Source organism: Polypterus senegalus, chromosome 14 (assembly GCF_016835505.1).
Source record: "Polypterus senegalus isolate Bchr_013 chromosome 14, ASM1683550v1, whole genome shotgun sequence".
Lineage (NCBI taxonomy): Eukaryota > Metazoa > Chordata > Cladistia > Polypteriformes > Polypteridae > Polypterus > Polypterus senegalus.
Window position 1 is genome coordinate 74,887,936 of NC_053167.1, and position 1,043,178 is coordinate 75,931,113.

Consider the following 1,043,178-nt stretch of genomic DNA (forward strand, 5'->3'; position numbering starts at 1 on the left):
CTGGTGATGACCAGGTGACTCCTACTATTGGTTTGTTTCAGAAAATCACTTCTATTGTAATCGGAGAGCTGTTTTCTGAATTGTAGATCCTAATTTTAATTTATTCCTGTTAAGAATGCTTCCACTTATGATTCCAGTGTGCTATAAAGTACAAATATAATATAAAAAATTAAATGCCATCCAGATGTTAAATGTAATTTTACATCTTAAAAACAGAAACGTCTTATTCATTTTCATATATACAGAAATTTTTTAAGTCTAAATTCTAACTCCTGTTGATCAGCTGCATTCTGTAATGCATTCCATAAGCAAATAATGATAGTTTCATTCAGAAGATGATCAGAAAGAAGTACGTCATATGTGATACATCACTCATTTGAAAAATGAGAAAGAAAATGGAAAAGACTTAGAAATAGCAAATCGAAAACAATGACTACAATCAATTAAAAAGTGATATAACAGAGTAATACGAAACAACCTTAGCAGCAGCACTGAGTACACTAAACTAAAATAATAAGTGTTTAGCCTTGGTTTAAATCTTTCCTCAGACACTTGGCAGAGTTTCCAAACAGGTGATTCATATTTCTGAATTTCAGTATTTCTTTTCATGTATATTTAATTTGTTTATTTCTTCCTAATCTAGTTGTATTCAGTACGTATTTCTTCTTTTAGATGTTTTTATTTTCTTATTGGATTTAAATGTGTTCATCCATTTACAGGATCCTCTTAATTTAATTATTGCAGTATGTTGTACCATGGGGGGAAAAAGGTGGGGACCAAACACTGGACAAGCCACAAACCAGATAGACTCATTCTTATACCGGTATACTCCCTCAAACTGAGCCCTCTTACACGCGCCCATTAGTGCCCTGGTGGAACAGGAACTGAAGCACCCAAGTAAAACTCACAGTGACACCTTGGACAACATGAAAACACCATACAGGCACTGACCAGACTGGGATCTGAACCTGGTCTCGTGGACCCCGGTTCTTCCTTATTATACTCACAATTTCTATTAATAATCAAAATATTCAGCACAAATACTGTAAACTCTTAGGATCTCAAGCCTTGAAACGGTCACCTGGACGTTTATTGGCATTTTTGAGTGGAACTTCGTTATTTTACAGTTATCACTAAGCTTTTCATTTCTCTTATTAAGCTCCAATTTAAAATGGCAAAAAGAGTTAAAAAAAAAAAGCAAACAGATGACATTTTTGCATTTTTATTGATTCATTATCCAGAACACTATAACAACCCTTTTGTACTCTACCACCTCCCCTTCTCCCCCTTTTTGCTGTAGTCAAGCCAAATGACAAAAAAATTGTAAATAAAAGGCATTGCCGGTGTACTTCAACTCAAGCAAAAGAAAAGTTAGTTTAATAAGACATAATTTCTAACCAAAAACATGGCTCCAGATGCAAAACCTGAGACATGACTACAGGTTGGCACCTCCTCATAAATAAAAGCAGCACTGTAGAAACTCTTTAGATTCAAAAAAAGCAGCAGCATGGATTTACTTTATCTACAAAACCAATATAACGTAAAGGAATAAGTCAGTAAAAACTACATGTAGGATAAATCTGGAAAACTACTTTCAGCCAAGGTCCACTTGGCATTGGAGCAAGAGAGATTGGCTCTTTTTAACCTCCTCTTCTTCCTTCATCTTAATTTTCTCCACTTTAGTTGTGGAAAAAATATGTTGCAGCAATCGTTTTGGTAGAAATCTACAAAATACTGTTGCAAAATCAAAGAAATTGCTAGCATGAGGTCATCTTATTTTGTGATCCTCTGGTGTATCATTATCCATTCTCTTAATTTCACAACAAGCAAACCAAGGTTTGAAATATGCCCACTGACGTGCAGAAAACCATTGAAAAAAGTCTTCTAATGTGTAAAAATCATCACCAGTCAAAAATGGCAAATACAATGCACATTGCTTCCTGAAATATGGCAAGAGCATACTTAACATGGACATGTTTAGGCCATTGGAATGTTCTGGTTGGCTACTTTCATGAAGAGACTGAAGTATCTTCATATCTCCAACTAATCCAAAACTAATCAGATTTGGAAACTGGTATTACAAATGCATGACCTGTGGCTCACTGGTGTATCATCAGTGACAAGTTTAGGCCCCCTTTGATTAATACAGTTAAATTCTGATCCTACACTTTATACAGTTGTCAACATCTTTACAGGTGATCATTCCTCTTAAATCATCCACTACTACTACCACTGCTGACTCCTTCTGCTGTCCTCTTTATGTCAGGCACAGTACCTCCCTCACAATGCATCTCCTCTTACTTTCTACTTTTTGATTGAGTGTACCCATTATACCTCAGCTTGTGTCTCTTCCTCTTTTCTTTCCTTTCTTTCAGAGAAGTGCTTCATATCCACCTGATTACTTTCACCTCACTTCTAACTTCATTTTTTGACTTCTTTGGCTACTTCTTAATTTCACACACTATACACATTCACCTCATGTGATACACTTTTCACTAGAATGGCAAAGATGTTCACCAGGAAATTAAAATGAAAGAGTCTTTTTCCACTCTTGTCATTCGGTTAGTCCAGAGAATTTGCCACTCCATCCACATTCATCATGTTTTCTTATTTCTGCTTTCCAGAATAGGCTTTTTGCCTTAAGGGCAATCGCTAAAAAAATGTTGCCCCAACTCAGCTGGAAATCTCCCAATTCTCTTTCTCTCTTTCATGTACTCTCTCTCTCTTGAAGAAATTCTTTTCAACAAGAAAATCAAAAGAAAATGCTCTTTAGGCATTGTTGCCCTTGTCACTTCATAATAAGAAATTAAAGCTCAGCTTCTAGCCACAGATTAGATTTGTTTTCCTCAGGAGCTCTGTCCAGCAGGTTGATCTTGCCAAAATGATGCCTCCTTCCAGGAAGCTGGTGTTCTTATGAAAACGGTACAGGAAGAAGCTAGGTCAGGTGCCCTCACGGGGCAGTTTCACAGTGCTGTAGAGAGAGAAGGAGAAGACGGTGAGTGTTAGTGATAGTGCCCCCTCTCGTCCAAGCGGGTTATGACATACCTCGACAGAGCCCGTAAGGAGATCCTCTGACATGCATGCATGACGCTTACATATGGTTAATAGAGAAGTAGAGTCCTTGTATACAGAATCAGTTTTTAAGACTCTAAAGATGATTTAGATGATAAGGTCAGTTGGCCGGAGAGGACTAAAAAAAATAGGCATTCCCCATAGCATAAATATTCTTAAATCATTCCTTATTTTTTTATTCTTTGTCTTAGAGGATTTACTAATAACTGTAACTATTATATACAGTTCCTCTCTTGCACTGTTATAATTAGGGTTGCATTTAGCTATGGATATTTCTCACACCTCCAAATCTTTCATAAATTTGTTTCCAGTAGCTTTCTTCTCACTGAAGAAAGTTGTTCCAAATAACTTTACTCCACACGCACACACACACACCAAACTACCTTTTCAGTGTGCTCTGCTTCCATGATACATCACTTTTCAACATCAATGTAAAATCTTTGGCATACACCTGATGAATCTTTAAAGAGGAACAAAGTAACTGAATTGATCAGTGTGTGACATATCACTACCCAGGGTAAAGTTTATCTACAGGGAATGGTGTCCTCTGCTTCAAGAATCATTAAATGACCAGTCCCTTATGGAGAATCATGATATTCTCTTTCAGACTAATCCGTAAACTCATAAAGATTTTGCTGGATCCATCACATCTTGTCTGTTCTCCATTCACTCTTCTTCTATCAACTAAATGGCTTAGATTAGATCTATCAAGATAAGAACTACCCGATTTTGTAACTTTATCTGCAATCTGTAAGAGGCCTGAGTCACAATCTTGACCTTCGAGTCCTGTTTGTTTTAGTTGATGACGATGATGCAGCTTTATAACTGTAAAACTTGGTGTCTGTTTGATCAATTTGTCTGTGTTTTGTTGTGCTAGATTGCTTGAGGTTACTGGGAATGATTATTACCAAAGTCTCTATGTTATAATTAATACAAGAGCTGCATTGGCAATCTTTCATGTACATCTCCCATAACCATGTTCATCACAGAGACAAATTGCAGTGGACTCCATATAGGCAGTGATTCCCCAACCTCATCATTCCCAAATGCCATGATGACCTTTCAGTTTTCTTTTTAATTACTTCTTCTTAAATGAAGAATAGAACAAAAATAATAAAGTTGACACATCCTACAATTTTAAAACATGCAGTTGAATGTAATATGTTTGCCATAACAGAAGGTTTATGTATTACTTGAAGATATCCTGGAAAAGGATTTTCGATTTTCAGTACTGTACTATGTGTACAAGAAATATTTTCAAGTCATTTTTCTGTGCGCTGAACAAAATAACTACTTCTAGGACTTTTTAAAATTGTGTTTCCCCTCAGTCTGACACAAGATAACTTATTTAAAACAATTAATTATAAGGTGTGTATATTTTGTAACACCTTGACAGTTTTAAATCATCCACATTTTTCTCCAAGATTAAAGTGAAAATGTACCTGTGACTTTGTCCTTATATTTCATTTTTTTAAATAGGTTTGTGTTATGCATTTGACAGTCATATTAAATCAGCATTTTTGTATAATGAATGGCATTGATTATTTGTACAAACATTTTTTCATTACTTTTCAATTCTCCTAATTCAGTTAGTACGTGAGTAATAACATATAAATTCTCCTGAAATACGTATTTTTAAATTTTATTTTATGCCAGTGATTAACACCATCTGTTACACAGGAATATAGAATATACACAGGATATTAGGTCCACATGAATTACTGACACAACACTTGCAAGTAATTATTTAGGAATCCAGGGAAAGTGCAAAAGATATGTTGGTATAATTCCTTTGATATAGCAGTTGCATTTCTGATTAATCTAAAGATCATATTTTGATGTTTTTGTAAATGAATGCGTGCAAATGTGTTGATGCTATAGAGGACATGATTACCTTCTACATTTTCATTAACACTGTTTTTCAGACACATTAAATCATTAAGAAGTGGGTCAGACATGAAGGTCCTTTATTATTATTAATGAAATGAATAACAAAATAGTTAAATTAATTGGTTGCTGGAATACTTTTCAATATGGAAGCATCAGTCTTTACTATCTGCACTTTGTTTGCCTAAAAAATGTATACTATTACCATAGCAGACCATTCATTTCATATTTGAACTGGATTATTTATAACAAGTCCAATGCAACAGTGTAGTATGTCATATTTTTCAAAATTGAGTTTTTTTTAGCCTGTCAAGAAATAATTATATCCTGAAGCAGTGGTCCAATATAAACAGCATAGGAGGATAGGATGGCCAAGTATATAAATGGATAGTTTTGGAAGTTTATTATGCACACAGTCATCACTAACTGATCACATAGAACACATTAAGACCGTCTCAGTCATATGTTTGAAAATGAGTAGATTCGGTGGACTTAATTAGGCTGGGGGTTCTGCTTGATATATTGGGGGACATGCTTGCTAGAGGCTTAGACAATTTAATTGAATTTGAAGCAAAACTTGTGATCTTTACCAGTAAAATTCACACCATTGACCTAGGAAGAAGGATTTAAAACAGTATATCCAAAAACCCTTTACCTCCTATATTTTCACATCATCTGCTTCCTTAAGGCCATGCCAGTACAGGGTCTACAGTTTCCAGCAGGTAGCAGGAGTGTGCTCTGGCTGATGGGAGGATGACTTTATTATCATGAACAAAGTTTAAACAGCACTTGCAAAATGCAAAATTGCAAAATTATCTAAGACTACCGCTGTGGAGTTTCTTTCCATTAAAATTTGGATTACATCTTTTGTCTAGGAGTAAGTCTCATAATGACTAGTGTTTAGCCGAGTTGAATTTTTCAAAGGATACTCGTCCCCGGTTTATTTTCTTTTGGATCCTTTTTTGGGAAATTTTGAGTACAAAAGTAGTGTACAGTGTTGACATATCTTTAAGTAGTAGCAAGTTCCTTTCTTTCCAGCACAAAAAAACATTTTTGTTAGTTTCATGGTCATGAATTTTAGCATACACTTTGCAAAACTTTATGTGAAAGGAAACTCTGCAGTTATGCACATCACTACCTATTACATTTTATAACATTATATTTTACACAAGCTACGTAGTGAGAATGGAAATGCTGGGCAAGGACGGTGCCAGCTGGCTCTGTGTTGGTTAAAGATGCAGATATGAATGTCATCGTACTGTGTACATGTGACAGTAACTCTGAAATGAACTGATGACATTTATTATCATGCACTTATAATTTCTATCCGAGCAAAGCCTTAAATTATAAAAAAAAGCTAACTGTTGTACACTTGCATGTAATTATATAAGTGCAACATACCTACGACCCAATGAAACAGAATGCTTTTGTAATTCAGAATATAGTAGAAAGAGAACGATGGAGGATGGTGTTACTAGTCTATTACTATTTTATTACTATTTTATGATATGGCAGTTACAATTTTAGGCTTTGATATACTGTATTGTGATTTGTAGAAACTTAAATCAACTTTAAATCATTTTAAAAATATTTTTGAATACTGCTGCTGTCTAATAATATGGAGTCCCCAACTACTCCATGACTCCTCCAACTTCCACAGTCCATGCTGCTTGTAGGAGGGCTTTTACATCTCTCATAAGATAGGGGATGCTCAGAGCAGAAACACCATACAGAAGCAGTGGATCATTCAACAAACTATCACAGAACTTATGTCCATGCTTTCTGTGGTATAATCCATTGCCTTGGATCGTGAGCTAATGACTCGATGAGTATAGAGTCGAGTCAAACGTTGCTATCACCCATCATAAGACCTTTCCTGGCAGACTGGTATGGTGCAGTTTTTGAACTGGTGAAAGCCATTTCACTCAAAGCTGCAGCCTCAATGGAATGTCTTCTATATGTGATACAAAGCCAAATGTACTGTCATAAATGGGGACGTTACCTCCTGCTAATGAGACTTGCCTGATCACCTTTCCTGTATGCCATTTTTTATGTAAACGTGATCGCTAGATCTAACAACACTTTTTTCATCACTAAATATATAAACGTATAATGTGAATTATCAAGACAACCACACATTCAAAGCCTGCATTAGCTATACCAGTGTTTCCCAAACTCAGTCCTGGGGACCCCCTGTGGCTGCAGGTTTTTGTTCCAACCAGCTTCTTTTTTTAATTGAACTCCTGGGCAAATTAAGTGAACTGATATTTCCCAAGTTCTGTGTTTAGAGAATAATATAGAAATTAGAAAACGAAGTTTGCGAAAAAAAATATTAAAATGTACCAAGCAGTTATTTAGAAATAATGCTTTTTGTTTTCTTTTTAACAGTGTTTTCATCTTGATTTTCATTCTACTTTTCTAGGTGTTCTAATTGTTTAATTAATCCATTATTTACTAATTAGTGGGTCTGACTCTAAAGCACTTGCAGCCTTTGATTATTCCATGTTGTTTTCCTGGGTGTCTGATCTGCTTGTTTTAAATTGTCATTATTAAGATACAACGAATGGGGAAAAACTGCACAGAGAAAGGGCAAAATATAATGAAATCAACAAAAGAGAGTTAAGCATTTAAATCTATAGCAAAAGCACAAATATTTATAAATGTCTTATAAATGTAAAAATCATGCTGCTGTGCTTTTCTCAATGTCGAATAAAAGAAAAAAAAAAATACCAGCTAATTAAATGAAATCAGTGTTATCAGGTGGTGTCACTGATTAAGAATCCGGTTGGAACAAAAACCTGCAGCCACAGGGGGTCCCCAGGACCGAGTTTGGGAAACACTGAGCTATACTGTACATAAGCTACAGGAAAAGTTTTAAAATTGCACCCACATATGTGTTTTAACTAGGGTTGTTCTGAACTGGATTATTATGACGGATTCTCTATTTTTACTGTCTCAGTCTCAATCTGCTTACTCAGACAAAAGCATTTCCTATCTTCAATCCCACATGGATGATTACAATCAAATTTGGACAATTTGCAAATTTGTTTTTAGTGAGTTCTGCATGTATTTTAAGCAATGGTTTATTGTAATACATTTGACTATCCACATTTGAAGTGAGCATATTGAGCACCATGTGTTTAGCTACATTATGGAATCCTGGAGATGCTAAGACTAAACAAAGCTGGCTATCTTTGCAGTATATTCTATTCCCTTGTTTGTTATACCCTTTAGTTTTTGACTGTAGTGGTTCTAAATTACTTTGAAAAATTGCATATACTTATTATTATTATTATTATTATTCTAAATGATATTTTTCCTCATTTACTTTTTTATCAGTTTTCATTTTTTTTTTTTTTTTTGAAATGGCTTGTCATCAGTTTGGTTGCTTTTGATTGTTTCCACGAAGAACATTCAATGAATCTGAGCGATTTATGTCATCAGCCTCAAAAAGATTAATCAACCTTTAATATTATCTGAATTTTGTGAATCCATATTGAAAAGGTTTATGATATTGGTTTTCTTATTATTCTCTAATATCGCTTGGCTCCTGACTCTAGCATTAGTATTTCAACAAGGATTCTTTGGGTTACAACTTTGGAATTTACACACTATTAATTATTTTCTGGTAATTACTCCTGGCTTGTTTTTGTGAATCTTCTCCTGCCATTCCCATTACTTTTGGTTGCATTCTGGTGCTAACTGTAACAATACTGGTGGCATGGACAAAGCAACAATATTCTAGTTTATTTATGCAACAGGAATAAACAAAATTAACGGGGGATATAAGGAATAATATTACCCTACCGGCATATGAAAAATTAAGAAATGAAGAAATCTAATTTAATACATTCAACAGTATGCATTAATTTTTCAGATATTCTTCATAATAAATAAAATGATAAGATGTAATAAATAGCAAAAGAATAAAGTCTCATATTGAAAGGATGCAAAAGAGCTGTAAAAAGAAAAGGCTGTTGTCTTTTTAAAATTGAATGGGTTGCTCCTGAGAATCATTTTTTTTCCCCATACATTCCCCATACATTTTTTCCCCATTACATAAAGTAGCATGCTCCTCAGCAGAGCCATATTGTGCCCTAAGCGTGCTAAGTGAATGCTTAGGGCTCCATAACAAGTAGGGTCCGTAACCCTTACAGAGAAGATAATGTTTCTGCATGTCATCCAAAAAATAAGGACCCCACTTATGAGGCCAAAATGGCTGAAAACATTTGTACTACTAAGCCTTTGCAAATAGGAGAGTGAGCCAGAATTTTGCCAGCAAAACATTAGGTAGCAAAAGCATAAACAATACAACTGATCATTTAGGGAGGGGGTTACATTTATGGTAAGTCTAGAGTAAGATATAAGTGGATAAGTGGAAGTGTCCCATCTTTGGACAGATGGCATGCTGGTGACATTTATGGTAAGCATTCCTAGAATTTAATTTGTTAAAGTTCCCAACAATAATAAATAATATCTCAGGACACAAATGTTTGTTTTCTGTGATAACGTTATACAGTTTGTTCAGCACATTGTTTCTGTTGGCTTGCAGAGGAATATAAACAGCAATGGGAAGAACAGCAGAAAACTCCCTCAGAAGATAAACCAGACAATAATTGGTCCATGAATTATCAAGTGACTAAGTTGTGGAGGCTATTATAACATTTCTGCAGCATGTGGGGTTTAGTATAAAACACATAGGTACTTCCTTTACTTTTACCTGACAGTTCAGTCCAATCCTCACAAAAGACAGTGTGATGGAAATTGGGGTGTCAAACACACAAGCACAGTCCCGGGTTTAAATAAAGGTTGGTTTATTAACCAAACTACATAATACCTCCACAAAGTAATAAAAAAACACAAAAATACAGGTTTCTCCGGAATTCAATTCTTTCCCACAATTCCTCTCACCACCACACTGCCCTCCTCCAGTCGAGTGTTGCCCTTCTTCCTCCCAGTTCTGACTTGCCTGGAATACAGTTCCTTTTATTAAGGACCCAGGAGTACTTCTGGTGCCAAAGCCCCTGCCCGATGGAAGTACGTCAACATCATACAAAAGTCCATTACAGCAAGGAGCTTGTCTCCCTGCAGCACCCTGTTTTGGCACCCAGTGACTCCAGAAGGGCTGCTCTTCCAGAATACATTTCCCTGCATGCACTGCTGGCTTTCCATTTGGAACTGATATCTGGTGCTGCTGCCATCTAGCGTGCTGGGGGAATAACAAACTCCCAGCGATATCTTTTCTTTTCAACTGGCTGTCCGTCTATTATTTCTGATCCTTTCTTCCGGGTCTGCTCCTTCTATTCTCCCCGAGCTGGATGCTTATCTGCCTATTAGGAGTCCCCCATCCAGGTAAGAAATCCTCCCCCATCCTGGCCGGGATGCCCATCCAGCCCATGTGGCATCTACAACAGTAAACCAGTCTGGATGTATTACAACATTTAGTGTCTCAGCAGTTAGCTGCATTGCTGAGAAACAAAAAATCACAGCAGTTTCTGATGTCTCTCTGTGTCACCAGTCTGGTCTGAATGTTGTCTAGTGTGTTATGCAGTGATCACTTGGATGCCTCCCCATTGTCCATTTTCTAGCTCTCTTAGTTGATTTGTGTTATTTGTGTTTCTGTAGGAAGCAGCTCCGGAATTTGACCTGGCACAAGTCAAATTCTGAATACTTACTCTTATGTATGTTTAAAAGGGTTTGTCATTCAAAATTAATAATCATTACAATTGACATCACAATCAACAAAAATAACAATTATATAAAACAAGTCAAATGTCTACAAGGAGAATCGTGCAACACTTCACAACTCTCTGGTGTCAAGAGTCAAGTCACATGGCATTCTTACAAAAACACTAAGATAACCAAACATACAGTACGGTAAATTTGCTAATTCATATTGATTTAATGTAAGCACTGTTATATATTGATTTTTTATATATATTTTTTCTTTTTGCCTCACTAGCAAAGAGTTCAGCTCTGCATCAACTATGTCAGCACCTCATTCAGACCAATCAACCATCAAGGTCTTGAAGATTTGTGGACTTAAAAAGGAAACCAAGGAATTGCTTTATAAAGTCACTTGTATCTTTGCTCTTCTGTATGAGAGTGAGACCTCACCTACCATTGTGACCTGAAACTCTCATTTAACTCTTGAAACATTCCTCAGGTTGATTCTGTATATTAACTGAAAGGATTGCCACACCAGTTTTATTGTCCCCACCAAGAAAAAGATGCCCAGCATTATAGCACTGGTCATGACATCTGCATCTCTCCAGACAACTGTTCTATTTCAAAATGAGTTGAGGTATGCTGTGGAATCAATACAAAGACCCTCTCAAGACATACCCTACAAAAGGCCAGATTATCAACTTTAGTGAGAAGACCCATAAGAAAAGAGCATTACATAAAGCAATATGAGGATTCATGAAGAAGCACCGCTCTTTGAGATTGAATTTCTTGCTGATGAGACAAACAATAGATAGCAATGGAAGGAAAATCGAAATGGAAACTCCTGTTCCCAGTGTGCTGGAGTCCATTCTGGACTCTCCATTAATCTAAGGTCACACATACTACATAATGTCGATGTACTCTAATTTGTTAGATGAAACTGCTTGAAGATGACAAGCAAGATGGTAACCAAAGCAGGCCAGGACACCAAGCCATTGGAGAGCATGTAGATACTCTCAATTACTAGACCATCATAAACTTTTTGTGGGAAGACATTTAAGTACTTGATGGAAACCCATGCAGGAGAACATGCAACTTCAACACAAACAGTGACTCAGCTGTGAACTGGAGCCTGATCCTGGTGGCTATGAGACCACCACTATTCCATGCATTGATAATGAACGTTTCCATCCATTTAATGAATCCTCTTTCTGTCTGCTTCAAAACCGATTTAATTACAAAGTACATGATAACTGCACTGAGGAAGTTTGTAGTTGGCAGTAACCCTAAAAAATATTTTTTAGATTGTGAGCTCACAAAATATTAGAGGAATCCCTTGTAAATATGGGGAGAAGATGCAAGGTCCACACAGAAGACAGCTGAGTGGTAATCAGACTGGAATCTAAGTGTTGTGAGACAGCAATGCCATCTACTGTAGCACTGAATCTACGTGACAGAGACTACCTGAAGACGATTCTGTAAGTTGTATATCTATTAAACAATTAATAGTGACTTAATGTGTTAGATATGTGCATTTGAAGGTTTCACTAAAAATCTGAATGTTCTTTGGCAAATAAGTCTTAGGTTTGTCTGGCATTATCCAGCCAATTCCATAAGTGTATGTCAGGCTACTTGATTGAGTTGCTATGAATTACTGTGTCTTATCATAGACTGAGGACCTGTAGAGGGCTGGTTTTTGACTTATGAGGATGTCTTGCATTGCTTGGGTTTCAAAATCGATAGATGCAATTTAATCCTAATACAGCTAATCATGAGTATCTCCGAGATCAATGACAAGGTGACAATATTAGCAGGTGCAAAAGCTCTTATCAGTCTGAACGGTTTAAATGGACAGCATGGCTTTGACACCATAGTGTTGGCACTGACTTGGTGAGCTGTCCTCGAAGTACAGTTGTCTGACTTTGGGGGTCAGCTGGTGTTGAATGTGAATAAAATCACGGTTATTTGCCTTAATTTTTAAAATCTCATTTGTTCCTATGTATAACATACAGTTTGTCTGAATATCTCTTTTTTGGAGCACACTGTATTCCAGCACTTTCCATTACCCTAAACTGGTTTAAGTGAATTGAATATAGAAAGGAAGGATGGCTGGATGCTCCGGTAATTAAAGAAAAATGATCCTTAATTTTAAATGCCCGTACAGGATCTTTTAACAGATACATTTCTTAGTATTGTCATCCTTGTTTAAACAGTACTTGCTTTATTTGTGAGACTAATAACATGACATTTATTTGAGTGTGTTTCTTAAGTGTCTGCCACTTGCTTACGCCAAGGGGCCACTCAGATGTAATTAAAACACTCTCTCAATCATGCTTTTCAACAGACATATTTGCAACTGCTATTGCAAGCAACGGCATTATAATAATTCTCTCATCTTACTTTTGGCTGGGATCATTTCACAAGACAATCTGCGTTCAGCACATTCAGGGCTAATGGCTGAAGCATCAAAGAGCAGGGCCTAGCCTCAATTTTCTATTCCCCTCCTGAGGTCACTGTGATGGAACTCAATCTAATCTTGTTTAAGAACGCTGCTCTTCAAAGGTAAAGCACCTGGCACAAGTTTTCCATCAAGACCTAATTATTGTAGGCCTTTGATGCGATGAGAGTGAAATTCAGTGTACAATAAAGGGAAACAGGTCTTACGTCGAGGGGACATGATTCCTTCTTTTAAAGGATAAACATAAGCAGATTTTGCAGTGGTGGTGTATTGGGGGTGGTGGGTGGCATGAATTAAAATCTTTATGCTAATCAGCTAAGCCTCTGAAAAGCCAACTAAAACCACTAAACACACCAGTGGCAAGTGTACTGGGCGAGATAAAGCGCATTGGAGTTTTATCGGTTAGTCTAATTTATTCGGTGTCAGTGCCATATCACAACCCTGTGTTTGATTTTCTTATAAACTAATAATTTCCTGAGCAAACTAATACCTCTGCAGCCGCTGGTAGCTCTGCCTTATAGAAGTCTTTTATTGTTGTGTATGCAACTAAATTGAAATATCTTTCACTTGAAATATTGACTTTAATATCTCATTTGAAAAATTCATGAAGCCTTTGATGTTAAATCCATACTCAATTTAGCCAAATGCCATTAAAATATGCAGTAGAGAAAGCATTATTGTCTGTGTTTCTGTAGAAGAATTACATTTTATGACTCTAATGCGGGGATCTTTTCTGTGTTTTTGTGCAAGAGAAAAGAAAAGAAATAGCAGCCCATTAGAAGCAAAATGAAAAGTGGTATTGATTAGTCTCTTATTTCCCCACTCTTTGCCTCATTTCCTAAATGCATGGCAATAAGAGCGATGCCTGTGCAAGTAACAATAAGCTTTAATGAATGAAACAATCTTTAGAAAATTAGTATAGGTTTTAAGACGGTACACAGATGTTGCTCATTGTAACTGTCATACTTTTGTGTTTTTGTTTCAATCTCCATTTACAAAGGTCTCTTCATCTCCTAATAGTATTATAATGCAAACATGACAATACATAATGATTTCAATAAAATCTATACAGCGTGCTTGTCAGGAGAGAAGAGGGATATAAATTGAATCTTTAAAGCAGCAACACATTAGAATTAAATTCCTTATAGTTAATCATGATCAGAATGGTATTTTTTTAAAAATTGTTTGAGGGTAAGGCAGGTAAAAAAGACAAGCTTTTAGCAAATGGGTTTTCAAGCTTTGAGGGGAAAAAAAGCTAGTGAGATAGTGAAATGCTGTGAAATCTTCTATGGCTAATAGTATTTGCCTTTTGGTAATTTATAAGCACTTTACCCCTGCTTATTGATCATGTTTGAAAAAGTAAACTGCATTAACATTTAAGGCTAAAACAATCTTCCAAGGTGTTCTATTACTGCTGCTACAATGTTATTCTGTTTCCAGAATATTTAAGTGTCAGGAGTTTTGTAAATAACCGCTGCCCTCATTACTTCAGCGTTAGAAAGGCAGCCTTCTCTGCGTAGTCTCTTATTGAGTCAGATCAAAGTTACGGTTCCTTTCTCTGTGCTAAAGACTCATTTAAAGGATGAGACCCTCGTTCTTTATTGACGGGATTTATTGATATGGTGACACTGTCTATAAACTGTTTTTAATATGTGATTGCTGTCAGTCGATGTGTTAATGAGGTATAGGGCATACATTAAACTAACAGCATTTTTTGCAAGATAAGAACACATGATAATTGAGGGTAGAATTTCTGATTGGTAAAGGGATGCACAAGGCAAAAGGAGCAATTAGAGGGCAGGGTACAATATGAAAACTACAGAAGAGCCATTTAAATGATAGGCTATAATGGTGAGCAGTGATGGCATCCCACAATTAGCATGATCTCTAGGGTACAGCTTATAGGTACAGTAACTAGTCTTCGGCAGGAGCTGTGGTTGAACTGAGGAAGATTACAGGCGACCTGGGACACCCGCGGGGCATTGATGATGTAGTGTGGTGGACAGAAGTTGCATACCTTGGGGGTTGGCCTGTTTATGTGCTAAGTGCAGTGACTATTGGAGGAATCAAGAGGTAAAGGAAGTCTGTAAAATAGTTGTTCCCAAACTTAGTCCTCGGGGACCCAATATGGCTGCAGCTTTTTGTTTCAGCCAGATTCACAATCAGTGATGATAACTGTTCTCATTTAATTAGCTCGTCTTCTTTTCTCCTCTGTTATTCTGCATTCAGCAAAGCAGAGCCTATGATTTCTACATTTATAAGACATTTAATAATAAGCAATGGCAAAAAGATATATATTTTTTCTTATTATTTTTCCCTTTTTTTGTGCAGTTTGCTCCCTTCATTGTCTCCTAATAATGACAATTAAATACAAGCAGAGCAGACACCCAGGCAAAGAACACTGAATGATAAAAGATTGCAACGACTTCAGTGTCACACACACTAATTAGTAAATAATGGATTAAATAACCAGAACACCTGGAAATGCAGAATAAATACCAGATGAAAACATTGCTAAAAAGGAAAATACTGTAAAACTAAATCATCCTCATATAACTGCTTAGTACATTTTATTAAAAATTTACCAAACTTTGTTATGTAATTTCTACATTGACTCCAAAACACAGAAACTGGGAAATAACTGCTCACTTAATTAGGCTCGGAGTCGAATAGAAACAGATGAGAGTTGGAACTAAAACCTGCAGACCCCCAGTACTGAGTTTGGGAGCCACCGCTATAGAGTGACGATGGATCAGTGACATGTCTTAAGAAGAGAAGAGAACTTTTCTTAAAGTGCTGGCTTTGTGGGGATCACATATATAAGTTAACCTTTCAGTTGCATTTGTAAGTGGAACACTGACAGTTGTTTTGTTAGTTTGTGTGTCTATGTATGTAAGTATGTACATTTATTTATTTACTCTCGTGGTGGTACTGTGGTTAGTTCTGGTGCCTCACAGATCCACAAGGCTGTGTTCAAATCCCAGGTTAGTCAATGTCCGTGTAGAATTCAATCATTTTCTACTCATCTCTTTAGGTTTTCTCCTTACTCTCCACTTTTTTTAAAACATCCCAAACACATGCATGTTAGACTGAGTGGTCCTAAGATTGTGAGTATGCCCTGAAAAAGAATTTCAGTTTGTCAGCAAGTTTCTTCTGCTTCTACTAATGGAACGATGAATATTTCTAATGGAAACTAATGGATGAAAAAATTTTTAGTATGCACTCCCCAAACTAATCTTTCGATAATCACCTTGTGAATTAGAGGGTTGTGTGATATTACTTCTGTAGTGGGACTGTTTCATTGTGCTTTGGGTTGTGAGGAAGGTGGCTCACTTAATATGAGAAAACGATGAATATTTAGATAACGTCAACATTTAAAGATCTATTTCAAGCTTATGACAAAAAGCCACAATTAATTATTAAAATATTTCACCCTGTTCTAGAATTTGTACTTAACAATCTAGTGAATGATATCCACGGACACACTTTTGCTGCCCCAATATAATGTATATCCTTACTAGGCATGAGTTGATACACTTAATCCACATACCTTAAGTATTGCTGTACAGAGTACAAAATAAAACATCCCACAACACAGTACATCCTCTGAAAAAATAACAACATAATAAAAAAACTAATATTATTTGAAAAAAGTGTGGGAAAAAAATAAAAGGATTAGCCTAAAATTAGTAAAATACACAAAATTTTACATTAAATAAATGTGTACATATACTCTTCATTGCTTCTGTTTGACCCAGATATACAGTATATTTTTAATAGGTTTTGTAATGGAAAAATTGAATGTGAAATGATACACTGCTGTTCTGCTTATCCCACACACTTCTCTAAATATCTCGGCAGTTCCAAACTCTCCTGCAGACTAAAAAAACATCTACTCTTTGTAATTAAATACACATGTTACAAACTTGAGACATCTGAAAAACATTGTACCTGTGATTGACACCTTCATAACATTCCAGAAATTAACAGATTTTTTAAAATAATATTCAATATTTACACAATACAATAGGTAAAAAAAAAATCTGGAAAATTAATGCTAATAAGTTACTGCCATGAAGCTTTCAAATGGGCACACACCATATTAAAGCTCAAATCACAGTGCAGAGAAGCAGTGCGAAGTTAGATAAGATAGTTGAAACTTTTAAAATGAAAAAAAATCTTACCATTAATAAAGGCAGTATATAAATTAAGCATTAATATGTATATGACTCTTACGGTTTATACTCTTTTTGTAATTTTATTTTGTAATGTTTATAGAAAAAAAAGGCTATCCTGACCAAAGTTCTACCCAAGACAATCCTCTCATTACCTTACACCAATAGCCAGCTTTGATAACAACCACCGTTTAAAGTGGGGAAAGGAGAAATTTCTCCTACTAAGTTAATGAAGATTCCATCATTTTGACCTATTATTGTCACTCTTTTTAGTGGAGCCTGGCTTAAGTTCTCTTCTTAATTTGATATTATTTTTATACAGTATACAGATAGCCAGCAAGGTAGCAAAGCAGTAGTGCAGGTTGTCCCTGCATGAAGTTTGAAGTATGTACGGATTTGTTCTGAGTGGTCCTGCTTCCTCCCTCTGTCCAATGACATGCAGATTAGGTGGATTTGTGATGCTAAATTGGCTGTCGTATGTGTTTGGTGAGTGTGTGTCTGTTCACCCTGCAATGGACTGGTGCCCAGTCTGGGGTATGTTTTTTGCCTTGTGCCCAATACTATCTGGGATAGGTTCCAGTACCCCTGCGATTCTGGTCTCGTTAGAAAATGACATGACTGTATGCAGTAAATTCCTGCAGATTTGTTCATGCATTTGTTCTCTGGGGTTTATAGTTTTAGCCAATACAAAATAATGTTTTATAATTATGAATGTATTTGAATGATTGATAAAATATTATTGGTTATTGGCCTGTGCCATCTGCTGTCAGATTATTTTCTAAGTACTTGCAAACCTTGTCTGGAAAAAATTAATATCGAAAAAAATGTGAATGTTTCTATTGTAATATAGCTGCAGTGATGAATTTCAAAATTTGCCAGAGCATTTTTGCTGAGATCACTGGTGGCCTTGTTTGCCTTTTTATCCCCTCTAAAAATTCAGTGTGTGGCTGGCTTAGATAAACTATTTTTTCCCAGCTCCCCATGATGCTTTGCAAGGCTAACATGACATCACAGAGGTGTAACAGCCATGCACACACATTTCACACATGCATACTGTAAGCATTCTCTACCTCACACTTTACGGCAATGAACGATCTAATTTGCACATGAGTGTGAAAAATATGTCACGTGCATGCATGATATCACTACTTAAATGGCACTCCAGCTAGATTTGCACTCCACATGTATTTTTAAAAAGAAAACAAAGTAGTATTTTTATTTAAGGGGTACATTAGCTGACTTAAATGAGAATGTTATAAAAATGCTTTCTTGTCCTTTTGATTTCTTCTCATTTGCGTCTTCATGGCTAAATTAAGCATGTTATGCTCCTTGCTGTACAGCACAAATCGGGGAGTCTCCAGAAGAGCTCCCTGAGTATATAACGCTGATCCCTTGCATCACAGCCTCTCAGTGTGTGTTAGTCTTTGTGGTAGGAGCTTGGAGATGCAGAAAGTAAAAAAGAAGAACATTAAGCCACAGGAATATTCCTTTAGCTTTTTGGGCTATGCCCCTCGAGGACTGAGCAAGGTGTCAGGTTTGAGTAGATTAGAGTGCCAATCTGCAGCATGAAGTTTTTGGTATGGTACTGCATATGGTGACGTTAACTGGAGACGAACGTAACATAATTAAGGAATGAACTTGTTCTTTCGAGTGGCAGTGTTGTAGGAACTTGTAGGTTTTGATGAGATAGCTATTGAGAAAAAATAGAATTCCTAACAAAATCAGTTTTTCACTTTGTAAAAATTTTAATGATGCAAGTGATGTTTTGTTACTAGTGAAATTCATGTCATTGTCAATGAAAGACAAAGATTTAGTCACTGCTTTGAAGCATTTCCTGGGCTAATTATATACAATTCAGTAGAGGAGGAAGAAGTCACCATGATGAGTTCCTTTTAAGGTAAATTTTCTTGACCTATGATACATTTCGTTGTTCTTCTCATAATTAGACCACCTGCTTTCACACCAACAACAAACCATCAACAACTCCTAACAATTCAGCTGGAATGGTCTGTGACAAGTCCGCCTGTGACCATAGGTATGTGCTGTCCATAACTAAAGACCAATTAGGGAGACAACTGAGGAGGCTACACACCAGAAAAACTACAGGTCCAGATGGTGTCAGTCCTCGGGTTCTTAAGGCCAGTGCGGATGTGTCTTCTATCACCTGTTCCTTCTGTCTTTAAGGCTCTGGAAAGTGGCACTGCTGGGGAAAATATTCTACAATGTTCCTCTTACAAAGAAGGCGGGTATCTCTTCACCTAATGACTACAGACCAGTGGCTCTGACATCTCACATCATGAAGACCTGTGAGAGGCTGGTCTTGGACTATATGGTAGACCACTTGGACCCAGTGTAGTTTTCCTATTGGACAAATTATCTTTCTGGTCCACAAGGTTGATTTGCATCGTGACAAGCTGTCAGGACTGTTATGTTTTTTGATTTCTCCAGCACCTTCAGTACAATCCAGCCATTCCTGCTAAGGAGTAAACTCAGAGATATGCAGGTGGATGAGTTTGTGGTGTCCTGTATAATGGACTGTCTGTCAGATACACCACTGTTTTTGAGACTCCGGGACTGTAGTTCTGATATGGATGTGAGCAACACTCTAGCACCACAAGGACCAGTCCTCCTTTGCTTCTTTCTCTTGGGTCTGTACACCTCAAACTATAAATATAACAGGTCCTGTCACTTTCTTAGGTGATTCTGCACTAATGGGTTGTATTGATAAGGGGAGTGAGATAAAGTATAGGAATCAAATGGAGAAAGAATTGTGTTGCTTTTAACATCAGAAAAACCAAAGGAACTGGTAATTGACTTTCACCACACCAAAAAGCCTTGAAGTCCATTCACTATTCAAAGAGTGGATGTAGAGGTGGTCCAGTCCTATAAGTACTGTGGGGGTCGACATCAATTACAGGTTAGACTGCTCAGAACACAGAGAGAACTATAAAAAAAGACCCCTTTTCTTAGGAGGCCATGTTCATTTAATTTGGGTAATAACATCCTTCACATCTTTTATAACTCTGTGATGGCCAGTGCAATTTTCAATGCTGTGGTGTGCTGGGCTGGTAATATCATCTCAAGAGAGGCCCACTGAATCAACAAACTATTTAGAAGAGCAAGTTCAGTTATAGAACACACTCTGGACACTAAGCCAATGAAACACTACTGGTGCTCCTTTATACCAACAGCAATACGCCTACATAATGCCTCACTATGAGTGTGACTGTCAAGTTAGAAGATTTTCTTTCTTTTTAATTTTCTTCATTTTTAGTCATTCTGGGGTGTGTGTGTGTATGTGTGTATATCTGTCTATCTAACTGTAGTGTAGACACCCATTTTTGGATGAACCAGAGTACATTTTTCTGGTCTGCACCCAAATGCAGAAAATAGCTTTTACAATAATCAAGTGAACTGAACTTTAAGAGCAAATGGATTTTGGTCAGGACCTTAACCTTTAGTGTGAACACATCCTAAAATGAAGACTGATTATCTGATAGTATGATACTGCGTACTACAGCGCAAAATTGTGTATATCCCTAATGATTTTTTAAATAATGATACTCCTGATCTTCAGCTTATTATCCAGTGCTTTTCAACTTGTCAAATTCATTTATATATTGCAGTGCACAGTGATGCACTTCTAAAGCCTAGTTATGACATTTTACACTTTTTCCATGACTGATTTTTTTTTTTTCTCTCATTGTTCTGATATCTGGCTGTTTTTTTCTCATAGAAAAAGAAAATATACATTTACATATATTATTGCTTTTAGTTCATTCTGAGTAAATAAGATCACAGCCGTAGAATAGCATCGTTACACCACTTTTCTTTTGTGTGAACTCAGCTGGTCTAATGCCTCTGGATGACACTGTGAGCTGTGTATCTAAAATGTCTGTTTTATTAAGAAGGATTCACTTTAATTTTTATACTTATGGGCAAACAAAAAGGCAAATCAGCCAGTGGGCTGAAAAACAATTGCAATTAGCTAATGAATTCAAACTGGATTGAAAAAAGCAGTGCTAATGGAGTTGTATAAGTGTAAAGCCTTAAATGAACATACAAAAGGTAAAGAGCAGACAATGTCAGGGTCTAGAAAATGATTTAAAAAGACATGCTGTCAATATGATAGAAGAACAGAAGCATAAAAGATTCATTAATGGTAGCATAAAAGCAGTCCCTAAAACAGGTTCAAAAAGAGATTTCTTTGACTTGGAAGCAGAACTTGGAGCCACTTTATTTTTCAATTTACATCAGAATTTATTATTCCTTTGCTGCTGCTGATTTCTGAAAAAGGGGGTGATGGGTTCACTGTATGTAAATGGTACATTGGTGCCGTTGTTGTGTCTCAAGTCAGCAAAAGGAGTGACTTAATGCTATCTGGTCTGGAGCCAGTCTTCCCATTAGTAGTTGATGTCCAGCCAGTAAAGGGTTTATCTTCCTTGTATCCTACATGGGAAACATTACGAGGAACCTTCAGAGGAGAAAACTATATTTAACTGTACATAAATGTCTTTTACTTGAATCACAAACTTGGTGTGTGTGAGGGGGAATGTAACCTTGAGCAAAGATCATCCATGGCTGATAGCTCTACTGCTTATCGCTATAATGACAATAAACATGTGCTATACATTTGGAAATTACAGGTTTGAGATTCTTTTTCATGTCGGACAAAGCCCGCCTGAGATCTTTAATATGGAAATAAGGACAATTTCTTCAGTGAATGCAGAGGGTGTCATCAAGGAGAAATGTTGTTTACTCTGAGGATCCCATTGAAGCAAAAAAAAACTTATTTATTGTGTCTTCTAAACAAACTTGGATGGCTTTTCTTTAATTGGACAGTAACCAAAAGATAACACTCCTAAAATAATTAAAGAAGCAAAGATGTCCAAGATCTCAATTTATTTTTCATAGCAGGAAAACTAAAGGACCACAAGAGGGCAGAAGTATCTACAGTGCATATGCAGAACAGACAGACAGAATTGTCTATTTTTACTCGCTTACTCCCTGCGTTGTTCCCTTTATCTGTTATAGTTCAGACATCAGAGAACACCTTGAACAGAACTTAATTAAGCTCACTGTTCCTGTTTTTTTTTTTTTTTTGTAGTTGATGGGTATGAGTGCACTGATCATTGCTGCCTTCTGGAAATAGGCGCATACAGTCTCTCTTCTTACAACTAATCCTTTATACCAGGAAGGAGGAACATCTGATTACTGCCTGACAGTATTTGGAGAAAGGGACCAAGGAAAAAAATAATCAAAGGAAGAATCCTTTCAGAGATAATAATAGCTATATGGAGTCTAGAACATGATGCCAGAGAGTGGATAATGTACTGGGATTCCCTCAGGTCACCCAATTTTGTCTCAATATAAAGTAGTCTTGCCCATTGCTCTTACAGTTATGTGAATTTTTTTTTTTTTTTGGTAATTCTCCTTCTTCCAAAGAAGTTTGAAAGATGAACACCAACTTCAAGTTGAGGTGTGTCTTATATAGGAAGTCTACTAGAAAGGTTGGGGTTTGTGGATGCAGGGCAGATGTGACATCATTGGTTTTTGGGGGAGTCCTCCTTCACTGTAAAGACTGAATTGAGATAAACTGTTGGTTATATACTCTGCATTACCCAAATTCCTTCTTGTTGGTCTTACTCAAACAGAGTCAGTTAAACATGCCCTACCCTCATGTGCTTGACAGGAGCTAATTCTAAGAATTAAAGTGTAAAAGTGGGATTCATTTTTTTTTTGGCTGGTAGGTAATGATAGAATATTGAACACTTCATGTAAAAGCAATAACTTGCTTCACAAGACTGATGCTTTATGGTTGCTTTTTCCATAACCTTAATAAATGCATTAATTTAAATACAATAAAGGTAAGAAAACTCTTCTGTATAGATTAAGTAATCTGGGCCTGTTTCACTGCAGGATCCAAAGCTGAAAGTCAAGACTTTAGCCATGACATTTAAGCAATAGCCATAGAGTATAACATTAAATTGCCTAACAATTCTGTACTAAAAGACAATGTGTTTTACATTAGCCTGACCTGTATGTTTGCATGCTGAGAAAGAGATTTATTACAGGGCTGTCATAAATGTTCATAATGTGAAAATGCCTCCTAGCTACTGTACATTTCAGCCAAACCAGCCAATAAAGGTGTAGCAGAAAACTGAGTTTAGCAAAGGTTTATAAAATATGGTGCCAAATGTAATAAATTAGTAGTAAATATGTGTTGGAAAATTAATATAAATTAAACAGTGTGAGCATAAATAACAAAGTAACTGGGGTAGCTCCCTAGCCAGGACATCAGAAAAAGCACAAATCTTACTTTGTGAGTCACATGAGACTGTTACTTGTACATTAACTGCTAGATGGCCAGCACCATGGGTACTGAACTCCTATTAGTTTTATTTATTTATTCATTTTGTAACAATATGTTAGTCTAAACTGACCATTAGCAGTATGGCAAATGAAATTAGGTCATTCAGTCCTTCAAGCTCATTTTATCAGCTAAGACTTAAAGGAATACTCAATCCAAAAATTAGATGTTACTTACCCCTTGTTATGTGTAGTGGTTGCCTAGAAATTTTTTTTAATCTCATGCTTTCATGGAGAAGGGACCAAACAAAAATTCTGATACCATAGGACCCATACCTGAACCACAGCAATAAAAAAAAATCTGACTACTTGTGTCGCATAATCAAATCAAGTCATAGAGTCATATGCTCACGACATGTAAAATGCACATACGATCTGGTAAACTTTTGTAAAAGAAATAATTCCAGAAAATGAAAGTAGTCAACAACCAGAAAGCCTCTTCACATAGCGTTGTGCTTTTGAATTACATGTGTTTTACACATTGTGAGCATACAACTGGGTGAGCTGACATGTGGTTTATGCGACACGAGTAACATGAGAATTTTACATGGATGTTTCTGACGTTGATGTCTAGCATTGGTCACCATTGGGTCTCATTCGATCAAACTTTGCCTATTTTCCTCAAAAATATGGGAATAATTTTTTTTTTCCCCAATCACCACTACAAACTACCAGGGGTTACTAACATACAGAAAAAAAAACATTTTTTGGGTGGCCATTCCTTTAACTTGTCTCAGTGTTACATTCTGATACCTCCTAGAAAGTAACTCAGTAGTATGTTGCAGGATTGAAAAACACTTTGTGAAAAAGAGTTCCTGGATTCTATCTTGAATGCAGTTGAATTTCTTTCAGTGCCCACAAGTCCACGATTGGCTGTTTTACTGAAAAAGTCCTACTGGGCCATCTTTACTGATTACTCTCAGAAATTTTGAGGACCTTATCTGCACAAGACTAAAAAGGATTACATCCCTTACCTCTATATCACTAAGACATACATTTTAGTTGAATGATCGACTTGGTTGCTGTTCTGTGCACAATTTATACATTTATGTATTCAGTTTTGTAGAGTAGTAACTAGAACTGTACATGCTACAACTGATGCAGTGTACTGCACCTTGCCCACAAAACTTGACCATATGGTAAAGTCTTTTGATTTTATATTTAACAGTTTTTACAGGATAACTGTATCCCCATAAGGGGCACATGCTTCCTATGAATGTGTTCTTCTAGAATTTTAATCACACTATAACTGGTACACTGTTTATTCCTCCCCAGTAACCACGACAGAGATGTTAATACAAGAGAAATCTGGCACAAAACGTTTGTTCTGCTTTTTAATGCATCTTCTAACTCCTACTGTCTATATATAGTAGGAGTCAAAAATAAAGTTAAACAATACCATTGTTTTCCAATTCTTCTGTTAGGTCTTTTTGGGAAGTCGGGGGGATTTTTCTAGGCAAAGATAATCTTGGAAAAGCCTGACGTATAATGTAAACATCTGGAGACAACCATGAGTGAATTTTGCTCAAGTCTGCGTGGGAACAATAACACATGTCACTGAGTGTCACATTTTTAAACCAATCCAATGGCTTCTGAAGGTGGGGTTCAAAGTAGGGGTGGTGATTTTGAACTATAAAGATCAGAGGTGCTTTTGTTAACCTGGCCCAGCAGACAGCAAGCTCTTTTTGTGATGAACCGTCTCTACAGGGGAAAAAGTCTCCTAAAAAAACCTTATTAGATATATAAACGTATGTCACATGTGCAGAAAGGAAATTGCACATTTTAAACATAAACATCCTGTTGCAAGGGAAAAATCTTTCTGTGGAATCAGATTATATATTGCCATTCAATGGACAAGTAGTAAACGGGAACAATGTGTTTTCGCAGGTGCTGTGCTCTCTCTGTTGGTCAGCATTATAACAACAGTGTAGGAGTCGATGTAAGGTAGAAAGAATTGGCAGCTGCCATATGTTCATTAAAATATGAACAGAGAAAAGTTTTTGAAGTAAACAGTGTGTCACACCCTGTCAAAAGGACTGTCATTAAGAGAGCGGACAACGAAGAGCCACAGGAGATCCAGATTTCAGTTCTCAAAACACCGGAACCAACAAGTCTGCGTAACAACACCAGTAAAGCACAACCAAGGCTACACAGCACCTATCTTCTGACCGCATCTTTAAACGAGTAGCTACAGAAAGTTAACTTTACTTTCTAATTGGAAATGCAAACATGCCAGGCCAGAATAGAACTGTGGCATTTCCACATGATTAGTATATCCATAGACTACAATGCTTATCTACACTCTATGTGCTGTTGTTATGCCATATATTTATGTAATAGTCAAAATGTCAGAAAGATATCATAGTAGACATAAGTACTTCTCAAATATGGAGCCATGTAGCTATGTTTTTCTATGTGTATCTCCTTTATCGTAGCACTCATTAAACTGTACAAATTAAGCTTCAGTTCCCTTGTGCTAATGAGCTCCTGAACTGACAACAGCAATTCTAACTTTTTTCTCACTGTTTTTCGTGTTCACTTATTTTGCTCTCTCCCTGATACCCCGACAGTTTAAACTTCATGATCTTCGACAAATTGGGTATTTTATTTCATGAATAAGTCCTGTGGCTGTAGTCTTTGCAGCACAGGATTTCACCGCTTTTCACTACACACTGTTTAACGGGTTGTCCCCAGACATGTATTCTCGTTTGAGAATCATATCTGAGATAAAGACCAGAGGGGATGCCTTCAGTCTGTTCATTTTCAGCTGACGTAGCTGCAATAATGCTGTGACAATATTTTATGTTTATTATGACATTCCTTGGTTCAAAGGGTAGCCATTCTCACTTTTTTTCTGAACAATACATATGTGACCATCTACTGTATATATGGTTACCAATATTGCATCTATTACATTCTTTAACCTTATTTAGGCTTTTCTAGGTCCCTTCTAAGGTGCACAAGAATTATTGTGAGCAGGAAGAAAATACTGGGAGAAGACCAATAAGTTGAAAGAATAAATCAGGAATAAGTCGGACGTCAATACATCAAAGCAAGCAAAACCAAAGGGGCAAAAGGTAGAACGTAGTACAAAGAAACTGAACAGAAGTCCAAACCAAAGAAACCTAATAGTAGGTAGGCTTGATAAAAAAGTCAACATTGACAGATCTGACGAAAGGAATATCCACCAAGGGTTATCGGACATACCACATATCACCATGCTTGTACTGTAAGTCCCAGTGACGTCTCAGATCTGAATCTCACGATAACAAGAACGGGACTGTGACAAAGTATGGCCAAAATGGCATTACATATATCATAAAATGAAAGATGATAACCAAAATGACAACTTTTGAAATGTAATCTAAAATGAAAACTATAATCAGAAATGAAACCTCAATGTTAAATAATTGCAAAATATTGCACTCTTTGGTTTTGCAATTTTCAGTTTGTTACAGCTACCTTTTTACTCTTGTGGCCTTAGTTAGCAAGATTTATGTACTAGAATATCTATTTCTAAAACACAGGTATGTAAGTTGAGCATAAATACATTTAAAAAGCAACAACAACAACAGATCAGTGTTGCATTGATCTCTAGTTGTTTTCAGTTCTGATTATAATAACCTAATTGTCATTAGTGTTTTAAATTATTTCTGAAGAGTTCCTGGATATTGAGAATGTTCCATCATTAATTTAAACTTGTAAATCTTTTTTTAGACGTTTCTTCTTGTCTATCCGCATTGCCTGTCTTGTATTTTCAGTCAGTCAGTCAGTCAGTCATTACCCAACCCGCTATATCCTAACACAGGGTCACGGGAGTCCGCTGGAGCCAATCCCAGCCAGCACAGAGCGCAAGGCAGGAACAAACCCCGGGCAGGGTGCCAGCCCACCACAGGGACTTGTATTTTCAATTAATGTGTTTTTCACCCATATGTAGCAGTTTGTACTTGCCTAGATTAAACCTGAAACTGAGTTCATATTATGAAAGTTATGATACTATGTGAAATTTTTCTATTGTGATATTTTTAAATTTTTTGTCCCAGGCTTGGGCGCTGATATAATTCTTGACAAATGCCTTCTTTGATAAGTTTAAATGTTCACCAAGCGTTCATGAGATTATCCTTCTAGAACTCCTGTAGTTTCCCCCATGTAGTGCCATGCTGGATTTATGACTCTATAGTCGACTTGTCCAAGTACCACACGTTGGATCTGCAGTAATCAGATATCCTTACCATGTTTTAATTTGCTGCTGGGAATAATTCTGGTTTCATCAAACACACAACAGGAAAAGGCATAGTTCATATCTACAGGGAAATACATGCTTCTAAAAAAACTTTGAAACTTTATTAATGACTGACCTGACACCTGATTTTTTTTTAACTAAAAAGTAATTATGAAAATTACCAGAAATAGGCTATTAACAGTTATCACTGATCAGCATTATCATTCCCTCATGTTTTTTCAATATGAATGGATTTGAAGAACACTAATATCATTCTGATTCACATTTACAGAAGACTAGACAACGCACTATGTTCCTCTGTTACTCCTAAGAATAGAAAATAAAAAGTAGATATCTAAAATTTAACCTAACAGGTTTGTTCCATTCAGATAACATGTTGTGCAATGATGTTTTGCTAGAAGACAGAAAACATTACGCAATTTTCAGCATTTGAAAGAATGTAGAAAATTACATTAACACATGAGATATTGGGAAACAATCGGGTGTGTTCATCAGGAGTATAAGATGAGGTTTGATGTTGAATCACTTTCTTTTGTTTGGGGAGTGTGTTGTTCATGCTTATTAAATTGTCTATTGTATATGAACAACAAACATTAAAAAAAGGTTTGGCCTATTAGAGCTAATAAGGGTAATTGTTGTGCCAAGCCTCTATGTCAGGACAAATCCTTCCTTGTGGGCCCTTATCTTTGATTCCCTGGGTGCCAGTCATAATGGAGTATCACCTGCTAAGGCTATTTTAATCTTTCTGAAGGGTATTTGAACAAAATCTACTCACTCACTAATAACCAAGTTGTGTTTTTTTCTGCTTAGGTCATCCTAATCCATAGACAGATATTTTACATGTTAAAGACATCACATGCCCTCCAGTCATATATCTTAGGCTATTGCTTCTACAAATAATCAATGCAGCTCTCCAAGTTTATCTCCCTTTGCTCCCTTGCAGTGATCTTGATGTCCAGCCCATAAGAACATGAACACGACAAGAACACCAGGTGTCTTGGCGTCACTTTGGAATGATGGTCATTAGTTTACAAACTTCTCTCTGCATCTCTTGTTCTGACATTCTTGTTGTTGTAGACTGCCTAAGATCCCGTCCTTCACAACTAAAATGTAACCGATTAAGTTTAACATTAACAGTTAAATAGTAGAGGTAGTACTCCCTTGTACACCCTAAGTGACTCATTACTGGACTGAGCAATCGTTTAAAAATGTTTTCCCATATCATACAGGTGAACCATGCCACACACTGACACAAACAATACCTTGTTTGCAAGTGATGGGTGAGGACTCCACACTCCTAGTAATCAAATAGTTATAATATAATAGGGTTGACTTTTATTTTGGTATGAAATCATACTGTACATGTGGTGTTTCATAAAGTGTTGCAAAAAATATTTGAAAAAAATCATAATAATTATTGTGTGTAAGGAATACTGACGTGCTATGCATCAATCAAAAATTCCTGACCAAAAGATTTCAACCAGTGTGATGAACCTTCCCACTGACTGAGCAAATGTGAGTTATAGGCAGCGTTATGCCACACTTCTGATTTTTTGTTTCCTCTTGCATATTGCTTCACAAAACAACAGCAGATATCTGCAAGTGACATACTGGTATTTACAGTAGAGTCTCCGGATTAAAATAGCACCAAGCACATTATTGTACAATGCATCAATTATGAAATATCCTCCAAATAAGCGGAGTCATGAGGCGACCTGTGGCAAGTGCCACCTCACATTTCTGGGTCATTAGCTCGGACTTAACACTAGAATTACCAGAGCCTACGAAAAAACTCGTAATTCCGTTACACCTTAAACTGCTTCTTAAATCCCTTCACACCTCTTCGCCAGCGTCCTTTGTCTTCTAAATGTGCTGATAAAGAGAAGCTTGGAGCAGCCGGCTATTCCATCCCCCCACTAATTTAGAACGTGCACGAACTTCAGCTTGATTGAGTATCTGGGAGTGAAGTGGAGTTTTAGAGTGGAAATAATAGATCGTTATTTGGAACACACGCATTTCATGTCTGTTCCGTTTCTACAGTAATCTTTGTCAACACATTGTTAAAACAGAAACGTTTTTTATATTATAGTAGTAGATGACAAAATGTAGGCATAAACTATATAGTGTATGAAGCCTGAAGTTCAAATAGCAAAGAAACATTTGCACAAGAATAACACAATTGCGCTTTTATTCAAAAATATAACTGCAGAAACAAAAAGCCGCCTTAACAAGCGACATTGACAGCAGTTTATTGTAACTGCCTCTGTGGTTCAATAGAATCAGCCCTCGCTTGGGAATCAAGAGGTCACGAGTTTGATCCTGCGCCCCTCCGTTTTGAGAAGTAAACTGCTCTTAGTCTTACTGTTTTAGAATAAAAGCATACATTTGATTTCAGTCTGTAACAGCCGGTGCAATTTATGATCCTTGTAAAGGTTAGCTTTTTTTTTTTTTAATTCACTTTTCATTCTCTCAGTCGCATTCAGAATCAATCCATACAACCCCATCTGACACGGCTGTTTTCACGAAAGACGCGCTATAGCTCTGCAGTGTACCACGATGCATACTAACTCCCCGGTTCTGACACACAAACGCTGGCGAAGCTGCCTTCTTCGTATCTCACCGTCACTTGCTTTTCACAGGAACATAAGTTGGTGTAAAAGTACAACAAAACAACGGGCAGATGGGGAGTGTCTGATGATTGCATATAGCGCCGAACCTACTGCTCTTTACCATTCTCTCCTCTGCATGCCCTGGAGTACAAAAGAAACAGAATACAGACGCGCTATAGCTCTGCGTTGTACCACGATGCATACTAACACACCAAAAAAGGGTTCTGACACACAGACGCTCTCGAAGCTGCCTTCTTCGTATCTCACCGTCACTTGATTTTCTTTTTATTCAGTTTTATTGAGTGTTCCTGCCAGTCCCCGCATGTTGCTGTATGCTGGATATTTTCACATGTATTGTCTCTTTCTTTCAGGTGTGTAATAGAGACCACAGCATAGAGAGAAGTGTGTACATTGCTTCTTACAGGAAAAGGCGATGGAAAAAGTGCACTTGAATAAAAGTGCACTTTTGTTATACTTTTACACCAATATATGTTCCTGTGTTTGAACGACACAGGCAGATGGGGAGTGTCTGATGATTGCATATAGCGCCGAAGTTACTGCTCTTTACCATTCTTTCCTCTGCATGTCCTGAAGTACAAAAGAAACAGCATAGAGCAACATGCAGGGACTGGCAGGAACACTAAATAAAACTGAATAAAAAGAAAAGCAAGTGACGGTGAAATATGAAGAAGGCAGCTTCGCCAGCATTTGTGTGTCAGAACCGGGGGTAGGGTTGGGGTGTGGGCCGGGTTGGTTGGGGGTAAAAGTTAATATGCATCTTGGTACACTGCAGAGTTATAGCGCGTCTTTAGTGAAAATAGCCGTGTCAGATGGGGTTGTATGGATTGATTCTGAACGCGACTGGGAGAATGAAAAGTGAATTAAAAAAAAGCTAACCTTTACAAGGATCATAAATTGCACCGGCTGTTACAGACTGAAATCAAATGTATGCTTTTATTCTAAAACAGTAAGACTAAGAGCAGTTTACTTCTCAAAACGGAGGGGCGCAGGATCAAACTTGTGACCTCTTGATTCACAAGCGGGGGCTGATTCTATTGAACCACGGAGGTAGTTACAATAATCTGCTGTCAATGTCGCATGTTAAGGTGGCTTTTTGTTTCTGCAGTTATATTTTTGAATAAAAGCGCAATTGTGTTATTCTTGTGAAAATGTTTCTTTGCTGTTTGGACTTCAAGCTTCATACACTATATAGTTTATGCCTACATTTTGTCATCTACTACTAGAATATAAAAAACGTTTCTGTTTTAACAATGTGTTGACACAAATTACTGTAGAAACGGAACAGACATGAAATGCGTGTGTTCCAAACAACGATCTATTATTTCCACTCTAAAACTCCACTTCACTCCCAGATACTCAGTCAAGGCATGAGCTGGGAGAAGTTTGCGCACGTTCTAAATTGGTGGGGGGATGGAATAGCCGGCTGCTCCTAGCTTCTCTTTATCAGCACATTTAGAAGACAAAGGCGGAGAGGTGTGAAGGGATTTAAGAAGCGATTTAAGGTGGGACGGAATTACGAGTTTTTTCGTAGGCTCTAGTAATTCTAGTGTTAATGAGTCGCAAATTCTCCAACTGTACACCATTGGATGGCAGTGTCTTGGATGTCTCCAGCGATATATAGATATAAGTATTATTATATGAGATACATAGATATATTATGTCAATATATGGACATAATAAGACACAGCTGATGATGTGCATAATGAAAAAATACACTATTTGAAGCAGGAGCCAACAATGTAAATAGTTTCATGTAAATGTGTAGGTGCGGTAGGGGGTACTTGGGTGTAAGAGTGTGTTAGGGGATGGGATTCTGAGTTTATATATGATTCACTGTTTTATGTGCAATAAATTTGTTCTGAACCTGGATCCCTGTTTGGAGAGGTTTTGGATGCGGGAGGACTACCCATGATGCCAGATGCTGTGACTATTTATATCTTTGTGTTATCAATATGAAACTTTAGATGGGTATGTTTGATATGTCTGGGGATGCCTCAGAGGTGGAAAAACTGGCCTGGCATTACTTGTACATGAGATAAACTGTATCAAAAAACAAAAACTTGAAACTATTGCAGTGCGCCTGTTTTTTTTCCTTGTTTAGCAGCAGTTTCTAAGTAAAGGAATGTTTACATTTGGCACAAACACAGATTCTATCACATTTGAGGAGCTCTCTATCAGGTTTGAGTGTACAATTGGCTGTCCTGTGTGGACTATGGCCGGACATTCATCCCGGCCAATACACCCAGGCCACCAGGTGGAGCCCTCCCTGCAGCATGGAGGTGCCCCGAATGCTAGCAGGGAATTATGGACAATGGAGTTTTTATCCACAGCCCTGCTTGATAACACGGGGGCCGCTAGAAGGCGCCGCAGGGAGGAACAACGATGGTTTTCCCTACAACCCGGAAGTGTGTCCTAGTCACATGGACAGAGGAAATGGCCTGCTTCCAGGTTGAAGAAGAGGAGTTTTTATCTGACCCGGAAGTGTTACCAGTCACATGGACAGAGACACTTCCGGGTCACGGACTATATCAAGGACTGAGGAAGATCCCAGAGTTGAGCTGAGCTGGATGGCAGGGTGGCAACGTGTCTGGGAGAGTGGAGGATTGTAATTATTGAGTATTGTATATTGGTTATTGAGTATAGTGGAGTGGAGGGTGCTTTGTGCACTGTATAATTATAATAAAGTCAATATTTGGACTTTTATCTGGTGTCTGGCATCTGATCTGAGGGTTCAGGGGGATGACAGCGCCCCCTATCTGTCACACCTGCCTTTATTTTTTGAATAATAAGACTTTATTATGAGGTACCCCCTGAGGTGGAGATAGCTAAAAAAAAATCCCTCAGGGTGTAAGGGGACTTGAAAAACACAACATTTTAGAAAACAAAATTCTCTTGTACTCACAATCTCTTATTTTTCCAGTCAAAAGGTAAATCTGAGAATGGGGTCGCAAATTGCACGGTACATTAATGTCGAGTACAGTGCCCACAGTACTGTTAATCATACTCATCATCATTCTATCTGTCCTTGTCTGTGAAAAAAACACTCGATAGTTAAATTCCTCCACTTGAGGAAAACTGCTTTCCTAAAGCTAGTTGAGAAAATTCTTACTCTTGGAGAGATTCATAACATTATTTATAGAAGTGTGGATTCCAGTTTGGACTGAAGTACGCTGGCACTTGTACAAAAGAGTGGTGTCCGTCAGATAAGTCCTGCTACCATCCAGTCCCTAAACTTGATACCTCATAAACCTTAAGTTCACCCTCATATCGTGGCACACAGATTACAAATATGAGACAAGAACCCTTGGAAGGTTTTCACTTTATTTCAGCATATGAAATGCTACTACTATTACTACTACTAAAGTCAGTCAGAAATGCCATTAGGTGGTCAGGGTGTAATCAAGTGATTGCATAACTATGTAACATGGTTCCTCTGATTTTATTTTCATAAAAAATAACTGCAAAAATGTAGTTGGATTGTGCAGCAAATCTACAGAAACTTTAAGATTGCCACATAATGTTGCATGTGAACCAAACAAAGTCAGAAGGCATGATGTAAATAATGACAACTCCTAAATTCTCCGCATGTGTTGTTGATTTCTCCAATGATAATACTGAATGAATCTCTAAATAACTATATTCTGACACAAAAAGTCACCAGAACATGCATCTATTATATTAGCTGAAGCTTTTTGAATGAATGCACTTTAAGCAGGCTACTGTTTTCCTCTTCACAGCCTCCTTTAAATCTTTACTTATCTGACTTCATAGGGCACTGGAAACCACCTTTCCTTCTATTTGGAAGCAGATACATTTAACAAGAATTCATAATCAGTGATATGTTTTTCAAATGCTAAATGCCATAATATATTTGCGCAATAGTTTGAAAAGACAATAAGGAGAAAAGCGTCTAAGCCAAAAACCATTGAACTGGTGCCAGTGTTCAACCTTTGCTCTTTGTAAACCTAATTGGAAATGCATGCAAATGTCAAACTTTCCCAAACCATCTCTCATTTATGAAATGTGTGCCAAACCAGTTCAGATGAATACATAGTAATGACATGAAATTAGGGTACTTTTGATTTGTATAGGTCATAATTATACTTTTAATTACCAGTCACTGATTGCAAATGCAGCCCAGCAGCATTGCAGGCTGCATTCATAATGCTTTTTTTTCCTGAGTGGTAAGCTAAAGTTGGTGAGCAGTTTATTTACCCACAAGTTTGTGTCAACTTTGCACTTTTTTCAACCTATAAAAAGTCCCTTTGAAAGAGGCGTTTTCAACGGCTCAGCATTCTGGATGGCATGTGTTGCTTTAAAAAGAAATAAAAAGGAGAGTTTTTACTTCTTTCCTTCAAAGTTTCTACATACTGTACTCAATATCAGGCAGCATCAGCTGTAGTGTTGCATTCCTGTTCTTTGGGACTTAAGTGCTAAATTCAACACTTTCCCCGTAATATTATTCTTTTATAGTCAGGGCAATTTTACTGATATAAAAAGAATAGTGCAAATTAGTATGTACAGTATGTAGATTCTAAAATAATAACCATTAATCACACTCCCCAGAATACCTGTCAACGCTGCGTACCCTGTAGCAGCATTTGTGACAACTGAGAGCTTGTGAAGCCGACATTCTCAATATCCCAAAGCAAGGAAGCTCTGCTCTGAGCAAATACTATTAAGTCCTGGTCAATTTCTCTTGGAAAGCTCCAATATTCAAGTCATAGATGAAGGTCCACCATTTCCCAGCTGCATTATGTTGTATTTTATTTATTTATTTATTTTTTCATTTTCCCTGTCCTTGAAGTTTGGAATATTGCCCAGGTACCTGGGGCGTGCTTATTTATACTGCATATGTACAATTGTTCTGTCCTGTTTTGTAAAGAGTATTCTGTGATTGCTCTCAAAGATAAGTTTATAAATGGTTACATTCCAAATATTAAGAAGTGGTAGAGAGGTCAACTTGACATTAAAAATAAATCTATACAGCTGGACATGCGGGAGTAAGCATGTTATGTAGAGGCCCATTTTCTTCTGTCCTGCCTATTTTGGATATTGAGACCTGACTATTGACCTTGGGTTTCAGGTGCTGTCTCAAAAAAAAATGCCCTTCACCGGAGACGACACTAATAATAAACCCCTATAATTGATTTTAAAGGGACAAACACCAAAAGGGAGTTTCAAAGAGCACAGGAGGACAAAATGTGGCTATATGTAAGGGTGTGCTACACTTTTCTAAAAGGCTTACTAACACGTAGTTATTCTGTGTTTTCCATATTAGTATCTCTATAAGGATAGAAGATCAAGGTTCCCTCTTTTCCAGCTAAAAGAACAGCAAGCAGCCAAAGTGATCTTATTTCAGAAGACATGGTGGCAAAAAAAAAGCTGCCCTCTGGTTCTCAGGCTACCAATTCAATTCCCCTCTCTGACCCAGTGTGTGACAATGAGCAGGTCACTTAACCTGCCTGTGCTCCAGCTATAAAAAAAAATGTATGTAAACTCTTGTACAGTGTATCTGTACTTGCAAAGAATTGCAGGGCTTTGTTTGCTATCAAAAGACATCTTATAAATAAAGGCTATTTGTATGTCATAAGACCTGTGGTTTCTGAAGTGAATATTTGGTAGCTCTATCAATATGGTGTGCCTGCCTTCATCCACTAATTGTGGGCCTGCCTTTGAGGTTAAAGTCGTCTTCTGGTGTATTAACAATTTTTACTCCCTTTCTTCACTTCACACAATACATATTGTGGTTTTTTTTCCCAAAATGGTGAGGGTGATTTGCTTTTGCTTTCGTTTTCCTTTCCTCTGTTACAGTCTAGCCAAGATAACGCTTGTAATTTGCCCTGCAGGATACAAGCTGTGTTTTACTGGCAGAGATGGAACAATTTGGACTTGATTGCAGTCCTCTAACCTGCAACCCCATGCTTTGAGCTTTCCGCTCAATTCCCCCTCCTAGAGCTTTGACACCCTTATTAGATACAGAGCTGTTTTATGACTCCCTAAGGGCCGACTGTAAATTGGGGACTTAGCAGCTGGTTTACAAAGCTAAAATATATATTGATTTATGGCTCCATAGTTAGTAATTTTTTTTTTTCTTTTTTTACGATACTCAAACTCCAGACCACCGTGTCTACACTTTAATGTTGCCAATCTCCTCACTGCTTCTTTTATTTATTCCAACAGCTTTATTCTGATCTTTGCTGAATGTGCTTTGGGAAAACGCTTACTCTAAAAAGACCTGTAAAATCAAAAATAGCCGAAAAAAACTGAAAAAAGAATGCACCTGTTTGCTTCCATTATCCACAGCATACAATTTAGGCTTACTCATATTCACGTACATTCCTTCATGCTGAATACCTATGTAGGTTTCTGCTTCAGTCTTCTCAGAACCATGAACAGCTGGATGAAGAGTCTTTCAAAAGCTGACAAAAAACTTACCTGCATTTCAGATTAGAATTCCTTATGCAAGAAAAAACAATGCATTAACTATGAGCAAGGAAAAATGATCTAGAAAATTCATACTGCTTCAGAGAGACCATCAATTCAAGTCAAGTGGCTTTATTGTCATACCAACTATACACAATATTGCAGCTTATAGTGGGACAAAATAACACTCCATAAGACTGCAGTGCACCATATACATAAACACATTACAAGTGCAAGACAGGTAAAGAAGTATACTATAAATAGTGAAATAAATAAATAGGTAAGTGAATAGATAGTAATCATTTGAAATAAAGTAATAATAAATAACAGTAATCGGAGGGGTGGGAGCGGTCCTTCATAATGCTGTAAGCATTACGGATGCAGTACTTTACAAAGGTGTCTTCAATGGAGGGCAGAGAGGACCAAATGATCTTTTCTGCAGTGCACACCATCAGTTGTAGGACCTTATGTTCAGAATACTTTCACAGAACCTTGAGAACACTGCTGTTACTAAATCAATGACACAACTAGTTACAATGGTGCCCCAGTAAAATGTGGTGAGAATGGGGGTGGTAGTCTTGCTTTCTTGAGCCTCGAAAGGAAATGGAGACGCTGCTACACCTTCTCGGTTATACAGGTGGTGTTACTTGACCAAGTAAGGTCAGGTGCATACCAAAAAAGTCTTATCTCTTGACCATTTCCACCACAGAGTCCTCAATGTGCAGTAGGATGTGGACAGCATGGCCCTTCCTGAAGTCTGCAATCATCTCTTTCATCTTGTCCAAATTAAGAGATAGATTTTTGCACTTCTACTGGCCCATCAATCATCGTATCTCCATTCTGTAAGTTAACTTCTCTCTGTTGCTGATAAGACCCACCTATGTTGCATCATCCACAAAATTAATGATGGTGTTAGAGTTATACGTAGCCGTATAATCATGAGTTGGAAGAATGAACAGAAGTGGGCTGATATGCAGCCCTATGGGGCACCAGTTCTCCACATGATGGTACTGGAGATGGTGTTTCTGATGTAGACTATCTATTCTCTCTGTCAGGAAGTCCAGGGTCTTGTTTTGTATGAAAGTGTTGTAGCCTAGCGCAAACAAATTCCCAATGAGCTTCACAGGTATGATGGTGTTGAAAGTTGAACTTTAGTCAATGAAAAGCATTCTAACATAAGTGTCTCTTTTGTCCAAACCATAACTGCTTGATTAGAATTATCTTAGATTTCTACCGTAACTGCTTATAAGAGGATGTTTAAATGCTGACAGCTATTTAGATGCAATTTCAAAATGGATATTTTCTTGGCTTTTAGTATCATGCACTGCATGAAAATGTATTAATGTAATGCAGTGTGACAAGACATTAACAAAATGGAAAAAGTGACTGACAGCATTAAACAAATAAAAGCTGATGTTGTCACCATTTTAGGCCTTATTATCCAAATTCAAATGAGCTAACACAATTAAAATTGGTGCTCAAAGGTCCAAAACACATAATGACTGGAAAAAGAAATTAAGAATCAGAAATTGGACAGGACTGAAACTACAGTGAAATTACATGATAAAGTCAAAACCATCAATAACCTAAATTGTAGTTGAAAAATGAAATTGCTCAATTTTGAAACCAGTAACACACAAATCACATTAGAACACCATTGTTTTTTTGTCAGTTTATCCACAACCTCGGATGCTGACTGCACACATAAAAAGTGTTGTATCCATGAAGTAACAACAGCAGCTTCCAGGACACGACTCTCAATACCCATCAGACATGTTATGGCAAAAGAATGGTGACCACGGTGCGGGGAAACTCTTGAGTCAGGGTAAACACTAAACAATGTTAGTCAAAATGGACTTTGTTCCAGTTATAATACAGATAAATAGTTCCTGGTAGTTCAACCCCAGAAAAAATGCAAGAGAATAATTGTTAAATTCTGTGTCTGCTTTCAGTCTTAACCATAGTACTTTTTTCTGCTTAACAGTGGAAGCCTGATAGGACTCCATCATTAGCTGATATTACATCAGCTAAAACAAAGGGAATAAGCAAAAAACAAAAAAAACTCACTCAATTGGGAAAAAAGATCTCCTTTATTATGCCAAGTACTGTATAAGCAAGTTCACCACTAGACAAAACCACATGGGATACGTTTTTTTCAGATGTATCAATAACGATAGGCCATATAGAAAAATCTAAACGAAAAAATGAAAATAATGATATCTCACTTTTTTTTTGATCTGCATGGCGTCTCTTAGTATTCAATTTCATGACTTCGGATAGTCCTTCAGGCTCCAGTGTTATTTAATTCAATATTAATGAAACTGACAGCCACAACTGCCTAGTGTATGATTTCCATATTTTGTCGTATGACAAGCTAGAGTCAGAGTGGTTGTGAATAAAACCACAATGTATTACATAGTTTGCTTTGCAGCTGTGTTATGACTTTTTAGAAGGAAAAATAGAAAGCTGAAGAAAACTAATAAAATCTAAATTGAATCATAACCAGTGTTTAAACAGCAAAGACTTTCAATGGCTCAGATGCCAAAGCAGTTCATATTTAGCTTGGCTCAGAGTTCTACTTTTTTATCATAATAACAACACACACTGTGCTTTTAATTAAGTTCACGATTACAGATTATAAGTTTTGTTTTGTTTGTTTTTTTAGGTTTTTTTTTTTAGGACAGCCGATTTCCATATGAAGTTTGCTAATCGTGGCAATAACAAAATGTGATTTTATAATCTGTTTAAAAATGAAAGGCAAAACTGACATTTACAGTGAATGTAAAAACTTCTCACTATTCATGTTTTTACAAACAGGAGGACATTTTTGAATGTATACTTTTACTGTAATGTGGCATGCCTTGTTGAATATAAAAACTTTAAAAAAAGAATTCTAAATATTCTCAAATATTTTACGAGATAAATATGAACTACAGAATTTCAGTGGATTTAATGCATGTCTACATCAAAGCACAGTGGTTTGCTGCATGATGTACCTTTTCTGTGGCTGCATGCAGCGCCAACACTGAGCAGCTGGGTGTAGCGCACAAAATAAATAGCCTAACTTGGTGTTATCATTGAGCGCTGACAGGTTGTTGCTAGCTCTAGCAAATACTTTGTGAAGTGACAGAGCATGTGTTACATGGCCAGCTCCCAGGATCCCTTTGCAGACCTCAAGGGAATGTTCTGAATGCTTTTCCCTAGTGTGTATTGTGCATTTTCCTCAAAACATTTTTTTCTGTTTTCATATGCATATATGCCACCTTAATGTAATTGTAATTTTGAAATGTTTGCCTTCTGCATTTTTTGGTTTTTACTGTAACAGATTGTGCATCCAAGAGCAGGAAGAGCATTTGAAATCCAATTAGTAATTAGAGAGCTCAATATGGGGCAAAGAAATTGATTGGCCTGTTGGCCAACTCTACTACATTGCACCGTCTTGTCTTTCTGCACTTTTCTTGTAAAATGTGTTGCGGTCTCGTGTTTTTGCATGTTACACTGTGGGCCTGAAGGCATGCAATTTTGCCTCACCATGTACTTTGTATACGGCTGTGAGGACAGTACTTGACTATATAGATCTGCCCCGTGATTGCTGGTGTGTATGGAGAAAAGACGTTGGGCAATGATCGACCATTTGGTTAAAAAGTCTCTTTGAATGTAGCTCCTTCAAGAATGCCAGAAGGATAATGGCATGGGTGACTACAATGAAGATGACTGCTTTCCTCTGTAGAACAATGTGGTCCTTGAAATAGTTATGTTGGTCAGGCTTGTTAAATTCATTGTTATGAAGTCAGTCCAATACCAGTCATTGGTGTTATGATTTGGGTTCATTTTAAATTTTTATCTTATTTATCTGGAGTTTTTTCAAGACTTTTTATTTTCCTTTACATGTTTTTGAGGCTGATTCCTTTTTTTGATATTAAACTCTTTGTTTTGAAGTTGTGTTAATTTAGTTACAAAGCATTCACAGCTATTTTCATTTTTTCATGGGTGCCGCCATTTTACACAATCTTTGTATTCTGTTGCAAGGATGCTTACCACCAAAGGATGACAGGTGGGGAGATCACAGCCTCTGATGTAATCAGATCAGCAGTATAAAGATAAAAAACCACACACTTCCTGGAAATCTCAGATTACAGATTCACGCAAGGCTTTCTGTGTGGGTTTCTTTGTTTAAGTGTCTGTAGTTTACATCATCTTGCTTTGTTTTTGTAGTATATTTTGAGCTTAGCATCTGGCTTGATTATTTTGTTTAATTTGACTTTGGTTTGTTTTTTGACTATGTTTCTTCTTCAGATCCAAACTATCTCCTGGTAGACCTAAGCAGGACACTGGGTTTCAGATTTCTTAACCAGGTTTAGGAAACGTGGGGTACTTAAATGACCTCTTTTAAAGAGGCTTAAGAACTTCCTTCAGAGCATCCATGAAAGATGGTTGTCTGGGAGTCCTGCTAGGAAGTCATCAATTCTCCTCAAAGGCACTAAAGTATATGCCACCAAGAACAATTGGAGCCCTGCTTTTTGGAGCACAGGTCAATCAAAGTACAAGCATACACAACTTCCTAGCTCTTTACATGCAGATCAAGGCCTGGGTGCTGCAGCAGCTTTAAGTGGCTAATCCTGAAAAGGAAGGCGATGGCCAGTAAGTAAACCCTTGAAAAGGCTAAAAGACTGTTCACTGTATGTGACTAATGAGTGTGAAGAGCTGGGAGGAGAGCCTGGGACATAAGTTCACTGGCAGTAAAGAAGAGAGGCCAAAGGAACACAGTGAAATGGAAAATTGAAAAAGATTTTACTAAAAACATTCCATTTTTATTTTATTTTGCACTCCTTGTTTCATTTCATGTATTACTGTTCCATGTAAGGATTTTCTTTAATGAAGACATAGTTTATATTACTTTTACCTCATTTTTTTGGCGGTTTTTATTGGAAATCCCATTTTTTTCTGGGGGCAGCATCCTCTTGTGGACTTTGCATGTTGTTGCCATCTTGGTTGCTACCACATGACAACACAAAGTGTGCAACACATAATGACATCATTACCGCAATATAAATGTAAAATGTAAGCACTTCCAGCTTGTCTACCATTACGGATTCCAACCATTTTCTTTGCAAATTAGTGTTCTTCTTTCTAGTATCAAAATTCTAGCTATGAATTAAGACGGATTTAGGTGAGTATTTTGAACTTTAACAAAAGATTTCTGGTCATCTTGGGCCTCATATAAATGGTACGTACACTAGTTTCCACACACACTTCGAAATTTATAAAAACTAAACTTGGAGTAAAGCCACGCACATTTTCACAGCAACCTCACTCTATGTGTACGCACATTTCTGTTCAGTTTTGCAAATGGGTGGCACCCAGTGTCCGTCAGCACAAGGGCAAAGCTGTGTGCACAGACAGTGTCTGAAGATGTGCTGGGTACAGTAGCACCATAACTGCATGGATTTGTGCACTCAGCACGGGGGACAGCTTTTGTAACATTGTCTGAAACAACATAAACAGATAGTGGACTTTTCATTTTTCACTTCGACTTTGATATCTGACCACTTCTTTTTTTATATTGGGCACTGTACTAATTTCTGAACTTGAACTTTCAAGTGTCTCCGTCATGCTGTATTACTCCTTCAGTTTCCTTTTGTTGCTTATACCACAGCTTAACCCAACAAATAGTACATTTTTTCCTTGCCTCCACTTTGTAATCACTGAAATTCTTTTTCCCATGTGCTTTTGCTATTGTCTTTTAACAAAAAACTGAATGAAAGGGTCTATTTATATTAATTTGCATATTCAAACAAGCAAAATTATGGGTACGTGCATATGTGTTAAATTTCATGTTCATTTATAAAGGGAGAATGTGTGGAACTTGGAATGTGCAGGTTTATGCATCTGGATGTGTGTGCACACATTTCCAGTTTTGCCCATGCACCATGTTTTGGTGTGAATTCTAGAAAACAGTGTTATACATGAGACCCCTGGTCTTGACCTTAGCCTGTCTTGCATTTATGTTCCTTTCTCCTGATCCACTAATCTCCTCTGCCTATGTTTCATTGAGTCTGTCTCTGTATCAGAAGAAAGAGGGAGGCCAAAGCCTCTAAAAGCTCTCTACTAGAAACAGCCACTGATTATATCTATCCATTATCCAACCCGCTATATCCTAACTACAGGGTCACGGGGGTCTGCTGGAGCCAATCCCAGCCAACACAGGGCGCAAGGCAAGAAACAAACCCTGGGCAGGGCGTCAGCCCACTGTAGGGCACACACACAGACCAACACACCAAGTACACATTAGGAATAATTTAGAATCGCCAGTGCACCTAACCTGCATGTCTTTGGACTGTGGGAGGAAACCAGAGTACCTGGAGGAAACCCATACATACACAGGGAGAACATTCAAACTCTACGCAGGGAGGACCCGGGAAGCGAACCCGGGTCTCCTAACTGCAAGGCAGCAGCGCTGCCACTGATTATATTTTGAATTAATTTATTGAGAAAACAAAATGAATGCAGTGCAATTGTATAAGGGCTACAGAAAGAAAACAAAATGTTAAAGAAACTCCTAATCATATAAAATTAAGAGTGAGGACGAATAATAATTAATCAAACTAACAAAAAGAATAAATATGAACTGATAGAAAAAAACAAAATTAACCATAAAGTTAAAGATGCTCAGAATATGTTAAATCTGCAAATAGATCCAAACATTCAAAATCCAAACAATAGTCTAATTAATAGTTAAAACCAGAAGTATTAAATAGGATTAATTACTCAATTCTAGACATTCCAAAGCCAAAAACACAAATCCAAACAGCAACATAAATTCAGAAGCTAGCACAATTCATCCAAAACCCAAAAGATTAATAAACTGAATGAATACATTTGTATAGGTTATTTAAAGACCTACTCTGAGACAGAAAGATGCAGACAGATCTTCTTTTTATTCTTTTCAAGTGATTGCAGCCTTAATCCTTATAGCAGCTGAGAGCACTGACTGCATATTTGGCCAGACCCTCTTAGCTCAGAGCTACGTTGACAATGCTTAAATAATAAGAAAAGGGACACAGAAACACATATACACAAAAACAAGAGGAGCCGGAGTGGGGCACACACAATTCTGAAATTAGGATGCATCCAAGAGTCATAATTAGGATGGGTTTACAAATATAATGATGAGCCAATAAAATCCATCCTTTTAACTTGTCAATGTTTACATAATGTATATTTGCAAATGACTGGTCAGACTGACCGATATGAAATTTGCCCCCAAAGACGTTTATTTTTGCCTTATTGTATGCATTTTTAAGATATTTAAAGTATACAGTGATCCCTCGCTATATCGCTCTTCAACTTTCGCGGCTTCACTCCATCGCAGATTTTAAATGTAAGCATGTCTAAATATATATCACAGATTTTTCACTGGTTTGCGGATTTCTTCGGACAACGGGTCTTTTAATCTATGGTACACGCTTCCTCAGTTTGTTTGCCCAGTTGATTTCATACAAAGGAAAACCAATCAGAGTGCGTATTACATATTAATTAAAACTCCTCAATGATATACAATATGCTTTCTGCACGGTGCTTCGCACATTTCAAAGCTCTAACAGCCCGTATTGATTTTTGATTGTTTGCTTTTCTCTGCCTCTGTCTCTGACGTTCTCTGCTCCTGACGAGGGAGTGTGAGCAGAGGGGCTGTTTGCACAGAGGTTGTTTGCTTAGAAGATATGGACGCTCCTGTAAAAAATGCTGAAAAGACAACCTTCACATTGATCCCTTCATTGCGGCGGCTTTATCACGGTGCTTCGTTTACTTAAAAGCCCAACAGCCCTATTGATTTTTGTTTACTTTTCTCTCTCTCTCTGACATTCTCTGCTCCTGACGGCACTCCTTTGAAGAGGAAGATATGTTTGAATTCTTTTAATTGTGAGAAAGAACTGTCATCTCTGTCTTGTCATGGAGCACAGTTTAAACTTTTGACTAAAGGGTGTTATTTCATGTCTAGAGGGCTCTAATAATGTTAAAAAACATATTTAGAAAGTCGTAAACAGGTTTTCTATGCTCTAACTGCGAAAATATTTATAAATAAAGATTTATAAATAAAGAATCCTACTTTGTGGAAATTCATTTATCTGTCTGGAGTGGATTAACCACGATAAACAAGGGTTTACTATATAACTGTGCGGAGAATATTTATAAACAGTGTGGGAGAGTTTCTAAGGGCTTAAAATATATAAAAATAACCATACAAACATATGGTTTCTACTTCGTGGATTTTCACCTCTTCTGGAATGCAACCCCCGCGATCGAGGAGGGATTACTGTACTGTATTTTAAATGTTTTTATTGCTCGGTTACTCTACTACAACTAGGTGTTGTGATTTCCCACACAAAAAAGCAAAATGGGTGCAGGCTTTTAGAATAACTTAAAACCAGACCAGTACTCCAATAGGTGTGGCTCCCCAAGCAGACTCACCCTAGGCAGCCTAACCCTACATTCAAATAGTAGGCTTTAGACTGCACAGGCCTAACAAACCCAAATATCAAAACAATCATAAGGAGAGAGGAAAAGATGTAATAAAATCTCTCTTGTTCACATTCTATATATTTAAATAATTTATTTAAGGAAAAAGAAATAACAAAAGGTAAAGCAGAAAAAATTGGTGAAAATGGTTTCCCATAAAAAGTCATACAAAAGCAACCAGTCACTCAGTAATCCAATTCTTAAATCACACAAAAAACACAGCCAAATAGTAATAAATAAGTAAATTCCCAACAATATTCACAGTGATTACAGGTATATGAAATCCACAATCACAATGCTACATTGAAAGGCCTTGGCCCTCAGGGAGAATATACAGGCCGAGCATGGTACTTCACAAGCAATACAACGGTGGACCCGCCTCCTTAGGTTCCATCCACAGAGCATAAGACATAAAAAAAAACTTTGCATAATACATAAATACTAAATAAACACTATCATATATTAAATAAAATGATGCATTTTAAAAAGACAAATCAAAAACAAAAACATAATTAACATAGAAATTCAAATAATATTTGAAAAACGACAAAACCATAAAACAAAGAATAAGCCTGAACCAGGGTAACAACCCAGGTTGTACCATAACACTAGGGGTGAGGTTAAGCCCAATTCCTGTTTTACTTCTATCACTTTGTTCCCAAATTTTCTGAAGTCACCTTTGAAATTTTGTAAATCAGGTGTCTTGCCACAGTTATGTTCCTACATAATTTTTCTACACTTACAAGAATTTATTGATTGCAATTTGCATACTTCTGCTAGTAACAACAAAGTAACATGTAGGAAATATCAAGGGCACTGTAAGGTGGTATGAAATACAATACAAAAAAGAGCAAAATGAACAAATACCACCAGAATAATTTCTTCCAATTCAATTTGGTAACTATCTAATTCTTACCTTTAATAAAAGCAATGTGAAGGTATTATTTTCTTATAATGTTTGCTTATATTCAGGAAAAAACTGAAATCTTGTCTCCTAGTGTTACTGGAAAAGCTGTATTAGTGTGGTAAATGTTTGTTAGAAAAAAGACAACTCTGCTTCTGTCAGCTCATTAATTCTGCTAAAGTTAGTAGAGCTTGAAGACTGTCAGTAGTGACTGATTTTGATAGAAGAGATGCATATACAGTACTTTACTTTTAAGAAGCCATAGCTGTCTTCTTGGAAGCTACATTTAAGTTTCTGTTGTTAGCAGTCCATCTGGTACCTCAGAACAAACAGGCGATTATCGTACTTTGCTATTGTCAAGTTTACCAGTGGTGCTGACACACCTAATGATATATAACGACTTCTCATTTGAGGGACAAAGTTTTCTACCTACTTTGAACAGTTTACAAAAGGTAAAGAAAAAACTTTTTATTATTTACAATCATAGTGCATTTGTTTCTGAACCCTGGTAATCATGAATCATAATTCACGTTATTACAGAGGCCTTAAGTGCAAAGCAACAAAAAAAGTGAAAAGAGTTTAAGCAAAAAGTCTGGGAGGACAGTATTAAGAAGCCAACACTTCTGTTTCCTGCTTTGTTTAACTAATAGATAATAAACTTGACTCATCTTAGCATTTTGGTAACCTTGTTATTGCTGTTTACAAATGTGTCATTTGTTATTTATTTTCCCATAGTCCTTGATTCTTCCTGCATGATGCAGTTTTGACACCTTTGACATAAATGGAAGCAGGCCCAAACATAGCTGCATCTCAAGAGGGTCAAAAAGACATTTGATATTTTCTGTTCCTCATTTCATTAGTGGAATGTTCCCAAAGCATATCATCAAATGAGGATGATGCGTTTAGGTAGTTCTAACAGTTAGGATTCTGTACTTGATAGATTTTAGACAACAATTTTAAGTTGAATTGCACTGTGCTTTGCACAGATTGAAGAAGAGTATGTGTTATGAATAAATGAATGCCAGTCATCATCTGACATATTAATCGAGAGGTCCCTTTCTCATTGTTGCCTGAGAACATCAAGAGCATACTCCATAAATTTATTAATAAAGTCTAGAAATACAATTCATATTTTCACCAAGATTACACAAAAATATTTAAGTCTAAAGAGGGTGGACAAAACTCCCTTTTACAAAGTCTGTAGCTAATACAAAAGTAATGTGTTGCTGAAAGTCTACTTTTGAAGATCAAAAGATGCATACAAATTATCAGTTAGGAAGTGCCTAAAGGTCTGAGGTCGGATTTATAAACTTGCCTATGTACAAAAAGACGCTCAAAATCTCTGTACACAACTTTACGCACAAGTTGGGATTTATGAAAGAAAACTTGATGTGGGAACTTGTATATATTTCTGGCAACTCTGAGCCATTTGTATGCAATAAGTTGGAGAAAGTGGGAAATGATGAAAAACCTTCATACAGTAGGGAAAGACAGCAAAATCAGCTAAATGATGACTCACGTGCAAAATAATTCTTATCACTGAGCCATTGTTATTATGTGTGGTGTTGTGACAAACATTAAACCTCAAATGTGATTAACATGATGTGTAAACTCTATTTTAATTATATTTTAAGAGGGTCAATGCTGCGTATTTGCACTGAAGCACTTACTTGGGTTTTTTCACTGTGTCAGTGGATGCTATATCAGCACTTAACCCGACACAGACAGACACAATGATAAAACACAAATCTTTTATTTTTCTTCACCTTGTAGGAAACTCCTTCCTCACTTCCCACAGGCACAACAGTCTCAAGCACAAAGCACAATACTCAATACTTTTTACTTCTCTCTTTCTCCTCCACTCCTCTGCGGCAAGCTTTGTCTCCCTCCTTCTAACTCCTCAAGTAGAAGCTGCTGGCTCCTTTTATAAGGCACCCAGAAGTGCTCCAGGTGCTCGTTGACCTAATTCTGGCAGCACTTCTGGGTGTGGCGGAAGAGCTGCTCTGTAGGGCTCAGCAGCAGCTGCAGCACCTTCTGGCGGCACATCTGGATCTCAACAGGGCTGTATCCAACTCCATCTCCCATGAAGCCCTGCGGGAGTCTGAGGCACCACTGCAACCCATGGAGGTGGGGAGAGGGAGCTGCCATCTAGTGTCCCAGGGGAGGAACCATTCTGGCCATGCTTGCTCCTCCGGTCCTCTCAGTGAAGAGGCGTCCTAGTTGGACACTCTGTTTGTGGTTCATTAAAACAATTTATAGTGATATAGTCATCCTGGATTGGAAAGTACTTTTGGAGCGTTTTCCTGACACTACATTAGTTACACACAGACCAGTTAAACTTTGCATTACCAACTAGCTTATTATGTCTGTTTAATTACAATTTGTCTTTCTGAAGCTAACTTGGTTAAATCTGGTAGTTGTATCATGTGTAGTAATAATATTGTTTAATAAGTAAAGTATCCAGACTTCATAGATATTTCAAAGAAAGATGCCAGTAGTCCTCCATTACATATTTGCAGACTACTAATTTCATGCAATGTTTCATTCTTTGAGCAATATATTAACACAAGATATTTATCTAATATCACTATTGAACAATGTTGTTCAAAGTTAGGGTATGTTATTGCCAGATTTCTATCTGCTTTTGTGATCCAATGAGAAGTTGTTACATGCTTCCCATAGTTCACTGCCAGTAGCTGATTTCTCAGTCCTAGAGCAGTTTAGAGTTCTTCTATACTTGCCCATCTTCTCATTTCCACTGGCTAGACTCATTTTTCGGCTTCATGAATCTGTGAAACCCAGCAAGTTTTGGATTCTTCCATCACATCAGGAATAAAGTTTGAATATGTCACTTGCCAAGTGAAGACTACATGTTTTTGAGGGAGAAAAACATTCCATCCTAGCATTTATAGTAAATCCAATGCATTTTTTAAACTTAAAAACACATCTCAAAATAAGTTCATAGGTAGCAGTATTAGTTGTAATTTGGCCGGTTTTAGGAAAGAATCAGAATTATTTTGCAGATAGATACAAATTATAATATATGGGTTGAATTGCTGTATATTAAAACATTATGATTTGAAGAAAGATGCATTGAATTTTCAATACAAATGTAACAGTTGTTGAGTGTAATACTGTCTGCCCAATAAGCAATTGTTTTCGCCTATAATTGTCTGGAACATTTTTAAAACATATGATCTAATGAGGATGATGCATGCAGGCAGTTTTCACAATTAGGATTTTGTCCTTGATACATTTTAGACAATTTTTAAGTTGAATAGTATCATGTTTGAAGAGTATGTTATGAATAAATTAATGGCAGACATCATCTGACATATTAATCAAGAAGGTCCCTTTCTTCTTATTGTCTAAAATCCACAAGGGTATACACCATAAAATTAGTTCATTTAGTCTAGAAATACAATTAATTTCTCTATCATTACTACACAAAAATATTTAAGTGCAAAGGTTAATAGCAAATATGGGAGGGTGGGCAAACTGCCTTTTACAACGTTTCTAGTTAATACTTAATACTTACAAAAGTAATGTTTTGCTGTAAGTATAAATTTGAAAGATCAAAGGATGCATACTAAATATCTGTTTAAGAGTCTGGGGTCAAGGTTTTAAAATATGCGTACCCATGAAAAGAGGGTACATTCAACTTTCCATGCAAAAGAAAGAAAGATGAAAGAAATGAAAAGAAAACTTGATGGGAGAACTTGTGTATATTTCTGGCAACTCTGACTCATCTATACGCAATATTCTGGCAAAAGTGAGAAACGTCACCCTTAATACAGTAAGAAAATGCAGTAAAACCATCTAAATGACAAATCACATTTACAATAATTCATATCACAGAGACATTGTTAAAATGTGTATTTAAACGACAAACAGTAAGCATGAAATGTGATGAATTTGATATAGAAACTCTGTTTTAGTCACCTTTTAATAGGATCAATGCTTTATGTTTGCACTGAGACACTTTTTCCTCAGTTTCTATTGGTTTCATGTTGTCATTTCTTGGGATTAGAAACCAATACATTCACTTGTTGTCAATGATTGCATTAAGTGAGACGCTCATGTGATTCACTCCGTGCATACAGAAAGCTTTATATATCATGCCCTACAGTCTCTTAATAACCTAATGGTTTGCATACATTTAAACTTGTACTATAACTTGGTCGTATATGAAGGGATTAAGCTTTTAGGGACCAGCAGGATTTTTCTGCCCATGATGTTAACTGGCTTATGAGCCAATTTTGGCTTTCATTCTCTAGAGATGAAGTGCTGAATTAGGCTGAGAATTAGAAAGACAGACGCCCAAAATGAGGTTACACCTGTTCATACGCATGCCTAGTTGTAGAGCACATCATAGGACAACTCAAATGTAGGTGGCAGTGTCTGGATGCTTCAGGTGAGAGACTGCTCATCCAGCCAACAAAGATTTGCAGCATCGTGAATGAATGCACTGTGCTACATAACGTGGCACAGCATAATAATCTTTCACCCCTGACCTTGATGATATGGAGCCAGATGATGCCATTCCCTACTCGGAAACTGACAATTGTATATGTTGCACTTAATAGCTATTACTCAATGAGATACTGTATGTTGTGTTTTTCCCGATTCCTCTACAGCTACCTACTCTGCCACATATGTATCTCTGAACTGCTCATGCATTATAAGGCATCCCCGATTACAGCTGCCATTCGCAGATTGAAATCAGAGATGTACTTTTTCCCCATAATGTTACACTCTTACTCTGCCGGTGATGATGATCTGCTCCTTTGTCTGTGGTCAGACCATTTTTTTTTTTATTTTAAATTTCAGGTATGGTATGGCTAGTCGAGCTGACCTCATTCACAGCAGCAGTAACATGTTGCCATTAAACATATTTGCCCTTGTTGGTGACACCTGTACTTAGGCCTCCAAATAAAGGTTCTTTGCATGCCTTTTCAAAGTTTTTGCTTTTTCCCTTCTCTTCTCTGTTGTCACCATTGTCTCATCATACAGGTAAATCTGTTCATTATATACAGTACATCAGTCATTTCTTAGCCCATTTAGTTCTGAACAGAGCCACAAGGGGTGTTGGAGCCTATCCTAGCTAGCACAGGGCGTAAGGCATGAACAAACCCTGGATATGGCGGCAGTCCACCAGAGGGCATACACACACGCGCGCACGCACACTAGGGCCAATTTAGTATCACCAATCTACCGAACCTGCATGTTTTTGGGAGGAAACCAGAGCACCTGGAGGAAAGTCGCACAGACACAGAGAGAACATGTAAACTCCGTGCATGGATGATCTGGGACACGAACCCTGGTCTCCTCACTGCAAGACAGCAGCACTACCACTGTGAGGTTGATTAGCATGGTCCATATATGGTTGCTTCAGGGTGACAACTGGGCATGGTTGGAGGTCGTTTACATAGGCACATTTATAAGATGTTAGTAATTTATAAAGGGTAAATCACATACAAATGTGCATACACCAGGTTTGTCCTGTTTTTTGCTGTTTGCATATTTTCACACTTAGTTTTATAAATGAGAGCCAGGATACTTAACAACTTCTATAATTTACATGGTTAAAGAAGACTGTATAATTGTGGTGCATTACAAAAGCAGAGAAGAGCATCTCTGTCTAGAGGTGTTTTCTACTGTACATTTTAGGAGTGACGTTCAATCTGGTTGCTAGTAAAATAGTGATAACTAACAGGTACACAAAATAAAGCATATAAATGTTACAACAAGGCCAGACCTAGAATCCAAAGAACAAACCAAAATCGTGGTTCAAAGTCAAAAGTGAAGGTTGTAACAAAGTTCAAAGAAACTTCCACTACAGGTACAAGGTCTACTTCAAAAATGAAACTATCACTAAGGCATTCAAAGAGACTGGAGTATCCACCAAGGCACACTGACAGGTGTCCTGTTTATACATCACCTCCTATGCTGTCATTGCTGTGACAAACGTGGTTATGTGACCAAATTCAAACTGATGTCGCAGTAAACAAAAATTAAACATTATCAAAAGTCAGATTTTTACTTTTAAAACTGAAGGTCAAACTGATATAAATTTCCGAATTTACACATTTAAAAAAAAAAACTTAAGGAAAATGTACATTTAAAACAAACATATTACAATAAACAAAAAATTGAATAAGATTTCTTTTGCACATCTAACTAAATAGATGCAGTTCTGTTACCTTCTGATTCCTTTCATAAAGTATATATATTTTCAACTTAGCCATAAAACGGTCATGCTGTAGATGTTTGTAAAGTTTTATTTTTTAATATATGACTTTATGTTCTAAATGACAGACATTACAATTGAATCTAACTTTAAAAACATTACTTATTAGACTTACCAGAATCAGGATTATTCTTAAGGAGTAATATGCCTTTAAAGAATATTCATTTTAACAATATAATTTCTCCCTGCTAAGAAAAGTTCGAGAGATGACCACTTCTTAGAATCTTGTTTGATACTTTCCATCGTATTGCAGGAATTAAATTTGAAAAGGTCTTTAAATTTTCTTGTGACTTTACCTCCACAATATCACAATTCTACAGAGATAATCAATGAAGATTGATCTAATTTAGTATTATGTGCAAGATGCTTAACTGGGAAAGCACATTCGTATTTAAATAAATTTTTAAACCGAGAAATTCTGTAAAAAAATTCCAGTCACTTTAACATGATTGCCAATAATGAATTTAAATGATTTAGACATTATATATATGCAGTGCTGCTTTTGTTCAGTTTCTTACTTTATAATTTTCTTTACCTCAAAACACAGATAGCCAGGAGTTGTATAGCAAATTCAAAATAGTGTTGGCAATAGTGGACAGTCTTTAAAATTTAACCCCCTAAACTAAAGGTCCACTCTATTTTAAACACAAAATCACCTTGATTTAAAAAAAAAAAACAAAAACATTTACAGCCTCGTTCTTGTACCTTGTATTTAATAATGGGCCTTCCTGTGGTATTCAGCGAAGGGAACATTTCCATTCATGCCAACATGAACGATAAACACATTCTTTCCTATACATCTCTAGGCTTAAATGGTATGGAGAACCGATAGCACAGATAATGTCAATGCCAGTCACTAGGGACACTGTTTGCATTTGTTTCAATGGTATGAAATCACCAGCACCAGGGGAAGGATGTCATGTTCAAGCAAAGATCAGTACATGAATCAGTCAAACATCCAAGGCAGTTAAGCTTAGACTTGAGCAGCTGTCAGCTCAGTAACTGCTGTCTTCATGCACCGACCAGATCAAGGCATCACAAAAGGCAGGGTCTAGTCGTAGGCACAATAGTTCATTGCCCCTAAGGCACAGCTGTTAAGAACAGACTGACAGCACAGCCTGAACTGTGATTATCTCACAAGGTTTGCAAGAGGAACACCACAGCATGACAACCAGGAGACTTGACAAATAACTCAATGACTGAGCCTCTTTAAGTAATTCAACCTAAACAGCTTCAGATAGTGGCCAAGTAAACGCCATGGTAAAGCTAACGGAGTGGTTAAACTCAACAAGCTTTAATGATGAAAAGGTTTTCTGCTAGCCCAGGTTATTTTCCTATATAAGCAATGCTGAAGGCAGTATTTTGTGTTAGACTATTAAATAAAAAAAATGGTTTTGTTCCAATTCTACATCTGACCCTGAACTTGTTTTGGTTTGTATTTCTTATATTTGCCATGAAGAAAGGGGCAAATGCTTGAATAACGGAGGTACTTCCTGGTGAAGCAATGTCAAAAATACCAGCAAAAGATTATAATCGAGAGCCCGTCTTATGTTTCATCAAAACCTAACTGCTGATCAAAAATTAAAGTAGAACACTAATAATGATCTGAAACTACAAACATGCAGAGAGTTCTTTTTATTTATCCACAAACTTGGATGACAAGGGAATTGCAAGGTGCCAACCTTTCAATCCTGATACATTGATGGTGTCAGTGTCACAAAAAATGGCATTAAAAAAAGATAAGAAAAAAAATCATACTTGAATTCTGCAAAGCAAAAAACACTATCTGCATTAAAAAAGAGCAAAATAGGTTTAGAAAAAGTGTAAAAAAATTAGCAGTGATTTCCAAACGTAGCAAGAAATCTAATCCTACAACACCTTGTAGCAGGGTGTGTCGATCCTCGTCCTGCACTTCATGGTTGCAGCTTTTTGATCCAAGTATTTTTTTTTTTTTATTCAGAAACCAAATTTTGCTTTTTTTTAAATCAGATTATTTACTTCAATTAGCTTGGCTTGTTCAAACTTTCCTCACTCACTTTAAAAATTCCTTGCAGCCTTTGTATGCCTGAAAAAATAATAAAAAAAGATTCTGACAATTAGATTAAATTAATATGACTGAGTTTCTTGTTTCTTTATAAAAACAGTAGGCTTATGATAAGATCTCAGAAATGCAGATTGTATGGAGTTAACTGTACTCTATGGTTCTCCTTGCCCCTCATTGTTAATTGCCCACTGGTTATAGAAAAACATGCAACATTGGCCAACTTGCAAAATGAAGTAAAAATAAGTGTACAATCTTCAGATTCTTGAGAAGCAGCAATGAAACAATAATAAGGATTTACATTTCATAGAGAAACCCAACCTAATTTATTATTGTTTATAAAATTGTATATAAATAATAAGAGTGAGGCATCTAATGAAATGAGAAGTTCAGTTAAGAGCAGGGATTCATTTTACATCAAGAAAATACAACTGCTGAAACACTCCAAAATCAGAACCTCAGCCTAAAGAGACTCTGTATGTTTGTTTCGATTTTAGTAATGTGTTAATGCATTTCAAATATGGCTAACTTTTAAGCTAACATTTTTACTTCACATAGTTTAAGCATTAAAGTTGGGTAGGGTGTTTGGGGTGCCAGTGTTGGATCGTGTATATCCTTCAGGTACATTAGTTTTCTTTTGAATTTCCACCCCATGCCATTAGCTTAATTAACAGATTCAAACTGACCCTTTGTGTGTGTGTGTGTTTGTGTGTGTGTGTATGTTGAGCGGTTTTCAAACGTCAATCCTAAGGTGAACAAAGTATATTTCTGCTACCTCCAGAACTGACTCCCTTTTACCCCATCTGGACACAGCAGACACAATGGGTTAACTGTCTCTCAGTTCAGAGTAAATGTCTTCTATTCAAGTGCTTTGCAAAGATTAAACATTTTAGACTTGCCATCCGTATGCCTTTATTCTTGTAAAATCCCTGGGTGTGTGTGAAAGAATTCACATTCAGCATAACTTGAAATTCTTCTTTTGGAACAGTATAATGCCGAGAATGTGAACAAGAGTGCTTGAGGACATCATCTTGCTGAGGCATGAAACCTGCACCAATTAGTTCACGCCAGGAGCGGTTTTACGACATGACATAATGGAGATGCATCTCCACATTCTCCCTCTCTTGTCAGTTGTTTCTCCTTTGTGAACCCCCTTAATGCGCTGAAACATCACCAAAGTGTCAAGAACCTCTGCCCTAATTTAGTGATGGGGACTGAAGTGTTCAGCTTGTGTTAAGTTGGATTTTTTTTTTTTTGCTTTGGTTAAAGCTTTTGAATATGCTCACATCAACAGTGCTGGGCAGCACAGGACTCTTACTGAGATGAATCTTTTTTTCTCCCAGACACTATTTTACTTGTGGTCAATTAGAAAAAAATAAAAAGCACAATTTAAAATGTATTTTTTTTCATGATAATCACACCCTTTTAACCTCTATGAAGATAATGGCAACTCTTGAGTATCACTGTAGACCATTTGTCATGGTGTGCTGATGGGACCATTACATTTCAGCCTCTTTGTTTGATTTATCCATCCTTGAAAGTTTTGATCTATGGTGACACCTCTCCTGCTCTGTGATAAAGCTGAATATAATGGCTCGAACAGGAAGCTCATCACAACAAATAGTCAGTGGAACAGAGCTCACCTTTTCTGAGCAAAATATCTTTTTTATTTCAGTCGTACAAATAATAAAAACAAAAGCCAAGGTGTTGGTGCTCCCTTTCTCGATGCTTTCTAATACGTATCAGATTACTACAAGGGGCACAATACACTTTTGTGGTGTATGAGCCACCTCTGAAATGAGGGATTTACCAGTCCAGTCACTAACTAGCCATTGTGAACCCTTGTAATCCTGGTCACTTGTGCCTAGACTCTCCTGTTTCTTTTTTTTTTTTTTAGCTATATCTCATATTTTCTCATATTTACCAAGAGAAAATAACTCTATAATTTGTATTATTTTCCCAGCATTATTGTTAAATTACATTTTGTCTAGCAAATACTTTATAAATAGCATTATATTAGTGGAAAAATGTATGAACACTTTAGAAAGATCTCATTATTTTCATGTCAAATATAATCTGGATTTAATCATAATACTGTAGATAAATGGCGTCTGATTAAACAAAAATCACATATTTTTCATGTGTTTGTAGAGATGACTGTAATTTTTCATTTTTTTTATTCAACCCATCATTTAACAGTCAATATAATATCTGGATTGGAAAAAAGTATGTGAACCTTTGCACGAACTTCTCTCTTCTGGTCATGATTTAATATTTCAGTTGAATTAGCCATTTTAAATCATAACTTTTTTTTTGTTTCAGCTTTCTCATGCAGTTTTTTTACGTGCGAATGTATGGCCATTGTCATGATGCATTGCTAACATTCTGTTAAGTTTTACTCGACACAGATACTCTTGAGTAGGATTTGCTGCTACATGCTGGTTTTGGGGGCTCCACAGTAACCTTAAATCATCACGCCCACATGCTTTTGTGAGACGTTCACCTTGAGAATTTATTTCTCTAAGAAATAATTCTTCATACGCAAGTGTATATATGGGAATGTTGATTTCTTTATGCTGGATACATTTCTGTGCAGTTAAGTTTGCAGTTTAACATTCCTGATCATTGTAACTATGTATTTCATAGTGCTGCAAGGTTATTTTGTTTTGTATTCGGGTCTTGCCATATTATAATTCTCATTACTGATGCGGTGCTACCAGTTGCCAAGTAACGTGATTCCTGACGTCATAAGGGCAATAATTAATTTGTGTCTATGATTTGATTAAAAAATTCCAATGAACGTAGTGTGAATTTCCTTCTCAAATTTCTGAACTTCTGATTTCCCCCCCCAACTTTGATTTTTGATTAGCTTCGATGCAAAAGGTTTTATTGTCTTGGTTTGGACTATGTTTAATCTCCTGGTCCTGTTCCAGCCTTCGGGCAAAATGCAAGCCATGCTTCATGGATAGAATGAAGTCTCTTTATTGGACAGATGCGTTTTCTATTTTTCAAACACGACGTCATTTACATCAAAGTTTAATTGTATTCTTCTAATAAACCTTCCAGTTGATATAGATTAAAAAACAACAAATTATTCGTATTTGAGAAAATTTGAAAATTATAATATAAGCAGATATGATTTATTTTCTAATTTCCTTTTTTTTTGTTCTGTCTCTCAAGGCTTTTTAAAAATTGATTTGTTTTCTCATTGTGAGCAAAAGTACACCATGAACTACGAAGTGAAAACCAAAGTATGAACCAAACTGAACTGTTACACAACTAGGCTAAAATTAAGCCAAGAGAGAATGTTGAACAGGGTGACATTTGTGATTTCACAGGTTTGTAAGTGTTGCAGTATTAAAATGAAGGTAGCTTATTTTAGTTGGAACAAAATATTCAAAATGTCACATTTTGTAGGAGTGTAACTTCTCGTATTGGTTTTTGCATTTCCTTCCATTGCTTCTAAAAGCTTGTCTTTTTTCTTCTCTTTTTGAACTATTGGTGGACAGTTGGGACATTAATTAAAATTATGTGTGTGTACTCCCTCAACCACAAGTTATTACCATAATTGAGTAAATATATACAGAGGGTACCCAATACTCATTATAGACAATGACTTAAAGCGTACAATTTGCTAGTTTCTTCAGATTGCTGATTTCACTTGAATATTGAAGGTATGCCTCCTAATTATGCCTACATCTTGGACGAGATGAGGCTCATGTCGAACAGACTACTGAACAAAAGGTAGGGAGACAGTGAGAAAAAGTACACTTTGTGGAAAATGATTTTGTTGAGTTGTTCAACAACTTCAATTCCAGTAAGCAGATTCCTGGCTGGTTCCCCAGCCCTTTGGCAGACTGTGATGAATTGATTTTTTGTTTACTGTGATCTGACAGGATAACCAAAGAGGAAACTGGAGCATTATAAAAACGGAAATATTTGCAAAGATGTGCAAAAGGCAAAAAGAGATGTTAATTAGTTGGGAAGTGTTTGGCTATCTAAAATTCAAATTTATTTTGTACTAGTAGTGAGAAAAACTTTGTAAATCTCTTGGAACAGAATTTGGCAACTTACATCAAATCAAATGGTACCAAATGGAAGTTTGCCTAGTGTAGTGAATGAATAGGAAGAAAAATGCCCTCAGCATCACAGCCACCATTTTTACCAGCACTAAGCCAATGACCTTTTATCTCTGAGAGGTGCTATACCTTGATCTTAGCCAGGCAACACTTTAATTATAACTCAAGATCAATTTATCTCACCAAACATACTGCTACTAAGACAACAAAACTTTATTATTGTTCCATTTAGCTTTAGGAATAGTAACTAATGCTGCTTTAAAATGAAAGCCAAACAGCCAATTTAAATGTTTGAAGTTGGACAGATGAATTTAGATTAATGCTAAAGAACACTCTACCTGCACATGCCAAATGCTACAAAGGTGTCTCTCAAACATCAAATATACTACAACATTAAGAGACAAAGCAAGAAAGAATCTTCATGGATGACCACCGATACAAGAAGCAGTTATTAAATAGTGTAATTGACTGTAGTTCTTCAGATCTCAACAACTGGTTGAATACTATTGGGATGAATGTAATTATGACAGCAGATAATATTAAGGATGACATTTGGTTGGAAGAAAATTGATTGATTGGTTTAATGAGCAAAAACAATCATTACAAAGATTAAAGAGTTACCCATGTTGTCAGAATTAGTGCACAGCTAAACAGAACAGTAGCAATAAATGTCAGGGAACAACAAACTGCTTCTTCTAAAAACATTCCCACTGAAAATCCCAAGAAGTGGTATAATTTTGTATGGAACATTTTGAGGAATGTTTGGTGGGCATTTCAAAACAGTTCATCAGTACTCATAATGCCTGGATGAATCAAAAAAATATTTTTCTTCTTTCAGTTTCTTCCATTTAGGGGTAGCCACAGCAGATCATCAGTCTCCATCTATCTCTGTCTTTTACATCATTTCTGCCACAATGACTGCCTTCATGTCCTCCCTCACCGCATCCTTAAACCTCCTCTTTGGCCTTTCTCTTTTCCTTTTGCTTTGTGGTTCTATCCTCAATATTCTTTTCCCAATGCACCCCTCATCTGTAACCTTCACATGCCCAAACCATCTCAATCTAGCCTCTCTCTTTGTCACCAAACTGTTGTACCTGTGTTGCAAGGTTATTATAGTTTTGCCTTTTTATATTAGTTTTTATTTCTATATTTTTTCTGACATTATTTGGAAATTCAGTTTAGTTTTCCTTTATCGTTTATTTTTAGTTTTAGTTTAGTTTTTATTTTGCAAAGTCATTTCTATTTTATTTTTATATATTTTAGTTTTAGTAATTATAGTATGTTTAAAGATCTACTATGGAATTTAGTTTTTGTGTCACAATGAAACAGAACTATACACTTAACGGGTTTGGATATAATATGAATTTAATGTTAGTGGAAGCTTGCTACACTACACAACACACTTTACTATTTGGTTTTGTTTTTGTCTGATAAAAACAAGGATAATCCAAACCAGATACTGAATATGAACAATTTTAAACAATTTTATAATTTTTAAAATATTTTCTATTTGATTTGTGCTGAACAAATCTGCACTGACTGTCTGCACTTTTTTTCTTTTCCTTTTATTGCCCAGAATAGGCAACTTTAGGTAAATTTTAAGGTGTGAGGGTTTTTTACTCTAAATGTCTACAGCACACCACATATCCTGCTCCAACGACAATGTGCTTATAATGAATGCCTTCAATATTTCATTCAAAAATCTCAAACACTGGGCTTTATTTTCTACCATCCATATTGATCTCTGATTCCATCTCCGGCACAAACAATTTATAGACACAATTTTACACCTGCAGGCCTGGAAAGATATATAAAAAAAAAGATTATATGTGTTCTGACAGGTGTGACTATGAAAATCACAGGGGCTAAGGAAGAACAAGGCTCTTAGACTTGAATCAGTGTGCAGACCTCACCTAGTTGTATTGAGAGAAACAAAGAAAAACAAGCATGTAGTGTCAAGGTTAGGGACAATGAGACTTGAATAGCCCATGTATAAGAATGGCAAACCCTTAATGACCAGAGCATGAGCAGGTAATAAGTATGGACAGGCACAAAATGACAGAGACAGCATCTGAGATTAAGAATAATATATACATTATCTAAATCTGTTTATCCAGAGCAGGATCACAGGAACCTGGAGGCTACCCCAGCAGGTTTAGATGCAAGGCACAAAAAATCCCTGGTATGCAATATGTATGATATAGCTGATGTTAAGAACAATAAGAATATGATATTTCAACTATCTGATTTGAGAGAGAAAGAAACAAATGGGGACCGATATTTTAAAGCATAATTCTGCTACTGGATTATTTTCACAATATCAGGTATTTTGAGCTGTGAATATGAACTAAAAAAGATAAATTAATAAATATAGGATAAATATAAAAACAAATTAGTATGTTTAGCTTTTCACCACTTGGCAGACTCTCTTTGTCTACTTACCTGTAGTTCAGTAGAGACATTGCCGACTCAGGAATTTTACAAGTGTTTTAAAGCTTTGCTGTTAAACAATGTTTTTAAAGCAAAAGTGATTGGTCAGCAACACTATGCTGATCCTGTATGACATCCTTCTCAGTCTCTTGATCAGCGCTGTTTTATTTTTAAAAATCAGGAGTGGTCTCTCCTAAACTTTCTCGTGTACTCAAATATGGGGATGGATATTTGAGGAGTATACCGTAAGACAATTATTATATTATGTACATTAAAGAACCATCAAAATCAAATCAAATTAATAATATAATGAACAATTATTATAAAATTAAAGTTGAATAAATCGGACTCTGCAGCTGCATGAATAAAAAAAATTTAGTATGTGTTCAGGTAAAGTACCACTTCCGTTTAATGGATTTGGCCCAAAAGTTAATACAGATCTACAGTTTTGGTGTAACAACCACATGCCAAATTTCATCCATCTATCTAGTTGCATTTTTGAGATATTGTGTTTATACACACACATGCACACACAGACATAATTCCAAAAAATGGTATTTTAGGACTCAGGGAGTTCTAAAACGTCAAGATTCATCAAAATATCGAGGTCGAATTTTTTTAATGATTGCTATACTTTCTATACACTTTGTATGCTTCGAGTGTGAATTAGCAGGCATCTGAGAAATAAACTGAAACGTTACTCACTTGTGATTTTTCTGTCCATACGGTAAAATTTTTGTTGAGCAGCACATTCCGATTTCAGGCGTTTGAATTGCATCTTGATTTTCAACAAAGAAAGGCGACACATAAATCACTTTCTATTCCACATGCTTTAGCCGCATATTCAGCTTGCTCTGTCACTGCAAATGCTGTGTGAAGAGCCGCCCTCCTTCACCAGCCGCCGTTCACTGGATGAATATGTGCAGGTGGCTCGAAGTGGATGGCTTTCAGTTTTAGAGTTAAATATTATAAGGGTTAAAAACTAACAGCAAGAAAATTAATTCAAAAATGAAGACTAAAATTATATTTAGTAAATTATTCTTTTATTTCAGTTAGTCTTTCCAGCTACTTTAATAGTTTTGTTTAGTTTTAGTTTTTCATTTCAGTTTTGTTAATTATTTTATTTCAGTTTACAAAAATGTTTTTTTAACAATAGTTTCAATTTTGATTTTAGTTTTCATTAACTATAATAACCTTGCTGTGTTGTCCCTCTAACATACCCGTTCCTAATCCCGTCTACCCTTGTTATTCAGAGGAAAAATCGTAGCATCTTCAATTCTGTCACTTCCAGCTGTGCCTCCTTTCTTTTTGTTAGTGCCATTGTCTCCAAACCATCCAACATACCGTTTTATAGACCTTCCCCTTCCACTCTTTCAGGTACTCTTCTATCACAAATCATTTCTGCCACTCTTCTCCACCCAGTCCACCCTGCCTGCACTCACTTCTTCACCTCTCTGACACACACTCTATTGCTTTGGACTGTTGAACTTAAATATTTAAATTTTTCTACCTTCGTCACCTCTGCTCCTTGTAGTCACACCCTTCTACCACCTTCTCTCTCATTCACACACATACACTCCATTTTACTCCTATTGACTTTCATTCCCTTTCTCTCCAGTGTGTACCTCCACCTTTCCAGGTTTGTCGCAACCTACTGTCTACTCCCATTACAGATCACAATGTCATCCACGAACATCATAGTCCATGGGACTCCTGTCTGACCTCATTGTGAGCAGAAATTGGCTCAGAGCCGATCCTTGAGGCAATCCCACTCACCTTGAACCAGGCTGTCATTCCCACTGAACACCTCACTGCAGTCACACTATCTTCAAACATATCCTGCACCACCCTCACACACTTTTTTGCTAGTTCCAACTTCCACATACAGTACTGGAACTCCTCTCTTGGTGTATTTCAGATAGTTTTGAAGTTTGGAATATTTGTATCTATATATAATATCTTGGGGATATCCTAGATCAAGTAGAAAAATGTCGCCAAACCAACTAAAAGATGAATCACAGATGTGATCTATACTAATAAAAGGCAAAGCCCTCACTGACTCACTGACTCATCACTAATTCTCCAACTTGCCGTGTAGGTAGAAGGCTGAAATTTGGCAGGCTCATTCCTTATAGCTTTCTTACAAAAGTTGGGCAGGTTTCATTTCGAAATTCTACGCATAATTGTCAAAACTAGAAGCTATTTTTCTCCATTTACTGTAATGGAGTTGAGCTCGAAAGCCATGGGGGGCGGAGTTTCGTGTGACATCATCACGCCTCCCACGTAATTACGCAGTACGTAGAAAACCAGGAAGAGCTCCAAAAAGCGCTTAAGAAAACATGCATTATTTAATTAAGAAGGCATCGAAACAATTAGAAGCAAGCGAGTGACATATAAAACCATATTCGGCGGCTCACGTGAACTGACGCAGTGCGCAGACAAAAAGCAACAGTTCCAAAGAGTGCTGAACAAAAACTGAAATACACTGCTACGCTCAAATAGATAAACCACACACTGTGGCGCAATAGTAGAGGCTTCGCCTCCATCGCCAACGTTCGAGGTTCGATTCCCGAGAGGGGATGCACTGAGTATATACGCATGCATTTTTATTCATTTTACCTTCGCATCCCCTTGGTTTGAGACGTATGAAAAAATATGCGGTTAACGCAGAAAGACAGATCACCAATTGAAGCTTTATGAATAATGGATACTTTATTCGCGATCAATGATTGTTTTGGTAAAGCCATACTAAGTGTATTCATTAGATGAATGGTAAAAAAGTAAGAGCAAGGGGAGGGTAACTTATTGAGGCACGCAGGCAAAACCACAATAGCACGCGGGCTCGATGTACTGTAGTGCGCGTCAACTCAATCTGAATTGCGATCACATTCGAAAAAATATATCTTTTCAAGTTCTATTTAGTCCATATGTGTCAAACTCAAGGCCCACAGGCCACATCCGGCCCGGCGTAATTAAATCCGGCCCGAGATCATTTTATATACTGTATTATTGTTATTAATGGCCCGGGATATGAAGCGCTGGTAACACAATAAACTACAGATCCCATAATGCAGCGCTTCAGCTGCCTTGCCGAACACTTACCGCGTTAATCAAGTCTAGCTTATGATGCTGCAAGTTATTGCGAAGCTAGCCCACACGATGCCGAAGAGAAAAGGTGATTCTGAACATAGAGCCTTTAAAAACCGATGGGAGGCTGAGTATATGTTTACTGACATTGCCGGTAAACCCGTGTGTCTCATTTGTGGAGCTAATGTGGCTGTAATTACAGAATTTAATCTAAGACGGCACTATGAGACAAAACATCAAGATAACCTGAAAGACCTGAATGCAATGCACAAGATACAGAAAGCAGAAGAGTTAAAGAAGAATCTGACACTTCAGCAGACGTTTTTACCCGTGCAAAATCACAAAGTGATTTCAAGTGAAGCTACTTTTATGGGAGACACAAATGCACCAGTGCAACTTGCCCCACTTTCCCTGTTGCCAAGTAATGTTGAACCAAGTCGGCACAACGGTGTTCCCAAATACGCATTTTGCTGATAAACTGAGCGCACTGAGTTCGCAGGCGCTTTGGTGACTTTGAAGAACAAAAAAAGAATTTTGAGTTGTTTGCAACCCATTTGCCGTCGATGTGGAAACTGCACCTGTGCAGATTCAGATGGAGGTGATTGAGCTGCAGTGTAATGGCACACTGAAGGCAAAGTACGATACTGCAGGGCCCGCACAGTTTATTCACTCCATTCCCGCACAAATGCTCCAGCTCCATCTACATGCGGCTCGAACCTTGTGCATGTTTGGTAGCACATATCTGTGTGAGAAGCTCTTCTCAGTCATGAAGACTAACAAAACAGCACACAGGAGTCGCCTCACTGATGAGCACCTGCAGTCCATCCTGAGAATCTCCACAACACAGAACCTCACACCAAACAGAAACGAACTTGTTGCCAAAAAAAGATGCCAGGTGTCCAGCTCTGATAAAATGACATAAGAGCAAAGACAACTGAATGATTTGATTTGTTATTGCTGAAAAGAACAAATTTTATTTATATTTCCAGGTTTTGTTATGCACCATGTTCATATTTGAATTTGTATAATTTTGACAGGATATATTTTTATGGAGAGCAAAATCTTTTGGGATATTTAAAATTTAAGTTTATTTTTTATATAAAATTACATAAGAGTAAAGAAATTTGAATGTTTGTTCTTTTAACATTTACTTTATTTCTAACTTGTATAATTTAGACAGGATATATTTTTATGGAGAGCAAAACATTATAAGTTATTTAAGGTTTGAGTTGATTTATTCCGGAATAATATTCTGTCGACTAAATAAAAATTCCTTCTATTTAAAATTTAAATAGAACTTGAACAGAAACGTAATAATCATAATATCCACGCAGACTTGCACGTAAGAGCGGGAGTCATCCGTTTTAACAAACAGCGTATTGCACTGATACGAAATAGCCTGTCCATTTAATTATTTAGGAATGGATAAATAAATTAAGATTTTGTACAAATAATGTTTTTCATTTTTCTTCCTTCATGGATTCTGGCACCCCCAGCAACAGTTGCTCGCACCCCAAAGACTTTATATATGTTTATATGTGTGTGTATATGTATATATGTAGATATGTATATATATATATGTATATATGTGTGTATGTATGTGTATATATGTATGTATATATGTGTGTGTATATATATGTGTATATGTATACAGTATATGTATGGATATGTATATATATATATATGTTTATATGTGTGTGTGTGTGTGTATATAAATATATATATATATATATATATATATATATATATATATATATATATATATGACAGCAACACTCATCACTCACAACCGTGACAAAACAATTACATTGACATGTTACGTTAATTTCAAAATGTTTCCTTTTCTTTTTCATTACTTCTTTAACACACTACTTCTCCGCTGCAAAGCGCGGGTATTTTGCTAGTCTATACTAATAAAAGGCAAAGCCTTCACTGACTCACTCACTCACGGACAATGTCCGCCATGTTGAACTTTCATATTTATGGCCCCATCTTCACGAAATTTGGTAGGCGGCTTCCCTGCGCTAACCAAAACCGATGTACGTACTTATTTCAGTGGTATAACACCACTGTCGGCCGCCATATTGAACTTTCCAACGTCACTAATTCTCCAGCTGCCCATGTAGGTAGAAGGCTGAAATTTGGCAGGCTCATTCCTTACAGCTTACTTACAAAAGTTAAGCAGGTTTCATTTCGAAATTTTACGCATAACGGTCATAACGGTTAACAACATCCGCCATGTTGAACTTTCTTATTCATGGCCCCATCTTCACGAAATTTGGTAGGTGGCTTCCCTGCGCTAACCGAAACCAATGTATGTACTTATTTCGGTGGTATGACGCTACTGTCAGCCACCATATTGAACTTTCCAACGTCACTAATTCTCCAACTTCCCGTGTAGGTAGAAGGCTAAAATTTGGCAGGCTCATTCCTTACAGCTTACTTACAAAAGTTAAGCAGGTTTCATTTCGAAATTTTACGCATAACGGTCATAACGGTTAACAACATCCGCCATGTTGAACTTTCTTATTCATGGCCCCATCTTCACGAAATTTGGTAGGCAGCTTCCCTGCGCTAACCGAAACCAATGTACGTAGTTATTTCGGTGGTATGATGCCACTGTCGGCCGCCATATTGAACTTTCCAACGTCACTAATTCTCCAACTTCCCGTGTAGGTTGAAGGTTGAAATTTGGTACTTATTTCGGTGGTATGATGCCACTGTCGGCCGCCATATTGAACTTTTCAACGGTCTTTGTTACTTATGGGCCCATCTTCAAGAAATTTGGTACACGGGTTCCCAACGTTAACTGAATCCTACTTACGTACATACTGTATATACGTCCATAGCCTGCAGCTCGGTCACTGTGTGAGACGGCGTTGGGTCCCCCATCTCAACGCCTCCCACGTTGTTGGCTGCCTGCCTATATAAGGCCCTCCGTTACTCCAGTCTCTACATTCCCTTCCTTGCTTCGCCATGGGATTCACGTCTCCCTGCTGATAACTACAGCCTTTTTATTTAATCCAATTTTATTCTCCACTGTTTTATTGTTCATTTATTACGATTATAGTTATTGTGTAGGTATTTTAGACTTACTTTACATTGTTCAGGTACCCATTTCCTTTATCATTCCAACCGTACCCCCATTAACATGTCTATCGAGGTGATCACCATCGATCAAAGAACTGTCACTTACCGAGTGGTTTCCATGCCCGGAGATGGCACCTATCTTTTCCATTCTCTTTCTTACATATTGCACGACCATACCAGGCTCACTCTTGATATCTGGAGGAACATCGTGTCTTATGTATTGAATGACTGGGACAGGTTCAAGGTGTGGACTGATGACGGTACAGGAGATAATTATTCTACACAGGAGCACTAGAAGAGTGAAATGATTAAGCCCTTCACCTATGCATCTGCATGTGAATTGATGGCTGCTGCTGAATTGTTCAGTTGTTGCTTTCAAGTGTACCGAAATGGCCAAATATTTTACACCTTTCGACAACCGCCAATGCCTCTTAAACATCTTAGATTGACAGGTGACGATTTCAGTAGTGGACACTTTGATGTTTATGAATTTTAAACTCTCAAAAGCTGGATGTAAAGTTATCGATGAAACCGGTTGTATGCTTACAACGCTTGACAGATGCCGATTGTCACTTCAACACAAGTCCTACAAATACTGTCGTAATTGAAACAAACCATGAAACTCAAACCGAGCGCAGCAATCCAAGCTGTGAGATTTGAAACAAGATTACTGTTCACATGGCCAACTGTACGTTGCATGCTCAAGAGGAAGCTCAGCGCACAGCTTGGTCATATTACAACCGGAGGGCCGAACTCACAATGTGGTATACAAAGAGATCCTTAACAAATAATTATTGGTATATTTTCCCCTCAATTTAAAAAGGTTTAATTTTCTTCTTAATAAAAATTTTAAGACAGTTCTTCGCATTTTGCTAATATATATATATATATATATATATATATATATATATGTATATATATATATATATATGTATATATATATGTGTTTGTGTTTGTGTGTATATATATGTGTGTATATATATGTTTATGTGTGTGTGTGTGTGTATATATATATATATATATACTGTATATATATGTGTATGTATATATGTATTTATATATATATATATGACAGCAACACTCATAACAGTAACAAAACAATTACATTGATAATCATGTTACGTTATTTTCAAAATGTTTCCTTTTCTTTTTCATTACTTCTTTAACACACTACTTCTCCGCTGCGAAGCGCAGGTATTTTGCTAGTAATTCATATAACTGGCCTGCGATTATAATGTGCATTGATGTGATAACATATTAAACGTCAAAAGTGATAAATATGATGTATAGACTGTATTTTAGATTCTTTTTAAGAAGAAAAGTGATGCATATTAGCATTAAAGAGCTTTTTTGTTTTTTTTTTGTTTTTTTTGCTCAGTTTATATTGTCTGCCTCTTGTCACTTCTCAGGGAACTGGCCAACAGGTCAGGAGTATCTCAGCCAACCTTCACTCCAACATGATCACAGTACTGGAAGCCATTAATCAACTGACAAGGTGCTACTTTAAGATTTAGTGTAGTGTGGGTGTACATACATATCAATAACATTTTCGCAAACATAAACAGGCAACTTGCAGAAGTGTCCGGTTCTCCTGAAGTAATTGGAGGATTTTAAAGAACTTAAATTGCAATAAGACCACCAAGTGAGAATGAATCTGCTTTTGTTAACCATAGGTAGTGACATTTTATTACTGCACAAGTCATCTGCAATTTTAATTGTGTCATACAGCACTTTTGAACTGCCAAGCAGGTGTTATTGTATGACATCACTGGAGACAAAGCTTGTCAACTGTGTTTCGTTCCTTAGCAGTGGGCGGTGCTTCATTGGAACAACTCCCCCCAGGTCATCAGTTATGTATGGGTGCTTTGTGGCACCACCCCCACCTCCATTTCATACTGAAAAAGTTACATCTATTTTGAATCTGCATGTATGTTTTGTATGGCGCTTTGGTAGCATTGCTTTCTCATAGTAAGGACATGGATGTTCTCCCTGTGTCTACATAAATTTCTTCTGGGTGCTCCAGTTTCCTTCCATAGTCCAAAGACAAGCAGGTCAGGTGAATTGGTGATCCTAAATTCGTTGGGGAGTGTGTGTGTTTGCCCTGTGATGGACTGGTACTCTGTCCAGTGTTTGTTCCTGTCTTGTGCCCTGTGTTCACTGCGATAGTTTCCAGCAGATCCTGCAACCCTGTTCAGCACTAAGTGGGTTAGAAAATGACTGAATGACATATTATGTTATTCATGTGGACTTTTTAACATTCACATATTTTTACACTTGAGTCCAAGCAATGTTGTATAAAAAAGAACCCTGGTGTGGACGTTTCAACTTGTGGCCTCATGTCGGTACTCAGAAAGTTTTGGATTCTGGAGCATTTCAGATTAAAGATACTTAACCAGTGAAAATTTCCAATTTTAAAAAACATTTCCTCTTCCTTGACACATAGACAATTTCAAACCGAGGTTAACAAATTAAAGCAAATTTAATTTTGAACTGGTTGAAAATCAACATTAATTAATGCTACTCCTACTTATGTTTCTTTCTCCACTAATTATTATTACTATTATAATTATTCATTTAAACTATCCATCCATCCATTATCCAACTCGCTATGTTCTAACTACAGGGTCATGGGGGTCTGCTGGAGCCAATTCCAGCCAACACAGGGCATAAGGCAGGAAACAAACCCTGGGCAGGGCGCCAACCCACCGTAGGGCACACACACACACACACTAGGGACAATTTAGAATCGCCAATCCACCTAACCTGCATGTCTTTGGACTGTGGGAGGAAACCAGAGCACCCGGAGGAAACCCACGCAGACATGGGGAGAACATGCAAACTCCATGCAGGGAGGACCTGGGAAGCAAACCTGGGTCTCCTAACTGCGAGGCAGCAGCGCTACCCACTGTGCCACCATGCCGCCCCATTTAAACTATTTTAATAATTTGCTTCTTTTGCTCACACTAATTTTGTATGCCAGAGGAGGTATGCTTTTTGTGGTTCAGAGGCCATTTTGTGTATATCTATGCATCTCCTTTGCTATGACATCACTCCATATCGTTGCACATTGTGACATCATCTCCCTAACCATACATAAGAGGGCGACTTGCTCCTTCTGTATTTACAGCAAAATTCCTAGCAGTGTTAGTCAGTTTTTTTTAAAAAGGGGTTTATGGTAGCAATGTTCTTACAAAAACTTTCAACTTCAATTCTTGGTATATGTTTAAGGTTTTTAGTAATTCATTTAATTTCTTGTCTCAGCTTTTGACCGGGCTCATTTATAAGTTTTTGAGCTTGCTTTTTCCCCCAATCCTGCCAAATTTTGCTACCTAATGCCTCACATGGGTACATTGTCCTTCCAACTCTGTGCTCCTTCAGGCTATTTTGGCCAAACCACAGAGTCACTTCTAGGTTCAGGGTTCAAGCTTCATTTGCTTATGGGGCAACTTGTCATGCCCATACAACCCAAAGACTTCAGTTGCCATTAAAAGGAGATGTTCCTAAGACCAACTAACTTTTCTATTAGAGAGACTTCTGTTGGTCTGATACTTTTTTCATTCTGGTACTATGTGAATTCCTGTGCCCAGGAGCTGTTTTTTGCATTGGGCAGTCCTATCTGGCCTCAGTTTTTTTTTTAATCAGAGTACCAGGGATTCCTCTTTTGTCCTAGATACCTTGTTGGAAGAATTGCATGCTTTCACGTATGCTATTTCAGTTTTATATTTGGGCAGCTGCCTCTGCGTAATGCTCTTTAAGGGCACACAGCTTGTTCACAGGGCATCTTCAACATCTTCTATGGCCATTGTGACATTCCCTTGTGCCTTCAGGCCTCCTCTTGATCTTAACTGTCGTCTTTGCTCCTCTACCACAAACTTCATCTAGTGTGTTTGCACCTGTCTTTTCATTGGTAAGGTTGAGAAAAGCCAAGCAAAATTACACCTTTTATTGGCTAACTAAAAAGATTACAATATGCAAGCTTTCGAGGCAACTCAGGACCCTTCTTCAGGCAAGATGTAATCTAGGTGTCATTTTGCTTGGCTTTTCTCTACATTCATAATGGCTAACATGGTACAACACCCTAGTACTACATTAGTAAGGTTTAAAGTGAACAATTCAGAAAACGTCTTTAAACTGCTTAGCTCCCATCAACTTGACAGAAAATTGATGTCATGTGACACTGCCTGTCATATTCTTCAAAGCTCTGTTGCTCTTTTGGGGTTAAACATTCATTCAGCTTTGTACCCAAACTCTCTGAAACTCTACTTATGACTCCACTTCTAACTGTGAAACTCATAAACCTCTGATGTTCAAACTCAAGCTGAAGACTTTGTGCTTTCACTGTTGCATTTTAAAAATGGTATGCTTTTATAATGTAATATTCTGTTTGTTTTACTCTTACCTTTATAACTATATTAGTTACTTTATAATGTACAGTACATCTTCCATTGATATTCTATATTTTATACATATAATGCATTCTCTATCTGCTCAGTAAGGTTACATCCACTTAATAAGAGAGCAAGTGTCTGCGTTTCTGTATATCCATCTGGCTGATTTGTCCCTGTTATATGCAATTTAGTGTGGGGTTTGTAAAAGCTGTGATGATGTCTGTGGTGCACCATCTGTTGGAATGAAAAATGTAATGCGTTTTAGTACTACAAATATTTGTGGGATCAGAAATAGATAAATTCAAATACAATATATTTTGTGCGCTGCAAACATTTAATACTGAGGTCCATGTTGAAAACTTAGATTTTAACCCATCTTTGACAAATAGCACAGCTTGTGCTGTATGAAGACACTATATATAAGAGTTTCTCTGAAGCACTATATGCAAAACAAAATGGTCTGAAACCTATTGACTCTTCATAAGTATGAATAAAACTCTGGCTGAAAGTGGTTTATCCTTCCTGTTTAACAGCCTGTGTCTGCACAGCTTGACTAATCTTTTCATCCATGCTTTATAGTCTTGCTGTAGGCTGCCACTTGGAATAAGCGGAAGGAAATACTGCTGTTAAAGTAAACGGCAGTATGATATGTTAATGTAGTTAATTTAACTGGACAGTGTAAAATGTAAATGACAATAGCTGTAATACTGCATTTTACTTAAATGTGAATTGTTGCTGTTTATTGTACATTGTTAATGAAATATGTCAATACTTCTCAGTTTTTCAACTCAAGTGACCATCTACAAATGAACATTATTAGCTGTTTCCTTACCAAGGCCTTCGAAAGAATATAACAAAGATTTGTGCTTTTGTAGAAAAGGCTTCTTTTATTGCTGTTTTATAAATGTACCTGAACAAATCATATGTCATCTTTTGAGTGGGATGCTCAAGGTTTTTTTTCCTTGAATTTTTATTGTCTAATTTGCACAAAGCCATATTACCTCAAGCCATCAATTTGCATAATTAATATTTTACAAAAAAGCTGTGTCTATGATGAAGGACGAGGAGCAAGATAATCTCTGTGTAACATTATACATATATAAATCAGTAGATAGGAACTTCACTAACATATAGGGAGAAAATCTCTGGAAAGGTGGAACAAAGCTTTATAATTACTTTATGACACACGATTCATGAAATGTATGGATAATTCTTTGCAATATTGGCTGAATTTAATATTCAGAAATCTCTGCATTATTAGGGTTGGCTTCATTGATAACAAAAGTGTCCCATCTATGAATAGATCCCTGCCAACAACAACATTCTGTTGCCAGCCTGGGGAAGACCATACTTGCTGTACATACTGTACCTTCATGTTCAAGTTAAATCTGCATTGGTTTTACTGCACTTTCCTTCAATGATTTGATTACAGAACTGTAGATAGTGTGGATTGCATATTTATTCCCAGAAGTTTCATTTTGGTTCTCCTAACCACAATTACAAGCATTCTGATTAGCTTAAAGGGGTTCTCCTTGTTTAAGCCTTAAGGCTTGGCTTATTTATACTGTAGCCAAGCACATTTCAATTATATTTACCATGATTTAAGAAACATTAACAGTTGTTTTCATCTATCCATCTTTAGGAAATTTGTTCTAGCTTATGAACCTTTGCCTTTCTGACACAGGTCTTCGACACACAAGAAACATTAAACAAGGCAAAAATGTTTCAACTGGACAGTTATTATTCATTTGTAAATGGCTGGCTGACTTGTCTTCTTGATATCTCAATACACTGCAGCAGAATCCCCTAATAATTCCTCATTTCTCATTTTGTTGAACAATGAACTCTCCCCCTTACTTTTGTCTGGAGTAAAGCTTTCTAGTCCTTGGACCATTGTATTCTTTTTCTGACCATTTTCTGAAATCACAGGGTATACCTAAGAGGTGAGTAAAAGCACAGCTCAGCTATGCTCTCTAGATCAGAGCACATATTTAAAGCTCCAGATTAAAAGAGAATATAGCACGCACAAGGTACGGATGAATGTAATACATGTTTTAAAAGAAAAACTGCTTTTTTTTAACCTACAATGTGGTATTAACCTATTTTCTGGACACTTAACCTGTTTCGGACTTATGTTTAATATTTTGTGACATGAATGAAGGACTGAAAATGTGGTCAGTCTTGAACTCCACCTCAGTACAAGATCTGATTAACAAATTATTTTTAAAATTTTTTTATGAATCAATTGATGTAAATATGTGATATATAATATTATGAATTAAACTATATAAAAGTTCAGCACTTAAACCGTATATAGTTATAAGTGGTGTTTGTGGAATTTAGTTAACACATACCAATTCAGGAGCTAGCAACAAATTTGAAAGCTTTTACTCCTAGATGTAGGAAGGCATGGAAAAAAAAATCCCTCATTTTCTTTCCCGGAAACTACATATGATAGGGCCATGAAGCATGCTGTATGATATGCATATATTATATCATCTTTATTATATTTATACTTGGTTTCATTTTCAGATTTTAATTTCAGCTTTACTGTAGCATATAACAAGTACAATTAAATTCTTATTCACATCTGCCCTCTCAGGAAAAAAGTAGTATATTGCCAACCTTATTATAATGCAGAACATCATTTTGGAGTTATGAAAACTGTAAAATGAAAATTATGAAATTGATCAGACCGGAAAAGACACTTTATGGTAAGAAGTGGACTGAGACTCTGTGGAGCTAAATGTGCAATCATCTACTTTCTGTTTCACACTTCATTCGAACATCTGCAGCCTACTCTTTCCAAGTGGCACTCAGATAAGTAAATGTTAATGCAGTATAGTCTTCAGAGGTCACAAAACCATTACAACTGCAAAGGGACAGCCAGGGTCCAAAGCAGCATTGAGTTAAACTGCAGAATTTAGTTTTATTGACGAGTGTGTGTTTGTGTTTAAGTGTGCTGTAGATATATTGGTGTCCTGATCAGGTATAGCCCATATACCCCCAGTTCAAGTTCGAGTTCAAGTTGGGGAGCATGCACTGGTATGGTGTGTTTCCGCACCCACCACATGATGAAACAGCTCAGGATCCCGGTTGGCAACACCCCAGGCAGACATGCAGTCCAGTCCCACCTTCCGGAAATGACCTTCTGTCTTTTGCAGCCAGGTGTTATGTGGGCAACCCCTTGGCCTGGTCCAGCCAGTCGGGTCCCCAAAAATGAGGATCTTACGTGCCGGATGACTCTCGGGAAAACACACCACATGGCCGTAGTGTTGTAACTTATGCTCCCTCACAATGCAGGTAATGTGTCTCATTCAGGACTCCATGAGCAACCTCTCATTCGACACATAGTCATACCAGTGGTACCCTAGGATTCTCCGGAGAGACATAGTACCAAAGGAGTCCAGTCTTCATCAGAGGTCACTGGATAGCGTTCATGTCTCACAGCCATATAGCAAGTCAGGAAGCACCAGGACTCTAAAGACTTGTTCCTTTGTCCTTTTGCATAGATATCAGGAGTGCCACACACCCCTTTCCCAGGACCTCATGATCCCCCCATGCTCTCCCAATCTGTCTACTGACATCATAGGAAGAGTCACCAGAGACATAAATGTCACTACTGAGGTAAGTAAACCTCTCGACAAGGTCGACATTCTCTCCACAGAGAGATACACAACAACAACAACAACAACAACATTTATTTATATAGCACATTTTCATACAAACAGTAGCTCAAAGTGCTTTACATATTAAAGAATAGAAAAATGAACGACATAATTATAAAACAAAATAAATCAACATTAACATCGAATAAGAGTAAGGTTCAATGGCCAGGGGGGACAGAAAAAACAAAAAAACTCCAGACGGCTGGAGAAAAAATAAAATCTGTAGGGATTCCAGACCATGATACCGCCCAGTCCCCTCTGGGCATTCTACCTAACATAAATGAAACAGTCCTCTTTGGATTTAGGATTCTCACGGAAGGGCTTGATGATGATGATGGTCACGTAGACTTCTACCTTTTAATCCGTCCATCATTGTTGGAGCATCATGAAGCTTTGAGTAGGTGGAGGTGGCGCAGGCCACCACCACAAAGAAACCGGAAAAAGAAACAGAAAAGAGAGTAGGGGTCAGTACCGATTTTAGAGCCACCATGAATAGTTGTTATGATGAATTGAACATACAGAGTATCAGGATTAAGTTAAATTACGATTAAAATGAAGTTATAAAAAGGCCATGTTAAAGTAATGTGTTTTCAGCAGTGCTTTAAAGTGCTCTACTGTATCAGCCTGGCGAATTCCTATTGGCAGGCTATTCCAGATGGCCTACTGACGGCTGTACCTAAGAGGTCATTAAAAGCCTCGATATTAGTGTTTATCCAGGACATTCACAAGTCCAGACAGACTCCTTGATCAGAGCTTCCATTGACTCCACAAAGATCACAGCATCATCAGCAAAGTCAAGATCAGTGAATCTTTTTTCACCAACAGATGCCTCACAGCTGCTGGACCCCATGACCCTGCCCAACACCCAGTCCATACAAGCATTGGACAGAGTAGAACCAAGTACACACCCCTGACAAACCCCAGAATCAACTGGGAAAAATGCAGAGGTCCTGCCTCCACTCTGCACAGCACTAACAGTACCAATGTACAAGCTGGCCATGATATCCAGCAACCTCGAGGGGATCCCACAAACCCTCAGGATGTCCCACAGGGCAGCTCGATCAACTGAGTCGAAACCTTTATGAAAATCGATAAAGAAACTCTGCTGATATTAGTGTTTGCGCTCTATGAGAACCCTCAGTGCCATTTTTTTGCTGTCAGGGGCAAGTACAATCCAATGAAATTCATCTCAGGCCCAGCAAATGGGAATCTGTCTATGCGAAGTGTGAGTTTGTGTCATCTGAGAGCTAACAATGTCTCTAGCAGGTGTTTACTGTGGATGATGTTAGTCTGATCCAGGAACAACAATGCAGACAGAAATCTCAATGACCTCAGTGTGACTAGCTCACATTAATTTCCAGAAAAAACTGTGGGAGGAGATAAAAAAGGTTTTCTTATTTTAAAGAAATGTGTAAGGGAACTTGAATGTAACCATGGTGAACATCAAACTTTGAGAAAGGGCTGAGTTAGCAAGGTAGGTCATCATTTCTTGTGTAGTGGAGCTGGATAGCAGAACATTTGAATGCTGCAAATGTAAGGCTGAATTACTGGAGTTGTTGCTGGATTGATAAAATCTCTTTTATATTGTCAGGCCACTGAACAGGTTGAACCAGCTGCAATGACACAATAACAAGCATGTTAAGTTGGTTATCCAGTATTCTGAACCCCATGTGAGGGTCTTACATATTACTCTTAAGTGTTTTGATATGAAAATGAAACTAAGAGAGATCTGTTGCATCTCAAGTCCTATAAGTTCTAGTTTCATGGTCTGATGCTAGTGCTATCCACATCATTTAGCAAAATGCTCCCCCATCCTTGTCCACCTAAAGGTTCACAGCCCCTGATATGTGCAATATGTCAAGTAGAACTACATTTGAAACACCTTAAGTATGACTGCATTGCATCTAGCCTCATTAGCTATTCTGAATTGTAAGAGTCATTGTCCGATTGGCAATTAGAGTCTAAGATCTGTGGCTCCTGCACTGAATAGCACTTGGTGTGCATGGCATTTGTGTTTCATCTATTTTATGTGGATATTGTAAGGCTGATTCCACTTGAGAGGCAATTGTCACAGATTTTGTAAGCCTCATAACATCATTTTCTTGAAGAAACTTTACACATACCAATGAGGTGGTAGTTTCCGGAGTTAATTAGTTTTGTATTATTATTTGACAAAGAGATCTAAATTTACATGACCGACACTCATTTTAAATCTACAATATAATGCATCACAGCCTCAACCTTATACTATATGCATGGACAAAATTGCCGCTTTTTCAGTTACCATCTGTTTTAAAGTAAATGTTTGAAAGTGGATTTACACACAGAATGTAGGGTCCTTCAGCACATGGGATGGTGTAGATCAATGGTGGTGTTTTTTTTTTAAATAGCTAACATTAGGAAAGTTTGAAAGTGTTCACCTGGCTTACTGAATGGTTGGTTAATTGTCATATAACCAAAAAGGCGTCTGGAGAGCCAGGGAGATTTTCTAAAAAAATGTCAGTATGAAAGAGAAGAAGCACATTTAAAGAACCTACTTCATTTTTGTGTTCATAAGAATTACTTCTGGATGGTTTGAAATCACTTCAGTTTTTTTTTTTTTTGTCAGGCACCTGCTAACTCACCGGTACAAGAATACCCTCTCATATGATATACCAATCGACTTGTCTTGATGTCCAGTTATGCAAGGCATTTTTAGGCCATTCTGGACCATATTTTTGCATGAAATTACACTCTTTTAATAAAGTGTAAACCAATAGGTTTCTTCACCACAAGGACCTGAAGCTGTGCATGCCACATCAACTGATCCTTGGAGCTCACTACTTAATGTAATACCAAAGGGTCAAAGTTGTTTTATGCTACTTTGAGGTTGCTGATCACTACTATGATATTTTTGACTTTTCATTTTTTTAACGGTAGTCCTAGCCCTCTAATAGCCACATCAAGAATGTTAAAAGTTTCAAATTGTAAATATAAGCATCATTTTATACTATTTTAAACTTAGTGATTATGAATATGATATTGACTTTTGATCCTTTACTAGGGATCTAGCTCTCTATGGACCTCTATCAGGGAGAAAAAGAGCAAATTTCTATTATAATGAGGAATATTAAGACTAGTTAAATTGAAGGATGCATTTTAACATTTTAAATATCTGATGCTACATTACTTGTTTGTTATGTACTTGTACAACATGAAGTAAATTATTACTTTTTTTATGAAAAACCCCAAATTACAAATTTTTATTTTGTACTTCCAAAGTGCAAATACACCATATTGGCTCACAATATAAAATAGAACTACCTACTCATTATATCACTCAAGATGTTATAGCTAGAGTCAACTGTTATAATCAATTTAATAAATCCAGATAAATCGTTATCTGGCATTATCAAACACAGCATTACGACATACTGCTGAACATCACCTAGCATTTTTGCCCACACAGTTTGATAGCTGGCCAATTGAATTATTTAAAGCAATACTCCACCCAAAAAGTTTTTTTTTGTTTGTTTTTATCAGTTACTTAGTTTGTGTTGTCTGTAGTGCTGAACAAAAAATATTTCTAACCTAATGGTTTTATGGTGAATGGAGATATCAAACATTCTTATAGAATGGTCTTCAGTGGGTACCAATGTGTGCCAACAATTAACAGCACTAAACAATATTAAAATTTCCATGAAAAAAAACTCTTCGGTAACGTGTTGCATAATCCATATGTCAGTTACACAATATCCAAAGCGAATGTCTTTTATGCTACAAAACTTGTTAAATAAATATTTCTGGAAACTGAGAACACTACATGAAAGTGAAGCACATTCAAGTATTCAAAACACTCTTGACATACTGTTCCTTCAGGATAATTCTTATCCCATTTCTCCTCCCATCCACACCATTGTCGAACTGCCGCAGGTTTACTTGGCCTTGTTCCTCTTCCATCTGGTCACTTGTACACACGGTATATCAACCTTCTTTCTCTCCATGTCGGCTAACTGTCTCACATTACCAGTCACGTTGACAACATTCAAAGTTCCAACCCTCAGTTGAACTCTCTTTACCTTCCTCCTCTCCTCTTTCCTCCGGACACGTCCCCCCTTCTTCTTCTCCTTCTTCAGCCAACAGTAGCCCAATTTCCGCCAGCACTCTGTTGGCGACTGTTGTTAACCCAGCCCTCGACCAATCCAGTATAGAAATCTGTATTGTCCGCATATTGATCTGGCAAAATCCTGACATAACCCTCCCTATTTATCCGGGCTTGGAACCGGCATGAAGAAACACATACTGGTTTGTGCATCCCTCATGGCTGGGTTACTCAAGGCCATTAATAACAGCTTGTTAATAGTTTTATTTTAATCAAGACAGCAGTGAAAACTAATTAACCCCACAAAGAGCAGCTTGTGAGAATGGTGGTTTATATCACATCTATAGACCTCAAAAACAGGGTGCCACCTAGGTCAAGGCTACATTTGGCTGAATATTAATGAGGAGCTTAGAATTCAAGTGAAATTGAACTTGCTACACTTTGTAAAATTGTACGTAGAAAGATAGATAGATACTTTATTAATCCCAAGGGGAAATTTACATACTCCAGCAGCATTCTGATAAACAATATTAAATTAAAGAGTGATAAAAATGCAGGTATAACAGACAATAACTTTGTATAATTTTATTGTTTACCCCCCTGGGTGGAATTAAAGAGTTGCATAGTGTGGAGAAGGAACGATCTCCTCAGTCTGTCAGTGGAGCAGGACAGTGACAGCAGTCTGTTCCTGAAGGTGCTCCTCTGTATAGAGATGATACTGTTTAGTGGATGCAGTGGATTCTCCATGATTGACAGGAGCCTGCTCAGTGCCCGTCGCTCTGCCACAGATGTCAAACTGTCCAGCTCCATGCCTATAATATTACCTGCCTTCCTTACCAGTTTATCCAGGCGTGAGGCGTCCTTCTTCTTTATGCTGCCTCCCCAGCACACCACCGCGTAGACGAGGGCACTCGCCACAAGCGTCTGATAGAACATCTGCAGCATCTTATTGCAGATGTTGAAGGACGCCAGTCTTCTAAGGAAGTATAGTTGGCTCTGTCTTCTCTTGTACAGAGCATCAGTATTGGCAGTCCAGTCCAATTAATCATCCAGCTGCACTCCCAGGTATTTATAGGTCTGTACCCTCTGCACACAGTTGCCTCTGATAATCACAGGGTCCAGGAGGGGCCTGGGTCTCCTAAAATCCACCACCAGCTCCTTGGTTTTGCTGTTGTTCACATGTAAGTGGTTTGAGTTGCACCATTTAACAAAGTCCTTGATTACGATCCTATACTCCTCCTCCTGCCCACTCCTGATGCAGCCCACAATAGCAGTGTCGTCAGCAAACTTTTGCACGTGGCAGGACTTCGAGTTGTATTGGAAGTCTGATATATATAAGCTGAACAGGACTGGAGAAAGTACAGTCCCCTGTGGCACTCCTGTGTTGCTGACCACAATGTCAGACCTGCAGTTCCCGAGACGCACATACTGAGGTCTGTCTGTCTGTAAGAGTCCATGATCCATGCCACGAGGTATGAATCTACTCCCATCTCTGTCAGCTTGTGCCTAAGGAGCAGAGGTTGGATGGTGTTGAAGGTGCTAGAGAAGTCCAGAGACATCATTCTTACAGCACCACTGCCTCTGCTATGCGATCTGCAGAGGGTTGAGGGCGTGGCAGACCTGTGGCCTCAGGTGGTGAAGCAGCAGCCGCTCCATGGTCTTCATCACATGTGACGTCAGAGTGACAGGCTGGAAGTCATTCAGCTCACTAGGACGTGATACCTTTGGGACTGGCATGATGCAAGATGTTTTTCAAAGCCTCAGGACTCTCCCGTTCCAGGCTCAGTTTGAAGATGCGCTGTAGAGGACTCCCCAGCTCCAACGCACAGGCCTTCAGGAGTCATGGCGATACACCATCTAGACCCACTGCTTTGCTGGCACAAAGTCTCCTGAGCTCTCTGCTCACCAGTGCTGCTGTAACTGTGGGTGGGGATGCTTCTCCTATGCTGGTATCAGCAGACGGATGGGTGGAGAGTGCAGTACTCCAAGGTGAGAGTGGGTTAGGGTGGTCAAACCTGTTAAAGAAGTTGTTCATTTGGTTTGCTCTCTCCATGTCTCTCTTGATGGTGGCACCCCGCTTCGAGCTGCAGCCAATGATGATCTTCATCCCAACCCACACTTCCTTCATTCTGTTATTCTGCAACTTCTGCTCCAGCTTTCTCCTGTACTGCTCTTTCACTGCACTGAGCTGGACTCGGAGTTCCTTCTGCATGCGCTTGAGCTCATGCTGATCACCGACTTTAAAAGCCCTTTTCTTCTGGTTCAAAAGGCCCTTGATTTTACTTGTAATCCATGGCTTGTTGTTAGCATAGTGAAAGACACCAGTGCAATTCACAGCATTAGGTGGTTTTTAACATGTACAGTATGTATTCCTTTATATACATATACAGATATAGCTATAGATGTATCTAGATATATAAATAAACTCACCCCAATATTTGTGTCTAATCTGCAGTCCTGTAGAAGTGCCAATGAGGGGACTACACCTGATCAGAGCTCCACACACAAAGTCTGAATGGGAAGACCTCCCATAGATTTAGTCCTCAACTACTTCGTACAACAATTTCATTGCCTCACTGAAAAATAGCTTTGGTCTAGCAGGACATTATTTTGTTTTATTATGGGTTGTCTTTGGTCATATTGCATTTCTAAAAAACAGTGTTTCCCTGTTTATTTTAAACTGGATCCTTTTCTCAGAAATTGATAAGTTAAAAAAGGGTGAGAGAAATTGCTAACTAACCAAAAAAAACCTTTATAAACTTAAAAAAAATGTGCGCACAAAATTGTAGCAAAGTTTTGCCTCAGTTTAGCATAAAATGTGGGAACTTTGATCTTTTTCTTATTTCTCTCTATTATATTGTAGCATTGTGTCATTATGGTGCTTGCTGACTCAGATTGCCCACGCTTTCTCACACTTTACACCCCTCTTTTAGGTTAGTGTCCTTAGACGAATGACTTGCTGTTGCTACACAAGTTGGTGTTCATATGCAACTTTGGCAGGTTTGCCATTTTTCTAGGCTGCCCTGCAGCTGGCTCTTAAGCTGTTAATTTGCATGATGGAATGACAGCTCATTCTGTTTGTGACTCACAACATTTACAACATTTGTGTAATGAAAACACTGTATTTCTAGTATGAATCTTCAGTTAAATCACTATCCATATGTGGAGGAGGAATCCCCATTTGACCTTTCAGTTATGTAGGATGTCCTACTTAATAATGTGAACTTTCAGTAAATGCAAACACCTGGGTAGGTTGCTTTGATGCCATTTTCACTCTTTTGGGCTCAGTCAGTCAGAATCAAAAAATGATAGGAATGAGCAAAACACAATCAAAAACTCCGGTAAATTTGAAGTCAAGGCATCAGAATAAATTTATGAAAAAATGATAAAAATAACACATTTAAAAAAAAATGTTGACCAAAGAGAGAAAGTTAAAGGGTTAAGAGGCTACTAAATATGAGAGCAAATAAGCAAAAATGGACTCAGGTGATTCAGAACAACTGCAATTGCTTAGCAACAATAATCAAGAAGCTTGGGCAATAGCTGTGATCATGAATGAGGTGTGATCATTTACATCTACAATTATTCTTCCTAATTACTCATTTATAACCGTTTGTGACCAATAAAAAGATTAAGATATTTTATTTTGTTTTCTGGAGTACATCATTACATTATATCTTTTCACTTCAGTAATAAAGGTTGCCGGCTGCAATACTGATGTATTTATCCTTGCTGTGTTCTGTCTTTATGTTGTTTGAGTCCCTTTTGTATGGCACAATACATTTTTTCCACTGTGAGTGGTGTAAAAATAAAATTTATATTATGATTGCAGCATTCTTAATTATATAAACATATAAACATATCCTGCTGGGTGAGCCATAAAGAAATACCACATTTCAAAAGTGAATTCTACAAAAACTGTACAATATAAAATAAATTCCATTATCACACAAGAAAGGGTATACAAAATAGATTTTTTTCATTGTGTTTTAAAAATGTGTTAAAGATGGTGGCCATCATTAGAGATACTAGCATTCCGAAGTCGTCTCGAAGAGTGTATAACTCATTCGGCCATTTCAAGGCCCTTGAGGGCTTCAAGGTTTTGAGGTCGGTGTGTGTATACTTTCAACTTGAGAAGAAATCGCACGGAGTGAGATCAGGCAAACGTGAAGGCCACCTGACATTGCCACATAGGGAGATCAGCTTCCCTGGAAATATCTCAGGCAAAACTTGCATGGATCTACACGCCGTATGAGTTGCTGCTCCATCCTGTTGAAACCAGGCATCCACCATATTCATATCTTCCAGTTGGGAAAAAAAGTTCTCTAGTATTTCAATGCAATGTTCTGAAGTGACAGAAAACATTGCTAACTCCTTTTCAACAAGTATGGGCCTACAATGCCAAATTCTGCAAAGACGCACCGAACTGTAACATACTCACTGTGCAGGGGTCTCTGATGCAGTTCACGAGCATTGGTTTCAGCCCAATAGCAAAAGTTTTACTTATTTACGCAGCCATTCAAATGGAAATGTGTCTCATCAGTGCCCTTGATGATGGCATCTCAATGAACGATTTGCAGCATGTTCACGCACAACTCTCTATGGCTCTCTCAGTCTCTCTCAGTGAGTTCCTGCACTACCATCATTTTGTATGGATGGAAATTTAAGGTCCTCATGCAAAATCCTCCTCAGACGTGTTGGAAATGCCTAAGGCAGAAACATGCATGTGCACTGAATGTCTAGGAGACTGCAAAGACATCCTTAAAGCTTGAATGTTTTCAGGCATTCGTACAGTCCAAAGATGGCCTGGAGATTTTCTTTTCAATATTGTACCTGTGTGTCTAAATTTTGCCACCCACTGAAAAATTATTTTCTGATTTGGGAAGTCACCATTAGGAGGAATGCTGAAATGTGTTCAGAAGGCATTGCGTAGTGATGATAGATTTGTTGTTTTTGAAGAATGCTTCAACAGCAAAAGCATGGTGTGCACCGGACCAAGGCATGTTGCAGACTGAAAACTTCAAAAGATTTCCTTTCAAAGGCCCCCCCCACCACCCAACCCACTTGACTGCCCCTACCTTGTGCAATGACCATGAGAAATGTTGTACTTCATTTTGGCTCATCCTGTACTTTCTTCTTTAATATATTAGATAATTTCTTTTACAGTATTATGTGAGTTTAAGTATTTTATATGTATAATCACTTTTTAAAGTAAGCTTTTGCAACTCTAAATGTGAGTGAAAGTACAGGAGGTTATGAGTGTGAGTGGTCCCTGTGATGAACTAAAGTCCTGTCTCAGGCTGTTTCGGGTTTTTTACCCATGATGCTGAAACAGGATCTGCAACCCTGAATTAAATCTTTAACAAACACATAATAGTGAAATCCACACTGCAAGATATTCTAATAGAATTTGAATGTGGCTCAGAGGATGCTTCCCTTGCCTAATGGCTTTAGGAGACTGGGTTTACTTTCTAGGCTGGTCAGAGTCCACATAGACTTTGAACATTTCCCCATGTCTCTGAAGGTATTTTATTATATCCATATTTCAGAGACATGTGTGGCATTTATGGATAAATTTAAACTGGTCCTGTCTGAGTGAGTTTAAATGTGCCTTTTAATGGACTTGCACCCCGTCCTGGGCAGAATTCCGCCTTATGCCTGGCAGTGTCCCACCATTTATCTGAGCGTATTTTTAGCAGAATTCTTACTAGCAAGCTGGTGAATTCACTTTCAGCCACACATGATCATGAGCTCAGCTCTTCGCAAAGCATCCTCATCATATTTTTGATCACACATATAGTATGGTAGGGCACTTTTGAGTGGAGCTCAGCTTGACAAGATTCAAGAGGAAGTGTCATTGCGCTGAAGTGACAGGAATTAAAAACTCTTTTTTTTTTTCTTTTTTAATGACAGCCTTTCTTCTTACCATTAAAAAAGAGCAATAAATCAAATTGTGCTCATGCAGATGCACTGGAATACTACTCCACAGAAAGCAGAACTAAATACTTTTATTTTCTTTTTTTCCCTTTTCTTTATTAAAAGAAAAGCTACTTGATTCAAGTGTGCTTCTGGGTGACATTTGAATTTATTAGCACTCCTATTTCATTACACTAATTATTCTCCTGATTTTTTTGGCTCTCGCTTGGCGCCTGAATCAGCTGTCACTTTCACAGCTAGATGACTCAATTATATTCAGGAGCAACTTATCCCGTTCATAAGCATGACTCCAGTTGTGATATGGCTAAAGGAACATTAGGTCAGAGCAAATGCACTAGAAAATGGTCATAACACATAAAGAGCTTTTCATTAGTTGAGGAACATTAAAGATCTCTTTCTGTAAGAATAATTTCCACTGTGGTAACGTGCAAACAGTTTCCATATTGTATCTTTGTCACTTTTTAGAGGTGAAATAATTAATTAGGTGAGAAAAAGGAATGAATATTCATTGCTTGATTAACATAGAAAGTCTGTCATCCAATGAAATTTCATGATCAGGTTACATTACATCTTTGTTAACCAAAGGGATGCATCAGGAGATACAAAGCCTTGTGTGCATCTAGCATGTTTATTTTCTGGAACACATCTCAAACATGCATAAAACATAATACAGCATAACTTACTTAAATATTTAGAAAAATATGTGGTTGAGTGTCCATATGTTTTATTGTCCATCTGTGCAGCTGTACATTTGTCAGTTAATAAAAATAAGATAATGAGCTCCAAACTGATGTCATGAATATCTAGCACTTACAGCTTTAAATTTAACTTGCTGCTTACCAAACAGTCCTATGATTGCCCTGTTAATTTATAAATTAGGCAATATTAATTTAGACCTTTAAGTAAAATAACCTGTGAGCCAAAGAATTAATCTTGGTAAATTATAACATGAAGTGTTGATCACCAATAGTAAATTACTGTAACACTTACAGTGCAAAAATGGCAATATGGCACAGTTATTAATGCTGGAAACTCACACTTCTTATGATTCAAGTTAAAATCCTGGTTTGGTCAAAACCTGTGGAGAGATTAAACATTCTTCCCATCTTTAGACTGTAGACTGTTTTAGAGTGTACCTCTCTTTTCTTCCATGTCCTAGATATAAGAAGAAAGATGTGTGATAAGTGGTCCGTGGCACGGTGCTGATTTTAAATAGATAATCACGCCCTGCAAGAGTACAGGATCTATTCGGACATGAGCACGCTTCGCTTAGAGGGCAGCTGGGGGTGCCTGCCTGATCTTGAATACATGTGTGAGTGAGTGTGTCAGGCAGGTGCTTCACTAATTCATCCAAGGGCACAGCATGTTCACACCTGTGCCCGTTTAGGAGCATTAGTATAAAAGGAGCCTGTACAGGACAGAAGGGGGGACAGAAGAAAGACCAGAGTTGTGAGAACAATATCAGTAGGAGATGCATAATGAGGCAGCCATTTTGTGTGAAAGGCAGCGAGGTCCCCACGATGGAGGAAAGGATCATCCCTAAGGATTTATTGTTGTGGAGTATGTGCGATCGTGGTGGAGTCCTCTCTAGGCATCTGAGGTACTCCAGAGTAAGTGAGAAGGAAGATGAGAGGACAACCGACCCCGAGTGGTCTGGACGACGTTGGTCATAGCAGCCAAGATGGGGATCGGGTTAGTGAGGACTGCTGCTGCTAGGGTCTCCGCCAGATGAGCAAGCAGTTGGGGAGCTGGGGAGACGAAGCGGGTGTAGATCTGAGCTCATCAGATGGAACAAAGAGCCGATGACTGTTGGTTTTATTCTTGTTTTAAGTTCTGGATTTTAATCACGTGGATGTTCACTGTTTATTTATTGGAGTATGGCGTTATTTCAGTGCCACTATTCTGAGCACACGTAAAAAATATTGAGCGCACGTAAAAAAAGATTGCAAGTGCAAGTGTTGCATTTTGAGGAGAAATTTATTTTGAGCGTACAAAAGCTGAATTTGAGTGAACAAAATTCATTGCTGCGTGCAAAAAATGTATTTCAGTGTTTGCGCTTATCCATATACACACACACAATAGCACCCCCTCTCGCTCAGTTTTTTCATTTGCGCTTGCTCGCAATGTGTTGCTTGCGCTCACAACATTCTCTGCTGCGAGCGCTCAACTCTCTGTACACCGTTATAAGTGTGCCACAAAACCAACCAATCACAGACTTGGTTTCAAAAATTCTGATTGGCTCTTACGGTCTCCAATCAGCTCGCTAGCTGCTGCATTCCGGAAACAGTCCGAAATGTAGCTAAATCCAGCTAAACTCAATTAAACCCCAATTTGCGGATAATATCTTTAATTATTTTATTTTAAAATGAACTGATAAAAACACTGATAAATGCAGAAGTATGAACGAGGCTTGAGAGAACAATATTCCTTGTTTTCTAGTAACACACTACATTTACTATGTCCAAGCTAGAAACTTCTGTAAAACTAACCAGGCCAACTATATTATATGGATAAGATGAAACTATAGGCAGTGTTTTTAGACTAAACCAACTTATTTTAAAAAACTACATTCTTATATAATCTTAGTCTAATGCTGCAGAATCCTAAGCTGCTGTATATAACTCAATGTGAAAAGTATGTCTTATTTTACTTTAAAAAATCTCTACAAGGAGTATTCCAAAACATTTTCTGAAACTGGAAAGAATTTATTAATACTAGGCCTCTGTAAATCTTTGAGGAACTACTTCATACTGGGTTGTTTATTCACATACTGTACCCATCCGAATTGGTAAGGTGAGAGGTCATGCACTTGATTTAATATGAAACATGAATATGTGTATACTTTTTTGGAACATTCTGTCACTCATTGTGTTGTGATTTATGCTATTAATTAAAAAGAGAAAATTGATATATGAATTAGAACAATTAGAACAATCTAGACGAGAACAGGCCATTCAGCCCAACAAAGCTCGCCAGTCCTATCCACTTGCTTCCTCCAAGAAAACATCAAGTCGAGTTTTGAAAGTCCCTAACGTCTTACTGTCTACCACACTACTTGGTAACTTATTCCAAGTGTCTATCGTTCTTTGTGTAAAGAAAAACTTCCTAATGTTTGTGCGAAATTTACCCTTAACAAGTTTCCAACTGTGTCCCGTGTTCTTGATGAGCTCATTTTAAAATACAAGTCTCGATCCACTGTACTAATTCCCTTCATAATTTTAAACACTTCAATCATGTCACCTCTTAATCTTCTTTTGCTTAAACTGTAAAGGCTCAGCTCTTTTAATCTTTCCTCATAATTCAACCCCTGTAGACCTGGAATCAGCCTAGTCGCTCTTCTCTGGACCTTTTCTAGTGCTGCTATGTCCTTTTGTAGCCTGGAGACCAAAACTGCACACAGTACTCAAGATGAGGCCTCACCAGTGCATTATAAAGGTTGAGCATAACCTCCTTGGACTTGTACTCCACAGATCGTGCTATATAACCTAACATTCTGTTAGCCTTCTTAATGGCTTCTGAACACTGTTTGAAGTTGATAGCTTGGAGTCCACTATGACTCCTAAATCCTTCTCATAAGGTGTACTCTCGATTTTTCGACCGCCCATTGTGTATTCAAACCTAATATTTTTACTTCCTATGTGTAATACTTTACATTTACTGACATTAAATTTCATCTGCCACAAATCTGCCCAAGCCTGTATGCTATCCAAGTCCTTCTGTAATGATATAACGGATTCCAAATTATCTGCTAATCCACCTATCTTGGTATCATCTGCAAACTTAACCAGCTTGTTACTTATATTCCTATCTAAATCATTTATATATATTAAAAATAGCAGCGGCCCTAGCACTGACCCCTGTGGAACACCACTCTTAACATCGCCAGTTCTGATGAGGTTCCTCGCACCATCACCCTCTGCTTCCTGTGTCTGAGCCAATTCTGCACCCATCTAAAAACATCACCCTGAATTCCCACTTCTTTTAACTTGATGCCCAACCTCTCATGTGGCACCTTATCAAATGCTTTCTGAAAGTCCAGATAAATAATATCATAAGCTCCACTTTGATCGTATCCTTTTGTTGCCTCCTCATAGAATTCCAACATGTTAGTAAAACACGACCTCCCCTTCTGAACCCATGCTGACTGTTCAGAATAACTCCTGTCCTTGTCATGTGTTGCTCAATCTTATCCTTAATAATTCCTTCCATTAATTTTCCTGTGATGCTTGTTGCTTACTGGCCTATAGTTGCTTGGATCTGCCCTGTCACCCTTTTTATATAATGGGATGATATTTGCCATTTTCCAGTCCTTTGGAATCTCTCCAGTGCACAGTGACTTCCTAAAAATATGTGTCAAGGGTTTATATATGTACTCACTAGCCTCCTTAAGAACACGAGGATAAATATTATCTGGGCCTGGTGATTTGTTTGATTTCATCTTATTTAATCTGAGCAGCACTTCTCCCTCTACAATTTCCAAATCCCTCAGTACCTCCTTAGTAGTTGTGTTTACCTCTGGCAGGTTATCCACTTGCTCACTTGTAAACACCTCAGAAAAATGTAAGTTTAGGGCATCTGCTATTTCATTGTCTGTATCTTTTAATTCCCCTTTACTATTCCTGATGAACTTGACCTCCTCCTTAACTGTTCTTTTACTACTAAAATACTGAAAGAATCTCTTGGGGTCTTCTTTCGCCTTATCTGCTATATTCCTCTCCAACTGTCTTTTAGCCTCTCTGATATCCTTCTTAATGGTTGCCCTCATGTTCTCATACGCACGGTTCTCTTTGCAGTCATTAGTCTTATATGCCTTATACAGCAGTTTTTCCTTTGCAACTTCTTTTTAAATCTTTATTAATCCATCGTGGAGATTTTTTAGTTTCCTATTACTTCCAAATTTAGGTATGTATCTGTCCTGCATTACATGTAAAACATTTTAAACCTGTTCCACTGCTCCTCGACTGTCTCCACATTTAAAAGCTTATCCCAGTCTATCCTACTTAGACTTTGTCGCATCTGCTCAAAATTAGCCCTACTAAAGTTCAACTTAACAATTTTAGTCTTTGCATCTGTACTCTTACAAAATACTGAGAATTGTATTACATTATGGTCACTTGACCCTAGTGGTTCAATCACCTCTACACCCTCAATTCTATCCTGATTATTACAGAATACTAAATCCAGATAGGCTTCACCCCTTGTTGGTGCTTTAACATGCTGTGTTAAAAACAGTCACTGATTACTTCTAAAACTCCTGCTCTTGTGCTCCTCCATCTGTAAGGTTATCCCAGTTAATATTTGGATAATTAAAGTCCCCATGACTATAATATCCCCTGTAAACTTGCCTTTTGATATTACTAAAAGATGTGTGTTGAAATTACTGTCTGAATTGGGTGGTCTATAACACACTCCTAAAATGAGACCTTTTCCCTAATATTTTCCAGGCGAAGCCACATGTCCTCACTAAGATGGGGCTCATCATCCAACTGAAGATGACTTACATTTAATTCCTGTTTGGCATAAACAGCAACCCCACCTCCTTTTCTGTTCTGTCTATCCTTCCTAAAAATGTGTATCCCTCTATGTTACACTCATCCCCATCTTTGTTATTTAGCCAGGTTTCCGTTATTGCTATAATATCATAATTGTGCTCTGCTACATACAACTCCAACTCACTTACCTTATTTTTGATACTTCTAGCATTAAGGCAAGCTATTTTTAATGTGTTAATCCTTCTATCTTTACGTGTTTGCTTAAAATTTACATTACTATGCATTTTTATTTCTACACCATTGTTTGTTCTTCCATGTATAGATCTAAATCTGGCCTGTCCTAAACTCCCTGCCCCCATTCCCTAGTTTAAACAATCCTCGACTAGCCTACACATACGCCTCCCCAATACATTGGTGCCCCTCCGGTTCAGATGTAACCCGTCACGCGGAACAGGTCCCATCTGTTCCAAAAGGAGTCCCAATGCCCCATAAACCTATACCCTTCTACCCTGCACCAAGATTTGAGCCACGCGTTAAGCCTTCTAATCTCCTCAATCTTACCTGGACTGGCGCGTGGCACAGGCAGAACTGGAGAAGACTACCTTGTCAGTTCTGCTCCTCAGCTTGGTACCTAACTCTTTGAATTTGGATCGCAGAACTGACAGACTACCCTTATGTATGTCATTTGTTCCAACGTGGACAATGACAACTGGATCCACCCCCGCTCTGGCCAAGAGCCTATCCACCCTTCCAGGGAGGTCTCCCACCTGTGCTCCCGGAAGGCAACACACCGCATGAGACTCTCTCTCTCTGGAGCACACCTGCGCTTCAATCCCCTAATGATTGAGTCCCCAACTATCACTACCTCTCTTTTTTGGGAACTGGTTTTGAGGTGGCCCGTTGGGGCTCCTCAACCCTGCCTACCACCTCAGAATTATCAGAGTCACCGTCCAGCTCCGCCAGGACATGATAACGGTTAGACACTTCTAATTCTGGGGTTGATGCCCCAGGACAGTGTGCACCCTTTACCTTACGCCTTGCGACCGTGACCCACCTATTCCTACCTGTCTGGTCTGGAATCTCCTCCGCCACCTTAGGGGTGCACACTATCTCTCTAAAGGACACCTGGGCCAAGTCCGCCAATTCTCTATTACAACGCAGGTCAGCCAACTCCTCCTCCAGTTCAGCGACCCTGAGCTCGAGGTGCTGGATCAGCTGGCATCTCTTGCAGATGTAGCCCTCATAGACAACTGGCTCTTCCAAACCATCATCTAAAAAGTCCAACATCCAACAGGACTTGCATTGCACTGGCCTCATTATTAAAATTTGATTTGGGATTACTAAGCTGCCTTAACTATATATATTTTTTTTCTTAAAATTAAATTTCTTCTTCTTTCAGCTGCTCCTTAACTTAAATGGTAACACTGAATGATACAGTATATAGCACATACTAAGTCAGAGAAAGTACTGAAATTCCAGCATTTCAATACAGCCAACAAAATGGCAATGTCTAATTAACACCCCAAAAAGAGTGACACATTTTGAGGCCAATCATTTTCTTTTGTAAGAAATCCCACTGTAACATGTCTGTTTAGTTACTTTTACTATCATCAAAACTCTAAAATAAAATGATGCCTTGATTTACTGTATAGTGTACAGTATATTATGGTCAAGTCTTGGTTATTAGTTTTGATTTGTAAAATATGATTTCTATGCACATGTGTATACAGTATGTGCAGAGAGCGTGTGCAATGATCCGGGAAGATAGTAAATTGTTTAATTATTCAAGGCAAGTTTGGCACAGTTAGATGCTTGATAGGACAAATTACTAGTGGCATATTCAATGAGGAGATATAACTATAACACCATTAATGCAATAAATTATTACCGCGTAAACTTTCCATCTCACTGTAGACTGACTTTGCACTTTGGGTTTTGCAGTGCCACTGATGAATATGTAGTGAAAGCATGGAGAACATGAGTGTATCTAGAAAACTGCATTCTTTATTTATAAACTTGAAAGCTGACATTAACATTAAAGTAAAGTACAGTATAAAGGATTATGGGAAGACACAGAACAGGGCCTCATGTATAACGCCGTGCGTAGAACTCGCACTATAACATGGCGTAAGCACAAAAGTCAAATGTGCTTACGCACAGAAAAATCCAGATGCAGGAATCTGTGCATACTCCAACTTCCACGCTCTTCCGCTACATAAATCCCGATCAGCGTGAAAAGTAACGCAGCACGCGCATTATGTAACGCCTAACTCCTCCCAGAATTACGCCTCTTTGAATATGCAAATGAATATAAATCACCCTTAAAGCGCAGCCTTCTGTGAAAAGACAATGGGAAAAGCACGGGGGAAAATATAAAAATTTCAGCAAATACCAAGTGGAGGCAAAGGAAAAATATACTATTTGTTCAGATAAACCGTGGTATAATCAGCAAAATGAAGTTGATCGAGTGACATAGCGTGTTGGATAAACTTGAAAGCTCACGTTCACAAAATCGTACAGTGCCGGAAATAAAAAGAAGTCACATATCAAAGTCGCCGTGAAAAGCGAAGTTGTAAGCCCACTGTCTGAGTGTCATATGAAAGCTTATTAGGGTACAGAGAAAAAAGGCACACAGTGGGGAAAAGCAAAATGTCAACTTCAATCTCGACACTTTAATCACGTAGTTTATTTTGTCATTAAAGTAGAACATCATAAACTTCATCTTAAAATTGTTTAATTAACCAGTTTCTCAAATCACATCGTAATTAAATTAGCGCGTTAAATGCTTTGTTTTGTATTTGATCTTCTATGTGCTCTATGTGTGTGAATCACTACTTGCTTCTTAAACTGGCTCTCTTCCTCCAACTGGACACAGAATCCATTACATTCGTGATATTACACAAATCAGTTCTCTGATTAACTAAAATACTGAGATGTATACGTGATATCATTTTCATGATGATAGGAGTTAAAACACGCTTATTAAACATGAGTTTCACGGCGCAGTGATTGTGTGCAACCTTCGATGAAATAATTTATTGCAGCAGTACTCAGGCGGCTCTAGGCTTGTGGTGGCACTGGGCAGAGGAAGAATCGGTGGCTCCTTCACCCGCCAATGTCAATATGGTATCTTATGCACGGTGGATGGCCACGCCCATTGCGGACACTGCATAGCCGCCTCGCTCATGACACAAGCATTTAACTTTTGCCGAAATTTGTCGCTGCGTTTTTAGGTGTGTTGTTATTTTCTCTTCTGTTTTATATTCAATATATATTGGCAAAGCCGCCACTGCAGTCCTTGCTTTTCTTTCCCCAAATACCCAATCACCACACAATCAGCTCTGTAATAGAAGTTAAGCCATCTGTAAGCTTAGAGCTGATTCTTCAAAACGCTTAAGGAACATTGAAATATCTTCGTAGTACATGTTTAATTATTCTATCCTTCACGACACTCCCAGTGAAGAATATCGATTATTTAAATGAAGTTAAAGTTTTATCTGTATAATATAATAAAATATTTTGCTGCATTTCACCTTAAAAATGATATCACATCATATGTAAATACACGCTTTATAAAGTGGCTCAGGTTGCGCGATATAATAACTGTAGTGCAAGTTTACAGTGGGGTGATTGTACTTATAAGTAAAAAAAGTTCTACAAGGAGCAATTGATTGAGTGCGTTTATAATTCTTGGGATGAAACTGTTTCTGAACCGCGAGGTTCGTACAAGAAAGGCTTTGAAACATTTTGCCGTGGCTGAGACAGCATGTACTTGAAGCTGTATACGATAATTCTCTTTCCAATCAGCTGCTGCTGTGATTCACACTCAGATACAGTGATATAAATACTCTGAGTGGTGCAGTGAGAGTAATGTTGAAAAAGATGATCCGCTGTGGCAACTCCTAACGAGAGCAGCTGAAAGAAGAAGGTGCAGTTACAATCAGATGCGTTACACTAATAAACAATATGCGGTTAGTTTCAGTGTATTTATAAAGCCGCGTCAGGAAAATAAAGAGTAACCACACAGGAACAGTAGCACTGCTTTGACGCTGGGTGCCGCCAGTCTGCAAACTGAGCAGAGAACTTGCGTACGACAAGGTGTGAGGTATCGTGGAAAAGTGCGTGGCTTTATGCCAAGTGTAGGTTTTATACATCGCGATTTGAACGTGGAAAAGTTCTTACGCACCGTTTATACATGAGGCCCCAGGTCAATTACTTCTGACATCTTGGAAGGCTGATCACAGGATATTCTTTATTATATCAAGGAATCAAAAAGGTGAATACATACAAAAAAGTTAATATTTAACAAATGAAGCTAGCTGAGAAGTGGCCTCAGTAGGAATTTATAGGGTGGTCCAGATCTAATAATGCAATTTTCATTATGCTATAACTTAAGTTAAGTTTATTACAGGAAAATCGCCCAAAAAATCCCCGACCATCGAGAAGTGTGTGAACTGGACGACATGAAGAATCATCTTTGCGCCAACTGGAATCATCCCTGCATAAATCAAAGTCATCCAGATGATCTGGATCTGCATACTAGATCTGGACCACCTGTAAAGAAAGAGAGTTATGGAGCTTTACAAACAAAAATGTACCAAAGTGATCTGGAGCAAGCAGGGAGACTTAGCAGTACAACCAGAATTGGCACGTTACTGTGGAGATGTCTTTTAAGAAATATCATGGCAGCCCTCCAGCAAAGAATAAAACAAAAGGAGGGGAATGTACAGGAAAGATGATATGATATCTTGAAGAAATGCCATCCATTCTTTTTTATATATTTACATACACCAATCAATCACAACTTTAAAACCACTGATAGGTGAACTGAATAACATTGGTTATCTTATTACAATGGTACCTGTCAAGGGGTGGTATATATTAAGCAGCAAGTGAGCAGACAGTTCTTGAAGGTGATGTGTTAGTAGTAGGAAAAATGGGCAAGAATAAGGATCTTTGTGACTTTGATAAAGGCCAAATTGTGATGAAGAAATGATTGGGCCAGAGCTTCACCAAAATGACAGGTCTTTCAGAAGGATAATGTGTCCTGCCACACTGCAAAAATTGTTTAGTAATGGTTTGTTGAACATGACAGAAACTTCAAAAATTAAATGGGCTTCCAAATTCCCCAGATCACAATCCAATTGATAATCTTTGGGATGTGCTGGAAAAACAAGTCCAACGCATGGAGGCCCCACCTCTAAGCTTGCAGGACTCCAAGAATCTGCTGCCAAGGTCTTAGTGCCATATACCACAGGACACCTTCAGAGGTCTTTCAGAGTCCATGCCTAGTTGGGTCTGTGGTGTTTTGAAGGCATAAGGGGGACCTACACAATATTAGGCAGGTGGTTTTAATGTTCTGACTAGTTGGTGTATTTCTAGTGTATGCCTGTTTGTAAGGCTGAAAAGCAAATTCTGTGTGGAGCATTGCATTCATTTTAATTTCAAACTTGGTAAGTAAGGACCAAAAATTTGACATCACTAAGAAACAATGAGAAACTTCTATTTAGTAATTTTTTTCCAGTTACTGCCTATTCCTGTGTCTTTTTACTTTTTGATTTGTTTACAAAATACTTTAAATCTGACACTGCTCAAAATTTTAACTCATGACCTCAGTAGAGTAAAGTTTAATCAGTCTACTTCAATTCTTAAAAAATGTCAGTTCATAACATTTCATGGTCCTTACTGACTACACAAATAATTTAAACATTGGCTTTGATCTTAGTGTTTTTTGAGATCAATTAACACTGCCACCATTGTACTGACTATTAGTTATAAGGAATTGTCCACATACTCTTGTCTGAAGAACTAGTGTAGTTGTAATATTTAGGCAAACAAATGAAAAGAGTGTAATACTGAAAATAAGAATGTGTCTAGAGTTTTAATATGATCTGAACCTAAAAATGAGACCTATTCACAATTCAGCCTTGAACATCAAGTTTCAGTTGAACTAAAATTGTAACTGGCTTTTCCATGCAGTCTGTTAAAGGATTTTGCTATTTACATTTATTTTTATGGTTGTCTATATTTATAATTTGGCCAATGCCATTATGTTTTCTGTTTTTGAGTAGTTACCTTAATGATACAGTATATAGCACATACTAAGTCAGAGAAAGTACTGAAATTCCAGCATTTCAATACAGCCAACAAAATGGCAATGTCTAATTAACACCCCAAAAAGAGTGACACATTTTGAGGCCAATCATTTTTCTTTTGTAAGAAATCCCACTGTAACATGTCTGTTTAGTTACTTTTACTATCATCAAAACTCTAAAATAAAAATGATGCCTTGATTTACTGTATAGTGTACAGTATATTATGGTCAAGTCTTGGTTATTAGTTTTGATTTGTAAAATATGATTTCTGTGCACATGTGTATACAGTATGTGCAGAGAGCGTGTGCAATGATCCGGGAAGATAGTAAATTGTTTAATTATTCAAGGCAAGTTTGGCACAGTTAGATGCTTGATAGGACAAATTACTAGTGGCATATTCAATGAGGAGATATAACTATAACACCATTAATGCAATAAATTATTACCGCGTAAACTTTCCATCTCACTGTAGACTGACTTTGCACTTTGGGTTTTGCAGTGCCACTGATGAATATGTAGTGAAAGCATGGAGAACATGAGTGTATCTAGAAAACTGCATTCTTTATTTATAAACTTGAAAGCTGACATTAACATTAAAGTAAAGTACAGTATAAAGGATTATGGGGAAGACACAGAACAGGGGCCTCATGTATAACGCCGTGCGTAGAACTCGCACTATAACATGGCGTAAGCACAAAAGCCGAAATGTGCTTACGCACAGAAAAATCCAGATGCAGGAATCTGTGCATACTCCAACTTCCACGTTCTTCCGCTACATAAATCCCGATCAGCGTGAAAAGTAATGCTCGTGCACGCGCTTTATGTAACGCCCGAACTCCTCCCAGAATTACGCCTCTTTGAATATGCAAATGAATATAAATCAACCTTAAAGCGCAGCCTTCTGTGAAAAGACAATGGGAAAAGCACGGGGGAAAATATAAAAATTTCAGCAAATACCAAGTGGAGGCAAAGGAAAAATATACTATTTGTTCAGATAAACCGTGGTATAATCAGCAAAATGAAGTTGATCGAGTGACATAGCGTGTTGGATAAACTTGAAAGCTCACGTTCACAAAATCGTACAGTGCCGGAAATAAAAAAGAAGTCACATATCAAAGTCGCCGTGAAAAGGCGAGTTGTAAGCCCACTGTCTGAGTGTCATATGAAAGCTTATTAGGGTACAGAGAAAAAAAAGGCACACAGTGGGGAAAAAGCACGAAATGTCAACTTCAATCTCGACACTTTAATCACGTAGTTTATTTTGTCATTAAAGTAGAACATCATAAACTTCATCTTAAAATTGTTTAATTAACCAGTTTCTCAAATCACATCGTAATTAAATTAGCGCGTTAAATGCTTTGTTTTGTATTTGATCTTCTATGTGCTCTATGTGTGTGAATCACTACTTGCTTCTTAAACTGGCTCTCTTCCTCCAACTGGACACAGAATCCATTACATTCGTGATATTACACAAATCAGTTCTCTGATTAACTAAAATACTGAGATGTATACGTGATATCATTTTCATGATGATAGGAGTTAAAGCACGTTATTAAACATGAGTTTCACGGCGCAGTGATTGTGTGCAACCTTCGATGAAATAATTTATTGCAGCAGTACTCAGGGGCGGCTCTAGGCTTGTGGTGGCACTGGGCAGAGGAAGAATCGGTGGCTCCTTCACCCGCCAATGTCAATATGGTATCTTATGCACGGTGGATGGCCACGCCATTGCGGACACTGCATAGCCGCCTCGTGCTCATGACACAAGCATTTAACTTTTGCCGAAATTTGTCGCTGCGTTTTTAGGTGTGTTGTTATTTTCTCTTCTGTTTTATATTCAATATATATTGGCAAAGCCGCCACTGCAGTCCTTGCTTTTCTTTTCCCAAATACCCAATCACCACACAATCAGCTCTGTAATAGAAGTTAAGCCATCTGTAAGCTTAGAGCGCTGATTCTTCAAAACGTTTAAGGAACATTGAAATATCTTCGTAGTACATGTTTAATTATTCTATCCTTCACGACACTCCCAGTGAAGAATATCGATTATTTAAATGAAGTTAAAGTTTTATCTGTATAATATAATAAAAATATTTTGCTGCATTTCACCTTAAAAATGATATCGTCATCATATGTAAATACACGCTTTATAAAGTGGCTCAGGTTGCGCGATATAATAACTGTAGTGCAAGTTTACAGTGGGGTGATTGTACTTATAAGTAAAAAAAGTTCTACAAGGAGCAATTGATTGAGTGCGTTTATAATTCTTGGGATGAAACTGTTTCTGAACCGCGAGGTTCGTACAAGAAAGGCTTTGAAACATTTTGCCGTGGCTGAGACAGCATGTACTTGAAGCTGTATACCGATAATTCTCTTTCCAATCAGCTGCTGCAGTGATTCACACTCAGATACAGTGATATAAATACTCTGAGTGGTGCAGTGAGAGTAATGTTGAAAAAGATGATCCGCTGTGGCAACTCCTAACGAGAGCAGCTGAAAGAAGAAGGTGCAGTTACAATCAGATGCGTTACACTAATAAACAATATGCGGTTAGTTTCAGTGTATTTATAAAGCCGCGTCAGGAAAATAAAGAGTAACCACACAGGAACAGTAGCACTGCTTTGACGCTGGGTGCCGCCAGTCTGCAAAACTGAGCAGAGAACTTGCGTACGACAAGGTGTGAGGTATCGTGGAAAAGTGCGTGGCTTTATGCCAAGTGTAGGTTTTATACATCGCGATTTGAACGTGGAAAAGTTCTTACGCACCGTTTATACATGAGGCCCCAGGTCAATTACTTCTGACATCTTGGAAGGCTGATCACAGGATATTCTTTATTATATCAAGGAATCAAAAAGGTGAATACATACAAAAAAGTTAATATTTAACAAATGAAGCTAGCTGAGAAGTGGCCTCAGTAGGAATTTATAGGGTGGTCCAGATCTAATAATGCAATTTTCATTATGCTATAACTTAAGTTAAGTTTATTACAGGGAAAATCGCCCAAAAAATCCCCGACCATCGAGAAGTGTGTGAACTGACGACATGAAGAATCATCTTTGCGCCGAACTGGAATCATCCCTGCATAAATCAAAGTCATCCAGATGATCTGGATCTGCATAATTAGATCTGGACCACCCTGTAAAGAAAGAGAGTTATGGAGCTTTACAAACAAAAATGTACCAAAGTGATCTGGAGCAAGCAGGGAGACTTAGCAGTACAACCAGAATTGGCACGTTACTGTGGAGATGTCTTTTAAGAAATATCATGGCAGCCCTCCAGCAAAGAATAAAACAAAAGGAGGGGAATGTACAGGAAAGATGATATGATATCTTGAAGAAATGCCATCCATTCTTTTTTATATATTTACATACACCAATCAATCACAACTTTAAAACCACTGATAGGTGAACTGAATAACATTGGTTATCTTATTACAATGGTACCTGTCAAGGGGTGGTATATATTAAGCAGCAAGTGAGCAGACAGTTCTTGAAGGTGATGTGTTAGTAGTAGGAAAAATGGGCAAGAATAAGGATCTTTGTGACTTTGATAAAGGCCAAATTGTGATGAAGAAATGATTGGGCCAGAGCTTCACCAAAATGACAGGTCTTTCAGAAGGATAATGTGTCCTGCCACACTGCAAAAATTGTTTAGTAATGGTTTGTTGAACATGACAGAAACTTCAAAAATTAAATGGGCTTCCAAATTCCCCAGATCACAATCCAATTGATAATCTTTGGGATGTGCTGGAAAAACAAGTCCAACGCATGGAGGCCCCACCTCTAAGCTTGCAGGACTCCAAGAATCTGCTGCCAAGGTCTTAGTGCCATATACCACAGGACACCTTCAGAGGTCTTTCAGAGTCCATGCCTAGTTGGGTCTGTGGTGTTTTGAAGGCATAAGGGGGACCTACACAATATTAGGCAGGTGGTTTTAATGTTCTGACTAGTTGGTGTATTTCTAGTGTATGCCTGTTTGTAAGGCTGAAAAGCAAATTCTGTGTGGAGCATTGCATTCATTTTAATTTCAAACTTGGTAAGTAAGGACCAAAAATTTGACATCACTAAGAAACAATGAGAAACTTCTATTTAGTAATTTTTTTCCAGTTACTGCCTATTCCTGTGTCTTTTTACTTTTTGATTTGTTTACAAAATACTTTAAATCTGACACTGCTCAAAATTTTAACTCATGACCTCAGTAGAGTAAAGTTTAATCAGTCTACTTCAATTCTTAAAAAATGTCAGTTCATAACATTTCATGGTCCTTACTGACTACACAAATAATTTAAACATTGGCTTTGATCTTAGTGTTTTTTGAGATCAATTAACACTGCCACCATTGTACTGACTATTAGTTATAAGGAATTGTCCACATACTCTTGTCTGAAGAACTAGTGTAGTTGTAATATTTAGGCAAACAAATGAAAAGAGTGTAATACTGAAAATAAGAATGTGTCTAGAGTTTTAATATGATCTGAACCTAAAAATGAGACCTATTCACAATTCAGCCTTGAACATCAAGTTTCAGTTGAACTAAAATTGTAACTGGCTTTTCCATGCAGTCTGTTAAAGGATTTTGCTATTTACATTTATTTTTATGGTTGTCTATATTTATAATTTGGCCAATGCCATTATGTTTTCTGTTTTTGAGTAGTTACCTTCATTTTGTGAAAGTCTTTTCATGGCTTTGGCCATATTGTTTATGGTCACTGTTGTACTGCTAGAAGACGGAATATAGCAGGCTTCTTAGGCAGATGTGAAGGACTAGAAGGTGAGTGATGTTTAATGAGTGAAGATCAATATACTGGAAGACTTAACACATCATTCAACAACAACAACAACATTTATTTATATAGCACATTTTCATACAAAAAATGTAGATCGAAGTGCTTTACATAATGAAAAATAGAAAAATACAAAGTAAAAAAATAAAATAAGTCAGCATTAATTAACATAGAATAAGAGTAAGGTCCGATGGCCAGGGAGGACAGAAAACACAAAAAAAAACTCCAGACGGCTGGAGAAAAAAAATAAAATCTGCTGGGGTTCCAGACCATGAGACCGCCAAGTCCCCTCTGGGCATTCTACCTAACAAAAATGAAACAGTCCTCTTTGTATTTAAGGTTCTCACGGAAGGACTTGATGACGATGGCCATGTAGACTTCTGGCTTTTAGTCCATCAATGTTGGAGCATCATGATGCATTGAGTAGATGGTGGTGGCGCAGGCCGCCACCACAAAGAATCAGGAAATGAAACAGAAGACAGAGTAGGGGTTAATACAGAATGTAGAGCCACCATGAATAGTTATTATAATGAATTGAACATACAGAGTATCAGGATTAAATTAAAGTGAAGTCATGAGAAGGCCATGTTAAAGTAATGTGTTTTCAGCAGTGTTTTAAAGTGCTCTACTGTATTAGCCTGGCGAATTCCTATTGGCAGGCTATTCCAGATTTAAGGTGCATAACAACAGAAGGCCGCCTCACCACTTCTTTTAAGTTTTGCTTTTGGAATTCTAAGGAGACATTCATTTGAGGATCTAAGGTTACGATTTGGAATATAAGGTGTCAAGACATTCCGATATATAAGATGGAGCGAGATTATTTAAGGCTTTGTAAACCATAAGCAGAATTTTAAAGTCAATTCTAAAAGACAGAGGTAACCAGTGTAGTGACATCAAAACTGGAGAGATGTGTTCGGATTTTCTTTTCCTTGTTAGGATTCTAGCAGCTGCATTTTGTACTCGTTGCAAATGATTTATGTCTTTTTTGGGTAGTCCTGAGAGGAGTGCGTTACAGTAATCTAGTCGACTGAAAACAAAAGTGTGAATTAATTTCTCAGCATCTTTCAATGATATAAGAGGTCTAACTTTCGCTATGTTTCTTAAGTGAAAAAATGCTGTCCTAGTGATCTGATGAATATGCAATTTAAAATTCAGGTTACAGTCAACAGTTTTTTACTTCCGTCTTGACATTTAATCCTAATGTATCAGGTTTATTTCTGACTGGCGAAATACCCGCGCTTCGCAGCGGAGAAGTAGTGTGTTAAAGAAATAATGAAAAAGAAAAGGAAACATCTTGAAAATAACGTAACATGATCGTCAATGTAATTGTTTTGTCACTGTTATGAGTGTTGCTGTCATATATACAGTATATGTATATATATATACACATACATACATACACACACACATTATATATACAGTATATATATCTATATATATCTAATATCTACTTTGTATATATATATATATCTATATCTCTCTATATATATATACACATACATACTGTACATACATGCACACACACACACACTATATATATATATCTATATCTATCTGTATATCTATATATCTATATATATATATACTAGCAAAATACACGCGCTTCTCAGCAGCGAAGTACTGCCTTAAAATTTTTATTAAGAAGAAAATTAAACCTTTTTAAACTGAGGGAAAATATACCAATAATTATTTGTTAAGGATCTCTTTGTATACCACATTGTGAGTTCGCCCTCGGTTGCAATATGACCAAGCTGTGCGCTGAGCTTCCTCTTGAGCATGCAACGCAGTTGGCCATGTGAACAGTAATCTTGTTTCAAATCTCACAGCTTGGATTGCGGCTGTCATAATCGGTTTGAGTTTCATCGTTTGTTTCAATTACAACAGTATTTGTAGGACTTGTATTGAAGAGACTCGGCATCTGTCAAGCGTTGTAAGTATACAACCGGTTTCATCAATAACTTCACATCCAGCTTTAAAGAGTTTAAACATTCATAAACATCAAAGTGTCCACTACTGAAATCGTCACCTGTAAATCTAAGATTTTTAGGAGGCATTGGCGGTTGACCAAAGGTGTAAAATATTTGGCCATTTCGGTACACTTGAAAGCGATAACCGAACAATTCAGCGGCAGCCATTAACTCACATGCAGATCTATAGGTGAAGGGCTTAAGCATTTCACTTTTCTAGTGCTCCTGTTGTATAATTATCTCCTGTACCGTTATCAGTCCACACCTTGAACCTGTCCCAGTCATTCAATACATAAGACACAATGTTCCTCCGGATATCAAGAGTGAGCCTGATATGGCCGTGCAATATGTAAGAAAGAGAATGGAAAAGGCAGGTGCCATCTCCGGGCATGGAAACCACTCGGTAAGTGACAGTTCTTTGATCGATGGTGATCACCTCGATAGACATGTTAATGGGGGTACGGTTGGAATGATAAAGGAAATGGGTACCTGAACAATGTAAAGTAAGTCTAAAATACCTACACAATAACTATAATTGTAATAAATGAACAATAAAACAGCGGAGAAGCTGTGGATTAAATAAAAAGGCTGTAGTTATCAGCAGGGAGACGTGAAACCCGTGGCGAAGCAAGGAAGGGAATGTAGAGACTGGAGCGATGGACGGCCTTATATAGGCAGGCAACCAACAACGTGGGAGGCGTTGGGATGGGGGACCCAATGCCGCCTCACACGGTGACTGAGCTGCAGGCTATGGACGTATATATGTACGTAAGTAGGATTCAGTTAGCGTTGGGAACCTGCGTACCAAATTTCTTGAAGATGGGCCCATAAGTAACAAAGACTGTTGAAAAGTTCAATATGGCGACCGACAGTGGCATCATACCACCGAAATAAGTACCAAATTTCAGCCTTCTACCTAGACGGGAAGTTGGAAAATTAGTGACTTTGGAAAGTTCAATATGGCGGCCGACAGTGGCGTCATACCATCGAAATAAGTACGTACATCAGTTTCGGTTAGCGCAGGGAAGCCGCCTACCAAATTTTGTGAAGATGGGGCCATAAATAAGAAAGTTCAACATGGCGGACGTGGTCGACCGTTATGACCATTACGTGTAGAATTTCTAAATGAAACCTGCTTAACTTTTCTAAGTAAGCTGTAAGGAATAAGCCTGCCAAATTTCAGCCTTCTACCTACACAGGAAGTTGGAGAATTAGTAATGAGTGAGTCAGTGAGTGAGTGAGTCAGTGAGTGAGTCAGTGAGGGCTTTACCTTTTATTAGTATAGATCACATCTGTGATTCATCTTTTAGTTGGTTTGGCTACATTTCTCTACTTGATCTAGGATGTCCCCAAGATATTATATATAGATACAAATATTCCAAAATTCAAAACTATCTGAAATACACCAAGAGAGGAGTTCCAGTACTGTATGTGGAATTTGGAACCAGCAAAAAAAGTGTGTGAGGGTGGTGCAGGATATGTTTGAAGATAGTTGAAGATAGCACAGAAACTGCACTCGTTAAAGTAGTAAATGACTTGCGGGTAAATGCAGACAGAGGCCATTTATCTGTTCTCATCCTCTTAGATCTGAGTGCTGCATTTGACACCATTGATCACAACATTCTTAGAAATCGCCTTAGTAAATGGGTGGGCCTCTCTGGCAGTGTCTTAAATTGGTTTGAATCCTACCTGACAGGGAGAAAATATTTTGTTAGTTGTGGGAATTACAACTCGAAGACACATGATATCCAATATGGTGTTCCACAAGGCTCTATCCTGGGTCCGCTGTTATTCTCAATCTACATGCTTCCGTTAGGTCAGATTATCTCAGGGCACAACGTGAGCTACCACAGCTATGCTGATGACACACAGCTGTACTTATCAATAGCACCTGATGACCCTGATTCTATTGATTCACTAACACAATGTCTGACTAGTATCTCAGAATGGATGAATAGTAATTTTCTCAAGTTAAATAAAGAGAAAACTGAAATTTTAGTGATCAGCAATAATGGATACAATGAGGCTATTAGAAATAAACTGGATACATTAGGATTAAAAGTCAAGACGGAGGTAAAAAGCTTAGGGGTGATTGTTGACTGTAATCTGAATTTTAAATCACATATTAATCAGATCATTAGGACAGCATTTTTTCACTTAAGAAACATAAGTAAAGTTAGACCTCTTATATCACTGAAAGATGCTGAAAAATTAGTTCACGCGTTTGTTTTCAGTCGACTAGATTACTGTAATGCACTCCTCTCTGGACTACCCAAAAAAGATATAAATCGTTTGCAACTAGTGCAGAATGCAGCTGCTAGAATCCTAACTAGGAAAAGAAAATCAGAACACATCACACCAGTCTTAGCGTCACTACACTGGTTACCTGTGTCATTCAGAATTGACTTTAAAATTCTGCTTAGGGTTTATAAAGCCTTAAATAATCTCGCCCCATCTTATATATCGGAATGTCTGACACCTTATATTCCAAATCGTAACCTCAGATCCTCAAATGAGTGTCTCCTTAGAATTCCAAGAACAAAACTTAAAAGAAGTGGTGAGGCGGCCTTCTGCTGTTATGCACCTAAAATCTGGAATAGCCTGCAATAGGAATTCGCCAGGCTGATACAGTAGAGCACTTTAAAACACTGCTGAAAACACATTACTTTAACATGGCCTTTTTATAACTTCATTTTAATCGTAATTTAACTTAATCCTGATACTCTGTATGTTCAATTCATCATAACAACTATTCATGGTGGCTCTAAAATCGGTACTGACCCCTACTCTCTTTTCTGTTTCTTTTTCCGGTTTCTTTGTGGTGGTGGCCTGCGCCACCTCCACCTACTCAAAGCTTCATGATGCTCCAACAATGATGGACGGATTAAAAGGAAGAAGTCTACGTGACCATCATCATCATCAAGCCCTTCCGTGAGAATCCTAAATCCAAAGAGGACTGTTTCATTTATGTTAGGTAGAATGCCCAGAGGGGACTGGGCGGTCTCATGGTCTGGAATCCCTACAGATTTTATTTTTTCTCCAGCCGCCTGGAGTTTTTGTTTTTCTGTCCCCCTGGCCATTGAACCTTACTCTTATTCGATGTTAATGTTGATTTATTTTTATAATTATGTCTTTCATTTTTCTATTCTTTAATATGTAAAGCACTTTGAGCTACTGTTTGTATGAAAATGTGCTATATAAATAAATGTTGTTGTTGTTGTTGTTGTGCGACTGCAGTGAGGTGTGTAGTGGGAATGACAGCCTGGTTCAAGGTGAGTGGGATTGCCTCAAGGATCGGCTCTGAGCCAATTTCTGCTCACAATGAGGTCAGACAGGAGTCCCATGGACTATGATGTTCGTGGATGACATTGTTATCTGTAGTGGGAGTAGACAGTAGGTTGCAACAAACCTGGAAAGGTGGAGGTACACACTGGAGTGGCGTCATACCACCGAAATAAGTATGTACACTGGTTGCGGTTAGCGCAGGGAAGCCGCCTACCAAATTTCGTGAAGATGGGGCCATGAATAAGAAAGTTCAACATGGCGGACGTTGTTGACCGTTATGCGTAGAATTTTGAAATGAAACCTGCTTAACTTTGGTAAGTAAGCTGTAAGGAATGAGCCTGCCAAATTTCAGCCTTCTACCTACATGGGAAGTTGGAGAATTAGTGAAGTTTGGAAAATTCAATATGGCGGCAGATAGTGGTGTGATACCACTGAAATAAGTACGTACATCGGTTTTGGTTAGTGCAGGGAAGCCACCTACCAAATTTCGTGAAGATGGAGTCAGCCTTCTACCTACACGGGAAGTTGGAAAATTAGTGACGTTGGAAAGTTCAATATGGCGGCCGACAGTGGCGTCATACCATCGAAATAAGCATGTACATCGGTTTCGGTTAGCGCAGGGAAGCCACCTACCAAATTTCGTGAAGATGGGGCCATAAATAAGAAAGTTCAACATGGCGGATATTGTCGACCGTTATCGACCGTTATGACCGTTACGTGAAGAATTTCGAAATGAAACCTGCTTAACTTTTGTAAGTACGCTGTAAGGAATAAGCCTGCCAAATTTCAGCCTTCTACCAACACAGGAAGTTGGAGAATTAGTGATGAGTCAGTAAGTGAGTGAGTGAGTCAGTGAGGGCTTTGCCTTTTATTAGTATAGATAACCTCATTGAATCCATTATTGCCAACCACTAAAATTTCAGTTTTCTCTTTATTTAGCTTGAGAAAATTACTATTCATCCATTCAGAAATACAAGTAACACATTGTGTTAGTGAATCGAGAGAGTTGGTGTCATCAGGTGCTATTGATAAGTACAGCTGTGTGTCATCAGCATAGCTGTGGTAACTCATGTTGTGCCCTGAGATAATCTGACCTAATGGAAGCATATAGATTGAATATAACAGCCGACCCAGGATAGAGCCTTGTGGAACACCATATCGGATATCATGTGTCTTTGAGTTGTAATTACCACAACTAACAAAGAATTTTCTCCCTGCCAGGTAGGATTCAAACCAATTTAAGACACTGCCAGAGAGGCCCACCCATTGACTAAGGCGATTTCTAAGAATATTGTGATCAATGGTGTCAAATGCAGGCACTCAGATCTAAGAGGATGAGAACAGATAAATGGCCTCTGTCTGCATTTACCCATAAGTCATTTACTACTTTAACAAGTGCAGTTTCTGTGCTGTGATTTGTTCTAAAACCTGACTGAAATTTATCAAGAATAGCATGTTTATTGAGGTGGTCATTTAACTGCATAATGACTGCCTTCTCTAGAATTTTACTTAAGAAGGCAGGTTAGAGATGGGTCTAAAATTTTCAAAAGCAGAGGGGTCAAGATTATTTTCTTGAGTAGGGGTTTAACTACAGCAGTCTTAAGACAGTCTGGGAAGACCCCCGTATCTAATGACGAATTTACTATGTCAAGAATATTATCAATTAGCACGCCTGATACTTCTTTGAAAAACCTTGTTGGTATTGGGTCAAGGACGAGGTGGAAGGTTTCAGTTGAGAGATTATTCTATGTAATTCAGGTAAATCTATCCTGGTGAAAGAATTGAATTTGTTTATAACAGAGTACTGGGGCTTAGGAGGATCCGCAGTGTTGGGGAGATATACTATGTTATTTCTAATATCATTAATTTTTTGATTGAAAAATACAGCAATAGCCTCACAGGTTTCACTGGAAGTATTTGGAGGCATTCCTTTGTGTTACCTGGTTTTAGAAGACGATCAATTGTAGAAAATAAGACTCTGGGATTACTAGCATTGTTATTTATAATCTTAGAGAAATAGCAGCGCCTCTCAAGACGGACTGTGTTATTGTATTCTGTTATTTTAACCTTCAATATTTCATAGTGGATAGTTAGTTTAGTTTTTCTCCATTTACACTCAGCTCTACGACACGTTCTCTTTAAATCAGACACTCTTTGGGTCTTCCATGGTATAACAATGCTAGAAGATTTTTAACTGTCTTTTCAGGTGCAACTATGTCAACAGCAGCTCTCACTTTAGAATTAAATTTTCCACCTTACTATTTACATTATCCTCGCTATTATAGTTGGCACTATAAACGGACTGATTGCTTAGAATGTTTGTAAGTTTTAAAGCTGCTGATGAGTCAAAGAAGTGTTTTTTAACAATATGCTTCTCATGAGTGTTTTCTATCATTATTTCTATTTTAAATAGTAGAAGAGAATGGTCTGATAGACCAATATTAATGACCTGCTTTATATCAACTTTTAGTCCTTTAGTAATCACTAAGTCTGACCTGCTTTATGTGTACGCTGATTAACGAGCTGTCTTAAATCAAAAGAGTCCAGGAGGTTCATGAATTCCTTTACTTTTAGGTCACACTGATTATCGATATGAAAGTTAAAGTCGCCGGCTATTAAGAGTGTGTCATAGTTAGTAATTAAAATTGACATTAAGTCTGAGAATTCCTCAAAAAAAGACACGTTAAATTTAGGAGATCTATACACGGATAATACTAGAACTTGAGAATCTCCATGAATAACAACGGCGAGATACTCAAAGGACTTGAATTTACCAAAACTAACATCTTTACATTTTAACCGGCAGGAATAGATGTTTGCCAAACTGCCCACCTTTTTTCCCTAGCGATCTGCACGGGTATAACTGTAATCCGGAGGCGTAGATTCGATAAAAACATCCGCCCATCTGAGCTAAGCCACATTTCACTTAGTGCAATAAAATCAATTTTTCTATCACTAATAAGATCGTTGATAAAACACATCTTGTTAGTTAAAGCTCTAACATTTAATAGTGCCATATTTAATGTTTCGAAGGGGCAGAGCTGAATTCTATGCACGTTATTGATATTTGGAACAGAAACTAGGTTATTTTTGTTAGCACCGCTCTGTGTGTATTTGTTATGTAATCTATAATCTGTTTTTATAGTTTTAATGCATTGTTCATCTAAAGTAGTAATTGCAATTAAATTATTGGTGTTTATGCTGCACTGCTTAGATTTTTTACGTGCACTAAGATTGATTATTATATTATTAATGTTGTGCACTTTTATGGAAGACTTTTTTAAGCCATTATCATGTCCTAGCAAAAGAGTAGCATTTCAGAAGGGGTTTAAGTAGAAATAGACAGTCAAGATAGGCGATGTTTTCGGAGAGGACCCAGGCGCTGAATCTATTTGGATGCAGGCCATCCAGCTTGAAGAAACGCGGCCTTTCCCAAAAGAGGTTCCAGTTGTTGATGAGCCTGATGTCTTGATACTCGCAGAAGCCTTTCAGCCAGTTGTTTAATCCCAGCAGACGACTGTAGTATTCATTTGATCGTTTTACGAGAGGTAGTGGACCCGAAATGAAGATCTTTGCCGATGGGGTCCTCTCCTTCTTGTCTTTAATTAGTGCTGCGAAGTCAGCCTTGAGAATCTCCGACTGTCTGTGCCTTATGTCGTTTACGCCAGCGTGTAATACAATGAATCCAACTGTCCTCTTGTGTTTATCGTAGACGGTCGGTGCACGTCTCATCACATCTCGGACTCGAGCACCGGGTAAACAAGAAACAAAAGATTTTCGATTAGGACATGTGATATTGAGGTTTCGTACAATCGAAACACCTACCATGATTACATCACCCAGGGTTGATGGCAAACTGGGGACGCGGAGAGGATCAAACCGGTTCTGGGTCGAGATGCTCGCCTGTGCCAATGGAGGTGTTCTAGCTTTGACCCCCTGCCTGCATAGCTGAAACACGCTGAGGTCTTCATCGCCGTCATCGTCGCTCCTACGAGGCGTGGGGGTGAAGCTTACTTGTCCATGGAAGTGAGCGGCACGACACAGGGTTGATGTTACATCGACTTCAGATGTTAAGGATGGTTTATCCAGCAGCTGAGCCTTCAAATACCTAAGGTACCTTCGTCTGGACAGGAGTTTCTGGATCTGTTTGTCGAGTGCCTCTAGTTCTTCTACGATGACGGCAATGTGATTCATCTCACTGTCGGCCATTGTCTGCTTCTACTTCCACTTCCGCTTCATGCCCTAGGAAAGAATGAGAGAGAGATTGGTTAGTGGTATATTTATATTCACCAGAATAAAAAAACAAAAATCACAACTGAAGCATAATATAAGCAACATCAATGTGCTAAAGGATATAGTGATAGGTTTTATTGGAAAACTCATGGATGATATCGTCCCCAAAGTTTTTATCAGGACTTTACTGAATCAGAACCAATGGGTAGATAAAACCATTTGGGATGCACTAAACACATTTGTCGCTGCATACAACTCAGGCAAGTGTGGCAAGGTCTATGGACATTAACAGTCTATAAAACAAAGCCTCCCACCATGGTGAACAACAAATCTGTGCCAGATGAGCTTAATAATTTCTACTTGTGTTTGATGTGAATGCCATTATTGCTAGCCAGAGGTACGAAAACACATGTGCGACAAGAGCTCTTCCCAGAAAGGAAACAGCACTTTGTCGGAACACAACAGAAGAAAATGTTTCAGTAATGTAAACACCAGAAAAGTAGCAGGTCCAGGGGTATTTTCCGTACGTCGCTTAAATCATCAGAGATCAGATGCCTCATCTTAGATGAGTTAATGCTGGTGAAACTCACCTGGGATAATTTGGTTTTTCAAACGCATCCATGTAGTAGATTAGTCTAGCTGGATCTAATCATCCAAGATGAATGCGCGCGTCTGTGCTGATTGAAAAGCCCATATATATTGCATCTAGAAAACATGATCAGCACGTCTTTGATATGCTGTAAAAAATGACGAAAGAACGGGCGCATTTGTTTTTTCAGGAGCAGTACCTTTTACTAGAAGGATATGAAGAATTTCAAGATTTAATATGCACAAGGAGTAACACTGCAAAAGCAGCCCAAACCAGAAAAGACGGCTGGCAGAAAGTGGCCGACAAATTACTGTAAATGCTAAGTAGTGTGCATTGTACTTACTGAATGCAACGATTCATTTCCTATGTGTCAGATTAATTATTATTTAATATGTCATAATTCCAGATCAGATGTGAGCACAAGGAGAACATGGGAACAGGTTAAAATGAAGTACAAGAATATACTTCAAACTGGTAAATATTGGTATATAACTATTTAAAGAATTGTTGACATAAAGAATCATATATAATTTAAAAAGCATTAATTTTAAAGCTAATAAGAAGGCAGATAAGCAAAAAACAGGTGGAGGTCCACGCGGTCCAGACCTAACCCCTGCAGAAGAGTTGGCTCTCCAGCAAAATGCCCATCGCCCTGTTTCTAAGGGCTTTCCAGGTGGAAGCTCCTTCTCAGAACCAGTGGCAGGATGCAGTGGTCACTTCATTTCAGGTAAAGAATGGTCATTGCATATATTTGTCCTCGATGTGTGCCATAGGTATGTTCCATATAGCCCTCTTTTTTTTTGTTGGGTCATTTGCAGGGAATGTCATATCCCTAGAACTTGTGTCTGACCAACGAGATATTGACGAAGTACAAATATTTGATGAAGACACTGTGTCTGATTATTCATCAGGAGGAGAGGTACATTTTCCAAATAATGTTAGATCAAACTCCACTCTGATCCGTCCCATGTACCCCAATCACAATTGGAAATCCTGGGTAATGAGAATGTTAGGCTGATTGCGAGATTCCTTATGGAACTGTGGGTGTTTTTGCCTGTGTATTACCTACTTGCAATGGCATAAAATGCCTCTTTTTTATTGTCTGCACACGCAGGTGTCCAGGAAACACTATGAAAACCGGGAAGAAATATTTCAAAGCCAAACAGACTTTACGATTTGTCTGGCAAACTGCACTTTTAGATAGATTTTCCGCATCGCCTACAATATATAAAAAAGTGCTGCTTGAAAAAAACCTCAAAGCAATGCATACCGTCTGTGTGGTTGTAAGAGCCCGACTTCACCGAGTTTGACTTCAAATATAAGGTGCTAATAAGGTACAATATTCCCACTTGGCTAAACCGGTATCTTTCGAAAAGAATTTCCTCAGGAAGCAATCACGCAAAACCCTCTCCATATGAAATTCTCTTCTTATAATTTGTGCACCGAAATCAATTGGTCACTCATTCATGAACGGCAAAGCCATGACTGAATGAATTCCATGCACGGAAACTGATTAAGTGAGTGAGCTAATCCTTGTTTACATAGAACAAACCTGCTCCGAGCAGGTTTGAGGATTTGGATCTGCTGCTATGACAACACATCCAGCAAGAGTTTCGAAAAACCGACAGATCCAGGATCATGCCAAATCGTCAACAATTACATCCGGCTAAACGAGTAATCCACGTACGAAAAATACCCCCCAGATGGCATCCCAGGATGTGTTTTTAAAATCCATGCTGATCAGCTTGTACCAGTGTTCACGGCAATATCTAATCTCTGTTTTACCCAGTGTGTCATTCCATCATGCTTTTAAAGATTCACTATATTATGCCTGTACCTAAGAAATTGCATCCAGACTTCCTAAATGACTACTAACATTCTAGTAATGAAGTGTTTCCAGTGGTTCATTAAGAATTAAATATGCTCTTCACTGCCCAAAGAACTAGATCAATTAAATTTTGCATATCAATTCACAGATGAGGCCAATACCTTCATCCTATATACAGTACTGGCCCACCTGGACAACCAGAGAGGGAATTATATGCAAATGCTATTTATAGACTTACAAGCTATGCTATCTGTCAAAAATGGATAATAAAATAATTTTAAAAATATATGCTATCTCTTATTTTACGTTTATCTTCAGCACCTTTCCTATGTATCCACATGTGTCTGAACCACTCTTGGCCAATGTTCCGTCTCTCAAGCACATTCATGTAAAGCCTGCTTCTCCTTTCTCACCTCCTGTCTTATTTTATACATCTCGTCTTTGAAAGAAAAATCCTCAGCATGCCTTCAATCCTTTTCCTCACCTCATGTGTCTCACACATGCACTTCCTGTTTCGATTATGTCACAAAAGCCAAACTGACCAATCACACCAAAGACAAACTGAACGACCAGACTGCTCTGAGGTACTGGGCACAAAAACAGACCTTAAAGTTGTATTTTATAGTAGATAGTTTGGCATTTAATACAATAGATCTCTATAAGGTCATCACCAAGCTCTGAACACATCACTGTGCAGTTGGGTTTTTAACTTCTTGGCAGTCATATCCAAGGTGGTTTGAGTGAGTGGCCCCGCTTTATGATCCCACTTCCTCAACACATGGGCTCCACAGGGCTGTGTTTCAGAATTACTTCTAAATTCCATCTGCATATGTGACTGCTTTAGCTGCACATGACTATAACATCATTGTCATATTTGCTGACGACACAGTTGTGGTAGGCCTGCACATAACAACAGTGAGCAGGCTTTCCTGGATGAACTGGAGAGTCTGTGACACTGGTGTTAAGGAAACAGTCTTCTCTTGGAATGTCAGGAAAACAAAGGAGATAAATGTGAATTTTGGAAGAAAAGAGCAGAAACCCAGTTCTTAGGTGGGCAACGTGGACAGTTTAAAATTCCCCAGTGTCCACCTGACCTGGTCTGGTCTAAGCACATTGACACATTGGTGAAATAGGCAGGACAACATCATTACCACCTGAGACGACTCTGGGATTTTAGATTGCTCTTTCAGATTCTAAACAGAGGTGCAATCAACTCAACACATCATTGGGTGTATACTCTCTAACTTGCAAGCCTAAGTGATTCCAGACCAGGGCAAAGAAAATGATTAGAGATATCAGCAATCACAACAATGGCCTCATCTTAGACACTGGCCCTAAAACACGGGCTGTCTCACAAGAGAAGGCTGTTATGTTTACTAAGAACTGACATTTGAATACAATTTAAAGAAATCATAATAGTTCTATAATATGTAACAAAGAGTGCAATGTGCTAATGTGCAAATACACCGCAGAAGAAAAAGAAAGTGAACATTAATAGAAGACATACTTTTGAAGAAAGTACTACTCATAACTGAGTTATTTTTGCATTTTCTGGTTTTGTAATCATTTGGTGAGATTTACGCTTATCTACTACAAGTAGGGGGATGAAAACTGAGGCCAACTACCCACCACTCCAATATGTTCACCAGCCTGTCACAATTCTCACAGCAAAGAGCTAATGCGGCAGAGAACAAAAGGTGCCAACTTGTTCATCCTAAGACTCGCACCAATGGTTAAAGCCAAATAAATGATATTGCCTAGAAAAAAATTGCATTCTCAACAAACAGTTTTCTGTACATACATTTTTATGCAATATGACAAAACTGAACAACTTCTCACTTGTAACACTGGTCAGATGAGCTGACAGATCTGAGGAGTCCTCAGTAATTTATTTGTTTAAAATTGAGTATGTCATGAGAAGTATCTTGTAGATGGATGTCAAAAAGTTTATTCTGACTTATCTTTATCTATGGTCAATCAAAGTATTTTGATGAAGAGAGTGTGTCTGTAAAAGCAGATAGAGATGATCAAAAATAGTTGAGGTCCTAAAAAGTATGACTCCACTTATTGACGAAAAGGAATAAGCTTGAGGTTTGCAAAGGAGTGCGAGGAGACCACCAGTGATGACTGTCTCACCTTCTAAAAGATTTTGTGGAGCCGTCTGTAAAATCTGGCCATACTATGGTCCATGGGTGGAGACTGGTCAAAGTCCTTGACTTACACTTATGACGAGGAGAACAAACACACATTGTAAGGAATTCTATTGGCCTTTAAGACAGCCCTCCTTATGTCTCACTGTAAGCTCAGCTAAATGATCAAATTACAGAACACGATCTAATCTATTCTGTTGCATTGTAAAATAACCCAAGTTTATTCGGGTTTGCTGAATTACTGCTTGTATTATGACAGTGGCATGGCATGCTTGTGGTGCTTTCAAATGTTAAATTTCAAGTTAGTCATTCTGTTACTTTGATTTCCCTACTAGCCATTAGTTATATCCATCCATTCATCCATTATTGAAATAGAGTATAGGGGTACTAATTATTAGCTCCATCCATTGTTGAAATGAGGTATTGGAATGCAATGTAAAATATAGGAAACATTCATAGGTGTTCATACTAGGCAACTTTAGAATTGCCAATAAATTCAAGAGCATGTCACTAAAATGAGAGGCCAAAATTTTACATAAAGTAAAAAATATATACAGAAGAAAAGTCATAACTGTGTTATGACTTTTTGTTTTGTGGAAATTTTTGTCTAGCGCTTAGTTTGTAGACGTGGCACATGGAAAAAGGCATCACCAGGAGAGAGAGAGACTGGCAGCAGCAAAAGTTCCTGTGCATACCACTGTGTAATTGTGTGTTGTGCTAGGGGGCAATACATCCTGTATGTGTGCTGCACACCCAAGAAAGGCATTAACAGGATTATCTTGATTTTCAGAAATCAAGAAACTATTTTTGTCTTGACTTGCAAAAAGCTTTTAATAAAGGTCCACATGAAAGGGTAAACTAAAAGAAGTGGAATTCAGAGCACAGTGTGTAGGTGGGCTCAAAATTGGCTTGAATGCTGGGAGCAAAGTGTTATGGTGACCTTTTCAGAATTGGGTGATGTTAAAAGTGGTATCCCCTTAGGGATCAGTGCTGGAGCTTCTGCTCTTTCTAGTATTGTATATATCAATGATCTGAATATGAATATAAAAAAAGCTGGCCAAGTTTGCAGATGATTATGAAATTAGATGGAAGCTACATCATTACATAGAGACATAGACAGCATATGGCTTGGAGAGATTTCAGGCGGATGAAACTTGATGTAAGTAAAGGTAAGTTTTAAAAATATTAGATCTGAATACACAATGGGTGGCTTGAAACTTGAAAGTCAAAGAGGCTATGCTTAAGTTATGTAATACACTTGGGTGGCTTCACCTGTGTGCAGTTTTGCTTTTTGTATTCCAAAAAAGACATTACAGCCGTGAAGAGCGACTAAGCTGATTCCAGGACTGGGAGATATGAGCTGTGATGAAACATTTGAAGGAATTCAACCTTTTATGTTTAAACAAACAGAGATTAAGAGGTGACGTGATTGGAATGTTTAAAATTATGTATGGAATTAGTACAGTGGATCCTAGCTGTTACTTTAAAATGAATTCTTCACAAAAACATGGGTTCAAAATTGAAAAACTCAGGTAATGAAGCACAAACACATAGAATAAACTGGGACTATACTTTTGGACCTTCAAATCTCAACTCAATGTTATTTTGATGAAATTGGTTATTTGCAAGTTTGTTTGGGCTGAATGACCTGTTCTCATCATAATTGTTCTAATGCTCAAATGTTTAATTTGGGGCAGCATAATGAGAGAAGAAGCATTTGAAATGATAATGCAGGCCTGCAATACTAAAGAGGGTGTAAATATTTCTTTGTACAGCGAGGCAACTATACTATGAATATGTTGTGGGCATGTGATTCCAAAAGTGACTCTTGGTTAAAGCATTCTGCTAAGGGACTGCCTTGGGGACCTTATCTTTTAAAAGGCAAACTGAAGATTTGGGATCCAAGGACACCAGGGGCTTCTAGATTCTAGCCTGGTGTGTGTAGAGCAACTGCAAAGCTTCCTTGACCCAAAAGGTGATTCTGGTGCTTAACTGGTAGTGACACTGAAATGGAATTTTAAAGCACCTCCATGCCAGATTGTCTCTGATAAGGAATTTATTCAAGGACTTACCTCACATCCCTCACTCACAAGTTCTCCCTAAGATGATGGCAGTGCTGATTGAACGTGGGTCACTGGAATTAGAAGCAGTGAGTTGTAATACAGGGTTGAATCCCTGCTTCTGTCACCTCAAGTTGGCTGTGTAGCTGAGAAAGTATTGGCAAGTGGCAACTCATTGAGCGAATTTCACAGCAGAGGTAACTGGTGCTGTAACCTGGATTCACTCAGGAGAGGTGTGAGTGTAACTGTGAAAGAAGCCCCATTGCAGCTAGCAGCCTGATGAGCTGCTGGTTGATGGAGGTCTCTTTTGGTGAAACAATAGAATTTGCTGCTTACAGTTGTGGTCCCCGGCCGGGACGCCCAGGAGGACCAGAGGAGGGCTTGTGCCTCCTCCGGACCGTGAGGGGGCGTCCGTCCTGGTTATGTTGGGGGCCTTGGGTAAAGGGCTTGGAAGCCCAGCCCTGTAGGGACCCGTGGCCACCGCCAGGCGGCGCTCCGATGCCGGTATATCCCGGGAGCCCGGAACTTCTGCCACACCAGGAAGTGCCGGGGGGGAGACTTTGGAGGACACCCGGAGAGCTGCCGGGAGGACAGCCGGCACTTCCACCATGCTGGGGCGTGGCCAAGGGAAGAACGCCGGGAACACCTGGTGTTCGTCCGGGAATCAGATATAAGGGGCCGCCTCCCTTCAGTGAGCAGTGGATGTCGGGTGGAAGTGGACAGAGCTGGAGAGAGGACTGGAGGCGGCCAGGAAAGAAAGGCACAGGAACTGTGAGCCCTGGACTTTGGGGAATCAGTGCAGAAGGCACTGGGGTTTGTGGTGCACGTGATCTTTGTAAATAGACTTTGTAAATAAACGTGTGTTGGGTGAAACAAAGATGTCCGTCTGTCTGTGTCCGGGTCAAAGTTCACACAGTATATTCAACTGGCCTGAATTTGATTCCCACCACTGCCACCGTCTGTGGGCCGACATTGTGGTTTAGAGAGAGCAGAGGCACAGAACCTAATGGTTTGAGGGAAGTGAAGAGAAAAGTTTAGAAATGGTGGGAATGTCTGTGTTTAGAGAGAGAGAGTGATAGAAAAACCTTCAAAAATAATGCAGTAATCCAACATTTAGTAACATAAAAATTTGGGTCCAAAATATGACTTTCTCTAAATAAAACTGTGATGTTACCAGTAAAATATTGCACTCCAGTAATTCATTTTTTATAAGGAAATGGAAGAATCCTGTTGAAAAAATGTATACTGTATTCTCCTTCCCTAATTATAAAGAAACCAGTAATGGCACACTGCACTATAACTTGCAGTGGATACACTTGACTTGAGCATTCATAGTTTTCATTCTCTTTCTCTGTATGTTTAGCATTCATTTGCTCAGAGGTTGATGCGCTTGCTGCTTCCTGAGCAGTTCTTCTTTTCTCAACTCTAGTGGCCTGCTTCTTCTCTTCTTTCATCGGCATGTTTTTGTGTTAAAACTGTTTAAATCAGTGTTTGTATTGCAATTACTTAGTACATTTTCCTTAATTTTTCACTTAAGCTGGCACTTACAGTAAGTCTTCAATCTGCCTCAAGAATGATTTATTATATGAAAAGGTAGGGGAAGTGACGGTGAAGCTGGTAGGAATGAGAACGGCGCCCATATGCATGCACTGCATGGCCGCCCTGCTGGCCACTGCCAAGAGTTGATTCTACAATAAAATAAAATAAAAAAAAAGAGGAATAACCTTGGAGGTCAATCATCACCCCGAAAGCGGATAGTAGTCGTGACATAGTATATGTGTAACAAATTTCAGGTCAATAGGTGAAATGGTTTGCAAGCTACAGGTGATTTAAAATCTTGGACAGACAAACGAACAGCCACAGTCGTGTATTATATAAGAAGATTGAGATATTTTTGTGCACATTGGTGCCCCAAATTATTTTTGTTGAGGAATAAAATCTATTTGAGTGTTTTAGTATAATATTAATAAGCTTCTAGCATTTTACTATGCTAAGTAACTGTACCAAATTTCATTATAAATACAGCTAATTGTTCTTGACTATTTGCATAAAATGTGTTAAAACCATTAAAAAGGTTAAGTTGGAATTTTGATATCATCTCAATATTTTCCTTCTACACTATATATACTCTCCTTACTATATTATTAGGAAAAGCAACAGGGAAGTTAGTCCTCCAAGACAAATTGTTACATGAAAATTGTTGCCTTATAATGTGAATGTTTTTTAAAAAAATCTAACAAATAAATCCCTACAGCCTTCAGTTTTCTAATAAGCATTCTTTTCTTAAATATGCAATTAATATTAATGTTGCACCACGAGAGCTATAATATTGCATTGTATAGCACACACAATAAATTTTGCAAGGCTAAAATAAAATACTGCTCCACAATTCATACTTCTATAATTTTTATTATTAAACTTAAATATCTTACTTCTTAGCAAAATGCTTTGACATCTTTTGTTTCACTGCAGTTATTTCACTATTCACTAGTCTTTTTTAATGAAACATTATCTAATTTCCCTGGGTACTAGCATATATTTTGTAAATGTGGTAACTGTAATTCTTCTATTTAAAGTTGTGTTTAAACCAGTGTCAGCTTGAAGGTGGTGAAGATGGCACACAATCTTGACAATCCAATCTAGATTCTAGTCAGGAACCAAGGAAGATATGAGTCACTGGCTATCAAATGAAGATGAGTGAACTCTCCAGGACACTGACTATGAACACTGTGAATAATATGAGGCCAGAAATAACCTAAAAGATGGTTTCTATTAGATGAATAAAGCACACAAGGCAAGGGATGAATGAGAGGAGTAACAAAACCAAACAATAAACAAAAGAAAATGGAACCTCTACTGTTTCTATGAGCCTTTTGTGGTCATGAAGTGTGGTGGCTGGTTCACTGTCTCACCATTGTACTGTACAAAATGTACTTTTCTCTATCTTACATGTCATACCTTCCCCTCTTACCCTGGTCTGGCTTTCTCTTACTAGACGCGTGCTTTCATCTAACTCACATCTACACTGAAAAAGATTCTGGAAATAGAGGAACTTAAACACATTCCAGGAGCCACCTTTGGGGTTTGAAATTACTTTTAGGTCAGAGGGAAATGACTAGAGCTTTTCCTAGTCATCCTTGATGTTCACACACTTCCAAACTGTTCAAAACTTGTAAGACACCAGGTTGCCTGCCCTGTGCAAAGAACAATATGATCCCATGTGTCTCTTCCACAGATTAATATGCCTTCTGGCAATCGGGAGGTGTTGTCATCTGTAATGCTTACCTCATGTCCATGCATTTTCAAGAGAGTAAGGGTAGCACTGACAACCCCAAAGATGAGCTGCCTACTATCTGCCAGTTGTCCTTAAATTGTAGGTGACTGTACCTGACTGCTTCTTAGGAATAGGAAAAATGCTGCCCCCTGTTGGTGTCTGCTCAAGTCTCCATTTCTACCTGCATCCTGTGTGTCCATTTGAAAAACAATTCAAAACCAGATATGTAGCTCATGTTTCCTAAATGCATTGGCTCCATTACACTAATTTCCATTCTATTTAGTAAATCCAGTTTTAGATACTGCAGTCAGAGGAACATGCTTGTTGTTCGAACCTGAACTCGCCCTGTGAGTCCTGCTTTTAGTGACGACAATGTACTGTTTATTATATTTTCTACAATAATGCTGTTATTCTCCTTTCTGAAGATGTAGGATGAACAGATTTGCTTCTTACGTTGTACCACACTTCAGATTTGCCTCTGGGATTTTCAGAAACACTATTTTTGAATCAATTATCAGGGAAATCATTCTGTTCCTTCATTTCCTTGTTATTTTTGGAGCTGTCAGTGTTTAACTACAGATTTTGGAAATGCTTTGCTTATAGTAAAAGTTTTAGCATTTTTTTCTATTCTTTCCTGGTGTAGCTTAAATATTAGCTTTGAAATTTTAAATAAATTACAGGAGAACAATATGCCTATTATATGATAGAAGTATAATTGTTGCTTTTATTTCTTAAGAATAAGTGACAATTAAATACTTGTTTATTAAAAAGTCTTTTAAAAAACCTCAAGGCACTTCTTTTTAAAATTAAAGTGGAATATTTGTGAAAAAAAGCACATTTTGATAAATATGCATTACCTGCACCTGGTGATTCTCCACAATAAGCAAGAGTATGATTCAGGACTAGAGTGTCGATCAGCAGCTAATTCTGGATAGGGAGGATTACCGAAACATTATAGGCATGCAGTTTGATAGCACCGACTATACTATACATCCAGTCACCTCACCAGTTTGATAATATACTTAATCGAGTTCTGAGTTTCAGGGGTTAGAAACTATCCTGGCAGTTTTGAGCACAAGGCAAAGATCATTTATGTATGATCCATTGGAGTCCATCACAGTGTCCACTGATGTCCACCCTTACTCACACAGGCCCACATATCTTTGGGTTATTTGTGGCATCCCGTTGATTTACATATTTACCTTTATGAATTTGAAATCAAATCAAAATTAATTTGTCACATACAGAAAATACAATAAAACAGGTAGTGAAATACTTATTTTCTCAACTCCTATGACTGTGCCTTTAGGAAGAATATTAAAGGGCAATAACAATAAAATAGTACATGACTTTAATAAATATCCAAATTTATTAATAGAATTTTATATATGTGATAAACAATAAATATCCAAGTAAATAACTTAATAAGAAATAGCTTAATGTAAGAGAGTTAAAAATAGGGCATGATGTAGTTCTAGACACTTTTCTTATTCAAGATGCATATGGATTGTGGAACAAAGCAAGTCCTCAGTTTCTCTAAATGTGACTCTAGGCAGCGGTAGAGTTTACTTGAGGATACATTGTTGGGATGGCTGGAATCATTCATAATTTTTTTTGCCCTGGTTCGACATCAAATTGTGTAAATGTTCTCGAGGTCAGGGAGTGAACACCCAGTGATGCGTTCAGCTGACCACACCACTGTAGGCAGAGTCCTCCTGTGTGTTGTTCCAAAACCAGACAGTGATACTCCCAGTCAGAATGTTTTCAATGGTTAATGTGTAGTTTTTTATTAATTAGGAGCAGCCTGAACTCCTTGAGACTTCTGAGGTAGTAAAGATATTGTCCTGCCTTCTTTACCCAGGTGTCATGTGTTTGGATAAAGTTATGTCCTCTTTGATATGTACACTGAGGTATCTGAAACTATCCACCAACCCCACCTGAGTGCGGTTAACCGTTAGCTGGTGGTTGTGCCGTTTTCTCCCTGGTTCCACTCCTTTGCCTTACTCACATTCAGGAGTAGACTGTTGTCCTGACACTAGTGTGTCAGACCATCCACTTCATTCATTAATCCTGCAGATTGTTGTTAAATATCGGGATTACCACAGCTGTGTCATCATCAAACTTGACAACGATATTAGAATCATGTGCAGCCAAATGTGGATAGGGAATACAACAATGGACTCAGAACACAGCCCTGTGGAGTGCCTTTGTTGAGAGTTGAGGGATGATGAGATGTGGCCACCCTCTCGAACCACCTGGGACCTGCCTGTCAGAAAGTTAAACATCCAGTCGCACAGCTAAATGTTCTGATGTAGGTTACGGAGCTTGGTGATAAGTTTAGGGGGATTATTGTGTTAAATTTAAAACTATAGACTAAAAATAACATCCACACAATAATTCCCTCTCTTGTTGTCCAGTTGGGGCCAGTACTATATGATGGCATTTGTGGCTTTTGTAATGTAGGTGGCATGCTGATTAATGCTGCTGCCTCATAACTCCAGCAGATGAGATAATATAGTCTCACCCTTGCCTGTATGGAGTTTTGGAAATTCTCACTCCATCAGCACAGGTTTTCTCTGACATACATACAGTGGTAAGTGGCTACTCTAAAACTGCCATAATATGAATGACTGTTCATGGTGATGGATAGGCATTCTATCCAAAGTTACTTTCCAACCAGAGATGAATTAAGTGGGTTCACGTAATCAATGGCTAGATGTCTTTCTTTAAAAAGAGAATGGGTACAACATGGTAGACTTGGAGTGACATCCTTAACTCCTCGTATGAGTAGCTTGACTGCTCTATTATGTTTTCTGACCGAGAGCTTTACAGCGGAATCATTCTGAAACGTTCATGCCTAATGGAGGCTGCCTAGAGACCATTCTTAGTGCAAGCTCAATAGGAAATATTAGCTGATCTGCAGTAACCAGTGATAAAACCAGTCCTCATCGCTTTGGCTTTATCTTCAAATGCTTATTTAACAAACAGCTAGTACTTTGGCACTCTGAGATGTGTGGGATGTTGTTCACTTTCCAGTCCTTGCCGCCGCACACCTTGAGTATTTTGACAGGCAGCAGACTTCGCCTTCTAATGTTGCTTTTATAACAACTGGAACAGATTCTTGAAATGTGTTAATATAACAAGTGCAAAGGGCTGCCTTCAAGTGCCTTGAGAAGTGTTCAAATTGTTAAATACATTTTCTTCTGTTAAACGACGTGCAAATAAATGCTTCATTTCTATAATTATAAATGATAACATTACACAATAGTTCCTTAAGTGTATTTTTTTAAACATAAGCAAGGAGTGGTTATTTAAAATAAATATTTATATCTTGGCAAAACAGGAATCTGGACAGTGGGTGGTCCCTGAGGGCAGACGATGGAAGAGGCGGCTGTATAAACCACAAGATTGGGGTTTTATAGAGTATACAGTACAGCATGAGGCAAACTCGCCACTTCACTCCAGGGAGGCAAGCATTCCTGATCATTAAAACAAAAAAAAATGCTTTCAAGCTAGGGTGCCTTATTTTTTTTAAAGTAAAAGTTTTCTCCTACCACAGGAGTATTAACTGCCTTGAAAGCAAGTTCTTTTATTATGTTTTCTTTTTTTGTATGTTAAAGATAAATGATTGACAAGAGCGAGTCTTTATCAGAATAAAAAACTTCATCTTCATGTATAAGTTATTAAAAATGTTAAGATCTACGGCAGCTGATTTGCTTCACATGTCCTGTTGTTCTAAGTCCTCATTAATGTTTCATGACCCTGTCACTATGCAAGTATCCCTCCACAAAGGCCCCCTTCCCCCAGCCTTCCCCACCAAAGTATCTAAGCGCATTGTTGAAAGTCATTGAAAACAGCATGAGACAAGTGAAATGATGCCGGAAGACGGCACTACTGTTCAAAAGACTTCTCGAGGTGATCCATTCGGTGCCATGTAAACAGAAATAAGTACCTGTCTGCAGAACTGAAAGTGCTGCCCATATCAGAAAAATGCATCTTATGTACATTTTTTCGACTTAATAAGCCAGGGTCTAGATGAATAGGTTTCTGACAGTTATGAATGGGAGGCTAGCTACATTAAGGCAATGAGGGAGGAAACTGAAGCTAAAAAAGTCACTTTGAATAAATCATTACTAGGTCTATTACAGTTTCCTAAATTGTGGCCTTATACCCTATAGCCAGTGACCCATGGCTGCTTAGCCAGTGCTTAGGCATATTAACAGGGAGGAACACGCCAACAGGTTGGTGCAAGGCACACCATAACCCTAAAAGCGTTGATGAGCGGAACCTCTTTCATGAGTACAGTTCCCCCTTCAAAAATTGGAAATAAAGGCTCCTGCATATTGTATGTGGGAGCAGAAAATGAGTACCGCCGAAAGGGCACAGGAGAACAGTCAATACTGAGCAGCAGCGGCGAAAATGGTTTCAATTTTCTGGATTATTAATTCAAACTCTCATTCACACACCAGTTAAAATTAAAAGAGCGTATTCCACTCCTGCAGTTTTAAATTAAATATTATACTGTGCTTCGCGACTCTGAATTAAATAGCTTATTCCACAGGCCAGTGTGTTGTTGGGAAGCTAATAAAGGCCAGACCCGCCGTGTACATACAAGCAGAAAGACAAGCCGTGCTTATATGACTCTACTTGTTTCTCATTGGAAGTCAAGTTTGCTGCCATTATAAAAAAAAAAAAAAAACTTGGTGTTTAACACGAGCACCCTTTTGTTTTGACAGAAAAGGCTACGGCAAATGAATGACGTTCGATCTAGGTGTGAAATGTGGAGGTACCAAATTAACTGCTAAGGTAATTACTGTTCTAATTCTGCATAAACATGTGCCCTGAAAAATCATTAATAGTTCGGGGAAAGTAATGTTAGTGATTAAATAAAGTGGCTTGCATCATTGAGCACAACTAAGCTACTTTAATTACATCTGAAAGCTGGGGAAAGGCTGTGGCTAATTGAAGTTAGCACGAGGTTCCTGAATGACCAGCATTAGCCTTGTTGGATGAGTTCAACTCATTTAATTGTGTGCTTGTTATAATGACCATGCTTGTTTATCACAACGCACACACTTAATAGGAGCATTTATTTGAAATGAACTAATATTTGGAAGTGCTACACACAGGCACTTAGCAAGTGTCCGTGGTTGCATGAGCCAAGCTGACTTACCATTCCACCAGGTTTGAAACTTTTTATATTAAAGCAGCAGGGCTCCGAGATCTCATAAAAAAAACCCAAACTACCTCTCTCATTTGATACACGTTGATGAGTTAAACTGCTGTAGCTGCCTGGCTAAACTTTCCTGGGTGCTAAGAAAAAATAAAGAATCCTACATATCAATTAGGGAAAGCCTGCAACTGAACAACTAACAACAAGCTGCCATTACCTTCTAGTGTACTGGAAAAGCCTGCCTGCTTTTGTGTGCTGTGAATATTAAAAAAAACAGTCATCTTAAATCAAATATTGCATAAATTACTTCCTGAACAAACAATTTCCAGAAAATGTTATACTTGCCTTATTTATTTGTCTAGCCCCTAATAACCCATGTGAAAAAGTAACTGCCCTGCTTGGCCTCATAACTGGTTACATGACCTTTAGCAGCAAAAGCTATAAGTAGAGAGGACAGTTTCTATAGTTGTTAAATAGTCTATTAAAGTGTTATAGAGTAATTTTAATTTCCAAAGAACAGTTTCAATTCTAAAACAAAAAAAGCAAGCTTTCCAACATGAACAACTTATTTCACATCCTCTCATAATGGGATTTGTCTTGGCCATTCCAGAGGCTTTCACTTTTTCTTCCTTTTCAATGTATTGTTTGCCTTTTAGATCATTTAGTTCTTGCATGACCCATCTGCATTTCACCGTTCGCTTGCAAATACATGGCCTGGCATTCCCCTGAAGAACTGCTTAATGGACAGCACAATTTGTTTCCTTCAGTAATGGCAAGTGAGACCGATCCTGATGTTGCAAAGCATTGCACCACCATGACTAACCATTCATATGAGGTTGTAAAACATGAACAAGTAATCTTAATTTATACTGAAGCTTTTTTTTATTGAATGCTATCCTATGGTTGTTGACAAGGACATAGACACTGTACAACTGTTTACTTGTGTTTTACAAAGAGTGACTTAAGAGCAATCTGATTGGCCAGTTTGGCTTTGAAGATGCGTTTGACAGAAGAAGTGCGAGACATCCACAAAATTGTTCTGAAGATCAGAGTAATTTTCTTTGACCACAGCATGGTGTGCCTCTAGAAACTGTGTGCTGACATCTTTACTGCTGTGGTAAAAGCAGATGTTCATTAGAATAGTTCTGTCCCCTATACAACTAAATCTAAAACAAGTCTGTTACTCAGTTCCTAACATGGGTGAGATATATATATATATATAAGTGTTTTCAGTGATGCCTTTCTTTGGAGAAATTATTTCTGAGTTCAGGTTTTCACTAATTCAGTATCTGAAGTATCTACACTTTACCAACAATGAAGATTTTGATGAGAATACCCATCCAGCACCCAGACTGAAGAAAATGTGGGAAAGAGATATACCAGACAATTGTAACAAACGTTTGGAGCATTCACATTCTGGACTGTGATGTCAGCATCAATGAAAGTCTTGTGCCTTACAAAGGCAGAATTGTCATGGATACAGTACATCACATCAAAAAGAGCAAGATTTAGCATAAAGTTTTAAAAGCTTTGTGAATCTAACACGGGATACATTTGGAATTCGATTCTGTACACTGTTAAAGGGACAATATCTGATCCAAAATACAGTCGGTACAGTGTTGCTACATCATTGGTGTTGAATGTTATGGATGATCTGCTGGATCAAGGTTACTGTGTAACCATGGACATTTTTATACAAAGTACTTCGCCAGAGGTATTTGACATCTTTCTGCCAGGAAAGACTGACGCATATGGAAGAGTGTGTCCTAACCGTTGCGGCATGCCTGAAGACTTTGGCAGAGCTAAATTACAGTGAGGTAATTTAAAAGGGTAAAGTGTTTATGCTGAAATGGAAAGACAAGAAAAATATTTGTCGTCTTAGCACTGTACATAATGCAGCTACAGTCACTATACAGACAAAAGGCAGCAAGCAGATAATGAAGCCTTGTGCTGTGGTCGACTACAACAGCACGATGGGCGGTGTAGATCGTGCAGATCAAGAATCGACTTTCTATCCCGTTCTGCAGAGGTAACAAAAGAAATAATACAAAAAGATATTTCGCCATCTGGTGGAACAGTGCATTTGGAATGTATACAAAACAAAACAAACAAATTTTAATACAAACAAAAAGCTGGCAAAACTGTATCTCATGCAAAGTTTACATGACAGCTTGTAGAACAAATCATTGCCACACATCCACCATCCATACCATCGCTAAGGAGAGGTGGTCGCACATCGTGGATCAGAGTGTCTTATTGGTAGACATTTTATTGATTACATTCCTCCAACAGGGAAAAAAAACAGAATCCAACTCATACCTGTGATGTGTACTGTTCAAAAACTGATAAATCTGGAAAGAAAATCCAAAAAGAAACACGCTATTATTATCCCGACTGTGACGTTGGATCGTGTCTTTCACTGTTCTTTAAGATTTACCACACAAAGTACTTTTTGAGATTATATACTGTTTTTTATCATTAGTAGTAGCATTTTTACTGTTATTCTAATTTTTTTATTATTGTTTATTTCATATTATTTTTATTCATCATTACTATTATCATTTTTATCATTATTATACTTTTGAGATTTAAAAAAATTTTATTTTTTTCATGCCAAAAAAAAAAGCAACACTTGTTACATATTTTTTTGGGAACAAAATGTAACGATAAGGAGGTTAATGATAAGCAGGTTAAATTACCAGCAACAGATACACATTAATCCTAAATTTAGACAAGAGCCAAATACTTTTTAAGAGTACATCCCCTGAAACCAAATCCTTAGCTATGGTCTCCCCATGAAGAGCCAGGACCACAGAGCACCTTCCAGGAGCTGTCTGTCTTTCAGCAAAGCCCAATGTATGCCCTGCTATGTGGGGTCTTGCCAGCTTCCAGATGACATAATAGAAAATATTATAGACTACTTTGTCCACATAACATACTTTTATTTGAGTAATCCACCAAGACATCTGGGGGGTCATCTTTCCCTGCTGGTCCTAGCTGTCCCTATAATGAAGATTCAGTATTCTCATACAATAAAGGCAAAGTCTGGAGTACACCTGGGCTCTCCTGTTACCTGTACTGCTTATATATGCAAAGGGAATTTACCTGTTTGGGACAAGGGATGGTAAGGCAGCAGTGATAAGATGTTCACATTCACATCTTACCTCCCCCTGGGGTCCCCTAGCTGCCCACAGTGATATATACTGTAAAGGTGCCTTTAGAATAAAGGTTTTGTTTTTCCTACCCTGAAACCGATTGGTCTTTCTTCTTTTGCCATGTACTATCCAAACTAACCCCTAATAATGCCATGCCATTATGGTAACATTACAATAATTTGAAGTAATAGTAAAAAAGAGAAAACACTTTATCTCAAATGTGTTCAAAAATAGACATAGCTTTTATCCTGTAGTTTCTCTGACTACATCATGCACTTAATGCACAAATAATGGGACAATGACCCTCTTCTATTAATACTCTAATAATGACCCATTTGTAAGCTTTTAGCCAAAATATGATGCAATGTGAATACAGACTCTCAATTTTCTACTTCTTCTGGTTATCAGACATGATGTAAGCATTTCTTTTGCACTGTTTACAGCTGCAACATTGCATCTGAAGGGATTCTTTGTTTTGTGCACTAAAAGCATTCAGATTTACAACACTAAAACTGCTGTTAATGATTTCATTGTAAGAACAATTAATTTCACAGTTGAACCCAAATCTAGCCCAAAAAAATTGTGCTAGTCAAATGAGAGACGATTGTCTAGTGTTTACATTAGAAGCCTAGTGTGAGAGTGTTTTACTTTTTGTCTGTATGATTAATAATAGTAGCAATCAGTGATTTCAAGTAAGAGATCACAGAAAGTTATCTCTTTGTCTTTCTAACATATAAGATCTCATTGTTAAGGCTATGACTAACTTGATGCCCTTTTTATGTTCACACTGAAACATTCCCATTGAACACTCTGGTTTTCATTTTCTCTGCATGGTTTTCCTTTGAAAACTGCATTAGTTGAACATAATATATGACAACAGCAGGAATTATTCTCGTAGTTACATAAAAGAATATTGGCATAAAGCTTTCAAACATATTATACAATGGACAGAATGTGACTACACATGTTATGAGGGCTGTTCATTAACACAATACACTGAAAGGCCATTTTAACTAGAACACCCACTTTATAGCAAGTTTGCCCTAGTTGTCCTTAGAGTGGTCTGAATTCATTATTTTTGTGACACAACAGTTCACACTTAGGACACAGGAATGATGTTTCATTTGAAGAGGTATTGCTCCAATCCAACCCATACAACACCAGAATTGGACTGCAGAGTGGGTTTGAGGACATCAAAAAGTACTGTCAACTTGTTGCTAATTAGCTTTTAATATGGAGGCTTCTGTGCTTTTCTTGAAGCATCAGAGCTCTGTCACTGATAATTCCAAAATATAATATCATTCAAATTGGTCATTAAATTTTGCATAGGGCGGCACGGTGGTAGCGCTGCTGCCTCGCAGTTAAGAGATCCGGGTTCGCTTCCCGGGTCCTCCCTGCGTGGAGTTTGCATGTTCTCCCCGTGTCTGCGTGGGTTTCCTCCGGGCGTTCCGGTTTCCTCCCACAATCCAAAGACATGCAGGTTAGGTGGATTGGCGCTTCTAAATTGGCCCTAGTGTGTGCTTGGTGTGTGGGTGTGTTTGTGTGTGTCCTACGGTGGGTTGGCACCTTGCCCAGGATTGGTTCCTGCCTTGTGCCCTGTGTTGGCTGGGATTGGCTCCGGCAGACCCCCGTGACCCTGTATTCGGATTCAGCGGGTTAGAAAATGGATGGATGGATGGATTTAGCATAAATGACCATTGGATCCATTCTTTGTATTAGAGATATTTAGGTCAAACATTACTCTTCTCCAGCAGTCAATTAAAACATGGTGTGTTGTGCCTTCATCCAGCTTAGATTCTGAGATGAGCAAAAGTGTACGGCTAAGAGACAGAAAAATGTTAAGCCATCAGAGCAAAAGCAGCCAGATCAGAATATGGAATGAGAATTTAAACATGCAAGGGCCAAAACCAGAAATCAATGTTATCTTTTGTAAAACCAAACTTTAAACAAAAATCAATGTCAGGAAAACATAGTTGCTGGAAGGTTTGCAATAAAAATCATAAAACCTGAAATATGTAGAAAGATCGGTTAGAATTCAATAGCTTATAAATACTCTGCATCAGATGCGAGCTCTGTTTCCACACCCACGACAACCACACAAAGATCACAGCAACAGGACCACAAAATGTTGTTGTGGTAAAAGCCAATGCAAATAATACTTTATAATCGTTACAGCAATAATTAATGGCTATGAGTTCAACAATATATACATGCACTGATATAGGAACGACTGAGTTGAGGTAAATCATACTTACAGCCAATGACCATAGGAATACAAGGTAAAAAACAAGGTAATGATGTTCTAGAAATTGCGAAAATCAGTCACAATAATACATTTTTCATTATTATTATTATTATTATTATTATTATTATTTCACAGGATCTCATATGTTTTCTGACTTTTGGAGTTCCCTTAAGGTTTGTTTTGATTGGCGCTGCTCCACATGGCTGCTTTTCATGCAATCATCCCGCTCCGTCTTACTTATACAAGTGTGTCTCAACCATTATGGCCCAATGACCTAGTTTTGCCTTTTTAAATTGGCTGACGATAAACTAGCAGTAATGGCAAACCATCCTTTTGATGAAATGTGTGTTATTATGCAGCCCTGCCAAATGGTTAGGTGACCTTCCGGCGAACAAACAACGGCAACCCGTGACCCATCGCCAGCAATCTGGGTCGTCACTTGGTGGGTGAGAAACACTGGCTTATGCAAACCACTGCAATCCACTTGCACTGGCGGCATTACCTAGTGGTTAAATAACACTGCCATACACGGACCTGGGTCCTCATGCATAAATGGTGCGTATGCACAGAAATGGTGCGTAAGAACATTTCCACATTCAAATCGGGATATATAAAACCTACACTTGGCGTAAAGCCACGCACATTTCCATGGTACCTCATACCCTGTCGTTGTCCAATCGGTTTTGCAGACTGGCGGCACCCAGCGTCAAAGCAGTGCTACTGTTCCTGTGTGGTTACTCTTTATTTTCCTGACGGGCTTTATAAATACACTGAAACTAACCGCATATTGTTTATTAGTGTAATGCATCTGATTGTAATTAACTTGTAACAATATAATGGTCCAGGGAATAGCCATAGTATTCCAAATACCATAACTGCTTTAGCGTTGTTACTCTCACTGCACCTTTTTTTTCCTTCTTTCAGCTGCTCCTGTTCAGGGTTGCCACAGCGGATCATCTTTTTCCATATTACTCTCACTGCACCACTCGGAGTATTTATATCACTGTATCTGAGTGGGGAATCACAGCAGCAGCTGATCGGAAAGAGAATTATTGGGATACAGCATCAAGCACACGCTGCCTCAGCCACGGCAAAACGCTTCTGAGACTTTCCTGTACGGACCTTGTGGTTCAGAAACAGTTTCATCCTAAGAACTTTAAACAATCAATCAATCAGTCCATCAAGTGCTCCTTGTAGAACTGTTTGTACTTATAAGTACAATCACCTCACTGTAAACTTGCACTACAGTTATAATATTGCACAACCTGCGCCACTTTATAAAGCGCGTATTTACATATGATGACGATATCATTTTTAAGACGAAATGCAGCAAAATACAGTATGTTGATTATATTATATAGATAAAACTTTAGCTTCATTTAAATAATCTGTATTGTTAATAATTAAACATGTGAGGACACGGTTCCGCAGCGCTAGCTAGTTTACAGATTGATCCTACCTTGTGCTCTATTCTTTCTGGGGTTGACGCGACACTGGAAGGATAGATGGATAGAATAATTAAACATTTACTAGAAAGATATTTCAATGTTCCTTAAAAGTTTTGAAGAATCGGCGTTGTAAGCTTACAGATGGCTTAACGTCTATCACAGAGCTGATTGTGTGGAGATTGGGTATTTGGAGAAAGAAAAGTGAGGACAGGAATTGGAAATTAGTACGTTTGAAAGAGACAGTACTGCTACAATAATTTCATTGAAGGTTGCACACAATCATGCACCGTGTTCCCCTTTTTTAATGACCTGCTTTAACTCCTATCATCATGAAAAAGATATTATGTATACATCTCAGTATTTTAATTATTCAGAGAGCTGTAATATCACGAATGTAATGGATTTTTAGTCCAGTCAGAGAAAGCGTAAGCACGTAGTGATTCACACACATAGAGCAAAAGATCAAATACAAAACGAAGCATTTAACGTGCTACTTTAGTTACGATGGGATTTGAGAAACTAGTTAATTAAGAGATTTTAAGATTAAGTTTATGATGTTCTACTTTAATGACAAAATAAACTATATGATTAAAGTGGAAATTTCGAGATTGAAGTTACATTTCGTGCTTTTTTCCTACTGTGTGCATTTTTTTTTCTCTGTACACTAATAAGCTTTCATATGACACTCAGATGGTGGGCTACATCTCGCCTTTTGTTGATTATACCTCTGTTTAAACCAACAAATAGTATGCTTTTCTTTGCCTCTACTTGGTATTCGCTGAAATTCTATTTATATTGATTTGCATATTCAAAGAGGCGTAATTCTGGGAGGAGATGGGGTTGGACAGAAGGCGCATGCATGTGCGTAACTTTTCACGTTAATCGGGATTTATGGAGCGGAAGAACGTGGAAGTGGGCAAATGCACAGATTTATGCATCTGGATTTTTCTGTGCGTAAGCACATTTTGGCTTTTGTGCTTGCATCATGTTATAGTGCGAATTCTATGCATGGCATTATGCATGAGGCCCCAGGTGTGCGAATGAACAACGAGACCCGAAGATTAGTTTGTGCTACTCCATACAGTTAAAATATTTGTACAGAACCTCGATTACAATGACCTGTACACTTTGTGACTGACGTAAGACCAATTTGACATACGGACAAGTGGCCAGTCCCAAACTGAGCCAGAAGTCAGAGTATGACAGTTCTTTCCATACTAATTGTAGACAAGAAACTCTTCTAAAGTCAAATTAATAAGCAACCATGATACTGTGTCGTTGACAAATTAAATGATATGAAAACTGAATTGAGAACTCTTAAATAATTTAGTGCAAAGATAAGAAAATGAGGGGACAAAATACTTTTTTTGCGGGAGGTGGGGTGTATATAATTCTTCTGAATGGCACTGCAATCACTGTCTACTGTATGTTCTATCAGTTAAAAATCCATTATTTAGAAATGGGGCCAGTAATCCAAATTAAATGACAATTCTGCATCACTCCCACCTCTCCTAGAGCAGTACCAAATAGCAGAGAATCCAAATAGGAACCTGTCACAATCTGGGGTGTGACCCGCATCTGTAAAGGCTTTGACAGCAACAAAAGCTAATTGAAGAAGGGAGGCTCATCTTTTTGAGAGTTGAAGGAGATAGTTATGGTTTTCCATGGCATATGTACCAGTTTCAGGCTCTTCACGTGGTTCAAAACCATCTCTAAGAGTATGGCTAATGATACCACCTGCTCCACTGATGTATTGGGTTGCAAGCAGTTGTTATGCTTCTAAGAATGTAGTAAAAGGAATAAAAGTCTGCTTATACCTTTCAAAATATGCATGGAGCCTGTGTCTTGGCAAACTGACCTTGTCTCCTAACTCCCGTATCTTGTTTCATTCAATCAGTAGTTATACTTTCCTGTCCACTTCAGGCTTCTATTTTGCATGTCAGAAAAATCACATTTATTAAAATGATGGGGAGCAACCAGGCAAATTGCCCTTTTGACAACATTAACAAGGTCTGTCACACCACAGATGCCCTAGTCACAAATTGCTCAAAAAGTAATGTACTTAGAGCTTCAAGTTCATCAGGGTGGCTTATACCTACACAAGCACCCCACCAACCATTTTTTTTTCTGGCTGTAGCTTCTGTGGGTGGCAGTGGGAATTGATACTGCAGTACTACTCTACAGGCAGCTCTCCCCTGCCATCAAGCACACAGCAGTATGTAGCAAGCATATGCTTGGATGACCCTCCAGTTCAGAGTTAAACTGTAAAGATGGAAATGGTTTTGATGACATTTGTTATTGCAGATGAAGAGTGGTCACTGAAAAAGAGACGATAATTCAATGCATATTTATTCCATCTGCTGGAAACACACACTTTTAGAAAAAGGGAGCTTTTCTCCTTCCTAATTAAAATGTTCAAGTGGAAACCTGTAGGAAATATGACAAATACCAATAAATATAATATAGGCTAGAAAAAGAAGGAAAAAAAAGAATATGTTTTGCATAGTCTTCATTTGTTTGGTTTAAAGAACATTTCTCAAGTGTGCTACCCCAGGCAGCACAATGCAGTCTTTTTTATAAGGCTCTGAAGGACTTTGTGCTCAACTGAGTTATTCTGTCACTTCAAGGACACTGGGTTTTTGTTAGTTTGCATACTTTTTGATGACAAGGATGAGAACAACATTGTCTTTCTTTTTTAACATATATTCTTTACCACTTATATTTGTTAACCACTTAATGGATAACGCTCTCTCCTTTTCCCTGGTGTTGTGCCTTCAGGGTGCTGGTGCCCATCTCTAAATATCAGTTGAGAATTGTGAAGAATGTGTGGGAGGGCTTCAGGAGTTGATTTCAAAGATGTGCCTCTCTTTGTGTATTGTTTGTCCTGTTTCACAGATAAACACACACCTTTGTCTTTCAGCACGGTAACGTTTATGTAACCTGTACAGCAGATTGCTCATTAAATAAATTTCAAGACGACTACAAATCAGGCAGTTGCATCTTGGAGCTGAGCTACTGTTTCAATGACATGATACATTACATAAGATTTTAGACTTTTGTTTTAGGGCATTGTGTGCTTAAAAGACCTCCCAAATACTTGTTACTGTTCCTCATTTTCAAGGATGGGAGCAAGATTGTGAGAGAGGGGACCATACAAGGTGACACTCCCACTATGTCTTTCATCATCTTCAAGAGAAAGAGCCTTCCATTCTAAAACCCTGCAGCCCCCCAACCCCCCCATTTCTAGACACATATCCTCCAGAGCTGTAATCTTTAAAACGAGACTGATTGTAACTATTTATCATCTGAGTTACTTCTACATGACCATGATGTGCACTAATGTCTGTTCAGGGAATTTCCTGAAGCAGAAAATACTAGTCATTGCACAGCAGTTGCGTGAACCTGTAAGTGCATTCTCTGTCACTTCTCATGTAGGTTTCTTTGAAGGGCAAAGGGTGTGGACATACAGGCACAACAGCGCTGGCCAGCATGTGGGATCCATCCGTACCTTCCAAGGCACAAACAGAGGCTACAGCTCGAGACTTGCTACAGGGCCTGAAGTGAACAAAATATTTCCTGAAATGTATAATTCAGTGCAGCAGAGCTTCTCCCTCATGGACTCGGGTAAATGTGCTAACTGCAGGAGCTTTACGGTCACTACAGGCCCAGCTGTCATTCCTGTGGTACTTTCTGTCACACTGACTCAACTCTGTCATCCTTCAACCCAGTTTAAATTAACAGGTAATTTGTAAATGTCACTTCAGGTTAGGCAGCTCATTTTGTTTCTATGCCACCAATCCAAGGCCTGCAACTAATTTTTCTTGTCTTCTCTTAATAAGATTTTCATTTATAAATAGAATTATGCTCAGCAAAATAAATTAAAGTAAGTGATGCACAGAACGGCTAGCAACCTGCACATTGGTGGAATTTCAAGCACCTCCACATCAGAGAAGATTAATAAAAACACTTCAAAGGACAAATTTCATTTCAGCAGCAGACAGCTTTTGGTTAATATTTAATTTGGGCAACAAAGATTATGGTCAGAAATATAATTTTTAATATCTGAATTAATTTTTTGCAACAGAATCATTAATGTGACTTGATAGGTTCTATGTTTCAATGGTATGACTAATTACTTGGCTCTGTCTTATAAAGGGGAGTAAAATGAGAAAAAAAGCAGAATTGTGTTAATACCTTTCATTTTCAAGTAATGGCGAATAATTAATTTAATTACATTTTTAATATGATTAGCTTTATTACTGAAAGCATTTTTGGGACATCTACTGCATTACTTATTTTTATACTACTACTACTACTAATGCCATCTCCTCCATCCATTTTCTCATCCTGCTTTGTTCATTACAGGGTCATGAGAACAGGAGTCGTACCTGGGCGGGAAGCCGGGCCATCCTAATAATAATAATAATAATAATAATAATGATAACAACATGAAGATTACAAAGGTAAAATACAGACCATTTGACCTGACCTACTTAACACTAGGTGAACATGCAATTAAGAATGCCATTTTGCTATCTGTACATGACATAAACTTGAGCATGAATATGATAAACTTGTCAATGACAAACAACAACAACAACATTTATTTATATAGCACATTTTCATACAAAACAGTAGCTCAAAGTGCTTTACATATTAAAGAATAGAAAAATGAAAGACATAATTATAAAAATAAATCAACATTAACATCGAATAAGAGTAAGGTTCAATGGCCAGGGGACAGAAAAACAAAAAACTCCAGACGGCTGGAGAAAAATAAAATCTGTAGGGATTCCAGACCATGATACCGCCCAGTCCCCTCTGGGCATTCTACCTAACATAAATGAAACAGTCCTCTTTGGATTTAGGGTTCTCACGGAAGCCAATGGAGAACCAGTCATCCAAGTATTTCATACAAGCAACTTTCAAATGGAGAAGATACCAGCACTTCATAAACAATATTGCTGTACTAACTCTCTCTAGCGGCTTGCTTGGATGCTCCTGAGCGCCATGTATGAAGTGAAATGCTGCTTTCACAACAGAACATTTCAAGGATGTCAATTTTCTCAGGAAGACTGCAGGGAGATGGCACCGGACAGTCACATAAGAGACTGAAAAAGAGATTGGTGTCAGACCTAGTCTGAACACTCACTTAAAAATCTTACTCTTTTATACCTTTGCTCATGTTCTGCATGGGTTATGTCAGATAAAAATGAAAGGTTGCTAATAATCTTAGTCGACATTTATTCTCACATGCAATAGCATGTTTCCTTTTGGAAAGACTAAATGAGGAAATCACAAAATACCATGTGATACATGCATACTGAAACATTCTGTAATGAAAAATACACCCTGACACAGTGCTCCAATTTACTTGAAAATGAACATTTAGTAGAGTGAATATACTGTATGAATAAGAAACCATTCCAACACCAGAGTAAAGTAACGATTTATTGCTCTACAGCTAGATGTCACATGCTGGTCATTAGGTAAAATCTGTGTCTCATGGCACTGCATTCTAAAGATGCAGAATAGGGCTGTTTGGTACATCTAGTCAACCACCATGCTCATCCAGGGAGGCAATGGTCAGAGGGCGGTGTGGAATTGACCATAGCTGACTTCCTACAATTTCACATATATGCTTTATTGCAAAACTTGTCCAGAAAGAATGCTGTCCTGATAGTACTGTACTGTTACACGTCTTTCCAAATTCCCAAATGGGTGAATGTTTATGACCTTCTTAAGACAGTTGAAAGATGGACAAGTGGACAGATCATCTCACTAGCTGAAAGGCTAGTTAGGTATGTTGAGATACACTTCAGGGTTTAATATTTATACACTATATTTTAGCATTGTTTAATAAAAATATTTTATTTTGGGCTGAGATGCCTCTTGGGTACTCCCTTCTAATATCACTGTATATATAGCATTGTGATTTTGAAACATAAACACACAAGCAGATTGTTAGAAAGGGGCATCACAGGGAATCTCTTTTAATGAAGAAAATTGAGTAGTTAAACTTGTGACATTCATAGGGCAGGGTCAATGGACACATTTGTCTCCTCCTCGACTTATAGTAGTGCATTGTCTTTAAGTAGCAGTAAGACTGGAAGAGGTGGGACAGGAGGTCATCACAGCTCATCTGGCCAGCTGAAGTCTTTACTCCTGGCAGAAGAGAAGAGAGGTTATGCTGCTGTATTGTGCTTAATTTTTTTCCCTTATGTATCTTGCACATTGGATCGTGGAAGAAACAGATTACGCACAAATGACAGTTCTTTAATATAATTTACTGGAAATAAAATTTGATGCTAACTTCACCATCCATTTTCAGAATCTGTATAGCCTAATAAATTCGGAGAGAGTTGAAATTGGCCTTAGCAGTATGAGACACAAGAACCAGCCTCAAATGAAGCACCAATACATCACTTGGCAAAGTCACGCACACCACCACAATCACTTATCCTTGAATAATTAGGAATCACCAATCAACCTAACATCTCTGTATGTCTTTAGGCCTGACACAGGCATGACAGAAATGTGCTTGATTACACATAAACAGAGACCTGTCCTCTGGAGCTGCAAAGAGCTTTGCCCCCCAAAATGAATTTCTCTATACATGAAAACTGGTACACGAAATTAGGGATTGCTGTGTTTACTAAGACCCTATTAACTCAGTCATGGAGATAGATGGTTGCTATACAAGCCCTTCCCTTACTGCCATACTTTCTTATATCCAGTGCCAGTGCTCAATTATTTTGCACCATAGGCCAAGCTTATTAGGGCGCCAACCGAAAGTTTGGTAATGAATCTTATGCTCTGCACCCTAGGTGAATGCCTGATTTGCCTAAATGGCGGCACAGGTCCTGCTTATACCTCCTTTGTAATGTGATCTCATCAATGCATTTTTCCAACTGCCTCCTGATGTCCGTCCTTGGTAGGAAGTACAGTATGTCATTTTTCATTGAAGATTTTATGTTTCAGCTGTTTATGTTTTAGCCTCACTTCAGTTTAGGTATCTTGTATATGAAGGACCTGTAGACAGAATAAAAGAAATATACAAATAAACAACGCAGACTCATTAGGCCATTAAAACTGTATTACATGTACATTAATAACCCAAAGAGAGTTTCTAAACCTTTATAATCCATAATATCTTGTATGTCGTATTCTAACAACTGACAGGGCTGCCACTATTAAACTTCAGTCCCCCCTAATTCTGAATTGTAGCCCATGGTATTAAACTGCAGTGTCATTGCTTCCTTGCCTTCTGCCATAATTATTTCTAATCTACTTTACCAATAGCATGGAGCTTAGAGTAACATATAACATGCTTGGTTTACCAGCCAAGAGTGAATGCTATCAGTTCTGCAATCTTGAATAAAAAAATTGAGCTGTCAGTAGAAGCCGTAATCAGAGGCTAACACCTGTAGTTTACTATTTCTCTGTCATTGCAAATAAAAAGATGCCCCTATTCCAAAATGGTTGTAGACTTTGAAAGCTTGCAACAATCCAACAATGTCTTATTACAAATGAAAGCTTTGCCTTGATAAATTAGGATCCCTGCTGTGTGTAAACTTGCACTATTTTTTATAACATTGAAAAAAATAAATGTTTTTGGAAATTTTATCTTAATTGAATTTTTTTTATAAAACTTTCACATGTATTTATTCTCAGTAATTCTTGAATCCTCCTGAAGCAGACAGCCAGACCCTACAAAGGTGGGCACTTGCTTGACCTCGTCAGTTTTTTGAATGCTACCCTATTACATTTTCTGATCTGTTCCAATTATGGTTTGTTTTGTTTGTGGACTTTTAGTGTTTTCATATTACGGTATCACCTTTAATTGAATAGGCAGATTAGCATGGAAGTGTACAGTTAACAAAGAGTGAAAAGTGTTTAGAAATAAGCATTTTTACAAAATGTTCTTTATTGTTATTTCACTTGACAGCCAGCCACCATTCTAATCAATTGAATTCCTGCCAGCATTACTGTGCTATAATAAAACAAAATAAAGATAGCTTATACAATTAGCAGAACATACGGTGTGCACATCTTATTAGCTATAGTACACCTGCCCTTCCCACATTTTTAGTAATGTGAATGTGCAAACAATGCTGTGGAAAGTCACATAGGCATGTACCTGCAGATTATGTGTGTATGTAGTGTGCCAGCAGGATATCAGAATGCACTACTTGTTCTATTTTGTACTTGATGACCCAACAATACTCCAGTACAGTACAGAATGAGAAGGTGTCCTCTCAAGGGAACCTGGACACTACAGGACTAGAAAAACAGGGCTGATAAATTCTGGATGTTGTTGATAGGCATCAAGGAAGCATGTTAACCATACAGGCTAGTAGCACTTGTGCATGTACTATAATTTTCAAAGTCCTCAAAAGAAGAATGACTTAACAAAACAACAAGATATCAGAACATCATTGTGTAACAGTCTAGGTTGGCTGCAGTTGCCAAAACACTCCCAAACCCAGGACCATCAATATTCATGACCAGGATAAGCAGAGCAATGAAGACACATGGCAAGCAAGTGTGGTGCAAAGTGCTCAGTTTCTTTTATTTCCCATTAGGCAGGGGTTCAAAATCCCATGGTGCATCAATACAGTGCTTCAATAAATAGTCAATAAATGATACATATAAGGCAGGTGATAAGTGGACATTAAAAGGTCAATAATAAATAAACAAATCCATAAAAACGAGTTTACTATCCACTGTCAGGTTCCATCCATTAAAACGATCACGAGCCATGGTGCTTCACGTTACAATTGACATGCTATCTGAGCCTCTGCAGCCAGAGGAGATCTCCACCAATAGGTGCAGTCAACTCTTTACCCTGTCTCAAGCCAGCACCTCCAATCATAGGCCTTCGGCTAGGCACCTCACCGAGCTTTGCTCTCCTCTCTCGATGCCGTTCTTTGACCTCAAGCGGGGGGCCCATTTTTAGCACTTGGTCACACCTGCTCCTTGGGTTGCTCAACCTGAGCGACCCATGTCCCACTTCGAGTGCCGGCCACACGCTCCTCATTGGCTGTCACTCTGAATACATAAAAATCAAACTTGTGGGGGGTTTGGCTCAGTGAAAATAAATTCTAAAATACTGTTATAATCTTATAAACCCCTCAGTGTCTATTATTGGATTTTATTTTCAAGAAAATATTGTAGAATTATATTAACAAATACGTATGTGAATATTTGACAGACACTATTGAGGTTTAAGGTTTACACTTTTTTACTTAGTATCAAAAAAGCTTAAAAATTGCCTTCTCGGTTCTTAGAAAAGCATGATATTTCACATTGTTAATATGTAGGTCTTTATTACAGTTGGAGCCCAGGCAGGTTTAATGACTTGCTCAGGGTCTCACAGTGGCTCAGAAGCACAGAATGAACCAGCTTTGTGAAAATTTAAAGTCTAAATGTCTTAGCCACTACTGCATATAATACTCTGTTCTAAGTATAATTAAAAATTTAATATAGTTAAAAATAATTCTTTAGCAAAAAAAATGTATATTCTTAAATAAGCTATTGAAACGAAAATAACTATGGTTATTAAATAAAATTATTTACAGCAACATTTCTGTAGCATTGATTTAAATATTCCTCCACGTCTGTCAAATGGCACAGCCCCCATAGGAGTTGTCTGCAACTTTCTTTTCCTTCCAATGGGAAGCATAAATTATATACTTTAATTCCTATTCTGATGACACAAACCAAACGTTATTATTAAGTCTATGGCAACATCATTTCCATAAAAGCCTTAACACCAATGGCGCACTTTGTAATACCTACTAACATGAACACTTTCTTCTACTTCTATTGCCTTCTAATTCATGTTAGGAAAACAGAGGTGTTAATGCTAGAAAAAAATAGCTTTAATGATAAAATGTTGCTGACAGGTTTAATTTCTGACAGTTTCAAAGCTCACCCCAGAGAATACGTAAAATCCTTAGGTGTTATTTATCATCAAGATCTGTTTTAACAGTCACATTAAAACAGTGTTTTCTCCTGATTAGAAACATTTCACAATTAAGATGGTTCTCAATGCTTTAGCTTGGGCAGGGTCAATTATTATAATGTGTTACTCTTAGGTAACCTAATACTGTACTGCTTCTTTTTCTTACTCATGCCCCAAATACCACTGCAAATGTTGTAAAAAAGGCAGGGAAACATAACCTTTTCACTTCAGTCATAATGCTGTTGCACTTGTTTCTGGTGTACTATATATTTCCGAATAATCCTGTTGTCCTCTTCAATTGCAAATATGGCTAGTTACTCTGTTGTGTTTAAATCCATACTGAATATAATCTTTCCACTTGCTTCTCAGTCTTTTCAACTTCAGTCTGCTCAATGTCTTAAAAAAGGTTATGGAAATTTTGAAGAATCCATGGAGCTGGGAAAAGGTAGGCATCAAAAACAAATCATAAACAAAGATCACCAAGCTCAAATGACAATTTTTCTTTCAGATATAAACACATTTTTACATTCCTCAGCAGCAATAGCTTGGCTAAAACAAGACATATTCTTGCTTGAATTTTCATTTGAAATACATTTTGTGATTAAAAGTGAGGAACGTGGAAAAAGGTTTGGGATAACCACCCTGTATACTTGAAGGGTTGGATGCATAAAGAGCAAAAAATCATCAATAGGTCTTTACAGAGTTGAGTGCAATACAGAACGGATTCATTGCTAACAAAAATGACATTTTTAAGGTCAGGTGGAGGAAGTGACATCATCAGGCCTGGAACAGGAAGTGATTTCATCGGGGCTGGAACTGGAGGCAATGTTGACAGACTCGGGTAGATTATCACTCGGGTAGTCTGCAGGTGAAAAAGAGAAAGGTTTAGTGCACACTACCACCTCCTGGTCTGGCATGGGATTACAGTCTTTCGAGCCCTTTAGCTGTCTCCTATGCGCACATTTTTATTTTAATTTGAATCATTATGGTTACTGTAAACAACCCCATGGATTAAATTAGAAATCTTTAATTTTTCTTACATAATTCTTAGATTAAATATTACTATTACCTGGGATTAAATAGACTTTTTCTATCTTTGTTCCCACACATCCTGCACGGTGGCCTCAAACCTACATTTCCAATTATTTTGGCAATCTCTTTGTTTCATCAGGGAACCTTGTGGTTGGCATTTCCTTTACCTGGACAATTTCATGACTGTCAGGGTAAAATTTAGCTGGAATGAACTGTAACTTTTGGCCAACTAGAGTATATATATCTTCCTTTCTGCCATTTGCATTGACATGCTGCTCAGCCACTTGTTGTGACCAGAGTGAGTTTCTTTCAATGAAAAAATTGCTATTTTCTAGATGCGAAAGATTTGAAAATGCTAGATCGAGATTTTAGTCTGGGATATGCCAGCATTATATGATCACCAAATATCTCTTTTAAAGGGCAACATGAATTGTAGTATAGAATGCACATCATCAAGGCAACAACAAAAGAATGGAAATAACAAAAAAGATTAATTTTTGAAGTAGTAAAATGTTGAAAGTTTCCACAAAAAAAACCACCATAACTATTTTTATGAGTGTCTCGAGACTTCCTTAAATTAATTCAGCATATCATTTTCATGCTTATATTTAACCTATCATAATGCTTTTCATAATCATGATTATTGCATTTCAGTTATAATGCTAGCACTAACTGAATCGATATTCAATGGGCTTGGTACCTGGCTTTCTACACCAACAAAGACTCAAAATTTAGATTTGTTTTTTTATAAACAAGATGCAATCCCTTCATTGTTGTCTACCAGTCCACTGACAGCTAAAGTCACTTCAGTACACATGTACTTTGTCAGCATGCCCGTGTCGATCAAACAGAGGAAACTTTGCAGTCTACTTGTGACTTTGTGTTGTAGGAAAATAAGTAAATGAATAAAGGTGTAAGAGCCAATCTTAGAAAATTAAAGTTTTGAGTTAAACTCATATTGTTTGCTTAATTTGAATAGAATAAAATTTTCTTTCGTAGTCATAGAGAATGGTATAGTCTTTTCCCCCCTATAAGAACTTTCTTGCTATAATTAAGATATAGTGTGATAATTGAGTCAGTTGTTGTACAGAACAGGTCCCAGTACACAGAGACTTGAAAGACCTATTTTCTATGCTTTTTCTTTGAAAAACAGGTGTGGGGCAGACGGACTGGCAGCATGGCACCCGACCTGTTGCTGCATCCAAATGGTGCCATCTTTCGCCTTTATGCATGGTGCAGCTGCATTGTTCTTATATGTGAGTAGGTTTCTGCTGTCTTTCTCCGATGTAGAACCCTCACCCTCATCTGAGTTCACCTTTGTTATAGCACGTCTTTATTTGAAAACAGCAGTGTCAAATCGGGGGGAGCGTGAATGTGACTGAGAGAGTAAAACTAAATAAAAAAAAAAAAAAGCATTAACTTTTACCATAAATTTACACTGGCTGTTACAGACTCAAATCAAATGTATGTTATTTTGTTCTATAATCGTAAGAATAAGAGCAACTCACTACTCAAGATGGAGGCATCCGGGATCAAATCACGAAAGTGTTGATTACGAGTCAGCAGTTCTTACTGCTGCACCACCAAAGCGTTCGTATTAAGGGTGTGTCAATGTCCCATCCTAACGCAAGTTCTTTTTCTGCAGTTAAATTCATGAATAAAAGCGCACTTGTTTTGTTATACTTGTATCTTTTGTGAAAGTGTTTATTTGATATTTGGAATTCAGGCTTCACACATTATACACTTCATTTCTACATTTTGTCAATTATTACTAAAACATGAAAAACATTTCTGTTTTAACGATGTGTTTACATAGATTGTTGTAGACACAGGACACACATGTAATGCATGTATTCCAAATAACGATATATTATTTACCCTATACAACTCCAGGCAACTCACACGCAGGTAAACAAACTTCAGCTGAGAGAACTTTCTACCCTTTCTGCAGTGGTGGAGGGATGGGATAGCAGGCTGCTTGCTGTTTTTGCTGATTGACACATTTACAAGACAAAAGATGCTTACGGAGAGGTGTTAACAGATTTAAGGTGGGCTGGGATTACGAGTTTTTTCGTAGGCTTTGGTAATTCTAGCGTTAATATCACTGATCCACAACTCCTGACTGTTGCTGTCATTTTTCTTTTAATTAAACAAAATCCACATTTTGTCTTTGAGCCATTTGATTCCCATACACTGGTTCACTGTCACAATCAACGTTCTGGGTGATTTCAACAAACTAATAAAAGTAATTAAACCCCTGTGCCTTTAGACATCCCAGTTCTTCTCTTTCTCCATATCTTCATTTTTAGACAAAAAATACTGTAAGAGCTCAGGTAAGTACAACTTTTTAAGCCTAGAAAGGATTAAAAAAGACTGTCATTTAAAACACAACTAATGCTATCAAATAATTAAATTGACCATAAAAATGGATATTTTGTTAATTGTATTGAAAAACAGAAACCAGTTTAACAGCAATGTAATAGTATTTTAATAACTTTCTCCCAGGAAATATCAGAATAAATGCCATATGAGTTGCTCAATAATACTTACAATTGAAATCTTTTATTTAAAAGGTAGTTGTGAAAATGAAACAGCATCAAAAGACAAGGTAAAGTTAAAAATCCAAAAATTGCAAAGCTGACTCGAGTAGAAAAATATCTGAAAAGACCCAGAAGCCAGCTCCCACTGAAAGGAGTATACAAAACACTGAAATGCATTGAAATGTGTTTTTACTTGCTGGGAATTAATGAAGAGGTAAGATGCTTTTGTGTGTCCTGTCCTGAGTGTCAACTACTCCAAATCCCCTGTGACAATAAGCTCCCTTAGACCTCTTGATAATTATATTCTTACCTGTCAAGCAGATCAGCACATTTATAAAGTCAGACTATTCAAAGTCTGAAGAGGTTGCAAATATATCATAGTCTTAGTAGATTATGCTACATAATATCCTGAAGCCATGCCACTGAGTAAGGCTAATTCAAAAACCATCACTCGTGGACTTGTTGGGATGTTTGCCACTTGTCAGCATCCTCAAGCAAGTCCTAACAGATCAGAGGGTGCCATCTGGCAACCACATTTAAGCAGGTTGCCAAACTCCTTCACAAAATAATTTAAAAACATCAAAATGGATGGTCTGGTAGAAAGATTCAACCACACCCTAAAGCAGATGCTAAAGAAAGTAATTAAAGGGTACGACCAGGATTGGGATCAGCTTCTTCACCTACTTTACAGCTCAAGTTAATTGTATGGTGTAATTATAAGCAATAGAAGACATAAATTGTCCTAACCAATCTGAATTTTAGTTTGGCAAGTTAATTTATTAAATTTGTGAGCTTTAATTCGTGTTATTGTCAGAAAGGCAATGTTTTACACAGGAAAGTCAAACATAACAGTGAACATGAGCAAAGTTTAGGAATTAAATGAGCAAATTTAACTCAGGTAAACTGCTATTAATTAAATGAGAAGATGTTGGACATTAGTGAAATACATACATATTTTATACTAGAGTTTCATTGGTGACTTAGAAGTACAAGAAGTACAAACGTCTCAACAGGATATTTGCAATCTTAAACACTGCACATGGATTCCAAGTAAAAGTGGAGCAAATAACACAGTAATGACACTTCACATTAAATGCTATGTCTATTTTTAACATACTGATATGCAGTATATTTGGTCTACAGTTTTCTGTCTTTCTTACAGGATTAAATGGTGAGCCAAGTCCCAGTTTTGAGTACAGCTTCAGGTGAAGGTTTCAGGGCACTTTCAGTCTAGGCACTGAGCACTAATTAAGATTTCAGTGTCAAAGAAAATAAACCGAACAAATCATATTTGGTTAGTCTTAGGTATACTACTAACAATTTATTTTAATGAATCAAGTTTGTTAACACATTTTGTAGTTAAGTTCTTCAACACTGACATCATACGGTTATGTTATTAGAAACCTTTCCACAATTAGGTGATGTGAGAATTAGTGTCTCAGAAGTCACTGTTGAAGCTGCTGATTTTTTTTTTAAATATACACACAATGTTGATAAGAATATAAATAACAACCTGGTTAAGTCTGCAGATGATACTAAACTAGGTGGAATGGCAGATTACTGTATGAAGAATCAGGAAGACCTGAGCAAAATACGAACTTGGCCATGTTTGTGGCAGATAAAATGTATTGTAAATAAACACAAGGTATTACACATGGAAGATAAAATATTCAATTTGAATAGAAGGTTTGAAAAGTGAACCTTACAAGAAGGACTTTGGGTTTGAAATGGATTCATTGGTACATTCAGCCAGTGTACAGAATCGAAAGAAAAGGCTACCAGGAAGTTTGGTTATTTGGCCAGGCTGAGTACAAGTCATGGGAGGTTATATATAAGCTACAGTGGAAGGTCTGTGATACGGTTTGCATATTTGCAGCTAGTACTCCACAATGAGAATGAATCACTTATCTTAAAATATTTTTTTATTCCTTGGCTTTTGACAACCTACAAGGTGTCGTCATCAGAGGTAAATGATTAGACATACAGGAATCAAAGGCAATATATAACAAATGATGGTGTTGGGGTACAATGGGAGAGGGTGGATCAAAAAGGTGGGGTTCGGAGTGTATTGGTCATAAAGTCTTATTTATTATGTGCATGGTTTTCTTTTTATGCCTGCATATGCTGTGTTCATGCCCAAATGTCTGTTAATGGCATATTCATTTGAGAGCCATGATTCAGCTAGTATATAATGCATCTGGAGTACTGTGTCCAGATTTAGTTGCAATATTATAAAAGAATACACAGTGCTAGAGAAAGTCCAGAGAGGTGCACTAGGCTGATTCCAAGACTTTGAGTCATGAGGAAATATTGAAGGAGTTGAATCTTTTCAGTTTAAGCAAATGAAGGTTAAGAGGTGAATGTTTAAAAATATGAAAAGAATTAGTACAACTGTTACTTAAAATAAATTCTTTAAAAAGAACACCGGTCATTTAAAGCTTGGGTTATCATGTATGAGAAATTAGGTGAACAGGAGAAGCATGCTGGTTGGAGTGCATCGCCTGTTCTAATATTCTTAAAAAAAAACACTATTTAAATTATTAGGGGATTAAAAAGGTCAGTTCGTAAAACATTTAGTAACATTTAAAGAATGCTTCTTATTTATCTTTTGCTTGCATCATTGCCATGCCCTCCTGTCATTGTGTTTGTCTCCGAAACTAAACCAATGGTGTACTACTTTGCCCTCAGGCCTGCCAAAGATTACAGGATCATTATTAGCCACCCTCACCTCCCATGTTCTTATTAGCCAAAATTGGAAAGGTTGTTGCAGCTTACTGTAGTAAGATCCATGGCCAAATTTTCTGATTTGTAGTTGCTTTCATTAAACCAGCCATTGATGACCTTTGACTAACATGCATCCCTTCAGATAAACAACATGAATCATAATCCAGCACTGATGTTACTTCCAATGCTTATGTGGTGCTCCCAATGCCACTTGGACATTCCCTGTGCTATCTGGCTGCTCTGTGACATAAAGATTTTTTGATCATTATGTCATAGCTTTAAGTAAAGAAAAGTAATAATACCCACATTTGGAAAAAAGTTACAAGCGTAAAAACCCAGTATGCCTGTTATACAAATGAACTATTCACATCCAACTCATCTCATATGCAAGTCTAAAGTCCCCCTTTCCATAGCACTGCCAATTTAAGATCTTCAAAAAGAAGAAGCCCATGTGATCCTGCTTAATGAAGATGATGATGAAAGGTAAAATAAATGGCATACAAAGGTGGAAAGACAAGTTGGCATTCAGCCACACAAAAGCAAAGGCGAGGAATTGATCTGTCTACCTTCCTTGATGGTCCTCAAATAAACCCTCACTTTTGGAGCCTTTGAGATTTCTAAGGTACGAACCAAGAAGTGGCAGGCCTTTGTTGTTGAAGTTGTCATACTGATTCATACGATGTTTGGCAAGGCAAGCGTCGCACCTGCGGATGGAAAAACAGGTGGAGCTAGTGAGAGTACCCCCTCTCCCCCTGCTCTGGGTGGTATTGCTTATTCTTTTGCAGCCCTGAAGATGCTCATGACACTAATCTGTGCTCAGAAACCGATCATACTTCTAAGATTAGTTATCAGCCCTTCATTTAATTATGAACTAGGTTATTTTTCACACAGATGTAAAGTAATGTAAGGGATTATACAAGTGTTCATCTGCAAAAGGAAAACATAGGTAAAGTTAATTTTCAGGCTGAAAATTAAAAAAAAAAGTACTGCACTTTTCAAGTTACCTGTGAGCCCACCATCTTTAGGTTTTGTCCTCTTTCTTACTTGTGTGTGAACTTCCCAGAAATGGCTAAAGTGAAAACATACGATTAGGATCATCAAATCCTGGATTTTCATACCTCCTTTATTTCTCATTATTCTTGTGAGACTGATGAATATGCTGTTTAAACAGTTAAACTGAAATGCACCAAGAACATGTCATTTCATTTGACCTGGGCAGGGATCATCTGACTCTTTTTTTAATTAGCTTTTTTATTATATTCAATAAATGCAGCCAAATGTTCTGGCCGTATTCGTCACCACAAGCTTTTCACCCATCAAAGCCTCAAGGGACAGATTAAATTAGTTCTCCTGTAATCTTATTTTGTTTTTAAAGCTCCTTGTGATTGCTGTAAATGTTATATAAAGTAAACATTGATTAATTGATTTGTTGCTGAAAATTGCACTGAAGTAAAAATGAAAGTTTTTGGCCCAAGTAACCTCCTATTATCATATTTACACTTCAGTAACAAGTAAATAAATTATTTTGTTTTCTTAATTTCAGGAGTTAATTGCAATACACTTTTCAGGCATTTCTTCCATTCCTGTTAACATTTTCTCAACATATCTTTTGTTAACGTGTCTAGAGCCTCTAGCATTTTTTTTCCTGGATTTGGAAAGCATCAAAAGGCATGGAAGCAAAATGTCTTCCCTTCTGTCTGAGTTTCAATTTTGGGAACCAAACAAAGTCACAGAGAGTAAGATCTGGTGAATACGACAGTTGTGAGGCAACAACCACATTGTTTTTGGTCAAAAACTCTTTGATTGACAACATGGTGTGTACAGATTCACTGTCGGTTTTTGTGTGCGACCCGCAGAGACCCCAGCAGTTCAGTGCAATTCCATCGATTAACAGTCTGATCAGAGGGAGAAACTTTATTAGCAAGTCAGTTAATGTCAAAAAGGAGATTATTATTGTCTTGATATTCAATATAATCTGACATCCTTTTTTTCGGCTTGGAGAAAAACAAAAAATTACAGAAGACAGGAACATGATAGTATAACTGTTAGAAATACACATCTTGATCAACTCAGCACAATTACTATAAAGATTGTAAGTAGGTGATACCTAACTACATCTTATTCCTGTGCTATTGACCAATTCTTGGGAATTTTGGTGTTGTAGACTTAATTTTAAATTGAAGAATTAGCCATTTTTACTCATCCATCTACATCCAATAACCCATAATGGCACAATGAAAATATGTATACAGAAAGGGTTGCAAATTTATTAAAAAATTCTCTCATTTATATAAATATTCAGACCCTAAATTCAGTACATTGTAGAAGTTCCTTTAGCAGGATTTATAGCTTTTTCTTGTGTAAGTCCCTGCAAGCTTGGATTTGGGCACTTTATCCTATTTTTCCTGGCAGATCCTCTTCGGCTGCATTAGGTTGGCTGGAAAGCATCTGTATGTAAACTGCCATCTTCATGGTCTCTCCAAACATATTCTATAAACACACGACTGATGTAGTGCTTCTGAGATTGTCCTCCTTCTAACAGGTTCTCTCATCTCAGAAGAAAACTTTTGGAGCTCTGTTAGAGTGCCCATTAGGTCTGTGGTCATGTCATATAAACTTGGTTACATGGCCACTCTAGGAAGAGTCCTCCTGGTTCCAAACATTTACCATTTAAAAGCTATTGAGGCTATCATGCTCTTTAGGAACACTCAATGTTTTAGAAACAGTTTTATACCCTTCCCCTGGTCTCTACCACACCACAAGTTTATTGCAGAGCTCTACAGTGAGTTCCTTGGTTTTTGTCGTGACCTGCATGTGAATTGTGTGACCTTCTATAGAGCAGGTATGTGCCTTTCTAAATGATATCCAATGATTTCAGTTTGACACAGGTAGACTCCAATCAAGTTTAGACACATTTAAAGGATAATTGAAGCAAACTGGCCGCACCAGACCACAATTTGGAGTGCCACAGCAAAGGGTCTGAATACTTATATAAATTAGAGATTTCAGTTTTGACTTTTCATAAATTTATAGACCTTTCGGAAGACATGTTTTTACTTTATCATTATAGGTCATTAAGTGTAGATTAATAGGCATAAATTCCAAGTATATTTAATTAAAATTAAATCTACAACACAATAACCCATGCAATAGGGGAAGGGTACTGAGTACTTTCTAAATCACTTGTGTATATAAATACACCTTTACACAAAGTAATAGAGTTTCTCAAAAGTAATCAAAATAAAAGCATGCACTTTGAATTTTCATGGTTGATTAAACTGGACATTTTATAAACAATAATTTGCTTACCTCAATGGATGTCAAAGCATATTCTTTATAGAATGCACCTTCCTTCCTTTATTTCACTGTGTTTTCTGTGGCAATTCTAGAAGACTTTAAATCTAAACAGAGAGATAGAGGTCGGGTGCATCAGTGAATCTATAGGTTACTTGCAAATACAGTGTATAAACACAGTATTCCATGTGAGAAAATCTAATAAAAGTACTTACTGTATGACTGTGGTTAGAGCTTCTAGCTTACAGCTCCAGGAGATGGCCTGGCTGCAGCTGTTGTGGAGTTTGCATGTTTACTTTGTGTGCATGGTGTTTCGTCCCATGTGTCTAGGGCAGGCCCAAGGCATGTGAGTGTACCCTGAAGTGGATTACCATTTCATTTATAACTGGTTCTTGTTTTGTGCTTCCTCTCCACCCAGCCTTAAAACCAGATTAATGGTTTAATGGATCTTGGAATTCTTGTCAGAAAGACAACAGACAATACATGTTGGCATTAAGATACTGCACACCAACAAACTGAGCATGGGGGTTCCTCAGGGTTACGTGCTCAGTCCATTTCTCTTTACTCTGCTAACACATGACTGTACTTCCAAATCCAGCACAAATCAGCTTGTTAAGTTTGCTGATGATACAACAGTAGTAGGACTTGCCAGTCATGAAGACGAAACATCTTACAAAGCAGAGATGGAACTGTTTAGTCTGTTTTTGCAGGGACAACAATCTGTCTCTGAATATCAACAAGACAAAAGAGTTGATTGTGGTTCTGAACATCTCCCACTGCATATCAGTGACTGTCCAGTGGAGAAGGTCAGCAGCTCAAAATTCTTGAGTGTCTCTATTGCTAAGGATCTCTTCTGGACTCTTAATACCTCACACCGGGCCAAGAAAACTCAGAAAAGGCTGCACTTCATTAGGAGACTGAAATTACTTAGAATCCCACCTACCATCCTCACCACCTTTTTCCGGGGCACTATTGAGAATGTCCTGACAAGCTGCATTACATATTGGTAGAGAAACTGCAGTGTGTCTGACAGGAAGACTCTGCAACATGTGGCGAGGATGGCTGAGAAGGTTATCTGGGTCTCTCTCCCCTTCAATGAGGACATTTTTAAGGATAGATGGAAGAAGACATCCGTCTGCATTATACAGACTCCTTAGGCCCCTCTCATCAAATGTTTGATCTCTTGCCATCTGGTTGGAGATATCGCTCCATAAAATCAAGAACAGTCCAAATGTGCAATAGCTTCTTTCCACAGGCAACAAGACTGCTAAACTCGCTATAATATGCACATAAGCCAGTTTTTATATACATAATTATTTATTTTTAACATTATTTTTAATTGAGTAATTTATATTTTTAACTCAGGTATTGGTTGGACTTTGTAAATTTAGCACTATCTTTGTATTGTTTTTATTTACCTCTTTTGAGTTTACTTTTATGTGGTATTCCGTTTCCCTTTTGCATATTCGCTGGTCTTGAGAAACACAATGTTGTCCCACTGTATTTTAGATATGGATGTATTAGTAGAATGTTGTACTGTGCTAGCCATAATGGATGCAATGAGAAGTCAAGCAGAATGACATATTTTATTAGCTAACTGAACAGATTACAATATGCAAGCTTTCGAGGCAGCTTATGCCCCTTCTGCACGCAAGTTGGATATGCTGGAATGACAAACTGAACTCATGGGCACAGCAAAAATGCCAATGAAATACATCCTTGAAAAACGGATTAGTTTAATATATAGGGCTGCATTGCATGTATGGAATCAATGATTAGTTTACTACAGTAGGAAAAAGGCATGTTCTTAATGTTCACATACTTCATTAGTCATTGCAGAGACAAACTTAAAACAAAAGGATTAAAGCAGAAGATGCAGCTGTCGACACACAAGGGCACACCTTTCCATGGCAGACTCCAGGGTATGAAAGAACTATTTAATTTCTTTGTAGAAGTGATAAATATAACTCTTTTTCATTGTCTTGAATGATGAGACTTGGCTACAAGAAGCATCACATTTTTTCCCACTGTGTTCATCAAAATTGCTAATCCCCCTTGGAACTAAACAAAGGGGAAAACTGACGGCGAAAGTGACATCTCCTGCACTTTCCTCTGCAATCTACTATATACTGCATGCTTTATTATTTACGTATCCTAGTTCTAAGTGCACTTTTAGAACCTGGATTGGCAACCATTCATAAGCTGAAAGACTTTTGAGTAAAAGTGTCTGAAATCTCTTAAGCAAGATGAAGATAACATATTCAAATTTTCCTCCACTTCTAAAAAGAAGGATGGTGATGCTCTCCACAACACCAAAAAAGACAAATGCAGATAACAGCAGAAAATAATTCTCAGCTCCATAGCCTGCAAAGAGGTTCCCTGGGCTTTTATATATTTTCAATTTAAATCATCAGAACCTTGCATAGTAACTGTTTTTCTAAGAAATTCATGGCACATACAATAGGATATTTGTAGTACATTTGATGTTAACTTCAGACTGCTTGGTATTGTAGTCCTAAATACTTTGTCCACCTCCAGGAATGAACTGCAAACAAGTTGAGCATTTTCAGTAGGCTCTCAGTCACCTTTGGACTACATTTAACAAGGCAAGGTGAGTGTCTTCTACTTCAGCTTTCTCAATCTAATTGACCCAAGAATGAAGGCTGAGTCATCACATGAAAGAAAATGTAAAAACTCCCCACCACTTTTGTTTGAACGCCCACCCCCCAAAAACTATTTTTTAATGAATTTTGTGATTGTGAAACTGAATGAAAAATTTAACTTGTTTGTTTTGCTAATATCACATGCTTCTCTAAATACCTTGGCTTCACCAAAACCTTTATTTTCTATAGAAGCTTTCTAGAGGGAACACCACGCAAAGGCACTTTGCAAGTACTAAAACAGATATGTTAGAGAACAGTTTCCATATTTTTATTTTACAGTTGGAGCACAACCAGGGTGATTTGTTGAAGGTTATATAGATAGAATTTGACCCAGAAAACTTTGCAATTTAGAGTTCAATTCACTTTTCACTAAAGCCAAAAAACCGAGAAACAAATATCCAAAAGCACTGAAGAATAATAGTCAAATTATAGACAAGAGTTTGAAATGCAAACAAACTAGAAGATAAACACCATGATACAAACTGAGAAACACAGCTCAAAAGCAACACAATTAACACCAAAACAGCATAGCTACAATGACCCTAATTTGAAAGATGCCTGGTGTCAAGCTGTTACACTACAGCAGAATAAAGGTTGAATTAGATAAAACATTTTATCCTGGCACCTTAGACAAAACTCAAAGAGACCATAATCCAAAAATGTGCACCTCAATTCACAATTAACATGTGTTCATTCTATCTAAGCTCCATTTAAGTTTGACTTTCTTGTGGAAAAAGTTGCTGAATTCCAGATGATTTAGGAATCTGTCAGGGTGCTTACAGGATCTTGTGCTGGCACATGATGTCCCTCACATACTATATAGCATCTTCATACTGATGGACTACCTTTTCTAGCAAGACCTGTATATCTTTACAGAGATTCACTAATTGGTTGTTAACTTTTTTTATCCAAACCATGTACTTTTGAGGTTTTACTTCTGAAGCTCCTGAGCAGAATATTTTGCAATTTGTTGTTTCCACAATGTGCAAATTACCATTTTTTAATTGTTTCTAGTTTCATTTAAAAATCAAATATGCAATGCTGTATAAGAAAAGAACTATGACTAAATAACTATTACATCTAACACAGTGTTCTCCTATTCCTGTATACTGGGTTCAGTTATTTTTCCTTATTCCTTCCAAAATGAAATAATCAGTGATTAACATATCTATTTTTGAAAGCTTATGCATTCATAATGTATTGGTTCTCTTGAAACAAAATTAAACATACTATATTTTCAAACCTGTTTAATCCTACACAGGGATGCAGAGTGAAACAAAATGAAATATATTAAAATTTGATTAATATTAAATACTGTGTAAGCCTGTGCTGTAAAAAGCCCGGGGTTCTAGAAACTATTGAAACCATCAGAACCTCCTAGGGGGTTTCATTTTGCCAGTGTGCTCGCATCACTTGTGTATTAGTGATGGGAGGAAAACTAAAAGGGATACTGTTTTGTCGATGTGTTTGCCTTGCTTCTGTTATAGCGGCTAAGCGAGTTTGTTTCCCCGGAGGAGGAGCCCTTACACCGACTCCACCACTCACTTCTGGGCCAGACAGACAGACACGCTTCCATGCGTAGATGTTTATATATAAGACTAGTCATAATATCGAATATGGTTTAAAGTCTCATTTTCCAGGATATATATATATATATATATATATATATATATATATATGTGTGTGTGGAATAGTTACAAAATATCAATGAAAGCCATATTATCTATATATATATATATAATTCACTAAGGGCATGCAAGGCAGTGAGCGCAAGCAAGACAGAGAGCCACGCCCGACAACTCTAAGACCATGGGATATGCTCGACTGAGCCCCGCCCGGCAACTCTAACCCTCCTACCGCATCATTGGATACGCATGACAGAGCCACGCACGGCAACTGTAACCATCCTCCCGTGTCCAGCGTTGCTCTCGAGGCATGTGCACTGCCTGCTTATGTGCCCGCACGCAACAACTCACCATACACAGCCTCAGTTGCTTTCGTCTGTGCAAAAGTCCACATGCACCTCTGAGCCACGTTGACTTTTCACCACACGCAAGACAGAGAGCCACGACCGCCAACGCACAGAGCCCCGCCCACCAACTCCAACAGAACCCCGCCCATGGGTTACGCACAAAAGAGCCATGAACGCCCACTCTAACCCTCCTCCAACGTCATGGGGAATGCACGACAAGGTCCTGCCCGCCAAATCTCAAAGTCCGCAAGCTTCCAACATCGCTCTCGAGGCAATTATATTGCGACATCGACTTCTCAACTGTCACTCTGGAACAACTCAGTTTGCAAGCTATATTAAGCATCACCAAAAAAGACTCACTACACCTTAATTAACAGGTGCTGAAACATATCCCTAACAACAAAGTAACTTTCACCAGCGTTGACCCCATCGTCACAGACGAGCCTGCAGATCAACTTGCACTCCCCGAAGAATTTCTTAATAGTCTTCCACTGGCATGCCTCCACATAAACTCAAAATTAAAATTGGTTCAGTCATTATGCTTCTCAGGAACCTCATGCCAGCAAAAGGTCTCTGTAATGGCACTAGACTTTCTGTTACCAGCATTCACCGCAATGTACTGGAGTGTAAGACTATCACATCTGCTACCTCACAAACTGTCCTTATTCCCCGGATTTCCCTGACCCCATCAGATTCTAATTTGCCTTTTACTTTTACACGCAGACTATTTCCTGTTAGATTGCCATTTGCAATGGCTATTAATAAGGCACAAGGACAAACTTTCAAAAAAATATGCTGGTATCTGCCAAAACCTGTTTTCACTCACGGAAAATTGTTTGTTGCTCTCACCAGAGTTCCATCTTTTCATTCACTGACAGTTGTATCCTCAAACCCTCCCCATTTGGACAACTGTGTCTTTCAGGAAGTGTTCACTCATCAATAAATAATTATATGCAGCGTATGCTACGCCGCAGGTTGGCTAGTTAGGTATATTTACCTAACAGCAAGTTGGTCTCCTATTAACACTCACAATAGACTGAATTCCTTTGCACACGGTCTCAAAAGAAGTGTCCAAAGTAGAGAACAGGGATGCTGGCCCATTTGGCAGCAATGTGTTGTTGCAAATGAGGCCTGAGGTAGGATCTCTCCTGTGAACATTTTTTTTTCCAACAGATACTTAATTGAACTACAGCTGGAAACTTGGCTTGGTGCTCACAGACCATATTGGGTGAAGGGCACTATTCAAAAATTAATTACATTAAACATCTGAAACCACTGCATTAACCTGAATTCACTGTCAGGTTCCATTTCAGGATTTTCATAGTGTTATGGCATGGACTGTCATCCTAATTTAAAAAAGTTTCTTGGCTAATGGATACTCTTCTGTCATGATGCATGAAGATATCCATATATCCTGTGCTATTTGAACTTGTTGTATTGTACTTGCATGAAGGGACCCAAAAGGCATCATGAAAAACTCTATAAACCATTTCAGGACCACCACTAAATTTCATTTTTTGACATAAGACAGATGGAGGCATTCAATTAGGTTTCTTTCACTATACAGTATCTCAGTTCAGTCATTAGCAATTTAACAAAAACATAATATTTAATACTGACATTTTTGTAGAGAATTTGTTTCTTAGCCAACTACAACTGTAGTTTCATGCTGTTGCTGATGGAATGGAACCCCACTGGCTTGTTGACTGTGATACTTCACCCATTGCAAAATCTGAAGAGTTCCGCACTTTGATGTCTGTTTCAGCTGACCATGGCCCATCTGTTACTTTGTAAAAGTCCAATAATGCATCGTAGGTATGCATCTAACTAGAGGACTTCTTCCTTTTCTGTGACACCATTGTGTATGAAAAATTCCATTAGGGTTGCTCTTTCTGATCTGGCGCCCACTGCCATAATGCATTCACTGCCACTTTAATATGCAGCTTTTCGTGTTTTCTCTTTGAACTGCAACAGCCTGCACATATGATGCTGCTACAAGTAAACAATGAAAAATATGTAACTACCAAAAATGCCATTCTGTGCATAATATTTTAAATCAAAAATATTCTATGTTCAGCTTTTCTAGTGGAAATATGAAGTATGTTACAGTAACCAGAAGACATTGTAAACATTGCAATTTGCTAAAGAAATATGCAGCATGAAAATCTTCATTTGGATCCAGCTACAGAACAACGTCATCATCAATCATGTGTTAATTGATCTGCAAGATATTTTGCTTCATGTTTCATCCATAGCTCTGCCTGCCCTTATAATCTGTACAATTTTTTTCACACTAGTAAGTTAATTGCCTCAGGCTCCAATCCACCTTTAAATCAAAGCAAAAATTAAAACAGAAGTAAAGCCAAATCTACACGTAACTGCTGAACCTCTGAAAAGTTGTGGTTACCAACAAGCAGTATGTCAGGAATAAAGCCAGTACAGATGGGGATTACCAAAGACTAATTATTTACTAAATCTGTCTGTTCTGGTAATTTTCATGATGGAAAGCTTTGTTATGTTTATATTTTGATGAAGCTATGGAAAATGTCTTTCAAGCATTTTTCTTTCAGTTGTATGGCCTTGCTCATTTATTTTTATGAAATGTATTCATAGTGTAAAGGCAAATATTACTCCAGTGTAATTTTAACTAAACTACAATGCCTGTGCCAATTTAAAGAAAAACACTGCTCTAACCTAATTTTGTGCTTGGTCACTTATTCCTACAACTTTAATTTGTAGTTGCAATAGTGTGACTCATTAAGGTGCATTAACATGCTTGACACATTCATTAAGGAGAGGTGCAAATGAACTCGATATTTAGAACAATGCTACTAAAAGAAAAGGAGCCATGAAACTTTTGCAGTGTATTTTGGCCACATCTGACTTTCTGCCTAATTGCACTTCCTGTTGTGCAATATTTATTTTCAAAAACCTGATAATGATGACACACTAATAATAATAAAAAAAAAAATAAACAGAAAAAGCCTCACCTGTTCCTTCTCTAAAAACACAACACCTTGTCTCTTACTTTACTAATCAGTCTTGGTACGAATATAATATGGTTATTATAATTTTTGAATCTCATTATGCTACATATTCAGAAATATTTTTTAGATCTTTTAGATTATTTTATTGACAGTTCTGAAGGTTATTTTATTCTATTCATGACAATTAAAGTTGAAAGCTTTTATCTATCTATCTATCTATCTATCTATCTATCTATCTATCTATCTATCTATCTATCTATCTATCTATCTATCTATCTATCTATCTATCTGTCTGTCTAACAACTTGCTTTGGAAATCAAACCTAAAGTGATTGATTGTGATGACCATCCTGTGTTTATCCTTAGGTTTGGGAGTTTCTCTCATAAACATTTTAATATTATGTATACAGTGAAGTGCAGTGAGGTTCATGGCTGGTGAGGCACTGAGTCCTTCAGAGTCAGAGTTACAAATATATGAACCCAAAAGAGTAGCTTATTCACTATTCAATTGGCAGCATGCACATTGACTACTGGCTATGCTTCAAATCTCATCAGCATCCTTTACACACACATAGGTAAGGTACATATTTGGCTAAGAAAGAACGTTTCATTTATAGTGGAGAAAGCACATTTGCTCTGCACCCTCCATGTGTTCTACATTTGCCTTTGCAATTCCACAATTCATACTCATTCAATACAAATGAAAGTATAGAGTGGTGAACCAAAAAAAAACGTTTTTCAATTTTGACCTTAATTGAAATATTTAGTTGCTTTAAAAGCTTTTAATTCTAATGCTTTATTCAATTTTAATGCAGACTGTTCAACAAAAGGATAACGAGAAAAACAAAAGAATATTTTATTTAAGGTCAAAATTTATTTTTAAATATTATATTGTTTTTTTCTTAGCCTGATCCCATTTTTTTATAAAATTGAAAACCATTTAATGTCTTACCTTTATTTGTAAAAGAAGTTCATGCGCCTATCCTTCTCCAAGAAAATCTCTGTCACTGTCTTGTAAAAGTTCTCCTTATTTTCTTTTAGTTTTAAATGTCTTAATCTTCCATTTTGGAAGTATTTCGGAACAAAAAATAAAAATAAATGGACCGCTACAGTGCACTCGACTTTCTGATATCGCTAACTTATTGGCACCCAGAGCCTCTGCGTAGAAGAACAGCAGCGACAAGCACCTGTTGGACTCACATCTGCCCCCTTCTGTGCAGCATGTTACTGTCTGCCTGACATTGTGCCTTTTCACTGTGGTTTTATATGCAATCAACAAGACTAAATATGTCACACACATTAATTAAAGATATTAGCCAGACTGTATGGGTGACATACAGAGAGACAGTAATGGACACGCTCCAATTGCATACATCAACCCACTGTGTGAGGGGCAGCACAGTCCGAGGTGAGGTGAGGCTCGTTGCTGCCGCACTTCTTGTTTCTCCCCTGTGCTTGAAGAGGAAATGTGCAAAATTCAGCAATTTTTGACTATAAAAATTATCAAAATTATTGGAATCCTACAGAAAACAAATTTATAGCACAGACCACTGGACAAATTTATTTTATGTTATTGTTATTCATTTTTTTTTTTTACTTTTTTACAACTCACCTGCCTCCCCTGACCTCACGTCCCTGTATGTATAAGAGGGACCTGTATCAAGTGTGTCTTAAATTTACATTTTATAGTCTCCTTAAGGAAGTACTGGGCAGTACTGAACTGAATATCATTGTGAACACAACCCCAGCATGGAGATCGTTTTATAAACTACCCTTAGAAAAGCATCTTGGAGACCTGCAGTGGAGAATTATTCATGCAGCCCTTGCCACCAGTGTTCTTATGGCAGTTATGTCACCAAGATCACCAGACTGCTGTCCTTTCTGTTCCCAGAGAGAGAGTCTATCTTTCACATGTTCCTTAATTGTGGACAGTCAAAGGCACTGTTTAATTTTATTAGAATGTTTTTAATGGAATTGGACTGCTTTTTTCCAAATATTATTTTTATTTTTGGAGTTATTTATAATCCTAAACAAATTAATATTTAGTTATTTTTTTTTAGGAATGGCAAAACCGGCAGTTCTTAAGACTAGACAAAATAAGAAAAAGAGCTTAAAAAATGCTGATGTGCTACTTCTATTTAAACTTCTAGTGAAGTGCAGACGGCAGCTGGAGTTGATGTATCACTACCTCATTAATGACACGGACACCTTCTGTGAGTTATGGGGCTGGTGGGAGTGCTGTGCTCTATCGAGGATGGTGAACTGGTCACTAACTGGTGAGAGGACTTTGTAGCTGGGGAACTGTTTGTAATAGAATAGATAAATTTTATTAACCCCATTGGGAAAATCTCCTGCTGTATGCATTTGAAATGTAAAAAAAAAGAATACAGACTCACAAGACAGATAAAACATAATATCAACTAATCGAAAAATAAATAAGTATATAATTATGTAAATAAAATTAAACTTAAGTACATCAGGGGGAAGAATTGTAATATCAGTGGCAAAAAAATTCACCCTTAGCTCACCATGGTGGAATGAGCCTGTGGCTAAAAGAGCTCCAAGAGAGTGCCTCCTGGAGGGGATTTTTCATGATGGTATCCAATTTTGCCATCATCATCAGCTTCCCCACAACAGATTCCAATGTGTCCAGGTTCACCTGTGATGGAGCAGGCTTTCCTGATATGTTTGTTCAGGCAAAACATCTTCTGTTATTTCTTTTACGCTCAGGTTGCTCCCCAGAAGGCTGTAGCACAGGACACCACACTGGCTACTATGGACTGGTAGAACATTTCCAGCAGCGTGCTGAACACTTCAAAAGACCGGAGTCTCCTAAACAAGCAGAGTCTGCCCTGGCCGTTCTTGTACAGCACCACTGTTTTGTCAGATCAGTCAAGTTTGATGTTTATGTGAACCCCCAGGTACTTGTAGTTCTGCACCACTTCCATGTCCCCCCCTGAGGATTCTTGGCACATCAGAAATCCATCAGTTCTTTTGTGTTGCTGATGTTGAATTGCAGGTTGTTGTCCCTGCACCACAAAACATAGTCCTCTATGACTTTTCTCTACTTTGATTTATCTCCATTATTGATGCAGCCTATGATTAATGAGTCATTTGAAATTTCTGTAGAAGGCAAGTTCTAGTATTGTGCTGGAAGTCTGTTGTGTAGAAGGTGAACAGGAAGGGATACAGGGCAGTTCCATGAGGTGCTCCAGTATTACACACCACCATTTACAACACTCAGTCCTTCAGCCACACAAACTGCTGTCTGTTGGTCATGTAGTCCGTGGTCCAGGAGATTGTGGGAGCATCAAGATTCAAAGACTTGAACTTTTCCCCCATTAGATGAGGCAGAGTAGTGTTAAAAGCAGTGGAAAAGTCAAAGAGCGGGATCCTGACTGTGGTGCCAGCTTTGTCCAAGTGGGAGAAGGCTAAGCGGAGCATGTAGGTGATAGCATCCTCCACACCTATATGTGTCAGATAGGCAAACTGCAGAGGATCCAGATGTTCTGAAACCAGGGGTCATAGCTATTTTAAGACCAGCCTCTCAAAGGTCTTCATGTAGGAAGTAACAGCAATTGGTCTGAAGTCTTTGGATTCACTGGAATGCCCTTTCTTTGGCACTGGGACCACATAGAATGTTTTCCACACATGGGGAACCTTCTGCAAATTTAGAATGCTTCAAGTAATTATTTGAACTTATATGTGAGTAGAACGAGAGTACTAGGGGAGTATTGGTGGGGTAAAATTATTAACTTTTTCTTTCTTGTGAAATTGTTGATTATTAACTGTTGTAAATGATCAGCACAAAACGGAAGGAGGTTTGGAGGCAGCCGCCTGTATACTTGCAATTGGCTGCCAAAATTTTAGCAAAGATGTGATTCAAATTAATATAGATCAGTCCATAACAAGGAACAACAAGAAAAGGAAAACATGGCACTTATATGTAAGGTAGACAGGAAATGATGTCATCAAGCAAGTTGTTTATGGGCCCAGGGCTAGGACCAGAATTGACGTCTTGATACCAGAACCAGAAATTACGTCATCGGACCCAAGCAGAATTTTCTGTAATCGGTCTGCTAATGGAAAAGAGCAACGATTAGTGCACTCTGCCATCCCCTGGTTTGGCAAGGAATTGCCATTTTTTGAGCCTTTTTGTTGCATCCCATGTACACATGTGTGACACTGTATATATTGATGTTTGATGTTTTCTATTATTGAGCATAGTAAAGTTTACTTTAAAATATATATTGTGGCGAGCGGCTGGGGGAGGTACTCAGCCGGGATGCCTGGAAGGACCAGGAGAGGGACTACACCTCCTCCGGACCACAAGAGGGCAGCCGCCCTGGTTGGTATGGGAGCCACAGGAATGGAGCATGGAAGCTCAACCCTATAGGGGCCCGTGGTCACCGCCAGGGGGTGCCCAGACGCCTGAGAAGCCCTGGACGTCAGCACTTCCGCCACACCCAGAGGTGCTGACGGAAGGAATACTAGGGACACCTGATAACACCTGGAGCACGTCCAGGTGGATTTAAAAGGGGTCGGCTCCCTCCATTTGTGAGCTGGAGTCATGTGGAAGAGGACAGAGCTTGGAGGACAGGAGCGGAGGTGGTGAATGAAGGCTGGTAATAGAGAGGCCCGGACTGATGGTGTGTGGTGCAATGGCACTGGGTTGTGCGCGGACATTTGTAAATATTATAAATATGAATAAACGTGTGTTGGTGCTTGAACCATCGGTGTCTGCCTGTCTGTGTCGAGGCTGGTTCCCGCACTATGTATCTATCTATGGATCATATGTTGAATGTCAACTGCAAATTACCAAATGGAAATATCATACATTATATTAACTCAGAATATTATGAAAAGAGCCATCTCAAGATAAACAGTTTGAAGGAGGTCCATATGCATTTTGTAAAATTTAAGACCATGTTACATGTTCTAATTTGAAATACATTATTTTTCCAGTTTAACTATTGTATCTTTATAAATCATGATAATGAGTTGCAACAAATTACAGATTAGTCATTATTACAATAACTGTATAGTACAGTCAAGAGCCAATAATTTACTATACCTTATTTCATCAAGTCTATGTTTTTCCTAAACTCAAGTCATTCATTAGCAATTCAACCAATTTCTAATGAAGCTAGGAAAGAGCAGTTTTTAAAAAGGTTTTCCCATTTTAAACATGTAGATGAGTAATTTCTTTTGCAGCATTAGATAATACTATGCACCACAAATCCAATGTGAGGTATGAACAAACTGACATTTTGCATGGCCAGTGTAATGAAGGCCACTATGTTGGACTGAATGTTGCATAGCAGAGTTTTCTAAGGGAAAGTGGCAAAGAGAGGTATATTTGGATATAACTCTGTTAATTTACCACAAGCTTCTGACAGGACAGTTAAAATAGTGGTGCAGGATTGGAGATACAATGAAAAAATATATACTTGAGATGACTATTTTTAATTTACTATACATTTCCTCTCTTAGATTTTGCTTAAAGGAAAATATATATCACATATGTACTATCTGTTAACTATAAGTACTGGATGTGTGCATTTACACATAAGTTGACATAGATATACCTTTTATAATCAGTTTTAATGTAATTAAACAAAAGAATCAACTTAGCAAATACTTACTGATTGAAATATCAGATACATCTTGCAAATGATGCTAGAAAAATATTGAAGAATTTCTGCAGGATTCGTATGAACATAACATTAACATAAGGCCAATGTCCAGGTAATCTGCTCCAGTGTTTAATCGCACCCTAGAACAGCATCCTGTGAATGGTAAGATCCTGATTAAACAATTGTGGGTGGCACAGCCTGTAGCTCCCATGGACCCCATGATGAGTTAGAAAACAAATAGCTGGGTAAGAGTCTTTAATATAAGCTGCTATTTTTACTTAAAATGCTGTCCTGATATTAACTAGTTTGTGTACTTTTTGTGTAACTGAAACAGCAAAAAAAAAAAAACAATGTTTGAGTATAAAGACTTACAAGTGTTAGTATAATAATAGGGTGATTAAAACTAAAGCCAGCAATAATGTCAGCTTTTAAAATATTTTCCAATAAAGCATCTTTAAAACTGTTTAAAAACTTTATTAAGCCTTTAAAGATAAATATACTGCATAATGAAACAAAAATTCCATAAATTACTATCTGCTGGCTGGCAGCCTTAATCAAATCCTTAAATCAATGGGTAATGTGTTAGACACATTATAAATGTATTTTAAACATAACAAGGAAATTGATGTGACTGTGTTATTAGTTTTCCTCTCTTGCAATAGAAGATCAAAAAAAAAAAAAATCCGATCACACACTTGAAAGCCGTTTTCTGGATTATCAACTCGCTTCGTCTTAAAGTTGACACAATGGCATAAGTCATGAAATATGCTCCATATGTTTGCCTTTCGGCAAAGATTATGACCCAGGTTTAAAATCGGTATATTAAAAAAGCTGATGTAATTCACAGAAATGTGCCACATAGCCAATTAGTTTAGGAAATCATTCTTTTTAACTCAAAGTGGGTTGTGGAGGGGAGAGAAGGGGCAATACCAGTTTAAAGTAGGCTGCACTGAGTCAGCTTTGAGAAGTGTTAAATCTGTTTGAACATGCAAGGTCTTTTTTCACAGGTGGTTTCCCTTCTCTGACACCACAATCGAAAGTGACAAAGCTGTCTGCTGTGTGGATGGTAAAGACATAAAATGAAACAGGCAAAACTGAAAAATAAAACATTAAATTGTAATATGCATCTATAGGATTTAAAAACTTTGAAACATTCACAATCCATCTTCTTAAATCAACTAGTGTTTAAAGGAAAAAAATGATTGCTGTTTAAAAAATTATTATGTAGAAAGAAATTTATTCCAAATCGGCTCCACCAGAGAGGTAAGTGAAATTCCAGCTGTCCATTCATTTTTACATCTATTTAATCTAGTTCAGGTTTGGAGTCTGTCCGCATTGCCTCAGGTTTAATGGGGCGATGGTGTATCACGGGGGCGTCATTCATATACAGACCACTTGCATAGAGCCAATTTAGTTTTCAATTAATTTAATGTGAATGTCACTGCCATGGAAAAAACTTCACTTTGGCAATCACTTTACTGAGATATGAACCTGGATCTCTGGAGCAGCCATGCTAACTGTGTCATGGATCTATCTCTAAGTAAAAGTGTGTTGGATTATTTTGTCTTGATAGTAAATGAAACATTTCTCTTATTAAATTTGATTTTTGTTTATTTAGCATTCAGTGAGTAATTATGAAAAGGCCTATTAATTATAAAAGAGCCATATATATTGTATAGCAATTCACAGGCAGAGCTCTGTTAATAGGCAGTACCAAAATCAAAAAATGAACAGAACACATGGAAACAATACAACAGAAATGAATTAGTCCTCTAATAATGAACAGCTGCAAAGCATTGAAAGAATCATTTGCTAACCACGACTGTAAAATGACCTTAGGCCTATATCAAAAGGTGAAATTTCAGCTTTGAAGATACATGGTATAATCTGATGTCACATGAGTTTCATATGTTTCTTTTAAATTCTATTTTTTGTGAGAAATGATTCCATTGGATCAACATAAGCTTGAACTGTTCTTCAGTTCCTGGTTGGGGGTATTTTTTCTGTGGCATTTTCATGTTCTCCTGTTTTCTTTGTGTTTTCTCACATTGCTTCCATTTCTTCATTCTATCAAACGAAGACTCACTGTTGTTAAGAAACGATATGTGGCTTAGTATGGGAGCGCGTGTGAATTTATGCTGCAATGCTTAGTCACATGGCCAAAGATTGGTTACTGCCTTGTTTTTCCTACTACTGCAATAGACTCTGACTTCCCTCAACACTAGTCTCCTCTGAAAATGGACAATGATTGAATGAAGTAAAAAAAATTAATATTCTAACGATTCTGTTTCTATTCCTATATCTTACTGTCAATTACGTTTATTGTGCTAGATGTACTGTATATTTCAGTAAGCTTCATGTTTCTTTCTGTTTATTAGCTACCATTCTCTATCAGGCTTCTCCAGTTCTCCTTGTGTCTGCAGGTATGCACATTACAACATTCTGCAATATCGTTTAACTAAATTAACATTGAAGAATTAAGTTTGTTTATATAATGTTAGGCATATTTTCATTTTTTGAAATATTTTTCTTGCTTTCCTTATAATTTTGTATATTTTTTTAATATTGTTTTGTTTAAATATTATTTAGTATTTATGTACTATGTAGACTTGTTTCATGTATGGAAACACAAGAAGCCGATCCACCGTGAAAACACTGCAGAGGGACCATCCTCAGCTTTTACCTAAGAGAGAGGTCCATCAGAGTTTCATTGATTGTTATAGCATATATACTCATTGTTTTTATGTACTATGTGGAATTTTCTGGTGTTGTGAATTTTGCTTAGTCTTTGGATGTTGCCTCTGGATTACAGATTGGATGTGTTAGCTTTAGTTTGCATTTTTAGGCAGAACCTGCTTGCCTTATTCTTTTTACCTTTTCCCCTTGCTGTCATTGTTTTTGCTTTTCTGTTTTTTAGTAAATTTTTAAATATTTAAAGAATGTTGCTCATTTCTGTCCTTCAGCCAGGGGTCTGTGCAAAACTTAATGCCTGCCTTTAGAGTGTGGGGCCAGCCTGCCTTTGGTGAGGCCTATTTCTGAAGCAGAACAATGGAGTCCCGATCAGGTTATTGTTTATTTTGAGGCATATTCACCATTTTGTCCCATTTTGTCTTGGATTTTGCATTATATAGTAAGTGAAATTTATTGTGAACTGGGGAGTTCCTCTAAACAAAATCCCAAAACCTGTTGCAAATATCCCCACAAAAGGATGAGTCTGTCAACATTTGGCTTGAGTAACAAAGATCAAGCAAAAATCTTTATAAAATAAAAGATTTCACAAAATGCTCTGCAACAAAAGAAAACCTGAACAACACAAAAAGTACAGAAGGAGTTGCCTTCAAAACTAGTCCATCAAAAAAGCCCAGCAAAAATTGAGAACTCACCAGCAACCAGTGTATACAATGTACAGCCAATCAATGTGTGTTCTCTTTGTCTTTATAGGGTTGAGGGCAGTCCCATGATGTCACTTGGGGAACCACTCACAAAACACATGGAACATAATCAAACATAGAAAAATAGAAGTTAAATGATACATAATAAAAACACATATAAAGTAAATAATTAATATAAATAACTATTAACAAACAAAATCAGATATGAGCAAAAAAGACATAAAAAGGGAACTTGAACACCAGCTAGAGGAGGAACCCTGCTAAAACAAAACATTAATTTGGTAGTAAAATCTCAATGAAAATAACTAGCAGATCTCCCCTTTTTTATTCTATTTACTTTTATTAATTTATTAATGTATCTATTTACTTATTTTTACTAGTTTTACTCTGTTGGCCTAGCTCTCTTTCTCAAGGGTGGGGGTTGATTTTGTTTCAAACCTAGTTTTGTTAAACCTGACTTGCTTGTATGGAATGTTATTTGATTTTAATAAATTCAATTTTTTTTTTTTAAGAAAATAACTAGCAAAAAGCAAATGAATTAAACAAATACGTAACTAAAGTAAAAAGAAAAGGAAATGGTATGCCTCAAGTAGAAGCTAAAAAAAAAGTTTATATGTTTTAAAAATCTCTTGAGAAATATGACTATAAATATTCCCTTGCCAGATGAGACTTTAATAATCATAGAGAAAGAAATGACTTATAAACCTCTACCAAGCATTTTAGAGCTATTACTTACAACACAAAAAATGTCTGATGGCTGAAAAGTTGCCTGCGTCAATCCCATCCATTGAAGGACGTCCAGTAGTTATAACCCAATAAGCCACACTTCTACCCTATGCTAAATAATGGAAACCGTACTCAGAGATAAATAGAAAATTACTTATATGAAAAAGAAAAAAATCTACTGGATAATAGCCAGCATAGGGGGGCATAACAGAAAGATATTGCCATACTAATCTGTTACCCTTAAATGAACAGGTAACTGGAGTAGTAGACAAAAGAAAATTACATGCCATAGTTTAGGCACTTTCATTTGTTTTTGTTCCCAACATTAAATTTAAAATTAGGAACAATTGAGATTAGAGCTAACTTAAACTTGCTTCAGAGTCAAGTAAGAAATGAACTGGTGATAAAATAAAAAAAAGACAAACTATTTGAATTTCAGGTGAAAAGATTTAAAATTAATCAAACTTCTGCTGAGCCAATGCAATGTGACATTTCCCACAGTTGACCTTGACTAAGTACATAAAACCATATGGGTAATGTTTCTCTTTTATGCCCTGCATTCTGTGCCACACAGGACTAAGTAGACTCTCTGATTTCAGATGTATCATACTCCCTCCATGCTCTCTTATGTTATAGTATTTTTTAATTTTAGTATAATAAATAGAGTAGGTATGCCATTTAAAGTAATGACATGTAAGTAGTAAGCTTGAGACCTTTTTGATAATTGTAATCAAAAAAATGATGAAAAGCAAGAAAACGTAATTAGAAAATTAATCAGAAAATGTTTTCTTTAATTATTGTAGTATGTTCTATATGTTATTATATTAATTTAAGGGTAAGAAAAGAGGAAATACAAAAGATGATTGCAAAGTATTTTAATGAGCTACCACCAACAGTTTAATAGCTAAATATTATTATAAAAGAAAAGAAAAAAATTGCCATTCAGAGGTTAAGTATACATGCCAGAAGAATGCTAAAATAAAAACAGACTCCTCCAAGATTGTTTTTCTTCTAATTTCCATGCCTATGTTTCAAATGGGTTGCAGAGAATATATTATAATATAGGGAGAAAAAGACATTATAATTGTATTTCATATTACCATCAGATTATAATTTTTTCTTGTAATTTATTGTATGCTTAAATAAATAAGTGAAAAATCAACTGCTTGAATCGGAGGTTTCATAAAACAGAGTTAGGGACAGAAGATTACAAGATAACAGGGGCTTCACACCTACAACAAGTAACCAAATCTCTTAAAGCCCCATCACCAACTTCTAGGCTCAGAGGTCTGGAAATGCAGTGCAACCCCTAAAAGTCTACAGGTCACCACTGACTCCAGATCACTTTTAGTCCTGGAAATGGAGATGCATAAACTTGATGATACCCCAGACCCAGACAAATGGGTTAGATGGCTGGAAAAAAAGAATACCAATAAGAAGTCACTACACTTCAAAGGGTGTTAGGAATCCATTTAGATTCATGTTTATTTAATTTAGATTTTTTTTCTTTCAGAACTAATTACTTTCGTTGGTCCTTTATTTATAAAGTCAATTTGGTAACTTTGTTATGTTTTTGCTTTTACTATTATCATTCTAGTGACTCTCTAAAGTTCACATATATCAAAGGAGTTTTTTTTTTTGTATAAAGCAGAAAAACATTTATATCAGCAAACAGAATCAAAAAGGATCAGTAAAATGTATAAGACCGGGCTCAATAATACCAGAAGAACTAAAAACAAAACACTAAACTAGAAACCATAGTCAAAATAATTTGAGTGAAAAGTCATAACACTGTCTTTTCTCACTATCCAATAACTAACATTAAAACATCTTTGTTTTGTTTTCCAATGTAGAGATAAAGTATCACTTCATGTAAGGTGATGTGATGATGTCACAATCCTGGGGTTTTGTTTTTATTTTATAAATTTTATTCATTGGTCCTGCCATTTTTCTGATTTGTTCAGAACTTTGTGAATTGCTTGAATTGTTGGTTTAAATAGTGTTATAAACAACAAAAGAAAGTGACATAGAGTGGCGGAGAAACTCGAAAGTTCAAGTTCAGAAAGTCACAGTGCCTGAAATAAACAAAAGTGGTGAGATATCAAAGTCGCCGTGAAAAGGCGAGTCATAGCCCGCCATCTGAATGTCATATGGAAGCTTATTAGACTATAGCGAAAAGAAAAAAACAGGGACACAGTGGAAAAAAGTTAGAAATTTCCACTTTAATCACAAAGTTTATTTTGTTATTAAAGTAGAACATCATAAACTTCATCTTAAAATCATTTATTAGTTTCTCAAATCCCATCGTAACTAAAGTAGCACCTTAAGTGCTTCGTATTCTATGTGTTCCTAAATGGGCTTTCTCTTACACTGACAGGACACAAAACTCATTTCATTTGTGATACTACAGCTCTCTGAATAATTTAAATACTAAGATGTATACTTGATATAATTTTTATGATGATAGGAATTAAAGCATGTATTAAACATGAGGGCAAGAAGGCACAGTGATAGTGACGAGCCATTCCCCATCCAGAGATTGTTCCTGTCTCCCTCAAGATGCTTGCCATGCCATGCGTGACCCTCGATGAGATAATTTATTGCAGCAGTACTGCCTCTTTCAAATGTACTAACCCCCAATTCCTGTCCTTCCTTTTCTTTCTCCAAATAACCAACTGCCACACAATCAGCTCTTTAATAAATGTCAAGCCATCTGTTAGCGTAGAATGCCAATTCTTCAAAACCTTTAAGGAACATTAAAATATCTTTGTAGTACATGTTTAATTATTCCATCCATCTATCCATTCATGTCAGTCCCAGCAAGCATACAGCAAGACAGGACCAATCCCTGAATGGGGCGCAAGTTCATCACTACCGCTGTCCACTGTGTCCACACATTTAATTATTAACAATATACATTATTTAAATTAAGTTAAAAATGATCTGTATAATAAATACTTTAATGCATTTCATCTTAAAAAAAGATATCAAGAGCTCCAAGAAGATAGCGCTTGGAAATCTAAATCGACTTAGAAGCCAGTTATCATCATCTCTAAATACATAAGTGGCTCACATTGTGTAATATTAGAACTGTAATGCAAGTTTACAGTGAGGTAACTATACTTATAAGTACAAACAGTTCTACCAGGAGCACTTGACGGACTGATTGAGTGCGTTTAGAGCTCTTGGGATGAAACTCTTTCTGAACCATGAGGTCCCTACAGGAAAGGCTATCAAGTGTTTGCCGAATGGAAGAACTTCAAATAGACCGTGTGCATGGCTTAGGCAGTGTGTGCTATAAATGTTCTCCAGGGTAGATGTAGTATTCCGATAATTCTGTCCGTTCTTGACACAAACTGCCGTAGAGCTTTCTGATCAGCTGCTGTACAGCTGTGATTCCATACTCAGATACAGTGGGTTAAAATACTCCGAGTGGTGCACTGAGAGTAACAATGCTAAAGCAGCTTTGGCATTTGGAATAGTTTGTCCACTCCGTGCACCATTATATTGTTATAGGTTGATTCCAATCAGAAGCCTTAAACTAAAAAACGATATGCGGTTAATGTCAGTGTATTTGATAGAGCCGTGTCAAGGATGTGAATCTAAAAAAAGAAGGGGAATCCACACAGGAACTAGCACTGCTTTGACACCAGGTGCCGCCAGTTGGCCAAACTGAGCCAAAAACTTGCGTACGCTATGGTTTGAGCTGTTGTTAGAATGTGCATGGCTTTACGCTAAGTTTAGTTTTTACACATCGCCATGTGAGCGTGGAAACAGGCATATGCAACTTTTTTTTTTGGCATACACACCGTTTATACATGAGGCTCCTAGTGACTATTTAATGAAGTTTCAGCCTCCATTTTGTCAGAGTGTCATGTATCATAGGTAGGTGTATGCTCTAATCCAAATCTTTTGTTATTACCTTTTTTCTTAATCTTTGAATTGTGATTAGGCTCTCAGGAATTTTGGAGTTCTGTATTTCGAATATTTGTTAATTATTTTTAATGTTGAAATTCTCTGTTTATTTTTTGGTATTTTTAAAAAATTTGGTAGTAGATGGTAAGATTACCTTTTCAGTTGTCCCTTTCTCCATATCATTGCACCTTTTTTGAATCGATTTTTAAAATGTGAATATAGCAATGTGTATTTTTTTTTGCCCTTTTGGTTATTCTTGATTTGTTTAAATAAGAAATATAGAACTTTTAGCCCCCTTGGTTTGGGTTTTTCTTTTTCATGGTTTCCCATAAATAAGCCATAACCATAATTGCTAGGTATGTGATGCACATGGTATGTGAACCATGATATCTGGAAGAAACTATTTGGCTATGTGCACAATGTAAAATATTCTGTATTGTGAGTATGAGTATAGTTGTGTGTGAGAGAGGGCCGTGGCATGGAATAAGTATGGGCACACCTGGGGACTGCCTAGGGGCTCAAGGTACATGGGGGCCCCATCCTATGATAATATTATATTTCATATGAACTCAAATCGTACATGAGCCCAGGTAATTTTTTTAAAACGGGAGATTTCCTTCTTCGTTTAAAAAAAAAAATCCTGTCCACAGTTGCACTGTTTTTTGTTTTTTTTTTAAATCTCCACATGAAAATGCAAAAATCCTCTGTGAAGAGCATGAAACAGACACTGACAACAAAGGGAATGTCATAGGCATCATGAACACTACCTGGCCATTTCACTACAATGCCAATAAATGAACACTTGTAATCACAGGTGACTTATATGTTAACAGACACCCCCTTCTGTTCAAATAATCCATGAAAGTTGTGGATGGCTACTTTAAATCTACATGAATCCAGGTGATTCCCTGCTACAAGTTCCTGTACTTTAGACTCAGTGACAGGTAATTGTATATACTTAGGGTACAAATGGACTGTAGTTGCTTCACACACATCTTTTAGAGTCTTCAAAATCTATCAATCTACATTTAGTAAATATGCATTAAAAGTCAGAAGTAGGTGTCCAAATGTTTATAATAACTACATAAAGAAAATGGGAACAAAAGCGAAATGTGAGCCTTCCTAGATAACATGGAGCAGAAGAGGAGATACTTTTCAGTGAAAGTGAAAAATGTAAGGTAGAAGCATTTCTTCCTGTTCTGGATTCTTTAATTTCTGAATTAATAAAATGTGCAGAAGCTTATTTATTGATTGGAAATTGATTTTCCTTCTTTGGTAAATTGAAAAAAATTTATTCTGATGAGCTGAACAAAAAGTGTGAACATCTTGCTAATATATATCACCAAAATCTTTTAAAAGAATTCTCCGCTCAGCTAGCTACCCTCCTATTAGCAACATTTACAGAAGCCAGAGATAACCAATCTCTTCCACAAACCTTTCGCCAAGCACTAATCACTGTCTTTCCAAAACAAAATAAGGACTTATTACAATGTGCATCATACAGACCAATTTCACTTCTGAATAACGACGTTAAAATACTCTCTAAAATCATAGCTAGAAGGATGGAGAAAGTGCTCCCTCGGTAATATCACAAGACCAAACTGGATTTATTAGGGGCCGACACTTATCTTCAAATCTTCGACGCCTGTTTAATGTAATATACTCACCAACTAAATCAAACACCCCAGAAATATTATTATCATTGGATGCAGAAAAGCTTTCGACATGATTGAATGGAAATACCTTTTTACTATTTTGGAGAAGTTTGGGTTTGGCCCGAACATTTGTGCATGGATTAAATTACTGTATACTAACCCAGAAGCTTCAGTTTGCATCAATAACATTTGCTCAGACTACTTTAAACTAGAACGTGGCACAAGACAAGGATGCCCTTTGTCACCACTGCTGTTTGCAATTGCCATTGAACCACTGGCAATACATTGTCGAAATACTGATCAGATAAAGGGGATTAGCAGAGAAGGACTGGAACAGAAAATCTCATTATATGCAGATGACATGGTACTGTATATATCGGACCCAGAAAATTCTCTGCCTGCAGTCTTAGCAGCACTCACAGAATTTCAAAAGCTCTCTGGTCTCAGAATTAATCTGAATAAAAGTGTACTCTTTCCGTGAATTCACAAGCATATAATATTAGATTAGACACCCTTCCTTTTATCATTGCAGAACAGTTTAAATACCTCGGGGTAAACATCACAAGTAAACATAAAGTTCTATATCAACAAAATTTCGTGCCTGCATGGAAAAAATTAAACAAGACTTGCATAGATGGTCAACCCTTCATCTCACACTAGCTGGAAGAATTAACACTGTTAAGATGAATATTCTTCCTAAGCTCCTTTTTATTTCAAAACATACCAATATACATTAATAAATCGTTCTTTAAGCAATTAGATTCAACAATAACCTCATTTATTTGGAATTCTAAACATCCACGCATCAAAAGAGCAACCCTACAAAGACAAAAGGCAGAAGGTGGCATGGCTCTACCTAACTTCCAGTTTTATTACTGGGCAAATATACAGGCGATAAGAACCTGGACACAAATAGAAGAACATACACAGGCATGGACCGCAATAGAAGTAAAATCCTGCAGTACTTCTTTGTATTCCTGCTCTGTGCTCCAATAAACACACGCTATCGGCAATACACTAATAACCCAATTGTGCTCCACTCACTTAGAATCTGGAACCAATGTAGAAAGCATTTTAAGACGGAGAAGCTTCTTTCTGTGGCACCCTGCAAAAGAACCACCTCTTTCAACCCTCACAAACATATGCAGTTTTTAATATCTGGAAAAATTTGGAATTAACTTGTTAGAGATCTTTATATAGACAACGCCTTTGCATCCTATGAACAATTACAGTCCAAATTTAACATTCCAGCTACAAATTTCTTTCACTATCTTCAAATCAGGAACTTTGTTAAACAGAACCTTCCAGATTTTCCTCATCTTGCACCCTCATCCACGCTGGAAAAAGTATTGCTCAATTTCAAGGAGTTAGACTCCATCTCTACAATATATAAAATCCTTTTACAATCCCTTCCTTTCAAAGATCCAAGAGGACACTGGGAAAATGACCTCTCAATTAATATATCAGAAAAGGAGTGGAAAGTAGCAATGCAGAGAATTCACTCAAGCTCCATATGCGCAAAGCATACAATTATACAACTCAAAATTATATATCGAGCACATCTGTCTCGACTAAAACTCTCAAAATGTTTCCAGGGCATGATCCAACCTGCGAACGTTGCAACCAAGCCCCAGCCTCACTGGGTCACATGTTCTGGGCCTGCACCAAATTAACATTATTCTGGACAAAAATTTTTAATTACCTCTCAGACAGTCTTGGACTCACAATCCCTCCTAACCCATTAACAGCTGTGTTTGGGGTTCTTCCAGAGGGTCTTAAAGTGGAGAAAGACAAACAAACTGTGATTGCATTCACTACACTGTTGGCACGCAGACTTATTCTGATAAACTGGAAGAACCCAAACTCTCCTCTTTAAGTCAGTGGGAAACTGATGTGTTATATTATTTGAAATTGGAAAAAATCAAATACTCAGTTAGAGGATCTGTGCAGACTTTTTTCAAAACATGGCAGGATCTAATCAGTAATATTTTGAAATGAGTTTATAAAGCACAGAGAATTTGTTGATTTAGGTATTTTTAAAGCCTTAAATTTTACACCTTTTGGCTTGCTCTCTCTCTCAAGGGTGGGGATCGATCTGTTCTTAGCATAATTTTTTTTGTAAAACTTGATTACTATGTATTGATTATAATAAAATTAATAAATAAAAAAAAATAATAAAAAAATAAAAGAATGTGTCCGTTGATTGAAATTGTGAGTCACTTTATCCATTATATACGTAAAAAAAAGAAGTTCAGACAACTTGAAAGATTCCCAATGTTGAAATGGCACTCAGAGTATTCATGTGTTATTATTAACTGTAAGCTTACAATAATAGAAAAATCAGCTTTGCAGCACAATGGGAGAGCAGCATTTAAACTGCCTTTCATTGATGTGTATTAAAGACTATTGGTTTTGAGGCAATAGTAAAACAATTGTTGACAAAGAAAATTTGCAAAGTTTGTGTTAAATGATTGATTAAAATCTATAGTAATTTTCTTTTATGACAATTTCATTTATATAGTATACCAATTAATTTATTGTGTATTTGCTGAAATTTGTATTTTTCAAAACTTATATTGCCTAGACATTTGGATTGATTAACCTTTTATGTATAGTATGTATTTTAAGTACTAATAAAATAACTCTATATATATGTTTTCCTGTAGCCATTCAAGACTGCCTAAAAGTAACATTAGAAATGATAAAGATTGTTTATAGGACATACAACAATAAAAGAAAAAAGAGAAAGTAAACGTTTTTTTTAAATTATTGCAAGTTTTCTTTCTGGGATAGGTTATCATATTCTTATTTTCCCATCAGGAGACATATATGAGAATAATAAGTTCAAAGGAAAAAATTAAAAGAAATTGTGATTTAATATGTGCTATATTTTCTTCAGGACCATGATTATAATTGTAAAACTACAGTTTTCCCATAAAAAGGCAACACAAAATAACTAGATTGTATCTGTTTTTCCCTCACGAGGTCACAGTACATTCAGTGCACGTCTTTTTCAGTATTCTACAAGCAGGCAAACCAAACACCAGCCACCAATGCCTCATGTGTTTCTTTCAGTTGCAATCAGACCCAATTGAAAATAAGACTCTGAACATGTCTATAGTAGTAGTGGAAAAGCCATTGGCTGCCACTACTGTGTCCATGACTTGCACAACGTTTCTTTTCTTGTTGTTTTTTTCCCCTCAACTTCAAAGTGTTTCTGCATCATAAAATAATGGAAAATATGTATGATTTTCCAAAACTTCCCTTAATGATTTTGTCTGTGTACTGTTACTGTGTTCAAGGAGGTTGATTAGATACCGAACGGTATGCATGTTCCTGAAATTCTAAATATTTTAATACAAAGAGCTATGTACCCGCAGGGTCTTGTTTTCCGGAAGGATTTGCACCCTGTTGGAGTCATAATTAAGCTCTTAGTATATTCTTAATACTTATCACTGCATATTTTGAATGAAAGTTTTTTTTTTATTGCTATGAAACTTACAACAGTGTGTGGAGGTTTACATATGTAAAAGGAAAATTAGCAATCTAGAACCATGTGTATGCAGTGCTTTGGTTTCCTTGAACAATAACACATATATGTCTCATGAAAATTATCTTTTTTTGGACATTTATTATTTATAAACTGATTTTTATTTTTACACAGAAGGTTGGAAGATAGAAATCTATCTATTACAGCAAGCTCCAAAATATGAATTTATTCAGAAATCTATAAGTATACAGCACATGGCAGATAGGCGTATGTCATTTCAACATGCACAATTGAAGCTTTCACATTTCTCCAGTTTTGATGTCACTACACTGGTTGCCTGTGTCATTCAGGATTGACTTTAAAATACTGCTTATGGTTTATAAAGCCTTAAATAATCTCGCTCCATCTTATATATCAGAATGCCTGACACGTTATATTCCAAATCGTAACCTCAGATCTTCAAATGAGTGTCTCCTTATAATTCCAAAAGCTAAACTTAAAAGAAGTGGTGAGGCGGCCTTCTGCTGTTATGCACCTAAAATCTGGAATAGCCTGCCAATAGGAATTCGCCAGGCAAATACAGTAGAGCACTTTAAAACACTGCTGAAAACACATTACTTTAACATGGCCTTTTTATAACTTCACTTTAACTTAATACTGATACTCTGTATGTTCAATTCTTCATAATAACTATTCATGGTGGCTCTAAAATCTGTACTGACCCCTACTCTCTCTTCTGTTTCTTTTTCCGGTTTCTTTGTGGTGGCGGCCTGCGCCACCTCCACCTACTCAAAGCATCATGATGCACCAACATTGATGGACTGAAAGCCAGAAGTCTACATGACCATCATCATCAGGTCCTTCCAAGAAAACCCTAAATACAAAGAGGACTGTTTGACTTATGTTAGGTAGATTGCCCAGAGGGGACTGGGCGGTCTCTTGGTCTGGAACCCCTACAGATTTTATTTTTTCTCCAGCCTTTGGAGTTTTTTTTGTTTTTTCTGTCCACCCTGGCCATCGGACCTTACTCTTATTCTATGTTAATTAATGTTGACTTATGTTTATCTTTTATTGTGTCTTCTATTTCTCTATTCATTTTGTAAAGCACTTTGAGCTACATTTTTTTGTATGAATATGTGCTATATAAATAAATGTTGATTGATTGATTGATTGATTTCAACTTCTTCATTCTCTTTGTACAAAAGAGACACCAGATAAGTTCATCAGAATATTGGAAATCATCTGACTTAACAAAACATTACTATGCAGTTGCTTATGTATACAAAATAATCGAGTTATGTGGAAGTATTTAAATGTATGAAATGCAATGCATAAAACAAATTTAGACCATTTTTATCTTTATTTACACATCAAAGCTTCCAAAAATTATAATTCTCAACTCGAATAGTTCCACATAAATTACCGAACACGCTACCTTGTTTATTTTGCTCTGCTGTACATTAAGAAAAGTTTAAATAAAGTTCTCATAAAACATCAAAGCTTCATCAACTTTCAAAAAGATTTAGTAAAAATACACATGGGTTTCATTTGATCCTGTGCTGCTGCAAATTATTCACAAAGAACTTTGTTTTTACAAAAATGTAGACAGTGGTATGATCAGACCCTGTTTTGCGGTTCATTTTTGAAATCAGCATATCTGAATGCTGTTTTTTTTTTATGCACTCGGAACACAGTTGTATTATCTTAGTATATTTTATCTTGCATCAGACCTTCCAAGTGATTTTTACTCCAGATTCATTGTTTTTGTTAATACCAACAAAATAATACAGTGACTAAGGAGAAATAAAAGGAAAATACTGGTAGACATTCAGACCAGAATTTCATGTCAACAGCTTAATTTGAAATTGTATATAATGCATATACTATAACATAAACATTACATACACCATTTTATTTGGTGATGTAGCCCTAATCTGTCACATTTGTTTCAAATTTGTGGGCATACCTTTTGGTGCATTATGATTATTTTATTAATATGTATTTGCAAATACTTGCACAAAAATTAGATGGCCATGCAAGGGCAGCAGGGTTATTCACAATACATTATCTCATTCATGCAAAAACATGGTAAATAATGTAATTACAGAGTGTGGCCTAAACACCAATACAGGAGTCCAAAAATGACAAAAAAACCCCCACAAAAACAGCTTTAATAACCAAACCTAAATTAGTAATACAGGGTAACAATAAAGTACAACAAATAAAACCAAACACCTCTGTCCCCAATGGCCTAACGCAACGATAGTAACCCCTGGCTACCTGTTACATATTTCCCTTGTTCATTTTCCACTACTTCGGCTTTTCATCCACCATCTGTCCAAGTGAGCTCTAGCCTCCCAACTCTAAGCTCCCTGATTATAGAAAGCAAAGTCCTTTCATATTGTGCCCAAGCCACCTTTCAGGTACCCTGCCATAAGCACTTCTGGAGTCCTGGCTGACGTCATCAGTATCTGGTGTTTTATGGGTGGAACTCCCCAGAGCAGCACCAGAGGTTTTTGAACATTAGTGTCACTTCAGTGATGTACTAGAGTGACCAGATTGGTTGTACTGCTCAGGACGCCTGTGAAGCTACAACACATCACTTCTTAGCAGTCTGCACAACCTGAAACCCAGCAGTGGAGTTTATATTACGACCTACAAGGTTTTGAATGATCTGTTGCTGTGATGATAGCATCCTCAAATGGTCAATAAGAGTACCATAACCAAGATAAATTGAGATTGCTGTGATTTTTACCTATTTTTTTTAACATATACAGTGCTAAAATATGAGTTTTTTTCTTTGTAGCAAAATAATGAATGCAGTTTGATTTTGTAGAAACTTATAGGCTGACCGGTTTGTCTATGCAGCTACATGAAAGTAACACAGAAGGCTGAATCCATACTCATTAGTGGGCAACGAACATTTTAAGCAGTAATACATTTACAAGTAAAAATGAACAGTCAGCTGGGTGAATTGTGTACTTGAGTCCAGAAAAGGCTATTATCAGTATCACAGTTTTTCATAATAAACTTTACATTTCTTGCAAAATATGCTAGGATTGAAATTTTGGAGGATTCATCCAAAGAAGAGTTAAGGTGTAAAGCAAGAATCAGTGTTATGAATGGTTTGTATTTACAATTTTCACTCACATTTGGATACTAATTTCTTCAGGCACGGGTTGTCTAAAATGGGTTTTAGGATCACAGAATATGTTTTGTGTTTTTTTGATAGTTAGAAATTTTTATTGTTCTGTGGTTGCCAGGGAAGTTCAATGGAAGTGCAAAGAAGTCAGCATTTCAAAGATATAAATGTGTTGTGCCCATCTGGTTATTCTAATGTGTGCTTGTTTGCAACATTCTATTGGATGAAGATCTTGTGCTGTGCTTAATTGACTATCCATTTTCTGGTTATGAGCTTTAGTTTGTTATTTTTGGCGTTGATTTCATTTTCTGATCACTACTTACATTTGTTTTATCAGTTCTTATGTAGAAAAACAGTCAAAACAAGAAAATTAGAACTCAATGTTCAAAAGTAAATTACGATTTAGGTAATTTTGAAAATTTATTCTGTTATCAATTTAGGTTGTTCGTCAAATATAGTTTTTTGGGGTTTTGGTCCAAAGTCAATCTAATATTCTAATTAGTTTCATTCTTTTCTTCTAAAGCAGCGATTCTCAACCTTTTTCTCCTTGTGAACCCCTTCAAAAAACCGGAATAAATTGGCGAACCCCCTGTGTAGTCATTACGATAGGTTTATCCTTGTATGTTGGATGTTTTGTTTCAATGTGTCTACGAAGAAGTGATGGTTTTAAACTGCTGTTGGCCAGGACTTCATTACAAATTACACAAAGCGGTTTAGGTTCTGACTCATCCCTGGTAAAAAACCCATTCTTTAATAGTCGCTGTCCTATTTTCATTTCTTCTCTTTTGTCTTACTATGTTCGCCTGTTTTTAACTTGCTTTCAGTCTGGAGAGATGGTAGTTTACTACAACTTTCAGTATTGTCATCCTGTGTTGGTACCAAATCAGAGACTGAAGTAGAAAAAGAAGCAATTGATTGCTTGTCCAGCTTTTTGTCAGACTTAATAAAACTACCCATTTTTAAGCATCGATCCATAATAAAATTACGGAGTAATAATTATTCACTTTCACGTTGAACGTGCGCACGTTTAAGTAAAAAGTCTTTATCGTAATTTATTTACACACACTATGCAGTATCAATTTATCTTATTAAAATCAACCGTGGTCCTTAAGAGCCTCGTACGATTCAATTCGACTCTACTCTCCCTTATCTGATCGTGGCGTTTTTATATCGGCAGACATTATTCTTGTTCTTTCGAGCGCATTCGGGGTTCTCGGTTCGTGAATTGGAAGTTTCCGGATCATACGAGAATGTACACGCATCACCAGCAGCGTAGCGTCTCATCGTGTTATAGATTCTTACCTGTTTCAACTCGACAATTTTACAGAATCTTCTGTCACAATGCATAAGTGACTGAGGTAATATTCATGAATTGGACATTTAATTGATTTGTTGACCCATTTTTATTATTGTATTATTAATAGTACTGTGAATATATTTGCCTACATTTAATATTTCGTTATATTTTTTTTTAAGTTCCGCCATTACCGGACTTTTTCGCAAACCCTTTTTATAATGCACATTCGCGAATCACTGGTTGTGAATCACTGTTCTAAAGCAATGCTGATGTTTGTTTACATTTTTTATTGCTGTATCACTGTCTTCTATTTCACTGGTACTACCAATTTCTTCTATCAAGATATGCAATGTCCCATTGCTAGGGGTACAGTTTTCCAAGATGACGTCAAGTGAAACCCGTAATGATTTGTAATCTTGTGTGAATATTTTCTGAAAGATGTGTGTATAGAGGATTGATACTTATACAGGTAAGATTGCTTTGATTTTTCAGTTTTGATCTCCAGATTTTGTAAAACTGGAACATAAATATAAATGTTTATTTCCAGGACATAAATGTTTGTAGCTGCCCTTTTGTGTGTATATGAATGTGAAAGTAAAGGTCATTGCCCATTAACAGGAAATTAATTAGGATGGCAGCATTTTCCCTTTTTGATGACAAAGCTTCCAGTTAGCTTTTATGCCTGATTCACTCATTTGGATTTAAAATGCCAAACAGCAAAGCATGGTTTCCCTGTTCTCTCTGCTAATCGACCCAACACCAGTTTGAACCAGTTTACAGCCCTGAAAACATCCAGACATCCGTCATCCACAGCCTAGGAGGCAGTCAGTAAGGTAGCCATTTGAACCATCGTTTCAGACAGTGCTCCTGTGACTTGCTACATCTTCATAAAATGCACGTTGACATTATTCTGGTTACTTTTCTTGTGGGTTGTGTGTCTGTCTTTTATTTTTAAATAGTTAAAACCACTTTAGTTAATGACAGGTTTATGCTGACTTTACAAACAATTCAATACTGATTCTTTCATTAAGTGTTTACAGAATTGGACTGCCTTTTCTGTACATCAGTTGTGGACTTTGTCTCATTTTTTATATACAGTGGCTTATCTAGTATTTCATCCAAAACTTTCAACACAAATTGCTATGTTTCCACAATTTTAGATAAATGGAGATCAATGATATCAGATGTCAAATGACTGGCACCAGCGTAGCAATGATAATCAAAATGGCTACCACCAAAAAGAAAAGGATGTCACATTCCTCGTGCCAGATCCTCAATTAGACTGAATGGGAAAGGTTTGTAAACTGCCCTTTTTACATCTCTTCTATGGGGTTGAAGTTTGGGCTTTGGCAGAACCACTCAAGGACAGTCAAAAACATGTCCCAAAGTCCCTCAAGCATTGCCTTGACAATATGCTTTGGGTCATTGTTGCCATCACCCCAGTCACTCTGAAACAGGTTTTCTTTAATGACCTCTCTGTATTTGGCTGCATTCATCCTTCCCTCAATTCTGTCCCGTCTTCCTGTCCCTGCTGATGAGAAGTACCCCCATAGCATGATGCTGCCACCACCATGCTACAATGATGATATTACACAGGTGATGAGCAATACCTGGTCTTACTTCAGACAGATTCTCCCATCTCAGCAGAGGACTGCTGACCAAGGCATTTCTTTCCATTTACATAGTTTGGCCAGATGGTGTCTAGGTGGTCCCAGTGTTTTCCCCATTTTACAATCATTGAGGCCATTATGCTCCTGCAAACACTCAAAGCTTTAGAGGTGGTCTTATCCCTTTGCACTGATCTATGATTGTCCACAGTCTTATTGTGGAGGTCTACAGATAGTTCCTTGGATTTCATGGCTTGTTTTTTGTCCTGACACGAAGTGTAAATTTTGAGACTTAATACACACAGATGTGTGCCTTGTTAAACTATGTCCAGTCAATTCAATTTGCCACAGGTTGACTTGTATCAAGTTCTGGACACATCTCAGCAACAATTAAAGCAAAGAGGATGCAGGTTACTACAATTTGAAATAACACATCAAAGGGGCTGAATACTTATATGAATGAGAAGTTTCATCTTTTGCTTTAACCAAATTTACAAAACCTTTCTGTTAACATGTTTCGCTTTTAGTTTATGGGTTATTAAGTGTCAATTGATGGGCAAAAATGGCAGATTTATCTATTTTAAATTAAATCTGCAACGTAATAAAGTGAGTAGAGAGTGAAAGGGTCTGAATACTTTCTGAATTCACTATAAGTAGTGATTCGAGTTAAATTGGCCTTGTTCTGCCTTCAATCTACAGAATAAAAGACTTTTATTTTACACATGCTAATACACACTTAACTCCAGCATGGGGTTGTGTTTTATTATAATGTGTCTAAAGTGGCAACCAAAACAAACTTCAAAAAATAGAAAAGGTTTTTATGTTCTCTCAACTGTGTCTACGTTTACATACATAGTTCAGCCCCCTCTAAGCTACAGTTTATTACATATAAATGCTGCCAAAAATAACACTGTAATATCCATTAGATCCCACATCGTGTCCCTACTAGATAAGTGATGTTAGTTCATAGTGAGATCACAAGAATGTCCCATGAATGAGCGATTCTTAGTATGTTTGATTAATAACAGTATAGTCACTGATTTTGAGAACTTCTAAACAAGGAAAGTGGAGCTATTTTACTTTTTTCATATTGCTTGCTTCTTATATCCTACTTCCTTTTTAATGTAATCGTCTGCTTTCTATTTTTTTTCACTATTTGCGTCTTCCTCTCTCCTCTTTCCTCTCACTTTCCTAGTTGTTCTTTAGCTGAAAGACATTGAATGAAAAGCACTGACTGTTCATGCCACAGGCTAGTATAGTAATCTTAGCTGGGAGAAGAAAGCAAGCATTGAGAATAGGAGAAAATAATACTAAAAATGCATCAGTGTTTAATTAATAACCATATCTGAAGGTTGGAGGGAAAAAATGAAAAGTTAAATACATTACACTTTATACCCAGCTTCCTTACTATGCTGTCAGGGTAAAACGGGTTTGTAAAATGGATGGATGGTTGATTAACATTATTAAAAAAATTACAGCTTTTAAAAAAAAATTGCAGTTGGAAGCTATGATGTACACTTACAGCAATTAAGGACTGTAGTTTACAAGTTAGAAGGAAAGTGAGTGAATTGATTTGACTAACACATAATTTTAAAATTTAATTAAATTGAAGGACGCTTCCAAATTGCTGTTCCGTTACATTCCACTACAATGGATTGTAATATAGATCTATAAGGCAACTGGCATTGTATCCTTGTTACTCACCTTGGCTGAAGACATTGGCTGCTGGAGTTAATAATAAATAATATTTGTGAAAGCAAAAAATGGATTCATTTGGTTCCATGATTTTACGTCTAGCATTTTACTGCACTTTTCACATAACAATTTAATTACAGTCTGATTCCAAAGCCTTTTTGTCATGTTAGTCTCTAGCGGTGAAGAAATACTCCATCTCATGTGATAAGCTGCATTAAAAACATCTTGAGACGGAGGATACAATCAGAAAAGATGGGAAACATAAAGTGCAGATATTGGAATTGTAACTGGGAACAGTATCTTCAATTTTATAGTAATGGCTACAATTTCCATAATGACCCAGCATAGCTTAGCCTGAGACAGTGCAAGCTATGACATACCGCGACCCATTATTAAATGACTATAAAGCATATCACGTATCTAATTATATCCAATGCCATGCGCAGGTAAGTGCTGTTGGATTTACAGCAAATTAAACTGTCGAAAATGGCTGTATGTCAACTTTATATGTTATGCCATTTGTCCAATAATATTAAATGCACTATTTGTTACAGTTCAGAAGTATACACCCTGAGTACTGAGGGGGTCATGCCACTTACCTACATGCCACATGCATGCAACTAATCCATACAGGCTTCTCTGCAAGGTGAATATGACCCTGTATCATTCTGTTCTTTGACTTTAATTATTATTGAAGATGCAAAGCAACATATTTTCAATTATTTCAATTTCAATATGAATTTTGGTAATTTTAGTATTTTAAATGTATTCTGTGAAAGCCTCCTAAATTGCTTGTCTTGTCTTTGCAGTGTTTCACATTTCATATATAGAATTAACAAAAATTATATATAGTTATACATACAGTACACACACACACACACACACTTATACTTAAGCCATAATCCAAGTGGAAAAAGCATCATCTGCCATTTTGTGAACCAACCCTACCCCTCATTTAGAACAAAGAGATCAGTCCAGAAAGCTTGCTAAATGCATGAGCTGATGTTACCTTAAGGATTTTCCATCTAATTGAAATTTCAATAATAAGAATAAACATCTCTAAAAGCCTGCATAAAGTGTTTGTCTCTTTGAAATGAATTTCAAAGATATTCAAGTGAATTTCCATTGTAATTGGTAATCCGTCTTAAAACTACCTACTTTTTTTTGTCTTATTAACCAAATAAATAGGCAAATAGTTTTAACACTAACATTACCATATCCTACGAAAAAACTTGTAGATCTGTCCCACCTTAAATCATTTCGCACTTCTCCATCAGCGACTTTTGTTCTGTAAATGTATGGATAAGCAGCAAGCAGCCTGCTATCACATCCCCCACCACCACATAGTTTTCTCAGCTCAAGTCTGTTTACATGCATGTCAGTTGCTTAGAGTTGTATAGAGTGAGAAGTCAAGCAAAATGACACCTTTTATAAATACTATATATTGTTATTTGGAACACTTGAATTTCATGTGTGCCCCGTGTCTACAACGATCTATGTAAATACATCGTTAAAACAGAAACGTTTTAGACATGAAGTGTATAATGTGTGAAGCCTGAATTCCAAATATCAAAGAAACACTTTCACAAAAGGTACAAATATAACAGAACAAATGCGGTTTTATTCAAAAATATAACTGAAGAAAAAGACCCCACGTTAGGGTGCGACATTGACACGCATTTACTACGATTGTTTTGGTGGTGCAGCGATATCAACTGTTGATGGGTAATCAAAACTTCACGGGTTTGATCCCGGACGAGTCCGTATTGAGAAGTGAGCTGTTCGTATTCTTACTATTTTAGAATATAAACATACATTTGATTCCAGTCTATAACAGCCAGTGTAATTTATGATACTTGTAAAGGTTAGCTTTGTTTTTTTTTTATTCAGTTTTATTCTCTCAGCTGCGTTCATGATCCCAACCAAACCCCCCTGCATTTGACACTGCTGTTTTTACATAGACGCGCTATAACAGAGGTCAACTCAGATCACGACAACGGTTCTACATCGGAGCAAGAATGCATGTTGCACTTTTGCCATTGCTGTAATTTCTATATGTACATGGGAAGCTCTGCACTCTACTTGTAACTTTACACTGTAGGAAGTAAGTAAATAAATAAAGTAAATTGGTAAATAACATTCGATCTGGCTCTTACATACAAAGGACGGTGTATGTAAAGATGGTGCCCAAAACATTAACATTTATATGTTACTTACATAAAAGCCAGATCGAATGTTATTTACGCCCTAACGCAGGTTCTTTTTCTGCAGTTATATTTTTGAATAAAAGCGCATTTGTTCTGTTATATTTGTACCTTTTGTGAAAGTGTTTCTTTGATATTTGGAATTCAGGCTTCACACATTATATACTTAATGTCTACATTTTGTCATTTATTACTAAAATATGAAAAACATTTCTGTTTTAACGATGTGTTTACATAGATCGTTGTAGACACGTAATACACATGAAATACAAGTGTTCCAAATAGTGATATACTGTAGTATTTATAAAAGGTGTCATTTTGCTTGACTTCTCACTCTATACAACTTTAAACAACTGACACACAGGTAAACAGACTTGAGCTGAGAAAACTGTGTGGTGGTGGGTGGATGTGATAGCAGGCTGCTTGCTGTTTGCTGCTTATCTACACATTTACAGAACAAAAGACGCTGACGGAGATGTGCAAAGTGATTTAAGGTGGGACGGATCTACGAGTTTTTTCGTAGGCTCTGGTAATTCTAGTGTTAAGGCAGTGCTATACATTAGAAGGTGGCAGCATGATTCATTCAGCAAGTTATAGTTTCAGAAAGCCTCACAGGGTTAAACATTTTGTAAAATTCAAATAGTTTTATTTATTTTATTAATTTAATATTTGCAAAGGTTCATTTTTTAAAAAAAAAGTAAGATTATGGTTAGATATGCTGTACATTATGGATGCTTTGTTTTTGCTAACAACAAAATTTTAATTGAAAACAGACGTTGCTACATTATTAGCAACTCTCATCTAAATTAATATAATTGGTCAGTTTATTTTCTATTTTGTTCCATACTATTAAATTGTAACATTTCATATGCAGATGATACACAACCCTTAAGGATGGCACAAGTCAAATACAAAATTGGTAAATTTTAATGTTTTAATTGTATAAAATTTGATCTTGGAATAGAAGTGGTAGATAAATAGTGTAACATAAAATAATCTTCACAAACCTGTATAACTGAAATAAATGCATGTAAGGCTTTATAATGAAATAGTTTGACATTTGTGGTCTTTAAATAGACACGAATCTAGTTGGCTGACTGGCAGCAATGTCACTACAGTATGTCGCTTAGAACACATGATAAATCCAGGGCTAGGCTGCCTTCTGTGACGAGATTTCACGAAAGAAGAGAGTTCCACTAATTATTCCACTTGCTACTCAGAGTCTAAACACAGGCTGTTAGATCACTGGACATGTTAAATAACTCAAATGTGGGCGCTTTGCAATAAAAAAACAATGTCAGTCAGGGCAAATATTTCTTAGAAAAGTGGAGCATGCACAGATGGAAATTTTCAATGCAGAAATGAGGCAAATGCAGGATGTAAAATGCAACTTTCGTTTGCAAACAACGATTAGTAAAGAAGTAAAAGTCTGACTTGGTTAAAACCCCCTTGCCATTGCTGCCTGACTTTGTTCAAATGTATTTGCCCACCTTCTGTTTTGGACACTAGACATGATGTTCAGGTAGAATTCACAAAGGACAAAAATGATGAATGGTGTGCATCATGATTTTATTTTTTTACATTTGTTCACTATCTGTGTTTTCAGTTTGTATTGTAGTTTAATGAAGTTCATAGCCTATTTGTTTTAACAGCGTGTCACTCAAAATTTCCTTTTCTATGTCACCATTTATGTTTTGCATTGTTAAGTGTGGTCTAAATTTACACATTGTGTCTATTTTAATATCCGCTTACTGCAGGTTGCTTCTGTGCGGTGTCCATTTTAGAGCATTGTTGTTTTTCACTTCTCCAGTCATCGACCACAAACAGATTTTCACTTGCGTCTATAAATCTGTTTTCTTAATGCAACCTGAAAACACCAGAGTGTTAGGTTCAAATCTCAGCCTGGGCAAATCCTGCATTAAATTAACCCTTATAAAGATCCTTAAAAATGAGTCTACAGAAAGTGTATTCCAATATATACTCTTTAGAGATTATTTTGCCATGTTTGTGGAGTTGGCATTTTTCCCTGGTACTCCTGGTTTTTCACCCAGAATTAAGAGACGTTCATGTTGCAGTGGTCGTGTGCAAGCGTGTGTGCTCTTTAAAAGGCTGGCGCCCCATCCAGGGCTGAGTTTTACCTTGGACCCAATGCGGCTCAGGCATCCATGTCTCAGAATTTTAATAAAAGTGGTTTAAGGATGGATTTTTGGAGATTTGTACTTTTTAGTGTTATGTTTACATCCTTTGTTCCAAATGACCATGCTGATATTCAATAATAGTGTATGTACTGCCCCCCCCCCTCAACAACTTAGAGGAATATGCAAATTAGTTAATATTAAAAACATTTGTAAAACAAGGCCTGAGTGTAGTTTTTTTATATTGAAAGTAATTTTTTACTGTACAATAAATCTTGAAATTGCCTAAAGTATTATAGAGTTTTGAGCTAGTGTGTTTTTATTTTGTCTATAATCTTGTTTGCATTTGGTAATTTTCAGTAGTCACCTTTTCCATTCATAGACATATGCTGTGTATTAAGATGAAACGCATAATTACTTCAGTCATCCAGTCATATACTGTAACTCCAGCTCTGATTAAAGAAGCTCTCATGTTAGGCATGAAGGAAATTTCTCAGGCTCTAAGAGTGCATTAATTACTTTATAAATGAATGTTGATTTTTTAACCAAAGAAAATAAAATATCCTGGAATAGGAATAAAAGAAAAACACACTGAAGAACCATGTTGTTATGGAAAAAAAAACAAAAAAAAACCATTGTTCTTATAAATGAATACAAATCCCAAAAATGCCTCTTTCCATGTTGCTGTGATGAAGTAGATAGGTCAGCTATGGTTGACACATCATGTGAAAATGAAACTTGTAATCAGGGTGGTCATACAGCAATGCAAGCCATCCATTTATTGGACAAACTGGAGGATGAGTTGGAAGTATTTTGGAAGATTAAACCACATGGTACTGTATTTTTACAGCAACATGGAGGCATTGTATGAGAATTAGCAAGAAAGTGGGCAACACTTAATGGTTATTGATGGAGGGGTGGCATTACACAGCTCACTTTCCAAACTATGTACTGCACAGATGTCAATTTTAAGTTTCCTTTCCACCTTTGTTTCTCTTTTTTACTGGATGTTCTTCCAGTGGAGTTATGATGTAAGTAGTTATTATAAAAATACTAATTGTAGCATTTGCCTTATGGAGTAATGCTTATGGAGTAATGTAAGTTTTTCCTTGGAGTTTTATTTATTTTTATTTTTTTGGCCTTGTCTGCTTTTTTTGTGCTGCTTCCTGGTAATGGCCTATTTTAATTTTACTATCCCTAATTGTTTAGAAATTATAAACAATTTTCTTTGCTTGTCTTTTATTTTGTCTTGTGTTAGTTGATTATTATGTTTGAAGGTGGAAAAGGGATAGTCCCTAATTGTTATATGCAAACCTGGGTTTCTCCCTGGCTTGTGTTCAAATTCCGTTTTTAAGTTGTTTTGTTCATGTTTGATTAATTTAAGTAGATGTTATATTTGCATTATTCTGTGTTTTATTAGTTTTGTGTATTATTAATTTCTACATGTTCATGCTTCTGTGTTCCATGTATTTTGCTGGTAGGTTTCCAAGAGGCAGGGCCATCTGTCCATTACTATCAAGCAACTGCCCTCAACCCTATAAAGGGAACACAGAGTTCCTAGTGGTACATTGTATTTGCAGGGTGTTGGTGAGTTCTCTTTGATTAATGCTTTGTTTGTTTTTTGATTTTTTTTTTTTTTTTTTTGGATTTAGGCCTTTTTGGTCTGTTATTCCACCTCTCTTTGGATATGTGTTTATTGAAATTGTTTTCCATTTGTGAAGGCAGCTCCTTCTGGCCTTTTGTGCACCTTGGAACGTTTTGTGCTATAGAGTGTTATTTTGTGAAAATTGTTTTTTGCCCTTTTTGTTACACACACAGAAGTTGACCCTTCTTTTGGGGCTCTTTGCAACAGTTTTAGGTACTAAAAACAATACTACACTGGCCATTTAGCCAATTTTAGGGTCTGCTCCCCAGCTACTTTAGAGGCCTCATGTTGGGATTTTGTTCAGCAGCACTCCCAAGATCATGACACTAATTAGATAGTAGCTATCTGGAGGTATTTTGTAATTAGTCTCAGTTGCAGAACCTGAGGGCTACATTAACCTCTTTCAGATCCCTTTTTGTCTGGAGTGCTATCTTTTCAGCTTGTGGTCTGTGGTCACAAGGTTTCATGCAGATCAGATGACATTTGGGGTTCTTTTAATGATTTCTAACACAAAACCGAGGCACATTTGACCCAAAGATGTTGTAAGGATTAAAGGCTTTGGCTTTGCTTGTTTATCAGTTAATTGTGGTTTTGTTTTCATCTTTAATAACTATATTTGTGACTTTTTTCATTTTGTTTTCTTTCTTCTCCTTAAATTGTATATTCAAAATTTTATATTCTGACTTCGGAACTTTTGAATCTAATTTGTCTTCCTTTTGTTGTTCTTTAATGTAATAAAATTTAAAGAATTAACAGTTTTGTGCATAGCCTAGATTGTTCAGACAAGGATCACACTTATAAAATTATCAGAACTGTTTAATGTGCAGTTGTAATGTATTATTAATTTAATAATGAAACAATTAAAAGATTAACAGACTAATATGATGCAACAGTAGCCTAAACACTGAGGTTGCCAAATAATTCATATTACCTACCAAAATGTAGCTGTTATTTTAATGCAGTAACGGAAATGCTTCCATTTACTAACTAGGCAACACAAGAAAAGCAGGCAGTGCACCTGAATTTGGTCCAAAGACACCTCACCTTCTTTATTTAATGAACTGTGCCTAATTCTGAATGCCACGCCTGGTGGTTGTCTATGTGTAGATTTGATATATTTCTGCAGCTATTCTAGTCTTCTACAATGATGTATGTTACGTTAATTTTGTATTTCTATACTGGCTTAATATTTGCGCATGAGTGAGCCATACGATGAACTGATGGCTGTCTACGTCTGGTTTCTGCTTTGCACCTGATTGCTGCCATGATAGGCTCAGACCCTCTGTGACTATGAATTGCATTATTTTTTTGAGTTACCACTAAAAATTCAAAGCAGATCTCTTTTTTCCACCCATTTAAAGGGATGAATTTCAAGGTTCTTTGCAATACAGCTCTTAAATTGTGAGAGATAAATGCCAGCCTTAACTTGAAGCTTAGATCATCACCATCAGCTATGCCCTGTTTGACTTTATACATTTTTTAATAAACATGTTAAAAATGACAAAGATGACATTTGCATACAGTATTGCATAGAGCAGAGTCAGAAACAATTAAAAGCCAATGTTCAGCATGGACCCATTTAAAATTAAAAGTTTCTTGCCATTAACCTATTGTAAGATGAACCCCAATCTATTGTTTGCACCATTCCAACTGCAGTATATTTTGTTTTGAACAGGCATTTCGATTCTAGCTCCTAGCCAAATGCTCAGAGCCAGACGTTAGGTGAAGAGATTCAATCTTGTGGGCATTGGCACTAAACAAACAACTTTTATATACAGTAGATCGTTTCTGTTATGAATTACCATGCCGATGTGTTTTAACATTACAGACCAATACTACAATTGTTTACATGTATTCTTTACGAGTGGAGCACAGGCAACTTGAATGAATTATTCACAGTCAAGCAGTGACTCCATTGCCGCTACACCACACTGTCTACCTTTTAAAGTGCCCAGTTGTTCCTGTAAACATCCTTCACATTCTGGGATATCGACAATTGTACTATGTTTGATAGTTGGCCTAGGCAAGGGAAGGATAATATAATGGATCCTGAATTCTTTCACTTAACTGCCAATCATGAAATATTACCTTTTAAACTAATCCTTTAATACTTGAATTTTTCGTCCATCATTCCACTGTGATTTAATACACTGTAACGTGCATAATTCTCATTTCAGCATGAAATATGTGCGGTAGGCCATAACATAGTGGTATGCATTTTGTAGTATAGCATACTTTTTAACTTAGCTTGCAAAGCTGTGTGCAAAAGGCTTAGAAATTGTAGGCAGTTTTAGAATATTGTGTGAAGACATTAGGTAAGTGCAATATGGGAATGAGCACTCAAGCTAAGAAAAAGGCAGCAGAGAACAGTCAGTTGCTATTAACAGTCTAAATATTCCACCCATGAAAGGAGGACTATGGAAGACTCTGAACCATGAAATAAATTGAGTAAGGAGGCCATTAGGTTTATTTGAGTATAGCCAAAAAAAAAATTAAATGAGTGAGAAGTGCATTCTTATTCTATTAGATGGTCACATCCAAGGAGGAGATTGGACTCTCTGGAGGAAAGGCAGACAGACTCTTGGAGAACATACAGATTTCACATGGACTCAACACACTGGAGTTTTTACAACTCTAAATTCTGCAAGGTATACATGGCAGTAGTATGAAAATAAACCCAACCCCTGATGTGTTTTGCATCAGTTATGTTTCCTTGTATATGTTTTAGAAGGCAAGTATTCCTAGCTGGAGGATAAGAAGAGTAGAGAAGTTAAGTCAATCAATATAGAAGTCTTTAAAACTGTCTGCTAAATTTCTTCCCTCACATTTTGTTATCTCTATAAATTGCCTTGTACATCCCGAGACACTGCCAAGACTATGTGAATTAGCGCAGTCACCCTTATCATGATCTGATATTGATTTAGGTAGAGAGATGAAACTTCCCCCTTCATAATTCAGGTTTACAAAATGAATGCACTGATTATTGTTATTTGTTATCCTTAGGCTACAAATGTTAACATTTTACACAATTATACATTGAATGTTGAGTAGCAGAACAACAAAAAATTGCTAAATTATATTAGAATATTTATTATTTGATTTGTTTAAGTGATCTTGATGTTCTCAGAGAAACAGAACAGCCACAGTGGTTGTAAAATACAGCAAAAGTAACTTATAAGCAAATCTGACAATATTCAGTAAGCCACTGACTACACACTCACCTACTCTACATCACAAGTAGACTTCTGGTTATAAAATTGGTCTGAAGAACAAAGGACAAATTACCTTTGTAGAGATTCAAAATTGTTATTTTACAGATTAAAAATGACAACATATTATGTTAGTGGTATTTTATACCAACTAATTAGTACCTCGGTATAGTAATTTTGAACTTTAGCATTGCATACGGGTGGCACAGTGGCTAGCACTAGTGGCTCACTCCTCCAGAGACCATAGTGTGAGTCTTGGCTTGGTCATTTCCTGTGTAAGATTTATGTGTGTGCATAGTATGTCCTCCAATATCCAAAAAACATGCAGGCTAAACTTAAACCCTGTGAAAGAACATTTCCTTTCCTATATTTCAATGGGATTTAAGGAATTTATTTCAGTGCCGATATTCACACTTTACATCATAACAGCACAAGAAATGCAAAACATACTAAAAGACAAAAGTCAACATGAAATTAAATTACATAAAATATAACATGATTTAAAAGTTCTAATTAACAAAATAAAAATACCTAAATGAAATTAATTTTCTCAAGTCAAAAAGTCTTGATTTGAACACATATAAAACTGCAGCTGCCTAATGCTAATTAGAAAAAAAAAATCCAAAATTTAGAAGAATAACAGCTGAGGGCTCGAGCCCCAAAGGTTTTATAACCAAATTTTAGAACCACAAGAAGATGAGCATCACCACAGCAAAGAACTCAGTTTGGCCTAAAACAGTTTATCAAAATGGATAAATATAAAGGAGATTTATCATGTAGTGCCTTATGCTTGATCATACTTTAGTCAAAAGACTTGCACCTGAATTCTGTACCATTTTAAAATTATATATAAATCTTTGCAATTGATCACTGTATAAAGCATAACAATAATCCAAGCATGAAAGGATAAGAGCTGTAGTTAGTATTTTGGTAGCAGTTGTGACCCGACACAGACAGACACAGGAGGCACACTTTTAAAAACAAAGATGCTTTTATTTTTCTTCGCTCGTGTGGAATGTCTTCCCCATCCCCACAAGCCCACAACACAGTCCAAAACACAAGTCTCAATTACACTTCTCTTTTTTTCTCCTCCACCCGTCTCTGGCTCCTCTAATATGAGTGAGGCGGCCCCTTTTATAACACCCCGGATGTGCTCCAGGTGCCGCATGAGCACGCAAAAGCACTCCGGGTGTGCTTGGAACTTCTAACAGTCGTGCCGGAAGTGCTGCAGTCCAGGGCTCCATAATCCTCCGAGCGCCCCCTGTCATTGGCCACGGGACCCAACAGGGCAGAGCCTCCAAACTCCAATCCTGTGGCACCGACGCAGATCAGGCTGGCTGCCCTCTCATGGTCCAGAAGAGGTATTGTCCCTCTCCCAATCCTTCCAGGCGTCCCGGCTTGTTAAAGGCAAAACTAAGATATGGATGAATTTCAGCGATGTTCATTAAATGGAATTAAACAGATTCACAAGTGGCCTTTATTTTTGCATTAAAACAAAGTCAAACACCTTGATTCTGCACAGAAGAGTGAAAATTGATTTAATTCCCTAAGATTAAATAATTATCATGTAGGATTTTCATGTTTTTACACATAACACATGAGTTATGTTCACATTTAAATACAAAAAATATAATTTTATCCAGTTTCGTTCATGCAATCGTAAAGTTTTTCAAAATCAGTGAAAGCATCCTTAGTCATCGCCATATAAAACTATATCATGTCATTGGCAGACATATGGAATTGCAAACCTGCCCTACAAATAATATTCCCTAAAGGAAGAATATATATGAGAAATAAAATGGGGCCTAATATTGAACCTTGAAGTACGCTGCAGCAAAGAGATTTATATACAGATTCCAAATTATTCATAGCAATATACTGACCATGATTTGACAAATAAGGGTCAAACTACTTTAGGGCAGTGCCCAAAATTCCTAAAGATGATGCCAAACTAAGTAGCAAAATCTGTCTGTTAACAGTGTAAAATGCAGCTGAAAGCAGAAGGCAACAGAACATGATCCACTATCACATTTCAACAGCAAATTATGTAGTACTTGCAACAAAGAGGTTTGTTAGTCGAGACTGAAGTTTCTCAAAAAGATTGTTGGGTGGCAAATAATGTTGCAATTGGTTTGCAATGCATTTTTCAAAAGCTTTCTCCTATACCCGTGTGTTCATTTCTGAATCTTCTATGCAATGTTTTCTCGTCTCATGCTGTCACTTCACTCCATGTGCTCCCATCAGTTCCACATTGTTCATGTAAATTCATAAAAGTTGCTATCCTTCTAATTTATTATGCATTCATTGCTATTTTGTTTTATTTTATTACTTTAAATATTATTCTTGTTTAATTTTAAAGTGCTCTGTTAAGAGTGCTATGTAAAATAAATGTAAAGGTAATTCCCAACCCTAAGTTGAACTGTTGCAGGTAAGTATGGGTATGCTGCATATGTATGTTCTCCATAACTGACTGGTATCTTGGCCTCTGCTTTTTCCCTAACCACTATCAATTTTCTGTACTCACTGCCTCTTGCCAGGTCGTCAATGGGCTCAGTCAGTTTTTTTTAGAATAGAGTTAGGTATTCTTGGCATCTATGTCCTCTAGAAACATAACATACCCCTCTAACCCGACTAATGAATAGGGCTTACCATTCCGTCCCAAAGTATTATCATGAGACTGTCCCCAATTTTGTGTCATCATGTGCCTTTTGCTATCAGGACACCATTACACATCAGCTATACCATACCCGTAATTGTACAGAAATGTGTTGAAATAGCTTAGCAATTTCATGAATTTGAATTTTGCATGTTGTACAGTGTCAAAGATCCAGCATCTTGTATCTGGTCACTGTCTGTGTGGAGTTTGACAATTTTCCCCTGTGTCTCCATTGTTTTGTTGTTTTTTTTCCAGTATAACTATCATACAGGACGAATGGGCATCCCCGCTAAGAGAGGGGAAGAATCCTTACATGGACGTAAGCCCCAGGCAGACGGACAGGTCTCCTGACCGCATCAGAAGGGAACGACAGGGAGGGACTGTCTGTGGGGGCCGTTGTATCCCCTAGGACACTAGATGGCAGCAGTCCTGGATATTAGTGTCCGTTTAGACACAAGCAGGGAATGGCAGGAATTTTAGCCCAGTAACACAGTCCTGCTGGGGTCTGGGGGTGCCACAAGAGGGCGCTGCAGGGAGATGTATTCCATGTTATGTGGGGCATCCATGTGATCTGGAAGTGCTTCCAATGGGCAACAACCCTGACACAGGAAGCACTCCCATGTACTCCATAAAGGGGGCTGCACTCATTTTGAGTCGGAGCTGGGAGGAAGGAAGGCAACACTCGACTAGAGGAGGGCAGTGGGGTGGTGGAGGTGGAGAGAGGAGAGGAGGAGAATAGAAGAAAACATTTTTGTGCTTGTGTTTCCAAGGTATTTGTAATAAACACTCTCTTTGTTTAAAATGTCTTGCATGTTCATGTTTGGGGCTCAGTGGCACCTCCAAGACTTTACACCGGGTATTTGTTTTCCATCCAGCATTCCGAAACACATGAATATTAGGTCAATTGTTGATTTTAAATTTACCCCATGAATGGGGCCTGGAAACAGAGTGGCATCCCATTTAAGGTTGCTTTCTGCCTTGCTCCCAATGCTACAAAGATTTGCCCTCTTCAAAACTGAATTGGATTAGTAATTTCATATTATTAAATTATTATTTTTTTTACTTTTGTCTTTTTTTGCCTTCTGCTGGCCCCCAGTCTTCATAACCAGACAAGCTTTTCTGTGATGTACCAGACTTATCCAATGGCTAGCCCAGCCTTGGAAGGAATTCATTCTTGAACTAGGTGGATTGCTCATAAACGTTAAGAGAGTACTGTTAAAGAATGAACAGAAGAGTATAAATTATGCACTGAATGATTCTGCTTCAGACAAGCAAAAGTACAGCTTCAGTTAGAAATGCAGAAAATAATTGATAAATTTTCTAAAACTCTGCAAGCTCCATCTGATACAGCATACAGCAGTGCAATGCATTCCTTAACAGGGGTAGTAGCATTTACTTCTTTACACAGAGAAATAAATACAAATACAAATCATTATGCATCGAGGTACTTGCACAACAGGCCATTGTTTCCTTCTGCTTTACTATTATTATTTTTTTTCAAATCCAGCTATGTAGTCTTTCCACAGACTTGTGTGCAGGTAACAGATGAAACAATTACATATCGGCATTGTGAGAAATACATTTTAGTCATCATTTCTTGCCAAAAAATCTGTCCTTATTTACTGTTATAATAAAATGCAAATTTGTTTTGTCAACCTTTGCAATATGTACCTTTAAAATCTGTGAATCAATATTTATAGAAATTATAACAAAAGACACCACACAACGCCTGTTAATGAAGGCACCATGTGCTGTGTGCTAAAACATGTATCTACATAGGTATTGCCCCATTTATCAAGCTGAAGAGCTAATTACCTCATACCAGGCAATATTTCCTTCATCCTCTGCATTTCAATTCCCAATATTAACACATAGGTGGTCAAGCTGACCACCAAATAGCCTACATGAGCATGAATGCATTAAATAATTTCACATTGGAAGAGTTTATTAAACTGCCACAGTCTAATCAGCATACTTACTGGTCCTCATTAATCTTCCACTGATCTGTAGCGTGTCTCTGCAGTCACTACTGTGAGTACTAATGTTTATAGGAGCTCCTTAACAAACAGGGCCAGTTAATCAAAAGAAATTTACTACAAGCCAAATGACCATGCATACCAGGATCTAATTACGCTGTATATTTAACTGATTCTTCACCATATCCCCATCTGAAAAATAAATGCTGATTATTTTACACAATCCAAAAAGGGGGAAAAGATAATTTTTAATAGGATTTTTAATCTCAATAGTTTAATTTAATGCCATTTCAAACAATTTGCCTCTGTATTACTGACAAAGGTGATTTGCATAGTAGACAGCATTGTTAAGGCTCATTATCAAAGGATAAACCAACAAGATATTGCTCAAAGAATATATTAATCTTTGATTCACTCAATGGGAACCTAATTGCTATATAAATTAAATAAACACTAAGCTTTTAAATTTTTAACGACTTATCAGGCATTGTTTTCCTCAGATCTTAGGTATGCATTTGCAATCAGCTTATACAAAGTCACTGAATGTTTGTAAAAGTAATCTTCCTATAAGAGTAAATGCACCAGTGTGTTTTGCATTTTGGTCTTAGTTAAAAAATGAAATGGATTTTTAATAAATATGTATTAATAGTGAGGCATGGTGGTTAACGCTGCTGCCTCTCCGTTTAAGAAGACTAAGCTTAAGTCCCTACCTGGTCACTGTCTGAATGAAAATGACACCATCTCCCTGTGTCTATGTCACCTTCTCTGCCGGATCTCTAGTTTTCTTTTCTAATCCCAAAGACATTAGTGATAAATTGTGATTAATGTAAGTCCCCGTCCAGGTCCATTTTAATAATTTAGTAAAGGAGCACCCAGGTAGACATGTAAGTATTTGGGAGGATGAGGGTGCTGTTTCCCCTTTGCCATTGGCCTCCTGACACTGGCTGACTATTTCCACCTGGTAAAATATGGTTGCTCTTGCTTTTCTGCTCTTTGAACAAGAAGTGTGTGTTTGGGACAGACAAAGTAAATGTAACAGTTTAAACAGAGCTTCTAAAAAAAGTAATTGGAATGTATCTGTAAGTAGCACATTTTTATTAAAAAACATTAAAGTTTTCTGACTATTGGATGTCGCTCTGCAGTGTAAAATATAAAACCATTGGTATCAAAAATTATTCCTTTTGGCCTCTCAGCAGAAAAAAGACCCTGTTATTGATTTTTCAGATAGTATTCTTCAAAACTGCATGAGGCAGAAACTTAAAAAAAGAAAAGGATGTTTAAAGTTCCCTGTAGATCATACGTAACAAAGCCGAGGAAGAGTCATTTCAGAGCAGAAAAATGCAACAATATTTATCCAGCATATTATTAATGTCTAAACTTCTCTGTCAAGGCACTATGCAATAAACTGCCTTTGTGCTTCACTGTGTCCTGCAGAAAGGTGAGATCCTTTCGACTTGGATTGCCTGATGAATCCCTCTGATGTGAAAACAGCTACAGAGGTTTTCATCCTCTTTATGTAATTGCTTTACCCCAATTAACAATACTGGAAAAAATTAGAATGGGCAAATTTTTGGTTCTGAATTTAGATTTTTATATGTTCTCTCCATAAACCGCAGATGACATGCTACAGACCCTATCCTCGTCTTTTGAACTCTGTTACAGTGAAATCCTGCAGTGGATAACAGATAAACATGCTCCTTGAGCTTATAGTGGACGATGGACAGTGAGCTAAAACCAAAGAAAGTGCTTTGAACTTAAGCTGGTCATTACTAAGCAGTGACCTCCTTGATGCTTTCATTGATAACAAATAAGTTAAATATGATGTTTTATAATTTGTATATAGTAACATTTAATGATTTGGTTATTCATGATTTCCCTTCTATAAAATCTATAAATCAGAGCCACTTGATCAATTAATTTGATCTTTGCAGGCACAAAAAAATTATTGCATTATGTTTGCAAATTACCACCAAGAAAAACAAAATACTACTGTATATATTAATTGTAATAGATAGGGATGCAGCAGTTATTCCAAGCCAGCCAGTATTGGTGTAGAGTTTGCACAGACCCCTTAATTCGATCGAGATTTTACCTATGTACCTTGCACACCCTAAAGACATGCACGTTAGTTTAGTTTAAGAACCTAAGGTGTCCCAGTATAAGTATTTAGTAAGGGTAAGAGTGTGTATGTGTGTAATTCTGTCCTGCTATGGACAATACCAGAAAGAAGACTAAAACATAAGCTCACAAGGTCTCTACATGAATACAGAAAACAACAAAGCAAAAGTAAACTTCATGTAGAAGTAAACAAACATCAAGAATAAAATTGTTTTAGCTCACAATAAAAAAGCACTACTTAGCACACCATGGTGAAATGAGCCTATGGCTAAACATGCTGCAAGAGAGCACCTTCAGGAGGAGATAGAGGGGATTTTTAATGATGCCATTCAATTTTGCAACCAGGCTTTCCTGATAGGTTTGTTCAGGTATTGTGCATCTTTGTAGCTCAGGTTGCTTTCCCAGGAGACCATAGGGGCATACAGTAGAACACCACACTGGCTACTGTGGACGGACAGAACATTTCCAGTGGCTTGCTGCTTACATCAAAAGATCTGAGTCGCATAGTAAATACAGTCTGCTCTGACCCTTCTTGTACAGGGTCACCATGTTGAAAGACCAGTTCAGTTAGATCTTTATGTGAACCAGTTCTTGCAGTTCTCCTGCTGATGTTGAGTTGCAGGTTGTTCTCCCTGGACAATGAGACGAAGTCCTGCACAAGGTTTCTTCACTCTGACTCCTCTCCAGTATTAATGCAGTCTATGATGGAGTGGTCATCTGAAAAAATCTGTATGTGGCATGTGCTGGTATCATAATGGATGGGACTGACGGGACAGTTCCTTGTGGTACTCCTGTTTTACACACCACCGTTTCAGACATACCTTTCCTGAGCCTCACAAAATAATTCTTGTGAATCACATAGTTTATGATACAGGACATTGTGGGCTCATCAAGATGCAAAGTCTTGAGCTTTTCAAAGGACATGATCTTGACTGTATCCACGTAGGAGTAGGCTATGTCAGACATGTAGATCAGAGTGTCCTCCACAACTATATGTGTCTTATAGGAAAACTGCACAGGACCTAGATGTTTGAAGACCAGAAGTCGGAGCTGTTTCAGTACCAGGCTCTCAGAGTAAGAGCAACTGTTCCGAATTCCTTGAGATCACTGGAATGAGTGTATTCTGTGTATCTGGTGATGGATTGGCATTCTATCTAGGGTTGTTTCCCACTTAACCTCATATTGTGAAACTCAACAAGATGCTGTCATGGAAATTTTTGGGGCGAGAAAATGGTTTGATGGGGAAAAAAAGCAGCTGACAGTACTACAATTATTTTTTCATTCTCTTTATTATCATTTTGAACTTGTGATTAAAACACACAAAAACAGAATATTAAAAATGCTCACCTCATTGTATATGCATTTTTAAGTATAGAATAGTTACAGTTTACCATTGTCATATCTGTGTTTCTATTTAAATATACTCTGATTGTAAAAATTGTCATATCTGTGTTTCTATTTAAATATACTCTGATTGTAAAAAAAAATAATAATATTTGCATATTTTTATTATTCAGGTTGATTAGAAGTCATGAAGAAAGGAGTTTGAAAATCTGTAGAGTGTAAAGCCTTAGACATATTGTAGTATGTAGCCTGGAATAAAAAAAAATGTTTTTACCTATATCATAAAAAACTGGGTAACTGAACATTTGAACAGTCTGGAAATTGAATATTATCATCTACATTTCACTGACATTATTTGCCCACACTCCTTTAAACTGAGCCAGCTGTACAATCTATTATTACCCAAGATGTGTTATGCGTACCCATGGTGCTTTAAATAAATACATTTATAAACACTGGAAATCTTAAATGGGAACCTCTTTAAACAGAAAGAACATGCACTTAATGAGTTAGTGCACAGTACAATTTCTCCTTTCAGAAATGTCACTTCATATTATGCCTTTGCTCTAGATATCCTACTATTACTTTGTCAACAGAAGGAAGAGTTGTGATGGATGATGCGTTGGTTCCTGAAACCAAACTTTGCACGACTTACTTAGGCTGAAACTAAGTGCTTTTACATTCAGGTCTTATTGATGATAGTGGTTTTATATTTATCACCCTGTCATTTCAGTTGACTGTATCAGCCTCTTCCCTGGCTGAATATGGACACTAATGGAGGTGTGTCCTTACAACAAGAAAGGGGTCACACATTCTTCTAAAGCACACACAGCTTTGCCTGCTGTGATTTCACCGCTCAGACGCCCTGCAGCATCACTATATTAGTTCTTACAAATGCAGTTTCTGATTGGTCTTGTCCAGGTCACAGCACTTCTAACCTCGAGCTCAAAGGTCTCACCTTCATCTAATTCTCAGATGCTATTTCGCAGCCAGGCTAATAGTTAGTAGCTTTCTGAATAGGATGCTGTAACTCCCCAGTTTTGATTGCATAGCGTTGGTTTTTATAAGAAATTCTGTCACGAATCAATAAGAGTTGTGGGCCTCAACTTCCTCCTTTAATAAAAGTTTGATATGATTTGTCACAAGCTGGCCTGAAGTATCCACTGGATTTTATTACTTAGCCCTCAGCATTGTGTCTCATATTTGTGTCGTAAACTCAGCTATTGGGAGACCTTTAAAAGGCAATATTCTCTACTATTTAGTTATTACAAAAAGAGCCTGTTACTTGATACTGTCTCCGGTGCCGTATGCTGTCACATACATATATCCAGAGTTTAACCTCTCTGTAAGTGACCCAAATCAGCTGTGACAGCTTGGCCATTGGGTTCCATGATCACTCAGACACAGAAATTGATTAACAAAGCTGTCATATTCAGTGTCCGCACCTTTTGACATTGCCTGCTTCTTATAGCAGAGTATTTTGGTGAAACGCTGTGTTACAAACAGGGCTGTCCCCTGTCCTACCTGAGATGGATTTTATTAAATTAAAAATTGTACTAGCCCAGCGTCAATCCACAGTATGAGTCTTAGAAGCTTTTTTTATTTAAGCTTTCTTAGCTAAGTTATAATAAATGATTAATGATCACTCATTAGGAAGCAAGTCTAATTTGGGAATGAGTGTCTCTCCACTGGAGTTATTTTAAATGTCCCTGCTTCTTCTAGGACTCTCAATACTGCCAGTCTGTCAGAACAGTTTTCTTCTGCCATGGAGATTATGATACTTAACTCCTTCATTTTATTCAGGAACACAATTTTATTTTTCAAAAATAAAACAATCTGTTATCATCAAATGAGAGAAGGTGTGTTCTATTTTTATTTACATTATTGTATTTTATTCAACCCACCCCACTAATGTTTTTTGAATGTCTGAATGACACATAGTATGCAGTGCAAAATACATTGTTAAAAAAACAGCAGTACCACTTCTTGAAACATTTAATTAAATGAATAGATAGTTATGATTTTTCTTTATTACTTTAAAAAATTTTTCCACTATGTATTAGTTGTACCACATGGTCAGTGCCATTTTGAGATTTTGGATGCTTTGTTTTACTGTGATGTCATGTCATAAGACGTGGTGACATTATGACACCTTTTTGAAAGTCTTTTTGAACATTTTTTATATATGAAGCCCCATTTTATGTTCTCCCTGTTTTACAAAGAATTTATTTTTTCTTTTTTTTAACTTTCAGTCGCCCATACTTTTTTTTTGTGCTGGTAAACATGTTGAAGTTTAGCTGTCACTAAACCGCCAAAATGACCAGCATCAAGAACGAATCACTTAACATTTATCCCATTTTAAGTCATAGTCAGTTTAAAGTGAGATATTTTTCTTCCATCCATCAATTCCCATAAATCTGCTATTTTCAGTGTATACAGTGTCAAGGGGGCGGCACAGTGGTACTGCTGCTGCCACGCAGTTAGGAGACCCAGGTTCTCCTTGCGTGGAGTTTGCATGTTCTCCCTGTGTCTGCGTGGGTTTCCTCTGGGTACTCCGGTTTCCTCCCACAGTCCAAATGCATGCAGGTTAGGTGCATTGGCGATTCTAAATTGTCCCTAGTGTGTGCTTGGTGTGTGGGTGAGGGTGTGTGTGCCCTGTGGTGGGCTGGCACCCTGCCCGGGGTCTGTTTCCTGCCTTGCACCTTGTGTTGGCTGGGATTGGCTCCAGCAGACCCCTGTTACCCTGTAGTTAGGATATAGCGGGTTGGATAATGGATGGATAGATGGACAGTGTCAGGGGCATCTCAATCATATCTCAGTAACATCCACCATCAGTCATGAACAGGGCACCAGTCAATATTATACAATATTCGTTATTAAAGGTTGATCAGTCCTGACATTGAGGGATTGATAGTAAGACATAAGCGGTTTAATTACATCACCAGGATTTATTTTTTTTCTGACTCCGATAATCATGCCCAGTTTTCCCTGGAAATGTCTTCTGATGTAAAATTCAGCACAGATATTGATTTAAGCTGGATGTGAGGATCTTCATCTTCTACTGTACAGCAGAACTTCAGGTGGTAACAATTCTGTCATCCCTTTACTAACTGATTGGAAAACGTCTTAGAACCAGAGCCTTGATGTAGCAAGTGGCCTCTCCACATGGGTCAAATCCACTTTAAAGTGGTCAGCTTAGTTCATTATCTACTTTACTGTAGCTGGTGCAGTGGAGAGTGTTGCTGCTTGATGGGCCATAGACCACAATTACTTTCTCGAGTCCAGTGGCTTCTGTGCAAAGCCTGTGTGTCATCTTCCTGAGGACTACAGTCTCTTTCTGAGCAGCAAAGTGGGAAATCTATAACAACTTCTTACCAGGTCTTCCTTCTTTATCTCTCGTCTTCCTTGCAAGGTCTTCAGTGCACATGTTGGGTCTATGGCTCTCTGGCAGTGCACTTTGTCCTCATCTGACATGATGATCTTCATGCTTCTCGCTCTGTCACTCTGTTCCTTGGTTTTGCTGGGTGCTGCAGCAGCTCAGTGTCACCCGGTTCTGTCATCTGGGCTACCTGTCACATCCTTGTAGTGATGAAGTGTTTGTGTCTTAACCTCAAAAGGAAATAAACCCATTCCATTACTTTAACCTGATTTAACAAATTGGAGACTGATGGAAAAAGTTCAATTTGAAGGCAAATGTTTTTTTTCCATTTTAAGTAACCATAACTTTTAGACGGTTGACAAAGAACGTGTTTCCTATTATCCATATGTTCCAAACCGGGTAAACCAAGTACACTTAAAAACTATGAACAACAGGCTGCACTTGGGCTTTGTTTGTCACTTTGGTGTTTGAAGTTTTAACCAGTAGGTATCATTCAACATGAGGACTTGAAAACTGTCTATGAAAAAAGAAATAAGCCCTTTCTGTGCTGAAAAAAAATAAGAATACAATGGAAACAGTGGCCCATAAGCTGGGCAAATCAATATTACCAGCTTATAAAATCTGGTAAGTGAAATAAATCATTGGTGCACCATAGTTAGTAAATGGCAACCTCCACATCTGCCAGCATCTGGATTTTGGATCTTTTACTATCAACTCCTTTCCTTTGCTTTGTACTGTATAGAAAAAGCTAAAAGTCATTTCCCAGAATTATTTAGTGTTAGAAACTTTGTGCTACATTTCCTAACTCTGTCTTTGCATGGCGATTCTGATTTTGGAGCTTGATTTTAAGACTTGCCATTTGCCAGCTTAATTCAACTTTCTTTTTCCCTAGCTCCTGTAATTTCCTGTATCTTCTCTACTAGTTTTCTTTTTGGTTGCCTGCTGTTCACACCAAATCTCAGCTTAGCTATTACTGACAAGAAGGAGAGCTGCTCCAGCTGGTGGACAACATACAGTTTATACAGTTAGCCTCAAAGAGGCCAAAGGTCTTCTTGTTTCCCTTATTTTGCTTTGGTATTTTATTCTTATGTTCATTTCACACTTTTATTAATTATGTTAAACAATAGTTGCTAGTCTGAGCTATTTTTGACTTCCTTGGTGTTATTCTGGGTATGGAGGACTACTTCAAGGGACCCCTCAAACCACAATCACACGGCTAATAAGAAGTGAGAAATAAACACACTTACTTGTGCAGTACATCTGAGGCTTTAACACCAGCTCGGGTATTAAGTAGAATGTGCACAATCTCTGAGATTTTTCAGTAAAAATAGCATTTCACTTATAGTGTCTTTTATTTTTACCTGATGATATGTTAACAAAAGAACATCAATATACCCCAGAAAACACGGCCTTAAAATAAGGAAAATGCATTAGAATATCAGTTTACAATAAAATTTAAAATGTCAAAAGGAAAGCACATAACTTGTCTTGAATTAGATACAATATATGTCAGAATTAATAGTATCATGAAGCCTTTCACAGAAGCTTTCAGATCACCTCTACTTGTTCCTTTATCCTTTTACTTGTGATCAGATAATACAAACAGCTGGAAGGCAAAGAGTAATTATTTTTATGTTTGCAAATGTCCAGTAATGTACTTTAGATCATGGAATAGTGGTGATTATGTTGAATCTGAAACGGTTACCAGTGGTTTTATGGTAGACTTACTTTTATCTTTCATACACTACATGCATTAGTTAATAATTCATTACAACTTTATTGCCCTGATATTCCAATGAATCATTCACTAAGGCCCTGGGGTCAGCAGTGCTAGTTAGTTTTACTATGTGCTTATGATTACAAGAGCAAAATGACAGCTTATTAGTTCTATGTACAATTAGCAGGAATCAGGTCACTACCAGAAACATTAAAATGATTGCAAGGACCAAAAATAATAATATTTGAGTGCATGTGTGTTTAGAAATACTAATATAATTTGGTTACATTCTGCAAATATTATACATCTTTTTATAGATATACATACATTTCACATTTGGAACTAAACACACACACACACACACACACACACACACACATATATATATATATATATATATATATATATATATATATATATATACAGATATATATATACAGATATACAGATATACACATATATATGTATAATGTTATTTTTTTTTCAAACAAAGCTCATTACATTTCTGCCTTGTTGGTTTAAATTTCATGCACATAACATATTTTACATTATATAATGTCACTATTTACATTTTTAATTAAACATTGTGTAGCCTTTCATTTTTTATCATAACAATTGGCCTCAAATAGCCAATAAAAAGAGAATTTTCTGTTAACAAGGCATAACTAAATACAATTGCTAAAGACACTTGAGGAACAAAGCACAACAGTGATATAATGAATTAACACATTAAAAAGAGCAGGAATAGCTACATATATTCACATTGTTATTTTTCAGATAGAGCTGTTGCACTGAATTAAGATTATTTTTGTTTATTTAATTTTTACTTTATTGATTAAATATAATTATGTAGAAGGTGTCAGTAATTCTGTTTTTGATTTTGTTTTGTCTCTGTGTAAAATTGTCCTTTTCTTTTGATGTTGTAGTGTTTATTGTTTTTTTGTATTGTTGTATAATATTTATATGTGTGGTTTACTTAGTTATTGGCCCTGTCTCCTTTATGTGGAGCCAAAGGAGGCAATGCCACTTATTTCAATTAAGGGAAGGCCTGTGTGGGTTTTTGTTTTGGTTTTTCATTGTGTCAGGAAAACAAAAAACACTTGAAAAATGGTAACTGTCAAAAATTGAATAGTTTATTAGGTACCAATCTTGAAACACTTCAGATATTATACATTATACATTACTAACTATAAGCCCTTAATCCTTTTAAGATGACAAAACAAACACATTCAGAAACATTTACAGACAAAAATACTACCAAAAAGCCAGATGATTGTAGAGCATGTTTTCCTGTGTCAGTGGCAGCAGCAAAATAAATCTAAAAAAACTGTTGGTCATAAAGTCAGTCAGTCAGTTATTTTCCAACCCGCTATATCCTAAAACAGGGTCACGGGAGTCTGCTGGAGCCAATCCCAGCCAACACTGGGCGCAAGGCAGGAACAAACCCCGGGCAGGGAGCCAGCCCACCACAGTGGTCATAAAGTGTATTAGAAAATAAGTATACACTATTTTTGAGTTCAAATATTGAAAAGATAGCTGCCAGTAAAAACAGATTAATCACGGTGGCAAACAAAAAAGAGAGAGGGAGCTGAGTGTGGTAATACAATTAAAAACACATACTGTGTAAAATCATTGTATTCAGGGATGGTTAGCTCCCATATCTGCTCATGTCGAAGTAGAATGGCACTTAATCAATAATATGAGGTGCATTCCATTATCGGTTTAGGGACCAAAGGATACTGAATAGGTAGATTTACTGATCAGGAGTGCCACTTCCAAGCATAATGAGCTGAGGGAGGTCTATTGACCAGTAGTGACAGTCCTGGCTCATGTGGCTTTTGGTAAAACCTTCCAAGTATGCAAAGCAGTGGAAAGTCTTGTGCCCAGCATGAGTCATGTTGCATGTTTGACTTTTGGCCGTTTGTTTGTGGGGGGGCCTTCAGGGCATTGGTGTGGAGTCTTCACTTAAATCACATATAGCTCCCAATGCAGCTCCCTATCTAATGTAGGGAGTTTCTCGCAACGCTTCTGATTAGTTCAGGGTTCTTTTGATATTATTATTATTTGATATTATATTTTCTAACTATGCATATACAGGCACAGCCAAGTGTAGGTCTGCTCAGTTTCAGGTGTAAAGTGTTCTCGTAGCTCACCTGTCCATGACATTATGGAATGGATTATATAGTATCTGCACGCATATTTGGAAGGAAAATTTACAAAGTTTTTAAGGCATTAATATACACCAACACACACAAGGACTTGTTTAATGCTGGTTTTGCTTTGCTTTGCTGATTTTATCACTTATGCTACAGACAGAAAACACAGACATGAGATTATTTAATTTTATTTTAAAGATAAAATAAGACCTAAGCCAAATTACAAATTTCACAACTAAGAATAAAATACCACAGGAAAATATCTTAGTTAAACAATTAATTACATAATGAAAGAAATAATAAATTATAAAGAATGGGCTACAAGAAAATCTAACAGATAAATTACCTAAACTGAGAAAATTGAAACAAAGATAAAGATTTTGACAGAAGAATTAAGCAATTGACACATGAATGGAAAAAAAGAATAACCTGAAAGTTGGTTTTGGGAGAGGTAAACTAGATGGACGAATGGTGAGGCATCCAGACTGCTGATTGAATTACAATGAGCAGTACAGAGGGCTTGAAGAGCTCTGAAAGGTGGATGCACTGAGAGGGAGAGAAAGGCCGCAGGAGCTGAAGAAGGCATTGGGTCCCAAAGTGGCATCATCTGGTAGAAGGTGAAGTGCACTAGGGGTTACGGTGACTGATGGAGGAGGCAGCTCCTTGTCAGCGGGTACTGATGGAGGTAGCGGAACGACTGGGATGTGGCAGGCTGTGTCAGTGGGATGCCTGGTGTTCTGACAAGGACAGAGAACGAGTATGAAACAAGAACATTTGTGATTTTAACCTGTTTATTGGCTTACTGGATTTTAAATACATCAGAACACTTTAATTGGTTTCATGGCATGATTTTATGGATTATTTATTTATTTATACATAGACTTAGTGCACAGTTTGCACTTTTGAGAATGCACTTTTCCTCCATGATTTGAATAAACTGCTATTCTTTTGACTAGTAAGTCTCATGCTTTTTTACTCCCTTGTCCTGGTCCATCCTTGGTCATGATTATCAATACACTGAGAAGCAGGCAGTGCCAAGGCTTCACAGATAATGAAACCGTTATCCAAAAATGATGCCCAACACGTGACATTAAAATATCCGAATGTCACACCCGAAAAAAAGCAATAAAATCCAGTGCCCCAAAATATACAAATTGTAACAAAGAGAGGGGAGCGCACAAAAATCAGTTTGTGTTCAGCTTATTACTTTTTTCTAGTTTGCACCCAGAATTGCTGTTCTGGTTATAACTGACCTTGAACTTTAGAAAGCATGCATAAAAATGAATTCTTTGGATTATTTCAATAGTTGTAAGAACTAAATTTAGTGAGAAAATTGACTTGCTTCAATGTGTATACAGGTGCATCTCAATAAATTAGAATATCATCAAAAACTTAATGTATTTCAGTAATTCAAATCAAAAAGTGAAACTCATATATTTATATAGATTCATTACACACAGAGTGATATGTTTCAAGTGTTTTGTTTCTTTTCATTTTGCTGATTATGGCTTATAGCTAATGAAAACTCAAAATTCAGTATCTCAGAAAATTAGAATATTGTGATAAAGTTCAATATTGTTGACTCCTGGTGTCCGACTCCACTCAGCTAATTAACCCAAAACACCTGCATAGGTGTCCTGAGCCTTTAAATGGTCTCTCAGTCTGGTTCAGTAGGCCACACAATCACGGAGAAGACTGCTGACTTGACAGTTGTCCAGAAGACAGTCATTGACAACCTCCACATGGAGAAGAAGCCACAAAAGGTCATTGCTAAAGAAGCTGGCTGTTCACAGAGTGCAGTATCCAAGCATATTAATGGAAAGTTGAGTGGAAGGAAAGAATGTGGCAGACAAAGGCACACAAGCAACAGGGATAACTGCAGCCTTGAGAGGTTTGTGAAGCACAGCCCATTCAAGATTTTAGGGGAGATTCACAAGGACTGGACTGTGGCTGGAGTCAGTGCTTCAAGAGCCACCACACACAGACGTATATGGGACATGAGCTACAACTGTCTTACCAGGGCTAAGGAGAAAATGTACTGGACTGTTGCTCAGTGGTCCAAAATCCTCTTTTCAGATAAAAGTAAATTTTGCATTTCATTTGGAAACCAATGTCCAGAGTCTGGAGGAAGAGTGGAGTGGCACAAAATCCAAGTTGTTTGAGGTCCAATGTGAAGTTTCCACAGTCAGTGATGATCTGGGGAGCCATGTCATCTGCTGGTGTTGGTACACTGTGTTTTATCAAGTCCAAAGTCAGCACAGCCATCTACCAGGAAATTTTAGAGCACTTCATGCTTCCCTGTGCAGACAAGCTTTATGGAGATGCTGATTTCATTTTTCTGCAGGACTTGGCACCTGCCCACACTGCCAAAAGTACCAATACCTGGTTTAATGACCATGGTATCACTGTGTTTGATTGGCCAGCAAACTTGCCTGACCTAAACCCAATAGAAAATCTATGGGGTATTGTCAAGAGGAAGATGAGAGATACCAGGCTTAACAATGCAGACAAGCTGATGGCTGCTATTAAAGCATCCTGGGCTTCCATTACTCCTCAGCAGTGCCACAGGCTAAATGCCTCCATGCCACGCAGCATTGATTCAGTAATTCGTGCAAAAGTAGCCCCGACCAAGGATTGAGTGTGTACATGGACATACTTTTCAATAGGCCAACATTTCTGTATTAAAAATCTTTTTTTTTATTGGTCTTATGTAATAGTCAAATTTTCTGAGATACTGAATTTTGAGTTTTCATTACCTGTAAGCCATAATCAGCAAAATGAAAAGAAATAAACTCTTGAAATATATCACTCTGTGTGTAATGAATCTATATAATATACTGTATGTTTCACTTTTTGAATTGAATTACTGAAATAAATTAACTTTTCGATGATATTCTCATTTATTGAGATGCACCTGTAAATATTATTGCTTCTAAAATACACCAGTGCTATGACTGATGCGATAACTGACCAACAAACATTAAATTAACAATCTATATGTAAAGACAAAACTGAGTAGTGCCACGTGAAGTGACAGGACTGATGCTTTCTCTCGGATTAATTTTTCAATGATGCTGCTTTGTATTTCTGTATTTAGTGCAGGCCCAAGTCCCACCATGACAGTACATGAAGCCGGATGACAAAAGTTTGACGTGGTGCTCATAAAACAAAAGACAGAAAAAAATGTTTTAAAAGCATGTAGATATGATATTAATGACTATTCTGACAAATATATAAAAAATAAATATACTAACCACTGACAGATTAAATAATGTCTTACAGCTATGTCAAGCAAATCGACAATCCAAAATATAATAATAAAAGTAAATATTTCAACAAGGAATGCTTTTTATAAATAAATAATATAATTGAATGAAAAATGAATGTCAAAACCCGGGAAACTCTCAAAGAAAGCTATTTCACACTTTCAGTGCTGACCAAGACACAATGCTATTTTCATTTATATAGTATTTAATCATACAATTACAATTTCTGGCTTCTTTTGGAAAGCCAGGCCGTCAGTGGCATTTATAGAGGGTCTAGTTCATTTAAAGGTGAACATTAAATAGGGCCATTGAAACAATTTTTGCTGTGATTTTCAAAAGGTGTGCCAATAAAACGGGAGGGTTCCTCTATGTAGATGAAGACTGGATACAATAGAAGTATTATCTTGCCCACACAAAGGTAAATTGGTTTGTGAGATTGCTTCATTGCATCATAAGTGTCTGATGATAACATCTGCTGTTCATACAATGGAAGTGCAAAAAAAAAAAAAAAAAGACAAAGGCCCTGGTATCTTTAAGGCATGCTGCTAATGATTGATGCAGTAAGAGTTTACTGCACAAATGGGTGTTTCACACTTTAGCAGCATATTAATGGAAATGAAAATGCCGCAGTCTGATGAACTGGGGACACCCATGACTTGCATCCATCAGATTAAAGATTGAAGGTCTCAAGCACAAGCTGACAGTTGAGTTTCATTAGAATTCTCTATTACTTGCCTGGTTGACTACTGCTGCTTCTGCACTATGCTGATCAGTGCCTTTTCTTTTTAGAACATTAGGCAGAAAAAAAAAATTAAGAATGTATTATATTTGCAAGGTGCTTAACATAGACGTTATTTTGTCCACACGATACTAAGGTTAGCTTTGCATTTAATAAGGTGAAAGTTTAGCATTCAGAGCTGCAATTTAGTATTGCTCCAAATCATGTACAGTAAATGCACCCTTTTCCCTGTTGATTACTAATCAAATCCCAGTTCAGAATGAATCCTCTCAGTAGGAAAAAAAATCCTCTTAGTACAACTATTGAAAATCACTTCTTCCATGTCTCTGAAGTTAAACAACTTGTCTTAAATTTGTCTTCTATATCGAAGTCCATTGGGAAATTTGGCCCAAAAACAGCAGCACATAATCACTTAGTAGATAACAAGCACAGTGCACAGCGAGATTAAAATGGTAGAACAAGGTCAAACGGAAAGCAACAAGGGGGCCAGAAAGGTTATGAAATTTGGTAATGAGCTCTAACTTTGGGCAATCATTAAGAGGAAGCACAAGCCCCTAGAAAGAGACCTTGTCTTATTGCATCAAATCTGTGTGCTCAAACACACGGCCAGAAACACAGTAAACAAAAGAAAACCGGGCTGCCGTGACTTTGTGTGGTGATTGGACCTCATCCTGTAAAGTTCAGGCCTGTGACAGTCCCTGGCATTGTCATAAGCCATCAAAACTGCATTTCAGTTTAAAATCAGATGGAGGTCTGGTGCAATAAGCATATACTGTACACATAGTTTTTGGTGGCACTGTGATGTCATAGTCACCACTTCTGTCTCAGGTCTGAGTTTTGGCTCAGATCCCTGCTCCATCACTGTCAGATGACAGTTTGGTGTTTGGAAAGTACTTTTTTAATTTATTATTTCGGTATATGTTTTTCCGGCATTCCAAAGATTTGTCGTTTGAAATAATTGTTAACTCTAAATTAAGACTGTGTAGGAGTGCTTGTTTATATATATGGCCTACAGGGGGTTGACAGACCATCCCATGTTTATATCTGCCTTGCACCCATTGTTGTCATTGAAGGCTGTGGTTCTTCATGGTATTAGTGTGTGACTAAGTAGGTTCAGAAAAAGTGTAGATGGATGGGTACGTCTTATTAGCATCAATCCAGAGTTGGCCGCTGCCTTGCACCTAAGATTTTAAGATAAGCTGCAATTCCTCAAACCTAAAACTGAATGAAGGTGGTGTTATCAGTATAGAAGTGGCTATTTGCACTTTCCTGTAAGGAAATTTAAATTACACCAAGTCATTTATCATGTTCAAATAGAAACAAAACAGGAAAGGAAGGGCTTCTTCTGCACTCTGAACAGGTTATGGTAATTGTTTGTGCTGCCCTAGGCAAGGAATTGTGTTAACATGCATTGTATCAACAAACCATTCTGAAGTTTTATATAGTGCCTTTAATATTATATGTTAATTTCACAGTTTGTTGTCATTTTATAGTTGTAATGTTGGATATGTGTTGTGATTTTAGTTTAATTGATTTATTTTTTAATTGTTCTCAATTTTTAGTTTTTTTTTTAATATTCTTGCATCTTTCAGAGTGTATTTTGATGTTAATTTGAGATTTTATACATTGTGGCAGTAGGGGGCGCTAGTGCTCCCTTGAACCCTCAGGTACAACTGCAGACACCAGGTAAAAGTCCAAGACTTTTCATTTTTTTCCACAGTGCACCAAGCACCTTCCACACTACTCATACAAAACAATCAATAAACCAAATATTCTCTCTCCTCCTCGCCCAGACACTTTGCTCCTCTACCTCCCAGCACAGCTCAGTGTCTGGACTGGCCCATAGTCCTTTTATAGCCCCTGACCCAGAGGCGTTCCTGTCCAATCAGACCACAGTTCCTTATTCCTTCCGGGTCAGGGCAAACAGTCCTGTTCTTCACCCCGGGAGCACGTCGTTCCTTCCCGTCACGTGACCGTGACGTACTCTCACGGCACACAAGAGCCTATGAGCCCCCCTACAGTGACTCCCGGTGGTCCCCAAGGTATCCAGCAGGGCTGTGTTAAAACACTACATAGTCCATAAGGCCCTGCTGGAACTCGGGGCACGATCGGGAGAGCTCCTCCTGGCGGCCTGGGGGTGAGGGCCGGAGCACGAAGCCGGCAGTCCTCCTCAACATGTAGGATAAAATGGGCTGCTGGCCTACCACTCTTTCTCATAGCTGGGGATTGAATTGAATTTAGTGTTGTCAAGTTTGACTTGCTTGTAGGGAATCTTACTTACTTTTAATAAATTCAATAAAAGAAAGAAAAAAAAAAAGAAATATACTGTCATGATTGTTTTTATTCATGCAACGCCTTCATTTTGATCAAGTGACCATGACTGCTGCACCTGCATGCAACTGGGTACTGGACTTACTCACCGGCAGACCTCAGCAAGTGCGTATTGGTGGAAAAACCTTCTCCATCATCACCATCAACACTGGCACTCGCAGGGCAGCGTGCTGAGCCCCATGCTTTACTCTCTCTACACCCATGACTGTGTAGCTCAGTACAGCTCTAACACCATCCTCAAGTTTACTGACGATACCACTGTAATAGGTCTGATCAGCGTGGACGATGAGACGGCCTACAGGGAGGAGGTCATACTCCTGGCAGAATGGTGTCAGGACAACAACCTCACCCTCAACGTTAGCAAAACTAAGGAGATGATTGTGGATTTCCACAAACAGGTAACAGAGCACAAGCCCCGTCTATATCGGAGGTGAGGCTGTGGAGCAGGTCAGCAGCTTTAGGTTCCTTGGAGTCACCCTCACTGATGACCTCAAATGATACAGCAACTTCTCAGTTCAGGACTGCAGAGCTCTGCAGCGTGTGGTGAACACAGCACAGCAGATCACACATTGGCACACAGCTCCCTGCGATCCATGACATCCACACTACACGCTGTCTCAGGAAAATGAACCCATATCAGGCAGGACCCCAGCCACCCTGCACTGGCACTTTTCACCCTCCTCCCATATGGGAAGCAACTAAAGTCCATTCAGTAACATTTTGTCACCTCCACTGCTACCTCACATAGGTTCAGGAACAGTTTCTACCCAACTATTAAACTACCCAAGAATTAAATTGAATTGAATTGTTACATATACATATGGCAGCTATTGCACATTCAGGTTATCCCCCTGTGGATGTAAAATTTCAGCTTCTTTAGTGTACGTAGGTAGGCACTAGTGTCAGGTTTTGATTTTTTGGTTTTGAACTATAATCCCTTTTAGACAATGACTCTCGTCTTGCACTCTAGTTTTGGTTGCTTGTTATTGGTCTGCCCTGTTGCTTTTGACCCATACTTTCCCTTTTTGATCATGTCTTCTCAGTGTTCTGATCATGTCTTAGTCATTTCTGCTCACAATTATCCTCTGGTCCACTGTGTCCATAATATATTACATTTTTTTTGCTTCACTGATTCTATTTCTGGTACTCATTTTTTGTTGTTTTAAAACTGGTTTAATGTAGTGGCAAAGAAATAAATTTTTTTGTGCTGGCATTTTGTTTCTTTCATGGGTGCCGCCATTTTGTAGTTTTTTGTTTGTATTGTTAGGTTTGTTGCCACTGAGGAATGAATGAACGTCGTAACCTGTGTTGTAATGAGGTCAACAGTATAAAGGGCAGCACCCCTCACTTCATGTTTATCCAAGATTGTGGATTTCACTAAAGACATTTTCATATGTGTTTCATTGCTTACTTTTCTCAACAATGTTTCAGACTTAGCGTTTTGATTTGAATTGCTTCCTGGGTTTTGACTTTGACTTGTATTTTTTTTTAAGTGTTTCATCTTCTGGTTCCAAATCAAGTCCATACTGCCATCTAATCTAACCTAGGCTGGACACTTTGATGAGCCACAGTGGTGTAGCTAAAATTTGATGGGCCCAATTACAAAAAATAAATGAAATTAAATTAAATCCAATTATAAAATGATTGCCGTCAATACAGTACATCAGGCATATAAGCTACATACTGTAAAAGGTCAATATTCATAATTAAAGCTTTATGGAATTGTGGGAATGATAACACCATTAATTTGTTAATTCTGATGTTAATAATAAAGCCGCCTTGCAAAACAACAGCCCCATGTACCCCAGTGGAAATGGCCCACCCGTACTGCCTTTAGTCACGCCATGGCTGGGTCATATTTACAGTATATAAATTAGAAAGAGAAAGCCTTGCTTCCAGATGACCAAACATATTTGTTGTGGCATTCAATATTTAGAGTAGGCTTGGCTTTCCCTAGCAGACACTTTGAAAGCTTTTCAGCAGCTTGCAATTTCTTTACGTTTTGATCATTGTGACCTCTTACTAACATGGGGCTTCACTGCAATAATAAACTCTAGCCACCTGTTGATCATTTCACTTTCCTATTTATTTCATGCTATGCAGCTGATATAGAAAAAACAAGATTTCTTTTCTTTTAGCTATATTATCTTTTCCATTTCTGATCTCTTAACAGCTGGCAGTACATTGGAGGCTTCCTGCCTCCAGTTATAGGAAACGCTACTTGCAGTGGAAAACTCCATATTGAGATGACATGAGTATGCATGGTTTATGAAAGCAATTATCATGGCAAGTAAAAAAGGCAATTCAATTGCAAGGCAGACAATCAAAAAACACTTCCTTTGTCATTCATGAAAACACATGCAAAATTCAGCACGTTTAAAAGAAAAAACGTTTCTTAAAATACATTTCTAAGGAAAGCAGATTTTTGAGAATTTTTTTAAATGATGTCAAATGGTGTAAACATTGTACTTGATGATGTCTCAGGCTTAGTTTAAACCTGATTTGCTGTACTGTAGCTGAATGAACGCCCTGGGATTAAAACATTAATGTAGTTGCAGGAGAAACAGAAACCTAAGGAAGTCGGAAAAAGTGTATGATATAATTTAGTGAGGGCGGCACGGTGGCGCAGTGGTATCACTGCTACCTCGAGTCGCAGTTAGGAGACCCGGGTTCGCTTCTCGGGTCCTCCCCGTGTGGAGTTTGCATGTTCTCCTTGTGTCTGTGTGGGTTTCCTCTCACAGTCCAAAGACATGCAGGTTAAGTGGATTGGTGGCTCTAAATTGTCCCTAGTGTGTGCTTGGTGTGTGGCTGTGGGTGTATGTGTCCTGTGGTGGGTTGGCGCCCTGCCCAGGATTGGTCCCTGCCTTGCACCCTGATTTATCGGGTTGGAAAATGGATGGATGGATAATTTAGTGGGAAAGGATCAGCCATGACACCACACAATGCCTATTTGTTTGACGGGCCCCAAACCTGATACACTAATCTACAAGTTACTCACTGCTTATTCTTTCCCTTATTAATTACTTTAAATAATCTTCTGGCAGATAAGAGCAGGGATTGGGAGAGACTTCCGTCTGATGTTGCAAACATCGAAGTCCACTATGCAATGAATAGATCCTTCACGTCCTTGTGCCTCAGAGGTTTCTGGTTTGCATCTCAGGAGTAGCGTTTGTCCAGTGGCTATCACAGAGCAAATTATGGGACTGAGATACATTATGCCATGGTTTAAAGAGAAATATTGCATCAAATGTCCTAATAAGTTTTATGTGGCCTAATTACTACATTTCTGTTACTAACGCATACAAAGAAATTGTAGCTGATGAGAAGGTTGAGGAGATGGCAAAATTCCCATGATTCCTTGAATCAGTCCTGCTGGAAGTAAAATATAGGCTGGTAGTATCATTGAAAGGTTTGAGCTGTTTTTGTGGTACATATTGGATCACCTTATATAAGTTAAACAGTGTTTGAGTGTAATAGGATATTGAACAATCAGTTTCATTCAGGCATATCCCTTCATGACATCAGTATGCCTCTGCTACCAGTAATTGTTCTTTTTCAACTGAATAATGCTGTGTATGACAAGAAGCCCTGAAATGTTTGTATTTGCATGACCGTGGTTGAATTTTATGACATTGTCTCAATCAAACTGGGTATCTGTATGATCAAATGGAGCAACCTTCTCAGAAGAGACAATCCACTACCACTTAACAATTATGAAAACTACAAGGGTCAGCTTCCCTGTCACAGTGTCAATCTCTTTTGGAGTTCTCGTTTGGATGAATTTCAATTATTCTGAGAGCGTGTTAACAGAAGGCAAATCTATCAATGTCTCAACTTAGCTTATCAAACTGTATATCATGAGGCACCTAACCTAGTAGAAAAGTGTGTCATACATTCAAAACTTTCTCAAAATCAGTGATTTATCAAGCAACAAAATGCCAGAAATGGAAGATCTAGAAGAGAACAAACAGAGATAAAAACTGCAGCTGTAAACACATTTTAAACACAATCTCATAATATCCATACTATGTTTTCCAGTCCCAGCTCCCAGCGTGAGACAGTCATGTAGCAGCTGCCAACCAAGAGTAATACCACCAAGTATCCAAGAACAGACACCATTGGCTGTTTGCCCATGCAGGTACTTGAAATAACTTTTTTGCTGTCAACATGGGGATTTCTTCTCCAGGATGAGTTTGTTCTGGGCTACAGTCTGGACTGTCTTTTACTTATGGCCTGTTTCTCTCTAGCAGCCCCCGTGCCTGCTTAGTGCCTGATCACTATATATGAAGTATAAATAAATAATAATATACAGTATGTGTGTGTGCGTGTTTGTGTCTAAGGTTACACAGAAGGGTTTCTCGATCTTTTGTTTTGACGTACAACCCCAAAAAATTAACATGTTTGTTTTTGGTCTTAAAGTTCTTAACTCTTATTAGGTAAAACTAATTATTATAATTTATTTTTCTACTCAAAAATATAATTTTTTTAAGCAGAGCAGTACAGTTTTTTATGCATACGTGTTTGTCTTTTAATTCTTGTAGTAACCCCTAACATGTTTTTAAATTAATTGTAATTTATTAACAACAATGTGGATAGACAAGGAATAAAGCTTAGAAAGCGTAACATTTCTACTACTGTTAATTTACAAAATGACGTGCAGTTCAGTTTTTGCATTTCATGTGTGGCAGAGGGGAGGATTTCACACTAGTGTAACAATAAATGACAGGTATTTTATTGGTTTTGGGGATTCCAGCGTGGGTTGAATAAAGAATGCTATGATCATCATGGACTACTTGATTTATTTTACCATGTGCATACTAAATTTAATTCACAAACAGTTTCTGTTTATTAATTGAATAATAAATGAATATATGAAGGAGACATTAGCTAGTTAATAAGAAAATGGAAGAGTAAAATTTAATGAAAAAGACAAACTAACTGCAAAGTCATACTTTAGAATGGTTGGATGTAGCACAGCTATTTTGTTAGTGCAGAAGAGGTCAAATGAAGCAAATTCGTAACAGAGGAAAGATACTTGTGATGTCAGAATTCCCATTAGTCACTTTTCATTTGGCTTTACTGGCTAAGATAGCTGTTTCGCACCATGTGTTAGAAATGAGGACTTGAGTTTGTGTCTTAGGATTCCACTTGGGTCAGCTTCCAATAGCAGCACTGCCTGTGAGAAAATAACATAATTAAACAAAGGTAAAACCAACCAGTCATGTTGATGTTGCATAAAAAGATTATCAAAATGTACTAGAATATCAAAAGATGAGCAAAAATTATGATAGTGAAATTCTGGTGACATAAAAATACATTCTAGATGATACATGGATGAGTATGATGAAAATTATCTTAAAGTAACCATGATATTGAGTTATCAGTCAGGAAGTAGGATAATTTATTTGAGTATAGGTTTTTCAAGGATATTTATCGTTTGCTTGGATATGGATGTTGCAACAATCCTGCCAACATTGAATTGATTTTTTCTTTTCATTCATAGATCTCCCATGCTGTAAAACAAGTTTGGAGGTACATTTCCTTTCATTATATTCTCTTATGACAGCCTATCGTTCAGTACAAAAGCAGTTACAACATGTTTCATATTAATCATGATATTTAGGGAATAAAAATTACCATTCCATAGTTACTGACCTTATGACTTACTGCTTTTTTGGGTGTATTATCCAAACTATACTTCAACCTAAGTGTTGTTACCATTTTCATATCATTTATATTGCACATATGCCCTTCAGTCACAAAAAGTGTTAGATTAATATATGGAGTCACATACTCTATAGAGTATATAGTGTAGAGTAACACATTCTCATACCCACTGAATCCAAGACAGAGTTTTGACTGGTTGGAACCGATCCTGGAAGAGCTGGGATCAAGGCCATTTGACGGGGTAGCAAATGCATATCCCACTCCCATACAATGCCGTTTGGAATTGCCTATTAACCAAACACATCCATCTTTGGAATGTGACAGGAAACTGGAGTACTTGTGGAAATACCCACACAGACATTAGGAAAAGGTGACAACTCTAGCTAGTCCATGCATGGGATTTGAACCCAAGGCACGACCTGTGAGAAAGACGTGCTATCCACTGTGTTACCATGCCATTCATATCACCAGCATGCAACTTTTTAAAAACACATTTACTATATTTCTTGACGATGCACAAAGCAATAGAGATGAAATCGTTATCTTTTCTATGCTGTGGTTAGCAGTTAAATCAATTGTTACTTTTCTCCAGGGGTGGCACCTTTAGCTCATGAGTGACGATATTAATGTAGGGCATCAGCAGTGTACTGCCATGTTCGCATTCAGCATAAACATTGGCAGCCGTCTTTATTTTAGATTTGCTTTTACATTTAAATGTTAAGATACAACACAGCCAAATATTACATTAGCTGTTCAGCAGTTGCCATGCTTTTATATATCTTTATATATTTATTCAAACAGATCTTAATTTCTTTTTTGGAACAGAAAGCATGCACTTAAAGATTCAAATTATCTAGTAATGTCAGTAGAGGCAAATAACTTACATTTTTCATGTGAATTTGCATTAAACAACTAACTTCCCTTTTTGGTTCTTTTAAAATAAAGCAGGCTCATGACAACACAGGATTAAAGGCTTTTAACATTTTAAGCTACTTTAGTAACTTATGGAATGACAGACTGATAAGAGATCTATATAAATGAAAACATATTCCACATCTATCTATCTATCTATCTATCTATCTATCTATCTATCTATCTAATCTATCTCTATCTATCTATCTATCTATCTATCTATCTATCTATCTATCTAAAGCAACATATTACACATATATATAGTATATATCAACAGTATATAATTGTAAAGACACATATCCACACCACATAGATAGTATTTGAAATATAACAACAGCACATTAATGTAAAGCAGCTCAAAGCATTTATAAAATATTTTCCATAAAGTAAATAAACCCTATAGCCTCATTTCACTTTGTATTCTTCCAAGAGAGATGTCAGACTCCATTTCTGAAAAGTATTCATTAAAATTTTATCAATCTTTTATTTTTCAGAGACAGAATAAGGAAATGCCATCAGAAAATTACATTTTCCTATGACATTAGGCGCCCAGTCAACAATCCAATTCCATGTGTTTCTATTGAGACATTAGGATTTGATATAATTTTGGGCAGAAAACATTTTAAAAATGAAGCAATTGAATTTTCTAGACGGTCTCTGGGAGCACTTAGCTTAAAAGAATACACTTCCAAATCAAAAGCCTTTCAATCATCTTAAACAATATTTGGATGTTATCCGTCCTAAGTGTAGCATCATTTTGAAAGTTATTGAGCGTTTGACTGACTCATGCACACATAGGCAATGTTGGAAATTATTATTTTGTGTTTCTTTGCGGTGTTTGCATTACTGGTGACATCTGGCTGATAGGAGCTGAGGAAAAAAATTGGTATATAAAGAATCCTGTACCACACCAAAGCAAACTCATCATGTTTATCAGAAGACTGATCTGTTCTTGAAAGTGATAGGACTTGTAATGTACTGTAATGTGCTTCAGTTTAGTGACGAGACTCCAGATGACGGCTTGAGCAATAATTGAATTCCATTCAGAAGTAGGTCGATGGGATGTGGAGCAGCTAAAGGAGTAGTTTGTATTAAAGTTTTAACCACTCATAAGCAAATGCCTTGAATTTGTTAACAGCCATGCATGAGCTAGAGAAGAATTCTGCATTGTAACTTTAAATATTAAATGCAAGAGCAAATAATAGTAGCCATTTCTTACAAAAGGCAAATTATTTTGAACCTTGGAAAATAAGGATTGCTCTTAAGTCATTGTTATAAAATCCCAAATAAAGAGTTTATAAATACGAAATGGCCATAACAGGCTACAATTATTTCTAAAATGATTCTTATATTAATTTTTATATAGTCTGACTAATATTATACTAATATGGGCTTGTTTGCTTTAATTTATATCACAAAATGCTTTGTTTTGCTGGTAATCTTGCAAATTATTGGAAGCATGGACAATAACACCCATCTGTATTATCTGCCTGTTAAAATGAAGGGGATTTGTGGATGTCTTTGGAATACTGGTAAGGGATGCATAATAAAAAGTTCCTTGAACAAAGTGAAAGTAAAAAAACAAAAACATGATGACCTTCCCTGAAATGGCTACCATGGAAAAAACACTGGCACAGGATAGGAACTAAACCTAGAGGTCCCATATTAGCAATAGGAGTTTAAGCCAACAAGTCGTGTGGAAGAAGGAGACCACCAGGATACTCTAAGCTCCAAAAATGTCTTGGGTGCTTCAGAATAGCAGCATGCAAAGTCAACTGTGCTAAAGAAAGAGAAGTGCAACCTGGGTGAAAACATTTAAAGATCTCCCAAGACCCGAGACAGAGAGAAGCCAGAATCATTTGCTAAATATGGGGCAGCATATGGCCAAAGTTTGGGAGATTTCTGACTGTGTTATCCCTTTAAATGTTATTTCAGAATGGAGGGGCAGGGGATCAATTAGGTGGCAACTTACGAGATATGATCCCTAGGTAGAAGTATTGGAGCTGAGCGACCACTTTAAAATGTGCAGCTGATAAACTGATTTAGAGAAACTGCCACTTTAAGTGTTGCTGAAGGCACATGGGTGTCATGAGCAAGAAATCTTAAAGCACAAAGCACTTCCAAAAATGCCCACTAGAGGGGAAAACCACATCAAAAAACCCTGACTAAATGCAAAAAGGGCTATGTAGAAATCTTTATAACATAAAAAGATGTATTTCTACCAACTGCCCAAAGGCACAAAAGGCAAAACTGAACTGTGTGTAACACAAAGGCAATCCAAAGCAAGCAAGTTCCAAAATAGATTCCAATCACAAAGTCAAAACACAGAGCAGAATGTTGAAAAATTTCAGATTTTTACAAAAACCGTAAAGCATAGTGAAAGACACTCAAACTCCAGTGTGCATCCACAATAAACTGCCAGGAACTGTGGGAGAGCCTCAGCATTTATAGGTGGAGGGCAGTTCCTGTTGGTGGCTGGCAAATGGTCCCGTGTCTTTGAGAACCACTCACTAAACACATGGAGCATCACCAAGATATTGAAACATAAATAGAATCAATGGCTCAAATAAACATAAATAAAATGAAAACATACAAAAGAATCAAAAATGAACCAAGATGACTTAAAACAAGGATTCCAACACCTGGCTGAAATATAACAATGGGTTCCAGGACAACAGACGCCACCAGGGTAAGTTCTAGTCAAAAAAACAGTTTTAACTGTTTTATTGGTGAAAAAGGGTGCAAAACACAAAGCAGGCAAGGACCTTCTCTAGCCTGTCCAGACGAGGCTCAGTCCTTGTCAGCCAGTCCCCAACTGCCAACTGCAGGCTTTGGCCTGCTCAAGCTCAAAATGAGGAACTGGCTTTAAAAGTACCAAAATATATCAAACGTTCCTGAGGAAGAGGGTGACTGTAAATCTGACTTGTGAAACAAAGGGGGAACCAAAAAAGTGCAATGAGGATATGCATAAAAAGCCAATTCAAAGGTGAGCAAATCAAAATACATAATCCAAAAAAACAGCAAAACCAAAAACAGAAGCAAAGCACCTAGAAACCAGAAGGAAATACCGAGAAATGCAATATTCACTTTAACTCCTTCGCAAACTACATAAACAGGCAGAAGAACATTCACATCTCCCTTACTTTGCGGCTTCAGTACTAATGTCAGGGTAACACACCTGCTGGGGCTCCACTCAAAGTACAGGGAGTCATATTTAAGGACAGTGTACAAATATTGAAATACTATTCCAACATGAGCAGAAATTATATGAAAAAAGTAAAAAGTAATATCTTCAACAATAACAAAAAACAGGAAAACAGAAAATTAAGCACTCTGGCTGTAACATAGCATTGACACTGAGAAATTAATCCCTCTATGACCTAATTCACCATTCTGTTTGAGTATTTTGTATTGCTTTTTATACAAATGGTGTATATTTTTATGTCTCAGCACCTACCTACCAGTAATAATCAGGAGCCAACAGCTCTATATACCTGTTGTAGCAGCCTCACCTAAAGCCAATGTCAAATTATGTGACTTCTACATGAAGTCTATGTGACCATCATCATCAAGTCCTTCCATGAGAACCCTAAATACAAATAGGACTGTTTCACTTATGTTAGGTAGATTGCCCAGTGGGGACTTTTTTTTTTTCTGTCCACCCTGGCCATCGGACCTTACTTATTCTATGTTAATTAATGTTGACTTATTTTTATTTTTTACTGTGTCTTCTATTTTTCTATTCTCCATTTTGTAAAGCACTTTGAGCTACATGTTTTTTGTATGAAAATGTGCTATATAAATAAATGTTGTTGTTGTTGACTTCTAATCATGGGTATTTTACACTTGCTGAAGGCAATTTCAGGTTTTTGTCATGGACCATGTCAATGTAAACAACTGAAAATCATCAGCCATGTCAGATTTGCCAACTGAGTGCCCTTTTTTTGCTCTTTTTGTGATAGCCACTAATGTGCTGCCTGACGGCGATGGTCCTGTACAAAAGTTTAAAAGGTAATTGCGAGTGTAGCCTCAGTCTCTTTTGTCTTTTTTTTTCGTTTCCCATTCTGTTGTGGTACAAAAAGCATGAGACACCAGGCAGATGAGCTTTTTGTCTATTTGCTTATTCCTTGATGTCTACATTATATACAGTACATTGTACTTCTATTCCACCTCTATGACTAAATACACAATAAAATATGTTTAATTTTACTGAAGTGAGTTGCAGAGTAGTTGGAGTGAGTCATTGGGCATGTCACATTATGTGACCAGCTTCATGTGAATGTGGTGCCACTTGCCTTCAGCTCGCTAAGAATATATAAAAAAATCACGATGAAAGTGAAGTAATGTGACATGATCTTAACATAACATTCACATCTCCCTTACTTTGCAGCTTCAGTCCATCAGTTAGTTTGTTGTCTTTACTCAAAGACAAAGCAATCATTTCACTAATAGTTTTGTGGACAGTGTGGTGTAGTGAATAGGGTATTGGACTGTTGGTTCCAATTGTGCATATTGTGTTTTGGATTGTGATTTGTATGGATGTTTGCTGCAAACTAATAAACAATATTGTGTAATATCTCATTTTACTTTTTTATCCTGAGTACATCAACATAAATTACAGGGATTGATTTGTGAGGATCCCCACATTATAATATCTTGAATTTTTTTACAATTTTTAAAATATAACATGTTTTAATTCTACAGTATATGGCAATGTTTAATTGTCTTTTTTCTGAGTGAATTAATATCACTCTAGGTAAAAATGTATCAAATCTACGTGTATTAAAACTGAACAGGAAAAAAGTCTTTGAAAAAAATCAGTTTTTCTCGTTTTTATCTTTTTTTTCTGAAAATGGACTTCTGGGATACTCAGTTATAGCACATAATCTAAATTTAGGTTTTAGGTGAGTCCTAGTGAGATTTTGCTGCTTTAAAAAATACAAAAGTGCATTATCTTAAGGGAAAATAAAAGCGCACTGTCATTAGGTACACGTGAAACCGTTAAAGTTTCATTTTTACAATACATTATTTCATCTTTTATAAACAGGCAAACTAATGATAATGGTTTCATGGTACAGTAGAGTCTCGCTTATCCTACCTTCGCTTATCCGATATTCTGTGTTATCCGATGTCCCACCGTGAAAAAAAAAAAAACAAGAAAACATCAATTGGCAACAAGAACTGCAAGTTGCAAGCTTGAGCATAGTCTATTTTTTGTTGCTCCCAACTCTACTGCAGCTAATTACAGTGGAACCTCGTTTTGCAAGCATAATTCGTTCCGGAAACGTGCTTTCACTCCAAAGCACTCGTACAGTATTTCAATGCGAATTTCCCCATAAGAAATAATGGAAACTCAGGTGATTCTTTCCACAACTAAAAACTATTTATATAAAAATTATTAATACAAAATATAAAGTAAAAATACATAAAGCAAATTAACCTGCACTTTAACTTTAAAAAGAATCATGGCTGGTGTGAGTGAGTTTCTAAACTCTTGTGGGATTCCACCCAACGGGACGACACACAGAAGAGCGTCCCAAAGCAATCGCAGTCTCCCATCGCAGTCTCCCAGCGCTGTAGCAGTTCACCATAAAAGCGAATCCAAAAAGATCACGAACATGCTATAAACGCCTGCCATTGATGGGTGATACAAGGAACATTATAAATGCGCAGAGCACAGTATTACTTTCCCCTGACCCTGCCTGACTGCTGTGTCTGTGTATAGAAGAGTGGCAGATCCCGCTATAATAAATAACCGCACTGTTGCTGTTTCAAGCTGAATAAAGCTGGTGTTGCTAAAGTACTGAGACTCAGCTTTGTGTTTTCGGGTGCAAGACGGGGACTCGCACGTCACAGCACAAACACACACACACACGCAGTCACAATGCTGTAGTAAACAGTATACACTCATATGGATGTTGACTATTTAGTGACAGAGTTAAGGCTCTAGAAACTGCAATTAATTACATTGAGCAACAAGAAGAAGCTATAGGAATCGACATAATGATGCTGCAAAGATGGCGAGACTTGACAGTGAAGAAACGACACTTGTCAGGAAAGCAGACTACGATCAGAAATGTCCTTAAATCATCAAAGGACTGAACTTTTTAAGTACAGTACATACTGTAACTTCAGACAATTCTGTAACTGTAAGTTCATTTTTTCAGTTAATTTATTCTGTTGTTTTGTTGTAAAACATGATTGTTAGGTTCGTAATGTGTAAAATTATAACATAGTTTGACGTTTAATAGACTTTTTCTTAACATATCCCATTATTCATTATCCCATCATCTGATATAAACAGGCCGGCAGAACGTCGGATAAGCGAGACTCTACTGTAATTCGCCTGGAGAAAAAAAATACTGGGAGGATGATGCTACATATCCTGTTATTTTTTTTAGGGTATTTGCCAATTTCCATTTTCTTTTGCCGTGAATTTGACCATTCATGACAAGATCAAATAAAAAATCTGAAGGGGTCTGTGACCATGGCAAGTTGAATGTGACAAGTGACTTGAGCTGAGGTCTCTTGCTTCTGTGTACAGTATATACTTTGGTTATATTAGTTTCTGTAATTGAGAATTTTATATTCAGTACAAATTCAGCTGTGTGAACTGAAAGTGGAGAGACAATCTAGTTGGTAGTGTGCCAGAGTATTAATTTTAATATAGCAAAGCTTGCAAATTTTTTGTAATGCTGTTTCTTCCTGTAACATTGCCTAAACCAAGAACAAGCAACTGTTTGCCTAAATCTCTGCAGTTTTCATAATGTTCACTTTATACCATCTTTAGGAATGTGTATGGAATGAATCTTGTTAGGCAAGTACCAATAGAACGCAACTCCATTTAAATTCCCAAAAATGACACACTGTAGTCTTTAGCACTGCTACATACAGTCAGGTCCATCTGTGTCATCTGTAACTAAAGAAGATTATTAAACAGTTTCACTTTTTGGTACTTATTTGCTTTTTATATGTTGTATATATAGATGGGATCCTACAATCAGGTCCATAAGTATTTGGACAGTAACACAGTTTTCATAATTTTGGCTCTGTACACCACCATAATGGACTTGAAACAAAGTAATCAAGATGTGATTGAAGTATAGACTTTCAGCTTTAATTCAAGGGGTTTATCAAAAATATTATGTGAGCTGTTTAAAAAAGACATGCATTTTATTCATGGTCTCCCTATGTTCAGGAGCTCAAATGTATTTGGTCAAAATAACACATTCATAAATATAATGATCATTTACAATATTTGGTTGAAAATCCTTTACAGTCAATGAATGCTTGAAGTCTGGAACCCATGACCATCTCCAAGTGCTGGGTTTCCACTTTAGTGATACTTTTCCAGGCCTTTACTTCAGCTGTGTTCAGTTGCTGCTTGCTTGTTGGATTTTCTGCCTTCAGTTTTGTCTTCAGCAAGTGACATGCATCTCCAATTGGGTTTTGGTCAGTTGAGCGACTTGGCCATTGATTAACATTCCACTTCTTTGCTTTGAAAAGCACTTGGCTTGCCTTTGCACTATGTTTTGTCTCATTGTCCTTCTGTACTGTGAAAGGTCCTATCAGTTTTGCAGCATTTGGCCAAAATTGGAGCAGACAGTATATCCCTATACACTACAGAATTTATACTGCTGTTTCTGCTAGCAGTCATAACATCAATAAACACTAGTGACCGACATTCACAGTCACAACATGATCATGCCATAAAACTTCCTCACCATGTTTCACAGATAGTATTCATCAGATCATGAGCCATCTCTTCTATTCTCCATACTATTCTCTTTCAACCATTCTGGCTTAGTTTCCTTTGTCTAAACAAAAATGTTCCAGAACTGGACATGCTTTTAAAAAATGTTTTCTTGCAAAGCCTAAGCTTTCCTTCCTATGCTTGCGTTTTACCAGTGGTTTACACCTTGTGATAAACCCTCTGTTTTTACTTTCATGAAGTCATCTATGGATTAGAGACTTTGGCAATGATAGGTCTACCTCCCAGAGAGTGTTTTTGGTTTGTCTAAATGTTGTGAAAGGTTCATCTTCACTAAGGACAGAATTCTGCAGTCATCCAGCACAGTTGTATTCTGTGGTTTTCCAGGCCTTCTGGTGTTACTGATCTCACTAGTGTGTTTCTTTTTTTTAAGAATAAACCAGTTGGTTGATTTGACAGCTCCTTGTGTTTCTGCTGTCTCTCTAAAGGGTTTGATTTGTTTTCTCAGCCTAATGATGAACTGTTTTTACTTGCATGGTTCCCTCTTAGATCTTATATTGAGAGTTCACATTGACCGCTTCCAAGTGCAAATTCCACACTTGGAATCAATTCCACACCTATTACCTGCTTAATAGTTAATGAAATAATGAGAGAAATGCTCCCAACTGGCTATGGAACAGCTTGTCACTTAAATGTCCAGATACTTTTGAGGATTTTGGGGGCGGATGTGAGGATTAGGATTTTATGTTATGCAGAAAAATGTCTGTCATTCCTAAACGGCTCTTAGGATATTTTTGGTAAACCCCTTCAGTTGAAGCTGAAAGTCTACACTTTAATCACATCTTGATTGCTTTATTTCAAATCCATTGTAGTGGCATACAGAGCCAAAATTATGAAAATTGTCACTGTCCAAATACTTATGGACCTGATTGTAGGATCCCATCTATATATAAAAAAGCAAATAAGTACCAAAAAATGAAACTGTTTAATAATCTTCTTTAGTTACAGATGATATACTGTACCAAAATGATTAATATTATTACTTGACTGATGATTTTATCCTAGGCGACTTACATTTGAAATACAATGCATTAGATTTCTCATTTTTATGATGGTCACACACCATCAGTAGCAGGACATGAACCCACAGCCTCAGAGTTTGAAGTCATAGGTCCAAAGCCTTTAGTACTACATCATGATATTTCAATGCTATATAGATTTTTTCTCCACCTATAGTAGCTCGGGGGCCAAAGTCTATCCAGGTAAGATCAGAAGCAAGGCAGGAATCAACACTGTACAGGGTACCACTCCCTCACAGAGCACACTCATGCTGTACACACCACCATGGTCATTCACCCAGAATCAAGTTAGAGACTCTTATCTAATAAGCATGTCATGTGGCTGGGGAATGGAATACCTAGAAGAACAACCCTGACAAGAGGAGTAGGAACAAACCTCAGACAGACCATTCTTGTGGAGGAAATCAAAGTCAGGCCTTTGCCATGTTAGGAAGCAGTGTTAAGAACTGAGCCACTATGCTACTCATTATACTGCTTGCACATTACATAAAATGGGACTGCACATACTCCTTGTACTGTATATAGCTTTTGTCTAATTTGCCAATGTGTATAATATTTTATATTCATAAACAGTAGATTAGTTAAAGAGAGAGACTAACAAATTAATAAAGGGAAACAAGGATATTAAAAGCATGGTGTTTCTTGCTAAGTAGAAGTACATCAGAGACTACAGATCTTTTGAATATTCTAAAAATGCACTGTTTCTTTTAATTTTCAAGTGATGACTGACAATGCTTTAGCTTTATTAAAATGTTTATCTTAAAAATGTTTTTAATGCAAGTGTTCTGTTTTTCTTCTACTTCAGCAACATGATAACATTTAATGTAATTACAGTAAATCTAGGAAATAGGATAGTATCATGCAGTTGATGGTCCATAGGCTCATATTTATTCATGCCATGATTGCTAATTGTTGTTTGGTTAATCTTTGTTAAATGGCTGTTGAGAGAAGCGGTAATGCTGCTGAGTGCACTTTCTCAGTATAATTGTTTTTAATCTTCCACAGTTGATTGTATGTCCATTTATGTCATTGTACCTTGTTTCAATTGTCAACAATGTCCTTGTAAACAAGATTTTACATCAGTAAAAAACTATTCTCTTGATATCATCTGCAGAAAAAGTACAGAGCACAGTGTAAAATGAAATGTCTGGTATGAAATGTCTTACTTTAGTTCAGATTTTCTTGTATCGCTGCTTTTAAGATAAATACATGAGAAAGAGTCTGTGTAAAATTCATAATGAAAATTGAGCAATGCAGAATTTCAGCAGATATTTCAATGTCATCAGTCCAAAATACTTTCTATGTAGCGGTCATATACTGTACATAGAGGCAATCTTTATGAACTGTGTTCTATATTTGTTTTATGTATTATCAGTTAGTCACTCACTCACTGTCTGTCTATCTGTCATATATATGTCAGATAGATATGAAGGGCACTATAATAGACTGAGTATACAGACAACAACAACACAAAGACTTATGCTGTTATAGTTTTCCTGAATGTATGGCTTATTGAATCAAACCATGAATACAGCAATTATCAAAAACAAAAAGAAAGGGCAAACTAAAGCAGATCACTTCCTAAACTGGTTTATGGACCCTGACTGTCTGATAGGACGACTTCCACTCTTCCTCCTAAAATAATACCAACACATTGTCTCTTTTTAACCTTCAGTCTCTTTTACAATGAGAACTATAGGAAGAACAATCACTAGATTAACAATTAATAGTATTTAGTAATTTGTTAAATACCTCCATTCACACTTAAAATTTGAGGCATTTTTGTATGTATACACAAGTAGATGAAATGGTAACCTAAATGAAATACATTCAATGTGTGCCTGGAACTGTAGACATAAATAGCATTTACTGTAGTCAAGACTTTAAAGGTGATGATAGCATTTCACAAAAGATAAGTGATTCTAAAACATAAACAGAATGAAAATGTCATGGCATTGCATACAATGTGTAAACCTGGTGCCTTTGATTTTTCTTGATGTGGCTGCAATATTCTGAGTGAAGTGATTGGCATGTACATATCTACTGTATATAGCTTACACTTACAGGAAGAAAACTGACACGAGCAGGATACAGTTTGCTTGTCTTAGTGGCTAAATGCAAAGAATAATGCACACAATGACACTGTACTGGCAAATAATAAACACAATGATAAATAATAAATAATAGTGCAACTCAGGACATGTAAACGTTAAAATCTCCAATTGCTGCAGGGACATCGAACTGTTGGCCGTAAGTCTGCGCCCCTATTACTTGCCCAGAGAGTTTGGACACGTGATTGTTGTTATTGTTTACATCCCCTCAAGCGAACGCGGAGATGGCGAGTGACATCATCCATTCCGCAGTTGCTAAGTTACAAACGCAGCACCCTGAGGCACTTGTGCTAATCGCTGGAGACTTTAACCATGTAACGCTGGACAAAACATTACCTGCCTTCTCCCAGTATGTGGATTGTAACACTCGGGGAAACAGGACTATCGACCTACTGTATGCAAACGTTATAGACGCATGCAGCGCCACCCCGCTGCCTGCTCTTGGGAAAGCAGATCATAACCTGGTTCTGCTTCAGCCTCAATACAAACCAAGAGTGAGGGCGCTACCTACAACTACACGCTCATTCAGGAAGTGGTCCCCTGAGGCAGAGCAGGCTCTGAGAGACTGCTTTGGAACTACAGACTGGGATATATTGCTTGGGTCACATAGTGAGAACATTGAAGAGGCTGTTGAATGCACAACTGATTACATCAACTTCTGTATGGACATTGTAGTTCCAGTAAGAACAGTACGCTGCTATGCTAACAACAAGCCATGGGTTACAAGTGACATCAAGGGCCTTTTGAACCAGAAGAAAAGGGCTTTTAAAGGTGGTGATCAGCATGAGCTCAAGCGCGTGCAGAAGGAACTCCGAGTCCAGCTCAGGGCGAAAGAGCAGTACAGGAGAAAGCTGGAGCAGAAGTTGCAGAACAACAGCATGAAGGAAGTGTGGGATGGGATGAAGATTATCACTGGCTGCAGCTCGAAGCGGGGTGCCGCCATCGAGACAGACGTGGAGAGAGCAAACCAAATGAACAACTTCTTTAATAGGTTTGATCACAGTAACCCACTCTCACCTCAGAGTACTGCATCCTCCAACCATCCTTCTGCTGATACCAGCATAGGTGAGACATCCCCACCCACAATTACAGCAGCCCATGTGAGCAGAGAGCTGAAAAGACTTTGTGCCAGCAAAGCAGCGGGTCCAGATGGTGTATCGCCACGACTGCTGAAGGCCTGTGCGTTGGAACTGGGGAGTCCTCTACAGCGCATCTTCAACCTGAGCCTGGAACAGGGGAGAGTCCCAAGGCTTTGGAAAACATCTTGTATCACTCCTGTCCCAAAGGTATCACGTCCTAGTGAGCTGAATGACTTCCGCCTGTTGCTCTGACGTCACATCTGATGAAGACCATGGAGCGGCTGCTGCTTCACCACCTGAGGCCACAGGTCCGCCACCCCTCGACCCTCTGCAGTTCGCATACCAGGAGAAGGTGGGAGCGGAGGATGCCATCATCTATATGTTACACGATCCCTCTCCCACCTGGACAGAGGCAGTGGTGCTGTAAGAATTATGTTTTGGACTTCTCTAGCGCCTTCAACACCATCCAACCTCTGCTCCTTAGAGACAAGCTGACTGAGATGGGAGTAGACTCACACCTGGTGGCATGGATTGTGGACTATCTTACAGACAGACCTCAATATGTGCGTCTTGGGAACTGCAGGTCTGACATTGTGTCAGCAATACAGGGGCGCCGCAGGGGACTGTACTTTCTCCGGTCCTGTTCAATCTATATACATCAGACTTCCAATATGACTCGGAGTCCTGCCACTGCAAAGTTCGCTGATGACACTGCTATTGTGGGCTGCATCAGGTGTGGGCAGGAGGAGGAGTACAGAAAGTTAATCAAAGACTTTGTTAAATGGTGCGACTCAAACCACTTACACCTTAACACCAGCAAGACCAAGGAGCTGGTGGTGGATTTTAGGAGGCCCAGGCCCCTCATGGACCCTGTGATCATCAGAGGTGACTGTGTGCAGAGGGTGCAGACCTATAAATATCTGGGAGTGCAGCTGGATGACAAATTGGACTGGACTGCCAATACTGATGCTCTATGTAAGAAAGGTCAGAGCAGACTATACTTTCTGAGAAGGTTGGCATCCTTCAACATCTGCAGTAAGATGCTGCAGATGTTCTACCAGACGGTTGTGGCGAGTGCCCTCTTCTATGCAGTGGTGTGCTGGGGTGGCAGCATAAAGATGAAAGACGCCTCACGCCTGGACAAACTTGTTAAGAAGGCAGGCTGTATTGTAGGAGTTAAGTTGGACAGTTTAACATCTGTGGCAGAGCGACGGGCACTAAGCAAACTCCTGTCAATCATGAATAATCCACTGCATCTACTAAACAGTGTCATCTCCAGGCAGAGGAGTAGCTTCAGCGACAGACTTTTGTCACTGTCTTGCTCCACTGACAGACTGAGGAGATCGTTCCTCCCCACACTATGCGACTCTTCAATTCCATCCGGGAGTAAATGCTAAGATTAATTTTATTTTTATTTTTTTTTCATTTTTATTACTATTTAATTTAATATTGTTTCTTTGTATCAGTATACTGCTGCTGGATTATGTGAATTTCCCCTTGGGATTAATAAAGTATCTATCTATCTATCTATCTATCTATCTATCTATCTATCTATCTATCTATCTATCTATCTATCTATCTACAATTTAATCTTCATCATGGTGCATCTAAAGAAATTATTATTTTGTCAATCCATCCACCATTTATTATCCTGCTTATCCAGTTCTAGGATATGGAGTGGTGGTGAATATTCTGACAGCATTGAGCACATGGTGGGAACTTGGCCTGTTGCAAGATGATTGGAGGACTTACTCACATTATATGACCTCTAGTCGTGGAGTGTGTCAGATTTGCAGACCTAGCCGCTGATCTCGTTGCCAGACCATTTCTGTTTGGGCCGGTCTCTGCTCCCTATTGTTGGGCCTGGAAGAAATGCTCATGGTGCCCGGCTTAACCCATTAGGCCACCCACCCCTTGGCCGGAGCCTAAATAGTTAGGTTTCCCTAACCCTAGCCAGACTCTTTGGTTTAGCCCCGACACCTAGATGAAAGATGGTCTGAGTGGATTATCAAATGTCATAACTTCACCCCCTCTACTGAATCCATCCTAGGCTGAAACTCCAGGCCCCCACGGTTCTCCTAAACCTTGAATCACCCCCCCAATTGTTATAGGCCATCCCGTGACCAGATGCTGGGGTGGGGTGGTAGAGGGGTGCTAGCACAGTGTTGGTGGACTCCAGCCCCGAAAGCTCTTCTGATCCCAGCCCGATATTTTTGAGGGGTTTTTCGCTGCATACATCACATATACTGAGTGCTGACCTTAAAGCACACCCCTTTTTATGACAGCCAATACAAGTCCAGCTGCAGTCTTGACCCATTTTTTCTTTTTTTCCATTCTGTTTTAGCATGTAAAACACAAGACAACAGAAAGACAAATCTTTCTTTTGTTTGCAAAACATGTGTGTTCCTTATTCTTCATTGCTACATTTTACGCATTATATTTCCAGATGGGTATTCATTGGTCATCAGGTGTCATGCATACAGAGCCCACCCCTTACGACTAAAGACTAAATCAAACCTGTAGAGACCGTAAAAAGTCGCAGACTAGTTGGAGTGAATCACTGGGAATGTCACATTAGGTGACCAGCTTCACAGGAGCACACTGCTCTGACTAACTAAGACTCTCTGAGGTCATGTAGATGACGACTACGACTGAAAATCACTGAAAACCTTGTATAATGTCACATAGGCTTTGCTCACTCCGGGCCTATTTAGTATTATCAGATATGTAACCTGCGCATCTTTGGAAAGTTGAAAGACATTCTAAATGCAAAAACCAATGCATGGGTTAAAATGTTTCTACTTTTGAATAGAAATGTATTATTTTTATATTAATAAACAATTTTAACATTGATATGCATTGCACAATTAACCCGCTTCACTCTCCATATTGATGCTGTGTAATATGTCAATATAAATGCCTGCAGCATTAAAACAGACTTTTCCCAAAATATGCAAATACTGGGTGGTAATTGGATTTCAGATTGTGTGTTGCAAACGTTACAGAAGAACATGAGAAGTAGTTTGATTAATGTGAGAAGGCCATTCAGTCCATCAACCTATTTAAGTTAGTTATCCTATCCAAATATGTCATCTAAGTATTTTCTTAAAACTTGCCAACATTTATACTTTAAATACATGACTCTGTAATTTGCTCCCATTATTCCTCATAAATCCCCCTTTGAATGCACATTCCCTTACTTTTTTGAGCATTTACATGATTTACTATTTAATTGAGCATATTTTTCCCAGATCATATTTATCCATGGCTTTGACAATTTTGACGTGGATCAGGTACTCGGGCAGCCTTCTCCGTTCAAGGCTACAGAAGTCCAATTCCTTTAGATTGTCGCAGTAGGACATACTCTTTAGTCCAGAGATGACCTCTAGAGCTGCTGTATCTTTTTTTGTTGTTTGACTTAAATTTCATGCACCATTCCAGACAGGGCCTCGAAATGCATTAGAGTTTGTGTTTAGTACTTCTTGATTTATATTGAAAGGTTTTTACAGTATAACCTCTCATTTACAGATCTATAATTTAAATGATTAATATAATTTTTAGGAGCACAGGCAACTGAAGTAACCCAATCAGGGTGTGTCAGAGATGCCTGAGACCCCAATGCCTTAACCACTTAAAAGACTACTCACTGTCTAGTTTGCAGAAATAAATGCCTTAATGGTTTTTTAAAGAAGTTGATTCTGCTTCATGCAATTCAGGGCATTGATCTTTACGTCGATAGTAAAAATACAGTCTTAAGAATAAGTATTTTTTTTTTGGTGAATTGACATGGTGTTTCTGCATTAAGGGCCATTGGGTCACAGCCCCAACAGATGTTTTGCAAAATAAGCAATAAGTGTCCCTCAGTAATTTAAAATATTATTAAACATTTTATAAAAATCCTCAATATTGTCTTCATATCCAGTTTTTTTTCCAATTTTCCATTTTATGCTCAGTTTAATTTCTTATATGGAAAAAAATATTGCTTTTTCTAATATGTGAAATTGTCCTCATGCCAGCTGTTGTAAAGCTATTTCTCCCCGATGGGTAGGGCCAGTGCCACCATTAAGGCGAATTAGGCATTTGCTTAGGGCTCAGATCATGGGGGACCCAGCCACATGAGTTAGCTGCACACTAATAAGCTTGGCCTAAGGTACAAAAATATCCTAGCACTGGCACTGCTGATGGCGGCTAGCTGAATTGCCCCTTAAGTGCTCTACATTAATCTTCTCAAGCACACCAGGACCTTTACTAACGGTCCCAGAAGAGGCTCACCCAGTACAACTTAAATCAACTGCTAACTGCAGGCTTTGGCCAAGCTAGCCCCAAAAACAAAGAAAACTGGCTTAGAGTTCAAAAATAAATGTTCCAAAATGTTCCACAAGAGGCAGAAATATGGAAGAACTCTGTCTTGTGACCAAAAGGCAACACCAAAGTAAAAATATCTATTCCAAAAAAAAAGGTGTTCAAGGGAGTTGCCTAAAAGGCACTACTTCAACAAAAATACAAAAGACAAAAGAAAAATAAAAAAAAATAATAATTCAAAAATAATAATTACAACACAACTCCAAACAGACTTCAGTGAAAACGCTGACTGAACTTCCTCCTAGGTAGCAACCCACAAAGCAACACGCTCTAATAAGTGTTGAAGCTAGTGACGACCCTGAGTATGACATTGCCAGATGGTATCAAAATGATCTGACAGCAACATCTTACTAGTCATTAGTAAAAGAGGGTCGGATATAATTAGTTAGGTCATGAATGTTAGTGTTGATGACGTTTATACACAAAGGAATGCTAAGGTGTAGTCCCACTAGAATTGTCATGCCTAAAACATAGAACTGGATATGACTTGTGTTTGAATACCTTGATTTAAAACAAAGAAGGACATTTTGGAAGCCAATCAATAAGCATAAATGGTCTCTGCCCATCCCGCTCTTTTCACCCTTGAGGTCTTTGGTTACCACAATAAAATAATATTTCAAACATAAGCTGAAATTGGAGTAGGAAAACTTATTCTTAGATCTTTTGATGAATCCTTTTCTAAATAATCAAAATCTCTGTGTTCTTTCTACTTCTGTAGTTCTGTTCTGAATTCTGCAGGGCAATTTGAAACTGCCAACGATCTTTATATTTATAATTTATATATAACTAGTATGAATTAATTTATACACTATTACCTTTGTATCTGGAACAAAAAGGAGAAACGTTTATTACGTATTTAAGAAGGCTGTGTCTTAAACCAAAGCTTGTTTTTCTAAATAAGTAGTTTTTTAAAACGTTGTAGCAAATTTCTAGATTGTCTTAAAACCTTATTGAAATTTTAGGCAATTTCTGTCTCTCTACCGGACTACTGGCAGCAACAATGACCAAAACTAGACAATCCACTACAGAGAGACCTAGATTTCTCTAATCAAAGTAGAGAGTAGATTTGTAGCATGGCATCTGCTATTTAATTATGATTATTTTATTGTACACATTAAAATGATTTTCTATTAAAATATGAAGCTAAACAGCCTCCGATGGATCTATATTTATGGCTGAGTTGTATGTAGAAATTTGGATAGATGTGTCATTCACTGCATTAATCATCTGCCTTTATAAATAATCCACAATTTCAGATGAGCATCCAGTGCTTAAGATTACCCATTGGATTTGGCCATCACCATGTACTGCTTCTCTCTACATCTTGTGATTTGCTGAATTGAAATCTGAGATCCATTATATGAGAAAATTATGGTTAGAAAGAACCAATTAAAAAAAATTGACAAAGAAAAAGAAAGCTGCTTCTGTTTAATTAGGAAATGTCAAAAGTTTATAGAACAAGAAATACATCCAGAATGGGGTTTAGAATAGGCTTAAATTGTTGAAAATGTGCTTCCTTAAATTTTTGTTATTTTTAAGAAACTGAAAGATTTAAAAAGAATTAATTTCCAGTGTTCAGATTTAGGTGGTGCTTTTTTAACCCCTTTGCAATTTCTTATGGTCATCATCTTGTGCTTTGAGGTTTTATTGCCATGCCACGGGCATCTTTGCTATATGTGAGCTTGCATTAATACAAGGCAAAAAAACCCAAAAGCAATTCTGTAACATTTCAAAATTTTTGTTTTTTGTTTTGTTTTGATAATGCAGGAATTACTCCTTCCATTCTGTTATCTTTTTATGTGTTTTTCTGAATGAATGTTATTTTTTATTTTTTGAAGGTGGTTAATCTTATAGAGTATCAAACATGTAATTTCTCTGCTTGCAGGGGTTTGTTAATGGCAGTACTTAATTTCTGTTGATCCTACTAAGCAGCTTTTTATTGACCTTTTTTGAAGTCCACCTAGACATGTGGCTCCCCATCTAAAGTTTACCTTCCATATCATGGTTTTGTTCTTCTTTTGCCTTCTAGACTATTGAATACAAAGAACGCACAGTTGCCAAGTCCATTTGTTTTTTGTTCATCTTGCCAGTCCTTATCCTTGGTGACAATATCCCTTCTCCCCCTTGCAGCTCACTGACACCAAACATTCATAGGGTTGCCCTGTTCTTCCTTGTCTAAGAAGCTGCCTACCTGTGATCTAGTTTTATTTGCTGCTTCTCATGCTACACAATTATTTTTCTGAGTAAGCATACTGTGTAACTTTAGTGGCTGCATGGTGTGATTCTTAGTGGTCCTGGGCTTCTATTTTCCTTCCTTGATCGAGAGAGCATGATTTATCATTTAATCTGAGTATTTCTTATCCAAATATAATAATTGTATGTGATTTTCTGGTAATGTTCACTGATTTCATTTATGACAAATCTGTCCAGTACTTATATATACATGACTAACCTCTTTAAATTTAGCATGAATAATTGAGCAAGCTTAAGGAACAAAAATGTATTCTATCGACCGGATCATCCTAACTAGGCAATAGAAACATAATACATGGAGGGTTTAAGAAGTATGGTAATGCTACTTAATGACAATATACTTTTTGACACAAGTTAATTGGTCCCTGTGATTTGTGGTCTTGTATGTTGGCCTTTGATCTGTTAAAAGCAAATTCTATTGTACACATATATTAAAATCTTTTCCTTGAATATGTTTTGCATGAGTTGCTACTAGGCACCCCTTCACCAAAGGAAATTTATATGCTTTGTCATTCCTTCAGAAAAGGGCAGCTGAAAATTTATTTAAAAAATTGTATAATTTAATTACTGTTGGAGCTTTTCTATGGTAGGAAAATGATGACTTTCTTGGACACTCTGGCAGTGATTTTTTTGACAGTGAGCAGTTTGCTAAAAATAATTAGTTAAACCTGTCTTTAATCTTGGAAATCCAAAAAATCAATTGTTGGATTAATGTGAGTGAAAACAGAACCAATAAAAATCACTTTCGGTACAATTCACTCCAGATATGCTGTCAAATAACTTACACGGGGTAATATAGTGGACAAAATCACTGGATTCGCATGCCTAAGAAAGCAGAGGTTTGAATTTAGGAACAGGAAGTGAAAAACTATTTAAGAAACAAACAACAGCAAAGTTAGAGAACAGACATAGGTCAAAATACCACAAGATATGTGATAATGTTTGTTTTTTTAAAAGAGTTTTTGATGGATATCTAAGGTACTGCATGGCAGCTTAAATAACATTAACATGTAGTGACTTTGGTTTCTTCAGGTGACCAGCAATGATGCTATTGCAGTGACCAATATAGCTGTGGCCACTAAACCAAGTCCAGAAAAATTAGACAAAATCAATCCCGACTCTCTTACTGTGCTTCTCAACTAAAATCCATGTCAGGTAAACCCCCTCTGCACATTTTTGAAGCCCTTCTTACAAGTATGCTTTCTAGAATTCATAAATTCTGAATTTGTCATCATGAACATCTCTCTCTTTGTCCATTGTTGTTTAAAAATCAGATAGCCCTGGCAAAAATAAGAAAAAGTGGCAACTCTTTTTTTTCTAGTTCAGATTATTGCTGCACACAAAGTTCCATTTTGTATGCAAAAAAAGGATCTGCATTTCAAAAGCATGTGTAAACAAACAATGTTAGCATGAAACTGATAAAAGCATACCAAAATGGCAATGGCACTGTGCAGTCACTGCTATTTAAATTCTTTCCTGAACCAGATGCGTGCTGTTGTCTTGTATTGAGTCAAATAATAAAAGTCACTGACAAGTTTTTCCGTCCTTTCCTGATGCTTAGGCAAATCTTTGGCTAACCACCATTATGCCAGAATAGGTGAGATCTGTAATTCTGCCATGGAATTGTTGAAACAGGTTGACTCTAACATTAGCACAATGGTTTCATACAAGTCACGGATTATAGTGGAGAAGCTCCCACTGCAGTCTGTTCTTTGTCATTTCCTGAAAGATGTTTGCAAAACATTTGTACGCTAGTCCAGAAATAGAGTTACAATATAAATAAAGTGCAGTAAGACTGTGGTAAATCAGCCATTCTTGTAGGTGAGGCAAACCCACAAAAGCCCATTGTTGTAAACCTATCACTTTTAGAAGAAAAATGCTAGCACTAGACTTACTATTTTATTTCTATTTTTTGAATAAGGCTTCAAAGTTAAGTACCTCAATTTCATTTTGAAATAACAAACAAAAAAAAAAAAAAAAATCTTGAAGGATTTCACCAAAAGGAACTTTTATGTGCTTAATGAAAAAAGACTAAAAAAACACAACAAAAATGAGAAAAAGAAAACTTGGAAGCTGTTCTATAAAGCTTTGCAATCTCTAAGCCAAAGTGTAATGGCAAAACCTGTAATTTATAGTTATTACTCTTGCAGGGGACAGTCTGTATCACAGTCTAACTTTAATCTTGCTAAATAGCACCCTTCTAGTTAATGGTTTAAGCAATCACAGTTACCAGCAATGAAATGTATGTTCAAAGTAATTCTTTATAACTCTAAACTGGTATTTGCTGGCTACAGTCATTCCTTTTCAATGTCTCATTTTGTCAACTTATAAACACACATGTATGAAAAATAGAAAAGAGATAAAGATATGCAATATTGTGAGCGCAGAGCATTTTCCACTTTTTTTTCCCCTTCAATATGTGTAAGTTAATGGCAACTATGTGGTGCAAATGAGCCCCTGCCTTTCATGTAACAATTCCTAAGTAAAGTTTCGACAAGAGACCAGTTAAACATCTACATCTGTATTGTAGCTTATGACTTGATGCACATTTACAAATATCTGTGTTCTCCCTCACAGGATACTTTTCATATACTGTATGCACACATGTCGGACTAAACACCTTTCAGATCTAAACAAACTTCATATTCCAATCTTACTCAGTGCAGAACAAAAAAAATATATGTCAGAAGGACGAACAAAATAACCCAGAACAATAACTGCAATAAACCAAATATAATCTTAAATAAATAATTCCTTGTTAATTAAAATGTCTATTATGGAAATATGTTTATAAACAATGTTATATCCAGTGTTATCAGAGGAATACCTTCTGGGCTCATCCAAGGTATGCAATACCCCGCCAGTGAGAGGGTACGCTTTCGCTAAGAGTGTTAACTTTTTTCTCCTCTACAGAAGAGAGGAGACAGCACTGGAGAACAGTTAGGTCTGCCCCCTCTAGTCAGAGGGCTATAAAAGTCCGATGCTTACGAATGTTGACATCTCACTTGGACTCGGTCTTGCCAAAGAATGGAGACTCCACTAAAAGACCCACTCTTAAGAGTCAGCATGTTTAAAGAAACCTAGAAGGCGTTATTTCCGTTTTGTTCCCTCATGTGCCTGTTTTCTAGATTGTCTTGCTCTGTGTTCCTTCCACCCATCCACACCTTTTTGTCCATATTTTAATATATGTCACCTTTGGCACTTTTGGACCCAACTGCTATAATTTCAGAACAGTGCAAACTACAGTTTTTAAAAAATGTATTCCAAGTACATCATTAATATCAGTTAATAGAAAGAAAATGAAAAGTAGAAATGATGATCATGGTAAATTAATGTTTCCTCATATGGTTTGTCTCAAGCATTACTAGAGATAACACCAGTGTACTAGAGACTTTGTTTTTATTATTCAGCACAGAGAAAGGATAAAAGAACTGATTATTCCACTGAACAACAAAAATCACAATCTAAAAGCTGAAAGTCCTTTATAATAATTAAGTACACACTATGATAAGTGTATATATCATTTATGACTAACAATCACTTCAACAATAAAGAAATGCTTAGAACAGGGGTTCTCAAACTCAGTCCTGGGGACCCACTGTGGCTGCAGGTTTTTTTTCCAACCAGATTCATAATCAATGACAACACCTATTAACACTGAGCTCATTTAATTATCTGTTTTCTTTTCTCTTATTGTACATTCAGAAAAGCACAGCAGAATGATTTTTACATTTATAAGACATTTAGAAATATTTCAGCTTTTGCTATAGATTTAAATGTTTAACTCTCTTTTGTTGATTTCATTATATTTTCCAACTTCATTATATCTTATTAACACTAGAATCCTTGAAGCCTATGAAAAACTTGCAATCCCAGCCCACCAAAAATTCCTTTGCACCGCTCCGTCAGTGTCTTTAGTTTTGCAAATGTGTTGATCAGCACAAGCATCAAGCAGCCTGCTGTCCCATCCTACCCTCCTCTGCCGGAGCTGAGTCCATTGCAAAATTCTCAGAGCTCAGGTCTCTTTATCTGGGAGTGAGGTGCCTGGAGTTGTACAAGGTAAATAGTATATCGTTATTTGGAATTCATACATTTAATGTGAGTTCCATGTCTGCAATGCTCTGTGTAAATGTAAGATGACAGGAACTGCTGAACACATAGCTAAAACAGAAACTTTTTCAATGTTATACTAATAATGACTTTAAGTGTATAATGTGTGAAGACTTTAGTCCAAATATCAATTAGACGTGTGCTTTTATTCAAGAATATAACCAAAGGAAATAAACCATTTGATTTTCATGTTCATGTCAATGAGTTAAAAACCCAAAGCTCAAACATCAATTGACAGGAAGTGTACTTTTGAATGGTGCAGAGGTAAGAACTACTGTCTTATAACCCAAAGGTTCCGGGTTTGAGGGCCGGGCGCTCTACATTTTGAGTAGTGAGCTGCTATTACTACAATATAATAAAAACATACATTTGATTTGAATCTGTAACACCCAGTGTAAATTTTGGCTACTTGTAAAAGCAGCCTCTAGCTCTTCATATCTTAAATCACTGACTTAATACAATTTTAACGCAAAAAGATGCCGGTGAAAGAAGAGAAGAAGTGGCCCACTGGGGTAGAGAAAAGAAGAGCTGCTCAGGAAGCAGCAAGCGCATCAACCTCTGAGCAAATGAATGCTAAACGTAAAGAGAAAAAGTATGAAAACTATGAATGCTCAAGTCAAGTGTATTCATTGCATGTTATTGTGCAGTGCACCGTTACTGGTACTAATAATAATACATTTTATTTATATAGCGCCTTTCCCATGCTTAAAGTGCTTAGGTGTGTGTTATACTGGCATTTCATCCCAGGTTTCCTTCTGCCTTATACTGATGCTGCTGGGATAGAATTTGGTCCTTTGCAAATGTAACAGTATGTTAATGAATTATCTAGTTGCTTTCTTGTATAAATGTGGTAGGGCAGCATGATGGTATGGTTGTTCTGCCTCACACTTCATTGTACATTCTGACATTGTTGTAGTACTGTCATATAGTGCTGTCATCTTGTCTGCTTAGTTCTGCTGTTGTAATTGTTTTGCTATTCTGGTGCTGCATGCATCTTTAGAGTATTTACTATTTGTAAACTTTAGGGTAATGTGGTGGACATTTGGCATGTGTTTCTGATTGATTGTTTTCAAGTTTTAATACTAAGAGAGGCCCATTAAGAGCTGTATTAAAAAAATGAGAATGCATCTGTTGTGCTATCCAGGACAGCACAAAAGGTTTTATAAGGTAACCAGAAGGTAAGATGTGGACAAAAGATAGAAAAGGGTCTCAAGTACTGGGTGATCAAGAATTACAGCATCCAAAACACGAAAAAAGAAATGGGAATCAGATTCGAAAATATCAAAGCAAAGGTCTGAGTCGGTAGATTGTTAACTAAAGGAAAAACAATTTCTTTTTATTACTGAGAATGCAAAATCACCCATGGATATGACCTTTCAGTGAACTTTTATCCCGTTGCAATGTGACTGACAGTTCACAACCTCATAGGACATAACCACAACAACAGTGCTCAAAAATGGTGGCAGAAACATTTCTACAAAAAAACCTAAGCACTCAAGCAAAAAACTAATGTCATCCATGAATTCCCAGGAGTAGGAAATTCCCAAATGAACTGCAAATTCTTACCCAAAGGGCCAGAGGAAGTTGTAGCAAATTTAATTATGGCTAAATAGCCAACAACTTCCAAATTTAAATCAGTGTCTTTACAGAAACGGTGCATTAATGATATTATGTGGGACCTACTTATAGCCGAACAAAGCTAGCAGATCATCATCTGGGAAGTCAGATATCGGAAGATTTGGCCTCTTCCTACATCAAGTCTTGTGGTGCACTGGAGAAATTGGAGAAGGTATTGAGACACCTCAAGCGATGACAGCATTAATTCTCCCTATCCACCTACTTTGCTGGAGCATAAAACATGTCACCTTTCTCTAATGATACTTTCAAAAGTGGACTCTCTTGTCGTCTTAAATTGATGAGGTTTGTAGAGTGAGGGGGAGGGTGGAATAAGAGTATATTGCATGTACTTTATATGTTTCCACATACCAGTGTCAGTCAAAGCCAATATGCAGCACTTGGACAATGCACATCCCTTTAGTTACCAAAGTGGTGTTTCTTGGTGTATCAATAGTGTGGATAGAGGAGGGAGGCAGAAAGTTCTGGTGCATGTGCCGACTTGAGTTACATAAATAATACTCCTCAGTGCCCATAGCATGCTTTTAGTATTATTACACTTTGATCACCAGGGGGTCCTATTTGGTACCTGGAGCGCAATCCCCTTGAGTTTCCAAAACGTTGCCCCTTGCTGCCCATAGTGCAGACGTAGTGGAACAGCTTAGAATGTGCTGCTCAAGTTAAATAAACATCGCCCCCTTGCTGTCCGAATTGTGCACCCCTTGACTTTCATAAACACCACCCCTCAGGTGACAGCGCACTAGGTGGCCATCTATGTTGCCTAATGGACTGATGAACTCTGCAACATACATGTTGAGTGTATATACATCAGTCAGAGTTTCTTTTATTATTTTCCTTGCTATTGTTAACTTAAGTGGACTTTGGCAAGGGATAAATAAGAGCTTTGGAAGAAATGTGATGAATGTGTTGGCTTTCCATTTGGACTTTACTCTATTCTAGGCAGGTGGCTGAGCTGTAGCAGGTCCAATACAGTGTGGTGTGCCTGGATAATCACTGTTCCATACCATTCCCAAAGATTTGCTTGTTAGATTAACTAGCAACTTGGTATGAGTATGTGCTTTGTAGTGGACAGGCACAGCTTATTTCTACTGCTAAGATAAGCTGCAGCTTCATGCTGCCAGTTTTAGAAAGTGGAAGAGTGAATACTGTACTTCTTAATACTAGAATTACCAGAGTCTACGAAAAAACTTGTAGATCCGTCCCACCTTAAATCGCTTCGCACCTCTCCATCAGCGTCTTTTGTCCTATAAATGTGTTGATAAGGTGGAAGCTGGCATCGCTGAACTTTGTATATAAGAGACAGATTGAATGTTATTTACTTATTTACCTTGGTTTATTTACTTACTTCCTACAGCGTAAAATCACAAGTAGAGTGCAGAGCTATAGCACACCTTTATGTTAAAACAGCAGTGTCAGACGGGGTGGGTTTAGGATCGTGAATGCAACTGAGATAATAAAACTGAATAAAAAAAAAAAAAACAAAGCTAACCTTTACAAGTATCATACAATTACATCCGGCTGTTACAGACTGAAATCAAATGTAGTTCACTTCTCAAAACAGACTCGTCCAGGATCGAACCCGTGAAGTTTTGATTACCAGTCAATAGTTGATAACGTTGCAGCACCGAAGCGGTCATAGTAAATGTGTGTCAATGTTGCACCCTAACACAGGTTCTTTTTCTGCAGTTGTATTCTTGAATAGAAGTGCACTTGTTTTGTTATATTTGTACTTTTTGTGAAAGTGTTTGTTTGATATTTGGAAATCAGGCTTAACACATTATACACTTCATGTCTACATTTTGTCAATTATTACTAAAACATGAAAAACGTTTGTTTTAACAATGTGTTTACTGTATATAGATTGATGTAGACACGGAACACACATGAAATGCATGTGTTCCAAATAACGATATAGTATTTATAAAAGGTGTGATTTTGCTTGACTTCTCACTCTATACAACTCCAAGCAACTGACACACAGGTAAACAGACTTGAGCTGAGAAAACTGTGCAGCAGTGGGGGATGTGATAGCAGGCTGCTTGCTGCTTATCAACACATTTAAAGGACAAAAGACGCCGATGGAGAGGTGCAAATCAATTTAAGATGGGATGGATCTACGAGTTTTTTTCGTAGGCTCTGGTAATTCTAGTGTTAAATACCTGCAAATATCTCTCATGGCAGCCTGCACCTGTGGACGAAGACTTCAGACCAGACAGCAAGTGTGGTTATAAAGCAGCTTTATTTTGCAGAGTCAAAGTGGGAAGAGTTTCAGAAAAGCAGACAATCAAATATACATGACAGCGTCAGGGCTCTTCTGTTGGGTGGGGCAAGTTTTTATACCCCTAGAATGCATGATTTAATATCATTATGAAATGTAGCAGTCAACACTTTATTATACACAATCCTTGAGCCCCTTCAATGCCCCTTATGCAACTTGAATTCTTGGTCCCTTTTGTTATGGCGTTCAGATGTAAGCTAAGGGAAAACGTGATAAGGCAGACTCAAGTGTGGAATGCTTAGACCTTGAGTCCTTTGCACAAATATTTTTCTGTTTGCTAAAACAAAGCATGCTTTTACATGGAAAGCTTACTTCTCAGACATGAATTAGTACAAGGGAACAAAGAGAACATTCATCTTCCACACACCATAGACTGATTCTCTAGAAAACTCTATAAAACATATTTAAATGTTGCAACACAGTATAACAAAATCTAAAGATGTTTGGAAGGCTCTTGCCTGAAGGAAGTTCTTTAAACAGTTATTGTGGGTTTTTTTTGGATATTTTAGGATCTCTTTTTACAAAGACAAGTTAGCAGGAAATTAAAATGGCCCTTCCCTTGAAGTTTTGGTGTAAAAGAATTACATATTAATATATCTGCCATACTGCAGAGCAATTTACAATATGCCTCCATAGTCATACTGGCAGAAGTTGAAGAAGCAAATGCAAAGCAATGGGAAAAAGATGGTGGTTAGTCTATAATTTTAGTGTCTTGCTAATATGAGCTGATCCCTTCTGCAGGCGTAAAACAGCTATTTTTTAATACTGTTGGTGGAAACATATGCTAATGACAACCAATCCCAATCTGCTCATATTTAAGCTATAATTACTTTATACTTTAGCCTTAAAACTGAGAAGCCTGTTTAAATCAAAGGCAGCTGAGTGCTTGCAGCACCGTCTGACAGGAACCAAGACAAACTTTTCGAAGAGGAATTGGCATTTTCTCCTTCCTGACAAAAAAAATGATGACTTCTGCCAAGTGTTTGTGTGTTTTTACCCCTGTCTAAATGAATTGTGTGTGAAATAAAGTAAATAAAAGCTTAAACTAGGGGAGATAGTTTTATAGTGTGACAAAGTACACATTTTAAACCAGTAACAAATTTATGCCTCTGGCAGTGTGCATAACGACAGTATCTATGGTATTTATGTGTAATGATTATAAACTGGAGAAGAAAAAGAGGCTTCTGGACTTTCAGTGTCTTTTGTCTTGAATGTATTTTTAATCTGCTTGAAATTATTTTTGTGCCTTGTTGACCATTTGCTCTACATACATAATTAAAAAGAGTGAAGTCTGTCATGATATTAGCTCTTGTGCCCAGGCAGGTTCAAGAATAAGAAAAAGAAGATATTGCATTTATGTATCACTTTTCGAGACACTCGGAGTACTTTATATAGAGAAGGGGGAGACACTTCAACCGCCACCAATGTGTAACATCTACTTGGATGATGTTATGGCAGCCATTTTGCACCAGTATGCTCACCACACATTAGTTATTAGGTGGTGAAGTGGTGAGAGATAGTAAGCCAGTTAGAGACTGACGATGACTATTCTTCCATGTCAAGTTGTGTTTTTGTTGTGGGTGTTCTGCTCGTCCTCTTCTTTACCAAAAACAGGCAGTTGACCAGTGACTTCTACTCATTCCTTTATGGGCTGGTATAACTTTAAATGCTGCCAGGTTTCATCTCCAAAAATTATAATATTGTATTAAGATGGCTCAATAAATTAACTTATTGAGCAGTGTGTTTTAAATACTGCTTTGCTAGTTACATTTCTTTTAAGTGGAAGACTTTAACAAAAGTACTTTTGCCATATGTAAGGCAAAAGTGAGGTAGGGATGATTATTGAGCGCAAAATATCAATTATGCAATGGTTTACAAAAGTAGCTTTACAGTTGTTTGTATGGAAAAAGACATGCAGGATAAGATTATTACAATAGCTTTATTAACTCAGTAACTTTATTTACTTTTTTAACTTAAAAGAATGTCACAGTAGCCCAGCCATAATCTTGTAAGTGCTCAAATTGCTGGCCTGTATCATAAATAAAGGGTAAGCAAACCTTATTTGCCATATTGGGCCTCACTAGACAGGTCTGAGTCCCTCTTTCGGCATGTACCAGAAGCAAAAAACACTCTCTTGTTCAACTTCCAAACTATCTCCTTCTCTTTTCTCACTCTGGCTGGCATTACACCGCTACCAACTGAGTCTTTGACCCCATAGTTAGTGAGCAGCTATTAGCATGAGGCCTTAAATCTCACCCTGGAATTGTTGTGCTTTACAAGGTTAAAGGGACAAGATGAGGGATCAGAAGATAAAATGTAGTCAAATGAAAAGACTGAAATCAGGAGAAGCGATTTAACAATCGTCAAAACCAATAATCGAAGTCAGAATAAAGTTTACAGTTCTTTAACGAGAGAATCAGAAAATCAAACACAAGCAAAGTTTTAACAATATGTGCAGTCTCAGATACCAGTGGGATGAAAGGGTGACTGTTTTATCCCATTGCATAGATAATGTCACATACAAATCCGGCTCAGTCATTACCAAGATGACACCACAACAAAAGGTGATGCCCTTTAAAAAATAAACATGGGTTAAAGATGGATGAAAATAATTTGAAATAATTAAAATAACTGTCATTTACCTCAACCAAGAAAATAAACAGAATTCTTCACTATTCAGAATCTCCGTTGGTAGCTATAAACAGAAGTAAGACATGACAGTATTTCCATAATAAATGAAAGATGATTACAATTCACAACAGGAGGTGGTTTAGGTGTCAGGAATGCCCCCTGAATGTCATTGGTTGTTCTTTCAGCTACTGCATAGCTTCTTTGCCAAGTCTAAATAATAAAGTAACAAAAATGAATGCTTTAAATGTCTGTTTCTAATAGAACAACTAAGGAGGCTATTCCAAACATTCTGTACACTCCCTTGACCCATCTCTCAATTTACCCCACACTGAGTACTTATTTTCAAGCTATTCTTTAAGTCTACATGACATACCACACCCAGCAGTTACTCAGTCACATTGTCACTTAGAGGGTCCAAAGAATGTACCATTTAATTCATACATCTGAAGGTATGATCATCAATGCCAACGTCTGGTGATGATTTTCATTATATACTGAGGTTGTGCGACTTCATTGTGACCCTTTGATTGTCTAACTGTTCCTGTTCCTCCTAAGGAAACAGACAGAACAAAAGTTAGTGGTTGTGCTATCCTCATTTCATTTCCCATATTAACCTGGTATAGGCCTTTAATTGCCCCCTATATTTGTGTGTCTGACGCTATATATATATATATATATATATATATATATATATATATATATATTGTGAGAGGCACTATATAAGTGCCCAACCCGACACAGACTAACAATGGAGGCACGTGTAACTCTCAAAGAAAAAAGGACTTTTCCCGCACAAGCACACCAAAATGATACAAAAACACAACAAAATACTCTTCCTCCACTCCTCCCAGGCTGCTTTGTCTGCCTTCTCCTCCCGCCTAGAGTAGTGGCTGCAGGCTCCTCTTATAGCACCCCCGGTAGTCCTCCAGGTGCTGGTTGACCCACTTCAGGTTGCACTTCCGGGTGTGGCAGCAGTCCAGCTCATTTAGCCATTCAGCTCCCCCTGGTGGTGGACACGGAGCAGGGATGAGCTCCAGTGTTCCACTATTGTGGCCCCGATGCAACCCAGGGGGGCTGCCACCAAGTGTTCCGGCGAACGTAGGGTGTAGCCCATGGGTGTACCCCCAGATCCAGTGTCAAAGGGGCATTTTAGGGCTAAAAATGATTTTAATGGGAACACTTATGTTAAATCTGATTTTAATATTTTGATTTTATAGGTGCTGGTGCCCTGCCCAGAGTTTGTTTCCTGCCTTGTGCCCTGTGTTGGCTGGGATTGGCTCCAGCAGACCCCCATGACCCTGTAGTTAGGATATAGCGGGTTGGATGGATGGATGGATTTTATAGGTCCTGCCCCTAACCCCCAAAACCTTACCTTAAAATCAGTGAAATAGGGTCCTGAGGGTAAAATAAATCTCACCTCGGGTCCATATATATATATATATATATATATATATATATATATATATATATATATATATGTGGAAGACTGCCGGCTTCCCAGGCGTCCGCACCCCAGGCCGACAGGAGGAGCTCTCCCGACAGCACGATCATGCCCGAGGTCCAGCAGGGCCTTATGGACTCTGTAGTGTTTATACACAGCCCTGCTGGATACCTTGGGGACCACCAGGAGTCGCTGTGGGGACTTGTGGGATCTGTTGTGCCCTATGACCGGGAGTACGTCACAGTCACGTGGCGGGAAGGAATGGCGTGCTCCCGGGGTGATGTGAAAGACTGATTGCCCTGACCCGGAAGGAATAAGGAACTGTGGACTGCTGGGACAGGAACACCTCCGGGTCAGGGGCTATAAAAGGACGGTGCCTCAGTCCAGACACTGAGCTGAGCTGGGAGGTAGAGGAGCAAGTGTCTGGGCGAGGAGGAGTGTTTATTGTTATAGTATTGATAGTGGTTTGAATGAGTAGTGTGGAAGGTGCTTGGTGCACTGAGGAAAAGATAAATAAAAGGTCTTGACTTTTACCTGGTGTCTGGAGTTGTACCTGAGGGTTCAAGGGTGCACTACTGCCCCTACTGCCACAATATATATATATATATATATATATATATATATATATATATATATATAAAATACAAAAAAACAGTAGTACCGTAGAAGAAATATACAATACAAATACTATAGTGTGGTATATGCGTCACTTCAGTCCTGTATGGTCAGTAATTAAGGATCTCTCTTCAATGGCGTGTGGCACACTATCGCACAGTATGCTTCCTTGTGACAGTATAAATTCTTCCCTTCGGATGTGCAAACAAGACTCACACTCCTGTGGCCCTCCCTTGAGTTCTAACAATGCTATTTAGTCTGGTCACACTTTAGTCGGAGTTGCTCACCATTTGACCCACACCAACTCATGAGCAAAAAAAAAAAGTTAAAAATAAGTTTCAAATCTGTTTTGGCTAACTCCAAACTTTTCAAATCCATATGCCTCCCCTTGCAATATAGAAAGCTCATTATCTTGCTTTTGAAATTATTGGCAGCTGCGTCAAACAAATCTCTATGGTTTTTTACTTAATGCTGATGTTAAAAATACTGCAGAGTGTCAATCTTCTGTCTAATGCTTCTTTTGAAGGTTCTTTTTATACATACATTTCCAAAAAAAGTGATTTTTCTGTATGCCAAAATTAAAATTGTAAAGGATTAATTCTAAAGGTTTTCTTGAGTACTGGTACCACACGGTATACAAAAAGTACAAGAACAAACACAACCTGCTGCATGCTATTAATTACACTTCTATGTTTCATCTATGCTAAAGAGCTGGCAGAAAATAACAATCTGCCTGAGAGACTTTTTTATGCTTGTCTCAATAAACCTCTTTGTCACAGAATGCAAGGTTATCCCCGTATAAATGAATGCCTCTTGCTTGCTCCTGAAACTGGTTTTAAATGCCACCTTTAGCCTTCTCTTCACCAGAAAATTATTATCCCCATTCTTTTTGCCACAAAAGGAATCATCATCACCAGGTGTTAGATGTTGTCTATAGAGCAAATGCTTGAGCTTTTGAAAGCCATCTTCTGTAATAGCAGTCCGCACTTGGCAAGCTGTGGACAAGCAGGAGTGCACCAGGAGACTGTCTTTCACACCTCTTCTATTTGATGATTTCATGCAATTTGCTCAGCATTCCAATGTAACATGTTCCATATAAGCTTTAGATTATGTTAAATTGCTGCAAAGCCCCCTGGTCTCAGTTCGCTTGTAGTAAATAATAAAATGGTCTTTCTAAATCTCCCCTCATTTGGAACTGCAGTTTTCTCGACCATAGGATCTATTGCTTATTTTCAGCTCATGACTAGGGTTTTATTTTTTTTTTCCCAAGAAATGATTGAACCTTGGATCTACAGTTCACCTTTGAATGAAATACACAAAAGATGAATGTGTTCAATACTATTCAAAAAATATTTTTGTCAGAGATTCTATTTAAGGTTTGGACTTTGTTGCATCCATTCATCAGTCCATCCTGTGTAATATGATGAAGAGGGTAAAAATCAGAGTCGCAGTAAAACGGTGAGTGTACTGGTAGCCTCAAGAACCAGACCCAGATGGGATGCCAGTCCATTGCTGGGACACAGACACACATGCTTACTCCCTTCAGGCTAATTTAAAGATACCAATTAATCTTACATACAAATCTTTGGAATATGAGAATAAGACATGTACACCAGAGAGAAATAAGTGAGACATGGAGAGAGTATGCAAATTCTACATAGAGGTCTGTGAGAAATGAGTACTAACCACTGCGCCAGCAGGTCACTCTCAGCATTCAATGCGATTCAATTCAATTTATTTTTGTATATTGCTCTTCACTGAGTGAAATCACAAATTCACAGGTAGATGGAAAAGCAAACTTCACAAACTGCTAATTAGGACACATAAATGCACAGATCTGAATTCAACTTCGGATCTCTATTTCACTCAGAGATCAGTCTGTTTGACTTGAATACAATATGTAGTTTTATAATTAAAGTTTACTTTGCATTTTGACATTTTCTTATGATTTTTGCATGAAAAAATGATGAAATCTGAGTAATCCTAAAATAAAACTAATCTTTCTTGCAACAGAAGTCTCAAACAGACAGCTGGATTTGGGCTTTGAAATTGGTTGCTTTCCTGGTTTTATAAGTTTGCTTTAATTAAGTTCAGGAGTTCGTTTCCCATTAAAATATTTGATCAATTTATGTGCTAATTTATTTTTTATTAATTATTATGTTTTGCATTGCTGGGCACTTGGACACTTAAAATTTTTGTCTGTGATCTGTTCTGTAATGTGTAGAATAAGCTTAGACTCCATGTGCTTGGGGGCAAAAACTGATTTTTTAAAAAAGGATGGTGCTTACTGAGAGAAAAAAAGATGTTAAGAATGGTCATGATTTATTTTATTTAGCTCCTGATATGAAAGGGGGTGTTAATTTTCTATAAAGATTTTTTGTCTGGTTTGTAACTAAATTTTGGTAGCAGTAATATTCAGACACTTTTTTCTACACAGCACACAACCACAGTATATTAAAGGAACACATATCACAATGATTTCTCATTCCGCCTCGCAAAAACTGACAGGCTACACCATAAGCAGGCAAATCACTACTCAGGCTCAGCCAATGTGTGAAGTCGTGACCCATTTCAATTGTAAGATATAAAAACAACAGAGAGCCAGTAAAGGGATGAGGACCTACCGGATACCCCTTTTAATGCAACGGAAAAGTCCAATCAATATCATGGACATCTTGTTTCCCATGGTGCCTCCCCTGGTGTCTACTAAGTAGTCAGTTCTTCCAATAGATTTTAAGTGTCACTGTTCCTTAAATAACCCACAGGGCGAAAAGGGTGTGATCTCTGTGACAAAACCAAAAGTGAGGTCACATCTCATCCTGGTCTGTGGGTGTGAGAGAAAAAGGCGTCAGGCACTGGTGTCAGCTGGTTTACCTTCTCAGAGTCCTGTAGCTGCTCCCTATGTGCATGTGTGTGCTTCATTATTTACACCAGAACGTCGTCAGCATCTTGGGCTCAAAAGAGAGATAACATAAATATTAAATAAAATGATTTATTATTAGTGCAGAGCTGGAAATCTCAAAGATTTGCACATCTTAGTTGAATCTTCACTGTTCAAGACAAACACTGCAGTGAAGTAAACACAAAATAATGGAAATTAAGATTCTTTGCCTGTGGTGTACAAGCCTAGTGAGATTCCAGGTAAACTATATGATACACTTGTCAACAGAACGCACAATAGTGTTAGAGGAAGACTATTAAAGAATCAGCACCATTGATACAGAACAGCTTTGAATTTCTCATTCTATGCATAGACCAACTAAAAGGTGAAATAAATGATTGAGACTGGTGAAACTAGCACTTCAAAAACGTCTTTATTGAGGACACAACAATACAACTAGAAGGTGATCAACAAATATAAATAGATTACTATTCAAGAATTGTAAATATGTGTTCTAAGCAACAGAACATTATGGCTGATAGTAGATGAGAGCAGCATGTAAGAGAAGGGTTGAGGATCATTGTCCAGGGCATTCCTTTCAATATTGGAATATTTTACAAACCACTATATTTCAAACAAACATGGAGGGGACTTGGCATCTTATTTTTGTTTTCAAGAGCAAATGAATCATTTCTTTTCCCCATATGGCTACAGACACACTCAGTAGTGGACAGTTTTTAACATTGCATTTACACTGAGACTGTTCTGTTGGCTGTTTTTTGACTTTGCTGTATGGGTTCTAAAAGATTTGTTAAATACTGTTTTAGTTGACCCAGTCGTGTTTAACTAAACTAAGCAGATTAAATGCAATATAATATGAAATATGAGGGCAGGTTTTGAGACAGTCACACAGAGAAAGGCACTAGCCTTTCTGTTTACCTTAAAAAATTTGGCACAATTACTAAAGTATTGAAAAGTATCTTAAATTATAATGACTAAATTATAAAAGAAGGTCTTCGGTTATGGTGGTGTTGACCTGCGGCAATTCTGCAGATGTAAACAAACACAAAGATGTTTCTTTTCAGCTAAATTTGAATTTATTTTCATGTAGCAACTTCTGTTTTTTCCATTTACAAGCAATGAAACAACAACATTTATTTATAGCACATTTTCATACAAATGATGTAGCTCAAAGTGCATTACAAGATGAAGAAAGAAAAAAGAAAAAATATAAAAATAAAATTTGGCAATACTAATTAATATAGAATAAAAGTAAGGTCTGATGGACAGGAGAACAAAAAAAAAAAAAAAAACTCCAGAGGACTGGAGAAAAAAACAAATAAAATCTGCAGGGGTTCCAAGGCCACAAGACCACCCAGCCCTTACTGGGCATTGTACCTAATATAAATGATCTAAATCAGTTCTCATGGTTTTCAGGCTTCACATGGAAGAATTAGATGATGATGGTCATGTGGACTTCTGGCATTCAGTCTGTCAATGTAGGGACTGCTTGGTGCCTTGATCAGGTGGTGTTAGTGGTGCAGAATGCCACAAACTAGAAGTTACTAATAATGCTGAGGGATAGCACCTTACACTATGTACTGTGTCTCCATTTTCAATCATTTTGTGTTTTCATACACACATGTCACCAAATGTAACCTGTGGCACCTGCAGCTCAGTAACAATTAAGCAGCTAGACTGGCAGCTGGATAAGTCCTAAATAGTCAAGCCAAAAGTACTGTGTCATGGAGTGGTGGAAGTTGCACCCTGAGCGATTCCTCAGCAGGCACAGCATCCATCTCACAATTGTCAGTTAGTGGTGGAATTTAATGCCATCAGTATGCCTTTTCCAATTTCATGAGGTAAGGTCAACATGCCAGATCTAGCTATGGTTATTTTTATTTTATAATTCAAAGCATAGTAATATTGCTTCACATTTTATTATTAAGTCTGAAAGCATTTTAGCATGACACAAATAATAAAGAATTTTGCATTTTTTTGCAGATTTCCCACTAATATACGTTTTTCATCGCAAGTTTCAATATACATTGTGACAGATAGAGGCGCTGTTGTTACCTTGAACCCTCAGACCACACGTCAGACACCAGATAAAAGTCCAAGAAATTAATTTATTATAACAGAAGTGTGCACCAAGCACCTCCATCTCCACAGTACAGTGATCCCTTGCTATATCGCGCTTCGACTTTCGCGGCTTCACTCCATCGCGGATTTTAAATGTAAGCATATCTAAATATATATCACGGATTTTTCGCTGGTTCGCGGATTTTTGCGGACAATGGGTCTTTTAATTTATGGTACATGCTTCCTCAGTTTGTTTGCCCAGTTGATTTTATACAAGGGACGCTATTGGCGGATGGCTTAGGAGCTACCCAATCAGAGCATGTATTACATATTAAATAAAACTCCTCAATGATATACAATGTGCTTCCCGAGCGGTGCTTGATTGTTTGCTTTTCTCTGTCTCTCTCACTCTCTCTGCCTGACGGAGGGGGTGTGAGCAGAGGGGCTGCTTGCACAGAGGGTGTTTGCCTAGAGGATACGGATGCTCCTCTAAAAAATGCCGCTCTCTTCGGCATACTTAAAAGCCCAACAGCACGTATTGATTTTTTGATTGTTTGCTTTTCTGTCACGCTCTCTCTCTCTCTCTCTGAAATTCTCTGCTCCTGACAGCGCTCCTTTGAAGAGAAGATATGTTTGCATTCTTTTAATTGTGAGAAAGAACTGTCATCTCTGTCTTGTCATGGAGCACAGTTTAAACGTTTGACTAAAGGATGTTATTTCATGTCTAGAGGGCTCTAATAATGTTAACAGTGTGGGAGAGTTTATAAGGGCTTAAAATATCTAAAAATAACCATACAAACATATGGTTTCTACTTCGCAGATTTTCATCTATTGCGGGGGGTTCTGGAACGCAACCCCCGCGATCGAGGAGGGATTACTGTAATCCAATAATTAATACAATAATCACAATCCTCCACTTCCAGACGCTTCGTCACCCTTCCTCCCAACTCAGCTCAGTTCACTGGGGTTTCCCACAGTCCTTTTATATCTTTTGACCCGGAAGTGCTTCTATCCCTCAGTCCATGTGATTTCCCAGCACATCCGGGTCAGATGAAAACGTCTTTTCTTCTGCCCGGAAGTACGTAATTTCTTCTGTCCCCATGACTGGGAAGTACTTCCAGGCTATACGGGAAATACAAGTCTCTGGGCCTCCCTGCAGCGGCCCCCATTGTATCCAGCAGGGCTGTGAAGCCGAATTCCAATGTCCATGATGCCCTGATGGAATTCGGGGCACCTCCACATTGCAGGGAGGGCTCCATCTGGCAGCTTGGGGGTATTGGCTGGGATGAATTGCCGGCCATATATCACAACATACAAAATTGGGTTATGAACATCTTCAGGAAGACAACTCATTTATAACCCGAGTCCTACTTGTAAACTGAAATTTTCAAAACTAAGTTGCCAAGGAAATCTTGATCCAGATTTGATGGGTATTTCCACACCTACCTTATTTTTTCGTTACAAGACAAGCATAATAACCAGCCTCCAGAACGGTTAGAGATGAGTTCGGCCAAATGACGTGGCATAGTTCATATTTTTTAAATGAAATATTTCACTTACAAGCTTTATAAACTGCAGTATTGCAAGAAAGCCTTGTACTCATTTTCATGAATCTTGCGGGCATCTCTTTAGAAACCAAGTTTGAGATTTCCTGTCCTGTTTTGCGAAGGATGGCCAACATGCCCTGAGAGTTAGTTGATTTCTAGTTGCTAATTGCCAACCTAATAAGATGATTAACCCCTAGCATTCCTGTATAATTAGATTAAGTGGTATAAAGAACTGATTTTAATCTTGCATAATTTACAAGCATTAATTTATTACAGGATTATGGGAGCCTTTGGAATTCTGCTTAGTTCTGTTATAAATACAATACATTGACTACATTTTTATCATTAATTTTTCTGTTATTTATCATTTTTAAATGAAACATTTTTCATGCTCTCTCACATATTGAGTGTTATTTTGTTTCTTTCAGTATTCATTTTGTATTGTATCTGCTCCTGATTTTAGCAGATTTCGAAGAAATACTATTCGTCCACAAAAGGATAAGAGAGTTGCCTTAGAACTGAGAAGATAAACTCCCCATAACTGACCTGAAACAGTAAGTGCTCCCAGGGGCACACTTCCACTATGCATTGTATGTCAGTCAGGAACAGTAATTGGTGATTTATGTGGATGCATAAGGTATATCTCTTTGCTGAGAGCCCATAGGCAGGGTTAACGACCTGTGGAATAAGCAATTTAGATAACTACACACCTTTTAATGGTGAAATACTGACACCAACCTTCCCATTGCCATACTGGGAGGTTAACAAAGGGTGATGTCTGCACTGAAGCCCACAATAATTGCTGTCCCATGAAAGAGGGGTACCTGGAATATGACCTGAGATGCTAGAAAGGAGAATCAGAACTCCATAATGTTTAGTGCAGGCTCTGAAGTGAGGGCTTACAGCAACCCAACGATAAGGAAGGGTTCTGTATCTAAAGTGTATGATAGCCCTTTTACTCACTAAAGAGACAATGTTATCTATAGAATGAAGAAGGATATACCAGCAAAACATTTTAATCGTCCTGTATGACTTAGCATTGATGTCCAGGGAAGAAGTACTGGGGTACAGTTAGGGGATTGCAGAGGCAGAATTGCATTCAATTTTGGAGCAATCAGTGAACTCAGAAATCTCCTCAGTCAGTGATGTAACTGGCTGTCCTCTACAGAGTGAAGTGGAGGATATGGACAAAGGAAAATAGCACTAATGTGTATTGGGTAAAAATGCAGTGTAATTGCATTGTAAACCAGCCATCTAAGACAAGTCTGTGTGGCCTAAATGGGGATATTTCACTTTTAACAAACAGTATGCTATTTTACATTTTGAAGAGAAAAAAACAATAAAAGTTTGTTTCGAGTAATATATGGTTATTTGAGACATACATACTGTAAATGTTGACAAACGAGATCAGTATAACATAATGACCTAGAAGATGATTGATAAAATATTTATATGCTCACATACAGCTTGATTTTATAATTGCCAACTGGTACATCCTCTGGTGATTCTCTTCTTCACTAGATATTTTGGCCTTATTATGACATCTTTGAAATAGGTGCCAGGCAAGTTGCTCAGGCCCAACCTGAACAAAGTGGCAATTCTTTTCTCTTAAACAACATTCATTGTCCTACAGTGCTACAGATCTTTTCACACTGCTGCCTCCTGATGTGCAGGGTCTTCAGTGTTATGCATAGCATTTGCGTTGGAAGTCACCTGACTCCAGCCTCCAGTAGCATGCAGTTCCAACCTAACTTGATACACTGATCAAACAATGGCTCCTATGAAGGGATTTCTTTCTGAAATTACTCCTCTATATGCACTTCTTTCAGGACTATCAACTCCAGCCGTTGTCTAGCCTCTAGAGGTCTGTACGTCCCTCCATGGATATGCCTCCCTAGACCATCACTGACCCACCACCAAACCGGTCATGCTGAACGATGTTACAGACAGTACAAAGTTCTCCACTGCTTCTACAGACACTTTCACGTTTGTCACATCTGCTCCGGGTGAACCTGCTCTCATCTGGGAAAAGCAGAGGGTGCCAGTGGTGGACTTGCCAATTCCGGTATTCTATGGTAAATGCCAATCGAGCTCCATGGTGCCAGGCAGTGAGCACGTGGCCCAATAGAGGACATCGGGCCCTCACACCACCATCATGAAGTTTCTGATTTTTTGGTCAGAGACATTTACGCCAGTGGCCTGCTGGAGGTCGTTTTGTAGGGCACTGGCAGTTCTCATCCTGTTCCTCCTTGCCCAAAGGTGCAGATAACGGTCCTGCTGATGAGTTAAGGACCTTCTACTGCCCTATCTAGCTCTCCTAGAGCAACTGCCTGTCTCCTGGAATCTCCTCCATGCCCTTGAGACTGTGCTGGGAGACACAGCAAACATTCTGGCAATGGCACGTATTGATGTGCCATTCTGGGGAAGTCGGACTACCTATGCAACCTCTGTAGGGTTCAGATATCACCCCATGCTACCAGTAGTGATACTGACCGTAGCCAAATGCAAAACTAGTAAAAAAAACAGTCAGAAAAGATGAGGAGAGAAAAAAGTCAGTGGCCTCCACCTGTGAAACTATTCCTGTTTTGGGGGTCGTTTCATTGTTGCCATTAACACCAAAGCAGCTGAATTTGATTAACAACCCCCTCTGCTACTTAACTGACCAGATCAATATCCCATAAGTTTCATTGACTTGATGCTATACTCTGATTAAAAAGTGTTCCTTTCATTTTTGGAGCACTATAAATATATATATTCCTCATAATTCCCAAAGTATGCTGGAAATATTGATGGTTGCACCACAGTTGATAATTACAGAAGTGTTTAAAGTAATGGCTTCATACTCTGCATTGAAAGCTGACACCTCCCACATTAAATCTTGTTTTTATGAGTCGTGCTTTTGGAGACCTGTGGCGTACTAAGGAATAAAACAGGGAAAGCCGATGATCTGACTAAAATAGACTTTTCGTGTCTTCTTTTCAACTGCTATTAGCAGCCGTTCTGTAGGCTGTTACCAGTGTACTGTAACTCTTTTCAGCATTAAAAATTCTAATTGGGCCAAGAATTTAAAACTCTTGAAAAAATGAAGAGAAGATAGATCAGCCTTGCAGTTCATTTTCCAATTTGTGAGTTTTTTTTTTGTGCTTACTTTAGATATGGTACCTTTTCAGTTAAATTTCCATTGGTTGCTTTTTAGTATAGGTTAACGGGTTTTGTAGCAGTGTAAAAATATTATTTGGCAAAAAAGAGGTTACTGACCATGACCAACAAACAATACATTATCAACAGAAAGAGATGTATTTAAACATTTAGAACTGTCCAATGTAAAGTACCTGCCCAAAACCCAATAGCCCTGCAAATGTTGAAGTGTGATAGGTGCTGGGTCAGGTCCATGTTCTTTATTGGAACTCTAAAAGGTTATTATGACCACAATGCTTTCCTATTTTCCTTACTGCATATGCCTTGGAGAATAGGTGTTAGTTAGAGGTAACAAAGAGTGCTCAAAATAAGGCCTCAGCAGCAGACCCATCATTGCTCTAAGCAGCATGCTGAGTGTCAAATGGGTTTATATTGCTCACACTGTCTGTCTCTTTTCTTGCTATTTGGAAAAGCAGCGAACTTAACTTCCCGTGGGTGAATTATTTTTTAAACAGGCAGGATTCGTTTCTTTTGCTTCAGACAGTTAAGTGCTGCACCGGACCCATTTACAAAAGATGGCCCAGCCTGCTATGTTTAAATTACAACAGATGATTGCCACAGTCCAAAGGTTTATTTACAAAATATTGTTCCCTTTTTACACATGTACTTTTAATAAACATTATATATATGATATAGTATATATTACTACAGTATATTGTGATAGGATTGAGTGGTCATTGCAGTTAATGGCACCCAGACAAATAACAAGGAAGTAAAAGAGAAACATGCAGTAAATGATGACTTTTCTGACAAAATATTCAAGGAATGAAAGAACATAAAGAGACCACATAGTAAAGCAAACTGATGTGAAAATTATAACTATAGCCTCTCTCTCTCTGCCTAAACCACTGTTGAACCCTCAACTATCCAATGGGATGGTTTGCCTTTACCACCATGCAACATTAAGTACTCCCTTCTAACCTTCTGTATCTCTCTTTCCCCTTTTCTTCCTCAGAAAATGAACTGTCTTCTTCTCACCAAATTCAATTCCGAGCTGTGTACTCATTAAGCCTTTAGCTTTTAAGTGTCATTTTGGGCAAGGCCTGGAAATACTACCAAGGACTTGGTGAACCCAAATTCCTTCCAGGAATTACAACTCTGTTTAGTGGACCATCCTGGTGGTAGACCACACTGGCCTACTATAGTGGTGTCACTGCACTGAAACTTCTGTTATCCTTCAAGGACTGCTGTCGATAACACTTGAGGGATGGTCCAATATATTTTACTCTGGGACTATGTGTCCTCTAGCCTTGCCTCCTCCTGTCATTCCTTCTGGACCTCATTCTTTTTGACTTTCTTTTTCAAGGTTGTTGTAATATCATTGTATAGGTACCCTAAAATAATTTATGCACCCTTAATAATGTATATAAGCTATATACTTACATTTATCAATATCAAAAGTCTAAACACAGCTATTGAAATTTAAGCTTGGATGATGTAAATGCTGAAATCAGCAAATATGTCAGTTCTTTTTTGCACATGTAATTAAGATCTTGTACCTTATGGGATCTTATTTTTGAAAGATACATATCAAAAGATGAATAAAGCAGTCGTTAAAAGGCAGCCCGTGCGGCATAGTTTTTAAGGCTTTGGACATCAAATCCTGAGGTTCAAATCCCACTAATGACACTGTCTAACCATAAGCAAGTCACTTCACCTGTCTGTGCTCGAATTAGAAAAGCAAAAGAAATTGTATTTTAATTTGTAAATCATGTTGGATTAAGGCCTCAGCCAAAATAAGTAAATATAAAATCATGGAAATCTGTGAAGACAATCAGGAAGAAGTGAAAAAAATATGGAAACCTGCATTCCAAAGTCCAGGAGGTCCCTCTAAAACTGATTACCCGGAAGGGAGGGAGCTCATCAGGGAGACTACAAAGAAGTCAACTATAACCTAAAACCAGCTTCAGGTACTCATAGCAGAAGCTGTCCACTTCCATCATATTATAACCATTCTGTTCATGCTTCCTAAGTCTTAGGTGTAGGGTAGGGTGGCAAGATGAAAACCATTTCTCCTAAAAAAAAACCCAGGTCTGTATAAATTTTGCATGTAGACACTTTCATCTTCCATAAACCAAATGGAAATATGACTTAAGGAGTTGAAGAGACCCAGGAGAACTTTATAAGATTACTTCATAAAATCCAAGTTTTATCACACAAAGAACACAAATCATACTGTCAATTATACAGTAGTTGGAGGCAGTATCATGCTATATGGACACTTCTGTTCCATGAGTCTAAGTACTCTGGTCAGGTTAGACATGGAAAATGAAGATCTCCAAATCAAAAGAGATTTTGATGCAAACCTTGATGCTAGAAAGCTGAAAATTTTCACTTTTCAACATTACCATAACTAGAAGCATCTGTTTCTTCTTCGATCCAGACTATAGAGCTATTCCGTTTTAATTTGTTGCTGAAATATCAGCTTTCATGAGAGCATCCATGTTGACTTTCCCACTTGGGCAACTTGAAAGCATGATGATTGCAAATGACACAATTGCAACTTCTGACTTCCAAGCTCCTGTGTACGACAAATGTAGCATTAGTTCAAAGGTGTACACATATACTGTATGCCAATAGTGTGCATCTCCAATTAACATTTTGGTTTTATTTTTATTAATCTTTATTATGGGCATGTCCGGTGATATGATGGTATCCTGTTCGTAGGTTCATTCATACCTTTGGGTGCAGCTTCTCATAATCCTTTATTCTATGAAATGGGTTATGAGAATTGAGAAATAGATGCTTTAAATGTCTTATTTAATGTCCCTTAAAAACAGATATCTAATATTTCATTAATTCAGCACAGTACCTTAAAATCACTTTCTCAGGAATCTGCCCCAGATAGGACGCTCCTGCACATGTTCAAATTTATTGACAGTAGGCCAATTTAAAGACACCTAGTATGAGATGAAGACTACAGTGCCAGAAATAAAACTGGAAGTCAGGGGAGAGAACATACAAAGTCCAGTGGCTAGGCTTCCCATTGAATACAGCTCTCCAAAGCTGTCATTCAGGATTTCCAATCACTGTACCACTGTTCTAGGCTAGTTTAAAGATGCTGATATTGTTTTATTATATTCACCACAGTTTGTTTCGCAATGCACAGAATCAAACATTGCCTTAGATTGTGATAAAGGTTACTTCAGAAAAATAGTTTTATTCCTGTGGAATGTTGTTTTATTCTTAACCCCATACAAAGCTTTTTACTGTATTCTGTATATTTGGAGCATATATGTCTACTAAAATGAAGTAATAAGTACGGGCTAAAATGGATTGCATATTTTAAAGGGATGGAAATTCACTTGGAGACTGTGTAATTCCTGAGGTTGAAATTCTCTTAGATCAGAGAGAGGCTGTTTTAGCTGCCTGAAAAGAGTGTAGAAAGAAACAGATAAAGCTCTGTTGTTGCACACAAATGCATTATGGATAAAGCCAGTCTCTGCTGGTGGGATAAGGCAATAAGATTTAAGCTCTATAGTCACTTATTCAGAAGCCGCTGATCTTATGCCTGAAGACTGTGAGGGTTTTGGGGGTTAGTGTATTTTAGTGCTCCGTCCCCACGTGCCACATCATATTAAAATCCCATCACTATGATAAAAAGCGCCCCAAGATGCTCTAAATGTAAACATGCTGCAGTTTTCCTAATTATGCTAATTATTTTATGCTCTGGTCTTAATACAAGCATTTTAAAAGTACTTTCTATAAATGCTACATGTATTGTGGCACAAGAAATATATTCATTTCAAGTGGCTTGGCATGTCTGTTTCTTCGCACATGTACAAGATAAACCAGTTTAATTAAAAGTGTAATCCTAAGCTTTTGCCAAGTTTATGGTTTCATATAGTTGAAGATTTTTCATGCACTAGCTAGTCATTCAAGCAATTCAGCCAAAATACAGAGAACAAATTGCATTCAAATTCTTTGGTATATATGGTACTGTACCTCAAAATGTTATGATTTTTTATTATTTCCAGGATTAGTAGTACAACACTGTTTTATTAATTTATTTGTTGCTGTTCATTGCACTTTATACGATTAGCACCACAGGATAGAAAAACAAATTATGTAAGCCAGAGTCAATGAAGGGTCTTGTCCTTTTGTGCTTAAATGGGGTGAAAATGTCCTAATTGTATGTAATGCATACTGTAAAGTACAGTAATCTATTAATGAGTATTACATTGCTGACACAACAAGAAACAATACAAGCACAGTGATGAAGGAAATAATTATGATCAATCAAAAAGTTTTTGTTTTATGTAGCACAATTATCAGCATGCATGACAAAGCTTACAAGAAGTGAGAGCCCAAAACAACAGATTTAGCACATGTATCTTGTCTTTTTTGAATGTTTGAAGTAAGGGAGTGGTTTTTGTTAGTAATAAGCAAGTCTGTTTAGAAAGGTTTAATGAGACATCAAAGAGAGCCCAAACAGAATGTACACACAGGGATTTTATCAATGTCCTGGTGGCTTATCTGCTAAGGTCAATAAATACCAAACTTATGTATATCACATAACCATTTATTTAAAAAAATGAAGAGTGTGCCTCAATGCTTGAGTGGCACAGGACAGAAAACCAAAAGAGCAACAATAGAATTCCTTAAACAAACCAAAGGTAAACAGGAATGTACAGTTCCTAAGAAACTCTTGAACAAAGAGGACCAAAGGCAATGTCATAATAGAGACATTTAAGTGTTATGATTTTGGGGTTTTTGGACATACAAAAGTAATATTTTGCTTTTTTCTTTGGATTATGAGAACATGTTATTGTTAAATTAATGTTTTTTTGTGCCATTATTTTGTATGTTGTTTGGGATTGTGGTTTTGTGTTCCATGTTTTTTTTAGCTCTTCCCTACCTCCTGATTGCAGACTGATTCAGTGGGTTTGGTACTGTTATGTTGCACATGTTTCTGGGCTATTCTATCACCTTCATAAATGACATGTTTGTAGAGAGTTCAAACATATCTCAAGGACAATTCATGTAACTTCAACCTGTCATAGAGGGTTGAGAAGAAGAATTTGGCTATGACTTTGATACATACCTTTTCCCTGTGAAGATTGCTTAGGGAAATACCATGCAGTGGAGTCATACCATCCAGAAAATTACAATAATTCTGCAATACATGTTATAAGATGTGCTGCATGGCAGGAGGTAGGAGGTTGCATCTAGTATATGCTTTTCAGTTGCTGTATGCTGCCTTTCAGGCTCAGTTTTGTTATAACCAAGGTGTTGTCTGGTTAATATTAAAAGCAGAAGAAAAAATATTAGACTAGGTGATGATGGCCCAAGTAAAGCCTTGAATGAAAAAATAAATGCACAAGCATTGGTTATATCAAGAGATAAATAATAAATCAAAGGGAGAGAACCTAACCATAAATAAATATTCATTTCCCTTAATACATTAATGAAAAATCATCCCCAGAAAAGTTTTTATTTTTATTTAGAGCTTGGATGCACCATCTTAAATAGCATGATTTGATATGAAATGTGTCACATGCTTACCATTGACTATAGTAACTGGGTCCATGAAAATAATCCAAAAAATAGGGAAAAATATTAAAAGAAAACGTAAGCATAATCATTCTATGGATACTAATAATACAGCCATCCCAATTTTATCCAATTTTAATCTGTTTTTTCACTACGATGGCTCTTGCGTTTTTTATACTACACATTTGGTGACTAAAAAAATTAATAGTTGTTTAAGAAAACAAACTTGTGATTGATGTAAATATTTTACTAAATATATAATTACTAAAGAAAGTGTATTACTTATTTTACATAGTATCTGGTTGTGTTGTGCCCATCTGGCACTTTTTGCCATTGCTTATACCCACCCCTCACTCTAAATTTCTGGCACATCGACAGTGACCATATGAATTTAAAGAATGGGAGGGTCGATTATGTGGTATAACAACCTAACAGATGTGCCGCTGAGTGTGTCCAGCACGAAAATCTATTAAAGCCTTGGCATGAACAGAATAAGACCCTCGACTGCCTATCTCAGTCTCCCACTTTATATTTAAGTCTAATAAACTAAATATCGGAGACAGTCAATTACTGCAATTCCTACAAGAAGTAACCTAGGGCTGAACCCCCAATTTCTCACAATATTGACCCTGGGTTTATAGTTGTTTCACAAATTTTCCTGCACTAAATATTTTTTTTTTTTTGGTTTCAGGGTTATTTGACATTTTGGAAGGTTTTGGGCATCATGGTTATTTTCTGTTATTGTCTATGAACAAATGTTTGAAATTTTGTTTATTCATGGGCATTGCCAGTTTGTAATCCCATTAACACAATGAGATGTTAGGTTGTTGTAGCATGATTCAGGAAGCTTTAAAAGTCAGCACCACAGTCTCACTGTCCATCCAAGATTATTGATTATTAAATATAAGTGTACAAATTGCAGTTTAAGAATTATAGCAAGCATTATTTGACTATGAATTTGCCAAACACTGTTTTTTTTGCCTGAATTTTGTGATCTGCTGGTTTTGACTTTTTTTTCCTTTAAGGTTTATGATATACTTGCCAAAGCCCGCTGTAGCATACGGCGGTGTAAGAAAAGGAACGGAAAACGTTGGGAAAGGAATTCAGAATTCAAGAAGAAATAAATACTTCTTGAAAGACGAAATTGTGAATAGGTGTTTTTGTGGTGATGACAGATAATGAGTCGAAAGAGCTATCCCTAGAAAAAGAAACATACAACTGATCATTTCTGAGAACTGGTTGTTAGAATTATTGTGAAGAGTAAACAGCATGTGGGTATGAGGAAGGCCACACTTCTGAAATTCGATTATGTAAATATAATCATTAACAACCTCAAAAAGATGTTGTTGTATAATGTCTCTAAGTAATTCCTGCAGCTTAATCCATAAGACTCGTACTACAATATCAGGTCTGTGCTCCGGTCTTTGGGTATCCGACAGTGCATGTAGAATTTCCAGCCAAGCAGGATTACATGTGAAAGTGATAAATAAATGAGGCTGTCCAAATTTACGTACTATAGCCATGGCATCCTGCTAGTTTTGTTGCATGTATCTTGGACTTCCTGGAAATGTGGACGGTAATATGATCATTTTGCCTACACATACAGTAGAACCTCAGTTCACGACCATAATTTGTTCCAAAACCCTGGTCGTAAACCGATTTGGTCGTGAACCGAAGCAATTTCTCCCATAGGATTGTATGTAAATACAATTAATCCGTTCCAGACCATACGAACTGTATGTAAATATATATGTTTTTTTTAAGTTTTTAAGCACAAATATAGTTAATTAAACCATAGAATGCACAGCATAAGGGTAAACTAAATGTAAAAACACTGAATAACACTGAGAAAACCTTGAACAACAGAGAAAACTAACACTGCAATAGTTTGCGCTATAGCGCTACCAACCGCTGACTTAAAGCACTTTTTTAATGAGTTTTAAGCACAGGGAAAAAAATGAACACTTGAAAAAATCCATAATTTAATAAGCTACCAAGAAAAATAATATTGTAACAATGCACGCTACGAACCGATCGCTGGAAACAGAAGTGAAAACAAAATCAAGCCCAGTGCATTCTTTAACTGCCTTCCTACCTTAATGCATCCAGCTCTCTCTCATGCTGCCTGTGTGTCTGCATCTCGTGCTGCCTCTGTGTGTGTGTGTGTGTGTGTGTCGCACTCTCTCACACTGCCACGCGCTGCCTGTGTGTGTCGCGCCTGTGTGTGTGTGTGTGTGTGTGTCGCGCTCTCTCTCTCTCTCTCTTGCTCGCTGCACAGGAAATGAACAGGGAGAACAACAACAACAACGACATTTATTTATATAGCACATTTTCATACAAACAGTAGCTCAAAGTGCTTTACATAATGAATAATAAAAAAATAAAAGACACAGTAATAAAATAAAATAAGTCAACATTAATTAACATAGAATAAGAGTAAGGTCTAATGGCCAGGGTGGACAGAAAAAAAAAAAACTCCAGACGGCTGGAGAAAAAAATTAAATCTGTAGGGATTCCAGACCATGAGACCGCCCAGTCCCCTCTGGGCATTCTACCTAACATAAATGAAACAGTCCTCTTTGGATTTAGGGTTCTCACGGAAGGACTTGATGATGATGGTCATGTAGACTTCTGCCTTTTAATCCATCCATCATTGTTGGAGCATCATGATGCTTTGAGTAGGTGGTGGTGGCACAGGCCACCACCACAAAGAAACCGGAAAAAGAAACAGAAGAGAGAGTAGGGGTCAGTACGGATTTTAGAGCCACCATGAATAGTTCTTATGATGAATTGAACATGTACATACCGAAAGGGAAACTGGCTTGTTCGTATACCGATTGTGTGGTCGTGAACAGAGGCAAAAGTTTGGCGAACTTTTTGGTCGTAAACCGAGTTGTACGTGTACCGAGACGTTCATGAACCGAGGTTCCACTGTACGTTGTTATTTTCAGCATTTGCTTGCAGTGTGTCTGACAGTCCTTTGTATTGTTCCATGTGCAAATCTTGTTGATCTAATCTGAGATAGTTGAGACGCGCACTCTCTGTTTTAACATACGCATCTATGATGTGCTGTTGGAATAGTTCGCTGCTGGAGTGCAAAATACTAAATGTATTCCTCATTGCTAATCTGTACGCGTAAAATTGGCATTGAGTAAGCCTTATTCACTTGCCGGTTCTTTTATCAAGAACATGTTGTAAATGTTTGTGCCAGCCAATGTCTCCGTAAGGGAATAAAAGTAGATAAACCATAGGATCGCAATTGATATTGAGCGTGGAAATCTGTTTACAGGAGTTGCCTATGCGACAGATGCAAATGTCCCTTTCGGCAGGCGGTTTGCCATCTTCTCCGACGAAAATCGCTGCAACATTGGTGTGACATGTTGGGGCATTGTATCGTCATAAATCCTGCCTTGGGTTTTCCTCGAAAAGCATTCATACAGATGCTGTTGGATTGGACTGAGCAATTTCATGCATGTGTTTTTATGATTTAGCGATGGGTTTGATGGTTCTGAGCATGGAATCTAGCTGGAGAAGTAAATTTTCGCTGCATGCAGAGTTTGCTTTTTTTTGTAAGCGTACTTCAGAAGCTTTGCGAGAAATGCCGTGTCGGCTGTATGTGGGCGGTACCGGTTTTGAAGAGGAGCCGCAGGCAGCATGGGGAGGGGTTTGGAAGAGGACGAATAGGAATCGAGAAATGCCGTGTCGGTTGCGTGTGGGTGGGACTGGTTTTGAGGTGGAAGCAGGACGAACCAGAAAAGAAATATATATAAAAGATTTCCTGATTCATTTTTGCAGCAGGAATGCCTGTGATTAAAAAATCAGAAGAGTTTGACTATTTTACTATATAACTGGACTCCTAACACTCTGGTATGGCATTTAACTTTTTTCTGCCCTTTTTATCCCTCTCAGAACAATAGTGAGAGAATTCCCTTATTGTCTCCCTTGGTAAAATTAGTGGAAATGGGATATTTAATGAGTCTCAAGTTAAGGGTTACTGAGGAAAGATTCAGGCTGTGGTCTCATCCAGTTATATATGTGCCAAAACTTGATGGACTGTGGCGTTTTTTAAATGATTTCTATCAGCTCATCTAAGTCACTCATGTCAATGCCTACCCTCTGTGAAAGGTTGATGATCTTATTGAAATGCCTGGCAAATAACATTTCCTAAGCACTATAGACATGATCAAAGGGTACTGGCAAAGAGATAGATAGACAGACAGATAGATAAATAGAACTCTATTTGTCCCTGGAGGAAAATTTGGCTTTTTACAGGAGATCTTTAAATAGATAAACACTTAAATAGTAGATAATACCATAATATGTATTAAATGTATTAAATATGTAATAAATAAATTAATATACACACACTTTGGTCTGAACAAATACTGGAATGACTACAAAATAAGAAACTTCAAAAGAAAGAAAAGTTCTGCCTTGGCTATCACAGTCCCAGTTAGGCATTATGCAGACATATTGCTATTGGTAAAAAGGAACCCAGTAAAGTTTTTTCACACATTTCTGCTGAATACTTTGTTGGCTGAAGTCCTCAGTGTTAGTGTGGATGAAAAAATCCATTCAGAGGATGTGCAGCATTGTTCACAATGGCACTCAGTTTTGGTTTGATTCTCTCTTTTGCTATGACCTCCACAGGGTCCAGAGTGTTTTTTATAACTGAGCTTGCACTTTTAATTAGCTTGTTGATTTGATGGGCCTTTCTTAAAGTGATGTTATCAGTCCAGAAGACCACAGCACTTTGCCATCACAGAGCTGTAGAAGATGTGAAGGATGTGACTTCTCACATTAAAGTCTCCTAAGGAAAAAGAGCCTGTGCTGCACTCTTATATACTGTTGACTACTACAGCCAAGTAAAAAAAAAACTTTCAGAACCATCAGTGGACTTTCTTTTTGGACCACATGTATCCATAACTTGTGCAACGCTTTAAAAGCCAACATCATGTGTCTTGTAGCATTGAGGATTCCTCTCAAAGTCTTTTGTGCATTGAAATCAATAGTATCTTTGCTATTTCAATTACTTGCTTCCAGTATTTTGAGTAAGATTTACCATTTACAATTTGGTTACTGCATTTGGGCTACCATATATACTCATGAATAAATTGGGTCTTGAAACACAAAAAAGCAATCATAAAATCGGACTCAGACTTATACGTCCGTTCAAAAATGCAACACTTAAATTTTTTTTTACATCTTTTTGCATCCTTCAATCTTGCATCAGTTTCTCAGACGCATTGAATTTTGTTACAGCAGTGCAGTTACCAGTTTCTTTTGCTACTTCAATGACGTTTAATTTAAAACCAGCTTCTTATTTTCTTCTGATCGAATGCTTCATCGTAGATAAGGGATGCTCTTACGATAAAGGTGTATGAGGGTGTGAGATACAAATAACAAAAATCAGTGCAAATGCTGCTTCGGCATAGTTTGGGTATTATTGTGTGATCACGTAGGCACAATAGAGAGAGAGAGAGAGACACAGAGAGAGAGAAGTTAGGAGCACGCACTGATACAGCATTGCATTGCCACACCCACACAGAAAAAAAAGGCTGTGTGCTCCGTGGTTACTCTCTCAAGTGGGTGTTAGCATATCATAATTTCTTGGACCAATAGTGTGAGTCTTCTGCATTCGACTTATACAACCAACATTATAAAACACCAGAAATTATATGGTAAAATCAAGTCCCGACTTATCCCCGGGAGAGCTGATCTGCGAGTATATAAGGTATTTGATTGCCTGGTTACAAATTTTACAAGACTTTAAGTACAATCTCATCTTCTGGTTCTCATATATGCCCTTGTAGTTTGCCATTGTCTTTGTACTTGTGGCAGTAAAGATATTAAATGCAGAGTTGTATAATAATAGAGAGCAGGTATGCCATCTCAAAGATATGCCCAAGTATCTGCTGCTGGATTATGTGAATTTCCCCTTGGGATTAATAAAGTATCTATCTATCTATCTATCTATCTATCTATCTATCTATCTATCTATCTATCTATCTATCTATCTATCTATCTATCTATCTATCTATCTATCTATCTATCTATCTATCTATCTATCTATCTAAGTGTTCTTCAAGTAGACACCACAATGGGAGGGCAAAAGAAACAATGAATCCAAGCACAATGCAAAGTATGTCTATCTTATGGTAGAGAATAGGGTAGATTGGAAAGAGAATAGGGGACAGCACAATTCATTTTTGTTGCAAGTTATGTTGGAGTATAAATGGGTAAGCTGACCCATCTTCACAACATTCAGAGGGTGAATGCTGAATGGAAGAGAGACAATATTAACAATATTTTGTTTATCCTAAAATGTAAACTTTATTGCAGAATAATTATGCTTAGTACTGTATTTTTGAACAGTCACTTTACTTTTTAAATTTGTTATCATAATTTAGATTAACAGATGTTGGCATCTCAGTTATTTTCAACATGTACTCCATTTCATACCTTCTGTCTCTTCTCTGTTTGATACCTCAGCACTGCTTTTTCTAGATGTTGAGGAGGCATTTGATATAATGGAATGTGTGTTCTCTGGTCTGGTTGCCTTGGAAGTAACTGGATGCTTCCCTGTGGAGGTCTTACGGGATTGACCAGCTGGGAAGAGACCACGGGGAAGACCCAGGGCTCACTGGGAGGATTATGTCTCCCAGATGACCTGGGAACGTCTTGGGATCCCACAGTATGAGTTGGCAAGTGTGGCTGGGGAAAAGGACATATGGGCTGCATTGCTAAGACTGTTGTCCCCATGACCCGGCTTCAGATAAGAGGTAGAAAATGAATGAATGAACAGTGACTCCTGTTACAAATCCTAGTGAACAGTGGATGAGAAATCAATGTAAATTAGGTGGTCAACAGAAGGAGATCAAGGAATGGTTAGGAAAAGAGCCTCCTGTAGAAGGATCAGTTTGAAAAAAAATGGGGAAATTTTGGTTAATGACTTGTGGGAGATACAGTATGTTAGGCTGAAATGAGAGGACTATCAGGACGTGAGCTTCATAACTGGGCTGCCTATTAAGTGGTTGCTGTTTGCTCATAACTGGTTACTGTTGCCCATGCACTCTTTCTCTATTCCTTGCTGGTGTGTCACCTGTGTATAGTTTGCCCACTTTTCCAGTGTTCATGTGGATCTTCTTCTAATCTAAAGAGAGCCATTTAGGTTGAAAGACAAATCTAAATAGAATTGTTCTTGGTGGAAGCATGAGTACTAGAAAACAGGATTTACAGAATTAATAGGTAGTGAATAAGTACCAATGAGAGTCTTAAACAATGAGCTATTTTATTTTACCTACCAGTTTCATCACTGCCACAAAATAAAGACACAGATAAGCTTAGTCCGTTAACAATTTGAGGATGTGTATTCCAAATTGTTCACCTGAAATGAATTTTGAACAGTTAGCTCTCAAGTTTAGTAAGTATACAGTAAGAGGATGAAGCAAAGGGATGAATACCTGGATTTGGAACAGCTGCGGTTGTTGATACATTTTGTAAATTTGTGCTACTTTGAGAGGCTAGGCAAAAAAGGCTACTTATAGTCTTGAACAAAGAATATGTACTTATGGACATGCAATAATTTTCTGTGGGCCTTAAACATTCTATAAAATAGTCTATAAAACAGTTAATCACATAGTAGAGGGCATAAATTGAAATTTTCAATGAATCTGAAATAAGGTACTATGTCATTCAGCCAAAGCATATGCCCTGACCCTTATAAATGTTTAGTTGAAATTTTAGAACAGGGCAGCTTATTAAAAGGCTGATTAATTCAATGGGCTGCTGTTTTTTGTTAATTTTCTTATGATCATATTACAGTAGAGAATTTTGAGGCCAAACAGCCCTATTAAAACATGCATGACTATAAATAAAAATGGCGGCCTGCAAAAAAGTACGTAAGTTACAATCTCATGCAAAAATTTAAAATAAAATGAATATACAATGCCTATAAGAAGTGGTCATTTCCTGTAAGCTTTTCTCATTTGATTATTATAAAACATTAAATCACAGTGGATTTAATTTCGCTTTTTTGACATTGATTGAGAGAATGACTCTTTAATGTCAAAGTGAAAATAGATCTGTGGTCTAAATTAATTAAAAATATATAACATGGAATAACTGAAAACTTCCAACCTCCTTGGAAGTTTTCACATTTTATTGTTATACTAAATGGAATCACAGTGGAGTTAAGTTTGTGTTTTTGACAGTGATTAACGGTAAAAAAGACACTTTAATGGTGAAAACAGATATCTGCGTAGTAGTTTAAATTAATTACCAATGTAAAATACAGAATAAATGATTGCATAAGTATTCTTCATCTTTAAAATGACCCATCTGAATCATCACTGGTGCAGCCAATTGGTTTTAAAAGTCACATGACTAGTACAGTGGAGATCACATATCTGTTGTCAAAGGGTTTCAACTGACTGCAATATAAATGCTCCTGTATCTGGAAGGTCCAGCTTGTGGTGAGTCAGTATGATAGCCCAACCTATACAATGAAGACAAAAGAACACTCCAAGCAATTCTGTGAAAAGGTCATTGAAAAGCATGAATTGGGATGGATCCAAGAAATTATCCCAGTCATTGAATATCCCTTGGAGTCCACTTTAATCAATGATTAAGAAATGGAAACAGTATGGCACAGCTGAAGATCTACTAAGAGCAGAATTATTATGCAAGAAGAAGATTAATGACTGAAGCCACCAAAAGATCAATGGTAAAGCTACAGTAGGAAAAGTGGAGCATCTGTGCTGAGAAAAGTTGTAACCTGGGTGCTTCCTTAGTTGTAGCTTTATAAGTGAATGACAAAGAGAATGTTAAACCATGCACGACATCCTGGCTACAGTTTGCCAGAAGGCACATGGGAGACAATGATGTCATGTGGAAGTAGGCTAATGGTCTGATGAGACCAGAATTAAGGTTTATAGCTTCCTGTTATGAGATTTCCCAAATACAAAGTCCCAAAATGCCCAATAATGGGAGAAACTGTCAAGCCAGGCTAGTAACAAGGGCAAAAACAGATGGTATTTGTAAATAAAGAACTTTATTTATATAAAAATGCTCTATAGTATAAAAATAAGGTATGAGGAGCACAAAGCAAAGGGTACAGAAGGCAATGCCTACAAAATAGACAATCCCATAAGCAAATAAAGTCCCAATCCAAAATCCAAGAAGCAAATTCATGAAAACAGAGGACAGGTTAAAGAAATACAGTAAATCAAGAATACAAAATTTTACAGTAAAAAACTCACCAACTCCCAAGCACATTCAAATGAACTGCAGGGGACTGTGGGTTACTCCCCTCTTTACAGGACTGAAGGCATTTCCTTACAGTGATGGGCAGGTGGACTTATCTCTTGTGGACCCATCCACAAAACATAAGGTTGTTACGGCCTACCAAAAGTATAGGGATACATAAATAGGCCATACACAAATGAGAGAGAGAGGGAGACAAACCACCAAAAGAAAACTAAAATACAACAAGCTCCATTTGTACAAATAGGAAATAAATGATCAACAACATTATACAAACACAAAAGACTCAAAAATGAACAAAACAGACATTAAACAGGAGCTTGAACCCCTGCTAGGAGAGGAAAACTTTGGCAGAAGCTTAACATCATGTTTTATATTAGATAAACACTGCACATTATCAAAATCCCACAAATCTTATCTTGAAAATCTGATGCAGTCTGCTAGAAATCCACACCTTGAGAGAAGATTTGTTGTTCAGCGAGACAATAACCCTATTGCATAATGCTAAAGCTACACAAGAATGGCTTAAAAACAATAATGTGAATGTTCTGGAGTAGCCAAGTCCAGGTCTCAATCCAAAATCTGTGCATAGATTTGAAACAGACTGTACACATATGATCCCAATGCCACCTGACCAAGCTTGAGCAATTTTGCAAACATGAAAGGGGAAAAATGTCTGTGTCCAGATGTGCAAAGTTAATAGTGAGAGACCTGTGCACACAAAATCAAGGTGCATCTACTAAATACTGAATACTTATGCAATTAATTATTTTGTATTTTATATTTGTAATTCATTTAGACCAGTTTACAGAGATCTGTTTTCACTTTTATTTTAAGAAGTCTTTTTCTATTGATCAGTGTGAAAAAAGCCCAATTAAATCCAGTGTGATTCAAATTGGTACAGTATAACAATAAAATGTAGAAATGTACTTTTTATAGGCAGTGCAATTAGCGGCAACAAGGTGTTGTACTGTAACTGTACATTTAAGTTACAGCCTGGAAACCTTTCTTTAAGCAAAGGGTTGTGAGAATCTGAAATAAACTACTGAGTCTTGTAGTTGAAATGGAAACTTAGAGGTAGTTTTAAATAATATGTGTAAGAGATATTGAGATAGCTCAAGTATAAATGAATAGCTTGTTGGACTTAATAGTCTTAATGGCAAGAAAGGTAGTTCTATTAACATGTGGACAGACTTTTAAGTAATGGCGTGCATATCTGAGGATCATCCATCTAAGCCTCAACATGACGTGCTGTAATGCAGCACATATCTGTATCTCAGAATTAAGCGGTACAAATACTGCAATGACAAAATCCCATACACATTTCTGAGAAATTCAAATAGTCTGCTGTAAGGCAAAGAAGTGAAAGCAAGGTAAGCTAGATGCTAGGGAAATTTCTGTCATAATTCATGCTGAAAGAATAGCAAGAATAAAATAATATATTATTTAGCCATTCCAAAAACTATCTGCTTACAGTGAAAGAAATTAAAAGTAAGCCCAGCAGATGAAGAAAATGAATATTGTATTATCATATGACATTTCCAGATCCACCCATTCATTTTGTGCCTCACTTGTTACCGCAAAGTGCGGCATAGAAGAGCAAGAGATGTGACTCTGGCCTTCTGGTTGCTTTATTCAACAAGGCAACAAACGAATTTCAGCCAGGCTCCTGGAGAATTAACAAAGCATGGCTACCTGCTGCACAAATATGAACCCTTGTATTTACTGTTATGATTTTATTTTTTTTATTTTTATATTTTTTATTCTATTAGTCTGTTAAGGTTGTACAGAATACATTCACAAAGGTTAAACTAATTTTAGTGTTAACAAAAAAATTACTTGTAAATAATAAAGTTAAGTTTTTCTTTTAACTAACAAAAACCACAACACAGATTTAAATACTGTGAAACAAAGAATACTCGAGGCCAACCCAGCCACACCCTTTTTATAATACTAATTAAAAAATAAAAGTTCAGTATATGGCAAAACATAGGCCAATAAGAGACATGGTTTAAAACAAAATGTAAGCAATGAGTTGCCCATCTCAGTATACCTTCCCAGCCATCCTTTACACTGATTAGCCATGGGTTACAACCTATGAAGCCACACAACTAGAAACATGGGATGTGGGGCTGGGGTCAGCTCTCAAATTGGCGGTGATAGAAGGACCTGAAAATGGTCAAGATGTCAGAATTTGCAAAATTAATATTATACAAACCTACTCATGACAATGAGTAGACTAATATCAGTTTGAAAAAGTTGAATCCGTTTTATGCAAAAATATTAATTAAATATATGGTATTTCAGAAACGGTAATGTTGGTTTCATGTTTTTGAAAGAATTAGGCAAATGAAGCATTTGCATAGAAATCAACTGTGTCTGTAAACAGGCTGCATAAAATTTCTTTCTTTCTTTCTTTCTTTCTTTCTTTCTTTCTTTCTTTCTTTCTTTCTTTCTTTCTTTCTTTCTTTCTTTCTTTTTGAAGACAATAGCTCCTTGGTATATAGTGGGAGACAATTAGGAAAGGTACTGGATAAATCAGCTGTCATCCTGAAAAAATATATTAGGATCTTTATTAATAGGCATGTCTATCCAGATGGATCATGAAGGTGCACATGTTCTTAGAGTTCTATTCAGATTTCTAAGTTAAGGAGAGCTGATAGATGATTGTTCTCATAAATTAAAGGTTTGTAGGAAGAACCGACTGTGTTCTGTATGTTTCTGTAACAGGTGTACCCTGATAGGTATAAGCCAACCACTCCTATGCTACCCCAGTAGTCCTTTGACCTTGGTATGGACATAAAAGAGGATTAAGTTCCACCAACAGTAACACAGAGCATACAGAGTTTACCTAGTACCTGTCCTTGTAACCTTCTTGTCAAGTTAGGTGTGTTACATTTTACTTAAATTTACCTTCATGTCAATCTTATATACACACACTCACACAAAGGCATATGTGTATATTGTAAATTAATCAGACAACAAGTCATAAAGGGTTGCGCCACCTAGGTGAATCCTTTATAATTGAGAGATGCTGGATTTGAAAAATAAAGGCAATATTTGCAGTCACATCCTCTTCAGATGAGAGTCTTAGAAAGACTAACTTCAAGATGGTGGCAGAGCTGGTTTGCAGGAAGTTAATGTGGAGAAGGTGGGTTGAGGAGACTAGAAAATGGAAGTGACAGGTGGATTCTCCATCAATCATTTGTTCTGAAGAGTAAGAATGAGAAAAGGCATTAAGTGACAGTTCCATTCAATGGCTTGGAGTGTAAATACCAGTAGAGCCCTGAAGTTTTCTTCCATGTGTGGGTGTGTGTGTTTGCGGAAACCCTATGAAATAGGGCTCCCGAGTACCTGCATCCCTGCAGCACCCCATGGCAGCACCTACAGAACCTAACAGGGCTGAGATGAAGATCTCCATGTCACATGCTGCCCTTTGGGAATCTGAGGCATCGCTGCAACACAGGGGGGTTGCCATCTAGTGCTTTGGGGGAGATAATGCCCTGTACACGCAATCACCTGTGGTCCTTTCATCTCATGGATGTCCCAGCCTGGTACGGCTACCGGTTGTCCCTTATATATATATATATATATATATATATATATATATATATATATATATATATATATATATATATATATATATATATATATATATATATGAATTATAAATAAGAAAGTTTCAAAGAACTTTTAATGGGGGCAGTTCAGCTTAACAAAGACATCAATAATTTAATAATAAAGTTTAAGATCACATAAATCATTGACCTTTATTAACATTATATAAAATTCTAAGAAGGTTAGCTAGGTATATCATCATAATCATCTTTTTTCACTACACTTATCCTGGTGAGGGTTGCTGGCCAGTAGAGTGATTTAATCTCTCCAGCATGTCCTAGATGTGCCATGGGTCTTCTCCTTTGGAGCCATGCCTTTTATACCCATCTGGGAGACCCAAGGTGGCATGCTATCTACATTTTCAAAGCACCTTAACTGGCTTCCATCAAGCTGGAGAACTGGCAGTTCTTTTTCAATGTTCTTCTGTTTTACTGGGCTATCATAGAGTAAACCAGGTTGCCCTACCAGGAGCCTCATTTTAACTGCTTGTACTTGTGCTAAGTCACTCTTTTAGTCACTACACAACGCTCGTGACAGTAGGTAAGGGTAGGGATGTAGAGTGACTGGTAAATGGAAAAATTCATATGATGATTTCTACTGTACCACCACAAGCCAGTGCAACATTCACAAAACCTATGCTGCTGCACCAATTTATTAGTCAATCCCACAATCACCCTTTTTCCTTTACTCACAAACAAGATCCTAAGGTACTTTAACTTGTCTGTTTGGGGCAGCTGCTCACTGCTTACCTGAAGAAAACATGTCTCCTTTCTGGGGGAGGGCCATGGCCTCAGATTTGGAGGTGCTGATTCTCATCTTAGCTGCATCACACTCTCCAATGAACCATTTCAGTGTTTACTGGAGATTACATGCTGATGAAGCCAAGATACTAGCATCATCTACAAACAGTGCAAATGAAATCCTTAGCTGCACCTTGATGTTCATTAAATACTCTTGAATTGAAGAGAAGGAATTGAATGGGCTCATCGTAACGGCAAGTATGCAAAGACAACTTTAGGTCCAAAAATACAGAATGGCATTCAACAGCAGTCCCGGAAGACCATTCTCATAAAGCAGCTCCCAGAATAGTCATTAGAACATGTGCCACTAGCTGTTTAGAAGCAGTGTACAAAATTTGTTTTTGGGCCCCCATTTTGCATGCATTTTATAAATAAAAATATTCAAGGTACTCAAAAACTGTATATACAAACATGACTGCTGACTCATCATAAACATTGGGAGGAGTGAACAATTTTAAGCTACAACATAGGCAAAACAATAATTCAACATCAACAAAAAATACTAAAAATAAATGTAAAGAACATGGCAACAGGATTACAACTAAGCTTCTGACAGCATAGCTAAAGGTTGATTTAATTCAATGTATAAGCATTTCCCAAACCACTTACAGTAAATTTTTTATTAAAACTACAGAAAATAACCATCCTCTGTTATTCACCACTGTTTATGACTTGATAGGTTTAAACCCTCACTTTCGATACTAGCACGTTAGAAAGGGTCTGCATTGTCCTTTGCTGCAAAAAAAAAAAAAAAGTTCTAAAGTTGTGCACTGATTGGATGGTGATATTGCACTGTTTGCTTATATTGACGAGGAAACAGTAAAACAAAGAAAAATGGCAAAATGTTTAAATATAATTATTACACTTCAATTTTAGTTGAATTTTGTGGTTATAATTGGATAGTCAGTTTATTTCAGAGACCTTAATCCAATTTACATCTTTATGGTTTATGGAGTTCCTTGATAAAATTATGGATATGCTGTCAACCTCACCTTAGGCTATCTTTTATGCTTGTGGGTAAATAGATTCCTATTGCCTCTATTTATTTGCCTGTTTAAAGATATTTTTTCACTTGCATAACACAGATGCAATCTTTATGGAGAAATACAAAATACCAAAAAAAAGAAGATAAAGAAGGTCTGTCAATTTTACCAAATTGCTACTTGTTTCCTGAAATGTGATATCCACAGTTTGTATTTCTCTGAGTTTAGCCGCCAGACGCTGTAATCTAATTTCTTCCTCAACAACCTGATATTGTTAAAATGTTATTTTGTATTAAACCCCTCCATATCTTGTTTCTACCAGTTATGGCTCCACTCATGTGTATTCAGGTTTCTATGCACAAATCTGACAATGATGATTCCACTCAAAGCAAGCTGAGAAATTAGCAGACGTCCAGGACTGTAAATGATTTTAAGTCAGCATGTCAGTAATTGGCATATTGCTGATATTTTTGGTTGTCTATTAGGTCACTACTGTCTAATAAAGTAACTTAAGTTAATTTTGCAGATTCAGGATAAATATTTTTACATAGTCATATTGGATTTGAATCAGTGGCAAAAATATATTGACCTTTCTAACAAAAATTGGATATAAACCAAATAGTAGAACTAAGTGACTTTTTAAAGTAAGGTCTAAATGTAGCCTTAATAGCCTGTAGCAACACATAGGCTCAAATGCAGCCAGTATAGAGTTTCAGCTTATTAATACTATTGCAACCATTGCTCCAGGATTTGGGGGGAAGTTTCTCCTTTGCCCTGCCAAAAACATGCCTATGTGTACTGATGGTCTTGGGGGCTTTTAGTGGTACTCTGCATATTCTGCATGTCACCTGTTTGCACCCCAGTTCTAACCTTTTCAAATTCACAAAACACATGTAGACAGGACTAGTCGATTCCCATGACAGCTCAAACAGATATGTAAGGTCAAAGAGTTGATCTATTGTTCTACACCCTGAATGTTACAGTATCTGCATTGTTTCCCTTAGATCCACAATTCAACTCTCAGATGGAGTCTTTATTCTAGCATCCTGGAATAGGCTTTTCAAGGAAAGCTGATGAATGTGATCCCTTTGAAATTAAAATACAGCCTCTGTATCTTCTGATAAAAATGAAAATCAAAATTTCCAGTTTGCTAGTCCTGAGGTACAGTATGATCTCTTCCTTCCATGCAACATTGGAGAGAGAGTTAGTCACTCCCAATATTTTGTGCATTTGTTACTTCTGGCTGAACCTCATTCCCCTGTTGCCTTGCCAGTCTGGAAATTGTTAGGCATTGTAGCCATAGAAAGACTGACCTGACGCCATCCAATGCCTTTGGCTCTGCTTCCTCCATAGAGGGCATATCCCTTGGGTCTAGGAATTCCTGAAAGTCCTCCTTTCACAATTGTTATCAACATTTGCAATCAACATTTCCCTAACCTTGTTTAGAATAGCCAACTTTGTGTCTACCCTTGCCAAAAGCTGTTCAGGCCATCTAAAAGTCATTCTCCATGGTTTTGTCAAAAATCCCCCTATACACAGACTTTAGCTTCAGCCAGTGCTGTAGCTGTGACCATTTTGCTATGCTATAACTCAGTGAAATTTGCAGACCCTCCTGTTGACATTACATAGAAATGCTTCATCTTAACAAAGACAAACTCTACATTGTATGCTATGTTGCATCCCCACCACTTTTAGCATTCCAACAAGATGTGCATTCAAACTACTGCTGCTCTTATAAGAGAGAGCTACACAAAAACACAATTATACTGGGGTGCTCGTGAAGCTTGATGGTACTGATGAGAGGCCTGAAGGCTGTATGCAGATGGAGTGAGGGAGCAGGCTATTTTCTCCTGAAATGAGGCGTGACCTCATGCAAATTGCCCCGTGGCGGATGTGATGCGGTATTTGTCTGGTTCATTGTCAAACATTGCACATCAACATTTATTCTCTTCTCTTGTAGAAAAATATATCTTTCCTTTGTTAAAGGGAAGCTGGAAAACAGCTAAGAGCAAAGTGATTATCTGTTTCTGAACTCCATTTCATAGCTAATATTAAAGAAAGTTTTCTTTGTAGATGACCGAGGGGGAATGAGTCTTCAGATATAATGTTATTGTTTGATGACATTACATAAAAGTCCTATTTTTCCCTGCTGAGTTGTATTATAATTATTTATGTTGCAGCAGAGATCTCTGGAAAGACTGGAGCAGTGATATGTAATCCAAAATAGAAGTCAAGCCATAAGATGCTTTGGTGGACTATGCACTAGCAGAGGCAAACTCAAATGGCCTTATCTGTGACATTGGTCCAGTACCAAAATGGGACATTATACATGTGTACTATACAGTATGGTTTCCTGCTAAAAACCCAACAACAGGAGATAGTGGTAGATCTGTTGCTTTAAGTGGGTTTTGGTATTTGAAACTACAGGGACACCTGGTGCTCTATGTGGAGTTCTAGTCAGGTAGTTCAAGGGATTCAAAAGGCCAGTCCTTACCCTGGAAATAGTTAGACAAGTTAACCTGAAGTGATCTCAGGCCAGAAGTAATGTGGGATGAACAGGAAGTTTCAGTGAATAAATATTGTTAGTAGGTATCCTCTTTTATAAGTAGGCAGGAGAACTATCAAGTATGTTAAATATTATTTTAAGATTATTAACCGAAAGAAGATGAAGAGGTGAGATGATTGAAGTGTTTAAAATTATGAAGGAAATTAGTACAGTGGATCAAGACTGTTATTTTAAAATGAGTTCATCAAGAACAAGGGGACACAGCTGGAAACTTGTTAAGGGTAAATTTCACACACACTTTAGGAAGTTTTTTTTTTTACACAGAGAACCATAGACACTTAGAATAAGCTACCAAGTTGTGTGGTAGACAGTAAGAAATGTTTTTTAGAAGAATTAAGTGGATAGGACTGCCGAGCTTTGTTGGGCTGAGTGGTCTGTTCTCATCTAGATTGTTCTAATGTTCTAATATGATTAGTACGCTGAAGTCAACACATTACTAGGACAACACCAGAATCAAAAGCACAAGATAAAGCAAGAATCAAAACCAACAATTCGTCCTTATTTGATTTTATCTTTCCTTTTATTTTTTTGATTAAACAAGAAGTACTTCACAGAGGTTTGCCCTTTAATTGAATCAATTTTTTGCATGGTGCAGCCATGCTGATATTACACAAAGCACTGAGACAAGTCACTGAAAGAATGACAAAAAAAAATCAAATAGCCCATGAAAACCAAATTGTGACACCAGCAATTAAATCCTAACATGGTACTGGTCGGTACATAAAAGCCTCATCTAGTCAACGTTCCAGTAGGTGTGGAGTTAGAAGGAAAGGTAACAGAAACACTTGAGAGGAAGACAGTGGGAAAAAGTAAGCTGGCTGGAAAAAGTGTAACAAAGAATTTTCATAGTATGGCAAGCCGAATTAACATTTAGAGATATCTCAAAATAAATTTGAGCTATCTTAAAATGTAATTTACTTGTTAAGATATCTGAAACTCGCTTTGAGATATCTTAAAATAATTTCCTGCACATTTTAAGATATCTTCAATACATTTTGAGATATCTCAAATGCATTTCAAGATATCTCAAATACATTTTCAAATATCTCAAAATAATTGTGTCTGTATTTCAAGATATCTTAAATGAATTTTCAGATATCTTAAATTGACCTTTCATGCATTTCAAGATATCTCAAAATCATTTCCTGTAAAACTGCGTATTATTTCAATGGGACTTCTTGTTTATTATAAGATATCTTAAAATGTATTTGAGATATCTTGAAATGAGCAGGAAGCGATGTTGAGATATCTGAAAATGTATTTGAGATATCTGAAAATGGGCAGGAAGCTGTTTTGAGATATCTGGAAATGTATTTCAGATATCTTAAATTGTATTGTAGATATCTGAAAATGGTATTGAGATATCTTGAAATAATTGAGCGTCATTTTAAAGATATCTTAAAATGCATTTTAGATATCTTGAAATACAATTGGAGATATCTTGAAATACATTGTTAGATATCTGAAATGGAGCAGAGAACCATTTTAATATATCATGAAATTAATTTGAGATATCTAAAATACAAACAACAGTGAATTTTAAGTTATCTTAAATGTTTTTTGAGATATCAATTATTTTTTGAGATATCCTAAAATAACTTCCCAATCATTTTAAGATATCTCAAATTTATTTTGAGATATCTGAAATGCATTTTCAGATATCTCAACATAACTTCCTGCACATTTTAAGATATCACAAATACATTTTCAGATATCTTAAAATTTAACTTCCTGTGTATTTCAAGATATCTCAAATTCATTTTGAGATATCTCCAAATAGACAGGAAGTCCCATTGAAAGAATAGGAAATGTTACAGGAAGTGATTTTGAGATATCTCAAAATGTATTTGTGATATCTTGAAATGCACAGGAAGTTATTTTAAGATATCTCGAAATGTATTTGCGATATTTCAAAATGCACAGGAACCTATTTCAAGATATCTCGAATTGCATTTAAGATATCTTAAAATGCATTTCAGATATTTCAAAATGTACAGCATATCATTTCAAGATATCTTGAAATCTATTTAAAATATCATAAAATACTTTTTAGATATCTTAAAATAGATGCATTTTTAGATATCTGTAACTCAATTTGAGATATCTAAAATGCATTTCCAGATATCTTAAAATCCATTTTGAGATATCTCTAAATGTTAATTCGGCTTGCCATAGATAGGCACCCTTCCCAGCAGACAGGGACAAGATTGTACAGCTAGATCCAAAGAGTGTGTTAGCTGTTTGTTATATTATAGTTTGTTTTGTACATTTCTGTCCCCGTTACCCTGTTTATTACATTTTTAATAAACACCCATTTTAAACTTATTTCTGTCTCTATTTGCATTCTTTGTGTTTTTGGTGACTCAAATCTATAATTATGCCCATGCCAAACACATAAAATTAAGTTTCTTTTGACTTTAGGCACCGTTATTTAAACATAATTTAATTAGAGTCATTGGCCTCAGAGAAATTAAGCATGGTGAACTCTTGGCATGCCTATAGCTCACACCACTCAGCAATTTTCGTTCAGAGATTCTTTCATACCACGCACTAGGCATTGGTTAAGAAAAAGCTTTGTGACAGAAAAATCCTGCTGCTGAGAAAGGCTTTCAGCTTTGGCACATACAAGGTTTCATTTAACAAGGCTATGTGAGGTTTGAATCAGGGTATTTTATTTAAAAGTTTCTGTGTGATACTTTAATGTAGCCATGTTTGTCTTGTAAACAACCTTGTCTACATTGCTACTATTAAAATAAAAAAATCTGTAAATGATTTACTGATCTGCGGTGGGCTGTCGCCCTGCCCGGGGTTTGTTTCCTGCCTTGTGCCCTGTGTTGACTGGGATTGGCTCCAGCAGACTGCCGTGACCCTGTAGTTATGATATAGCGGGTTGGAAAATGGATGGATGGATGGATAATTTACTGATGGCCTAGGAGGAGATTGGCAGGCTGCATACTATCGCATGAATTGTTTGTTTGGTGTTATTTTATAAGTTTATGATTATGCTGCTTGTTTCTAGAATCTTGTTTTCTAGAATAATAATGTCCCTAGACACCTAACAACACATGCCACATTTATTATATCATTTTGAAATATACAATCCAGGGATCAGTTTAATTAAAATTGCATAACAAAGGTTTAGCAGAAGCTGATCTTGGAGTAGGACACGCTTAGTGACTTTGTGAAAGATTAAGACAAGCTGACCTGTAGTGAGCAGATCATTCCTCTCCGTTAGTTTGATTTGGAGATTTTTTTCCAGCACGTGAAGGTTTTGTATTGATAAATTGAATGATCTATGAAGAGACTGATATGATCTGAACTCTTTCATCACTTAACATAACTGTGAAGAATAGTGAATAATGAGTATGTGTCCATCATGTCCTGTATTCAACTTCGCATAGACAGTAGAATATCTAGCAGTAGGATCAGGATATGTCAAAAGCATAAGGTAGTATAAAAAATACACTGCTGAATTTTATAACCAAAGTCTGGGTGTGAACTTACACCTAATGATACAATTGAAATTGAACTTGAGATGGCATTTACATAGTCATAAAGGGAATACAAGGACAATATGGTAGAGCAGAAGAAGCTCATTCACAGTGTATGTTGTAGGCCTGACAGCTATCACCATTTATAGAGTAGAGTCCAGTGAAATTATTAACATGCTCACTTCCAATTGATTTTAACTGGATTGACTGCGCAATTTGTTGCATATATGCAATGATAATAAAGACTAAAGACTGAGATTTAATCATTTACCTACTACATAGAGCAAAATATATAAATCATCTCAAAAATGCCTGCCTTGTCATTTTTGTCATGTTGGAAAGTAACCATAATAATTTGGGTAAAGAAACCAAAGTATAATACCTGAAAGTCTACTGTCCATTGGACACTCACTTCTGTAGCCATGAAACATTTATAAAGGTCAATGATGGGTCACTTTCATAACACAATCCCAGGCATCATAGACCTTCTCCAGCTTGTTTATCAAATTAATAGTTTGGTGGACGAAGACGCCTCAGTGTCAAAGTGTCACTACACAATCAAAAGTAGGGTGCTCAGTTTTAGCAGCAATTATTAAATAATTACAGTCATACCTTTTTTATTTTATATGAAGAAAATAACATTGCATAAAATCAAGCTGCACTGATACAAAAAGTTAATTCATAGTCAAACTAGGAAAAAAAAATAAAAGAAAAAAGCCATCAGTAACAGAATTCAGCCCCCACGTGAGAATACTTTAACAACTCGAAGTTCAACTCTATATCTTCCATCTAAGATTATCTTGTACTGCAGGGGTGCCCACACTTTTTTGGCTTGCAAGCTACTTTTAAAATGACCAAGTCAAAATGATCTACCTACATTAAAAATTATATATATTATATATGTATATATAAATAACAGGCTCAATATTATGGCTCAATAACAATTCAATACATTTTATATATCACTACAGTATTTGGACTTAATAATCTTCATGTGGGAAAAGGCTGACTTAATAATCTTCATGTGGGAAAAGGCTGACTCGCATAAATAAGCAGAGCCAAATAGTACAGTCAAGGAGGTAGCACATTTCCTTATGTTTGGGTACTTTTCCTCTGTGAGTAAGTTCCAAAACTGTCCAAGAGCTCCACACTTCAGCTGAATGTCATCCTGTTGTGTCAAAATCTCAACCTCCACTGTAGAGGAGTTTTAGGTGAAACAGTGTTGCAATTTTTGATGCGGATGAATCACCCTCAACATCTTCCCTACATGGATAGCACTTAAATGTAGCGATTGGCTCAAGTAAAGCTGAGTCTTGAAACCGTCTGTCAAAGTCTGACAGGCAATTTTCAATCTGCCCTGTGTTGCGAATGCTGTCAAGTTGCGCACACGCCTTCCATTGTGTCTCTGGCTCTGACGCGAGGTTTTGGATGTTCCCCAAATCAAGGCGCTGTAGCTTTGAGGTCAGATGTTGTATTTTTCGTTTGAAGGCATTAAATGAGATAATCATATTGACCATACAGTTCTCTTTTCCTTGCAGCTGTAAATTAAGCTCATTCAAATGTTGGTCAGATCGGGAAAAAAATGCCAAGTCTAGCAGCCATTGATCGTTATTAAGCTGCTTGTATTCTGCATGTTTAATGACAAGGAGAACCTCCTTTTTCTCCCTAGCCCTCTGTCTCAATGAAGGCATCTTTTATCATCTCTCCATCTTGGAAGGACTTCTTATGCTTAATGATCGAGTGACTCACCCAGAACGATGCTTTGGTGTGTCTGCCTTTGCTTTTGAATTCAGCCGAGTGCAAAATGATAGCTGTCGGATTAACTGCGATTTTAGTTCCCTCTCCTTTTTCTTTCTCAGGTCACTTTTCGGAAGGAAGTCAGTTTCGTAGTTTTTATGAACAGTTTGAAAGTGCTTTTTCACATTTTCATTCTTTGGAATAGCGATGATAGATTGACAGATCAGACAAACGCACTTCGATTGTGACATTGTGAGAAAAAAAATCCTCTTCCAATTCCACATCCCACCCGTACCCTCCCCAAACATTTTTTTTTTTTAAATCCCTTCTTTAGTCGATATAAATTGGAAGGCTAACTAGATCACAGCCGGAGTTTTGCAGTAGCTCACGCATTTGATCATGTGTGCGGGATGACCAGTGTGTTAGAAGAAAAGAGATCTCAGACTGACCGCCCTGTATGTCAATCAAGTGGCAAATGCCATAGGGAGGATATATAGACTAACATTTAAAAAAAATTTTTTTTGAATGCAACGCGATCTACCTGCACTACCATTCCGATCTACCGGTCGATCGCGATCAACGTATTGGGCACCCCTGTTGTACTGAAATATTATGTGTAAGCGATCAGAAAATGAATATGGAAGTTTCAAATAAGCAGACCATGTGGTATAAGTTATCAAACACTAGGATCTCACAGCCACTGCCTGAGCCCCACCAGACTGTTCTCCATTCTATAATACAACACAATTTATTTTTGTATAGCCCAAATCACACAAAAACCGGCACAATAGGCTTTAACAGGCCCTGCCTTTTAATAGCCCACCAGCCTTGACTCTCTAAGAAGACAAGGAAAAACTCCCAAAATAACAAATAGAGGAGACCTTGGGAAAGGCAGTTCAAACAGAGATGCCTTTCCAGGTAAGTTGGGCATGCAGTGGGTGTCAAAAAAGGGGGTCAATACAATATACAGAACAGAATACAAATAATCCTCAATACAATATAATAGTGCAATAGAAATATTACAAGTGCAGAGCAGAATTCAACAGTAGATGATATCAAATAATAGGATTCGGATTTGTTCATTGTCAACCTTGACTGTTTAGGTAAACTCCAAGCCTAACCCTAAAGAAACAATGACCGCAGCAAGAGACTGACTAAAATGTGGTTCAGATTTGGTAGAGTGATAAAGTGACAACATATTGACCTGGAACATTACCAAGGTTAAAAGAAGTCTTTGTAAAATTTAGAAAATATTTAATAAGTATTCTCTTTTAGAAACTGCCAAATAGCTGTGAGTACTCAATGAGTTCTTATTTGTCTGTCTTTAAATATCCCTTATTCAAGACCCTGCAGTAAGCTCCATGTTGAGACCTAATGGATTGGAAGTCTGCAATTTGCATCCATCCTGAAAAGCATATTCCTCACTCTAGTGTTTTTTGTTTTTTTAATACATTTACATGTGAACAGGTTACTAAGGTCAATTGGCCACTAGCAGGGACCAGCTCTACTTATAGGTTACTACTGAGGCAGTCAAGAATGCCCCCTCATTTGGACAGGTAAAGTCAAGCCTTCTCCTAGCTTCAAATTACCACTTTGTCACGTCAGACCCACACAGCACTTACTCTGAAGACACCCTTTACAGAAACAGAGCAAGCTTCCTATGTCACCATAATGGGACTTCAAAGGGCTTTCCAGTTTCCCCTTTTAATACCTTCATCTGCTGCCTGTACCCAAAAAGGCTCCAGTTGTTGAAAGATGGGAACCAGACCTGGGCATGACACTTCTATGATTCACTGAACATTTCCTGACAAACTAAGATTCAGACTCATGAGAGAAGTTACAAATTTTAAATATGCTTGTTATGGTATTTTTGAGAGAATTCTTGTGAATATGGGAAGTGGTTGCATACTACAGAAAGGGCGCTATATAGTTCCTCTCAATTGGGAAAAGGAAGCAAATAAACTTCTAAATCAGGGATCTTAAACTCCAGTCCCGGATGGCCACAGTGGCTGCAGAGTTTCATTCTAACCCTTATCTAAATTTGTGACCTGTTTTTGCTGCTAATTAACTTCTTTTTGAATTCATTTTAATTGGCTTGTTTTTTAAGATTTGTTTCCCTGAATTTCTTCATCGTTCCTCTGAATTGCTTCATTTCTTTCCTTAAATGGCACCCAAACAGAATGAAATGTGAAGTGAGTGAGCCAACAGAAGACCAGCTAAGTCAGGGCCTCAAACTCCAACCAATTTCACTCCAAGCAGTTGCTAATTAGGCTCTGATTCTTGTTGTTAATTAATCCCATTCTGTAATTCCATGGCTTGTTGCTGCATTGTGCAATAGCAGACAGTTCTGAAATTGTTGATTTTCTCTTTTCTAAGTACACTGTTAAAATGTTTTGGGGAAATGAGCAGATCAACATTCCTGAGACCTCCACCCTTTTTATTTTCAGATATTGTATGATGGTCACAGTTTGCTGGTCACAGTGTGGTTCATTTTGTATCTCATTATTGTTTGGTTGCAAAACAATTATTAGGTCTGAGTCTTCAAGAGCAAGTCAAATAAAATTAATTCAAAAGAAGTTAATTAGCAGCAAAAACAGCTCACTAATTAGGAAAAGGGTTAGAATGAAAACCTGCAGCCACTGCGGCCCTCCAGGACTAGAGTTTGAAATCCCTGTTTTAAATGGTGGTGCACTTGTTAGTGTTGCAGCCAAATAGCTCTACAGTCCTGAGCTCCATGTTCACTGGGTGCCTTCATGGATTTTCCATTCACTTCCCAAAAGATGTGTATGTTGGATGTATTAGTGACTCTAAATCGCCTGGTGTGGGACTGTGACTAAGCCTGTCCTGCGATGGACTAGCACCCATTACAGGGTGTGTTCCATTCTTGTGCCCAATGCTGGTATGATAGGCACCCTTTCAATGCAACTGTGAAGTGAAAGAGATGGTTGAATTAAAGTTGGATGGATAGAAATTTAAATAAAATAATTTATTATAATAGCTGTGCTGAGAGCAGTTAAATAAGATTAAACAAGCAAGCATATGACTAAATAAATATACCAAACCAGTTGGGATTTGATATTTTCCTTGTCTTCCAGAACAAGGCCAACAGAAACTACACCTTTGTTGTCCAGCTGGCATCCTTGTTTATGTACTTACTGTACCATACAGTACAGGTAGGTTCATTCTTTCTTTTTTTCCTGTAGGCACTGAAAATATTACTTGATATTTTTTTTCTTATTGACTTTTTAAAGACATTTCTTGACAATAAAGCAGAGCACAATAACACCATTAAGAAAGGAAAGGCACTTAGGAGCCTAGGAGGTAGATTAACAGTTTGTAAGTGCTATTTATAACCATAAATCCAACTCTTGTAGTCTGCCCTTGTCTTTTTACATGGTATGTATTGAATCTCAGCCTGTGCGCACTGGCAACAGAAAATTGTGGAAAAGCAGCTGTAGCAATGCACAGCTGGATGATTCGGGGCAGAGGTGGTTAGGTTGGTCTGTGGATCATCCATGACATGACGGTCATTGAGCACATAATGCACATAATGCACAGGAGCTGTTGACCACCAACAGAAAAGTGTATTCCGAGAAAGAAGAATGGATTTCTCCTGAATGCCTCCCTTTAGTTACTGCACTCAAGTAATGGTTGAAGATTAGCATATGACATGACAGATTACATTAAGTCATGTCTTTCTAGTACTTTATGATGGCACTATCACATTAGCTTCTTAGCACAGGCATACATAGCCATGCAAATGTTTTCAGCTCCTCTTATTTAAATCTACTGCCTGACATGGCAGCTTTGATATGATTATTAGTCATTTGAGAGACTTTAATTCACATTCATCAGATAAGATATTCAGCTAAAAGGTTAAGAAAATTGGCTGCTTTTAATGAAGACCTCAGGAAGACCCGAAGCCACCTTGCAGAGGCAAAAAACCTTTGATATCTCTCAATTAAGGGGGTTGTCCTTTTGTATAGGCTTTTTAAAGAATAAGGCACATTTTCATGGGTTTATTTCAATTCTAACAAGTTAATTGTTTTTTTTTTTTTTCTGCTCAGTTCGTTTCTCAGGCCAGTATAAATTATGGTGGAAGTTTGACATTGCCTGCAGTTTACCCTTCAAATGTATCGGCCTTGTTTTCATGTTCTTTGTGTCCACAGCCTTAGGACTTTACTCCCCAAATCCCATCTAATGAGAGGTGACTTGCTGAAAGAAGCAGGTGTGTTTCTCTATAACCTGATCCTGGTTCAATAACACAGCAGGCTTGTTTTAGCAGCATGAGGCGTCTTCTGCTTTCAGGTTTTCTTCTCATCAGGGGCAAACGTTTTCCATCCCACCAGTAATTATACAAATCCTCCCTTCACCTTTGTGCACTGCTTTTAGTGCCTGATATAATTATGCTCCAGGAAATGTCTTGGAATGCTAGATGATTGTGGCAAAAGATCATCTGCATTTCACGCTCCTTTGTAATTGGTATAAATTCTGCAGGGAGGTTTGGATTTTCCTTCATTCATTTCATTTTTTTTAATTTCAGCATACTAATAATCTGTTATATTTTTATGCATATTTGTCTTCAAAAAAATCACTTCATATGTCAGCATCCTAAGAATTAGGTCACATTGGCAAGCCAAGATAGAAACACTGTGGCTTTGTTATTTCAATTTTTCTCTTAAAGGTCAGTTTTTTACAGCTGCCAAGCTGTCACCTATAACAAGCAGTACATTTATCATAAAATTAAAACATCTAAAGTCGACTACTGCTGTGCAAGAACCAAGACCGTTAAAAAGTACAAAGTGTTAATGAGATTTTCATCTTGCGTTTCCCAAGAACCTCTTTTTTTCAGACTGTTACATGCAGTGCTAAGTAATGGTGTCCTCAAAATTCTTCAGTTGTTAAACTGCACATGCCTTTTTGGTTGCACAGATTCTTATTTATCTTCGTTTATGGTGTGGTGTTCCTCATGTTTGATTAAATCAAATAGATTGTGATGTTCAAGAGGTGCACTCTTGCCATAATCTAGCTTGGTCTTAGCTGAACAAAATCTAGCTTGGGGCCTGAGCCAAACATGCTATATACAACCCCAATGAGCGGTTTCATGTGTCGGTGGATCACATAGCATAATGTGACCCTCCATTAGACTCATGTCTTGAATAAGCATTCATCCTAAATTGTCTTAATCAGTTGGCAGTATTTGTTCTTCCTTGCTTTAGGCTGTGGCTTTATTTAAGAATCATAAGTGTGGAACATCTTATACAGGTATGCTCTACAGTATATACTGTAGTAAAGAAAAAAAATAGTTGCCAAGAATACCTCACTATGGGCAATGTGTCATATGAGCACATCCCATGACATCGCATGCCAGACATGCGACCATCACATCTTGTAGTCCTATCCGCAGTGACCGCCATCTTGGATCCCTGGAACAACAGGAAATTTCCAGCCTAACAATAGAAAATAAAACACAAAAATACTGCATGATACACATGACAGCATCTGTCAAAGCTTTGATGATTGAATGAGGTATTAGGAGTACACATTTAGTACTAAAACCTTGAGCCAGGAGTGAAAGAAAATAAGGCTAAATAAAAACACGTCAAAATTATCATAGATGCAGTACACAGTAGAAAATCTATTGATTGCTGTTGCAATTCTAAAGCAGAATTCATGAGCTCAGCTGAAGACGTGTGCTCTAATTTTCATCCCCAAACCTCCGTGACATGATTGCCACATACCTGGCAAGAAAGTGAGTTGGGCAGAGTTATAAGCAGGTGGGTCATCCCGTGTCAAATCAACTGATTTTCCAGAAATCCCATGCACTTCAGTTAAAAAAATTCTGAAAAAAATACCAGTTGTACCCATGTTATCCCGGAAACACCCTGTAAAAATATTTTGATGTAACATCAATACGTTCCAAGATACATCCAATTTTGTGAGGGGTGTCAAATTTGTTGTGGTTTTATTTTTTCATCAATTTCAGAACACCATATCTCAAGAACTAAACCACCTAGAAGGCTCAAATTGTGCACACTGGTACCTTTATAGGTATAGTATAGAATGGAATCAAAACGTTTGGTCCAGAAGACACCACTTGGTAAGAGAAGACCTTCAAAAATGAAAAAAAAAATATTTGGTGTCTTTGCCATGTTTAGGTTTTGAGAAAGCATACATCTAACTGGTAAAGCCTGCTGAATATTTTTCCATATTTAGATATCTACACAGGGCTTATCAATAGGTAATAAACCAACAAGAAACAGCAACAGGGTTTGACCAGCAGACCTCTCAAATGTAAAATATCATTTTGGGTCTAATTTTCAGACCATCTTAATGCACTGTGGGAATGTTCAGACATTTTAAAAAATATTTTCCTGTATCACTACATGGTCCCTTCTTTCTCATAAAACAAATCTTACTTTTTTGTGTGAATCTTTCATTTTTAATTTTCCATTCTATACATGGGTTAAATTCACCATTTGTCAGTAATGATAATGTTCAAGCTCTTCATCACTGAATTGGGTATAGGATTAATGAAAAAAAAATAAATCACTAAAGGCACATTAAGCACAACACATGAACAACAGCTGTTTGATTTATCATTAAATACAACACTAGCTATAATGAAATTTTAACATTTAGGTATTGCAGCACAAGAATGTGACCCATTTTATTTCTGCTTCAATTAAAATGCAGAGTGTAGGCATCTTTGTTTTTGAGATCAAGATGGTACTGTCTCCCATTGACTGTTGTTGGTGCACTAAGCAGTGCAATGACACACTGTAATGGCAGCCAACAAATATCGTCTCTAGGTGGCCAATGGTAAGACAGTGCAGGATAGTTTGGATGCATGAAACCTATCAGGATGTCTGATTCTGCTTCACTGTTGTCACAAATCACACTATTGCAACATTTTTCATCATACATGCACCCAACATAGCCTCCAGCCTGGTCTAATGTGAGAGACGCATCTGATCCATCAGAAGTGTGATCGTGAGAGGGCAGGATCTCAGCTGCTGCTTCAGTGGTGAACATTCGGACAGTCAATTGATTGTCTTCACCAGACATCCAACTGACTTTGAGTTTGCCATCATCTCTACGGATGTAACAGTGGAATTCTTAAGTAGCAGGTACTCTTTTGGCCATGGAGAATCACATTCTCTGTTTAGCAACATGGGATAGGACATCATCATTTCATATGAAAAAAATTTTGATGTTTTTGATAAGTTACTGATTGAAATCTCAATGATTAGCATTATTGACACATGGTGCATTCGACCTATGTTTTGGATGGAAAATAAACATGAAAGATTTGTGTTTTGAAAAAGAAGGGACAATGTAGAATACATGAAAAATATTTTTAAAAAATTATCTGAACATTCTCACATGCCATTAGGGTGCTCTGAAAATGAAATCCAAAACAATTTTTTGGATTTGAGAGGTCTGCTGTTCAAACAGCGATACAGTTATTTTTGTGTTTATTGTTTTTTCAGGAAGCCTATGTAGATATCTAAATAAGGAAAAACCAAAAGTCTGTGTTGGTTACACTTATGTGTTTCTGAGGCCTAAACATAGCAAAGCCAAAAAGTCTAATAAAATTTTGGTCAGTTTCAAGGGCTGCTTTGACCATGCAAAGTCATCTGGACCAAATATTTTAATTTTATCCCATACTATACCAGTGTGCAAAGTCTGAGCCTGCTCAGTGGTTTAGTTCTTGAGCTATGGACTTCTGAAATTTGATGAAAAAATGAGGCCAGACAAAATTGATATCCCTAGGTAAACTGTCTGTACCTTGGAAAGTATTGATCTTACATCAAACAAAATGTATGGTGTACCTCCTGACTAACATGGGTACACCCATTAATTTTTCCATAATTTATTGAGTATGAAGTGCATGGGCCATTGGTTGATTTGACGTGGAATGACCACCCCCTTCCGTTGTGTTATGCTGCTCACATCGCTGTGTTCAAGATATACGGTAATTACATCCCCCTGCTCCCACTGAAAGGATAGACAGCACCATGCTATATTTTTCACCCCTCCATCCAGAAACAAGCACAATTAGAAACAGGATAAATATCTTGCAAGGCTTGATCAGTCCCTTCAATGGCAAGGTTGGGCAGAATATACCGTGAACAACCTTTATGTATTTTTGACCCAGCAATGACCACCTGTAATCCAAAAGAGGATGAAAAACAACTGCTTTAAGTGTGTGTGGTGTGTGTGTTATTAGCTCTGGGGAGCTCTGTGTCCAAGGCTGTCAGCAAAGGCTTTATCTCCACAATGTATCCCAGCACTGGAAGAGCTGGTATGAAAATGTATGAATGTATGTAGTTTATTCCAGATGTGAAATGCAAGAAAAAATCAACAATAACAAAAATCAGTAAATAAATATATAAAAATACACTGAACTTATGTTGGGCAACTGCAACAGCGGGCACAAGATGTGTGAGTTGCAGCACAAAAAACCTAGTTTAGTGTACAAAATGCAATGTTTCCCTGTGTCTAGTGTTAAACCAAAATTATTTTGAAGACTGGCATGAAAAATAATTTTGAAAGTAAAGGTTTGGATGAGTTTGTAATTAGATAAACATAGTTACAAATTGTTTACTTGTTATGTGACATATAGTGTGTGTGTATGCCCATGTTTGTGTGTATGTATCTTTTTTTTTTTCTAAAAAACTGCAATACTTGTTTTGAGAGATTGTGATTGTGCAAGAGACTAAATATTTCCAAAAAAGGTGACACGTTGTGCCAAACACCATAACTTTGCAATGCTGTGATATAAAACATTTAAACTTGGTACAATGATTGCTGACAGGTTAGGGCACAAAAGAAAATTGATTCCAGGGTTGTGCATCATAAAATGTCTTGGTTATGTACTGTAAAATCCAGTATTGGGGAAAGAAATCCAAGAGCAACAATTTTTGGGGAGTTTTATGGAGTTGATAGTGGTTATAAAAAAAGATTTTTAATCTTATAAATGCTTTCTTTTAAAAAATCGGAGTGTTGTACTCATTACTTTCAGCCATTTGACACTCCTTTATTGTGTAAGCAGAATAATATTTTTATTTATGTAATTTAAGCTCAACAATGCCAAAAAAATCTGAATGTCTATCTTGGAACTAATCTATAAATTTGTTCACAAGGTCTTTCTAAATTCATTTGCAACAAGTGTCATTCATGGTTGTGTTGCCCTATGACCTGTGCACTGGGCTTCCTGTAAGACACAACATAACCATCATGCACAAAGTACATTCACACATTTTTCATTCCTGCACATACTATATTTTCCCTTAATTTATTTTGTCTTTTTTTAAACACTTAAAACATAGGCATGAATTAGAAATGCTAGATGAAATTTTGAAATTTAGTCGTAAGTACTGTCAAAAACTTTGATTGACTTTTGTTATCAGCAGTTGTCCAGGTTTGGTCGATCTTTGTAACGCATGAATACATATTTACTGCAATTGATGTTTTTCTGCAAATTTACGATTAAAAGATTGTTATTCTGGTAGACCATCTAAGACACGTGTCAGAATTATGTAGCTTTTGGTAGCTCTATCCTCATACTCTTTACTAGTATGAATTTGCAGTAGATATAATCTCCAAGCAACATCTTTATTGATTATTTTATTACTTACAAAACTCATTTTTGTCTTTGTAGTGCTACACTATGCTACCATTCTGAAGTTGTAATAAATACACTTGTCTTTTTGGTTATCCTGCCTTAGATATAAATAAAAATTTTCTGCAACATTTGTGAAAGAATTGGCTCTTTTCAGACAATGGAGAGAAATCAACAGGCAAATTTAGCTTTATCATGTCTATGTGTTTTTTTCTTGTTTTCTTGCAAGGAAATAAAATGGGACATTTTAACTTGAGAAGCTGTACAAATTGTGATTTTTGAAAGAACTGCATTTGCTGGATGTTTTGCCTTTTGCCAGACTCCTTCAAGCTTTTTCTGATGTGAAAACATATGCTTAAAAACAGGGAAATAACAGTGATGATTTCATGGGTATAGTAACTCAGTGCCTTCTTTTAGATGAGTATGTATATACTGTACATATTGTGGACCACCAGGGGCGCACCAGAGACCTCAAAACACAGAAAGACGTGGGACACAAGTTCAGAGGTTGGAATCCTGTGCTGATTACGTTGCTGCACCCACCAAACAGTGAACTACCCAGATTAAGATCCAAGTGCAGCCGTAAAACGGGTGACACCTTAGCACCATACTGAATGAACAGTGTGTTTTCTTACAGGGGCTGAAGTTCACAAGTTCAGCACACACGTTTCTTTTTATTTTTCGTTCTTCCCCCATTTTCCACCTGTACTGCACATCCAACACTAAACCAAACACTTTGTTTCTTTCTCTTTCATTCTCCATCAACCTCCAATCTTTCTGGCAAGCTTCATCCTCTTCCACCTGGCTCTGGCTTCCAGAGCAGTGGCTGCTGACTTCTTTTATAAGGCACCCGGAAGTGTTCCAGGTGCTCACTGACCGGCTTCCGGCAGCACTTCTGGGTGTGGCTGAAGCACTGCAATACAGGGCTCTAACAATGGCCAAGTGTCCTCTGGCGGTGGCCATGAGCCCCAGAAGGGTGGAGCTTCCAAGCTCCAAACCAATGGTCCTACAGCAAGCCAGGGCAACTGCCCTCTAGTGTTCCAGGGGAGATAATGCCCTGAACACAGTATCTCCCCCAGTCCTTCCATTACAGGGCCATCCGTCACAATATATATATATTGAATATACAAAGAGAAAGTGAGAGAGACAAGCAAATAATTTTATTTTAATGATTAATTAATATAAGAAAATATATAAACTGCCTTAGAAAACACAAACCAGCAAAGGTGTATTGCTTTCTGTGCTATTTTCCTAATTAAAAACCTGTTATTCTAGTGTTAAACAATTCCTGCCAATACAGTAACAGCGCAGTACTAACACTGCATTAATCTTGGTCTTCTGTTGAACTGCGAGCAGGTTCAGAACAGCAGCTATCTTAAGTGGGGTTGTTTGGTGTTAGATGTGGTTCATTTATTAACATACACATTTCATGTATAAACTGTTGGTTATCCTTTAAGATTCACATTTATTCAATAACATACTATATATTCTGTTTTCTTTTAATAAACTGTGTCATTGATTTATTTGTTCTCATTTTTAGAGTCCAATAAAAACAGGTATGGGTATCAGGTATGGAACTACAGAATGTTAAAAGATTTTTGTATGTACAGGTAATAAAGAAAAAAATCTGGAAATTCTCTGAAGTCATAAAGTAACGTTTTTGTGAGCACATAAAATATAAATTTGATGTTTCTCTTCTGGAGTCATTCAATTTGTTTTTTGAATAGTAAAACTTCCAAAGGCAGCAAAATATTTCGTAGCTCATTTGTTTTCTGTAAAACATGGCTGATTTACTGGAAATACAGTATTTAATCTAGAAGATTATGAGACAGGTGTAATTAAAAAATCGACAGCCCTAGACCCCAGAGTTTTAAAAAATCTTTTCTATATGAAAGGTTTGTATACTCTCTATGTACTGTAGCCGAACAATAATACTTATGGGCTATGGCAGCAATGATAGATTAGCAGGAAAATTACGACACATGTAGGGAGAAAGATAAAGTTATAATACAAGTTTAAAACATATAGACAAAGACTGAAGAACAAAACATCTCACTTAACACAGGGATTAATTGGAGGAAAGGCAGTACTTATCATTGTATAATGAATGGTCATTATTTCACAATAGATGTTGGGTCGGCAGATTATTAATGTATTAACTTCTGCCTCCGTGTTATACATAAAGTTTTCTTTCTAGTCTCTATGGATTAACAAAGAAAGAGTGAAGCAAGAAATCCGTATCATTGGATGGACTATAAGCTGCAGAAGTGAAATCACAGTAGAATTAAGTGGTAAACCTGTTAGGTTTTTGTAGTTTCCATTAACTTCATAGCCTACTGACTGGACACATCAATATAAGGATGAAGATACAAGCCAAGGAGGAAATCGGCTTGGTGTTGACCACCGTGAATAAAAGGAGAGGAGTAGGCCAGAGCATTCCAAATAACTTATTACCCATTTATCTAATGCACCCACTCATCCATCCATCCATCCATCCATCCATCCATCGAGCCTGCTTAATCCAGTTTAGTGTTGCAGTTGTTAGAGTTTTAGTATACAGTATATTACATAATTTAGGTGTATGTTGTATAGTATAGCTGTATTGTATAGATGCATGCAAATGTTTTGTTCTCCTTTGTTAAATCACCGGATTTACTGATTTATTTTTCTGTGAAACAAAGGTAACACAATTTCTGCAGGATAAAAATTTGAACTTGACATATTTGTGGCCACAACAGAGAGAGTGAGACAGTGGGAGCTTTGGGACATGGCAAGGAAACCACAAGGCCTCAAAGTGGCAGCATATTGTCTATAGCCAGTAACGTTTGGACCTTGTTGCCTGCTTGTAGGCACTTTCTGATACTTTCCCACCAATACGCTTACTGTGCCTGGGAGGACTGAGACTATGTTGTCCTCTAGTACAGTTAGCCTGGAAGCTGCCTTATAATCAAAGGTCCATTGCTGAGAAATTAAATTAAAATCTCTTAATATATAACAACTCCACTGCATACATGAACTCAGTTGCCAAAGAAATTAAGTTTGTATTAAAAGAAACCCTCAACTTATCAGCAACCTTATATCTACTTTTGCTCAGCGACCTTTAAACCATTCAGCAGTTATTATAAAGGTGTAAATGGCACGTCAAATGGTAGTTTTTTTTTTATAATAGATGAATAATACATTGAAATTTAACAAAAGACACACAAATTCACAATCTCAACAATTGACAAACTATCTATAAGTGCATCAATACATAATACCTTATAAACCCCATCAGTTCCAGTACTTATATTGAAAGCAGGTCAGTTTGTGATGATGAATAATTTGAAGCTGACACACAGAACTAATGAAAGAAGTGGATATTCCAAACCCTCTCAGATAATAAGAAATAAAACACACCTCACCAGAGATACCTTATGCATTTATAGACACAGTCAGAGAAAACAAGTTGTCATCTGGCCGCTGCAGTTTCCTTACAGCAATCAGCCTTGGCATTTTCCTGCACATGGTAGATTATTATTAGCAGAGTTTCTTGTTTTTTGGCACTGATGTGACAGAAATCCAAAATGGTATTGATGTCTTGTCCTTTTAGTTCTCTAACCAAACTCTTTGTTGTTATCTGCAGACATCTCAAATAGAAACGTCAGACCTTATTTAGCCTGGCTCTACTATATGGTGGCCACAGAGGACCAAAAATACATGTACAGGTCATACAAGAGCACAGTAGAATAAAACAAGAGCAACTAGAAATATCCTGAAATACAGCAGATAAAAAACAACAATGTAATATTCTTCCAGGTTGACCTGCCTGGGCCGTGTTTAGGGATCGCCTGTCTGGCAGGTGTCTTGACAGATCTTTGTGCAACATTAAAATGAATTAAAAGCAGTTTAGAAGGGCTCTGTGACCCTGGATTGAAGTAGGTTGACTCAAAAGGGCTTCATTGTGCGGCTCCACAATAATGATCAATTTTGTCAGTTGTAAATGAGCATTTGTTTTGAAAAGTAAAATGTGATTATGAAGTTTTGGTTCTCACTTTCGCATTGTAATAATAATACGCCAAAGACATCATAAAGGTTTGGGGCAGCCACCCGTATATTGTTTTTCCCAGCTGCAAAAGTTTGTTTTTGAAGAATGATGTGCATAGAACAGAGTCCACAACAGAACTGGCTATAGTAGCCCAAGATGTAGGCTTTAAAGGTCTGGAGAGGAACTGATGTCAGCAAAGGGGCCGGAACCAGAAGTGACGTCATCACAGGGGCTGGCTTCAGAAGTGACGTCATCAAAGGGGCCGGCTTCGGAAGTGACGTCATCAAAGGGGCCGTCTTCGAAAGTGATGTCTTCTGAGGCGCCAGAACATTGCAGGATTTCCCGGGAAAGGTCTGTAGGGAACTGAGAAAGACAGTCAGCGCACTCCGCCACCCCCTGGTCAGATGTTTCATTACACTTACTTAGCCCCTTTAGCTGCCTCCTACTCGCACGTGTGTGACAGCATGTTTATGCATTACCTTTTTTGCCTTGTTTTTGAATTTGCGGCCTGTATTATTTTGACGTTGCATTATAGAAGGTTTGCCATCCTCAGTTACAAGTATTAATTAAAAATCTAGTAAAAAAAAATCATTTTGAATATCTGCTTATTTATTCTTTACTTTCAGACAAGGAATAATGAGACAAATGGACAAACACACTCTGGAGTGTACTAGGCCATGTTGTTTTGTCCCATTATTTTCTACTTGTTTCTTTAGTTAATGAAATCTGCACCTTTCATGTCAAGCACTGTAAATGTTGCACAATACGGTAATACATTAAAGATGGAAACAAGGAAGCTGCAACAATCTTTTTAAATCTCCATATTTTCAAATATTAAATACTTCTATGCTCAAATCTATAACAAAATGTTCGTGAAAGGTTGTAAATGAAACAAGGATACTATATAGAAGTTTTTAAAATATACATCCATAGTTTAATAATGGATCACAGGAAAGTAAAGCTTTTACAAACCGTGCAGACAGCAGTGTAAAATTTCATATTACATTTTTTTTCATTTTAATAAAAATAAAAGCTGCATTCTTAAAATTACATTTTAATTTGGACTAAATAGAATTGAAACCAATAAGCTCTGTCTTGCTTACCTCATTTCAGCTGGCAGTTTGGGTAAGAATTAAAGTACAAGAGGAACGAGTGGGAGGGTCAGCGATGACATGCGCTTAGCCAGAGAAGTGAAACACCTAGCTTGCTCTGGCCTTTTCAGTGCTTCAAGTTTTATAATTATATTTGTCTTAATGGGTTCTGTCTGCATAGAAAGCAAAAGAGAAAAAAAAAACTAAAGAGAGATAATTGGATTTTGCATTTCACGCAATATCACCTTGTGGTCAATAGTCATAAATCTTCAGCATCAAACTCTTCACAAAAAAAGGTCAGAAGAATACTTTGCATTAATGTCAGTCTGCTTCACTGATCAATGTTTTCTTTTTTTCCACCAGTTTACAAGTGTCTTTCAAAAATAAAAAGGATCTAAAATAAAGTTTTCTTGTTCTCTTTGTTTTCTGTGAGTAGTGGTAAGATCAGCCACAACTGGGCAGATGCACTCTGTTGTCTTCTGAGTGAGAGAAATGCCAAACTTCACCTGACCAGATCAGGCATCACATCACAAATCCTCTAAAAATATCAAGAACTAGCGTACATCCCTTTGCTACACAATGTCAGGTTCCACTGCCAGGCAATCATAATTGGTGCTGTTTTATGCATCTTTTCATTTATTTTTTTGAGTTTTCTTTTTACTTTACTTTCTGAAGACCTCCTGATTGTACTACCCAAGGTGAAGCAAGGGACAATTTGTCAAGAAAAGGTAACCAGAAGTTAAAACGTAAGTCAGAACCTAGCAAGGTTTGTAATCAGAAAGTCAATCCTATCATATGTCAAACCCAAAAACCAAAACTTGTCAGAATTTAAGCAATAAGGTCGTTATAAGGAAACTGAAATGAAGAATCACACACTACAAAGTTTGCACTTTCTATCAGCAGTCTCAGATAACAAGAAAGTGTACAGCGTTGGCCTTTATGCAGTCGCCTTGATGAAGTCTTGCACTGCACACTCCAAAGCATAGGAAGTGTAAAATAAATCCATACAACGGTGGCACCAATAGGATACAATAATGGCACTGCAGTTAGATGTAAAAAAAATAAGACACTGAATGTAAAATTAAACATTAAATGTGAGTTCTCTAGCATTAAAAGACTCCAAACAGAAATCCAAATCTGCCATAAAGGAAGATAAAAAATGGCAAAGAATAAAAAATAACATTGTTTCCTTGGTTTCATGATGGTTTCTACATTATGACGTCACTGGGTATGGTTATGTGATATACTATGAATGGGAGACCACCTTCTGATAATGTAAGTCAGCCAAAACTGTATGTTAAACATGTATATGTCTTGCTCAGCCAAGATTTGTTTATCCCTCCCTGTTGGAAATCACATTTAGAAACCCATTGATTAATTTTATCTCAAGTACATTTTACTTACTGTTATTTTTCTTACTTTTAATAATTTTTGTTACTATTTTATTGACGTTATTGTAATGCCATTTTGTGTTGTTTTTTTTCTTGAGGTTGCCTCTATGTTCCAACTTCTTTTTCACAGTCACCACCATGTTGTTAGAAGTGGCATTCATTGTCAGATATTTGACCTTGTGCTGGTGAGACATGTGATGACAAAACGCCAACAGAACAGAAGGTGCCAAACAAACAAAATTGTCCTGCCTTCTGCTTCTAATTTCCAGGTTATTGCCCTGCCTGTCTGTCTGTCATAAAGGCCTCCTATTTTCCCATGCTACACCAAAGCATTCCCTCTCACTTCTCTTGTCTGGTCTTTTTTCCTTCTTGCTGGTGAGCCTTTGCCCCAGCTCTCTACCTAATTCTTGTCTAAGCGGGCAAGTTTTAGGAAGCACCATTTAAAGGACAATGACAGTTAAATTTAATATTCAGCATCCCAACCCAGGGAAAGTGTGCTGCTCCATGGCTATAGGGTTAGCAGGCTATAGCTCCATCTAGTGGCCCCTTGGGTTCTTGCCGTACCTGGCCAGCCTGTCTTCTTAAAGATGCATTGTGGGCCCATTTGTCACAAGCATGGAGCAAATCAGTTAATAGGAACTGTGGCCTCCTTCCAGGCCTTCCCTTTCTTAAATCCCACCAAAGTTTACCAATGTCCTATATCACCTTTGTTTGCATTTAAATTCATAGCACCCCTTTATAGCTGAAAACTACAACCCAAATACCATTTGGAAGATGGAAAAACACTTTAAAATTTGCTGTCTGACTTAAATTCATCATAAATTCAATTTATTATTTTTTGCACTATGCTAATAAACCATAGCATTTTTTCTCACTAATTTTCTATTTTTTAGTTATGAAAATAATAAACTGCCACTGTGTCTTTTGTTGCTGTTTAAAAATGTGTTAAACTGTGAAATATATCATTCCACATAGATTTATTATAACTGTGGCCAAAGTAATGAGACTGGAGACAGCAGATAAGAACTGCTAAATTGGTGTTTATTGGCCTTCTATTGCCATGGCTATGGAGCCCATACAGCTTATACTGGCATTCATTCATTAACACACTTTGTCTTTATTTCTGAAACTAAGAATGTTTGGTCTTCTTCATTTCCCCAATTTTTAAAAAAATTTTAAGTTGCACTAATTTGCACCTCTGATACTGCCAAAACTGCTCTAGATCTGGTCTGACTGTTTGTGACTTGCCACTGCTCTACAGAGGTACAGAACAGGACTCTTACTTGCGACCTTGTTTCCTGAACCTTTCCTCTCAGTTTTGGTGGCATGCTATGTTCATCTTTGCCTGGTTGTAACCCCCTCTCCTTTAACAATCTCATTGGGTTTCAGCTTTTCTCACAGTTTGTGATGGTATGGTACATTTCTAATGGGGTATAGCACCTCTCTCTTTTGCTGACTTATTTCTGTCCTTAAACCTATACAGTATATACTGTAGGTCCCACCTCTATAGGTTACACATCTACTTTAAGTATGTTACACTCCTTCTTGCTCTGAGGTATGGCATGGCATGTTCTTAATAGATTTTTACCCTGGTCTTGCCTTCCTCTTCTAAACAAAGAGGAGCTGTCTTTTATTTTGCCAACATTGGGCTACTCCACCTGTTGCAGTTTCCTTTAGTAGGAACACAGACAGTACTTATTAGTATTGATTACCTATACCTTTGCCAGTGCCCAGGGGTGAAGTTGGGGGTACCATCTGCCAGAAGAATGACAGACACCCCATCTGTGAGCTACCTAAATCTCTTTGACTGCTGAGGCCTATACCTGGATTCTCTCCATACATACCACTTCCTCTCTGAGTGGGTAGATTGTTATAGTATGCAATAATGATGTTTATGTTCCTCTGCATTGGGCAGCCCATTTTTGAAGTCCTTGTAACTTTGTCACAACCTCCACTAAAGCATCTTCATTGGCTCAAAAAGTTACAGGCACTTTGCACGTGGACTGACATCTGTAATTGAGGGAATGAGTAAATCAAAGCTGAGAGAAGGAGTGAGAAAAAAAAGTGAGAGCCTGGTGATATATAAGAGATGCTCTCAAAGTTAGAAGACCCAAATCACCCACTGTACCTAGAGGAGTTCTATTTTAGCTTCATGGGCTGAAAGGGGTGTACTGTAATTCTAGGGTCCCAGGACTGCATCCTGCCACTGCTGTCTTAGACAGGATGAACAGCAGAGAGGTGGCATCACCCTGTGTGAACTCCTCAGCAGAGACAATTGGTGCTTTTACCAGGATTTGCTGGAAGGGCCAGATATGATAAGGCTGAAAGAGAGACAGCCTGTTGCTGTGTTAGTGGCATACTGTACTTGGAGTTAGAAGCCCAATTACCCACTGTGGTTTAGGTGTTCTCTTTCAGTTATTTTGCCTGAGAACAGTTCTGTATAATCTTAGAGTTCATAGCTGGCATCTTAATGTTGCTATCTCATAGAGGATAAGTAGCTGAGTGGGTGGCCCTCCCCGAGTAAATTCCTACGCAACTTCCTGAGCAGAGACAAATTGTTGTGTGACCCCAATTTGTGCATGGATGGGGCAAGTGTAACAAGGCTATGAGAGATAAAGTGAGCCTGGTTGCTACATAAGAGCCTGTCTCCTAGCTACAGGACCCCAACTGAATAATGTATCTAAAGGACATTTCTTTTAGCTACACCGATGAGGAAAACGCTCTGTAATTCCAAGGCCTGAAGTTGTTGGAGTGATGGGGTGGATCAGGGATTTTTTGGTATTGCTTTGAGTGAGTTACTGAGCAGAAGCAGTATCTAATATAATACTTAACTTTCATTGCCTGCCCCTTCACCACTAACTTCTGGTGGACTGCCATTTTAAAAATATAAAATGTTGGTGTGAAAACCAGTTATGAGGTGTTTAATTTTTACAAAAGGTTTAGATAAGCAGTGGCATATGCCAAGAGTGACTGTTTCTGTGTAGAAATCCACCTCTGCTGCTTTTGTAAGCATTTGTTATTGTGTTTTCTTTGTCATCTACTGTACTTATTAAAATTTATGAATTTTTAAAAGTTTAACCATATACTCTGTCTTGTGGCTTTAAACTGTATGATCTATGATATGTATACTTTAACATGTATTTTAGTATTATTGAGAATTAGTATAGTTTATATTTAGTATTATTTTTAACTCTTTAGCTTCAAGGATGTTTGGTATTAATGATACTAAACTGTCTAAGCATTTAGAATTTAACTCAAACTGCCTCAGTGTTTTTTTATTTTTTTTTTGGCATGGGAACTAATATATTGTTTTGCCCCCTGGGGGTGTCACATGTTGGATTGCATCAACATTTCTTACCCATCAAAATCTTTCCAGAATTTAAGATAACTGAAAAGTTGCCGATTCTTTTGATACTTTAACATTTTGGCTATTTAAACTTCTTTCCTTTGTGTTTTGACTACCATTTTCAGCTTTTCCATCCATCCATCCATTATCCAACCCGCTATATCCTAACTATAGGGTCACGGGGGTCTGCTGGAGCCAATCCCAGCCAACGCAGGGTGCAAGGCAGGAAACAAACCCCAGGCAGAGCGCCAGCCCACCGCAGCATTTTTCGTCTGTGTCGTCTTTTGGCCTTAAACCCCTGCACATTTTTTTTCTCCGGCCTAACTGAAATGTTTTTTGTTTTTTCTGTCCTCCTAATGATCTGATCTTATCATCAAACTCATTTTTAGAGATTTACAGATTATACTGTATATAAAGACTCTACTATTCTACTAATCACATATCTATGTTATGTAAGCTTGTATTGATTTATTTTGTTACTTATTCATATTGTTCTTACCTAATTTCATTTTTCTTTTCTTGTTCCTATTTCTTTGACATCCTGTAAAACATTTTGAGCTACATCCTGTGTAAGAACATGTGCTATAGAAATAAATGTTATAAATGTTACTGTTGTTATTGGTAGTAGGGCCTTTTCTTACACTGCACCCAAACTCTGAAATTCCCTTCCTCTCTCATATTCAATCACTGGATGTTATTATAAAATTTGAAACTGTTAAAACTCATTTCTTTAAGTTGCCTCATGGACTTTGAGTTATCTTTTTGAAGCTATAATATTGTGTTATTATGCTTTATTTAGTTTTATTCTTAATGTTACTGTTTTATAGTATTGTTGATACTTAGAACGATGTGAGAGGCATCAGCAAATAAATTATTACTGTTGTGATTTTTATTAAATTATTAAGATTAATAATAATAACCCTCAGTGGCATCATCAGTTATAATTTTATTATTATTATGAACCGTTTAAATTCTGTTCACTTAGGATCACATATAGCATTAGGCAAATGATGAACAGCAGCAGCCCAATATTAAATGTTGTATTTAATTTAAATTGTTTTGGTAAGAATTAATAGGACATCGAGATGACACAGTGGTTAGTGTTGCTGGCTTAGACCTCCACAGCTCTTGATTTGAATCCCAGTACAGGCACTGCCTTTGTGGAGTCTGCATATTTCTGTATGTTTTGATTTTTTTTTTTTTTTCCCTAGGTATTCTGGGTTACTCCTACATTACACTGACATGCTTGTTAGGTTCAGTGGTGTATCACTCAGTCCTTAGCAAGCTCAGAATGTGGACCTGATGCTGTCCACCCCCACTACTCTAACTGAGCAGGCATTATGATTTTTATAATTACTTAACACTGCGGTGAGCTGGCGCCCTGCCCGGGGTTTGTTTCCTGCCTTGCGTCCTGTGTTAGCTGGGATTGGCTCCAGCAGACCCCCGTGACCTTGTCTTAGGATATAGCAGGTTGGATAATGGATGGATGGATAATTACTTACCAAATCAAAAAAGTGACAGTCAAGAACAAAAGTCAGACCTGTTTTCCCACAAGGGTCTCACCTATCTATCACAGCCTGCTCCCAAACTCATGATGCAGGCTTATGGCTTGCACAGGCCCAAAAGTTGATGGAAGGCTTTTATGTTAAAATACAAGAAAGGAAGTGAGGAAAACTATTAAAAAACAAGAACAATAATCCTTTGAGTAAGTAAAGATTGATCAACAAAACAGAGAAACTTCAAAAACAGCTGAAACAATACATATTAAAAATGGTTTTATCTACAAAAGGCAAACCAAGGGCTAACAAAACAAGATCACAATCTAAAAGTCAGTATCTTATACAGAGCCAAAATGTCCAAAAAGCAAGGAATACATCCAATAACACATAATCCCAGAAAGTGAGCATTTACAAATAAACGTGAATAGTAATAATGTCAAAACAGCCCTTTGGTGGGCCGCTGGCCCTTAAATACTTCTGAGGGTTGCTCCTTCAACATAAAAGGACAAGCCAAATTAAAATACATATATATATATAGGGTGGCACGGTGGTAGCGCTGCTGCCTCGCAGTTAGGAGGTTCGCTTCCTGGGTCCTCCCTGCATGGAGTTTGCATGTTCTCCCCGTGTCTGCGTGGGTTTCCTCTGGGCGCTCCAGTTTCCTCCCACAGGTTAGGTGGATTGGCGATTCTAAATTGGCCCTAATGTGTGCTTGGTGTGTGGGTGCGTTTGTGTGTGTGTGTCCTGCGGTGGGTTGGGACCCTGCCCAGGATTGGTTCCTCCCCTGTGTTAGCTGGGATTGGCTCCAACAGACCCCCGTGACCCTGTGTTCGGATTCAGCGAGTTGGAAAATAGATGGATGGATATATATATATATATATATATATATATATATGATATATATATATATATATATATATATATATATATTGTGAACGCTGGCCCCGGCACAGACAGACGGACAACATTTTCTCACCCATCACACTTTTATTTACACTATGTACAGTTATCGTGCACTCACAAAACCCCAGTGCTGCTGGCACTGATTCCCCCAAGTCCAGGGCCCACAGTCCTTGTGCCTTCCTGGCCACCTCCAGTCCTTCTACAAGCTCAGTCCTTCTGCCTCCCGACTTCCACCGCTGACTGGAGGGAGGCGGCCCCTTTTATGGGGAGCCAGATGGGCTCCAGCTGCTTCCCGGCACTTAACGGTGGCCACACCCCTGTGTGGCGGAAGTGCCGGCTGCGCACCCGGAAGCCGTCCGTATCTCCCTTCCCCGGTCTTCCTTCCCCTCCTGGGATAAACAGGCACTGGGGCGCCGCCTGGCGGTGGCCACGGGTCCCTACAGGGCTGGGCTTCCAAGCCCTGTACCCAAGGCCCCCTGCATAACCAGGACGGACGCCCCACTCAGTCTGGAGGAGGCACACGCCCTCCTCTGGTCCTCTAAGGCGTCCCAGCCGGGCTCCATCCCCGGCCAAGGACCACACGGGGTAAACCGGCATCGGGGCGCCGCCTGGCGGTGGCCACGGGCCCCTACAGGGTAGTGCTTCCATGCCCTCGACCCGTGGCTCCCAACAGAACCAGGACGGACGCCCCCTCGCGGTCTGGAGGAGGCACAGGCCCTCCTCACGTCCTCCTGGGCGTCCGACCACAATATATATAAAGATAGAACAATATCTTAAACAAAATATTCACTCAGAAAATACATCTAGACAAGAAAACAGAACTATAATTAATATAAATTTTTAGAATGCATTTAAAAACAACAACAAGGTTATTTTAAATGAAAACATACATTAGCCAGGGATGAAACCCCAGCTGTATTGTAACAAAAAGACAAAGGGGTGGATGATTTAAGTAATATTCTTCATCTTTGTTTTTTTTTCTTTGAAGACTTCAACTTTCAATAGAACTATTCTTTATAATTGCATGTTACTTTGTTATAGACGTGCTGCACGTAGCATTTCAGTCTCAGCAATTCATGATCTTGTCATGTTAATATTTGTTTGTTTATATATTCTTTGAATGATTTCCATTAACATTAAATATTTTAGTTCTTTAAGACATTACTCTGCTAAGTAAAAACAGTCTTCTAGATAGAGTACTATGGTTTTCCACCGATGACCAATAAATGCAGTGTAAATTACATGAATGGTGTTTTTTGCATTTATTGCACAAATATCATGGTTATTTTCCAATTCATACATAATGCATTTGAGGTGTCCTTCTGCAATGATGAAAAAGTGTTTACCAATTTGTGTTTTTGGTATGTATTGAATTGTGCTTCATCTAAGTCATCAAATACTTTATCTTTATTTCTATAAGGGTTCTTCTTGAATTTCATGTGTTTTGTGATTATTTAAATTGTTCTAATGGTGAGACCTTAATATGTTTATTGGTAACTCTTTAGTTTAGGTACTGTAAAAATGCATCTATTACTCAATTACTCTTATGTAACACAACCTTAACAAAGGCTTATTTTTGTCTTCATTACACTTACAAAATATCACTAGGTTGGTTATTCATCTTTGTGCGGGATGGCATAACAAGACCCTTTCATATGCTGGTAAAATTACTTGTTAATATGAAGGATTCACCGGTTTCAAAATTAAGTATGCAATATCAAGAGAACTATGTCTCACTTAAACCACCTCTTACCGTTCCAAAGTGAACTTATTTAAGTAGGTCACATTGCACAGATGACTAGCCGCTTTACTGAGGCTTTGTAATTGTTATTAGCAATCGAAGATGCCTTTGTTAAGGTCTTGGTACTTTAGAGTAAATGAGTAAGAGATGCAATTTTGCAATGCGTAAATTAAAGCACAAATAATTTATTTGTTTAATAGTACCTTAAATGTGTTTTACATTTTCTACTGTCCATCTTTCATAATCTAGCTCAGGGCCAGAGTGATGAACCATACTGTACATTCATACACAACTAAACAAACAAACACTATAGATTTTCAGATAGGTTAAGCTTGAGTAGGCCGGCCAGTGGTGTAGTAGCTAGCACTGATGCCTCACAAACCCCAAATCTTAAATTCACATCCCAGCCTTGGCACTGTCTGTGAAGAACTCATAATGATCCCCTCTGTATCTGCCACCTCAGTGATTTTCCTCCCATACACCTAATGAATAGTGGAACTGACAACTCTAAATTGACCCAATAGGGATGAAAGGTGGTAAAGACTTGTACTTCCTGCTTTGTACACAGAGCTGCTGTTAAAGGCTCTAGCTAGATGAAATAGTTAGGAAAGGAATAGACAAGTGTAAGTGTATTCATGTTTGGTTGTGATCTTAAACTGCAGCTGCTTCTTCACATGTGACTATGGAAGAGTATAGTTTGGAACATTAATAAGGCCATAAATTAAGAACATTAATGAGCCTATAAATATGAAACGTATTAAAGACATTTGATTTTCTGTGCCCTCAACTAGTTTTTTTGATGAACACTTATTTATAATGTATAAGGTGCTGTTCATACCCTAAAGGTGATCAGGTTTGTGCACACATTTCTACTGGTTAAAATAATGAAACTTTATTTGATTGGTTTGTATTAATTTCTCATTCTTTCTTTAAAAGGAATGTAAGAAGCTTGTTTTGTGGCAAATCTATGTTCCAATCTGGGGGTCACTTAAGGGGTGAAGGCTTTGTTAGTAACTGGCAACAATAGGCCAATTACAATGTAAGGAAGAGAGCTGGGACAGACGGGAAAATAAGAAATGTCCTAGGGAGGTGAACTGTAAAAAATGAAAAATACCTTTTCTGAAAAAAAGGAAATTGTCCTTGTTCTACTGAAAATTACCTGTATATCTTAAACAATGCATTTCATAATTTGTTACAGCCAAGTTCTGTAAAATCAATATTTTTTTTAACCTTCAAATTATGCTACATACCATTTACTGATAAATTACACTGAAAAAATCTCTATTCATTTTACAGTGTAAAACTGTTAAATAGTGAAGGTAAACAACTGTAAAATAAATGTAAAACGGTAATGCGCTGTTTCAGAAACACTTATGTTATGATATTTGCTTAAGGACACGCCCCCTTTTATCATATTGTTCTGGTGAACCGCAAACCTCTGAAAAAAACGTAAAGTTAGCAGGCCTATTTTTCCCTGCATGCTGAAAGCTTTTTGAGGTTATAGAAGCTGATTTATGGTGGGTTGTATTTGATAAGCTGGCACACCCGTAGGACACCGTACACCACAAAAGCAAACTTTACTTCTCCACCAGACAAGGTGCCATAACTTTTTTTAAACACTGAATTCTTTCAATGTATATCATTAAATGATGCATGTTTGCTGTAGGTTGTTGTTATGTTACTGATGCAAACTGTGTACTGGTGTTTGATCCTGACAGTATTTTCTAATGGTTTATTGATTTGTATATTTATTATATCAGGTTATGGTTAAATGTTCACTTCTAATTGAATGTATTGTAAAGAAAAAACATTTATTTACTCCAAAGTTATACCGTCAACCTAAAATATTGTGACCTTCTTTTTTATGGTAAAATTCTGGCAACCACAGCTGCCAGTACTTTACCGTAAATTTAATATTATTTTTTTTGCAGTGTGCTGTGAATTTAGAAAACTTACAGAAGGTGAGTTTAAAACTCATTGCACATTTTCTCTAAATGCCCTCTTTAAATGCATACTGCCATTGAGCAGGAATAGAAACAGCATTTTGCACAGAGCAGTTCCATAGAAAAAAACCTGTTGTTTTACGGAGATTACCAACTAAGCAGAGGGTCTCATCTGATACCTACTATGTTAACTTAAAAGCTCAGGCTCAACTTTTACTGTTTCGCCTAAAGGCTTAGCTTCATTTGAAAGCCGCTTCATGTTTAAATGTTATGTGCCAATTAATTAGGTGCTTTCTAATATATGTCGAGTGCTAATTGTAAACTATTTAGAATGAATCAAGAGCATTATGATCTGTATAGATTCATTTTGATTTATATGACTGATGTTGCAGATAAGCCCTGGGAATGATTGAGCATAGAAAAGTTGGTCAAGACCTTTCAGTGCTGAAAGGATTAAAATACTTTCCTAGAAGTCTAAATATTTAATTTCTTAATAGAGGACATTGCAGCTGACATTAATTTTATGGGACCTGTGAAGTCACTAATGAAGCTGATGTCAAATGGCATTCTTCTTGACATTAATTTGACAAAAAAAAAACGAGAAGCACTCATTTCAGTTTTCTGTCTTCACAACTTATTCAGAGAGCAGGGAGATCTGGCAGAATCAGGAATAATCATTCTTCGTCACGGCTTGTGAGTAATTCATTTATGCCATCTTTAAATTGATTTGTAACAGAAATAGAATAAGTTGGGGGAACAGACACAAAGAGGGGAGTGATAATTAATTAACAATAAAAAAGAAAGCAAGGTTTTTCCTCTAATTTTACAGAGTGATTGATCTGGGTGGCTTTTCCCTCATTCTCAAACCCTTTATCTCTCTGTTTTTGCTGTATATTGTTCTTCTAATCAATGGAGAGTTTCACATGAAATATGCTTCTTGTCATAATGGTGTCCACCGTGTGTTAAAATGCCCTGTAGATATTGTTTGGTCCTTTTCTTTCTGAACATGAACAGGGACTTTACAAGGTGGAAAAAGGATATTGTCGTAACTGTTAATGTCATTAACCCAGATCTTTTTCCTGGCTCTGATTTTCTGTCGGGGTCTAGAGCAGGGATGCCTGATGCGTCTGGCATTGTGGGCTGAAATACAGTTTGCAAGGTGGGAAAAGTGATCATTTGGGTGGGATGATATTTTAAATACCCCTGTAAAGATCATGTATAATAAAGTTTATCAAGGCATAAATTAACAACTTCCTATGTTGGTATTACCTGTATTATTCTGTAAAACACTCAAATTGAATTAGCACAACTGAAAAGTAAGACTAAATAATGTGGCTGCACTTACTTTCACTCTGCAGCATACACTGTGTTCTGTTTCTACTTTGATTATTAGCTAGGCCATGGTGAGCAAGTTCACCAGGATGTTGGGATACACCCGATGAAGGATCTTTTATGAGCACAGAGAGTCATAACTTACAGTTTTCATTTCCTCCAAAGGACAGTGCCGTTTTTACAGCACAGTGTCACCATCACTGCGCTGCGGCCTTGAGATCCACATTCAGACCACAGGGTAGGCGCAAATTTGGCAGATTTCTTTTTGTTTTATCAGAGCACATATAATACATAAAATATATCCAACAGCCCTATAAAGACAAAAGCTCTTCCACTTTTCTTGATCACTGCTGCTGTTTTGTAGGTAGCTCTTCTAGCACTCTTCTGGATTTATGAAACTTTAAGTTAAGTGCTTTGAGACCTGCATCACCACAGCAGTCCTGTTGGACTCACAATTGAAGGAGGGAGTGGGTGGTCAAGGAATAAAATTTTTTTGATCCTTCCTAAATCCAAATTATTGTATTTAGATAATGTTGGTGTGACGGAGTCCTGTCATGTTGGCAAAGGCACATAAAAAGAATGACGCTGAACACTAAGGCATCTCTTATAAATGATTTTTAAGTCATTAAAAAAAATGAGGAAAATCAGGTATGTGCTGAATATTTTCCATCATTGTTTATGAGAATTTACAATACTCACCATTTGCTTGTTGGAATGTAGGTGTTGTAGTGTAGTGCATAGTGACAATAAGGCGTAGACACATCAGTTCTAAGATGTCACTCATGCACCTTTTGCAAAGGACAAAATAATATTTACGGCAGTTACAGTGTATGAGGAGTGACCTGGTACTGGGAAAAAAAAGTAAAATCAAACACGTTTTAGTTTTCAACATAATTCTCTTGAATACTGATATATACATGGCGTCTTCACCAATGGCACAGACCATCCCATGGATATATAGCCCTTCAAGTGGAAGACACATGGTGCCAGCTCCTGAGAGAAGAGTGGATGTGACATCCTTTTGAGTCATCATTTTTGTACAGCAGCCCTTGTAATCCATGCACTTTAATGAATCATGAAGAGGAAGAGGGATGGCCCACAGCTTCTCTCATCTCTCTTTTCACAAATGCTACAGTAAATAGTGTAATTTTGAATGGTTATGTGGGCCTTTTGTGAGGTAAAGTCATTGTGGACTGCACCATCAACATCATTTGTTAATGTTTAATGAAGATTGATGAATAGTGAATTCAGCTTATCCATCAACAAGTCGTATAGTGCTGGCTATCCCCCACACCAAAAATCTCTTTGATTTTTCCATTACGTTTCACTTTACAGTGGCAACATTTTCTTCTGTTATCGATGTTTAAGGTTTGCTAGTCGTGGGGCTATCTTTTAAGAGATTCCCTGCGCAATTCACTTCTGTAGCCCATCTCTTGATTATAGCATACTAGCAAAATACCCGCGCTTCGCAGCGGAGAAGTAGTGTGTTAAAGGAGCAATGAAAAAGAAAAGGAAACATTTTGAAAATAACGTAACATGATTGTCAATGTAATTGTTTTGTCACTGTTGTGAGTGATGAGTGTTGTTGTCATATATATATATATATATATTTACACACACACACATAAACATATATATATATATACATATCTATACATATACACATATATATACACATATATACATACATATATATTGTAAACAAGGCGCTTTATAGCGCCCGACCCGGCATAGAATAGGCAGAGGCACGTGTTCACACTCACAAATATTTATTTTTCTTCAGCTGTGTGACACGTCTTCCCCGTGCCACACAGCCCAAACACAGTCCAAACACAAACACAAAGAAGCCAAACACAAACCCACACTTTCCTGCTCCACCACTCCTCCCAGGCAACCTCGTCCTCTTCCTCCCGATTCTGGCCTCGATTGCTGGGAGGCAGGCCCTTTTATGCCCCACCCGGAAGTGATCCAGGTGCCTGACCAGCTGGTCTTAATTGCACCTCCGGGTGGGGCTGATAAACCGTCCAGTGTGGTGGCTGGAACTCTGCAGCACCCCCTAGCGGCCACCCCATCTCCCAACCGGGCTGCTGTGGTGGACTCCATGTCCCATGGAGCCACGGGGGAGATTGAGGAGGAATCCAGTGCCAGGAGACTGCCCCTGCGCCTGGGAGGTATTGCAAAGTCCATGATGGCTCCCCCGGGACGTATGCATCAGAGGCGTCCCGGCCGGGCATGGGACCCGGCTGTCCGTCACAATATATATCTACATATATACACATACATATACATAAACACACATACATACATATACACACATATATATACACACAAATACATATATATATATATACATAAACACACACATATATAAACATATATATACATATACATACATATCTACATATACACACACAGCTATTTCGTATCAGTGCAATACGCTGCTTGTTAAAACGGATAACTCCCTCTCTTACGTGCAAGTCTGCGTGGATATTATGAACTATCGTATTTGTTCAAGTTCTATTTAAATTTTAAATAGAAGGAATTTTTATTTAGTCGACAGAAATATCTTTGGTAGGAATGGTAAAAACAGACAGGTATATTATTCGTGAATAAATCAACTCAAACCTTAAACAACTTATAATATTTTGCTCTCCATAAAAATATATCCTGTCTAAATTATACAAGTTAGAAGTAAAGTAAACGTTAAAAGAACAAACATTCAAATTTCTTTACTCTTATGTAATTTTATATAAAAAATAAACTTAGAGTTTAAATATCCCAAAAGATTTTGCTCTCCATAAAAATATATCCTGTCAAAATTATACAAATTCAAATATGAACATGCTGCATAACAAAACCTGGAAATATAAATAAAATGTGTTCCTTTCAGCAATAACAAATCAAATCATTCAGTTGTCTTTGCTCATATGTCATTTTAGAGCTGGACGCCTGGCATCTTTTTTTGGCAACAAGTTCGTTTCTGTTTGGTGTGAGGTTCTGTGTTGTGGAGATTCTCAGGATGGATTGCAGGTGCTCATCAGTGAGGCGACTCCTGTGTGCTGTTTTGTTAGTCTTTATCACTGAGAAGAGCTTCTCACACAGATATGTGCTACCAAACATGCACAAGGTTCGAGCCGCATGTAGACGGACTTTTTTTGTTCTTCAAAGTCACCAAAGCGCCGTGCAAACTCAGTGCGCTCAGTTTATCAGCAAAGTGCGTATTTGGGAACACCGTAGTGACGACTTGGTTTAACATTACTTGGCAACAGGGAAAGTGAGGCAAGGTGCACTGGTGCATTTGTGTCTCCCATAAAAGCAGCTTCACTTGAAATCACTTTGTGATTGTGCACGGGTTAAAACGTCCACTGAAGTGTCAGATTCTTATTTAATTATGCTGCTTTCTGTATCTTCTGCATTGCATTCAGGTTAACCTGATGTTTTGTCTCATAGTGCCGTCTTAGATTAAATTCTGTAATTACAGCCACATTAGCTCCACAAATGAGACACACGGGTTCAGTAAACATATACTCAGCCTCCCATCGGTTTTTAAAGGCTCTATTTTCAGAATCAACTTTTCTCTTCAGCATCGTGTGAGCTAGCTTCGCAATAACTTGCAGCATCATAAGCTAGACTTGATTAACGTGGTAAGTGTTCGGCAAGGCAGCTGAAGTGTTGCATTGCATTATGGGATCTGTAGTTTATTGTGTTACCAGCGCTTCATATACCCAGGCCATTAATAACAATAATACAGTATATAAAATGATCTCGCGGGCCGGATATAATTACACGCCGGGCCGGATGTGGCCCGCGGCCCTTGAGTTTGATACATATGGAGTAAATAGAACTTAAAAAGATATATTTTTTCAAATGTGATCGCTCAATTCAGATAGAGTTGATGGGAACTACAGCCTGCATGCCTCAATAAGTCATCCTCCCCTCGCTCTTACTTTTTTACCGTTCATCTAATGAATACACTGAGTATGGCTTTACCAAAACAATCATTGATGGCGAATAAAGTATCCATTATTCGAGTATGTAGTTCGGGATATATATATACACTAGCAAAATACCCGCGCTTCGCAGCGGAGAAGTAGTGTGTTAAAGAAGTTATGAAAAAGAAAAGCAAACATTTTAAAAATAACGTAAGATGATTGTTAATGTAATTGTTTTGTCATTGATATTGAGTGTTGTTGTCATATCTATCTATTTATATATATATATATATTTATATATATATATATTTATATATATATTATATATATTTATATATATCTGTATATATATATATATATATATATATATATATATATATATATATATATATATATATATATATATATATGTATATATTTATATATATCTATATATATATATATATACATATATATATATACAGTGGTGTGAAAAACTATTTGCCCCCTTCTTATTTCTTATTCTTTTGCATGTTTGTCACACAAAATGTTTCTGATCATCAAACACATTTAACCATTAGTCAAATATAACACAAGTAAACACAAAATGCAGTTTTTAAATGATGGTTTTATTATTTAGGAGATAAAAATCCAAACCTACATGGCCCTGTGTGAAAAAGTAATTGCCCCTGAACCTAATAACTGGTTGGGCCACCCTTAGCAGCAATAACTGCAATCAAGTGTTTGATAACTTGCAATGAGTCTTTACAGCTCTGGAGGAATTCTGGCCCACTCATCTTTGCAGAATTGTTGTAATTCAGCTTTATTTGAGGGTTTTCTAGCATGAAGCGCCTTTTTAAGGTCATGCCATAGCATCTCAATTGGATTCAGGTCAGGACTTTGACTAGGCCACTCCAAAGTCTTCATTTTGTTTTTCTTCAGCCATTCAGAGGTGGATTTGCTGGTGTGTTTTGGGTCATTGTCCTGTTGCAGCACCCAGAATCGCTTCAGCTTGAGTTGACGAACAGATGGCCGGACATTCTCCTTCAGGATTTTTTGGTAGACAGTAGAATTCATGGTTCCATCTATCACAGCAAGCCTTCCAGGTCCTGAAGCAGCAAAACAACCCCAGACCATCACACTACCACCACCATATTTTACTGTTGGTATGATGTTCTTTTTCTGAAATGCTGTGTTCCTTTTACGCCAGATGTAACGGACATTTGCCTTCCAAAAAGTTCAACTTTTGTCTCATCAGTCCACAAGGTATTTTCCCAAAAGTCTTGGCAATCATTGAGATGTTTCTTAGCAAAATTGAGACGAGCCCTAATGTTCTTTTGCTTAACAGTGGTTTGCGCCTTGGAAATCTGCCATGCAGGCCGTTTTTGCCCAGTCTCTTTCTTATGGTGGAGTCGTGAACACTGACCTAAATTGAGGCAAGTGAGGCCTGCAGCTCTTTAGACGTTGTCCTGGGGTCTTTTGTGACCTCTCGGATGAGTCGTCTCTGCGCTCTTGGGGTAATTTTGGTCGGCCGGCCACTCCTGGGAAGGTTCACCACTGTTCCATGTTTTTGCCATTTGTGGATAATGGCTCTCACTGTGGTTCGCTGGAGTCCCAAAGCTTTAGAAATGGCTTTATAACCTTTACCAGACTGATAGATCTCAATGACTTCTGTTCTCATTTGTTCCTGAATTTCTTTGGATCTTGGCATGATGTCTAGCTTTTGAGGTGCTTTTGGTCTACTTCTCTGTGTCAGGCAGCTCCTGTTTAAGTGATTTCTTGATTGAAACAGGTGTGGCAGTAATCAGGCCTGGGGTGGCTACGAAATTGAACTCAGGTGTGATACACCACAGTTAGGTGATTTTTGAACAAGGGGGCAATTACTTTTTCACACAGGGCCATGTAGGTTTGGATTTTTTTTCTCCCTAAATAATAAAAACCATCATTTAAAAACTGCATTTTGTGTTTACTTGTGTTATATTTGACTAATGGTTAAATGTGTTTGATGATCAGAAACATTTTGTGTGACAAACATGCAAAAGAATAAGAAATCAGGAAGGGGGCAAATAGTTTTTCACACCACTGTATATATATATATATATAGCAAAATACCTGTGATTGGCAGCGGAGAAGTAAAAAGAAAAGGAAACATTTTAATAATAACGTAACATGATTGACAATGTAATTGTTTTGTCATTGTCATGAGTGTTGCTGGCATATATATATATATATATATATATATATATATATATATATATATATATATATATACACACACACACTGACACATATACAAACAAATATATATATAAATATATATATATATACACATATACACACATACATATATATACATACTGTATATATACACACACACACATATATACATACTGTATATACACATATACATATCTACATATATACTGTATATACACATATATATACAAATCTACATATATATATCCACATATATATATTAGGTGGGACTCGATTAATTCAGAATAGTATTGTCTTTAAATAATAATAACCAACATTTCAACATAAAGTGCAGTTTTTCTTCTTAAAAAAATAAGTCAGAAACATAAAAGGTAATTTGACCAACTTAATCTTTAAACTCTGAGTAACCTTAGCCAAAATTATTTTGTACATTAGGCTAAAACAGTGTGATCATTGAACATTTTGTAATTAGATGTAATTAGAATTACTAACGGTCACGGAAGTCCAATGATCCCCAGTAAGAGCCACAAAGTCCGCTTTCTGTAATGCATCTAATTTTGCTTGCTTTTCAGTGTGCACAAAACCATGCTTTTATCAAGGCTTCGCGGGAAGTCGAAATGATCAGTCGTAGGAACGCGCTTTATTCCGACTCTAACATTTTTGTAGCTGTGATGTGTGCATCAGTGTAATGGATGTACCAGGAAATCATGCATTGACAAAAGTTCCCGCTTGCTTGGAATTGAAAGTGTGATTAAATGCGTTATTTTTAACGCGCTATGGAGTACATGCATCAAGCTTCTCAGCTGTGCTTGTGCTAATAAAGGGAAACATTTTAAAAATAACGTAACATGATTCTGCTAACCTAATATTTTTTCATACGTCCCAAACCAAGGAGATGCAAGGTAAAATGAATCGATAGCGCGACATACTCAGTGCATCCCTCTCGAATCGAACCTCGAATGTCGCATTAGAGGCTTAAGACTTACAATTAGCCACAGCGTGGCTTGTCTATGCGAGTATGTACTGTAGATCGGGTATATATATACATTTAAATATATACCCGCGTATCGCAGTGGAGAAGTAGAAGTTATGAAAAAGAAAAGGGAACATTTTAAAAATAACGTAACATGACTGTCAATATACAGTATTTGTTTTGTGAGTGTTACTGAATGTTGCTGTCATCAAGGATTTGATTATCATTATTTCTTTCAATCAGGTTTGTATTTGTAGGATGTGTTGTGTTCAAGTTACATTCCGTGTTTGTCAATCGCTGTAAAGATGACAGGTTTCATTCATCGATTATTTCTTACTGCATCAATAAACAGCTCGCTTCTTCATCTGAGACCTGACACACTGCATGCACGGGTTTTTTTACACTGTCTTCCTTTAGCGGACATTGACTTTTTCCACCGTGTGCTTTGTTTCCACAGTAGCAGCATTTATGAATATGCTGTATGTATCAGACGCTTCATATTTTTGCTGCCTTTTCAATTGTGTAATTCGGTTTTGTTCAGCGCTTTTGGAACTGTTGCTTTTATCTGTGCACTGCGCCAGTTCACGTGAGCCGCCGGTGTACATGCATCAGAAGTTCCCAGCTGTGCTGGTGCCATCTCGCTATGTCCATGGCTGTATTTAATGTTACCTTAGTCCTGCACTTAAAACTTTCTCTCGCAGTTTCGCTGAGTTTGTGCCAAACACCACCCTGACCATCTCATCTTCCTCTGCATAAGCACAGTCCTTAACCCGTGAATATTTAGTGGGAGTTTGCTATTGGATTGCCGCTGACGGACGGCCTTATATGGGCAGGCACTAAATTACAAACGCCAGCGGCAGCCTGTCTATGAACTTAATTTAAAGTGTAGGTTTACATCGTGCTTTGTTTCCGAAGTAGCAGAACTCATCAATATAGTTGTATATGTCACTCCGCTTCTTATTGTTTCGCTGCCTTCTCAATTATATAATGCATGTTTTCTTCAGCGCTTTTTGGAGGTCTTCCTGATTTTCTACGTACTGCGTGATTACGTGGGAGGCGTGATGATGTCACACGAAACTCCGCCCCACGGCGTTCAAGCTCATCTCCATTACAGTAAATGGAGAAAACAGCTTCCAGTTATGACCATTACGCGTAGAATTTCGATATAAAACCTGCCCAACTTTTGTAAGGAAGCTGTAAGGAATGAACCTGCCAAATTTCAGCCTTCCACCCACACGGGAAGTTGGAGAATTAGTGATGAGTGAGTGAGTGAGTGAGTGAGTGAGTGAGTGAGTGAGTGAGTGAGTGAGGGCTTTGCCTTTTATTAGTATAGATATATATATACCTGCGTATCGCAGCGGAGAAGTAGTGTGTTAAAAAAGCTAGAAAAAGAAAAGGGAACATTTTAAAAATAACGTAACATGACTGTCAATATACAGTATTTGTTTTGTGAGTGTTGCAGTCATCAAGGATTTGATTATCATTATTTCTTTCAATCAGGTTCGTATTTGTAGGATGTGTTGTGTTCAAGTTACATTCCGTGTTTGTCAATCGTTGTAAAGATGACAGGTTTCATTCATCGATTCGTTTCTTACTGCATCAATAAACAGCTCGTCTTCTTCTTTATCTGAGACCTGACACACTGCATGCACAGGATTTTTTTACACTGTCTTCCTTTAGCGGGACATTAACTTTTTCCACCGTGTGCTTTGTTTCCGCAGTAGCTGGATTTATGAATATGCTTATCAGACGCTTCATATTTTTTGCTGCCTTTTCAATTGTGTAATTCGGTTTTGTTCAGCTCTTTGGAACTGTTGCTTTTATCTGTGCACTGCGCCAGTTCACGTGAGCCGCCGTGTACATGCATCAAGGTTCCCACCTGTGCTGGTGCCATCTCGCATGTCCATGGCTGTATTTAATGTTACCTTAGTCCTTTCTCTCGCAGTTTCGCTGAGTTTGTGTCAAACACCCCCCTGACCATCTCATCTTCCTCTCCATAAGCACAGTCCTTCGCCCGTGAATATTTAGTGGGAGTTTGCTATTGGATTGCCGCTGACGGACGGCCTTATATGGGCAGGCACTAAATTACAAACGCCAGCGGAAGCCTGTCTATGAACTTAATTTAAAGTGTAGGTTTACATCGTGCTTTGTTTCCGAAGTAGCAGAAATCATGAATATGGTTGTATATGTCACTCGCTCGCTTCTTATTGTTTCGCTGCCTTCTCAATTATATAATGCATGTCTTCCTGGTTTTCTATGTACTGCGTGATTACGTGGGAGGCGTGATGATGTCACACGAAACTCTGCCCCCACGGCGTTCAAGATCATCTCCATTACAGTAAATGGAGAAAAACAGCTTCCAGTTATGACCATCACGCGTAGAATTTCGATATAAAACCTGCCCAACTTTTGTAAGGAATGAACCTGCCAAATTTCAGCCTTCTACCTACACGGGAAGTTTGAGAATTAGTGATGAGTCAGTGAGTGAGTGAGTGAGTGAGGGCTTTGCCTTTTATTAGTATAGATGAAGGAGACTCCTGGTCTTGGTATACATTGAATTGTGAGAATGAAACTCAGAAAGTGTAGTGGTAAAAACTCAATGATAGCACAACTACTTGCTTTGAAACTTTTCAACATCTGCATTAACTTGGCTCTGAAATCAGAAACATACTGTACTAAAAAGTACAAATGCTTATAAGCTGCAATTCATATAATGTATTTCAGTATGCAGTGAGATAACACCTTGCCCCTCATAAAACCAACACCATAAAATACTCCGTTCAGGTTCAGGATTAGAAATGTTATGCAAGTGTTCCTTAAATTAAATAATCAATAGATGTGCTGATTTTATTTGTCAACGATAGACACTATTTAACAGTTTGTCACATTCCCTGACACGTTTTTATACGCTGTATATGTGGAAGAATGGAGATGAGATACAGAAGAGTCATCTGGCACCTGACTCAGTAGCTTGTGCTGTGGGCCATCATTTTAATGCTGTGGACGGAACTGAAGTTTAGATTTGCGCAGGAACCTAGAAAGAGAGTGGGAGTTCTACATATTCCACTGGAGTTTTGGTATCATAGCTTAGATTTTAAATTGGGTGAAGAGATGCTCTGTGAACTAAATTGGAGTGGTATATTTAGTCATCCTACTTTTAGTTGATTAGCCCTTTCACAATTCATCTAATATCTCTGGAATACTAAGAGAATATTTTATGCCTTAAAATGTTGTAGTCTTTGAAGTCCACCACACTTTCTTATTAATAAGACATATTGCCTTTTCTCTCACCTCTGTAAATAAGTGTTTACTCTGAAAATTTCAGTCTTACTTCATTTTCTGAAATTATGACACGTATCAGGCAAATTGATTTATGAAGACCAAGAGAAGCATATCTTAAATTCTGACCCCTAGTGGACTTTAAGAGTATTGTAGAGCATATAGCATGGCATGAACAAATTAAAACATTAGGACATTAGGACAAATGTGGAAAAAACAGGCTATTCAGACCAAAATCTATAACATGCACTATTTGTAATTCACAATTTTCCAATTGTGGTACAGTCTCATGGTTTGGACAGTTAAGTTAGTTGTAGGCTCTAAATTGTAAGTGTGTGTGTGTGTGTTTGAGAAAATGCCCTGGGATGGTATGTTCTGCTGGTCTGCTGTCCTGCCTTTTAAATAGTGACACCATAATCTGCAATATCTAGAACTGGTTCAGAAAAAATGTGTTTGTTATTGTTGTAGAAAAACTGAGTGAAAAGGTATTGACTGAAACAATGACAACCAAGCTATGTGTTGATAAATTGTACTCACATGCTACATTTTTTTTTTTTTTACTTCTTTTGAAAAAAATGAGTTAACTTTGGAATTTGAATGATGACAGACTTTTTACTTTCAACCTGAGGATCTTGCACACAATCGCAAAAACTGTACAGTCCACTACTCTTCCTCTTCCTATCAAGCATGTCTTCTATCTGTGTATTTCTTTTCAGCTGACCAAGTCTGCAAACAGCAAATGGGTCCTCCAAGGCCCAGTGGGATTCTATACCATTAGAAATTTAGAGGTGGTGTGCTTAAAGAGCAGGAATCAAACAAATGCTTGCCAGTCATCTTAACTTCCCTTAACAGGGTATTTGTGATTATTTAGCTAGTTCAGAGTGGACATTAGAAGGAACCAGTGCCAGAGAATAATCTCTTTTTCTCTCCTAGTGACTTGTTTGGCCCCAGACCCACTTACCCAAATGCAAAATTCTTGTCCAACTACCCAGACATTGTACACATCCTTATATATAATTTGATACTATCTGTATGTTTGGTGTTCGCGTCAATACCCCGTATGTATGGTGTTTGCGTCAATACCTCGACTCAATACAAGTTAGAACCATGCAATGGGACTCTGCCTCTGTAGTTAGAACATAACGTGGCAAACACGGATGCAGTATTGCATGATTGGCTAAGAATGTTCGAATGCTTCAGTGACGCTACTGTACGCCGAGTATAGTAAGTCGGTGTTGGTTCGAGCAGATAACAGTAAGTTTGGTTGGTTTTTGGAACGTTGGTTTGGTGGGGCGTACTTTCCAGGACTAACATCGTCGACTGACTTAAACCCTTCGACAGCTCCGGAACCATAAGTAATTTAGAACGTATCACCATTTGCTTGGTACGTCGAAATCTGTCTTTGGGCAGTTCGGTTTTGGCATGTCCTTCTGACATCTATTGGCAAATTTGAGTAATGACGGCTGGGTATTAACAACGGTCATTGTTTAAATTTTAACCGATCTGAGATCTAAAATGGCTATGCCAACATAATTATTACTGTGACTCTGATTAGAGTCGTAAAATACGGTTTGTTTTGAAAATTTGTCTGCTGGAAAAAATCAAATGAGGTGCGCCGAAGAGCTGAGTTCATGTCTCGCAGCCCCGTTTAAACAGGAAGCTCTTCATTACATCGGCCAAAAAGGTCTATTTTAAGCACAAATCAGTGCCATGATAACAGTCATTTCCAGGACTTATAAAAAAAAATAATTCTTTGCAGAGAAAGTATGGATTTCACAAACGTAGAATTTGTAGCCCGATTCGATTGGGCTCCCAGTTGCTAGTAGAGTATTAAATTCATTTAGTATCACATTAAGAAGCTTTTTTTATTTTCTTTACAATGGGCTTGTACATCATCACCCTTTAGCAATTGCTTTAACACTTTGGACACCTTTTGATTTGTTGTCCAAGTTTCTTGCACAGACTCAAACACCATTTTTGGGCAAAACTGGTGTGTAATTCCTGGAATTCTAAAAAGGTCTGCAGTACCATTTAATTCTGAAGAACATTTATGGTGGCATCCACTACCTTTGTAGCAGTATTCATGGTTATGCGAAATCTTTAAACTCAAATTAAGTACAGCAAACATTAATTTGTAACTTTGTAGACTCCCTACATCTTTGCTAGAAAGCTATTCATTAAGTTTTGGAGTTTTGTCTACATAGTTAACAAGCCATTCACACTTTCATCAGTCAGGAAAGATGTGTGATGGTAGTTAGATCAGGTTCTATATCTCGATAATGAAGGGGTACAAGCTAACATCCATAGTTAATTTTTGTAAACAGCTCTCCTGTCATCATTGTTGTGAACGGTTCATTCATAGTGGGCACAGAGTATACAGTACACCTCATATTCATGGTGCAATGCTGGCCCTCAACAATTCAAAGTCTGTTTTGCTGAAATCTTGAGATGAACTGTGATGAAAGTTGCACTTCAAGTCTTCATTCACTTATCTCAGAATTCATGGAGGTTTCAGTTTGGAAGGAAGGAAAAATGACAACAGCACTATTGTGCCACTTTCCCGCTGACAGCACAATCAGACACTAGAACAAGTCTGAAGGGTGAGCCCCAGGTCTGTGTTTGTTACCTGAAAAACTAGTATATCCACTTTGTTTTCAGACCAATACATTTCCTAATCTGCATTACATAGAAAGCAAGTGCCACACATTATGGCAAGCATATAGTGGGTTGGAAAATGACTGACTGACTATTCAGATAATAAAGTGAATTTTTTCAAACTGCAGCCTTAGATACAGGTTTATCATGTCTACATATTGACACACGGGGAAAAGACCATCAGCAACTCAATCCCACTATAATCATAGTTAAGACATTGCCAAATTTGATATTTGCAAAAGGAACTAACCAACCAAGTCAAGATATTTCATGATAGGTTCCATGACAAAACACAAAGGAAGCAAAAGAAGAATCTGCAGCATAGTAAGAGTATAGGAGAGTTCACATCAGAGGGAATTACAGTAGTGGCTGGTATGTCATATCAAATTAAAAATTCAGGAATTGGTTTAACTTAATGCAAAGAAGTTTGGCTGTGTGCAACTGCAGACCACTGCCACATTATATGAACCAGTCAGGCCACTTCTGGGGCCTCATGTATAACGCCGTGCGTAGAACTCGCACTATAACATGGCGTAAGCACAAAAGCCGAAATGTGTTTACGCACAGAAAAATCCAGATGCAGGAATCTTTGCGTACTCCAACTTTCACGTTCTTCCGCTACATAAATCCCGATCAGCGTGAAAACTAACGCTCGTGCACGCGCATTATGTAACGCCCCAAATCCTCCCAGAATTACGCCTTTTTGAATATGCAAATCAATATAAATCGCCCTTGAGCGCAGCCTTCTGTGAAAAGACAATGGGAAAAGCACAGGGAAAATATAAGAATTTCAGCGAATACCAAGTGGAGGCAAATGAAAAACATACTATTTGTTCAAATAAACCGTGGTATAATCAACAAAAGGAAGTTGGAGTGACATAGCGTGTTGGAGAAACTTGAAAGCTCACATTCACAAATCGCACAGTGCGGAAATAAAACAGAAGTCACATATCAAAGTCGCCGTGAAAAACCGAGTTGTAAGCCCACTGTCTTAGTGTCATATGAAAGCTTATTAGGGTACAGAGAAAAAAGGCACACAGTGAGGAAAAAGCAGGAAATGTCAACTTGTCATTAAAGTAGAACATCATAAACTTCATCTTAAAATCGTTTAATTAACCAGTTTCTCAAATCACATCGTAATTAAAGTAGCACGTTAAATGCTTTGTTTTGTATTTGATCTTCTATGTGCTCTATGTGTGTGAATCACTACTTGCTTTTTAAACCGGCTCTCTTCCTCCAACTGGACACAAAATCAATTACATTCGTGATATTACAGCTCTCTGAATAACCAAAATACTGAGATGTATACGTGATATCATTTTCATGATGATAGAAGTTAAAGCACGTTATTAAACATGTGTTTCACTTTGATGAAATAATTTATTGCAGCAGTACAATCAGGGGCGGCTCTAGGCTTGTGGTGGCACTGGGCAGAGGAAGAATCGGTGGCTCCTTCGCCCGCCCGTCAGTAAGGTAGCTTATGCACAGTGGATGGCTACGTCCGTTGCGGACACTGCATAGCCGCCGTGCTCATGACACAAGCATTTAACTTTTGCGAAATTTGTCGCTGTGTTTTTAGCTGTGTTGTTATTTTCTCTTTCTGTTTTATATTCAATATATATTGGCGTAGCCGTCACTGCAGTCAGTGCTTTTCTTTCCCCAAGTAACCGATCGCCATATAATCAGCTCTGTAATAGACGTTAAGCCATCTAAAAGCTTAGCGTCGATTCTTCAAAACGTTTAAAGAACATTGAAATATCTTCGTAGTACATGTTTAATTATTCTATCCTTCACGATACTCCAGGTGAAGAATATAGATTATTTAAATGAAGTTAAAGTTTTATCTGTATAATTTAATAAACATATTTTGCTGAATTTCACCTTATAAATGATATCGTTTCTGTTTCTGAACAGCGAGGTCCGTACAGGAAAGGCTTTAAAACATTTTGCAGTGGCTGAGACAGCGTGTCCTTGAAGCTGTATACCGATAATTCCCTTTCCGATCAGCTGCTGCTGTGATTCACACTCAGATACAGTGATATAAATACTCTGAGTGGTGCAGTGAGAGAAATATTGAAAAATATGATCCGATGTGGCAACTCCTAACAAGAGGAGCTGAAAGAAGAAGGAGAAGTGAGAGTAACAACGCTAAAGCAGTTATGGTATTTGGAATACTATGGCTATTCCCTGGACCATTATATTGTTACAAGTTAAGTACAATTAGATGCATTACACTAATAAACAATATGTGGTTAGTTTCGGTGTATTTATAAAGCCGCGTCAGGAAAATAAGGTGTAACCACACAGGAACAGTAGCACTGCTTTGACGCTGGGTGCCGCCAGTCTGCAAAACCGACCGGAGAACTTGCGTACGACAAGGTATGAGGTACCGTGGAAAAGTGCGTGGATTTACGCCAAGTGTAGGTTTTATACATCCCGATTTGAACGTGGAAAAGTTCTTACGCAACGTTTCTGTGCGTACGCACCGTTTATGCATGAGGCCCCTGGTCTTTTTGCCTTTTTAACTGAAAAACGGAGAACCACTAATTGCTGCCTCTTAATCACATTCCATGTTAAATCTATGGTGTGGTATATTTAAGTGTATAAACTTGTATTATTTAGGATGTAATCGCTTTAATTTATCATTGTACTTAACTTTGTGACAAAAATCATTTTGACGCAGTATACCATGGCTTAGTGTGGTTCAGGGCCAATTCACATTTTCCATACAGTATGTACAGATCTGCACTTAAAGTACTGCTTGCAGACAGAATGATACCATTTTGACATTAACATGGAAGACCTCACTCATTTGGAGAGCTACCTATACATCTTCAATGGTTTGTGTCCACACTGCATTGACTGCACATGAGCTGCAAATGACACACAAGAAGGCTTTGAAGAAGAAGAAATGGGCATGTGTAGACTGTGCAGTAACCGCTTTAGTATGAAGGGGCAGCCATTCAGCTTAAATGTATGTGCAGGCATGTTTACTAAAGTAGTCTAGTCACCTGTACATTGTTCACTATGGTTTTCTCACCTTAACAAATGTGTTTCTTACAGTTTTTTTTTTCTTCTATACAAACCGTCGACTACACAAATGTAAATGTTACTAAGAGGACTCCTCTGGAAATAGTTTGTTGTTGATTGTGAAAATTTAATGCAAGGCTTATAGGGACCATTCTGAAAACAACCTTGGGAAAGGATTTATAGGTTACACTTCAGATCACATTTCTCCTTTGTTTCTACAGTAAGGAGGACAGTAATCCGGTAGAATTCTTGTGTGCCTGCCTCTGCCACATTTTTGAACCTTTCCCATCTCCAGAGCTCCAAAGATCCACAAAATGTCCGTTAGCGGAGGCAGACTTTTGAAAACAGCACAGCAGTATGAGTGGACTAAGGATCATTTTGGTTTTTTTCTTTCATGAAGGCAAAAACAACATGGAGTTGTTTTGCATCTCCAACAGTTTTTTACACCTGCTTATATACTGCACATATTTTATTTTGACTGTGGATGGCTTTAGAGATGTCCAACAGGATCGTGTCAAAGTGTACTCTGTTTTATTAAATGGAGCCTTTTTTATTTTATTCAGAGGTCTAGTATTGCTTTGACTGGGACTGGTCATCATAGAGAGACTACCTCCTTCAAGATAGACAGATAAATATATTGTCAGAGAGCAGTTTTCAGGACTGTCATGCTTAGTATGCCCTGCACTTGTTGTTGAATTGTCATGTGAAAGGGACAGCACATGGAGATAAGGTGTGTAAGCTGCCTTTTAAATTTGTCAGAGAAGGCAGAAAGGTGGCACCAGAATCCTGGAAAGGAATCTCTCAGAAGAGGAAAAATGAAACATGGTTATCGGAACATTGCTAAGAGTCAGAATGTGTGTGGCTCCACTTGAGGCCCATATATTTAGGGTAGAGTTTTCTGGTGGACACACCAGAAAGGTTTATTCAATGCACAGAAGTTAAATGGCTTATTAGGAGATGATGAGTATATTAAATTAAGGGTAATGCCTTTGTTTTATTCTTGCTGTTATTCTGCAGTGTATTTTGTAAGTAATTTTTGGGCACACAGTGTGCCTTTCCTTTTGTTCAGACAGCTGGAGGATGCAGTAGTCCCTTTTAGGCTGTTGCGCATTTGTTTTCTAGACAGAGGAAAAATACTCAAAGTGGTCATCAGGGCAAGATGTTGGTGAAAAGCATCTTATAATTTACTGTATCATCAGGCATTCGAAAGCTCTTTTTAAAACTTCCTTCTATAAAGGACGTAGAAAAAAATGTTTATATTAAAGAATATCAAATCATTGACCTAGTAAAGATACTTTATTCTGTGTTTTTCACTTCAGTAAAATTATGTTGTGCTTTTATTTAATGCACCACTGCATATGACATTAAACACTTTATGATGGCGAGATTAAAGCCATTTGGTAAATTGGAGCTCTTTCTCGATTGCGACTTGATTTTGACCGTCAAGGACAAGCGTATCAGACAATCAGCTAAGGACATCAGAATTTAGTAACACCCTGCTTAAAAAACCATCTTGATCTTAGGCAGATAAGCTGAAAGTACATTTTTATCAAAGGAACACAAGTGACAATTGGTTTGGAATTATTGCAATGAATCAATTTTTATATTGTGCAAAATCACTACAAGCTTTACAAAGCAATTAGGTTGAAAGATATGCACAAATATAATTGTAGATATAGACAATGTATACTGTTTAGTACAATAACAGATTATAATAGAAAGGGTATAATGTCAAAACTTAACAGATTAACAGTGGAAAAGGCAGTTTTTAAAAGCAATCAGAAAGGATGGCATTCCATCAGATCTACACAGGACTCTATGCTACACAATTATCAAGAAAATTAGTATAATGTACAACTATCTGGACAATTCAGCTGGTTCTCACAGTGGATTTTAGTATTTTTTTTTTACATTTAAGAGATGTATAAGTATTTCTAGATCTCTTAAAAAAAGCCAGACGGACTATGTAAGTGTGGTGGCACAGTGGTTATTGTTGCTAGCATACAGTTCCTGGGTTCAAATCCCAGCTCACTGGCTGTTTTGTGAACTTTGCACATCATCCCAATGACTGTGTGGGTTTTCTCCCGCCATCCTATAAACAAACATGTTAGCTTAACTCATGACCCTGAATTGGTGAGCTGTGTGTAAGTGCGTGGGTCTGGCTCACCATCAAGGAATTGTTCCCCACCTTGCACCCAGTGCTGCTGGAGTAGGCACCAGCTCTCCATGACCCAAAAGTCAATAATCTGGATAGAAAACGTGAATGCATGAATTGGCAGGACAAACGTGTTTTATTTGTATTACAAACTTTAATTATTTTGCATGGGGGAGAGACAGTTGTAGGTGGTTAATGCTGCTGCCTCTTGGATCCAGTGTCACGTGTTTGAATCCCACACCCAATCATCATCTGTGTTGAGTTTGTAGGTTCTCCCCATGTGTCGTTTGATTTTCTTTTCCATTTCTCCAAATACGTGCTGCTTAGTCTAACTGGAGGCTTTATACTGGTCCAATTGATTGTAGGTGTGTTTGTCCCATGTGATGGACTGATTGGTGTCCCATCCTGTGTTGGTTACTGCTTTATGCCAGTGCTACCAGGAATGTTAACTAGATTTGAGAATACATGTATAAACTGTGAAATAAGCACAAACAAAAGCATAAAGGGTTCGGACACCAGCTGATGATCCTCGTATTATTGGTGGAAAGCAAAAAAAAAAAAAATGTGTTAACACAAATCATAATAATGTCTTTCTAGACATGAGTACAATGCTAGTCTGACTCAAAATTGCGTTTGATCTCGATCCTAAATTGTCCCTAGTGTTGGATAATGGATGGATGGATGGATGGTTATAAGGCAGCAGAGGCGGAAAGGACAGATTCCGATGACCAGAACTGGAAGTGGCCACAGATGTTGTCAAGCCATCGGATCTGCAGGTAGAAGAAGAGAAGAGGCATTAGGTAATATTGCCATCTCTCAAATTGGGGTGGAAATATCATTCGATGAGCCATTAAATTGTCTCCCAAGTGTATGTATGTGACAATATATATGTAAGTATGATTCCGTTCATCTAATCGTCTATATTCAACCAGAAATAAAATTATGGTTCCAGCATCAATTTATAAAATGCATTTATCTCAAAAATGGAAAGCAACATTTTTTTCTTCAAAACAAGTCCTTGGCATTATTATTATTATTCTTCATGCACCAAATTATACAGTTATGGCCTAATTATTATGCTGACACATATTCAATAATGAAAAGCGATATTCCTCATGGTCACTGTGACTACAGCTTTTGTCCTTGGCATTAAGAAAATGATAAACACTGATTGAAAACAGATTATATGTTTCTCTAGTGGCAAGCTAAATATTAAAGTATAAATGTTTTAGAAAAAATAAAGTGTTTCTTTACAGCAATACTTTAAAATGCATTAATTATTTGGCTATTTAAATGTCTTGAATAGGTACTGTATTTCAGAAAATACTCCATTTAAAAGTTCTCTTGTGCTAACAATACGTGTGATGTCAAAGTATTTTGTTTGCAGTGGCAGAAGCAGCCATCAACTGCACTTCAAGGATGCAACGTCGGCATCAGGGGGTCTCAATGCAACAAATGAAGCAACATCTGAAGGTTCACCTCCATTATGATTTGCATTGAGTGACCCCTACAAGTTTCAATTGCATCTTGAAGTGATTCCAGGTGTTGTGTATAATGAAAAGAGTCAAAAATGCAAATTATTTATAGAATAAGGCTTTCCAGACAATCCCCTTTCATGTCCGAATGCTGGCAATTTCTTTCTAAATCATTCATCTCCGTGACTTTTCCTGTTTGTTCCTGAACTCAAACAGTAATACTGTGAATTAAAGAAAGCATTTATATTAAACTGCTAACACAGTGGGGCCCACCTTCAAGAATTGTGGTTTGTATCTCAACCTGGAAATGTACTGTTTGTCGATTGTATGGCCTCTCTCTGTCAGTTTTGAGTGAGCTGACTGTTGCTCATCCAAGGATTTTTCAGAGCTTGCACTCAGTGCTGCCTACAACCTTCAGCTTGGTGAACAACTCATAATGCTTATGAATGAACAGCAACAAAATGACATTGTGTTTAGTCCCTGTTGCCATACTGTGCCAAAAGTCTGGGGGTGAATCTCAGACACATGCATCTTAGTTTAACTGGTGATCTTTAAACTTGCCCAGTATCAGTGAATGTGTTTGTATTATCTGGACAACACCTTTCCCATGTTTCAAGAGCATGTTTGAAGGTGTGAACTCTGACTCCACAGTTCGTTTCTGCCATGGTAAGACCCAGCTTCACTTGACTGTAAACTGGGCAAAGTGTGAGATAATGGATAAATGGTCTTTATAGATTGCTTAGTTACTTTCATTTTGCCTCCTCTCTTTAAATATAATGTTTATGCTTGTTAGATTATTGCACATTTGTGTTTGTTACATCGTTTAATTTGTAAGAATTTGGAATAGGAAATATTTAGTATTGCTCCAGCTTGAACCCTGAGCCAAGTCATTGTCTGTTCAGAGTTTGTATGTTGTCCCTGTGTCTTTGTTAAAGTCCTGTTTTTTATCCCACTGCCCCAAAGATATGTGTGTTGTGTGCGTGTTGTGTAAGTGGGCACTGCGATGGACTGTTTAGTCTTCGTCAGGTGTGCAACTGAAAAAGAAAGAGCGGGTGACATATAAAGGAGGAAACAAAGTCTGAGCAAATGAAAGGAGGAAAGGTGAGAGTGGGTGTGAACTGCTCCTGTCTCGTGCATAGTGCTGCTGGGATAGGCTCTAGTCCCTGCACGTCCAAGTTACATTAAGCAATGTTAGGGAAGAAGCTTAATACTAGATTACTTTATCTAAGATTATACAATTCATTTTTTTAACGTGTAGAATATTAGTTAAATGAAAAATGTACATGACATATGCTTTATTTTACTGCACTGAAACTGCTTTTGCCTATGTACCAAGAAATAATTATGGAACCAAAATAAAACTATATATTTCCTTTTTTGAATGCTGTGCAGGTGTTGATTTGTTCCTGGAAGCTGTTTGGTTTGGGGGATGTGGTAAAGGGAGCTGTTTTGACAAGAATTATGCTCTACAGTTCACTAACAAAAACTTTTCAGAAAGAAAGATAAAAAAAAAATCTTTTACGTATAGCTCAAGCATTTGACATTCAAAACTTTTATTAAAAAGTACAGTTTTCTTTGTTACTCAGAAGTTTAGGATTTTAAATTTGAAGCTTTGCATAAGATGTAAAAGCTTATAATTCTGTTTAATATATGTAAAGAACGTTTGATTACTTACATCTCTAATGTGATATAATATTAAATCTATTCCAATGAGCTTAACTAGGACCCTATTTATTCTTTTTAAAAAGACCTTTATCTTTATTAAGTTGCAGCAAGTACTTTTTTTTATGAATTTTAATTTGAATTTGAAATCTTAAGCGCAAAGTAGACACTTTTGGAAAGTAACAGTGTGATAGCAAGTGCTGCCTCTTCAAATGCATTCAATGGCAGAATGTGAGACACACACACACACACACACACACACACACACACACACACACAAGGAACTGCACCCGGGCCTAGCCGTGATTTCAGGAGGGCACCAGCAGACATCAACAGTCAAAAACACCATCCCACCAAAAAATATTTAGCGTTCTTGTCATCTGGCAGCACAGAAATAATGACTTCACCTCAAGGAAAAGCAGACGTACAGTAGGCATGTTCTGAACCAAAATTACCTTTTTATGTCCTAAACATCAATGCCAGTCCACATCAAAAAGAGGTAAAAAGAGAAGTGTTGTCTTGCAAATGCAAAAACAGTCCACAATTCTCTCTCCAAATTTATCACACTGGGTCTGTGGTAGCTACTGTGATACTTTCTGAACAAACAAAAATGAATGTATATGGTTTAGTCTGAGATTTAAGGTCATGTCATGAAGATGATGTAAGTGCTCCTGACAGTCATTAGGTTTACATTTGTGTTAGGCTAGGCTTGTGTGGTAATAGTAGATGGCCATCCTTCTCTTTAAATAAGAATATGGGGGATTGAGGAGGGAGACATGTTTCTGGTGTCCCAAAGAATAACCTGAATCTGCTAATCACACTGCTCTGCATGTTCTCTGATGCCCTTATATCCCAGATATCATGACTGACTGTGTCTGTTGCCCAAGAAGTTTTCCCTGCCATGTCTATATCCTCTGTTTTTGTCAATGTCTCTTTCAGAGGTCTTACGTGAGACTTTCCGTTACCTTTTACTATACAGTTAGCAGTCAGGGACCTGTTCCAAGTTGTACCTTTGCATTTTCTTGAAGACAACTAGACAGCGATACAACTTAGAGTAAACCAAAACAATATCAGGTGAAAGCGCTGGTACTACCTATGTGAAGTTTGCACGTTCTCCCAATGTCTGTATGAGTTTTACTTTCTGTGTATTCTGGTTTTTCTCGGTCAGGGTTACCTGTTGCACCTAAAATAGCCTCATATGAGCGAACTAGATGTGCACTGAAATGGACTGGCACCCTATCCACGGATGGTTCTTAAAGAGCCGGGATTAGATTCCAAAATGTATTACGCATGCTTGAAAAACTAATATTATATAATTTTAATATTTTTGAGTTAGGAGGAGGAGGCTGGGAGCATGTGCTGATTGCAGCACATTGCCGCATCCACCACACGATGAACCACCCGAATTGGGATCCGAGTGCAGCCGTGCAATGTTAGACTACTTTAAATGCAATTCAATGATTTGTTTAGAAAAACATGCATAATTTAAGTTAACAGGAAACTGTACATGACATATGCTTTATTTTACTGCAGTAGACCAAAACTAATTTATTAAAGAAAAGGGCCCTGAATTAGATAAGTCAGTTGGAAAATGGATGAATGTAATACTACTCAATTTTTCCATAGATTTCATTTTACTAATATTTCTTCTAATACTAATAAATGTGTCCTTGCAATTAATATAATAAGTCAATCTCAGCCTGAGCCGATGTTTTGTCTTCACTGCAATTAACACAGATAAACCTGCTATATGACACAATATTATGGTAAAGTTTGACTGATTAGGAATGACGCATTTGTCTGTCAAATAAACTTCAATTGTTTTCAAATTTCCCAACTTTCCCATACTGAAGTGACTGAATGAAAACGTCTTTTATTTAAATGTGCTTATACTTTTGGTAAAATCAAATAATAATAATGAAATATTTATATTATGACCTGGCAGCTTTGGATGATTTCAGCAGCACTGGTAATAATAATGAGAGGCAAACGGCTGGGTGGATGGCTTTCCACTGTTAAAATTTCCCACACATTAGGGTTAGTGGCAGCACTTACAAGAAGGTGAAGGATAACAAAAGCCCAGTAAAAGCAGAATGACAACATGCAAGACATGAATTAAAAATAACGGGCATAATCCAGTTGCACAAGGACTATGATAAGTCATAAACATGAGAAGTGTAGGAAAGTTAAAACAAGGAGAACAAGCATCAAGATGGAATACTGTACTACATACCTGCACCCAGCATCCAACCATTAGCAAATTTGCTTTCTCCAGTTTAAGGTCATGGGTACAAGAGATTATCTCTGCAGCAGGAGCAGGTGGTAGGTGGTGTGTACTCATACACACACCCAAGACTATTCATATAAGGGGAACTTAGTGCACACCAAGACAATCTTTCAACACCACAGCACATGGAAAACACGCCAAAACCACACACATTAGGACAACATGCAAACTCCACACAGCCAAGGCTATGTCTGCTCCTCTTGTCTCTAACTGTCATTAGGATATACAGTAAATAAGGGATAAAAATCTACCTACTGTATAAAGGTGAATAGTTAGGCAAATGGCAAAAGAGAGTTAGGAATGATAATTAAGAGAAGAAAAAAAACCCAACTATTTAACCTTATTAGCATTAGACCCGAGTGTCACTCGGGCTGTAAAAACAGTGCTAAAAGCGTTAGTCCTGAGCGACACTTGGGCAACTGTATAGGCGCATCTCACGTAAGCGTCAGATCCCGGGGATTACTCGGGCTGTAAAAGTGCCAACAGTCTTAGTGCCAAGTGTTGATCTGGATATGATACAGGCATTTCTTGTGTAAGCGACAGGCCCGAGTTTTACCCAGGCAATGGGGCAGACATATCTTCTCCTAGCCTTAAGATGGCGTCTCGTCAGAAACGTTTTTTATTAGCCCAGGTGTTGCACGCTCTTGACGGTGATAAGAGAAGTGATGACGAAGTGACTCTGTCTTCAGGCAGTGAAACTGAAGCAGACAATGAAACTGAAAGTGATTCTAATGAATCAGAAAGTGACGCTCGTGTCAATAGCACATGTGCCCTGTGCTGTTCCAAAGCTGCTCAGTCTGGAAAGATAACCCGCAAGGAATCACGCTACTATTGTCCAGATTGTGATGTTTGATTGTGTAATTCACCATTCTTCAAGATATACCACACAAACAACACATTTTGACAGTAGGTATGGTATTAGCATTATTTGTATTATAATTATTATTATTAATAGATTATTCATAATTATTTGTGTCATTGTTATACTTTCTACACTTCTAACTTTGTACTTTTAGTGTTTTGCACGTTTACAGTAGAAAGATCAGATTTAATAAATATGTAAATTTTCAAGCCAAAAAATGCAACACTTTTTACATGTTTTTGAGAAAAAAATGAACACTATGGTGGTTAAACAAAGAGATCAATTAGAGGGGAAGTGACTCACTGATTCTAACATTGGTTAGACTAAAAACCTCCAGCCACAGGGGTCCCCCAGGACTGAATTTGAAAAGCACTATGTTAAACCATACACAAGGTGGAAAGTTTCTGTTGGCTTGAAAACAGTAAAAAAAAAATGTAACTAATTAGGTAATGCTTTACTGGCATGTGAACGCTTTGCAAATGGGTACACTGCTAACTGTATATGGAACCAAGGGTGGCAGTTTTATATTTATGTTCTGTTCTGTTTTGTTCTGAATGAAAACACTAATTACCGAATGATTGAGCAGAGCCTTCAGAAATTTGACATATCAAAACAAAGTGTTTTGAAGTTTGTGGAACTGTTTTAAATGTAAAATAAAGGGAAGTGGATGGCACTTAAATCCAAAACTTTAAGGGCAAGTCCCAGAGCAGCAGTGTAGGATCATTGGTCAGATCCACCTGTGAGTTATTTTCTTTAAAGGTTTGGCTTGTAAAGGAGTAAAATATCAGTTGAATTTAAAATGTTTCAAATATCTCTATGTGATGTCATTAACTGACCACAATGAAGTTAGTGTAGAGCTGTGTCAGGGTTCAACTGCAAAGGCAAAAAAGCTTGAAAGTTATTCCCATGCTGAAAAGGAAAGATGGTTAAAGGCACCGCGTTTCCACTGTTTCCACTTCATCAGGTGTGCAACTGAAAAGGAAAGAGCGGGTAACATATAAAGGAGGGGACAAAGCTTGGGCAAATGAAAGGAGAAAAGGGGAGTAGGTGTGAAAAAGCTACTATTAGAGAAGATGAAGGGAGAGATTGAATTGTTAGTCAGTCATTAAGACCTGAGGAAATATGTGACACTAGGCTGAAAGTGAACTGAGCATCTTCTGTTTTTCTTTTTTAAAGTGTCTTTGAAGCCCTGTGAAAGAACACAAACAGAGAGGTCAGTGTGGCTATTATGAAAGGATGTGAAGTGATTTACAATAGGCTTTGTGAAGTCTTTGATTTTAACACCTCAAACATCCTCTTTGAAATGGTCTCCTAGCTGTCTCCCTATTTTAACGACAGTATGTAGATGGCAGGATGCTTCCTACAAGGTTGGGAGCATTCACTGATAGCGCGTTGCCACACTCACTACACAACAAAGAAATGCAATAAATACAATTTTTAAACTGGCAACGGGTCTGTTGTTTAGTATTGAATTTACCAGAGAAACCAGATACAAGGGTATTTACTGGTGACATATTTGTAAGTGAGGCATCGGTTTACTCAAATTACCTGGAGAAAAATGTGGCTTTCCTCTGTGAAATGATCTTCACTGTAAGCGGTGTGGAAATAACATTTAACCTTTTTTTCAAAATAATAATATAATGATAATTAAAAACAGTATGACACAAATGTAGCAATTGGAACTGGAACATTCAAACTAGCAGAGTTCCATTGGCCACTCTGAGGGTTTTTTTTTTGTTTTTAATGAACACACAAACATGTTGTAATATCATGTTTGCTATGTGACATACAGTTGTGCTTGAAAGTTTATGAACCCTTTAGAGTTTTCTATATTTCTGTATAAATATGACCTAAAACATCATCAGAGTTTCACTCAAATCCTAAAAGTAGATAAAGAGAAACCAGTTAAACAAATGAGACAAAAATATTATACTTGGTCTTTTATTTATTAAGGGAAATGATCGAATATTACATATTTATGAGTGGCAAAAGTATGTGAAGCTTTGCTTTCAGTATCTGGTGTGACCCCCCTTTGCAGCATTAACTGCAACTAAACGTTTCCGGTAACTTTTGATAATTCCTGCACACCAACTTGGAAGAAGTTTAGCCCCTTCCTCCATTCAGAACAGCTTTAACTCTGGGATGTTGGTGGGTTTCTTCACATTAACTACTCGCTTCAGGTCCTTCACCAACATTTCGATTGGAGTAAGGTCCAGACTTTGACTTGGCCATTCCAAAACATTAACTTTATTCTTCTTTAACCACTCTTTGGTAGAACGACTTGTGTGCTTAGGGTCGTTGTCTTGCTGCATGACCCACCTACTCTTGAGATTCAGTTCATGGACAGATGTCCTGACATTTTCCTTTAAAATTCTCTGATATAATTCAGAATTAATTATTCCATCAATGAAGGCAAGCCGTCCTGGCAAGATGCAGCAAAACAGGCCCAAACCATGATACTACCACCACGATGTTTCACAGATGGGATAAGGTTCTTATGCTGGAATGCAATGTTTTCCTTTCTCCAAACATAACGCTTTTCATTTAAACCAAAAAGTTTTATTTTGGTCTCATCCTTCCACAAAACATTCTTCCAATAGCCTTCTGGTTTGTCCACGTGATCTTTAGCAAACTGCAGATGAGCAGCAATGTTTTTTTTTGGAGAGCAGTGGCTTTCTCCTTGCAACCCTGCCATGCACACCATTGTTGTTCAGTGTCCTCCTGATGGTGGAGTCATGAACATGAACATTAGCCAATGTGAGAGAGGCCTTCAGTTGCTTAGAAGTTACCCTGGGGTCCTTTGTGACCTCGCCGACTATTACACGCCTTGCTCTTGGAGTGATCTTTGTTGGTCGACCACTCCTGGGGAGGGTAACAATGGTCTTGAATTTCCTCCATTTGAACACAATCTGTCTGACTGTGGATTGGTGGAGTCCAAACTCTTTAGAGATGGATTTGTAACCTTTTCCATCCTGATGAGCAAATCATATTATGTGATGTCATCCACTGTTAAATTCTGCCACGTACTTCTAAAATTTTTATTTTTATACTGTATTGAGGATTTGTTCTGTTCAATGTATTGTATTGTATTGTATTGGACCCCTTCTTTTTGACACCCACTGCACGCCCAACCTACCTGGAAAAGGGTCTCTCTTTCAACTGCCTTTCCTGAGGTTTCTTCCATTTTTTCCCTACTGGGGTTTTTTTGGGAGTTTTTCCTTGTCTTCTTAGAGAGTCAAGGCTGGGGGGCTGTCAAGAGGCAGGGCCTGTTAAAGCCCATGGCAGCACTCCTTGTGTGATTTTGGGCTATATAAAAATAAATTGTATTGTATTGATGAGCATCAACAACTCTTTTTGTGAGGTCCTCAGAAATCTCCTTTGTTCGTGCCATGATACACTTCCTCAAACATGTGTTGTGAAGAGCAGACTTTGATAGATCCCAGTTCTTTAAATAACACAGGGTGCCCACTCACACCTGATTGTCATCCCATTGATTGAAAACACCTGACTCGAATTTCACCTTCAAACTAACTTCTAATCCTAGAGGTTCACATACTTTTGCCACTCACAAATATGTAATATTCAATCATTTTCCTCAATAAATAAATGACCAAGTGTAATATTTTTGTCTCATTTGTTTAATTGGTTTGTCTTTATCTACTTTTATGACTTGAGTGAAAATTTGATGATGTTTTAGGTCATATTTATGCAGAAATATAGAAAATTCTAAAGGGTTCACAAACTTTCAAGCACAACCGTAGCTATGTGTTTTGTCACTCTGATGTGACTACTGTAGATAATATTTTTAGATTTTAATTTTTGTATTAGTTTTCTGGGTTTTAGCACTTACTCTAAGATGCAAATGAAAGCATGGTTGCTTGCACTGATTACTATTGGTATGGCATGGTAATTGGTATACAGCTGAGAGCCGAAATCTTAAAGAGTCCTAGCCTGAGTACACGAGAGGGAGCTCAATGGAAAACACAGGTGAGCAGACAGATCAGTTGGAGTTAATATTGTGCAAGGATCCTGGAGAACAGGAAGAACAGTTTTGGTCATGTTGATTAGGACTGAGCAGGACCAAAGATGGGCTCAAGGTATGGGAGGAGCAAGAGAGGTCGAGTCTGCTGCAGATTTTAAAAAAGAATATTACATGGTGTTGCTCCCTTTTACTCTGCGGGTACATGACAGAGGTGGCCAAGACAAATGAAAGAGAAGGCAAGGAGATGCAGCAACAGTGGGAAAACAGAGGTCAAGTAATTTTGTAGTGAATTTTTTTTTGCTGCTTGAAACATTTTTAACAATTTTGAAAATTAAGAGCACTCTTCTGTGATTTCATTTTGTTTTTCTTATCGGCATTGCCATTGTGAGGAGTTGCTTGTGGACAAATGCTATGCTGATACTAGGCGAAGTCAACCAAAACTGGGCAGTGCGTAACATTTCAGTGCCAACAGTATAAAGATCACTTCCTGCAATTGCTCCTTCTTGCTGATTGCTCAATTTTCTCAAAAGATCTTTACATTTTGTGACATGTGAGTCCCTGTCTTGCAACCCAAAACACGAGGCTGAGGCTCAGTACATTAGCAAAACCAACTTTATTCCACTTGAAAACAGGAAGAGCACGGTTATTTATTGTAGCGGGATCTAGCACTCTCCTATACACAGACACAACAATCAGGCAGGGTCTGTGGCCAAGTAATACTGTTCCCTGCATTTATAATGTTCCTTGAATGCGATCAACTTGGATTTCAATCAATCAATCAATCAATTAACATTTATTTATATAGCACATATTCATACAAAAAAATGTAGCTCAAAGTGCTTTACAAAATGAATAGAAAAATAGAAGACACAATAAAAAATAAACATATGTCAACATTAATTAACATAGAATAAGAGTAAGGTCCCATGGCAAGGGTGGACAGAAAAAACAAAAAAAAACTCCAAAGGCTGGAGAAAAAAATAAAATCTGTAGGGTTCCAGACCATGAGACCGCCCAGTTCCCTCTGGGCAATCTACCTAACATAAATGAAACAGTCCTCTTTGGATTTAGGGTTCTCATGGAAGGACTTGATGATGATGGTCATGTAGACTTCTGCCTTTTAATCCATCCATCATTGTTGGAGCATCATGATGCTTTGAGCCACCACCACAAAGAAACCAGAAAAAGAAACAGAAGAGAGAGTAGGGGTCGGTATGGATTTTAGAGCCACTATGAATAGTTATTGTGATGAATTGAACATACAGAGTATCAGTATTAAGTTAAAGTGAAGTTATGAGAAGGCCATGTTAAAGTAATGTGTTTTCAGCAGTGTTTTAAAGTGCTCTACTGTATTTGCCTGGCGAATTCCTATTGGCAGGCTATTCCAGATTTTAGGTGCATAACAGCAGAAGGCCGCCTCATCACTTCTTTTAAGTTTAGCTTTTGGAATTATAAGGAGACACTCATTTGAAGATCTAAGGTTACGATTTGGAATGTAATGTGTCAGGTATTCCGATATATAAGATGAAGCGATTATTTAAGGCTTTATAAACCATAAGCAGTATTTTAAAGTCAATCCTGAATGACACAGGTAACCAGTGTAGTGACATCAAAACTGGAGAAATGTGTTCGGATTTTCTTTTCCCAGTTAGGATTCTAGTAGCTGCATTCTGCACTCGTTGCAAGTGATTTATGTCTTTTTTGGGTAGTCCTGAGAGGAGTGCGTTACAGTAATCTAGTCTACTGAAAACAAAAGAGTGAATTAATTTCTCAGCATCTTTCAATGATATAAGAGGTCTAACTTTTTGCTACAGCACTGGGAGCCTGCGGTTGCCCCAGCAACTAACAGACTGTTTTCCACAGACATGACAATCGCTCTTCGGGACGCTCTTCGCCGTGTCATCCTTTTAGGGGGAGTCCCAAAAGTGTTTAGAAACTTTACAATTTGTTCTTTGTTGGTTTTGAATTACTGGTTACAACTATTTCTGTCCTTCTTTTTGTATACAGTTTACAATTTTGGCTCTGGTGATGTGTTCTTCTCTATTTTATGGTTACTAGACTTTCTTGCACTGTTTCTTTGACTTTGATTCTTGAAACAATTGCTTAACTATTTGACTATTAGACTACTGATTCCAGTTCCTCTAAGGGTGTAGTCATCCTAGGTACGTTTGTTGTGTACCTTGCCTGAGCACGATTGTCCCTGCTCCTAACTCCCCCACTGGCCTGTACTCACATTGGGCTTTCATGTTCAGGGCCCGGGCACTCTCAGCATCAAAATTCGACTATGTGTAAAGCCAAAACAAGATCTGAAAACCAAGTGACAAAATGCATGTCGAAATGATTTTCCTTATTTTATGTATTTTTGGAGTTGTGTAGGGTGGGATAACACTCTACCCTCTTACAGATTTATTGAGTGTGCTGCTCAGCATTTTGCTGTTAATCGTGTTAAACATACAAGAACATTTTTATTGAGACAAATGATGTTAAGGGAGAAATTTGCAACTTTTCTTCAAAACTACAATTCACCTTTATCTCTAAGGTGAGAATAAAAACCTGTTTTTAACTCAAATAGTATTGAATGAAATGATGGTGTACCATTAATGTCATGTCTTTGATCTGTGCTCGGGCACATTTACCGGTCATACTGTTCCTGAATCCTACTGAATCGTGACTGGGCCCCCCTCTTCCAAGCAGGCCAGCACATAGTACAGTTGGCCCAGCACAGAATGATCTCACTAGTCAAATGAATTAGACTTTGGGAGGGTTACATGCGGACAAATGTGCATGGGCACGAAACTGATTGCATTTAGAGTACACCCTAAATGCTGCTGCCACCCTGTATAGTCAGTACAGAACTCTTTACCACTGTCATTATCCAGCCATCCACTTTTAAACTTGCTTAATACATTTTTTTAGTTACAAGAGCCAGAGTATATCCTGGAGGCATTGAGTGCAAAGCAGGAACCAACCCTGGACAGAGCACCAAATGACGCACCCAAGATCACTCATAACAGGCCAAGTTTAAGTTGCCGATCACATATTTGGGAAATTGGAGGAAACCAGGAAGTTTGAGAAAAAGTCCATAGAGACATGAATTAAACCTGCAAATGTATCATATATAATAACAAGGTTGAAATTTAACCTTTAATATCAGAGATTTGAAGCAAATATCCTGAACAGTGCAGTGCCTTCTTGTTAATGAATGCTAAATCAGTTATTTCTATTGTTTAATTTTATATAGAATGAGGTTTCTATATCTAGGTGAAATGAAGCATTTATTAATTGTCTGATTTATAACTGGAGAAAAACATATTGGCAAAGGAATCAATGTTTCAAAATTGGCATCAAGTAGACACAAGTGATTGGCAATAATAATAATTGTAGTTATAATAGACCCTTGATTACACCAATATAAAAAAATGTACACTAAGCTATGGGAATAATCATTTTACAAGAATGCACATAGTGCCATTCAAGGTTAACTAGTCCTTAGAGTAAATAATAGCAGCAAAACACGCTTGGACACATGATTTCACATGTTTTCAAATTCCTTTCTGTGGTCGAAAGTCTTGGACCCGAGTCGGTCCCCCCTTGGGTTTAATCCCCACCTCTCTCCCCACCGGCTCTCTCGGTTTAAGAGTTCCTTCTTGAAAGTTTTATGAGAGTGAAGTGGTGATTCAAATTTAAACTTGACATCTTGTCAGAAAGCCATCTTTTTCTGAGTTTGGCTGTGTCACAAATACTAACTTTATTTACATTTCAAGAGAGCTAGTTAAGAAAAGGCTTTCAAAGCTGGCTGTAAACAGCGTTTGGTGGTGGGTGGGGGGAATTGCGGTTTATAGAGGTTAATGTGCCTTTCTCACTCTCTCTTTCTTTTTTCAACTTTTTTCATAGCTTTTAAACAAGCATTGCAAAATTTAGTTTGGTATGTAACTGCTAATTTATCCTTTCAATGTATGATATCCTGTCATCTCCTCATTTTTCTCTTAGTGGTTCTAATCTTAGATAATCCCAGTCAAATCCTTTGATTGTAACTTTGGACCTGATCCACCTATAAAGAAGGAATGTAATGGGCTTTATGGCACTTAGTTTAGAGTCATTTATCTAGTGGAGCAGCTGTAGATGCTTGTTTTAATAAGAGTGTACTTTATGAAAAGTAGGATCTGCCATTTAATTAGCCAAAGTGAAAGCAACTCTCACAGCACTTTGATGTAGTAGTCTTCTAGGGCAAAGCAAGAACTTCCTGTTTGACTTGTCCTTTGTGGTTTAGATTTTTCTTTTCTTTTTTTTTTTTTTTTACACATTATGCTTTTTGCTGTTGTTCTGACTCACTAAATGTAGCCTTACTTTGAGACATACTTGTATTACCTGATCTTAGAACAGGGTTGCATCTCTCAACTTTGTAGCAATTTAATGTTTTGAAAATATTTTTTAAACAAACAAATTAATATTTCCAGAGTGCTGGTTTCAGATTCTGGTCCAGTCACGGCTTTTGTGAACTTTGAACAATCTCCCAGTTTTCTGTGTAAGTTTCATTCCAAGTAGTCTGGTATTCGTCCCGAATCACAACTTAATATACCTAAACCTACTTAATTTCATTTAGAAAAGAAATCTATTCTTGTATCAGGTGGGGACAAGGCAGCAGGCAGGCCTGGACTTTAAACAGTTCCTTTTCAAGAACCTATCAGACACACATTCACACTCATACTGGGGATATTTAGATTTATCAATTTACCTAACCAGCACATCGTTTGGGGATATAAGAGGAAAACTGGAACACCCAGAAGAAAATCCTTGCAGACAAATGCATGGTAATTGGTGACAAAAATTGACTCCATCTGGGGTGTGTGTGTGAGTGTGCACCAGTGCAGCACTGATTGTGCTTTAAACCCGATGACACTCGGATGAGCTCTGACCTACACAATCCTGAACAGGATTAAAACATGTTTATGAATGGACACATGAATGCGTGAACAAAGGAATGTGGAACATCTGTAAGCAGTATAGTGACACGGTAGTAAGCACTGTTGTAACAATACTTGAATATGCACCTACTGTATTTGTGACATGCTACTCTCTTCAGGGTATATGTGTGTAAATGGCTCACAGACAACATGGAAACTTAAAATTTATTTTAAACATGACACCCTTGGGTATGTAAAAATACCATTTGTGCTTTTGATTGACTTGTGGGTTTGCTGCAATGTACACAAACAACTTTGAAATATGGCTTTGTCCTGCCAGTGGGTCACTTCATGCATAACTCTGTCCAATGTGTTTCTCACAGGTTGCCAGACAGATTTCTCTTTGTCAGTTCATCCTTGAATCAATCAATCCATCAATTCATCAGTCTCAACCTTTATTGTGCAGCAGGTGCTTTCAAAGGAAAATAATATTACAAAATTATTTACATTTTTAAGTTATTTAAATTTAAATATTACATTTAATATTATAAAATATTAAAAAAATAATTGAGCTGTAAAACAGAAAAGGAAGAAATGCACTGCTAGTACACCAGGAGGATCTTGAAAGCATACCTGACAGGATATAAATAACATATATAAAATGGGTCTAAAAAAGTCAAGCCCAGCTACAACGAGTCGATAACCACAATAACAGAATGGCATGCATTCTGGGTAAAACTCTCAGGGCTAGCTGAACAAGTAAGTAGAGTATATAGACCACAAAAGGGAGAAGGTGGGCCATCTGTTACACTGAAACAAACTGGAATAAAACGCATACTTGTGTTCTCACTGTTATTTTATTTACAGCATATCCAGTAATTAGATGTTTCTTGAGTGGTCAGAGGAATGCATAAGTGGATACCTTTTTATGTCATTTAGATTAGGTCAAAATTATAGGTACTAACTTTTTGGAACAATGCAGTTGTTAATAACAGTTTCAAAAATGTGTATGTGAAAGCAGATCTGTAATTCTGGTATGCCATGTAACCCATGTGTTTTACACTGAGACTGATGGCTGGAGACAGTCCACGGAGCTGGACCACTGTGCACTGCTAGGACATAGAGAAGTAGTATTTTCATGCTTTTAATTATCAGCTACTGAGTTCAAGTCTCCAAGAGGGATGAGGCTAAGGTCGCTTCAGGTTAATTCTTGAATCTCATTGCATTGAGCTCATTTTGTTACAGAATTGCTGGATCAAGTGTTTAATTAACATGGTATTTCAACCCCAAGGCAAAACCTTATTTACTGTGGTGACCAGCATGCTGTTAAGATTTTGAATTAAGATAACCAAGTTGATTGTGTAGGTTCAAAAGGATAAATCTCATGGTTGACTGGTCTGGAAATGTCTTTGCTGCACATATTTTGTTGTGTACTTTCTCCAAGTTCTCTGTTCTGCTAGAAAGGACTGAGGCAATATTAGCAGCTATCAACTATAAACTGCCCCAGATTTATTTTAAATGCATAGAGTTGCAATTAAAGAAGCAGAGCAGTGTGCTTGACCAGGGTGCTGTAGGTAGTACAGTAATGCCAATAGCTTTATTTTAAATAACATATTTCTGTAGTGAAAAAGATCACAAGGTGCATTCCAAGTACAAATGTATATTAAAATTGTTACACAGGAAGGTTAAGTGGCTTGCTCATGGTTACATGGCCAGTTAGTGGTGTGGCTTGAACAAGCAGTCTGAAGGCCTTAAGATCACTGCCAAGAGGAACCACAATGAGGTCTGAATCCTGGAAGTTCTTCTTAGCACAAAGCACTGTAGATCACAGTATCAAGTCACATATTTAAACTGGGGTGTGTTTCTTGAAAATAATTAATCTTACAGATTAATGAGCAACGCGTCACAATGGATGTAGGTAACATGCGGTCAACTTTTCAAGTGTACGGCCCCTTTACAAGTGAAGATAAAGTACTGCTTTGTTAACCCTGCCCTGAAATGACAAAGAAAAGTGGTTTTAAAAATTCTAGAGACAATACTTTTATTATAGGTCATTCAGTGGGACGGAACTAAGCTGTGGAAAGTAATATAAAGTAAACATAACATCATCATTTAATTACCCATTAGGACAAAGCATATAAGCAAGAAGTGACAGACATCCAACACAAAACAAAGTCCCAGTTTTATTTTAGTTTTGTGACCACACAGTGTCTTTGTTTACTAAGGCACATGATATTCTGATAAAGCAAAAGTTGGATGAAACAGTGATGAAAATAAGCAGCAGCACATCACAGATTATCTTTACTCTCTTTCAGACTCATAGAAAGCCACCTGGACTGCCTAACAATCTGTACAATGTTCATATATATATATACAGTATGTATATATACAGTATTTGATTTATGTAATCAGTTATGTTTCTGGAATCTTTAAATTAGATATGTAAATAAATTCCAGTTGTGGAAGATAGCCCGGACACAGACAAGTGGACAGCAATGGTTCACCCAATACACGTTTATTATACATTTCCTATATACAGTGCAGCACACAACCCCAAACAACTCCCCCAAAAGTCCAGGCCTCTACACATGCCTCTTTCTTCAGGCCGCCTCCTTTCCTCTCCACCAAGCTCTGTCCTTGTCCTCACCCGATTCCAGCCACCGAATGGAGGGAGGCGGCCCCTTTTTATCCCCACCCGGACGTGCTCCAGGTGCCTCCTGATTAGCTTCTGCCGGCACCCCCCAGTGTGGTGGGAGTACCGGCTGCACACCCGGAAGCACTCTTGGTGTCCCTGGTCTTCTTCCCACCAGCACTTCCGGGTGTGGTGGAAATGCAGAGGGCCAGGGCTCCAAAGGCATTGGGGCGCCCCCTGGCGGTGACCACGGGCCCCTATAGAGTTGAGCTTCCAAGCTCAGTTCCCGTGGTCCCCAAAGCCACCAGGGCGGTCGCCCTCACGTGGTCTGGGGGAGGCGTAAGCCCTCCTCTGGGGTAGCACCCCGGCTGGGTACCACCCCCAGCCACCTGTTACACAGTATATATTAAAAATTCCCACACTGCCATGAATGGTGCAAGCTGTGTTTAATTAATATATATGAAGTGACTCAAGTACAATGAAATGCAAGCACTCTCTTGAGTATAAATTGAAGAATATAGCAAAAAACCTACAAAGAAATGTCAGTGATGATGACCTGCCTAGCAACCTCTTAACTTCCCTTTTTCTTCTTCACTAGATAAGGGTACTCCTGCTCCAATGACAATGTTGTGCAGCACAACACATCATACAGTCACAGCATAGCATAGCTGACATGAAAATATGATGATTTATGAAGACAGCAGAATAGAATTTTCCATTTAGCTATGCCCGTACTTTGCTTTCAATCAGTCTGCTCTTTAGCTAATGTGCTAAATTGTATTGTTTTTTGGCCGCTGCCTGAGAGGTACATACTGTACATGTGCCAATGGATGAGCATGAAGGGGCTATCACCCAATGATCATCTTCTGCTCCCCCTACTCACCCTGTTTTGCTTTTTGACCTGCTGAAGAAGAAGGCATCATGGGTACTCCCTGGCCACTTTGCCACAATATCAATGAAAAATTCTTGATGATTTATACTAATAAAAGGCAAAGCCCTCACTGACTGACTGACTGACTGACTCATCACTAATTCTCCAACTTCCCATGTAGGTGGAAGGCTGGAATTTGGTAGGCTCATTCCTTACAGCTTACTTACAAAAGTTGGGCAGGTTTCATTTCGAAATTCTACGCGTAATGGTCATAACTGGAACCTATTTTTCTCCATATAATGTAATGGAGTTGAGCTCGATGGCCGTGGGGGGCGGAGTTTCGTGTAACATCATCACGCCTCCCACGTAATCACGTGAACTGACTCAACGCAATACGTAGAAAACAAGGAAGAGCTCCAAAAAGCGCTGAAGAAAACATGCATTATACAATTGAGAAGGCAGCGAAACAATAAGAAGCGACTGAGTCACACATACAACCATATTCATGAGTACAGCTACTTCGGAAACAAAGCACGGTGTAAACCTAAAGTTTAAATTAAGTTCATAGACAGGCTGCCGCTGGCGTTAGTCATGCCCACGGCTAATGCGGGATACAAATTTAATGAGAGGACGCAGGATAAAAACGAGAGTTTTGATCACTTTGTAACTAAGTTAAAATTGCACGTGAAGGGCTGTGCTTATGCAAATTCCGAGAGACTGTGTTTGTGGGGGATTGACAGTTAAGGCGGGTGGGGGAGTCGCGTCATCATCTCCCCTCCCATTCACTTCATTTCGCTGTGAGCTGAGCTCCGCAGCTAACGCAGTTTTGCGGAACCAACTTTATGACGCTGACACCAAATACTCACAGAAAAATCCACAAGTTAATACACATGCTGTCTCTACAGTTTCTCCACACTCTGAATCCTCCAGGCACTACTTACAAAAGGTTACATTGACAATCGTGTTACGTTATTTTTAAAATGTTTCCTTTTCTTAGCACAAGCACAGTTAAAAAAATAACGCATTTAATCACACTTTGCATTCCAAGCAAAGGAGAACTTCTGGCAATGCATGATTTCCTGGTACACCGATTACATTGATGTACACATCAGAGCTACAAAGATGTAACAGTCGGAAGAAACGCGTTGCTACGACTGATTGGAGGAAAATTTCATTTCAAATGACTACCCGACGGAAGCCTTGATAAAAGTGTGGTTTTGTGCACATATATATATGTATATATATGTGGATGTATATGTATATATACTGTATATATGCGTGTATATGTATATATATGTTTATGTGTGTGTGTATATATATGTATATATATACTGTATATATATGACAGCAACACTCATGACAATGACAATGTCGATCATGTTTCGTTATTATTAAAATGTTTCCTTTTCTTTTTCTTTACTTCTTCAACACACTACTTCTCCGCTGCGAAGCGCGGGTATTTTGCTATATATGAATAACCTCCAAACAACGCGGAGACTTTTGATCACGTGAACGTGTCTGCAAAAAGTGGCGTCTCCTGCCCTGGAAAAATACTATTAAAGTCAAGCAGCCGGCGTTGCACGTATACTCTTAACACTGCAGAGGACACAAAACTAATTTTCTTTAATTGCTGGTGATGCCGGTAAGGCACATTACCAGAGGCAGAAATTTGGACGTTCACATAGAAAATTTAATTTCTATACCACAGCCGTCGTGTTGCGCCTTTCAAAAGGGATCTCTTGGCTGTGAAGCGTGGGTCAGCGTATTTTGATATATATCTCTATCCATTATCTAACCCGCTGAATCCGAATACAGGGTCACGGGGGTCTGCTGGAGCCAATCCCAGCCAACAACACAGGAACCAATCCTGGGCAGGGTGCCAACCCACCACAGGACACACACAAACACACCCACACACCAAGCACACACTAGGGCCAATTTAGAATCGCCAATCCACCTAACCTGCATGTCTTTGGATTGTGGGAGGAAACCAGAGCGCCCGGAGGAAACCCACGCAGACACGGGGAGAACATGCAAACTCCACACAGGGAGGACGCGGGAAGCGAACCCGGGTCTCCTAACTGCGAGGCAGCAGCACTACCACTGCGCCACCGTGCCGCCCGATATATATCTATCAATTTTCAAAATGTTTCCTTTTCTTTTTCATTACTTCTTTAACACACTACTTCTCCGCTGCAAAACGCGGGTATTTTGCTATATACGTATATATATCATTATCTATATATATATATATATATATAATGTATGTGTGTGTGTGTGTGTATATATATATATATATATATATATATATATATATATATATATATATATATATGACAGCAACACTCATATCAATGACAAAACAATTACATTAACTATCATGTTACGTTATTTTTAAAATTTTTCCTTTTCTTTTTCCTAATTTCTTTAACACACTACTTCTGCTATTCTGGTATTCTGCTAGTTGTAAAATAACCGGTATATTCAATGTGGAATACATTTATGGCAGGTGTCACAAAATTTCAAAAGGCTGGGAATATGAAAGAATATTGGTTAAACTCCATGTAATTTATATAATGAATGAGTGCTGGGTTAGAAGGTGGTGGTCTGTGACTCGAACACAGAACTCAACTGACATTCTTCCAAGCAGATTTTTTTCATTGCAGTTGTCCTGTTCCTCACTATACATGCAAGAGCATCATTGTTATCATTCCCCATTCCCACCAAAACCAATAATTCAAATTAAGAAAATGTCTCAGTTAAAGTTAACAGATGAAGCCCTAGATCACAGATTTTTCAAAACATTTAAAGAACATATAAATATGGACTTATAAAATTGTAATTATTAACAGTTGAGAATATTTATCTATAAAATATTATCCATAAAATAAATTAGTTAATTTCATCAAAAAAAATATCATCTCAAGTGTAAATATTAGTATTCTAAATGCGCAAAAACTGACATTATATGTATTTAATGTAATCTGTGTGTGTCTCCAAGGTTGGCGCAAAAGTTTAACAAGCATATAGAGATTAACAAATGGGGCAAGAAGCAAGGAAATTTGACATGCTACTTTAGTTATGATGGATGTTGGGAAACTATGAAAAAATTAATGACCATCTTAAGATGGAGTTTATGATGCTCTTAGAATTACGATGCATTTGTGAAATACATTCCTGAAATCTTTGACGTTTTGAACATATCTGCATGAGATTTTGAGGTTAGGTAGCCAGATAAGTTTAATGGTCTGAATGGTCTCCTTTCATTTGTAGAACATCTTATTTTCTTATATCCTCACACTAAAATATGCCAATAAAGGAGCAGAGATAATCTGCAATGGATTTTTGGATTTTTTTAAATTTTGATTTTATATCCAATCTGTGGTTTAAACATACCTCACAAAACTTAATCTTTTTTCTTTTATAAATAGTATATAATTGTATACATTGAAAACTAACAGTTTATAGGTATATTCTCTGTATATATTGTATGATGTTTCTCAGTTAATGTTTCAGCCATATGTTTTTTGTTTATATTGCACATCTTTTGCACATACTGTATTTATAATTATTGTATAGTGCACCAGGCTCTTAAGTGGACATGCACTTCATAAGAATTAATTCAGTTGAAATGAAAGAGTTCATTTTAAAGTGTTAGAAGTTCCATGCAAATCAAAGTGAAATGTGTTTCAAAATTTTCAGAGCTCCAGTAAGTGCTGTTTGTGTAGTAAAAAGCGAGTGATTTACAACATTTACCATGTAAGTGTGCCACAAGGAGACATTTCTGTGTCACGTTTGTGCTTTACAGACAGATCAAGGGCAGTGCGATAGAAATAACAACTGAGAAGATTCCATTGCACAGGTAACATATCTCTGGTGCTCTGCTGTGTAACCTTAAATGCCATATTATTCTTATTACTTCTGCATTCTATCGTCCAGTGCATTGGTGGTGTTTTGCATGTGATTGAGATAAACATATCTATTTACAGCAAAATAGAACTCAGGCGCAAATATAATTTCTAAAACCTCACACCTCTAATTGAAACACCTTAATTAAATACAGTTTGTGCTCTGTAGAGTGCTTTTTCATTACTGAAAACCAATTTCTCTTAAATATGCTTTCTTATTGATTAAGTTGTGATATATCAATAATATCATTAATCTTGTAGAGTGCTCAGCTTCTCCTGCTTTTTCCATTCTAATAGATAAAAGATCTAATGGCCTGAATCCTTGAATAGTCACTTAGCGTGCATGCTGTTTGGCTTCAGGGTGCTGCTTAACTCCCATATTTTATAAAATGTCTTTTACGCCTCTTAAGTACAGAAGTTTGTTCATCTGAATTGAACTGTTGTATTGCCATTGTATACAGAATTTGGAACCAGGCGTTGTCTGGGTGGGGTCACACCAAGGAAAAGGAGTGGGTGTACCCACAGTGTTCTGGTGGCACCGTCTCCGTCTATACTTAGCCAAGACTTGTGTTAAAGTAAAACTTTCTAAATTAATCTGATTCATCTAGGAACATTTGCCAGGGTGAGTTATTGGAGAACACATGGGCACTGTGGTGTCTTTATTATCTTATGTGAAGAACTTTAATGAAGTGCTCATTATTGAAAGAGTAACAGAAAAAAATCAGTTATGAATTATGTATTATAAAGGTACAAGTTTGGAATTGACACCTAATATCATGTCATCTAGCCAAAAAAAAAAAACTGTAAAGTTTGATTTTGATACATCTGTGATAAGCTTCAACAGTTGGTTTCTGCTGTCAGGATGGTCTCCTGCCCCGGAGACTCTTATTTGGATTAAGCAGGTTTGAGAATTTTATGTTAGTAATCACCTATTAGCCGGGTGTGGAATGCATTAAAAGTTAAAAATTCATGTCATACTATGATGCTTTTAACACACTGAATATGTTGGAGTGAGACAAATTTGTTACAACAGTGTGCATTTCAAGCATGGACTCAGTTATCTGCAATTAGAAAACAATAATGTGTAAAATTGAATATTGAGTGAAACAGTAGGGCAGTGGCTAGTGTCATAGTCTCATTGATCCTGGGATTCATGGCTGGATTTCTAGGCACTGCCTGTGTGGATTTTACACATTCTCCGTGTGTCTATGTGGATTTTTCTCTGGGTGCTCAAGCACCTTCATATATCCAAGTGGTGTGGTGCCCTCATATATCCAAATGAGGTGTATATTGAGTTATTTACTGACTCTTTGTTGTTTTGCAGTGAATGAATGTGTACCTGAAGATTGTCTGCTGTGGACTAGCCTTTCCCTTCCTGGGCTGATTCACAGTTTCATTACAGACTGTAGCTACTCATGACAATATAATGGAGAAAATTAGTTGCATCCCACCACACCAGCAGTTCAGGCAAGAAGAAGCTTTGATAAATAGTTCATTTTCAGCTCTGTAACATACTACAATGTAGTGAATAGGCCAATTCTTGTATAATAATATACATATAATAATGAAATACTATGTTTTTATTAACTTATCAGTTACAGGAAAACTCCCAAATGACTATGTGATCAGTTATTCTTCATAATACTGCAATTATGGTGATTAAATATGAAAGGTAGCTTATATCTTTCCATTATCATCTCCATCTCCATCGACTGGTGGCAAAATAATATTTCTGCTGTACTAACTTTCTATCATTAAATGCTTGTTAATTTCTCTGTAATGTGTCACAGTAACTGACGACATTTAACAGCTATAATTAAAAACACTTCAACCTCCAGATGTAGCATGATTATCATAGACGATATTCAAATAGCTAAAAGTTATGAAAATACTGTACATTGGGTCACAGACATAATGTTAACCCTGCGTTCTTTGACAAGGACTTGTTTTTTAGTTGGAAATGTAAATCTGCTCTGCATCTTATTCTTTGTGGCTTGGCTGATCAGTTCTGTTGATTCTTGATGATAATACAGTATTTGATTAGATTGTGAAAGGCCATCTGGCTTAATTATTATTCAAAATGCTTACTTGCTTTTACAGCTTAATCGAGAAGCATTCACCATTCCTTGGTATTTCACCTGTCAGTTAAATTATCTACAGAGGAGAAAAAAAGTATTTTTGATAAGATAATGATTCTACTTGCCAGTGATTATTATTAAAGGTAAATGTGTAACAGAGAAAGGCAACTCATCAAGATGAAAGATGAACAGAAGAGGCATGTTGGAAAGAGCACTGTAAAAAAATTAAAAAATAAAAAAAGCCTTCTAAGAAGTAAGCACTAAACGGACAGTTCTTTGATTTTATTTACATCAAGTGAAATGTGGAATGTTTCTAGAACTGGAATTTATGGTTGTATAAATGTAGATTACAACTGTTTCACAACCACCTGCAAAAACTGCTAACTTTTTTACAGAAAACTTCAGCCTCCAATTTAGATCTTCCTGTTCTCTTCACGTAGTAAAGCAAAAAAACTTGAGGAAATGTTTATTTTATTTTTGCCTGGACGCGTTCTGTAGTTGACAGATCAGGGAGGAAAGAATCCAATGTAGGATGCTGAAGCAGTCTACTGTCCTGTGGCTGGAAGATTTGGCACACTCCAAAATTACAAGAATACAGCATTAATTCTCACCTGAAGAACAAATTAATACGACTTTTCATTTTGTCTAATACACTAGACATTGGCAGAGTGGAATTTTCTGTTAAGAGTTTTAATGTGGCATGAAAAAAGGGGCAACAATTTGACAGCCAAACAGCATGGCAGGTAGCATTACAGCATATCTTGTTATTGTGTGTTCATCTCTGTTACATTTTTATGAGCTTAGTTAAACATTTTAAGATTTTTCACAGTTCAAGGATTTTATTTAGTCATGGTTACGCAAGAAATTTTGAAAGTTACCTTCTCAGTTGCATCCAATAAGAGACAGAAATAAAAGGGAAAAAAGCCACAAGACAAGTTAGACAGTAGTCATACATTAGGTTTTTTACCTAAAATGGTTACATGATACATATGAAAACTCTGCACTTCTAGAAATTTGTATTATCTTTAATATTCCTTTTTCAAAAAATGTATGGTACAGGGAAGAAAAGAATTTGTGGAATGGCTTGTGTGGGCTTTTAAAATGACTATTCATCCTAATTTACTGAAGTTAAGTTCTGCGTGTAATGGGTGTTGGCATTAGTTGCCCTCTGACACACACTTACCAAATCAGCCAAGTCAGCCCTAATAACCTTAGCTATATGTTTGGTAACCTGCTGGAGTTTTTTTAAAGTTCGGTTTGTCAAACTACTAAACTAGGCAATGAAGCTGAACGTGATGACAGGCTGGATCACTCTGCGATAAAAGGGTAACAAGTGATCCTTGTCCTTAAAATAGTCTGAATTTATAGAGGAGAAATAAGCATGCAGTGCATTCATAGTATATGTTTTGTGTATTAATATCCCAATTAAGATATTAGATATTAAGATTTTTATTTTCAGTGACTGTTTCTACCTCCTCCCCAGAACAATGATGGATGAACATGCAGATTTCTGCCTCAAATATAGTCAAATATAATTTGTTCAGTCTTTTTGCCAGAGTAAGATAGTTCAGATTGCATCAATTTACTAAACAATCCACTTGGCTAATTTAATGTCTTTTCAGCCTACCCAGATATGCATCCTATCTTAATCCTAATTAGCCTGTCTTGCCCAAATTAGGCCTACAGTATACACACTCATCTATGTTACTTAACGAAGGTTGTATATATGCACGGATGCCAGAGGCCAGACGCACCGAAAGCGCATGCGCACATCGCCCCAGAGTCAAACCCAGCGGCTTCCCAGAGTCAGTAGGTGGCACCCAAACAACACAACACAACCTGTAAACTAAACTTCAGGTCACAATACAAACGCCGCCTGAACACGAACACGCACACCACCGTATATACAACCTTCGTTTAGTAATGTTTGTATATATGCACGGATGACAGAGGCCAGAAGCAAGCTGTGCACAATACAACCGCCGCCCAAACGCAAATGCGCACACCACTGCATATACAACCTGTTGACGTTGACCAGATAAATAACCAAGTGATTGGATTGTTTCCTGGAGAAAGCCACGTCTTTCTAAGTACTGACAGTGTTGATTCTGAACACAAAGCTGAGCATCTTAATTTCCCATATATTTAGAATATTTAAACACTATTAACCCGGCTGGATTACCACAACACAATCTTAACCTTGCGTAGTTCCCTTCTGGGGACATAAAACTCTACAAACCTTAACCTTAAAGTAGGGACAATAGTCATGCTATTAGGAAACCTTAATACTAAACAAGGTTTATGCAACGGTACACGGTTGGTCGTGAACAGCATGAGAGAAAATGTTATTGAGGCACAAGTGCTTACAGGATCAGATACTGGCAATACTGTTTCGATTCCCAGAATTGACCTTACAAGTTCTGACCTGGAATTACCTTTTAAACTTAATCGACACCAATTTCCCATTAAGGCTGCATTTGCCGTGACAATCAACAAATCCCAAGGACAAACCATGGACAAAGTAGGCATTTACCTATCTGAGCCTGTATTTGGACATGGACAACTTTATGTTGCCTTTTCAAGAGTTTGATGTTCGTGTGACATTAAAGTGAAGGTTTTAACTACTCCATACCAGAGAGAACTGATTCAACGACAGGAAACCATTTTTCCAAAAATGTTGTTTATAAAGAAATTTTTGATTAACTATTTTGAATTTACCATTTTATGAATTTTTTGTTTCCAATTTACTTCACTTAAACCTTTGCACTCCGATATTTTTTTACTTATGAGTTCAACAACTCAAAGACATTTTGGACTTAAATGATATAACAATTAAATTTCAATTTTAGTTTTAATAAATTGGTTAATTTTAGTACAAATATATTTATTTAATTAAATGAAAACTTTCCCAGGACACTCCCGCCCTCCATGATTTTTCATCCCTCCAAAGATCGGAGGGAACAGAAAGTGACTGCCATTCTTGGATTTGCGATTCTTTAGAGAATCAGGAGTTTTCTGGTGTCCATCTAAACTCAACAGCCAACCTACCTCTTCTGGAACATGGCAGGAAAATGAAGGAGTCCCAGAAAGACACAAGGGAAGTCGCAAACTCCATTCACACAGTTCTTGGGTTATGATCTGGCATAGGCACTTTAAAATCAGTCAGTCATTACCCAACCTACTATATCCTAACACAGGGTCATGGGGGTCTGTTGGAGTCAATCCCAGCCAGCACAGGGCTCAAGGCAGGAACAAATCCCACCGCAGGTCACACACCAAGCACACACTAGGGACAATTTAGGATTGCAAATGCACCTAACCTGCATGTCTTTGGACAGTGGGAGGAAACCCACGCAGACATGGGGAGAACATGCAAACTCCACACAGGGAGGACCCAGGAAGTGAACCCGGGTCTCCTAAATGCGAGGCAGCAGCGCTACCACTGTGCCACCCCCACTTTAAAGTTGTAATTGATTTTTGATTGCTCTTGCCAGGAAATCTGCTATTTGACCTCCATCTCTGTGTTTTTCCGTTTGCCAATTCAGTTTTCCCTGAGAATCCCAATGCCAAAAATTTTAGGATAACTGAAACTGGCCTTGTGTGAATCAATGAGAGTTGGTTTAGGCAACTTTGAGTGCTTTACTACTCATTCTACATGAACAGGCGCTGGCCCTAAAATTGAATATACAGATTCAGTAAATGAATGAAAGCTAGATGGATTATTAATTAGGCAGCTATGCAGGCAGACAGGTGTCCTGATGGTTAGGTGCAGGAAGGTGATCTGGTCGACCCAGGGTTACAGAAGTAACTATGTGTAGTACCTGTTGTTTCAATACATTTGAAATAAATTCAGAAATTTAGAAATTATTCTGACTGTTTAATGGAATGTTACAATTTTATATAAAGATATTCTTGATTACTATTTATTTTGAAAATTGCATGAGTGGAAAATAAATGTAATAATATCTGATCAACATAATAAGTAAAGGATAAATATACACAGACATCATTATTTCTACTCAATTCAAATTAAAGCAATAGGAAGCCATTGTTAACCTCAACATCAACAGAGGCAAAACTGGATCCTTATCATCAATCTAATAGATCTGCTCTCTGCCTAGCACTTAAGGACTTGGCTAAAATGTTTTCACTTACTGGAGGGATGGCAGGCTGGGTCTTGTCCCAATGAAAACAGGAAACACAAAACTAAAGAAATAAAGCAGATGCTTCTAGAGCTTGCTTTTCTTGCACACCAATTTAACATGACTGTGCGCCTAAAACATAAAGTAGATATGCACATAAACACACACATCCATAAAACAATTGTTTAATACTATGATGATGGTTTCTTTTATGTCTAGACAGAAAGACAAATCAATCAATTATTCTTTATTGTCCATTGTGCCTTTCATAGTGAGTACCATCATAGGATGATTTATAAAGCTAACAAAAGTGCAATAGTGAGCAAGATAATGTTAGATTATGAGATCATTTAAATAGGAGACAAATGATAGTGCAATTCTGTGAGGAATTAACAACTGTCCTGGCACCAAGTTGTTATATTAAGTAATGTATAGACTATACAGAATGGAAAATTCAACAGAAAGTAAGAATTTAGTAACAGTACACTCAACACCAGGACAGAGGGCTCCAAAGAGTGTGTTTTGAAAGAACTAAACACAAGAATAGCAGATGTAAAATGCAAAAGAGAAATAGTGAGCTTTCAAATGAGATCAGACTGAAGGGGCACCTTAGCTGCATTTTCACAGTGCTAGAAGATTTCAAGCAACATGACCAAAGTGAAAAACGGTGCAGACTTGTGTTACTGTATGTTTTAGATAAGCTATTTTTTAATTTAAATAAATGGTTTAGATGAAAAAATGCACCTAACTACTTAGTTCAGTTCAGCTGGATAAGCAGTGTATTGGAAATCAATGTAACATTTTGTATATAGGATGTAAAAACATTTAATCGGGTGGCTTTAAAGCAATGTACAGATGTGATTAAAAAGGCAAAGAGGATGTTGGGTTATGTAGCTCACTGCATGAAGTACAAGTCAAGAGAGTTAATGCTTTAGCTGTATAAGGCATTTGTGAGACTAAATTCATTTTACTGTGTGTGGTTTTGCTCCATATTTCAAAAAGGACATAGAAATGTTTAAAAAAGTACATACAAGCATTACCAGGCCTATTGTGAATATAAGAAATGAACAATTCTGAAAAAGAATTAATAAGAACAACAAGACTAATAAAAGAATTGATACAAGTATTTATGTGTTTATTTAAGGATTAAATAAGCTAGATATCAACCTTTAATTTCAATTCAGTTCTTTCACAAGACCACAAGGACGTAGGTGGTAGGTGGCCAAGTCTGCCCTAAGGTTAGGTAACCTTCCTAAACAATGAAAGTTAGAGGCATGGAATAGGAGACCTGTTGGAGACCAGCTCCTTGGACCTTCAAATTTTGAGTCAATGAAACATCACATGGAAAAGACCCATGGTTGGCCTCTCCATACGGGTGAACTTTGTGATTTCCTAGAATGGCACTTCAGCAAGGATTGTGTCAGCCAAATGTTCCATTTAAAGTATTGGAAACTTGATGGCAAAGCATGTCAACCTACCCAACTCTCTCCAATCATGTAGAATGGCAGAGAAGTGTGTCAATCTCAATTTGAACCAATTCTGATCAGTGGGGACAAAGACTTTGGATTGACGTTGAAGTGGATCAAGTTAAAACAACCACAACTGTGTGGTTGTGAATACAAAAGGAGCATGTAATCCAAAACCACACAGGCTCATCCTCAAAATGTATCGTCTTAGACAATGGCATGAAGAGGGCCCCTCAATTTTCCAGTGTCATGAGCCTTAGGAAAAAACAACTTCTCAAAGCTACAAAAAAGCACTACCTCTGCATCATTTTGACACGGGACTATCATAATGAACTGGCTATAATTTCCATAGAGCTTAAAATTTAGTTTGTGTGGGATTTAAACTTTGATTTTGTGTTTAATGTACATGGGCGAGAGAGATTGTGCATTACCAAGAGATTTTCATTGATTCAGGATGTGTGTATTGAACTGTCATTAAAGCTTTGGAAATCTTGCAGTAACATAATGTTGCAGCATTTACTTTGATCTTGTCTTACATTGTAGGGGCAGGTGTCTGCATGAGAGCTGACAACCAATGAGAGTTCACCTGCAAGTACAATGCATACTGTGTTGAAATGAAGAAAGAAGGAACATGGGTGTTTTGGATCATGCAGAAGATGACAGTCTCATCTGTCTTATGTCTTGTGAACAGAAAAAAGGAAAACAAGACTACTTTTGCACGTGAACTTGCCATAACTGTAAGGCCTTCACACAGGCACTGGTGCTATCAAGTAGAGTGTTATTGGTTGTCAAAATGCAGCAAACCTCTGATACTTTGGAAATGTGAATTATACCGAAAAGTCTTCACAGAGCACAGTAACCTATCATCCCCTGTGCTTTATGTAATCTGACATCCTCAAAGTAATGAGATCAGCAACTGTAGTCATTAAGCCTGACTTCAACCCCACTAGAAGTTGTATTATGTGCTGCTGGTTTTAGTCAATATATATTTAGGTTTGTAGCTTTGTAAATTAGCAGTAGAGTTTTAATAATGACACACAAAATAGAGTATAGATTAGCGGAAATATGGTGTGTTGCTTACATTTAGTTGCTACTCTAAAAGTAACTACATTTTTAAAATAAATATTGGTGACATATACTTTTTAGATGCATATGACCAGTGACAAAATTCTTCACTACCAATTCTTCTTGGTATTTGGTATGCTGTATTAATCCTGTTTCTGGTTAATACTTCAAATATCTCGCTGGATTATGTATAAACAGTATTGGTCAAATTAATTTCCTGGTGTATTTGAACAGTATGAAGTGTGTACAGGCACCCAATTTCCTTGTCAGCGTTCTAAAAATGTTACAGAATATTTTGGGCCGTAACACATAGCAGACACTTCTAACTCTGTATAGTACATAATGACAAACACTCATCCCTCGTTGCTGTACAGCATTGCTAAAACCTTGAAGTATTCTTTGATTTTAATGCTATTTTGGACTGAAACTCCTGTCGTTGCTCCATTTTCCCTCCTCACTACATGTAACCTTTATTATATCAGCTTTGTTTACCAAACCATTTACCACTGGGATGCACGCTATAAAAGACTGAAGTTGTGCTGTACTTAAGTGGGTATTCTAACTGTCACAGGACCACGTATTAAACAGTTTCAAGCAATAAGCAAAGAGACTCAAGAGAAGCTTTGAAAGAGTTTAATACGTGGTCCTGTGGTCCACGTTAGAGTTTGAATATCTTAGCAACATACCAATGTATCATCTATAAAATGGTGTTGCCAGGGTGTGGAAATGATAAACCAAACATTGCATATATTTCCAAGAAAACGCAAAGGTCACACATCAGGACTGTAAAAATGGACAATTTTTTATACGTCTATTTTTTTTTGCATTTTATTTTATTTTATCTTCTAAATAACACTTAACATTGGCTTGGATTTTATTCTATTCTTTGTTAGTTAGTTCTAAATTTTGTCAGATAGTTTCAGCTGCTTCAGTTTTCACCCTGTGGTAATAAAGAAGCCTATAGTATGTTCAAGTAAATAAAAGAACATTGCAAAAAAATAAATCCTTGGGGATTCTTCAGTGCAAGGTTTCTTTATGTATGAGCACCATTGATTCTGTTTTAAACTGGCAAACTGCTGTTTGCTTTTGTTTAATCATTTCACTTAACCGGTCAGCTTGTGAAGCGACCACTACTTGTAGCAGTCTAGCTTCTCTGGAATGCGCTGCTGCATGTGTGTATTTCTTTGTAAGTTGTCTTATTCATCCCAGATGGGCTTTCCATGGACATAACAGAGGTTAATGAGGGTCAAGGTTCTTGGAGTCTCAATAGTCGGACAAGTGCTTTACTGTAGTGTGCTTTAGAGCAGCTAGCTCTGCTACACTGATGACACAAATATGGCGTGTCCTGGTGGTACAATAGACACGGGAAGGTCAAGGTGAGCTCATCATTGTCTAAAAGTATTACATTTGGTCTGAAGCAGTGTGTGAACTAGAACACTGTCTTTGTGTTTGTAGAATCAACTCTGTTCAATTCAATACAGTTTGTTCTTACATTACGCTCTTTGTTGAAGATGGTCTCAAAGCACAATTAGACAAATATAAAAACAAAATAGTAATTGAAACAATCATAACCATGTTGCATGTTGATATACCTAATTACATATCTATTTAGTAGAAGCAGAGATATCCACTTTTGTTTAAAATGTAACTGAAGATTCGGTTGCTATAAGTATTGTCAAATTTAAAAAGAACAAGGAAAAAATAAAATGTCCAGTTAGCAGCATTAATGGTAAAAACGAACTCATGCAGTGATCAGCAGTCCTTTGTGATTAATAAAGTCAAACTCTAGTTGATCTGAGCCAAATGGCTGCCCTCCCTTTCCCAGGTAACTTTTGCAGGACCTTTTAGAGTCTATATCTATAGCAGGCATGTCAAACTCACTACCATTGGTGGGCTGCTTCGACTGCCATACATGCGTCAGTGGGCCACACTACAACATATACTATTATACAAAGTTACTGTAGCTTTCTTCCCAATACTGAAATATTTTAAAAAATGCAACAAAGTTTAAAGAAAGGCAATTTATTTCCATACAATCTCCGTAACAACAGCATACAATTAGAGTCTTAGCCTCTTAGCTAGGTCCTTATATAGGATTCTTACAGAATGAGATCTATTTCTTTTGTCCCGACACTTGGCATCTCTTGTTAGTAAACAGTTCTTCAATACCAGGCTTGAAATCTTGTGCAGCTGCAACTTTTATGAGGGATGAAAGGTTCTCAACAGTAAGTCTTGAGCGATGTGGGGTTTTGGTAGCTTTCATTAACGAAAACAATTGCTCACAAAGGTAAGTGCTTTCGAACATAGACAGTACTCTCAATGCCAGCTTACGGATCTGCACATACAAGGGTGGCAGGTAAGCATACAAGCATGGCACACCAAATTTGTTCTATTTTGCCATCAGAATAGAATCTGACTGCAGTTCAATCAATTCCATTTGGATATTCTCAGGCGCATTCTCAACATTGTAAGAGTATGGTGACAGCGCAAAGTCCTATTCGTGTGAACTGAAATCATGAAAATGCTCACTGAATTCATTGCTCAGTAATTCAAGTTGGAAAATAAACCCTCTAAAAATCAAATTTTACTTTACTAAGTTTACTTCAAAGTTTATATTGTAAAATAAGCCGATATGCAAAAAGCCCCCTGACCTACACTAATTTTACAAACTCAGAATCATAAAAATTTATTAAGAAACAACTCACCAACTTCTTGCATCCACTTCAGATCTTCAGCTGTAGTCTGCACTAACTGTTCGTTACAATACTAGCACAAAATTACATAAAACTAGAGCAAAAAAAACGTGAAAATATGCAAGCTATTACTACTCGTGATGGTCAGTCCTGCCCAGTGACCAGTCTCAGCTCAGTAGTGTAGCCTGCCAGGCTGCTGCAGTCTAGCACTTCATTTGCGACATCCTGGCTCATTAACTTTGGTCAAGGCTCATGGGGGTGAGGCAGTGTAATGCCTAGGGAGGCCGCAGCTGCAACTTTACTAGCAGATGACGTTTCTGGTACCGTAATGCCATGGGAAAACGTGCTTTTGTCAGAAGGCGGAAGTAAGAAAAGTCAATAAGTAATGCCGAAGATGCAGAATGATTCAATCACAAATGATTTAATCCTAGTGCTAACTAGGATCTGTCATGCGGACCGCACAGATTTCTGTTGACATGCCTGATCTATAGTATTATATGATGGTCTGCTGCTGTGCCACCCACCATTAATGCTAAAGTTTTCCAGGTTGATATTTCATTCTTTGATGAACAGTAGGAGCTTGAATATGGTTTATTGTTGCGCAAGGGAAAAAGCACATAAAAAAAGGAAATTTTGGGGCACCAACCCGGTCATCCCTGTTTAATACCTTAGCCCAAGAACAAAAACAAACAATTGATGGTGTGCAAAAACCAAAACAAGCAATAATACAACATAATTAGAATATATACTTGTGGCCTAGAGTCTTCAAAATGCACAGTGCTCTATTCTGCGGGGTGCTCTGGTCATCATTGACTGTCTGACCTCTTGAATTGGTTGCAGGTACCACTGCATGCTACCAGTAGTGACAAGGTGGAAGCATAAGTTAAATATGTCACTGTGCTCTGGGCAAATATATCTTATAAATCTTTTTTCTGCTCACATGCACAGCTGACACATAGCCAGATTAAGCACAGGGGTTCACTTGCAGTCAGACTGAGAGATGCTGTGTACTATTTCTATCTGTTTAAGTCAGCGCGGAATAGTATCTTTGTTTAAACACAGTTGCCTTGTTTGGAAGTGCATGTTCGCCTAAGGGAGGCCCTGCACGTGAAGAAAGAGTATAAAGTCTAGGAACATTGCCCAGCACACCTTTGAAGTTGATAGACGGATGGAAGATAACGTCATCTAGTCCTGAAAATGCCTTCCACTGCACTGACGAGATCGACAAACTCTACACATTGGGCCCCCACTTCCGGACTGGGTTTTGTCATTGGCTTCATTCGTCTGTTATACAGAGTAAGCTGACATTAATGACTGATGGAAGTAATAAAAGAGGTTATTTTTCAGGATAGTTAGCAAGGGGTGTTAACACAGGAGTGTGTTGGTTCAGAAAAATAACTGGCTTTTAACTGTTTTGTATTGGTATCCACTGTGTTAGGAATTTGTGACTTTATAAAAGGACATTAGCACCCAAGAGCATCACTGGGGATATTCTACTCTATTTAGTTCTACTTTTTCTCCTTTCGGCTGCTCCCATTTGGTGTTGCCACAGCGTACCATCTTTTTCCATACCTTCCTGTAGTCTGCATCTTGCTCTGTTACACCCACCACCTTCATGTCCTCTCTCACCACATCCGTTAACCTTCTCTTAGGCCTTCCTCTTTTCCTCTAGCCTGGCAGCTCTATCTTTAACATCCTTTTCCTAATATATCCAACATCTCTCCTCTGCACATGTCCAAGCCAAAACAATCTTGCCTCTCTGACTTTGTCTCCCAACCATCCAGCCTGAGTGGACCCTCTAATGTCCTCATTTCTAATCCTATCCATCCTTGTCACACCCAATGCAAATCTTAGCATCTTTAACTCTAGCTCTGTCTCCTATTTTCTGGTCATTACCAACGTTTCCAACCCATATAACATAGCTGGTCTCACTACTGTCTTGTAGACCTTCCTTTTCACTCTTGCTGATAACACTCTTCTCCACGCATTTCACCCTGCCTGCACTCCCTTTTTCACCTCTCTTCCACAATCCTCATTACTCTATAGTGTTGATCCCAAGTATTTAAACTCCTCCACCTTTTCCAACTCTACTCCCTGCATCCTCACCATTACACTGACCTCCCTCTCGTTCACACACATGTATTCTGTCTTGTTCCTACTGACCTTCATTACTTTCATCTCTAGAGAATATCTCCACCTCTCCAGGGTCCCCTCAATCTGCTCCCTACTCTCATTACAGATCACAATGTCATCAGCAAACATCATAGTCCATGGGGACTCCTGTCTAATCTCATCTGACAACCTGTCCATCAACATTGCAAATAAGAAAGGATGTAGAGCCAGTCCCTGATGTAATCCCACCTTCACATTGAATGCATCCGTCACTCCTACCGCAGAGCTAACCACTGTCACACTTCCCTTGTACATATCCTTACAACTCTTACATACTTCTCTGCAACTCTCGACTTCCTCATACAATACCACAACTCTTCTCGAGGAACCCTGCCAAATGCTTTCTCCAGGTCCACAAAGACTCAATGCAACTCCTTCTGACCTTCTCTATACTTCTCCATCAACACCCTCAGAGCAAATGTCAAATCTGTTGTGCTATTTCCTGCTGCTCACTAATCCTCACTTCCCTCCTTAACCAAGCTTCCACTACTCTTTCCCAAAACTTCATGCTGTAGCTCATCAGTTTTATCCCCCTGTAGTTACTACAGCTCTGCACATCGCCCTTATTATAAAAAATTGGTACCAGTACATTTCTCCTCCACTCCTCAGGCATATTCTCACTTTCCAAAATTCCATTAAATAATCTGGTTACAAACTCTACTGGCATCTCTCCTAGACAACTCCATGCTTCCACAGGTATGTCATCTGGACCAATGGCTTTTTCATTCTTCATCCTCTTCATAGCTGTCCTTACGTCCTCCTTGCTAATCCATTGTACTTCCTGATTCACTATTGCCACATCATCCAACCTTCTCTCTCTCTCTCATTCTCTTCATTCATCATCCTCTCAAAGTACTCTTTCCATCTTCTCAACCCACTATCCTCGCTTGTATGTTTCCATCTTCATCCTTTATCACCCTAACCTCCTGCACATCTTTCCCAGCTTGGTCCCTCTGTCTAGCCAATCGGTACAGGTCCTTTTCTCCCTCCTTAGTGTCCAGCCTCTCATACAACTCATCATATGCCTTTTTTTAGCCTTCGTAACCTCTTTCTTCACCTTATGCCTTATCTCCTTGTACTCTTGTCTACTTTCTGCATCTCTCTGACTCTCTCACTTCTTCTTTACCATCCTCTTCCTCTTTATACTCTCCTGTACTTCCCAATTCCACCACTTTTTTGCCTTCCTCTGTCCAGAGGTCACACCAAGCACCCTTCTTGCTGTCACCCTTACTACTTCTGCTGTAGTTACCCAGATGTCTGGCAACTCTTCACTGCCATCCAGTGCCTATCTTACCTCCTCCCTGAACTCAACTGTACAGTCTTCTTTTTTCAACTTCCACAATTTGATCCTTGGCCCTGCCTTCCCTCTCTTCCTCTTCTTGATCTCCAACGTCATCCTACAGACCACCATCCTATGCTGCCTAACTACACTTTCCCCTGCCACCACTTTGCATTCTTCAATCTCCTTCAGATTATAATCTACCTATATGCATCTTCTTCTACTCTTGTTCGTCACCCTAGGCTCCTCCCACTTCTTAAAAGACATTTTCACCACATCCATGTCCATCCTTTTTGCAAAATCCACTATCACATGAAAATCTTCATTCCCGTCCTTGACACCATACCTACCCATCACCTCCTTGTCTCCTCTGTTCCCTTCACCAACAAGTCCATTGAAATCCACTCCAAACACTCTCTATCCCTTGGGTATACTGTCCATCACTTCATCCAACTCACTCCAAAAATCTTCTCTCTTATCCATCGCACACTCTACTTGCAGAGTATATGCACTAACAACATTCATCATCACACTTTCAATTTCCAGCTTCATAATCATCACTCTGTCTGACGCACTTTTCACCACCAAAACACTCTTGACATACTGTTCCTTCAGGATAACTCCTACCCCATTTCTTCTCTCATCCACACCATGTTAGAAAAATTTGCATCCACCTCCGATTAACCTGGCCTTACTCCTCTTCCATTTAGTCTCTTGCACGCACAATATATCAGCCTTTCTTCTCTCCATCACATTAGCTAACTCTCTCCCCTTACCAGTCATACTACCAACATTTAAAATTTCTACCCTCTGTAACTCAATCACATGACAGCAATTGTGAAGCTGCTAGAAAAAAAGGTGAGGTAAAAATTCGGTGTTTTCTTCCAATGTTCTTATTAAGTTCATTTTGAAATACCTGTGCAATATAAACTTATTAATTGATTAATTGGCTGTATTATTTGTCCTGTGAATATTTATCCTTATTTTTATATGTTTCTGCTGCTATATGCATTTACATTTCCCCGTCTGATTAATAAAGTTTATCTAATCTTATCTAAATTTAAAATCTAGTCTGTAAAGACCACTGCATATAACTGCTATATACCTAAATGGTCTGTCTCCAAACAGCTTTTGTAAGGGTTTAGAAGTAGGAGTAAAATTCCAGCACATGTAAAGAAGCTCTTAGTAGATGGAGGAATAGTTCATGTAGAGCACACTAGAGACAATAAAGACTACCCAGTGTGCCAGAAGTTTATAATGGTTTTATAAATTGAGATGTGCTCACATTCACTGCTTGATTTCCTTAGCATGGAGCTGATCTATTTTAGGTCACCAATCTCTTTGTCTTTTGCAGTATTTATTTTTGGGTGGTTATTCTTCCCATTTACCAAAATATTTTAATAACATCTTTACAACCATTACATAATGACTCAATCTGATGGGAACCAAAGGGGGATACTTGTAGACAAAGGAGCAATATGTTGTTCTTTTATGACTGGCAATTTGTAAAGCCATTTTTTAAAATTCTGCCAACTCTATGTTAACAATGTTTTTGCTCATGGTAACTGAAAAGATGTGACTATTGGTATCCATACTAGTTTTTTCCTGCTTTACAGATCACTGATGCTGCAGGCTATTTGTACCTTTTACCTAAAAAAATATACTGGAAGAACTGATGCAACATTATGAGTTTAAACATAAGATGTTATTGTGGTTTTGTAATTTATGGCTGTCAGGGAATTGCATTCTGAATAGTGAGCCAAAGTAATTATACTGTAATATAATTAACTATTAACTCCACCCCATACCATATGTTTAACCTCATTAATGTCTCACTTTAATAAATCTTCATATATTCCAAAGGGTTTAGGCAGATTTCATATTATAGGTCAGACTTTCAGTCCATCAATATCAACAACTGGAGCTTTTGTTTTCCTCTCCTCCATTGCAGACTGGCCTCATTATTTTCACACCTTCTTTAATTAACGTTTTCCATTATTAGAGGCTTTGAGTCAGAATTACTCCCAAACATTATATATCCAAACTTTTATATGTATGAATATACAGTATGTCTGTATGTAAGAATCTTCTGCATGGTGTCAGGTACTGTGTTTATATATTTATGTGATGGTTTGAACTTGTCCCTTGCTAAGAGTGCTATATAGAAATAAACCAAATGTATCTAAATTGGTAATTTCGACGAATCAGTTAATTATTAGTTTATGTAGTAATTCTCAACCATACTAGAGATATCCACCTTAATAATAGGATGTGTCTGTCTGTGAGTCCATCCAGTTGCTATGTCTCTGTCATTCAAAAATATGGCGCATCACAAATATTTTTTGTAATAAAATGCATTACATTTGTCATTCTGTTAGATAGTGCATCACAAACATCAACATTGCTTTTAAAAATCCCAAACCAAATGACATATAATGGAGGCATATTCATTGCATGGTACACTGCAAATGTTCACACTGAATTTACATTGATTATGTAGCTTTCAATTCATCTTAGGCATGTGGTCCAGTTAGCGCTATGAATAACACGGGTGGATACTTAAATCTGTCATTGCAAGCACTGTTACATAGTGCTACAACAATACACATTTCAGTGAAAGATGGTAAATGGTGGTTGAAAGTGGTGCAGTGGTTGTGCGCATTGGAGTGGGCTGTTCAGTGTCAGTAAACACTCCAGCAACTTCATGGCCCTAATTAAATGGGTAAAAAAAATCCATTTTTGATTAGAAAATAAATATGATTTTTTTTGTTAGATTAAAAAAACATTATTGTTAAAAAAATCTTATCTTGGTTTAACTGTAAATACTCTTTTGTCATTATGACATGTTTTTAATTGTACTAACCAAATGCGAAACTTATCAATGACAGGCGTGTTTAATCTGAACATGATATAGCTAATTACTTTTATAGAGACACTTGGGTAAATCTTTCAAAGAAATCCTCTTTCTATTTATAAATTGGAAGGATCTGCAAGTATCTGTTTCTGAAAGTAAGCTAGCAATTTGCTATACTTAACAATTATGTTCAAAGAAAGTAATTGTCAATATTTAATGTTCTGTGAATGTGGCACATTTTTATAACATGCATATGCATTGGTTGTCACAAATGATTGGGACATAGAATTGTGCAACCTTATCTTGTTAAAGGTCTGACCTCTATAAACTCTGTGTAAAAACTCCTATAGTATTGTACAATGTAACATACTATATATCTAATGTTATTATACCATGAAAATTATACAATGTATAATGATATGTGCTACTAGTTATTCATTCTCTATGCAATGTTTGTTGTTTCTAATAACAACATATCAACACTTTATTTTAAATGGAATATCTATGTAAAGTGCATAACTGTGTGATAAGATGACAAAATCAATGAATGGTCTGAAAAGCAGTATATGGGAATCCTTTAGTCTTAATTCATTCTTTGTCTCATTTTGTATATAGTACCTTTGTGGACTGAACATCATCTTAAGGAAGTATACATTTACAAAGCCCAGGAACAATTGTTTACAGACACGTTCATTTTTAGAACTGGTACACAGGTAAGTTAAGTATCATCCTCAGGGTCACACAGTGAGACAGTAAACACATCAAACAACCCTGTGATTTAACTTTAAACAGTCTTGTAACATGGCCACACTTAATGCCCCTTAGAAAAATTCAACAAGTTTTTATTTTAATTCTAAAGTGAGTTGTAGCTTATGTTACCTCTTAACTGCAAGTGTGAAGTGTATATTTGTTACTAAAGTAACTACAGCATTAATGCTTGTTATAAAGAATACAGAGTCTTGCAAAATGTTTCACACTGGACCTTTAAGTTTCTAAGATATGATGCAGATACTTTTATAAATTCTAACTATTTAGTGTTATAGTAAATAAGGGTTTAAATTATTAAATTACATTGCATGAACTGTCTAGGCAAAATTAAAGAAAAAAGGGTCCAAAGCAAAAGAGAAGGAGACCAAATGTGCCCAGCTATACTGTACTGCAGGTCACCACTTAGGCATGCAGCTTTATCTGATGCACAAATTGCCCTTTTACACAACTACAGCAGATGGGATTTGGGAGCCTGCAATGAATTGATCTTGAACTTTGTGGCCCCTTTTCAGCTCATTGGGCTATTCTTTCCGCAGACTATTTTGGTGGCCAGCTGAGACCTACTGCGTCAAACTATATTGTTGCTGTTGCTTTTTGGAAACCTATTGTTCACGATTTTGCTCCAAGGAATATTCAAAGGCCTCATCATCAGTGTTTAAAGGATATTCAAGATATTAATGTGAACGTTAGGTGAGTATGCACTGTGATGGACATGTATCTTGCTCAGCATGGTTCCTGCGTTGTGCACAGTGCTGCTATTGTTTGACTCCAGCTCCAAATGGTCCTTCATCAGACTTAAAAGTATTCAAAAAATGAACGAGTGTCTCCTGTAGATCAAGTTGCACTGTAATGGTCTGTTTATCTCTAGTATTTGTTTGCTCTTGTTTCTGAAGTGCATATTTTTGAATGAGTGAATAAAAATGTCTTTAATGCTTCAATCAAATTGTCTTTGAGATATTTCAATTTTTTATAGAAGCATGTACCTCCACCTTGACCAAGAAAGAACAGCAGCACCTCCAGCTTTCTTTGCTAGCTGAAGAGGGCTAGCTTTCTATACTATATGCTCCCCATATTCTGTAGGGGCACTACTGTCTGGTATAGGAACTGTAATGCGTTCTTATCAAAAGTCAATACAATGAATTGTGTGCAATGTGGAGTCCATCGTTAGGATTTATCTCCTTCTCATCACAATCTCTTTTTCCTACTTCCATCAGGCAGGCAAAAGGTATCAGAATTTGCAGATCAACACAGCCAGACTGAACAACAGATCTTCCCTCAAGCAGTCAGGCTCCTAAACACAATTTTACCCCCATTTCTGCGTGTGCACCTTTATCACATATCTAATTATTTTTCAGTTCTGCATTCCTTGTTGATTGTACATCTCCTATCATCACTGATTGCTGTTTGTCAATATATCATCAATCTTTACAAATGTTGTTCCTTTTTGTACATTCCCTTTGTCACGCACATGCGCATGGGCTGCAGTCTAAGGGCTTAACAAGGAGTAAGATGCAGAGCCAGGAGTTGATAAATGGTTCTAATGCCTTATCTCCCTCTTCCACAGACCACCAGAAGAAAAACCCAGCTAAGACTCCGCCCACTTTCCACTGCTACATCACGCCTTCCTACAGACATCACTTCCACCCGAGATCCCACCCCTTCCTGTCCTTCACCTACAAAACCCTAAGCCTTCACTCTATTAGTCAGTTGATGTTTGACTCTGTCCTTTGTGATTACTCTCTTGAAGTTCATTTTTTGGCTGTTACTACATTATACAGGGTGGACTCCCCAAATCTTTATCTTTGTCCCTTTGCCTTCTTTATACCTTATATACAGTAAATTACCAACCCCTCTGTATTGTTATGCTGTCATACTTATTGTCTAAATATTGTACTGTGATTGTTATTTCCCGGGAAGTGCAACTTCATACCACTGTACCAAGGATTGTGTGTAGATGGCATGACAACAAAATCTAGTGGACTTGTTTTGACCTGGTAGTGATTTTAATTTTTAAGAGCTTACCACTGGCTGAAATTATTTTGAAATATTGAAGTGCTTTGCATCAGAAACTTAAACAAAAGGAGCAAGTATACAAGACGAGAAAAAAAGAAAGCATTTGCAGTTACAACAAGAGTCCCTAAATATAATGAATGCTTAATATGTTGCAAGCTCAGCAAATACAATTACTTAGAATTAATCTGTGAATCTAGAATTGGTCAGGATGGAAATGTAATTTTTTGTTACTGCTAACAATGCAGTAATAATGGAAAGACAGTGGGGGACACCTGACAAGGCACTGTACATCCACCAAGATGTTTTGTTACAGCAAAAGGGTGCAGCTGCCTATGTTGGTTCGGTTCTTCCAGAGTCACTGAGAACCAATCAGGTTACCAGAATTTCTGAGGCCGACAAGAGGAGCTTTGGCAGTATAGTGTCATGTGTTTTACAAGGCTATGCCCAGCCCTGAATTCACCAAAAAATGCTTTAGGACTGCCACTTAAAAGAACCATGCTGTGTAGCCATTTTTTATGACCCAAACCATCTCATTCCATTTCACTGTCAGGGCATATTGTACTGAAATGAAAAATACTGTGCTAGTCTTTGCCTGTTATTCATATTGTGTTTGCCGTAGAAAGCAAAGTTAAGTCAGTGCTCAGTTATTTCATGTTTACAGTAGTTATATTCATAATTTTTTGGAAAGTAGTAATTATAATTTGCTCAGCATGTCACAAAAACATAAATCAATATCTTTACAGCACAAAATGCAGATTGTGAAGAGGGTAGAAAAAGAAAAGCAATGTAGTAGAATCAGGCCATGAAAGGAGCATGGAAGAGGGGATGTAGATAGAGACCACTAACCATGCAAGCACTTTGTAGATGTTTCTCTGCTGCTGAGGTTTCCTTAAGCATTTGGCTTAGATCATTTTTGGTTACACCAAGTTATTATTTAAAATGAAAGTTTATTTTTTTTACACTATTTTTTTCATCAAACAAAAAATAATTTTTTTATCCAAAATTTGAATTTCTATCCAGTTAATTAACCCAATTTATCCACTTTTAGGGTCATGACACTGAACAACCACCTCCACTGCACACAACCCTTTGCCACTGCGCCACTTTCAACCACCATTTTCCCTCTTTTACTGAAATACGTGCTGTTGTAGATTTATGTATCCACCCATCATAGCACTAGTTGTGCTATATGCCTAAGATGAATTGAAATCTAAGTTACTGTATTAATTTAGACCTCAACGTTAACATTTGTACTGCACCATACAATGAATATGCCTCTGTTATATGCCATTTGGAATGGGATTTCTAAAAGCAGTGTTGATGTTTGTGATGCACCATCTATTGGAATGACAGAGACATAGCAGCTAGACATAAAGATACACACAGACATCCTTTTATTAAGATAGATATTGCTGATATGAATGAAATCCGAATGTGCAGAGTGTCCTTAAGCATTCTGGCTTGGATCATCTCATATGATGGTGCTGCCTCTGAGCCCAAGTGAGGTGCAAGGTTCACAGATAGCAAGGCAGGTGCAAGTATGTGGAGTCAAATGGAAGGTGGACACTCATGTCAGCAGGATTGTAGGGTGGCCAAGGAAGGAGATGACAGGTGGTATGAACCCCACGCCATGCTGGTATTAAAAGTAAATACAGATTCAAGTGTGTCTTCTGTGTTTTTTATGGAATGTGAGCTCTCACTATATATACTAGTTTATATAGTAAACTGTTCTAAGGTGAAGGCAAAAATGTAAATCTGCATTTGTAATTTTATTTCTAACCTTCATGCATTAGCATTTCCCAGCACTTGAAAAATCAAGAAAGGTTGTTGCATGTTACCTAGCATTCTTCCTAATATGAACTCTCATGGCTGATTTTCAAGAAACAGCCTCTGATTTATTCGCATTGAGGGCCAATCACATGATGAAAGAAGGCAGATCTCATTTTCTTTATGTTTGACTTGTCGTCTTTCATGGTCATAAGAACTGTTTGACTCTTCATTCTTAAACCTGCTTGTCCAGGTCAGTGAAAGATCAAAATGTTTAGCAATATGCAGCTGAGCTTTTTATGCAGTAGAAATAAGAGAAAACATACTATATTGGATTTCTTTTAAGTTATTAAAGGCACAGAAATATTGACTAATAACAAGTAGGATCTTTGCATGGCAGTACTAAACATCTAGTATGCAGATAAAACATTTGAACAAGAAAACACAGGCCTTGGAAAACGTTTTGAGACATGCCAAAAAGCCTTAATCTCTCTATATAAAACAGATTAGTATTTCTGCCTGTTCTGTATACAATCCTAAACATTAATTTGGCACAGTTGCTCTCTAGGACCATACAGACAAGATAGGCTGTCATGAAACCTGGGCACCGAACCGCTTCACCGGATTGCATCCCCCTACAAATATACAGTAGGTACAGTTTCTTTATTTATTCAACTAGAATTGGTACCAGGGTTTTTCTGGGTTGCACATTACGAATCTGAAATTGATTTTTTCAAAATTCAAGATTGCAGATTCAATATGGCGAGCCACAATTTTTCTATATGAAAAATGTAGGTAATGTATTGGGGATCGTTACTTATTTTATTTTATTTTTTTACTTGAATATTATTTCAAGTGTTTCAACACTGTTGAAAGTTTTGCGGTGCTCAGAAGCTGAAGGGGACAGCCAAGAATATTGTATATTGTAAAGCTTTCGATTAATTAATTAGCCATATTGTAAAAACACATGTATCTTCTTAGTACAGGAGAAAAAAATCAGAATCACATTTAATGACACACAAACAAGGAATTTGAATCCAGTTTTTTGATGACTGTCCAAGTATATTTACATGATATATACACACAACTGATAAGTACACACCTGAGATAAATACAAGACATAAATGATACACTATATGAGTTTGTAAATTAAATATCACTGAAATAATATGAACATCTTTATTTTTTTATTTTCATATTTCCATAAATATCAATGTTCTAGAGATACATTTACATTTATCTGCTTAGCAGACGCTTTTATCTAAAGTGCGTTACAACAGATGTAAACAATTGAATAAGATTAGGCTGGGGTCTGTTTGTTTAGCAAGTATAGTAGGACACGTAACAAAAGTTGATTGCCACAAGTGAAAAGATGTAATAACTTATACATTTACAATCATAGATTACAATCAATAAAGCAATTAAACCTAAACAAATATCCAAGAATATAAAGTATTGCAGCTCAAAGTTTTTTTTTTTCTTTTCAGTTAGATACAGTATAAGAGGCCCAGGCAGCGCTGGATAGTATTAACTAGCTCACTATAAAGAACAAACCTCACTTTATATAGTGTGTTTCTTGGAGAGACCACCAGGTGACAATATGGCAACAAATACTACTTAACAGCTCAGATGCGCCAGGTTCAACCCACATTCCAGTCTTTGTCATTTAGTATTCATGGATTTATCCCAGAAACTTTTACTTCGTTTTTGTTAAGATTTTCAAGACTTTGATAATTTTTTCCAGGGTTCAGAAATTCTTCTTAATGACTTTCAGGTCAGTTTTGTACATTTTTAAATTGAAGGATTCTAAATACTGATTTCATTTTTTATGAATTAATATTTACGTATAATATACATTAATTATTATTTGTTTTAAATTAGCCACAAGACCATTTTAGTTTTCTTATGAGCGCTGTCATTTTCTGGTCCTGTTGCCCTGTCACAATTGTTGGTTGGGAAGGACAGTGTCCCAGAAGTCGTGTTGTATGACATAATCAGGGTGTCCAAATCTATCCAGATCTGCATCCAAGTTTGTGGGTACATTACAAAACGTTCAGTATTTAACAGTTTATGAATTTGTGAGTTTTTTCCTGACTAAGACTGTTCAAGTTTTGATGAAAGGTTGGTTAGATATTTTGGTTTTGATTTAAACACAGTTCTTACTTACTTCTTATCTTCGGAGCCCTTGTGGCTGCCTCCTTCTATCTCTTGGCAGTACAATCTCACATTCTACAAGTGAACGTTTTAGACCAAACAAGTCCAAACCTATTTACTGTATGTGACTGGCATAGACAGGTGTTGTGGCTGTTATAACTGTTATAACCTATTAAAAGATTCTTATTCTTTTTCCCTAAGGTTCTAAAATTATCTTTCTTTTAGTTCCGTGGTTATTTTGTTGAGTCACTATGTTATAATACTAGTAGCTTTAGTTTATTGTTATCTCATAACTTTGTGTTGTTTTCTATACAGGTGCCTCCATTTTCCAATGTGGATGCTTAGGCACAAGTGTCTGATACTACTGTATGTGTCTGAGAGGGCACACTGTGTGATGTCATGTGCGTGGTGCTATTTAAACTGGCACTACATATAATACAGTGTCCAAGTATGCGGATACAATCTCTAAAAACCTTTAGGAAGTTCTTTTTCTTTCGATGTTTGATGTTACTGGCTAGGGGGTTTTTGACTTTGAGTTTGGTTTCACACTTACTGGTTTTGTCAAATGATTTTTCATCCTTCCAGCTACAATGGATCCATTTTTTGTTATTTTTGTATCATCAGAATAATAGCACATGCATTAGTATTGTCAAAGGCAATATTGAAGAAAATCATTGTTTGGTGGTATCTGTGTTTCAAGGGTAGACAGAAGGTTTTGATCACCCCTTAGCAAATGATCCTGAAGTGATTTTGATATTTAGTTACAGTATTTAACTCTTTGAGGGCTGATTATTTTCTTCCAAAAAACATAGTTTTTTGAAAAGCACACCAAGCAATAGTTTCACACATAAATGAACATAAAACATCTGTTGCTTCACACAGTGGACGCCAGTTCGCCATCTCTTGTGGTGGCCTTCATGTGGCGGGGTGTGGGTGGGGCAACAGTGGCAGGCGCAGTGCAATGCGGTCTGGTTTATACCTCTTGTCGTTGTAAATGGTGGTCATCCCCTGCAAATATTATTGTAGCCACATTATCTACACAAACCTGTTCAGAACCACAATCAGCTGGGGACCAATCAGCTGATACTGGTACCTCAAATTCGCTTTCAATCACTGGTATCAACATCAAAGTCCGATGAGTCCAATACAGAGATAATATGCAAAATGTCATCCTCTGAGTATTTTGCTTTACACATTCGCTTTGATCTGTCGCCAGATATCAATGCCATTTTTACCATCGTTTACTCCTCGTTGCTCAGGGGAATCTCGATCAAACCAACACAGCTAACGTTCCTTCTAGCAAACAGAGCGGAACAAAAACATAATGACAAGGGTTTGTCACCGTTTACACTTGATTACCGCTGTCAGCCCCTCCTGTCAACAAAAGTCGACATCTGCCCTTAAAGAGTTAATTACAATAGTCTCTGCTGAATATTCTTAATGGTTATAAATACACACTGAGAAAACCATTCTAGCTGCAGAGAAATAAAATCTGACAAAAAAGTGAAATGTCAGAAAAAGTCTTTGTTCAACAGATGAATATTTCAAAGTACTCTGGCAGAGCAACTCTGCTCAGTCTTAAAGTGAAGAAAACAGATGTTCTTGTATTTTGTTATGATTCTGTGTATTTTTAAATTTTTAAGCATTCGTTTCAGCTTCAGTTATTATTGTTTTTAGTTATTAATAAAATAATTGTGCTGTTTCTGTTGCAGTTTTGTTTTTTTATGGGTGCCACCCTGGTGATTTGCCATCATTACAATGCTGTGTCAGTTGCTAGAGAATGTGTCTCCAGAAATACTGTAATTAATGTAATTCATGAGACAATATAAAAAGTGGCTATGATCAAACACATCATATCCTCAAAAAACAATCTTACATGTGTATGGGTTTAGTTCTTGTGCTTTGTTTCTAATTTTTGTGGCAGCGAATGTAAGTCAGATCTTTTCTTTTGACTTTGGCTTTGGTTGGTATTTTCCCTCCCCATCATCCCCATTTCTCAATCTGCCTTTCCTAGGGCCAGGCGTGACACATTTTATTAGAATCTGAACCTATGGCACGGCCACAACGTGTTGGTCCACCATCATTCCTTATATAACATGACACTTCTAGAGCAATTTTATAGGGAATTTTTCCAGGGAGAATAGAGATGGTTCAAGAATATGTTAATCCAGAGGGATACATATTTAAAAATTTTTTTTTGCTATTTTCTTCCTTTCTGGGAGGTATTCAGAAAACAAAAAACCCTTGTGAGTCACAATTAAGACTTCTTAATCTAGTAGGTATAGCTACTCAAGAAACAGACTACAAAGCAAAGTAAATAAACAATGACACTCATGATTTAACTCATGAAATCTTTTTCAGTGAGGTGCAGGTTAAAGGGAGTGTATTTATTCCGCAGACCTGGGAATGCTGAGGCATGAGAAAGTAAAACAGTCAGTTGGCACGACTCTGTTTCTGTGGTTTTCACACACTTGTGAAAATGTGTCCTACATTGTCAAAATGCACACATTACACAAAGATGAATTTTTAGACAAATGAAAGGCTCAGAAGTTTCCTTCTTGTAAGTAATAAAGGAAATAAATCTGCAGTACTGAAGTTAGCAATCAGTTTTTATTTTATTTAACACCTTTCAAAGTGTGCCCCTAATGACAGCTTGATTGCTTCCATCACATTAATTTGAGCATAGTAAACCCTAAGCACTCCTGAGTTGATTGTCAATTCAAATTCATGCTCTATGTAATAGTACCATTAATGTTGCCCCCCACCCCGCATGTAACAGGTCATATGAACCATTAATGCACAATTGAAGTGATACAATTTCATGTGAGGTGTTCACTTTTGAATTCTGATGATGTGTACATCTGCTGTTTTGGGTGGCATCTATATGGTCTAATCTGCCTTATAGCAACTATAATTACTTTCCAACCCAAAATGCAGCAGTGTCTTCAGTATACTTAGAAGTAACTGCTAAGACAAAAAAGGAAGCAAACTGGAAACCACTAGTTGACTGTTTAGCATGATAACCTCACATTTTCAAAATACATAAAAACAGGTATTTTTCCCACTTCACAAACTTTGCGATAATAATTAAAAATCAAGCTAATATATGTCAAGCAAAATAAAAACATTATGAAGAAAGAGCAAAATACGTCACATAAATATAGGTACATTTTTATTGGATTTATGTGTTTACTGGTTTTAGGTGACGTCACAGTTGCCACCATTCTGTGTGTCTGTTCATCACGGGTGTAGCAATTTTGTGGATTTTGGTTGATGCCATTTTAAGTGTTCCTAGGGATGTAACACACATGCTGTATGTAATGTAACATCATGGCAATCACTTTATTATCTAGAGATGTATGGTTGGCATGAATCTGAACTTTGTTGCAAAATAAAGAAAGAAACTCAATCTGAGACCAGTCACCATTCAGGGGGAGGACATTGAAGTTGTGCAGAGCTACAAGTACCTGGGATTTCACATAAACAACAAACTGGACTGGTCTGACAACACAGTGATGCTGTACAAGAAGTAGAATGTACTTTCTAAGGAGACTCAGGTCTTGATGTGTGCAGTAAGCTGCTGGAAATGTTCTACCAGTCCATAGTAGCCAGTGTGGTGTTCTACACTGTGGTCTCAAAATAAGCACAATGCCTGAGTAAACTAATCAAGAAAGACTGCTCCATCACAGGGCTAACCCTGGGCACACTGGAAGTTGTTGTGGAAAAGAAGATAGAGAAAAAATTGGATTCCATCATGAAGAATCCCTTCCACCCCTTCCAGGAGGAACTCTATTGGAGCACATTTAGCCAGAGGCTCATTCTTACCACAGTGTGATACAAAGTATCCCTGGGGGTATTTCTGCCCACTGCTATCAGTGCTTCTACCCAATGTAGTCGTTAGGTTAATTTTTATTGAATTATTTACTTATTGATCGATTGATTGATTAATTGGCTGAATTATTTGTCCTGTGATAATGTATTGTTTTTCATGTTTCTGCTGCACCTGAATTCCCCCATGGGATTAATTTATCTAATCTTATCTAGTTTAGAAATTTCAGTACTCAGTTTAGCATGCCCTTAAAAACAAACAATGGTGAAAAGAGAGGGAAAAAATAAACAGTCAGGGTCATGAAAATTTAGCAGTTCTTTGAGTACTTGTGTTTTGTGGAAGTGTCAAGTAAAAAAGTATCATCTAGTCTGTGTTTCAAGAACATGGGTTTCCAGTTCTGCTATATCCAGATGCTGTATTTGCTTAGCTAGAATTGTTTCTCATTGCTTATTCAGTGAGATCATTGGGTTTTGGTAAGGTTATGTCTTTTTTTCTGCTCCTGTTCATGATTTTCACAGAAAGGATATCAGTGTGCAGTCAAGGCTTGAAGAGTGTCCAGTCTGGGAACCTAAGGGTTGCGTCTCTGTTGTTTACAGACAATATCATCTTTCTGGCCTCATTAGACTGTGACTGTGAGGCTCATCCTGGAACAATTTTCAGCTGAGTTTGATGTGGCTGGGAAGCAAAACAGGTTCTTAATTATGAGGTTGTGGTCCTCTCCCAGAAAAGATTGGCCTGTTCTCTTCAGGTAGGGTGCGAGCAACTGCCCAGTAGATGAGCTCAGGTACCACTGAGTCTTGATTATTGGTGAAGGTATGGGTGACAGTGAAAACAACAATAGCAATTTTTTAGATTTTGTACTAGACAGTGGTAGCTTGAAGGCTTTTTAATTGGTTTCTTTATGTCTATGAATGAAAGAATACGTGGCTTAAAACAGGGTCCTGATCTTTATAGGCAGAAATTGAATTTTCTTCTACATATTGTAACACCAAAGAAGGCGTTAGTATTCAATATAAGACTTTCTAAGCAAGCAATTAAAAGGCCAGTAGAGTAATACTTTAGGCACTATCCCTCATCAGCATTCTATTAAATATATTTAAACAAAGTACTTTGTTTTTAATTTCATATTATGATGGTTATTTTCTTGAGCAAGTGTGAGTTTTTTTTTTTGAGTAGTTGATTTGAGTAGCAGATTTCAAAGAGGCATTTTTTCATCATATTAAAATGTGTGCATATGGTCAAATCTTTCCTCTATTTAAAACTTTTTTTTTCTTTTATCTATGAAATGTTTTGAGCATCTGAACCTTTGTCTCCATGTCAGATGTGTAAATACACAGTCACACCCCATTACCTCTTCATCAGATAACTGGCATTCTGTCATCTTCAATTGTATTCTTGTCAGTTTTTAAAGCACCTTGTTTTGGTGTTTTCTATAAATGATGCTACAATATTTAATTAAATAAACTGTGAGCGATTTTATTATCCTTTAAAAATGATCTAGCTTGGTAAGAATGGCAAAATATTCGTCTTCATACATGATAATTAAGAAGAATAAGAGTATCATTCAATTATAAAGAGTTTAGTTGGAATGAAGCCTAGCAGACACCAAGGCTGCCAGGAGGAAGATTGAAAATGCTGATATTGCACAATATACATGTCTAGTTATGTTTAAACAAGAAATGGAGATCATTAAAATTATTTTAAGAAACTGTGATTTATCAATTGTTTACCTGGATTTTCAATTAAGTCATGCATTCATTTAAACAAATGTGGTTTTTTTATGTTTTTGATTTTATTTTAGTGTGTTTCTAAATACTACTTAACACACTGTAAATTACAGTACATCTATGTAGAATAGACTACAGTTTATAGAAATATAGGGATATGCAAGTCTTGATGGAACAGAAAGTATTTTATTGAAGCTACTTGGAACACTATATTATTATTACACAAAGTACAATCCACATTCAGTGGAACCTCGGGTCACGACCTTACCCAAAGTAATTTCCCCCATAGGATTGTATATAAATACAATTAATCCATTCCGGACCGTACGAGCTGTATGTAAATATATTTTTTTAAAGATTTTTAAGCACAAAAATATTTAATTATACCATAGAATGCACAGTGTAATAGTAAACCAAATGTAAAAACATTGAATAACACTGAGAAAACCTTGAACAAAGAATGCTCGAATCAGTCTCTTTAAAAACAAGCCCGGTGCATTCTTTAACTGCCTACTTGGCCTTACTCGGCCAGCGCTGTCTCTCTCTCTCTCTCTCTCTCTCTCTGTGTTGCTCGCTCGCTGCACAGGGAATGCACAGGGAGAGACTGAACACGTACGGAAATCATTGGTGCGTTCGAACCGGAAGGGAAACTGGCTTGTTTGTCACCCGAGTGTGTGGTCATGAACAGATGCAAAAGTTTGGCAAAATTCTTGGTCGTAACCCGATTTGTACGTGGTCCGAGACGTTCGTGACACGAGGTTCCACTGTATATTGAAATCATAAATCCTCTATGCTCCATGTGTTGTCATGCATATTACAGTTGTTTAAGTTTATATTTTTGTAAATATGACATCAGTACCATAGGGAAGGAATGCCTAGTTGCACCCCTTCATGGCTGCAGTGGGTGCAAAAGTTCATTCTAATTAGATTCTTAATACTTTACTTTAACATGGCCTTTTTATAACTTCATTTTAATCGTAATTTAACTTAATCCTGATACTCTGTATGTTCAATTCATCATACCAACTATTTATGGTGGCTCTAAAATCGGTACTGACCCCTACACTCTTTTCTGTTTCTTTTTCCGGTTTCTTTGTGGTGGTGGCCTGCGCCACCTCCACCTACTCAAAGCTTCATGATGCTCCAACAATGATGGACGGATTAAAAGGAAGAAGTCTACGTGTCCATCATCATCATCAAGCCCTTCCGTGAGAATCCTAAATCCAAAGAGGACTGTTTCATTTATGTTAGGTAGAATGCCCAGAGGGGACTGGGCGGTATCATGGTCTGGAATCCCTACAGATTTTATTTTTCTCCAGCCGTCTGGAGTTTTTTTGTTTTTCTGTCCCCCCTGGCCATTGAACCCTACTCTTATTCGATGTTAATGTTGATTTATTTTTTATAATTATGTCTTTCATTTTTCTATTCTTTAATATGTAAAGCACTTTGAGCTACTGTTTGTATGAAAATGTGCTATATAAATAAATGTTGTTGTTGTTGTTGTTAATGAGAAAACACCTTTTTTTGTTATTGAAGCCTAGGATATAATTAAATGTACTAGAGCTTGACATTCTGGAAATTTTTGGAGAACAAAGGCCATTCGGTTAGAAAAGATCTGTTTATATCCAAATTGCTATGAAGGGAAACAGAACAGATCTTTCAAATCACCATTTCACATTCAAGCAAGGTAATGCTAAATGTCCTACAAGCAAGACCACAGCAACATATGGACAGAGAAATGGCAGATCTCTACAAACAAGATTTAGAAAAAGCAGAGGCAGCAGAGATCAAATTGCTAGCATACTTTGGATATTGGAGAATTCAAAGGGGTTCTAGAAAAACATGTACTGTATTTATGTTTTATTGACTACTCCAAAGCCTTTGACTGTGTGGACCATAAAAAAACTATGGTGCGTCATTAAAGACGTAGGGACACCAGGTCATCTCATGATGGAGCAACAAACTGGTTCAAGATAGGGAAAGGAGGACGACAAGGCTGTATACTGTTCTGTTACCCTACTTATTTACTCTATATGCTGAGTATATCGTGTTAAATATTGGTCCGGATGACTCAGATGCTGGAATCAAGATGTCAACAAACTTAGATATGTGGATGGCACTACTCTAATGGCTGAAAATAAGTAGGGTATGAAGAGACTTTTAATCAAAGCAAAAGAAGAAATTTCAAAAGCTGCCTTGTTGTTTAACATCAAGAAATCCAAGATTATGTCAACCAGCCTTGTCAATTCTTTCCTAATCAATGAAGAAAAAGATGAAGCAGTAACACATGTGCAGCTGGAGATGGCAGCCATGAACTTAAATGGTTAATTACATTTCTGGGAAGGACAGCTATGGTAAGCACAATGACATCACGTTGTCAGCAAAGGTCCATATATTGTAACAGCTGGGGTGTTTCCAGCAGTGATGCGTAGCTGTGAAAGTTGGTGGTCGCTAAAGCTGAATGCAAAAAATTAACACTTTTGAACTTTGGTGTTGGAGAAGACTGCCAAGAGTTCTAGGACAGCAAGAAAATCCAGCAAATCAATACTTGAAGAAACAAAATCAGACTTCTCACTGGAAGGCTTGATTGTCATAGTAAAGCTCAAATACTTCAGCCGTACTATGAGAAGACAGGATTCATCGAAAAAGAATGTCATGTTGGGAGAATTTAATAGCCAAAGGAGAAGAGGACTAAGATGGATAGATAGTATTACTGAGACTATTGAAGGAACTCCAAGAAGATGTTTTGGAAAGGCCTGGCATGCTAAAGTTCATAAATTCATGAAGACTCTAACTAGACCAAATGATTAAGCAACAACAAAAAGTATTAATAATATATTCTTTACTTCTCTTTGCAATTAAGAAAGATACAAATAACAGTTACAGCATTTCGTCCTGAGAGACCTGTCAATATTTGCATCCAACAGTTAGCATTATCTCCACAGACTGGGAAATGCATTGTGCAATGGTAATTCCACTCACAATTCTTCCTCAAAGAAGAATCCTTATACTTGTACTCTTCACATCAGGGTGTTATATAACATTCTGTTAACCTTCTCAATGGCTTCTGAACACTGTCTGGCAGTTGATAGTATCGACACCACTATGGCTCCTAAATCCTTTTCATAAGTTGTACTTTCAATTTTCAGGCCTCTATTGTGTATTCAAACCTAACATTTTTACTTCCTACATGTAAGGTGGCAGCAATTGAATAAAATAACCAAATACCACAAAGTTAGTTTCTAATGAACATAGAACAAACTCCTGCAGTCAGAATAGAGCTCTAGGACTAGGATTCAGACCTCTGAAATAGAAGGCCATGTTTTTTGTTGGGATTTGTTAATTCCATCTATTTATTTAGTATTGATTCTAGTAACAGGTGGAAAGCATATTTGCAGGGCACTCACACCTCCACACACACCAGAGTATGCAGCAAACGCCCATACAGACACAAGAACAATGTATACACATTGAAAGGGACAGGACTTGAACCAAAGACTTAGCACTAACATCAGCACCATCATATCTAACACACTGTACGTCAATGGAGCAGTTTTAGTACTTCTCAGTAACACTCAACCTAATCTTCTGACTGAGCTTCTTCAGTTTCTCATCACATTTCTTCCAGGACATTATTGCTTTAAGTCTCATTCTCACTCTTTACTTATTATTGAGTGATCCTTTTAAAGTGCACTATGCTGCTCATATACCCACTATGTGCATGCCACTGTTGGCAGCGTAAAATGTGTCAAACATAAATTGTGTTAACATCTTATGCCAACCACCCAAAAAAACCTTCCTGTTGTATTGCCAGCAGAATTACAGTACAACCCAGACTGATGTCTCTTTTGTTTAGCAGTAAAGCAAGACACTGACTGAAGGAATTAAAGGTAAGATCTGGTTCTCTGTATAGCCTCTAAAAAGATACACCACTTGAATTAAATCCGAGTTCAGGTTTCACATCATAAACAGCTTATTAAAGTTAGACTTTGTCCTTTTTTTTTATTTGATACCTCTCAACCAAGAAAACTGAGAAAATGCTGCAGATATTAAACCACACCTAAAGTATCAAATCAATATAAAATATTTACATCTCAGTTTTTTGGCAGTCTTAAGAGTATTTATTTTTCTACAGAGCAAATGTCATATCTTGATGTTTCATATTTTTTATGCAGTACATATACTGTATTGCATAAACTGTTCTGTGAACCACCTGCATGCCATGTACTCTAAATCAAATTTGTATACAAAAATATTAAAAAAAGCTTAATCTAAATTAAATAAAATGGGCGTTGCAATATGTTACAATACATATTAACCAATTAAGGAAAGTTGTGATATTTTAAAAATACAGTATGTAGCCTCCCCACACATAACCCCTGATTTAGTTCCTCCTTGTCCTCCATAACTGAGTTAAGAAAGAAAGAAAGAAAGAAAGAAAGAAAGAAAGAAAGAAAGAAAGAAAGAAAGAAAAATGCAGGTAATAGGGAGTTCAGTAGGTTGAAAGAAAGTATATTGTGCTTAAATTACGTTAAAGGGTACTGGGTAAGGAAAGTGTGGCATGGTAACACAGTAGTCAGTACTGCTTCCTTATAGATCTAGTGTCATGGGTGCAATTATTTTTCCGTGGGTGCTATTAACGTTTCATTTGCACGTTCTCCTCTCTAACTTGGCTCAGCATGAACATGATTGATGATGACATACTGTATACTGTACATGTCCCAGGACTGGTCACTCATTGCCTGTGTAGAGTTTGCATGCTTTCTTCACCATCTTAAGGATGTGCATGTGAGGTTAATTGGCCTGGTATTTGTTTGGACTGGTGCCCTATCCAGATATGGTTCATATCTTTCTCCCTAGGCTGTTGGAATGGGCTCAGATTCCATGTCATTTGACTGGATTATGTGGTGATTGGGAAGAGTGGTGCACCAAGACAGATATGGAGGAGATGATGCCACAAGGAAGCCCAAAAAAGGCATGGTTGAAGCTGGTGTCAGATGATATCAAAAGAATGGGTCTCACCCCAAAATATTTTCAGAGACCATGATTTCAGTTAAGCAAGATGAGATAGTGGTCTCAACACCATTCCCAGAGATACCTTCAGAAAATATACTCAGTTTGCTGTGTGTTTGTTTTCAGCAGGGAGTATTAGCTGCACAAAAGTACAAGATTAAATTTTAGGATTTGCACTGAGAAAGCCAGAATGTTTACAAAATAACCACAACAAGAACAAAGACCAATTGCAGAATGAGTAATAAGTTTATGTGTAAATTGTATAAAAGAATTAAGTACAGTCTTTAGGCTGTATTAGGAGACCCATTATAAAAGTTGGCAGAGGTGAACACAGTGGTTAGCTGAGGTGCTGTTGTCATCTCCAGATGCTGTGGAAGTGTGCAGAAGTTTGGAGTGTTTGGTTATGGAGAGCAAGTATTGAGCAGACCAGCAGCTGTGGTGCCCCAGCTCTTCTGGAGTTCAGCCGTCTCAAATGCCAAGGTGTGATATCACTATTTGTAACTTCATGATAAACCAATCAGTATCTAACTAAAAGTCTATCCACTCCTTTTTTTCTAAAGTCTTTGCAAAAATACAGCCTCCTGAACCTTTCTACCAGCAGAGCCCAACAGCTTTTATTTTGAAGTTTTTAAAAACTTTTTATGGTTTAATACAATTTACCACAAATATTTACTAATGTTACAAATTCCCTTATTTCATTACACAGTCATTTGGGTCTGGAGTTTACCCAATATCATTGACTGTAAAACAGAATGAGAAACCAGCCCTGGATGTGTGAGTCCCTAAATCATAGTGCACTTTCTACACACTCCTACAGGCTCAATTCACCAGTTAACTTAATCTGAATTTCTTTGGTTGGTGGACCTCCACATTCACACAGACAATGGGTACAAATTCAACACGACTCACTTAGAATTTGAATCTGACACTCTAGAGTTGTAAATGGTTTGGATTGAATTTTTGGGCCTCACTAGAAGGAAAAATCACAGTCATTATGTGTGCTTCGTCTCATCTGTCTCAGTATCCATGCTGTCTGAATAAAAAGGAAATGGGAACAAGAATGGGAAATTTATCAAGTTTTTACCATGAGTTACCTTTTCTTCACACCACATGTGATGTAAACCATTACTTGGTCTTTAATCCTTTGAGGGTCATTTGCAATCTTTTGCTTATTTTCCCACCACCTACTTTCATGTTGCTTGCATCTAAAATGGTCTATTCTGAGTCACATGAATAAAGCATATTTATCCTATTAAAAGAAAATCTTTTACCTTTAGTCAGACTATTAAATGATATTACTTGCACAGCCTGAGAGCATTTCCCTACATGCACCGACCATATGCTGCCAATTTTTATTTTTTTATGTTGTTTTCACAATGGTATTCAGCTATTAAGAAAAAAGAAATATAAACAAAAAACATACATTTACCTGTAAGGTATGTGCCAAAAATGGAAACCCATTACATCACCCTTCTACAAAATGCTGATCAGAATGGAAATTATTTAAATGAGTAGTATTTGAGTGTAATGTGTAATGAGCATACTGTCTCACAGCACTTTGCTTTCTGCTTCTCTCAGGAGTTTACATGTTCGGGTTCTTGTGTTAAAGGTGTACAGTAGTGCTTTGTCAATTGGGGTATAAATGACCAAATTTAGATATGAGTGACCTGTGACTTAAGTTGGTGAATGTGGTTAAAGAATCTCCAGGTCTTGAGTGCTACCCAGTAACATGCAATTCAGTGTAACACTTAGTGAGCCAAACAAGATGCTATAAATACAAAAGCTTGAAATTAAGAAATATAGGGCCTGTTCTGTTATACCACAATTAAAACTGTATGAAATCTGGAATACCTCGAAAAAAACACATTCAGAAGCAGAGACAGAGTGTTGTGGAGCTGTGAGGTAGCTGCACTAATCACTGTTGCACCTATCATTAAATATCAGTATATATTTAGGCTATTATAAAGTGGCCGGGGTTTGGAGGGGAATCGGATGCAGTATAAATGTTTTAACACTGTTTAATTTAATCTGTTTTTATGCATTGAAATGTACAGTTTAGTAAATTGCTGTTATTGTTTAATAGCTTTAAATATGTTAGCACTCTGAACCTGCACTCAGTGAACAGTGGTCTATGAGAATAAACTGAATTGATTTGAATAATAATATGCCATTTGATTTTGTTCATTTCATTATATGCATCTTTGTATCCTTTGGCTGGACTTGTCTTGAGAAAGGGCAAGGACTACTTTTCCAGTATCTAGTCATCTCTGTGTCCTGAATCTGAAATCTCTGCACAAAAACTGATGAAAGGGTTAAGCCATTTACAGCAGCCCTTCACTGGGAAACACTAACCCATACACCTCCGCTTTCTCATGCCAGCCTAATTCGAAGTTAACAATGAAGCTAAAATTATTTTTAATCTTGCAATGTTTGTCACTAGTAAGTGAATAGCTAGTAAATAGTAATTAAAATATGTTATTTCAACACATGATACTCTCAATGGTGTTTAAGCATTTTTAACTAGATGTCTGGATAGGTGAGGTGGTTTGCTTAGGATTGCCCACTGAATCCGAAGTGGAGATCACATCATAACATCGTTGTTTAATGTTCAGTACCTTATGACTACACACAATCCACTTCACGGCATCTTTCACTTTTACATCTAATTTGGCACGTTACTTTTCCTGAGGCAAATGACAAGATTATGATACATTTTGAGGAATTAACAAGTACTTACATTAAGGAAACAACTGGTATGTCCGTTTCCGATTCCTGGAGCAATTAGGTTGTGAGATTCAGCAACTTTCAGCAAGTTTTTAGTGCATATTATATTCCATAATAATTTTTTTTTTTTTAGTAACCTAAGAGAGACCCTGACACAATATTGTACACACCTGGGTGCTAGGTGTGCCTTAGGACCGAAACACTGAACATATGTTGTCTCGTGACATATCATAACCAGCAAGTTTCAAGTCTTAGCTGTGACCCCACTGATCTGCATTGTTGAATAACACTAATCTTTAAAAACAGTCACTTGATGAGAGAAATAAAGAGAACAAACATAGCGGTCTAGCTTTCACTTATGCTTTAGCATTGTGCCGTTTCTCCGTTTAGAATTTGGTGCTTTTTGACTTCTTATTGGTCCTTTGGATTTTTTCAAATATTTTTGAATACCTCTGCTGGAATTTTGGTTTCCTTTTTGCTTTATAACTTTTTGACTGCTTTTGGTTTACTCTTCTGGATTGTGAACATTAATACTGTATATGTTCATTTTTACATTTATACTTATTCTTACCTGGCTCTTCTATCCAGCAGGGGGTGTTAGCTTCCTGGTTGGAATAAGTTCTTTTTTAATTGCGGCAGGTTACATAACCCAACACTATATAGATATAATGTTAAAAGGTGATACCCCTTTCTTCCTGATACAACGGTAAGAAATTACATAGTAGAAATAACCTAGCTTTCTTTAATGACGATTTACGCGGTATAACAGACAAAGGAAGCCATGACAAGACTATTACCGAAGTGGGAGCTCGATGTATACAGTTTATCCATTTTTGTCGCCTTGTTGGAAGGACTTTCAGGATTGGATGACGTTACCTCCCATCCGTCCGTCGGCTTCAAAGGTGTGCCAGGGAAATGTTCCAAGGCTTTATACTCTTTTTCCATGTGCAGACCCCCACTTACGTAAATCATGCCATTCCAAACAATGAAAAGAAGAGCCAATATCATGCTAACTCAAACACACAGAAATAGTGCATGTTGCCCATTTCGCGGTTGTCCTTAACTTGTCTTAAGATGCTTGCCAAGCAATTCTAAGTACTGTGTCCCTGTACTAAATCTGGCTTTGTGTTAGCTGTAGATGTGAAAAGAAAAGAAAAGCAGATTTAAAATATTTGCACAGAGCACAGTGACATATTAAAATTATGTTCTGATTACAGCTCTGTCATGACACCTGTCCATGGTCTTGATATTCCTGATCATACCTCCACTTTGGTTTCTTCTGCTTTTAGACAGCCACACCTTAGATCGTGGATGGTCAGTGTGTGTCCGACTTGCAAATAGAAAAACAAGGCACTGTACAAAATAAGTGTGGTGTGATCAGTTTATACTTCTTGCACAGCCTGAGAGCATTTTTCTCTACATGCACTGACCAGATGCTGCCAAGATTTTTTTTTTTTTTTATGAGGTTTTCATAATGGTACTCAGCTATAAAGAAAAAAATATAAACAAAAACATATACATACCTGTAAGGTATGTGCCAAAAATGGAATGCATTACATGCCCATTCTACAAAATCACTTTATGCACATTTCTTCTTGATTTCTGCCTTTGCAGCTTATGCTCTAACTTAGGCCTTGTATTTACTTTAGAAAGTACCTAATAATTTCAATACTTAAAGATTTAGTTTGGTTAGTATAATTGCCTCAAACCTAGAGTGCTATTATTTGAATGCCAGTCTGCACACTAACTCTGAGTGGCATGCTTCTCTTCTCTACGCCCTCGTCTGTTTGCATCCACATCCCAAAGATGTCAGTGTTATGTTAGCTACTGTCTCTAAATCGGCCCTGTGCAAATGTGAGCTCAGATTGGCTGATGTTTTTGAGTCTGATGCTATAAGAATAAACTGTAGCCCCCACCCTGACACAAAATTGGACAAGTGGGATTGTGTTAGTTCACAGAATAATTGTATAGCACAAGGAAAAGATGTAAGCCAGTGGTTCTGTCCTGGGTAACCCTGTTGTCTTTTATTTTACTTTATTTGGCAACCCACAGAGTGCACACAAGTCTGCATTGCTTATTAATAATTGTCCTAATTTGGATACAATTAAGAGAGAAAACTCCACAGAAAAGGGTGTGGGCAGAGCTGACTTGGGAGCCAGTAAAGTTAGCAAAGATAGTAAATGAGGAAGAGAGGCTACCTACCCAAATTTGTTAGCTCAGTGATTGGTTTGTTAGCCTCAGCCATCATCAGACTGTTGTTTCAGTCATGTTCTGTTTAAACTAAATCCCAGTTCTGGAGGGATTTTATTTCCAGCCATTTATGATAATGTAATGTCAATCTTGTTTTTAATTGAACTCTTCATTTATTCAGATTACACACTCAAGCTGTCCTATTGCTAACTCCGAAGTTTACTTCGATTTCTGTTTGAAATTCAGAAAGATGCTTACCAGCTGCCACTACTTTAAATTTACAGGAGTCTCATAATTATTTTTGTGCTTCACTTTACTTCATTTGTTTTTCAAGAGTATTAAATTCTTTATTATTTCTTTTTATTATCCAAAAGATAATTTACCCTGAGTCGCAAATAACAAGGGAGACAACAGCTAATCAGCCAAACTGTTGCCACTTTCATCAGAATGTGTGCTCATTATTAGATATTTGCTTTTGAAAAGGAAAAAAAAATGATGCCTTATATCTTTTGGCTGATCATTGCCTTCTAGCATCCTTACAGCTTCATTGTAATAAATGGCAAAATCAGCAGTGAACAGTATACCTAGAGAACAATGCACATTTACATTTTTTAACATAATAGAAGACTCCTTAAACATTTCATTGTCAACAATGTACTATTACACTTTGCTCATGATCTGATTCTAAATAAATCATAAGAAACATTAGGGGCTGTTGACCCACAGACAAGTGGTTAAAAAAATGTAAGGGGAAGGAGATTATCATTTGCAATGAGTGAGTCAGACGAAGACAAGCGTCCTTTGCATTGCTTAAACATCGCTTCTGAACTTGTGCGTTGCATTATGATCTGTGTCTTTTGATGAACAATCATAAAAACGACATTTTAATACTCACTGTCATTAGCTTTGAATATTGTATGAGAGTGCATTAGATTCTAAAGCATCAAGTCACTGTTGTGCCAGGAACTTGTTGAGCAATTCAAGTACATTTCCACTTTTTTATTTAGCTGTTGCCTTTAGTCAAAGTGACTTTGAAATCAAGGTAAAAATGCTTCCACTATTCTATAAACGGAGCACTGGTTGGTTGGTCAATTGTGCCAGGGAATGGGAATCACAGTCCAGAAGCTAAGCTACACGATCTCACTACTTAATATACACAGAAAATGTGATGATAATTAATGTAAAAAAAGAAAAGCTGTTAGCGTTGCAAAAAGAATTTTGATATCAGGAAAATTCATCCTATATGTAGGTGGCTGAGGTATGGCATTTTGTAGGCTTTGCTTTTAGTGTCACAGATACCATAAAAAATGAATCTGTCCATCCACGTCCATTATCAAAATCACTTAATCCAGTTTAGAGTCACAGAATGCCAAGTCTAATCCAGCAGCATCGGACACAAGGAAGGAACCATCCCTGAACAGGATGTCATTCCACAACTGGGTGCATTTACCAGCATGAGACCAATCTGGGAGTACATGGAAATTCAAAGACATGCAGAGAACATGAAACCTTTGCACAGACAGTGCACATGCTGGAATTTGAAGTCATTAATATGGAGATGTGAGGCTGCAACACTAAGCACAATACCACTCCACTGTAAAAACTAGTAGCAGTTTTAGCGAGTCCATTAAACTCTTGTTAAATTAATTATAGAATATACAGCATCTTTCTACCTACATGTCTGCTACCACGTCATGTTAGGCAGTTTGGGGGCCATGAACTGGTACAGTGCGTTGCCACATCCACCACATGACGAAACAGCTCGGGATCCTGGTTGGCAACATCCCAGGTAGAGATGCGGTCCATTCCCACCCTTCTGAAAATGACCATCTATCTGCTACAAACAGGTGTTACATGGGCGTCCCCTTGGCTGGTGAAGCCACTCGGGTCCTCTGAAAGCTGGATCACCCTCGGAGAATCACACCACATGGCCGTAGCGCCATAACTGATGCTCCCTCCCAAAGTCAAACCAGTGGTACTCAAGGATTCTCCAAAGAGACACAGAACCAAAGGATTCCAGTCTTTGTTTCAGGTCATTGTATAGCATCCATGTCTCACAATCATATATCAACCATATATAGTCTGCTACCAGCTATGCAAAAAGAAGGTTTCCAAAACTAACCTTGTCATCTTAAGGACTCCATGGCAGAGAAGATCTGAACAGGTTTGCTAAGTACACTTTCTTCTGCCTTTGACTGCCACATAGTAGTCTTGGTCTGGAATGGTGGCCTGGCTGGTCATTAATGCCAAATGTCACCTCAATGATAGGAGACAAGTGTATTTCAAGAAACAAAAAGAGACAAAAAAGCTGTATAAGCCATTATTGTATCACAGTAGAGTCCTGTGATCATGGAAATTAGTCTGGTGTTCACAAATTAAAACATCCATATGCAAAAAGCACATAAAATAAAAGATTACATCTGTCCTATTCATAGACACCCCCAACAATTTGGGAATCACTAAGCGCTCTGATTTATGTTTATGTCACCATATTGTTGGTTAGGCTCAAACAATCAACATTAGTTATGCTTCTATACTGGTGGGATGAGTGTGGAGTATAGTTATTTTTTCCCATTTTGTCACTTTTAAATATTCACTGATTTTTAATTCTCTCTGCCTGTTTACTGATCCAGCCTGTCTAGTTTTTGTGTTGCAGGGTGACAGAGGCTATTGATTGTTAAACAAGTAGGTCCTAATCCAGATTCTTTTTTTTTTCCATTTTATTGAATTTTTTAAAAGCTAGTAACATTCCAAACAAGCCAGTCAAAATTGAGAAAACAAAATTCAAATCATTCCCCAGCCAGAGTAAAACTTTTAAGAGTAGAAGAAAAAAAAAGGGGGAGAAAATCCCATTTTAAGTGCTTATTCTGAAATGTTATTGATTAGATCCTGCCAGGTTTTAAAAAACGTTTTGAACAGATCATCTAAGTGAGTATTTGATTTTTTCCAATTTCAAATAGTATATAACATCAGTTGCCCAATAGTGAAGTAAAGGCAATTACAGTTTGTGTGTCCTTCTCCAATGTGGTTCACGCCAAAAAGATTATTTTTAAAAGATGTCAAGGTTTCCACTTAACATACCTGACTGAGTAATTTGTTTTAGACTGCTATGATTGTTTCCTTGTTGGTGCACTTTATGAAACACCTCACTAGACAATCAGCCATAAAGGACCTCACCAGGTCCAACTTATGTTGGTTCAGTAAGGTTGTCAAATTAGTTACTACCCTCATGGTTTTCTCAAGTGGGGTTGTTCTTGTTGTATTATGTCTTTCTCTTAATGTGCTTACTTTTAATCTTGAAATATAATAACCTCTTATATGTTTCAGGACATATGTTAAGGACTGGCACTTAGTACACTATATTTAAATTTCTTCAACATCAAAAACATTGTGCCTGTTTAGAAAAACAAAAACATTCTTGCTTTCCTTGCCTCAGACATATAAATGGACTGTAATTGAAGGCTGAGGGCACTAACTGCAACTGGCTGCACATGTACAACAATACAACTTTAACACAGCCAATTCTTTTTTTCTAACCTTATAATTTATATGGTATAGATAGATAGATAGATAGATAGATAGATAGATAGATAGAGCAATATCAATATATTAAAATGACAGAACATAATTTTGTAGCCTAAAGATATGTTGTAGAGTCTGAGATATTGCATAGCCAGCAGCAATACCACATGCACTTCAGAAGAGGTCATCCTCCTGAAGCTAAGCATGTTTGGGACCAGTGATTACTTGGATGGGAGACCAACCAGGAAAAACTTTGGTTGTTGTGGGAAGAAGTATCTGCGGTGGACTGGCGCCCTGCCCGGGGATTTGCTCCTGCCTTGTGCCCTATGCTGGCTGGGACTGGCTCCAGCAGACCCCCGTGACCCTGCATTAGGACATAGCGGGTTGGATAATAAATGGATGGATGGATGGATGGATGGGAAGAGGTGTTGGAGAGGCCAGAGGGGGGGCTTACCATGGGGTCTGAATATGGATCCCAATGCTCCAGCACAGTGACCAATGCTCCAGTACAGTGACAGGGAGACTGTGTTGTAAAAATGGTGTTATCCTTTGGATAAGACACAAGTCCAAGGTCCTGACTTTATGGTCATTAAAGGTTCCTGGGCATTCTTTGTAAAGAGCAGGGTTTATCCTAATGTCCTGGCTAAATTGCAAATATGACCTAGTCATTCTGGTCCCCTAATCATCACATGTCTCGAATTGGCTAACTGTCCCTCACCCCTTCAACACCTAACAGCTAATGTGTGGTGAGCATACTGGTGCAATAATGGCTGCCATTGCATCATCCAGGTGGATGCTGCACATTAGTGGTGAGTGGAATGGTTACACATTTACTATGTGAAGCGTTTTCAGTAGTGAGAAAAGCACTATATTAATGTAAAGAATTATTATTATTATTATTATTATCTTAAGAGATTAACCTTGTGCTTAAAGTCCCCTATGGGTTTACCAGGGTGTCATGGAGATGGTGCGAGACATTTTCCATCCAGTTTCATTAATTTAAATATAATTGATCTTATCTAAACTTTTGTTCCCTCTAATAGATAATTTCGTTGATTTTGCTATCAGTCAATTCGTTTTCATTTTGTTTTGGTGAATTGATTACTTTCATTCATCCATCAGATTTCTGAGTTTGCTTGTGACCTCACAGGTTTGCATCATCAGACATTAAAACAAAAACGCTGACTTAGACTGCAGTACTTCTCAGGGTATGACTTGACTATTATTTTATTAGTTGAGTTCAGTAAATGAATGAATTGATTATGTGGGTTTAATAAATGGATGGATGGATGTGTCCAGTAAATTGGTGGATGGGTGGTTTTATTAAGTATGTTTAATTTTATGTAAGTCACTAGGGTAAGAGTTTTTTTAATGAATATACAGTATTCTGTCTACCAATCTATTCATGTCTTGAATCTTCTGATTCCATTATAGAGTTTCAAGGTTTGGCAATCTGACCTGACATCACTGAGTAAAACTAACACTGGATGCAATGGCAGGACATCTCAGACAATGCCTAGATCATTACTTTATTTGAAAATGTTGTTCTTTACTTCTGTGAATCTAAATAAGGAATTAACAAATTAGGTAACACTACTAGAGCTGTTTGACTGTTAACATTTGTTTCAAGCAGTGCAGAATATAACTGCAAAGGGACATGTAGCTAAGTTCATATAAATTAGATGCCAAACACCCAGCCATGTTTTGAGGTAAGATTCTGAGAGGGACCTAAAGAGGTGCTTTTGTAAAAATAAAAAGTCTTGCTCTTTTAAAAAAGCAACCTTGGGTGCTTACGCTCTCGGAAGAGATTATAATATTTTCTTTTCAGTATCAAGTATGTTAGTTTGTTTTTGGTATGCTACACTTATTAATACTGTATTGCTAAAATAAAGTCGGGCATTTTTAGTGAGGCTGGTACACTTCCAAATTCAACACTAAATTGAGAATTGATAAAAAAGAATGTCAAATCACAAGATATCACTCATATAATCAACACTTTTTGGGAAACCAATCACTGACTGGTCCCTGTATCTCATCCCACCTTCTCTTAATTTTCACTATTGCTCTCAAGTTCATAATTCACCATTAAACAGACAGACTTTATCAATGCATTTCAGAATTTTGAACGCCTAGATTAGGCCCCCATATAGGCTGACCTGTTAAAGGCTAATGAAGTTTACTTCCTTTAACCTGTTAGAGTTGGACATGCTCCTTTATTTCTTCTCTTTGCAAATCTTCTATAGCTGCAATGTCTTTTATTGGAGCATGGTGACAAGAATTGCACATAGCACTCCAGATGTGGTTTCATTATAGAGTTGGTTGATTTATACTGGAACGTTTTTATGGTGTAGCCTAACATTTTAGTATTTTATTAATGTTAACAAAAACAGTGAATACAGTCTCCTGCACCATCACTATTTAGTACACAAGTATAAACACTCAGCATAAAGTTGGTATTCTAACACAAAATAGAGCCTGAATGAATATATTTCAACTAATCAGTTACATTTCTGTACATAACACAGTCTTTCTTACTGATTTTGCAATCACTTTTGGATGGTAATTTGTTTCTGGTAAAAGAATTGCATAGCATGTCTTGATATTTCCAAAAGGCGTATGGATCACCTAAAAGTTTGGGTAACCTACTACCCTCAAATAAACATGTTGTCTGCAAAATTTAGAAAATGTATACTTGTGATTGAAATAATAATAATTAAGAAACCAAAAGCTGTTAAAACTACAGGTAAGTTTTTTTCTTTACATTCTCACACAAGTAAGAAATGACTAAGGTGATCATGACACTTCATCACACATACTGTGCTATTCTGCTACATTTTAATACTGAAAATTAACATCTGTCAGACAATAACATACTTGTGTAAACTGCACTGGTTTTAATCAACTACAGAATCCTGAATTGACCTTTGTTGCATAAATAACAAATGTTTTTATGAAGAAAACAAAAAGTATGTCAATATATCACACTTGGAAACTTCTCTTTTTTCAATTTCAATTGCAAAGTATTGGTCATCCATTTTTCTTCCCCCATATTTTACTCTTCCTAGTCATCCATGTTCCAAACCTTCTAATTCCATCAGAGGGTCGAAGATAGCTGGAACCTATCCTGGCAGAACTGGGCATAAAGCAGAATCGAGCCCTGCTGGAATGGCAGTTAATGCCAGAGCACACATACAATATATGCACACCGCTGTGTTGACAGAGGTTTGTGGCATTCCTTATTTAAAATAAATAATTATGAGTCCCAGAGCATGCAGGTACAGATGCGCGTGCCACTCCAAAGTTGATTGGGGTGCTTGGCTGATTGCACATTCACATGCAAATGCGAACGGGTCAGACAAGTGCTTCATTTACACCTTGGAGTAGGTGGAGGAGACCATCTATGCCCTATCAGGGCTGTGAAGGGCACCTGTACAGCAGAATCAGGAGATCAAAAAGAGGACAAAAAAATGGATCAAAGGAAAAGGATCAAAATGAAAGGTGAAAAAAGCAAAAAAAAAAAAAAAAAACAATGAAAAGAAGGAATTGAGAAATGTGAGAAAGAGGCAACAGGGTGAAGAAACCATATTGTAAGGAGTGGAGGTAGGTGGTCAGGAGTATGTGGAAGCAAGTGGAAGAAACCCAAACCTAGGATTATTGGATGACTACTCTTGTCATTGTCGGCAAGTGTCTACTCATGCTATAAGGTCCTGATGGGATAAGCTGAGGAGACACCAGATTTTAGAAAGAGGACTGTTTAAAAAGAAGAAGCTTCCTGGGATTTTAATCTTATTTTTACTGGATTATTTATTCATTTTAACCTCCATGTTTTTCTTCGATTTTATTTATTTTTTGATGGACTATTTCGAAAGCACTTTTGAACACTGTTTGTTTGTTGCTTAAAATAAAAGCACTTGAATCACTTTGGATTAACCCCTTGCTGACTGTGTGTGTCCTGATTTGTCTGGCTAATCCTTGGGTGCTTTATCCACAATTGTGGGTTCGAGAGGTGTCTTGGAAACAACCAGGAAGCATGGAGCCAACCTGGACTGCCACAGCCAGCAGTCGCTTACACTGGGCTAGCAAACTGGGCATGTTTATGGGGTGTATGGGTATCCGAGTACACATATTGGAGCCACACAGACTGCAGGGTCAATGTGCGAAGTCCACATAGACAGTGACTGATTTGAACCCAGGATTCTGGGAATGTGAGACTTCACCATGTTGCCCTACTTTACCTTTTTTTGAATTAATCACAGAAATTCTTCCTTTTGCTAACACAATTGATTTTGCTTTACTATAATTCATTCCTGATTTAAACAATAGCTTTGTTCTCATTTATTAAGGCCAAATATTTTTTTTAACAATTTTATACAAACTATACTCTATGTAATTGTAGTGGTCTGTTCCTGATTTATTGATAATTAAATTAAGGTGGTGAAATTCATGCAAAGTGTTTTCATTTGCTTATTCTTATCTCATTGGGTACAGCAGATTTTTCCTCTTTATTTTTTTTCCTTTACTTGTCCGGTCTATACTCAGCAGAATAGGTTTCGTCTGTGGCCTGATTGTTCACACAATATATTATTCTGATGAGACCATTATGAAGGACAAACCTAATGCATTAGCAGTTTTTCAAATCTTGTTGAAACATGCTAATCAAAGCCGCTGGCAGTCTCAAGCACATCAGACACTGAATGAAGGCCATACTGAGCAGGCCAAACCTTAGGCTTATGGTTTGCACTTCTTTTTCTTTGTAATGCTGACCCCTATATATGCCATTTTCAAAAGGTTTGGTCTCAATTATAATTTAATTGTTCACACAAAATTTCTTTCTGTTGAGAACATTTTTATGGGAGCTATAGTGCTTCTAGTTGGATGGACTGAAGAATAAACCTAATGCATTAGCGGTTTTCAACTCCTGCATTACTTGAAAGCCAAGCATGTAAAATTAATATGAGTGCTACATACATATGTCAATTCATATTTTACCCAATTGCAAATGTTGGCCACCATAACAATTTATTCAGACACCAGCAAGTGCTCAAATCCATTTGCCCCACAATTGCACTTGCCTTGTCTTTGGAGCATTTTTCAAAAAGAGCTTTCTGTATAAAATATTTGTGTTTTCATTATTTGTTTCAGTGTTTATTCCCTTTCCATATCTTTGTCTTAATATCCCATCAACTCATGGCAATGGAGTTAAAGACGGCCAAGTGAAAATACAAAATGCATTTTTTAGTATTAGCTGTTGTGATTATTTTAAATTAAACAATTACTAGCCCAGGTTATTTTGAATCAAATACCACAGACCAAAAGGCTGCATTACTGTCAAGGTAAGAGGGCACATGTCCTGAAAAAGACAGTTCAAAAACTATCCGGAGTTGAATAAAAGGGAGCTTCCCAAAAGACTTGTCAAATACAGACAGAGGTTAATTAACTGAAGATCAAAATGTCTTGCTAACCAAAACCAAAATGAGTAGCAAGATAAAAAAAAAAATCAGCAAATGTCAGCAAAAGGGTCCAATGCACAAAAAGGCAGACAAAAGAAAGTACTAAAATAAACACAAGGCAAATGATTTAACCAAAAACCTGAGCTTTATATTTGGGTCTTGATGACAGATCATGTTACTTTCAAACATGTGACTATCACAGCACGTTAAATATTGTTAAAGCACCCGTTAAATATTAAAGGGGTGTCACACAGGTTCAAAATAAAAACAATAATAATATTTACCCATATGAAAAAAGTATATTTAAACTCACAAAACGTTGACTTTAGCAATGTACAATCACATAACAGAAACAATAAGAGATTATGAGATTTTTGAGCTCTTTTGAGATCCTCCCAAATGGTGCTGCACGCTGAAACGTGATTGACGCCTCTGTCAAAGGTTACTTGTCCATCGCCAAGGTAACCACAGGGTTGCAGCACCACCAAGTTCACTGTCTCCCCATGTAACATGTCTGTTGCCTGATGGGTAATGCAGGGAATATTATAACTTAGCCACTGATCTGACCCTGTCCCTGCTTGTTTGTTGTGTCTGTGTGTATTGAGGTAGTAAATACCTTGACTGTTCCTGTTTTGATTGGAATAAAGTTGGCTTTCTTGAAGCTTTTGAACTCGGAATCTTCTGTCGGGTGCAAGACAGTGACTCACACGTGACAGGGTACTAGGAGTGGGGTCCTACACCGATGAATCCTCAGCAGGTGCACCATTTTTGGCTTTTACTGGAGCCGGAAGAGTTTCTGGCAGACACCCCTGACATTGTCCGTCCCAGAGTTGTGCTGGTAAAGGTGGCTCCATCGGATGACCCAGAGTGTTTCCTATTCTGTTTTGAACACACAGCAACACTAATGCGCTGAAACAAAAGAGGCTGGACAGGTATATTGGCACCTTTTTTGTCAGGGGGGGCCTACAGATCATGTGAAACTGTCCTCCTGAAAGGCTTGATGATTATGACTTCCTGAAGCAACAGATCTTCCTCTGTATGGCTATGAGCATCTTGACCAAGGGATGTCAGTTTTAGCTGTAGTGGATTGATCTGGGTTGCCCCATCTGGGGACAGGTCCAGGACTTAGTGGATCTGATCCATAGCTGGTTTTGTATAGACATCTTTCTAGCGCATTGTGTAAAAGCTTGCTGTTGACACACTCTTGTCAGGGATAAACAAAGACCTTTGTAATGACATGCTCCGGAATGATGTCCAATCACTGCTAGACCTTACCCGCAGACCGGAGGGCTCCAAAGCCACCTGGAAACAGAGGAGCTATCCTAACTGGACACCGACTATGACCCAGCCATCGCATCCCCACCTAATGTCCAACCACCAAAGCTACGGGTCGGAGCTTTCAACTCCACCTTATCCTCACCTTTCCTCAGAGCAATGTCTGCTGCCATGCCCTTTCTCTTGCTCAGGCCCAGGCTCCTAGAGTCGCAGATGCCACTGAAGGGGGGCACACGAATGACGCCACAGGCACTATTGTAGGAACTCCACAACTGAGATCAAACGCAGGTGCTTTTGCTATGATCAACCAGGACATTGGCCTTGGGAGTGCCTCGTTCACAGTCAATGGACTTGAGCCCATTCACTGTGTTCATGGAGATGTTAAAAAACATGAAACTATTTTTTTCCATTTGAAATTTAAGGGGAGGAACTTTAAAGTTTGGACTGCCATATCAGATACTTCACTCTGGCCTCTTTTAATCGGGAAGAGGAATGCACTCTTCCCATGTGTCCTACCCACTTGCAGAGAACCAGCTTAGAAGACACCAGCTTAGAGACTGAACCTGGTTTGTCCAGTGAGGTAAGGGACAATCCCTCACTTGAGAGTTTAGAACAACTAGATGGCTTTTTGCACCAGGCACTTCCACCTTCAACCTCTACAAACCAGCCAGCAGCTATGAACACTGGAGAAACAATGGCTGTAGAAGAGCAGAGTGTGGCGTTGGGTCCTGAGAAATAGGAGGCAGACACTCCAACAGAGTTTACATACCTGCAATGGGCTGACAGCAGCCTAGACTTTGCATTTAATCAAGCACATGTCACAAACAATAGCTACTATATGGAGCTGGAGGGCCTGGATTTCAAAACATCGCACTTTTTGATTAAGGATGGTTTCTTATATCAGGTGATTTCTGATTGCATAGGGGAAGGGTGGATTGACCAGTTGGTGGTCCTGAGCAGACACAGAGAGACATTTTTTTTTTTTATTTTATTAATTTTATTACAATCCATACATAGCAATCAAGTTTTTACAAAAAAAGAATTATGTTAAGAACAGATCGATCCCCACCCCTGAGAGAGAGAGCAAGCCAAACGGTGTAAGATTTAAGGCTTGTAAACATACCTAAATAAATAAATTCTATGTGCTTTATAAACTTATTTCAAAATATTACTGATTAGATCCTGCCATGTTTTGAAAAAAGTCTGTACAGATCCTCTAACTGAGTATTTGATTTTTTCCAATTTCAAATAATATAACACATCGGTTTCCCACTGACTTAAAGAGGAGAGTTTGGGTTCTTCCAGTTTATCAGAATGAGTCTGCGTGCCAACAGTGTAGTGAATGCAATCACAATTAGTTTGTCTTTCTCCACTTTAAGCCCCTCTGGAAGAACCCCAAACACAGCTGTTAATGGGTTAGGAGGGATTGTGAGTCCAAGGCTGTCTGAGAGGTAATTAAAAATTTTTGTCCAGAATAATGTTAATTTGGTGCAGGCCCAGAACATGTGACCCAGTGAGGCTGGGGCTTGGTTGCAACGTTCACAGGTTGGATCATGCCCTGGAAACATTTTGGAGAGTTTTAGTCAAGACAGATGTGCTCGATATATAATTTTGAGTTGTATAATTGTATGCTTTGCGCATATGGAGCTCGAGTGAATTCTCTGCATTGCTACTTTCCACTCCTTTTCTGATATATTAATTGAGAGGTCTTTTTCCCAGTGTCCTCTTGGATCTTTGAAAGGAAGGGATTGTAAAATGATTTTATATATTGTAGAGATGGAGTCTAATTCCTTAAAATTGAGCAATATTTTTTCCGGCGTGGATGAGGGTGCAAGATGAGGAAAATCTGGAAGATTTTAAAAATTGCTCACCCCCATGTCTTGGGGGGCCATCTTGGCATCAAGAAGACAAGGGATCACATTTCAAAACGCTTTTATTGGCTGAATATGGGCTGAGATGTGGAGCAGTTTTGTTTCCGCTCATAGTCCCGCTAGGGCTCACTGATGCCGCGAGGAGGTGCTTGAGCTGGGTGTAATTTGCGACAGTAAAAGGGAGTATTGAAGCCTAATTGTTCTGGTCCCAAATGGTTCTGTTCGGTTCTGTCTAGATTTTCGACACTTGAATAAGATCTCCAAGTTTAATGCCTACCTGATGCCACGTATTGAGCAAGCCTCATATATTTCCACCCTGGATCTCATGAAGGGTACTGGCTGGTGCCTCTAGAGGAGTCCAGTTGTGAGAAGACTGCATTCCCCACTCCGGCTGGGTTATTCAAATTCACCAGGCTTCCTTTTGGTCTTCATGGTGCGCCGTTGACTTTTCAGCAGATGATGGATCAGATTCTGTGACTACATTCTGTATATGTTGGAGCGCATCTCAATCATATTATCATTTTAAGTAATGATTGGAGTTCACACCTCAACCTGTGTCTGGTGCTTGACAGCTTTGTCATTAATTTGATTTTAACGCCACCTTTTCTTTCCATCTCCTTTTCTCAATCTTGTCTCACTTCAGTCTCCCTTGCTATCACTTATAGAACCCTTTTATCCTCAGTGAGTGCATGTATACCAAATGACCCACAGAGCCTCCATGAGGGACAGCTGTGTTAACTATTTGCATGCATGTTAAGAGTAACTATCAACTAACCTCAACAAGATCCATGAAGCCACATTGCTTTTCTCTGGCATACCTCCATTGACAGGGTCTACGTAGCCTCACTGTTTATTAGAAATCATGCACTGCCACAGACACTTAATGCACTTTACAACACTCATATAAAGGCTCAAGGAAGTTGTAGTCTCTCTAGAATACATTGTATGCTTTTGCTTCTGTTTTTGGGGCTCTGATTTTAGGATAATGTTTCACACTTTTGCTTAGAATTTACTTTTTTATTAGTCTTTTTCTTCTTTTTTGCTATTTAGAGTATATTGTTACATTTTTTGATTTTTGTGTAAATCTCTTTTTATAAAGATTCTTTGTTTGCCCTTTCATCCGTAATCCAGAGTTTTACGGTCATCCTTCCTCTTTGAATTTTTGAAGTTATGCACATTTTGGCATGGTGTCAGCCAAAGTCAACTGCTACAATGAAAACTCAAGGTGAGAGTGCACGCTCTCCAGACAGGCATGTGAGAAAACTGACTTTCTTCACTTGATATTCTTGGAGACCTCTCACCACTTTGGTCATTTTGAGTGAGTTAATCATAATAATATCCCTTGGTTGGATAAAATCCTTGAACTTCTTATTAGAGAATGTTTGCTTCAATACTTGTAGGGTATAGTGTTAGATTTCATTTTAGTTTATTTAACTCCTTTCTGTCTTTGACTACTAATTTCTTCTTGTCCTCATGTTTGGTTGCCTGTTCATTTGTCTCTTTTGGCTACAACCTCGGCTTGCTCTCTTGCTATGACTCTCGTCTCATGTAAATAATCACATGGTTTTTATATTTATTTCTTACAAGAATCCTCAGTGTCCTTTAGTGTCTATCATAACAGCCATTTTGTGAACTTTTATTTATGGTTGCTACCCTTGTTGCTACCATGAGACAAAAGTTAGTGTGCAACATGCGCTGCCATTATTGCCAGTGTAAACGTCAGAGTTGTACACTTTCTGGTTGTGGATATTCGGAGTTGTCCTGAGAGTTAAGTGTGACGTATAGACTTATATGTTAATTTTACTGACTTCTTACTTTGGATTAGCATTTAGGATGTGGTGCTTGTTAAGTTGCCTTTCTGTTTTTTGAACCATGCTTTGATTTTATTCTAGTTCTTCCTCATTTAAAAATCTTTTCTGGGTCCATCAAGGTAAAACAAAATGCATCCTAAATAGTATTGCTTTAATTATTGATTGTTCTGCATCTTTTATTCTAATTTGACTTAGAAAAATACCGTAAATGAAATTAAAAAGAATTTTGCTTTACATTTTGCAGTGTAAACATATCTGAATTTTATGTAGAAGAAATTAATCAATATACAGCATATTTCAGTTAATAATGTCTGTATTTTTGCACACTTTCTTGGCTTAATGGATTTAAAATTTTTATTGGGATTTAAAATATCGGAGAATTTAGATTCACTATTGTTTTATATTAGTTATTAGGCGTCCCCTGCGATTTTGCCCGCATAGTAGTGAAACAGGACAAACTTTATAAATCAATAAACAAAAAGTTATCACTAGCTAAGCAGCGGCAAGTTACACTCCCAAATGCAGAGGTAGACCAACTCCCCACTCCTGACGTCACGCTTCTCCCTCCCCTTGGCCCACAGCCTCTGTCTTGGATAAGCACAAATAAATCGCTCCTGCAAGTGAACTATGATTCTTAGAGTAATGAGAGAAGTCGTAAAATCAACTGGAATGTTCAAGCAAATTATAGAAAAAAAAATCTAAATCTATTAAGTAGTTCTCTCATTCGCTAGCTAAGCAGATGTACGATATGCCCCACATGAGTGAGGAGGGCCTCACCCCCCTCTCTGTAGCCCGATGAGTCTCTCTCGGATTCGGGCAAATAAATTGGTACCACAAGAAAGAGGTCGCAAAATCAACCTGAATGTTGAAACAAATCATAGATAAAAACCCAATCTAAATCCGCTAAGTAGTCCTCTCGGGAAAAGCACACAGACATACAGACAGACAGAAGTTGGATTTTATATATAGAGAGATTTTATTTCTTCATTGTATTTAACTTATATTGCAACACCATGTTGCTTTTGATGTGTGACACCATTTTGAATGTCCATTACTATAACACAATAGTCTATTTGTTCAAATTTATGGATACTCTAAACAGCTTCTTTAGCGAGCAGTTCTTTAGATTCCATGATTATCAATACTCAGGACTTTGATTCATGCTTATGTCTGTTTTGTCTTTATGGCTTTTACTCCTGCTTGGTGTTTGGTTAAAATTTCATCTCCTGGTCCAACTCTGCTTTTCAATTTTCATCCTGTGGCAGTATAAAGTAGAAATGCCTTCACTGTTTTAAAAGACAAGCAGCTCAAAACGTCAACTTGCTGTGTGGCTAGTGTCCGTTTGTTTGCAACGCACAAAAGGCCATTTTGCCTTTGATTCATAATTGAAGTGACTCCATTCATTGATCATTCAAACAAAATAAATGTTGGCCTCTGTGATATGATCATCAGCTGCATCAAAAACTTTACTATCTTTGACCCAGTTAATAGTGCATAAAAGTAAATAAATATCTTAAAGAACATTAAAAATGCATTGTAATAACATCAAAGGTGCATTAAAAGAAGGCAATATTACAATGTAAACCAAACAATACATGAAATTTACATTGTCATAGAGGAAGTAAGTCAACAAGACAGAGGTCCTGAAAAAGGCATTAAGAGAGAGCTAGATAGTCAAGCGTCACAATTTAATCCATAAATGCCAATTTAAGAGTGTAATAAAAAATTGACTGGTTGTCAGACTGTATTTGAATTCCAGGACTTAACTGATCTACATGGGGCAGACTCAAAAAATTAAAAAAAAAGATCCAGTGAGTTTCTAATTAAAAAATTGAATCTTAAAATACCCAGAAGTTTGGCTTGTATAAGGTGATCAGCAAATGTGGGTGTCCCTGGTCTTGTGCTACACATGAATGGCAGTGTCTGGATGGAAAGCCTCAGTGTGTGCCTATTCCATTAGACGATGATATTCCATTTAATTCCATTAGAGATTGGATATTTTTTGGAAGAGCTCAGTGTTTGCTTGTTAGTCCTTGGTGGTCACTGCCTCTCATTAGCAGAGATAAATAAAGAACTAATATGTATTGCCACCTCTTCTGAGCATATGTGCAAGTGTCTTCTAAATTATCTGTCTGGCTCTGAGAATCAGTAATTTAGTACACATGTGTTAAATCATGTGGTCGACCTCATTTGCATGTGTTGAATATACCTGTTTTGTTTTTTTCCCTTTACAAAATGTGAACTGTTACAATCCAGTACTATTGCCAGAATTTCTAGACTGACAAAAGCAAATTGTTTCTTTTCTAAAGCTCTTGCCATTTTCTATGTTCTCTTAAAGAATGTGCCATTATCTCTTTTAAAGAGAGTTTCCTGCAGCTTTTAAAATTACTATCTGTAGGTACGTGCATATCTAATCTGGTCACAGCTTCCTGGCTGAAGTATTCATTTTAGCACATTGGCAAAACTCCACTCTTAGTGTTTCTTTTAGATTTCACCCTCCCATCTGTTTAACAACTTCATTTATTCCAAATGCAGTCTGTGTTATTTCCACTAGTATTCATACTGAGGGATCATTTATTTATCATATTCTAAAGAGACATGTAACACGACAGCAGCTGCTGATTTTAAGAGTATACTGCTTCACTTTTATTCCAATTGTAAAATTTCCATCCATCATTTTATTAAGTTAATTTTAAAAACAACAAATTGTGCACTTTCTATGTATATATTAAAAGTACGTATAATTTTGATATCCTTTTTGCTCATTTCCTTTATATTCCACACTGTCATCTTTTTGACAGAGAAATAATTACAATTAATGCTATTAGCATGTGCTGTTTTACTTTCTCTGAAAATGTGGACCAGATGAGCTTAGTGGGCAGGAAGTCTGATTTTCTCCCATCATGTTTGCATTATAGTGGGAGACCCTCAGAAGATTCTAGATATGAAAATGCTGTGAGAGTTGTTGGTCTAACAGGCAAACAACTTTTATTTTATATATATTAAATACAATTTCAAGGTGTTTTACAGATTAGAGAGCTGTTTAATTTCACCTTGGGGACAAATAAAGTATTATCTACCTATCTCTCTATGTCCGTCCATCCGTCTAGTGCAGTACAATTGTGTATTTTTCAAAGGCATTTAATAGCTTCTTCAGTTTTAATCACTAAATTGGAGGTGGAGACCAAACTGACAACCTTGAGCTTTTCACTCCAATGCCTCAGTCACCAGGACACCATGCCTGTCAATTGATCCATAATACTGCGGTGGATCACAGATGAAATGTAAGCCCTAGCTACAAACAGGCCTCTGGCAATAAAGGAAAGCCACATTTAAGTACGGAATACATAAAATGTTATGTTGATATCTTTTTGTGTATTTATTAAAAGATGCCTGGCCTACTAGCATCTCACCAAAAACAGTATTTTAAAATTTATAAAAAGAAACTGAGAACAAAAACAAACCAGAGAGAACAAAAAGTAATAAATGAATGGAATGCACACAAAACCTCTGCTGCTCAACTGAACCTGCTTTTCGAAATAGATATTACTGTTACCCTCGTATCCAGCTGGATGGAGGATAGAGCTCTTCCAGTCACCTCCTTTCACTAAACTTTGATTCTGGACTCTTCGCCCAGCCAGTGAGCCTTAGAAGACCTCTTCTCAAGAGTATAGACTCCTAGTGATCCTCTCCAAGGGAAGGGGTCATTCCAAGCAAATCAATGGAATCCATAGAGGGTCAGAAGTGCCCTCAGGAACACCAAGCTCATGCTCATTCTAGTGGCCTCTGGTGTCTCTGAAACCCTGAGTCTTTTGTAGCTGTTAATTGGCTGTTTGTGATACTCCTTTTTAATATAGGTGAAATGTGGTGTCTGCCTCCTTAGCTGGGGGTCATGCCACTGTTTCTTTGTGGCCTGACAAGTGACTGTAGCATCTTTATGGTCCACTATGTCTATGCTCTTACATGGACAATCTGTTTCCAAGCACTTTCTGCTAACCAGAAGGGTGTGTGGTAATTCATCAACCATACTCTACAAATGGAGAATTCAGCACAACCAGCACTTTCTCTGTTAAGTGCCCACTAGCATCTTGGGAAATTTTCTCTCCTGTCCTTTCAAGGCACCAGTCTGTCTTGTCTTCGTATTCTTTGTGCCAAGTCAGCAAAAATGTATATGAATTTGAATAACGTGCAGTGACTTGACTTGACCATTCCTAGTTTTCATCCTCTTTCTCTGTACGTTTAGCATTCGTTTGCTCAGAGGTTTATGCGCTTGCTACTTCCTGAGCAGAACTTCTTTTCTCCTCCCTAGCGGCCCACTTCTTCTCTTCTTTCGTTGGCATCTTTTCGCGTTAAAACTGATTAAGTCAGTGTTTGTGTTGAAATTACTTAGTACATTTTCCTTAATCTTTCTCTTAAGCTGGCACTTAAAGTCTTCAATCTGCTTCAAGAATGATGTAAAATGTGAAGAGGTAGGGGAAGTGACGGCGAAGGTGGTAGGGAATGAACGGTGCCCATACGCATGCGCCACATGGCCGCCTGGCTGGCCACTGGCGAGAGTTGATCCTATAATAAAATAAAAATAAAAAGATGAAAAACCTTGGAGGTCAATCATCACCCCAAAAGCAGATAATAAACGTCACATAGTATATGTGTACAAAATTTCAGGTCAATACTTCAAATGGTTTGCGAGCTACAGGTGATTTAAAATACTGGACAGACAAACGGACGGCAACGGTAGTGTATTATAGAAGAAGATATTAATGAAGACATGCTGACATAACAGTTAGTTCTACTGCCTCATCCTCCCAGGAACTGCGTTTAAATTGCTGTGTGGTCACTACCTGTGTGATGTCTGCACATTCTCCCAGTGTCTGCATGGGTTTTTCTCCCAAATCCCAATAATGTTCAGGTTAATTGGCAATGCTAAATTTTGAGCATGTGTGAGTGTGTCTCATGATAGACTGGCACCCTATCCATGATTGATTTCTGTCTTGCACTTTCATTAATGAATTAATTTAATTAATGAATGCTTTTGTTTTTAGCCATATAGACTACTGTAATGCGCTTCTGTCAGGATTACCTAAGAAAGACATAAATCGGTTTCAGCTAGTTCAGAAAGTGGCAGTAAGGATCTTAACTAAGGAAAAGAAAAACCTGAGTCTATTTCATCAGTTTTAGCTTTATTACAATGGCTGCCAATATTCTTTATGATGGATTTTAAGGTACTGTTGACCATATATAAGGCTGTTAACAATCTCGCTCCTGCCTATGATTCAGAATGACTCTCACTCAATGCTCCAGCTCACATTATCTGAACTCCTGCCACACCAGTCTTCGCAATTTTCCAACAACCAAGCATAAAAGAACTGGTGAGGTGGCTTTCAGCACTTACACTTGAAAATTGTGGAATGCTCTGCTGATAGAGATATGCCAGGCTGGCTCTGTGGAAATCTTTAAAAACTTTCTAACAACCCATTTTTTATAATTAGGCCTTTGCTTAGTCTTTCATATACCAATTCTTTAATATATTAAAATTGACATTTCAATATTTTGTTTTAGTTTTAATCTGTATTCTTTTTTTTCTGTTTTCTGTGGTAGTACATTACACCATTATTCCTAGTTAACACTCTCTGCTATTGCTCCTGATGCAGATGAAGATGATGACTATACACGTCTGCATAATTGGACATGGAATCCATTAGATGGACTTTGTATTTAATGTAAAAATTCTAATGCCTTAAATTCTAACTGCACTGTTCTTTTATGTTATTTATAATTGGAACTAAGCAATACAAAGCCTATGTGATGAACTCTTTTTTCTGGATATAGTCATCTATTATTAAGATGTATAACTATCACAGTCATCTAATACTGAGACTAAAACTACTTCAACCGTCTGTACTTTAAAAATACAATATAATGTATACCTCCATTAGTATTTTCTGTCCAGTATTGACTCTGCTTTGACACCTACTGCATGCCCATTGAACCTGGAAGGGGGTCTCTTTTTGAAATGTGATTTCTTTCTTTATTCCTGTAAGGTGTTTTGGGTCTTTTTTTCTTCTCTTCATAGACAGTCTAAGGATGAGATGGTGTCAAACAGGGCCTGTTAAAGCCCATTAATGCCTTTGATGTGTAATTTATCAATGTATTTTTATTAGATTTTTGTATTGTCTATTTTGGTAGCTGTGAAGAATTTTCATCTACATTCCCCTTGTATGAATGTTTTTGTTGTTTTACTTGATGATATTAGTACAGAATAAGCTATGGGTCCCTCAACCCAGATCTGGATAAACAGGGACAGAAAGTGGATGGACAGAATAGTAATTCTTATTATAACTAATAGAATAAATATCCTACAAAGGCAATTCTCTGGTTTCAGTAAGCTCAAAAGCAGTAAAAATAAATAAGTAAAAATAAGAAGATTAACATATGTTTAGGGAAGATAAATGACTATAAATGGGTCAAGCTTTGCTTCTTAGTTTTGTCAGAAAAATAACAGGATTGAAGGTTTGTTTGGAACTGAAGCAATTGAACAAGACTATAATTTCCTCACGTGTGGATTAATTCTGAGGGCAATCAAATAGCCCACCGCAGGCACAGGCAGTTGCCCGAGCAACTAAAACATACAGCATGTGCATGACTGGCAGCTGACCCAGAGTGTTTTAAAATGACAGGTCGGCCTAGGTTTATCCATATTTTAAAATGGAAAAAATGTTCATTTTCCCAATTTTTTGAATCTTAGGAACCAAATAAGGAACACATTAAACCTCATTACAGCATATGAAAACTGTGTTTACTTTACAAATTTACATTTTACAGTTTTTGTTTCCAGGAAACCAATTGGTTCAAGATTGCAGACAATGACTCCTTATGAGCAGAAAATGTAATAAAGTTCTGAAATTCAGATTTTTTTTTAAACTCTAGGTTCTCACTTTTCTATTAATATATAACCATGAATATTTGGTTTTGGATGAGATAGAAATGAACTTTGTCTTCCTCATTGCCCAGCACTTTAATGTGAAATGTACTTCTCATTGCATACTAATTACTCAGGTACTTAGTATTGTCCGTTCATTCACCCGTGCATTTTGTGAACTTACTCAGTCTAGTTGTTTGTCATGGGGTGCTGACGCCTATCCTGGCAGCAAAGAATGGAAAGTATGAAACAATGCCATCTGTGTGCCAGCCTATTGTAGGTCACACACAAACACACGCCCAAACTTGCTCACACAGGGTCAGCTTAGAACCGGCAATAATTTACTTTGCTTGTTTTCATTTTGTCTCTGTGAGTGCTCAATGTCTGTGGTGTTAGTTACACTTATCCATTTAAAGGTCACATCTAAATTATCACTACTGGCTGTTTGTTATAATTTTAAAATATATTTTGTGTGTCATATGAGTCAGGTTGAGGGATAGTGTAGCAGAAAAATATAAAATTGGCAGTGGTGTCTTTAGTCTCTCCAATGGCTTGCCAAGATTTTCTGTAATTACATTTAATTTTAATTCATTAATGAATTACATTTATATTGTACTTTTCTCACTATTCAAAGCACTTTTGGACAGACAGGCACCACTTCAACCACCACCAATGTGTGATGCCCACCTGGATGCAGTGACAGCAGCCATTACTGCACCAGCACTCTCACCAGACATTATCTATTAGGTGGTGAAGGGGTAAGAGAAAGCCATTGAGAGGCAGGGGGTGATTAGAGGGCCAAAATTGACAAATCCATCTGGGAAATTTAGCTAGGACATGAGGATAAGCCCTACTGTTATATCCAGGGATCTTTAATGACCACAGAGTCAAGACCTCGGTTTTATGTCTCATCAGAACTATGGCACCATATTCACAGCACAACGTTGCACTGCAAAATTGGGATCCACACACAGACTACAAGGTAAGCACCCCCTACTTGTCTCATCCACCTCTTCTAGCAACAGCTGATGGCATTTTCCTAGATGGTCTCCCATCCAAGTATTGGCCCAGGCTCAAATGTGCTTAGCTTCAGGTGGATTACCTGTTCTGAAGTAAAGGTGGAATGGCAGCTGAAAGAATTGTATTTAGATTCTTATATGTACAGCAGCTTTAAATTCAGAAGTACACAGGATGTATGTTTCCTATCTCTACAGTATTTGGATACAATATTTATTGCCATTATAAAGAACAGTCTCCTTTTTTATGACAATTTGAATCTTAATGCCCTTTTGAGCAACACTACAAAACACAACACATCATGCGACTAACAGTGTATTAATAAAATACTACAGAAAATGCTGATATTACAGGGTGCCCTGCAAATCAACTCTGCTGATACCGAGTCTTTAAGTTTAATGATGACCACGCTAAGGACTGAAAAAGTGCAGGTCTACTTTCAATTGCTAGTCTTCCAGGATTAAAGATTACTAAACTTTACTAATGCCAGAGATGTCATGTTTACATATATCAGATATAATAACAGTCATACAATGTCATGGACCATATAGATAGACTTTGGCTACTTTTGGCCTATTAATGCTGTCAGTTTTGTTGTCTTTTGTTGGATTTCGCATCTTCTATGATTTAATTACTTTACATTATGTTATCTGCGGTGGGCTGGTGCCCTGCCCGGGGTTTGTTTCCTACCTTGCACCCTGTGTTGGCTGGAATTGGCTCCAGCAGACCCCCGTGACCCTGTAGTTAGGATATAGCGGGTTGGATAATGGATGGATGGATGGACATTATGTTATGTTGTTTTCATATAAAAACCTCGTACTTTTGTAGGAGCCAGCACCAATGGCCACTTATGTGTAGTTACTTCACACTACTAATCAGTCCATGTTCGGTGGGATGTGAAAATAAGCTAGCAGGATAAAAAAAATACTGAGCAACAAAAATAACACAGAGATCATGTATATGAATATGTTAAGCTTTTATGAAAGAAAATGAATTACCACAAACCTGTAATCAATTTTTAAAGTCAAACAGACGTGAAAAAGCCTGTTATGGACACCAATATAGACTTTTCTGTTGTTGCAAACTGTATCGTCATTTGCCAATGCGTTAATCTGGCAAACATATTTGCAAGGAGACTATTTCTTAAATGAATGACTACTATTAAAAAAATGAGATGAAAAACGTTGTAAAGTATGAAGGAAATGTGAAGAATGCTGAAGAATGTGAGTAGTATTCCTAATTTTATCATTACTGACTTACTGCAGTTAAATTGAGATGTAGGTGTGATGTACTGTAGGAGTATGTGCAATAACATCTGAGTGTATCAGTGTTTATCTGAGTTGTAGACTTTACCTGTATATGTGCTTGTGTGGTGTATGTATTGTTTCATCTTCTAATTCCAGTGGGCAGTGTGTGACTCTATTCACTGGTAGAAAATGTGACAGCAAATCTGTCATAGTGCTCATTCCAAATGGAGTGAATCTGAGCTCAAAATCATGCTGTTGTCACCAATCAATCCAATGAAAAATAGGAAGAGTTTGGTGATCTGTGACGTGGTGGCCAGCAAGGTGGTAGGTTGTCATCAGTATGTAACAGTGTAACAGAGCCCATAACAGTAAATATACTGTCCTTTCTCTCACTCTACTATATAGACTCCAGGGACTATGGGAGATATAAGCTATAGTCTAAGACTGCCCTTATTGCAGTAAAAAAAAAAAGAATCAGAAAAGGCAAAAACAATAATATTAATAATTCCTTACATTTATATAGCACTTCTAACTACTCAAAGCTCTTTGCTAATTCCACGCAAGGAGAAACTGGGTCACAAGCCCATGATCTCCTACTGTGAGACAGCAGTGCTAACACTGAGGAACAGAATTCCTGATGTAAGTTTGTCTTTAGAGTGTGTATAGCTAGGTGGTGTACACTCTTGCAGAGTTTTGTTTTATCACAGTCAACACAATGGCAGTGTAAGAAGTCAAAAAATAGAGATTGTCACAGTTATATCAAAGAATTATGTAAGTACAGTAGTATTTATATATTCAGACCATTGATGGATTGCACCAACTTTGGACCAGAGGGTTGAAAACTGAGAAATCTGATTTCTTGAGCAGCCAAATGTAATTTTCTGTATTAACAGTTGAGTTGCAGAGAGTGGAAATAGCAGACATTTTATTATTTATTTATGTATCTATTTATTTATTTAGCAGACACCTTTATCCAAGGTGACTTAAAGAACGAGTTATAATACATATAGAAATGATTAGAAGGTGTAAAGGCGTCAAAAGGAACAGAGAACGAGATAAAAACAGCAAGAGGGAGTAGTATTACTACTAAATAATTATACCTGTAGCCTAAGACAAAAATCAGTATCCTAAACGCTTTGTCAGTACAACAGCAGCTATCCTGTAGAAGAGACAATAAGCAGTTTGGAAAAATATAATGAAAAGGTGCATTTTCTTAAGTTGGGTGCAGTTTAAATAGCTAAAGGGAGATCATTTCACATCCTTGGAGCAAAAATGGAGATTCATTGTCCAGTCTTGGTACATCTGCAGAGGAGGGACAGTCAGCAGACAAGCAGTTGCAGAATGGAAACTTCTTGAGGGGACGTATGGAGAGACCAAAGACTGAAGATATTGAAGAGCAGAACCATTCAGCGAACCCTAAGTTAAGACAAGAGTTTTGAACTGAAACCTCATAGCAATGGGAGGCTTGTGAAGAGACCGAAACAAAGAAAAAGTAGGGGTGAAAGAGGAACAGAGAACACCAACACTAGTCAAGCAGTTACATTTTATAGGAGCTGAAGGAGCTGGATAGATAGTAGAGAGCTGCATTAGTATAGCCAAGAGAAAAGCATTGCCTAAATAAGGGGTGGTGGCATAAATAAAGAGGAAAGGAGGAATCCTCTGAATAATATGAAGACAGAAATGACATGATAGGGTCACTGAAGTAATATATTCAATGAATAAAATTGGGGAGTCCTAAGTCACACTGAGATTCCTGACCATGACTGATGGTAAAAGGGTGACATCTAGAACAATGCTTAGAGAGAAATATGAGGAAGGAGAATCAGAAAGGAAGTACAGAATGTGTGACTTTGAAAGGTTAAACTTAAGGTGATGAGCATCTATCCAGGATGAGATGGGAGAGAAACAGCTGGAGTTCTGGGGCCTCATTTATAGAGCATGCATATGCACAAAAAAGAGGCCAGAAATGTGCCTGGGCAACGTCCCATTCAAATGTTGGTATTTATAAAAGAAAACTTGATGAGGAAACATGCATATATTTATAGCTTCTTTGACCCTTGCGTATGCAATATTTCAGATAAACTTGGAAATGACAATGCCCTTGATAAAGTAGGGAAATGCAGGCGAACCAGCTAAATAGCAACTCACACACATAATAACTCATATCACTGAGCCATTAGCAGAGGTGGGTAGAGTAGCCAGAAATTGTACTCAAGTAAGAGTAGCGTTACTTCAAAATAATATTACTCAAGTAGAAGTAAACAGTAGTCATCCAAAAAATTACTCAAGTAAGAGTAAAAAAGTATTTGGTGAAAAGACTACTCAAGTACTGAGTAACTGTTTGGTCATAATAAATAATTTATTTTTTAGAAATGTATTAATAAGACAGACAAAAAAATAAAATAATGTTCAAATTCTGCTATTTCCAAATAATAGAATAAAAATGAGTAAAAATAAACAAAATCTGTACAAAATAAAGAGGCAGAAGTAACACAAAGTTTCAAATCTCAGTTTTTCACAACAAAGCTTTTGAAGCCAATACCTACAGTAGGTAACATGTATGTTTGAACAGTGCAAACTACTTACAGTGATAAGATATACTGTACACTGACAGTACAATACTGCATATTCACTTGCCCTCCAGATAGCACAGCTGGAAGAAAATAACATTAGAACAAGGCAGACTGTGCACGCACAAGAAGTCTCACTTTACCTTGACTGTCTGTGCATGCATGCTTGGTTAAAACGTGCTTGTTCTTCACTCAGTGAAGTGATGGTTACGCTTCAACAGGAGTTGGCTCTCCTTTTTCATGTATTCTTTCTTTTCCTGTCCGCTGTCTGTGAGGAGTTTGTGCCGCTCTGCTGCCACAGTTTGTGTGTGGTCATATGATTGCATGGCTACGTCTGATTTGTGAAGCGGAGCCATGTTATTATTGTTTCTAAGTCTGATTGGTGAAACAGAGTCTTGTGATTATTGTTACTGCGTCTGATTGGTTAAACGGAGACTTGTGATTATTGTTGCTACGTCTGATTGGTGAAACAGTCATGCAGTAGATCCACTGACGGCTTCTCTCTGGCAAAAATACTGTATAGCGTATCTACTGGAAAAAAAGTAACGATTCGAGTGTTGCCCAATGTAGCGGAGTAAGAGTAGTGTTTCTTCTTCACAGTTGTACTCAAGTAAAAGTAAAAAGTATGGTGCAGTAAAACTACTCTTAGAAGTACAATTTTTAAAAAAGTTACTCAAGTAAATATAATCTTGTAAATGTAATGCGTTACTACCCACCTCTGGCCGTTAGTATAATGTGCGTTGATGTGACAAACATACTGTATTACATGTGAAAACTGATACATATGATGAATAGAATCCCTTTTTTTGTCAATTTATTTTGGTACCCGATGTTACTTATCAGAGAACTGGCCAAAAGGCCAGGAATATCTCAGCAAGATTCACTTCATCATGTCATTAACCAACCAGAAAAGCACTACATCCATTTTTTTATATGTCGTGGGTGCACATACATAAAAAAATAACATGTTTTTGCCAACATAAAAAGGCAATTTGCAGCAGTGTCCACTTCTCCTAATTTTACTGCACTGATATTACAATAAGGGCACTTAATGAGTATGAAGATGTTTTATTAATTATAAAACGTTCCATTACTGCACACGTCATCTGTGATGCCAAGATGTGGCTGACAAACGTCATGTCTCAGTGGCCTGGGTCAACCCGTAATTCAGTTATCTTGAGGCAAATTAACTTTTGGCAGATGTGACAGTACTGTACATCTACATCGTAAATGGCTTGTTGATAAGCTAGCTAAACCCTCAGTGTTTGATATGACCTGTACCATTCAAAGTAACAGAAATCGTGTCATCAGATGCAGGCACATTATGTCTCTTCCAGACCCCTGGAATGTAGAAAAGAGTGGCTATAATGCTGCACGTGATCATGTCCTCTCAGTTGCAGAGTACAGCCAGATTCTTCTTAATGCAGGTGGCTGTTTCTCTTTGCATTAGGTTTGACATTGCTCTACCAGCCAGTGAAGTTCTACAATATCGTGATTGCCTATGTATGAAGTTGATTAGCATGATCCATATATGGATGTTTCAGGCATGTCCATGTACACATATTAACAAGATGATTATCTCTATATTTATAAAATCCAACGTTTGTCAGTCTGTATGTCTGTCCGCTTTTCACAAGAGAACTACTTAACGGATTTAGATCAGGTTTTTTTTCTATAATTTGCTTGAATATTCCAGTTGATTGTGCGAATTCTCTCATTGTGCTATGTATCATAGTTCACTTGCAGTACAGATTTATTAGCGCAAATCCGAGAGACATACAGCAGGCCAATGGGAGGGGGACGGGGTCCTCCTCACTCACCTGCCACCATCAGGGTGTTCCTTGCCTCCACTTAACTAGCGAATGAGAGACCTACTTAACGGATTTAGATCAGGTTTTTTTCTGTAATTTGCTTGGACATTCTTGTTAATTTTGTGACTTCTTTCATCGTGCTAAGAATTATAGTTCACGTGCAGGAGTGATATATTCGCACTAATCCGAGACAGAGGCTGCGGGCCAAGGGGAAGGGGGAAGCCTGATGTCAGGAGTGGGGAGCCGGGCAGGACCCTCCTCACTCCCCATTTTTCACTGATACGTGGGTGGAGCCACATGCCCGGCTAGTTATTCATAAATGATAAATTATGTAGAAATGTGTATATGCCATGTTTTAAAAACCTGATTTTTTTTTTCTGCTCTTCGTATTTTCATGTTTTTTTGGTGTACGCACATTTTCACGAATGAATCCACACAAAGTTTTATAAATGAGGCCCTAGGGATGAAGCCTGTGAGTTTTAAGGGGGAAATGAGAGAAGGATCAAAGCAGAGGCAGTAGAAGCCAGGAGAAGAAATAACAATGCCTAAAGACAAAATATAGGCAGAAAAGATAAGTGGACCTCATACTGATTCTTGAGACATACACCTATGGAGAATTTCTTCAGAGAAGACAAGGAGTTAGACCAGGAGACACAACAAGAACAATCAGAAATGTAGGACCTGAACCAGTCCAAAGTAAAGCTGAAGATTCTGAGTTTATCATGCGAAGAGATAAGCAATGAGTGGTTAAAAGTATCCAAAGTTGTTAGAAAGCCAAGAAGGAGAGGGACAGATGGGTGAGATGTAGCTCATGCAAATTTAAGTGTAGATCTTTTTGAGATCCTTAAAATAAGAATTGGCTTTTGTGCCAAGAATTATGTTATCTAAATAAATTAAGACACTTAGAATTTTTCTAAAGCATCATTTGCATTGTTATTTGCAAATAATTCAGAGCAGAAGAAATTCCATAGGGCATATACATTAACAATGTACATACACTGTACGTACAACCCCATAAATATGTGTTAACAGCATTCAAGTTCATAATACGAGGGATAACTACAGACCGTGTTGGCATATACTGAGCTTTGGATAACATACAGTATATTGAGCTTTAATTTTGAACACCCAGTTGTGAAAATATTGCTTATTGTAGGTTCTTCTAGCATAGGAAGCTGTTATTTGACAGGCACTGCCTCCTTGTTCACTACATGGATGATCCAGTAGAAGTACATGCTGGAAGATATCTTCTTAGTAAGACAAGATTTGAAGCCAAAAGTGAAATGTGCACCAGTTACACAGAAACCTTAATATTTTTTGTGAAAAGCTAAGACCACCATGAAAGCAACTGGACTGAAGGAGCTGCAAAATAAGTGACTGATAATTTCTGTGTATGAACAACATGAGCCCAAACTAGCAAAGACAGTAGGCCAGGAAAAAGATAAAAGGGAGGCCCAAGCATCCATGATGGAAAATGTCACACTGTCATGATTTTTTTTGGGTTTTGTGCTGGAGCCAATTTCAGCTAGAATAGGGCACATGTGGTAGGTTGTCATCAGTATGTAACAGTGTAACAGAGCCCATAACAGTAAATATACTGTACTTTCGCTCACTGTACCATATAGACTCCAGGGACTATGGGAGACATAAGCTATAGTCTAAAACTGCCCTTATAGCAGTAGTAAAAAAGAATCAGAAAAGGCAAAAACAATAATAATAATAATAATTCTTTACATTTATATAGCGCATTTCTAACAAAAGCGCTAACAAATCTAGACAAAGGGCGAATACACACCCACACACACACACTCCAATCAAACACAAGGGCAAATTTAGGGCCAGTCCTCCTAACCTGCATGCCTTTAGACTGTGAGAGGAAACTGGAGCATCTGGAAAAAATGCACACAAGCACAGGGAGAACATGCAAACTCCATGCATGGAGGACATGGGAAGTAAACCCTGGCCTACTTGCTGCAAGACAGCAATGCTACCATTGTATAGCACCTGAGGGAAAAAATTAGCTATATAAACAGACCTATTTTCATAACTCTACTTCCTTCCTGAAAACATGAAACTGAAACACTTTGAGATATCTGGCAATATACCAAATGAACAGAGAGAGGATTCGGCAGATTTCAGTTTCAGCTTTACTGCACCACCGTAGTCAGAGCATTTAGCAGCATGTGGTACAAAATTTCTGGCAAACTACTTTCACACCTGCATTAATGTTTAATGTCAGGAAAATATGACAGCTGAATTGGATTGAATCTTCATGAAGATATGAATAGTACTGGGGCTGCATACATGGTTGCTTGAGCAATTAGGGACATGGAGGCCATGAGCCACAGCCAAGGAGAATGGAATGAGAAAAATGGCTTAGTTATAAGCACTTTTTATCTTTGCTTCATGGCTGGGCATTTTGTGGCCCTTACTTTGCAGTTCTCACAATGACTCCAGGTAGAATTGTTGCAATGCTTCATTTGCTGGACTGGTACTGAATATGTGTTGTCATTCAGGCTGTTAGGCAAATGAATGAACTTAGAAAATGTGAACTAAGTAATTCTTTACTGCCTCAGCTTGGATGACAATTATTGCTTTCATGTGAAGTTATAATATTCTAAATAAAGCATTTCATTGATGTATATGCTTAAAGTATCATAGAACATAATGGGTCACCAATCATCTCATCATTACCATGGCCAACAAAGATACATCCTTTCAAGAACCCTGATATATCAGGAGTCTATGAAAAAAGATGAAATGGCATTGCAGGTCGCTGGGACAAAGCAAGGTGGTAATATCCTGCACCATCTGCATTGTTATCTCTGGATAAGAGAACAGAAAAGATGTGTTGTCCCTCCATCCTTTCATGATTAAATAGTAGGCCAGTTAATGGCATAGTCAGATCCTCAAGTTCAGAAGTAGATGGAATGTCTGACAGGCGAGCTTGGATTAAGCCATGAGGCAGGAATGGCGATTTGAGTTCACTTTTATATCAGATATATCTTTGTGTTCCAGCTCCTTACTTTAATGCTCTTGATCATTACATGGTATATTGAGATTGGCACCAGGGTATGTGACTACTAGTGTTGAAACTTGACAAAGTGTTTTTTATTGTGTCTTCTATTTTTCTATTCTTCATTTTGTAAAGCACTTTGAGCTACATTTTTTTTTGTATGAAAATGTGCTATATAAATAAATGTTGTTGTTGTTGTTTCGCAGGAAATATCCTGTGTTCACCAGTGACCTTGTTTGCTGAATGTTTTCCTTGAATTTTTATGTGCTGCCAGGTTAGACTAACATTTTTATTACCAGTGCCCTATGATCCTATGATGAGCTGTAGCAGCCATGCACAAAACTTTACTCCAGCTCTTATTGTATGTCACTGCCCAATCTGCTTTGTGAATGCATGATGTAACTACCTGATTGGTTCTTTAGCCAGATTTGAATGTTTACAACAAAGACTCAAAGTATTTCCATTTGACAGGAACATTAGCTGACCATAATGAGAATATTATGAGTGCTGCCACCAAGTAAAACGCTGCTCCCTTTACATTAAGTCACTCCCCACTGCAATGTGTGGCTAATTTCACATGCATTGATGAATCAAAACCAACCTTAAGGAAGCTCTATAACTCCACTTCCCTCAGTCAGAAAACACATGAGACGCTGTGAATGAAAGATTTGTTCATATTTTTAAGATGTTTCTATCTTCTTTATTCTGATAGGTGCTCTTTATTAAATTTTTTGTGTGCTTTCATGAGGAGTTTCTGGGACTTCTTGGTGGCTATTACAGGGTATTAGGGGTAGAGTAATGTGATTCCATTTATTTTGTCCTGGCTTGATTCATTATGAAGTTATAATATTTTTGCATCTTATTGCAGCACCATTTTGAATATTGGCACCATTTAGTAGCTTTCACATTAACTGTTACTCAGACAGCCTCCCAGAGGCTACTATAAAGGGACATATTATGCACTATTTTGGTATCCATGTTTAGATAAAACTAAAATAAAAAACTGAAAGTCTTAATATGCATTTCTCTGTATTTTCTTTCTTGGATTTGTGATGTACATTTTGTCTTAAAGGTTTAATTCTTGTCTCACGATTGGCAAAAGATGTATTTGTCTCTCTAATTTTGACTCCAGAGTGTTTACTTTTTACTTTCTCGTATACAAAGTACAGGGAAATTATTGTAATCGTCCAAAACTTTGATGTGGACATTTTGATGAATCTCTGCTTTTTAGACCTCCCTGACTTTTTCATACACAAAGTATAGGGAAAGTATTGGAATCCTCCAAAAATTCAATGTCGAGATTTTGATGAATCTCGATATTTTAGACCTCCCTAAGTCTGAAAATATCATTTTTGGTATTATGCCTGTGAGTCTGTCGGTCTGTGTGTGTGTGTGTGTGTAAACATGATAACTTGAGTACGTTTTCACTTAGGTAAACCAAATTTTGCATACAAATATTAGCTACAAAACATAGATTTCTATTGTGAAGGACGGCCGGGGCCATGCCCGGCCTGTACACTCCATCTGTGTATGTGCCAGGGGAGCAAGCATGGGCTGCACAGTACTTCCCCAGCCCCCCTGGGTGACTGTGGTGCCTCAGATACCCGCAGGGCTCCATGGGAGATGGAGTTCTCCACAGCCCTGTTGGGATCTGAGGTGGCCGCCAGGGGGTGCTGGGACTCCTGAGCCCTTATGGGCAGTGTTTTCACCACACCCGGAAGTGCAGCTGAAACTGGGCAATCAAGCACCTGGAGCATTTCTGGGTGAACTATAAAAGGGGCCAGCAGTCACCACTCTGAGAGCCTGAGTCAGGACGAGGATAAGTGGTAGTAGAAGAGACCAGTGTGTTTTGTGTAGTGCTTGAGGTGTTTTTGGGACTGTGTTCTGCCTGTGGGACAAGGGGAAGACGTGGCTACAGGTGAAGAAAAATAAAAGTCTATTTGGTTTTAATATATGCCTCCGGTGTCACTCTGTGTTGGGTCGGTGCCTATATAGTTCCTTTGTTACACTATTAACTTTTTTACTATTTCTGCTAACCGGAATTGGTACTTTACCTTTTATTCATGCAGCTAAAGAGTCTGATTAATTCAACTTTACTTTTATAATAATTGTTCAATATATTATTAATTTGATTTGATTTGTTGTTGATGGTTCTTTAATGTACATAATATTAAAATATAATTATTGTCTTGCAGTTTACTCTTCATATATCCATCCCCCTATCTGAGTATATGAGAAACTCTAGGGGAAACCACTCCGGATTTTTTGTTTTCACTTCATCTTTTGATCTCAAATGAAATATTCCCTCTGCTTTGGAAGGACATTCTTGATAAAAAAAAAAAGTACGAAGCATCTGCACAGATAGAGCAGAAACAAAAAAGACATGCCAGCTGTGCTGAATTACACATGTCGGCAACGCTGATCTGACAACGCATACATTCTAACTGAATGGCCTAAATGTCCCTGCGGTGAGCTGGCGCCCTGCCCTGGGTTTGTTTCCTGCCTTGCGTCCTGTGTTGGCTAGGATTGGCTCCAGCAGACGCCCGTGACCCTGTAGTTAGGATATAGCAGGTTGGATAATGGATGGATGGATGGATGGCCTAAATGTCAAACAGTTACTAACGTATGAGACATACAATTTGAAATTTTAAAAAAGCAAAATGAAATCAATCATTGAAAAAATATAGCATAATGAGGGTGAATCTAAAAGGCTTCAACATGTAAGACAAATGAAGCCAACATTATACTACTTAGTTGAGGACAGAGATTTGCAAAATTTATTAAGGCAAACTTCCATGATGCTGTATTGAACTAAGAATGTTTCAAAAATGAATGAATAAAGGCAAGCTTTATATATTTATCATTCAAACAAAGTAGATAAAATGTTATAATGAATACAAATGATTCTCCAGCACATGTATTTTATCTTTTTCCATTTAATGATAATAATAATAATAACCACAAGAGTGAGAACAGAGCTCTAGCCCTGCACAATATCAATGTACGTCTTCATTCCTGCATCCTGTTCTTACTCTGTTTGAAAAACTAGCCATTTTTTTATATTTGTCTGCTATTATTGGGCTCTTTAGCACAGCTTTTCACACTGGAATGCTGTTATGCTTAAACCATCTGGCTTTTCACCTTGACACATTGATATTATGCTCCTTTTTTGAGTTTCTCCAACAGTGTCCTCAGAAGTATTTTATTGTATATCTTGCAAGCACTTTGATTTTTAATAGTCTCATTCAGTTCCAAATGTGTTAGCAAATCTGAAATGCACTGCCTATACTGTAGTTACTTTTAAATTTGATTTTTTTCTACACACTTCTTGAGTCCCCGGCATTAATCCACCGCCTGATTTTCTCTTGTGTTTATACACACTGCCTGACTAATTTCTAATATGGGCCTCATCTGCCTTAATGAATGCGTAGATTAAGTAGGTTTTTATTTAGGGACCTTTTTCTAATGAACAATATCAAGTGCGATCAGTTTATCTGATTTATTGGATATCCAGCCAAGCTATCAGTTATTAAACAGTATATGCTGATAATTTACTGTATACTGTGCAGGGAAGAGCTCATAATTAGCACTATACTTTATTTAAATGAAGTGCATTGCCTGTGTAAATTCTTCAGGCATTGTGTCTAAATATTATTCTTCAGAGGCCAAGAATTGTACATTTTGAAATATTGCAGGCATTCAGGGAGGTGAAGATTTTACTTGTGCCTGCTGCTTATATTAAACAACTTTTGTTTATTCTCTTTTAAGATCTACTAAAGATGACAAGTTTAAAGCCCAGTTTTATTAAAGCAGCCACAGCTGACCACAGATGGTCTCTTGATGTTTTATACAATGTAATGTTTCTAACACTTTACAGTTTATACATACATAATTTATTTTGTATATACATGGAGCTTTATGTGCTGTGTCTGAAATCAGGTCCAAAGCTTGAGGAAATGCCCGATACAATAGTGCCAGTGCGTTTGAGGAGCTTTATTAGATTAGATATATTTTAAGCAATTTTTAAGAAGGAGAAAGCTTACCGGAAAATCCAAGCACTGAAAAGCAGAATATTATTGTGTGACTAGTGAAATCCCACTTTCCAAGTGTTTAAAATCTCCACAGACAGGTTATTTTTACTTACACTTCCATTTCAGTTCTTTTCCATGACTGCTGACATCACAACTACACTAATCTATTTGATCTGAAATCTCATGGGTTTATAATATCCTTACCATCACATCACTTCATCACTCACTGGTGCCATTATTGGCGGGTATAATTACCTTACCTTGAAACGCTTGTCTTCCTTACCTGAAACAGCTATCTCACCTCTAAACCTCTATCTTCCATACTTGAAACATCTTTAAGAATATGACTTCTCTGACATCAACTAGGTGTATATGCCCAACACAACAAGATACACATTAATGCTTGTCATCACAATAACCACAGCGGTAACATTACTCCAGTTCAAACAATACCAGTGGAACAATTGTTTCACCAGTAAAATGGCCAGAAAACAAGAGAAAAATAGGTTTATAGGTTTCTATAACTACCTTAACTCAAAACTTCTTTTTTTCCCTCCCTAAACATCTCAGAACATTTTGGACTACATGACAATGGTTAAAATAAAGGTAGGAAAATAAAATGAAAACTTCAAATAAAAATGGAAAGAGGTATTCCTTATAGAGGTCATTTTTCCCTTATTCTAGACTAGCAAAATACCCAGAAGTAATGAAAAAGAAAAGGAAACATTTTAATAATAACGTAACATGATTGACATTGTCATTGGTGTTGCTGTTTTATATATATATATATATATATATATATATATATATATATATATATATATATATATATATATATAGCAAAATACCCGCGCTTCACAGCAGTGAAGTACTGCATTAAAATTTTTATTAAGAAGAAAATTAAACCTTTTTAAACTGAGGGAAAATATGCCAATAATTATTTGTTAAGGATCTCTTTGTATGCCATGTTGTCAGTTTGACGTTGTAACATGACCAAGCTGTGCGCTGAGCTTACTCTTTAATCGGTTTCAGTTTCATGGTTTGCTTCAATTACGACAGTATTTGCAGGATTTGTTTTGTTGAAGTGACATTCGGCATCTGTCAAGCGTTGTAAGCACACAACCGGTTTCATCGATAAAATCACATCCAGCTTTTGAGAGTTTAAACATTCATAAACATCAAAGTGTCCACTACTGAAATCGTCACCTGTGAATCTAAGATGTTTAAGAGGCTTTGGCGGTTGTCGAAAGGTGTAATATATTTGGCTATTTCGGTACACTTGAAAGCGACAACCGAACAATTCAGCGGCAGCCATCAACTCACGTGCAGAACCATAGGTGAAGGGCTTAAGCATTTCACTCTTCTAGTGCTCCTGTGTAGTATAATTATCTCCTGTACCGTCATCAGTCCACACCTTGAACCTGTCCAAGTCATTTAATACATAAGACACAATGTTCCTCCGGATATCAAGAGTGAGCCTGATATGGCCGTGCAATATGTAACAAAGAGTATGGAAAAGGTAGGTGCCATCTCCGGGCATGGAAACCACTCGGTAAGTGACAGTTCTTTGATCAATGGTGATCACCTCTATAGACATGGTAATGGGGGTTGGAATGATAAAGGAAATGGGTACCTGAGAAATGTAAAGTAAGTCTAAAATACCTATACAATAACTATAATTGTAATAAACAAACAATAAAACAGCGGAGAAGCCGTGGATTAAACAAAAAGGCTGTAGTTATCAGTAGGGAGATGTGAATCCCGTGGCGAAGCAAGGAAGGGAATGTAGAGACCGGAGCGACGGACGGTCTTATATAGGCAGGAAGCCAACAACGTGGGAGGCGTTGGGATAGGGGACCCAACGCCACCTCATACGGTGGCCGAGCTGGAGGCTATGGACGTATATATGTACGTAAGTAGGATTCAGTTAGCGTTGGGAACCCGTGTACCAAATTTCTTGAAGATGGGCCCTTAAGTAACAAAGACTGGTGAAAAGTTCAATATGGCGGCCAACAGTGGCATCATACCACCGAAATAAGTATATTGGTTTCGGTTAGTGCAGGGAAGCCGCCTACCAAATTTCGAGAAGATGGGGCCATAAATAAAAAAGTTCAACATGGCGGACGTTGTTGACCGTTATGACCGTTACGCGTAGAATTTCGAAATGAAACCTGCTAAACTTTTGTAAGTAAGCTATAAGGAATGAGCCTGCCAAATTTCAGCCTTCTACCTACACGGGAAGTTGGAGAATTAGTGATGTTGGAAAGTTCAATATGGCGGCCGACAGTGGTGTCATACCAACGAAATAAGTACGTACATCGGTTTCCATTAAAAGTTCAATATGGCGGCCGACAGTGGCATCATACCACCGAAATAAGTACCAAATTTCAGCCTTCTACCAACACGGGAAGTTGGAGAATTAGTGACGTTGGAAAGTTCAATATGGCGGCTGACAGTGGCATCATACCACAGAAATAAGTATGTACATTGGTTTCGGTTAGCACAGGGAAGCCGCCTACCAAATTTCGTGAAGATGGGGCCATGAATAAGAAAGTTCAATATGGCAGACGTTGTTGATCGTTATGACCATTATGCATAGAATTTCGAAATGAAACCTGCTTAACTTTTGTAAGTAAGCTGTAAGGAATGGGCCTGCCAAATTTCAGCCTTTTACCTACATGGGAAGTTGGAGAATTAGTGACGTTTGGAAAATTCAATATGGCGGCCGACAGTGGCGTCATACCACCGAAATAAGTACGTAAATCGGTTTTGGTTAGCACAGGGAAGCCGCCTACCAAATTTCGTGAAGATAGGTTAAGCCTTCTACCTACACGGGAAGTTTGAAAATTGGTAACGTTGGAAAGTTCAATATAGCGGCCGACAGTGGCGTCATACCATCGAAATAAGTACGTACATGGGTTTCGGTTAGCGCAGGGAAGCCGTCTACCAAATTTCGTGAAGATGGGGCCATAATTAAGAAAGTTGAACATGGCAGACGTTGTCGACCGTTATCGTCCGTTATGACCGTTACGTGTAGAATTTCGAAATGAAACCTGCTTAACTTTTGTAAGTAAGCTGTAAGGAATAAGCCTGCCAAATTTTTGCTTTCTACCTACATGGGAAGTTGGAGAATTAGTGATGAGTCAGTGAGTCAGTCGGTCAGTGAGGGCTTTGCCTTTTATTAATATAGATATTTCAGGTTTTCAACTATTGCTTTCATGGCTATGACTGGTGTGTCAAAATATTTTTTTTGATGTTTGTCGTCAGTTTCTAATGAACTAATTAAACTTCTGCCACTGAAAAAAACTAAAACCAATGACACATTTTTTGGAAAAATATTCTTTTTTTTTAGAATTTGTCAGTGTTTGTGGCTGCACCAATAAGAAAAAGAAGGATAAAAAGTACTATGTGAATTTCCTAGGCTTCTATTTGTTTAATTGAGATTTTTTTTGGGGGGATGGGCAGGGGGTAAAGTTTACTAGATGATGCATTGGACATAGCGTTGGTCAAGTATTTAAAATGTGACAATTCTGAACGAAGGAAAATTACATCATGTTACATTGACCTGAGTTCATTCATTTAGGCTACTGTAGATCACTTTTGATTTCAAAATGATTTTACAGCACTGTCACTCACCTTCCACTGGAACAGAGCATTTCTCTTCTTAAATTAGCGTGCTACCTGTGAGACGCTGGATGATCACATTTTAGAGTTTGGATTACTCTCAGATGCACCTCATAGATCTGCACATCCCAATCCATCACACACAATTCCTTCAACTCTTTGACCTTGTTTAGGGCTTTTTTAAATTAATTTCTTCATTCTTCTTGTCACACTTCTTGAATATTCTGAGGTCATGTTTTAGAGAGACATCTGCTCAGAGTAATACCCGTACAGCAGGGATTCTTAAGCTTTTTTTGGGCTACCACCTCCAGGAACTGAAATGTTTCTAAGTACAACAATTTTTTTTATTTTACATTGTTATGTGCTAAAGACTTTCTAGGCAAAACAGAAGATGGTATTTCTTTCCTAAATTAAACTCGGCCACAAAAACTGCATTTGAGTATTTTAAGAATGGAATTACATGTAGGGTTTTGTGTCTTAATTATTGTTATGCCCACCAAATGCTTTTAAAATAATTATTATTACTATTTATTTATTTGTTTTTTTAATTTATTTTTTTTAAGGTAAGAATAGAAGTTTGGTTTGATATGGAATACATTTTCCATAATTTTAATTGGAAATATTGCACATTTTGAGGAATTCGGGTGCAAAGAAGGAGAATTGAACAGCTGAGCCAACTTCATGGCACAAAAATTCTTTATTTTGGGTTCCAGTGTTGATAACTTGAAGAGCAGTTCAATCTATTCCTGCATTTATTTTTTAAAGAAGCACAAAGGTTACCAGACTTTAGTGACATTGTCCCAAACAATATATTTTCTGCTCTTGATTAATGTTAGTACCCACTAAAACTAAATATTGGGTATGTTTATTTTATTATGAATACTTTTAATATTTCTTCCTCATATACTCTTCAGTATGTCTGCCAGTTTTTAAAACTGTTGTTAAAATGATTATGGACTAAATAGATTTTTAAACATTAATAGTTAGTTTAACATTGGCACACCAAATATGACAGAGAGCTCACACAGACCATGGGGGTGGTAAGGAACTCTATTTCTCAAATATCTATTGGCCTTGGTGCAAGAGGGTCTCCTGGCATGGATTGGCTCAAGGAGGTGGGGAGAAAGAGGGATCTGTAATTTCAGACCTTGTATTAGCAGTGGTAGACTTCAAATTGGTATGGGTGGTGGACATCAAGTGGATGAGACAGGGGTGTAGACTTACAGCAGGAGCACCACCAGAAGGAGCAGTGGAACTGAAATGTGGCCTGTGATTCAGACTTGGGTTTGGCCGCTGTGTAACAAACAGTTTTTTAGGGGCCATTTTCTCCCCTTGCATACAACCTGACAACTGCTCATGTACCACATGCTGAGCAACACTGATCTACACATTAAACTGAAATCATTGTATTAAGAGTTTTTCTTCCTGTGGCATTAGATTTATTTTCTCCTAAGTGCAACATTTTCTTAAATTAATTTAAGTTCGGCAAGGATGTGTCTTAGTTGGCCTGTAAAGTGTCATCCACACCCAAACTTTCAGAGACCATTACAGTGGAACCTTGGATTGAGAGTAACTTGGTCTGCAAGTGTTTTGCAAGACGAGAAAAAATTTGTAATAAATTTTGACTTGATATAAACAAATGAGGTCTTGCAATACAAGTAGTCCGTATACGCTTTGGCTGCCAACGTCACATGATCACAACTGAGCTGATGGTTCTTCTCTTACTCTCACACTGCGGGATTGTGGGTAAATTGACTCCCATTGTTGGGCTCAGTCGCCGTGCCTCACTCATATAGTCAACATCAGTAGGAGTGTATACTGTTTACTATAGCATGGTGACCACGTGTGTGTGTTGCAACGTGTGAGTCCCTGTCTTGCACCCCAAAACACGAAGCTGAGTCTCAGTACTTTAGCAACACCAGCTTTATTCAGCATGAAACAGGAACAGCACGGTTATTTATTGTAGCAGCATCTGCCACTCTCCTATACACAGACACAGTAGTCAGGCAGGGTTGGGGCCAGGTTAGTGGCCAAGTGATACTGTGTCCTGCATTTACAATTTTCCTTGTATCACCCATCAACGGCAGGTGCTTATAGCATGTCCGCGATCTTTTCGGATTCGCTTTTATGGCAACCTGCTACAGCACTGGGAGCCTGCGGTTGCTTCAGGACGCTCTTCCGCACGTCGTCCCGTTGGGTGGAATCCCAAAAGAGTTTAGAAATTCACTCACACCAGCCATGATTCGTTTCAAAGGTAAAGTGCAGGTTAATTTGTTTTACATATTTTTACTTTATATTTTGTATGAATCATTTTTATATGAATAGTTTTGTGTTGTGGAATGATTATTTCTTATGGGGAAATTCGCTTTGATATACGAGTGCTTTGGATTACAAACATGTTTCCACAATGAATTATGCTCGCAATCCATGGTTCCACTGTAGCTCTTTTCATAAAATTTGAAAGTGAAGCAGCGACAAGTAAATCTATTTTCTAGCTAGCTGTGGATTGTGTTTATTTCACCTCACTCCTTTCACTTCCAATAATCGATTTTTGCAATGTAAGAAGTACTTTTGAAAAGCACTACATTGCAAAAGCATCAGAACTGGACAAAGGCCATTAAACCTTTGGCAATGAATTCCTGTATAATTACCAAGTTAAGTTTCCTAACTTTTTTTATATCAGTATGCTAATTGTTTCATCTAACCTAGAAAACCAAATTTTTATTGGGGTCAAATAAAATCTATCTATCTATCTATCTATCTATCTATCTATCTATCTATCTATCTATCTATCTATCTATCTATCTATCTATCTATCTATCTATCTATCTATCTATCTATCTATCTATCTATCTATCTATCCATCCAGTTTTTTATGCATTTAATGCCAGGCTAATGTCAGTATATAGTAATATAGAATATATCTTTGCCTAGCAACATTTTATCTTTGCTTTGTCTTCAAAAGTTTTCTCATGTTTATTGTACATGAGTTAGGTTCCTGCCATAAAACATCTGGACAAACTGTACAGCATTTAATTTTATAGGTAATATTGGTAGTCACAAAAAATTAATTGCAATTACATTAAGTTGTGTATACTGGCCAGAAGCAGGTGCTGCAGTATAGTCATGTCCCCTTGAGAAGGGACCTGCTGTACTGTTTTCCTTCAGCACAGACGCTCTCACATTAACTCAGAGACAAACTTTCAAAAGCCGATTCCAGCTAAAAAGGCACAACATCAGTCTTAAGGGGTTGAATAAACTTTACATACTCATCAGATTTGAAGTGTAGGCTAGAAACGTTAAGTGCTACAATAGAGAAAAAAAAATGATTGCATCCTTTATTTATCTCTTTTAATTGCTTGGATCCATTTTCTTCTCTATGTTTCATCAATGGGAAACCTGTTGGTACTCAGGTAAGAATGTCTTTGTTTTGAATTTGAACTCAGGGACATTATAGAAGATTTTGTTTCGCAATTCTGCCATTGCTTAATATAATCAGTTGAGGGTTTGCTTGTCGGTGACACCTTCAGGAAGAAAAAAATATGATAATGTGAGAAAAGCTAATCACCTTTCAAATTAAAAGCAAGATGATTCACTATAAAATATTTATTAACAGTTCAAAATGACACAAACAACACAAATAAAAAGCTGGAGTACCTCCTTCGTAACCCAATATATTTTTGAGTAAATAAACGCACAATTAGTTGCAGAGATGTCTTTACAGATGTGAGCCCAAAATGGAACTGAAGTAAGTAGCTGGTTATCTGGGTGAAGAAAGATGGTAGGAAGGGGCGTGTCCAGGAGGATGGACACCAGAGATGATGTCAGAGTTGGAAGGGCTGTCAATCACCTGGGGCCTCATGTATAAACGATGCGTACTCACAGAAATGCTGCGTAAGAACGTTTCCACGTTCAAATCGTGATGTATAAAACCTACACTTGGCGTAAAGCCATGCACTTTCCCACGGTACCTCATACCTTGTCGTACACAAGTTCTCCGCTCGGTTTTGCAGACTGGCAGCATCCAGCGTCAAAGCAGTGCTACTGTTCCTGTGTGGTTACTCTTTATTTGTTAGAATCACATTCCTGACGTGGCTTTATAAACACACTGAAACTAACCGCATATTGTTTACTAGCAAAATACCCATGCTTCGCAGCAGAGAAGAAGTGTGTTATACCTTGGAAGACCCAAAGAGTGTCTGACTTAAAAAGAACATGTCATAGAGCTGAGCGTAAATGGAGGAAAACTAAACTAACTATCCATTATGAGATATTGAAGGTTAAAATAACAGAATACAATAACACAGTCCGTCTTGAGAGGCGCTGCTATTTCTCTCAGATTATAAATAGCAATGCTAGTAATCCCAGAGTCCTATTTTCTACAATTGATCGTCTGTTAAACCCAGGTAACACAAAGGAATGCCCCCATAATACTTCCAGCGAAACCTGTGAGAACATTGCTATATTTTTCAATCAAAAAATTAATGATATTAGAAATAATATAGTATATCTCCCCAACACTGTGGAACCTCCTAAGCCCCAGTACTCCATTATAAACAAATTCAATTCTTTCACCAGGATAGATTTACCTGATTTACATAGAATAATCTCTCAACTGAAACCCTCCACCTGTGTCCTTGACCCAATACCACCAAGGCTTTTCAAGGAAGTATCAGACGCGCTTATTGATAATATCCTTGACATAGTAAACTCGTCATTAGATACGGGGGTTTTCCCAGACTGTCTTAAGACTGCCGTAGTTAAACCTCTACACAAGAAAAATAATCTTGACCCCTCTGCTTTTGAAAATTTTAGACCCATCTCTAACCTGCCCTTCTTAAGTAAAATTCTAGAGAAGGCAGTAATTATGCAGTTAAATGACCACTTAAGTAAACATGCTATTCTAGATAAATTTCAGTCAGGTTTTAGAACAAATCACAGTACAGAAACTGCACTCGTTAAAGTAGTAAATGATTTGGGTAAATGCAGACAGAGGCCATTTATCTGTTCTCATCCTCCTCGATCTGAGTGCCGCGTTTGATACCATTGATCACAATATTCTTAGAAATCGCCTTAGTCAATGGGTGGGCCTCTCTGGCAGTGTCTTAAATTGGTTTGAATCCTACCTGGCAGGGAGAAAATTCTTTGTTAGTTGTGGTAATCACAACTCAAAGACGTATGATATTCTATATGGGTTCCACAAGGCTCTATCCTGGGTCCTCTTTTCTCAATCTATATGCTTCCATTAGGTCAGATTATCTCAAGTTACAACGTGAGCTACCACAGCTATGCTGATGACACACAGCTGTACTTATCAGTAGCACCTGATGACACCGACTCTCTCGAATCAATAACACAATGTCTTACTGGTATTTCTGAATGGATGAATAGTAATTTTCTCAAGTTAAATAAAGAGAAAACTGAAATTTTATTGATTGGCAAAAACGGATTCAGTGAGGTTATCAGAAATAAACTTGACGCATTAGGATTAGAAGTTAAGACGGAAGTAAAAAACTTAGGGGTAACAGTTGACTGTAACCTGAATTTTAAATCACATATTCATCAGACCACTAGGACAGCATTTTTTCACTTAAGAAATATAGCAAAAGTTAGACCTCTTATATCATTGAAAGATGCTGAGAAATTAATTCACACTTTTGTTTTCAGTCGACTAGATTACTGTAACGCACTCCTCTCAGGACTACCCAAAAAAGACATAAATCACTTGCAACGAGTGCAGAATGCAGCTGCTAGAATCCTAACTAGGAAAAGAAAATCCAACACATTTCTCCTGTTTTAATGTCACTACACTGATTACCTGTGTCTTTCAGAATTGACTTTAAAATTCTGCTTATGGTTTATAAAGCCTTAAATAATCTCGCTCCATCTTATATATTGGAATGTCGGACACCTTATCTTCCAAATCATAACCTCAGATCATCAAATGAGTGTCTCCTTACAATTCCAAAAGTTAAACTTAAAAGAAGTGGTGAGGCGGCCTTCTGCTGCTATGCACCTAAAATCTGGAATAGCCTGCCAATAGGAATTCGCCAGGCAAATACAGTAGAGCACTTTAAAACACTGCTGAAAACACATTACTTTAACATGGCCTTCTCATAACTTCACTTTATCTTAATCCTGATACTCTGTATGTTCAATTCATCATAATAACTATTCATGGTGGCTCTAAAATCCACTGACCCCTACTCTCTTCTGTTTCTTTTTCCGGTTTCTCTGTGGTGTCGGCCTGCGCCACCACCAACCTACTCAAAGCACCATGATGCCCCAGCATTGATGGACTAAAAGCCAGAAGTCCACGTAATCATCATCATCATCATCAAATCCTTCCGTGAGAACCATAAATACAAAGAGGACTGTTTCATTTATGTTAGGTAGATTGCCCAGAGGGGACTGGGCGGTCTCATGGCCTGGAATCCCTGCAGATTTTATTTTTTCCTCCGGCCGTCTGGAGTTTTTTTGTTTTTTCTGCCCCTGGCCATTGGACCTTACTCTTATTCTATGTTAATTAATGTTGACTTATTTTATTTTCTTACTGTGTCTCTTATTTTTCTATTCTTCATTATGTAAAGCACTTTGAGCTACATTTTTTTTGTATGAAAATGTGCTATATAAATAAATGTTGTTGTTGTTGTGTTAAAGAAGTTATGAAAAAGAAAAGGAAACATTTTAAAAATAACGTAACATGACTGTCAATATACAGTAATTGTTTTGTGAGTTTTACTGAGTGTTGCTGTCATCAAGGATTTGATTATCATTATTTCTTTCAATCAGGTTCGTATTTGTAGGATGTGTTGTGTTCAAGTTATATTCCGTGTTTGTCAACCGTTGTAAAGATAACAGGTTTCATTCATCGAAGTGCTCACTGCCCAAATCGGTACTCGTGAATCTAAGATGTTTAACGGGCATTCCCAATATTAAGTTGTGGATCTGCCTGCGAATATTTAGTGGCAGCGTGTCTATGAACTTAATTTAAACTTAAGCTTTACACCTTGCTTTCCTATTGATATGTCTACAAAGGCTTGTTCAGCTTCAGAGGGTTGTTCTTTTCTTACTGCATCAATAAACAGCTCGTCTTCCTCTTTATCTGAGACCTGACACACTGCATGCACAGGTTTACCTTTCCCAGCCCTGCAAACTTTAGCAAAGTGGTTCAATTTACCACATTTTTTACACTGTCTTCCTTTAGCTGGACATTGACTTTTTCCACCGTGTGCTTTGTTTCCGCAGTAGCTGCACTTATGAATATACTTGTATGCGTCACCCGCTTCATATTCTTTTGCTGCCTTCTCAATTGTGTAATGTGTTTTTCGTTCAACGCTCTTTGGAGCTTTTGCTTGTTGTCTGCATACTGCGTTTACAGTCAGTTCACATGAGCCGCTTGGAGTACATGCATCGAAGGTTCTTAGCTGTGCTTGTGCTATCTCGTGCGATCTTGCGATGTCCATGGCTTTATTTAATGTTAGCTTAGACCCGGCACTTAAAAAATTTTCTTGCAGTTTCGCTGAGTTTGTGACAAACACTATTCTATCCCAGACCATCTCATCTTCGTTTACATAAGTACAGTCCTTCACCAGCAATTTTAACTCTGTTACAAAGTTATCAAAAGTCTCATTTATACCCTGTGTCTTCTCATTAAACTTGTATCTCGTGAATATATTAGTCTTAGACATGACAAAAGCCTCAAAGTGGTCATAATAAGTTTTCAGTACCTTGTTAAAAATGTCTTTTCCTTTTTCCCCAGTCCACAGGAGCAGGTAGCTGCATTTCTCACTCTCGGCTTTGCCTTTTAGCGGGGCAGAAAACATCAGCTCCATGTGCTATCGGAACTTTTTCCATTCTCCCGGCAGGTTAAGAGAATTGCAGTCAATTCGTGGCGAGGGAACTCCAACAAAATATGCAGGGGAACTTTATCTATTACAGCTCTGACATTCACGGCATCCGTGCTCTAAATTAACTTCCTGATGACATAGGTGCCTAAACCATGCCTGATAATAATACATTTCAATTATATATAAATATTACAGTGATCACCTTGATAGACATCTCACCACCCAAATCGCTACTCGTGAATCTAAGATGTTTAACAGGCATTCCTGGTACAGTGTAACCTCGGTTCACAACCATAATTCGTTCCAAAACTCTGGTCGTATACCGATTTGGTCGTGAACCAAAGCAATTTCCCCCATAGGATTGTATGTAAATACAATTAATTCATTCCAGACCGTACAAACTCTACGTAAACATATATTTTTTTAGTTTTTAAGCACAAATATAATTATACCATAGAATGCACAGTGTAATAGTAAACTAAATGTAAAAACATTAAATAAGACTGAGAAAACCTTGAACAACAGAGAAAACTAACACTGCAAAAGTTTGCGCTATAGCGCTACCAACCGCTGGTTAAAAGCACTTTTTTTAATGAGTTTTAAGCACAGGGAAAAAATGAACATTTGAAAAAAATCTGTAATTTAATAAACCACCAAGAAAAATAACATTGCAACAATACACGCTATGAACAGATCGCTGGAAACAGAAGTGAAAACAAAATCAAGACCGGTGCATTCTTTAACTGCCTTCCTACCTTAATGCGTCCAGCTCTCTCTCGCGCTGCCTGTGTGTTTGTCATGCTATCTCTCTCGAGCTGTCTGTGTGTGTGTCGTGTTATCTCTCTCGCGCTGCCTGTGTGTGTGTCACGCTATCTCTCTCGCGCTACCTGTGTGTGTGTGGTCGTGCTGACTGTGCGTGTGCGTCTGTCTCCCTGTCGCGCTGCCTGTGTGTGTGTCACGCTCTCTCGCTCTCTCTCTCTTGCTCACAGGCAGGCAGTCAATTACGTGGGAGGCGTGCCGATTTCCGCAGTAGCTGCTCTTATGAATATGCTAAGCACAGTCCTTCACCCACGAATATTTACCTTATATCGGCAGGCACTCAATCACGTGGGAGGCGTGATGACGTGGGACGTAACTCCGCCTCACACGGCGACCGACCTCCAGGCTATGGCCATATACAGTATATGGACAAAAGTAGGTTCCAGTTATGACCGTTACGCGTAGAATTTCGAAATGAAACCTGTCTAACTTTTGTAAGTAAGCTGTAAGGAATGAGCCTGCCAAATTTCAGCCTTCTACCTACACAGGAAGTTGGAGAATTAGTGATGAGTCACTGAGTGAGTGAGTGAGTCAGTGAGGGCTTTGTCTTTTATTAGTATAGATTAATGTAATGCATTTGATTGTAATTAACCTGTAACAATATAATGTTCCAGGGAATAGCCATAGTATTCCAAATACCATAACTGCTTTAGTGTTGTAACTCTCACTGCACCTTTTTTTTCCTTCTTTCAGCTGCTCCCGTTAAGGGTTTCCACAACGGATCATCTTTTTCCATATTAATCTCACTGCACCACTTGGAGTATTTATATCACTGTATCTGAGTGGGGAATCACAGTAGCAGCTGATCGGAAAGAGAATTATCGGTATACAACATCAAGCCCACTCTGCCTCAGCCATGGCAAAACTTTTTAAAGCCTTTCCTGTACGGACCTCGCGGTTCAGAAACAGTTTCATGCCAAGAACTATAAACACACTCAATCAATTATACAGATACAACTTTAACTTCATTTAAATAATCTGTATTGTTAATATTTAAATATGTGAGGACACTGTGCCGCAGCGCTAGTAAGTTCACGTATTGTTCCTGCCTCGTGCTGTATATTTGCTGAGGATGGCGCGACACTGGAAGGAAAAACGGAGAGAATAATTAAAACACGTACTATGAAGATATTTCAATGTTCCTTAAAGGTTTTGAAGAATCGTCATTGTAAGCTTACAGATGGCTTAACATCTATTACAGACCTGATTGTGTGGCGATTGGGTATTTGGAGAAAGAAAAGTAAGGACAGGAATTGGAGGATAGTACATTTGAAAGAGACATTCATGTGCTTTAACTCTTATCATCATGAAAAAGATATCATGTATACATCTCAGTATTTTAATTATTCAGAGAGCTGTAATATTACGAATGTAATGGATTCTGTGTCCTGTCGGAGAAAGAGAAAGAACGGAAGCACGTAGTGATTCACACACATAGAGTACATTGAAGATCAAATACAAAGCAAAGCATTTAACATGCTACTTTAGTTATGATGGGATTTGAGAAACTAGTAAATTAAACGATTTTAAGATGAAGTTTATGTTCTACTTTAATGACAAAATAAACTATGTGATTAAAGTGGATGTTTCGAGATTGAAGTTAACATTTCGTGCTTTTTTCCTACACTGTGCCTTTTTTTCTCACTGTACCCTAATAAGCTTCCATATGACTCTCGGACGGTGGGCTATATCTCGCCTTTTCATGGCGACTTTGATATGTGACAACTACTTTTTTATGTCGGGCACTGTGCGACTTTGTGAACTTGAGCTTGTTTCTCCAACACACTATGTCACTCGATCAACTTCCTTTTGTTGATTATACCACTGTATAAACCAACAAATAGTACGTTTTTCTTTGCCTCCACTTGGAATTCTTATATTTTCCCTCTTGCTTTTGCCATTGCCTTTTCACAGAACGCTGAGCTTAAGGTCTATTTTGATTTACATATTCAAATAGGCGTAATTCTGGGAGGAGACAGGGCAGGACAGAAGGCGCGTGCAGATTAAAGTCATACCCAGGACGGAGCAATTGCAGGTTTGAACCGGCAACCTTCCGATTGTCAGTGCAGATTCCTATTAACAGTGGAGCGTGACGGAGTGGTGGCTGCATATGAAGTTCTGCAGAAATCTAGCAATACTTTCATTGGGCTATTGATACTTTCAGTTTGATATTCATCAGGTTATTAATTATCACCTCATTTTATTAAGTGTTACCTTTCTGTGACAGCATGTTTTTTTTTCTGTGGAACTTGCTTTGACTGTGCTGTCATTTTGCTGAGTAAAGACATGATGTGTGATGACATTGTGGCTTTTGTCTAACAGGGTGAACTTTTCTAATAGAGCTTGTCTGAATTTAGTTTTTTGCATATTTAAAAGAAAATATTCTCTTAAAAAACATCAAGCACCTTTCTTAAGAACACCTTTTGTCCTAAAGTTTAGTTTTCCCCTTTGAATCACAAAGAAAGATTTCTAGATCAAGTGGTGTGACCTCTGCTTGACTTTTAGCACGTATTCTCCAAGTGAAACAATAAAGAAAGATCTCCCTCACACACAAATAAAAGCTACCTAAGTTTTATGGACATATCTATCTGGCTCCAACACTGTGGTGGCACCATTCATCTCTGATTAGCTGTGCATTTTTCTACTGCCACTGCCACCAGTGGAACTGAAATAGCTTATCTGACAAGAATAATGAAGCAGACGCAGATCTAAGGAGAAATGAGACAGCCTTTTTACTAATATCGCCACTGCTCTCTTAGGGCTCACTAGCAGTTTCTATGTGTTTCTTCCAGGTTCCAATCCACATATACTGTAAACAGACAACTCATACTCAAAGCCAGGTGGGGCTAGATAAATGGACCACCCTTCACATACTCTTTCTCTTAAGCTAAATGGGAATTTGTGCACTCACTAATCAAAGTCACCTCACAAACACTCACAGTGGGAAGAGATGCAGTTGGTACTCATAGGGATTTGTACAGATGATATCTACCTATGACAAGAGTATGTTAAATCCCTCGCCACATATTGTGAAATTCTTACTTGTTCTCACTGCTGGCATGAATCGTTTTTTTACAGAATTGGTCTCTGGTGTTGCCGGACATTTTGTATTGGTTACTATGTGTCTTTCCCCTTGGTGGCAGTGGTCAACACTAAAAATAAAGAAAAAGTACATTTAATTGGCAAGAAACTGACTTGCATGTACAATCCTATCTATATAAATTTTGATAAAAGGACATACTACAAATATACAGTACTACATTAAAAAGTGGAAAAAATTAGCAACAACAGAAGAAATGTTTTTACTTGTGGCTGCAGAACTAAAACGGCGTGAAGTTTTCTGGGGTGAGTCCAACTTGGAGGAGTGACTATCATACTCAATATGATGATTGCTTTCAAAACATCAGTATATGATGAAGTTAATTATTTAAGGGTGGACAGGAGTGAATTCTGAGACAAAATTACTTTGATCAAAATAAGTTTCACAAATAAGAGGAATTACATAAACAAACATTTAAAAGACTATTTACACTATACTGTATAACCGTGATGTTTCTAATGGATCATTGAGTATGCTGCAGAAACAATAATTATAAAAGTGTTAAATGAATTTTACATATTTTAAACATACTGTTATAGCAAGAGTTACAAAGCTGCAGCAGATTAGCATCCTGCCCAGCATTTCATTCCTGCCTTTTGCTTGCAGGATAAGCTCAAACTCTTCATGAACACGTACTGGAAAATATGATTTCAGAGAAGTCCTTTTATACTCCCATGCTATCTGAGGCTGAACTGACAATAATACTTGGAAGTTCATAATAACATGGGCAGCATTTACTTCAACTATGGAGCTAATCCTGTCCATCTTTGATTTTTTCCCTGTGCTCAATCCTTTTGGATAATGTTCAAGCACTCCATGACATTACATTGAAAAAAGCAGCTTCACAAAATGGATGGTTTAAAAAAAGACTAAATATTTATGATATAATTAGCCAAAGTACCTGTCATATATTTGTAGTATGGGTTAAGATAATAAAGCAAATATTTATGTGTATTTTAAATGTTGTCCCTTTGTCCCTTCGCCTTAGTCAATGGGTGGGCCTCTCTGGCAGTGTCTTAAATTGGTTTGAATCCTACCTGACAGGGAGAAAATTTTTTGTGAGTTGTGGGAATTACAACTCGAAGACACATGATATCCGATATGGTGTTCCACAAGGCTCTATCCTGGGTCCGCTGTTATTCTCAATCTACATGCTTCCGTTAGGTCAGATTATCTCAGGGCACAACGTGAGCTACCACAGCTATGCTGATGACACACAGCTGTACTTATCCATAGCACCTGATGACCCTGATTCTATTGATTCATTAACAGAATGTCTGACTAGTATCTCAGAATGGATGAATAGTAATTTTGTCAAGTTAAATAAAGAGAAAACTGAAATTTTAGTGATCAGCAATAATGGATACAATGAGGCTATTAGAAATAAACTGGATACATTAGGATTAAAAGTCAAGACGGAGGTAAAAAGCTTAGGGGTGATTGTTGACTGTAATCTGAATTTTAAATCACATATTAATCAGATCATTAGGACAGCATTTTTCACTTAAGAAACATAAGTAAAGTTAGACCGCTTATATCACTGAAAGATGCTGAGAAATTAGTTCACGCGTTTGTTTTCAGTTGACTAGATTACTGTAACGCACTCCTCTCAGGACTACCCAAAAAAGATATAAATCGTTTGCAACTAGTGCAGAATGCAGCTGCTAGAATCCTAACTAGGAAAAGAAAATCTGAACACATTTCTCCAGTTTTAATGTCACTACACTGGTTACCTGTGTCATTCAGGATTGACTTTAAAATTCTGCTTATGGTTTATAAAGCCTTAAATAATCTCGCTTCATCTTATATATCGGAATGTCTGACATCTTATATTCCAAATCGTAACCTCAGATCCTCAAATGAGTGTCTCCTTAGAATTCCAAGAACAAAATTTTAAAGAAGTGGTGAGGCGGCCTTCTGCTGCTATGCACCTAAAATCTGGAATAGCCTGCGAATAGGAATTCGCCAGGCTGATACAGTAGAGCACTTTAAAACACTGCTGAAAACACATTACTTTAACATGGCCTTTTTATAACTGCATTTTAATCTTAATGTAACTTAATCCTGATACTCTATATGTTCAATCTCCTCAAAATAACTATTCATGGTGGCTCTAAAATCGGTACTGACCCCTACTCTCTTTTCTGTTTCTTTTTTCTTTGGCCTGCGCCACCACCACCTACTCAAAGCTTCATGATGCTCAAACAATGATGGACAGATTAAAAAACGTGACCATCATCATCATCAAGCCCTTCCGTGAGAACCCTAAATCCAAAGAGGACTGTTTCATTTATATTAGGTAGAATGCCCAGAGGGGACTGGGCGGTCTCATGGTCTGGAATCCCTACAGATTTTATTTTTTCTCCAGCCGTCTGGAGTTTTTTTTTTGTTTTTTCTGTCCCCCCTGGCCATTGAACCTTACTCTTATTCGATGTAAATGTTGATTTATTTTGCTTTATAATTGTGTCTTTCATTTTTCTAATCTTTAATATGTAAAGCACTTTGAGCTACTGTTTGTATGAAAATGTGCTATATAAATAAATGTTGTTGTTGTTGTTGTTGTTGTCATTACTGGTTGAAATTCTTCATGCCATCAACACTACACTCTGCTGTTATGAGTTGAGAATTTGTTCTTTTTGTGTATGATTGGAATCCATAATTGTGGTAACTTCCCGCTGGGATGGAACTGTGAATTCTACTTCTTTGTATCTCGTGGTTTAGTGTATTTTCACAAATAGATGTTTAATCTCACATTAAAAAGTTGAAGACTTGCTGAATAATTGAATCCATGGACAACAGAAAACCGCTACATTTAGGGTCCGGGAGAGAATGGGATTCATAGACATCACTGCCGGTTTCTATTATTATGTTATAAAGATGATTCAAAGTTGATTCATTCAATGTTGGTTTAAAATGGTTACATATCGTACCACTGTATTGGCATCCAAGCCTAAAATTACAACTGCCTCATCAAAAAATGAACTTGAATAAATGTCTACTATCAAGAAATAGTAAAAGTTGTTAACGCTGTTCTCATTTTTGTTTTGCACCCACTCCCACCATAACCTATCATCTATGGGGGAGGAGCAAAAGCTTTAGATTCGTCAAAAATGTCGATCTCCGGTTTTCGATGGATTTCAACATTTTAGGGTCCCCTGATACCAAAAACATTGATATCTTGATGATAGGTGTGTGTATGTCTGTGTGTCACAGTTTCTTAAAGGTCTAGAGCTAAACCGCCTGGACGAAAAAATACCAAACTCGAAACTGTTATGAGATAACGATGTGCTGATTAGTTTTTGAGCCAAATCGTTCAAGAGAAAGAGCCACTCTAGAGGAACCCTTCCATACCGTAATTCTGCAATTAACTATTAATTCTTCTAGTCAATTGCTATTGTAATGACTTATTTTATGATCAGAAAGATCAGTATCAGAGCAGTAAATAATTACTAAATGTTATAGAATAGTTCAGGTAACTTGGTTTCTAAGGCACAAAGCCTATACTGGCCATATTCTGAATAGTGACTCATCATGCTTTTAAAAATATACCTTTCATTTGGTATCATTGTAGCTTATCTCTATTGTTCTTAGCAACAATATGCAGGTATACAATAGCATTCTCTTTTTAAATGTAAGATTTTGCTTTGATAAAAAAATGTATTGTCATCATTTCATTTCAGAGTTACTGTCAGGTGTACACAGTGCAATGAAATTCCTATCTGCATATTTGACCATCATGGAGCAGGCAACCAATGTTCTTGCCTTGTGACCTGATTCTCACTCCTTTAATTATGTTTAACATCCAAAGAAGAGCGACGTTTGGGGGTGGCAAGTGAGGTGACCGTCCCAGGCCCCGTGCCTACGGAGGCCCTGCTTTTGAGGTCCATGTGTCCCTTTCGACTGGATTTGTCAAGTTATATTTTCCAGTTATATTTTAATAAAGTCCGCAAGTTATCTTGCAAAAATTTAGCTAAATACTGTAATGAGAAAATCCAGTGTATGTTAACATTATTTTTATTAAATTTGCATGAAAGTTTATGCAGTCCACACATACCTGTAACAGCGTTTGATGAAACTGGCATCCCGTGTAGCAGTGGTCAGCCCTAGGCCGCGCACACCCCTATGGCAGCCTCTTCATCCATCCATTTACTAAACTGGCTTCTAATATTACACATCACAAAATAATTGGTAGTGGTGAGTGAAACAGCCAAGTTTCCTTTCATGTACATTTTTGTAAAATTAACACTAAACCTCATTTCACAATTGTGAAACTCACTAAGAAGGTTGATTACAAGTTTTAAAAAGTTTGAGGGGTTGAAAGAAAAAAATATTGCTCCATAAGGGTTTATGAACAGTATATTTCTCAGAAAAAGGTCTAGATGAAAAAAACAGATTAAAGGAGTCATTTGGAAATTCAGCATGGCTAAACACAACCCATCATGTGACAAAATGATGTACTCTTAGACAAAAGCTATAAGCAGTGAGGCAATATCATTGTTATCCAAATGAGTTGAGAAGAAAACGCTGTACCTGTAGTCTTAGATCAGATCCCACTTTGACCAGTATACAACTTATTTAACAATATCCTCCCATAAGCACCAGTGCACTTCTGCTACCTGATAGGAATTGTAGTCCCCATGTTGGCACTGATTTTGGGTTGCTCCCCTTCATTACAAGCCCTCTCCCTGATACACCATATTTTAAGTTGCACCAATGACAACACACGTGCAACATTTTAAATAAATCATTTGAGATGTTTTTGCATGATTTAAAAAAAAAAGAAACAGACAAACAAATGAACAAGCAGCATACAATTTTATTTACATAGATTAAACACCAAACATCTTTGGTACTGGCACATAGCTGGAGTTATATTCATACAGAAGAAAGTTTACTACACAGAAAGAAGACAAAGTAAGGTTCTTACTATTTTAACATGTTGACTAACTTATCAGAACCATTACACGTCTAATTTATGGAATAACTTTCAGCCAGACACTTGTAAATTGATTTGCATTACAATGAACACTTGATTCTGCAGTATTTTTTCTTTAAATAAAGATGTGTTGACTTGAATATGAATTGTAGCTTTAATTGTAAAACAACTGCATTAAAAATGGTGCAGACATATTACAAATAAGTTGTAAACATAATGAACCTCAGTGAGACAAAAATATTTGGAACCCTAATGAACTGCCTATTAATTGAATAGATAAAAGGAAAAAACAATTCCAGAGTTGTTAGACATGTTGAATACTGAGTAAGCTCATTGCCGCTTGGCAGGGTGTCATCTTTCTCTTTTTCCTTCGGTTCTTTTTAGTAGTAGTAGTGGCATTGTAGTTCTGCATCATGCGTGCTCTTGCTGATGTAATGGATTCTCACTCATTTCTTTGCTCTTTAAGGTAGCTCATTACTGTTACACATTAAAATGGCAATGTTAAAATCACAGTATTAACTTGTTTTTTAACTCTGAATGTGTAAAATTAACATCCGATACAGCAAAATGGCTCTCAATGTTGATGTTAAAAGCTGGAGATAAACTGTGGAGACAAGTTCAATGTTAAATTCTGCCCATTTACAGTGTAAGAGACAGCAAACAGCTCAACCTGGCTGGGACGCCCCTAAGATAGAAGGATGGGGGAAAGCAGCTCTTCTAGGATACTACCCCCCATCCAAGATGCTAGATGGCAGCTCCCCTGGACTGCAGTGGTGTCCCAGGTTCCCGCAGAGCACTATGGGACACGGAGTTCTGCAACACAGCCCTGCTGGGTACCACGGACACTGCCAGGAGACCCTGTGGGAAGATGGTGGGAGTCTAAGTGCTTCGGGCTGACAAGAAAACTAAAATTCTCCATCTGACCTGGAAATGCTGGCAAGTCACGAGGACGGAAGGAAGGAAGCAAGCACTTCCGAGTCAAGGACTATATGAAGGACTGTTGGAGGCCCAGCAAGTGAGCCAGAGTTGGGAGGAGAAGGACAGAGCTTTCTGGAAGGTCTGGAGGAAAAGATTATTGTGATTATTGTGTTTATTTATTGTGTTTATTGTGGCTGTGGTGCTTTGGAGGCACAGTTAGAGAAGAAGAAGAAAATTAAAATACTTCTTGGAGCTTTTAACTTGTGTCCACAGTGTCTGTCTGTTGGGTTTAAAAGTGGCAATAGTGCCCCCAAGCTTCCAGTATGATGGGCTTTGATTGGACGACCACTATTTCTTTCACATCGTCTGTGTGAAACTTTTGAAGCATAACATATTGTTGGAAATATTAAAGTGAGTAATCTGTATTTGTCGTGATTGATTGTATGGTTCAAATGCAATAACTTTAACAAGAGAGATTCTTTTTTTTAAAATCATAACAAATAGTAAGGTTTTAGTAGCATCACAGACCTACAGAGTACTTTCTGTAAAGTTAACACCCAGCTGAGCAATATGTATCACTACATAATGTTTGTGAATTATATGGAAATCTTCAACTTTAAAGAATAGAGAAACTGTCAACTTAACACTGTACTGTGGTACCTGATACATTACAGAGTGATAAACATAGGTTTAACTGTACCATATAGAGTAATTACTAACACCCCACAGAGTAAGAGGGGAATCTCTGAGTACATTTCTACTGTGTACACTTCAGGGAGTTGAAGTAGTGTCAGAGTAATTTTTATTTAACCTTCTCCAACCCTGTTATTGACAGTTTGCATTATTTGATCTTAAATGCCTTTTTGCTCAAGCATTAGCTTAGGAATATTTGATTGCACATAACGACATAAGATCACCCATGTTGTAATTTTGTTCACGATGCAAATCTACATCGAACGAAGCAGCAGCAGATCGATTCGGTGATGGCATTTTGTTTGCGATTTCTAAGCACAAATCTTCAATCATTATCAACGCTTCATTGTAGATTTCTGCTGTGAAATCCATGTTCATATTTGAATTTTCCTTGCGTATTTGACGGAAAATATCTTCAGCCTATATTTCTCCCTTAACTCTGTTGGAGATGAAGGAGAGCAGGCGGTCAATATGATTGCAAACAATGCACGAATTTGATTTGGATGTGATTTGTTGCACGCGTCATTAATGCATACATCCCAGTGTCGGTCATTCTCCAATAAATTCAGAGCTTATTTAGTATAGCGTGTGTTGCTTTTACGTCCAACAGATGGCGCTGTTTTTGAAAAATGCATGTTTTTACCTGTCACAGGTGTGACATCTATATAATAGTAGGTATATAAAAACACGAGCGTATTCGAATGCAACGCTGTGTCAAAATTTCAAAGCAATCGGTGAAGAACTTTCGAAGATTTCAGATTTTAAACAAACGAACATGTACATTTTTATTTATATAGATTCAGGGAGTTTGATAGTATCAGTGTTATATATATTTTTGACTAATTGGTGTAGTATAGTGTTACAGTCTAATACAAAGTACAATAAAAACAACACTGGAAAATTTAAGACTGTACAAAAAGTACTTTTAACACTGTGTAGAGCAGGGCCAAATGTTATGTAAGACATTTTTTAAAGTTTTATAGTGTTTTATACTCTGACAAATAAACTTTGTAGAAGGAGCACTTGCTTTAGCCACACTAGAATGGAGGTTGTGTGAACATGGAAGGTTTGCCCTTTTTTAAATGATCCCGTGTAGCTATTCATTTCAATAATGGAATTCCAGCTTCTACTGCACTGATGTCATCCCCAGCTAATGCAAGAGTCAGCGCCATTACAATATTGTAACATGTGTGGAGTACTTCAACTTCCAAATGTGAAAATACTGCAAACAGGAAGAAAACATATAAAGTGTTAGGGTACCACCATTAAACAAGTTATTAGTCATTAAGTTAGGCCGAAATGGAACAAAAAAAATCACTAAATCACACAGAATGGAGTCACCTGGGCTGCTTCCTGTGTCAAGTCAACTATTGACAGCCCCTTCCTATGCAGAGGTACTTTTTAAGTGAAGATACTAAGAGTGGTATTGTCAGAGGCAGTTATTTATTTTCATCAAGGTCTTTTTCTTCAGATCTTAGAGAAAAAGAAAAAAATGGTAAGTGTCCATATTACACTTAAAACTTAAACACACAACTACCCTTAAAATCAGTCCCCAAAAAGGTACACCAAACCCAAACATGTAACACATGTCAAAGGGAAGATGGGGTGAAGTGAAGATGGAAATTTGAATGTCTGATCCTGGGGGTGATATATCATCTTTTTGGCTCAAGAATGGTCAGGCACAATGTACTAACACCTTTTTTTCTTTTTAAACTGTCCATATAGTGGACAAACAAGAGGCTTAGTTGGAATAAAGTAAAATAATAAAACATATACATAAATGTTACAAATAAACGAATCCATTGCTCCCTACAACACTAAACTGGATAAATGGATTATAAAACAATAAGGTGAGATGTTCTTTGCTCCTTGTGAGAATGACAATAATATCAAAACAATAGGTAGCTTTTTACAGTGGGTTTATTTTAAACATTTGGCTTCGATAATCATACATAACATTTAGAACTGAGTAAAGGCATCAAATACCGACTGGAGGATACTTACTGTCTGGGTAATTAGAAAAGTTGAAAACTGGCAATAAAAGACGATCCCAAAGCAGTTTAAATTGCAGCCTCACAAAAGTATTAATTTAAACCACCGGGGTATAAGTCAGTTAAGTGGTCATTGTAGGGTCAGACTGAGAGAGAATGGTGGATAGTGAATCTACAGCCTTCTGCTTCCCACGCCTGCTTCTCAGCCTTGGCACTGCAGTGTCTGCTAAAGTTCTTGTTCAGTCCATTTTTAAATTGGTGGAAACAGTACTCTATTGTTATGAGACTAAAATATGTTTTTTGGAGAAAGTGATGTTTTTTATGTGGTGTTGCAGCTGAATTGTGTAAATGTGTTTATAGAAAAGGCTTTCATTGAGTTCAAATTTTTGACATGTCGTTTTATAATAACAGTGTCCTGAATATATTTATTGAGACCTGAAAATGCACACAGAACATTTTTGAAAAGAATGGAATAAAGATAAAGAAAGCTTGTTAGCCTGCTACTAGTAACTAAAATACTGGACTTTATTTATCTGCCTCCGTAAAAGAGTGTGACCTTTCTTGAAGTAAATGTTATACTTATCCATAGGCTACATGACCTCAATAAGCACTAATCTAAAGCAGAAGAAGAGTACCTAAGCAGAACTAAACAAGAAGATGGGTACAAGTTAAAAATGATTCAGTTCTACTGTGGAAGGAATATGTATACATAGAACACACGTTTTCAGCAGGTTACAAATTTACAAATAGATTTATGTCATCTGTATAATTAAAAACAACTCGGCACACTAAGGCTTACACTAGTGGGATTTGATCACATCTTAATTGGTTCAATAGCATCTCTATTTTAAACATTTCCTCTCATCTTTCTCTAGATGGTAGAAGTGCTTATTGGTAAAAAATAATACAAAGTTCATACTGAATATTTTTCTTTGAAAAACATGAATTTTTGCAAATCAACCCCTGATTCCCCAGGTACCCAGATATCCCTTTTGCTGACACTGCAAGTCATGTTTTGCTACGGCCTAAGAAAAAAAAAAACCTTGAAACACTTATAGACCATCTTCATCGTTGAATCGCACAGTGTCTCACAGAAAAAGATGGATCGCACAGTGTGTTGGATTATTTTTGGCAATGAGCATCCTTTTTCCACTCCGCTCCAGGGCCAATAAGAGACAGATCTTATTATTTAAGTATATTACAAAGTGGTAATTTGTACCAAATCTGCAATTGTCACTTTATTTTTTTAAGTACCAGTGTTTTTCTTAGTTACTTTACAATTTCTTTCAGAATGTAGAATTATGAAACACCCATAATCCTTATTCTTCGTTGCTGCATTATATACAATGTAATTCTGGATGGGCATTCAGTGGTGTCAGCCCACATGCACACAAGTCTGCCCCACGAAGAAAGACAAAACCAAACCTGTTATGCACTAGTTGGAGTGAGATGCTGGGCATGTCACATTACACGATAGACTTCATGGGACGTGCTAAGATTATATAAATCACTAAGACTAAAAATTGCTGGTAAAGTCCTCAGATGTGACATGACCTTAATCCAATCGAAGTGTATGCTTTTGCAAAATGACTTTAATGTGAACCATATTCTCTTGAATTGCTCTCTCTTTTAGTTGGAGAACTGGACCTTTGCGATAGGAAGTCTGTGGCAGCCAGTGACATCCATCAAGGACCAGAAGGACACCATATAACAAGCCTCTTCAAGTCAGATAATGGCTGGAATGGGTATAAACAAAGAAGAAAATGAAGTTGGCGAACAGTTACTCAATGGTCACTGGAAGTGATTGATATCTCAGTTTATTTTTTTACCCCTTCCCTTCTTCTACTGGAAATTTAATTTCTAAATTTAATTTGTAAGCGCTACTGATAACTAGGATCAGACTCTTATATACTTATTTACTTATTATACATTTATCTTATATACTTATATACTTATTTCCAAGCTGTTTAAGACATTGTTCTCAGATATTAATAGTGCAAATAAATGCTCCTGTGTTTTATCTTCAAGCCAGTTGGGAGAGAGCTTCCCCCAGTGGTCACAGTGAACTAAGCATGGATTGTAATGAGTAAAGTAAAATAAATTAAGTATTCTGTCCATTCAAATTCTGTATATCATTTTATATATTATAAGGTCTTTCATCCATCCATCCATCCATTCATCCTCTTCCGCTTATCCGACCTGTAACCTGTGTTTCCAGCATTGCACTAACTAACATAAACGTAACATTATCAAATATGCTTAAAACCAGTTTAGAGTCATAGAGCTTGTATGGCAGGAACCAACTATGTGTGGAAAACCAGAATATCACAGAGTCCACTCACACACATAATTTTCCTCACTCAGAAAGTACCAATTCACAACCTCCAGTTAACATAACACACACAGATCTGTGGGAAGAAAGAGAGCACATGGGCTAGAATTACAGTATCATGCCATTTATTGACAGCAGGAGGTAAAACTAAACAAAGCTTGCCCTGCCTCTGTTTAACCCTGAAACAGACTTTGTCTGTTCTGTTTTTCCGGTTTTCAAAATTTCAGAAATGGACAGTATACTGTACTTTTTTTAGCATCGTTTCCTGTTTTTGAGGAGACATAGACACACATAAGGCGTCTAGAAAGGCATTCTACTGTGAATGAGCCTGATTTACAGCCAGCAATGCAAACCAGCCTTTTTCTTTGGTTGTACAGGGATGCAATAGCCCGCAAAAGTGTGACCCGACATTTGCACGATAGACATATGAGCGCCGACAAAATAGCGCAGATTAAAACGTGGCGTCAAAATCGTGCCGACAAAATCGCGAAAGTTTCATTAAATATGAATTATTAGTTTAAACCATATATAATAATGTTTATATTAGAAGGCAATATTATGAGACGCGGCATGCCATCAGCACGGCACGCAGATAGTCCTTAAGATCACACCCTGCATATGTAGGAAGAATTGCAGCAAGACGTCTTGATAGTTGAGCGTATTTAGACTTGCTGGCTGCCTGACTGCTGGTAATTCCGCTTTGTATACGACACGTTATGCCAACCCTCGACTGAGTTATTTGTTCGCGGCATGCCATCAGCAGTTATAACAGTTATAACCTAGCACATAATGTGTACATAATGCGCACGTACGCGTTCCACTCTCTTGGCCTCTCTCGCGATTTTGTCGGCGCGCATTTGTCGAAAACCAGTTAGTGAGCTTGTCGGCGCTCATTTGTCCGTCGCGGTTTTGACGGGGCTCATATGTCTATCGTGCTTTTGTCGGTAAACCTGCAAAAGCATGCCTGGTACCTCATACTCCCAAAGCACCCCCCAAAGGACACTTCTGTTGGAGGACATTAAAGCCAGTCAGTTGTCATGAACATTGAGTCGAGCCAAAAGACAAAGCCATCAATATAATCTACTGTACATTCACACACTCACCTATGGTTACAAGCTCTGGGAAATGACCGAATTGTGGATACAAGTGGTTGATGGAGCCTTCTGGAGTGTGTGGTGTTCAGGAGGAGACCTCAACACAGACTCATAACACCGGGGAATACTTCAGTATCCCCCAGCAGGAATTGGAGACTATGGTGGGCAAAAGGGGTGTTTAGAAATCTTTGCTTAGACTGCTGTCCCCGTGATCCTTCCTTGGATAAACAGGAAAAGATGAATGGATGTAGAGAGGGAAAAGGAAATGAAGCATGAAACAATGACACAAGAGGAAAATCTTCTATTCCAGTGGGCTTTAGTAAATTGGTGTAAATTGCTGTCTGACTGAATGGGTGGCTGTCTGTTTGCCCACTTCTCAAGTACCTTAACAAGCCCCTTCTTATCTCTTGTCTTTGTTTTTCTCGGTAACTATCTGCCCTCCTAACTCCAGGCTCAATTTTTCCCTATCAAATTCCAGAATCACTCCTGGTGTCCTGAACTCCCTCTGGCAGTGTTTATCTGAGTGGCCTTTAAGGTAAACTATTGTTGTGGCAGTTCTTGAAATTTTTACCATGATAAATGTGAAACACGTTCCTGATTATTCAAATATAGCAGTATATATTAATTATTGGTGGACAGATGAGTAAAAGGGCAGTTGCATCCAAAGTTTACCAGTTGGTTACTGTTACTACCACCTGTCAATCCTTCATGCCTTATGAAAATGAAATATGTGAACATAACTGTCATTATATTACAGCATGAATGTAGTACAAATGCATATTTTAGGGTTATATCTAAAATATTAGGAGACATGTTTCCCACAATACTGTATTATTGTAACAAACACAATTGCAAATATATTTTGACATGCAATATACTGTTTGTGCAAATCCATGAAGGATAAATCATGTCTTATCTTTTTACCTGGAGTTAAGCTAAACAGAGTCTTCATAACGATTTCTATTTATTTTGAACCTCTTTAACTCAGTAAGCGGAGTTCCAAGTCAGTAGCTATACCAGCCAGCATATGTAGGCTTCATTTTACTTGTTACTTATTTGTACCATGTTAGTAATACCTTTCTAATCTTCGCTGTGTTAGTGTGATTTGGCCTAGAATATATCTCATTATAGCAAACACCTATGGAGATGATATTTTCAATGCCAGGTTTTTAAAGTATACTTTAATTTAGCTTTGTTTTTTGTTTGACTGGGTAGCATGCCAGTGTAATGTTCTGGTTTTTGAAATTAAAATAAAATTATATATATATATATATATATATATATATATATATATATATATATACACACACACACACATACATACATATATATACACACACATATACATACACATACTGTATATATATATATATATATACATACATACACACACAGACACACATACATACATACATATATACATATATATATATATGCACATATATATAGAAATATATATATAGTAAGAAAGACGCTATATAGTGCCCGACCCAACACAGATTAGACACAGGAGGCACGTATAAAATGAAATAAATTTTTATTTTTCTTCCCCGTGTCTCACTAGCCCAACACAGTCCCAAGCACACAATAAATATTTTCTTCTTCTCACTCTACCACTTCTCACCAAGCATCGTCCTCCTTCCACCTGACTCTGGCCCCTCAGTGGTGGTCATTGGCTCCCTTTATAGTTCACCCGGAAGTGCTCCAGGTGTTTAAGAGATATAAGAGAGAGAGAGATAGATAGATAGTGTGAAATAGTGTTATATAGTGTGCGACCCGGCACAGACTGACACGGAGGCACGTGTAAAATAACACAAAGCTGTTTATTTTCTTTAGCTAGAGGGCAAGTCTTCCCCGTAATCCCTACAGCCACGACACAGTCCTAAACACAACCAAAACATGCCCTTCTCGTTCCACCACTCCTCCTTAGGAACCTTGTCCTCTTCCTCCCGATTCTGGCACCTGAGTAGTGGTCGCTGGCTTCTTTTATAGTTCACCCGGAAGTGCTCCAGGTGCTTGATCACCGTGTTCTGGCTGCACGTTCGGGTGTGTTTTAAGCTTAGTTCACTCCGGTAATCAATTATCCTTCCTAAACAAGGAGTCTCAGAAATGCAGGTTTTCTTGTGCTTATTTCTTTACTTCACTCGCGCATCTCGATGATGTCACACACTCAAATTACAATTCAACCATATATGGTCTGTCACATCCTGCTGACCATGTATAACATATTGTAACATCTTTCTTTTTTTTTTTTATATATATATATACTGTATACAAGATACAACATTACATTACAACTTGTGCACCACAACATAACAGTGTATACTCAAAATTCAGTGTCTTAAGATCAGTCAAACATATTTAAACAAAATCTCTCAAGTGTGTTGGTCTCTTAACTATTCTGCCACTTCTAGTTATCACAACACTGGTGTCTGAATGGTGTGCCCGTGTTATGCATGACTCTGGTACTGCCTTTGAATATCCGTCATCTGGATGATTAGTCTGCTCCTGCTTGACAGTTGTGTTCCGTGTGTCTTCTCTCTGCGGTCCTCCCGGCACAGTCCTGAGATGTTTCCGATTTCTCCATACAACAGTTCCATTTTCCAATTTGACATTATATGATCGGTTATTGGTCATTCTTTCCACCTTTGCCGGTGTCCAGTGTGCTCTACGCTTCGTGTCCAACTGAACTCTTACTTGTTCTCCATCCTTCAGAGGTCTAAGATCTTTTGCTCCTCTGTCGTAGTAGTAGGCTTGTTTGCGTTGGTTGACTTCTACCGCATGCTCTGTGTTCACAACACCTGGCTGCAGGAGGCTGTCCCGTGTCGGCAGTAATGTCTTAGTTCTTCTGCTCATGAGTCTTTGGGCAGGACTGGCATTGAATCCCTGAGATGGAGTGTTCCTGTGCTCTAGTATAGCCAGGTATGGATCCGCTTTCGCTCTCTTAGCTTTTCCCATGAGCCATTTGGCCATCTTAACCGCAGACTCGGCTTTGCCATTGCTTTGCGGATATGCAGGAGACGATGTCACATGCCTGAATTCCCAAGCTATGCAAAACTGTTTGAATTCCTGAGAGCTGTATTGTGTCCTGTTATCAGAGATTACTGTATCTGGGATCCCGTGTCGTGCAAAATGGGCCTTCAGCTTGTGTATCACTGTGCTTGAGCTGGTATCAGGGAGTTAATCAATTTCCCAAAAGTTGGAGAAATAGTCAACTGTGATGAGATATGCTCTGTTGTTGAATGAAAATAAATCTGTCCCGACTTTTGCCCATGGCCTTATCGGAATGCCATGTGCGCACATTGTCTCTTTCTGCTGTCGCACATCTACAGTTCTGCAAACAGCACACTTCTCTATATATTCTCTAATAGCAGCACTCATCCCAGGCCAGTATACACAGTCTCTTGCTCTTCGTAAGCAGCTTTCCATGCCTAGATGTGACGCATGAATTCTCTCCATGATCTCTGTTCTCAGCTTCGCTGGTAGTAGAGCTCTCTCTCCTCTAAAAATCACTCCATCTTGTTCACTAAGCTCTTCTCTTATGGAAAAGAATTGTCTTACCTCTTCTTTCAGCTGAGTTTTCTCCTCTGGCCATCCCTGAGCTATCACTTGCTGCAACATCTGAAATGTCTCATCCTTAGCAGTTTCTCTCTGTATCTTTTGTAGAATCCCCTCTGATATGGGTAGGTACTGCAACATGTTAATTGTCTCTATTTCTGTCTCTACTGATCCTTCTGCAGCACACTCTGGTAGGTACGCTCTGCTGAGAGTATCTGCTAGGTGCATCAGTCAACCTGGCACATAGACAACATTAATGTCATATCGTTGCAGTCTCAAAAGCATTCTCTGTAATCTCTTGGGTGCATTAAGCAATGACTTTCTTATGATGGTTTCCAAGGGTTTGTGGTCTGAATGTACTTCTACTTTCCTGCCAGGTGTACTGGTGAAATTTCTCCATTCGAAAAAGAATTGCCAGGCATTCTTTTTCAATTTGTGCATATCCTTTTTCTGTGGCTGTAAGGGCTCTGCTGCAATAAGCGACTGGTTGTCCTGCCTGCAAAAGTGCTGCACCCAGGCCTGTCTCAGAGGAGTCACATTGAAGAACCAGGTCATCTTCTGGATTGTAGAACTTCAAAACAGGTGCTGAGGCAATCATTTGTTTCAATTTGTTGACTGCGTCCTCCTGTACATCAGTCCACTCCCAAATCACGTCAATGTGTCACAGCTGTCTGATAAGTGTGCGCAAAATTTGGACAAATAGTTCACCATACCTAATAATCTCTGGAGTCCCTTCACATCTGATGGCCTGGGCATCTCCAATATGGCTCTCCCCTTCTCTGGGTCAATCTTTAGTCCTTCGGAAGTCAGTCTGTGTCCAATGTATGACACCTCTTTCTGTCTTAGCTTGAGTTTGTTAAAGTTTAGTTTGATGTTTCTGTCTCTACAACGGTCCAGAAGTAGTCTTAGTTTTGTGTCATGGTCTATCTCAGCTGCCTCATCGTTGTCGCCTTCCCCACAGACAAGGATGTCATCTGCTATTATCCGAATTCCTGGAAGCCCCTCCAATGCCTGAGTCATCCTGTGCTGGAACAGTTCTGGAGCCGGGCTGATTCCCATGGGCATTCTAATCCATCTATACCTGCCACATGGCGTTGTGAAGGTAGTGAGGTAGCGTGACTCTTCTGAAAGCCTTATGTGCCAGAATCCGTCCTTCACGTCACACACTGTAAAAACTCTCGCTTTGGTCAGATCGGGGAGAACATCATCTATGGTGGGCAAGGGAAAATGTTGACGTCTCAGAGCTTTGTTTAGTGGTCTTGGGTCAATACAAATTCTGTGTTTTCCAGATGATTTCTTCACCACCACCATGCTGCTAATCCAATCCGTGCTCTTTTCCACCTGAGCTATAATGCCTCTCTCTACAAGACTTCCCAGCTCATCTTTTAGATGTTTCATTAGTGCCACAGGAAGCCTCACCGATTTCACTGCAGAATCCACCTCTAGGTTATATTCTCCTTCCAAGCATCCATCCCCTTCAAATATATCAGCATACTCCCTATGCATGTCGCTCTTGTCCCATGGTTCCTTTTATCTGCGTCTTTCTGTGGTAACAATATCATCAATTGCCATAATAATTTCATGCTGTATTCTTACCAGATTCCAGCAGTTTCCCAGCAGGGACACTGACGAGGTGTCCTCCACTACAATGAACTCCAGCCGGTACAGTTTTCTGTTTCTCGGGTTTCTGCTACACTGTGTATTCCTTTTCTCTTAATCTCTTTTGTTTTGCATGTGGCAGCAAAATGGTTCAGTTTGCCACATTTTCTGCATTGCTTTCCATAAGCTGGGCAACTCAGTTTTTTCCACTCATGCTGTTTTCCACAGAATTTACACTTAGTAATGTGGCAGAGGAAGCCTGCCGCTCCAATTCTTTGGTCATGTATGACTTTTTGTTACACTCGGAGTGTGTGACTGTATGAAAATGATCAGTCAGCCAGTACAATGTGCTTCACTGTCAGCAGAGCTCACTACAGATCTTCTCCTGTCAGCAATGCCCCATGCCCACGGTGCTTTGCTTTTCCTATCAGACACATATCATGGTTTAAGCAAGGTGCAAGGCCCAATGATTTCATAGTTTTTGTGCAACTGACAGACAGAGAACCTTTAGCATTCTATATATATGGATGTTATAACTTGAATTTACAGTACATTAAAATAACTTGTAATAACTTTCTAAAATATATTCTACAGCTTATGATTCCTACTAGTTTAAAATATATATTAAGAAATATATTTTTCATTTGCCCTGTGGTGGGCTGGCGCCCTGCCCGGGGTTTGTTTCCTGCCTTGCGTCTTGTGTTGGCTGGGATTGGCTCCAGCAGACCCCTGCGACCCTGTAGTTAGGCTATAGCAGGTTGGATAATGGATGGATGTATATTTTTTATTTTTGAAAATATATAACAATATAAAAAAGAAGGAATTTACATTTTGACAATGCTTTTAATATACTTCAGGATATTGTTGGTTATTTCTCCTTGAAGTATTTTTAGGTAGTAATACATGTATAATTTTTTAAAATATATTTTACACATATTTAATTTTTACAAAGGATATGAATCAGACACTGTGGTTTCTGCCTGGTCACTTATTCAACTGTAGGCTGACTTCAGTGGCATAACCAAAAGGAAAGGTTTGAGCCATAAATCTTGTTTGATGAATATATTACAATCTGCAGCAGGTCAGTGAGTACAATTCTTTTCTCTTCTGCAATAATAGATGTTTTCAGTGACTTCTCTCTTTTCTCTACAATTAAGAACGGCCTCATAAGCTTGCAGTTTCACACGCTATGGTAGATGTAGCAGTCATGGATCTCCAAGTCCAATAATATTTTCTGCACTGCTATTCATACAGGTCATTTCCTTTTTTTTGAACCCCTTTCAGGCCTTTAACAGTTAATGTCAAATGAAGCTTGCATTTGATTGAGATATTATTGTTTTCCTGTTGAGAAACTGTGTACATTCTATAAATACAGGCTATGAGTACCAATTACACAGTAGACGAACAGCAAATATATGCTGTGCAATGACAAGAAAAGCAATAAATTCAGCTCACTGTAGAGGAAAGTAAATATTCAAAATGCAGTCTGCTTTCAGCACAAGGTTTTGTATGTTGCATATATCTAGTTTTTAGGGGACTGTCATACTACTGATAATCAGTATAATAAAGCACTGATATGTATGCAAATTGGAGGAATCAAGGATTAGATGAACTTGATGACTGAGATAGAAAATAGCTTATAATAGTCCTAATAGCCTAGAATTGTACTAGATAGTTTAATATGGTAATAGGATTATAGAAAGCATGTACCCATTTCAAAATATAGGCAAATTAATAAACTTTTACTATATCATATGATAGCTGCTTCACATCTACTTTATATACACACAGTACATATTTTTAAAACACACTGTATGCTGTCTTGTGTTTGCTACCTGCACCTGCAGTTATTCATCTGCAATGTATTATTTCATCTCAACTGTAATGTTAATTTCTTTGCATAGCATTTTGTGGAAGTATTGGCTATAAAAGGCACTATGCACAATAAACCTTGATTGATACAATAATAGTTCCAGTGTAATTCCTATGGCTGTCTAATTAAATTTATTGTGAACACTTAGTGAGTGTGAGAGGTTGCCTAGCTAGTGAGGGGGAAGAGATAGGGGACACAGAGGAGCTCCAAGAAAAAGAGACACTGCATAGAGCAGTGTAGAAACGCAGGGTCGCTGTACCACATAGTATAATGGGAGAAAAACTGGCAGGGACCTCCGCATATATGGGAAAGGGAGAAAAGCCACATGCAGAGAAGCATGTTGTTTTTCCATAGGATGCAGTTGTCACAGTAGTGGCCAGAGTTACTTGACCCTCTTCAAAGTGAAGGCTGAAATTGTGGGAAGAAAATGCCAGAGATGGCAAAGTGTCAACCACCACAGAATAGAGTGGAGTGTGGAGGAGCCACCTTGGAATAAAAATGGAAAACTAAGCACTGCAGCATCACACAGAAGCTGCTCCTGGACCAAATTGAATAACACCTGGAACAGCTTTGGGGACTTGGTCTGAAGTATGTTATCATAGTGTGTAAAGTATCCTCTCCAGCTCAAGGTAGTTGAGTCAAAAGTTGGGAAGACAGTGGTCAGGTTAGGCAGGTGGGGAGCAAGCACTGGTACAGTGTGTTGCCGAGCCACTCAGTGAAACAGCAGACAGGCAGCCAGGCAGACACGCAGTCCATTCCCACCTTCTGGAAATGACCCTCTATCTGCCGCAGCCAGGTGTTATGTGGGCATCCATTTGACCTGGTCCATCCACTCAGGCCCTCAACAATGAGGACCCTGCGAGCCGTATAACCATCTGGGAATCGCGCTACATGACTGCAGTGCCATAACTGATGCTTCTTCACAATGCAGGTAATGTTTCTCATTTGGGATTCCATGAGCAACATCTCATTTGACACAAAGTCAAACCAGCAGTAATCAAGGATTCTCGGAAGAGGCACATTACTGAAGGAGTCCAGTCTTGCTCTCAGGTCACTGGATGGCATCCATGATTGGTAGCCATACATCAAGACAGGAAGCACCAGGACTTTAAAGACTTGGACCTTCATCCTTTTGCGCAGATATCAGGAGTGCCGCACACCCCTTTCCAGTGACCTCATGACGCCTCATGCTTTCCCAGTCCATCTACTGACTTCATAGCAATTGTCACCAGAGAAATAAATGTCGCTGCCAAGGTAAATAAACCTCTTCGGCAAGGTCGACTCTCTCTCTGCAAACAGACACACCACTGATGGCTGTGCCCAAGAGATCATTGAAGGCCTGGATCTTGTTTTTTTATCCAGGACCCTTGCAGGCCCAGACACTCAGACTCTTCACTCAGTCTCTTCACTCAGTCTCTTAAGAGACCCGATCAGAGCCTTCATTGACTTCGTGAAGATCACAGCATCATCATCAAAGTCAAGATTAGTGAATGTTTCTTCACCAACACATGCCCCACAGCCTCTGAACCCCACAGTCGTGCCCAACACCTGGTCTATGCAAGCATTAAAGAGATTAGGAGCAAGAACACACCCCTGACTAATCTCAGAATCAACTGGGAAAAATGCTGAGGTTCTGCCTCTGCACAGCAGTCACAGTTTCAGTTTACAAACTGGCCAGCAACCTTGGGGGGATCCCACAAAGTCTCAGGGTGTCCAACAGGGCAGCTCAATCAAATGAGTCGAACACTTTAGATAGATAGATAAATAGATAGATACTTTATTAATCCCAAGGGGGAATTCACTTACTCCAGCAGGATCATACTGATAAAAAAAAATATTAAATTTAAGAGTGATAAAAATGCAGGTAAAACAGAAAATAAGTATAGGGTCATTCACAGCTAGTTGAAGGATCAGCATCAACAACCGTGGACCCACAGAAGTTCATCATCCTTGATGGAAGATCGGCTTTAAACAGCTGCTAAAAGTAGCCAGCCCAGTCATCCATAAGGACCATTCCATCACTTGCCCTGACTTAGACTCTCTGAGAATCAGATTGTAGTGGTGCTACATGAATGGGGACATCTTAATGTGTTTTGTGCTGAGTCGCATCTTTCGTAGCATTGTCCTGTTTATGTAGTCTATGGTGCATCTGTGTAATTGTTGTCCCCTGGAAACAAAGGGGGAAAGGAGAAGGCTGCAGGACTGTGACCCCTTAAGGTAATTTTCCTGTCCACCCGTCAATTCCATCTGGATTATTTCTGATTTAAACGAGAGAAGGGAAACAAGGAGGAGGAAAATAAACAGAACACAACATTGAACTCATCACGAGAGACAGAGAAATGTCAATCCGGGTCATCACATTCCTATCCACAGTTCACTGCTCTCAGTGCCGGACCTGTAATGATCTTGCCATTCTCACAAAACCCTGGGGTTCAGTAGTATCAGGACACCTCGAGGACCATATTGTGAGACCATTTCTTTTTTTATTTTGTGAGAGGAGCGTACAAACAAGTGCTTCCATATTGCAGTTACCGCTGGATAGTCTATAACCGATTCAACGTCATTACCATTATTCATTCTCTGTACAATTTCCTGGACTTTGTGTGATATGTGTTTCTTGTGCATCATATCTGTTTTATGTTCAGTGTAAGGTCAAGGGAGGGTTTGCACTGTATTTATTATTGCTGCACCATTTAGTATAATATTGCGCTGTTCACTTGTGAGGCAGGGGGTGTTAGAAGAGGGGAGAGGTGAGATATTTATACTGTTTGTTGTTTTGTTTCACTTCTTTTTCATTAATATATATATATTCACTTTATATTTTACATATTATTCGTCCTTTTGAATTTTTTGACCGATGATTGGGGAGTTATTGGAAGAAGTATGGTTTATCTAACACTCCTCAGGTTGCCAGGCCACTGGTCTTGGCGGTGTAGTTGCTGGTCCGGACGATTCGGCTGACCATTACAGTGTAATGCTTCGATTCCCCTTTAAGCAGGGCGTGGGTCACAAGACCATAGGTGGTGTGTCACTTGCTCACAGATTCCTGTAATAAACGGCGCCTTATCTGCCCTCGGAGCCCTTGCAGGTGTCTTTCTCAGTTTCCAGTACAGACCGGAGTTGCCATCAAGCTATGCATCGTGACTACTCTCGATAATATCCAGGGTGCCGTCAGAGATGAAACACCTCCTTCTGGGAACATTGGCATCACCAATAAAACCCTCAAAAACCTTCAGGGTCTTGTCACAGAAAGTCTCCCACTTCATATTAGGATCAGCAGTCACACCTAAGTCTGCAAGTTCCGCATGCAAACTGCATGAAAACTCATTAGAAATGGCCTGATCTTGGAGCCTGGCCTGGCCAGGTCCAGCCTCATTTTCCAAGCAGGTGGAAGCCTACTGGAAGACCACTTGCAGGGTCAGGTGCAGTTTAACATTATTACCCAGGACATGAAGACAGTGGGTAAACACACATATGGTGAAAGGAAGAAAGCTCAAGGCCTGGATAGAGAATACGAGACCAGTAGGTAGACAAGGAGTGAAGGGAATGCTTATGGTAGGCAACTGTGCACTCCACTCCACACAGCAGACATATGTTTAGACAGGCCCAGAGGAACAGCAGGCTTTTAATTTTTTTTCTATTTATTTGCTATTCCTGTGTTTTCCCGCCCTGTAGTTATCTTAATAATAATAGGACCTTTCTTGTTGCTATAACCAACTACATGTTGTTCTGGATGTGAAGGGCTGCCACAAAGCCTGTTCCATCATTGAAGTTGCTGTATATAAGCAAAATATCTTGGCTTTTTTTGGCTCCCTGTATTCGGTTTTGGATTTCCTGGGGCATCTTGATTAATAAACAACTTGTTATATTCAATTTATAAACAGTTTTTCCATTACTGGGCAATGGTACCCATTCTGGCAGCATCAGGACCACCTCCATCATAAGGCATACAAACCAAAGGAAACTTCACATGTCAAGTTACCCAAGATGCATATCCTAGGGATGTGGGATGAAACTAGAGTAGAAGGAGGAATCCCTCTTGAACACAGAGAAAGCTTTGTAACCCCAGACAGGTCTTTGGAGCTGGATGGGAAGAGTGCTGTCTACTATTGACACTATGCTGCCTCATTATAAAATGGTTACAAAAAAGTCCAGAAATGTGTAAGTACACAAAAGAGCAGTGATATTTTATTATCCAATATGCATCGCATGCATAGAGCCTTATCAAAGAAACCCTAGTTCACAAACTGAAACTAATGAGCTACAATTGATTGCACTGCTCAGCACTGCATGCTTAAGCAACTTGTTGTTGATAGAAATAGACAGGACACTTCTCTCAAGTTCATTTAGAAGCCATTTCTATCTGAGTAAATGAACAAGCTTGCAAATAATTAGAAGCCTATTCAGTTTAATAAGCACGGGTAGAGGCCAAGCGCAAACTGAAATAAACTAAAGCTGAATTTCATTCATTCTGATTGTATTGTAACAGTAGGCACACACCGAATTGTACTCCAAGGTTACTGGCATTTAGTAGCCAACCCTCTTTGTGACTCCATTCCACAAAGGCTCTCGTATGGCAACCTACATACAGGGATAGACTTTAGTTTCCCCTGTTTTCAGCTGATGTTTATTTATTTATTTACTCATTCATTCACTCACTGAGCATTTGCATGCTTCTGCTTTTTAAATAAAAGAAATCTGACTGAATTCAAAACTGATGTCAAATGAAACTCAGACTTTTTCAAAATGAAATAATTGTTTTCCTGGAAATCCCTCATTTGGATAGCCATGCAGTACTCATTTCCTTGCAGGCCCCGGCAAGCAGCTGTTTTGAAATGCCCATGCACCTCCCATGTCTTTTTGCCAAGACTGTATTGTTTTTAACCTTAAACAGAGAACATTGTACCTTCTGCTGGTGCTCGTTTCTCCAACTCTTCAGAAGCTGTGAATCAGGTCCATTACACTGTACAATGATGTCCAAACTAAACTTAACAGGAGCCTTGTTATGAGACAAAAGGTACAGCAAGGCTGCACTCTGCATGTGCATTTTGAATTCTGCTGATAACTGCATTCTTGTTTGTAATTTCCTGCATTATTCAGGCCAGCCGCCGTTTCAGACTTTACAACAGAAAAGCTTGAGTTCCTGTTTCCTCACAGGTCAGCTGTCTACTGGTAAGTTCCGATAGGCTGGAAGTAGCTTATCTTCCTCCCTCAATAACAACATTGGTCTCAGCTGATGCCTGCCGGCCTCTAAAACTTTTTTCTTCACACTTGTTGATTAGACTGACAGGATTCAGCAGCCGAGTACACAGTGGATTAAACAACGGACAATCAGCTTCTACTGGATGTGTGCCCAGTTCTCACTGAGGAGGCTGTTGCTGGATTTCTGTGCTGCCAGCCAGTACCCAGTACTGGGAGAGCTCCACAAAACTGAAAGACCCCTGAAGAATGGACAATAGCTATGAAAATTTAATTGCCTGCAATAATAACACTGATAATAATATTGCAGGTAAATATCCTCTTTTTTACATGTTTCCTTATATTGTTTTGAGATTTTGCTTGGATACAGCATTGTTTACTGTTTTCAGATGAAAGTTTGCTGCTTGTCTTTGCTTTTTCTCTTTGAGAATGAAAAGTGAAAATGAAAGCTATGCAGAGAGAGACTACCATTTACTTTTGACCTAATTATAGATATTGCTAAAATGCTGGAAACAAGCCTTTTTTGAACAGATTAGTTTTTCAGCAAATGTAAAGCTGAAAACATATTTCATTCCATTTCAAGTATTTTATTTTTTTAAGGAGTATACAGACTTTCCAAGATGGTCTCCAACTTGATTGAAATTACGGTACCACCGTGTGATGGAATGTAGATGTGCTGTCATATAATGGGGGGAGAGCTATAAGCATCTGTCTCCAATATAAGCCAAACCAAAAAAGCAGCCTTGTGATGTAGTGACAAAGGAAGTAGATGTAGAATTAGGCCATAAATTCAGACATCAACATTGTGACTGTTTTTAACTCTGCTGGCTATTACATTAAAATGTTTAGAAGCTTATAAATGTAAGTAGTTTTAAGGATTCAAACTATCCCACCCTGAAGGAATATATACTAATAACCCGTAAGGTTTAATGTGCTACCTTCTCAACAAAAAGCTGATATCAAGTGGTTGAGGAAACAATACAGAAAAGCCAGGCAGGCAAAAATTTTTCTCCAGACTGTTTGAAATAGAGCAGCAGCAGTTCAGAACACATCTTGGTGAAACAGGAGCATCCACTATTTAGGAATCACACAAATGTCATCCCCATTTTATGACCATGATTGAGCAGAAAAGTTTTGGCCTATAATACACATGCTGCAGCACATATTGTAAAAGCCTTTCTCAAAAATCCTAATCTGCCATGCCAAAAAGCGGGCCTCTTGTGCTGTAATGCAAACGTAATGTTAAACTCTTGGGAACTTTGGTTAAAGGACAATTTAAAATTATAAAGATTTCATCATCTGCTTCAGGTAGATCCCCAAATAGTATGCTTATTCTTTAACATGTGAGCACTGTGACTACAATGAGCACAACTGGAGGACTCACAGCTGCCGAAGGGAAAAGGCCAGCCTTTGCATGGCCATATCTTTAATGCAGGGGGAGGTGACAACTTATTCATTCATTTCAACAACGCACCTTTTCCAGAGTCTGTCCCAGAAGCTTTCAGGCCTGTTCAGGACTCCTTTATAATGTCCAAATACTGGGCCAATTTAGATCTCTCAGTTAACCTACCGTATATACTCGCGTATAACTTGGGTTTCAATCATAAAATCAGACCCTGACTTATACGCCCCTTCAAAAATGAGACACTTCCGTTTTTTTTGATCTTCTTGCTTCCTTCAATGTTGCACCAGTTTCTCAGATACATTGAATTTTGTTGCAGCAGCTCAGTTACCAATTTCTTTCATAACTTCAGAGACTTTTAATGTAAAGCCAGCTTCATATTTTCTTCTGATCGAACGCACCATCATAGATAAGGGATGCTCTTACGATCAAGGTGTATGAGGGTGTGAGATAAAAAAAACACAAAACAGTGCAAATGTCGCTTCGGAATAGTTTGGGTATTACCGTGTGGTCCCTTAGGCAAAATACGCATAAAAGAGGCAGTGTGCTCCATGGATACTCTGTCAGGTGGGCGTTAGCATATCATAATCTCTTGGACCAATAGCATGACTTTTCCGCATTCGACTTATACGACTGACATTATAAAATACTGGAAATTATATGGTAAAATCAACCCCCGAGTTATCTGCGGGAGAACTTAAACGCGAGTATATACGGTAATTAACACATCTTTGGGACGGAGGAGAAGCTCGAGAGCACCTGTGACAGATGACCAAGGTCATTAACTGGCCGGGATGCCAGCTGGGTGGAAGGACCGATTGAGAGAACACGTTTGGGGCCTTATCTTCCCTGGGACACTAGAGGGCAGCCCCTCTGGATTGCCATATTACCACAGATCTCTGCGGCCCAGTTTGAAAGAGTCCTGTTGGGTTCCATGGGTGCCGCAAGGGGGTGCTGTAGGTGTGGTTGAGCCCTTTGTGGCACCGCTTCTGCCACACACAAAAGGTGAAGGAACACCTGGAGCACTTTCAGGTGCACTATAAAAGGAGCCCGCCCACTCCAGTCGTTGAGCCAGAGTTGGGAGGAGGTAGACAAAGCTTGCTGGATGGGGAGTGGAGACAGAGAGAAAGAGGCATCAAGAAAGAAGAGACTGTTATTTGGTGTTGAGGGTAGCAAAAGAAAAGTGCTTCCCCACTTAAATAAAGGCGTGCTGTGTAGCAAGACTGTGCTATGCGTCTGTCTTGGTCGGGGTTGGGGAGCTGTACGCTGCCCCTGGTGGTCTACAACTCACAGGATGAACATATTAATTTCATGCAGAGTGTGACTGAGCAGGGATTTGAACTCAAGATGCTGTAGTTTTAATAAAGCACTGCTAACCACCATGCTTCCCCAAAAGACAACTTCACTCTACCCCCCTTAGCCAGTCAGCTATATATGGTACACACTTTCTTGAAAAACTATTGCCAGGAAGCCTAAACAAATTGCAAAAACAATGACCTAATTCAACGGACTTCCACAAATGAACTCCAAACCCCTTATGTATTAACCAAAATCATTTGGGTTTTTTTTGTTTTTTTTTTCCAGTAAAGCTGTGGTGTTAGCTATTGAGAAAGAAACTCTGAATTAGCCACATTGTGAAATGGCAGCAGTTAACTACTACATAATATATGAGTCATGAAAGATGTAAGCCGGTGCTTCTAACTGTTTCCCACTTGGCCACTTCCAAGGGATTCCTCTTTCAGGATGAGATGTGCATCTCTCTTTCAATGCCAGCTATCAAGCAGAATTTGATAATCTTTGTTCTGATTCAGTCGTAAAAATCCACAGTCTGGGCGCATTTCCCCACAAAGCCGTACAAGGGCTTTGGGTAGATAATCCCCCAGATTCCCACTGAACTTTGATCAATCTGTTCAGTTCATTTATTGTTGCGACAGATGAATAAATATCTTAAAACTTAAAACTCACTCAGCTTTGTTTCTCAGTAACCACCTAGCCTTCTATATTTGAGAGAGTAGATTTTACTTACTTGGTTCTTGTACTTTTTTAAACTACAGTTCTTAAGCATTTTCAAACATCAGTAAAGACAGAGCCCTTCTGGTGTCAAAAGGCAAATAACATATTCAGTCCTCATTGGCATTTTCTGGGGTTTGTGTCAGTGCTCATTTTTAAAGGCACTATAGAAAATGAGGATTAACTGATTTCTAGCTATTGAGCTCAAGCTTCAGTACAGATATAATTAGGTCACCATCCAATGGCTGTGGTGTGGCATTAGCAGAAGGAGGAGACAATGTGACAGAATAATAACGATACAGCATAAGAGATGCATGGGACTGACCTTAGGATCACTATGCCTTGCACATACATGAGCACCCACAACATAAAACCTGACAAAAATCACTTTGCATGATGTCATGCTGCACATATTCACATGATACTTATCTTCTAGGCTTCCATTTTCTGGGTCAAGAGAAGCTATGCTCTCTCTCAACCACATTGAATGCAAAGCAGGAACCAAGCCTAAAGATTGTGCCAGGTCATTGCAGGGCACATTCACAAAAGTGAAAAAGAGAGTGCATGCAGGGGGGAACGGGTGGAGAAGAGTGTCAGGAGTAATTTGTGACAGACGGGTATCAGCAAGAGTGAAAGGGAAGTTCTACAGGACGGTAGTGAGACCAGCTATGTTATATGGGTTGGAGACGGTGGCATTGACCAGAAAGCAGGAGACAGAGTTGTAGGTGGCAGAGTTAAAGATGCTAAGATTTGCATTGGGTGTGACGAGGATGGACAGGATTAGAAATGAGTACATTAGAGGGTCAGCTCAAGTTGGACATTTGGGAGAGGCGAGATTGTGTTAGTTTGGACATGTGTAGAGGAGAGATGCTGGGTATATTGGGAGAAGGATGTTAAGGATAGAGCTGCCAGGCAAGAGGAAAGTATTTTTAAAATTTATGAAAAAACACTTTAGAGCACAGTTTTATGTGGTAATTTAATATACTATACTAGCCATCCCCCACAGTTTCGCACACGTAGAAGTGAAACAGGACAGCCTGCCTGGCTCCCTACTCCTGACGTCATACTTCCCCCTCCCATTGGCCTGCAGCCTCTGTCTTGGATTAGCGCAAATATATCGCTCCTGCAAGCAAACTATAATTCTTAGTGCGATGAGAGAAGTCACTAAATCAACCAGAATGTTTAAGCAAATTCTAGAAAAAAAAAAAACAATCTAAATCCATTAAGTAGTTCTCTCGTTTGCTAGCTAAGTGGTTGTAAGATATGCCCTGAGGGTGGTGCGTGACTGAGGAGGGCCCTGTCCCCCATCCCTTTGAATTGCTGTGTCTCTCTTGGATTCGCACAAATAAATCGGTAATGCAAGCGAACTATGGTACTTAGCTCAATAAGAGAGGTTGCAAAATTAACCGGAATGTTCAAGCAAATTATAGAAAAAAAAACGATCTAAATCCATTAAGTAGTTCTCTCGTGAAAAGCGGACAGACTTACAGACAGACAGGCGTTGGATTTTATATACAGTAGACAGAGATATCATTATTGCGAAGAAATAACTTCAACTTGGATAATACCTAACTTATCCTTTAGTGTTTTGTGAATGGCAAAATAAGGTTTTGAGGTATCCTGCCATCTCCCCTCTTGCGAGTCAACCTTCAAATTTAGCTTCATTAAACCGATTAAGACATTTGATATTTGATGAATACATGGTTTATTGCATGGAGCAGCTTTTATTACGCAGTCTGAAGTCAGCACCTTATATCCCTGAAAGCTGGGAGACCTTAGTGTGATGCTTTGAAACTATTGAAGGTGAGTGGTCAGTACATGCACAAGCCCTTTGTCCTCCATTTTTGTGTGTCCATAGTCAAGCATACCCACCTGCCTAAAGTTAGAGAAAGCCTCCAATTTAGTTTAAATTCCAGCCATCCATGCCTCAGCAAGTGGAGTGGCTGCCAAGAGTTAAAGCATTTTGGATGTAGCTACAATATGGTAAGTGAAATTGTTCTGTAAGGCAGTATGAGAGCACTTAGACCTCAACAGAAAGAAGGTCAATAGTGGTGAAACAAACATGGAGTACCTTGCAGAAGTAAGTAGCGTAACCTTTCCCCTGTGCCTCCTACTCTCATGCACATTGTTAAAGTGATAAACTGTAAGTATTACACATACACAAAAACAGAAAAATAAGCAGACTTGGCCCCCCTTTCCCTTACTGAAATGACCACTTTAATACAATCATAGTATTTTCTGTTTTATACATATTATAGTATAAAAATACACAGTCCTATTAAATAAACTCAAAAAGCAGTGGAAAAAATGCAATTCTTTTTCCTTTTTTTTTAACTCTCATGTACTGTTTCTCAGGTTGTATTCTGGAAAGTTCTTTCTCAGAATCTGCTGTGTTAACAATAATGTAGCGTCTTCGAGGCGTCATTTGAAATGTGGAGGCTTTATTCTTTTGATTTATTTTTAGCCCATCTTGTCTACACTGCCAGAGGTAGAGGGAAGGCACAACAGGGAGGCCATGCAGAAACCTCTAGGCTCACTAGATTAATATGCGTGTCAAATTTATACCACATCACAGCACCCAATAGTCATTTAGATCCAAAAGCTGCACCAGCTGACGTGGAATTAGTTAAGGTGGCAACTGCTCAGGTCCAAGTAGCATTATTTAATGTCCTCTATGGTTACAAAGTTTTGGACCTCTCAATAATTTATTGCAGACCATGAAATGGTTTGAGAGTATCTTCACTGCAGGTTGCCAAATATAAGCAATACTAAGAATGCTGAATTTATGGGTGATTTAACCTTAACAGTTTTACACCTGTAAATATGAAAAGTAAAAAGTTGCAGGCAATTTTGAACAAATCAAATACAGCCAGAGCAAGCATAAATAGAATATTATCACTACACACTACAAATATACAGAATTGAGATGGTGAACTCACAGTAGATGTTTCAACTTCACAAGCATTTTGAGTTTAAAATGAATAAAAAATTAATAGGAGAAGGTAGTCTTTAATTCTTACACATGTGTATATGATTAAAAGTTTTAGAGTAACTTAATGAGTTCAGTACATACATATCAAGACAAAACAAATTGCTTATAGTAAAGGAAAGTGGCAGAAAATTAATATTTATAGGTTCATTTGGTCAATATTGCCACATATACAGATATACATAGTCACATATTCAGTGAAATTCTTACCTGCATGTACTACTCGGCACATCATACATCACCACTCTCCAGCACCATGATCAGTAATACTGCCTTCTGTTTTCCTTATTTTATATTTCTGTTTGCATTACAAGACCACTGCTTAATTGCAACAGTTTAAAATATCACGGAACAAATCACATACTGGATATAGACAAAGGAATTGATAATATGTGCGTGTTTATTCAGTTTTAACCTAAACCTGCTCCAGCAGTATCAGGTTCAAGACGGGCCCATCACTGCGTAACAGCACACATTGATTCATGCACCAACACTCACTTATACAAGGATAACTTGGAACTGAACTTAGAACTAGAACACTTGAACCTGCTCTTGGTGATGTGGAAAGAGACAGTTACGAAATCGGAGAATGTAGCTATTAAGGTGTGTTTGGCTGCTTAACCTTCGCATGCAATACTGCATCTGTTTCATTTCTGCAGTCCATTGTTCTTCAGCTTTGTTAATGTTTATTACAGCTTTTTTGTGTTGTTCATTTTGTGGATCTTTATGTTCAGTATATGAGATTTTGAGTCAATCTGGTTTAAATTAGTAGATGCGTAGTCTGAGATTTTCTACTCTCACAATTCGGGGGATGTTTCGGCATTGGTTTGCTACTTAACAAAGTGTTTATGTGTTTGAAGGCACTGTTTTGTATATTAACAGACATAAAGTATACATACTGTGAAGATACAAAACACAACAAGGCAAAAATAAATGGTTGGGGAAGCTTCCCCAAATAATGTCCGGAATGACGAGTAGTCAAAAAAGACTGTTATAGGTTGTTCTGTAGAAAATACAATCGACAGGCAAGTACAGTACAACGGTCTTTTATGTGATGGTGGCAGGAAGGAAATCTGATTTGGAGGAAGCGGAAGTAACCTCATCAGAGGGAGCAAGAAGTAATGTCATCAGAGCGGGATCGGAAGTGACGTCATCTGAGGGAGCTGGAAGTGATGTCATCAAAGGGGAGTCGTAACTGACGTTATTAGAAAGGGACTGAAGTGGAAAACAATGGTTATTCTTCTGCTGGTCTGCTGGAAGAGGAAGTTAGGCATTAGTACTCTGTTCCAATCCCCCTTCTGTTGATATTTCACTTATAATTGGACCCTTTGGCTGCCCCCTAAGTGCATGTGTGTGACAATACATACAGAGTTATTTTGCTACTACTATCATTAGCTCCATCATTAAAGATGTGTGAACCAGTTCCAGTCCCTTAGCGGGTCAGCGGCTTCAGGTTTTGAATCCATAATGCCATGTCACTCTCCATGGGTGCGATTGCATGACTGCGGGGAGTTAATGAGGTAGTTGGGGCGAGTTGCACCTGCACATGTGTTTGCGGTCATTCTCGATTGCTTCATTGGCTTCCTGTGGCATGTGATTAAGGCGCTGCACCCATGGAGATGTGGATGTGTATATATGGGTCGGAACAAGAAAGAGGAAGGAATCAAAGAAAAGTAAAAGATCGAAAAGAGAAGAATCAAAGATGAGGGATATAAATGACGTTAAAGAAAGAGGTTAAAAGATGTTAAAGGCAGTCTTGGTGAGGATCTGGCCACCTGGAAGAAGGAAGCAGTATGAGCTGGGGCCCCACGAAGGAGCGTTAGCTGTGACGCTCTAGGAGCTAGTTCGTCCCACTGAATGTTCGGATGAAGTGTGGCGAGGAAGGCAGGTTCCCTTCCTATGCTTCTGAGGTTCAACCATTTGAGCACGACGGAAGAAGGCAGGAGAGCGAACTTTGGACGGTCTGGCTGCGGTGTCTAATATTTACAATTTACGTGCACAACAAACCCCAGTGCCTCCGGCACTGAACCCCCTCAATCCAGGCCACACAGTCCTTCGTGCTTCTCTCTTGGCCGCCTCCAGTCCTCTCTCAAGCTCTGTCCACTTCTACCCAACTTCCGCTCTCGACTGAAGGGATGTGGCCCCTTAAATAGGAACCCGGATGGGCTCCAGCTGCTCCCCGGCACTCCTCCGCAGACACGCCCCAGTGTGGCGGAAGTGCCGGCTGCGCACTTGGAAGCTGTCCAGGTGTCCCCTGTCGTCTTCCCCCCAGCACTTCCAGGGTTGTTCAGGCACCGGGGTGCCGCCTGGCAGTGGCCACAGGTCCCTACAGGGCTGGGCTTCCAAGCCCCTTACCCGTGGCCCCCAACATAACCAGGGCGGACACCCCCTCGCAGTCTGGAGGAGGTACAAGCCCTCCTCCTGTCCTCCTGGGCGTCCCGGCCGGGGATGCCACAATATATGTATGTACTGTTTTTAGAATACTGCACAATTGAAACTTCAACAACAACAACATTTATTTATATAGCACATTTTCATACAAACAGTAGCTCAAAGTGCTTTACATATTAAAGAATAGAAAAATGAAAGTTTTATCTTTGTGTTGTCTGTTTTTAAATAAAAGCACTTGAGCACTTTTTCCACCATCCTCTGGCATCATCAGTGAATTGTCCTCATTTGTCAGCTCATCTCGGTCATAACTATCAACGGTGTTGGTTCAGCGGACTCCAAGGTGGCAAGAGGAAGTCTGTAAGGGACCGGCATCATCACAAGCACATAAGGCAAATCTTTAGATGTTGTGCCACGACAGCTGGTTCGCTTACTTCACAGAGTGTAGATCTGAGTATTACATGCATAGGTCAGATCACAATCTGATATTTGTGGTTATGTACCAGGTAACGCTTGTGGTTGGTCGACCTGTCGGCAGACATTTGAGGTTCGATTCCAGCAAGGGGAAGCTAAAAGTGTGTACACCCAATAAGCCCTAATTAGGGCAAAACACTCTTTTTTGCACTCTTTGTATTATTTGGCAGGTACTATATAACATGTCTATGATCTGCTTCTCGCAACTGAGAGGGCATGGCGGATGTCTGCTGACTGGTAGTATGAAAATACTGTGAGTTTTTTTTTTTTTAAACCATGCAGGGTAGAAGTTTGGAGTACTGATTGGGCTGTGACTTTATATATGCCTGAAGCAGCTCAGCAAGGATTTAAGCTGCATTCATGTACTTTCGGACATATAGTAAATCAGAGTTACTGAGTCAGAAAGTTCATGTGAATGCACTACCAACTCAAAAATCGGTCAAAGTAGGAAGAATTTGGACAAAATAAAGCTGCCCAATTGTCTGAGTTGAGGCATAAAAGAGACATTTGACCTTGGTCAACTGAAATGGCATTTGTTGTTTCAATTGCATTTGGAGCGAAGCAAAACATGTTTAGTACATTTAGTTTGGTTTTTATTTCCACAAAAAATGCCATTTCTCTTTAATTGCTTGTTTTTGGCAGACCAAGTAACAAATATACAGCTCACAGTAGCACATTGATGATTATTTTTGTTTGCAAGTTTGTACAAGCTTTGTACAATGTAGACATTTTCCAATTTTTATTTGTGTTTTGTATTTCATTGCCATTTTGCATCATTGTATCCTTGATTCTCATATGTGTCTCCATTTTATTAAAACTAAAACACAATATTTATTGCCACATTTCACAATTTATTTACGTATTTATTAAATTACTAGCAAAATACCCACGCTTCGCAGCGGCGAAGTACTTCATTAAAATTTTTAATAAGAAGAAAATTTAACCTTTTTAAACTGAGGGAAAATATGCCAATAATTATTTGTTAAGGATCTCTTTGTATACCACATTGTGAGTTCGGCCCTCCGGTTGTAATATGACCAAGCTGTGTGCTGAGCTTACTCTTGAGCATGCAACTTACAGTTGGCCATGTGAACAGTAATCTTGTTTCAAATGTCACAACTTGGATTGCTGCTATCATAATTAGTTTGAGTTTCATGGTTTATTTCAATTACAACAGTATTTGCAGGACTTGTGTTGAAGAGACATTCGGCATCTGTCAAGCGCTGTATGTATACAACCAGTTTCATCGATAACTTCACATCCAGCTTTTGAGAGTTTAAACATTCATAAACATCAAAGTGTCCACTACTGAAACTGTCACCTGTGAATCTAAGATGTTGAAGAGGCATTGGCACTTGTCCAAAGGTTTAAAATATTTGGCCATTTTGTTACACTTGAAAGTGACAACCGAACAATTCAGCAGCAGCCATCAACTCACATGCAGATGCATAGGTGAAGGGCTTAAGCATTTCATTCTTATAGTGCTCCTGTGTAGTATAATTATCTACTGTACCGTCATTAGTCCACACCTTGAACCTGTCCCAGTCATTCAATACATAAGACACAATGTTCCTCTGGATATCAAGAGTGAGCCTGGTATGGCCGTGCAATATGTAACAAAGAGAATGGAAAAGGTAGGTGCCATCTCCGGGCATGGAAACCACTCGGTAAGTGACAGTTCTTTGATCGATGGTGATCACCTCGATAGACGTGTTAATGCGGGTACGGTTGGAATGATAAAGGAAATGGGTACCTGAACAATGTAAAGTAAGTCTAAAATACCTACACAATAACTATAATCGGAATAAATGAACAATAAAACAGCGGAGAAGCCATGGATTAAATAAAAAGGCTGTAGTTATCAGCAGGGAGACGTGAATCCCGTGGCGAAGCAAGGAAGGGAATGTAGAGACTGGATTGACGGACGGCCTTATATAGGCAGGCAGCCAACAACATGGGAGGCGTTTGGATGGGGGACCCAGCTCCGCCTCACACGGTGACCGAGCTGCAGACTATATGTAAGCAGGATTCAGTTAGCGTTGGGAACCCACGTATCAAATTTCTTGAAGATGGGCCCATAAGTAACAAAGACTGTTGAAAAGTTCAATATGGCGGCCGAAAGTGGCATCATACCACTGAAATAAGTACCACATTTCAGCCTTCTACCTACACGGGAAGTTGGAGAATTAGTGACATTGCAAACTTCAATATGGTGGCCGACAGTGGCATCATACCACTGAAATAAGTATGTACATCGGTTTTGGTTAGCGCAGGGAAGCCACCTACCAAATTTCGTGAAGATGGGGCCATAAATAAGAAAGTTCAACATGTTGACCGTTATCGACCGTTATGACCGTAATGACCGTTACGTGTAGAATTTCGAAATGTAACCTGCTTAACTTTTGTAAGTAAGCTGTAAGGAATAAGCCTGCCAAATTTCAGCCTTCTACCTACACGGGAAGTTGGAGAATTAGTGACGTTTGGAAAATTCAATATGGCGGCCGACAGTGGCGTCATACCACCGAAATAAGTACGTACATTGGTTTTGGTTAGCGCAGGGAAGCCACCTACCAAATTTCGTGAAGATGGGGTCAGCCTTCTACCCACACGGGATGTTGGAAAATTAGTGACGTTGGATAGTTCAATATGGTGGCCGACAGTGGCGTCATACCATCGAAATAAGGACATACATCGGTTTCGGTTAGCGCAGGGAAGCCGCCTACCAAATTTCGTGAAGATGGGGCCATAAATAAGAAAGTTCAACATGTCGACTGTTATCGACCGTTATGACCGTTACGTGTAGAATTTCGAAATGTAACCTGCTTAACTTTTGTAAGTGAGCTGTAAGGAATAAGCCTGCTAAATTTCAGCCTTCTACGTACACGGGAAGTTGGATGATTAGTGATGAGTCAGTCAGTCAGTCAGTCAGTGAGGGCTTTGCCTTTTATTAGTATAGAATTAATATTTTCCAAAATATTCTACCATACTTAGCTAGTCTGAGCATATGCATTCTTAACACATTAGTAACCCATCCCAGAGGTAGTGGTCCTATTAATACAAAATAACAAGAAATTGCCACATAAACTGGGCACATTTGCCGTAACTGATGTTTTGGGGCAAATATGAAACTCTCTAATTTCTCAGAACTTACTTGGGCCATCACATGCCACTGGCAGAAAGTAAATATGGCATGTAAAACACGCATCCCATCCTTACTTATTTCATTTCTTCTTAAAAGATTAATAACAACACTAAAATCAAAAAAGTCCTCCATCGTGAATTGTGAAATGCTGCCCCAGAACAGTTCAATCTATTGCACTGTGCAAATATTATCAGCACTGTTTTTCTTAGAACTGCAAATCAGGGGAGGAAATGGGAAAAATATTCTTTTTAAATTAACTCAATTTAATAGAAAATGATGGCTGTAGAAGTACAGTATAAGCTTTTAATATCCAGGCTTCTTATTCAATACAAACTATAGTAGTTGGTAATATTATGCATTGGGCTTTGCATTTTTGTAACAGCATAATTTCATTTGACAATTCATATTTTATTAGGCTGGCTCAGTGGTTAACACTTAGCCTTCTAATCTCTGTGTAGAGTTTAAATATTCTCCCTCTGTCCATTTATTTATTTTTTTCAGTTACTGTATATGGATTTCCTCCCATGTCTCAAGGAGATGCATGTCGTGTTTATTTATGAGTCTGACTAGGCCAGGTGTTACTAGGTGCAACTTAAAGACTAGTATCTCCTGCAGGACTCCTTCCTGCCTTGTGCCAAGTGCTAGTGGGACAGGCTCCAAGTCACCGTGGCAAATTAACAAAAATGTGTTGATTTATCAGAGGTATTAAAATGAATATACAATACACTATTATTATGTTTACATTATTATAAAATTCCCAATTTGCAAATTATTCGAATGCTATGTATTTTGAGATGCTCACAATTCAGCGTCCCATTCTCCCTACTCAGTTTGCCAATCCATCATGGGGTTCAAACACACACACAAATTACTCACACTAGTACCAATTAACCTAACTTACATTTCTTAAGTAATGTGGGAAGTACCCAGGGGAAAACACAAGGAGATACAAGCAGAATGTGTCAATTCTACATCGACTACAACCTCAGGACACTGCACCTGTGAGGCAAAAGGCTAACCAGCATTGCATCAGGCTACTCTACTGCACAAGCAAAGTCAATAACACCAGATAGCCGACTATGTAAGAACTGTTTTCCAGCAAGAAATCATTCTTTGTTTTTCAGTTTTACCATAGTAGAATTTCATTCTTTTAATCTTGTATTTAATATACAAGAATACAAGTTTTGCTCGATGTGTGCCTTTCTGGTCTGTGCATATGGACAGAGTGTAGCAAGGAAAAAAATGCCATTTTATTTTTCTTTTGTCACTAAAGGCACAACTAATGTTCATAAAGTTGTAGGTATTGTTTCCACACTCCTGACAGATTTATGCAGCCTGTTGATTGTACTGGAGGAGATGAAAATTGTCCCACTATAATGTATATTTTGTAAACAGTATATAGACTGTAAAAACATGTGTGTGTATGTTACTATTGCCTAAATGCAATCAATTCACATCACTATTCCAGGCTGGAATTTTCTGGGGACAGATCTGAATAAACAGTAATGTTCACTATGTCTCGGGAGATTCAATAACTTGTCAATGTGTTAATATCACAGATGAAAGGGATAATTTTCACCAATATAACTGCTTAATACAGTAGTGCTACCTTGTTTATTGATTTATAGTCGGCTGTCTTACTTGACACTACTGTAAAAAGGCTTGAGTGGCTTTTTTGACTTTCCAGTTTATTCTTATTCAATATCTTTGCAAGTACTTTTAAATCTACTGTGCCTTATTTACAGCATGATCTTACACACCAATTTGTGTTTAAACCAATCATATATTCATTTCCACTGGCAAGCTTGCAATTACCAACAGTGAACGTGAGCGTACAGTATGATGAAATTTCATTTTCTTCAGTAGCTTTTGCAGTATAGGGTAAGATTAAATTTAAAAAGTGGCTGAATAAAAAGCATTGCTGCTCTATCTGTGTATTTTAAAAAAGCTTTTAATCAAGTCCTAAAATAAAGCAAATTAATATAAAGAAAAAGAAAGCACATGTCAATTTTTAATAATCAATCTTAAGAAGATAAGAAAGGTTTAGATAAGAATAGGACACACAACCCAACACCAGTCCCTATTCACTCTGCTTCTTGACTTATTACATGTTTCTGTGTGTGAAAGTCTGTATTGTAAAAAGTGTATTTCCTACAGAGTGCCCATGCAACTTTTTATATTTTGATCATCAAACTAATTGAAGTTAAACTAGCACTGTATTAGCATTCATCTGTAGAATTCAAAACAAGTGCTTATTGAACAATAAGATAAAATTCAGGAGCACAGATAAGGAAAGCTCAACAGTAAATTAGAAACACTATTTTTGTACGGCTCACAAAAACAATAATATATTTTTTAATTTTGCTTTCATTTTTCAATATAGAATTAATGTTTACTTATTATTATCTTCTATCTAAGGCAAGACTGAGTCCCATTATGAACAATTCCGCACATCCTCTTTCTTACACACTAACACTGAGGACTTTTAGCAAACAAATTATTCAGCAGAAGTGTTTATGAAACGCGACTTGGGCTCCTGTATACCAACAGCAATATGCCTGCATAATGCCTCACTGGGACTGTGACAGCCAAGGCTCCACTTTTCTTTCTTTTCAGTCTTTTTATATCTATTTATTTATCTATTTATTTATGTATTTTTTATTTGAAGTGTTTCTGTAAAAAGCCAAACTTGGATAAATAAAGATCTATCTATCTATCTATCTATCTATCTATCTATCTATCTATCTATCTATCTATCTATCTATCTATCTATCTATCTATCACAATTTCTTTCCAATTCAGGACATTTTTAAAGCTATTAAATTGTGTGGCATAGTTTATACCTGCTTCATGTCATACAGATTTTTACAATTATTAATATTATACACTTTTCAGAAAAATAACACGTAGATTGTCTTTTTTTTGTTTCTTACACACCTGTACTGCTATAAAGTCTTGTCCCAAATGCACATGTGTCTCGATTTTGCTAGGATACATAGAAAAACCATTTTCAACTATAATACTGTAATTTTATTGTAAACAAATTAAAAAAGCTCAATTTTGAGCTTTTGAGCTAACTTGACTGCCTAACATTAAGGTTCATTATACATATATATACAGTATATATATACATATATATATATATATATATATATATATATATATATATATATATATATATATATATATATATATATATATATATATATATATATATATATATATATATATATATATATATATATATCAAATTATACCGTTGGGAGGCACGGTGGCACAGTGGGTAGCGCTGCTGCCTCTCAATTAGGAGACCTGGGTTTGCTTCCTAGGTCCTCCCAGCGTGAAGTTTGCATGTTCTCCCCGTGTCTGCGTGATTTTCCTCCGGTTACTCCAGTTTCCGTCCAAAGACATGCAGTTTAGGCGCATTGCTGATTTTAAATTGTCCCTAGTGTGTGTGTGTGTGTGTGTGTGTGCGCCCTGCGGTGGGCTTGGACTCTGCCCAGGGTTTGTTTCCTTCCTTGCACCCTATGTTGGCTGGGATTGGCACCAGCAGACCCATGTGACCCTGTAATTAGGATATAGTGGGTTGCATAATGGATGGATGGAAATTATATAGTTTTACAATAATTTGATATTTTTCTCAAATTGAATTAAAATAAGCTTTCTAAATGAAAAACAAAATAAAAATAAGAAAGCAAATTTTGATTTTATTTTTAACAAAGGTCTGCATTAGTGGGACATGCAGTTGGTATCTTATATCCTAACATACATACAAGCAGTATGCATGCTCCTCAGATACTTTTTAAAACAAACGATATGTAAAAGATATTTTTCCTTCATTTGAAATCTTTATTGTTATCATTGTTCTTGTCTTTTGTTATGGCATTCTGGATACACCACAAGGTAAATAAGTTCACTTTAGATCAGCTTTATTCTACATCCACCCTAGTATATTTTCTTTTAAAAATGGAGGCATTACTCTCAATTTTTGCCTTTCATCCACAATAGACCAGCATTTTTATACATAGTCATTTGAAAATGACGACTCTAATTGCGCTCTGATTTTTTTCATGCTTATTACAGTGCCCTTTCCTGATTGATTCCTGATCAGTACAATGTCTCATTCCCTGACTTGTCACCTTTCACAGAAAAAAAAAACATATTCTAACATAGTGGACGCAGAAGAGTTGCTTTCCATGGTGCTTGTTTTGTTGCTCATCTGTATGTGTCCTGATTTTGTTTTGTACAGTTTGAGTGCTACATGCATTTGCAAAAGGCAAATAATTTACCAATTTTGTGATGTCAATGAGACTATCAGCCCTTCAAGGGTTTCTCTGCTCATGCACATACTGTATGTTCAATGTAGGTGAACATCTACATCATATGCATTAAACAGATATACTTTTGTAAACGATATTAAAACACTAGTGTGTACAGAGATCATTTTTATTTAAAAGTTCAGTTTTTAAATAAAATGTGGTAGTATAACTCTTGCAGATTTTGACTGCCCTAATGTAATATTCTCTTTGGGACAAGCAATGAAAAGCCACTATCCCTGCAGGTGAATAGAGTACCTGATGTAGAAATTGGTAATACTGTATAATCATGTTTATAACAGATAAACATCAAAATGTTTATGGGAATCAGCATTGATTTACAGTCAAATTTAAAATCGATTTATAAATGAGAATGAAAGAATTGCAGATAGCAGGATTTTTGAAATTGGACCATTGCATAAAGGATTCAGTTTTTACAAGCTTGGCCTTTGTCTTCCTGCTATCATGCCACACACCCTCCCAAACATTCTCAACTTTGTTCTTTCCTGCTTTGCTTTGTGTTTTATTGTGGCCATGTCCATTCCAGTAGTATATGCAGTTCATTACACCGCTTTTATAAAGCTTTCTTTTAAATGCTTGACAGGTTCCTTTAGAAGTTAGTATTAGGGACAACTCTCAGTATTTATTACATGCCCCTTTCACTTTGGCTATTGACACCATGCTCACAGCTAAAAAGCACAACTGCCCGAATTTCTACAAAACATCTCCATTGCTTACAACATCAGAGTCATGCATTCACCATCTGCAGACCTCTGTTTTTACCTAAGCATCTTTATACAGGACAGCCCCGATTATCTGCACCCTGATTTACAAAAGGTTCTGCATTGTACTGTACAAGGCAAACCTGTAATTGTAATACACTTCTTTTCTTATAATTCATAAAAGCTTTGGCATGAGTACTGTATCAAGCACGTAAATACTATACTATACTATACTATACTATACTATACTATACTATACTATACTATACTATACTATACTATACACAGTGACCCCGTGTTCTCTGGGTCATAGATTAGTTCCTTGCAACTTTGAGCTAAATGGAGAACTCCATCCATTAGCCGTGCAGTGCCTGTTTCAGACCACTGAGAGTGAAGTGTATCCCTGGTGATGTTAACTGATTTCCCTCTGTGTCAGCCCACATCTTCCTTACGCAGTGTCTCAACTTCATTCCACCTATCCACAATGCATTTCCCACCCTTATCACCAATTGAGCCCACACCATGAAACATCTCAGTTTGAAGATTTGCACTGTGGTAATCTGCCAGTCGTGAACTGCGAAACCACATTCTCTGGCTCAGAGGCAAGCACTTTGAGGTGTGAGCTAAGTGGAGGCCTCTGTCCATGAGCTGCTCAGAGCCTATCTCTGACCACTGTGAGTGGTACACTTCCCTGGTGATGTTGGCTGATCTCTCTCTGTGTCAGTCCCCAGTAGCACTGCTACTACAGCGTTCATCTGTTTTTATCTGTGTCTGTTGTTTTCATCTCTCTGAGGTAGCATCAGTACAGATTACCTCTTATAATCAGGATACTGCAATAGTCCCACTGCTGACAACCACTTATTGGAATGATTTTCTGCCAACATCTTTAATATACATGATGTACAGCCATGTATCTGCTCCTTCCACGCCTACTGTCTCAGAGCCTCCAGCCTTCCATCACCTTGGTCTTTCCTGTATTTACATTGAAGTCTTCAGTTTGCAAAACAGCTTGCCTTTTCATGATCTTCTATGTCAATTCTTTTTCGCATTTAGTCATCAATATGAGGTCATCAGAGTACAAGAGTCCCCATAACAATGCTTCACACACCTCAATGGTCATCACCTCCATCACTATCATGAAAAGCAAAAGAATCAACATAGATACCTAGATAAGCAGCTGACTTAGAACGGACGGATCCCTCAGCATGCCTTTACCTCAGCTGTATACATACATTTGAACAATCATTAAACACTATACCTTTATTATAGTAAAGCACCTTGGATTGGTGTTCACTATAAGATGGGGATAGAAGAAGTAAAGTCTGCTGTTGAATAGACATTATTTGGGTTTTTTAAGAAAAGACGGTCTTTCATTTTCCTAGCAGATATTAATGACAGTAACTGTTAATTCTCGTACAAAAAGGTCAACTAGCCTTCTAAACATGTAATTACATGTTTAACCCTAGCAGTTGTTCAACAGATGGATGACACATTTTCTGAACTGCACACTTCCCCAAAAAACGAAACAAGCTCTATTGCATAAAGGTGGTCTTTAATAAAGGTTTTGATTAAATATTTCAATAAAGCAAGACATGTTTCTGAAGACAAACTACTGTTCCCATGTTTTCTTTAGCATTCTGTGGGAGGTGTGTTTAATTCCTCCAACACCAGTGCTCTTTAATTGTGCAGTGCAGATCACAACATTAACTCTACTTCTCCCAAAATATGTTTGATCACACATATTTACACCCACTTCATATAAACTAAATTCCAAAACCCAGCACACTAGTGCATCATAAATATGGGCACAATCTACATTATATATTTCTGTGAACCACATTACCTATGTGAAGTGTTTCAAAATCAGAGGTTTAGCTGCTCATGTCAGTTCAATGCTTCCACACTTCCCTATGATGGGTACATGTTTTATAACAGTAACTTCTTATAAAAATGTGATTAAAACTTGTTCAGGCCATGTTAGAAAGAGGTCTCTTAATCGGACAAATCTAGACTTCTGCGGTGGCATGGTAGGTTTGAATTTGTGAACAGCATGAATCCATGCCCCTATTGTGCTTTGTGTTAACAGTGCAGGCTGGTGCTGGTAGAGTAAAGGTGTAGGGAATGTTTCCTTGGTACACATTTGACCTCTTAATACTAACCCTACATCACTGGACTGCCACTGCATACCTTTGTGGCCATCCCTTTAAACCATTTTTTAAACAGGAATTTCCAGCATCATGAGACAAAGCACACATCATTGCAGGTTTGTTTCATAAACACGGCTGACTTCAGTTTGCTTAACTGGTTTGCAGTCTCTAGATCTCAATCTACTACAGCATTTTTGGGGTAAGGTGGAGGAGGATGTTCATAGTCTGTGTACTACACTACAAAAAATGAAATCTAAGCCAAGTAAAAAGTATTTAAATGATGACATTAATTTTACCTTATTGTAAGACATCCAAAAAATAATTTTTACAATTTGCTTAATTTAAGAAATCTTGTCAAGTAAATTTTACTTACCCCTTTGGCAGATTTTTTTGCTAAATACAAGCAAAACAAGTCCCATTTAGTTTTTTTTATTGTATGGTTTTTGCATATGCATTTTTTGCAGTGTATTAAAATATTTTATACATCTTTTTAAATCCATACCTTGAAAAAAAGGTTGTTCTGGATGTAAAAGTGGGTTTTATATAGGACTAAATAATTGTCTTAAAGTAGCCAATAAGCATACATAGGCTGTACTGTCTTTGCAATGTGGTACTAATGTCCGACTTTTCTATCAGCTTGCCAAGTAATTTTCACTTTGGCTGCATTGTTGGCTGGATTATGTATTTTTTATTGTATGCATTAATTCTACGTGGCTAAGATTTGTATCATTTAAATTTCAGTTATAATAAGACTAAAGTCAATACTAATTCTGCTAATATTGATAACAACAGAAAGCACTTACAGAAAATGAGATTGAAAGTAGGTTTGTGTGCATGTACCGCGGATACACATTCTGAGTTGAATTCTTTAATGAACAGATTGCATCTGCTCAGCAGAACGTAATCACAGCAGCTTGCAATAGGTAGCATCCAGATGACTTGGCTGTTAACTTTTATTCTGATTAAAAGATTTGCTGTCTTTCTAATTCAGCCTAGCATAATTACTTGTCTTTCAAACTCCTAATGCAAGGGTATCTTCTATTGTTCTAAATTATATTTAAACAGCTCCTTGTAATCTTGGGTTTTCTTTGTTTTAGAGCTAATAAATGAGTGCATCAAGCAAGACTTATTTTTATAAAGTTCCTTTTATGATGGCCACCATAAACAAGTGATTTACATAAGGCAGTAAATCATCGTAGGCCAAATTGTACAATATAAATTAAAAATGCATTACTGGTACATGGATTGATTTAAAACACACTGAGTGCCACTCACCACACATACAGCAGCAGTTTATTACATTACTGTTAAAAACATACAGACATTGTATTGTAGAAATTATTATAGTAGCCCATCAATAATAATTGAACTAGAGTACTGTTTCTACTATTCTTCTCTTTTTACCTCCTATTCATCTTTAATGGTTTCTTCGTATTCTAGGTGAACTGTTGTGTGCCAGAAATACCAGTTGTTTGAGATCATCAATAAGGAAAGCAAAATGAATTAAATAGGTAAATACAGGTGAAAATAAGTTCAAGTTTATTGTTTGTTTGCTTAATGGCTGCAAGCATCAATGTCTATTGTGCAGCCGCAGCCCCCACTTGGTTTATACCAGTCAGCTGAGCTCTCATGAGATTCCACATGATATTGGTAAATCTGCCAGGAAAAAGACTACTGTAGGTGCTGGGCTTTCTTTCAAATTATGAAATAATCCAAGGTCATTTTTTGCCTTTATGTGGAATGCTATCAAATGGAGCAGCTCATTTCTTTCAATTTTAAAACCAACTAGGCAATGATTAGTATGCCATGAATTGTGAATTCGCTATGATTTTTTTCTCTTACTGTTTTTGTTTTAAAGCATTTGTACTAAGATGACTACAGAGTTGCAAATGATCTATATATATAAAAGTCAAAGTGTGTATGTATGTTCCAGCATCATGTCCAAACGGTTGGAGCGATTTTCATGAAACTTGGTACACATGTTTCTCATTGGTCAACTAAAAACACTGTAGGGTTAAATTAGCCCTAACCCACCCCATTCTAGGTTGGGTGGGGGCTTATCTTGTGGTCTTGTATGCATGTTATCATCCAGTTGACACTTGGAATGACCACCAGAGGGCAAACTAGAAGTGACTGCCAGCATTCTTTATGTTTGAGCACCACCGCGCCCCTGTTGCTTTCAAAATTAAATAGAGTTGGCCGGTTCCAACTAGATAATAACATACATTAGTGAGTCTTCATTGTTTGTTAATTTATTTTTATTTTTAAAGTTGTGTTTTTTAAATTATGTTTTTCTCAAGCAATTTAAAAAAAACACTTTATTTTCCACCTGGGCAATGCTGGGTATTTCAGCTAGTTACAAATAAAAAGATCCTGTTTGGGACACTTATTTTTCTTTTCATATGTCCTCTATGTTAATCACCTTTAAAAGTACCTATATAATGAACATTTGGGGCAGCAAACTTTTAACAAGAGGCTGAAATATAACAGGAAGAATATTGCATACCAAGGTCTGTTACAACATAATGCATATATGATTCAAAATCTCTATCTATAGCACACAATTTCTGTTTGTTTATTTGTTCTTTATGCCCAACTGTTTTAACGTGTTATCAGATCACCTAACACCAAAGATCCCAACTAACCTCTTAGGTCCTTTTGTTAATGGGGGATAGGAAGAAATGTCAAACCCAGCTATACAACTGTTACCTGTAACCTTTTACCTTTACCACTGTCTGAACTGTATCCTGTGTGCTCAGCCAGAGGGACCTCCAGTGATGGGTTGCTTGATGATTGGCACTGTCTTTATTTCCAAACCTTTATCTTAACCCAGTTTACCACTAATGCAGGACTCTTTTTATGTTCATAATGGACCATAGCTAGACAAGGAATCGACAGTTACCTCTTACTCAGACAAAGGCATTGACATTTAAGCATTTACAAGAAAATTATATTTATTTGCATCAAAACCATTAAAAGCAAATATATACTGACACAAAGAATCATACAATCTGAGCGTCTTAACTCTTCATCCAGTAGAAGTGGTAATAATAACATGCAGATGACATTTAATTCCCAGATGTCTTCTGTTTTTGCAGATTATCAGTTCTAAAGCAAAATAAAGATATAGCATGAGAGATAATGAGCTCTTTGGCAAATTTTAAAGCAGATGAGGACGATGAATGGGGGCTCCTCTGAAAGCTGTCTTCTTTTACATTAGCATCAGCTCCTCTCTTCTTGCTCAAATGCATACCAGTACCAGAGCTTGTTTCCATTATTTTTTGAGTTTTTTTTACAGCATAGAAAATGCTTCAGAAATTGTTATCAAAAGCTCAAGGTTAATTCTCTGAAACAAACCTCTAAGTTCCTGCTTCATATAGCAAGTCCCCCTGCATGTGCTGCATTTGTGTTCAGCTTCACAAGACTTCTGACTTAAAGTAAAAGTACCTGACCCAAACAGTATTTACTCTGTTAGAATTTGGCATCAAGTAACATCTATATGATGGCCCCTGGCATGATGGTTGGGACTGCTGCTTCAGAAGTTCAGAATTCTGGGTGTACAGTCAATAGTAAACCTGATTGTTTATATATCTGGGATTAATGAGGTGACAAGCCAAGCAAAATGACACCTTTTATTGGCTAACTAAAAAGATTACAATATGCAAGCTTTTGAGGCAACTCAGGCCCCTTCTTCAGGCAACATGTAATACAGAAACTGAAGTTCCCTGTGTTTATATCCACACACTAGGACAAGAAACAACATTGGTAAATCTTTAAATGAAAAATCTTAAATGTAAAAAATTAATAGATTTATTCAGGCTAAGATTAATTTAACAAGAGAGAGAAGAACAATGTATGCTCAAGATCTTTGGATAAGATAACTGTCCAACAAAGTCCTTTGAAGTTTGTGATGAGTTTTTTCAAAACAATATGGGTCTGTACACTGATTATCTGTGTCAGTCTGGGAGATGCAAACAGTCCTCATATCTGCCCATAAAACTCCTGTCTCTATTCAACCATGTTGTAATGTATTAAATTTTTACATGAGTTTAACTTCCCATTCTTTTCTCTCTTGCTGTGTTTTGAAGTTGCCCATAAGCACTGTGCCTTTAAAGTACCTCTCACAGTGTCCATGGCTGTTGAAGTGGGCCGCTACAGGAACATCTGTGTTGCCATATTTAATGTGGAATCTGTGTAAATTTATTCTCTGGCGGAGTGTTTGTCCAGTTTCTCCCACATAGAGTGCAGTGTCAGGACATTTGATGCAGAGAATTAGGTAGGCAACAGGAAAATGATCCCTTTATGTGATGTTCATGTCGGCAGTGTAGTATAACTATACGGTCTGTATTGTAAATGTGGGCACATGTTTTACATCTTTTCTGTAGGCAGGGAGATGTGCCATTTTCTGTTGGTTCATTTAGGGAGCTTTGGACAATTAGTTGCTGAAGGTTTGGTGGTTGTCTGTATGCCAGGAGGGGAGGTTCAGGAAATACATTTTTCAGTGTTTGGCCGTTGTTTAGCATTGGCTGAAGTTCTTTTATAATTTTTATAAATTTTTTTAATTTTATAAAGATGTGGGTTGTAGGTGACAACAAGGGGGATGCAGATCTTGTTGTCTTTGTTTTTATATTCCTGAAGGTTGTCTCTGGGTGTGGCAGTAGCTCTTCTTATTTGCGTGGGATTAATGAGGAAACCAAAATGCTCGATCACTCTCGTTAAAATGCAGTGGTCAGGTCATACAGACAGAGGTGACTACACCACATAATATAACAGCATAAGTGGAGTTTCTCAGTGATCTTTGCTTCAACTACTGTATATACTCGTGGATAAGTTCTCCCACAGAACTGAATTGTACTATTTTAAAACAAACCCCTGCACCTGCTCTGTTCTGCAACAGGCCCTGTATACGACATACTGGAATAGTAGCTGTAACAGATTGTTCTGTGACAATGTTACACCCATAGTTTTACCAGCTTTACCCATTATTTATGGTAGAACACCTTCAATTCCATATTCGGCAAAACACAGAGAATCAATTGATGGGGCTGACAGATATTCAATTGGATTTGGGCCTAATATCGAATGGGTCACTTAAGGAAATTTATATTCATGTTCTTTATGTACTCCACTGATGCTTTCACAGTGTACTTCAGGCTGCAATCATCTCAACAGGTAAAATTCATTCATAATTTCAGCCCTCATCAGGACAGTAGCAGAATTTCTTTTAGAATCTGTTTGTATTTTGCTTCATTAATACTTAGTTCTAACTTGATAAGGGTGTTTTATCAGGATTATGCATGTAATGTTTAGGCTGATATATATACAGTTGTGCTTGAACGTTTGTGAACCCTTTAGAATTTTCTGTATTTCTGCATAAATATGACCTGGGCGGTCACACCAGATACTGAAAGCAAAAGTTCACATACTTTTGCTACTCACAAATATGTAATATTCGATCATTTTCCTCAATAAATAAATGACCAAGTATAATATTTTTGTCTCATTTGTTTAACTGGTTTCTTTTTATCTACTTTTAGGACTTGAGTGAAAATCTGATGATGTTTTAGATCATATTTATGCAGAAATATAGAAAATTCTAAAGGGTTCACAAACTTTCAAGACCAACTGTATATATTTTTTAATGTTGCAATATTTCATTAATATTTCATGCGTTTATTTCTTCATGTAGGATTTTGGGAGTCTTCTTTCATGGTTACCACTATTTCAAACATTTTGGTTACTATATGAAATGCAATAAAGAAGCTCACTCTCACTAAACAGTCTCCAAACTTTGTAGAAATACAGATGCATTTGACTTAGAATTTAGCACTATTCCTTTATCGCTAGCCAATGTATCTTTTACAGCTATCTTAAATTTAAAGATATGTTAAAATATTTGAAATTATCTCTAAATCATTCACAGATACAGTATCTCCAAATGTAATTAAGATATATGAAAATCATCTTAAGATATTTTCTGCTGTGTACAGTATCTTTAAAATCATTTAAAAGTAACTTACAATCATTTTAATAAATCTCTAAATGATAATTTGGCTTACTTAATATTTATTCAGATTTCTCATTGAAAGGTACGTTTCCATCTTTAGCCATTTAATGATAATTTTAAATGATTTACACATATTGTACAATGGTTCAAAGATGCTTTAAATTACTTAGAGATCGTTTTAAATGAACTGCAGATTCTTTAAATGGATTACAGATACGTATATTTAAATGATTTACAAATATCTTTAATCACCCTTACACATTTAAAGATATGTTGAAATGATTTACAAATATCTTCAAATGAGTTATGTCTTTAAATCACCTCTTTTTTATTTAAAGATAAATTAGCCAAGTGTTCAAGCATGTATCCAATTAAAATATGAAATTAATATAAAAAACTATTTAGTTCCTCAGTAAATTGACTTCTTGTGTATGCATAGCACTAGCATGTGTGTGGTCCGCCTTAAAATATATAGAAAGTTAAATGTATCTACTGAATGGATATACAGACACACACAAACAGCACTTTATACTGGGTGCTCCACTTAAAAGCTGTCTTTACATGAAATGAGCAGTGCAGTGCATTGACTTAAGGCTAAATGTGTATTTAATGCAGCAAAAAAAAAGAAAAGAAAAAACTCAAATATCTCATACAGAAAACACACTCAAATGTTTGTGACCATTCCTGGAGACTATTGCTTCCATCTGACTCTTTCCTGGTCTACAAGAGACATGTTGGCTTGCATGAAGTTGAGGAAATATGTGATGAAGAGCAAGAAATAGATGTGAAAGTAGCAGGCTTATTAGTTCAGAATTAAGTTTTTCTTTTCCATATTTAATATATGAGTGGCCATGAAGTAAAGTTTGACTTGACAAGCTGTAGCCTACTCAAGCTGGGCCGTCAGTAAAGTGACCAATACGGCCAGTCTGCAAGTTCAATAACATGTCTTTGGTTCTAGATGGTACTCTTGACCAGTGAATGAGAAGGAGAGGCAGATCTTCAATTCACAAGCAAAGTATGATGGGAAATTCTTTCCTATTTATGTTATACACTTCTTCTTCTGCATGCATTTTGCATATTTTGAGGATACAACTAGAAAACAGACATGCAAATTATGTTACATGGTTAACATTTTTTTATCTATTTTCCTTAGATGTTTTTCACATCACTAGCATTGTGCAGCATTGGTCACCATTGGATTCCATTATGTCATAAACCTTTTTTCTCGTTCTACATGAAAACATGAGATTAAAAAATGTCCTTGACTATAACTAAAATTATATAATACACTACATAAAAAATATACATTTTGGGTGAACTATACCCTAAGCTTAGGTGGCGGAAGATTAGTCATTTTAGCTTGCATGCCAAAATAGTATATTAAGAATCCATATACTGTTTTTATTACTTGAATTGTAAATAAATACTCCTGGATATCAGTATTTCATTTAAGCTTATCGTTAAATAGAGGATGTACTTTAAACAGGGTATAATTCATTTAAATGTATATTTAAATAAAGAGGAAGTCATGTAAAATACCTGAACTGAATTTCCAGCTATCTATAAATCCTTTCCAGAATATTCTCCCCAATCCTAACATTTAAAGGTGCCTCATTCAAATTGAAGGGAAATACTTAGAAAAATTGTGTAAGGAGTAGTATAGTGAATGGGAGTGAGACACAACCAAGAAGTATCAACAAGTGAGAAGAACACAAATGTAGAGCTGAGGGAAAGACCTGGAATGGAGACATACGGTACTGTAGGTGTTATGCTAAGCAGAAGCAGATTTGAGGTGATGTGGGAATGGAGAGAAAGGCTAAGGACGACTGGATGAGGAAGTACACCATGATGAAGGTAGAGGGGATTACACCAAGAGGGAGGCCAAAGAAGACGTGGCTATAGGAGGTGGAAGATGACATTAGAAAAATGAGTGTTTAGGACTGCTGAAAATGGAGGACAGACATTTGCGTGGGTATCCTACCAAACTGGGTGAATGGATGTTAATCTGGTGATGATGATTTAAGTAAAGACTAGTTGATTTAAAGGTATCTGCAATTCAATTAAAGATAACTGTAAATCATTTACAGATATCTGTAATGTTGTTCAAGATGACTTTAATTTGCTCAAATACACAGTATCTTGAAATGAATTATAGATATTTTATTTAGTATTGTATTCAAACCAAATTTAAATTATTTAGAAATTTGCTAAAATGTATTATTTAGAAATATTTTTAATTAATTTTTTTTTAAACGTGTAAAAGTATCAGTAAATGATTTAAATAAATGATAATTCAGCTTATCCCTTAAAATATGAGCTATTGATCTTCTATTGCATTTTGGCAATGGTTACATTTGAGGATTCTTTTGTAAGAACTCTAAAGTAACTGCGAGTCTTGCTTAAAATAAAGTGCCTGTCAGGACTTATACGGATGAATGGTCTCGATATCTCCATTATGCTTTACAGTAGAGATGGTGTTCTTTGCCATTTTACATTTAATGCAAAAAAAATAATCTTGTATATTTCAGACTACTTCAGATTTTCAATGTTTTTTCACAATCTCTAAATTGAGGGACTTTGTGAATAGCGACTTCCTCAGAGTCCTCTTCCCATTAAGGTTTGTGATACTGTAGCTGCAGTTACACCCACACCTTTGTATTGTACTGTACTTTAATATTGGCATATGTCTACATACCCATGGTAATAGTCTGAGGCTGGCTATTGTAAAGACAGTAGCTGTTAAAATTCATACAGGACTTGTGAGGGGGTCAGAGGATTTCAATATTAATGTTAATATGGTCTCTGTTATAGGGTATTGGCTGTGCCAGGAATCTTTGATGTCATTCTTTATATTCTTGTCATATTTGTGTCTTTATCCATCATTACTAGTATCTAATTATCAATTATGGAGTGTTGCGTGCTGTAACATACTGCCAACTTTCAGAAAAGCAAAAAGCACACTGCAAATTGCAAATTCAAACAGTGGCTGTAATCTTATCCATTTTGTGATTAATGAGTTTTGATGATATTCTTTTATGATCATTTGCACCTTATTATATTTTATGCTCCCTATTTTGTTTTACAAATAATGTCCCTCAAGACAGTATGCAAATACTGTTCTTGGAGAATTCAAAACATTAGTTGAATTTTCACAGATCACATTGTTAATAATCTTGAGGAGACTCCTTGAGTGTATGTACTCTATTTCTTGCTGTATTCCAAATGTTTGCTTTCAAGTTAGTTTTAACCAAGGTAAAACAATCTAATGTGGAAATTCACTTTCATCATTTCTCGTTTGTATCACTAATAATATTGCTCAAATTATGGGCACAGAACAGACAACGAACTAAGGGAAAAACAAGTGCAAAAAACAAGATTTTTGTAGGATAAAATGGAGATTGCTAATTGAGTACTGCTTTGGTAATCCCAAGCTATAAACAAAGTATGTGTAATATATATGAGTTATATGTTTGTGTTGAACAACCTTTTGCATTTCAATTCAGCTCTTCTGCACAATCCTAAACTGTTTTTCATGTCACTTATTTGTGGGAACCCCATCCTACAAAAGTGCAGTGACTGAACAATTTGTTCATCTAGTAATAGGTTCATTCAAATGAGACCAAATTCTAATCCAAGTTGGAGAAACATGATCAAGAACCTGGGCTGGTGTGCCAAAAAGCAGTTTTAGACAGAAGCTGTCTTCTACCTTCAACTAAATTTGTTGTTTCAATACTGTACATTTCTTGATGTATTTTTCCAGGTCATAGTCAAAACTTTTCTTATAATTTCAAAGTAATTTTGTCCTGGAACCTGAGGTGACAGAATGGCCATCTGTATTTCTGGAGAGTTTGTACAGTCTTTCTGCATTGATAATTCTGGAAAAGAAAGTCACTTCTAATGAAGAAACTCAGGCAAGATACCCTAGAAACAAGCATCTATAGTAATGGCAGCACCATTAACAAATAAGCTCTCCGTTGACAGCTGCCCATTACCTTCTGACAACGTTTTCATATTCTTCTGAAAATAATAAGAAACAAATGTATTACAGAAAGCAGCAAATGTCTACTTAATAATGCAACACAGTTCTCTAAGTATTTTACTCAAGTTAGAAAGAATACACTAAAATGGAAAACAAAAAGAATTATTGGTCAGCTGGAAATTGTCAACACACTAATGAAAAATTTCTTTCACTTCACAAGCAGAGCTAGACATGTTTGGACTGTATGCAGTGTTACATTTCAAGTCTCCAAGCAATATCGGTTGTGAAAGGATCAGACTCGACACACTTAAAAAGCTTTGATACAGCCACCCGTATATTATCCTTGGCCGCAATGGGTTTGTTTTGTAAAGAGATGTGTCTCTGATGGAGTCTAGACATGAACTGATGAAGGTTTGGAAAGATGGCAGCTTTAAGTGATCAGACCAGAAGTGAGATAAGGGAACCAGAAGTGACCTTCTTCTGATGTCAGTCTAGCACCGGAACTGGAAGTGACGTCGTCCTAGGCGTCGGAACAGGAAGTGACATCTTCGATGCTGAGTCAGATAGGTTTTCCCACGGCTGGTCTGCAGAGATAACAGGAAAAGGTTTAGTGCACCCTGCCACCCCCTGGCCTGGCATGGAATTACCTTCACTTGGTCCATACAACATCCTCCTACTCGCATGTGCGTGACACAGTCTACAAGCAAACACTGGGCTGCTTGCTTCATTTCTTCGCCATTTTATTTTTACTATTTTTGTGTAAGAAAAGACAGAGATGGAAAGGTGCATAGGCTTCTAAATAAATGGATCTACATACTTGCATGCCTTATTTATTGATAGAGGATTTTTAAAATTTACTATGGTAATGCTTAATGTAATCTGTTAGCCTAGTATCAGTGTTACGTTTTCTTTTCGGAACATAAAATACATTTTAGTCTGCATTTCAGCTCTTTCAGTTGTGGCATGATTTAATTAGATCATATGTAAAAATTCATTACATATAATCATAAACAAACTGTGATTTAGAGCCCAAAACTGCTCAAAGTCAAACTCTGTGTTTCCACTGTTAACCTTCACCAGGACCACAAGTTCCACAAAACATTTACATTTCCAGGCCATTTATTTTGATAATAAGCAGGAATCAAAAGCATATGTAAGTATTTCAGATGTATTCAATTTTAAAAATTCCCTGTTGTACATAGCAGAGGTTCTTAATCTATGGAGAAGATGGACATATGGGCAGAGTGAAATTAGCACCTTCTTTCCATAAGATGCAGTAAACAGCTTGGCATCATTTGCTTCTTTCATGCTTCCCATCACAGTTTGCTCTTTTTCTGTGGCCTTTCCTTTTACCAGCTTTACACCAATAAGCCCACTCTTCTACCATTAGTTTTTTCTGACACATTCAACTGGCGTTGGCCTCTTCCTCCATGTTTTTTCTACTCTTCATCATGCCTCCCTAATTTAGTGGCCTCATAAAAGGTATTTAAGCATTTTCTTTTTCTTGGTACTTTGCTTATGTATTGTTTTTTACACCTTTCTTTTTGTTTTTACTGATTTGTCCTGTATTTTGAAGCTGTTTGGTTTCAACACTTTGTGTTTTTATTTCCTTTTTAGTTTATTTAAGTAAAGCAGAATAGAAAAAAAATGGATGGATGGATATGCATCATACTACCTACGTTTCAGAATAGGTCATCTGCCTGAAGCAAAGCATATCTGAGCACAGCTGTTACTTGCATTGCAGATCACCTACGTAGGAAATGCTAGGGTTGCTGCTGGAAGAGGTTAGTGAGAACAGCAAGGGGTGCTTACCCTGTGGTCTGTCTGTGGACTCCACCAATACCCCAGTTCAGTGATGGCGACATTGCACTGTACATTTGGCACCATCCATTGAATGAGCTGTAAAACCAAGGTCCTGACTCTCTGTGGTCATTAAAGGTTTATCCTGATGTCCTGGCTAAATTGCCTGTCATGGCCTCATCCATTCTGGCCCCCTAATCATCCCCTGTCTCTAATTGGCTCTCTCTCACTCCTTCATCACCTTATAGCTAATATGTGGTGGGCATACTGGTGCAATAAAGACTTGCCAGATGTATGATCAGGGGCTCCTTCCTGCTTCATGTCAACCATGGTTTCTGTTTGTATTGGTACAGTATCTCCACTCAATCATTATTTGTAACTCACATTGCTTATGGTGCTTCCTTCCCATTAGCCTTATAGGTGCTCTCAACCTCACAAGAGGACCGTCCCTGAAGACAGAGGGTTAAATCAGACTCTTCTGGAATAGGTTAAAAAAGGTTCATCAATGTGCATTAGCAAAGGTAGAAAATGGAGAAACACAAATGAACAAAAACAAACAGTACAAATGTGTAAAACTTTTAAACAATAAATGTACCCAATTGTTCACAGATTCTGAGAACTTGCAGTAACATTTTTTAATGATTGCCATAACAGCTTGCAGGATCAGAGCAATTCACAAACTTACAATCACCCATAGAGTCTCTAGTTAATCTAACTGCGTCTCTTGGGAGCAAACTGGAGTGCTCTGAGAAAACCCTCATAAAAAAAGAAGAATGTGTAAATTCCACACGGAGATCTGGCTGGGATTCAAAACCAAAATCCTAATTATCCAATTAATCAACCTTAATTAATACTGAACCTTCCATAGTGCTTTGTATCAAATGATGAAAAGTATACAAAATAAGTTTTTTTCTTAATGAACCCTGGAACTCCGTAAATAGATATGCCCATAAACAACTGAAAAGGCTTTGTTTCACAATCTAAAATGATCATCTCCTCATCTGCTAAATTAGTGTTTTTCCAAGCATTTCCGATACATGCCAATAATTCAGTAACTAGCTTCAAAGAACCACAAATATCTCCTATATATCCCTCCCGTGTTAAAATATTTTAATGTACTTTTAAATAGAGCAATGCAGGGGATCTGAATTGATGAGTAATGTCCTCCTTTATTCTCCTTCATACCCTTCCATAAAGTAATGCATTGTGTGAAATATTTTTTGCCATTTAATAGATGCTAGTGACTCAAATACTGTATGCAGTAATTGTGGGAATATATTCACATTTTGCAAATTGATTTGGTGTGCATTAACTACAGTACATAGCTTCTAGCTTTATTTGCAAAGAGTGCCCAAGCTCATCTGAGATAAATAAAATACCATCTACACGTATTTATTGTCATTTAGGTGCATGTTGTTCTTGATTGCTTTTGTGCTGGAAAGCTAGGTTAATTGGGTTCCTTTTCTGACACTTTCCTTTTTAAATTACTATTTATCGCGTACCCTGTAGAAACACTAAAAAGAACAAAATTTTTATTGAGGAACAGGAAGCGATGCTGTAGGAGGTGACTGACAGCAGTACCAAACTGTTGGATAGCAAGTTGCCATGACTGAGAAAAATAAGAGGAAAAAATTGAAATGCAAGCCCAGTTGGTGTGTTTAAAAATGCCATCTCTGACATTTATAAATGTTGGCGGGACAAAACGTGTTGCGTTAAGCATGAGGCATCACGAACTGAAAAAAAAAAATAAATACATCTCTCTAAATGTTTGTCTTTTATAATGTACAGGATAGGAAGTGCAATGCCAGAATTTAATGGATTTGAGAGGTAAAAGCTAATCAAATGGCTGTGACAGCATTAAATCTTCTTTAATGCCTGTCAAAAGACTATAGACTTGATAACAATGGAAAGCAAGTAGTGCATGCATCACCAGTCAGGTCTGTAATGTCTAAGAGGGTTGTCTTCAATGTCCTTGTGTTTTAAAGAGATGCGGCTGGATACATAGTTTGACTGATCAGCACACTAGAATGTGGGACATGAACCTCAGGTTCTGGTCTGCACAATTCACCTTGCTTAAATGTTTTTAGGAGTTTACTTCCTCTAAGCATGTGGCTTTGTGATGTCCATTATTTGAACCTTTTCCTGTACACTATCTGCTTCTGAGGGTTGTTTGGCCTCTGAATGGCTCTCATTTTCTTCATTAAGATTACACTTTCATTTATTTAACTTAGTACTTTACCGATGTGTAATGCTGTCATATATATATGCAGTATATAGCCATCTATCCATTATCCAACCCGCTATATCCTAACTACAGGGTCACGGAGATCTGCTGGAGCCAATCCCAGCTAACACAGGGCGCAAGGCAGGAAACAAACCCCGGCCAGGGCAGCAGCACACCGCAGTGTGTATATATATACTTGGCCTCCAAATCTGAGACCATGGTCCTCAGCTGGAAAAGGGTGGAGTGCCCTCTCAGGGTTGGGAGCAAGATCCTGCCCCAAGTGGAGGAGTTCAAGTATCTCGGGGTCTTGTTCATGAGTGAGGGAAGAATGGAGCGTGAGATCGACAGGCGGATTGGTGTGGCGTCCACAGTGATGCGGGCTCTGCATCGGTCTGTCGTGGTGAAAAAGGAGCTGAGCCATAAGGCAAAGCTCTCAATTTACTGGTCAATCTACGTTCCTACCCTCACCTATGGTCATGAGCTGTGGGTGGTGACCGGAAGAACGAGATTGTGAATACAAGCGGCTGAAATGAGTTTCCTCCGCAGGGTGTCTGGGCTTTCCCTTAAAGATAGGGTGAGAAACTCAGTCATCCAGGAGGGGCTCAGAGTAGAGCCGCTGCTCCTCCGCATTGAGAGGAGTCAGATGAGGTGGCTCGGGCATCTGATCAGGATGCCTCCTGGACGCCTCCCTGGTGAGGTGTTCCGGGCACGTCCAGCCAGGAGGAGGCCCCGAGGAAGACCCAGGACATGCTGGAGGGACTATGTCTTTCGCCTGTACTTGGAACGCCTCGAGATTCCCCTGGAAGAGCTAGAAGAAGTGGCTGGGGAGAGGGAAGTCACGGATATCTCTGCTTAAGCTGCTGCCCCCGCGACCTGATCTCAGGTAAATGGAAGATAATGGATGGATCAGAGTGGAAAAGGTTTAAGCAAAAGGGCAAATAGCAACAGGGTTTTTAGTATGCAGCTCAGATGAACTTAAAACATTTCAGTTGGCTTTTTAATCTGTCATTTTGATTACTCGTGAGTCACAACTTCTGAGGACACATCCCTGACAAAGTGAGGTGTTGTCCTAAGAAAGCATGTCCAAAATGACAGCAGTCATTAAAAAATGGCAAAAAGGTAAATGATTATTATTTTTGCAATTGCTTTGACACTAGTGTCAGAATGTTGATGTCATTTTTCAAAGCTCTAGACCCAAAACTCAAAATTGTCACCACTTGCAACACATTCAAAACATTGAATTTTGCATTCATATTGTTAAAGAAACCTTGCACATAGAGTCACAGATATATTTATTTAGGTCATCCTCACACAATATACCAATAGTTTCACTGTATAGTTCTTCATACATCCATTAGATATTGTAATACAGAATATGTGACCCATGTTTCATCTTGATGCTACACATATTGTCACTGTAAAAAGTCCATTAGAGAGAATACTACAGACACAATGGAATCACTGAACAAATCTGAAATGTACTGATGAATTATTACATTGTAAATCACAACATATGTTCCCTTTACATGAAAGCAACAATTAGCTACAAAAAAACAAATAGACTTCTACAAAAAAAAAATGAAACAGCAGTGTTCCTCTCCTGCCTTGCTAAAAGCAAAACAGAGGATTACAGGTCTCACTCATTTCCATCAACCCTGTCATGTGGATTTGGCCACAGTCTCATTCACATCAAAATGAATGTTTCCTCTTGCCAAAAATCTTGGAAAGAGCCTTTGGGCATGATGAATCCAGGCCCAGACACTGGTCTGCTGTGATGTCATTGCATGCATCATCCACGGCCTGGAGAAGGGTCATCTGTTGAAGCAGGCTACCATCATGGACTTTCCTCCTCCATGTAGAGAAAAATACCTAATTCGGGTTGAGGAAAGGAGAGTAAGGGGCCAGATACACGGTGGTGTACTGCAGATGGGCCTGAAACCATGACTGCACCAGTTGAGCATAGTGGAATCTGACATTGTCCCACAATAACATAGGTCATGCCAACAGCTCTACAGACCAGAGTTAGTTTATCAAGGAATCTTACAAGGAGCTCTGCATTGTATGAACCAATAAAAGGTCTCCATAACACTACACCATCTTCTAATATAGCCGCACAAATGGTGATGTTGGCCCCACATTGTCTGGGTACTTCAGTGGTAGCTTGCTGGCCAACAAAATTCCGACCTCTTATCCTTGTCTTGGCCAGATTGAAGCTTGCCTCATACACAAAAATTAATTTATGATGGTTTTCATCAGCATCCAGGTCCAAGTGAAAAGACATGTTGGAAAGGGAATTACTGATTACAGTACAATGATGGGGAATCTTTCACAAACAGGCATCATGACACTGAACATACTCAATCCTCAGTTGCGTCACTCTGCCTGCATTTCTCTCAGAAGGTACACGGTATAGCTGTTTTAGAGACATTTGGTGCCTTTCAGCAGGCATACAATGGTTGGCACACTTAGGGCTTCCACATTGTTGAAAATGTCTTCATTGTCAAAGATGTGTTGTCTGATTTCTCTAAATGTAATTTCTGGCCTGGACCAAGTTGACAACAACCTGCTCTTGTTTGTCAGTTAGGAGTCTGCTTCTGCCTCTATTGTTTATATTTATTCTATCTAATTCTTTAGCAAAAATTACAGGAGAAATATGACTTCATACTGTAGAACACATTTACATAGTCACATAACCTACTCTGTGCTACATATTGGCATGCAGTATACAGTCACTGGTAACTAAAAGAAATCTATGGTACTGTGATGTTTACTGTAGTGCATGTTGAAGATTTACCAGTTCTCATTGCGGAAGGTTCTGATGAGGCCATAGATGATCTTCTGAGGTTTGGTTGAATAATTCTTGCTGGTTCAAATATTAACAAAAACCCAGTTATACTAGATAGCTGTGAGTAAAAGTCTAGAAAATAATTCAATGTCACAGAATCAACCTGAACCCAAAAGTTATTGTTATTATACAATGCAATACAATTTATTTTTATATAGCCCAAAATCACCCAAGAAGTGCTGCAATGGGCTTTAACAGGCCCTACCTCTTGACAGCCCCCCAGCCTTTACTCTCTAAGAAGATAAGGAAAAACTCCCAAAAAAAAAACCCTTGTAGGGAAAAAAATGGAAGAAACCTTGGGAAAGGAAATTTAAAGAGAGACCCCTTTCCAGTTTGGTTGGGCGTGCAGTGGGTGTCAAAAAAAGGGGTAGATACAACACAACATACAGAACAAAACACAAGTAATCCTCAATACAATATAATAATGCAGTAGAAATATTACAAGTGCAGAACAGAATTCAGCAGTAGATGATATCACATAATAGGATTTGGATTTGTTTAGAGTCCTGGAGACCTTTGCCATCAAGCTGCCTCCCCCTATTGGCCATTCCACAGCTAAGTCAGTGCTGGGCCAACCAATCAGAGAAGAGAAACAGAATAGGTGAGGGTTAGTAACAAATTATAACTATCATGTTACTTATGTTTTACTGCTAATGACTAACAACAGAGATGCAGTCTGTACAGTTAATCAGCAGCTCTAGTCAGGATATGTAAGCTGGGATTTGAAAGCTGAGACTGAAGGTGCATCTCTTATAGTAGTAGGCAGACCATTCCACAGTTTAGGGGCCCTGTAACTAAAAGCTCAACCTCCCGCTGTTATTTTATTAATCCTTGGAATCATAAAGAGACTGGCATCTTGAGATCTTAATGTGCGCTCTGGTTTGTAAATCATGATAAGTTCAGGCAAGAAAGCCAGACCTTGGCCATTTAAAGCTTTATATGTTAAAAGTAGGATTTTGAAATCTGCCCTAAACTTAACCGGGAGCCAGTGTAAGGCTTTAAGAACTGGAGTTATGTGTTTGTATTTTCTTGCAGCAGCATTTTGGATTAACTGGTAGCTGTATAAAGAACAATTTGAACATCCAGTGAACACTGCATTGCAGTAGGCAGTCCTACTAGAAATAAATTTATCACTTAATTTCTCAGAATCCTACTTATTTAGAAAACACCTTAATTTCCCAGCATTTTTAAGATGGAAGAAACATGATTTAGACAACTTTGTAATATGCACTTTAAATGACATGCTAGAATCAAAGATAACTCCTAGATTGTGGGCTGATTCAGTAAAATTAATGGTGATTCCAACTGAGATAAATGATGACAAAATATTGTTGCAATCAGTGTCATTCCCTCCAACAAACATCTGTTTTATCTGTGTTTAAAGAGAAGTAGTTCTCATCCATCCACTTCTTTAATTCACTGACACAACAAATTAAACATCAGAGAAACTTCATTTGGTCTAAAAAAAAGGTATAACTGGATGATATCTGTGTACGAGTGAAAATTAACATTATGTTTTCTAATGATAGATCCCAGTGGAAGCATGTAAATTGAAAACAGTAAAGGTCCCAGTACTTAGCCCTACAGGACTTATTGACCTATTGAACTTTGTTGTATAATGATTGAGTACTGTAAGCACATTTCTGTACGTATTGGAATTGATTTGATAAATAAGAACTAAACCAAGTGAGCACAGTGCTTGTAAGCCCAACATCATTTTCCAGCTTGTGCAGTACAATAGAATGGTCAATGGTGTCAAATGCTGTTCTTAAGTCTGACAACATAATGACAACACAATCATGGCAACATAGTGGAGTTTCCTTCGTCAGAGGATATCAGAATGTCGTTTACAACACGCGTCAGTGCCGTTTCTGTACTATGACCAGTGTGGAAACCAGGCTGAAATTTCTCAAGTAGATTGTGTCACAAACTCAACAAAGAGTCATAGCAAGGTTAGGGGCAGCCACCCGTATATTTGGTTTCCTGGCTGCAAATTGCAAGTTAATGAAAGCACTGATGTGCACAAACTGGAGTACAACACAGAACTGAGAGAATAGGGAAAAGGTGGAAGCTTTTAAAGGTCAGGGCAGGAATTGACATCAAAGGGGCCAGGATTGGAAAGGTCTTCAGCCGTAGGCTTGAGCCCGGATGTGACATCAAGGGGGCTGGAGCCGGCAAGGCCTACCTCTATAGGTCCGGACCCGGAAGTGACGTCAACAGGGCCAGGTGGAACATCCTGTGAATGGTCTGCAGGAAAGCGAGAAAAAGATTCACTGCATTCTGTCACATCCTGGTCAGATTAGGAATTGTCCTCACTCAAGCCCTTTAGCTGCCTCCCATGCGCATGCGTGTGACAATTGTTATTTGTGAAAAGCAAACTTATAGTACATCTCTTTAACATGTTTGTCGAAAGACATCACATTTACTTTAAAGATTTTTTGGAATTCTGACAGCATAAAAGCCAAATGTTTCTATTCAAACACAGAAAAACATTACATGACCATTTGTTGAATCTGGTGGTTCTTGCAGCCCGTTCCATCTCTACTGACCGAGGCTGTGCAATTGACACTATCTATCTATCTATCTATCTATCTATCTATCTATCTATCTATCTATCTATCTTTCTATCTATCTATCTATCTATCTATCTATCTATCTATCTATCTATCTAGCTGGATTTTATGTGTCTCATCTTTTAGATCAACTATATTGTCACTTAAGGTCTTTGTGTTATTTATCATTCATATCATTATGCATGCTTGCCTTTCTGGAGAAAAGAAAGGCTATATAATGTCTGCATTAATATATTTCACTTAATGTTTTCTTCATAGTAAACATTATGTACAACATTGACTTTGCTTTACATCTTGCGGGAATAAATTGCAAGTAATGATGAATTTCCACTTTTATAAACTAACTGGCTAATGGGCAAGAGTCATGAAATGAGAAAATGTAAACTGAAACCACATTTCCCAAACCTTGCAAATACATAAAGTGATTTAACGTCTCTTACCCACATTATGAATATGCAGACATGTAGATCATCTACTCAGCAATCAAATGTCATTTACCAAAGACAAATGATGTCTTATCAGTTTTTTTAGTGTTTCCTTATGGTGGGCTTTTCCTATCAGCAGGAAGTAGTGGACAGTGATGACACGGCTGAATGTTTCAGTATGTTTACAGAGCAAACTAAATTGAGGTAATAATATAATACAGTGCTTTATTTGAAAACCAGCACATTCACCCTATGCTTCTGGTGTCCAAAGGGAAATGAAAATGTAAGTTTTATTTAAATCTACTGTGAAGCCGAGGGTGCGTACAGCTGCCCTAACCCCAACACAGACAGGCAGGACACTGGTTTACCACACAACGCATGGTTTATTGATCCTGTTGCCTTCACAGCACACAAGCACAAACAGAGCCCAACATAGTCCCTTTTGCCGCCAGTTCTCCTCAGGCTTTGTCCTTTTCCTCCCGACTCTGGCCATTGAGTGGAGGCAACTGGCTCCTTTTTGTAGGGCACCTAGAAGGAGTCCAGGTGCCCAAAGAGTTTCTTCTGGCAGCACTTCTCGGTATGCCAGAAGTGCTGCCAAATAGGGCCCTGCAAACATCCATGCGCCCGCTGGTGGTGGCCATGAGCCCCAGCAGGATTGAGCTTCCATGCTCACAACCTGTGGCCCTGCTGCAAGCTAACTGGGCTGCCCTCTGTCGCTCGGTCCAGGGAGAAACGGTCTTGGAAATACGCTCTCCCCGAGTCCTTCCATGGTCAGGGTGTCCTGGTCGGGTAAAGGTCCTGGCCGTCCACCATACTACATAAACATTTTTTTGTAAATACAACGAGTTGCAAGGTAAAAGAGTAACAATTCAAATTTTGCCTATCATCTGCTTGAACTGTGTATTCATGTATCTAGCACAGAATTCCTACTTTTTTTAGTCACCCGTCAGAATAAACCTTTACTATTTAATGTAAAGCAACTCTACAAGTATTTTAACATGATGCACCTGGTCCACTGTTTCATTATACACAAATGTTATACTATTGTTTGATAAGTGGGACAGGCACTATACCAATAAAAGGTATTATTAAGTCAATAAAACAGTATTAAACAATCCCTTAAAAAAGTCATCTGTAAGGAATGACTCTGTAAAAATGAGAGAGTAGTATTTACACAGCAAATATTTTGTTTACTTATCAAAAACTGTGACATGTGCTTTACTGGCGCTGTTAGTGACACTGTGTGACGCTGAGCAAGTCATTTCACCTGCCTGTGGTCCAATTGGAAAAACAAAAGAAAAGTAACCAATTGTATCTCAAATGTTTTAAGTTGCTTTGGATAAAGCCAAATAAGTAAAATACATTGGGGATGTCCTGTAAATCTGACACTCAACCCCCTGGGATGACTGATGATATGGCAGCATTTAACTGGTGTGAACTGAGCAAGTGATACCCGCAGGCAGCCTAGGGTTTGAAGGAGGGTTTTTTTACTTTGGCATCATATTGTCGTTTATATGCCTCATGAACTGATTTTCTTCACAATAATTTTTGTCTGCCATCACACATTGCAAGACATCAGCATCTCAACAGCTAGTTTTAGGATGTTTTCCAAGACATGAATGCCTGTTCAGCTTCTTGGCCTCAGTAAATTGGAAGATTAACTGTGAAGCAGACTTCAGTTGCAGGTGCAGGAGATTTTATTCTGCAGTGGTGAGAACATGTTTGTTATGTTCTGTGGCTCTAAGAGCTAAACTTGTGCAGGTTGCTAATTGTCATAATTTAATTTTGGGTACTGTGTAGAATCATATTTTCCAGGTGAATTTAAATATCATACAAAGGTTAACTAGAGTCCCAAATAAGACAATTAACACTTTAGTTTTTTAAATATTTCCTTTGAGATTTTCTTATATTTATGTGTTATTTCTTCATTATTAAGTCATACAGTCAGTCATTTTCTAACCCACATAGTACTGAACAGGGTTGCTGCTGCCTATTAAAGCCAGAATAGGGAGCAAGATAGGAACAAGACCCTAGATGGGGCACCAGTCCATCTCAGGGCAAACACACATATACACCCAGACACATACACACCCCAACCACACACTGGGGGCCAATTTAGTAACTCTTAACCTGCACGTCTTTAGACTGTGGGAGGAAACTGGAGTGCTCAGAAGAAACCCACGCAGAATACGGGATGTGAACCCAGGTCTCCTTACTGCAGCACTACCACTGTGCCAATGTGCCAGATTTTTATTTTTAAGTGTTCAGCAAAAAGAACAGTCATTGTACTTAATTATCAAGTGTATCTCAAGCACAACCATTGTGCAAGATGAATTACGCTCACCCATATTCATGATGCCTTGGTCAAAAATGTAATTGTTTGACTGGGTATAACCATATTTTATCATATTTTGACAGCTACAGTGTATAGTATATAAAATAGTTCATTTAATTTCCTTGGATTCAGTAAACACCTGGTGTGATCTTTTGAAGTTCAATTAAAAGTTCTCAATTTCAAAAAACATGTAGTCTTCAAGATAAGCTGTGTTTGACACACTGCAATAGTGATATTGTCACACCTAAATCCAGGTGGAAATTTGCATTCTTTCCTTTTCATCTGCTAAATTGTTTCAGTCATATTTAATAGAAGTACACAGAATGTGTAGGTCTTTTAAAGAAAGAATACTACTGAGGCAAATCCTAGAAATTGTACTGCTGCCAAATCAGACTGGCTACACCTGCAGCTAAGAAACTCAACAATTATTTTAATCATTTCTATTTATGAATCATGTTAGTAGCTGTAAAGATCAATGTGTGGTAAGTGAGGTTTGATCTACCAGACAATACATATACAGGAAATACAGCGTATTAATATGTAACATATATAAGTATATAAAACTCTGCATTGAAGGTAGTCCTGTACAGATGTAAACTTGATCACTAAAAACTATGAAATCGACTAGCTGCAATTTCCGCCTATACAGGAGAAGTAGTTAAAGAAAAAGGATGGAGTAGTTTGGCATTACAATAAAGAACGGTAAAGTTAAAACGATCTCTTATCAAAAGTGCTGTAAAATTATTAAAAAAAAGAGAACTCCTATGTGATCAAAAATACACAGCTTCTCAGATGCTATGATTTGACTCTGCCTTTGAAGGCTTTTTTACACTAGCAGGGAAATTTTTATAATTAAATATTCTGCTTACAGTTGCATGCATAAAACATCTACTTGAATTTTGTGTGTTCAAAATCACAAGATTCCAAAATAATTTATCAACTACCTGCTAAATCATAAATCTTGGAATGATTGAGATTTATTACATTTAGGCATTAAGCAATTAAGTTCTAAGAACAGAACATACTGATAACAGGTTACTGCATACATCTGTGAAATTTTAGCAAGTAGAGGCAATGTATTGTACTGTACTTTACACTATTCACTGCAATTAACAATTCAAATAATTTTTATTAAGAAATGCATTCAGTTTTCATAAGCAAAATTAATTATTTTGAGTTTTTACTTGTGTAAAAGTTGTGATTCCATAGAAAACTCAGCGTATTCCAGTTTTCTGGTTGGGCTTGTGCACCCACCATGTAAGATCCAAAGAAAATAAAATGCCTAATTTAGATGTAATGAACAAAGATATTTTTTACATGTTATATGTCTAAATGTAGGAAAAGCCTATCACAAGATTAAATTCCTTTAATTCCTGACACTTTTAACTTCCAGTTGCTTTGCAAAATAACTCCTCTTTCTTTCTGTTTAAAAGGTATAATGTTGGGGGGTCTGGTTATTTTTGAGATTTTTGACTTCCATTATTTTGACTCAGTTTTTGATTTCTCTAAATTTTTTTTTTATGAATTGACCATTTGCTTTGTTTAATTCACTTTTATATTACCTTTACTGAAATTTTGAACATATAACCTCTAATTGTTTCCATTTTTGACAGTACAGCTGTTGTTCTTTCATTTCATAAACTATCATTCTGTGAATCCACACCAACAAAGTCTTGTAGAAAAGAAAGACACAGCTGAATGCTCTTTTCAAAATGTAAGAGTGTAATCATGATAGTGAGATCATAAATTAATTTGCTATTTCTTTTTTGGCTGAAGACCACACACGTGTGGGGATATTTGGATAAGCCTGCTCATACAAGCTCATTTACTTATTTGGCTGATACCTTTATCCAAGGGGACTTACAACATTTACGATACAATTGGTTACATTTCATTTTAGGATTTCCAGTTGGAGCACAGGCTGATCAAGTGACTTGCTCATGACCACACAGTGTCAGGATCTGAACACACAACTTTAGGCTTTGAAGTCCAAAGCCTTAACCACTACACCACACTGCCTTATCAAAGATGTTGGATTCCTCTGACTAAAATGATGTTCTTTGATGTCCTAAATTTGTTTAGCTTTTCGGTAAATGTAGACTAATGTTATGAAGCGGTTCATTAAATGCTTGAATGACTTACTGTATAACCACTCATCGCAGACAGTGACAGGGCTGGAATTTAAACCCAGCTCCCTGGTGGTGTGATGCTACAGCCCTCAGCACCATATCACTGTACTGCCCATACGTCAGAATTATACTGTATGCTATCTGGAATGGTGCTCATCAGTGTAGCTTGGCTGCTTTCTTACAAGGGCTGACTTTGATGTTCTAAAAAGAACTGCCATCACTTACCAATTGACATGGAGATTAAAAATAGTTCAGAATATACAAAGGAGTTAAAACTTTAAGTAGAGACTCAAGGAAAAATTCTGAAACAGTAATCCCCATTTTAGTAAGCACAATGTCTCTAAAAGGCAATATTAGGCACTGATTTAGGCAGCCTGATTAGCAAAGTTGTTCAGAAGGATCATAGGTTATGAGAGTGATGTGATAAACACAACAGGCTAATGCTTTTTATTTTGCATTGCATGTTCTGGGTACCCCCTTCACTCTTTCTTGGTTTTGAACAAATGGCATCTAAGCTCATGACCAAGGTTATTATAGTTACCAAAAACTAAAATCAAAACTGAAACTATTATTAAAGAAACGTTTTCGTAAACCAAAATAAAATAATTAACAAAACCGAAATGAAAAACTAAAATTAATTGAAACTATTAAAGTAGCTTGAAAAACTAACTGAAATAAAATAATTTACTAAAAATATTTTTAGTTTTCATTTTTGAATGAATACTCTTTGCAATAGTTTTTAACCCTTATAATTCTAAAACAGAAAGTAATCCATCAAGAGCCACCCGCATATATTTCATTCAGTAAATGGTGGTTGGTGACAGAGGGTGGGAGTTCACACAGCATTTGCGGTGACAGATCAAGCTGAATATGGACACCTAAACCGTTTGAAATAGAAAGCAATTTACCATGCTGCCTTTCTTTGCACTTGTTGTATATCAAGATGTAATTCAAATGCCTGAAATAATTTAATAATACAGTTAGGTGGAGTCTGCATACTGATCCAAGCCTAAGAGCCCTGTTCTTCCTAAGCCCCCATGATTTTCATCATCACACCTTTCAGAACACAGTAGAATCTATATTCTGATTTTTTCTATATCTTTTCAGGTCTGCAGGTGGCAAAACTCTGTCTATAAATTGTATGTGCCTTAGATGGAATCATAGATCAATATGGTTGCCAGAAAATAGCAAAGCCCAGTATTAGAGATATTTCAGTGCAATATTGAAGGCATTCATTATAGTCACATTGTCTTGGAGTGGGATATGTTGCGTGCAGTAGACATTTAGAGTAAAAAACCCTCAAACCTTAAAATTCACCTAAATTTCATTACAAATTGGTCCATTCTGAGCAATAAAAGGAAAATATAAAAAATGCCAACAATCCATGCACATTTGTTCAGCACAAATGACATAGAATTTTTTAAAAATCATAAAATTCTATAAAATTGTTGATATTTGGTATCTGGTTTTGACTATGCTTGTTTTTATCAGACAAAAACAAAACCAGATACTAAACCATGTAGTGTAGTAAGCGTCCAGTAACATTAAATTCATATTATATCCAAATCCTACAAAACTAAACTCCATAGTAGCTCTTGTGAACTGGGACCCGGACACAGGCAGACGGACAACATAGTTCCACCACACACTATTTATTTACACTACTATTTATAATAATTGCGTGCACTCACACCCCAGTGCCCCTTGCACCGATTCCCCAAAGTCCAGGCCTCTCAATCACTGTGCCTCTCTCGACCGCCTCCCGTCCTCTCTTCAGCGCTGTCCTCTTCCACCCGACATCCACTGCTGACTGGAGGGAGGCGGCCCGGATGGGCTCAAGCTGCTTCCCGGCAATCAGTCCTGGCCACACCCCAGTGTGGTGGAAGTGCCGGCTGCGCACCCAGAAGCCATCCGGGTGTCCCCTGTCGTCTTCCCCCCAGCACTTCCTGGTGTGGCGGAAGTGCTGGGCTCCAGGGTTCCTCAGGCGCCTGGCGGAGGCCACGGGCCCCTACAGGGTTGGCCCCCAATACAACCAGGGTGATCACCCCCTTGCGGTCTGGAGGAGGCACAAGCCCTCCTCTGGTCCTCCTGGGCGTCCCGGCCCAGCCCCGGGTCCCACACGGGATACTCTGGCATTGGGGCGCCGCCTGGCGGTGGCCACGGGTCCCTACAGGGCTGGGCTTCCAAGCCCTATACCCGAGGCCCCCAACATAACCAGGACGGACACCCCCTCGCGGTCTGGAGGAGGCACAAGCCCTCCTCTGGTCCTCCTTGGCGTCCTGGCCGGGCTCCAGCCTCGGCCGGGGACCACACTCTTTAAACATACGTTAATTACTAAAACTGAAATTAATAGATATAAAAAAAATAGAAATGTATCTGTGAAATAAAAACTAAATTAAAACTAAAAATAAATAATGTTTTAATACTGTTTTAGTAAAAAGGCATAAATATAAATATAAAAACACTGAATTGGACTTGAACTAAATTCATTGAAGTTAGAAAGGGCAGCTGTGTAAAGTCATATCACTGATTTAAGCCGATGTCACAATATGCAATTTCTAGTTATTGGGCATGTCCGACATGCCGATAGCAGTTGCTGACCAAATCACAAGACCATGTCACTTTACATGACTAAAATCATTGGACTTATGACATTAAGCAATCCCATGCTGACCTTCCAGTACATTCATACCTGCCACTTTTTCTGACAGTCAATAATAATGTGCTTCCTGATGGAGTTGGTGCTATACAAAGGGTTAACAGGTACAGCGAGACCAGCTACAATCTCTGTCCTCTTTTTCAATTTTCCATGCGGTTGTGGTGTGTAAAACACATGACATCAGACAGACAAGCTTATCTGCTGTTTGTAAGGACCAAAACGTCCAGGTTCCTTATTCCTCATTATTACATTATATGAATTGTACTTCCAGATTAGCAGTCATTGGTTGTCAGCTCTCATACACTTAAGGCGTGATCCCTACAATTAAAGAAAAAGTCAAACATTTTGTTGTACCAAGTCACAGACTTGTTAGAAGTGAGTAACTGGGCAGGTGACATTAGGCGACTGTTTGAAGGGAACGTGCCATAGGCTGCTTCTGACATACTAAGATTATCTAATTAAAGACTATGACTGAAAATGTTTTGCTGTAAAAGTTCTGCTATGTTATGTGGCCTTAAAGATAACCACTGGAATTAATGAAAAGTAATAAAACAATTGTAGCATTGACACTTGCTATGAAGCTAATTGGGGTCAAAATCTACCAAATTGATTGTCAATTCAGTTAACTTAACAGTGGGAGTTTTACTCTCTCATATTTAAAATGAGACAATACACAAACATAAAATATTTTCTGGATAAGTGTTTAGGTTGAAATTATAAAAAAAGGACATGGGATACAATAATTCAAAAATATGCATAAGTGCCTAACTATAAGAGACCTACCCAGCTGCCACTGTTAATTCTTCACTTTTGTTACTCTTCTGTTAATAATTTTATTCCAAAAGCAGAAGCCATTTCACCTCTAATAGTGTATGATTGCCCAATTAGCCTCTTGCCAGGAGCCCATTTGCCTAAATTTTGCACATATTTTCTGATAAGCCGTTTTATTTTTCCTTTGCTAAACTATTGTCTTTTTTGAAGTAGTACTATAAATGAGGTAACTTATCATAATGACCTTTGCTCTATATGCAAAGAATTTCAGAATATAAATATTTTTTAATTGCACATGCTATTCCATATACAGTATGTGTTACCTGAAGTTCTCTGTGAATGGAGTACTATTTATTTTAAAAATGAGATAAGCAGCCTTGTTTTATTTATGCTCAAATTTTCTATTCTTTCTGTGATTATACTGTATATGGCCAAGACTTGTGTATATGGCATGTTGTATGTCTACAGTGTTATTTCCTAATGTGCACAGTCATGTTTGGTTATCCATAATGGTCTTTATTGAATACTGTGTGTGTTTAAGAGAGTCAAGATTTATAAAATCTGACCATACCTTAATTTTCATAAACACAATTTTTAATGAATGCTTCATTTGTAATGCATCAACTTCCATATCTGTCATGCTACTTCAATATCCAGATGTTTTATTACAAAAGAAGTCCATTTCCAAACTTCACATTTGTTAAACATTATTATCAGCATTTCAGTGCTGATCCGTAACTTCAGTCTGTGCTTACATTCTACCTTTCATGAGGAAGTGATAATGAGTTTCCCCCTGATGGACTATGGATTTCTGTGTGCTTAAAGGTCTTAAATATTCAAAAGTGAATACCATTGTTGCTGAAGTTTGAGATCTGGTCCAGGTATTGATTGAGCAGAAATAATTCTTTAACTTTTGCACATTTAGAAACCTAGTTTTTCCAGGACTGTGTAGTCTAAATGGTCTGGCATGAATAAGGGGTCAACAACAGCAAATGGGAAGGTTCTTTAATGGATCATGCTGTGTAATATTGTAAAAAAATGTAGTGTAATGTAAGATGAAGATATTTGCTGCGGACACTGTAGTTTAATGGATATACTCATTGCTCCTTCTCAACAACAAGGGATTTCAGTACTAACATCCAGGTGTGCTGAATGGGAAGATATAAACACTGGCATTTTGTAAAATGTGTGGAAAAATGTGATGTCCTTGTAGAACACTGTCTGTCTGCCCTGCCTGTAGAGAGCTCTCTGTACTCTGTTACAATATTTCCTTACAAGGAGTGGACTGTGCCCAGCAGCTTATCCCGGCCAAGTCCCCCAAGCCGCCAGATGGAGCCCTCCCTGCAATATGGAGGTACCCTGAAGACCAGCAGGGAGTCATGGACTTTCCAGTTTTTATCCTCAGCCCTGCTGGATACCACAGGTGGCGCAAGAGGGAGCTGCAGGGAGGACCAAAGACTTCTTTTTGCCCTATGCCCCGTCACATGAGCGGAAGGGATGATGTACTTCCGGGGCGAAAAAAAGGACTTTTATCTGACCTGGAAGTGATAGGGAATTATGGACTGAAGGATGAGAAACACTTCCGGGTCAGGAACTATAAAAGGATTGTGGGAGCTCCCAGACGGCGAGCTGAGCTGGGTGGTAGGAGGGCAACACATCTGGGAGTGGAGGATTGATTTATTAGTTTATTGATTGTGTTTGTTTATGAATAGTGTGGAGTGGAGGGTGCTTAGTGCACATTATTATAATAAATAGAATAATTGTAGCACTTTTACCAGGTGTTTGGCGTGGTACCTGAGGGTTCAAGGGAGCGCTAGTGCCCCCAACTGCGACACTGGCAGGCACCACGCCAAACGCCTGGTAAAAGTGCTACAATTATTTGCTGTACAAATGGTGCCGTACGTCAGTTGAGATATAAAAGATCCCTGAGTAACCTTCATAAAGAGTGGGGTGTCTCCCGATGTTCTGGCTAAATTGATCTCCATGGCCTAGTCATTCTGGCCCCCTAATCATCCCCTGTCTCTAATTGACTATCTCTCTCAACACCTTTATTACCTAATAGCTCATGTGTGATGAACACACTGGCACAAAAATGGCTGCTGTCACATCATCCACATACACATCAGTGGTGGTTGAAGTGGCTCTCCACTCACTAAGAACAGCACTTGGATTAGTGAGAAAAAGTGCTATATAAATGTAAAGAATTATCATATTATTATTAGAGGGTAGGCAACCTAGTATGTCTGACCCTCTGAATGTGAGAACAACACCTTGATGAGACAGCAGAAGAATGAAACGCATTTTGGACAATAGACTAAGTCTTACGATCTGAGAAAACTATGCTGCCCCTTTTAAAGTTACAACTGGAAGTATACTAGATGTTTCCCTCCAGAGATCATAAGATCCCACAAGGTAAAGAGAGAGACTCTGTTGTCATTTTAAGTGAAGTAGCCCACAGGTTACCTAAATGGCTTAGTCAGGTAATGCCTAAAGAAAACTCACATGCTAAGTTTCTTTGTGGCCACCAGAGAAAGCTTTGGCATGGTGGAACTGGGACCTGATGGACTGCCCTGATCCTGAAAATAATTCCAGGCCTGGGTGGAAGTGGGCTTGAGATGAGGTTTAATGTCTCCTTAAGCCAAATGTCCAATGAGCTTACATTTGAAAGGTGAGGTTGACCAAATCTCAGAGAAATGGGAATGTGTGTGGTGGTGTTGAAGATATTCATTTTTATTTGCCCAAACGTGGTTACTGCAGGGAAATCCAAGATTCTAAACTCCTGTTTGTACTTCAGAAAGTTCATTCAAAAACAAGAGCTGTTAGGCTTGGTTAAACTGTCTCAGTGATATGGAAAGTAGAAATAAAGTGTTTTGCTACCTTTGCTTTTTATTTATATTTTACTAGTTGCAGATTGTGCACTTCTGTGCTCACACAGCCCCAGCAATCAGCCAAACGTCAAAGAGGGCGCTTGGCGGAATCTAGGTGTAAAACATTTATGCCCCCAGCTGACACAGGAAAGCGGTAAATTACACTTCAAGATTAGCGTTTTGCACAAAACAGCACTTGCTTTCAATTTTGCCTCCATAGGCATCTTGCCTTTCATTAATATTTTATTATGTTTCCATCACTGAGACACAGTTCTCTATCCTAATTCTCATTTTAAACATTATAATATGTATGCATGGACAATGCATTTCCTTCTTTCATGCACTCATCTTCTCTCCATGGTAAAGTCTACAGTGACGCTCTTTTGGTGGTGGTGGGGGGTTGTTGTTGCTATAAGGGTCCCCACTGAATGACTGAAGAGCAACATCATTTCTCAATTACTGCTTGGAAGGCTGTGGCTCTCTTACTGTCTATTATACAAGGAAAGTATATGTATCACATCAAGTTGCCGGCAGCACATCTCAGAAGTAACTTAAGTAAACAAAAGCAGAGGAAAAGTTAAAGCAGCTGTGCCATTTGTCAGCACCATTAGTGCATGAATCCTGTGCCAGTCTAATTGACTGCATGTGAAAGTAAACAAGACGTGGCTTTCTGGTTTCCTGGGAACTCTTTATCTATTAGGGTGTATCCTTTAAGTGAAAGGATTGCCAACATTTTTAACAGCTTTCGTATTCACATCTTTGTTTTCCAGATTCCTGCGGAATTGAAGCCAGGCAGGTTATGACTACTTTATTAGAAAAAGGATCATCATTAGCAGCATTAGCAGTATTTAATGAAAGATAAAATATGCTTGGTACAGAAAAACAGTATTTCAATATGTTCCATGAAAATAACATGCTGTATAAGCAATTAAGTGCTTTGAAAACTTTTGACTGTGACCACATCATGCTGGTAAGCAAGTCTCTGTATGAGATCCTGCCCCTGAAATGCTGCTAAAACTTTAATAACAGGTTGGCCCTGTGTTTCAAAATTTCCCAGTGGTGGCCAAGGATTAGTATTAAAATACTTGGTGTATTACTATTAGGTCCCACTGGAACTCTTATAAGAACATAAGCAAATCCGCTCTAACGTTCCCTTGCAAATATGCCTCTTCTCATCTCTGTAGTGGTTAATAACCCCATAAAGCTACTGCTTATCACTAAAGGGTTGTATCCAATACCTGTCTGGGCCTGTAAGGCTGCACTTTCTCTTATTCTTTATAGTGTTTTTTGTCTCTATGATAGAAACAGCATCATGTGTCTGTGACTGCTGTGAATCCATCTCATATCATTCTCAATACAGGAGTTAACCTTCTGACTTTCCTCCTCCTGCTTGTCGTTTGAACTAACTCATTTCTGTCCTTTTTTTAACCTCAGTTAATTAATTTGTATGTAAAACCTTTCACAGTAGTTGGGCTAGGAGCATTGCACAGATTATCAATTGGAAAGCAGCCCAAAGTAAACACTCTGAAATGATAAAACACAAAGCTTATGTATGTTAACACATACAATATTCTTTGTAATTTCTGCACCGATTGGTTGCAAATCAGAGGGAAAACAAAATGTCCAGTGTGATTGCTAATTGGATGAAATAAACGGATATTTATCTTTACTTTTATAAATAAACTACTGGGGACCCCTTTAGTAATATTTACCCATACATTTTAAAAAATTTTATTATAGTTTTTACCAACCAGCAACTGTTATTTAAATAGTGCCTTTCGACTGTGGACACCATACAAACACATCAAATACCAGTCTATAGTATAATTATTTAAACTTTTTTATTTCTACTTAGACTGTATAGAAGAAGTTATTATAATTAGGTTGAGAATGTAGTGGATTGACATGCTTTTAGCACCCCTGAACACTTTCAACTAATGGCACTAGGGCAGGGGTCCTCAATCCCAGTCCTGGAGAGCCGCAGTTGCTGCAGGTTTTTGTTCTGACCTGGTTGCTTAATTAGAAAGCAATTCTTGCCAATAAAGCACTAACAAGCTATGAAATTAAATTAACTCTGCTATGTCAGGTCATTCTCATATCCTAGATTTTCTTTCCCTTTCTATCATGCAAATGATTTGAAGGCTAAAATGGACGAGCAATTCTCAGTCCTTCACTTTTTTCTCTTCATTTTTCTTCCAAGTATTTAATTAAACCCAATAGTGCAGATAAATACACAGAGGTGTAAATGTAAATAAGCTAAATGGAGAAATGCTGCTCTCTCTTGTCATTTGCATGTTATTGATAATAAGGAGCAATTAAAATAGCTGTTTAAGACAAAATTAAGCAATAAGGGCTCAAAATCACTAAAGTGAAGCAGAAGTGTTACTTTAGCAATAAGTGCTTTTTATTAAGCAACTGGGTTGGAGCAAAAACCTGCAGCCACTGCGGCTCTCCAGGACCATGATTGAGGACCCCTGCACTAGGGTATCTCTCTGTGTTTTTATGTCTGTTCATTCATTTCTGTGTCTGTCTGTGGCATACTTAACATGTGAATGGGTCAACCAATCATTTTTGAATCTGGGACTCTAGTTTGAAATCTGAAACACCAGAACACCTTCCATTTTAAGCAAAATGCATTTACATGAACCTCACATTTACTGAGCACTAAATTCTGTTTTTTAACTGAAGTGACTGTAGAAGAGCCTGTTGTGGGAATAAAGTTGAGAAAAAATCACAATCTTATGGGAAATGGGTTAGGACTTTTCCAACTGAGCAAGTAAAGGTGACAGGCCATCAATGTAGTGTAGCTTACAACAATAGTATTGTTCATTAAGCAATGGAATCCCAACAGGAATTACTCTGGCCAGTGCTAATAGATGGTTAGGAATTACTGTATGGTGAAGCCCAAAATACGTCAAGCGATTCTGGGGCATACTTAGTGGTGACTCAGTGAAGGAGCTTTAACGCCATCTGAGTGTACAGTTAAGGATGATATTTGGGAATGAACATCTGGTTCTTTGTAGGTGGGCATGTCGACAAGACCAGATAGTTAGCCCTGTCTAGGAATGCCAAAAGATGTAGCAGGCGTCTGTCTATCATTATCTTTGTACTTTGTGTTTGACTTTTTTCCTTTACATTATTAAGAAACACACCATTTCTAACACACTGTGTGGCTTTCTTGTCATCATTGTGGATGTGGAGAGAATCAGCAAGGGCGCCTTCTCTTGTTACAATGGCATATTATTTTGCGCTGTTTGTAACTTAGATAGTTAAGACAACATTACAAGCATAATTTTATTTTTAAGCCTATCTCTATCTGGATTTATAACTGCTTCCACATGGAACACTTTCCTAAGTTCACTCTTGTGTTACATTGATACTAATCCATTAATGACAATATAAGGCATGGGTGGCCAGACTTTTGTACTCTAAAGACAGAAAATCGTTAGTAATGTATCAAAGTGCAAAATGCATTAATATTAAGTCAGCTCCCCAAAAATAGGTAAAATAGCAAAATAACATCATTAAAATAAAAGTACAATTGTTTCATTTATTAAAAAAAATATTTTCAAACGAAAACAATTTACCATAATTAACTAACAGCATAATTCCTGTTGCGAAGCTGATGCGCGACACTGCATATCTTGGGATAACATGCTGAGAGGGAGTTCATAATTACTTAGGCACAAATGAAGGCAGCAGTGTAAATGTTCATTGGTTAGATGGAGTCAGTATTTTGATTTAATTATCTTCATCTCTTCTTTGCAGAGGCAGGTTAATCCAAAATATGCTCTTAACCAAGTAGCTTTTGATCTCAATGCTGAGTACTCTCCTCATGATGCAGTTCACAGAATTTTTTTTTCAGAAACTCTTGCCTTCAGAGGAGTATCATATTGGAGATTTAATTTTTCTTCCTTCAAATCTGAAGTGTTCGTATTGAACATGGAGAAAGACAGAAGTATAAATTTCAACTTTAGCAAACGGAAATTGCATAAACAGTATGATTCAAGCTGTTTAGTTTCCTTAAATTGCCTGCCTTGTTCTGGCCAAAAATTTAGCAATTCCAATGCATTGTGTATCATATGCCTAGCTGCTTAATCTATAGCATTTTCTTAATTAAGGAAGTTCTTTAAAATTTTGTCTACAGACTGTGATTTGGGAAACTGTATTTTTGATTTAGAAAACATTTATGGATATGTTTTGTTTAAGGCTTTATTGTTCTCTTGAAGTTCATGGTTAAGTGCTGAGGTGCTCTTTTCCCAAGTGATTCCATGAACTGAATTATTTCAGGAAATAGATGCTGGATTATTTCATAGACTTGCAATGGCAAAGCCATCCAGTATCATAAAGCAACAGCAGATCTTCATACTCAGCTTCATTTTATACCAGTTGAGTTAAGAAAAGTCATCTTCATAAACTCCTTACACAAACTGAATTGCTCTCTTTGCAACAGTGTCCATAACATCTGTCATGTTTAAAACTTTAGTACATAGTGCATTCTGTTGTATAAGAAAATGAATTATTGCAAAATCAGACAATTCTTCATTTTTTTGGCTGGCCTTTGTGACTATGGCTAGGGCCCTGTTGATAGCAATGAGGCATATGTTGCATTTTTTTAGCAAAACTAACAAAATGTTGGTGAATGTCTACTCCTCCAAAGGTTTTGAGAATGACACAAATATTGGTTTTCACAAATTGTTGCTGCTTCAGTGCTTTTAGATCTTTTTCCCAGATGTTTCTATGTTATACGGAAGTATAATTACAAGCATTTCATAAGTTTCAAAGGCTTTTATTGACAGTTACATTAAGTGTATGCAATATTTGCAGTGTTGATCTTTCTTTCTCAAGACCTCTACAATTCGCCCTGGCATGCTGTCAATCAACTTCTGGGCCAAATCCTGACTGATGGTAGCCCATTCTTGCATAATCAATGCTTGGAGTTTGTTAGAATTTGTGGGTTTTTATTTGTCCACCTGCCTCTTGAGGATTGAAAACAAGTTCTCAATGGGATTAAGGTCTGGGAAGTTCCCCGGCCATGGACCCAAAATTTTGATGTTTTGCTCCCTGAGCCACATAGTTATCACTTTTGCCTTATGGCACAGTGCTCCATCAGGCTGGAAAAGGCATTGTTTGTCACCAGACTATTCTTGGATGTTGGGAGAAGTTGCTCTCCGAGGATGTTTTGGTGCCATTCTTTATTCGCGGTTTTGTTCGTAGGCAAAATTATGAGTGAGCCCAATCCTTTGGCTGAGAAGCAACTCCACACATGAACGGTCTCAGGATGCTTTACTGTTGGCATGACAAAGGACTGATGGTAGCGCTGCTCACCTTTTCTTCTCCGGACAATCTTTTTTCTGGATGCCCCAAACAATCAGAAAGGGGATTCATCAGAGAAAAGGACTTTACCCCAGCAGTCTTCAGCAGTCCAATCCCTGTACCTTTTGCAGAATATCAGTCTATTCCTGATGATTTTCATTGCTGCCCTTCTTGACACCAGGCCATCCTCCACAAGTCTTCACCTCGCTGCACAAAGAGATGCACTCACACCTGCCTGCTGCTATTCCTGAGCAAGCACTGCACTGGTGGTGCCCCCATGAATCAACTTCAGGAGACGGTCCTGGCGATTGCTGGACATTCTTGGGCACTCTGAAGCCTTCTTCACAACACTAGTGGAAATGGGTTTTTGGGGATTAAGTTCATTTTCATGACAAAGAGGTATTTTGCAATTAATTGCAATTCATCTGATCGCTCTTCATAACATACTGGAGTGTATACAAATTGCCATCATAAAAACTGAGGCAGCAAACTTTGCGAAAATTCATATTTGTGTCATTCTCAAAACATTTGGCCATGACTGCAGTCTAAAACTCCGTGTAATGCATATCAAGAAATACCATTCTTATGAACATGACTAGCTAAGAAGTTTCCACTATAACTGGGAATCCATCAAACTTCAAGAAAAAAATAACATATGTCATCCATGTCTATTTTCTTTTTGTTCTTCCTGTCTTGACACATATTGGAGAGATAGAGGCATGTTGTTACTTGCTTACATGCTTTTGTCTTTATTTTAAATGTATAAAATAAAACATTTACAGCATCAAGGAAAGCTTGCTTCAACATTTCTGATATTTCAACAGAATATTTGACAATACGAAAAGATGTTTTAGCTGCTGCTTGGAGCTGACAATAAGTTTAGCAGACATAAACAGTTGGGTCCTCAACTCAACTTTCACGATTGAATGGAGGACTGTTCGGCCCCTTCTGGTGTAAAGTATATCATGTGAGACATTCTGAAATGCAAAGTCTGAAAAGAGCTCTCAGTAATTAGAAAATGCTTGTCATGGAGCAGAATAAATAGGAAACTCTAAGAAGTATAAATCTTTCACATGGCACAACATGACAACTTATTATCATTTATATTTTTTACAGAGGTGACACAGCAATACACGAGAAACCAGACATGCCTTCTGTCCTGGCCACTGCCAATTTGTTATGTGCTAATTCAGGTTGTGCCCATGCCAGTTTCTCCTGGGGTTTCCCACTTGAAGTTAACATTAACTGATCCTTCTAAACTGGCCGATTGCGAGCATTTACCAGAATGGTCCTTGTGATAAAGTAGCGTACCAATTAAGTGTACACTCTGTGATGCTGAGGTAGGCTCACCAGATCCCCACAATTTATTAAGTGGTTTCAGTAAATGAATTGGGAAGGGATTTGTCTCCCAGAACTGTTAAATTTTGTATTTTTTTTTAAAAACGTTAGGATGGCTAGGTTACATCTAAAGAAATACTATATGTTCAGATACCAATAAAGTTTTAAACTTGGTAAACTTGGAAACATTAGAAATACTGTTACGGTGCGGGGACTACTTAACAAGACATTTCTAAAAGAATGTATTAGTTTATTATTAAAATGATTTAAATTTAAATTAAAAAGGCAAGAATAGTGTACTTAATGTATTCATTTGACTGACTGATTCACTGTTTGAGATGATACTACCATAAGAATTAAAACGTTCTGGATTAACTCCTAATGAAGATGTTCACATATCCTACCAGTCTTATCTTTACCATAACATTTCACTTTATTTTAAATTATGAAATTGTATGGATAAAAGTAATCTTTTATATATTTATTTATTATTTATGTAAAGCATGTTAGTAAATCCATCTTGAGTTAAAATGTCGACACTGTGCTCTTAATAAGTAACCATAGTAACAACCTACCTAACTTTAACATTTAATCATTTTTTTTGTCATTTTTATCTATTTATTTTTTATAAGCATTAAACTGGAATGCAGTTACATAACAATGATATGATGTGCAGTTATGAAGGAGCTTGATTTCTTGGGATGTGAGCCTAATTGGATTTTGTAAGTTTTAGCAGACTTACAAAATATTATCTTTTTCTTGTAAGTCTTCCAAGTCACAAGAGGTCATAGAAGATAGTCTTAGCTTGTTATTAATATTTGTCTTCATTTGTGTGATTGCAAATGCTCTTTTCTCATTCCTGTCCTACCAATGGAAATCACTCATTTTTAACACCCTGGTTAACTGAGATGTCTGAAGATCTATCTCATAGTCATCTTGTATTTATTTATAGCCTCAATTTAAGCAGCTTGGGTATATTATTTAATATGGGCATACATGCCTTACACCAAGTATATGGCTGACAGTGTTTTGTTTTTCTGTTTTTTTTTTTTTTACTTAAATTGTTAAATTGTGTGTTTGTAATAGTTACAGAATTTAGCAATTTACTCTCGTCACAGTAGTATGTATGTGCTGGCACTCTGTGTCTGTACTCAGTAAAAAGGACTACACAAGAATAAACTGAATTGAATAGGATAGAAAACAATTGTTTTATTGTCTGGATCAGACTCTATCAAAGATCTGCTCTAGGGTCGAAGCCTTTATCGTGTACAGCACTACTGAACTGAATTACTAATCCAAATTTATATATATATATAGGTGGCACGGTGGCACAGTGGTACAGTGCTAGCGCTGCTGCCTCGCAGTTAGGAGACCTGGGTTCGCTTCCCGGGTCCTCCCTGCGTGGAGTTTGCATGTTCTCCCCGTGTCTGCGTGGGTTTCCTCCCACAATCCAAAGACATGCAGGTTAGGTGGACTGGCGATCCTAAATTGGCCCTAGTGTGTGCTTGGTGTGTGTCCTGGGTTGGCACCCTGCCCAGGATTGGTTCCTACCTTGTGCCCTGTGTTGGCTTGGATTGGCTCCAGCAGACCCCCGTGACCCTGTGTTTGGATTCAGCGGGTCGGAAAATGGATGGATATACAGTATATGTATATATATATATATATATATAGTACTGTGCAAAAGTTTTAGGCAGGTGTGAAAAAATGCTGTAAACAAAGAATGGTTTCAAAAATGAAAGTGTTAATCATTTAGCATCAATTCTTCTAGGTACACTTGCACACAGTTTTTGAAGAACCTCAGCTGGTAGGTTGTTCCAAACATCTTGGAGAACTAACCACAGATCTTCTGTGGATGTAGGCTTCCTCACATCCTTCTGTCTCTTCGTGTAATCCCAGACACACTCGATGATGTTGAGATCAGGGCTCTGTGGGGGCCATACCATCACTTCCAGGACTTCTTGTTCTTCTTTACGCTGAAGATAGTTCTTAATGACTTTGGCAGTATGTTTGGGGTCATTGTGCTGCTGCAAAATAAATTTGGGGCCAATCATACACCTCCCTGATGTTATTGCATGATGGATAAGTATCTGCCCGTATTTCTCAGCATTGAGAACACCATTAATCCTGACCAAATCTACAACTCCATTTGCAGAAATGCAGCCCCAAACGTTCAAGGAACCTCCATCATGCTTCACTGTTGCCTGCAGACACTCATTATTGTACCGCTCTCCTGCCCTTCAATGAACTGCCTTCTGCTACAGCCAAATATTTCAAATTTTGACTCATCAGTCCAGAGCCCCTGCTGCCATTTTTCTGCACCCCAGTTCCTATGTTTTCGTGCATACTTGAGTCGCTTGGCCTTGTTTCCACATTGGAGGTATGGCTTTTTGGCTACACATCTTCCATGAAGACCACTTCTGGCCAGATTTCTCCAGACAGTAGATGGGTGTACCTGGGTCCCACTGGTTTCTGCCAGTTCTGAACTGATGGCACTGCTGGATATCTTCCCATTTTGAAGGGTAATAAGCTTGATGTGTCTTTCATCTGCTGCACTAAGTTTCCTTGGCCGACAACTGCGTCTACGATCCTCAACGCGTTCCGTTTCTTTGTGCTTCTTCAAAAAAGCTTGAACAGCACATCTTGAAACCCCAGTCTGCTTTGAAATCTTTGTCTGGGAGAGACCTTGCTGATGCAATTAAAATAGCAATTAATGCAGTTCATGATCCTGGAATTTGACAAAGACATCTGTAGAGAGAGACCTAAAATGTAACATAAATTGTTCACAGCTGAGAAATTAATCCTTATGTTTGAAACTCAAAAAACAAATATTTTAATGCTGTTTCACAACTCCTAGTGCTATTTACTTTCAAGTCAATTCTCTCCCAGATTTCTGAAATTGTCTGCTGTTCAAACTGCTTGAAAAGAAAGTAAAAGAAAACTTAAGACAGAAGCAAGAGACATCATTAAAAAAAGAAAAATGAACAGAAATGCAGTTATAGACAAAGTGGAAACACTGTTCCTATTAATGATATTTGGACTTTCAGATAGGTGTAAAATGTTACTTCACATGGTAGCTTACATGTTATAAACATATATGAGTAACACTTTACTTTAGGTACTGCAAAAATGCATCTATTACTCATTTACTCTTATGTTACAAGACCTAAACAAACACTTCTGTGGGTCTGCATAACACTTACAAAGTTTTTATTCATCTCTGCCATGTGACCTGCTAACAAATCTTCACTTTGGTGTGGTCAGAGGTGGCTTAACTGGGACACATTTCTCTCGATATTTTGTATTTAGTATAAGATCTGTGAATCATCCATATTAAATAGTAATTTTCCCATCATCTCAATATGCCACATTGCACAGACATGAATAACCAATCTACTAATGTTTTATAAAGGTTATGAAGACCAAACAAAGCCTTTGTTAATGTCTTGTTACGTAAGAGTAAATGAATAATAGATATATTTTTGTAGTGCCTAAACTAACACAGCATAAAAAGGAAAGATATACAGTTTGTGGGAAGTGGCCCAGACACAGACAGGCAGACATCATTTTGTCACCCAACACACGTTTATTTACAAACTATTTGCAATAATGAGTGCACAACCCAGTGCCGCAGCACCAATCACCCCAAAGTCCAGGCCTTTTTCCTTAGTGCCTCTCTTCGTCGCCTCCACTCCTCTGCTGCAAGACTCTTGTCCACTTCCACTTGACTCCAGCCAACTCACAAACACATTTTTCTCTTCACCTTGGCACCACCACTCCTCCCAGGTAACCTCGTCCTCTTCCAACCGATTCTGGCTAATGAGTGGTGGATGCTGGCCCTTTTTATAGCCCGTCCGGAAGTGCTCCAGGTGCTTGATTACCTGTGGCTAATTGCACTTCCGGGCTGGACTGTAGAGGTGTCCACACAGGCTCCGGGATCCAGGCAGAACCCCCTGGCGACCACCCCAGATCCCCACAGGGTTGTGGAGAACTCCATCTCCCATGGAGCCCTGTGGGAAACTGAGGCACCCACGTCACCCAGAGAGGCTGCCACCACAAGCATCCCGGGGGAGGTACTGAGGAGCCCATGGCTGCTTCCCTGGAACATATGCAGCAGGGGCGTCCCGGCCGGGCATGGGACTAGGCCGTCCATTACAAGGTGGAATCCCGTTATAACGAAACTCGTGGGACCATAAATATATTTTGTTATAACAGAAATTTGGTTATAATTAAAATGGGAAAATAAGTATAGTACTGTAACCTGGGTCACCAGTGATTCACTATCACTAACCGCAGTTGTGCAAGGACAGCTCCATAGCTGCTTTGCTGAGTCTTGTAAACATTAAAGCAAGGAAAAAGTAATTGGTTGTCCTATGTAGGAGCAGGTTTACCACATATCGTGCTTGTCGCAGAATGTTTACAACATTTAACACCAGACTTTGATCTGCTCTTACTCGCACTCTTCTTCCTGATCTCTTTTCTCCAGACTGCATCTGCCAGAGCGGTGATTCTGTGCTGCTGGTATTCTTCTAATCTGAAGATGGGAGCTAAAGCAGGTCACTTGCCCATGTCGCTGCTCCTAACAGCTACTAATTTGAATGAAGTCTTGAGACTGTACCTGTCTTCTTTATACTGTAATGAACTACCTGTATTTTCCATTAAAACCTGGACTCATATTCCTGTCTTTTGTGCAACTCTGTAAGCCAAGCTTCACAATAACTGTATAAAAAACAGCTAGATTTTATATTTAACTTTTTTAGTAGAAGTACAGTTATGAAAATACAGAATAAAACTGAGACTTTAGATGTAACTTTTTTTAAATAGAAATACAGACATGAAAATACCAAATGAAAAAAAGGCATTAGCTGAAGATGAAGGTCAGTCAGTCAGTCATTTTCCAACCTGCTATATTCTAACACAGGGTCATGGGGGTCTGCTGGAGCCAATCCCAGTCAGCACAGGGTGCAAGGCAGGAACAAATCCTGGGCAGGGCGCCAGCCCACCGCAGGGCACACCCACACACCAAACACACACTAGGGACAATTTAGGATCGCAAATGCACCTAACCTACATGTCTTTGGACTGTGGGAGGAATTCCATGCAGACACAGGGAGAACATGCAAACTCCACGCAGGGAGGACCGGGGAAGCGAACCCAGGTCTGATTCACCACGTCATTTTTCCTCATCCTGGAGTCAGTTTTCCAGGATTGTTAAGTTTTCTTTCAGCGTAAACTGATGCTGTTTCTCACTTTTTTTGTTTATTTCAAAACAAACTTTGAGACGCACTGCTATGAAACTTGAACAGTGCAGTATCCTCACATGACATAACTACACATGTGAAAGCTCAGTGGAACATTTGCTCAAAATTTGGCTATGTGTATGATGTTTTGCTGAGCCTCCCGAGACTGCTTGAAGCCAGAAATTTCACAACAGAGTGTCAATTTCTTTTGGTCTAACAAGAAAGAGACCACCTGTTGCAGAGTTCCCGAGACTCGGCAAATGTGTATACATGGCATTAAGTAATTTTTGCATCACATTATTATCTTCAGTGGCAAATTTATGATAGAAAACACACTCGTTATACTAAAATTTACATTTCGTTAAAACCAAATTCGGTTAACACGATGTTCTATGAACATTTGTCTGGGCCCACATGAAGTATTCATTATTCTGAAAATGTTGTTACTTCGGTATTCGCTATAATGGGATTTGACCTGTATTGCCAATATAAAACTATAGCTCAGTTAATTACTACTCCACAAAGAGAAAAAGATAAGTCAGCAATATGCTTTATCATAGTGGTATAACTCTTTCCTACCAATTGCTATATCAGATTCCAAATACTTTTTTAACATGATTTTCATCAAATTTGATTAAGCTTTGAGGAAAGACATGTGGTGTGGGTTGCCACATATTTCATTTATGAATGCAACAAATAAGTGAAAGCACAATGCCAAAGTCTAAAATTCAACTGATTTTCATCACATACTGTATGCATTCATGTCTACATTGAGCTGTTTTGTGCTATGGTGAGTGATATACCCCCCACTATTTAGAGTATACTGGCGGAGTGGTGGCTGTGAGGCTAGGGATCTGTACCGGAAATCAGAACATTGATGGACTGAATCCCGTAAATGCCAGAAGTGATTTCACTCTGTTGGGCCCTTGAGCAAACCCCTTAACCTTCAATTACTCCTTCCTGGATATGATGTTCACCTGCATCCAGCCTGCAAGCAGGTCCTCCAACTTGCAGGGTAAATTGGGGTTGGTGGCAGGATTGGCACTCCAGCCACTGTAAAAAAAACTCACATTCTTCCTTTCCATTTCAACTGAACTGAGGTGTCACCTGTTGCACGGCTGCACTTGGGCCCTAAATTGGAATCCTGATGTGGTTGGTTGTGTTGTGGGTGCAGCAACATGCTGTATCAGTGCATGCTCCTAACATCTCTCTCTATTTAGCATAGTATTTACTGTGGCAGACTGAGATCCAAGATTCAGACTATAAGCAACAATGTTGATGCATCACACAGCTTTTATTTCCATAGTACAAAAATATGTGATGACTGGCGGATAAAGACATATATAATAATGAGGGAAAGAGAAGGGAATGACACATATAAGTGTGTGAGATGAATGTACTGTGACACTAGCTTGAAATGCCAAAATTGAAAACAATGGACTGGTAGCATAAAAAGGATGCAATGATTTTCAGGGTTTTGTGAGGTGGTAGGTCAATAGGTTGAAGCTGCAAAAATAATTCCATGGCAGTATTATATGGTAAATGCAGCTGTGGTGGTCATGTACTGGCTGGAGCTTGATGGCATCTTCACTGTTATGGCATACATTCAATCTAAATCTGTAACCAAGGTGCAAAGAAAATTTTGTATTAAGTTTAATATGTGCTTCGGCAAGGAAGAATTACTTCTCATAACACAATTTAGAATGGTGTGATTAAATTCAGTCTACAGGTAGCGTGGAGGACAAGTTTATTGGACCACTGAGAACTTTAGGAACATTGGAAAATATCAAGAAACAGTCTGTAGAGAGGAGATCTCTGTGTTCATTGTTATGCTCAGTCAGTAACATTGACCTTTCAGAATAGACTGAATGCTATGTTCTTCATTAAGTTATCCTCTCACAAGCATATAATACAAATGATGCAATTTTTTTAGGAATAATTCAGCTCTGTGAGTCAACTTGTGTATATGGTTTATCGAATTGTTAACGAAAAACCAGAATAAACTGAAAAATGTAAACTTTTGTAGAAGAGAGTATTGTTAATGATGGAGTTCAATTGAAAATACCACTTAAAAAATGTTACCTGAGACGAAGCAAATGAACTGAATAATTAATAAGTTTTTTTTCCAGCATCATAAGTTAAGTGACCATTTATACTGTCATTTCAAAAATCATCACATCTAGTTGCCACACCCACTTTAAAGAATTCATTTTCTGATCTCTACTAAAGATTACACTGAGCATTTTCTCTTTTAGTAATATGTGAGAAATATTGTTGAGTGAAAACAAAAACATTTACTGCCTTTTTAAGTTATATGGCCATTGCTATTTGTCAATGTATGGCTCTGCCATCATTATGGTAATACAGTACTCCTCTTATTGGCTCTCAGTATAGTACCAATTTTCTTGTCTTGGTCCTCAGATTAAAAAGTTTAAGATTGTCTTGTAAGGTGTCCATACAGTATATGTTTATTGCAAGAATCTTTTATATGAGCACTATTGACCATGTTTCCTCCAACAGTCCAAAGACATGCAGGTTAGGTGCATTGGTGACCCTAAATTGTCCCTGGTGTGTGCTTGGTGTGTGGGTGTGTGTGTGTGTGTGTGCCCTGCGGTGGGCTGGCACCCTGCCCGGGGTTTGCTCCTGCCTTGCGGCCTGTGCTGGCTGGGATTGGCTCCAGCAGACCCCCGTGACCCTGTGTTAGGATATAGCGGGTTGGAAAATGACTGACTGACTATTGACCATATTTCTGTGCCCAGTGAAGTCTGAGGTCTTCCATATTTTAATTCACACCTGTTTTAAAGCACCTGTAGCTACTATATAACCTAAAACACCCATTTTGGCATCATACATGGGAAACGCATTTTCAGCTTTGGAATCTGAAGTTTATTGTTAAAAATATGAAAAATAAAACTTTTGATTCAGAAACTGTAGAACACATTTGCCATCTGTTTAGCACCAAAGGGCAGTGAGAAATCCACATGTCCTTATATTACATTATAACTCTATTTTTTTTGTTGTTGTACAGTTTTAAAACACATACTAAATTCAACCTTTTACTTTTAAATAATGCACCAAGTACTAAATAAATAATTTTTGTTAGCCAATCCCTATCAACCAATAACTAAAGATTTGTTTGATAGCAGTTCAGCACATCAAATGTCCTTCATAAATGAAGATTATGATTCATCTTTCCAATTATCTTTAGAACTTACTTCATCCAGTTTTAAGGCTTGAGAGGAGCTGGACTCCATGCATACATGCAAATAGTCAATTCAGGGTCACCTATAAACCTAACTTGCTCATCTATGGGATGTGGGAGGAAAACTATAGTAACCAAAGAAAAATAAACAGGAACATTGAGAGAACATACAAACTGAACTTAGAAAGTGATTTTTCCAGTATTTAGTCACACTTTCCTGGAGCTGCATAGAGGGCCTAACAACTTCAAGACCACGGAGTAGTGCCTATGACTTTGAACCTAAAGTTGCAGGATGGTAGTCCAGTTCTCACCTTCACCTTCCTGTATGACTTTGAGCATGTCACTAATCCATTTGTGCTTGAAGTGAAATGAAAATCTCTCTATTATAAAAAAAACTCCTGTGGAATGAATGACTAGGAGACGATACGTGATCTTCATGTTAAGATCACGAAAGACAAATAAAAGAACCGCGAGATGAAAGAGAATGGGTGAAAAAAAAAATCAGTAGTGTATAGGGAAGCAGCACACAAAGATACAGGTGTCTCAGTGCATATAAAGTGTATAAAGGACAATACGTTATAAATGAAACGTTGACAACTAAAAGATGGCATTAGCGCAAAAAAAAGGAAATTAATCATCAGGACCAGGTGTAATTGAAAAAATAGCAGGACAAGGCGAGGTCAGAAATAAAACGAAATGAGCAGAAAACAAAGTCTTTTCACATTCGCATCATTCAATGCACAAAACGTAGATTTACACAATAATGGAATATACGCTATGACAATCTGTGGACCCGCAACAGTTAAAGCAACAAGTTTAATTCCAAAGCAAACACAATTCGGTCAGGTGTATATTTATCATCATGGAGAAGCGCGAGCAGCAGAGACACAAAGTAGCAAAAAGGACAGTGGCTGGACAGGCTTTAAAAAGATTGAAGGGCAGTGTGACAGCAGCCCTCTCAGAGAATGCGTGCAGCATTATACATCCTGCAAGAAAGAATTTAACCACGCCTGGGGCCAGAAATAAAGGAGAAGTGTTGTTTTTATAAAATCACGTGAGACCAGGCAGTGAGCCATCATTTAAAACAAGTCCACAGACATCTCACCTAGCAGTTGTTGGATTGCTTTTCCCATACATCATGTGTTCCCAGCTCTTAAAACAACGACATGCGACAAGCAGAACAGGCAGCTTGCAAGCAGCAAAAAGACAGCAAATGATCCAAAGGCATATCCTTAGCGTGCGTTCAATACCCCCCGCACCCCGCCTTCACAACACGAGCAGCATTATACGTCTAGCGAGAAAGAGATGTAACCACACACAGGGCCAGAAATAAAGGACAAGTATTGTTTTTACAAAAAGTTTTTAAAGTAAAAGTGAAAATGATGCATATGTAACAATTCCCAAGAAAATAACAATCTCTTTAAATTGTATATTGCCTGCCTAAGGTAAAGTCATCCCTGATGGAGGATCGCAGTAATCGTGGGAAAGAGCGGTCCTTTCATCGGAATAGCGCTATTTCAGATGTGGAATGGCAAAATGGGGGAGGCAACTTGATGAATGAGGTCTCCAGGACTTAAAACAAATCCAAATCATATTATGTGATATCATCTAATGTGAAATTCTACTCCGTACTTCTAGAATTTTTATTTTTATACTGTATTGAGGATTTATTCTGTTCTATGTATTGTACTGTATTGCAGGCATGTCAAGCACTAGGCCCTTGGGCCGCATGCGGCCTGCAACAGAAATCTGTGCGGCCCGCATGACAGATCCTAGTTAGCACTAAACTTGTACAAAATGATTACTATCGTTTGTGATTGAATCATTCTGCATCTTCTGCGTTACTTATTGACTTTTCTTACTTCTGCCTTCTGACAAAGCACGTTTTCCCATGGCATTACGGTACTGGAAACGTCATCTGCTAGTATAGTTGCAGCCGCGAAGTCGCAACTGAAGTGCTAGGCTGCGGTCCGAGAGAACTGCCAGGAATGGAGACTCACTCAGTGAAGGGCTACAGCAAAAAGGCTGCCCCCATCACTGAGGACCCTTTTCAGAACGCTAGGCTTTGCAGCGGCGCAGAAAGAGGAGAGAGACCGCGGTGAGAGAGTATTACAACAAAGTATTTTTGTTTCTGACAGTTTCCCCGTATGACACGAATCCACAGAAATCTCGTTACTACGAAGTACATTCAGCAGATACTTTCATTACAATGAAGTGACCTTGAAATGCTTGAATGAATCATCAACAGAGCAATTAGTTCTGCGGTCACAGCTCAATTATGGACATTTGCACAACAATCCCCAAACAGAAACACTGTAAAAAAATGTTCTTCAAACTTTCCTCGTACTGTTTTTTTGCTGTTTTTGTTTTGTGTGGTTTTAAGTGATGCAAATTCCTTATTGCTCGTCAACATTTTAAAAACATCCATTAGTATTTAACTCCTTATCACCCTTCTATAGAAACAGCATACTTGTTATATGCAAAAAAGAAGAAAAATCTCGGGTTGCAAACATATGCGAAGACTCCAAGAAAGCCGTTTTTATGTGGTTGCAATGATGCTTGTTCAAGAAACATTCATATTAATGCGGCACTCATTCAAGAATATTTGAGGTATTTAAACTCTCCTGGGACCCGGACAAACAATCTTACACGTGGCAATAGCGCTTCGGGACGCACTTCAGCGTGTCGTTCCCATTGGGTGGGAGGGATCCCAAAATGGGTGGGAGGGATCCCAAAAGAGTTCAGAAACCTCACAATATGAAGAAGAAAAGGATAATTTGGCTTCTGACTGATAACTGTGCTAACCACAACATGCTTCCGCACTTAGATAATGTTCACGTTGAATTCCTCCCACCCAATTGCACGGCCATGCTTCAGCCATTGGATTTGGACATCATTCGCACCCTGAAAATGTATCATTGCAAGGAAATGCTGAGAAAAATTCTCGTCAGCATAACTTGTAGAAAGGAGAAGATTAAAATAATGCGAAAGAAGCTATTGATGCTGCTTCCGTTTCCAACATCCTATCTTTGTGATGCACGTTTTCTGCAGTGACAGCAACCAAAACGAGTTTACGAAGTATAATGAAAATAAGCAACACACTTCGTGTGTCACTGTCTTCCATCCTCTCCAGATGGGATCGTCTGGTTGCAGGAAAACAAACTCAGGGATCTCATTGATTCTGCATTATGGTAAGCTGTATAATTTCTATCACTAAATTATAACTTAATAATAATAGAAATGTAATGTAAATTGTGTATAAAACTGCCTTACGAACCTGCCCATAATCACCCCATAAACTCCAACCTTCAACAACCCACCGGTCCATGGAAAAATTTGCTTCTAGTAAAGCGGTCCACTGGGCTACACTACTCACTGGGCTGCTGAGACTGGTCACTGGGCAGAACTGACCATCACGAGTAGTAATAGCTGGCATATTTTCATATTTTTTTGCTCTAGTTTTATGTAATTTTGTGCTAGTATTGTAACAAACAGTGCAGACTACAGCTGAAGATCTGAAGTGGATGCGAGAGGTTGCTGAGTTATTAACAGATTTTTGTGATTTTGAGTTTGTATAATTAGTGTAGGTCAGGGGGCTTTTTGCATATCGGCTTATTTTACAATATTAACTTTGAAGTAAACTTAGTAAAGTAAAATTAGATTTTTGGAGGATTTTTTTTCCAATTTGTATTACTGAGCAATGAATTCAGTGAGCGTTTTCATGATTTCAGTACACACGAACAGGACTTTGTGCTGTTTACGTCACCATACTCTTACAACGTCGAGAATGCGCCTGAGAATATCCAAATGGAATTGATTGAACTGCAGTCAGATTCTATTCTGATGGCAAAATACAACGAAGTTGGTGTGCCAGGCTTGTCTGCTTACCTGCCACCCTCGTATGTGCAGATCCGTACGTTGGCATCGACAGTACTGTCTATGTTCGGAAGCATTTACCTTTGTGAGAAATTGTTTTCGTTAATGAAAGCTACCAAAACCCACATTGCTTAAGACTTACTGTCGAGCAGCTTTCATCCCTCATAAAAGTTGCAGCTGCACAAGATTTCAAGCCTGATATTGACAAACTGGTTACTAACAAGAGATGCCAAGTACAGTATCGGGACAAAAGAAATAGATCTCACACTGTAAGACTCCTATATAAGCAATGAATATAATATAATGAATATAATATAATAATATAACGACCTAGCTAAGATGCTAAGACTCTAATTGTACACTGTTGTACGGAGATTGTATGGAAATAAATTGCTTTTCTTTAAACTTTAAGTGTTACATATTTTTTTAAGTTTTCAGTATTGGAAAGAAAGCTACAGTAACTTTGTATAATAGTATAATAGTATTTGTTACAGTGCGGCCCGCTGACGCACATATGGCAGTCGAAGCGACCCACCAATGGTAGTGAGTTTGACATGCCTGCTGTATTGTATTGACCCCCTTCTTTTTGACACCCACTGCACGCCCAACCAACCTGGAAAGGGGTCTCTCTTTGAACTGCCTTTCCCAAGGTTTCTTCAATTTTTTTCCCTACAAGGGTTTATTTTGGGGAGTTTTTTCTGGTCTTCTTAGAGGGTCAAGGCTGGGGGGCTGTCAGGAGGCAGGGCCTGTTAAAGCCCATTGCGGCACTTCTTGTGTGATTTTGAGCTATACAAAAAATAAATTGTATTGTATTGTATATCTGGTAAACCAAACACGGGGGTGGGCGAGCGAACCGAGCAGGGTGCGGAGCCCCCCAGTTTTTAATAAATGTGTGAGACAAATATAGAAAAATATACTCCAGGGGTTTTGGGGAAAGAATCTGCTGAAGCTTGTAACAAATTCTGAATTGGCAGTAAAGTAAAAAATGTCATCAAGAAATAAAAAGCCTATTTTCTGAGCTCCACCTGCACTCCTTTTGAGATGTGGAAGAAAAGCTGGACTACCAGGAGTGAAATCTGCACAGTGACAGTGCAGTGAAGTGGTTTGTTCAGCGTCTCACTGAAGGTCAAAGGCAGAAATCGAACCCAGACTCACAAACATAGCAGACACTAATCAAGAATGGGGTCTCAGGTGATTCAATCTAGGCGTATGTCAGGTAGGCTGATTTGTGTTATCTATTAAATAAAATCAAGTTAAGTCTTTTAGTAAGAGTTGCATGTTCATCAAACATACAAGTAAGAATTTCACTTTACTCTGTACATGTAACAATCCTGCTTACTGCTGCTACTACCAAGGTGCACCAGAATAATTAAATTCATTTTGAAAAGATCAAAAAAAACTTTTAAGATGTGGTGCCAACAAGACTTGATAAAAAAGATGCCAAGCTACAAGTGTTCATTTTAGTCTACTTGATTGGGTAGTTCACATGGTGACCAGTGATTGTGAGAACCAATTTAATGTCAATCAGATTTTGGATCTTTTGAAACCCTAATAACACATCAGAGAGATTTTAGAAATTCTAGATTAAATGTTTTTGTTTACTGGTACTTTAATAATATCCTTTGCACATCAATATAACCTAGAATGCAATGCAGTTTTCAAATCAGCCAAAACAGAAATGAACCAGCATGGAGTGACATGCAAACTCAAGGCCACCCCAAGTGCTGCTGTTTCAGCACTTCAGGCTCTCAAGGTCAAACTGACACCCAGCGACTATTTCTCTCCATGTCCATATGGACCTATATATTTGGACTTAAGTGCAACATTTGACACCATTGACCATTCTATTTTACTGCACAGGCTAGAAAATGATGTTGGGCTTACAGGCCCCGTGCTTTCTTGGTTTAGTTCTTATTTAACAAATTGATTCCAATATGTACAGCAATGTGCTGACAGTACTCCATCATTATACACAGAAGTTCAATATGGTGTCCCGCAGGGCTCAGTACTGGGATCTTTACTGTTTTCACTTTACATGCTTCCACTGGGATCTCTCATTAGGAAACATAATGTTAATTTTCACTCGTATGCAGATGACACCCTGTTATACCTTTCATTTAAATCAAATTAAGTTTCTCCGATGTTGTCTTTAATTAGTTGTGTTAGCAAATTAAAGGAGTGGATGGATGAGAACTACTTGTCTTTAAATACAGATAAAACAGAGATGTTAATTGTTGGAGGGAATGACGCTGATCACAACAATATTCTGTGATCATTTAACTCAGTTGGAATCCCAATTAATTTTACTGAATCAGCCTGCAATCTAGGACTTAATTTTGACTCTAGCATGTCATTTAAAGCGCATATTACAAAGTTGTCCAAAACATGTTTCTTCCATCTTAAAAATGTTAGGAAATTAAGGCGCTTTCTAAATAAACAGGATTCTGAGAAATTAATTCATGCATTTATCTCTAGTAGGATTGACTACTGCAATGCGGTGTTCACTGGGTGTTCAAACTGTTCTCTATACAGCCTCCAGTTCATCCAAAATGCGGCTGCAAGAATTATTACAAGAACAAGAAAATACGAACACATAACTCCAGTTCTTAAATCCTTACACTGGCTCCCGGTTAAGTTTAGGGCAGATTTCAAAATCCTCCTTTTAACATATAAAGCATTAAATGGCCAAGGTCCGGCTTACTTGTCTGAACTTATTATGACTTACAAACCTGAGCGCACATTAACGTCTCAAGATGCCAGTCTGCTTATGATTCCAAGGATTAATAAAATAACAGTGGGAGGTCGAGCTTTAAGTTACAGGGCCCCTAAACTGTGAAATGGTCTGCCTGCGACTATAAGAGATGCCCCTTCGGTCTCAGCCTTTAAATCCCGGCTGAAGACTCACTACTTCAGTTTAGCATATCCTGATTTGAGCTGCTGATTAATTGTACAGACTGCATCTCTGTTGTTAGTCATTAGCACTAAAACATAAGTAATATGACAGTTATAATTGAATACTAACCCTCACCTATTCTGTTTCTCTCCTTGGTACTCAAATGTGGCACTTGGTGCCACGGCCCATGTGCCAAGTTGTTTTGCCTGCCTATGGTAAAGTCATCCCTGATGGAGGATCGGATTGCAGGAATCATGGGAAAGAGGGGTCCTTTCATCAGATTGGCTGGCCGAGTACTGTTTTTAGCCGTGGAATGGCCAAATGAGGGAGGCAACTTGATGGATGAGGCCTCCAGAACTCTAAAAATATCCAAATCTTATTATTTGATATCATCTACTGTTAAATTCTGCTCCGTACTTCTAAAATTTTTATTTTTATGCTGTATTGAGAAGTTGTTCTGTTTTGCATATTGTATTGTATTGACCCCCTTCTTTTGACACCCACTGCACGCCCAGCCTACCTGGAAAGGGGTCTCTCTTTGAACTGCCTTTCCCAAGGTTTCTTCAATTTTCCCTACAAGGTTTTTTGGGAGTTTTTCCTTGTCTTCTTCAAAAGTCAAGGCTGGGGGGCTGTCAAGAGGCAGGGCCTGTTAAAGCCCATTGCGGCACTTCCTATGTGATTTTGGGCTATACAAAAATAAACTGTATTGTATTGTATTGTATATGTCTTTTCTCTTTTTACTTTACTTTTTCATGCATCCCAAACAAATTCCCATTAGATAACTACCGTATATACTTACATATAAGTCGGGTCTTGAAACCCGAAAAATTGATCATAAAATCAGACTCCGACTTATACGCCCATTCAAAAATACGATGCTTAATTTTTTATTTTTTTTTTTACATTTTTTTTTATTGCAGCAATGCAATTACCAATTTCTTTCATCACTTCAACGACTTTTAATTTAAAACCAGCTTCATATTTTCTTCTGATCGAACGCTCCATTGTAGATAAGGGACGCTCTTACAATAAAGGTGTATGAGGGTGTGAGATACAAAAAACACAAAACAGTGCAAGCGTTGCTTCGAAATAGTTTGGGTATTACTGTGTGGTCACGTAGGCACAATACATAGAAAAAAAAGTCTGTGTACTCTGTGGTAACTCTCTCAGGTGGGCGATAGCATATCATAATCTCTTGTCCAGGGTGGGTTCCTTAAATGTGTTCATTTCTTCTGGAAAAGGCTTTAACTCTCTTTTACTGTAGTGGGAAATTAAAATTCAGAAAATGGATGGATTGGTAAATGTGCCTTCACGATGCCAGAAAAGCTCAGACTAACAGATTTATTTGCTTTTTCAAAAAAGAAAAAAGTATCATATAAAACATACCTGTATGCTTTAGTTGAAGGAAGAAACTTTGAATCCTTTTGTGGCATTTTACAAGTCACAGCGTAACAGATATGCATTTTATCAATTTTTAATCCTGCTTTCAGTAGACACCAGTGTCGTTACAGAGGGAAAATGTGAGCAAATCTCTTCATGAAATCACCTTACCTCATGGCCAGAGTCAACCCTGGATGAGCAATTTCATTCATTCACTCGTAATTATTTGCACCTATCATAGTGAGTTCAAATACTCAGTGACCTCAACCAAACAATCTTCAACATCAGTGGAAGCATTTGACATGTTTTATAGGGTTTATAGATTTTAAAGGTTTGTTATTTTCATGTGTACAGAATACAGTGATAATTTTATTTGCCTGTGTTAATAAACATGCAACATATCTCTGGTGTGAGTTGGTGAGTACTGTCGTCCCTTGGTACCCGTGGGGTTAATTGTTTTCAAGAATCCCTGCGGATACCAAAATCTGCGGATGCTGCAGCCCCCCGTATAAAATGGTGTAGAGCAGCGGTCCCCTACTCCGGTCCTGGAGGGCACCACTGGCTGCAGGTTTTCATTCTAACCCTTTTATTAATCTGTCACCCGTTTTTCCTCCTAATTAACCTTTTTTGAATTAATTTTATTTGACTTGCTCTTTTGAGACTCAGATCCCTTAATTATTTCTTTTTCCTTAATTAGCAGCCAAACAATAATGAGATACAAAATGGCCAGCACACTGTGTCCATCATTGAATATCTGAAAATAAAAAAGAAGAATGGTTTAGCAATGTTGATCTGCTCAGTTTCCTAGCACATTTTAACAGTGCTCATAGAAAAGAGAAAAATCAATAATTTCGGAAAATGTCTGCTATTGCACAATGAGAGCAGCAACAAGCCATGGAATTAAAGAACAGACTTAATTAACATCAAGACTTGGCGCCTAATTAAGCAACTGCTTGGAGTGAAACTAATTGGAGTTTGAGACTCTGACTTAGTTGGTCTACAGTTGGCTTACTCACCTCATATATCATTTCTGTTTAAGAAATAATGAAGCAATTCAAGGAAACAAATCTTTAAAAACATGTCAAAAGAAGTTAATTTACATCAAAAACAGGTCACTAATTAAGAAAAGGGTTAGAATGAAAACCTGCAGCCACAGGGGCCCTCCAGGACCAGAGTTGGGGACCCCTGATGTAGTGTTTGCATACTGTATAACCTCTGCACATCCTCCCATATACTTCAAATCATCTCTAAATTACTTATAATGCCTAATACAATGTAAATAATTGTTATACAGTATTGGTAAGGGAATTAATAATAGGAAAAAGTCTATACATGCTTAATACAGAAGCAACCAACATAGCCTAACATGTAGTACACATCTGAAACAACATAACATTTTCTTACTTTCAACACTTACAAATTGCTTTTGTTTAATGACCTGAAAGGGAAATATGTAGAATAAAACAGAAAATGTTTAAAATACAAGTACATGTGGAAAATATGCAGTGATCCCTTGCTATATCGCGCTTCGACTTTCGCAGCTTCACTCCATCGCGGATTTTAAATGTAAGCATAAATAAATATATATCATAGATTTTCCGCTGGTTCACAGATTTCTACGGACAATGGGTCTTTTAATTTTTGGTACATGCTTCCTCAGTTTGTTTGCCCAGTTGATTTCATACAAGGGACGCTATTGGCGGATGGCTGAGAAGCTACCCAATCAGAGCACATATTACGTATTAAATAAAACTCCTCAATGATATACGATATGCTTCCCAAGCGGTGCTTTGCACACTTAAAAGCTCTAGCAGCACGTATTGATTTTTGATTGTTTGCTTTTCTCTGTCGCTCTCACTGTCTCTCTCACTCTCTATGCCTGACAGAGGGGGTGTAAGCAGAGGGGCTGTTTGCACAGAGGCTGTTTGCTTAGAAGATACGGACGCTCCTCTCAAAAATGCTGAAAGATTATCTTCACATTGCTCCCTTTTTCTTGCAGCCGCTTTATTGCGGTGCTTCGCATACTTAAAAGCCCAACAGCTTGTATTGATTTTTGATTGTTTGTGTTTATCTCTCTCTGTCTCTCTCTCTCTCTGACATTCTCTGCTCCTGAAGCGCACTTCTTTGAAGAGGAAGATATGTTTGCATTCTTTTAATTTTGAGAAAGAACTATCATCTCTGTCTTGTCATGGAGCATAGTTTAAACTTTTGACTAAAGGGTGTTCTTTCATGTCTAGAGGGCTCTAATAATGTTAAAAAACGTATTTAAAAGGTAAACAGGTTTTCTATGCTCTAACTGCGAAAATATTAGCTTTATAAATAAAGAATCCTACTTCGTGGAAATTCATTTATCGCGGTAGAGTCTGGAATGGATTAACCGCGATAAATGAGGGTTTACTGTATAACTGTGCGGAGAATATTTATAAACAGTGTGGGAGAGTTTATAAGGGCTTAAAATATATAAAAATAACCATACAAACATGGTTTCTACTTCGCGGATTTTCACCTATTGCGGGGGGTTCTGGAATGCAACCCCCGCGATCAAGGAGGGATTACTGTAATTATGAACAGAGAAAATCTAAACTAATTCTGTCTCTATCTCACACACTGCGCACAGCACAAATAGAGAATGATCGAGACATAAGGAGAATAATGCTCAAACAAAGAGTGCTGGAGAGAGACTTACAATCTGTGAAATGGCGGGATTCTACCGCAGGGTATACCTACTTCATTCACGTGAATTCAATGTAGTGCTTGCATGTGGCAAATTCAAATATTGCTTTTTGGCACTTTCTGGTATTTTTTGTATATAAATATTTTTTGATTCGACATGTGCGGAACTCATGAATACAGATGGCTGGTTGTATGTATTTGTATGTTACCTTGAAACTTCGGTCTTGGAACAATATGTTGCTGCATACTAAATTGAAACGCAACTCCTTATAATGTAAAACTAGTACAAAACTGAGATATAATGTTTGAGCCTGCTGTAGAGATAGACACTTTCATGGTCACTGCCTCATATAATCACTTGAACTCGCAAAATTATTCACATCCCTAGTGGGGATGGTTTGCAGCAATCGTGATGCCTGTGCAAACAGATCCCGGTTATGACAGGTCAAGCAGCCCCAAGCAATTAATGCTAATTTTATTAAGTGAAAGTAAAAACATAGACCCCACACTGCTCTTTAGTCAGTTTTTATTTTACAAAGTGGCAAAGCCATTCATCTATCCATTTTTATAGAACAGTTATTTAGTTTAGGGTTTATGGCAGTGTCCTTCCTGGTAGTACTGGGCATAAGGCAGGAAAACAGTCCATTGTAGAGCCCACTTATAGACTGATGTGGAAACATTTTATAGTTAATAATCAACCTAATTTGCATATATTTGGGAGCCAAATCCTCTCAGAAAAGGTGCAAACCACACACACGCAGCATCCTGGCTGTAATTTAAACCCACAACTGTAAATCTGTGAACCACTGGACCACCATTCCACCCTTAGAGTCAAAAGATTACTTCAAAATAAAACCCAAATCACACATTTTGTACTGTAGGGAAGTCGCCAATGTAATGTGACTGAGAATCACCTACTATTGGGGTCTTCACTCCAGTCCTGTCAGCTATTTCATCATTTTTTGTCATGGCTTGGTCTATTCTTCAAATATGTGAATAAAGTTAGATGGCTGTTTACTTTGATGACACATTTTATGTTATTATTTTGGTATTTTTTTCCTTGAAGTTCAGAGATGCTCCAATTCAGCCAGTGACTCCTTCGACCTAAGATATTGAATTAATGCTCAAAATATTACTTGTATCACATTCTGATTTCTTTTTTAGATCCAAGAGCTAATATTTTGGGTTTAAGAGATTCTGCTGAGTCCTAAAAGGGTTCTGCTTATTTTGTTTCAGTGGGTGGATTAGATCACATATACAGAAAATTAATATTCTACTTTTAAGGGATCAGTTTATGTGCAGAAGTTATTATGCACAAGCATGAAATGAGTGCATTTAAAGTTTTTTTTTTAATTATTGTGGCATTCTTACTTTAACTACATGCCATGTGCCTTTAGTAAAACTTTGGAAGCAGAAAGGTGGATGTAGTCAGGATGCTATGTTTGATGCTTACAGTACACAGAGTCATTTCACTTGAACTCTTTGTAAATCATATTTAGGATTTGATTTAGTGATTTTGGGGTCTGTGTATCCTTCATTTCTCTAATAATGTGATTTTTTCCTCTTTTCCCTCTCCATTCCTCATGTATTAAAGTTATGGAAGTGTTGGCCTGGCCTCTTGTGCTGAAAGGGGTACATGAGTTTGGCATGTAGGGACCCACACACAATCACATTTTAAATGAAATGCATCTGCCAAGCCAATCACCTATACCCTGGTATGAAAAAAGAAAGCCTTTGCTAAGAAATAATATTGTGAATCGACAAAATTTAAATGTGCCACTCGATGTAAACCTTGACAAAGTACAAACGTTTACAATTATGACTATTCTGCTGACAACCACAAAAGGTGGCTTTGATAGTAAAAAGTGTTTGGGAGACTAGCAAAGAATATTTCATTTTGGAGGTGCACTGATGTTTGTGGTGCTGCCTTCATTCTCCAAGATGTAGCATTCACTGGTTCCTGCCAACACCAGTGCTATTGGAATAAGTTCTGCCCCTCTGTGACCCTTAATTCCATTAAACAGATTAAGAATGTTAAAGTGTAAGGTTATGAAATTTCACAAATGAGAGGAGACCATTCAGTACATCAAGCCCATTTGTTTAACTAGTAGCTGAGCTGTCCCAATATCTCATCCAGATTTTTCTTAAAGGTTGTCAATGTGTCTGCTTCAACTATATTTCTTGGTAGTTTGTTCCAGATTCCCACAACTCTTTGCGTAAAAAAGTGCTTCCTGGCTTCAGTTTTAAATGAACTTTCCAAAACAGTTTAGTTTAAATATTGTGTGGAGGTGTGGGGTGATCTTTAAATAAACTTTGTATATTATTACAACTGAATAATCCGTTTTACTGCAGACAATAAATTGATATCTTCTTCTGATTTAATGTTCATTTTCATTGAAAAAACAATAATGTGTTTGTATTTTTTGTATGCCAGCCTTTTGATATCCGTTTTGCATAGATTAACCTTTTCTGTTGTGAAGTTGCACCGACCAATAATATTGTAATGGCACTGACAGGTTGCATCAGCCAGGATTGAGTCATCTATAGTATAAGCCGGCATTCTATCGCCAGCGGCAGGGGTGCCTCCAAAAATGGTAAGCCTGCAAAGTCACAAACAGTATTCCATCTAGTGCAACAAAGGGGAGCAAGTCTTTTTAAGCATAGTGAGTCACCTAAAAGACCAACATAAAAAACAATAGAATCAATTCTGGCTCTCAGCACTGGAGCTACATTGGTGTTAGAAGCAGGATGAAAACAAAACCTACCATTCAATTTTTGTAAGTGCTGAGAACTGTGGAGACCACAATTGACCTACCTGGCTCTTCTAAGAAGTTTGTTCAGAGTCTCGAGGCAGAGATCTGTGATCCAGAGTGATATTTGCAGCATCAGTACAGGGAAGAAGACAGCTGAGAGACTACTACCTCTGCAGCTCCACCAATGTTTCTCCATCTGCTGAAATGTCTGCTAGGGCTCAGATCTTTGCATCTTTAAGAGAATTCTTGCTCCTTAGATTTGAGCCCAGAAACAGTCAGGCTAACAACTTCAATACCATGACACCCTTTATGCTAAAGCTAATGCACTAATCCACTTCTGAGGCACCTCCTATCAGGTTAGATTAGGTGCTACTATAAATACAAGTTACCTCAGCTCACTTATTATCTAATATAAGCTAATAATAATCTGTAGCAGAGCAGTACAATTCTCTATACCATCTAGCTGATACTTTAATGAAGCAAAAGAAATGCCATACACTTCATAACTTGCACTCTGTCCTCATTTTCCCTTTTTCACCAGTATAGCTCCCCTGTGAACTTTCAATCCATACTCAGATACTTATCATTGCAAGTTTAAACTTTAGGTTGTCAAATACGGTTTACTGATTCATCAACTAAAATATTGTTTCAATTTACTGCTTGTAAATTATCATTTGCCATCAATGGTCTTTGGCAAATGCTTTGTAATTGAAGCCTACTACATGTCTATATTTGCTTTGAATTACTGCTGAAATGTTCTTATTCAGGTAAAGAAAACACTAAAAACCACAGATATACATTAGCTTTTGGCTTACAAGCTATTTACCATTAAGCAACACATTTTTTGTCTGTTTATCAGAACTAAACTACACCTATTTTTGCTTGGTTTGTCAGAGAAACTCCCCCAAAAAAAAGTAACCATTACCCATGAGACATGCATTCTGCCAATTGTTCTAGTTCTCTTGAGCTGTTGGGTTCCCTAAACCGTGAATAATTCATCCTGGCTGTTGTTATTACATCCATCTACAGTCTATATACCAATTTCGGATTTTGCAGCAACATTAAAAAATAGTACACTGAAAAATCATAGTTACAAGTAATTTTAATTTTGTGCAACTTTTATTCAAAACTCTTTTTAAAAATAGAATGTTCATGGTCACCACTGGTAAAAGAATCTGCAAATCATATTCCAGTAACAAGAACTTCCCCTTAGATAATTGTGTTCAAAATTAGTGGGTTTTACCATATTAGAACTGTACACTACTAGAACACTAAATTTGATCACAACTGGGTAAACCAATTATGATTTATGTATGCCAAAGGCACATACTCACACACAAACGCACACACACACACACACAAAGACAAACATCATGTTGAAAATGAGTTCATTGTTTTCAGGAATGCCTAACATTTGTAAATCCTTTGAAAACTTAAACTGAACTAAACATTTTCATATCTTTACCTTAATTTTTCCTACACTACATATGGAGAAGGTTAAAAAAAAAAAAACCTAACAAAAGTTTAAAACACTAATTGGGCTACACCATGAGCAAAAGCAAACAAAGCAAGTTGAGAGATCTAAGACAGACTTTTTCAACATGGGAGGAAGCAAGCAAAAAAAACTGACTCAGTGAACAAATGTGGTATTTCTAGTCAGAAGCCTGTGCATCAGACTTAAACAAAGTTGAAATAATGGTTATTACCTGGCAAATATAATTGGAAAGTGTATAAATAGGCAATGTTAAAGGGGAGGTATCACACTCAGAAATATACATATTTTGTCATAATATATTGCCAGATCAGAGAATAAAGTTGTGTGTGTTGGTGTTACTAGTATTTCCAGAAGGAGGTGTTTCATATCGCAGGGCACTCTCGATATCATTAAGAAGAGTCACAGTGCACGGCTTGACGGCAACTCCGGTTTGTAATGGGAACTGAGAAGGATGGCTGTGAGGGTTCTAGTGCAGATAAGGAGGAGTTTGTTAGAAGAATCTGTGAGCAAGGGACACACCATCTATGGTCTACTGACCCACATCCTGTTTAGAGAAGAGTCGAAGCATTGTGCATGTCCAAATCTGTTCTTTGGAAAGTTGCAGTCAGGGTGGCTGATGGAACAGTCCTTACAGATGACCCTACAGTTGTGACCCGCTGGGCTGGCTACTTTGAGCAGCTGTTTAAAGCTGATCCTCCGGCTAGGATGTTGGATATCTCTGGTTCCACGGTTCTAGAGGCTGATCCTACGATTAGCTGTGAACCATTCAGTCTCACTGAGATTGCACAGGTGGTGAACCAGCTGAGGATAGGGAAGACTGCAGGGATCTGTGATGAACTTCTTCAGGTTGGTGGTAAGGTTGTCCTCTTGGCATTGCAAGCAATCTTTGCTTCCATTTGGGAGACAGGTGTCATCCCAATTGACTGGAAAATGGGACTTGTCATCCCTATCTGGAAAGGGAAGGGTGATCTCTTGGATTACAGCAACTACAGGGGGATAACACTGCTCTTGGTGCTGGGTAAGGTCCTTGTTACGGTCATCGTCAATAGGATCCATTACTACTTGCTCACCTACAAGCGACCGAAGCAATCTAGTTTTACACTTAAGAGGACTACCAATAACTGCATTCTGGCACTTTGGGTTCTCACAGAGCACAACACAAATATTGGCAGAGTTTCTTTGCAACCTTTGTCAATTTTCATAAAAGTGTTCAATTCATTTGATCGAGCTGCCCTGTGTGACATCCTGAGACTTTGCAGGATCCCTTAAAAGTTGCTGGATATCATGGCTGGCCTGTACACTGGTACTGTGAGTACTGTGTAAGGTGGAGGCAGAACCTCTGCGTTTTTCCCAGTTGATTCTAGGGTTCATCAGGAGTGAGTTCTTGCGCCTACTCTGTTCAATGCTTGTGTGGACTGGGTGTTGGGCAGGGACGTTGGGTCCAGCAGCTGTGGGGTATCTTTTGGTGAAGAAAGATTCACTGATCTTCAACAACAACAACAACAACATTTATTTATATAGCACATTTTCATACAAACAGTAGCTCAAAGTGCTTTACATGTTAAAGAATAGAAAAATGAAAGACACAATTATAAAACAAAATAAATCAACATTAATTAACATAAAATAAGAGTAAGGTTCAATGGCCAGGGGGGACAGAAAAAACAAAAAAACTCCAGACGGCTGGAGAAAAAATAAAATCTGTAGGGATTCCAGACCATGAGACCGCCCAGTCCCCTCTGGGCATTCTACCTAACATAAATGAAACAGTCCTCTTTGGATTTAGGATTCTCACGGAAGGGCTTGATGATGATGATGGTCACGTAGACTTCTGCCTTTTAATCCGTCCATCATTGTTGGAGCATCATGAAGCTTGACTTTATCAACAATGCTGTTATGTTCACAGAGTCAATGGAGGCTCTGATCAGGGCTCTCGAGAGACTGAGCAAGGAGTCTGACTGTCTGAGCTTGCAAGTGCCCTGGATAAAAATCAAGATCCAGGCCTTTAATGACCTCTTAGAGGCAGTCATTAACAGTGTGTCTTCCTGAGGAGAGAGTGTTCACATTGTGAAGAGGTTTAACAACAACAACAACATTTATTTACTGTATATAGCACATTTTCATACAAAATGTAGCTCAAAGTGCTTTACATAATGAAGAATAGAAAAATAAAAGACACAGTAAGAAAATAAAATAAGTCAACATTAATTAACATAGAATAAGAGTAAGGTCCAATGGCCAGGCTGGACAGAAAAAACAAAAATAAACTCCAGACGGCTGGAGGAAAAAATAAAATCTGTAGGGATTCCAGACCATTAGACTGCCCAGTCCCCTCTGGGCATTCTACCTAACATAAATGAAACAGTCCTCCTTGGATTTAGGGTTCTCATGGAAGGACTTGATGATGATGGTCACGTAGACTTCTGCCTTTTAATCCATCCATCATTGTTGGAGCATCATGATGCTTTGAGTAGGTGACAAAGAAACCGGAAAAAGAAACAGAAGAGAGAGTAGGGGTCAGTATGGATTTTAGAGCCACCATGAATAGTTCTTATGATGAATTGAACCTACAAAGTATCAGGATTAAGTTAAAGTGAAGTTATAAAAAGGCCATGTTAAAATAATATGTGTTCAGCAGTGTTTTAAAGTGCTCTACTGTATCAGCCTGGCGAATTCCTATTGGCAGGCTATTCCAGATATTGGGTGCATAGCAGCAGAAGGCCGCCTCACCACTTCTTTTAAGTTTAGCTTTTGGAATTATAAGGAGACACTCATTTGAAGATCTAAGGTTACGATTTGGAATATAATGTGTCAGGCATTCCGATATATAAGATGGAGCGAGATTATTCAAGGCTTTATAAACCATAAGCAGTATTTTAAAGTCAATCCTGAATGACACAGGCAACCAGTGTAGTGACATCAAAACAGGAGAAATGTGTTCGGATTTTCTTTTCCTAGTTAGGATTCTAGCAGCTGCATTCTGCACTAGTTGCAAACGATTTATGTCTTTTTTGGGTAGTCCTGAGAGGAGTGCGTTACAGTAATCTAGTCGACTGAAAACAAACGCGTGAACTAATTTCTCAGCATCTTTCAGTGATATAAGAGGTCTAAATTTAGCTATGTTTCTTATGTGAAAAAATGCTGTCCTAGTGATCTGATTAACTTTAACATTTACTTACCTCAGCAGTGATATTCTTGTCTCTGGTGACTCTTCCTATGAAATCAGTACACAGATTGGGAGAGCATGGGTTCATGAAGTTGCTGGAAAGGGGTGTCCAGTTGCTCATGGAGTCCAGAATGAGGCATATTACCTGTATTGTGAGGGAGCGTCAGTTCTGCCACTGTGTTGATGTGGTGCAATTCCCTGAGGGTGATCCGGCTCACAGAGTGGCTGGAGCAGGTCAAGGGGATGTCCATGTAACACCTGGCTGTGTCAGATAGATGGTCATTTCTGCAGGGTGGGACTAGATCACATGTCTGCCTGGGGGATTGCCAACCAGGATCCCAAGCTGTTTCGTCATGCGGTTGGTGCGCAATGTGCTGTACCAGTGCATGCTGCCCAACCTGACCTGACCTGACCTGACGTGGTTTTGGATGCTTTATTTACAAGTATAAAATGTTTCTGATAGAGTTGGGACAAACATCATTTTTATTTAGTCTTTTTAATTCGTACCCGGTTATGTGGCAGTGTAGTCAGTAGAATACTTTAACGTTTGAAACCTAAATCCCACTGCTGGCTCACTGCATAGCCCTGTCGAAATTGCATATGTATGCTCTTCTTCAATTAATACAATATTGCTCGAATTTTCAAAGACCTGTATTCAATCCTGTCTTTCAGTGTCCTGCTGTTCTCATTTCCTCCCAGATCCCAAAAGGTGTCTATGTATGGTTAATTGCCTGCTGCAATTTTGTCATATATAAGTGAGTACAAGGGTGGTGTAAAAGTAATTTTGAAGCATAAATGGATGGATGAACAGGTAAAGCAAAACGAGACTGTTTCTATTATGAAAGGTGCAATAATTGAGAAAGATTGCTTAAATGATGTAGAAATATGTAACCACAATGTATATTATAATTGCTCTGAACCATGATTTAAAAGGCCCAGTGTGAGTGTAGAGTGCAGGCATTTCACTTTCTTGACAAGATCATTTTTTGCACTTAAATTGATCAGGTATATCTTTGACTTTTGGATTAAGGGTCAACACATTGGATCATTCCTTTTAGTCATGCTTTCAGTGAGAGGCTGATCTCAAGAGAAGTAACTTGTTAGGTGTTGTATACTTGCTTTTATTGCCATTGAGGAATAAAAATATCATTCTGACTTTACTTTTTTTTTATAGGATTTCAGTCTTAATTTACTGGTGGAAAGTGGAGAAACAGCTTATAAATATCCATCCATCATCCAATCTGCTATATCCTAACTACAGGGTCACGGGGGTCTGCTGGAGCCAATCCCAGCCAACACAGGGTGCGAGGCAGGAAACAAACCCCAGGCAGGGAGCCAGCCCACCGCAGAGCTTATAAGTAGAACATACTATTATCTGCTTCTTAAATCTGCCCTTTTTCCATCCTGAGGTTGTTAGTTCAGCATCTTTTGAATAATATTTGTTTGGTAATACGCTGCCTGCAATTTTTCTTGTGTTGTAATGTAAGCCACCTGCCGGTCTCTGGTAGTGGGCAAAGAACTGGGATGTTTTCTGACCCCTACTGTGGTCCGACCTGTTAGCCAGCAGACATGTGAATTGTGCAGCAGGAGTCCTGTTTACTGCATGCACACATTACTGCCAGTATATGTGAATAGAGATTGGGGACAATGGAGACACTGCAGAGAGATGTAAGAGATGCTAATGCAGAGTGACTGTATTTAACATAATTAAGGAAAGCATCAGTCACAGTTGTATTAAATAAACACCTTGTGAGACAAACTTCTACATCCATTGAAATGCAAATTCCAGAGAAGGGTCATCTTGCAGTCATAGGCCAGCATGCTCTAGCTCTTATTACATCTGGAGCTCTGGAGCAACCAATACACTAGCTCCTCGTGGAAAGGATATAAATAAACTGAGCTGCCTTTAAATACAGCCTTGGGAAGGTTTAGCCATGATATATGTATATATAGGGAACAGTGGTCCTCTGTTTTACTGCTCACAGCGCGCATGTGATTTGAACCTGTCCCAATTTGGTGGCGAGGCAGAAGGAGCCATAACACTATATCATGTTTACTTTCAGGGCCTTGTATAAACACTCAGGTTCCCTGCTATCTGGCTATAATAATTAGGCTCCTGAGATGAAAGCACTAATCACCTTTTTGCTTTACCTCTCTCCTAATGGATAGCCATTTAATGGAGTATGATTATAAACATATGCACTTCTGCCTACATTAGTCTGTTTTTCAGTCCTAATGCAGAAAGGATTCTCCCAATAAAGTATAATATTACACTTAAGCATTTCCTGGCCAAATTGTTTTCAAGCAGTGCATTAGGATGGAAGGACACTTATTTTCTTTCATTTGCTCTTTATTTATTTATTTATTAGTAATCTGCTTACCAAGTGTAGAACATAATGTGTTTTTTAAAGGTAAAAAGTATCATATTGCCTGACTGGAGGCGCAGGTTTGGAAGAGTAAAGCGTTGAATATATTTCTTGATTTTACTTTGCTTTATTTAATACAATGGATGATGGAGGACAGGTTAAATAAAAGCACCTATTGACAATCGTTTCACTCAGATGTTTCTAGAGAGCCAGCAGATATGAGTACATGAGTGTCTTGCTCACTTTTCCCAGTATTACATCCAGTCAGCTCCTAAGTGGAGGCAGGCTGTCGATAACACGAGTGGGCAGTTTCACCTCAACTCAACTCAACTCAGCTGGCACCCTATTTATGTAGGAGGGCTTCTTGTTTTCTGTCCTCAATGTAATTCTCCTGTTTCCACTCACACCATTAGGTGTTTGCTTTACTAGATTAATGTATATTTGTGCTTATTGAATCATACATCTTACTATTAATGAATGTTCTCTTTGTCCTGTTAAGACTTTTTTATACTGTAATAGTTTACCGTCTTAAAGGGTGAAAAATTGTAAGTCACGGCGGGATTGAGCGCTATCCTATGGTGCATTTTCATAATGAGTGCCGTTGCCTTCAGGGTGCCATGGAATATGTAGCAGGGAAACCAGAAGGGGTGAGGAAGTCGCCCTTGCAAGGCATCTTCTCCAAACTGTGTAGGGAGAAACAGAGGATAAGGTTAGTGCCAGCTCCCCCACTCGAACCGTGGTGGTAGTACATACCTTCAGAGGAGCCTGGATTATGATACACAGACTCGCATGCGTGACAGTAGACATGAGCTCCAGAAGTGATGCCTTAGAATTGCAGTCCAACTTAAGATGCCAATTAACTAAACTTGCTTACCTTTATAATGTGTGAGAAAACCGAATACCCAAAGAAAATGCACAATGGCAGGGCCCAGGTCTGGAGCCACAGTAAGAGAGCTGTAAGACAGCAGCACTAATTACTGCACTACCCATATACAGTACAATGTTGTTTTTTTAAGGCTTCATTATTATTGATTTGTACTGTGTAATTAGCACCATCCTGGAAGGCAAGGTGGCCCATCAACCAGATATATCACTAACTGCTTAAGCTTTGAAGCTATAATTTTATTTCAGGGGCCACACGAAAGCCATGAAGATAATTTGTGTAGATGGGAGGTACATATGCACTAAATGGGCAAAAGTATTGGGACGCCTGACCATTACACCAACCGGGACTTTAATGACATTGCATTCAGATACATAGCTTTTAATATGGAGTTGGTCTCCCCTTTGCAGCTATAACAACTTCCACTCTTCTTGGAAGTTCTAATAGAAGACCAGACAAGTTAATGCAGCTACAGACTAGCTGGGTAATGAATGCTTGCTTTTGGAACATCAAGGTAGTGATTGTGCATCTCTATCATGTTGAACACACTATGTCCTTAATTCATTTCAGGCTGCTGGGGTAGATTGCTGCTTCCTGTGGGTTGAATAAAACACAGGGAAAATGGATGGATGGATGGATTGATCCCCAGCTTATGGCAGCAGTGCTCTTGAGGGAATAATCCCCTGCTAATGCAATGTTTGAGTATTACTAGGAGAGCAATGACTAAAATGCTATAACAGTAAGCTACACATACTGCATGTGCAGTGCAGAGTTCAGTTCTTACTGATTGTCTTCATTCATTGCTACTGTATGTTACATTTCAAGTCATAAATAGAGGATCAGAGGTAATAAGTGAGTTTAGGTTATGGAGGAGTGCAGTTTTATTGTCATAGGTAGGCTACAGCAAACAGGCCTTACTTGGACTGGGGTACATTCTCTTGTGTTACTTTGTGTTGTGTTTTCATGTGCATTATAAAGTTCTCTATGATTGTGCTCTTTGTAAAATAAACTTTAATTGATTTTGTACATGACAGCACAGTGCAGTAATGAACATTCTTAGCACATTCTCTGTGGTGCTCCTGGTGTTCCGTCTCCCCCGTTGGGCCAACTGTTGACTTTTATTTGGCTGTTTAGGAGTGGGGGATTGACTAACTATTCCCATACATTGAAAAGGCATTTCATCCAAATTTTGTTCCCTTCTTGCACTCAGTTTAACCGAATGCGCTGATCAGGTTTATTAAGGCCGATACCGATCACCAATTTCATATTACTTGATTGGCCAATTTTGGTAACAGTTTTGATTTTTTTTCTGTATCCCTCTAAAAAAGTTTTACACCAATCTCTTTAATAACCAGACAAACAGAAATTTTATGTCCTATATTAAAGTGTATTTTTATATTATACTATGGACCACAGCTGTTAACTGTTCATTTTTTATTAAAAAAATGGAATTCTATAGGCTTATTGTTCAGTGACTATAAAATACTAAAATAAATAACATTTCCTTACATACTTTAGAACATACTTTAACTAATAAAATATATACAAAAATATTTATCTGTAATACATATGACATAAAAGAAAATAAAATGCTTCTCATAATTACAAGCTGTCAAATTGCTTAGTTTTTTCTGTAATATACTCATCTGAAACAAGGCTTCATTAATAAGAAACGTTCTCCAACAAAAAAAAACAAAGTTGCTGGATTGGCTCCAGCAGACCCCCATGACCCTGTAGTTAGGATATAGCAGGTTGGATAATGGATGGATGAAGGGCCGGAGGAGGGCTTGAGCCTTCTCCAGACCATGAGGGGGCAACCGCCCTGGTTGCTTTGGGGGCCACTTTGAAGCTGAGCCCTGGACCTCAGTACTTCCGCCACACCAGGAGGTACTGAGGGGAAGAGGAGCAGGGACACGGCCACACTGGTGTGTGTCGGTGGAAGACTGCCGGAGCACACCTGGAGCACATCCGGGGGGACATAAAAGGGGTCGCCTCCCTTCATTCAGGGCTGGAGTCGGGTGGAAGAGGACGAGGTCTGGATAGAGAGAGAAGGAGGCGGTCTGAAGGAAAGGCATTGTGGACAGAGGCCTGGACTGTTGGGGTGATTGGTGCTGCGGCACTGGGTTTGTGCACTACTTTATTGTGTAAATAAACATGCGTTGGACTTGAAATGATGTCCGTCTGTCTGTGTCTGGGCTGCTTCCCACACTATATATATTTATAGTATCTCACAAAAGTAAGTACACCCCTCACATTTTTGTAAATATTTTATTACATCTTTTCATGGGACAAAACTGAAGATGTGTAAAGTAGTCCGTGTACAACTTGTATAACAGTGTAAATTTGCTGTCCCCTCAAAATAACTCAGCACGCAGCCATTAATGTCTAAACCGCTGGCAACAAAAGTAAACACACCCCTAAGTGAAAAATGTCCAAATTGTGCCCAAAGTGTCAAGATTTTGTGTGGCTGCCATTATGTTCCAGCACTGCCTTAACTCTCTTGGGAATGGAGTTCACTAGAGCTTCATAGGTTGCCACTGGAATCCTTTTCCACTCCTCCATGACGACATCACAGGGCTGGTGGATGTTAGAGACCTTGCGCTCCTCCACCTTCCATTTGAGGATGCCCCACAGATGCTCAATAGGGTTTAGGTCTGGAGACATGCTTGTCCAGTCCAGCACCTTTACCCTCAGTTTCTTTAGCAAAGCAGTGGTCATCTTGGAGGTGTGTTTGGAGTCGTTATCATGTTGGAATACTGCCCTGTGGTCCAGTTTCCGAAGGGAGGGGATCATGATTTGCTTCAGTATGTCACAGTACATGTTGGCATTCATGGTTCCCTCAATGAACTGTAGCTCCCCAGTGCCGGCAACACTCATACAGCCCCAAACCATGACAACCCCACCACCATGCTTGACTGTAGGCAAGACACATTTGTCTTTGTACTCCTCACCTGGTTGCCGCCACACACGCTTGACGCCATCTGAACCAAATAAGTTTATCTTGGTCTCATCAGACCACAGGACATGGTTCTAGTAATCTAAGTTCTTAGTCTGCTTGTCTTCAGCAAACTGTTTGCGGGCTTTCTTGTGCATTATCTTTAGAAGAGGCTTCCTTCTGGGACAACAGCCATGCAGACCAATTTGACGCAGTGTGCGGCGTATGGATTGAGCACTGACAGGCTGACCATCCCCCCTTCAACCTCTGCAGCAATACTGGCAGCACTCATACGTCTATTTTAAAAAGACAACCTCTGGATATGACGCTGAGCATGTGCACTCAACTTCTTTGGTTGACCATGATGAGGCCTGTTCTGAGTGGATCCTGTCCTGTTAAACCACTGTATGGTCTTGGCCACCATTCTGCAGCTCAGTTTCAGGGTGTTGGCAATCGTCTTATAGCCTAGGCCATCTTTATGTAGAGCAACAATTCTTTTTTTCAGATCCTCAGAGTGTTCTTTGCCATGAGGTGCCATGTTGAACTTCCAGTGACCAGTATGAACACATAACTCCAGTTCTTAAATCCTTACCCTGGCTCCCGGTTAAGTTTAGGGCAGATTTCAAAATCCTCCTTTTAACATATAAAGCATTAAATGGCCAAGGTCCGGCTTACTTGTCTGAACTTATCATGACTTACAAACTAGAGCGCACATTAAGATCTCAAGATGCCGGTCTGCTTATGATTCCAAGGATTAATAAAATAAGAGTGGGAGGTTGAACTTTTAGTTACAGGACCCCTAAACTGTGGAATGGTCTGCCTGCTACTCTAAGAGATGCCCCTTCAGTCTCAGCTTTTAAATCCTGGCTGAAGACTCACTACTTCAGTTTATCATACCCTGACTAGAGCTGCTGATTAACTGTACAGACTGCATCTCTGTTGTTAGTCATTAGCACTAAAACATAAGTAACATGAAAGTTATAATTGGATACTAACCCTCACCAATTCTGTTTCTCTTCATGGTACTCAAATGTGGCAATTGGTGCCACGGCCCACCTGCCAAGTTGTTTTGCCTGTCTATGGTAAAGTCATCCCTGATGGAGGATCATAGGAATCATGGGAAAGAGGGGTCCTTTCATCAGATTAGTGCTATTTGAGCTGTGGAATGGCCAAATGGGGGACGTAGCTTGATGGATGAGGTCTCCAGGACTCTAAACAAGTCCAAATCATATTTTGGTGATAACATCTACTGTTAAATTCTACTTCATACGTCTAATTTTTTTATTTTTCTACTGTATTGAGGATTTGTTCTGTTCTGTGTATTGTACTGTATTAACCCCCTTCTTTTTGACACCCACTGCATGCCCAACCTACCTGGAAAGGGGTCTGTCTTTGAACTGCCTTTCCCAAGGTTTCTTCCATTTTTTCCCTACAAGGGTTTTTTTTGGGAGTTTTTTCTTGTCTTCTTAGAGAGTCAATGCTGGGGGGCTGTCAAGAGGCAGGGCCTGTTAAAGCCCATTGCGGCACTTCTTGTGTGATTTTGGGCTATACAAAAAATAAATTGTATTGTATGAGAGAATGTGAGAGTGATAACACCAAATTTAACACACCTGCTCCCCATTCACACCTGAGACCTTGTAACACTAATGAGTCACATGACACCAGGGAGGGAAAATGGCTAATTGGGCACAATTTGGACATTTTTCACTTAGGGGTGTACTCACATTTGTTGCCAGGAGTTTAGACATTAATGGCTATGTGCTGAGTTATTTTGAGGGGACAGCAAATTTACGCTGTTACACAAGCTGTACACTGATTAATTTATGTTGCATCAAAGTGCCATATCTTCAGTGTTGTCCCATGATCAGATATAATAAAATATTTACAAAAATATGAGGGATGTACTCACTTTTGTGAGACACGATATATACACAGTATATAATATATAATATATAATAAAATATATATAATTGCTATTGGCAATTAAATGCTGCTTGAATTCAAATATTCATGCACTTATGATTTAAACATTTTAAAACATTAATTGCACTACAGCTTTTTGCTGTTAAAATATATATTTACTATATTTATACAGATGTGTATCAACTAGACATTCGTAATTCTTGAGGTGTAATTATAAAATATGGATTACCATTTTAATTATGTAGAACTTGTTTCTTACCAAAATGTATGCAGTATGACACACAGCAACAAATAATAAACAAAGGCCAAATCTTTAAAAAAATCTATTGTTTACTAAGCAGCAATTTCAAATTTATCTTTATCTTTTCTTCTTCCAATTAAAAGTGTAAGCTGCTGCATTATAAACATGCACATTGTTCAAACTCAAGCAGTGCCTGTTTTAATTTAAAGGTCTGAATTCCTTAAAGTAGTTTTTCTTGCCTTTTATCTAGTTGCACAGGATGACTTCTCCAATTACCTTTCTTTCAGTTTATTACTCCACTTTCTTTAACATAAAGACTAATATACGAATCACCTCTCGTTCACTGATAAACAAGCTTCCACTTGCAGCTCTATGTTTATACAGCAGGAAGTTTGCTGCAAATAAAAAGAGATGCGCGCTGGCTCATCTACTGTAATACCTTACGTAAAGGAGCACTGCAACTAACTTACCATAAAGCTTAGAAACACTGCTATGGTTTTTTGTGACCAGCCTTTTTACCAATCTCCAATTGAGTCTTCATTTTTAGTGAAAAACAGCTGATTTTGATCGGCAGCCAATCAATCGGAGCATCCCTAGTTTCCAAGACCCTGAACTGGATTAAGTGGGCTCAGGAAATTTACAGTTGGAGGGGTAACTTCATACAGGCCATGGCTCCGAAGGACCTGAGAGCTGCCCCTCCTAATGTCTTGAGCAGAATCGTTTTAGCTTTGTGAAGCACTTTGTGATTGTGCATACTGTAACTGGTTTAATATAAAATAAACATTAATGTGTGGCAATATCCACTGTTCCCTCACAGCTTCTGTTTTTCAGTCGTGGCTTGGTTAGTGTCTGTCTACCATAATATTTCTGGTAATATTTTTATTGGCTACCTAAATAGATTACAAATGCAGGCTTTCGAGGCAGCTAAGGCCCCTTCGTAAGCTTGCATTTGTAATCTGTTTAGTTAGCCAATAAAAGGTGTCATTTCACACTACTTTCTCCTGTATTAATCTATGGCTAACATGGTACAACACTCTACTGCTATGGTAATATTTTAGAATTTAAAGGTTTTCTTTATTGCAGTTGTTAGTCACATATTGCAATGTAAAATAAACAAAACCTTTATTAAAATGTTGTTACATACGAGCATGTGACTAATAAATATGCTAAAAGTAAGAATTTAATTTTACTCTGTACACGTGACTATATTACTGCTATTACTAGTAGTATTACTAGCTAACTCTTGCACTAGAGGTTTTGATAGTCATTTGCTTGTCTTATTAAAAACAAAGTGTGAAGTGGGTTTTAGCCTCACTTGGGGAGGCAAAAAGGGAGGGTGGAGGGTTAAGGGGGGGAGAGAAAAAGAGCAGGCTTGATCTATACCTAACCTATCCTCTCAATCTTTATAATTATAACTACCAACGTAATAATAAGCTGCATGGCAACAACTCTAGGGAAAATAGGAAATTAAGACCGAAGCTGTCTCACTTCCAGTTAAGACTATAAAATCTTTAAATCTTCGATGCCTGTTTAATGTAATATACTCACCAACTAAATCAAACACCCCAGAAATATTTTATTATTGGATGCAGAAAAAGCATCCGACATGATTGAATGAAAATACCTTTTACTACATTGGAGAAGTTTGGGTTTGGCCCGAACATTTGTGCATGGATTAAATTACTGTATACTAACCCAGAAGCTTCAGTTTGCATCAATAACATTTGCTCAGACTACTTTAAACTAGAACGTGGCACTAGTCAAGGATGCCCCTTGTCACCGCTGCTGTTTGCGATTGCCATTGAACCACTGGCAATACATTGTCGAAATACTGATCAGATAAAGGGGATTAGCAGAGAAGGACTGGAACAGAAAATCTCATTATATGCAGATGACATGGTACTGTATATATCAGACCCAGAAAATTCTGTGCCTGCAGTCTTAGCAGCACTCACAGAATTTCAAAAGATCTCTGGTCTCAGAATTAATCTGAATAAAAGTGTACTCTTTCCAGTGAATTCTCAAGCATATAATATTAGATTAGACACCCTACCTTTTATCATTGCAGAACAGTTTAAATACCTAGGGGTAAACATCACAAGTAAACATAAAGCTCTATATCAACAAAATTTCACCGTCTGCATGGAAAAAATTAAACAAGACTTGCATAGATGGTCAACCCTTCATCTCACACTAGCTGGAAGAATTAACACTGTTAAGATGAATATTCTTCCTAAACTCCTTTTTTATTTCAAAACATCCCAATATACATTAATAAATCATTCTTTAGCAATTAGATTCAACAATAACCTCATTTATTTGGAATTCAAAACATCCACGCATCAAAAGAGCGACCCTACAAAGACAAAAGGCAGAAGGTGGCATGGCTCTACCTAACTTCCAGTTTTATTACTGGGCAGCAAATATACAGGCGATAAGAACCTGGACACAAATAGAAGAACATACACAGGCTTGGACACAATAGAAGTAAAATCCTGCAGTACTTCTTTGTATTCCTTGCTTTGTGCTCCAATAAACACACGTTATCGGCAATATACAAATAACCCAATTGTGCTCCACTCACTTAGAATCTGGAACCAATGTAGAAAGCATTTTAAGATGGAGAAGCTTCTATCTGTGGCACCTCTGCAAGAGAACCACCTCTTTCAACCTTCACAAACATATGCAGTTTTAATATCTGGAAAAATTTGGAATTAACTTGCTTAGAGATCTTTATATAGACGTCTTTGCATCCTATGAACAATTACATTCCAAATTTAACATTCCAGCTACACATTTCTTTCACTATCTTCAAATCAGGAACTTTGTTAAACAGAACCTTCCAGATTTTCCTCATCTTGCACCCTCATCCATGCTGGAAAAATATTGCTCAATCTCAAGGATTAGACTCCATCTCTACAATATATAAAATCATTTTACAATCCCTCCTTTCAAAGATCCAAGAGGACACTGGGAAAAGATCTCTCAATTAATATATCAGAAAAGGAGTGGAAAGTAGCAATGCAGAGAATTCACTCGAGCTCCATATGCGTAAAGCATACAATTATACAACTCAAAATTATATATCGAGCACATCTGTCTCGACTAAAACTCTCCAAAATGTTTCCAGGGCATGATCCAACCTGCGAACGTTGCAACCAAGTCCCAGCCTCACTGGGTCACATGTTCTGGGCCTGCACCAAATTAACATTATTCTGGACAAAAATTTTAATTACCTTCAGACAGCCTTGGACTCACAATCCCTCCTAACCCATTAACAGCTGTGTTTGGGGTTCTTCCAGGGGCTTAAAGTGGAGAAGACAAACAAATTGTGATTGCATTCACTACACTGTTGGCACGCAGACTTATTCTGATAAACTGGAAGAACCCAAACTCTCCTCTTTTAAGTCAGTGGGAAACCGATGTGTTATATTATTTGAAGTTGAAAAAAATCAAATACTCAGTTAGAGGATCCGTACAGACTTTTTTCAAAACATGGCAGGATCTAATCAGTTATATTTTAAAATAAGTTCATAAAGCACAGAAAATTTATTAATTTAGGTATGTTTACAAGCCTTAAATTTAATGCCGTTTAGCTTGCTCTCTCTCTCTCTCAGGGGTGGGGATCGATCTGTTCTTAACTCAATTTTTCTTTTTGTAAAAACTTGATTGCTTTGTATGGATTGTAATAAAATTAATAAAAAAAAAACAAAACAAAGTGTTCATTGAGGTCTTATTATATAACAGTAAATGGAAAATAGCCGTACATACGTAGCCTCAATTTAAAAGTGTCACCCACTTTTTAACTGTTTCAATCACACTGCCCTGAAATGGAGAGAAAAATAAAAAACAAAATGACATTTCCAGATATAGAGGGCACGTCTTCTTATTCTTAAAGTGTCAAATGATGGTACTCGCTGAGCTAAACAGTAAAAGTAAATATTATGGTTATATTGTATTCTAATTTATTATACTGTATACACTATTTGGACAAAAGTATTGGGACAAACCTAATTATTGAATTCAGGTGTTTCATTCAGACCCATTGCCACAGGTGTATAAAATCAAGCATCTTGCCCTGCAGTCTCCATTTACAAACATTTGTGAAACAAAATGGGTCGTTCTGAAGAGCTCAATGACATGGTACTTGATAGGATGCCACCTTTGCAATAAGACAGTTCGTGAAATTTCATCTCTGCTGGATATCCCATGGTCAACTGTAAATAGTGTTATTGGAAAGTGGAAGCGTTTAGGAACAACAGAAACTCAGCCACGAAGCAGAAGGGCTCACTACTCTTCAGATGCAAATGTGATAAGCAGAGCTATAGCAAAATGGAAGGATGGCTTTGACTTGCCTTGCTGAGCAATAATGGTTAAAATTCATGGCACAGTTGTAATACAGGACTTCACCTTTCCCTGCCTGTATTTCATTTTATAATGCATGTGGAAGATTATTGTGTGATGGAGACTTTTCAATGGCGGCACAAATGACTCACAACTCACAGAGCTTTCATTACGAATTAAGGCATACTCGGTTTGTGGTTTTAACATATTCTCTCCATGTCCACGTGTTTTTTGCTTCTGGTACTTTAGTTTTCCTTTCACATCTCAAAGATGTGAAAATTAGATATGTAAATGTAGCCTGCAATGGTGTACCATGCTGTAAGGGTTTAGTTGCTGCCCCGTTAAAATGCCAAATGACAACCTACAGCCATGAAGCAGAAGATATGTTTTTACAAATAGGATCAATGAATGTAAACTATTTGACTATAAAACAGTTGACTGTTTGAAAGTTTCTAAAAGATAACAATGAAGTGTATAGCAATTTTTCATTAATCTGAACCCTCTATTATATTATTTGACCTTCAGTTTTGATTAAATGGTTTGGAAAGTGGATGGATTCAGGAATAGACTGACAACATTATCTTCATCCATATTTGTATTAGCTGTCATTTGAAATTGTGGGAAGCCAGCCTTGTGGTTTTATGGCCTGTTCTGACAGTTGTTATAATGTAATATACTGAAACACACCTTTATGTTGAATGATCTGTATTTGATGGCTGTAGAGAACTCCATCTTTTTAAAATAAAACTGAGCACTGAATTTCCCAAACTATGACAGTGAATACACCATCGGATAAAACCTGAGACACTGCACAGAACAAAATGGTTAACAGTATTTATTTATTTATTTTCCAAGTGGCAGCTTCCTAATACCGTAGTGTGATTAATACGACATTTTCAAAAGCAGTGTGCCTTTGAAAACAAACAGATGAAGGATTATGATCATTTATACATTTCTGTCTGGCAGAAACAAAATCTGATGGAACTAAAATGTGTTTTTTGCTTTGTTTTTTTGGAGGCGGGGGGACGTTGTATTAATGAATAGAAACTTCAGCCTCTGTTACAGAGTACCTTTTTCACTGACCTTTTATGGTTTTTTTCTTGTTGCTGCTGTTTGATTTTTTTTAAAGGTCAGATGTCTACAAAATGGCAGACCCATTAATGGAGATGCCAATTTCAAGGTCAACAGCTAAATGTTGCTCACAGTGTTTATGCAACTGGAAGGCTGTACAGTATGTGATGTGTTTAAGTGCAAGGTATTGGTGGTTATAGTTTGTTTCTTATTCAGATGATGCTTTGGCTTTTGTTAGGGAAGATGTTACAATATTATTTATAATCCAAAAAACAAACTAACAAGCGTCTGCAAGGTTTCTGAGACATTTCACTGTGACAACAGGAGATGTTTTGTGTAATCTTATAATAAAGATTTGGACTCAGGTCTACTCCCAATGAAAAGGCAATGCTACCTGAGAACTGAACTGCTGTGTGATGTTAGTAGGATCGTTGATTTATGTTGGCTGCAAACACAGTATATGAAATAATAGCAGACAGTTTACAAGAATGGGCATCACTAGTGGTTTAAATAGGGTATTGGATTTCTGGACTGAGCACTCCCTTTCTGGAGGTTGCACTTCTATCAGTGTAATTTGGAAGCTGCACACTGCTCCTGCCTGTGTAGGTTTTTCCTTGGGTTCTCCCATTTTGCTCCCACATCCCAAAAATATGTGTGTTAGGTTAAAATGCAACTTTAAATCAGCCCATTATGGATAAATGTGAGTGTGCGCACAAGGGAGCCCTGTGATGGACTAGTACTGTACCGTGTCCAGGTTTTTCTCCTGATGTGTGCTCAATTTTCCTTCGGCTTGTAGTTAACAAAGAAAGGTTCTGAAAGAGGAAGCATGAATGGACAGAAATTAGTATGCATTTAAACATGTCAAATTTTCAGTCTACAGATATATTTGTGGGAGACTGGAATGACATTCGTCATGTTTAGAAAGTGTTGAGGTGCCAGCTGGGTCATCCCGATAAAGAAAAAGAACACTTGATGGCGTATACACAGTGGGAAAACGTGGCAAAATAAAAGAGCTTAGTCTTCTTGTAATAAAAGTCAATTGAGTCATCTGAGACGCCATTCTCCTGGGTGTCCATTCTTTTCTAGTCCTCCAGGCATTAGGAGCAGAGTCAATTACCTTCAGTGGGCGTCTTCTTGCTGCTGTGGATGACCGAAGAGACCAGAATGTTGGCGACTGTACCACTTTTCGCAGTGGAGTGGTATCACTTAACTCTGATAAACCTGGAAGGTGGTCTTCCGACGAGCATGTGTCAAATATTCACATTTTTAAAGTAGGAAATTACACACAGTGTTGGTCACTGAACAGGGAGACTTCAGAACAATTTCATGTAAATATTAAAATATAAAAAGCTTTGGTGTTGTAATGTGTCGTGTGAAACAGTATTGCACTGTGCATCAATCATCAATCCTACAACATGTTCATCTCCAGGTGTTAGAGAAGAGCCAATAGGCTAAATCCAGCACTGAAGAGGAAGACTAAAGGAGCTAAAACTTTTAAGGGGTTGTGAAATTCTGGAACAAACTTCTATGCCATTTACTTAAATGGAAAGCTTGGCAGATTTTAAAAAGTATCTGCATGAGATATCTGGACAGCTTATCTATTAGCTAACCAAATAATTTTGATAAACTGATCCCATTTATTAGACTTATTGTGTGTACTAATGTCTTAGTTTAAATACATGTAAATTGTAGGTGTTGTGTTTTATTATGTAGGGAATTAACACTGAAAATGCCAACTCTTTGTTATACTAGTGAACTAGCAAAAGAAAAACTAAAATAATAACCGAAAGAAGGTTTTGGTTTAGTGTTTAGGTTCTTGGTGCTTTTTTCTAGTCTTGCAAGTTCAACCTATACTTTATTTCACAAGTTCGTCTTCTTGTCCTTTAAATCTGAACAGACATGTGTAATAAGTGACTAAACTCCTGGGGTAGACACTCAAAAGGCTTTCACAATTTTGCATATTTTTCAGTTTAGTGAGCTGAAAGCACAGCTTTAAACTTGATACACTATATAATTTGAAAAGGAGGCAAGGTGTAGTTCAGTTTAATTTTATATATGCTTACAGTTTTAAATAATGTCTGATGTTTTTAACAAGACCTCGGACAATGCATGATGAAATGGGACAAATAAAATGAAAATGATGTCATTAACTGAGCTTGGAGGAGCTGAGAACATCATTTATTTGTATGTCACATTTCATATAAAAAATTGTAGCTCAAAATGACTTACAAGAAATACAATAATTACAATAACAAAGAAAAATTAAACATATTATTTGGTCATTTATGTATCCATCCATTCTCTTTATTAATCCACTCCAATTCAGTGTTTTGTGGGTCCAGAACTTAACATATCAGCAGCATCTGTGAATGATGTGACAGCTAATCAGAGGGCACACTTACATCACACACATTGTCAGTTCTCATTCATACCAGTGAGCAATTTTTGAGATTCCCAATAACTTTAAATGTACTCTTTGGATGTGGGAGGAAACAATAGTCCTCAGAGAAAACCCCATGTGAACAAAAAGAGAATATGCAGACTCCAGAAAAACATTAATCGAGTATATAATTGAATCAGGACCCTCCAAGTGTGAAGCAGAGCTAACTAATTATCACTAATTATCATTTAAATTATAAGCATTTCTTTATTGTTGATCAATATACAGTGATATAAAAAGTCTGCACACACCTAACAAAATTGCCAATTATGTGTAATAAAAAAAATGAAACCAAGATAAATCCTGTCAGAATTTATTCTACCTTTATTGCAAAATTGCAATCTATACAAAGTAGGTGAAAACAGATCAAAAACTGTCGTGTATAGTTTGCCATCACATGATGCATCAGCACAACAAAGAAAATACAACATAACTTCCCCTCAAAATGTACTCTGGGAGCAAAAAACCAAAAGATTTAGAAGGAAAATGAACATGAAATAGTTCCATTAGCAGAGGTAAAATGAACATTGTGGGTTAGAACCCCAGACCATTCCTCAAGACCAATCCCTTCCAGTCCACCAAATATTAAATTGTAGTGCCTTTCCTACATGAATCCAAGATCTTATGATCAATAAACTTCCTCCTACTCTTTACAAGAACAAGGGAAGGAGAAGCAACGGGGCTTAAAGTGGAAAGTGTCAGCGTATGGGCAAGCAACGTCAACTTATAAGAACCCAGCCCTCTTCAAGATTTTATACGCTCCATTAGATCTAGACCCCAGTTTCTTACTCTAGACTTTCAAATGAAAAAACTTAGAGAATAACCACACCCTCGGACCCATCCTAAATGAAGAAGGATCCCTGTGAGCCCTATTAGCCATGGCCTTGAATTTGGGAGTGGAATGAGACAAATGTTCTCGATTTAGAAGCTAATGATTACATAAAGATGTCAGAAACTAAGATAAAAAGGGAAAGTCAGATGGTGCATCCTTATACCTCAGTATAGGTGGTTTAACACTAGAATTACCAGAGTCTACAAAAAAATTTGCAGATTCGGCCCACCTTAAAACCGTTCTCACCTCTCCGCCACGTCTTTTGTCTTCTAAATGTGCAGATTAAGACGAGCAGCAAGCAGCCAGATATTCCATCCCCCACTGTCGCAGAATATCCACTAAGTTTTCCCAGCTCATGCCTTGTTTGAGTTTTAGAGTGGAAATAATAGATCGTTATTTGGAACACATGCATTTCATGTGTGTTCCGTTTCTACAGTAATCTGTGTAAACACATTGTTAAAACAGAAACTTTTTCATATTTTAATAATAAATGTTACAAACTATAAACTCTAAATTATAGAATGTGTGAAGCCTGATTTCCAAAGATCAAATAAACACTTTCACAAAAGGTTGACGAGTGACCCAACAGTATCCGTGGCGTAGCGCTAAAATGTGCTTCTTAGAGTGCAGCATGCTTATTGTGGCTCAGAGACCTGAGTTTGATTCCCCGCTGGGGAGAAAATGTTACTTTTTTTTTTCTTTTTAACCTTCACCGCTCTGCTTGCCTGTAAGCATCTGCTTTCTGCATGCTGGGGCATTTTTTTTCTTAAATAAATTGTTAAGTTTAAAATGCAATCTCGGTTATTTCTTTTGATTAATTCATGCTTTCATTCATTATAGCTAATACTGTTATCAAGTGGTCACTATTTTTGCCTGTTGTATACAGTACATTCTATCTAGCGTTTTTATCTCCACTCTCACTGCCCGCTTGCCTGCGTGCAGCGTGTGTCGATTGATATATGATTTAATGTACAGTATTTCTTGAGTTGTAAAATACATATACAGTATATATAAAACGAAACTACTATATAGTTAATACTGTTATGTATCTGTCTAGTTCCTTCTCTGTCTACCTATTATATGTGTCTTCCCTATCTATCCATTTATCTAGTGCCTTTCACATGTGAATGTACTCTCACTACCTGCTTGCCTTTCTGTAGCACCTGTCATATAGTGCCTTTCACATCTATCTATCTATCTATCTATCTATCTATCTATCTATCTATCTATCTATCTATCTATCTATCTATAAAATGAGCACCCCACATGGAAATATAATGATCTTATTAACTGACAGTGCATACCAGTTTATAAAGTTTATGTCCATTTGAGGTTAAAAAGAAAATACATTAAATCATATATCAATCAACACATGCTGCACGCAGGCAAGCGGGCAGTGAGAGTGGAGATAAAGACGCTAGATAGATTGTATACAACAGGCAAAAATAGCGACCACTTGATAACAGTATTAGCTACAATGAATGAAAGCATGAATTAATCAACAAAAATAACCGTGATCGACATTTTAAACTTAACGATTTACTTGAGAAAAAGAAAAACGCCCCAGCACGCAGAAAGCAGATACTTGCAGGCAGGCAGTGCGGCTATGGTTAAAAAGAAAAAACTGTAACACTTTATCCCCAGCAGGGAATCGAACTTGGGTCTCTGAGGCACGATAAGCATGCTGTGCTCTGAGAAGCACATTTTAGCGCTGCACCAAGGAAACTGTTGGGATATTCTTGAACCTTTTCTGAAAGTATTTATTTGATATTTGGCTATCAACCTTCATTATACAATTCATGTCTACATTTTGTTATTTATTACTAAAACATGAAAAACATTTCTGTTTTAACAATGTGTTTGCATAGATTGTTGATGACACAAAACCAAAATCAAATTATTTCCCCTTACCATTCTGGGTAGCTGACTCCCAGATAATCAATCAAGGAAGGAACTGGGAGAACTTTTTGCCCGTTCTGAGGCGGTGTTGGTATAGCAGGCTGATGGTTGCTGGTGCTCATCGACACATTTAGAAGACAAAAGATGCTAAGGGAGAGGTGTGAAGGGATTTAAGGTGGGCCGGATTTAAGTGGTTTTTTTTTGGCCCCGATAATTCTAGTGTTAATGGCTGCTGGAACATATGGGAAGACAGAGAGCTGGCTAAGTGCGTCTAGGTCGATGCTGATGAGTGCAGGCAGGACAGGGGTCAGGTGACTCACTGAGGTGAGCTGGGGAGACAGACAGAGAGAGAATTGCATGTGACTTACTGAGGAGCTAACCAGATGCCTTGGAAATTTTCAGTATTTACTGCTTGTTTTAACCACTCCATGAGCATTGATTTTATTATAGAATAGTTAATATAGACTTTTTATTCAGATCTGCATTGCATTTTATTATGTTCTTATTAAGTTTTCTCAATGAAGAAAGAGCCATTCTTAGTAAGTGAATATTCATGCTATACACAAATGGGTATTAGCTTAGTTTTGACAGAAATTCCCAAGTTTAGATTACATAGTTAAAATGAATAAGTACAAGCTGTTATTATTAATAGCTCAGTAAACAGTACAAATATCTCTAAACCAATATGTAAATGGAACAGTCCGGTCTGTCACCTTGCTATAATCTTACTACAATCAGTGAAGAAGACTCTGTTATTTTATAAATGGCAAGATATCAAGGCATACAGTTTTCTGATAATACAGCAGAGTAAAACGTAGAACTTAATGTATAGTAAAGCCTAAAACTTAACATAGATATAATATCCAAAAAATGCAGTGTAATTGAGGAGGGGCTTTTTGTGTGTGTGTAATAAAGTTTTATCTTAATTTTATTCTAAACTGAATTTTGACTTAAAGTTGGATTTTGTTTGCCATCTCAGTAGCCTTACAAGTTTGGAAACATCAAAGAAACTGAGCTGCTGGAGAAGTCGTCACCTTTGTAACAATTTTGGCAGAGTAATTGAGGCACTTCTCTTGTCCATTCTAAGTAAAGCGCAAAGAAATGCACTTCATCACAAGACAGTATGGTGCATGTAGGTCTTGCTTTGAGCTTTCTTTTCTCTCTGTTGATTGCATGAGTTCTCATATTATTTTTTCATTTATTAATAACATTTGTTAAATTTATTATCATCCACTGTTGCTGAGATCCATGCATTAGATTTTCAAGTGGCGAGCATGTCTAGGATGAATACTTTTGCTTTAAATCATTAAAACAAGCTGCACTTACCTCCTCATGAAAACTGGAGCTGTGTCAAAAAATTGGGGGTGGGCGTTTTGCATCTTTTAAGCCTTATATAGTGAGAACTGTCAGAATACAGGCCTTTATGAGCTCGTTCAGCTGCACTGGCATCTGTTAATCTGTAAACTACAATGCTCAAATTAACATTTAGACCATCAAGATAAAATGTGTTCCATGCTCTTATGTACAGTATACTGCTATGGTTCTATTATTAGCCCCCTTTTCATCATCTTTCATACATCTAGTTTAAATCATTTATTGTGTTATCATTAAAATCATGGAAAGCAAAAGTGGCCAGAAGCCGCACAGGGCCATGTGAGTAAAGCAGTCCTGCCTGGTACAATGCGATAGTGGAAAAGAAGCCATTGGAGTCTGGCAACATGCCAAGCTCCATTTCACAAAAAAGCCTTACTCTGTATGTGTGGTAGGAATTCCACCTGTGAGTGAAATTCTAGACATCCTATTTATTTAACTTAAACTTAAGCAGGCTGTGAATTTTCAATTAGCAAACCATTTTCAAGAATTGCATCTTCCATTTGCTTTAAATCGAGCCTATTGTTTGCAGACGTTTTAAACAAAGACTGTTTCTTATGCTGTGTTCTCTGCTTTTCCTGTTTGAGTGAATTTGCTGTTTCTGAAAATATTTTGATGACAGATTTGGTTAAACATTTACTGTTTAAGTACAAAAAATAGATGTTATCAGTACGAAGTAGAAGCACATTAATAAATATGACAAAATATATTCAGTGATGCTTGGCTAAATTTCCTCCATTTTTAAATTTTTGGTGGCATTTGTCACGTCATTGAGTGATGTTATTGTTTTTTTGTGTATATGTGTTTTAAAACGTTTCATATGTAAAAATATCCCTTAGTGTCAATAAGGATTTTAAAGCATCAACTATTTTTGATTTTTAGGACTCTTCCTGCACCTTGTATTTGTTTTTGTATTTTTCTGGTTGTAATTTTCCCCTGCTCCATTACCTTTGTTTTCATTACTTTTCATTTAGTGGTTTATAATTTTCTCGTATTCCTAAACCCTTTGTTGTGCTCTTTGCCTACAGGGAAAGAGCTTCATATTCATTTTCAGCCTTCAGGTGCTATGGTCATTGTCATGATATATGATTTTCCTCAAAGGTTTCCAGTGTTTTTTCCATCGTTAGGCCTATTTTTCCATTGTTGCTAGGAGCGTAGCTTTGGAGGTAAGGACCCATACGTAATCAATGCAATGGGATAAAAAGACGACTATGGGTGTTATCCCATATGCAGATACCAAATCTCTGAAATCTTCACCGTTCATCTTTGTACTCCTGTGCACTTTTGGTTTTTGACTCTCTTGTTCTCTTGACCATGATTATTGCCTCTTGTATTGGGCTTTGGTTTCATTTCACTTTTTCCTTTGTTTTGTTTTTATGTGCATCTTCCGTTTTTTGATCAAAGTTGATCTGCCAGTTCACTGGCAGAACAGTAGCTAGGGATGCAGTTACCTCCTGCCAGAGTCCCTTTGAAGTGTTATTTATTTGCTTTTTGCTCCCCTTTTGTTTTTTCCTGGAATTCTTTTGACCAGTTTGTATTTTGATTTAAATGGCGTTTGACTTTAATCTTGGCTTTCACTATTTTGAATTTTGAATTGCAGGCTTTTAGGTTTAGGAATTAATTATGTTGCAGTTTTGAGGAAAATTGTATTTCTGTCATTTGTTTGTTTTCTCTTTGTTTTGAATTTTGTAATTTCATAATTCTGTATTTTTATTTTTTCATTTAATATTGAAGTATTGAACTGGGCAAGGTGTAAGAGCAAATCTTAGAAAGTTAAAACTTTGAGCCCAAACTCATATTAGAATTTGCTTAGTTTGAATAGAATATAAATTTGTTTCATAGTCATATACAATGATATAGTCTTTTCCCCCAACAAGTTAGTAAGAACGTTCTTGCTGTAACTGAGATACACTGTGTTAATTGTGTCAGTTGTTGTTTAGAATAGGTCCCAGTACACGGGGATTTAAAAAAGACCCATTTTCAACATAGAAATGGAATAGGCATACAGTTTTCTGACTGTTTTGAAGTGATTTGTAATGATTTGAAATGTAACAAGATTTAAGCTTTGAACAGAACTTTTCTTAAGAACTTTTCCTAATTTTTGCTGTTTCAATTTTCTCTTTTTTGTGTGAACTGTTTTACTTTGAATTTTAACTAAAACTTTTAAAAACAAAGATATGTTGTCTGTGGAATCATTTCATTAAATCAGGCTTTTGCTGAATCACATTTTTTATTGCTGCTGAACTTTGGTAATTTTGGAAAAAACGCACAAGGTATTCTGTTAGGTTTTTGTCTTCTTGTTGTGATTAGCTGAACAAACTGAAGGACATCATAAGAATAGTTCGGGCACCATTGGTAGACACAAAATAACTAACAAACACTGCTCGTAGCTCAGAATAAGGTTGGCTTTAGGCAGCCTATTGAATATTTCTAAAATAAGGTATATCAGTGGGAGATCTCTGCATGATGAGGGTCAAGAATTCCATCTTCTGGTGGCCACCCATTTTAATGGCACCTTAGGCGGAAGGTGTAGTGACAGCTCTGGCTGGGGCTAAGCATCCTCCTTGGGCATTGTCTAGGAACTGTTTTGGAAGAAGAAGGTACAGTTAGTGCCAAAGCCCCCTCTTGTCCAGGAGTGGTATTGCTTACTTCATCAGATTTAGGAAGATGATCCCCAGGTGCACATTCATGACACTGTTTTGGAAGAAACCATAACATTGTTCACTTTAATATGTTGTGGAGTGAGTCTCTGGATAAGTAAGTGTTTGATGAGCTTTGCAGACCATATATTTGTTATAATATACAATGGCTACCTTTGAAATCCTTCATTTGCATTGGGTTGTGTTAAAATGCTGAAAATCCATTCAACTGAAAAAGTGCGCTCTTCCCATTTGACAATAATCCATAGTGTCAGTTTGACGCATCACATTAAATGATCTCCTGGGTTTATACACCTGACACTGAGTGAGCAATATCTTATTTTTGAAGCATGAACTAAATGGACTATATTTGGTAACAAGCCCATTGCATATAATACAAACAGACAAGAGGGGCAAACATAATAAACATAAAAATAAAAATCAAAACAATACATAAAATTATGGTCAAATAATGACATACAAATACACATTAAATTACATTTAAATTTGTGTCTATTTCAATATGTTGACAAATGACAAGCACTTACTTATATGTAACTGATAACATTACAAAATCAAGATCCTAGAAACAGCTTTTAGAATTGAATGTAGTCTTTTAAAAAGATTTTTGAATGGAAAATTGCAGTAAATAAGAATAAAATAATTTTCAATGCTAATATATGGGGCTCAGCTAACTTGATGTTCTTTCAATGAGTATGTGTTTGAGTGAAATAGAGAGTGAGAATAAAACCCAGGTGGTGGAAGAAATGATTCGACAGTGGCAAAGTGTAGTCAAAATACAAACAGGGGTCAGAAAACCTGAAGGAAAAATCAAAAATTGTCATCAGAACTTGAAACACAAAAACAAAATCTAAGTGAAAAAAATAAGAAAAGTCATAACAGTATGTCTTCTAGGAAGCAGATTTTATTTTCTTCCATGCTAAGGAGGAGGATTGAGGCAATAAAGTGATCTGATGCTTGAATGTCAGGACTAGTGTACCACCATCTTAAATAGTAAGACATTGAATTGCAATCATATAAGCAGCAACAGGTATTGAGACCAATAACATTGTCACAATCATTTAACAGTTGCTACAAAAAAATCAGAACACAAAATGGTGCTGCTAGAATAATGACATAAAATATGCAACCAGAAAACCAAATGAAAATATCCAAGAATAAGGTAGCCTATTTCCAAAGATGTCGCTTATGATGTGTATATGATTAAATAAAGATTTAAGAATTGACTGAAATGATACTGTGATTTCTACAGATCAGTCCACTTTCACAAATGACTCCAACACTATTTACTGATTGATGGAGTTATGGAAAACTTTGAAATTATTTGCTAGCTTAGTCAAATTTCAATTACTTCTGATTTTATAGATATTTCTTTCTGTTGGCAATAATTTTTCATCATGATCACGTCCTTCCTTCCCACTTTTACATTGTTTTTCCAGAAAAAAACAGCAAGGAAAATATTAGGAAAAGGCAGATCAGGAATATGTCAGATGACACATACTGTATAAGGCAGCATCTGTTAGCTAGGAAGTGGCTTCTTGAAATGTTCAGTGAGGCTTGAGAGTCTGAATGGGACACATTAGTTTGTGCATTCCTTACTTCAAAAGGGCTTCCTGGACAAGAAATACACTTGCAACTGGGAAATGTGTAATGGAATTTCTATATATGTATATGTACATGTCACTGAATGAACGTCCTCCTCCCTTCATTTTTCACTAGAAAGAGTACTCAAACTTTCTTGCCTAATGTTCAATTACAGACATGATTTTTCTTCTTCTTAGTAGAAATAAACATGATTTTTTTGTTGCTGTTGTTTTTTGTGCAAGCTAAGAAGATGTAATAACTTCAGAGCAATAAATGTATGCTTTAAAATAGAATAGAAGAGAACATAATCATGTTGCTGTATTTATTCACAATCTGGATAAAATTGGACTGCAGCTTTTGTGTCATCTTTGATTGCTTTTATCTGTTAAAAAGCTAATTAAGCCTAATTTCAGTCAATGAGCTAATAAAACGCATCAGAACAATCCTAACTATACATTCTTTTTTCCTAACTGCTTCCTTCTGATTGGGGTCATACAATGCACACTTTAAAAAGGCAGATCTATACAGGAATACATTCTTGACAAGATGAACAATCATTGGATTAAAGGAAGACTTATAACATGGGAAGGAAGTGTGTGTACCGTTAAGGTGGATTGAACCATCTGTTGACCATTAGGAGGCTTACAATGTCTAGCTGAAACAGAGCTAAGGTCACAGAATGGATGCGCTGCACTGATGTGTACTACTTAAGAGGACACTGTATTTCCTTATTAGAGGGAATTCTAAAGACTGTTGAACCTCTTGTGTGTTCCCACAAACAGACACATCAGTAGGTGTACTACAAGCATGGCTAAGGCCCGTCTTTTAGCATCTGGAAGAACACTTCCATTCTAGCATGATTTATCTACAAGACTACCTTCTGTGTGGAGTTTCTAATTTAGCAGCCAGCTTACTATTAGCATGTTGTTACATTAATTGTTTACTTGAAATATCCTGATGTAGACTAAATTAAAAAGAGTATGGAAAATGAATATTCTTAAGAAAACACTCTCTACTTCCATTCTGACCTCCTGAATCATTCCATCATTTTCAAACTTGCTGTTGCTGTCTAATAAACACAGTGTACCAAGCATCAGATTTACAAAAAATCTGATTTCTTAGCATTGTGTGTTATTTGAGGTTTTATACAATAATGCAAAATCTGACAAAGCACTGTACGCGTAATACGTGTCAAATACACACAGCATAGAAGCCTCACTTCACACAAATTTTATACATCTAAAAGAATATACAGTATATTGTACTTGTGATACTTGTGTTGTATGGTAAGTAAGTTGAATTTATATTCTGAGCTTTTTCAGAATGAATTTTAAGCTACCTGGAAATTCATTCAAGATATTTTAAAATGTTTTACAGATATCAGTTTTGAAGATATCTTGAAAGGATACTCTGTATTGAAAGTTGATTAAACATTTAGATATCTCTTTAAAAAACTTCAGATATCTTACAATTTACTTTTTAAAATATCTGAAACTCATTTTGAGATATCCTAAAATAAACTCATTTACATTTTATGATATCCACAATAGATTTTGAGATCTCTCAAATGCATTTCAAAATATCTCATGCATTTTTAGAAATATCTCACAATAACTGTGCATGCATTTCAAATACATTTAGAGTCAACTTAAATTGCATGCATTTTAAGATATCACAAAAACACTTTTGTAAAATTGACTATTCTTTCAATGGGATTTCATCTCTGTATTTAGAAATGAGCAGGAAGCTATTTTGAAATATCTTGAAATGCATTTTGGATAACGTAGATTGTATTGTAGATATCTGAAAATAATACTAAGACAGCTTGAAATAATTTAATATTTTTTAAAGATATCTTAAAATGTATTTGAAATGTCTTGAAATAAAATTTGATATATATTGAAATAAATTTTAAGATATTTCAAATGGAGCAGAGACCCATTTTAACATATCGTGAAATTAATTTGTGATATCTAAAAAAAATTGAATTTTGTAGATATCTTAAAATAATGTAATGCTCATTTTAAATTTAAGATATCTGAAATGCATCTATGATATCTTCAAATAACTTCCTACGCATTTTGAGATATCTGGAATTCATTTCGAGATATCTTAAAATAGACATGAAATTCCATTTGAAATATCCCAGAATCTTTTTGAGACAGCTTGAAAGGCACAGAAAATTTTAAATAACTGGGAATGTATTTAAGATGAAATGCATTTCAGATATCTCGACATGCCAAAAGATTTATTTAATGAAATCTTAAAATGTATAAAAGATATTTCAGGATGCACAGGGACTTAATTCAAGACAGCTTGAATTGCATTTGAGATATCTTGAAATCTGTTTCGGGTGGCACGGTGGTGCAGTGGTAGCGCTGCTGCCTCGCAGTTAGGAGACTTGGGTTTGCTTCCCAGGTACTCCCTGTGTGGAGTTTGCATGTTCTCCCCGTGTCTGTGTGGGTTTCCTCCAGGTGCTCCGGTTTTCTCCCACAGTCCAAAGACATGCTGGTTAGGTGCATCTGCGATCCTAAATTGTCCCTAGTGTGTGTGTGTGTGAACGCGCACTGCAGTGGGCTGGCATCCTGCCCAGGGTTTGTTTCCTGCCTTGCGCCCTGTGTTGACTGGAATGGGCCCCAGCAGACCCCCATGACCCTGTAGTTAGGATATAGAGGGTTGGATGATGGATGAAATCTATTTCAGATATACAGTATCAATATTTACAGAATATCATTTACATATATCTTGAAATATTTTTGAGATATCTTAAAGTGCATTTCAGATATCTTGAAACAGACGCCTTTCCAAATATCTTGAATACATTTTTGAACTATCTTTAAATTTTAATTTGACTTACATAGATATCTGTAATTGTTTCTGAGATATTAAAATGCATTTTAAATATCTGAAAATCGACAGTAATTTATTTTAAGTATATCTGGAAATGTATTTGAAAGGTTTATTTTGCTGGAGATTAATTGCTAGTAAAATTAAAGTAGAAGGACAGTAAGGCAAGACATACAAAAACACAGCTAGTGTCAAAAACCAGGTAGTCAAAAATAATCATTGTCCAAAATGTTAAACAAATATAGTGGTCACAATTCAGAGTGAAATGATTAAAACCCAAAAACTAGTACAATAACATGAAAAAAGTTTGTTTTACATATGTGTTCAGCATTTCTTACATTTCTTGTCATCCTACATTTATACAGATTGTTGTAGACATGGAACACACATGAAATGCATGTGTTCCAAATAATGATATATTATTTACTCTACACAACTCCAGGCACCTCACACCGTGATAAACAAGACTTGAGCTGGGAGAACGTTTTGCTTGAGTTAAACCCTGTCAAGTGGGGAGATGGGATAGCAGGCTGCTTGCTGCTTGTGGTGATCGACACTTTTACCAAACAAAAAACGCTTATGGAGAGGTGCAAAGGAATTTAAGGTGGTCCGGGATTACGAGTTTTTTCCGTAAGCTTCAGGGATTCTAGTGTTTTAAAAATGGGTCTCTGCTCCATTTCAGTTATGTTAAAGTGTATTTCAAGATATCCCAAACACATTTAAAGATATATTTAAAATCACATATGTGAATATAATCTTCAGATATCTTCCTTTGAATTTTCATATTTGTGAAAGTAGCAAGATGTCAAGCAAAACTAACAACAAGAACCGCATCCCTCTTGTTGTCACCTATAACCCACATCTTGAAGCACTTTGAAAAATTATAAAAGAACTTTAGCCAATGCTACACAATAATGAAACACTGAATTAGGTATTTCCTGAACCTCCCCTCCTGGCATACAGACAACCGCCCAACCTGCAGCAACTAATTGTCCGAATCTCCCTAAGTGAACCATCAGAAAATGGCACAACTCCCTGCCTACAGAAAAGATGTAAAACATGTGCTCACATTTATAATACAGTCCGTGTAGTCATACCACACTGCCAACTAGAACATCGCATAAAGGGATAATTTTCCTGCTGATCATCTAATTTGGTCTACCTAATCTCTGTATGAAATGTCCTGATACTGCACTGTATGTGGGAGAAAAGGGACAAACACTCTGCCAGAGAATGAATTTACACAGGTTACACATCTAGTATGGCAACACAGATGTTCCTGTAGCGGTTCAACAGTCATGGACACTGTGAGAGAGACTTTAAAATGGGCAACTTCAGAACACAGCAAGAGAGAGAAAAGAATCAGAAGTTAAACTCATGCTAAAATTTACACATTACAACATGGTTTAAATAGAGACAAGAGTTTTATGGCCAGATATAAGGATTGTTTGCATCTCTCGACTGACACAGACAGCCTGATTACAGACGCACATTGTATTGGAAAACTCATAAGAAACTTCAAAAGATTTTGTTGGACATGCAAAGATCATGACTAGACATTGTTCTTTTCTTTTGTTTAATGAATCTTAGCCTGAAGAGGTCTATTAATTTTTTACATTTAAGATATCTAACTTAAAGGTTTTCCAATGTTGTATTTGTCCTGGTGTCTATATAAACACAGGGAACTCCAGCAGTTTCTGTATTACATCTTGCTTGAAGAAGGGGCCTGAGTTGCATCGAAAGCTTGCATATTGTAATCTTTTTAGTTAGCCAATAAAAGGTGTCATTTTGCTTGACTTTTCACTACATTAATAATGGCTAACATGGTACAACACCCTAGTACTACTGACATATTTCTGAAATATATTTCAAAATATCTCAAAATAACTTGTTGCTTATTTCAAGGTATTTGAAACACCTTTCAAGATATCTCAAAATAGACAGGAAGTCCAATTAAAAAAGGAATAGTACAAGAAGTGCTTTCAGGATGGAGTGGCATCTTGGATCTGCTTGAGGTCTGAACTTCAAGAATGTACTCTTCATACTTAACTATCCTGTCGAACCTCCCCATTACTATTATGATGCATCTACCACTGTTTACTGTCGTTTTGCCTCTAACATATTTTCAGCATTGAATGACATACAAGTCTGCCCTCCTAAATGATGCTTCCTAACTTAGTGGTCCACTTCTTCACAAACCTCCTAAATTTCTTATGTTGTGCATCCCTGTATACCCTTAGACATTCCCCTATTTAGTTGTTAGTGTATTACCACACTCACCTAATACATTCCCTGACTGGAGGTTTAGGGCAGACCTTGGTGTATTTTCTACTCAATTTTAAAATTACACTTGACGTCTCTATTGTCTGTATTCTGAATTTTTGCTCTGTATTTTTAAACACTTAATATTCTTTTACATTTTTATTTGTGAATGACCAATGTCACCACCTGTTGCCCAGTTGTCTCTCAATTCTGTATCTTATCTGCAGAGCAGTTGATATCATGGTGCAGTGGATAGTAATGCTCTATCACAACCTAAGAAGTCTAATATGCATAATCCACTCCTGTTTTTGTGGGGTTTCTCCTGGTATTCCTTTTATTTTTTAACTCCATATCTTTGAAGTTAATTGGTATCTCCCAGTTGGGCCCATATGAGTGAACTGAAGTTTATGTGTGTGAGTGGGTGTGCGTACGCTCCAGTTGGCTGGTATTCTGTCTAGGGTTTCTTCCTGCCCGAACCCTAGTGTTGTCAGGATACATTGCAAAAAATAAAACATAAGCAAATGAGAAGTATTTATATCATGACATTAAATCTTGTTTTCCTTAATGCAAGAATTGTTGACTTAGGAAAGAATTTGTATTTAGGATCATTTAGGTTACTTTAAGAAATCTTGTCAAGCCAATTTTGCTTACGCCATTGGCAGATTTCTTTCCCAAATGAAAGCAAAACAATTCCCATTTAAAGTTTTTTGTCTATTTTTTGCATATGCATTTTTTTCCAGTGTAGTATCTTACTCATAGCAATTTTGTACAAAAACACATGCTCTTAAAACAGATAGAAGGATGTATTTTAAACCATGTCACAGTCAGCTTTTGCTGCTTCTGCTGTAAGCCCTCTCACTGGCAAAGTAAATAGAAGCTGACCTGAAGGTGAAGTGAAATTGGTAAAGGTGAAAACTCCAATAAATTGTACTTAGTCCTGCCATTGATTCATCATAACTTCTCATTTTATTTGTGTGCTTATTTTATAAGTTAAACTCAATACTGTTTACCTTTTTCAGATTTACAGGATTGTTACATTTGTGGACAAGGAGAAGGGAGATCCCGTGATGCTTTGCAGAGCTTCTGTGATTGCAAGACTTTGGTGACACATGAGAAGTGTATACTTACATGGATTTTAAAGGTACAGAAGATAACATACAATTAAAACAGTCAAGAGAAAGACCACAAAGAATGTATTAGCTCCTGAAAATTGAACTGAACTAAAACTGAATTTAAAGAGGGATCAGTAATTTCTAGTGAATTTCTTAGCCTCTTATTAAAATCTTGCAAAGCAGTTCTGCTCGGTCATAACCTTATTTTAAGCTTGTACAGTTTTTTTTATTTATTTATTTATTTTATTTTTTTATTGCATTGGTCATTTTCAAGCTCATTCATGGCTGGCCATAATCACAGAAAACCCACCTCTATATGGTAATCCCCCCTTATAGCTTGTCTGGAAAACTCTAGATGAATTGCCACAAAACACCTCATTGTTTTGTGTTTATGAAAAGTTAACTTATAATATTGTAACAACCTGGCAGTAGCTTTTTACACTGCTGTTGTTACAGTCTGATTACGTCACAAGCCCCTGGGGTGAACAGTATGTCTGCCAGGTGGAAGTTCTACAAGCCATACAAATCTGAACTGCTAAATTGTAAGATTGTTAGAGTTTGGCGTAATCAAACAGACCCATGTACAAGACCTATGGAAAAGATGTGGGGGCTGAACTTCACAGGAGAGAAGTCATAAGGGGGGCTGGGCCAGGACATTTGGTCTTTGGTTATTGAAGGGGGGTAACATTCTGTCAGTGGCACAAGTATTGGGATGCTGAGTAAGGTTGCCATTCAGTTAGGAGGCAAGCAGCATGGGAATCTGTGTGAGAAGAGCAGCAGGGTGAGGTGCCAGTCAAGCTTGCCTGAGAGTGGAGTGAATGTGAATTGGCACTACTAGTCAAGAGCAGTGACAACAGAAGAGATGGCATGCACTAGGCCAGTGCTTCCCAAACTCTGCCCTGGGGACCCTGTGTGGCTACAGGTTTTTGTTCCAGCCAGCTTCTGTTTTTAATTGGACTCCTGGGCTAATTAAGTGATGTGTTATTTCCCAAGTTCTGTGTTTTGTGAGCAATATAGAAATTCAAAAACTAAGTTTGGTAAATATATATATATATATATATATATATATATATATATATATATATATATATATATATATATATATATATATATTGTCACAGATACACGGGACACCGCCCGGCCGGGACGCCTGGATAGTCCCCGGGTTGGACAATACTTCTACTCGGCCACAAGAGGGCAGCCGCCCGGGGCTATTTGGGGACCACAGGGACGGAGCGTGAATACTCATTTGGAGGGAATGTGGCCACCGGCAGGGGGCACCCGGACTATTAGAGACGCCTGGATGGCAGCACTTCCGCAACACATATATATATATACATATAAATATATATATATATATATATAAATATATATATTTTTTTGCAGCTGAAGATCCACAAAGGGAGAAAAATGAATCACGTATCATGAAGTAGTTATTATTCCTTAGCCACCTCCCTGCTCTCCCCACCACATATTGTTTTGCTACATATTGCCTTTGATTCTTGTTAGTCTAAGCATTATCCTCTGATGAAGATCCCTGGCAGGGGTCGAAAGCTCAGGAATAAAAACACTATTTTATGATGCAAACTGTATCACAGAGCTTCACTTCCATACATATATATATATATATATATACAGTATATATATATATATATATATATACAGTACATATATATATATATATATATATATATACTGTTTATATTTTATATTTATATATATATATATATATAATGTACTAAACAGTTATATGGCAAAAATGTATTTTCTTTTCTTTTTAACAGTATTTGCATCTTGATTTTCATTCTACTTTTCCAGGTGTTCTAATTGTTTAATTAATCCATTATTTAGTAATTGGTGGGTCTGACACTGAAGTAGTTGCACCCTTTGATTATTCAGTGTTGTTTGCCTGCATGTCTGCTGTGCTCATTTTTAACTGTCATTAATAAAATAAAAAGAAAGGAAAAAACTGCACAGAGAAAGGGCAAAATATAATGAAATCAACAAGAGAGTTAAGCATTTAAATCTATAGCAAAGCAGAAATATTTCTATATGTCTTATAAATGTAAAAATCATGCTGCTGTGTTTTTCTGAAGGTAGAATAAGAGAAAACAAATGCCAGCTACTTAAATGAGCTCAGCGTTATCAGGTGTTGTCACTGATTAGGAATCTGGTTGGAACAAAAATCTGCAGCCACAGGGGGTCACCAGGACTGAGTTTGGGAAGCACTGCACAAGAGAGGTGACACCAAGCAGTAGATGAGCCCCCTCTCCTGGCCTGTAACAGTGCTGGTCATAAATATTACATTTTTTTTTTGTTCATGAGGTAGATTATTTTTGTTTCTTTTGGACAAAGAGCCATGTCACCCCTCAACCTCGTGGAAGTGATTTCCTTCCCAAAAAGTCCTACAGTCCAGTCCTACAGTAAGCAGGTGACTATAATATGTACAATTCAAAGATGGGCTGCAACTGGATTGTTCAATTGGCCTTAATCCTTTAAGTTCTTATTTAAAATGATAGAGTACATATTACAATGTGTGTAAAAGGCTATTTTAACTGCAAAATAGCTTTTTTTCATCTCTCTCTCTCTCTCTGTTAATGTTTATTAATGAATTGCATGAGAATGTAATTTTTAAAGCAGGCTTAAATATATCTGTTTTGTAATTATCATAAATGTAAATCAACCCATCCCTGGTTATTTAAATGTTTACTTTTAAGTTCCACATTACAATGGATACAGAAATTTGTCTCAAGTGAGACCTAAATCTTAGAGATGTGCAGAAGTGTGGTTGGCACATTTTGGAATCAAAAGGAGTTGGAGTAGGATACAACAGGGATAGGTAAATAATGGAAGAAATCAATGGCCATGTGGGAGTTCTTCTTTTTCTTCCTTCTCAGCTGAAGCATAACAATATATGGCATGAATACATGGCCAGGAGATAAAACTTTTTTTAGTAACTATTGTCAAATACAATCATTTGATTCATTCAGAAGTTTTTCATATAATTATGTTACAAAGTGTAGGCTGTAAACTTTTTTTGCTTTTTTCACTAAGAACTGTTCAGTTTTAGAGCTATGAACTTTAAACTTCCATTTAACTGGATTCTGTGATTGTCTCTTAAAATTATTGAAATCATTTTATTTTGTCTTTTGTCTTATTGAGTACAGCTATCAGTGCTTCTCATGTACACATTTAAGGATTATATTCTTATTAGTCATATGTATTTGTTTTGTTGTTTAGTGTCCCCTCCCCAAACACTGGCTGCTAATAAATCAGACTAATAATTTTTAAATGAATTGCCTTTATATGTTTTACTAATTACACATTTTGATCCAAATGATCAATGATGTCTTTTGCAACTCAAATATAATTGTTTTTTTGCATAATTTCCAAATAAATGCAAACAGGAAAGTTTGCAACAAGAATCAGAAAACCAGAGCATCAAAACCAATATGTATGTCAAATTTAAAGCCATTAAACAAATAAAATGTTTCTCTAAATGATTTTTGAAGTGCTGTAGTCTTATGCCATCTGAGGGTTTTGCTGCTAACAACAACATGGCAGCATCCATGAATGTAATGCATGAAATAGCAGCATTGTTGTAAAACAAATGGGATCACCATTACATCAGAAAAAAATACAAAAATGAATGCTAACAATTATAATAATGGTAAGACATCCATAAGTTAAATAAAAAAAATAAACTGAAATAAAAAAAAAAATATTAACTGAATTAGGCTAATACCACGGAAGTTCTTATGAACAAGCTGGTTAGGTTAAATGGCAGTTCCAATTTAGATCCATGTGAATGCAACTGTGGATAAGTGGGCGCTAGTGGACAGGCACTTTTTAGAACATTAGAAAAACTTTTGGTGAGAACAGTCATTCAGCACAACAAAGCTCCCCAATCCTATCCACCTAATCGCTCTACAACAACATCAAGTCCAGTCTTGAATGTCCCTGGAGCCCTACTATCTACCATTGTACTTGGTAACTTTTTCCATGTGTCTATATTTCTGTGTTTCAAGACATCCTTCTTAATGTTTGTGTGAAATTTACTCTTAACAAGTTTCCAACTTTGCCCCATGTTCTTGTTGAACATATTTTAAAGTAACAGTCTCGATCCACTGTACTAATTCCATTCATAATTTTAAACACTTCAATAATATCACCTTTTATTCTCCATTTATTTTAAACTGAAAAGGTTCTGCTCTTTCAATCTTTCGTCATAACTCATCCCCTGCAGTCCACTGTCGGCCGCCATATTGAACTTTCCAACATCACTAATTTTCCAGCTTCCCGTGTAGGTAGAAGGCTGACCCCATCTTCACGAAATTTGGTAGGTGGCTTCCCTGCGCTAACCAAAACCGATGTACGTACTTATTTCAGTGGTATGATGCCACTGTCGGCCACCATATTGAATTTTCCAAACATCACTAATTCTCCAACTTCCCGTGTAGGTAGAAGGCTGAAATTTGGCAGGTTCATTCCTTACAGCTTACTTACAAACGTTAAGCAGGTTTCATTTCGAAATTCTACACGTAACGGTCATAGCGGTCAACAACGTCCGCCATGTTGAACTTTCTTATTTATGGCCCCATCTTCACGAAATTTGGTAGGCGGCTTCCCTGCACTAACCGAAACCAATGTATATACTTATTTCGGTGGTATGATGTCACTGTCAGCCGCCATATTGATCTTTCCAACGTCACTAATTCTCCAAATTCCCATGTAGGTAGAAGGCTGAAATTTGGTACTTATTTCGGTGGTATGATGCCACTCTCAGCCGCCATATTGAACTTTTCAACAGTCTTTGTTACTTATGGGCCCATCTTCAAGAAATTTGGTACGTGGATTCCCAACACTAACTGAATCCTACTTACGTACATATATACGTCCATAGCCTGCAGCTCAGTCACCGTGTGAGGTGGCAATGGGTCCCCCATCCCAACGCCTCCCACGTTGTTGGTTACCTGCCTATATAAGGCCGTCCGTCGCTCCAGTCTCTACATTCCCTTCTTTGCTTTGCCACGGGATTCACGTCTCCCTGCTGATAACTACAGCCTTTTTATTTAATCCACAGCTTCTCCACTGTTTTATTGTTCATTTATTACGATTATAGTTATTGTGTAGGTATTTTAGACTTACTTTACATTGTTCAGGTACCCATTTCCTTTATCATTCCAACCGTGCCCGCATTAACATGTCTATCGAGGTGATCACCATCGATCAAAGAACTGTCACTTACCGAGTGGTTTCCATGCCTGGAGATGGCACCTACCTTTTCCATTCTCTTTGTTACATATTGCACGGACATATCAGGCTCACTCTTGATATCCGGAGGAACATTGTGTCTTATGTATTGAATGACTGGGACAGGTTCAAGGTGTGGATTGATGACGGTACAGGAGATAATTATACTACACAGGAGCACTATAAGAGTGAAATGCTTAAGCACTTCACCTATGGTTCTGCATGTGAGTTGATGGCTGTCGCTGAATTGTTCGGTTGTCACTTTCAAGTGTACCAAAATGGCCAAATATTTTACACCTTTGGACAACCGCCAATGCCTCTTAAACATCTTAGATTCACAGGTGACGATTTCAGTAGTGAACACTTTGATGTTTATGAATGTTTAAACTCTCAAAAGCTGGATGTGAAGTTATCGATGAAACTGGTTGTATACTTGCAACGCTTGACAGATGCCGAATGTCACTTCAACACAAGTCCTACAAATACTGTCATAATTGAAACAAACCATGAAACTCAAACCGATTATGACTGCAGCAATCCAAGTTGTGACATTTGAAACAAGATTACTGTTCACATGGCCAACTGTATGTTGCATGCTCAAGAGTAAGCTCAGCGCACAGCTTGGTCATATTACAACTGGAGGGCCGAACTGACAACATGGCATACAAAGAGATCCTTAACAAATAATTATTGGTATATTTTCCCTCAGTTTAAAAAGGTTTAATTTTCTTCTTAATAAAAATTTTAAGGCAGTACTTCGCCGCTGCGAAGCGCGGGTATTTTGCTAGTCATATATAAACTTTACCAGCTTGTTGTTTGTATTCCTATCTAGACCATTTATCTATATTAAAAATAGCAGTGGCTTTAGCACTGACCCTTAAGGGGCATCATTCTGAACAGCATTTCTGATAAGGTTCCTCATACAATCACCTTCTGCTTCTTGTGTTTTAGCCTGTTTTGCCCATTTTGATCCAAGTGATCAATGATGTCTTTTGCAACTCAAATATAATTGCTTCTCACATAATTTCCAATTGAATGCAAACAGGAACACATTACATCCTAAACTCCTGGTTATCTTTGTTTCATGCCCAGCCCCACATGTGGGAGATTATCAATTTCTTTCTGAAAATCAAGATGTATTATATCACTAGCAAAATACCCGCGCTTCGCAGCGGCGAAGTACTGCCTTAAAATTTTTATTAAGAAGAAAATTAAACCTTTTTAAACTGAGGGAAAATATACCAATAATTATTTGTTAAGGATATTTTTGTATACCACATTGTGAGTTCGGCCCTCCGGTTTTAATATGACCAAACTGTGCGCTGAGCTTACTCTTGAGCATGCAACGTACAGTTGGCCATGTGAACAGTAATCTTGTTCCAAATCTCACAGCTTGGATTGCTACTGTCATAATCGGTTTGAGTTTCATGGTTTGTTTCAATTACGACAGTATTTGTAGGACTTATGTTGAAGTGATATTCCGAATCTGTCAAGCATTGTAAGCATACAACCGGTTTCATTGATAACTTCACATCCAGCTTTTGAGAGTTTAAACATTCATAAACATCAAAGTGTCCACTACTGAAATCATCACCTGTGTGTCTAAGATGTTTAAGAGGCACTGACATGTAAAATATTTGGCCATTTTGGTACACTTGAAAGAAACAACTAAACAATTCAGTGGCAGCCATCAACTCACATGCAGAACCATAGGTGAAGTGCTTAAGCATTTCACTCTTATAGTGCTCCTGTGTAGTATAATTATCTCCTGTACCGTCATCAGTCCACACCTTGAACCTGTCCCAGTCATTCAATACATAAGACACAATGTTTCTCCAGATATCAAGAGTGAGCCTCATATGGCCGTGCAATATGTAACACAGAGAATGGAAAAGGTAGGTGCCATCTCCGGGCATGGAAACCACTCAGTAAGTGACAGTTCTTTGATCAATGGTGATCACCTCAATAGAAATGTTAATGGGGGTACCGTTGGAATGATAAAGGAAATGGGTACCTGAAAAATGTAAAATAAGTCTAAAATACCTACACAATAACTATAATCGTAATAAATAAACAATAAAACAGCGGAGAAGCTGTGGATTAAATAAAAAGGCTGTAGTTTTCAGCAGGGAGACGTGAATACCGTGGCAAAGCAAGGAAGGCAATGTAAAGACCTGAGCGACGGACGGCCTTATATAGGCAGGCAGCCAACAACGTGGGAGGCGTTGGGATTGGGGACCCAACGCCGCCTCACACAGTGACCGAGCTGCAGGCTATGGACGTATATATGTACTTAAGTAGGATTCAGTTAGCATTGGGAACCCGCGTACCAAGTTTCTTGAAGATGGGCCCATAAGTAACAAATACCGTTGAAAAGTTCAATATGGCGGCTGACAGTGGCATCATACCACCGAAATAAGTACGTACATTGGTTTCGGTTAGCGCAGGGAAGACGCCTACCAAATTTCGTGAAGATGGGGCCATAAATAAGAAAGTTCAACATGGCAGACGTTGTCGACCGTTATGACCGTTACGCGTAAAATTTCGAAATGAAACCTGCTTAACTTTTGTAAGTAAGCTGTAAGGAATGAGCCTGCCAAATTTCAGTCTTCTACCTACACGGGAAGTAGGAGAATTAGTGACATTGGAAAGTTCAATATGGTGGCCGACAGTGGCATCATACCACTAAAATAAGTACGTACATCGGTTTTGGTTAGCACAGGGAAGCCACCTACCAAATTTCGTGAAGATGGGGCCATAAAGAAGAAAGTTCAACATGGCGAACGTTGTCAACCGTTATGACTGTTACGGGTAGAATTTCGAAATGAAACCTGCTTAACTGTTGTAAGTAAGCTGTAAGAAATGAGCCTGCCAAATTTCAGCCTTCTACCTACACGGGAAGTTGGAGAATTAGTGACGTTGGAAAGTTCAATATGGCTGACAGTGGCGTCATACGCCCAAAATAAGTATGTACATTGGTTTCGATTAGCGCAGGGAAGCCGCCTACCAAATTTCGTGAAGATGGGGCCATAAATAAAAAAGTTCAACATGGCGGATGTTGTCGACCTTTATCGACCATTATGACCATTACGTGTAGAATTTCGAAATGAAACCTGCTTAAATTTTATAAGTAAGCTGTTAGGAATAAGCCTGCCAAATTTCAGCCTTCTATCTACACGGGAAGTTGGAGAACTAGTGATGAGTCAGTGAGTGAGTGAGTGAGTCAGTGAGGGCTTTGCCTTTTATTAGTATAGATACAGTATGAGCCATCCTTTTCTTTCATATCCTTTTCTTGCTTCCTCATAGAATTCCAGTAAAATATGACCTCCCTCTTCTAAACTCATGCTGGCATTTTCCTAAAACACTTGTCCTTGCCATGTGCTGCTCAATTTTCTCCTTAATAATTCCTTCCATTAATGTGTTTAACATTGACCTGTTGTGCACATTATGCTTTCTGGCCAGTAGTTACTTGGATTTGCCTAATCACCCTTTTTAATATTTGCTATTTTTCAGCCTTGCCCAAGGTTGTTTCCTGCCTTATGCCTAGTGCTGCTAAGATAGGCTTTGCCTCCTCTGTTTTTCCAGTTCCTAAGGATCTACAGGCTAGGCTGAGAAGTGTCTCTATTTTGACATAATATGACTTGGTGTAGGTGTGAGCTCTATAAAAAAATGTGTATCTTAGCCCAGATTTGTCCCTGCCTTGGACCCAGCTTTGCTGGGACAGGTTATTGCTCCTCAGAAATCTGTAATGTAATATTGGAAATGACTGAATTGAATTATTAATTGATTTTTGATGTGTCATTTCTGTCCTTTGCTTTTACTTGTAAAATTTTGTACATTATTGCGGGCTAACTGTATGTACTGTATGTATGTATGTATGTATTGTAAAACAAAGAAGAAGACACAGCAAAGGTTTTGAAGCACATCTATGACCTAGTATAATGAAAACAAATCAGAACTGAAGTAGTCTTCTTACACAGTGTAAAATAAAGACACACGAGAGACTGGCTCACCACGGCATCTAGACCTGTGTCTAAAGCATCAGTCTGGAGAATAAAAGGGAGAGAAAAATCAGGAGTTCTCAAAACAGGTGCTGACGTAAGGGCCATTTTTAAATCACTGAATGCCCGGTCTATTGTTTCATCCTACACCACTTGGAAAGGGGCCCATTTCTTTGACTGATTCCTCAAGGGGTGGCTCTCTCAGAAAACTGAGGTACAAACCAGCGGTAGTAACTCGATAAACCTAAGAAAGCTTGCACTTGCCTCTGGTTTATCAGATGGGGCCAATCAAGGATGGCTTTGACTTTTGAATACTGTGGCTTCACCAGTTCTTCCCCCACTAGGTAGCCTAAATATTTGGCCTCATTCAACCCAAAAAAACATTTCTTGAGATTGATACGTAGCCCGGCTTTCGCGTCAGGAGGACAGCGTAGATCTGCAGTACATGCTCCTCCCAGGTGCCAGAAAAAATGACTATGTCATCTAGGTAGGCGGCACAGCAGGACTGGTGTGGCTTTAGCATTCTGTCTACCAGATGCTGAAAAGTTGCTGGCGCCCCGTGCAGTCCAAATGGGAGAACGCTAGGGGTACTAAATGCCATCTTCTCTTTAGTGGATGCCGTTAAGGGAATTTGCCAGTATCCATTCGTCATGTCAAGAGTAGTCAAATAGTGTGCACTCCCCAACCGCTCAAGGAGCTCGTCAACTCGGGGCATGGGGTATTCATCAAATTTGGAGACTTGGTTGTGGTGTTGGAAGTCATTACAAAATCTACATGACCCATCCGGCTTAGAAACGAGGACGATGGGACTGGACCACGGGCTGTGACTCTCCTTGATAATGTCCATGTCCAACATCTGCTGGACTTCAAATTCCACCTCTTCATGTTTTGCCTCCAGAAGGTGATAGGGGCATTCCCTAAATACCACCCCGAGGTCTGTCACAATGTCGTGCTGAATCAGTGAGGTGCAGCTGGATGCCTCGCTGACCACTTCTAGGACAGACAGGATTGCAGCTTCCAGCTCTGAGGTTAAGGACTGATGTTTTTGAGAAAAAGGAGTGGGACAGGCCAGTGAGAGGGCGGTGTTCCCTGTCTTTCCATGGCTTTAGTAAGTTGACGTAATACACCCGCTCGCTCGGTCGACGGTTTGGTTGTTTCACCAAATAATCAACAAGCCCTTTTCTCTCTTTAACCTCGTAAGGGCCTTGCCAATGAGCCAATAATTTAGAGTGGGAAGTGGGCACAAGCACCATCACTCGATCTCCCGGCTGGAACTCCCTCAGGGAGGTATTCCTGTTATAATTCGGCGCCTACGCTGCTTGAGCTTTCGACATGTACTCTTTTAGCAGAGGTCAGATTTTGGCCAATGTATCTGTGCGATATATTCCAATATATTGGTGAAGGGAAGTGCCTCTCCTTCCCAACCTTCTTTAGGATGTCCAATATACCTGGGGGTTGCCGTCCGTACAAGACCTCAAAAGGGAAAAATCCTGTAGATGCTTGCGGGACCTCCCAATAGGCAAAAAGCACCAGAGGCAGAAGCTGGTCCCAGTTCCTACCGTCCTCACTGACTACCTTGCAGAGCATCTGTTTGATGGTTTGGTTGAACCTTTCCACCAACCCGTCTGTCAGTGGGTGATAAACAGACGTTTTGAGATGCTTAATACGGAGTAATTTGGCAACCTCTCTAAATGTATCTGAAATAAAGGGTGTATCCTGGTCCATAAGGACTTCTTTGGGTATACCCACTCAGGGAAAAAAGCCTTACCAATTCCTGTGCGATAATCTTAACATTGGCTGTTTGCAGGGGAGCCGCCTCTGGGTATTGAGTAGCATAATCGACCATAACTGATATGTATTTATGGCCTCTTGTCAAAGGTTCCATGGGACCTAGGAGATCGACACCTATCCTTTCAAAGGCTATATCAATGAGAGAATCGGAACTAGAGGAGCACGTACTCCAGACAGGACTGACAGAAACGTCGGACCTCCTCGTTGATTTCGGGCCAATAGAATCAGAGTTTCAATCTCTCTAATGTTTTCTCGGGCCCGAGATGGGCGCCTATGAGGTGGGCGTGGGCTAGCTCGTCGTCCTCCTGCCGGTAGGTCTGTGGGACTAACAACAACATCCTGACCTTGCCTTCGTGTTTTGCTACTCGATACAACAGATCATTTTTTAGAACAAAGTAAGGTCCCGGTGGTGGGAAAGTTTCCAGTGTTTGTCCATTGACAGAAACAATAACATTCCTGGTGAACTTCAGGGAATCATCGTTCCACTGTTCTCTTTTAAATGAAGCAGGTGTAGACCGAAACTGGAAGTCTAGGCTGGTTAATGGACCGGGGGTGGAGCTACCCGCTCCGGGTCCCCACTAAGATTTAGTTCCGGGTTGAGGTCAATTGTGTAAGGGTCCTGCTCCCGCCTGTCCACGTAACGTCATCAATAGTCGCCAAAGAGCACGCGTGGGAGTAGCTGGGACGGCTTCTTGTTCGTCCATAATTCGTTTTAGGAGTGGGTTTCTGCCTACTGCTTTTATTTTCCGACCAGTCATGCCCTAGTATAACCAGGAAGGGGGGCTCGGGCAGGACAACAACAAGCAGTTGATGGGGGTCACCTTTCCAGTTTATAAAGCATTTTGCGGACCTATACAGTCTGGTCTCCCCATGTACACAGGTCACATTTGTTTTCTGTGTGACCCATTGTCGCGGTAGAACATAACGGTGAGCAACAATGGTGATATTGCTCCCAGAATCAAACAATACCAACACTGAATGCCCATTCACCAGTACCACTCCCATGTTTGGAACAGCCAGGGAATTCGACAGAGCACAGTATCTCTCTCCTTTGAGCCAAGTGCAGTCCATCGGCTCGGAGTTGAGAGAGCAGGCTGTCAGAATGTGTTCCAGCTCCCCACACTTGAAACAGCGTGGCAGGCTGGGAACCTTCTCCTTCGGTTTTGCCGGAGCCTCCGCAGCACGATGGGTGGCCCGTCACTGTCGGGCCCCGCAAGCAAACTTTTCTGACCCCCTGGCTCGGTTCACCACCAGATGGCGGTCTAAGACCTCCAGAAGACCATTTATGTCCTTATAGGGATGCCGGCGGACCTGCTGGGTGAGTTATTTCGGCATGGCATTCACTAGACCCTCACAGGCCACCTGCTCTACCACCTGGCGCTCCTGGTTTATATCTGGCCTTAGCCAGCACCCCAGCTTGCCCCATTGCTGGAATGCCTGGGCCCTCGCCGGGATGCCGGGGTCAAACTTCCAGTTCCACCACTACCTCGCCTGCTGGCCCGAGATCAAGACATAGCACTTATAGATCTCAGCCTTCAGAAGGTCATAATTGGTGGCTTCCTCCTCGAGGACAGCGCCCTTCAAGTACAGCGCTAGTATGGAGCCCCACTCCGCCCTCAGCCACTGATTATGAGAGGCAGAACTCTTGAATATCAGTAGATAAGACTCTTTATTGTCCATCTCAGTGAGAAGAATGATCGGAGGAGATGGAGGCCATGTGGGCTCCGGTTACACCTCTTCTGCAGCTGCCAGCTGTGTCTTGGTCTCCACCAGCTCTGTCTTGTTTGTCACGAGTTCCACTTTCACAGTCTGGAGCTCGGTCATTATGGTGGTCAAGACAGTGTTCAGGTCCTGCCCTTCTGACATGTTCGAACTTTCAGATCCTGCCGACTTTGCCACTGTAAAATAAAGACACACAAGAGATTATAAAGTGTTGGAGAATCTGTCTCCGTATACTGTGAAGTTCTTCGTGTTAAGATTAAAAATTGTAGTCATAACAACAGACAAAAAAGAAATGACAATCGGAGTATTTATGAGGTGGGGACGGAAACTGGCACAGGATGCTAGGAAGGAACCGCTGGGTGGATGGGTAGTGGTGACATCATCAGATGGGGACCAGAGGGAAGGAAGGAACCCGGAATTGGCTGTTGCCTATTGTTTATTGTTTTTCGGGTAATCTCATGGCAGTGGATTTTTTGTCTTTCCTGAAAGAACAAAGAGAGAAAAGTTAGTACACTGCAGTTGTCCCCTGACCTGTGATTTAGCACTGCTTGTTGGGTCTTTAAGTTGCTCCCTATGCGCTTGTGCGTGACAACAGATAAAGCAGATGTCTTTTAAGATGGGAGTCTGTTAGTGAATGGACTCAAAAATGGCCAAACATCATCTAGGTTCCAGTTAAGAAGGGACGGGTCCAGAAGAGTGGACAATGGAAGTGACGTCAGAGATGGAATGGCTGTCAGTCTTCCATTCTGCAGTGGGAGGAAGAGAGAAGGCATTAGCACACAGCACCAACCACTGGTTTGCCGGTTAACTGCCATCACCAGAGCCCTTAAGCTGCCGACAAAGCACATGAGCATGAGAGTATGTATGTATTTCATTTGTATTAACATAGACAGATTATTAATACACAGTAGTATCCTGGAATGGTGAGGTGCACAGAACTTAAGCCCTGGTAGTAGACAATACACCTTCCATTGCCTATAACTGTATTTCATTTAATTAGAATTCCAACTTTGACAACGCAGACAAGTGAAAGCTGAGACAGGCACAATTTCATTCTGGTAAGTATACTGAAAAGTAGCCATTGGTCTTTTTTGGAAAAACTAATACAGTGGAACCTCGGTTTGCGAGCATAATTCGTTCCGGTAACGTGCTCGCAAATTTAAAGCACTCGTATATCAAAGCGAATTTCCCCATAAGAAATAATGGAAACTCAGATGATTCGTTCCACAACCCAAAACTATTCATATAAAAATGATTAATGCAAAATATAAAGTAAAAATACATAAAACAAATTAACCTGCACTTTACCTTTAAAAAGAATCATGGCTGGTTTGAGTCAGTTTCTAAACTCATACGGGATTCCACCCAACGGGACGACACGCGGAAGAGTGTCCCAAAGCAATTGCAGTCTCCCAGCGCTGTAGCGGTTCGCCGTAAAAGCGTATCCAAAAAGATCGCAGACATGCTATAAGCGCCTGCCATCAATGGGTGATACAAGGAACATTATAAAGATCCCGCCACAATAAATAACAGCGCTGTTGCTGTTTCAAGCTGAATAAAGCTGGTGTTGTTAAAGTACTGAGACTCAGCTTCGTGTTTTGGGACGCAGGATGGAGACTCGCACTTCATAGCACACACATGCGCGCGCGCACACACACACAGTCACAATGCCACAATGCTGTAGTAAACAGTATACGCTTGTATGGATGTTGACCATATGAGTGAGGCACACAGACTCAGACGGAGAATAGGAGACGATTGCCAGAGAGAGAGAGAGAGAGAGACCATCAGCTCAGTTGTGATCACATGACGCTTAGCAGACAAAGTGTATCCATACTACTCGTATTGCAAGACATCGCTCGTTTATCAAGTCAAAATTTATTAAAAAAATTTTGTTCGTCTTGCAAAACACTCGTAAACCGAGGTTCCACTGTACTCTGATAACACTGTCTAAATTGGCATACCTCTTCTAAGGAGGCTCAAGATTAGAGTGTAATGAAGCATTATCAACTCCCTAGTGGGCAGAGGAAAAAGATGTGGCAAGAGGAGGTGAGGTAAAGGAAAAATAGAGAGAGAGAGAAAAGAGACAGAGAGATGTGCTAAAGAAGTTCAGTTGCTTCCAGCAATAGAGCGATACATCATACCTTTATAGTGGAAGGTCTGATAAAGATATATCTAATAGAGGCGGGGAAATTTTGTGTTGTGTCTTATACCACAACCTCCTGGGTACTTATACCAATGAACCTTGGTTAAGAGACTCTTTGAGGGCAGTAAAGCAGGGCAGGGAGCTACTTATACAAGCTCCTTATAAAGGTAGATCTGTTAGCCTAACAGAATATGCTATTGATGACAAGCAAAATCAGCATTTTTTTAAAGTAGCCACATGATCCATAAAAGTATAAATTTCATTTAAGTCTCTCAAAAAAGTGGCTAGCCCAAAATTTGATGCAACAGAAATATAATAACTATGTTTAAACACTGCCCCCATGATTCCAGTTTGCTATGTCCACACCAGCAATGCACAGTGCCAAAGCCACTTGCCATACAGCAAGATAAACAAATTAGAAAATGTATGCCTGGTGTAACACTCAGGTGTATTCAGGGACTTAACTGTTGTGAATTTTTTTCTTTTACTTCTCCTCAAAGACAGATATTACATTTTTGTTTCATAAATATTTTTGTAACAATAAGTCATATCTAAAAGTAATGGTGATAATAGAATCTGATTACATTTATTAGTAGATTACATAAAATAAGATAAGTTAAGCTACTTTTTTGATTCTATGTTTGTATTTTTTACTTTAACCATCATAAAGATAACTTGCACAACCAAACCTGGCACAACTTCAGTTAGTAGTAGACAGGATTTTGTGTGTCTGAGGTCCGCAAAAGCCGCCGCAGCCACTGCTTCTACTGGCAGCATGTTTCGAAACAAGCCATTGGTGAGTAGACAACTCTGCCGATCTGTTTAGCTAACAGAAGTGGTTATTGGATGATGCAAAGAGAAAACTGTACAAAATATACAAGATGAAGCAACAACACTCAATGTGAATCTGAAACAGTAATTGAAGCCGCATAAAAACATTTCTGTTTTAAGACCGAAAAGTTAGAAAACACTTTGATGTGTTTCACAAATTTTGAAACTTTACACCACATACTCTGTCTCAGAGATTTCTATAAAACTTTTCTGACAAATTACCTTAAAGAATAATTGTGCCATATTTCAACAACATCTGTCCAGTGGGCAGACGGAAAGATATGACAACACTAAGATGCTTTTTTTTCTATTATATACAAACACACCTAACCAAAAAAAAATACAGATTGATTAGTTAAGAGGCAGGAAAATGATAAGGCTCACAACTTAAAGATTAGTCACTGGAATTTAAAGATTCAGCAGCAGAGAATCATTATAATCATTTATTTAAATAAAGCATTAATGAATCCAATGCTTTTGAGCAGCCTGATCTTCGATACACAATGAAGTGGAGCTGCTGAACAATAGTTCAAAGACATTGTAGGCTCTTTTAGAGTTTTTTTTTTTTAATTTTCAATTTATACGAAATACGTCTTTGAAATAACAACAACATTAATGTAAATGCTTTGCTTGAAACCTCTGTCTGAAGTGCTTCCCATCCATTTCCAACGTGACCCTCTGCAAGTTGGTCAATCTGCCAGTCCTTCAGCTGTAAAATACAATTATAGTCATTTGCACTGTATCTCTGCACTTGTAAAGTGTACTGTTTTTGCTACAGAAAGGTTCTATATAAAATTAATGTTTTTTTTATTTTTTTATATAGCGTTCTTCACAAGACTCTTAAAACAATTAAGAGGTTAAAATCACAGTATTAGATGTACAGACTGATCATCTGACCATTTTCTGAATCCACTTATTCTAGTGAAAGAAACTTATCTCCTGTATGTGAGGGCACGCTCACACGCACCCTCACCCACGATCATGCAGAGCCGCCAATGAGCACAAATGTTTTTAGGATGTAGCAAGAGACCAGAATAACCGATGAAAAGTGACAATGACATGGGAAGAATTGGTTATCTTCACTTTAAAAGGGAATCTGCTTTGAAATTATCTCAGATCTTTACAGCTAAGAAAAGAAGTGGCACCATTATACCGTGTTATCATCAGAGTAGTGCAATAAAAATTGAAACTGGCATAAAAACTAAACACATAAATAAATTTGTAGTGCTGATGATCACATAGAAAACGCTAGAAGTGCAACCTAGCATTCAGATTTTAACAGTATTAAAAACTGGCCCAAAAGGCAGAAACACATTTGCAACACGGAAAAATTAAACGTGGCAGTAGTGAGAGAGACAAAAAGCCCCTTACACACCGATGGGATCAATTTAAGGTTTCAGAATTGTGTACGTGTTTAGCATAAAATGCAATTGATAGTGTCCATACTGTCAACTTCTAAGTAAAAGGAGGAAATGATAATGCCAAAAAGAAGAAACACTTATTCTTATTTTGGATTCAATCAACAGATAGATGCAGCCTTACAGTCACACCTAGAGAGAGGCCCAGAGAGCATCAGTCGCTTAGCCGAGTAAGCAATAACCAAGATTTACAAAACAGGTCTTTGGAATTGTGAGGATACCCGTGTCAGAGAATCTCAACTAACACATTGATGTGCCATAGCCATCACAGATTTGGAGCTGTATAAGTTTGGGAGAAGTGCAGTCAAAATAGCTAATCAGAATTCACTCGTTCATTGTCCAGTCTCAATCATTCAAATTCAAGGTCATGGGGAGCTGGAGCCTTTCACAACAGAGCTATGAATATTATTTTCTCGATTGAATGGTCAGTTATTTGTTTTATCAATGAAGAGAATGAACTATATTTCTGTAGGAAGCCAGTAAACGGTGCATGACTTTGAATAATTCAGCTCTTTCAGGTTTCACTTTTCCCTTTGCAGTCACAGTGTGCTCATTAGCATAGGAACAGTATTTATTGTTTGATGTACTTTGTGCCAGCTTCATGACAGATCTTTGTCTACCGTAGTTGTTGGGAGGAATTTGTTCTTTCTGTGTATCTTCAAAGGACAAGGCCATTCAGATGGGAGTGAAGGAGTCAGTAGAGGTGTGTGGATCTGGAGAAGATTTAGCTAGCATTGAGAGATATACTTCTGCAATGCATCCTGCTGCGTCGTATTCAGACATTTGACGCTTGACTTTTTTTGTGATCACCGCTTTTTGCACTCAGTCTGAATCAATGCAGAAGTCACTCTGCATAAAATAGGAGCATCACACAAAGGGCCATGAAAGTCCTTTCATCTGCCTTGTCCTAAAGTCAAAAAGAAGAGGCCCTTTAAAGTCAACGTTTGAATGACAATGAATTCATCATGTTCTGGCAAAGCACAGGAAGTTCTTACCATGAAAATGGATACTTTTTTTTCTTCACTGCATATTTTCTCAGTCTTTTGGTGCTAAGGAGGCCTTTTCAAATGCACATTTCGTCATGGATCTCCACCCCTCCCTGTTGGACTACTGGGGAGTCAAATAAAGAAAATGAACAACAACAAAATGAAAAGGTTGGCCTGTCACTGAAGAGGTAATCAACAACAAGAAGAAATGAGAATTTATTTGATCAAATTTCACGAATTTACAAAATTTACCAAAACCAATGGGGTCACATAAAATGTACCTGGTTAAAAATGGGCCACTTTACAAAATCTTTATTTTACCAGTTTATTCTTTTTCTAATATATTGTCCCAGGAAACTTTGGATGGAGGCAGTCATAGCAGGAATGACACTCACACACACGCACACACTCACGCTCACTTACATCGTGCAAATAACCCTGACCACCATGTCTTGTGGATGAGGGATGAAACTTGGGGCACTTGGAGAAAAGCAATATGGACAAAGTGAAAACAAGAGATATGCAGTGAGGTGCAATCTGACACTTAAGTGGCTGGGACTGTGGGCCAGTAGTGCTGCTCTATTTGCGTTTTATGGCAGGCAACGCATAAGTGTGCAAAATTGAAGCAATCCTTATGTAGCATAAGCTACCTTCTAAAAACTAGTATAGCCTGCGAAATGTAACTGCAATTTAAGCCTTTATTTCCCACTTTTACACGGTATCCTGATAATACCTCTCGAAATGTTTCTGAAATGCTATGATTAGCTGTCACAAGTCTCAGGAATGGATTTTTGTTGTTGAGTAAATTCTGTGAGGACCACACAACCAATATTTTTCCTCTCTTTTGCAAAGTAATCAGCAAGTGACCTGTCACTTGGGCTTGATACCGATCTTCAAATCAGGTCATGCATGTACATCTAAAGTGCTTCTTAACCACATTTTATGAAGCCAGAAATGTAATCCAATAACAATTTTACTTGTAAGTGCTTCTCGGCAGCCACTAGGGACCAATTTCAAGTGTTGTACTACTCTTAAAAGCAGTTTAAATAAAAAAGACATAAATTCCATTTTCTTATCTAATTTTGTTGGAAATAAACTAAAAAAATAATGCTTAAAATAAATTACTGTTACAGCTGTTTTGATACATCAGCATCATAGCTAAATGGCATGTTGTCTGTGTGGATGTGTCAGTGCATGTGTGCATTAGCTCATGACTGTTTTATTCATCTTTTATTTTTAATGTATACTTGCATTACAGAAACTCTCAAACGCATACTCTAAGTGTTTCCAGCAAAAGCTGTTAGTATTGCCAGTGGAAGATATACACAATGAAAAGGATGAAGCAAAATACTATTATAAAATGTATATAAAGTATATATATATATATACACATGTGCACATGTCTTTGTTATATGCCATTTGGTACGGGATTTGTAAAAGCAGTGTTACTGTTTGTGATGCACCTTCTACTGGAATGACAAATGAGTGTTATTACTAAAAATGTTTGTGATGTACTATTATTTGGAATTGCCCTGTGGTGAGCTGGCACCCTGCTCGGGGTTTGTTTCCTGCCTTGCGCCCTGTGTTGGCTGGGATTGGCTCCAGCAGACCCCCGTGACCCTGTAGTTAGGATATAGTGGGTTGGATAATGGATGGATGTATGGATATTATTTGGAATGACATATCAACTGGATGGACACACAGACAGAAACATTCTTTTATTAAGCTGGATATACTGTATATATTAGTCCTGGGAAAGTTAATTTTTGAGATTAATGTGGTGTGTTTAACAGTGTGGGTAGAGATGTGTTTTCCAGCTGTTTTTCTTTGGTAGCACACGTATTGCAACCCAAAAAATCCCAAGGAACACCATGATTCTACCAACTACAAAAACATTAATTGTCAAACACATGTTAAACTGTCGGAATAGCATTGACTGCTGGAAACACTGTCAAAAAAATCAGTTTGGGGATTGGCATTTGCAGACACAGCATTTAGTGAGCACTCATATGTTCACTGTTCCTCAGATCTGTGAGAACTGCTGGTAAACATGCACCCTGGCAGCTGAACCCCTGACACATCTCCTGGCTGCTACAATGCACTTTAACAGCTTCTTTTATGTCGGCTTCTCCCGGTTGTCCTGTCCTTCTCAGACAGGTTTCAACCATCTGAGGAGTGTGTTTCCCTCAGGTTAAGCCCAGGGGCTCTACACTGCTATTTCCAAAGCGCTGCAGTTGCAGAATACTTGTGTAGAGTATAATTATCAAGTTGTTGATGATGAACTATTGAGCATAGTATTTGTGCAGTATGAACACAATTTTAACGTTTTCCCATTAAGGAGATGCTTATACTTTTAATTAAATCAGTCTTTAGCAGTGCATTCAACATCTACAGTTGTTTAGATCATTTAGCTTTAATTTGACTCGTCTGTGTTTTATATACTAATCCAATTTGAGAATTAACACAAGGTTTTTTTGTGCTGTGATTTTTGTAGGTATATACAAATACATATACAGTGGTGTGAAAAACTATTTGCCCCCTTCCTGATTTCTTATTCTTTTGCATGTTTGTCACACAAAATGTTTCTGATCATCAAACACATTTAACCATTAGTCAAATATAACACAAGTAAACACAAAATGCAGTTTTTAAATGATGGTTTTTATTATTTAGGGAGAAACAAAATCCAAACCTACATGTCCCTGTGTGAAAAAGTAATTGCCCCCTTGTTCAAAAATAACCTAACTTCAATTTCCGTAGCCACCCCCAGGCCTGATTACTGCCACACCTGTTTCAATCAAGAAATCACTTAAATAGGAGCTGCCTGACATAGAGAAGTAGACCAAAAGCACCTCAAAAGCTAGACATCATACCAAGATCCAAAGAAATTCAGGAACAAATGAGAACAGAAGTAATTGAGATCTATCAGTCTGGTAAAGGTTATAAAGCCATTTCTAAAGCTTTGGGACTCCAGCGAACCACATTGAAAGCCATTATCCACAAATGGCAAAAACATGGAACAGTGGTGAACCTTCCCAGGAGTGGCCGGCCGACCAAAATTACCCCAAGAGCGCAGAGACGACTCATCCGAGAGGTCACAAAAGACCCCAGGACAACGTCTAAAGAACTGCAGGCCTCACTTGCCTCAATTAAGGTCAGTGTTCACGACTCCACCATAAGAAAGAGACTGGGCAAAAACGGCCTGCATGGCAGATTTCCAAGACACAAACCACTGTTAAGCAAAAAGAACATTAGGGCTCGTCTCAATTTTGCTAAGAAACATCTCAATGATTGCCAAGACTTTTGGGAAAATACCTTGTGGACTGATGAGACAAAAGTTGAACTTTTTGGAAGGCAAATGTCCCGTTACATCTGGCGTAAAAGGAACACAGCATTTCAGAAAAAGAACATCATACCAACAGTAAAATATGGTGGTGGTAGTGTGATGGTCTGGGGTTGTTTTGCTGCTTCAGGACCTGGAAGGCTTGCTGTGATAGATGGAACCATGAATTGTACTGTCTACCAAAAAATCCTGAAGGAGAATGTCCGGCCATCTGTTCGTCAACTCAAGCTGAAGCGATCTTGGGTGGTGCAACTGGACAATGACCCAAAACACACCAGCAAATCCACCTCTGAATGGCTGAAGAAAAACAAAATGAAGACTTTGGAGTGGCCTTGTCAAAGTCCTGACCTGAATCCAATTGAGATGCTATGGCATGACCTTAAAAAGGCGGTTCATGCTAGAAAACCCTCAAATAAAGCTGAATTACAACAATTCTGCAAAGATGAGTGGGCCAAAATTCCTCCAGAGCGCTGTAAAAGACTCATTGCAAGTTATCACAAACGCTTGATTGCAGTTATTGCTGCTAAGGGTGGCCCAACCAGTTATTAGGTTCAGGGGGCAATTACTTTTTCACACAGGGCCATGTAGGTTTGGATTTTTTCTCCCTAAACAATAAAAACCATCATTTAAAACTGCATTTTGTGTTTACTTGTGTTATATTTGACTAATGGTTAAATGTGTTTGATGATCAGAAACATTTTGTGTGACAAACATGCAAAAGAATAAGAAATCAGGAAGGGGGCAAATAGTTTTTCACACCACTGTAATACATTGGCCTTGCTTTCTTCTTGCCTTCTTTTCAACTTACCTTTTAGGAAGACATTCAAATTCAAGTTGTACTTGCTTAAGCAGTATTTTGTTAAAAGTTCATGTTTAAGGTTATTGCTTAAGTTTAAGCTATGCCATTTTTTAATTCATTTGTGTTGATTCTAAATTGCTTTTGTGATTCAGTGTGTATTTACTTCATGATTTAAGTACTTATTTTATGGTTTCATATCTTAATGTTAGGTGGGATTGATCACGATTAATTAATTAGTTATTTTTTTAATCAATTCCCAGCCCTAATATATATACTACAGGGCTTTGCCCCCTGCTCACTTCGCTCACCAACCCCCCGGCCTACGCTACGTGTTAGCCACTTAGCGTCTCTGCCACTCGTGTATGTGGATTTCACTTTCACCAAACAACAAATCTTTTAATTCTCGCGGATATGCCTCTTCATTGGGAAGAAACATTACTTTTCCCTGATGGCAACACGAATTAGACAATCTACAAGTCTCCGACTTAAAGTTTAAATCTGAACAATATATTCAATCTCTTTTCACTGTTCCGTTATTTCACCAAGTAATAATTTCCATTTGTTTGCGCTAATGCGATCTTTACTATCATTTTTTTGAGACTTTCGAATTTTAGTACTTTCATTATCTCTAACCTGCTCTTCATTTGTATCGCGGCAATGTTTTTGAATTCTTTACAATGTTCTACTTTTTCATCTACTCTCATTTGTCTTTTATTTCCGGCCCTGGGCGTGGTTAAATCTCTTTGCACAGAGTCTTGTCTCGCAGGACTTGAAAGTATCTCACTGAAAAAGTCACGTCTCTTCCCAGGATAAAAGTCTCGTCTTGTCCCAGGATTTTTTTTGTATAATAAAGAGATATATAAATATGTTCCTGAATAAACCCCGATGGCTGTAATAACAGAGTAAGTTTTACCCAATAGCTCAATGCCTTCAGCCATGATGTTCTAACAGGTTCCCTTCTGTCCACCAGGATGTAAGTCTGCAAACCAGCAATTCTTTTTCTCTATCTTTGTCAGAGTCAGGCGGTATTCTGGTTGACTTAAAGAGACATTTCTTCCTTGCACATTTTACTCCTGGTACCATCAATCCTCTTGCTGGGATGTTTGTTTCAACCCCCATTGATCCATGTACCAAGTCACTTACAAGCAAGTCACTTCTTTGATATAGTACATGACATCCCATGACTCATTTGCTCCCATGCCAGTGAAATATCCTGGTATAAGTAGCAGTTCGGCTTATGGAATGCTACAAAGTGGATGTCAAGTTGATTATCATGGCAGGAGATGCAAAGTACAGATAAGAGGAGAATGCTCCCTGTGGAGTGAGGTTATCATAGAATCTCTCAGGGGTTTATCCTTGGACCATTAGTTGTTCTGATTTATATTAATGACATTGATTCTAGTATAGCTAGTAAACTTGTGAACTTCACAGGTGACACTAGACACTCAGAGTAATAGCAGACACCAAGGAAACAATTCCTAACGACCTGGACAAGCTATTGAACTTGATGAATGCTTAGAAAATGCTGTTTAATGTAGTGTGAAGAAACTACAAGAAGAACAAAAATGGTTTGGGGTAGCCACCCCGTATATTTGAAGACATGCAAAGAATCTGAAGAAAATACAGAAATGAATAGCACGATACAAAATGGCATTTATAAAGGATTGAGGGAAGAGGTGAGGTCAACAGATTTGGAACTGGAATTGAGGCCATCAGAGTTGGTACCAGAAGTGAGGTCAGGAGATTCAGGACCGGAAGTGAGGTTGTCTAGCAGAACTTCCTTCTGATGGGCTGCAGAGGAGGAAAGAGAGAAAGTGTTATCTGACAGTGCCAACCCTTGGTTTGGTGGATAATTACACTTATTCAAGCCTGTAAACTGTCTCGTAATCATGCGTATGTGATAGTAGAAAAGTGGTACCTGTGGGCAAAAGAAAAATCAGTTATACAAAACAAGACAGGAGATACTATCCTACAAGATGCAACCTCTGAAAATGATTTAGGGGTTTATATAGACAAAACATTTTCATTATCTAAGCAATGTACAGAAGTGATTGAAAAGGTAAATCTAATCTTAGGTTTTATTTTTAAAACTGTTAAATACAAATCAAGGGATGTTAAGCTCAGAATATGTAATGCACCACTGAGGCCAGGTATGGAGTATTGAGTGGAATTTTGGTCCCATTACAAGAAAGACATAGCAGCACTTGAAACTGTGCCGAGGAGAGTAACCAAGTACACTCCAGGAATTAAGGACATGTCCCACTTTGACAGATTCAGAGAATTAAATTTGTTTTAGTCAAGCACAGGATCCTGCCTGGGGACTTAATCAAGGTCCTCAAAATCATCAAAGGCATTGATAAAGTAGATCCAGCATACTTCTTTCAGCTTAAGGGTGAGCCGTGTAGTTGAGGACACCATTGAAAATTAAAAGAAAGTGTATTTTAGAACTGAAGCCAGAAATAAGGTCTTTCCACAAAGAGTTGTAGGAATCTGGAACAAACTATTAAGGTGTGTAGTTGAAGAAGAAACCTTGACAACCTTTATGAAGTATCTGGGTGAGATATTGGAACATCTTAGCTATTAGGTAAACAAATAAGCCTGACAGACAAAATGGTCTCCTCTCCTTTGTCAAATTTCTTATATTCTCATCTTCTAATGCTCCTACAGCTCAATCGGATGATCAATAGTTTTTAGCACATTCCCTTGAAGATTGCAGGTTTGCACACCAGTATGGTAACAAGATGATCTGAGCTCTCAGAGGGAGTAAAAGGGACATGTTATAATTCTACATGTAGATTTATACCATGCTTTGTTTTAGCTCTCTGCCAAGCAGGGAAAAGTTACTGTACTGAAGGAACTGTTCACACTGCTTTCTTGAATATATATTTTTGGACAAGAGGAACAAATAAAAAGATATATGTAAAATATATGAGAATGTTTGTTCTTTTTTATTATTTTTATTTTTTTTAATTATATTACACTAAATCTGATACTATACGGAATAACACAATGTACAGTTAGTAATGCCATGTTTCATGTGGATGGGTATTATGAAATTATGTAAACATCAAACATGTTCAACAGGATCAGAATTGCTACATTATAACAAAGGCGCTACAAGTAGAATTTTAATAAATACAGCTTTATATAAATCTATCAATATGCACACCAGAGTATGTAAAGATGTATAAACATGCACATATACAGTAGCAGAAAAGAAGTTCCTTACATGCTGACAGCACAGGGCAATGGCAAAATTTAGTTTGAAAAGGAACCAAGAGATGAATTGTAACCTGTGGCCACGAGAAGGCGTCCCTGAGCTCCAAACACCAGACACATCTCAACTAGACACAAGTTCAGACAACAGAAAAGAAAGTTTATGAAACTATACTTTTCTCAAAGGCCTTCAATCAGTCCAATACCAAAAACCATAATGCAATGTTTCTCCTTCTGTCTTTTCTCCACTATTCCTCTGCGAGTTACTGCCTCCCGACTGACCATGGATGCTGAAGAGGCAGCTCCTTTTCGCTGGACCCTGGAGTACTTTCAGTGCCACAGCAATGTATGTCTGAAACACTTCCAGGTCAGGCAGAAGCCCCCCAAAGTAGCAGTGTTGTTCCGCTGCAGCTTCCCATGGCGGTACCCAAGTACCCCAACAGGGTTGTCCACAAGTACAATTCCCGAAATGCAGTGTGAGTGTACCAATGGAAGTTCTATCAAAGGGATGCTGCCAACCTGTATATTGGGGAAACACATATCCCAAGGAAGCAGGCTCCCTCTGTCCTTCCATTATGGTGTCCCTGTTGGGAAATGTACCATTAACGAACTCAGCAAGGATGCCTGTCCAACCATATCTTCAACCCGTGGACTCCTGTCCATCTCTGTCAGGATGCCGATCCCTCTGTTACAGCATTCATAAAACTAAGTAACAAGCAGAAAGTTGCAACCAGGAATCATAGTCAAATAGAGAAGGCAAAAATTAGAAATCCAATAAACACACATAATCAGAGCCAAAAGGTTGAGCTTAAATTGTAGGCAAAAGTCAGTCAGTCAGTCATTCTCCAACCTGCTATATCCTAACACAGGGTCACGGGGGTCTGCTGGAGCCAGTCCCAGCCAACAAAGGGCGCAAGGCAGGAACAAAACCCTGGGCAGGGCGCCAGCCCACCTCAGTGTAGGCAAAAGTGTCAACTAAAATTCGTTAACCAGAAATCTTTCACAATTCTAAACAATTCAGTTCTTATTTCTTATATAAATATTCTATACATTTCTCCTTTTTACATATTTTTGAATGATTTTCATATTACATTTTGGAACAATTCTTTCAGCATAATTATGACTTCTATCTCTAATAACAGTTAGTAAGAAAGACAGACAGTTTATTCAGAATACTTTCAAATAATCAGTTTAAAGACATTTGACAGTTTTAAGTATAGCCTTCTCAGAATAATATGGGGGGTCTTATTGCTCTTCTGGCATGGCACGGTTCCCATGACCTCCTTGTGCCTGGCTCCCTTTAACTCAAGAAAATGCCTTCTGTGTTGCTTAAATTTATTGGGCCTGCCATTGTAACATATGCTGCTATAGGGCATGCCTCAGAACATAGTCTTCTGTGGGGACTGTACACTAATCATCATAATTATATTAGAACATATCAAAATAAAAGACACAGGTTGATTTGAAAATGTCACCACGTGCTAAAGTATACAGTAAGAGTGTACATGATAGTCATGATTGTCCAAAAAAAGTAGCATCTGTTTAATCTTTTGTCTTTTGTTTATTAAGCCATGAAGCTTGGTTGCAGAGTGCAGGAGTGATTCACTCTATTTTTTCCACATCCCAAAAGACATGCATATTGGGTTGATTGACACTGAATATTTACTTCATTATACCTCTAGAGAGCAGGTAAAAAATATGATGTAATCACTCGTAGATAGTTAAATATCCAAAAGACTAGAGATGTTTCATCAACCTGAAATAATTGAGTGCCTACCAGAATCTAAATAGTTTTAGAATTGTTTCTCAGAAATTAAGCATTATTTTATTCCAGTTTCATAAGTTATCTGAACAGATTGTTCATTACGCAGTAATGACCCATTGGGTATTACCTATAACAGAGCTAAAAGAGGATTAGGGATTAATGTAAAACCGAGACTGTCTGATAAATAACCGAAGATTTTATTTTAATAAGATCTGAAGTGAGGATGTTCCCAAAACATATGATTTGATGAAGGAGATGTCTGGTGACATCCCACCCATTTAGGATCTTTACCCAGGTAAGGGATAGTCAGTATTCTGCAAATTGAACTTAAGTGATTTTTTTTAAGCCAGTTTCTTAATCTAATTGCTTAGCCACATAAACATGGAGATTATTATGTATTCCCTCAGTACCAACCTAGGTAGCCCTCTTACTGATGTCTGGTTGTAAGAACAGAAAACGTTGGAGAAACAATAGATCATTCATTGCATTGAACTCAATTGGTTAACTAATACCCCCAATATATCTTCAATTACTGTTTACAAGTTGGCAAGGTTTTCAACAACAAGAATGTAGTTTTTCTTTTTTTTTTTTGCTTGTGTAAAAAAGAGTTCTGAATGAACTTATTTCTGATCTGTACTAATACTCAATCAGCTTTATAAATGCCTTTGACTAGTTTGAACACCTAGATTAGGCCCCTGCATTGCACTTTTTGCTCAAGAACTAGTGAGGTTTAATTCCTACCCTTAGCTTTTCTGAGAAGGACAAGTTCTTCAGTCTTGGGATGTCTTTGGAGATTTTCAACGATGCTATGTCTTTTTTGTAGCGTTGTGATCAAAACTGCATATACCAGTACTCTGGATACTGCTTTACTAGTGTGTTATGTGGTCTGAACATATTATCACAAGATCTTACAACAATATGGGAACCCTGAAGAACAGGTGCCAAAACTAGTAGTACTGGCTTGCACCGTTGTATAGGATCAGAGGGAGCTACTGGGGATCACAAATACTTGGTGCTTCACAATACATTTTCAAGACCAGCCTCAGGTAAGTGTTCAGGTAGTGAATATGTAGCCTGAAATTAATCTTTTGCAAACCAACCTAGCTGCCTTCCTTTGTTAAAGTAGCACACATTTACAAAGGTGAGACTCTTATATGTCAGTCATGTACTTAGTACACCCAACTGCATATTTTAATAGAGTTCAATATGATGAGCCAAAAAAAAAAAAATTTTAAATTAATTGTTATCATTCTTGTTCTTTCAGAGCTTGTTTATACTTCACTATTTAAAGCTAACATAATCAACATTTTCTCTTGTTTAAGCCACACTGTGCCAACACCACACAGAGGATGAAAAATAAAGAACAAAGATGTCTCACATGTAAAGTTCCAAAATTGCACTGACCTGTTATTAGAATATATCTGCAGATTTCAGAATACATTTTTGATTCTAAAAAGTGTTAAATATTGCTTCTCACTAAGCGAAGCATAAAACAGTAAACTTTACATTATTGGTATTATCTTTCATTTATTATGATAGATGTGTGCCTCCCAACTATACAAGTCATCTGCAGTGCTTTGATGTGGCTCCCGTGAGAAAAGGATCCATCAAAGAGAATGAGCAATCGGTGATAAATGTGGTTGATAGGGGCATCTTGCCTTTAGGGTTCCAAAAGCACAGCATAAAGTAATAATGATATAACCAAAAAATAAATAAATAAAAGCAATGTTTTGTGTAGATAGTGCAGTGGTTAACACTCCGGCTTTATATCTCTGTAGTCCTGAGGTGGCTCGGCTGCTGCATGGGACTTTTCACATTCTTTCTCTTTTTGGTTAGAATTTTTCTTCAGATAATCTGGTTTTCCTCTTACATCCCCAAAACATGAAGATAAAGTTAATTGGCAACTTTAAATTGGCATAGTGTTGGCGTGTTGATGAGTGTATCCTGAGATGGATACAATCCATCACAGCCCTATGCATGGTTGGTTGCTTCCTTGCACCCAAAACTACTGGGATAAGCTTTAGTGACCCATAATTAGATTAAGAGATTTGATAATAGATGCATCGATGAGTGGAATTTTATGTATGGCTATCCAACTGAGTTGGTCTTTTTCAAAATGGAATTGTTGGCCCCTCCTACCTCCTTCCTCAGGCTGCAGCAGTAACTGGTTGCTTGTACAAAGGCCCAGAAGGATGGACAGAGAAGTATCTACCAAATGAACTCTCCTTTTAGTAGTAAAATGCTGAGAGGGAACGAACCATCTGAATCTTTCAAATTTCTTTTGAAACTGACACATTGTGGAGATACTTGTCCTCTATTTACAATAGTTTCTCATGTTCAGGAAGCTGAGTCTGCTCAGCAAACAGATATTCTAATATTACCGCAGTTTTATGTTCTTGTTAATACATTAAGATTTTGTGAATCCACTCACTGCTCCCCTGATCTGAATGTCTCATTTAGTGATTTCTTCTTCAGCTGCAACCCATTCATGATTATCCTGGAAGCATTTCTGGCTTTCCAAATAAGTATCTTCATTTCCCTTTAGCTTCTGCCAGCGTCCTTTAGTACATGTTAGTATAAGAAATATGCCGGGTGTTTTGAATAATCAATTGCCTCTTTAATTTACAATTACTGTGCATTCTATCACAAAGCTTTTTATACCTGGACTCAAAATAGTTTTCCACAAATCCTACTTCATAGTATTTGATGCTTGTGTTTTATTGCCTATAGCTATAGAAAGGTGAAAACATGTTTACAAGAAGATACAGATGTAGGAATAAGAGAATGAAAAGTCTGTTAAAATACCACTAAAACAGATTACATTTTTAGACTCTTCTGTTATGTTTATGGTTTTTGGCTGACAGAGCCTGTTTGGCAAAGTTACCAAAGCATATGTATTTCTTTTGGAGTTTAAAATGTGAATATAAGAGAGTTCCCACCTTTTTGAAAAGCAATGTTTACTCACAAACAGACGTACCTAAAGAAGACTGCAGCATCCACACATAATTACTCATTGTGCACGTCCACATGCACGTCAGGTGATTTTATTAATTAAATTTCCTTAATTGCTCCAGTATAGATTGCCCTTTGTGTGTATGCGTATATTTTTGTGTGTGTTTTTAATTACTACTTGTCAGAATAATGAATTTAGATGCAGCATCAACCTGTCTCTGGGGTTTGATGCTGGTGAAATAGTACGTCTACTGTACATAAGTTTACAAGTGGGAAAACTCACATAACTCTGATGAATGCTGCCGGTCAGAAATATTAACAGGACAATTATCTGAAGTTGTACTTGATTATATAATGCAAAAAGCATATATTATGATTTAAAAAGATGTTTTGTAAAATACACTTAAAGTAATCCTGTAGTGTTTTGGTAGCATATCACCTCTCAACATGTATACTTTGGTTCATTTTCTGGCTGGCCTTTGTAATTTCTACATGGAGTTTGCACAATTTCCCCATTTCTGTATTGGTACCGTTGAGACTTCTTCTCTTATAGTTCAAAACTATATACCCATTTTAAGATGGAACTGGCACATGCGACTGTGTTCCACAATGGATTGGCAACCTGTCCACAGTTGCCTTGCTCTTGTTCCTATTGGGACTGATCTAATCCTGTACTGAAAAAAAAACCTGCAGGACAATGGATGAATGTGTAACTGCAATTTAACTCTTTGGTCTTCCTCATGAAATATGGCAGCAGTGTCCGCATAAAACATGACAATTGAATATTTCAGGTAAGTACTATTAAAAATCAAGCACTTGGTTTATGGGGTTTAGCTTTTGCAATGGCCAGTATCAGTTATTAAGTCATGGGATTCATGAAACAAATGGAAATAATGTTTACTTCCTTCCAGTATTGAGCAATACAACTAAGGTGTTTTATAATTACAGAGAATGGAGAATAACCAGATCAAAGTTGGGGTTACAGAGTGGGGCATAAACATGTAACAAACCTGTGATTTAAGAAGTTCCGTTCATCAATGATTATTAACACCGAAGTTCTGAATGGCAGGGGACCTGAACAAAGGCTATTAACTGACACTCACTGAACTCAACACACTTTAGCGCTTTCTCAGAACAAGTTTAAAGCTTTTGTCACTGTCAAGATGAATGAAGTTGAACTCATTACTCACAGATTGTTTGCAGTTTCAGACATTCTATGGCTGTTGGGATTATTCCAAAAACAGTCTTGGCCTGATAATACAATTATATCACAAAGATATACATGCAGTGGTCCATTCCCACATTTTCCTATACAGGCTCCTATGTATTTAATACCTTCTTTCAGTGATCTTTGGAGTCATTGGGTCATATCACACACTTCATTAGTTCCATTTTCTCTTTATGTAATTTGGTGTTGCCATTACACCTCTATACAGTCAATTTTGTCCATCCCGGTTTTGTGTGACATGATGTCAGATTTTACTTTTTTCTCTGTTTTTTTGTGTTGTTCCAATGCACATAAAGGAAATAAACATGTGTACACCAAAATATTTGTAATTGCAACAATTTTCTGGGAGAAAAGGCAGGGCTGCCGATAATTTCGGCCATGACTGTAAGTGAGTTTGTATCCAGTGAGTTGTAAGCTGTGTGTCTATTTACTGATTGTCTGATTTCTGTAAAAACCATCCCATTGTTAGGCAAAGGCTATCAAAGCCAAATTTTCTGTTTCAGCTAGGTTGTTAAACAACAGAGTTGCTTCTCCAATTAAAATATGTATTTTCTACCATATTTTGAAAATATTCATATTAGGTTAATTGTCCTATTTAACCTGTCTCAATATCAGTCAGTGCATTGACCGTACACAGCATGATTGATTCCTGTGTTGATTCTCCGACTCCTACAACTGGATTAAATGGATTTAATGTAGGATGGATGGAAAGCTTTAAGCTAACTGTTAATAGTCATTTATTTTTACTTTCACTTTTATGTTGGTCTGTTCTTGCTGCCCCCATGTGCTAGCTTTTGGGTCTTTTTGCTTCTCTTGTTTCTAACCATTTATCTTTGTTTATTATTGTCTTTTACTTCATCATGTGCTCTATTGTCCCACTCAGCTCTAATAATGGAGATAGTAAAACAGTAGATGTTGGCTCTCACAATACATAGTCAACTCTTAAAAAAAGTTTTCCAAGAAACTTATGTAGAAAGTCAAAAGTATCTGATATTACCCTTGCTACCATAAAAAATGAAACACATTTACTAAACTAAACTTAATGGAGCAATTCTAATATAAAAGATAAGATTAATAAAGTAGTGTGTGTCTGACAGATATTAAGTTCAACAACTAATTAAATACTGCATCTGCTGCTTAGTTGTCAAAAAATGTCTAACAGCAGTGCTTTGGAGCAGAAGAGGAAGCTGCATGGCATTTTTGTACTATTGCAACATGTGTGAGCTATTTGTCATTATGTTTATTTTATAAGTGACTTGTATTTGCATATATATAGATTTTTTATCAAATGATTTGATATTTAGTTGTTTAATCATTGCTATGATTTTAATGGTGACTTGATAGAAATGTGTCTCTTTTTTTATTGGAAGTTAACAAATGGCATGGCATGTGTCTCTTCTTCTGCCTCCTTGATCAATGTCCAGAGTTGCATGGAATGGTGTTATCCTGCAAATCACAGCCCCAGTTGTCAAGTGAGCAGGTTGTGTAGACAGCGCTAATAGATGATGTCTCAATCTTGGGACTTTTCTTTTTTACTCATCAGCATTTAAAACTTCTTCAGCTGGTGTGTTTCACCTCAACAAAGTGAAGATGATAGTGGTGCCTCTCAAAATGCTGGTCAGCTGCATTGAAATCTTTCCATTCTTCATCATAAATTAAAAAAAAGTTAATTGACAGAATATATTTTACTTGGTTTAAATGGCATAATCTAGTCTTTGTAGTGTTTGAGAATAGTTGTGATTCAGCTCTGTAAAAATGACTTCAATGAGGATGGTTGTTTAGAAACCTGCAATTGTCGCACTTTTGCCTAGTTTCACCCCCTCATAAATAAAATGTTATGGTCACATTTTTAAGATTGCATTTTAATATATTTCCGCTGAGGATTTTCTAATTCACCCTTAAATTTTCTCTGCTCTTCTATGCACTGATTTATGACTCTTTCAATCATGGCTGTGATTTATATGGATTTTTTTTTTTGTTTTGTCTATTCAGATCCACACAAAACTACACTGAATTCAATTTCCTTGTACAGTACTTCAATTTAGATAAGCCTGGTCACCACTGACTCTAGGATGTCATTTCACTGGACTAAGCCCTTCCAAATATCATGTTGAACCCCTCACCCATTTTTTTTTTTTATACCTTTACTTGTTGGATTTAACATTCTGGTCTGGACTTGGGCTGCTGCTCCTGAATACAAGAGATGATTACTCGCTTAGATATTTAGGTGGGTTGATTTTCACGTTCCTCTGCTAATTTACATGCACTGACTGAGATTATAGCATCAAACAATTAAAATATTTTGCAAGCAATAAAAAAAAATCCAGAAAAGTAATCATCTTTTATTGCTGCGTCATGTTACCCTTCATAAGTTGAAAGATGGGATTGGTACTGTATGTACAGTATAACATAAATAATAATATTACAGTATACCATGGAAAACATTTTTAAAAATATACAGTATTTTGGCAGAGGCAGGTAACGATATGGGATAAATGCTTTTAAATTGTACATTTTACTAACTTTTATTTTCAATTTACATTTTGACTTACCTCAGAAATAAGCACATTTTAGACTTCTTAGATCTCCATTCATCCATTCTGACTATCCATGCAGAAGGGCAAGACAGACACATTTTAATATTCTTTGATTATTAGAATACATTAAATTTTATACACAAGATAATATAATTTAGACAAATAAAGATTTTTTAAATAAAATTCTACATTCCAAATTAAATATAATTTACATATGTTATAAAATTAAAATGTAACTTTACACCTTAGTAAATGGGCCAGCATAGTGGAGCAGTGCTAGTGCTGCTTACTCACGGTAAGGAGACCAGAATTCACGTCCCAGGTCCTCCCTGTACGGTCCGTGCATGTTCTCCTCGTGTCTTTGGGGGTTTCCTTTGTGTTCTCTGGTTTCCTCCCACAGTCCAAAGACAGGTAGGTTAGGTGAATTGGTGGTACTAAATTGGTCCCAGTGTGTTGTTGGTGTGTGTGTTCACCCTGTGATGTTCAGGGTTTGTTCCTACCTTGAGCCCTATGCTAGCTGGGACCCTAAAGTTCGAAAATGACTGACTGAGCTTAGTAAATTTTAATTACTTAGGTTACAACATTTAAAATATAGGAAGTGTTAAATTTATTCAGCTTTGATAAAAGCAGTAGCGAAAAATAGTTATTAGGTTTGTTTCAAATACAGTAGCTCTATTAAAGGATAAAAGCTATTTATTCATAATCATGGTATATATATTCATTTGCCACATAAAACTGAATTCTAAAGTGATGCATCTTTTATAAGATTTAAAAATACTTTGTCTATTCTTGCAGCTTACAAAGGAGCTCTATGAAGCTCAGCATCACGTATCACATATGGATATTTGTTGATATTTGGTTTCGGCTATCTTTTCTGCTTTTGACATTTGCTCGTTTCTGATGCAGATTTCTCTCATATCCCCTGGTCATTTATCTAAAATTAGTTTCTTTCTTTCCCCTTGTTAGTGGCAGTACAAGACTATAGCATTCCAGTTTTTGCTTTTCTTATATTTTATTATCTTGCTCACTTGTTGTTTCGTGCTTGATATTTTTTGCCAGTCCCTTATGTGTCTTATTGTTCTGATTTTGCTGCACCATTAGAACTTGGCCCCTCAAATACAGCCATCACCTGAAAATGCTGTAAAGGAATGCTAGTGCCACGGCCTTGTCACTGTTGCATTAGCATATGTTAGCTGCTGTGGCTTTGGTTCATCTGTGGTGTTCCTTTAGTATTTGTAAAGTATTTTGCTTTGGCTCTTTCCTTCTTGTGACTTTTTGTGGTGAATCTTCATTTGCTATTTTTATTCTTTTGTCACGCATGTGTGTCTGAGGATCAACTTCTAGGCTCTAGTAAGCACTACCACTCCAGGGGCCTCATGCATAATGCCGTGCGTAGAATTCACACTCTAATATGGCGTACAGACAAAAGCAGAAATGTGCTTATGCACAAAAAAATCCAGGTGCATAACTCTGTGCTTTTGCCAACTTCCACGTTCTTCTGCTACATAAATCCCGGTCAGCGTGAAAAGTTACGCACGTGCACGCGCCTACTGCCCCACCCCATCTCCTCACAGAATTACGCCTCTTTGAATATGCAAATCAATATAAATAGCCCTTAAGCTCTGCGTTCTGTGAAAAGACAATGGGAAAAGCAAGGGGGAGAAATAGAAGAATTTCAGCGAATATCAAGTGAAGGCAAAGAAAAACGCACTATTTGTTGGTTTAACACTAGAATTACCAGAGTCTACGAAAAAACTAGTAGATCCGTCCCATCTTAAATCGCTTCTTAAAACCGTTCTCACCTCTCTTCCAGCCTCCTTTGTCCTGTAAAAGTGCCGATAAAAACAAACTGCAAGCAGCCGGCTATTCCATCCCCCCACTAACTTAGAACGTGCACGAACTTCTCCCAGCTCATGCCTCGATTATCTGGTAGTGAAGTGGAGTTTTAGAGTGAAATAATAGATTGTTATTTGGAACACACACCTTTCATGTTTGTTTTGTTTCTACACTAATCTGTGTAAACACATTATTAAAACAGAAACTCTATTTTAGTAATAAATGTTACAAAATGTGGGCATAAACTATAATATGTGTGAAGTCTGAAGGCCAAAGATCAAATAAACACTTTCATAAAAGGTTCAAGAATATTATAACAGCTTCTGTGGTGTACTGGTAAAATTTCATTATTTGGAGTGCAGCATACTTGTACTTCAAGAGACCTGAGTTTGATTCCCTGTTGGGGAGAATTTTTTTTTTTAAACCTTTGCCGTTCTGCCTGCCTGAACTCCCTGTCTATCTATATAGTAATAACAGTAATTTTATTATTATATAGGAGCTTCCCTGTCTGCCTATCATATAGTGCCTTTCCTTCCTATCTATCAATATATCAAACCCCTTAGCTGTTTTTTTATATATCTATTATACAGTGCCTTCCCTGTTTATTTATATATCTAGTGCCTTCTCTGCCTGTCTGTCTGATTGCATATAGCGCTGAACTTACTGCTCTGTACTATTCTGTCCTCTGCATGTCGTGGAGTACAAAACAAACACCACCATACAGCAACATGTGCGAACTGGCAAGATCAGAGAAAAAAACACACGGTTACTGATTACAAACCACAAGATGAATGAAAGAGACATTATATGTGAAAACATCATCGCACTAATGCAATATTATTTGAAAACGAACAGTGTCAGATCGGGTTTGAATATGTGCCCGATCTGACGCTGTTCGTTTTCAAATAATATTGCATGTACTGTGCGTTCACGATCCCCCCTTCCCATCTAACACTGCTTTATTCACATAAAGACGCGCTACAGCTCAAATGTGATTTATGTAGGGAAGAAAGTACAGTGTCAGGTGCTCATTCAGTGTAATAGGAACCATAGCACAGAGAGGTGTGTACACTGCAACAAGTACATATGTCGTAAATGTAGGAAGGGTGTGTGGGAACTGTTAATATTTGAATGTGATGATTTTATATAGCATGGATCGGAAATTAGCAGTTCTTAGCATTGCCCTACGCAAGCTGTCGTATCAACCACCTACTGTAACTTGCTTTCTTTTTTCTTCGGTTATAGTGTTGAATAAAAGTGCACTTGTTTTGTTATACTTGTACACCAACATATGTTCCTGTGCTTGAGCAACACGGGCATGCTCAGAAAATAGATGTGTAATGCCACGAAAAGTGCACACAGGTACTTCAGTTTACGAGCATTGGTACGAGAATCAATCTCAAGTATACTGCAGAGCTATAGTGCATCTTTATGTGAAAACAGTCAGATGCGGTGGGTGGGGGGCGTTTATTGGGAAGGATCCTGAACATGACTGAGAGAATGAAAAGTGAATAAAAAAAAACCAAAACTAAACTTTGCAAGTATCATAAATTATACACTGAAATCAAATGTATGTTTTTATTCTAAAATAGTAAGAATAAGAGCAGTTTACTTCTCAAAATTGAGTCATGCAGGATCGAACTCATAACCTTTTGCTTGGTAGTCAGCAGCTAATACCATTACACTACCACAGCAGCTGTAGTAAATGTGTGTCAATGTGGCATGCTAAGGCGGCTTTTTTTTCTGCAGTTATATTTTTGAATAAAAGCATACTTGTTCTGTAATATTTGTACCTTTTGTTAAACTGTTTCTTTGATATTTGGACTTCAGGCTTTATACATTATATAGTTTATGCCTACATTTTGTCATTTACTACTACAATATGAAAAACGTTTTTGTTTTAAAAATGTGTTTACATGGATTACTGTAGAAACGGAACACACATGATATGCGTGTATTCCAAATAATGATCTTTTATTTCCACTATAAAGCTCCACTTCACTCCCAGATAATCAATCAAGGCGTGAGCTGGGAGAAGTTTGTGCACATTCTAAGTCGGCGGGGGGGTGGAATAGCCCGCTACTTTCAACTTTTCTTTATCAGCACATTTAGATTACAAAAGACGCTGCCAGGGAGGTGAGAACAGTTTTAAAAAGTGATTTAAGGTGGGATGGATCTACAAGTTTTTTCGTAGGCTCTGGTAATTCTAGTGTTAAACAGTCGTATAAACAACAAAAGGAAGTTGATCAAGTGACATAGAGTGTCAGAGAAACACGAAAGCTCAAGTTCACAAAGTCACCAGTTCCCAAAATAAAACAGAAGCCGTGAAAAGGCGAGTCGTAGCCCACCTTCTGAGTGCCATATGAAAGCTTATTAGTGTACAGTGAAAAAAAATAGGCACACAGTGGGGAAAAAAGCACAAAATGTCAACTTTAATCTCTAAATTTCCACTTTAATCACGTAGTTTATTTTGTCATTAAAGTAGAACATCATAAACTTCATCTTAAAATCATTTAATTTACTAGTTTCTCAAATCCCATCGTAATTTAAGTAGCACAATAAATGCTTTGTTTTGTATTTGATCTTCTAAGTGCTTTATGTGTGTGAATCACTACGTGCTTCTTAAACCAGCTCTTTCTTCCTCCGACAGGACACAGAATCCATTACATTCATGATATTACACCTCTCTGAATCATTAAAATACTGTGATGTATACTTGATATAATTTCCATGATGATAGGAGTTAAAGCATGTTATTAAACATGGGAACACGGTGGCACAGTGATTGTTCACACCTCACGCAAGACGCCTGCTGCGCAATGCGCGACCTTCGATGAAATACTTTATTGTAGCAGTACTGTCTCTTTCAAATGTACTAACCTCTAATTCCTGTCCTTACTTTTCTTTCTCCAAATACCCAATTGGCACACAATTAGCTCTGTAAAAGACGTTAAGCCATCTGTAAACTTAGAACACCAATTCTTCAAAAATTTTAAGGAACATTGAAATATCTTCGTAGTACATGTTAAATTTTTCTATCCTTCCAGTGTCACGCCAGTCCCAGTACGAATACAGTGCGAGGCAGGAACAATCCGTGAACGAGTGCCAGCTCCTTGGTAGCGCTGCAACAACGTGTTCTCAAATGTTCATTTATTAACAATATAGATTATTTAAATTAAGTTAAAGTTTTATTTTGCTGTATTTCATCTTAAAAATGACATTGTCATCTATACTAATAAAAGGCAAAGCTCTCACTCACTCACTCACTCACTCACTCACTGACTCACTCATCACTAATTCTCCAACTTCCTGTGCAGATAGAAATTTGGCAGGCTTATTCCTTACAGCTTACTTACAAAAGTTAAGCAGGTTTCATTTCGAAATTCTACACGTAACGATCATAACGGTCGATAACGGTCGACAACATCCGCCATGTTGAACTTTCTTATTTATGGCCCCATCTTCACGAAATTTGGTAGGCGGCTTCCCTGCGCTAACCAAAACCGATGTACGTACTTATTTCAGTGGTATGATGCCACTGTCGGCCGCCATATTGAACTTTTCAACAGTCTTTGTTACTTATGGGCCCATCTTCAAGAAATTTGGTACGCGGGTTCCCAATGCTAACTGAATCCTACTTACGAACATATATACTGTACGTCCATAGCCTGCAGCTCGGTCACCGTGTGAGGCGGCGTTGGGTTCCCCATCCCAACGCCTCCCACATTGTTGGCTGCCTGCCCATATAAGGCCATCCGTCGCTCCGGTCTCTACATTCCCTTCCTTGCTTCGCCACAGGATTCACGTCTCCCTGCTGATAACTACAGCCTTTTTATTTAATCCACGACTTCTCCGCTTGTTTATTGTTCGTTTATTACTATTATAGTTATTGTTTAGGTATTTTAGACTTACTTTACATTGTTCAGGTACCCATTTCCATTATCATTCCAACCGTACCCCCATTAACATGTCTATCGAGGTAATTACCATCAATCAAAGAACTGTCACTTACTGAGTGGTTTCCATGCCCGGAGATGGCACCTACCTTTTCCATTCTCTGTGTTACATATTGCACGGCCATATCAGGCTCACACTTGATATTCGGAGGAACATTGTGTCTTATGTATTGAATGACTGGGACAGGTTCAAGGTGTGGACTGATGATGCTACACAGGAGCACTATAAGAGTGAAATGCTTAAGCCCTTCACCTATGGTTCTGCATGTGAGTTGATGACTGCCGCTGAATTGTTCGGTTGTCGCTTTCAAATGTACCGAAATGGCCAAATATTTTACATGTTTCGACAACCACCAATGCCTCTTAAACATCTTAGATTCACAGGTGACAATTTCAGTAGTGGACACTTTGATGTTTATGAATGTTTAAACTCTCAAAAGGTGGATGTGAAGTTATCGATGAAACCAGTTGTATGCTTACAATGCTTGACAGATGCTGAATGTCACTTCAAAACAAGTCCTGCAAATACTGTTGTAATTGAAACAAACCATGAAACTGTATGTTGCATACTCAAGAGTAAGCTCAGCGCACAGCTTGGTCATATTACAACCGGAGGGCCGAACTCCCAATGTGGTATACAAAGAGATCCTTAACAAATAATTATTGGTATATTTTCCCTCAGTTTAAAAAGGTTTCATTTTCTTCTTAATAAAAATTTTAAGGCAGTACTTCGCCGCTGCGAAGCGCGGGTATTTTGCTAGTTATATATAAATATGCGCTTTATAAAGTGGCTCAGGTTCTGCAATTTTCTAACTGTATCGCAAGATTACAGTGAGGTAATTGTACTTATAAGTACAAACAGTTCTACAAGGAGCACTTGATGGACTGGTTGAGTTTGTTTATAGTTCTTGGGATGAAACTGTTTCTGAACCGCGAGTAAAGGCTCTGAAGCATTTTATCATATGAGAGCAGTTCAATAGACAGCATGGCGGAGGCAGCGTGTGCTATATGCTGTATACCAAAAATTCTCTTTCCGACCAGCTGCTGTACAGCTGTGATTCCCCATTCAGATACAGTGATATAAATACTCCGAGTGGTGTAGTGAGAGTAATATGGACAAAGATGATCCACTGTGGCAACCCCTAACAGGAGCAGCTGAAAGAAGAAGTTGGTGCAGTGAGAGTAATAACGCTAAAGTAGCTATTGTATTTAGAATAGTTTGACTATTCTGTGGACCATTATATTGTTACAGGTTAATTACAATCAGATACATTAAACTAATAAACAATATGCGGTTAATTTCAGTGTATTTATAAAGCCGCGTCAGTGATGTGGATCTAAAAAAGAAAGGAAAACCACACTGGAACAGTAGCACTGCTTTGACACTGGGTGCCGCCAGTCTGCAAAACCAAGCGCAGAACTTGCGTATGCCAGGGTATGAGCTACCGTGAAAATGTGCATGGCTTTATGCCAAGTTTAGGTTTTATACGTCGTAATTTGAGCGTGGAAACATATGTACGTAACATTTTTGTGCGTACACACCGTTTATACATGAGGCCCCAGGACACAATAGGGCTATGTCACTGACAGTGTTCTCTCCTTTAACCCACAGCTCAGAGAAGCTGCCCAATGAGGGCAACTAACTCCTCCCTTTCTGGTCCAGTGACTATAAAGCTGAAACACAAAACTGTGGTGATAGAACAACACTAAGCTGCATGATGCTGTCTGTTCACCACATCAGAAGCCACAAGAATGCCTTTCCCTTATAGCAGCGGAGAGTTGCCATCCTACTTTCTTGGCATTATAAATTAGTGTGTTAAATAACCACCGTGGTCTGCAGTGACAACAAGTTGTACAGTGTATTGTAAGCTGCCTGTAATGTATTTTTATTTAGCCTTCTTACAGGAATTAAAAATAAATGCTGTAAGAGTCAAAGGTAAAAATTAAAGTGTACCTTTTTTGGCCATTGATGTTTCCCAGATTAAAAAAATTGTGGTTTTAAATATAATGAAGGGATAGTAATTAAAAGGTGGAAAAACAAGGAAACCTCAGTAACCACAATAGGTATTAATACTCCCAGGAAATGGCTCCATAATAATGGTAAATGGGTGATCTGCAGACATTTTAGGATAGTGTATTTTATTATAAAATGACAAGTCGATTCACTACCACTCTATTTGTTTTGTAGGTAATCTTGATGGAGATGTGTTACACTTCCAATAGGAATATTGTATGTTTTTATTAGGTAACTACCATGTAATTATGACAATAATTTAATAATTTGTTAATTTTACAAATAACGGGGTTTGCAGTTGTGAGGCCTTGCTTTAGACGACTTAGAATATACTGTGTATGGACTGAATAACAAGCTGTGTGCTAAAAATAACACCGACCATACGTTAAATTAAATTAGAGATTAAATTAGAGCTACTTTAACATCTTTCTTTCTTTCTTTCTTTCTTTCTTTCTTTCTTTCTTTCTTTCTTTCTTTCTTTCTTTCTTTCTTTCTTATGTTGGTTATAATCAAGAGGAACTAAAAAGATATTTCTTATGGATATTGAAAAAAGTGTTGTCATTTCTAACAATATACTGTAACAGAGCACCAAAGTGCTGATTAGCATTGCTGCTCATGTGAGAGATTCTAAGTGAAAATTAAGGTTTAATAATTTTGTATGTTACATAAATTGAAGAAAAACATACTTGACAAAACAAAGAAAAAGGTCTGTATTACAGAAAATAAAAATATTAATTCACTATTCATCTCATTGGCAATTATTTAAAAAAACTAATTTTATGGCTATGTTTTTTAAAATTCATAATTGGGAGCAAGAATTAGGTTGAAGAAAGGTTAATATATGATATATTCATAAGAACCAGTGAATTATGACAAAGAGGCTGATAGCATTTATATGTATTTCATGACATTCTTGCTTTTTATAGTTTATCTAACTTATTGATCCATATTAAAGTTCAGTGGCTCAGCTGGGAACTATGTGATATAATCAAATATGTTTGCAGAAACAATGTGTTGTTTGCAAATGATATGTTCTTTCTGAACAATTGTTCCATGTGAATCTGATTAATCAATATACCTAGACCTGAAAGATTTGTTTAATTGATTAACCTATTTGCTACATTTCATTTGTCAGAAATGAATCAATTCTGCAAAAAAAGTTGTTTGATTCAATGAATGAGCGGGACAGAATCATTGGCAGTGATTTGCTGCTTCAAATATCACTTGGACAAAACAGGAGCAGTGATTTGCTGGACTGAGTGTAACTCCAGTGTAACAGCAATGATGAAGTCAACCAAAAACATAGAATCGTGTTGAATCAAATAAGTCTAAAACAAATCAAACCATGGAAAAGGCACAGAGATACTTGACCTCCTATCACCCTTTTAACAATTAAAAAGGTTTCATAATTCTTATATGATAGAAGTATATTTCTTCAATGTCTATTGACTCCAGTGTGCATTCAGTTCATTATTTTAGATTTAGACTTGGCACCAAGACATTTGCAGGCCCTTTCCAGAGAGTCAGTACTTCCTTGACATTTATTTCACATTCTACATTTATTGCATTTGTTTGTGTTTCATTTTTTTTGTGGTGATAGTACTTGTTGTGAAAAGTGTTATAAAAGATTAAAAAAATATAATTTCCCCATTTTTGTGGTTACTGATTTATGCATCTATTGTTATATCACATTACTTAGCAAGATGAAAGTAATACACTCTTAATGTATTCTTCACAAACAATAAAGCCTTTTTTCTGATGATTAGCTCTTGGGTATTGCAACACTTTATTTAATTATTTTCTTAATTCTCTGGTGGTAGACTTTTTGTTTCTGTGATTCTTTACTTTTATTTGTTGTTGATATATTAACATTTTGAGCAAATCAGTTTCGTTGCTATTTCATTAAAATGAATATGGGAATCAAAATTAATCTATGCACTGTCATTAACTAACAGACATAACAAATCCATTAAACAGAATATGTAACGATAAGTATGAAACTCCATTAACTGTGCATTGCTATTCATTCTACAAACCTGCAGTACGGCTGTTTACACTTATCAGTCTCTGCTGCTAAAACTTGACTGATGATGAGATGTGTTGTAATTTTAATGCATTACATATGTTCAAATATTGCACCTTCTTCCTTCTATCATACATAAGTTGATAAAAGGCAAAATGTTACTGCTTTTAAGTGAGGAATTTATTTTAGATTAAAACAGTATAGGTGATGTGTGATGGCTGCTTATTAACGGCCCAATTTATCTTAACAAGGTGTGAGGGACTTTTGTTTTAATGCAAGAACAGCTATATTTAATTTCTCACAAACAGGACAGAAGTAATCAACAGATTCTTCCCAATTATCACTGTAGTGTTTGTGCTGCTGTCTGCTTGAAAGAGGACAACAGACCTACAGTTTGAATTTTGACTCCATGCACGGTATAGTAACATAGTGATGAAGGCTCTTTAAAAACTTGTGAAGGAATGCCACAGATCAGATGTTTCTAATTGCAGATCATAGGTTTTAATTATACCTCGCCATGCATTTTGGATTTCTTACTTCCACATGTTCAGAAAAATGCAGTAATTTGCAATTCTTATTTTCTCCTTAACACAGGGAGCTGGATCTGAAGACAGATCAAGATGTGGGATCTGCAAAGCTGAGGTAAGTTTGTTATGCTGCAGTCCTCTCAGTATTGAACATTACCTTACACAGCTACGGCTGACTGAAATAGAACAAGACAGTGATGATTTCATCAATTTCCAAAGGTCTGCTGGTGTGAATTTGTATATTAGACTCCCTGTTTTTCTCTAGGCCATAGCCAAACAGTGATAAATCAGTACTGCATTTGTACAGTAATATCTTTTTTAAAGAGATTAACATCATTTGTTGTCAATTGAGAAAAGTACTTGTTCATTTAAGATATATATACAGGGTGGCGCAGAGAAACAGGGAATTTCCAATGAAGTTCAATACATAATAAATAAATACATTACAAAATACATTTAATGATAAAATGTATTGTACAGGATATGCAATTAATGATGGTAATCAATAGGATTAGAAATGAGTACATTAGAGGGTCAGCTCAAGTTGGACGGTTGGGAGACAAAGTCAGAGAAGCGAGATTGTGTTGGTTTGGACATGTGCAGAGGAGAGATGATGAGTATATTAAGAGTAGGATGTTAAGGATAGAGCGGCCAGGCAAGAGGAAAAGAGGAAGGCCTAAGAGAAGGTTTATGGATGTGGTGAGAGAGGACATGAAGGTGATGGGTGTAACAGAACAAAATGCAGAAGACAGGTAGATATGGAAAAAGATGATTTATTGTGGCAACCCCTAACGGGAGCAGCTGAAAGAAGAAGAAGAATCAATGTTCATTTTATGTTTTGAAGAAAACATTGTGAAGGTGTTGTCTATTTCTCCGTACACATTCTGACAGCCTGTTATGGAAATTCTGCATTGCTTGACATAACATGTCAAGAGGAATGCCAGCAATTTCCTCTTCAATCCTCCTTTTTAGTTCAGCAATGGTTGCAGGACATGTGCGGTACACTTGTTTTAAAATGTCCCCACAGAAAAAAATCACAAACAGTGAGATCTGGGGATCACAGAGGCCATGGAAGGCCACCTTTGTGTGAAATGACACGCATTCCAAACAAGCGTTGAATAGCTGCCATCGATTGTTGGGCAGTATGCTGTGGCTCCATCCTGTTGAAATCGCATGTTTTTGATATCGCATGAGCAGATGGGACATGATCATGATATCCTAACTGCTAATGACACTGACATTCCCTTTGCACAGACGTCACACTATCACCATTCTTCTAAAAGGCTTTCACAGCTAACGCTTGTTGCTCACCACTCCACTGCTCCATTATAACTAATGGCAAGGAGTTCTAAACAAGGTCGCTGTGGTCGCCAAAACCTAGTTCCAAAATTTCCCGTTTCCCTGCACCACCCTGTATTTTTATTGATTACAGCTTGAGATACTTTGTTCATCTGTGGTTCGTGACTGTTGCATTATAACTTTTAACCGCCATCACCACTTCAAGTGTGACATTTTTTCTTTTTTTTTTTTTCAAATTTAAAACAAAATTTAACATTGACGTTCTTGGAGAATTGTAAATATTTCATTGACTTGCTCTCCACAGGAAAACAGTATTAGGAAATCTACTTGATGAAGGTGAGCACTGCAGTCCACTTAAGCAAGTGGGACATTTATGTGTTTCTCATCCTGAAGGATGTAGTAGTCATCATTGTTGCCCAAAGTCTCTCTGATTCTTACAGTTTCACATGTCACATTTTTACTGTGCTGTGTATCCTGTGGATTATAGCATGGTGTCTTAGACAAACCCCGATTTTATTGTTCCTGTGTCTGAATTTGGTTCTTTTGGATAAGATGTTTCACATATTAATTACATGAATGCATTCATCTGACAATTTGTTTTGTAAGAAAGTGCTTCTGTAAGAACAATATTGGGCTCAGTGCCAAAAAACCCTATATGAAGATGTCTAATTTAATTGAATGAAAGTTTTCTCAGTGTTTTAAAACATGAAGGCTGTATGCTATGAAATGTACTTTAAAAAATTAATTCAGGTGTAATTTACATAGACAGATGTAAACTGTACATATAAGAAGACTTGTTTATTCAAAAGACAGTCTAGTTTCAAACTAACATTATATTTATAAGCACGAAGCCAGGTAGCTAGGAGCTTAGTCCAGAATAGAAAGGGTCTTCACCTCTTTGGGACACACTGTTTGCACTGGGACTAAGCAATTCATGAATACAGATCACTCATTCACAAAAATGCGGCAGCCAAATCAAGAGCTTACGTAATCAAAGCAAGAAAAGGTTCAGGTAATGAACAGTTTGAAAACACCAGACCAAGGATATAGTCCAAAATGGATTTAAATAAATCAAATGATCAGAAATCAATATGGAAAAACTGTGGTATTCCGAAAAGGTGTGGAGAAAAGGAAATCATCATTTGGGCCCAGTGTTGACAAATTATTTTTGCAACCAGGGAAATGTTTTACAAGAAAGATCGACTTCTAGCTGAATATGTTTTGCTATCCCTTCTAAAACAGACTCTATCAGAGCTCAGGAATAGTTTCATTTGTAACACTATATAGATAGATTGACTTTACAACACATACACTAAGACACTCTGCAGAATGCTTTGATATAGGCTGCATTTCACCTTCTCCATATACCTGGATTTTCCCCTGATAGTTTACAATGTTTTTAACACTAAATGCCACACCTGTAATTTCTCCATGTATAATTAATGGAAGCAAAAATTTTGAAAATTGTTTTTGAGATAAAGGAAGTGGGTTTCTAACTCTCTGCTCTAAGTAGGCCCAGCTATCCATGGGATCAACTGAAATAATCAGTCTGCTGATTGCTGACAATAAAAGAACTAACAGTAGTAATTTGAACGTTAAATTTTCCTTGCCGGCCTTACTGTGTGTGTAACCCTTTTTCTAGCCAGCCAAGCACCCATCAGTTTAAGTCTAATCAAAATAAAACCCTCCAATCAGTGCTCTTCCAGTCAAGAAAGCAATATCTGAGCAACCTAGGGTCAACCAGGTTTCAGTGCTCTGTTTGATTGTGTCATTTCAGAACAATTTTCATTGACTTTTTTTGTAACTATACTTTGGTCTTTTATTTATTGCATGTGGAGCCATGTATACTGCATTGTTTTGTATAAACTAAAGTCTATTGTATATGACTTGGACAAGCAACAGAACTGAAAGTCTTTATTCACAAATTACACACATATATTGCATACACTTCCCAGTATTTGCTCTGTTAAAGGCAGGAAAAGGAGCCAAAACAGATGTAGTGGATGTGTATGTGTGAGGGAAGAAATTTGTGCACGTTTCTGTTTTTACTTTGATTTAAGCAAGATTTCAAACTAACAGTGTTGGTAAATCAATTTAAGCTGTTTTTCTGCCTTATTAATGTACCAGAGCATCCTTCTGACTGAAAGGTTTTGACAAATCAGAATATCTGGCGCTTGGTATTCTTCGCATAATGTTAAATTTCTTATTCATTTCATGAACCCAAATTTATCATGCTTTAGAAGCACCTTCCAAATGCAAATTCTGCCTTGATGCTTTGCCAGTTTTGTGTCTGAGCTCATTTGAGAGAAATCTAACATATCGATGTAGCATCACAACAGGTCTCCTGGTTTTGCTTTATTCATAAAAGCAAGTTCTACAGCACTTTGCCTTAGAGCCACAGCATAACTTTTCCTACTCATTTTCTGAGCCAAGTCACTTGTGTGAACTCCTTTATTTTGAGGGTACTGTTAGGAAATATGATGTGCTTTATATACCTTTGTAACCCAATATACTACTTGGATAATATACTTGAGGAGCTTCTATTGTAAGCTTCTGCATTAGTACATGACACTACGTTATAAAGTTACAACACTCTTAAATAAAACCACTGCAAATAGCTGACAGCATCATAAATCTTAAATGAAATCATATCTTTGGTTTTGGCTCTGTTTAGACAAATATTTTGTAATATTATGAGAAAGATTTCTTATCAGTTCAAAGAACATCCGTCTGTTATATGGTCCTAAAGGAGGAAAGGTTTGCTTAAATTATAAAAAATATGCCCTTAATATTTCTCTACATTGCATCAGCAGGTAACTGTGTAAGTGAGAGACAGCAAAAGCCAAGAAACTTTTTGAGTTTGAATAAGACAAAGAAAAAGACTAGTTCAATCGAGACTAACTTTCATTCTTGTGATTAAGATGTGTGAAGAGCAAACTTCAAAAGCTGAATCTCTGTTTGTCCTTCCTGAGATGTTATTAGCTCTCTTGTCTTAGAATATCTTTATATACAGTAGTATAAAGCAGACAATTCAAATACTGGACAAAAGAAGAACACTTTAATTATTATAAATTGACCTTGGTGAACTGAGTTTTAGAAATGTATTTTTCAGTTATCCACTACATCAGCAAAGGATATTTGAAGGGTTTTCTTCCATGGCCATTTTTAAGTGAGTGCATACCGTTGCCTTAGAGTCACAGAACAACATTCTTTTATTTTGTTTAAGAATAGTTTTCTTTAACATCTACAGCTCAGCATTTAACCTGAAGAGTTTGACAAATATTGCAATATTTTGGGTTATGGTGAAATTTATCATATCATCCAGTTTACCTGCGGTTTGGTCAAAAGAGCATAAGAGCCAATCTGCAGTCTCTGTTTAGCATTAATTATGTAATTCCAAGAAAATTTGTGGGCAGCTGTGTTTCCACATTACAGCTTTTCCATAGGTGTGTCAGTGAAACCAGACATTTTGTAGATGGAGAGATTTATTTGTCCTTTATGCCATCAAGAAAATCCATTTGTAATGGTTCAAAATGTTCTCACCAAGATTTGATGACATGCAAAGTGGAAAAACAGGTATAATGAATCACATCATAGAGTCTCTTACCAAAGAAGAGGATCCATCCATCCATCTGTTTTTTCTTTTAGACCAGCTTAGTTCAAATTGTTTAGGGTTACAAAAGATGAGATGTCAATTCATTGTCGTGCAAACACCCACATTCTGTCACATATGGCCATCTTAGAGTTGTCAATAAAATTAGCCTTCATGATTATTGGACAAAAATACTGTTCCATACAGACCGTTTAGAATGTGCAAACCTCACATTGGCATTGACCAGGTACATATTCACAGTCAGGCTCCAGAAATGATAAGACGGCCATCCTAAATCCTGGAAGAGAGTTTCACTAGCAAGGTAGAATAGAAATGGCGATTTCACAAATTTGCTCTGGAGTGTGAGTCTTCTAACATATGTGCTCATTCTGGTTTTAAAAATTTAATTTACTGTATGTCACTATAGAATGAGTACCACTAAAAGTATAAAATTCCATGCCAGTAACTATAACATGACATAGTGAATTATCAATTGCTTTTAACTGATAAGTAATAAGATACTTTTCCAAATGCTCATTTCAATATTTCTGTCTAAAGAGCTGTATCTGTCATACAAGTAGTAATGCTCTTAATTTATTATTATAATTAATACTTTTCTATTTATTGTAAACATATTTTCCCCCATTAAATGCTGTGGTGGAGCAAAAGTCTACCTTGGCAGGAACATTAACTTCACAAAAACAGCTTTACATGAAACATAATTCCATCTCAGGGAGCACACACATTAGTAAGCCTAACATTGTTATTTAGCAGGAGAAGGCACCCAGAAAAACCTTTCATGAAAACACTGACACGTTAAAACTCAAGGCATCATGAAGTACCCATATTATTTAATATTTCAGGTTGCACAGTTTGATTAGTTTGAATATCTACCTGCAATCTTGTTGATTTCTTCTGAGTGCCTTTTGTAGTCCAAAGATGAGCTGTCAGAGTCTCTAAATTAGCCCAGTGGGAGTGTGTGTGTGTGTGTGTGTGCGTGTGTGTGTGTGTGCGTGTATCCCTTAGGTTTTTTTCGTGTTTTCTGCCTAATGGTGTTAAGATGTGTTTCTGCTCTTCAAAACCTTAAGGAGGAACTGTTTAATAATAAATAGTATTAGTAGTAACTTGCATAACAGTATATCTCTTAATTTACAATTAAACTGTACATAAAGATAACAGCATACAATCTGTAACTCTTCGAGCAGCTTGGGAATATGCTGCCTGTATTTTCACAGTTTTTAAATAATTTCAAATATTTGTTGGGGTTGAAATTCAGAATTTAAACTTGCCCTACAATTAATTAAATATTTATATAACACTTTCTACCATATAAGAGTCATATTTACTTGCTTCTACATGCTAAGATTGCAGTATGTTCACTGAGATTTGGGGGTTTCTCAAAAGCACTACCAGCCATTATTTTAATATTAAGAAGATGAGTTATGCCTATAATGGACACAACACAAACATTAAATGCTAATTTTACCAATGTTAAGTTGCATTTTGACTTTCAAATGATTATTCTGATTGCCAGTGGTTACAATTTAAAATCTTTGCAATAATCATTTCATACTTATAGCACTTTTCATAATGTGTTTTCCATTCAAAGCCTTTGCCATTTAATTCTGTGGTATTTGGTGATGTGATTTTTTTTTTTTTGCAACTAGGTCTCAAATGTGGGACATTATGTATGAGTTATGCTAATTTGTTAGGGCAATGAATGCATTAATTTCATTAGCAAATGGCCTCAAAGCAATAATTACCAGTGTAGGTGTGTCATGAACGATCATGTTAAAATTTGCCAGTTAATTATTAAGATTTTGTTCTAAGGGACCTAGATTTGACATCTAACATGAGATTAGTCAAGAAGAAAAAAATCTGAAAGTTGTGTGGTGTCTAAGTGCTTTGCTTGTTGTTTTGTTCATCAGGATTTTATATCTTGACTGGACACATTCCATCCTAATTTCTGTAAACTGTACCAGGACTTTTAATGCAAGCTTAATGTAGTGGCTTAATTATGTATGAAAAGGAGCATATTGTTAAATATTGATTAGAATAACAATTAGGAGTTAAATAAGTGTTAAAACCTGGAGTTATTATTTGGGTACATGTAGACAGACAGACAGACAGACAGACAGATAGATAGATAGATAGATAGATAGATAGATAGATAGATAGATAGATAGATAGATAGATAGTATCCAAGATGTCAGTTTTCACACTTTATTTCTAGCTGTAATAATAATTAAAAAAAATATTGGAAATACAGTATACTTGATAACAACATACTAGTGTATATTTTATGTCAAATATGTCTAATCATTTGTTATATCTGTATAATCCAATTTTATTGTATTCATTTTCTATGAACAAACTGCATGTGTCCGAAAGAAAGTATATCGTTGAATGATTTAATGCTTTTAACACATATAGATATATATGACCCTGTGATGACAAGCTAGATAGTTCTATCTGAATGAATGAAGGAATGAAAATATATTGGCCTTCACTTATAATCCACCTAGCTCTAATAGAATGATAAGTATCTTCATTTAAAAAATTTTACCTTTTTCCCAAAAAATATTACATTATTTGTTCATTTATATATACTGGCCTCATTTGTAATATTCTGATATTTCCCCTTTTTTCAGTTTTTGCTGACCTAAACTTTAAATTTAAACTTCTGGTGGTTTACTGCTTTCCTTTTCACCATTTTAGGTCATTTATTGCATTTCAACCAATTAAATTTGAAGAAAAACTGGCAAAACTAGATAGATAGATAGATAGATAGATAGATAGATAGATAGATAGATAGATAGATAGATAGATAGATAGATAGATAGATAGATAGATAGATAGATGGCAGCTATGTCTAAACACAGTATATTAATGCATAAAAGAAGGTGTGATTAGTATTTGGAGATCTAGGACAGCAAGAACATCTGTCCATCATAGAAAGCAAACAAGAGAACTGGTCTGGCAGAAGACACCGGGTGTTATCACAATGAACCATACCTGAGAAAGTTACAGACACAGAAACGGTAGTAGTGCAAAAGGGAGCTATAATCCACCTAGCTCTAATAGAATGATAAGTATCTTCATTTAAAAAATTTTACCTTTTTCCCAAAAAATATTACATAATTTGTTCATTTATATATACTGGCCTCATTTGTAATATTCTGATATTTCCCCTTTTTTCAGTTTTTGCTGACCTAAACTTTAAATTTAAACTTCTGGTGGTTTACTGCTTTCCTTTTCACCATTTTAGGTCATTTATTGCATTTCAACCAATTAAATTTGAAGAAAAACTGGCAAAACTAAGGTGTTCTCAGTTAGTGTATAGTATGTTAGAAAGTCCTTTATTTGTTAAATTAGGTGCCCTTTTTAGCAATGATAACTTGAATGGAACATTTTCTAGAAGGGTTTCTCAACCAGTTTTGTTTTCTGTGAGAAATTCTGTCTGTTTCCTCGATATATCCCCATATATCTGCACACAGCTGACTGCAAGACTAACTCCTTCTGCAATAGATGTTCTTACATATGTTGGGACATTAGTTTCTCACGTGATCCTCTATGATGTCAACTTTCAGAAAGTTGCACGCATATTTTCATGGTACCATGTAGAAAAGCTCACTTATAGCAAGGTCAATTCTGGCTCAATAGGTTATTTAGCCAGGCTGAACCTTCCCTCACTCAATGTTGGATTTACTCTTATTTGTTGGATTTTTGGGGCATTATCACATCCTGCCCTGTTAGTGTTTCAGATGAACTCTTTACTGTTCTTGTCTGAAACTGGTGCTGAGCAAGGTATCCAGATACGGAAGTAAGAAAGTAACTTAAAGCAACTATCCTTCACCTTCACCTCTGTGTTTGAGGGGTCAAATTCAATGCTTAATTTTTCTCAAATATAGCAATTTACATAACAGCCAAACAATTCCACCTTTAATGCAAACAATTTCCCCATGTTTTTAAATATTCCACACTTCATTTAGTTGCTGTTTGGTGAGCTTAAGTCATCTAACAATGTTCTTGTAGAACATTAGGACTTTGGGGGAATTTTGACAAAAAGATATTATTCAAGCCCAACCCAGTTCATCAATCCTGTTAAGTGATTTTTTAAAAAATAACACCAAGACAACTTTTTGAGTATCCCCAGGGTACTACTATCTAGCATAGTACATGGTAACTTATTCCATGCATTTGTGGTTCTCTCTGTGAAGAAAACATTTGTAGCACCAGTGTGAAATGTGCCCTTAACAAGTGTCAACCTGTATTCCATTAATGGGAGAGAAGGGTTTCTATCCTTGAAAACCAGCCTGTTCCCTTTGGGTGCTTTGAGATTTATACCACAGAAAAATTAACTTTATGTCATTCAGAAATGGCTTCAGGATTGATAAGCACCTGTCATTGTTGAACGTTGCACTTTACTAGTGTGTCACTAGAAGAGCTGAGCGCTGCCAGTAACTTTACAAATTTTGAACTTATATTTACATCTGGATTCACTTCATAATCAACACCTAATAATTAGTACATGATTTGATGCACTTGATGTAATTTCCCAATTAATCAATAAAAAGGCACACTGGTTTTGTAACAGAATGTTAACTTTTCTGTTTTTTTAGTAAATAACAGTTTCTGTGAGTGACTTTTTCAATAAGTAAAGGTTTATTTATAATTAGAGCTTTATCAGGGTGAGATAGATAGATAGATAGATAGATAGATAGATAGATAGATAGATAGATAGATAGATAGATAGATAGATAGATAGATAGATAGATAGATAGATAGATAGATGGCAGCTATGTCTAAACACAGTATATTAAAGCATAAAAGAAGGTGTGATTAGTATTTGGAGATCTAGGACAGCAAGAACATCTGTCCATCATAGAAAGCAAACAAGAGAACTGGTCTGGCAGAAGACACCGGGTGTTATCACAATGAACCATACCTGAGAAAGTTACAGACACAGAAACGGTAGTAGTGCAAAAGGGAGAAGTGTTTTTTTCTTTTATATATATATATATATATATATATATATATATATATATATATATATATATATATATATATAACATCTCAATGGACTGTTCTGCTGTCAGGCTAATAGATTACTGTTTAAATTTGCTTTGAGATACATATGATCTAAAGGGGGAGGTTTGAGCACCAATTTTTGTTGATGTGAGGAAAAATGCAAAAAAAGAAAAAAATGATAGCAGGGAAGATGTTACGAATGCATTCATGAAAGCTTTGCAGGACACAAGGTCAATGCAAGGAAAAAAAACAGTGGAGTGGGCAGCTAATGGAATGAGGGAGACAGGAGTGCAATTTGCATCAAATGCCTTCTTTTATATCATACCATATTTCATCATAGATATACAAAGTAACATTCTGCCTTTCATTTAAAAGGCATTTTAACATCATTGCATCAAATTAACAAGGTGATTTGTACAGTCTACCTCTTTGCCATTAATGTGGATACTTTTTAGAAATGCCTTGTTAGTGACTGGCCAATTAATGGCTGTTAATAGTAATGGTAAAAAATAAACTGTTGGTGGCCCCTAGAAAAAGTAACCTTTTTTCTTTACTTTTCATTGTATAATATTACATCATTTATTATTAAAAGGCTAGGAAACTCTGGAGACAGCTTGCTAGAAAGGGCCCCAAAGCATACTGGTGTGAAAAGCAAATATTTTCTCTGTATGTTGTTTAAAACAATGTTAACATTTCCTTCCTAGTCATTCAAAAGCAGGCTGGTCTAAATTATAACACACTTCAGTTGACAGTAATATAATATTCTCATAAGAAGAGTGTAACAGCAAGCAGACAGTTGTAGTGGCATATAGGAAGCACAGAGTTTGAAAGAAAAGCAGATGCAGTAGTGTACTGTGCCGTTGATGTTACTGTAATCTCATTTATATACGTCACTCCAACTATTTTTATTTTCATAAATCTCCTTTTGTAGTGTAAAAATATTGCCAATAATTAGTATAGCACTGTGATTTATGCTATTATAGGTTATGTAAATTTATATACAGTATGATCTGTTGCTGTATATACATACTTGCCCATAGAATTAGATGGCATACTGTACATATGCCTATATGAAGGTACTTTGTATTGGTGTTGTGGTGAGGAAAATCTTCAAACTTTGAACTGCAGAATGTTTACATTAAATTTTAATTTTTTTTTTGTTCAAATGAATCAGGATGAACGGAATTTACAGGACTTTAATTACAGGTATTGCAAGCATCCATTTTTATTGTACTAGTAATTTATTCATTTGTTCCAGTCATTTTCTCTTCCAATTAGTTTATGACCTGGGAATGGGAAATAAGCACAGTTGCCACAGAACTTGTTTTAATACATTTAAAAGCTGTGAAAGGATGGGTGCCGTAGGACTAGGAATTGCTAAATTAGTTTACAGGTTTGGAAAGGAAGGAGTGTTGAGGTACTTAAAAGATGAAACACTTTGATCAAAGTCATTTGTCATTCAGGACAAGATAGCCAATCAAATGTGTGCAAGGCCTCATGTCCTGAAACTCCATGTGTGCAGTTTAATACAAATATGGTTGGCTGGTCCAAAAAGAGAAGAAGAAAAAATAAATGAAAATGACAGAAGGGCATCATCACAGATTAAGAGATGTGACATCATCTGATTTTAATGTCAGAAAACATGATGGCTCAGTGGCAACTAGTCGATGAAAAGACAACCCGGTAAAAAGACAACTTGGCGAAATACAATTCAGCGACAGTTAGGTAATAGTTAGGTTCAAAGAGATTTTTTAATTATATTTAAATGACAACGTGATTTAAAATGCCGAAAATAAATTTATATACAGTAATCCCTCCTCGATCGCGGGGGTTGCATTCCAGACCCCCGATAGGTGAAAATCCGCAAAGTAGAAACCATATGTTTGTATGGTTATTTTTATATATTTTAAGCCCTTATAAACTCTCCCACACTATTTATAAATATTTCCGCACAGTTATACAGCATAATCCCTTTGTATTCTCTTAGATATTAGGTAAGATTCATTGAAATTATGTATATAAACACACTGTTTATGTACAGTAAAACCTAAATATCTATTTAAAAAAAATATCGAGTGTCTCAGATATCACATATGTTACAGCCATTACGATAGACAGGCCACCAGCAATAAATACGTACAATGCAAGAAAAATAGTATACAGTAAATGTGTGTACAGTGACACTAAACGTACTAAACTAAAAGTACTGTAAGTAGAAAATTAATTATGGTTACTCACCAACAATGACACAATGACTTGTCCGATAACAATGAGTTTAATTTTACTGCACAACAAAGGAGAGCGTTACAGCTCTTCTAAAGGAGCCACTTCAGGCGATTGTGAAGCACTGCCGTTGTTCTTCTTCTGGCAGTCTTCAATCCAAATCCCTAAAGCAGATTCCATCCAGACTACTGCCTTATTACATCCACTTACAACTCATTTTGCACCCTGGTTAAAAGGACACTGCGGCTGTAGATCTTATATTCCTTTCCTACTTTTTAAATAAAAAGAATCGCAGCCTCATTGATGCCGTAATGGCGTCCTACAGTGGTGTAGCTTTTCCCTTCCTTCAGCATATCCAAAACATTTACCTTTTCGGCAATCGTTAACATCTTCCGTTTGCGCTTGGGCACGGCCCCTGAAGCAGTAGCAGGAGCAGATCGTTTTGGAGCCATAATGCAGGGCTTGACTATGCACAAAGATAAACACAAAAGAGCACAAAAGTTAACTCTTTACACAGCAAAACACGTTGATGCTGAATGAGCGAGACGAGACTTCCTGGTTAACACTGCATTCAGCACACAGGAACTTAACTGCGTGCTCTGATTGGATAGCTTCTCAGTCAGGAAACTTAACTGCGTGCTCTGATTGGTTAGCTTCTCAGTCATCTGCCAATAGCGTCTCTAGTATGAAATCAACTGGGCAAACCAACTGAGGAAGCATGTACAGGAAGTAAAAAGACACATTGTCCGCAGAACCCGCGAAGCAGCGAAAAATCCGCGTTGTATATTTAGTTATGCTTACATATAAAATCCGCGATAGAGCGAAGCCGCGAAAGTCAAAGCGCGATATAGCAAGGGATTACTGCAATTGATGAACAAACTTTTTTCTGCAGATGGAACAAACTCCATCTTACATTATCTTCTGCAACCAAAATTAGAGTTGTCTTTTCGCCGAATTGTCTTTCGCCAAGTTGTCTTTTCACCAAGTTGTGTTTTCGCCGAATTGTCTTTTGCCGAGTTGTCTTTTTGCCAAGTTGTCTTTCACTGAGCTGTCTTTTCGCCGAGTTGTCTGTCACCCAGCTGCCTCTGTACGATGAAAAACACTGATCGTTAAGTCGCGCAAAAAAGTAACTCCTTGACACTTTTGATTTTCAGTAAGCTTTCCTAAGGCTATTTATATTTTATTTTCTATTATATTTTCCTCTATTTGGTATTGTTATACATTAATAAATACCATGTTGCTTTTTATATTTTCTAAGCTTTTTCTTTTAGCTAGAAAGATTTAAATAATAAAAGAGTACAAAGTGTGAGTTAGATAGCCACTTTCCATTCACAGGGTTTATCAAGGCTATAGAGGTTGCTCCACAATAATTAGAACAAAAGTGCACTTTTATGTGTGTCACGATTGTTGGAGCTAGTCAAAGTGAATCTCTATATAGTGAGTCTTATGCAGCGTGACTGGCACCTGGCCCCGCTCGAGACTTTCTCTAGATGGGATCTCTGTGTATGCGTGTGCAGCTGTGTCCTATGTGAAATATTACAGAGTGACTGGCAACTGGCACCACTTGAGACTTTGTTTGGATAGGATCGCTATGCTTATGTGTGTGAGAATCTTTAAGGGTGAGAGAAGATGAATCCAATAAACAATCCTGGAAATTCTCACAATCTTCGCAATGATACTACTGGAACCATGAGACACTAAATGTACTGTGAAACTAGGCTCTACTTGAAATGTATTCATTCGGAGAGAAATTGAAAAAACTAACGTTACAGGTGATGGCCAAAAAAATGTCTGAATTTCTTGTCACAGAGGAAAAGAGTTTAAGGAGGAGCATATATGGGGAAGATGTTGGAAATAATATCTGAATCCTGCTGCTGATATCTATTATGTGTTCATCATTTAACATCTGAGTGCCATCTTGTTGTTTGACATCAAACCATGCAGCCTTTGGACCATTTTCCAAATGAAGAGCCAGAAAGAAAATTTGTTAACAATCATAAAACGTGCCCTGTTCCTGAATATTTTGTTCTGACAATGATCTTTACAGCGACTTTTATATTCTAGTTTGAAGCAGAATTAAAAGATAAGTCTTGATACAGAAGTAACTATTTTCCAGGGAGTGTGTGCTTCCTGTAAATTATAGAGAGTGACTAACAAAATAATTAAATAATAATTTAATATGTCATATGCATTCATACAAAAGCAATTACTGAAATAAATAAGAGCACTGCAGAAAGAGAAAGGAACATTTGTTGTACATTTTACTGATTTTTAATGAGTTCATTAAAATTCATTAACAAATTCAAAATTTTATATTTATACCAAATCGGAATGTACTAGCTTTCATTTAAAATTGCAAAGTTGTGTACTAGTACAATTAGACATCTTTAATTATACTCTCTCTCTTTTGTAAAAATATACATAAATAGCTGTATTTGTTTTTTAGTCCAAATGCTGTCAGGGTGGAATAAATAATAAAATAACACAGTAACCCAGTTTTCTGTGCATATTGTACCCTCTTGAAATACAGGAGAGCTTTCGATGGCTTCACATGGGGATTAAATGTGAATATGGCCCTTGTCGTCTTCTTCAGATAAACTGCAGTTAATATCTTCTCAGAAATCCTGGCTATCTTTCTCTGTAAGCGTCTGGAAAAACAGAACACTTAGCTCACTTTGTTGATCACCGAACACATAAGGTACTGAATGATTGTACTCAGCCAGCCCGCCTTGCACAAGGAAAGCTGTCAAACCCTTGATTTTCAGCATGATTAGATTAGGTTACACAAGTTGAAAATAAAGTTTCATTTGTCAAAAAATCTCCATGCCTACATCAAAATATGCATGTAACCTTAAATGTCATTAACTGTATTTTTCTAAGTTGCTTAAAATGAGACAAGACTAAAGGGACTTTGGCAAAGGGGCAGAATACTATACAGTAGGTGTTGGGTAGACATGGAATTGGACAGGGAAAACAGCTCATCTTTCCAGTGCTTCCTTAAACTTGTCTCAGAATAAATGTTAATCATTGCTTAATTTCATATGAAGAGCATCTTATCCTTTTGATTTTAATGAATGCAGCTACCGTCATCCCCTTCATTTCTCTGAAAGCGGGACCTTCTGTCTGCACACATTTCATTTTTTGAGCTAAGCCTAGCCTTGACATGATTGCAAGTCGGAGGAAAAAGTACAGCGCTTGTCACTTTCTGGGCACATTGTAATTTGACTTTAGAGTAGTGCAAGTGTGCGCTGCTCTGCAGGATTAAAAGAAAACTAAAAAGTAGCCTTTGTGCTTTTGGAAAGTCTTTGAAAACCCAGAGGGTCTTCTCATTCAAGTTTGAGTATAACAACATGTTTGAGGAGACATTCGGCAGCTTTATGAATAAAGATCCAACTGCTCTGACATGATTAACTGTGTTAGGTGCCGTGGAGTCTTTCAAATGCACGGTCCAGTTATGGCAGAGGCTGAATGTGGAGTGATTGAGGCACAAGGTCACAGATGGAATAAGAACACAATCAAATGTCTGTGCCACCTGGAATAGAGTCCGATTTCGGGATTTAATATCCTGGTCTGCCTTTAACCAGCCCACCACTCCACATAATTAACTTTTGATTATTTTTCTTTGTCTCTTTTTCTTTCTTTCCATCCCCCTAACCCCCCCATTTGGATGCTAACATGTTCCTTGGTTTGCTTCCTGTTTCGGAAGATTCTACACTTGATTCAATCATAGAGATTTTAATTGACTGTCAGCATTTAAAATTGAAGCCAAAAGTGAATTAATAACAACCTTGGCTGTATGCCATATTGGTGTAACCTTGGAAACCTTGAGAGCCAACAGAGGGCCAGTAGAGAATCATCAGGTCTCTAATTGCTATGTGGGTATCTTACTGATTAAAAGCAGACATTTTACCAATGCACTTATAGTCATACCAATTATTAAAGCACTTCCAGATCTTTGGTTGCCGTGATTCTTAGGATCTTTTGCCAATTTTTTTTTTCTTCAGCTTCCTCTTTACAGAATATTCGGATGAGAAAAGCAGTCGTGTTTATGAATAAGTTCACAAAGTAAATTTCTCCATTAGCTCTTAAACACTTAATGGTAGTGTCCGAGAAAGTTTATAAAAGTAGCAATATTATGTAGAGAATGCTAGTACACACACTCGCAATTGACATATCTGTATGAATAAGTATGAGCATTTAGGTTTTATGAAAAGCGAAAGATTTTGCTGTGAGCAACAACTAAGGAGGACATTTAACAATAAACAGTCCTGATTACATTCTCAAGCCCTCATAATATGATGGTGGTCACAAGGAGCCAGACACTACCACAGTAGCATTTGGAGAAAGGCAGAAAACAGTTTCAAACAAAGCACAAGCCATTCAGAGCATCCACTCACTCACACGGCTAATTTGGAATCATCTGCTAACCTAACATGCATATCATGTGTGATGTGAGAGGAAAACCAGAGCACTCAAATGTAACCTCACACAGATACCAGGAGAACATACAAACTCCACACAGACTCTCCAGATCCAAGATTGAAGTTTACGACTGTAGGTCCATGAAGTAGCAGCAATAGCTGCTTTGCTACCATGCTAGCCTTCTGGTGGTGCAGTTCATAAAGTTCTTTCATTTTATATAACAGCTCAAAAACACCTTACTTATTCATTTACAATTTTAAATAAATCTTTTTTTTTTTTTTTTCTCCCTTTGCGTGCACCCAATCCTTCTTAATGGCTCTGACACTACCATTCTGGAGTCAGCCTTCTCAGGAGTTCTTTTATCACTCTTATCACTTCCTTTAAAGCCCACATGTGCTGCATCCAAGATGTGGCCTTGATTTATACTCCATGCTGCACAGTGTATAACACAGACTCCTATTTGGCTTTCTAATAATTTCTGTACACTGACTGGCTGTGGATAGAATCCCTTGTCTGATAATCCAATATTTATTCTTATTTATTTACATTTTCCACATGTTAGCTTACATCAGAATTTTACAGAGGTGTTTCTTTGGAGATGAATAATTTCACTTGAGCCATTTATCTTAGCGTTATCCACACTTTTAAGCAACTTTTTTCACATATTTATCTACTGTAAGTCATTTATAAATTAAACTATGAAAATAATTGGTGCCACCACTGATTCCTGTGGGAGACTACTACTGATATCACCTAATTTGAAAAAAATCCTTTACACAATAGCCTGCAGTTTGACATGGTAGTGTTCACAGAATTCCTCTCATACTTGAAATGACGCCTTGAGTCAAGGTTGCTCACAAAAATAATGTAGTTGTTTGAAATTATATTGTCAACACACAGAGAAGGGTTAATTAGGAGAGAACTCAGAGAGCTGAAAGAGTAAGACAAAAGAAAACCAGACCTTCCTATAAAGGCCTAGAATAGCTATTGGGGTGGCCCTCCCAAAACCCTCTACTTTCTCATATCCCTTCTTTCTTTCTTTCTTTCTTTCTTTCTTTCTTTCTTTCTTTCTTTCTTTCTTTCTTTCTTTCTTTCTTTCTCAAATCTAACCAAACTTTATTTTTCCCGCCAGGCTGTTCCTTTCTATTAGCTCTTTTTCTGACTTTAAAATGAAATGTGCCCTGCCTAAAGCTGGCAGTCTCACTTCTGAGGTCATTCCACGAAACTTCACAAGTTTAGCAACAAGGACCAAGCTGTAGCTTTAGTGTGAGCAATGGGTAGCCTTATATGATTTGGTTTCCAACACAACATTTTGTCTGTCATCCTCTTCAAGGATGAATGCCTCCCAGCTCCTCTCAGTCATCCTATCCATGAATGACTTGGCTGGAAAGTGTTTCTCTCTTAACAGTCTTCACTGACATCAACCTTAAATATCTCATATTGCTTCCAGTTATTTATCTAGGGTAAAAATTAATTTCTAATTGTTCTTATTCTTGTAGGATAATTCCTACAAAATTTGCCAGTTTGCATCTGTCAGAACTGCACAAATAAATTTAATTTTTGCTTTATTGTTTGTTTGTGTTTTTATCATTTTTCATTCACGATCACTGCCATTTTATGTATTTGTTTATCATTAGTGCCACTATTATATAGAATGTGTTTCTATGATACTACATTTTGCTGGGCATACGGTGCATGAGCTATGTGATTCATCAGGTTATAAAATGTGGCCATTTTGAAACATCTTTAAAACTAAAGGACAAACTCTAGTAAAGAGCAAACATGTGGTTTTGGCTGTAGTTTTGCTATCAAGTTTGAATTTAGGAATTCTAATTAAATTCTGGTGACCAATCTATTGGCGATCAACCTTTAGTGCTTCTGAACTTCACCACATCTGACCATTTTTTTTTGTAAAGTTCTTATAATCTCCACTACTCGGTTGTTTAATTTGGTTTGTCTAGAGCAGCAGCATGAAGTTCTTGGTAAATTATGGCTGCTCCATCTAATGTGAAGGTAATTTTCTTGTTTTAAGAATATATTTACACTACAGCTAAAAATGAACCATAGCAATTTTTAATTCCCTCTTACATGATATTGATCAGATGACCTTAGTGCACAGTCAGTGGTAAAAAAAAAAATCTGATTTTTATTAGTTGTATATATGTTAATTCCAACAAAGATTCATGAAATTTGCATTGAGTCTGAAGTTAGAACTTTCTGCTTTGTATGTTGCAAATCATTTTTCATTATTTTAAATGAATCGCTTTACCAGAAGCTGCGATATATAACCACTGTGAAAACAATCCTAGTGCAATCCTGGTGTTGATTATATCAGAACATTTGGAAAATCCATGTTTCAAACTTCTTGCATCAACTCTATCTATCTATCTATCTATCTATCTATCTATCTATCTATCTATCTATCTATCTATCTATCTATGTGCATATACATATATACACTATTTATTTACTTTGAAAAGAATGCAATATAATGATCACACACTAAGCTAGTGTTGTGAATTTTGTTCAGTCTATATGAATTCCTAGGTGGCTTCCAATAAAAGACTATTTGTCACCAGATTCACATTAAAATTGCTCATAGACAGAGCTTTGAGAAGTGCTTTTGTAGGTGAATGTTTCTGCATTATTGTATAGATCTTTTGCTTATAAATATAATTAAAGATTCTATCTGGTATGTACAGAATACAAATTAAAAAATGAAAAGGCTTATTTTACAAAGATGAGACAAAAATCACGCAGAACAGGAAATACATGAGGAGATATATGCAGGAAGCAATTTCAGCCTGTAATAAAAAAGCAATAAAATTGCACATGTAAAACACTGGCTGAATATTGCGTTTTCCAAGACGACAGTCATGCACGCGCATTTTAATGGACTGAATGCAGACTGACAAGTTGGAAATAAAAATCAAGATCCTCATATTTCAAAGATTAATTATGATCTTGCACACTTTGTCTTTGGCTGAAGCTACTAGGTTTAACAGCTTTTAAATGAACGTTATTCATTGATGGCATGTCCATTTTTTTCATTTAGAGTATTGGGGTGCATTAGCAAACATGTTTGTCTACAACTGAACATCAATTAATATTTCTTGTAGAGTAAACAAAACTGGCTAAATTACTTGTACTTTCAAAAAAATATTTAAACCGATGATCTACATGTTAGGAATGGTTATAATGTGTAAGAGAGCATGAACTAAAGTGTCTTGGCTTTAATATTGCTATATGTTTCTTTTGTTAAATGAACAGAGTAAAAAGTCTTTTGAAAGCATTCTTTTAAATGCTTCTAGCAAGGACTGAATACAGCACATAGTATACATTTTAACTCTCACTATTTCTCTCATTCTGGCTGGAGTGATTACCTAGTAAGATAAAATCATTGTATAACATTACTTTTAAAAATACACTGACAAAACAGTAAAAAATAATCCTCGTCCAAATAAAAACATAACTTTTGCCGCCATGACAGATTGAAATAAAATTATAAATAATTGTTTAGGCCAATTGTGTAAAGCATTAATAGCAGTAGCCATGTGCTTATGAATTCATATAATTATGGGACAGGTGCTTGCTGGCCCGCTTGGCTATAGTGGTAGTTTCTTGTTTTCATTTTTGTTTTTCTTGTTCATTTTATGTCACTAAAGTGTAAATGAATGAAAAAGAAATTTGCAGATCAGACTCAGTAGAAAAAGGAAATACTTTCTAAGCTGTGAAATGTCTTCTTCAGTTTTTCATACTTTAGTTTTGTTGTACTGTATATATTCCATCAAGGAGGCTGTAATTGTTATGGATGTCTGTAGATACCCTTGAATAAATACTCACAGTGCTGGACTTTTACCAGTTACTTAGTATGTGGCAACACAGAGGGAGAGCTTGAAACATAATGTGTTTCCTTCCAGTAAAGTACAGTATAATACTGGAGCTGCTTGCATTGGAAACTGAAGTGGTGGCACAGTGATTGGCAGATATTACCAGACAATGTGCACTTCCATTATTGTGTAAAATAATAATTAAAATCATAGCTTGCCTGTGGTGATGGCTTTCATATCTCCATTTACCACCAACCACACCCAAGCACTCCTACCTCATGTTTGCTTCTGTTACCAGCTGGAATGTACAACTCCAAACATGACGCATCTGATGTCAATTGTCACAGAACTGATACATTCATATTTTCTAAATAAAATAATCGGCCCCCTTGATGTGTTTTTTATTTATTTTTTTTACTTTATGCCATGTCACTTTTATAAATGCTTTAAGAGTAGCCATCAGTTAAAATGTTGTTGAAAACTGAAATCAACTGTAAATGAAATGCAGATACTCTGTTGACCAGGGGTGTTGAACAGGACTATGGTAGGTCAAGTACTTTTCTGATTCATTTGTAGTGCAAGTTATTTGATATTTAAATTACTAATCATGTGGATATGTGTAGCAGATGCACAATACTGCAGTTTTTGTATTCTGCATTGGCACAGAGCATCGCATATCTAAATACAGCTAATTCTATAATTCTTCACAGTAATTTATTCTGACATGAGTTTTCTGATTACACAGAATAAAATGAACTATCCAATGTCATTTTTTACTGTTATTTTTATCGTATGTTAAGCATTTTGTTCACTTAACTATTAGCATCTGATGTCATTAGTCAAGGTCTAATGTCCACCCTCAGAATGATTTGGCCTCAAATAAACATCATATATCAAACTGCAGAACAAGGTTCAGATCCTTTTTAGAGGCTGTCAGCTTACGAACTGAATGTTTGCACCTCATGTATTCCATGTTGTCTGTGTTTCACTCCATAGCTAGATATAAAGTAGCATCCTGCTAAAGTTTCTGAAAGAACAGAGATTTAAAAGTGCATATGCAATGTTTCTTATTAGCTATTATATCAGTCTTGTGTGTTTAAGTGTGCTCTTTGAAAGTACCTCTTTCTATAACTGTTTATTTTGTATTTCATTAATAAAGACATTTTTTGCCACATTACTGCATGACACATTTTGCAACCCTCCTGTAATGTGTTGGAAGAGTATATCACAGATAACAAATATAGGTGCAGGGTTAAAATGCTGAAAGACAAAATTCTTAATTTGTCCATTTCTACATCTTACACTTTTGAGATTTTAATACGGAAATGGTCATTTAGTCAAATTCTTTCTGCGTGGACTCCATGCAAAGGTGCTTCTGTCTTTATAGTATGAAATTGGCTTCACATATTTCAAACAGTTGAAAACTTTTTGGCACAGATTAGACCTCTTAATATCAACAGACCATTATTTTAATACTACACTGTACTTAAATAGATGTTGCCAATCGTGTGCAGCCACTTTCTACACTTTTATCAGATGGATACATTCAGCAGGATAATAAGGGTGGAGTGATGGCTCTGAGGCTAGGGATCTGCACTGGCAATCGGAAGGTTGCCGGTTCAAGTCCCGTAAATGCCAAAAGGGATTCTGCCCTGTTGGGCCCTTCAGCAAGGCCCTTAACCTGTAATTACTGAGTGCTTTGAGTAGTGAAAAAAGCGCTATATAAATGCAAAGAAGAATTATTATTATTATAATGTAACATGTCACTACAGACAAATCATCTCTAACTGATTCCACAAAAATGACACTGACTTCAGCGCTCCCCAATGGCCTGTGCCTCTCCAATGCAACACTTTGGAGATGAAGTGGAATGGGAGGTTCATGGAATGAACATGTGGCCAAAAAATCTGAAAGAACTACATGATTCTGTCAGATTAGCATGTTTGTTTTATTTTATGCTTTAATTTTAAGCTGGCCACTGAATGCACATATATGTTATAGATAGATAGATAGATAGATAGATAGATAGATAGATAGATAGATAGATAGATAGATAGATAGATAGAGTCACACATGTGCAAGTAGGAGGCAGCTAAAGGCCTCAGTAATGGTAATACCATATCAGATCAGGGGGCAGCAGGGTGTGCTGACTGTCTTTCTCAGTTCCTTGCAGACAGTTCCCAAGAAATCCCACCAGGATTTCCGTTGATGACGTCACTTCCAGTTCTGGCGCTTTTGATGATGTCACTTTCCCAAGGTGTCACTTCCGGCCTGATGATGTCACTTCCAGTTCCGGCCCCTATGATGTCACTTCCTCTCCAGGCCTTTAAAGCTGCCATCTTACCTCCAGTCTGGGAGTTTTGTTTTGGACTCAGACTTGTGAACATCTTTGATCAATTACTTTCAAACTTTTTCAGCAGTATATAATATACAGGTGGATGCTACAAACCTTTATAATGTCTGGAGTGTATTCCTTGTCACGATAGATAGATAGATACAGTGGTGTGAAAAACTATTTGCCCCCTTCCTGATTTCTTATTCTTTTGCATGTTTGTCACACAAAATGTTTCTGATCATCAAACACATTTAACCATTAGTCAAATATAACACAAGTAAACACAAAATGCAGTTTTTAAATGATGGTTTTATTATTTAGGAGAAAAAAATCCAAACCTACATGGCCCTGTGTGAAAAAGTAATTGCCCCTTGTTAAAAATAACCTAACTGTGGTGTATCACACCTGAGTTCAATTTCCGTAGCCACCCCCAGGCCTGATTACTGCCACACCTGTTTCAATCAAGAAATCACTTAAATAGGAGCTGCCTGACACAGAGAAGTAGACCAAAAGCACCTCAAAAGCTAGACATCATGCCAAGATCCAAAGAAATTCAGGAACAAATGAGAACAGAAGTAATTGAGATCTATCAGTCTGGTAAAGGTTATAAAGCCATTTCTAAAGCTTTGGGACTCCAGCAAACCACAGTGAGAGCCATTATCCACAAATGGCAAAAACATGGAACAGTGGTGAACCTTCCCAGGAGAGGCTGGCCGACCAAAATTACCCCAAGAGCGCAGAGACGACTCATCCGAGAGGTCACAATAGACCCCAGGACAACGTCTAAAGAACTGCAGGCCTCACTTGCCTCAATTAAGGTCAGTGTTCACGACTCCACCATAAAAAAGAGACTGGGCAAAAACGGCCTGCATGGCAGATTTCCAAGACGCAAACCACTGTTAAGCAAAAGAACATTAGGGCTCGTCTCAATTTTGCTAAGAAACATCTCAATGATTGCCAAGACTTTTGGGAAAATACCTTGTGGACTGATGAGACAAAAGTTGAACTTTTGGAAGGCAAATGTCCGTTACATCTGGCATAAAAGGAACACAGCATTTCAGAAAAGAACATCATACCAACAGTAAAATATGGTGGTGGTAGTGTGATGGTCTGGGGTTGTTTTGCTGCTTCAGGACCTGGAAGGCTTGCTGTGATAGATGGAACCATGAATTCTACTGTCTACCAAAAAATCCTGAAGGAGAATGTCCGGCCATCTGTTCGTCAACTCAAGCTGAAGCGATCTTGGGTGCTGCAGCAGGACAATGACCCAAAACACACCAGCAAATCCACCTCTGAATGGCTGAAGAAAAACAAAATGAAGACTTTGGAGTGGCCTAGTCAAAGTCCTGACCTGAATCCAATTGAGATGCTATGGCATGACCTTAAAAAGGCGGTTCATGCTAGAAAACCCTCAAATAAAGTTGAATTACAACAATTCTGCAAAGATGAGTGGGCCAAAATTCCTCCAGAGCGCTGTAAAAGACTCATTGCAAGTTATCACAAACGCTTGATTGCAGTTATTGCTGCTAAGGGTGGCCCAACCAGTTATTAGGTTCAGGGGGCAATTACTTTTTCACACAGGGCCATGTAGGTTTGGATTTTTTTCTCCCTAAATAATAAAAACATCATTTAAAAACTGCATTTTGTGTTTACTTGTGTTATATTTGACAAATGGTTAAATGTGTTTGATGATCAGAAACATTTTGTGTGACAAACATGCAAAAGAATAAGAAATCAGGAAGGGGCAAATAGTTTTTCACACACTGTAGGTAGATAGATAGCTAGATAGGTAGATAGATAGATAGATAGATAGATAGATAGATAGATAGATAGATAGATGGAAAGGGAAATTCTTATTTCAGCTCACTTGTGAAGAGCACCATGCTACTGTAAAACTAATGTACATGTTGGATTTACACAGTAAATATTAAATGCCAGAAAGGTTCAATATCAGGCAATATCAGGGAATTTTTAGTTGAGTGCCAAAAGAATTTTTCTCCTTAATGACAGCATGTTCTCTGATAAATTTCTGGCCAAGGCTTGTTCTGTTAACTATTCAGACTGCTTGTAACCTATTCTATGATACCTACCTGAGCATTTTGTTAAAATTATATCTTCTCACACCCCCTTCAGTCCTTCAGTCTTAAACTCATAAAAGGTTAATCATACATCTGCCAGCAGCGTGCCATAACATGAACTACAGCATTTTTAGCCAAAACCTAAATTTGTTAACTTCTGTTTTGCAACTTGTATTGCGTAATTGTTTCACCCCCTTCTCACTACTCCAATGTAATTTATGACACTTATTGACCTATTATGCCATAAAGCTTTCCACCTTTAAGTCAGCTCATACTGATAGAACATGTAAAAAAAAGAGGGGCTTTTTAAATGCAAAAATTGAGATGGGAAAAATGATGCACCTTGATCATTGCTGTTATTAATTGTTTGATTTTATAGTTTCACATTTTGTAGCATATTTGCCAGTTCTATACACAATATACATAAGCAATGTGATTAGTTCAGTTATATAAAAGACACATACAGTATGTCATTCTGCCAGGTGGATAATCATCACAAACTCTGGATGTTTTTCCCATTTCACAACATAAAACTTCTTTGAATCTCAGGAAGTTTTGTATTCTTTTTATTTTATTGAAATTAATCATGGAATAGAGTGATTACCTAATAACACCAGATTCTGATAATTACATTAGTTGTTAATGCATAGCAGAAAGCTTAGAATTCCATAATTCCAAATAAAGAGTGGATCAAATATCATATAAACAAGGTGCTGTGATATGCTTAACAAACAAATAAAAAAAGTCAAATAAATAAAAAAGTAAATCAATATTTTTTTTCTTTTCAGATTTTATCATAAAAAAGGTAGTTCTATTATGTATACAAATGCCAGTAATGTCCAGAGGTTACAGCACACTGCACTACTATAATCTCGGAATTTCTGACACAAACCATGTCTGTGTTATTTTAGCATATAGGTATTGTCAGATAAAATGAATGAAACACCCATTTTCTGAAGCAGAATTTTAACTTTAAGGCTTTTCTTTATTCTCCAAGTTAATTATCTGATGTCACCATTTGCTGGTTACAAGGACATTCTAAAGTGTCATTCACATCTGATTGCTCTATTGGTGTTTTTCAACAATGTGCAGCATGTCTAATGCCATTAAACTTCCATGTTATGTATTATGTCTATTAAAAAGGCACATATTACATAAAGGAACGAGTAGTCTGTATTTATGATATCTTTTTAAGATTTTCCATGTATCTGAAAATGAATTTTTATTATATAAAAAGGTTGTTACAGGAAAGGAACAAAGTTCTGCAGGGCCCTATGAAAGAGAGAGAAAGAAACACATAGAAAGGCAATGAAGATACTTTAATCTGCAGTACATACCATTATAAGAGGAGTGTACTGGTAGGGGATGCTAAGCCCTCTCTATATTTTTGGTGCCCCGTCAGAGCAATCCTCTGGAGCATCATTTAATTTCATCCTGGGAGAAAGAAGAATTAATATTTCTTCAAGACATTAGAGGTTCAGCAAACTAGCAGATCTCAAGTTTGCCAGATCCTCTCACTGTAAGAGAAAGACAGACAGGCCACACAGTGTGGACTAAAGCACAGAATACCTCTACTAGAGGGTGGCACATGGTTCTAGGTTTGGTGAGCAGGGCAAAATTACCCATTTAAAGGTAAGGTCTGAGAGAACTGTCTGCTTGTATCCCACTAGCTCATCAGATGTGAGCACACTGTCTGTTAAGTGGACGGAGTTACAATATATTAGCCTCTGCAGTGAGATGACCCAAAGGTTTTCTAACAGCCATCCTGGGGATCATAGGGGCTTCCACCGGGCGCTGAGACTCGGCTACCACAAATCTTTTTTGAAGGACCCTCAAGCAGTTAGGTTCATTATAGGAGCAGGGAGTTATATTATTAGTAATAATTCTTGTTGCCCCTTTGTTAATCACCCTAATGGACTTTATTGTAATAAAGACCCCATTTTTTCATACTTTGGTCTTTTTTTTTGGGATCACTTCTTGTGAACCACAATAGCTGAGAAATGATATATAAGAGCATGTTTATTACTCCAATAAGCAAAGGAAACATGACCAAAGCATAAAGATAAATGATCTAAATAAAGTTAAAAAAGTCTACATGTAACTAGTAATCCACAAAGGGAGTGAGAAAATGAATCACATATCTTAGCAAAGTTTTTAATTCCTAAGCTTTCAACATCCTAACAGTTGTCATCATCAGAGGAAAATGATTAGACATACTGGAATCAAAGGCAATATATAGCAAATGAGGGGTGAGGTTGCAATTGGGGGGCGGGGGGTGGTGAATCAGTAAGGTGTGGTTCAGAGGATGCTGTTCATAAAGTCTGTTTTATTATTTAGGTGTCCTTCTTTTTAAACGTGCATGTGCTGGGTTCATGTCCAAATGTCTGTTAATGGTGCTTTCATTTGAGACCTATGACTCAGCCAGCTCTCTAGCCCTGAATTTTACTTGCATTGAGTCTCATTTAAATATATGTCTGGTTGAACTTGTATGTGCGTATATCAAAGATCAATGATCCTTCCTTCTGACAGTGTTTTGAGGTTCTTGTATGTGTGTTTTGAGTGTTTTAGATGTTTGTCCCATGTATACAGCTGGGCATGAATTGCATGGTATGCTGTATACTGCGTTCCATGTCTCTTTTGCTTATGGCATTAAAAAGAACAGTCCACAGAGAGTTTGCAGGTTTATGGGGTATGACTAAGCCCGGAGATGTGAAAAGTTGGGATGTCAGTCAAGTTGTCCTGTTTAATTCTACCAAAAAGAAAACAAGGAAATGCACAATGGTGCATTCTTATCCACAAGGGTAAATGAAAAGAAGATAAAATTGATAGACAATGGATAGCTGTACTTGGTGTTAGTCTTGGTTAGGAGGCAGCTCTGTCCTGCGGTCAGCTTTGTCCAACAGTAGATGCCATCTTCCAAGGAGTTCAGGCTTTACAGCACTCCGACCAGAATGGACAGAGTCAGTTTCCATCATAAGGCAATTTGTAGCTGCTGCAGAGCGAAAAAGTAACACAGTTAGTGACAGTGCCCCCTCTCATTACAGAGTGGTATGACATACCACTGATGAGCCAGGTAGGTACTCCTCCGAAGCGTATAAGTGACATATATATATACACTCACCTAAAGGATTATTAGGAACACCATACTAATACGGTGTTTGACCCCCTTTTGGCTTCAGAACTGCCTTAATTCTACGTGGCATTGATTCAACAAGGTGCTGAAAGCATTCTTTAGAAATGTTGGCCCATATTGATAGGATAGTATCTTGCAGTTGATGGAGATTTGTGGGATGCACATCCAGGGCACGAAGCTCCCGTTCCACCACATCCCAAAGATGCTCTATTGGGTTGAGATCTGGTGACTGTGGAGGCCATTTTAGTACAGTGAACTCATTGTCATGTTCAAGAAACCAATTTGAAATGATTCGAGCTTTGTGACATGGTGCATTATCCTGCTGGAAGTAGCCATCAGAGGATGGGTACATGGTGGTCATGAAGGGATGGACATGGTCAGAAACAATGCTCAGGTAGCCCGTGGCATTTAAACGATGCCCAATTGGCACTAAGGGGCCTAAAGTGTGCCAAGAAAACATCCCCCACACCATTACACCACCACCACCAGCTTGCACAGTGGTAACAAGGCATGATGGATCCATGTTCTCATTCTGTTTACACCAAATTCTGACTCTACCATTTGAATGTCTCAACAGAAATCGAGACTCATCAGACCAGGCAACATTTTACCAGTCTTCAACTGTCCAATTTTGGTGAGCTCGTGCAAATTGTAGACTCTTTTTCCTATTTGTGGTGGAGATGAGTGGTACCCGGTGGGGTCTTCTGCTGTTGTAGCCCATCCGCCTCAAGGTTGTGCGTGTTGTGGCTTCACAAATGCTTTGCTGCATACCTCGGTTGTAACGAGTGGTTATTTCAGTCAAAGTTGCTCTTCTATCAGCTTGAATCAGTCGGCCCATTCTCCTCTGACCTCTAGCATCAACAAGGCATTTTCACCCATAGGACTGTCGCATACTGGATGTTTTTCCCTTTTCACACCATTCTTTGTAAACCCTAGAAATGGTTGTGCGTGAAAATCCCAGTAACTGAGCAGATTGTGAAATACTCAGACCGGCCCATCTGGCACCAACAACCATGCCACGCTCAAAATTGCTTAAATCACCTTTCTTTCCCATTCTGACATTCAGTTTGGAGTTCAGGAGATTGTCTTGACCAGGACCACACCCCTAACTGCATTGAAGCAACTGCCATGTGATTGGTTGATTAGATAATTGCATTAATGAGAAATTGAACAGGTATTCCTAATAATCCTTTAGGTGAGTGTATATATATATATATATATATATATATATATATATATATATACTGTATATATATATATATATATATACTGTATATATATAGGTGAGTCAAAATTATGTTAACACTAATCACTGCTATGTAAATACTTATATACAATTTTTATGGACATTTTATGTGTCACATATGGTACATGTGTTGAACAAAAATGCAAACAGGTTGAGACATTCCTGTAAATCATCTTACACAAGTATGTTTTGTGAATACATTTTCGCCATCCAAATGTTAACATAATTTTGACTCATGCTATATATATATATATATATATATATATATATATATATATATATATATATATATACAGGGTATATATATATATTATATATATATATATATACAGTGTATATATATATATATATATATATACTGTATATACATACTGTACATACATATACAATTTTGTTCCCTAGTTAACAGAGTAGGGCAGCTTTTTGAAATAAGTGCAAAGTTCATCCTCATTTGTCAATGAGTGGAAAGTCTCTTTTCATTATTATATTAACTCTTTGATGGCTGAATATAATTTCTAAAAAACGCAGTTTTCTGAAAATCACATAAAGCAATGGTTGATGTTGATGTGCGCTGTGGCCACCAGTTTGCCAGGAATGTGTGTCAGACTGGCTGCCAGGCTGTCTTTGCATGACAGGGGGTAGCAGAGGTGGCCATAGTCACATTGCATCACAATCTGATTTGTACCTCTTGTCATTGTAACTGGCGGTCCTTCCAGGCAAACGTTGTCGTAGGTGTGTCAGCTACACAGACCTGTTCAGCGCCATGATCAGCTGGGGACCAGTCAACTGATGCTGCTACCTCACATTCATTCACTTGGAGTCCGACAAGTCAGAGTCCAATTCAACAAGAACATGCAAAACATTGTCCATGGACTATTTTACTTTATGTATCCTCTTTGAATTCTCTCCAGATGTCATTGTTTGCTCCTCCCTACTCACGCGAGCACAGAGAATCTCAGTTAGACCAATGGAGCTAACTTTACTTCTAGCAAAGAGAGTCCAACTATAAAATAACGGCAGTTTTGTCACTGTTTATAGCCATTAACCTCTCCTCTTGACAAAAGTAGACATCCACCCTGAAAGAGTTAATAGTGTGTGGAATAACCACTTAGAGTTCTGCTTTTTACAGTGGTCTTAAGTGAATTATTCCATTATTTCCTTTCCATTGTATATAATCCTAGGGTTACGTGAATAGAAGGGGTGATCTTTTTCTTGGGTTTGGCTTCTCAGTTCACCTTGGGTGTTTCTGAGTGCCTAAACATTTATGCACTTATGGACCCTAACTGGAAGAAAAGCAAAACAGGCCATAAGGCATCAAGGTTTCTCAGTTAACTTGAAGTGGATTCTCAATTTATTTTTGACAGGTAGGTGAAATGAAATGTAGAAATATATATACAAATTTGACATACTGTATGCACATTTGGCCGTCTTTTAATCAAGAAATACAAAATGATTAATTAGCAGGTTTAATTTGTATGATTATTAAAATTTTCTTAAAGTCTTTAGATAAATTGATGAAACACAGTACTAATCAGTTTCAAGCAGCTTGCATCTATGACTTTTGTAAAGAAGTTAACAAAAATTGAAATGAAAACTCTAAGTGTGGTTGGTAGAATGTCTGCTCCACAGTGGTGTGACTCCAGGCTTGGATGCCTTTCTTGTGGAGTTTCCATGTTTCCTATCTTTTTCAATGTCTTCATTGTAAGCATGTCAGCTTTCCATGAGTGTGTCCTGAAGTGGGCCATTGTCATGAGGAGGGTTGTTTTTTCTTGATTTTTTTGCTGTGGATTTTTTTCCATCCTACTAAACTGGAGAAAGTCTGATTTAAAAAATGGATGAAGAACTGACAGGTTGCCCAAGAAGCAACCCTCATAGGCCATGTTCAAAAATCAGCAAGACACTTTACACCAGGCAGCATTTAAATGTAACTTTTTGTTTTCAGGTGCACACCAATTGAAAATAATATATGACATGCAGCACTTCCTAAGCATAATGTGGTTTATAATGGCATTCTGGTTAATAATTGTTGCGATTTTATTTATGTAGTGCATTTCATCATGCAATTCAAGACGCATTTTGTGGTATTACTCAGGTGTTTCAGCAGTTTGTGGTTGTCACTAATTAAAATCAGGCAATTAATATTGGTACTGACAAGTCACGTAATTTATAAGAAGATAAAAAGGAATTTAACATCTGATAAACTGCAAGGAAACCATTTTTTCCTGACCAAAACAGCTCTTATCGCATGATAAATTACAGTTTTGTCTTATGAATAATTCTTAAATTCTTGGCAATCAGGTTTCAAAACAGCAGTAAATCCCAGTTAAATGGCTTCATTCATTATGTTGTACACAAGAGGAACTGCTTTATAGGTGTAAAGCAGGGAATCTTTATGCACTTTACATTTTCCAGGTCGAGGCAACCCTGTGTCTGCATTATGGAGTTAAGAAAATTCAAACAATTTTTTGGTGGGGGGGGGTGGGGGGATTAATTGACTAGGTGAAGTAAACAGCTGGTTAGTATTCCAATGTAACCCTGTAATGGAGTGTCAGATGTTTTCAAAATTTATAGCTCAATTTGAACCCAAAGACGTAGCAGAAGATCGCTGTGGGGTGTATTATAATGAAAATACCAATCCACATTAGCCATGGTTGCCACAAGCAAAATCTTAATATCTCAACAAAAACTACTTAAGGTGCGTATAATAAACTTGCATTCCTAATTTTATTAGGGATGTGCTGAGTTAAGTGCTTTGCTGGCCGATGGACAGATTTATAACGTGGCTTCTGGTAAATTAGTGGTGACTGACAAGGGGACATTGTTTTACAGGATGTTATTTAAATAAAAAGACCTGCAGGCTGTTTCTGTAATGTTGTCACATCAAATTATCATTAGAAAAAAAGAAACCTGTCTTAAGGTGGATCCTTTATTTGTTCTGTTTAGGGTTGCATTTCAAACACTCAGGTAAACAATCAAGGGTATGCTTACAAATATTATACTGAAATGTACCAAACATTTTTTTCTGTTTCTGTGGAACTGTCGGAAAAATTGAAAGTGTGGATCTTGACACAATACACTTCCCTTCTCTGCATTGCTTTTACAATAATGATTTAAATAATGGGAATACAATAATGGGAATAACTAGCAATATATTTTTACAGTAGGATATAAATTTAATTCTAAGAATGTAAAATGAGACTGACAAGATGTCATAGTAGTACTATCGCCTCAGCTGTGAGGACATGGGGTTGACTTCAAGCCCCTTCGCTGTCTTTGCAGAGTCTGCTGTTTTACTCATCCTCAAGTTTCTACTCCAACCCTGGTTAGTTGGCATCTCTGAACTGGACGTTGTGAATGTAAATGTGGATGGATGCATGATTGTGGAATGGTATCCTGACCTGGGGTGGTTCCTGCCTTAGGCCCAGTAATGCTATAAGAGGCCCCAGCTAAAGTTTAGGATGAATGAAATTTAAAATAAAAAATTTACAATGTATAGTGCTAACTGGAATAAATAATGCGTTCAAAACACAAGTATTAACCCCACGTACAGTGCTGGAATTATGATAAATGACTTGTTAAGTTCAACAAAAGATCACAGGAATAAAAAAGACAAATACAGCAGTAAAGTTAAGAGCATTAGGAGGACAGTAATACACTATATCACAAAATCAGCAAATAAATTGCTTATATATTTTAACATGGAAGAAGGGTGAATTTCCCCTCATGCTCAACTATCTATCTATCTATCTATCTATCTATCTATCTATCTATCTATCTATCTGTCTATCTGTCTGTCTGTCTGTCTGTCTGTCTGTCTGTCTGTCTGTCTGTCTGTCTAATATCATAAAATCACATAATAACAACTAGAACAGCTTGAATCTTTGAGTTATGGAATCAACTAGGTTCTGTAACTATTAATTATTAATTATAGCTCATGCTGATCTTGTAGATTTGCGTAGTTCCTTCAGATTTTTCTGTCACATGTTTGTTTCATGAACCTCCCGTTCCACCTGAATTTAAGAGTGTGTTATTGCATTAAGATCTGGGGATGGTGCAGGCCATTAGAGAGAGCTAAAGTCACCATCATTTTGTGGAACCAAGTAAAGATGATGTATCTTTTGTGACACACTGTATTATCCTGCTGAAAGTATGCATTTGATAAAGGGTAGAATGTGGCCATAAAGGGATGTAACAATGATTATACATATAAAATTGTATTCAAATGATGCTCTGTTGGTATTAAGATGTCTAATGTGTGTCAAAAAACCTACTCCACAGGTGATACATATGACAAATGACATGTGGCATTGCTATATCATTTCACAACTACCAGCTATACACTCAGGAGGTTGTGAAAGATGGTGGCAAGTGCCATTACTCAGCTGGGACACCTCCGTAATGGAAGGTCAGGGGAGATGGCTTATGAAGGGTGCTATCTCCCCAAACTGCTATTTGGCAGTCCCACTGGGTTGCGATGGCACTTTGGATTCCCACAGGGCTGTATGGGACTTGCTATTTGTTGGCTCAAACCTTTTGAGTTCCAAGGATGCCACCAGTGGTGGTGGGGGGGTGCTGTGGGAGCTGCAGAGCCCTACTTTGGGCTTCCACCACAGCTGGGAGTAATTCCAGACTTCCTTAACGAGCCACCAGGAAGATCCTGGGTGTGGATTAAAAAGAAGCCAGCTGCCTCACAGAGATGAGCCAGAGTCGGGAGGAAGAGGATGAAGTTTGCCGAAAAAGGAGAGAGGAAATGGTAGAAGAAAGAAGTGAAAGACAGTGTGCTGTGTTAATTGTACTGTGCTGCTGTGGGGAGTGTGGGAGAAGCGCTTACCCACTTCATAAATGTGTGTTGTGTGCTTAACATGTGCCTGGTGTCTGTCTGTGTTGGGTTTGGGTGGCTAGTAAGCCCCCTGCAGGCCACAAGATAAAGCAATGAGGAAAGATTAAAGGAGTTGAATCTTTTCTATTTAAGCAAAATGAGATTAAGAGGTGACATTAATGAAGTCTTTATAATTATGAAAGGAATTAGTACAGTAGATTGAGATTCTTACTTTAAGATAAGTACAACAAGAACATTGGGGCACAGTTGGAAGACTGTTAAGGGTAAGTTTAGCACAAATGTTATGAAGGTTTTCTTCTTGCACAGATCTATAGGCAAGTGGAATAGGTTACCAAAGAGTGTGGTAGACAGCGAGTCTCTAAGAACCTTCGAATTCGGTGTAAAAGATTTTTTGGGGTAAATGACCTGCTCTGGTCAATTTTTATTTTCTAATGTTCACACTGGGCTTCATGTCAGGTTGACATTTTTACAGGCTTTCTGTTCGGGCTGGTGTTACGGCCTAATGGATTTTAAAACACCATTTTCTGCTTCCATTCTTATGGTCTTCTTGCTACCTAAACCTATAAGAAAATTTAGTTTTGTTTGTTTGCTGCTGCTGCTCAAGACAGTACTCCCTGCACATAAGGTTAATCCAAAAATGTGTGACCTTCTTGCTTTATACACCTATTTTCCAGTTGTGTAACCTTCCACCATAATTTATTTTAAATTTACAATGCATAAAATTAGTTTTTACTGCTAAATTAGACAAATCACACTGTTTCACAGCACTTGGCTTAGTTGGCTCTGTGTGTTCTTGTGGATCTACACTTAGCACTGTATTTTTATGCTGTTGTTCACAGACATTTCACTTTCATGGGCCTAATACTCTGTGTTTCACTGCTGGCCCAATTACTGATGATCTCTATTGGATGATTGTTACTTCAGAGGCAGATTTCACCTCAACAGCAAGTAAATTGAATTATTCGGAGCAACACTTTACTTACAGAAGCTGAATGTTATAGCAAGACACTTTTTGATTTGCTCTATCCTCTCCGCAGAACCTAACCCCAAAAACATCCTCATAGCTTTGGCAATTGAATTAAATATCTTGATATTGGATGATATTTCTGAGACCCTAAAAATAACTAGGACTATTGTTTGCCTTGTGTATTGTACCTCCTCCAGACCACGAGGGGGCGACCACCCTGGTGGCTTTGGGGACCACGGGAATGGAGCTTGGAAGCTCAACCCTTTAGGGGCCTGTGGTCATTGCCAGGGTGCACCCCAATGACTGAGGAGCCCTGGCCCTCAGCACTTCCACCACTTTAGATTGTCCATAACAAACATTGTGTACATAGGGTTCCATGTGTCAGAGCACCATGAGCCAAGTGCTGGGGGGAAGAAGACCAGGGACACCCGGAGTGCTTCCGGGTGCGCAGCCAGTACTTCCGCCACACTGGGGAGTGCCAGTGGAAGCTAATCAGGAAGCACCTGGAGCACGTCCGGGTGTGGATAAAAGGGGCCGCCTCCCTCCGTTCAAGGGCTGGAGTCGGGTGAGGAGAAGACCAAGTCTTGTTGGAGAGGAGTGGAGGCGGCCTGAAGAAAGAGGCATTGTTTAGAGGCCTGGACATTTTGGGGAGTTGTTTGGGGTTGTGTGCAATATTGTAAATATATTATGTATAATAAACGTGTGTGGGTTAAACCATTGCTATCCGCCTGTCTTTCTCTGGGCCCGGCTTTCACAGCCTGTATAAGCCTATTATTCACCATTCACAAAGTTAGTAGGTACAGTGCTTCAAATTCCCTTTTACCATTGATTCTTACCAATTACGTAAAGATGGAGAACACAGATAAGTATAACTGAGAGGCATGTTGGAACTAATATAATTGTAAACATGGATTTGATATTCTGTTTCTGTGCCAACAATAGATTGTCCATAGCAAACATTGTGTACATAGGGTTCCATGTGCCAGAGCACCATGAGCCAAAACTCATTGACCTGTGTTATCTTCAAATGGCATTGCAGAGTAGGGTAGGCATGTCACCTGGTCACTTCTTGTGAACTGAAGCTGACATGATCCAATAGAAACCCAAGGTCAGAACCAGAACAGGTGGCATATCTTGGAGACTAATCTATCCTGTTTTCCACACCAGCCCTCAATAGGAAAAGGGGGCAGAAAATGAAGCATGCTTACAGTAGTGAAATAAAAATAAAAACACAAGGATCTATAATTATTTTATTAAACCCGTCTTATTGATTTGAAAGTTTATTACAGTGCAACATCTTTGGTTATAAATGCAGCAACTAATAAATAGTTTGTAGGTATTAGAAGCTTAGAAAGCTCCACTCCAGTATCAAAGCAGACAAGCCAAGTGGAGCAAAACAATCATGATGTTTAACAGAAGTGCACTTTAGAGACATGGGAGACTAAACATTTATGAATTATATATTGCCCAGTCACTCGCTGAACAGGAGTATGGGAGGATGAACATCTCACGCTTTGGCAAAGTTTTTCAATTATAAAACATTTGACATGGAGAGATCTATGTAATTAGATTTTATGCCATTTTAAACAAGGTTGGAGGTAATTACAAGCATTATTTACCACTTTTAATTAAGTTCCCTTTTATGCTAGTGTTAAAGGTTACTGGCATTTCCACCACTGACTGCTTTCAATGAATGCAGTTTAGAGGTAGGAGTTGCACTAATGGCCTATAATGCTAGTACACTGCTCAAGCTGATGAAATAGAACCTGTCTGCTTTTACGTGCTTATCAAGGCACACTGCCTTCAGAAAATCTCCAGGTTGTTTTATTTTTTATCACAAAAATGCTTAGAAGAATAGTCTTATTTAGACATACATCTTGGAACTTTTAGTTTGACTTCACCTAACCATTTTATATAACTCATACCATTTTTTAATAGTTTAATTTTTGTTTGACAGCTCTTTAGTGTAAAACATTTCCAATGAGCTCTACATTATTTCTCTACAGTTTGAAAATTAATTTTGTTATGTCTTCTATAGTTGCATGGAGGGAGGTAGGGAGTAGAAGGGAGGGAAATGATGGAGCTCAAGGGAAACGGTCCATGTGTGGGCATGGGGCACCTCTCTAGTGGGCTGAGTGACATTGGTGCAGAGGGGCCAAAAGGTTCAGAATAAGAGAAAAGAAGAGTGTATTAGCATAAAGCAGTAGCAATGATTAGGCAGGCTAAGAGAGAGAGGCAAAAGATACTGTAGACATGACAAAGCTGGGCTTGCTTTATTCTTTAAGTGGGGCCCACAGTGGATCAGGCAACAAGCATTGGTACAACACCATGTATATTGCGACATCATAAATAAACGTTTTGGGGTCCCTCAGAAAAGCATCTACTCTGTGTCTCATTCATAAAGTTTTTCTCTATCTTTACAAAATGATACTCTATAGATTTTACTTTTATTAAAAATTGAAGCTTTTTCATCGGTCTTGACTCAGTACAATGCATGTTACTGTAGTGTATTACTGGAAAACAATATTCACAAGCAAGTCAATAAATTAAATGACGTTACTATAACACACATGCGGAGAGACAAGGGGATTGTTGTTTCCCGTATAGCCCGGAAGTACTCCCAAGTCACGGGGATGGAAGAACAGAAGTACTTCCGGGCTGAAGAAAAATAAGAGTCTTTATCTGACCCAGAAGTGCTATTAAATCACAAGGCCAGAAGGACAGGAGCACTTCCGGGTCAAGGACTACTTAAAGCACTATTCGAGTCCCAGCAAGCAGAGCCGGAGTTGGGAGGGAGTGTGACGGAGCTGCTGGGAGAGGAGGATTGTATTTGTATTATGGATGTGTTTATTTTTTATGGTGGTGGAGGAAGTGCTTTGGGGCACTTTGGAGAAGAAAATTAAATTACTTCTTCGTGCTTTTAAACCAGTGTCTGCATCTGTCCATTGAGTTTCTCATGGCAACAGCGCCCTCAAGTGTCCATTAACTTACACAGGATTCTTCACAGAAGAAATGATAAGCTGTCTGTAATGAATGGGCCATCAGGATGGCACAGTACTGGCTGGAGTTTCCCAGAGACAGAAAACCACACAGATGATGAGTTCTTCTGCCCACCTCCTCACTTTCATTGCTGACCCAGGTATGAAATTTCAGTTGGCATGAGTGGATGTGGTCCCAGGAGATGACGTCTTCAGGATCTTTTCAGAATGCTAGAGTACATCTGTTGGGTCCTATCAATAGCTCACGACACAGGGCATCTCTACAAGACTTGATGGATCCTAATACCGTCCTGTGTCATTCAGACACTCTCCCTGTCTGTAAATCTTCACTGCTTTTTGGATTGCAGTATTCTAAGAAACAGAAAACTTTTAGCATAAATGCTTATTTCTTTGTCATAAATACATTCTTACAAGTAAATTTCTATGTATCTACACTGGGTGTTGAGAATATTGCTTTATAGTATGCTTTATATGCAACTGCTGACCCATGACTATTGCACCAGGTACAGCAGAAATCTCATCATTAACCTTGCGAACAACACCAACAGTGATCAGCCTCATCAAGTGGTAACAACAAGATGGTTTACAGAGAGGAGGTCCTACAATTCATGGACTGGTGTAAGATCAATCACCTGACCCTAAATGTTGACAAAACAATGGAGATCACTCTCGACTTCAGAAAGAACCATGAAACCCACTCCCCTTGATCTTATTAATGGCTGCACTGTGGAGCCAATCAACAGTACAAAGACCCTAGAAGTGGAGATAACAAATGATTTCTCCTGGAACCAATACACTCCCACCCTAGTCAAGAGAGGACAAAAGTAACTTCATTACCTGCTGTGCAGCGGAAGATCTTGCCTTCTCACTCCCATCCTCACCTCTTTCTACAGAGGCAGCATAGAGAGTATATTGACCACCTGCAACTTTGTCTGTTATGTTGACTGTACAACCACAGATTGGAATTTCACTGCAGAGGGTGGTGAGAGCTATTGATGAAATCATTGGGATGTCTCTCTTTCCCATAAAGGAACTCTAGAGCAAACACTGTCAAAACAGTGCCGCCAACATTATCAGAGACCACACTCACCCCCAAAGTGGACCGTTTGCCCTTCTGCCCTGTAGCAAGCAGTACCAAAGCATATAGTGTAGTACTAACAGTTTTGTCTCACAAGCCATTAGACTGTTAATCAATGATCAGTATTTTAATGCAGTGCAGTATACAGATCATCTGTGTAATGTGCTGGTGATTCTCTGTTGTTTAATCTTTTTATTTCTAGTTGTTATTCTTGTTTATTTATGGTGTCTATTCTTGCACAAACTTGGGCCAGGTGAAGCAATTTTTTCTGCTCAGTGCACTTCTACATGTGATTTCAAATGACAAAGATTACCTTGAATCTTGACCTTGACTTTGAGATCCTTATTGGGCTACAATGAGTTGAAGTGCTCTTAAACATGACAGTGTCATTACAACCCACCTTTCCCATATTCAGTACGTGAAATTTCTGCTCTGCTAGATCTGCCCTAGTCGAGTGTGTTACTGTTGTGAAGTGGAAACATCTATAGGGCAACAACAGCTCACCCATGAAGTGGTAGACCACACAAACACACTGAGTGGGACGGCCAAGTGCTGAAGTTTGTAGTGCATAAAAGCCACCTATCCTCTGTTGCATCACCCACAACAGAGTTCCAAACTGTCTTTGGAATCAACATCAGCGCAAGAGCATTGTGTGGTGAGCCTCATGAGGTGGGTTCCCATGGTCAAGCAGCTACCCACAAGTCTTAGATCACTATGTACAATGTCAAGCGAGTGATAAAGCACACCACCATTAAACTTTGGAACAGTGGATACATGAAGTGACGAATTACGCTTCACTATCTGGCAAAATTGGTTTGGTGGATACCAGGAGACGCTACCTTGTGAACAGCATAGTCCCTATTGAACAGTTTGGTTGAGGTGATAATGGTCTGAGGCTGTTATTCAGGGTTTGGACAAGAGCACTTGGTTCTATTGAAGGGTACTGTTAATGGTACAGCATGGAAACACATTTTAGACAATTATACACTTTCAACTTTATGACAACAGATTGGGGAAGGAAGGCCCTTTTTCTCTTCCAGCATGACTGCGCCTCTTTGTACAAAGCCTTCTATCTATAAGATATGATTTGATGAGTTTGGTGAGGGAGAACCCAAGTAGCCTGCACAGAGCCCTGACTTCAGTCCTACTGATTTGGAATGCTGATTGGAAGCCAGGTTCTCTCATCCAATACCATTACCTGACCTCACAGATGTACCTGTGGAAAGTCTTCTTAGAAGAGTGGAGGCTGCTACAGCCCTAATTGAGGCAATTCCATACTAATGAACATGGATCTGGAATTGCATATCCAACAAGCTCATAAAGGTGTTATGATCAGTTGTCCACAAACTTTTGGCCATATAATGCATCATATAAGCCCTTCAGTAACATGTATCTAAAAGTACAACAAGATTTGTAGCAGAATGTCTGATATAACATGATATACATTACATTGTAACTGTGCCGAATTCTACAAAGGGACTACACTGTTGGCCTGGTATGCTGTACAGCTCAGCTGACCACCTCATTTTAGATAGCAATATCTGAAAGTATGTGGCTGTGCTTAAGAGTGTGTCCTGTAATAAACTGGCACTTACTGTGGGGTTGGTCCCTGGCAGAACTGCTTTTGGCTCCTGCCAACCCTCAATTGGAAAAGTGAGTTCTGCAAATGGATGGATTATTTTCCTCCCTGAGTAAACAGCTCATCAAATGTGTGTGTTTTTGGAGACACATATGCCACTGAATAGAGCACTCAGAATCACTGTTGGCACTTTGAAGAGATGTCATCAATGGTGATTGGTACTGAGTGAGTTGTACAGTACCAAACAGACAACTTTTTAAAAACATGTCTGCTTGTATCAGTGGCAACCTCAGAAATGACATCATTAAATTTCAGTTCATTAGCAGCACACTCAAAATGCAATACAGATGTCACAACAGTGAAATGGAAAACAAGCCTGAAACAGACTTCCCATACTGGATGCAGCTACTCTTAAAATACATTATTTTAGTAAACACAAAACCTCTAGAACAGTTTGAATAAATGGCTTTTAGAAAGCAAATTTGTTCTTGAAAGATGGAAAATGGACACTTTTCTTGTTTAATAAAACAGCCTTAATGCATTACCAGTAGCTAGAATTGTCTGACAAGCCTGTCTAATAAACAGTGTATCATCAGTCTTTCTGCTTGAAACAATTTCAGAGATTTCAAAACTGTTTTAGTCAGTCGAAATGCTTCAGGATGCAGAATTGAATAATAACAAACAGAAGGCAGGCAGACATTCCCACGATGAGCCAGCGCTGAATCAATGCCTTAAACCTGTGACTTTTCTGTTGGTGTTTTAGCGTATGATGAAAATAGTGGTCTCAAGGGGCAGCTGACATTTTTGTTTATTCGTTGTATTTAATACTGTAGGGATGGAAGCCTGTAACTCAAATACCCAGTTACTGAACCATGCTGAGCACAAAATGAAGTTCTGTATCTGCAGAGTAAATCTAGAAATGAATTTTCTATTGTTTTTGGCTGTTGTCCAGTACAATGAAAGTGCACACAGAACACTCTGAATTTTGCAATGAAACAAACACACACATTGATTTAGGCTTACTTTGTACAGTATGTGTGGTGACAGACTGGTAAAGTGGCTGGAGCTGCTGCCTCACAGATCCAGTTTTCTTATCTGTATAGGGTTTGTATGTTATACCTCTCTCTGTAGGGACTTTTCTGCAGGTTCTCTAATTTTCTTTATAAGTCTCAAAAACTATTAGGTAAAATTAGATTAATGATTTCAAATTAGCCCTATCTGGTGTGCCTTTGAGTGAGCCCTGCAAATGAACTAGAAGCTTGTTCAGTGGTGTTTTCTGTCTTGTGCCCAATTCTGCCTTGATAGAATCCAGCTCCCTGCATCTCTGATTTAGACTAAGTGTGTCTGAGAATGGAGTGTTAATATTTGTCACTTGAGTATGTGACTTAACATACCAAAGCTGTCCTCAGTTCCTGTGCATTAAAACTGGTCGTTCAGGACTACATCTTAAAATTACAGATATTAGACCAATAGTTACCTTGAGTTAATTGACTGTTTATAATACTCTGAGCCATTGAACACTTGCATAACATAATTTGCACTTCCAGATGTAACATTCTACAGATTAACCCTCCTCACACTGCACAACATTTCATAGAAATTTTTAGTCATAGTTTGCAGTGTGCACCCTTGACTGCCATTGTAGTGTAGTGTAGATTGAGATCCCCAGCATCTCAGCCATAGTAGTCAACAGGCCTGATATGCTTAAGTCATGAGGCAGTGTCCGTGTATGGGAAATGACAATCAATGATTTACTTGGCTGGAAGTACGATGTATACAACAGAAAGAAGGAAAACAGGTGCTTTGGAATATGCAAAAAGAAGAGAGGCTCATTTGTCTGACGTCTAATGTTTGTCAAGCCACAGCAAAATGGAAAAACGAATAAAGGCCAGGCTGAGATTGAGACAGAACTCACTATTTCTGGGGAAAAAAAAAACTTCTACAGTCTTTTAATTGACTGTCAAAAAGCAGAAAGCTCAGAATACTTTGAAAATTTGAAACAGCGCTGAAAAGTTGTGAGCAAGTCATGGAATCCATCATGCCCTGGGATTCCCGGTCATGTATTCTGACATCCTTTAGGTAATGAGGTCCACCAACTGCAGTCATTAACTCTTTTAGGGCTAATTATTTTTTTTTTCCTTTTGTCCTAGGGCTGAATATTTATCTATAAAACTCACATAAAGCACTGCCTTCACACCTAAATCAACACAAAACACTTATTTCTGACAAATGTCACTCTGTTTTATGTTCCATGAGCCTCTACAGTATGTAAATTCACATACTTATTACATACCTGTTTGGCTCATCATTTATAAGGTTGAAAGGCACTTTCTGGAGTGTTTAGTGTCTGGTAATCCATAGTGTCCATCAGCATGCCATGTCATTTGATGAAGTCTAATAACCAGCTTGCCTGCCACGGATCTATGTCTGTGTAGTCCTCCCAGGGCAAACATTGCTGTAGGCGCGTCAGCTACACAAACGTGTTCAGCACTACGATCAATTGGAGACTGATCATCTGATACAGGTACCTGCCTTTTGTTTTTGATTTTCGGATTGTTTGCATTATTGTTGGTGTTTGATAAATGTCTGTGTAGTCATCCTAGGGGAATATTGCCATAGGCATGTAAGCTGCATGTTCAGCTGGGGACTGATCAACTGATGCAGGTACCTGCCTTCCATTTTCAATATCTAAATCACTTGCCTCAAAATCAGAGTTTGATAAGTCAGAGTCCATTTCAGCAATAATACGCAATAAATAAATAATATACAGAGAGTATTTTGTTTTGTGCATGTGCTTTGCTCTCTTGCCCAGTTTCAACGCCATTCAGAACACTGTTTATGCTACTCACACACACACAGAAATTCGACGTCAAGTCAACGACTCTAACAGTCCTCCTAGCAAGGAGGGTCTACCTATAATGTAACAGTAAGTTTCACATGCTCTGTGATTTGAAGTCATGTAGTGTGCCATTGACCAGACAGACAGACAGACAGACAGACAGACAGATAGATAGATAGATAGATAGATAGATAGATAGATAGATAGATAGATAGATAGATAATTAAAGCATTATAATGAAAAAAGAAGTAAAACTAAAAAGAACAAAAACATGGCTGTCACACTCGCAGTGTGACATTATGTAGATGTATTGTTTTTGATATAAATGAGTCCCTGTAGTGTTTCTTGACACAATTGTCCTAAATATTTTCTCTGACCGAAAGTCCTCAGTGTTTGCGTGTCAGAGAGAGGATGTGCAGCATTGTTCACAATGGCATTCATTTTTATCTTGATTATCTCCTTTGCTACTAACTCAAGGTGATTGAGAGTCCCACATCTATGCCTGCCCTTTTAATTAGCATGTTGATTCGGTGGTCCTCTCTTGAATTGATATTTCCACCGTAGACACCACAGTGTAGAAAATCACAATAGCATCACAAGTTGTTGAACATGTAAAAGATGTCGCTGCCCATATTAAAGAAGCACAGTCCACTAAGACAAAGGAATCTACTTTGCCGCTAACTAATGCTGCACTTTTAGTCCTTATTAAAGTAGGTCCTAGAGGAAGGACAGCCTGCTGTCACTTAATGAAGCTGGAAGCACTTAGCATTTCATACCTGGTTTCATTTCTAAAACCCCTGTCGTAGTACTACACTATTATACCGTGTTAGCCATTATGGATGCAATGAGAATTCAAGCAAAATGATACTTTTTAATCAGGCAAGGGGCCAGAGTTGCCACAAAAGCTTGCATATTATAATCTTTTTAGATAGCCAATAAAAGGGGTGATTTTGTTTGACTTCTCATAAAAGCCTTCCTTTAACCTGTCTGCATCTCTACAGTTGCAACAACTCCTTAACACTAGAATTATCAGAGCCAACGAAAAACGTGTAAATCCGGCCCACCTTAAACCCCTTCACACCTCTCCATCAGCTTCTTTTGTCTTCTAAATGTGTTGATAAGCCAATGCAGCAAGCAGTCTGCTATACTATTCCCCCACCACCTCAGAACAGGCAAGAAGTTCTCCCAGTTCCTGCCTTGATTGATTATCTGGGAGTGAGCTACCCAGAATTGTAAGGGGAAATAGTTTGATGTGTGTTTTGTTTCTACAACAATCTATGTAAACACATTGTTAAAAAAGAAACATTTTTCATATTTTAATAATAAATGTGTGAAGGCTGATGGCCAAATATCAAATAAACACTTTTACAAAAGGTGCAAGTACTTTCTGGCAACTTCCGTGGTGTAGTGGTTAGAGCTACCAACATATAATCCAGAGGTCGTGAGTTCAAAGCCATCTCCCCCACAAATTTACTGTTTTGAGTAGTGAGCTGCTCTTATTGTTAATATTATACAATACAATAAAAACATAACAGCCAGTGTAAATTTATAGCACTTGTAAAAATTTTTTTTTCACCTTTATTTTTTCAGTCACAATCACGATACAACCCCCCACCACTGCCCCAGATCTAACACTGTTAGTTTTTATCTGAAACTGGGAGTAACTGTAAATGTGACTGGTGTTTTGAGACAATGGAACTGGAAATTCTCTGATCTGGAGGGATAAAAGCTGACACACAAATGCTGGCGAATTCGCCTTCTTCGTATCTCACCATCACTTGAATTTTTTTTTATTCATTTGTATTGAGTGTTCCTGCTCATGCTGAATTAGTATGCACCTTATGGTCCGTGATGTCAAAGCCGCACTAACAAAAAACAGAAACATAGGTATATATGATATTTGGAATAACAAATTTCATAACCCTTTATAGTACATTTTGGAAAACATTGTGGCATTGGTGCAACATTATTCATATTCATTCACATGCCTTCTTGCGCTTGTAATCAGTGACCGCGTTTTTTGCTTTTTTTGATCTTGCCAGTGTCCACTTTTGGGTGCATGGTGCTGTTTCTTTTGTACTCCAGGACATGCAGAGGAAAGAACAGTACAGAGAGGTCAGTTCGGCGCTATATGCAATCATCAGATTCAAATGTTAACAGTTCCCATACACCGTCCTTTCTACGTTTATGACATGTGTACCTGTTGCAAGGCACACACTTCTCTCTATGCTGTGGTTCCTATTACATTGAAGGGGCTACTGACACTGACTGACTGAGTTTGCTTTTTCCTGGGGGAAGTGGCTGTCTTGGAACAAAAGCTTGTCGATGTTGCATTCTCTTTTGTTTTATCCATCACCTTTTCTTGTAAGAAGTGATGATGAAGTTCCTCTGCAAGGTGAGCAAAGAGCACTCTTCTTTTCTCAGTGGCCCCCGTGCATGCCTTGTACAGTACATGTGTGGTGATCCCCGCCAAGTCAAGCTTGTTATAGTACAAGCAACTGGCCACCCGCGTGCTACTGCTCGCACTGAATAAGCTCACACCTTCTGGTGCATCACGTCAACACATCACAGAGAAAAAAAGAAAGAGACAAGTATATGTTACATTTTGAATAAATCATTTTATGACTTGAATAGTACCAATCAGAAAACATTGTTGCACTAATGCAATATTATTTGAAAACGAACAGCATCATATCAGGTGTGAATTTATACTGGAGCTGTTAGTTAGAATCAGATCAGAAGGGGGGAGGTGGCGAGGGAGAGTATGATCATGACTAAGAGAATAAAACTGAAAAAAAGCTAACTTTTACAAATACCATACATTTACATATGTCATAAACGTAGAAAGGACGGTCCTTGGGTGTGTGGGAACTGTTAACATTTGAATCTGATGATTGCATATAGTGTGGAACTGACCTCTCTGTACTATTCTTTCCTCCTCATGTCCTGGAGCACAAAAGAAACAGTACTGTGCACAAAATGTGGAAGACTGCATGGGCAAGATGGAAAAAAAACGAGGTCACTGATTACAAGCACAAGACGGTGTTGTATTGTGATCGTGACTGAGAGAATAAAAGTTAAAAAAAAAAAACGATAACTTTTACGAGTGCTATAAATTTACACCGACTGTTACAGACACAAATCAAATGTATGTTTTTATTTTATAATATTAACAATAAGAGCAGCTTACTACTCAAAATGGTAAATTTGCTGGGGAGATGGTTTTGAACTCAAGACCTCTGGATTATAAGTCAGCAGCTCTAACCGCTACACCACGGAAGCTGGTGTATTGTACTTGCACCTTATGTGAAAGAGTTTATTTAAAATTTGGCCATCAGCCTTCACACATTATATTGTATTGTTCATATCTACATTTTGTCATTTGTTACTAAAACATGAAAAACATTTCTGTTTTAACGATGTGTTTATGTAGATTGTTTTAGTAACAAAACACACATCAAATTATTTCCCATTACCATTCTGGGTAGCTCACTCCCAGATAATGAATCAAGGCAGGAACTAGGAGAACTTCTTGCCCATTCTGAGGTGGTGGGGAGATGGTATAGCAGGCTGCTTGCTGCTTGGGCTTATCAACACATTTAGAAAACAAAAGAGGCTGACAAAGAGGTGTGAAGGGATTTAAGGTGGGCCGGATTTATACGTTTTTTCGTTGGCTCTGGTAATTCTACTGTTAAAGACACAAAAATTATTTTGTCTCCTATTTTGCATGTTGCCCACCTCCTAACAAAACTGAGATCCAACCTGTCTTTTGAGTGCTACTTACACCTTTTCCTTTTTCTGGTTATAAAGTTGTACAAACTATTCACTACACAATTAAAACAAACCATTTGAATTCATATTTCGAAAAACAACTTCCCTACCTGGCATATCTTCTTCCAAACAATGTAAAAGTGATATTATCTCCTAAATGAACACTCCCTGTGGGAGTAGCTTTGACTGTATTTCATGCAAAGTATGGTAAACCACAAGTATTTAAAAAAAAATAAATTAGTATGCATTTTAAAATAATCTCGAATTGATATTGATCAAAGAAAAAGCAGTCACTCTGCAACAAACAAAATCCCATTAGAGATCCTGCTTAAAATGCAGGACCTCTGCATTAACTTGTGTTGGCCTTACAACATAAGGCCATGTCATATTACGTGACTTTTCCAGGGATTTTCATTTCTATCCTTTATTTATATAATCCGAGAGAGTCAGATGCACTCTGCAGCGTGCTTCTGTGAAGGCAGACACCTAACAAGACATGCCCAGCCACTCACTGCAAGTAGTTGTATGGGTGGGCTGTGTGTGCATGAGAGCTGACTACCAAAGTATGTTCATCCAGAAGAAAAATGCATGTGCGGCACTTCTTGTGTGATTTTGGGTTATACAAAAATACATTGTATTGTATTGTATCTAATGCAGTAATAAGGAAGGTACAGTAGGTGTTTTGGATCTCATAAACAGAAGAGAAGCTTGCCTGTCTAATGTCTCATGCTTTACATCACTACATGGTGGAAAAAAGAAAATAAATGGCTGACATTGCAGCTGAACTCATTGTACCTGTTAACCCCTTGTATAATGTTGACTCTGTGAGGCAGCACGCTATTGGCTATTAGAAAAAAGGGGCAAGCACAAGTATGCTGGAAGGTCAACACGTGATCACTAAAAGTGATATGGCCAGTGATTTTCAGTCATTTAAACTGACATGGTCTGCTGACAGAAGCAGCAGTCTGACATACCCAGTGACTAGAAGATATGCCATGTGACATTGGCTGTAAGGGTTGAAACACAAATTATGAAAGCCACTGTGTGCTTTAATCAGAGGACAGTTACCAGTTGTTTTCATTGTTGACTGTCCCCTAAGTAGAAATTGTATTGTAGTGTTTGTTTTTCTTTGTCATATCTTTTACTGTAATAATTCATGGTTTGGTACTTCTATCCATTTTGTCTTTTCCCTTAAAGTAAATTCCATTGAAGGTACAGTGACCATCTATCCATACATTTATTGAACTAATTGAAGTACTAGGACTGACCCAGACAACCTGACTACAGGTCCACATTGTATAGAAAAACTCATCAGAAACTTCAAAAGACTGTTGGACATTTATCTTATTAAAAGATCTTGACTATACGTTGTTCTCCTACCTTGCTAAATAAATCTTAGCCTGAAGAGGTTTATTAATTTTTTACACCTACAGTAAGATGTCTCACTTAAACGTTTTCCAATGTTGTTATTTATCCTAGTGTGTACCGTATATACTCGCGGATAAGTTCCCCCACGGATAAGTCGGGACTTGATTTTTACCGTATAATTTCTGATATTTTATAATCTCGGTTGTATACGTTGAATGTGTAAAACTCATGCTATTGGTACAAGGGATTATTATATGCTAACGCCCTCCTGAGACAGTAACCTTTTTCTATGTATTGTGCCTACATGATCACACGGTAATACCTGAACTATTCCGAAGCGATGTTTGCACTGATTTGTGTTTTTTGTATCTCACACCCTCATACTCCTTTGTCGTAAGAGCATCCCTTATCTGCAATGGAGAGTTCGATCAGAAGAAAATATGAAGCTGTTTTTAAATTAAATGTCGTTGAAGTAGCGAAAGAAATTGGTAACTGCACTGCTGCAACAAAATTTGATGCATCTGAGAAACTGATGTGAGATTGGAGGAGGCAAGAACATGTTAAAAAAAAAAATTTAAGTGTCGCATTTAGTTAGCTAAATTAGACTCATAAAGTAAACTTCAGCTTAATTGTTTTACATGATCTTCTCTATTTTAACATATTTCATATTTTATTGAATGTTCATCAGTATGCTATGTGGTTACTTAGAGTGATATGTCATATCCTGTGCCACAAAAGAAAAAAAGAAATCTGATTTCATTTGTTTTGGTATATTTTGTGGTTATTTGTGTACATATTAGTTTAATCAATAAAAGAAAACAAATGGTAGTGTCTCCATTCGGAAACAATAATATTATGAGAATAATATCCTTAAAAAAAGCATGGTTGTGAATAGCTTTCCCATGAATCATATTCTCATGTCATAAATCCCCTCCTGAATAAACCCACTATCTTGATTCATTAATAACAATTTCAAAATGATCTCTCTAATGAACTTATAATTATCTTAGCTATTCAAGCTGCTGTTTAATTGTATTATATTTTCTAACCACAAATCAAATACTTGCTACATTGGTTCATATTTACAGAATTTTGCTTTAAGGCCTATACAGTTATGAAGATAAAATTAAATGAATGGGAAAGCACAACTTTTTTTCTAAGTTGCAAATAAGTACTCTGACATGCAGCTTTACTCTTTAGGTATCCTATTTAGCACTCGCTGCCATTATCTCCTTTCACAAAATGCGATGGCTTTTTATCTTATACTTTGAATTGGCCTATTTAGTATTCATTTTATAGAGCTTTGTTAAAACTGTCATGTTGGAACAAATGTACGCAGTGTAAAAAACTAAATAGATTAATACTTCTTTTTATTTTTTATTAATACTGTAACAGGATGGAACACCCTCATGGCATTCATCAACACCCAGAATAATGGCAAAAAAAAGAAAAGCACACAAAATTGGTCAGTTTATTGCCGCAACGCAAAAGGCTCTGAGAAACACCACAATCATAAGTGTCTACTTGAATAAATTTATTTTGCAAGATTACCAAGTCCTACCCAGGGTTTGGACATGGAAACATTGGTTTTGTGACTTCTGGAGTGGTTCCAGCCAAGTTTACTATTTAGTGCATTTAGTTTGTGTCATTATTATTATTTTTTTCGTTCCAGAGAAACAGCACGTTCACACATTTTTGAAAGAAAGGAAAAAGGAGAGACAGGCTTGTAATTGTTAACTTTGGATGGATTGAGTGTTGTTTTATTGGAAAGTGGGGTTATCAGAACATGTTTGAAGATGGTAGGAAATGTACCTGCACTGAGTGAGGTGTGAATGATGTTCAATTAGTTCACTAAGACCTTCTACAATGAGGTAGCTTTAAGTATCATCTTAGGCCCTGTTCACACTACTACATTTTCATAAAGAAATGCAGATATTAATTTCCATTTTCACCTTTTGTCCACACTACCCAATGTTTTCAACCCCTTTTCACCTGCCTGTGTTTTTGAGCACAACCATCAGAGTGGAAGATGGGGAGTTCTTCCAGGATCATCTGCAAACCACCTATGATTCTGCCGCTGTGAATTGAGTGTAATTGTCAAAACAGAGTGAAAGGGGCGAGATTTAGTCCGGGCCTTAGCCAACAGTTTGGTGAACATTGCAGTATGGATGTAAATTGTGTTTTGTGCAGTTTAAATACTTCATACGTACATAAAAGTCACAACTGTTTTGTGATAAATCCTGTGGCTAGTGGTACTACCGTCTCTTCAAGGATTTTTCTACCAATATGTGGCAGCCCGGTGTAGGAGAAAGTCTAGGTCATTGACATTTTTGGCTATTTTACTGTGGATGGATTTCTTTTGGTAAACAAGGCGAAAGCATTAATGTGGAGAAATATTGTTTTAGTTTAAAAATGCTCTTTTTAAAATTAAAATGTAGTAGTGTGCACGTAGCCCAAGAGTTAACCCAGAATCACCTCCAAAATCAGTGCTAGCTCCACTTTTTTAACAAGGAGAGCAGTTTCAACATTCTACAGTGAACTCCTGTTTCTTCTGAAACCTTTAAAGGACCAGGGGCCTCATGTATAAACGGTGCATATGCACAGAAATGTTGCGTAAGAACTTTTCCACGTTCAAATCGCGATGTATAAAACCTACACTTGGCGTAAAGCCACGCACTTTTCCACGGTACCTCAAACCTTGTCGTACGCAAGTTCTCCGCTCGGTTTTGCAGACTGGCGGCACCCAGCGTCAAAGCAATGGTACTGTTCCTGTGTGGTTACACCTTATTTTCCTGACGCGGCTTTATAAATACACCGAAACTAACCGCATATTGTTTATTAGTGTAATGCATCTGATTGTAATTAACTTGTAACAATATAATGGTAGAGGGAATAGCCATAGTATTCCAAATACCATAACTGCTTTAGTGTTGTTACTCTCACTTCTTCTTCTTCTTCTTTCAGCTCCTCCTGTTAGGAGTTGCCACAGCGGATCATCTTTTTCCATATTTCTCTCACTGCACCACTCGGAGTATTTATATCACTGTATCTGAGTGTGAATCACAGCAGCAGCTGATCGGAAAGACAATTATCGATATACAGCTTCAAGGACACGCTGTCTCAGCCACTGCAAAACGTTTTAAAGCCTTTCCTGTATGGACCTCGCGGTTCAGAAACAGTTTAATCCCAAGAACTTTAAATGCACTCAATCAATTGCTCCTTGTAGAACTGTTTGTACTTATAAGTACAATCACCCCACTGTAAACTTGCACTACAGTTATAATATCGCACAACCTTAGCCACTTTATAAAGCGCGTATTTACATATGATGACGATATCATTTTTAAGGTGAAATGCAGCAAAATATGTTTATTAAATTATACAGATAAAACTTTAACTTCATTTAAATAATCTATATTCTTCACTGGGAGTGTCGTTAAGGATAGAATAATTAAACATGTACTACGAAGATATTTCAATGTTCTTTAAACGTTTTGAAGAATCGGCGCTAAGCTTACAGATGGCTTAATGTCTATTACAGAGCTGATTGTATGGCGATCGGTTACTTGGGGAAAGAAAAGCACTGACTGCAGTGACGGCTACGCCAATATATATTGAATATAAAACAGAAAGAGAAAATAACAACACAGCTAAAAACGCAGCAACAAATTTCGGCAAAAGTTAAATGCTTGTGTCATGAGCACGAGGCGGCTATGCAGTGTCTGCAACGGACGTGGCCATCCACCGTGCATAAGCTACCTTACTGACAGGCGGGCGAAGGAGCCACCGATTCTTCCTCTGCCCAGTGCCACCACAAGCCTAGAGCCGCCCCTGAGTACTGCTGCAATAAATTATTTCATCAAGTGAAACACATGTTTAATAACGTGCTTTAACTCCTATCATCATGAAAATGACATCACGTATACATCTCAGTATTTTAGTTATTCAGAGAGCTGTAATATCACAAATGTAATGGACTCTGTGTCCAGTTGGAGGAAGAGAGCCGGTTTAAGAAGCAAGTAGTGATTCACACACAGAGCACATAGAAGATCAAATACAAAACAAAGCATTTAACGTGCTACTTTAATTACGATGTGATTTTAGAAACTGGTTAATTAAACAATTTTAAGATGAATTTTATGATGTTCTACTTTAATGACAAAATAAACTACATGATTAAAGTGGAAATGTCGAGATTGAAGTTGACATTTCGTGCTTTTTCCCCACTGTGTGCCTTTTTCTCTGTACCCTAATAAGCTTTCATATGACACTCAGACAGTGGGCTTACAACTCGGCTTTTCACGGCGACTTTGATATGTGACTTCTTTTTTATTTCCGCACTGTGCGATTTTGTGAACGTGAGCTTTCAAGTTTCTCCAACACACTATGTCACTCGATCAACTTCCTTTTGTTGATTATACCACGGTTTATTTGAACAAATAGTATGTTTTTCCTTTGCCTCCACTTGGTATTCGCTGAAATTCTTATATTTTCCCCCGTGCTTTTCCCATTGTCTTTTCACAGAAGGCTGAGCTTAAGGGCGATTTATATTGATTTGCATATTCAAAGAGGCGTAATTCTGGGAGGAGTTGGGGCGTTACATAAAGCGTGTGCACGAGCGTTAGTTTTCACGCTGATCGGGTTTTATGTAGCGGAAGAACGTGGAAGTTGGAGTACGCACAGATTCCTGCATCTGGATTTTTCTGTGCGTAAGCACATTTCGGCTTTTGTGCTTACGCCATGTTATAGTGTGAGTTCTACGCACGGCGTTATACATGAGGCCCCAGGTCCCTTAGCTGTTTTCTGGGTTGTCTCTACAAAATCTGGTCTCACTTCGTTCTTCCAATTTGGAACCATATGAAGAGACCAGGAAGGTCACATTTGGCCTGCAAAATGGTCCCCTTTCCCAGTCCAAACCAGGAACCACATGCTACTGTCTTTTGGCCAGAAGATATTCTGTTCTCCTGTCAGCCCTCTGTGGTCTCTGTCTCTTGGCACATCGCAGGTAGCACACCATCTACTGTCCTAGAGTAACATTACTTTTTTTTTTATCCCAGGTGGAACCGGAACCTCTCTCTCTCTGTTCCCTGCATTGACACCCATGCCATTGTCCTACCAGGGCTGTACTGCCCACGCTGGCAGTTGTATAACCAGTACGGGTTTTCCTTCCTCTCTCTCTCTTTCAGATCGCAGTCCTGTGCCAACCTTTGCTCCCTTACAAGTTTGTGTACACCAAGCTAACAATCACACAATCAGTAATTGACAGATGAAACACAGTCACAAAGTATCAAGCAAACAATCCATCCATTGTCTAAAACAACTTTCCTGTTACACAGTCATGGGGAGCAAAGTTCTAACCTGATAGCACTGGACACAAGGCAGTAAACCAGACTTGGACAGGATGCATTTTCTTTCATACCAGGGGAATTTAAAATGAACAATGAACCTAACGCGCACATTTTTGGGGTATTTGTGAGAATAAATGAATGAAGAACATACAGGCATCTCAGAAATTCACCAGGTCAGGAATTAAATGCAGATTCCTAGAGTTCAGAGTGAGTAGCATTAAACACTGTCTCACCATACTGATCTAAAACATATCATTGCTTAACTTTTTCTTAATCCATATAGACCTGCACAGAGTTTAAAAGGGGTCAAGTCTAATCTGCAGGTCACACTCATATAAACCCACATTCATTGACATAGGGACAGTTAAATAGTAGCCAATCAAACAATACACTCATCATATCTTTAGGCTATATGGAGAAAACTCATGTAAATACACTGTAGAAGATTAGCCCAGCTACAGACAGACACACAGACCAATACTGTCCAGTGCACACACATTTATTTTGTTCTTGCACAACACACAGTGCACCAATCACCAGTAAAGACTCAGAGTTCTCTCTTTCTCTTTCTCTCCTTCTGCCGCCTCTGCTCCTCTCTCGCAATCTCCATCCTCTTCCACCCGACTCCGGCACACTTGCTGGAGTGAGGTGGCCTCTTTTATACCACACCCAGTAGTGCTCCAGGTGTTCCTTGATCAAGTTCCAACCTGCATGGGAATCTGTCTCCTCTTCTGGCAGCACTTCTGGGTGTGGCAGAAGTGCTGCAGACCACGGCTCCAGAACTGTCCACGTGCCCCCAGGTCGTGGCCACTGGCTCCCGCCAGGTTGAGCTTCTAAGCTCGTGGCCCCAATGTAAACCAGGGGGGTTGTCCTCTCATGTCCCGAGAGGTACTGCTGGTGATATGTCCACTCCTCCAGTCCTCTCCTCAAAAGGGCATACCGACTAGGAAATCCATTCCCAGACGGATTTCCAGGAATGACATATGGGATTCCCAAATTCCCGGGAATCCCGGGCTCCCGGGGATGACACAGTGCATGGGCATCTCACATGTGAACGGTTTTAGAACGACCGACACTTATTTTTAATAAAACTACTGCTATATGTTGACGCCAATAAAAGACTAACATTATCTACAAGCAGTTCATGCTGTCATACAAGTACATGTATCTAGTTCAGGGGTGCCCACACTTTTTTGGCTTGTGAGCTAGTTTTAAAATGACCAAAATGCTATACATATATATATTGCATAGTTTTACTGTCAAATAATGCAAAGAGTACGCGACATGTGTTTCGCCCTAATTCTGGGCTCATCAGGCGTACACACTCACTGCACCCCCTCTCGTGGATCGAACCTCAGACGTCAGCGCCAGAGGCGAAGCCACGGCGTGTGGTTCGTTTATTTGACAGCATGTAGATCGGGGTAATTACATTCATAGCATTCGTAGTCTGAATCACAATCTGATTGTATGGGTGCATGTGGGATGACCAGTGTATTAGAAGAAAAGAGATCTCAGACTGGCCACCCTGTATGTCAATCATGTGGCAAATGCCATAGGGAGGATTTATGATAGACTAACATTTAAAAAAAAAAAAATTTGAATGAAACGCGATCTACCTACACTACCTTTCCGATCTACCGGTTGATCGTGATCGACGTATTGGGCACCCCTGATCTAGTTAGTTGTGGTAATAAGAGCATAGAAAGCACAATGTGTCCAGCGTGCGGTCGTCCAGGTGAGAGGGCACCTTCGTGCAGAGTACACCAGCCGCTAAGAAAGCATGCTCTGCCTCCACTGAAGTAGGCGGCACAGTCATCAGATACTGATACACTTGTTCTAAACAACACCGGTACTTGCCGTTGCTCTGAAACACCGCCATTTCAGCTTTTACTGATACATCCAGTTTCTTGTCATCATTCTGTGATGGCAAGTTTCTTGGCACCGATAATGCAGATGCAACAGACTGACGCATTGCAATCTCAAGTTGCTGTTCAAAGCTCTTGTCTGACAGACGTCAATGAAGTCTGCCCCGTCCCGGCATTCATGAGCTGCAGAGTGCAGACTCCTCCTAGTCCACTGTGCTCAGTCTTAGTGGGAGCCGGGAGACTGACTGCTGCTGGTCTGTTGTTGACTGAATTAATCGGCAACACACTACACTGTGGGCCAAAAAACCGTGCCACATAATTATTTTCAACTACAACTCTGTTATTTCTTGAGCGTTTTTTACACTTTTACACAGTATATATGCGAGCTTGGCCATTCCCAGGAATTACAGCAGTTTGATTCCCAGGAATGCGGGAATGAAAAATGTCTGGGAATCCCGAGCTCCCAGTAATCGGGAGCCCTGGAATGGATTCCCTAATCCCGACCGGACAAGGTCCCCAGCCTATCACAACACGGAGAATATATACACTCCACACAAACGGAAACTGGGCAGGGATTCTTTGCTGTTCAATCTGGAAGGCAACAATGCTAACCCCTGAACCCCGCCTCTCTCTGGCTTTTTCAGCTTCTTGCAAAAATCTCCTTTAATGGGCCACCAAACACTGTGGCTGCATCCTGAGTGAAATGTGCACTCTTTATTTACAAAGCAGTTTTTCATATTTTTTTCATTAGGTTTCAGATAATTCTGCCTTTAATTAAAAGATAGCTGCAAGACATAATTTTCTATACTGTTCATTAGAAAGTACAAACTGGTAGGAAATAACCATGCTTAACCTTAGCTAGCAGCAACAATTGTTCCTTAAATGCCCCCTGTACTGGAGTTTTAAAATGATTATTCTCCAAACCATTCTTATTATTTTATAATATGGTTCAAATTGGCCTTTTTCCTTTTTTTTGGAACCTAGCATGTCCCCTTTGTACTATTATGCCATTTTCTCATTCCCACTGCTAAAATGTAACTGGATTTGAGTAGTTGGATTCAATTCAGCTGGCAGTATATGTACATTTTTCTCTATTTTCAGAACAAAGGTTCATTCTTAAAGGCTCAAAAACTGGCTGTGAACTGTTGCAGCGAAAATGTTTTTAGAGAGCTTCCTGATTTGCTTGGGGTCTTATCTTTGAAGTTGTTTAAGAGTGAGCCAGAGGTAGATGCTGCTTGTACAGTGAAGAGTGGTACTAAAAAAAAAAAGAGAAACCAAGATGTAGAGATTAGAGTCAGTTACAGACGAAACAATGCTGCGCAGGCCAGAAATGAAAAAAGAATCCGTCCAAATGTATGGCATCATATTAGTGATAGCAGTACCAGCAGAAAACGATCTTCATGTTAAATTAGACAATCATCTATGCAAGCATATTGTTCTTGAATGTTTTTTTTCAATTACTTATTAGGCACATAATAATAATAATAATAATAATAATAATAATAATAATAATAATAATAAGAAGAAGAAGAAGAAGAAGAAGAAGAAGAAGAAGAAGAAGAAGTTGCATTGATGTAAGTAACATTATATTACTTTCTAGGATACTGAGATTGAATTCTGTGTCGGTGGCTGGTTAAATGGGCTCTGAACATTTTTTTTCCCATTATAGCCTGGGATTTCCTCTTTTTTGTTAGTATTGCTGCCTTGCAGTAAGGTGGCCGGAGTTTGCATCCCAGGACCTCTCTTCATGGATTTTGAATGTTCTCCCCATGTCTGTATCGGTTTCCTCCATATACTCCGGTTTCTTCCAACTGTCCAAAGACATTCATGTTAGGTGAATTGGTGACACTATATTGGCCCTGTGTGTGTGTGTGTGTGTGTGTGTGTGTGTGTGTGTGTGTGTGTGCATGTGCGTGCGTGTGTGTGTTTGCCTTGTGACGGACTGTCGCCCTGTCCAGGGTTTGTTGCTGCCTTGCATCCTATGCTAGTTGCAATAGGCTCCAGCACCACTTGTAACCCTGGTCTGAACCAGATGGGTTAGAAAAATGACAGGAATTATGGCTCTATGTGAGTGTGGGTATGTGGGCTGAGTGATGAACTGAAACCCATCCAGGGCTTACCTTTTCCAGGCACCCAGTTTTGCTAAGATGCTGCTTTTGCCTGTCCACAACCTTGAATTGGACTAGACAAGTTTAAGAATATTATGTCAATGTCTGTGTCAATTTATTTATTGAACACATTTAAAATCACATCAGTAATGCTATAGTCAAAGTGCTTTACATTAAAACATACAGTATACTAAACATAAATAAAATAAAGAGAACAAAATACAATAAAACACAATACATCCAGCAGTAAATTGAAAACAAATAACTAAGAGAAGGGAACCATCCGTATCATTGAAGGTCACTGAGAACTAGAGAATAGAAATGTTTTCTTCAATGTTCAATTGAATGGGACTCAATAATGTAATAAGATAGAGAACCTCACAGATGAGGTGCAACAGCTGCAAAAGCCCTGTACCCCTTAGTTTTGCACATAGTAAGAGGGATCACAAGAGACAACTAACTGGTACATCTAAGCTCTCTGGATGATGGGTGTATAACACACAATTCAGATAAATAGACGGGAGCCTACCCATGTAATGATTTAAAAACCAGCATCAAATTTTTAAAGTCAATTGTAAAGCTAACTGGCAGCCAGTGTAAAGTGGTTAAAATTGGAGATACAGAGGCAAACGTTTTTGCTCCAACCAAAAATATAGTAGCATTCTGAACCAGGTGCCACCCGTGTATCAGGGATTTACAGAACCCAGAATACAATGAGTTACAGTATTCAAGCTGAGAAAACATAAAAGCATGAGTAACTTTCTCAAGATCCCTAAGAGATAAGAAAGGCTTGACCTGGGCTAAAAGATGAAGCATGAAAAAGCAACTCTTGAACACAGAATGAGCCTGTTTCTCAAAAGAGAGGTTACTATCAAAAATAAACTCAAGATTCCAAACTTGAGGTTTGCAAAAGTCCACGAAAGAGACAAGAATTTCAAAACCAATTGAGCTTTGGCTGTAGTACCAGCTGTCAGCACTGAGAAAATTGTCAGCGATCCAGGATTTTAGTTCTACAGTTCTTAGACGATTGTGCAGCCGATTCATTGCAGAGTTGCACACAGGAATATAAACCTGCATTTCATCAGCGTAACAGTGAAAAGAAATACTAAACTTCCTAAAAATAGCTTCTATAGGATGACGATACATCGAAAATAAAATAGGACTCAAACTGGATCCCTGAAAAACCCCACATTTAACAGGGGCAGTAGACAAAAAAGTGGAATTGAAAGTCACTGAAAAGTGTCTTCCAGTAAGATATGATCTCAACCAGTTAAGATCAGCCCCTTTAAGCCCCACCAGATATTCAACAGCAAGATCTCATGATCAATAGTGTCAAAAGCGGCAGAAAGGTCTAGTAGGATAAGGACTGCTGCTCTACCGGAGTCAGAAATAAGAGAGATATCATTATATATTTTCAGGAGGGCCATCTTAACACCATGATAGTTCCTAAAGACAGACTGGTAAATCTCAAATAAATTATTGGAGTTTAGATGATCAACAAAGTAATTATAAATAAATCTTTTTAATATTTTAGTCAAAATGGCAATTGGGAAATCAAGTGAAAATTAGCTAACACTCCAAGATCTAACTCTGTCTTTTTAAGATAAAGTCACTCCACTGCATGTTTGAAAAATGTGGACACAACCCCCTCACTAATAGAACCATTTACAATATCCATCAATACTGGGCCCAGGACATCAAAAGCCTCCACTAAGAGGCTTATAATTACAAAGGTCTGCAAAATTAAACTCATAAAAAATGTTTACATCTTGAATAGTTATTTTTATTTGCTTCATTAACACAATAAAAAGATGTAATTAGAATGTTTCCATCAAGTCACATTTACGTACAAAGTTGAAAGGAAATTTTATTAAAATTTAACAAAGTACGCAATTTTTTCAGTATACATTATTGTTTTAACGCTTCTCTAGTTTTTGTCACCTCTTAGTTTTTCTTTTCATCCAAAACTTAATTTGGGGGCCTGTCATTTGTACACTTTTTCTGCTGTGTCACTATGAATCACCCTACCATATCAATATCCCTAGCATCTTCTTCCCATTGATATCCTGATGGAATCGGTCACCCTACTTTTCACTCACTGCTCCAAGATTTTTAGGGAAAAATTCCAAGTGCAAATCCACAACGTAAACTTTGAGACTCCTGTTGCAACCCAATCCATAAAACTTAACTAATAATTTTTCGCAATTTCTTTATAATTTGGATCTTTATTGTTATCTGTTAGCTTATTTGAAGGATACCTAAGCCTTGGGTCATTCATCACACCATCATATTCTGCTTTTCAAATCAGTTTTCTAATATCAAGTCCAGCCAAAATTAGCATCAGACAAATGCGGAAACGTTTGGCTCGAACAGGCATTTTTCTTTTAATTGGTCTTTGACAAACTCCTTAATTAATTCTGTCTAATATGAAAGGGTGGTAGCAGCACTTTCTCTGGATCCACCAAGCAGGTCTAATGATGTTTTTGGCACCAAGCTGTAGTTTTTTTTCGAGCTGGCCTTTCCTTCTGAACCCAATGTCAGTTCTTGGCTTTGTTGTCCCACTCGCAGAGAAAACATAGGAATCTTGTATGCACAGACTGCTGAGCCAATAAGATACACAGAAATGTGTTTTGTGAAAAAATGTTGTGAAAGAGAAAAATGATTTTTGAACCCTAACCCTAAAATATATAAAAATCACATTAAATAATTAAAACAAGTTTATAATCTATACCCGTGCATTGTTATTGTGATAAACATCTTTATAAAAATTCACTTACATAATTCTGGATTCTGGCAACTGTTTTAGAGCTACCTCAAACAATTCCATGACAAAAGTGAGCTCCCACTGTGATATTTATCAATTTTCATTAAAATTCGCCATGCTGCATGATCATATGTAATCCCTCATGCTTGCATGGATGTTCTCCAGCCTTACACACCATGCTGTGATATTTATAAGCATACAGTAAGACTCCACATACAATGCGATCCCACTTAACACAGCATGCCGGAATGCATGATTGAAATACAGATTGTGCCCAATAATTGCAATTGCCAACTGCACATCACTGCGTAGCACACTGAAGCACAGAAGTATTGCAGTCCATTTGCAAACCAATTAAGTTGCAATCCCATTTAGTGTTTGAAGAGAAAGGAAGGAGAAGACAAGTGCATCCAGTTAAAAGATTAAAGATATGACTGTGCAATGGAAAAGGCAGATAGAGCTTCGAAAGAACTACTTCATTAACCAGTGTGCTCTCCTGTTCTGTGAATACAGAAAAGAAGCATTACTGCACCTCCTGCAATGTGACTATTGTGCTCCAGGAATTTCTTTTAACAGTCCAAAGTACCGTTTATTCAGTGGCTAATGCCCTTTTCTACCAGCCACGACTTCATTTTATTGCAGATGTCCAGCAAAAGGGTTGTTTCCAATATTTGCAAAATACCCAAAAAGAACTAAAGTGTAACCGTTCTGAAGTAAAATTGTATATAAAGCACTATCACAAGGCTAAGACCATCCATGGATAACAAGGCAACATTTTAATTGTTAAGGGCATAATATACAGGAGGTATGACAGTACAGGCTGATATGTGTCTATATACAGCAGTGGAGAGTGAAATAAACATGAACAGAGAAGTGAGACATTTGTCAACTGCAAGAGAATAGCACAATCACAGAAGTATTGCCACACAGCAAAAAGTCATGACTTACATTTTAAAATCTCCGTTTCTGGTATAAATTGAAATAAATACTTCAGGTAGTTTTTTAGCATATTAATGTTCCGCAAGTAAAGCTGCAGGGGTGTCTGATGAGCTGTCACTAGCTAATCACATGATCTCCATTTTTTCACCTCATTTTATCATGCTTGTTATTTCACTCCAACCAACCATTATCAAACCTGCTATATCTTGACTATAGGGTCACAGGAAACAAATGCCAGGCAGGGCATCAGCCAACCACAGGGCACACACACACAGGATAATTTAGGATCACCAATGTACCTAACCTGCATGTCTTTGGACTGTGGGAGGAAACCAGATTACCCAGAAGAAACCCACGCAGACACGGGGATAACATGCAAACTCCATGCAGGGATGACCCAGGAAGTGAACCTGGGTCTCCTAACTGCGAGGCAGCAGCGCTACCCACTGCACCACCGTGCCGCCTGGCTCACTCCATCCAATTACACACAATATTGGAAAATAAAGCCTAAGCAGAAAAAGTAAGTACAAAGTTTGTATCCTGTGTCTGGATGTTGTCTCTGTGTAACTCGCACTTCCTTTACTCTACTTATCATTTCTTCTTACAGAGGTGTACAGATAAGGTAGATTTGTGATTCCTTAACTGTGTGATGCAATGTGACATCTGTGAGTGTGGGTGTGCTTACAGGGGCCACTCTGATGAACTGGCACCTCTTGTAAGGTTTGATTCCTGCCTGCACCTGATGCTTCCAGCATACTGTAGGTTATGGAAGTCCTGTGACCGTAACTTGAATTAAGTGGGTCTGAGAATGTTACTAAAGGTTACTAAAGTGTTTTTTTTTTCCTTCTTAATGTATTCAGTGCTTAGACTGACTGTAGTTATATAGTTATCTGTCTATAGTTATATATATAAAATTCGACATTTGTCTGTCCGCTTTTCACGAGAGAACTACTTAACGGACTTATATTGAGTTTTTTTTATAATTTGCTTGAACATTACAGTTGATTTTGTGACTTCTCTCACTGAGCTTCTCACCCTGTCTTTAAGGGAAAGCCAAGGCACCCTGCGGAGAAAACTCCTTTCAGCTGCTTGTATTCGTGATCTCGTTCATTCGGTCACTACCCATAGCTCATGACCATAGGTGAGGGTAGGAACGTAGATCGACTGGTAAATTGAGAGCTTTGCCTTACGGCTCAGTTCCTTTTTCACCATGACAGACCGATGCAGCGGACGCTGCACCGATCCACCTGTCAATCTCACACTCCATTCTTCCCTCACTCGTGAACAAGACCCCGAAATACTTGAACTCCACCACTTGGGGCAGGATCTCGCTCCCAACCCTGAGAGGGCACTCCACCCTTTGCTGGCTGAGGACCATGGTCTCAGATTTTGAGGTGCTGATTCCCACCCCAGCCGCTTCACACTCAGCTGCGAACCGATCCAGAGAGAGCTGAAGATCATGACCTGATGAAGCAAACAGGACAACATCATCTGCAAAAAGCAGTGACCTGATCTTAAACCTTATTGAGCATAACCTCCTATGATAGTGGTTCTCAACCTGTGGGACGGGCCCCCCTATGGGGGTGCGAAGTAACAAAAAGGGGGGCGTGAAGATGTGAAAAAAAGAAAACAAGAATCAAAAATATGAAAAAAACATCTGTTGGAACCAAAACAAATTAACTTAAATTACATTCTGATATTAGAACAACAAATATAGAGTTAGATGAATGTCGATAAAAGTTAAGTAGGTATAATAAAATATGCATCTACATTTCAAAAAAATGTTAGGGGGGGCACGATTAAAACTGTTATGAAAAATCGGGTCACAAATACTTAAAGGTTGGGAAACGCTGTCCTATGAAGAACAACAAATTTGGATCGCGTTTTCCCTCGGCCAGACGTGGGTCACCGGGACCCCCCTCTGGAGCTAGGCCTGGAGGTGGGGCTCGATGGCGAGCACCTGGTGGCCGGGCCTGCACCCATGGGGCTCGGCCGGGCACAGCCCGAAGAGGCAACGTGGTTCCCCATTCCCATGGGCTAACCACCTATGGGAGGGGCCAAGGAGATCGGGTGTAGTGTGAGTTGGGTGGTGGCCGAAGGTGGGGGCCTTGGCGGTCTGATCCTTGGCTACAGAAGCTGGCTCTTGGGACAAGAGAACTAATTAATGGATTTAGAGCAGGTTTATTTCTATAATTTGCTTGAACATTCCGGCTGATTTTGTGACTTCTCTGAGCACCAAGAATCATAATTCACTTGCAGGAGCAATATATTTGCGTTAATCCAGTGCTTCTCAATTACTTTCTGTCATGCCCCCCTAAGAAGAAGAAAACATCTCGCGCCCCCTGCGCGACTATAAATAGTATCATTTGTCTATTAAATTGTTATAAGTACACCTCTGCATAACACTGTATCCTTATTAATGTATAAGAGAATAAAAAAAGAAAGAAATATGGACAAATTTACAGCAAAGAATAGCTTTATTAAATGTAACAGAAAAGATTTAAAGTGCATTCTAAATTCAAAAAAAATGTAAAAGAAAAATAAAAAAGCATGTTCCCCGAGGTCAAACGCGCCCCCCTTGACAGAGCCACGTCAGGAGCAGGGAGCCAGGCAAGGCCCTCCTCACTGTCCTGTTTCACTGCTACGCAGGCAGATCCGCGGGGATGGGTAATATATATATAAAAAATCCAACATCTGTCTGTTTGTCTGTATGTCTGTCCACTTTTCATGAGAGAACTACTTAATGGATTTAGATCAGGTTTTCTTCTATAATTTGCTTGAACATTCCAGTTGATTTTGCGACTTCTCTCATTCAAGTATCATAGTTCGCTTGTAGTACTGATTTATTTGTACAAATCCAAGAGACAGGCTGCAGGCCGAGTGTAGTTGGGGCAGGGCCCTCCTCACTCACACACCAGCCTCTGTTTGAGTCACTCTACCTCTCACCGCGTGTTGGAGCGTACCTTGCCACTGCTTAGCTAACGATACCTGTTTTTTCAACAGACATTATCATTTACAGATTGTTAAGGAGTAACGTTTGATATTTATGAGAGAGAGATCAGAGCTATGTGTGTTTTAGAGGGTAGCTGTTGACTGCCAGAGATATCACGGCCACATACTTTTCTCCCCACTCTCCCTTTCATGCTGTGCCATCAGAGTTGATCACGATTAGATACAGTGCCAACGTTTGACGTTGGAGTTTACCTACCTTTCGCTTGGCCAGAATTGCATTTTTTTTTATTGATTTTTAAAGTTTGTCCTGTTCCACTACTACATGGGCGGAGCAGCGGGGGACAGCTAGTATAAAATAATTTGCACATAATCCTTCTTTTTTTTATAAATGTTCTGACTAAGGTGTGTTTTATAGCTTAATGATGACCATTATCATAGTCATTTGTTGATTTAAGCAAGTTATGCAACTGATTGGGGCCCCTAGAAAGAGGCCACTAGAAAGTAATAGAAGATGGCCCTAGGGCTTCCAATGCCTCTTCCTGCCCTGAAAGTAGCTTTCGTTTACAAAAGACTTTCTTTGGCCATTGAACTTGGAGCTGAGAGTTGAGTGAGAGACAAGGGCATGATTGGAAGAGAGGCATGCGTTCATATGCTGGTACTCTGGTGGGCAAAATCATAAGCCACCCCACCATTTCAAAAGAGAGAGACAGTAAGTGAGATTTACTGTAATACCTACTAGAAACACACAGAGAGGTCAGCATATTTATTGTTTTGTTCATATTTCCTTGTACATCATGTTTTCCCTTTGTTCATTTCTCTCCTGTGTGCCTTATTCCCGTTCATTGCAGTTTGGTCTCCCTGTTTTGTATTTTTGTCACCCACACTATAATTATGACATATATTAACACATAAAATGTACTTTCTTTTGCAGCATGTGCAATCTTTATTTATCTAGTTATTGACAATACAGCATACTATCACAGACTCATTCACTTTCTAAATGTTAAACAGATAGTGACCAATAAGAATTCAACTACATACATTTTTAAGAAATGATAAAACTTTGATGTTTGTGAAAATGTTCTGTTTTAAGTTAGCACAGGGATATGGTCTTATCAAACCAACTACACTCCTCTTTACTAGCATAACTTGTTCCTGAAAAACTAAGAAGGTGACCGTTCGAAATTTGAAAACATAATCACTATTAATTTTAATGGGGGAAATATGTACAGTATGCAGTCCCAAAATGAACTCCCATTTTTCTAAAATAACACTAAATGCCATTTAATTTCCTTTACAAGAAATACAATCACTTTAATAATTAATAGTAGTTATCAAAACACACCCTAAAGAGGCATTACTGTTCATTAATGACCCAATAATACAGCAGTGTACCGTTTCCCATTAATCTTGTTTATAGCTACTGTATTAGAAACCCTACATTTATTATGTGTACGCTAACAAAACATGATGCTCATTGTATATTGTATGTACACCATATTTGTCCTTTTAATAAACATCAAACAAACAAAGCAATAGCAAACATCAGTCATACAGTAAAGAAAAAAAGAGCAGCCTCAATTGCTCAGTTGAGAACGAAAACAAGATGTGGGGTGGGTGTTGTGGGGCATCACTTCTGTGGGTTGGTTGGTGAATGTGGCATTGAGTGAGAGAGTGATGGACAAGGGAAAAGATAAGGAGGAAGATGTTCCAAGTTCTTCAAAATCTATTGGAGAATAATCTATGTCTCCTGTCTCTTTCTCTTCCATTGCAATGGGAGGGATGAAAGAGGCCAGAATTTGAAGATGAAGTGCTCAGATACGGCGGTGGCAGGAGTGGCAGCAGCAGCAGCAGAATGCATGAAAGAATAATAAAATGCTGATCTGCTTGTATCTTTCTTTACTATAGCTACTTTTAGCACTGAACAGTAAATGCTACATTTATTCTTGTAACTGTGAAGAAGATGCCTCATAATTTAAAAAAGATATTAAGTGAAACCCTCATAGAAATGAAAACTCATAACTTGAATCATTTTATTTCAGGAGATCCCTTCACCTCAATATGATCATACACATTGCATTTTGACATAACCAAGTCACATAATTCCAGCTTCCTATGTTAGTCGATCAGACAACACCAAAAGATGCCTTTTTAAAAACCACAGGATGAACCTACACTAGACAGAAAACAAACAAATAGACATTAAATGCTTAGGAAACGGTAAATACGCAAACATATTGTATGCCAACTTGCAACATTCACATCCATATTTGTACAACAACAAGTACTGCAATTAGTACATGTGTCCTTTAAGAAGCGTCAAGTGCCCTGCAGTGCTGTAGCTGATTTTTGTGAGCAATATTTGACTGAAAGTAATAGTGGTAGTAGTGTCACGTGTGCAAGAAGCACTATCAAGTAGCAAGCACCTAACCCTCCTATTGTGTTTGGTTTCCAGCAGTCAATCAAACTTTATTTAGTGTGAAGCTTTTCACAGAACACACAGAGACGGAGAGTTTTACTTAGCAAAAGCAAATATAATTCTAAGCATCAACAAACAGTTAAGTGGAATGGTATTGACAGTTTATTACTTGTATGAATTTAAAGAATATAATACAGCAATTCATGAGACTCTTTAGAAAATTAACAGGAGTGGATTTTCTCCAAAAATTGTTCTGAAAATAAGCCAAATTAATCTAAGAGCTTCTGAGTATGCCCTTCCTTTTATAATAAGATAGGAGACATATCAATGCAACCAGTGACTGTGAATAAATTCAGCACAAGATGATGAAGGATAGTAATATGTGACATCACTTTATGAAACAACATGCCTTTTAGGGTAAGAAGACATCTTACTCTGCCATTTTCTGAACGTTTAAAAAAAAAAAATGCCATTCTCTACTGAAGAGCAAATTTCATATTCCAAAATTAAATAAGACCTTAAGATACTGAAAAATCATTAATACACGCAACAGCCAAAATCATTCTACCCAACATCAGGTATCCATGTTCTCTGGTTTTGATGGATTTAGGATTTACAAACAATGACATAATAAAAAAATCATTTGTCTAAGTACTATGGAAACAGTGGGTACTGGCAGCTTTGATATGTAGACTGCAGAAGTCATAATTGGGCATTCCAAGGTGACAGGTTTTTACAATATATTAGTAATGTCTTAAAGGCTAGAACTGGTTCGCATCTGTAGCTTGATTCTCTAAACATACATCTGATTGAACATAACAGTGAGGGGACTGTATTTTTGTTATATTACTCTTAAAGCTAAATATTCACAGAAGTGTTTCCTCATCAGTTCCAGTGTAAATAGCCTGGTGGACGTGAATGTACCATCTCAGTGACTGACAACTCCACCACAGTTGATTCCTACCCAGTCCAACAATGATTGTTCACTTTAAACTGGAAATATAAATGTAAGTTGTCTCTACAATTAACTGGCCATTGAGACCTGCCTTTTGCACATTGTTAAAAAGATAGGCTTCGCCCCCTGTTACTCTGTGGTAGATGAATAAGAATCTAATGATCATTCCATTCACATCTATAGACTTTAATGGAAGAAATACTTTAAATTTTAAGAAGTTATTCTGGTTGAATTTAGCGTACAACACTTAATGGCTGATGCAGATTGGCTTTAGAAAGTTTCAGAATTTTCAGTTTCTGCTTCAGAAACTCAAGTGGCTTACAAGGACATAGTTGAAACGTCCATTTTGACACGCTCGATCAGTTTCTTCTGTCATTTTTATATCTTTGAAATACTGTATTTTAACAATGCCTGCTTAGCACAGCACTGATATTTTTTTTCATTGTTATGATAACAGCAGTATCTAGTACATTTAAAAAAAAATCTGTTGTGAATACTATTTAGTGTTTTTCAAGGTAACTGTTTATTCTCACCATCATGTTTATAGCTTTGTTCTTTTTGTATTTATTTATTTATTTTTGTATGCACAAATGTGCTTTTCTGTTTCACTCAGATAAAAGTCAAAGTCAAGATATGCTGTGTTTTCATTTGATCAGAAATTTACTATTAAGCTGTAGTCAATTGGAAAGCCTCCAGCCTGGTGTTTTTGATATAGTATTTTCAACTAATGTTGCAAGGTCAATAGTTTGTTTGAAGAATAGTGCTTGATGCCATGCACATGAAGTTTGAAAAATTTCAAGGCTTTCTATGCCATGCCTGCAATTGTGTGGGCACTGTTCAGTTAGATAGATTCAGGTACTTTAGCCGTCACCAGCTGAGGCTGAAGGTTTTGCCAATGCAGGATTTAAAAGCAAAAAAAATTTTATTTGATTTTTGTGCATATGGTTATGTGAAAAAGGAAAAGAAAAATTTGGCCTTTTAATCATTTATTAAAAAAAAAATTATTAGATTTATTGGTGAAAAAGTAAGTACACCCTTAGCCTCAGAAGCTGGTTCCCACCCCCCGGTACCAAAAATTATTTCTTGTAGGCACTTTGAATAATGGCAGACCTGTTCCTGACACCGACTTTGTGCCATTTTGGACCATTCCTCCATGCAAAATTCCATCAATTGCAAGATATTTGTGGATTTTCAAATCCTCCACAACATTTCAATGGGGTTCATATTAGGGTTTTGACGGGGCATATCTCTAACCAGTGTTATGCCTGTCTGAGGGTCTCCTTCAGGGTTCATCTGAGGTAAGCATTACCACTCCATGACATGAGGGGTCATTGTTGGTAATGGTATGTGCCTTTTTTCGTGCACAGTTCAGAGTAACTCTCTAATGAGGGTAACTGACTTCTGATACAGCAACCATAAAACCAAGATGTTATTGTCTCACTCTAGGAAGAGCAGACTGCAGGATGGAGCTCCAACATGTGACCACCTTATAGAGCTCTGATTCACTTACCAGTCCTACTAGTCAATATTGCCTTTTGCGTCCTTGTGATATTCACCATTGAGAGCCTGTTTGTTTTCGTGACTTATCAGTTATTAATAGGGGCAACTTGGTTTCTGTCACATTTCTTTGGCGGTCGTATGTGTTTCCTTGGTCAACAACACTTCTGTTTCTTCTTTTTCAGGCATTCCATTGTGGATATGCTTCCAATTATAATTAATAATAATAATAATTGAATAATAATAATAATAATAATTGAATAATACATCTCTGGTTCAACTTTAACTTTCAGAGAGGTGGCCTCAGAATCTTCACTAGCACACTTTGATGTGATGCAGAATTCATAGCTGACTGAATGACAGCAAGCTTCCCAAGCCCTGAGGCAGCACAGCAACCCCAAACCATAAAGTTTTCACCACCATGCTTCAGAGCTGGTATGCGGTTCTTCTTTAGAAATGTTGTCATTAATTTGAGTGTGTGTGATGGATGGCCAGGAGCAATACCCGGCCAGGACTTTATCTCCCCCAAGACACTAGAGGGAAGCCCCTCTGGGTTGTTACCGAACCACGGATCCCCTCAGTTTGGAACAGCCCTGTTGGGCTCTGTGGGTGCTTACAGGGTGTGCCGTAGGTGCTGCTGGGTCCTTGGGGGAACCTCTTCCGCCAAACTCAGAAATGCAGCCAGAAGAAGGTCGAGAAACACTTGGAGCACTTCTGGATGTGCTATAAAAGGAGCCGCCTCATCACCAATCAGGGAGTGGTGGAGGACAAAGCTTGCGAGGAGGAGTGGAGGCAGGGAAGAGAAAGAAGAAGAAGAAGAAAGGACTGTGTTTATTTATATTGGTGCTTTGTACTGTACTGTGTAGTGGGGAGCGAAGAAAAAACGCTTCCCCACTGAAGAAAAAACGTGTGCTGTGTTGAACTTGTGTATCATGCTGTCTGTGTCAGGGTTGAGGGAGCTATACACCCCCTGGTGGACCACATGTGAAACATATCTACTGTTATGGTGGCGAAACAACTCAATTTTTGATTTATCTGTCCAGAGCATGTTGTCTCAGAGGACTTGGTCTTTGCCTATATGTCCAATTGCAAACTGTATTCCTGCTCTAATGTTCTTTTTGTACATCAAAAGCTTTTTTCTGGCACACTTCTCATGTCAAATTTGTACAATCTCTTTCTGATTGTAGATGCATGCACTTTGATCACTGTTGCAAATGTTTCTGGCTAATTCCTTGATGCAATTTTGGAGACATTTTTTAGTATCAATTTATCAGTTCTATTTAATTAATCTATTTACTTATTTTTACTAGCTTTAAGTTTTACTCTGCTGGCTTAGCTCTCTTTCTCAGGGGTGGGGGTTGATTTGTTTTCGATCTTATTTTTGTAAGATTTATTTGTATGGAACGTTGTGTGATTTCAATAAAATTAATAAAATAAAAATAATTAAAAAAAATTATCAGTTCTTGGGCTGAATTTGCCTGACTGACCAGTCCTGGGCAAAATAGAAGCATTCTGAAATCGACACCACTTGTAGATGACTTTCCTTACATTGGAATGATTGATTTCAAATAATTTGGTGAACTTTTAAAATCATTTGGCAGACTCATAAACACCTTCCACTACCTTCTTTCTGAGGGCTTTAGAGGGACATATGATGATACCACACACGCCAATAGCAATGAGAATGCCAGACCCGACATATCTGCAGTTTAAATGAGACAGGACCCACCTGCATGATTGCTAAGGAGATTCTAATCATTAGCACCTAATCTGGAACACGTGATTCTAATTTTATGGATCTGAAGTGGTGATATGTAAAATGTGAAAAAGTCAACAGTTTCCATGAGGTGTACTTAATTTTCACATGACTGTAATAACCATGATTGTTACAGCCTTTAACACCTTGTTGAATTTGTCTTCCACCAGTGATCAGAAACTAGGGATGCTTCGATCAGGTTTATAAAGACCGATACCGATCACTGATTTCATGTTACTTGATTGTTCGTTTCTGATTTTTTTTTTCCTTTATGCCTTTACAAAACATTTTATACTAAGCTCCTACATAAACAAATGCACAGAAGCTTTATATCCTATATTAAAGCGTATTTTTATAATTAAAGTATAAACCACAGGTTTTATCTGTGATTTTTTGCTTACATAATGAACTTCTGTAGGCCTATTGTTCAGTGCCCATACTAATACTAAAATAAATAAAAATTCTTTAAATTACTTACTTTAACTAATAAAATATGAACAAAATATGTATCCATAATGCATATGGCTTAAAAGAAAATAAAATGCTTCTCATAATTACAAGCTGTCATGTTGTTTATTGGTTTTCTGCAGTGTACCTATCTGAAACAAAGCTTAATTTAAAAAATGGTAGTTTTCATTATTTTTCTAAAAATATATATCTTATATATAAGCGTCTACACGTGGAAGTGTGCATATCTGTCTGTCCCGGAAGTGAGAGGTGGAGTCAGGGTAAGGGCTCCACCTCCGAGGAAACTGAAAACTCACTTAGCCGCTAATAACACAAGCGAGGCCAGCATGTCAGCAAAACGACACCTCAGAAGAAAGACAAAGTGGCTTAGCTGCTAACCTCGGCAAAACGGTCTCCCTTTTACTTTACCTCCCGCTGCTAATGCACAAGTGATGCGAGCACGTCGGCAAAATTAATCCTCCTAGGAGAAAGATGCCCAGAGTAGTTCCTTTCAATTACCTGCCATCTCTACAGTTCAATTTTTTTCTGACGATTTCAATAGTTTCTAGGACCCCAGGCTTTATACAGCACAGGCTTACACAGCTAGCATATATATATATATATATATATATATATATATATATATATATATATATATATATATGTATATATATATATATATATACTGTATATAAATTGATATTGGCAATTTATTTAATTTTTAATCATCATAATTTTTAATTGCACTCCAGCTTTTTTGCTGTTAATATATACATTCACTATATTTATACAGATGTGTTTTTTTCTTCAGAATATCACCTAGACATTTGTCATTTTTGAGGTGCAATTATAAAATATGGATTACTATTTTAATTATGTAGTACTTGTTTCTTACCAAAACCTATACTGTATTACCCACAGCAACAAATGATAAACAAAGTACAAATCATTTGAAAAGTCGCAATGTATCAATCAAATGTTCAGTTGTTTATCAAGAACAAACAAGACTAACATGCATGACAGCTTTATAAGAAAGACATTTTGCTTTTAAGCTAACATCTTTCTTTTTCAAATTATAGTACTAGGGTGTTGTACCGTGTTTGCCATTATGGATGTAGTGAGAAGTTAAGCAAAATGACACCTTTTATCGGCTAACTAGAAAGATTACAATTTGCAAGCCTTCGAGGCAATTCAAGCCCCTTCTACAAGCAAGATGAGGAATCGGTTAAATTAATTTGAAAATTTAATCTGTTGCATTTACAACAAGCTTGCTGTTGAAACTAAAATGGTGTCTCTTTTAATTAAAGGACAAAATAAATAGATAAATGTCTAGCTATCTATTTATTTGTCTAAAATAAAAAGATCTGAATTCATTAAAGTGGGTTTTCTTGTAGTCTGATTGTCTAATTGCATAGGATGATTCTTCTGATTCCTTTTTCTCAATTTATTACTCTGCTTTATTTAACGTAAAGACCAATATTTCTATCATCTTTCACAAAACAAGCTTCGACTTACTGCACTTTGTTTAAACTACAGGGAGTTTGCTGCAAAAAAGACACCCACTTTCTAAACTCTAAACTCCTAAATTCTAAACTCCCTTAATACCAGGCATAAAGGAGCACAGCATTTAAATTACTGTAAAGCTTAGAAAAGCAGAGGCTGAAAAGATCGTTTTTTATAATCTTTCAATTTTCTGATTACTGTTCAAGTCTTTTTTTTATTAAATTTCAATTTAGATTGGCGGCCAATCAATTGGAGCATCCTTATCAGAAATTGGGTGTCACATTCACAGCCCCACAAGTGACCCAGTCAGGTGAGCTAGAAACCCATCTCTAGCAGGGTAAATTTAGGGTTTGTTTTGTCTGGGAGGCTAGTGTCCAAGAAGGCGCAGTACCATTGCAGACTTCTATGATGAACAATCTTCATATTTACGTAAAGGGAACACCTTTTGCATGAGCAGAACATCTTGACTAAACAAGAAAGATAACCCATGCAATGCTTCGATGAACTGTCAAAGGTGTGGAAAGCTCACTGCAGGTACTTCTTTTTTATAAAAACTAGCCCCCTGCTCTCTTCGCTTGCCCTCCCCCGGGTTTGGTTTATCGGATATACAATTTAAAGAGATTGTTATTTTCATGATTATTGTTACATATGCTTTATTTTCACTTTTACTTTTAAACTTTTGTAAAAACAATATTTGGAATTAACTTTTCTTAAAGATCGCATTGAATTTTGATTCTGTGTTTGGACTTACATCGTGACTACACAGCGTATAACTGCCTGTGAGTGAATATCATTTTTTTCTCTTTAATAAATAAAACAACTTGTTTGTCCATGCTCTTTCTTCTTCACTTTGTCATTGTGGTGTCATCTAGAACATATAAAATGATTGTCCTGATAAAATTTTTAAGAGCTGAGAGCACAGGAAGTGTGTCTGACAAAAGCATTCACATGACTGAGAGGTTAGATGACCGTGGTCTTGTTTGTAAATAGTTGTAAGTAGGGCGTGACTTGAAAGAATCTCAGGTTAAAAGTCTCCGTCTCATGAGACTTCATACCGTAACAACGTTTTTTGAATCTTTTAATTCTCACTAGCAACATGAATTAGACGATCTACAAGTCTCCAACTTAAAGTTTAAATCTGAACAATATATTCGATTTCTTTTCACTGTTCCGTTATTTCACTGAGTAATAATTCCCATTTCTTTGCGCTAATGCAATCTTTACTATCCTTTTTTTTGAGTCTTTAGAATTTTCGTACTTCCATTACCTTTAACCTGCTGTGTATGTGTACATCGCCAACATTTCTGAATTCTTTATGGCGTTCTACTTTGTCATCTACTCTTTGTCCTTTATTTTTGGCCCTGGACATGGTTAAATCTCTTTCTTGCGGGACATATAACACTGCTTGTGTTGTGATGGGTGCAGAATGCACGGTAAGGAGATGCGGTCAGATCAGCTGCTGTCTTGCTGTTGCTGCTGCTGAGCTGCATGTTCTGCTTGTCGCACTGCACATTGATCATTTAAAAGCCTGTACAGCAGCTGTTCTTTTGTCTCACATCCTTGTCTCACATGACATCAAAGTGTCTTCCGAGAAGATCACGTATCGTCTTCCTCATCTCCCGCCCAAGATTTTTTTTAGAATAGAGAGAAATAAGTAAACTCAAAGGACTGAGAGAATTCTTGATACTGTACCTACTGGTAGCCCAGTTAAAGAAGCTTCTGCAATTATGCAGGGTTGGCTTTATCATGAATTCTTAACATGACTGACACCTTTCCCCGTTGCAAATTCAAACAGAGACGTTATATGGCGCTATCTTCCTTTACCTGTGTGGCAAATGTTGGTGCCGCCAGGCCAACAGGCAATGCTAAACACAAAAGGTGAAAGATTTTGCAAAACAAATCACTTGTCTGGACAGAGTGCATGGTGTTTAACTGCAAAGCAGAATATTTGAGGAACAGAGGTAAACAACTGTTATCTGTGAGGGCTGAAATGTAAATAATACAATTTTGGTCTAGACAAAATGTACTTGCTTAATATGATTTATAAAGGTCTCAGTCTGTCAAAAGCTGGACAGATCACCATCTGTCTAGACAATACCTGAAATCTAAGAATCAACTGAGAAAGCTTTGAGCTTTATCAAATGCAGCTAAACAGTCTGGGCTTTGTCTGTACAAATTCTGAGATGCTTACTGTACTTTCAACTTTTGTCTAAAAGGCGTGAATAAATAAAGATATGACGATAATCTGAATGTTTGTGCTCTCTGTATTTAAGATAATATTCAGCATTTAAAGTTTATTTACATAAAGCCTGTTGAGACATAATTGAGGTGCACACAAGCTGTCCTAAACACATATTAAGAAAAAAGGCATTTTATTATTACACACAGGGAGGGCTTAACAAGAGGGGCAACAAAGTTCCACATAAATAAACAGACGAAGGGAAGTATAAAAGTCCACTTGCTTTTTTTTAGAAATGAAAGAGATAGCAACTTTTTTTTTCTCGGAAATCTTATTAATTTTTTACTGCTCAATGCACTTTTGCAATCTACTCCCAAAAATCATATTTTCATTCCCTGCCTTGTCACGTCTTCTCAATCCTTATAGCATTTTCAATGAATGTTGGCCTTGATTTTTGGGAAGAGCCAGAATCACAAGAGGCCAGGTGAGTAGGGCGGAGCATTGAAATGGTTCAAAAACCCAGAGGCACCAATAAAGAGACTGAGTTTGGCCATTCCAACTGTCACCCAAGTGATCTTCTTCATTGTTTCATTCGATGTTGACATCCTGGGATGACCCTTTCTCAAATCATCTTTGGTGCTCAAATGACCCATTTGGAACCAGAAAACCACTTCTGGACAGTACTCTGAGTCGGTGCTTGTCCTCCAAGATGAGCTTCCAGCTACTTAATGCTTTGTGCCACTGATAAATCACAATGGAAATAGTACATCATCAGCATTCCTTCCTCAAAGACTTTTGTTTGCAGACATGCACCATGTTCACTTTAACTTTCATTTCTTGTCTCCCCAAATACCTAAAAACTTCAAAATTACAGGAAGATTTTGTAAATAGTTGACTAAGATTCCCTGAAAAAATCACCCAGGACGAACAAATTGAAAAGTGAACAGACCTTTGGAACTCCCCTCATGTAGCTGTCCCACTAGGCCTAACTAAAGAGGATTTACTGGTGGAGTGTTTAATACTTACACCTTCAAATAAACCCCAAAACACTCCTCTCTGTCACTTTTCACACCTATCCTCAAGTCCCTAGCTTTCTTTCCTCTGAACAGCTGAACCCTTGTTCATCTTTCCTCTCAACTCCCAGTTTGCCAGCGTACAGCAAGTAGAACCTTTTGAGCACCATGACCTTCCTTTTGGCAGTCTCCCAGCACTTATTTCCCTGTGGATATACTCCTAGAGCTCCCTCTGGTGGTGCCACCCAGACAGGCAACCCTCATGTAGCAGCATAACAAGGAGCCAGGAATAATACATAGGCCCCTGTTGCTCGTAATCTTAAACATAATATGGCACTATCCACAAATGAATATGATGGCAGCTCTTCCTTATTAAATTCATTATTTAGGGTATTATGTGTACTTGCATTGCAAGTGTTTAGGTATCTAGAAACAGGTTTCCAGGGCATGCCACAGGAAGATGCAGCATTCAGAAAGTTAACCTCTGCCAGACTGAAAGAGACCTTCAGGGAATGGGAGGATTTACAATATAGTCATAAAAGATCAGCATTAAATGTATTCAAAAAAAATAATATGCTGTTTTAGTTAAAGCAAACAAAGCAAAATAACCAATTCTACCTTAACAATGCATCTTTGAGATTTTACATTCACTACTTGCCCAGGTGTTAGAAAGTTTTATTGGAAGATGACATATCAGCACATATTTCTCCTCATTAGGATTGCATTAAGATTACAAAAGAGTACTGTATTAACCAGTCAGCCCCCTCAGGCGGGACTGCCTGCACCAGAATACAGTAATCTCATATCAGTGTGGTTTGCTCATTAGGCTTAAGAGATAGGAGATTTTGTAAGCAGTACCTGAGGTTATTAAGGAGATTAACATACTGAGGATGATAAACTGACTTTGGCACCTGTGTAATTTACTAATGACTCATAATTTTAGCATGAACTTCTACTGTGTTAAGAAGCTCTTTGTAATGCAGAGAGTTACAAATGGGCAGAGAATGTGCTGAACATTGCCGGACATGACAGTGACATGATAGATCATGCCACTGTTAGAAGACAAATAAATGAAAAGTGCCCCGAGTGAATGTGATTAAAGCCAAAAACAAGCGAGTGCGCAGGAGAGAGCGACACTAATGTGCTATTTCAGAGACACAGGCTTGAGCACGGCAACATGATTTTGTGGTGCGTATGTTTCCAACATGGAACATGAATTTAAAGTTGATTCCCCTACATCTGCAGTCAAGTGTCGAAGGGTGGGTCCGTTCTTTGAAATGTATGCATACTTAATGCTGTCTTTCATTATAAAGTGTTCTCTCTGGTCAAATAATGCTATGGTAATGGCATATTATCAAAAATCACTATTGGCTTATAATTAGCACAAACAGGCAAGATTCAGAGAATACCCAAATGTACTACTGCGATAATCATTGCAGCCTTGCTTTATTATTAAAATCTGTTAGGGAAAATCAACCTCTCTCATTATAAATTCTTATCTCCTTTACTTGAGCATCTGCCAGATGGCCCTCTGTATCAGAAGATAATAATGATGTAGTAAGGAAATTAAGACTTTATTAAATTCGATTTTACAAGGGGAAAAAAAGAAAATCAAAATACATATGAGCATTAGTCGATCCTTGATGATCCCATCTGCAGATTTGTGAAAGGTGAATTTTCTGTCTAGTGCATTGAGAAATATGAATGAAAAATGTAGCTTTAAAATGCATACATTAAAACAAGCTTAACTACATTAATCTGTACATGGCCTGACAGTCAAATTTCTATTTTCGCTCAGAAATGCCAAGAAGACAGTGGAATATCTGGTTTGAATACCTTTCAGAGAAAGGTGAAAATAACATAATACTTAAAATAGGCAATATCAAAATGTGTGTGATAGGTCCTTTGATATCACAAAAAATTTGACCAATAAATGGTACTGGCCTACAGATATGGCCAAGGCAAGGTGCTGTGTGATAGCATTGTATTGTCGGTAAATGTGCATCTGGCAGAACATGAATTGTGCCACACATGGACTAATGTCTTCTCTGTTACGTAAACACCCTCATAGAGTATCCGACAAAGAAATAACATGCAGTAAGAAGGCATCTAGCGAATAAATTCCAAATGTATGACACTTTTCAGGAGGCAGTTAGTCCTGAATAGCAATATTTACTGCAGATGAACTTGTTTTGAAATCTGAAAATTGTGCCCGTAATATTATTCTCCACTTCTGTACCAACTGCTCTGTTTCTGATGCTCTGTTTTAGTCCTTTCCCATGTGCTCCATTCCATCTCTTATCAGTCTGCTTCCTCTCAACATAACACTCATTGTAGATCTTGTATTTCAACTTTTCACCTTGATTTGTACTCCTGTTTGCTTTACTAAGGGCATTCTAATGATGTGTTTTGTGATGAACACTATACAAAAGGTGTGAGAGGGTGACAGCAGAGGCTGCTAGTCACATGGGCACAACCAAGTGGGCAGAGAGCAGAGCTATAGTACATCTTGAATACAGCCTTCAGAATAAGCACTGAGACCACTTCTGGATGGTAAGCCCTATGTGTGAGTTGACTGATCTGGAGGAGCAACAGGCAGGGGCACCAGATGAGAAAGGGGAAATGGCAGAGGCGTCAACACCACCTGGTCACCAGGTGCACATGGTCCTTTGCTGGTCATCAGATGCAGGTGGCTAGGGTACTGTAATAGGGGTCATTCCATCCAAGGCCAGCAAAACGTTTGGAGTGGCAGAGATGCCAAAAGTTACTAGGCAGAGCTACAGTCTGGCAATTAAAGAGCTGGTGCTGAGCTTGAAAATGAATGCTGGACTAAGGAGGGGATTTAAAGCCAACTCCTCACTGAGTGAAGAATCAGGTGGAAAATGGGAACTGCAGGGATGGAGGGGGACAAAGTTTGAAACAGAGACAGACAGAAAGGTGGGAGGTCAGAAGGACTAGGATTAGCAATTAGACAGGCCATCTAACTTAAGACACAACGGTTCAACTCCTATTTAACCAAGCACACAGAGGCTGTAGGTTTGCTTTACTCCATCTGTTTATTACAACTTTGTGTTCTCCCAGTATTTATACCTGCTTGCAGTTGCTTTTGTAAATCAGACACCATTTTAGTCCATTTCTGGGTGCGGAGGGGCTGCTGCAAAATCCTGTTCATTTTACAAAGATAAAATGTTTAATTGATCATAAAAGTCCATTTACATTACAAAGTCCCATATTGACCTGGCTTCCTCTTCTGAGCAGTGTATTCTGCTTGCTGTCTTGTGCTCCCACATTAAATTGGCCAGCTCAGCCTGCTGCCCTTACATTTAATAATGTGACTTCCATTTTTTTAATGGACATTGTTGTCTCTTGAACATATAAGATTTATCAATGAATGCAAGTTCACCAAGCTCCTAGCTATGCTGAAGGGTGAATCATGAAAGAACAAAGTCATCATGGCTTGATGAGATCAGTGTGGAACTATGAGCTAGTGATTTGTTAGTTTATTTTTATTTTCATTCTTGTGATTTTGGACCCGGACATGATACATTCAACAAAGACAACTTGTTTGTCCTCCATGTCTAGAAGAAGCACATATGTACTATTAACTCTTTGATTTATCCAATCTGAAGGTGTGTGCATTCAGACACCTTAAACTGCCTTTAGACTGTTTTCTATGTGAAGGCAGCTTTCAAGATGTCCATTGACTCATACAGTACAGAAACAGATTATATGCGTAAGAAAGTTATACAGTGCCAGCAGGCACGAAGAGGCAAGTGCTCCCTAATTCGGGAGCTTAGTTTCGACTGGCATTGATGTTAAAGAACTTCACACAGACACTGGAATAATGTTTAGTAAAGTATTACCATTGTCTGGTATGGGGTTCCATTTATAGACAGCCTTCGATAGAGTAAAGCCAAAATTTGTTGTCAGAATTCTTTTCCTAAAATTGTTTATCCTGTTTGTTCCAACATCCATTGTGTTGCAGGCAGTGCCAGTACTAGGTTATTTTGTGCCCTAGGCCAAGCTTATCAGCGCGTCAACCGACTGTTCGGTAGCTAACCCTTGTGGCTGGGTTTTCCCCCCACTTATGATCTGTGCCCTAGGCGAATGCCTAATTCACATTAATGGTGGCGACAATCCTGGTTGCAGGATTTAGAGAGTTGAAACAATGAAGATCCATAAAACAGAAGCGCAAATGATCCAAACATCCATCCTTTCATAAAATTCAGAACACACACTCTTAAAAATAGCAGCTCTAAAATGACACCTATCTGCGTTGTGTGGTTCCTTGTTGAATCATTTATTTAATTTTAGGAAAGGTTCTTAGCATGTGAAATTTGTTCTTTGGGCTTTGAAAAAGTTCCTAATATGTGGACGAAATATTTCATGTTTAGTAGGCTACCTAGCAGAATACTAACAGATCAAGAAAAATTAAACCTAGTATGTGTTATTATGTGCAGCAAGATTTCTTTTAAAATCATGAACCCACTGGCAATTCACAAATGTGTTATCATCTTCTAGGAAATATACAGGCTTCCATTCTTAAAAAAAGGTGGTTTATATAGAACAAGCTAAACTTTTCCATTTTTCAAGACAATGTTTTGTTTTCACTATAAAAAAAATACAGCTTCAAAGTGATCAAATCGGTGATGTAACTTTCCAAAGTAGTGCTCATTTGTTGGCATGATTACTGTCTTTTTTCTCATTCTTGCATTCCTATTAGTGTATTAAGTACCTTCCATGATGTGCCTTACTCTCAGCAGATGTCACTGCTCTTCTTTTTCCTATTATGGAGTTCTTTGTCACGGTTGATGATCAATAAACACAATACATACACTTGATTATGAAGTCAGAAGATGTATGTAGTGTGTCCTGGGGGATTATCAACAGATGGCCTTGCAAGGATCGAGCTTTTATTACAATAAACTTTTCTGCCAACCAGTATGATGCTCAGCAGATGGGGCTGCCTTTCTTTTTGCCATGTCACATTGTCACTCCCTTTACTTTTCCAAGGTTCCTGCAGCCTCAAATTCTTTGATTTTTCATAACATATCAGGGTATAAGCTTTCGATTAAGACCAAGATCAAGGCTTCTGCATTTCGATTCATACTCAGCAGATGTTCTTCTTTTTCTTGCTGCCATGACACTTCTCGATCAGTTTGGCATAAGAAATACACAAACCCAGCTCACTTTGCCGAAATTGGTGCTACCTCAAGTTTATTGATTACCCAGCACATATCAAGTCATAAGCTTTCAATTATTAGCAAGCTCAAGGGTCCAGCCCCAGTTTGCAAATAATTATGTCACAGACAGACAGACCTTAGGATTTTATATGGATAGATTCATAGTTATCAATTAAACCTGTTACATATCTAAATAAGCAAAAATTCTTTCTGTAACCTTCACATGGAAGGGACTTTTGGGAATCAAAAATGGTTCCCCGATGGCATTACTCTGAAGAACCATCTGGGCACCTTTATTTCTAAGAGTGCACTGGATCTAAGAGAAGACCCAACCCTAAATGGAATACTAGTGTATCACAGGAGACACATGTCTTTAAGTTACCTGACCTGCACATCTTTGGTTTTTGGGAGAAAACCAGACTTGTAGAAAAAAGCCACACATAATATCTATACTAATAAAAGGCACTCACTCACTCACTCAGTGACTCATCACTAATTCTCCAACTTCCCGTGTAGGTAGAAGGCTGAAATGTGGCAGGCTCATTCCTTACAGCTTACTTACAAAAGTCAAGTAGGTTTCATTTCGAAATTCTACGCATAACGGTCATAACTGGAACCTACTTTCGACCATGTATACGGCCATAGCCTGCAGCTCGGTCGCCGTGGGAGGCGTGATGATGCGGGACGTAATTGAGTGCCTGCCCATATAAGGTAAATATTCGTGGGTGAAGGACTGTGCTTATGCAAACAAAGATGAGATGGTCTAGTGTTAGGCACAAACTCAGTGAAAGTGCGAGAGAAACTTTTAAGTGCCGGGTCTTAGTTAACATTAAATAATTGCTGGTGAAGGATTGTGCTTATGCAAACGAATAGAAAGCACATGTTACATTATTTTTAAAATGTTTCCTTTTCTTTTTCATAACTTCTTTAACACACTTCTTCTCTGCTGCGAAGCGCGGGTATTTTGCTAGTAAAAAAGAAAGTGCACAGACAAAATCCAAATAAGCATCAGTTATCAATCTAAAAGCCACAAAAGGCAGTGGAAAAATAGTGGACATTTGAAGAACTAAAAAATATACAGAGTGTTCCCAAGGAAAAAGACCCACACATAATTTGAGAAGAACATGTAAACATACAGTACTTGGGGGGGAAAAAAGATAATAAGATATGAGAAGAACGTGTAATCTCCAAATAGACAGTGCCCAAAAGAAAACTACATGGACATCTGGATAAAATGTAAACTGCGTACGGATCAAGCCCATAGAAAAATTAAAACATCCACATTGGGAATACGTAAACTTCCTGCACACTGACCGTGACTAGAAAAAGCCTACACAGGCACAGGAACGGATAAACACTAGAAGTCAAAATGAAGTCCCTGGAGCTAATGAGGCAGCACTGTGCTTCCGGAGAAAACCAGTAATAAAGCCTTAGTCTAACTAAACTAACTAAATTTCGCTACAGCAATGTAGCTGAAAGTCGCCTCACCCTGGGGTATCCACTTTATTTATTTGGTAAGGTTTATGATCCTCATGTAAGACAAAATGAAAGGCCGAAACTCATAAACAGCTTGCATCACCAAAAGGGGGTATCTGATGGCATTATGACTGCTAGTTACATACAAAGCACATTAAAAGAAAGGCACACTTCCAGTTAAACTGTGCCCTTCATCTGCTGATGCAGTGATGAACATGTGGTTTATTAGATCTCAATTATCCTAAATAATAAAAAATATAAAAGGGACACCCTGATTGCACAATGGTTTGCTGTTCTGCTTGCCAGCCCCAGAGGTCAATGTTCGATTCTGGAATTTCTCCATTTTCCATGTCTCTTTATGGAGTTTCCATCAGTTTCTTGCCCCTATATTTTTATTTAAAACACTATTTTTTATACAAAAACAATCTTCATCCAAACTATCACTTTCATGTAGTTATGAAAGTATTTTCATCCATGCTAAAAGAACCAAAATCACATATGATGTAACTGTCTGCCTACACTGGGCATGTGTACAGCATTTGTGCCTAAAACAGGGCATGCACTGTATGACGTTGGCACAATTTTAAGCCCATTTTGTAGTTGCCAATTAATCTGTTATTTTTGTGTCTGCCTGAATTTCTGCTTAATTGCATCGTTTCAAATGCAGTATGAGATTGGACTGAACCATAATTGGAAGAATTTTTCTCATCTCAGAAATTTCAGTCTACTGTCTTGTAGTCTAAGCAGTCTCACAAGCTGATTTTCTGATGTCACTATCAATTTTCACAAAATTCATTGTGCAGCAACCACACTGAATGTGAATTGTACATGTTTAGTCTGAGCACCCATGTCATGACATGCCAGTCAGATGGAGTGTGTTTGTGCAGTTTGAGCATTTGTATTTCTGGCGACTCTTATTATGCAGTGTGAGTATTCGCTCGACCACAATTTCCAAAAAACACAAAAATGCAATTTAGATACATACAGCAAACAGCACAACAAGCGTCACGAAAAGCAACTCATCTATGCTTGCTACGTTGGAATAAGGTTTTCTTCCACGATGGGTGACCAATAAGAAAATAAGATGTCGTAATGTGCAGGATCCAATTAGGGAAGGGCCATGTAATAAGTACAAAACAACCAGAGTGCAATGCAAGTCTGTACTTTTGGAAAATGTTTGCCTTTGCCTATCCACACTGAAATACAATGCCAGCATTTTCAAATATGTCAGGTTTTAGGTAACATTTTCACAGGTATTTGTTTTTATTGGTTGAAAATGCGGATGTAGTGTGAATAAAAGGCAAAAAAACAGACTGATGTGTGTGTTTTTAAAACAAAAACATACTCGTGTAGATGGCCAACTGTCATATCTAACCTGGTAAGGTGTAAGTGAGTGGGGTGTTTGTGCGCAGTCGACTGGAACCCTATCTAAGGTTTGTTCTTCTTTTGTGCACAGTGTTACCCATGATCCTATGCTGGAGTAAGAAGATATAGAAAATGCCCACGTGGAAGTATAATTTATATGAAATTTCATTTCTGTAACCGGCATATTAATATGTAAATACTGCACATTTATGTTAAAATCACATGGACGCTTGATCTGGCCAGATGTTTAACTTGAAGCTTCAGACTGGAAACAACGAAACATCTCATCCTTGAATAGTGCCTTTGTTATCTATTATATTATATTCTAGCTAGCTAGCGGCCCAATGTATGCTAATAGCATATTGTAGTAGATTACAAAAAAGCATAATTTACTAGGATATTATAATAACAAACACAGAACAAGTGCAGAGGGTTGTAATAAACCGAAACATCCGCCTTGCAGAATGGTAGTACAGCTTTGTTAAACATGAATTACAAAGTAAAAGAGACTGGCTTTGTCACAAGGGATTAATTTGAAAAGATCACTAATCGATTAAACCTATGTGAGTTACCATGACGCAGTGTGATTGACTTTATAGAAAATGAAGATTTAAGCATCACAAGACATAAAAGTCACTACTAACCCTTTATAAATCATAGCACTTTAAACACAAGGGTAAGTAAGGCATGATTGTAGATGCTGATTAGTGACTTTCATGCTTTGTGACTGGCTCTTGTAATGCTTAAATTTGCATTAATTCAATTTGCCCATGAGCCTAAAAGCTGCTTAAATGGAAACTTGTTAAAGACCCACAAACCACACTGCTCTCCCTTGTTATGTTTAGGAAAAATGCACAATGGATAAAGACAGAATGTACATAATTGTAAAGAAAAAAAAAATCAGATTCTTTCAGATGCAAGTGTTTTACATGATTGGCTTTCATTGATTATTTTTCTGATTGCACAGCAAGTGTACATTTAGTGCACGTAGATGGCGTAAAGTGTATACTGCATGTGTGGTACGAATGCAGGAAGAAAAAGAAGGTCTGTGAAAATCTAAAGTGACTGATCAAATACGACTGGCACATCAATGATTAAAATGCCAGTTGTAGCTCTCGTATTTAAATAACGTACGAAATTAAAAGAACTGTGCCTGCAAGCAGTCTTGCAGCATTTATTTAAATGAATCAGGGTCAGACTGTCACTGCCAGATTAGTCTTCACTGTCCAATAACATGTTCACTGCAAGGGAAACTGTTCAAACAGCATGTCTAGGCTATGCCTCCTGACTCCTATAGCAGCACCAAGAAGCGAAGCCTTCAGTCTAAATTTCCCACTAGCAGTGGAGGCTCACATGGTGGGTCATATGCTAAAGTAAATACGCCCCTTAGGACTGGCCACTCTTCAGCAGGTCAAAGCCTAGCAAGGTGTCTTTTTCAGTGATCGTTTCTTTGAGGCATTTACCTGCAGCTTTCCCAAGCCAGACTATAATTCACACCAGATCTCCTGCAGGTGAGGAGAAATCAACCAATCAAACACTAGACGTGTATGGCATGGGGGACTGAGAAGGGGAAAAGGGGATGATCATTCAGTTTGATGGGCTCTTGCTAACGAATAGGTAAGTCGGTGTTGTGTGTGAGGTATCTAGGAAAATGGCATGTCTGGTAAGCTTGATTCAGAATTCCAGTTCTCTCGCTCTGTGCAAGAAAGTACTTCTGGTTTTATTTAAAATGCAAGTTCCTTTTGTTTCCCAGATATGTCCAAAGACATGGGGTTTAATATATTCAGCTGAAATAATTCTTCTGGGACTTTTATTAACAAAATATGAAATTCCTTCAAAAACTCTTAGTTCAAGGGTGACGCAAATGAATTCCTTTAGCCTTCGAGGTAGGGTTGTGCTCTTCACTTCACTGCCTGACATGTTCTTGTGCAGCTACACCCTTTTACTAGTACAGTGACAATACAATATGAGCCCATGAAGAACACCAACCCTTGATATATTTTGCATTCTCCCTATAAATATTATCACAATTTACTTTAGTGCATGTAGATTTATGGTGGAACCATGGTTAAGACTGGTTTCTCTCAACTCCACAGTCCTGGTTTAGAATTTTGACCTGACTTTGAGTTCATGCTTATGACTCTGTGAGTTTATCTCTGGGTACTGTTGTTTTTCTTGTACATACCAAAGATGTGCACGTTATATTGATTTATGGCTCCAAAGGTACTCTGTATGAGTTAATGTATCCGCAATGTTAAGACTGATGTTAAATGGACAGGCTCCAGCCTCCATAATCCTGATGGCTACAGCACTGTATCCCCCATATTATGCTTGCAATTCTTGATACTCATTGAAATTAATTTTTATAAGTGTTTTACTGATTTTTGTAGATTTTCCCAGACCAATTAAATGATTTCAGCTGCTTCATCACTTTTTGTCAGTATTTCCTAAGCCTCTGGTTTTGATGACACCTCCAGATATCAGCAGTTTACTTCTTCTAAATTTTTATAGAAGCTGTTAATTCTCATTTAACGGGCTACAATAATTATATATTTGGATTTTGATAATTGTGTTCAGTCCAGATTTTACACATCTAATTTAGTTGGCTTTTTATATCTGGCAATATCACGCATTTTCTCTATTCAATATACATATAAAAACAACAAGGATGCATAGGATTCTGTCAGACCCACATCACCTTTCAACTGGATTATTGCTTTTGCCACTTCAATTTCCTGCTCAAATTATCAACCAATTACAGCAATGTCAAAATGCTGTTGCCAGTATTCTAACACAAACCAAATATAATGAACTCTTCACCCCTGAACTAAAGTGGTTTCTTGTCCAATATCACATTAGGTTCAAAATTCTCCAACTGACTAACAAAACTTATTGTAGCACACCTTTGTCTTGCATTATAGTAACCTTCAAGACAACAGAGATGCTCTTATGCCGGTCTTCATGGCAATCAAATAGGCATTTTGCATTTCTTGGTAAATGCCCATTTCACTTTGTGCCTTATTATCTCTTGATCTCTTTGCATAGGTCTGTCCATAAAGCTCATTAGCACAGTCATTCAGATGTTGCTTAAATTCACTCTTCTTCTCCCCTGTATTTTAGCTGACTTTAACTGGAACTGTATTCTGTAATTCAATTCTTTAGTAGTAACAATAATAATAATTAAATATGTTTGTATTTGTCTTTTCTTGCTACTCAAAGCACTTTACATAGACAGAGGAGGACCACTTCAACTACCACCAATGAGTAGTACCTTCCTGGATGGATGATGTGATGGCAGCCATTATTGCATCATTATACTCACCACAAATTAGATATTAGATGGTGAAAGAGGTGTGAGTAATAGCCAATCAGAGACTTGGGATAATTAAGGGGCCAGAATGGATACGGTCATGATGGGCAATTTAGCCAGGACATCTTGACAAACTCTACTCTTTTTGAAAGTTGCCCAGGGATCTTTAATGACCAGAGAGTCAGGACCTCGGTTTTACATCTCATCTAAAGGATGGCACCATTTTTACAGAACATTGTTCACGTCACTGCGCTGGGGCATTGGGATTCACACACAGAACACCTCCTGCTGGGCTCACCAACAACTCTTCCAGCATCAACCCTAGCTTTTCTTAGATGATCTCCCGTCCAAGTATTGGCGGAAGTTCTGAAGTACAGGTGGTATGGCTTCTGACATACTCCTATTTCAAAAACTTATATCACCTGATAGTGCCAATATATTCCAAATTTATTATTAGATTTAACATTACATAACATAACATGACATAAGGTAACAAGATGGAAAAACTGGAAGTTTGATAATAATAATAATAATAATAATACACAATAAGTTGTAAAGTTCATGTCTGTAACATTTTGTATTTATTTTCTTTAAAACATTGTCCTGTCTGCTTTGTAAAGTGTCTAGGCTTGGTACTATTCAAATTAAAGATGAATTAATTGATGGATTTATTGACTTAATAAGAATAGCAATGGTCCTAACACAAAATCCCCAACAATTGTATCTTGGCTAAGCTCTTTTCTCTGAATTGTACTATTGATTTTCCCGACCATTAACCAATATGTAATTCATTTTTGTACTGTATGACTATACCTATCATTTTGGTGTCTAGTTTCAAAGATTTAGTTAAAAGAGAACTTCAAAGGTGTGATGGCACTGTTAAACCTGTTGTTTGAACAAGAATATCTTTTTTTAGGTTTTGTTTAAAGGCATATCTGTATATGATTGAGCAGGTACATGTAAGGATCCTAATAATGTTTGACCAAATAATTTACCAAATAATTTTTACCAATAATTACCAAAACCACTACGTGAAAAATACAATATTAGAGCATTGTTCCATCAATAGGGAAAAATTAAATAAAGTGATGCATTAAATGGACTTTTCTAGCATATTAGCACAGTGTAGAATAGAGTCTTTAATGACTTTCTGTATTGCTACGTGACACAGTGTTTGTTAACGTCATGTTCAATACTAATAGCTGACTAACAGATACATTATTAGAAGTGCTATTGCAAAGTGATATCACTGGTGCTTTGTAAGTTTTATTTACACCAATAAAGTGTTTATTAACCCTTAACTACTCGTGCTGGTGTATTTTGTACACCAATCTCAGTCATTTTTGTCCAACGTCCTTTTACTTACTTAACTTACCAGCAGCATCCTCAGCTTGATTCACTACAAGTACAGTGTCACAATGATTTCCCTCAAGTGCACTCCCCAGCTGGTTTTATGAGTGGATGCACAGTCACAAGTTCCACATGGTGCATTTGGTACACCATATGGGTACTTACATATGTATGACAACAATGAGATGTTCTTCTTGCAAAGACTTTCTCTGCAAAGAACATTCAACAACTGAAGTGAAATGTGATACATGTACAAATTCTGCAGTGGATGAAAGTGTGACCAGTGAGCACTGCAGAAGTGGACCAGGTTTATTGTCACATAGTCCTAGACTGTGTTATACTATTCAGTAATATGGTTTAAAATTACATTAACACATGTACAATTTAAAATTATTGCAATATTTTATAATGCAACCTCACAGCATGCCTATAAATAACCATGTTAACACTGGTGCATAAAGTACACCGCGCAAGTACTTGTGAGATGTGAAGTGATGTGAATAGTTATGGGTTAATTAAGATCTTGTTATAAAGCAGAAGACGACCTATAGATTTACATTGAGTAGACCCTACACTAAAGTATTGACAAATCTTCCTAGCATATACACTTGGAGAGCACGGAAAATAAAACTTTACGGCTCAACCAGCTCTCTCTTATATTAGTTAATTCTATAAAAGAGATAAATGAGAGGCATAATATTATATTATAAGTTTAACAACAGATTATTTGACTTAGAACAGAGGTTCATGGAGATTTGAAGCCCAAGGCAGTTGTGTTGGACTTTACAGTGAATTAACTACAAGTTAAGCAAACAAGCTGAGTTTTGGATGTGTAATCATTTTTTATTTCTCTTACTACTTATTTAGATATTTGAAGTCTAAACAGAGATACTCCTGAAAACCAAACAGTTGTAAGTTCGAATTAGACTAGTGTATAGATGAAACAACAACATTAGAGTTTTGGGGCACCTTGTGGCCAACCCTGTATATCTGAAAAAAGCTTGAAAGCCAAACAAAATGCTTGTAAATGCGCAAATGCGAGTCTTCCTCGGATTAATGTCTTAGGTTGACTGCCCAAGATAGCAGAAGATGAGGCGGGTAAAGGTGGGTGGACTCCAGAAGTTTCGTCAGAGGTGGAATGGTGTCAGTATTCCTTTCTGGAGATGGAGGAGAAGAGAGAGCATTATTATACAGCGCCATCTCCTGCCTCAGCTGGGAATTACCATCACCCAAGCCTTTAATTTGTTTCCCACTTGGCACACAAGTCCCAATATTAATATTCCAGGTGATAGTGAAAAACCTTATAAAATACCAGCAATCTGACTATTACGCATTGAAGGCAGATTTTAATAGTATTCTTGTAAAAGTCTAACATAACATTATCAAACTTGCTTAATCCAGTTTGGAGTTGCAGCGGACTGGGGTCTCCTTTTCAGCAGCACTTCATTAGAAACAATCCATCACAAAAATTTAGGAACTTTTAATATATTGCAATAAATTAGTATTTTAATAAAGTTGCAAGAAACAAATATTTAAATAGGTAAATATGTCTGGTTTTCCTCCTTTATGTCAAAGATATGGCAGAAAGGCCAATTCTTATTTTGCCTCTTGTCAGTAAGTGTGGGGGTGTTTGTGGGAGTTGGCCCTGCAATATACTGGCATCAAATCTGGTTCCTACCTAATTTCTAATTCTGCTAGGATAAGCTCTGACTCTTACACTATATAGTGCAAATGTCGATGTTTCTACTTTGCTTATGTTGCCTGTCATATTCTGCAAAAAAAAAAAACTAAACTGAAGAATATCCTGATTTCAGATAATAAGATTTCTTGAGGGATCTGAACAAGCCTATGCAACGTGTACTTCATATAAAGTAACTGGATCTATGCCTTTCCTTTTTATATATATATATATATTTATTTTTATGTGTCCATCTGGTGACTTTGCTATACTGAAAGAACATGTCTGACAAGTGTTCATCATAGAATGTTTTTCTTTTTTAGTCAATATAAAAACCCCTAATCACTGTCCACTTTCATTTTCTACATTATTCTATCTGTGTTTTAGAAGCACATTTTTGTGTGCTCTTTTTATTAAATTCTAGAACATTTTTAATTAACACACTTCTCAGCGGGTGAAGAACATTATTTAAAGATTTTAATGACATGAAATTTTAATTAAAAATATACAGGCACACATTTGCTGATGGAGAAGCCTTGTATCTATTTTAAGTGTTGATATCATATGTTCTGTTTTATAGAGCAAATTAACTTTCAGTTAACCTATTCCTTTTTATGTCATTTTTGAATCAAATACAATATGTCAGCAGCTATAATACTATTTCAGAAAGGTTTATTTATATGTCATGTGAAAATGTGTTTAGAGTGCACAATATTACATTTTTATCAAACTGACTATTGCAATACAGTTACAATCGCTTTTGCGACACATTCCTACTTAACAGTTGTTCCATCATGCAGCTGTTTTAAAGAATTAACACTTCAGTTTTTTTTCTCCCTTTCCACTAATGACCTTGATTTAAATTATGGCAGGGTGTTGATAAATTTTGCAAAAACCTTAATGATAGATAAATCAACTGTAATCACGGTCTTTCCAGCCGCTCTTGCCACACCTTTGCCTGGCAGTTTGAGTTAGCATTTTTGTTGCCCTAAAGATAATGAACTTTAATCAACTTTATAATACAATTAATTTAATTAACTTTTCCCTCTAAGGGAGACTCTTCCACAGTGAACTATCAGTGCAAGAAAGAGCAAACCTAAAATGGGACAGCATTAAGGGAGGTCCAGGGTGCAGTGAATGTTCAGAGAATATACTTTTAATAAAAACAGGATGAAAGGCTGCACAATATCCAAGTTAAGCAGCTAATACATGGTAAACTTACGAAAGGTAACATGTTCTACAGGATCTTGTTTTGAAACATGTTTTCTGTAAATGCGCTACCTCCTGTAAACTAGTAAAATCTGTAAAATATGTTACAATCTATATATATAATTCACTAAGGGCATGCAAGACAGTGAGGGCAAGCAAGACAGAGAGCCACGCCCGCCAACTCTAAGACCATGAGATATGCTTGACAGAGCCCCGCCCGCCAACTCAAACTAATGGCAAGCAAGACAGAGAGCCACGCCCGCCAAAGTCCGCCCGCCAACTCTAACTAAGAGCAAACAAGACAGAGAGTGCACACAAGACAGAGAGCCACACCTGCCAACTCACAGAGCCCCATTTTTATTATTATTATTATTTAATAATTGCCATTATTAGTGTATAAATGGATATAAATAATTGTAAACGATTTGCAAAAATCTATGTAAATGATACTGTTTAAAATGTTATTGTTTTTTCATCAGAAAACCCAGATTCCATGTCTACCTGTATTAGTTTAAATGGCACTTTTACCACTCGCAATAGGGCAGACGAGCTGACTTATCGTGTCGACTGGGCAACACAGTGAATGCGGTGTCTATCTATATATGTCTATGTTTTCCGTAGCCTGCTACAGGAAGGTACTCTCTTGACCATTGGCATTGGTTTCGCTTCTTGCTATTTTCGTTATAATGCGACAGTGGTTTCCTAAGCCTTTGTTATATTGAATTCCTTTCTCACAAATTTACGTTCCTATTCTTACACCGCCATATGCTACAGCGGGCTTCAGCTAGTTGAGAATATTTCTATTGAATAAAAAAAAGTTATATTTATGTATGAATAAACAATTTCAATGTTTCAGAAACTCCAGTTTTTGACACAGCATGCAGCAGTTTATAAAGCAAAAAAATCAATCAATCAATCAATCAATCAATCAGTCAAATCCATGTAGCTTACAAGTTTAGTTTCCCTAGTTAATCTGTCACTGAATGCAAGGACAGCAGCTTTTGTTTGGTTCTGACACAGCAATTGTGATAAATAATTGTTTTGTGAAGCTGTTTAAATAAGAATAGATGGAAGGATAGTCATGCATATTTTGTATACTTTTATATAAAAAAAACATTAATTATGTGGGTTTTGTGATAGATCTAGGATTTGCTCCTGTCTTAGACCCAACGCTTCTGTATCAGACTCCAGCCTTTACATTGAATTATACAGTTTTGAAAATCTCACAGCATGTTTTGTCAGTCATTAAATGCCAGGAAAAAAAGAAAAACATACTGTATGTTGTAAAAATCTATCTATCTATCTATCTATCTATCTATCTATCTATCTATCTATCTATCTATCTATCTATCTATCTATCTATCTATCTATCTATCCAGTATCAACTTAGGACTTCAGATCAACTATACATTATGTAATACAACATGTAAAAATCCTAAAGTAACTAATTTTGATATAAGCAGCAAACTTCTACCTCTCAGGGATTTTCAAATAGGCCTAGCAATACAAAGGTATGCTATCCCAGGGTATTTGTGATACACAGGCATTGTAACTCGTGGTGTTTCTTTCCATATACATTATACTACCGACATAGGCACCTATTTCACACATTTCTGTAATAATAAAACCAGATTTGGAAAATAAATGGAACAGTCTAAAAGGTTAGACAATATCAACTCTTGACAGCAACTCAAGCCTCCTCACTTGCTTGGTGGCATCAAGTTTCAAACATTACCGTATAATGGGATCATCATTTTGGATTTTCAACGTTAAGAGCACATTTTTATTAAGGCAATGCAATGCTGCCCCAGAAGGAATAAAAATTGGTTATATTTGCTGTAGGGTACCTGAAGGTATTATTAACAGGATAAAAATGAAACCTCAAAACAACTCTCTCTGTTATTTAGACTGCCTAGTAGCCTGAAGCAACCTTGCACCTTAAGTTAGCATAACCTTTGCCTCCTGAGCCAACATTATCCTGTACACAAGTAGATAGACACACACATAAACCACAGGGAATCCATCCTACAACAATGCCAAATGTGAAGTAACAACTAGTGGTGATAGTAAACACCATCCAGAAACAAGTCAACTAACCTCTGAGAATTCTGTGCATACAGCATCTGTTTACAGCCACTCAAAAAACTGATCAGCCCTGTTGTTACACTAGTACTATTTGTGGACAGACAGACAGATAGATAGATAGATAGATAGATAGATAGATAGATAGATAGATAGATAGATAGATAGATAGATAGATAGATAGATAGATAGATCATTTAAATTTACTATGAATAGTTTATGTTCCACATATTCTATTTGAAAGGTGCTGTTGAATGATGTCAATACACTCATGAAAGCCTATGTTTGATTTTTTGGAGTCCATCTCTACATTGGTAAGGGGGTCTTCACAGCTCATTAGTAATTCTGGGTATTTAGCACTGTGTACTAGGGGCCCAACTTGTGGGCACTCTGTGGATGCTAGATGGCGCTGTGCCCTCATGCACCCACATTTGGATGGCCCAACCCTTGACCTCGGAAATGACTTAGCTGTACTGGAAGGGTGTGTCCAATAAAACAAGCCAGATTTAATTAAGCATAAATTAGGAAGAAGAAACAAAGGTTTCTGACCTAATAAAAGATCAGATAGGACAGTAGCAATTGATACAGAGAGGGTGGTGAGAGCAAGAGTTTGTGGGCATGCGGAAAGCATGTATCTAGATATTTTTCTGTTATTTTGATTTCTCCTTACTTTGCAATCCTCATGTATTTATGTTAATAATAAAACATATAATTTATTTGCTTATTGTGTGTATACATGTACATGAGTATTTCTGTAACTGCCAGTCTTCTAGAATTTGTTTATACACAACAGTCTCTAGAGTTTACTCAGAATAGTGCGAACATAAAAATTCCAATGAGATTCCACTGACAGAAACGTCTTGTTGATGAGAAAGGTCAGTGGAAAATGGTCATACTGGTTCAAGCTTACAGAAAGGCTACCGTAACTCAAATAATTATTCTGTACAACTGTGGTGTGCAAAACAAAAAATCTCAAAATACACAACATGTTGAACCTGGAGGCAGATGGGTTACAGCAGCAAAAGACCACATCAGGTTCTACTCCTGTACGCCAAGAGCAGGAAGTTGAGGCTGCAGTGGACACAGGCTCACCAAATCTGGACAGTTCAGGCTAGGAAAAATGTAGCCTGGTCTGACAAATCTCCATTTCTGCTGAGGAACACAGATGGTCAGGTCAGAATTTGGTGCCAGTAGCATGAATCCATGCACCCAACCTGCCTTTGTGTCAACAGTCTACCTTGGTAATGGTGGTATAATGGTGTGGGGGATTTTTCTTGGCATAATTTGGGCACAATCATCATTTGAATACCACAACCTATTTTAGTATTGTTGTTAACCATGTGCCTCCTTTCATGGTCACAGTTTATCCTTCTTCTAATGGCTACTCCCAGCATAATAATGCTCCATGTCACAAGGCATCTTAAACTGGTTTTATGAACATGACAATGATTTCAGTGTTCTCCCGTGGCCTCCCCAGTCACCAGATCTGAATCCATTAGAACACCTTTGGGGGATTTGATGCAATCATATCAACACAGACCAGAATCTTAAAAGAATGTTTTCAACATCTGGTGGAATCCATGCCATGCACTGTACGTAACTAATTTGCTCAGTAAATATGTATTTAACAAATTCCAGTGGACAAAGACTACAAGGTACCAAGTAGAAAGTTTCAGTTTGCTAAATTAAATAAAATCAGCATTATCATAAAGCAAAACTTGTACAGGTATTGCAGACATCAATGATTTTTGTCCCCAACCTAGTCACAGAATGATGATCTTCTCCGGGAAGGGCACTCTTTCAATTCAGGTGGAGTGGGTATTGATCCCTGTTGACATTATGGGTACTTGGTCTGTTCTGATTCTTTCCAAATGAGGACAAAAGCAAAAGGTTAGAGAGGGAATGTGCACCCTTCCAGTTCCTTCCCTCATGTCCTTTTAAATCTGGACTCATCAAGAGACAGACTTAATTTGCACTTATGAAGTGTATGCTAAGACATATACTAAGAGATGCTGGCCAAAAGTGACTTAAAAAAACAAACTTAATAAAATACACAATTCTTGATGAAACTGCCTTTGACATTCAGCTAGTTGTGCCCATGCTACAACAACTTTTTACAGTGTCTGGAATGCATGCCATGACTGGCAGAACTGATTTTGGCATGCAGCCTCTTGTTCATGTGCTGTAGATACTCCTTCTGGTGTCTGACTGACCTAATGTGACTGGTGAAGCTCTCTCATTCATTCAACATTATAAACTCAAGTCTCTTTCATTTTTTCTGTTGTTTCATTTGTTCTTTTTAGTTAGGGAATTGCTTTCAGTATCTGAGCTTTGGACTTCTGAGATGATCATCTGGGACACCCATCTACACTCTGTTTGATTGACTCTACATCAAAGTATATAAAAAGAATAACATTTATTATCAAGGCTCATGCACGGACAGGTAGATACCATCTGGTGTGCTCTGTTCTTGTGAACGTTTGCTGTCCTCCCATTTTATTATGAATAGCAAGCCTTTCAAACCATCCCAGGTAACATCTCACCCTTTCTTCCAATTAAATTCAATCTGCAAAAGATTTACAAATTGCTTCTGTGAAATGAAGAAATGAATGCCATCTATTATTTTTGCTTTCAATTGTCTATAGGTGCAATAAAGTACTGCTTTGAAGTCAGTATTACTGCTTAGAAGTCTTCCTGTTATAATCTTTATAAAACATATTGTCAGAATAAGTTTATTGTCTTGCTTGTGCAAGTGCTCTTTTATAGCTACATCCCATGATGGTAGCCCTTCAGATTGGAAAACAGGTGGTAGTCACACATGGCCAGGTCTGGAGAATTAAGTGGGCTTTTCATGTTTTTCAAGACAACGCTCTGCATTGCAGCCCTTGTAGCCAGTGCATCATGGGAGCTTTGTCATAAAGCAGAAGGGGTTGGTTGATAGATTTCCTCTATGCTCTTCCCTGACTGACCACAACAAATCAGAAATATTGAATAATTACGTGAACCTTTTGAGGCATATACTCAATATGGACTATACCCTCAACATCATAAAAAGTATGCAGATAATCTTACAGGCACTGATTTTTTTTAGTGGTGCAGAATCATTATTCTTCCATTATTATCTGGACTCTGGGTCATAATAATATGCCAACATTTCCTCAACAGTTATGAAACACTTCTTAAATTTCTCTTGATCAAATTCATTAGCTCAGGATTCTTCTTGGAATATTAAATGCATTGATTCTTTATTCCTAAAATCAACATTGTAAGAATCTAACATTTAATTGTTCATGAATAGAAGAGTGGATTCAACTGACTCCAAACTAATCTCTATGGTGGTATCTTGTGCAATGTTTTAATTACCACTTGGATTTTTATTAGTGGTTAGACAAAACACAAGAAGGCATGGTGAGAATGTACAAATTCCACATAGAATGTGATGAGTCTGGATTTGAGTCTTGGAAAATGAAGCTCTCTGGCAGCAACTGAAACCAATGTGATGATGCAATGCCCTTAAACTAAAACAGACACACACACAGAGCATGCATGCCACCACACATATACACAAAAAGACATAGCAGAGGATTGAACCCTACTCTGTAATTGTGTGAACAAGCAGCATTAACCAGAATGACATTTTGCAAAAAATCAAACAAATAAAACCCACTGGTTTCCATTTTTCTAGAAACTGTTGTTTGAAAAGTGGTCTATTTCCAACAGCAGTTACAGTAAGAATCTGTTGTTACTGCTATTGCACTGCACGTGCAATAATTCAATTTGTAGATACTGTCAATTAAACGTTTACTTGCACTTGGTATATTTGAGCATTGTGTTCACTCACTAAATCAATGATAATGACCTGCTGATTCTACTAGAAGGCTCACTAATTACTTCATACTGGTCCATTTGTAAGGGTCTTACAAGAACTGCTAAAGCTCCATGTACCATTGATACCAAAGAGATTGGCTTCCTTATTAGTTTCTAGCTGTGCTCCTGTGCTCTTACTGAAGAACATTTTTTGACATTACAGATGGCAACCATGACATATCTTCTTTTCAAAATGTTTAACATTTCTAACATGTCAGCCTTTTCTTTAAGATGCAATGATTCATCCCTTCAACTTCTTCACATTGGCTTTTAATTCTTAACCTGTTTCATTTTCCACTTGTCTTTTGCTATTTTCTCTATTTTATTTGGTCCCTTGACCTGTTTTTAGTATCTCTGTTTTAATTCTCTCTTAATGTTTATTTTTAATATTTTGCTTTTAGTCCTGCTTGTTGTAACTGTACAGCGTTTTGGTCAGTTGTAATGCTGTGTTTTTAAGCGCTCAACAAATAAATATGGTATGGTATGGTATCCCAGTTTTCCACATACTCTGCCACAGCTCGTCTCAGGCTTTAGTGCCCAAGCCACTTAGAATTAAAGAATGACGGACACTGAGAATGGGGCCAGTTGTCCATGTAAATTCTACACATATTTGCTTGCTTTTATCTCCTGGTACTCCCAGTTTCCTTTCAGATCCCAAAGACATGCATGTTTAGATAATAGGCATCTCTAGATTTGCCCTGTAATGGATTGGCACCATAGGGCATGTCCTGAGCTAGATGATTTTTTTTTACGATAGTGGGTAAGTGGAAAATTAGAATGCTGCTTAGCCAGAAATGGGTAAGACGTTTATTTTAGCAGGATGACTTACATTGTACACATTTAAACCATAAGATACTAAAAAAGCAGGAAATGTTCCTTCAGTTGTAAGACCTGCTTTTGACCCCATTGGTGACCATAGAATGTCTTTACAGAACTCCTTTTGCTTGCAGCACATTTTAAATTCAGGTGGTTATTCACATGAAACACTTGTGCTCTTTTTATTTGTACTTTTTTCCTTATTTTTGAGATTCTTTACATAGGGAATTTGATCATAACTTGAAAAGATTGAAAGACCAAAACCTGAGAAATATACTTTCCCTGAAAAATTAAAAAAAAAAGAAATTATTTACAATGCCATGAACTTAGTCATGCTGGATCCCAGCACATTAACTGGTTCCAGATGTATCAAAAGGCTCTTTTACATAATTACACAAAATTGGATATCTTGACAAAAGCTTGTGGTTATCGAATGAAAATGGAATTATTGGGTGCTGTGGCAGATAATAGGCTCTTTTAGAGTAAGATGTCCTGTGAAGACGCTTGCTTTGTCCTTCCTGTTTGAAAATCAGGCTTAATTGCTGAAGATAAATTGAGCTTTTTTGGTTCTGTGTTATGCCGCACTGAGGAGGCGGACAACAGAGTTGCTGAACCATATGATGCTCTCCATTTGGCCTGGCCAGAAGAATCATACTGCTGTGTTCAGAAACACTAAAAGTCTAATCATCTTGAGAATGTGAAAAAAAAAATTAAATAAATGAAAGATTGTAGATTTACTTAGAAGGAAACAAAACACACTTTCAAGGTGACAGGCTCTTGTAAAACTCTGTATTATTTAGCTTTTTCGGGGTGGGCCACCATCACTCTAAAATGTAGCACCCACCCACAATCACCAGACCAATTTAGAGTCGCCCTTCAATTTAAACTGCAAATTTATGAGATGTGAGAGGAACACTAGAGGACAAGGAGAAGAACCCACACAGCTGTGAAGCCTGCAGAGCTAACTACTAACTAAGAAATGGTGTTGCATTACAGTGACTAGAAATCAGAGTCATCAGTATGAGACTTCAGTAGTACACAACTATAGCATACCTAAGCATTCGTTCATTCAGTAATATTACATCATTATTTGTGTTGCATTGTTATAATAATAATAATAATGGTGGATTAGAATAATTTTTGACTTAAGACCTGTAAATAGTAGGTCTGTAAAATATGAAGTAGTTTTATTATTACCATTAGTATTATATTGTTATAATAATAATAATAACAATGGTGCTGTGGTATAATTGCTATTCACTTTAGACCAAGTGAATGGTACTGTGGGATTAATAATGTGAAGCTTTCTGAAAGCTAATTTGCGAATGCAGCTGTTGGAGTATTAGATTATGAATCAGTAGAACTTTCAGTGGAATGTTACAGCAGGCTGTGTAGCTGCATGTGTTTGTCCTGGTAGCCTCATTCTCTCTGCTAGCGGAGCATGTCCCAACTGTTGTCAATTTATCAATGTAACGTGCACTAGTGGGCACAGTTTGAGCAGCCATTAGGACAGGTGCCTCTATCCATCACAGCCAGTCACTTTTTCCACCTTGTCAGGAAAACTAAGTGGAGCTTTTGGAGAAATGTAAACAACTCTCAGTGGACAATCAGAGTACCAATTTCTGAGGCAGACTGAAGGAAGAACTTTGACAACCATTAAAATAATAGACTTTTTTCATACAAAAAAAAAAAACCTTACAGCAGCTAGGAACACTCGCCTGTCTTGTTCACTTTTTACAACTACTGTATTAATAGTGACTGCACCTACACAGAATTTTTTTATTTCCTTTTCAAATATATGACTACTGTGTATGAAATATTTTAAACTCCAACTGTTCTGGTGAAGGGCAGCATGGTGGTGCAGTGGGTAGCGCTGCTGCCTCGCAGTTAGGAGACCTTGGTTCGCTTCCCGGATCCTCCATGTGTGGAGTTTGCATGTTCTCCCCGTGTCTGTGTGGGTTTCCTCTGGGTACTCCTGTTTCCTCCCACAGTCCAAAGACATGCAGGTTAGGTGCATTGGCAATTCTAAATTGTCCCTAGTGTGTGTGTGTGTGTGCCCTGCGGTGGGCTGGCGCTCTGCCCGGGGTTTGTTTCCTGCCTTGACCCTGTAGTTAGCATAGAGCGGGTTGGATAATAGATGGATGTTCACGTGACCCACTTAGTCCAGTTTTTGAGGGTTATTCCGTGCTGGAGCTTATCCTGGCAGCATGGAGTGCAAGGCAGGAAGCAAGTTTGGACGGGGAGCAGGGACATTGTAAGGCTCTCTTACTTTCACAAAAAGTTAATGGTCAGTCCATCCAGTGTCCATCCCACCTAACCAGTTCATGATTGTAGTTTCCCAGTGATTATCCTGGTATCCATCCATCCATCCATTTTCTAACCCGCTGAGTCCGAACACAGGGTCACGGGGGTCTGCTGGAGCCAATCCCAGCCAACACAGGGCACAAGGCAGGAACCAATCCTGAGCAGGGTACCAACCCACCGCAGATCCTGGTATCTGTTTTGGTAATCCACTTAGTGAAATTTTGAAGTACTGCTTACTGCCAGAGCTTATAAGAAACTTTGGAAGGGGAGCAGGAACACCACAAGGCTCACTCACTTTCACAATAAGTTAATGATCAGTCCATCCGGTGCCCATCCCACCTATTCTGTTCAGGATTGGGGGAAGTGCTTATCCTGGCATTGTGGGCACAATAACCCTGATGCTGACATAACAATGCTTGTTATAACAAACTAAACAAAATTATGAGTTTTACGTTAATAATGATTACCTTTGAGTTAAAATCTAGAGAAGCATGGCACTTATGTTCTCATACTCTAGATCATTTCACCCACACTCTGCTGAGGTCAAAATTTCCTTATTTGAATTTACCCTTTCAACTTTGCATATGCAATGACCTGCATGATTGTTAATGGCGACTTTAACACCTCATTACCTCAGTGAGTGGCTTCTAAAGCAGTTGCTCTGAATAAGCACCACTGACCAATATCAGAAAGGCTACTACTAGCCATGAGCAAGTTACAAAGTCTGAGTGTGCAGCTATTATGGTTGCAGGAGAATATGTCCAGACAAAGAGCTTTGGCATAGTATGCCATATGAATGACACTGCATAGCACTACACAGTTTGCAATAATAGCCGATGGAGCAATTCCTTTCAGCGTTTGGTGTTCACAGGAGTTCTTTTATAGAATGAATCACACTGAACTGTGCAAGTGGCCTTCTTTAGTGGTAGGGAAATGTTTTCAGTTTGCATTGAATGCCAAAAAAAGAAGACAAGTTGCAGTACTATATGTCATTCAATACAGCTTCCTTTATTCAAGGTGCAGAACAGGTAGATACAGTATGTTCAGAATAACACAGGCTCTAGCGTGACTTCCCAGCATTTATAAACAGTATGACCATGCAGTCGAGGCCTGGGGCCAATCCAGTTACCAGCATTAACTCACTGCCAGTGTCGCACCTGCTGAATGATGGAAATAAATTACACTGAGAATTGCAATTTAATTTTTGGATGAAAGTTTTAGCTCCATGGTTGAAAGTTTATCTTTTGGATTGTTGCCGATTCCATGTCAAATTCTTGCTTGTAAGATATCAGCAACTACCAGTACAGTGTCATGTTAGAAGAAAAGGGGGAGGTCAGTAACAAGAGGCAGATCTTTGGCGAAAAAATTCTCACTGATCATATGGATGCACTTAGAGTGACATCAGTTTGTATATTTTTTTTTCAGAAATTGCATGACCTAATAACTAACTCTTAATTTGATTGGAAGTAACGGTGGATTTTGTAGAACTTGAGCCACCATGGAAAGGAAAGATACTACGTTAGAGCTATGGAATGCTAACTGTTTTTGTCTGACCTTTTCATGTCTTGTACTTCTGGAATTGAAACCCAGGCCTGTCACTGGATTGTTATGGCTCCCAACATCCATCTTCTGCTTTGAGGGTGGTGAATAAACCTGGTGGCTCGTTACAGCTTCAGGCTTGACCCAGCTAGATGGATCACCGTCCATAAACCTGGCTCTTGGGGTGGGCATCACTATTGCATAAGAGGTTAGACAGGGTTTATTGAGAAGCTCCATGGAGGTCTTACTTTGGATTATTCATTCTGTTGCCTCTCCATCTTTTGCCTGAGTTATGATTTGTAGTTTATTATTTTTTTCTTTAGTTATACCTCATTTTTATTGTATTTGTTTATTTTTACACATTTTGAAATTTAGTGTAATCATCAAAGAATTTAAGATGGTTGCATGGTATGATGAATACTCTAGCTTTGTGATAAAATTAAATTACTCTTCTGCACGTGTGCTTATGTTTCTTTTAGGTTAAGGAATTCTTTTGGTTAGTCTGTTGTTGACCTTTGCAGCAAATATTACTGAGTTTTGTCTTTGGATTAGTTTACTACCTTGTTTAGACTTTTCTGGCTTTATGACCTCTTCCTTGTTATAAACCAAGACTTTTACCTCACTCCTCCTTACAAGAACAACTCTTTTGCTTCCTGGTTACATCTTCAAAAGCAACTTTCAGTTCAAGCCTCCAGTCTGTCTGAGCCTAACAGCCAGGAGTATGAGACCACTGGCAAAACATTCTAAGTATCATCGACGCACACAAGTTGCATGGCAGGTCAGTGTCCAAACAGTGACTGAATGGAGTGAAAGGCTTCATTTTCAAAAATAGTGAGCAAGATAGTGAGTGACAAAAACATGGTCATAACAGTCATTAGTCTTCCTGGAAATACGTATAATGTGATACCAGGACAATGACACCACCCTATAATTTAACTTCGGATTCAAGGGGAGCAACGTGGTTTGCATCCTGCCCATGGAACTGTGTGGGATCCCCTTCTCCTCAGGTGAAAATCTGTCAGTCTTACCGACACATGTTTTGTGGATTAGGAGGAAACCTATGACTGCAGACCCAGTATTTTCTTGGGAAGGAGCTGAAAGAGACCGTGATGCACACCACTCTCTGTATTTGCACAGAAATACCTGTGTTTTCATATCTGGCGTTAAGTCAAGTGCATTTAAAACAGACATAAGACTACACAAATGGTATTTGTTATCTCCGCTGTTGTTCTTGATATTCATGGACAAAATATCAAGGTAAAGCCAAGGTTTAGCAAGGCATCCAGTTTAAGGACAGAAAGGTTACATCTTTGTCGTTAGCAGAAGTCCTCTTGGCTTCATTGATCTGTGAGCATTGCTGTGAAGTAGAGCTGCTCAAGACAAGTGTGACATGGCAGGCATAGGAATCATTTTGTCTTAGAAATCATGGTGTGTTTTCCAGTGGTTATGAGTTGACAGCTGATACAAACAGAAAAAATTAAGCACCTCATATCTTGATCATAAGTGACGATAAAGAAAATTCTTAAACTCACCAAAGTTTCAGTGCAGCAACACTGATTTTTTAGGTATTGTACCAGAAGGTCATTGAAATTTGGAAGGCATAAAGTGTCTTCATCTCAATGTACTTGCTTACATTTACCTATTGGTCATGTGTAGTGACCAAAGTATTAGGCCATGGATACAAGTGGCTAATATTAGTTTCCAGTACATTGATGCTAGGTGCCACATTTGTGACAGTTTGAGGAACTTCACACTCCAATTTGAGAGGAGTCCATTGAAGTAGTTTGGGCATCTGGTTAAAATGTTCTCTTTGTGCCTCCAGCAGGAGCTTCACTGATCACTGGGCGAAGATTCAGGACACTCTGGAGAGATTATGGGTACATTCATGGGCTATGGGAAGTTTTGTAGTAACCATTTGTGACGCCGCACTTTCCCATTTTGTTATGTTCACAGACACTTCCGGTTAGAGGTTTGGGTATTTTGCCCAAACTTCTTGATTCACAAAAATCTAATTATATCTGATTTTTTATAAAAATGAAATGCAAAAGAAAGCCATTAATAGTGCATTACATTACTCCAAATGTAAGATGTCAAAAGCCATTTCTGGTTGAGAGGATTATTATTATTTCATTTCTAATATTGAAATGAGCTGAGCAGTCAGCACTATGTCACAACTTGAATGTGGATAACAAAGTTTTTTTCAAACAGACCCCCTGGGACGGACCACTTGGAAAAGCATTCATGGAAAATTCCCACTGGGAAGCTCATATTTCCCATAGTACATGAGTGCAGCATATACTGTATCTGTCTGCTGGCCTGAGATTACCTGGGAATTCCCCAGAAGGAGTGGAAGACTGTTGCTGAGGTTAGAGATTTCCCATCTTTTTCTTCCACAACCTTCATAATGAAACACAATCAGAAATGATTCTGTTAGAAAGTTAGAATTTCTACTTTGTGGGTGCTTAAATGATTTATTCTACTTGTGTCCTGGAGGCACATCGATATAGTGATAAGTACTGCTGCCTCACAACAGAGAGCTGGGGTTGGTCTTTGACCCAGACAACTTGAAGTATTGTCTCATTCTATATGTATGTACGGGGATTTTCTTTGGTTACTCTAGTTTTCTCCTAAAGGATGTGCAAATTAGGTAAATTATTTGAGTGTGTGAAAATGTAGCTTGTGGTAGACTCTCACCATGTGAAGCTGATTGCTGCCTTGCTCCTTTTGGTGCTGAGATAGGATCTGACATTTTTTGACCCTATAATGGAAAATGATAACAGAAAATGCTGTTTTAGTAAATGAAATATGCATGCCTCCATTAACAAACCTTTTGATTTATTGATGAATAGATTTCTTATTTTACTATTTTATAGCTGACCATTTGTGAATTTCCCCTTGGGATTAATAAAGTATCTATCTATCTATCTATCTATCTATCTATCTATCTATCTATCTATCTATCTATCTATCTATCTATCTATCTATAGTGAAGTGTATGATCAGTCATCAGAGCTGACTAATTAGTTACTTTACTTTTTTGTAATTCACCCATATGGTCAGGTTAAAAGGTTTATTCAGCAGGAACTCTTAAGTGTTTAGCCATCGTGTGCCTTATTTGTTTTTCTCAATCAGCTTTTTAATAAACAGCTAGTATTTACTGTATATCCACACTTGAAGATTCTTTGGGACTCAAGAAAGGTAAACTTTTATGAGCATTGTTTTTATCTCTTTTATCTCTTTCTCTTATTCCTGGTTCTGCTGAATTTAAACTGTCATTGGCTCTTCTTTAAGGCCTGCTCCAAATGTGCCCCAATTGTGCCTTGCCTGATGAAGGGGCCTTTGCTGCCTTGAAAGCTTGGAATTGTAATCTATTTAGTTAGCCAATAAAAGGTGTCATTTCACCCTCCTTCCTCCTATGTGTAACCAACACAGAGTAATTTTTCTAATATTCTTCTAATTTGATTTTTCAATTAATGTGTAAAATTTAAAGTCAAGGCTGAAAGATCATAACAATAATAATAATTATTATTTTTTATATTCATCTAGTGGTTTTCTAACCTACTCAAAGCACTTTACATAGACAGTTGGGAGCGACTTTAACCACCACTAGTGTGTAGCATCCACCTGGATGATGCAACAACAGCCATTATTGTGTCAGTATGTTCACCACTCATGAACTCTTATAAGGTGACCAGAATTTTTTGGGCCAATTCGGGGACATGGGGGAAGGGGTGTTAGAGGAGCATAGACTACCTCCTTCGTGTTCCGTGATTGAAGTTCTCCCACCACTACCGATGGAAAACTTTGAGTCGCACACACTGCACATCACAACAGAAGCATCCGGGGTCGGACACAAATATGAAAATTCACGCTGAAGCCCATCATTGAACTGACACTTCCTTTTAGCACTCATGTTGAATCACAGGGATCACCGCGCCAAAATGCAGAAACAACAGGTGGAAGAAAAGAGCCACCACGCTGATCTCACATCCAGGAGCAAGCCACACGTAGACACAGCCACAGGCAGAGGCAGAGCACGGCGTGCCTCTCTTAGAATCTACAGATCACGAGTAGGAACTCTAAACACTAATGAGTACAAAGCGAAAGCTTATCACGTGATTTCTCGCCAAAGTTGCAGGATGCGGTAAAACATAACCTCCGTCAAAACACTGCGCCCGCGCGCTGAGTTCAAATTATCGTACATTCAAAAAAGTTCACCGGGGATGAAATCTTAAACCAGGGACAAAACGGGGACATGTTTCTGAGTGGGGAAAGTTGTCCGAAAAAGGGGACTGTCCCTGGAAAACAGGGATGGATGGCCACCTTAGCTCTTAGGAGGTGAAGGGGTGAGAGTGATAGTTAGCCAATTAAAGACATGGGATGATTATAGGGACCAGAATGGAAAAGGTTGTAGTGGGAGATATAGTCAGGATATCATAAAATGACTTGCTTTTTTTTATTTGAAAGATGCCCAGAAATCTTTCATGACCTTGGTTTTACATCTCATCCAAAGGACAGCACCAATTTTTAAAGCACTTTGTCCCCATGACTGCAATGGCACATTGGGATCTACACACTGACCACAGGCTAAATGCTCTCTGGTGGCCTCACCAACTCTTCTTCCAACAGCAAGCCAAGCTGTTCCTAAATGGTCTCCCATCCATGTACTGGCTTAGCTTCAGGTGGATGACCTGTTCTGAAGTGTAGGTGGTATAATGTGAATCCGCACAGAGAAGAATTGGCAACAGCAGGTGGAATGAACCTTGACTGTTATCAACCACGGAGATGCCACACTGAGACAGGGGTTTGGGCAGAGTTGGAAACAGGTGAATGGATTAACCACTAAGATCAGCAGTCACTTTAACAATACAATCCGGTTACATCTCTGAGGAGTAGGCCCATTTTAGTTTTATTTTCAATTCAGAGTGATAAAATAAATATGAGAATAAAAGATTTCAAGATGTTTTCTTCTTATCTGTACTTCATCTCTCAACACTCCCAAACCTGCCATTAGGTGGGATTGTGATGCTGACATAGTAAATGGCATACTGCGAATGTCTTCCACACCTGGCTAGTCAATCGTTACTACAGTATACCTAAGATTAATTTTATTGTTTTGGACTCAGATTGCTCCACAAAAGCACCTCACCTACACATCTTTTATACTTACAAAGTAGTAAGAGGATAGTAGAAGAATAATGTGTGTATTAGTCCTTCCATCTATCCATCCACTTGTGCTTATTTTAGGAATACTGTGGCCATATCTTCTTATTATAGTAGATCAGTAATTGCAATGAACAAATTTGAACAAGCCCGTGCTTTCACATTGGTAATATTTCTTGCTATGTTGGCCAACTTTGCCAGAGGACATCAAGTTCCACATCCCATGCTTACAAGTGCTAGACTTTCCCTGCTAATGACACATCTCTTTGTCCTTTGCTATTAATTAAACCATAGACTGTGAACAGGAAGAAAAAAAAATGAGGAAAAGTGAGCGCCTTAAAGCCTCTACACGGGCAAGTATTAATTTGTCTTTACAGCTTTTTCATTTCTGTCACTGAAAGTTTGTAACGCTTACATTGACATACAAAATTAAATTATATTACATGCAAAAGGCATGTGATTCTGAGAATGAAACTCTGAGCACAGTTCCAAGCGTGAATGATGCCAAGCTGACCAAATTGCAAATAAACCTTTGTTTCGGAAAGACAAGCTTACCGTATTCTCATTTCTTCTATTATATGTCACTGGAGAAGCTATCGTTTACCCCTAGGCTTCTGTTCCTCTCATTTTCTAACAGCCAGCCTGTGCAGCCAGGGGTAAATTGGACTCGGTTTAATTAAAAGAAAGAAAGGGAGAGCGAGCGAGAGAGAGAGAGAAAAAAAAAAAAAAAACAACAGCCCTGAAATGAAAAACTGTATTTAAAACCTTTCAGAAAAGATAGGGATCATGCTTATCAAAACAATCACTGGGTAGCACAATTGTTCATCAGTGCTGGCAATCTAAATTGACCCTTGCAGTTATGTTGCTGGCTTAGTAGACCTTAGGAATGCAAGCTTATTCTCGCTGCTAATTTTCCGCAGCCAAAGATATTAAGTGAGCTCATTCTAACCCTGGAGTCTCCTCAAGCAGATAGAATTCCGAGTTAATGATGATTTGGGGATGATTTCTTCTTTTTTAATGCAGAGAAGCCAGTGGACAGGGAACTTGGATCTAGTTGCACATTTACATTTTTCAGCTTAGTTCGAAAAGGATTATTTAATCTCATCAAATGGAATTAAGTTCAAAGGCACGTTGTAGGTGTAAGAGTTTCTAGAAATGTACAAACAGACGATGGCAGTTTCTGGCAGTGGTGGTGGTGGTGGGGGTTGTTGCTAGGCGTACTCCCGTTTTAACTCATTTCCGATCCCCCCTTTAAATCTCTGTTTGTCTGCATCTTAGAAAAAAATGAAATTGATATTGTATAGTTTTTTTTTTTTTTTATTTGGTGTACTGGCTTTAAGACAAAATCTAATTATTTTTAACAAGCTTGTTGCCTAATCACACTGTGACAGTGTTGCCCAGTGCTATATTCGTTTTGAGTATTTATCATAGCTTTTTGTGTAAACGTTTCACATTACCAGCCTGTGGCTGGTAACATAAAAAATTTACCAGTGAAACCTAATTCTTGTCAGCCAGCAATCAGTTTTCACTCGCCATTGTTCCAGATGATGGAAAGTAGCACCATAGGGGCTTTGTGTTTAGTTTTTTTAATATTTAGTTTCAACTGTATCTCCTTATGGCTGCATATTATATAAAGTTTAAAATCTGTGCTTACTTCATATTGTGAAGTTGAAAGAAGTGACGTACATTGTGTGCTTTCCAACAAACAGTATCCACAGCTGAAGCCACCATCCTAAATCTTGATGTTTATTCATTTTCCCTGAGTTCCCACATTGCGTTTCTGCTGATTTGTTAAAACACAACGTTTTAATCTCTGTCCATTTACTAGCTACTTTATTGTGAGAAGAAAATGGACCAAGTGATTTGCTATGTAGTGGTGCCTTTGTGTAGTTTTATTTATTTGATATTTACTCACTGATTAAGATTATAAATGTTTAAACTCATTTTTTATAATGATATTTTAGAGACTTGGATATAGCTGTCAAGATGAAGTAGAGATGGAATGAGGTGTTTGATTTCTACTGCGTGTGCAAGACTAAAAGCTGACTTGAGTCAAAATAGAAAAAAGATTTTGATGTAGGCTTATTGATTATGGATTTGCCCCGATATGCCCCAAAAAATCACCTGTGGACAATTTTTGGCAGCCATTTTTGATTGATCGGCTATTTTTTCACTTTAATTGACAACAGGTGCAGCAGTTTACAGTTTCTGAGCCACAACATTTAATATGAAACATACGGACCTAATGAATTAATCGAATCAGCTTCTCCAAACATTTGTTTCTGTTGAAGAACTAATTTTCCAAGATGCTTTGCTTCATTGGTCTCAGCTGAATAAATGTGTAAAAAAAAAGCTTTAATAATGTTTGTTTCATGGAATGTTTAAAAGAGTAATTATTTTTAATAACTTCAGAAAACCTTATGGCAGAATTTGTTTTACTATCAATGCATAATAGCCAGTTCAGATTTTAAAAGAAAGTCATCCTTTTTTTTGGAAATAAGAATGGAAGACCTTTTATACATTGCACATGGTTATGTTTGACATTTTTGCCATGAAATTAAAATGATGATGAGTACTATTTTTGTTGGTGGTGTCACTTTAATGTCATTATTGTGATTCATATATTCATTTCCACAAATAGATTTTCCATTATTTGGTTTTATGGATAAATTTCTATTAACGTTATTAGTATTTTAATGTAGTCTTACAATATTTTTTATTATTAATATTTTTTCATTATTTTTATTGTTATTATTTTTATGGACATTGTTTTGATCACATATTCATTTTCTGAAATAAATTTTTCATTATTCAGTTTTGCAGAGCTTTTCTTAATATCACTATTATTACAATTTTATTCCATCAATGCATTTTATATACTAGCTTTTCACATTAATATTATTATTATTATTATTATTATTATTATTATTGTAGCTGTTGTTGCTGTAAATGCTGTCTTGTTTAGGTGCTGTATGTGTTTTCTGTGAGCAGTCCAGTTTCCTCCTGGAAACTTAAAACCACATGTGAGCATGTCCTGCAATGGACTGAGGCCCCATCTACAATCAGGACTGATTATTATATCTTGTGTCGGATGTGACCATGAGAATCGAGCTCACCATGACTGTGTAATAAGTACAGTAGATCAGTCATATTAACAGGAGAATGAATAATTAATAGTAGTAGTAGTAGTGGTGGTAGTAGAAGTAGTAGCAGTAGTAATGGCAGGGTTATTATTATCATAATCATCCATCCATCCATCTATTCATTTTTGGAACTTTTTTCTCCTTTTTTTATTATTTGAATTTTTTCATATGTGTGCATTAGTTTTCTTTTGGTACTTTCATGACCACCTACAGCCCCAAGTTATCGGTGTAAAATTATTCTAAATCAACACCATACCATTCATTCAGTGTATGCCCTGTTTTGGATTCTGGAATCTCCTCTGGAGCTAAGATGGACTATGTGCCCAGCATTGTCAAGATCTCAATGATCCTGTAACAGTAACAAGTACCTCTTATTTTTATTATTATTCCTCTTGTTCGATTTTCTCCATTGATATTTAACCCATGAGTTAGATACAAAAATCTGTGAAATTGTGCTTGGTATACAGCATTTTAGAAAACATAAATCCTTAAGAATAAATTTGACACATAAACATGAATTAAATGGAATACCTCATCGGTCCAAAGCTTCCTAATTTTATAAATGTATGAGCATGTCCTGCTATGAGCTTTTATCCCATCCAGCATTTGATTTCCAGCTAGTCCTAAGTTGTGCTGATATGGGTGTTAACTCTAACTGACTCTGACCTAAAAAAGCAGGTAGAAAAACAATGTCTTGTAAGGATCATCCTTTAATTTACATCCTTACTTTATGAAGGAATAATTATTTTAATTAATCAAACAGGCAAAAATAAAATAAAGATTTCTACAAAAGGCATTTTGTTTCTGTCCTGTCAAAATTCTTGAAATTCTTATTTATTTAAAATGACAATGAAAACTTAGCTCAGAAGTAATAAAGGTTTAAAAAGTTGCATGATAATAATGATGGTGATTATTTTAATATTTAACAGTTAAGTAACTGCCTGCTTAATTATTCATCAAGTCCAGCTGCAAGAGTTAAGCAGGTGCTGCTACTTTCTTTCTCGTAATACACTTTTTCTTTTAATAATTCATGAAACATCAAAGAGGGACCTGCGATTAACATGAACCTTTCAGTAACTCTGAAGGTATAAGAAAGCCTTTAAAAATGTATGTCACAGGGGTCTCTCATTTTTTTTCTTTCAAAACAACATTAAATAGAAATGATTAATTTCTTGATTTGAAAAGGGTAATCTAATCAAGCTTTCACGTCACCCGCAGACTTACACCTCGGACAATTGAGCAGCAGCAGCAGCAGCTTCCCGGACAATTCTTTCATGCCGCTAGCCCTTGTCGTTTCGATAACCCTTACAGCAACTCGAGGTAACCCCATTCCACATTCTTACTTTTACGCAAAGGCTTGTAGTTAAGTATTCAGAAAAGAGAGGAGTCAAATGCTTTCATGATTGATTGGCAAATTAAGCATGACTACTAAGGAACAAGTCTAAAAGGCAGTAAAAACAATAACATTTATTTTAGCTGGCTCAGATATCAGCCCAGGTGCCTCATGAATGGGGAGCATGATTAAAAGAAGAAAATGAGAACCGGAGAAAGGAAGGCAGAAATATAGATGAACAAGCTGAAAAAGCCATCTCAAAGATCCTTAAATTACCACTTATGCCTTAATGAATGCAGTTGCTATTCAGAACCTTTAACGTGCATTTTGGGCAGTCGTCAGCTACTCTCATCTCATGGTTTGCATCCAAACTGTGTTCTGGTTTAGAGGAACTTTAAAAAAGTCGTAAGATTTTATTTTGACTTTAAATCACTTAAGCGTATCTGAAAACATAGCCTGTGAATACAATAGTAAAGTTCATAATGGAGCTGCATGTTAAGCCTATGCTCGTTTATCTGAATAGAGATCTCTCCTGTATAAGCTTGTTTATAAGTTTTATCTTTAGGTATTGGAAAGGCAAAGTAGAGATTTGTCAAACAACTAAGTTCATTTTAAACTGCATGTGTAGGCATGAAATATTTTTTACCTCAACAGTGCTTAGAGTACAGGTTCAATTCCAGTCTTCGATAGCATGTCCTTCTCAAGTTCTAATGGGGTTTCCCCATGGAATCAAAGTTCTTCTCGGAAGTGTAAAGCCATGACACTATCTTATAATTGCTCTTGTGTTAGTGTCGGACTTTGTTTGCCTGTATTTTACAATAAACTGACATCCTTTTCATGCCTTACTGCTGGAATTGGTTCTACAGCCATACTATTTAGAGTTAAATCAGTTACACCTCATTCATTCATTTTAGTAGCATTGCCTGGAAAGGTTTGTATGATAGGGTTAACGTAAATCAGTTTGAATGTCTTCAGTAGTTTATCTTGAAATTAGATTGTTTATTAAAGCCCCACTAAAATTAGATTTAAAAATACACTCAAAGCACTGTATCTCTGCTATTAACTGGACTATCGAATTTTAATCCATTTTGTCATGTTTGGATTTCTTATAATTCATTCATTTCAGTTTTTATCTATTGGAGCAATGATGCTTCACATGTACCACTTGGTGCAGTTGGTGATGTGATAGTCACCAGGTTAGTTAAGATTGAGAATTTATGGACACACCCTCTCTGACATTTCTCTCTATATTATAATCAAAAAATCCTGGGACAAGATGAGACTTTTTAGCCTGGGTCGAGATGTGATTTTTATCAGAGAGACACTTTCACGTCCCACGAGGCGAGACTTTATTCAAGAGATTTAACCACACCCGGGGCCGGAAATAAAAGACAGAGTAGATGACAAACTAGAACGCCGTAAAGAATTCAAAACCATTGGCGCGATACACATGCAGAGCAGGTTAGAGATAACGAAAGTACTAAAATTTGAAAGTCTCAAAAAAATGATAGTAAAGATCGCATTAGTGCAAACAAATGGAAATTATCACTCGGTAAAATAATGGAACAGTGAAAAGAGATTGAATATATTGTTCAGATTTAAACTTTAAGTCAGAGACTTGTAGATCATGTAATTCGTGTTGCCATCAGGGAAAAGTAGTGTTTCTTCCCAATAAAGAGGCGTATCCATGAGAATTAAAATATTTGTTGTTCTCACTACATTGCCACCTCAGAAATACAATAAAATAGTACAAACTACAAGGCAAAATGCAAGAATAGATTATACCATTCACTATATACAGAATTCTCACATATGTGGATACAGATTTGTTCAAGTACATCAAAAACAAAGTAGAAACTAATTAATATAAATGAAAAGTAACAATTATCTGTCCATCAGCTAATTGTAGATCTACTGCCAGATTTTAGAAAAGGAATCTGACAAGCCAGACAGAGGACATCAGCCAATTAACTACCTTCCATCTACTGGCCATTCTATGTCAGAGTCAGTGCTGGGCCAGCCACTTTAATGAAAGGACCCTTCTACCCGATGATTCTAATGGTTCTTTATCTTAGATGACTTTTCCATAGGTAGGTAAACAACTTGGCAGTGGACCAGTGGCACAAAGTACCACATGAGAATACAGAATAAGGGAGGGTTAGTAACAGTTTATAAATATTGTATTACTTATATTTCAGCACTAATGACTAACCACAGAGATGCCGTATGCAAAGTGTGACAGATAGGGGGCGCTGTCATCCGCTTGAACACTCAGATGAGACGCCAGACACCAGATAAAAGTCCAAATGTTGACTTTATTAATACAATAATGTGCACAAGCACCTCCACCTCCACTATACTTTCAATACTACAATAATAATCACACAAATCAAATCCTCCACACCTCCCAGCAGCTTGGTCACCCTTCCTCCCAACTCGGCTCACTGCTGGGATCTCTCACAATCCTTTTATACTACTTGACCTGGAAGTGCTTCTGATCCCCCAGTCCATGTGATTCCCCCACACTTCCGGGTCAGGTGAAAATTCCCCTTTTTCTTCAGCCTGGAAATACTTTATTTCTTCTATCCTCGTGACTGTGAAGTACTTCCAGGCTATACGGAGAATACAAGTCCTTGAGCCTCCCTGCAGCATCCTCTGGTGGCCTCCACGGTATCCAGCAGGGCTGTGAAGGAAAACTCCAAGGTCCATGATGCCTTGCTGGAATTTGGGGCATCTCTACGTTGCAGGGAGGGCTCCATCTGGCGACTTGGGGGTATTGGACGGGATAAGTTGCCGGCCATAGTCCACAACAGCTAATCAGCAGCTGTACTTGGGATATGCTAAACTGTAGTAGAGAGTCTGCAGGGGTACATCTTACATAATATATAAATAACTTAAGATACTTAGTGATAACTCTCATGTATACTCAAACAGAGGTCAGTCCTAACATATAAGTCATATTGTAACAACAGACAGATCACAAATTAGTGCTTTTTCTTCACATTGTGATTTAATACTATTTCTTAAAAATGTATCATTCAAGTTGTACCATTTTGGAAGTGCTGTTCTCATTAGTACATGTAGACCTCCTCTTTGGAGTCTTGAGGTAGATAGCATTTTCCCGTTAATCACACATATTGTCTAAGTTTTAAATATTGAAGCAAAGACAGACCTGCTTTTTATTTTTGAAAGTTTTTCTTACACTCAGGACATTACACATTAGGACACACAGGAAGCCTCAACTAACAGGTCAGAACTTAAGCAAGCTGTGCTTCATTCTTCATTTGTTTTTTTTTTTCCATTATGTTTTGATGATATTTAATAATAGTGCATATTTATAGTCATTGATCCCTACACTACCTTCCATCTCTCAAGTTTCTCAACATTGCCTGTTCCTTATGATTTACTTACTCTAAAATAGTATACTTTTGTTTCTTCTCTTGGGGTGATATGCAAAAAACTTCAGGTTAAAAGTTGACCAGGAGCTGAGGCTTGCAGTAGGTAAATCTTCCTTCTGCCCTTTAAACCTCTCAAGTGTTTTTTAAATTGCTGATAAATTTGTTTTATTTTGCTGGACTGGTGTACCTGTGACAATAAAAACTGTAGGTTTAAAAATACTATTTTAATGGAAAGGATATAAAAAATGTAAACTGATGCTTTCTCAGGGAGTTATTTATTCCTTAGTTACTTAAAATGGATTCTTCATCTGTCATGAACATGTCAAACATATAGTTGTTTTATTTTTTTTAATACGATTATTCATATGTTTTTCTAACATGTAAATATGGTTTATAAGACTGCTGGGAATAGCTCAGGGCCCTGCGACCCTAAAAAAATAAAGCTAGTTTAAAAATGTTATGCTTTGCTATGTTATAACTTATTTGTTAGTTTTTCTACTTATTTGTTAATGTGCATGACCCTGTCAGCATAGATGATAGGTCCCTTACAATCCTGCGTTGGAGGGGTAGTTACAGAAATGGATGGATGGATTGTTGCTAAATTTATAAGGTATAATTTCAATGGGGTCATTGGGACTTTCCTGTGACCTGGCTTGTTTAGATATAGCCTGCCAGTTGATCGAATTCTGCCTACTTTCATTAAGTGAAAGATCATTTTTCATTAACTGTAGCTATATTTAAAAGCACGAAAACTCTGCAATCTTTTCTTTGTTATGATAATTGTTTTTCTTGCTAAATAAGTAAAGACAAATGTATAGCATACATTGCATTATGTCAAAGGTAATTATATCATCATACTGTATTCAATTCTCATTTTAACCACTAGATTGTACCAAAATGTAATAGATAAGGGTATAAAGTGGGAACAATAGATGATTTGTCATGTGAATAATTTTACCAATATTATCATATCATGATGTTGAGGTTGAAAGTGGCATGGTGCCACAGTGGTTAATGCTGTAGTATCACAGTTCCAATATCCTGGGTGTGAATTCTGCACTATGTCATTGTGCATCTACAATCCACATGCTTTACTTGTGTCAGCATAGCTTTCCTTCTGAGTACCATAGTCTCCCTTTTACATGCCAAAAATGCAGGCTAGATGAAATATTCTTCTTTATTTTTTCCTTACTTGCATGCAAGAGTGATGTGTTTCATCAACCATCTCCATATACAGCTCAGTCCTGCACATTCTGTCCAATCTGACCCTTCTCTTTCAAGTCATCTTTTAATTTATCTGTCCACCTCTGCTTTGGCTACCCCTGTTTTTTCCTATCCAGACTTTCCTTCTCCTAATTCGTTGGCTCACATGTTCATTGTCTCTCTCATATGTCCATGCCACTTCTACTTTTGTTCCTAACCTGGTTGCTTAATTTCTTATTCTGTCTTTCTTTGTAACTTCACATATCCACCTCAACATTTTAATTTCAGTCACATCCAACTTCTTCTCCTGCACTCCCTCCACTCCCCAAGATTCAGGTCCATACATCATTAGTTATCTTACCACTATCTTAAAAAATAACTACCCTTAAACCTTACCTTGATTCTTCAGACATACAATTCTCCTGATATATTGTTCCAGTGTTTCATCCAAATTATTCTCTGTCAGTTATTTCTGCACCCAGTTCACCATCTTGGGCTACTACTGGTCCAAGATATTTAAACTTATCAATTTTTTAAATAGCTCTCCCTGCAGACTAACGTTTGAATCCTGAAGTACACCTCCTATATTCTGTCTTCTTCCTATTTTTCATCAACAATCTTCCTTCCAAAACCCTTCTCCATTCTTCCAAATAATTCTCCACTTCCTCCCTCATACATATCCTGAGCAATCCTTAGGTACTGCTCTGGAACTCCTTTCTCTCTCATGCATCTCCACACCTCTTGAAGTGACACCCTATCATAAGCCTTCTCCAAATCAATAAACACCATATGCAAGCCTTTCTGTTTTTCTAGATGCTTCTCTACAGTACAAGCTGTCTCAATGCAAGGATTGCATCAGTTGTTCCTCTGCCTGGCATACAACCAAATCACTGCTCCCCTATGGTGGTCTCTTCCCTGAGTTTTCTCTATATGACACTTAGTGCTGATCCCAAGCCTGGATAAATAGAGATAATTTGTATCAGAAAGGACATCTGGCTGTAAAACTTTTGCCAAAACTGTGATGAAGAATGATGAAGAATTTTTTAAATTGACCCTGTCTGAGATGGGTGTGCTCATGAGTGGGCATTCAAATGGAGTGATTTTGCATCAAGGGCTGTTTCTTGTCCTATGCCTGATGCTAAAAAATGGGATCTGGCCTTTCATGCCCATGACTTGGTTTAAGTGGATTCAAGAAGCAGCATTACATGGAAGGCAGGAACCAAACATGTATGAAGAGCTAACCCATTGTAGGGGCCACTCATATATATATCTATATACACACACACACACACAGACCCACATTTCCAATTTAGAATCATTAATTAACCCAATACACATCTTTGCCTTTAGTGAGGATAAAAGGGATACCGCAAGTATGATATGAGAATGCCAAAGATGTTCTGAGCCTGGCATTTGGTGAACCAATCAGCATACAGAAATGTTAATAATACTAAGAGTGTATAATGAAGTTCAGAATCATCCAGTAATGAGTTAAAGTCATCTTTCCATGAGGTTGGAGTCAGGCCTAAGAATGCTGATTCTTTCCAAGCAGCTGAAAAAAGTCCAAGAAAATTGAAAGACTGAATGAAGTGATTTTAGTATGCTACCCAGAACACTACAGAAAACATCTTTGATGATGCAGCTATAAGAAGATCATATTAATTTGGAAACATTCAGAAATGAAAATAAAATATGCTTAAGCAGATAAATAGTACAATTACTTTTAATTGGCCGTGGCCTCAAAAAGTGGAAAACTGCAGAGATTTATTGTCTCAGTCAAGCGTGTCATTACCGACTGACCACATCCGGCAGACTGAGTTGCTTTGACTTTTTTCTATAATGTGTACTATATGTTTAAATAAGAACTGGTGCTTATTTTATGATATTTATTAATGATTCAGATTGCAAAAAGTAAATACAAATATGTTCCATTAAAGAATATTAATCAGTCATGGACACAAACATAGGGTGGGTGCTTTGTTTCTGTGAATTGCCTAACCTCTCATCAAACACCCTGGCCCAATGATTAAAAAGACATGGAGACTGCATTTGCTGCAGAGAAGGCAGCAATTGGCAGCTTGCAAGGCAAGAGTGGCAATGGGCAGCTGCCACTTGACGATGAGGGCAAAGATCCATATTAATTATATCAGTATAAAACTGAGATATTTAACCTTTTGGTGGCCATCTTGGTTAACATAGTTCTTACTTTTAAACATATGAAAAGCACAAAGATAGAAAATGATTACATGATTATTATTTGTTTCTCTATATTAAAGAAAAAATAAGTGAACTAATTACAGTCTTGTTTTTTCTTTGAAATACACCGTGAATTGCTTGAGAAAGTAACCTTCCTTAATACCAATATATATTTCTTTTTTTTTTCTGAATCTGTACTGATACAGCGATGATTTCATTCTATAACATTAGATTAAAAGAAAACTTAAATACTCTCCAAATGAAGAAAGTTCTAACTTGAGTACCCTGGAGACATAATAGGACTAATTAATGAAGCAATCATATGCGCACATTGATGTTTGTGCCAACTGTAAGTTCATTTGCACAAAAAATTCATCTTTTATCAAAATGAATATGGTTTTGCTATTATTAAATCCCAATTCAATCTTTGAATTTGAGTATTGTATCTTGATTCCTGTCAGTTAGCCCTGAAGGAGGAAAATGCATCCTCAAAAGTAGGCCTACCTTTCAGAACATGAAACAAAAAATAAGCACCTTTTTATATTTGGACTCAGAAAACAGGAAGATGGCTTTTGTATGTAACTTTATATGTTTTGCATTCTTTAAAAATTTACAACCCTTGTTAATAACATATGTAGACAAATCTCTGAGGCTATGGTCACACGGATGAACCCATGAAGTGCTCTGAAGCCACTACTGACGTTTCATTTACGTTTATGATCCATTCAATTTCATACATTTTATGGCAATGTTTGAAACACTTTACTACACTTCAAAGCTCACTACTTTGCAGCTTCTTACTTTAAAACACTTTCAGTGTTCACTAACTTGGAGCATAATGTCCTCAGGCAGAAGATATGGGTGGTGCACTACTTAACAAAGCTGCCTCACAGCTCCTGAGTTCATATCTCACACACGGTCACTGTTTGCTCGATATCTGTGTTTCCACAATTTCTACGTCAGTTTTTCTCTTGGTATTCCAGTATTCCAGTACCTCACACAACATTCCAGTATGCAGGTTAGGCTAGCTGCTAACTTTAAATTAAGCACTGCCCCTCTACAACCCAAAATCGGATGGTGCAAGTTCGGGGATTATTGAAAAACATAAAATAACATAAAATAATATTCTCAAATTTACCTAATCCAATTCTAGATTTTAATGGGTGGTAGCCTTCCCAGGCAACATCACATGAAAGACAGGAGCAAAGCCTGGCTGACAGACCAATCCATTGCAGAAAATAGTAGCCATACTTACATGGAGACAATTTACATTTGCCAAGTCTCCAATCAGCACATCATTGGAGACAAAAACTGATGGAGAAGGAATTAGAAAATATGCATAAAATGCCTTGATTTGGTCTATAGAAACAGTTTTGCCACTTTTAGAAGATTTGTCCCTTATTAAATGACTGCCATATAGATCAAATTTGTTTGAAAATATTTTATCTTGGCTACCAATTAAAAAGGGCTATTATGCGAAAGAAGGAGAAAATTATTTGGTAATCCTTTCCACAAAAAAGGCAGTTTTTCAGTAAAATCAAATTCATAGCATTTTCCAATTTCAAACAAATTGAACCAAGAGTTTCAAAATCTGAATAAGTTTTAAAATCACAGTAAACCAAAAAGAGGTGAGTTAGACCTAAATGTAACTAAAACTTAAGAGACGACTTTTAAAACAGAGTAAATCTTTTTATCATCTTCATTCAATGTATACAGTTTTAGAGATAAACCCGAGTAATTGCTCCTTTTAAGGGCACACTTGTGTTCACATTTGTAGTTTAGAACTACCAATCAACATAGCATCCACAGAAAAGGCACAATTGATTGTTCTTCTGGCAACATTATGAAGGTTTCAAGGGAGTAGAAAACAAACCAATCTTCTTACTCAGTTCATCAGTATTAAAAATGACAGTATTTTGGCAACAATGTGTTTAAGCACTCAATGTCAGAACGTTTCAGCAAAGTGTTATTTTGCAAGGTGCAGTTATGCTCATTGTTTACATGTAGTAAAACAAAAGACTACAAAGACAGCACAAAGAGTCGGGGATCCATAGTGCTTTTTAATAGATGAAAAAAACAGTAAAAAGGGAAGCTCGGTGTCAGTCATACTAGGGTGTCTTTGTCAGTTGCTGGTCAAATCAGACCCCAGCTTGCAGTGTTTTCTCGGTTGTATATTGTATGAAGAATGGGAGCTTTAGTGTTGCTGGCAGCTCAGAGGTGGGCTTACAGGAAGCGTTCCAAGTCATGGTCCTGCCTTGTGTAGACAAACACATTTATAAAGAGTAAGTTCTCAATGTGCTTTCCTAAAAGGGACCTTATTATGGTTGGTGACAAGCCTACACACATGACAGTGCAGTATCGGATTATTTATAGCAAGATATATATTGACTCATTGGTGGTGTTTGGTTGACAAAGAGGTGGAACTCCATAGTAAAGCTTTTCAGCAGTTTGTCTGGCTTGTTTAGTTGTTAACAGTAATTTTGAGACTGTAGCCCCATTTTCTTTTCTGTCTCTTTGGACTGCTATACCTCTGCAACCTCTGGGATTTTTGGAGTAACTTCTCAGATTGAGCCAGAGTCCTGATGCTGAAGAAAGGTGATCTTCATTTCTAATTCACTCTTGAAGGAATGGTCCTCACATTCTCCATATGAAAACTGTGGACAATGTTAGGTTCCTGCTGCTCTGGTTTCCCATCACAGGTGTGACTTAACATATGTGACTTCCAGCAACCTTGTCATGAGACAACGGAAGTGCTCTGTCTCCTTTTTAGTCATCTCTCTTGTGGCCTCTGAGTGTTTGACATGAAAAGATCAAGTGAACTGTGGAAAAATTCCTATTATATAATACTGGTGCCCCACTCTGGGTTGATTCATACCTGTTACTCTGGCTATTGTGTAAAATGAATTGAAAACCATAATTGTTAAAAAAAAACTATAGGGCAACTGAATCATTGTACTCAGATATTGCATTGTGTCTACTTTAAGTCAAGTTTATTGTCATGTATACATAGTACATAGTTTACATAGTAAAAAGAAACAAATTCATTAATTTAATTAAATTAATAAAAGTATACACATTATGCAACAAATACGTATATACAGAAATTAACACCATCATGGCTATCAAATGAAAACACCATTAACAGCCACTTGGACATGAACCTAACATATGCAGGCTTAAAAGAAGAATATACAAATATTAAAAAAGACTTTAAGACCAACAACCTCAGACCTCCACGTTACTAACCCACCCCCTCACACCCACCTACACCCCCCCATCTGCGCTATATTGCCTTTGATTCCTGTATGTCTAATCATTTTCCTCTGATGATGACACCTGATGGGTACCAAAAGCTCAGCAATAAAAGATTATTTTAAAATATGTAATTCATTTTCTCCCTTTGTGGATTTCTAGCTGTAAAAATGCAAAGTGCATCACAGAACTCTTCTGTTTATACAGAAATTACTATCAATATATATATGCAAATATTATGCAGATATATTTATATATAAACGTCTACATGTCGAAGTGTGTGTGTCTATTCGGCCCGGAAGTGATAAGGGCTCCACCTCCGAGGAAACAGAAAACTTACTTAGCCGCTAATAACACAAGCGAGGCCAACACGTCAGCAAAACGAAACCTCAGAAGAAAGATAAAGTCGCTTAGCTGCTAATACAGATTTGAGGCGAGTACATTGGCAAAACAAATCCTCCTAGGAGAGAAATGCCCAGAGTAGTTCCTTTCAATTACCTGATATCTCTACATTTCAGTTTTTCTTTTCAATAATTTCTAGGACCCCGGGCTTTTTACAGCACGAGCTTACACAGCTAGTTTATATGTATATATACTGTATATACACACACACACTATTTGTTATGTTATAATATTTGCTTTTATAATTGTCTGTTCATCAACCTTATGATTTATTGCTTAAAGCTCTCCCTGAATCTTCTGGTGTGAATGCCAATGGTCATGTACAGTGTGGCAGAAGGAAGGTGAGAGAAAAGCAGCTGTGCAGGATGATGGAGGTCATTAATTATAATGCTTGCCTTCATATAGCAGTGAGTGTTGTGTATGTCCTTTGTCACATAACACTGTCAACTTTTACTACATTCTTGTTTATCATGGTGCCACAGAGTGCTGATGTGTTGCGTGTTGATCTGACATACAAGTAAAAATTTCACTTTACTCTGTACACATGACAATATTACTACAACTGCTATTATGTTGATTAAAGTAGCTTCTAAAAATGGCTAGTCATATAGTTTGAACGTGGACTGATAATGGACATCAGCAATGCACACGGAGCCTGTGATGTGACTTTAACATGCTAGGTTTGAAGCCCACAAAAACAGGCCGCCAATGCATTAAGGTGCCTCAACAGATGTTTTTTAAAGGGTTATGACAACTGAGGTAGGTTGGTGTTTGAAGTTTTACATATATTACTGCAGTAAACCTGAAATTTATTTTTCAATTCTTTATATTTTAAAATCAATGGAAACCAAACCTTGTTGTTACAGAAAATATTCTTTGGGACCGGGTAAGCAAACATAAAAGGGCACAGATTAGGATTTAGCTCTGCTCTATTTTCCTATCGAATAAATCATCATTATCATGTCCATCCACAATGCTTATATGGTTGCTTACTTCTGATTTACAGTACATGCAGTTACATCAAATCTTGTGTAAAAATATCTTAGAAAAAAAAAGAAAGCTTTGAATCAGTTTGCCTGCAGGAAGTCATCTGAGTGACTTTGATGTGGATCTTAGCTCATAAAAGACAGTGCGTTTGACCCGAGGCGATGTTAAAATTTACACACTTTAATCATTCAGTCACTACCAGGTGTGTACTGAGTGCTGGACATGTGTTACCAAAAAAAAAAAAAACGAGAGAAAGGGAGAGACAGAGGCGTTTCTTAACTCCTTCTGACTGGATGGTGTGAAATTATTTCCTGACTTTGTAAAAACTATTTAATTATCTTGCAGGCACACCCTCTTACCTCCCTGAGAAAAAAAGAACCCTGAGCAGTTGTTGTTTTAATGCTTTAATAAGCCCTAAGATGGCAGAGGCTGATTATAGTCAGCTGGCTGCAACTGAAAGGTTAATGATGACCTATTGAAAGCAGGGGAAGCAAGAAGGAATGTTTTTAGATGAAATAGATCAGATTTACTTGCACCTAAAGGAAAAAGAAAAAATGTTAAGGAGGATTTTTTTTTTTGGCTGTGTATCAGATTCATTGTGAGTCAGAGCTGTGATTTTGAAGGAGCCTTCATGAGAATCATACTTGATAATCACGCTCTCTGCCAATGCTTTAAGGCAGCAGCAGTTTAAATTAAGTCACTAAGTGGCGGAACATTGCTGCATTCTTTTGTGGGGGCATTGTCGACCCCAGCTCTCTGAAACAATGGGCACCGTTCACACACCTACAGAAGACACATTTTCAGGCACCGATATCTAATATCATAATGAGTATGAAAACCTGCTATTATTTTCGGGGGATTTCTTTTTGCAGTTGCTAGCTGAACATCTGTTCGAAATGACAAAAGGTTAGTTGCTCTCAGTAGGATAGAATATCTGTTTCATGGCAATCTGCAGCTCAGTCTGATGTTCAACTGTTTACTTCAATATTTCTCTTTATTTTATTTTAGTTTATTTTCTGCTTGGCACTACAGACAAGATGAGAACAGATTACTGAGCACTCGCCTATAGGATATAATCAGCTATGAATGCAAAGCACAATGGAACAAAAAAAGCTGATCAGTTTGGAAAATGTGCACATATCTTTCCAATCTGGTTGGTGAATTCACTTTTTCAAATATTTGGGACAAATTGTTTAGTTTTGACATCTGTTTCATTTAGTGTCGCAAGGTGTGGTTGCTATTGATGAAAAAAAAATACAGTATTAAGTAGTACGTGTCGCTCCTGCTTGGGCTAACGCTTCCTCTTTAAAATCATTACCTGCCCGGAATTAGTTGTTCCATTACTGGAGGGCTGTGGAGGGGAGGTGCTGTCTGGGCTAAATTGCAATTAGGCAGCCCCAAGTGAGGCTGGCACCAGCTAACTTGGGATATTGGAGTGAAAAGGCCCGTAATCAGCCTTCGGTCATGTAGAACAATGCATAAAATTAAATTGACATTAATGAATAATTGTGTAATGAAAATGGAAGAGGAGAGTTAATTGCATGTTACAGTGAGTGTAATGCGCAGATAACCTTGCGTTTAATGCTATTCTTAGCCTTGCTGCCAAGACTTTTACTGAGCCTCTCTCAGCAGGAAGTCATTAAAGCTGTGAGTAGATAATGCAGGCACGGTGAAACCTAAGTGGCAACAATCTAACCAGAGTTTCTTTCGGAGTTGTTTTCAATGAGGGCATGTTGAGGTAATTTGTACACAGTTGATTGAAATTAAAGGTCATGCTGCCAACTGTCTGCAACCAAGTCAGAAATGGAGAGCTCCAGCTTAGCCAGTGCCTGCCATCATCTTAGCAGAGGAGTAACTCAGTAATTGAGAGAGAAGGATGAAAGTTGAAAATCTAGCCCAATGAACGTCAGTATTCATGACCTGGCTGTGTGCTCTCCGCGTGTGTGTGTGTTTGTGTGTGAGTGTGAGTAAGCGTTCCAGTATGCCTACCATACCAGCTGTGAGAAGGCAGATGTGAGTATTCAAAAACCATTAAGCTAAAAGGACAAAGCTCAAGGTCTAGCAAGTTGCTCTGATTAACGCTGATTTTGTGTAACAACCAAGCGGCTTTCCAAAATAATACGCCCCTTTTTCCATGAGGTGGGTGTGTCATTTTTTTTTTAATGAGAATAGCTCTAAAAACCCATTCTGTGGATTGTAATTTTACAAATTTCATGAAAATCAAATAAAGAGCATATAACAGATAATATCGAGATTAATGGAATTAAGTCACATTCAACAATATGCATGCTCTGGGTTTTGAATAAAAAAGTTTTTCCTTCTGGTTGACTGCAAAATAAATTTGTCAGTGTCACAAGGGTACTTAAAATACTGAACATAAAATACTGACCCCATTCTCAAACACACAGTAATGATAGCATACTTAAATTAGCTTTACTTAGTGGCCTTTTGCTTTTTTATTTATTACTTCTGAGGAGGTGGAAAACGCTTAGCCATATGGCTAATAGAAAAAGACCATTAATACAAGACATTTGCCCACAAAGCTAACTCATTTGATTTTTTGACTAAACGAACTGCCAGGATTTTTTTACGTATGAAAAATCTGTGGCACACCAGCTGGTCTGCTTTCCAATTAACCCCTTTGGATTTTAGGCAATGCTGTTTAAAACAAATTCACAAAAGTAGACATGTGGCAGTTCTGATTTTCAATTTGTCATCTTTTATCTGCAGGTTAAATGGAAACAAATACATTGCAATCATATATTTGACGAGCAGCATAAATGTCACTTTCTTTCTGTTTGATTGGAAAACACTTATCATTTACCCTAAAAAGATGTTTCTTCATAAAGATAGAGATTTAGATCATTTGCAACAGTTAAGCCATGAAGGAAATGATTGCATTTCTAACTTTGCCTTATCATGTTAGAAAAGTAGCATTGAAATAAAAATTTGTTAAAGTAGTACAATAGAATGGAGTAATCAATCAAAAACGTTACATTTATGACTTTTTGTTTAAGTAGAATAATCAAGTTTTTTTTTTTTAATTAATGAATGCTAATTTATCTGCTTCAGCTTAATGTTAGTCAGTGGTGACTAAACTAAGTGGGTTGTGTAATTATAAAGAAGCACGGTGTTAATTAACTGCAAAAAAGAGATTGTTACTCTGAATGCATTCTCATATATATATATATATATATATATATATATATATATATATATATATATATATATATATATATATATAAAAACAAAATGTGGGGATATTTAAAGCTAATGAAGAAAGTACTTCCATGTGTTCTTTGACACTCCTTTTTTCTTTGACTCTTTTTCTATCCCACATCTAATATTTGCCAATCTCTTTTGACCTTTATTCTGTCAGACATTTAGCCTGCTCATAAACTGTTTTCCTCAGGCTGACCTAGAAGAATCACTCGCAGTGCCATACCAATACACCTTCAGTCACTCTTCTACTAATATCAGGAACTACCATTAGCCAGAACAAGGATAACAGCTCATTTCCTGGTATTTTTCCGTTACAAGCAAATTTGCATGCTTACCAACACTGTGGAGGAAATTACAGCATTATTGATGGTTGTTTGTTGATTATTTTGTATATTGTTCTTAATCTGTTGTTTTTTCCTTAGGTTGAAATCGTACTGCACTTTTCTGCAAATTTTTAGATACTTGCCTATGTGTTTCCCTATTTTAGGGATCATAGACTCCAAATCATCTTGAACACTACCATTAATAGCTTGAAATTAATCTGCAATCCAATGTACTCCCAGCTCCATTTTACACAAAAATTAGTTACTGCAGAAAACAAATTCAGGGTCTTGTTCAAAAAGTGTACGCCATCTCCTTCTTGTTGTTTGTTTTAGACCGGCCTACCCCTACTACAAACCCTGAAGTTAAGGTTCATGGGGGGTAAGGCGACGTACACCAGGGTCCCTAATCTTAAAAATTTAGAGTAGTTGCCTAATCTTAAAAACAAGAGGCGTCCGCTTTTTGAACAAGACCCCAAATTTAAATGTAAAAAACTATGCTGAATATCTAAAAGCACCATGTAGGGCAATTAAACTTTGAACACAGGTTTGTGAGCTACATAACAACACAGGTTGAAACATATCCATGACGGAGCAGTCACGACAGCCTAACTGAGGTATTTCCAGTTTGGCACAGGGTTAACTTAACAAGGCGGCAACTTAATCAGCTGTAGAATGCTTTGAAATATGCATACAGTACATTATAAATATTCTGTGTATATTCGGAGCACCTGCTGTAACTGTGGGGATGAGCTCAAGTCCAGAGAAGAACAGGAATGGAGGCTCCTTTCAATTGTCTTTTGTGGTCTTCTAGCTGTTTTTCCATGCTTCATGCTGGCTATAATTCTTTTGATAATTCATATAGGAGAATAATATACTTTAGAAAAATCAGAGGTGTAAGTGGATGTAAGGCATATAAGTGTATCTTCTTTTCTTACAGAAATATTGTTCACATATAAAATGCAGCCAATTATTCAATCTTTGACACCCATTCTAAATGTTGCCCACTGAAACCTTCCAAAACAGCTTGTAAGTGAGAAAATTAAAGAACCTTCATTGATACAGAAACTTCCATTTATCTTAAACGCAGGGGTTCTGGCTATTGGAATAAATAAATGAAATGCTTAATTTGAGGTAAGTATCACTTTATGCCCCTGAAAAGATAATTTAGCATAAGGGGATTAAACAACAAAAATATTTTGGGTAACCTTGAAAACACTCATTTGCAAAAAAGTTAAACATTGTAATTAGATAGTGTGAGCAATTACATAAGAGTTTTATAAAACAGAGTGTGGATTGTTTAGAGTTGTCAGTTGAATTTTGCCTTGCTGAAAGTCCTTGCAGTTTGGCACCAGTGACATGGGCCGGGGGGAGATGTCTACAGTGTTATTTAATCACTGCATTTCAGCCGTTTTCATCACCTCAGTCAATACATTAACAAGCAGCTTTTGTTTTCTTTTTGGAACAATACCATCAAATGTAATGTTTGGATGTAATGATCCAGAAGTACAAACCTAGTTTTGAAAGTGATCAATGGCTGGTACTTTTCCTGTATTGTAACATTAGCTGCACCAAACATATTTTACTGCTATTCACTATAAAATGAACCTCCCTGGAAATAAGTGCACGTTCCATGCCTACAAAGGGCTAATCTAATCATTTATCTTACCCCATGAACACGAGCATCTTAAAGTATCTTTTTATACGATCAAATCACTTTATTTTGCTTCATAAAGGGAAAGATTTCAGTGATGTCCCTGCCTTTAATGAAACAGAAGTCTTGAGCCTTTGTGTAAGAGAAGTGATATAAAGTGAGGATTGAGAATTCCTGTCTCTGGACTGAAGGCATCTTTAATTCTGCTTTCCTGCTGGGTACAATAGCGATCTGTGGGTTATTGTGCTGCTGCCTGTTTTCTTTTCATCGCAAAATTATGCAGTGTTCAGTCCATCAAAAAAAAAAAGAAAAAAATCAACTTGGGGTATTATGGTGGCAGAACCAGCCAGGGGATGCCGCCATTTTCCCAGGCCTTAAGAATAACCCCTATTTGATTCCAAGGAAAGGCATAAATACGTCTACCATTTGCACATGACTTTACGTCTAAAATAAAATGTTAGAAGCCATGAGCAGGTCCTGGAAAATATCAACAAAGCAAGAGAAAATATTGTGCATGTTGTGGTGCTGTTATCACATGTAGGAAGGTGAGTAGCTGCATTTGAAAGAGACAGCAGACACAGCAGTATTGCTCAGATTGTTTATTTAATTCTTTTCATTCTTTTTCCCTTGAGTATGTAAAACAGAGAAAATAGCAAAAACAGAGGAATGAAAACTTACCCAAAATCATGAAGGGTGTTGTGTTATTTCATATAAAACACTGTACTGCATATAAAGGCTCAAAAAACTAATTAGGTGAATTCCAGATTATTTTGGAATTAATGCATTTGCTTGTTGATGAAATTTGAGCATTCTTAAGTGAACACCAAGCTGTTAAGTGAAATTAACAATTACCGTGAGCTCTAAACAGGCTTCTTTCATTACAGCTGATTACTGTAGCCATACTATCACTTTTAGAGTGCGAGGGAGAAGCCGCATAACAATTCGGTAAAGTTTCACAAAGCAGAAAAATATGCGTGTGAGCAAGAGAGAAGGGCCGTCGGTTAACCAAGTGAATAAAGGAGAAATCATTTGGTCCTTTTCTGTTAACACATTCCTGACACCTTACATGAAAGGACTCGCCAGAATCAGGAAATTGCAGTTATTCAGACCGCCCCCATCAGGTCATAATGACTATTAGAGCAAGTATGGCCCACAATTAGAGGGTTACCAAAGAGGCGTCATGTAGCTGGAGACTAAACAGCAGTTGCAACTCTGGGGCTTTTTTTCTGCCTAAATTAGAAGGATTGTTTTTGCAAAAGGAAGTTCAGAAGAATTAATTAGTTAGGTAAAAAGTAGGACCTTCTCATTAGCAGATTTTCTAGGTAAACTAAAGAGCCTGTCTTCATTGTAATTAGGCAGACAAATGAATTGTATGATTGACTGACTCACACCTGCTCAGAACCCAGAAGAGGCTTACACTTCCCTCCCAACAGTTGTTTACATAGTTTGATAGATCAGTTTTCTTGTTTTCACTCATTTTCTCTTTTAAGTTTGGTTCACGACACACATTTTGAGTGATTTAGCTGCAGTAATAAATGAAGATAATGCCGGGAATTTAGGAAGTACTACAGAGGGAGCTGAAAATAATCTATCATAACTCCTCTGCTGCATGGAACAATCTGAATCCCACCCAGAAGGATGTGAAAACTATGGAAGTAACAACAAATTAAAAAAAAAATGTGATTAATTCTGCAGTGTTTCATTACAGTTTTTAATCCTATGGTATCCTAGAAGCTGTTCACTGCTTGCTGTAAAACTCAATTCCAGTTAAGGGCTGAGCAGGAAAGTCTGTTACAGTGTGCACGCTAGTCATTTTTTGATCTTCACATCACTTTTTTTAAAAATGGGAGCTCCACTTTAGCACACCATTAGCACTAAAAGTTTGCCCTTCTGTGATTACAATTAGTTTATTTTATGTTTACTTCATACACGAGATGACAGTTGAACTGGTAGTGTCTGGTGCCGTGATTACAGCAATAGTGTCCAGATGCAGCACCCAGCCATGGCCATGTGGGATGTCCAGAATGGAAATCCTGATAATATGGGTCTTAGAGATAAGGATTACAAAAAATAATTCACCCTATAATTTGGAGCCTATTTTAATTAAATGAATTTACCACCAGATACTGTTGTCTGTTGCTGGGAAAAAAAAAAATCTGTCCTTAAAAAAAAAAAAAAGAAGGGAGTAGATGCAACCACTTTTTTTTTTTGGCTGACAAAACATTTATGTCCTTTTGAAAAGGCAATGAGTATGACAGTAACTAGTAGTTAAACTTCTGCAAGATGTTTCTTCTGATTTGTTGTTATCTGCCAAACAGCATCAAATAAGTCAGTAGCAGGCGGAGGATTGAGTGCCTGCTGTTTTTCTCATTGTTTTTAATAGGGTCTTCACAACAGGAGGTGTTACAACAATTTGTATTTCCCAGCCCTCCCTTTCTCATACTCTCAGGACTCATCTCTGAGGATGACCAGGAAAAGTTGATCGTTTCCAGACAGTATTTAATTGCTGTTTTGGGCATATGGGAAATAAAAAAGAGAAAAGCACCTAACTTGTGATATAGATGATAAGATAACATGTACTCTAATATTCATTTATAGAAAAAATGAGATGCTTTTTTTCTTTACAGTAGTTCTCACACTGAACTCCCCACATTACCTGTTAACTGTTCAAAATATTTACCACATTTTTTTTGGTTGATGAGATATGCAATGAAAAACCTCAGGGATTTGTGAAGTCCTATACTATTTCTCCAAGCCTTTCCATCATTTCGGTGATTGGAATAAGAGGACGTTCTAAAGGGTTCCATATCTTCTGCACGGGCTTTGTTATCTTCATCTGTATTGTTTCTCATTTACAATGGTGCATTTTGTTGGTTTAACATGTTTTGAATTGTGCACAAGTGTGTTTCCAATCTGCCTAAGGACAGGAGTGCCATTTAAAGGCTGTGGGTGGTAGCAATGCCTATAGGTCTAATAAGACCTTCCTTAGAGAATACTACACAGTTTCCATGTGACCACTTTGAGTCTCAAGCTGGGTGAGCACTAGCCATAGAGTCCATAAAGGTGAAGGAGAAAGAGGTCAAGTCTAATTAGCAATCTGGAGTAAAGTGTCCTTTGCCAGCTTTTCAGTTGTAGTTGGTACAGCTTAGCAGGCAAATCTTAGCTCAAACTAAAAACTGTTTTTACATGGTAATCAATTATGAACACTGTAAAGTATGCACTGCTTACCTCTTTCAGGGCTGAATATTTTTCCAAAAAAAACTGCTAACAAAGCAATGATTTCACACATAAATCAACATAAAATGTCTGTTGCTTCATGCTGTGGCTGCCTATTTGTTGTCTCTGGCAGCTGCTCGGGGGCGGCTTGATGGCCAGAAGGAATGCCATGATGTGCTGGCTGCCTGGCTATCTTAGTGTAAGTGGTGGCAGTCGCAGTGCGATGCAATCTGATTTGTACCTCTTGTCGTCGTAAGTGCCAGTATCCTCCTAAGCGAATGTTGAACATGTTCAGCACTACGATCAACTGATGCTGGTACCTCAGTTTCGTTTTTGATCTCCATCTTTAGACCACCTGCATCAAAATCAGAGTCCAACAAGTCAGAGTCTGATTCAGTGATAACGCAAAACGTTACTCATTGAGTATTTTGCTTTGCACATTTGCTTTGGTCTCTCGCCAGATGTTGATGCCATTTTAGAGGCTGTTTGCTTTTCGCTACTCATTTACGCAAAGGAAATCAAGGTCAAATCCACAAAGCTAACTTCCCTTCTAGCAAAGAGAGTCAAACTAAAACGTAACAGCGAGTTTCGTCACTGTTTACAGCTGATTACTATCCTCTACCCCTGAATTTCGACAAAAGTCGACATCCGCCTTGAAAGAGTCACACTAACACACTGACCAATACAAATTGCATTCTCACCTACACAAGAATGCTTTCACTAGAAGGATTCCACACTCTTATGCCACCAGTTTGGAGGCTGCCCAACTTTCATCCAACTTGTTGGAAAATGTTTTGACTTTCTGCAGACCTGAGGTGGAAAGAGTACTAAAAAATGCTACTTAAGTAGATGTATAATTACTAGAAACTACTCCAGAAAAAGTAAAAAAGTAAGCTTTAAAAAATAAATTGCAAGTACAATTTAGTTACTTTAGAAAACAACACACAGTATGTGCAATACACATACTTAAAAACAGAAACAGTGTACAGCATATGGCAATTACATTTCAAACTGTACTTTTTATGCACACTCCTAATAAATGCATGGTAGGCAAGGAATGAGAATCATCCTCATATATTAGTTAATACTGTAGTCTGTTGTTATTAGTTATAAATTGTCATTTGAGACAGCAAACACTTCTGTAGAGAAAAGAAAAATGTTTTGCAAATAATGCAGTAGCAGACACACAAAATGAAAATGGTACATACAGCTACATGACAAAATGCTTTTGAAACATGTTTACATTAGGCATGTACAACCTGCACAGCACTAGTATATATGTCGAAGCAAATTAAAAAAAAATAATTCTTGTGGTTGTGCTGTACACCCTCAAATATTTCAAAATATTTAAAAATAAAAAAATGTATACAGGCGGAGCAAGAATTTTCTTAAACAAAAATGGGTTGTTGATCACTTTTGACCCGAAATTGTATATTTTGTCAATTATTACTTCAAATATGAATAAAGTAATTTGTAACAGAACTTAGCTGTTGCCAAATGCCCTCCTTATTAGACGTTCTTAGAATCTCCACAAATGTATACTTGCCATCTCAACTGTCAGAGTTTTTTGCTGCAGTTTGGAAAAAGAATGAATTGCTTAAGTGGTGATGCCAAAAGCTTTGAAAGCACCCATCTCTCTATATATAAAAAACCGGACCGTAAACATGAGACTTGGTGCCAAGAGATTGTCCCAGGGCAGTCTCGCGGGGACATGAAACATAAGATTCTTGCAAGACACGCCCTTCTTATCAAATAAGAGCACGGACAGCCAGCAAAACATTCAGTCATGTAAAGTCACGTGGCACACACAGATCCTGTGCTCTCAGCAAAGAAGAAAGAGCAGCGCAGAGAAAAGAGACCCAAGGCGTGATACACATGCAGAGAAAGGTACAGGATATGAAAGCAGTAAAATTCGAAAGTATTATAGTGTCCCAGCCAAGCTGATGCCTTTTTTGTTTTAAGTGACTGTTTGGTCCGATCGAGGGAGGGCAGAGTATAGCACGGAAGACTGATAGCTGGGTACTGATTGATACAGTAAGGGGTAGGCGAGACCCTTGGGAGGAGGGGTTGGAGAGGGTGCTAGAAAGTTGTGTTTGGGTCTGCGATTTTAAAGTAGAACTTTTGTGACACTTTATTATGTCAGTCGCTACAGTATCAAAAAAAAAAGATAGTAAAGATCACATTAATGCAAATAAAAGGAAATTAATCATCAGAGCCAGGTGAAATTGAAAAACCAGCAGGACAAATCGAGGTCAGAAATAAAAGGCAAAGAGTGTAAAACAAAGTATTTTCGCCTTCGGATCATTCAATGCACAAAACGTGCATGTACACAATAATGGACCATATGCTATGACAATCTGTGGTCCCGAACAACAGCAACAATTCCAAAGAAGAAAAAAAAGCTTTTAAACTTGTATATCCCAGTGGCTCTCAACCTGTGGGGCGGGCCCCCCTAGGGGGGCACGAAGTAACAAAAAGGGGGGTGCGAAGATGTGAAAAAAAGAAAACAAGAAGCAAAAATATGAAAAAAAAATCTGTTGAAACCAAAACAAATTAACTTAAACTACATTATAATACTAGAACAATAAATATAGAGTTAGATAAATTTCGATAAAAGTTAAGTAGGTATAATAAAATATGCATCTACATTTCAAAAAAAGTTGGGGGGGGGGCGCGATTAAAACTGTTGTGAAAACTCGGGTCGCAAATACTTAAAGGTTGAGAAACGCTAGTATATCTGATTAACCAAACAAAGGGGTTGGCGCTATACACATGCAGAGCAGGTTACAGATTATGAAAGCAGTGGAATTCGAAAGGCTCAAAAAAAAAACCTTGCCGCGATACACATGCAGAGGAAGTTAAAGAATACGAAACTAGGAAAATTGGAAAGTATAAAAAAAAGAAAGATCGCAGTATCGAAAACAAACAGAAATAATCACCACGGACCAGGGGTAACTGAAAAAAAAGCAGGAAAAAACAAGGTAAGAAATAAAAGACAGAGTGGAAAACAAAGTAAAACATCATTAAGAGGTTATAAAACAAGGGGGCCAAACACATGCAGAGCAGGTTAGAGATAATGAAAACTGGAATTCAGCAGAGCAAGATACAGGATATGAAAGCAGAAAAAAACAACAGTGTCAAAACAAAGAAAGTAAACGTCGTATTAGCGCAAACAAAGAGAAATTATTACTCGGAGAAATAACGAAAAGGCAAATAGAGATCGAATATAGATGGACATAGGTGATATTTCAGAAGTATGTAAATATTGTAAGGCTTTGAAGTTTAAGTCAGAGAATTTCAAAAACAGGGTTTACCTCACATGCATTTATTGGTTAAAATTATTAACAGCTGATGATGTAGATCGCTTTGTCTGTGCTGAAATTCCAAACAGAGAAACCTATCCTGAATTATGGTACAAAGTCATTAAACACAAGTCTCACTGACCTCATTTAAAAGATTCAGCATATTGGGGCACGGAAGATTACAAATATTGTTTTACAGAAGTTCTGAAATAAAAGTGAAACTAATGAAATAGCAACAATTCCAAAAAAAAAACAAATCTTACAAGTGTGTATCCGGAAAACCAAACATGGGGGTTGGTGAGCAAAGCAAGCAGGGGGTGAAGCTCCCTAGTATCCTTATATAGAAAATTACCACTAAATAAGGACATAACATTTTTGCACATTTAGGATATGATGTATGTGCTTGCTCATATATCATGCGCTGACTGGAAACATTTCTTTAAAATGGTGCTACTTATTTTTGTAGCTTATCCTTCTAATCAACCAAACACTGCTCATGCCTCAACAATGTGTGGCTAGCAGAGTTTTACTGTCTTATCTTTCAATATGATCAATTATGATTTTTATCATTTGTTTTGAATACCCTGCTAATTTTAAAAAATCAGCTTACTTCCATGTGTTTTTGTAAGTTTGAGGAAATGTTCTTTATATGTTTTTTTTTGGATGGAGAGTTTACATCACATAATAAAGCTGCATTTTTTTATGTTTGAGAGAGACTGGCTCTATCATGTTTGGCCAGGAATATCCAGTCTCTATTTTTGATATATATAATCATCTCTATAATATATTTTTAATGAGTAAAAGTATTTGCATTTAAAAATACTTTAAAAGGTTTAATTCCCTACATAAAATACTAAGCACAGTATTAAGAGTAAATGTAATTTGTTAGTTTACACAACTGTCCCCAATGTTATAGTTTACATGAAACTATGAGTTTTCATTTGCAGACTTCATTGACGTAGTCTTATCAAGTTGGGGGCTGGCACAGTGTGCTCCCATGACCACTAGTTTTGTAGCGTGACATACCAAGCGACTCCATCCAACTTACCTGTGATTTGCTCTTGTCTTAATTTGTAGAGATATGCTTGCATTAATGTGAATGCTGACAGTCCATGAGCACTATCCTGGAAGTATAATGAAGCTACAAGGAAAAATGAATGTGTTTTGGACTTTGCAAACAGAAAAGAGGCTCGTCTGTCTGATGTCTCATGTTTTACATACCATGACAGAATGGAAAAAAAAAGAAAGAGGGCAGAGACTGTGGTTGTGACCGCCATACTTGTAAAATTTTTCATCCCGACCGACTCCATCAAGCAGGATGTTACTGGCTGTCAGAAAAAGATATAGGCTCATGACACTTCAGAAGTGTGAAATTGTGCTGAAAGTCATTATGCAGTCATGTAGTGTGACATATCCTGTAATCACCAGACATGTAATATGACATACTCAGGTAATGAGTATAATAAGAGATATAGAGGTATAGATAAGAGATACGCAACCTCTGTCGTCAAAATCTGACAATCCCTCTGACTAGAAGATGTGTGTCTTTGCAATATAAGAGAAAAATAGGAGTACTAGAACAAAATATGAGGAGAACATGTGGATTCCTTACTGACAGTGTCCTGCCTGAATTTTAGAACAAAGGACCTGTAATCTGTGAGTGGGAGCAGCTCTAACCCTTCTACCACCTTCAACTCTCCTTTTACAAATAGCCATTGAAAAATAAATGTTTCAAGTTCAAATATTTCACAGTAAATTTTTAACCTGGTCTTTTTAATTTTGTGTGCTTTATATAAAGTATACATTTTTTCATATTCTGTGTATTTTCATATTTCTGATTTTTTACTTCTCCATACTATCCATCTACCCACTTTCTGTACCTGTACAATGTAAGGCCTCAGGTGACCGAAGGCTATGCCAGTAGCATTGAGCTCAAGAAGGAATTAGCTTGTGTTAGTTCATTGGAAGGACGCACTCATCCATACACGGACAAGTTACAGTTGTCATTTAACCTAACTTACACTTTTTTTGTGAAATTTGAGGGAAAACTGAAATGCCTGAATAAAACCATGCAGATATTGTGAGAATATGCACACTCCATAAAGCTGGTGATCAGGCCTTGTTGAACCCATTTTCTTGAAGCCGTTAGGCAGTAACTCTAACAATTGTGCCACCGAGCCTAATGCCTCCTTGTTTAAATTTAGTGAATGCACCTCAAGATGACATTCAGAATAATTATTGGGCTGTTGTTCTCACTTTGGCATTCAGATCAGGATTTTTAATTGTTTTTCTAAACAGTAAAATAGAAGCTCACAGACTAAGTCTCTTTTTTATCCTTTTTGCTAGTTCAGCTAACGCATAATTTTTTGGATGACACATGGTGTACTTTATGATTGAAAGCTTCATTTTCTACTTTTATCAGAGACTGAAACACAGCTGTGCTGTTCATCCCTCTCCGCCCACCCCCAGAGTCCAAATCTGTTACTGAACTTTTAAGGCTGTTGTTGTGAATGCATCAATACCCCAAAGGAATGTGTTATATATTGAACCTGGTGGAAAGGACCTCCTCTATTTAATTGCACTGCCGGCTGGCTTGGGAAGCCTCACTTCCCTGCTGTGCTCTGTTCATACCGCTCAACCTCCATCAGACACTGAGAGGCATTCATTCGACTTGCTCATTCCTTCTTTCAGTTTTGTTTATGATGAGTGCCAAAACATAAGCTTCTAGTGTTGTGTTCAGGTGTGCGGAACTAAAAAAAAAAATAAAAATCTGGCATTACAGGTATTGTAAAACTGTTTTGCTTTACCTCTTAATGTATAATGGAAAATACCTAAAACCAGCTCATGCATACGGTGCCGTTTTATGCCTTTGTGTTTGAGGAGGGCTTGTTTGTTGTGTGTAGAGTCTCCTTTTTCTGATATTCCCCTTAATGAGACTATGGCAGCACAAAAATTCTAAACAGACGAAGGCCTCACACCCCTTTAAAATGTCGCTTTCCTACCTCAGAAGTGCAGCTGCTTGTCACAGCTGGCACACTAAACTAACTCAATATGAGCAAAAGAACAGCAAAAATAGCTGGCTCTCTACCTCACAGCCTGGGGGTCATTTCAATGAATTTGTCCAGTCTTACTCCTGAATCGCTGACTGATTCCTGTCATTCATACTTTATAATAGAAGATGGTGTTGGTTGATGGGAATGCAAACCCTCAATAAGAGTGAAGTAAGTGAATCGGGCATAAAAGAGTGCAGTTTGTTTGGGAGATTCAAAGAAAAAAAATTAATGGTCGAGTTGAAATAAAACAAATCAAATACAATTTGTGGAATTTGACAAATGGAACCAAAGCTCTGTTCATAAAAGAAATGAAAACACTCACCCACAGCCTTGCCATTGAGTAACCTTGTGGAAAGCTGCAGTATTGTCTGGCAAATAAATGTGCTGGTATCCAGAAGGTTGCAGGTTCGAATCCCCGTCACTGCCAAAAGAGATCCTAATCTGCTGGGCCCTTGAATAAGGCCCTTAACCTGTAATTGCTCCAGGAGCACTGTACAATGGCTGACCCTGTGCTCTGACCCCAAGAGGTATTTGAAAACTAACAAATTCCTAATACAAGAAATTGTATACGGTGAAATAAAGAGCAAAAAAATATATATATGCTTGGGGCAACAACAGTAGGTAATACAGCATGTAGATGTCCCATTCTCTGTGATCCACTGAATTTCACTGCTTTGCAAATATAAAGAGGCCTAAAATGTACATTGTTTCACTTTATAGAATATAATTGTCTCCTATTTTCAGCTTAATTGAGTTCAAGGCAACTTCTTGGCTCCCAGTTGAGCTGAGGTCAGACAACTAAAGGTTAGGCAGAGGAAGTAGACATTCTCAAGCCCTACCTTAAAGACAGCTGGATCGCCATCACTTAGTGGGAAATGTGGTGGACAAAAGTTAAAGATGTAACCACAGGAAATATAAACCAGATTTGCAGAAAATGAACATCCTTCACACACTATTCCATGAGAATTGCACTCCCTAGCCATGTAAAATCACACATTTAGCTTTTATGGATATAATTCCCTTTACATTGTACACAAAGGGTCATTATGTCTAATCATGTCCCTCACCATGCTCTTGTCCTGATTTTTGCCCATTGCCATGCTTCTTGTCTACCAATCACATGGTATACACCAAATTCTAACTTACACTAACCCTACACACAACTTGGCATCCGGAAAATGTTTTGTTTCTCCATAATAGAATTGTTTTTTTTTAACTTGTTTTTAAATGTTACTTTTTACTATTTTATATCCGTGTCTGCTCCATGGCTTTTATATCCTGCAATCCACTGTATCAGATTCTCTCTTAAACACAAAGGCACAAGCTTGTAGGTATTCTGAAATGCACATTAAAAGGCTGAAAGTAGATACCCATGAAAAAGTGAAAATCCAACACTTGTTTAGGTGGTGATGTGACAGACCGGTTTCAAAAAATTATTTTGGCAATTTCATCTTGGAAAAAACATTTTTGAAAAATAAGTTTTAGTAAAGAGACAGAAGACTGAAATACAACACACATCTTCCAAACCTGCATGTTCTATATTTGCCTCTGGTCGCCATCAGTTTACTTAATGCTTTTATCAGTTTTGTGGGTTACTATCAAATATGTACTCAATGCATCTGTCAATGCCAGTTAGCAGAATCACACTGTCAGGTGTCTTCCTTTATTTGTATTTGTCTAATATAATGTTGTAGAGTGACAGCTGACCCGGTTTTTGCAGTTGGTTCAAGATACATCCATCCATCCATCCATCCTCTTCCGCTTATCCGAGATCAGGTCGCGGGGGCAGCAGCTTGAGCAGAGATGCCCAGACTTCCCTCTCCCCAGCCACTTCTTCTAGCTCTTCTCGTTGCTGAGGAGCATCGGCTCTACTCTGAGCTCCTCCCAGATGACTGAGCTGCTCACCCTATCTTTAAGGGAAAGCCCAGACACCCTGCGGAGGAAACTCATTTCAGCCGCTTGTATTTGTGATCTCATTCTTTCGGTCACTAACCACAGCTCATGACCATAGGTGAGGGTAGGAACGTAGATTGACTGGTAAATTGAGAGCTTTGCCTTATGGCTCAGCTCCTTTTTCACCATGACAGACCGATGTAGAGCCCGCATCACTGCGGACACTGCACCAATCCGCCTGTCGATGTCACGCTCCATTCTTCCCTCACTCGTGAACAAGACCCCGAGACACTTGAACTCCTCCACTGTTCAAGATACAATCAAGTTTTATTCTAGAGACTGGTATTCATGATTGTACAAAACACATGCAATGATCTATGGAAAGGTCATAGTCATTAGTCAGTTGTCATTATGTAGAAGGGACACTGGAAGGATCGGGGCAGGGAGCATATCCAGAGCAGTACCTCCCTCAGAGAGCTAGGTGGCAATTCCCATGGGTTGTGGCAGTGCCTCGGACTCTCACAGGGCTCCATGGGAATTGGTGTTGGATACTGTGCTGTTGGTATCTGTGGGCACCACCAGGGGTTGCTGCAGCTACTGTTGAGCCCTGGAATGCAGCTCTTCTGTCACACCCAGAAGTTCTGCCAGAAATGCATCATCAAGCTCCTGGAACACTTATAAAAGGGGCCGAAGCTTGCCTGGAGGAGTGGAGGAGGAAAAAGAAAAGAGAAAAAGAAAGAAGAAGAGTTGTGTTGTGTTGTGCTATGCTTTTGGGACTATGTTGTGCTTGTGGGAGACGGGGAAGACATTTCCCAGATGGGAGAAAGAAAAATAAAAAACTTGTGCTTGTACTTGTACTTGTGCCTCCTGTGTCAGGTTGGGGCAGTGGTGCCCGCCTTAGTGGTTCGCAATATACAGTACATGAATGGAAGATAACACAGCTGATCCTAGATCTGACATTTGGTTTCTTGTTTCACGGCTTTCAATAGAAGGATGAGAAGCTGAACATTTAGTTAGCTACACCAGTACTGGACTGATTATTGACAAAGCTTTGAGTCCAGTTCCTATCCTAGCCACTGCAGCAGAAAGGTATTACAATTTACAGTAAGTCCAGTATCTATTATACAAAAGCTATCAATCATTAATACTTTAAAGAAATGTTACATTTTTATAACCTGCAGACTGTTAGTTGATCTTTATAATGGATGGCTACACTGAAATGTTACTGCTAAACTTTTATTGTGGTAATCATTGTGCTCCAGCAGTTCAGGGTAAGAAAGTGGAGGTACAGTATCTGAATGTTTGAATTATGTTCAGCATGATGGTGACTCTGACACATGCAGGCTTTTAAGAAGGTTTATAAACCAGAAATAATTACAAGATATACAGAGGATGGGATCTGTCATTCATCCTTATTAGAGCTATTATGTGCCCAAGAGGTCAATTTATTTCTTTATTGGAGAAAAAGAGCCAGCCTTTCATTGATTTCTTTTTTGTCCACAAACCATACCATAGCTAACTATTATGGAGTGTCTTGTTAGTGTGCCTAATTTGTTTTCAAGTAAATAGGTGTTTATTTATGAGGGTTATGGCTCTGACGATGCTTAGCATTCTGTTACACCAAGTGAAAATTACTGTCTACAAAATACTGACAGAATAAGACTTTAAGGTGATTTCTAGTCTTGGACAATTTTTGACTGCAAACTATATAGAAAAAGAAATTCTTATAGTTTACAGTTTTTATTTAAATATAAAAGACTGCAATAAAATGTGCATTTATGATAATGCTAAAACAAATACATTTTTAGTATACAGTATATTGAATCGTTTCATTAATTTTCAAAAATAAATAGATCCTCGGGGCACACTCACTGTCAACCACTCACTCATGTTGGGCCAGTTTAGATATCAATAAACCTGACCTGCATGTCTGTAGAACGTGGGAAGAAACTGCAGTACTAAGATTAAAAAGACTGTAATGCCGTCAGATTTAAACTCGGCTCTATTGTGTTGCTAGCTATACTAGCCATGGTGCAACCATGCCACCTTCTCCTGAATCCAATACATAATAACTGCTAGTTATTAATATAGCTGCAATCCAACAATGCACTCCTGCAATGTAATATAGCTAATTTTATAAAACTCCTGCTAAGCACACAATGGTGCACAACATTTTGGGAAAAACATTAATTTACACAATAAATATACTTCAGTATTGAATAAACCATATTTATCTAGAAAACTGTTCAAAAATGATTTGTTTAATCAAAAATACTACATGTTTTTAACCAAAACAAGCTTCTTTCTTTCTTTCTTTCTTTCTTTCTTTCTTTCTTTCTTTCTTTCTTTCTTTCAATAAATGGTGCCTACCATATGTATTCTTTCCTGTTTTTCCACATAGTCATAGAAAGAGGCCTGAACACAGGCCCACGTTTCTTTCTTTCTTGTAACAAACTCCAAAACAAACAAGCAGGAACAAAGTTGTTCTTTATTTCCTCCTACTAAGTGAATGCTCAAACAGATAGAACTATCCACACATATTTTCTTTTCCCTCATAATTGAACACCTAAACAAACAGAAGCAATCTCAACGTTTTTTTCTTTTTTTTTTTACTTCCTGCTAAATGAGCACTTAAACAAACACTGCTCAACAACTGCTGTTTTCAGTAAGCACTAATCATGGGTAAAATACTTTTAAGTCTTTTGCTTGTGAGCATAGTGTACCTTTTAGAACACATTGGAATTATACAATTCTTTTATGACCATCGGGCCATTCATCCTGTAGCTGTATATTGTGACTTGGAACTTTATGAAATTAATTAGGGTTTTAGTCACTGAGAGTCAGTTAAGTGTCAGACCTTTATTTATTTAGTATGAATAATTGTCACTTTAATGCCTGAAGCGTCTCAAATTGATGCTTTATTGTTTAGAAGAACACCTGTTTAATAAATCAAAATTGTGTTATGTTTGACTCATGTGTTCATTTCTGGAACCTACTTTGTCCAGTTAAGGTTTTAAAAGAGAGAGAAAGAGAGACTGCCTTCCATCCATTAACAGGAATGCCCTTGGAAATATGGGAGAAAAACTAGGAGACCTGGAAAAAAATGTGCAAACTCCACAAAGATATATAGCCATGCTAAGCACTGTGCCCCAGGGCACCAGTATTTTTTTAATTGACTCAAATATGTAAATAAACAATGTTAAATCAAAAAGGCAAAGAGAAGTTATTCTAGTTATTTCACAGCTTTTATGAATATATACGGACTACATGAGTGACCTTCTCCATCAGTGTGCTCCTGTTCACTCACTCGGTCCTCTGATTCTGGCAATCTTGTTGTGCCCCACACTAACCTGCACTCTATGGGTGACATGGCCTTCAGCTGTATAGCACCCAGACTTTGGAATGGCCTCCCAAAATTAATTAGATCAGCTGACTCCATCCATTTCTTTAATACAGTGGTTCAAACTGTGGGGCGGGCCCCCCGGGGGGGCGAGAAGTGACAAAAAGGGGGGCACGGAGATGTGATAAAAAGAAAACACGAATCGAAAATATGTAAAATACATCTATTGAAACCAAAACAAATTAACTTAAACTACATTCTGATACTAGAAAAATACAGAGTTATATAAATGTCGATAAAAGTTTAGTAGGTATAATAAAATATGCATCTATGATATATCATTAATTAAAAAAGAACAAATTGGTATTAGTGTGCTCCTTTTAAAAAAACGTTAGGGGGGCACAATTACAACTGTTATGAAAACTCGGGTCACAAATACTTAAAGGTTGAGAAACGCCGCTTTAGAAAACAACTTAAAACTCATCTGTTCAGGAAAGCTTTTAACTTAACCTAACATTCTGCCCCTTCTTTCAGTTTACCTGTCTGTCCAGATGCTCAGGATAATTTGTGTGTGTTACATCACAAACGATGTTATTTGTTCAGGCTTTTCTTTTAGTATTGAATTTAGTATTTTACTCTATTTAATGCTTTCTTTATCTTGCATCTATCTGTTTTAGTGTTCCGTTCAGGAAGCATTTGTATCCAATGTTACATATACCTGCTGTTCATTTCTGAGATTCTGGGAAATGCTTTTAGCAAGGGAAAGGTGCTACATAAATAAAATGTATTATTATTTTTATTTTTATAAACACTATACTATATATATATATGTATATATACAGTATATGTTTATGTTAAAGAAATCGGTGGCAGATGTCTTTGACTGTGAGACGAAAAAGCCTTTATTTAGCTTCCCTAAAGCTTTAACAGGAAGGTTTTCGACTTTTGGCTGTAAAAGGGCATTTAAAAAGCATGAAAGGAAGTATCTAAAAAAGTCAGCTTAATATAAGGACCTAATGAAAAACAGTTTTGAACAACTTATTTCAAACAGGTCAAGATTACTACCCTCCAGATAAGAACTCAGTAGGTGTCACTTGTGGCCTGGGTTCAAACTGTGCTAGCAATCTAGCCACATTGCCATTTTATCTAATATGTTATTGGTGTAACAGCCTGGTGCATTTTCTTTGGAAATTGTAGTGACGCCCTTTCACAAAAGGAGGCTCAATTCTGTCATTGAAAAGTGATTTAAAAAATAAATAAATAAAATGAAAACATTATATGCTTATCAGAAACAAAGTGCTGGCTTAGGTCACTGGATTGCTAAAGGTTTTGCAGAATATTGTATTTACACCTGGCAGTATGATATTTTGGATTAACAGGAACTGAATAGAATTTCTTGAAACTAATAAATATTTCTGAGAAGATGGAGGTTAAAGGTGTTTGGCTGTTTTGAAAGAGCCTTTGTTGTGCACAAACTTAACCCCAAAGAACAGGTCCAAAGATGACATTGGCTGGCAACAAAAGCTACTTCTCAACTTTTCAAAATTCTTGTAGTTAGCAATGATTTTCTGAATTGCAGTTTACCTGCTCGAAATCAGATAATTGAGAAAAAGTTTCTCATATATCATGTGGTCCATGGGCAACACAATGTGGAGTTTATGATTATTTTTAATTAAAGCTCCAAAATGACAGACACTGGCAGACTGGTGCTATGTATAAGGTGCATAAATCATCTGTTAGACTGACCAGACTGCATACCATCTTGTTGTGTCATTTAGTATGCCAGTGCTATTTGTATTCAATACATTTCTGGCAGTAATGCTTATGTTATGTTTATTTATGTGAACAACTTCCAGAAAGCAATAATACAGTATTTGCCATTGATAAGAAGTATACAATTGAGCAAATCATGTGCTAAGATTTAGATGTTTGGACATTGATGTGTTTGGTAATATACAGTAGCTGAAAAATAATGTCAAACCAATTAATAAAAGAAAAATCTAGCAACAGGCACATATCAAAGTGAAAATGAACCTTAGATATTGCGTGTACTATGCAGTAAACATCAAGTTTGTCTCCCTATTTATTTATTTTTACACCAATCAGGTGAGCTGAAAGCCCTTTTATCATGTCAGTTACACCAATCAGAAGATATATGGGGTGCAGATAAAAGGCTACTACTATTAGAGCTTCATGACAAGAATGCCTTTGTGAATATTTGAATGACTCTGTAATAAAATAAAAATTAAGATTTTTGAAGCACTAGCCGAGCCTATTTTAATTTGGCGAGTTATTACTCTTTGCTTTTCCTCTAATTATCTGAAAAGCTCTAAACCCCCTTTTAATCATGAAACATCCACAAATCTTTACAAAGGAGGAACCATAATTAAAAAACAGAGAGTTGCCATAAATAAATTAACCACTGGAAAGCTTAATTAATGAATGATTATTAACAACTGAAATGCAGCGACACAATAGTTTCTGAGTAACAGTCATTATTGTGGAAAATTAGTTGATTAGAGCCTGAATAAATATAGCCTTGTTTTTTCAAATCAGGTTTAGCCCTGTGAACACCTTCAACAAAGCAAGCTAAATAATTTCACCCACTCCTTGTTTTCAGCAGCCTAGCCCACAGCTTATAGAGCATTCTTTCAAAGGTAGATAAATCAAGCATTGGAGACTAATTGTTAGAAAATGTGAATTATCCTTCTCACTTACAATAATATGCTGTCACTAAATTTTGATATGACGTTTGAATAATTAAGTTACATTCCCTTTCAGATACATAATAGACACGATTAACATATGATCAGTATTAATGCAGTTTTTGAATAGAGAACGTAACTTTTACACATTTGCAAATGCAGACACATAATTTCATGGATGACAATTATTTGCTGCATGAAATGTACAAAATAAATTACTTGTCTCTATCATAGGCATATGATCTACACATTTTTTAGACAATCATATAATGAGGTAGAGGTGGTGTTATACTACATGTTTCTTTATGTCACTGTATCTGGACAATACTGTTATGAGTTTTATTCACATGTGCATGTTAACTGTGGCACACAGGGGCTCAGCAGTTAGAATTGCTAGCCAAGCATTGGATTAGATAGCCAAAGACAACTGGTGGCTTGTATAGTCAGCTTAAACACAGGTTAGGGTATTTCTGTCCTCTATCAGCACAAATCTTCTTTCCTTATTGGGAGAATGAGAATCGGCATGTAAGCACTATGATATTTCTGTATTTTGTGGAAGAGGAATTCAGCCCTTGTTTGGAGACAGAAAGGACCAGCAAGTTGAAGAAGAACCGTATAAAAGGTCTGGACAGTGGCCAGACCCTTCGAGGCTGTGTCGACACAAAGAGTTGTCGAAAAACCTCCCAGCGTGGGGACGGAGAAAATGGCTGACTGTGTTGATCCAGATTTCCCACCTGGATAAAGTCTGTCCATATGCCTCCCCGTCTGTAACTGCGTAAAACGTCAGTAAATGTAAGCTAAAAGATATTTTGTCTCATGTGATTCTTGTACCGCCGTAAGCACTATGGGAGGGATATCGCCTTTTCTGGTATATTATGATATTGTTTAATTATTTAATATGCCACAATATTAAAAGAACACATTTCCAAGAGAGCTAATGCCTCTGCAGGAAACAGGTGGCCAAAGCTCTTAACTCTGACAAGTTCTGCCGAGCATATATCCATACATTCACAGAATCTACTCAATCATGATTAAAGGGAGCTGGAGTTTATCTTGGAATCAATGGGCTCAAGAAAGAAAGGCACCTTTGGGGCAGGTTGCCAATCCATTGCAGAACACACCTATTCATACACTTACTGTGCCAGTCTTTAGTCACCAATTAACCTAATGCACAAAATCCCACCCTGCCTAGACCAGGGTTCCAACCCAGTCAACTGGTGCTGAAAGTCAGCCTGTGCTACTCATCCACAGAGCAATAGAGTACAAGATGGAAGCAACCGTTGGGAGGTGTGGGCTTAATAAGATAGAATTCATTATCAATTGCAGAAAATCTCACAACATCACCAATTGTGTGGCACAGGAGAACAAATATATTCACATTGTTTTTGAGGAGCGTTTCTGCAGTATTTCGAACATTATAGACCTTTACTGAAAGTTCTGCTTTAATGGAGTGTTCACTTAAAGTAATATAAGCCATTGAAAAATATAGTTTAACACCTAGACGTTTTGCTTCCTTTGCGGTTTGATCAGAATGACCATTGCAAGTAAAAACAATAAATTAGTACTTTTTGAAATTGTATTTATCCCCAGACATTAGAAAGTACAAAACTCTGCAGCAATGAAGGAGCAGTTGGTAGAGCAACTCTGAAGCCTGCATGGGTCAACATTAACCTCTCAAGAATGTATTGTTAAACACTGAGAAATAAGTCCCATTGAAATTAGCAAAAGAAGAATTTAAAAATGCAAATGCAGGTGCAGCAACATATTCAATAGTTTAGTTCATTGATCTCACAAAACGTCATGCCTCTTTATGAATGGTTTCAAAATAAATGCGAAAAAGTCTGTTTATAAACTTAACTCTTTATAAAAAGCCAGCAGCAACTTCAATCTGCATTTCTAGTAGGTCTTGAAAACGTTATTGCCTTATTATTATACAGTAAAATTGTTAAAATACTGTTACGTCTTCACCGAGCTGCACCGCACCCCTGAAGTAAAGACACAGTGGATATTAGTGGCAGACATCAGAGGGCAATGGAGTGAATCGATGATGTGATCTGTTGACTAAACCACAATATGCCAGAATGTGGCATGATCCAGGACCAAGCATCCAGAGACGCTTGTCAGGGAATCTTCAACACCTGAGCTAAAACAGGGTGGTGGGGCCAAAACACTGGAAGTCATGAGTGAGTACCCTCCCTGGCCAGTATACTGGAAGGTGAAAACTAAATTTAAATATGTCTGAGTCCCTGTTTTATGTTTCGTGTGGGGTTCATTTGCATGAAGCCTAGTTCACAGTGTTTTACTTCCTGTACCCTAATTTGGTGACATTACAATACTATCTATAGATGTGCGGAGTGGATACCTTGCAACAAATGAAACTCCTATTGATTTTCCTATTAGAATTTTATTTCTGTTTTTACTGTTGTTACTGTATATCTAAGCATTGCTTTAATATTTTCTAGAATTTTAAAAGTGGACACTATTTATTTCATGAAACTTTATTTTCATCCTCTCACTTACTCTTGATTTACTGGCCTGTTTTCTTTATGTACTCCAGACTCAATGTTTCTTTTTTTTTTTTTTACTTATTTCATATTGTAATCTGGCTAACTGGATTTAATAAATGCTGACTGAGACTAGCAAGACAATGTTAATTTGTGTACCTTTTGTATTATTTATTTATTTATCTTTTTGAGCATGGCATGGTTAAATTCTGGATGATGAAGATACTAAATAGTTTAACGTGATAGTGTGCAGTGCTTAAAACATGACATGATGATGGACCTGGAAGCATTTCTCACCAACTATGGAAAAACCTACTATGTCACATCTTTCAAGCTTTCGACAAATTGAGAAAATGATGTTGCCCCAATAATTATCGATCTCAAGATTTAATTTTTCCTGAGTTTCAAATACACATTAATTTTTTTCACAAATCAACAACACCTGTCATTTAAATCATGCAGTCGTAGCATTTAAATCATGTGATCTTAATCTGACATTTTCATTGGTAGGCGGTCTTTCCTCATTGGTCAGTGGAGTTGCTAGGTTTTTGTCTTGCAGTATGTAAAATGCTGTGCACATACTAGCTTCTTTCATCGTTCTATGACCAGAATGAAGACGTATTTGGCCATCACCACTACCTTATCACATCAGGAAAGACCTAGTGTCTCCGAAAACTAAAAAACTCAATTTTGAAAAACTTTTTCCATTGCATGTGAGATTTCTCATTTTTAACTTCTAAAATGTTCTTAAACTCAGCACAGATATTTCAGCTACTAATAGATATTAGGATTTGCCTTCAAGTACTGTAACTACAGGGTCAAGAATCACCTTTCCAAACTTTGCTTGCAGTTAATAGAGTGACAGAAATGTGTTGTGTTAAGAAATAGTATTAGTCGGCTACTTTTTAAACAATGAACTCTAGGGTATTAAGAAAATCCTGTGATGATTATCATGAAAAGCAAATTTCTAATGAAAGCAGACTACGAAAAAAAAAAAACTAAAGATGAAGAAGAATAAACCCGGCATTCATAATAATCAAGAGGACAATTCCTAACAGTATGAGCTGACTTGTTAGACACAACTTCTTTCAAATATGTATGCATATACGTGTAAAGGCTTAAGTTCAGTTCCAACTGATAATGTTAGGAAGGCAAATGAAAACGGCTACTTGGCACAGCTTCCTCAGTCCTGAGTAGGTGATTAGATAGAGCACCAGACACCAGAATAGAAGTAGAAGACATGGATAATGTGGTGAAGGAGAAAGGCATGTGACAAGCGCCACAAGAGAGATTGGAATGAAGCCAGGAGAGGTGAGTGCAAGAGTAGGTCAGGGGCATCCTACTGCCTTATTGTTCAGAAGACATCCCTGAGGCCTAGACAGTGGGTGTGATGGTAGGGCAATAAGACACTTTAGGGTTTCAAGAATAGACATTAATAGTGGCCTTAGGCTTACTTGCAAAATCCAGTTTGTCACATCCTTCATTCCTGTAATTGCTGCAATACAAAACATAACGTGACAAAATATTATGTAATGCAACATACCAGTAACACAGCATACCATTTTTAAACAAACTTAATCTAACTCATAGTCATGGAAGTGTGAGAATGCCAGACAAGTCCATCACACACACCCACACAAGGCCAAAACAGTGTCACCAATCAAGCTGTCATTTACCCTTTTTTAGAGGTGACAGAGAAAACCCAGAATACCCGGAGAAAAACTCACACAAACCTGCGATGCCTAGGGCACAGTATTTGAACCAAGGATACTAGACGGGGCAGTAAAACAAACTGATACATAGTTCTGGGTGTGGAATGTAGGTAAGCAACAGTGCCACTAAATAAGCAGGGGCCCTCCAGCAACATAAGAGAGAAAGAAACACAGCAGGGATAAAATACAGTGTAATACCAGCAGAGAAGGAAGGACTTCAATGGGAATGTCGTCCACTGTATGTGCATTGCTAGGGACAGAGATCCCCAGGAAGAAGAGAGAGAAGGGTGGCCTGAGTGAAAACAGGTAGGGGTCTCCCCAGAATGATAGACAGAAGGTATCAAGTATGCCATGGAGGCCTTATCACCCTTAAGAATAGTGGGAGAAAGAAGCTAGGAATGTCATGGAAGGACCAAGAAGTGGTTAACAAATTGTAGGACACCAGCAAGAAGCACATGATCCTAGGCTTTGACAGCTGCACCTGGGTGAGCCTTTTCCAAGGTCAAGCAGAAAAAAGGAAGCAGAGGGAAATAAAGACTTTGGGGAGCTAAGGTGCAAGAAGATAGTACAAGGAGTTCATGTCATGTGCTTGAGCCCTACCACCGAGAAATTCCCTTCAGTAGTGTCCTCACTTCAAGCTTCTGGCCATGAACTAGAGATAAAACCATCTTAGTTTGCTGTTAAAGGAGATCTCGCCTGAATGAATTCTTTGTCTGTGACATTTAGGGCTCATCCTGGATTTTCTCAGACAGAGAGACAGACGAGTGTAGCAAAGCTGATATAGATATGGCCTGCTTCAAAACAAGATGTCCTTGAACCAAGAAGCTTGATTGGTTCCTAAAAATATGCTGAGTTCTCATCTCCCAAAGCTCATTTAATTTAATGTTATGAGGTGTTTGGGACAATGACTAAATCTAGAAGACAAAGAAAGGGAGTCATATTACAGAGAAAATGAGTTTGAGAATGCTTTGAGAGACTTGTAGCAGGCAAGTGTGATAAACAAAACTGGGCTTTAAATGGTCCCCGTCTGTGTGAAGTTTGCTTGTTCACTCCATGTCTTGATGTTTTTTCTGGACTGTCTGACTTTCCTTCCAAATCCCAAGATGTACTTGTTAGGTTAATTAAATTGGTGATGTGTAAGAGTACAACAAGTGCTCTGACCAAGGTTAGTTATTGCTTTGCACAAATGATGTCCACCCATCATGGCTCAATGTGACCCAGGTTTCAGATAATGCATGAATGCTTTTTTAATGTACTGTATTTAGTACAAATAATTCATTTTTGTTAAAACATTTATGTGAAATGTTACTGTATATCCTGCTTTGTTACATATAACTTTGAATTTTAGTGTGCTGGGGGAACAAATCTGAAAAAGTTCCAAGTATATTCTGGTTGCTTTTAATTATAAGACTTTTACAGTAATGTCTCATTTATAATATGAAATAAGACTACTATTGCAGTCCTTGTGAGTGTGGTACATAATATTGATTTGCTTTTTCCATCATTAATTTATTTTATTTCATCCAAGTATGCCAGTTACATTCTAAAATACACATAAACAAGACAGTGAATTACTCAATACAATTACCTTTGCATGGATCCTTTTGTATCATTCAATCTTCTCTTAAGTTATATGCAAGTATAATAAGTGAAATAAAAAAATGAATCTGAACTTTAACATAAAGGCATCTGCTACTTTATGCCAAGGGAAGACTTGAATGATTTGACTTGAGAAGATTCAAATGAGAGTTTCAATGACTGTTTAAAAAAATTGATCCTAATTATTATTCTGTAACCAGCTTTAACTGGAATTGCAAATGAAAGTAAGTTTTAAAAAAATCAATAAAAAAGCCAGTAACAAAGTAGCTTGTAAATGTACATCATCATTTTACAGACCTACATTAATGAAACTCATAATGCTCTATCAGTCACACCCAAAGTGAGATACTAGTTTAGGCCTGTGCCATCATGCTGTTTTAATCTGTCTACTTCAAAAGCAACTTATTATTTGACTGAGTTATTTTCCCATCTGTAGAACCTCTTTCTATCTGCTTTGAGGCATAAGGTTCTTCATTTTTTCAATGGTGTGCCCATAGCAATTACTATAACACTCATGCTTTGAGTGATACTGTAAGTTCCTTAGCAGTGCTTAGTCCTTTCTGGTGTCCCGCATTGACTTGGATTACCATTTCAGGTATATACTGGTTTGTCTAAAGTCATAGTTGCTGCTTCTTCAGTTTGTTTTAATCAGTAAAAAACTATCAAGGCCTGTCCCAATAGCCACTGAGTTTAAGGCAAAGGCAAATCCTGTACTGGAAGCCTGTCCTTCATAAGGTACATGCAGACTTATCCACTATGGGGCAGTAGATAGACACCTAACTGCCTACCTAAGGGGCATGAGAGGAACCCTACACAGATGGTACCAAGCTGTGAAGAAAACCAGCCAAACACTTTGGGGTGTTTATAATAGGCTTCTGAACAAAAAGCCAGAATATGATGTCATTGAACTTGCATAATGTAGTTCACAGTCCTGAATGCAAACCATGTGAATGCAAGCTACTTGAGCATGGAGTGTCAGTCCATGGCAGTGCACATATATACACACTCACTGTCAATCACACAGGGGCAGCATGAGAGTCATACATTACACTGGTCTGCAAAGTGTTTTTATTGTGAATAGTCAATTCTATATTCCTTCATGAATACAATAAAATATAATTACAATTTTCCATCATGTCACATTTAAGTGCTCATTATCAAAAAAAAAATCTGAAGATGAAAAGCCATATAGATTGTCACATTAGATTAGATCTGTGCTTGAGGAATAAAACAAGTGAATTAAAAAATGTAACAAATTACACAATGTATTCATGTATACAATATTTTTCTAAATATAATAAACATGAAATATTTAGCCACTTTAATATTTTTAAGCATACAGTATATGTAAAGATGACAACAATATGTATCCATTGACTTAGATACAAGATAGATTTTAATCACTTCTTAGTTTTCTTGATTCAAAATTAATTTGGTGGTCCGTAATTAGGTCACTTTAGGCAGACATCCCAAAGTCCCTGGTATCGTCTTTTCATATGCTTCATATCCTGATGGAATCTTCACTCACTGCTCAAAGAGTTTCAGGGAAGAATTCTAAATGTTAATACAAAAAGTGAACTTTGACACTCATGGTGCAATGTAATTCTTTAAAGTTAACTAATAAAACTGCAACAGTTTCCTTATAATTTGCATCTTTATTGTTACCTGAAAAATAAAAAAAATACTTTTATGAATGATACCCAAGCCTCTTGCTCCAGGTTGTTCATCGCGCCATCGGATTCTTCATCAGAAATCAGTTTTCTAACATCAAGTCCAACAAGAATTCTGTTTTTTCAATTAGCTCCACCCAAACCCAGAAACTGTTGCACAAATTTATAAAACAGGCTTTTTCTACTGATAGGCCTTTGACATACTGCTTAATTAAACTCAGCTTAATATAAAGGGGTGATGGCAGCTCTTTATCTGGATCCACCAGGCAGGTCTGGTGATGTTTTTGGCACCAAGCTGTAGCTTTTTTCTAGTTGGCCAATCCTTCTGAACCCAATGTCAGTTCTTGGCTCAGCTGTCCCACTCACATGGAAAATGTAGGAATTTTGTTTGCCCTGACTGCTGACCCTGTAAGATGCACACTATTTTCATGTCCCCATAAATCAGGGTTCTCAAACTCCAGTCCTGGAGGGCCACAGTGGCTGCATGTTTTCATTCAAACCCTGTTTTTGCTCCTAATTAATTTATTTTGAATTAATTGTAATTGACTTGCTTGTGAAGACTCAGACTTCTTAATTGTTTCTTTTTCCTTAATCAGCTGCCAAGCAATACAAAATGAGCCAAAACAGGATCAGCAAATTGTGTCCATCATACAGTATCTGCAAATTTCCATACCGGATCGGTCGAGCCCCGGGTTAACAACAACCGCCACCAGTACTATTAGTCAACAGGGTGCAGGCGGAAATTGGGCTACTGTTGGCCAAAGAAGGAGAAGAAGATGGGGGTGACATGTCTGGAGGCAGGAGAAGAGGAGGAAGGTAAAGAGAGTGGAACTGAGAGTAGGAAGTATGACTGGTAAGGGGAGAGAGTTAGCCGATATGATGGAGAGAAGGAAGGTTGATAGATTGTGCGTGCAAGAGACTAAATGGAAGGGGAGTAAGGCCAGGTGAATCGGAGGTGGATTCAAATTGTTCTATCATGGTGTGGATGGGAGGAGAAATGGAGCAGGGGTTATTCTGAAGGAACAGCATGTCAAGAGTGTTTTGGAGGTGAAAAGAGTGTCAGGCAGAGTAATGATTATGTAGCTGGAAATTGGAGGTGTTATGATGAATGTTGTTAGTGCATATGCACTGCAAGTTGGGTGTGAGAAGGATGAGAAAGAAGATTTTTGGAGTGAGTTGGATGAAGTAATGAACAGTGTACCCAAGGGACAGAAAGTAGTGATTGGAGCAGATTTCAATGGGCATGTTGGTGAAGGGAACAGTGGAGACGAGGAGTTGATGGGTAGGTATGATGTCAAGGAGAGTAATGAAGTAGGTCAGAGGATAGAGGATTTTGCCAAAAGGATGGACATGGCTCTATTTTTAGAAGAGGGAGGAACATAGGGTGACGTACAAGAGTGGAGGAAGATGCACACAGGTAGATTACATCCTATGCAGAAGAGTCAATCTGAAGGAGATTGAAGAATGCAAGGTGGTGGCAGGGGAAATTGTAGTTAAGCAGCATAGGATGGTGGTCTGTAGGATGACGTTGGAGATCAAGAAGAGGAAGAGAGTGAGGGCAGAGCCAAGGATCAAATGGTGGAAGTTGAAAAACGAAGACGGCACGGTTGAGTTTATGGAGAAGGTGAGACAGGCAATGGGTGGTAGGGAAGAATTACCAGACAGTTGGGAAACTACAGCATATGTAGTAAGGGTGACAGCAAGAAGGGTGCTTGGCATGACATCTGGACAGAGGAAAGAGGAAAAGGAAACCTGGTGGTGGAATTGGGAAGTACAGGAGAGTATGCAGAGGAAGAGGATGGCAAAGAAAAAGTGGGATAGTCAGAGAGATGCAGAAAGTAGACAAGAGTACAATGAGATAAAGCGCAAGGTGAAGAAAGAGGTGGCGAAGGCTAAAGAAAAGGTGTATGATGAGTTGTATGAGAGGTTGGATACTAAGGAGGGAGAAAATGACCTGTATTGATTGGCTAGACAGAGGGACTGAGCTGGGAAAGATGTGCAGCAGCTTAGGGTGATAAAGGATAAAGATGGAAACGCACTCACAAGCAAGGAGAATGTGTTGAGCAAATGGAAAGAGTACTTTGATAGGCTTATGAATGAAGTGAACAAGAGAGAGAACAGGTTGGATGATGTGGAGATAGTGAATCAGGAAGTGCAATGGATTACCAAGGAGGAAGTAAGGACAGCTATGGAGAAGATGAAGAATGGAAAAGCCGTTGGTCCAGATGACATACCTGTGGAAGCTTGGAGGTGTTTAGGAGAGATGGCAGTGGAGTTTTTAACCAGATTGGAAAGTGAGAGGATGCCTGAGGAGTGGAGAAGAAGTGTACTGGTATAGATATTTAAGAATAATCGGGATGTGCAGGACTGTAGTAACTACAGGGGGATAAAACGGATAAGCAACAGCATGAAGTTATGGGAAAGAGATATGCTCTAGAGAGGAGAGGAATGAAGGTCAGTAGGAACAAAACAGAATACATGTGTGTACATGAGAGGGAGGTCAGTGGAATGATGAGGATGCAGAGAGTAGAGCTGGCGAAGGTGGATGAGTTTAAATACTTGGGATCAACAGCACAGAGTAATGGGAATTGTGGAAGAGAGGTGAAGAAGAGAATGCAGGCAGGGTGGAATGGGTGGATAAGAGTGCCAGGAGTAATTTGTGACAGATAGGTATCAGCAAAAGTGAAAGGGAAGGTCTACAAGACGGTAGTGAGACCAGCTAAGTTATATGGGTTGGAGATAGTGGCACTGACTAAAAAACAGGAGACAGAGCTGGAGGTGGCAGAGTTAAAGGAGCTAAGATTTGCATTGGGTGTGACGAGGATGGATAGGATTAGAAATGAGTACATTAGAGGGTCAGCTCAAGTTGGACAGTTGGGAGACAAAGTCAGATAGGCGAGATTGAGTTGGTTTGGACATGTGCAGAGGAGAGATGCTGAGTATATTGGGAGAAGGATGCTAAGGATAGAGCTGCCAGGGAATGGAAAAAGAGGAAGGCCTAAGAGAAGGTTTATGGATGTGATGAGAGAAGACATGCAGGTGATGGGTGTAACAGAACAAGATGCAGAAGACAGAAAGATATGGAAGAAGATGATCCACTGTGGCGACCCCTAACAGGAGCAGTCGAAAGAAGAAGATACAATATCTGAAAATAAAGAATGATGAAGGTCTTAGGAATGTTGATCTGGTATGATCCCCAAAACATTTTAACAGCGTACTTAAAATGGGAAAGTCAACAATTTCACAAATGTCTGCTGTTGCACAATGACAGCAGCAACAAGCCATGGAATTAAAGAACAGATTTAATTAACAAAAGGAATATGCGCCTAAGTAAGCAACTGTTTGGAGTAAAACTGGTTGGAGTTTTAGGCCCTAACTTAGCTGGTCTTCTGTTGGCTCACTCATTTCACATTTTATTTCTGTTTGGGTGCCAATTAAGGAAAGAAATGAAGCAATTCAGAAGAATGATGAAGAAATTCAGGGGAACAAATCTTAAAAAACTAGTCATTTAAAATTAATTCAAAAGAAGTTAATTGGCAGCAAAAACACGTCACTAATGAAGAAAAGGCTTAGAATGAAAACCTGCAGCCACTGGAGCCCTCCAGGACCAAAGTTTGAACCAGCAGTGCTCACTGTAGTTAATTTTCTAGAGAGGATTTTCAAAATTCTTTAAACATAGATGTTAATATTGCAAAATATTAGATTCAAATAAATTATTAAAATAAAATATTTATGTTTAAGTAATTATACAATGTGTAAGAGCAATTTGCTGGTTATTTAAGTCAAATTAAATGTTTGCCTATATATTAGTGCATAGTCTATGGTTCTTACAACCCCCACAAGTTGAATTCCATCCATCCATTACCCAACCCGCTATATCCTAACTACAGGGTCACAGGGGTCTGCTGGAGCCAATCCCAGCCAACACAGGGCGCAAGGGAAGAAACAAACACCAGGCAGGTTGCCAGCTCACTGCAGGGCACACACACACACGGGACAATTTAGGATGGCCAATGCACTTAACCTGCATGTGTTTGGACTGTGGGAGGAAACCAGAGCACCCAGAGGAACCCCACGGGGAACATGCAAACTCCATGCAGGGAGGACCTGGGAAGCAAACCCAGGTCTCCTTACTGCGAGGCAGCAGCACTACCACTGCGCCACCCACAAGTTGAATTGAATTAGTATATTCTAACTGTTTCTAGCCTCTCTGACTATAGATTTAGTTAGTGTTAGTGTTAGTGACCGAGGGTAAGGCATGGAGGGCACACAGTTTTAAATCGTGCCTTAACATGCCCAATAGTATGAAAGTTAACATGCTCTACTGAATGTGCAGTACAGCGTACTGAAGGTGAAGTAAAGCATCTTTAAGTATAGAAACAACTGAAGTTTAACAAGAAAATCTAAGTTTAGAGAAAAGACATTTGTTCTGATTTTTTTACTTTTTATTGTACGTGTGTAACAACCTTTTTTCTTTATTCTTGTGTGGACTATTTGCTTTGAATTTTCACTAAATCTTTTAAAATGAACTTTTGGACTGAGAGATTTCTTCTAGCACGTGTTTGACCCATGCTTGATCCTGCCTTACTCACCAGCAGCTACACAATGAAATAATAAAAAACTATCCCTGGTAGCCAAAAAATGCATTTTGTGAAAAACATGTTGAAGAAAAAATGTTTTTATTTTTTAGTTCAGTCCCTAAAGATATATAAGAATCACATGAAATAATTCCAACAATTTTTTCAGCGTATGACTGTGTTATCCTAACTGTCAGGTCTTGAGGGTGGGGAAGAAAACCTCAAAATGTGCCTGCTCCACAAAAAGACTGCTGATGCCAGGGCTCTAAAGCAGGTCTCAGAGGCAGCACTTTTAACTACTGTGTCACTGTGCCACCCTCTAATTAGAATCCATAATCCTAAAATGTTTACATTTTTTTCTTTCTAAAAGCAGACAGAATTAAAAAAAATAATTGTTAGCACTTCCTTTGAATTTTATCTACTAAGCTCATTTCAAGTGAACCATTAACTGTTAATGCATAACAGTAATGAAAGGGTGGCATGATGGCACAGTGGTTATTGCTGCTGCTGCCACACAGCTCCATGTGTTCACAAGCGTTTTCTCAAAGTATTTCAGTTCTATTTCAGTATTCCAATGTATATGATGGATTATTTGATAATTCTAATTTGGCCTATTAAAGATGAAAAGGGCCGACTCCTCCGTGCCCAGTCTCCCCATGGGTTTAAACCAGATTAAGTATGTTAAGCAAGTGGATGCTTGAGTAGATGGCTGTATGCACTTTTAAGATTCCACTGAGTATAGTATACACCTGTAGGTAGGTAGAACTGTATTATCCCAAAGGGAAATTTGATTGTCCCATAGAATAAGAACACTCATTTAAACACAGGGGCAATAATGCTTACAGTCCAGCTCAATATTCATTTTCTGCAGCGCAGTGTTTCATATGTTAATTGAATATTTTTCCTTGATATACAGTAAATGGTGACAATGAAGTGCAGCATAAATTTGCCCTCTAAATAACACATTGTGGATTAGAAAAATCTGTTAGTATTTGCATCTTGATTCTGTTCTGAATCTGCATGCTTGACACTGCCATTCTATTCATACTGTATTTTATATTCCTATTAATGAATTTGTGTGAACTTGGTCATTAAAAATAGATGATTATTGATTTATAAGATCCACTAAGTAATTCTAATGACTTGGATGACTGTAACTACACTCGTTTCAGTATGATGATCTGCTTGTTTAAATAACATCAAATAGTAAAACAATAAGCAGCTAAAGTGGAACTCTAAACAGAAAAAATCCATTGCAGTTTAAACCTGTTCCGACACCTTTCCAAATTATGTTATATGCAGAATAAATTCACAGCCTGAAGACATACAATATAACTTGAAATGTGGCAATGATTGAAGATTAAGTTCAAAAAGCACAGCAGTTAACTACTCTTGATTCAAAAGTTTTCTATTTTTAAAATAACTTTCTCAAAGAAGTATCAATTGCTTCACTTCTTGTTCACTTTACAACTTTCAGGGTACTTCCATGTCAGCAGAAGTCACACATTTGCTGTCTCTCAGTTTGTTAGCACATTACTGATCATTTCATTCTATTAACTCCTCAAAAAAACAAACAAAGTTCACACACTTCAGTTAACTGCAAGCCGTGTTTTTTTCTGAGCTGAAAAGTACATAACTGTGTAACTACCAGATATTGTTTTATTTTTCCCAAATGACATTCAAGTATTTTCAGAATAAAATCCCATTAACATTAAACTAAACCAAGTGGATTTGAAATATATGAAGAGACGTGTTAAATCATGTTCGATGTCCTTAGAAATTACCACTTACTCCCTGCAGAGTAAAATAAGCATCCTTGTTTTCTGTTTTTCTTAGTCTAATGTGTCTTTAGAATCAAGCTTTAGGAAAGTATTGCAAAAAGTACTGCCAAAGTGAGAGCACTAAATGGTTTTCAAATCTGAACTATTTCATTTTTAAACTGGGGGTGGTCGATTTGGCTGATAGACACTTGTGGGGCATCGAGGTTTACGCTTACAGTGCATTCTGTCTACTGTACGTTGTACACTGCATATCTCATTTCAGGGAGTCGTAGTACGGCTTTGCCTTATGTGATGTAGGCAGTGCATTTTTTCCTTGTAGATGCCAAGTTTCCCCCTTAAGATAATTATAGTTCTACACACCTAAGATAAATTTACAAATGACTCAAAAAACTTGTCTTAATTATTTTTTTTTATAACTTACTTCCATCTAGGAATAAATGTTATCAATTGGTTCTTTTTGGCCTGAGCCAAAATTCAGTTGTAAACCTTCTGCCCACTGCTCATCTATGTTTTTCAAAGTAACTGCAATTCTGAAATTAGCATCTCGTACCAGCTCTTCAGAATTTCAGAATTGCTTTAGTTCGAGAGGGTAATTTGGTGCAGGTAGGGGATGAAGCAAGTAATACATTTTCGAAGGACTTCCACACAGGTGTGGATTCCATTCCTCCCATTGGTGTACTTTTCTGTCTTTATTTTTGTATTTTTATGTAGCCATTCTCTCACATGAAAATGTATTTCTGAAGCAGTATTCGAAATTACCTGTAACATTTTTCACATCATCAGGATATTGTAGATATCTGTCCAAATTTGGAAACACTGACCAGGGAAATTCTCTAGTCCATGGTTTTATTAGTTCAAGATTGGATGCATCCTAAGCATTTCTTGGCAGGCTTTCAAAATATATCACATGTGAAATGAGAAAAAAAGATATTGAAACGAATGACTGAATAAACTCCAATTGGTTCAAAACTCTTTACAGTCTGACATTTCACTGTGTATTTATAAATCTACAGCTTTAAGAATAGGATAACGCCAAGATCTATGATATCCTTTTACAACTTTGAATGGTTCAGCCTGTTTGTTTTTTCTAATCTTATACAACACTGTAATTAAATTATTTAAATTAAATTGCCAATTCTGATGTGTTATGTTCATGGCTAGCAACTTTAATTATTTACCCACTGTAATTAGAGGCATACCTAAATTATTGTATTTAAAAGTAAGGCTGGTAAATTAGTTTTGATAAAACAAGTTAAACCACAGTGTAAAGTGTGTGTAGTTGGGAAGGAGGAACAAAAACAAAGTCAGTGAGAGAAAGAGTGGTAACCTTTTAGAAACCATTGATAGAAACTGGCAACAACCTAAAATAGGGGAATAAGTAAATTACACAGAATACACTACGGAATAATCTGAAGTAATGCAAATGGTCCAGCTACTTCATTTTCCTTTGATATAAGTAGTACTAAGGCGTTGTACCATGTTAGCCATTATGAATGTAGAGAAAAGCCAAGCAAAATGACACCATTTATTGGCTAACTAAAAAGATTACAATATACAAGCTTTCGAGGCAACTCAGACCCCTTCTTACATCTTGCCTGAAGAAGGGGCCTGAGTTGCCTCAAAAACTTGCATATTGTAATCTTTTTAGTTAGCCTTTGATATAAAAAAGAATTATAAACTTACAGTAAGTATCAAACAGCAGTTTAAGATAACAATATATACGTTTTGCCAGTTGGAATCGACCTAAACTAATTTCATTGCAGTACCATGTGCGCATTTACAGTAAGAGATGAATAGCTTGGTGTAGACACTGTTATGTGTGAGTCCCTGTTTTGAACCCCAACCACGAGGCTAAGTCTCAGTACTTTAGCAAAACCAGCTTTATTCAGCTTGAAACAGGAACAGCAGGGTTATTTATTGTAGTGGGATCTACCAGTCGAGACACAGCAATCAGGCAGGGTCATGGCCAAGTAATACTGTTCCCTATATTTATAATGTTCCTTGCATCACCCATTGACGACAGGCGTTTATAGCGCGACAGTGGTTGGCTTGGATTTACTTTTTGAGCCACTGCAGCGCTGGGAGACTGCAGTTGCTCCAGTAAATGGATAAGCTGTCTTCCACAGACATATCAATCGCGCTTCTGGATGCTCTTCAGTATGTCGTCCCGTCGGGGGCGTCTCAGTTTCTAAGAGTTTAGAAACCTTACAACACCAAAAAAGTAAAGTCGTCTTTTTGGCAAAAAAAATCACTGAACCTTTGAATTTTATTGAATGATGGAATTTACTCATTCCTAAAATTACTTCGAGTGATATTCTCAAAGTCTACATTCATCCAGTTATACATTTAAACTATAGGACAAGTCACCCACATGTCTGCTGTATCAGTTTGTCCTATTTCTGTCCCTCTTGCTCTCTTACCCTTTCTACTACTTTATGTCTGCAGATGCCAGTGGAAATAAGCATGTAGGTCCTAGCCGTGTTTTAGCAGATTGGCTTAAATAAAATTCCTTTTGTGAACACAAGGCTTAAAATTCCTTTTGTGAACACAAATTAAGTGCCATGTAGCACAGTGAGGCTTTAGCAAACACAAAACCTCAGAGTCCTCATGTTTTAGGGTTTCACTGCTACAGCTGATGTATTATTATATAACTTCTAGTTGTTGGGTATATCAGACATGCCAGCTGCTGAAGCTGCTGATCTTGTCACTCGCCCATGTCTGTTTACACGACTGAAAATCTCTGGGCATGTCAGATTTAGCAACCTCTAGCTCACTTTCCAGCATAGTTGTATGAGCCCCTTTTTTGTGGCAGCTGTGGACCATCAGGGGGCCCACCAGCCACCCCAACCCCAACACAGACAGACGTGGGACACAATTGCAAACACATGCTTTTATTTTTCTTTATTGTTCCCGTGAGAAACACCTTCCCCCATTTCCCACCGGTACAACACAGGCACAAGCACAGCAAACACAGTTCAGCCCAAAACCTTTTTCTTCTTCTCTGTCTCCTCCACTCCTACTGGCATGCTTTGTCCTCTTCCTCGCGACTCTGGCTCTTGGAGTAGTGGCTGATGGTTCCTTTTATGAGGCACTTGAGGTACTCCAGGTGCTCGTTGACCTACTGTGGCGGAAGTGCTGCAAACAAGGACTCATCAGCTCTCCAGGCGTTCCAGGGCAGGTAATGGTCTGGTTATATTCTCTCCCCCAGACCTTCCGTTATAGGGGCATCCCACCACATGGCCCATTACGTGTTGTTTGACAGAGTCAGTGATGTATGAAGAAATAATATGTATAACGAGTACAGCTGCAAATCTCAGCCCTTTTTCTTATTTTTTCCATTCTGTTGTGGCACAACAAATATGAGACATCAGACAAATGAGGTCCAAAACACCCATATCCCTTATTCCTCATGTATGCATTGTACTGATGAGTATTCAATGACTGTCGTCAGCTCTCATGAACACAGAGCCCGTCCCTGCAACTAAAGAAAAAGTCAAACCTGTTTGATCTTGATGGGGCGAGACGCAGACTAGTTGTACAGATTCACTGGAGATATCACATTATGTGACTGGCTTCATGGAATTAGGTTGCCAACTGCTTCCAACTCACTAAAATTATGTAAGTGAAGGCTATGACATGAAAATTGCTGGAAAGTCATGTAATGTGGCATGCTCTTCCCTCAGCCTCCAACCCATGGTTTACTTTTAACTTGTTTCTACCACAGCTGTGAGCCACAGCGACACACTGCCAGTGAAACAAGAGGCTGGGAGCATGCCCTGATAGTGCGTTGCTGCACCCACCACTCAATGAACCACCTGGATTGTGACCCAAGTGCAGCAGTGAAACAAGGACTACCAAATAAGATAATTAAGATTTGCCTACATATGCAATAATATTTTCATTCAGAACTAAGTTGCCTGAAGAATTGGCCTAAGCTGCCTCGAAAGCTTGCATATTGTAATCTGTTCAGCTATCTAATAAAAAGTGTAATTTTGCTTGACTTCTCATTGCATTCAGAACCAAGTAAAGAGTCATGGCCTGTTCCTATATTGTGCCTGATATTGCCAGGATAGTTTGTGACTTCCACCCCAAACTGGATCAAGCAGTTTTATTGATGAATCAATGAATGGACCGAGTATGAACCTCTTACTCAACACCTGTTGAAAGTTCTCTGGCTGCCAGCAGTGGATCATCTCAAGCCATAGAAATTCCTATTTATTTTTTAACATGATATGCTACAAATATTTAAATGCAGAATACGTATGCATCAGAATGTATGTCTCCAAAATATAATTTTCTAACTGCATGAATAAAGAAAATAATCATATGTGATTACGTTGAAGAAATGTCAGCCCTAGTAAAAGTTATAGATAAGATGGCTGAAAATATGATGGCGAACTTAGCCAAATGGCAGCTTGTTGAAACACATAGCAATGGAAAACTAAGCTACTCTTGTTCATGTTAATTTAGAGTGCTTCGTCTCGATGCTGAACAAAAGTCTCTGATAATTTGGCCTTTTGCCAATGTGATGCTTCTTCAAATTTAGACCTTTAACCCACTAAAGTGCCTTGTGATAGCACCTCTACCCTCAGGCACTGGATGGCCAGCAACTCACCTTATCACAAAATGAAAAACAATGCAGAGTTTACAAATGTTTTCCTTTCAATGTGATTTAATCAGCGTTCACCTCTTGTGACCTTCTGCTCATCAGACCCTAACAAAGCCTTAGGCTGATAAGCCTTTTGTTAAATTATTAACCAATTGTCTTAACAAAACATAAATGAACACATATTAACATTGCTAAAATAATCTAATCTATAGAATCAAAAAATAAAACATTAAAAACAAGAATTTAGGACATGCTTATCAAATGAGTAACTGGCTACTGGCTAAATAATTATATTGATCTCATTTTAATAGTAAAACTAGAAGAAAGGTCAAAAATCCAGTGTGTTGTAGAAAGATTAAGTGATTAATATACCAAAACTTCACACTGTGTTAAAAGTTTGTTAACCTCCATCAAAACACCCACTAGGAGAGATATTGAAAGCAACAGTTCTCAGATAAAGAACAGTCTTAACCAATGACTCCAAGTACATAAAATCCTTAATGGTGACTAAACAGAAGTCTACAGTTTTTTGCGCAATATCTTGCAATTTTATGATTTTAATAACAACAACATTTATTTATATAGCACATCTTCATACAAAAATGTAGCTCAAAGTGCTTTACATAATGAAGAATAGAAAATAAAAGACACAGTAAGAAAATAAAATAAGTCAACATTAATTAACATAGAATAAGAGTAAGGTCCGATGCAAAAATTAACATGTGTTGTTGCATTTGTTGAGATAGATTGTATGATTTGTTGGAGATGTTTCATAACTCAGGAAATAATGGAAATCCCTGAGAAATATATATTTTTGAATCATTAATGTTAATACATAACAGGAATCGGCATTAAGCTGAATTCTGTTATTATGGTTGATGCTGTCTAATTCAATTGGCATTGACCTGGAACCAGGAACCAACTTTGGATGTCACAGCCTATTGTAGGCCATGCTCACTCATACTAGACATATTTAGTGTCACCAGTCACACTAAACTGCTCCAGGCTGTGATGTGAGAGAAAAATGGAGGAAACCCCTATATTGACAGGGGTTTGTTCATAGGACTGTAAAGGCGTTATACACTGAAACGCAAAATTGAATTATTTCTAGATAATATCATATAAACAAAATGTTAGCATAGATTTGCAATCAGAGCAGAGTTGAGAGGAGTCAGATGAGGTGGCTCAGGCAATCTGATCAGGATGCCTCCTGGACGCCTCCCTGGTGAGGTGTTCCAGACATGTCTAACTGGGAGGAGGTCCCGGGGAAGACCCAGGACATGCTGGAGGGACTATGTCTCTCGGCTAGCCTGGGAACGCCTTGGGATTCTCCCAGAAGAGCTAGAAGAAGTGACCAGAGAGAGGTAAGTCTTGGCATCTCTGCTCAAGTTGCTGCCCCCGTGATCCGATCTCGGATAAGCAGAAGAGGATGGATGAAGACCCCCGTGACCCTGTTGTTAGGATATAGTGGGTTGGATAATGGATGGATGAATGGATGACAGATTAATCAATCTCAAGTCTTATGTCATAAATGGCACAATCATGCCAGGTATCATTTAAAAATATATTAACCAGAGATCTGATGATTTGCTTCCAAGGAACTTGCAACTGACAAAGTTTACTTCAGGAATGAGGATACATCAAAATAAGCCCACCACATAAAACATAACTGCTGTCCTGAATGCTATTTCATTACTCATAGAGAGCAGCAGGATAAGAACATTAAGTACAATTGTACTACTTCATGCAAGTTAGCATTTTCTGAGTAACATATCTTATTGATTAGTTTTAAAATTGTGAAACTTTATTATGTATCTAGTTTTCATAAATAAAAAAGGTTACATACATAATTATTAAAGAGGCAAATATTTAATGTCTATCTGTCTATCTATCTATCTATCTATCTATCTATCTATCTATCTATCTATCTATCTATCTATCTCTAACAACAACTGATTTTCTCACTAAGATTTACATTTTAGTTTTCAGATGTGTAAAAATGTCAGCAATTATAAGCTGATCACATCTTTAACACAGACTTACAGGGTCAGTATCTCTGTAATGTCCAGTTTCAGATTCAATTTATGCTTATGAACAGTGCTTTAACTTCACTTTTAATATCATTTGCCTTACTTTTCCTAAACCATGTGTGAAACTTCTCAATACAAGAAGAATAACAACAGAGTTGATCAGATCCTATGAAAAATATATACAAGTATCACAATTAATATAAGCTCGCAATAATAAGCTCACAGTTTAACGGCCCTGACCGTAAAGTGAGACAAATCTGTGGCCTCAACCATACTAACACTACAAGAAACTGAAATTTTATTACCACAACAGTAGTAAGGCGAGTTAAAAAAATGGTTAAATTTCTCTAATTAATCTTAATATCTACTAAGCCATTGTCATGGCCTTTTTATAATATGGAAAGAAGAAAATATGATCTTGATCATCGCTAGCCACAATTTCTGGAGAGCATTAGTTTATCAATTAAGTATATTTGACAATTAAAAAACCCAATAATTATTTCCCACACTAAAGAAGTAAATTGCCAAAGTAATTCAGCAAGCAAGCTGTGCCCCTGGGAGAATCTCCAGTAAACCTGCCCAGCAAAAACAGTAATAACACTTAATACCCAGGATCAGTTGTAAACTCCTCTAATGGGCAGTAACCTGTATTAAATGCAAGCATGTTGGATTTAGATTTCAAAGATATGCAGCCTGAGTATTGTAATTATAAATCTTACACTTCTCCACAGACATTAATTGTCTAAAGCTTAATGATTTATAGTCATCCTGGAAATAATTATTAATTTTCCTGATTATTATACCTGTGGGCGGCAGCAACTCTGCTCTCAATAGAACCAGAACTGAAAAACTGCTTCATAAGAAAAATGTCCCTTAGGTAACAACAAGTAATTTTTACTTTAATCAACTTACACTTAAAAGAGTTTGATTAAGGGCACATTCACCCTTTGGGGAAATTCATGTTAAATATTATTTGCTTTGTTATTTATGAACATAATTACTTATTTCTTTTAAAGTTTACACTGGGAAATAAGGATTTTCAAAAGTGGCCCACAATGATGTTTTTTCAACATAAAATACTAGAATATCTTAACATTGCAACTCATTATTGTTTAGCTTATGCGTATTCCCCAGCTATGTTAAATGCATGCTGGAAATAAAAATAATAATAATATTCTGAAGCACAAACTTTTTTTATAATAAAAACTTAAGTCTTCAGTTAATTCTTGAGTACTAGGGTTTTGCACTGTGTTAGCAATTATGGATGTGGTGAGAAGTTAAGCAAAATGAGACCTTTTATTGGCTAACTAGAAAGATTACAATATGCAAACAACATTTTGCCCGAGTTGCCCCGAAAGCTTGCATATTGTAATCTTTCTACTTAGCCAATAAAAACCACAAATTCTTGACAAATTCTTTCAAATAAATATTCATTCTGTCCTTAATTTTGTGTAGCAAAAACATTTATTTATAAAGAAAGGTGAATTGAGATTTCACCACTAAATTCAAATTCTGTTAAATAGTGTATCCTTTATTTTGATAGTGTTGTTCGGTTGGAATCACTATGCAGCAAAATAATTACTTACATATGTATAACAGTACAATTTATTTCAAGTCCGGTCCTGGTCCTCTTTAATTTAATTTTGCAAATGCACAGCAGCATAGCCCTTCCTTTACTAAAGAAGTAATTATTAAAAGAAATCATCATGACAATTATTCTATTCAAGGAGGTCTCATCTTGTTTAATTCTCTTGTAGGAAGTTCCACTTCCTTCTTTAATTGTTCTCATTAACAATAGACAGAAATAGACACAGGTGTAAATAACAAGGTGGCCTTGGGAGGCTCAGCTCATTTCATGTCATTTCCCTTTGCTCTGATCATCAGGAAAATATTGCATTGTTTTATTTATATATATATATATATATATATATATATATATATATATATATATATATATATATATATATATATATATATATATATATATATATACTGTATAAACTATAAATTAAAGGAACACTTTGAAAACTCATCAGATCTCAATGGGAGAAAAATCTTGCTGGATATCTCTACTGATATGGACTGGGTAATGTGTTAGGAATGAAAGGATGCCACATTGTTTGATGGAAATGAAAATGATCAACCTACAGAGGGCTGAATTCAAAGACACCCCGAAAATCAAAGTGAAAAAGTGATACGGCAGACTAGTCCATTTTGCTGAAATTTCATTGCAGCAACTCAAAATCATACTTGGTAGTTTGCATGGCCCCATGTGCTTGTATGCATGCCTGACAATATCGGGCCATGCTCCTAATGAGACAACAGGTGGTGTCCTAGGGGATCTCCTCCCAGATCTGGACCAGGGCATCATTGAGCTCCTGACAGTCGGAGGTGCAACCTGACGGCGTCGGATGGACAGAAGCATAATGTCCCAGAGGTGTTCTATTGGATTTAGGTAAGGCTAGCATGGGGGCCAGTCAGTGGTATCAATTCCTTCATCTTCCAGGAATTGCCTACATACTCTCACTACATGAGGCCAGGCATTGTCGTGCACCAGGAGGAACCCAGGACCAACTGCATCAGCATATGGTCTGACAATGGGTCCAAGGATTTCATCCCGATAACTAATGGCAGTCAAGGTGCCGTTGTCTAGCCTGTAGACGTCTGTGCGTTCCTCCATGGATATGCCTCCCCAGACCATCACTAACCCACCACCAAACCAGTCATGCTAAATGATGTTACAGGCAGCATAACGTTCTCCACGACTTCTTCAGACCCATTCACATCTGTCACATGTGTACAGAGTGAACCTGCTCTCGTCTGTAAAAAGCACAGGGCACCGGTGGTGGACCTGCCAATTCTGGTATTCTACGGCAAACGCCAATTGAGCTCCATAGTGCCAGGCAGCAAGCACAGGGTCCAGTAGAGGACATTGGGCCCTTGGGCCACCCTCATGAAGGCTGTTTCTGAGTGTTTGGTCAGAGACATTCACACCAGTGGCCTGCTGGAGGTCATTTTGTATGGCTCTGGCAGTGTTCATCCTTGTCCTCCTTGCCAAAGGAGCAGATACCGGTCCTGCTGATGGGTTAAGGACCTTCTACATCCCTGTCCAGCTCTCCCAGAATAACTGCCTGTCTCCTGGAATCTCCTCCATGCCCTTGAGACTGTAATACATCTTTGGGATCTGTTAGGCAAAGTTGGACTGTTAGGAGAAAAACCCCACATTAACAAGGGAAGAATGTGCAAACTGCTTCTGGAGTGCAACAGCATCTGGAGTACTGTGCTTAGTTTTGGTCTCCATATTACAAAAAAGGCTTAGCAACACTAGAGAAAAGTCCAGAGAAGAGTGACTAGGCTGATTCTGGACCTCAGAGATGTGAGCTATAGGAGAGATTGAAGGAGTTGAAAGTTTTCAGTTTAAGCAGACAATGGCCAAGTGCAGGGTTCAAATTTACAACACCTAATCTGATGGACAGTAATGTAAACCACTTCACCATGCCAATTATTAACATATCATGTAATCTAAAAATTATGTTTGAAAAGAACTTGAAATAGAAATATTTCTTGAGAATCAGTCATAAAATAATACCGGAAAAAGTTTGTTATGAATTCCTGAATGAAGTACAGTATAACATTACTCAACTGAAATGTGTACTGTGATTTATGCAGGAGTACAAGGTGGAAATGGAATAGACTCGAAATCAAAACTTATGATTTTCTTATTGAAAATACTGTACTTACATGTTTTTTACAGGAGAAAAGAATATATAGAAATACATTTTTATTAATGTGATGAAAGGCCTGAAAAAATGTCTGTTTGTGAAGTGAATTTCTTACATGATAGCAATTACCTGAAGTTTGGTCTACATATGCCATGCTTTGAAAAAAAGAATAAAAAAATCTGCCTCTTTGAATAAAGCCACTCTGGGACAATTATAAAATACAATCAGAAAGCACTAAACCAACTGCCATCCAAATGGTAGAATTATAGCTCCCTTCTTCATGGCTATTCAAGCCGATTTGTCATACATCAAGTTACCAAAGCCTACGACTGTGAATCTTTGTTAGTTCATACTGGACCACGACTGTTTGTTGGCTGTGAGCATATTAATTGGAAGTGTTTTTAAAATTACTGTAAAATGTCAGATGCCATTTGTTGTATTGTCCACTTGTTGCTACAGACTGCACTAGCAACACTATATCCCCTTACATTTCCATTTTAGGAGATGGAATGGTCAGTGGACAAAAATAATTTATTTGGGATTACTAGCAACTTTGCATTCAGACACCAAGATATCACCATTTTTGTTAAGAATATTTTAAATATTAAAACTGAGACATGTGTTCATGAAGGGCTAGGGTTAACATTAACATACTATTAGGAATTTTCCGCAATTGTTTTTGAAAGTTGTTAAAACTTTAAATGTTAGTTTCAAAAACTATGCTTGCCATGAAGCACCTATGCTGCCCAGAACTGCAGTTTGCAACTTAAACAAGTGTACTGTACCTCAAGAGCTCATTTGATGTGCTACACATATGAACAAAATCGACTGATGCTATTCTTTAAGGCATTGAAGGTATTAATATTCCTCAGTGGTTGTATTAAAATAAGTACCTGTTGATGTCTCTCCATTTAATCTTGTAATCCATAGCTTTTCAAATCACAGTTGGAATATGCCTGTTAGTGGCATGTCTGCAGAAAGAGAAAGACCTTAGCTAAAACCCCTAAATATTTCATATTTATGACTATGTGACTAGCACTCCAGCACCACACCCTTTCAAGTCACACTAGCTGTCAGCTCAATTTAATTGAGGTTTACTGTTCTCCTTTGGTGCACGTCAGAGCAGGATGCAAAGTGACTCTACACTCACATGGCCTGGGTGGAGCTGGGCAATCTGTGCTTAGCAAAAAGGCATTTCACAACATATTATTAATTGCTTTGGCTATCTAATGAATTCTTTGCTTAAACTACTGTTACATTTATACCTCCCTGTATTTTTTTGTCTTTCCATTAAATGTTTTAAAATGTTAAATGTTTTCAAGTAGACTGTATAGCCTAAGCCTAAGCTGACAGCTTGTAAACCACAAGGTGGATGATTCAGCCACATTATTAACCCTGGGGTAGTCATTTAGCCTGCCTGTATTCCAATTGTAATAATATGGAAACAATTTGCCTTTGTGGCCTGCTATTTGCAAGTTGTTGAGGGCAAAAATGTCTATTAATGAAAGTCAAAAAAGGTAATCTGAATATGCCAGTTTGCACAAGCATCTCTGGCATGGCTGCTGAGTTTTATTGTAGCTACTTCACTGTAAAAACACAAAAACTAGAAAAACTACCCTGTTAAAATAGCATATGTTAGAAGAATCCAAACTCTCCTCTTTTAAGTCAGTGGGAAACTGATGTGTTATATTATTTGAAATTGGAAAAAATCAAATACTCAGTTAGAGGATCCGTACAGACGTTTTTCAAAACATGGCAGGATCTAATCAGTAATATTTTAAAATAAGTTCATGAAGCATAGAGAATTTATTAATTTAGGTATGTTTAAAAGCTGTAAAATTTGTATGCTGTTTGGCTTGCTCTCTCTCTCAAGGGTGGGGATCGATCTGTTCTTAACTCTATTTTTCTTTTTGTAAAAACTTGATTGCTTTGTATGGAGTGTAATAAAATTAATAATAAAAAATAAATAAATTAAAAAAAAAAAAATAGCATATGTTATTTGTAAAATTTAACCAGAAAAGATTGACTTTATACTTTCTTTTAACTTTTTATGTTTTATCGAATGTACAGTACATGTATTACTAGTAAACATGATCATAACATTTAAATTTGAATGCACAATGATAGTTTTGAAACTTGAAAATACATCTTTTGAGAAGCATGTAGGAGTCATACTGGCCTCATCCCTATCTACAGTATACAGAATTGATCAACATATGTAGTACAAGTCAAGAGAAGTTATGGTTAGTTTATGTAATACACTAGTGAGGCCTCATCTGGAGTACTGTGGTTAGTTCTGGTCTCCATATTACAAAGAACTACAGCAGCACTAGAGAAAAGTCCAAGGAAGAATGAGTAGGCTGATGCTGGGACTAAGAGGTATGAGCTCCGAGGAGAGATTGAAGAGAATCAGAGATTATGAGGTGACGTGACTGAAGTTTTTAAAATTATTAAAGGAATTACTATAATAGATTCCATTTATTATTTTAGAATAAATTCTTCAATGAGAAGACAGGGCCACAGCCGCAAACTTGTTAATGGCAGATTTCTCACAAATGCTAGGAAGTTCTTCTTTATGCAAAGACCCATAGACACATGGAATAAAGTACCAAATAACGTGATGGAGAGCAGGGCTTTAAGGGCCTTCATATTTCAACTGGATGTAATTTTGGTAATCTAGGTAAATAGGTTGAATGAGCTTGTTGAGCTAAATGACCTGTTGACGTCACAATTGTTATAATTCACATTACACAGTTGATATCTCTTCCTAGTTTGAACGTGTTGCAAGTCAGAGTTTTAGTGCAGAGGAAATTATTTCTGTATTGGCACTTACTGTAATTGGTTTATGATGTCATTGTGTCCCCATTTTGTACTGACAGCTTCTGCTGCTATTGCCTTTTTAAGTAAACCTTTTCTGCAGTTGCCAGCATGTTGTTAATAAAAACAGACACCTTTTAGTACTAATGTGTTCTGTATGCATAAGTCATAATGGTGCCCTTTTCCTGGTCTCTAAATTTAGGTTTAATTTTAAAAATTTGGAATGCAACACTAGCAATTTCCAGTTAGGACAGTAAAAGGGCATTGACTACAGACTTAACTTTATTTTTTTTTAACTTTAATTTTTGACTAAAGTTTTGGGGATTTATTGATCAAACGTTCATGTTTATTTTATTTGTTTATTTATTTTTTTCTTCACTTTGAAAGATTTTTGCAGATGGCAATGTTTGCTAATCCTCCAATCCCTACTGGAGTCTCTCTGTAGCTTTCTGTTTAGCTATTATTGAATGAATATAAAAAGGGTGTTAGGCCTCCAAACAATTAATAAAAGGCTTCATAGGCCAGGCTAGGCCTCCTTTGCTTGCTCAGAAAAGGCCTCACTCTGATGTGTTTAATCTTAACTTCTGTTGCTTCTCTCTGGTTTTGCAGGCCTGAAAGTAATGTGAGCCCCAAATAAACCTACATGTCTCAAAATATTTACCAAACGCTCCACAAGAGGAAGGATGACATTAACCTTTGACTTGTATGAACAGGACAAATGTTGAATCTTTATAAAAAGAAGATTTATTAACAAACTATCAAAAAATGCAAGTAGCACCTTCAAATTCAAAAAGAGATACAAATGAGTTGCCTCAAAGGTAATCCAGAAATCAAAAATCTTTAAACGAAAGCTAAAAAAAAAAATCCGACAATAAATGAATGATTCCCACTTCTGAGTCTTCTCAGCCAGCTTGCATAGCCTGAGGGAGGCCTCAAAAATGGCTTGGCCTCTTGGGTCTCCACCATCAAAGAGCATGGAACATGAGTAAATTTAAAGACACAGTACAAAATTAACCAATAATAAATAAAATCAACACTAATAACATATTTTAATAATAATAATAAGAAGAAGAATACAAAGACAACAAAAACAACAATAAAACATTTAAGCATACATTATACATAGTAATGTGTGTATTAAATATGATACAGCTTTAGGGGCTTTCGAAATATGACTTAATGTTATTTTGGAAGAACTAAGTGGACAGGAATGGCGAGCTTTGTTGGGCTGAGTGGCCTGTTCTCATCTAGTTCCTATATTCTAATAAAATGTTCTAAACTGGAAGGCTGATATTTTAATAACTGTCTGTCATTCATCTTGTGAACTTGAGTAATTCAAGAATCTATTCAGGTCCAGTTTACAAATAAAAAGAAAGAAACCTTACCTTGGGGTCAATTTTGGTGAAAGTGACAAGCAAATAAATAAATTGTTTGGGATTTTGATGAACAATTTCCCATATTATACGTAAGTGTACTTATAGATTTAAGTATGCATAATGTTAATTAATACATGTTCAGTATCTTTCTCTAAAGCCTACCATCCATCCTCAAACTCATTACATCAAGTTCAGCATCATCTAGAGCACGGGCGTCAAACTCCGGTTCTGGAGGGCCGCAGTGGCTGCAGGTTTTCATTCTAACCATCTTCTTAATTTGTGACTGGTTTTTGCTGCTAAATGCCTTATTTTGCCTTAATTTTAATTACCTTGGCTCAAGCCCTTTAGTTGTTTCCTTTTTCTTAATTATCAGCCAAACAATAACGAGACTCAAAACAAGAATCCATATGACCAGCTCACCTGTGCCCATCACAAAATATGTGCAAATAAAGAAAGGTGGAGGTCTCAGTAAGGCTGATCTCTCAGCCTGTGACAGAATGAGAGCACCAACAGGCCAGGGAATTAAATCATGAGTTTAATTAACAGCAAGAATCGGCTTCTCATTGTGAAACTGGTTGGAGTCTGAAGCCCCGATTTAGCTGGTCATCTATTGGCTCGTTTCATGCCTCATTTCTCTTTGGCTGCCGTTTAATGAAGAAAGGAATCAATTCAGAGGAATGAATCCTTAAGAACAGGGCTATTAAAATGAAGGGAACGGGAGTTAATTAGCAGTGAAAACTGGTCACTGATTAGGAAAAGGGTTAGAATGAAAACCTGCAGCTACTGCGGCCCTCCAGGCCTGGAGTTCAACACCTCTGATCTAGAGCATATGCCATCAGCATTGCAGGCAAAGCAGAAGCCTACTGTAGTTAAGGCACTAGCCTTTTGCAGGGCACAATCATGTTTACACTATTGCTCACAGTGTATTCGCTATTTAACCTAACATGTATGTTATCTGGTTGTGGAAGGAAAACTAAATTATCTGGAGAAAAACATACAGAAATACATGGCCAACATGTAAACTCCAAAGAGTTGATGACTGGTCTGACATTAAAACAAAGGGCTGTCAACTCTTAGACAGGAATGACAGTCACTTTAAAACCTTTATCACATCGCCCCCGTGTTGTTTAATCACAGATAAATGGAATTTTTGGTGTTACTAATATGTATTTGTTCTCACTTACTTAACTTTGTTACTCTAAATCGAATTTTGTTTTTCTTATTGTTGATGGTATTAAGGATACATACTAGTAAAAACCACATTGTACTGTGTACACATAAAAATATACTTGAGCATAAAGAGAAAATGCAGGGCAAAGTTTAAATGTAAACTTTATTAATGTGTTTTATCTTAAAAGGCATCGATTCTACATTTACAGCTGAGAGTGGTCGCTCTGAGGCTAGGGATCTGTGCCAGCAATCAGAAGGTGGCCGGTCTGAATCCTGTAAACACCAGAAGTGACTCTACTCACTTTGGGCCCTTGAGTAAGGCCCTTAACCGGTAATGGATTAGTCCAGGGTATGACGTTAATCTGCATCCAAAGCAGTTCCTCCAAGTTACAGGGAAAACTTGGGGGCTGGTGGCAGGATTGGCACTCCAGCCACCATAAACAAAACACACACTGTTCCAGTGTGGTGCTAAGGTGTCACCCACTGCACTCGGGTCCCAATTCAGGTGTGGTTCATTGTGTGGTGGGTGCGGCAATGTGCTATCAGCACATGCTCCCAGTCTATCTCTCTCTCTCTCAGGTTACATTATAATTACTGTATTTGTATGTTGGAGAGTGATTGCTGGTTATATAGCAATAGGAGCATTTACATTTATGTTGATGCAAAGCATTTTTGGATTTGTGGACATGCAACATAAAACTGCAATCAGAGTACCCATTTAATCTAATTTAGGAGTTTGCACGTTTGGAGCCTATCCTAGTGGCAAAAAATGGAAAGAATCTACATAACAAAACTAAACAGAAGATATAAACAGGGGCTGATTCTACCTGATCATTTTGTAAAGCAGTTTGCTATTGAAAATGTGTCATATAAAATTAAAAAACATGAGAATCTGCTCATGTGCATGTAGCAAGAAACACAATTGCATTTAGTATCATTTGCGGCCTTGTTTCTGTTCCCCAGATTGGCTCTTCATAACTTTAAATTAGTGAGTATCTTTGATAAGGATGGATTATAAATTCACCTCTAATGTATTAATAAGAAGTGGTGCAAACAGGTGGACATGCTCAGTGTACATCTTTTTACATTTTACATCTGTCTGTCACATGTAAAGAATAATCCAAAACAGAAATCTGTGTCTCTACAGCTCTTTTTCAAAATAAATCACCAGCAAGGGAAAATAATTTAATTTAATTTAATCTGAAACCAGCAAAGATTTATGTTTTTGTATTAAGTCATACTTGACAGGCATTGACAGTATGTTGAATATTTTATACAGCCATCTTCATTTTCATACAAAAAAATATATATATATAGTATATATATATAGATATATATATATATATATATATATATATATATATATATAGTGATGAAATAATGGGACATATATGTGTGAAAATACCTATGCCCCTGTGATGGAAGGACCATGGGAGTGGACATATTCACGGCAATACCTCCTCCAGACCATGAGAGGGAAACCACCCTAGATTACAACGCGGCCATGGGTTTGGAGCTTAGAAGGGAGTGCCTGGACAGTTCAGGAGCCCTGGACGGCAGCTCTTCTGCCACACTCAGAAGTGCTACCAGAAGAGGATCCAATTGCCCTTGCAGCACTTCCACCATACCCGGATGCACTATAAAAGGTGCCGCCTCACTCCATTCGAGGAGCCAGAGTTGGAAGGGAGAGGACAAAGCTTGCTGGGAGAGGAGTGGAGGCAGCAGAGGAGGGAGGGTGATAGAGAGGAAGGGAGAGTGAGAAAGAAAGAAAGAAAGAAAGAAAGAAAGAAAGAAAGAGACGGAACTGAGCAGGGATTAGCTGAATAATTGTGTACTGTGTTCTGAAGTGGGGAGTTGAAAATAGAGCTGCCCAAGAAATAAACTGTGTGGTGTTTTTGCAATTGTGTCTATGTGCCTGTCTGTGTCCGGGTTTGGGGTGCTGTATGACCCCGGTGGCTTTCACGGTGTATATATTTATATATATATATATATTAAATTGATGTTTGGTCCCACAAAGCTGTTCTCTGACACCCCAAATCAGGCTGAATGCAGAAATATAAAAGTCATCCAATACCCCCTGCCACGATATCTAATTAAGATATATACAGTTTTAGATGAGGCATGATCTATGTGTGCTATCTTTATCTGTCTGTTTTTTTTTCTCATTTTACGTCTTACTTTCAGACTTAAATGTTTGGTAGCTTTATTTGCTTTTGCGTTAGCTGTCTTATGCCTATCATATGATTATATCATCTGTGCTCCCTAAAAAAAACTGTTGGTACAGATATAATAACATTCGGTTTGCCCTTTCTTTACTCAAACTAATCTAATTCATCAAGGAATATTATGCTATGCAAGGATTTGAAACAACTCTGACACTTTATAAAAATAAAATAGTTTGCAGGCCTGGCTGTTAATCAAAATTGCAGCTTCATTACACCTACGCTACTCCAAGCACATTTTAAGGGTGTGACCCTATTCAGCTTTTATTGAGGAGACAGGAAAATTAATTCACAAGATGATCACATACATGACTGCAATTGTGAGCGCAAGACAAAGCAGCACACGGAAACATCATCTTCTTTATGAAACAAATATAAATCATCAAATTTGATCGAACACCCCGTCATGCAATAATAAACCACAATTATCATAAGCATGTAAGAAGTAAGCAAAACATCTCAGCTCCTGCCTAGCAAGTTTAGAGTTTAAATTAAAGAGTGTGCTTGGGGTATATTAAATAAACATATTAATTAGTCTCAACTTCTTTATATGCACCCTTTACTTCTGCAATCCACCTACCTTTATTTTCCATAGTGGTTTTAATAAGGAGTGCTACACAACTACAGTACATCACTTTTTCATGTAACATATACAATAGACTGTGCTTTTCTAGACATGTTGATCATTTACTATTAAACATGCCACTGCTATTTTCTATACGCTTCTTCATAAACTATACCTCATGTCACTAAAAAATGCTGTTTGAAGTGTTTTAAATGCTGTTTTAAATACACTGACAACTCATGACACTTGGGTGCTATTCAGCTTTGGCTGAACGACCTTTGTGTAGTTTACGTGATATTCTCAGATTTGCATGGTTTTCCTGTTCTTCACAGTCAGGTCAGCCTGGGTTGCTAGACTGTCCTTGTGAAAATGGGTGCATTTGTGTTCATATGTGGACAGGGCTAATGTTCATTAAGAAATACAGCAGTCATCCATTGTTTTGGGTAAATTCAACTCAAGTTTATTCTTATAAACTTCCACTTAAAAGCCCAACACACTATACATGGTTACAGAATTTTAAAAAGTAATATAAAATGGCATGTAACTAAAATACTAAATGCAGTACTGTAATAACAACAGAAACTCACTATGCAATGAATCAAAACATGCATAATTCTGGCTATCTAACTGTCCATCTAACAGTTCCATTTATGAACCCTTTTCTAACTGCCTGGATTTGTGCATTAGTTACTCATATCAATCTGCCTGATCTTCAGCTATGTCACAATAACAGATACACACGGCTTCCTAAAACATAAACACACAAACACACACAGTGCACCTATTCTTGTCAATACTGGGTATAGTGTTCAAATAGTTCAGGCTGCTAAAATCATATGAACTTCTAGGTTAATTATATCTACTCATTTTCTTATCCCACTTATCCAGGACAGGGTCATGGGAAAGCTGTTACTTATCCTAGCAAGCATACAGCACAAGACAGGAATAATCCCCATACAGGGCACTGGTCCAGCATAGGGGGGGAAACACACACACACACACTCTCTCTCTATGGCCAATTCAATACTACAACCAGCTTGTCTTTGGACTGTGGGAGAAAACCCACATGGACAACATGCAAAATCCAAGCAGGTAACATGTACCCTGGTCTCCTCGTTTGTATGGCAGAAGCACTATCACTGCACTACCTTGATTATTACTTTTCCACCATGAAACAAATGATTTACACTGCCCCTTACCTTCCATAACTTTTGTCTCCAGAAATTTCTCACTGCATTACCTCTATCCCAGAGAGCCACCACCTCACCAGCTCCTGTTTCTAAAGCCATTGTGCTCTAGAAGGGAGTTAATTTCAGGAAATGCCTTATAAGATCTTAGGACAACCAGACCACAGAGTTGTCTCATGACTCTCTTGTTTCTTTGCCCTGCAAGTCTTGACTTTTACTTGAAGGTAAAGGTGCCCAGCAGTGCCCCTTGAATCCCTGCATATGGCAATAAGCAAAAAAGACCCTGTTTTAGACTGCCTGGAATTGGGGTGCAATCTGAAGTTCTGCCAGCTTGAAATGGCACCTCTCTTACTCTGTGAGTCAAGTTATAGGGCACCCTCTGTAGGTAGAGGGCTTCTGGTCTAATTGGTCCCTGCCTTCTGCCATCTCATGTCCCTACTCTCTCTTCTGTTTCTTTTTCCGGTGTCCTTTTGGTGGTGGCTTGTGCCACCACCATCTACTTAAAGCACCGTGATGTTCCAACAGTGATGGATTAAAAGCCAGAAGTCTGCATGACCATCATCATTAAGTCCATCCGTGAGAACCCTAAATAAAAAAAGGACTATTTCATTTATGTTAGGTAGAATGCCCAGAGGGCACTGGGTGGTCTCGTGGCCTGGAACCCCTGCAGATTTTATTTTTTTCTCCAGCCGTCTGGAGTTTTTTTTTTTGTTTTGTTTTTTATGTCCTCCCTGGCCATCGGACCTTACTCTTTTCTATGTTAACTAATGTTGTCTTATTTTAATTTCTTATTTTGTCTTTTATTTTTCTTCATTATGTAAAGCACTTTGAGCTACTTTTTTGTATGAAAATGTGCTATATAAATAAATGTTGTTGTTGTTGTTGTATCTTAGTGCCCCACTTACCCTTTTCAACCTTTTTTTAGCCTGACATTCAATTAAAAAAGATACAAAGAAAAGCTGAAACCCACACAAAGAAGAGATTGAATTTGGTTAAAAAATATTAAAGCTGAAAAAGCCTTCCAAATAAATCTTTTTACTTTTGCATACATTTTATTTGCACATTTAAAATAAAAAGAGTACCAAAAATAACACAAATGTGTCAAAGAATGTATTTCAGAGCGAGAATTCTGCAAGCATTTGCCACACTACGTCTCACTTTTTATTAAAGTGTCATTTTGAAAGCCCTTCTTCAGCTAAATAGTAGAGAGCTGTCAGTAAAAGCACTGTGTACCATTCACATGAAGAAAGACTTTTGAGTCTGAAGCATTATGTAAAAAAAATCAATTTTTGCCTTTTCATATTGTGCAGAATTTTTGTTTTTGAAATGCCTTCTTTACCTCATTGTAAGAAGAGTCAAGGAATTGATAACTTTGATATCTTGCACTTTTAAGGCCAAGTATATGTACATGTACTGTATATATGTCGTATATACTTACCAGGAGGTATACTTAACAGTAGTCAGCTGCCATGCTTCCTCTTATTAAGCCACACTATGGAAATATAGCCATGCATTCATTCTCTTATTTAACTTTTTTTTCCTACTCTTTTCTTTGCAGTTTCAAAGTTCACAGGAGTTTAATCCTGCAGCATTGATGCAGGGAAAAAGAAAAAAAAACAATAAAGTATTGTTTTTATAAGCTGTGTTTTATAGATATGGCATCATATGCATGGCTGGTCCCTGCATTACACCTAATGAATGCTACTGGAATGATGAGTAGTACTCCATCTCACTTTGACTCTAAACTGATATTAGAAGGTTTAGAAAACTCATACATTAATTATGTTTTTATTCCAAAATGTGTTTATTTTTTTAATAATTATTTACTACTTTTTATATTTATATTCTTAGTTTTCTATGTGTAAATGAAGGCTGTGATGGCATATTGGGATTTCAATATCCAGTGTTTAGCTATAGTATGTGTGATGAGTTTATACTCTCTGTTTTCCCAGTTTGACAGTGGATTTTTACAACTGTCTGCACCCTCATCTCAAACATATTGTATGATTGCTTTGAGATTCTAAAAATGACCTCAATGAGTTATTATGTGCAAGCGTACCTGTGATGGACTGGGTTGGCTCCTGATTGGCAGAATATTCTGTTGGTCTGATTTGATTCGAGGCTTTAAGAAGAAAGGCCAATTGAGGAAGTAACCAGATAGGCTGTATGTGGAGTGAGAAAAACTTTATATGTGCCATGTAAGCATGTTCACTAAAAATACAGAGAAATTCTGAAAAGGAATCACCAATTTTAGTTTCTCTACTCATTGACACAATTAATGACTTCAAAGAAAAGACATTAGGCACCAGAAACTGGTGCTTTAAGGAGATTCTATTGGTGCTGGCATGATATACAAGAAGGAAATGTCAGAAACTTTCAAACGTTAAAAAAACAAAATCATTTTTTTAGGAAGCAAGGTGACATTTAAAATGAATTTTTTTTTTATTGCATTTTAATGCTGTTTATGCACATGCAACTACGGCAATATAATAACTATAATCAACAGAGAAAAAATTATAATATTAAAGAGAAAGCAAAATGCTACTGATACATTTATATTCATGATGAATTATAAAAAGAAAATACAGTAATTAATCCCATAAGTATTCTACCATTGAATTAATAACATTAATTACAAGCGAATTAATAACATTAATTACAAGCCCTCTATGGTTGAAACTACTGGCACAATCTCTACCATCTTCACCCATATCGGCACTCCAGTTTTCAACTCTTGACAAATATACTCTCAACTGGACTGAAGAACGGGCTTTGACTGTTCCACTACAGAACATATATACATAGATACTGTAGTGGGACGAATAATGAGACAGGGTGCCAACTGGGCAAGCTCCTGATTACTTCCAAGAAAAATAAATAACAAAAAATATGTGCTCACATGCGCTATTTGTTAGGGACAAGTCCCTTCAGTCTGTTCTGTCTCTGGATTGTACTTTCTCTTTTTTATTTCTCTTTTGAGAGTTTGCTATCGTGGGTAGGTGCGAAATGAGATGCCATTTTCTAGGAGCAGCTCCATTTTATACTGGGTGTATGGGAACGGGCGGGGTTTATTTGGCTTTGTTGCCCTCAAGGGGTGGTTTCTAGAGGTTGTGAAAGATAAAGGAGACAAGGCTGTTAACGACAGTGCCCCTCTTGTCCTGAAGTGGTACCACATACCTTAGGTGAGCCTGGAAGGTGACCCTCTGGCATGCATGTGAGACAATATATATATTTTTTGCTTATAGAAATATATCGTAGAGATAGAGAATACTATAGATAGATAGATAGATAGATAGATAGAAGCAGAAATAAAGCATTTAGCAAAACCATATATATTATTACTATATATATATATATATATATATATATATATATATATATATATATATATATATATATATATATATATATATATGTTAAGCTCATTCAAAATTCTTTCATTTAAGGTAGTGGTTCTCAAGTTCAGTCCTGGAGGACCACTGTGGCTGCAGATTTTCATCCAAGCTAGGACCTACTGTAGAAAGCACTTCTTCACGGAAAAGCTTTGAGGAATCTGAAGTGACAACCATATAAGATAATGGAAGCAGAAACCTTGACAAAATTAAAAAACTAACTGAATAAGACATTGAGACAATGTAGCTATTAGCTAATGTAACAAGCTTGATGGACGGAATGGTTTCCTGTTGTTTTTTTTTAAACCTTGTATGTTCTTATGTTATGAGGCCTTCTAGGTAAGCTTTGTTATATGCTTAGGGGGCAAGCGTTGTTGCAAAATGATTTTTCTCTCAAGTTAACAATAAACTTCATAAATTGTAGTAGATTTTTCCTTCTGGATTTCATTGCAGCAGACAGGGAATTTGGGCAAACAACTTCTGTAAAATATTTTTGTGACACAACTCTTAGAAATCTTTGCAGGCAGTTGACCTTTACACTGCATGTTTTGATTTAATGGTTTTTGCTCAACTCAGAACTATGTTTTCCATTGCGTAACAAGTGCTAAATCTAAGAAGGAACTCTTTTTCAGGTTATAGAATTTTGACACTATTTTACTGAATGACATTGCAGTTACAGAGTGCTAAAGAAATGTTAAAAGAAATTTTCTTTATATTAGTTGTGTGGAGCTCGGCACGGACACAGACAGGCAGATATGGTTTTAATCACCCGCACATGTTTATTTACACAACTATTATTTACAGGTGCACACACAACCCCAATCTCCCCCAAAAGTCCTGGCCAACAACACAATGCCTCTTTCACTCTTCAGGCTGCCTCCTTGCCTCTCCTCCCGAGCTCCATCCTTCTCCACTCCCGACTTAAGCCCCCACGTGGTCTGGGGGACGCATAAGCCCTCCTCCAGTCCTCCGGAGCATCCCGGCCGGGTCGCCCCAGCGACCTTTGACACTGCCCCTCTGCCAGCGAAGACCCGTCGGGCGGAGCGGCTCGTCCCGCGAGGGCAGCTTACCCCGGAAGTGGGTCCTACTCCTGCAGCTCCAGGGCCCAGTCCTGCAAAACAAGAAGCAGAAACAGGGGTGAATACGCTGCCTGGACACCACCACCAGGCGTCCTTTCGCGCCTCACACAGGCAGCACTCCCCCCTCCTACCAGCACCCTGGGACATACTCCTTCGGCACCCCCTCTAAGGTTTCCGTTCCCCTCCATTTGGAACCACTCGCACCCCCGTAGCCTCGGCCAACTTCGGGGTTTCCCTCTGCCGCCGCAGAGGGTGGCCATCCACCGGACCTGAGCTTCCTGCCTCATATCCTCCCTTATTGGAGGAACCGGCTCTCTTCCCTCGATTCTCCGGTTTGGGTCTGCCTATGGCAAAGGCACAGATCCTGTCCCGTCTGCGTCCCTGTAGAGCGATACAAGGCCGCCGCTGACTCAGGGCATAGGGCGCTAGGACCCGGGGCACACATCAGCCCACGTCCTGCCAGCCCTCTCACCCTCTCTCCCCTCACCGCATGCGCAGCACCCGCCACCGCGTCCACTGTTGGAGACCCCCCCTACTCGGTTCCGATCATTTACATCACGGGCCCTTTTCAGTGGGACCTCCCTTATGCTTTACAGGGTCAGTTCTACTCACCGTCCCCCGCCGTACCGCTCCGGCCTTCCTCTCCACTTTTTCTGCAATTCTGCACGGAGGAAAGCGACTCTGCGGGCTGAAGGCACTCCTCCAGCTCACGCAGAGCCATCGGCAAGCACAGAGAGTCAGCTGGTGAGTGACTTACCTGGCTGTCAGTCACATCCGCTGGCTGCTTCCTGCGGGGCCTTTCCTCTAGCCCAATCCGGTCCTTCCCCGGCCTGAGATGGACATTCCTTGGTCCTGCCTCCATCCAATCATCGCCGGGCATGCCAGACACACCTTCCAATCCTGTGTCTCGGGGAGGGACTTCTGGTCCACGGCCATCTTGTCTCCCTTCTTCCTGGTGCAGTGGCGTGCTTGTGATCTCTTGAGCTGCTGTGTCTCCTCCTCCACAGCTTCTCCTGCTGCCTCTGCGCTGTTGAAGCCCCGCAGACTGGCACACTCCTGCCACCGATGTGGATCCGGGCAGTCCCTGCCTGCTAAACACAAAACAAGTGCGGCCCTCCAGGGCCAGCTGGTAGCGAGCAGGGAACTTACCTCCCGGGTCCCGTCTGTCCAAGGAGACGTCCTCGGCGAGGCCTCTCCAGACCAAATGCCGTCCCGGGCACTCCAGCGACGGCATGCTCGTAGGAGCCCAATGCACTCCTGCACCACCCATTGTCATTCTCCCGCACCAGGGGGAAATGACCCTTCTGCGGACTGGTGATGGTCCGTGGGGTGAGTCTCTTTCGTGGGGCTGTGTGCACGCCGCTCCTGCCGCACTTGTGTTTTTTTATTTTATTAATTTCCTTATTATGCAGCTGTAAGATATCGTATCTAACTAAAAAAGTGAACACGAGGTTTACAATGGAAAATTTTCTTCTTCCAGTTGATATTGGTGACTGCTGTTTCTGAATTTCAAGCTGTTGGCATTGCACAAGTATAGGAGAAGCTCATTATGTAGATGATGTAAAATAAAGTAGATTTTTGTTTTATTATTATTTTAATTACTGACTTTATACAGGATTGTTTAATGGAAAGTTCTTAACTTCCTCCCTGTCACATTTACAGTGCAATAGGTGTGTTACCTTTCAATGAAGCTCTACTTGAACTTAAACTTAGCGTTGTTGTCATATCGTAACTTTCTTAAACCCTCTTAATCCAATTTAGTGTTTTAGGGGGTGGAGCCTATTCCGGTACCAAGACAGTCCCCAATCACAAACACTTCCACACAGGTACAATTTAGCTTTGCCAGATGACACACAGAGACACAGGGGGAATGTGCAAACTGTTGACAGACAGTTACTGGGCCAGGGGTTTGAAACTGAGACACAGGCTTTATGAAGCAGCAGCACTGACCACTGTGAGGTCATACTTTATTGTGTGTGTTTTTAATGTATTTCTTGTTTTTCCAACCAAACAAAAATAAGCAGACCTAGAAGGTGAATATGGCAATGAAACACATTTCATTTATCAACACAAACATTTTACTTTATTGATTTATTTAATTGTCCTTCCATTACATAAATTTCCAAAAAACTGAGTTTAAAATATGTCTCAAATGCATGTTAGACAAAGAGAGGGAAAAGGAAGAAAATGATTAAAATTAAGACCACATTAAATAAAATAAAATTAGATATATAATATTTTGGGTGTTGATTCTTCACCTGGAGCCATGTTTCTTTTCATTTCTCTGCAAGTAACTATCTTTCAAACTTATTTATTTATTTATTTATTTTCTTTATATGAACATTTCAGTGTTGAAACAAACCATTTTAAAATGTTATGGTATGCAGTCAAGTTTTAATGAGGCACAATCAGATGTTCTTGATGCCTGGAATATGAGGAGCCTAGACTGGTGGTAGCATGTTTGAAACTACAGTAAAATATGTAAAGACTGGCTTCTCAACTTTGAGAGTTCTGATCAGCACAAAACACGGGGTATACAAATAAAGAAAAGGTGGCACTTCTAGGCATCTAGAAGATGGTGCTGAGTGGGATTTGCGTTCTAGTTCGCATGAACAATCTGTTTTTAATGTTTTTGAGATAATCTTGGTAACTGTGGTAGGTTCATCATAACCTGCATGGGCTTATGGGTGTTATTATGCATCATGATGAATTTACTTCACATCCATTATTGGATCCTATTGGCATTGCTTCAATGAACAATCTTTCCTTGCCATGCTTAATCAGAAGATGTTGGTTCAAAAATGCCAAAATATACATGACATTGTTTGACAATGCTCGATTTGAATATTTATTGGTAAGGTACTGCATAAATTACAGTTGTATTACTTTGAAAAATGAATGACGTTAAAACAAAAAGGTTAACATAACAAAACCTTTAGGATTCACTCATTCTTAATAACTTTCATTCAGCAAGAAACTTTCCTCTTCTCACTGTAGGCCTGTTATACCAGACCTATAAAGACATTAAGATCTGATTTTAACTCAGACCTGCCTTATTGAGATAAGATAAAATAATATAAGATAAGATAGATTTTATTAATCCCAATGGGAAATTCAGATAATAATTGCTACGAGTGAGTGACAGTTAATGTTATGACATACCCCTTGCACTCTGAAAGACATTTTTGGGATCAGGTTCAAGCTTTGTTAAGGCAGCAGGCTTCACCCAAGTGTAATTTAAAATTAGAATCAGAAAATCTTTTGCGCTATAGTGAATCCCACACTTTTGACATAACTCTGCTGTTTGTCAAGCGTAATAGAGCACTAAAAATGTACCAGATCAAGCAGTGTGTCATGACCCTAAAAACACAGCATGCATAGACGGATTTCTTATTCTCTTCAAACAGTAAAGCTAAGTGGATTTGGTCCAGGCTGATGCCATGCTTTCACAAGGACATCAGCTGGACCTCTGAGCTGGGATTCAGCTTTTTAAGGAGTTGTTAGAATCTGGAAGCAATACTTTAAATCACAGAGATTTAGGTTGTATGTATACAGCTGTAGCAAGCTGACAAACCAAAATGAGAACTCTGCAAAATGACAGCAAGTCTTCTGACAGCTGGCACGTGAGGTTTCAGCCATAAGCGCCTACCCATTCTTGCCAAGCCTGGATCTCTACAAAAGCAATTCAGTGGGCAGCTGAGACAAAATGGAAGACGACAAATAATCTTATTAGACCTCAACAGATGTAGAAATTTTGACAGTGCTACTAGTTCTGTGTTCATTAAGCTCAGCATACTGAGGGAGCAATAACACCATTTAAATCAGGCCAGCCTCAATGAAGAAACTATTATAGTCGAGAGAACTCCAGTAATGGGTGTTTGCAAGAAACCCACCGGTAAGATCCTTAACTCTCTAAACTCCTTCCAGCAAGTTTCTTCCATTGTAGCAGAATGATGTCCATCCAATCAGCCGTCATCACATTCAGTTCAGTTTTGTTGAGGGGCTCATGTTCAAATAGTATCCCTGTACTAGGCGGCAATCCATCCCAGAGTACACTCATGTAGAAACCCACACTTACTCAACTTGACTAATTTAGAATCAAGAAGAATATTAACTTGTACAACTGGGAACATGGGAGTAAAAATGGCAAGTACTTGGAGAAAAATTAATAGAGACACAATCTACTGTATATATATATATAAAATCCTAAACCTAAAAGTGTAATGATTTTATGTCACGTTTTTTGTCACTCTTTAAATCAGGCTTATTTTAAAAGCTACATATATATTTTTGGTATTATTCTTTTCAGAATTTATCGAACTTTAATGTGATGTTGTTAGATTTTCAGATTCTTATTCCATTTTTAAATTATAAACTTAAAAAATATCAAGAACTCGCATCCTGCAAGATGAGACTTTGTGTCAAGAGATTTAATTATGCCCTGGGCCAGAAATAAAAGACAAAGAGTAGGACAGCTACTGTACAGGGTTTTAAATGTTCAAAGTGCCGTGTGAGATGCAGATCACATAGCATGGCAGCAGCAGCAGAAAGCCAGCAGCTGATCAAGCAAAGAGGAGGTAAAAAAAACTCTATTTGTTTCCCATTGTATCACCGTTTAAGAGGTTGTTTTGGAGGAGCAACCGCGTCTCTTTGGGGGGCGTTCATTGAGCGGCAGAGACGTGAAGTAGCAGATGCATAGTGCAAGCCAGGGTGGCTGGCGAGCGAAGTGAGCTGGGGGCAAACCCCCTAGTAAGAATATAGAAACAAAACACTGGGTTCAGTGACCAGCTCTTCGTTTATAAAACTTTGCGTGATTTCGAATGTGAAAATATGGTTTCACCAAAAAATGGGAAAATGCTTATGCCTAAAGAAAACCTACATACATACACACATTTGTACACTGTTTACCCTTTGTAAATTGCAATCATCTTGTAAATGTGCGTTCGTGAATGTGCCTTGGACTCCGCCCAGTTCCACCCTAAAGCAACCCTATACAAACCATGCTAATCAACTTCATACATATGCAATCGTGATTCTGCAGACCATCATTGGCTGGTTGTGCAGCCACATGATGCATCCAGTAGTGCAAAATAGAATTTCTCATCTCTATATTAGAAGCACGCAAAGAATCTTTATTTGGTGGCCTAAATATGAGTGTCAGCAACAACCACAAATATTTTGAATGGCATTATGTTACGGCTGCTGTAAATTCCATGAGCTCCAGCCACACCATGCCTGAAAAAAAGAAAAGGTCCGATCTCTGGGGACAAAGCGAATTGCTAGTCACCACCAGAGTGTTTGTGTAATGGGAGGAGGAAAAGAACACATCTCCGCTCTCTGATTTTGATCTGAGAATGGTATCTGTAATTGGAGATGCCTTTTTAAGCTGCAATATGTCAGAGCTGCCTGACGATTGTCAGTCTTGTCTTAGCATCACAGATGACTTGCATATTAAGAGGATGTAACTGCTTACAGTTAACAAAAGCAGTTTAATTCTTGCTAGGTGCCCGTAATTGGTGTATTAGTCTCTTATTGCAAAGTACTCTGATTATGTTAGGAAAATGGATACTGGTGCAAATTACCTTTCTGTTATGAAACTTTGGATATCAGGGTGCTCTCACAGTATGTACAGAAAATGGGCCCTGATCATCATAAGAACAGGTGTAGTGCTCTATGTTTTACATCCTTGTGCTGCATATTTCACATTATCGTATTAGCTTGGCAGGTTTAGAGTTTCACAGGTTTGCTGTCATTGTTTATTATTTTGAGGGATCACATTTAACAAAAGAGCCTTGCAATAGTACAGTTTTAGTGCTGTAGTAACATACTGGGTTTAACTCCTGTCCTACTCACTGTCTGTGTGAACTTCACACATTCTCTTTATGTCTTTTTGAGTGTCACCCCATGTACCATACTTTTACTGTATGTTAGGCTAATAAAGCTGAAATGGCCATATAAATGAGTGTAAGTGTATGTGTGAGCGTGCTATGGTCCTTTCATGACCCGTGACCAATGCAAATATATACGGCTCTACGTAACCCAGAACAAGACTAGCATGTCCAGATGAATGGGTAGACAGACAGACGGACGGACGGACGGACGGACGGACGGACGGACAGACAGACAGATAGATAGATAGATAGATAGATAGATAGATAGATAGATAGATAGATAGATAGATCTCAAATGCATATTTTGGACTGCTGTAATATTCTGTATTACAATAAAGATTTCCTACAAGCATTATTAAAAATAAACCAGTGAAACTGTGCAGCATTCTTTCATTCAAAATTCCATCTTAATTGACGACAGGCAAAGCTTGCTGAAGCAGTGAGTTGGGAGCCGCTTAAGAATGGAAATGGAAAAGCTTTAAGGTTGTTAAGCTAAATCTGGTAAAAGTTTCAAATAGAGTCTTGTTTCTCCATACTTAATATCAGCAAAACCAAGGAACTTGTCATTGACTTTCACTGCATCACAGAGCCTGTATGTCTGGTTACTATTCAGGGAGTGGATGTGCAGGTGGTTCACTGCTACAAGTACATGGGGGTCCATGTCAATGTCAGATTGGACTTGTCTTGTAACACGGAGGACTTATATAAGAAAGGGCACTTTCTTCTTACGAGACTGCATTATTTTAATGTGGGTAGTGACATCCTTTACATGTTCTCTAACTCTGTGATAGTCTGTGTGATCTACCATGCTGTAGTATGCTGGGCCGGTAACAACATAGCAGGAGAGGCCCACTGAATCAACAGGCTAATTGAAAAGGCAGGTCCTGTTATGGGATGCTGACTCAACCTGCTGGAGATAGAAGCAGAAGAGAGAACGAAGACATAAATGAGTGTCATTATGAACAATGCAGCACAGTATCTTTCTGACACAGTAACAATGAGGACTTTCAGCCAACAAATTAGTGAGCAGAAGTGTGTGGAAAAGTACTACTGGAGCTCCTATATATTACTGCAAAACTGCATTTACAATGCCTCATTTGGAGTGTTCTTTTATCTTTAGCCAAGTCAGGATTTTTCTTTTTCATTCTTGCATGTGTTTGCAGGGGTTGTTATTGTTATTTGTTATAATGTCATTTTTTTATTTATTTATTGACTTTATGTAAAAAGCTAAATTTCTTCCTTGGGGAAAAAGAGTACAATCTGAACTGTCCTATTCTATGATAAAAGTGCAACACTGTCACCTAATATAGCACCTATAACACCAGAGTTTGAGTGACACAGTTAAAATTATTAACAAATTGTGTTTCAGAACACAGATTTCATACAGGAAATGAATCTCTAGTTACAACTACTGGGGATCAGAGGGAATGCAGTGGTCACCGCTCACCTAGGAACACTACATAATGTCCCATATGAAGAAATAAAATCTGGAGCACCAAGGCAATAGTAACTTCTATGCAAGTTGAATTAATAAATCAAAAAATGTATTTTGTCATTAATATAGAACATAACTCCCAATAAGGCCAATTTACAGATTACGGGGGTTCTCTCTATTCTTGAATGTCAAATGCTGTATAATATGCTAATAGGCTTATACAGAATGTTTTGTTGTGAAAGATCTGCACAGAACAATAATGCATTTCTACATTCAGCTCCCTCACAGCTACAGAGCTATGGATTTGAACACCAAAGGAGGAAAAGCTGGGTGTAGCAATGACTCCTGGCCACTAAGGGGCACAGTCCCAGGCAGGAGTACATGAGACTGCTACCCTGAAAATGTGGCCTTCTTTCAGATACTGAAGGCTTATGATTTTAAACACATCAGCGGTCACTGGATGGAACACTAGACTGGTGTCCTAGTTGGAGTTACATTTGACCTGGGAATTACTTACATGGCTTGGTCAGAATTGTCACAGGGATGTTGGTCTAAAGCTGCTTGGATCTCATACACATGCTAAGCTTGGAGTCAGGAGGTGATTTGGGAACAAGGGCTCAGCTGTTACACTGTGTAGAGTTGGCTAGTTAGTTGAAACAAGGATCAAATTTCGACTCAGTAATAGTGAGTGTACAGTATGTCTACCCCATGATGGACTAGTGACCTTCTGAGGCTCTTGTGAACCACTGGTTCTGGTTCTGGCCCCTGTGAATATTTAATTTGGGTTCAGAACATGTGCGGCTCAAAGAATATAACATAGAATATAAATGCTACATGTGTGCATTAAACAGAAAAACTTTGCATTAATTTTCCCATGACTGCATTTTATATCCATTTCAAGTAGTGTTTATGCTAAGGAATTAGTGTCCACTAAAGTGCCTACTCCTCATTTGACAATTCTGCTTTCACCTTGTAATTTGCTTCTTGTTCCTGTCTGGAATGTTTTTTATTTATGCTTTTACTATTTTTTTTTTCAAACTGAGGCAGGCTCTTACAAATTGAACTTCATCAATCAGCTGCTGGAAGGGAATGAAGACAGGTGGCAATAATACCAATAAGCAACACGTCTGTATCATCTCAGACGGAGACGATTTATTTGCCAGATGCACGACTGACGCTTTTGACACACAACCACTTTACTTATCTCTGTACATTAGAGTCACTCAGGTCCTGATATTAATTTAATAATCGGTTATGGATATGGCTTTTTATGTCATGTTTAATGTATGTGATCAATCATGTGCATTGTAAGAGCTGCAGTTTTAGTGGAGTACATACTTGAAATGAAGGTGCCTCTTGCAACTACTTCACTGAGGCTAGTAGTCCTACATTCTTTCCATATATCACATAGTTAGAAAAGTGGGCCTATTGATCTCATCTATTGATTTTGTTCTTCACCTTTAAACAATAGTTCCAGTGTTATTCCTCCAAAGACAGCAGAAATACAAGTAAATGTTTAACTTACTCTGGCTACGCTGTGATTGATCCCAATTGATATCACTGTCTCTAAATAAGAGCTCTGTGACTGTGATTATCCCAATGTAGGCGACTATCTGGTTACAGGGATTGCTTCGATTGTACAATGTATTATTAATTTTAAAAGGATGTCCAGATGAGGTTTTATAATAAGGCTTGGTCGATTCAGCACCCCTTTGGATTTAGCTCAAATTTGACATTTGGTGGGATACATTGTACGGATTTGTTTGGAATTTCAAGGTTGACCTCTGCATGAAATATTAATAGGTCGGTCCACAGAGCACAGAGAGCACACAAACAGCATCGCTGTAACCAACAGACAGCTTCTGCCTCAGTGCTTGATTAATACATGGAATTCAGAATCCAATGAAGACAGGTGGCAATAATCCCAATAAGCAACATGTCTAAAGCCCCTCATACACAACTCATTTCTCACTGTGACCCCATATCCCCCCCTCTCCTCCTCCCAGCCGTTCTTGCTTTCTGTTTTATTCTGTTTTTATTATAAAAAAAAATCTGCTTGATATAACCTGATACCAGTCCATGTGGGAGCAAAGTTTGGAAGATTTTGTCACTGAGTAAATATTTCCATGCCAAATCTAGTAAATAAATTGACAAAAAAAGCAAGTCAGATAACCAGGAGATACTGTATGCCAAAACAGAAATATAGTCATGGCAGCATTGTGTTATGGTGCTGATTAAAATACATTATTGAAGGTTGCTTGCTCTGTAAGTGTTCTCAAACCTTTCTGGTCATGTTTAGTTAATATTAATATAAAGATGACCAATTCCATTGGTTCTTTCATGGGGATGGCAGCTGTCTTTTTAGCAGATTAGAAGAGAAGGTGCAAAGCCTTGCGCTATCTACCCGTGTGACGATGCAGGTCTGCTACATGCTCCCATCACTCTTTCAGGGAGGCTCTTGAACCCAACACTGTCAGTAGTGTAACTGGATGAGCAGGACAATGAGGAGAGCAACAAAGCAAGGGGAACGGTGAAAAGTATAGAAATACTTTTATTTAAAACAGTCAAAAGCAAAAAGTGTTCAAAACAAGTGCAGTGCTTCTAGAAGTCAATAAATAAAAAATCCATTAAAAACCATGAAAATGTGGATTAAAATCCAATAAATAAATCCATTAAAATGAGGTTAAAACAATGGTTGTAATGGCTGGAAGCAGTCCTTTTAAAAACAAAACCCGATGCCTGCCTTAGCTGCCAGCTCCCCTGTTGCTCCCATCCGGGCCCTGCACCAGGGTAGCCTCCCTACCTGCAGCTAACCTTCTTCCACTTCTGGTCTGGAAGCCCTTTGGTCCCTGGCTCTATAGAGCTCTAGACTGAGACTCGGGGTCCCCAGCGACCAGGGTGCTCACGCTGGGGCTTCCACCTTCTAAGCCTCTGAATCTTGCTGCTTTCTGCAGCAAGCCATTCTCGATCGTAGTCACTCCTGCTCCTCTGCAAAACTCAGCAAGAGTGACCCAATCCATCTGCCCCCGGGTTTCAGCCGAACACCCCGCTAGGGCTCACTTCCCAGCTGCCTTCCTTACTACAGCGAGCCTGCTCTCGCTGCTCACTGGCTCGCTCACACCCTCACTGGTTTTCAGCTTCCAGCTTCTGCTTCTTCCTCCTTTAACCTCCATTCACATTTCCGATCTTTGTTCTTCACTCTCTCCGCACTCATGCTCCTACTAAATATAAATGGTGACGTGGCACAGGTGCGGTGATTAGCAGCTCATTCACGGATACGGACGATTCCACACCTGTGCACTGATTGAGGAAACGCCTGCACCACATCGCATCCGAGAGCTGCTCTGGCACACTACCATGCCTCCTCTTTAATTTGCGAGTGCGCCGATTATTTATTTATTTCTTCCAAGCCACGGATCTGTTATACCACAACCCACTATTCCATAGCAGCCCCAATCAAAGTCACACTGGGGTGCTTACCCTTGACAGGAGTATGTCTACAGAGGGCTGATTCCCTCAGCACCAGAAGTTGCATGCTGGAGCCAGGTTCACCGCAATGTGTGGCTTGAATTCAAATTGAAGAAGCAAAACTAAAATGTAAAAATCTGTAAAATTGTATCTGAGGAGCCTAACCTACAATATAAGACCAAAATTAAAATGGAGCAACAGTGATTGCTTTCTTTCTTTCTCGCATGATTTTCTTGACAGTATACCTTACCCCAAGCAGTGTTTTGCAGCTCCTGGTTCTGGTGAGTCATTTCCCTTCTGGACATTTTCAATCCTAGGGCTTTGCAAAGCAGAGCCAGCTGTAAAGCAGCAAGTGCCAGGATTCTTATTCCTGTATGTTTGCCATGTAGCCTGAGAACAGGCCAACTCCTTTCATATGTGACCTTCAGCATCCATCTGATGGAGATAATTACCATGTACAATAAGTCAATTCATGTGACGACAGCATTTGGAGAAAGGTCTTAAAACGTTATTACTCTGTGATTAGACTGATGGCAACTGCACCACTTCTTCAGTTTGAAGAAATAACATTGCTGGTACTTCATAGCCTACAGTAAAGAAGAGTTCTCTAAGCATGTTAATGCAGTATTGTGCTTTTAACTGACATTAATTTACTATGTTGTTATTTGTATGGATGTAACATCAAGAGAAATTTCTTGCAAGTATAGTGGGGGAAATAAGTATTTGATCCCCTGTTGAATTTGTAAGTTTGCTCACTTACAAAGAAAGGAACAATCTCTTTTTTTTTTGGTAGTTTCATTTTAAAGGAGAGAGACAGAATATCAACTAAAAATCCAGAAAAAACACAGTACATAAAAGTTATTAATTAATTTGCATGTCCTTCAGAGAAATAAGTATTTGATCCCGTACAACCCAGCCAGAATTCTGGCTTCCCCAGACTGGCTGTGTGCCCATGTGGCACACAGATTACAATCAATCAATCAATCAATCAATCAATCAATCAATCAATCAATCAATTACAGATAGTCCTGATCTCAACTTGTTATGTGTATAAAGCACACCTGTCCACAGAATTGATTTCTTACATTTCAACCTCTCCACCACCATGGGCAAGACCAAAGAGCTGTCAAAGGACAGCAGGGACAAGATTGTAGACCTGCACACGGCTGGAATGTATGGGCTACAAGACCAGTCTTAAGTTTACCACTGAACATTTGGGCCTGTACATGTGCCTTCTTGAGCAGGGAGACCTTGTGGGTGCTGCAAGATTTCAATCCATTTTTGTAGTGTAGTGTGTTACCAATGGTGTTCTTGGTGACTGTGGCCCCAGCTGCCTTCAGATCATTAACATTCTCCTCCCATGTAGTTTTGGGCTGATCCCTCACCTTTCTCATGATCATCCTCACCCCGTGAGGCAAGATCTTGCATGGAGCTCCAGACCAAGGGCAATTGATGGTCATTTTATATTTCTACCATTTCTGAATAATCGTACCAACAGTTATCACCGTCTCACCATGCTTATTGCTTATAGTCTTGTAGCCCATTCCAGCCTTGTGCAGGTTTACAATCTTGTCCCTGACCTTTTTTGACAGCTCTTTGGTCTTGCCCATGGTGGTGGAGAGGTTAGAATGGAAGAAATTGATTCTGTAGACAGGTGTGCTTTATACAGGACTTGAGATCAAGCGAACCTGTAATTGATTGATTGATTGATTGTAATCTATGTGCCCGCCAATCAGTGGGAGCCAGAATTCTAGCTGGGTTGTAGGGGATCAAATACTTATTTTTCTCAATGACATGCAAATCAATTTATACCTTTTAAGTAATTTGTTTTTTCTGGATTTTTGGTTTTTATTCTCTCTCTCTTTCTCCTTTAAAATGAATTTACCATAAAAATGAGAGACTGTTCATTTCTTTGTAAGTGAACAAACTTACAAATTCAACAGGAGATCAAATACTTTTTTTTTCCCAACTTGTATATTACATGACGATAAAGTTCAAGAAAAAAAATAAAAAGTTAGGGTGCAAAAATGCTCATAGTTTTGAAATCAGTAAACAGGAGGATAATTTCCATTGTTTGTCCTCAACTCTTGCTACGTTTCCTGTATACAGACAGTCAAGTGGTAAACAAACTGCCCATTTGCATCTAAGCTGCTGTTATGAACAAGCTGAGGGTCTGACACCCTATAGCCAGAGAGTGGGAATGCAGCCCCAGAGAAGGAAGCCCATTTTGAGTCTGGGGGAGAGGAAACCGATAAACATGAACTTGTTTTGGCTTGCACTTGCATGTCTGCACACAGCACTCAGAGGTGCTTAACTGTGACCACAGGCGTGTGGAGAGCTCACAGTGTGACTGTTTCTTCTCGCCATCGCATTCCACAGAAAGGCAACGTCTTCAGGCTAGGCTGTTGAGAATCAATTGAACGACTAACCGGAAACAAAAGGAGAAAAAAAGGAAAAGAAATCATAAAAAAATCACATTGCACAATCAAGAGTGTAATATTTCATGGTCTAAGGGGGTTGCAGCATCTTCACTCACCCAAACTGATGAGCTGATGAATATGAACGGTCTAGTGAGTTACTTGGGGGGTGAAGCTGGCCTCCAGCAGGCTTTAGCTAATTGCCGGATTGTGGCAAGGAAGCAGAACTGCTTTCTCCTTCTACAGAAGAATCTTAGTTGCTACTGTGTGGCCCAGCATGCATTTCCAACAGTAATGGCCCAGCCGTAAGCTTTTACAGCACTGAACCCCTAGAGCGTTTATTGAAAAACTTAAACCAGCTTTTATTAGTAAGTGGAAAGAAAATACTTCTCTGAATTCTCTTTATTATTTGTAGATATGTTATAAAATGTATTTATTTATTTTGAACATGTACAGTTTAAAAAAATATATGTATTTTGTGTCAAAGCAAAAAAAAAAAACTTTTACTTTTTTTGTTACTTTCTCAAAAGGTTTCTTTTTTTTTTTTGGTTTCCAAGAGATCTTGGCTGTGAGTGCAATAAAGAACACAACAGATTCTTCTGAGACAGTTTACACAGAATTACATCCATCCAATTCAATTATAAATTAAATTGACTAACGAACCATAGCTCATTATGGAAATCAATTACTCAGATCTGTCTTTTGACCAAAATGTGGAAAATAAAAAATAATGTTCATACTTCAATATTCCAGATTGTCAGAAAGTGGAAATTGAACCACCCCATATACCCCCCTCCCCAGCCCACCAAAGTATGGGGGTGGGAGTACATTTTTGGTCAATGACATCTTACTGTTTGTGTTTTCATTTCTAGATTTGTTTATTTTATTTACAGGCCATCCTCATCTGTTTTGTGGCTCCTGCTATTTTTTCTTTTCCATAAAATAATACCCTACATTGTAATCACAAGATTAGATTTTTTTTTTCACTGTTTAATTATAACACATTAGGCATCACATCCGGTTAAGCAATTTTGATTTATTTGGGATGTTGTGTTGCCACTCACCTCTTGGAAGACTTATTCCTTTGGCGTTTTTTCAGTCAGCAGGCTAGACCGGGAGTAAAATTCTTGCATGGTGAGCTTTCTGATCAACTTATGCAAATTAACTGATAAAAGATGCAGATCTTTTGGCCTTTTGTGCAATCAAAGCAGCATTTATGCAAAAGTGCTGGGAGGGAGTGGTGGAGGCGTCCGTTTTTAATTCACTGCGTTGACATTGTGACAGTTCAGGCAAAACTTTAGGCAACTTTCCCTTTTTTCTCCAGTTTGCTTTTTAATTCCTAAGTTCAATGAGCAGAGCATATAGAAATGACTAACATCCTTTGTCTTCTTGAAGTTTCTATTATATTTCTAGTTTATTTTTGGCATCTATGATGCTGATGAGCCCTTCAAGTTATGTTGCTAGATTTGAAAATCACAAAGGTATTAGTAAAAATCTTCTACCAAAATAAAAGAAACGAAAAATAAAACTTAAAAAGTAAGGATTTTATTACATTTGTAGGAGTTTTACATTATTTTCTTGATGCTAGCTTGTTTTGTTGATTGGTCTTGGACAGTTAAAGTCTAATTTAACTGTATGATGACCAAAGCAGGAAAATGAGTATTCCATCACACTGTTCTGCTAATGTTAGTTTACATACAGAAAAGTCAGAACTGCAGCATTCAGATAGGCCTATTCACATTGCACTTTTTCTATATTTTATCACTAAGGTACAATGGTCTTGGACTATGCATTCACATCTGTTTGGGTAACACTTTTGGTACTGCAAAAATACCTCTAATAAAAGCATCAGTTCTGGACGAACATGCAATTCTGGAAGTGTTCCAGTCTGGGTTTAAAACTCACCACAGCACTGAGTCCTCTCTTTTAAGGGTTTTTAATGATATTCTTTCAACAGTGGACTCTGGTGACTGTCTACTACTTATGCTTCTGGATTTAACAGCTGCCTTTGACACGATAGACCATGAGATTCTCATCTCCAGGCTAGAGCAGTGGGTGAGCATCACGGGTTCAGCTCTCCAATGGTTTAGGTCCTATCTCTCAGATAGAAGTTTTTGTGTCAGCATTGATGATATTACTTCCACCTCTGTTGCCCTCCCCTGGGGGGTACAACAGGGCTCCATCCTGGGACCTCTTCTGTTCTCCTTGTACCTGCTGCTACTCGGCGCTATTTTTCAGAAACACTGTATTTCCTTTCATCTTTATGCAGATGACTGTCAGGTTTATTTCCCTCTGAAGCGCCAAGGTCCATGTTCTGTCCAGCCCCTGCTTGATTGCCTTATTGACATAAGGAGTTGGATGGCATTAAATTTTCTAAATTTTAATGAGAACAAGACAGAAGTCATGCTATTAAGACCCAATGGCACCAGCGGGAAACCCTGCATCGACCTTTCCACTGTGGCTCAATTTGAGAAATCCATGATCAGAAATGTAGGTGTGAAAATGGATTCCACTTTAAAACTTGATAGCCATGTGAACGCAGTGGTAAAATCTTGTTTTTTCCAGTTGAGGCGGCTTTTAAAATCAAGCCTGTTTTGTCTAAACGCAACCTTGAAACAGTGATATATGCTTTTATAACATCTCGTCTAAATTACTGCAATGTGTTTCTTTTTGCAATTAGCCAGACCTCCATTGCTCGCCTACAGCTGGTGCAAAATGCTGCTGCTCGATTTTTAACTAGCACAAGAAAGCATGAGCATGTTACCCCGATTTTGGCTTCCCTTCACTGGCTTCCAGTTAGGTTTCGCGTCCATTTTAAGATCCTTGTATTTGTTTTGAAATCCTTTAATGCTTGTGCCCCATCTTATTTGTCGAAACTGCTGCACCCTTATGTACCGTCTTGCTCTCTCATGTCAGCAGACCAGATGCTTTTATGTGTTCCCAAGGCACGATGCAAACTCCAAGGTGATCGGGCTTTTTCGATTGCAGCCCCAAAATAGAGTAAAGCATGATAAGATAGGAAAGAAAAAAGAAGTCCAAGGTATGCAGGTATACTACATAGATACTGAGTAGAAACTGAAAAATATGTAATCTTTATAGCTGTATGTGGAATAAAATGAAGAAAATCCAAACATCTTAAGAATAATTCTCCTAATCTACAAAAAAATGAATTTATACTTTAAGCCCAAATGAACAATGAGACAATTTAACCAGTGAAGGTTAACAATTTTTGACAGTTTTAATCTGTTTGGATAATAAAATAGGACAAAGGTTTAATTAATACACTAGAACTGAGGAAATTTAGTGATTCTCATCTTTTAGGCACTTTCATTTACAATTTACAACAATTCCTTAAAAGACTAAAACTCAAAGCTTTGTTTTAATAGGCTTCAATTAAGGAAAGTAGTGTTTTACCGTGTGGTTTAGAATGACATTCAACGTGTCTAAAAGGAAAGTGAAACAAAAACCCTAAAACTTACTAAATAAATTAATTTCAAAGTGGGGATAAGTTTGGATTTTAAGGTACCATGACTTCCCAGTTTTTGAAGTACAGTTATAACAGCAAAACTAAGCTGATATAATTAACTTTTATTACTGGTTCTAATCATTATTTTTTTTTCTAAGAGAAGGACTGCTGTTCATTTCTCTGTTCGTCTCCACTGTATGGGTTGAGTTTTCATTTAGACAAGAACCAGCATAACGGAACCTACAGTTCTAAGCAGAAGCACTGGAGTGTAATAATATGAAGCAACCCGTGTGTTTGTAGAAGTGTAACACAACATCAAATGTCTTGAAAATGCAAATACCAAGTATATGAAATCAAAATGAAAAATCAAGTGAGAATACTTTAACCTACATTTCTTTGAGGTATATGAGGAAAACCGGAGAATCTAGGGAAACCATTACAAACACTAGAGAATGTGCAAACTCTATAGGTTACGGTGATTTGTAGCTACAAGACAACCGTGCTAAGCAATGCGCTGCTGTAGCGAGGGCCATCTTAACAGTATCATAGTAGTGTTCTGGGCCCCCTGTTTTGATAGCAAAACAGAAACATACATAGGCATCAGAAACATCGTGGGCCCATTTGCTACTGGGGCCCCCAGCCAGTGCCCATTGTGCCCATATGAAAAGATCAATAAACACACCAGCTCTAATGAAAACTGTCAGTTTACTTCTCCTGGGTGCAATTAATTTTTCCTTTTTAATTTCTAAAAATGGGGTGATGCATTGGTAGCAACATATCTGTTTATGTCCTCCGTACATGGAGTTTCCTTGTGTCTACTTGGTTTTGGGTGCTCTGGTTTCCTCCGACAGTCCAAAGACATGCAGATTAGTTGGACTGGAGCCGCTAAATTGGCCATAGTGTGTGTTTATGTGTTCACCCTGTCCAGGGATTGATCCTGACTTGCACCTTATTCTTGCTGGACTAGGCTCCAGCCCCTTGTGATCCTGCACAGTGGGCTTATAAAATGGCATGGTGTGCTAATTTATGAAAATGAAAAAAATGTCTTCAGAATCCCAGAAATCATAAATCACTTCCATCAGTAAGACAAATGGCAGGTTCATGTGATAAAGTGGGCTAATCCCTAAACACTTGTATGTTTTCCAAAGGCAGTAGCAGTAAGTTCCATGCAGTGAAACAAAATCATTTGTCCTTGGTAGACATTACTTTATATTTTCTACATGTGAATCTCCAATATGCCAGCTGTAGCTTGAAGTTGTAATTTTATTCTCTTTGTCTATTTACTTCTAAGTCTCCCTTTTCCTGTCATTTTCTATCTGTTGTGGCTTCACTTCTGTTTATTCTGGCTCATAAGGGTAACATTCAAATACTATACTAAATGCTTTGTCATCTTCACTGTTTGACACATCAGTAGTATAAAATATTATACAGTACATATTAAATACATATTAGAGTATGAATGGCACAACACCATCCTAAATGAGGTTCCATAAAAATCACAAGAAACCACATGCAAAGTTGCAATGTATGGAAAGGGGGAATAAGGCAAAGAGGAAAGACAGACTTCTTATGAAATGGTGGAGTCTCCTGAAAATATGTTTTAGTCAAAATGATTTGAGTGTGTAATTTTCCCATATTTATGTGTTATCCCAAGACATGAATCTGTACTCAGGAACATTCTTGGCTTGGCTTTGAAGTGGACATATGTGGTCAGTTTGAAAGCTTTTGTCTTGTTTCCTCTGCTGTCACCTTAGACTGTAATTGTAAAATGCTGACAGGGATGACTTTTTTTATAATGCTTCACCAAAAAACAAACATTTTAGAAAAATTACTGTATGCTATGATTGGGAAAAAAATAAAGTGGATTTCATAAACAAAGCTCATCCTTAATCTCGCTCTAAAATAATAATTTATGGAATCTGATCTGGAGATCACTTGAGTACATATATAGGCTAGTTTCTAGCAGTGTTGCACTAGAATGAATAAATCGGGTATTCCTGTGATATTGCTTTGATATGCCCTTGATATTGTAATCAGGTGTGTGTGCACCTAGCGTTCTGTATCATCACACATTCACTCCATTACCATAAGAGGCAAGTGGACCTCACTTATCAGATCTGAGCAAAGCAGGGGAAACTCTACCATCTTTAGTGACATTGATTTGAGAGTTTAAAATGTACCACTTTTTGCTAATAAGATATAAAACACACTTCTTATCTCAATGCCTTGATTGGAGTGGCTTTATTTTAGGTCAAAATATTGGAAATGATTTTCCATCCAGAGATTATGGATAATTTCTACTAGTTAGTAATTAATGAGTGATCTAGCAACCTAAATATGTTATAACTGTATACATCTACTAGTAAAAGAGTAATATATTATGGGGTATTTTGCTGAGATTGATGGATATTATTCAAACCAAATGAAATACAAAGTTACTGTAGATGACAGGCAGGGTCAGGTATCATTCATTGAAATAAAACCACCAAAACAAATTCAAACTAGCAAGACTGTTCAATGTTGATGTTTTTTGCAGTTTTTAAGTAATTCATAGGACACCAGGCCATCGTCAGTCCCAGTCATGCACAAACCCACTCTCTCAGTCATATGATGTGATTTTATAATTATTGCTTTTTGTATTTAAACACCACAAATACACTGATTTTTATAATGGATTATTTATGGATTTGTTTTTGTCTGCACTGCACTTTATTGTTTGAATTTGGTTTTAGTGAACACCACTGTGCCTATCCTCGGTGTACAAACTACTAGGTGGTCATGTGGACTATTTGGAGTTGGGTGAGAGCCCTGGATGATGATCCCTGACATTGACCGTTTTGTTAATTGTTTTTTTTCTCTTCTGAATTTTTGCACAACATATCTTTGAATTGTTGTCGACACCCTTGTTTTTCTGCTTCTTGAACACAGATGGTGCCATATTGTTAATAGTTAATATGCTTGTTGCTGATCATGTGACATGGAAGTTATTACAGGCAGTCCCTGAGTTAGAGACATCTGACATACGATTTACGAAAAGGGCCGTAGCTGCTCCTTCATCTGTCTGGGGGATGCAACGCAGGCTCCTCAGTAACTGCCGCTCTGTCATGTTCGGCCTGGCAACGCTGCAATTGGTGGCTGGACGGAGGCTGGAGGTGGGTGGTTTCGCTGCTCGCACAGTGTAGTGTCCCTCAGGCGACTTCAGTTGATGAATGGGGTGGCGGAGGCTGCACCCCATTCATTCTCAGTGGGCGGCTGGGTGTGCGGCAAGTGGTGACCCTGGGTCCATAGTCACCGGGGCCACAGCTACCGCTCGTATGCAGGATGGAGGCTTGATGGGGCGGAGGGTGTATTTGACTGTGCCCCCACCACACAGCCTTGCAGTGTCCCTTGAATGGCTGCCCCGTTCGTTCTCAGTGGGCGGCTGGTGATGCTGCAAGTGGTGACCCGGTTGTGGCTGAACGGAGGCCATTGGGGGTGAATGGGGAGGCGGGGGCAGCATTGTAGTGTGCCTCAGGTGGCTGCCTGTTAGCCGCACCCTGTTCGTTCTCGGTGGGCGGACGCTGCAGGCAGCATACTGTAGGGGAGGTGACTGTGAGGTGGGCTGGTGATGAACCTCCCCTCGCCGCCCCCATTCATTCTCAATAGCAAGCCTGCTTGTACTGTTACGCACATAGCAGGAAGTTGTCTCTTGTCAGTACATCGGACGTGTTGACAACGGATACCTTCCTGCTGATAGCTTGTACAGTGCTGTGCAGAAGCGCTCACCTTAACCTTTTGTCTTCACCCTTCAACAATGTCTCTGAAACACAAATGTGATGCAAGTGCTGGTGATACAGTAAAGAAGAGAAAAAGCATCACCATTGAAAATAAAATAGAAATAATAAAAAGGTCAGACACAGGTGAAACTTCATCATTCATTGGAGGAGCACTTGGTTACAGTCGGTCAACAATAGCATTTATTAAAATAATGTTCCTGTTCCGACTTACATACAAATTCAATCTAAGTACAAACCTACAGTCTCTACCTCGTACGTATCCCAGGGACTGCCTGTACTATGTTCTATTTCAGCCTGGGCCTCCCACGGCTGAGGGTCATCTGCTGTTTTTAGGTGTTTGTTCTTTAATTTTTAAACGTTGTTGTTGTTAATTGTGATTTCTTTGTTTATGTTTATTTTGCATTTATTTACATTTTGCATTATTCTTTATTTCTTTTGGATCCCCATTCATGCCTTTTTTATGTGTCTTGTGTTTTGTGGGTGGTCCACCAAGAGGCAGGGCCACCTGCCCATCACCACAAGTGACTGTCCTCAGCCCTATAAAGGCTTGCAGTTTGTTTCAGTGCACTAGGGTGTTGGTGAGTGTTTCTTTGAGATTCGGCCTGTGCTTTCTGCTTTTGTGTTTTGTTGGATTGTTTTTTACCTTTCTGCTCTGTTCTTGGCCCCTCTTTGGATTTTACATTAGCTCTTCGTTCACTTTGAATTGTCTTTGCCCTTTCAGGAAGGTCCTTTTTGCTTAGTCCTGAACAGGACTGCAGGGAGCCCATGCCAGCTAGTGTAGGGTGCAAGGCAGGAACAAACCCTGGACAGGGCACCAGTCCATCGCAGGGCACACACGCACACCCCAACTGCACACAATGGGTAATTTAGTATCGGCAATCAACTAACCTGCATGTCTTCAGACTGTGGGAGGAATTCCATGCAGACACTGGAAAAACATGCTAACTCCATGTGAGGCAGAACCGATACCACTGCTCTACTGTGCTGCCCAGCATGGAATTGTGCTGAATTAAAAAAGCAAACAAAAAAAACAACTAAATTTAAATGATTGTGTCAATATTTACTAGTTATAACACTGGTATCAATTCTAATCAGATTGTGAATGTGCTTTGATGAGCACTGTTGTACTTCAGCCAGGGTTCCTCCTCTATTTTGTTCATTAGTTATGTTAATATTGTTGATTATTTCATTTCTTTATATTTGAGCATCTTTTATTATGTGCAATATGTTTTGTGGGGAGGCGGGGCCACCTGCCTAACACTGCCAAGGGACTGCCCTCAGCCCTATAAAGATGGGAACAATCCACAGCTTCTTCCGGTTCATTTAAACTGCCCTTGAAAGTTGGTGAGTGATTCTAGTTTCTTTCTATGCTTATTGTTATTTGTTGAAATTTTTTATCATTTTGCTCCGTTTATTGACTTCACTTTCTAAATTCCGTTTCTGGACTTGTTTTCAGGCAACTCCTTTTTGCCTTTTGTGCTCCACAGAGTTGACTTTTTGTTCAGAGCTTTAAGAATAAAATGTTTTTATATTATGAAGATCCTGAATTTTTGCCCTTGCTACTAGCCTGGATTTGATGGTAATTCCCCCCAGTGGGCATTTTGAGTAATTATTGTGACTTTTGTGCCTGGAAACTCTCAAGGTCATAGCAAGCATGACTAAAGGAACATTTTCCTTTAGACAAATAGCAAGATATCCAATAGTATGTTATTTTCAAAAATGTTTTTGTTTAGGGCATTGGTTTATGGCAGGAGACTCCAGAGACTCCAACCTCAGATGAACCTGCATCTGTCAGCACACAGCATAAAACTGCAGTGTGTGGTTAAATAATGTCTGATTATATTAGAGACTCGCATCCCAAAAAAACTGTGTACTGTAGTCAAGGTCTCAATTCATGGCATAAACCAAAATCATACAACTTACAAGGTTATTGTGATAATAAATGGCAGATTACATAAGCTTGGAGACAAAACTATGATAAGATATTTAAAATGAAGTTGGTTGCTGAAATGCATTAATTGAGTATCTGACAAAAATTTCCAGACAGACAGTGCTGATGCCTTTCTCAAACTTTTGATATGGTGGTCCTGCTATCTCTCTGATTGCAGGTAGTTTTTATTTTTTCTTATGATAATAGCCAATTCATCAACTGGCTATCCCAACTTCTTTGTGTCTGTCATTTCTTTCTCAGGCTTTTCTTACATGATGTACACTAATATCATCGTATAACTATTATGAGTGGGATTTTGCAGCAATTATACTCAGTATAAAGCTGCTGGGGATGGGAGGACCTTTTAATTAAATGCAGACACCAAGCTGTAAAGCTGATTTTTTAAATTGAGCCAACCAATGGGCAAACAAAAGTGAGTGGTGCCCACTATATTGACAACCTGAAAGAGAAGAAAATGAAAGCAAACAGAATATGGACACAATCACTTAGATGGGCTACTGTATGTGCATGTAAGTAAACTGGCATCTATCTCACATCAGCAGAGATATGCTTTCATTGCTTTAGCACCTGCTTGAAATTTGTGTTGCCTTAGTCAAGTGAAATTGGAGGACACTACTGATAAAATGAAGGGTTGATGTTTATAAAAAAAAAAGCTTTTAATTTATTCACAGTGGCAGATGGAAACAAGAGATTATATTTTCCATTTTAAAAATGTGTTTGCTGGGATTGGGCATCTGTTAAATATTTGTATTGGTCTTTCTGCTACAATGCGCCCACCACTGAGCTACTTAGAGTTCATCATAAACAAAATTCCACATGGATTTTCTAGTTCCGCATATAAAATACAGAAATATGTATCAGCTGTTCCTCATTTCCCACAATAAATACTCGCTTCTATTTGCTGTCATAAATAGACGCCATTCTGACCTCTGCCCACGGTTTAAACATCACAAATTAAACACTTACTTTGCCATCTCAATGCAACAGTGAATCGATTTCTTTATAAAACACCATGGTTAATAATGAATGTAATTAGACGAAACGCACTTGTACTGTATGTGGGCCTTTCAATGTGGAGCTCATTTTAGTTCAAAAAGCAGGCTAAGCTTCAAAAGTTCCAGAGTGCCTCTTTCAAATCAGAAACTTGTTTGGCTTGGCGTGTGGACATTTTTTTTTTCTTTTTGATGAATAACTCAATGAACAGCTGACTTGAAGCCAGCTCTATTAATCAAATTAAACCAGTTGACCACTGAAGTTGCTTGCCAGATGTCATTAGTGGATACATTCTTTTTTGTAAGTGGGAAAATGGGTTTAATTTGTTCTTTTAATACTGTGACAGATTTGTATCAGAATTCCCTCTTTACAGCAGATATGTTTCATACAAAGTGTTTTAATTGCATGCATTAAGCCGCTTGGCTAAATTGAAAAGGCAGTATATGGAACATAGAACATTGTTAGCCGTGCTGTTATTCCTTGGTAGGGTAGTGGAGGGTATAAATACAAAAAAAGAGATAAAATATGTCATAGTATCAAATTACTGTGGGCCCTCACAACTATTCTGCTATTTTTAATTATATCCAATTAGAAGAATTCATTTCCCTTACTTCCGAAGTATATTGAAGGTATCATATTTAAAGAGTGGACAAGCAGTCAATTAATTACTCGTGTTCTTATAAAGGCCTAGCAGGAGATATTGTCATGACAACGTGGGGTAGGCCTCTATCCACCTGTTGGAAGATAGGGATAGCATTAGGCAGTTGGTTCCCTCTGTAGGCCTCCTTCTGGCCTGTGGGGAATTTTGACTAATTAGAATTATTTGTCCTTCTGTAGCCCAGCTCTGAACATAAATTGCATTCTGTAGCTTTTTGTTCCGCTTGGATTCACAGACAAAACAGCCTGTGCCGCGTTTGAAATTAAGCAAGGCAATATAAAGACATTTCGAAACTGCTTAATAGTATTTAATTTTAAACACTTCTGTTTTGTTTATTGGTTTCTTTCACATACGAAAAATAATTTCACTGATTTAATTACTTTAGATCATTACAGGAGTAGATGAAATCAAGTAAAACAAAACCTATTGAAACTCAGAGTCACGTTATTGTAGTATAAAAGACAGCATATGCCGAATCTAAATTTCCTGAAGAATAAACTTTAGTGCATATAAATCTAAACAACCATTCTCAGAGAGTATATAAATAAATGAAAGAAAATAAAATTAGGTTATTTTATTGAAGTGTTTTTGAAGAACTTCTATTAAGGATCGGGTTTTATGTAAAATGGACATAATGTTAGAGATGTGATCCGAAAACTTTATAACTGTTCACAGATGACAAGAAACTTTAACAAAAATAAATCATTTTTTTTATTTTTGCAGCTTGTATAATAGATAGATAGATAGATAGATAGATAGATAGATAGATAGATAGATAGATAGATAGATAGATAGATAGATAGATAGATAGATAGATAGGGGAAATTTGGATTTTTACTGAAGCTCAATAAATAAATAAACATGATACTATAATCTGAATACACACCAGAATGACTAAGGAGAAAGCAAATAAAAAAAAAAAACTTCCTATTTGACAGTCCCAGTGAGGCATTATTCAGATGTATTGTTGTTGGTTTGAAGGAGCCCCAGTGACATTTCTTGACACACCTCTGCTGATTAATTTGTTGGATTAAAATGTTTAGTGTTAGTTTGTCAGAGAGAATATTTACAGCAATGTTAATAATGGAACTCAGTTTTGTTTTCATTCTCTCCTTAGCTCCTCCAGAGTGCATCCCATAACTGAATTTTATTAGTTTGTTGATTTTGTCGGCCTCTCTTGAAATTATTTTACCAGCCCAGCACCCTACAGCCTAGAATATTCAACAGACCATCACAGAGTTGTAGAAGGAAGGAAGGAAGGAACAGACCTAAGAGAAAAAAAAATTCTGTGTCTTGTTTTATTTATTGCCTCGGTGTTACAAGACCAGTCCAAACTGTCAATGATGTGGACCCCCCTAGTATTTGTGAAAGTCCACCATCTCTACTTCCACTCCCTGAATAGTGACCAGGAATAGAGTCTCTTTGGTGTGGTGAAAGTCAATGACCATATCCTGGGTTTGCTAACTGAATTGTTAGAATGCTAAAAATAATTTAGTGAAATGAATCTTCTACTGAAGTATCCTCTCTTTTTCTTGTTATGGAAAATAAATATTTTTTTTAAGGCATCAGGCCTTAGTTAGACTTGAAACCACCATCAGCAACTTATTGCTGTGTTCATGTGCTCTTAAACAGACAGTCCTGTTTCCCTCATTAGATTGTGCTCTCTCGTGTACACTGAAATGATTTGCAGATAAGTGTGCTTTGCTTGGTTTTAGAGTTGGCATCTTCAAAACTAGGGTTATGTTCTCTTCCAGAGAAAAAGGTGGTGTGTTCCTGCAGGTGAGCACCTGTGCCAAGAAGTATGAGTTCAACTAACCTATGGCCCAATGAATTATTGCTTAGGCAGTGGTTTTATAAACATACTGCATCATAGCGGCAATATGGGTCATAAGTTGTGAATAATGACTGAAAGACCAAGATCATGAATACAAGTGGCTATAATGGGATTCTTGCACATGTTTTGTGGGCTCATTTTCGTGACATGGTGAGGATCTTGGAAATGCCAAAGCTATTTAAAGTTGTATAGCTGTTTTTGCTGGACTGAATGAAGTTATTTAAGGTAGATTAGATTTGTAGTTTGGAGGTGCTTCCCACAGGAGGTATAAAAGGTAAACTCCACAGGAAGAAGAACGATGAATAAAACCAGGACACACTAGAGGTCTTATATATCTTAATTGTTTTGCGAGTGCTGGGATGATGTTGAGAATAGGGCAGCTTAGTCAATTTAGGCTTCCACATGCAACCCTCACCATAAAAGCAGAAAGAAATTGGTGATGGTGATAAAGTTATATCAGCAATGCATGAACAAGTTTTGCATTACCACCTCATGTGGTACGCAGGAATATGTCTTTTAAAAAAATGTGTGCTTTATAAGGAAAGATTGTAAACTGATTAACTGTGCCCCAGTGAAATTTTAACCACTTTAGTAAAGGTAAAATACTTAATAAATTCATGTTTGAGAAAGAAATAGTATGTATAGAGCAATTGTTTAGAATTATTTTTTTGGAACACTGGGTATCACGTTCAACTGCATCCAGTCCTGCAAGCGATCCTGAAACTTGCAGGGAAATCTTGGGGGTTTATGGCAGGATTGGCAATCCAGCCACCATAAAAACTTCACGTAGCTCCGAAACGGCACACAGGACTCCTTTCTGCTCTCCACAGGAGGAGCTCTTTTGCTCAAATTATAGATGCTCGCATTATGAAGGGGATGGGGGAAGGCCCTCAGTAGCCTCATCCCTGAAACAACAACAACAACAACAACAACATTTATTTATATAGCACATTTTCATACAAAAAGTAGCTCAAAGTGCTTTACATAATGAAGAATAGAAAAATAAAAGACACAGTAAGAAAATAAAATAAGTCAACATTAATTAACATAGAATAAGAGTAAGGTCCAATGGCCAGGGTGGTCAGAAAAAACAAAAAAAAAACTCCAGACAGCTGGAGAAAAAAATAAAATCTGTAGGGATTCCAGACAATTAGACTGTCCAGTCCCCTCTGGGCATTCTACCTAACATAAATGAAACAGTCCTCCTTGGATTTAGGGTTCTCATGGACAGACTTGATGATAATGGTCACGTAGACTTCTGTCTTTTAATCCATCCATCAATGTTGGAGCATCATGATGCTTTGAGTAGGTGGTGGTGGCGCAGATTTGAAAGATTCAAAACCATCAGAGAGCCAATCAGGTCAGGCCTGTTGGGGATCTGAACTGGTGTGGTAATGAGACGTCACCTGCTGCCCAGCAGTGCTCGGTTTCCAATTTGAGGCGGCCCATCCGGGTAGGTGCATGCAACGTCTTGTTTCTATGGCATGATAATCATCTCCCTCTACTTCCTCTGAAATCCTGTCTCTATAAATACTGTATCGTGTTGTTATTCTTTTTTTTAACCCACCAGCTTATTGTCCATGATACTAACACATGTTTTCCATCTACTAGGAGACACTTATTTCTCAAACCATTGGCTTGAAGATGGTCACCAATAGAGGAGTGGTTAGCTTTCTTGCCAAACTTGCTGATTCTGTCGCTCTCAGCATATGAATTTGTAAAAAAGTACGTTTGAGGCAAAACATAATGTATTAATTGCTGTCTGATTAACCATGAAAATCAACCGATCTGCATCATGTGGAGTCTTAGATGGAAGAGATGGTCTTTGAGATACAAGTTCTTACATCCTGTAACAATTTATAATATCCCAGAAACAGGGCAGGTTGTACCACACCGAACATCTCTGCTTTATAAAAGTCTGCTGTCTGCACGCGAGGTGACTTCTGACTGACAGAACTCTGTTTGGCTGTGTATCCCAGTGGCCGACTAGCTTAACTATGCTACTTAGAGTATAATTATTCTTTTTTAGGCATGTAAACTCCTGTGACATTTGTAAAGCACTGTAGAAGAAAAAGTTTGATTGGAATTTCATTGCTGGATACGGCAAGTAGATTACATGAGCAGTTTGCTTCTTTTTGAGCAATGCTAGTCTCATGATTCTCCTGTGGTTATTATTTTAAAAACTAAAGCACAATGGAAAGAAAAACTGAAAAGCAATTCAATGCAAAGATTTAAAATGAAAACAAAAAAAAACTTGCCTTCACATGGTTACGGGGGATACTTTTTAAATTAAACTTTGCAGATTTCTGCTGATATTTGATTAGATTTCTTTGCAAGCCTTGCTTGCCACAGAAAACAAAAAATCTTCCTTTAGCTGACGTTTAGTGAGATGCAATGTTTGCAGTCCTATTTTAGCGATTTGGAAATGTGCTCCAATATTTTAAACTTGTAAAACCTCATGCAAATACCACAGCCTACGCAGCTTACAAAAACACATATTTTTGCAAAGCAAATGTATTTAAGGCATTTACAGAATGCCTCCCAATTCATTTCAGAAAATAAAAATGAATAGCAATGGCACCACAGGCTTTGGTTACATTATTAAACTTCTTCAAATGTTGGCTACAGATTCGTTTTCTGTCTTTTGACACGTGGAAAAAGACAACATGTATGCACAAATAAACCTTCCACAGCCTCATATGTTTTGATTATTTTTGCAGGAAAATTAGATTTTTCAATGACCTGGTCTAATTAGGCAAACAGTCTGAAAGAGACTGAGTGCTGGTTACTTAAATATTTACTTTTTATCCCTAGGAAAAAGGCAGATGTAAGAAAAAGCTGACATGTTTTGGATTTTCCTCTTTAATTTCCTGCATATATTTTTACAATTTTTTAGTAACTGGATCCACTCAGAATTTAACGAGCGATCACTCTTTCTCAACATGAACTTTACAGTACCATGTGCTCCTCTAAAAGATTATGTTTGCTTTGCCAACAAAATTTTTCAGTGAAATATGATTTGAAAAACACTTTTTGCAGTCGCTTTTTATGGCAGAGAAAAGTAACAATAGTATAAACTGAAAAGTGTTAGAAAAGCTCCAAAGCTGCCTGTTTGGTGAAACCCATGGGATTTCCAGTTTAAACTGGGCAGTTAAAAATGAGAAAATAAGAAACAAGTACAGTTTCTTACATTCAGTTTGAGTGTTGCTTTCTAAAACAAACACTTAAAGCCCACCCAGTGATCCTTTATGTTTTCACTCCCACACTTCAGTTGCTGGGAGACATCGCCCCACCTGAACAAACTTCTATAATGAACTATGTAATTAAAATGGATTAATTTGATTGATTTCGGGATAAGATTCTTCATATTCTGAAAAGGTCCTGAGTGTGCAGGTGCTCTCTTCTGTTAGTTTTATTGCTATGCTTTAAAATAAACTTTAACTGCATGAATATAATTGCACACGCATAGATACGGAGGGATCAAGTCAATTTTATATATGTATGTGTATATACTCAAGAATTATTGGGGTCCAAGGCAGAAATGAACATTCAAACAATTCATCACAAGCAGTCCACACAATTTTCTAGTTTATATGCAAAGAATTGCTAAATTGCTGTCTTTTACTCTAATACAAGTATCCACCATTTTCCTAAAGTGCTCTCTCTAGCTGTAGGGTCAGGGAAGCCAGTGCCTATCCTAACAGCACCAGATAATAATTTCTAATATACAGTTTATCTGATGGGTAAAGATAAGTAGATTATCTAGGAATGGGGGTTCTAATAGAGTACAAAAGTTTTAAATAAACAAACGCAAGAAGTGTACCCGTACATCCATCCTTTGGGACAAACTTCATCTCTGTAACCCTAACCTAACAGCACCAGGAGCAAGACGGTCTGTGGGTGCCAGTTAATGAAAGGGCATACACTCCCACGCTTACCCACAAGTTAAAGCTGTGAATTAATGAGACCAACATGTTGTACCCTGGGTTAAGGTTTTGCTACTAGTAAAATGAGCCTTGTGTTGATAGGTGCGAGGGGACAAGGCTCAATGGAGGGAGAGAGGAAACTAAAGATAGACAGCAAGAGAGAGATATTAGAATAAAACTAGGGGCGGTCAAGCTTATGGTTATTGTAGTGTGGGCTTAGTAGACACATTAGATTTTGTGGTGTAAAGGAATCCATAAAGTATCAGGTTTTGTGTTACTAATACCTCAGAAAGCAGGAAACCACACAGGACCTGAATTGGTAACTTTCTTCTTTAAAGTCGAATGCCAAATCTTTACTTAATTAATCAGTCATTGAACCTGCTTAGTCCAGTTCTGGTTTGTGGAAGACAAAGCCTATTTTGGTAACATTGGATGGGAAACAGAAACCACAAGTGAATGTTGGTTTATAACACTGTTATTATCAAGTGTACAGAGTACAAGACATTCTTGCTTTCACGTACTAATCAACATGCAACATGTCACCCCTCTCCTACACCATAATTAAAGTGTTAAAGTACCCTACCTTGAAACTTTTGGCTTACTTTTGTTCTATAAATAACAGACTTACCTTGGAACGTCTGCCTTCCTTATATAAAAAAATCATAAAGAATTCACATTAAAATGTTTTTATTTCATTAATGTTTCAAAAACTGCTCTTGCTCAGTGGATGAGAAAGACACAATTCTTTTCTCCTTTGTTATTTCAGGGGAATGAATACAGTAAATTAAAAATCTTTAGTCACTCTGTATTCCTGTTCAACAAATCGAGAATAAAAAAGGTACTTTAAAAGTTCAGGTATTGTTACTAATATTGCATATTCAATGAGACAACAAAATACATAGTGCACTATTCAAGGTAAGAGAAAGACTATAGTAACCAAAATAAATCACTAAACATAAGTAAAATGTGTAGAAGGATTTGAACCTAGATTTCTAGAACTATGAGAAAGGATCAGTACAAACTTTATTAATGTGTTGCTCCTATTTATTTGGTGTAATTAACAGTTTAAAGGACAGCATATCTCGAGAACAGCATCAGAAACAATACATCCCAGATCAATGGCATTATTTGCCATCCATCACTAGGAGCTGCACAGCCTGTAATAGTAGAACCAAAGTGTTGGTGTAGTGAGGGGCAAAGAGAAGGGAGCGTGTATAATATGACACCATCACAGTTGCAGGTTAGAAGTTTGAATCTCACTTTCTCAGCTTATCGGAGAGAGCTTCCTTTAGCTCAACTGAGCAAGCTTCTGCTTTCTGAATCAGAGGTCCCAGCTTTTCATTATAAGGATGTCAAACAGAGAGGGGCAGCCACCCTAATCAATCTCATGCCAGTGACAGTTGGTGTACCTCCACCATAAGAATAGCTTGTTTGAAGTGACCTGCTTAGCCTTTCCTCCCACCTTTTCCTCTGCTTACTAAGAGTTCTTCTGCCTTCCAGATCCTTCCTTGAACACATGAGATGTTTATGGTTTGTCCACAGCATCTCTTTGAAAGTTTTGCTTGCATTATCCATGTTATTGCTTCCCACTCATCCATTATTTATCACAATGGAAAAAAGATAATGAAAATTAATTCACTCTTTAATCCCAGACAATTGAACTTTAATTAATCTGCACAATATTGATGTTTCTAATATTTATATAGATATGCCCTCAAAAATATAAAGGGTTTGTGCTGTTGCATAAGGGTGGGCTGAAGAATGTGATTGTCAAATATTTTGTATTTCAACGCCATTGGAAAAGCGTCATTTAGATGAGCCTTCATAATTTTTAACTGTAACACCCCCTTAAGTCTTCCAACTTGGAAACTCTGGGCTGGTCTGTCAAGCCTGGATTTGTCCGACTTAAGATCATAAAGTCAATCCAAAATGACAATGTACAACATGAACTTTATTGAAACCTATAGTATTATACTCTTTATTAGCACTTCTGTCTATTTGTGTTACATGAAATCAGTCGTATCGTACACACAGTTACCGTCCAACTTCTATCTGTTGACATGTAGCAGTGGTGTATGGATATGCAAAATACTGCATAATGCGTTGTTATCAACTGCTACTTATTCTGATGGAGCAAGCACAGCAAAGGTTTTCCTGGACACTCGTCATTCCCAGCTCTAACTTCTGAGGTAAATGGAATGCAGCATTTATTGCATCACAGCGAGAGATTTTAAAGCATTGCAAACTGACCTGAATCATCAGAGATTGGATATAAAAGACAATTTTAGTGTTTTCTGGCCTTTTCAGTCTCAGCTTTACTATTTAAAACTTTGACTTAAGGATATCAATTAGTGTTTGATGAAAGATCAATTTTATCTTTTTTGGCTACAACCTTAGCACGATTTTCTGAACCCAGTCTTTTTCTCCCAGTCCTTTTAATTAAAATCTTTTCTGTCTCTTTTGAGATATAACATTTAGCAGTTTATATAACAGCCTTACTTAAAATTCACAACTGGATTTGTTTTCCACACTTACTTATCGTAAATGTAGTCCTTTAGCCAGCTTGAAGTTTTCTTTTGTGAAGACAGCCTTGGTATTTTTGGGACTGGCTGGTCTGATCGTGCATTGTCTGAAAGATATGTGCTTGAAGGGAGATTTTTTTAATACTCTCCAAGGTGCACCAAATCTAGCTGTGCTGTTTTTCACATGATTTTACACCTTTCTGAACTTTTTTGTGAGCATTATATTTTTTTCCTGGGATTGTTTTTGTTCTTTCCTTAGATTTTGGAAAGCTTTGAATTCATTTCATTTTCTAACTTTATTTTCATTTGAGGATGCAGGGAGTAGAGTTAGCGAAGGTGGATGAGTTTAAATACTTGAGATCATCAGTACAAAGTAACAGGGATTGTGGAAGAGAAGTGAAATAAAGAGTGTAGGCAGGGTGGAATGGGTGGAGAAGAGTGTCAGGAGTGATTTGCGACAGACGGGTATCAGCAAGAGTGAAAGGGAAGGTCTACAGGATGGTATTGAGACCAGCTATGTTATAGGGGTTGGAGACGGTGGCACTGACCAGAAATCAGGAGACAGAGCTGGAGGTGGCAGAGTTAAAGATGCTAAGATTTGCAATGGGGGTGACGAGGATGGATAAGATTAGAAATGAGGGTCAGCTCAAGATGGACGGTTGGCAGACAAAGTCAGAGAAGCGAGATTGCATTGGTTTGGACATGTGCAGAGGAGAGATGTGGAGTATATTGGGAGAAGGATGCTAAGGATAGAGCTGCTGGGGAAGAGGAAAAGAGGAAGGCCTAAGGGGAGGTTTATGGATGTGGTGAGAGAGGACATGCAGGTGATGGGTGTGACAGAGCAAGATACAGAGGACAGGAAGATGATCCACTGTGGCAACCCCAAAGGGAAGCAGTCGAAAGAATAAGAAAAGGAAGATTTTAATTTGAGTTATTTTATTAGTTATTTTGTGTTCATCAGAATTACTTCTGAAAGCATTCACTTCAGCTTTTTTTGTCCAGCACCTCTGGACTCACTGGTACAAGAAAACCCTCACATGTAATATAATGTTTGACTCAACTTGATGTCTACTTATGGTTCAGAAGAACTATTTCAAGGTCAGTGATTACAAATATTACGTTATTTTTTATTTTTGATCCTTTACTAGGGATCTAGCCCTCTATGGACCACTATCCAATTTCTGTTAAAATCAAGAATATCTAGATTTAGCGATTGAAATTGAAGCACACATTTTAATATTTCAAATATCTGACAACTATTTTTGTTTATTATGTACTTCTGCCTCATGGAGTAAATCATTACTTTTCTTAAGAAGGCTTACATTAATTCATATTTTTTATTTATTCATAATGTTTTAGAAAACCCATGATACAATCTTTTTTTTTTGGAGTAACTGCTATTTTCTGTGATGCAGGTCACTAGTTGCTAGGTGAATCCTATTAGTCATGTCACATTATTAATGCCACCATCACATCTCACTCTTTGTCTAAGATTGTGGATAACATTTTCTAAACATATCTCTTGAGTTTCAAGTTAGTTTTTCTGATGATCATGCTTGATTCACCAAGGAGGAAAAGCACTGACATTTGTACTTGATTCATGTAATATTCTGATGGCTTGGTGATTGTCAGGGACACCAGCTGTCTTTGATTCACAGAGGGGGACTACCTCACTCCCACCACTTAGACAATCATACTAACTTGACAGAGGGGTACACCCCCCATGGGTCGCGAACACACTTAAGTGAAAAAATAGGTCATGGCACCGCAAAGGTTGGGAAAGACTGCTCTATAATATGTAAATATTCTACACAAAAAGATCTTGTAGAAGATAAAATGAATAGCTTTCCACAGGGCCTTAAGTATGTGATGAAGTGTCATAACTCAAAACAACACCTGTATACCGTTTGTGGATTGTTTGGATTCAAAAGGAATGCCAAAGCTTGTTTTTATGTCCCAAGATTGCTTCATGCCTCTAGTAATGCATCCTGAACAAATAGAATAGATCTGCCCAGAGAGAGTGCTTTAAGGGGGCTAAATGAGACATTGAAGTATTTAATGCTGTTTTGGTCAATTTATTCTGTTTTTTTGCAAACAGTGTATGTAGTTACTTTATAGCAGGAGTATTTAACTTGTTAAAGCGGTGTTCACTTACCAGTGCTCGGACTTTATGTTCATTTCAACTTATTTCAAGAACCGTTTACTTTGCTGTGTTCTGCAAGTTTTAAGCTTTCTTTGGCTTTTCTGAATGCAGCTAAGTTCTAAATATCCTTCAGTTCCTAACACTCCACCGATGATGATTTAGACAGAAGAACACACACCATAGGAAGGAGAAGCATTTTGTGTGTCATCTGATTTCACGCCTTATTGTTTTCTGCTCCCAGCTCAATCCTACATGCTACTATTTAATGAATGCTATTATGTGTTTAAACTTAAAACAATCAGAGAAAATATGCAGCCACAAACTTCTTCTTTGTCACTAGCATACTCACTATAAAAGTTTGAAATGCAGTTATTTTGTTATTATTCTTAGACACATAAAGAAACATACAAATAAACAACATGAGAAAAATGCCTTGGTGCCCCACTCATACTTGTTTTAACAGGTTGCAAGCATGTTGAGTTCAAGAGGTGTGTGGGCTTCTTTAGAACCATATCTATTTCTTCCTGTTATGTCTCTTTCTGTGCGGTCAGTTTGACTTCTACTAGTGAACATATGTCTGCTGCTCTCATTTCCAAATTTACTGCATTCCTATACAGAGCAACAATTTATACCACCACCAGTAGGGTCTTGTTTTTGGGGTCAGCGGTTGCACCACATGTTTTAAGATCATCATACCATGCTGTTATTGACCACATAAATCCATTTTATTAAGGAAAAGGAATCTGCCCTTCCATGTGGCGAACCCTCATTATGCATTTGCCAGCCTAGGATTTTATGCTTACAACTGTCCATTTAGGACTAACATGCTGTTTAAACACATGCACTATTTGGGCATAAAAATATATATACTTTGGTAATATATTTTGAAAGGCTCCTCTATTGGATGATTAAGATTCAATTTCCCAAAACACAACAAGACCAAACATACATAAGGCAGCACCTGGAGGCCCCATTTTTTATTGACATAGCTACACTTTAACAATGGCTCTTCCTCTCCTCTCCTCTCAGTTTTTAAACCACAGTTCTCAGAAGCTTTTATTCCCTCTTTACCTGTTTTGGCAGATGACTTACCCATTGACACAATACAAAAATTGGCCGAAAAGTGCAACCTACTGTGTAGTCAATGTTTGATGTCCACTCAAATGCTAACCTTATGTCATCAGGAATATTTCTTGTCTTTTCACTCTCAACCGCTGGCTCGCACTGAACCTAATAACAGTCACTTTGCCTAAACGACATCAAGACAGACTTTTGTGCAAGCATCAAGCAAGATGTTGTAATTGGCTTTTTTTCTGTTTAGCAGCTTGCACTAGAACCCAATTTAGCAAATAGAGCTGTACAAGTTCAGGTGTCATTTGGAGGCTGTTTGAGTAGTGATTATCAGAATTAAGGTGCTGTTGGCTTAAATATAAATGAGCAATTTTCAGTCATTATACTGTGCAGAGATAGTCTGATACAAAAAGATAAACTTGGTGATTTGGTAAAAATCCTATTTAGCCCTGAATTAGTAAAGGTAATGAGCTGAAAGATTAAAGCGTTTGTTCCCGTTTTCTTTTCCTCATAGCAAGGAGGTAGTCTAGTCCCACAGAGCAGCAGGTATCATGGGGGATAGAGGCACATCTGTTTAAGTCAGCCTTGTAGCTTTGCATAGTCCCTGTGCTGGTCCTTCAAAGGAGGCTATTGTAAAGAGCAAGTTTCAGTTTCATCCATAACTCAGTAGCACTTCAGACTGTCGATGCCTGTTTTTTTTAAGGTTGCTTGCAGTTCACTTAGCAGTACGTATGAATCTCGTTCCTCTGCTCACGGGAGAATTAGATGAAAATGAACAGGCACAAGCTGTTTTTGACTTGCCACAACAAGTACAGGTTCTGGGACTGAGGATTCGTTGATGACATTAAAAACTTCATCTGTCCAAAGAACTCTGATTCCAGTGCAATCCAAGGGCTTAATAAAAGCTTCAATACTTCATATGTGACGGAGCTCTTTTAACTGATGAAATTGCCTATTATAGATTCTTTCTACTAAAGCATTTTAGTCTCTTTCAATTTGCTTGATGTAAATACCAGACCCTTTCTCTTTGAAAAAGGGATCTTTCTAGGGTCACAGTGGTTTGTCTCAATTATGTTGTTTTTCTGTCCAGTCTTTTAAGTTAATCTAATTCTTCTCCTGGGTACAGTAACCCTTTTGTACTGCTTTTAACCTCTAAAGAGTCGCCTTGACCCCATCCAGCCCTGTGTTCTCAATATAATGCAATCTAAAAATGATTGAATGGTTAAGGAATACAGTGGGCAAAATGAGGCTGCCTGCAGCACTACGTAATGGATACTTAGAAAATTCCGCCTATTAAAACTTTTAAGGTACTCGTTAGCATTTTTGGTTATTTAAGATTCTTCAGATCTGATCTCCGCTTCACTTCCCCATATTTCACCTTAGTGCATTTCAGCTTCATCTTTGCAGTGCTCTGAATAAGAAGCCTCCTTTGTACAGCAACACATTAGCTCTTAAAAGCATTTACCTTGGGACTTGTGTTCTTTATGCTGGGAAAGGCGAGAAAATATGTTTCTTTAACAAAGCCATTTCTGGGCGCTTTGTGACAGTTCAGGTACGCTGTAACACAACAATACGTTTCCTAATGGTTTTAAAACTCTTCTGACTGCTGACCCTTTTTTGCATAAACATATTTTAAGTGTTTACAAACGTGGAGAAGATAACAAGGACAAAGCAGGAGACATCCATTCTGCATAGGTGTTCCTCGATACACTGTGCCCTGGATGATCATCTTGTCTGTTCTTGGCAGGACTCTTTAACTGTGATCTTAGAGTAGAAAGGAAAAATCAAATCACTTCACTTCATGGATGGCTGGTATCTCAGCTAGAGATGTTAGAAATACATTAAATGTGTATTTTCCATAAATTCCTTCCTGTAAGATGATAATTTCAGAGTTAACCCTTAGCAAGTATTATTTACTTTACACTGGAAGAACATTTATGTTTCAAAAACTAATGAAAGATTTTGTAACAATTCTTTTTGTTTTACACTATACCTTTCTGTAAAGTTCAATTCACTTTCTGTCAAGTGGATACTCATTGTTAACGCTCTACCTAAATAAAACAAGCATTCTTCAAGAACATTATCCAAGAGAACTGTTGCTAACATCCCTTTTGGTTTTGTTTGTCTTTCTGTTCGTGCTCAAAAAGTGAGGTCATTCTGTGCTAAAATGAGCGTTCACAGTCATAAAGCTAAATACTCAATTGTGCAAAAACAACCCTCCTGTGATCAGCTTGACTGAGATGTTTTAATATGTACTGCCTAAGTTTGTATCCTAGAGCAGGGGTCTGCAAACTTGGCCGTGAAGTATCGCAGTGGCAACGGGTTTTTGTTCCAATTAAATTTCTTACTGTTGAGGCATTTATTGCTCAAGCAGCATTTTTAGGCTTAATTTTAAGTGTCTCACTTGGTAAGATCGCCCACCTTTATTTTAGTCTTAAAATTAAAACATCTGCATTCACTGTTTTTAAATGCTTCTTATTAGCAATAAGATACAAAAGACTAAGGAGCTAGCAGCTCACCGTCTAAGTCATCTCCATTTAGTCCATGTGTATTCATTCTGGTTTATTTAAACATTTGCAAACTGAAGAGAAAAAGATGAAGAACAGAGAATCAATCATCTGATTCAGGCTACAAAAATCACTTGTATGATATCCTTGGAAAGCAAAAATCTACATTAGAGGAATAAAAACTAGTATGAAAACGTTAACAAGCTATCAGATTAAATAAGATATCTTAATTTCAAGGATTTGTTTCAGATTAAGCAATGAGGTAGGATCAAAAATCCTCAGCCACTCACAGCCTTCCTTCACCAACTTTGCAGAACCTAGTTAAATGATTTCTGGTGAAAACGTTGGCCAAACAAATCAAATGGTAAGAAAGATGTCCTTCTCTTAATTCAAATGGAACCTCCAGGCCTTCATCTGAAGGACAACCAAGATGTAATCAAGAAGACATGCTTATGAACCCCTTGGTAAGATCTGAAGTGTTTTGCTTGACTTGATTGCATACAGTAGGTAGCTCCTAGCTCCTTTAATGTTTTGTCATTTTTGCTTTCTCAATTTCCTCTTCTTTTGTAGTGTCTTTTCATGCCCATCTCTTTAGCATAATAAAATACTTCCTACTTTCCTGGCCCAGCCATTGTCTCCCTGTGAGCTCTTCTGTTGTGATCCATGGCCCTCCTTTCCCAGCAGTAGAGCTCAATAAACTTCTTTCACTGTACCTTCCTTGCTGTGCCCTGCTAATACACAAACCAACAACTTCCTGACCTTTAAACTAGGGAACAACAAGTTGTGTGATGTGCTGGCCCCTACTATGCAGAATCTTCATTGAAGTGTGTTAATTAACTTAGACTTCTCCCCCCCGCCACTCCCTTCTTTAAAATGAGTTCCCCAACAAACACACACAACTATGCAATTGTTTTCACATTCTGAACACTTACTCACTTACAGTATGCATGAATGTATATGTTAGAAAGACTGAGTGTTTCACACCAACATATTTATGCGGTGGACAGGAGCTTCTCCACACAGATATTTATAATTCGAGATGTTTCTTCTGAGACACTTTTATTTAACAATTTATTGTATTACACTAACAGCATTTTTTAAGAATTCCAACATGAGAATTCTAGGGTCTCTGAGTTCTCACAAGTCTTTCCATATGCACAGTAACAGTGGTGGTGCGCCATTTCTCATAATTCTGCAGCACCTTCCTGGACTGGAATATGACTTGGTTACCTTGGTAAGCATTTACTTCAACTATAAAAAATTGACACTTCATTCTGAAGCCACTTTTGTTCCATTATCTGCAGTTATCTGTGATGAAATAGGGGGTCTGTTTTGGGTTTCTTCCTACCTGCCTATCAAAGCTGCAGGGATGGATTACCACCCCTCACTGACCTGAAGATCATGTTAAGCAATCAAGTCTTGTTAACTACAAAAAGTTTAAAATTCATTTTTGGATGTCTTAGCTTGAGTTTTGTTCCCTTTTTGCAGTGCACCAGCTCGCTATGCAGAGTTGGTTCTCGCTTTTGTCCAGTGCAACCTGAATTAGCATTGGCTCCATAAGACTTTGAATTGCATAGGATTGATAGAAGATAAAGAGATTGCAGCATTTGGGGGGGGGGTTAATATTACACATGTATACAGCCTGTATTTTATTACCATCATTTTAAGGCTTAACTCAATAAAGATGCAGCAAATTAAAGACATTGTTGCAAGAGTCTGGTTCATCAAAACTGCTAGCAGATATCTCTCTCTGCTTTCTTTGTGCTGCTGCATGATGAGTTTTTTTTATACAGTTATTCGCAATTCATCCCATTAATCTTTTTGTAGATTTTTCCCAATGTTTGTTTCACTGTGATTTATTGTTATTGGAATTATACTGTTTTGTATTTTGTATCTTGTTGCTTTCAATATTAATCTTGTATTCTTTGTGAAATGCCTTATGGTGGAATGCTGTGTTCAGAGTGCTAAAAGAAGAGTTGTTACTTGAGTGATTGATTGATGGGGTGTCGTACTGTCGTTATTCAGCAGTTAGTCCTGCTGCTTCACATTCTTTGGTTTAAATCCCATTTCATTGAAGACGTGTGTGAGTTTGTAAGTTCTCCCCATGTTCATGTATGTTTTTCTTGGCATTATACATCCCAAACACGTGCAAGTTAGGTGTATCAGTGGATCTGATTTTTCCCTGTATGTGTTTGGGTGAGTGAAGGTGGCCCACTATGGACTGCTGCTCTGTGCCCAGACTGACTCCTACTGTGTATTTGATGCAACTGGTGTAAAGCCCAGGGGCACGTACTGCTGCCCTAACCCAACACAGACAGACAGAGACACATGTTTATTTACAGCAGGGGAAGTGCTTCCTCCTCACTCCCCAAAGCATAGCACAGTACATGCAGCACAATTCACGGTCCTTCTGCTTCCATCCTCCCTCACAAGCTTTGTCCTTCTTCCTCCTGACTCTAGCTCCCCGATTGGAGTGAAGTGGCTCCTTTAAAGCTGGTCCTTGGAGTGTTCCAGGTGGCTCAATAATCAGACCTGGAATTACTCCTAGGTTTGGTGAAAGCCCAATGTAGGGCTCTGAAGCTCCACCTGGCGGCCCCATTGAACCCAACATTGCTGTGCCAAATTCAAACTCTTAGCGTGCACTGTGGAAATCTGTGGTGACACAGCCACCCAGAACGGCTGCCCTGTAGCTTCCCAAGGAAGGTAGCGCCTTGTAGATGCTCTCCCCCAGTCCTTCTATCCAGCTGTCGGGTAACAGCCATGGCCGCCCGTCACACGATACATTTTCAACATTTTGACCCTGGAATGGAATGAGCCAGTTCAGTCTTACTTCTTTTTTGAATAATTTCTGTTTCCATTGTTTAAGTGAAGGCCCATGTGTGTTGTACATAGGCTCACTTGTACGTGTGAATGAAATTCCTTCTCAATAGTGTGGTGCACAGTGCTGACATGTTTAGTTTCATTTGGCAAAACCGTTTTGCACACTCAAGCTACATGGCATGAATTCTGTGTAGCTTAACAAAAGCTCGAGTTCAGCCAGAATTCATTGCCGACCACTGTCAAGATAGTCAGTGCATTTATTTATCGCAGTGGAATTGCTTGATGGCAGTTCGCCTTTTTCTTGCTAAACATTTTTACATCATATCATTTATTTTGCTGGCTGGCAAAATGAGGTGCAATTGAAAGAGGCAGATTTACAGGCTAGTATAAAAGACAAGGCAGGTGCTGGCGTAATAAAGGGATAATGCAGCGGGACATTCTTACCTACTAAATATGGTATGATTGAAGGACTAAGCATAATGTTAAAACTGTATTTAATGTTCTGATTTTTTTAAATATGTTTCTGTTGCATGTCTGTTTTGTGTAACTCATTAACAAATATCCTGATAAGTAGACTTCTAGATGAAGAAGTGACCCCCTGCTAGAGTGTATACAACATGCTTATCTGTAAAATGCAAAGGTTATATGGCAAAGGAAATATCACATCATACTATAACATACAGCTCAATAAAACTAGTTCCTAACAGTGTGGACACGTCACACTCTGTGTAGAGTTTGAATGTTTTCCCTGTGTTTACATGAACTTCTTTATTCACTCACATTTCCTCTCATAGTCCACTGACATTGTGTTATAGTCAATTTTAGATTTCTTCTGATTGAGGGAGTATGTCCTGTCTTTGAGTGGCTTTTCAGGTTCCTGCTTTCTTCTAGATGCTACCGAGATAGCCTGCAGACCCCTGAAAACCTGCAACAGAATAAATGGACTTGGAAAAGGACTGAAAGATTAAATAGTGTGGTAGCTGGCCCGGACACAGACAGGCGAACACATTAACGTCACCCACAACACGTTTATTATACATATTTACTGTTCATAATGTGCTCACAAACCCCAAAGTCCCCAAAGTCCAGGCTTACCTCAAATGCCTTTCTCTTCTTCAGGCCGCCTCTTTGCCTTCTCCCGAGCTCCGTCCTACTCCACTCCCGCCTCTCGCTACTGAATGGAGGGAGGCGGCCCCTTTTATCATCACCCGGACGTGCTCCAGGTTCTCCCCAGCAATCTTCCACCGGCACTCCCCAGTGTGGCAGAAGTGCCGGCTGTGCACCCGGAAGCACTCCGGGTGTCCCCACTTCTCTTCCCCCCAGCACCTCCGGGTTTGGTTTTGGTAGGTCCAGGGCTCCCAAGGCATCGGGGCACCCCCTGGCGGTGACCATGGGCCCCTACAGGGTTGAGCTTCAAAGCTCTGGACCCGTGGTCCCCCTAGCCACCGGAGTGATCACCCCCAAGTGGTCTGGGGCAGGCGTAAGCCCTCTTCCGGTCTTCCGAGACGTCCCCGCCGGGTTGCACCCCCAGCCACCTGCGACAGTAGCAAACAGTGCCCTTCTCTTACATCACCTGTGTAGTCACTTTCATTTCATATGCTGTACTATTGTCTTTACTATTTTATTAATATGTATTTATTTATTTAATATTTTCTATTTCCCAGAAATAAACATAGACCTCAGCTTTGGTGCAGCAGTGCACCATCTATTGGAATGTATTTTATGATACTTTACATGTAGTAATAAAATGCATTAGATAGATAGATAGATAGATAGATAGATAGATAGATAGATAGATAGATAGATAGATAGATAGATAGATAGATAGATAGATAGATAGATAGATAGATAGATAGATAGATACTTTATTAATCCCAAGGGGAAATTCACATACTCCAGCAGCAGCATACTGATAAAAACCAATATTAAATTAAAGAGTAATAAAAATGCAGGTATAACAGACAATAACTTTGTATAATGTTAGCGTTTACCCTCGGGGTGGAACTAAAGAGTCTCATAGTGTGGGGGAGGAATGATCTCCTCAGTCTGTCAGTGGAGCAGGACAGTGACAGCAGTCTGTCGCTAAAGCTGCTCCTCTGTCTGGAGATGATACTGTTTAGTGAATGCAGTGCATTCTCCATGATTGACAGGAGCCTCCTCAGCGCCCGTCGCTCTGCCACAGATGTCAAGCTGTCCAGCTCTGTGCCTACAATAGAGCCTGCCTTCCTCACCAGTTTGTCGTAAGGTGTCCTTCTTCTTTATGCTGACTCCCCAGCACACCACTGCATAGAAGAGGACACTTGCCACAACCGTCTGATAGAATCTTATTGCAGATGCTGAAGGATGCCAACCTTCTAAGGAAGTATAGTCGGCTCTGTCCTCTCATACTCAGAGCATCAGTATTGGCAGTCCAGTCCAATTTATCATCTTGCTGCACTCCCAGGTATTTATAGGTCTGCACTCTCTGCACAAAGTCACCTCTGATGATCATGGGGTCCATGAGGGGCCTGGGCCTCCTAAAATCCACCACCAGCTCCTTGGTTTTGCTGGTGTTCAGGTGTAAGTGGTTTGAGTCGCACCATTTAACAAATTCCTTGATTAGGTTCCTATACTCCTATTCCTGCCCACTCCTGATGCAGCCCATGATACAATGCATTTTATTGCTACAATGATTGTGATATGCCTTCTGTTTTGAATAACAGCGACATAGTAACAGGATGGACACATGGAGACATAGATACAGGCATTTGCCCTTTAATTAAAGTGGCTTACAAAGAAAACATGTTAACAAAGCATCAAATCAGTTGGGGCATTACCTCCTCTACCCACCTAAACAGCAAGAAATTAAGATTAATGTGAGGCTCTCGCTTCAAAAATTATAAAATAGTTATATGATTAACAAAAACAAGAAAACAAAACAAAGGCCTGAAACATTTTTTTTCCATACTCTCCCTGTCTTTACCACTAACTTTACTTCCCTCTGCATGTCCTTATACTGAAAAGGTTCCTCTGAGATTACTTTGGCTTCCTTACACAGTCTAAGCACACATTGTTTTGAGGGTCTTGTCAGATATGCAGTCTTATGACATTTGGGTTTGTAGTTTGTAGCTGGATAGTTTTTAGCTCATCTTAGAAAATGTATGTACAGATATTGTATATAAAAGTGTAGATTTGGCATCTCCACTCTGCTTTCTAAAGTCCGTTACCCTTAATCACTTGTTTTATAAAGTTTTGTTTTAAACCATTGAAAGTTATGTTAATTAATTAAGACGCATGACTAATTAAACAAATGGTGGTCTTTCTAAAAATAAATTAGGAGACTAATGTATTTATAAATTAGAGCTATTAAACAAACTAATTTAGAAATACGGTGCACTCCTGATTAGAACCTAAAATAAACTCATTACTAGACTTATCCATAAATTACAAGTGTACAGGTAAAGAATATTTGATAACCTGTTACATGTCCCCACTCTGTTTGATTAAGGTAACCAAAGTGGAGCCCTACCTAATTCATTGAAGCTCTCTGAAGCTGGTACATTTGAAACTTCATGACTCTCACTTTTTACTGCAGCAGAACATATGATCACTGTCCTTGTTATCTCTGTGGCAGATCCTAAGTAAATGGACCTGGGCCTGAAAAGCCATCGAGGGCCTCCACCCCAACCCCAAGCCCTGCCACAAGCCAGAACCCAACTGCAATAAACGTTGAATTAAAGTTCATTATTCAACCAAATGCTGATGTTTATTTACATTTATAGGACATCAAACACAATCTAATAGCTTCATTATACTAGTAGAGGAGATGGCCCAAACAACATAATTTACACAATAATTTACATTGGGATTAATGTGCTTTACATGAGGAGCTAGCAACTGGGGAAAGCGCAATAGGCTGAGCACTGTTTGCATGTAACAATTAAACACAAATATAGTAAACCCCTGAGATAACATACCCATAAATATTTGGGAAATAACGCGATCATCATTTGACTGTCTACCTTCCCCATGTAGCTATCATAAAAATCGCAGTCACAACTTTGCTTGAGCTGATACTCTCATTGCTAAAGCCAAATGAATGGTGTGGTGCTGGATTTTGGTTACGTGCAAATTACCATGCAGCAGCTGCCAGCACTGCCTGCCATGATGTGATGTGTAGACCTTCAAACATTATACTCTTCAACATTATCTCTGTTTAATGTACTACCACAACCAACCAATACAGTACAAGACATGTCACCAAGTCTACATAACTAAGCAAGGGGTCCCAAAATCTTAACTTGGGATTTAACTTTTGGAACTCCATTAGTTTATTAATATTCATGAAGGCTCCACCAGACCTTTGGGCCTCTAAGTCTGAGTACGACAGGCTTGTTTGGGGAATCTGTGTATACACGTCTGCAGAATGCCCAGATGGGGAATTTTTGCTTTTCTCTTCTCTCTAGCAGTCTTGCCATAGCATATGTCAGAGGTGTCCAGCTGAAATTCTAAAGGGCCACAGTGGCTGCAGGTTTTCATTCTAGACATTTTCTTGATTAGTGATCAGTTTTTCTGCTAATTAACTTCTTTTGTCTTCATTTTAATTGACTTGATTTTTTAAGACTCAGACCCCTTAATTGTTTCTTTTTCCTTAATTAGCAGCCAAATAATAATGAGATACAAAATTAGTGAAAACTAACTATGTCTCCATCATACTGCAGTGGTCAGGAATGAGTCAACAAAAGAATGAGCTGGCAATACATCATCAATAGCAGGAGCTCTGCACAGTCACACATGCTTTTTCCAACTAGTGCAGCAAAAGGCAAGCAGTCTTTTCAAGGATATTGAGCCACCTCAAAATGCCATGTAAAGAGCAGAGAATCCATCCATTGCAGCACTTGGCTTTGATGCTACATTAGTGTAGAAGTGAGATATGGAGAAAACCTACAGTGCAACTTAACAAAGCGCTGAATGCTTTGGAGACCTAAAATGAACCATCTTGGCTCTTCGGAGGATGTGCTGGAGAGTCTTGAGGCTCAGATCCATAATCTGCACTGCTTTTTGCAGCAGCAGTACAGGGATGGAGACAGCTGAGAGCCTGACACCTCTGCAGCTCCACCACCGCTTCACCATCTGCTAAGGTTCATTAGCCAGGGTGCACAAAAACCAGCAGAGCTTCAGGCTCATGGAGCCGGGGAAAAGTGTGGCAGATCGAGTTGAACTATGAAAAGCAGGCCCAGTGATAAAAGTACTCAGACAAACAACAAGGCAGATTGTAGAGGTGTTGCAAAGAGGTGGTGAATTTGAATCACAAAGCTGAGACCCAGACCTGGAATGTAGTTTGTAACACCAGTTCAGTTAAAGAAAACAGCAAAGACACCAGTACATCTGCATCTCCACACAAAGAGGTTCACCTGCTTGTGTGCAGCTGACCAGTGCTAAACACCCCTGCTGCACTGAACGACAGCACAACATTTAACATCTCGGTTGTGCCACCTGCCAGTGCAGCATGCAACATTTCTGCTGCACCATCTGAGAACACAGCACTACCATACTCTGCCGATGTGCCCTTGTCACTAGCCACATGACCGAAGTGGGAGAGAAGACTACCCCACCATTTCGATGAGTTTGTGCACCATTGGCCATTGGGGACAGCAACTCTGAAGGGGGACTATGAAATGGTTTTGGACAAGGAACATCAGCCAGAGATGAGTCACCAACAGAATGAGCTGGCATTGAGTCAACAATAGCAAGAGTGCCTATAAAAACGGTAATTCCTCACAGTCACCAGTGCTTTTTCCAAGTAATGCGGCAAAAGGCACGCAGTCCTTTTAAGGGTAACGAGTCATCTCAAATAGCCATGTAAAGAACAGAGAATCTATCCGTTGTGGCGCTCAGTGCTGGTGCTACAATACAATATCTGAAAATAAAGAGAGGCGAAGGTCTCACTAAAGCATTTTGACTGAGCTCTTAAATAAAAATAATAAAATGATAAAATCAACAATTTTGGAAATACTATTGCGGCAGAATGAGAGCACCAACAAGCCATTGAATTAAATGAAGAATAATTAACAGCAAGAATCAGCAGAGTGAAATTGGTTGGAGTTTGATGCCCTGACATAGCTAGTCACCTGTTGGCTCATTTCACATCTCATTTTTGTTTGGCTTCCATTTAAGAACAAAAGAAGTAATTCAAAGGAGTGAGTCTTAAAAGAACAAGGCAATTAAGTTGTGGAGTATGTCAGACTTGCCGACCAAGTGGCTGATCTTGTCACAGACCGTTTCAGTTTAAACAACTGAAAATCTCTGCCCATTTCATGTTTATTGACTGCATGCTGACTTACCATGCTGACAATAACCTCTCTCTGATCATATGTTACTTCCTCAAAATGGCTTTCGTCACATCATCCATTCAGGTGCTGCACAAATGGCTCCCACCCTCTCTATGTAAAGCGCTCTGAGTAGTGAGAAAATTGCTATATAAATGTAAATAATTATTATTGTTATTATTATTATTACTTTAAAACGAGTTATGTTTTCATGACCTGAGTGAAGATGAGATTTTAACAGTTATTTTAATGATACAATTTTGGTTCAAAAATACATCTTACCAGGAAACATCAAGTTCTACCTTCCAGCAATTTGCCATCCTTGATCCCCGATTCAAATGTACTGCTTTGCATTTTCTCAAATCAAATCATATATAGTGGCAGAGGGGTTATCAATGCTGCATCACAGCTCTGTAGTCCTAAGCTATATCTTTACTAAGACATCATCTGTGTGGAATTTATAGGGCCTATAAAAAGCTTTCAGCCTCTTGGTACTTTTCACAACATTGTATCATAGTGGGTTTAAGTTGGCTTTTTTCATACCTATCAACAGAGGAAGAATCTTTAATGTCAAAGTGAAAACAGTTCTCTACAAAGTGATGTAAATGAATGACAAATATAAAACACTGTGAATACAAACAGAAATCCACTTTGATTCAATGTTGTATGAGAATCAAATTTGAAAACTTCCAAGGGGGTGAATACATTTTATGGGGACTGTATATGCATTCCCTGTATCCCTGTGGGCTTTCCCCAGGTGCTGCAGTTTTCTCATAGCAAAGACTTGCCAGTTAGATCAATGGATGACAGTGGTGTGCATGTGAATCTGATACAATCTTCACTTTTCTGTTGTTCCTGATCAACTGGGTTGTGGTAGTCAGATGATGAACCCTGCAACGGCCTGGTGTTCTGTCCAGGACAGGCCCTGGCTAAAGTGAACCCTAAATTGGAATCAGCATGTCTATAAAATGAGTGAATGAAGAAAGGAGATTCCAGTTACAATAAGAATCATTTTTAAAGAATAAAGAAGAGCAGGAAGAGTGGAGTTTCAGTACAACCGGTTCTCAATTTTGTAATAGTCTATAACTGAACAATGCTGTATACATTGATCTTGTTGTTAATTAGTAAAGCTTCGTGGCTTATTTTGTCATTTAAAATGAGATTTAAGAAAGAGCAATCCATTAATCTTTATACCTGGAAGAATACTGTTCACATCTGTTGGTTTTTTTTTCTATAGTACGCCTTTCTTCCATCCCAAGCATTGCTTCTACAGCCACTCTTAAGTACTTAAGCCAAGTCCTGCGCTGTGTAATGTCAATCAGCCATTTCTGTGAAACTAAAAGTTAAGCACTCCAATTGCACTCATTTCTCTTGTAATCAGTACCAGGAATTGTTCAGATTGCTAAAATACTAATATATGTGATAATGTTTATAAAGTTAACTCATGGATGTGTGAGATCACCATAGTAAACATGAGAACAGATTTAATTTGGATTAAAAAAAAAATATTTCACAGCATATTTCTTTTCAGAAATGTTTTGTAGACCTCTTCATCTCAAAATGGGCATTTTGTAACTATTCATCACAGAGGGACATAGCCTATCCTGGCAGCATCTAGCATAAGGAGTGGTGAACTCTAGATGTGATGTCACTCCAGAACAGGACAGGACACACTCAAAGTCACTGAGGCACATTTAGTGTCATCAGTCTACCATTCTTGCATCAGTTTATTGCTTTGGGGCAAAACTAAAGAAAAGCTTTGCAGAGATGGAGGGGAAGGTGCAAACTCCCCACAGACTGGGGTCAAGCTAAGTAAGGACAAATTTCTCTGGAGCTGTAAGACAATTAACCAACACCTAGCAATGTTGTCTTCATAGTCTTAAAAACTGTGACCCTTTTCATCATGGGTGTTAATATGTTAATGCTGTCCTAACTTCAGTGGCCTTGGAGACCAGTGAAAAAAGGGCCTAATGCATAGCTTTAAGTGGTATTAATAAACGTGTTTCGAATAGCCTGCAGCACGCCTTTTCTTCTGAAACAGTGGATGTTAGCCTTTGTGTATAAATCTTTTTCCTGTACTCAAGACAAGAGCTCCCTGATATTCCAGTAGACCCTCTCATCATCAAGAGCTTCTTTATCATCTCATCGTCCTGTTACTGTAAAAACAACATGGCAAAGACGCCAGCCTTCTCTATGAAATATTTATTAAAATGTGTTTGATGGAAGGCGGGTAAATGTTTTAGTTTCCATAAAAAGGCTTTGAAATTCTTTCAGGTTTCACTCTTGAAGCCTTTTAATCGTATTATGTAGCCACACTTTGCATGTGTAATTTTAAGGGGCTTTGCCTGTGCCCTTCATTTACAATTCAATAGCAACAGCAGAGCCAATTTTTTACCACCAAGATGGATATAACAATTGCAGTTCTTTATGCAAGTGCTACCTTGCCCCACTTGAGCATAAAAACTCTACTTTTCATATTGCTAAAATGTTTTTCATATTGTAAAAATAAATGAGGTACTTTGCTCGGTTGTTAGCTCCTTAGTCAGGGAATGTGCTCCAGTTAAACCCATGTTAAGCAGCATGACAGCCCTTGTGAATAAGAGAATGTTAGTCATCTGTGCAATGGGGTGCTGCCACAAGCCCTTCAGGCCTGCTTTCACAATTTTTGTCGTTCTTTGTTTTTCACATTTCTGCTCCTGATGTCTTGAAATAGTCACTCTAAAGTCATATGATTTTGCTTAAATGCCTTAAATTTCCTTTCCTGCATTATAGCACTTTTACATAGATATGTGCACTTAAGTACATGACTGTGGAATGATTTTGGTACTTTGTGTGACTGTTTTACATTTGTCAGTCTCTGTTCTAAACCTGTCCACAGAGAAGAGGAGACCATAATATTCAAATAAATGTAATTGATTCTGGGCTACTGTCTCACAGCTAGGAAAAGCCATCCTCTGTATAGAGTTCACATGGGTTTTAACTCTGAAATCCAAAGGAATGCTGGGTACATGTGTTGGTACTTGACTTCTAAGTTGTGGGGTATATCAGATTTGCCGACCACGTTGCTGATGTTGTCATGAACCATTTCTGTTTAAACAACTGAAAATCTCTGCCCATTTCACATTTACTGACTTACCATCCTGACAATAACCTTTCTCATATATTACTTCCTCAGAGAATTTCAGCCTGTCATTGAAACAACATCTACTCCATCTAAACACTTTCTTACAACTCTCACCGTGTGTTGTGCAATCTTTTTCATACTATTTGCTTCTGTTAAATTAGTTTTGATACTTGTAAATCTTACTGGCCTTTAGTTATTTGGATCAGCCTGACCACCTTTTTCATTTACTGGGATAACATTTTCTAGCTTTCACTCTTTAAGAACTTACCTGATATGCAGTGATGTTTGAAAAATATGCATCAAGTACCTATATGCTGTACATTTGACAATAATGACCCTACAAACAAAATAAGGGTTTATATAATTGTTCACTAACCTCCTTAACCACCCTAGGATAAATGTCTTCTGTCTCTGTGGTTTGTTTGACCGCAGCAATTTTAATCTAAACAACACCTCTCTCTCTACAATTTCCAAATCACTAATTACCTCCTTGACAGTCTCTGTAACTGCTAGAAGGTTATTCGTTTTTTGAAATTCAGAGCTTTTGCTATTTAGCTGTCCGTATATTTTAGTTCACCCTTACTGTTTCCAATGGACTTCACCTCGTCCTTGACCATGCTTTTACTACTAAACTTCTAAAAGACTCTCTTTTGGTGAACCTTTGTTTTTTTCTTTATATTTCACTCTAATTGTCTTTTAGCATTCTGAATATTCTTTTTAGTTTTTCATCTCATATTCTCATATGGGCTAAAGGTTGCTTTAAACCTCTTCCTGCAGTGTCTTTATACACCTCAGCCACTGGTCCCATTAAGATTGTCACATCTTAAGAGTAACCCCCGCTGTCTAACTACATACGAGTATGGTGCTGATTGTGTAGAGACTGCCACCACATAATGCCCTCTTTCACCCTGGTGGTCTCTTCTCTTCTCCCAGCCCTCCATGATATTGCTTTCTCTTTATGCAAGTAGTGCCTGGTATTTTTGTAAAGTCCTTGGACACATGCTCTGTAGTATCCTTTGGGTACAAAGTACATGGAGATACCGAAACTGCTTCTCATTCTCAATTACCTCTAGAAGCCTATTGAGTAAAAAGTATGTGAAGTTCCCCTAGAAGATTAGAGGGCACCAATAAAGGTATAAATACCTCCAAGCAGACTTAGGGCATCAGATAACTCGAAGCAGGGTGAGGAGAGACCACATTTCTCTTTAAAGGAAACTGCAATAGGAGGCCAGTCTAGATGGTATAACTTTAACATCATTGATGGCTCAATGGTGCTGTGAAGACAAATGCAGCTGTAAGATGCTCTACGCTTGTTGGTAGTTTAGTAGTTCTTATGATGCCCACAAACTGTTCTGTGAATTAGGTTTGGATTCAGAGCTGTCCTGTGGCCAATAGCTGATTCAGCATTGAGCTGGACCAAGGACTTAACTGTCAGGAGATAAAGAGAAATGTAGGATGAGGAGGGGAGTGCTTGGTGTTGTTATGGTGGGCAAATGAATGAGTTACTGCACCACATAGACAGAGGACTTGAAACTGGATTGTTAGGGTCAGACAGCCTGCAGATTTTGTTGTTTAGTTTTCTTTTTATTTGCTTCCATTTGTTCTTCAAATTTTGAATAAATATTCCCTTTGTTTTTTATTGTTGTCCTTGGCTTTGTTCTAGGTACTAGAAAAGCTGTGATAATGCTCTTATTTTGTAAGTATATACACAGTACGTATAAATGTAAAATTTGTTTTCCATTTTGTCTCTTTTTGTTTCATTCTACATATAGTGCTACATACTTTTTTCATTTGTTTGGCATTCATGCAGCATTTTCATGTCCATTTCACACATCTGGTTTTCATTTGAAGGCATTAATTGTTCCATATTCACATCGTGGGTACCGTCTTGAAACTCGATTCTGTTTACTTCAAACACCATAGGGCGAGTGCAGTTGTTAAAAATAACTTTTGGTTTTTATTTCAGTTCCTTTTCAATTCCATTTCGTTCCCAGCCCTACTTATTCTATTCGTATAATGAAGTGTTGCACGCAGTAATGATATTGGGAGCCAATCGTGTTTTCTGTGTGGTTAGTAAGTAATCTTTTCATGAAATAACGGTCAGGCCGGCATATGCTCTCTTTCTGCTTGGATCACATCACAGTTTATGTTCACCATAAGGTAAAGCAAATTTCTGTGTGTCAAGAGCAATTTTCCATAACAACATAGAAGCTGTGAGAAAAGGGGTTTTGAGGACAGCTGAGAGCGAAGCAGTGTGATACATTTTAGATTGCAGCAGTAAGTGACATACAGAGATACCTTTCTTTTTTTTTTTCCTTGAGATCTTTATATGAAGTGCACATTAGGAGATTACTAGTTATTTCAAGTTTACAATGGCCTATGATGTTTTTCACAAAAAGTTATAGCAATATATGACGTCACTTTTAAAATGCTTTACAAGTGCCAAGGGGGCTTTGGTCCTATCTAGCTTGTTGTTCTCCCATCACTTATCCTGCAGAGGCCAAGTGCTGCCAGGCTTTTATTCTTATCATCTTTCAGTTTGCAGCAATTTTAATTTTTAACTACTGTATTAGTTTTGTTACTGGAAAACCGATACCAGCTATGGATACCAACTAGGTTTGGCTCTTGTCTTGTGAGGTGTGCTGATCCTAAACCATAGCTGGCTTCAGTAGGTGCATCACTGAATAAATAAAATGGCCTTTTAAATTAGACTTGTAGGTTGCCAGTTCAGCCCCCATGTCTAATTCACTGTATAACATGCAGTGAATCTTGAACAGTAATTGGCTTTTGGTTTAAATGTAGAAACTACACTGTAGTGTTAACAGTGTACGGTGTTTGTAGTGTGACATAATGGCTAAAGAACAGTGCCTGTATTGGTCAAGCATCTCAGATTAGGAAAATGGTCCTAACTTTCTTACAAATCTCAATGTGATACACATTTTCTGCTCTTAGGAGTAGGAGTAATAACATTTTATTAATGTTCCTAATTTAGGAAACTATTCTTAACTTTTCCAGGATTTATGAGAGTTTGTGAGCTGTCCTAACTCGCTAGGAGTTGGCAGATGATGGTGTTCAACTATAGTTCAACATGCACATTCTGGGAAAGGCATAATATTTTGGAAATGCTGGACACAATGAACTTGTATAAAGATATTGATTTGACAGAGTAATATTCATAACAAATCTCCTATATCACGTGATCGCTCTGTCTACATTAGGAAGCCATGTACTGTCAACTGAAATTAACGTATCGGTAATGTTACGTGTTTTGGCCATAGGGGTAATTGCAGCTTTCCAATAAAGAAAACGTGGTATGTCACAATCAACTTTTTTTTTTAATTTTGCACCAAACTTTGAATGCCTTTGCAACGCGTAAGGTAATTACCAGATTTATATATCCCAACCACTGCGCAAGAGGTTATGTTGAAGTAAACAGCGTTCGTGCAAATCACTTGTTTTTCTGGAGCTGTTTGTGTGATTGACGGCTCGCACATAAAGATCATTGCCACAAGTGTGGATGAATCGCAAGCGATATCACTATAACAACGCACAAGTGATCATGGATGCAAACTTTATTGTAACAATGTACCGAGTTACGAAGACTGAGGCGCACACCTAATGACAGTTATGCCTGATAAAGAGAAGGTTTATTTAACAATGAATGACCCACAGCTGTCCTTTACCAAAACCACCCTCCCGCTGTTATGGCCACAGGAGATGACTCTAAAAGTAACAGTTACTGAACTAGGCACAGCTTTTCTGGTGCTGTTCCTGAAGTCTTCCAGTGTTCATGGTCATCTTCAAGAATCACATGCTGTGTCTCTCTCTTTCTGTGATCCCCCCTCTATTTATCCATTGACCCAGGAGTCTCCACCTGCCTTCTTTAATGCTCCTGGGCTTGTAAAGTATAACACAACTGTTCCAGGGGTTTGTGGAATTCAGAGCTCAGTGTACCTGTGTGACATTTTCCTGTCACTCATCTATCCAGCCATTCTTATCTTCAGATTAATATGCTGGCTACTACAGTATTATTATTGATGTTGTTGCAAAGTGGCAACAATTACATGTAGCTTAGCACAATATCTTACCTTATTATGTTTCTTCCTTTTTTCTTCTTTATCTTCTCCTACTACTTTATTATTATTGTTTGTATTATTACTTTGATGTGAAGCCTCAGCATTAGTATCAGCAAACTAATAAAATTACATCATGATTTCCAAGGAAACTAAAAAAATCCTTCCTGAGTTCCATTTTCCAGTGCCATAAGTTCATGATTTCATTTATTCTGAAATGTGAGCTCCTACTTCTCTCTGGTAGTGGGTGTAGGACACTTTACAACTTCTCATATTATACTCTGGAGTAGGACAATTCTTACCCAAGTCAGACTTTTAGTGGAGTTCATTGGAGCAATTCTGAGATACATGATAAATACGGGCATAGAACTCTTAGCCACAAAATGTCAGGTCCAATCATGGCCCCCAATTCACTATGTGACTCCAAGAAACTCACTTAACCTGCCCGTTTTCCAAGTGCCCAAAATCCAAATCTAACTCGTTGAACTATGTTTGCAAAGCACATTGGATAGAAAGGAGTTATTTGAAATAAAGTTGCTTGTTTACTTCTCTTCAAGTAATTGGATCTTGGATGTTGAAATACTTAAGTTGCTGCTGACATTATCGCTCCCCTTAATTAAGATGTGACTCAATCTTGAGGATTGCCTGCATATTTACTCTTTTTAATTTTGAGAAAATTAAAAACTCTTTGGATTCCAAGAGATGTGGATTGGCTAATTGCTAAAGCTGAAGCTGCATATTGTGCTTCTGTGTATTTGTTAATTCAGTTATGTATGACAGTATGGGATATGGATCAAGCCCTTCTGGCAGTCCTCCACACTCAGAATAATGCAAAATAGAGGAAACACATGAAGAAAAAACAAATAGCACAATCAACAATGGAATAGAGGTACAAATTAACTCAATCTAAGAAACAATCCTGCAGCCTCTCTTGGTCTAATTTGAGCTGCTGTCCCATGTTTACCTAGTGATGTTGGATGGGGTTTGTCTCAGCTCCAAAAACACCATTTTTCATTTGTCTCTTCCTAAGCTTGATGTCTTTCATGGTTACCCCAAACCCTCCACCCAACTCCAGATTCAGTGTGTCTCCAGTCATAAAGCAGCTCTGCAGCCCATCACAGCCACACTTTGTAATCAACTTCAGTCTTACTGGGGACTCTCATCTTGCTCCCGAGAAAAGAGATTAGAAGTAACTGTAGTAGTCCATGGTTCCATTGCACACCTGAGCTTTTAGTTGCATTTAAAGAGTTGGATCTCTCAGGTAGCTGCCTACCTTAAGAGGCAACACTGTCCTAATCTTTCCAGTCTGAGACCTTGTGTTACCATCTAACAGCCTGGAGGTTTCTACCTCACCTACTGTCTGTTCCCATTTTTAATAGGACAAATGGCCCCACCTTTTCTGGTTTGGGCGTTATGCTAACACCTATTGGCTAAAAAAGTGTGCTGACACAATTCCAAACCTACTCTCTAACAGGGACCTGGGCATCTCTATGACTTGCTAGGATGCCTTTCTTTTAGTGTCCTTAAGGAATGTTACATGATTCTATCTAGGCTGTCACGCTCCCTCTTCCATGTTGGTGACCCTACCAGCACCCTTTTTATTGCACCACTTATAAAGTTCGAGCCTCTCAGTGGACCACAGACATCATAGCTACTGTATCTAGAGTTCTAGATGACAACACAGAATTTTACCCTTCCCTTTGTTAAACTATGGATGCCTTTGCCTCTGGTTACCTTTTGTAAGCTGGGTACCTGTTCAGGCATAATCTTTAATAAAACTCAATCTGGGTCTTTTCAGCTGTGATTGAGAAACTGAATTTTATCTCAATATAAAGCTCTTTACAATGAAAGCAAATAAGAATATACTCGTACTTATAGAGGAATAGCTTATTAAGTCACGCATGGCACCTCATAAACTGTCTGTTAAACAGGGCAATGAAAAAGAAATACAGATAAAATCAGAACCAAATAAAAGAAAACTCTTAATAAACAACTTGAATAGACACACTATTGATTGAACCAGCATACATCATTCATCAGCTTTAAAGATAATACAAAAGCAAAGAATATATACTTGGCTGTTTTGAAAACCCAATGACTAAATCCAAATTACAATAACAATAATTTTAATAAAAGAATTGAGTCATACATAAATATCAAACAACATTAGTGAAATGTTCTGTAATGCTTGGAGTCACCAAGAATCAGGGGACAGCGCCCTGATCTGAAAAGCCGACAGGTCTGAGTTGAATCATTTTTCACTCTGTTAGAGTAACAGATACATGTTCATTTTTTAAAAGTGTGGTGGAAGCAGCCTTTGAATATTCTATCGCAACACACACATAAACATTTGCAAGCTATTACTGTAAATGTTAAATAATGGGAATTAGTAGCATTTTCACTAATATGTTAATGCAAGTTTTAAACAGCATAAAACACGTCTTAAATTTGCCACTTGCAATAGACTATCTAACACACAAAGTGATTATTTGTAACTTAAATCATTTCTGGCATCTGTGTATCCACTGAAATGCTCTATGTGAATTGGCACCATTTTACCATAAATTAATTAGGACTAGTCATGAAAAAATAAGGCGAAAGTTCAGAGTCTGGTTGGGATGAAACGTTTAATTCCTCGGTTTCCACTGACATAGCCCTTACTTGCGGCAGAGCAAGCACAGACAGAAATGGCCAAGTAATGAAGATAGATGCATCCTGTTATCAGGCAGCCATTTACTGGGGCTTGATGTAACCTTAAACATTGCAGATAGCTCAATGGCACTTGCCACAAAGAATCTAATTAATGAATAGCAGCCTGAAAGAAAATGAGCAGCGTGCATTTGCAGATGAATTCCGGACACCAATTAAATTCTGTTCAAATATCACACAGAAACTGTTTCATTTATCCCTGATGGAACACACAGCGCTGGTGCTTTCAGATTTTTCATGGGAGCTTTTTTTTTTTTTCTTCATACTTACGCTGCTGTTAGGAACCCAGGTGCAATGTAATATGTGTACTGCGCTCTTGGGACGTATGGCAAGATAATAGTAGGCTTATGATTGCCACCTGAATGACAGCTGCCTTTCAATTATTATTATTATTATTATTATTATTATTATTATTTTGTTTTCGATTGATCACTTTTAAATATTAGTGGTTGATTTCTTTTTATTTAGATTGATATTGTTACACTTACAAAGAAACAGTGTTGTGTATCTATCATACCAATATATGTAAAGATGAGAAAGCTTGACATCTATCTATCTATCTATCTATCTATCTATCTATCTATCTATCTATCTATCTATCTATCTATCTATCTATCTATCTACATTTGACATTGCTACAGTAATACAATAGAATAGCTCTAATCATTATACATTCTATCAATAGACATCCATCCATTTTCTTAAATGTCTTTGTCTAGTATAGAAGACAGCAAAGATCTACAGCCTCTCATGCCAACACTCCCTCATGAGGTGACACCAATCAACCTAACCTGCATCCCTTTGGAATATTTTAAAAATCCAAAGAGCTGCCAAAGAAAATAAAACCAAACATGGACACAGGGAGAACCTTGAAGTCCCACAGAAACAGTGATGGGGCTGTAAATAAACCCAGAATTCTAAAGCAGTGAAGCAACAGCACTAGTAGCCACTGTGCCAATAAGTCACATCCAGTCAATAAAGCTGAATAAACAAAATTAAGAAATAATATTTCAGTGGGTAGTACTTTATTTTCAGAGGGTCAGAAATCATTTCCTCACTTTGGCACTTGGATTGTTCTCTCTCTGTTACTCAGTCTGTGGCACACACACTTAGCTATTGATTCACTGGCATTTCTTTCTTTCTTTCTTTCTTTCTTTCTTTCTTTCTTTCTTTCTTTCTTTCATATCTATATTGTATGCTGTGTTTCTCTGAAGATGTAATAAGATCTACGGTACCAAAATAAATATACAAGAGCAGGACAAACAAACACAGAATAACAAGTACAACATATCAAAACACATAAACACATGTCATATAAGCTCTTTTTCTTTTTTTCTAGTACAACCTAGTGAGGAAGTGGTGGCGGAGGCAGGGGGACAGAACTGGGCAGAGAACAGCGTACCAGTTCATCACAGGAATAACTCACACTGGGCCTATTCTGACATGCCAGTTAATACAACAGCTTGAATTTGTATTGTGATAGAAAACTAAACACCTTACAAGGCCCTCATGCTAATACAGAAGAGACCACAGCTGGGAAGCAAGCCAGAGTCCAAGTGCTGTGAGGTTGTAACATGACCCACTGTGCCATACATTTGGCTGAAAAGAGTACATCCATCAACATTAAGGCTTTTATTTAAGAAAAGATAATGAACACGGAGGTAACAATATACAAATAAGCAAAGTGAAGTCTACCTGCTAGTACTTTAGCCTTACCAAACTGGATCAGTCCACATTAAAGCATCTCTCACCTTTAAAATGTTTCCTTCTTATTAATGAGCACATTTCTACTGTGCCAGTATATCATTTCACAAATCTCTCCTACCAGCTCTAAATGCAGCATGGCCATTCATATCCCACATTGACATTAAATTCTAGGGTCACCTTTCAGGTCATTTTAAACTGTCCTTTGTCACTGGTTTCACTGTCCCATTCTGTCCTGTTCTGTATCAAAAGGGCCAGTCAGTCAGAGATACTCCTGGACCACCCAACCTCTAAAATGTGCGCTTTGGACCCTAATAGCCTCTTTTACTGGAATTTCCTGAAAACTTTTTTTTTCTTTAGTTCAGGATGGTGTTCAAGTCGCCTTAAAACAGTTTCCAGGATCATCCTCATCCACATGTCCCTGAGATATTTATTATACCCCTGTCACCAGATGACCTACTATGACTCTAAAAGCAAAATAGCCCTGCACCAAAGTTTAAGTTTAAAAACTAGTACTATATATTTTTTATTATGTACAACGTTCTCTGTGAGAGGATGGCACAGTGGTACAGTTGTTAGTGATTCGGCTTCTCAGCTCCAGAGTCCTGCTTTCAAATTCTGGTCCATCACTCTATGAGGGAATTTTATACTTACTCCTGCTGTCTCTGTGGTTTATTCCCCAGGTACTCTGATTTTCCTTCCACATTTCAAAGAGGCACAATGTTTTTTAGATTAATTGTAAGCATTACATTTGGGCAGTGTGAAGTGTATCCTGTGCTAGAATGATGCCCTGTGCAGTATTTAAGCTTTTCTTGAGCTCATACCACTTGGAAGACCACAGGTCCCTCAAACATGATCTCAATTAAGCAGGTTCAAAAATGAGCGTAAGGTCTCTGTTAGCCTATATTTTTGTATTTCAAAACCAGAGCTATACAAGAGACTAAAGCTTACATATGCTTTTTTATCCATCCATCCATCCATCCTCTTCCGCTTATCCGGGGTCGGGTCGCGGGGGTAGCAGCTTAAGCAGAGAGGCCCAGACTTCTCTCTCCCCAGCCACTTCTTCCAGCTCTTCCAGGAGAATCCCAAGGCGTTCCCAGGCCAGCCGGGAGACATAGTCCCTCCAGCGTTTCCTGGGTCTTCCCTGGGGCCTCCTCCCGGTTGGACGTGCCCGGAACACCTCACCAGGGAGGCGTCCAGGAGGCATCCTGATCAGATGCCCTGAGCTCCTCCTGGATGACTGAGCTTCTCACCCTATCTTTAAGGGAAAGCCCAGACACCCTGCGGAGGAAACTCATTTCAGCGGCTTGTATTCGCGATCTCGTTCTTTCGGTCACTACCCATAGCTCATGACCATAGGTGAGGGTAGGAGCGTAGATCGACTGGTAAATTGAGAGCTTTGCCTTACGGCTCAGCTCCTTTTTCACCACGACAGACCGATGCAGAGCCCGCATCACTGCGGATGCCGCACCAATCCGCCTGTCGATCTCACGGTCCATTCTTCCCTCACTCGTGAACAAGACCCCGAGATAATTGAACTCCTCCACTTGGGGAAGGATCTCTCCCCCAACCCTGAGAGGGCACTCCACCCTTTTCCGGCTGAGGACCATGGTCTCGGATTTGGAGGTGCTGATTCTCATCCCAGCCGCTTCACACTCAGCTGCAACCGATCCAGAGAGCTGAAGATCACGGCCTGATGAAGCAAACAGGACAACATCATCTGCAAAAAGCAGTGACCTAATCCTGAGTCCACCAAACCAGACCCCTTCAACACCCTGGCTGCTCCTAGAAATTCTGTCCATAAAAGTTATGAACAGAATCGGTGACAAAGGGCAGCCCTGGCGGAGTCCAACTCTCACTGGAAACAGGCTCAACTTACTGCGGCAATGCGGACCAAGCTCTGACACCGGTTGTACAGAGACCGAACAGCTCTTATCAGGGGTCCGTACCCCATACTCCCGAGCACCCCCACAGGATTCCCGAGGGACACGGTCGAACGCCTTTTCCAAGTCCACAAAACACATGTAGACTGGTTGGGCAAACTCCCATGCACCCTCCAGGATTCTGCTAAGGGTGTAGAGCTGGTCCACTGTTCCCGACCAGGACGAAAACCACACTGTTCCTCCTGAATCTGAGGTTCGACTATCCGATGGACCATCCTCTCCAGAACCCCCGAATAGACTTTTCCAGAGAGGCTGAGGAGTGTGATCCCTCTGTAGTTAAAGAGGGGAACCACCACCCCGGTCTGCCAATCCAGAGGCACTGTCCCCGATGTCCATGTGATGTTGCAGAGGCGTGTCAACCAAGACAGTCCTACAACATCCAGAGCCTTAAGGAACTCGGCGATCTCATCCACCCCGGGCCCTGCCACCAAGGAGTTTTTTGACCACCTCGTTGACTTCAGTCCCAGAGATGGGAGAGCCCACCTCAGAGTCCCCAGGCTCTGCTTCCTCGTGGAAGGCATGTTAGTGGGATTGAGGGGTCTTGAAGTACTCCCCCACCGATCCACAACGTCCAGTGAGGTCAGCAGCGCACCATCCCCACCATATACGGTGTTGACACTGCACTGCTTCCCCTCCTGAGGCGCGGACGGTGGACCAGAATCTCCTCGAAGCCGTCCGAAAGTCATTCTCCATGGCCGCTCCAAACTCCTCCCATGCCCGAGTTTTTGCCTCAGCAACAACTGAAGCCACATTCGCTTGGCCTGCGGTACCTATCAGCTGCCTCCAGAGACCCACAGGACAAAAAGTCCTATAGGACTCCTTCTTCAGCTTGACGGCATCCCTCACGCGGTGTCCACCAACGGGTTGGGGATTGCCGCCACGACAGGCACTGACCACCTTGCGGCCACAGCTCCAGTCAGCCGCCTCAACAATAGAGGCACGGAACATGGCCCATTCGGACTCAATGTCCCCCACCTCCCTCGGGACATGGTTGAAGTTCTGCTGAAGGTGGGAGTTGAAACTACTTCTACCAGGGGACTCTGCCAGCCGTTCCCAGCAGATCCTCACAACACGTTTGGGCCTACCAGGTCTGACCGGCATCTTTCCCCACCATCGAAGCCAAATCACCACCAGGTGGTGATCAGTTGACAGCTCCGCCCCTCTCTTCACCCGAGTGTCCAAGACATATGGCCGCAAGTCCGGCGACACAACCACAAAGTCATCATTGACCTGAGGCCTAGGGTGTCCTAGTGCCAAGTGCACATATGAACACCCTTATGCTTGAACATGGTGTTCGTTATGGACAATCCATGACGAGCACAGAAGTCCAATAACAAAACACCGCTCGGGTTCAGATCAGGGGGGCCATTCCTCCCAATCACAGCCTTCCAGGTCTCACTGTCATTGCCCACGTTAGCATTGAAGTCTCCCAGCAAAATGAGGGAATCCCCAGAAGGTATGCCCTCTGGCACCCCCTCCAGAGACTCCAAAAAGGGTGGATATTCCAAACTGCTGTTCGGCGCGTAAACCCCAATGCACAGGCTCCAAGTCGGGGGGCAATAAGTATGCCCACACCTGCTTGGCGCCTCTCACCGGGGGCAACTCCAGAGTGGTAGAGAGTCCAGCTCCTCTCAAGGAGATTGGTTCCAGAGTGCAAGCTGTACGTCAAGGTGAGTCCGACTATATCTAGCCGGAACCTCTCGATCTCGCACACCAGCTCAGGCTCCTTCCCTTCAGAGAGGTGACGTTCCACGTCCCAAGAGCCAGTTTCTGTAGCCGAGGATCAGACCGCCAAGGTCCCTGCCTTCGGCCACCACCCAACTCACACTGCACCCAACCTCCTTGGCCCCTCCCATAGGTGGTGAGCCCATGGGAAGGAGCTTTTTTATTCATTTCAAAAATAGTCATACGCCTTCCATTAGTGTTCATTATTTCAGAGTGTGTAAATTCTGTTGTGAAAGTTCAGCATTTGCCATTTACTTAATCATTTGTTCCATCTACTGTATATACCTTCACATTTATACAAAGAATGCCACAAAAGTGAAAACAGGCCCAATTTCCATAATGTATTTTTATTTTTCTCTAACAAATAACATTATTGCTCAATCATGCAATTTTTTCCATTCAAATAAAAAATTCAAATAACAATGTTTATGTAATTATTCAGTCCTTCCATCCATTTTCTAAATTTGCTTAGTGCCTATTGCAGCAACCCCTATTGCAAGGCAGAAACTGACCCCAGTACATCAACAAAGCCTGCTCACAATGGGTCTAACCAGCTCTCTTAAATGGGTGGAAAATTCACATAAAAATGGAAAGAATGGAAGCACCGCACAGACCGTGACTGTAATGGCAATCAAAACTGAAGATCTGAGGGTGTGAGGTGGAAGCACCAGCCACCTTACCACCACAGTGCTGACCTGGTTATTATATAACATCCTTATATTCTGTATATGTTAAGAATACTCTCCTGGACTGGCCTGCTTACGAAACGTACAATCGTTGTACAAAACACTTTAAACAATTGTGTGCAGTATAAGGTTGTAATTCTAAATACCTAAGAGTCTCACACTTTCTTTCTTTCTTTCTTTCTTTCTTTCTTAAATGAAAGTAAAAGTGAGTTTGGACAGCTAAAACACCTAAAAAACAGAAAAAGGTCAATGTACAGTAAAACAAGTTAATCAACAGGGAAGATGACCCAAATTATGAAGAACCATTTTAAAAATTAATAAAATGCAGTATAACTGAAGATTATTATTATTAATAGTATTATTATTAGTAGTAGTAGTAGAAATATTAGTATCTGTTTATTTATATAACCAGAACCTTTAACCTATTTATGGTAAGCTTCAAGCTTCAGCTTCAGCAGTGGCTCTTGCCAACTGCACTACTGCATCCTCTTATATTGCTTGTACTTCCATTTTACTAAAAAAAGCATATTTGATTTTAAATATTTTTATTTACTACGAAAACAAAAAATGTGACATTAAGAATAGTAAATGGACGTAAGTGCAGAATTAAAATAATATTTAGAATTTCTTTTATTCATTCTAGATAAATGCATATTTGAATAAAACAGGCCCGGTTACAGTATTGCTTTTAGATTCACTTAGTAATCTACCTAGATTGTATTCTACAGGATTGTGGGTGCACTTTAATGATCGCTTTCCTATTTAATTTGCATTTTGATTAAAGAAAATTAAACAACACAGGGCCACAAAATGATCAATAATTAAGCACAATTAATTTGGAACACTATAATTCACTTGCTATTTGCTATTTACACCTATTGCCTTTCCAGCAGTCTCTGCTCCATTAAAATTTAACTTTTACAGTACTGCTTACAAAATACAATATATTTCATCTCTTATTTTTATGATACTGGTTACTCTTCTCCACTGCCAAGTTGACTTTTATTTTTCTCTGCGTCAAATTAAAGTGCTTTGTTTGATTTTTTCCAGCTAAATATCATAGCTTTTGACTTACAGTATTAATATATGCTGAAGATTTTTTAATGTACCTTTTTGAAGCCTCATTTTATTGATTCTTTCTGGAAGTTAAAATTAAAGACTTGTTGAATTCACTTGTAAATTTCACAGCTAGATTTTCTGTGGCTTTCTTTAAATTTTTACAATTCAATGACAATAAGTTCTTCCCAAGACAATATCTCACTCAATACTATATTTAATTATTGATTGTAAACACATTACTGTACTTCTATTCTGTGCCATATGTGCTCTCTTTTTTATGACAAGAAACATCGAATTTGTTTTTATCAGGTGCTTTTGAGGGAAAAAAAATAACTACAACTGTTTTCAGTTACCATATAATAAAAAATTTAAATGCAGAGGCTTCCTAATTTCAAGTAATTCTGGAGCTCAGCTTCTTTATTCTAGGAGATTGAACAACACTCAGTGTTTTAAGCTTTTTTAAAGTTTTATATGAAAGCAATAACATATACATTGCACTTTTTCACTTCACAGTACTTTTGCTCATTTTCCTGCTTAATTCAATGTAGGGTGGCACAAGGAGACAAGGGTTAGGGCTGCTGGTGAAAGAATCCCACATCCCAGGTGTGACTCCCACCCATTTGTGTCCCTAGAGTTTCCACCATCTCCTTATATTTGTGTGGCTTTTCCTTTGGACATTCCAGTCTTCAACCAAAATCTCCAAAGACAAGCATGGAAGGTTAACTGTTGATTCTGAAGTGTCTCTCTATGAGTATGGGTGTGTGCATTAGGGGCTCCTGCAGTGGACTGATGGTTTCTCTTCTGCATTTTTTCTGGAATAGACTTCGGCCTCCTGTGACCCTGAATTGGAGGAAGTGGTTGAAAGAACATAATGTTAGTGTATGTTCCGTTTTATTATATAAAGCAGTTTAGGGTTGCTTGTGGTATAGCGGGTCCACAGCTCCCATCAAAAGGCCAGTTTTAAATAAATAATCGCCACGCTGAGGGGGCATGGTGGTTGAGTGGCTGAAGCAGTTCCAGGGGGATTCGTGGTGTGGGTGTTTCTCACCTAAGTGCACAGGTGAGAAACCATCCACATCCGTAATTGTTCCCAGGAGCTGCTGATTGCTACAGCTGCCCCGTCCTCTTCATAAATAGAAGTGCGAGGCTGTTTAAAAAGGAGAGAAGAAAGAAAAAAGGGAGGAAAAAGAGACAGAGGCTGCAGGAAGTTGTATGGAGAGAGAGAACCGGTGTGAGCAAGCGAGCGAGTGCTCACAGGCAGGTAGGCAGGCAGGCAGCTGGACGGTGAGCCCAAGCAGGGGTGTTTGGCCAACACTCAGTGGGGCAGAAGGAAGCGGTCGCCCCAGCTGAGCAAACAAGGTGCTGGGGTGATCAGTGAAGAAGGACGACTGGCTGCGTAAGGCCGGGAAGGCAGCGGGAGTCTGGACTTGGGACGTGGATTCCCCAGAGTGAGAGCCCTGGTCATTGGGGATCCCAAGTCGCTGTTCGGTGGAGTCTATCAGAGCCAGGAATCGGTGAGGCGAACCAACCAGTAAAAGTAGGCAGAGAAGGTCAGCTGCTGCAGAAGAGCGACTTTCCTGTTGCGGGGCCCAGATGGGAGAGGCTGGGGAGCCGCCAGATAAAGAAGGCACCAGGCTGTGTGCTTTTTAAAAAGACTACTTCCAGCGTTGTTTTAACCCCTTTAAAACGATTGTTGATTTTTTCTATTGGTTTTAACCTCCATGATTTCACTTCTGTTTTTATGGATTATTTATTTAATAACTTTGAATGCACTGCACTTATTTAATTTGGACTTTGTTTTGTTGGTTGTTTTATAAAATCATAAAATTATAAAATAAAATCATTTTTTTGCACCATCCCCAGGCTCCATTTGTTGTGCCTCACTAACGTGCTAATCGGTAACATTACTGACGGTGACGGGTTCAGGGCTCCCAAACACAAGATGGGAGCATGGAGCGAACCTGCATCGTCACATTGCTGCCAGCTGTCACTTACCCATAACAGCATTGGGCACACCTGTTTCTGTGTGGGATTCTAGCCCATTACAGAACACAGTCAAAGATTAGGAACACACTGAGAGCAAGTAAACTCCATACAGACAATGCTCAGTTCAGTTTGAGCCCTGGACTCTGGAGTTGTTACACGGAGGTGCCAACCACTCTGCTATTGTAATGCCCCACATCTCGATAGTTACGTATGTTTTTTCTATACTGCCTTTTATTAAGCCATGTTATTTTAGAAGAAACACTGGAAAAAGAGGATGAAAATACAGAATGACATTCTCCAATTATTACCTATCTATAGACCTATCTAATATAGTTCAGTGTAATAGGGGCCATGGCCTAACCCAACAGTCAGAATCAATAGAAGGACCAATTTGGAGCTGAAAATTAACCTAACTTCTTTTGGATCATGCCACGCAGGCATGGAAGGAACATATAGAATTTACACAGAAAGTATCCACATTGGTCTTAATGCCCAGCATAGTGAACTGATGAGAGTGCAGTGTGTAAATCACTTCCACTGTACCATCTTAAGAACATAAGATGTGTGTTTATCCTAAGATGTAACAGAATGTGTGCTTCATTACTTTGCTCAAAATAACCTTCTCAATCCTTCTTAATGCAGTGCACTGTCACAAGAGGGTATTGTGTCAGCATCACATGCAGGGTAGGCACTAACCCTGAGTTGCATTAAAGTCCCGTGAAGGGCCCAGTGGTGCACAAACCCAAAGGAGCCAAATAAAAATTAAAAAGTGGACCTAATGTCTGTTTTTGACGGGTATCATCAAGAGTGAAAGGGAAGGTCTACAGGACGGTAGTGAGACCAGCTATGTTATATGGGTTGGAGATGGTGGCACTGATCAGAAAGCAGGAGACAGAGCTGGAGGTGGCAGAGTTAAAAATGCTAAGATTTGCACTGGGTGTGACAAGGATGGATAGGATTAGAAATGAGTACATTAGAGGGTCAGCTCAGGTTGGACGGTTGGGACACAAACTCAGAGAGACGAGATTGCATTGGTTTGGACATGTGCAGAGGAGAGATGTAGAGTATATTGGGAGAAGGATGTTAAAGATGGAGCTGCCAGGCAAGAGAAAAAGAGGATGGCCTAAGAGAAGATTTATGGATGTGGTGAGAGAGGACATGCAGGTGATGGTGAAACAGAACAAGATGCAGAGGACAGAAAGATATGAAAAAGATGATCCACTGTGCCAACCCCTAACGGAAGCAGCCGACAGAAGAAGAAAGACCTGATGTCTGTTTTTAGGATATAGAAGAGAAAACCATAGAATGTTTTTAAAAATCCCATGGGGTGAAAATAAAACTGCACAAAAAGTAATCAGGTGTGGGATGTGAACCCAAAACACATTTATGTAAAAGTAAACTGTTTTTACTAGGCAACTCTAAGTTCCCTTTAAATCCAGATGAATTTTTAACTAATAAATCCCTTTAAAACTGATAAATAACCAAATGTTTGCATGGACTCCAGCATTTTATCGCAGTCTACCACGGCAACTTGTTATCCTTTCATTCACTTAAAGCGGTGCTCGGTGTATTCTGTATATCCAATTTGTTACAAACTATCAAGGTTGCCCCATTTCTGAGCTACATCACATCTGATCCTAACTTCTAACCAAGGCTTCATTGTTTCTTTAAAGATTAGCCTTTTTTTCTCTAAAGTGGGACATGCCAAGCCGACATTGTATCACAACATCATAAGTAAGCGCCACTGTGGAGAAAAGGTAAGTTGTAGGCGAACAGTTTTCTCTTTAATTTCACAACTTGAAGTGCCTGAAAATACACTTTAGCAGGTCACAGTGTGTGCTGGACCAACACAGCAGGCTGCATCATACAGACATCAATAGACATGGCAATCAAAATTCTACAGCTCAGATAACAAAAATAACTCATCTCTTTTATTTTCCCTGTAAAGGCAATATAAGTAGATTGCATATATTTTGTTGAGAAGTGTACGCAAACACAGTTTAGGCTTGTCTGCCATTAAATTCTTCACAATAAGTAGAGGATCAGACTAAGAGATGACCTTGCAGGGACAAATGGGCTTTGCCTGTGGGACAAACTGACTATAGAGGTTTTGTAATGATATCTTGCTATATTAAGTCAATTCTTTCCTTATTACCTTCCAATTTCTCTAGAACATTTGCAAAATCAAATAGAATCCAAAATCATTAGGACTCTTTGTATATTCTCGATTAATCAATCAAAGTAAAGCAATCCAATTGAAAACCAGGTATTCCTGGATAAGTGAGTCATGTAAAGGAATATTGCTCCTAGCCAAGGCTGCGGCTCCCAGAGGTACCTAGTCAAAAAGAAAGGAAAGTGTTCTAAGATGCTGCTGCTACCAGAGACCCTTTTGAAGTCCAATAAGGTTCAATCAAATATACTTCTGTCTCAGCACCTGAGTGGCACAATATAAAATCATCAGTCAAGGCTTCTTTGATTTTATAGCACCTATCTTATACAAATATGCTTCAATAGAAAAAGTTTAGGTGAATTTATACATATACATTATTAAAAGATAAGCCAGCACTAAAAAAGCTGGAGTGTTTTGTAATTAAAAAAAAAGACATGGCATGGTGGCACAGTGGATAGTGCTGCCCTACAGAGTTCTAGGCCTGAATACTGCACCCAGTCATTTTGTGTATGGGGTCAGCATGTTCTTAGTGCCTGCATGGGTGTTAGATTACCTGGGAATTGCAAATTGTCCTTGTATGAGTGAGTGTGGGTAGGTTGGCCACTTGTATTTAGTAAAGATGGGATAAACACAAGCTTCTGCAATTCTGAGTGGAATAAGCAAGTCAAAAGAGAATGGATGAATGGACAAAAAATACTGAACATTTATACTGATGACTAAACACGTTGATAGAAAATATTCCATCAAAGCTGATATTGAAAGCATAATCAGTAAGTAATGTTTTTAGTGGCACTTTATACCTATTTTCATTATGTGATTAAATACGGGCAATAAAATACAAATATTTAAGACTAGCCGTCCCCCACGGCTTCGCCCGCATAGAAGTGAAACAGGACAGCGAGGATGATTCTGCCCAGCTCCCTACTCCTGACGTCTTGCTTCCCCCTCCCTTTGGCCTGCAGCCTCTGTGTCGGATTAGCATGAATGTAATATCCTGTCCTGCAAGCGAGCTGTGATTCTTAACGCGATGAGAGAAGTCACAAAATCAACCAGAATGTTCAAGCAAATTCTAGAAAAAAGCCCGATGTAAATCCATTAAGTAGTTCCCTCGTTTGCTAGCTAAGCGGAGGTAAGGAATGCCCCGAGGCTGGCGGGTGAGTGAGGAGGACACTGCATGCAAACTATGATACTTAGCGTGATGAGAGAGATCGCAAAATCAACTGGAATGTTCAAGCAAATTATAGAAAAAAACCCAATTTAAATATGTTAAGTAGTTCTCTAGTGAAAAGTGCACAGACAGACAGTCAGACTTTGGATTTTATATATTTATAGAAATGTAGATTGTTAAAAAAAAGTTTCCCAACTATTTTTGCTATTAAAGTTGTAACTAATTACAAGAAATACTTGTTATAGAAGCATACAAACTTTTGGAAAACTGGATCTGTTATGCAAAGGACAATTTTCGACAGCTGTAATTGCAGTGCTACTATTTTCATCTTTTTAACTCTGTTTAAAATATTGTTCCATAAAATTCAAGGAGCTGTTAGCATTTCTATTTACAAATACTTGTTCCTGATCTGGCAGATTGGGTCTCCATAAGAGTGTCCTGGTGCAGTTCAGTTATGTGAAACTGAGTTAGTCCGCCTCCTGTAGGTGAGCCCATCAAAGTGCAGGTCCTTCCTTTTAGCAGATGTAATAAGCAAGTCAGGAATATCTCAGAAAAAGTCATTTGGACATTAAGCTTGATGCTTCTTATTCTTACTGTCTCCCAAAGCTATTATAAAATTGTGAGATTCTCATAACCATATAGTCTAAAAATACTATAACATTTTTGTGCATCCATCCATCCATTATCCAACCCGCTACATGCTAACGACAGGGTCACGGGGGTCTGCTGGAGCATTTATACAGAAATATATTTATACATACATATTATTGATTAGCTAAGGTTAATCATGTAATTAAACTTTGGCAGACGTGGGGAAAACTGTACAAATCAATAAGCACAATATACTCCTGTACAAAAACACAATTTTATTGGATCGAATTTTCATAAACATAAAGGTAAGCAGACAATATAAACAGTTAAAAAAAGAAATAAATTAAGAGCATGCCCATAGCGATACCATATACTGCCCATTTAAAATGCTAAACACTAGTCATTAACATTCAGAAGAATGGTCATTAAAATATCTGAAATTCTGCATGTTTAAAATAAAATATTCAGGAAACCGTAAATTCCTGGAGCAACGGAATTACACGTAGGTTTGGTGTTTTAAAATATGAAATTACATATTTAAAGGCATATCTTGAAATAACATCTTTGTTTTGCTAAGAAGGCAATGCCAAAACATGTCAGTCCTTTCACATTTCCCATTGCCTGGAGGGCTTTGGGGGGGGTGGTGTATGGGGGTTATTGTTGTAAGCCTTTGTTTTCCCAATGTGATTTTTTTTTGTATTATAATGCTAATTATTTATTATGTCAGCAGTCTACATGTATTTTATCACATTTTGGATTATATTCATCTGTCTTTTTTGTATGCTATGGACAGGTGTGAATAAACACTACAGGTGTAATATAAAATACAATAACGTTTCAGAATTAAAGCAATGGAATATTTTACTGGTTACCTTCAAACATATCTCTCTAGGGATATACAGACGCTTGTCAAAACAGCTGCCTGCCAAAGTTTAGAAGGTTCATTGGAAACTTTAGTCTGATAAACCAGTTTGCTCAGTGGTCGCCACCATTACAGTTAAGGCTTTCAGACTTGGAAACGACATTCCTGTAATGAAGAATCCTTTTATTGGTGTATAACTGCCTAATGTTTCTAAAATGTTGACACAGACATTCTGAAAAGACAAATTGTGTACTTAAAAATTGTTAATGTTACTAGGGACATGAATTTTGAGGGTCCAGCAAGATTATACACTTTGGAAAGTTTTCCTAAAACTCCAGCCAATTCCAATCTAATCAAGACAAGTTTAGACTTCTGAATGAGGCATCACAAAAGAGACATGTTCTTTTTATAATCTCTGTGGTGGCTGTTTTCTGCCTTGCACCCAGTGCTGCCAGGATAAGCTCTGGCCCTCTGCAACCCTGAATTAGATAAGGCAAGTTTGAGCATGGGATGAGAGATGATACTGTAAATGGAAACGTAAGAGATTTAGATTTTGTATTCTGAATTCATAATCATCTATAATCATCACAGTTTTGATCATGCAGTTGAGCAGAATCAGTCTTTGTGTCAGTAGTGTTTTATAGAATCTCAAGGTTTTCCACAGCACAATGTTACCATTTGGTATTAATCTAAATATTGTTGCTAAAGTATTGGGAGAGGGCGGCACGGTGGCACAGTGGGTAGCGGTTAGCAGATAGGAGACCCGGGTTCACTTCCCTGGTCCTCCCTGCGTGGAGTTTACATGCTCTCCCCGTGTCTCTCTGTGTCTGTGTGGGTTTCCTCACGGTGCTCCGGTTTCTTCCCACAGTCCAAAGACATGCAGGTTAGGTGCATTGGCGATTCTAAATTGTGTGCTTGGTGTGTGGGTGTTTGTGCGTGTGTGCGCATGTGTGTGTGTGTGCCCTGCGGTGGGCTGGTACCCTACCCAGGGTTTGTTTCCTGCCTTGCGCCCTGTGCTGGCTGGGATTGGCTCCAGCAGACCACTGTGACCCTGTGGTTAGGATATAGCGGGTTGGCTAATGGATGGCTAGATGGAAGTATTGGGAGAGATTTTACATCCAAGGCTATCTGAGAGATATTTAAAAAGTATTGCCCAAACTGGTCAACTGTAGAACTTTCTGTGACCAAGCGATGAAGCCACTTTACAACAATGCTCACTGGTGAGATCTTGCCTTTGTGTGTTTCATACAATTGACGGAATATTAATATTGAATTTTTGAGGAACAGGTAAGACGCCTGACATAATCTATGCCAATGAATTCTTAGTTATTGATGTAGCAATCGAAACATAATTTTTTGTTTATTGAATTTCTAGTCTTCTATTGAAGACTTAAGATGCTTCTTTGTAACAACATTTAACCTAATACTCAGAAAGACACTTCTTAGAGATTATAAAGCTTGCCTTGAGCAAGTCATAGTTTTCCTCTCTTTTGTCATGTCATTTTCCAATGAAGCCTTTAAAATACCATTATGTGATAAAATAAATAGCTTTGTCCATCCATTTTTGTATATAACAGTATAACTGTCAAAGATGGCAGTCTATTAGTATGAGCGTTGAGCTTTGTAACTGTAGATAACCCAGGCAGACAGTGTGGTGTACAAGCTTTGGACTTTAAATCCTAGGTGTGCCATGTCAGTACCCATCTCTACCTCCCTGTGTTATCCTGACTAATTCAACTAACCTTCTTCAGTCCCAGTTGTAAAACAATTATACTTGTAACATGTCTTAGGAAGGTACTTTATAAAATAAAGTCCTATTAATTTGTAATGCTAAGTACTTTTTGAAAGGACTCTCTGGAAGAGGTGCAACATTAAAATAAACATCAACTTAAAGTAATAGGAGCTGTCACCAGGTCTTCTCATCTAAACAGATTAAACATATGAGTTGTAAAAGGTGGACTAAAAATGAAGTAGTCACTGATCAGCCTCATGCATGTGTGATCATGACGCATATCCACTGAGCCTTCTCCCACATGTAATTAACTGATCGATCAGTGATAACCTTATACAGGATGTCCCAGCAATGTTTCTTAAGACAGGATGCAAATGGATGACATTTGTGTGTTTAAATCAGAGTGCAATGAATATGACTAAAGATTTAAGTGGTTTTAAAAGCAGCATGGCAGTGGATGTCTGTTGTACTTACATGTGTGTATCAGTCCTAAAGAGATGTGCACCTGACAGTTTTATGAGTGTATCAAGAGTAGACCAAGACTCAAAAGAATATTCAGCCACTGAAAGTCTGGAGCGGACAGAGGCTGATATGGCTTATGCAGAATAACAAATGGATTGCTGTTAGTCAAGTGAAATCGCTGTATTGAAAAGTCATAACTTAGTGTGCCTTGTAACAAGGTTTAAGGTGACTGGAAAGTTAAGGAAAAACAAGAATGTATGGTTATAGTGAGTTACGGAGCACAAAATCTAAGCACTGCAGAACTGTTTAAACATCATCTGGTAGGCTGAATCCAGGTTCATGGATTTATCCTTCAGGTTTTTGAAATTGTAGGCTGGGCATTGTCATACAAAGATATAGGGTGAATTTCCATAGCACACACTGTCTTTATCCAATGAATAGAGCAATAATTAAACACAATAGCATATTTGAATATTTGTGATTAGATCTGTTACTCCAAGGCAGCTGTGCACCCATATGTTAAAAACAGAAGAGTTCAAGGTGCTACACATGGGCAAAAGGAATGTGAATTATAAATACAAAATGGGAGACACTGTTCTGCAAGAACCAAATTCTGAAAAGGATTTAAGGTTTAACATTGAAGAATGATCATAGTCTAAGCAATGTACAGATGGCCAATAAAATGTTAGGTTATATCAATGTTTTACAGTGGTTTGCTACAAGAGCTGCCCACGTGTGCCATGGAAATAATAGTGTAGTACGCCTAGGTCTAAACCTGAGAGGGACATGGTCTGCCTGAGGAGGACAGGACTACCTGGAGAAACCTTTGTAAAAGCAGCTCCACTATCAATATATTGCAGACACAGCACTTAGAACACTTCGGATGTGTCTCCTGGCTGCTAGAGTCCCTCTGCCTGGGTGTGTGGTCACAAGCGAGCCTCACAAGGCTGGTGGATAGTGAGCATATGAGTTGCCTCTCAGGAAGAGAGGGACCATACAGTGGAGAGATGCCACTGAAATGCTCAATAAGTGATTTCAGAGCTGCTTTTTTTACTTGCTTCTCTGGTAGTCCCGTCCATTTGGACAGTTAAGCATGTGCATGAGATATAATATGTTTGTGATTAGTAAAATAGTGGTGTGCCTTGGGATGTTTTGGGCTACAAAAAAGTATTCCAACACAGGAAAAACTTTGGGAAACACTGTTTTACACTATATTTTAAAAACCTGTTCATTTATAAATTGGGAGATATTATGTTTAATGCACTTGTGAGACCAAACCTGGAGTGTGCAGTCCTGGACACCACCCAACAAAAAAGACACAACAGCCCTTCATGCTGCACAGAGGAGAGTGACCAGGTGCATCCCAGGACTTAAAGAGATGTCCTACTCCAAGAGACACCAAGAGTTAAACCTGTTTATCCTCAAGCAGTGGAGGCTGCGTGGGGACCTAATCCAGGTCTTCCAAATTCTCAAAGACACAGAGAAAGTCGTTTCTGCCAAATGCTTCTGACTGAAAGGCAAATCAGTGGAAATTAAGGGGAAGTACATTTATCACTGAAGCCAGAAAGCACTTCTTTACTCTTGTGATTGAAGCACAAGAGACATCTGAGACCATACTGAGACATCATAGTCACAAATAAACAAATAAGCTTGATGGACTTAATGGTCTCTTCCCATTTGTCAAAGTTCTAACGTGTGCATGGACTTCATCAGCAAGGCATTGCTGTGTGACATGAGGCTAGGAAAGTCCTGGAATGGTACCCTTATGGTGAATTTAGCTTTACTCAGTGGCCTCCCCAGTCACGTGATCTTAGTCCATATGTGATATTTGATTAGATAAGCAATTCAGTGCAGACATCCTGCAAACATATTAACTTGCTCCGTCATTGGCTTTGGTCAATATTACTGTGCCACACTTTATTCTGTCCATTCCCTAGTAAATCATTGTGAGGAGAAATGAGAGGTAAAAATCACAAGTAGGTAAATGTGCCTTAATACAATGTGACAGCTTTTTGTATGGAAACACCTCAACATAGTACAATTCCTTCCTGAAAAGAGATATTCCATTGAACATGCTTTTTCCCTCTTTTTAATCTAACCTTCTGTTTTTTTTTTTTCTTCTTCTTCTTTGTTTCTTTACAGTACATCTTGCAGAAAAAATCCACATGTTTGCAAATCGCTTGCCAATGGAGGACCTGGCTTGTCTGCAGCCTTATGTTTTTGTGCATGGTTCTCAATCCCTTTGTGGTATACAAAATGATGACGGCATACAGGAACCCTCCTCCACACACCTTATTTAAGGTGGCGGCAATCTGTTTCGGGATACTGGCAGAGATACTGCTAATTAAGTGAGTACTGTCAGGTGTCTCATAAACCAATTAACTCTTTTGCTGCTAAACACCTGGAAGGGACCCCGGGGACCTGCGCTTTGCTTGGAGAGGGAGGCTTCAGAAATTAATTTACGAGTTGCAACTCCACTGTTACTCTGAGCTTGCACGTCTACACTTGTCTAATTGCGGTAACATCATTAAACACATGACCCGCTCTGTGCCTTTGCATTAAACCCAATAGCCAATTCACTCAGGAACACGACCCGTGTCACTTTCCTGCTTGAGGCCACCTATACTTCATTTTGCTGCTCAAGTTAACTGTTAATGGTCAAACTTCAACAGGTTTATTTTGAGAGTTGTTGTTCTTATTGTCATTCCCCAATGCATATCTTTAAAAAGCACATTTGACCAATAATGAAGGAAGTGAAAATTGATAACACAGGATAATATCTCTGTCATGTGCAGACACAATTTTCACTCTGAGGCAGCAGACAGTGTTTATAAGAAGATCAGTGTCAGCTTTGCAGTGTGGAGTCTAACAATATTGTTGTGTTTTTTAAGGGTAATTTATTGAATGGTAGCTAGCAGTAATTGAATCAATTATCTCTCACTAGCTCATCCAACAAGTAAGAAAGACTTTTCCTGCTTTGTATCAAAGAGAGAGCTCCCCCAGCATGCTTTACTATTTATTTATTCACACCCAAGGCAATTCAGTCTATTATAATATCCAAAATAAAAAAAAAAAAGAAAACAACAAGAGAAAGTAAAAATTGACTTCCTAAAAAAGCTCACCCAATAAAGACACTTCCTAAGCAGTGCAAGCTGCTGGATCACTGGTCCATTACTTAAGGTTATGCTAAACAGCTTTATATCAATTATCATCTTGCCGGATGTGCAGAGATGATGCTTGTTAATATTTCCTAATTTATAACCTGTCAGCTTTGCCAGTGAGATCTGACAGATGTCTGGATTTGTGATTTTCAGATCCACACTTCCGTAGGACACCTTGCGTTTCATTCCATTGGGGTAAGGTTCCAATATGTTGCACAAATGCATGTGCTGAGTTTGTTATTTGAAATGATGTCTTTTCTTGATGGAAGGAGGTGTGGATGTATTGGCATAACCAATCATGGGTAAAATTAAATGCTGTATTGATTTTTTTTTTTTTTGCTACAACAGTAATTTAGTGTCTCCTAGTTACATTTTAACTGATAGTAATGTTGGAATAAATGAATGTAACCTTATACAGACATTTCTTTGTTTTAAATCCAGATCAGATTAATTAAAGCAAGGCATTTATAAAATAAAGTCCTTCTTATTCTAGGTTCTTTCTACAAATTAATATGAGGAAAGATTCTGCTTGTTACATTGTAGATTTTATCAAAAAACTAATCCCTCAAAATGACCAGAGTAATTGTCAATATCAGACCAAGATAGAGCATCAAAAGACTGCTATGCATCCCTTGACCTGCATCTGTCATTTAGTCTTCTTGGAATGGTCTGCTTTGAGACCTGCTGGTTAGAGGCTGGAAGTCTTGAACATCATTCTCACAAAGCCCTGCTAAAGGAAAGCTGCCTTATCGGGTCTGAACATTGCCATCCTTACCAGCTACAAAACTGTGAGGCCTGCTGTACCTCTGGAAAGCTGTCCTGTAATATGTTATCAGTAAAATGCCAGCTCAGCCAGTCATAAAACTATATTTGTTTAGCTTGGAAGCTGAGCTACAGGGTTTGAAGTTAAAGATGCCAGCTATGCCACCCTATCCAATCATTCATTAGCAACACATATTACAGGAGAACTGCTGTAAAAGGTAGCAATAAAGGATGACAATCCTGCTCCCAGCCCTACAACAGCAGCAAGCGGAGCCTTTGTTTCTAATAAACAGAGCAGCAACCTCTGCTAACGGAAAGCTGTCCCATAGGGTGAAGGCAGAAAATGTCAGCCCTGCCAGCCATGCATCAGCAGCCCATATGGCTGGCAATCTGTGCCACAGGGTTCAAACTGGAAATTGCAGTCTTTGCACCCTTTCCAATCACCCAGTAGTAACCCCTAGTATTGGCAAAACCTTCCACAAGCTGGATAGCGGATTATGGGAAAGTCTGGAGGAAAAGTCAGGGAGCTGTAAAATACAATGATCAGTAATGCAATTCCAACTGAGCATTAAGAGACAGAGACAGAAAACATCCTACAAATTAACAAGAAACCAGCTGGCTTAAGGTGCCAGTTTATCCAGTAAGACTGCATTTGATTTAAACATCTATTACTATAAATTGGCATGCATTTAGAAGCCTCTCCTGTCCCCTTAAGGTTTACTTTTGGTTGCTCAAGGCATACGTGGTCCTGTGGCAGCATATCTAGGAGGCCTGTCTCTAAATGGCTTTTGTTCAACCCTCATTCCCATTGCCACATTATTGTGGTGCTAAGCATGACAGAGCTGAGGAGTGGTCTGTAGTCTCGCATGAAGTGCTGCCTAATGAGCAGCAGGCTCTAATAATGATTAAAAAGTCTGAAAATTTCTAGATTGTATAATATGCAATTACAGGCTTCAGCAGCTAACTTAAGAGCTGTTGCCATTCATTTTGGCACAGTGTTGTTAACTCAATCATGTGGTTTTAATACACTTTAAGTATATACAGTAAGTATTCAGCAAATATATTCTTAAATAAAGTTATAGAGTTAGGAATGCCTTGTTTATTAACAGTTCTCCAAGTGAAAAATCACTATTAATGTGATCATTTTTCATAGTGGGAATGAATACTCTACCACTACGAAGCATCTCTTCTCACTCTCAACTTCATGGAGCACTATCCTAAAATTACACTGACATTACTCTGTGGTTAGAGTTGTTACTGAAACATCACTTCATGGAGGATCACAGTGGTCTAAAACCTAAGTAATGCTTTCTTCACTTAGGAAGAAATAAAGAAACCCATTAGACTTTGGCTGCAAGACTTTACATTTACTGGTTTGCCTTAAGACTATTTCACATTGTGTGACTTTTTCAGTGATTTTCAGTCATAGCCTTCCTTTATATAATCTTAGCGAGCTGAAGGCAGTTGCTGGTGCCCTCCTCTGAATGAAGCCAGTCCCATAATGTGATGTACCCCGCGACTCACTCTAACTAATTTGTGACTCACACTGATAAAGTCAAACAGGCCTGATTGTGTTTTTAGTCATAGGGGCAGAATCTGTGTGCATGAGAGCTGACAACAAATAAACGCTCATCCAAAAATACAATTCATTGAATGCAGTGGTGTGGAATGAGGAACGAGGGTGTTTTGGGGCTGAACTCACTGCACCTGTTAGCCCTTTGTACAGCATAGTCACCTTGTGACTGCTAAATGTGACATGCCCAACGATTTTCAGTCACATAACTTGAAATGGTCTGCTAACCAAATCAGTAGCTGTAGTCTGCAAATCTTATATACCCCACAATTAGAAGTCACGTGATATCACGCTGGCTTTAGAGACGTTCTCAGTTGGACATGGTATCAATGGTATCATTCACGACAAATTGTATATACAGAGTATATGCAATTCCCGCAAATCCCATAATACGATATTTTAGTGTCAACAATTATTGCATTAAGTCAGGACTAAAATTTAAGCCCACCCTTAGACAAATAAATAAATTACATATATTTATATTCTAACAGTTTGTGTTTTTTCATTCTTTGACTCAAACCTCAAACTTGCCACCTGCCCACTTTTTGTGTAACTTTTCTTGGCAGATACAGTTGGGATAGGTAGATTGTGTCACTGGTTCTTAACCTTACACCTTGCCATATTTGCACTAATAAAAACTGTTTGAATGTTTAAAAGGTTTACTCTGTGTGTGTGTGTGTGTGTGTGTGTGTGTGTGTGTGTGTGTGTGTGTTACCTTAAGATTGCTCTTTCAAATTCTGGCTGATTTGCAAGACTACAATATAATGCATCTATATATCTCACAGAGCTCTAAGTCAAAAAAGCAGACACCACACAAAGCTTGTATTTGAAGAAATTTTATTTAATATTTATTGTTTTATTGCAGCTAGGCTATTACTATCTGAAACTCCTGTTCAAATGTCCCCGTTGTTATAGTCAAACGGTACGCCTCCAAAACAACAAATAAAAATATCATTGATTCTCCTCTCCTATCCTATTTACTCAAACTCCTTTTCAATCACCCCCCTCTCTGTGTACAGTACCTCTTAGCAGAGCATTGTTCACTAGTTGTGCCCTTTCAGGTCCAACCAATCATCTCTCCCTCTCTCTCTCTCTCTCCATATTTAACTCCTCTCTTATGTCACTATGAACAAGTCTCTATAAAAGTCTAATATAGCTCCAGGCACACAGCTCATCTACAGCAACAATGTTGTCTGCTTTTCTGCCATTACAATATATGCGGATGGGTTCACTAATTAACCTAACTTGAATGTCTTGGGAATGTGTCCACCAATTACAAAAAAAATTAAAAAAAAATTATATAAACTCTACATGGATTTGGATTCTTAACCTTTGGTACGGCACTAATCACTGCATTGTCATGCCACCCATACATACAGTATACATTATTGTAGATATGCAGGAACCTATTACCCAGGACCAGGCTGAGTTGTGTTCCTCCCTCCAGTAGGGTGCAGTAACACATGAAATGGAATGAACAGGCCTTCCATAAAACCACAGGCCAGCAACCTCCAACATAACATGGCTGCCGTCCCCCTGTGCACACTGTCAAAGAGCTTTTTGTGCACGGATTGGCCTCTTCAGCCATCTGTGTACCTAAAGACTAACCAGACCCCCATAACCCATAAATTACTTAGTGGTCCTCTTCACTGTATGACAGATAAACAACATGCAACCTATGCATATTCTTGGCTTAATGAATAAACGAAATATAATTAAGTGGCATTTCCTTCACAATAATAAAATTTCTATTTTCAGCCATACTACATGAATTTCAGAACAGGTCCTCCACCTGGCCTGGCCAGTACTTGGATGGGAGACCAACCAGGAAAAACTATGGTTGCTGCTAGAAGAGGTGTTGGTGAGGCCAGCAGGGGGCACTTACTCTATGGTCGGATTGTGGATCCCAGTGCAGTGACAGGGACACTGTGCTGGAAAAATTTCATCGTCCAACAGATGAGATATAAAACCAATTTCCTGAATCTCTGTGGTCATAAAAGATCCCTGGGCATCCTTTGTGAAGAGTAGGGTGTATCACAATGTCCTGGCTAAATGGTCACCATGGCCTAATCATTCTTGCCCCCTAATGATCTTCTGTCTCTAATTGGTTAGCTTTCTAACCCTTTCACCACCTAATAGTGTGGTGAATGTATTGGTGCAAAATGTCTGCCATTGCATCATCCAGGTGGGTGCGGCATATTAGCAGTGCTTTCAGTGGATCCCCACTCACTACTGTATGTAAAAACACTGTAAGTAGTGAGAATATATAAAATGAGCTATAAAGAATTGTTATTATTATTATTATTATTATTATTATTATTATTATAAGCTTAAAATCTCATTGTGTCTTCTACACAATATGCTGATTGCACTCAAGGTAGCCCAATGTGAGTAGTCATAACAAAACACTATTTAGATGGATATTATAGAGCTAAAAGGTTTTTGTGTTATGTTGAATTTCTTTTTTCTATCTAAACTCCTTTTGGTCTGCGATATTCTAAGAGCTATATCATTTCTCCACCAACAAGTATGATTATTAAATTACTTCTAGTTTCTTAGGATTCTGACACTAACACAAAGGCTGTGTTACCCTCACGCAAATCAAGTTATCTGCATACTTTGCTTTCAATATGGTATCCTTTTACGACAAATTTAGATCCACTGAGGTTCTGATTGTATCACTTATCAAAAACTACAGGTACTTTTATTATTCTAGAGTGACACTTTGTTAACATTGCTGCCTCTCAGCTTCGGAGTGCTGGCTTTGAATTCCAGCCCAGACAGCAGGTGTTTGACATTTGTACATTGTTCTGTTGCATAGATTTTAGTCTGAGTACCTTGGCTTTCCTTGCACATCAAAGAGATGTGATTTAGAACATAAGAACGATTTTGAAGAGGACAGGCCGTTCAGCTCAAAAAGCTCATCAATCCTATTCACTGAATGTCTCCAAAGTAACACTGAGTTGACTTTTGAAGGGCCCGAAAGTCCTACTCTCCACAACATTGGTCTATCACTTTTTAGGATGTGTCTGTGGTTTTTTATGTAATGCCAAACTTTCTAACAGTTATGCGTTAGTTTATAGGTGAGCGCAGATTGACCCATATGAGTGAGTGTGCCTTGTAACAGACAGGTTACTCCTACTGGCTCCCATGTCTCTGTCATGGTTAAAGTAGGTTTGATGATTGCTTTCTATTTTTACTCTAGATCTTCTGAAGCCTGAAGGTGTTATTCTTGTTTAAGTGTACACTGCATGTGAGGCAGCATCTATTGCTGTACTGTGAACATGACAATAATTTTATACTTGGGCAAACCCAGTGGAGTACATGAAACAAGACAAAATGAAGAACACAAAATATTATAGATTGAATACAGGTTTTGAAATGCAATAGAAAATACATGAGATTTGAAACTAAAATTAATTGTTGGGAGCAAAGGAACTTTACAGACTCTTAAACCACAGCTAAACGAGAGATAGCAATCTGTCCAACAGTGTGGATTTACAATAGAGCAGGCTTTAGAAGATCTCTCTGGTTGCACAGTTAAGGTTTATCCAGAGTCTGAGATACATAGTATACACAGCCTTTCAGTCACTGAGCTATGGTGTTGTATTTGAACTTAAAAAGCAATTTAAATTTGAGATATGCACCCACATGGACGCTTCCCCCAGGTGTAGTTTCCTTCAGGTTAATGGATGTCATTTAAGGCTTCCATTCACTACACTTCACTGCTAAAAGCCCTGGTTATTTTATCAAAAAGCATTAGCTCTAATTTACAGAGCTTTTTGACACACAAAAAAAAAACAGATTAAGGCAAAGCTCCTATTTTGGTCATTGTTGGCTGAGCCGTGGAAATATAAGCAATTGAAGTTGATGAGTTTAGGCAAAGACTTTCGTTTCAGTCATCTTTTTTTCCTCCTATACTGTTCATATATTGCAGATTTAACGTGTTTGCACCTTTGTGAACATGAAAGCTGGTTGAGAGATCAGACATACCGGTGTGAAAGCAGTCGAACAATGAAACCACTATGGGTAAGTGGCATGACTTATAAGTAAAACCTGCTGCTTACCCCAGAAAAGGTCATGGGAATGAGACTTCTGGCCCCAGCACTGCAGCACAGAGTGAGTCCTTTGAGACCCGGCAGGTGAAATGGCATGTGACCTCCAGTGAATTGATAGTGTCATATGAGCGCATACCGACAGACACAATTAAATTACAAATGGAATCATCTTGATTACAAGAGGGTGAGTGACCCTCCTCTTGCTTTGCAGCCGCGTTTTGATTTTTGCTGCGTTTGGTGTATTGTGTAAGGTTGGCTATAATGTGCGAAGAATTACTGTACCAAGCAATAATCTTTACTCTTTCAAACAGTATATGCAATGTCAAAAACTGAGATCAATAAAAAATCAACAAGTCATTTATCAAAAGAATAATAAATGATTTTCCTCATATTTGCCATTGGCATTTGTTCATTTTTTTTGGATGTCAGTTTTTGGGGTTCTTAGATTTCTGCCAGAATATTCCTGGCATAGTATGTGGTGCTATGACAAATGAAACTCAGAAAACCAAAGCCATGCGTAATACTGTATGATGTTGAGTAACACCTCTGTCCTCAATAGCTCAACAGCATCATATATATGCCTCTCCAACTCAAAAACTTTGGCTGAAACTCATGCAAAAACTTTTGCATACTGTCCTGTAGGTTGTCTCTTCTATTGGCAGTCTTATCAGTGGCATCATATAAGTGTACAGCTGATAAGCAATTTGTATTGAAGGGCATCACTCATCTCCTCTTTGTGTGTGGATGGTCCTCTAACAGGCTAGGCTAGTGTCCTACTACTTGTGGCAGAAAGATATGTTTTTGGTGATTAGTTACAATTTTAGTAAGTCAATATCATATTTATGCTTTTGTGTTTATTGAAAAGCCTCAGTCCTGATCTTGCTGACACGAGTAGCATATGTTTCAAAATGTAACCTTAGTCTAGGATTCTGTGCATCTTTAGTCCATTTTATCTTAGAGTTTGGACCAGCATTTAACTCCACAGCTTCAAAATTTGTGGTTGAAGGTAACAGACAATATTTTGAAATAAACACCTTTTCGATGCACTAGTTCATCTGAGTTTCACAGCTGTTCTTCTTTTTCCTTCAGAATGTTAATATATATGTATGTATAAATAAAACAAATGCAGAAATTATTTTACAAGATAGAAAGGAGTAGGTCAATAGATGGACATCCTGCATTATACCCTTCTGGCATCTCCCTGAGTTTGAAATAATACAGAGATTCCAAAAGTATAAAGAAATGGGTACAAAAAGAAAACAAAACCCAGGTACCCATTGGTCTCCACATATACAGATCCTGAACTCCTGAATACCAAGTGGGGGTAATTTGCCCACCTGTTTACCAATCCATCTTCCAAGTACTAAAAAACACTCAATTTCTTACCTCCCATTTATCTTTCTTTTTTGGTCTTGGCTTCAGTCTTGGCTTTGGTCTTTTTTCCAGCCTTTACTTCAGCCTCACTTTCTGAATGAACACTCAAAATGCATTCTGCCATAAAGCAACATTGAAAATCAATTCAGAGTCACATAAGATTTTGTAGTTTTTCAACGACATGTAGAGGGGTGACTCACCAGATGCAGTTTCCTTGCTGAGTACAGATAGGATACCCTTTATTTGGGACACCTTCTCTTGTCCCCTCTCCATCAGGGGTAGGCAGTGTTATCCTTGAAAAAGGCTGTCTAGTCATGCCAGCAGGACATGGACAAGGCACATGTCCTAGATATGCTTTTGAACACACCATACTTACGGGTTCCATACTAAGAACATATACCATCACCCAATGGTAGTTGTCTTTGTCTGTTGCCCATTGCCATAGGAGAAAGGATGAGGAAGATAAATGGAAGGAAGAGCCTTTGCAAAAGTGTTGTTGATATTGGTAGTAGCAAGGGTGCGCAGTCCTCAATCACACCACTATACTTCCTGTCAGGAATACACATGACAGGCCAGGTGCAAGTCGATGAGATATGGCAGGAAGTTGCACCACTTTGGATGGACCCTTGGTGGGATGGGGTGTGGGTGATTGAGTCAGTCTTAGTCAGGACCTCACTTCTGACCTTGTCGTCAAGGGTTGCCCTATCAGGGTACACAACTTCCATTGGCATTGCTTAGGGGATCATTGAATCTCGCAATGTTAAGGCCCTGACTCAATTTAGGGAGAGTCACTTAAATTTATTACATATATACTGTATATATATATATATATATATATATATATATATATATATATATATATATATATATATATATATTTCTCAAAATCATTCTGGCTATAATGACCACAGTAGTGCCCAGGCTAGTTACATATTAATGCCAGTGGCTGGCCGGGGTCATGTAGAAGAAGATTCAAAGAGTATTTCTAGACTGATGTTGTACAACAGCAAACTGTAAAATCTTGGTAGGCCTTACCCCTCTATAACTTTAAATTTGAGGTAAATGGGTTTACAAAATTAATAAATAAATTAGAGTTAATGTATTTATACTGCTTTTTAAAAAAATATTTTAAATTCTCTGGTTCATGATGTGTTTACGTTAGACTCCTGTCCATGGCATAAAGTAAGCATCCTTGAGGAAAAAAGACATGATGATATGTTTTAGGCAATAAGTGTCTGTTTGCTCTAGCGATAATCGCTATAGTCAACACATGCACAGTGAAGAGAAGGGTGTGAAGTGTCAAGACTGGTGTGAACTTGTTTTACTTCAGTCATTTAACATAATGAATGACAAATATTCTAGTAAAGTATCCGAACTTGGCGTTCCTTTCTGATTTAATTGTGACCAATGGTATTCATTTGGGACCCGTTACTCTGATGTGTGACTAGATTGCACAATTTAGAATTTTATCCTCAAGGCCTTAATCTTTTTCAGACACTGAAATCAAAATATAATAAATCCTTGTTCCACCATTGCAACTGGTATTTGCTGGTAAATTAGCTTATTGCAATATAAACCCTCTAATTTTGCTGGGTTGGAAATTTCTCCCTTAACAACAACAACATATGGTTCCTCATTGCTTCATAGCTGGGTGGGTCCACTCTTTTCCACCATGATGAAAATACACATATGCATTTGGAGTTGGTTAAATCAATCAGAATGGCATTCGGCTATGCTAAAAGAATAGAATAGGTAAAAACCCTAGCATAAATGTAGTTTAAGAATCAACAAGAATAGTATATAATGCCTGTTACTTCACCATTAATCTTTATTTCCTTTAAAAAAAATAGAAGTTATTAACATAATTTAACAAACTGCAAAATTTTGTTACACCGGTAAATTTTACAAGGCCATATTTTCCTGTTCTGAAGTTGAATGAATGCATAAAAATAAGTTGAGCAATTTTTAAATTTAAACTACTGAGAGATGTGTGTTCAGATAAATAGACTGTTATGAACTTGTTCATTATTGTCTTGTTGGGATGTATTAATGTAATTATTGTTGGTTTTATCGTTAATTTAGTGGCGTCATTGTGCCATTATTTTATTTTATTAACAGTATCACACCGCCATTAGAAGAGATGGCAGCACACAAACACAGGTTTCTAAACTTTGCTTTAAACAACACAAAAGATTCATGATTGAGTTTAATTCTAATCGGGAGAGAAGTTTGAATTTTAATTAGCATTTCAGTTTTGGTGAATAGTCCTCTTCTTTTGTTATAATTCCTTTCATTGTAACAAAAATATATTTGATACAAGTTCATTTGGACTTTCCATTTATCTATACATTCATTACATAGAGTTAGGTATTATGGCAACATACATGTATATAGACTACACAGAACATACTCTGTATAAAACCAATAAGATAAAAACAATAAATTAGCGTGTGCATAATCTAAGTAAAATTAATACATTAAAATGTCAGAAAAGTTTAGCCAGGGATTATAGTGTAAATGAAGTGTTTAAGAAATATGTGAGGCATTTATGAAGCGATGTTTCCACTTCACACATCTATTTATTTTAAATTTATTGTTCAAACTAAATATTATTGGCAACTTAAGCCATAAATGACAGCAAAATGCTCAATGCTGGAACTCACCCTGGACAGGACACCAGTCTGTCACAGAGCACACACAAATACAGTCACACGCACTCACCCTGGGAATTTTAAATCTACCAATCAACCTGTCTACATCCTCTTTATTTAAACAGGTATCACATCAAATGGAGTGAAAATAAAAAAGAGCTCTTAGTTTAGAATCAGTTCAGGGTCCAAGTACTATTAGATCAACTGTAATAAGCTGTGTCACTTCGTAAAAGCCCATGTCATGTTTATCTGAGATTTGAAATGCAGTATACTTTGTTTTTGAAATGGAGTTGAAAGCAAAATGCAACTTCCTTCAGTTCATGCAAGTAAGAATTTAACTAAAAATCACAGACATGAAAATACTACTACAGCTACTGCATTTTTATAGTTCTCTGTTGTGCCTCTTGATTATCTGCCAATTTCAAAGGCTGAACATAAAGCATAGTTTCATTGTAAACAGAGTAAAAAAAAAAAATTGTGTAAGAGTTTCAAAGTTGCTTGCACTTTTAATGTAAGCTGTCAGTCTTTTGATTTTTGGATGTACTTGAATGGCTCAAGGTGGAACTGCATCAATTCAAAGGCCACGATAATTCAGCATCTCCTCTCAGCCTAACTGTGGGAAAGCAAAAATCCCTAGAGTGAAAAAGCAAACTAAAGACAGATGAGATCCCAGCACAGAATTAAACTCTCAATCCTTGACATGAAACAGCATTTCTACACAAAGCACCACACCCCCGTGTTTCTCATCCTGAATATAAAGAAATAACTTTTCTACCTCTCTGTTGCTGTTGTTTTTGCACTAATTTTATTTGAATGTTTTTCAGTTTTAATATAACTAATTGGAATAATGCCTGGGGTACACTAAATCATTAGTAAATGAAGAGTCTGTTTTTATTAACATCTAACTTGTAAATAATGCATTAAATGCTTGGCCTAAACGCTACACATCCTGTGCTATATTCATAATGAAAAAATATGTTCTTAAACTTCTCACTAAAGTAATTCAAACAAATTCAGCGTGACAGATGATATTTGTGGAAATGGAGGTACAATTATAAATCACCTGAAGCAGTTTTCCATACTAACAATGGAAATTAAAATTTTATAATATCTACTGTTTTTCATGCTCCCCTCTTTTTTTTCCTTTGTGTCACTTTTAGAAACTGCAGATAAGAAGTAGGATGGGCATAGTCAGAGATTTTTGGTTAAAAGGTTATGTTGAGAATCTTTTGTTAATAAGTTTCAGAATGAGCACTTGACATGGATATTAAATTAATATTAATGCTGTTAGGTAGTCTCTTTCTGTTATAATGGCTTTCACTTATGAAATGACACATAGGTTATGTCCTGGAGCACAGGATGATTGAATTGCAAAGCTACTAAGTATTTGTGCTGAAACACATTTCTGTTTCTGCTTTACCAAAGTGACAACACCTACCAAGAAGATCTCCTAATAAACAGATATCAAATAAAGATTGGTTATTACAGAGCACTGTCCCCAGCAAGTCATTTATGACAGTGACATGTTTCAATACATACTTGTTTAACATCTTCACTCATTACAGCGAGAGTCCGTAATGTGCTTCTCTCTAGTGCAAGAAAATCAGCCTAGAAGGTAATCTGGTCTGAAGTAAATACTTAATCCAGCACAAAAGATTACTTCTCTAATTCACTGAGATACATTGGCTAGCATACAGTTATGAAATGTGTTGGACTGTCATTATGCCACTTCAGATTTATTTGATCTTCTTTTAGTCGTTATATTATTTTCACAGCAGCCTAAAAAAGAAAGTAGGTAAGTAGGAATAGAACCTAGAAGTCCAAGGAACAGATTTTAGATCAAAAAGAGCAGGATCGCTACAATACCCAAATACCCAAAGTGTTTTAAACTTGCATCATGTTATCTCCTTATAGTGATCCATTTGTCACCTGTATTATTGATTACTATTAACAATGGGAAATAATTTTTTCTTAACAAAACCTCAGTTTTATTTTAAGAAGCTATCTATTACAAAATATCTGAAGGAATGGCAAGGAGATATTCTCTCTGGTAAACATATCGCTGTTGAAAATCTATCTGCAGTATATCAGTTATACAGATCTGGTTATACACTTACTGTTCCCCACGATAACCACAAAATTATCACTGCATAAAATACAATATTTTTCAAAATAAAATGCATTCATTTCTGCTACTTGTGAGCCCTGTGATCATTCTACTTTATGGAAAGGTCACTCTTGGTATGACTGCAAAGCTAAAATCTAATATTAAAAAAATAAGACAAGCATCTCATCCATATATTTCTAAAAGGTTGTCGAGGTTTCCTCTTCAACTATATGACTCAATACTTTTTTTTCTTAGTTCCCGAAACCACTCATGTGAAGAAATGCTTATTAGAAATTTTTGAATGCGCTTCTCCCCAATTTACACCAGAGTTCTTGATAATGGTAATTCACAATTTCCTTGAATGAATTTTGCTGGATAAATTATTTTATATAATACTAGCTGCGTAAGCCCGTGCTGTAAAAAGCCTGGGGTCCTAGAAATTATTGAAATTGTCAGAAAAAAATGTAGAAATGTCAGGTAATTGAAAGGAACTATTCTGGGCATCTCTCTCCTAGGTTTCATTTTGCCGATGAGCTCACCTCGCTTGTGTATTAGCGTCAGGAGAAAAACTAAAAGGGATACCGTTTTGCCAATGTGCTCATCTCGCTTGCATAAGAGTTTCTCTCTTTTCTCAGTGGTTTTACTTTGACAACAGAGTTGCTTTCTTCTTCTGACTCATTAACTTGGGGTCGCCTTACTGGATGTCTGAGCTTTATGCTGTAGCTGCCTCGCCGGACAGACAGACACACACACTTCCACGCGTTGACGTTTAGTTTTCTGTTTCCTCAGAGGTGGAGCCCTTACCCTGACTCCACCTCTCACTTCTGGGCTGGACAGACACACACATTTCCATGTGTAGATGTTTATATATAAGATGATAGATTCAAAATACGATAAATCATCAAGAAGTAGGAGGGCTATAAGCATCTGGGTGGTTTAGTTTGCAGATGATACCAAGCCAGGTGGACTGGCAGATAATCTTGAGTTCATTGAATCATTACGGGGGAACTTGGAAAGTAAGTAAGTAAATAAGTAAGTAAGTAAATATTACACATAGGAATGTTAGATCTGAATACACAATGGAAGGTCTGAAACTTGAAAGTACACCTTATGAAAAGGACAGGGATTTGTGATGGCCACTCCAATACCTAGACATTGTAGTCCTTAATCCAATTTACCACAACTCTGGAGTTATGCTTGGGCCATTGTCTATTTATAGAAGACCCATTTGCAACTGAGCTTCAACTTCCTTGCTGAGCTTCTGAGATGTTACTGCATTATATCTACTTAAATTTCCTTCCTCATAATGCAATTTATTTTCTGAAGTGCACCAGTCCTACAGCAAAGCTCCCCCACAGCATAACTTTCCTACCCCCAGGATAGACAGTTGGGATGGTGTTATTTAGCTTGAAGCCCTACCCTTTTTCCTCTAAACATAACAATGGTCATTATGGTCAAACAATTTGATCTTGGATTCATCAGACTAGATGACATTTCTCCAAAAAGTAAGATCTTTGTTCTCATGTGCCAAACATCTGGATGAGATATTGGGACAGCTTAGCTATTAGCTAAACAAACTAGCTTGATGGACTGAATGGCCTCCTCTCATTTGTCAGATTTCTTATGTTTGTATGTTTAAACAAACAGAGAGTAAGAGGTTACATGATTGAAGTGTTTAAAGTTATGATAAAGATTAGTACAATGGACTGAGATTGTTAATTTAAAATGTGTTTAACAAGAACATAGGGGCACAGGTGGAAACGAATTAAGGGTAAAGTTTGCACAAATGTTAGTAAAGTTTCCTTCACATGGAGAACTGTAGACACATGGAATAAGTCATGTGGTGGAAAATAGGACTTTAGCAACATACAAAACATGACTTGATGTTTTTTTGGACAAATTAGGTGGATAAGATTTGTGAGCTTTGTTGGACTGAAAATTCCGTTTTCATCAAACGTTTCCTAATGTTCTAATGTGCAATAATAAGTTAAAACTATATACATGCAATTTGTAAAAATAAGAACATAACATTCTGAAATCTACCTAATCCAATTCATTGTCACTCGGAGCCAGAGCCAGCAGCATCAGGAGGAAGGCAGGAGCCAAACCTGGACATAGTGCTAGATGATTGTCAGGTCCATTTATTCACTCCCAGTCCATTTTGAATTACCAGTTAAATTAACACATATGTCGTTTGGGATGTAGGAAGAATATTAGAATACCTAGAGGACACCATAGTAGACACAGAGTGTGAGAGCTAGAGCTTGTCAGTGGTAAATTCACATATGTGTTTGCTTAATTTGAATATTATTTAAGTTTCACATAGCTACATAAATAATGAAAGATTCTGTTTCACCTCCTTTAAGATAATATGTTAATGGAACTTTCTTAATGCTCAGCTGCATTACTAGTGTGACAACAGTATGATCTCAGATTAATAGATGGGAAAGGTACGGAGGCATACAGTTTTCTAACCTAAACGTAAACATATGTCATAGTGTATGTGATATCATATACTGCAGAAACTTAAAGAAGAGTAACTAAGATACATAAACCTTAAACCATCATACATAAAAAAGTTTTTGTATGTCTGTATTATCATTTTTGTGTGTTGTTTTTCCTATTAATTTCACTAAAAATTCACTTTAACAATGATTTTTTTTATATACACATCACGTTTCCAGTATACTATTATGGAACTACAATATGTGATATGTGCTGCCTTTTTATGAAAAAACATTTATGAAACATATGTAATATATCAAACATCTTATTTTTTTATATGGATATTTTAATATTCAATTTAAGGTGTTCTGCAATCTAAACATTTTTTATATTATGAAAGTCCATATGATACGAGTGTTTCATCTTAGGTTCTTCTACCTAAGGTATATGTACATAATTAAAAAGAAGTATGTACCATAAATAAATAGGTAAGTGAGATGGTTTGGCAATTAGATGTTTGCAAATATGAAAAACAAGTTATAGATATCTTGTTTTGTTTTAATTAATTGATTGAGTTGGAGGTACAATAAATGAGAACTTTTCAAATCATTTTTTAAATTACTGATAATAACTTAGCACATCAAGAATTAATTATTAAATTGTTTAAAAATATTATTTAAAAATATAGCATAATTATAATGAATGACTAGAAACCCTATTAGATATTTTATCCCCTTATAAACCTACATAGAGTTATTGTTGGACTGTAGACTGTAGAACATTAAAGATGAAGCAGGCACCCAAGGGATGGGACACAAGTCGCGTACTTCCAATTAAATTTCTCATTACACAGCTCCTTTCTGAATCTATTGGCTCAGAGCAGTGAAAAGGTCTGTAGAGTCACGTTGCATCAGTTAAATGTCTCCAACTGACCTAATATCTTCTTTTTGAGCCTTAGGAAGAAACCGTAATCCATGAAGGAACCTTACACATAAGCACGAAGAAAACATGCAGACATCACATAGATAGCACCCAAGCCCATGCTGTCCTCTCAATTTCAGTTAACAATGCTTTTAAATGAAGCATGCCATTAAACATATTTGAGGACAAAAATGATTAATTCTGTTACTATATTTAAGTGATTCAGTATATCCCCAAAACATTTCAAAATCATTTTTTATTCCTTGTTTTATCTCATTCCTTTTACAATCCATCTGCAAAACTTGAAGCTAGTAGACTGCTCCAGATTTTATTTAGGCTAAAGTGCTTCAGTAGAAATGACAAGTACTGTACAGTAACAAAAAGGGCATGGTGAAAAGGGAACATTTGTAAAATGAGAACAGTGTTTTCAGCCCATCACAGCTCTACCGTTTCCCATTCTCCTAGTGATTCTTAGACAGATTCAAGCCAAGACTTAATGGTCCCCAGTGTGCTACTTTGCACCGGCTCTTGCAGCTAATTGGTTCCATGTGTTAACAGTTCTTTGAGTATCAAAGTGTTTTCCAGCTCCAGTGTAAAATTTGCTCTGAAGCACCCATCAATTGTGCCGTGGTGTTCTTCTTGAAAGCTTATTTATAAGCTAAACTAACTGCAACTTTATCTACTGTAATTAGATTATATTGTTTACAATTTCTGCCTTGCCTCCTCCTTGTCTTTGTACAGATTTAAAAGATTTAATGCGTTTGCGTTTCTTAGTCAGAGATGGAATGAGTCACATCGTCCTTTTCTGGCCTCTCTCTAATGCAATTACAAACTTTAATGCATGTGATACAGCGTCAAGCACAGCACGGCCTATTCAAGGTGAGGTTTCAAATGCATACGACATGGTCTATACTTGTCCTTGTTGTATATTTTATGCATTACTTACCTTTTATTTGCTTGTGATCTCTCAGATCTTCCTCATTATTCATTTTTCCAGACTTAAATGGGACGCTCATACGATGTGTCATATATGTTTCCTTGTTTAATGTGCATTGTAAATACCAAGAAATGTGTTCTAGCAGTGCCCCCTGGATTGTGAGTCCTCACTCCGAGATGTGAGAGTCAGAGTGTAGAGTACAGCTAAAGGAGAACTTGTACCCCTCTAGTGACCAGCCAGCCTTCTGACTGCAAGGGTATTTGTTTTTCTCAGCCTTGCTGCAGACATCTACCCACTTCCAAATCCTACCCAGATCCTTTTTATTTTATTTAACTTTTCTATTTTGAAAACCTTTATTATTTAACAGTTTATTCTATTTTTCTTCTAAGATAAAGACAAAAAGTGCACCCCACAATACCTCCTTCTGTTTTCTTTTAGACTATTGGATATAACAAATAACCTAATAATTGCGGTAGCTCTCTGTCACCTCATAGCTCTTGCGTACCTGTTTGATTGCTGCTTTCCAGGCCGAGTTTGCTTGTTCTACCTGTGTTCTTTCTAGATTCCTCTAAGTCCTCTGATTTCTTCTGCTCACTCTGAAGATAAACCATTGGTTTGGGTTAAATGACTTCAAATGGACCTGCTGTGACTGGCTGTGGATGAAGTTTGAGTATGACTGTGCCCTATGAAAGACCCCCATGCAGGCTGGTTGCTGAATTCTTCCCAATATTGCTAAAATAGCCCCGCACCACCCCAACCCTTTGTAATCCAAACTTTGCTTCAGGACATAAATAGGTTAAGTATTGCATTATTATTCATCCATCCATCCATCCATTTCATAACCTGAGGAGTGGAGCGATGGAGCCTGTCCGGGAAGCATTTGAAGCGAGACTTGGATGAAATGCCATGCTTTTGCAAGGCAGAGTATCCGCACATTTCTATTCACATTCATTGACAACAGGCCCTTGTGATGTAGCCAGTTTGCTAACTCAGACAGCTTTAACATGTGGAGAGAAATCACAGTACCAGAGAAAAAGTCATGTGAACACAGGGAGAACATGTAAACTCAACATTTGAGATGGAGGAAGCGTCAATCATTGGGTTGTTGCATTACTTTTTAAAATACAATATATAATCCTCACATATTGATTTTAATTCTTTGTTTTCAATTCAGGTAAATAAAATGGAGTCGTGTTGAAAGGTTTGTTTATGTTTTTGTTCATTATAATTAATTTTTACTGGCATCAGAATCACTCATGAAACTTAGGGTGTCAATTCCTTTTTTTTTGCTAGAAGCATACGACTTTTAATGGATAAACTACCTGTTGAGAAGACAAGAATTTCAGTAATGGTTAAAAAATAGCACATTTAAAATCACACCATGATCACTTTCTACTTCACATACCAAGGCCCCAGACCCCAAAGAATGCCTCATTATATGTGCAGGATGTTTACCCTGAGTGCTGTTTTGTTTTTTTTACAATCATCTCATTTCTTTTGTTTCACAAGATCAAATGATGCTAAGGTTGATTATCCAAAAATGAATTTTTCTCACTTTTATCTGGTACATCTGGCATCTGTTTCACTAACAGCATTACATTTTATAGGTATTGTTCTTTTCTTCTTTGAGAGAAACGGTAATGCGCTGGTTAAACCTAAGAATACATTGAGTGTTCATTATTTTAGTGTTGCACTTGTCAGAAAGTTTAAATTCCAACTGCTCCTCAGCGAGCCCCTGTGATCTCTTTATCCCGGTGCCATGACATCATTTCTACAGACTGCACTCTATTGATTTCTTCTGGATAGATATGCTTTTAGCAGTAAATATATAGAGTGCCAGTCTGGGAATGACCTGCGTGATGATGTTCTAGGCCATTTCATTAGCTAAATCTCATCTTGATCTTAAATCAGCTCCTCTCTCTTTCGCTGTCTCTCACTCTCTCTCCAACCAACTAGGAATATAATTTAGGCTCAGCAACTACTTACGAGGCTTCAGCTTTCTCATTCAAGCATACTCTACTTGCTTTTAGCACTAGAAGCAGCCTTTCATTTTCTGAATAAACAAAATTTAAAATTCATAAATAACCTGGTTAGATTTGCTTTCTAACAAATGCATCTTTATTTGCTTTTTTCCGTTTTGATCCATTTTTATAAACTGTCAAAGATATATACCGTACATGCTTTCTCAGAACCACTTTATGCATTTCAGGCTTACGGGGTGAGCCAGTGCCCATCCATTGTCCTGAAGGCAAGAGTGTCAGTCTGTTGCAGGACACACACACATTAATTCACACTGTGGCCAGTTTAGAGTTGCCAGATAATTTGTATGTCTTTAGAAATGTGGGAAATGGAGAAAAGCCATAGATATGGGGAAATGCTCAGACTCCACAAATTTACCTACTGTACCATGTTCACATTTTGAACCTAGGGTATTGGATATGTGCCAACTGCTGCACCACCATTTTGTTCATTGTAAAAAGACATCAGTGATTTTTTTTTTGATGGCATGGTGTTGTGGCATTTACTATATAGCGTTGCTCTTGGGAAGGCAACTAATTTCTATCTTCAAGCAGTTACTGTAATTTATATACTATACTATTTCATACTATCCATCCATCCATTATCCAACCTGCTATATCCTAACTACAGGGTCACAGAGGTCTGCTGAAGCCAACCCCAGCCAACAAAGGGCTCAAGGCAGGAAACAAACCCTGGGCAGGGTGCCAGCCCACCGCAGGGCACATTTCATACTAATGTTACCAAATTCTCTTTGCTCAGACAGCTCTTCATGGTATATCCTCAATGGACTCCCAGGATGTGAAGCTGAGTCTCAGCTCACATGACTAGTCAGGCTTCTGAGTGCAAGGTTGTCTCTTCTGTGCAGCAAGTTTGTTCAACGTGAGTGCCTGACAGAATTTCACACACAGGCGTTTTCTCACACTGCTTTTCTTTGGTGAATCTGGGTTACAACACCAGTATAATTGGATAGTCTTCATTCAGGTGTCATTTCCTTTATAATTAGTCTACCTCAGGGCTCTATCCTGTGCAGAAAGCAACCATCTCAGCCAGCCACACTAACAACCATTGAGGACATTCAGCTGAAGGGCCTGTAGCATCATTGGGGATGCCCCTCATCACAGTCATGGTCTATTTACCTTTCACCTTCAGGAAGGTGGTTCAGGAGCCTATGTGTCAGCACCAGCAGGCTCAGGAACAGCTTCTACCTTGCAGCCATCAAGCTGGACTCAAAATCCACCCTTCCCACCTCACCGTAAAACCATACATGTGCACCCTTGGAATCTATCCATACTGTACTTAATGAATACACTTTCATATTGTATTTTAACTCTAATCATTCTGTATATACTGTTGACATGCTCTATTTTGTGTACAGTCCTTCACTGCTGTATTTATTATTATTATTATTATTATTATTATTATTATTATTATTATACAGTATATTTATCGGATTACTTGAAATTAACTTCTATTTGCATGTCCGGTCACATACAAAATTTTATTGTCATGGAACTTGTACTGTGTTCAACGACAATACAGTTGAATCTAATCTAATCTAATCTAAGAGTTACTCTGGAACCTCAGGAAAGTTACTCCAGTAAAATTCAATGAAAGCATTTTTCCCATTGCCATCCTGGGTATGACGTTAATCCAGCTATGCATGTAGGCACTCCAACCTGCAGGGATAAACAAGTGTGTGGCTGAGGTGTCACCCATCGCATGGCTACACTTGGGTCCTAATCTGGGATCCTGAGTTGGTTTGTCGTCGTGTGGTGGGTGCGTCAATGCACTGTATCAGTGTATGCTCCTAACCTCCTCCCTCTCCCATTGGCACAGAAGCCAGCAATGCTGCCACCCAATGTTAGAGCCATAGCCCTACATCCACAACAACAACATTTATTTATATAGCACATTTTCATACAAATAATGTAGCTCAAAGTGCTTTACATGATGAAGAAAAGAAAAAAAAGACAAATCAAGAATTAAAATAAGACAACATTAATTATCATAGAATAAGAGTAATGTCTGATGGCCAGGGAGGACAGAAAAAACAAAAAAAACTCCAGACGGCCAGAGAGAAAAAGTTCCAGACCATGAGACCACTCAGTCCCCTCTGGGCATTCTACCTAGCATAAATGAAACAGTTCTCTTTGTATTTAGGGTTCTCATGGAAGGACTTGATGATGGTCATGTAGACTTCTGGCTTTTAATCCATCAATGTAGGAACATCATGGTGCTTTGATCAGGTGGTGGTGGCGCAGGTCGCCACCACAGAAAACCGGGAAAGAAACAGAAGAGAGAGTAGGGGGTAGTACGGATTTTAGAGCCACCATGAATAGTTATAATGATTAATTGAAAATACAGAGTATCAGTATTAAGTTAAAATTAAGTTATGAGAAGGCCATGTTAAAGTAATGAGTTTTAAGCAGTTTTTTAAAGTGCTCCACTGTATTAGCCTGGCGAATTCCTATTGGCAGGCTATTCCAGATTTTAGGTGCACAACAACAGAAGGCTGCCTCACTACTTCTTTTAAATTTAGCTCTTGGAATTCTAAGCAAACACTCATTTGAGGATCTAAGGTTACGATTTGGAATAGGATCGGGGAAATAGGACTATTGACCTACTGTATGCAAACGTTAAAGACGCATACAGCGCCACTACGCTGCCTGCGCTTGGGAAAGCAGATCATAACCTGGTTCTGCTTCAGCCTCATTACAAACCAAGAGTGAAGGAACTACCTACAACCACACGCCCATTCAGGAAGTGTCACCAGAGGCAGAGCAGGCTCTGAGAGACTGCTTTGGAACTATGGACTGGGATATCCCGCAGGGATCTTATTGTGAGAACATTGAGGAGGTTGTTGACTGCACTACTGACTACATAAACTTCTGTATGGACATTGTAGTTCCAGTAACAACAGTACGCTGCTATGCTAACAACAAGCCATGGATGACAAGTGACATCAAGGGCCTTTTGAACCAGAAGAAAAGGGCTTTTAAAGGTGGTCATCAGCATGAGCTCAAGCATGTGCAGAAGGAACTCCGAGTCCAGCTCAAGGCGGCGAAGGAGCAGTACAGGAGAAAGCTGAAGCAGAAGTTGCAGAATAACAGCATCAAGGAAGTATGGGATGAGATAAAGATTATCACTGGCTGCAGCTCGAAGCAGGGTGCCACCGTCGAGAGAGACGTGGAGAGAGCAAACCAGATGAACAACTTTTTTTAAGAGGTTTGGCCACCCTAACCCACTCTCACCTCGGAGTACTGCACCCTTCACCCATCCTTCTGCTGATACCAGCATAGGAGAGAGTTTACCCCAACCCACAATTACAGCAGCCCAGGTAAGCAGAGAGCAGAGGAGACTTTGTGCCAGCAAAGCAGCGGGTCCAGATGGAGTTTTGCCACAACTGCTGAAGGCCTGTGTGTTGGAGCTGGGGAGTCCTCTACAGCACATCTTCAATCAGGGGAGAGTCCCGAGGCTTTGGAAAATATCTTGCATCACCCTAGTCCCAAAGATATCACATCCTAGTGAGCTGAATGACTTCCAGCCTGTCTCTCAGACATTGCATGTGATGAAAACCATGGAGCGGCTGCTGCTTCACCGCCTGAGGCCACAGGTCCGTCACACCCTCTACCCTCTTCATTTTGCATACTAGGAGAAGGTAGGAGCGGAGGATGCCATCATCTATATGCTACATCGATCCCTCTCCCACTTGGACAGAGGCAGTGCTGCTGTAAGAATTATGTTTCTGGACTTCTCTAGCACCTTCAACACCATACAACTTCTGCTCCTTAGGGACAAGCTGACAGAGATGGGAGTAGATTCATACCTGGTAGCATGGATCGTGGACTATCTTAAAGACAGTCCTCAGTATGTGCGTCTTGGGAACTGCAGGTCTGACATTGTGGTCCGCAACACAGGAGCGCCGCAGGGGACTGTATTTTCTCCGGTCCTGTTCAGCCTATATACATCGGACTTCCAATATGATTCGAAGTCCTGCTACATGCAAAAGTTTGCTGATGACACTGCTATTGTGGGCTGCATCAGGAGTGGGCAGGAGGAGGAGTATAGGAACCTAATCAAGGACTTTGTTAGATGGTGGGACTCAAACCACCTACAACTGAACACCAGCAAAACCAAGATGCTGGTGGTGGATTTTAGGAGGCCCAGGCCCATCATGGACCCCGTAATCATCAGAGGAGACTGTGTGCAGAGGGTGCAGACCTACAAATACCTGGGAGTGCAGCTGGATGACAAATTGGACTGGACTGCCAATACTGATGCTCTGTGTAAGAAAGGGCAGAGCCAACTATACTTTCTTAGAAGGCTGGTGTCCTTCAACATCTGCAATAAGATGGTGCAGATGTTCTATCAGTCGGTTATGGTGAGCGCCCTTTTCTACGCGGTGGTGTGCTGGGGAGGCAGCATAAAGAAGAGAGACGCCTCACACCTGGACAAACTGGTGAGGAAGGCAGGCTGTATTGTAGGCATGGAGCTGGACAATTTGACATCTGTGGCAGAGCGACGGGCAATGAGCAGGCTCCTGTCAATCATGGAGAATCAACTGTATCCACTGAACAGTATCATCTCCAGACAGAGGAGCAGATTCAACGACGGACTGCTATCACTTTCCTGCTCCACTGACAGACTGAGGAGATCGTTCCTCCCCCACACTATGCGACTCTTCAATTCCACCCAGGTTGGTAAACATTAACATTATACAAAGATATTGTGTGTCTGTATACCTGCATTGTTATCACTCTTTAACTTAATGTTTTCTTTATCAGTATGCTGCTGCTGAAGTATGTGAATTTCCCCTTGGGATTAATAAAGTATCTATCTATCTATCTATCTATCTATCTATCTATCTATCTATCTATCTATCTATCTATCTATCTATCTATCTATCTATCTATCTATCTATCTATCTATCTATCTATCTATCTATCTATCTATCAGGTATCAGACATTCTGCTATATAAGATGGAGCAAGATTATTTAAGGCTTTTTAAACCATAAGCAGTATTTTAAAGTCAATTCTGAATGACACAGGTAACTAGTGTAGTGACATCAAAACTGGAGAAATGTGCTTGGATTTTCTTTCCCTAGTTAGGATTCTAGCAGCTGCATTCCGCACTAGTTGGAAACGATTTATGTCTTTTTTGGGTAGTCCTGAGAGGAGTGCGTTACAGTAGTCTGGTCGACTGAAAACAAAAATGTGAACTAATTTCTCAGCATCTTTCAATGATATAAGAGGTCTAACTGTGATCTGATTAAAATGCGATTTGAAATTCAGGTTACAGTCAATAGTTATCCCTAAGTTCTTTACCTCCGCCTTGACTTTTAATCCTAATGCATCAAGTTTATTTTTAATAACCTCATTATATCCATTATTGACAATCACTAAAATTTCTGTTTTCTCTTTATTTAGCTTGAGAAAATTACTATTCATCCATTTAGAAACACAAGTAAGACATTGTGTTAGTGAAACAACAGAGTTGGGGTCATCAGGTGCTATTGATAAATACAGCTGTGTGTTATCAGCATAGCTGTGGTAACTCACGTTATGCCCCGAGATAATTTGACCTAACGGAAGCATGTAGATTGAAGAGAGCAGTGGACCCAAGATAGAGCCTTGTGGAACACCATATCGGATATCATGTGTCTTTGAGTTGTAATTACCACAACTAACAAAGAATCTTCTACCTGCCAGGTACGATTCAAACCAATTTAAGACACTACCAGAAAGGCCCATCCATTGACTAAGGTGATTTCTAGGAATATTGTGATCAATGGTGTCAAATGCAGCACTCAGATCTAAGAGGATGAGAACAGATAAATGGGCTCTGTCTGCATTCACTCGCAAATCATTTACTACTTTAACGAATGCAGTTTCTGTACTGTGATTTGTTCTAAAACCTGACTGAAACCAATCCCAGACACAGTTTATGTGGAGATGGCATGTTCTGTCCAAGTCTGATTGCAGTTTTCCCCACATAGTCAAGTTTTCTTCCAACATCTCAAGGAAATGCAATTTAAATTAATTGGTGACTCAAATTGTCAGCCCTGTGACAGACTGGTGCCATTTCTAAGATTTCCTAAATTTACCCAGTGCAGCAAGGATAGGATCCTGCTCCCCACTGGTCTAAAGTGGTGTGACCTGATTTAATAATGGATGGGGAAAAAATAAATGTACTTTTCTTTAACAACCTATCCTCTGTTTTGCTTCACTATCAAACATGACTTAGTAGCAAAAAGATAGTCAGGTACAGCAGCCTTCACTAGTTACCCCAGCCACCTCAACTCCCGCCATTAGTTTCATAAAAGCAGAAACTCAAGAAAGGAAAATCTGCAGTCAAAGAGCCAAATACCTGCCCTTTAAGCCTGTAATTTTGTATCATTTAACTCTGTTTCAAGCAACATCTTATTCTTCTGTTTTTTATTCATGTACTTTGTTTATTGTTTTCCCTTTATTAGTGTTATAAGAAACATTACAATGGTATAAAACAATTGAATGCACAATAAGTAGTATTATATTTCATATCAAATTCATCTTCTGCAACATCCCTAACTCATCTGGAGAGCTGTGAAATCAGATAATCCATTATGTAGCTGTCATTGTAAGGTATTGAATCATCTAAAGAGTTAACAGAGACCCAGTATGTTTGCTTAAGACAACATTAATAAGTGCTACCAAAATTCTAAAAAGACTTTATTATTATTATTATTATGAATCCTTCTTCAGATAGCAGATTGGATTTTTCTAATTTTAATAATATCCTTTGCCACCAGAGTTTATAGTAGGTGGAATAGGATGTTTCCAGTTGAATAAGATAAGATGACGAGTGAACAAAGATATCACAGATTTTTTTTATAACCTATTATTATAATGCCCATAAATACTGCTGTAAATGGATAAGAGGTAATGTGAGCTCTAGTAATTTGGCAGGTTGACAGTATTGTTTGAGTGTGGGACTGTCTGAACACATATGAATGAGGCGGTGTGGAGGGGGGGGTCGTATTTGGAGACTTTCTTCACAATTAGGGGTCTTGGCCTGGGTATAATTTAGAGAACTGAAGGTAAGGCTAGTAAATGTAGTGTACAATTTGAGGTTGAATTCTACCATGCTTTGCACAGATTGATAAGGATAGTGTCCTATCAACACCTGATTTCCACTCTGTACCTGACATTTTGATAGAAATGTCCCTATCAAATCAGAATTTCAGTCAGTACACTTTATGAGGAAGATCTACGAGACGTATGGACTCATCATTATCTACATCCAGACAGTGTACAAAAGCAATCATGAAGGCTAATAGGATGTTGGGTCATATTGTATGATGTATAAAGTACAAATCAGAGGAGGATAAACTATATTCAATTTATATAGTGCGCTACCGTGGCTGAACCTGGAATTCTTGGTATAGTTTTGGTCATCAGATTACTATAAAGACATAACAGGGCTAGAGAAAGTCCAGAGGAGACTGAATAAACTGGGACTGGGACTGAGAGGGATGAGCTAGGAGGAAAGAGTGAAGGAGTTAAACCTTTTTTTTTTTTTTTTAGTTTAACCAAACAGAGATTAAGAGGTGACATGATTAAAGTGTTCAAAAATTATGAAGAGAATTAGTATAGTGGATCCCTGCTGTTACTTTAAAATAAATTCTTAATCAAGAACATGGGCACACAGCTGGAAACTTGTTAAGGGCAAATTTCACACAAATGTTAGAAAATTTTCTTCACACAAAGAACCACAGACACATGGGAATAAATTACCAAGTAATGTATTAGAATATAAGTCTTTGAGAACCTTCAAATCTCAATATCATTTTGGAGAATCTGGGAGAGTAGGATTGGTGACTCTGTTGGGCTTAATGGCCTGTTCTAGTCAAAAGTCTGCTAATGTTTCAATGTTTCCCAATGTGGCATCTAAACAGCTAAGGGAAAACACTTTGCTAGGGTGCCAGAGTGTAGAAATGCTGCATATACTGTACCTTTATTACTTTAAGATGGCAGTAGTAGAAGCAAAAGTAGTAGTATTATTGCCACCTGAACAGTGGAGTTCCTATTTGCACATCATTTTATACCAGTATTATTAAAGGAAGATTAGGGAAGCCAGGCAAGTATCTTTTAACAAAGTTTCTGCCATCCATATAACAGTGGTGTTTTTATCACTCCATGTTAAACTCATCAAACAATATTTTCATTCCACAAATGGGGGATTCTTCATCTTTTTATGAGTCACCATGAGAGGCAAACCCTTGTGCTGCATTTGCATTTCACAATTCAGTTGCTTCTAAAAACTCAGACTTGGCACTCCACTTACCACATTGCTGCAGTGAGTTAATGACATGCTCTTTCTGCGATGGTCTTACATCATATAATTTAACACTTGAAAAATATGACTCTGCACTTCTCTCACCAATCAGGCACTAGAAACAAGTGTGCAAACACCACGTTGTGTGTTTTCATTTGCCAGGATCACAGAATTCTCAGTTTACTCCAAGCACACCATCCTCTAAACCACAGGCGGGCAAATTCAATCCTGGAGAGCCGCAGTGGTTGCAGGTTTTTGTTCCAACCCAGTTGCTTAATTAAAAACCAATCCTTGTCAGTTATTTAATTTCATGGCTTGTTAGTGTTTTAACTCTGCCACGTCAGGTCATTCACATATCCTACATTTTTTTTCCTTTCTATTGATATCATCCAATTGATTTGAAGTCTAAAACAGAACAAACTAAAAGTTGTTCTCAGTGCTTCACTTTTTTCTCTTCACTTTTCTCCCAAGTATTTAATTAAACCCAATAGTGCATGATAAATACACACAGGTATAAATGGAAACAAGCTAAATGGAGAACAGCTGGTTTCCTTTGTCATTTGCATTTTATTGCTAATAAGGAGCAATTAAAAAGCGAGAATACAGCTGTTTAAGACTAAAATAAGCAATAAGGGTTCAAAATCTTAACAAGCGAGACAACTAAAGTGAAGCAGAAGTGTTACTTGAGCAATAAGTGCTTCTTATTAGGCAATTGGGTTGGAGCAAAAACCTGCAGTCACTGCGGCCCTCCAGGACTGAATCTGCCCACCCCTGCTACAGACAAAGAGAAAGGCACAGACAGCACTGGGACACCAGTTAGAAAGATTTATTTCTGCACACCGAAACACATGTATTAACCATCATTTGAAAATTGTCTGTGATCATGTAATTATCTTAAACCATTGAACCATCAGTCAGTTGTTGATTCATTTGACATTCAATTATTTTTCATTTCAATTTGTTGTTATTTTTTGTCACCATGTTTCCATTTTGTATATTTGGTTTTCTATAGGCACCACCAATTTATGTGTTTATTTCTAAGGGCACAGCTGTTTTAGCTCTATTGACTGCTGCGTTCCTATATGGTTATTACACATGTGAAATCAGAAAGGCCGTTAAGGACAGTGGTGCTCAATTCACAGAGTCGGAACTTTACTTGCTAGGAGAAAGACTTGGTTGTAGACTAACACTTCTGCAATTAACAAAAATACATTTTTGAATGATTCTGTTTTCGACTTTGGCTTTATCCACAAAAGATTTTGACGAACAATTACATAAATTGCCGTGAAATGAACTTAGTTTATGACGACTACAATATTTTTGTTTTTACACTAAATAAAGACATATTTGTGTGTTCTTTTCCACTCACTTGAAACATCTGTCCAATACCACACTTTATGACCTAGTTTAACATCTCAAATCTTGTTCACCCTTCAGAACTGTTGGTTTACTTATCCTTAAAATTTTCCATGTTTGCACTTGGACTGCATCTTTCTCACTCTAGCCCACTTGTCCTGGCACACCTGACTCTTGTGAGGACATCCAGCAGATGCATAGGACTTTCCACTGTGTTCCAATACTAGCATGGGCAGTACCCGCCCTGCTGCCAGTGTATCTCTCTCTTTCTCTCTTTTTCTTCATTCCTGTGCCATCCTGGTAAAGCCCCTGCCCCAACATATCTTACCATTTGGGGATCTGAACCATACAATAAATTTAGTCAGAAATTTATTCCATTATTCCGTACCATCCCAGAGGTATATTAAACCAGTATTGTGCCGTGTATATAAATATCCACGCCCTTTTTACCTTTTCATCCACTGCTTCTGGAGCTGCTACCCAACACCGAACAGTTGCTTTCATGGACTGGGCAGGCTAATCTTTCAGTTACCTAATCAAAATTGTGTTTGTGCTGAGTTTCAAGAACAGGCCTCAAGCCTGCTTCTCTCGAACTGCTTTCAAATGAGAGTCGTAAAGTACTATCCAGAAGAAAAGGAAAATCTATAGGTAACAACCTTTTATCCTTGCCCCACATTTACTATTTTCATTTATTTTTGTAAAGCCACTGCCTTTGATGAACTTCCCCATTGTCTCCAATTTTGTTCCACATCCCAAAGACTTGCATATCACATTAACTGGCAAATCTAAACTGACCTGCTTTGATTGAGTTTGGGTATACGACTGACTGTTGTGTATAATTTTAAGTAGCCATGTCCTCAACTCCAGTCTGAATAGTCCAAATACAGTAATTTTCATGTTTTGCACTCACTCATGTGCAGTTCTTTTAGTAAACAGTTTCATCTCCCTGAATAATATTAAATATTATCTTCTCAATGGCAGTTCAGCTCTTGATTATGTTTGAGCACACAGAGGAACAATTAATGATAGTCAGATGAGTATGTTAATAATGAGGGGAGCAAAGCTTAAAAGAAAACTAGAAGACAAGGCAGCCCTACAGGATACTGGATACAGTATGCCTTCCTCTAAATAAAACTTAAGTAACCGTAACCTGAGCAGTTGAAGTAACAATGACTTGTGATCTTCCAGTTACTAAACAAAGGCTGGAAAGAGCTCAGGGTGCAGAGTGTTGATGGGTATGGGATTGAGTCAGACACGGAATGGTGCAAAGAGTTTTTTTTAAGTTATGTCATGTTAAAATTGGGTTCTCACGGGGTCAATGCTTGGGCTGCTGCCCTTTGATTTAGAATAAAAAATGTGACAAACTAATTAGTTTACAGTTTGAAAGTACACTGTGTAGGAAAAGAAGAAAAAAAACTTAGGAATCCTTTCAAACTGTAACCAGACATTGTACAGAAGCAATTAAAAAAGGCAAATGAAGCAGTAGTTTACAATAATTGGTTTGAAAAGTACAAGTCCAGAAAGATTATTTTTAAATGCCATGATGTGTCTTGTGAGGTACCATCTGAAAAAAGATGTCACTCTTTCTATCAGTTTACAAAAGAGGCAGAAAATCACTAGAAAACGAGCAAAGAGGAGCTGCCAGGCTGGCACCAAGGGCCTGTATGAGAAATAAGGAAAACAACTGAGGGGGGCACGCGTTTCCAATTAAACAAACAGGGACACAGTTACAAAGAGTAAGCAATATGGACTTTTAAAATCTAAAATAATTTACTCATACAAAATATTTGCAAGGTGAATAAGTCAAAACAATTTGTGCAAGAAGCTGTAATATACATCCTCTAAAGAACTGCACTAAACTAAGCCTTTGAATTTACTAGAATGCCAATTAAGTTCCAAAGTATGTCTGTTATTGAGTTTAATTCAGTTTTTGCTTATTTAGTGCTCTTCGCTGAGTACAGTCACAGATTTATAGCTATAGTACAATAACAGCAAAGTGCCTAACCTTAAAATATTTGCATGCATAAACACATGTCAAGGTCAGTTAATAATAATACCTGTGTAAGGCCTTTGATGGATGAGTGCCCCATGTTATGTTACACTGAGAGATTTTTCTTTTTTTCATATATCTAAAGATTTCAATCTGAATTCCAGTGAACAGAATATGCAGTCTGTTTACAATGAAGGAGAAGAAAACAAGAATTCCAGTTAAAAGCTTTTCTGGTGAAAAAAAAATTTTTGGGGTCCAGGATCGTTTTTGTGAGAGGCTAAGTTCCAGATCTGATTACATACCCACTACATCACATGCTATAAATGTTTAAAAGCTATTAAAATAGTTTTACTTTTATCATAAATAAAATGCAGTCTTCTAGTGCTGTGTCAGCACTCATTGTTCCCAGTCATTCTTAGATTAATAAATAGATTAAATTAGAAACCAGTAGTCATTGTTACAGTTGTTCCTTGATTAATAAATAAATTAAACTAAAAACCAGAAGGTATGGGATCCTTGAGCAGCAAGGCTGATGATTCCTAGATTAGGCTAACAGGGTGTTTGTAAGGAAAACCTTTAACAGAGTTGTTTTGCTGGATTGGAGGTTATCCATGTGGACAACTTTATCATCATACAATACTTTCAATTTCAATTTTTCAATTTGCAATTCTTTATTGTCATGTGTACAAGTACAAGTAACCATGTACAATTAAATGCTTGTTTGCATGTGCCCCTGCAGACAGTGAACAGAGACACAAAAAAAACACACACAATAAATAAATGAATATAAATAATTAAATAAATAAAACCAGAAGGCTAGGGATAAATAGAGACAGTGGCAGAAGTACATGTGCATGTAGCAGTGGAGGTGACACAAGGTTACTGATTGTTCATGAGTCTGTTCCTGAACCTGTAGGTGCACGTCTGAATGGACTTTAGTCGCTTTCCAGATGGGAGGAAGGTGAAAAGTGACAGTGCAGGGTGGCTGGGGTCCCGCCTGATACGGTGCACTTTCCTGAGACAGCGTGTAATGTGGATGTCATGGATCACAGGGAGCTGTGTGCCCGTGATCTGCTGTGCTGTGTTCACCACACGCTGCAGAGCTCTGCAGTCCTGAACTGAGCAGTTGCTGTACCAGGATGTGATGCATCCTGTCAGCATGGATTCCACAGTACACCTGTAGAATCTGCACAGGGTTGTGGGGGACATCTGGGCTTTACTCAGTCTTCCAACATGGAGGCTTTTATCAAAGCTCCTTTTCTTACCGTGTAGGGTTCTAACATTATGACCTCCCTAGAAATGTTGATTTTTGAAAGGCTGATTAACTGATTTTACCCTCTCATGTACACCCAGGGTTTCAGATTAATTTATTTTATTTGTCTTCTCACTACATGCTTGCACAGCTCCAAGAACTAAGAGTGGCTATGTGCAATGTCTAATTATTGTTTAGCACAGTTGGTCATCACATCTGTAAATGTCTGTTAATTCTTTGGTGTTGGTGGAAGTCTCCTTCTTTTACCTTTGCAGTATAGTACGTAATTGTTTAAATCTCCCTTATGACATAGGTACTGACCAGTAAAGTTATAAAAAAAGTCCATTCAAGTAAAGAATTAGTCAATAAGGATGATACGACAACATGAAGTTCAGCTTGATAAGAAAGTCGATCCTCTAAGATCTCAATAAGCAGATGTAACTGGGCTCCTGTGAGTGACTATTTTCCAGAAAGGATCACTGATGTTGCCCCTCATAATCTAAATCCTGAATTATCATATCCCTTAGTTCACTTGGGTATGATGGTTAGATTTTTAGATTGCTGTGGGGTGTGTTAAGCAGCCACTTGGCTTACGTTTTGTGTTGTTTTGGCTTAGGGTGATGTGCCATGGCCGGGTAGTCATCAGCAAGCCTGAAGTTTAACAGGTGGAAATTGTAACACTGTATAAATAAGTGTGTATGTTACAAAGTGAGCAACTGTATGGGTAAGCAGGTCGAAACTCCAACTGGTCCCTGAGATTATTATTTGCCATACAGATTTTCAGTGTCATCACACTTTTTCAAGGGAGTTCCTTGCTAGAATGTCTGTCTCATTTCCAGCAGTACCCAGAATTCTTCTTTTGATTTATTCATATAACCTACTGTGGTACATAGTGCCAGTTGCTGCTTTTTATAAGAAATAACAGTTTGAGTGGATGCGAGTTCCATGCATTTAGTAAATGCATTCTGAAGCCTAGTTAGGGACATGGAGTTTCTGCAGGACATCACACGCAAGGCAGGAACCAATTTAAGGACTGGATGCTGTTCCATCACAAATGTTGACTTGCAGTACATTACAATACACATACCTAGAATTTCCAATCATCTATCTATTATTAATCCAGCTTAAGCTAGTTCAGAGTTTGGGGGAATTATTCTTATTTCAGAATGTTATTTAAATGGGATTTCTTCATACCAAGTACATTTTATCAAAGTAATGTGTTTGGAACATATACGATAGTAACTTGTACTGGAAATACTTAAAAGTGAAACTTCATGCATTTAACATTAACCCTGATTAGTGCCATGGTCTCAATGCACTTTGATCTAAGATAACAGAGTAACTTCATTACATTCATTTTCTCCAAATTGTCTGAGCGTTTTGAAGAGCTGGAACTTATCCCAGCACCCTAACAGACAGGCCACCTTTATTCTAATAGAGCAACCATCTCAACGAAATTTATAAGTACAGATGTACGGTACACTTGTACTTTTCTTCCTGTTAATTGGATTAAAGTTAGATAAAATGATTAGTTCAGGTTCACACAGAGAGTTAGAGAAGAGGATTGTCCGAGCAAACTTTGGAGGTCTCTTAGGCTATACCACATTTCCTAAAAAAATAAAGAGGATGCCAGTCCTGCACAAGACACTTCCATCTACACACACACACTCATTCACATTATACCAAATGTGAGTCACCTATCAGCCTAACCTCTCTCTGGACACAGGGAGAACTTGCAAAGCTAACACAGAACAGGGATTCTAACTGGACCGCACAAAAAAAAGACAGCTGCCATGTCACTGTGGCACTTGAAATAGTACAATTTAACAGAATGTTCTCTAATAAGTAAAACATGACATTGTTTAACCATGATACACTGCCTGTAACTAACAGGAAAGCAAGTAAAACAGCCTGGTCAGTTATTATCTACATGTAATATTCAATGAATGATTTGAGAAAGGAAGAAAAAGCCTGTTAAACTGCAATCAAAGCCAAATCAAACAATCTGAAACAGAATTAAAACACACACACACACACACACACATAAAAAAGCAGCAACCTCCGCCATGGCAGTGTGTGTAAATGTAATGTAGATATGCCCCGTGGTGCAGTGGCAGTCCCCGGTGAACCAGCCTCCTGCTGTCCACTGTCACTGCTGGTTTCCATCAGCTCAGGGCCTGAGGTGGCACTGGGGCAGACAAACCCACTCCTGCGTGGTAACTCTGAGACTACATGACATCTTAACCTTTTAAAAACTGCTCCGAGACAGCATTTATAAAACACCCAAATCTTTCTTGACCTTTTGTTGTGTTCTTTTCTTTTTTTCCTTTGAAAAATATATTTCTTAAAACTGAGAACTAGGGAGCTACATTGATTAGCCCTTGTTTTTGCAGCATGAAAAGAGTTTTGTGTTTACCCATATGATAATGAATCGTTAAAACAAATTAAAAAAGGACCAATCCCTCTTTCTCATTTAGTGAGTATCAATTTTTGCAAATTCCGTTCACTGCATTTTTTATTACCTTTGCTGGTAATGCAGCCAGCATAAAAACTGTATCTCCCACTTTCTGTCATTCAGTTAATGGTCAGAAGACAATAGGCATCTCAGAATTGCATGTCTGCTTAAGCAAGTCCTACGCAGACGTCTGAAAGACCCAGTTATTTGCGTGAATGGTTAAATTTCGCTCAGTTCAATTATTGATTACAAAATACAATACAAAAAGACAATACTCTTCTTCCATGACCTGAATTATTACTCTTTTCAGATTTTGACAAAGACTGATGCTCTAAAGACTTTCCTGAATGCTAATGCACATCATCTTTAGTTTAGCTAATGTGAAATTGCATTCCTCTACCATTTGACAGTCTGATTGTGTAATGTTGGAGAAAATTGAACTTCGACATGTTTTAAAACGGCTTTTGCTATTTTTTATCCAGTTCTTTTTCTGTTAGATCTTAAACCTTGGGCATTTTGTGTCATAAGAATGTTTTATTTTTTTGTTTTCCACCATAGAAAGGTTTCACATTTTAGATGAGTAAAACGGCACGAATCTTACAATGTTTACCCACATCTACTGAAATGTACAAAAAATCAACTTATTTACCAGTCTTTTTCACCTATTCTTAAACATGTTCTCTTATTATTTGAGTGTGATATATCTGCAGGCGGGTTTGACAGGATTACTTTATGTTAAGTTCTATCTGTGGGCTATGTGGCCTAACAGCTTGGAAGTTCAATCTTACTACCCTGAGCTAGTGAGTTAAATTGTCTGTACTCTAATGGCAAGAACACGTGCACTTATAAATTTTGCTCTGCTTTACACATAAAACACATTGGAATAGAGTTCACAATGCAGAGTGCTAAATAAAAAATAAAGAGTGATCGATTAATTGACCTGAAGCCACAATTTGTCCGCCTCAAATCCTCTAGAAGGCACCTGGTGTAATTAACCACATGAATATGCATACCAGCAAGTTGTGATGGCGTTTCAAATGCAGGCAGATTGATTGATTGATTGATTGATTGATTGATTGATCATGAATGGATTTTGAATTGAGAGACTTTTGTGTGTGTGCCCTGTGATAGACTGCCACCCTGTCCAGAACTGCTTCCTGCCTTGAGCTCAGTGATGTCAAGATGGGCTCAGCCTCTGTGACCCTGCAAAGTATCAGCAAGTATGGATGAATTGAGGAATTTATTTTTATGGAAACCATTGTGTATACTATCTTATATAATAAATTGTAATAAAATATATTCTTTCATTTATTCGTAGTGTATACTATCTTATAAAATAAATTGTAATAAAATATATTCTATCATTTATTCATAGTGTATACTATCTTAAAAAATAAATTGTAATAACATGTATTCTATCATTTGTTACATAAAACCAAATTGGGTGATCCCATGTATTTGAAGTTTGTATTACTAGGGGATGAAAGCCTTCCATGCAGAATGTTAGTCAATATTTTTTAATGGCTCTATAATAATGAACCCCTTCTCTATAGATATTAATAAGCTATCAGCTGTGTTAACATTCTCAGACCTGCTCAATTAGAGGCTGAAGCCTGTTCTGTCAACACTGCCAACAGGATGGTAGCCGGTCCAGGGCAGGTTGTAGGGTCATTGCAGGGCACACGTTTGAATGCACCCACTCTCACTTACACTGCGGCCAATTTAGAGTCACCAACTAACAAATGCCTTTGTGATGTAAAAGGCAGACGTAATTAACTTAGGAAATGCTCAGATAGATATAGGGAGAATGTGCACACTTCAGATAGACAGTCTCCAACATGGGATTTTAATCCAGGGATCCACAAAGCTTTAGGTCTAAAAACAATGGCATCCTCCATTAACATATGTCTTAATATTATAACTTTTACTATTAATTCATTTTCAGCCTGTTTTGTTCATTTCCAGATCTCAACAGGAAGTCTAGGGTAAATTATCTAAATACGTTTCTCCTCATGTTAGTAGTAGCCTTTCTCCCTTTGCCTACAACTGGGTGGCTGCTGAGCAACTCTATGATATTTTCGGATGTTCTTTTGATTGTATTGGGTTCCCTGACCAATACTGGTTAAGTGTTTGTAATTCATTCTGTTTTACACATCATCACCTGTATCAGATTGTAGAGAATTTTTCTTGGACAACATTGTAATTGCACAATAAGTCAGAATAAAACAGTCTGTTTTAATATTATTACTCTATATATCCATACCATTTAGTTTTTATTCAATCTGTGCATAGACGTGCAAGGACCTGTGCCTGGATTTATCAAACATCTTAGAGTAGGACAACGGTCCTAACTGGTTCAAAAATCTCAGAGTGACACAAATTTGTTTCTATTGTTTGGAGTTTGACTAAAAGCATTTTATCTGACCTACTAATTTAGTAAACTACTCCTAACTTTCCTAGGATTTTGGAGAGTTTTGGAGCTATCCTAACTTGCTAGCAGCTGCCAGAAGATGGCATTCAAGCAGAGCTGGGCATTTACATTCTGGGAAAGGCAGAATGTTTTGGAAATTCTGGACAACAATAAACTTGTAAAAAAAATATTGATTTGACAGAGATGGACTAATATTTGTAACAATTCTTGTCCGTCATGTGATCGGTCCATCTACGCAGAGAAGGCAAAATTAAAGTGTTAATAATGTGATATTGTCTGGCCTCAGGACAGTTTAGCTTTTCAACAGCGATGATTTGGGTATGTCACAGTCTTCTGTTTTCTGAATTTTCCACCAAACTTTGAATTCCTTTACAAAACTTGAAGTAATATGGAGTTTTAAATATATACCCACCACATGACATACTACTGTATATTAACCTGAAGATGGGTGGGACTAGGTGGGTGATTGACAGCAAAATTTCACAAACGTACCCTGAGTTTTGCTTTACAGGAATTTCTGGAATATCTGTGTTACGCTTTACAAGAAGTTTCAAGAAGTCAAATGGACAATCTTGGAGCACTAGATGTTGTTAATACAGTAATCCCCCACTATATCACGCTTCGACTTTCGTGGCTTCACTCTATCGCGGATTTTAAATGTAAGCACATCTAAATATATATCACAGATTTTTCGCTGGTTCGCGGATTTCTGCGGACAATGGGTCTTTAATTTATGGTACATGCTTCCTCAGTTTGTTTGCCCTGTTGATTTCATACAAGGGACGCTATTGGCGGATGGCTTAGAAGCTACCCAATCAGAGCACGTATTACATATTAACTAAAACTCCTCAATGCTATAAGATATGCTTCCTGCGCAGTGCTCGATTGTTTGCTTGTCTCTGCCTCTATCTCACCCTCTCTGACATTCTCTGCGCTTGACGGAGGGGCTGTGAGCAGAGGTGCTGTTTGCACAGAAGCTGTTTGCCTAGCCCAGGGGTCCTCAATCACGGTCCTGGAGAGTCGCAGTGGCTGCAGGTTTTTGCTCCAACCCAGTTGCTTAATAAAAAGCACTTATTGCTAAAGTAACACTTCTGCTTCACTTTAGTGATTTTGAGCCCTTATTGCTTAATTTTGTCTTAAACAGCTATTTTAATTGCTCCTTATTATCAATAACATGCAAATGACAAGAGAGAGCAGCATTTCTCCATTTAGCTTATTTACATTTACACCTCTGTGTATTTATCTGCACTATTGGGTTTAATTAAATACTTGGAAGAAAAATGAAGAGAAAAAAGTGAAGGACTGAGAATTACTTGTCCATTTTAGCCTTCAAATCATTTGCATGATAGAAAGGGAAAGAAAATCTAGGGTATAAGAATGACCTGACATAGCAGAGTTAATTTAATTTCATAGTTTGTTAGTGCTTTATTGGCAAGAATTGCTTTCTAATTAAGCAACCAGGTCAGAACAAAAACCTGCAGCCACTGCGGCTCTCCAGGACTGGGACTGAGGACCCCTGGCCTAGTGGATACGGACGCACCTCTAAGAAATGCCGCTTTATCGTGGTGCTTCCAAAAGCACACTTATTGATTTTTTGATGGTTTGCTTTAATCTCTATCTCACCCTCTCTGACATTCTCTGCTCCTGACGAGGGGGTGTGAGCAGAGGGGCTGTTTGCACAGAAGCTGTTTGCTTAGAAGATACTGACGCTCCTCTAAAAAATGCCACGGCAAACTTAAAAGCACACGTATTGATTTTTTGATTGTTTGCTTTTGTTTGCGAAGGAGCGCTCTCTCTCTCTGAAATTCTCTGCTCCTGAAGAGAAGATCTATTTGCATTCTTTTAATTGTGAGAAAGAACTGTCATCTCTGTCTTGTCATGGAGCACAGTTTAAACTTTTGACTAAAGGGTCTTATTTCATGTCTAGAGGGCTCCAATGTTAACAGTGTGGGAGAGTTTATAAGGGCTTAAAATATATAAAAATAACTACACAAACATATGGTTTCTACTTCGCGGATTATCATCTATCGCAGGGGGTTCTGGAACGCAACCCTCACGATCGAGGAGGGATTACTGTAGAGCCTTGAAGAAGAGAATTGGGCATCACAGACAAAGACCTGGCATTTGGCTCTAGAAGACAATCAGGAACACGGCTGGAGTGAACTTGATTTCGTAAGAATAGCCGTGGCTACTTTCAGTAATTATTACTTTATCAGGAGTTTCCCATGGTCATAACAGTGGGAAGCTGATTCTTCTGAAAGTATGGCTGTGGATCACCCCTTGTTAAATAAACAAGCCCTTATCAGGCTTAACTTTAATTTGGTTTGAGTCTCAGTCTTTCCATCTCAGTTCTCCTTATAGTATTGCTATTGTTGTTGTTGAAAGTAGAGATCAATGCATGTCTCAAGAGTGCATGAGAGTGATATAAATCTTTTATTTGCATTTAACCATGTTCCTTTGAATATTATTATTATTTGTGTATTATCATGTTTGTGGTGAAGCCTTAGTGTTAGTGTTAGAAAAATACAAAGGGATTTCTTGATTTCTAAAGACACCACAAAACCTTAAGTACCAATTTGTAGCTCGGGATGCTTTAAATTACGGTCATTCATTCTTAAATGTTAACTCCTACTAATTCCTGGAAGTAAGTGTAGAACACACTTCACAACTCCTTCTGTCCTACTTTGAGGTAAGACAAATTCTTATCTTAGTCAGATTTTAGTGCAATTCTGACACGTAATTCTGAGATGCTTGCTAAATTCAAGCACTGGACTCCACCCTGGCAGCACTGGGTACAAATACGGAGCCAGTCCTGAGTGGCCAGTCCCATTCAAATAATGGGAGTAGGTACACATGAACCTGCTATACTCATTCGTCCATGCATTTTCAACCCTGTTTAATCCAAATACTGGACTCTGTATCTCCAACATCAGATGCAAGGCAGGAATGAATTCTCAACAGAACACCAGTTCATAATAAGACAGACACACACTTACACCCACTCTCATTCATACTGGACCAGTTTAGAATTGTGAATTCGCCAAACCCAAACACACACACACCTGTGGAGAGGATTTGATAGGAAAATAATGATACCTGGAGAAAAAGCCACATAGACATGAAGAGATTGTGCAAAATCTGTACAGATAGAGCAACTAGTCAAAGGTTCAAAATCAGAACTCTGACGTTTTGAGGCAGCAGGACTAACCATTCACACCAAGATAATTTGAATCCAAACACAGGGTCACAGGAGCCAATCCCAGGGCACAAGGCAGGAACCAATCCCGGGCAGGGTGCCAACCCACCGCAGGACACACACACGCACCAAGCACACACTAGGGCCAATTCAGAATCGCCAATGCACCTAACCTGCATGTCTTTGGACTGTGGGAGGAAACCGGAATGCCCGGAGAAAACCCACACAGACACGGGGAGAACACGCAAACTCCACGCAGAGAGGACCCGGGAAGTGAACCCAGGTCTCCTAACTACGAGGCAGCAGCGCTATCACTGTGCCACCGTGCCGCCCCACTTTGGGGCATGCATATTATTATTATTATTATTATTATTATTATTATTATTATTATTATTATTATTATTATTATTATTATTATTATTATTATTGTTATTATTGGTGAGTGTTCCTGGAATGGCTTTGTATTACTAGGTGTAGTACTGTCAAATGTTCAAAGTACAGGGGAATTCTTATAGCCAAGAAACACATTGTCACTCTCCAGCATTATGATAAGCAATAATGGTATAAAACAAAGAACGTTTAATACTTTGGAGTTGCTGTATGTAAAAATAGAGGCTGTTTACTTATTGAGAATATCCCCATGCTTCCAAGACAAATTTTTGTCAGCTTAATGGTGGATAGAAGGAAGGAATATTTCTGTATGCTCCAGTCCTTATACTCAAAAAATGGCATGCATCCCGTGATAAAAGTAAAAGAAAGACAGTTTTGCAAAACAAAAAGCCATAAATTAGTGTATTCATAGATTCTGTTCTAATGCTCACACACATAATCAGTCACAAATAGCCTAGAAACCCAAGAAAGCCTGATTAAATCCTTTGCAGTATATAAGATTGCCACAGGCCTGACCTGGTCATCTACCAAACATAGATATTCAAGACATCAGTGGCTTTGCAGGCTGCATAATTGCATGGTAAAAGGCTTCTTATTAGGCATTGCTTTTTCATGGTGTAGGGCCTTGTCACTTGGAGGTGCTTGTCCCTGCCAGGACCTTTTATTTCTAAGCATGGTTATATGCTGAAGGAACTCATGCTGAAATAGCCAAAGGCCTTCTTTGGTCCATTTCAAGTAACCTTAATGAGAATGTGAAATTCTGCTAGTCTGATTCACTGATCCCAATGAGCATAACAAATACATACCCAATATTTAATGCTCTGATAGAATGCAGATAAATAATATAGACACAAGAAATGTAATATAGTGTGTAGCAATGCTGCTACCTGGCCACCTTCATACAATGGGAGAAAATGACTAAGGTCACAAGCATTGTGCTGTATAAAATCTGTTTTTAAATCCTACAGCCTCAAGGTTAGCCATTCTCATTAAACTGTGTAAGAAATGGAAACTTGGTCATTAATTACATTATTTAAGTGGCACTGACAGCTAATTCTGTGTGTCTAAGTTGAAGATTCAGGCTTTGCACGTGCAGTATATGGAATTAAGCTGTGATTCTGCTGCCGTGCACCACACTTGTGGCAAACACTAGGCTTTTTTTTTTTTCTTTTGAACAGCATTACAATGCTTTAGACGTTATAAAAACATATTAAAACAGATATTTTATTTCTTGTACAAAGCTTCTGTTGTCACTGATTAATGATGAAGCACAAAAGTGAGTATCTCCATTTCCTACCTGGCAGAACATTCTGTTCACTTGGTGATGAAGGTGCACCTTTGTTGCTTCAAAACTTTTATTCCTGAAGTGTTTGGAAGCAACATTTGGAGTGACATTTGGGTTATAGCCTCAAACCATATTTCCAAGTTTACAACTTAAAAGGGCAGTGTAGAAATAGAATATTGAGGATATGTGTGGCTCATCATGTTTAATGCTCCATTTTGGGCGTTTGGCAAACTGGGAGTTGGGAGTTGAAGTGATCAAAAGTGACTGTTCTCAAATTTTGGATTAGGCAACAGATAATCTAATTATTTTATAGTAAAGGTTTTCTAGCCTCTAGTAGCAATTTATAATGATTTAAAGTGTAATACAATAGCTGGCAAATTAGATATGAATATGCACTTCTTTGCAAGGCAATTGTGTTTTCTTCCTTGTTTAATATCTAATTAAAAGTGCGTTTTATTAAGCTGATCTTTAAAAGCCAAACTTGATATGTAGAGACGGCCGTCTTTGAATTTTCTCATAACTGAGCAGCATTAAACAGTTAATTTTATTTAATGGCATAACTGCCACTCTTTTTTGTTACTTTTCACATCATTTTAATGCCTCTGATATATTTTAATTAGTTCTAATAAAATATTCCACAGCAAGGCTGCATTGCCAACTAAAAGCTATTTTCACTGGACTAGCATTTTGCCTCTGTTCACAATAAATAATGGAAGAGCGAGTTACACTTACGGGCACAAAACTGTTGGACAAGATGAGTTCATCTGCAAAAATGATGCTTGGGGTAACCTTATCCTCCATAATTTGGAATGGAGCACTTCAGGAAGAGTGAAAACCCAGGAAGCACTTTACTGCACATTAAAGCACGTTTGTGGGGAGGTCCCAGAAGCACAACATGGCATTCTATGAAACATGTTTATTAAATTGCCCCTCTCTGTGACTTATTTTAATATTTAATTTCAGAAAAGGGTGAGAGCAAAGAAAGCGTTTTACTTAACTGGGTCATTGGGTGGGGGGCATAAAAATGCCTGGCTGTTTGTTTTCTTATACAAGTTCAAGTCTTATTAAAATATCCATTAAGAATGTCATCTTTCACTAGAAACAAGAATGCTATTTTTATGCAGTGCTGTCAAGTATTGCATTTAGTTGGTTTCATTTTTCATATGTCATATAGACTTTTGGAATTCTCCCTCAAATTTGCAATCAGTAAAATTGTGCTACATTAAATAAAAATGAAATGAAAAAAGAACCTCACTAGTTGAACTTGCATTAGAGAACGGCAGTTCAACAGAGTATGTGGCTGCTTGCAGCGGTTATCAAACAGTGCATTATTCAGCAGTCCTTTGGCGTATTCTTCATATTGTGAGTACAGGTGCTTAGAGATCAGTAGCTCAAGTAACTGAAAGTATCCAATCATCTCTCCCTTCAAGTTGTGACCGGACAAAAATGGATCCAGAGCTAGCACACAACGAGTGTATGCCATTTGAGTCAGTCCCCGGGAAGAGTCCCTGCCATGTGAATTCTGTCAGGCGTACAGAGGATCTCAGAATGGCCTTCCAGCAATGAGAAAAAGAAACCTAAAAAAAGAAGTGAATTGCACATCCAAGATTAGTCATCGCAGGGAGAATGTTACACACTTGATAAGTAAATGGTAGGAAAAACTTCAAATTGAGAAACAAAGTCCAACTGCTCAAACAAACTTTCTGGCTACAACTAATGTCATATTACAGGACTTCTAGTCGCGGAGTATGTTGGACTTGCCAACTGCAGTTGCTGATCTTGGTGCCAGACCAAGGCATTTTAAATGACTGTAAAATGCTTGCTATGTCACAATTGTGGACCTACCAGCACAGTTGCACTCGCCTCTTTTTCTATCAGCTTTTAGCATGCTGCCTGAGAGAGCTGGCACTTTACAAAGGGTTTTTCTGTTCTGTCATGGTGCATAAAACATTAGACATCAGACAGATGAACATCTATTTATTCTAATGTTGCCCTACACCAACATTTTTTATTCCTCATTGCTGCATTGTATGAATTGTACATCCGATTGAGCATTCATTGGTTGTCAGCTCTCACGAACAGAGCTCACCCATATGACTAAAGACAAAAAGAGTCACAAACTAGTTGGAGTGAATCACAGGGCATGTCACATTACACCAGCATTTCTCAACCTTTAAGTATTTGTGACCTGAGTTTTCATAACAGTTTTAATCATGCCCCCCTAACGTTTTATGAAAGGAGGCCACTAATACCAATTTGTTATTTTTTAATTAATGATATATCATACATGCATATTTTATTATACCTACTGTGATAGATTGGGGCGCTGTCATCCCCTTGAACCCTCAGACAATACGTCAGACTCCAGGTAAAAGTTCAAAGTTTGGATTTATTATAATAACTAGAAAAATACCCGCGCTTCGCAGCGGAGAAGTAGTGTATTAACGAAGTAATGAAAAAGAAAAGGAAACATCTTGAAAATAACGTAACATGATCGTCAATTTAATTGTTTTGTTACTGTTATTAGTGTTGCTGTCATATTTATATATATATATGGGCACTATATAGCGCCTGACTCGACACAGATTGGACACAGGAGGCACGTGTAAAATAAAAGGATTTTTATTCCTGTTCAGCTGGAGGGCACGTCTTCCCCATACTCCCCCCAGCCACAACACAGTCCCAAACACCAGTACAGCACAAGTAAAACACAAACACTCTTCTCTGGCACCACCACTCCTCCTCCTCCTGACTCTGGCCGATGAGTGGTGGTCGTTGGCTCCCTTTTATAGGTCACCTGGAAGTGCTCAAGGTGTTTGATCACCAAGATCCGGTGGCACTTCCAGGTGTGATGAAGCTGTTGCCCACACAGGCTCAGGAGTCACAGACACAGCACCCCCTGGCGGTACCTGCAGGACCCAACGGGGCTGCCCCCAACTCCAATTCCCAGGGAGCCCTGTGGGAAACTGAGGCACTGCACCAGCCCAGGGGGGAGGTATTGCACTGTCCAGGGCTGCTCCCCCTCAATACAGTGTGCAGGGGCGTCCCGACTGGGCATGGACGCCAGGCACCTTTCACAATATACAGTATATATATACTCAGCAAAAAAAGAAACGTCCTCTGACTTTCAACTGTTTTTACTTTCAGTAAACTTAATGTGTAAATATTTGTATGAACACTAAAAGAGTCAACACCATAAGACATAAACTAAAAATGTTTCACAATGTGTCCCTGAATGAAGGGAGGCTCAAAATCAAAAGTACCAGTCAGTATCTGGTGTGGCCACCAGCTGCTTGAAGTACTGCAGTGCATCTCCTCCTCATGGACTGGACCAGATTTGTCAGTTCTTGCTGTGAGATGTTACCCCACTCTTCCACCAAGGCACCTGCAAGTTCCTGGACATTTCTGGGGGGAATGGCCCTAGCCCTCACCCTGCGATCCAACAGGTCCCAGACGTGCTCAATGGGATTGAGATCCGGGCTCTTCCACTGCGAGGATGATCAGCTGTCCTTCCTGTCTCCCTGTAGCGCTGTCTTAGGCGTCTCACAGTGCGGACATGGCAATTTATTGCCCTAGCCACATCAGCAGTCCTCATGCCTCCCTGCAGCATGCCTAATGCACGTTCACACAGATGAGCAGGGACCCTGGGCATCATTCTTTGGGTGTTTTTCACAGTCGGTAGACAAGTCTCTTTAGTGTCCTGCGTTTTTAGAACTGTGACCTTAAATGCCTACTTTCTGTAAGCTGTTAAGGTCTTAACGACCATTCCACAGGTGCATGTTAATTAATTGATTATGGTTAATTGAACATGCATGGAAAACATTGTTTAAACCCTTTACAATGAAGATCTGTAAAGTTATTTGGATTTTTAAAACATTATTGTTGAAATACACAGTCCTGAAAAAGGGACGTTTCTTTTTTTGCTGAGTATATATATATATATATAATATATACACATACATACATACATGTGTACATATATACACTGTCGCAGTAGGGGGCAGTAGTGCTCCCTTGAACCCTCAGGTACCACGCCAAACACCTGGTAAAATTGCCACAATAATTATATTTATTATAATAATGTGCACCAAGCACCCTCCACTCCACTATATTCATAAACAATACAATAAACCAATAAATCACAATCCTACACTCCCAGACGCGTTGCCCTCCTACCACCCAGCTCAGCTCATTGTCTGGGAGTTCCCAGAGTCCTTTTATTCCTCCTGACCCGGAAGTCTTTCTGCCCAACAGTTCCACAAGTCCTTATTCCTTCCGGGTCAGGGTAAACAGTACTTTTCTTCACCCCGGAAGCCCGTCGCTCTTCCTGTGACAAACTTCCGGGTCATGGTGCCCAAATGAGTTCATTGGCCTCCCGACAGCGACTCCCAGTGGCCCCCAAGGTATCCAGCAGGGCTGTGTATAAAAACTACATAGGCCATGAGGCCCTGCTAGAATTCGGGGCCCGTATATGCTCTCGGGAGAGCTCCTCCTAGCGGCCAGGGGGTATATACAGGTATATTTATATATATATACACACATACACACACACATTATATCTATATCTATATCAAATACCCGCGCTTCGCAGCGGCAAAGTACTGCCTTAAAAGTTTTCTTTTTTATTTTTTAAACTGAGGGAAAATATACCAATAATTATTTGTTAAGGATCTCTTTGTATACCACATTGTGAGTTTGGCCCTCTGGTTGTAACATGACCAAGCTGTGCGCTGAGCTTACTCTTGAGCATGCAATGTACAGTTGGCCATGTGAACAGTAATCTTGTTTTAAATCTCACAGCTTGGATTGCTGCTGTCATAATCGGTTTGAGTTTCATGGTTTGTTTTAATTACGACAGTATTTGTAGGACTTGTGTTGAAGTGACATTCGGCATCTGTCCAGTGTTGTAAGTATACAACCGGTTTTATCGATAACTTCACATCCAGCTTTTGAGAGTTTAAACATTCATAAACATCAAAGTGTCCACTACTGAAATCGTCACCTGTGAGTCTAAGATGTTTAAGAGGCAGTGGCGGTTGTCAAAAGGTGTAAAATATTTGGCCATTTCGGTACACTTGAAAGTGACAACCGAACAATTCAGCAGCAGCCATCAACTCACATGCAGATGCATAGGTGACGGGCTTAAGCATTTCACTCTTATAGTGCTCCTGTGTAGTATAATTGTCTCCTGTACCGTCATTACTCCACTTCTTGAATCTGTCCAAGTCATTCAATACATAAGACACAATGTTTCTCCAGATATCAAGAGTGAGCCTGATATGGCCGTGCAATATGTAACAAAGAGAATGGAAAAGATAGGTGCCATCTCCGGGCATGGAAACCACTCAGTAAGTGACAGTTCTTTGATTGATGGTGATCACCTCGATAGACATGTTAATGCAGGTACGGTTGGAATGATAAAGGAAATGGGTACCTGAACAATGTAAAGTAAGTCTAAAATACCTACACAATAACTATAATCGTAATAAATGAACAATAAAACAGCGGAGAAGCCGTGGATTAAATAAAAAGGCTGTAGTTATCAGCTGGGAGACGTGAATCCCGTGGCGAAGCAAGGAAGGGAATGTAGAGACTGGAGCGACAGACGGCAGCCAACAATGTGGGAGGCGTTGGGATGGGGGACCCAACGGCGCCTCACACGGTGACTGAGCTGCCGGCTATGGACGTATATATTTACGTAAGTAGGATTCAGTTAGCGTTGGGAACCTGCGTACCAAATTTCTTGAAGATGGGCCCATAAGTAACAAACACCGTTGAAAAGTTCAATATGGCAGCCGACAGTGGCATCATACCACCGAAATAAGTACGTACATTGGTTTCGGTTAGAGCAGGGAAGCCGCCTACCAAATTTCATGAAGATGGGGCCATAAATAAGAAAGTTCAACATGGCGGACGTTGTTGACCGTTATGACCGTTACTCGTAGAATTTCGAAATGAAACCTGCTTAACTTTTGTAAGTAAGCTGTAAGGAATGAGCCTGCCAAATTTCAGCCTTCTACCTACACGGGAAGTTGGAGAATTAGTGACGTTGGAAAGTTCAATATGGCAGCCGACAGTGGCGTCATACCACCGAAATAAGTATGTACATTGGTTTTGGTTAGCACAGGGAAGCTGCCTACCGAATTTCGTGAAGATGGGGCCATGAATAAGAAAGTTCAACATGGCGGACGTTGTTGACCGTTATGACCGTTATGCGTAGAATTTCGAAATGAAACCTGCTTAACTTTTGTAAGTAAGCTGTAAGGAATGAGCCTGCCAAATTTCAGCCTTCTACCTACACGGGAAGTTGGAGAATTAGTGACGTTGGAAAGTTCAATATGGCAGCCGACAGTGGCGTCATACCACCGAAATAAGTATGTACATTGGTTTTGGTTAGCACAGGGAAGCTGCCTACCGAATTTCGTGAAGATGGGGCCATGAATAAGAAAGTTCAACATGGCGGACGTTGTTGACCGTTATGACCGTTATGCGTAGAATTTCGAAATGAAACCTGCTTAACTTTTGTAAGTAAGCTGTAAGGAATGAGCCTGCCAAATTTCAGCCTTCTACCTACACGGGAAGTTGGAGAATTAGTGACGTTTGGAAAGTTCAATATGGCAGCTGACAGTGGCGTCATATCATCGAAATAAGTACGTACATCGGTTTCGGTTAGCGCAGGGAAGCCGCCTACCAAATTTCGTGAAGATGGGGCCAAAAATAAAATAGTTCAACACGGCGGACGTTGTCGACCGTTATCGACCGTTATGACCGTTACGTGTAGAATTTCGAAATGAAACCTGCTTAACTTTTGTAAGTAAGCTGTAAGGAATAAGCCTGTATATATATTCAAGTTTTGACTTTATATATTCCAGCGCTGACTTTATATATTCAAGTTTTGACTTTATATATTCCGACAGTGACTTTATATAATCAAGGTTTGACTTTATCTATTCGGGAATGACTTTATATATAAAACTTTTGACTTTATATAGTTAAATTTAGTCATCATTGCATAACTTAACTTTTGTAAGTAAGCTGTAAGGAATAAGCCTACCAAAATTCAGCCTTCTACTTACACTGGAAGTTGGAGAATTAGTGATGAGTGAGTGAGTGAGTGAGTCAGTGAGGGCTTTGCCTTTTATTAGTATAGATAATGTGCACAAAGCACGCTCCTCTCCACAATACTCATACAAATAAGCACAATTCCCAATAATCAATAATCCTCCACTCTCCCAGACGCGTTGCCACCCAGCTCAGCTCATTTGTCTGGGATTTCCCAGAGTCCTTTATAGTCCTTGACCCGGAAGTGTTTCGCTCCTCTCAGTTCATGTGATTGGTAATACTTCCGGGTCAGATAAAAACTCTTCTTTTTCATCCCAGAAGTGGTATCCAGCAGGGCTATGAAAGAAAACTCAAATATCCATGATGCCCTGCTGGAATTCAGGGTACCACCATGCTGTCGGAAGGGCTCCATCTAGTGGTTGGGGGTCTTGGCTGGGATGAACGGCCGGCCATCGTTCACACTACTTAACTTTTATCGACATTTATCTAACTCTATATTTATTTTTCTAGTATCAGAATGTAGTTTAAGTTAATTTGTTTTGGTTTCAATAGATGTATTTTTCATATTTTTGATTCTTGTTTTCTTTTTTTCACATCTTCGCACCCCCCTTTTTATTACTTCGTGCCCCCCTAGGGGGGCCCATTCCACAGTTTGAGATCCACTGCATTACACCACTGCATTCATGGAAGTATGCTGCCGACTGCCTATGAATCACAAAGGTTATGTAAATGAAGGCTACGACTGAAAAGCACTGGAAAGGTCACTTAATGTTTCCTAGCCTTAATCTGTTTCTCTCCATTTCCACTGCCTCTTCCATCATGTGACTGCTGCATCTACCATGTTGCATAGCAAAAGACACAAATGGGAAGGCAGTGGCAAGCAGGCATCTTCATTTACAAAGTTTTATATAATATACTAGCAATGTAAGTCCACTCTGTAAAAAGCCCAGGGTCCTACAAACTATTGAAATCATCAGAAAAAAAAATCTGAAATAAAGAGATGTTAGGTAATTGAAAGGAACTACTCTAGGCATTTCTCTCCTAGGAGGATTTGTTTTGCCGACGTGCTCGCATCGCTTGTGCATTAGCAGCGGGAGGAAAAGTAAAAGGAATACCATGACATCATGATCTCCCGACTCGAATCCTGGGCTGGTGTATCTGGCTTAGCCCTCGACTGGTTCAGGTCATATTTCTGCAACAGGACTCTCAGAGTCATGCTAGACGATTTTTCATCTGAATCAGTCCCACTCCCATGTGGGGTCCCCCAGGGTTCCATTTTAGGGCCACTACTTTTTTCAATCTACATCCTGCCTTTAGGTGCAATTTTTAGAAAACATGCAATTTCATATCACCTATATGCTGACGACTGCCAAATTTATTTCTCCCTCAAGCCAACTGACTCCACCAAACCTCTCCTCGACTGCCTATCTGACATTAAGGACTGGCTGGCTGTAAACTTCCTTCACCTGAACGATTCAAAAACCGAGGTCATTGTTTTTAGTCCCGACTGCAAACAGGCTCCACCCCTTGGCCTCGTTTCTCTTCCCATTCCAGTAACTTCGTCTGTCTCCAATCTTGGAATCAAAATGGATACGTTCCTGAAAATGGATGCTCAAGTCAACAGCACAGTAAAATTCTGCTTTTTCCATCTAAGGCGAATCGCCAAACTCAAGCCTATTCTTTCTAACCACCTCCTGGAATCAGTAATTCATGCATTCATTACGTCCCGGCTTGACTACTCTAATTCCTGCCTTTTTGGTATCAGTAAAGCCACGCTTTCTAGACTCCAACTGGCTCAAAATGCGGCTGCAAGGCTTCTAACTGGAAGTAGCAGAATCCAACACATTTCACCGATTTTGAAAACCCTACACTGGCTGCCGGTTAGATTCAGAATCAATTTTAAGATTCTCCTCCTAACCTATAAGGCATTAAACGGTCTAGCCCCGCCTATTTGAGTGTCTTGCTCCATTGTCACAATCCCCCTCGTGTTCTTAGATCCACAGATCAGCTGCTCCTAACCGTTCCCAAGGCACGCTTTTAAAGCTCGTGGTGAAAGGGCTTTCTCCGTCTGTGCACCCAGGCTCTGGAACTCCCTGCCCTTAGTGGTTAGGCAAGCCGCTTCAGTCGCCACATTCAAATCTCGCCTAAAACGCACTTCTTCACATTGGCTTTTAATTCTTAACCGTTTCATTTTCCACTTGCCTTTTGCTATTTTCTCTATTTTATTTGGTCCCTTGACCTGTTTTAGTATCTCTGTTTTAATTCTCTCTTAATGTTTGTTTTAATATTTTGCTTTTAGTCCTGCTTGTTGTAACTGTACAGCTTTGGTCAGTTGTAATGCTGTGTTTTAAGCGCTCAACAAATAAATATGGTATGGTATGGTATTTTGCCGATGTTAGCAGCTAAGCAACTTTTCTTTCTTCTGAGGTTTCATTTTGCCGACGTGTTGGCCTCACTTGTGTTATTAGTGGCTAAAGTTTTCTGTTTCCTCGAAGTGGAGCCCTATGAGTCCACCTCTCACTTCCGGGCGGACAGACGCACAGACTTCTATGAGTAGACGTTTATATATAAGATAAACCTGCTATCAGTTATGTACTCAGTGAAAGAACTGTCGCTCAAAAAATAAATTCAGTTATTGGTGGGTGGAAATTTTAATTTTGAAATAACGATAAGAGACAAAAGTGTTTGAGAGGGGAAATATGTCCCTCAGCTTTCTGCAAAGCTGCACACTTCCAGTTAAAATCTAAAAGATATTTTTTGCATAACTCCTGCAACTTCTATTGCCATCTTTACAACTAACACTTGAAATTAAGTGAGGAGCCAGTAGCTTTGGCCACCCTCCTAGGCTAAGATGCTTTTCTTATGTTAAAGAAGCAATCGTTCTTTCCTATATTCAGTTAACCTTCATTGAAATGTATGCATCAAATGATTTAATTAGCCAAAATTATGGATAGTATTTTACTATGTGTACTAGAACATTGGTCAAGTATTTAAAAACATGTAAATAAAATCATTGTTCTTGGATCACCTCAGTCCTGTAAGTATATAGCTTATGGTCATTTTAACATGAAGTTAAAAAGAAAGATCATTGATTGCTTTTTCCAGTTTTATGAAAATTTTAGGTTGGCATATTAGTAGGTGTCACTATTTCAAAGGCCTGGGGCCTCATTTTAGTTTTGTAAAAGGACACAAGACAACGTGAAAGGGTTGGGGCACCACCCTGGTGACCCGGTATATTTCAAAGTTTGTAGAAAACAAAAAGCACACAGCAAGTTATAAAACTTTTTTTCAGACATGAGTTCAAAACAGAACTAGCTCAAAGACAGCTGAAATGCTGGTCATATGGCTTCCAGGCAGGAAGGGGCCTGTTCAGCAGGGTGGGCATTGAAAGTGACATCAGAGATGGAACAGATGTCAGTCTTACGTTCTGCAGAGGGAGAAAGAAAAAAGGCATCAGCAAACAGCGCCAACCCCTAGAGATGGCCATCACCAGAGCCTTTAAGCTGTCTCTCAAGTGCAAGCACATGACATTTTCATATGGAGTTTTCATGTTATCCCTTTGTCTGTAAAAGTTTATTCCAATAGTTTGGGTTCCTCTCACATCTTACAAATGTCTAAATTAAGTTAACTTTCATACACACAATAAACTGTCAAGGCTGATTTCACTCTGGTACAAACTTCACTAGGATTATCTTCTGTTCAGAAAATAAGCAATTTGTTAAAATTGTTTTCTGTAGCTCCTACCTCATCTACATCCTTCCCCTGGCTGATTATACAATAGAAATAAGTCTGCAGACTTTCCTCTATATTCTTGATTTCTAGGACTTTTTATCAGACACGTACTCTCTAGAATGGACTCTACCATGATTTAATGTGTGACAGCTTCTCCTGTTTTAATTGATTTCTCTGGTTCCTCTGAACATTTTTCTCTGTTCTTGATGGCAGGTCATTTCCAAACTCCTCCCATTGTCTATCAATACTGCAACCTTGTTTCTACTTAAAGCTCAGTTTTAATTTTATACGGTTGATGAGTTTCATATTATGCTGCAGGGGCTTTTCAATTAGAAGTTTACAAAGGCCTACAAATGATACACTGCCAGGAATAGAACTTGTACCCCTAAAACACATGAATAGCATTTAAAACAAAACCTTTCAGATAAACACTGCGGCCAGCTACTAAAATTAAAACACCAACAGCATCTTGCAAATACAATCAATCAAAGGCTACTGTTACAAAGTAAAAATAACCCCTTGAACAATTCCCATTTTGGATATAAAATCTGAAGGACCACCACACACCCCCAGCCAAAAACAAACATTAGTCCAGTCAGCTAATAGATTGCTGGATTTGGATTTAATGTCATCACAGTAAATGTTTCTGAACCAGAAATGTTTAGTAAGACTGTGCGTTTGCAAGTGCATTACTGCACATTAATTGCATCATTTTCATCTTCAGAAGTGCTTCAATATCAAGATTGATAAGGCCAAAAAAAGTAACCTTATTCCAAATATTAACTAACTTGGGTGGCACAGACGTGACCTTGTGATGCGAAACACAAAATCATTGAGAGCTCAGTGACAACAGATGGAGAATTCATTTTGAAAAAAAGGACTTTGATGAATTTGGCATCCAGCTGATGCATGCGTGTAACTTATGTAAGTGAGTTCATTTTGCGCTTAAGTCTCCCTTAAGTTTACCCCTTCAGGAATCTCTGAACTTATCTGCTATGTTCATCCGGAAGTGCAAACAAACGATAACCTGTAATTCAGAAGAGCACACTTATTCTTAGGCCCAGTCTCTATTCAGGTGTAATATCTGCTGCCCTCAAACATCTACCATCTTGAGTTTAAATCCCAGGGTGTGAGATGTATAGATTTTTCTCCAAGGTCCCATTTAACAGCATTCCGGCTAATGACTGCTTGCCTTAACAACTGAACTCCTATAGACCCCGACATAGACCGGATTGATTGGCATTCAAAAGTGGACATAAGGACGACTGCGTAGCGACCTGAATACCACATGGCTAATTAACAGTATGTAAACCCAATAAGGAGCTTGGCTCTGTTGGTGAGCCAATCAAATTCCATACTTCCATTGACATTTAGCGGCCTCAGCGTTACATGTCAGTCACGCAATGTGACACGCCCAGCAATTTGCATCTTTCTCAACACCTCCATTTCAAGGCATATCTTGTGCATTGTTCTCTTAAAACAAGCTTACATGGTAAAGAGTACAATTATGGGAGGTGTAATGGATGTGTTGTGTAGTAGGAGAGCCGACTCTTCTCATCGTTCCTGCTGTGTAAATTATGTCACATAAGAATATAACCAGATTAGCGAAGCATTGAGAGAGACCCATATCAGATATGGAAGACTTGTTTTTGAAGATGATTGAGCACCAGAATCAGGTAAATATCCCCCTCAGCACTATGACAATTGTGGCAAAGGCTCTGAACCCATTTAAAATGTTAAAAGAAGAAGTTAGGCTGAATATGACATGCAATTTACTGCTAGCTTAGGATGGTTCAAGCACTTTAAGAAGCATCTTGAATTGCACAATGTGAATGTGAGTGGTGATGCTATAAATGCTTTATGTGAAGGCAGCTGAAGAATTTGTGGAAAAATTAGACACATTTATGACTGAAGAAGGATATTTGACTGAAGTATGCAGCCCACCTAATGACCAAATCACTTTATGACCACCTGGTTGGAACCATATGTGTTCATTAAATGATGCATACCTATACTCCAGTTTTCCTCTCTGTGATGCAAAGTGTCAAAGGTCCATTGAGGGGCAAGGTTTTTAAAAACATGGGAGTATCTCAGACCCCATGAGTGTAGATGTGTGGGAGCAAAGCTGTGCAGCCACGTAGAACTTAATTATGGAATTGGCTAATTGTGCATTGCATGCACAAGTGCAGTTAGTGTAGCGGTTTCTCATTAAGGCTCCACAGATTGTTTGGTGCAGTTGTATATATAAATGTGTTTGAGTAGTAAGAATGGGGAGAGAAAATATGTTATGAAAAGAAACAGAATGGAGGAAAATAAAATGTTAAAAAATTATCAGAGAGAGAGAGAAAGATAGATGAGGAAAGGAAGCGAGTGATCAGGGTACCTTGGGTGGGGTCGCTCCTGTTGAGCAATAGAGGAGCAGGAGCGACCGACTCCTCCTGGTATAATCACATGTATGCCGAGGATGATGGTGGGATGAGGCAGCCAGGCTTGGTGGGTTCCAATATACACAAAAGGATTGTGGTATGACGGGAGCCGATGATGGTTGATTGTACTCTGTGACATCTCAGGCTTGCTGAGAAGACCAGGGCAATGAGCAGGGGAGACAGGTTAGAGGGAAAGCTGGGGGAGATGCCCTGGGGGTCAAGAAGCAACATAAAGAAGGAATCAGGCTTTTATTGTTGAGTTTAACATGTTTATTGGATCTATTTATTTATTGAATTTTAACCTCTACATGCACTTTTTTATGGATTTATCTATTTATGGAAGATCTTTGAACTGCAGTGTACTTTTTGAATGTTTGACTTTTAATTGTTTTTAATAAGTACATACTTTGCACCAGATATTGTTGTGTTGTCACTGTGTTAATCCATCTTGGTGTTGACTATCAATGTCCTGGGAAGTGGAAGAGCCCAATGCTGTGGGCTCCCGGGGTATCACACTCCCACATCCTAAATATATTTATTACTTGACTTGGTTCCAAAATGACTCTGTGTGTGTGTGAGAGAGAAAGAGTGAGCCATGTGATGGAGAGGTGTCTGGTCCTGGGTTGGTCCCTGTTTTCTACACAAATGTGCTGGCATGGACATTCACCTCCAAATACCCTAAAAAATTTTATTCAGGTTTAAGAATGTCCTGCATGTCTATTCGTTTTTTTTTTTTCATTTTGCTTTGCTTACTTATAACACGTACATAAGAAATGTGTGCTGAAAAAATAAGTAGGCTAAATGTGGGAATAATCTGCTGAGACAGATATAGATGTAAGCAAATAATTCATATACAAAATGTCAAGGTCACATCAATCTGTTCTCAATTAATGATGCTACTTCACAAACTCATTAGCTCATTTTAGAATTGCAATATTCTATGAGAAACCCTGGCACTCAATGAATAGCACATACATATAAAGTTGCAATGAATGCTGGGATTTCATTAAGACAGTTTAAACGTAAACCTCTAACATGTCTGATCTTAGTCTATTCTAGTTCATTAGAATGGAAGTCTTAATCAAACTGAAAATGTACTCTATGATATTAACAGTAGTACAGAACAAGTGAGCGTCATTTATTGATTTGATGCTCATTCTAAAAGAGTATCACGTGTTAACAATCTGTCCCAATCTATCTGTATACTCACATTGGCATTGACCATCAGCTGTCTAGGACCACACTGGCATTCTAAGACACATATGCAGAACAATTTGCCAAACTCAAACAGGTTTAGTCATGTTCCTTAGTGCATGTGCTGTGAAATTAAAACATGTGATGAAATGTGCCATTGGGAGATAAGGGTTGAGGAGCACTGAAATAGAATTTCAACTGATTTAGAATAGAAAATAGCATGTAAGGGGATAGCTTTGTTTGGAGTCACTGCAACTTATCAGATAGTTGTATTGACGAAAATATAGCAGGCCTACCCCTAATTAGCTCCAGGTGCACCCAGTGAGCCCCGGTCACCCTGTGATCACACGCTATGCTGTCATCTTGCACAAACAACAGAGAGGAGAGCGTTGGTTTTAATCAATCACCTCTCATTGTGTGTAAACAAAGTATCTGTCAAAAGTAAGCATTGCTGTATACAAATTGGACAACATTAATTACTTTTCTGGCAGTCTGTTAAATGTAGTAATTCAAGGTGTTTTCTAAATGTTTATTTGTTTTAAAATACTCCAATTCATTTCCATGTGTTTATTTTATTAAAAATATACAACATTTATCAACTCACTCATTCTAAAATTTGATTAAAAATACAGGTAAAATTATGTTACAATGAATATCTTTACAATGAAATTTTCTTTACAACGAAGTATTTTTATGCTCCCGACAGTTTTCCCATATGACGCAAGTCTATAGAAATCTCGTTACTACGAAGTACATTCTGCAGATACTTTATTATATCGAAGTGCACAAAAGACCTTGAAATGCCTGAATGAATCATCCACAGAGCAGTTAGTTCTGTGGCCACAGCTCATTTGTGCACAAAGATCCCCAAACAGAAACACTGTAATTTTTTTTTCTTTCTTCGAACTTTCCTTGTACTGTTTTTTTCTTTTTGCCTCTTTTGTTTCCTGCGGTTTTCAGTGATACCTTTTGCTTATTGCTCGTCAACATTTGAAAAAACATCCATTGGAATTTTACTCATTGTCACCCTTCTATAGAAACAGCAGATATAAAAAAACGATAACAGTTCATATTAGAAAAAAAAAACTTTACATTTTTGCAGCTCTCGATTGCGGCAAAAAGAAAAAAGACGTTGGCAGTGAATTCAGAATTTCACCATCGACGATGTCAACTTTCTTGAAAGACCGAGCAAAAAAAGAAGAAAAATCTTGGGTTGCAAACGTATGTGAACTGCTGCATTTGAAGACGTTGAAAAAGCAGTTTTTATGTGGTTCAGTGATGCTCATTCAAGTAACATTCCTATTAATCCGGCACTCATTCAAGAAAACGTGAGGTTTCTAAACTCTCTTGGGACCTCCCCTAACTGGACGACACGCCGAAGAGCGTCCCAAAGTGTGATCACCGCATCAGTGGAAGACTGTTTATCTGTTGCCGGGACAACAGCAGGCTCAAAGCTATGCTGCGACTCTCCGCCAATGCAAACAGAAAAGATATCGGTGGGTGATGCAAGGCACATTGTAAATGCAGATAACAGGATTATTTGATCACTGATCTGGCCACAACCCTGCCTGACTGCTGTGTCTGTGTATAGCAGAGTGGCACATCACCCTACAATAAATAAGTGTGCCATTCCTGATTCAAGCTGAATAAAACAGTCTTCCAAGGATGCTGCAATTGCACTTCGGGACGCACCAGCGTGTCATTCCCATTGGGTAGGGAATGGGGGTTCTCAAAAGAGTTCAGAAACCTCACAATATGAAGAAGAAAAGGATGATTCTGCTCATGATTGATAACTGTGCTGCCCACAACATGCTTCCACATTTAAATAATGTTCACATTGAATTCCTCCCACCCAATTGCACAGCAGTGCTGCAGCCATTGGATTTGGGCATCATTCGCACCCTGAAAGTGTAATATAGCAAGGAAATGCTGAGAAAAATTCTCGTCAGCATAACTTGTAGGCAGGAGTAGATTAAAATTAACGTGAAAGAATCTATTGAAACGATTGCAAATGCCTGGGCGCAAGTTAAAGAAAGCACTATAGTAACAACTACAGAAACTCAATACAACAAAATTTTCATTACAACAAAATATTTTTAGGTCCTTGGGAGTTCGTTATAACAGAATTTTACCTGTATATTATCCTGATTTCTGGATAGCAGTTATTACTATTCAGAATTTTGTGTCAAATTAAATGTATTCCATTGGGAATCATTTCTCAAGCAATCATATCAATGAACACATTTTTGATCTTTCTGTGGGAACCCCACTAGGGCAGAGGGTGGTTCTGAGGCTAGGGATCTGCACTGGTATCTGGAAGGTTGCTGCTTCAAATCCCCATTACTGCCAAAAGAGATCCTACTCTGCTGGGCCCTTAACTGTGTGGTGCTGTACAATGGCTGACTCTATGTTCTGACCCCAAGGGGTATGCGGAAACTAACAAATTCCTAATACAAGAAATTATATAAGGAGAAAGAAAAACAAAACAATATAACTTATATTAGACCTTACCTCTGTGCTCATCTTGATGTTAAAATTAACCTTGGGTGGCCATACTAACAACATATGCAATCACACGATAGATAGATAGATAGATAGATAGATAGATAGATAGATAGATAGATAGATAGATAGATAGATAGATAGATAGATAGATAGATAGATAGATAGATAGATAGATAGATAGGCAGGCAGATAGAAACAGAAACAGAAAACTAAACGTCTACACGTGAAAGTGTGTGTCCGGCCCGGAAATGCGAGGCTACTACAGCATGAAGCTCAAATCGCAGGCAAGGTGGCCCCAAGTTAACAAGTCGGAAGAAGAAAGTGACTCTGTTGCCAAAGTAAGACCACCGAGAAAAGAGAGAAACTTTTATGCAAGCAAGACGAGCACATCGGCAAAACGGTATTCCTTTTACTTCCCTTCCCGCTGCTAATACACTGATATAAGAGAGAGAGTCAAAGTTAATGAATAGGACAGAGAAAGCATTCCTGTTTACCTTGTTCAACTGCTTGCCATCTCCTGTTCTCCTTCTACTGCTTTTAACATCCTGCTGTTTAAAAAAGCATACAAGTTACATAAGCCTGATAGAATATATGCTGAAATGGTTCACCTACATCAAACACTGTTGAGGTTTGCCTTTTTTGATTATTGCTTTTGTGTATGAAGTTCAAACCAGAGCTTTGTCTGCGTACACCCCCAACAACCACCCCTCCTACTTCTCCCAGGATGAAGAGCAGATGCATACAAACTTTGCATTTACTGAAGTCCTCTGCTACTCACCTTGGTTTTGCTAATGTTGGATAACTGATCCCCCAGCCTGCACTAGTGTCAGTATTCCTTCTCCTGTTTGTCACTTACATGAATTCCATGAAAGAGGTTGGGATTCAAAATAGTATATGATGTCTACCATCTACTGGTGGGTGAGAAAGGGAGCCAGGCTAGTCCTTTAGTAGGAACCACCTGCTTTGACACATACCGTAGCTCTGTAACCTCATAAATTGTGGACTGCCTGGTCAGGAGCTTTGATGTTAACATGTGCAGAAAATGTAATAGATGTAGTTTAAAAGCACATAAATTTCAGAAGTATATAGACTGAAATATTAATTTGTGCCTTGCAATGAAACACATACTAAACATTATATACAGTGTATGTTTGTAGACATAAGCAACATAATTATTTTAAAATTTTTTTAAATCCATTTTGAATAAATAAGGATTGAAATATGGCAAAGATACAGGATAAAAAATTCCAGTAATCTTTTTTTTTTGCGTACAGCATATGTGTGGCCACAAACAGGCACATATTATCTTCTTAGTTTATATGAAAATGATGAATGCCAGTTTCTATGTAAAGATGAAACATACAAACTTAAGTTCTAAGTTTTACCTCAGAAGGGTACTGCAGTCTAGTCGGTAAAATAATGCAGACAATAACACCGTCATCTCAGAGAATCTTAATCCCAAGTTTGTTTCAAGGCTGTGGTGCATTCTGTAAAGAGTTTGTGTATTTACCTTGTATTCTGCATTCTTATGTGATTTCCCTGAGGGCTGTAATTTTCTCTACCAAGTCAAATTGTCTAATTGGACAATTGTCTTCTTCAGATTTTCTCCAGTATGATTGTTTGGATAGTTGTGTTTATGAAGGACATCAAATCTAAGGTGTGGCCGTGGTTTCTGCCATTTTAGACAAACAGGTGAACCACATCTATATTTAATGCGAAGACACAGTAATGGTTGTTCTGTTCTTCTGCAATCAAATTTTTGGTTGCTGGATGTAAAAGATGTAAGGGATCAGATAGACCACGATAAAGAGTTGAGGCACAACCCTGGTGACCCTATATAATTGTTGAATAACAAAAAAAAAAAAATACAGTAATTGTGGAGACGTCTTTCCTGACGCAAGTTCTCAAATGAACACCCTTAAGGTGACGGATTTTCCAGTCTTAATTCCTTCTGGCAGGATTAAGCTGATCCAGGGTGACCGACACCCAAAGTCAATCTTCCTGTCTGCATCGGGAAGAAGTGAAGAGGCATAAAAGGCATTCTGACACAGTGCCAACCCCTGGAGTGGTGGGGCATTACAATCACCCAAGCCCTTAGGTTGCCCCCTATGTGATTTCTCAGTTTACAGTGGGGCTCACCCTTGTTTCCCCAAAAAGTATCAAAATAAAAAAATGTCAAAATTGGGCCTACAAAGTGAACTCTCCAGTTAAGGCTAGATCTAGCTGTGATACTTTGATACCCATTTATACCTGAATTTTAAAATGTTATGCAAGTGTTTCTCCTACTTACACAAAGAGGTGGATTTTTCAGTTGATTGGCGACCCTAAGATAGCCCAGTATGTGTGAGGAAGTATGTTTACATCAAAGTTCAGCCTACTCTGTGACGGACTGGGGACCTAACCAGGGATGATTTCTGTGTTGAGTGTGGAGATGTTGAGATAGCATCCACAACTGCAGACTTGAATTTAATTACAGGGTTCAGAAAATCACTCGCTAACTCACTGTGCATGGTGCATGCTGCTGAAGTTTTAAAATTTTTAATTTATTCAAACATAAAGCTTCAAGTTTAGGGATTAAACTTGTGAAATGTGCAGATGACACCAAAATAGGTGGGAAAGCAATTACTACTAGAGCAGAAAAATTGTTTAAGAAAAACATGAAATCTTCATTTTGCAAATGCAAAGTAGAACCAGACAAAAGGGGACATTAAATATGTGAGACAGTGAGCTACAAAAAAAAATTCTACTAGGAAATAAGTGTTCATGTTGACACCGGGTTCTCATCCTCGAGGCAGTGTGCACATTAGTGTAAGGCTAATCAGCGCAGTTCATGAAGGCTCACAGTGCCTGCAGCTTTTCTTTGTAACCAATCTCATAATCAAAGGCTAATACTTAGTCGTAATGGGGCTACATTATTAGTCTGATTTCTTGCTTTGCTGTTGCTGTGAATTTTAGTCTTTTGACCAAAAGTATGATGCAAAGCCTAATCATGTGCTAACATTTCAGCAAGCTTGCCCACACATATGCATTTACTGTCTACTTAGTTTACTAGTATATCACACTTTTTTTAGAATTTGCAGTGTCTCTGTTATATATTAGATATAAATGAACCTTTGACTTAAATGGTGTCACATTTTTGGAGTACTGTTTTCTGTCTGTGTGTCTCTGATGTGAGTCTGGAGACAACTCAAACACAAATTGTTGAATCTGAATGAATCTGGGCACAGGTATTAGCTTTGTAAAGTGACAGACTGTTATTCATTTTGAGTAAAATCTCTTCTGATGATTTTGCTCTACATAGGTAAGTACATATATACCATAGATTCAGCTTAGACAAATTAGGGTTAGGGTTAGGGTAAGTACATATATACCATAGATTCAGCTTAGACAGTGTATATATACAGTGAGAGATAAAGAATTACAATGGTGTCAAAATGCGTATTCCAACATTTGATCAAATTTACACATTTAAATCATTCGTGAACAAGTTGGACCACTGTCAAAGTGATGGCACGTATATCTGTCTATCAGTGAGCACAGTTATATTTTAAAACACTAGAAACATATTGATTTTGAGCAAAGAGTCTGCAGAGATAATTTTACATCTAATTTTGCTGTTCTGCAAAATATGACTGCTAAAATTGTAGCTTAAGGTACAGAAACTCAGATGATGAGCAGATTAGATTTTGAAAAATATCTTTACCAAGGAAGAATGGCAGACACACCAAAAGATGCCAGATGAGGTTCTATAAACTAACATTCTTGAACAGAACCCAGGTTTACGAAGCACACAAAATATTTAGCATTCACTGTTTAAAAAGGGATATACGCTTTTTTTAAAATTATGTTTTATTCAATTTAAAGAACAAAACTAATTAACAAAATCTAGTCCACTTTTTAAAATGCAAAAACAATAATATGCCCTACATAAAATGAAAGCCTCTACCTGCCAGAGCTGCGAGACAGCCCCATCTAAAATGATTCTTTGCACAAAATTAAACAGCAACTAAAATAAAAAGGTTCAACACCAGCCAGTGTGCTTATTTTGCAATTGTATTAATGAATTCTTGCCAATATTTGAGAATTAGTGAACTGTTCCTTGTAAGAATAATTTGACTTTTTTTTCTTTCTATTTCAGACAGCATAGATCTTTACTTTCCCAATGAGTTATAGAAGACTAGGCTGGGATTATTCTGGCAGAGCAGGGTCAGTCTTAGTATCTGTAGTGTGGTATAGGATATCACAACTGTATTTTCATAGCACATTGTTATCTTATCTGGTGTTATTGTAAATACTGCTGTTGAAACATTAGGAGTGATTTTAGATCCAAGGCTATCTGAGAGACATACAAATTATGTGCTCAGAATGGAGCGTAAAACTTTTCCAAAATGTGTGACCTAGATCTGCAGCTGCTTGCAGGTTTCAAAATAAGAGGAAGAGGATAGGTGGATTCTAGAAATGCTCACCCTGTTGTTGAAGCGGAGAACTGGTCATCATCTATCTATCTATCTATCTATCTATCTATCTATCTATCTATCTATCTATCTATCTATCTATCTATCTATCTATCTATCATATAGTGCTTTTCATATCTATCTATCTATCTATCTATCATATAGTGCTTTTCATATCTATCTATCTATCTATCTATCTATCTATCTATCTATCTATCTATCTATCTATCTATCTATCTATCTATCTATCTATCATATAGTGCTTTTCATATCTATCTATCTATCTATCTATCATATAGTGCTTTTCATATCTATCTATCTATCTATCTATCTATCTATTTACCATCATTACTAGTAGTGAATAGTGAAACACCATAACCATTAGCTAATGAGGTGAAACCATCCAAACTATGGTGACAGGGGACTGGAGATTATTCAGGTAATATCAGGTGCAAGTTTTGAATGAGTAGTGAGTGAATAAACAAAATACACTGTGTAATAATTTTTAATTTAATTTTCTAATCTGTTCAGCTATGATATACTCTAATATGCAAATATATTGAATGTTCTTAGTACCTGTAATTTTGTATTTGTGATGTTGTTCCAAACCTCCTCCTTTTTTTCTCCCCTCAGACTGGACCTATTGAGTGTAGCAGATTAATAATATAAAAAGCACTTTGCGGTTAAAATTAAAGCAAATTTCTTTTTCATTGATCCATCCATTCTGCTTTAAAGCTACATCTTTGTAGGGCGCCTACCCTGGATACATTCACTTTCAGTGGACCAATTTTGAGTAGCCAAGTAATCACCTTTGTGGAGTTTTGAGACGAAACCAGAATGATAGGGGAGGACCTGGCAGACATGTAGATAACATGCAAAGGCAGTATTAACAAATGGACTGCCATGTAACCCCATACAGTACTTGGAAGAATAGAAGTTAAAATAAATGCTTAGATTTGTTATTTTTGTCCCTGACAAAGTGATTTAGGTTTTATATTTTGACTTTAATCATGGTTAAAAAAAAAACCTGCAATAAGCAAAAAGAAGAAAAAAAAAGCAAGGACAATCTTAGTCATTTAAGACTTTGAAATACTGCTTATTGATTCATGCAGTGAAAAGGCTATGACAGTTTGAGATCTGAAGATTTATTCCAGAAGGGCGTTTCCCACTTTCACTGAACTATTTTTACAGTCTTTTATTAAATGCATCCTTGCAGGCAGATTTCCAATTAAAAGAAAAAAAAGTAGCTAATGCTTTTGAAGCACAACTCAAAGAACCTTTGCCAATTTACCAGGCTTGCCTTTCATTTTCAAAATGTTTTAAACTGAAAAGAACCTTGGCAAGCAGGAAATGATAAAATACATTGATATATACATTAATGCAGCCTAATTATGAATAATTTGTCTTTTGTGTTTAAGAATATCAGCTTTTCACATTTATGAGAACACTTCTGTTACATTCCCCACCAAAAACAAGTAGCTACTTACAGGATGCTGCACATCTTTCATGAAACAGATGTCAAATTCATTTGGTTATCAGAAGCTTTTCTTCCTTTCACTTACTTCCTGTTATTTAGAATAAATCAAGCAAAAGCAGCTAATCAGATTCTTTAAAAACCTTATCAGCACTGCAGTGCCTTTGAACCTGGAATATTCAGACCAATGATCTGACAAGCAATATGCTGCCATTAATGGACTTAAAAACTTTTAAGTTTAAAACGATTTTCCTTTAAAAATGCTCAGAAGCAACTCCACATGGGCCACCAATCAGGAGTTCAATATTAGACCTCAGCATTTGATAAGATGTCATATCTTCTCTATAGCAGCCTACTAATATAACTTTCAACTGTAACCCACGGTTTCATTAGCATAGCTAAAGTGTGCCTTGAAAAGCTTACTATTTGATGGGAGAATGTTTTTTAAAGTGCTGAAATGGAGAACTGAGTCAGCATGGAAATTTCTGTTACAGTAATAATCACCAGTGATTGCTGGGACTTCTAATATTAATTTTTTTTTGTATATGATTCGGCTTGGTCATTTGCAGTAATATGATTTTAGGATAAGGGCAGTCATATATTATGGAGTCATCTTTTAATCTGTTATGGATTGTGCTAGCAAACACAGCCAAAAAGAAACGGCATGTATATTCAGGCCTCCGTCGTTATCTATGCCTGCAAAACGATACCTGGAATGAAAAACAACATTCACGTATTTCTGCCTGTAATCATATTAATGGTACATTGTGGTAATAAACCTTTGCTGGCATAAACCTCAATCTTTATTTAAAAGAAAAAACCTTTCTCATGCAATTAACAGTTCCAAAGCTGTGCTGTCCAACATGGTCAAGAACGTCCTGATATATCTCTTATTTTGACAGGAAAGGTTACCCCCATACCTCAGACTTTCTTCCAAATGAAATCCAGAATCTAAATGGAAGTAATTAGCATGTGTGAAACTACCAGCACAGGCTGCGAGAAACAGTAAACAAAGAGGAATTCAACTAGTGTTTCACAAAATGACTCGGCTTTTATCAGTCACATTAATCAAAGGCCAGCCTTGAGTGATTTTCTAATTGCTACCACATTTGTCAGTACTGAAATATGAGGCATCATTATATTTAAATGTATTTTAAAAAGGGGGAACAGAGGTAAAGGTGTGCATATTATAAAAGATAATTATTAGGGGTTATATAAGCAATTTTCAGTCATTTGTACAAAAAATTGGTACTTTTATCATTAGCTGCTTCACACATAAATTTCATTTAAATGGAAGCTCTTTCAAGGGATTCACAGGGTTTGAAAGGCTGCACTTGTGCACAGCATCCTGGAACAGACACAGCTTAACCATTGAATTTCATATGCTACTGAGAGAAAGCTTCTATTTCTTTTTTATTTTGTATAATCAGTTAAGAAACAAGAAGGTTAAAAACAAAGAGCGAAGCATTGGGAAATTATATATTATATATACTCTTTATTTTTGTATTTTAGTAGTTTGACATTTCGGCTTAACAGATAGTGTATGTTTTTACTTACATAGCCTTCTGTGCCAAACAGATTTCCTTTAGAATGACTTCATCAATGATAATGCATACATTATCATACAAAATGTGTGACGAGTTTTTATTTAATAGGTTAAGAAGGTTATTATTGACACCTGTATTGAACACAGTGAAATCCTTACTTTCATAAGTAACCACTCTCTGGCTCCATGATTATTTGGATTAATTTAAAGTAAGATGGATCATAATTGCAATAACAAGCCAATGTTATAATCAGGAGGGAAGAATTTAAACAAACAAAAGTCAGGACGTGAAACAAAATCGTAGATTGAGAAATTTAGGGAAAGAATCAATAACCAGAATATTTCACGCAGAAAGAAATCAAACAACAGAACAGAATTCATACCCTGAGATATCATTAACAATAATAACAGTGTGGTTTCTTGATTTGATTAATCCGCAAACTTGGACAGTCAGAAAGTGTACAATATTGTCCTTTATACTGATGTAATGACGTCATGTTGCCTGTATCGCAAGCTGCAAGCAATTGCCCATAATAAAAGAAACTGGGTGCAGCAGAATCAGAAGATGCATCATGATTATAATAATAAGCCAAGGTCGTAGCTGGAAGGACAGGAATTAAATAAACAAAAGCTGGAACATGAGACAAAATCGGAGAATAAGAGTGAATTACATTTCACTTAACCAATGCGCAAGATGTAAATCAAAGCCAAAGAACAGAACAAAAATTGTTACCAGAGATATCTTAACAAGATATAATGCCAGGGTTTTTTGCTTGTTTTCGGAAGTATTTACTGTAACTCTTAACTTTTGCACCACTGTGGTAAAGACATTACACATCACTTATCCCCAATCATCATGTCTAGCAACAGCCCAGCAAAATCTGCATCATAAAGAGCAAACAAGGTGGGTGCCCAAAATAAAACAGAATAGCACCTAGTAAGACATATTTCATAAACAACCTCTTCAAAAGCATTCTAAACAAAAATAAATACTATTTTATTCCTTGACCTGTAAAACTACCAAAAATAATATTATTTTTAGAATCCAAGGAAAAGCCTGAAAAAATATGAAACAAAGTCCAGATCATGACAATAAAAAGCGGTAACTGATCCAATAAAAAACAGCAACAAAAGATTTGGGGAAGGTGTTGCCAGATGCAGGAAAACAAATGTGGATCAAATGAAAAGAGTAAGAAAGAGTAAATGCTAAAAAAGTCAACACAGAGGTTATTACCATGAGATAAAATATGAATCTACAAAAACAAGAAGCAAGGTGAAAAGCCAAATTCTAAATCAATGCAATGAGCCTGCTGGCTTATAGCAGTAATTTGAACAGAATGGGTCACAGGTGACCACAGGGTAATAGCTGTTGCCAGGCAATAGCAAGCAGGAGGCGTGGCTTTAGGAGCTGAATGGGCGTAAGGCATGACACACATTCTTTTAGTCTTCTTGGCCTGTGTATTTTTTGGGCATTTTAAATGATCTTTTTTCTCCACATTTTCCTAAATTAAATAAAAAAGATTTACTTCTGTATGCTCAACCAACTTCCCTGATTTTGTCTTATTGAGCAGAATATTACAATAGAATATATACACATATGAGAGAATATTTTCTGCCTGTAAAAGTTAATCTGCATTATGGCACTGTAATTTTGGCCTTATGCCTATGAATTTTTCATTATTTAATTCATGAGCAATTAATCTTTTAATTAAAGTTTAATTGCATGGTTCTAAGCAATCTACTGGTATTTATTTTCTGTTCTGAAGCTAATATACCATGACTGCGCCTCTTTATTGTATCTGAAAATTAATTTGACTAATGACCATCAAACAGATGTGAAAAAAGCATAAATGTATAAGACAGACATATTAAAATAGTTTTACTTTATCCACCCAGTTATAAATATTTGAAACGCCGCTTTGTAGTATGTCCATATTCTTGGGTAATATACATGGTTGTTAAACATAAATAAAAATACTTTACTAATATCGTAAGAAGCAATGCTGTTTTATTTAATTTCTCTTTTGCCTACTGCAGGCCAAGAGATTTTGGCTAAGCCACCAGTCTCTGGTGCCACTCTGAACAAACCAGTTAACCTGAATGTGCTCCAGTACTGGGAACACTGAAACAATTGTACAGTTCATTTATGATCTGGGAAAAGCATCAACTCCTTAAATAAATGTAAATATCACAAAATAGTGCACTTTGCATTACTTATGGGCATTTCAATGCAGCCTTAAAGAAAACTTGAAAAAGAAAAAGTCTTCAAAAGCCAAATTTTACTTAAAGACCAAACTCACATCTTGGATTACAGGAACTGCAACATACAAAGCAAGATCCTCAGTGCCATGATTCTCCCTAAGAGCATCATGAGTGCTTTATTATTGATTGGACGTTCTGTTCTAATTGCATTTCTTTATGTGAATAAATAGCTTCTATAATATAAAATTAACTTACAAAATGTGTCTTTTTGACAGCAAGTTATTGGTACTAACCCTTGAATAAATAGCTTATCATTCAAAGTAAGCATAACAGAATATAAACTATCATTATTATTAGCTTATTGTGTTTTAACAGTACATCACATTTAACTTAATCATGCTATATTGTAACAATTTTTACAAATATATTTTATGTTTGCATATTTGACAAGTGGTGCCATATAGTGGCAGAGTGGCTACTGATCCTTCTTTAGGAGCTCAGAATGCCAGGTTGGACTCCCTGTTCCCTGTTGATGTCAGTGTGGGGTTTGCACAATCGCCCTGTATCTATGTGAGATTTCCTCTAGGTCCTCTGGGTTTCCTCTGACATTGCACATTAAGTTAATCAGTAAATCTAACTTAACCTGTGTGTGTGTGTGTGTGAGCCGAGAGTTGGACTGGTGCACTGCCCAGTGCTTTTTCCCTGCCTTACACCAGTGCTGTTAAGACTGGCTCAAGACCCTTGTTAATATGAATTTGATTAAACAGGTTTATATTATGTTAGGTTATGTTAGGCAGTCACCCATTCTACAATTTATAAACAATTGAACTACACCTCTGTACTGGATGAGGTTCTTTATAGAAGGAGACAATATACACCGATCAGCCACAACATTAAAACCACCTGCCTTATACTATGCAGTTCCCCCTCACACCTCCAAAACAGCTATGATCCGTCAAGGCATGGACTCCACAAGACCTCAGAATGTGTCTTGTAGTATATGGCACAAAGATGTTAGCAGCAGTCGCATAAGTTGAGAGGTGGGGCCTCCGTGGATCAGTTTTGGTTTTTCAGCACATCCCACAAACGCTCAATCAGAATTGACATCTGTAGAATTTGGAGGCCAAGCCAACAAATTGAACTCTTTGTCACTTTGTCACATTCTTCATATCACATACCATTCCTGAACAATTTTTGCAGTGGTAGGACATGTCCAGCACTGCAATTTGTGCCACAGTAGCTCTTCTGTGGGACCAGACATTCTAGCCTTTCACTTCCCACACACATCAATGATCCTTGGGCGCTCATGACTCCGTCGCTGGTTCACTGGTTGTCCTTCCTTGGACCACTTTTGGTAGGTACTAATCACTGCATACAAGGAGCACCCAACAAGAACTTCTGTTTTGGATATGTTCTGGCCATCACAATGTATCCCTTGTTAAAGTCACTTCTTATGCTTGCCCATTTTTCCTTCTTCCAATACATCACATTCAAGAACTGACTGTTCTTTTGCTATTTAATATATCCCAACACTTGACATGTGCTATCGTGACAAGATAATCAATATTATTCACTTCACCACTATCAGTGGCATTAATGTCGTGGCTAAGAGGTGTATAATAAAATTTGTTTGCTTGCTGGTTAGCATTGTGGTACCGTGTTTAGCACTTCTGCATTATACTTGCAGAAGACACCAAGTACATTCCAGCCTGGTCACTGTTTGTGTGGTATATGCTCATTTCCTTTGTATCTACATGTTTTTTTCCTCTAATCTTCCTCCCAAATAGTACAATTGTGCATTGGCCAGTATGGTGTGTGCTTGTGAGAGGCTCCATTCAGAATTACTTTCTGCCTTCTGCCTGCTGCTGCTGAAATGAAGTCATCCTCTTCATCAACCTGAGATTAAATTATGAAGGTTCCAGATATGGATAGATGGTTTCTTGTTTTACATACTGTAATTGATTCTTTTGAGTCATGATGAGCTGAAATAGGGAATAACAATTTACCTGATGTTTACATGACTCTCTTCCTACTGTCAAAAGAAGGTGGTTTATGGAGGCTGGTCACTGAAAAATGATTATGTTGATTATTTAGAGACTGAGTTCCACATTTCATGCCTCTGGTTGTCAGAACTGGAGCTACCAAATGATACCATAAGTGAGTATGATACCCAAAATGTTGTTGTTGAGGTAAAACAAATTCCAAACAGGATGACTAAGACAGATATGTAATGGCAACTTAAATTTAAATTCAGATCTAAGGCTGTTGATGTTTATAAGCAGCACAAGATGACTCTATAAAGATACAGATTTAATTGCTAATTTAAAAAATAACATTTTGAAACATACTGAACTGCATTTAGAAACAAGTGAGGACTGGGACATATCCAGCATCATGAGATGCCAGACAATAATGTACCCTGGAAGGAGCACCAGTTCATCACAAGGTCCATGCCCTCATACATCCCAATCGGGACAATTTTTAGAACTGCCAATTAACTCCCAATTCCACCCAACAGGACGACACGAGGAAGAGCGTCCCAAAGCAATCGCAGTCTCCCAGTGCTGTAGCAGTTCGCCTTATAAGCGTATCCAAAAAGATCGCAGACATGCTATAAGCGCCTGCCGTCGATGGGTGATACAAGGAACATTATAAAATCCCGCTACAATAAATAACCACACTGTTGCTGTTTCAAGCTGAATAAAGCTGGTGTTGTTAAAGTACTGAAATTCAGCTTCGTGTTTTGGAGCGCAAGACGGGGACTCGCACTTCACACACACACACACTCACAGTCACAATGCTGTTGTAAACAGTATGCACTCGTACGGATGTTGACTATATGAGTGAGGCACACAGACTCAGACGGAGAATAGGAGACGATTGCCCTCAAGAGGAGAGAGAGAGAGACAGAGAGATGCGCGCGGGAGTGAGCGAGATAAGGAGAGAGAGAGAGAGAGAGAGAGAGAGCGAGCGAGAGAGATAAGGAGATAGAGACACGCGTGAGAGAGAGAAGAACCATCAGCTCAGTTGTGATCACATAACGCTCAGCAGACAAAGTGTATCCATACTACTTGTATTGCAAGACATTGCTCGTTTATCAAGTCAAAAATTATTAAAAAATTTAGCTCGTCTTGCAAAACACTCGTAAACCAAGTTACTCGTAAACCGAGGTTCCACTGTACTTAAAAAAATCTGACTGATTTTAAACTACCAGATTTAAGCTGGGTGTTTTTGTTGTTCCTTCGTTGTTTATTGGGGCTGAAATTGACAGTTAAGTTTCAGATGGGAAGATGCGCAGGCCTAGTCTTTTTCAACCAAAGAGTCACTGCCATCCGAACATGCACACATTTTCTCTGCCATCATCCATAAATACTTTGAAACATTTTGTAGCATTTCTAAAATCAAGTTGAAGTTTATTTATTAACTTAAGCCAAGTAGACCAAAAAGATGACTTTGTTTTACCAGACTGAAGCCCTGAAAATGCCCCCTTAACTTGACGGTGTTTAGATAATCCTGATTATTGCTGGAACGACATAATCTTAAAATGGGTATCAAACATTTCTATTTTTATGTTCTTGCTAGAAGCCATCATTAATAATTTGTAAAAAGTTAAAAGCCATTTGGGCATAACAAGGAGCAGCAAATTCTTAACATTAAGGTTTGTAAAATGTATTTTCAGGGGAATTTTTTTAGTTATTCAAATATTACTGGGCATACAATCATGTTTACTCTTTTATCAGTTGTGCTCTGGGTGAAAACTGAAGGATCAAACAGAATGCCAACATTAGTTAGTGAGAAGACGTACCTGTTTGCTCATGCTTGTCTACATTACAGTGTTCAGCTGAGGGTTCGGCAAACCACTCTGAAGCTAAACTCCCATACTTGATTACATGATCACGCCAAGGCTTTTTTCATTTTTTTTCATGTTTCTCCTTCTGGGTATTCCTCTTTATTGTCTAAATGTTTCATGAGAAAAATTATGCTGAAAAATAGAATAATTGATCTTATCTTTATAAATTCCTGAAACGTACGGAATTCTTTTTTAGCAATGTGTTCTGTATCATCATTTGCTTTAACTAAAAAAGCATTCTTGCATTGAAACGACCATTTAATAATATTAGTGTTAGATTATGAACAGCATATTAAGGGCAGTGTACTACTGTATACGGTTAATCAATGATATACTTGGAGTTTGGTTGGTGCTTTGTATTGTTACTATCCAAAAGCAGTCTGATGCCTTCAATTCAATTCAACCTATTCTACTTTGCAGGTCCAGTTCTTTGCAAATTTTTTAAATCTAATGCAGATACAATACTACTACTACAAAATCCAATTCAGGGTCACAAGGAGCTGGCGCCTATCTGAACAGCACAGGGCACCAGGCAAGGAAAACAACCGTGAACGGGGCACTGGACCATCACAGGGCTCACTCACAAACCACAGACTCAGGCCAGTTTACAGCTGCCAGTTAACTTAACCTACATGTCTTTGGCAATTTGGCAGGAAAACCAGAGAAATACACGCATGGACAAGGAGAAAACATGCAAACCCCGCACTGACAAAAACTGGGTACACAAGATAGAAGTATAATTAAAATTAAGTTAAATAAGGCATACTGGGCTTAGGAAAAGTAACAACACATCCAAATATTAGGTTTTCATGTAATCCATTGACTGGATTTTTTCTGCATTCTTCAATCTAAAAGGGATGTGCCTCAATGGACTTGGCATAGGTTTTATTATCAGTGATTTAATGTGTAATAGCGATATTCAAGCAAAGTAATATCAAAGTGGTTTGATTGTCAGGATTTGAACATTTTTAAGTTCTATTCATGGAATGTATAAACGCACATTCATGTTATTCTAGAAATGTTTACAAAAATGAAATAAATAAAATTCCAGACTTTCACTTTCTTCAGAAGCTGGCTTTCCTTAAATACGGTCTCTGTCTTCAATCTATCTCTTGCTCTCTCTGAGAGTTTACAAATTGTTAATAGCCCAGGTTAGCCGGTTGCCCCCAGAATGTTTGGGGTATTGGTGCAGAACTTTTAATAGCAGGATACTCTTCCTAACTCTAACCTCCTTTAATGACCTTTTATAGCTTTAGAGGTTTTACAACATGACTTTATTCTAAACCCAAGAGATAGGGGTGGATTTTTTAACTACAGTATATTTTCTAAAATGATTGAGGTTAAGATTGGATTAGGTTTAGGGCCTAATGTTAGGCCATATAATTAAATAAATAATTCTGTGTAGTATCCCCATTTATAGTTCCACATACTGTACATGTACTTGCTGCTAATGCATGCAAACATTTTCACGAATCATTGAAGCCTCAGTTGGCATATATGGACCCATTCCTTTGGTACTAATTATCATTCGGTTACTGATACAAAATACTGTAGATTATGCAACACAGGGTAATGCCAAATATTTTTCACTCATTTTATGTTTTAATTTGTAAAGGATAATAGCAGTTCTAGTCATGTCTGATAAGGGTGTTTAAGCTATTTATGGAGTATACAACAATTCTCTTTGTCTCCTAGTAGCATTTCTTTTCTGAATGAAGTCAAGTCAAGTGGCTTTATTGTCATTCAATCCTTACACAATATTGCAGCATAGAGTAGCACAAAATACAATAAAATACTCCAGGACTGTAGTGCAACATATACATAAACACAGGACAAGTGTAAGACAGGTAAAATAACTATATTATACTATAATGGAAAAATAAATAATATAAAATAAATAGTAGGTAAGTGAATAGATAGCAATGATTTGAAATAGCAATAAATGAATAAATAATAACAATAAAATAGTGACAAGTGTAACAAATGTACTATATATAAATTCAGCACTAGGGGCAAATCTGAGGGCGGGGGGCAGCACAGAGTTCAGAGTCCAGACAGCCAAGCAGTAAAAGCTGTTGTAGTACCTGACAGAACTGTTTGGGATGCTACAGCATCTTCTGCTGAATGGAAGTGGCACAAAGAGACAGTCGGAGGGGTGGGAATCGGCGCTTCACAATACTTTAGGTTTTGGGGATACAACGCTTTACAATGATGTCTTCAATGGAGGGCAGAGAGGACCCAACAATCTTTTCTGCAGTGTGCACTCTCCATTTTTAGGGCCTTATGGTCAGAGACTCTGCAGTTCCCAAACCGGACAATGATGCAGCTGGTCAGAACGCTCTCGATAGTGCCCCTGTACTCATTTCACTCACTGGGTCAAACTTTACACCTTTAGGTGCAAGAAAGGAACCAGCATTAAATGAATTGCGAGTTCATCGAAGGGTGCACTCACGCATATACTCTTACACACTCACATCAGGATGATTTAGAGATACCTATTAACCTTACATACACACAAATCTTTGGGATGTCAGAGGAAAACTGACATTCTTGGGGGTCCTACAAACCCAGCTAAGATTAGTACAGTTGTTGCTTATGGTGTTCAATTGAATTAAACTGCTTTGAATCTGGTATGAGATTTGCAATAAAATGTGTTTTCTAAAGATGTGTTCGAAATACTTTTAGCCATTTTTGTGTTATTTTTCAAAGTGTATATGTGTATGATGCAATTTGGAATTCATTTATTTTGTGACAAACTAAAAGGACAATGTGTATCAGTAATATAAGTATCTGTAACATACTAAGTTAGACTAGAACTTAAACGTGTTTCCGTTTTACCTAAATGATATTTCCTTACCACCTTATAAAACTGGGTACTAGCCTACCAGAAGAGCCGTATAGACTGAATGAGCTCTACTTGTTTCTTATTTTCTGTGCAATAAATAAATCCAATTTACTCAAATCCTCTGTCCAACTGTCAGCATTTAGATTAAAAATCCACAGTGTATATTAAGTGAACATTGCAAGAAACATAGTGTATACATCTACAAACAGAATTAACTTGAGCAAAATTAAACTCTGCTCCCAAAGCAAAAATGATACACTCCGTTTTTAAAAAGTTAATATATTTTGCAGAAGAACAGAGTTTAGGGATCAGCCAATCACTCTATCATGAGGAATCCCCATATTGCCTGAATTAATAACTGCATATTTTAATATGTGCCTATTTATGCTTATTCCCCCAGATACCTTGTGAACTATTGCCGCGCCATGTACAGCACTGCCAAGATGTCTTCATTTTCGGTGCGGGCAAGAAGCGTGGAGAAATGTGACACAGGCACTGGCCTTCTGTGGCCAGCAGCAGCCGCTCAGAACTCATCAACAGCTGCGGTGAGCAGAGAAGGGGAGAGCAAGCAGGAGGCTGTCAAAGCAAGCGAGGGCCCCAGCCTCAAGCTGCGTGTGTGTGTCTGAGCACAAACCAACGCAGGGAGGCCTGAGCCCAAGGAATGCCCAACAGCAATGAAAAAGCAGATTGACTCTCAGTGACTCATTTAGCTTCTGGATTGGTCATATTTCTCCCCTGCTGGCAACATTAGCAGCATTTCACTGGGACATACACACACATTTTTTTCTTGTCTTTATATCTTGATATTGGTGGTTGTAGGACTGGGGTAAAGAACTTGAGAGACACAGAATAAATGAATGTTAACAGTGGTCTTGGCTTCAGTGACATCCAACTGTCTGTTTTAGAAAGTGATTTTGGCTAACCTAAAAGGAAAAGTAGGTGAGTCAAAATTCCTGCCATACATGTTTCAGTTATGATTCACTGCAATGACTTGCTTTCCGTGAATGTTATTACATGGAAAAGGAAAACCAAAGTTCTTTACAACATTTTGGGTAATGTGCTTTCATAATGATGCCATAGGACAGGAGCCTGCAACCCCTGCAGCAGATGATTACACCAGACACACATAGGGAGCAAACATGTTTCTGTGTGGTGCCAGTCACTTGTTAATGCCTTCAGCCTTCCTGCATTGATGTGGTCTTCACCGTTTCTGTATGCTATGATAAACCACCTTCTCCTACAGGTCTTTTTCCCTAATCATGGCAGTACTTGACCTGTCTACACCAGAAGGTCACCTGCCACAAGCTGCAAACATTCTGGAGTAGGACAAGAGTAGCCTCCTCCTTCTCTCTACTGTCCTGCAGTAGTGCTTCAGCTCATCTCTGCCAGCCTATTAAGAGAATGCTAATCAAATTTCATGAAGCATCCTTGCACTTCTGTCTCTCAGAGCACCATTTCAACTATAGCCTGACTTAAGCAAAGTCAAGTTGTTCTGTTCGTTGTTGCACCACAAAGGCAAAAAAAAAAAAAAATTCTAAATTGTCAAATTGTATAGATTATAGCCTTCAGTTGTATTTTTTCCTTAAAAAGTGTAAATCTTTTATTTTTCTCTCAACCATGCAGTACAAGAGATTTCCAGTAGTCTAATGCCAGGCATATACTGCGATTTTTTTGATATCATGGTCAAGTGACTACTCACATTGCACAATAATATTGCCAGTCGTATACGTGCTCATACTGTACAAACACGTTCAGTACGATTGACATACAATGATGTACATGTCCATGGCCCTGACAGACAGTTTTACCCATTGACAATTTACAATAAAGCTTTGCCCACTCAAAAAAAAACCCAACAATATAGCCACATGCTTCTCAAAATATCAACAAACAGCCGACTGAAATTTGTGACATGACAGAAATTCTCTTGATTGTGTGACAGCCCGATAGTAAGATACTCTCGGGCCACGCAACCTCTCTCATGCTGCACATGAAACAACAAACAATGAAGGTGAAATTCAGGATGACTCAGAAAAGCAGCTGGCAACTGCAAATCAGCTTAAAATTGTGCCAGAATAGCACAGTGTATGCCTGGCATGGCAAATCATTCTCTCAGGTATAGTAAATGTCCACACTTTATTCCACAAGGGAAGTGATGTCAAGTGCTTAGATGCTTCAGCCAAGCTGTCACTTTATGTGAAAAGGAAATCAAAGTACAATAATTCAATTATTCTGACAATATCCAACATAGACATTACTGGGATAGTTGTTATTGATGCAGGGTAGCCAACCAACAAGTCATATGAACACCCGGCCCTGCCTCTGTGACAGTCTTCAAGAATGCCATAGTTTAGGAAATACATGCCTTTGTTTGCTTAGTGAATGTATAATATTATTAGAGGAGATGAGATGAAAAGATGTGTGAAAAGTAAAATGTCATCAACTAATCAAGTGCTTTTGAAAAGGACAGTGAATAACTCTCATCTGCTGCCATCACAAATATTAAAAAAACATTTAAATTCAAAGCATAAAATACAGGGAGTATGGCAACCTCTAATTAATCCCTTTAACCCAGTAACCCTCACTGGGTTTGTGGGATAGTAGGCTCAAATATGAATTATCATGAAATTCTGTCTTCTGCTGTCTGTGCTCTTAACAAGCTAGAGTTGCGCAGTTGGTTTGTGGTAGGCTGCTGTTAATGATGTTGCATTTAGCTTAATTCTGCCCCTAAATAAAAACAAAGTTCTTGCTTGTAAACCTTGGGTTTACTTTTTAGAAAATCAGAAAGAACTATAAAAATGTTTCACTGCTGTTGAAGCCAAGCAAGCATCAGCAATGCTACATCAAGTGATCTGGTAACCTCTGCTGTCCCACATCCAGATGTGTATGTATATGGGTTAGGGAAAAAGTGTCTGGTCTGCTTGATGCTGTTCAGAAGTACAAGGTGGCTTGGCTTACATTTGCGTGTCTGTGCATGAGATCAGTCTATTTCAGATATCCATGTTCTAAGTGACAGCATTCTATATAGTTAATTATATGTACTGTACCACAGTAGGAGAGTATGATGTCAGTGTTCACCAACAATGCAGCACTAACAGCAATCCCGATTATCACAGGATCTTTCGCACAGTGTTAAAAACTACTAATTCTTGCCTTCCACTAACTTTTCTTACATGTAATATAACATTCTCAAAGTATTTTAATACAATTCAAAATAGCAGGAAGACATAGCCTGGCACTGGGCACATGGAAAGAAACAATTTTGGACAGTGGGATACGCCGAGTTTAAAAAAAAAAAAAAGGTTAATTCTGTAATTAGCTTAAGGATATTTAATAAAGTACCATTTTTGTATTATGTAACACAAAGTTTAGAAAATAGACACATTAATACATTTTCATTATCTAGTTCAGATTGTTCCAGCAATAACCAATGCATTGCAGGACACCAGCAATCACACAACCACACAAATCTGCATCAACAATTCGAGCAAATAGTGTTTGGGATGTGGAAAGAAAATCAGAAAAGCCTAAGCAGACTGTAAAGCAGAGTGTAAACTCCAAAATAAATAATGATCTTGGCCAAAATTCAATCCTAGTCATCTACTTTAATAAAATCTAACTACACCATGGTCTAGCATCCTTCTTGTGTTTATAACACTCATATAACTCTGAAACTCTTCTGAGTAGCTGACATCACTTTTCCTCAAAATGGTTGCCATGTTTCTTCCTCAGATATTATGTCTTTTCTTTGAGCAACAGCTTATTTCATCTACATTCTTGCCCAAAACCTGTCGAACAAGGTGGTTTGGCTGAGCTTTTTTAACACTGACATCTAGCTGACTAGTCCCTTTTAAAGAACCGAAAATGTAATAATGAATAGTAAAATTTCAAAGGTTAAGGAAACACTATTATAGCTCTCACTAGAAAATGCTAGCAAATATGCGCAAGGATCTCCTCCTAAAATACATTGAACATCTGAGTCTGCAGCCTAGGCAAAATGTTTCAGATAAATCTCACTTACTCTTTTAATTTCTTTATTATTCATATGTATTTTATTGCATATATTATCTTTATTATTTAATATGCACTCCTGTTGATTTATCTCAAATTGTTAAATGTTTAATTGATTTAATTTGATATATTTATTTTGTTTTCCATTACACATATGAAACAAATGAAAACCATCCAACAAAGAAACATGATTTTTGATAAAGATGGAATGAACTGAAAAGGCATGTCGCACTTTTTGCTGATTACTCTAGCTAGCAGGAGTCACAGATGCAGCCCTTTTAGAAAGACTTAAAATCGTTACAGCACTGCTGTGCACTGCAGCACAACCTTTTTCAGGTTTAAGATTTAAAAATAAAAAAATAAACTGGGCATTAAATTCATAAAAGCTTAAAATCACAGAAGACAAAAGAACAGCAAGTAGCAATGCATCAAAATGTAAGCATGCTTTCTCTAGAATAGATAGTTAATGTGTCTATATAATGCATTTAAAAACGTAAACCCAAAATAACCCCTTTCACCGACACATTAGCACTGCAGTCACACAAACATTTCTCGTTTCAGAATTAGTCATCATATACAAAGTAATAAAAGTTAAAATTACATTCCAAAGTTGCACCTTTTGTACTTGCATAATAAATCAACATTTGACTATTTATGTTTAACCTGAGATTGCAAGTTTGTTTTTTTTTTTAAACATCTAATTGTTACAAGTTCAGACTACTTCAATCTTTTTATTTCCCCTAACAATAGCCGCAGTGACTGCATAAACAAAACAATGAAGTTACCAAATGAAATTAATTACAAACCAAACAGCTAATTATAAGTATGGATTGCAGAAGGCCGGAAGCTGATCTGTATCTACATTCTACAAAAACCTTCCTTCTAATGAAATCAACCAATAATAGTAGTAACATTTATATCAAACTCTGAAAATGATCTTTTATTATTATTATTATTTTTATTATATAAAATATTAATTCAAATTCATTCTTAAAGGCATTTTTGATGTGACAGTCTCCAAGATAATCAAATGCAAAGTCTGTAATTGCAGTGTTGTGTTACCTTTGAGCAGTCTATTAACTTTATTTAATATTGAATGCTTAATATTTTCTACTATATGTAATACAAAGAGTAATGAAAAGATACCTATAATGTGACTGTGGATTGCACAAGGATGTACACACCTTTAGAAAATACTGGATATAATTCAACATTGACAGAGAGCTGCTGATTTGACTAGACACACTGATCTAGTATGACATGTCCAGGGTGGAGACGAGCAAATGTTGGCATTCATGTGAACCCCTCCACCCTAAACAGATGCCTCACAAATTGTAGGCTCACTCTTCAATTGTTGTAGATGCAAATGTTGTGGCTGTCATGGTGGTGCAGAGTCTGCATGTTCCTCCCATTTCTTTTTTTTTTTTTTAAGGGTACTACAGTTTTCCCCTGCATCCTAGATTTTTCCATGTAAAAATCACACGAGAAAGTCCTGCCTTGTAGTGCTGCATGGACAGGCTCTGTGTCTGTGAATATTATTAAGCACGTCTCAGTACGTTGTGTTGATAATCTTATTATATGTGATTAAAATAATGTACTAGAGCAGGGGTGCCCACACTTTTACAGCTTGCAAGCTACTTTTAAAATGGCCAGGTTGAAATGACCTACCTACATTAAAAATGCGGGTTGGATAATGGATGGATGGATATATATATATATATATATATATATATATATATATATATATATATATATATATATATATATATATATATATATAGGCTATCATTCGAAGTCTTAATCACAATCTGATCTGATTGTATGAGTGGTTACCTACCAGGTAACACGTATGGTTGGTCCGCAATTCGGCAGACATCCGCCACGGGTGCCCTCTCAGTGGCGAGAAGCAGATCACAGAATGTTACGTAGTTAACTGTCAAATAATGCAAAGAGTAAGCGACACGTGTTTCGCCCTATTTTGGGCTCATCAGCCGTACACACTCCACTGCACCCCTCATCGGGGATCGAATCTCGGACGTCAGACAAATGCACTTCGATTGTGACATTGTGAGAAAAAAAACTCTCTTCCAGTTCCACATCCAGCCCATACCTTTCCCAAATCCCTTCTTTTGTCGATATAAATTGGAAGGCTAACTAGATCACAGGCGGAGTTTTGCAGTATGCGGGATGACCAGTGTGTTAGAAGAAAGGGGATCTCAGACTGGCCTGTATGTCAATCAAGTGGCAAATGCCATAGGGAGGATATATGATAGACTAAAGTTTAAAAAAAAATTTCTTTTGAATGCAACGCGATCTACCTGCACTACCTTTTGCGATCTACCGGTCGATCGTGATCGACACATTAGGCACCCCTGTACTAGAGGATAAGAAATGATATTGGCCCAAGATATGTTATGAAGCCGTGTAGTAACAAACTAAAAAAATGCCCATTATAAGCTATTGTTGACCTTTCTCTCGGAGTAAATGCTGATAGAAAACGTTTTCATTTTTAATGTCCCTAACATAAGAAAGTGCACTACACTGGAACCCCAGCTGTTTCATTTCCACAAACATCCTCTTGTCCGCTTAGTGATTACATACTTAAAATATAAGTACAGTGTATGCTTTTAAAAGTAGCAGGATAAACTGATTCTCTTCTGTGTCTCTATGCACAGTTACAAATATAGTTGGGCTTGAGTGACTTAGCCCGATTAAACTGAAACAACAAATGTTCCTGTTGCTATCATTTTGTGCCTTTCATGTGTTTGTCTTGTAGTGAGCAAGGTGGAAGAATGATCTTTCAGCATGGTTGTCTGTTCAAGGATTTGAGTTAAAGAAAAAAAAGTGATGTCAAACTGATAAGAAGAGATACAACAAATAAATCAGCAAACTGGCCGAGATGTGAAAACGAACCATATCATATCACAAAATAAACCTGCTCCCACATGTTCTCTAGAAGAGGAGTTAGTAATTTTGAAGCTCCTTGAAAGTCTGGCCTACACACTTCTCTACTGATGGGTGTACTGTATGTGTGGAGCGCAAGCTACCACCAGATTGCTTTCCTGCTTCCTTTCACATTATAACATTACTAGTAATACATTAGCATTTTTGCCTATGTTGAATTTTGGAAAATCGCCAATTAAAGCAATGCTACACTTTTAATTTTACCCTAAAATCCATTTAAGCCATACTCAAGTGTTTTTTTTTTCCTTTAATCAGGCACAGCTCAAAAGGGGACAATGTATAGCAAGAAGTTCAGCTAATTCAAGTAGCAGACCATATCATCAGCCAGGCAGAAGACGTATAACACAAGAATTACCTTCTTGTTAGCGGCTCTCAGTGAGCTCACAATACAAAGTGCTCAGGGCAACTCTACAGCCAAAACTACAATTTACTTGAACAAACATTATTGCCTATTTTGTGTTACACACCATCATAACATTTTATTTAGGATTATTTGTCACAACACTCCAGCTAGTCTCTTATACTTAGCTGCCAGTGATTTAATTTGTGAGAAAGAGCCAAACGTGCATGAATACTATTATGAAGCAAGCACCATTTACTTGTGGTTCAATAAAATTCTATCTTACAATGTGGCAACACACAGAATCACATACAATAAGACATGTCACGTTCATATATTCTACTAAATAAAAGTAGAAGATTCAGGAGCTACTATGTCTAGATGACCCGGCAAATAAAGTGCAATAAGTTGCATTTTGAAGATAAAGAATGAATCTGCAGGCATCTGAATGATCACAAGTGTTAGTGTGAAGAAACTTTAGCAGGAAAGACGGAGCTGTGCAAGCGCTCAAAATTACAACTCAGGCAGACATGCTGAAAGTATCACATAATCGTGTATATTAATGAAAGAGCAAATTTCTTTTTCCTTAAATGAAGTCACAGAGTCAATCAATGTATGTTCTTGTTACACAATTAGGCTTTGATTATCCCTGTGATGCTACCAATTGTTGCAGAATAGAGTGAAAAAACAAAATAGTACACAGCAAAATATGTTATTTTATGGTGCTTTATAATGCTTTAGCAAATATTGCAAGTTTCTCTCACTTATACAAAGATCATTAAATTCTGCAAATGTAAATAGCAGGGAAAGAACATACAAACATCCAACTACAAATTAAAACAAAAAGTCTCCTGCTCAGGATTAAAGAAATACTGATAGGGAGACCAGAAATGAAACTTAAAAATGAAAAACAAAACATTGCTATTATCGCCTTACTTTACTATTACATCTACAGTATGCTTAATAGAGACATTCATCTCATTATTATTATTATTATTACTTTAATCTGAGAAGCGATAGCAGGTTGACTGTCACATCTGTGGCTTCTGATTTATTCCGTAAAGTCAGATTACAAATTCTGCTGGGAGTTGAAGCAAAAAAGCTGATTTGATTTTGATTTAAAATTGAGAGTTGGTTTCTGTCTATGTAGGTGAAAGCAAAAAAAGAACAAGAGGCATCAGAAAAGTCAAACAATTGTTAAAATGTGAGCTTGTATGAAATTGTCCTACAATTCACCAATATCAGTAATGTTGAAATAGCAAAATGTGTTCGGATTCCTTTTTAGCACTTAATTAAGAAAGAAGCACTTTACTGACAAGATGGACAAGACTAATTTTGTTATTTGCTCGAAATTAGCACCCATTTTGTAATATGATATTTCATTTACTACCATTAATCTTGACATTATTAAAGCGACTGCATTTCCTCCAACCAGTTGTACGTTTCAGGCCGTTATTATCTCCAGAATGGATCATAAGGCTAACACGCTGTATATCTGTTGTGAAATGCCAGAACAAAAGTGAACCCACGCCTGTGTGATTTCAAGGCTTAATATTCTGATGTGCCAGATGGGCACTTTCATGACTGTATGAGCATGGATTATTTCATTTCCTACATCTGGGACTCCAAATGGCTACACAAAATGCTGCAGGAGAAAGGCACAGACAGGCACTAGGGAAGGATGCCTTCATGGAGGAACTGACACAATCTGGGAACGAGGTTGCAAAGACTCTGGCACCAAAATGGCATCCTAAAGGTTATGTGTCTGGGTGCCGACACAAGGCAAATGCTCAGGGAAAAAAATCTTCTGTCCAAAATTCCATCGACAGTCAGTGTTAAACTCCAGCATGTCGCAACTACTAAATGCACATTTTTTTCCAGTCAATGAAAACCTAATTCAGTATGAAATTATAATGTCTGTAGCATTACTCATATATTACTTTATTAACAACCTTGGAAGTTCATTTGAAAGTAAAGCTAATTTCTGAAGCATAAAATCTTTCCTATGTTAATATATGTTGATATTTTTGTTGTATTTAATATTCTGCATCTGTAAATTTATTTACATATCTGTTATGTATATACATATATATACTGTATATATACAGTGTATTGTTATATATGTATATACGGTTCACATGTATAAAATATCATTACATTCATATTTGTGAGAAAGCCTTTACTTCATGTAATCTCTAATAAAATAAATTCAATACACATATTGTTAAGAGAATATATTATCCTTTGCTTTATTTGTAGCAAGCATTTTTCTGGTTGTACTTTATAAGACACTGGTGTTTATTGTAAATATTCATTTTCAAATTTTGTTCACTTGTTTTCTGTTAACATCCTATTACTGTCTGCAGCACACTTAAGGAAGCCTTGAGGGTGCCCTCTGACTTAATTTACAGTAACATTGTGACATTTGTTTTGCAGTTTGCTTTTTATTGCCAGCTGGCCCTAACTGATTTAAAATGGCCTCCTTGGCTTTCAGAAAAATTGAGATCCGTTGTAAGTAAGAAGGTGATGATCTGGAAGGAAGAAAGGCAACAGCTCAGATGGACATGAAGTGGGTGAGAAAAAAATAAAAGCATCAGAGGGAAATTAGTTTGGTATTTTTGAATCCATCAGGAGAGCTTTTTTCTAGTCCTTTGACAAGATCTACAGTAATTTTAAGTAGTTTTTTTTGTTCTTGAATTCTATTTTTCTATAACTTAAAAAGAATCAAAATGTCTGAGGTAATGTACTACATGCAGTATATGTCACTCTTATGTCTATGGCAGTTTGGACTGGGAGCAAAGTTTTAGGTATTTTATGAAACGGGTCAATTTGAGTTTTCACTATTTTTCTAGCATTTCAAAGCTAATCTTGGGTGTGAATTCATATTTTTTTGGGAATCCCCAAAGGAAGATCCCACACACTCCTTTGAACCACATTTCCATCTTAAGCAAATCTCAAGGTTTTTTACCTCACGCCTTGATTATTGCAATACAATGTCGTGTGGTACTCTTGAGTTCCAATGGTTCCAATGCTTTATACTAATGTACGGTGTCCTTGAGTATTTTGAAAGGTGCCTTTAAATAAAATTTGATATTATTATCATACCATACTGTAGGAAGGTGTCTGTGTGTATAAGGGAGAATACATTTGAACACGCATTTAAAATGCCCTCACAAAAATACAGTCATGCATAAAGTTCAAGAAACCACATGAGAACAGCATTAGCAGTGTGCTTACAAATACAACTTTGCCTTCACGTATTTAAATAATTATTCCTGCTTGCCACAATATCATCAGTGGCTGAGTTATCATTATGTTATATTATATTTATTTCTTATGAACACAGTGAGCTGTAACCACAGTAACATAGTGGTTAAAGCAGCAGGACTCCAAGAAACTGTTTTTGATTTCTGGCCTGGTCAATCTCTGCACAGTGTTTGCTGGAGTTTTCTTTGGGGGTCTCAGATTCTGCCACTATGCCGAACATGTTCGCTTACTGTTCTGCTTAATCTAACCTGGCCTGAGTGACTGAGTGTGTGCTGTGTAATGGGTTAAGTATACTGTTTAGGGCTGATTATTTCTTTTTAATTGAACGTGCTATGCCCTCTGCATATCAGGACATTTAAACTGATCCAATTCAATTTACTCTTGTACATTTCTCTTTAGTGAAGTCAGACTACTTACATATATTTAAAAATAATATGATAACAGTCAAGTTTAAAACCCTACAATTAAAACTCTACATTTTTTTTTAAATCGTAAAATTATAAATTCCTTTCGATGTGAGAATTTAGATATGGCCACTGAACACATTGACACTGAAGTTTAGAAAATGAAATATATCAGTTAACAGCATTCCTGGAAAAAATACACTTTTGGAAATTCCATGGTCATTGATAGTAGGCTACTTTCTTCCTTCTGTGCATTAAATAAAAATCTACAACTCCACACATGGAAGTAAAATAAGAAGGCCTGCTGTTGAGTCAGTAAGCCCAGAATTACGAAGTTCCCAATCATTCTGATGATTAATTCCATGGACAGGAACGAGCGGCACCAGGAGCCACAGAAGGATACCAAAGACAGAAGCAGAACAGAAACAAGTCTTGCATATCATAATGATTTTCAGCCTTTTTTTTTTAAAGTAAATAACTAAGCAGCATAGTTACAATATGAACATCATAACTAGCAGCTCTAACCCAGAAATGCCAGACTAAAGCAGAGTTGGGTAGGTAGATTATTTGCTCCGTTTGTGAGCCCTGTAGCTAAAAGGCTTGATCACTTACAGTATTTTTTTTTTTTATCTTTGGAAATTTACAACAACAACAACAACATTTACTTATATAGCACATTTTCATACAAATAATGCAGCTCAAAGTGCTTTACATGATGAAGAAAGAGAAAAAAGACAAAATAAATAAGAATTAAAATAAGGGAACACTAATTAACATAGAATAAAAGTCAGTCCGATGGCCAGGGAGGACAGAAAAAACAAAAAAACTCCAGGCGGCTGGAAAGAAAAAATAAAATCTGCAGGGGTTCCAGGCCGCGAGACCACCCAGCCCCCTCTGGGTATTCTACCTAACATCAATGACCTCATGGTATTCAGGGTTCTCATGGAAGAACTTGATGATGATGGTCATGTGGACTTCTGACCTTTAATCCATCAATGTAAGAACATCACAGTGCTTTGATTAGATGGTGGTAGCACAGGTCGCCCATCCCAGAAAACCGGAAAAAGAACAGAAGAGAGAGTAGGGGTTAGTATGGATTTTGGAGCCACCATGAATAATAATGATAATTAATTGAATATACAAAGCATCAGGATTAAACTAAGATGAAGCTATGAGAAAGCCATGTTAGCTCATCTTGTAATCATAATGTAAGTTTTAACAGATTCAGTTAGGTACTGTAAGTAGGACACAATGTAAAACATTATGTGTTAAAATGATAATTCATCAGTTAAATTCTCAATTCTAAATTCTTTTAATATTGATCATTGTGGCAGCATTTGGAATTAAATGAAAGCTTTAACAGCCTGCGAGTGATGCATTTCAGTAGTCAATTCTGTGTAAATAAATACATGAATTAATCCTCAGTATCTAGTATAGTAGGAAAATACCATCCTTACAATGCGTAATATAGAAAGGTAGGTTTTGGAGAGTTCAGCATAATGGAAAATGTGGGCTCAAGAAAATAAAATTATCACAACTTCTTAACCCACTAATGTGATCACAGAGGGCCATAGCCTACCCTGGTAGCAGTGGGTGCAAGGCAGGAAATGGTCCTGCACGGGGCACCAGTCTATTAAAGGGCCTATAAGCTACAATAAGTGTCATTAATGTAAATGAGAAAAAGTAATGGTCCATGGCCAGACCCCTGAGGGCTCCACTGATGACGTCTCTCGACGTGGAGAATTCTCCTCTTAACTGGACTTTTTGTCTCCAGCCAGTTAACCAACGTGATATCCACTTTTGTAGATTACTTCTAATGCCTACAGCTCATAGTTTTCAAATTCATCTTAGGTAAGGGACTGCATCAAAGGCTTTTTAAAAATCTAAATAAATTTTGTTGTATGCTTTGCTTTTGTCAACTATTGCAGTTGCATGTTGAAAAAAAAATATGTAACAATTTCCTCCAGTTTTGTAACATGCCACTTCCAAGACCTAACGTATTGTCTACTCCAGCCGTTGTTTAGGGTTCAGGGTTTGGTTTTAAAAAATGCTGATATATTTAATGAAGAATGTATCAATAAGTACAGCCACTGGAACTCTGTAGAATAATCTGGCATATTGATGTTATACATCTTTCTAAGACTTTTTTTTTTTCATGAAACATATATTTTGTATCTTTTATATCTTTTCACAAAGCAGTATCTTAAGAACTGCTTCGTTTGACTGACTAGGTTAGTACAAATGTATGCAATTAGACAGCAGGATCTTATTACTCAATTCAGTTTATTTCTGACGAGCAACGTTAATATTTCAAACCAGTTTCTTTGTTTGCTGTTAGTCTCTGCTCTTAATTAGGCTTCTCATTTAATCTTTATGTTTCTGTCTGGTATTATATTAATTACCAATAGTGGGTTTTACCCTAATGTTCAGAAAACACTTAAAGAATTGCATACGTTTTAATGGACAGATGTTTGTTCATTCCTCTCATATTTTTAACTCAGTCTCTTGTTAAGGTTATTCATTATTTCTTTTTTCATTAACCAGCAACCAAGTAACAAAATAAATGTAGTGAATGGCTAACATGGTGACATTTGCACTTGTGAAACACGTTAAATGAAATACTGAGTCATAAATGAGAGGAAAATAAGGAAGATTCCAAATGTATCTCATCCATAGACATTTTGTTGTTTCTCAAGAAAGTAAAATATACAGAAAACCTGATATTACAGAGGAAAAGCAGGATCTGGCCATCTAATTAAATATGTTCTGTTAACAGCAAAAATTGGCTTCCAATTAAGAAACTTGATGTGACGAAAACCTGCTGCCAGTGCGGCACTCCAGGCCTACTGTTGCCTACCCTGATCTAAATTATGTTGAATAATTAGTAAAGGTGTAGTATGCTAAAAACTCACACACACACCTTGACAAACTGAAGTCTTTAATTAAGGATATAGACTTGTTAAAAAGTGTTTTCCATCTTGGGCACACTCCTTATGGCATTGACCTTTCAGGCAGTGGTATCGTTGTTGATACAGTTATTTATAATTTGTCCTCACTGTATTACTTTTTTTATGCATGCATAATGATTACTGGACCATTTCTTAAAAAAAACCAAATCAGCTCCTAATTTTAATTGTAATTACTTTTATATTTCTTTTCATCTCTCCTGCTTCAAATACACAAGACAGTTGATCTGGTAGGTTGATTTGAGGTATATTTCAAAATAGTTATTCTACCTTTGAATGTCAAATATATCATATTTTACCAGGTTTTTAACCAAGGTTTAACTTTCAGAGAATAACATTGACCATTCTCTGTCTTTCGATTTATTACATCTGAATGTTTTCAAACAATGGATTAACTTATTTTCTCCTCCACCTGATGAAAGCAAAATGCATGGCATTATAAAGCAATGCTTGTCCTTTTTTTAGGCAGTGAATTGTGCGCATTCAGGGCCATAGCATTGCACTTTCTTCCCATTTTTTGAAACGTTATGGATATTAAGGGTGCATAATTGTTCAGAAAGTTTGAAAACAAGCAGTCTCTCTTGAATAAGCTTGACACGCATGAGGTTGCTGGCTTTTATCTTAGCTTGTCTTTATTTCTCTGATTGGCATTGTTAGGTTATTGTAATTGTTGAATAAGAAACAGAGACTCTCATTAAGGTGTTACAGATTACACTGTGGGCCCTTGTGTTTTCAAGCTAACAGTTGGACTTTAACCCATCATTCCCAATTAAAACGTTAGTATTAAAGGCTGTTTCTTGACATCTTTAAATTCAACGTGTTTTATTTTTGCAATACGTTTCAATGTAATACAGTTGCTGTACGGATGTCATGTACTGTATACTGTAATAAGTTTGAAACACTATGAAGACCATCATGACAGCTAGATTAGCATTCTACCAATGTATCATCCCAAAGCCCTTCACTAAAAAAGGAGTTTCAGGAGAAAAATGAAGAGGAGGCCATTATTATCAATGAATCCCTATGTTTAAATTCCTTTCGGCTCCAGTTTCTGAGCCTGAATGACATCTAATTCAAGGATAAAGAAATCATTCATTTTGCAAAATTCAGCAGTTACTGGAGTCAATTTAAAATAACTGACTGCAGCTTACAGGGAGAGGTGAGAAATGCCTCATGAAAAATACGCCTTTTTTAACATGTTAGTTTCTTTTTTTTTTTAAAGAAATTTGAATAATCCACATATCTTCCATGGCTCTAGACTTCATGCTAGTCCTTTACCCTGAATGTAGACATTAAATGAATCTAACATGTAGCCTACTGTAAGTCTACTTTAAACACATTTTAGAGAAGAGCATATAAGAGGCATTGCCATGGAGGATTTTTTTTATTACTATCTGAGGTACATTTCACAATCTACAGCTCAGCAGAACCACATAGTTAGCAGGTATGTTAATCGTAATGTAAGGCTTCAACAAGGAACAAGAGCTGAATGAATGAATGAAAGATGTATGGTATGTTAAAAACAAATGTACAACCAGGCTTGGGAAATTCAATTTGAAATTTACAAAGAAACAATAAATGCAACAGTTTCCTTGGTTCCGGTAAAAAAAAAGCTACAGCTTTTCAAAGTTAGTGAAAAAAATGTGGGAAAACATATTTATTTAAATTATATTGCAAAATGCCAATTTCAGTCACCAAAAAAAAAAACCATATATAATAAACCTGTGTGGGAGTCGTATTTGCTGCATGTTTCACATCATTTCCTAAACAGATAATCTACTTGCACACTACAATAAACCATAGCCATGAAAATGTAAAATATAAAACCAAAGCATGATGATATGCTTAAATATGTAGAATCATATCTACAAGTTAATACTCTGACTTGCAAATACAGCAGCAGGAATATTTTTCAGATGTTTATGCCTTAAAAGAATTTGTATACTTTTTGAATGTGAATGATTCACTGGCTTTTATGGTGGATTTGTGGGAGGGAAGAGGCTTAAATTAAAAACGTTATTTATCTCACATAACATTGGTCCATTTGAGGTGGCATAAAATTATCATTTTAACAAGGATGTGCTCAGTATATAATTTACACATTAGAGGAATTTAGCATTGCATGTAAGGTCTTTAAAAGACTATGACAGTTTTGAACAATGTGACATGTCTTCCAGACAAGAAAATGTGTGGGGAAGCATAATACTTTGTGAATCCTGTGTATCATCAGTGTTATACTAAAAAAATCATAAAGAAGTTAATTAAACAATGCAGTCTTACTTCAATGTAAATTACCTTTTCTACCAGTATAACATGCAACATATAACATTTGAAAAGTCACATTTAAAACACACACACACATATACTATATATTTATGTATCCATTGTGAGAGGTTCAGCCCGGACACAGCCAAACTGACACCAACTCTTCATAAACACACACGCTTTTATTTCTCCACAAATAAAGTCCCACACAGCACAGTGCTTCCCGCACCAAACACCCTTACTCGGGCCTTCACTTGTCCGTGGGCTGCCTTTCCTCTCCTCACGGGAGCTTCGTCCTGCTCCCACTCCCAACTCTAGCTCCCTGATTGCAGTGAGGCGGCCCCTTTTATTTCCACCCGGATGTGCTCCAGATGCCTGATGATGTCCTTCCAGCAGCACTTCCTGGTGTGGCGAAAGTTCTGCCCTTGCACCCGGAAGCACTTCGGGCGTCGCTGGAAGGATCTTTCTCCACCTTTCCAGGTGTGGTGGAAGTGCATGTTTCCCAGGCTCCACGACGCTTGGAGTGCCTCATGGCGGTGGCCATGGGTCCCAGTGGGCTTGAGCCTTCTTGCTCCTTTCCCGTGGTCCCCTCAACATCCATGGCGGTTACCCCCTCGTGGCCCGGGGGACGTTTAAGCCACCTTCTGGTCCTTCCAAGTGTCCTGGCTGGGTCTGATCCCCAGCCTCCTGTGACACCATATATAAATACAAAGAAAAAGAAAGAAACAAACAATTACTGCAAGTCTTTAACAGAGTATCCTACAGGCCCAAGGATAGCAATGTCTGTCAGGTATATACTTTATCTATTTTCCTAAAGCATTAGTGCTAAATCCATGTATTATTTTTCATGCCATAAGGTTTGTTTCCCTCTTCCTATGTGCAGACCCCCAGGGCAGGCCCACTTTCTGCTCTTTTTCCAGCTGTGTTGCCCAGATGGTGATGTCACCTGCTGCTTCTAGTTTACCAGAGAGATGAGTGAAATGAAAAGCACATCTTTAGACATAATGTGAAGTAAGTACATGTAAAAGATAATAACGATGTTGAAGTTATTTAGAGTTTTGTTGGAATGAAAACTTGCACCCTGCTTCTTGAACAGAAAAGATCTCTCCACATTAAGGTGCTTTTGTCAAAATACTACACAAGTACTGTGGCATAGTGGCTAAGGTTTTTAAATTTAGTCTTCTCTATTGTCTTACTGTGTGACCCTAGGCAAGTTACTTAACCTGTAAACTGAAAAGCAAATAACCAACATACACTCATGGAATCCTTGATATCTGTTCTTAGACTTTTTTTACTTAGAGAAAATGCAATAAGTGTGCAAAATTTTACTTTCGAGATATTCTATAGAGTTAATGACCGTTACACATTTTGAGAATTTGCTTCATAGTTCATAGTAGATATATGGAAACAGTTATATAATGAGGTTTTAATTTATAACATCACTTAACTTTCTACTGTGACGCAGTGGTAGTGCTGCTGTCTCACATTAAAGAGATCAGGGTTTGTGTCCCAGATCATTCCTGTGTAGAGTTTGTATATAATCCCCATATCTGCAGGGGTTTCCTCTGGGTGCTCCGGTTTTCTTTCCACTGTTCAAAGACATGCAGGTTAGGAGGATTGGCAATGCTAAACTGGCCCTAGTGTGTGGTTGGGGAGTGTGTGTGTGGGTGTGTGTGTTCACCCTGCGATGGACTGGCGCCCTGTCCAGGGTTTGTTCCTGCATTGCACCCTATGCTAGCTTGGAGAGGTTCCAGACCGCAACCCAAATCCAATCCCAACCACTACAACCATGTTCTGGATTAAGCAGGTTAGAAATTGACATAACATGGCTAAACTTTCTCAAAAACATTTCATCCAAGGGTATGGTAAAGATATCAGATGAGAACATGGCATTCACTGATATACCTACACCTACATAGGGCCAGTTTGGAATTGCTAGTTTATATGATTATGGATAAAGGTGGAGAGCTAAAGTACCTTAATAAGACTCAGATGGGTGTAGAAAACTCATGGAATCCATGAGCACTGGATCAGTGAGGTGGCAGTACTAGCAACTGCTGCACATTTCCCTAATAAATAAATATCAATGTGATGAATTGAGGAGTGACTAATATACTGTACACCAGGCTAAGATAAAAAAAAGAATAATTGTAAAGTATATTGTATGAATTTAAATCTTTTTTCCAAAGAGTTTACTCATACACTATAACACATACACCTGCAGGAGAACAAGTTAAAAAGGTGCATGAGTTGGAAACGGGAGTAACAGTGGGACAGGTAAGCAGATTTGTTTTTTTCATTATATAAAAGGAAGTTATATAATTTTACACATTCTTGTTTATCATCACTGTATTCTGTTCATGAAACAATACTGCTACCACTGAACTAGATACTTTTGTATTTATGTTGAATCTTAATGTTGTATTATGATTGCAAAGTATTACAAATACAGATTCTATGATGTGACAGTTATGAAACCATATAAACATTTTCACCAGCTCTCTGGAGAACCAAAAATCATGGAGATATTAGTTTCACCTTGTTTTGATTCTCCATGATGTCCATGTAATTATTATTAAATTTTACTGTAATCATTTCGTCACATCACAACCCCATTTTGTTTTCCCATAAATGCTGCTATTTTAAATAATGGTAGCTATGAATCTCACTTCTATTGCTCAGGTTGTGCTTCCTGGAAGTCTTGATTTGAGTTGTCATCCACACCATGCTGTTTAAGCTGTCACTGCGTGTTGCTTGTTATTCGAGTTCATGAATAACTTCTTAAAACAACTTTTGCTTGCCAGTTTTCAAAAAAATACCTGCTTAACAACTTTCTGGAACTTCCAGGTTTTGACCTCTCTGTTTGTGTTTAGACTTGTCTTCATCTTCCAGTCCTTGGCACTGCGAAACATCCAGCTCTGGCAGTAGAATTTGTCCAATAATGGCATACTTCAAAATATGAGAGCCTTGGGTTTAATTTGAATTACTGTCAGTACAGTGGCGTAGTAAGTAGGATATTTAGTTTTGTTCACTGGCTGAGTAAGATCTTCACATGGTTAATATCCCTTCCCTCCGATTGTTCAATAGTTATTTCTGTTACTCCCTGACATGAAGTCATATAGAAACATAACCTTATAATAATCATATGCACTTGTGTGTGTACTCTGATGTGACATTCAAAGCTGCTGATATGGTCTCCCAGAGACACACAAATAACAATATATACCATATACTACATACTCACAGTACTATAATATACTACATATACAGCATATTATATGCTGTATGTGTATATATAAACATAGTTTATATAATAAATAAGCGTTAACACATTTTACTTATTCTTGGTCATTCTACACTACTTTTACTATGTAAACATGCACAGTATATACTTGCTAAGTATGAAAAACTTCATCTATTTCATATCACCAGATGGTATAAATCCACATTTATTTTGGAGAAGCCAATAACCTTTCATTTTTTTCTCACTCATAGTTCAGAAAATTTGTTGAAATCCATCCACTGAAGGCAATAGCCACCATGCTCACCTTTTGATCACTTGCAATAAATAAAAATGAAATACTTACGTTATCAAAAGACACATTTGTCAGGATAATAAGCAACCCCATTTCTAACCAATTTCTAATGATTATAATATGAATCATCCAGATGAACAAGACAAAAAAATAAATACATGAATAAAATAAAGCAAAACATTTGTTTCCCTTCAGCTTCTTTTGTATTTAACTTGGCACTTGCAGGATATTTTATGAAAAGCTTTGTGAAATTAATTTCAATAAGGCACCATTCAAAAAGCTGTGAAACACTGAATGCAAAATTAGCAGGCAACAATTTCTAATATCCTGGAGTTTGCAAAACCAGGGAATGAAACATATTAAATCTGCCTGCTATTCATACATCTATTCTCACGGCATACATGAGGTGAAATGTCAGAATACATTTATTAAGCTTTTTTTTTTTACTTGGACCATATTGTCAACTAGTAGATCCTGTTGTACTGGATATGCAATATAAAACTTTCGCTGATGGCTGGATGAGTTAACATTTTTAACAGCAGGCAACAATTTTTCCATTATAAACACATTTTCTTCTGGGGTTTGGGACGAACTTGAGAAATAAGAAACTCCTTTTTGTTAAATTATTTATTAAGCAAATTTTTTCAATCAACCATTGCTGACTGATCTAACTGAGACAATCGCTAGTCGATGCATGATCCGTAGTCTGGCCCTCTCCATTACCAAACAGGATATTGCACTGGGGAGGCAGGCTGCTGGGATTGATGAAAGCACCTGCAAATTAATCCAAACAAATTGGTCCTCCCTCAAAAAACACTCGCAGTCCATGTGCACAAATCTCACTCTTCTCGGTGGCATGGAAAATGTGAGGAAAGAAAAGCTTGAAGCTTTAATCTTGCAAGTTATAAATTATTGTTTTTATTTTCCTCTTTATGAAAAGGAGCCTTATCTTAATAAAAGTATTAGGTATAAATATTATGTATTTCATGTGGATTTTGTTTTTCTGAAATCATTTACAAGACATTTTGAATGCAATTGCAATTTTTTTACCTGTCCATAGCATTTTTTCCCTTTTTCCTTCAAGTAACCATTGCATCACTAAAGTATATCTGTAAAACAATTAACTCAATGCAAGTTGTATGCAAATGTATAAATCCACACTCACCCTAATGTATTTTCCTTTGTCAATTTGGCATTATGACATCAATGAACTGAAAAACTTTGTGAACATTTTCTTCTTTATCTTCTTCTTCTTTCGACTGCTCCTGTTAGGGGTCGCCACAGCGGATCATCTTCTTTCATATCTTCTTGTCCTCTGCATCTTGTTCTGTTACACCCATCACCTGCATGTCCTCTCTTACCACATCCATAAACCTTTTCTTAGGCCTTCCTCGTTTCCTCCTGCCTGGCAGCTCTATCCTTAGTATCCTTCTCCCAATATACCCAGCATCTCTCCTCTGCACATATCTGAACCAACGCAATCTCGCCTCTCTGATTTTGTCTCCTAACCGTCCAACTTCAGCTGACCTTCTAATGTACTCATTTCTAATCCTATCCATCCTCGTCACACCCAGTGCAAATCTCAGCATCTTTAATTCTGCCACCTCCAGCTCTGCCTCCTGCTTTCTGGTCAGCGCCACCGTCTCCATCCCATATAACATAGCTGGTCTCACTACCATCCTGTAGACCTTCCCTTTCACTCTTGCTGATAACTATGTGAACATTTTAAGTTTACGTTTCTTAAAAAAAATTAAAAAATCTTAACTATGTGAACATTTTAAGAAACATAAAACTACATGTAAAATACATTCTGGATTTTATTAAATGTGTATGCAAGCAATGAGAGCTGCTAGTGCTACCTGTTGTGCTGCAAAGCATGTTTAATTTGTGAAATTAAATTTTATATGATTTCCTATATGTTTTGTCATATGGCTTTGCTATGACTTTAAATATATATTAACTCTAACTTACAATAAATGAAATGAATATTCTCACATGATTTTTTTAATAAATAAACTATCCATGAATCTGAGGGTCAATGGTAAATTATGTAAATTTGTAATTATTTTAAGTTTTTTTTGTACTTTAGTTTACATTTTTCTACTCTATTGTATTAATTTAAATTTTTTTCATGATGTTATTATTGGAATTTTTTAATGTTTTGTTTATTGGCGATTTTGTTTTGTCACACACGTGCGAGTAGGAGGAAGCTGTATGGACCAAGTGAGGGTAAATCCATGCCAGGCCAGGGGGTGGTGGGGTGCACTAAACCTTCTTCTGTTTCCTCTACAGACCAAAAACAGGAAAATCTGTCTGAGGCACCCCTAAAGATGCCACTTCCGGTTCTGACGTCAGAAGAAGGTCACTTCCGGTTCCTTCACATCACTTCCAGTCCCCTCACATCACTTCCGGTCTTGGCATTTAAAGCTGCCATCTTAACCACAATTCATCAGTTCTTGTTTGGACTCCATCAAAGACACTACTTGTCTTATTCTCAAAACCCATTGCAGCCAGGGATAATATACAGGTGGCTGCCCCAAATCTTTTTAAGTGTGTCGAGTTTGATCTTCTCACAGCTGCTATATTGTTTAGGGCAGGTTCTGCTATTCTGGTAAGGTTTTCTGGTTAGAAAGCTCATCTGTTTTTAGCAACTTTGTTTTTGCATTTCATTTTCTAATCACAATCCTCCAATCTGCTGATTCCATTTAGGCAAAACAAGGTCTAAACTACAACTAAAATGCTTGCAATGCACTTTTCACTAAAGTCATTAATGAAGAAGAATACACAAAATGACAGAAAAAGGTAAGTGAAATTAAAAGTCTGGAGCCTCCCGGCACATACTGTACATATGCACATATGCATCCTTGTCTACCAAGTAGACTGGTTTTCCCTTTTGACACACAGCACTGCTCAAAAATCACTAACCAGTTTTCTATATGTTTCTCCTGTTATTACTGCCCTTATGCAATACACATATACAGACTGATAACCGAAAAAGATGTTACAGCTGCACCCAGAGCACTGACTCCAACAACACAAGTCTCACGCTGCCCCTTAGTGACAGAGCCAATGTGTGCTCCAAGGTTGAAACTTGGTGAGCACAATAATATTGTCACACATGCATGTTGGAGACTCGATCAAGATATGTGATAACCCGCTTGGACTGTTGTTAACATTCTCTTCTGCTTCTCAGCTCTCACCTTAAACTCCAAATCATGCCCTTAGATCTTCAAATGAATGTCTGCTTATAATTCCAAGAGCTAAACTTAAAAGAAGTGGTGAGGCAGCCTTCTGCTGTTATGCACCTAAAATCTAGAATAATTTACTGATAGGAATTCACCAGGCTAATACGATAGAGCACTTTAAAAAAACTGCTAAAAACCAATTATTTTAACAGGGCTTCCTTATGTCTTCATTTTAGTGTAACCCTGATATTCTGTATATGCATTTAATTATCGTTATTATCATGGCTCCGAAATTCTTACTAACCCCTACTTTCTCTGTTGTTCTTTTTGCACCTGATCAAAGCACCGTGCAGTCCTTACATTGATTGATTGAAGGCCAGATGTCCACATGACCGTCATCATCTAATCCATCCACATGAAGCCTGAAAACCATGAGCACTGATTTAGGTCATTTATGTTAGGTAAAATGCCCATTAGGGGCTGGCCTTGGAACCCCTGCAGATTTTGTTTTCTTTCTCCAGCCCTATGGAGTTTATTTATTTGTTTTGTTTTTTTCTGTCCTCCTGGCCATCGGACCTTATTTTACCCTATGTTAATTAGTATTGCCTAATCTTATTTTTATCATTTTTCTTTTTTTCTTTCTTCATTATGTAAAGCACTTTGAGCTACATCATTTGTATGAAAACGTGCTATATAAATAAATGCTGTTGTTGTTGTTCTCTCGCCACAGCACTGAGAAGCCACTTGGTGGGTGTACTTAGCCCCACCCCTTCCAGTTTGTGCACTATAAGTAGCCAGGCTGCCCAGAAGGAGGCGTCCAGTGAAGGACCCTTGTCTCAACAGTCAAGAGCTTGTTGTTATATAGCTATGCTATTTACTTTATCACCTGATGGTGTGACTAAAGTATTAAATGGGAAAACTCAGTGGATGATTTTCCTTTTCCTTTTTTCTTTTTTTTTCTTTCTATACCCAGCCAGCCACATATACATATATATATATATATATATATATATATATATATATAATCAGAACAGTAATCTTGTTTCAAATCTCAAAGCTTGGATTGCTGCTGGCATAATCAGTTTGAGTTTCATGGTTTGTTTCAATTACGACAGTATTTGTAGGACTTGTGTTGAAGAGACATTCGGCATCTGTCAAGCGTTGTAAGTATACAACCGGTTTAATCGATAACTTCACATCCAGCTTTTAAGTTTAAACATTCTTAAACATCAAAGTGTTCACTACTGAAATCGTCACCTGTCAATCTAAGAGGTTTAAGAGGCATTGCCGGTTGTCGAAAGGTGTAAAATATTTGGCCATTTTGGTACACTTTAAAGCAACAACCGAACAATTCACCTGCACCCATCAACTCACATGCAGATCCATAGGTGAAGGGCTTAAGCATTTCACTCTTCTAGTGCTCCTGTGTAGTATAATTATCTCCTGTACCGTCATCAGTCCACACCTTGAACCTGTCCCAGTCATTCAATACATAAGACACAATGTTCCTCCGGATATCAAGAGTGAGCCTAATATGGCTGTGCAATATGTAACAAAGAGAATGGAAAACGTAGGTGCCATCTCCGGGCATGGAAACCACTCGGTAAGTGGCAGTTCTTTGATCAATGGTGATCACCTCAATAGACATGTTAATGGGGGTACGGTTGGAATGATAAAGGAAATGGGTACCTGAACAATGCAAAGTAAGTCTAAAATACCTACACAATAACTATAATCGTAATAAATGAACAATAAAACAGCGGAGAAGCCGTGGATTAAATAAAAAGGCTGTAGTTATCAGCAGGGAGACGTGAATCCTGTGGCGAATCAAGGAAGGGAATGTAGAGACTGGAGCGACGGATGGCCTTATATAGGCAGGCAGCCAACAATGTGGGAGGCGTTGGGATGGGGACCCACGCCGCCTCACACGGTGACCGAGCTGCAGGCTATGGACGTATATATGTACATAAGTAGGATTTAGTTAGCGTTGGGAACCCACGTACCAAATTTCTTGAAGATGGGCGCATAAGTTAACAAAGACCGTTGAAAAGTTCAATATGGTGGCCAACAGAGGCATCATACCACCGAAATAAGTACCAAATATCAGCCTTTTACCTACACGTGAAGTTGGAGAATTAGTGACATTGGAAACTTCAATATGGCGGCCGACAGTAGCATCATACCACTGAAATAAGTACATATATCGGTTTTGGTTAGCGCAGGGAAGCCACCAACCAAATTTCGTGAAGATGGGGCCATAAATAAGAAAGTTCAACGTAGCAAACGTCAACCGTTATGACCGTTACGCGTAGAATTTTGAAATGAAACCTGCTTAACTTTTGTAAGTAAGCCGTAAGGAATGAGCCTGCCAAATTTCAGCCTTCTAACTACACGGGAATTTGGAGAATTAGTGACGTTGGAAAGTTCAATATGGCAGCCAACAGTGGCGTCATACCACCGAAATAAGTACGTACATCGGTTTTGGTTAGCGCAGGGAAGCCACCTACCAAATTTCGTGAAGATGGGGTCAGCCTTCTACCTACACGGGAAGTTGGAAAATTAGTGACGTTGGAAAGTTCAATATGGCGGCCAACAGTGGCGTCATACCATCGAAATAAGTACGTACATCGGTTTCGGTTAGAGCAGGGAAGCTGCCTACCAAATTTCGTGAAGATGGGGCTATAAATAAGAAAGTTCAACATGGCGGACATTGTCGACCGTTATCGACCGTTTTGACCGTTACGTGTAGAATTTCGAAATGAAACCTGCTTAACTTTTGTAAGTAAGCTGTAAGGAATAAGCCTGTATATATATTCAAGTTTTGACTTTATATATTCAGAAACAAGTTTTGACTTTGTATATACCGACAATGACTTTATATATTCAAGGTTTGACTTTATCTATTCGGGAATGACTTTATATATAAAACTTTTGACTTTATATAGTTAAATTTAGTCATCATTGCATAACTTTTTCTTTACCATAGAAATTTAAAGACTAAATTCAACTTCCATTCCTAACAAAGATATTTCTGGCGACTAAATAGAACCTACTTATATCCAAATTCGAGCTATTGAGCCATCGCTTGCCTGCCTGAATAAGTCACCCTTGCTTCGCTCTTACTTTTTTACCGTTCATTTAATCATGGCTAGTGGTGGAAAAATTATAAAATGGAAGGAGGATTACACTGAGTATGGCTTTACCAAAACAATTATTGATGGCAAATCGATTATTCATAAAGCTTCAATTGGAGATCTGTTTTTCTGTGTTAACCTCATATTTTGTCATACTTCTTCTCAAACCAAGGGGGTGCAAGGGTAAAATGAATCGGGAAGCGCTGATCAATGTAATCGGTGTACCAGGAAATCATGCATTGACAGAAGTTCCCCTTTGCTTGTATTGCAAAGTGTGATTAAATGCGTGATTTTTTAACGCGTTATGGAGCATATGCATTAAAGCTTCTCAGCTGTGCTTGTGCTAAGAAAAGAAAACATTTTAAAAATAACGTAACACGATTGTCAATGTAACCTTTTGTAAGTAGTGCCTGGAGGATTCAGTGTGGAAAAACTGTAGAGACAGCGTGTGTATTAACTTGTGGATTTGGTGGCAGCGTCACAAAGTCGCTTCCGTAACACTGCGTGCGTTAGCTGCGGAGCTCAGCTCAGAGCAAAATGAGGTGAACGGGAGGGGAGATGATGACGTGACTCCCCACCCTTTAACTGTCAATCCCCCACAAACACAGTCTCTCGGAATTTGCATAAGCACAGCCCTTCACATGCAATTTGAACTTAGTTAGAAAGTGATCAAAACTCTCGTTTATATCCTGTGTCATCTCATTAAACTTGTATCCCGCATTACCCGTGGGCATGACAAACGCCAGCGGCAGCCTGTCTATGAACTTAATTTAAACTTTAGGTTTACACCTTGCTTTTTTTCCACGTTGTCAGTTCAGCACTCCGGTTGTAATATGACCAAGCTGTGCACTGAGATTACTTTTGAGAATGCAACATATAGTTTTGTCCCTGAGACTTATTAATTGTCATCGCGAAGCAGAGACTTACTGGAAATTTGAGGCATTTCAATTGAAATGGGAGATCAGAGGGTATAATGGTGATGCCAGGAATACATTCAGAGTGTGGCACTCTGCTGTTTTTTTGTGTAGCTGCCTTCACACAGCTTCTCCGCTGCTTTATAAACGAACGCCATATAAGGCCATCGTTTCTCCTTGCTTCGCGGTTCTGTACTGTTTTATTGTTCGTTTATTACGATTCTTATAGTTACTTTACTGTTCAGGTACCCATTTCCTTTATTTAATCCGCGGCTTGTATGTTATTTTTTGTTCGTTTATTATGATTATAGATATTTATTGATTCCCTTCTTTAGCTGACTGCCTGCTCATATAAGACGCTCCGCTGTTTTTTTGTGAAACAGCCTTTACACAGCTTCTTTATAAACGAACGACATATAAAGCCATCACCTTGTGAATTGTGTAATGCGTTTTTTAAACAGGTTTGATGCATGGAAGTGATCACTCGTACTGCGTTCAGTCAGTTCACGTGAGCTGCTCTCTTGTGTGACATTGCGATGTCCACGGCTTTATTTAATGTTAGCTAAGACCCAGCACTTAAAAGTTTCTGGCTGCTCTCTGGTTGTAATATGATGAAGCTGCGCGAGCTCACTCTTGAGAATGCAAGTATAGTTGTCCAGGAGAAAAGCAATCTTGGCAATGGCCTCGTTTTGTAGGGTCTGTCCCTTAGACTTATTACTTGTCATCGCGCAGCAGAGCTTTACTGGAAATTGGAGGCATCTGAACTGAAATGGGAAATCAGAGGGTATAAAGGGGATGTGACGAATACATTGAGTGTGGAGAAACTCTTTAGATAGTGCGTGTATTAACATGTGTATTTTTCTGTGAGTATTTGGTGGCAGCGTGATGAAGTTGCTTCCGCAAGACCGCGTTAGCTGTGGAGCTCAGCTCGAAGCATATTCTTTTCCTACCTTGTCAATTGTGTAATGCATTTGTTGAACAGGTTTGATGCATGGAAGTGATTACTCGTACTGCATTTAGTCAGTTCACTTGAGCTGCTCTCTTATGTGATGTTGCGATGTCCATGGCTTTATTTAATGTTAGCTAAGACCCGGCACTTAAAAGTTTCTCACTACAGCAATTTTAACTCTGTTACAAAGTGATCCAAAGTCTCGTTTATACCTCGTGTCTTCTCATTAAATTTGTATCTCGCGAATAAAGTATTCGACGAAGGCATGACAAACGGCAGCGGGAGCGTATCCATAAACTTAATTTAAACTTACGGTTTACACCGTGCTTTGTTTCCGCAGTAGCTGCACTTATGAATAAGCTTGTATGTGTTTTTCTTCAGCGCTCTTTGGGAGCTCTTCCTTCTTTTCTACGTACTGCGGTCACAGTCAGTTCACGTGATTACGTGGGAGGCGTGATGATTTGCCTTTTATTAGTATATATATAGACCAGAATCTCCTCGAAGCCGTCCGAAAGTCGTTCTCCATGGCCTCTCCAAACTCCTCCCATGCCCGAGTTTTTGCCTCAGCAACAACCGAAGCAGCGTTCCGCTTGGCCTGACGGTACCTATCAGCTGCCTCCAGAGACCCACAGGACAAAAAAGTCCTATAGGACTCCTTCTTCAGCTTGACGGCATCCCTCACCGCCGGTGTCCACCAACGGGTTCGGGGATTGCCGCCACGACAGGCACCGACCACCTTGCGGCCACAGCTCCGGTCAGCCGCCTCAACAATAGAGGCACGGAACATGGCCCATTCGGACTCAATGTCCCCACCTCCCTCGGGGCGTGGTTGAAGTTCTGCCGGAGGTGGGAGTTGAAGCTACTTCTGACAGGGGACTCTGCCAGCCGTTCCCAGCAGACCCTCACAACACGTTTGGGCCTACCAGGTCTGACCGGCATCTTCCCCCACCATCGAAGCCAACTCACCACCAGGTGGTGATCAGTTGACAGCTCCGCCCCTCTCTTCACCCGAGTGTCCAAGACATATGGCGCAAGTCCGGCGACACGACCACAAAGTCGATCATCGACCTGAGGCCTAGGGTGTCCTGGTGCCAAGTGCACATATGAACACCCTTATGCTTGAACATGGTGTTCGTTATGGACAATCCATGACGAGCACAGAAGTCCAATAACAAAACACCGCTCGGGTTCAGATCGGGGGGGCCATTCCTCCCAATCACGCCCTTCCAGGTCTCACTGTCATTGCCCACGTGAGCATTGAAGTCTCCCAGCAAAACGAGGGAATCCCCAGAAGGTATGCCCTCTAGCAACCCCTCCAGAGACTCCAAAAAGGGTGGATACTCCAAACTGCTGTTCGGCGCATATGCACAAACAACAGTCAGGACCCTTCCCCCCACCCGAAGGCGGAGGGAGGCCACCCTCTCGTCCACCGGGGTAAACCCCAATGCACAGGCTCCGAGTCGGGGGGCAATAAGTATGCCCACACCTGCTTGGCGCCTCACCGGGGCAACTCCAGAGTGGTAGAGAGTCCAGCCCCTCTCAAGGAGATTGGTTCCAGAGTCCAAGCTGTGCGTCGAGGTGAGTCCGACTATATCTAGCCGGAACCTCTCGACCTCGCGCACTAGCTCAGGCTCCTTCCCCTTCAGAGAGGTGACATTCCACGTCCCAAGAGCCAGTTTCTGTAGCCGAGGATCAGACCGCCAAGGTCCCGCCCGCCACCACCCAACTCACACTACACCCAACCTCCTTGGCCCCTCCCATAGGTGGTGAGCCCATGGGGAGGAGGACCCACGTTACCTCTTCGGGCTGTGCCCGGCCGAGCCCCATGGGTGCAGGCCCGGCCACCAGGCGCTCGCCATCGAGCCCCACCTCCAGGCCTGGCTCCAGAGGGGGGCCCCGGTGACCCGCGTCCGGGCAAGGGAAAACGTTGTCCAAAGTTTTTGCTCTTCATCGGAGGTTTGTTGAACCGCTCTTTGTCTCATCCCTCACCTATATATATATAACATATATATATATATATTATTATTATTTTTTTACTTATTGCCAGTTTGTGGCCATTTGTTATGCTTTGTTTGTAGTTATCTTTTCATCTGTATCTTTCATTGTTTGAGGCAAGGTGACGCAGTGATTAGCAGCTCAGATTACATTTATACCCACAAAAATTAGTCCAACATATTTGCCAAACGCTTCCCATACTCTCTGTTACCACTTAAAAACACACTGCACTATTATAATCCACTTAAAACTAGTTCAGTTCTTCCTTCCCCATTGATTTCAATGTATTTCGCAGATTTATTTAAAGTTCCCAACCAAACTTGGTTATCTTTCACTCTTCACTAATCCAAACATAATGCTTAATGGTTGCTGCTCAATTTTTTGCCTCATCTTCAGTCTTTTGTCTGCCCAGTTCTTAGTTTTTTTTGGGAGCCAATGTGAGACAGCCTGTGAAGAGAAGCGTTTATTTTCCTTTACTCACTATAGTGCACAAGAGACTCTTGTTATGCAAAAACCTTTGTAGAGCTGTTTGATCCTGTTAAGCTAAACTAACATTTTTAGTTATGTACAATATCTTTCTCTAATGCTGAACGTCATTTTATTGCCATTTTGGCTGTTTGAGTAAAAGAACCATTTTTAGGGACCCCTTGCAAAATGTAATTTCTTAACCAAAAAAGTAATGCTTTAGATAATTAAAAAAACTCTTGTATTTATCAAATTAAAGGAATTATTTTATTGTTGACTATGTTATTAAAGTGTCCTAGTGGTTTTCATATGGTGTATTTTTCTTTTTATGTGTAACATTAAAACATACATTTTTAGAGTCACCATAACATTGTAAAATAGCAAAAGGAAGAGTAAGCACTTTGAATATTCACATTACACTTGCTAATGTTGGTCTATTCATTTTGGCAACAATTTTAAAGATATAAAATTTAACTAGGAAGTTTTTACTTTCTCATCTATGGAGTATATGGAAAGTATTGTAACCGTCCAAAGATCTGATGTCGAGATTTTGATGAATCTCAACGTTTTTTGCCTCCATGACTTTCTTGTATACGAAGTTTAGGAAAAGTATTGGAATCCTCCAATAATTCAATTTCAAGATTTTGATGAATCTCAATGTTTTAGACCTCCCTGAGTCCAGTCCATTATTGGAATTATGTCTGTCTGTGTGTGTGTATGTAAACACGATAACTTGAGTACGCTTCACTTAAGTCAACCAAATTCTGCATACAAGTATTAGGTTCAAAACATAGATTTCTATCAACTTTTGGGCTATTTCCATTAACCAGAAGTGATAATTTACCTTTTATTCATGCAGCTGCAGAGTCCAATTTTTTCAACTTTACTTTTCTAATAATTGTTTAAGTATATTATTAATTTGATTTGATTTGTTGTGGATGGTTCTTTAATGTACATAAAAATATAATCATTGTCTTGTGATTTACTCCTCAAATATCCATCCCCATATCTGAGTATATGAGAAAGTCTATGGGAGACCACTCTCGGTTTTATTTTAATGTGGTCTGGGAGGTGTCATTTAACTCTGGCAGTATGTCAGCATAGCTAAACAAAAAGTGAAGTGAGGAAATTTGAAATGGAAGTATTAACTTCTCTTTGGCTGGCAAGTATTTTATTTTGAACAACTTGAGAGGGCACAAAGCAGCCTCAATGTCTGGTTACTATTCAAGGAGTGGATGTAGAAGTGGTGGTGAACTACAACGAATACTTGGGGGTCCACATCAAAGGCAGGATGAACTGGTCTTGGAAGACAGAGAAACTATATAAGAAAGGGCAGAGCAGGCACTTCTTCCTTAGGACACTGTGTTGCTTTATTGTGGTAAGTGACATCCTTCACATCTTGTGCAAATCTGTGATGGTCAGTGCGATTTTCTATGTTGTTGTGTGCTGAGTTGGCAACATCACTCTAAGAGATGCCCACCGAATTAACAAGCTATTTAAAAGGACAAGCTCAGTTATTTTACACAAACACTAGATGAGTAAGGGTACATTTACAATGCAAAGGTGAAAGAATAACTGTTCTTTCTGTTTCCTTTAGTAGATTTGGTAACAACAGGTTATAAGGAAGACAGCAAGTTTTTATTTTACTACATCCATCCATCATCCAACCCGCTATATCCTAACTACAGGGTCATTGGGGGTCTGCTGGAGCCAATCCCAGCCAACATAGGGTGCAAGGCAGGAAACAAACCCTGGACAGGGCATCAGCCCACCGCAGGGTGTGCACACCCACACAGCAAGCACAATTTAGAATCGCCAATGCACCTAACATGCATGTCTTTGGACTGTGGGAGGAAACCAGAGTACCCAGAAGAAACTCACGCAGGCACTGGGAGAACATGCAAACTCCACGCAGGGAGGACCTGGGAAGCGAACCCAGGTCTCCTAACTAACTAGCAACAGTGCTACCCACTGCGCCACCGTGCCGCCTCATTTTATTACATTTTTTCTTTATTTGCAGTTTTGATTTTTTGTCACCTAAAATGACGAGCACATTAATAAAATATTAGATATGGTAGAATATCTTTATGAAGTATTCAATGCTCTTTCAGGCATTTGGCATAAAGTGTAAACCATAAAGGGTTTTCTGACATCTAACTTTTGAATAGTTTTGTAATATGGAAAATGTATTTTGATAATTTTATATAAAAACTTATAAATGCAATTCACACTGCTTTAAAGAGAGGTGAATATCAGCAGGATCCACTATAAGTGGTTTAAGATATTCAGCTGGCAGACAGAATGATGGAAATGACTCTAAAACTGAGCTATGACAGGTTTAAAGTGTGGTCTGATGATTTCTAACTGTAACAGCAAGCCAAAAATGTGGTTAAGTATTGGAGCCACTTCTGCATCTCAAGACTCTGAAGTGAAAGTCAACAGACATTTCTCTACAGTATACTGGTGATTTGTTATTTTAGTGCCCTGCCTCTGAGTCTGTCCTTAGAGGATATACGGTACATTATTAGCAGGATCTGATACAACTTTACCACAACCTGAGAACTAGAATTGTGTATTATTAAAAAAGGAGATGCTGTGTAACTTTTTAAACTTAAAACAGTACAAGTAGAGATGATGTCAGGCACAGGCTACACTAGCAAATGCTACTGCGTTATAGCTCCATGCGTCTAGTATCATTAGGTCAAATGCCAAATTATCCCTATCTTTCACTCCCATTGTGATGAAATGCTTTAGTGATTGCTGCTAGGGACTGTGGCAATGTGCGTTAGGGGTCCATGGCAGGAGGCTGGGAGCTGGGCGACTTCAGGGTGTTTGGTTTGGAGGCAAGCTGATTGCTCGATTAGCTCAACTGTTCCACGTTGGCACTCCATGGCTTGTAATTAGGATGCCACACATGCAGTAGTATAAAAGGGAACCTGAGCAAAAAGATTGGGTGAATCAGATTGAGGAGAAGTAAAAAATCTGAGGGAAGAGTTTGCCAGAAAGGCATAGAGTGAGAGAAGAGAATCAGGTGAACAAGTGGTGCAGAGTAGTTTGCTGTGCTCCCAGCTGTGTGGCTAGAACTAGAACATTACATTTGCTGACTCCAACCTTGGAGAACTGATCAACAGCATTGATGGGATGGTTTACAAAGAAGACATGTGCTTGAAGTAGTGGTACCAGAACAACACTCACTCCGATGATATCAGGAGTTAGTCGTAGATGTTAGGAATAGGAAGTAAACCACACTCTCATCTACAGCAAGGAAAATTCTACTGATAGGGTCAATAACTTTAAATCTCTTAACTGACCATCACTATTGACCTTCAGTGTGAATAGCACATCTCAGCTATCATGAAGAAGGACATCCTCTTCAGACATCTGAGAAAGCCACAATATCTCGGTCTATGTTTAGCAACTTCTTCAGATGCAGAGTGAAGTCCATTCTCATTGGCAGCAGAACATTTTGGTATAACATCTGGTTAGCTCAAGACCACAAAGCACTGCTGAAGATAGAGAAGTCATCACAGAATATTATCAACTCACTGCTGCATTTTTTTCAGGACATATATAACACACACTGCCTAAAGGAAACTTGTAGTATTCTGCATATTTTCTTTCTTCCTCCTTGGTCTGGCAAATGGCACAGAACTCAGAGCATTCCCACCACCACATTTTAGGACAGTTTATATCCTCAGACCATAAGGATACTCAACAGCTGCTCACACTCACAACCATATGAGTGTTTCTCATATGCATTATCTGATGCTGTTTTTAAAATATGGTGTTACTTTTACTGGCTGTGTTTGTGTTCATTGTCTTTAGTTGGTATGACACTACTATGTAAATATGTCAGCAAAATTGAACTTAAGCTGAATTTGTCCTGGTGTGTGGAAGGAGGCGTATCCTCTGATAGACTTGGTCCCCGTTCAAGTTAATTTATTTATTGGCTTGGGCCCAATGCTCTCAGCAAAGGCCATGGCTCCTCAGGATCTTGAATTAGATTAACCAGGTAAAGGAAAGGAACAGAGGGATAAGAATACATTCTACTATTTTATAAATCCATCTACATTTGAAATGAGCTGTCCTTTTTTTAACTTCAAGAACAAAAAGCTGCAACAGAACACAATCAGGAAAGAAAAAAAAAATCCATGAAACACAACACACGAAAGCACCATCTGAAGTTGTTCTTCATATTGAAGAGAACAACAAATATAAGGCTTCTAAAGTATATCAACAAATTTCAAGGAATTTACTCCTTGATGATCTTGGGTAACGAGGGGAATGGGATCTTCCAAATAAGATATCAGAGAAGGAATGGAGTTCAGCCATTCATTAAATTTATATGCACCAAACAACCCATAATTCAACTTAAAACTGTTTATCATTAACATACAGTATATCTCATCTTTAATTGTCCAAAATGTAACTAAGTAAGATTCAGCCTGTGACTGATCAGCAAGGCCACATTTTTGGGAATGGGATAACATTGTGCTATGAAAAATCTTTTGTAACACCCTGCGCCACACTATATGCACAGCCTTATTTTGCTCCAATGGAAGAGTCATGATCTACCATCTATAACTCGGTGTCAAAGTGATGCTCTACAGTATATTGTCTCAAATTGAAAGAAATAAAATTCTCTTTAAGAGGATCTATTCAGAGCCGGACAAAAAAAAATCATTCATTTTACTGCATGCCATCCATCCATTCATCTACAAAACCATCTTATCCATAGCAGGGTCTCAGGGAGGATGGCGTCTATCCCAGCAAGAATCAAGCTCAAGGCAGGAACAGGAACACACTCAAACACAAACAAGCACACACTAGGATCCATTTTAATACCACTGATCCACCTGACGTGCATAACTTTGGACTGTGAGAGGAAGCAAGTTGTTTTATTTTATATAAAGAACCTTCAATGCCTTTTTTGTAACTTGCTGTTTCCCTTTTGGTTTTCCCAACATCTCTAAGATCTGTTCAAGCCTCTGCCCTGGGTGGGTGGGTGATATACATGCTTAGTGGGGATACTTGCTGCATTAATTGTTCAGTGAGTATTAAAATCGAATCTGAAGTAACTTAATTGTGATTTTTTTGCTTGTAAAAACCATTTGTTTCATTTTGACATCTGTGAGCAAAAAAGTGAACAGAAACCATATGTTAAGATAAAATTATACACAAACCTGAAAATATTCATCCATCCATCCATTTTCTAACCCGCTGAATCTGAATACAGGGTCACGGGGGTCTGCTGGAGCCAATCCCAGCCAATACAGGGCACAAGGCAGGAACCAATCCTGGGCAGGGTGCCAACCCACCACAGGACACACACAAACACCAAGCACACACTAGGGCCAATTTAGAATTGCCAATCCGCCTAACCTGCATGTCTTTGGATTGTGGGAGGAAACCGGAGCACCCGGAGGAAACCCACGCAGACACGGGGAGAACATGCAAACTCCACGCAGGGAGGACCCGGGAAGCAAACCCGGCTCTCCTAACTGCAAGGCAGCAGCGCTACCACTGCGCCACCGTGCCGCCCTAACCTGAAATTATATTAATATTATTAATATCAATAAAATGTTAACAAAGTTTACTTTTAATATTCCACATGAAAATGTTTTTATGCAAGGCCGTCATTTGTGTCAATACATGGAGTATCTATGGATTGACACTTATTTAGGAGGCAAAAATCCATTGCTTTATCTAACATGATTGGGTGTAGAATTAATAATGTTATGCCACATTGTGGCTATCCGGAAAATTAATTTTCCTTCCATTTATACTGTGAAGGACTATCAAAGACAACCACAATGTGATTGCCTATATAAAAAGCAGAGCATAGCGCTGTAATCTAAAAGGGAGCTCAGGAATCCATTAGCTGCATAAAATCACTTGTAATAACAGGATGGACCGATGGGTTGGTCACAGGCATTAGTGCTCTTTGAGTCAAAGGCGTCCAGTTTTAGAATGTATTAAGGACTCCTCAGTAGTTCTTGTGAGCACTCATAGGCCAAACGGATCACAATGTAATAAATAGGTAGGTGTGTGGCAAGAGGTGATGTTGAACCATTTCCCAGCAAGCGGCCAATTTAAATAACCAAGTAGGCCTCTTCATTCTCTTACTGGCATTTTGCTAAAGTACACCAGGATGATATTCAGACACAACTGAATTTATTTGGAGTTACATGGCGTGCATTCAAATCCTTGAAGATAGAAGAATTACATAAACACAAAGAGCTAGGGCAAAGTCTAAATGATGCTACATCTGGTCGGAGTGTTTGCATCTGAGAGGGAAGGATTTAAAGACAAAACAGTCTGTGCAGACTTTTGGTGTACTCACACTTGGAATTTATTCCAGGCCCGAGCACGTTTGTCTTCATGTAACCCTCCCAAAGTGTAGTTCATTTGACTAATGTGATTGCTCCACGCCATGCCAACCATACCGTGCCCTGGCCCGCTTGGAAGAGGTGGGCACAGACATGTTTCAATAGGATTCGGGAACAGTGTGATTGCCAAATGTGCCCAACCACGGAACACAGACATGAAGTCAATGATGCGACAAATCAGTTAACAAACATGACGGCAAATGATGGGATCTCTCTGGTCTACTGCAGAAGTGCAGTGTTTACTTGAAATTTGAGCTGATGAGTGTATCCAGCAGCAAGAAGTGTCATGACAAACTGAAAAAAATGTAAGTTCAATACCTAAAGATAAGGGATGCACTACATAAGTCTGGCAGCTCACCGGGCGAAAAAGAAGAATTTCAGTGTTATGATGCAATTGACAAAATAATTGGCCTTAAATCAAGTAGCAAAACTAACATTATGGCTTGCAGGAACACCGTTGGCAGCATCTGATAGCATAATGGAGGACACTGAATTGGTAAGCCCATTAAGCAATACATCTGTAAGGGGATAGAGTGTAATCCTGCCCTATCCTTAGCATCCTTCTCCCAATATACCCAACATCTCTACTCTGCACATGTCCAAATACAACGTAATCTAACCTCTCTGATTTTGTCTCCCAACCGTCCAACTTCAGCTGACCCTCTAATGTACTCATTTCTAATCCTGTCCATCCTTGTCACACCCAATGCAAATCCTAGCATCTTTTACTCTGCTACCTCCTGCTCTGTCTTCTTTTTTTTAGTCAGTGCCACCGTCTCCAACCCATAAAACATAGCTGGTCTCACTACTGTATTTTCTATCTTAGACACCAATTAGAAATAAATAAAAAGTTACAGAAATGTTGTCCTTTACAATGACCCCAATCAGTGACATATACATTCATTTTTTTTTTATTTTATTGATTTTATTTCATTTTTTTTGATTACCGATAGCCTTAGATAAATAATGCTTTATAAAAATGATAATTTCTGTCATAAAAGTTGTAAATTATTTGTAATTATTTTATTTTAAAATATTTTAGATTGAAACATCATTTTTTCATTTATGGCTAGCCTACATGCTTTAATAACCTCTATTATTTTAACCACTAGGGGGCTCCGCCCCCTGCTCGCTTCACTAGTCCACCCCCATGTTTGGTTTACCGGATATAAAATAAAATACAATTTATTTTTTGTATAGCCCAAATCACACAAGAAGTGCTGCAATGGGCTTTAACAGGCCCTGCCTCCTGACAGCCCCCCAGCCTTGACCCTCTAAGAAGACCAGAAAAAACTCCCAAAAAAAACCCTTATAGGGAAAAAAATGGAAGAAACCTTGGGAAAGGCAGTTCAAAGAGAGACCCCTTTCCATGCAGGTTGGGCGTGCAGTGGGTGTCAAAAAGAAGGGAGTCAATACAATACAGTACAATACACAGAACAGAATAAATACAGTATAAAAATAAAAATTCTAGAAGTACGGAGTAGAATTTCATATTAGATGATATCACATTATATGATTTGGATTTGTTTTAAGTCCTGGAGACCTCATTCATCAAGTTGCGTCCCCCATTTTGCCATTCCACATCTGAAAAGGTGCTAATTCGATGAAAGGACCCCTCTTTCCCACGATTCCTGCGATCCTCCATCAGGGATGACTTTACCTTAGGCAGGCAATATACAATTTAAAGAGATTGACATTATCTTGGGAATTGTTACATATGCATTACTTTCATGTTTACTTTAAAAACTTTTGTAAAAACAATACCTTTATTTTCGGCCCTGTGTGTGGTTGCATTTCTTTCTTGCCAGATGTATAATGCTGCTCGTGTTGTGAAGGATCGGGCGGCTTAACACACGCTAAGGATATGTCCTTGGATCATTTGCTGTCTTATTGCTGCTTGCGAGCTGCCTCTTCTGCTTGTAGCATGTCATTGTTTTAAGAGTTGGGAGCACATGATGCTTGTCTGCCACAAGCAATCCAACAACTGCTAGGGTTAGATGTCTGTGGATTTGTTTTAAATGATGGCTCACTGCGTGGTCTCACATGACATTGTAAAAACAATATTTGTCCTTTATTTCCGGCCCCGGGCGTGATTAAACTCCTTCTTGTAGGACGTATAACGCTGTGTGTGCTGTTGCGCTGCCCTTCGATCTTTTTAAAGCCTTTACAGCCGCTGTCCTTTATTCCTACTTTGTGTCTCTGCTGCTCACATTGTGATTGCTTCTCCGTCATCATAAATATACACCTGACCGAACTGTGTTTTCTTTGAAATTAAACTTGTCGTTGCTTAAACTGCTGCGGGTCCACAGATTCTTATAGTGTATGTTCCATTATTGTGTAAATCTCCGTTTTGTGCATTGAATGATGCGAATGTGAAATGACTTTTTCTGCTCTTTTCCTTTTATTTCTGACCTCGCTTTGTCCTGCTATTTTTTTAATTACACCGTGTCCTGATGATTTCCTTTTTTTTGCGCTGATGCGATCTTTTATTTGTCGACGTTTCATTTACAGTATTACATATTATCCTTTGTACGCTTTATATGCACTGAGACACCTGTATCTGTGTGTGCTGCTTCCCCTTACACTACTGTTTTTTTTTTGTTTTATTTTGCCCATTCTCTTTCATCTCGTGGTTCTTTTATTTGACTTTCGTGATCTTAACGTGAAGATCACGTATCGTCTCCAAGTCATTCAATCCACAGGATTTTTTTTTACAATAGAGAGATTATTTTGCATTGAATTACAGTAAATTATTTTTTTAAAAAACCCTTTCTATACACTCAAAATGTTTAAGCAATATGGACTAAAGTCCTCTGAGATTAAGGGCCCTGAAGCTTAAGCTTCATTAGTTTCATAACAGATCCACTTCTGGGTGAGACAAAACAAAATTTAAAGTTTGGAACTAGCAAAATCACAACACAAAATTCATAATATTTGTTATTTGTTATAGAAATTGGGAAGCCTTCCCTTTGTTATAATCTGGGAAAAATCCACAACCTCTCCCCCCTAAATAAGGAGAGAGTGTGCCATATAAGAAGAATGACTCATATGTACCTACATAAATAATGAGTGCAAGGAAAACCTGAATGATGTCAGAAATACAACAGAAAAAATGAAGTTAAAGCAAACAAGAAAGTGGAAAAGTACTCATAATGCACAAAAACAATCACAAACTGCTGTGGATCATGACAGCCAACAGCTGAAGAAAGTTTTAGGACACATTCCTCTAAGAATGTCCATTAGCACATTTATTGTCTTGTTCTTAAGTTGCATCAACAAGTTGTCCTTTATGGTTAAGGTACAGTATATCCAAGTGACTGATGTGCTTATGGGTTTGCAGTAACTGATGCCCTAAATGTTATAAAGATACAGGTGATACTTCAGAACACAGTGTTCTTGCCAGTGAGAGTAAAAAGAGCGTTGTGCCTCAGGACAAGCACTCAGTTTACACTGATTCGGTTAAACAGAGTTATTCTTTGTGAGATGTTCAATGATAGCCCTCTAGCATGCTTTAAAATGCAATACTGTCAATCAGAAGAGCACCTTTGCCTACCCATCCAAAAAAAAAAAACATGCAGTATTAGATTGCTTAAATTAATACTTGACTCTCTGACATTTGCAGTAAATAGGTCATTTATAACTGTGACAAATTGAAAAGTTTCATTGTCATTGACTCAGTCAGATGAGGAAATGAGTGTCTGTTGATGACAGGGACAGTAGAAAGAGGAAACAAAAATGAAGAAAGTCACTTTGGGTTTGTTGCTGTTAGCTAAACCGTCACAGCGTGACTCGGGGTTGCTCTAGTAATATGCAATGGCACTTGTTTCATGCACTTTCTCAAAATCATACAGAACAGGGTATAGGAGGCTGAAAGCTTATCCTAGCGACATCAGGTTCAAAGCAGGAACCAGACATTCGATCCTGATGGTCAGTGTTGAGGCAATTAGGACAGTAACAGTTGCAAAATTATTTGAAGATGACACAATATGGTGTTTAAAGTAATAACATCCACATCTTTTGGGAGATAAATCTTTATTTTTCTTCCCTACAGGGAAAGCTATTAGTTTATCCTATGGACAAACTGTCTTGAGACTGAATTTTTCAAAACTGTTAACGGTGAGATGGACCTTATTTTAATAATTTTCTCTTTTTTAATTAATTTCCTTATTTTGCTTTACCTTACTGAACGTATGTATATTTTGCTTTAGTACAGGGTGGCCTCAAAATTTTCTTTTCCATTTTAATTATTTTCCATTTAAACGTCTGTACTAATTTTGTTTTTTGTCATACCATTTTTCAGTCAAATATGTTCACACTGAATAAACAATCATCTTCTGACACCAGCATTTTAAAGTTAAACAAATGTCAAGAAAAAAATGTATTCCTTTTTCCATGCCGAATTTGCCAACAGCTCAGTTCCTCTTGGGAATTCTTAACAAAGCAGTTAATTCTATAATTAATTAAAAAGGAATCATAATTCAGTGAACGCTTTAAATTAATCTATTGAGACTTTATTGCTACACTTTTCTTAGATTTAAATTTTCAGGATCTCATCAAAGAATATTATGAATTCCTTCATTTTCGGTTGGTTGCAATTCATATTAGTTTGTTTTCATTTTGCATTTTAAACAGGAAAAAAGAAAACAAGTAATGGTACAAATCAGAATATTTAAAAAGAGATTATATTAATATGCTGTGATTCAGAGGCTGGCCAAATGAATGAAAGGATTTTCCTAAATTTAACAAAATAAATAATGGTTGGTTTGGAAAGTGGTTATAAGTGAATGCTTTCATATATTGGATTTTGAAATCTGTGGTAAGGGAAAAAACATTGCAAGCCACAATTTGGAGCATTTTTGCTCAGCTTGTTTTGCGCATTGGATTGAAATAAATTATAAATATACCATCCTTTCCCTTTCCTTTATAAGTTAAACAAAATATATTTTATCTATAGCATAAAGTTAAAAATCTGTTTCTTGATCAGGTCTTTATATGTCGAACACTACTGCCAAATCTGTGCATGAACAACCATAGGCTCCCAAGAAATGCCACACTGGACTTGGATAAAAGCAATATTTATGCCCATCTGGATTTCGCAATGAAGGCCAAGTGAAGAGAAAAAAAAATCACACTTTAAGCAAATTTACTGCTACTACTATTTATACTGTACACTTCTAAGAATTACTTTGACGCAGTAATTGTTCTGGCAGTTTGGCTGTGCAGCGACACCTTGAGCCAAGACACACCAGTCCGCCTTATTCAGGGCAACAGCATTCAAGGACCTCTAAAAAAAAACCTAAACAAATGTGTCCAACAAGTCCGGTGTATTCTTCCTAGAATTGTTGAGTTCATGGTGAAGTAATAATCAAATCAGTATTAATGTAACTATTATAAGCATGAAATTGTACAACGAGAAAAGTGGACCCATATAAACAGCTAAATTTTTAAATTAACGCAGATGTGCCTGGAAGGAAACCTTCAAATTGGTGTCATTTGTAACAACTGAATACCACAGAACGTCCTGCAAAAGACAGTATACGCTTTCATAAATTGAAAAATTGGACCTGCTCTTTATTTTGAACAGCCTCATTACTGAAGGTACAAAGGATTCATTTTACCATACTGCTTTAGTTGTGCAATGCAGGATTCTCTTGCTTTTTAGACTGATAGAAGACAATTTATAGGGCAGACAATGAGTAGGGTTTTCTCAGTATCTGATGAAGCTTTTTAGGACGCAGTCTACATACTACCGCTCTTCAGATATTTTACTAATTGCTCTTCTTGCACTTTAATAATATGTTGACATTTAACTTTTTCTTGAGCACACATGTTTCTAAAAATGCAAATCAAGCCAAATGACAAAACACTCTGCAAAACAGATGTATTGAATATTCATAAAATACTACTGCAAGTCATTAAGTTGATGTAAGACAAAATGCCTCTGCTAAAATGTACTTACCATAGTTAGGGCAGAATCAGAATAGTTCAGTTCATCATCAGCTTGGATTCCCAAGTGTTACATGTCTCACTTTATTGATAGATTTCATCTGTCCTAAACTAAAATCATTGATATCAGACATGCAACATAATTTACAAAGAGGATTTACAAGAAGACATTGATGTTCTGCAGTTATGTGGTGTCTTGTGAGGTGATAGTCAGTAATTATTTGCTATCCCAGCTCTGTTTTTTTATGAACATCATTCTTAAAACATGATTACAGTTAAAATACAATCTGCCTTTATATGTTACTTCATTGCTTCTGAAAGGCATATCATTTAGTACCTTTAACTTGTCTCTCATTTATGATGGGGAAGGTCTAGTAACTAAACTCTGTGCTTTTTGAAACGTTAAATATTTCTAGTAATAAAACTAAAAGTTTTTGTGCAAAAGTTCCCTAATGTGATCTCACAATTACATCATATAGCATATGCATAAACACTCTTAAATTACACTGACCACTTTGTGCTATAGCTGATAGATAGATAGATAGATAGATAGATAGATAGATAGATAGATAGATAGATAGATAGATAGATAGATAGATAGATAGATAGATAGTGTGGAACGAGCCCTGGACACAGACAGACGGACAACGTTTGATCACCCAACACACACATTTTATTTATCACTAATATTTACAAGTCTGTGCACAACCCAGTGCCTCAGCACCAATTCCCCATAGTCCAGGCCTCTTTCTTTCATGCCTCTCTTCTTCAGGCCACCTCCACTCCGGATGTGCTCCAGGTGTCCTCCAGTAACCTTCCGCTGACATGCCCCAGGATGGCGGAAGCACCGGCTGTGTACCCGGAAGCACTCTGGGTGTCCCCGATCCTCTTCCCCCTAGCACTTCCGGGTGTGGCAGAAGTACTGAGGTCCAGGGCTCTCCAGGCACCAGGGCGCCCCCTGGCGGTGACCACGGGCCCCTACAGGGTTGAGCTTACATATTCTGCACCCGTGGTCCCCAACGCAACCAGGGCAGTTGGTTATGGTCTGGAGGAGGCGCAAGCCCTCCTCTGGTCCTCTTGGGCTTCCCGGCTGGGAACCACCCCTAGCCGCATGCCACAATAGATAGATAGATAGATAGATAGATAGATAGATAGATAGATAGATAGATAGATAGATAGATAGATAGATAGATAGATAGAACTTTAATTGTCCCCAGTAAGATACTTTGGCTTTTTAGAGGAGCTATTTTAATATATATATATATATATATTGTGACGTGTCTTGCCATTGCATGGGTTGTAGGGAATGGAAGCAGTGTTGGGGTCTTGGGGGTACACTGTTTGTAAGGGCTTGGGGAACCTCCCTAGAGAGAGAGAGTTGAGTGACAGGGATCCAGGTTAATAAATGGTGCGTGATGAAAAGGGGAGGTGGTGGCCGGAAGTGGTAGTTTCTGGAGCAAAAAGTAGGACAGCATCAGGGGGTAAAAAGGAAGTGAACGGTTTAAGAGAGGTAGATAGGACAAAGGTGATTTGTCTTTGTATTTTGGAGGTGATCCTATGACCCAGACTATGGGTGGCGGTAGGGTACCGTTTGCATCGCGGCATATTCATTAAAAAGCCAGTCGGCATTTGAAAGACTCCCCGGACAATCATCTCCTGAGTGTGTTTACTCGACGGGACGTCACAATATATATATATATACACATTGGTGTGTTCAGACTATATATATATATACTGTATATATATATAGTCTGAACACACCAGAATGGCTAAAAAGAAAGAAAACTCCTGACTTGGCAGTCACAGCCATGGAGACGTATTGCTATTGGTATAAAGGAGCCCCAGTAGCGTTTCCTAACAGACTTCTGCTGAATAATTCATTGGCTGAAAGTCCTCAGTGTTGAGATGTTCAGCACAGTTCCTATTGGTACTCCGTTTTATTTTTCATTCTCTCCTTCTCTATGACCTCCAGGGGGTCGAGAATGTGTTCCATAACTGAACCTGCCCTTTTAATTAGGTGGTTGATTCAGTGGGCCTCTCTTGTAGTGAGTTTACCAGCCCAGCACACCACAGTGTAGAGAATCACACTGGCCCTCACAGAGTTATTGTCTATATGAAGGATGTCACTTCCCACATTAAAGGAACGTCGTCTGCTAAGGTAGAAGTGCTTACTTTGCCCTTTCTTATATAGTTTCTCTGTGTTCCAAGACCAGCATCTATTTTTTGTTCTGTGAAATCTGCTATATGAAATATATGATTGATAGTCACTTCCATATCCTGTCTGATGGAGTAGATGATGAAAAATGATGAGTGCATTATTATTCCAAGCTACTTTGATAAAACTCACATTCTGACTCTCAATGTCCATGATTTTAATTAGACATCTTTATAAACTATAGAAATAAATTGCACTGAGCTTTAAAGAAAAAGATGGATCTTACAACTTACATATAGACTGTACCCCGATGTACAGTAATTATTAATTTATACAACATGTTATAACTTAAATCAAAATATCAAATTGGTATCACGTTTTAATCCATCACATTAGTGCTCTTCCACACTTAGAGAAAAAAAGAGCATAAGAAACAATAGCAGATTGTTTAATTAGTGAACCTCATTTGGTCAGCTAATATCTAAGATGTCCAAATATCTCATCCAGATTTTTTTTATGCAATAAAGGCTATGTCGCATTTTTCAGTTTTTCACTTTCACTTTCATTTACATCATTTTAACAAGTTGGAAGCTTGGATGCGTTTCTGTGAAGTCAGTCATATAATGTGACATGCCCAGCAACTCACTCCAAGTAGTCTGCGATTTGCTCCAACAAGATTAATTTTGCCATTAGTCAATGGGGCAGGAGCACAGTCACGCTCACCCGTTTTTTGTGGTAGCCAATATCATATTGCCTGATGGAGCTTGTGCTATACGAAGGGTTAACAGGTACAGTGAGTTCAGCCACAGTATTTGCCTTTTTTCTCTTTTCCATTCTGTCATGGTATGTAAAACACAAGACACCAGACAGACAGTCCAATCTTCTGTTCTGTTTGCGAGGTCCAAAGCCCCTGTGTTCCTTACTCCTTGCTCCTTCATTCTATGCATTGTACTGTAGCTCTCATGAACACAAGTCTGCCTCTACAAATAAAGAAAAATCAAGCAGGTTTAAGGAACAAGTCATGGACTAGTTGAAGTGAGTCGCTGGGCATGTCACATTACGCGACTGGCTTCATGGGAGTGCACCGCCATCTGATCTGATTCGCTAAGATCATGTAAATGAAGGCTACAGCTGAAAAACCCTGGAAAAGTCACAAAATGTGATGTGGCCTATACAAGGCATTTGAGTGGTAGCTGGAGGGAATCATAAAAACTGAAGAAACTAGTACATGTTATAATTTAGGAATAAAAACTGATGTTTGATTAGCCAATCCCATGGCATCTTAAATAATTTTTCTTCTTACATATAAAACTTTATATTGATTTACTTTAAATATTCTTTATCACAGAGTGGCTAGTGATGCTGTCTCACTACTCTAGGACATTGAATTTAAAATCCAGCCTGGTGACAGTCTGTGGAGTTTGAATTGGGACAGTATGGCAAATTGCAGGTGTGTTCATAACCGTGATCCAAGATTAAATGACATCCCAGTGAGGATCCATTCCTGCCTTGCTCACAATGCTGCTTCAGACATGCAGTGAACTGCATTTTTATTTATTTGCTTGATAATAGGTGAATAACACATATCAGTAAATCAGAGAGGTGAAAAAATGATTTGATCTTCGCATGAATCTTCTGAAAATTTTTGTCTTCACCTTTTCCTGCTGCTACAGATGGTCAATAAGCATATATGAAAAATATTCATATTATACACTTGATCTCAGTAGAAGGATATAAAACTCCAAAAGGAACCTATAGTATAAAGTGTATTAGACATTTGTGCAAGCAGAGCACATTAAGCTTTGATCATTCATTGGAGTTTGGATATTAACATCCAAAATGCACTGCTTAGAAACAACAGAGTGAAAGAAAGCTAAACTCTTTTATAACTGATTTACACTCTACAACTGTGGTTTCCATGGCTCTACAGCTATAAAATTATTTGTTTAACTGGGAGTGAAATATTACTGTTTTAAACAGAGCAATGGCAACTGATAAAATAGACTAGTGGGAAAGAGAACTGCAGTACAAAAGGTGAAATACTGTATGTGCCATTAGGAAAAGGACAGGAGTTCTTAAGCAAAGGAAAGAGAATTGTGATCTGGAAGGACCAATGTAATGTTCCTCCTGGACACTCGAGTGCAGGTTGTTCAACAGGTAGAAGGGTGACAGAGACAATGGCCTTGGAGGGTTTATGAAAGGCCGGACGCAAAGGGTTAAGGAAGTTGAAGCCAGGCAGCCTGTTCGAGAGTGAATACGCAAAGAATGGAGATGATGCCTGTACTCTCAGTCCTGGCAGTTAAGGGGCAGCACACATTTCGTGACTTAGAGGTGAAAATCTGTGTCACTCCTTTTAAAGGACAGATGTCAATGTTACATCAATACATTTCTTTAGAAGTGGGTATGTGAGACATATTGCCCAAGCTACAAAATGGAAAGTCTGGGATAAAGAATCCCTGCTCTGGCAGCAACAATCATCCTGGGTATGTGTCTCCATACTTGCATTGAAACAAAGTTAGAAATGATACCTCTCAAGAAATACCAATGTATTAAATGAATTAAATTCATTTAATGTAAAACACTGTAAACCTTTGAATTTCTGGAAATCTTTTTGCTCATATTTTGCTTTTTTTATTAATGAAAAGAGTAGCACAACAACTACTTCAGCTAATCCCTGAATCTGAAAATCCCACTGCATGAAGTATGCATTCAAAGCTGTACTCTTTAGGTTAGCTTGTCATTGTAAATCAGCCCAGTATAAGCAGGCCTTAGAGTTTGAAGTAAGCCAGTCTGCACTGGTACAGCATACCAGCAGTGTTCAGTTTCAGTGCTGGTATGAAATGGATGCATACAAGGACCTCATGTTCTGTCACCCCACTCTATCAGTGACCTTGCAAACCCTAAAGGGGACCTCCAGGGCCCCCCACTCTTCAATATTATATGTGCTTATCAGCATTCTCAAAAAAACCAAGCAGGCATTTAATGAAATACACATTGACAAAACCAAAAAACCAAGCAGGCATTTAATGAAATGCACATAGACAAAAGTGGCCAAAATTACGAGAAATCTCCCCCTTACTCAACTGCAAAATTGTGCACAATGTACATAGCATTATAACGAGGTCCAAGGAGCCAACAAAAACAGAAAGTATTGGCAATTATTTGTTTCCACTTCAAGCACTGGTGGGCCAAGAGATGAACTGGTGCCCTGCCCAGGGATGGTTCCTGTGCTGCACTGATGCAGCCATAGTTGACTCAGATTTTAGAAATGTATATTAGATTATGTACACCAAGGCAGGCAAGAAAGCTGTATTTATAGACAAGCAAAAAAATAGGAATAGTCCCAATTCTCAATTAAAGGATGTAAAATGAAGTCATGGAGTAGCACAGCGTAATGTGACCGTCTCACAGCTCCACTAAGCTTGAATTCCCAACCCAGCTCTCCCCAAGTCTATGCAGCTATTCTAGATTTCTACTCATATGCCAGGTTGGGCTAATTGATTATTCTAAATGGGCAAAATGTGACTTGGCATGGGTATATAAGAGTGTGTTTGCCCTCTACTCAAGCTTCCTATCTTGAACCCCATGCTACCAGAATAGACTCCAGTCCTTTCTGACTCTAAATTTGAAATATGGAGGCATTTGAGTCATTTTGCAACCAGGAAAACTGAATCCCTTTAGAATAGTCAGCACTGCTGCCGCCCAGTATGTGTGCCTCCTTTATGAAGCTTGAAAGTGGTGCATGTTCTCCCTTTTCTTTTTCTCCCAAGACTTTCAAGACTTAATAAACAAATCTTATACTGGCATATATTTTTTTTTCTTGTGATGCATAAGTTTGTATTATAAGATTTTTGTTCTTTGGGTTCAGGTTAACCTGATGCTTCTTACAATCCCTGTACTGACTAATGTGAACTCAGAAAATGAATGAGTATACTGTCCTGTATGAAAGAATATCAGGAGCATTAATGGGACCAATATGATCAAAACACAAGGGAAGGTTCTGAGAGTGGGGCCCCAGCTAACCAGTTTGTCAACCAGCAACTACAATCAAGACACCAGCATGTCTAGCATAAGAGCTTTTTAAAAGAAACCAACAATGGGTGAGAACACCGGTTTATTTTTCTCCTTTTCTTTTTTTTTTCTATTTTGCCACTAGGTAATTACATGGGGACTTCCACTGAGATCCTCAACCCTTTTCAGCTTGTATGTCTCTGATCTGTTTATAGAAATACTAGGGGTTACCCCATGCTCGCTTCACTCACCAACCTCCGTGGCCTGCACTACGCGCCAGCCACTTCGGGTCTCTGCCACTCGCGTTGTGAAGAGGGGAGCTGAACGCACCCCATGGAGACGCGGTCGCTCCTCCGAATCCCCCTCTTAAACGGTGATACAATGGGAAACAATTACAGTTGTTTTTTTACCTCCTCTTTGCTCGATCAGCTGCTGGCTTTCTGCTGATGCTGTGCCTCATGATCTGCATCTCGTGCAGCACTTCGAACATTTAAAAGCCTGTACAGCAGCTGTCCTACTGTTTGTCTTTTAGTTCTGACCCTGGGCTTGGTTAAATCTTTTGGCACAAAGTCTCCTCTCACGGGACATGAGTTCTTGATATTTTTTAGTTTATAATTTTGAAAACGGAATAAGAACCTGAAAATCTAACAACATCTCATTAAAGTTCAATAAATTCGGAAAAGAATGATACCAAACATACTTATGTAGGTTTTAAAATAAGCCCGATTTAAAGCGTGACAAAAAAGTGACATAAGTCACATAAAATCGTTGCACTTTTAGGCTTAGGATTTTTATATATATATATATATATATATACCTGCGGTGGGTTGGCACCCTGCCCAGGATTGGTTCCTGCCTTGTGCCCTGTGTTGGCTGGGATTGGCTCCAGCAGACCCCCGTGACCCTGTATTCGGATTCAGCGGGTTAGAAAATGGATGGATGGATGGATAGATAGATAGATAGATAGATAGATAGATAGATAGATATAGATATATATAGAGTTGATAACAAAGGGGGAATTTTTGGTATTATTACAGAAAGAAAAATTAAGACATAGACTAGTAATACTGTCCACATTCAAAAAGCAATCAGTGTTAGATGACATACTGTATCCAGTATGAATTCTAGCAATCTGTGTTTAAAAAATGTGTCATTGTGGTTGTCATCTTAAACGCAGCATGCAATTCAGGTTTTCATATCACAAAAAAAACACATGATGGCACAGTGAGAGCAACTATAGAGACAAGCTAAAAGATTCATGCCTGACCTGAAGACCCTCATTCTTTCAAGAAGAAGCTGAATTTTTTTCAGCCTATGTAAACACTGCCTAAGACGAGGCCTAATTGAAGTTATCAAAATAATCAAGTTGAATAAATAAAGTGGACAACAGCTGTTACTTCAAAAAAAAAAAAGAAAAAAGGGGGCCGTGTGACACAACTGGGGCCTTGTTAACAGCAAATTACACACAGGCTGTGGGGACCACAAAGAGCTGCTAATGGATGGAACCAATTATCAGGTTACATTGCATAAATTTAAACACATTGCAGGCTGATGAGCTGAATGGCCTGTGGTTGTTCAAGACACATGACGCATCTTAAGTTCGTCATCTTTTCAGACTTTTAGTTTACTTGCAGATGTTGCTTATGTAGCTTGTTTTGGCAGGGCAGAAAATATCATAACTTGCATTGTGTTGCTCATATTTCTCAAACAAACTGCACTGTTAGAAAACTAGCATTTTTATGAAGATAGGCTAAATAAAAAAGATCTAATAAAACACATGCAAAACTCTATCCCCTGTAGTAGACAACACAGTAGAATTTCCCAATTCAAAACAATATGGATACGTTCCTCAAGAATGTACAGAAGGAAAAAGCTTTAAACATGATAGGAAACAGAGCCCAAAACAAGCCTGCTGTTCTCCACAAAGATGTTACTAATGCTATAAGTTTCTGCCAGTGTTGGCTGCAGAAGGGAATGTCTCTTAAATGAGGTCATGGATCTGTTCTCTTTATATTAAGGAGTTGTTCTCCAACCACTTAAAATGATTTCTTAATAAGCAAATGCTCACATTATCATGTCTTCAGAAGAGCAGATATACAATAACTGTTGCTATATCTAACAAAAACAGTTTGGAAGCTGATAAACTGCTAATTAGCATCTCTTAGTTGGAATAGTGATGAAAAAATTAAATTGGCTTCATCGCAAAATGTTTGCAGGATGATATGCTGCTTTGCCAGCCAACTCCCAAACTAGAAAGATGTTTCTATTAACACTGGGAATCAGAAACCTGTTTTTTATCAGCTAGGCTAGTCTGACAAATTAAGCCCGTGGAGTCGTTAGATTAAGATAAGAACTTATCTTTTACTTCTAGACTGACTTTTATGTGCAGTGTTTTTTAACTGCCTGGGTAGTAATTAGGGGAGATGCTGTACCTTTTTTTGTCTCGGTGCCAGACACATAAGACATTGATTTAACCCTAAAAATGTTGATATTTTTTGTACAAGGAAAGGAAAGAAAGTCAGAAATGATCATTGTGATGATTTGTTCACACTTTTTGAATTTACAAGCGTTTAAAATGGAATAAAGAGGAGGAAGACCCTCAAAGCCTTTACCAATAATACACTGACTAACAATCTCTGCCAGGGCTATAAAACCTGCAGTTAAGTAGGGTTTTGTGGCCCAAGACACACTGAATGACATGCCTCCCCCTAGTAAAGGACACGCCAACAGAAAACACCACCAGAACAATTGCATTTTAGCATGCAAGCTTCCATCTGTAATAATACTTAGGCTGCTGACTCACTCCAAACAGACCCCCTCCAAATAACAACAATTTATTTCTTGTATAGCCCAAAATCCCACAAGAAATGCCTCGATGGGCTTTAACAGGTCTTGTTTTTTTGACAACCTCTGGACCTTGACTCCCTACGATGACAGAAAAAAATGGAAAATATCTTGGGAAAGGCAATTCAGATGAGGACCTCCTCCCAGGTAGGTTGGGTATGCAATGGGTATCAAAATAACTGGGTAAATACAACACACAAAACAGAACACAAGTAACACTCTTGACAGAGCTAGATGGCCAGTCTATCATTGCCACCTCAGAAACACAACACAAAACTATGAAATGCTTTGTTCTTCCTCGGTGCTCCGCAGCAAGTGCAGATACTGAGCGCTGTGACAACTCTCAAGGCAAGATGCAGGAATAGATTATACCCACCAACCTCTCACCATCATCTGAATGATACAAAGGTTACTGTCACAGTAAAAGTGACGTAAGGCGATGTCATATCATGTGACTTTTCTAGCGATTTTCAGTTGTTGTAGACTTCATATATCATTCACATAGCAAGTCGAAGGCAGTTTGTGGAGAGTCCCCTTGAAGCTAGTCGCATATTGTGACATGCCCAGTGATTCACTCTAACTAGTCTGTGATTTGCTCTGATTTGTCTGTAATTGTGGGGCAAGTTTATGTGCTTGAGAGTTGACAACCAATGGATCTGGAAGTACAATGCATATAAGACAGTGATGAGGAATAATGTGTTTTGTACCTCGTAAAAAGAATCAAAGTTCATCTCACTAAAGTGGGATGTTTTACGTAGCATGACAGAATGGAAAAAGGAAAAAAAAATGGGCAGAGATTGCAGCTGAGTGCCGCGTCTGTGTTGCAGCATATTATTGGCGGTCACAAAAAAGGGTGAGCACAACTGTGCTGGGAGGTTGTCCCACGGTCAGTAAATCAGACATGGCCAATGATTTTCAGCTGGCTGAACTGAAGTGGTCATGCGAGGAGATCAGCAGCGGCAGTCAGCTAGTCTGACATGCCCCACAACTAAAAGTCACGTAATGAAACATTAGCTTTACTGTCAACTGTCCTTAAAATTTTCCAATTGGGACCACTCTTTATTTAATGTGTATATGTGTTCTTAAATAAAGACACTTTAATAGCCCTAGTTTATATCATTTAACTTGGTAACAGTTAGCTTCGGCTCAGCACTAATGTTGGCCACAATCATTATACACTGGCACAGGTAATCAGTGAGCACAGAGTAGTGCTACTTGTTTTACTGCCAAGCTGCGGTATTTCTGATATTCATTGGGCTAGGTTGGAAAATTTGTTTGGTAAAAAATACTGTTAACAAGGAAGCAGGCTGTATATCAGAATTAAACAGGCTGTGATACAAAGGTAGTTGATTTCTCATCACAGCTTGACAAAGGTGAATTCTTGCCTCCCATGTACTTTCTGGCACAAATGAGTAGTTGGAAGGGAATCTGATCAACAAAACTTAAGGCCCTTTCACACTATTTAATCTTTTCAGTTGCAGATTTCCACTTCACCTTTTCCCACTTCTATGTGATGCCAAATTTAGCAAGTTGTGGACAGCTGTGGCATACTCCGGTGACCACTACTCATGTAGTGCGATTCGTAGTTGTGTAATTTGACTTTCTCAGGAGATGAGATCAGCAACTGTAGTCATCAAATTTGACATTCCCTCTGTTTAGAAATCAAATAACGTAACACCAGCTTTAGAGTTAGCAATGGTTTTATTCGGACCCTCCTCGTCAGATTGATGTTGCTTTATTTTGATTTGAAAAAAATTGGGCAACCCTGCAGTGAAGTGATTTCTTTAATTCTGGATATTTCTTCAATTCTAGTTTTCACTCCTGCAAATGATGTCTTTGTAATCATTTATGGCACTTGGCACCCACTCAATTGACTCCTGCACTGCACAATTCTTTGTGTTTGCAGTTTCACTATATGAGAATACCTCATATTAAGCCTTGGTAGCTGATTATTTATAGATGATAACATTACTCTGCTTGGGTGACTGGTGCCCTTCAACTTCTTGTCTCTCATTTAAATTTCCATTTTAAGTTTGTCCTTACAGTTTGGTCCCTGCTGCTTTGTTCATCAACCTCTGCCTGTACAGAAGACATCTCCCACTGCTACAATTGACAATCAGCTTATTGGATCCATTCATCCATTTCATTCTTAAAATGTGAATTGAGTAGGATAGAAATTAAAATACTGTACATAAAATGGGCAGAAGTTGAAAGATTTAGCAGAGGACAAATCACTTATAATGGAACTTTAAAACAGCTGCACCATCTTGAGCTCATTCAGCAGTAACTGATCACAGACTTACATAATGACATACCCAATCTCACAACCTGCCTAATGAAAATGGTGGTCATGGGGAACTGTAGTCATCTGCCAGCGTTAAGGCCAATCCACTAATCCTTAGACAAAAGGATATTATTTTAATGTGTGTGGTCAACAAGACATTTCCAGCGTGGGTCACTCACCTCTAAACTTTTATGGTTGCATGGACTTTTCCAAATTGTCTGCATATGTCCTGCAAACATCACACACCCATTACATATTCTCCCTAAAACCAAAAATATACCTGTACAAACTATACTGTAACCATGGACTCAATAATATAATATAGAAGGACCACCATCCTCTTTGCACATACCTGTAGGCATCTCTCTGAGCCCTTAGGCAACACTGGATAAGATTCCAGTTCATGCAAACACCAGACTCACAGAGAAGTCATAGAGTAAAATAACACACAATTTTAGAATGTAAAGACTCAGGGAGAACATGCAAACTATACGCAAATATTGCTGCCTGGAAATGTTATATCTAAATTATCGTGTTAACGTCAATCTGCTTGAGTTTTTGCAATTTTTTGACATACGCCACTACATATAATACATACAAATTTCTGATTTAACATTGTTCAGGACAAAATGTTCAAAGCACGTGTTGCAAACTTCCCTGCCAAACCACAGTCTCATGACATGAAATTATAGACATATTTCAACCTTACCTGAATATAATAAAGCATATTCATATCACACAAATGAAATCTACATTGTTGCTGAGAATTCATATTTTTCGTTCTTCATCTTTTATACATTACTATTTTCACTGTGCTGCCTTTTCATTCCAGTTTGATTACCTGCTGTGGAGCACATATGGACTTGGCATGGCCTTCCCATGTTTGATAGAAGTAAATCAGCATCTCATTGCCCATTTAATTCCTGCAAGTATATCAAAAGACAGATGCCATTAAATGCATATGATTATTGCGCTTCATTCCATTTACCTTCAACTGCTCTGTAATTCTCTAATTCTGAAACTGCATTTAAGAATTTTAGTGCTAATGGAAATTCATTTGAAACTCTACCCACTATTGCAATGTAACCACTTCAATTAAATAGAAATGTATAGGGATTATAGCATCAGCTCCGTGTGCACCCCATAATCAGAAAAAAGAAAAAGCAGTCTAGTCGCTTCCTTTTCATAATAAATCAGGAGGAGGAGTACCATGGTCACTAAAGCACAGTGTCCAATAAAATCAATATTTTGTTTTTTCCATGAGCCCCAGTGGATTTCTCGTCTCTTTGCTCTTCATTGTAAGTATGTGTGAATGTTTAATTAGACAGGTGTGAAGCCAGTAGCACAGTGGGTAGCGTTATCACCTCCCAGCACTCGGACTGCAGTTCTCCCATTGTTTGCATGGCTTACCTCTAGGGACTTTGGTTTCTTCCCACAAACCAAAGACATGTATTTAGGTTGATTAGTGGCTCTTAATTGGCCCAGTGTGAGTGAATATTGGTCTTTGTTTCTCTGAGTGTGACTCGTGATGAACTGCCATTCTCTCACGTCAATGCACACACACACACACACAAGGCAATCTGGCTCCAGTTTGGAACTGGTTACTCTTTTCTATTCTTCTTCACTCCCTGCCATATCAAGTCATTAGCTATAGTAGTTTTGGCATGTGCCCACATCCTTCCATTATGCAGGGAGATTTCAGATTTACTCATTAGCGGAAATGTCTGCCACAATATTAAACTGGTGAACATTTACTGCACGTAATGATTGTATGGCAAAAATGTCATTGGATTCAACTTTTTTCTATGATTCCATTCAAAGAAGATGTTTGCTTTTAGCTTGATCAGAAACTTTAAGTGAATGTAATTCTTTAGCCATCCAAAGAGTATGCAAATGGCATCCAGTCATTTTTTTTAAATATTGTCTTCAACTAAGCTAAGCCTATTAACAGGGAGGTAAAAATATCAAGGGTATCAGTGAAGTTAGGTGAATTAATTAAACAAACCGAAAGAAATCAATTCATCAATATAGTGGTCATTGTCGAAACCTGAAAGCAAGGAACTCCTCCAGAAAAACAGGAACTGGGTGGTGACTGTACACTTTTAGAGGTCACGGGCAATCTTTGAGATAGTTTTTTTTTCTTGGCCATGCATGAATGGATGATTAAGGCTGGCACATTTATTAAAAGGCTGGATTTATGGCTGGCACCAATATTAAAATGACTGAAAACTAGAGCACGAGAAAACGAAAAATATCAAAAAACTTCAGTAAGCAGTTGTTATAACTGAACCACGCTATAGATCAGGTGAGGATGTAGTTAACAAAACAGGTATAAGACTAAAATCCATTAAAGATAAAATTAAGTATATACTTAGGTTAAAACTAAATAGAAATATGAAGACTTTGAAACAAAGAAAATGAGAGACTCAATGACTGAGCTCAAGGGACAGCCAGATAATTGGAGTTGCCATGGAACTTTACCTGAGGGGTGTGGCTAGAGTCAAACTTCACATTAAAGGCGTGGCCAAAGATAAACTACATGAATGAGGTGTGGCCAGAGACAAATTGCATGTGCCCCAGGGAGTGTCATGAAAGCATCGTATCCAGATGGATGGATGATTGAACTGAAGCACTTTAATTGCACACCTATGAACACCATTCACCTTACTAGGGGAGATCTGAAGGTAATTGGCTGCACCTGTGCTTACTTATGAATGTCATAGCAGAGAATAAATGCTAATCTAATTAAGTCTTGTCAAGGTTTTATTTTTAATTGAATTTTTTCACACACCTCCTCCCCCCTTTTCCCACACTGTGGTATAAAGTAGGCCGATTATATTTGAATTAAACCAATCTACACTGATAAGGACAATGTAAGTTAAAAAAAAAAAAAGAAAGAAAGAAAAAATGAATGGATGTATCGCTCTTCTCTGTTCATTTCTGTTGAATTTTGAAACTGTTCCCATTTAAATCAATGGTACATTTGTTTTTCACAAAACTATAACATCAAAGAACAAACAGTAACTTTAAGTATTTCTTATTTAAGATATATTGTGCTAATTGAATGATCAACAGCCTGAATGAACTTGATAATATTCATTTCTGTGTTAACATTGAGTTAAATAGTTTTCTGTTTGCTACCTGGATACACATTCTTGGTGGTGATTATTTGAAAGACTTGTGTTGAATTCTGTTTACTTCTTTATTAATCACAATGTCATTGTGCTTGTTTTATGGATTTATATATGTAGTTCTTTGTTATAATCATAACTAGAAACCCATCAATAACATTATGCATTGATTCAGTAACACAAGCAGCTTATGTTGCAGAATCCTTCACGATAATAATCTTATTTCTCTTTTAAATTTCCAGTTAACAGGTCCAAATTCAGACAGAAGGCACACTTTAATATATGCACAGAGAAAGCTCTCACAGATAATAATATTACTGTTAATGGTAATATAGAGCAGCTGCTACATAACACCTACTTAAAAGCTCAACATGAACATAAACTTTAGGCAACTCTGCCTTCCTCACACTACTGTATAATAAGAAGGATACATACATCTAAAAATGTTTCCTTCTGCTTCACCTGTCACTTGTATCAATACAAGCCTAATAGATATCTAACTGCCTTGTTACATTCCTACAAATAAATGATCAATGGGTAAATTATTGATCAGTCATTGTGGTCTGTTCAAAGGAAGAATTAATGACAGAACTCCAACAGAGCTCTTACTTTCACATTTATCTGGACAATATGATGGAGCAGCAGACACCAGTGCAGCTCACAGTGCCGCCACCACTGTTTCATTCCTAGTTGGAGTGCCACTGGTGTGGAGTTTGCTTGTCCTCCTTGTGTTTGTGTGGGATTTGCTTGTGGCTGTGGTTTCCTTATAGGTAGTAAATTATTTTGTCAGTTCAGCTGCCATTTACAGCAAACAAATCCTCCAGAAGCAGCGGATGTCACTTTGTTTCTGAGCAAATCATGATGATAGGACATCTTTTTCTGGAGAGGGTGTTAACAGGAGTTGTTCTGATCTTAGGATAAATAGATAATAAAAAACTAAGAATGGGATGTACTTTTTATTTATTGATAAATCAGGTGTTTTCCTATTTTAAAGTATTGTATTTATCACTATGAATATTTGGCTGAAAAAGTGTGTAAATGTAAAACCTGCATCTGGCACTGCCTATGTGTATGTCATAGCGGCAGAAGATCAAAATAAGTTGGCAGCCAAAACTGAAAAGTGTGACTGGAATACTCCTTTTGGGCAATCGAGGGCATCCACTAAGTGACTTGGATAGCTTAACCTGATTTTGCCTTATGCCCATTGCTACCAGCTCCTTAAGATCTAACATTGGAATAAGCAGATTTAGATAATGGATGGATATTTGTTTCTAATAATAGTGATGTGATTTAAGTTGTCATAAAATTGTAGAACTTTTGTCCTTTTGTCTCTAATTGATGCTCTTTTGTTTCTCCAATGGAATTTAATTTTCCAAATAGCATACATACAATAATCATTTCTAACAAACGTTATTTAAAAGATAATTTAATTTAAAAAAATTATGATCAAGCAAATATCTTATTTTATTGTGTTGTGCCACAAAAGCAAAGAAACCATTTGTCATAAAGAATGGAACTTAAACATGGGTCCCAGGTACAATCCTTCTATATAAAAGCGGTCGGGATTGTCCTTCCGTCTCGTGAGTGCTATGCAGGCGCGGAGTTTCGAGTTTTTGCAATGCACGATGGGATTTGTAGTTTTGTTTTTCCAGGTAAAAGATGATTTTCTACTCCAGACTGCGCAATATCTTCTTCTTCTTTCTTACTATATAAAAGCGGTCAAGATTGTCCTTCCATCCCGTGAGTGGAAAGCGTAGCGGTATTCCGCTTATCACAGACTTACTGCTTGCGGTACGAAGCGACATGATGTGAGCAGAGTTCTGGTACTCCCATCGTTCCCTTGCTTTTGTGCGCGATGCGCTGGAAAAATAGACAAAATTATGTCTCTGGAAATAATTAATGTTGATGGAGTACAAATGCATCACCGTGTAGTAAATATCAGGAGGGGTCAAAAGGGCGACCTCAATATAGAAAAAAAGTTTAAATTTCATCACAAAAATAACAGAAACTACGAGTATTAAAGCAATATAACCAAATTAATGAGTTTGTATAAAATATAAAATTGATCCACATATTGAATTGCCTTAAGAAGTGGTCAACTTAAAAGTCGGTCGCCTTAAAAGGTGGGTCAGCCTAGTTTTGGAATAACATCTGTGTTTTCAGGCCCTTTAATTTGACTGATTTATAGGTTTAACCTTTTTAAGACTCAAGTATTTGTGGGAATAAGTTATCAGGTAAACATAACCATCTTTCCTTATCATGCTTTCTTATCATTTGATTCATGCAAAAGCAATGTACATTGCATTTCCAATTACTTACAAAACCAAATATATTAATACATTTTACTTAAATTGAAATAACCCCTTCCATCAGTGCTGTTGTTCCATTTTCAGTGCCGGACCCTGACACTTTCTGTGTTGAGTTTGCTTGTTCTTTCTGTGTCTGCATGGGTTTCTGGAGACTTCGGTTCCCTTCCACCTCTCTAAAATGTGCCTGTTGGGTTAACCGAAGATTCAAAATTGTCTCGATGTGAATGACAGCGCATTGTGCTCTGACATAACCTGATGTCACGTGTACCCAAAATGTGTCCAGACTTTGTCCATAATTTTCCAGGGTATGCTCAGTTTTTCCTCAGTTCTGTAATGGGATGTGGAGAGTGGATGGATCAATTAATATAATATTTAATGTATAAAGGTCAGTCAAAAATAACCTACATTTGTTTTTCATTAACACAATAGTAACACACTAGTTACACCAAGCTAGCAGTCAGGCATTGTGGTGCTTTGCCTATGGCACTGGACTGTGAAGCGTAAGGCTGTAAGTTTAAAAGTCTTGACTGACCCATTTGTTGACCATGACAAACTCATTTTACCTAATTGTGTGCCAGTTACTCAATATATAAATGTAAATCTACTAATAATACTGAACACCTAAAGAGCTTTAGGTTTGTGTTCACAATAGAAAAGCAATATTCAAAAAAAAGAGTGCCAGTAAACGTAATGTCAACACAACAGCCTTACTTCTCAACACATTTGGTACAGCTTCTCCCAGGATTCCTGTATATCTTCAAAAAATCCCTCTTAGCTAGTAGACAAGCTACATAAGTAATATTGCATTAAACTCATGGAAAACAATAACCTTTATAGCATCTTTGATGCCTGTAGACAAATAACGATTTGAAGAAACATGACGGACAGGACTGTCTGATGTCCTAAGATCTCAAAGCACAGCTGCTGAGTGCTTCAGGAGTGTGGGCAGCAGTATGAGGGAAACATTGTCATGCAATGGCAGAACATCTTGTGACAGTTTCCTTGGTGTTCTGTTAAATCAGATTATCATTTGTTTGAACTCCTGAAAGATGCTTTAGGGGGGATGTCATTTTGCCAAGGACCAAGAATTGACGAAAGTGGTGCATACTTGATTTGCCACCTCAATGAAAGCATGGTTTCAAAGCATATACATATATTTGCCTGATGCAGAACATATATATTGAAACTATGGTTAAACACTTTACATTTCTATTGCAGTTTTTTTCCCAAGTTTAATAAATTAATTATGAATTCTTCTCGATTTCTACTCACATTCTGTCAAATATTAACATAAAGATGTAATATTCAAAAACAGCCTTTAATCCCCATTATCGTCTCGCTGTGTCACCCTAAGAAAGTCACTTAACCAGTTTGTGCTTCAGTTATGAAAAATAATATCTAAATAATTGATCTCGCAAGATAGAGTCACAGATGGTGTGTTGCTTTGCACGTGCACAGGCGGGAGACCTTCCAGGGCTTATGGATAGACCCCAGGCAGGAGCTGGAGTGGATGTAGTCACCCCTGCGCAGAACAGAAGACATAGGTAAGGCAAGGCTGCCACTTCTATAAGATCAATTATAAGAAGTTAGCTGATAAGCTGAGCAGCAGAACTGACAGTTTGTTCTTCCATGGATTTCTGCCTATGCCTTGTGGTTTATGTCTTAGTGTATGATAGAGGGGTATAGTTTTTGTGGGACATTAGGACGCCTTTTGGAACAGATGGAACTCTGTACTGCCGTGATGGATTACATTTGAACTGGGGGAGCATTGATTCATTCACAAGATGTCTGCATAAGCTAGACTGTTTTAACTATGGAATGCTGGGAAGGGAGTTTAGGAAAGGAAACATTTAAAAGTTTGAATAAGATAAGTTAAGTTTATACTTAGCAGTAATATTATTAAAGATAAGTTTGAAATTACTGGTCTGCAGGCAATGAGCCAAAATAAAATTAGCAATACATTAAAATGGCTTGTCTTAATGCTAGAGGTATTAAGAACAAAACAAATAAATTTGAAATGTATGCACATAAATAAGATTTAATAGCAGTTACAGAACGGTTAGCTAAGTCCTAGAGACAGGGACGTGTATAATATAAATTGATTCTTAATATATAGAAAAGATAGACAAAACAGAAAAGGAAGGGATGGCCATTTACAAAAGAGAGGAATCAAATTTGAGTCTGCTTGAAATGAGAGATGAGCCATATATTTGTGAAGATATGTGGATTTAACTAGAAAGCAATAAAGACAGAGGTTTGACCTTGGGAGTGTGTTATAGACCCTTACAGAGATAAGAGTTTAGATATAAAAGTATGTAGTTTACAGGGGGACTTTAATTATCCAGATATTAACTTGAAGAGGGCTACAATAAGTAGAGAAAGGTATTTTAAAACATCAACAAAAGGTAAAGCCTGATTAAACATGTACAGTTTGCCTGTAAAAATGAGGACAGAATTGAGAGGGTAAAGATAATCAAAAGCATACAATCTAGTGATCACAATGGAATATTTTTCACTGTGATTGAAAGAGTATGGAGTTACAGTAAATTTTAGGCAAATAAATTTTGAGCTAGTACACTCAGATAAACTTTTAAACATGGAGATGGTAAAGGAGCAGTGAAGAAAGTTTAAAAACATTGCAAAATCAATAGAGATGCATAAAGAGTTTACATCCCTAGGACATCCATTTAATGTCCCATTTGGGGCAAGGACGAATAATAAAGATTCAAAAGAATTGGCACAATGCACCTTTCTTGGTTTGTAATGCTTCTGTAGGTCAGGGGCTCCATCCTTTCTGGAAGCTGCTTTTCAAATGAACGCCAGCTTCTGGTGAGGCATCTGTGTAAATACACCTCAGACCAGAAGGAGCAAAGCTTGGTGTGCATGGATGGAAGTGACATTCGGTGTCATCCTGTATATTCTACTCCATTCTAACAAGGAAACTGGTGCCTGGTTAGTGACCATGTTACACCCTTAAAAATCCCCCACCACATGTCTTTCGGCCAACACACATGAGACATTCTCAAGGCTCACATAAGTGACAGCATATTACATACTTTAAAGTTCATTCCAAAATGAAAAACGTTAGGAAATACAAGAAAAATGTGGCAATGGATGAAAAAGGAGCTAGGTAAGTAATCACAAAAGAAAATGCAGCTGTATAACGCATACAAGGCAATTAACTCCAGTTATAACCATAGGGTGCATGAGAACATGAGGGCAACGGTTAAAAATGACATTAGAAAAATTAACAGGCAGTTTGAAAAGAATATTGTGGAAAATTCGAAAGACGAATCAAAGAGATGATTTTAGTAGCAAGAGATTGGTCAAGGAGAAGGCGAGGTGTATTGTAGTAAGAATGAAATGGAATATAGTGAAATTGCATTGCAGCAATGTCTTTCAGCGTGCTAAAAAGAACTGTTTGGAGAACTCTTAAGAGTGTACAGTAAGCAACTGCTCTCAGTAATTGCTGATTCTGATCATTCATACTGTTGCACAATGGCTGCTTTTAAATGGTATAACTCTAAATGTACTTTGGCCTTCATAATTTATGTAAGAATGTTATATCTCTTCTCTTTTAATAAAAACAACATAAGAAGAACAAGTTGGCAACTCATAAACTTCATATTAAAGTAAATCTTTGAAGGACAGCTTCCTGTCCACATTCTCCATCTCCCAAAAATCCAGAATAGTTGTGAACTTCATTTGGCATCCGTATATTATGTCGAAAGAAGCAGAATGTGAGCAGAATAGTCGATTGTTTCACTTGACTCTTCTGCTGTGTATTGTGCATTAGGTGGGTTTTCAGTACTGGGAGGGTCCTTCACATTGTGGTAACGATTTCTGTGATACACCAGTCCCTCTTTATTGAGTCTTGAGTGTTGCCTGACTGATAACTGCTTTGTACAATGGCCATTTTCTTCACATCTAATAGGGTTTCCTTAATACAGCAGTCAAAGTCATTGAACTGATGTGTTGTGGCATCTCCACTGATATGGCTGGCTTTCTTTCTTCTTTGTTTGTACTGTATTTCCTTGAACCTGATGATCTAACTGTGGACTTGATGGTTCATGATGCTGACTCGTATGTAAAAGGAGTGAATACAGGTGGTGACTTATGCACAGGAGTGCTTTTGGAAATTGTCAACCAGAGCATTTGCATGTCTGGGTTTTAATGCTGTCTCTTTTTAGCAGCTGTTATGTGGATCCCTTCAGCACCTGCTACCCAAGCTGATGTTGTTCTAACAACAACCTGAATCCTGCAGAGTTTGTGAATTTTAGTGGCAATTAAGTTAAAAAGAATCTATAAAAAGGGAATGAAAATTAGTCTTATTGTAAAGTAGCATATATATATATATATATATATATATACATATATATATACACAGAAGAAGAACATTAACACACCCACTAGAGTTTACATAGTGTTTAATTAAAAATGGGATTAATCTACTACCATAAAACTTTGAGTCTGTGGGTTACATGGCATGCATGAGAAAAAGCCCTCAGTGCTGCTGAAAACCTCAACTAATGTATAGCCTCACGTGTGCCACTTTCATTTTGTCAGAATTTAATCTTTACTCTGCCCATAACCTTTTCTTTTACATATTGCTTGCTTTTAATCCCATCCTCCACATGCATTATGTTCATAGCAACATGTTTTTAATTCACCATTCACTGGCCATGTGATTGGAACACATCATGCTATTTAGCGCCTGTAAAATTTCAGCTCTCTCTCTCTCTCTCTCTCGTGGTTTCCCCTGTTTTTTTTTTTTTTAAATTTTAAAATTTGGACTCCTGCCTGTTCACCTGATGATTTGCCTACCTTCTTCTGAAAAAGCAGGTGTGGCATGCGGCTGGGGGTGGAGTCCAGCTGGGAAGCCCAGGAGGACCCGGAGGAGGGCTTGTGCCTCCTCCTGACCACGAGGGGATGACCGTCCTGGTTGTGTTGGGGGCCACAGGTAGAGGGAAGCCCAACCCTGTAGGGGCCCGTGGCCACCGCCAGGCGGCGCCCCGGTGCCTGAAGAACCCTGGACCTCAGCACTTCCGCCACACCAGGAAGTGCTGGGGGGAAGAAGACTTGGGACACCCGGAGGGCTTCCAGATGCGCAGCCGGCACTTCCGCCACATGGGGGTGTTTTCCACGGGGGATTGCTGGGAAAGCAGCTGGAGCCCTCCGGGCTAGTATGTAAGGGGCCGCCTCCCTTCATTTATCAGCAAGAGTCGGGTGGAAGAGGACGGAGCCCGGAGAGAGAGGAGTGGAGGCGGCCAGAAGGAAAGGCACTAGAGACTGTGAGGCCTGGACTTTGGGGGATCGGTGCTGGAGGCACTGGGTTTGCACTGACTAACTGTAAATATTTATATAATAAATGAGTGTGCTGGGTGAACAAACAAAGTCCGTCTGTCTGTGTCTGGGTCCAGATCCACACAGGATACCAACACATCAAGAATTAATTGGTTCATGTTAGAGATGACCAAGAGCCTAGAACAGCTATATTTTGAGACTTAAAGGAATTTGTAACCAATTATAATACTTTCTGCCATATTCACTTGATGTTCAAGAATATTTATTAACATTTTAAATACTATAAGCTGAACTTTTCAAACTATTGCTGACAAAATGTGTTTAGGCCCAGAATTGATCCTCAACTGGGACCATTTTGATTTGAAAATCTATGAAGATTTGGAAGTGAATGGCTTTAATTTGTTGGAGTATTGCCACTTAGAGATCAAAATTGGGTTAATCGTGGCTATTCACCCAGTGTATAGTTTGTCCAGAGTAAGATACCATCTACTGTACAGGAGGTCAATTAACAGCTGAGTACAGATACTGAAAGAGATATATCAGAATGCCTAAACTGTTTCACTTATATCATTTATACTTAACTGAGCTTAACTTATTCCAGCAAAAAAGAAAGAGTTTAACGTTACAGTTGGCTAAGGAACACAAAAGTGAGGCACCTAAACATTGATAATATCGTATATTGTGGTTTGATGAAACTCAATTCCAGATTCCTTATACTGGTCAGAAAAAAAAAACTCTATATTTGGCAAAACTCCCATAAGCCTAAAAATTTCTGCTTTTGGGTATTGGCAGTAGAGGCAGGTAGTATAACATTGTGAGGTATGTTTTCATGGCAGACATTGAGTTTGTCAGTATGAGCAACATTTGAATAGTACATGAATATGAAGTGAATATCCTGGCCAACCAGGCACATGGAGTCTCTTCATGGCTGGAGTGTGGCCATTTCTGAATGGGCTTTTTGTCACCATGACAATACTCCATATTACAGTACAAGAATCTGAAAGCCCTAGAACAATCCTAGAAACGTGATGGTGAATTCAGCTAAATTTAATGTGTTCCCCAGTTAGCAGTTCTCTGTCAAACTGAGCATCTGTGGAATGAAAGGAACCAAGCTGTTCATAGTATAAATCCAGGAAGATTTTATTTGCAAGAACAATGAGACACAGTGGAGTTGATAACAGCCAGTATCCCAGGGATGTACTTTTGATTCAGGTTCTAACTGTTTCAGGCTGTTCTGCGGACAAATGGAGGCCAATTTGCTGTTAGGAAAGTGTACCTAACAAACTGGCCACCCAGAGTATACTAACTTGCTTTTCTTATTACTTCCTAACTGTTTTCACTTTCATAAAATCTATAGTTATAGTTTATCTGCTTTGCAGATTTTTCTTCGTGTGCCACATGTGAATTGAAGGGCACAGACTTCATTTTGTTTGCTTTAACTGCTGCTTGCTCTTTGAAGGAATTATTTCTTGCATATTAAAACAATAGAAATGAAGCAAATAGTTTCACATTAATTGGCCATTTGGAAGAAAATAAGCTCTCTTCACAGTATAAAGCAAAATTCTATTTTGTCTTAAGGAATAGCCCTGGGACAAGAGCTTTCAGGCTATGTTAAAGTAAATGGAAAGCTTTGATCTGAGGACTAAGTGGATCTGATTGCTGCTTTCTGTTACAGACGTTGATGATATTTGGGGGAAAATGTCTGGGCACCTCTGTTTCAAAGGCCGGGCAGCACTTAAGGGCTGAAACAACCCCATTTCTGACTTTTATTGCCAATCTCCTTATCTACCACAAAAAAAGTTAACCTTTTCTCCCTACTCCTCCGCCCACCTAAAACAATAACAAGACCTTCCCTCGGCCATTTGCAAGGTGTGGACAGTGAAGTGGATGGGTAAATGTTTTCAGAAATGAATGATTCAACTTGTCAGCCTGACCCTGCTGCCATTCACAGAGAACCTAATTTTGAAAGTTTATACTGAATTAACTCCATCTTCCCTTGGCTGTGCTCTGTCCTTCACCTTTATAAATGGGGTCAAGAGGGATGTGAGTGCCTGCAATAGATACAATTTACTGCTCAGATTGCAATTTTAAAAAATTAGAATAAGTATTAGTGACAAATGCATGGCACATATTCTTTTCTTACCCAGTTCATATTAATACACTGGTCACACTGGTTTTATTTGATTAAAGGGATCCTGTCAGAATGCTAGGAAGTAAACTCTGTTAAGGGCTGCCATGAGTTTGGCTGTGGTAAAGTGACGTGCCGCAGGGAGCAACCACTGAGCAAACAAACAGAAGATATTCAAAGATTGTTGTATATAGTGTTTTCTTTAGAATTAACTGAAAATACGATTTAGTGATTATATTTAGTGAGTGATCAATCGATCCACTAGTCAGAGTCCTCCTCAAGAAGTTGTTTCATGTTGTTGTCCAAAAGCTTCTGATCCCAATATGCTTCCTACCTGTTACCTGTTTGTAGTGTAGTTAAAGTAATATAGAACACTATAAAATTTGCTACTTAATTTATTCTGTTATAATCGTGCAGGTGTATTGGCTAATTTCCCACATCTGCCATGCTGTATGACCCAGAGTAAACCACTGAAGGCCATGTCATATTGCACAATTTCCAGTCAGAGAATTCATTTTATTATCTTAACATCTCCAGGGCAGTCATGGTGTGCTCTTGCGACCACCAGCTATGTAGTCTGACATGCCCTGCAACCAGTTTGCAACTCACCCCAACAAAAACAAACAGGTGTGATATTGTCTTAAGTTGTAGTGGTGGGCTCTGTGTTTGTACCATTTAAAAACCAATGCATGCTCAGCCAGAAGTAAAATTCATATAATGCAGCTACGCAGGAGTAAGGAACGTGGGTGTTTTGGACCTTGCAAACAGAAGAGAAGCCATTCTGCCTGAAGTTTCATGTTTACATACTACAACAGAATGGAAAAAATAAACCTTACCTGCAAGGTATTTATGCAGTGCGGACTCTGTCAAGGTGGCATGTTATTAGCTGTCAGAAAAAGAGGCTGAGCTTGCAATATTCTGGAAATGGGGAAACTGCTGGAAAGTCATCATGCTCTCGTCATCCCAGTGTGATTTCTAGTTATATAATCTGACATCCTCAGGCAATAAAATCGACAGCTTCAATTGTCGAGTTGGATTACCTCCAACTAGAAGTTGTGTAATGTGGCATCGGATTTAGCCAGCCTGCAACTGTAAAAAATGCATGCAAAGAGCTCTAACACTTCCTGGTCTCGTAAGCTGCATTGTAAGCTGTATATAATGAAGAAGCATCAAAGGAGCATAACCAGAAATATTTGGGTAGGCATCTGTCTTGCTATATGGTTGCGAGACATAGACACTATCCAGTGACTTGAGATGAAGACTGGACTCCTTCGGCACTGTGTCTCACTGGTTTGACTTTGTTTCGAATGATCAGTTGCTCACAGAGTCCTGAATGAGGCACATTACCCGCATTTTGACAGTTACAGCACTTTGGCCATGTGGCGATTCCCAGAGGGTGATCCGGCTTTAAGTGACTGGACCAGGCCAAGAGGATGTCCACGTAACACCTGGCTGTGGCAGATAGATGGCCATTTCTAGAGAGTGGGACTGGACCACATGTCTGCCTGGAGGGGGTGCCAACCAGGATAACAAGCTGTTTTATCATGTGGCGGGTGCAGCAATACCAGTGCATGCTCCACAACCTGACCCGACCTGACCTGACTATGTGCAAAACTTATTTTGATTTCTGCATTTTTAAACCAGCACTGCCCATACTTTGGTTTCTTCCTACACAACTAAGAAATGCAGGTTAGATTATCTGATGAATGTAAATTGGTCTCATATGAAAAAATGTGGATGTTTGCCAGTGAGGCACCCCATGTAAGGTTGACTCCTTGCTTATTGCAGCCATGATCAGTTCCTGCTCTACTTGACTCTAAGCCAGGTAGAAATTGGATGCATAGTTGCGTGACACTATTTGTAACTGACACCTGAAAGGTCACATCCTTGCCCTCTCATTGTATATTGTTAATTCAAAAATAATGCCATAATGGGATAAATTTGTAAATAAGGACAGATTTTTGCCTGAAAAGAGCATAAAAGAGATTTTTCCAACTTTAAAGTTCAGTCATGTAGGATTTTAAATAAAATGTACCCTCCCACAATCCTGCCCTAAAATTCAAGCCCTTTCACATGCTGTATCTTTTTCTCTCACACATGGGTTAAACAGCAATTATCTATGCTGCTGAATACTACTGTGCCAAATGCTTTTGAATCACTACGTAATTTAAAAAATATATATAATTACAGGGCTATGCCATTATTTAAAAAAACACATACTTTATACTTAAATAAAATCCGCACCATTGTACTTTGGACTGCCTGGGTAGGCCTAGGATCAATCAGGCCCACCCTTGACTACACAATGGCTGCAGTGCTGCAACTCCAGGAACCTGAGTTTGATAATCTAGACTTGATGTTATGTTAGAAGAATTGAGTGGATAGGACTGGCAAGTTTTGTTGGGCTGCATGGCCTGTTATCATCCAGATTATTCTAATGTTCTAATGACAAAGCACTGTTTGTGTTTTCTCAGGTATTCAAAAATATGTCTTAAGTCTTTAACAGCATTATGGTCTTGATATTGTTTCCTTCTGAGGTTCTTCAAAATAGCTTTTGTTTAGGCCACTTGCTTCAACAGTTATCTTTTGTAACGAGCAAGAAATCAAAATTGTGGGATTTATATTAGAAGACATGACACCTCAAAGCTACATGTAAAACGTAACCAGCTGAGTGGACCATGGGACTCCACTTCCCCTCCTTCCTAGAGGTTTACATACGTTGTTTCCTTTGTTGACTTGCTTAATAGTCATGACAATGCACAGTTTTGTGGATTCTGTTTGATTATTTACACTGTCTGTGCATTATGGCCACTTTGAAGAAAGCCAAATCTCCTTTTAAAAGAAATTCATGGAAGAATCTAATGGGTTTAACCATTTGTTTCTCATAAATGTCATTTTCAAGCGAACACTCCAGTGAAAAATATTTTTTACATGTTACTTAGCCTGTGTAATTTTTAAAAGTGGTTTTTTTTTGGCAGAATGGAGACAAAGAAGTTTAAAACATAATAGAGTGCAATAGTGTTCAGTGTTGTACAACAGCAAACAATGTGAAAAAGAAAACATGAAAAAAGAAAAAAAGAAAATTCAAGTAATTCATGTCACATAATCCATATACAAGTGGAACCTCGGTATACGTCCTTAATCCGTTCCAGACCCTTTGACTTATACCAAACAGGACGTATACCAAACAAATTTTTCACATAAGAAATAATGGGAAAATGATTAATCCGTTCCCATGAAAAAAAAAAATCCTATTGCTACTGGCATATTATACATTGATGGGGTTGTATAAAATAATTTAAACACTGCTTAATACTAAAATACATAAATACAAAAGCAATTAGATGAAATAAATGAAACTTTTACCTCACTTTACTTTTTAATAACATCTTTGTTTTTCACAATCGTAGATACCGTCGTTCTCAGCAAACGGTATCAACAGCCATGTCCCGGATACGCATGCCACCTTCATACTTTTCAACAATCAATTCAAATTTACATGAAAAAAACACAAAATCACATTGTGACGATGCAGGTTTGCTGTATGCTCCCATAAGGCTGCCGGGGAGCCCTTGAATCCTACACCATCGGTAATGTGCCTCGCTGCTAACCTCATCGGTAACAACAAAGCAAGGGGATGGTGAAAAAGTGCAAAGTGCTTTCATTAAAACAATTAACAAAACAAGGTGTTCAAATTAAAGTGCAGTCTCCAAAGTTCCAATAAATAATCCATAAAATCAGAAGTGAAACGTGGAGGTTAAAAACAATAGAAAAAAATCTTCTTAAAAACAACAAAGTTAAAATAGAGCAGGAAGCATTCTTTAAAAAAAAAAACAAGAAGCCCGGTGCCTGCTTCTCAACTGGGGAGTCACCCTACTTGCAGCTGACCTTCGCTCTCCCTGCTTCAGCCACTTCATCCATGCGCACTCTCGCTCTCTCTCTCTCTCACGTCTGTTCTTTCTTTTTACTCCCCTTCAAGCCAACTCGCGCTTCTGTTTATCAAGATAAGCAGCCCCAGGAACAATCATGAATGCGGACGGTCCCTCACAAGTGCACTTTGGTGAGAAACGCCCACATCGCTAATCGCCCTGACAACCTTCACCCACATAACCACCACACCCCCTCACCAAGCTGCGAGCGCGGTGATTATTTATTTTAAAGCTGGACTTTGACAGGAGCTGTGGACTCGCTTTATACACACGTGAAAGTTCACAGAGAGTTATAGCGGGTTGTTCACTGAATGCTAGCTAACACTCGTGGGCAGTCGTGGCTTTGTCTCGAGAGAAGCAAACAAGGTTAGCCGCGAGTCGTATTCCAAACAAAGGTCGTATACCAAGCAAAATTTTTTGTGTCCAAACAGGCCGTATACCAAGTTGGACTTATTCCAAAGCAGACGTATACCGAGGTACCACCGTACTGTATTAGTTATCCAGCCATATGCTCAAAATGGGCAAAATGTGGACTCTTGACCAATAAGGTAGGAAGAGAGGTAGGTAGCTACTTCCCATGATGCTTTACTGTTTATATGAATGCTAATAATTCAGGAAGGAACTGTTCAACAATATTTTAGCAGAAAAAAGCTTGTGTTTTGCAATTTTTCAGCATACAACTGGATAACTGAAATGTGGATTTTTTATTTCACAAGTAACATGAGATTTTATTTTTTGCCATGGACTTTTTCATATAATTTTCTGTTATACAACACTGATCACTATTGCCTACTATAATGTCATAAAATTATTTCTCTCTATTCTCCATGAAAACATGACAATAATTTTTTTTTGCATGGGCACCGCTACAAAGTACAGTACTTGCAGTAAGTAAAATATAAAAACTACCATTTTTGGGTGAAGTATTCCTTTAAGGACAACATGGCTGGTGCTACTGCCTCAGAGATCAAACATCCTAGATTCGAATCTAGTACCAACTTGCTGTCTGTGTGGATGTTACATGTTCTCCCAGTCTCTACATACTCTGGTTTTCTTGTGCAGGCAATTCTAAACTGGTGCCAGTTATGTGAATGTGGGTGTACATGTGTCTTTTCCCTGCAGAGGACAGGTGCCCTGTCTAGGTGTGTTTCCTTACCCTACAACCCTAGATTGGTATTAAATATGATGATATGTTGTAATACTTATACACAGTATACAATCGTTTAAATGTTTTACTTATTATAATACCTATGTCTGTAAATGCTTAAATGTTTTACTTTTTATAACACAAATTTTCTCCACCCTACAATTCATTTGTTCCCATGAGAAGAGCCAAGCAAAATGACACCTTTTATTGGCTAACTAAAAAGATTACAATATGCAAGCTTTCGAGGCAACTCAGGCCCCTTCTTCAGGCAGGATGTAATTTTGTTCCCAAGTAAATTACTTCTATTTAGTCCATCTGAAATGTTCCATCTGCTCAACATACACTGAATGAAATTCTGTCACGTGGAATCACCTGGAGAGGTCCAAAAGCTTGAATTGTTTTCTTTACACTCTGACCTTCCTACGGTCAAAGCTGGATTTTTAACAGCAATGAAACATCACCATAGTCTGACCCTAGCCCTCTAGATCACTGTAGATCAAATGGTGCAACTCTTGACAATTGCAATCCGGCTTTGTGGCCCCTACACTCTGGGACTCTCTTCCTTGATTTATTGTCAGCCTCAATCTGTTTCAGCATACAGAATAAGACAGTAGAAGCACCTGTTCTCAGTTAAATTTTGGTTGCCATCCCTTCGTCTCCAAGTTTACATGTCTCTGCAATTTAGTGAAATCACTTCACCATACCTCACTATACACATTAACTTTGCGCGCTGTGCTTGAAAGTTTGAGTCACATATTTTTAATCTGCCCTGAACAATTTCTTTGCACCCTACCTAGTAGTTTTATTCTGCTTAAGCTTAAGCTGCAGAGCTCTCTATAGAAAACTTGATTTTAAGTAGCTCCCATTTACACTTGCTATTGTCAGAGTGTGCTTAACTGGCAAGAATTTGCCAGAGGTGAGAGCACCATTAGGATTACACATGACAGCAGAGAAAGATCGAGAGAGTGAGAGAGAAAGAGAGACACTCAATGGCAAGAAGAAATGTCTTGCCTATGAAACATAAAGGTCATTAAATGGAAAGATGATATGTATGCATCCTGTCTGTCCTTCAAGGGCAGGAGTCTAAGGCCAAACAGAAATATACAACATATCTCCAGAAAACTAGAGGGCAGGCAATCTAACACATTGTTATAACCTACGAGAACCTTCCATTAAGTCCTCACTGATCGGGAGAGTGGCTTGGATCTTGTTTTTACTTTCTTTCAAGGATGTATCAGAAAGATTGTCAGGGGTTGGTAAACTAGTAGCTAAAATCAGAAACCAAGATTCACAGGGTATTGTTATTGGTAAATTCTACACTAAATTATTTTGCTTAAATACTAAGTTTCTAACAAAGTCTTCCTTTCATTTTTAAGCAGATTTTGGATGTCCTTAAAACCAAGCAGTGCTCTTATACAACACAGGCACTATGATCTCATGTATCACATAATATGTACATCCCTCATCAACCACACACAGCATCATTGCATTCGAATGCTGCACAATGGAAACATCCATGAAAACAAATAAACAAAATGGTGTCAGTAATGTAATGGTAAAAAAAACAAAATTGTGCAGTCCTGACAGCTGGGGCCTGACCTTTTCTTTGAAAAGAGAGTGTCTATGAAAAGCACTTTTAAACTGGAGAGCAAACATTTTTAGAAGGGAATGTAAGGGCCCTTCTCTCAGAGCAGTTATCTAGGAAACTGCCTTGAAGGCCTATCCGTGTTAGGCTGAAAGGACACCGGGAGCTGCTAGTGGGAGTTTTATCCTGATGTACGTAGCGCAAAAGCTACTTATGGCCTTGGTCACAACTGGCTCCAGGATGTATAGAAGACTGGCTTTACAACTAGGGGCATACTGAGGGTAAAGCCTGAAGAGTGGGCCATTTCTTTAGAAAAAAGCAAACACATATTAGTAAAATGTCATCATATTTAAGTAGACAATCGATTTAAATAGATCCAAGTGCATTAA

At 37.9% G+C, this 1,043,178-nt stretch overlaps 1 protein-coding gene across 1 annotated transcript; it reads left to right on the forward strand.

Annotated features, from left to right (window-relative positions):
* Positions 1-474,693: 474,693 nt before the first annotated feature.
* LOC120515292 lies at positions 474,694-974,907 on the forward strand. Its single transcript, XM_039736159.1, has 6 exons — positions 474,694-475,062; positions 475,173-475,399; positions 589,300-589,421; positions 633,804-633,851; positions 893,407-893,612; positions 969,633-974,907. Exons 2-6 carry the CDS (start codon positions 475,339-475,341, stop codon positions 969,856-969,858), a joined length of 663 nt encoding a protein of 220 aa, XP_039592093.1. The 5' UTR covers positions 474,694-475,062; positions 475,173-475,338; the 3' UTR covers positions 969,859-974,907.
* Positions 974,908-1,043,178: the final 68,271 nt, after the last annotated feature.

Coding starts and splice junctions, on each gene's coding strand:
- LOC120515292 (XM_039736159.1), top strand. CDS start 475,339: ATGGACAATAGCTATGAAAATTTAATTGCCTGCAATAATAACACTGAT. Junction 475,400..589,299: donor CACTGATAATAATATTGCAG/GTAAATATCCTC, acceptor TACCTTTTTCAG/ATTTACAGGATTGTTACATT. Junction 589,422..633,803: donor TACTTACATGGATTTTAAAG/GTACAGAAGATA, acceptor TCCTTAACACAG/GGAGCTGGATCTGAAGACAG.